Source organism: Carcharodon carcharias, chromosome 6, assembly GCF_017639515.1.
Source record: "Carcharodon carcharias isolate sCarCar2 chromosome 6, sCarCar2.pri, whole genome shotgun sequence".
NCBI classification, from domain to species: domain Eukaryota; kingdom Metazoa; phylum Chordata; class Chondrichthyes; order Lamniformes; family Lamnidae; genus Carcharodon; species Carcharodon carcharias.
Window position 1 is genome coordinate 111,491,689 of NC_054472.1, and position 1,153,433 is coordinate 112,645,121.

Consider the following 1,153,433-nt stretch of genomic DNA (forward strand, 5'->3'; position numbering starts at 1 on the left):
CTCTCAGTTTGAAAGATATCCCAGCAAACATTCACAGAAGAAGGGATAGCTGCCAGAGGCAACACCTGGGGAGGTGGTAGCAGATTTACTGGGCTATGCGACTGCCCAATTTCTAGGCACAAAGATCTGAGGGAATATCAGAGGTCTAGTCTATGGTTTCTTTTCCAGTTGCCAGTCTTCAGAAATATGAATTAGAAGAGAGTGAAGGGAACTCTTCCGAAACTTAGCCCTGACTGACTTCAGAGATTTGCTTGTAAGTAAAGCAAATTTAACACATTCACAGGGATAGTATGGCATGCTTTGTTGGTTTCTATTTTTTGAGGTGTGTTATGAAATAAATTAAAAGTTCAGTGTCAGAACCACGTGAAAGGCATTTTCTCAAAGTGGTCCTTGAGCTAAGAATTTGTCTGTGTGTGTATGTAGCTCCCTTTTAATTTGCAAATGTCCTAAGACGAACCATCTTCAGCTGTTTCATCAATGACCTTCCCTTGATCATAAGGTCAAAAGTGGGGATGTTTGCTGATGTTTGCACAATGTTCAGCACCATTCGCAACTCCTCAGATACTGAAGTAGTCTGTGTCCATATGCAGCAAGACCTGAACAACTTTCAGGCTTGGGCTGATAAGTGGCAAGTGAGATTCACTCCACACAGGTGCCAGGCAATGACATCTCCAACAAGACAGAATCCAACCAACTGCCCTTGACATTCAATGGCATTACCATCACTGAATCCCCCATTTACAACATCCTGGGAATTACCATTGACCAGAAACTGAATTGGACTAGCCATATAAATACTCTGGCTACAAGAGTAGGTCAGAAGCTGGGAATTTAGTGGTAACTCACCTCCTAACTCTCCAAAGCCTGTCCACCATCTACAAGACACAAGTGTGATAGAATACTCTCCACTTACCAGGGTGAGTGCAGCTCCAACGTCGCAGCAATCAACAGGACAACGGTTTTTTGAGAGACACAGAGAGAAAAGGTTTCTTGATTCTCACTAGTTCTGTGGTTATGGCACTTGCAGGTTGTCTGGACTCTTCCTACAGAATATCAGGTGATTTCTCGATACCTTCCTCTTTGCCCTATCTTGGCCAAGAATGTCTCTACGGATGATGTCTCTACGAGTTATTTCTGGAATCTGAACAAAATGGCTTCCTCTGCTAGATTTTATACAGTTCAAAACTCAAAATGGCTGCTATCATAAACTGTCAAATCATTTAGGTATGGAGTTGCCTCAGACTTCAGGTATAGTCCCATCCATTGGGCAGAATTTAGCCCTCGATGGGCGAGCGGGCCCCACTGGCTCGGCGGTGGGTGGGCAGCCAACCCCGCCACCAAAACGGGGCCTGCCGCCATTTTGAGTGGGCGGGCCAATTAAGGCCCACCCAGTGGCCTGCACGACAGGAATATCTATGTGCTTCCTGTGCGGGGTGGGGCGAGGGAATCCCCAACTGTCAAAGAAACTGTTTCGTGCATGTGTGCGAAAGAGCGCACTGCTCCCTGAGACAAAGTGCTATCTCAGGGAGATTACTGACAGGTAAGAAAAGTCAAAAAATAGAGAAATATTAAAATTATTAACTTATTCCCCTCATGTGACAATGTCACACAAGATGGGATATGTTAATAAGAAACACATAAAGTTTATTAAATTTTTAAAAAACGGACATGAAACTTCATCCCGTTAGTGGATGAAGTTTCATGAATAATCTGGAGCCTGCTGGGGCTCCTGGCCTGCCTGCCAGCCTTAAGCTTGGACAGGCAGGGTCTTTAACAAGGTTAATTAGCCTGTCAATGGCCTTAATTGGCCATTGACAGGTCGGCGGGCGGACAGCTGATTTCGCTGTCCACCCGCCTCCCTAAAGATTTAAATGGAACAGAATGACGTCAGGGGTTCCTCCCAACATCATCCCGCGTCATTTTCCCTTCGGTGAGCTGGCCCCACCTCCAAATCGCCAAGGGGAAAATCCTTCAGATTGTGTTTTAGCCAAGGTAATTACCATTTTAAATGTCTCAGCCATTAATTTGAATATGGCTCCTATTCCTCCAGTTTTGGTGAGGTAGGAAAGAGCTATTCACAACTCCAGAGAATGAGTCAATGAGTGTCTGTTTACCTTTGTGGAAACACACATTGAATTTCAAAGTTCTTCACATCTGGGTAGGTCTATTTGCAATCCACTTGGATCCTTCTAGAAGCTTGACATACATTGCTGTTGTCAAAGGTCAGGTGAATTTTGGAAACCATTTTTATGGTTCCTTGTGTCCATTTAAAAGATTAGCTTTTTTGTAAAATCTAGGATAGTATAACTACATGTTTCTGAGATCAGTATAAACTTTACTCCATTGGTTCCTACATATCATAGAGGGTGCAAAGTTGGCTTATGGGTAAGAGTGGTGATGTCAAACACATGAGAATGTGATGCAAACACAAAATTTATAACATCTTCAGATCCAGTAAGCTGCTTTGAAATGTAGCCATTAGGCAAACATGACAGTCAATTTGCGTAAAGCAAGCTCTGTCAAGTAGCAATGGGCCTATTTTTGGCTGAAAGTTAAGTTTTGGTTATGACACCAGGAGAATTTCCCTGCTCTTCCTCAATTAGTGCAATGCAATCCTTTCATTGGCGGTCCCTCAGAATTGAGGATGATGTCATTCAGACTTGGTGAGACTTCAGATGACTGAGGAGCCCAATTCCGGATCCACATGTTCTTCTGCAGTGCAGACACGTTGTTGCCCAGGGGAGTGGAAATCGCAGCCCTGGGTTGGCTTCCTTCTCCTTCCTCTGCTGCTGCTGTTCCACCTCTCTGTTGAATCACTGAGCCTTGAAGTGGCTTGTGCCTTGATGGATCAGGTGGTGCCATGTCGAGCAATCGGCAGCATTCTCCTCCCAGTCAATGATGTTAATGCCTCTGTGCTTTAGGGCGACCTTGAGTGTATCCTTATAGCTTTTCCTTTGGCAGCCCTTTGAACATTGGCCAACAGAGAGCTGTGAGAAGACGACCTGCTGAGGGAGGCCGTTTTTGGGCATCCGGGTGCAATGGCCTGTCTATCAGAGTTGGTTCCACAGGAGCAGGGCTACAATGCTGGTGGGCGCAGCTTCATGGAGGACAGTCGCGTTAGTCCAGCAGTCCTCCCATTTGATCCCTAGGATTCGACACAGGAACCGCTGATGGAAGCTCTCAAGGATCTTAATGTGGCGTCAGTAGACAGTCCATGTTTTGCTGCAATAGAGTCGTCAATTAGTGCAATGTAATCCTTTACCTCCACCTGAACAAGCAAGTAGGGCATCATTTTAATCTTTAACCTGAAAGATGGGGTCTCTGACAATGCTACATTGAAATGTCAGCTTCCATCAAACAAACGTACAAAAAAGATAGCCAAGAAATGACCAGCTACCCCCTCAAGCATGCCCCGCACTCATGATGCCTGGAAAATCATGACTAGATATATCCTACCCCCTAGCAGCTATGCAATCTTCAACAGTCTTAGAGTCCTTATCCATTATTGTGCATACTAATACCATTTGATTGCCTTCCTCAGTTATGGATCTGGCTCACTTCATTGGAAATAGAACCACCAACTCTAAATTCATACCAGAAACAATGCATCTAAAACTCAGTTCTGTGTTAAATATTTGACAGGACTAATTAAGAATCATCCTTCTGACACCTTTTAGTGCTTGTCTTGTGTGATAAGTTGTATTCCCAATGGCTACTGCTTGGGAGGTGGAAAGTTGCTGAGCTTCCAATGAGGTCTCTTCAGGCTGTCAAGGTGGGTGACCTCAAGAAGCTTTGAACCACTGGATATGGCAGGACTTCAGAGTCTTAATCTTACTCGTTGGTTGTAGGCTGCTTAACTGTTTCTATAGCATGCTGCTTCCAATGTCGATGCATGTAGTCCCGTGCTGTAGCTTCAACTGGTTTGCACCTCATTTTTAGATATGCCTAGTGATGTTCCTGGCATGCTCTCCTAGACTCCTCACTGAATCAGGGTTTGTCCCCTGGCTTGATAGTAATGGTAGAGGGATATGCCGGACCACAAGGCTCTAGATGGTTGAATACAATTCTGCTGCTGTGATAGCCTCATGGATGTCCAGTTTTGAGTCTCTAGATCTGTTCTGAGTCTATTCCATTTAGCACGATGATAGTGCCACACAGCATGATGGAAGATCCTCAGTGTGAAGATGGCACTTAGTCCTCACAAAGACTGGGCGACAGTCACTACTATCAACATTGTCTTGCAACAGATAGATTGGTGAGGATAAGATCAAGTAGATTTTTCCCTCTTGTTGGTTCTCTCACCACCTGCCACAGACCTAGTTTGGCAGATCTGTCGTTTAGGACTCTGCCAGCTTGGTCAGTCGTGGTGCTACCAAGCCATCTTAGTAATGGATATTGAAGACCCCATCCAACATACATTCTATGCCTTTACTACCTTCAGTACATTTTCCAATTGGTGTTCAATGTGCAGGAGTATCGATTCATCAGCTGATGGAGGACAGTAACTAGTAATCAGCAAGAGGTTTCCTTGCCCATGTTTTACCCAGTTCCATGAGACTTCATGGGCTCTGGAGTCAAAGTTGAGGACACCCAGAGCCACCCCCTCACAACTGTGTACCACGCCGCTACCTCTGGTGGGTCTGCCTGATAGTAGGGCAGGACATGCTCAGGGATGGTGATGGAGGAGTCTGGGACATTGGCTGCAAGGTATGATTCTGTGAGTATGACCATGACAGAATGCAGCTTGATGAATCTATGGGACAGCTCTCCCAATTTTGGTACAGGTGCCTGAATGTTAGTGAGGAGGACCTTGCAGAGTCAACTGGGCAAGGAATGCCCTTGTCCTTTTTGGTGCTTAGGTCAACGCCAGGAGTCACATCTGGTTTTATTCTTATTCAACTTTTCTGAATTGGTTTGATTCAACTGAATGACTTGCTAAGCCATTTCAGAGAGCAGTAAAGAATAAACCACCTTGCTGAAGATCTGGAGTCACACCTAGACCAGACTGCATAAGGACGGTGGATTTCATTCCCTGAAGAACATTAGTGAACTAGATGGGTTTTGCGACAATCCAGTATTTTCATGATCATCATTATTGAAACCAGCTTTTTGTTCCAGATTAATTAATTGAAATTTTAATCCACCCAACTTGGATGTGGTATTTGTACTCATATTTCCAAGGCATGATGACTGGAAGATTGGAATCACACTTGAGGACTGGACGGAAGAATTCCACAAAGCAGTCACCCCAACCTGCATTTGGTCTCCTCAATGTAGAGGAGATCACATAATGAGCAGCAAATGTACTCAGTCTCTCATCATAGGATGACCCCCTTAGCCCAGGAACCAATAACCCTTCACTGTACTATCTCAAATGAAGGTTTATTCTTCCTTAGATATGGAGACTAAAATTGCACACACTACTCTAGATAGAGTCTCACCAAAGCCTTTTGCAACTATAGCAAGACGTCCTTATTATTGTTCTCTTCAATTTTCTAATAATTTTAATGTAGTATTTCTTCTAGCCTCCCAGCCCTATTTCCAAGCAAGATGGCACTGTGGCAGTAATTTAGCCCTTATGCTAATCCTAGCTGGAGGGGTCACATGACATGACCCTCCCAGGTCTGTTGCTCCTGCCTGCCATTTTTATTTTCTGCCATGCCCCCTGCCCTTCATAGTGGCTTGCTTTCCACTGCTCCACCACCTTCACTGTTTTTTATTGTATCCCCACTACTACTGTTGATATTTAAGGCTGAGGGCTAATTACGTTCTCCTGTTCCCCTGAACTGCCTGCACCATTTGCCATTTGTCACTACTCACTCGTTAATTTCATGCCATGGCTCTTGGTTGCCCAAGAGCTCCCCCAGTTTATTTTTTCAAGATTCAGGCTGCCCACGGCCCTTGAAATTTCCTTTGTGCTTATTTTGGTTTATCTTCAGTGGAACCAAGGTGCCAGTGTCAAATTTTTTGATACCTGTTATGATCTGAAATGTTTGCTGGTTGATTTTTTTAGAAGACTATTATGGAAAATTGGTGATGTACCTCGATTGAGGAGCTAGTTCTTGCTGATGATACCAAACATTGAGATCAATCTTTTGAGTAGTTCTATATAAATCAGGAGCTATGGCATGTGCGGTAAATGAGCTACCTTTTCTCTGTACAGCTGTTGTGTGCACTTTATCTGGACCCGTAAGTTTAGAGATTGTTACGGTTGATGACAACCATCAAATCTTCCAATCAACTTTTTGAATAATGTCCATCTTCTTAAGGAGTTTGCGTTCCTTTTTAATGTCCTTTTTGATAATAAATGAAGTTCTTTTGGATATGGAATAAAATTATTTAATTGTAGTAATATAGCAGTATTTACTTGTGTCTGTAAACCTTGAGTTTGGAAGAATGTATTCAGTGATCAGCTTTAATGTTGTGCATGGAAATTGAACTTCAAGGCCATCCAAAGGGGTTTGCCTTTGATTAGAGCAGCCTGCCTGCTTGGACCTTCTGAATTTTTATTTTTAACTAATGTCTCCATATTGAGGCATCCATTCCATCTCAGTGCCCACACGTACCAGTAGGACTGCCGAGACTTAAGAGCTGCTGGCCCTCTGATTGGTCCAGCAGCATCAGGAGCCCACCCACCGTGCTTGTTTGGACAGCAGATGCAGCTAATTCAGATGCCAGCTCCAGTAAGATTGCTGAGCTGGGCCTGTTGCCACCAAGTGCTGGCTGGACTACCCATTTTGTCCTGATGTCAGAATCACGAAGCTGCTTGGAAAATTGATCCCATAGAATCACAGAACAGAACATCACAGAAAGAGGTCATTTGGCCCATCGGGACCATGTCAGCTCTTGGTAGAACAATCTTGTCTGTCCCATTCCCCACTCTATTCCCCAATATTCTCCACTCCGCCGATTACCATCTGCTTACTATTAACAAGCCAGAAGATGACTTTTGGGTCACCTTTTACATTAACTGCCATTCTATTCTCATATTCTCTCTTTACTAGTCTTATGTTGCCCTTCACTTCCCCCCTCAATTTACTGAATTTGGCCTGGTTCTTGCTTGAAGAATTCATGTAAAATAGATCATACACACTCATTTTTGTTACAGCATATTCTGTATCTTCCTTGATATGCAAGGAGCCCTGGCTTTGGTTCCCCGATCTTATCCTTTGATTGTAATGTACCTAGCCTGTACTGGAAGCATCTCTTCCTTAAAGATCACCCATTGTTCCATTATTAGAGTATTCAAATAGGTATTTAGAAGTACAGAACTTGAATATTGATAAAAGAGAGACATGTTGCCGAAGCTTTTCATCTTGCACTCATTAGGCAATCCAAGAATGCCAAAGTATCTGAAAAAATTTGAACAGGTTAAGCAAGCCTTTTCATATTGCTACTATGCAGTGGCTACACAAGTGATATTTTCCACTAACAAGATGCTGCCATCAGTCTAAAAGAGCATTCTGCCTACCACACAATTGAACAATGTAGTGTATGAAATTCAGTGCTGGTATGGTGCCAGGTGTGTAGGTCATAAGTCTCAAAGATTGGCTGATCGAATCAAACAGCATATTCTTTTGGTTGTTCATAATAGGCAGAACACAGACTGTACTCAACCAGCCCATGCTTGCAAAACCCAAAGCAAAATGTCTAGTGTTAGATGTGATTCTGTGATTGGGCAGCACTTTGCTGAACAATCCTGAGTGCGCTAAAAGCTACACTAACAACAAATTTAAGATAATCAGTCAAGCTTGTAACATGGGTCATTTATTTTGCTTCTATCATGGCTCATTTATGTTTACTTTAAGTGACATTCATTCATTTGAGGAGTCCTGTTCTCTGTAAACAAAAAGAATATGTTCAAGCCTTGCAGCTTTTTAAAAATTACTTGGGTGCTTAAAAATTACAATGGTTCCCCAAGACTTTCTCCATGGTAACACCTTGTCCAATCAGAGTCAATTTGCCAACCAATTAGCAGCCTTTTCTCCTGCAGTATCAAATTGTTCAGATCCTTTAAAATTTGGCATTCTTGTATTTATCCTGATGAGTGCAAGATGAAATACTTCAGCAACATTTCTCTCTTTTTAGCAATGCACTGAAGTATTGTTTCCTTTCAAACTTTAGCTCCATTTTACACTGGCTAAATTCATCCCATTGAAGCTAGCCTTGGTCCAATTTGGAAGTTTTTGTTTAGATTGTTCTTTGTTCTTCTCCATTATAAATCTAAATCTTATGACATTATGATTACTCTTACCCAAGTGTTCCCCCACAGAGGCTTGGTCTGCTTGGTCAACCTCATTCTCCAGGATCAGATGCAGCAATGTTAGACTGAGAACATACTGGTCACTTCATTCTCTGCCCATCCCTTGTTAATGAGATGTGGTTTTAAGTACTTTCCATTGAATGTTTAAGCGATGGATTGTTTACTGCCACTACATGGTAGCTTTGGGGAGCTGTACTTCTGACATGATTTTGTTTGCCACATATGTGTTGAACTTGTCTCTGGCCAGATATGTTGCATATCTACCTTTATGTGATTAACTTCCTCAACAGGTTCTGCATGTTCCTTCGCATTCACCTAGTTTACATGTATAAGTTTTTCAGGGTCATTGTATTACCATTTTTATGTATCTCAATGCATGCAGCTTGAAACTTGTACATTTCAAATGTTCTGGCAGATCTAATGAATGAATGAATGTACAAATCAATGTTGGGTGAAGATGTGCAGATTTAGATAAATTTGAAATTTTAATTCATCAATATTCATGAACTTCCACATGGCTGATAACTTATAGGGCCTTGTTTGAATGTGTCAAATGTATCATCAGTTTTTGTTTGGTTCATCAGTACACACAAACTTGAACTCAGTGGGCAGAATTGTGCCAGATTTGCACAAAGTGCGGTAGTGGGTGGGAAAAAGGACGTTTTACCTGATAGCTGCAATAGCAGCTTTTCGCGCTGTATAATCCCATTCCCGGCGCACCCTACCTCATTAATTATGCATTCATGAGGAACACACTGGATCGCTGGCAGGTGGGCTTGAATTTGCCGGCCATGCCATGGCCTCAGCGCGTCCTCGCTCTGGGCGCCATATTTAAAGTACACCAGACTACTTCATGTCTTCAGACCAGGGCTGCTCCAGGTTTCAGATGGCCCCAAAAGCAAAGAAGACAACAGTCTCAAAATTTAGTGATAGCTCTCTAGGGCATCTACTGGATGCAGTGGAAGGCCACTATGATGTCCTCTAACCCCACTCTGGCCGCAGGAGGTCCACCAGAATCACCAATCTGATCTGGGAGATGGTGGCCAGTGGTAGCCTGTGGCAGCCTGCAGCACCGAAGTACAAATGTCAGTTATGCAGTGCAGGAAGAGGCTGAATGATCTAATCCATTCCGCCAAGGTAAGTCAACCACCTCATCACTTTCAACTCACACTCACAAACCCATCACACATCTACAGGGATCTTACACCTCAAGAGACAACACCACTAACTCTCACACACACCCTCACATCTCCATCACACTCATACCCTCTGGAGTTAGCATCCTCATCCTGTCCATGGCTCCGCTCACCACACAAACATTCCATGCATCCCATTCACACGCTCTCCATCTGTTTTCATGCAGGAGAAACTGGGTCACAATACCAGGGAGAGGTCCAGACATGTGGGGTGGAGTGGCCAGCATTAGGCCCCTTACTCACTTTGAGGAGAGTGCCATCACGCTGATTGGTGAGGACGTTGATTGGGCCTGCGATGACGGTGAGGTCGGCAGCAAACACTCACGTGAGGATCCTGCAACCCATCTTGCCTCTCTCAACGCAACTCTGAGTTCTCTCTCTTTCCTGCTTTTGACTCTAATTATCTCTACTTTAGTTCACAGGGAGCTCTGCCAAGCGAAAGACACCCTCATCCAGCCAGTTGGTCAGCCGCATCTAGGTCCTCACCTCCAGCCAAGAAAACACCTCCTCTATTGAAGAGCTGGAAATGAGCAGCCTGGGAGACCTGTCACAGCGCTTACCAACATCCTCCACCAGCGCAGAGACACACAGCTCGTTAAGACCTAGATCTAGAACAGGCTTGGGTTCACAATCTGGCAGTCCCCACATGAACAAATGTCCGCAGCAGGAGGAGGAAGGTTCAGCCGAGCTCCCCAGCATTCGAAGGACTGCTGAGGAAGAGGGATCTGTGAGGTTCAAATCAGATGACGAGCTTCTGGATTCAGCCTTCTAACCCATTGCGGAGACTCAGCAGAAGGCGGGGTAACATCATGCAGCGCTGTTGGAAACCCTCAACAGAGTGGCACGTGAGTCATAGGATTGCGCTCGCCTGCTCTCTGATGAATGGTGCTCACGTGCACACGTGGAAGTCTCCAAGGGAAAGATTGCAAACGCCATGGAGACCCTGGTCCAGCAGAATGCGGAGCAACACACTGACCTGCGTTCCATCGCGGTAGGCATGGCTGAGTTCCTGCAGTGGCACCACATGAGGGAAACTGCACCTCGACATCCCTCCAGGTGCTCCTTCCCTTCAAGGAGTCAGGCTGGGGCCCTCGGCCACCCGAAGAGAGGAAGAGCAGCAGCTGGACACCCATGCGTCATCCACTCAGGAATCTCAGACACTGTCCTCTCCCTAAGAGTCCCTTCTGCCTGTGATCCCCTCCTCAACCTCGTACCCTGTCACTGCAGAGGGAGCATCTGGCCCACAGGAGGACAGCCAAAGCTAGCCTGGGCCCTCAAGGACACACATCAAAGTCAAAGGCAACTGGACCAACCATTGCACAAGCTGTCTCCTGCAGATGTGAGGGCAGCACCCAGAAGAAGTGGTAGACATAGGAAAATTAAGAATTTATGATCACAAGTGGTTGCATGGTGAACACATTTTGTCACTTTATAATGTGAAAATATATTCAATTCTACTGAATAATGTGTAATGTTGTCTTTCAGCTTCATTTACAGACTTTGCCAGTCCTGCCCCTGCATTTCCCCGCCCACTAGCTGTTTAGATGCACGCAGCCAGACCACGAGTAATTCTGCAGGGAGGTGTGTTTGTGGCAGGGCCTTTTGGAGCCTTGTACAAGCAACAAGCCTCTGTCAGTTGTCCATGTGAGCTGACCTGCATCTCTGTCCACCCACTGATCACACGCCCATGCAGCACCTGTGCCCGTCCAATACAAGGCTTCACTCACTATCGCTTTGCAAAAAATGGTAGTTGCCGCGTTTCTGCTCAGCTCTCCCGTCCTTTCCCCTCCCCCACTCACCAATGTCCTTTCCCTTATCACTGTTGACCCCCCTGGCATCACCTTCCTACTCCCCACCGTCACCTACCAACCGGAACCCTTTTCTTTCCAGGATGTCTAGGTAAATGTGCACGTTCCCTACCTTCCTAAAAAGCCCACCCCCATCCACATTGACCTCCCTGACCTCCTCCTTCCCACTCCCAGATTCTGTATCTGCCTCCGAGTCCCCATCAACCACCCTTGTCGTCCCTTCTACCCCTACCATCACAACCTCAGCCTACCGGCTCCCTCTGCCCCCCTCATACTCACCATTCCCTCCTACCATGTCCACCCTCAGTTTTCTCCCCAGGAGGCAATGATTGACTTCACAGACCCCTCCCTTCCTTGTACACCTGGACACCTCCCCCCCACTTTACTCCCTCCTCCACCCTCCAAACTCCTTCCTCTGCCCCGGACTGCTTCCTCCCCTTAAGTCCTTCCCCACACCAAATTCCTTCCTCCCCCGAGACCCCTTCCCCCTTCTGAATTCCTTCCCCCTTCCTGCCCCCTTACACCTACCTCCCCAGGTGCCACATTTTCTCCCAGTACACACTTCTCCCCCATACTCTCTTCTCCACACCCCCCCCACCTCACACCTTTGTTTCCCCAGCCCCAAACCTCACTCACCACCCCCCCCCCCACCCAATCCCCAGTACACCTTCCGCTCCTACTCACTGCTGGAGTTTCCTGACCCCCCCCTTTCACTGACCATCCGTAGCAGCCCATGGCCAAGGACGTGATGATCCGAAGAAGATCTGAGACATCAACGGAGACCTCCCACCTTCTGAGAGCTGCTTTGAGGCGGAACCTTGTCCATGAGAATCCACCCAACATGTGATGCACGTGTTCCTCCATGGTCCGGAAGCTGTAGAGCTCCAGCATCTGCTGCTCCCCGGATGTCTGCGATCTGAGCAAGGCAAGTCCTGACTTCTGCATGTCACACTTGTCAAGACATGTTCTGGACCAGTGTATTTTCCCATCGGCGTAATGGTAAATCTGGCATGGGGGACGATTCCCTTCGGGCCTTACTTTGCATTCTATTAAGCAGGATGCAAAGTGGGTTCACGCCGACCACCTGCGTTCCTTCATGGTGGACATCATCAGCTGACTCCGCTGTGCTTTCACGTCAATTTTTGGCCTTCTTGCCATATTTCACCTCCCACCCCCCCCCCCCAACCACCCCTGCTTGCCATCGCGCTTGATACCAACGGGATCAGAAAATTCCAGCCAGTGTTTCAGTACAAAATACTCATTGATCCTTTGCACAGCTACTACGGCCATTTGCTACTCATGATTCTGGGAATGTTTCAAAAACTTCTATAAAGATATCCTCCTGTGTAATATAAAATTACTTTCCCTGGTATTGTCTGTTATATTAAAAGCAGTCATAAAATTTGCAAATCAATGACCCCCTGTGGATTGGCCCTTGCCACTGAGTGCAAAGTGAAGTTGGATTTTTTCTTCAATGTTAAATTAAAGGGAAAAGGTTCAAAGATTAACACAAAATAATTGTAACAAAATACTCACAGGTGCTGAGAGTTCAGTTGGAATCCTTACTGCTAATGTAGCGAATAAAAACTCAAGACATGTAGCTCAAAATAGTTCAAATGTATTGCTGAAAACAAACTACCAGCAAAGCTTGTACTAAATGGTTTTTATGAACCTCCTTCACTTCAGACCTCTGATTTCTTTTGTAAACACATTCTCTTTCCTGCTGTCTCCAACCTATTTATTTGAGACTGTGGTGGTGGTGACAGACACAAAACATGAAATGGATCAATGCACCACAGTGCTAATGTGAGAAAACATTAAGGAGACAAAGTGAGTTTAGGAATATTTTTGTATTTTATGCGGTTCACCTCCGGAAGCCTTAAAATCCAAGCTTAAACGCTTTGAAGCCAAAAATTAATCCCAATAATGCTGACATGTATACGTCTCCCATAACCAATAGAAAATATTGATACATCTGGATTGGGGAAATTAGGCTCTGTACTTAGGGTTCCAAAATGCAAATACAATTCTAACCCAAAGTTCACCAGACACTGTGTTTTGGAATAGGGTTAGTGGGCAAACTCCTAACATCCACCAGCATATAGAGCAGGCAGGCATATCATGATGTCAGTCAGCATAGAATGCTGATTAGATTTCAGCATTATCAGTTTAGACCTCCATGCTCCAGCCTACTATGCCTACTTAAACTCACTCAGCTGAATATGATCTTAAGCAGCAGGAAGGAGCTCCAGCCAGTGCTATTTAAAGGGATCATCAACTACCTCAGGCTAGTTGATTTCTTCTGGCTGTTACTGCAACTTGACAAGTTTTGCACGATTTCTATACTTGGGCTAAAGTTTCAATAGAATACAGGGAGTGATGTAAATGTGCCAAAAGTACTTTTTGCTTGGCTTTAAGGACACTGCACAAAAATAGTTGTTTCCATACTTGGGCAGATTAATAGGCCTTCCTCCTAGAATTGAATGGCACTGGTACAATCAAGAGAGACCACTGAGAGCAAGCCAAGCAGGTAGAAGAAGAGGAAGAGAGTCAAAAAGCTGCACAACAAGAGACCATATCTGCAGAGGATGTTTAAGGAACAATTCTTCTACCTGAATTTCAGCCACAGCAGATACTTTGTAACGGAGATCATTACTGAAATCTGTTACAGAGTGCTGCCACATCTCTAACCTCAGAGCAGGACAAAAAATGCATTGCCTTTGGCTGTCTGGGTGACCAAAGCTCTGAACTTCCATGTGTATAACTCCTTCCAAGCTGTTGCTGGAGATACAAGCTACATCATGCAGTTTGCAGTGTACTGCTGCATGAGGCAGGTTATTTCTCCACAGAAGGAGAAATAGCTCCATTTTATTCCCTTTTGTCAGAAAGAAGCAGATGGAGCTCCTGACCTCATTACAGCCTTGGTTCAAACATAGACAAAAGAGCTGAACTCCAGAGATGAAGCGAGAGTGACTGCCCTTGACATCAAGGCAGCATTTGACCAGCTTTGGCATCAAGGAGCCCTAGCAAAACCGGAGTCAACGTGAATCAGAGAACAACTCTTTGCTGGTTGGAGCCATACCTAGCGCAAAGAAAGATGATTGTGGCTGTTGGAAGTCAATCATCTGTTCCAAGACATCACTGTATGAGTTCCTTAGGATACTGTCCTAGCCCCAACCATCTTCAGCTGCTTCATTAATGACCTTCCTTCCATCCCCAGTGAACATCCCCAGAAGTGGAGGTGTTCGCTGATGATTGCACAATGTTCAGCACCATTCGTGACTCCTCAGATACTGAAGCAGTCCATATCCAAATGCAGCAAGACCTGGACAATATCCAGGCTTGGCTGACAAGTGGCAAATAACATTCATGCCACACAAGTGCCAAGCCATGACCATCTCCAACAACAGAGAATCTAACCATCGTCCCTTGACATTCAATGGCATTACCATCGCTGAATCCCCCAATATCAACATCCCGGGGGTTACCATTGACTGGAAGCTTAACTGGACTAGCCATATCAATACTTAGTTACAAGAGCAGATCAGAGGCTAGGAATCCTGTGACAAGTAACTCAGCTCTTGACTCTCCAAAGCCTGTCCATCACCTACAAGGCACAAGTCAGGAGTATGGTGAACTACTCTGCACTTACCAAGATGAGTGCAGCTCCAACAATACTCAAGAAGCTTCACATCATTCAAGACAAAAGTAGCCTGCTTGATTGGCACGCCATCCACAAACATTTACTCTCTTCACCACCAATGCTCGGTGGCAGCAGTGTGTACCATCTAGAAGATGCAGGAACTTACCAAGGCTCCTGAGACAGCACCTTCCAAACTCATGACCACTACCATCTAGAGGGACAAGGGAAGCAGACACATGGGAACACCACTGCCTGGAAGTTCCCCTCACCCACCATACTGACTTCACTGTCGCTGGGTCAAAATCCTGGAATTCCCTCCCTAGCAGCACTGTGGATGTACCTACACCAAATGGACTGAAACGGTTCAAAAGGCAGTCAGCATCACCTTCTCGAGGGCAATGGGGAAAATGCTAGAGTCTATTATAAAAGACGTGGTAACAGAACACTTGGAAAGCATTAACAGGATAAGACAAAGTCAGCATGGGTTTATGAAAGGGAAATCATGTTTAACTAATTTACTGCAGTTTTTTGAGGATATAACTAGTAGAATAGATAAAGGAAAATCAGTGGATGTGGAGTATTTGGATTACAAGAAGGCTTTTGATAAGGTCCCACATAGGAGGCTAGTGGGCAGAATTAGAGCACATGGGATTGGGGGTAATATACCGGCATGGATTGAGAATTGGTTGACAGATCGGAAACAGAGAGTAGGAATAAACGGGTCTTTTGTAGAGTGGCAGGCGGTAACTAGTGGTACACTGCAGGGATCAGTGCTTGAGGCCCAGCTATTCACGATATATGTAAATTACTTGGATGACGGAACCAAATGCAATATTTCCAAGTTTCCTGACGACACAAAACTGGGAGGGGTTGTGAGGAGGATGCAAGGAGGCTGCAGGGTGATATAGACAAGTTGTGTGTGTGGGCAAACACATGGCAGATGCAGTATACCGTGAATAAATGTGAAGTTATACACTTCGGTGTGAAAAACAGAAAGGCAGAGCATTATTTAAATGGTGATATATTGGGAAATGTGGATGTACAAAGGGATCAGGGTGTCCTTGTACACCAGTCAATGAAAGTAAATAGGCAGGTGCAGCAAGCAATTAGGAAGGCAAATGATACATTGGCCTTCATTGCAAGAGGATTTGAGTTCAGAAAAGTAGGGATGTCTTACTGCAGTTATACAGGGCCTGGGTGAAAGCATGCCTGGAGTATTGTGTGCAGTTTGCTCTCCTTACCTAAGAAAGGATATACTTGCTATTGAGGGAGTGCAGCGAAGGTTCACTAGGCTGATACTGGGGCTGGCAAGACTGTCGTATGAGGAGAGATTGGTTCAACTGGGCCTGTATTCACTAGAGTTTAGAAGAATGAGAGGGTATCTGATTGAAACGTATAAAATTCTAACAGGGTTAGACAAATTGGATGCAGGGAGGATGTTTCCCCTGGTTGGGGAATCTAGAACCAGGGGTCACTGTCTCAGGATGCAGGGCAGGCCATTTAGGATTGAGATGAGGAAACATTTCTTCACTCAGAGGGCAGTCAACCTGTGGAATTTTCTACCACAGAAGGCTGTGGAAGCCGGGTCACTGAGTATATTCAAGAAAGAAATTGATAAATTTTTGGATATTAGGGCATCAAGGGGTATGGAGAGAAAGTGGGAATATGGCATTGAGATAGCAGATCAGCCATGATCATATGAATGGCGGAGCAGGCTTGAAGGGCCAAATGGCCTACTCCTGCTCCTGGTTTCTTTGTTTTTCTGTTTCAATTAGGGATGAGCAATAAATGCTGGCCTAGTCAGTGATGTCCACATCCCACAAAGGAATAAAAAAAAACAAGAGCTTTCAACCTTCCTCGTGGTGTAGGTTATTGTATATCAATTGAGTGTTAATTGTATTCAGGTGGTGGGTATTAATTGGGAACTAATGAAAATCTGGAATTTACAGTTTGACGATAACCATGAAGCTACTGTCAATTGCTGTAAAAACCCACCTGGTTAGTGGGTGGCTCCATAGCTCCGTGGTTACAGCACTGGTCTTGTAAGTCAGGGACTGTGAGTTCAGTTCTCACTGGAGCCTGTGGATAGCCTTCAGCAGAGAATGCCAAGCTGTGTGGAAAGCTGAGAGGCTGCAGAATGATATATAGGAGCAGATTCTATGATTGGTAGGTACTGCAGGGGCTGGGATGCATCATTGCCTACCCCATCCCACCCAATAATATCATGAACTGATTTGCTAACTTTCCTTTCAGATTTTTGCTTTTTGTTACAGTATCCCTTTAAGGGACTGCTCCCCTAAATTGTTTAATTTGATTTGTTAATTTTTGTCCATTGGTTATACTTGAGAGTATATGGGAGCAAGTTCCGTGATCAGTAGGAACTGTGGGGGTTGGGATGCATTGTTGACCCTCAAAATCACTTTTTAATTTAATGCTTGTAGGTATTCTTTGAGATTTTGTTTCCAATTACTGTCCCTTTAAGGGACTAACCCCCCTTAAATATGTTAATTTGCTCCTTTTTTAACTTGTTAATATGTTCTTTGTATTAATTGGTTATTTTTGTTATACTAAAAGAGTAAATAGGAGCAGGCTAAGAGAAGGGTTGGTATATGATTCTTTGTAAATAAAAGTTTGCAAGTGTAGAGACGAGGGTCCAGAGTTCTATTGTTCAGCAGGGTCCCATTGACTACATGCATACCGCTTTGCATGCATCTCATTGTCAACTGTGCCACGTACCTGAAATGATGGGATTCAACTCCCTCAATGTGCAGCTAGTGTGTGACCACAGGCTGTTCATCATGCAGGTCAATGCCTGTTATCCTGGCAATACATGATACATTCATATTGTGGAAGTCTGCTTTGCCAGCTGCATTTCAGCCACCATAACAAACCAAAAAGTGGCTACTGTGTGATGAGTTATCTGCCAATCAATGGCTTAGGCTTCTGGTGTGCAACCAATGCATATGTGCACAGTAAGCAAAAATCGAAAATCCTGTGCTGAGGGATATACTAAAGCTTGGGGCAGCCACAGCAAAGGCGCAATGGGGAAAAGCTGCTGTCTAAGATCTTTCTGCCACAGTGCAACAAGGGGCTGGGAACTATATAGACCCCTTGGGCTGTATGACTCAGAAGGAATGTATGCAGTGAAAACTATGTTTCACAATTATATTGAAGCACCCCAGAATGCAACATGATCTATGTAGATAATTTGAATACCATTGTACTGTCTGACTGTCTGTAATTACCATGTTGAGATGTCTGTAATGTTCATTGATTGTATTGAAGCACCTCATGATCTAATGTGGAAAAGTTGAATCTGATTGCGCGTTTTGTGATTACCGTTTTGAAATGTTTTGTAATGTTCTTTCAGATATTTTATGAATAAAGTATGTTTTTCCAAAAAAAACACAAAAACCGTGCTGTCACCAGAAATCTGATAGAGCAGACAATTCTGAAGCAACAATTTCACTGCCTGGGCCACTTTGGAGGATTGTCAGTATTTGGCTAAGTGGGTTTCAAGATTTGTTATGGTACTCTACATGCTGCCCAACCTTGCCATCATCAGCAAACAGCACTTGCCACTACCGATCAGGCAAGAAGCTGAGGACAGGAGCATGTGGAGGAGATGGAAGGGAGTTCCTTTCTTTTCAGGTTCTACATAAACAACTAATTAATGAACGATACCAATCACCTCAACCCCAATTCCCCTTTCATCAACAGACCCACGTTCCTTACTTTCCCTGTCACTGAATATCACGTCGCTCTTTTCCACAACGCAAAAATCAAAGCCAACACAAAGTACACGTTCCAATCCAAATTTGTAAATTAAGCCATGCCATAATGCATACAAAAATAAAATAATTACCCTTAGGAGTTTCCTCAGTGCCTCTTCCATGTACCTTTGTCTGTCCTAGTGCGTCTACAATGTACTTTCCAATGGCTACAGCATAGCTGGTGGAAGGTTGCTGACTCTCAGTGGAGGGGACTACAGATGTCTTTGGAGAAGGCACCATCTTAGCCTGGATGGTGACAGACAACTGCAATAGAGTGTCAGGGTGAAAGCATGAATGCTGTCATCTGGAGAGAGTGCTGAGAAGTCCTGGAAGCTCCTTTTAATTGTGGTTTCCAGAGTTATGATGGCAGCAGGCTGAATTTCTATGGCAGCACTCAAATATTAGGAAGATGTTGTTGTGGCACCATCAAAGTTGAGACATCAGCACAGGACATCAGAGCTCCAACCCTGTGCCAAGTTGGTGTCAGACTCCTCATTGCTCCTTGACATTGAACACAGCTTTCCAGCAGACTTCCGAGTACACCAAGTATATGTATGCATACATCCATTAGCCTTCTTCTGTAGCCTGAGCCATCAAAATAATCATCTGAGTCCTCTATAGCAGAACTAGTGTGTGACTCATCCTTGGGCAAGCTGGCACCTTTGCTATTCTTTCTTTTTGCTCTGGCTATAGCACACTTGAGCTGGGTATCTCACCACATACTGATCCCACATCTCTAAATTATGCACAGTATCTGAGTTGGTGTAACTGTCAAATCTTCACCTTCACTGTCTTCTTCCACTACCTGGACAGGTTAGAATTCTTAGATATTTGACATTAAAAGGGAACAGGTTAGAGCTCTGATGAAGGGAGGGGAGAATGTAAGAAGTTCATGCTTATGCCATCAGCAGCTTCTCTGTCAGAAGAGATTGTGGGCTGAGGGAGAAGTAGGATGAGAGAAGGTTTAGGTGTGTAGACACCCTCATGTTCAATGACTTTAGCCCTACTAATGGCCATGGGCTCAGCAATGGCCCTTTCTGTAATGGCTAGCACCTTCTCCTCCATGGGAATTAGCACATACAGGCCTGCCGCTACCCCTCTGGTTAGTTCCTGCTGCTTCCAATTGTGTGCCACCTTTCTGCTGCAAAGGAGAGGAAAATGAATCAGTGAGCATTGTTTGTGAGTTTACTCCCATAATACCAATGATTTCAGTGGGCAGGCACTGAAATCGGCAGCCTGCCTACCATATTTAAATAAATAAATCAAAGGTCAACTGAGCTTGTTAACAAGCGAATTGACCCCAATAATATGCTGCCCACACCATAATACGGTTGGCGTGGGCAGGCTGTTTTTTGAAAAAACTCTTTAAAAGGGCAGGAAGGAAGGGGAGGGGGTACTACCGTTTTGGGATGCCCCTTTGTGCATCGCTGGTGGGTGGAGGCAGCCCTCCTAAAATAATTCCCCACTTTCTTCCTATCTGCCTGTCCTGTAAAACACACACACCCTTTATGCCCGCCTCCCTACACTGCCCAAGACCTCTCTACCCAAGACCCCAAACCAAGGGTCTAGAATCCATGGGCCTTCCTCATAGGCCTGCTCACAGTCCCGGCAATGCCCTCTAATGCGCCCTTGCTGGGACTGCTGGAGTTCCCAGCCAATCTGATTGGCCAGCAGCTCCTGAGAGCAGGACCTCTGCCCCAATGGAGGGGAAGTCCCACTGGCAGCCTATTTAGCCCGCCCGCAGCATGCTATCTTTGCAGGGCGGGCTGGTGTGGAGCAAGTCGGCTTCATGCCGACTTTGCTTCTGGGGGTGGGGGGGTGGGGTGAGCTGTCCACCCCCTCCCCACCCACTCCACCCCGCCCTGCCCTGCCCTGCCCCACCCCCTGTAATATGCAGCCCATGGTTAGCTATTTTTCACTCTTTCCTGGGCTAAAATCACTTGTAGAACATCTCCTGGCAACTGCTATCTCCTCATTCGGAGGCTAACTTCAGCCATTCACAATATCACTCCCCTGCTGATGTCTACAGCCAATGAACAGTGTGGGAAGAACCCACTCTTCTCAGAGATCATGATAATGAGCAAGCAGCACAAAGTTGGCATCCTTCCAGCACTCCACTCAACAGACATGGGTTAATCACACATTGTGATCTTTGCGCTCATTTTCAATGGCTAACCAATTTAACTCCCACATTCTTTTCATTATAATGTCATGGAGTACAGATTTATTTATATTAAGCACTACAATACCAAGAACTGGATGTATTCTGCAATGGTGTATCTGAGCACACTGAGGAGTGAAATTTCTCCTTTGGTAGGAACATGTGAGAAAGAATATGTTTTCTAACTAAATGATTATCAATTAATCAAATGGCTTGTTTCATGAGTTCCAATAAAATGGATCCATTTGAAATCAGTAACTAAAAGCCAACAGGTAAAATAATAGTGCAGAACCAATGATTAAGTATGCATCATTTTTAATTAAAGCACTCCTTTCATGCATTAACAGTCTTCTGCCTCTTTGCTAGAATTCTCAGTATTGTGTTTTTTAATTTGCCTAATTCTAGGCTATCAAATATTTTGCCTTGCTTTTTTCAGACTAATTTTGGTGCAGGGAATGCTTTTCTCCTTAACAGGATGTACTTGTGCATAGATATTTTTTTAAAAATCATGAGCGATATTAGCTATAGTAGCTAGTCCTATAATTCTGCCCCATTAACTTATAATAAAACTTAATATAATTGACAATAAAATACTAATGCCTACCAGCTGGAACCAATTTTATTGGTTATAAGCATTACAATAAAGTGGAAAAGTTTCATTTTAATATACAGAATAAACAAGTCAGCCAGAAGGAAGTACTCAGTAACCTTGAATTAGCCTAAAACAGAAGGAAACAAGTGTTTAAATGAAGTAACCAAAGATGTTTCAATTTTGCCATAGCAAAATTCAGATATGTTTGCATTTTACCAAAAAGCTGTTGATAAATGTTACAATATTATTTCGTTTTATTGTAAAGCATAAATATTCATTTATGAGCCAAATCTCCATGGAAAGTTGTAAGGCAAAATCACAGGTTGCATAACAGCACTGTACTGATGAGAGATCATTGAATTGGAAGGTTAACTCTGTTTTTCTGTCCAGAGATGCTGCCTGACCTGCTGAGTATTTCCAGCATTTTCTGTTTATAAATAAAATGAATGACCTGTTAATCTACTTTTGGCAATGTTGGTTAAGAGTAGAACATTGTTCAGGACACTCGGATAAATCCCTGTACAGCTTCAAATCATGCTTTTGATATATTTAACATGCTCTGAACCATTGGAACAGGAAGATGAGAATTTGGACATCTTTTCCAAAGCAAATCATTCTGATAATACATCACTTCCTCTGAAATATACTGGAGCCCAAACTATGTGCTCAAATTATGGAGTGGAATTTGGATCCTGAATGTTTTAACTATAAGGCATCAAGGAGCCCTAACAAAACTGGAGTTATTGGGAATTGAGGGAAAACTCTCCACCGGCTGGAGTCAAACCTAGCACAAAGGAAGGTGGTTGTGTTTGTTGGAGGTTAATCATCCCAGTTTCAGGGCATCACTGCAGGAGTTCCTCAGAGTCGTGTCCTAGGCCCAACCATCTGCAGCTGCTTAATCAATGACCTTCCTTCCATCATAAGGGGATGTTTGCTGATGATTGCACAGTGTTCAGCACAATTAGCGACTCCTCAGATACTGAAGCATTCCATGTCCAAATGCAACAAGAATTGGAAAATATCCAGGCTTGGGCTAACAAATGGCAAGTAACATTCATGCCACACAAGTGCCAGGCAATGACCATCTCCAACAAGAGAGAATATAAGCATCGCCCCATGACATTCAATGGCATTACCATCACTGATTGCCCCACTATCAACATCCTGGGAGGTTACCATTGACCAGATACTGAACGGGACTAGCCATGTAAGTACTGTGGCTAGAACAGCAGGTCAGAGGCTCGGAATCCTGCAGTGAGTAACTCACCTCCTGACTCCCCAAAGTATGTCCACCATCTACTAGGCACAAGCCAGGAGTGTGATGGATTACTCCTTGCTTGCCTGGATGAGTGCAGCTCGAACAACACTCAAGAAACTTGACCACATCCAGGACAAAGCAGCCTGCTTGATTAGCAGCCCATCCACAAACACTCACTCCCTCCACGATCGACACACAGTAGCAGCAATGTGTACCGCCTACAAGATGCAATGCAGGAACTCAACAAGGCTCCTTAGATAGCACCTTCCAAACCTATGACCGCTACCATCTAGAAGGACAAGGGCAGCAGACACATGGGAACACCACCACCTGCAATTTCCCCTCCAAGCCACTCACCATCCTGACTTGGAAATATACCGCTGTTCTTTCACTGTCACTGGTCAAAATCCTGCAACTCCCTCCCCAACAGCATTGTGGGTGTACCTACACCACATAGACTGCAGCGGTTCAAGATGGCAGCTCACCACCACCTTCTCAAGGGCAATTAGAGATGGGCAATAAATGCTGGCTTAGTCAGCAATGCCCACATCCCATGGATGAACAAAAAAAGAAGTGGAAATGCTCAAAGTGACAATTTTGTGGGCATTTTCATTGGTTTGTTATGATTAAAGAATGACAAATTTTCCTAAGTTTGTCTATTAGCAGCTGTTGTATTCACCCAATAGCTAAGATTCATCATTATTCAAAATATAAAATATTCTTACTATATAACCATGTTTATCTTACTATATAACATTATTTTTATGAAACAGCAGAAATACTTCAAAAATCTTATTCAATTTAGAATTTAGCAAATTTTAAAAATGCTATATGGGTGAGAAAGTATTATAGGAAAAGCATCTTCAGTTGGGAAATCTGTAATTCACTCAAGATTTAATATGTTGCAAATTTTCAAAGTAATACTGACAGATCTACCACAGTGTTTTTATTGTTAATCAGAGGTTATACTGTTTGGGGAAGGTAGGAGTGCTGAGTTTTGCCAATGGGGAAGGAGTTCATGTGATGAAAGTATAATCATTTTCATAATTTTTGTTGGTTTATTGTGAAGTAGGTTTATGGGGGTAAGTATATTTGGGTCTCTATGTGTGATTTAATTACATTTGGAGTGCAAGCTTGAAATCATCAAAAGAAGCTAGGTGCTTGACATGCTAATAAGTAAACATGGATGCTGGTTTAGCATCTAAGGTGTGAAGGGAATTTACATTGTTAGTTAAATTAAGGAATTTGGGTTTCAAAGGGATCTTAGTCTGTTTACAACTAGCCAGATAAGCAAGGCAAAGGAATGTGTTTATTTTTCCCAAAGGCTACTGTCAATATTGGCAACATGAAAGCTTTATATTATGAGGAAGACACAGTTTCAAAGACATATGGAACAATAAAATTTACCTATTAAAAAGAGAGAAACATATATAAAGGAGAATGAAAGGCTATGTGGAAAGAAGGCCAAGTAAGATCTAACAGGAATGTGTGAAATAACCTTAATGAAGCCTCCAGCCAGTTGTGCATAAGTCTACTATATAACGAAACTGAAGTTGGGGAAAAGCCATTTGGAATTCCACTGTCAAGTGGGTAGTGTGTTAACTTGCTGGTTCTGTTTTAAATCTAAAATCTACTTTGGACCGTTGCCTTAAAGGGGGTGTAATTAGGAATTTTAGGAGTTATTACAGTAGTAAGTAAATTGTAGTTTCATGTATATGCTTGAAACCTTTTCTTTTGTTAATAAATATTTTAATTTAATTTTTAAAATCTCTAAAGGTCTTTGTGGACTTATTGCTTCTGACTTCAGTGCACATCTTCTTGTAATAAATACAAATTGCGAAACCGTTGTGCTAGCACGATCAAGTTTTCCTCATGGATTTGGTCCACCTGGCACCCATCATCTGCCACATCATAACAGTGCACACCTTGAATAAAGGCCTTTGAAATAAACTTTCATATGAGTTCTATCTAAAGACAGTGGAGGTGAAATTGGTGATCAGTGAAAGCGTGAAACAGGTAATAGCCAACCAGCAGTCCATTTTACACCACCTTGAAGAAAATCAGTGTTGATGCTAAATGCCTTTTGCCCTCTGAAGAAATAGTTTAGTTGGGAATAGGTTAAGAAGAAAATTTAAGTATTAGGAAGCTGGCTAGCACAGAGAGCAGAGCAGGAAATGGGGTGGAGAGGGGGGTAGAATGGCCGCAAGCAGAGATGAAGTGGGAGTGGAGACTGGGATAGGATCAGAAATAGAAGTAGGGTCTAAATTGACCAGGAGGTGGTAAAATAAATGGGACAGCAGTGGGACTAGGACCTAAAGTGACCAATGGTGGCACGGAAGCAGCACTTTTTAAGTGGTCCAGAGGCTGAAGAGTGAGACTAAGCAGTTGAGGCAGGAAAAGTGATCTAAAGTGCCACTCAAATTTTTAAAAAAAAGCTAGGATTGGGATAATGGATGTGGGAGAATAGAGTTCCAAAAGGTGGGAGGTTAGACCAGGGCTGCAGGGAAGAAAGAATTTGAGGTTTTTTAAAAAAAATCTTCATCAGAGTTATTACTGAACATATTTTTGAAAGAAATAATGTACTTAACAGCTTGTGTTGCAACAGAAGTTGAAGAAAAATAGAAGAGGATTTTCCGACCCCCTTGCAGGCGGGACCCACCACAGGCAAGGCAACGCCCCAGCCAGAAGTCCATTGACTTGTGGCTGGGCTGGAAGATCCCAGCGGCGGGCGGGTGTGGAAAATCCTGCCCAATGAGTGGGAAGCATAAGAGTGCCACCTAATGTTTGGTGGTCGGGGGGGGGGGGGCTTGCAATTACATTGTGACAGCCAAATATTAGCATGGGATAAATTTTAACTTTGACTTCTGGGTACAAAGTAAAGATAGTAGATCAACTTTCAATGAAGAGGAAAACTGAATGGGATGTATATCAGGCACTGATCCACTACTATCAGATATCCACACAGGGGTGAAGGTTAAAATCCTCCCCCAAGGTTTTGCCATTACAAATTTTGACAGTAAGGCTTCATTCAGGAAACATGAATTAGCAAACAAGATTAGCGTGAACAAGAATTGCACATCTTACATGAGGCTTCTAGTATATTATTGCAGCTAAATGGTAACCTGAACTACTTACTAATTTAAAAAATCCTAGAAACAGATCACAGGTAGTTTATAGTTCTGAATTTACTGGTGCTTTTGCTTTGATAGTTACATTTTTCTCAATGAATATTATCTTTTTTTTTCAATCACTGACTCAAATTGGCATTGGTTTTGGATGTATAACCTTCAAGTCCTCCGTGATTTTGTTTCATGTGAAGGTTCATGATTGTCTTTCCATGTCGCTCAACTTTAGAAAAGTGTTTTTGGTTTTTTTGCTTCTGATTATTTTTATTAAAATTCTCTAATTGGAAACCAACATATGTTTGCTTTGAACATTTGAATAATGTGAACCAAGGAAATATATATAATAGTTTTACTGATAAAATATACAAGAAGTTATAAAATAAATCTTGTACTTAATAGATTTCTCTCAGCTGAGGTTGCATGTTCCTCTGCTGTCCTCAATGTGTCAGATTTCTCTGGGCAATACTTTTCTTTCTATACACTGCTACCTTCTTTATCAACTCATTGCCTTGTTATATTGCAACACACTCGTTTACACCATGGACTGAATTTTTGGGCCCCACCTGAGGTCAGGAAAGGAGGCCGAGACAGGCCCAAAAATAATGTGCTGGCTGTTGTATCAATTTCAAGACTCAATTTCATGCACTGGCAATGTTCACTAGCGTGGGGGTAGGACGGGACAGCCTCCTGATTGAGGCCAAATTAAAGCACTTAAGAAGTTGGCTTAGAGCTTGTTGTTTGGGGGGAGGGGTGTTCAATTTTTTTTAAGGGGGCGAAAGGGTTTCAGGATCAACTGAGTCAGTCATGGCCACCCCAGGGAATTACCTTTGCCCCGTAAGAGGGCCAGCAACGCAAAGAGAAACTCAGCATTTGTAATAAAGAAGGTGCCCTTGGTACTGCGCAGTTGACAGGGAGAGGACATGGGCACTCTGTGCTTGGGCATTGAACTTCAAGGGGGAAATAGAGCAGGGGGAATGGCTGCCAATCACAATAGGATGGTTCCCTGTCCAAAATGAAGGCTGCAGCTTGCAATGGACCCTCAACTGTCAGATTAGCAGTTGGCAATGAGGGGCAACAACACTGACAAGAAGGATGGAACCTCAAGCAGCAGGAAGGCACTGGAGAGGAAAGGCTAAAGCCTCAATATAGGACCTACCGCTGAAGATAGAGGAACCTGTGACCTTGTTGCCAAAGACCTTGCAACTCACTAGCTGCCATGCCCTGCCAGTAGTCATCAAAGTCATTGTGGCCTCAAACTTCTCTGCCTTTGTTTCCTTCTAATGATCAGCTGCAGGAACTTGGTGGCATCTTACAAATGGCAGCACATCACTGCATCTGCAGGTCATTAACGTCCTCTTTGCTAGGGCTGGACAGTATCTTCATTTCATGACCTTGCAGGGACAGAGGGCATTGGATTTCAACACCATTGCTGGATTCCCCAGGTGCAGGGCATCATTGATTGCACCCATGTTCCTATCAAGGCATCCAGTGACCAGCTATTCAAATTCATCAGGAGGAAGGCCTTCCACTCCCTTAGTGTCCAACTAGCCTGCAATCACAAGAGTTTCCTTCACATGTGTGCTTACTTTTCTGGCAGTTGCCATGGTGACTTCACTCTCAGCCAGTTCACACTGCTTCAGATCTTCACTCCAACTACCAAAATGCATGAATGGATCCCAAGGGACAAGGGATATTACTCAAAGGTATGAATTCTCTACGTGAGCCTCAGACAGAGGCACGGCTGCAATAAAGCCAAAATATCAGCCTTCTGAAGATGTGATTCCAGTGCCTGGACTAGTCAAGTGGCACCCTCCAATACCCTCCTGCAAGGGTCTTTGCCATTGTGGTGGTGCTCCAGAGTGGACCTTGAGGGCAGTGAGGCCCTGGAAGGAGACAGTTCATTAGGGGATGAGCACGTGAAAGATGAGGAAGAAATGGAGGTACAATGAATAATACTGAATAGACAGGTGCCCCGATGCACAAAGATGTGCTGGGTATGGCTTGGTGTGAAAAGGGCTTGTGAGGATGTCTTGAAAATCAGGAATCTCTTGATTCAGGAGCATTTCAACTGAGCTTTTTTCACCCAAGTTGAGGAGCATGGCATGGGATAACAGCACTAACACATGCATGGAAGGCACAGCCTGGACTTACAGACAATGAAGAAAACACAGCTGCCCAAAGGATTTGCCTTCACTGTGGAGGATCCTATTAAGTCTTTCACCACTTCATACCGCTTTCCTGTAACAACAGCAATAAAAGGAGCCCCAGACAAATGGTTAAAGTGTCATAATTTATACAATGCAAATAGAGGAAACACAGGGACAGTAAGAACACACCCCAGTGACCCACTCAATGCTCCACAAAACCTGGTTTCAGCCTCCTGCCACACTCTGGGAAGAAAGCCTCCCTTCTGTCCCTCGCAGCCATTAGATCCAGGTTCACATCGATGAAGTGAGGGACTGCCCAGCACCAGGTGCCAGGCCTCTGGCTGTCCTGTTACATCTTGCTTCCTTCTGGTGCTGTGGAAGGTTCTGGTACAATCAGCAGATCTCTCCTTAAGACAGCCAAGAGCCTCAGTGATGGATGCCATGGGGGCTGAATTTTTGGTCCTCTCCAAAATCAGGACTGGAGGTTGGGGGGGTGGGGCAAGGGAATACTGGCCTGAGCTGGCGCGATAGTATCGGGACGCCATTCCTAGCGCCGAACATTTTGGGGGAGGTGAGTTTAGTGCTTGAGAAGGCTGTTCAACCCCACATGATAATCAGACAATCAGGATCCTTGAGATACCTTTTAAAGATAAGTTTGGGAGGCTCACTGGGATTTACCTGTCAGCCTCCAGTTTCCTGACACAATGGGGGGCAGATCAACTGCTTGGAGGCAGGCACCTAGTGGCAGGCTGGATTCAGTAAGGTGATATTGTCAGGTATTGTTATTAAGACGTATATTCAAGCACAATATCAAAGACAATAGGGTACTTTCAGGAAATTGGTGACTTGGAATATTAACTGGGAAGATTACCAAATGCTGGCCAATAGCTATCCTTCAATCAGCATCACTAAAACATATTGACTAGTCATTTATCTCATTGCTGTTTCTGCTGTGCACAGATTAGCTCCCAAATTACAACAGGTTCCACACTTCAAAAAATAAAGTTATTGGCCAGGATTTTCCATGCTCGCCGGGCATGTTTGATGGCGTGAGCGGACAATATGGCGCGATCAGTTTCATGATGGCATGAAACCAGTTTGCTATCGTCCGCTCAGCCTGCCAATGGCAGGCCGCATTTCCAGCCATTGGACGTTGGGAACCTCATTGTAATACATCAGCATATCAGTATTAGGCCTGTCCGCTGGAAGTGTTCCCCCCCTCCCCCCCGCTGCTGGATTGTCCATCCACATCAGAGGAAATACACGCCGGTGTAAAACACAATTTGACAAACGTGACGTGCAGATGTTGGGACTTACCCACCAGGGCTTTGCTCACATCGTGGACATCTGAGGAGCAGAAGATGCTGGAGCCTGACACCAATGGCACACTGGAGAAATGTCCATGGCATGCTGGGTGGATTCCCATGGACATGACTCTGCTGCGGAGCACTGCATGGAGGATGGATATTACTGTCGATGTTCACAATGGCTGATGGTCGAAAGGATGGGAGAGGAAGGAATAGGATCGGCTGGGAGAGGAAGATGTGTTGGGGGGTGTGAGTTTGGTGGGGGGCGGTGAATGAAGGTGTCAGGATGGGGTGAGGTTGCGGGGGGGGGATGAAGGTGTCATGTGGGAGGTTGGGGGGTAGGGAGAGGGTAGGGAGAACAGGGGGAGGAGGGGGTAACGGAGGAGAAGACCGCAACTGAGGAGGTAGGGGAAAGGGAGGTGCGGAGAGGGAAGGGTGTCTGGGGGAGGAAGGGGTGCAGAGAGGGGAGGGTGTCTGGGGGAGGAAGGGGTGCGGAGAGGGGAGGGTGTCTGGGGAGGAAGGGGTGCAGAGAGGGGAGGGTGTCTGGGGGAGGAAGGGGTGCGGAGAGGGGAGGGTGTCTGTGGAGGAAGGGGTGCGGAGAGGGAAGGGTGTCTGTGGAGGAAGGGGTGCGGAGAGGGGAGGGTGTCTGGGGAGGAAGGGGTGCAGAGAGGGGAGGGTGTCTGGGGGAGGAAGGGGTGCGGAGAGGGGAGGGTGTCTGTGGAGGAAGGGGTGCGGAGAGGGGAGGGTGTCTGTGGAGGAAGGGGTGCGGAGAGGGGAGGGTGTCTGGGGGAGGAAGGGGTGCTGAGAGGGGAGGGTGTCTGGGGGAGGAAGGGGTGCTGAGAGGGGAGGGTGTCTGGGGGAGGAAGGGGTGCTGAGAGGGGAGGGTGTCTGGGGGAGGAAGGGTTGCGGAGAGGGGAGGGTGTCTGGGAGAGGAAGGGGTGCGGAGAGGGGAGGGTGTCTGGGAGAGGAAGGGGTGCGGAGAGGGGAGGGTGTCTGGGGGAGGAAGAGGTGCAGAGAGGGGAGGATATCCAGGGGCAGGAAGGGGTGCAGAGAGGGGACGTAGTAAGTAGGGGTGGAGGAAGGAGTCAGGAAGGGGGTTGGAGTTAGGTTGGAGGAAGAAGTGAGGCTGGAGGAAGAAGTGAGGCTGAAGTAAGAGGTAAAGCGAGAGGAAGGAGTCAAGAAGGTAGTCCAGGGATGGGAGGACTAGGGGGGGCGGGGAGAGGTTCTGGAAGGACAGGGTTCCGGGGGGAAGCCGGGGAAAGGGTGTGGAGGGGGTGATGTGCAGGTGAACGTGTAAGGGGGGTGTTGGATGGGCCCATGTTTGCCTCCTGGAGAGTGAACTGAGGGTGGGTATGGTATGGAGGAAGGGTGAGAATGACTGAGGGCAGAGTGAGACAGTAGCGTAGGAGGGTGAGGATTCGATGTCAGTGATAGATGGGGCGCTAAGGGTGGTTGGTGGGGACCCGGAGGCAGACATGGACCCTTGGGGTGGGAAGGAAGAAGTCGGGGAAGTAAATGTGGGGGGAATGGGATTTTCAGGAAGAAATGGAACGTGTATGTTCACTTGGACATTCCCAAGGGGAAAGGGTTGTGGCTGGTAGGTAATGGAGGGGACGTGGAATGTGATGCCAGGGGGTCAACTGTGATGGGGGAGAGAAAATGGGTGACTGGGGGAGGGTAAAGGACGGGGGAGTGAAGGTAAAACCAAATTAGCACCATGGTGTCCAAACTGAAAGTGAAACGAGAGTCGTGGTGGGCGAGATCATGTGCTGCTTGGGAATGTGATCAATGGGTGGGGCGGAGATGCAGATCACCTCAGATGGACAACTGAAAGTGAACCCCAGTGGGCAACATTCAAAATGCTCAGAACATTGCGATGAGTGAAATGTGAAGGATCGGCCTGTGTGTGAGAATGGTTGCGAGAGGCTCTGAAACCCTGCCACACACACACTTTTCCCTCCAGAATCACTCATGGGCCAGCTGCTCCCTCTGCAGTGATGGGTCTTCTGGGCTGCTTATTTCCACCTCTTCAACGGAGGAGTCCACTTGGCTGGAATTGACGACATGGATGGAGCTGAGGGACTGGCTGGCTGAGGGTGTTGGTCTCTTGACAGAGCTCCCTGTGAACCAAAATAGAGATGAGTAGTGCATGGCATCAGAATCAAAAGCAGAAGGAAGAGCACTCACAGTTGCGTGGAGGGAGGGATGATGTGGTGCAAGATCCTCAGGTGGGTGTTCATCGTCGACCTCACTGTCGCCACAGGCAGGGTCCACAACCTCACCAGTCAGCGTGATGGCACACTCCTCAAAGTGAGTGAAGGGCCTAATGTGGGCCACTCTATCCCCGATCTGGGACCTCTCCCTGCTGATGTGAGTAGGCTTCTCCTGCATGAAAACAGATGGAGGGAGCATGAGTAGGACACATGGTACTGCATGGAATATTTGTGTGGTTGGCGGCGTGATGGATGGGATGAGGACGCGAGCTCAAGAGGATATGAGCCTGATGGAGATGTGAGGGTGTGTTTGAGAATTAGTGGTGTTTTCCCTTGAGGTGTAAGATCCCTGTAGATGTGTGATGAGTTTGTGAGTGTGTGAGTTGAGAGTGATGAGAAGAGTGAGTTAACCTGGCAGAACAGATGAGATCATTCATCCTGTAGTGGCATTAGGTGGTTGTCCTCTTTTGCAGGGTATTGGCACTGACCACCACAGCCTAGTTGGTTATGCTGCTGCCCATCCTGCAGCCAGAGTGGGGATAGAGGACATCGGCATCTAAAAAGCGTTCCAGTGATGTGTCGCTAAACCTGGAGCCTGCAGTCTTCTTGCATTTTGTGGACATCTTCCCTGCAGCAGTCGTGGGCTGGAAGCACTGAAATGTATATGCGCGGCTGGACTTTAAATATGGTGCTCGGCGATTTGAAGGCAAGGTGATGGCATAGCTCCACTTGCCCTGCCTGCCAGGGAAATGGCGTGTCTCCTGGGAATACATAAATAATGCAGCGGGTTTGGGAGGTTACTGCGTGAAAAGCCGCCATCGCGGCCAGTGGGTAAAACGTTGTTTTACCCCCCCTGCCACCACACTTAGTGCAAATCTGGGACAATTCCACCCATTGTCTTTGAAGCACTTTGGGACATCCTGAGGTTGTGAATTATGCTAAAGAAATATAGGTTTTTCATTCAGTTTGTAATTAATAATCCAAGATGAAGAGAATTGACATCTTAATTCATCCACCACATTTGGTGTTTACTCTAAATACTTTTAACATATTATTTTTACCACATGCTGTATGAAGAAAATACAGATCTTTACACCAAACTTATGACCTTGAAGCTGATAAGTTCAGAGGTCTCTCAGATTTACTCCTTGAATAAACTATTCCCTATATTGTACCCCCCACACCTATATCATTAAAACATAGGAAAAACTATGTGACTCAATTGTTAATCATTCCCACATGATGGCAGTATTTCCAGCTCCTGTATAATGAAGAAACTGAATTATTTGCACAATACTGGGCATCTCAGATTTAGCTTCTCACATAACCCCTTCAAATAATATGTGTTCAATTATCTTTATTATGTTACGTATCATATAAATACTCATTGGCATTTGAACTTTTAATTGTTATACGATTTGTCACCAGACCAGTTTTTACATTAGAACTGGAAAAATGTGGGCATGGTACCTCCTCCCAAAAACAAAACTAAGCAGGATTCAATTCTAATAATCTTTTATTGGGTCAGAAGTTACTGTCAAAATAATGGTGACCCTAATGCTGCATGCTGTTACTTATGTGTAAGCGGTACAGCAATTTAGGGCAGATGTTCAGTTAAACTCAGGTATCCAAAATCACTGTCTGAGATGTAGCATTCTGTCCATAGCTTCACGAATACAGCATCTTGCTGGCTGCCTCATCATTGAATGGCATGAAATAGCTACACTTGCATGGTAGATAGGAACTAAACCTGCCACAGAAAGTTGCAGTAAGTCTCATCCATTTCAGTCTAAGTATCCTTTTAACAATACGATAAGTTCGAATTACTATCAATCTCTCTGACAATGAAAATTAACTATTGTGTAATGTCTTATTCCTTCAGGTTTATTTGTTATTGGATATTTTAAAAATGTAAAATTTTATCATTTTCCATTTTTACTTTTTCGTTCTGCCCCTTTTCTCTCACTTAATCCAATCTTTCTTTGCTCCCTTTATTTCTATTTCTGTACTTGATTTCACATTGAATTCACCCACTCTAATTTACACTTCCTTCTCAGTCCTTGCACTGTTAATTTCACACTCCTTCAATTTGATTGGTTAAGGAGATACACAGTTGCTAGCCCTGTTCACTCAGGTCCCATATGCTCAGTTTCCATTCTTGCATTGCTAGCATGAGCAAGTGACATTGAACATAAAACGCTTTTGATTCAAAATTCAAAAGAAAAATGTGGATGCTTGAAATAAATCAACACAGAAAATGCTGGAAGTACTCTGTGGGGAGAGAAACAGAGTTAACATAGTACATTTCTAACTTTCCCAGTTCTGATGAAAGGTCACGACCTGAAACGTTAACTCTGGGCTGAATCATCCCAGATTTGCACTAAGTTCGGTAACAGGTGGAAAAAAGGACGTTTTACCCGCTGGCTGCAATGGTGGCTTTTCATGCTGTATCATCCCAATCCTGCTCATTAATCATGCATTCCCAGGAAACATGCTGTTTCAATGCCGGGCAGGCTCCAATTCGCCCACCACGCCTTCACCTTGTTGCTTCATCACGCCAGGCGCCACATTTAAAGTGCAGCTGTGCACAACCTCTCAGTACTTCCAGCCCAGGACCATTGCATAGAAGACAAGGCACCAAAAGGCAAGAAGACTGCAGCCACCCCAGTTGAAGGGTCATTCGCTCTCGAAACGTTAACTGTGCTCCTCTCCGCAGATGCTGCCAGACTTGCTGAGTTTTTCCAGGATTTTTGTTTTTGTTCTAGTTTAGTGGTGTGTCCTTTGATCACCTTTTGGACGTCATGGATGCCTCTACCCCCGGTCTGGTCACAGGAGAGGCAGCAACATTACCATTGCAGCTTGGTAGGTGATGGCAGTGGTGATCAGTGCCAATGCTGCATGGAAGAGGTTGGCCATCCAATGCAGATAGAGGATGAATGATCTCATACGTGCAGCCAGGGTAAGGAAGCCATCTCATCACTCTAAACTCACACACTCAAGCCCATCAAACATTCACTGGCATCTCATTCACTGCCAGCGCACTCTCACACACACCCTTTGAGGTGTCTATCTGGCCTCATCTCCTCTGGAGACTGCCTCCTCAGCCCTCACCATCATGAGGCCACTTGCACAGATCAACTTGTGTCCCCACACACGCACACTTCCCCAGTACAGCACTCACCCTGCAGTCTCTTCCCTTGACTGAGGCCACTTCTCCCCCATCCCCAAGCAAGCCCTAGCTGTGCAGCTGTTGAAAACCCATCCCGCCTTATGGCTGGTCCGGTAGGTAGAGACCAGCCCATGAGCCTCCCTAAAAGTGATGTGGTGCTGTCTGCAAAGCCTGGTGCTGATTTCTGCGAGTGCTGCCCGAAAGAAGATAGGCAAACAAACCTTGAAGTCCCGAGTGAAGTGCAGCTCACCAGGTGCACGTCACTTATGTACAGTTGTGAAACACGTTGGCGTGATTGGAAGATCCAGTGTGGGGGGATGATTCTGGCGAGCTGGGCTTATAAAGATATAGAGATATAATGATGTTCCTGACATCTGACAGTGAGAAACACAGCCCACCATTGACGGGCAGAGCAGATGATTGCAAACTGGTTTCACGACATCGTGAAACTGATTTTTGGCCTTCTCACCATGTTGTCTGCTCAAGCTTCCAAAGATGCCTGAAGCCAGTGGGCATGAAAAATTCCACCCTCTGTTTCTCTCGCCATAGATGCTGCTAGACCTGCTGAGCACTTCCAACATTTCCTGTGTTTATTTTAATTATTCGCAAGCTGGGAAATTACAGGATGGTTGGGAGGCGTCATGTCTTGGTGTCACCACAGTGAAGTACATCAGTGCTAGAGAATTTAATCATTTTCCAAATTATGACCCAATATAAGCAGAACAACCTTCACTTAGATAGCATCTTACCATGTCCTTGAAAAATTGCAAACTGCTTAACAGCCAATAAATTAACTATGTTTAAATTACATTTTCTTATTGACACAAAAGTGGAAATTAATTTGTGTAGAGCAGGGTCCAACAAACAGGAATTGAAATGAATATCTGGTTAACTATTTTTTTATGGCATTGGTTGAGGGAAGGGTTTTGGCCAAGACGGACAAAAACTTCCTACTTTTCTTTGAAGAGTGCCATGGATCCTATTTTGTTCACCTGAAAAGACAAATGCAGCTTCAATTGAATGTCTCATCTGAAAGTTGGTACGTCAAACAATGCAGCACTCCTTCACTACTGTACTAAAATGGTGTAGAACATACTGATGAATTATGGATTCTTCTAGTATGAACTGAAATATCAGAGATCTCCAGAACATAACTTTATTTGCATGTTTTACAGCAGATTTCTAGCTTCGAGTTGGACTAGAGATACAGAATTGGGGAACATGATGAAGATATCAAGAGGGCATGAGAGGTGCATTGAACAGAGTGGCCAGAAACTTCTCTCTCGCTCTCGCTTCACCAGTGTTATGCACAGTCTCAAAGATGTTGAGAGCACATAGAGAGAATGATGGAACTCTGCCGGCCCAGGACGTTCTGACAGAAATGATAAACCCCTTCGAGGTACAGGCATGACTGATGTGTCCCGTGACTGGGAACATACACCATCAGTGTGCTGGGAAGGTTGCATAAAGTACAGGGAAGAGGCCCTGGATTGAGATTCTTGTCTTTATCTTGTGTAGGGACCAAGGTCACATTCGCGTGGCACGAGCACTGCTTATCTGAACAAGGAGCCATGGGCAAGGAGACATTCTTGGGAGGTTATTTACAATTGTGAACATTATGTACAAGTGATTAACACCTGTGCCCAGGCTATGCAGCTATATCTTAACTTTCCTAACCCTGCCACTACATCTTGGTGCTCCCCTGACATCCACAGCAGAGGAGGAGGCAGCCTGCTGACTGCTATGCCCAATCTGTGATGACCTTGGCAGGTGTTCTCCAGGGGGCCGAGGCCTGGAGGGCCCCGGCCTGCTTTCGGGGTCCTGCTGTGTGGCAGTTCCTCGGCCTGTGGAACTTGTGACGTCACAGGAAGAGGGGAATCAAATGGGCCAGACACTCCTGGAATTACTTGGGTGGATGGCCCTATGGTGTGCACCTGCTGATCCTCCTCGCTATAGGTTCCTGAAGGCCTCTGGCTGACAGCCCCGCAACCTCTCATGTTGGCACTGTTGGAGGCCAACTATGGCATCTGTGATGGAGTTCAGTGCATGCAGCAGTCCAGGAGATCTCCATGGTGGCTGCCATTCTGCCAATGTTGACCTTGGTGCATTGGCATGATGGCGTGATCACCTTGGACTGAAGACAGATGGACTCCTCCAGCGTGCCTTGCAATCTGAGGAATGCAGCGGACATCCCTTCCTGATGTTACCGTTATTGTCTCTGCAGCTCCAACAACTGACTGAGGCTCATCATCTGACTTGGACTCAACATATCCCTTGTCTCTAGCAGTCCTCTGAGTGCCGGAGACCTTGGGTGTCCATGCCTCCACCTCCTGTGGAACAGATTGTGTGCTGTATGTACCATGTCAGTGACCCCAAGCCCATTGTACATGTAGGTCCCACTAAGGTGTGTGTCACTGTGCTGCTTGAAGGTGTGGGTGAGCGTAGTGATGGGTCTTTGAGGGTGCTGTCTTCAGGGTCCTTATTCGAGGTGCTGTCGGTGCTGGAGTCAGGGCCAGGTTACTAGAAGGCAACATGGCAAATGTGCTTGTGAGAGAAAGTGGAGATTATTAGTGCATGGCTGCCATGGTACACAGAAAAGTGGACTCACAGTTGAGTTGCCAGAGGGATAACCTGGTGCATGACCCTCACATTGATGCCTGACGTCAACCTTGCCTTTGCCGCAAGAATGGTCCATATCATCTCTGGCCAGCTTTAATGCCCAGTCTTCTAAGGGAGTGAGGGCCTTGATGTCAGGCACTCCACTCCCAGTCTGGCACCTCATTTTTGTTGTGCGCGATCTTGTCCTGCATAAAGACAGATGGAGCAAGGCGCATGCCAGGCCAAATGAGAAGGATGCCAGGTGTGCTGAGTGGAGCCATGGATAGGGTGAGTAGGCTATCCCAAGACAAGATGAGGCCAGATGGATACGTGAGGGTGTGTGTGAGAGAGTGAGTGGTGAGGTCCTTTGAGCTGGCAGTAAGTGAGATGTCAATGAATGTGTGAGTTTGTGAGTTTAGAGTGATGAGATGATTGACTTACCCTGGTGGCATGTATGAGATCATTTATCCTCTTTCTGCCAATTCTTGATGGCCGACCTCTCATGGCCGACCTCTCATGGGCAGCATTGGCACTAACCACTGCTGCCACCACCTCTCAAGCCAAAGTGGTAATGTTGCTGCCCCTCCTGCAGCCAGAGAAGGGTAGAGGACATCACAGTTGGCTTCCACAGGATGCAAACGGCATTCCAGGGATGCATCACTGAATCAGAGGGCTGCAGTCTTCTTGTTTTTCGGGGCCATGTCTTCTGTACAGCAGTCCTGGCCTGGAGGAAATGAGAGGTGTGCACATGGTGCACTTTAAATATGGTGCCTGGTGTGAGGAATCAGCAAGGGGATGGTGTGGGGTGAATTGGAGGCTGCCTGCCAGCAAAACGGCACGTTTCCTGGGAATGCATGATTAATGAGGCGGATTGGGATGATACGGCACAAAAACCCGTCCGTCCTTTTTCCCACACGCCACCATACTTAGTGCAAATCTGGAATGATTCTGCCCTTTGTTAAGGTCTGATTCTTGGTTGGGGGCTGGAATATGTCATTTTCAAACTTAAAATGGAATTTAATTGTATTATCATCACTTTTTCCCAACAGATCCTTTACTATGAGATTAGAGTACATCCTAACTTAAAGATGTGGTGCATCCCTGAAAATCACAACTTTAAGTGAAATGACTTTAAGTGAATCATAGGTTCCCATAGGAATCAATGTTAGAGCCGGAGTTTGGTTCCTTTAGATGTTTCTCACCCAGAAAAAAACCAATGTACAAATTGAAATACTGCACCATACACGTGCAGCACTGTGCATTCCTCGTGAAGCCCACGTCCCGTGAATGAATTTTTAAAAACTTGCAAATTAAAATACATCACAAAATATAAAAGAAACACAACATAATATACAATTATTCCTTTAAAATTCCAGCACTCACCTTTGTACAGTACTTTTAGAGTGACCATGCTCCATCTAGTGGCAGAAGTGGTCCATCCAGGTAGCAGCTGAATTCTTGGGACTACCTACAACGACCAAATTCTGCTCTGAAATGTAGCCAGGACTTCACTGCACATTCAGAAGCCAGCAGCAGGAATCAGAAGTTGGGAGCCAGAAGTCAGGAGCCAGAAGTCAGGAGTCACTGAAGAATAGACCCCAAGGACTAAGGTAAGAACAGAGGCTGGGAGGCAAGGGCAGGAGAGACAAGTGTGGAAGTCAGCAAGGCTGAGAGTTGGAAAGCCCAGGAGAGGCAGGGCTGGGAGATGCAAGGCCAGGAGGCAAGGTTAGGAGTCGGCAAGGGCAGGATAGGCAAGGGATGAAGTCAACAATGGTGGGAGTCAGCAAGTCCGGCAGAGGCAAGGGCAGAAGTCGGCAAAGGCGAGAGAGGCAAAGGTGAAAGTCGGCAAGGGCGGGAGAGGCAAGGGTGGGAGTTGGCAAGGGCAGGTGTTGCCGAGGGCAGGAGTCAGCAAGGGTAGGAGGGGCGAGGGAGGGAACAGGAGGAAGAGGGACTGAGGGTGAGGGTAGAAGCACTGCAAGGAAAGCCATGTGAGAAGACAGACCACAGAAGAGGAAGTCTGTGGCAAACTGAAACTGGCAAAGTTAAATAGTTATTCCGACACTACTTTATTAATGACGTTAAAGTCAAACAACATTAAGTGAGTCAATGTTAAGCGGGGACTTCCTGAACTAATTAATCCTGCCTCATTGAACAATACTAAATCTAAATAGCATTATCCATAGTTTCACAATGTATTATTCCAGGAAACTGTCATGGAGCTCATTGTCCTTTGCTAATTTGTTTGGTTCACTCTACACAAAGATTAAAATCCCCCACAATTATTACATTGCCTTACCAGCTCCAATTATTTCTTGCTTAATGCTTTGTCTCAACAGTATAGCTACTGTTAGGGCCCTATAAATTACTCCCACCTGCAGTATTTTCTGACTCTGGTTATTTCTAATCTTCACCCATAATGATTCTACTTCCTGATTTTCTAAGCCAGGGTCCTTTGTCACTACTGCCCTTATGTCATCCTTTTCCATCAGGGCTACCTCCTCCTTTTCCATTTTGTCTGTCTTTTTTTTAAAATGATGTGTATCCTGGAATATTTATTTCCTATATGTAATGAGGTGGGATTAACAAGAGATATAGTAGTTAAGGATCCTCTGGTGGTAGAGATCATTTCAGAGAATTTCAAATTCAGTTTGAGAGCGAGCAACCCGGGTTCCAAATCAGTGTCCACAACTTAAATGAGGACAATTACAGAGGTATGATGGAAGAGTTACTGAAGCGGGCTGGGAAAACAGATTAAGGGGAAGGTCAAAAACAAAAAAACTGCGGATGCTGGAAATCCAAAACAAAAACAGAATTACCTGGAAAAACTCAGCAGGTCTGGCAGCATCGGTGGAGAAGAAAAGAGTTGACGTTTCGAGTCCTCATGATCCTTCGACAGAACAGTGGATGAGCAGTGGCAGACATTTCAGCAGATATTTCATAATGCTCAGCAAAAATGTATCCTGGTCAAAAAGAAGGACTTGATGAGAAGGATGAACCACCCATGGTTAACAAAGGTAGTCAAGGAGAATATCCAATCAAAACCTAAGGCATACAAAGTGGCAAAAACTAGTAGTAGGCCAGAGGATTAGGAATGTTTTAGGAACCAGCAGCGGATGACTAAAAAGCAAATAAGGAGGGAGAAAATTGATTATGAAAGTAACTTGGCAGGAAATATAAAAACAAACAGCAAGAGTTTCTATGGGTATATAAAAAGAGAGTGGCTAAAGTGAGCGTGGGACCCTTGGAGGATGCAACTGAAAAATTGATAACGGGAACAGGGAAATGGCAGATAATTTAAACCAATATTTTGCATCGGTCTTCACAATGGAGGACACTATAAACATCCCAAAGATATCAGATAAGCAAGAAACTAATGGGAGGAAAGATCTTGTAACAGTCTCTATCACGAGGGACAAAGTATTTGACAAACTAATGGGACTAAAGGCAGACAAGTCACCAGGAACTAATGGCCTGAATCCAAGGGTTTTAAAGGAAGTGGCTGCAGAGTTAGTGGAGGCATTGGTTGAAATATTCCAGAACTCACTGGATTCCGAGAGGGTCCCAGTGGGACCGTTAATGTGATGCCCCTGTTCAATAAGGGAGGGAGACAAAAAGCAGGAAACTATAGGCCAGTTAGCCTAACATCTGTAGTTGGGAAAATGCTAGAGTCCATTATTAAGGAGGAAATAGCAGGACATTTAGAAAAGCTTAATGCAACCAAACAGAGTCAAGGTGGTTTTGTGAAAGGGAAATCATGTTTGACAAATTTGCTAGAGTTCTTTGAGAAATAACAAGCAGAGTTGATAAAGGGGAACCGGTAGTGTGTTTGGATTTCCAGAAAGCATTCACTAAGGTGCCACATAAAAGGTTGTTGCATAAGTCAGGAACTCATGGTATTGGGGGTAATATATTAGCATGGATTGAGGATTGGTAACACCCAGAAGACAGACAGTTGGGATTAATGGGTCTTTTTCAGGCTGGAAAAGATGTAAGTAGTGGAGTGCCACAGGGATCAGTCCTAGGGCCTTAATTATTTACTATCTATATTAATGACAGGGAGGAGGGGACAGAGTGTAATGTATCCACATCTTGCTGATGATATAAAAATAGGTGGGAGGGCATGTTGTGATGAGGGCATAAGGAATCTGCATGGAATATAGATAGGTTGAGTGAGTGGGCAAAAACTTGGCAGATGGAGTTGAATGTAGGAAAGTGAGGTCATGCACTTTGGTAGGAAGAATCAAAAGGCAGACTATTATTTAAATGGAGAGAGACTCCAAAAAAGTGCAGCACAGAGGGATCTGGGTGTTCTTATGCATGACACATAAAAAGTTAGCATGCAGGTGCAGCAAGTAATTAAGAAGGCAAATAGAATTTTGGCCTATACTGCTAGGGGGTTGGAATTTAAAAACAGAGAAGTCTTGTTACAACTGTATAGGTGAGGTTGCACCTGGAGTACTGTGTATAGTTTTGTTCCCTGTGTTTAAGAAAGGATATACTGGCATTGGAGGCAGTTCAAAAGAGATTCACTAGGCTGATTCCTGGATGAAGGGGTTGACTTATCAAGAACGGCAAAACAGGTTAGGCCTTTATTCAATAGAGTTTAGAAGAATGTGGGGATGATCTTATTGAAACGTACAAGATTCTGAGGGGGCCTGACAGGTAGATGTTGAGAAGATGTTTCCACTAGTGGGGGAATCTCGAACTAGAGGATGTAGTTACAGAATAAGGAACACTCATTTAAAACTGAGATGCAAAGGAATTTCTTCTCTCAGAGGGTAGTGAATGTCTGGAATTCTCTACACCAGAGAATTATGGAGGTGAGATCACTGAAAGTATTTCAAGAGGAGATAGATAGGTTTTTGAAATATCAGGGAGTTGAGGGCTACAAGGAGCTGGCACGAAAGAGGAGTTAAGGCCTGGGGAAGATCAGCAATGATCTTATTGAATGGCGGGGCAGGCATGAGGGGCCGAATGACCTACTCATGCTCCTAATTCTTATGTTCTAACATTGGCCAATGTAATTGGCCTTGTAACCATATTTCTGTAATGCCAATTACATCTAAAACATTTATTTCTATTTGGGCCACTAGTTTACCTAACTTATACCAAATGCTTCACACATTGAGATAACTTCATTTTTTTTACTACTTGTATTTTCATAGGCCTTATTTATTGTCCCATTCTTCACTGCCCGGTTTCCTCAATCTTTTCCTTCAGATTTCTTTATGCTTTATTAATAGGGGCATAGAATACAAGAACAAGGAGGTTATGTTGAACTTGTATAAGCCACTAGTTCAGCCTCAGGTAGAGTATTGCATCCAGCTCTGGGTGCTGCACTTCAGGAAGGATGTGAAGGCATTGGAAAGAGTCCAGAAAAAATTCATAAGAATGGCTCCAGGGATGAGGAACTTCAGTTTTGAAGGAAGATTGGAGAAGTTGGGACTGTTTTTCTTGGAGGACGGAATGCTGAGGGGAAGTTTGATATAAGTATTCAAAATCATGAGGGGATTGGATAGAGTAGATCGGGAAAAACCATTGCCACTCATGAAAGGATCGAGGACAAGAGGGCATCAATTTAAGGTAATTTGCGAAAGAAGCAATGGCAACATGAGGAAAATCTTTTTCATCCAGCAAGTGGTTAGGATCTGGAATGCTCGACCTGAGAGTGTGGTGGAGGTAGGTTCAAATGAGACATTCAAAATGTAATGAGGTTGTTAACTAAAAAGGAAGAATGTGCAGGGTTATGTGGCGAAGGCAGGGGAATGATGCTAGGGGAATTGCTCATTTGGAGAGACAGTGCAGACAGAATGGGCCAATGGCCTCCTGCATTTTAACAATTCTGTGATTCTGTAAATTTCCTTTCAACTGAACCCTTTCCTGACTTCCTTTATCCACAGCCCTACTTATACATTTGGCGAGGACACAGACGTCAGCCTGTTTTAAGTGGAGCCCATTCCAACGGAATAGCTCCCTCTTTCCTGAGTACTGGTGCTAGTGCCCCCATGAATCAAAACTCCTTCTTCCCACACCATTCTTTGAGCCATGCATTTAATTCTTTAATCTGCGTGACCCTAAGCCAATTGGTTTACGGCTCAGGTAACAATCCATAGATTATTAACTTTAATGTTCTGTATTTTAATTTGGAATCTAACTTCTCAAACTCTCTCGGCAGAACATCATTCCTAGCTCTACATATGTCATTGGCCCCCACATGGGCCACAGCAACTGGATCTTTCCCCCCACTCCATGTTTGTCTTTGGCCATGAGGAGATGTCCTTAACCCTGGCATCGGGAAAACAACATAACCTTTGGAACTAATGGTCATGGCTGCAGAGAACAATATCTTTCCCCCTGACTTTACTATACCCATTTCTTTCCCTCTTCCCCCCCCCCCCCATCACTTTAATGGCATCATTGGCATCATACACCATGATCAGTTTTCTCATCCATGCTGAAGTCCTTGTTCTCATCAACACAGGTAGCAAGTGTCTTGTACCTGTTGATCAAAGTCAAGGACTGATGCTCCTCCAACACAACATGCTGGATCCCTATACCTGCCTGACTCGCAGTAACACTCTCCTGTCCCTGACCATTGACCAACTCTAAAGTTCTACTTAACCTATGTGACTGCCTCCCGGAATGAAGTGTCGCCCTCCCTATGCACAGGGTATAGGTGAAGCCACAGCTAAAGCCCACCACCTTATCACAATTAAACAATTAAATGATATTAAATTAACAGATTCCCTTCTCTCTCTTTAAGTAAAAATGAAAATTATACTTTATATGTCAATAACAATTTCAAAAAGAATTTTAAAACTTCCATACTCTGTACAAAGCACAAGATTGTGAGACATCCCTCTTCAAGTCCCTCAATAATTTCTTGGTACATGCAATTCTTTGAATAATAAAATCCGATTGTTGATGGCTTGAATCTATCCATTTAATTGTAAAAAATCTTTTTTTTCCAGCATTTATTTCAAGCCAGCAAGGCCAATCTGCAATCTTTCCTCATAGTATACATCATCCCATAATGAATGATTATCTCCGTAACATTGAATAGATATACGATCTTTAGTTTCTCCATTGTACAGAATATCATTTAAAATATTTGCCAAACAGAATCCCTTATCCACTACCTCTACAACAACCAGTGTTTCAACAGCCACAGTACATTTAATAACCCTTTTTTGTAATCCTTTTTATTTTATTAACTTCCAAGCTAAAGCACATTTCCAATTCTCACCATTACTATGAAACCAGTCACGCTCATGAAGAGTGAAGCATCACTAAAGATAACTGGTTTCATGTTCTTTAGGTAACCTAAGAATGTAGACTTAAGTACCTAATTTTCCAGATTAAATTTTCGCATTGTTTTAACTGCCTTTAAAATATTGTCTATTTTGGGGTGTTTCATCAAATAACTTAATTCCAACACATCAAAACTGACAACTGGCCCTGTCTGACTGCACAACTGATTCAACTAGGCAATCAAGTTTCACAAATGCTCTGTCTTTTTTTAAAATATAAGATCGTTCTTCTGTGATGACCAAATCTGATTAGTCAGGGTGGGAATAAAAAGCTCTAGTTAGCGTTGTTGGTTTAAAGTTACATTGGAATTACTTTTGTCAAATCTAAACCAATACATTTAAAAGCCCACAAGCCTGTCTCCCAATTTTAAATTCTATTCTATTCTTATTAGTAACACATTTCTTAAATTCCACAGTACCACCCTATAAGAAATAATCAACATACATCATGAAGGTGCCTGAAAGTTTTCTTTTATGGTCCCAATAAAACATTGCAGGATCAGCTTTTAATTCAACAAAACTATTTTCAGCAAAACAGATCTCACACAAAAATACCACATCTGGAAGCATCATTCAGTCCAGGGACACATTTATTTAGTTTCCATAGTTTTTTACTTCTGTATTTGCTGCCTTTTGTCTTGAAAAGCTGATTACCTTCATGAATTACTTACGGGCATATTGAACTTTTTAAGGAAGACTTGTGTGTTTTTAAAGAAATACAAACAAGGACATTGAGCAAAAAATGTCTGATTATGTAAAATGACCACTTTCTAGAAAATTCCTATGTGGATTTTACTGACAGACATGTCCTGAGAGAACTGGAATGTCATACCTGGAAAGGTGCCATGGCCTTCTTCAAGCAGAGACACTTGAAACAGAGATAGGAAAGATACAAAGACTGAACTTTAATCTCCAGTGGTTGTGGAGACAAAAGACTGATTTGCATGTCTCAGCAGTCACCCAAAAATCCATCCCCTGTTGATTCATATCTCAGAATGTGTAAATAGTTCTGATATGAATGCAACTCAACTATTTCCTCTTCTGGAATACACAGAAAAAAATGGGTTAAAAAGCTGTTTGCAGAGCAGTGTAGTGTGTGCTGGTGTGCTGGGAGAGCAACTGCACAAGAAGACCAAATAGACACCCATGAAGTTGCAGAAGAGTTTCTCTCTCTCTCTCTCTCTGTTGTTGGAGGCAAGGCTTAGCAGAAGCCACAATCAAAAAGGAAATAGGGCAGCCTCTTCAGCCACCCTGCAGAACCAAGTTTCTCCAAACCCACTGCGAAAATGCCAAAGTCAGCTCTACCAGAATCACCCAACTTATTTGCTGCAACGTACTACCATCTATGCCTCACCGACAAGCCAAAGACTGATTAATATTTTTTTAAACTTTGATTTGGATCTTAATTTCTCATTTTGATCTGTATATGTGTTGCAGACTCATAGATGTTTACAGCACAGAAGAAGGCCATTCGGCTCATCGTGTCCATGACAGTCAACAAAGATCTGACTACACTAATCCCATTTTCCAGCACATGGCCCATTGCCCTGGTGGCTTTGGAAACGCAAGTGAATATTTAAATACTTCTTAAATGTTATGAGAGTTTCTGACTCAACCACCTCTTCAGGTAGTGAGTTCCAGACTCCCATCACCCTGTGGGTGCAAAAACCTCTCCTCAATTCCCCTCTTAGCCTTCAGTCTCTTACCTTAAATTTATGCCTCCTGGTTATTGACCCCTCTACTAATGTAAAAAGTGCCTTCCTATCCATCCTATCTATGTTCTTCTTAATCTTATACACCTCTATCAGGTCCCCTCTAAACCTTCACTGCTCCAAGGAAAACAACCCCAGCCTATTCAATTTTTCCTCATAGCTCAGACCCTCCAGCCTAGGTCGCATTCTGGTAAATCTCCTCTGTACGCTCTCCAGTGCATTAACATATTTCCAATAATGTGGTGACCAGAACTGCATGCAGTACTCCAGTTGTGACCTAACCAGAGTTTTATACAGTTCCCAGCATTACCTCCCTGCTCTTGTACTCTATGCCTCGGCTAATAAAGGCAAATATCCCATATGTCTTCTTAACCACCTTATCTACCTGCCCTGCTACCTTGAGGGATCTGTGGATATGCACACCAATGTCCCTCTGATCTTAAGTACTTTCTAGGGTCCTACCATTCATAGTGTAATCCCTTGCCTTGTTAACCCTCCCCAAATGCATTACCTCACACTTTTCTGTGTTGAATTCCATTTTCCACTGCTCTGCCCACCTGACCAGTCCATTGATATACTCCTAGTTTATGGCTGTCCTCCTCACTATTTACTACCCTACCAATTTTCATATCATCTGCAAACTTCTTGATCGTACCCTCTGCATTTAAGTCAAAATTATTTATGTGCACCACAAACAGCAAGGGCCCCAATACCAAGCCCTGCAGAACCCCACTGGAAACAGACTTCCAGTCACAGAAACATCCCTCTACCATCACCCTCTACTTCCTGCCTCTCAGCCAATTTTGGATCCAACGTGTCACTTTGCCTTTGATCCCATGTGCTCTTACTTTTTTAACCAGTCTGCCTTGAGGGACCTTATCAAAAGCCTTGCTAAAGTCCATGTAGACCACATCAACTGCAATACCCTCATCAATACTCCTGGTTACCTCCTCAAAAATTCAATCAAATTTGTCAAACATGATGTCCCCTTAACAAATCCATGCTGACTATCCCTGATTAATCCATTTCTCTCTAAGTGCAGGTATATTCTGTCCCTCAGAATTCTTTCTAGTAACTTCCCCACCGCCGAGATTAGACTGACTGGCCTGTAATTTCCTGGTCTATCCCTTCCTGCCTTTTTAAATAACGGAGCAACATTAGCAGTCCTCCAGTCCACTGGCACCTCACCTGTAGACAGGGAGGATTTGAAAATTACTGCCAGGGCCCCTGGTATCTCTTCCGTTGCCTCCCTCAACAGCCTGGGATACATCTCATCCGGGCCTGCAGATTTGTCTACTTTTAAGGCCGCTAAACCCGTTTGTACCTCCTCTCCCTCTCAATGTTAATTTCCTCTAATATTTCACAGTCCTCCACCCTGATGTCTATATCTGCGTCGTCCTTTTCCATTGTGAAGGCTGTTGCAAAGTATTCATTGAGAACTGTACCCACATCTTCCAGGTCCACACAAGGATTACCTCCATGGTCCCTAATTGGCCCTATTCTTACCCTAGTTATTCTCTTGCTCTTTATATATTTAAAAAAAACCCTTTGGGTTTACCTTTATTCTACCCACCAATGCTTTCTCATGCACTCTCTTAGCTTTCCTAATTTCCTTTTTAAGTTCCCCCCTGCACTTTTTATACTCCTCTAGGGACTCTGCTGTATTGAGCCCTTGGCATCTGCCATAAGCTTCTCTTTCTTTCCTTAATCCTAACCTTTATGTCCCTTGACATCCAGGGTTCACTGGACTAGGTCCCCCCCTTTGTCTTTAAGGGAACACATTTGTCCTGTTCGCTCGCTATTTGCTCCTTGAATGCATCCCACTGCTCTGACACAGTTTTATCTGCAAGTAGCTGCTCCCAGTCCACTTGGGCCAAGTCGCATCTCATCTTAGTAAAGTTAGACTTTCTTCAGTTTAGAAATTTTATTCCTGGCCCAACCTTATCCTTTTCCATAACTATCCTAGATCTAACTGAGTTATGGTCACTATCTCCAAAATGTTCCCCTCCTGATACGCCTTCCAATTGCCCGGGCTCATTTACAAATATTAGGTCTAGAACTGCCCCCTCCCTTGTTGGGCTTTATTCGTACTGGCTAAAAAAGTTCTCCTGGATGCAACTTAAGAATTTTGCTCCCTCCCTACCTTGCACACTAAAACTATCCCAGTTAATATTAACTGGATTACACATTTGCTCCTCTATCTCTCCCTGACTGTTTGGGGGCCTATAGTACACACCCAGCAGCATGTTTGCCCCTTTTGTGTTTTTTACTTCTACCCAAAAGGCCTCATTTGATGATCATTCCTGGATATCATCCCTCCTCACTGCTATAATTGATTCCTTGATCAATATTGCGACCCCCCTGCTCTCCTATCCATTCTTTATCTTGTCTGAATACCCTATAACCAGGGATGTTGAGCTGCCAATCCTGCCCTTCTTTTAGCGAAGTCTCAGTCGTAGCTATGATATCAAACTCCCACATACCTATCTGTGCCCTCAGCTCGTCTTATTCCTCAAGCTCCTTGCAGTAAAATATGTTCCATTTAGCCTTGCTAAACTCACTTCTTTCTTATCTACCTCATGTTTCCTCTACCTTCCAGACTCACTTACCAGCATTTTAACTTCTAATTCCATCTCAGCTTCTCTTCTCCCTAAACTACTTTTCAGGATCTCATCGCCCTGCCAATTTAGTTTAAATCCACCCCAATAGCATGAGCAAACCTTCCCATGAAGATGTTGGTCCCGTTCCTGTTCAGATGTAACGCATCCAACTTGTACAGGTCCTACCTCCCCCAGAAATGGTCCCAATGCCCCAGGAAAATCTTTTTTACCCAGAAGGTGGTGATGGTCTGGAATGCCTGGGAGGGTGGTGGAGGTGGGTTGCCTCACATCCTTTAAAAAGTGCCTGGATGAGCACTTGGCACTTGATCACATTCAAGGCTATGGGCCAAGTGCTGGTAAATGGGATTAGGTAGGTAGGTCAGGTGTTTCTCACATATCGGTGCAAACTCGATGGGCCAAAGGGCCTCTTCTGCACTGTGTGAATCTGTGATTTTGTGAATCTAAGAATCTAAAGCCCTCCCTCCTGCACCGTCTCTCCAGCCATGCATTTATCTGCTTTATTCTTCTGTTCCTATGCTCACTACTGTGTGGCATTGGGAATAGTCCAAAGATTACTATCTTTGAAGTCCTGCTTTTCAATTTCCTACATAACTCCCTAAAGTCTGCTTGCAGGGCCTCATTTCCCTTTCTTCTTATATCATTGGTCCCAACATAGACCATGACCTTTTGCTGTTCACCATCCTCCTTAAGAATGCCCTGCAGCCGTTTCGTGACATCCTTGGCCCTAGCACCTGGGAGGCAACATACCATCCTGGAGTCATGTCTACGGCCACACAAGTGCCTATCTACTCCCCTCACTAACAAATCCCCTGCCACTATTGCCCTTTCACACTGCTTCCTCCCCCCAAACCACCCCACCCAGCCCCCGAGCAGCTGGAGCACCCACAGTGCCATGGCCTCCATAGAGGAACCGTCATCCTCAACATTTTCTAAGGCCAAAAAAATGGCTTGCGAGCGAGATGTACTTGGGTGATTCCCTCATTACATTCCTGATCCCCTTCTTCTGTCTGGCAGTCACATATTCCCTCTCTGCTTGCACTTCCTTAAACTGTGAGGTGACCACGTCTTGAAATGTGCTATCCATGAACCTCTTAGCCTCGTGAATACACCATAGTGCTCCCAGCTGCCGCTCAACTCCAAAACCTGGGGTTCGAGTTGCTCTAGACAGAGGCATCTCCTGCACACACCGTCATCCAAACCACCAGAAGCGTCTAGGTTTTCCCACATCGCGCAGGATGTGCAGATCACGGGATTGAGTTCCCCAGACATTGCTTAACTAAATAGAATATGGACCTTTGTTTTTATTTTACCTTTACTCCTACCTGAGTGTAGACTAGATGCTAGATCCTCTAGATAGACAAGATCCCCTAGATGCTGCTGACTACCTGTCACAGAGTCCTCCTCTCACACTCTCCTCTAGGTGCTGCTGACTGCCTAACCCAAGGTCCACCTCTTGCACTCTACTTTTTCTTGGGTTTTAGTAACTAACAAACTTACTCTTCCTTTGACTCAAGAAAGCCTGGTTAAATAGGCTCCTTCAAAAAAAAAATAAATTTGGACTGGGAAAAGGTATCCACAGAGGGAAGGGATCCCTTTTAAATTAATCTTGTTGTGACCAACCAAAGGAGTTGAATAAAGAAGGGGAGCCAGCTCATTCCTCCCCACCTGGGAGCATAATAAAATTGGGACCCCACTTGAGAAGTTAACATATTGGGGGACCTCATCCATGGACTGGTCATAACACACTTTAGAAAGTTTCAGAAACATTTCTCATTGAAAAGTATTGCCCTTCAGAAATGTGGCTCCTGCATCAATTAAACAACACTCATGAATATGTGGACAAAGAACCAAAAAGATTTTTAAGATAACTTTTCCAGCAGAAGCAGAGTCCACTCTAGCATCTTATCACATACTACAGTTAATATACTGCGTGCTGTTCTAGTCACTACATTACAAGAAGAATGTGACCACTTAAGATCATAAAATCATAAAACATAGGAGCAGGAGTAGGCCATTCAGCCCATCAAGCCTGCTGCACCAGTCAATAAGATCTTGGCTATCTGACTGTGACCTTAACTCCACTTTCCTCCCTGCTCCCTATAACCCTGGACTCCCTTGTAGATACTTGAAAATATTCAATGACCCACCTTCACTGGAGGAGAATTCCAAAGCCTAACAACCTTCTGAGAGAAGAAATACCTCCTCACCTCTGTCTTAAATGAGGTACCACTTTTTAAAATGTGCCTCATAGTTCTAGATTCCCCCACAAGAAGAAACATCCTCTCAGCATCTACCCTGCCAAGATCCTTCAGTGTCTTTTATGTTTCAATAATATCATCTCTCATTCTTCTAAGTTCCAATGAATATAGGCTCAATCTGCTAAACCCTTCCTCAAATGTCACCTTCATCCCAAGATGTACTGGTTGTAGTCTTCCAAAATTCCCTAGATTATGGAAGGGTCGCAATAGATTGGAAAACCGCAAGTGTAATACTATTATTCAAGAAAGGAGGGAGACAGAAAGTAAGAAACTATAGCCCAGTTAACTTAACAATTGTCATTGGGAAAATGCTTAAGTGCATTATTAAGGAGGTAATAGCAGGATGTTTAGAAAATCATAACCAGGCTGAGTCAAAATGGTTTTGTGAAAGGGAAATTGTGTTAGACATATTTATTAGAGTTCTTTGAGGGTGTAAGCAGGATGGACAATGGAGAACCAGTTAATGTGGCATACTTGAACTTCCAAAAGACACTTGAAAAGGTGTTATATAAAAGGCTACTACACAAGATAAGAGTTTATGGTGTAGAGAGTTATATATTAGCATAGAGGGCTGGCTAACAGGAAACAGAAAGCCAAGGTCTATGCGTCATTTTCAGGTTGGCAAACTGCAACTAATGGAGTGCCACAGGGATCAGTGTTGGGGCCTCAGCTATTTACAATGCATGTATACTAATGACTCGGATGAAAGGATAGAGCGTATTGTAGCCAAATTTGCTGATGACACAAAGAAAGGTAGGAAGGCAAGTTGTGAGAAGGATACAAAGAACCTGCAAAGCGATATAGGAGGTTCAGTGAGTGGGCAAAAAATTGGCAGATGGAGTATATTGTGGGAAAATGTGAGGTTGCTGTTTGGCAGGAAGAATAGAAAAACAGAATATTATTTAAATGGATAAGTACTGCAGAATGCTGCAGTACAGAGAGATCTGGGTGTCCTTGTACATGAATCACAAAATGTTAGGTTTCAGGTACAGCAAGTAATTAGGAAGGCCAATGAAATGTTGACCTTATTGCAAAGAGTATAAAAATGGGGACATCCTGTCACAACTGTACAGGGCATTAGTGAGCTTGCACCTAAGGTACTGTTTGGTCTCCCTACTTAAGGAGGGATATACTTGCATTGGAAGCAGCTCAGAGAAGGTTCATCAGGCTGATTCCTGGGATCGAAGCTGACCTGCAGGATAATGGCTACGTTGATCAGATCATTGCTTGCTGTATATAACGCATATTCACGAATGGGCCCAAGGTCACCACTTGCAGACTCAAAAAGTGCCCAGTCTGCCACAAATTACCCTAGAAGGGTAAGGTATCACAAAAAATTGAGCAACAGGTGGAGCTAATCATTTCACGCTGCTACAATTCAGAAGCAATGCGAGTGGTATTTTCCACTAACAGGATGTTGCTACCAAGCCAAAAAGATGTCCTGCCTGTCACACAAATGGGTAATGTGGTATATGAATTTCAGTGTCATTCTGATGCTAGGTAAGTAAGTTGTACATCCTAACAACTGGCAGATCACATCAAAGAGTACATCCCTTCAGCTGTTTGCAATAGGCAGAATAATGACCACACTCAACCAGCCCATTCTTCTAAAACTCAGAACATAATGTCTAATGTTAGGTGTGATTCCGCAATTGGATGGCACTTGCTGAACAATCATGTGTGTGCTCAGAACCTATTTAAAGTTATCAGTTGGGCTGGAAAATGGCTCATTTGCACTTGCTAGAAGCTACACATATTCATATCAGGGACCTGTCTTTTGCAGGCAAAAGGAACATGTCCAGGTACTACGCCTTTTTTGAATTAAGCAAAAGTGTAAGGGACAATAGTTCCCAGGTTAATTCTTCATGGCAACACCTCAACCAATCAGAGTCAACCAATCATCACCCTTTTCTCATGCATTAAAAATTGTTTCTACCCTTGAAATTTGGCATTCTTGTGTCTGTTCTGATCAGCGCAAGATGAAAATTTCAACAGCATGTCTCTTTTTTCGGCAATACTGTTTTCTCTGTACATGTATAGTTGAATCCTTCCTGTTTTGTGTTTGAAAACTGAAACTGACCCTGAATTTCAAGTCACCATTCACTTTAATTCTGTGGACCACTCTGCTCTGGCCTTTCTGTCCTTGGCCTGTACACTGTTCCAAGAAGCTCAAGGTAAGCTTGAGGTTCGGCACCTTATTCAGGGCACTTTCCAACCTCCTGGACTCAATATTGAATTCAATCATTTCAGATCATAAACTCTGCTTCCATGTTTTCAGATAGCAGCTATTAGTAATGGTTCTGCTGTTTCTAATTACACCTTAATGATTCTATGATTCCTCTAGACCCATCCTTTGTTTCCTTCCTTGTCCCATTACCATCTCCTTTTGTCTTGCACCATCATGCCTTTTGTTATTTAATCTACCCTGCCTTACCCAATCACAGACCTTCCCTTTTGTTCTTTCATTCTTGCCCCCCTATCCCTGTCTCTATGCTGGCTTAAAATATGTTACATCTCTAACTGTTTCCACATCTGGCAACAAGTCATCGACCTGAAACATTGGGCAGAATTTTTGATCCTTGGCAGAGGCAGGACCGAAGGCAAAAGGGCTAGAAAATTGGCCTCAGAGACTGGCGTGCAGGTTTTCTGGTAGGTTTTCACTTCCAGGTCATTTTAAAAGTGGTGTGGTTGAGGGTGTGGGATGGGGGCTTTTGCTACCTATCCACAAGTGGAGGGTAGCCAATTCAGGCCCTTAAACATGAACATACGAGCATGAAAATTAAGGGCAGGAGTAGGTAATTCAACATCTCGAGCCTGCTCCGCTATTTATTAAGGTTATGGCTGATCTGATTGCAGCATCAACTCCCCCTTTCCTTCCTACCCTCTATACCCTTTGACACCCTTGTCAATTTATACTCTATCTAATTCAGGTTTAAAAATATTCAATGAAACTGCCTCCACCACTCTCTGGGGAAGATAATTCTGCAGGCTCATAACCCTCTGAGAGAAAAAAGTTCTCCCCATCTCCGTCTTAAATGAACGACCCCTTATTTTTAAATTGTGTCCCACTAATTCTAGTCTCTCCTACAAGGGGAAACATCCTTTCAGTATCCAGCCCGTCAAGTCCCTTCAGGATCTTATATGTTTCAATAAGATCATCTCTCATTCTTCTAAACTCTAATGGATACAGGCCCAACCTTTCCTCATAGGATAATCCCCTCATTCCAGGAATCAGATGAGTGAGGCTTCTCTAAAGTGCTTCTAATGCAGTTATGTCCTTTCTTAAATAAGGAGACCAAAACAGTACACAGTACTCCAACTGTTGCCTCACCAATGCCCTTTACAACTGTAGCAAAACATTCTTACTTTTATATTCCATTCCCCTTGCAATAAATGACAACATTCCACTTGCCTTCCTAATCACGTGCTGTACCTGTGTGCTAACCTTTTGTGATTCATGCACCATGACACCCAGATTCCTTTATACCTCAGAGTTCTGCAGTCTCTCCCCATTTATTCTTCCTGCCAAAGTGGACAATTTCACATTTTCCTATATTTTCCAAATTTTGGCCCACTCACTTAACCTATCTATGTCTCTTTTTAGCCTCCTTATGTCCTTTTTACAACTTACTCTCCTAACAATTATGTGTCATCAGCAAATTTAGCACTGATAAATTCTGTCCCTTTTTCCAAGTCATTGATATAGGCTAGAATTTTCCGGTCTTGCCAGTGGCGGGCATCATTGTGGGTGGGACGGGACAATTTGGAGAGCAGCCAAAAGTCAATTGATTTTGGCTGTCCAATTTTTCCCTCCCGCCTGCGTCAAAAACCATGCCCATAGATTGTAAATAGTTAAGGCCCCAGCACTGATCCCTGTGGCATTCCATCTGTTACATCTTGCCAACTCAAAAATGATCCATTTATGCCTACTCTTTATTTGCTGTTAGCTAACCAATCTTCTATTCATGTAATATGTTACCCTCTTATTTTGTGTATTAACTTTTGATGTGGTACCTTGTCAATTGCCTTCTACAAATCTAAGTACAGCACGTCAGATGTCCCCCTTTATCCACATTGCTTGTTACGTCCTCAAAGAATGCTAATAAATTGGTCAAACATGATTTCCCTTTCACAAATCCATGTTGGCTCTGATTGCATTGAGATTTTCTAAGTGTCCTACTATAGCCACCTTAATAATAGATTCCAGAAATTTCCCTATGACAGGTGTTAAGCTAAGTAGCTTATAGTTTCCTCCTTTCTGTCTCCCTCCTTTCTTGGAAAGATAAATTACATTTACTATTTTCCAATCTGATGGGACCTTTCCATTCTAGGGAATTTTGGAAAAATAAAACCAATGCATCTACTATCTCAGTAACTACTTTTTTTTAAGATCCTCGGATGAAGCCCATCAGGACTTGGGGACTTGTCAGCTTTTAGTTCCAATAATTTTCTCAGTACTCTTTCCCTGGTGACTGTAATTGTTTTAAGTTGCTCTGTCCCTCTCATTACCTGATTTCCAATTATGTCTGGGATGTTATTTGTATCCACTCAGTGAAGACAGATGCAAAATATCTGTTCAATTCATCTGCCATTTTCTTATTTTCCTTATTAATTCCTCAGGCTCATTCTGTAGAGGACCAACGTTCACTTTGCTTACTCTTTTCCTTTTTAAATAACTGTAGAAACTCTTACTATCTGCTTTTATATTTCTGGCTAGCTTTCTCTTGTACTCTAATTTCTCTCTCCTTTTTTTTAACCATTCTTTGTTGTTTTTTATATTTTGTCCGATCTTCTAACCTGCCAGTAATATTTGTGGAATTGTACACTTTTATTTCAATTTGATGCTATCTTTAACTTCCTTAGTTAGCCACAGATGGTACATTCTTTCCCTAGAGCCTTTCTTTCTTATTGGAATGTATCTTTGCTGAGTGCTACAAAATATCTCCTTAAACGTCTGCCACTGCATCTCTACTGACTTATCCCTTCACCTAATTTCCCTGTTAACTGTAGCTAGCTCTGTCTTCATACCCTCATAATTGCTTATTTAAGTTCAAAACACTAGTCTTAGACCCACTCTTCTCCCCCTCAAGCTGACTGTGCAATTCAATCATGTGATGATCACTGCTACCTAGGGGCACCATTTTTATGAGATCATTAATTAATTCTGTCTCATTGCACATTACCAGATATAGAATAGCCTGCTCTCTGATTGGCTCCAGCAAGTGCTGCTCTAAGAAATTGTCCTGAAAACACTCAATGAACTCATCTTTCAGTTTATATTTGCCAATCTAATTCGCTCAATCTATATGTAGATTAAAATCACTCATGATTATCATCGTACCTTTCTCACAAGCCCTGATTATTTCTTCCTGCCTACTCCATCCTACAGTGTGGTTAAAGGGCCTATTAAGAGAACCAGGAAAATGTCGACTTGAATTTTCCAATCAGCAATCAGTAACCTGCAGCAGCTGAATTCCAACTGATTGATGGAGGCAGCCTCCTTGTGGCTGATTGGGGGTGCCAGCACTCCAAATAACTTTTTAAAAACCCACACTAATGGGTTCCTCTTCCAAAATAGCGGTCTGGCAGCTGTGGCCAATATAAGTTTCATCTTTATTAAAAAGTCTTCAGACACTCTTTCCCTCTTAACTGCATCAGCAGCTCCCACCCCTGACAGTGGGTTTGCTGATCTCTCAGTGCTGATGGACCTCCTATTGGCCCTCAGGCCTCAGGAATCCAACTGTCTAAAATTGGATAGTAAGCACACAGCTTGGCCAGAGATTGGCTAGTTGTTCAAAACTTGTGTCGGGTCTAAGGTGCAGCTGCGGTGTGGGGTCAGGAGCTTGAAATGGTCCTGACGTGGAGTCTTGACACCAAAACAAAGGTCTTGCCCATTAACTCTATTTCTGCCTCCAAAGATTTTGTCAGAAAACTAAACCAATGATCAAAATATGAATACTGCCTTTCTGTTAGTGGTCATTCCTAGTAAACTGGTTAGATGAATCGAGTGAACAATCTCTCGCTCATGGCATGAGATTATTACATAAAATTTGGTATTCTTGAATCAATTGATGCATATGAAGGAATCAATATTTTATTGCTAAGAGCAAATTAGGCTTGAGTGTAATTAAGATACCTGGGGGTGGAGGGCGGTGGGGGAGGATTTCATGACCCACTGCTGGAGTATTTGTAGGTGGGGGGCAGGTAAAATAAAACAGGTGGGTAGCCCACTGCCTTCCCACCCACCCCCAAGCTTCCTACATACCATGATGGGTGGATAAGGTGCCAGCCCGCTCGCCCACCCTTAGGCCTATTGAGGCCCTTAACTGGCCAATTAATGGCAGGAGAAGGCAGGACGAAGGAGGCTAGTCCATTACTTTTGCATCTCGTGCTAAAAGGCGGGAAGGAAAAATGGGTACCTCTTTTGGGGTGATCCCCTGTTCCCATTGAGGGCAGTGTGTTGCCTTCCTCCCAGCCTCCAAAACCCGACCCCCACTCCCTCCCCCAGGGTCTGCGATTTCTCCCTGACCAAAATCCCAGACTTACCTAAGTCCAGTAGGCATGTTGTCTTCTTCTAATGATTCATTTCTAGTCCCAGCAGCAGCCACTACTGCATTCTGGCTCTGCTGAGACTTCTCAGCCGCCGGCCAATCAGGTTGGACTTTCTTTCCCTGAGGGGCAGAAGTCCCATGCTTGCCTTGTTAAGGCCGCCCTTGTGTATTATTGCTCTGGGGCAACCCTTTTTAAAATTGGCGGTTCAAGACCAACTTTTCTACTGGGGCAAGCAATACACCCACTCCCCTATAAAATTCACCCCTGGAGTTATTATGAGTGTGAATGTAGTTGTTATAAGTACCGTTTTTAATTGAAGACTGTGTCTCCAAAAAAAACGATTTATTTTGTTGATTTATTTTGATTATTTGGATTGTGCCACTGTTCAAATGCACGGAGAGGTTAACGAAAAGGTAAAAGCAGCTTTAGAGATTTACAAATGGACAGTTTGAACATCTTCAAAGCACTTTTTCTCTTATTGATTCAGCAGCATACTTGAAACTGTAATTGTGCTGACTGACCCTCTGCTCCAAAATCAATGGCTTCAGAAGAAGTAATTAACCCCTTAAATAAAAACAGAAAATGCTGAAAATAAGCAGGAAATCTGTCAGCATCTGGGGAGAGAAAAACAGAGTTAATGGTCAGATTTCCAGCCCTGTTGACATCGGGTGGCATGGCAAGTGGGGGGAGGGGGGGGGGTTGGTGATGAGTTGGATTATATAGCCAGATGGGTTCACGCCATCGTGAAAGAATTGTCCGCTCTATCCGTCAATAGTGGGCTGTGTTTCCCACTACCGCACGTCAGGAACCTAATTTCAATACTTTAGGATCTCATTATAAGCCATTCTCGCTGGAGTCATCCCCTCCACACTGGGTCATCTAGGCATGTCGACGTGACTGCATGTTGACGTGATTCACAACTGTACATAAACACCTGGCGAGCTGCACTTTGTTCAGAACTTCGAGGTTTGTTTACCTACCTTGCTTCATAGTCATCTGCGCCTAGCTTCACAGGCAGCACCACATCACTTTTATTGGGGGGGGCTCATGGGCAGGTCTCTATCTACCAGATCAGCCGTTAGGCAGGGGTGACTTTTCAACAGCTGCAAGGCTCGGGGAGAAGTGGCCTCAGGCAAGGGAAGAAGCTGCCGGGCATGGGCTGTACTGGGCAACGGGGGTATCCCAGGGTGTGTGTGGGGGCACAAGCTGATCTGTGCAAGTGGCCCCAATATGGTGAGGGCTGAGGAGGCAGTCTCCAGTGGAGATGAGGCCAGATGAAGATCTGAGGGTGTGTGTGAGACAGTGAGTGGTGATATCCCTTGAGCTGGCAGTGAGGGAGATGCCAGTGAATATCCGATCGCCTAGCGAGTGTGTAAATTCAGTGATAAGATGGTTGCCTTACCCTGATGGCACGGATAAGATCATTCATACGTTTTCTGCACTGGATGGTCGACATCTTGTGTGCATCGGCAGTGACCACCTCTGGTGAGAGTGATGGCCTCCTGTGTCCAGAGTGGGGGTAGATGACACCGTGGCGGGCCTCCACAATCTATAGAAGGCATCTCAGGGATGTGTCACTGAATTTGTGGGCTGCACTCTTCTTGGCTTTTGGGGCCATGTCTCACTGGAGCAGTCATCGGCTGCAAGCATTGAGAAGTGGGCGCACGGCTGCAGTTTTAATGTGGTGCCCTAGGTGAGGAAACAGCGGGGTAACAGCCTGGCAGGCAAATTGGAAGCCTCCCGCCAGTGAGATGATGTGTTTCCTGTGGCTGCATAATTAATGAGGTGGGAAGGGGACGTTAAGACTTGAAAACACGCCACTGTGGACAGCAGGTAAAACAACTTTTTTCCTGCCTGCTACCATACTTAGTGCAAATCTGGGGTAATTCCGCCCAATGTTTCAGATTGATGACCTTTCATCAGAACTCTTGTTCTAACTTTTTCCAGTTCTGACATAAATCAGCAACCTGATCTACTAACTGTTTCTCTCTCCACAGATGCTACCAGAGCTGCTGAGTATTTCCATCACACAAGATACAGCTGCGAGATCGAATTTCAACATCTAAAAGAAAGAAGAGGAACCAGCTGAACATGGAGCCCAACATGAGACTGCAAAGGAAGCTTGAGGAATAGCACCTCATCTTTCAAATAGGGACTTTACAGCCTTCTGGACTTAACATTGAGTTCAACAACTTCAGATCAAAATCTCCACTCCATTTTGTTGCCTTTTCTTTGCTTATTCTGGTTTTTTTCTTTCAGTTGGTAGTGCGCCTGCTCTTGGCACGTCTTTTGTTTCTTTGTATTTTTTTCTTGCCCCAACACCATTCTCTTTGGCCCTGGAAGACTAAGTCATTCAATCTCTCCAGTCTTTCACCTATCATAAAGTTTCCTTTTGTCCTTGTCCCACCCACCCCTTGCTCAAATACATCTCTAACATTTCCCAGTTCTGAGGAAAGGGTACAGAATTGAAACGTTAACTCTGGTCAGGATTTTCTGTGCCCGCCAGCCTCAGGCATGTTTGGTGGCATGAGCTGACAATAGGGCATGATTGGTTTCACAACAGCGTGAAACCAGTTCACTATCCTCTACTCAGCCCGCCAATGGTGGTCCATGTTCTCCGCCATCAATCGTTGAACCTCAGGGTGGTGGGCCTCCATGGCATCCAAAAGGCGTTCCAGTGATGCGTCACTAAACTTGAGGGCTGCAGTCTGCTTACCTTTAATGGATATATTCCCTGCAGTAGTCATGGCCTGGAAGCACTGAGATGTGTGCGTGCAGCTGGACTTTTAATATGGCACCCGGCTTGATGAAGTGACAAGGTGATGGCGGCCAGGTGGATGAGAGCCCGCCTGCCATGGAAATGGTGTGTTTCCCAGGAATGTATAAATATTGTAGTGGGATTGGGATGATATGGCGTGAATACTGCCATCATAGTGGGTGGGTAAAATATCTTGTTACCAGCCTGCTAATGCACTTAGTACAAATCTGGGATGATTCTGCCCTCTGTTTCTCGCCATAGAAGCTGCCATAATCTGTTAAGCATTTCTAGCATTTTCTGTTTTTATGTGACTAAGGGTAGAATTGTCCATGCCCGCTGTGTCGGGCGTGTATAGTGGAGTGGGACAATATGGCGAGAAAGCCAAAAATTGGTTTCACGATGTTGTGAAACCAGTTTGCGATCATCTGCTTCTCCCACCGATGGTGGGCTGTGTTTCCTGCCATCGGACGTCGGGAGCCTCATTGTAATACATATGCATTACATTATAACCCAGCCCACTGGAATCTACACCCCCCCTCCCACCCTGCCACTGTTGGATCATCCATCACAACAGCATATAAAAAGCATGCACTTGGCAGACTGTACTTTGAGGGGAACTTGGAGGTGAGTACACAGTAGTGTTGCAGAGCACTCACCTGGGTCACCTGTTGGGCTTCAAGGTTAATGTGCATTGTGGGGACTTGCAACGGCTGCCCTGCAGTTGAAGGTAGTGCACAAGAACTTGTGGGGTGAGAGTGGGGGAGATGGACAAGGGAAGCAGCCTTGCATTAGGGAAACCTTGTATAAAGTGACAATTCCTCTGGAGCTGAGACAGTTCAGGCGCAACCACACAGATATGATTGGAGTCGGGCCTCTAGCTTATCTGCCCACTCAAGCAACGCAGAGGCATCAAACTGCCACCAAGTGCTCCAGATCTTTTCATCCCTCGAGCAGAGACTGCAAACTAATGAGTGTTTTAGTGGACTGCAGAACAGTTGGATGACTGGGCACATTGTAAAATCTCCTTGCTAAAGCTGGCCATGTAACAGTCACTGCTGGAGGTGCTCACAGCCCTTTGCAATGTCATCATCCCAGTTTGGACTACTATCCCCCATGGGTTGAGCTAACAGTGCAGCCTTGCAGTGTGGGTTAGGAGAATACCTGTGCCTGAGCTGAGAGCACAGCATGCAATCTAATGGGCAAAGCTGCCGCCAATTGGTCAGGTGGAGTGGGGTGGAGGTGGGTGGGGTTTTGGGCAGCCATGCAGCGCACTAATCTCTAGCCATCCAAGTGGTGTCCAGCACTCTCCAGAATACGTTAAGGGGCCTTCAGACTTAACCAAGGTTCTTAGTACACCCATGCTAACCCACGCGTCTCTCTTTTATACTGCAGGAGGAGTACAGCAGGATCATGGAGCCTGGTGACCCAGCTGTATGCTTCTTGGCTTACAGAGAGCGAAGACGATGGGGAAGAGAGCAACTGAAGTATCTGGTTGCGTAGAGGGAGGAGTAGCACCCTCTGGAAGAAGGGGCCGCTGGGCCTCTTGCACACGCTGCCGAACAACCTCAGTGAGCCGTTGCTGGTCAGTGCCTAGCCAGAACCAGTATCTATAGATGCCGCCTTTCATTCCTGCAGATGATCGAGAACCAGTGTCGCCAAAGACTGCGCACATCTCAAGAATTGGTCAGTCACATCTGCAGGATGACGGGTGAATGAGAGCCTGCCCGCCATGAAAGTGGCATGTTTCCTGGGAAAGCATAATCAATGCGGTGAGTTTGAGAATCTACGGCGTGAAAACCCGTCTGTGGCCAGCAGGTAAAATGTAATTTTGCCCGCCTGCTACTGCACTTAGGGAAAATCTGGGATGATTCCACCCTAATACTCTCTAGCTTGGAACTAGATATCACCCCATTGGTATCTCATCAAAGGCAGTGCCATTTTCCCCTTTAATTTTGTTTTTTTTTGTGGTGGCAAGTGAAAATGTTAGGGTTAGGATCAATAGGTGATCCAAGGGTCTTTTGGCACACCTAAGTCATCCACAGGTGAAAATGTTTCAGAACCACTAGCTTAAAGCAATAAATTTGCAGACACTGAATGTTATATCGGACCAACAAAGAGTATAAATAGCATTTTCTAAACCAAATCTGGGGTTTCAGGGTAAAAGCACAACAAAGTAGCCAGGATGGAAATTGTAGGTTGTTCAGCATAGCAGGGCAAAAACTTTTAGCCAGCTATTTTTTAACAGTTGCACACACATTACAAATGCAAAACAAGAATGCATATAGTTACCGCAAATATGTCACACAATTGAAGTGCATTCAGACACCAGTTATAATTAATAAAATAATATTAAGCAATGTTAGTTTTTCATACCTACTACCTACTTCTAATATTCAGTTAATAGTTATCACAGTAACAAATTCATAAAAAAACTATAGTAAGCTTTCCTGATGTAAGGTCTAATTCATTAAAACTTACTGCCAAGTTATTAATTGAAGTCTGTTTTCTCCATTAATGTCATGTTCTCGTCATCCATCACAACTTAGAACACTGGTCAATGTGAGTTGCTGAGATGAGAGCAGTGGGACAGCTGATTGGCCTGGCCCTCTCAGCTGTCACCAATCCCCAAAGTTCCCTCTTGGAATGCTGAGAGATAGCTTTAGAATGCATGATAGCTTTGAACGCTCTGATGTCTTTACTATGAGGTTTCTCACATGCACTCCTCCCCGCCAGCCGGAGGTGTCACCACATTCATGGTTTGATGGGCTTTTGGGGTGCAGTGCACAGTGTCATGGCACATTCAGATTGCATTGTGAAGCCCAGTCTTGTGCCCAGACCCTGAGCTGGAGTTAACTCGCCCTTTGAACCTTTAGATCTAATGCTGAGAGGAGACACAGCCACAAGCTGTGGAAGCCTTGATTGTGTGAGATGTCAACTCCTTTAGGTTTGGATGTTGAGAGCTCTCAAAGCCTCCTGACTTCTGCCTTATGCCCTCCATACCAACTCATGCCCCCATGCCAACATGCCCCCATGCCAACTCATGCCCCATCCAACCCCATGGCCCCTTTTGGCCTCCATGCCAACTCATGCTCCCACACCCCTGCCCAATGAACCCTTACACCCTCCATACAAACTCATGCTAATTCACCTGGTATCTACCATGGGCAGACCCCATAAGCAATGTGGAGATGGAATAAAATAAAGTTCCAAAAATCTAATATAGATTTCACTATACAGAATCGATGTTGAAAAGAAGCCATGCATGAAAGCCCACTTAGAGTTTTTTTAAAATCTCAAGCGTTTAATATATAAAAAAAAATTTCTATCAATACCCCACATTAAAGATAGCTAATCCTTTCATAAGCTCTTTAAACTGTCAATCAAATGAAAACTCGGACCCCACCCTCCCCAACTGATATCATTGGAGCTTTTGAAAATCAGCCAAACACTCATAAAGAGCCCTTAGGAAAACGTCGGTAAACAACTATTGAAACTGCTCAAACAAATGCTACAGCACCTGGCCTATCAATCAAAGCAATACAATGGATTTTTTTGTAACTCACTGACAACTGAAGCCTTTTTTCATTTTTAAAGGGCTGGGGATTTAAATAACTTCAAATCGTCACAGTTATACAGACCTTAACCACCCTTCAAAAGTGTTTCCGTTTATTCCATCAATTCATGACTCACATGCTGTGGGTTAAGGCCCTCGCAACAGCCCAAATTGGGTCTATTTGAACTCAGCACTGAGTTCAAATGGCACTGCTGAGTGCAAGTGTGAATCATTTCCCACACTTTTCCACTGCTGGCAAAAACTAGATCTGTCAGAATTGGAGTTGAGACTTCCACCTGCCATTTTTGAAAGTCTATGGAGTCTTTCTGACTCTGCGAAAATCCAGGCCTTAGTCTACCCTGATCAAGCAAATAACCCTATTTCTGCAATGTTGGACAGGGTTTGTGGCCTACAAGGGTGGATTAGGAGTTTGCCTGTGCAACTCTTCCACTGGCGCAGATGCTGCTTTGGAAATTTGATCCCATTGTTTTTAAGGCAAGAGGCTGTAAGAAGATGTTGAACAGATGATCAAGCAGCTGGTAAAATCGTTCCTCAGTGCTGAGTAGCACCATAAATGGGAAATTAGTCTCCTTTAAGTGAACCCTTTTCTTTTTAATGGTTTTTGTGCCCTCTTTTGGATGAATAAAATTGATTGCACTGCATCTAATCATTTTACAAAATAAACAATTTCAAGTGCCAAATTTCTCTTGTCACATTAATACAAAGAGATAGGCCTGAATTTTCCAGCCCTTCATGCTGGAAGGATCTTCCGGTTCCACCAACGTGAATGGAGATTTCAATGGGTCCACCATGGGAGAACCCGCCGCGATAGGGCTGGAAAATTCCAGTCAAAGGCTTTCTTTAAAATCTAAACTGAACCATTTATGTCACTTTAAATTAGGCTACCTTATCTTCAATTTTGCTAACGTGCTAGTTTCAGCACAACACTCATATGCAATAGCACAAGTTGAAATATAAACTCATTAATTTTTGTAAATTTTTATGGGACTGAAATGTGATTTGGGACAATAATGTAGAACAGACAATGGCGAGTTGGTGCTTGTTTTACATTCCACCCGACCTGCCATTCAAAGTGACCAGGAGGGAACTGACCCCCTCTTCCTCTTCATGCAACTTGTCATTGTTATACACCTGCCCCGGCTGAAAGGATGGTTGGAGTTCTTCAAGTTCAGGTTCTCAGGTTTTCTGCTACTGCCACTGTATGAGTATTAAAATAGTTCACTGGGATGTTCAAATGTAGAAATAACGAGAGCCCCATCTCACTAAAGCATAAGATAGCATATAGAGCTACAGAACATGAGAACTCGGATTTTTCCCCCCCTCCATTCAGTGTTATAACATAGCAGTGCAGTTTACATGAGGAACTTATAAGGAATAGCACAAGGAATCCAAATTATTTTAAATGGTTAAAACAACCTGCAATATAAAATCAAATTTTAGACATGCATATGAGAGAGACCGTTCTGTAGCCAGAAAATCGAATGTGAAATCCAAGGGGCTTGAAAGTGATAGCAATCCAGCACAATTCCTACTCGATGTGTTTTCTAGAAATTGGTGCAGGTTTGCTTGAAGATCACACCATTGCATTTGATTTGCTTCATTTCAGATTTGTTTTTGTTATTTGGAGATGGGTGATGAGTGAAAACAGCTAAATATTTGAAGGAAATTGTAACCATTTTCAAAAATAAGACATGTGTTTGACATGAGGACTGGATGCATTACCATAACAAAAGTCCTTCAGCCCAACCAGTTCACATCTATGTTTATCATGCTGCCCATTGAAAATGACTTTATTTATTGAGTGGGCTGAAACCCCAGGATAACTCTGTGTGTGTCTTTTACAATCACAGCACTTAAACAGTTAAACACTCACTGAGTTGGTAAGCAAATTCTTTTTAAAACACCTGTTGAGGTCAACCGAAAGGTGGAAAGAGAAGAGAAGCCATTCTATCATTTCTCACTTGGCCCTAGCGCTGTGGCCTTGGACCTGCGCCGTGCAAAGTGGTTTTTCATCATCTCAACTTGGCTGATCTAACAGGAGTTGATTCTGAAATCTGATACTGCCAGTGGGGAACAACACTCACCCAAAATTGCAGGCTGCGTACCTGTGGCTTTCCAAGAATCCCCTTTTAAGTATCCCTGCTTGTTTGCAGTTCTGTAACCTTTTTTTTATCCCCTTAACCTTTATTGATTTATCCTTCCTTTTAATAAGGGATAGAACTCATAGTAGCTAGATTTAGGAAAAGACCACTTGCCACATAATTTAAAGGGTGGTCATGGGATACATAATTGCCCAAACAAAATCAGAAACATGTTACAAAGTCATTAAGTAGGAAAATACACAAGACAGGGCACAACAGACAGTATACCTTTAAAAGCTTTTTGGCTCAAATATACATGACTTTCCTTTACTATTAAAGATTGTCTTAGATTTTTTTCAGCCTTTAACAAAGCATTTTCTTTTGATCCTGTTTTTTGAAAATCATATGTGTAATGTAAACTACTAAAAATGACCTGGTAGGTTAGGTCTGGTAGTACAGAAATCAGCTGAGCTCTTTTGTGTGCTTGGGAAGGGAGTTGTGTTTATTGGTGTAGCTGTAGCCAGCAATGAATCCTTTTCAAGTTACAGTAAATACCACACGAACAGCCCAAAAAATAATTTTCTTCCAGCTACCGGCAGCAGCCTGAAATCAACTCCAATGAACTTCACTGATAAGAAAGCTGAATTGGCAAGCACATAAATAAATGCAATTACCTTGTCACAAATTGATTTCTGTATAGATTACAGGGGTTAGTTGGAGCATGCGCTTTTTAAAAGAATATAATAATGAGAAAGCTCTTAATTTGATTTGATAATGGTTTTAAATTACAGGCATAGGTAAATATTTTAAAAATAGTGTGTGAACTGAATCAGAGGCCCATATGTTTACGAAACAGCTGGTGGGGCCCACTGACTCCTGTGCAAATAATTCCTCTCCGGTCCCACCTGGCGAAATTTGGCTGGATCTAGTCTTGACTCACAGGAGCACAGCACTTGTTGACAGTATACAAAACACAAACATCAGCTGCATTAGCGTTAAACATGCCTACTGAACAACAAAACCTTGTCACATCACTTATCTCCAAAGCAGAACTTGCCTAACTGACACTGGTTGCCAGTTGCAATTGCAATTTAATCTGAATAATAAAGCTGATGACATGTTGGGGTGCTTATATTATTTATATCATCCTCCTGCTCAATTTGCTGTATTTATTGCCTTAGGCTCCTTGCTTCAAGACATTTCCGCAAATAAGTATGCTGAAGAATAATGCCAACCTCATAATTTCAGTTATTTGCTAGTTTGCTCTTCATGTGTGACTGATCTTACTCGCACCCTGGAACTCTTCGGGAACCTTCTTCAAGTTTTCTGATTCCCCAACAGTATCAGAGCCCCATTCAAAGTATTCTACGGGCAGAATCGACTCAGATTTACACAGATTTGCGGTAGTGGGTGTGACAAAGGGCATTTTACCTGTTGGCTGCAATGGCAGTTTTTCATGCCATATCATCCCCTTCCTGGCGCATCCTGCCTCATTAATATTGCATTCATGGGAAACATGCTGGATAGCTGGCGGCTGGGCTCGGATTTGCCTGTCATGCCGTGTTCTCAGCTTTTCCTCGCTCCGGGCACCATAATTAAAGCACGCCAGAGCGCAGCCTACTTCATGTCTACAGACCAGGGCTGCTCCAGGAAACAGAACAGCCCCGAAAGCAAAAACAACAGCAGCCCCCAAATTTAGTGACGCCTCTCTGGGGCATTTGCTGGACGCAGTGAAAGGCTGCCGTGATGTCCTCTACCCCCGCTCTGGCCACAGGAGGTCCACCTGAGTCACCAATCTGGCCTTGGAGATGGTAGCAGTGGCAGTAAGCACTACCAGAGCACAGAGGAGGTCAGCCATCCAGTGCAGGAAGAGGATGAATGCTCTCATGTATTCTGCCAGGGTAAGTCAACCACCTCATCACTCTCAACTCACAAACCCATCACACATCCACAGGGATCTCAGACCCCTAACTCTCACACACGCCCTCACATCTCCATCAGACTCATATCCTCTGGAGCTGAAGTCCTCATCCTGTCCATTGCCTCACTCATCACATGCAGTGCCATGTGTCCTGCTCACAATCTCTCCATCTGTTTTCATGCAGAAGAAGCTGGCTCACAACAGCAGGGAGAGGTCCCAGACTGGGGGTGGCCCCTCATTCACTTTATTGAGCGTGCCATCACACTCACTGGTGAGGATGTGGACTGTGCCTGCAGCAACAGCGAAGTTGGTGACGAACACCCATGTGAGGATTCTGTACCACAGCATCCCTCTCTCAATGCAACTGTGAGTGCTCTGTCTCCTGCTTCTGACTACTGCCATGCACTAATTATCTCTACTTTAGTTCACAGGGAGATCTGCCAAGCAACCAACACCCTCAGCCAGCCAGTCCCTCAGCTCCATCCAGGTCTGTACCTCCAGCCAAGAGAAGACCTCCTCCATTGAAGAGCTGGAAATATGCAGCCTGGAAGATCTATCATAGCGCTTACCCACACCCTCAACCAGTGCAGAGACACACACCTTGGTGGAACCTAAATCTATAGCAAACTTGGGTTCACAATCTGGTGGCCACCGCATGGATGAATGCCGAAGCAGGGGAAGGCAGGTTCAGCTGTACTCCCTGGCAATTGGAGGGCTGCTGGGGAAGGGCCATCTATGAGGATCGAGTTAAATGTCTCTGGATTCGGCCTTCCAACTCATTGTGGAGAGTCAGCAGAAGGAGGGGAAGCATCACACAGAGCTGTTGGAAGCCCTCAACAGATGGCACGCGAATCGGAGGTGTGTGTCCGCCTGCTCTCTGATGAAGTGATGCCCACATGTGTGCGTATGGAGGTCTCCACGGGGACCTTGGCGGATGACATGGAGATCCTCGTCCAGCATAACGCGGAGATGCACACAGACCTGCACTCCATTGTGGTAGCCACGGGTGAGCTCCTGCAGTGGCAATGTGAGGAAGAAGCAGGGCACTTCAACATCCCTCCAGGTGCTCCATCTCCTCACAGAGTCAGGCCAGGGCCCTTGGGCACCCAAAGTGAGGAGCAGCAGCTGGACATCCCTGGGTCATCCACTCAGCAATCCCTGAGGCTGTCCCCTCAGTCTGAGTCCCCTTTGCCTGTCATCCCCCTCAACCTCGTCCTCTGTCACTGCAGAGGGAGCAGCTGGCCCACAGGTGGACAGCCAAAGCAAGTCGGAGCCCTCAAGACCTCAGCTCTCCAGAGGACGCATGCTGAAGTCATCAGAGGCAATAGGGCCAACCATTGCACAGGCTGTCTCCACCCTGTTGCGGATGTCAGGGCAGCGCCTAGAAGAAGTGCTAGGTGTAGAAATGTTAAAAAAAATCCTGATGACAAGTGGTTGCACAGGTGAACATATTTTGTTACTTTATAATCTAAAAACATATTCACTGTCACTGAATAATGTGTAATGTCTTTCAGCTTCATTGACAGGCTTCACAAGTCTTCCCCCTGCATCACCCCCACTAACAGGTCAGCAGCATGCAGGTGATCCTGGAGGGAGAAGAGTGTATGTCTGTTCGTGTGTGTCTGTGTCTGTGTGTCCACCTGTGTCCGTCTGTGTGTGTGTGTGTGTGTGCGTGCGGCAGGGCCTTTCAGAGCCTCGTGCAAGTACCCTCCCATGCATGCAAAGCCTTCATCCATCACACCATCTCACTGTTCCCAGCATTTTCAATGCTGCCTGCTAGGGTTCTCTGTCAGTTGTGCATCTCTCTTCACCCACTGATTACACTCCAATGCAGCCACTGTGCCCATCTAACACCAGGCTCTGCTCACTTTCAATTTGCTAAACATGGTCATTGAAAAATTCTTGATTAGCTCCCCCATCCTATCCCCTCCTCCAGTCACCCATGTTCTTTCCTCCATCACTGTGGACTCCCCCTGGCATTATCTTCCACGTCCCCACTGTCACGTACCAACCCAAACGCTTGTCATTTCAGGATGTCCAGGTGAATGTGCACATTCCCTACCTCCCATAGAACCCCGCCCCCATCCACCTTGACCTTCCCAGCCTCCTCTTTCCCACTCCCATGGTCCTGTTTGCCTCCGAGTCCCCACCAACCACACTAGCCACCCTTCTACTGTTACCGATGTACCCTGACCCTCCCACCCTTCTGGCTCCCTCTGACCCCCTCACATTCACCATTCCCTCCTTCCACCCCCGCCCTCAGTTTGCTCCCCAGGAGGCAGTCATTGACTCCACCTCTCCTTGCATGTTCAACTGGACATTCCCCCACTTACTCCCTCCTCCACCCTTACTCCCTCTTCCGCCCTTACTCCCTCCTTCCCCCAGACACCTTCCCTCTCTGAACTCCCTCCCTTACACCTTCCTCCCCCTTACACCTACCTCCCCACTCACAGCATTATCCCCTGTTACAATCCCTCCCCGTACTCCTCCCTCACCCCTGAAAACTTCAACCCCCTCATAATCTCACCCCCCCCCCACCACTGGTATACCTTCTTCTCCCACTCACACCTAGACCTTCCTCTGTTTCCCCTTCGCTGATCATCCGTAGCAGCCCATGGCAAAGACCATGATGTCCCGAAGCAGGCTCGAAGCATCAGCAAATGCCTCCCGCCGAGAACTGCTTCACATCGGAACCATTTGCATGAAGACCACCCAGCATGCAATGTACGTGTTCCTCCAGGGTCCTGGTAGCTGCAGGGCTCCAGCATCTTCTTTTCCTCAGATGTTCGCAATCTGAGCAAGGTTCTAAAGATAAGTCCCGACCCCGGCTTGTTCCGAAGTGATCTGGGCTGGCATGCTTTCCCATCGGCATAACAGTAAATTGGGCATGGGTGAACGATTCTGGTTGGGCCTTACTTTGCATCCCATTAGCAGGATGCAAATCATGTTCACAGCAACCTCTGGTGGGATTTGTGTTCCGCCATGGCGGATGATCCCATTGTGATTTCATGCCAGTGTTAAACCGATTTCCACCCCTCACGTCAAATTCTGCTCCCCCGCCTGCCATGACGCCCGCCGCGAACGGGACTGGACAATTCCACCCTAAGGCTTGAACACTCTGCGCATTATTTTTGGCAGTACCATGGAATCTTGACAGTTTCCTCATTCCCCTGTTCTCTCTTGCTTTGGATTTTAAAAAACACCCACTCCTAATATTCATGTTCTCTTTTTATTTGTACTTTGGAAGTTTGTGTTTTCTTTTTATTCATGCTAACACTTTTTTATAGTCCCACTTTCAGTGTTTGTTTTTTAAATTCTCTCCTGGGTGTTCCACTTCCTATAGCCGCAGTATCTCTGTTTATTTTAGCTGTGCTTCCAGTGTTTATGTTCGTTTAGTGCTGCTCAAGATGTTTTTGTCCTGTTCAAGAAACTCCATGTCTCCTCTCCTCAAAAAAAATGTAATCTTCTTCCCTGCATTTGTCCCCATCGTTCACGTTACTGTATCTGCTTCTTTTTTGCTCTCATCTCATAATTCTATTGTATTCATCACATCTTTTGATTACCTGCTCCTATCACTGCTTGCTCGTCCCTACAACCACACCACCCACCCCCCGCTTCTCTCCCCCCCCACCCCGCCCACCTTAAACCAGCTTATATTTCACCCCTTTCCTAAGATTCACTCAGTTCTGTTGAAGGGTCATGAGGACTCGAAACGTCAACTCTTTTCTTCTCCGCTGATGCTGCCAGACCTGCTGAGTTTTTCCAGGTAAGAATAGGTTGGATGTTTGAGTTGGATGATAGTAAGCTATGAAACGTTAGGAGAAGAAGGAAGAAAATAATGGGCTGCAGAGACGGTACTGGTGGATGAAATGAAAAGAAGATGATGGTGAGCATAGGTGGAAAAGACTGACTGTGAGGAGTGATAAAAGATTTGGGTAGGAAAGGAGGAAGAAAGTTTATGTTCCAGAGTATTTAAATGCATTTCACTTGCATTTCCCCCAACTTAGTCTACTGTATTCGTTGCTCCCAATGCAGTCTCCTCTACATTGGAGAGACCAAACGTAAACTGGGCGACTGCTTTGCAGAACACCTGCGGTCTGTCCACAAGAATGAACCAAACCTCCCTGGCGCTTGCCATTTTAACACTCCACCCTGCTCTCTTGCCCACATGTCTGTCCTTGGCTTACTGCATTGTTCCAGTGAAGCCCAACGCAAGCTGGAGGAACAGCACCTCTTCTTCCGACTAGGCACTTTACAGCCTTCTGGACTGAATATTGAATTCAACAACTTTAGATTTTGAACTCCCTCCTCCATCCTCCATCCCCACCGCCTTTCTGTTTCTTCCCCCTTCCTTTTGTTTTTTCCAATAATTTATATAGATTTTTCTTTTCCCACCTATTTCCATTATTTTTAAATCTTTTATGCCCTGCTAGCCTTTCCACCCCACCCCCACTAGAGCTGTACCTTGAGTGCCCTACCATCCATTCTTAATTAGCACATTCGTTTAGATAATATCACCACCATCAACGCCTCTGTGTTCTTTTGTCTGTGACATCTTTTGATTATCTGCTCCTATCACTGCTTGCTTGTCCCTACAACCACACCCTCCCCCTCCACTTCTCTCCCCCCACCTTAAACCAGCTTATATTTCACCCCTTTCCTAAGATTCACTCAGTTCTGTTGAACGGTCATGAGGACTCAAAACGTCAACTCTTTTCTTCTCCGCCGATGCTGCCAGACCTGCTGAGTTTTTCCAGGTAATTCTGTTTTTGTTTTGGATTTCCAGCATCCGCAGTTTTTTGTTTTTATCCAGCCTATTCTTCCCTGTTTGAAAGAAATGCCTTTCCACTGAAACACGTCGAGTGGAATTTTATGTAGTTTGGCGGTGGGTGAGAATCTGCTATGGAAGCCAAGGCGTTGCTAACTCCCCCGCCTTTGAATTGCGGTGCATAATACGTGTAGCAGCCAATTAACTGCCGCCTGGCAGGGAGCTGGCCAACAGCATCAGGCAATGGTGGGCAGCACGCCCAACCAGCTCCTTGAAGGCATGATGTCCAGGCACAGTGGGAGAAAGCCATGAACTGGAAGGAGATAATGTCCACCCATTCAAACGGACCCGTGGCACAGGACTGTAACAGCTACACCAGGAAACATTGTTTGAGCACATTAGAACATTGTGATGTAGATTCTGAGTTCCTGCAAAGCATTTCAGTGAGTAGTTGGGAAGTATTCAGGACCTTTTCCGGGAAGAAATAACATGGGAACGCAGCTGACCCATTCCCCTGATGAATAGCAAGTGTTTAGAGAGATGTTGAATGCCAGGCTGTTAACTGTCTGTGTCTATCCACAGATGGCCTAGAGTATGGAGCCCAGAGCTGATGAGGGCAAAAACTCAAGGATGGCCCCAAGATTTGATGGTGACTCCCTTCAAGCCCTCCTGTAGGTAAGTGTAAGGTGGGACACCTTCATGCCTGCAGGTGGGAAACCTGGACAGAGATTACAGCAGAGGTGAATAGCCTTGAGGTCACCCAGCTGTTGTGATATGACAATGACATGTACCTTTAAGAAGCTGCATAGTGACATCACTGTGACATCACCATGTTTGAGGCTGGAGCATAAAAGTACAGCTTCCATGTTAAATGCTCACTATTGCCTCTGCTCTCTATTGCAGATGCTTATTACTGCCTGTGACCATGTATCAGCAATGCTTCATGTACATGTTATGAGTCAGGCATATAGTCAAGTAGTCAGCCTATGTAACTGTTAAGGTCCAGGCCAGATCAAGGCCTGTGCAGAGCTTTATATAATAGTTGCTGGTAATAGACTTCAGATACTTGTGTTCGACCAGAATCCTTGTCAGTCTCAATATCTTACTTAGTATAGATAGCATAGAGACAGGTTCCTTGAGGTCTACATCGAGATCCTCAACAGATACGGTGGCAGCAGATTTGAACATACCATGTCACCAGCGAACTTGGCTTCAGTGCCACAAAAGGCTCAATGTTCTTCTGAGAAATGCAAGGTTGAGTGCGTGACCATTTTGGAAGGATGTGTTTTGGGTCTATTATGGGATTGCCTTGTGTGTTGCCCAATTGTGGAAGGTGGCATGATGCACACATGACACTTTGCATGGCAGTGGGGGTTGTGGGAGTGCTGGGGGGAAGGGTGGGGAATGCAATGCCTATTAGTTGGCAAAGAACATTTGGAAAGTGTGCTGCCGACAAAGTACATAATGGCCACACATTTGAAGGCATGATTGTAGCACAGCATCATCATCATCATTACAATGTCCCTCTTTAATTTCAAGAGAACAGGGTGAACAATGCCAGGGAGAGGAACGAAACCAGAGGTGGTGTGCAAAACCTGGCCATAATGAGTGGAGGTGCTGAAGTTAGCCGCCAATGATTGCAGTCATGCCATTGTTGAAGCGAGATAGGAGGAAGGCCCTGGGGTGGTGAGATTGTAAGGGGACATTTTTACAATTTCAGCGAACAGTTGTTAAGAGGGCTGAGGAGAGATATATGCATGAAGGTGGACAAGATGTCAGGAAAGAAGAATGAATGGTTTGTGACTTTGAAGGCTTGCATACATTGTGGGTTGGGGGGGGTGGGGGGGGGGGGGGGGGGGGGGGGGGTGGCGTGGAGGTGTGCCTTCATGTTGAATGGTGTAAAGTTCAACTACTAATTCACATCTCCCAAAGGTTCCAGTGCTTACAATGAGGAAGTGTCTCAGTGCACTCACCTGAAAAGTTGAAGATTTCCCTAACTTTCCTCCATTTTTTTCCACACAAGTATAACATTGACAGCTGCTGGCACTAGTCCTAAGGGTCTGACATTAACTTTTGAGGAGGAAGAGGAAGCCTCAGAGCATGCAGAGTCACATCCTTGCTCCACACCTAGCACCAGGGCAGATGCACGCACCTCAGTGGGTATGCATACCTTGGCTGTAAGGAATGCACACACTGGTGAAAGCACATCTCAGTCGCATGAACAACTGTCAAAAACTTATATGGAGAAGGCCTCTGGCAGTCAGAGGGGTGTTATAGGCAACAAAGATGTTGAGTTCCAGCATGATGATGAGCCTCTGGAATCATCTGTCAGGCGGTAGATGCTGGATTCGTAGAGATATGGCAGATATCAGAAAGGTTGCACATCCTGGCACCTTGGTGGAGTCCATTCCACTCTACAGAATGAATAGCTTCCCCCATTGACAGACTGATGACTGTCATGGAGGGTCAAACCCAGCAGATCACTGATGTGATAGTGGGTATACATTCTGACCTGCCCTCCATCAGCTTTTCTCTGAGCTCAGGGGCCAGAGCCGGGGTGAGAAGGGGATAAAGAGCCTGGAGTCAAATCCAGCTCCTGGTCCATCTCAGGAAAGCAGGCAGGATCAAATGGACCTCATGGTATAAGGTGAGTAGGAGCAGATGCCATCATGGGAGCATCTCTCAGGCTGCGTCTGATGGGGACAGCCTCTCCTCCACTCCTCAGCCATTGGTGCAGATACCTTTGAATGTCACAGTGACAGATGGGCATCCTGCCACTGTGCAGGAGACTCCCACTAGGCTACTAACATCTGTGGATTCACCCACTTGAAGGGTAAACTCAATTTTTTTCAATGCATCTATAACATTTCTTTCAAAATCATTTGACAAGTCAGTAATTTACCTACAGATGGCATTATCAGAAAGTGGAATCTTGTTGAGTTCACTTTCTTCTTCTCCAAACATTGGGTGGAATTGTCTCAGATTTGCACACAGTGCGGTAGTGGATGGGAAAAGTCATTTTATCCGCTGGCCGCAATGGCGGGTTTTCGCGCCCTATCATCCCAATCCCAGAGCGTCCCACCTCATTAATACTGCATTCCAGGCAAACATGCTGGATTGCTGGCGGGCGGGCTTGGATTTGCCCTCCTCCTGTGATCTCAACAAAGGGAGGGGGAGCGTCAGCTGGACATCCCTGAGTCATCCATTCAGGGATCTCAGAGGCTGTCTGTTCCCTCCGAATCCCCTTTGCCTGCAACCCCCTCACCCTCGTTCTCTGTCACTGGAGGACAGCCAAAGCAAGCTGGGGCCCTCAAGGCCTCGGCTCTCCAGAGGGCTCACATCGAAGTCATCAGAGACAACAGGGCCAACCACTCTACAGGCTGTCTCCACCCCTGCTGCAGATGTCAGGGCAGCACCTAGAAGAAGTGTTAGGCCTAGAAAAGTTAAGAAATTCTGGTCACAAGTGGTTGCACGGGTGAACATGCTTTGTTTCTTTATAATCTGAAAATATATTCATTTTCACTGAATAATATGTAATGCTGTCTTTCAGCTTAATTTACAGGCTTCACGAGTCCACCCTGCATCCCCCCTCCACCCCCCTCTACCAGTTCAGCCGTATGCAGCGAGACCACAAGTGATTCTGGAAGGAGAACCGTGTGTATGGCAGGGCCTTTTGGAGCCTCTTGCAAATGTTCTCCCATGCACGTGGAACCTCTATCCATCACACTCATCTCATTTTCAATGCTGCCTGTTCTCTTTCAGTTGTCCATCTGAGCTAACCTGCATCTCTGCCCACCCACTGATTGCACTCCCATGCAGCACCTGTGCCCATCCAATACGAGGCTCCAATCACTTCTGATTTTGGCAATAATGATCGTAGTCACGTTTTTCATCAGCTCCCCAGTTCTTTCCCCTCCCCCGGTAAACCATGTCCTATCCCCCATCACTGTTGACCCCCCGGTATCACCTTCCACTTCCTCAGCGTCACATACCAACCCGAATCCTTGTCTTTCCAGGATGTCTAGTTGAACGTGCATGTTCCCTACCTTCCTGAGAATCCCAATCCCATCCACATTGACCTCCCTGACCTCATCCATCCCACACACAGGGTTCGTGTCTGCCTCCAAGTTCCTACCAACTAGCCTCACCATCCCTTCTACCACTAACAACGCGCTCTCACCCTCTCACTCTTCCAGCTCTCTCTGTCCCCTCTCATACTCACCATTCCCTCCTACCATGCTCACCCTCAGTTTGCTCCCCAGGAGGCAGTCATTGAGTCCACAGACCCCTCCCTTGCATGTACACCTGGACATCCCCCACCCCTTATTTCCACCTCCACCGTTACTCTTCATCCGCCCTTAATCCCTCCTCCCCCAGATACCTTCGTCCTTCTGGACTCCTCCCCCCCCCGGAACTCTTTCCTCCCTCCGGACTCCCTCCATCCTCCGACTTCCTTGCCCCCTCTGAACTCCTTTCCTTAGACCTTCCTCCCACTTACACCTGCCTCCCCACTTTCTGCATTCTCCCCTGTTACACTCCACCCCTGTGCTCCCTCCTCCCAACCTCAGCCCACCAACTCTGTCATCACACCCCTCTCAACCTCAGCCCCCGACATCTTTTTCCCCTCACTTTCAACCTCACCCCACAACACCTTTGTTTCCACCCGCCCCCACCCCCCCCACCCCCCGAATCTCTTTTTTTCTTAATCATGGGATATGGGTGTTGCTGGCTAGGCCAGCATTTATTGCCCATCCCTAATTGCTCTTGAGAAGGTGGTGGTGAGCTGTCTTCTTGAACCTTCCTCTCCCCCTACTTACCAATCATCCATAGCTGCCCATGGCAAAGACCGTGATGTCCCAATGCAGACCCGAGACATCAACGGAGACCTTCCACCTTCCTTGAGCTGCTTTGCAGTGGAGCCATGCCCATGGCTGTCCCTCTTGTGTTCATAGTGCCTTTAAGTTACACTTGCGAGTGCTACTTCTAGGTGCTCCCCCTTCGCTGGCACCATTATTGGAGACAGCCTGCTGACTCTGCTGTCTTGTTGGATTATAACCTTGGCGGTTGTCCTCTGGCCAGTGGAGCCTGTGCTGGCCCCACCTGGGAAGGAGTGGCCAGTGCCACGGCTGGCATCTCCCCAGCTGCTGCAGCCTTAACAGATGCCATGGTCACTGGTGGAGGGGCAGTGGAACTGCTGCTGTCATCCAGAGCACCCTGAGAGGAGCCCGCAGAGATGACAGGCAGCTCGTGCGCCAACATGACGTTGCTGTGGACCTCCCTGCATGCCACTGATGGACGCTTACCTAGCTGGGATACTGAGTACTTCATCCATCTCCCACATTTACACTGACTACCTGAGGACAGTGCCTTTGTGAGGGCTTGCAAGTCCCAGCGCAACCCCAGGAACCCCTCATTCTGTCCCTGGAGCTACCTCTCCATGAGAGTTGCCACTCTCTCAATGGAGGAGGCAGTGCACTTGGCCATGACAATCAATGCAGTGCTTACACTCTGCATGATCTCCCCCGTAACGGAGACCAGGGCACGCACACTCTGATGGATCTCTGCTAGATTCTCCCGCACCCCCCACTGGACATCCAGCATCTGCTGCTGAATGGATGACTCCAGAGGCTCATCATCTGCCTTCGACCAAGCATCATCCTGGTTCTGAGCAGTCCTCCGATTGCCGGTGTCCTGGGCACTCTCTGCCTCCATTTGCACCTCAGGCGATTGTGAAATGCCTTCACCAATGTGCACCGAGACACTAGCTGCTGAACTAACATCCACTGAGGCGCTGGTATCTGCGCTGGTGCCTGCTTCAGACAGTGGGTGTGATGCAGGTGCAAATGACATCCAGTGGTTTTCCAGTGTCAGGGGTGGCCCTTTCGGGTCTGCAGAGCGAATGTCTTCTGGTGGACCTAAAAGGGAAAAGGACATGTCATTAGTTAAAGTCGTTGCACTGTCACTATGCATGTCATGCACCCTGGTGAGGCTAAAGAGATCTGCATCATGGTGCCCTTGTGCTCCAATGATCAATGGGGACCCCAGGGTCAAGGCTCACATCAATGAAGAGACTAGAATCATTGCACAAGCTGAAACTCTCACCTCTGTGAACTGCACTCTTACCTTCATCTGGCACCCCCACCTCTCCAGGCCTGGTTGCACGTGGGAGGTGCCAGCTCTGCAGCTCCAGGGCATCTTGCTGGACTGCTTTTTTATTAATTAATGGAATGTGGGTGTCGCTGATTGCCCATCCCTAATTGCTCTTGAGAAGGTGGTGGTGAGCTGTCTTCTTGAACCTTCCTCTAACCCCATTCACCAATCATCCGTAGCTGCCCATGGCCAAGATTGTGATGTCCCGAAGCAGACCCGAGACATGAATGGAGACCTCCCACCTTCATTGAGCTGTTTCGCAGTGAAGCCAATGCCCATGGCTCCACCCAGCAATCGATGCACATGTTCCTCCAGCGTCTGGTAGCCTGTAAGGCTCTGGCATCTTCTGCTCCTTGGATGTCCATGATCTGAACAAGCCTCCAACGGTAAGTCCCAACTTCTGCATGTCACACTTGTCCAGACTTGTTCTGGGCTGGCATGTTTTCCCACTGGCTTAACAATAAATCTGGTGTGGGGTGACGATTCCAGTTAGGTGTCACTTTGCATCCCATTAGTGCGGTGCAAATCGGGTTCATGCCAGCCTCCAGTGGGATTTACATTCCGCCAAGGCAGGCACCATCGGATGATCCTGCTGTGTTCCTAGCAGATAACTTGCCTCTCAAGCTTTCTCACTTACTTTGATTTCCTTTTCAAAACATGAAGCTTTCCTTTTCTGTGAGTTCAAAAGTCTCTTGAAATTGTTCACGTTTTTACTTGCTAAGTATGTTTGGTAGAAAAATGCCACTTCAACTTGGCTGGTGCCATGGTGGTATTTGACAGAATTTCCCCATGAACAATGCATTCAGGTAGACTGGAGTACAGTTCACATCTTCAGTCCAAGTGAAGCCCATGACAAGAAAGCTATCGGCTTACTTGCAAATGTTAAGTTGTATTGCTGTGCTGCTCGTATTTTGCTTCATCTCATTGATTTTCAACACTTGTGATATTATTGCCACTACTTGTCCCTTCTTCACTATAATTGTCTGATCATGCTTTCTTAAGAAATGTATCCATATTTTCAAAGTCAATTTCACGAAATGCTGTGCCTGAGATCAGAGGCAATGTGTCTTGAGTAACGAGTAGACATATGACTTTGTAACATATGAGAAATCGTTGTACCTCTTCTATTAAATTTAAAACAAGGTAAAGTTAAACTATACTGTTAAATACACCCCTGGTTGCATGTGGGGTATGCCAGCTCTCCAACTCCAGGGTGTCTTGCTTATATCTTGAGAGGATTAGGAGGCTGACGGAGCCTTGCCAGTCCAGGACCTATGTTGTTGTGGGCCACCTTCTCCTGAAACAACAGAGGTGCATTGGTTAGTCCACTCTCTACCTGCAGTGCCATTGCAGCTTGGCCAACCCCTGCTGAGGCGCACCTTGCAGGGCACATCCGAGTCATGGCCCTTAAGCCTCAAGGCATTCAGTCCAGGGCTCACCCCCTTGGCTGGCTTCGGTGTGATTGATAGTTAGTACTCAGACTCTAGCACCCCTGGCCTCCATGGGGGAAGACCAGCCCTTAACACATCAGCACACTGACCCAAGCCAACATGGTTCTCACTCTTCCTGGGCGCAGTAGGTCTTTGGTGCTCTTCCAGCATTGGACCCAGGAGCACTGCACCACATCACGGCTGCTGATCAGCGCTGCCACCTCTTCCCATGCCCTCTTGGTGAGATGTGATGGCCTTCTCCTCCCACCCCTGGGGAGAAGGATGTCCCTCCTGGCAGTCACCCCCTCCAGGAGGACGGTGAGGCACTCATCAGAGAAGCGGGGGAGCCGAGCGCCCACCCGACCTGCCCTCCCACCTGCTGTGTCCAGTGACACTCGGGTCCATAGTGTTGGCTCAGGGGACGTCCTCCATGGCCGCCTTCTAGTGGCTGCCTGGGCAGTTTTAAATCTGCCACCGGGTCACCATTGGACCCAGTGGCCGTCAGGCCCCTGTCCCCACTCGGCCCTTCTCAGCCAGTGTGGAGCCACATTTCACGCTAGGCGGGTCTTAATTGACCTGCATTGAACACGTGGTGGGGGCTCAATTGCAGGCACGGTCCGTTTTGCGACTGCTCCTGGGCCCAGCCGTTATGCCTGCCCGATGAAGGGAAAATCCTGCCCATTGGGAAGAATTTTCCCCCCGTCGGAGGGCGGGGGGAGGGGGCTGTGGAGTGCAGGGGTGGGCACTTGCAAGTGTGCGTCCGATCAGCGTCCCCTGTGCGGGCGGTGGGGGTTTCCCTCAGCCGGGAGTGTGTTCTTTCGCACATGCGCACTAAAGAGCGCACTCAAGGAGATAGGTGTCAAATTCAAAAATGTTCAATGCACAAATTTCCCTGACATGTCCCTTCATGTGACACTGTCACATGAGTTGGGACATGTCCATCATTTTCATTCAAACTTTTGTTAAATTTTTAAAGACCTATATGAAACCTCATCCTGCCCGTGGGTGAGGTTTCATACTTTTTCTGAAGCCCGCCAGGGCTCCCAGCCTGCCCGCCAACCTTAAGGTTGAACAGGCAAGTCTATTAACTAGCTCAATTACTTTTTAAATGGCCTCAATTGGCTGTTGGCAGGTCGGCAGGCGCACAGCTGATTCAGCTGCACCCCTGCCAACCTGAAAATTGAAATGACGCTGGGTGACATCAGGAGTTCCGCCCGACTTCATCCCGCGTCATTTTACGCGTCGGCGAGCAGGTGCTGCCCCCCCACTCGCCAACGTCAATATCCGGGCCATTGTGTTAATGTTTCAGGTTGATAACCTTTTGTCAAAAATCCTTCGGAATACTGTTACAGTTCTGATGAATAGTCATCAATCTAAAATGTTGGCCTGGATTTTTGTGGAGGTGGTCCAAATTCAGAAACCTTTAAAAATGGCAGGCGAGACCTGGGTGCAGAAATCTCGCCCCATTTCTGACAGATCACATTTTTGCCAGTGGGGGAAGGGGGTGGGGCATGAATCAGCCTGGCAGGAAACCCTAACTCAGTAGTGCCATTTGAAGTAGTGCTGAATTCAAACTAACCCCATTGTCATTATTCCAAAGGCTTAACCTGCAATTTGGGAATCACAAATTTATGGAGTAAACTTAAATGTTCTTGGAGGTAGATAGGTTTGTTTAAGTGTCATGATCTGAAGTTATTTAAATCCTCAACCCTTTAAAAATGAAAAATGGCTGAAGATGTCAATTAGAGTTATAAAAGAAATCGACTGCTGGATTGGTTTGATTGACAAGGCAACCATTACTGTCTGTTCCTGCAGTTTTAGTTCATTTTTGACATTTCCCAAGGGCTATTATTATAACTGAGGTAATTAAGAATGCTTGACTGAGTTTCAAATGGTTTAAAATCACATATCTCAGCGAGGGAGGCTGAGTTCACATTTTAGGAGGCTATTAAAGGATTTGCTTTCTTTGATGCAGTTACCGAATAGAAATTTATAACAGATTAAATGTTTGAGGGGATTTAAAATCGTTGAGTGGATTTCATGAATGAGAATTTTTTTGCCTCATGTGCCTGAGTGAGAGCTACATTAGATCATGGGAGTCTTTTTTTCATCTCCTGAGGTCTGCCCGTAGTGAATACAGAGTGAGTAGCCATGGAGGTGGCATGGGGGTATGAGGCAGCATGGAGGGGGCATGGAGGGGCAATTGAGGTCATGGAAGGAACATGGAGGTATGGGGGCATGGTAGGTTGGGGGCATGAGTTGGCATGGAGGGAGCATGAGGTTATGAGCTGGCAAAGAGAGTAGGTGGGTCAGGGTAACGGTGAAGCTAGAGAGTCTAACAGCTTCTAAAACAACTGAGATGAAGTCCCAGAGAACTTTCTAACACAGTACTTGTATAGCCCCCTGTGACCACGTAAGATTTAGTTTCTGGAGAAATTTCCCAACTTGACCTTCCTGCCTCAGTAGCAAACATTCAGCCCATTAACTCTGTTTCTCCACAGACACTGCCTAACCTGTTGGGTGTTTTCAACAATTTCTGTTTTTATTTCAGCTTTCCAGCATCCACTGTGTTTTGCTATTGCAAAAGAACAAGTTCCTGGTATCAGAAGTATCATTGAGAACCAATCAGTTGGAAAAATGTGTTTTATTGTAGGGATTAAAGCTTGCTGTACACGCAAATGATGAACTGCAGCAGCTCTAAAAGCTCTTCCATAGAATGACTATTATGTTTGTAGGAGGTGTAAGGGCCCCCATGTTTACAATTGAGGCTCAGGAAATGCATTTGAATGAAGACAGGCAAAGGAGAGGGTATTATTTGAAATCCTACAAAATTTTCTTACAAAGTGAGCATTATAACAATATTGGCAGGAGATGGCGGTCATTGTCACCATACAGGTCATTGCAGTGCCAGAAAAAGTGTCATGACTTTTTGTTAACATAAGAAGAGCTAGCCATGTCTTCCAAGAATGCAATGGATGCAGCGTGCCTGCCTGTTCATCGATACCAATGCCCATGCGGGACCCTCAGCCCTTTCTCTTCCCTCTGACCCCATCCCTTCTTCTAATCCCATGCCTTGCTGTGTATTCACCATACCCTCTGACCTTCCCCTCTTTGATGTTGAACATTCTGTGCTCAGAAAAGGTCTCAGTTTCACCCCTTTATGCCCTCACCTCAATGAATTTTGGGTTTGGTATGATGCCGAACTCTTCTTCCGTTGCCTTCGTCTCTGTGCTCTCTTCCCCCTGTTAAATGGATCCTTTCACCCGCCTCCAGTATTCCCCCTCTATCTGGACCCATCCCTCTGGCCTCTTACCTGCTCTTGATATTTTCATTGAGAACTGTCAGCATGACAGCAGCCGTCTTAATTTCCCTGCTCCTCTCACCCATGCTAACCTCTCTCCTTCTGAACTTTCAACACTCCGTTCCCTCAGGTATAACCCTGACTTTGTCATCAAGCCTGCCAATAAGGGTGGTGCTGTTGTTGTCTGGCATACAGATCTCTACCTTACAGAGGCTGAGCGCCAACTCTCAGACACTTCTTCCTACCTCCCCTGGACCATGAGCCCATCACTGAATATCAAGCCATTGTTTCCAAATCTGTCACTGACCTCATCGCCTCTAGAGACCTTTCCTCCACAGCTTTCAACCTCATAACCTCCCAAACCCAGACAGCCCACTTCTACTTGCCAAATCTCTTCCTACCTATATTCATGATTTCTTTGATGCCTTACATCATTTCAACATTTTCTAGTTTCCTGGCCCTAAACTCCACAGATGCTGCCACACCTGCTGAGTTTTTCCAGCATTTTCTGTTTTCGTTTCACACTTGCCTCTTCGCTGTGTCAACATGTTTGAGTAATTTACTGTCCTTGTCCATAAGGTGGTAAGGAGAGCATTAAATCCCGAACTTGACTGTGTAAGTATCACTTCAGTATGTTTTGCTTACATTCACCGCACTGAAAGTGATGTATGGTCTTGTGGACTGTTTGTTATGATGCGGCAGATGATGTGTGCCAGGTGGATCAAATCCACAAGGGAAACTTGATCGTGCTATCACAATGGTTTTACAATTTGTCTTTATTTCAACTTGCATGCACTGAATTCAGGAGTAATAAGTCCACCAAGACTTTAGAGATTTTTTTAAAAACTAAATTAAAATTTTTATTAACAAGAGAAGAGATTTCAAGCGCGTACATTGGTCTACAAATTACTATTATAATAACTCCTAAAATCCCCAATTAACCTGGCTGATAATTGAGAATGCACTGCTAATTGGCCGAATTGGATTTCCACTGCTTGTTGTGGGCAAATTTCAGATCAAAACTCCCATTTATTTGGAAAGCAGCTGTTTCTGCTATTTCCTATTTATACCTCCTCTCAACCCATATTTTGTTTTTTCATTTGTAGGGCTATAAGAAAAGGATGAGGGTGTGGGACTTAGTTGCTCCTGCAGAGAGCCAGCATGGACGAAACAGGCCAAAATGGCCTATTTCTGCATTGCACCCATTCTATGATGCTATGTCATATTACCATTTCCTTTTGTTTTGCACCATTATCAATTTTATCATGTAATCTCTCCTGCCTTCCATCCTCACAGATCTTCTCTTTTGTTCTTTCCCACCATCCCCCTTTCCCCACCTCTGTACTTGCTTAAAACTTGTTATATCTATAACCTTTTCCACACATGCTGCCTGACCTGCTGAGTATTTCCAGCGTTGTGTTTACTTCAAATTTCCAAAATCTACAATATATTGCTTTTGTTTTGGCTTTAAGGCAATGGTCCAAAAGAATAGACTTTAGATTTTAAACAGATCCAGCATATTAACACAATTCAAAATGGCTCTCTCCAGCTTCGGTTTCTGTAGACGGCACGTTTACGCACAAATATTGGAGGCTTCTCACACTTCTGTTAGATCTTACAATGCCTTCGCCTGACACATAGCCACCTTCTCCTTTATATACGTTTCACCCTTTTTAATTTGTAAATTCCATTGTTTCCATATGTCTTTGGAACTTTACCTTTCCTGTAATATAAATCTTTTCATGTTGCTACTATTCTCATTAACCTCTTTGACATTCAAATCCCCCTGCATTTATCTAAAAATGCAAATTCCCCTTATGACATACCTTGACGACATGTTCTGCCTGGTTTGTTACACCTGAAGTTGTACCTCATGTGAACTAGACAGCATTCTTACTCTTTGCATTTTTTGGAATAAGAGACAGCGTATGATACAAAGATTAGCCAAAACAAAAGCAATATATTGTAGATGCTGGAAATTTGAAGTAAACACAACGCTGGAAATACTCAGCAGGTCAGGCAGCATGTGTGGAAAAGGTTATAGATATAACAAGTTATAAGCAAGTACAGAGGTGGGGAAAGGGGGATGGTGGGAAAGAACAAAAGAGAAGATCTATGAGGGTGGAAGGCAGGAGAGATTACATGATAAAATTGATAATGGTGCAAAACAAAAGGAAATGGTAATATGAGATAGCATCATAGAATGGGTGCAATGCAGAAATAGGCCATTTTGACCTGTTTCGTCCATGCTGGCTCTCTGCAGGAGCAACTAAGTCCCACACCCTCATCCTTTTCTTATAGCCCTACAAGTAAAAAAACAAAATATGGGTTGAGAGGAGGTATAAATAGGAAATAGCAGAAACAGCTGCTTTCCAAATAAATGGGAGTTTTGATCTGAAATTTGCCCACAACAAGCAGTGGAAATCCAATTCAGCCAATTAGCAGTGCATTCTCAATTATCAGTGAAGTAATGGAAGGTGTTTTCAACAGTGCTATCAACTAGTGCCTACTTACCAAAGACCTGCTCACTGATGCTCAGTTTGGATTTCACCAGGATCGCTCAGCTCCAGATCACATTACAGTCTTGGTCTAAACATTGACAAAAGAATTAAATTCCAGAGATGAGGTGAGAGTGACCAACCTTGACATTAAGGCAGCATTTGATGAAATGTGGCATTAGGAGCTGTAATAAAACTGAAATTAATGGGAATTGAGGGAAACTCTCCATTGGCTGGAATCATAACTAGCACAAAGGAAGATGATTGTCATTGTTGAGAAACTAATCATCTCAACTCAAGAACATTGCTGCAGATATTCCCCAGGGTAGTATCCTCCGACCAACCATACTCAGCTGCTTCATCAATGACGTTTTGCCCAACATAAGGTCAGAAGTGGTGTGTTTTCAGTTAATTCCACAGTGTTAAGTTCTATTCGCAACTCCTCAGTTAATGAAGGGGTCTATGCCCACGTACAGCATGACCTGGACAACATTCCAGCTTGGGCTGATAAGTGGAAAGTAACATTTGCTTCACACAAGTGCCAGGCAATAACCATTTCCAACAAGAGAGAGTCAAACCACCTCTCATAGTGGCAACCATTGACCAACAACTTAACTAAATACTGTGGCTACAAGAGCAGGACAAAGCTTGGAATTCTGTAGTGAATAACCTCTTAACTCCCTAAAGCCTTTCCTTCATTTACAAGGCAAGTCAGGAGTGTGATGGAATATTCTTCACTGGATAAGTGCAGCTTCAGCAACACACAAGAAGCTCAACATTGTACAGTATAAGGCATCCTACTTGACGGACAACCTATCCATCACCTCAAGGATTCATTCCATCTACCACTGGCACACCATGACTATAACATGTACCATCTAGAAGATGCACCTTCCAACCCTATGGCCTCTAACACCTAGGGGGATGAAGACAACAGACACATTAGAACACCACCACCTCCAAGTCATGTAGCAATCTGACTTGGAAATATATCATCATTCCTTCATCATCACTGGGCCAAAATCCTGGAGCTCCCTACCTAATAGCACTGTAGATGCATCTACGTGACATGGACTGCAGTGGTTCAAGAAGGCAGCTCACAACCACCTTCTAAAGGGCAATTAGGGATGGGCAATAAGTGCATTCCTTGCTAGCAGTACCAAATTCCATGAATGTGTAAAAAAAAACAATCGTTGAACTCAATGTTGTGTCTGAAAGGCTGTAAAATACCTATTCAAAAGATGAGGACCTGTTCCTTGGGCTTACATTGAGCTTTTTTGGAATAATGTAATGGGGGGGCGAGGACAGAAAGGTCAGAATGGAGTTGGGGCAAGCCATTGAAATGACAAGAAGGTTGAGGTGATGCTTGTGAACTGAACAGAGGGATGCTGCAAAACATACATCCAATCTGCATTTTGTCTCTTCAAGTAGAGCAGGCTGTATCATGAACAGCAAGTATAATATAATAAATTGAAAGAAGTACAGGTAAATTGCTGTTTCATTGGAAGGAGTGTTTGGGGCCCTGAAGAGTGAGAAGGGAGGAGGTAAAAGGGCAGGTGTTGCATCTCCTGCGTTTGGATGGGAAGGTGTCGTGGGAAGGTGAGGGAGTGTTTGGGGTCTTGGAGGTTTGGACAAAGTGACACGGAGATCCCAGTCCATGCATTCAGCCATTAGAGTGATCCACATGTATGTACAAAACTCCAGTCACATTGGGTTATTTACAGAATTATTTGCTTAACCATCACTGCAAAGAACATGCAGGGCATTGGGTAGTGAGTCAAAAACTGTGCTTTTACATCCGTTCTGTATCTGCCCTGGGAGTACTGGGACAGCATAGAGGGAGCCTTACACTGTACCTAACCCATGCTGTACCTCTCCTAGGAGTGTTTTGTGGGAATATCATAAGGGTCATCGAATCTGTAATTGGTGTTGAGAAATGTTGGGAGAATTCAAGAGCAGTGAGAATGTGGAACTCACTACTGCAGGGAGTAATTTAGAAAAATAGCATGGATAAATGCAAAGGCAAGCTCGATAAATACATAAGGGAGAAAAGAATAGAAGGTTACGTGAATAGGATTAGACAGAATAAGGTTGGGAGGCTTGTGTTGAGCATGAACACTGGCATGGATCAGTTCGGCCGATGACCTGGCCCTGTGCAGTGGCTTCTATGTAATTCTAAAAATAAATTCCATATTAAAACAGAAAATGCTGGAAAAACTCAGTAGGTCTGACGGCATCTGTGGAGATAAAAACAAAGATGCTGCCACAGATGCTGCCAGACCTTTTGAGTTTTTCTAGCATTTTCTGTTTCAATATTAAATTACTTTTAGAATTACACAGAATTTCAGATTTACAGCATTTTCAGTATCTTGCTTTTATCTTAGTGATAAATTCCATATGTTTGGCACTTGTCAAGAAGATATAATAATGTCTATAATGTTATTGGAAATTATTTTAAAATAGAGTTCTAGTGGTGTCTGTGTCTATGTTTGTGTATGTGTATGTGTGTGTCTTATTTGGATTAAAGCCAGCTGGTCTAGAGGCTGGGATGTATAGAAGAGAAGTTGGTTTGAAATGTTAATTAGGTAAACATGGGGCAGTTACAAGGTAAAGCGTAAAGGGGGCAATTTGCATTTTTAAATAAACCATTCAAAATAATGGATGAAATATTACACCTAGCCAGAAGAAGCCAAACAATGTGTTTACTTTTTCCAAAGCTTACTAATAAAATTGGTGTAATGTAAGGGTTTTATTGTTAGAAGAGTAAAGTTCAAAAAACCTAGTGATACAATGAGAATTTGCATTCAAAGAGGAAAATATGTATAAAGGAAGGGAAGCTGTTGGTAAAAAAAGATGGGTTCTAAGATCTAAAGCCTCCAGCCTGTAAGCCTCAAGCTGCTGTCTGCGAGGATTCAGAGCTGAAAGAAACTCATTTTGAATGCGACTGTCCAGGGTGTGCTTTGCCAGGGGTCTGTTTAAACCTATGTGCCTTAATGTTGGTGTAACTGGGAGTCAGATTAATTAGGGGATTTTTAGAAATTATTATAGTAGTAATTTGTAGACATATGTATGTGCTTACAATCTTTTAATTAATGAATATTTTAGTTGTATAAAAACCTCTTGAGACTCGGTGGTCATATTATAACTAAATTCAAAATCCGCATCCCGAAACATACAAATGCAAACAGTTGTTATGACAGTTGTTTCAAGTTTCTCTCTGGGATTTGAACAACTCAGCATTTACCATCGGCTGTGTCATAATACAGTGCAGATGGTGGAAATGGCAGAGGATGATCCATTGTATGGGGACATGGGTGGAAGCTAAGGACAAGGGGAGCCTTATCATTTTTTGAAGGAGGGGATGAGATGAGAGCAGAACTGAAGGAAATAGAATGGAATGTTTCAGGGGCCCTGTTAAATATGGTGGGGGGATGGGGAGGCCTTGGCTGAGGCAAAAGGAAGACATATTGGAAACACTGGGAAGGAAAGTAGCATCTTCAGGGCAGATGCAATAGAGATGGAGAAACTAGGAGAATGCAATGAAGCCCTTTTAGGAGCGGGGTGGGAGGAAGTGATGTCAAGATAGCTTGGAAGTCAGTGGCCTTATAAGGGATTTTGGTTGATAGCATATCTCTAGAAATGTCAATGGAGAAGTTGAGGAAGAGAAGGGAAAAGTTGGGGATGGACCAAGTGAAGATGAAGGAAGGTTGAGAATTTTAAGTAAAGCAGATGAAAATTTTCAGTCCATCCCTAATTGCTCTTGAGAAAGTTGTGGCAAGCTGCATTCTTGAAACATGGCAGTCCATTGGTGTAAGTATGCCCACAGTGCTGTTACAGTGGGAGTTCCAGAATTTTTGCAACTCAAGATTGGGCAACCATGAGGCACTGTTGGCTATCAGCAACAGCAGAATTATATTCAATCATAATCTGTAACCTCGTGGCCTGGCGTATCCCGCAATCTGCCATAACCACCAAGCCTGGGTATCAGTACTGGTTCAATGAATAGTGCAGAAATGTAATGCCAGGAGCAGCACCAGGCGTACCTAAAAATGAGATGCCAACCTGATGAAGCTACAACACAGGACTACTTGAGTGCCAAACAGCATAAGCAGCAAGCGATAGAGCTAAGTGATTCCACAGCCAACAGATCAGGTCTAAGCTCTGCAGTCCTGCTTTTTCCAATCGTGAATGGTGGTGGACAATTAAACAACTCACTGGAGGAGGAGGCTCCACAAATATCCCCATCCTCAATGATGAGCCCAGCACACAGGCCAGAGGCTAAGAATCCTTGCAAAAGAAAAGGCTGAAGCATTTTCAACAACCCTCAGCCATAAGTGCCGAGTGGATGATCCATCGTGGCCTCCTCTGGAGGTCCCCAGCATCACAGATGTCAGTCTTCAGTTAATTCAATTTACCCCACATGATATGAAGAAACAGCTGAAGGCACTGGATGCTGCAAAGGCTGTGGGCTCTGACAATATTCTGACAATAGTACTGAAAACTCGTGCTTCAGACGTTGCTTCGCCCCTAGCCAACCTGTTCCAGTACACTACAATACTGGCATCTAGCCGGCGCTGTGGAAAACTGCCCAGATATGTCCTGAACACAAAAAGCAGGACAAATCCAATCCAGCCAATTGCCTCCCCATCAGTCTATTCTTGATCATCAGTAAAGTGATGGAAAGGATCATCAATAATGCTATCAAGAGGCACTTGCTTAGCAATAACCTGCTCACTGACACTCAATTTGGGTTCTGCCAGGGTCACTCAGCTCCTGACCTCACTACAGCCTTGATACGACCATGGACAAAAGAGCTGAACTCCAGAGGTGAAGTGAGTCACTGCCCTTGACATCAAGGCAGCGAGTGTGGCATCAAGGAGCCATAGCAGGACTGGAGTTAATGGGAATGAGGGGGAAAACTCTCTGCTGGTTGGAGTCATTCCTGATACTAAGGATGATGATGGTGGTTGTTGTAGGCCAATCATCTCAGTTCCAGGATATCACTGCAGGAATTCCTCAGGGTTGTGTCCTAGGCCCAACCATCTTCAGCTGCTTCATCAATGACCTTCCTTCCATCATAAGGTTAGCAGTGGGGATTTTCGCTGATGATAGCACAATTTTCAGCACCATTTGCAACTCCTCAGATACTGAAGCAGTCCATGTCGAAATGCAGCAAGACCTGGACAATATCCAGGCCTGGGCTGGCCCGTGGAAAATAACATTTGTGCCAAACAAGTGCCAGGTAATGACCATCTCCAACCAGAGAGAATCTAATCATTATCCCTTGACGTTCAATGGCATTACCATCACTGAATCCCCCACTATTGATATACTGGGGGCTACCGTGGACCAGAAACTGAACTGGACTCACCATATGAATACTGTGGCTGCAAGATCAGGTCAGAGGCTAGGAATTCTGTGGCGATTAACTCACATTCTGACTCCTCAAAGCCTGTCCAGCATCTACAAGGCACAAGTCAGGAGCCTGATGGAATACTCTCCACTTGCCTGGATGAGTGCAGTTTGAACTATACTCAAGAAGCTTGGCACCATCCAGGACAAAGCAGCCTGCGTTCCACAAGCGTTCACTCCCTCCACCACTGATGCACAGTAGCAGCAGTGAGTACCATCTACAAGATGCGCTGCAGGAACTCACCATGGCTCCTTCGGCAGCACCTTCCAAACCCACGACCACTATCATCTAGAAGGACAAGGGCAGCAAACACATGGGAACACCACCACTTGGAAGTTCCCCTCCAAGCCACTCATTATCCTGATTTGGAACTATATCGCCATTTCTTCACTGTTGCTGGGTCAAAATCCTGGACCTCCCTCCCTTATAGCACTGTGCGTGTATCTACACCACATGGACTGCAGCAGTTCAAGAAGGCAGCTCACCACCACCTTTTCCAGAGCAATTAGGGATGGGCAATAAATGCTGCCCTAGCCAGTGATGCCCACATCATAAGAATAAAAAAAATTTGACCCAGCGATAGTGAAGGAACGATAATATAGTTCCAAGTCAGGGTGATGTGTCGAGGGGCACTTGGAGATGATGCTGTCTGCTGTCCTTGTTCTTCTAGAAGGTAGAGATCATGGGTTTGGAAGGTACTGTCAAAGGAGCCTTGGCGAGATGCGATAGTGCATCTTATATATGGCATATACTGCTACTGCTGCATGTCGGTGGTGAAGAGAGTGAATGTTTGTGGTGGATAGGGTGCCAATCAAGCGGGCTGCTTTTCTCGGATTGTGTTGAGCTTCTTGAGTGTTTTTGGAGATGAACACATCCAGACAAGTGGAGAGTATTCAATCACATGAGAACATAAGAAATAGGAGCAATAGTAGGCCATTTGGCCCCTCGAGCCTGCTCTGCCATTCAATAAAATAATGGTTGATCTGATTGTGGCCTTAACTTCATATTCCTGCCAATCTCCCACATAACATGACTCCCTTATAGATCAAAATCTGTCTAAATCAGCCTTGAATATATTCAATGACCCAACCTCCACTGCTGCCTGTCGTTTGAGTCCCAAAGATTAACAACCCTCTGAGAGGAGAAATTCCTCCTATTTTCATCTTAAATGGGAGGCCCCTTATTTTTAAACAGTGCAACCTAGTTCTAGATTCCCCCACAAGGGGAAACATCTTCTCAGCATCTACCCTGTCAAGACCCCTCAGATTTTACATTTTTCAATAAGTTCACCTCTCATCTTCTAAACTCCAATGAGTATAGTCCCAACCTGCTCAACCTTTCATCCCAAGAATCAATCTAGTGAGCCTTCTCTGAACTGCCTCAATTGCAGGCATATGCCTCCTTAAATAAGGAGACTAGAACCGTACGCAGTACTCTAGTTAGCGTTTTACCAGTAGCCTGTACAATTGTAGCAAGACTTTCCTACTTTTATACTCCATCTCCTTGCAGTAAAGGCTAATATTTCATTTGTCTTCCTAATTACCTGAGGCACCTGCATGCTAACATTTTATAATTCAAGTACATGTACACCCAGATCCATGTGTAGTCCATCTCTACTTAAATAATATTTTGCTCTTCTATTTCTCGTACCAAAGTAGGTAATCTCACATTTTCCCACTTAATAATCCATCTGCCAAATTTTTATCTGTTCACTTAACCTATCTATATCACTTTGTATCCTCCTCACAACTTGCTTTCTTACCTACATTTCTATCATCAGCAAATTTGGGTACAGACACTCTGTCCCTTCATCCATGTCACTAATATAGATTGTAAAAAGTTGAGGCCCCGGCATTGATCTTTGTGGCGCTCCACTAGTTACAGTTTGCTGATATGAAAATGACCCATTTATCCTGACTCTTTGCTTCCTGTTAGTTGACCAATCCTTTATCCATGCTAATATATTATCCCCAACACCATGAGCTCTTGTGTGGTGGAGGCGTATTCAAATTGACTCAGGGAGTCCAAGTTGCAGTGACAGCATGCACTTTTACATGCTTCTCCATAGCTGTGAGGCATGGACAACCTACTGGCATCACATAAAGCAACTAAATCCAGTCTACTCTTGCTGCTTAAGATGTATTTGCAACATGAAGTGGCACGATGCATTGCTAACACCAAAGTTCTTGTAAATGCTGCACACCTGGTATCAAGAGCATGTTCATCAGAGCTCAGCTATGCTGGGTCGGCCATATGGTTCACAAGGAGGATTCCCACATACCACAGGCAATATTCCACAGCTAGCTGTGCACAGAAACCCGTACCACAGGATATAGATACAACGACATTCTGAAATCAATCCCAGAGCCTGTAAGTTGGATCCCACTACATGGGAAAATACAACCCTGGACAGGTCCAAATAGACAAGTTATCTCTGATGTCATTTCTTGATTTTCATCAAGCAATCTTAACGTCTGAGCAGAACAGAGTTAGGTCCTTATAGGATAAGCAAGCTTGCCACAAAGCCAGTGTTTTCACCAACCACTCCAATAGTGACTGCATATGTAATTTGCAATCAGATATGCAAATCAAGACTTGGCTTAACATAACTTCTGAGATGACAGCAACCTAGATGGTCAACAACTGGAGTTGCTGAACAATCATCAGCTGAAGGGACAGAAGAATCCATTTTCACCACATAACCTATTTTCCCAGTCCATTGTAACCAACTTATTCTTCATATCTTTGTAATTGCCTATATTTAAGTTTAAGATACTAATTTCAGACCCAAGTTTCTCAACCTTAATGAATGTGAAATTCTGTCATGTTATGATCACTGTTGACTAGAGGCTTCTTTACTATGAGATAATTAATTAATCCTGTCTCATTACATATTACCAGGTCTAAAATAGCCTATTCCCTAATTGGTCCAGAAATATGGTTCTAAGGAACTGTCCCGAATACACTCTATGAACTCATACTCAAAGCTATCTTTGCCAATTTGATTTGTCTAATCTAAATGAAGATTAAAATCACCCATGATTATTGCAGAATCTTTCTTACAAGCCCCCAATATTTCTTGATTTGTATTATGTCCCACAGTTTAGCCTATAAACTACTCCCACTAGTGACTCTTTTTTCTTTGCTATTTCTTATCTCTACCCAATCTGATTCTACATCTTGATATTCTGAGCCAAGATCATTTCTCACTGCTGAACTGATCTCATCTTTTATTAAGAGTTACCCAACCTCCTTTTCCTTTATTCTTATCCTTCCAAAATTTCAAATGCCCTTGAATATTCAGTTCCTAGCATTAGCCACTTTGCAACCATGTCTCTCTAATAGCTATATAATACACATCTATTTCTATTTGTGCAATCACTTCATCCATTTTGTTATGAATGCTGTGTACATTCAGATAAAGAGCCTTTAATTCCATCTTTTTACTTTTTTTCCCCTACTCTGACCTTTTTTGCTGATGCATTCTTGTGTTTCAATGCTCTGTCCCTTCCTGTCATACTCTGATTATCATTACCCATATCGCTACCCTGCACTATTGCTGGTCCCAGTGCGATTCAAGTGAAGGCTTTACAAAAACAGTACAGCTGCCTCTTTCACCAGTACTGGTGCCAGTGCACCATAAATTGAAAACATTTGTCTTACACCAATCTTTGAGCCACACATTCAACTCTCTGATCTTATTTACCCTATGCCAATTTGCTTGTGACTCAGGTAGTAATCCGGAGATTATTACCTTTGTGGTTCAGCTTTTTAATTTAAACCCTAGCTGTTCATGCTCCTTTAGCAGAAGCTCTTTCTTAGTCCTACCTATGTCATTGTTACCCACGTGAACCACAACAACTGGATCCTTCCCTCCTACAACATGTTTCTCTCCAGCCCTGAGGAGGTGTCCTTAGCCCAGGCACCAGGCCGGCAACTCAGCCTTCAGGACTCACACTCACGGCTGCAGGGAACTGTATCTATCTACTTAATTAGACCTCTACTATTACTATTCTGGACTTCTACCTTGTATAAAGCGGACATGTTTGTGGGGGTAAAGAGGTGAGTTACTCACTGCAGAATTCATAGCCTCTGACCGGCTCTTGTAGCCACAATATTTATATGGCTGACCCAGTTAAATTTCTGGTCAATGGTAAACCTTACAATGGTGGGGGATTCAGTGACAGTAATGCCATTGAATGACAAGGGGATATAATTAGATTCTCACTTGTTGGAGATGATCATTGCCTGATACTTGCAAGGCATGAATGATACATCCCACTTATCAGCCCAAACCTGAATGTGACTAGGTCTTGCTGCATGCAGCACAGACTGATTCAGTATTTGAGGAGCTGTGAATCATATTGAATACAATCATCAGCAAAGCCCCACTTCTGACCTTAAGCTGGAGGAAAGATCACTGATGAATCAGCTGAAGATGGTTGTGCCTAGGACACTACCCTGAGGAACTCCACAGTAATGTCCTTGGCTGATGAGATTGGCCTTCAACAACCACAACCATCTTCTTTTATTCTAGTTATGACTCCAACCACTGGAGAGATTTCCCACTGACTCCCATTGACTTTAAATGGTCCTATCACTTCTAAAAAATTGTGGACGTGAACTGCCAATTCTCCCTACTCCAGAACACCATTAAAATATACCATTTAATTTATATTGCCTTTCCTGATTCTTTCTTCTGAAAATCATTGTTTCATGCTTCACTGCATTAACGTTCTTCTGCCAAGTGTCTATTCATTTCACCAGTCTGTCCAAGTCTTCCTAAAGTCTGCAATTATTCACCTCGATTCACATTATCATCAATTGGTGTTTAAATGAATTCTGAGCCAGGCATCCCACTATTGCTGGTCCCGCCCATTGGAAAATGTGTTACAACATAAACTAAGCTCAATCCTAGAGTCTGACTTGAACCTACAACCTTCTGACTTAGAGGTGCTACCAACTGAGCCACAGTATATGACTTTTCAATCAGCAATGCCACAGGAGCAACATGAGTTGTTACATAGTAAAAAAAATCATATGATTTAGTCATACGCACTGTCCAAGATTCTTGTCCACTTGACAGCTTTGCAGTAGGAAGATCTTAACTTCTGCCAATGTGAAACCACTGCTGTTTCCGTCCAAGAATCCTGATTAACCATGCAGAATGGATTGGAAGCCAAGAAAATCTCTCTTCATTAGCATACTGCCATGGGGAGGCAAGGAACTAAGGCTCTAATGGAGCATTTCAAAAGCTTCAAAAGCTGCAGCTAGTTAAAGAACAACGTTGCTTCTCAGTAAGACTACAGAAGGAGTAACAGCCACAGGGTTACTGGCAGCTAGAAGGCTTCCATCCCCCAGCTTTGCTATTTTCTAACTCTTCCGAGGAATTACTGCTGACATAAGTGAGGATCAGCTCAGATCCTGGTGGAACCAGGGGGTGATGAGTACAACATCCACCACCCCAAAAGCTGTCAAACTTGTAGGAAGAGGTTCAGCAACCTTTAGGGGAGCCAAAGTTAAGTTAAGGGTCTACTTGTATACATACTCTCTACCACTCACACAGCTTCACTTAGTTCCTGACCTAATATGCACTTTCAATCACGCACCTGGGTGTCATGACAACTCACTTCTGCTAAAGCCAACCATTAAGCAATTCCTTATTCAAAACACTTTTTCAATTCACTTTGCCTGATACAAGAGTTTCTGCTAATCTCCAAGGACACTTCTTTTAAAGAGACAATTTATTTTCAGCTCTCATCATCGTGAATGCATGACCTCATGCCAAGTCTCCATGACACTTATATACCTAAAATAGTCTTCTCTCCTTCCAATGTAGAAAAGAGCCTATAACTACTGCCACAGAATGTCAATAGGAGAAAGACCAAATCAATACATCTGAATCACAGGAAGAAAAAGATCAGGAGGGGGGCAGTAAAGGGGATTATGCAGAAGGTGGCATTGGCACATCATCCCAGTATTTGATGACCTATACTTACTCCTTGCTCTCCAACACCTTAAAATCCTTGGGGATTAAATTGGATAGCCTGACAGAATTGGCACATGGATCATGATGCACAACTAGCCTATACCCTTTGATTGAAATACAAGCAGTGTGTCTACTTCCTACTCCACTAAAGGGCAGAAGGCATTCCAGACATATGGTCAGAAGGCAGTGGAAGCAGATAGCTGTGGAGAACAATGCCAGGAATTTAGTCCCAAGGATGTATTGCCACAACAAGTTCAATAACCTCATATGAGTGGTCAAGAGCAGTGAATACATCTTCAAATGCCACATGCTACAAGTTGCAGCACCAGCCTCAGCCACTGTTCAGTTCACTATAACCGCATCACTCATCTCTCAATAATCTCTATCAGTCAGCACTCTCACTTAACATTCAGAGCTTCACTTTAATCTCATATATTTAGCATTGCTGCAAGCCTCACGCCCACACTTCACAGCTTCCACACATTGCCAGCTATTCAACCACGACAGTTGTTTTACTGACTGGAAGGCTGTATATATTGGGGTTCCCCAGGGGTCAGTACTGGAGCCAATGCTTTTCTTGATATATGTTGGTGACTTAGACTTAAGTGTGCAGGGCACAATTTCAAAATTTGAAGATGACATAAAACTTGGAAATATTGTGAACTGTCAGGGGAATAGTGATAGACATCAAGAGGATATAGAACAGGCTGGTAGAATGGGCAGACATGTGACAGATGAAATTTATTCTAGAAAAGTGTGAGGTGATTCCTTTTGGTAGGAAGAATGAAGAGAGGCAATATAAAATAATGACTACAATTCTAATGGGGGTGAAGGAGCAGAGAAACCTGGGGGAATATGTACATAAATGGCTGAAGGTGGCAGGACAGGTTGAAAAAGTGGTTAATAAGGGTACAGGATCCTGGGGTTTATATGTAGAGGCATAAAAGTAAGGAAGTTATGGTGAACCTTTATAACTGGTTCAGCATTAATTGGAGTATTATGTCTAATTCTGGGCATCACATTTTAGGAAGGATGTGAAGGCATTTCAGAAAAAAATTACAAGCATGTTTCAAAGGATGAAAGACTTCAGTTACATGGATAGATTGACAAAGCTAGGAAGAGAAGGTTGCAAGAAGATTTGATAGAGGCGTTCAAATTCATGAGAGATCTGGACAGAGTAGATAGAGAGAAACTGTTCCCATTGGCGGAAGGATCGAGGACTAGAAAACACCAGAAAATGGACTTGAAATGTTAATTTTACTTTTCTCTCTCCACAGATGCTGTCAGACCTGCTGAATTTTGCCAGTGTTTTCTGTTTTTGTTCCAAATTAAAGTGATTGGCTAAAGAACCATAGGCAACATGAGGAAAGCTTTTCTATACAGCCAGCAGTTAAGGTCTGTAATGCATTGCCTGAGACTATGGTGGAGACAGATTCAAAGCTTTCAAAAGAAAATTGGATAATTATCTGAAGAGAAAATTATTGCAGGGTTACAAGGAAAAGGTGGGGGGGGGAGGACTGGATGAATTGCTCTAGCAGAGAGCCGACATGGACATGATGGGCTGAGTAACCTCCTTTTGTGCTGTAACCATTCTATGATATGACAGCCACATCACCCAAACAAACTGCACAACACTCAGTTATCTTTCTCTCTCTGTTGAGGGACAAGGTAGCAGACAGGAGTTAAAGGGAGGAACAGAGGCACATCTGCATTTCCTAACCCTTATGGAGGAGACAGTGTTGGTCATTATCTTTCGTTGGTGAGGATGAAACCAGTGGTGGCACCGAAACCATTGAAGATGACAATATCCTCACAGCTAATTCTCTTCCTCACATCCCACTTCCCCTTCATCCCTACACTCTCTTCTGATTTGCAAGCTGCAGATGATGTAAGCACGCACCTCTTAATTGCTCCTTTCCCTGCTCCCCTCACCACAATCTTATCTGTGTGCCTTTTTCCTTTCAGATATCAAAGAACTCCAACAAGACCAAACAATAGAGCAACATCAACAAACGAGTGATAATGAAATCACAGCAACATCACTTGATTTCACATCTGTAGCCATCAGCTCAGACATTGACACTGGGTGTATTTTAGAGGACAGATTAGAGGTGGGATCTGCACATGGTGAGACACCAGGCATGAGACTACAGATAGGGAAGGGGCAAGAATAGTGCAGAGGCCAGCCTGCTGGAGGGCAAGATAGCATACAAGTCCTGATGCAGAGTACGCATATGAGGACTTCAATAGACCAGCTTCCAAGAACACTGATGGATCTACCCAACTAAATGCTGGGTGTATTGGGAAGTCTGATGTTCAATGTCAAGGAGCATAGAGGGATCCAGGGCCAACTTGGCATAGGGTTCTATGCAGAGCTTGGAGCCCAGCATGGAAGTGGTGACCAACTCCATTTGTGCACTGTGGGCCCAACCATAATGCAGCATGCTGTGGCTAATGTTACAACTTCCACTGCAGCTCAAGCTGCAGCCAATAATGTCTGACTGCTACAGTGGAAATTCAGACTGCTGCCATGCAAGTTCAACTTCGGCCATGATGGCTGCAGATGCCAGTTGTCAAAGGGTCTAGTAAGGTGTCACAAAAATCCAGCAATGTGTCCTCCAACAAATTATGAGGATTGCTGAAGCACTACTCCAGGGGACTGGCTGAGGTTCCATGGAGCACCAACCTGCTGTCCTCTCTTGGAAAGACAGCATTCATCCTCCATTCATCCTCCAACTTCTCCCACTGCCCAGTTCCCTTGCTGTTGGCTTCCCAGACCGCTGTTGCCCAAGCCAAGACGGTATAGTCCATAGCCAGGCCTTCTTGTTCCAGAGGTGCTCACGGCTGCTCTCCAAGGAAGCCAACAGTCTTCCACCAACAATGGTGCAGCCAATGGGTAGCATTGTGTAAAAACCTTGGGAAAGGCAAAGGCACTCAGAAGATAAGCACTAAGGGATTGCACTCAAGCTGAATTGATGTCACCGCTGACTGAAATGTCATTATGTGCATACGTCAGTAATAATTCATGTCTTTCATCTCCTACAGTTCTTCAAAGGTAACAGAGGACCAGCAGCAGGAGGTGGCTGAAGACAAGAGTGCTCAGATAAGAGTGAACACTCTGATGATGCACTGTCATGTGACTCATGAACACCCTCCATCAGATACACACACCTCGTTGGGCTCTGCAGTAGAGGTTGGTTGTCACATAATGAAGTGCACTTCACTTTTGATCAGGAACTGGTTTTGGGGACAGGGACACCAATGAAGAGTCCATGTTAGGGTCACAGGGCAGTCCAAGTTCTGCTCAGCTGAACGCAGATGACGAGCCCCGGAGAGCATCTATAAACAGGGAACTTGTAGAACATCAACAGCAAGTCTGTGTGCTTCTGTTGTCATTTCCAGAGGCAGCACACATGCTTGGAGAAAGATTGGAGGAGTCCATGATTGCCATGATGTTTCAGGCATTTGCACTGAAATCCATCTCTGTGAAAAGTGTGACAACCTACATGGAGAATCAGATGTAGCAGGCAACTGAATGCATGCTGGTTTAGACTAATGGTCTGCACATTCTGTCTGCCAACTTACACAGCATGGAGGAAAACCTTGTTTTGGTGACTCAATGACTCACTGAAATGTAGGCAAATGTTTTCCAGCATTTTGTTATATGTTGATGAGTCTAGTTGAGGAATGATTACTGAGATATTGATACATCCAAACAATAACTGGTTTATTATATACATCTGAACTATATACAGCTATCCACAACTAAGTTTGCACTGCTGAAGCCATGAACATTCTCTCTCTCAACTCCTCGTCATTTGTTCTCTTACATCATCATTATGGGAGGCGCTATTGCACAGTCCCACACATTAATCCTTACAAACCCAATACTACATTTTTGGCTAGCACAGCAGTGCAAGTCAGCTACAAGGAGAAGGTGGAGAAAGGGCACATTGAAGTGGGGGCTCTTTTCAAGGCATTTTCACTTCTCAGCCCTTGCCCCTCCACCCCCAACCCCCCATCACCTCCCCCCTCACCCGACCCCTCCGCATCAGGATATAGTCCCACATAGTGCCTTCTGCTCTGATGAATGGGTCTGCATCTGCACAAGTGCAGGTGGGTCAGTTTTTAGCAGGGCCCTCAGGGGCTCCAAAACCCACAGGACATATGTCATGGTTATTTCATGCAAAGAAATGATCAGACTTCCTCTAGCTCTGCTGAAGCCACAGGGGTTGCATCGCGTGGTAATAACAGGAAGCAGATGAGAGGGTGGCACAAGGGATTCACTTGGGTCAGTATAACAATGTTAATGGTGTTATGTATATGCTTATTTAAATGGATCAAATGTTTTGTTTGAACTCTTCATCCTCCTGTCATCTATTTTGTTGCATCCCGTACTTGCTTTTACTCATTGCGGGATGTGAGCGTCACTGGCAAAGCCATTGCTTGTTGCCATCCCTCATTGCCCTTGAGAATATGGTGATGAGTTGTCTTCTTGAACTACTTCAGTTCATGTGGCATAGGTACACCCACAGTGCTATTATGGAGGAAGTTCCAGGATTTTGACACAGTGATGATGAAGGAACTGCAATGTGGTTCAAGGTCAGGATGGTGTTTGACTTGGAGGGGAAATTGTAGGTGTTGTTGTTCCCATGCATCTGTTGCCTTGTCCTTCTAGATGGTATAGCTGTGGGTTTGGAAGGTACTGGTGAAGAAGCCTTGGTGAGTTGTTGCAATGCAATTTGTATATGGTACACACTGCTGCCACTGTATGTCAGTGGTGGAGGGAGTGAATGTTTAAGGCGGATGGAGTATGATCAAGTGGGCTGCTTTGTCCTGAATGGAGTCAAGGTTAAGTGTTGTTGCAGCTGCACTCTTCTAGGCAACTGGAGAGTAATCCATACCACTCCTGACTTAGGCCTTGTAGATGCTGGGGAATGAGGAAGTGAGTTACTGTCTGCAAAATTTCTAGCCTCTGATCAGCTCTTGTAGCCACATTATTTATATGGCTGGTCCAGTCAGGTTTCTAATCAATGGTGACGCCTAGGATGTTGATGGTGGGGGATTCGGTGATGGTAATGCCATTGATGGTAAAGGAGAGATGGCTAGATTCTCTCTTGTTGGAGTTATCATTGCCTGGCACTTGTGTGGCATGAATGTTACTTGCCACTTATCAACCCTGAATGTTGTCTAGGTCTTGCTGCATGAGGGCATGAACTGCTTCAGAAGCTGAAGTGATACAAATGATACTAAACACTGTGTTATCATTGGCGAACGTCCCCACTTCAGACCTTATGTTGGAGGGAAATTAATTGATGAAGCAGCTGAAGATGGTTGGCCTAGGACACTGCTCCTGCAGGAGTACTATATCACCTAGAAGGACAAGGGCAGCAGAAGCATGAGAACACCACCAACTGAAATTTCCCCTCCAAGACACACACCATCCTTACTTTGAACAATATCACCATTCCTGCATCATTCCCACATATATGTCCTAGAACTTCCTCCCTAACAGCACTGTGGGTATATATACACCACATGGACCACAGCAGTTCTAGAATGTAGCTCACTACCACCTTCTCAAGGGCAAATAGGGAAGGACAATCAATACTGGCTTTTCCAGTGAGATTCACATTCTATGAATGAGTAAAAAAATATACGGAGCAGGTTGTAGGCAGGATGTAACTGGGCAATTTTCCACATTGTATACCAAGGGCCTGGAAACTGTAAAACCCCCATCAAGGACACCTGATTAGCATCCTAGTCAAACTGACAGAAGACACATTTCAGCGCAAAATAGTGCATGACTAAATTGGCCTCTTTCACCCTTGTTTTATGCCTGGAAAATGGATGAAATAAGGTCCAATTTCTCTGCACAGTGTTTGCATATTAAGTGTAAGCAATAGATGATTGAGGGGTCTTCCATAAACTATCCTGGATTGCACTAACATGAATAGGTAATCATGACTTGCCTTCCCATTATATGTGCTCATTTTAATAGAACTTTCACAGTTTCCAATCATTGACATTTTACATAAGAGCAGAAAGTGTTGGTCAGCATCTGAAACAGAAAGAAAAGTTAATGATTCATATATGAGCTTTCATCAGAATACATCTGAAACATTAGTTTAGCTTGCTGGTTGATCTACTTGTAGCATTTATATTTTCTCCTTTAATTGTCATTCCCATTTTACAGCCTAGTTTTGTACCATGACTTTATGTAATGTTCTGGGGCACTACATATTACTTCTTCAGGGATATTTCATTGTCACTAATGTAATCCAGGCAGGACAGGTCTATTCTTCAAAACCAACCATCATTCCGGAAATTAGTTTGAAATTTGCTATATCAAAAAGTACTACTATTTATAATCAGAGCCTGGAGGTAAAGGAGTGTGAGTATCAGGGAGACAAGTAAAAAAGCCCTAAATTGTGTGTCAGCACATAGGAAGGAGCTGATTGGTGAGTCGCTGATGTCCTAAACAGGGAGTAGTCTTAAGTTTTATTTCTGTAAGTTTAGATAGTAATTTAATAAATTTAATAAATAGAGTCATGGCATGGTATCTCAGTCCCATCAAATGCACATCCTGTACCATGTGGGAACTCCAGGATACTTCTCATGTCCTGGTCAACCATATGCAGGAAGTGTAGTCAGCTAGAGGAGCTCAAGCTCTGGGTTTTAGAGCTTGAGCAGTTGCTTGTGGCCCTACAATGCATTTGCTAGGCTGAGGATTATATATGGATAACATATTTCAGGTGTCACACTCACACAATATGGATTTATGAAGTATAAACTCGAAATGGACACTTTAATACAAAATGAAGTTGAAAGATCAGATGACCTTTTCCTTTCTGCCAATACACATGGAACTACAAGACCCCCATGAGCTCATCTTCAATCCTGGACAAGCCTTGATAAAGGCATTAAAATGCAAATGAACTTTCTGGACATATCTTTGAGAAGTCATTAAAGTAGGAAAGATCCTTGCTATGGTTAATTGCCCCCCTTCTCCAAATAATTAAAGAAACTGGTTTCATAATACTGTTTGCAGACTTTTCGACTCCAGAGTTGAAATCCAGAGGTTGGGTGTGAAAAACTCTATTTTATCATGATGGTATGTGAAAGAGGGATACTCAGACCCCATTGTTTGACAATGGCCTAGCCATCAGAAACCATTTGTGAGGACAATTGAAAGAGACTGTGTGGTCAAATGACAGAAACTAGGGGTAGAATCGTCCACTCCCATTTGCGGTGGGCATCATAGAGGGTGGGAGCGGAAAATATCGGGAGATCGCAAAAATTGTTTTGGCGCGTCGTAAAACCAGTTTCCGATCGTCCACCCGTCCATGTTGGGCTGTGTTTCCTGCCACCACACGTTGGAACCGTAATTTCAATACTTTAGCATCTCATTATAAGCCCTGCTTGCCTGAATCTTCACCCCATGCTGGACTATCTGAACACGTTGGTGCGATTACACACTGATGTGTTTCACAACTGTACACAAGCGACATGCATCTGATAAACTGCACTTCGCTTGGGACTTCAAGGCTTGTTTGCCTATCTTGCTTCAGGCAGCACTCGTGATCATCAGCACCAGGCTTTGCAGGCAGCACCACATCACTTTTTTGGGGGCTCACAGGCAGGTCTCTCCCTACCAGGCCAGCCATAAGGCAGGGAAGGCTTTTCAATGGCTGTACTGCTAGCTCTTGCTTGCGGAAGCGGGAGAAGTGGCCTCAGTCAAGGGAAGAGGTTGCAAGGTGAGGACTGTACTGGGGAAGGGGCTATCCCAGGGTGTGTATGGGGTCATATGTTGATCTGTGCAAGTGGCCTCAAGATCAAGAGGGCTGAGGAGGCAGACTCCTGAGGAGATGAGGCTAGATGGAGATGTGAGGGTATGTATGAGGGTGAGTGGTGACTGGCAGTGAGTGAGATGCCAGTGAATGTGTGATGGCCTTGTGAGTGTATGAGTTTAGAATAATGAGATGGTTGCCTTACCCTGGCAAAATGGATGAGATCATTCATCCTCTTTCTGCACTGGATGGCCAAACTCTTCTGTCCAGCATTGGCACTGACCACCACTGCCACCGTCTCCCAAGCCAGAGAGGTGAGATTGCTGGACCTCCTGCAACCAGTGCAGGAGTGGAGGACATCTCGGTGAGCCTCCAAAAGGAATTGCAGTGATGGGTCACAACTCTTTTTGGCTTTCAGGGCCATGTCTTCACTGGAGTAATCCTGGGCTGCATTTTTGTGTGCGGCTGCAGTTTAGATGTGGCACCCGGAGTGATGAAATGGTGAAATGGTGATGTAATGGCATGGTGGGTGATTCAGAGGCTGCCTGACGGCAGTGAGATGGCGTGTTTCCTGTGGCTGCAATAATTAATGAGGCACGAAGCAGACAATACAGCGCGAAAATCCGTCATTGCGGCTGGTGAGTAAAAGCGTCGTTTTACACGCCTGCAATTTTGGGACAGTTCTGATAATGAGATTCAATAAGCCATATTTTTAGAGCAGAGGCAGAAACATCTAGACCAGTGAAGGAACAAGACCCTGTCTAAGAAACACCAGTAGGCAGAGATTTGTGTTGGCCTTGACCTCTACCTGAGGAACCAGAGCAAGAGAAATTTATTATTGTGAGCAATGCACACCAATGAATACATCTTCCTAAAACCTCAAGAATCTTTTATGAATATATGAACATAGGAACATGGAGCAGGAGTAGGCCACCTGGCTCCTCAAGCCTGCTCCGCCAATCAATAAGATTATGACTGATCTGATTATAACCTTCCGCCTACCCTTGATGAGCTTTCACCCCCTTGTTAATCAAAAAGCTATCTAGCTCTGCCTTAGAAATATTCAAAAACCCTGCTTCCACTGCCTTTTGAGGAACAAAGTTCCAAAAATTCACAACCCTTTGAGAGAAAAAAAATGTCCTCATCTGTGTTTTAAATGAGTGACCCCTTATCTTTAAGCCATGACCCCTAGTCCTAGATTCTCCCACAAGAGGAAACATCCTCTCCACATCACTGTCAAGACCCCTCGGGATCTTAAAGGTTTCAATCAAGTCACCTCTTACTCTTCTAAACTCTGGTGGATACAAGCCTAGCCTGTCCAATCTTTCCTCATAAGAAAACCCACCCATCCCTGGAATAGTCTAGTAAGTCTTCTCCGAACTGCTTCTAATGCATTTACATCTTTCCTTAAATAAGACCAATACTGGACACAATACCCCAGATGTGGTCTCATCAGTGCCCTGTACAACTGAGGAATAGCCTCCCAACTTTTGTACTCAATTCCCCACACAACATTCAATGCACCCAAAAAGGATTACAGGCTTGCATCACCTCAAGATTTCACCCTGTGGAAAAACAAGTGCGACAAATAACTCTTGAATTCTTAAGACCTTAATGCATGTTATCTTTTATAATCACAATCTTATGTGTGTCTATATGACTGTGCAAATGCATGTGGTTGCGTATATATTCGAATGTTGAATAATAAATGTTTTATCCTTATTTTAAAAACTCACAAGAAAACCTGTTATTTGTCTGATCACAGAATCACAGAATCACACAGTGCAGAAGAGGCCCTTCAGCCTATCGAGTCTGCACTGACACGTGAGAAACACCTGACCTATCTACCTAATCCCATTTACCAGCACTTTGCCCAAAGCCTTGAATGTTATGACATGCCAAGTGCTCATCCAGGTACTTCTTAAAGCATGTGAGGCAACCCGCCTCCACCACCCTCCCAGGCATTGCATTCCAGACCATCACCACCCTCTGGGTAAAAAAGTTTTTCCTCACATTCCCCCTAAACTTTCTACCCCTCACCTTGAACTTATGACCCCTTGTGACTGACCCTTCAATTAAGATGAACAGCTGCTCCCTATCCACCCTATTCATGCTACTCATAATCTTGTACACCTCGATTAGGTCGCCCTTCAATCTTCTCTGCTCCAATGAAAACAACCCAAGTCTATCCAACCTCTCTTCATAACTTAAATGTTTCGTCCCAGGCAACATCTTGGTGAATCTCCTCTGCACCCCCTGCAGTGCAATCACATCTTTCCTATAATGTGGTGACCAGAACTGCACACAGTACTCCAGCTGTGGCCTCACCAAGGTTCCATACAACTCCAACATGACCTCCCTACTTTTGTAATCTATGCCTCAATTGATAAAGGCAAGCATCCCATATGTCTTTTTCACCACCCCACTAACATGCCCCTCTGCCTTCAGAGATCTATGGACACACATGCCAAGGTCCCTTTGTTCCTCAGAACTTCCTAGTGTCATGCCATTCATTGAATACTTCCCTGTAACATTACTCCTTCCAAAGTGTATCACCTCACACTTTTCAGGGTTAAATTCCATCTGCCACCTATTTGTCCATTTGACCATCCTGTCTATATCTTCCTAAATGATCCTGACAGTTACAGCACTCAGGGGTTAAAACACTTTTTAAAAACAGTCTGGCCAGAATTTCCCATGCCTGCTGGGGTCAGGCATGTTCGGTGGTGTGAGCTGGCAATATGGCGTGATCGGTTTCATGACGGTGTGAAACTAGGTGGTGATCGTCTACTCAGCCTGCTAACGGCGGGCTGCATTTCCCATCATTGGACGTCTGAAACCTCACTGTAAAACATCTGTATATCATTATTAGGCCAGCCCGCCAGAATTGTCTCCCCCTGCACGCTGGATCGTCAGAGTGACAATATAACGAGGCTCATGTGCAGCTCGCAGCTTCGTGGAGCAAACCATTGGGATGCTGAAGACGAGGTTTTGGTGCCTGGGCCAGTCTGGTGGAGCCCTGCAATACAGTCCGCAGAGGGTGTCACGCATCGTCATCGTCTGCTGCGCCTTTTACAATCTGGCACTGCAACGGGGAGATGAGCTGGCTGAGGAGGAGATGGAGGAGCTGCAGGTCTCCTCCGATGAGGAGGACAGCAGCAGGGATGAAGGTGAGGAGGTTCTCCAAGCCAGTGATGACAGGGATGAGGCCCTTGCACTGGCTAAATGAGGCAGGTGTGCTTGGGAGGCCCTCACAGCTGCTAAATTTGTGGAGGATGATGATGAACTACAGTGAGGAAACACCATAGATCCTCACATTACATCTGTGAACATTTGACTCCAATCTAGCTTATGGCAGTGTGAATACTCTCTGTGAGACTGCTCCTGTCATGGAGATGCAGTGGAGGCCCAATTGCAGGAGGATGATGACGACATGAAGTGAGGACACTCCATAGATCTTCAAATAGCTTCTGAGAATGTCTGACTCTTGTCTGGCCAAGGCAGATCGCTTGCGCTCCGTAAGCAGCGTAATATCATAGAGATGCAGCCATGAAACTTTAGAAGCATCTGACCCTTTGCCACCTTCAGCACCTGAGCCCTTCAGGAGCACAGTGTCAGTGCACAAATGCTGAAGAGATGGGGGCCAGTCCTACCTTAAAGGTAATGAGAGCACACAGAGAGAATGATGGAACTCTGTGATGCCTGCCCACTACATTCTGGTAACAATGACAAGCACTGTTGAGGTGCTGGCATCAGTAATGTCTCCAGAGAGTGTGAAGCTTTGGCATCATCACTTTGGTCTGAAGGTTGCATAGGGCACAAGGAAGAGGCCCTGGACTGAGACACCTGCCTTTATCTAATGCAGAAAGGTTTCACAACTGGGTGACATGAAAACTGTTCATCAGAACAAGGAGCCATTGGCAGGGGTACATTCTTGGGGCAATAGTAAACATTATGTAAAAGTGATTAACACCTGTGCCCAGGCTGTGCAACTAATTCTTCTTAACTGTCCTAACCCTGCCACTACATCTTGGTGCTCCCTGGATATCCACAGTGGAGGTGGAGGCAGCCTGCTGACTACAGTGCCCTGTCGGTGATGATCTTGGCGGGCATCCTCTGGAGGGCCAAGACTTGGAGGGCCCCAGCCTGCTTTTGGGGTCCTGCTGTGTGGCAGTGGCACCATCCTCGGCCTGTAGAGCTGGAGCTGCTGAGGTCACAGGAAGGGGGGATTCAGATGGACTGGACACTCCCGGAGTCACCTGGATGGATGGAACCGGGTGTGCACAATCTGTTCCCCCTCCCTATGGGTGCCCGGAGGCACCAGGCTGACTCCTTGAGGAGAAGGAGCAGCTGGAGTGAGATTGAGCTGTTCGGCACCCTTCTCACATACACATGGTTGGAAGTCAACTATGGCATCAGCAATGGAGTTCAGCCTGCGCAGCAATTCAGGACCAATATCCTGGACCAAGGTCTCCATGGCGGCTGCCGTCCTACCAGTTTTGACCTCAGTTCGTTGACATGCTGGCGTTATCACCTCAGAGTGAAGGCGGATGGACTCCTCCATTGTGCCTTGCAATCTGAGGAGTGCTGTGGACATCCCTTCCTGATGTTCCCGAGTTTGCCTTTGCAGCTCCAGCAACTGTGACATGACCAAGTCCAGAGGCTTGTCACCTGACTCACACTCAGCAAATTTCTGGCCTCCAACAATCCTCTGAGCGCCGGACACCAGGAAAGTCTCTGCTGCCACCTGCTGTGGATCAGACAGTGCGATGTGTTCACCAGATTGTGATCCCGAGGGTATTATACAGCTAGATCCCAAGGTGTGTGTTTCTGCACTGATGGGGGGTGTGGGTGAGCACCATGACAGGACTTTTAGGAGGGTGCCTCCAGATTCTTCTTCAGAGGTTTCTTCGGGGCCTGACTGGAGGCCCTGGATCATGGACTCCGTTGGCTGTTTCCCAGGTTTGCCTGTGGAAGTAAGGAGAGATAATTAGTGCATGGCAGTGGCAGTGAAACAGGATGTTGTCTGATAGATGTTGCACTGATGGATCCTCACTTGATAGAGCACTGTCGACCTCACCGTCAGCACAGGACTGTCCCAGATCGTCGCCGTCCGGCTGGATGGCTTTGTTTTCAAAGTTCGTGAGGACCTTGATTTCAGGCATTCACCACCAGTCTGCGAACTCTCCCCGTTTTGTGTGCCAGTTTGTACTGCATGAATAGAGATGGAGAGGGTGTAAGCAGGATGCTTGCCAAGCCAGATGATAAGTATGCCTGGCATGTGTGGGTGGTGAGTGGTCCCAAGGACAGGATGAGGATAATGATGGTGAGTGTAAGAGAGTGAATCGTGATGTCCCTTGAACCAATGAGCCAGAACCCTGTGGATGTATGATGGATTTGTGAGTGTGTGAGTTGAAAGTGATAAGAGTGACTTACCTGGAATTGCCTGAAAGGATGGTCGAAGCTGAAACCCTCATTGCATTTAAAAAGTACTTGAACATGCATTTTTAGTGCCATAATCTACATGCCTATAGACCAAGGGCTAGAATGTGGGGTTGGACTGGATCACTCTTTTCCAGCTGGCACTGGCACAATGGGCAGAAAGGCCTCCTCCTGTGCTGTAAATTTCAATGAAACTATGCCTCTATGATTCTATTGAGTTATTGCATTTGGAATAATTCTACAGTATAGCATGTATTTATATAGACATCTTGTCCTACACATGTTACTCTCCTTTATCATTGCCTAATTATTGACTACCTTCTATCAAATATTTATTAAGGAGGTTCCCTCATTGTTCAACAAATTTAACTATAGTGAGTAGCTGAGCCATCTTGGCCAAGAACCAAGTTCAAACCTCTAGTGAATTTGTGAAAGTGATCAGGTGCAGCAATCGGGAGTTTTACAAATGAGTTCATGGGTTTTGCACTAGACAAGAGAAAAGTGACCAGTGCTTCTGCTCTTCATTGCTGCCCAGGAGCTCTGCACTGACGGCTCACACATAACGAATGGCTACTCCAGCAAATTACTGGTGTGAAATCAACATCACATGGAACCATACTACATTGGAAATCAGTTTCTTCAGGACAGTAGGTGAGAACGTTGGCAGAGAATTGCCTTACTGGGATGTTATCTGTAAACCCTCAGTAACCCCCTGCAAGACTACAATCAGCACTGTCTGTCTGAGACTGCCTCCAGCAAACACAGTAATTTAGTGTGATACAGCACATAAGCATTGGATGCTTGAGACTTGCCAACACAAATCCTCATTAATCCAATGTAATACTGTAGTTTAACACTGCCTGAAACTGTCCACTGTAAACTCTTAGTAATCTGGTAAAAACTGCACATAAACACAGCCTACCTGAAACTCTCCCACATTAGGATTTTCCTTTGATGTATAGCCTTTATTGGGGTAAGACACTGAATAAAATGGGATAGTAATGGCTACCATTAAACTTCACTGGTGAAAAAAATACCATCAGAATTGTCTTTCGACAAAGGGCTAGTCCCCCTTTACTACCTGCCTGAAACCTATACTGCCATATTAAGTGGTGTCAATTGGACACTGCTTATTGACACTGCTAGATAAGTGGCACTGAGGAGCCCAGTGGTGTGCCTAAGACTGATACTGTATTGAAGAGACTATTTTGTATACTGAAGATGTGTTGCTTTGCTAGCATTTTAATTTTAGCTGTTTGGTGCTTTGAAAATGATAGCCAAGAGCCCACTGTGCATATAGGACGAACCCCAGCCCAGAGGAATGATTGGGGTTGGGACAATTCAAGGGAGGCAGATGGCAATCCTGCCCTGTTACTAATTTGCCCTGGAAGAGAATCCTGGTAATGCTTTTGTTACGACTGGATGGAAGGAGTGTGCAGTTTACCTACCCCCACTACTCCACAGGTTGTACCATTAGTTTAAAAGTTTAATTCACTCAACAAAATGGCCAATTATTTGCCTTTGCTACTGTTACCCAGAATAAAAGAGACTTCAATGAAGCTTCTTTCAATAAACTCAGAATGATTGTTTTATTGTAAAACAAATCTTTTTCAACAAGTGCAATAACTGGTTAACACACAATTGTAATCTGGAAGTATAACTATCTACCCCTTTTCTGGTGGCCCCTTGTGTTCGCTGGTCACTGCAGTTGTTGGGACATTCTTTCCAAAGGAGCCACAGTGCGGATGTAACTAGGGTCAGACCAATCTTTCTTGTCCCAGCCTTTCAGATCCAAATGCCGACAAGTTATATGCAGGTGAGCATCACCTGGCTGTGGGGTTGATAACCAAACACGGATTTTCAGGCAAGGCAGGAGAGAGCCAGTTAGGGGGGGCTTCCTTCTTAGCTTATTCCGCAAAAGACTGAGTTCACAAACAACAGGTTCAAAACTTAAAGTTTGTCTCTGCCATGTGCTTTCCAGTAAATCACTTGCCTTTGCCTTTACCAGTTTCTCCCCCATCAATTAAAGTGATTGCAGTTCAAAACAAACAGCTCTTCCTCAAGTACTATGCCGGTTAGGTGATTTCTTGGAAAAGGTCTGCTTGTTGAAAGTTCCAAGGTGAACTTATGACCTTTTTTAAAAAAAACTCCAGGTTAGCATCCAAATGTCCAGATAATGTAATGGCTTTCCATATTTTAAAAGAAAAATATAGTTTTAAAATATATGATTCTAAGACTTTCTTCTGTGCTTCCTGCTCTTGAAAAAAATGATAGACCCTTTTGAGCAGCTACAGCTTTTTAAAACAATGAAGAACAGTATTATCACTTTTAATTGACTGTATGGATAATGAGGGCTCCAGGAGGAAAGTTCAGTGGGTTAACAGTGGTGTCACATGAGGAGGTGGAAGTGGCACCCTGCCATTAACCTGCCAATGAGAGGAGAATCTAGCCCTTCATGCCAGCATCATATGAAACAGGTTCTCTTTTGTCACGGCACAACAAGCAATAATCTGTAATATTGTATAGTACTGCAACAGCCATTTAAGGAACTCTGCTTTCAAGGCCCCAGCAAACAGAATGCAGCCCTTTAACAATGGAAATAAGCCTTTGTATTAGTCTAGCTTTACAATCTAGGGCAAGTAAATATATCAAAATATCTGAAATATTAATAGGTAAAAATATTATTGTTTATGATATGTAGAAGAATTCTTGCAATAAATCATGTCATTGGTGAAGAAGATTAGAATAGTTTGCAGTTAAGCTACTTCTACTTGCATCAGCTACCATCATGTAAGATAACAGCCTTTTAATTAAGAAAGAAAGCACTGATGTGCGAAGACTCAAACATGGAGCTTGACCTTTAAGGTTTGAGTCATATAATTGCGCTTGAAAATTTGCAGTCTTCTTTCAGCATGGTACAATAAATAAATAGCTGGAGTTTACAATGATTATGCACAAAATATTTTTATCTCTCTATATATAATGTATATGTCAATGCATTTTATCAAATACTTACATTGCACTGATTTGCATCATTACCTGTCAGAATAACTGTACATCATTTATCAGTTATTCTTCTTATCTAATATTTTATCTTTCCATGATTAAATTATTGCAAGTGTTTAAGTAGAGCCTAGTATGAAGGAAATCATAGACACAAGCTAATTTAGAGATTTGGTAGCTGTACGTTTGGAATTAGGGCTGAATTTTCATTTTCCTGTCTCTACAGTGCTGGCATAGAACATCACTCCACTATCCTGACCCTGTTATGACCCACGCACAGCTTTCTGGGTTTGGGGTTATTGTGTACTTGGTTCATGGTGGCATTCCCTTCATTATGTGGGAGCTAACCTGTGGCTCTTAAGTAAATCCATGCACTGTAACAGCAGGCAAGAAGAAATCTTAAATGGACAACTGAAGGTCTCATCTTAGACTCTAGGCTTCCATTGGAATAAATTGAGGGGAGAGGAGGCCTGTACTTACTCTCTGGCCCAGATCTTTGTCATGACAGACAGCCTCTGGGTCATGGTGAAAATAGCAGAATTGCCCAAATATTGTAAGTCCTGCTCCTGAACACAGCATTCCCCATTTCATGGGGACGGTTTGTGTTTTACACATGCACGGTTTACGGGGCAGCTGGCCATTTAAATCATCCGTTGCCTCCACTGAAGTCAGATTTTGGCAACCCAGGAGTGTGAAATCTGAAGTGCGCAACTTAGACCTGGCAAGAGCAGGTCTGAACTTTGTGGATTTATTTTGATACTCAGGATACCCCTTTGGGGAGATAAGATACCCTTTGGATCTAGTCTTGGGACACCTTTGGGGACGGTAAGGTGCCCTTTGGTGGTGGTCAGGCGTCCTTTAGTAGAGTGCAGTTGCCCTTTTGTGGAGTTAAGGTGTCCTTTGCAATTATTAAAAGAAGGCATAAATTTACACAAAAAGTGCATAAATTCATTCCTGTCAAGCTCATTGGAACTATCAACAGACCTGTCAAAATCAACTGCCAAAACATTTAAAAGCACCTGTCAAGTGGACCTGTCAAAGGGAGCTGTCAATAGTGTCAAGAGGAACTGTCAAAAGGACCTGTCAAAGGGAGCTGTCAAGCTGTCAAGGCATTTAAAAGTGCTGCCCTTTAAATCTTTGAAAAATAATGTCTGGAGTGTTTAAAAAAATCATTGCTTACTGTTTCACTCTGTCTGTTGACATAAGTCTGAAGGTTTCCATTACTGGGTTAATGCTGCATGACTGATTTCACAACCATCCATTATCACAGTAGGGTGTCTGCTGTTTCACAGTTTGATTCACAGCTACAACTGATCATAGACTCTGAAGAGGGACTATGAATTCCAATGCTTGTTGTTATTGGGGATAGTGTGCTTGAATGAAATGTTTGTTGTTATGAGGCTATATATAGTTGAGAGAATATAAATATGTAGGAAAGTAAAAAGCTTGACAGTTAAATAGTCCTTGCTGCATTCGCCATGGCAACACCTCTACCAATCAGAGTCCACTTACCAACCAATCAGCATTCTCTCCTCATGAAGTATAAATTGTTGTTCTCATTACTTTTGGTAATCTTATGATCTGTCCTGACGAGTGCATGCTGTACCTGGGCTTAGCTAGTCCTTTTATTCAGAACATATAAATTAAGACATCTCAGCGCGACCAGCACTGTGTGTGTGGCCTCAATGGAGTGTGAGAGTTTGGTGAGCTGAGGGAGTCTGGTGAGGGGGAGAAAGGTGTTCCTTTACTTTTGTAACTTTTTCACCCTGTAGGAGCTGGTTCTTGGTCTACTACAGGGGAAGTCAGCTGTCTGGTGGATATCTGGTAAGTGGCCAAGATCTATTCTATTCCTACAGTTTAAAGTAATACAGGAATTTGTGATAAGATTAATAAATATATAACAGAAAATAAACAATTGAATAAACTAATTAAGTAATTAATTAAAGCACATAAGTATGGCAGGACTGGTGATGTGTCATGGCTTCAGCATGTGGAAGCTCCTGGATACCATTGTTATCCAGGACAAGCAAGTCTGCAGTAAGTGCCTGCAGCTTGAGGAGCTTCAGCTCAGAGTCATTGAGCTGGAGGCTAAGAAGCGGACACTGTGATACATCAGGGACGGGGAAAGTTACCGGGACGCTTTGTACCAGGCGGCAGTCATGCCCATTGAGATCGGGTCTTCTGACTTCAAGGTGGTCATGGACAGGCGGGGGGTGTGACTGTAGCTAAGGCAGGTAAGGGGACCCAGAGGAGTATAGGATATGTCAGCCTCTGCAATTGTCCAATAGGTTTGTGGTTCTTTCAGCTTGTTTGGAATAGAGCAGGGGCTGCAGGATGGATGAGCTGACTGACCATGGCACTGTAGTACAGGAAGCCATTCAAGCGGGGGGAGCACAAAGGAATATAATGATGGTAGGGGACAGTACAGCAAGGGGGATTGACACTGTTCTCTGTAGCAAGGAGAGAGGGTCCATACGGCTACGTTGCCTGCCTGGTGCCAGGGTTCAGCACATTTGCTCAGGGCTGGAGAGGAACTTGCAGTGTGAGGGGAAGGATCCAGTGGTCATGGTCCATGTAAGTACCAATGACATAGGGCAGGATATTGAGGTCGGTGAGTGGGGGACGGAACTCCCGACGTCACCCAGTGTCATTTCAATTTTCAGGTGGCGGGGGCACAGCCGAGTCAGCTGTGTGCCCGCCAACTTTAAACAGCCAATTGAGGCCAGTTAAAAACGAATTCAACTAGTTAATAGACCTGCCCACCCAACCTTAAAGTTGGTGGGCAGGCCGGGAGCCCTGATGGGATGAGGTTTCATGTAGGTTTTTAAAAATTTAATAAAAGTTTGAATGAAAGTGATGGATATGTCCCAACTCATGTGACACTTAGCCTCAGGGAGATGAGTGCACTCTTTCACGCGCATGTGCAAAAGAGCGCACTCCCGGCTTAGGGTCCCCCCCACCCCCGCACAGGGAGCACATAGTGCTTCCTGGCGGACGTCAAGCTGGGCGGGCCTTAATTGGGCCCATGTAAAATGGCGGCGCACGCGCCCACTCCTGAACTTCTCCCCACCAACGGGGGGATAATTCTTCCCATAGGCAGGATGAGGAAGGAGGTTCTGCATTGTCAGTATGAGGAGCTCGGCACCAAATTAAGAAGCAGAACCTTAAAGGTAATAATTTCTGAATTATTACCTGTGCCACGTGCAAACTGGCGTAGGACAAATAAGATTAAAGAAATGAATACGTGGCTCAAAGACTAGTGTGGGAGAAGTGGGTTCCAATTTGTGGGACAATGGCACCAGTATTGGGGAAAGTGGGACCTGTACCATTGGGACAGTTTACACCTGAACCATGCTGAGGCTGGTGTCCTCACAAGCCGCATAGTTAGGGAAGTGGAGAGGGTTTAAAACTGAATAGTGGGGGCAAGAGATCAAATTTGGGAAAATGTGGTAAACCGGAGTAGAGACAAAGTAAGAGAGAAAGGTACTAATATGGGAAATTATAAATAGACCGTGACAGGAGGGGTCAGAGAGTACAAATCTAAGAGTAAATCAGCAGATCAGGCTAGATGCTACAAAAGTAATAAAAGGGCAAAACTAAAGGCTCTGTATTTAAATGCACATAACATTCAAAACAAAACAGATGAACTGATAGCGCAAATATAAATAAATAAGTATGATCTGATAGACATTACAGAGACATGGCTACAGGAGGACATAGGTTGGGACCTGGATATTGAAGGGTAAGTAACATTTAGGAAGGGTAGGCAGTTAGGAAAAGGTGGAGTGATGGCTCTGTTAACTAATCATGGTATTAACACATTAGAAAGGTATGACCTAAGTTCAGGAAACCAGGATGTAGAGGCAGTTTGGGTTGAGATGGGAAATGATAAATGCAAGAAGTCATTTGTGGGAGGGGTGTACCACATGGTAGGACAGACTATAAAAGAAGAAATAATGGGAGCTTGTCAGGAAGGTACTCATGGGGGATTTTAATCTACATATAGGCTGGAAAAATCAGATGGGCAAAGGTAGCATAGATGAGGAGTTCAGTAAATGCTTTCGGGATAATTATTGCAGCCAACCAGAGAGCAGGCTACACTAGACCTGGTATTGTGCAATGCAATAGGATTAATTGGTAATCTCATAGCGAAGGAACCCCTAGGTAGCAATGATCATAGTATGATTGAATTTTACATTAATTTTGAGGGAGAGATGAGTGTTTTCAGGATGAGTATTTTAAACTTAAATAAAGGCAATTATGAGGGCATGAAGGCGGAGCTAGCTAAAGTGAACTGGCAAATGAGGTTAAGGGATAGGTCAATAGAGATTCTGCGGCAGACATTTAAAGGGATATTTCAGAATACACAAAATAAATACATTCCAATGAGAAAGAAAAATTCCAAAGGGAGGGCTCACTGTTAGTGGCTAGGGAAGTGGTACTGAGCAAATTACTGAGGCTGCAGGCTAACAAATCCCTGGGTCCAGATGGGCTTCACCTAAGGTCTTGAAAGAAGTGGCTAATGAAATAGTTGATGCATTGGTTTTAATTTTCCAAAATTCCCTAGGTTCAGGGAAGGTTCCATTAGATTGGAAAATAGCAAATGTTACTCCTTTATTCAAAAAGGGAGATAGAAAGAAGGAAACTACAGGCCAGTTAACTTTACATCGATCATAAGGAAAATGTTCGAAGCTATTATTAAAAAGCTATTATTAAAGATGTAATAGCAAGGCACTTTGAAAAATTCAAGGCAATCAGACAGAGTCAACATGGCTTTGTGAAAGGGAAATCATGTTTAACCAGTTTCTTGGAGTTCTTTGAAGGGGTCACATGTGATGTGGATAAAGGGGAACCAGTGGATGTACTGTACCTAGATTCCCAGAAGGCATTCGATAAGGTGCCACATCAAAAGTTATTGTGAAAATAAAAGCTCATAGTATATATGAACTGCTATATATATATATATATATATATATATGAACATAGAAGATGGATAGAACATTGGTTAGCTAACAGGATGCAGAGTTGACATAAATAGGTATTTTTTTGGTTGGCAGGATGTGACAAGTAGTGTGCCACAGGAATCAGTGCTGGGGCCTTGGCTTTTTACAATTCACATAAATGACTTGGATGAAGGAACCAAAGGTATGGTTGCCAAATTTGCTGACAACACAAAGATGGTAGAAAAGTCAATTGTGAAGAGGACATAAGGAGCCTACAAAGGGGCATAGATAGTTTGAGTGGGCAAAGATCTGGCAAATGGAGTATAATGTGGGCAGATGTGAAATTGTCCATTTTGGCAAGAAGAATAAACAAAAAGTTTATTATCTAAATGGTGAGAGATTGCAGAGCTCTGAGATTCAGAAGGATCTGGTTATCCTAGTGCATGAATCACAGAAGTTTAGTTTGCAAGTATACCAAGTAATTAGGAAAGCTAATAGAATGTTATCATTTATTGTGAGGGGAATTGATTATAAAAGTAGGCAGGTTGTGCTTCAGTTGTTCAGGGCACTGGTGAGACCACATCTGGAGTATTGTGTACAGCACTGGTCTCCTTATTTAAAAAAAGTTGTAAATGCGTTAGAAGCAGTTCAGAGAAGGTTTACTAGACTAATAGCAGGAATGGACAGGTTGTCTTGTGAGGAATAGTCGGACAGGTTAGCCTTGTATCCACTGGAGTTTAGAAGACCTTTAAGATCCTGAGGGGTCTTCACAGGGTGGATTTGGGAGAATGTAGAACTAGGGGTCACTGTTTAAAAATAAGGGTTCACTCATTTAAGACAGAGATAAGGAGAATTTTTTTCTATCAGAGGGTCTTAAGTCTTTGGAACACTCTTCCTCAAAAGGTAACGGAAGCAGGGTCTTTGAATATTTTTAAGGCAGAGCTAGATAGATTTTTGATTAACCGGGGGTGAAAGGTTATTGGGGGTAGGCGGGAATCCGGAGTTGAGGTTACAATTAGATAAGCCATGGTCAATTGAACGGTGGAGCAGGCTCGAGGGGCCGAGTGGCCTACTCCTGCTCCCAATTTATATGTTCATATGTTCTAGTGCAAGACAAAAAGCTTAGACAACATCTCTTTTCTCAGCAATGCTCGAATATAAATATAGAAAATGGGTTTTTATGAATGAGTGTTTTTTCAATATGGTAATGTCTGCAATGGACACTTAGAACTTTTATAGAATATTATTTTATCTCATCACAGCATGGGTCCTGAGGTCAGCCCATAATGGATCCTGGGTGAGTTGCCAAGGTAGGCATCAGGGCAAAGGGTGGTGGGTGGAAGCCATGGTTTGGCACTCTGGTGGCATAGGGGCTATACAGGGCCACTGGGGATGGTTACATGGACATAGGTTGGCATGGCAGGTATGAGGAGCCAAGGGAAGTGGGTGTCGGGCATGAGGTTGAATGGGTTGCATGGATGTGGCATGACGAGCATGTGAGGGGTTGAGGGGGTCAGGGGTGAGGGCTAGAGGGATGTTTCATGTTTTATTATTTTAAAAAAATATTTTGGACACAGTGCCAGAACCCCAAGACAGGACTTCCACCCAACTTTCCTCCACACCCGGCAGTCTCCACAGTTCTTCCAGGGTCCCCCAGCCCGACTTCTAATTAGACCTTTCCCCAGCAGCAACACACAACCCACAGCCCTATGCCCCAACCCCGGATTGAAAATCTGCTTCTGGGCAACCGTTTCTAGAAGTTGCGTTTGCAGAGTCGGGAATTCACCCAAATCTGCACACCCAACTCGCAGATGAAAATCAAATGCCTTCATCTGCTGTGATTGGAGACATCCTTGCTTCTCCACAAGACCTATCACTAGACTTCACATGGCAGTCCCAAGTGGGATGAGGAAAATGCAACTCATAGAGATTTACAGCACAGAAGAATGCCGTTTGGGCCAACACGTCTGTATTGTTTCTCTGGAAGAGAAATTATTTTAGCCTCATTACTTGTCCTGATACCATAAATGTTCAATATTTCCTTTTCCAACTTCCCTTTGAAGAAATATTATAGATTCTGCTTCCACTACTATTTCATAGCCAGTATTTTCTCACATTTGATAGTCTGATTTTGGAGAACATTAGGCAGACTGAATGCCAGGCCCCAACCCAAAAACTTATGATTCACGTTTTCTTCCAACCCATTGAGGAAGACACCTTGTCTGGTGCATCCTTGCCCCATCACATGTAAATGATGTGTGGACAGCATTTCACCCAGGGTCTCAGTTTCCAATCTTGTCACTTAATCATAGAATAGTTGCAGCATAGAGGGAGGCCATTCTGCCTGCTGGGTCCATGCTGGTTCTCTGCAAGAGCCATTCATCTTGTGCCACTCCCGCCTTTTATCCATAGTCCTGCAAATTTTTCCTTTCCAGATAATGATCCAATCTCCTTTTGAATGCCATGACTAAATCTGCTTTCACCACACTCTGAAACAGACCGTTCCAGATCCTAACCACTTGCTGCGTAAAAAGGTTTTCCTCATATCTCCATTGCTTCAGCTGCCAATTAACTTAAATGCATGCATTTTGGTTCTGGTTCTTTCCAACAATGGGAAGAGTTTCTCTCTATTTACTTTGTTCAGTCCCCTCATGAATTTTCTACCTCTATCAAATCTCCTCTCAGCCCAACAGCACTCTGAGCATCGTTACAGCACATGGACTACAGCAGTTCAAGGAGGTGGCTCACCACCATTTTTCAAGTATTTTACGATCAGGTGAGAAGGGGTGAACTGGTTCCCCTCTATTCAACCTCCTTGGTTGGTCACAACAAAAAGTTTAAGTTTCTTTTTCATGAAAATATGCCTTTTCCAAATCAGGATGTATTTAACTATTTAAGCTGTGAGACCATAAGGCCAAAAGATGTAGGAGAAGAAGTAGGCCGTTCGGCCCATCGAATCTGCTCCGCCATTCAATGAGATCATGGCTGATCTGATAATCCTCAACTCCACTTGCCTGCCTTTTCCCCATAACTGATTAAAAATCTGTCTATCTCCAGCTTGAATGTACTTTGCAACCCAGCTTTTACCGCCTCTGTGGTAAAGAATTCCACAGATTAACTACCCTCTAAGAGAAGAAATTCCTCTTTATCTCTGTTTTAAATGGGTGACCCTTACTCTGAGATTATGCCCTCCGGTCCTCGACTCTCCCACAAGGGGAAACAACCTCTCAACGTCTTCCCTGTCAAAGCCCCTAAGAATCTTATATGTTTCAGTAAGGTCGCCTCTCATTCTTCTAAACTCCAATGAGTACAAGCCCAACCTACTCAATCTCTTCTCAAAAGAGAATCCCCCCATACCTGAAATCAACCTAGTTTACCTTCCCTGGACTACCTCCAAAGCCAGTATATCTTTCCATAGATAAGGGAACCAAAACGGTTCACAATATTCTAGGTGTGCACAGTGTGAGCAAGACTTCCCTATTTTTTATACTCCATTCCCTTTGGAATAAAGGCCAACATTCCATTTGCCTTCCCTATTACCTGCTGAACTTGTATGTTAGTTTTTTGGGATTCATGCACAAGGACTCCTAAATCTCTTGTGCTGCAGCCTTCTGCAGTCTCCCTCTATTTAAATCACATTCTGATCCTCTATTCTTCCTGTCAAAGTGCATAACCTTACATTTTCCCACATTATATTCTATCTCCCACTTTTTTGCCCACTCACTTAATCTGTCTGTATCCCTCTGTAGACTCCTTGTGTCATCCTCACCACTTGCCTCCCCACCTATTTTTGTATTATCCGCAAATTTGGCAATAGTACATTCACTTAAGAACATAAGAAATAGGAACAGGAGTAGACCATTCCGCCCCTTGAGCCTGCTCTGCCATTAAATAAGATCATGGCTGATCTTCTTGTGTTTTGATTTCCACGTTCCCATCTAACCCCTATCACCTTTGATTCCCTTGCCTAACAAGAATCTATCTACCTCTGCCTTAAAAAATTCAATGACCCCGCCTCCATCACCTTCTGAGGCAGAGAATTCCAAAGTCATACAGCCCTCTGAGAAAAAAATTCTCCTCATCTCTGTCCTAAAAGGGCATCCCCTAATTTGAAAACAGTGCCCCCAAATTCTGAACTCACCCACAAGAGGAAACATCCTTTCGATCTCCACCTTGTCAAGGCCATTCAGGATTTTGTATACTTCAATCAAATCACCCCGCACTCTTCTAAACTTCCCTCATCTAAGTCATTTATATTGTAAATAATTGAGGCTCCAGTACTGACTCTGTGACACTCCACTAGTTAAAGGTTGCGATCCTGAAAATTCCCTCCTATCCCAACTCTCTGTTTTCTATTAGTTAGCCAATCCTCTATTCATGCTAATATACTACCCCCAACACCATTGGCTCTTATCTTATTAAGCAGCCTTACATGTGGTACCTTATCGAACACATTTTGGAAATCCAAGTATATTATATCTATTGCTTCCCCTTTATCTATCCTGCTCGTTACCTCCTCAAGGAATTCTGATGGATTGGTCAGTCACGATTTCCCCTTCATGAAGCCATGCTGACTCTGTTTGATTAAATTATGTAAATCTAAATGCTCTACTATTACATCCTTTATAATACTCTAACATTTTCACATTTTCTCTGAGCAATAAGGAGACAATCAAACAAGGTTTTCTTGAGTCAAAGAAAGAGCAATTTTTTTAACCACTAAACCTGAGAAAAATAATAAAAATGTGATGTCAAGCATTTGGCCCTCAAGCAGTCATTGGTGCCACCCCTCCCACCACACACACACACACACACACACACACACACACACAGGTATCAGGAATAAGGGGAGTTAGAGTCCACTAAAAAAAGGTAAAAGAATATACAGTTAAGTGTCCTTTAATTGTCTTTTAGAAGTAGATTTTAAACATTGTGGCTGATTTAGGTCAGCTGGTTTCTTGGATGCGGTCAGACGTAGAAGATGTCGCAGTTATTACAATATCTCAGTTCGTTGGTAGGTTTCTGGTAGAGTCGGCTTCTTGAACCAGGCAACACACTTATTCCACAATAGAGAGAGGGAAAGAGAGCAGCCTTCAGCTTGTTTCCTCCACTGAAGGCTTTCTTGATACCGTCTGTGTCACTTATAATCTCCCTGTAGTGGTTCAGCAACTTTGCCTTTAAATACTTCACCCATTGTGTATTTCCAAGAGGTTTTGGGTGTGTCTGCCTATGGCAGCCATTGCTTCAAAATCTAGTACTCTGCATTTTTAATGTCTCTTCCTTAGACAGTTACGAGTTTCAAAGGGTGTCTGGATTATAGGAAATGTCACCCTCTTCAAATTCCCAAAGTTGATTTGTTTATTTCTCACCTTCACCTTGGGATGTGGCCTTACATTTTTAAGCAGTTTGCTCTGTCTTGTTCAAATTTCAACATTTCCAGTCACTTGATAGTTTAAAAAATCATATTTTAAAAATAGAGGGGCATAGCCTCGTGACAAGGGCAATTAGGGATGGGGCAATGCCCACATTCTATGAAAGAACAAATTTTTTAAAAACTTCTTGAAGGAAAACAGCCTGAGTTTCTCCAACCTATATGCATAACTGAAATTCCTTATCCCTGGGGCCATACTCATTAATCTTTTTTGCACCCTCTCTGATGCCTTCACATCCTCCCTAACGTGTGGTGCCCAGAACTGAATGCTATACTCCAGTTGAGGCCGAACCATTGTTTTATACAGGTTTATCATAACTTCTGTGCTTTTGCACTCTATGCCCCTATTTATAAAGCCCAGGATCACTGTGGTTACGGCAGAAATCAAGGTGCAAGGCGTTGGATCCTACTTCTGTTGGGTCAAAACATACTTCAAAACTAAAGGCCACAGATATTTGGAAAGTTATTTTTTTAGCTGGTGTTATGGTTAAGTTTTTATATTTTATTGTAAAGTTTCTTTGAAGATTTTAAGCCCTTTGTAAATGTCTTGAAGTATTTTAAATAATGATTTTTAAATTATTTTCACATTTTTAAGTATGTTCATCATATTTTTTAATTTTAATGTTGCAAACTGAGACTTGGGAACTGGTGGGAACATCAGAAAAGAATCAAGCCGTTCGTCCCTTGAGCCCATTTCCCCTTTGAGATAGATCATAGCTGAATTTTAATCTTAACCCTATTTACTTATCTTTGCTCTATATCCCTTATCCAACAAAAAATTATTGATTTCAGTCTGAAAAATTGCAATTGACCCAGCATCCACAGTTTACTGGGATGAGGATTCTAGATTTCCATTAACATTTGTGTGATAAAGTGCTTCCTGATTTCAATTCTAAATGGCCTAGCTCTAATTTTCCCCAAATTCTGGATTCTCCCATCAGAGGAAATAATTTTCTGTCTCTACCCTGTTGAATCCCTTTATTATTTTAAAGACCTTGATTAAATCATCCCCAAACTTTCTAAGCTCAAGGGAGTACACGAGCAGATGCACAAAATAAGAACATATCCAGGGAATTATAATATGGTCAGTCTTCAGCTTAATACTGTGCTGCTTCCAGACATAATTATGGAGTTGGCTGTGGGAAGAACTTACTTTCTGGATGTGTGTGCTGGTGTCTTCTTCAAAAGTAGCAACCCTAGACAGCAGACTGCCGAGGTAAGAGAATTTTTCTACAACTTTGAGACTGGTGCCATCAACAGTTCTGCCTATTGTTGCAAAAAATTTGGTTTGTGGTTTATATGTTTTAGAATTTAACTTTCAGTTTTGTAAGTAAACTGTTAAATTTAAGATAAATAGTAAATCTTGATTGAGAAACTGGTAATAACTCTGATGTAAATGCAATTCAAACAAGACTGAAGTTTATTATGTTTAAATTATGCGTATCTTCAAGATCAGAGTTAATAGTGTGAAATCAATAAACAATAGGAGGCCTTCTATCTTTGTTTAATAGAGCCAGAAGGTCTGCTATTCCTCCAATGAAAGATTTAAATTATGTATGTACAGTCCAGATGAAAGGAAGCTGAAAGGAGTTTTGTAAACATGGCGTTTATTCATGGACCCAGGGAGTCTGGAGAAAGGGTCATAAAATTCCATTAGCAATACAAATTATTCATTTGGGTTGCAGAATCAAAGAGTACAATGGAAGGTAAAATAACTTGTTTACATTGCTGTTTGAGGACATCCCAAAGCATACCACATTGTAATAGAGATAGGCTGTGGGATAGGAAGGTTCCTTTGTTTAAGTTATCTGTGTATGTTTGCTGACAGAAGCAAGAGATTCAGTTTGGGGAACAGAAAAATGCAGTTGTAACATTGATATGGTGTAGATTGAATCTCACTAGATTGAAAGAGCCACAGGAGATGATAGTCAGTTAGGCCTGCTCTTTAAGCAGTGAAAATACTAACTTCATCATTCACTGCATGGAGTGTGGATGGGGCCCCATCACAGATTGGATTTCTTGAGGGAAATGCAGCTGGAAGATTTGCTGTGGCTTACAGCTAGTGTAAGAAATCTGCAATGGTCCTTACAGAGTCTTGCGGCAGAAAGCAGTCAACAGAATTAGCTTGAAAAGCTGTGGGAAGGCAGTGGGTTCTTCTGGCAACCTAAATAAGGAGACATCCACAGTCATGTGGTCTGTACAGAAAAGGTGGGTGATTGCTTAGCCAAGAAATCTAATGGAAGGACCTCCATTGAATCTTATCTTCAAGGATAGTTGGAACACTGGGGAGAATTAAAGTGGATTCCGGAGGGCTGTGGCATACTATTGGCCTGATCAACAGAGAACTGAATGCACCTTCAAAGTTGTTGCAATGTATAAGGGAAGTCCTGGGGAGAGCAAGTAAAAAGTAAAACTGAGTTCATTGTATACACAGTTGTAGACTATTGTGTTGTTAATAGTGCTTAATTTGTTTAATTATTTTTAAGATACAATAAAGCTTATTTTAGTTTAAAGATGTTAAATCTTGTGATGTAGTTCTGTCAATTAATTGCTGGGATTTCTCTTTAAACTTTAATGGTCCCCAACAGGATTATACCACAATGGCTGACTCCATGATCATATCTGGAAGCAGCATGGCATTAAGTGGAAGACCAAAATCAAACTCTACCAGGTCCTTCCACCCTGGCGTATGGCGTAGAATCCTGGGTCTGTGTTGGGTGCCACATCAAAGCTCTGGAATGATTCTATCAAAGACACTTGAGATCCATCATGAGAATTCGATAGTGGGACAAAATCACAAACAATGAGATCCTCCATCATTAACAGCATGGAGACCACCCTCCAGAAAATTTAACTTAATGAACAAGCCATGTCTCCCACATGGATAACTACAGATTATGCAAGTAGATCTTCTTTGGGAACTATCTCAAAGGTAAACAACATCAAATTTGCGGATAACACTAATTGGGAGGGATAGTAAATACTAAGTAAGACTGCAATAAATTAATAATTAATTAACTTGAAAACAGGCAAATAATTGGCAAATGAAATACAACACTGATAATTGTGAGGTAGTACATTTTGGTAAAATGAATAGGGAGGTCACTCATTACTTGGAAGGTACATGTCTAGGTTTGGTAGAGGAACAAAGAGATCTGTGAGTACAAATACCCAACAGATCGTAGTCATACTCTGGCACTTGCTTAACACTTGTTTATTAGTACTACATCTAAACAGGTTACAGGATAGGCATGTTCCTGGACATGGTTTTTCAACCTCTCTCGTGTGTCTAACACATGATTGGCTGACGTTGATGCTACTATAGGACCATAAGACCATAAGATATAGAAGCAGAAATTAGGCCATTCAGCCCATCGAGTCTGCTCCGCCATTCAATCATGACTGATAAGTTTCTCAACCCCATTATCCCACCTTCTCCCCATAACCTTTGATCCCCTTACCAATCAAGAACCTATCTATCTCGGTCTTAAATACACTCAATGACCTGGCCTCCACAACCTTCTGCGGCAATGAATTCCATAGATTCACCACTCTGGCTAAATAAGTTTTTCCTCATCTCTGTTCTAAAAGGTCTTCCCTTTACTCTGAGGCTGTGCCTTCAGGTCCTAGTCCCTCCTACTAATGGAAACATCTTCCCCACATCCACTCCATCCAGGCCTTTCAGTATTCTGTAAGTTTCAATCAGATCCCCCCTCATCCTTCTAAACTCCATTGAGTATAGACTCAGAGTCCTCAAATGTCCCTCATATGTTAAGCCTTTCATTCCTGGGATCATTCTCGTGAACCTCCTCTGGACCCTCTCCAGGGCCAGCACATTCTTCCTGAGATACAGGGCCCAAAATTGCTCACAATATTCTAAATGTGGTTTGACCAGAGCTTTATAAAGCCTCAGCAGCACATCCCTGCTTTTATATTCTAGCCTCTCGAAATAAATGCCAACATTGCATTTGCCTTCCTAACTACCAACTCAACTTGTAAGTTAACCTTAAGAGAATCCTGGACTAAGAGTCCCAAGCCCCTTTGCACTCCAGATTTCTGAATTCTCTCCCCATTTAGAAAATAGCCTATGCCTCTATTCTTCCTACCAAAGTGCATGACCTCACACTTCCCCACGTTGTATTCCATCTGCCACTTCTTTGCCCATTCTCCTAACCTGTCCAAATTCTTCTGCAGCCTTCCCGCCTCCTCATTTACTACCTGTCCCTCCACCTATCTTTGAGTCATCTGCAAACTTAGCCAGGATGCCCTCAGTTCCTTCATCTAGATCATTAACGTATAAAGTGAAAAGTTGTGGTCCCAACACTGACCCCTGTGAAACTCCACTAATCACCGGCCGCCATCCTGAGAAGGACCCCCTTATCCCCACTATCTGCCTCCTGCCAGACAGCCAATCTTCTATCCATGCTAGTACCTTGCCTCTAACACCATGGGCTCTTATCTTATTGAGCAGCCTCCTGTGCAGCACCTTGTCAAAGGCCTTCTGGAAGTCCAAGTAGATAACATCCATTGGCTCTCCTTTGTCTAACCTACCCGTTACCTCCTCGAAGAATTCTAACAGATTTGTCAGGCATGACCTCCCCTTGATGAAACCATGCTGACTTTGCCCTATTTTATCATGCACTTCCAAGTATTCTGAAATCTCAACCTTTATAATGGACTCTAAAATCTTACCAACGACCGACGTCAGGCTAATCGGCCTGTAATTTCCCATCTTTTGCCTCACTCCCTTCTTAAACGGGGGGGTTACATTAGCGATTTTCCAATCCTCTGGGACCCTCCCCGACTCGAGTGATTCCTGAAAGATCACCACGAACACCTCCACTATCTCTTCCTTCAGAACTCTGGGGTGTAATCCATCTGGTCCAGGTGATTTATCCACCTTCAGACCTTTCAGCACTTTCTCTTTGGTAATGGCCACCATACTCACCTTTGCCCCCCGACTCTCTTGAACTCTGGGGATGTCACTCGTGTCTTCCACTGTGAAGACTGACGCAAAGTACCTATTCCTCCTCCAATTCTTTGTTCTCCACTACTACTTCTCCAGCGTCATTTTCCAGTGGCCCAATGTCCACTTTTGCCTTTCTCTTACCCTTTATATTTCTAAAAAAACTCTTGCAATCTTCTTTTATATCACTGGCTAGTTTACCCTCATATTTAATCTTCTCCCTCCTTATTTCTTTTTTAGTTGTCCTCTGTTGGTCTTTGTAGGCTTCCCAATCCCCTGGTTTCCCACTGCTCTTTGCCACATTGTATGCTTTCTCTTTAGGTTTTATGCTGTCCCTGACTTCCCTTGTCAGCCATGGTTGCCTCGTCCTCCCTTTAGTATGCTTCTTCTTCCTAGGATGAATTTTTGCTGTGTCTCCCAAATTACTCCCAGAAACTCCTGCCATTGCTGTTCCACTGTCTTTCCTGCTAGGCTCATCTCCCAGTCAATTCTGGCCAGTTCCTCCCTCATGCCTCTGTAGTTGCCTTTATTCAACTGTAATACCGTTACATCTGATTCCAGCTTTTTCCTCTCAAATTGCAGGGGAAATTCTATCATATTATGGTCACTTCCTCCTAAGGGTTCCTTCACCTTAAGCTCCCTTATGAAATCTGCTAAACCATCACTTATGTCATATTTTAGCATATCCCATCTGTTAACCTTTAATACCACACCTCCCCAAGTATACTATCCAATTTTAAACAGCAATATGAAACTATGAGCAGAATTTTCTCAGATTTGCACAGTGTGGTAGCAGGCAGGTAAGACAACATTTTACCTGCTGGCCGCAGTGGCGGGTTTTCACGCCGTAGTGTCCCAAACCCACCTCATTATTCCTGGGAAACATGCCATTTCCATCGTGGGCGGGCTGTCATTCACCCGTCGGACATCACCCTGCCCCTGCATCATGCCGGGCACCATGTTTAAAGTCCAGCCGCAAGCACAGCGCTCATTGCTTCCAGCTCACCACTGCTGCATGGAAGACGTGGCCAGCAAAAGAAAAAAGACCGCAGCCCCCTGCTTCAACAACGGGTTTCTTGAGCGACTGTTGGTTGCTGTGGAGGCCCACCAGGATGTCCTGTACCCCAGCCCTGGTTGCAGGATGGCAGCAATGTGACCAATCCAACTTGGGCGGTGGTCAGCACCAACGCTCTTCAGGAGAGGACAGCAACCCAGTGCCGCAAGAAAATGATGATATCCTCCATTCTGCTAGGGTAAGTCACTCTTCTCATCACTCTCAACTCATACACTCACAAGCCCATCACTCATCCACAGGGATCTCACACACGGCCAATTCAAGGCACATCACCATTCACTCTCTCTCACACTCACCGTCATTGCCCTCATCCCATCCATGGGACCACTCACCACCCACACAGGCCGGGCGTACTTCTCATCTGGCCTGGCAGGCATCTTGCTCACTCTTTCTCCATCTCTATCCATGCAGGACAAGTTGGCACACAGCAAGAGAGAAAGGTCGCAGACTGTGGTGGAATGCCTGAAATCAAGGTCCTCATTGACTTTGAAAACAGAGCCATCCAGCTGGCTGGCCACGATGTAGACCGGTCCTGCGCTGATGGCGAGGTCGGCGCTGCTCTACTAAGTGAGGGTCCAGCAGTGCAACATCCATCAGACAACCATGCTGTGAGTGATGTGTCCTGTTTCATTGGTCACTGCCATGCACTAATTAACTCTCCTTGCTTCTACAGGCACATCTGCCAAACAGCCAACAGAGTCCATGACCTAGGGCCTCCAATCAAGTCCCGAAGAAACCTCTGGAGAGGAATCTGGAGGCACCCTCCCTTAAGTCCCGTCACAGTGCTCACCGACACCCTCCACCAGTTCAGAGACACATACCTTGGTGGGGCCTGGCTTTAGAGTAGCCCTGGGATCACAATCTGGTGAGCACACCGCGCTGTCTGATTTACAGCAGGTGGTGGCAGGGACTTCCCAGGCGTCTGGCACTCGGAGGGCTGCTGGAGGCCAGAACATTGCTGAGACTGAGTCAGATGATGAGCCTCTGGACTCGGTCATATCACAGTTGCTGGAGCTGCAAAGGCAAGCTCAGGAACATCAGGAAGGGATGTCCGCTGCAATCTTCAGATTGCAAGGCATGATAGAGGAGTCCATCTGCTTTCAGGCTGAGGTAATAGCATTGGTATGCCAATGCAATGAGGTCAAAACTGGTAGGGTGGCGGCCGCCATGGAGACCTTGGTCCAGGACTTTGCTCCTGCACTGCTGTGCGGGCTCAACTCCATCGCTGATGCCATAGTTGACCTCCAACAGTGTGTACGTGAGAGGGGTGCCAGGCAACTCGATCTCACTCCAACTACTCCAGCTCTTCAAGGAGTCAGCCTGGGGCCCAGGGCACCCATAGGGAGGAGGATCAGGAGGTGCACATTCCGGGCCCATCCATCCAGGTGACTCCGAAAGTGTCTGGCCAATCCGACTCTCCTCTTCCTGTGACCTCAGCAGCTCCAGCTCCACAGGCCAAGGAGGGTCCAATGCAACACAGCAAGACCCCGAAAGCAGGTCCAGGCACTCCAAGTGTCAGCTCTCCAGAGGACACCCGCCAAAGTTATCACAGACAGGGCGTCACAGTCAGCAGCTGCCCCCACCTCTGCTGTGGATGTCCGGGGAGCAACAAGACATAGCAGCAGGGTTAGGAAGGTTAAAGAGAATTAGTCACACAGGGCACATGTATTAATCACTTGCACATAATGTTCAATTATTGTCAATAAACTCCCAAGAATGTCTCCGCTTATGGCTCCTTGTTCTAATGAGCAGCGTTCATGTCACTCAGATGTGAAACCTTTTTGCACAAGATGTTTCAGTCCAGGGTCTCTTACTTGTGCTCTGTGCAGCCTTCAAACCAAAGTGATGGACCAGCCTCACACTCCCTGAAAACATTACTGATGCCTGCACCTCGGCAGTGCTTGTCATTGCTGCCAAAATGTCATGGGCAGATGCCACAGAGTTCTCGCATTGTCTCAATGTGCTCTCAGCATCTTTAAAGGAGAGGCTGACCTCCATCTCTTCAGCATCTGTGACCATTGATGCTCAGGTGCTGAAGGTGGACAAAGCATCAGAACTTCTAAAATTTCATGGCTGCATCTCTATGATATGACCCTGATCACGGAGCACAAGCGGGCTGCCCTGGGCCAGACAGGTGTCATACATTCTCAGAGGCTATATGAAGATCTATGAAGTGTCCTCACTGCATGTAGTCATCATTCTCCTGCAATCTGATGACTATTAGGGCCTCTACTGCATCTCCATGACAGGAGCATTCTCACAGAGGGTATTTGTGCTACCATAAGCCAGACTGGAGTCAAACACACACAGATCTATGGGATCACCTCACTGCATGTCATCATCATCCTCCACAATTCTAGCAGCAATGAGGGCCTCCTGGTGAGCCTGCCTTGTCTAGCCAGTGCAAGGGCCACATCCCCGTCATCGTCTTTCCGAGGACCTCCTCAGCCTCATCCCCGTCAGTGTCCTCCTCATCGGAGGAGATGTGCAGCTCCTCCATCTCCTCCTCAGCCAGCTCGTCTCCCTGTTGCAGCGCCAGGTTGTAAAGGGACAACGATGAGTGACACTCTCTGCGGACTGTATTGCAGGGATCCACTAGATCAGTCCAGGCATTGGAACCTCATCTCCATAATCCTGATGGTCTGCTCCACCAAGTTGCGAGCTGCAGCATGAGCCTCATTATACCGTCACTGTGCTGCAGCCTGAGGCTGCCGCACAGATGTCATCAGCCATGGCGTCTGCGGGTGGCCCTTGTCCCCAAGGAGCCATCTCTGCAGATTCTGTGGACACTGGAAGACCCCAGGGATTTGTGACCGACTGAGGATGTAGGCATCGTGCACACTCACTGGAAACTGTGCGCACACCTGCAGGATGCGTTTCTGGTGGTCGCATACCAGCTGCACATTCAGTGAGTGGAAGCCCTTGCAGTTGATGAAGTCAAGTGTAGCAATGGAGACTTGAGTGCCACATGAGTGCAGTCAGTCGCACCCTGCACCTGTGGGAATCCCGAGATCAGGGCAAATCCAATGGTCCTTGCATCCTGGCTGTCCCATTCCTGGGCAAAATGCACAAAGTTGTGTGCCATGGAGAAGGTGGCATCCATGACCTCAAGGATGCATTTGTGGGTGGTAGATTGTGATATCACACGGAGGTCACCTGGGGAGCCCTGAAAGGAGCCAATGGCATAGAAATTGAGCACCATGGTCACTTACACAGCCTGTGGCAGGGGATGCCCTCCAGGATCCCTTGGCACTAAGTTCTGCAGTAAGTGGCAGATGTGAGCGACCAGATCCTTAGACATGTGCAGTCGTCAACAACATTGGTTCTCGGTCATCTGCAGGAATGACAGGCGGCGTCTATAGATCTTGGGTGTCACTAGGCACCCACCAGCCATGGTTCACTGTCGCTCCTGGGCTGTTTGTGCGGGGACCCCAGTAATCCCTTTTTCCTGAGTTTGCTGCTCCTGCCTTTGCGCAGCCAGAAGCCTGTTTTACTTCTGCTCCATCTCCTCTGCTCTCTGTAGGCCACCAGGCCTACAGATAGGTCACCAGGCTCCATGCTCCTGATGTGGTCCTCCTGCAGCATGAAAGAGAGAGAGATGTGGTTAGCATGGGTGTACTTAGCACCTTTCTTGGCCCTTAATGCTTCCCGGAGAGTGCTGCTCACCTCTCGGATGGCCACAAATGAGTGCGCTGCATGGCTGCCCTGTCAGCCTGCGACATGGGGGACACTGCTCCTAACCAGGATGCTGAGATTGCAAGGGACTGTGAGCACCTCCAGCAGTGACTACTACATGGCCAGCATTGGCGAGGAGATTGTACAAGGTGTGCAGTCCAGCAGCTCTGCAGACTCACAGTCTGTGCTGGGGGGTGGGTGGGGGTGGTGGTGATAAGGTCTGGAGTGCTTGGTAGCACTTTGGTGCCTCATCGTTGCTTGCATAGGCAGGCAGTCTAGGACACCAATCATATCACTGTGGCTGCACCTGACTGTCTCAGTTGCAGAAGAATGGTCCTCCTGTATGTGGTCCTCCTGCAGCATGAAAGAGAGAGAGATGTGGTTAGCATGGGTGTACTTAGCACTTTTCCTGGCCCTTAATGCTTCCCGGAGAGTGCTGCTCACCTCTCAAATGGCCACAAATGAGTGCGCTTCATGGCTGCCCCGTCAGCCTGCGACATGGGGGTGTCCCTACTGCCACTTCCCTCACCTACCTTGCCACCCACCTCGATTTATTGTGTGCGGGATCCAACGCCAGGCTAGCAGTTGCCCACCACCTCCAACAATAGTCGCCTCTACGGTTGGGCAGCAGTTGCCCCTGGACACCTCCCCGACAAAAGTCACCTCCATGGCGGGGCAACGCTTCACCCCGGCCTGCCAGTGCCCCTGAAGCCTGCAAAGCAATAAGCGACCCTGGCGAGCTCTGCAGAACGAGGCTGTTCACTCACCTCCAGTCCCACAAAGTGAAGGATGCCAAGTGCACGTTGCGGGATGGCCTTTTAATGCTATGCTGATGTATTACAATAAGCTCCTTGACGACTGTTGGAGGGAAATGCGAGCAGACAATCGTGACCTGCCTTCCCACTATCGTGAAACTGATGGCATCATATTGTCCACGTATGCCACCCATCATGCCTGCTGCCAGCAGGCACGGAAAATTCTGCCTTATATACATTGCATTTCTGTAATTCCCTTTTTATAACTACAGTAACTACCCAACTTACCCTGCCCAAGTCACAGTCCTGAGGGATTCAATCTCCCATAGTATTCTTGGCCAAAAGGGAAGGCATCTTGGAGACATGTGGGGTTTCTTCCTCGTCTTGGAAGATATTATCATCATCAGAATGGGACAGCAATTTAGCAGCATTGCTGGAAAGCAGAGTACCGGTCTCAAGATGTTTGAACTGCTGAGGACTTTTCAACAAAAGACTGATCCAAAAGAGAAGACTGAAGAATATTGATCTTTGGACTGCCTTGGGCTTGAAGAGAAGAACTCAGGACACTCTGAGGAACTTGTACTCACTCAAAGCACCCAGGAAAAGACCTTCAAAAGTAGAATGATCTTCAACTCCAGGGAATATTGTCGTAGCCATATCATTCATGCTGCATCAAAGAAAAGGTATTGACGATCTGAGGTTTCAGTGAATATAAACAGGAATGAAAAGATGACAAAAAGATGGAAAAGATGGGATAATTTCCCAATGATATTTCAGAAGGACTGTCTACTTTCTGTAGGCAGTGGTAAGAGCGCCACACTTTTGTCAGTGTGAGGCTTCTCCACTCTGGGCAAAGAGAAGAATTGCTGAGGATATGAAGTCAAGACAGCACCATCTCCTGGAATGGGACGAATTTCTTGTAGACAATTAACTCAAAGAAAAAAATTGCTGTGCAGGATTCTGTAACTTCAGAAGTGTTAAAGATTCTGCTGCAGCATTTGTGCTGACTTACAGCTCTAGAGGAAGAAGACTTTCAGCTGAAACTGAGGTACGGCTGTCACTTAACTTTTATTTTTTTATTCATTCACGGGATGTGGGCTTTGTAGTCAGCCCTAGTTGCCATGGAGAAGGTGATAGTGAGTTGCCTTCTGAAACTGCTGCAGTCCATGTGGTGTAGGTACACTCACAGTACTGTTAGGGAGGGAATTCCAGGATTTTGACCCTGGAAGCTACCAGGCCTCTATGGACTCGAGCATAGACTCAGACAAGGCATTCTCTCTGGAAGGCTCTTCATGGACAATGAGAGAGAGACAAGGCAATACATTGATAATTGGAACAAAGATCTGAATGCTGCTCAGACATTGGAAAAACAGCTGACTCCTGAAAATCAACAACAGAGACTTCATATGGTGCACCTATGGACTGGAAAGGGAGACCAACCCCTAAGGACCTCATTCACTAACAGATCACTCAGCGCTGCAACAGCTCTTCTTCATCACTGTCTTCTAGAAAGAGCCAATTCAGGTCCAGCAGGTCTTCATGTCATAGTGCCTCTTGTATCCACAACCTCTCGTCTAACTTCATGAAGAACTGTGAGATTTATAATTCAATCTCCCCCTGGGGCCTAGTGGATGGTGTCTCTGTGAAAGAAAGGAACTTGCTGTTGATTGGATAAACTTCCTCAGCTGCTGTAGGCTGAAATTCCATTGTTTCTAAGCAAAAGGTTGAAGAATGTTCCATGAACGACATTGAGTTGTTCAAATGCTGGTCATCATCTGGTTTTTCTAGGATTCCGAGAAGCACGCCAACATTGCCACTCAGTAAGGATGGGCACTGATTGAGGATAAAAGAGAGAGAATCAATGATCTGTTGCTCCTTGTAATGGAGAGAAGCAATAATCCTGCTTTTAATGGGAAAATCAGTGCTGCCTGGACCTTGCAATTTGATGCCTGATGGATGAAGGGGTATTGACTGAAGCCAGTCGAGACCATCATCTAGAATACTGAAAGCAGCCCCAGTATCAGCAGTTGGTAAAGGCTGAGTTGTTTAAATCCCCAGAGGGAAACTTGAACAACTGTCATAACCTATATTTTCAATTGGTATAAAAGCAAAATACTCCAGATGCTGGAAATCTGAAACAAAAACAGAAAATGCTGGAAAAACTCAGCAGGTCTAACAACATCTGTGGAGTTAACATTTTGAGTCCATATGATTCTTTGTCAGAGCTAAAGAGAATTTTAATAGGATGAGATATGATTTGGCCAGAACAAAAACAGAATTACCTGGAAAAACTCAGCAGGTCTGGCAGTATCGGCAGAGAAGAAAAGAGTTGAAGTTTCGAGTCCTCATGACCCTTCGACAGAACTTGAGTTCGAGTCCAAGAAAGAGTTGAAATATAAGCTGGTTTAAGGTGTTGGGGGGGGGGGGGGAGAGAGAAAGAGAGAGAAGTGGAGGGGGTTGGTGTGGTTGTAGGGACAAACAAGCAGTGATAGAAGCAGATCATCAAAAGATGTCAACAACAATAGAACAAAAGAACACATAGGTGTTAAAGTTGGTGATATTATCTAAACGAATGTGCTAAGTAAGAATGGATGGTAGGGCACTCAAGGTATAGCTCTAGTGGGGGTGGGGAGAGCATAAAAGATTTTAAAATATTTAAAAATAATGGAAATAGGTGGGAAAAGAAAAATCTATATAATTTATTGGAAAAAAAAGGAAGGGGGAAACAGAAAGGGGGTGGGGACAGGGGAGGGAACTCAAGACCTAAAGTTGTTGAATTCAATATTCAGTCCGGAAGATGAGGTGTTGTTGCTCCAGTTTGCGTTGGGCTTCACTGGAACAATGCAGCAAGCCAAGGACAGACATGTGGGCAAGAGAGCAGGGTGGAGTGTTAAAATGGCAAGCGACAGGGAGGTTTGGGTCATTCTTGCGGACAGACCGCAGGTGTTCTGCAAAGCAGTCGCCCAGTTTACGTTTGGTCTCTCCAATGTAGAGGAGACCACATTGGGAGCAACGAATGCAGTAGACTAAGTTGGGGGAAATGTAAGTGAAATGCTGCTTCACTTGAAAGGAGTGTTTGGGTCCTTGGACGGTGAGGAGAGAGGAAGTGAAGGGGCAGGTGTTGCATCTTTTGCGTGGGCATGGGGTGGTGCCATAGGAGGGGTTTGAGGAGTAGGGGGTGATGGAGGAGTGGACCAGGGTGTCCCGGAGGGAGCGATCCCTACGGAATGCCGATAGGGGGGGTGAAGGGAAGATGTGTTTGGTGGTGGCATCATGCTGGAGTTGGCGGAAATGGCGGAGGATGATCCTTTGAATGCGGAGGCTGGTGGGCTGATAAGTGAGGACAAGGAGGACCCTATCATGTTTCTGGGATGGAGGAGAAGGTGTGAGGGCGGATGCGCAGGAGATGGGCCGGACATGGTTGAGGGCCCTGTCAACGACCGTGGGTGGAAAACCTCGGTTAAGGAAGAAGGAGGACATGTCAGAGGAACTGTTTTTGAAAGTAGCATCATCGGAACAGATGCGACGGAGGCGAAGGAACTGAGAGAATGGGATGGAGTCCTTACAGGAAGCGGGGTGTGAGGAGTTGTAGTCGAGGTAGCTGTGGGAGTCGGTGGGTTTGTAATGGATATTGGTGGACAGTCTATCACCAGAGATTGAGACAGAGAGGTCAAGGAAGGGAAGTGTCAGAGATGGACCACGTGAAAATGATGGAGGGGTGGAGATTGGAAGCAAAATTAATACATTTTTCCAAGTCCCAACGAGAGCATGAAGCAGCACCGAAGTAATCATTGATGTACCGGAGAAAGAGTTGTGGAAGGGGGCCGGAGTAGGACTGGAACAAGGAATGTTCCACATACCCCATAAAGAGACAGGCATAGCTGGGGCCCATGTGGGTACCCATAGCCACACCTTTTATTTGGAGGAAGTGAGAGGAGTTGAAGGAGAAATTGTTCAGCGTGAGAACAAGTTCAGCCAGACGGAGGAGAGTAGTGGCATTAGTTGTCTCAATTTCTCTGCTCCTCTCACCCATTCTAACCTGTCTCTCTCTGAACTTACTGCACTCCATTCTCTCAGGTCCAACCCTGACATTGTCATCAAACCCGCTGACGAGGGTGGTGCTGTTGTTGTCTGGCGCACTGACCTCTACCTCGCGGAGGCTGAGCGTCAACTCGCAGACACTTCCTCCTACCTCTCCCTGGACCATGACCCCACCACTGAACATCAAGCCATTGTTTCCAGGACTGTCACTGACCTCATCTCCTCTGGGGATCTTCCTCCCACAGCTTCCAACCTGACAGTCGCCCAACCTCGGACGGCCTGCTTCTATCTCCTACCCAAAATCCACAAACAGAACTGCCCCGGTAGACCGATCGTCTCAGCTTGCTCCTGCCCCACAGAACTCATTTCTCGTTATCTTGACTCCCTTCTCTCTCCCCTTGTCCAGTCACTTCCCACCTACATCCGTGATTCCTCTGACACCTTACGTCACATCAACAATTTCCAGTTCCCTGGCCCCAACCGCTCCCTCTTCACCATGGACGTCCGATCCCTCTACTCCTCCATCCCCCACCAGGATGGTCTGAGAGCCCTTAGCTTCTTCCTCGAACAGAGGCCCGAACAATTCCCATCCACCACTACTCTCCTCCGTCTGGCTGAACTTGTTCTCACGCTGAACAATTTCTCCTTCAACTCCTCTCACTTCCTCCAAATAAAAGGTGTGGCTATGGGTACCCGCATGGGCCCCAGCTATGCCTGTCTCTTTATGGGGTATGTGGAACATTCCTTGTTGCAGTCCTACTCTGGTCCCCTTCCACAACTCTTTCTCCGGTACATCGATGATTACTTCGGTGCTGCTACATGCTCTCGTCGGGACTTGGAAAAATGTATTAATTTTGCTTCCAATCTCCACCCCTCCATCATTTTCACGTGGTCCATCTCTGACACTTCCCTTCCCTTCCTTGACCTCTCTGTCTCAATCTCTGGTGATAGACTGTCCACCAATATCCATTACAAACCCACCGACTCCCACAGCTACCTCGACTACAGCTCCTCACACCCCGCTTCCTGTAAGGACTCCATCCCATTCTCTCAGTTCCTTCGCCTCCGTCGCATCTGTTCCGATGATGCTACCTTCAAAAACAGTTCCTCTGACATGTCCTCCTTCTTCCTTAACCGAGGTTTTCCACCCACGGTCGTTGACAGGGCCCTCAACCGTGTCCGGCCCATCTCCTGCGCATCCACCCTCACGCCTTCTCCTCCATCCCAGAAACATGATAGGGTCCCCCTTGTCCTCACTTATCAGCCCACCAGCCTCCGCATTCAAAGGATCATCCTCCGCCATTTCCGCCAACTCCAGCATGATGCCACCACCAAACACATCTTCCCTTCACCCCCCCATCGGCATTCCGTAGAGATCGCTCCCTCCGGGACACCCTGGTCCACTCCTCCATCACCCCCTACTCCTCAACCCCCTCCTATGGCACCACCCCATGCCCACGCAAAAGATGCAACACCTGCCCCTTCACTTCCTCTCTCCTCACCGTCCAAGGGCCCAAAAACTCATTTCAAGTGAAGCAGCATTTCACTTGCATTTCCCCCAACTTAGTCTACTGCATTCGTTGCTCCCAGTGTGGTCTCCTCTACATTGGAGAGAACAAACGTAAAGTGGGCGACTGCTTTGCAGAACACCTGCGGTCTGTCCGCAAGAATGACCCAAATCTCCCTGTCGCTTGCCATTTTAACACTCCACCCTGCTCTCTTGCCCACATGTCTGTCCTTGGCTTGCTGCATTGTTCCAGTGAAGCCCAACGCAAACTGGAGGAACAGCACCTCATCTTCCGACTAGGCACTTTACAGCCTTCCGGACTGAATATTGAATTCAACAACTTTAGGTCTTGAGTTCCCTCCCCCATCCCCACCCCCTTTCTATTTCCCCCTTCCGTTTTTTTTCCAATAAATTATATAGATTTTTCTTTTCCCACCTATTTCCATTATTTTTAAATATTTTAAAATCTTTTATGCTCTCCCCACCCCCACTAGAGCTATACCTTGAGTGCCCTACCATCCATTCTTAATTAGCACATTCGTTTAGATAATATCACCAACTTTAACACCTATGTGTTCTTTTGTTCTATTGTTGTTGACATCTTTTGATGATCTGCTTCTATCACTGCTTGTTTGTCCCTACAACCACACCAACCCCCTCCACTTCTCTCTCTCTCTCTCTCTCTCTCTCTCTCTCTACCCCACCCCCCCCAAACACACACACACACACACACCTTAAACCAGCTTATATTTCAACTCTTTCTTGGACTCGAACTCAAGTTCTGTCGAAGGGTCATGAGGACTCGAAATGTCAACTCTTTTCTTCTCCGCCGATGCTGCCAGACCTGCTGAGTTTTTCCAGGTAATTCTGTTTTTGTTTTGGATTTCCAGCATCCGCAGTTTTTTTGTTTTTATCTCTATGATTTGGCCAGAGTGGACTGGGAGCAGCTCCTTTTAGGTAAATCTGTGTCAGAGCAATGGGACTCATTCAAGAAGGAAATAGGGAGAGTACAGGGCCAACATATTCCAGTAAAGACAAAATGTTAACTCCACAGATGCTATTAGACCTGCTGAGTTTTTCCAGCATTTTCTGTTTTTGTTTCAGATTTCCAACAAATCCAGGGAACCCTGGATGTCGAGGGATATACAGGATTGGATAAAGAGAAAAAGAGATGCTTATGGCAGATACAAGGGCTCAAAACAGTGGAAGCCCTAGAGGACTATAGAATGTGTAGCGGGGAGATCTTAAAAAGGAAATCAGGAGAGCAAAAAGGGAGCATGAAAAAACATTGGCAGGTAAAATAACAGAAAATCCTAAGTTATTTTACAAGTACATTAAGAGTAAGAGGATAACTAGGGAATGAGTATGGCCCATTAAGGACCATAGTGGTAATTTGTGGAGCCAGAAGACATAGGTGGGGCTCAAAATGGATACTTTGTGTTGGTGTTCACAAGTGAGAGGGACAACGTGGGTATAGAAATCAGGTAGAAGGACTGTGATATGATTAAAGAAATTACCATAGAAAGGGAGGAGATTCTAAGTGGTCTGGCAGGCTTAAAAGTAGACAAGTCTCCAGGCCCGGATGAAATGTATCCCAGGCTGTTGAGTGAGGCAAGGGAAGAGATAACAGGGGCGCTGGCAATAATTTTCAATACCTCTCTGGCCACAAAAGAGGTGCCAGAGGACTGGAGGACAGCCATTGTGGTACCGTTATTCAAGAAGGGAGGAAGGGATAAACGAGGGAACTAGGCCAGTTAGTCTAATCTCAGTGATGGGGAAACCATTGGAAGCAATTCTGAGGGACAGAATTAATTTACACTTGGAGAGGCAGGAATTATTCAAGGACAGTCAGCATGGTTTTTTAAGGGGAGGTCAAGTCTGACCAATTTAATTGAATTTTTCGAAGAGGAGACCAGGTGTGTAGATGACGGCGATGCCCGTGACATAATCTACTTGGACTTCAGCAAGGCTTTTGATAAGGTCCCACATGGGAGACTGATAACGAAGGTAAGAGCCCATGGGATCCAAGGTAATTTGGCAGATTGGATCCAGAATTGGCTGAGTGGCAGGAAGCAGAAAGTGATGGTTGAGGGATGTTTTTGTGACTGGATGCCTGTGCCCAGTGGGATTCCACAGGGATTGGTGTTGGATCCCTTGCTGTTTATGATATATATAAACAATTTAGACTTGAATGTAGGATGGTTGATCAGTAAGTTCGCGGATGACACCAAAATTGGTGGGGTGGTAAATAGTGAGGAGGATAGCCTTAGAGTACAGGAGGATATAGATGGGCTGATCAGTGGCAAATGGAAGTTAATCCGGATAAAAGTGAACTGATGCACTTGGGCAGGACAAACAAGGCATGGGAATACATGATGAATGGTAGGATCCTGGGAAGTACCAAGGATCAGAGGGACCTTGGTGTGCATGTCCACCGGTCCCTTAAGGTAGCGGGACAGGTCGATAAGGTGGTTAAGAAGGCATTTGGGACGCTTGCCTTTATTAGCCGAGGCATAGAATATAAGAGCAGGGAGGTTATGCTGGAACTGTATAAAACACTGGTTAGGCCACAGCTGGAGTATTGGGTGTAGTTCTGGAATCCACATTATAGGAAGGATGTGATTGCACTGGAAAGAGTGGAGAGGAGATTTTCCAGGATGTTGCCTGGGCTGGAGAGTTTTAGTTATGGGGAGAGGTTGAATAGACTGGGGTTATTTTCCCTGACATGATTGAGGTGTATAAAATTATGAGGGGCATAGATAGGTTAGACAGGAAGGAACTTTTCCCCTTAGTGGAGGGATCAATTACCAGGGGGCATAGATTTAAGATAAGCGGTAGGAGGTTTAGAGAGGATGTGAGGAAGAATAGTTTTCACCCAGAGGGTGGTGGGAATTTGGAACTTACTGCCTGAAAGGGTGGTGGAGGCAGAAATCCTCATAACATTTAAGAAGAATTTGGATGTGCACTTGCGATGCCATGGCATACAAGGCTATGGGCCTAGTGCTGGAAATTGGGATTAGAATAGTTAGTTATTTGTTTGACCGGTGCAGACTCGATGGGCTGAAGGGCCTTTTTCTGTGCTGTAGACGTCTATGATTCTATAAGTAAAAATGTGATGAAATTTATACTGTTTAAGGGGGGTGGAGCAGGTTAAGCTAGAAAGAAGGCCAGTGATAGGTGGAGGCAAAGGAGAGATTGACAAAGATGTCATGAACAAAAGGACAAAGGGGTGTTAAAGGTAGTCGTATTGGCCAGTACCACTATCATTAACACCCCTTTGTCCTTTTGTTCATAACGCCTTTGTCATATCTCCTTTGCCTCCACCTATCGCTGGCCTTCTATCCAGCTTAACCTTTTTAATCGGTATGTTTCAGATACAACTTTGAATTCAGGAATAAGGCCACCAAGCCGCAAAAGGTTTTTTATCTAAAACTAAATTAAACGTTTATTAATTTAACAGATTAAACACATACACATGCCTGGAAATTCCTACCATAATGACTTTTAAGTAAATCCCCAAATTAATCACTCCTAGGTAAATCTTCACAAAGGCAACAATAACCCATAGACTTTAAACAGATACCAGGCAAAGCACATTTGACCTTACGAATTCAAAAATGAGGTTTCTTGCAATTTGGTTCATTTGCAGACACAGTTGTAAGTTTACAGGCTGGTTAGACCTTAAATGCCTCTGATTTATACACACAAACTCCTTTCTGTTTATACCTAGATTCCCTTTGGAATGTAAATTTTCCATTGTATTACTAGGTTTTAAAAAAATTTACTCCTCCTAGCAATAATCCTTTCATTCTGCCAATTTTATTAGTAATATAAACACATTGCTTGGCATCTCCCAGCTGGTTGCAAGATTTTACCTATCCTTTTTAATGGTTTATTCAACAAATGCAAATTGCACTTTACCTTTTAACTTCCTTACGTTTATCTAATTAACATCTCAAAACTACTATACATCAAAGCACCCAGACTATCTGGCTTTAATCCAATTGAGACAGATGCAGACACCTACATAGACACACACATAGACACAGACCCTACTACAATTACAATTTAAAAATAATTACCAATAACATCATAGACATTAATATCTCTTCATGACAAGATGGTATCAACGCCTTTAATTTGCACTGTAACTGACCAATAGTCCAGACTAAGACTATTAACTTCCCATAAGAACTGTGTAATTTCGTCTTTACCTTGATTTCCAATTTCTTGGATGGACTGTGTTTCATAAATATTTTCTTGTCTTTATCTCAATTAAAGTTGTTGGATTTGCAGAAATGCTTGAAAAGTCCAGTTTTGCTGCACTGGAAGCATTCCATGCCCCCTGCTTGGTAGCCCTGGCATCTATGTTTTTTTTTTGAGTCACAACACAAGCATCCCAAAATGGCTGCCGGTGTGAACTTGTGCCCAGTTTGGCAGGCTTTCTTATGGGTGGGGCTGCTGCCCATTGCACTACCCAGTCAATGGGGTCATGTGAAGCCTTGGAGTCACGCCGAATTACAGCCCAGTTGAGCTCTCTAAGTTCAGCCTGCCTTGCATATTGGACTGTTTGATCAAAAGTAAGGTCATCTTCAGTCTGCAGAAAGTAGGAGGGCTCTACATCCCGGATGCCCATGACTATGCGATCACGGATTAGCTCGTCCTTTAGCGCCCTCATCCATAAGAACTAGCTAGGCCGAATAGGTCAGTTAGAAATAATTCAATCAATTCCTCAGATCCCTGCAATCTTTGATTAAAGCTCGCTCTAATATTAAGTTTCACTTTGGGCTAAAATAGATGTTGGAGACTTTGAGAGTGGCCTCAATGTCTGGGGAGGACTCCTCCACTCCAACCTTAGTCTGCTACTGGACCTATATCATTAAGAAAGGAACTGACTTGATGCTTCTGCTGTTTAGCGTGAAGGCCCGATGCTACTTGATAGCAAAGGAAATGGCATTTCCATAATTCCCACTTCTGGCCACTCTGCGGGCCCCCAAGAGAGTCAAATGGGTGGGGCAAGGACTGCTGACCAGGTATGGTCATTGTTGCCTCTCTCTAGTGTGCCGCCTCCTTTTGTTGAGTTGCAGGTACGAGCTGCTATTGAGTTCTGTTGAAGGGTCATGAGGACTCGAAATGTCAACTCTATTCTTCTCTGCCAATGCTGCCAGACCTGCTGAGTTTTTCCAGGTAATTCTGTTTTTGTTACAGAGTAGGCATGTTGCTCCCAGGCATGGTGTTCCAACCTCTCTCGGAAGTTTAGCACATGACTGATTGATGTCAGTGCTATATCATCATCCAAGTCATACACTAGCATATACCATCTGTTAAGCTTTCATACTACAACTACAAGAGCAGGTCAGAGGCTGGGAATTCTCACCCCAAACCCTGCCCACCATCTACAAGGCACAAGTCAGGAGTGTGATGGAATACTCTCCACGGAGTGCAGCTCCAACAACATTCCAGAAGCTTGACAGCATCCAGGACAAAGCAGCCCACTTGATTGGCACCCCATCCTCCATCCTTCAACATTCACTCCCTCCACCACTGATGCACAGTGTGTACAATCTACAAGATATACTATAGAAACTCACCAAAGCTCCTCTAACAGCACCTTCGAAACCTGTGACCTCTACCACCTAGAAGGACAAGGACAGCAGATGCATGGGAACACCACCTCCTGGAAGTTCCCCTCCAAGCCACACACCATGCTGACTTGGAACTATATCACCATTCCTTCATTGTACTGGATTAAAATCCTAGAACTCTCTAACTAACAGTGTTGTGAGTGTGCATGCATCACATGGGCTGCAATAGTTCAAGAAGGCACCACCATCTTCTCAAGGGCAATTAGGGATGGACAATAAATGCTGGCTTAGCCAGTGATGCCCACATCCCCTGAAAGAATAAAAAAAATCACTGAAAGTTATGCCACAGGTAAGCAAGGCCATAAACAAAGCAAGTCAAGCACTAGGCTTAATTTTTAGCAGGATAGAATTGAAAAAGTGTCTTGTGGCGCAGGGCAGCACTCCCTACCTTTAAGCCAAAAGCTCTAGAGTCCCATTCTGGGGCTTGATGGCCGCAGAAGGTGTGATCATAACCAGGTCCATTGTCAATTTGCAAATCCTTCCAATATGCCTGTGGCAGGCAGTAAGAGCAGGAGAGTATACCGGTCAGCCAGAACCTTCAGAAAGAGAAGGCAAACCACTGTAGTAATTTGTGAAGCATAATTATGGACCAACTCAGAAGCCCATTGGTGCCAATGCCTTCTTAGGGCATGGTACCTAAAGAAAGAGAGAATTGAAAAGTAGGAAAATTATGTTAACAATGCAGCGAAAAGCAGTGGGAAACCAGGGGATTGGGAAGCCTACAAAGACCAACAGAGGACAACTAAAAAAGAAATAAGGAGGGAGAAGATTAAATATGAGGGTAAACTAGCCAGTAATATAAAAGAAGATTGCAAGAGGTTTTTTTTAGATATATAAAGGGTAAGAGAGAGGCAAAAGTGGACATTGGGCCGCTGGAAAATGATGCTGGAGAAGTAGTAGTGGGGAACAAAGAAATGGCGGAGGAACTGAATAGGTACTTTGCATCAGTCTTCACAGTGGAAGACACGAGTAACATCCCCAAAGTTCAAGAGAATCGGGGGGCAGAGGTGAGTATGATGGCCATTACCAAAGAGAAGGTGCTAGGAAAACTGAAAGGTCTGAAGGTGGATAAATCACCTGGGTGAGATGGATTACACCTCAGAGTTCTGGAGGAGATAGCTGAAGAGATAGTAGAGGCGTTAGTGGTGATCTTTCAGGAATCACTTGAATCAGAGAGGGTCCCAGAGGACTGGAAAATCGCTAATGTAACCCTCCTGTTTAAGAAGGGAGTGAGGCAAAAGACAGGAAATTACAGGCCGATTAGCCTGACATCGGTCGTTGGTAAGATTTTAGAGTCCATTATTAAGGATGAGATTTCAGAATACTTGGAAGTGCATGATAAAATAGGGCAAAGTTAGCATAGTTTCATCAAGGGGAGGTCTTGCCTGACAAATCTGTTAGAATTCTTTGAGGAGGTAACGGGTAGGTTAGACAAAGGAGAGCCAACGGATGTTATCTACTTGGACTTCCAGAAGGCCTTTGACAAGGTGCCGCACAGGAGGCTGCTCAGTAAGATAAGAGCCCATGGTGTTAGAGGCAAGGTACTAGCATGGGAAGAAGATTGGCTGTCTGGCAGGAGGCAGATAGTGGGGATAAGGGGGTTCTTCTCAGGATGGCGGCCGGTGACTAGTGGAGTTCCGCAGGGGTCAGTGTTGGGACCACAACTTTTCACTTTATTCATTAATGGTCTAGATGAAGGAACTGACGACATCCTGGCTAAGTTTGCAGATGACGCAAAGATAGGTGGAGGGACAGGTAGTATTGAGGAGGTGGGGAGGCTGCAGAAGCATTTGGACAGGTTAGGAGAATGGGCAAAGAAGTGGCAGATGGAATACAACGTGGGGAAGTGTGAGGTCATGCACTTTGGTAGGAAGAATAGAGGCATAGACTATTTTCTAAATGGGGAGAGAATTCAGAAATCTGGAGTGCAAAGGGGCTTGGGAGTCCTAGTCCAGGATTCTCTTAAGATTAACTTGCAGGTTGAGTCGATAGTTAGGAAGGCAAATGCAATGTTGGCATTTATTTCGAGAATTCTAGAATATAAAAGCAGGGGTGTGCTGCTGAGGCTTTATAAGGCTCTGGTCAGACCACATTTAGAATATTGTGAGCAATTTTGGGCCCCATATCTCAGGAAGGATGTTCTGGCCCTGGAGAGGGCCCAGAGGAGGTTCACGAGAACGATCCCAGGAATGAAAGGCTTAACATAGGAGGAATGTTTGAGGACTCTGGGTCTATACTTGATGGAGTTTAAAAGGATGAAACTTACAGAATACTGAAAGGCCTGGTTCGAGTGGACATGGGGAAGATGTTTCCATTAGTAGGAGAGACTAGGACCTGAGGGCACAGCCTCAGAGTAAAGGGAAGACCTTTTAGAACAGAGATGAGGAGTAACTTCTTTAGCCAGACAGTGGTGAATCTTTGGAATTCATTGCCACAGAAGGCTGTAGAGGCCAGGTCATTGAGTATATTTAAGACCTAGATAAATAGGTTCTTGATTGGTAAGGGGATCAAAGTTTACAGGGAGAAGGCGGGAGAATGGGGTTGAGAAACTTATCAGCCATGATTGAATGGCAGAGCAGACTCGATGGGCCGAAGGGCCTAATTTTTGCTTCTATGTCTTATGGTCTTATGATTAAACCTGTGTCAAACCTTGGTGAGACCACATTTGGAGTACCATGTGCAGTTCTGGTTGCCATATTATAAAAATGATATACAGGCACTGGAGAAGGTCAGATTAGATTTACAAGGATGACACCAGAAATAAGTGGGTATACATATCAAGAAAGAATTGACAGGCTGAGCCTCTTTTTTTCTTGAAAAAGAAGGCTGAGAGGTGAACTAATAGATGTCTTTAAAATTATGAAATGTTTTGATAGAGAGGATACAGAGAGAATGTTTTCTCTTGTGGTGAAAGAGCACAACTAGAGGCCATCAATATAACATAGTCACAAAGAAATCCAATAGGGAATTCAGAAGAAACTTCTCTACTCAACAAGTGGTAGGAATATGGAACTCGCTATCACAAGGATTGATTGAAGCGAACAATTTTTAAGGGGAAGCTGGATAAACATTTCAGGAAAAAGGAAATAAATGTTTAAGACGGCAGAATTAGAATCAAAAATACTTACCTGGAAAATATGGCTAGGCACTGCATTGGTGCAGCATGGCGCCAGACTAGTTATCGCTTTGCCGCTTGCACGCTGGCATATCCCCACGCTCCGAGCAACCCTTGACCCCCACCTGATCCAGCTTGGCCTGAGCTGTCCACGGCCTGAACTGCCCGACCCGAAATCTGGCAAGATCCAAAATCTGGCATGGTCTCAGTTCTGAGGTTGCTGGTTTTGGGACACTGTGCCTGTATTGACCTTGGAGCGAGTGCTGTGTAAATTTACCAGAATGCTACTTGGGCTCCAAGTGTTAAATTGTGAGGAGCGATTAAACAAATTAGAATTGTATTCCCTGGAATTTCGAAGGTCAAGTGGTGATTTGATCAAAGTTTTCAAAATATTAAAGGAAACAGATGGGGCAGATTGGGTACAACTATTTCTAATGGTTGGGAAGCCTAGGGACTGGAGGCATAGTCAAAACATTATAACCAGAACTTAAAGAAATGAAATTAGGAGACACTTCTTCATGCAAAAGGTGATAGAAGTTTGGAATTCTCAACCATAAATAGCAAATGATGCAAGACAAATTAATTTAAAAACTGAGATTGATAGATTTTTATAACCAAAGTATGAAGGGAGATGGGCAAAGGTGGGTATATGAGGTTAAGTAGCAGATCAAAACATGCTTGAGGGTCTAAATGGTCTTCTTCTGTTCTTATCTTCCTGCATGGAACACCATTATGTTAGCTGTTTTCATTATTTTTTCTACCTGTGCTTTTTGTGATTTGTGTACATGGACACCTAAATCTATTTCCTCCATCACAGCTCCTATTTTGTACTCACTTAGAAAATATCCTGATTTGCTTTTCTCAGATGCAAAGTGGGTACTCAAATTGAATAATATCTGCAATAGTTTTGCCTATTCACTATGTCTGTCCATGTAGTTTTGTAACTTCCTGCTCCCATTTTTACAACTCCTAACTTTAGATATACAGTTCCCTTATCCTTTCTCTAAGTCATTAATATATATGTGGAAAGCAAATGCCCTAATACACATATCACATCCTGTGAATCAACGAGCTCTCTGTCTCCTGTCTCTGAACCACAAGAACACCTTCAATTCCATATGCTCTCATTTCTACTAATAATCTCTGTGCAGAACCTTATTAGATTCCTTCTGGAAGTCCATATCGACAACATCCATATCCACGTTGACAATTAGGGGAAAAAGTCTGAAAAATTCCTCCCCAATTCCTCTAAACAGTCAAAACTAATCCAGAGGACAGATTTATATTAATTGGTACCTACCTCTTCAATGATGTAATCTCGATTCAATCAGAAACCAGTTCAGTATCTCTTGAAGCTATGCAGAGAATCAGCATTCAATGTACAAACTAGCAGCTTGTTACATAGATATGCTATTCTCTGGGAATAGAAGAAGGAAATTGTTAACATCTAACACATTTCTTCCTTTGGTTAATTTATTTGCATGTCTCTGGTTCTCCCCAACCTCGCAAATTAAAATAATTTGTCAGTGTGCACAAAATCTAGTCCCTTCATTAATTGAAAGACCATAATCAAAATGATCGTGCTTCTCTAAAGAACATAGATCCATCTCTTAAGCCTCTGGGCATCTGAGGTGTTTTAAACTGCAAATCAAATTTTGGCCAATAGCCATTACCACCCCATTTTACTCAGCTGAGTGCTCCAAAACTGTCTAAAAATGGGTAGTACATCATTACTTCCCCAGTTGCACATTCTAGGATCCCATCTTGCAGTAGCAATAACCTCTGACTTGCTATGAATAATGCAATGGCAGATCTGCTAGAAGGTCTTAAATAACCATCATCATGTCACCCAATGTATTACGTCATCAAGAATCTTATGTATTTCTTTCCCATGTGTCAACAAAATTACAACAAATAACAGCTGCTAGAAAATGTTAACTAAATACTAATAAACGTGTAGGGGTATGGTAGGTTTGTAGCCAGAGGCTTTCACTAATGAGTCGGAAAAATGAGTTCAAATCCCACCATGGCAGCTAGAATGTAAATACAATTAATTAAATAAATCTGGAGTTACAAAGCTAGTATCGGTAATGGTGACCATGAAACTACTAGATTTTCATAAAAACTCATCTGTTTCACTAATGTCTGTTTGGAAAGGAAATCTGCTGTCCTTACCCAGTTTGACCTATCTGTGACTCTAGGCCCACAACAACATGGTTGGTTTTTGACTGGCACTTGAAATGACATAGAAAGCCTCTTAGTTGGGAGCCACCACCTTCCCAATAGCAATTGTCCAACCTTATGGTTGGTGGGCAGGCTGGGAGCCCTGGCGGGCATTGGAAAAAGCATGAAACCTCATCCACAGGTGGGATGAGGTTTCATGTAGGTTTTTAAATATTTAATAAAAGTGTAACTGAAATTGATGGACATGTCCTAATATGATAGACAGTGTCACATGAGGGGACATGTCAGGAAAAATTTTTTTTCTGTTTTTAACATTTTTTATTGTGGAGCCGATCTCTCCGAGGCAGCACTTAGCCTCAGGGAGATGAGTGCACTCTTTCATGTGCATGGGTGAAAGAGCACACTCTCGGCTCAGGGAATCCACCCTGTTCACACAGGGAGTGCATAGCGCTTCCTTGCGGACGTCACACTGGGTGGGCCTTAATTGGCCTGTCCATGTAAAATGGCAGCGCACCCCAGATTGGGGGCATTGATCGGAGGTGCACCTCCATGCGCCCACTCCTGAACTTCCTTCATGATGGGGGGAATATTCTGCCCTTTGAAATGTATTGAAAGTAAAAAAAAAATGTGGTATGTAGGAGATGATCATTCTTTGAATAACCTATTTGACCTTGTCCTCACCAAACTATTTGCCAGAGATGTACTTCTGAGAGTATTGGTAGGAGTAACCACGTGCTTGCTAAATGAGGGGAAGCAGCATGCTATAGACAAAGCAATCCCATACCAATGGATCAGATGAAATCTCTGTAGTCCTGCCCTATTCAATCATAAACGGTGGTGGACAATTAAGCAATAAACAGGAGGAAGCGCTTCCTTGAGTATCCTGATCCTCAATGATGGCAAAGCCCAGCACATGGATGCATGTCAGAGTTAGAGTACGAGCTAAACGGGAAACACTAAGAAAGAATTCAAAAGTGATGTCACTGCTACAGCAAAAGTGGGATGGTGGGTAAGACTCTTTCAGAGGTGAGTGTTTTTCTTCCAGATCGGGTCAGGGACAGATCTTAAGTTTATTTCTGGTAAATTTAGATAGCAGTCTGATAATAGAGGCATTTACATTTTTTTCCAGTGTTTTACTGCTTAATATAAATTAGTGTTTAGAAAAGGAAAAAAAACACAACAAACCAAAAAGTAGATCTAAATAATATAAATAATCTTCTAGACTAAGATATGATAGAGCAGGTTGTGTGTCTAGACTGCATTAAGTGGGAGCTTATCAATGGTGAGACTGTTGTGAAAGAACACATCTGCAGGAGATGTCTTCAACTCGAATCTCTCTGGCTCAGAGTCATTGTGCTAATTTGCAGGTTGGAGACACTGACACATAAGAGAAGAGGAGCAGTGTTTGGGCAATTTGCTGCAGACTTTGGTCACACCTTGTAGAGAGGTATGGGTTCAGAACAGTGTTGGTATGACCAATTGTGTGCAGAGTAAGGGGAAATCAGGTGAGATAATCAGGAACTGCGGAAACTGACCACATCCAACAGATACAATGTACGTTTTACCTGTGAGGAATGGATAAAGACAGCAAAAAGGCAGACCATGGCACCTTAGAGAAGGAAGCTGTCCAAAGTGGGGTGGAGGTGAAGGTGCATTGTAATGTGGTAGTTGTAGGGGATTCAATAATTAGGGGGACAGATGGCATCTTTTGTAAACACAATCAATCTATTTATACAGTGCTTTTAATGTAATGAAACATCCCAAGGCATTTCTTAAGAATATCATAATACAAAGTTTTACACCAAGCCACATGAGGAAATATTAGGTCTGATGACCAAAAGCTTTCTCGAAAGGCAGGATTTAAGAAGTGTCTTAAATAAGGAAAGTGAAGTAGAGAGGTGGAGAGGTGTAGGCAGGAAATTCCAGGATTTGGGGCCTAGGCAACCGAAGGCACAGCCACTAATGCAGGAGCAATTATAATTGGGAATGCACATGAGGCCGATGATGAACTCAGATATTTAGGAGGGTTGTAGGGTTGAAGGAAATGACAGAGATAGGGAGGGGCAAGGCTATGGAGGAATTTGAAAGCAAGGATGGGAATTCTGAAATCAAGACTTTGCTTGAATGGGAACCAATGTGGGTCAGCGAGCACAAGGGTGATAGGGGAACTGAACATGCTGTGAGTTAAGATATGGGCAGCAAGTTTAGGATGACCTCAAATTTACAGAGGGCATAATGTAAGAGATCAACCAGGAGTGCATTGGAATAGTCTAGAGGTACTGAAGGCATGAATGAGGGTTTCAGCAGCAGATGAGATGAGACAGGGTCCAAGTCGAGTGATGTTACTGAGGTGGAAATAGGTGGAAGTATGAAGTCAGAAGTTCATCTCAGGATCAAATGTAACATACCATCCAATACTGGATGTTGGACAACCAGTGAGACAAAATCAGAGGCAGTGGAGCTGACAGAGTGCAGCCCCAAGGAGCCCTTGTAAAATTGAAGCGAATGGGGATCAAGAGGAAGACTTTAGTGTCTGGGGTCATAACTAGTGCAAAGAAAAATAATGTGGTAATTGGAGGCCAATCATCTCAGCCCCAGGTTATCGTTACATAGGATTACATAGGATATATGGCACAGCAAGAGGCCATGTAGCCCAACCAATCCATATCAGTGTTTATACTCCACTCAAGCCTCCTTCCATCTTTCTTCATCTAAATCCATCATCGTAGCCCTCTATTCCCTTCTACCTCATTTGCTTGCCTAACTTCCTCTTAAATGTATCAACCAATCCCTATGGTAGTGTGTTCCACATTCTGACAACCCTTTGTGTAAAGAAGTTTCTTTTGAATTCCTTACTGGACTTTTGGTGACTATCTTATTTGATGGCCTCTAGTTATGCTCTTCCCCACAAGAAGAAACATTCTCTCTGTATCCGCTCCATCAAAACCTTTCATAATTTGATCCACATTGGCTCCCATTCAAGAAAAGTCTTGATTTTAAAATTCCCATCCTTGCTTTCAAATTCCTCCATAGCCTTGCCCAGCCCTATCTCTGTCACCTCCTTCAATCCTACAATCCTCTGAGATATCTGAGTTCATCTAATTCTGGCCTCAAGTGCATTCCCAATTATAATTGCTCCACCATTAATGGCTGTGCCTTTGGTTACCTAGGCCCCAAATTCTGGAATTTCCTGCCTACACCTCTCCACCTCTCTACTTCACTTTCCTTATTTAAGACACTTTTTAAAACCTGCCTTTTTGAGAAAGCTTTTGATCATCAGACCTAATATTTCCTCATGTGGCTTGGTCAAACTTATGCCATTGTTCAAGACAAAAGAGAACCAACCTGTCAATCCTTTCTGATTTGTATGTTCATGAACAATAATCAGCACCATTCGTGACTCCTTAGCTACTGAAGCAGTCCGTGCTCATATGCAGCAAACCTAGACAGCATTTAAGCTTGGGCTGATTAGTAGCAAGTAACATTCGCACTGCACAAGTGCCAGGCAATGACCATCTCCAATAAGAGAGAATCCAACCATCTGCCATTGACACTCAATGACATTACCATCGCTGAATCTCTCACTATCAACATCCTGGGAGTTACCGTTGAGCAGAAACTGAACTGGACCAGCCATTCAAATACTGTGGCTACAAGACCAGGTCAGAGATTGGGAATTCTGCAGAGAGTAACTCACCTCCTGACTCCCCAAAGCCTGTCCAGCATCTTCATAGGTGTGATGGAATGCTCTCCACTTGCCTGGATGAGTGCAGCACCAAAACATTCAAGAATCTCGACACTATCCAGGACAAAGCAGCCCACTTGATTGGCAACACATCCATCAGCTTCAACATCCAGTCCCTGCATTACTGATGCAAAATGACAGCAGTATGTACCATCCACAAGATGCACTGCAGAGACTTACCAAGGCTCCTTCGACAACACCTTTCAAACTCACGACCTCTACCATCTAGAAGGAGAAAGGTCAGCAGATGCATGGGTACACCACCATCTGCAAGTTCCTTTCAAAGCCACACACGATCCTGACTTGGAACTATATCGCTGTTCCTTCATTGTTGCTGGGTCAAAATCTTGGAACTCTGTCCCTTACAGCACTGTGGGTATACCTACACCACATGGACTGCAATGGTTTAGGAAGGCAGCTTCTCACCTTCTCACGGGCAATTAGGGATGGGCAATAAAAATGCTGGCCAGCAATGCCCACATCCCGTGAAAGAATTTTTAAAAAGTATACCCATACATTTCTGGTATCATCCTCATAAATCTTCCCTGCCTTTATATCTTAAGGTCAGATGTGGGGTTTTCCCTGATGATTGCAGTGTTCCCATCTATTTACATCTGCAGATAATAAAGCTGTCCATGCCCATATGCAACATGATGTAAACAACACTCAGGGTTGGTCTGATAAACGGCAAATAACATTTGTACCACACAGTTGCTAGGCAATGACCATCTCCAACAACAGAGAGTCTAATCACCTCTCCTTGATGTTCAATGGCATTGCCATCATTGAATCCGCCACCATTAACATCTGGGGACCGCCATTGATCAGAAACTCAATGGACCAATCCCATAAACGTTGTGGCTATTAAAGCAGGTATCCTGCTGTGAATGTCTCATCTTCTGATTCCCCAAAGCCTCTACAAGGTGAGCAGTGAGATGGGATACTCGCCACTTGCCCAATCTAGCTAATTCTAAGGACCCTTTGCTAGAGCCACACTTCAAAAGCAGCAGCCCTCTTCTCATCAGCCTTATTTAGGGTCTAGCCCTCACACCCATTCAGCGCAAGGCTCCATGCAAGGGATTTTTCAAGTTTCTGTATCAAGTGCAGGCCAATGTTGGATGCCTTCCATATTTCATTCAACTGACATGTTGTATACTGAGCAATGACTAGCCTTGTCTTGATTTCAGTGCTGCTATTCCCATTTGTGATCACTTTTGATCTCAGAAATTGAAATTGATCTACATTTGCAGTGGTTGCGGACTGAAATGCCATATTGTTCTCACCATGAATTGTCATTGAGTACTTCTTGTTATTGTTGATGCACAACTCAAGTTTCAGACTTGACCTTCTCAGTTCTTCAGCCATCATGGATGGCTCTAGCTTGTGTTTGGCCATTAGGGTAATTTAATCAGCATATCTGATAGGCAAGATGTTATGACCATCAATACTACTCCCAAGATGGCCTGGGAGATCAGAATTAGCTTCTCTAATGATCTGTTTTCTTATGACAATTTTTTTATTTATATGGCTGGGGAAGCGGTTATAGTTTGATATAGTATGAGGTTCACTCTTAGCTCCGATATTCTGGAGGTGTTGCAAATAGTCAATGTATGGTTAAGAGTGATGCCAAAATATTTTGGCATTGATTCATGGATGAGCAGTCAGCCACACAGCTGGACATGAAGTTTTTCCCTAGCCTTCAAGTTCTTCAGGTGGAAGGCTGAATCGACAGTCTTGGCAGTTTTTGGTCAAAGGTTAAATTTTCTGAAATAGGCTTCCAAAGAACATAGATCTTCAGCGAGTGTTTTCTCAATGTCCTGAAGTTCCTTAGCAGGGAAAGTCAGGGCCAAGTCACCAGTATATAAAAAGAGCTGTGACTTTGTAGGAGGGAGGTCACTAATATATATGCTGGAGAGCCTGTGTGAGGGCTGATCCACATGGGAGCCCATTGTTGGTTATGTGGGTGGCTGATTTGGTCTCTAAGGTGCACATGGAACTGTCAGTTGCTGATCATGGAGTTGATTAGTTGTAGTGTTTTCACACAGTAGATCATTTTGGAGAGTTTCAGCAGCATGCCTCCATACCACACTCTGTTATAAGCATTGAAAAGTAATGGTGAAAGCAGCCATCCTTGGCTTCTTTGCCAAAACTGAATGGCTCTGGCTTGTCTCCAAGTGCACGTAGCACACCTTTTGCCTGTTCATAAAGTCTCCTGGGTGGCTTTGGAGTACCACATAATTTAATCTGAGCCAGGTTAAACCCATTCAAGATCTTTATGAACTGGCAAAAGGTGTGGTACATGTACTTGGAGACAAGACAGAGCCATCCAGCTTTAAAACTTATATCTGCATGCTTTTTTCTATCACCAAAATAAGCACCTATTGCGAGGTATTTCAAATGACTGGGGCTTGAAATCATTGCTTAAATTAAGCTGATCCCAGAAACTGATGGGGTCAGCAATACATCAGCCCACTATACTTCAACCTGAGTGGCATTCAGAAGGCAAGAGGAAACTGTCCTAACTCCAGAAAAACATGAAAAATTTGTTCCTGCTACAGTTGATGGTGTCAAGTAGGACCTCCAAGAGGTGAAGAGCCAGCAAACCTCACTTTTACCGTGGTGGCCTGCAAAATCATCTTCCATCCAGTGTCTGCTCTGTGGAGTCAGATGACACATGTTCACTTTTATTTTTCCAGAAGGTACACAGAGAGCTCTATAATCAGCAGCTTGAAGGAACAGGACAGCTTGGTAATATCATCGCAGCCTGACATACTAAGGATCAGAAATCCTTTTTATTACAGGCTGTATAATATAAAGCTCATAGACAGCAAGATCTCTCAGTCCTCCCTTTCCTCTATCATGGAGCACTTAGTCGAGAGTCTGGACAAACTGCTAACTCTGGACGAACTGACAAAGGCTATCAGACTGTCCAAGATGAGTAAAACTCCTGGCCACATTGCCACAGGCCGCTCCATTTAGTTGGATGGTATCATACCACATGTCCCTCATGAAAAGTTTATACAGGAAAACACCTCTGACCACAAGTCCATCAGGCAAAGGTCCACATGTAACATCCTCAAGACATTGTGGATGATGGTGGATCCTGTCAGATGGTTCCCTGAGCGGACTGTCAAAGTCATTTGGCAAAATGTCCCATCGTCAGAACTTTCAAACAAGTACCAAACTATAAACTTGGCTGGTGATGAAAAGGGCCCTCCTCAGCAGATTATTCTTAAATGCCCAGAGTCTCACCGCCTCTGCACGCGCTCCTCGAGTTGGCTGTGGTGCAGAAGTGACTGTTGCTCCCCCTGCCTCTAGAATGTAGCTTTGTAATGCAGCTCTGGAAAGAGATGCAGTGGTTTCTATTGAAGTTCATCTCGAGCAGCTCGGTAACACAGGACTCTGTGCTCTACGGTTGTTCCCAGGGATGCTCACTGAGATAAACACCAACTGATGCTCTTTGGTCTGACTGAAACTTTCTGGTCTTCCAATGCAAAGAGCCGTCCCCTGCCAAGTATTGCAGACTGACACATTCCAATGTCTACGACTAGGTTTTGAGCGATGCACTAAAACTTGGGGCAGTGCTGCAACTGCTCAATGGGGAAATACCACTGTTTAAGGCCCTACCACCATTGCGTATCAAGGAACTGGAAACCATGTAATACCCCTTGGGCTGTACGCACCAATGTTTGACATCATAAATATAACCTGTAATGGTAAGTGTGGGGAGGCATCTCATGTATCCCATTGAGAGAAACTGATCTGTATTGCACTTAATGTATTGTAAAATTTGAAGTTATGTAATGTACTTTGATAAATTTTATGAATGAAGGATATTTTGGGGAACAGAAAAGACTTATTTTTTCATCATACCCATGATCCAGAGGATAGGTTCAGCCACACTGATCCTCTTTGCAACTTCCAGTCATGATGTACGTATGTTGCTGCAGTAGGAAAATATAACTGGAATAACGTAGGAGCTGATATTGTGGCCTGATGTTGTTTCAATAGGACCACATCTCTCTGGATGTGATATGTACCCTGCACGGTAATACAAAGTCAGATGGTTTGCATATTTTCTCAGTGATGCACCATGACATTCTGGGAGTGTGTGGGAGGTCAAGGGCTGGATTATTATACATCAGTAGCACTGAATTGGCTGCTGGTCACATTAAAGCTACTGTATTGCTATTGAGCAGATAAAATGGTTGCAGCAAAGCCAAAAACAGAATGGCATAATATAGTTCTGGAGATGTATATTTCAGTAGGGGCTGGCCAGAAAGATGATCCTTTTTAATGAGGAGTGTCAAGCTTTAAAAGGCAATGTGATGGAGAAATGAATGAAATGAGCAGAAAGAGCCAAAACTATGTCACCTGTCCACAGATTCTGGGTGCAGAAAGGTTGTTAAGGTAAGTGCCAAAGCATCAATGTTACCTTCCAGTGCCAGTATCATTTGGCTCCAACCCACATCCCAACCATGATCCATACATGAATGAAAGTGGTGAATGTGAGAGACCTGAGGCAGAAACCCCAGATATTAGGCTAGATATTTGACCATAAAACCATAAGACGTAGGAAGAGAAGTAGGCCATTTGGCCGATCGAGTCTGCTCCGCCATTCAATGAGATCATGGCTGATCTGATAATCCTCATTTCCACTTTCCTGCCTTTTCCCCATAATCCTTGATTCCCTTACTTATTAAAAATCTGTCTATCTCAGCCTTGGATATACTTAATGACCCAGCACCTACAGCCCTCTACGGTAAAGAATTCCACAGATTGACTACCCTCTGAGAGAAGAATTTCCTCTTCATCTCTGTTTTAAATGGATGCCCCCTTACTCTGAGATTATGCCGCATGGCCCTAGACTCTCCCATAAGGGCAAACAACCTCGCAGCACCTGCCCTGTCAATCCCCCTAAGAATCTTATATATTTCAATAAGGTCGTCTCTCATTCTTCTAAACTCCAATGAGAACAGGCCCAACTGACTCAACCTCTCCTCATAAGAAAATCCCTCCATCCTTGGGATCAACCTAGCGAACCTTCTCTGGACTGCCTCTGATGCCAGTATATCTTTCCTTAGGTAAGCAAACCAAAACTGTTCACAGTATTCTAGGTGTGGTCTAACTAGTGTCTCGTATAGTTTTAGCAAGACTTCCCTATTTTTATACTCCATTCCCTTTGAAATAAAGGCTAAAATTCTATTTACCTTACCTATTACCTGCTGAACTTGTATGCTAGCTTTTTGGGATTCATGCATGAGGACCCTCTGTGCTGCAGCTTTATTTAGTCTTTCTCCATTTAAATAATATTCAGCTCCACTATTCTTCCTGCCAAAGTGCATAACCTCACACTTTCCCACATTATTTTCCATCTGCCACATTTTTGCCCACTCACTTAACCTGTCTATATCTTTCTGTAGAATCTTAGTGTCATCCTCACCTATTTTTGTGTCATCCGCAAACTTCCCCTCATCCAAGTCATTAATATATATTGTAAATAGTTGCCATCTTGAAAATGTGCCCCCCCCTCCACCCCGTATCCCAACTCTCTGTCATCTGTTAGTTAGCTAGTCCCTCTATCCATGCTAGTATACTGCCCCCAACACCATGGGCTCTTATCTTATTAAGTAGTCTTATGGGTGGTACCTTATCGAACGCCTTTTGCAAATCCAAATATATTACATCTATTGGTTCCCCTTTATCTATCCTGCTTGTTACCTCCTCAAAGAATTCTAAGAAATTTGTCAGGCATGATCCCCTTCATGAAGCTATGCTGACTCTGCTTGATCGATTATGACACCAAGGAACCCTAACAAAACTGTCAATAAGCTTCATTGGAAAACCCTCCAGTAACTGGAGTCAGGAGCAGGAGTAGGCAATGTAGCCTTTTGAGTGTGGAATGTACCTTTAAGAGTAATACTTGCTAGGAGAGATCTGTAGTAACCAATAAAAGAATAGCACGGGCTACTTCAGCAGTCATTGTAGAGTTAGAGTTGGAGTTGAAAGCACACATGTTGTTGCCACTGAGTATATAGTAAATAAACTTAATGGGCAGGATTTTCAGGTCGTCGGGCGGGTGCGGTGGGTGTGACTGGGAGCGGCTGGGAAACAGTCCACCGCCCGCTATCAGCCCTCAACTGTGATTTCATGCTGGCTGGCCAATTAACAGCCAGTCAGCATCAAACGCCACTGAAAGGCTCAGCGCTGCCAGGATGCAGGTGGGAGGAGGGTGAGCTCTGAAGTCTGTGCAGGCATGGGCATGGGGAACACACAATGAAATTTCCCTGAAGGCAGAGAGATGCCTCAGGGAGCTGAAGAATTTTAAAATCAAAAATAGAGATTTTGAAAATCTGAAAAAAGTGTCCCCACATCGGACTCTCTCACATGAACAAAAATTATGTCAAAACATTTTTTTAAAATTAATGTCAGAAACCTCATCCCACACATGGATGAGGTTTCCTCAAAAATGCAAGGGCCGCCTGGCCGATTTGCCTGCCCATCAACTGTAAGGTTGGATGAGCAGTGAAAAATCTGTCTTAATTTACAGTTTAATGGCCTTAATAGCCCTCTTAATTGTCGGTGGGTGCATTGATAACTCTCACGAGTGCCCGCCGACTGAAATATCACATGAGTGCGCGATGATGTTGGGACGCGCTTGCCTGACATCATCGCATGCTATTTTTTGCCCGATCGGGTTGGGCGTGCGCCCGTCCAGAGGATGTAAAATTCTGCTCAATGTTTCCACCCAAGAAGTATCTGCAGATCAACTCAATCACATTTCGGCCCTCCTACAACAAACTGGTGATGAGGATAAAGCAAGATTGAACAGAAGAAATCAATTTAGGAAGAAATCGACACTGTACCTCACTCAGTGATTGTAAGTAGCAACTTCTGTTAGAATTGAAGAAGTTATCCTCTCTCAAAATGCCACAATTTGGGAGAATTGATCCTTTTGAACCATCCACAGATGATTGGTCTCAATACGTAGAACGCCTCACGTTCTTTTTTCAAGTGAACGAGATTATGTGGGAAGAGAAGAGGTGAGCGATCCTCTTGAGCTCTTGTGAGAGCAAAGCCTATGGTTTGATTTGAAGTTTGATGCCACCCAGTGCCCCAGATTCGAAGAATTTCAATGAATTGGTGGACATTGTTCAACCCAAGCCCTCAATCATGATGCAGAGGTTCACGTTTAATTTGTGAAATAGAGCCCCGGGTAAGATAATTACATGCTGCCTGGCAAATTTGAAGTAGCTAACAGAACATTCTGAGTTCGGTATGACTGTGAATGACATGCTCAGAGATCGTTTAATGTGTGGTGTGAAAGAGGACACTATTCAGAAAAGATTATTGTCTGAAGTGAATCTGGATTTCAAGAAAACACTAGAGATAGTGCTGGCCATGGAAAGCACTATAAGAGATTCACAAACAATATGGTGTGCACAAATTGGCACCATCTTCCACATTAAGCAGAAAACCCCAGCCGAAAGTGGTGTGAAAAAGCGAGACCCTGCCTAGAAGTGTGAAATAGACCCCGCTAGCTAAAGAATAAAGAAAAATAACTTAGCAGCAAAATCAAATCATTTTAATAGAGGTAGAAACAATCAGTCTTTTATTGGTTGGCAGTTTAAAAAAAATCGAATGCTACTATTGTCACAGAAATGGACATATGATGAGGCAGTGCAAGGAAAGATTCAGGTCTGTAAACAAAAGAAGAAACCCAATGATATCCACAATGTAGAAGAGCCTGAAACAACAAATTCTGGCATTTACTCGTTGTTTCACCTGGAAGTTGAAAAGACAGAACCAATATTTGTCACACTGAAAGTAAGTGACAAACCTATCAAAATGTAAATAGACATGGGAGCTTCTACTACAGCAATTGGGGAACATACTTACGGGTATTTGAATTATGGTGAACATCAATTAAGTATAGAACAAACAACTGCTAAACTAAAAATATACACAGGTGAAGACATTCAAGTAAAAGACATAAGCAGAGTAACTGTCCAATATGGAAGCCATTCGGCAAAGCTACCATTCTTAATATTAAGAGGCAGAGGACCAAGCCTTCGAGGGCGAAATTGGCTAAGGGAAATCAACCTTGATTGGCCACTGGGATTCCAAAAGGAAGCAGGAAGCATTCCCGTTTTGAAAAAGGAGTTTACAAGGACTCAACAACCTGAAGAAATACAGGCTGTCTTAAGCCAAACCCTGGAAGAACAGGCGAAGAAACTCGAAGAGACCCTGCTGGTTGACAGAGTTTGAGATGAGGTGAGCAACCTTTGCAGGGAAAAAAGAAAACCTGTTGAAAGACCTTCACATGCTGCAAGATTCCCTCAGGTCAAAGTTTGAACCTCAGGAAATGAATGAAGAGAAACAGCAAGAATTCAGCACCTCTCTGAACAAACTGAAGAATGAGTTGGCAGAGAAGATTCAACAATGTTTAATTTTCCAGGGGCAGCAAACAAATACAAAAATGAGACGGAAGAGCTGAAGAATCAGCTAAATAAAGCCAAAGAGGCTTTGGAAGCAAAAGTCGCAGAATTTTCCAAGAAGCAGACAGATAATGAAATTTTGGGAGACTCAGTCACTGAGCTCAGACAAGTTGGGATGGCACCTCAGAGAAGCCTGGCCAATAGTGAAGTCAAAAAGAAGGCCAAGATTAAAGTCTGTGCTAAAAAGAAAGCACAGAAAGAAAGAAGATACAGAAATATTAATAGGGCCTTAATTCTGGCAGAATACGAATATAATTTCATACATAGGCCTGGCAATCAAATCACAAATGCCGACGCCCTTAGTCGTTTGCCTTTACAAGAAAATGATGAGCACATCCCACTTCCAAAGATTCCACATCAGTATGTGCTCAAAAGATTGGAGAGTGGACAAGTTGGGACCCAGTCCTACCTCAAGTACGAGAACAACTGCTACACAGTTGGACTCAGAAGCTCATTTCTGATTAAATTAAACCGTACTTCAACAGAAGACGTGAAACAACCAGCCAGGATGGCATCCTATTGTGGGGTGCACAAGTGATAGTTCCTCCAAAAGCAAGGGAGCCACTTTTAATTGAACTACACAGTGCCCATCCAGGAATTTCCTGAATGAAGACCATAGCATGCAGCTATCTATGGTGACAGGGATAGATGGCAAAATAGAGAGTTTAGGAAAGCACTGTGTGCAGCAACTGCCAGAGTTGCCATTGACAGATCCATTACATCCATGGGACTGGCCAGGTAGACCCTGGGTGTGGTTACACATTGACTACATTGGACCTTTCCTGGGAACAATGTTTCTGCTCATTGTCAATGCCCATTCAAAATGGTTGGATGTATATGAGGTGAAGTCACCAATGTCAGGTGCTACAATTGAGAAACTACATCAGAGTTTTGCCATTCATGGACGACCAGATGTAGTCATTTCCGATAACAGCATGGTGTTTACGAGTGTTGAGTTTCAATGGTTTATCAGCCTCAATGGTATCATTCACGTGAAAACTGCACTGTACCACCCTTCCTCAAACGGACTGACTGAAAGGGTGGTTCAAATATTCAAGGTAGGCATGAAAAAGCTAACTGGTGACTCTTTGTCAACCAAGCTAGCGTGCTTTCCTTTTCATTACACGACTACCCCTCACACAACAACAGGTGCCACACCTGCGGAGTTATTGTTGAAACGTTGTCTCAGGACAAGATTGAGCTAAATAATGCCAAATTTTGAGGGGAAGATGGAAAGGAACCAGAGAACCCAGAAAACTAGACACGACTGGCAATAGTCATGAAAGGAAATTTACCATGGGAGAGCCAGTATACATGAAAAACTTCAGGGAGAGACCAAAGTGGTTACCGGGTGCAGTGCGGTGACTGGACCTCTATCTTACCACATGGAGGTGAAGGCCAGATCATCCGTAAACATGTGGACCATGTAAGGAAGAGAGAGGCAAATCATCAAAATATGGTTCCACCAGTCACCATGGCTATTGAGGATATTGAGGATACTCAACCCAGGATTGATAAGCCTGATGATCCTGTAAGAGTTGAGATACAGAACTGAAAGTGCTCACTGAAGCACCTGATGTTCAGGCAACTCCAGAAAAGTGGGTTGCTGACAAAGAATCTGAAGTTGTGGAGCTGTGACATTCCACATGTACCAGGAAACCACTTGAAAGGCTGAACCTGTGAATTCCTTACCTACTGTAAATATTGTCTTTAAAAATATATATTTGTAAATATAATATGTATAACCAAGTTAAAGGGGGAAAGAATATAGTAATTGTGGTTTTATTTAGTGTGTAATGTACCTTTAAGATTGCTGCTGAGTATATTGTAAATAAACTTAATATTTCCCTCAAGAATTGTCTGTAGATCAACTTTATCACAAATAATACAACTTGGCCACCCTACAAAATTTTCGGAGCCTAATCATTGCAGCCCCAAGTTACTGATGAAAGAGTTCCTCGGGAAATCATACAAGACCCAACCATCTTCAACTGCATTATGAATTAGCTTCCTTCTGTCATGTGGTTAAGAATGGAGCTGACCACTGATGATTAAGTTCCATTCAAAACTTTTTTGACAAGGAAGCAACCTGTGCCAACTCACAGATGAATTTGAATAATATCCAGACTTAGACTGGCAGGTGGCAGCTAATGTTCATACTGCATAGATTCCAGGCAAAGAAGCCCAAACATGTCCTCCAACCTTTAGTGGCATTTGAGGGGGGATGATTGTCTAGCAATCCAGAGACCTCAGTTAATGCTCCTTCACCCCAGCTACCTCTTTACAGACACACACATATTTGGAAAGATAAAACTATTCACCATGTCTATCTTATACTCTAATATTCAGGGTACATATGAACCAACTGGTGAACTTTGGACAGATACACCACACTCCAAATTAAATGACAGATGCAACAAGAGCAAATTCTATGGGTTTCTCAACATCCACCCAGACTCTTGTCACACTGTGAGCCAACTGGCCTCATTGAAACTGTCTTTCTCACAAGGGTTTCCAATCTCCATATTCAAAGAACCTGCCTTGGAATTCTTTCCAAAAGTAGCTCCCACTCAGACAGTTTCAACAAGAATCACCTCCAGGGTTTAAATCTCCCCTTCCGAGATTGCTTTCCCCTGGGTCTCTGAGTACACTCAAGCTTCACCTTCCAAGCACAGTTTCAGACCTTTGGCCATGCCAGCAAAACACCACTGCTCCAAAAGGTTACCTTTACCCTTATAGCCCACAGTACAGAGGCACCAACCTTTGGCTGCCCTCTTGGAACTTCAGAGCTTCTCTCAAGCCCATTTCACTTCAAGTCTGTTCCCTGAAGCTCTCTCTTTATCACGGAGCCTGTTTCTCTGTTGCTGTCATTCATCTTGACTCATTGGGATCTATCTTTGATCCCTGCTTGGGACTTTCTCCTGGGACCTCTTTTTGTCCCACTCTTTGGTTTGGGACCATTTTCTTGGTTTGTGAATTTCTCTTTGTCCCCTCTCCATGTCCTGCTCCCTGGGACATCTTCTCTGCAATGGTGCTCCTCTTCAGGTCACCTGACCTGCAGTTTCACACTGTCCACTTTTCTTCTTCTGCGCATGCAAGGCCAATTCCTGGATTAAAGATGTGAAAGAAATGAACTGCTCTTGCAGGGCCAGTTCCCAGCCTGATGATGTGAAAGACACGCCGACACATGCACAGAAGTCCCAAGGCCTGCTGGGAACTGACGTTCTTGAACTCTCAATTAAGGTAAGTTTTTTTTCTCTTGAGTTTCATCACACTACCATTGCAGAGTCCTTCACTATCAACATCTCAGGGGTAATCATTTCCAGAAACTTACGTGAATGAGCTTTGGCCAAAATGACTCATCTCCTAACCCCTGAAGTGTCTCCACCATCTATAAAGCTCAAGTCAGGACTGTGATAGGATATTCACCACCTGCCTGGATAGGTGTTCTTGCAACAAGGCTCAGGAGATTGATATGATCCATGTCAGAATAGCTTTCTGGATCAATGATCCCTGGTATGGGACTCAATTTCCACTCTCTCCATGTGGTGCAGAATTCACTATCTACTGGATGTGCTGCAGTATATCAGCAAGCATTGTTTGACAGCATGTCCCTGAAAACTACCACAAAGAATGATGAGAACAGCAGTGCCATGGGAATACCATCACTTCCAAGTACTCCTCCAGGTCATGCACTATCTTGAATTAGCTATATATGCTGATTCCTTCGTTGTCACTGAGCTAATATGCTGGAGTTCCTTATGTAACGCCACAAGAGCTGTTGAAATCCAAGAAGGCCCACCATTTTATTCAGGCAATGTTTTTGGTTCCCACTCTGTTTTGCTGCCCTGTCTATACCATATGGCTAATGAAAAGTGGCAAGGTGCGAATATGAAGTACACAGTACAAATTTACCAGCATGCTTTATGTCCAGAAATTCTCAAAGTAGGGTAAGTTGCACACTTTAATTTTTCACACATATAAAAAAAATTTAAAATGCCTTGACTTCAGTAAATTATCTCTACTTGTCTGAAAATTACCTCAGGCAAAATTCCAATGTTGATGCACTTGGTTGCTTTGTTGAATTTATACAAAATAAAATGACCTCAAATACTTCTTAAATTTGGCTTTCATTGGACTTTTAGTTGTTAATCTGTTTCCATCAATGGATAGTCAGTAAAAAGGCTTACTGTACATACAGCAAGTTCTGTTATCTTGGTGATTCTGTTCAGTTAATCCTTCCTGGAATCAGTGGTGACAGGCGCTGTGGATTCTATTCACCAACCCCAGCACTTTACCAGTGTTCTGGTGGACTACCCATCCTGCAGACAGAACAAAACCACATTTCATATTTTTATTGATGCCCAAGATTGTAGCCTCATTTTCATTGCCTTAGGGGGTATTTGATTTTTACATGGGCTAAATTAATTTTTGGTCACTGCATGCAAGACAAGCAGGTTGGAGGACCTCCTGAGCAGATCTGCTCCTGGGTTTGGTGAAAGCTGCCATTTTGTGGTCTGAAATCTGTTGGATTCCTTGGTATAGTCTGCATGCTTTACAGATTTGGACATGTACTCTTACTCTTTTTGCTTTACTTCATCATATATTGCAAAACATAAAGGTGGTAAAATACAAACTAATCTATTTACAACATGGAAGCTGAAGAAGCCTTTACTTTGTTCCATTTGTTGACGGAGCAATACCAATCCTAGGCTGCAGGCCTATTTCTGTCATTAGGTGAACTTTGCCTACTTTCCGGGCACAAATTTTCTAACATTAGTGACAGGATAGTTGAATGTAAATTTAACTGTAGCCTAAATGTTACAAGGAACTTCTTACAGTCATTCTTGATGAAAGATTTCATTGATAATATTACGACTAATATATCTGACATCATGCAGAACTATAAATTTGGAAAAGAGCAGTGTTTCTTCAAATGTAAACGTGTAAAAATTGCATTTAATTCGTGAAAAAAAATGCTAAGGCTTAAAAAATGTTAAAATTTTTCAAGGTGGCTTTTCAGGTGGGGAACAAAATTTGCCTACTTTCTCCCTACTCCCTAATTTGTAGGGTCATTGACCACCTTGATTCCACATGTTTCAAAGACAGCAGTTCTCTTTGTGACTGCGCTTTCATTACTTTTATAAACAGATGATATGGCTTTTAGCGACTAGACGATTGTCATATAGTTTCTGAGAGAAATACATGTGTTACACGTAAAGTGATTACCAAAGTGACCTCAGCATTTTAGCATTCAAAGCAGTTAGTATATGTAATACATGTAACACTGTTGAGGTTTTGCTTGCATGTGCTGATGATCTGCTCCCCTGCCCCTCTCCCCTGCCCCACTCCCCTGTCCCTCACCTATGCCTCTATCTCCATTCCTGCTCCCCTGTCACTCTACCCTGTCGCTTTCTCCTGTCCCATTCTGCAGTACTCCTTCCCTGTTCAGGCATGCGGCCATGAAAGCTCAAGTCAGGGGTGGCCATGGAAGGATCTCTCTACCTGCCTCCCTCCCCTGTCCCTTGCACCTGTCCCTCTCCCTTGTCTCTCTCCCCTTCCTCTCTTGTAATAGTCCTCTCTTATGGCCATTTGTGTTTGTATGTGTATAGGCCTAACCTGATTAAAATAGTTTCACTTTTGTACCAGGCTCTATGTTTTACATGAGTGTTTTTGTTCTGCAAAGATATCACAGTCTGAAGACAAGGGTGGCATTGCGCATTCCCTGGCTGCACAAATTCAGGTTGGAGGAGCTTCCAGCTAAACAACCGAGGAACTTGTGAGTAATCTTTCTGTGATTACAGAAATCCAGTCTTAGAGAAAAGACTGTTGTACACATTGGTGGACTGAATCAAAGGTTGCTGCATTTGAGAGGGTAAAGCAAAATAATTTTGATCATTGGATATGGCCATTAAAGGTAGAGACAATGTTTGAAGCTCCTAGATAAATAATTCTCTTGGAAGAATTTAAAAATTCACTTCCTCCAGTAGTTAGGACCCATGTAGAAGACCAGTGGATGAAATCGTCCCAGATTTGCACTAAGTGCAGAAACGTTTTACCCACAGGTCACAATGGCAGGTTTTCATGCCGTATCATCCCAAACCCGCTGCATTAGTTATCCACTCCCAGGAAACATGCTATTTCCATAGCAGGCAGACTCTCAGTCAACCGCCACACCATCACCTCGCCACTTTATCACGCCGGGCGCCTGTTTAAGGTTCTGCCGTGCGCACACATTTCAGTGCTTCAAGCCCATGACTACTGCAGGGAAGATTTCCACGAAAGGCAAAAAGGCTGCAGCCCCCAGGTTTAGTGATGCGTCACTGGAACATCTTTTGGATGCCATGGAGGCCTGCCGTGATGTCCTCTACCCCCGCTCTGCTGTAGGATGGGCAGCAGCATGACCAACCAGGCTTGGAAGGTGGTGGCAGTGGTGATCAGTGCCAATGCTGCACAGAAGAGGTTGGCCATCCAATGCATTGGAGGATGAATGATCTCACCTGTGCAGCCAGGGTATAGCAACCATCTCATCACTCTAAACTCACACACTCAAGCCCATCACACATTCACCGACATCTCAATCACTGCCAGCTCAAATGACTTCACCATCTATTCTCACATACATACCCTCACATCTCCATCTGGCCTCACCTCCTCTGGAGACTGCCTCCTCAGCCCACAGCATCTTGAGGCCACTTGCACTGATCAACATGTGCCCCAACACAGACCCTGAATTACCCTCCTTCCCCAGTACAGCCCTCTTCCTGCAGCCTCTTCCCTTGCCTGAGGCCAATTCTCCCCCATCGCCAAGCAAGACCTTGCCCTGCAGCCATTGAAAAGCCACCCACATATGGCTGATCTGGTAGGTAGAGGCCTACTCCTGAGCCCTCCTAAAAGTGATGTGGTGCTGTCTGTGAAGTCTGGTGCTGATGACTGCGAGTGCTGACTGAAGCAAGGTAGGCAAACAAACATTGAAACCCCGAGCGAAGTGCAGCCCACCAGGTGCATGTCGCTTTTGTGCTGTTGTGAAACATATTGGTGTTTTTTCCTGCTGGCGTAGGCAGACGATCCAGCAGGGTGGGATGATTTCGGCGGGCTGGCCTAATAATGAAATGCAGATGTGTTACAGTGAGGTTCCCGATGTCTGATGGTGGGCTGGGCAGATGATTACAACTTGGTTTCACACACTCGTGAAACCCATCACGCCATGTTGCCAGCTCACGCCAGCAAACACAGCCGACACCAGCAGGCATAGAAAATCCAGGTCAGATGGTTAAAACAGCTAGATTGGCAGTGGAGATGGCTGACAATTATGAGGTGGTCCATAAATCTAAACCCTTTTTCCATCACCCCCACAAACCCAAGACGGATAGAAGATGGGATGGTGAAAGGAAGGCAAGTAGCCAGGAAAGAGAAGGGATGGCTGGGAATACCCAAGAAACTCCTCCTCAGGCCAGAAAAGAAGGAGCTGAGGGTGGAAGTGATATTCAAAAGCCAAAGAGTTTCCATTGTAACAAGGTAGGACACATTTTTGCAGATTGCTGGAAGTTGCGTGGGAAATCCATAGGACTTATTGGGGTACGTATGGGTGATTCAGGAAAAGGAACCCTGACTGAAAGTACAACAGATCAAGTTGTAATGTTTACAGCAGCTGTGAAGTTGAGTGTGGTCACTGCTGTGAGTTCAGGAGAGGTGAAAGAGATACATGAGAGTTGTAAAGAATTTTTGTCGAGGGGAAAAGTAACCTCGTATCCCTCAAATGAAATAGCTAAACCTATGATGAAAGCAAAAACCTGCGGATGCTGGAAATCCAAAACAAAAACAAAAATACCTGGAAAAACTCAGAAGGTCTGGCAGCATCCGTGGAGAGGAGCACAGTTAATGTTTCAAGTCCAAATGACCCTTCAACAGAACTAAGTAGAAATATAAAAGAGGTGAAATATAAGTTGGTTTAAGGAAGGGGGGGGGCGCGGTTGGACAAGAAGAGCTGGATAGAGGGCCAGTGATAGGTGGAGATAACCAAAAGATGTCACAGACAAAAGGACAAAGAGGTGAAGGTGGTGATATTATCTAAAGGAATGTGCTAATTCAGAGTAGAAAGCAGGACGAGCAAGGTACAGATAGCTCTAGTGGGGGTGGGGTGGGGGGAAGGGATCAAAAGAGGCCAGAAGGTAGAAATAAAACAATGGATGGAAATACACTTAAAAAATAATGGGAGTGGGTGGGAAAAGAAAATTCTATATAAATTATTGGAAAAAAAGGAGGGGGAAAATCGGAAAGGGGTGGGGATGGAGGAGACAGTTCACGATCTAAAATTGTTGAACGCAATATTCAGTCCAGAAGACTGTAAAGTGCCTAATCAGAAGATGAGGTGTGTTGAGCTTCACTGGAACAATGCAGCAAGCCAAGGACGGACATGTGGGCATGAGAGCAGGGTGGAGTGTTGAACTGGTAAGCGACAAGGAGGTCTGGGTCATTCTTGCGGACAGACCGAAGGTGTTCTGCAAACCCAGTCTGCGTTTGGTCTCTCCAATGTAGAGGAAACCGCATTGGGAGCAACAAATGCAGTAGACTAAGTTGAGGGAAGTGCAAGTGAAATGCGGCTTCACTTGAAAGGACTGTTTGGGCCCTTGGACGGAGAGGAGAGGGGAAGTAAAGGGGCAGGTGTTGCACCTTCTGCAGTTGCATGGGAAGGTGCCGTGGGAGGGGGTTGAGGTGTAGGGGGTGATGGAGGAGTGGACCAGAGTGTCCCGCAGGGAACGATCCCTGTGGAATGCTGCCGGGGGGGTGAAGGGAAGATGTGTTTGGTGGTGGTATCATGCCGGAGTTGGTGGAAATGGTGGAGGATGATCCTTTGAATGCGGAGGCTGGTGGGGCGATAAGTGAGGACAAGGGGGACCCTATCATGTTTCTGGGAGGGAGAAGAAGGTATGAGGGCGGATGCGCGGGAGATGGGCCAGACACATGCGCCTCCTTCTTCCTTAACCGAGGTTTTCCACCCACGGTGGTTGACAGGGCCCTCAACCGTGTCCGGCCCATCTCGAGCGCATCCGCCCTCACACCTTCTTCTCCCTCCCAGAAACATGATAGGGTCCCCCTTGTCCTCACTTATCACCCCACCAGCCTCCACATTCAAAGGAGCATCCTCCGCCATTTCCACCAACTCCAGCATGATGCCACCACCAAACACATCTTCCCTGCACCCCCCCGGCAGCATTCCGCAGGGATCGTTCCCTCCGTGACACCTTGGTCCACTCCTCCATCACCCCCTACACCTTAACTCCTCCCATGGAACCTTCCCATGCAACCGCAGAAGCTGCAACACCTACCCCTTTACTTTCCCTCTCCTCACCGTTCAAGGGCCCAAACACTCCTTTCAAGTGAAGCAGCATTTCACTTGCACTTCCATCAACTTAGTCTACTGCATTCGTTGCTCCCAATGCGGTTTCCCCTACATTGGAGAGACCAAACGCAGACTGGGTGACCGCTTTGCAGAACACCTTCCGTCTGTTCGCAAGCAATACCCAGACCTCCCTGTCGCTTGCCATTTCAACACTCCACCCTGCTCTCATGGCCACATGTCCATCCTTGGCTTGCTGCATTGTTTCAGTGAAGCTCAATGCAAACTGGAGGAACAGCACCTCACCTTCCGACTAGGCACTTTACAGCCTTCCGGACTGAATATTGCGTTCAACAATTTTAGATCGTGAACTCTCTCCTCCATCCCCCCACTTTCCGATTTTCCCCCTCCTTTTTGTTTTTTCCAATAATTTATATAGATTTTTCTTTTCCCACCTACTTCCATTATTTTTAAGTGTATTTCCATCCATTGTTTTTTCTCTACCTTTCAGCCTATTTTGATCCCTTCCCTCCAATCCACCCCCACTCGGGCTATCTGTACCTTGGTCGTCCTGCTTTCTACCCTTAATCAGCACATTCCTTTAGATAATATCACCACCTTCAACACCTCTTTGTCCTTTTGACTGTGATATCTTTTGGTTATCTCCACCTATCACTGGCCCTCTATCCAGCTCTTCTTGTCCCACTCCACCCCTTGAACCAACTTATATTTCACCTCTTTTCTATTTTTACTTAGTTCTGTTGAAGGATCCTACGGACGCGAAACGTTAACTGTGTTCCTCTGCACAGATGCTGCCAGACCTTCTGAGTTTTTCCAGGTATTTTTGTTTTTGTTTTAGCTAAACCTATAATCATACTGAGAGACACAGAAGCCACTCAAACACTTTTGCTGGCGAAAGGCATAACTTTTCTACCAGAGAGCACATTAAAAGCCAAAGTTTTAGTCAATGGTATTGGTGGGAAGTGTATACCCATATCTTTGTACCAGGTGCACTTGGAATGTGACCTGTTGTCTGGGACGGTGACGGTAGGGGTTGTTCAGCAGTTATCCGTAGATGGAGTTGATTTACTTCTGGAGAATGATTTAGTTGAAGCAAAGGTAATAGCTTCTCCCATAATTACAGAAAGCCCAAGTGAGATTAAAGAGACAGAGCAGTTACAGGAAAAGGTTCCCGGAATTTTTCCTTTATGTGTGATGGTCTGAGCAATGGCTAAGCAAAGTTCATCATCAAAGGTCAAAGTGATACCATAGACAGATATTTGGCTGGCTGAAACTTTATTCACAGACTTAATTAATCCAAAAGAGATGTTTAACAAATCTTTTCTAGTTGAGGTTCAACAAGCTGATCCAGAGTCAAGTAACATAGCACAATCTGTCCAAACTGAAGCTAAGGCTAAGGCAGTTCCAGAATGTTATGAGAAATGGAATTCTAATGAGGAAGTGGAGATCTCCTCACAGACCTGCAGGTGAGGAGTGGACACTTCTTCATCAGGTAGTAGTACTGCCCAAATATCATAAAGAGATATTACGGATAGCACATGAAATTCCTATGGCAAGACAGGTAGGGTTGTGTAAAACTTAAGCCTGGATAAACTGGCAGTTTTACCGGCCAGGTCTTCATAAGAACATGGTGCAGTTTCGTAAAATGTGCCATGTGTGCCAGATGGTAGGAAAACCACAACATACAATCAAACTGCACCGTTAATTCCTATACCAATTTTTGAGGAACCATTCAGTAGGGTGTTAGTGGACTGTGTGGGACCGTTACCAAAATGAAAGCAGGACACCAATATATCCTTACTATTATGGATATGACAACTCGATTTCCAGAGACCATCTCTTTAAGGATCATTATGGCTAAAGTAATGGTAGAGAAGTTAACTCAATCTTTTATGCAATATGGACTACCACTAGAGATCCAGTCCGATCAAGGTTCCAATTTTATGTCTAAAATTTTTCAGAACATAATGAATAGTTTGGGTATAAAACAGCTAAAGTCCACAGTATATCATCCACAAACACAGGGAGCTTTAGAGAGGTACCATCAAGCTCTCTAAAAAATGATTAGAGCATATTGTCATGAATATCCGACGATTGAGACAAAGGACTGGATTTTCTTTTATTTTCCACCCAAGATTCATCAAATGAATCTACTGGTTTTAGCCCTTTTGAATTAATTTACGGACATAAGATAAGAGGTCCTCTGAAATTGATCAAAGAGTTTTTAGGAGAGAAGGATGAATCCTCAATGTTAGTCCACTCAATATGTCTGTATTCCAGGAATGGCTCATGGGAGCCTGCAAAGTGTTCCAAGAACATCTTAAAGTTTCTCAAACAAAGATGAAAGAATGAGAAGATAAACAAGTTGTGACCCAACAATCAAGGGATGAAGTGTTAGTATTATTGCCATTACAGGGGGACCACTGAGAGCATGGTTCAGTGGTCCATGCAAGGTAATTAAGAGGGTTAGTAAGGTAAATTATTTGATAAATACACTAGATTGTAGGAAAAAGAATTGGCTATGTCAATATGTTAAAATTATAGCATTGTGTGGAGGAAGATAGGAAAGAGCAGGTATGTCAGGTTGTAAGCATAGTGGAGGATAAAAGAGGCAGCGAGAGTGGGGTAGGAGACTTAGACAGTTCACAAATTTAACCTACCTCTATCTGGTTAGCTAACACTCAAATATTAGGTCAGTTCGCCACCATATTTTCATATTTAGAGGTAGGACAACGAGAGGATCTAGTGAAGTTACTTACAGAATTTAAAGAAATCTGTAGGGGTGAACCAGGGTCTACAATTTTAGCCACACTTGTTATGGATGTAGGGGAATTTCCTCCTATAAAGCAACATCCTTATTGGTTAAGCCCAGAGAAACAAACAGAAGTGACAGTAGAAATTCGGTATATGTTAGAAAATCACCTAATTGAGCCCAGTCAAAGCAGTCGATGTTGTCCAGTAGTGTTAATGCCTAAACCCGATGGGTCAACCAGGTTCTGCATAGACTATAGAAAGGTTAATGCATAACATAAATGGATTCCTACTCAATCCCTCATCTAGAAGATTGTATTGACAGGGTTGACAGTGCCATGTTCCTTACTGAGATAGTTTTGTTGAAAGGATACTGGCAAGTACCTTTAACATCTTGAGCTAAGGAGATATTGGCTGTTGCCACACCAAATGGGCTATACCAATGCCGAGCAATGCCATTTGGACCACTTTCCAAACACTAATGAATCAGGTAATCACTAATGTTCCTAATTGTGTGGTTTACTTGGATGATGTATTGGTTTATAAAAACACATGGAAATAGCATTTAAAACAACTGGAGGCCTTATTTAAATAATAACAGTCGGCAGACCTAATAATAAACCTTGCCAAAAGTGAGTTCATGAAAGCAAGAGTAACTTGTTCAGGGCATATCATAGGGCAGGGACAAGTCTTGCCAAGAACAGCGAAGGTACAGGCTTTGATGGAATTCCCTGTCCCTAAAACTAAACAGGAAATCATGACATTTTTAGGAATGTGCGGGTACTATCGTAAATTTGTGCCAAACTTCAGCACAATTAATGGATTTATTGCAAAAGAAGGCAAAGGTGGTTTGATCAAGAGACAACTCTTGAGGAGCTGAAGGCAATTCTAACTAATGAACCAGTATTAGCCATCCCTAATTTCACTTACCCCTTCAAGTTGGCAATCGATGCTAGTGATTTGGGGATGAGTGCAGTTTTATTGCAAGAAGGTGAATCGGGCATAGAGAAGCCGGTGGGGTACTTTTCTAAAAAATTAAATCAGCATCAAAAGAGATACTCTACAATATAAAGGGAAACCTTGGGATTGTTTCTGGCTCTTAAGCATTTTGAGGTATATATCCAACATGATTGTAAAGAAATGTTAGTATATGCTAACCATTACCAATTAGCATTTGTGGAAAAATTTAAGACTCAGAATGACCGACTGTTCCAATGGGGCTTGCAAATGCAACATTATGACTTGAAGATTGTTCACATTGCTGGAAAGGATAATATAATTACTGATGCATTATCAAGAATATAAATCATTTATAATTGTCTGGAAAACAAGAAAGTCAGAAAACTGGATGGATTCTGTGTCAGCAGCAAATGGCTGAGAGAGTGCATGTTGAATTCTGTTTTTATGATGTACATATTTTTTTCTGTACATTTTGCGATGACACACATTTGGAAATAGTGTCTCATCTCTTAAGGGCAGGGGCCTGTTAGAATCATATCTCTCAAGACTGAAGTTTTATTTTACAAAATGGAAGGAATTGGCATGATCAGGACATGTGGGCAGAATCGTCTCAGATTTGCACAAAGTGCGGTAGTGGGTGGGTAAAACGATGTTTTATCCGTTGGCCATGATGGCAGGTTTTCATGTCGTATCATCCCAAACCTACTCCATTACTTATGTATTCCCAGGAAACGTGCCGTTTCTATGGTGGGCGGGCTCTCATTCATCCGCCACATCATTGCCTCTCCACTTCACATTTAAATACAGCCACGGTCAGTGCTTCCAGCACAGGGCTATAGCAAAGAAGACATGGCTCCAAAAGGCAAGAAGACTGCAGCCCTCGAGCACCATTTGGACACCATGGAGGCCGTTGTGATGCCCTCTATGACCCTGCTCTGGCCAGAGGAGGGGCAGCTACATTACCACTCCAGCTTGGTAGACGATAATAGCAGTGATCAGTGCCAATGCTGCACAGAAGAGGTGGCTATCCAGTACAGATAGAGGATGAATGATCTCATTCGTGCAGCCAGAGTATGGCATCCATCTCTTCACTCTAAACTCACATAGTCAAGCCCATCACGCATTCTTTGGCAACTCACTCACTGCCAGCTCAAGGGACATCACCACCTATTCTCATACACATACCCTTACATGTCCATCTGGCCTCATCTCCTCTGGAGACTGCATCCTCAGCCCTCACCATTTTGAGGCCTCTTGCACAGATCAACATGTGCCCCCCTCCCACCCCCCCACACACCTTGGGATACCTTCCTTCCCCAGTACAGCTCTCATCCTGCAGCCTCTTCCCTTGCCTGGGGCCACTTCTCCCCCATCCCCAAGCAAGAACTTGCCCTGCAGCCATTGAGAAGCCACCCACATATGGCTGATCTGGTAGGTAGTGACCTACCCATGAGTCCTCCAAGAATTGATGTGGTGCTGTCTGTGAAGCCTGGCTCTCATGACTGTGAGTGGTGACTGAAGCAAGGTAAGCAAACAAACCTTTAAGTCTTGAGCGAAGTGCAGCCCGCCAGGTGCATGTCGCTTATGTGCTGTTGTGAAGCACATCAGTATGTTTTGCCGCTGATGTAGGTGGACAATCCAGCAGGGAGGAGGAGTGCACCAGGCTGGCCTTATAATGATATGCTGATGCGTTAAAATGAGGTTTCCAATGTCCAATGGCAGGAAAGGCGGCCCACCATTGGCGTGCGGAGTGGACGATCGTTAATGGTTTCACACTGTTGTGAAACCAATCGCGCCATATTGTCTGCTCAGACCATTGCACATGCCCAACACCGGTGGGCATGGAAAATCCCAGCCTTGGGCGCTAACCTAGGATTTTTTCTAAAAAAGTCATAAGTTCACCTTGGAACTGTAAACAAGCAGATCTCTTCCAAGAAATCACCTGACCTTTATAGTACTTGAGAAGGAGTTGTTTGTTTGTTGATCTGCAAAGCACTTTACTTAATGAAAATCTTGGAGACAAAAAAAAGGCAGTCACATAGGAGAGAGGGAAAAAAACCTAAGCTGTGAACCTCCCTGTTTTGAAGGCAGTTTGTTGAAGAACAAGCTAAGGAAAGAAGGCTACCTTGACTGGCTCCCTCTCTCTACCTTGCCTAAAATTGTGTGTGGCTATCAACCTGTAGCCAGAGAGCCCCTGGTGGCATTACGCAGGGATCATTCCCTCCGGGACACGTTGGTCCACTCCTCCATCACCCCCTACACCTCAACTCCTTCCCGCGGCACCTTCCCATGCAACTGCAGAAGGTGCAACATCTGCCCCTTTACTTCCCCCCTCCTCACTGTCCAAGGGCCTAAACTCTCCTTTCAAGTGAAGCAGCATTTCACTTGCACTTTCCTCAATTTAGTCTATTGCAGTCGCTGCTCCCAATGCGGTTTCCTCTACATTAGAGAGACCAAACGCAGACTGGGTGATCGCTTTGCAGAACACCTTCGGTCTGTCCGCAAGCATGACCCAGAACTCCCTGTCACTTGCCATTTCAACACTCCACCCTGCTCTCAAGCCCACATGTCCATCCTTGGTCTGCTGCAATATTCCAGTGAAGCTCAACGCAAACTGGAGGAACAGCACCTCATCTTCCGACTAGGCACTTTACAGCCTTCCGGACTGAATATTGAGTTCAACAACTTTAGATCATGAACTCTCTCCTCCATCCCCACCCCCTTTCTGATCCCCCTTTTTCCAATAATTTATATAGATTTTTGTTTTCCCACCTATTTCCATTATTTTTAAATGTATTTCCATCCAATGTTTTATCTCTCCCTTTTAGCCTCTTTTGATCCCTTCCCCCCACCCCACCCCCACTAGAGCTATCTGCACCTTGCTCGTCCTGCTTTCTACCATTAATGTCACCATTAGCACTTATCTCAGCTAATATCACCACCATCAACACCTCTTTGTCCTTTTGTTTATGACATCTTTTGGCCATCTCCACCTATCACTGGCCCTCTATCCAGCTCTACCTGTTCCCCCCACCACCCCTTAAACCAAATTATATTTCACCTCTTTCCTATTTTTCCTTAGTTTTGATGAAGAGTCATTCGGACTCGAAACGTTAACAGTATTCCTCTCTGCAGATGCTGTCAGACTTGCTGAGTTTTTCCAGCTATTTTTGTTGTTGTTGTGCTAGAGAGCCCTCATTTGACTGAAACCAATGGCTGTGACCAGTGGTGAGAACGTCCAAGCATCCACTGGGCAGGAGAGAACTCCAGGTCGACAGCATCGAGACAGTGCAGACTTTATCCTTTACTTTGTACTGCCCATCCTCCAAAGTCCATCTTTGCAGTGAAATTCTATCTGTTTGTCTTTTGTTTGTGTCTGTGTGTGTGTGTGCTGGGAAATTCATTAGGAACAGATAGATAGCTATACTTCCCAATTACAATTGTGTGTTAACCAGTACTTGCAACTTGTTAAAAGAAGCTTTGTTTTAAAATAAATTAATCATTCTCAGTTTATGCAAGAGGCCTGGTTAGAGTCTCTTTTCTTTGGGTACTAGAAGTATAAGTATACAATTGGCCATTTGGGTAAGAAAATTAAACATTTAAATTAATGACCTGGCCTACGGAGTAGTGGGCCTTGATAATTCACACACTCCTCCCATCCTGGTTGTAACATAGGGTTGTCAATGGTGATCTTGATGTTCAAGGATGTCCATGCAGGGTCGCGACTGACTCTAACCTAAACGTCTTCCTTTCTATGGAAAGATTGCACAGGAAGTTTAAATTTTCAATGATAAAAATAAAGTTTTGGTGAATTCTGACCCTATTACTGATTCCAAGGGGACATGAAAATCCAGACCATAGTGTCCACTGAAACACTCAATACCTTTCATGACCGGTGGACACAAACCAAGGATTCACACCATCATTCCTACAATGTACAGGTGTAAATAGTGAAAATGAGTTCAGTTTAGATACAGTCAATTGAAACTTGTTAGTGGCAGAATTGACGACAACCGTTGGCATTGTAAACCCAATTTGGCTTGTAGAGAATATCCAGCTGTATCATAGTATAACAGTTCCATTACTGAAATAATAATCCAGAGGCCTGGAAGATTGAGAATTTTAATACAATTTTTTTTAAAAATCTGGAAATGAAAAAGCTGGTATTGGTACAGGTGACCATTAAGCTGTGGTTTTGACATAAATATCTAATGCCCTTTAGGGAAGGAAACCTGCCAATTTAACCCGTTCTGGCCTATGTTTGACTCCAGTCTCTGAAATGGTTGATCAAAACCACTCAGTTGCATCAAAAAACTACGGTGCTTCAACCATCATCTTTTCAGCGTAACCAGGGATGGGCAATAAATTACTGCATCCTGAGAATGAACTTTTAAATATCTTCCAAGAGAAAAAAATGATCAGTGACAAATAGTGTAAACTGGCTCACCTAAAATAAAGTCTCCTCAGCTGAATGATGTCTGCGGAAACCCAGTGAACTTCAAATGCAGGCTTCGCAATTAGGCACAGGTTTCAATGGACAATGTTGTGGATATTTTGATCATGTAAAATGTTAATGTATAAATTATCATACTCGTGTACATCTTGTCATTTGTTATGCGATTATTATGCGACAAAACTTATTTCCAATAGTGAATCCCCAGCTTCGTACAGAAAGTATGAATACCGGAAAGGATTTTTCCAAACATTGGAATGATTTAATTGGATTCCCTTCTGCTCTCTTTGATTGAAAGATTTTGTTGATTGTTTATGCTTGATTTACTGTTTTAATGTTTTTTTAAACAATTCCTTAGTTTTTTTTTCTAACGGCGCTCCTTGTTTTTCACAAAATCACATGATAATCATGGATGAAGAAACGCATTCAGTCCATATTGATCCATCCAAGCTTTTTTTCTAACGGCGCTCCTTGTTTTTCACAAAATCACATGATAATCATGGATGAAGAAACGCATTCAGTCCATATTGATCCATCCATCTAGAAAGACCCTGATGTCACCGTACTGTAGCGTTCAATTGTTTCTTAAAATATTCCAATAGTTTTGTTATTTTTAAAATGTTTATTGTAAATGTTGGTCATTCTAGGAAGAAAGATTTCCTGATATCTGTCCTCTCTAATTTGAACTTTATACCTGGTTTATTCCCACATTTCCCGATTAAATAGATAGTCTTTCCTCTTAACTCAGGACTCTGTAACTAAAAATCAGCCTTGTGACTTATTATCACACTGCCCGCAGCATTTGAATGTCTCTTTGGTTTCTTGGCGACCAGAACTCAACGCATGGTGAGCTGTTGTAGTCTGACTGGAGCACAATAAAGTTTGTTCATTGTTTCCTCTGATATATGTTACACTGTTTTGACTGTCCTTCAACATCCTGGGGGCTTTTACACGTGTGATCCATTTTCTCTTTTAATGTGTAGTTTTTTTTATACATTCGTTACATTAGATTTCTGCTCATTTACACAATTGGCCCAACTCATTCTGTAGTTTTTGAGCTGCTTTTTCCATTTCCACTGCCCTTTCATCATCAAAATTTAGTTACTGAATCCAGGTAATTTATGTAAATTAGAAACAGAACTTGTTCAGGCACTGAGCCCTGAGGGACCCCAATCAGCACTTCATTTCACTCTGACAAATTTTCTTTAATGAGTACTCATTGTTTGCTATTTATTCCCAGAATATATCCATAATCCCCAAGCTTTGAGTTTAATTAATAGATTTTTGGGCAAAAAAAAACATTTGGAAGTCGAGATACACCAATGGCATTGGGTCCACATGGGTTGTCGCTTCCACATAGAAGTTGAGCAGGTTGGTCAGGTAGGAATCCTCCTTGAATCTGTGCTTTGTGCTATTATAACTAGGTTATTGTACAGATAATGCTTAAATTTACACTTGATAATTGAATTAACTATTTTACATGGAATGGAACTAAGGCTAATGGATCTGTAGATATTTGCATCAGTTTTGGCAACTCTTTTGAATATGGGCACTACATTAGTTTGTTTCCAGTCCTTGAGGTACCTCCTTAGGGTCTATTGATTCACTTGTAATTATTGTCAGTGCTTCACAAATCTTTTCCTTAGTCTCTTTCGGCAACTTGGGATTACATAATATCCCTGGGGATTTATTTGTTTACAGCTGATTAGCGTGTCTCAGACTTTCAATCATTTATAACAAAGTCGTTGATTTTATTTTGGATATCTTTGTGGAGAGGGCATGTTGCTCATGTCTTCTGTGATTACCTGAAAGATGTAGTTGTTCAGAATAGTTACTATTTTATGCTCATTCTCAGTTTCATGCCTGTTGATCTTCTATGGGGATTTCACCTCTTCTCTGATTGCCCTCTAGTGATACTGAAAGAATTTTTGTACTACAGCTTATCTGCTTTCTTCTTGGTCCCTCATTGTGTCTCTCATCGCTTTGTTAACCAGTCTACAATATTTTGTATTCAGCCCAGTGAGTCCCTTCCTTCTCTTTCTCCTTGGAGGATTAGTACATGTCACATTTGCTCTTTAATTCACTTTTAATTTGTTTGCTAATTAATTTTGGATCATTACTATTTAGTCTGAGCCTGTTGGTTTTGGAAATATATTTATTTGCATCCTCAACATTTTGCTTTGAGAGATATTCCATTTACCTTCTATTGAAGTATTGTTAAAACAGCTTCTCCCAAACATTTTGCTTTAGTTGTTCCAGTGCATTACTTTTTTTAAAAATTATGCACTTTACTCTGGTCTGAAGTATTTTTAAGATCACGTTAAAAATTCTGTGGTTGCTGCTCGCCAAGGAGGATACAACTTCCAATTTGTGTATATTTTCTGTGTAATTTACAATACAATATTATATGAACAGATGAACAATTATGTCCAGCATTGCAAGAAGTATAGATGGAAGCGTCACATTACAAAAAGATTTTGAGGGGTTGTATGAATGGACAAAACAGAGGAAAATGGATTTCAGTGTGAAGTCATCAACTCTGGATGTTTAAACAATAGAACAGGGTATTTTCTAAATGGTGAAGAGCTAGGAGCAGTGGAGATCCAGGTACGTATATCATTAAAATGAACAGATATGGAGAATAATCAAAAAGGCTAATGGAATACTGGCCTTTAGGTCTAAAGGACTAGATACAAAGAGGTAGAAGTCAGGTTTTCAATAGTAAGCAAAATAGATAGTTTTGTCCACTATTTGGTGAGTCCAGGACCAGGAGACAGAGTCCAAAAATTAGACCCAAACCTTTCAGGAGTGAAATTAGGAAACACTTCTACGCACAAAAGGTAGGAGATGTTTAGAAATGTCGTTAGGTCAAAATCCTGGAACTCCCTTCCTAACAGCACTGTGGGGTACCTTCACCACATGGACTGCAGTGGTTCAAGAAGGCAGCTCACCATCACCTTCTCAAGGGCAACTAGCAATGGGCAATAAATGCAATCCTGGGTGAAAATCCTGGGTGTCCTCCGGGACACCCTGGTCCACTCCTCCATCACCCCCTACTCCTCAACTCCCACCTATGGCACCTCCCCATGCCCACGCAAAAGATGTAACACCTGCCCCTTCACTTCCTCTCTCTTCACCGTCCAAGGGCCCAAACACTCCTTTCAAGTGAAGCAGCATTTCACTTGCATTTCCCCCAACTTAGTCTACTCTATTCATTGCTCCCAATGCGGTCTCCTCTACATTGGAGAGACCAAACGTAAACTGGGCGACCGCTTTGCAGAACACCTGCGGTCTGTCCACAAAAATGACCCAAACCTCCCTGTCGCTTGCCATTTTAACACTCCACCCTGCTCTCTTGCCCACATGTCTATCCTTGGCTTGCTGCATTGTTCCAGTGAAGCCCAACGCAAACTGGAGAAACAGCACCTCATCTTCCGACTAGGCACTTTACAGCCTTCTGGACTGAATATTGAATTCAACAACTTTAGTTCTTGAACTCCCTCCTCCATCCCCACCCCATTTCCATTTCTTCCCCCTTCCTTTTGTTTTTTCCAATAATTTATATAGATTTTTCTTTTCCCACCTACTTCCATTATTTTTAAATATTTTTAAATCTTTTATGCTCCCCCAACCCCACTAGAGCTATACCTTGAGTGCTCTACCATCCATTCTTAATTAGCACATTCGTTTAGATAATATCACCAACTTCAAACCTCTGTGTTCTTTTGTCTGTGACATCTTTTGATGATCTGCTCCTATCACTGCTTGCTTGTCCCTACAACCACAACACCACCCAACCACCGACCACCCCCGCCCCCCCCCCCACCCCCGCCTCCACCCCCCCCACACCTTAAACCAGTTTATATTTCACCCCTTTCCTTGGATTCACCTAGTTCTGTTGAAGGGTCATGAGGACTCAAAACGTCAACTCTTTTCTATTCCGCCGATGCTGCCAGACCTGCTGAGTTTTTCCAGGTAATTCTGTTTTTGTAACGGGCAATAAATGCTGGCCCAGCTAGCAAAGCCCACATCCTGTGAATGAATAAAAAAAAACACTTCTTAAATGGCAATTGTTAATTTTAAAACTGAGATTGATATATTTTTGTTAGCAAAAGATATTAGGAAATAAGGGGCAAAGGCAGGTGAATGGTGTTAGGTCACGAATGAGCAATGGTTTCATTGAATGTTCTCATCATGATCTCTCTCTTCTGAGTTCACTATTTCTTATCCTCCCTAAATCTGTCCCTCCATGTAAACTCTCCAATCCATATTCGCAGCCAACCCCTTGGTCTTGCCATCTCATGTGGTCTTTCCTAGTCCTATTGTTTCAATTACAGATAAGGCCCTCTGATTAGTTCCTTATATCACTCATCACTTACACCCCACTTCTAAGCCTACCTCCTTCTGTATCCGTCACTGGAAAAAAAACTGTCTTCCAATTCACTTAACAATTGCACATTCAAAGTCCCAGCGTTTGGCTCTCCATTCACCACAACATTTCTGCAGCTATTAATTTGCTTAACCACTCCCTCATCTCCACCTTTGATGTGCTAGTCCCCAATAAAACCATTACACTGTTTCACCTTAGTAGATCTCCCTAGTATGGGGCCCTCATCTCTGCTCCTTCGTGTCCAAGTGATGCAGACTTGTCAGGTTATGGCATTCAACTGGATTAGCCATCCACTGTCAGATCTGACTGGACCACTTAAAACACCACCGGGTCCTGCTCTCATTTGCTAAAACTGCTCAGTATTCCAGGATCATCCTGGAATGCAAAGAAAACCACTGGCTTCTTTTGTCTACTGCACATTGTCTTCTTAAACCTCTCTCCCTTGTCCCCTCCACCCTCACCTGCAACAAGTGCCAGGAGCTCATGTACTTCTTTGTCACTAAGATTGAAACTATTTGATCAGCTGTCTCTGTTGCGGTTTTTTTTCCAACAAACCCACAGGTCAAACTCCCTTTAATACTCTTCTCTGTCTTAGCCTTGAACTCATATCTTTCTATAGTTTCTCTCCTATATCTATGCCCTCTCTGAGCTCATCTTGTTCATAAGACACCTCCTGTTGCCACTAAACTGCAGATCATCCAAGTGCCCTCCTGCTCCCCAAGTTATCTGATATTGTAAATGGTTTTCTCTCTTTAGATGTTATCCCTTTTTTCTATAAATCTGCCAATATCACCCCTCTCCTCAAAAAACCAACCCTTGATTCCGCCATTCTTGCACAATACTGTCTCATCTTCACCTCCCTATCCTCCCGAAAGTTCTTGAATATGTTGTTACCTCCCATTGCCATCTTTCCCCGAACTCTATGCTTGAATCCCTTCAGTCAGGTTTCCAGCCCTCACATTACCAAAACAGCTCTTACCAAAGTCCCAAATGACACCCTATCATCCTTTTCAATCTGTCTGCAACTTTTGACATGATTGACCACACCATCCTTCTCCAGTGTCTCTCCACTGCTGCCCAGTTGGGTGGGACTGCTCTGACCTGGTTCCATTCTTACCTGTGGAATCATAGCCGAAGAATCACTTGCAATGACTTCTTTTCTTGCTCCTATCCTGTAACCTCTGATGTCCCCCAGGGATCTATCCTTGGCCTCCTCCTATTGCTTATCATTATGTTGTCCCTCAGCAACATCATATGAAAGCACAGCATTAGTTTTCGTGTGTATGCTGACAACACCCAGCTCTACCTTATCACCACCTCTCTCTCCTCCATTGTTGCTCAACTGTCAGGCAGCTTTTCTGATCTTCAGTATTGGTTGGGCAGGAACTTCCTCCAATTAAATATTGGGAAGACTGAAACAATTGTTTTCAGGCTTCAAAATCTATCTCGACTCCATCCTTCTCCCTGGCAACAGTCTGAGAATAAGTCATTCTACTCACAACCTTGATATCACATTTAAACCCGAGATAAACTTTTGGTCTTATATTCATGCCATCACTAAGACATCCCTATTTCCACCTCTGTAACATCACCTGACTTCATGCCTGCCTCAGATTATCTGTGCTGAAACCCTCATTCCTGCCTTCAATACCTATAAACTTGACTGTTCCAATACACTCCTGGCTGTTCTCCCACATTCTATGCTTCAGAAACTTGAGGTCACCTAAAGCTCTGCTGCCCATGTCTTAGCTTGCACCACCCATGTCTTAGCATACACCAAGTCCTGTTCCCCTATCAATCCTGTGCTTGCTGACCTACATTGGCACCTGGTCAAGCAACGTCTTGATTTTAAAATTCTCATCTTTATTTTCAAATCCCTCCTAAGCTTTGCTCTTTCCTGTCTCTGCAATTTCCTCCGTGCCACAACCCTCCAAGATATCTGTGCTCCCCTAATTCTGGCACCTCTTATGTTTTAATCACTCCACCGTTGCTGGCCATGTCTTCAATTGCCTTGGCCCAAGCTCTAAAATATCCTTCCTACTCTTCTCCACCTCTCTACCTCATTTCCCCCTTTAAGTCTCTCCTTAAAACCCACTCCTTTGACCAAGCTTTTGGTCACCTGACCTCACATCTCCTTTTGTGGCTTGTTGGCATTCTTTGTTTTATAATGCTCTTGTGAAGTGTTTTAGGATATTAAAGGTGCTATATAAATAGAAGTTATTGTTGGTGAATGGCATCCAGGCTTGGGAGGTTAAATAGCCTACATCTGTTCCTGTGTTCTTTAATGCTTTTCCCTGGTGTGTATGTATGTTTTCTATTTGCCATTCCACATGCAATACACCACTTTTTCAAATTAAATTTTGTTTTAAATAAAATTAAGGTGAGCATAGCCTGCTGTGGCTTCCTTGACAAGGTTAAGAAGCAGTCTTGGACCACACCTATCATCTCTGATTCTAGACAGATTGCTTATTTGCTGTTTCTATCAGTTGATTGAAGGCTTCTATTATAATAACTTTCCTGTTCTCATATTATTAAAGTGTGAAGGATAAAATGTATGCTATCTACATTCATCCAAATTTCCTTCCCTTTTTTGCTAGCATGCAATTTAGACAAGTGTGCGCTTAAAGTGCACTTTATTTGGCATGGCCTAGATTTTTAGGCTCAGTGCATTTACATTGCCATGATATTCCCCAGGTGAATGCCTACCCTTTGGTGAGATCTGTGTCAAAATTCCAAAATGGTAATTCAGATACTATAAGAGAAACCAATGGTGATAGCTGTTGGTGGTGAGGCCTATTGGTTGTTGCCCAAAAAACAGAAGCCAGACCTCTGGCTCCAAGAACCCACTGGAGAGCTGAAAAAGATGAATTTTGAGACCTCCCTGGATATGCTACCTATACCTCTCAGATCCTTCCATCTGGTGAGGCCTAGGGAGGGGTAGCTGGCACAAATTCTACAATCAACTTCTCCAGGCACCTCTCAAAGTGAGAGCCAGCCCAGTTTACCTGGAGGAAAGCAAGTTGGGAGACCCTGTTAGGGCCCTCCCACATTTGTCACTGCCCCAATCTTGTGCCTGCTCCAGATGAAGTGCTTACCACTAGGAGATCCCAAGGAAATCCATGGGCAAAGGTGGGGAGTTGCACAGAAATCATTTTTGTGCCCAATAACTAAAGGTTCTGAACCAATATCAGAGAGGAATATCATCAGAGCCAGTTTTTTTTTAAATGTACAAATAAAGCAGTTAGAGGGTCAGTGGTGGCCATGTATCTGGCAAGTCTCAGACTTGAGAGTGAGATATAATGATAAATATGTTTAGATATGTTATCATTTCAGTATCATTTGCAGTCTTCCTACAGATGTTTTGCTTATATAATATGGAGTATCTGACATATTTCATTCATGCTTATGGTGGACAAACATATATAATTGTTTTACTTAATATAAACAGTAATTTTGCTTGATTCCCTCGTTTCATTTCGCGCAGGAATCAGACAAAGACCCTTATTTCTTTTGAAGATGCAGAATGTATTTTTGGATTCACCTGTATCAGCTGTTGAATGTGCGCTGCTATCACAGTGCAGAAGGCATGCGTGTTGCACTGTATTCCTAAATGGGACAGCTGTACGTGACATCATTGATTGGCCGTCGCCAGAGAAACTTTTGTTCCGCTGTCCAATCGCGTGGCTCGAAACAAAAAGGGAAGAGCTGGTGGAGCAGGGAAACCCGGCGCTCGCGCTCTGTCTCTGGCAGCTCGGGGGGCCGAGAGAGCGCGGCGCGTGATCCGCTCGCCTCCACTCTGCACGGCCAGAGTCCCGCAGGCGGCACCGATTCGGCCAAGGGCGGCACTGCTGCTAACCGTACCAAGGGGGGGCAAGAACAAAAAAAAACTGCTACCAGAGCGGGCTCCGGCCGCATCGCTCTCTTCACAAACCGGCAGTTTGTCTATGTGCATTGCTCGATCTTTTATACCGTTTACATTATATATTATTTTAAAATATAAAGACGGATTTAATGTATTAGCATTGCTGTTTGGATTTGTCGGCTAACACCCTTTTCGGTGTATTGTTCCATTGGGCTATCCAGGTGTAAAGTCCATACATTAACCACACTCTAGTCCCAGGCTCCTGGACTATTATGGAGAACAAAGCGGCCGCACGGGACAGCAGCGACCGGGACCTGTACCGTCAGTTTCAGGACTGGTGTCTGAAGACCTACGGGGACTCGGGCAAAACCAAGACGGTCACACGTAAGAAATACGATCGCATCGTCCAATTCCTGAGCGGAGTAGAACCCAGCTCTGCCGATAATGCCAAATTTAAATTCTGGGTGAAATCGAAAGGGTTCCAGCTGGGATCGTCGGAGGAGCTGAAGGCTGGAGGTGGTAAACTGGTCCTTTACGTGCCAGTCAAAACAACGGTTAGTGCTCACTTGTATTAAAGTTGATGGTTATTTGTTTCCAAGTCTGTACGTAAAGAAGCAAAGAGGTGCCACAGTTGGCTGCCTGATGATGGGGTCTTTTAGTATGGTACATCAGGCGGTCATGTTGGCTAGGTTGGCACGTCCAGATTGTACACTCATCCTATAATGATCTCTCTATTTAATTACAGGGAAAATGACGTTTGGGATCAATTGCTTCTTTAGTTTACAGCTCGACCACTTACCTTGAGAAGATTTTTTTTAAAGTAGCATTAATTCCCAGAGTCGAATTTTAATTTGAGGTGCGAGTGCTTGATGCATCCCGGATATCATTACATAGTGTCGGGACAGAATTTTTGGTCGTAAGCCAAATGCAGCGCTGGTGGGTGTGTATAACCACCACCCTCCTCCCCCCCCCCCACCCCGCTCAGTTTTTCCAGTTATTTTCTAAACAGACCTGGGTTCCCGAATACATCTGGCATTATGTTATAATGTGGTAATATTACAAAAATAAATAGAAGGAAAACTACTCTATCTATAGTTCATTTTAATAAGGAATATTTTTAAATGACTCTGATATGCACTTATTTTAAGCAGGACTTGCAGATCTACAGATTTCAATAGCATCAGATGAGTAATGGTGATAGCTGTTGTTCAGAAACATTTTTGTTAACAATCCAAATCCCCTCATCCACCCACGCGATTATCCCGGTGAAACAGAAAGGGTGTGATTACAACGAGGACGCGTATGATGGGCTCTGTTTTCCGTAACGTTTCTGACAACCTGGATTATGTTGGGGGCTTTGGGGACTTCTTTTTGGACAGTTCTTTCCTGTCTGCCCAAGAGATCTGCTCTTGCCACTAAATCCGCCGTTGCTGTCTGATAATTAGACATCGTGATTACTATCTTTTAAAAGACATGGGATCTAGAGAAATCGCCTGTGTTATCGGGCTAATTAACTACACTACCCGATTGCCTAAGAGACTGAATTATATACAAGTGCCATCAACAGGACAGGCAATTGCAAATAAAATGGGAGGGCGCTTTGCACTGTTCAGTATCCATTTTATACATTCCACAGAAAGCAAACTGTATTCATTCCCATTAAAAGTACAGGCAATCTCGTGGGTTCCAGAGGCACATCGACGGTGCATTTTGATATTTTACTGCTCAGTGAACAGCATCATGGAGAGTTAGATTAAAATTTATCGATATTTCTGCATTCATATCCTCCGTGGTCTGGGATATGCACTTTTGTCACCAGGCAACAGAACCTCACGACCTGGCATTTCTTTCATCACGATGGGACGAAGGTACCAGCAGCCGATGAATGTTGATAGAAATCTGACAACGGTTGGCCACCTACCTGTCTGTTTTATCTGATGATAGGTCCTGTTTCTCATGTGTACCAAGTAAATACAAGACTTTTTAATATCGTTCAGAATAAAAGCATGGGTGGGAGCTGATGTCAAAACATATTAAATGCTGAAGGTTTTTTTTAACACCAATTAAAACGTCCCTGTTAGAGACAATACATTTTAAAGGTGGAGATTTTGACAAGTAAATGTAATGTAAAGATGTCTAGCATTCGCGTTGAAATATAAATGCATACACACAGGGTAAAGGGGAGTTTCTGCACTTGATAAAGATAATATTAGCAAATGGTCTCAGTTGAATAATATTGTCTAAGTATTTTATATATTTTCCTTAACTAATAAGTCACAAAGATATTCAGCTCTTCTGGTTGGGAGAATGGACATAAGCTCTGAATACACCGCTATATTCTACATTAAATTAGTGTTGTGGTATACATGATTGATAAAGTCAGAGGGCAGCATTAAAAACATTACCAGGCAGCCGAGTTATTAATTTTACTGTGTGCGTATACAGTGTGTTACTGGCGACCATATTGCTATCTAGTAGGCCTGTCACCAACCTTACCTTCTGGAATATCTATTTTATTAGCAAGTTACTCCGCTCGTAGACTCGTGTTTGTTTTGCAGTTGTTATCTGTATAATGTCATTTTAAATGTGGGCGGAAAAAACTAAACACAAACGTTGTCATGTGGCTGTCCTGCTGCATATTTTAAGGTTTAAAATTGATGACAAGGCCCGGAATGGCGTGCCATCTCTCCTCTCCCCTCCCCCTCCGAGAGCTGCTGGTGTTGCCTGGCCAGTCGGAGTGCCGACAATCTGGCGTAAAATGCAACTGTACTGCGAAGAGGCTGTGGGTCCCGCCTGAGCGCGCGCCCCCGAGCTCGAGCCCTCGCGCCCCCTCCCCCGCCCCGCCCCTGAACGCGCGCGCAGCCTCGCCGACATTCCCGGGCCGCTGAGGGGGCGCGCGTGCCCGGGGATCCTCGCTCCCAGTGTCTCCTCTCCTCGCTCCCAGTGTCTCCTCACCTCGCGGCTGTTCGCGTGTTCCCATGGAGACGGTTACTACCTGCGCTCGGCTCGGCTCCGGCCTACGGCGCAGAATCAACCTGTTAGTTCCCCGATAGACAATGGGAGTCGCTTTGGCAGTACAAGGGAGCAGCTGCTGGGCCAAGAGGTGTCTGGATATGCACCTCAAGTGCCGTGACCTGCAGGGCTACGACCGAATTAGGCCAGGTGCCTCGTTTTTCGGCCGGCACAGATACGATGAGCCAAGTGGCTTCTTGCTACGCCGTAAACTTTCTACGATTCTATGTTAAAGTTCCGCAGATTTGCTTTTAAATGGGGAGGATATTCCTTTTGATAATTGACCGAGCCAAAAAAAAAATCTTGTGCTTCAGTTCCACACACCCTACCATTGGTCAACTGCAGTTCCTAAAACATAATTTTACCAATAAAACTGAAGGAGTTCAGCACCATTTCGGATGCATTGCAAGATTGGAATGCTTACTTATATATACACACACCAGTACCCCCTTCCACCAGTAACTTGGAAAGGTGATTTAGCTTATGAAACGTTGAAACAGAATTGCACAGTATGTGTAATTGTCGTGCGGGTTAGCTGGCTACAGCCATTAGTAACAGGATTGTTGTCAGCAGGCCACAATTGCTGTAAAATTTCTTATGAAACTGAAACCTGTAGCAATTTTATGTCGAAATGAATCGCTGGTGATGCTATTAGAACCATTTTAAGTTGGCGTGACGAAAAAATAAAATTAAATATTTTCCAGATACAGTGCTAATTGCCACAGGTGTGAATCGCACGAGGTTAACGAGCTTACATTCCCATCTGTTTTTCATGATCAAGATTTTGAGCCCTCGGGGATAACAACATGCACTCCTGATTTGTCCCCTGCTGAGTGTTTCATTCAGTGTCGCTTTTCCAGCATGGGGTGGGGAAGGAAGAGAAAAATCAGGTCCCAAATAAATAAAGCTGACGCATTAATTATACTATTGATTTTCCTTTATTGGTGTTGAAGATCTGTTTAGTAAATCTTACCCCCAATTACATAACAACGTCTTAAGGAGAAGGTTACCTCCTGACTTTAGACGGTTGAGTACCCGGTGAAATAAGTGCCCTCAACACATCTGAACTATTCCCTCTTGGTACCAGATTCAAAACGCACATTATGATGAGCAGGCTTAAGTTGAGAGATCTATCAACATGCTTTGAATTTCTTCAGTCCCAATTCAGTTTTGGATCGAGCGGTTCGAGTAGTGGCGGTTGTGCCTCCTTTGACAGAAAGTGACAGAATTAAACAGTGTTGCATTTGATCCTTTAAGATGCCATAAACGGCAGATGGATGTTGTACTCTACTTCGCCCGTCGAGGACGACACGCCTCGTTGAGTCTTTGGGGAATAAACTGGCATTGCAAAATCTTATTTTTTGTTTAGAATACAATAACTTCGAGTTTACCTCATTGGGCTGAATGGCATCTTTCTGTGCCGCAAATGGCTATGACCTGATAGTGAAAAATCTCTCGCCTAATCTCAAAACGTTTCCAACCCAGACGACATATATGTTGTGTCAGCTCGAAACTGAATAAGATTGTTCAACTGTGCAGTTCAGTCATGTTTAAGTTTCGCTCGTTAGTTCTGGCCCGCGCTGAATCAACACACCAGTGCTAATAAGGTTGAAGTTAATATTCCAAAACCCCTGAATCTTCTCTCATCTAGAAAAAATGCCCTGAGCAAGTTTAAGAGACCTTGGCATGTGTTAGTCCGTTATATAGTACGGGCCTCCCTCTGAGTGGCCTTGCTGCACACTGACTTCCAAGTCCACATCTTTTTCAGAGTATGTGCTGACAGATTATTGTCCACACCGGCCTGCATTTGACCAGGCTGTGTGCATTTCCAGATACAAACAATGTTCAGATTATTTGAAATCTTTCAAATTTGTTGGCACAGACCTGTTGGATTGTCTTATTAATGGGGTGGCTTTGAATGTACTGTACTGAATTGTTAAGGCAGTGATTATACTATTTCTATGCCTCAAATTTGGCATGTACCTTCAAAGCTAATAACCACTTTCTGTATGATATGTTTTCCACAGGAAATATAAGGTCATCTAGCAGGAGACCATATGATTTTAGAGAGGAAAGGTCACAGAATGTGTGATCGGTGCATTAGTAACTGCATGGCTGAGTTATTTCAATAAAAAGCTTCATGGTAGTGTGAAAATCTGCACACTTTCTTTGGTAGAAGGCTAACTAACAGGGAAGTGTTGCAAAGCAAGCATGAGATCAAACATAAGAAAGGAAGGCAAGCCTGAATAACGGGGTTGCTGTCAGTTATTTGTGTTGAGCTAAGAAACAATAGAGGCATCTTTTACATTACTAGGTGTATCCTATAGGCCACCAACTAGTGGAGAAGATATAGAGGAACAAATTTGTAAAGAAAAACTAGAGTTGTTATAACAAACAACTTTAATTATCCTAAAGTAGATAGTAATATTATAAAGGGCACAGAGGGGGAAGAGTTTCTGAAGTATGTTCAGGAAAATCTTTCAGATCACCTATAGTTCCAGACCAAAAAGGATGGAGGTATTGCTGGATCTGGTTCTAGGGAATGAGGTGGGTTATGTTGATCATCTCTCTGGAGGAGAACATTTAGGGGGCAACAATCATAGTATCATAAGGTTTAAGTTAGCTATGGAAAAAGACAAAGCAGTTTGGAGTAAAAATGATTAATTGGAAGAAGACCAATTTCAATGAATAAGAACGAGTCTATTCTTGGTAAATTGGAATCAAAGATGGGTAAGCAAAATACTTAACAGAACAATGGGATGTCTTTAAAGAGGAGATATTTGGGTACAATCAAGATACATCCCCATGAGGGGAATGGTGGGACAAACAAGGCCATATCTCCTGGATGACAAAGGAGATGGAGAGTAGGATGAAGCAGGAAAAGGGTGTGTATCACAGATGTCAGGTTGATAAGACAAGTGAGAACTTTGCTGAATATAGAAAGTTCGGAGGGGAAGTGAAAAAGGAAATAAGGGAAACAAAGAGAGAGTATGGGGAGAAACTGGCAACCAGCATAAAAGGGAACCCAGAAGTCTTCTATAAGCATATAGATGATAAAAGGAGCAGTAGGGCTGATTAGGGGTCAAAAAGAACATTTACAGGTGGAGGGAATGGGCATGAATGAGATATTAAATGAGTACCTCACATCTTTACCAAGGAAGAAGATGCTACCAAAGTCATAGTGAAAGAAGAGATAGTTGTGACACTAGATGGGTTAAAATTTGACAAAGGAAAAATATTTCAAATGCTGGCTATACTTAAAAGTTGATGAATCACAAAGACTTTAAGAGAAAAATATTCCTTCATGAGATGTGGGTGTTGCTGGCAAGGCCTACATTGTTGCCCACTCCTAATTGTCCTTGAGAAGGTGGTGGTGAGCCGCCTTCTTGAACTGCTGCAGTTCATCTAGTGCAGATACATCCACAGTGCGAGCGGTTTGGTACAACTGAGTGGCTTGTGAGGCCATTTCAGAGGGCAGTTGAGAGTTACCCACATTACTGTGGGCCTGGAGTCACATGTAGGCCAGACCAGGTAAGGATGGCAGATTTCCTACTGTAAAGGATATTAGTGATCCAGATTGGTTTTTATGGAAATTGATGTTCATGGCACCACTACTGAGACTAGCTTTCAATTCCAGATTTTTTCTTCATGGGTCAGGTGCATCTGACAATCCTGAGAGAAATAAAGGTGAAAATTGTAGAGACACTGGCAATAATCTTCCAATCCTCCTTAAATAAAGAGGTGATGCCAATGGACTGGAAAATTGCAAATGTTACAACCTCATTCTAAAAAAAGTGTAAGGATAGGCCCAGCAACTACAGGCCAGTTAGTTTAACCTCAGTGGTGGGAAAGCTTTTAGAAACAATAATCCGGGACAAAATTAACAGTCATTTGGACAAATGTGGATTAATTAAGGAAAGCCAGTATGGATTTGTTAAGGGAAAATCCTGTTTAACTAACTTGCTTGAGTCTTATTGAGGTAACAGAGATGGTTGATGATATCAGTGCAGTTGATGCACTGTGCACAGACTTCCAAAAGCTGTTTGATAAAGTGCTGCATAGGCTTGTCAATAAAGTTAAAGCCTATGGAGTGAAAGGGACAGAGGCAGCATGGATACAAAATTTGCTGAATGACAGAAAGTAGAGAACAGTTGTTTTCCAGACTGGAGTACGGTATAGATTGGGGTTCCCTAGGGGTCATTATTAGGACCACTGCTTTGTTTGATATACATTAATGACTTAGACTTGGGCCTAATTTCAAAATTTGCAGGTGCCACAAAACTTGGAAGTATTGTGAACTTTGAGGAGGACAGTGATAGATTTCAAGAAAACATGGGCAGGCTGGTGAAATGGACGAATTGGCAGACATGTGGCAGATGAAATTGAATGTAGAGACGTATGAAGTTATACATTTTAAAAGGAAGAACAAGGAGAGGCAATATAAAATAAAAGATACAATTTTAAAAGGGGCTCAGGAGCAAAGGGACCTTGGGGTGTATGTGCACAAATGGTAGAAGGTGGCAGATTGAGAAAACCATTAATAAAGCACATAAGATCCTGAGCTTTATAAAGAAAAACATAGAATAAAAAAGCAGGTGAACCTTTATAAAACACTAGTTCAGCCTCAGTTGTACTATTGTGTCCAAGTTTGGGCACTGTACTTTAGGAAGGATATGAATGCATAAGAGAGGGTGCAGGAAAGCTTTACAAGAATGGTTCCAGGGATAAGGGACCTCAGTTACACAGATAGATTGGAGAAACTGGGCCTGTTCTCCTTAGAGAGGAGAAGATTGACAGGAAATTTGATAGAAGTGTTCAAAATCAGGGATCTGGGCAGAGCAAATAGGGTTAAACTGTTCCCATTTTTGAAGGGTTGAGAGCCAGGGGACACAGATTTTAGGGGATTGGCTGAAAAACCAAAGTCAAGAGAAAAATCTTTTTTATGCAGTAAATGGATCAGATAATGCACTGCCTGACAACGTGGTGGAAGCACATTCAACTGTGGCTTTCAAAGGGGAATTGGATAATTATCTGAGGAGGGAAAATTTGCAGGGCTACAGGGGAAAGACAGGGAAGTGGGACTAGTTGAATTGCTCTTGCAGATAGCAGGACATGATGGGCTGAATAGTCTACTCTACTGTAACTGTTCCATGATATGATTCTGAGATTGAACAGAAAGAACCAAAATTGGTGTTTAGAAAGGACTTGCATTTGTGTAGCTTTATTAAACCTCAGCTCTTAAAAAGTAATTATTTTTGAATTATAATCGCTTGTAATTTTCAAACACTTTGCAGCAAGGCTCCACAAACAAGACATGAGAAGAACGAGCAGTTGACCTGGCTTTGAATAGGACTTGTTAAGGGAAGAATGATGATTAGGTCATTGGGTGAACTCCCCACCCTACTTCATAAATTGGGTAGCCAGTCACACTGTAATTGAAATTCTCTTTTGGCAAATTTCTGTTTTTGGACAGGGTATTCTGATTTTTAATTTTCTATGTATTCAATTGTGTTGAGATAATGAGTCCTGTTGCAGAAAAAAGTTATTGAAAATTAACTCCAATGAAACTTTTGTTTTATTTAAGTTGTTGAAAACCTGACTTCTGTTGGATGTTAACATTCTAGTTAAAATTGTTTGATAAACCTAAATCTTTTAATGGACTATACTTTTTGCTATTCAGTCTTGTGTTCACCCAGTATAAGACTTCTTTTGTGGGTTTGCAGGATGGAGTCAGTACATCAGAGAAGCAGTCTTTAAAGAGGGTCGCAGTGGTTGAAGATTTTTTTGATATTATTTACTCAATGCACGTTGAGATAGGAGTAAATGGAGAAAAATCCCGAAAACATGCTGGTCAGAAAAGAACCTACAAAGCAGTAAGTGATTAATCTTCAATCTGTTCTTTGTAGTTATATAGTATACCATGTCTATAATGCTACTCTTTGATTGTCATGGGATTTCCAACAGGCCACCCTGAATATTATACCTGTGAAATATTATGATTGACAATTAAAATGGTAACCCCTTAAGCATTTTTACAATTCATTGATGGCCATGAAATCCTAGAGAATTGTTACTCTTTAGCACTAAAAGAAAAGTTACTTCTGTATTGGGTAAGGCAGTCAACTCGTACAAGTTCAGAAAGAAGTAAAATTATGTGTTAAAACTTAATTTAACAAAGTATACAAAAGCATCCAGGCACTAGATTGCTTTTACAATGAAGTGGTGAAAAGTCCTGGCTTAATTCAAGATTGCTGCTTATATAAATGTCTCCTTATCTAAATGAAAATTGTGGAGTGGCTCTCTGTATCAGCAGGCTTCATTTAGGTTCATTGATCTCCAGAGTATGGCATGTCATGAGCAAAATTCTGTTTGTAACATAAGCTTGACTATGCTTCCATCACTAGTTTTGCATTGAGGTGGGGAGAAAATTGCAATATGACACATTTCTAAATTCATGGTTTCTCATATTTTTAGTTCAGCTTTTCATTGCATTCCTTGGAACTTTATATTCCTCTGTTGCTGCTTCCTTTTTAAAAAAAAATTCGCTCATGGGTTGGGAGCATTGCTGTAAAGGCCAGCACTTCTTGCCCATCCCTAATTGTCCTTGAGAAGATGCTGGTCAGCTACTGCCTTGAATCACTGCAGTCCATGTGGTATTGGTACACCCTCAGGGCCGCAGGATTTTGACTCAGTGATTGGCCTCTTGGTTATAGTTGGCATTTGTCCTCGGGATATCAGAAAATGAGGAAAAAATAGAGGGAGTCTTTCCCCCTGTTACAAATTTGGATGTGCTATAGATACTATCTCTGGTGCAGTAGCATCACTCACTCCTGTAAGAGGATTCCGTACCCTTACGTGCTGGGGTAAACTTTCACTACCCTGTGTCTATTTGCATGGTAATGCACTCCAGGTTTGTAATGATGAGCATTACCTTGTGATCTGAACCAGTTATTCAGGTCTTTTGCATGAATCTTTCCAATCTTTTCCAAGGCAAACCATGAAAGCACCTGGTAAGATTAGGTCAAAATATGAATCCTTCAGCTGTTTTCAATTCACAAAACGTGTATGAATGCACAACTGGGTAACAATTATGGTTGAATTAAGTAGTCCAATCAGTGCATGTTGTCTTTGCATAATAATATGTAAATACTAACATACTATACTTTGCCATCAGTGAGTTGTCTTGCTTGACTTAAACAAAGTAATTTTTAACTATCATTCTGTGTTCTTCTAAGCCTAGTGGATGCCTGTCCTTGCAGTTTTATGTTTAAATATCTGATTGATTGCACCTTGGTCTCTTCATCTCCATTGAACAACCCAAAACGAGGAGTCTCCCAATACAATCTGAGGTGTATACCAGTTGTTAAGACAAGCTAACAAATGATTTTTGAAACCAACAACAAAGCTTTTCTAATTAGCATTTTAGTTACTTTTTCCTCTAGGTCCTTGTAAGAAAAATTGTTAAAATATACCTTGCTTTAAAACACAATCTTTATATCTCCCCCCCCCCGGCTAACCCCCACCACAATTTTTTCCGAGGCAAAATTGTCGAACATCCCAAAATGTGACACTCTCATTTGTCAGCTTGTCATTATCCAGATGTTGTACTGAATGCAACTGAAAGATAGACTACATGATTGTGAATGAATAACAAAGTTGATTGTGGCTGAAGGTAGTTAGCCTTGAATAATAAGTATTATAGTGCTGCAAAATACTGTTGTAGGGTTAGGGTAAGGAATCTATCTGTCTGTCTGAGTATCTGAAACCTGTCAATAAGCATAAGAAAGGCTGAGAAATTTGATAAGGTCCGAAAATGGATACAGGGATTGTGAATACGATTAACCCACGACCATTACTTCTGACGCAGAGGGTATGCAAACTTTGTGCTGCCTGTTCATTTACATGATTACACCTTCCAGTCAGTGCTAAACTTGCTGTTGAGTGGCTGCATGCCTGAGCCTCCTGCAAAACCATGACAGGCTAGTATGAGTTCAAGTCAGCTTGCACGTCTTAAAGGGAAGGTGCATTTTAACTGGAACAAGTGTAGGGAGTCAATATAGCAGTGAGTTTCTCCTGAGAAAGAAACGAGAGTTACCCAGTTGGACAGAGAGCTGACTCCAAGGTTTTCCTGCAATGTACTAGAGATATTAGTGCAGGCGGTGTCAGGTTGAGAGAGGTTCTGTATCCACAGGTCACCAGGAGGGTCTCTGGACAGATACTGCCAAAGCAGTGGGAGAAGATAGCTGTCTTGATCAACACAGGCAGTATAGCCCCGAGGACTTGATTGTAGTTCAGTGACCTCACAGGGATGGTCAAGGTGAGAAAATGCATGTTCAAATGTCAAATCCTTAAAACTGAACCCATTGGCCTCACACATCGCCCCATGCACCACAACACTTCACTTACCTACCAATAATATCTATCAACTACAACTCATGGTTCACATTTGCAGCTTCACTTCACTCTCATCCACTAAGCACTGCTGCAAGCCTCACACCCACGTCTCCACAGCTTGTACACATTGCCAGCTTTTCACCGTGACAGACATATCATCAAAACACATTGCACTACACTCATTGACATACACTTCCTTCTCTCTTACAAGCACGCAGTGGCAGACAGCAGCATCTAATGGTGGCGGATAGGCATGGTTGCATGTCCTGACATTGATAGATGAGACTGTGCTTGTCTTCATTGAAGTGGCCACGATCAAAACCTTGGCCAGCGATGGGGCTGAAAGCACTGAAGATGACAGTATGTTCATACCTAATCCTCCTCCTCACGTTCCACATCCCCCTTATCCCATAATTTCTTCTGACTTAGAAGCTGTACATGATCTAAGTGTACACTTCTTCCTTCCCCCACCTCACTCACTACAGATATACCTTGTATTTTTCTTCTTTCAGATATCCAAGAGCTGCCAGATGGTGGTGCAGGAATGTGAGGTGGAAGTGGAAGAAAAAACTAATGATGAAGAAATGCTGTCACTTCCTCTCTCACATGGTCATCAGCTTAGACACTGACACTGCGTATACTTTAGAGGCTACCTTAGAGGCAGGATCTGCACATGATGAGACACTGGGCTTTAGTGGCTTGCAGACAGTGCTCGGGGAAAGAGTAGGGTGGGTGCCAGCTTGCTGGAGAGAAATGTCATTCCTGAGTTCTGCTTCAGAGAACTTAGATGAAGACTTGAATGGGGCAGCATACAGAAGAAAAGCTAAAAACAAAAAACTGCGGATGCTGGAAATTCCGTTGAAGGGTTATGAGGACTCGAAACGTGAACTCTTCTCCGCCGATGCTGCCAGACCTGCTGAGTTTTTCCAAGTAATTCTGTTTTTGTACAGAAGAAAAGCTGTTGGGTATGCAGGTAGAAATGCTTGGTGCAATGGCAGCCCTGTTGGAAAGCCTGTATTCACTGTCAAGAAGCGTGGAAGAGTCCGGCACCAACACTGCACATGGATTTGCACAGAGCTTGAAGCCTATTGTTTTCAGCGTGGAATTGGTAGCCAACTCCATTACCACACGTGAACCCAATCATGATATAATGTCTGATGGCTGATGTATCAGCCTCCATCGAAACACAAGGGGCAGAATTTTCCCATTGGCGTGTGGGGACGGTACCCGCACGCCAACACGTAAAATGACGCATGGTGGCATCATGCGAGCTTCCCGACGTCACCGTGCACCATCACGATATTTCGCTGGGTGGGCGCACGATGATGCACGCCCGCCATTAATTAACAGGCCACTTGAGGCCCTTGACGGTGATTTTTCGGCGTCCTTGTGATCATCGGGTCGGTGCACAGGTGCAATGGGCAGGCGGGTAGGACAAATTTGTATAAACCTCATCCATGGGCGGGATAAGAGGGCTTAGTTGGGTTTGCTAGTGTGCTCTGTCAAAGGTTGATTTTTCAGTTACTGATACTTGCCTGTGTGATCTGCAATACTTCAAAACGTATACCAGCTGCTTGGTCTGGACTCACAACCTTCAGGTCAGCACTCTGCAGTGAAGAATCTTTTTTGGGCCTGCAGGTTTCAGGAAGCCATCTCTTAGCCTGGGAATGGGAGTTGAACTCTCCACTGGAGGCATCTCCTCTGAGGAGGAAGGGAGGGCTAGAAGTGGAAGGAGTCCAGAAGTGCACATTGAGCCTTCAGGGGAGCCACCTTTGGGAGGACAGACGCAGGCACAAGGGGTGCAGGGCCAAGAGGTAGTCCGAGGCGGAAGGGGCCGCAGAAGACGCCACTATCCTGCTGCCAGGGTATACAGGTGGTGAAGCAGCTACCTCAATATGCCTGAGGTGCAGTGCTGAAGGAGGCTCCATCTCTGAAGGGAGACAGTCAACAAATCTGTCAGATGATTGGACCTGAGATCTCCGCAAACTGTGTGGGTGGGCACCCCATGCCAGTGACTCTAAAGGTCACAGCTGCCCTCAACTTCTATGCCTCTGGCTCCTTCCAGGGGTCGGTGGGTGATCTTGTGTCAAGCAGGTTACTGACACTCTGTTCAGGCATGTATTGACGTGCATCCACTACCGTTGGGACCAGGCAAGCCAGACACAGCGAACCAGAGGCTTTGTGGTCATTGCTGGCTTCCCCTGCATCCATGGTGCAATAGACTGCACACATGTGGCCGTCAAGGTGCCAGCAGGTGAGCCCGATGCTTTCGTCAACAGGAAGGGCTTACACTCCATGAACGTGCAGATAGTGTGTGATCAAAGGATGCTGATTCTACAAATCTGTGCAAGGTACCCAGGCAGTTCCCACGACACCTATATCCTCAGACACTCCCAGATGCCGGTGCTCTTCAGTGCTGCAGTCTGCTGGATGGATGGCTGCTGGGTGACAAGGGCTATCTCCTCAGAAGGTGGCTCATGACGCTTCTCCACCATCCAAGAACAGAAACTGAGCAGTGATATAATAAGAGCCTCGCCTCCACAAGGGCTGTGGTGGAGAGAGCCATTGGTCTTCTCAAAATGCGCTTCCAATGCCTGGACCGCTCAGGGGACGCACTCCAGTACCCCCCAGATCGTATGTCGCTGATAGTGGTTGCATGCAGCGCTCTCCACAATCTTGCGTTGGAAAGGGAGGATGCTGTGGCTGCGGCTGCACATGATGAGTCCAGCAGTGAGTCCGAGGATGAGCATACACAGGGAAATACTGAGGAGGTAGATGCTGACCCGAGCATACTCCAGGGAGGCAGGGACACCCAGGAGGCTTTAATCCAATGAACCTTCAGCTAGCACACCACATATGGACTTCCAGGACAAGCCTGGTCTGCAGGCTCCATACTCAATACATTAGTGCAAAATCTGCCTGGATAGGAACATTAACTAAGGGCCTTGTTAATAAAGCTGAATGTCCCACAAATCCCTCATAATATTATTGATAACAATCCACCTGGAAAAGAAAAGAGGCACCCTCAGCCATGGTGACATGTTTGAATTTAATATTATAACAAAAGCAACTTAAGAAAACAAAATGACAAAGGTATTAAACATCACACCAACGCAAAGACCTTATTGCAGGCCAACACAAAAGCACCAGTGATAAACCCACGGCGTGCCTAAGGTGCCTTATGTTTATGTTTTCAGGTGCTACGTCTTGGCGTTGCCCCCTCGCTGGGAGTGGCATCTGAGTCAGCCTGCTCCCTCTGCTGTCCTGTTGGCCTCAATGACCTTGGCGGTCATCCTCTGGCCTGTGGAGCCTGTGTTGGCCCTGCATTGGAGGGAGCTGCCAGTTCCACAGCTGGCATCTCCCCTGTCGTCACAGCCTCACAGGATGCTACGGTCACTGGCAGAGGGGCGGAGGAGCTGCTGCCCTCATCCGGAGCGCCCTGATAGGAGCCCCCAGAGATGACAGGCAGCTGCTGCGCTGATGGGAGGCCACTTCGGACTTCCCTGCTCACAGTGAATGGATGGGCACCGAGCTGGGAAACTTGGTGCCCAGACCATCTCCCACACTGGCACTGACCAGCTGAGGTCAGTGCCGATGTGAGAGCTTGCTAGACCGAGTGCATCCCCAGGAAGCCCTGATTGGCCTCCTGGAGTAGCCTCTACACGAGAGTCGCCTCTCTCTCCATGGAAGTTTCTTGACGCTCAGCCATGAGGCTCATTGCATTGGCGATGGTCTGTGTAGGCTCCTCCAGCACGGACACCAAGCCAAGCATAGCCTCATATATCTCCACTAGATGCTTCCCACACACCTTGCCACATTTCCTGCATTTGATGCGTCGTGGATGACTACAGAGCACATCATCAGGCACCGACTGAGCATGTGTCTGGTCCCCTGCAGTCCTCTGACTGCTGATGCCATGGGCACCCTCTGTCTCTGCCAGCTCCTCCAGTGACTGTGAAGTGCCCTCACTGCTGTGCTCCGGGACACTAGCTGACGTTCTAATTCCCACCGAGGTGCTAGTATTTGCACTAGTGCCTGCCTGGCAGAGATGGTGTGATGCTGGTGAGTCCGAGACTTCAGGGCTCTCAGGTTTGAGAGGGGGCCCGTGCTGCTCCTCCTCTCGGCCCTGCTCCGCTGATGCTGAAAGGAAGAACAAGGACAATGGATCAGTTAATGTGGAGACAATGTCAATGTGCATCCCTGTCCCCCGGATCATTACATGCTCATCCTTCCGTGAGCAATGGTCAAGCCATGTTGCAAACTTCAGTCACTGAACATTCAGCACTGCCATGGCTCTTTGGGAGAACAATGGTGACCTCAGTGCTGGGCAAACATACCTGCCTGTGGCACCCCAGCCTCACTAACACCGGTGGACCTGGGCGCATGGCACCTCTTCAAATCTAGGGCCTCCTGCTCGAAGTGGCTGAGAATCACCAACTGGGCCTGGCCCACTGTCAGTCCTCACCCGCTCAGCAGCATAGTGTGCATTCTTCTCCTGAAAAGGAGAGAAGAGCACTGATTAGTGCTACTTATACTTGGATTCTCTTCATGGATGGCACACCCCAACCAGAGTGGGACATTGCAGTGCTCTAGTGCCTCTTCACCCTGCTGCTGCCGAACACTCACACAAAGCCTGTCCCCTACCACCCCTCCCCCTTGGACAAATGCTGCCTACATCACATTTGGCACCACATGGTCTAACCTTCCATGACAAGGGGGCAAAAGCACGTGGAATGCAGAGGGCAGCAGATTGATCAGTGCCATGCCACCTTGAAGCTCCCCTCCCAGCATGTCATCACCTTGACATTGACATGTCCTAGAGTTCCAGCACTGCGCCTAGGTGCAGCTCGTCCAGGTTGCCCCCAAAACAGTAATGTGGGTCTCAGCATATCACATGCTGTGGGCGCAGAACCCAACTCTTCACCAATCTCTCAGGGTGACCTTGGCATGGGCAATATCTGCTGGCCCACCCAGCAAAGGACATGTGCCGTCAATGATTCAATGCAGTCACTACATTCAGACTTGGGGGTGGTGGGGGGAAAGCCTACCTGCTGGGTTAAGTGACCAGTGCTAACATGGTACTCACCCTTCCCGAGCGCAACAAGTCATTGAAGTGCTTGCGACACTGGATCCAGGTGCGCCGCACCACGTTGTGGGAGCTCACGATTTCTGACACCTCCTCCCAGGCATGTTTATCATGTGGCGGGGCCTCCTCCTCCCGTCCTGGGGTTCAAGGACCTCCCGCTGTGCTGCCAACACATCGAGGAGGGCAGCAAGGCAATCATCAGAAAAATGAGGGGCACGGTGCCCCCTTGCCCTGGCTTGCTCACCAGCAGCGTCCTGGGAAGCCCTTCCACTAGCCATGTTTCACAGCTTTGACAGGCTGCAGGAGCTTTTTAAAACAGGCCATCGGGTCGCCATTGGACCCGGTGGTCATTGCAGTCCCGCTGCCGCATGCCCACTCCCGCTGTCTTCAGGAGCCACGTTTTACGCTGGGCGGGCCTTAATGGGCCTGCCCACATAAAATGGCAGCAAGGACCCGATTGCTGGCGGCAATCGGGCCCACCCCTGCCCGTACCAGCTCCCACACGGCCAGCCCAACAGGCAGAAAATTCTGCCCAAGCAGAAGCCACACAATGACAGGCCAAATGGCCTTCTTTTGTGCTGTAACAGTTCTGTGATTCTGTGAATGCCTTGAGTGCTGAGACTGAAATCCATTGTTGTCATGAATGCTTAGACTGCTACCATTATCACTGAGGATACCAGAGTTCAGAGTGGCTTGCAGGGTCTCAAATCAGTGTTGCAATTCATCCTCCGCAAGAGATTGCTAGGATTGCTAAGGCTGGGTAGTGGCAGTGGTGCTGTGTTAATGAATCTGCTATTATCTCTTAGGATGACAACATTCATCCCCCACTCTTGCCACCTCACCATTGCCTTTGCTGCTGCCTGTCAGCCAGTCTACCCATGCCAATGTGGTACAGTCCAAAGTCTGGCCTCCTAGGGCCAGAACTGTGTGGGGCTGTCCAGCAAAGCCATTCTCCGAGGCCATTCGCCATCTCCCCCATTGACAATCAACAGTCTTCCATCAGACTTGATGTAGCCATTTGAATAGTAATGCAGAGGAGTACTAGGACAGGCAAAGGTACATGGATGACATACACTAAGGGAAAGTATAAGAGTGATTAGTTGACTTTAGTATGGAATATTGGCTGGTTTGATTGAAAAGTTGGTTTGAAGTTTGTTTTCTGGTCCTTTTGTTTCAGCATTTTGGTTGAATGAACACTGTGGTGATCAGTTACAAAGGGAAGGGAAGATAAGGTATGGGACTGTTGGTGAATTGGGATTGTGTTCACTGGAACTACAGTCGGATAAGCTGATCATGAACAGCCTGGTCAGAATGTTGGTTGTACTGTCCTTCCTGCTGCCTCTCAGATGCTTGCTGTATCCCTGATGGCAAGGGCTGTCTCCTCATGATTGTAGGATTTTGTAGGATTCATCAGACCATGATGAATTGTGAGATGCACTGCAGAACTTCTCCAGCAGTTCAGGTAGTGGAAATTTTGCATAAGCACCCACCCTAAAGGCCTGCCTGATGACATTTAGCCTGGTAGCATGGTTCTCGTTTATGCATCTGCCCATGTGTGCTTGAGTTGTGCACCAGAGCCATGAGCCAAATGGCCAATGGATAGCTCTAGGCAACCATTAACCACCTTCTGGTTTCTTATAGTTGCTCAAAAGCTGATGGTACAAATGGATAGCTGCCAGGATCCCGAGCATTGACTCCTTACCTGAAAATTTTGACATAATTTTTGCATTCAATGTGCTCAAAAACTATCAGCAATCATTTGACATAAAATGTTCTAATTTGGAATGAGTTTGACCGCAGATCAGCAGCGTTTAGCCATCTTTGGCATCAAATGGCACAAGACGCTCGAAGCTATTGTGTGCGCTCAAAGCTATTGCATGCGCCCATAGCTGTCAAATGCGATCAGCAACCTGCAAAGAACAAAGAACAAAGCACAAAGAATAGTACAGCACAGGAACAGGCCCTTCGGCCCTCCAAGCCTGCGCCAATCATATTGCCCGTCAACTAAAACATTTTGCACTTCCGTGGTCCGTATCCCTCTATTCCCATCCTATTCATGTATTTGTTAAGCTGCCTCTTAAACACCACTATTGTAGCTGCTTCCACCACTTCCTCTGGCAGCGAATTCCAGACACTCACTACCCTCTGCGTAAAAAACTTGCCCTGCACATCTCCTCTATAGTTTTCTCCTCTCACCTTAAATCTATGTCCCCTAGTAATTGACTCTTCCACCCTGGGAAAAAGCTTCTGACTATCTACTCTGTCCATGCCACTCATAATTTTGTAAACTTCTATCAAGTCACCCCTCAATCTCCGTCGCTGTAGTGAGAACAATCCGAGTTTCTCCAACCTCTCTTCATAGCTAATAACCTCCAGACCAGGCAGCATCCTGGTAAACTCTCTGCACCCTCGCCAACGCCTCCATATCCTTCTGGTAATGTGACGACCAGAATTGCACGCAATATTCCAAGTGTGGCCTAACCAAGGTTCTATACAGCTGCAGCATGACTTCCCAGCTTTTATACTCAATACCCCTGCCAATGAAGGCAAGCATACCATATGCCTTCCTGACTACCTTATCCACCTGCGTTGCCACTTTCAGTGACCTGTGGACCTGTACACCCAGATCCCTCTGCCCGTCAATGCACTTAAGGGTTCTGCCATTTACTGTATAACTCCTGCCTGTATTAGACCTTCCAAAATGCATTACCTCGCATTTGTTCGGATTAAACTCCATCTGCCATTTCTCCGCCCAAGTGTCCAACTGATCTATATCCCTTTGTATCCTTTGACAATCCTTTTCACCATCCGCAACTCCTTCAACCTTAGTGTCATCTGCAAACTTACTAATTAGCCCAGTTACATTTTCCTCCAAATCATTTATGTATACCACAAACAGCAAAGGTCCCACCACTGCGGAACTCCACTAGTCACAGCTCTCCATTCAGAAAAGCACCCTTCCACTGCTACCCTCTGTCTTTTATGACCAAGCCAATTCTGTATCCATCTTGCCAGCTCACCTCTGATCCCATGCAACTTTACCTTCTGTACCAGTCTGCCATGAGGGACCTTGTCAAAGGCCTTACTGAAATCCATGTATATAACATCCACTGCCCTTCCATCATCGATCACCTTTGTCACTTTCTCGAAAAACTTGATCAAGTTAATGAGACACAAGCTCCCCTTCACAAAACCATGCTGCCTCTCACTAATACACCCATTTGCTTCCAAATGGTAGTAAATCCTGTCACGAAGAATCTTCTCCAATAATTTCCCTACCACTGACGTAAGGCTGACCGGCCTGTAATTTCCTGGATTATTCCTGCTACCCTTCTTAAACAATGGAACAACATTGGCCATTCTCCAGTCCTCAGGGACCTCACCTGTAGCCAGTGAGGAAACAAAGATTTCTGTCAAGGCCCCAGCAATCTCCTCCCTTGCCTCCCTCAGTACTCTGGGGTAGATCCCATCTGGCCCTGGGGACTTATCCACCTTACTATTCTTCAAGATGCCTAACACCTCTTTTTTGATCTCAGCATGATCCAGGCTATCTACACAGTCCTCTAGACAAATCGACTGCTAAGTCCTTCTCTTTGGTGAATACTGATGAGAAGTATTCATTTAGTATCTCTCCCATTTCTTCTGGCTCCACACAGATTCCCACCTCTGTCCCTGAGTGGGCCTACCCTTTCCCTGGTTACCCTCTTGCCTTTTACATATGTATAAAAGGCCTTGGGATTTTCCTTAATCCTGGTTGCCAGTGACTTTTCATGACCCCTTTTAGCCCTCCTGACTCTTTGCTTAAGTTTCTTCCTACTTTCTTTATATTCTCCACGGGCTTCATCTGTTCCCAGCCTTCTCGCCCCTACCAATGCTTCCCTTTTCTTTCTCACAATATCCTTCATTATCCAAGGTTCCTGAAACTTGCCATGCTTATCCTTCATCCTAGCAGGAACATGCCAGTCCTGAATTCTTATCAACTGACGTTTGAAAGCCCCCCATATGTCAGTTGATTTGCCCTCAAACATCCACCTCCAGTCTAAATTCCTCAGTTCCTGCCTAATATTGTTATAATTAGCCTTCCCCCAATTAAGCACTTTAACCTGAGGACTCCTGTTATCCTTATCCACCAATACCTTGAAACTTACTGAATTATGGTCACTTTTCCCGAAATGCTCCCCTACTGAAACTCTGACCACCTGGCCGGGTTCATTCCCTAACACCAGGTCCAGTATTGCCCTTTCCCTCGTTGGACTATCTACATATTGTCTCAGGAAGCCCTCCTGGATGCACCTTACAAATTCAGCACCATCCAAACCCCTAGCACTAAGTGATTCCCAGTCAATATAGGGAAAGTTAAAATCACCCACCACAACAACCCTATTGCTCTTATATCTTTCCAAAATCTGCCTACATATCTGTTCCTCAGTCTCCCGCCGGCAGTTGGGAGGCCTATAGTAAACCCCCAGCATTGTGACTGCACCCTTCCTATTCCGGAGCTCTACCCATTTGCCTTGCTGCATGAACCCCCCCGAGGTGTCCTCCTGTCGTACAGCTGTGATATTCCCCTTAACCAGCAGTGCAACTCCCCCACCTCTTCTACATCCCTCTCTATCCTGCCTGAAACATCTAAATCCTGGAATGTTTATCTGCCAATGCTGTCCATCCTTCAACCAAGTCTCTGTAATAGCAATAACATAATAGTCCCAAGTACTAATCCAAGCTCTAGGCTCATCTGCCTTGCCTGTTAAACTTCTCGCATTGAAACAAATGCATTCCAGACTCCCAGTCCCACTGTGTTCAGTAATTTCTCCCTGCTTGCTCTTCCTCTTAGTCCTATTGGCCATATTCACTAGTTCCCAGTCCTTTATTTCACCTGCTGATCTATTGCTCTGGTTCCCACCCCCCTGCCATACTAATTTAAACCCTCCCGAGTGACACTCACAAACCTCGCAGCCAGGATACTGGTGCCCCTCCAGTTTAGATGCAACCCATCCTTCTTGTACAGGTCCCACCTGCCCCGGAAGAGATCCCAATGATCCAGATATTGGAAACCCTCCCTCCTACACCATCTGTTCAGCCACGTGTTCAGCTGCACTATCTTCCTATTTCTAGCCTCACTGGCACGTGGCACAGGGAGTAATCCTGAGATTATAACCCTAGAGGTCCTGTTTTTTAACTTTCTGCCTAACTCCCTGAACTCCCACTGCAGGACCTCGTCACTCTTCCTGCCTATGTCGTTAGGACCAATATGTACCACGACCTCTGGCGGTTCTCCCTCCCCCTTCAGAATGTCCCGTACCTGATCAGAGACATCCTGGACCCTGGTACCAGGGAGGCAACATACCATCCTGGTGTCTCTTTCACGACCACAAAAGTGCCTATCTGAGCCCCTGACTATAGAGTCCCCTATGACAATTGCTCTTCTGTGCTTTGACCCCGCCCCCTGCTGAACAACAGAGACAGCTGTGGTGCCACTGCTCTGGTTACTGCTGTTGTTTTCCCCTGATAGGCCATTCCCCCACAACAGTATCCAAAACGGTATACCTGTTAGAGAGGGGGACAGCCACAGGGGATTTCTGCACTGACTGCCTGCCCCTTCTAGCGGTCACCCATCTATCTGTCTGTACCTTGGGTGTGACCACATCTCCAAAACTCCTGTCAATGATGTTTTCTGCCATCTGAATGCATTGAAAAATACAAGGAAATTAATTAATTAAATAAAATTTGAATTTATTCAGTCTTTTTCATTTAGACCCAAATATCTATACACAATACAGTACATGCTTGTGAGCACCCACCAGATCCCCATCAGTTCTTAATTCATTTTAGCATCAGGGTCTATACTTCCCACCCACCCGCCCCCAAGTTTCAGGGTGCTCCCTGCCAGTCCCCCAATCTTAGGGTCTAAACTTGCCAAACCCACCCCCACCCACCAGTCTCAGGGTCGAAACCCTCCTTCCCCCCATGCCCCAAAATCTCTCTCCCCTCCCCCTCCAGTCTCTAAACTATTTCCTCCATTTTCTCCCTCCAGTCTCAATTCCCTCCCCCCTCTCTCCCTTCAGTCTCCAAACCTGTGCCCCTCTCTCCCCCTCCAGTTCACACTCTTAACCTGCCTCCCTCCAGTTTCCAAACTTTCCCCCTCTCTCCCTCCAGTCTCCAGACCTCGGGCCCCGCTGTCTTTGGTGAACTCCAGGCCCAGAGCACCAGCAAACCCAGGCTCCGAGTCCTGCCGAACTGGGAACTCTGCCCATCCCTTCCCGTGACTCTTTCCACCCTGTCTTCCCCCTCCATAACTCTCTCCACTCCACTCCACTCTCGTCACCACACGACTCTCTCCACCACCCATGAAGGGGAAGCGGGGTGGTGGAAGTGAGTGGGAGGAGGCATGGAAGAGAGAGGGGGAGGGGGTGCGGAAGAATGGGGGAGAGCGCAGGAAGGGGGTGGCTGAGTGAGAGGGGGAGGGGGTGTGGAAGAGAGGGGGAGGGGCGTGGAAGAGGGGGGAGGGGTGTGGAAGGGGGAGGGGGACGGGAGGGGGAGGGGGCGTGGGAGAGAGGGGGTGGGGGGAGAGTGAGTATGATGGGGTTGAGAGGGGGAGGGGAAGGGGAGGAGAGATGAGGGGGTTAGGGGGTGAGAGAGGAGGAGGGAGAGAGAGGGGTAGGGAGAGTGGGGAGAATGATTGGGGAGAGGGTGGAGAACGAGCGGGGAGAGAGAGGGGTAGTGAGAGAGGGGGAAGTGAGAGACAGTGTGGGGGGAGGGATGGTTGGAGGAGAGAAGTCTAGAGGGGGGGGAGAGGTTGAATGGAGGGAGAGAGAGGGCGAGGGGGGAGAGAGTGGTGAGAGCGGGAGGTAGGAGAAATGGGAGAGACATGGCAAGAGAGGGGGGAGCTGGGTGAGGGGGGAGAGAGAGTGAGGGCAAGACGGCAAGAGGGGGGAGAGAGGGGAAGGGGAAGAGAGGTGCATGGGAGAAGAGGTGAGCTAGAGGGTGAGGTTGGGAGAGAGAGTGTAGAGATAGGGGAGATAGGGCGACGTAGGGAGAAGGGAGAGAGGGAGGGCGAGAGTGGGAGAGATGGTGTGGGGGGAGGAGAGAGAGAGACTGAGTGGGGGAGAGCAATATATCGAGAGGGAGGAGAGAGAGTGCCTGAGGAGGGGCGAGAGCGATGGTGAGAGTGGCGAGAGAGAGAGGACACGGGGGGAAGAGAGAGGGTGAGACAGGAGAGAGAGGGAGGAATGAGAGGGGGAGAGGGAAGACATGAGAGGATATGAGGGTATGCGAGGGATGGGGAGATCTCGGATGAGAGAGGAGACGAGGAAGAGAGGGTAAAGAGGGGGAAGGATGAGAGGAGTAGGAGGAGTAGTAGAGGGGAGGGTTAAGGAAGAGTTTGGAGGGGGAGGATGAGGTAGGAAGGGGAGGAAGGAGAGAGGGTAGCGAGGGGGAAGGGGTAGAGGGAAGCGAGTGGGTGTTGGGGGGGAGGAAAGGGCAGGGTGGAGCGGGAGGAGTAGTGGGAGAGGGGGAGAGGAAGGGGGAGAGTAAAGGGAAGAGCAGAGGGGGGAGGGTCGGTGGAAGAGAAAGGAGGAGTGGGTGAAAGAGAGAGGTGGAGAGGGGTGGAAGAGAGGGAGGTGGGAGGGGGAGAGGGGAGAAGGAGTGGGGAGAGAGGGGGAGAAGGAGTGAGGAGGGAGGGGTGGGGGTGAAGAGAGAAGCTAGGATGGCAGAGAGGGTTGAGGAAGGGTGAGAGGGTGGAGAAGGAGGGTGAGGGGGAGAGAGGGTGAGGGAGAGGAGAGAGAAGGGAGGGGTAGAGGGAGGGAGAAGGGAGAGAGCGTAGGGAGGGGGAGGGGGAAAGATGTAGAGGGAGAGGGAGGGTGGAAAGGGAGGGGGGCAGAGAGGATGTAGAGGGAGGGGAAGGAGGAGGGTGGAGAAGGGGAGGAAGAGGAGAGGGAGCGGGAGGGGAAGGAGAGGAGGAGGGGAGAAAGATGAGAGGAAGATGAAAGGAGTGTGAGAGGGAGGTGGGGGGAAGGAGACAGGAAGGGGGAGGGTGGAGATGGGAGGGACATGGAGGAAGGAGGGGAAGCATTGAAAGGGGGAGGGTGCAGAGAGGAGACAGGGAGATGGAGGGTGGTTAGGGGGAGGAGGAGAGGAAAGGGAGGGGGAGAGGGAGATGGGAGAGGGCAGAGAGTTGGGAGTGGAAGGGAAGAGAGTGGGAGGGGGTGGAAGAGAGAAGGGAGGGTGGGTGGAAAAAGGAGCATGGGAGTTGGAAGAGAGAGAGATGGTTGTGGAAGAGAGAATGAAGGGCAAGGGAGAGAGGGGAGGAGGAGGAGAGAGAGAGGGTGGAGGTGAGGGAGAGAGGTGGAGGGAGAGAGGGGTGTGGGGGAAGGAGAGAGGGGTGAGGGGGAGGGGAGGAGTGGGGAGAGAGGGGGAGGAGGAGGGAGAGAGAAAGATTGGGGGAGGTGGAGGAGAGCAGAGGGAGAGTGGCAGAAGGGGGAGAGAGGGGGAGGGAGAGGGAAGGGTTGGGGGAGGTGGAGGAGGGCAGAGGGAGTTGTGGAGGGGGGAGAGAGAGGGGTGGGGGAGTGAGAGGGGGAGTGGGGAGGGGCAGGAGGAGAGAGAGGGGTGTGGGAAGAAGAGGGTGGAAGGTGAGGGGTGAGTTGGGGAGGGGCAGAGAGGGGAAGGAAGGAGGGATAGGGAAAGAGTGTAGGGGAGGAAGATAGGGGGTTTGGAGAGGTGAGAGGGAGGGGATAGGAGAGAGAGCTAGAGGGAAGGGGTTTGGGAGAGATGGGTGGGGTTTAGGAAAGAGAGGGCAGGGAGAGAGGTGGAGGGGGGTGCTGGAGGGAGAGAGGTGGAGCTGGAGGGAGAGAGAGAGGGGTAGGGGAGAGGGTTTGGAGGGAGGTGGGTAAGGGAGGGTGTTGGGAAAGAGAGGGGGAGGGAGAGAAAGGGGAGGGGAGGAGGGAAAGTGTATGAGTAGGGGAGGGGCGGGAGGGAGGGGGGGAGGAGAGAGAGGTGGAGAGAGAGATATGGGAAGAAGTGGAGCGAGGGGGAGGGCTGAGGAAGGTGGAGTGGGAGTGAGAGAGAGTGAGAGAGAAGAGCAGAAGAGAGGGTGAGGCAGGGAGGGGGAGTGTGTGCTGGGGGAGAAAACTGCTGTGAACTCTTGGGGGTGGGCATGCGGTAATGGTAGGGTAGTGATGCATGAATTATAGGTGACAAAGAAAAAAATAAAACTAGCTCATTGAAACATATATTAATATAGAGTCGGCTTTCTCTAAAGTTAGCTCAGTATTCCGGTGTTTGAAGCTAACAAAATTCAGAAATATTTGAAATAAGCTCATCGCTTTTGGTATCCGAATGATTAAGTAACGTTGCTAATCACAAATGTTTGGGTGCTGCGGTTTGGGGGAATTGATGACATTGATGTCAGTTCTGTAACTTGGAATGTTAAATAAAAGTTAAAGGTTGTCTGCAGTTTGCTAATCATGGCTCTGCACACATCTTTATCTCTAGCACTCTTTCCATGATGCCATGATATATGGTAGAGTTGTATAAAACGCTAGTTAGGCCACATCTGGAGTATTGTGTGCAGTTCTGGTCGCCACTCTATAGGAAGGATGTGATTGTACTAGAGAGAGCGCATAGGAGATTCACCAGCATGTTGCCTGGGCTGGAGCATTTCAGCTATGAAAAGAGATTGGATAGGCTGGGTTCCGCCAACTCCAGCATGATGCCACCACCAAACACATCTTTCCCTCACCCTTCCTGTCAGCATTCCGTTGGGACTGTTCCCTCCAGGACACCCTGGCTCACTTCCCCATCACCTCCAACACTCCATCCCCTTCCCATGGCACTTGCCCAGGCAACCGCAGAAGGTACAACATCTGCCCCTTTACCTCCTCCCTCCTCACCCTCCAAGGGCCCAAACGCTCCTTTCAGGCGAAGCAGTATTTCACTTGCACCTCCTTTGATTTGGTCTACTGCAGTCACTGTTCCCAATGTGGTCTCTACATTGGAGAGACCAAATGTAGACTGGGTGACCGCTTGTGGAACACCTTCAGTCTGTCCGCAAGCATGACGCAGACCTTCCTGTTACTTGCCATTTCAACACCATCCTGGTCTCATGCTCACATGTCCATTTTTGGCCTGCTGCAATGTTCCAGTGAAGCCCAACGCAAACTGGAGGAACAGCACCTCATCTTCTGATTAGCCACTTTACAGCCTTCTGGACTTAACATTGAGTTCAACAGCTTCAGACCCTGAACTCTCTCCTCCATCTTCACCCCCTTTTTTATCCCTATTTTCAAAATTCACTTTTTTAATCCACTTATTTTTATTTTCATTTATTTTTATTCATTTATTCATTGTTTTATGCCCTTTTTTACCCCCCCTTTTTATCCTATTTTCGATCCTTTTCTTCCCCACCACCGCCCCTCCCTCCCCCCCATCCTCACTAGGGCCATCTGTTACTTAAGTTGTTTCCAAGTTGCTATTATCATATTCTGCTTTCTTACCTTTATGCCACAATCAGCACCCTTTTTTAGCCCTTACCACCACCATTAACACTCCCTTTATCTTTTTGTTCATGACATCATTGTCAATCTCTCCTTTGCCCCCACCTATCGCTGGCCTTCTATCCTGCTTCACCTGCTTCACCCATCTTAGGCAGTATAAATTTCATCACATTTCTACTTCTCTGCACCTCACTACCTGCGCTTATGCTGTAATTATTTCAACCACCTGACCTAACTGGCACGATATATAGACTTCACCAACTTTAAGTTGCAGTACAAGCTATTAAACATTTCTACTAAATCTGCAACAACCTGTAGAAATCAATCAACAACTAAACGGAAAGTGGTTGATGATCCCATTTAAATAGTGCTGGTGGCATCACACAATGTAGAGTCTGGCATGACCAGCACCCATGCTGCATGTGTGTGCCAGGAACATCAAAACAACATCTGAAGCATCGAAAATATAGACGCTACACAATGAAATTTTGTGGCCAAAGTGTGTGACATGTCTGTAAGTGTGTTGATTGGCTCAAGTTTCATATTTGTTGAAACTAACCAATCAAAAAACACCATTTATTTCACTTGATAAAAAGACAAGCCATAATCCTGAGTTTATTTTTGAGTGGCCTTGCCTCCAAATCCTTCCCATTGTAATATAAAGTTCTAAAAATACAGACCCAAATTTCCACAGGCCATGATCCTGGTACTTGTTATTATGGTATGGCAGGTGGTATTTGCCAGGCTGGCCAAATCCTAGAGGGAAACTTGGCCATGCTATCATAATGGTTTTTCAATTTGTATCTATTATGAGAAGGTTTGTGCACTGAAGTCAGAAGTAATAAATCCACTACCATCTTTTGAGATTTTAAAGATTAAATTAAAACATTTATTAACAAAAGAAAAGAAAACTTAAACACACAAGACTACAGTTGCACAGTTATAACAGTTCTTACACAATTTCTGCTTAACTAGACTCCCAACAACACACTCCTTTCAGTCAACAGTCCAAATAGTTTGTTAATTTATAAAACATCCAGCAATATTATCACTAGCACCCACTGTTGTTGTGAAGGAGGCATTTCACAGCTTCTTTCACCCTCTCACTCAATAATGGAACTCCAAAGGCTTCAAACAAAATCTTGGTTATTGGAACAACAAAGTTCCCCAGGGTGGCTCAAGGCTTTTTTTCACAAGTCTGTTTCACACAGTTCACCTTTCAAGATCTCACACGGCCACACCTCATCCAGCATTCCATCTTTCTTTAAATATATTTACTCCCTTATAATCTGTAAATCCCATCGTTTCACCCTTGCTTTGGAAGTTACATTTCCTTGGGTATAAAAATCTTTCATGTAGTCATTATGGCCAGCACTTTAGGGAAAAATAAACTTAATAACTTTGCCTTATTTACCTTGCCAGTTGTAAACATCATATCATGCCCCTTTGAAAATCAACCTTATCTAAAAATGCAAACTCTATTCATACTGTGTCTGCTGAGACTTCATTCTAGCTTACACACGTTCATTTCAAATACTTGTTTTACACCTTATCCCTCTGATGGTTCAAGCCTGACGCTAATGACTGTGAGTGCTGACTGAAGCAAGATAGGCAAACAAACCTTGAAGTCTCGAAAGAAGTGTAGCCGCCAGGTGCATGTCGCTTATGTGCTGTTGTGTAACATGTTGGTGTGTTTTCCTGCCAACATAGGTGGACGATCCAGTGGGGGTGGGGTGGTGGGGGGTGGTGGATGAGTCTGCCAGGCTGGCCTAATAATGATATGCTGATGTATTACAGTGAGGTTCCTGATGTCCGATGGCGGGAAACATGGCCCGCCATTGGTGGGCTGAGCAGACGATCGCAAACTGGTTTCACGCTGGCATGAGCGGAAAATCCTGGTCATTATTTCTTCAATCTTTAGAGTTGGTAATTATGGTATTGGTGATTAGCCATAGTCTATGAGGGACCCATAGGCATTTGTCTTAGAGGGAGACAAGTGGTTGTAAAGCTTGAGGGGTGCCACTCCGCATCAAGCATTGGGCAAGGCAAGGAGGCAGGCCTCCATGAACTACCATAGCCAGTATAGGGTTTGAACCTGTGCCATTGGTGTCATACTGCATCACGCTCTAGTTAACTGAACTAATCAACCTCCACATCTCTTGTGGGGCTCACTTTCACTTTCAGAAGGTTGGTATGCCTCTCCTCACTCAATATACTGCACTGAACTCCAACCTTAAACCAATGTGCACTGGTAAAGGATGGACAACCTCCCTTACCAGATTCTGTGGAATCCTCCATGAGGTAAGGACTAAGTATGGTTCTGGTGAACTTCTGATGAAGTTGCAGAAGTAATCTGCAGTTCCTAGGAATGTAGCCTGCCCTTGATTTATAAGGTTTGTACAGGCTTCCAACATGGTGCATATACATGTTTATCTGAAGTTCCTGAATCCTGATTATGTGTTTTCTCTTCCCCTCTCATCCCATCCCCTAAATTCTGTGGATCCAAAACCATTCACTCATCTCCCAAGACTGAGCTTCAGGCTGCCCATCCCACTCCATCTGTCAGTTCTATCACCTAGTATTCCACTACTTTGCATTCACCTACTCTGCCACCTCCACATAGTCCTCCAAAAGCCCCATTTCTCTCAGTAGTACAAGATCCCTGGTATTCAAAATCATAAAGGGCCTGGACAGAGTAGATAGGGAGACACTATTTCCACTCGTGAAATGATCAAGAACGAGTTGTTACAGATTTAAAGTAATTGGCAAAAGAAGCAAAGGCAATATGCGAAGAAACTTTTTAACGCAGTGAGTTGTTAAGTCTGAGAGTGTGGTGGAGGCAGATTCAATTGAAGCATTTAGAAGGGAGTTAGACTGTGATCTAAAAAGGAAGAATGTGAAGGGTTGTGGGGCGAAGGCTGGAGAATGGCACTAAGTGTATTGCTCATTTGGAGACGACGGGCCAAATGCCCTCCTGCACGGTAACAATTCTGTGATTCTGTGACAGCCTATCTACCTGATCACTTCCGACACAGGACATATTGGTTGCTATCTTGCTATCTTAAGAAAGATGTCAGAAAAGAAACAGCGTACATCAGGGAAAGAAACATATGGGATTCATATAGAGGTAATGGAAAAACTACAGGAGAGGGTAGATGGAGGCAAGGAGAGACTTGTGGAGTGATCATGAGACAAAATTAAGACAACACCATAGGCAGAATTTTTCGTCCCATGGGTGGGTGCATGCCTGACCTGAATGGGAGTGAAATAGTGCACGATGACATCAAGTGAGCATCCCAACGTCATTGCACAGTCTCGCGATCTTTCGGTCAGCAGCTGCATGCAAGAGGCGGCAACGTGCCTGTCGACAATTAAGAGTCCTATTAAGGCCCTTAAGTAATTAATAAAGTTGGTTTTTTTGCTGCCTGCTCAACCATTTGGTTGGTGGGCAGGCGAATAGGCCAGTTGGTCTTTGCATTTTTAACAAAACCTCATCCACAGGTGGGATGAGGTTTTCAACGCTTACTAAGAAAACAATTATAATGTTTTAACCTCCTTTTATACGTGTCCCTCTTCGTATGACTGAGTTACATGCGGGGACATGTTTACCTCATATGTAAAATCTTTATTTTTAAGGTTAGAAATCTTCAGCTTCCAGAAGCAGCTCTGTGCCTCCAGGGAGCTTTCACTGAGCGCCTCCCTGTGCATGCGCACACTGCAGTAGTCGCGATCCTCCCGCCCCCACCCTAGCAGTGCTGAGGTTATCAGCGTGCATTTCATGCTGGCTGGCTGTTAATTGGCCAGCCAGCGTGAAATCATGGTTGGGGCCTGATCGCGGGCGGCGGACCTTTGTACAGCCGCTCCCAGGCCTACCCGCCGCGCCTGCCCAATGAGGGAAAGTTCCTCCCCCACAAAATAAAATGAGAGCCATATGAATAGTGAATGGAAGATATGCACATATACACATAAAATCAAAAGCCTGTAAAAAGTAGAGAGAAAAGCTATAGGAAGAGAGATAATTTCTTCTTGTGCATCAACAACACCATAAGAGAGCAACTGGTATGTTTCTAATAAGATTGTGTGATTGTTCTGTGCAGAAAATGGCAGTGTGAAAGTAAAATTGTTGTTAACAGTGCTACAACCTATTCCCTGAATTAAATATCTGTAATGGCTTACTTGCCAATTTAAATGTTTATATTTTCTGGTTTATTGATTAAAAGTTCCAAAGTCCCAATATTTCCTTTTCTTCCTTTTCCTTCTCCAACAAGCTCATTTTGTGAGGCTGCATAAAGTTTAATATAATGCTCTTGTTTTCTGTGTTCTATAACCAAATTGTAATCTGTTCGGCCTAAAATTAAGTTGTTCATATTTTAAAAACAGCTTTAATATTGCTATTTTGTTGATGAGCAATGTAATTCCATAAGAGACCTTTTAAAGTAATTTTTGCATTAGAGTAGTTGGCATGCTATAATCAAGTTCAGCTGAGATGCTGCAAATGAGTCATGGAGGCGACGAGAAGAATTTGGAGACAAATCTTTTATCATAATTTCTTGATTAAAATATAGTTAGAAATTAGTTTTATGGCAGAAACTGCTTACAGCTCATTTACATTTCTTTGCTCCACCTCCTCAATCCTGCTAAAACCAGGCAGTATTCAAACAGTCCAGTTAATAGGAAATCTTCAGAGGAACTTTGTGGACTGGATTTTCCTTTGACTTAATCCTTATTTTAGGACTATAAATGGAATAAAAATATACCTGTGGCCTTAAAATTGTTGATGTAACGTTAGATCAGAATTTTCCTAACCCCCTCCCCTCCCCCAGCCCACACCACTCCAGCCCCCAAAAATTGATATTTCACCCTTCAGGCCCACTGGGACCCTATGCTGCAACATTGGCGTTAAATTGGGACTTAATAGGGTAGACACTGAGAGTGTGTTTCCTGTGGCTGGGGAATCTAGAACATGTGGGCATGGTCTCTGGCCTACCCAGTGGGTTATGGAAGCTCCATTGTTGAATATATTTAAGGCTGAGATAGATGGCATTTTGGTCTCTCAGTGAATCAAGGGACTTCGAAAGCAGATGGGAAAGTGGAGTTGGGGTCAAGGATCAGCCTTGATTGTATCGAATTGTGGAGCAGGCTCCATGGGCTGTATGGTCTACTCCTGCTATTATTTCTTAAGTTTTTGTATTCTTAAATGGGTATGGCTAACCCCATTGGCCCATTCCCCCAACATCTGCGCATGCCACCCTTAATTGAAATTATCATCATACAACCTGCAGTGAGAGAACAAAATAAGTGGTGGATATTGTTTAAAAGAGGCTATTTGTACCCTGAAGCTGAAGGTTGTTGTTACTTTGTCTACATAGCAACCTGTTTGTACTTTGGAGTTTTTGTTGGAACCTTTCTCTATAAAATGGACGGACATGGATTACCTAATTCATTTTATTCTTTCATGGGATCTGAGTGTTGCTGAGGTTCAGCATTTGTTGCCCAGCCTCAATTGCCCTTGGGAAGGTGGGGGTGAGCTGCTACCTTGAACCGCTGCAGTCTATGTGGTGTAGGTATACTGTTATGACACAGCAGATGGTAAATGCTGAGCTGTTCAAATCCCAGAGGGAAGCTTGAAACAACTGTCACAACAAATTTTCAATTTGTTTTGAGATGCGGGCTTTGAATTCAATAATAAGACCACTGAGTCTTGAGGTTTTTATAAAACTAAATTAAATATTTATTAATAAAAGAGAAGATTGTAAGCACATACATATATCTACAAATTACTACTATAATAACTTCTAAATCCCCTAAGTAATTTAACTCCCAGTTACACTTGCGTTAAGGCAGCAGCAAGACACATAGATTTTATAAGACCCAGGCAAAGTAAATGATTTCCTGAACATTCAAATTCAAAGTGAGTTCTCTTAACTTCAGTCTCTGGAGGCAGAAGTTTGGTACATACAGGTTGAAGGCATTTCACACTTGTTGAATCTTAGACTGCCTACCCTTACACACAGCCTTTGCTCCTTTATATATATTTTCCCCTTTGAGTGCAAATACCCAATGTTTCACTATGTCTTTGGACTTTACCTTCCTGATAATAAAAATCTCTCATAGCACTAAGTTTTACATGTAATCATTGGAAAAAGTAAACACACTGTTTCTAAACTTCACCTGGTTAAACTTCATATTTCACCCTTCCTTTGAAAACAATCTAGTCTGGTTCATTTAAAAATGCAAATGTCCTTTTGCACCTTACATTCTAAACTTCCGCCACATTTACCATCAAAGCCTTCAGACTAGCTGCCTTTAATTGAATTAAGTCTCACATACACAGATACATGCAGACACAGATACCACTATTTTACAATACATTTTAATAATATTAAGAGAATTATTATATCTTCCTGACATCCCCTTCCTTATTGAAAAATGAACCGTCATAATTTAAAAAGACTGCTTCATTTTTATTAACCTTTCTTACACTATCTCCTATACTTATCTATATACTTACACTATTACATTACCAAATGCATACATTAACATAATATATATACAAATCTTCGCATCAACAGAAATCATTCCGGTTCAGGTTTTTAAATGTCCAATTTTCCCTTTAAGCTTCAAATTCTTGATAAAGCATCTGCAATCAGATTTTCTCATCCAGTGACATGCACAATCTGTAGATTAAGTGGTTGCAGTAATAAATTCCATCTGAACAGCCTTGCACTTCTGTCTTGAAATTTGTCCACCAAACCTTGCCTTACTGAATCACCCAGTACTGATAACAGACTAGCACTTTCTCTCCAGCAACAAAATTCCAAGCTGTATCTTTCCTGTCTGCTTTCACTATCATCACTTGCTGTGATATCTTTACATGTTCCCTAGCTCTGTCTAATATCTCTCTGAAATTTGATGTAAAATCCAGGAGTGTAGTTTCTGAATTTTGACGCACCAATTTCTCATGAATGAATTTCATTGGTCCTCTCACCTCATGATCATAGACTAGTTCAAAAGGACTAAAACCATTAGGAGCATCCCTAATAGCAAATAACAAGAATGGAACTCCTCCATCCTAATCCTGTGGACAATTCTGACTGTATGCTCTCATCATAGTTTTTAGAGTTTGTTGCCATCTTTCTAAAGCCCTTTGTGATTCAGGATGATAAGCTGTTGACTTAAATTGTTTTATCCCCAAACTGTTCATTACTTCCTTAAACAGTTGTGACATAAAATTTGAACCCTGATCTGATTGTATTTCCTTAGGTAAACCATATTTTTTAAAATTTAGTTAAGTCTTCCACAATCTTCTTTGTTGTAATATTTCTCAAAGATATCGATTCAGGAAACCTTATAGACACACCCATTATTGTCAGTAAGTACTGATTTCCACATATAGTCGTAAGAAGGGGTCCTACACAATCAATCATGACCCCACTAAAAGGTTCTTCAAAGGCTGGAATTGAAATTAATCACTGCTTGTGGTTTCCCAATCACCCGCCTTGTGTGACATGTTCTACAGAATTTGACTACATCCCTATGCAATCCAGGCCAAAAAAATATTTTTGTAGTTTTGCCTGTCTCTTTGTAATTTTGAAATGTCCCCCTATTGGAATTTCATGAGCTATCCTCAGAATCTCATTTCAATATCCAAATGGTATCACAATCTGATGCACCTCCTTCCAGCTTTTATTTGCTGAAATGTGATATAGTCTCCATTTTCTCATTAAAACATTACCGTTAAGGTTATAACATTCCTCTGTTGCCTCTGTTTCTGTGTAAACTGTTTTATTTGCAAATTTTTTTTCTGTAACTCCAACAATTGCCTTGAGTTAAACATTTCAGCTCAATTATCCTCTGTTCTTTCCTTCTGAACAATGTTATCAAACACAGTGCCAGCTAATTGGGCTTCAACACCTTCTCCCTGCCTTTGAACTTCCTGTTCTTCTTGTTTCAACCTGTGAGCCTGTGATCTTGTTATCACACAATCTGGAAACAATTCAGGATGCTCTCTGTGCAACACTTCTGTTGAAGACATCTCTACAGGCTGCTCAACTACCATAGGCATCACCCACATTTATGATCCAGCTAAATCATTACACAAGATAAACTGAACTCCTGCAATGGGCAATTTTTCCACCACTCCAACAGTCACTTCGCCTATTTTCCATTTACTCTTTAAATTTATCTTTCGCAACGGAATAGGTTAGCATCTCCATGAAACCCACTCAAACCTGTTAAACCTGTTCCTGCAATACTCCCTCTAAATAACAAATACCACTATCCCACAACATTAAGGATTGACTAGCCCCTTTGTCTCTTAAAATTTTTATATCTTTACGTACTCCACCCTGTACACGTGGAAAGACTTTCCCTTAGCATACAAAATCTTTAAACATCCCTACAACCTGCTGCTCAGAATTCTCTTGGGTAAATTGTGAACACATTCTCACTTCTTTACCTATCACTGATTCTTCCTGTTTTACCTCTAAACAAACCACTGTTTTTTTTCCTGTACCTGAACCTTAGAACCTACAGTACTTTTACTTCCAGTATTTTTCTAATTTTCTCTGCAATTTCCAGCACATCGACTTCGTGTGTCCAATTTGTTTACAATGGAAACACCTCAATTTTTGGATGTCACTTCTACTCTCAACAACTTCCTTTTTATTCTGAAAAAAAAAACCTCCTGGGAATTTCCATCTACTCCTTCTCTCCTCTGACTACTCACCTTCCTTTCACCTTCCAACTTTCTATCCTTTTCTGATGTAAAAAGCTGACGGAAAAAAGGTTTAGCTCTATGAACTAACTCATAATCATCAGCTATATTTGCTGCTTGCCTTACAGATTCAACTCTCTGTTCCTCCACATGAGTTCTCACTACTGAAGGAATTGAATCTTTGAATTCTTCCAAAATATTACTTCTCTAAGAGCTGCATATGTCGTCTCTCTCTTTATTTCCCATATCCAGCAGTCAAAATTACTTTATTTTACTCTTTCAAACTCAATATAAGTTTGGCCAGGCTGTTTTCTCATATTCCAAATTTCTGCCTGTATGTCTCAGGAACCAACTCATATGCACTCTAAAAGCCTTTTTTATCACATCCAATTCACTGATACCTCTTCTGACAGTGAAGCATAAACCTCGTGTGCTCTACCCACCAACCTGGTTTGTAACAACGATGTCCAGTTTTCATCTGGCCATTTCATCTATTTAGCTATCTTCTCAAATGAAATAAAGAATGCTTTCACATCTCTTTCCTCAAACTTTGGAAGAGCTTGTACAAATTTAAATATCTCCCCACGGGTTTCTGATCTGGAAATAAGTCCTTCCTCACCTCCTGGTGTGTTTTTTTAAATTGCCAGCATTTTAAGCTGGAATTCTCTGTCTCTCTCTCTTTTTCTCTTTCCTGCCTTTCTGCCTGATCCCTATGAAATGCTCTTTCTCTTTCCTTTTCTTTTTCTGCTGCTTCTAGCTCCAATTTTTAAATCTGCCACTGAGTTTGAGCCCATTCCAATCAACCACCCCTTAGAGAACTCGGTCTCTCAATTCCAATTTCAAATGCTGTGCTGTACCTTCAATCATGTCTGATTTCCTCAACCCTGCAAATACTTCTAATTGTAACTTATGCGTCAATTCCATTCACTTAGCTTTATTTTCCTTTTGTAAACCAACTAAAGTTATAACGTCAAGTCCAAGACAAGACTTAGCATTTGCCAAAGCCATTTTGCAGCCCCACCACTACAAAAAAAAACCCCCACACCAACTCATGAATTCAAAGTGCTTCTTGTACTCATAACCTTAAGATTCACTAGCTCCAAACCAATCAAGAAATTTCAAATATATCCTGGAAAGAACTCCCATATTTTGGTATGACACAGCAGATGGTAAATGCTGAGCTGTTCATATCCCAGAGGGAAACAACTAATTTTCAATTCTGTATGTTGCGAGATGCGGGCTTTGAATTCAATAATAATAAGACCACTGAGTCTTAAGAGGTTTTTATAAAACTAAATTAAACATTTATTAATAAAAGAAAAGATTGTAAGCACATACATATGTCTACAATTTATAATTTAACTTCTAAACCCCCTAATTAATTTAACTTCCAGTTAAACTTTTGTCACAACTCACTAGGGATAGTGTGCTGCAATATCAAGCCCCACTGCTCCCCGAACTGTGACAAGTATGAAAAGTTTGATCAAACCACCTAATTGTTTAATTTAGGTTAACAGAATACGAACACCAGGTTTGTAAACTTACTAAGTAAACAGCTGTTTACTGAACAAATTGTCTTTATCCAGTGGCATAAGAAAGAAATATGAATTGCTAATTTCTCACCCTGTAACCTAAATTCCATCCCTTCTTAAATCCCTACACACACATACAAGACACATAAGACATACAAAAACACAGATTTTAAGGGTGGGATAAAACAGTTCAATTGCACCAGTTCCGGAGTACAGGATTTGATGGGTTGATTTTGATCGAGGTCTTCCAAATTCCTTTCAGTTCTTTGTAACACAAAGTGGTCTTCCCAGCACTTTCAGTCTTTAGTTCACTGGTTGAGCAATTGCTTTGCAATGTCTCTAACAGTGATTTTCCCCTTTTCCTCCTGACAGGAGTTTTTCAGAGAGACAGCAGGTTGTAGAGATATGAAGGAAATAAAAACTAGCTATTGTTGTAGAATTACTGGAATCCTTCACACACAGGAGAAAGATGTTTGAGGTCTTTTCTCTTTTCAGGCTAGAAGCTTTTTTCTCTGCTGCAATGCTCTCACACAAACCCTGGTCACCTGGTTAGGAGCCAATTAAAATGATATTGCCAGGCAGCTCCCCATTAGATCGGACTTCTCCTTGGCACCATCCTGTTTTTCATGGCATACTCTGTTCCAAGACAGCAACATTGTATATGTCCATTACACTGTTCCAGTAGACATGTCTTTCAAACTGCAGCCGTTGTAATTTTAATCCACAGACCAACAGAAATAAAAAAGATATGTTCTTTACCGTTTTGTTAAGGCAACAGTAAGACATAGATTTTAAAAGACCCAGGCAAAGTAAACAATAGCTTGAATAGTCAAATTCAAAGTGAGTTCTCTTAACTTCAGTCCCTGGAGGCAGCAGTTCAGTACATACAGGCTGAAGGGTTTCCACACTTGCTGAATCTTAGACTGCCTACGGTTACACAGCCTTCACTCCTTTATACATATTTTCCCCTTTGAGTGCAAATACCCATTGTTTCACTATGTCTTTGGACTTTAGCTCCCTGATAATAAAAATCTCTCATAGCACTAAGTTTTACCAGTAATCTTTGGGAAAAATAAACACATTGTTTCTAAACTTTACCTGGCTAGGTGACACATTTCACCTCTCCTTTGAAAACAATCTAATTTTTTTTTAAAAATTGCAGATGTCCTTTTACAGCTTACATTCTAAACTTCCCTCATGTTTACCATGTTTACATCAAAGCCTTCAGACCAGCTGCCTTTAATCCAATTAAGTCTCTTTCACACACACACAAGACACATACAGACACAGATACCACTATTTTACAATAAATTCCAATAACATTATGAGAATTATTATATCTTCCTGACAGCACCCGCAGTGAAGGAATGGCGATGTATTTCCAAGTCAGGATGGTAAGTGGCCTGGAGTGGAACCTGCTGGTGATGATGTTCCCATGTCCTTCCCTTGTCCTTCTAGGTCAGGGGTTGGCAACCTATGGCATATGTACCAAACATGGCTCGCAAGATGATTTTGAGTGACACTCGCACTGCTAGTCCAATTAACAGCACAAAAAGCACTAAAGAAAAAGTATTTTGTCATTTAGGTACGTCACGTTGATAAAGAAATGTGCAGAACTTAAATTGTAAACGCTTGTGTTTACTGGGATATTCTGAATTCTAATTTTGCTGCTTCCATCATTATCATGTAATACAGAACAGCATACTGTGTTTGACGTTGTGATTCCCTCACTGTACATTGAGGGGGTACATTTGACAAAATGTCAGCTGCTAAGAAAGAAAGGAAAAGCAAGAGCAAGGATGACACTAAACTGGAAATTTTTGCATTTAATATAATTTTAAATGAAGCTTCTTAAGCATTTTAATACCTTATTTACCTTATATACAACAATAGTTTAATTATATATAGACCTTATAGATGCTAAAATGTATTATTGGCATGCAAAACCTTAAATTAGAGTGAATAAATGAAGACTTAACATGCTACTTCTGAAAGGTTGCTGAACCCTGTTCTAGGTGGTAGAGGTCAGGGTTTGGAAGCTGCTGTCAAAGGAGCCTGGTGAGTTGATTCGCTAATGGGAATCCCTCTGTTCCTATGTTATTTAGAGGATAGGAGTGAGGGAAAAACAAGATGATAAATTGGAGATGCTTACAGTGAGGCTGCACATCAGTTACTGGTACCAAAATGTGAATGTTTCCCGGTGTTTATTTAGTGCCATACCTTTTAGCAACTTTACCCAGTCAACCTTAGCCAGTCATACTTATGTAATTGGCTTTGTTAAAGATTCTCGTTTTGATCTCAAATATGTCACTGTCAAATTAATATGAAATGCAATTTTATTATGACCACTTACAAAGGATGGACCACCAAATTGTCTTTTAACAGCTGCCTGTTCTTCCCTTACCAACACAAAGGATGGGATCATCTCAGATTTGCACTAAATGTGGTAGTGGGTGGGAAAATGGACATTTTACCCTCTGGCTGCATTGGCGGCTTTTCACGCCATTTCATCCCATTCCGGGTGTCCTGCCTCATTACTAATTCATTCCCAGGAAACACTCTGGGTTGCTGGTGGGGTGGCCTCTCATTCGCCCACCCTGCGTCACTTTAGGCCTCCAGTAATCTGGGCGCCATATTTAAAAAACGCCACTGCACAGAACTAGTACTCTTCAAAGGATAGGAAGCTGCTGGTAACTGATGGCTGCCAAAGGGAGGAAAAGTGCTGCCCCCAAATTTAGCGACGCCTCCCTCGAGCACCTACTGAAGCAGTGGAGGCCCGCCACAATGTCCTCTACCCCCGCTCTGGGTGTTAACCAGCAAGCAAGGTCACCAGTCCAGGATGGAAGATAGTGGCAGCGATCAGCTGCCACCCAGTGCTGAAAGAGAATGAATGGTCTCCGTTCCGCCAGGGTAAGTCACTCTTCTCATCACTCTCAACTCACACACTCTCAAACTCATCACACACCCACAGGGATCTCATTCACTGCCTGTTCAAGGGACATCACCATTCACTCTCTCACACACATCTTCATTTGCCCTGCGGATCGTGTCCTCATACCATTCATGGCACTACTCACCATCCACACACATGCCAGGCATCCTTGTTACCTGGCCTGGCAGGCATCCTGCTTACACTCTCTCCATCTGTATTCGTGCAGGACAAGCTGGCACACAACAAAAAGGAGAGGTCGCAGACTGTGGAGGAATGCCTGTAATCAAGGTCCTCATGGATCTTGAAGATAGAGTTATCCAGCTGGCCAGTGACAACCTGGACTTTTCCTGTGCTGGTGGTGAGGTCGGCGGTGGTCAACAAAGTGAGGATCCAACAATGCAATATCCATCAGACAACTATGCTGTGAGTCAGTACCCTTGTTCCGCAGTGCCCTGCCATGCACTAATTATCTCTCCTTGCTTTCACATGCACACCTGGGAAGCAGCCAAGGGGGTCCAAAACTCAGATCCTTGATCCAAGTCCTGAAGAAATCTTGAAAGATGAATCTGATGACATCCTCGTTGAAGACCCGTCACAGCGCTCACACACACCCTCCCACCAGTGCAGAGACACACACCTTGGTGGGACATAGTTCTAGAGTAGCCACAGGGTCACAATCTGGTGAGCACATCGCCTCTGATCCACAATAGGCGGTGGCAGAGAGTTCCCAGGTTTCCGGCACTTGGAGGACTGCTGGAGGCCAGAAATCCGCTAAGTCCGAGTCAGATGAGGAGCCTCTGGACTCAGTCATACCTCAGTTGCTGGAGCTGCAAAGGCAAGCTTGGGAACATCAGGAAGGGATGTCCGTTGCATTCCTCAGATTACAAGACACATTGGAGTCCATCTGCCCTTAGTCTGAGGTGATAGAGCCGGCATGCCAACACACCAAGATCAACACTGGTAGGATGGTGACCGCCATGGAGACCTTGGTCCAGGACATTGGTCCTGCACTGCTGCATGGTCTGAAATCCATCGCTGATGCCATAGTTGGCCTCCATCAGTGTAAACGCGAGAGGGGTGCGATCTCACTCCCCTTCTCCTCAAGGAATCAGCCAGTGGCCCTTGGGCACCCATAAGGAGGAGGATCAGATGACTCTGGGAGTGTCCAGCCCATCCAAATCCCCTCTTCTTCAGATCCTAGGAGCTCCAGTTTCACAGGCCAAGGAGATTGCCACTGCCAAACAGCAAGGTCTCCAAAAGTAGGCCAGGGCCCTCCAGGTCTTGACTCTCTAGAGGACACCTGTCAAGGCCATCACAGACAGGATGTAGCTGTCAGCAAGCTGCCTCCGCCTCCGCTGTGGATATTGGGTGAGCACCAAGACTTAGTGGCAGGGTTAGAAAGGTAAAGAAGATGTAGCTGCACAGCCTGGGCACAGGTGTTAATCACTTGTACATAATGTTCACAATTGTAAATAAACTCCCAAAAATGTCTCCTTGCCTGTGGCTCGTCGTTCTGATGAACAGTGTTTGTGCCATTCAGATATGAAACCTTGGTTCCTACACAAGATAAGGTCTTTTGCAGTCAAATATTTAAGCTAAGTTCTTTTATGACAAGTCTATGTTTCTTTTGCTTTCATGCAGTGCCCCAAAAACTGCAAGTATCTCTCTAAGCCTATGATGATCAATAAGGATTTTTTGGCTATGGATCTTTATAGAAACCCTCCTTTGTACCTTTTCCAGGGTCTCAATGTACATCTGAAACTTTGTATGATGAACCTTATTCAGCTGTACCAAACTATGTTGTCATATCAGCACCAATCTTGCATCTTCCCAAAGTCTAATTTCTATTTGCCTATGATGTGTCAAGCCTTTGCTACCAATTGACTGTGTTTCCAGTGGCATTCCTGTCCTGGTTGCATTTCTCATGATGCTTATGGCAAGGTTTCTATTTGGATTGAGAGAAAACAACTTTAAGGGTGTGTGTGTTGCAGAAACACTTGCCTCATGCGAGAGTGTATGCATCCCATGATAAAGGCAGCTTATATAGTGCCTTTAATGTAGTAAAATGTCCTAAGGAGATTCACAGGAGTGTTAAATAACAAAATTTGACACTGAGGCACATGAGATGTTAGGACAAGTGACCAAATGTTTGGTCAATGTTGTAGGTTTTTAGAAGCGTTTTAAAGGAGGTCAGAGAAGAAAAGGTGAAGAGGTTTAGGAAGGGAATTCAGGAGCAGTTGCACTGGCTCTTTAATTAATGTGCCCTTGAAGACTAGCAGTCGGCTAAGTGAATCGACATAGTGATTGTAAGTTAAGATGACGCTTCAGTGTTTGCAAAGATTCTTGGCTGACCTCTCATCTTCCATCTTCTAAAAATTACAGCTTATCTGTAATTCTGTTGCCCATATCCTAACTTGTATTAAGTGTTGTTCACACATCACCCCTGTGCTTGTTGACCTGCATCGGTTTCCTGTTAAGGAACAAAGCCAATTTCAAAATTCTCATCTTTTTTTCAACTCTTTTCACAGTCTCGCTCCTCTCTGTAGTCTCTTCTGAGATTTCTGTGCTCCCCCAATCCTTTTGTGCATCCCAATTTTTAATCACTCCACCACTGGCAGTTATATCTTTAATTGTCAAGGCCCAAAGCCCTGGAATTCCCTCCTTAAATCTCTTTCTTGCTTTCATCCTTTTAAGACGCTCTTAAAAATCTACCTCAAACTGTTGGTCTCCCCTAATATCTCCTTACTTGGTTTGGTGAAAAACTTTGGTAATGCTCTTGTGAAACACCTAGGAACGCTTCACTAAGTTAAAGCAGCTATATAAATGCATGTTGTTGCTGCTGTTTTTTTTGCATAAAATGAATTTCCCTGATGTGCAGATGTGAAGAAACAAATATCTGTAATAGGTAAGGAGGTTAGTCAAACCTGTATAAGTCTAGGCCCTTATGCCATTACAACTTAGCTAACCATTTGAGGTCATTGAAATCCTATTGGCAGCCCTTGAAGGAGGTAATACTGATTGCCTCTTCCACGTTCCAGTATGGACTGAACCATCCTGTTATGCCACACTCTACTCTCACTGTAGTCTTAATCCTTTGGTCCTCATTTCTGTCAAGAGGATCTCCATGAAGAGATCTAACAATCTGGGAACCTTTCCAGCTGCTGACACCCCAGTGGCTGCTGCACTCTCAAACATTTTGGCCACTGCTTTCTGCTGTTCCACAGAAAGACCTATGCCTCCTTAAATGGCAGTGGTATTTTGAATGTTGTGCCTCATAGTTCCCACTTCCATCCCCATGGCAGTAACTCTATGAGGAGCAAAATTAGAAGTCCAAACCAGCCACATGTTCCTAAATTGCAGTGTGTCAACTGTTAAACTTCTAACAGCCAGTTGGTAAAGTAGAAGACTAGAAGCCAACCTTTGTTCAATTTTAAATTTATTCACTTAGTGAAATATCACAAGTGTATAGCTCCTAACTCTACTCCCCGACAAGTGTCAATAAGTGTCTCTTTTTATGTGCTCAAGCAATCATCCAATCAATACCCACACCTTTATCAATTTAACCTTAATTTATACAATTGAGAGATTCCCTTCATTTTTTTTAAAACTTAACAATTAATATGTACAAGCAATATTTCGAAACAAATCAGAGAATGAAAGAAAAAAATGAATCTCCATATTCTCTACAAAGCATTAGATTACAATTTAATTGTGAACACTGAATAATAAGGAACCTCCAAATTGAATTACCTCAGTCTTTTATATAGTCTGTTAATGTCCATGATATATTCCTCCATGGAATGACTGTCCATCTTTAGAAATCTATCAAATTCTTACCATGTCACGTAGGCATTCATTAGATCATCTTTCTGGTAAATTACATCCATGAACCTTAATAGAAGATCCAAACTTTCCTCAGTATACAATGGATGGGCATAAAGCTGACAAAGTACTTTGCTTCTGGTTTTATTTTTGTTAGAAATCAACACCACCAAGGCGATATCTTGTTTCCCCTTTGGTAGGTATGTAACCTGTGTCCACTTATTCACTTCATTCTTCCGCTGGTCATAAGGTTCAGATTCTGAGAACATCGGCAGGTACCCCAACAATTTACACGTGCTTTCAGCCATTCTTCACAAAAGCTACTCAGATTGTAATCTTCTTTCTGAAATGTTTTCTTAGTTTTCAATCTTCACCTTTAGGCAACCATTCTTTGCTACCATGTTAAACATTTGACAGCCAGTTGATTAAGTCAGAAACCCAGATGCTAATCTTTACCCTAAGCTTGTCTTAACTTTTTGTGTGGGAGGCCCACATTGCCATCTTTTTATCACTCATGGGGCTGATGAGCAATTTCCGTAAGATACATGAATTTCAAAAAAAAGTTGAGTATGAAGGAAAGAAATAACTTGCTGAGCAAAAATAAAGCAATGTCAAAGCAATAAATTGATATTTTTTAAAAAAGAGTAATTAATAAAAATGACCATTACAGTGTAAGAGGATGAGAGTATGTTTGTCCAGCTCACTCCCAGTCTCGGGGTGCTCACTCACTCACCCTCACCCACTGTGAGAGTGGGTGAAGGTATGTATTGATGTGTGGGGATGAGGTTGAGTTTTTTTTTGTTCATTCTTGGGATGTGAGCTTCACTGGCTGGGCCAGCATTTATTGCCCATCCCTAGTTGCCCTTGAGAAGGTGGTGGTGAGCTGTTTTCTTGAACCGCTGCAGTCCATGTGGTGTAGGTACATCCACAGTGCTGTTAGGAAGGGAGCTCCATGATTTTGACCCAGCGACAGTGAAGGAATGCGATATATTTTCAAGTCAGGATGGTGAGCGACTTGGAGGGGAACTTCCAGGCGGTGGTGTTCCTATTTATCTGCTGCCTTGTCCTTCTAGATGGTAGTGGTCATGAGTTTGGAAGGTGCTGTTGAAGGAGCCTTGGTGAATTCCTTCAGTGCATCTTGTAGATGGTATACACTGCTGCTACTGTGCGTCGGTCATAGAGGGAGTGAATGTTTGTGGATGTGGTGCCAATTATGCGGCCTGTGTCCTGGAGCTTCTTGAGTGTTGTGGGAGCTGCACTCATCCAGGCAAGTGGGGAGTATTCCTTGTAGATGGTGGACAGGCTTTGGGGATACAGGAGATGAGTTACTTGTCGCACGATTCCTAGCTCTGACCTGCTCTCGTAGCCACAGTATTTATATTGCTAGTCCAGTTCAGTTTCTGGTCAATGGTAACCCCCAGAATGTTGATAGTGGGGGATTCAGTGATGGTAATGCCATTGAATGCCAAGGGGCAATGGTTGGATTCTGTCTTGGAGATGGTCATTGGCTGACACTTATGTGGCATGAATGTTACTTGCCACTTGTCAGCCCAAGCCTGGACATTGTCCAGGTCTTGCTGCATTTGGACATGGACTGCGTCAGTATCTGAGGAGTCGCAGATGATGCTGAACATCGTGCGAACATCCCCACTTCTGACCTTATGATGGAAGGAAGGTCGTTGCTGAAGCAGCTGAAGATGGCTGGACAGAGGACACCACCCTGAGGAACATCTGTGGTGATTTCCTGGAGCTGAGATGACTGACCTCCAACAACCACAACCATCTTCCTTTGTGCTAGGTATGACTCCAACCAGTGGAGAGGTTTACCCCCCAAGCTCCATTGACTCCAGTCTTGCTAGGGCTCCTTGATGCTACAGTCTATCAAATGCTGCCTAGATGTCAAGGGCAGTCACTCTCATCTCACCTCACCTCTGGAGTTCAGCTCTTCTTTCCATGTTTGAACCAAGGCTGTAATGAGGTAAGGAGCTGTATGGCCCTGGTGGAACCAAACTAGATGTCAGTGAGCAGGTTATTGCTAAGCAAGTGCCGCTAGAAAGCACTGTTGATGACCCCTTCCGTTACTTTACTGATGATTAACAGTAGACTAATGGGGTGATAATTGGTCGGGTTGGATTTGTCCTGCTTTTTGTGTACAGGATACCTGGGCAATTTTCCACAGAGCCAGGTAGATGCCAATGTTGTAGCTGCACTGGAACAGCTTGGCTAGGGGTGCGGCCAGTTCTGGAGCAGAAGTCTTCAGAACTATTGCCGGAATATTGTCAGGCCCATAGTCTTTGCACTATCCAGTGCCTTCAGCTGTTTCTTGATATCAGGTGGAATGAATCAAATTGGCTGAAGACTGGCATCTGTGATGCTAGGAATCTCCAGAGGAGGCTGAGATGGATCATCCACTCGGCACTTCTGGCTGAAGATTGTTGCAAATGTTTCAGCTTTATCTTTTGCCCTCAAGTGCTGGGCTCCTCCATCGTTGAGGATGGGGATATTGACCTGAGACTGGGAGTGAGCCAGACACTCACTCACTCACTCACTCATTCCCTCTCTCTCTCTCCCTCCATCCCTCCCTTCCCCTCTCTCTCTCACACATACTCACACTCACACTCTCCCTCTCCCACACAAACCCACACAGACACATTCACTCATTCTGTCTCACACACAGACACACAGTCACTTTCTCCCTCACATACACTCGCTCAAATCGCTCTTCCTCTCTCTCACAAAGAAACTCACTCTCACACACACTCGCTCACTCTATCCCTCTCACTCACTCGCTCACTCTTACACTGAATGAAAAATCGCTCTTCCTCTCTTACAAATACTCACACTCTCCCTCTCTTTCTCTCCCACACTCGCACTCACACACTCTCACATTCACTTTCTCTCTTTCTCACACACACACAGACACAAACACACACACACACTCTCTCTCACATGCACAGACACACTCTCTCCCTCACACACACTCTCCTCCCTCTCTCTCACACACAGACACTCTCTCTCTCACACACTCACTCCCGCCTCACTCGCGTGTGCGCGTGCGCACACACACACTCACTCCCCCTCACACAGACAAACACACTCACTCCCCTCTCACACAGACAAACACACTCACTCTCCTCTCACACACTCACTCACTTTCACACACATACACACACTTCCTCAGACCCTGCAGTGCCTCTCTCTCTCTCCCCTGGGCCCCACAGCCCCCATCTCTCTCTCCCCCAGACCCTGCAGTGCCTCTCTATCTCTCTCTCTACCCCCTGGGCCCTGCAGCCTCTCTCTCTCTCTCCCGGGGCCCGCAGCCTCTCTCCCCCGGTGCCCCGCAACCTCTCGCTCTTCCCCCATGGTCCACAGCAGCTTCTGTCCCCTGCACCCCACAGCAGCTTCTCTCTCCCCAGCGGGCCTTGAAGAAGCTTCTCTCCCCCTAGCAGGCCTTGCAGCAGCATCTCTCCCCCCAGCAGGCCTTGAAGAAGCTTCTCTCCCCCTAGCGGGCCTTGCAGCAGCATCTCTCCCCCCAGAAGGCCTTTGCAGCAGCATCTCTTTCCCCCAGCAGGCCTTGCAGCAGCATCTCTCGCCCCAGCAGGTCTTGAAGCAGCTTCTCTCCCCTCAGTGGGCCTTGAAAAAGCTTCTCTCCCCCTAGCAGGCCTTGCAGCAGCATCTCTCCCCCCAGCAGGCCTTGAAGAAGCTTCTCTCCCCCCAGCGGGCCTTGCAGCAGCATCTCTCCCCCCAGAAGGCCTTTGCAGCAGCATCTCTTTCCCCCAGCAGGCCTTGCAGCAGCATCTCTCGCCCCAGCGGGTCTTGAAGCAGCTTCTCTCCCCTCAGTGGGCCTTGCTGTGACTACTCTCTCCCCTGAGCCCCTCAGCAGCTTCTCTCTTTTCCCTCCAACACCCAAAGTCCTCTCTCTTTCCAGTGCATTTACCGCCACTGGTGATCACTGCTCGTCTAATCAGAGACTGTTTCTCTCCCACATTTGGTGCTGAGAGGTTCAGAAGTGATCCTATCAGCAGCACATTTGGGAGAGCAATGCCCTGTGATTTGAACAACAGCCCTTTGCAGAATCTTCAACTTCACTGACCTGTCTTACTGGCATTTTGAACTGTGGCTCCGGGGACAATTAGAATGGCTTCGGGGGCCACAATCCAGCCCACGGGCTGCACGTTGGACAAGCCCACTTTACTCAGTTTTAGATATATTAACAGCGTGAAACATCACAAGTGTATAGATTCTGCTATGATCTCGGTAGAGACCAGTTTAATTTTTATTATTTTTTGGCAATCTGAAAACCCAGGTATTTACTGAAAGAATGGGTTCACTTTAAAACAAAATAATTTTACTGCACCTAAATCAAAGAACATGAATACTAATCAATAAGCTCTATCTTAACTAGTCAGTTACGTTAAAGATATTAGTAATACAATGAACACAGTTACTTGTACTCTAAACCAAACTCCTTAACTCAAATTTCCTTCTCCCATCCATCTGTTTGACCTAGACCCCCAAAACACTCAAGTCAGATATTTATCAGAAATTGGAAGATTAACCACTTGGTCTGAGTACTGTTTTGAAGATTCGAATAGGGGTTGAGACTTCTTGGGCCTTCCACTTACTTCTGGCAAGGTTGTCCCTTGACAACTCATGGTTGTAGATTCTGAGTTCAATGCAGGCCTCACTATATATTAAGTGTAGCCACCTCAGTCAGAACTCTCCAGATTCTAATATTCTTTAACTCTGAAGTCTTGCATCGAGGAACTTTTTTATATATATTTTCTCAGCTTGGCTATCCTAGAAGTCCAGCTGTCTGTTAATAGACTCCTTCAGTTATCATAGGCCAGAATTTTCCCATTGGCGTGCGGGGGTGAGCCCCGCATGCCCGCATATAAAATGGCGTGCAATGGTGTCGGGTGAGCGTCACCATGCGCCATTGTGATATTTGGAAAGGCGGGCATGCTATAAGTTTGGATGCACGCCCGCCATCAATTAACGGGCCAGTTAAGGCCCTTGAGGCAGCAATTGATATTGATTTTTCGCAGCCCACGTGATCTTCGGACATCGCATGGGCTCAACAGGCAGGCGGGTAAGAAACATTTGTATAAACCTCATCCACGGGCAGGATAAGAGGGGTGAGCGGGGTCACGAATGTGATGTTTGAGGTATTTAAGTGTGAAAGTAACTTTTACTTGCCTGAGTGAGCAGGAAGACTTCAAAACTCATAATGGCTGCTTAGACAGGAGTAAAAGCCTTGGTCAGGACTCTATAGTAGAAATCATTTCTGGGGCCTGCAACTTTCAGGAATCCTTCTCTTAGCCTGGGAATGGGAGTTATGCTCTCCACTGGAGGCACATCCTCTGAGGAGGAAGGGAGGGCCAGAACGGGGAGGAGGCCAGGAGTGCACATTCAGCCTCCAAGGGAGCCACCTTTGAGAGGAGAGGCGCAGACACTAGGGCTGCAGGGCTAACAGGAAGTGCAAGGCGGAAGGGGCTGCAGAAGATGCCAATATCTTGCTGCCAGGGTTTACAGGCGGTGAAGTAGCTACATCAATATGTCTGAGGTGCAGTGCTGAAGGAGGCTCCGACTCTCGAGGGAGACAGTCACCTCCATCTGTCAGATGATAGGCCCTGAGATCTCTGCAAACTGTGTGGGTGGGCACAGCTCTCCTCAACTTCTGTGCCTCTGGCTCTTTCCAGTGGTTGGTGGGTGATCTTTGCGGAGTCTTCCAATCAGCTGTCCACACTTGTGTCAAACAGGGGACAGACGCTCTGTTCAGGTGTGCATTGACTTTCATCCACTACTGCTGGGACGAGGCCAGCCAGACAGAGCGAGCCAGAGACTTCACAGCAATTGCTGGCTACCCCCACGTCCAGGGTGCAATAAACTGCACACGCGTGGCCATCAAGGCGCGAGCAGGTGAGCCCGGTGCCTTTGTCAACTGGAAGGGATTCCACTCCATGAACGTGCAGATAGTGTGTGATCACAATCTGCAGATTCTGCAAGTCTGTGCAAAGTACCCAGGCAACTCCCATGATGCTTACATCCTCAGACACTCCCAAGTGCCAGGGCTCTTCAGTGCTGCAGCCCGGCTGGATGGATGGCTGCTGGTGACAAGGGCTATCCCCTCAAAAGGTGGCTCATGACGCCTCTCGGTCATCCAAGAACAGAAGCTGATCAGCGGTACAACAGGAGCCAGCCCTCCATAAGGGCTGTGGTGGAGAGAACCATTGGTCTTCTCAAGATGCGCTTGTGATGCCTGGACCGCTCAGGGTGTGCACTACAATAACCCCCAAATCGTGTGTCACTGATAGTGGTTGCATGCTGGGCTCTCCATAATCTGGCGCTGGAAAGGGGCGATGCATTGGACGAGGAAGACATAGACACAGTTGCTCCAGATGCACATGATGACTCCAGCAGTGAGTCTGGGGGTGAACACGCACAGGAGAATGCTGAGGGGTAGACGCTGACCCGGGCATACTCCAGGGAGGCAGGGACACCGGGAGGCTTTAATCCAATGAACCTTCAGCCAGTCCACCACAGATGAACCTTCAGCACATGCCAGGGCTGCAGAGTCCATACTCGATACCTGAGCATTAAATCAGCCTGGATAATAACATTAACTAAAGCCCTTGTCAATAAAGCTCAATGTCAAACAACTCACTCATAACATCATGGCTTCCCATACACATGCAGAAGTAAAGAATCACCCTGAGGCATGGCAACATGTTAAAATTTATTGAGTAAACAAAAGTATATTCAAAGCAAAACAAAAACGGTGTTGAACATCACACCAAGTCTTCGATTAAATTCTATAGGCCAACATAAAAGCACCAGTGAGAAACCTGTGGTGTGCCTAAGGTGCCTTAAATTTATGCTTATGGGCGCTACGTCTAGGTGCTGTCCCCTTGCTGGCATCTGAGAGAGCCTGTCCTATTGGCCTCGAAGACCTTGGTGGACGTCCTCTGGCCCACAGAACATTTGATGACCCCGCCTGGGAGGGAGCGGCCAGTTCCACAGCTGGCTCTCCCTAGCTGCTGCAGGCTCATCGGATGCCATGGTCACTGGCAGAGGGACGGAGGAGCTGCTTCCCTCATCCGGAGTACCCTGAGAGGAGCCCGCAGAGACAACAGGCAGTTGCTGCGCTGATGTGAGGTCACTTTGGACCTCCCTGCTCACTGTAGATGGATGGGCAACAAGCTGGGATACTTGGTGCCCAAAGCATCTCCCACACTGGCACTGACCAGCTGTGGCCAATGCCGCTGTGAAGACCGAGCGCATCCCCAGGAAGCCCTGATTGTTCTCCTGAGGGTGCCTCTCCATGAGAGTCGCCACTCTCTCCAGGGAGGAAGCATGGCGCTCAGCCATGAGGCTCATTGCATTGGTGATGCTCTGCATGGACTCCTCCAGCACGGGCACCAGGCCATGCATTGCCCCATGTATCTTCGCCAGATCATCCCGTCTACCCTACTGCGTTCCCTGCCTTACAGATGACTCCAGGGGAACATAATCAGCTACCGGCCGAGCAAGTACCTGGCCCCCAACAATCCTCCGACTGCTGGTGCCCTGGGCACTCTCTGTCTCTGCCCACACCTCAAGCGAGTGTGAAGTGCCCTCACTGCCGTGCCCCAGGACATTAGCCAAAGATTTAATTCCTACTGAGGTGCAAGTATCTGCGCTGGTGCCTGCCTGGCTGAGATGGTGTGACGCTGGATAGTGCATTTGCTTGGGGGTTTCAGGTGTGAGAGGTGTGCCCTCTGTCTCCTCCTCCTGGCCCTGCTCCGATGATGCTGAAAGGAAGAAAAAGGACATTTGGTTAGTTACAGTGCAGACAATGTCAACTTGCCTGCCGCTCACCCAGATCATTAGGCGCTCATCCTTCCATAATCAAGGGTAAACCCATGTTACTAACTTCAATCACTGAGCATTTAGCAGTGCCATGGCTTCTGTGACACACATGATGACTTGAATGCTCGCCAAACATACCTCCTCGTGGCAGCCCAGCCTCACTGCTCCTGGTGGGCCTGGGACATGGCGCCTCTCATGGCCTGCTGCTCGAAAGCCATTAGGATGGCCAACTGGGCCTGCTGTCCGCCAGTCTGCATTTGTTCTGACGCATTGTGCGCAGACTTTTCCTGAAAAGGAGAGAAGAGCATTGATTAGTCCAGCCAGAACCTGAATTCCCATCGCATCTCTGCCAACTCAGCCAGAGTGGGACATTGCAGGACTCCCGTTCTTCATCACCCACAGCTGCTGCACACTCAACCAAACAAGCCAGAGCTGACCACCACCACCCCCCCCCGCTCCCCCCCTCCTCCGTGGTGCCACTTTGCCAAGCAGGGAGGCACAAGCAGGTGAAGCGCAAGCACCAGAAGATGGATTGGTGCCCCGCCAACTGGAAGCTCCACTCCCAGCATGTTAGCACCCTGACTTCGACATGCATCGCAGTTCCAGCACTCCGCCTAGGTGCAGGCCATTGATTTTCAAATCCATTCTATCCTCTGGGTGTCAGTGTCGCACATTCTGTGGATGCAGAACACATCCTAGTTGAACCCTTTCAGCGTGAACTGGGCATGGGCAATCTCTGCTGTCACACCTAGCAAGGGATCCGTGCAGTGAGGGAGTCAATGAAGTTACTGTACTCAGAGTTTGTGTGGGGGGGGGGGGGTGGCATTTGGGGGAAAGGGTGACAGCTGCATTAAGTGACTTGAGGCAACATGGCACTCACCCTTCCCGAGTGCAGGAGATCATTGAATCTTTTGAGGCACTGGACCCATGTGCCCGCACGACATCATGGGAGCTAACACTCTTGACCACCCCCTCCCATGTACGTTTGGTCAGTGGGAGGGCCTCCACCTCCCATCTCTTTGAAGAAGGACCTCCCGCCACACTGCTACCTCCTCCAGGAAGGCAGCTAGGCACTCAGCTGAAAAATGAGGGGCACACTGCCCTGCTGGCCTACCCTCCGGACTTGTATTATCAATATTGCCCCTCTGCAGAGCCCTTCTCCCAGCCAATGTGAGCAGCCTTTCCAAGGCTGCCAGGCCTTTCTTTATACAGGCTGCCGTGTAGCCATTGGACCTGGCGGTCTGAGTTCACCCGCCGCTGCCCACCTACTCCCGCTCTGCATGGGAGTCATGAAATACACTGGGCGGGCCTTAATTCCCCCGCCCGTGTAAAATGGTGGCGCAGACCCGATCACGGGTGGTGATTGGGTCTGCGCTTGCCCGTGCCCGCTCCCGACCGACCCGCCCGACTTGGGGAAAATTCTCCCCATAGGGCTTATACCCTCTTAGCCAGCATAGAGAATTTCAATTGCATTCAGCTTGAAATGGATGCTCTCTGCAGCTAGCTTGTTCTAAACTAAACTGCTTGAAATCAGACCCACAGGCACAAGAATCAACTCTCCCCCCACTCCTTTGTAATTCTTGTTTATCCTTTTGTTAATTATTATTTATCTCTCGTGCAGCTTGGTCACATGATCAGGAGTGGGTAGCAAACTGCCTTTTACGTGAAATCATCTTCTGGAGGAACCTAGGCCAGAATTTTTTCATTGGTGTGTGGGGCCCCGACGTGTATAATGACGTGTGGTCACGTCGGGTGAGTGCCCCAATGTCACCATGTGCCATTGCGATGTTTATGTAGGCGGCTGCGCGATGTTCTACGACGCATGCCTGCCATTAATTAATGATCTACTTAAGGCCCTTGAGGCAGCAATTGTTGGGGATTTTTCAGGGCCCGTATGATCTTCAGGATGTTGCACGTGCCCAGTGGGCAGGCGGGTAGGCCACATTTTTATAAACTTCACCCACAGGGTGGGTTAAGAGGATTGAGTGGGGTTGCAAGTGTTATTTGTCAGACATTTAATTGTTAAAGTTTCTGATACTTGCCTGTGTGAGCAGGAATACTTCAAAATTCTACACAGCTGCTTGGACAGGAGTAACAGCCTTCAGGTCAGGACTCTTGAGTAAACATCATTTCTGGGGCCTTGCTGGTTTAAGGAGGCCTTCCCTTAGCCTGGGAATAGGAGTGGTGCTATCTACTGGAGGCACCCCCTCTGAGGAGGAAGGGAGGGCCAGAAGGGGAAGGAGGCCAGAAGTCCACATTCAGCTTCCAGGGGAGCCACCTTTGGGAGGAAAGGTACAGGCACAAAAGGCGCAGGACCCACAGGAGGTCCAAGGCGGAAGGGGCCACAGTAGACGCCACTATCCTGCAGCCAGGGTATACAGGTGGTGAAGCAGCTACCTCAATATATCTGAGGTGCAGTGCCGAAGGAAGGTCCGTCTCTCAAGGGAGACAGTCACATTCATCTATCAGATGATAGACCCTGTGATCTGCACCAACTGTGTGGGTGGGTACCCCATGCCAGTGGCACTGAAGGCCATGGCTGCCCTCAGCTTCTGTGCCTCCAGTTCTTTCCAGCGGTTGGTGGGTGCTCTTTGCGGTGTCTCCCAATCAGCTGTCCTCACTTGTGTCAAGCAGGTGACAGATGCTCTGTTCAGATGTGCATTTACTTTCATCCACTACCGCTGGGATGAGGCCAGCCAGACAGAGCGAGCCACAGTTTCTTCTCACCCTGCATTTGCTTCTTTAGCAAAACACTTTAAAACTGCGCCCCCTGGGTCTTGATCCGTTTACAAGCGGGATCAGTTTCTCCCTATCTACTCTGTCCATACCCCTCATGATTTTGAAAACTTCTATCAAGACTCCTTTTAGCCTTTTCCCCTCCAAGGAAAACAATCCCAACTTCTCCCTTCTTTTCTCATAACTGAAGTGTCTCATCCCTGGAACCATTCTCGTAAACCTCTTTTGCATTCTTTCCAATGTGCTCACATCCTTCATATAGTTTGGCACCCGGAACTGTGCAGAATACTCCAGCTGAGGTCTATCCAGTGTCTTATATATGTTCACCATAACCTCCCTGCTTTTGTACGCTAAGCCCCTACAAATGAAGTCTGGAGTATTGTATGCTTTAGAAAGAGCTCCTTCTACCTGTCCTGCCACCTTTAATGACTTATGTACATATACACTCAGGTCTCTCTGCTCCTGCACACCCTTTAGAATAGTACCCTTTATTTTATACTGTCTCTTCATGTTCTTTGTACCAAAGTGTATCACCTTACACTTCTCCGCATTGAACTGCATCTGCTACCTATCTGTCCACTCCACCAACGTATCAATGTCCTTTTGAAGTTCCACACTGTCCTCCTCACAGTTTACAATTCTCCCAATTTTTGTGTCATCTGCAAACTTTGAAGCTGTCCCCTGCACACCAAGGTCTAGATCATTTATATATACCAGGAAGAGCAAGGGTCTTAGTAACGACCTCTGGGCAGCTCCACTACAAACCTTCTTCCAGCCTGAAAAATACCCCCTAACCATTACTCTGTTTCCTATCCCTCAGCCAATTTTGTAAACATGTTGCTACTGCCCCTTTTATTCCATGACCTATAACTTTCCTCACAAGTCTGTTGTGTGGCACTGTATCGAACATCTTTTGCAAGTCCATATACACTACATCAATGGCCTTGCCCTCATCAACAATCTCTGTTACCTCTTCAAAAAACTCCAGCAAGTTAGTTAGACACGATTTTCCTTTAACAAATCCATGTTGGCTCTTCCAAATCAATCCACATTTTTCCATATGACTCTTAATTCTTTCCCAAATAATTGTTTCTATCTCAACTACCTCCTCTTTCACTATAACTCGGGTATTTTCCTCTAAAGGACATATTTAGCAACTCAGCCATGCCCTCTGCTCACATGCGTAGATCTCCTTTTGGTCCCTATTTGGCCCTGTCTCTCTGTGATGGCCTTTGACCTGGAAGTAGCAACAGTAAGGAAAATTGGTGATTACTTTACAATGTTTATGGAATCTGTACTTGTTTCGAAAAATGTTGGAAAAGGACTTTTAGAGTTTGTATCACTTGTGAAGAGATCGGTTATAATTTTTGGGTAATAAACACTGGCCCATTGGATCTGGTGACCCCTGAACTGGAAACACACCAAAGGAACAAAGTTAAAATATGGAGGCCGTGAGGGAGACAGAAAGAGGAAAGGAAGACCTGGAGAGAGGAGGCATCCAGCAAGCTGAGTTAGACAACTGGATTTGTGAGTGATCAGCAAGCACTTTTAGCACTGCCAGCGTTTCTTTCACTCCCAAGTGATTGGTTGCCAAAATTGGCCATATGGTGCAAAGGTAACAGCAGTTCTTTAGATCCATGCTACCACGACCGATGGGATTTTCAGTGCCCACTGGTGTCAGGCATGTTCAATGGTGTCAGCGGACAGTATGATGCAGTCAATTTCATGGTGATGTGAAACCAGTTCATGATCATCCGCTCAGCCTGCCGATGGAGGGCCGCATTCTCCGCCATCGGACATGGGGGACCACATTGTAATACATCAGCATATCATTATTAGGCCTGCCCACCGGAATTGTCCCCCCACCATGCTGGACAGTCCACCCACATTGGCGGGAAAACACACTGATGTGTTTCACAACACATAAGCAACATGCACCTGGCACTTCGTTCGGGACTTCAAGGTTTGCTTGCCTACCTTGCTTCAGTCAGCATTTACAGTCAGGTTTCACAGACAGCACCACATCACTTTTAGGGGGCTCATGGCAGGTCCCTACTTAACAGATTAGCCATCTGTGCTAGTAGCCTTAAGATGGTGAGGGCTGAGGAGGCAGTCTCCAGAGGTGATGAGGCCAGATGGACATGTGAGGGAATGTGTGTGAGAATGAGTGGTAATATTCCTTGAGCTGGCAGTGAGTGAGTGAGATGCCAATGAATGTGTGACGGGCTTGAGCGTGTGAGTTTAGAGTGATGAGATGATTGCCATACCCTGGCTGCACAGATGAGCTCATTCATCCTCTGCTTGCACTGGATAGCCAACTTCTACTGTGCAGCATTGGCACTGATCACCACTGCCACTGCCTCCCAAGCCTGGTTGGTCAAGCCGCTGACCATCTGGAGGCCAGAGGGCAGGTAGAGAACATAGTGGCAGGCCTCCATGACGTCCAAAAGGCATTCCAGTGATGTGTCACTAAACCTCGGAGCTGCAGCCTTTTTGCCTTTCATAGTCATCTTCCCTGCAACAATCGTGGGCTGGAAGCACTGAGATGCACGTGCATGACTGGGTTTTAAGTATGGCACTCGGCGTGATGAAGCAGCGAGGGGATGGCGTGGCAGGCGAATGAGCACCTGCCTGCCAAGGAAATGGCTTGTTTCCAGGGAAAGCGTAAGTAATGCGGCAGGTTTAGGATAATATGGCATGAAAACCGTCATTGCAGCTGTCGGGTAAAACGTCATTTTACCCACTTCAGGACTTGATGACCATGCAAGTTGTGTACAACATATGGCCAAATGAGTTGATTATCAGCCTGTAAATCCTTCCAATATGCCTGGCAGCAGGTGGTAAAGAGCGGGAGAGTTTTCTGGTCAGCCATACTGCAGGAGACAATGGAAAATCACTGCAGTACTTTGCCGAACATAATCATGGACCAATCCAATGGAAGTCCATGATCGCCAATATCCTCTTAGGGCATAGTATGAGGAGGAGGACCTTACATAATAGGTTGATTAAATTCAATTGAATTGAATGTAGACTTATTCAGTACTTCTCCTTGTCGTTGTGCAATTTTTTTTGTCCTGCACCATTCACTGACTCACAATCAGAAATGTCTTCATATCACTCTGCTCCCAGCCTTGCTCTTTCGACCACTTCACTCCCAGCGTCACTCTATCCACTGCTTTGCTCCTAGTCTCTTTGGGAATGTGTTCTTTTGAAGGAGTCACATTACCTGTTTTGGTTTTTTATGAAAAAGTTATCAAAGTCCTATCCATTTGTAACAGTACTTGAGTATATCTGACTATATCAATCCATACGTTTGAAGCCATTAAAACCCAAAATAAAAATAGAAAACCTATAATGGAATAGTAGGATGAACATTTTATTTTGTTTGTGAGAAAAGTTTCATAATTATAATGGCAGCAATTTACACCATTATTCAGATGTGAAATGAGCTTTTTACCTCAGCTTCCCATTTCACATTGTTCTCATGCAAAACATGCAACTAGTATAAATTGTACAGTATTCAATTCTGGGGGAGTGGGAAAAAGGCTGTTTTAAATATATGAGACCCATTAAAGTAATTCTTTGATTTGAGGTGATAACGGAATCCATTTCAATCAAATGCAGTTATGATATAATAACGCAAATGCTATTAAGCTACAGTGGACACTGCAAAGATACACATATTCATGCCTCCCTGTTGTGTAATTAGAAGATCCCAATTCAACAATAGTTTAATATTTAGGGGCTGATTTGTGATGAAGAACTAAAAAATGAATAGTAGTTTGGGCTACTTCCTAACACTTTGAGCAAAAGTCAGCTTCCATAAGTGAACTTGTCTCCTTGTGTTTGACATATTGTGTAGAGTTGCTGGAGGATGAATGAAAAAAAACAACTACTTGCATTTATGTATTGCGTATAAGTTAGAACAAATCCAATGCACAGAAGCATACTTATACAGAACTTGACACCAAGCTAAAGAAGGAATTTTATATTGGGTTTGCACTAGAAAAAACTTGCTTGTGTATTCCAGATCTCTCAAACCATGAAATAGCATCCTGTTATACCACAAAGCTCAGGCAAAATGTTATATATTAGTTTCTAATGAGTAAAATTAGATAGCAGCAAAAGCAAATCAATAGGTTAGATGGCAATCCATTACATAATCTTCACCGAGATTTGTGTACTTTTTAGCAAACCAAAATAACCAGTTTATTAAGGTAATTTTTTTCTAAGAGCACAAAATTGCATTTATTAATTCCTAGCTCATTAAAGTGATCTATGCATGCATGGACCTGCATGAATTGAACCAGGGAAAGCTTGTCATATTTATTTCGGATCCTCGCAGCTTCTGGCTGTTGTACTGTCCAGCACTGAGGCCTATTCAACTTTAATAAGCAGTGTCCCTCTGCTGGCTGCAAATACTTTGAATATCAAGAGCTTAAGCACTTATTATGAACAAGGATCATTAAGCTCCCAATTTTCATGAATATTTGACGGATGCCTTATAATATAGCTGAAGTGGCAGTTGTTCAGCATCCATTTGTGACTGGCACTTGAATGTATACTTCTGGAGAAAAAATTGTGCTTTAGTTTCTGGATTGTCCTCTCTTTAAGACAGCCACCTCTCTTTGTTCAACCTTTCTGACTAAAGGTGGCTAGTGTTACAGATAGGAAATTTTTAATATTAAGTTTTTGGATTGTGTGTTAATTTAAATAACATGGAGGAGTGAAGAGGATCATGTGACCTGTTCTGAATTCTGCCCGACAACAAATTTGGGTGGCATGGTTGTTTAAAGTTAAAGGGGGAGTCTAAGTTGTCTAATTGGGGAAAAAAAGTGTGAGATATCGACACCTGTCAACAATGAGAGGGCAACTGTGTTTACAGTGGATGGACTGTTAGGGTTGGATTTTCATGGAGTCGGGGTGAGTCTGTGAAGGTGAAAAACTGGCAGCCATGACCTGATTCCGGCATTGCCAACTCCATACCTGGTGCTCCCAATTTTCATCCATGCGGGTTAAGGGTGCAGACTAGTGTGAGCCTGCACCCTGCACTCCCGACCCTGGTCAGCTGCATAGAGGGCACAGGCTTTTGCTGGTCCTTCACAATTTTCATGGAGTCAGGCCAATTTTAAAGGACTCATGGTTTACAGCCCCTCAGAGGTGTCGTGAATCATAGTCTGGATAAGGAACCTTTTGAAAGATATGTTCAAAAGGTCTTATCCATGCCCCCCATGGCTCCTCATAATCCCCATGCAAAGCTATGACATTCGTTCACCCATCATACACTGTATACAAAACCAGTGAACCCTATAATAACAATAAGATGGGTGAAAAACCTTTTTTTAAAAAAGACATTCATTCATAACTTCCTGCTTTCTTAAAAAACCTTCCATTGTAGCCCTAAAAAAGTGTTAATCATCTAGATCCTTTAAAGTATCAACAGCAGAAACTGCAAGCATTTGATACCTCTTTATCTTGTGTAAATAAACGTTGTGCAATTGATAGAATAGATCATGGAGCAAAAGTTGTTAATCAAGCATTATTTTCCCACCAGACGTCACGCTGGAGGGGGCTTTAATTGGCCTGCACACATAAAATGGCGGTGGGGCCCGCTTCTCTGGCGCGGATCGGCTCCCCGCCCGCTGGAGATTGGGTCGGGCCCGCCCGCCCGCCTGGTAGGCAGAAAATTCTGCTCTGGGAGTGAGCCAGACACACACACTCACTCTCTTATGCACTAATGATCATTTTTATTAGTTACTCCGTTTTTTTTATAAATTTTCAATTTATTGCTTTGACATTGCTTTATTTTTGCTCAGCAAGTTGTTTCTTTTCTTCATACTCAATTTATTTTTGAAATTCATGTATCTTATGGAAATCTGCTCATCAGTCCTTTGAGTAAAAAAAAATGGAAATGTGGTCCTCTATTCAAAATGAGCTAATAGATGCTAACACCTTAGGGATAAATGCCTTAAATGTGTAGGAGACTTAACTTTTAACCAGCGACTTTCGTTCACAGAAGTGATTCTTTTATTTGTTTCAAAAAGTATGAAGTGAACCTTTCATTCTTTTCTATTTAGTTTTACAATTAAACTTAGGATTTCTGATTTCTTCTGCTTTCTGGAAAGTTTATACAATTTTGCAATGATATTCTTCATCTCTATGATCCACAGTTTTTTCCCTGTTTCTCTTTTAACCTGTTTAAAGCAGGCTATTAAATCTCTCATTGCATTAGTCACTGTTGTCCGAAGTCTGGTTTGTAATGGTTACTGTGATCCTGCTGCAGACTGACAGTTTAGGCCTATTCGTAATATGAATAAATTACTGAACTGATGTATCACATTACTGACATGCAGTGAAAATACTACACTCTCCTATCTCTGTAACTTCCTACAATCGACCGAGATCTCTGTACTCCTCCAATTCTGGCTTTTTGTGTGTTCTCTATTTCCATTGCTCCACCATTGACGGCTATGTCTTCAGCAGCCTAGGCCTTAAAGTCTGCAATTCCCTCCCTTAGTCTTTCCTTCTCTCTACCCTTCTGCTTTTCAAGATACTTTCCTAAAATGAAGCTTTTGATCATCTCTCTTAATATCTCTTTATGTAGCTTGGCATCAGATTTTGTCTGAAATGCTCCTGTGAAGCATTGTGGGCTGTTTTATCATGTTATGGCACTTTATAAATATAATTTTTACATTTATTTTGAAAGATAAGGGGAATCCTATCCAATCCTACCTGTAATGGGGTGTTATGTTGGAAACTGTTTGAAAATTCAGGCAGAGGGGCCTGCCATCACCTTAACAGCTAATTGGCTGGAAACTTGAATGCCTGAGCTATAAGTGGAAATTTGCATCCTTTGTTGTCTAAACTCTTTGCTGACTTTTAAAAGAAGCTTTTTTTCAGCTTATGGAAACATCTTTTTCTTCTCAAAGTGCAGCTCAAATCTTTAGGCATCATTTTTTTAAACAATTAATCAGACAGTACTTTCTGTTATCAGACCACATTGGGTGATGCTTCATGTACTCCTCAATGGCATAAAAACTAGAGACAGCATTTGAACTCCAGAATTTTATTGGAAGGACAATAAACTTATTTGAGCGGAGCAATGCTCACGAGTTGCCCTGGAGGGGCTCTGAAACATTGTAGTACTTGAGCCCTTCCCTTGCTGGCTCTCCAGCTTTGCCCATCTCTTGCACTTTCTGTGCCTTCCATTCTCAGGTTTTCCAGAGCTTCCTCCTCCTCTGGGGTGAGAGATCAAATGCTAGGGATCCACCTGTTATGCACATTCTCTTTCATTTTGAGCTATTGACATAGAAAGGAGTGTCATTTCTCAATATGTTATGCAGTGATACTCAGGGATCAGCATGAAGCCGATAGGCCAGTGTGCTGATATGTACCAGAAACATTTTATCAGATTATATGGTAGGATATAAGCAAGGACATGAATAAAGAACAGTTGCAGGTGAAACCTGGGCCATACTGCGGAAAGGGGTGGGATGTAATTCACACTTGGGGGACCCCAAACCCAGCAGGGCCATTTGAACTCAGCGCTGAGTTCAAACAGACCCCGTTTTCACTGGCGCGAGATCCATTTCCCTCAGTGTATGACTTACACATTCACATCTACTTCTAAAAATTGTATAAAAGGTGGATAAGGTCTGTGGAAGTGTCAAGCTGTCAAATTATTTAAATCCTCTGCTCTTGAAATTTTGATAAAAAACAGGCTGCTGTTTGACTTGAAAGAAAATCAGTGTTTGCAATTTCAATAGCTGTTTGTTGATATGATTCTGAGGGCTTTTATATAGTATTATTACTACATTCAGTGGGAGGCTCCTCCTCCAGTGAGGAGGAGAAGGAGGGACGTTTTCCGACTCTGCACTCCCAACTCAGGAGTGAAAATGCGAGCAATGATCTTTAACCCCACTGGAGAAGGAAGCTCTGGAAATCCTTAGAATGCAAGGCAAGGAGAGTGCAAGGGATGGGCAAATTAGGTGTGCCAGCTCAGGGTTGGGGATTAATTTCTCCTGCTCTACATTCTTATCCTTTTGTCTCATTCCAGTGTGTATCATCAGCACAATTAAAGCCTTTTACCATGTTATGATTTCTATTGAAAGGTACATCTGAAGGCTACTTTAGAAAGCACCCTTGCAACCTGTCTTCCTTTCTTGGCTAATTATGCCAAAGGAAATGAAATCAGATTTTAGTTGATCGGGCATGCCAACACTTGGCTGTACAAAGCATCACACGTTGTCCCTCCAAGCATCAGTTTTCCCTCAAGGGAAACAGATATTTAGCTAAAGCAGAGTGGATTGTTGATGCACACAGCAGAATAAACCAGAAACAGTTGGTGGCGGTAGAGCAGGAGGAAAAGCTTGTTTGTCAGGAGGGCAAATTTTGTTCCACTTTGGCTGCTGAGCCTGGGAACTTGGACCTCGTGATGTACGATCTAGCGTTAGGAAGTCACAGGTTACCCAAAATAGGCAGTTGAGAATTCATAAGTGGTTTTAAGGTAAGACCATAAGACCATAAGACATAGGAGCAGAAGCAGGCCATTTGACCCATCGAGTCTGCTCCGCCATTCAATGAGATCATGGCTGATCTGATAATCCTCAACTCCACATTCCTGCCTTTTCCCCATAATCCTTGATTCCCTTACTGATTAAAAATCTGTCTATCTCAGCCTTGAATACACTTCAGCCTCTACAGCTCTCTGCGATAAAGAATTCCACAGATTGACTACGCTCTGAAAGAAGAAATTCCTCCTCATCTCTGTTTTAAGTGGGTGCCCCCTTACTCTGAGATTATGGCCACTGGTCTTAGACTCTCCCACAAGGGGTAACAACCTCTCAGCATTTACTCTGTCAAGCCCCCTAAGAATCTTATATGTTTCAATAAGATCACCTCTCATTCTTCTAAACTCCAATGAATACAGGCTCAACCAATTCAACCTCTCCTCATAAGAAAATCCCTACATCCTTGGGATCAACCTAGCGAACCTTCTCTGGACTGCCTCCAATGCCAGTATATCTTTCCTTAGATAAGGGGACCAAAACTGTTCACAGTATTCTAGGTGTGGTCTAACTAGTGCCTTGTATAATTTTAGCAAGACTTCCCTATTTTTATACTCCATTCCTTTTGAAATAAAGGCCAACATTCCATTTGCCTTACCTATTACCTACTGAACTTGTATGCTAACTTTTTGGGATTCATGCACGAGGACCCCCAAATCCCTCTGTGATGCAGCTTTCTTCAGTCTTTCTCCATTTAAATAATATTCAGTTCCTCTATTCTTCCTGCCAAAGTGCATAACTTCACACTTTCCCACAATTTGGTACATCTGCCATATTTTTGCCCACTCACTTAACCTGTATATATCCATCTGTAGACCCTTTGTGTCATCCTCACCACTTGTCCTCCCACCTATTTTTGCGCCATCCGCAAAGTTGGCGATACTACATTCATTCCCCTCATCCAAGTCGTTAATATATATTGTAAATAGTTGTGGCCCCAGCACTGATCTCTGTGGCACTCCACTCGTTACAGGTTGCCCTCCTGAAAATGCCCCCCCTTTATTCCAACTCTCTGTCTACTATTAGTTAGCCAGTCCTCTATCCATGCTAACATACTACCCCCAACACCATGGGATCTTATCTTATTAGGTGCGGTACCTTACCAAATGCCTTTTGGAAATCCAAATATATTATATCCATTGGTTCCTCTTTATCCATCCTGCTTGTGACCTCCTCAAATAATTCTAATAAGTTTGTCAGGCTCGATTTCCTTTTCATGAAGCATGCTGACTCTGTTTGTTTATATTATGCATTTCTAAATGCTCTGCTATTACATCCTTTATAATAGACTCCAAAATTTTCCCAATGCCAGATGTTAAGCTAACTGGCCTACAGTTAGCTGTTCTTTGTCTCCTTTTTGAATAAGGGTGTTACATTGGCAGTTTTCCAATGCTCTGGGACGTTTCCAGAATCTAAGGATTCTTAGAAGATTACTACCAGTGCATCCACTAATTCTGCAGCTATTTCCTTTGATATCCTAGGATGCAACCCATCAGGTCCAGGTGGCTTATCGGCCTTTAGCCCCATTAGTTTCCCTAGTGCTTTTTTTCTAGTGATAGTTATCGTATTTATTTCCTCCGCACCTTTTGCCCCATGATTATTTAGTATTTTGGTATGCTATTAGTGTCTTCTACTGTGAAGACTGATGCAAGGTATTTATTCAACTCCTCTACCATTTCTGGTTCCCCATTATTATTTCCCCAGCCTCATTCTCTAAGGGGCCTATATTGACTTTGGACTCTCTCTTCCTTTTTACATATTTAAGGAAGCTCTTACTCTCCGTTTTTACATTACTTGCTCGTTTACCCTCAAAGTTTATTTTCTCCCTCTTTATTATCTTTTTGGTCATTTTCTGTTGGTAGTTTATTAAGAAGCGATAGTTTAGATATGATACATAATCTAAATAGGCAGAATGCACTCTGAGTGGGGGACTTCAATGTCCATCGCCAAGAACAGCTCGGTAGCACAGCTACTGACTGAGCTGGTGAAGACCTAGATGGCATAGCTGCTATACTGGGTCTGCAGCAGGTGGTGAGGGAACTAACAAGGGAGAAAAACACATTTGACCTCATCTCATCAACCTGCCTGCTGCAGATGCATTGTCCATGATGGTATTGGTAGGAGTGACCACTGCACAGCCCTTGTAGAGACGAAGTCCTGTCTTCACATTGAGAATTCCCGTCATCATGTTGTGTGGCACTAAACGGGATAGATTAAAAATAGATGTAGCAACTCAAGACTGGCCAACCATGAGGCGCTGTGAGCCATTAGCAGCAGCAGAATTGTACTCAACCACAATCTGTAACCTCATGGCCCATCATATCCCCCACTCTATTACCACCAAGCCAGGAGATCAACCCTGGCTAAATGAAGAGTACAGGAGGTCATGCCAGGAGCAGCACCAGGCATACCTAAAAATGAGGTGTCAACCTGGTGAAGCTTAAACACAGGACTACTTGCGTGTCAAACAGTATAAGCAGCAATTGATAGACAGAGCTAAGTGATTCCACAACCAACAGATTAGATCTAAGCTCTGCAGTTCTGCCACATCCAGCTGTGAATGGCTGTGAACAATTAACTCACTGGAAGAGGAGGCTGCACAAATATCCCCATCCACAATGATGGGGGAACCCAGCACATCAGTGCAAAGATTAGGCTAAATATTTCCTGCAATCCTCAGAAATACTAAGTGAATGATCCATCTAGGCCTCCTCCAGAAGTCCCCAGCATCACAGATACCAGTTTTCAGCCAATTCAATTCGCTCCATGTGACATCAAGAAATGACTGAAGGCACTGAACACTGCAAAGGCTAACTGAAGACATGTGCTCCAGAACATGCCGCGCCCACAGCCCAGCTATTCCAGTACAGCTACAACACTAGCATCTACCTAGCAATATGGAAAATTGCCCAGGTATGTCCTTTATGCAAAAAGCAGGACAAATTTAACTCAGCCAATTTCCGCCCATCAGTCTACTCTCGATCATCAATAAAGTGAAAGAAGGGGTCAGTGACACTGCTATCAAGCAGTACTTGCTTAGCAATAATCTGCTCACTGACGCTCAGTTTGGGTTCCGCCAGGGCCACACAGCTGCTGACCTCATTACAGCCATGGTTCAAACATGGACAAAAGAGCTGGACTCCAGAGGTGAGGTGAGAGTGACTGCCCTTGACACCAAGGCTGCACTTGATCGAGTGTGGCATCAAGGAGCTCCAGCAAAACTGGAGTCAATGGGAATCAGGGGGAAAACTCTCCACTGGTAGGAGTCATACCTAGCACAAAGGAAAATGCTGTTGGAGGTCAGTCATCTCAGCTCCAGGACATCACTGCAGGAGTTCCTCAGGGTAGTGTCCTGGGCCCAACTATCTTCAGTTGCTGCATCAATGACCTTCCATCATAAGATCAGAAATGGGGATGTTCGCTGATGATTGTACAATGTTCAGCGCCATTATTAGCTCCTCAGGTACTGAAGCAGCCCATGTCTAAATGCAACAAGACCTGGACAACATCCAGGCTTGGGCTGACAAGTGGCAAGTAACATTCGTACCACACAAGTGCCAGGCAATGACCATCTCCAACAAGAGAGAATCCATCCTTGGCATTCGGTGACATTACCATTGCTGAATCCCCCCAGTATCAACATCCTGGGGGTTACCATTGACCAGAAGCTGACCTGGACTAGCAATACAAATACTGTGGCTACAAGAGCAGGTCAGAGGCTAGGAATCCTGTGGTGAGTAACTCACCTCCTGACTCCCCAAAGCCTGCCAACATCTACAAGGCACAAGTCTGGAGTGTGATGGAATAATCTCCCCTTGCCTGGATGAGCGCAGCTCCAGCAACACTCAAGAAGCTTGAAGCAATCCAGGACAAAGCAGCTTGATTAGCACACATTCACAAACATTCACTGCCTTCACCACCGATGCACAGTGGCAGCAGTGTGCTCTATCTACAAGATGCACTTCAGGAACACACCTAGGGTCCTTAGGCAGCACCTTCCAAACCCACAACCACTACCATCTAGAAGGACAAGGGCAGTAGATAACTGGGAACACCACCACCTGGAAGTTCCCATCCAAGTGACTCACCATGCTGACAAGGAAATATATCGCCGTTCCTTCACTGTCGCTGGGTCAAAATCCTGGAACCCTGTCCCTAAGAGCACTGTGTGTGTATCTACACCACATGGACTGCAGTGATTCAAGAAGGCAGCTTTCCATTACCTTCTCAAGGGCAATTAGAGTGGGCAATAAACGTTGGCCTAGCCAGCAAAGTCAACACCCCTTGAATGAAGTAAAAAATAAAGACATAGGTGAGAATGGTTTGCTGGTCCCGGATCAGACAAAAGGATGGGGGATGCAGGGCACTGCTGATTTCCATGGTTAATGGTGGCAGTCTTCTCAGAATGTTTTACTGGCCTTGGATTGGATAAATGGACTGATGAAGCTGATCTTCATGGCTGGAAGTGACAGTTTCTTCTGTTTTCTGTAGTCTTCTTGAGCTAGCCAAAGCATTAGGCCGAAGCCAGCATGGATAATTTTGAAATGCTCTCTTCTGTCCAAAGCCTTCTCGAGCTGACCAAGGTGTTAGGCAGGAGTCAGCATTATTCCACCTCAAGAACCTCTCTTTTGTCTGAAGGGATTTTTCCTTCTTGAGTGTCTGTTTATATACCTTATTTCTGGGAAGCTCATGCTGATCATTTATTCAGTTGTCCATTGGCAAGGGAGGGATATTCAAGTTAAACCTTCCTATCTCCATTGGAAGTCCATGAAGTCATCTTGCGGCTCATCCCTTGCTAGTATGCCCAGGTTACTCTTTGTATAACCTACATATGGATCATGAGGCCACCTCCCAGCCCCCTATCAGGATTAGCAATGTTGTGTTTCAGTGCTTGTGCTAGAGACATGTCCTTGGCAGAGATAATGGCCTTTGCTCTCCTGTGTTTGTCAGCCCATGAAGCTGCTATGGGAGCTTTCTTTATAAGAGAGAAAGCTATTCCAATAGTATTCACTAAATTTCTTAGGAGTTTAAAAAGTTATTGAAATAAAGATACTTCCTGAGCTTTCGGGCTGAATTTCATGTGCTAGAGTTGGGACTGATGCCATCCCATGCATGTGTAAATTCCGGCGTGATGACGCCTGGTTGCGAACCTGACATCATCATGCCAGTCTGCCATAATATGGAACTCAGTTGAGTGCTGAAATTGGCAGCCCACTCGCCAATTTTAAAAAACTAATTAACAAGCTTGTTAACAAGGCAATTGGCTTGAATAAAACGTTGCCCATGACATAATGTGGTGGGTGGACATGAAACACAGTTGGTGGGAGTTAAGTTTCTTTTTATCAGGAACTGTTGCAAAGATGGGTATAACAGCTCAAGTGGGACAATGCCTTACTTTACTAGAACAGGGCTGGGAGACCTTGCTGGTGCTGTTTTAATTCAATTTAAAACTTGATTAGGGATTTTCTTGAGGGAAGGGGACATGCAGGAAGTGCTGCAAAGAAAATTGTGCAGTATAGCATTTGTGCTAAACATCACTGCCCCCAGTGAAGAGGAGGAAGAGGGAAGCTGGCCAAGGACTGGTGTTCACTGTGGGCCAGCAAGGTAGGAAGCCTGCTGCAGAGCAAAGGGTCCTTCCAGGGTCCTTCCAGGCATCATCTGGAGAACTGCAGGATAACGCAGCCAGCTGGGGTTCAGTGCATCAAGGTGGTCATAGATGCCATGTTCGGTTGGGCGTATGCGCTTATTTCATTTAGTGTGGACAAATGCCAGTCAGGAAAAAAGAGCCAGAGCACTCGGTTGCATTGCTGGATTTGCAAAGGTTTAAGGCATAGTAGACTGCATACTTGGCCATTAAAGTGCCTTTTGGACAGCTAGGAGCATTCGTCAATGGGAAGGGAGCATTCCATTAATCAATCAATGCCCAGCTTGTATGCGACCCCAAGTAACAGTTAATGCAGGTTGCGCACAATATCCTGTCAGCAGTCATGATGCTTACATCAAGGGCAGTTAGGGATGGGCAATAAATGCTGGCCCAGCCAGCGAAGCTCACATCCTGTGAATGAATTAAACAAAAAATCTTTAGACACTCTCAGGTGCCAGGGATGTTCACTGGGCTTGCTTCTAGGGGACAGAGGATGCTCTCTATGGAGATGGTTTATGACACTGGTAAGGAACCCATGGATGGAGAGGAGGTAGAATGAAAGTCACTCATTCATCAGGGCCCTCATTGAGCAGACTATTGGTCTGCTCAAAATGTGATTCTGATGCCTGGACAGATCAGTGGTGCTCTGCAACATGCACCTGCGAGAGTGACACATATGATCATTGTCTGCTCTGTGTTGAACAACCTGGCCCTCCAGAGAAGGGACACCCTGGCAGAGGAGGATCTGATGGAGACAGCCCCATTCTCTGATGGAGAGTCTGATCATGAGGAGGCTTAGCCATCCCAGCCAGCTGTGCAAGCTCTTCATGGGAGGCGCTGGATGCCCGGGAGACACGAGATTCTCTAATAATGAGAAGATTCCAATAGCATGTGTCTCCAGCTCAACGACAACTTCTTGCCACTTCTCATCTTTTCCTGTTATCTCCATCTCATGAACACCAGGTTCGTGTCTGAAAAGGGCAATAGAGTCACCAAATAATGCCGAACAGACGGACCTGCATGATCACAAACTCCCATAATTTAGTATATCCAAATCAAATCCAACACATCACACTGATAATGCAGTAAAGCAGCCAGAACATCATGTGCAAAGAACAATCATTTAATGACATAATTAATCTAGATAATTCATAAATCACATATGAAAATTGAGAACCCACATGTGTATAACGTGCTTTTTTCATTCTTTTACAGGTGCTTCAGCATAGTGCTCCCACTTTGCTGCCAGCTGTGCCGGAGACAGGCTGCTGATCCTTAAGCCCCTTTGCCTGGGTTGATTTTTGGTGGGAGTACTCTGGTTGCCTGAGGCTATGAGGGCCCCGGCATGCTGGGAGCCTCCTGCACAGTGGCAGGAGGCTATCTGTCGCCGGGGCATTCTGAGGTATTTAGGAGGCAGAGGGACAGAGGAGAAGCTGTCCCCATCAAAAGTGCCCTGGTAGGTGTTCCCCAATGGTAGCAGCAGCTGCTCAGCTGCTGCCGTGAGGACCATTTGATCCTCCCTGCTTTCTGGAGAGGAACCATGAGCTACATTTGACTCTAGGCTCTTCATCCTCCCCTCGCCCTGGCTCTGGGCACTGGAGCTCAGAGGCAACATGATGGAGCGCAGGTCAACACGCGTGCCCAGTATCCCATCAGTGAGCTGCTGGGTTTGGCCCTCCATGACAGTCACCAATCTCTCAAGGAGGAAGCCATGCGTTCTGCAGAGTGGGTGATTGCAACTCTCAGACCTGCATGGACTCCTCCACTGTCCATGCCAGTGCGCACAGCCCCCCTGGAACTCTGCCACATCTTCGCATTGTACACCCAGCATCTGCTGCCTGACTGACAACTCCAGAGGCTTATCATCAGATGGGCTCAGCATCTAGGTCGCCTCGAGCACTCCTCTGAGTGCCAGAGGCCCACCATCTCAGTCTCCAACATTGGTCCTATGACTGTGATGTGCTCTCACCAATGTATGGATCTCTTACCCACCAAGGTGCTTTTTATCTGTGCTGGTGCTGGGTGCGGGGCAAGGATATGACACTGCACCCTCTGGTGCTCTGTCTACCTCCTCAGAGGTTAATGAGGATCTCTTGGGGCTGTTGGCTGCTGCTGCCGGTTTGTCCTGAGGCGGAAGCAAAAAAAAGGAAGAATGATAGGCATCAGCATCATTCGAGCTGAGTTCAGAGAGACACATGCTTCCTCAAAATACACACTGGCACCGTTGGGAGATGGAAGAAGGACTCGCAGGGAGTCATCATCAAACCATAGGGCTGTCCTGAGCCTCTGCAATATTGAGACACACTGTCCTCCCCAAAATCTGCAAACCTCTACAATCAAAAGCCATCAATGCTACCTTCCTTACATCCTCCCCAGCTTCCAAGACAGTTGCCACCAACCCCCTACCCACCAGCCCCAACTTCAGCACTGTCTGCAGGAGAGAGCTATGCACGCTTAGAATCTCACCACCCCAGGGCCTTCCTCCAACCTCGCCTCGGCCAGTGGCACGGCTCTTGTCAATTGACTAAGCTCCAGGACCACCTCCTTCATCAGAATGCAGATGGCTAGATTGGGTTGATCACCTCCACCCTGGCCCTTTCCTGGGCATCATGCACCCTTTTCTCCAGCAAATGGGAAGGGTCATTGTAATGAATATGCTGTGCTACAACCATAGCTTCAAACGTGTGACCAACATTTATCGATGCTCCTTGCCAACTATCAGCTGTTGCAGATCCATTCCCCTCATCCCTGTGTTGCCATGTGGAGTGACATGTTAGTGACATGCTATCTTCTACATTTGGGCAATACAATAGGTAGGACAAGCCCACATTCAAGCCACTTCACACCCTAGCACCTGTTCATATAGCTGCACCTCCGAAATAGTTAAACACTCATTCTGGCAGCTCTCAAGCGGTCATTGAACTTTTTACAGCACTGCAGCTAGGTTCTTGAGATGACCTCACAGCTGCTGACCTCTGCTGCAACCTCCATCCAGGTTACTTTTGTCCGGCTGGAAGCTCTCCTTTTCCCATCTGCTGACATGAGGACCTCCTGCCCATCACACCCAGCCTGAAGGAAGACTTGCAGGGAATCATCATCAAAACATGGGGCTGCCCTGAGCCTGGGACACTCACCAGCTGGTGGATCCATTCTGTCCTCCATCTTTGGAGAGACAAAGAGAATTTAAGGGTTCAATTTGAGTCTATTCCACGACACTTGCTATTCTTAAGGGGATTGGATCAGCTATGTTCACATGTCTGTTCCTTCTTGGCAAGGGTCCTTAATGTTTCACTATTAGCACAATGGTCAACCACATTTAAAACCAAGCTCCTACCTGCAGGTGCTGCAATATTTCAATCAGTTTAACAATCTTGTTACAACTTCAACCTCCATATGGTGATTTCTGGTGCAGCTGCCATTTTCCCATGCCAGGGGTGCCTTTAAATGGGTGGCCAGGACTGGCTTCCGGTTCGCGGCCTGCCTCTTCTGCCTCTGGACCATTCCTCCCCCCTTCCATTCCCGATTGGGCGGGCTACCTGCCATTGCTGTCTGCTGTTGGCCGGCTTCCTGCTGGGCAGCCATTAGTTGGTGCAAGATGCATTATTGGGTGCCTGTCAAGGGCGGTAATTGGTAATTCATGTACGGGTTGGACTCCCGGCCACCGGCAAGCAGCGTAAAATTTAGCCCTTAACCTTGGTGTACTCCTTGGGATTGTGTGAACCAGTGGGGCTGTTCAGCTGGAGCAGACCTTAGCTGTATGCGTGCAGCCTTGCATGACTGTTTTGTAACACTGTAGTTCACCATGGAATGTTTTAACAATTCAAGGGACATCTGCAGCTGACTGTGTTTCACTTCCCCAAATGCCAAAGGGACCAGGGGCAGTTGATTTTTTTTCCCCATTGGATTATGCCATTGAGTTCTGGAGTTCCAGAGTGGAATGAGCTATGTTTTCTGGATTCAACAAACTTGGGGAATACTTTGTGAGAATAACGAGGCAGGATTTCATTGATCTTACATGATCATGTAGTTAAGTGGACCTAGTGAGACAGGTCCAAAAGTTGAGATATTGCTGGAATGGACAATGATACTGCTGTCCTATTGAATCCCCATGTAGACATCCTTCAGTGTGACAGAAACCAAATGGGCTTAAGCTCCCATGTAGTAATGGAAGTGGTATAGCTTGCAGCAGGTCCATCCCAAGGCACAGGTGATGACGGCCACCTTGATCCCAAGAACCTTGTATACCTATATTTCAGCCAGTGACTTTTCATACTCTTGTCACTGTGAAGGTACCATATAGAAGTGCAAGGCTAATATTAAGAACATATTTATAAAGTACTTGTCACTAAAATCAAGACACCAGATGCACAACATGGTTTGACATTGAAAAAAATTATTGTACTGAAACAATATGCAGATGATGTTCTTGCTAAAGTTGGTAAGCATGTTTCATACCAAATGGTATAACTGTGATATTTTTATCTCTTATTTACTTTGGGTAAGACATATTTGTGAAGGGTGTAGGGACATGTATACATAACCGTCAATGAAGATGCAATACTAGATAGTCAAGAGATGGCACTCCGAGCAGTAATTTGGCAGTTGACATGTTAGCTCTACCTGCTGGTGCTCTGCTCGGAACACTGGTGCGCTCCAGCACATGGTTACACCTTAGGCAGCTGGTACCCTGGGGACGCTACACAACTATGAGCCATGGCTCCAGACGATACTCTTGATCATCCAGGAGCCGCCCTGAGACTTGCCTTTTTGGATTGTAAAACCATTAACCTGATTGTTAGGCAAGTGAGCATTGGTGGGCTTAGTCCAGTGTTGATGGTTGCAAATGGGCAGATCATTGAGAGAGTACAATTATTTTCTATTCATGTAATTAGAATTATTGCTTGAGGGAATATGTAGTTCTTCATTTGTATAACCTGCAACACCCTGTTCCTAGCCCATTCAAACAAATTTGGCATAATTTGCTTGCTTTATCTCTCCATGGGCATGGATTGTCTTATATAGCTGATGTTCCCTGTGACATCCTGAAATGATCATAGTCCATAGAAATTAAGGACAGGTATGATCTTGAATACCACTAGCAGTGCTGTGCATATTGTGTGGTTTGGTAGTGGATTTTCTTGGACCATAATTCAGTTGTGGCAGTGCAGTGTCTACAGACACAACTTTATGCTAATGGACAGCTGATCTTTTCCCGCTTATTAATTTTGTATGTTTGTGTCTCCTCTAACAATCAGAGGTCTGTGCATCTCTTGCAGGTGGTTGGAGTATGGCTCTGCTGCAGCCTGAGCTGCCGGACATCCTTCTGTGGGTCTTTTTTCCACTTGTTTGTAGTGATCAAGGATCATTCCCATGGGAAAACTCAATGTAGCAATATTATAGCTGTTACTGGGCGGGTGGGCTGTACCACAAGCCACAAATGGTTCTGAGCAGGTAAGTCACAGCACAAAAAAGAAAATGGTATAAACCACCTAAACAATCTTCTGGCCTTTTTAAAATGAACTTTGATAAATATTCCAGTCTTTAGCAATCCTGGATAATCACTAACATGGGCAGTTAGATCACTCAGCTTATTACGTGTGCATATCTTTGCAGTGTTTTTTGAATTTTGAAATCATGCTGCTTTGGAAATTATGTTCATTGAGAGGCTGCAATGTAAGGACTAGGAAGTGGAATTTGAAACTCTGTATTAGGGGCACCTGTTGTATTGAGTTCTCCATGAGGTACCAACTTTTACTGTGTATAATATTTTTCATAATAAATTCACACTGGTTAAGAGTGAGTGCAATTTTCCTTGAGCAATAATTATAACAATTTTTAATTTTTAAGTGTTATCTAGAAACGCAGGTAATTGTTTAAATAAATTACACTTTTCTATAAATATGGTACCCATGAAATTAGGAGGGATGTGGCGGTATGGAAAATTAATTGGCGGAGTGACGGAAGCAGGGGGTAGTGATGGATGGATGTTTTCAGATTGAGAGGTGGTTTACAGTGGTGTTCTCCAAAGGACAGTTTTGGGTCCATTACCCTTTTCAATTTTTGTAAACAACCCAGACTTGGATATAGGGAGCAGCATTCTCAAGTTTATAGATGATATGAAACTTGGAAATATAGAGGTAGTGATGAGGATAGTTAAAGACTTCAGGATGATGGAAACAGGATGGTTAAATGGGCAGATGCATGACAGATGGAGTTCAGTGCAGAGAAGTGTGAAGTGATGCACTTTGGGAGAACTAATATGGAAAGACAGTATAGATGGCACAATTTTGGAAAATGTAGATGAGGTTGCTGTTCATATAAACAAATCCTTAAAAGTGGAAAATTGATGTGGTTAAAAAAGTATATGGTTTACTTGGATTTATAAATAGAGGAATAGAATATAAAAGTAAAGAGGCTCAGATGGAGTATTATGATCAATTCTGACACCACACTCTAGGAAAGATGTAAAGGCCTTGGAAAGGCTACAGATGAGGTTTACCAAGTTGTAACCAGGGATGAAGGACTTTAGTTAGGAGGAGAGGTTGGAAAAGTTGGAACTGTTTTCTTTGGACAGAGAAAATTAAGAGGTGACCTAATAAAGGTTTTCAAGGTGATGAGAGATTTTGATAGAGTAAATAGAGAAAACTACAAAAAATCTTGATGGGAAATGAGGAGACATTTTTTCCCTGAAAGTCAGGATGTAGAATGCTCTACCCGAACAACTGGTGGAAGCTGAAAATAACTTTATAAGGGAGTTGAACAGATATTTGAGGATGAGGAACTTGTGGGGTTACATACAAAAAAATGGGGAATTAGGACTTTGCAATTTTGTTTATATTGAGATACTGTTTATCTAGCCTAATTGCAATATATTCCAAAGTGTCAGTTTTTAAATTATACTTCTTGGGGTTAATTGACCAGTTAATGTTAAGGTGTAAGTTATATTGGGGTGCTTATTTTCCCTTGAATGCTTTATGGAAATATTTATCATAGGCAGATTAATCTAATAAGCAACATGACATTAATTAAAGAAATATCAACCAGCTGCATTTTTACCATTGTCTCTCTTCATAGGTGTAAATAATGTTTAGTTATTTGTTTCATGCGCTAAATCATAATCACCTGATCCATCTTCAATGTTTTCGTATTGAGCCTCTGACTAACGTCTTGATTGTGTTGGTGTTAAGTAGTTTTTCACTCTCCACCTTTTTATAACCAAAATTATAAAAGTAACACATTAAAACAACTATTAGATTGTTTTCTAAAAGTAGGGCAAAACCTCTGAATTCCTAACCCCTGATTTTTAAATATATGCATGTAGAGTTTGGGGCAGACAGGAAGTGTCCATGATGGTGTCAGCAATTGTTGAGCCTTGTTACTACATGGGAAGAAACATTCTTGTTCGAACTAGGTGGAAACGACATAGTGACTGTCAGACAGAAACTGACAAAAGGCTTTCTCTGGGAACTCAAGGAAATGGCCATTGGCATAAAGTAGCTGGCGAAGGGGTGTAGGCTGGAGGTCCCAGGTTTCCTTGTGTGGCTTAGGACTTCTGCTCCTTCTGATCCCCAAGAAACCTTATAAGTGTAAAAATTGTAACTTAACTAAGTTTCTTCTGACGCTGATCCTTTGTGGTGTCAGGGATTATAAGTGGGTCCGGCACTGCGCATAGCTTGGGGAGGCGGTGGGGGGGAATGATGGACTTATAATGCATTGGGGTCCAAATGATGCAATAAGGCTCAAAATTCTTAATGATGATGAGGCCACTGACTGCCTGCTGAAACCTCAGAAGTTAAAATGATAATTGGTGAGTGAACACATTGGAGACACAGCAAGAAACATCCGAACACCATTTAAACCACTTGCCTACCCTGTTCTCATCAAGTGGACAGAGATAAATGCCCTTAAATGTTCTGAAACCTACAATGACAACAACAACAATTTATATTTATATAGTGCCATTAATGTAATAAAACATCCCAAGGTGTTTCACAGGAGTGTTATAAAGCAATTCCGAGTCACATAAGGAGATAGGACAAATGGCCAAAAGCTTGGTCAAAGAGATAGATTTTAAGCAAGAAAGAGGAGTATAGAAATGTAGGGAGAGAATTCCAGACTTAGGACCTTGGCAGCTGAAGGCATGGCGACAATGGTGGAGCAACTAAAATCGTGGATGCTCAAGAGGCAAGATTAGAAGACCACAGATATCTCTGAAGGCTGTATGGTTGAGAAGGTTATAGAGATGGGGAGTGGTGGCGAGGCAATTGAGGGTTTTAAAAATGAGGATGAGAATTTTAAAATTTAGATGTTGCTTAACCAGGTGCAGCGTAGGTTAGCCAGCACAGTGGTGATGAGTGGGTATGGACACAGGCAGCAGAGTTTTGGATGAATTTACAGAGGGCAGGACATGGGAGGCCAGCCAGGTGCAGATTGGAATAGTCAAGTCTAAAAGTATCAAAGGGAAGATGAGGATTTCAGCAGCAGATGTGCTAAGGCACAGATGGAGTTGGGCGATGTTATAGAGGTGGAAGTAGGCAGTCTTAGTGGTGGGACGGATATGTGGTTGGAAGCTCCTCTCGAAGTCAATTATGGCACTAAGGCAGGGGTGTCCAACCTTCTCACATGAGGGGCCACATTTAAATTCTTTTCTCACTCACAGGGCCAGAATCTGTCCTCCAGGCTGTACGTTGGACAATCCTTCTTTAAATGCTCAATTTAAATGAATTTCCAAATTGCCTCAATCTTAGTGGTCATAAATCTTAACTGCAGACATTTCTTCAAAATTACATGAGAGCTAATATTAATGTGCACCATAGTGTGGCATAGTGACTTGTTTTTTCCTAGGTCACACTTTTAAGTCTTCAAGTAACTGCAAGTTCAGAGGACTATTGTGCACTTATAGAAGTGTTGGATTGCCCTAGGGCAGGTGGCAGAGAGAAATGCTGACAGTGCAGAAATTAATGAACATTTGGCTGTGAGCAACAGTCCTAATGACGCTCACTTCCCACATGTAGCTTTTAAAGCTTCATTTCCTCGACAATTGATGACTTCGGATCGAATGCTGATTGGATTGATTCGCTTGGCAGACAAGATTAAACCTTTGGCAGGCCAGACTCTGGCATTTGGGCCATATGTTGGACAACCCTGCACTAAGGTTTCAAAGAATCTGATTAAGGCTCAGGCAGTTGCCAAAGGGAGGGCTGGAGTTGGTGGCTAGGGAGCCAACAACAATGGGTTTGGCCTTCCCAATATTTAATTGGGGCAAATTCTACTCATCCAGCACTGGGTGTTTTGACAAGCAGTCTGACAATTTATCAAAAGGGGTCGATAGAGGTGCTGGTGAGGTAAAGCTGGGGGCTACTAGCATACATAGTCACATAGAATTTCATTTATGACATTCACAAGAGCTATTGCAGTCCTGAGGCAGGGATGGAAATCTGATGGGAGGGTGCAGACATGGAGTTCTGGGAATGATGGACAAATATATGGGAGGTGACAACACATTGAGAGACTTTGGTAAGGAAGCAGAGGTTGGACATGGAGCAGCAGTTCACAAGGATAGAAGGGTAAAAGATTAGTTTTAAGGAGAGGGATGTTGAGGGCAGATTTTAAGAGAGTGCAACCATGCCTGAGAGAGAGAACTGTTAATAGTATCAGCTAACATGGGAGCCAAGAAGGGAAGTTGGTGACTGATAGAAAAGACTCAAGTAAAACTATAAAAGGAGCAGTCAAGATATATTAAAATGGCCATCTGTGAGAAATATACTGTGAGAAGTTAGGAATTGTGGATATTACTGGGGAACAGACTGTCGGACCATGTCGGCCTGCCCTGCAGCCAAAAAGCGCTGCAGACGGGCTAAATAGGGCCAGTGTCGGACTTCCACCCCCTCACTGTGGAAGAAGCCCCCCCCCATCCTTGGGAGCTGCTGGCCAATCCGATTAGCTGGCAGCTCCATCAGTCCCATAGCACCAAGCGCAGATTGGTGGGTGCTGCAGGGCTGCAATGTGGAAACAGAAGAAGACCCAATGTATCCCTGGAAACAGGTAAATCTGGAGTCTTGGGCAGGGTTTGGGAAGGTTAGGGAGAGAGAGGGGTGATGGGCTTAAGACAGCAGGCGGGTAGGAAAAAAGGGGCGGGGTTCTATCTTAGGGGAGGCTCCTCCACCCCCAATCTGCAAAGGACAGCCCTTGTGGATAGTACCTCCCCTTCCTTCCTGCCCTTTGAAGAATTAAAAAAAAAGTCAGGCTGCCCGTTCCCACCCGACTGCACACGCTAACCATTTTATGATTTGGGCAGCATATTATTGGGGTCAATTGTCTTGGTAACAAGCCTAATTGACCCTTGATTATCTATTTAAATATAGCAGGCGGGCTGCCAATTTTGGCACCTGCCAACCCCCCTCACCACCGCCCCCCCCCCCCCCATGGGCGGGGTGAGCTCGCAGGTAGGTGGGAAGGTGGTAGGGTTGGCACCTGCCCAATTTTGTGTTCCCTCCCACCGAAATCACACTCAGTGGGGGCATGTAAAATGCAACCCATGGTGTGTTTATTGTGGAATGTTTTTGTTTGAGAAAGTGAGTATCGTATTAGTGGAAAGAGGTGGAACATCAGTCTGTTGTTAAAATATTTAAGGAAATGGTTATGGTCTTAGAAAGCTGGGTGGAGGATTCAAGGGCAGGCAAAAGCAAGGGGACAAATTGAGGGTGAGTAGACTTGATATGTGAGTCATCACCTAAACAAAGATTCTCAACTGGGAATCTACGGCCTTTGGGGTCTGTGCAAAGTTTTAAGTAAGTCTGCTAAAAATAACCAATGTGTGGAATATGGTCCTTGTGCAATCCGCTGATGTGTGTGTGTCTCTCTCCTGTTCCCTCAAGAACATTTACTGTACTTTCAAATCTAGACTATCTGATTTTGATTTTTGAAATCCTTTTGGGCTGTAAATTTGACCGATGATTTTGTATATTTTCTGGTCATGTGTCAAAACTTTGAACCTAAAAGGCATTTACTTCAGAAATGATTTTGCTGGGTAAAAGTACACTTTATATATCTCATGGCATGAGGGTTGCTGAAAGGAATCTGCTTTAAACAGTTGGCCTTTGTGCAAAGTAGTGCTTCTGCACACCATTTCCTTATAGTGGAATGTGCCAATGAGGCTGGAGTTCTGAGGTTCAAATGCATGAGGCAGGCTTGTGGACTGGATTGAGGAGTTTGGGCCACCAGAAACTCAGAGTGAGCGAATGAATTGTGAATGTTTCAGTGAGGTGGGCTGGAGGTTGGTCCCTGGGTCTCTCATTGGGCTGAATTTTCTCTACTAGGGCAGGAAACATGTCTGGAGGAAAATGGTTATTCATTCGGAGTTTGATGGAGGCACCCCTTAAATTGACATGGAGTCAGGTTCCCTGCCCAATTAAGAGAGGTGGGTGGATTCTCAATCAGAGGCCTTCCAGCTTGAGTGGAGCAGCAAGCTGTAATGAAAAGTAACTGAGAGGTGCTTCATCGTGTAGGCGCGCTTTCACCAACTATTTTAAAACTTTAATTAAAGATGATTCTTGCAGCCAGGCACCTAAACTTTTCCCTGGGTGCGTGAAACTGAAGGCTGACTGTAATTTTCCAGCCAGCCTCCTTTAATTAGAGTTGACAAGGGTCTTAATGAGCCTAATTGACTACCTGCAGACTGGGGGACGGCTTGCAACCCCAAGATCAAGAATTCAAATCTCACAATGGCAAAACTATGAAACAATGTAACTTCATCTGAATAGGAACAGATGGAAACATGTTTGTACTTGAAATAGTTGCAACCCCAAGATCAAGAATTCAAATCTCACAATGGCAAACTATGAAACAATGTAACTTCATCTGAAATAGATGGAAACGGGTTTGTACTCGAAAGAGTTAGCCCTGCCAACCCTGAATATTCCTCAGCAAAAATGGTGGGCGGATGCTATCCACCTCTGTCCCTGCCCAGAAATCCTGCCAAATGTCTCTCACCTATTTATTTCGGCTTCATGACACTGGGTTCATTCATGTTTTTGTTGCTTTACCAGAGTTTCAGTTGTGTCACCTCAACTGTGAAGGCTGCCTCTCCCCCATTCTGGTATGGTGATTTTTTTTTACATGTATCCTCCCACTATTTACTAATAAACAAAGAGGGCGCTTTTAGTTTGTCCAAAGCAAATTAACAATTAAATTTAGGGCTGGGGATGAGGTGAGTGCGGGGTGCTGGCTGTTTACAGTGGAATTTGGAACCAGCTGATTGTTCAGTCCTACCACCTGATGGGTTACTTTCCAATTTGGTCATTATATACTAATAGCGAAAGGGATGATTCAGTATTATCCTTATTCAAGCATCTATGGACTGTACTTCAGCTCATCTAAAACTCTGCTGCTTATATCTTATCCAAGGCATTTCCTGTTCACCCATCACCCCAGTCCTCACTGATTTACATTGGCTCCTGGTCCCCCAACACCACTTTTTAAAATTTTCATCCTGCTGTTTAAATAACTTTCTCTATCTCCTCTCTCCATCCTCATATCTGCTCTTGTCCCCATTTCTATAAATGTTCATGTGAAAGGATTCACAAAACAGAGTTGGAGGAATGCAAAGTATTGGTGGGTTGTAATGCTGAAGAATGTTATAGAGACAGGGAGGGGCAAGGCCATAATGGGGACTTGAACACTAGGATGAGAATTTCAAATCTGAGGCATTGGGCTGACTGGTAACCAATTAGGTAGTGAACACAGGTTGATTGATGAGGAGGAAATGATGTGAATAGATCAAGGATCCTCAACCGGGGATCTGTAGCCCTTGTCCCCAAAATGATTTCAACTGCCAAAAGTAACCAGAGAACTTATAAAATGTTGGTCTGTGCAATTTTTTCTGTCTCGCATCAATTTTTTAACCTGTGCTTGAACATCATGACCATTTGATTCAGCCAGTGGCCAGGAACTAAGCTTCACCCCTCATGCAGATGCAAGAAGGCTCACAGCTGCAACATATCCCGACACCTTCCTCCGAGCCTTGACCTGGTGCCCAGCACCGGAAACAATTTGCACATTATGTGAAACAAAAATAATAATAAACATATATGTTTAATTATAAAACTTTTTTATACAGAACAATTACTTGTGCTATGGGGTTCCATGAAATTTTTAAAACGCAGAGGGGGTCTTCAAAGTGGAGAACCTCTGATTTAAAGGGTAAACAATAAGGACTGGTTGCATGAATTTGGCTTGTATTTCCTTGAGTATGTAAGACTGAAGGTGATCTATTGAAGTGTTTAAAACAAAAAATGGATTTGTAGGGATAGATGTGGAGAAACTATTTCCTTTGGTGAGAGAATCCAGAACAAAGGGGCACAATCTCAAATTTAGAACTTAGGCCATTCAAGTGTGATATCAGGAAGCCCTGTTTGCATACCAGGAGTAAGACACATTTGGGATTCCCTCACATAAAAAGCTGTAGATGCTTGAGTAAATTACAATTTTGAAGACTGAGATCGATTGATTTTTAGTCAGAAGGGAAATAGATTAAAGGCAGCTCAGTGAAGCTGTAATGCAGATCAACCATGGTGTGATTGAAGAGTGAAATAGACTTGAGGGGGTGAATGGCCTACACCTGTTCCTATACTTCTATCACAGGCCCACTAAATAGATAGGTTAACATTGTATCTTCAGTGGATAATGGGACTGAAACTGGAGGCTGGTACAACCAGTTACATGTTGTCATAAAATGAAGCAAGTGCTGAGAAAAAAAACAAGGAAATTGGATTTTGTATGGAATTAGGTTGAAAAAGTGGCAGAAGAGGTAAGAAATCTTTAAATCTGTTCAGGAGATTAATTCAGGAACAGATTAAAACTCTTCCAACACAATGATGTTTATCCCATGTGGAAACACAGCACTTGATTACTTATTGTTTGGTCTCTGTGGAAATGATTCACATTAGTATATGAAACATTTTTCTGTTTCCCTAAATGGGGCTGTCCTGAGAAACTAACTTCAACTCAATATAACTTATATCTAACATCCTTTCCATGGAAGAATGGCCGAAGAATCCTGATAGGTAACTTGGCCAATTTTGTGGCTGCTAGCTCTGGCCATTGCCTATTCCTATTAGTGTAGCAATTGTGTTACATTATTGTCTTCACCAGGGTTCTGTTAAAGCCACTTACCAAAGCTAATATGGACTGGTGGGTTGATGAGGAAGGGACCAATTAAGTTACTCCCTCCTGTTGATTCCTTAATCACCTGATGTAGCGCCAGTCTGGCAACTTGTCTTTCAGAATTTGACCACCTGGGCCTATTACTGTTGAGAATAGATATTGAAGATGCTCACCTAGAATGTCCTGACTTCTCTCAATGCTTTTTCCAAATAATGGTGCATATCAGTACTACGCCAGGTTGAGCAAGTGTACGGTACTGCACACAGGAAGAGAACATGGGCACTGTATGTACTCTGTAAATTAGCAACGTAGGAACAAAGGACTTAGGAGCAGCAGTAGGCCATTCAGCCCTTTGAGTCTGCTCTGCCATTAAATAAGATCATGGCTGAGCTGGCTGTGGTCTCAACTCTACTTTCCTGTCTGCCCCCATAACCCTCAACTCTCTTGTCTATTTAAAATCTGTCTAACTCAGCCTTGAATAAATTCAATAACCCAGCGTCCACTACTCTCTGAGGAAGAGAATTGCACGTTAATGACTTCTGAGAGAAGAAAAAATCTCCACATTTTAGTTTTAAAAAGGAGACCTCTTCACATCACAGAATTGTTATGGTGCAGAAGGAAGCCATTCAGCCCATTGTGTCTGCATTGGCTCTCCAAATGAGCATCATGACTTAGTGCCATCCTTAGTGCTTTTTCCCTGCACCCTTGCACATTGTTTCTATTCAAATAATCATCTAATGTCATCGTGAATGCCTCGAATGAACCTGCCTCCACTGCACTTCCAGGCAGTGCATCCTAGATTCGAACCACTCACTGCGTGATAAAGTTTTTTCTCACACCACATTTGCTTCTTTTGCAAATCACTTTAAATCTGTGGCCTCTGGTTCTCGATCCCTTGACGAGCGGGAACAGTTTCTCCCTATCTACCCTATCTAGCCCCCTCATAATTTTGAACATCTCTGTCAAATCTCCTCTTAGCCTTCTCCTCTCCAAGGAGAACAGTCCCAACCTTCCCAATTTATCTTCATAACTCAAGTTTCTTATCCCTGGAACCATTCTTCTATGCCTCTTCTGACCCTCTCCAATATGATCACATCCTTTCTATAGTGTGGCACCCAGAACTGTACACAATACTCTAGTTGGGATCTAACTGGTGTCTTATATAAGCTCAGCATAACCTCCCTGCTCTTGTACTTTATGCCCCGATTAATGAAGCCCAGAATACTGTAATAAAAGCAAAATACTGCGGATGCTGGAAATCTGAAACAAAAACAAAAATTGCTGGAAAAACTCAGGAGGTCTGACAGCATCTGTGGAGAGGAAGACAGAGTTAACATTTTGAGTCTGTATGACTCTTCATCAGAATGCTGTATGCTTTATTAACTGCTTTCTCCACCTGTCCTGCCACCTTCAATGATCTATGCATATATACACATTCGTATCTCTCTGCTCCTGCACACCCTTAAGAATTGTACCCCTTATTTTATATTATCTCTCCATGTTCTTCCTACCAAAATGGATCACCTCACACTTCTCCACATTGAACTTCCTCTGCCACCTATTTGCCTACTCCACAAACTTGTCTATGTCCTTTTGAAGTTCTGTACTGTCCTCCTGACAGCTTGCAATACTTCCAAGTTTTGTATCATCCACAAACTTTGAAATTGTCCCCTGCACACCAAGATCAAGATCATTAATATATATCAGGAAAAGCATGGGTTCTAATATTGACCCCTGGGGAACTCCACTACAAACCTTCCTCCAGCCCAGAAAATATCCATTGATCATTACCTCCTGTTTCCTATTACTATGATCCACTTTGCTACTATTCCTTTTATTCCATGAGCAATAACTTTTCTCACAAGTCTGTTGTGTGGCACCGTATCAAATGCCTTTTGAAAGTCCATGTCCATCACATCAACAGCATTACTCTCATCAACCCTCTCTTTACCTCTTCAAAAAGCTCCAGCAAGTTAGTTAAACATGATTTCCCCTGCATAAATCCATGCTGGCCCTTCCTAATCAACCCATATTTTCCATGTGACTATGAATTCTACCCTGAATAATTTTCTCTAGAATCTTCCCCACCACCGAAGTTAAATTGACTGGTCTATAATTGCTGGACTTATCCTTACAACCTATTTTGAACAAATGTGTAATGTTTGCAATTCTCCAATTCTCTGGCACCTCCCTTCAGTCTAGAGAAGACTGAAAGATTATTGCCAATGCCCTTGCAATTTCCACTCTTACTTCCTTCAATATCCTTGGATGTCTCTCATCCGGTCCTGGTGCCTTGTCAACTTTAAGTACCGACAGTTTATCCAACACTTCCTCCTTATCAATTTTGAACCCTTCTAGTGACAGAGTTTCCTTCTCTGTCACCGTGGCCTTGGTAGCATCTGCTTCCTTGGTAAAGACAGATGTAAAGTACTCATTTTGCACCTCAACATTGCCCGTTGCCTCCATAAGTAAATCCCCTTTTTGGATCCTAATTGGCCCTACTCTCCTTTTACCACTTCTTACTATTTATGTGTTGATAGAAGACTTTGGGATTCCTCTTTATATTGGCTGCCAGTCTTTTCTCATGATCCCTCTTTGCTTTTTCATCTCTCTTCTGAACCTTCTATATTCCGCATCGTTCTCAGTTGCATTTTCTACCTGACACCTGCCATAAGCAAATTCTTAAACTTTGTTCCCTAGTTCTAATCTCCCCCACAAATGGAAACATCTTCCTGGTATCTACCCTCTCAAGTCCCCTCAGGAAATTATGATGAATTTAAGAGAGATTTAGAAATCTTGAATACATGGTTAAAATGTCCAACCATTTCATGGCAGCAATCAATAAGGCACATAAAAGGTTGAAATATATAATCAAAACAGCAGAGTCAGAGGAAGTCATGTTCAAACTGCATAGTGTGGTTGTCAGACTACACCTTGCATACTTCTGAGAAGTCCAACAGTTCTGCGCTATAGTTTTTTCTTTAATTCATTCAAGATAATAAGCGCTACCTTTCTAGCATCCCTGTTAATAGGATCCAAGCTGGTTGGTGAAGCCAAAACCAAGACACAGAGCTTTTCTTTATTGAGAGAGTTTATTGACTTGTTCAGTCTTACAGCTCTCCTCCCACAGAATCAAGGCCAGAAGTTTCCCGTTGGCATGCGGGGGTGGGCCCTGCACTCCCGTGTGTAAAATGACACGCAGTGATGTCGGGCGAGCATCCCGACATCACCACGTGCCACCACGATATTTCATTGGGTGGGCACACAATGATATCCAATGTGTACCCACCATTAATATTGGGCCACTTAAGGCCATTGAGGTACCAATTGATGGTGATTTTTCAGCACTCATGCAATCTTCGGGCTAGTGCATGGGCATAACGGGCGGGCGGGTAGGACACACTTGTATAAACCTCATCCACGGGCGGGATAAGAGGGCTTAGTGGGGTTGCGAGTGTGCTCTGTCAAATATTGTTTTTTCAAAGTTAGTGATACTTGCCTGTGATCTGCAATACTTCAAAACGCATACCAGCAGCTTGGTCTGGACTCACAACCTTCAGGTCAGTACTCTGCAGTGAGGAATCTTTTTAGGGCCTGCGAGTTTCAGGAATGGGAGTTGAAGTCTCCACTGGAGGCACCTCCTCTGAGGAGGAAGGGAGGGCTAGAAGGGGGAGGAGGTCAGGAGTGCACATTCAGCCTCCAAGGGACCCACCTTTGGGGGAAAAAGAACAGGCACAAGGGGTGCAGGGCCAAGTGGTAGTCCAAGGCGGAAGAGGCCACAGAAGACGCCACTATCCTGCTGCCAGGGTATACAGGCGGTGAAGCAGCTACTGCAATATGCTTGAGGTGCAGTGCTGAAGGAGGATCTGTCTCTCAAGGGAGACAGTTGACTATATTTGTCCAATGATTGGGCTTGAGATCTCCACTAGCTGTGTGGGTGGACACCCCATGCCCGTGGCTCTAAAGGTCACAGCTGCCCTCAACTTCTATGCCTCTGGCTTCTTCCAGGGGTCGGTGATGACTTTTGCGGTGTCTTCCAATCAGCTGTCCATACTTACAACCAAAGGAACTTAAGAAAACAAAATGACAAAGGCGTTAAAAATCACACCAACTCATAAAGACCTCAATGTGGGACAACAAAAAAGCACCATTGATAAACCCGTGTTGTGCCTAAGATGCCTCATGTTTACGTTTTCAGGTGCTACGTCTTGGTGCTGCCCCTTTGCTGGGAGTGGCAACTGAGACAGCCTGCTCACTCTGCTGTCCTGTTTGCCTCGATGACCTTGGCGGTTGTCCTCTGGCCCATGAAGCCTGTGCTGGCCTTGCCTGGGAGGGAGCTGCCAGTTCCACAGCTGGCATCTCCCCAGTCGTCGCAGGCTCACTGGATGCAATGGTCACTGGCCGAGGGGCGGAGTTGCTGCTGCTTTCATCCAGTGTGCCCTGAGAGGAGCCCACAGAGATGTCAGGCAGCTGCTGTGCTGACGTGAGGTTGTTTCAGACCTCCCTGCTCACGGTGGATGGATTGTCACCGAGCTGGGAAACTTGGTGCCCAGAGCATCTCCGACACTGGCACTGACCAGCTGAAGTCAATGCCGATGTGAGGGTTTGCTGGTCTGAGTGCATCCTCAGGAAGCTCTGATTGGCCTCCCGGAGGAGCCTCTCCACGAGAGTCGCCACGCTGTCCATGGAGGGCGCATGGCGCTCAGCCATGAGGCTCATTGTTTTGGCGATAGTCTGTGTAGACCCCTCCACCATGGACACCAAGCCAAGCACAACCTCATGTATCTCCACCAGATGCTCCTGCACACCCGGCCGCATTTCCTGCGTATGCTGCGTTGCATGTGCCAGTTCCCTTGTAGTCCTCTGGCTGCTGGCGCCAAGGGCACTCTCTCTCTCTGCCAGCTTCTCCAGTGACTGTGAAGTGCCCTAACCGCTGTGCCCTGGGACACTAGCTGACGATCTAATTCCCACCGAAGTGCTAGTATCTGCGCTGGTGCCTGCCCGACAGAGATAGTGTGACGCTGGTGATTTTGTGACTTCAGGGCCCTCAGGTGTGAGAGGGGGCCCCTGCTGCTCCTCCTTCTGGCCCTGGTTTGCTGATGCTGAAAGGAAGAACAAGGATATTGGATCAGTTACTGTGGAAACAATGTCAAATTGTATCCCTGTCCCCCGGATCATTATGCGCTCATCCTTCCATAAGCAAGCCATGTTGCAAACTTCAATCACTGAACATTCAGCACTGCCATTGCTGTTGGGAGAACAATGGTGACCTCAGTGCTGGGCAAACATACCTGCCCATGGCACCCCAGCCTCACCAATACCGGTGGACCTGGGCGCATGGCACCTCTTCAAATCTAGGGCCTCCTGCTCGAAGTGGCTGAGAATCGCCAACTGGGCCTGGCCCACTGTCAGTCCTCACCCGCTCAGCAGCATTATGTGCATTCTTCTCCTGAAAAGGAGAGAAGAGCATTGATTAGTGCTACTTGTACCTGGACTCTCTTCGCGGATGGCCCACCTCAACCAGAGTGGGACATTGTGGGGCTCCAGTGCTTCCTCACCCCGCTGCTGTCGAACTCACACAAAGATGCTAGGCCTGCACCCCGCCCCCCCACCGCCTTAGCCAAATGCTGCCTACATCACATTAGCCACCTATTAGTCTAAGCTTCCATAGCAAGGAGGCGCAAGCATGTGGAGCAGAGGACAGCAGATGGATCGGTGCCACGCCACCATGAAGCTTTCTTCCCAGCATGTCAACACCCTGACTTTGACATGTCCTGGAGTTCCAGCATTGTGCCTAGGTGCAGCTCCTCCAGGTTGCCTTCAAAACAGTAATGTGGGTCTCAGTGTACCACATGCTGTGGGTGCAGAACCCACTTCTTCACCACCCTCTCAGAGTGACCTCGGCATGGGCAATATCTGCTGGCCCACCCAGCGAAAGACACATACCGTCAATGATTCAATGCAGTCACTACACTCAGGCTTTGGGGGCAGGGGGGTCTACCTCTGGGTTAAGTGACCATTGCCAATGTGGTACTCACCCTTCCTGAGTACAACAGGTCATTGAAGTGCTTGCAACACTGGGTCCAGGTGCGTTGCACCGTGTCGCGGGAGCTCGCCACCTCTGCCACCTCCTTCCAGGCATGTTTGGTCATGTGGGGGGGGCCTCCTCATCCCATCCTGGGGCATGAGCTCCTCCCGTTCTGCTGCCACCTCTTCGAGGAGGGCAGCAAGGTAATCATCAGAAAAATGAGGGGCACAGTACCCCCATGCCATACCCCTCTGCCTGGCCTGCTCACCAGCAGCGCTTTGGGGAGCCCTTCCACTGGCCATGATTCACAGCCTTTGAGAAGCTGCAGCAGCTTTTTAAAACAGTTGCAGACTTGCCGCCACCCGCCCACTCCCGCTGCCCTCGGGAGCCGCGATTCATGCTGGGCGTGCCTTAATTGGCCCACCTGCATAAAATGGTGGCACAGTACCAATCACGGGTGGCGATCAGGTCTGCGCCTGCACAAGCCTGCTTCCGCACCATTCACCCGACAGGCAGAAAATTCTGCCCCAGGTGTCCCAGCTATCGCCAGTAACAATAGAATTGACAAGGGAGTAACAATACTATATTGCAAAATGAGTTTTTGGACATGATATGGGTGGGAGGAGATCCAGCTCAGTATCTTTCCCGTACTAGATCATCAGAAGAGCATATGACTGGCGAGCCTTGTACTAACTTCAATTTTATCAACAGCAACATATATTTATATAGCGCCTTTAAATGCAATAAACTTCGTCGGAACATTATAGAAGGAAATATGACACCAAGCCACATAAGGTGGGTTTTAAGGGATGTCTTAAAGGAGGAAAGCAAGGTAGAGAGGCAGAGAGGTATAGGGAGGCTATTCCAGAGTTTAGGGCCTAGGGAACTGAAGGCACGGAAACCAATGGTGGAATGATTAAAATTGGGAAAGTTCTAGAGGCCAGAATTAGTGGAACGCAGATATCTCAGAGGTTTGTTGGGCTGGAAGAGATTATAGAGGTTGGAAGGGATGAAATGATGGAGGGATTTGAAAATAAGGATGAGACTTTTAAAACCAATACTTGCTTGACTGGACCCAAGGTAGGTCAGTGAGCATAGGATTATAGGGGAACCAGACTTAGTATGGTTTAAGATATGTGCAAGAGAGTTTTCGATGACTTCAAGTTTACAGAGGGTAGAATATGGGAGAGCAGCCAGCAGTGCATTGGCTAGAGCTAAGAAAGGCATGAATGAGGGTTTCAACAGTAGATGAGCTGAGATGGCGACCTGAGGAATAGCACAAATTTGAGGCTGGACGCTCATCTTGGGACCAAATGTGACACCAAGGTTGCCAATAGACGGGCTTAGTCTTGACTGTTGCCAGGGAGAGGGATGGAGTAAGTAGTTAGGAAACAGATTTTGGAGCAGGGACTGAAAACAATGACTTCAGTTTTCCCAATATTTAATTGGAGGAAATTTCTGCTCATCCAGTACTGGATGTTGAAATAGCAGCCTGATAATTTAACAACAGTGGAGGAGTTGAGAGGGGTGGAGGTGAGAACAAAATGACATAAGAAATAGGAGCAGGAGAATAACACATGGTCTGTCGAGTCTGCTCCTCCATTCAGTATGATCATGGCTGATCTGGGACTTCAACTTCACTTTGTTTTCGGCTGATTTAACTTCTTCAGGAAAATGCAAACATGGAATGAAGTTTGTGTGTCCAGAAACCAATTCACCTTAAGTTATAGAAATTTAATCAAAATAGAAGAATCCTCACTTTATAAGCAACTGGAAGCCTCAAATTTGGTAGCGATTTCTATTTAACCTACTCCAGATATGAGATAGACCTGTCAATGTACATGTAAAACTTAACGCTGTGCTTTCAGTTGATGTCACTAAAGGGTAGCATATAGTTGATAAATTAGAGGTGGCCAAGGATAGATGTTTGGGGGAACTGAGAGATAAGGAGGAAATCATGGGTATAATCTTTCCTGAGGCGGGTTGGCGGAGCAGGCAGGGGCAGGAGCGGGCGTGGAGCCGATTGCCGCCCATGATTGACTGTGCGCCGCCATTTTATGCGGGTGGGCCAATTAAGGCTTGCCCAGTGAACCGCGCAGCTGGTAGCGCTCAGCACTACCTGTGCAGGCAGAGGGAGGAGGGAGAGTCGGGGCCTGCATTCTTTTGCACATGCGCACGATAGAGCGCAGCAATCTCCCTGAGGCACGGAGCTGCCTCAGGGAGATTAAGTTGATGATAAAACTTTTCAATAAATCAAGTAAAAAATTATTTAAACATTTCCCCTCATGTGACAGTGGCACAGGAGCTGGGACATGTTTGCGCATTTTGCAAATTTTATTTAATTATTTTATAAAACCTTCAGGAAACCTCACCCCGCCCGTGGATGAGGTTTCTTGCAAAATGGAAGGCCGCTTAGGCTCTTCACCTGCCCGCCAACCTTAAGGTTGGACAGGCAGTGTTGTTAATAACTTTAATTACATTTTTAATGGTCTTAATAAGCCATTGACAGTCCGGCAGGCGTGCAGTCACCTCCGACGTGCATCCGCCGAATGAAACATCGAAATGACGCGCGATGACATTGGGACGTACGCCTGACATCATTGCACGTCATTTTACACGTCGGCATGTTGGGTCTGCCCCCGCATGCAGACGGCAATACTCTGCCCCATAAATTTTTATTTTAGTGATTACAAAAAAGACTGTTCTATCACCTTGCAGTGGATTCATGGCTGTCAATTAGACACACCTTAAACACAACAGATATAGCATTTCCTCACGGACTCAACCAGAAGCTTAATTAATGACACTAATCTTGGCAAAATTCCTGAGAAACCATAGATACACTGTTGTAGCATGATCAAAAATTCTACACATTATGTTTAGCTTCTCATTCATAGCAAGTTGCTAACCTGATTAGCTACAGAACAGATATGCACCTATTTTTCATTAAAACCGTAGCTCCACTGCATTTGTATTTGTGACAGTATTCTACAGCTAGCACATACCATGTTACTCCTCCGAGTATTCTGTTGGCTCACGTAGGTTAGTAGGACCCTTGACAGCAGTAGTACTGAAAACTTGTGCTCCAGAACTAGCTGCGCCTTTGACTAAGCATTTCCAGTATAACTACAAGACTGGCATCTAACGACAACTTGCAAACTTACCTAGGAATGTCTTGTCAATAAAAAGAAGAACAAATTGAATCCGGCCAATTACTGCCCCATCAGTCTACCCTTGATCTCAGCAAACTGATGGAAGGTGTCATTGACCGTGCTTTCAAGCGGTACTCACACAGCAAAACCTGCTCACTGATTCTCAATTTAGGTTCTGCCAGGGCCACTCGGCTCCTGACCTCATTCCAGCCTTGGTCCAAATATGGAAAGAAGAGCTGAAGAGGTGAGAGAGACTGGCCTTGACATAAAGGCATCATTTAACAGAGTGTGGCATCATGGAGCCCAAACAAAACTGAAGTCATTGTAAATCAGGTGAAAATTTTCCACAGGTTGCAGTCCTACCTAGCACAAAGCAAGATGGTTGTGGTTGTTGGAGGCCAATAATCTCAGCACCAGGACATCACTTCAGGAGTTCCTCAGGGTAGTATCCTAGGCCCACCAATCTTTAGCTGCTTCATCAATGACCTTCCCTCCAGGTCAGAAGTGGTTATATTCATTGACTATTGCACTGTATTCAGTACCATTTATGATTCCTCAGATACTGAAGCAGTCCATGTCCATATGCAGCAAGCCCTACACAGCCTTTCCAGTTTGGGCTGATAAGTGACAATTAACATTCGTGCCACACAAGTGCCAGGCAATGACCATCTCCAACAGCAGAGAATCTAACCATCTTGCCTTGTCATTCAATGGCATTACTGTCATTGAAACCCCATCATCAATGGGTTACCATTGACTAGAAATTTAATTGAACTCGCCATATAAATACAGTGGCTCCAAGAACAGGTCAGAGGCTGGTAATTCTGCGGTGAGTAACTTACCTCCAGAACCTTCAAAGCCCGTCCAGCATCTACTAGGTACAAGACTAGACTGTGATGGAATTCTCTCCACTTAGCTGGATAAATGCAGCTCCAACTACACTCAAGGAGCTCGACAAAATCTAGGACAAAGCAGCTTGCTTGAACAGCACTCCTATAACTGGCGCATTGTGGCAGCAATGTGTATCACCTACAGGATGCACTGCAACAACTCACCAGGGCTCCTTTGACAGCATCTTCCAAACCTGTGATCTCTACCACCTAGAAGGACATGGGTAGCAGATGCCTTGGAACACCAGTTCCCCTCTAAGCCAATACCATCTTGACTTGGAACTATATCACTGTTACTTCACTTTTGCTGGATCAAAATCTTGGAACTCCCTCCCTAACAGCACTGTGGGTATACCTACACCAAATGGACTGCAGTGGTGCAAGAAAGCCGCTTACCACCACTTTCTCACGGGCAATTAGTGGTGAGCAACAAATGCTGGGCTCCAGCGATGTTCACTACTTTTTTATTCTTTGAAAGAATAAAAAATAATTATGGACCATAATAAACAAACTTGATTGACGAATTTGGTGCAGTACTAAGAGAATGCTAGATTTGCAGAGATGAGACGTTAAACAGAGGCCGCATCTGTCTGCATGGATAGATTCAAAAGATCCCCTTGCACTATTTGAAGAAGAGCAGGGAGTTGCCCTGGTTAACATATTTCCCTTAATCATCATTGATTAAATAGATGATGTGGTTATTCATTCAATTTCTGTTTGTGAGGCCTTGCTTTGTGCAAATTTATTGTCAGATTTGCCTTCATTACAATTAGTGACTGCCTTCAAAAGTAATTTGTTGATTGTAAAGCACTTTGGGTTATTCTGAGATGATAAGGTGCTACATGGATGCAAATTCTGATTGTCTCTATGACTTCCATGCCAGAATTTGATATGGTGCTGTTTCATTGGAAGTGAGTTTGGAGATCTGGTTGGGTATGCAAGCTGCTATCTTTCTCGACTCTCTGGAGTTGTGGCCTGTTTTACACTTCAAAAAAAAGCAAATATTATAGAGGATACATAAAACATTCCAGTAATAGCTGTAAGTCGGGAGGTGGCGGGGAGAGAGGAACCTGGTGAAATTACAATCACTAAAGAAGCAGTATTGAGCAAACTGATGAAGCTGCAGGCTGACAAGTCACTGGGTCCAGATGGACTTCACCGTAGGGTTTTAAAAGAGGTGGCTAATGAGGTAGTAGATACATTGGTGTTAATTTTCCAAAATTCCTTAGATTCTGGAAAGGTTCCATCAGACTGGAAAGTAGCAAATATAACCCCTCTATTCAAGAAAGGAGGGAGGCAGAAAACAGGAAACTATAGGCCAGTTAACTTGATGTCTGTAGTGGGGAAAGTGTTGGATTGATCATTAAAGAGGTTATAGCTGGGTACTTAGAAAATCTCAAGATAATTGGGAAGAATCAGCATGGTTTTACAAAAGGGAAATAATGTTTAACCAATTTATTAAGAGTTCTTTGAAGGAGTAATATGTGATAGAGGGGAGCCCGTAGATGTACTGTACTTGGATTTCAGAAAGCATTTGATAAGATTCCACATTAAAGGTTATTGTGGAAAACAACAGCTCATGGTGTAGGGGGTAACATATTAGTCAGGATAGAAGGTTGGTTGGCTGCCAGAAAATAGAGAGTATACATAAATAGGTCATTATCTGATTGGCAGGATGTGATGAGTGGAGTCCCGCAGGAGTCTGTGCTGGGGCCTCAACTTTTTATGATTTATATCAATGACTTAGATGAGAGGAGCGAAGGCATGGTAGCTAAATTTGCAAATGATGTAAAGATAGATAGGAAAATATGTTGTGAGAAGACAAGTAGTTAACAGATGGATGAGTGAGCGAGAGGGCAAAAATCTGATGGATGGAGCATAATGCAGGGAAATGTGAAATTGTTCACTTTGGCAGGAAGAACAAAAAAGCGGAATTCCAAAGTGCAGACGGATCGGAGTAGATGGGAATGTGGAACTCGAAACATAAACAGATCAGTCATGATCTTCTTGAATGGTGGAGCAGGCTCAAGGGGTGGAAAGGCCTACTTCTGCTCCTGTTTTGTATGCTCATATTGTAATAGTGAAACCCAGGTATCAGTATGCATAATAGAAGGTGTGCAATGACAGTGGAATACAACAATCTATTGCCTTCCATGTGAGGCTTTTTGTGGGTGAGCATGTGTAAATAAGCGAGTAAGAAATATTAACACAAGAATACTGGGGTATTGCAGGCCTCTTGGTAACTGATGGTAAGCAACTGAAGTAACTTTAGTATGGTATGATTGGGAGGAGGCTGGAAATGGTAAACATTCTAATTATTTTACATTCTTGAAAGATGTAGCTGACTTGCTATTCCTGATCTGATACCACTAAACAATTTCCTGCACTGCCTGGCTGTGGAAAGGATACATTAATTTAGAGGTAAATGCATTTGAGTGATTTGGTGATTATTTTTTTCCCCTTTTGGTATTTAAGACTTCATTAGTCTTTTTGTCCAATTTATGTAAATTATTTATTTTCTTTTTCCCCCCCCAACACTGGTCCTGGTACTAATGGAAACCCCACAACATGGTATATCAGTAAGAGAAGGAAGACCAATGGAGGGACACCAGGGCACTAAGGCTAAGATACCACAGCCCTGATATTGTTGGGAAGGGGTGAATAAGTGGAGTAACACGGGCAAAACCTGACAAGGCCAGGTATGCAAATATGCTGCCAAAATTTAACAGCAGGCCCTTGTTGTCATTTTTTTCTTGTTTCATGCCCAACATCTAGCTAAATTGAGAGGCTGGTGCATTGAAGGGTGGGGAAACCAGCAGCAGCAGGCACACCTGGGCAGTCTTGGGAACTCTTTCCCTGTCAGTTGGGACAAGGAAGATGTGAACGATAGGGCCTCAGTGTGGCAGGGGAGAGGATGTGTTGGAAAGAGGGAGAGCGTTTGGCAGGAGGAAGGTTGAAGGTTTCCTTGAGGGGTCATGGGAGATCACACCTGCTCTTCCTGGCCTGCAAGGAGTGCTGCAGAAAGGCACTTAGCCTCTTGAGCTGGCAGCTTTCACTTCCCTCTTACTGCTGTTTCCCAAGCCCTGTTAACCAGTGCAGCAACTGTTACACTTAAATCAGACTTATAATTGCACCGTGGGAGCTTGATTTGCATATATTGCTGAATGGCAGGAAACTTATATGCAACAAAAACTGCTGCCATAAAAATGGTGGCAAGTGTGCACATGGCAGAATGGGGAGACATCCACCATTTGAAATATTTTTAAAACCCAAGAATCCTCGCCCGTCCATTGGGGTTGGTTGGGAGTGTAATGTCGAGGTCTGTGTATCTGCTGATAGCTTCGTGCTCATATCTGCGGAGAGTAATGAGTTGAGTCTTCTGGGCTCTTCAACAGTTTTCTGATTACATTTTCAGCACCATTTACTGAGTTTTGTTTTTGCTGCATATTGTTTCAATTGATCCATTCAAGTAAAAGTTCATATTCAAGAGGTAATACGTGCATTTATTTTCCAATTATTTGAAAAGGAAAGCCTCTTCACTCACTTCACAAATGATCTACAAATCTCAGTGATTCAGAAAGCACTGAAGTCTAGAAGTATAAAATAGTAACAGAACACAAGTTACCAATAATACTGCATTGTTTGTGAGCTTTAAAAAAAACTTGGGTGTCTTCTTGACATTTACCAGAATTGTGTAATGATGGAAAGTGAAGCTTTCCCAAAGCTGAGTATTTTCCTCATTATAAAGCAACTATAGTATCTTTATGGATAGGAAGATTTTTACATACATTTGTTAACAAGGTGCTTTCTTTAACCCATATATAATAAAGTAAGGGTTGAAAAATTTCTAGTGAGCTCTGGTTTTAGAATATAAACTTTACTTTGTTGATTGAGTATAATGATCTTTTTGTGATTAATTTCAGATTTCAGAGACCTATGCCTTTCTACCACGAGAAGCAGTAACCAGATTTCTAATGAGCTGCTCAGAATGCCAGAAGAGAATGCATTTGAATCCAGATGGTGCAGATCATAAAGGTAGTACATTTTTGGTATTTGATTCAATATGAAATAATCTTAAGAATGAGAGGGTAACTTTTATTTTATTAACAGCTCCGATGTAATGCTTTGAGCTCAGACTAACCTAGAGAAGCACGTTAATTTCTCCTGATCAAATTTTCTTAGCCTGGATATTGCTTTGTGCTATTTGTAAAAGTAGATAATTAATTCAAAAATTCAGAACTGGACGGTGCTTCATGGTGAAAACTAGCCATTTTATATCAGCACAAAAACCAATAGAATAGTTAAAAGATAACAAAATTGTTAAAATAGAAAGCTATAGTAAAACACTTGAGTGGTAGCAGGGAAACTGCAGGTTCTTTATAAATCTTTGCTAGTAGTGATTTTAAAAGAAAGAAATTCAAATATAAACTAAAAAATAAAATATAAAGTCACCCTATCATGTCTGTAGTAAATGAACATGGTGCTACTTTTCCTTGCAAACATCAATATGAAAGATTTTGTTTTTTCCCTCCCTGCACCGCCTCCCCCCGCCCCCCCATCCCCTGTCACATTTGCAAAGCTGGGTTTGGGCTTCCTATTAATCTGCAGATATGCGCAATGTTGCCCTAATAGCCTGCGAGCGGATGCATATACTTTTAGTAGGCATTTTTAATATTGCTTGTGTGATGACATTTAAGGTACTTTGCACACAAATAGAATCATGGTAGCATTGGTGACTACGGAGACAACAAATCACTTGGTGATGTTGGCCCTTTAAAAAGTTTGTGTCATGGCACAATCTTTTCAGCCTGATGATTTCTGCTTGTTTGCTTCAGATAAGGCTCTTGCTAAGTCCAAGCCTTGTTTGTTTTACTGCTGTCATTCACAGGAATATTGTCTGTGGCCAACAGAGTTAGTTTTCCCCTATTCGTGAATATTACTTTATAGTACAGACTAGGAATGTTCTTTTTGCAAAATTTTAATTTCTGGGATCACCTTTCTTTGCTGACATTTTCTCTACTTCAGAATCATCCCATTTAAGTTTGGCTTTGGTCAGCAAGTTTTAAAATTAGTACGGACCCTTCTGATTGGTGCATATGGAACTTCTTCCACTATTTCTTGATACTCAGATTTCAACAAAAAAGGCTGGAAGCAACAGCTTGTTCACTGATATGCTATGTTGAAGAGAAGCTCATTTCCCCAAATGCATAGAAATTTCAGGTTCTGGTTCTGCCAAGAAGTACACTTTCTAATTCTAGGGATGTGCATAGAGCATGCTGATTCTAGCACTGGGAAGTATTTACTGGCTTTTGCATTGATCTGAATAGCTGGGAAAATGTGGAGCTTACAAAACTTGCACCATCATTATGCACAAGTCTGTTCAATCTGAGTTCTGCAACTGGGCCAGTGCCATCTGTCTCCATGCCATTTTATGAAGGTTTCAAACAATCTGCCAAGCTTTGGTACTGTTTAAAGTGTGCATCTGCAATAACCTGTTGAGTTTAAGGGCAGACAACATGGTCGTAAATACATTAAGAAGTCACAGATACCTTGCTTTAGTTCCATGCATGTGCAGCATTGAAACCTAACGGACATCACTACTGAACACCTCACTGGAGAACAGAAAGAAGTCGTGATTGCCCTCAGCAGATGGAAAATTCAGGTGATTTGATACTGCCTTTCCTTCTGTTCCTGCGACAATTTAATTTTGATTGTGAAACAGGGCTGAATATAAGCCTTATGACACATAAAATCGAGGAGTTAGACTGAAAGTACAGAGGGATACAAGCTTGTTATAACTTAAGACTTAGGCACACCCAACATGGATAATTCAATGATTCAGCATTCCCAGTAAGCTGGAAGTGTAAGTTGGAGAATTGAGTCTACCGTATTATAGCTCAGTTTTCAGCCTGTGCACTCTTCAAGCATGACTTTATCATTGGGACCATGGTTTTGTGAAATTACTCCCAATATTTTACCACATATATTACAGGAGGAAAGAAACCTAAAAGTGCAATTTGTCGCAATAATGAAATTAGAGTGGGAGGAGAGTTTGAGGCAATCATGGAAAAGGAAGCTCAGGACAGGGAAGACCTAAAACTTCCTTGTAGGATTAAGAGGAACACCTCCTGGCTTACAAGGAAACCTTTTAAAAAAATTCTGACATCTTTTACTTGGGCCACACCTGGCCCTGGATCTAATGCACCACAGATTTCACTTTCACTGCCTGATACACAACAGTAAAAGTTATTGCTAATGACAGTGTTGTACAACTGCAGATGTAAGGATACTGCCTGATTTTAATCCTTTCTGTGTCAGGAATCTCGTCAGGAATAGAGTGAGGGGGATGAGGTGTGCTTAAAATCAGGGTTTATGGTTTAATCTGGTGTTTCTGGGGCACAGGTGTTACAGTGCTGCAGTACTCTGAACATTTAAGTCTTTGGAGACTTATTCATCCCCTGTTTTGCAGTCATTTGTTACATTTCTATTCATAGGTGAAGGTGAAACAAATAGGAAAGAATGGTAGATTATCTGCAACAAATATGGTTTTGCATGTTCTTTGAAAGGTCAACTTGCACATTCAGAGCTCTCAGCCTATCCTTTATTTTTCTTCTGCTGTAACGTAACTTTAGTTCAAATATTCTCTGTTGCTGTCATTGTTAACCCTAAGGTATTAACATTTTTTCTCTGGCCACAGACTAAAAATGCAGTTGAGATGGACATATACAAAAGACTGACTGATGATCTCCAGACCAAAATTATGGCATAACAATGTGCATTCCTTAAAGAGATAACCTCAGATTTGCCTCTAGTGGCATCACTGCCAGAAGAGTGATGGGGTGGGACAGTCACCTGCCCAACTGTAGCAATACTGACCTGGGATTATTTTAGTTTGCACATAAAGGTGGACTCTTCACAGTATTCCTGCCTTCAATTGAGATGTTTTCCATTGAGAGGAAATGAGGGATGGGATGGGACATGATGTACTGGTGCCTGGTTTAAATATCTGCAGCAGTTTAAAGGGCCAGAAATCGGCAAAACAAGATTCTTATTTTCTGAAATGTAGGATTAGCTATTGTGAAAAGACTTGAGAATTCAGGTGTGCTCCGCACAACTCATTGAGTTAGGAGGCATCCATGGTAGTACAGCTGACCAAATTCAGATGAGGAGGTAAGCTCTATTTGAGATTTAAGGAAAGAGTCAGCTTGTGGAATTGTTCAGTCACATTGGAAAGAGATGGCATATGGATTAAGTGTCACCTCCACAATCCTCACATGACATTCAATGCTGCACAAAATCTGATTACCTAACCAAGTCAGGTAAGGTAAGAAGGGCCAGTCACACCATCCAAGAATGTATTATACGTGTTGGCTATGTTATACTCACCTTCTCCTCACTTTTGAAGGGCTTTAAAAGTTACCATTAAAATCCAAGGGATTCCTTGGATTCTTTACATCTTTAGTTTCATGTGCATGTGTTCCTTGATTCATATTTTAATATACAAGCACCTCTCTTAAAAACCTAGCATTCTATGTATTTGCTTTTTTGAATCAACTTCCATCATCTCCATTATGGCCTTCATGCTGACAACTGGGTATCATAGCATTTTTTGCAAGCAAAGGACATTCTGACTTACGGTACTTTTAGACAGCAGAGAGAAATTAGGCAGAGGTGCTAATTCACCAACCTCTAGCCACTGACTTCTATCAGGAAGAAGATTCAGAGCACCTGGAAGCAGATAGGGGGAGAGAGTCAGAGATTGAATAATCTGATGGCAGTTGCCAGTTGCAGGTTAGTCTCAGAATTCTGTTTCTCATCCTTCTCATGCTGTTGGACCACTTATCCTCTGTCAGCAACGTATATCATGAAGCCATTATTTTGCTCCTCATACTGAAAATCACATGAATGCTGTTCCTTAGCAACCCATCCTAACTTCTGTTTATCATCGAATTTACAGGCAGAAGCAGTCATTCAGCTCAACTAGTTCATGCTGGCATTTATGCTACACTGGAACGTCCTCTGATCCTTCCTCATCTAACTCTATCAACATAACCCTCTATTCCCTCCTCTTTCATACGCTTAGCGAGCCTCTCCTTAAAAAGCACCAATTCTATTTGCCTCAACCACTCCCTGTAATAGCAAAGTCCACATTCTTACCACTCCACTCTTTGGCTAAATAAGTTTTTTCTGAATTTTCAATTTGATTTCTTGGTGACCATCTTATATTGAGGACTTCTAGTTTTGATCTCCCTCGCAAGTAGGAATGCTCTTTCTGTTTCTACTTTATCAAAACCTTTCATAATTTTAAAGACTTCTTATAAGGCTATGCCTCAGCCTTTTCTTTTCAAGAGATAGGAGACCTAGCTTGTTCATCTTTTCCTGATAGTTATAACCTTCCATTTCTGGTATTGCTTTCTAAATATTTTTTGCACCCTCTCCAGTGGTTCTATAGTCTTTTTATAATGTGATGACCAGAACTGTACACAGTATTCCAAATGTGGTCTCACCAATTTTTGATACAAATTTAGCAGACCTTCTCTATTTTTCAATTATATTCCCATAGGAATGAACTCCATTGCTTGGTTTGCTTTTTTTAATGACCTTATCAATCTACATCCATGTCCTTCACCTCCAACAACAAGTGCATGGAGTTCATGGACAACTTTGTCACAAAAATTGAGACCATCCAATCAGCCACCATTGCACTTTACTCCCTGGCTCACCGGGCCAAATTTCCTCTAAGATTACCCTGAGCATGCAAAATTGTCTAGTTTCTCTCCCATCTCCCCTAATGTTCTCTTGAAACTCACCTTGTCATGAGACCAACACCTGCTCTCCCAACCTTCAGCTGACCACACATGAGCTGATATTGTTGATGGTTCTGTCTCTTTAGGTACTGTCCCCTTCCCTTTCAAATCTGCCATCATCACACCTCTCCTCAAAAAAAAACCCTTGCCCCCTCGGTCCTTGCAAACTACTGCTCCATTTCTAACCTTCCTTTCCTCTTTACAGTCCGTAAGCATGATGTCCTAAATTAGTATCCATGTTTCCCTGAATTTCATGTTTGAATCCCTCTAATCAGGTTTATGCCCCTACCACAGTGGTGAAACGGTTCTTAACAAAGTCACAAATGACACCCTATGTGACTGTGACAGAAGTAACCTATCCATCTACATCCCTCTCGGCCTGACCACAGTCTTTCACATTGTTGACCACAGCATTCTCCTCCAAAACCTTTCCATTGTCATCCAACTGTGTGGGATTGCACTTACCAAGTTCTATTCTCAGCTGTCTAATCATAGCCAGAGAATCACCTGCAATGGCTTCTTTTCTTCCTTCCACACAAAAATCTCACCAATGAGGTCATTTATGATATGGCTCCTGTCATGGATGCCGAGATTTCTGTTAGAACCCTGGACGAGCAGATTGGAAAAGACTATCTCTTCTGGCTGCAAAAGGTGACAGACAACCATTTCTCAGACTTTGAACAATCTGATAGGTGGCATTGTCTGTTTCTTGCATGTTAGTGGCCATGTAGAAACAATCTCCAGTTCATGTGATATGGATGAATGTGCTCACTCAATTATACAGCACAGAAGGAGGCCATTAGTCCATCATGCTTGTGCTGGCTTTTTGAAAGTAATATCCAATTGGTTCTGCACCCTTTTGCCTTTCCCATAGCCCTACAATTTCTTTGCTTTTCAAGAATATTCAAATTCCTCTTGAAAATTACCACTGAACCTGCTTCTACCACCCTCTCAGTGCAATCCAGACCGTGATTATTTGTTGTGTTTTCTAAATAAAAATAATTCTCATCTCCATCTGATTTATTTCAGTTCCCTTTAATCTGTGTTCTCTGGTTACTGACCTTACTCCCAGTAGCAACAATTTCTCGTTATTGACTGAATCAAAACACTTTACAATTTTGAACACCCCTATTAAATCTCCCTTAACCTTCTCTGATCTGAGGAGAAAAATCCCAGCTTCTCTAATCTCTTCACATACCCGAAGTCCCTCATCATGGTATCATTCTAATAAATCTCTTCTGTACACTCTCCAAAGCCTTGACATCCTTCCTAACGTGCAGTGCCCAAAATTGGACAGAATACTTCACTAGAGGCCCAATCAGTGATTTATAAAGGTGTAATATAACTTCCTTGCTTTAGTACCCTGTCTCTATTTATAAATCTAAGGATTCTATATGATTTTATAAACAGCCTTTATTACCTTGTCCTCCATCATCAAGCTTGTATTTGTAATCGCCTCAAGTCTCTCTGCTTCTGCACTCCATTTAAATTGTACACTCAATTTGCATTGTCTATCTTGATTCCGTCTTCCAAAATGCTTTATTTCACATTTCTTTACATTAAATTTAATCTGCCATTTGTTTTTTTTTATTCATTTATGGGATGTGGGTGCCACTGACAAGGCCAGCATTTATCGTCCATCCCTAATTACTTTTGAGAAGTTGGTGGTGAGCCATCTTCTTGAATCACTGCAATCCATGTGATGAATGCACTACCACTGTGCTGTTAAGTTGGGAATTTCAGGATTTTGACCTATTGACGGTGAAGGAATGGCGATATGTTTCCAATCAGGATGGTGTGTCACTTGGAAGGCAACTTGGAGGTGGTATTCCTAGGCATCGTCTGCCTTTCTCCTTCTAGGAAGTAGAGGTCAAGGGTTTGAGAGGTGCTGTTGAAGAAGCCGTGGTACGTTGCTGCAGTACACACTGCAGTTAAGGTGTGCTAGTGATGAATGTGGCGCTAACTACGTGTCTGCCCAATTCACTGGTCTGTTTATGTTCTCCTGAAGTCTGGTGCTATCCTTTTTGCTGATTACTACATTTCTGAATTTTGTGTCATCTGCAAACTTGAGATCCTGCCCTTTTTACCCAGCAGTGGACTTAATACCCTGGGGACACCACTGTATACTTGCATCCAGTCTGTAAAACACTTATTTTTATTCATTCCCAGGATGTGGGCTTCGCTGGCTGGGGCAGCATTTATTGCCCATCCCTGGTTGTCCTTGAGAAGGTGGTGATGAGCTGCCTTCTTGAACCGCTGCAGTCCATGTGCTGTAGGTACACCCACAGTGCTATTTAGAAGGGAGTTCCAGGATTTTGACCCAGCAACTGTTAAGGAATGGTGATATATTTCCAAGTCAGGCTAGTGAGAGGCTTGGAGGGGAACTTCCAGGTGGTGGTGTTCCCACATTTCTGCTGCCCTCGTCCTTCTAGATGGTAGTGGTCATGGGTTTGGAAGTTGCTGTCTAAGGAGCTTTGGTGAATGGCTGCAGTGTATCTTGTAGATGGTACACACTGCTGCTACTGTTTGTCAATGGTGGAGGGAGTGAATGTTTGTGGATGTGGTGCCAATCAAGCGGACTGCTTTGTCCTGGATGGTGTCAAGCCTCTTGAGTGTTGTGGGAGCAGCACTCATCCAGGCAGGTGGGGAGTATTCCATCAGACTCCTGACTTGTGCCTAGTAGATGGTGGATAGGCTTTTGGGAGTCAGGAAGTGAGCAGCTCACCACAGCATTCACGCTTCTGAACTGCTCTTGTAGCCACAATATTTATAAGGCTAGTCCAGTTCAGTTTTTGGTCAATGGTAACCCCCAAGATGTTGATTGTGGGGGATTCAGTGATGGTAATGCCATTGAACATCAATGGGCGATGGTTAAATTCTCTTTTGTTGAAGATGGTCATTGCCTGGCACTTGTGTGGTGCGAATGTTACTTGCCACTTATCAGTCCAAGCCTGGTTATTGTCCAGGTCTTGTTGCATTTGGACATGGACTGCTTCAGTACCTGAGAATACATGAATGGCACTGAACATTGTGCAATCATCAGCAAACATCTTGACTTCTGACCTTATGATGGAAGGAAGGTCATTGATGAAGCAGCTGAAGATGGTTGGGCTGAGGACACTTCACTGAGAAACTCCTGCAGTGATGTCCTACAGCTGAGATGACTGAAACTCCAACAGCCACAACCATCTTCCTTTGTGCTAGGTATGACTCCAACCAGTGGAAAGCTTTCCCCCTGATTCCCATTGACTCCAGTTTTGCTAGGGCTCCTTGGTGCCACACTCAGTCAAATGTGGCTTTGATGTCAAGGGCAGTCACTCTCATCTCACATCGAGAGTTGAGCTCTTTAGTCCATGTTTGAACCAAGGCTGTAATGAGGCTAGGAGCTGAGTGGCGAAACTCAAACTGGGCATCAGTGAGCAGGTTTTTGATAAGCAATGCCGCTTGATAGCACTGTTTATGACCCTTCCATTACTTTACTGATGATTGAGAGTAGACTGATGGGGTGGTAATTGGCCGGGTTGGATTTGTCCTGCTTTTTGTGTACAGGTCACATAGCCAGGTAGATGTCAGTGTTGCCAGGTAGATGTCAGTGTTATAGCTGTACTGGAACAGCTTGGCTAAGGGCACAGCATGTTTTGGAGCACAAGTCTTCAGTACTATTGCTAGAATATTGTCAGGGCCCATAACCTTTGCAGTATCCAGTGCCTTCAGCTGTGTCTTGATATCATGTAGAGTGAATTGAATTAGCTGAAGACCGGCATCTGTGATGCTGGGGACTTCCGGAGGAGACCGAGATGGATCATCCTCTTGATACTTCAGGCTGAAGATTGTTGCAAATGCTTCAGCCTTATGTTTTGCACTGATGTGCTGGGCTCTCCCATTATTGAGGATGGTGATATTTGTGGAGCCTCCTCCACCAGTGAGTTGTGTAATTGTCCACCACCATTTATGACTGGATGTGGCAGGTCTGCAGAGCTTATATCTGATCCAAAGGTTGTGGGATCGCTTAGCTCTGTCTATCATTTGCTGCTTAGCATGTAGTCCTGTGTTATAGCTTCACACCTCATTTTTAGGTATGCTTGGTGCTTCAACTGGCATGTCCTCCGGCAATCTTCATTGAATCAGGGTTGATCCCCTCGCTTGATGGCAATGGTAGAGTGGGGGAATATGCTGGGCCAAGAGGTTACGGATTGTGTTTGAGTACAATTCTGCTGATGGCCCATAGTGCCTCATGGATGCCCACACTTGAGTTGTTAGATCTTTTCGAAATCTATCCCATTTAGCACAGTGGTAGTGCCGCACAACATGGTGCAGGGTATCGGCAATGTGAAGGCATGACTTCATCTCCACAATGACTGTGCAGTGACCGCTCCCACCGGCTGATGCATCTGCAGCTGGCAGGTTGGTGAGGATGAGGTCAAGTATGTTTTTCCCTCTTGTGGGTTTCCTCACCAGCTGCTGCAGACCCAGTCTGGCAGCTATGTCCTTTAGGACTTGGCCAGCTCAGTCAGTAGTGGTGCGACCGACATTGAAGTCCCCCACCCCGAGTGCATTCTGTGCCTTTGCCACCCTCAATGCTTCCTCCAAGTGATGTTCAACATGGAGGAGCATTGATTTATCAGCTGAGGGAGGGCAGTACGGGGTAAGCCAGCAGGAGACTTCTTTGCCCATGTTTGACCTGAGTCGATGTTGAGGACTCCCAGAGCAACTCCCTCTGGGCTGTATACCACTGTGCTGGTAGGACAGGATATAACCAGGGATGGTGATGGTGGTGTCTGGGACATTATCTGTAAAATATGATTCTGTGAGGATGACTATGTCAGGCTGTGAGATAGCTCTCCCAATTTTGGCACTAGCCCCCCGATGTTAATAAGGAGGACTTACAGGGTCGACAGGGCTGTCATTTCCATTCCTTTTTTGAGGCTTTGATACCCCATAGTGGCTTGCTAGGCCATTTCAGAGGGCATTTTTAAGAGCCTGGAGCCAGACCAGGTAAGGACAGCAGATTAGTGAACTAGATGTGTTTTTACAACATTTGACCTTTATTCAATTCAAATTCCACCATATGCTGTGGTGGGATTCAAACCCAGGTCCCCAGAGTATTACGCTGGGACTCTGGATTACTAGTCCAGTGACAATACCACTACACCATCACCTCACCACTGCTCTCTGCTTTCTATCTGTTTGCTAATTTTGTACCCGTGTTGCAACTGTCTCTTTAATCCCATGAGATTCTCTCAGGATGGGGCACCTGCATGCGTTCCTGCCAGCCTGTGTATTGGTTGGAAAAAGAATGGCTAGGTAATTATGGTGCAACACAAAAGGTGCTGCCTATAGCAGGCCTTTTAAAAAGCAACTGCCACATCAGTCCCAAGGCTCATCCAAATAGTCAGCCACTTCACCAGCACCAGCATGCTTCAGTGCTTCAGTTTGGGGATAGAAATTCAAGGATAGTGGTGGTGTGCTGCATGCTGTGGAACTTTGGCTTAGTTAACATAAGTGATGGATTTGATGGACACAGGTTGCAACTTATCGCTTCTTGTAATTGGAGTACAAAGGTGTCTGGCAGAGCAAGGTTTAATGTGGTACTGAGAAATATACTCAGTGTGATGCAATGAGACACATGACCTGAGACTAGGGTTAATTGTGGACTGTATAGAGACCTGAGTAGAAGCAAGCATGGAAATAGCTCATAGTTTGGGCTGTACCCTGTATATATGTACATAGCTATGTGTTACCCATAAATACTTAATGTTCAACCACACAAGAGACAGAACCTCTTTGTGAGACCTACTGAACATACAACTGGCAGCTAATGGAAAAATTCCAGAACCTCAGAGAAGCTGGAGCAGAAATCAAAAGCTCGAAAATTAAAGGAGCACCTGAAGTGAAGACACAGAGGGAGATCGTCTGAAAGGAGCTCCGTTGCAGAATTAGAAGCAGAAAGGCAGAAGAAAAATCTCCACTGTGCAGCTGAGGACTGCACAAGATCTCGCGGAGGTCCATTGCGAATGCTCACATAGTGCAGAGTCAAACAACCTATCAGGGGTGAGCAAAAAACTCAGTTCTAAGCCAGGAGTATCTTAAAAAGCTTAAGTGCTGTCAAAAAAAAGTCTGAGCAGCTTGTTTCCGAAATCCCTGTGGCCAACCCAGGTTCAGAATTGGCAACATGCCACGTGGCGGCCGAGCTTGTTGTAAGAGAAAAAAGAAGTGTAAAGTTTAAAAATCTTAGCTAAAGCCAGAAATCAATTGTAAAATACCAGAACATCCTCCGATATTGCAGGGAAGAACCAAATTGTTGATTTAATAAATTACTGCAAAGAGCAACACCCAAAGATGTTGGGACTGCCATTACTATGGCAGTCTGCCAAAATGCCACAAGTGTGGGAAGTCTTTTTGAAAAAACAGTTACTGCAGTGCCATCTTTAAAACCGGCAAAGCATTTAACGCTGTACTCACTTGAACTTATAAGCAGCCATGGACAACAAATCAACACTACTGGAACAATTTGGATTGATCCAAGGCCAGACCAAATGCAAATTTGGGGAATTTGCTGAAAAAATTCTGATGATACATGATGGCTTTAGGATTAGATAACAAGTAGAAGCTGAACAAGTGAATATACTACTTTATTCAGTAGGTGCAATAGCTGATGATATTATTGCCAGGCAACGAATAAAAGAATCCTCAGATAAACCTGATGAAGTCATAAAATCATTCAGTACAAATTTTAATCTAAGAAGCAACAAACTTTTAGAGCGAAGTTCAACAAACATGCCTAATAGCCACCAAAGAACCGGTTGACTCTTTTATAAACAAATTATACAGTTTAGTTGAAGACTATGACTATGGTGACCTTAAATCAGAACTCATAAGGGACAAAATTGTTTTTGGAGTGGCTGATAATGCCCTTTCAGACATACTACAGACCAAGTAAGATCTGACTCTAGAAGAGGCCATCTAAGTAGTCAGACAATCTGAAATCTTGCCAACAGCATTTTATGTGGTGAAAGCAAGCCATGGTATAGAGCAACACCAAGTTACAGCTAGTAAAGCAACAAAGGGGCAGAGAGACTCCAGGCCAAGGAAGGCAATACCCAAGTTGACCACAAGAGGGCAGGTGACCATGTCAGCGCTGTGGAGCCAAATGACCTCACAGGCAACAGCAATGTCCAGCAATCTCAATGCAGTGCTTCAGCTGCAACCACTTGGGACACTTCGGAAAGCTATGCAAAGTTAAGACATCCTAGGCTTGGTCTAAATAGCCAAGTGGTTATGGTACTGGGTTTGTAACCCCAAGATCAAGAGTTCAAATCTCACAATGGCAAACTATGAAAAAAACAATGAACATAAGTAGGCTTGGCCTAAATAGCCAAGTGGTTATGGTACTGGGTTTGTAACCCCAAGATCAAGAGTTCAAATCTCACAATGGCAAACTATGAAACAATGTAACTTCATCTGAAACAGATGGAAATGGGTTTGTACTTGAAAGAGTTACACTGACACCACTGGGGGTAAAAAAAGAGGCTTGGCCTAAATAGCCAAGTGGTTATGGTACTGGGTTTGTAACCCCCAGATCAAGAGTTTAAATCTCACAATGGCAAACTATGAAACAATGTAACTTCATCTGAATAAACAGATGGAAACGGGTTTGTACTTAAAAGAGTTAAGACATCCAGACAGGCAGAGGATCCAAAGACAACCCATAAGACCGAGGTACCACACCAGGCTCCAATGGTTGCTGTCACACTAACTTAAAACACCATGACACAGATACTGCAACCTCCAGCCAACTGTGCTTCTTGGGTGAGGCCAAGGCCCCTGGATTCTCTTTTTGGAATGTGGACATCTCAATAAACGGTCACATCACCAACTTCAAATTGAACAAGGAAAAGAGTTTTACAGTCCTCCTGGATAAGGAATCGTGGCTGTGAGACCTCTGTTTATGAACAACAGACACACCACTCTACGAGCCTGGAGGAATCTGACTTCTGGTCATAGGCGTGATCCTAGAAACGCTAAGGTATGGCAACAAGCAGATATTTGAAGTCATGTACATCATTCAAAACTAATCTTTTTCTCTTTTGAGCAGAGATGCATGTCTTGCCCTTAACCTTCTTAAAATAGCAGAAGACGTCAAGACAACCTCTGTCGTCAACTACACAGAACTGTAAGTTCCCAAGAGGCCCAACAAAAGGAGAATCTCCTTTGGGACCTCAGCTCTGAATTGTCTTCGCACTTCACAGAGCTGGTTTGTCCAATTTCTTTGCAGGAGGCAGAATCCCTTCTTTGGTCAGACAAGCCAAACCTTCAGATGATTACTACTGTACCTCGAGAAAAGGCACACAGGAAAATGACTAGCATTAGATGAATGAGTGTCACACCAGGCTCCAATGGTTGCTATAACACTACCTTAAAACACCATGACACAGATACTGCAACCTCCAGACAATGTGCAAAGCTGCAAGACAATGCTGGAGCAAGGAACTAGTGACCATTAACTCACCAGCGCACACCTCAGTGAGGCACGGAGACATGAGGAAGAGTACAGTTTTGCAATAAAAGCCAAACTGCAAGGTGAGCCCACTGATGAGGAACATCCAAATGGCAGGGAGAGTCACCCACAAAGAATACAGCAGGTCATGCGGAAAGAGAAAAAATGAGCTTGCTCCATGAATGAATGGAGTGAACACTCTCTCCCGAAAGAATGAGACAAGTCATTGGTCCCTGAGTGGAGCAAATGGGGAGTTGACAAGAAGAAGTTCAACCCCAAGAAGTAGAAAAAGCATATCAAAAGAAGACAACCAAGTGCCAGAAATACAGACTACAAATCAAAACTCTGAATCAACAAAGGTTGCCCAAATCAATAGAGCCTACCACTCCCCCGAATGTGACCAGCATGAGATCTGGAAGAATTGTCAAACCTCCAGACTGTTTGCATTTATAAAATCAGAGACTTGACAGGGGGAGAAGGAGGTAGTATGATTGTAATGTTAATACATTGGATAAAGATTTTGGGGGGAGATGTAGCATAAGAGTGTCTGGTATACCAAGGGTTAATGTGGAACTGGGAAACAGTACTGCCCACAGTGTGATATAAAGAAACACATGACCTGAGACTAGAGTCAGTTGTGAAGAGACCTGTGAAGAAGCAAGTATAGAGTTAGCTCATAGCTTGGGCTATTGTATACATGTACATAGTTATGTGTTATCAATAAACACTTAATGTTCAACCATACAAGACTCAGAACCTCTTTGCGAAACCTACTGAAAATACAACATGCAACAGTACTTAAAGAAACTCTGTTACTTGGTGAAACTGTAGCAAGTGCTGTGTCATGTTTTTTCAGGTTATCCATGTCTGAGGTGATGCAATGCCTTGTTTGAGCAAACAATGCATCTTTGACTTGCTTGATGCACCTATTTACAGCCAATTAAATAATGTAACTGATGACCCCAAAGACAGCCCAGAATTGTCCTGTAACCTAATTATGTATGTGGGCAGACCTTCACAGGTACTGGCAGTAGGCATGGGCTGTGGTTCTGTGACATAATTCACAGGTGACTTCTCTTGTTAAATGCAGCCTCTGCTTGCACTGTTCTTGGGTTAACTGGAATTAGAGGCATATCGGTGTCTATATTCTGGAGCAGAGGTAACATTGTTCAGGTGTCATATGCTCCCTGTGGTGCTTGATCAAATAGATTCTCCAGCTCCTCTTTCCTGAAAGTAATACAGATGGAAATATCTTTCCAATAGGTATCCTACTGCAGCCATTTTAGAATGGAGGAGGGTGTAAAGACAAAAACAAAAAAACTGCGGATGCTGGAAATCCAAAACAAAAACAGAATTACCTGGAAAAACTCAGCAGGTCCGGCAGCATCGGCGGAGAAGAAAAGAGTTGACGTTTCGAGTCCTCATGACCCTTCGACAAAGTTCTGTCGAAGGGTCATGAGGGTGTAAAGATGCCCCACAAAAGAGGTATACATTAAAGCAGTAATCAGTAGGGAAAAAACAAATTCGAAAATTAGTTCAAAAATGAGGACTCTGACTTTCTGCTGCACATGCTGTGCATTCAATCTTCTTTGCTGCTCACATTTTAAGAAGAGTTTAGTTACATCCAGCATTATTGAATCTTCAACAACAAAAAATAGGGCATAATGCATTACCATACCAGTGCTGCCTCGTTTAACTACCCAACAAATTTGGGTTGATGCTGCTGATGTCTAATATTTATGACACCAGAAATTCAATGTTTAAGTAAACTTGGCAAGCGACTTTTGTGTTTTCTGCTCTCAACTAACATAAAAACATAAGAAATAGGAGTAGGAATAGGCAATTTGGCCTCTTGAACCTGTTCCGCTAATCGGTAAGATCATGATTGCTCTGATTGTGGCTTGAACTCCACTTTCCTGCCTGCCCCCTACCCTCACACCCCTGTTCCCTCCCACCCCCATAACCCTTGACTCCCTTGTAGATCAAAAATCTGTCTAACTCAGTCTTGAGCCAATCTCTGGAGTAGAGAATGCCAAGGATTTGAGAATCAGGTGGTTTAAATAGGAAAACCTACTATTTTAGTTCTATAGGTGACCATTTCACATTGAATGATGCTAAGATTATTCTTATATTGGAAGTTTAATATTTCTGAAAAAATAAAGAGGACAATCCCTAAGGGAGGTGACGCATAATTATTACTCCAGTGTCAGTTATTTGGCTTAAATTGATGGCCTCTCCTCAGACAATGATGAGTAAGAGCTCTTTTATAAGTTATTTAAATGCAGATGGCCAAGACCTGATTTTAATATAAAAGCAAAATACTGCAGATGCTGAAAATCAAAAACAAAAATAAAAATACCTGGAAAAACTCAGCAGGTCTGACAGCATCTGTGGAGAAGGATACAGTTGATGTTTCAAGTCCGTATGCCTCTTCATCAGAAACAAGACATAAAGAAAGGAGATGAAATATAAGCTGGTAGAAGTGGGTGGGACAGGAGAGCTCAATAGGGGACCAGTGATAGATGGAGGCCAAGAAGAGACTGCCAAAGATGCCATAGACAAAAGGACAAAGGGGTGTTGATGGTGGTGATATTATCTAAAGGATGTGCTAATGGGGACATTAAGGGAAGCAAGCTAGTGGCAGATGGCCCTAGTGCAGTGGGGTGGGGGGAAGGGATCGAAATGGGCTAAAAGATGGAGATGAAACAATAGATCGAAATTATTTAAAAATAGGAGGGAAAAGAAAAAAATATAGTGTAAAAAAAATTATAAATTATTGGAAAAGTGGGGATGGGAAAGGGAGTGGGGATAGAGGAGAAAGTTCATGATCTGAAATTGTTGAACTCAATATTAAGTCCGGAAGGCTGCAAAGTGCCTAGTCGGAAGATGAGGTGCTGTTCCTCCAGTTTGCGTTGAGCTTCACTGGAACATTGCAGCAGGCCAAGGACGAACATGTGGGCATGAGAGCAGGGTGGTGTGTTGAAATGGCAAGCGACAGGGAGGTCTGCGTCATGCTTTCGGACAGACCGAAGGTGTTTTGCAAAGCGGTCACCCAGTCTGCGTTTGGTCTTTCCAATGTAGAGGACACCACATTGGGAGCAGCGAATGTAGTAGACTAAATTGAGGGAAGTACAAGTGAAATGCTGCTTCACTTGAAAGGAGTGTTTGGGCCCTTGGACGGTGAGGAGGGGGAAAGTAAAGGGGCAGTTGTTGCACCTTCTGCAGTTGAATGGGAAGGTGCCATGGGAGGGGGTTGAGGTGCAGGGGGTGATGGAGGAGTGGACCGGGGTGTCCCGGAGGGAACGATCCCTGCAGAAAGCTGCCGAGGGGGTGAAAGGATGATGTAACCTTAAGAAGTAAGACCTGATTTTTCTTTCCCTTAGTTGTATGTGGATTCTGTTTCTAGTTAATGGGTTGTAGTCTAGCCACTGAAGTGGTTGTTTGTCCTAACTATTGTTGCAGAAACGCTCTCCAGCCTGTGTTTAGGATTTGGCTTCCTACTGCCTGTGCTAACAACAATAACTTGCATTTACATAGTGCTTTTAACATAAGAAATAAAACAAAGTACCTCACAGAAGCATGAAGACAATCAACACCAAGTTGTGGAAGGAAATATTAAGAGAGGTTACCAAAAATGTAGTCAAAGAGATTACTTCTAAACGTCTTAAAGATGGTGGAAATTGAGTTTAAGGAAGGAATTAGCTGGTGATGGCACAGCTGCCAGTGGTGAAATGACATAAGGGAGTATGCAGAAGAAACTGGAGATGAAGAAGTGTTAGGGGTTGAGGGGTATGCAGGGGTTCATGAGAAGAACTGTAGGCCTGCAAAATGTTACGTAGATATGGAGGGTAAGGTTATGGTGGGAATTAAAGAGTAAAATAAGAATGATAAATTTGAGGGATCCAATGAGGTCAGGGAGTCAGGAATGATGGGATGTAGGAGAGAATATAGATAACAAGGGAGCTAGATAAAAAAGCATTTCAGCCCAATGAAATGGTGGAAAATGAAACTATTTTGCTGTTGACTTCAATTTAAAGTTCCATTTTATCATTGAAAGTCTTTTTTTCTCTTCTAGTGTGGGCCCATGCCAATCTTTTCATTTATTGTTAGCAGTGGCTTCCATCACCATTGTAGCATTCTTTTGAATAGCAACATGGATTCAATATATTATATATGTGAATTTATATTTCCTCTTTTCCAGAAAATGAAAAACCAGCTTCTTTGGTGACCAGTATGATAGACTATAATATGCCTATAACAATGGCCTACATGAAGCACATGAAGCTGCAGCTACTGAGCTCTCACCAAGATGAGGTATAGCGCTTTTTAAAAGAATAATCATCTGGATTACAGAAAAGAAAATGTCATTTACAGCTATAGAGAATTTAATAAAAGCAAATACAATATTTTTGGTTAAAATTATTAGGATTTCTAATGCATAATATTGGATAGAGTTTGATTTGAACTTTACTGTTGGTTATAGCGGATTTAAAACCTTTGACCTTAATTTAAGCTGTTTAATGCCTTTGTTAAAATATTAAGCATTCAAATGTTAATCTACATACCATGAATTCAAGGCTATCAAGAGTGCAATATTTTTGGCTTAGTTTTTGTTTCTTTTCAATGCTTGGTGATGGAAGTAGAAGCAACATATTCCGCCTAAACAGACATATAAAGGAAACATGAGACTGAATTTTCAATCCAGGGTTGGGGACCTGATGCCCAAATTATTTCTGGGCCCCAACCCTGCATTGCATCAATGTCAATGGCGCAATGTGATTTGGATATGCAAAGAGCCGAACTGGCCTGGGGATGAGTTAGGTGCCCAATTAACAGCGCTGGGAGCGGTCTAGAGGTGAGACTCAGTAACTGAGGGCCCTTTGCAAAGGCAGACAACAGCCGTGTGTGGGCTTGCTGCTCAATGAAGCAGTGAAGCAGCAGGGACCTCAGGAACAGCGCTGGCATGGGCAGGCATCCCCAGGATTTGCAGAAAGCTCCCATGAGGCTTCAACAGATACAGGGAAGAATTTTTCACTCAGCGGGAGGGCGCTCGTCTGACCCATTCAAGCATGAAATAACGCATGATTATGTCGGCTGAGCGTGCCAACATCAATGCACAGTCGTGCGATAGTTCGGTTGGGTGTGCGCTGGAGCCAACAGCGCACCTGCCGACAACTAAAAGGCCTATTAAGGCCGTTAAGCTATCAATTAAATTAAAATTTTGGCTGCCTGTCCAACCTAATGGTTGGCGGGCAGGCAATTTTTTGGAAACCTCATCCATAGGCGGGATGAGGTTTCCAAAAACAAATAAAAATAAAGTAAAAGCTTTCATTTTTCATTAATAACATGTAATAACATGATAAATGAGAGGATATATTTTATTACATTTTTATTAAAATTAAAAAAAAATCTCTTCATTTCCCTGAGGCAGTCCCCTGCCTCGGAGATTATGCAGCGATCACTCGCGCGCATGTGCAAAGTTCACGCTCGGCCAGCTCGCACTTCTTCCCCCCCACCCCACACAGGCATCGTTTAGCGCTGCAGCTCCTGTTTCATGCCTTAATTGGCCCACCAGCGTGAAATCGCAGTGCGGTGCTGATCACAGGCGGCGGTCGGCTTCCTGACCTCCCCAGCCTGCCCTGCCAAGCCCACCCACTAAGGGCAAAATTCTGCCCATGGTGTCTGATAGGAGAGAAGTTTTGTTCCCAGTGTTAGGAAGAAATCTGCCTAGAGAAACGAAGAGAGCATGGATGGAGGTGGCTATGGAGGTCAGCAGACAGGGAGTCACCAGAAGGACATGGGTGCAATGCATACCTGATAAGGTATGGAAAGGTGAGAGGCAAATGACACCCAGATGATGGGTCTCTAACTCTGTTTATATCAGCATGCACATGAGCTTAGCAGATGCGTGCTTACAGTTCTTCCTAGCTCTGACAAATCAAGTGCCTAGTTGCATCACTGAGGAGTGCAACATCTCATGTGGATGTCATTATGGAATAGGTGAGAGAGGGCAGACTACTCATAAATTTTTCTCTCCTCATCCTGTAGAAGAGAGTGCATAAACTTGCAGGAAATGTGTCGGATGGGTGGTAGTGTGTTACAGCTCCACACTCTGATCTCGATGGAGACGACAGTGCTGGAGGTCACTAGGATGCCATGGCATCAGGCTGTGGGTGATTGCAAGCAAAGAGGTTATGAAACACAGACAGGATCATTTGATAGCAGCATCTTCAGGTGAAGGGCATAGAGGATAATCCTGTCCCATGTACACTACTGTACAACTACTGTCAAGTGCAGAGCTGGTTGTCCTGAGGCACCTGCTGAGTAGCCCGAGTTCTTATCACGAGCTTCTTTAGTCTTTCATAGGGTCAGTTGCGGACAGGGAGCAGAATATCCTACCTCAGTCGTTGCCGGTCCCCTTGACAGCCACAGATGTTCTAGAGCCGGCACCTTCACATTATTCCTCCACACCTTCTACCATGGGCCTTAAGTGTCACAAAAAACAAGGGTTTTTCTGGAGCATCAGAGGCAGATGAGTTCCTGATGTCGGAGATCCTTGAAGCATTGCAGAGCCATTAAAATACAATGGAGGAGTCTCTGTAGTGCATGTGATCTGTTATGACTCAGGGTTTAGAGTGCATGAGCTCCTCCACTGAGAGAGTAGGCAGCCTAATGAACAACCATATGCAGCAGGAACAGCATGCTGATATGCACAGAAAGTGTGAGACGCTGTGTTGAATGGACTGCTCTGCATCACTGATGGCGCAGAAGTGTTTGTGGATGTCAGCTTTGTCCCAGCCAATGGCCACATTGAGCATGCAAGGGCACCGTGAAAGGGCTGAGGCAGTTGAAGAGGCTGATGAGGGGGAGCCATCTCTCGGGCATTATCCTTCACCTCCTCGGCTCGTCTGACTAAAAAACCTGTCATGCAGCAAGGCCCTGAGACAGAAAGGGCTGCCCCTGCAAGGATGTAGGTTTACCTACCTATGGAGAAACCCCCACAGGCACCTAAATGAGGACAGAAGCCACAGGCATCTCAGCTGCAAGCAGAGACAAGGGAACAGGCTTCTTCCGCCTCTTCCTTAGCCACAGGGAGAACCACCCCATAAAAATGGACAGGAAAGCAAGGTGCAGTGCACTTATTGGGTCACCTCAGTGATGTTTTCTCAGTTTATTAGCTCATTAACTTTTCCTTTAATAATTGCTTTTGCCTTTGATCATAATTGCATGTTATTATTGCTTCTCAAAAGAGAAATGGAGTTAATGGGTGAGAGGCCTGGGGAAGCTGGGTTTGCTGCAGTGCCATGGTATGTGTTGTGGGAGACCACATTTTCAATATATTTGGGTGGCAATGTGTGTGCTTGCTGGCTGGTCTTTTTCTGATGTGAGATGAATAACAGCTATCTGTCAGAGGGCTGAGAGGTACTCAAGTGAAACGCTGCTGAATTAACATGGCCTTGTGGCCATGCAGGCCTGCCAATTTCCGTGAGGTCTGGAACGGCCTTGGTGGTCTTCCTCCAATGCCTGGACACCTGCTCCTCTGGAGCACTCCCTTCATCTTCCTCTTCCTCCTCTTTTTGCTCCTACCTATCCTCTTTTGAGGAAGAGTAGGGTTACCATTCTCCTCTTTATTGAACTCCAGGCCTCTTTGTATTCTTATGTTATGCAGCGGGCAGCAGAAGACCACAATACGGGACATCCAGGCAGATTTGTGCTGGAGGACACCATCCAACTGGTCAAGGCAATAAAAGCACATCTTCAAGATGGCAATGGTCTGATCAATGCAGGCTTGTGTGAATAGATGGCTTTGGTTGTAGCGCCTCTTTGCACTTGTGGTGGAGTACCGGACAGGCATCAGCAGCCACCTTTTCAGGGGATAGCCCATAACCCCAAATGCCACCCATGGACTCTGGAAGTTGGTATGAAGAAGTGTAGACTCTCAAAGGACAAAGGCATCACAACAGCTGTCTGGGAACTGAGAACAGACCTTCAAAAAGATGCGCTTTTTGTGGTCACAGGCCAGCTTGGATGTTCATCAAATGGAAACCTTTTCTGTTCAGGAATCCAGCTGGCTGGTCTTTGGTGCCTTGATTGCTAGATGAGTACAATCAATGACCACCTGGGCCTGAAGGAATCCCATCAATGGCGGCAAACCCCTTTGCCCTTTGTGCCTGCGATGTTCCATCTGTCTCAAAATGAATGTAGTTCACCAACTGCAGGAAGAGGTGCCCATGACCTGCCTGGTGGTGTGATGAGCTGCTGACTGCGAGATGCCACCCAGGTCCTCAGCTGATCCCTGGAACAACCCGGAAGCATAAAAATTCAGGCCAGTTATGACCTTTGTGGCTGCCAATAGGGGACTGCCATGGGGGCCATATGGCATTGAGTCATTGTGGACCCGAGTGCAAATAGCTGAGACTTCTGTGGCTCTGGCACTCTGTCATCTGCAGATAGCTGACATTTGGCCGGTACATCAAATGTTTTGGTGGCACTTTCTTCCCCTTGCAACTCCTCACTGTGCTCCTCTGGCCTCCTCCTCACTATGAGGATGCATTTGTTGACGCTCCTCCATGCTACTCTGTCCAATGTCAGAATAGCCTGCTCCCATCTGAACTTCTTAAGGTGGCGCTCCTTCATTCACCAGGGCTTCCTCCACCAAACTCTGATGGCCATGTGATATCGGCAGCTTCATGTCCCTTTTTAGAGTCCAACTACTCACTGTTCGCGAATGCAAATTTCTCAGCACCAGTGATGGCAACTTTGTACCACTGAGCAGTGAAGTATCAATCAACCTTTCTTAAAGCTTTTGACCAGTCCATCCATAGGAACATGTGACTTAGGAGCATGATGAGGTCTTTCAAGCCTGCTTTGCCATTCAATAACATCATGACTGAGCTGGTTGTGGTCTCAGCTCCTTTCCTGTCTGGCCCCCATAACCCTCATCTATCAAAAACTGTCTAACTCAGCCTTGAATAAATTCAATGAACCAGCCTCCACTTCTTTCTGGGGAAGAGAATTCCAAATATTAATGACCCTCTGAGAGAAAGAAATTCCCCTCACTTTCGTCTTAAAAGGCAGACCACTTATTCTTAAACTGTGTCCCCTAGCCTAGTCCCTCCCACAAGAGAAAACATTCTCCCAGTATCTACCCTATTCAAGTCTGCTCAGGATCTTGAACAAAAACAAAAATACTTGGAAAAAGTCAGCAGGTCTGACAGCATCTGCGGAGAGGGATACAGTTGACGTTTCGAGTCCGTATGACCCTTCATCAGAAATAGAGAAATGAGGTGAAATATAAGCTGGTTAAGGGGGGTGGGACAGGTAGAGCTGGATAGGAGGCCAGTGAAAGGTGGGGGCAAAGAAGAGATTGCCAAAGATGTCATAGACAAAAGGACAAAGGGGTGTTGATGGTGGTGATATTATATAAAAGATGTGCTAATGGGGACATTAAGGGAAGCAAACTAGTGGCAGAAGGCCCTAATGCGGGTGGGATGGGGGGAAGGGATCTAAATGGGTAAGAGATGGAGATGAAACAATAGACCAAAATAAATTTAAAAATAGCAGGGAAAAGAAAAAAATAAAGCGTAAAAAAAAAATAAATTATTGGAAAAAGTGGGGATTAGAAAGGGAGTGGGGATAGAGGAGAAAGTTCATGATCTGAAATTGTTGAACTCAATATTAAGTCCGGAAGGCTACAAAGTGCTAGTCGGAAGATGAGGTGCTGTTCCTCCAGTTTGCGTTGAGCTTCACTGGAACATTGCCGCAGGCCAAGGACAGACATGTGGGCGTGAGAGCAGGGTGGTGTTTTGAAATGGCAAGCGACAGGGAGGTCTGCGTCATGCTTGCGGACAGACCGAAGGTGTTCTGCAAAGCGGTCACCCAGTCTGCGTTTGGTCTTTCCAATGTAGAGGAGACTACATTGGGAGCAGCGAATGCAGTAGACTAAATTGAGGGAAGTGCAAGTGAAGTGCTGCTTCACTTGAAAGGAGTGTTTGGGCCTTTGGATGGTGAGGGTCAGTAAAGGGTCAGTTGTTGCACCTTCTGCGGTTGCATGGGAAGGTGCCATGGGAGGGGTTTGAGATGCAGGGGGTGATGGAGGAGTGGACCGGGGTGTCCGGGAAGGAATGATCCCTGCGGAAAGCCGCTGGGAGTGTGTGTGTGTGTGTGTGTGTGTGTGTGTGTGTGTGTGTGTGTGTGTGTGTGTGTGTGGGGGGGGGGTGTGGGGGGGGCGGTGTTGGGGATGAACGAAGGGAAGATGTGTTTGGTGGTGGCATCTTGCTGGAGTTGGTGGAGGATGATCCTTTGAACGTGGTGGGGTGATAAGTGAGGACAAGGGGTCCCTACCATGGTTCTGGGAGGGAGAAGAAGCTGTGAGCGCGGATGCGTGGGCGATAGGCCGGACACAGTTGAGGGCCCTGCCAACCACCATGGGTGGAAAACCTCGGTTAGGGAAGAAGGAAGACATGTCAGAGGAACTGGTTTAGAAAGTGGCATCATCAGAACAGATGCGACGGAGGCGAAGGAAGTGAGAAAATGGGATGGAGTCCTTACAGGAAGCGAGGTGTGAGGAACTGTAGTCGAGTAGCTGTGGCTGTCAGAGCTGCTGAGCTTTTCCAGGTATTTTTGTTTTTGTTCCAGATTTCCAGCATCCGTAGTATTTTGTTTTTATTTCCGCTCAGGATCTTATATGTTTCAATAAGATCACCTCTCTTTCTTCTAAACTCCAATGAGTATAGGTCCAACCTGTTCAAACTTTCGTCATAGATAAGCACTTCATCCCAGGAATACGTCGAGTGAACGTATTCTGAACTGCTTCTAACGAAATGATATCCTTTTTCAAATAAGGAGACCAAAACTGTACACAGTATTCCAGATGTGCTCTCACGAAGGCCTTGTACAGCTGCAGTAAAACCTCTCTATTTTTATATTCCATTCCCCTTACAATAAGTACCAACATTCCCTTTGCCTTCTTAATTGCTTGCTGTACCTGCATACTAACTTCTTGTGATTCATGTATCAGGATGCCCAGTTGCCTTTGTACCATCAAGTTCTACAATCTCTCAAATTAAATAGTACACTGCTTTTCTCATCATCCTGCTAAAGGGTACCAGTTTACATTTTCCCACATTATACTCCATCTGCTATTTTTTTGCCTGCTCACTTAACCTGTCTATATTCTTTTGTAGACTCTTTAGCTCCTCTTGACAACTTACTCTCCTACCTATCTTGGTGTCATCGGCAAATTTAGCTACCGTACCTTTGGTCCCTTAATCCAAATCATTGATGCAGATTTTAAATAGTTGAGGTCCTAGTACTGATCCCTATGGCACTCTATGAGTTACAGATTGCCAACCTGAAAAAGACTCATGTACCCCTACTGTCTGCTTTCTGTTAGCTAACCAATCCTTTAACCATATTAATGTTACCTCGACACCATGTGCCCATAACTTATGTTGTAACTTTTGCCGTGGCACTTTATTATTGTTACTTAATCAAATAATTCTAATAAATAAGTTAAACATGACTTCTCTTTCACCAAACCATGTTGGCTCTGCCTGATCCCATTATGATTTTCTTATATACCTTCCTTAATAATGGATTCCAGCAGTTTCCCTATGACAGATGTTAGACTAGCAGGCCTATAATTTCTTGTTTTTTATCTCCATCCTTTCTTGAATAAAGGTGTTATGTTTGCTGTATTCCAATCCGCTGGGACCCTTCCAGAATCTAAGGAATTTTGGAAGATTATTATTGGCTATCCATCACTAGCAAGGATGGTTGTTTACCATGAGTCCAAAGGTGGGTTGATGAGGCTGATTCGAGATCTGCAGACTTTATAGCACGTAGGGCATTTGTTGTCATGTGGGACATCTGGTGATGTATTATTAGTTTGGGTCATGGTGTGTTCTTTTTGCTGCTGTTGCTTTTCCTCTTCTTATTGTCATTATTGTGTCTCAGAATGCTGGGATCCTTCCCACAGAATCCACTGCCATCTGGTTCGGTCCAGGGCAATGGTCTCCCAGGAATGGATGCTAATGTTGCATTTCTTCGTTGAAGCACTTTTTCTGTCCTCCTTTGGTGCATCTGACCTGACTGAGCTGGGGGAAGAAGACCTGCTTTTGGAGACTGGTATCTGACATCCAAACTGGCATCCAATGCCTCTACTATCTACGCAGCCACTTCTTTTCAGACCCTGGAATACATGCCATCCTGGGTACTTGCCAGCCTTTAGGTTTAATAGTTTTTCCAGCGCCTTTTACCTGATGATGGTGATTGTTTAAGTTCCTTTTTCCCGTTAACCTCTTGATTTTCAAGTATCTTTGGAAAATTTTCTAAGGGTGGAATTTTCTGTGCCCACTGGCATCGGGTCATGGCAGGCGTGAGCGGACAATATGGCGGAAAGGCCAAAAATTGGTTTCACGACGTCGTGAAACCAGTTTGCAATTGTCCGCTCTGTCCCTCAATGGCGGGCTGCACATCAGAAACTTCATTGTAATACATCTGCCTGTCATAAGCCCAGTTTGCCAGATTCATTCCCCCCATGTCAAATTTTCCGCCCATGTCAGCGGGTAAACAAGCTGGTGCAGAATACGTCTTTACAAGTGTGACATGCAGAAGTCAGGACTTACCGTCAGTGCTTTGCTTACATTGAGGACATCCGAGGAGCAGAAGATGCTGGAGCCTGACAGCAACTGGGGGAATATGCTTCACATGCTGGGTGGATTCTTATGGACATGGCTCTGCTGCAAAGCAGCTCATGGAAGATGGAAGGTTACCATTGAGGCTCTGCTTCAGGACTTAAGTGTCTTGGCCATGGCCTGCTACGGTTCTATCGTCAAAGGGGTGGAGAGGAAGGTGTAGGTTTGACTAGGAAAGGAAAATGTACCGGGGTTGGGGGTAGTGGGAGAGGAAAGTCTAGCTCTTACTGGGAAAGAACGGTGTTTCAGGGGGTGGGGGTAAGGATGGGAGGGAATACATGGTGTTGTGGTATGCCTGATGGTAAATGCCGAGCTGCCCAAATGCCAGAGGGAAACTTGAAACAGCTGCCAAAACTTTTTTTTCAATTTGTATAGTATGAGGAGAGGTTCTGAAATCAGGAAATTATTTTTCTGACTACTTGTGATGATTTTATGGTAGAGTAAACATTTATTAAAAGAATAAAGTCAAAAAAACTACAATTACACTTCGACATAAGAATGGCTTCAGACAGTGAACAGCACTTTAAAACAGTTCCACAAGATCTTAATTTAACTACCCTCAGAGCTAACCGTCCCTTTTTATGTTCAGCAACTATCCTTATAGATTTCAAAATCCAAACAATTACAGTAATTTTTGCCACACAGTGCCTTTTTTTTCTTGGGGTGTCCTCTGAGAGTGACAGCACATGGTTCACCCAGTCTGGCCTTGTTCACACTGTCTTCTGGGAGTTCTGACCAGCTATCCTGCTGTCTTTTGGGAGATCTAAGCAGCTACCCCCACCTAGGCTTCAGTATTTCCTTAAATGCATTCCTTCCCTTTGATCGCTCTGTTGTCTCAACCAGTCTCTTCAGAAATGCTTTCTTCCCAGAAATGATTAAACTTGTTTCCTTAAGCTGGTTCTCAGACTAATGAAAACAAATTTATTCTATCTTTACCTTAATTACACCTTTTTATAACCTGCATATATCCCCCTTAGAACTAAAACAACACGGTTCAAAACTACTCATTATTGCTTTATGAGAGGGTGAAGGTGCGATGATATAGGTAGAAAGGACATTGAGGGTGGTTGGTGGGGAATCAGAGGCAAACACGGACCCTGGGGCTGGGAAGGAAGAGGTTGGAAAGGTCAATGTGGATGGGGTGGGATTTTTGGGAATGTAGGGGACATACACAGTCACCTGGATATCTTGGAAAGAAAAAGGTTCTGGCTGGTAGGTGACGGTCGGGAGGTGGAAAATGGTGCTGGTGGTGGGGGGGCAAAAGTGATGGGCGAAGGACATGGGTAACTGGGAGAGGGGAAAGGACATGGGGGCGGGGGGGGCTGTGAGGAGGGGGGTGGCTAAAGATAGATGTTACATGCACCATGCTTCTAAAACTGAAAGTGAAAGGAGACTCATGTTGGGCGGGACCAGATGCTGCATGGGAGTATGATTAGTGGGTGGGCAGAGATGCAGGTCAGCTCAGATGGATGACTGAAAGTGAATCTCAGCAGGTAGCATTAAAAATGTTCAGGACATTGAGGTGAATGTGATGGAGGAAGGATCTGCCTGTGTGGGAGAGTGCTTATACAAGTCTCTGAAAGGCCCTCCCACACACCCACTTCTCCCTCCAGAATCACTAATGGACTGGCTGCATTCAGCTGAACTACTAGTGGCAGGGGGATGCAGTGGGGGACTTGTGAAGCCTGTCAATGAAGCTGAAAGACATATTATTCAGTGAAAGAGAATATATTTTCAGATTATAAAGTGACAAAATATGTTTATCCGTGCAACCAACTGTGATCAAAATTTCTTAACTTTTTTAGGCCTAACACTTCTAGCTGCTGCCCTGACAGATGCAGCAGGATGGAGACACCCTGTTGCCTCTGATGACTTCGATGTGGGTCCTCTGGACTTTGGGCCAGCAGCTCCCTCTGCAGTGCCAGAGGATGAGGTTGAGGGTGTCACAGGCAAAGAGGACTTGAAGGGAGAGGACAGCCTCAGATTCCTGAGTGGATGACCCAGGGGTGTCCAGCTGCCGCTCCTCCTCCTTTCAGTTGCCTGAGGGCCCAGGCCTGGCTCCTTGAGGCGAAGGAGCACCTAGAGGGACACCGTGGTGCCTGTGCGCATCTCTGTGTTCTGCTGGACCAGGGTCTCCATGGCACACGCCATTCTTCCCATGGAGACCTCCATTCGCACACATGTAGGCACCACTTCATCAAGAGAGCAGGCGGATGCACTCCTACCCATGTGGCACTCTGTTGAGGCCTTCCAACAGCTCTACATGATGTTCCCCCAGCTCCTGTTGTCGCCACAATGAGCTGGAAGGCCGAATCCAGAGACTTGCCATCAGATTCGGACCTTACAGATGCCTCTTCCCTCACAAATGCCTCTTCCCCAGCAGTCCTCCGATTGCTGGGGAGTTTAGCTGAACCTGCCTCCCCCTAATGTGGACATCTGTCTGTGTGGTGACCACCATATTGTGAACCTGAGCCTGCTGTAGATCTAAATTCCACTGAGGTGTGTGGCTATGCACTGGTGGGAGGAATGGGTAAGCGCTGTGACAGGTCTTCGAGGCTGCTTATTTCCAGCTCTTCAATGGAGGAGAAGTCCTCTTAGCTGGATATGAGGACCTGGATGGAGCTGAGGGACTGGCTGGCCGAGGAGGTCAGTCGCTTGGCAGAGCTCCCTGTGAACCAAAGTAGAGATAATTAGTGCATGGCAGCAGAGCGGAGGTAGAGGACATCTTGGCGGGCCTCCACGGCCTTCACAAGGTGCTCCAGGGGTGCATCACTAAATTGGGGGGTTCCAGTCTTCTTGCCTTTTGGGGCCATGTCTTCTGTGCAGTAGCCCGGGGCTGGAAGTGGTGAGAAGTTGGCACATTAAATATGGCACCTGGCATAAGGAAGCGGCAAGGTAATGGCGTAGTGGGTGAATCGGAAGCCGCTCGCCAGCGAAATGGCATGTTTCCCGGGAATGCATGATTACTGAGGCGGGATTGGCACTATATGGCGTGAAAAGCCGCCGTTGCTGCCAGTGGGTAAAATGTTCTTTTTCCCACCTGCTACCCCACTTAGCGCAAATCTGGGATGATTCTGCCCTAAGCCTTCTACTTGTTCTGCTCCTCCACCATTTCCTTTTTTCCATTATGGATTCCCCAGGCTCACTCTCTAGAGGACCAACATTAGTTTTAGTTACTCTGTTCGTATTTAAATACTTATACAACTCTTAATATCTGCCTTTATATTACTAGCCAGCTTTCTCTCATTCTCTGCTTTCTCCCTTTTAATTTTTTTTTGTCATTCTTTGCTGGTTCTTAAAATCTGTCCAGTCTTCTGACCTGCCATTAATCTTTGCATATTTGTACTGTTTCTTTCAATTTGATTTTATCCTCAACTTCCTTATTTAGCCACATATGATGCATCCTTCTCAGAGTCTTTCTTTCTCACTGGGATAATTCTTTGCTGAGCGTTTTAAATATCTCCTTAAAAGTCTGCCCCTTCATCTCTAATGTCCAACCTTTTAACCTAGTTTCCCAGTTCACTTTAGCTAACTCTGCATTCATATGCTTATAAATTACCTTTATTTAGATTTGAACAGTAGTCTTAGACCCACACTTCTCCCCTTCAATCTGAATGTGAAATTCTATCATGTTATGATTGCTGTTGTCTCGAGGCTCCTTTACCTTGAGGTTATTGTTTAATCCTTTCTCATTGCCAGGTCTAGAATACCCTGCTCCCTGGTTGTCTCTAGAACGTACTGCTCTTAGAATTTGTCCCAAATACTTCTATTAACTCATTTTGCAGGCCACTTTTGCTAATCTGATTTGCCCAATCAACATGTACATTAAAGGCCCCCGTGATTGTTGCAATGCTTTTCTTACATGCCCCATTTATTTCTTTCTGTATACTCTGTCCTACAGTGTAGCTACACTAGGGGGCCTATAAACTACTCCCACAAGTGACCGCTTACCTTTCCTATTCCTATTCTTAATCTCTAGCTAAATAATTCTATATTTTGCTCTTTCGAGCTAGGGTTATCTCTCATTACTGTACTAATGACAACCTTAATTAACAGGGCTACCTCACCACCTTTTCCTAGCTTCCTTTCTTTTCAAAATGTCAAATACCCTTCAACGTTGAGGTCTCAGCCTTCATCACCTTGTAACCATGTCTCTGTAATGGCTATCAGGTCATACATATTGTTACAACCAGGTTATCAGGGCTGAACTGGCTCCTCTTTTTGTCCCACTCCTGAGTTAGTTATAACAAAGTTTGAATTTAAAAGGGAGGTGATATTGCCAATTGACTATATATTTAACTGTGTATGGTTCAGTGCAAGAAATAAGCCAGCCAGGTTTCTAAAGTTAACAAGTGAAGAGTTAGTTTTATTGCTTAAACTCAGGTAAAGTTGCAGGAATTATCAACAAAAGGCTTAAAATGTGCAAATATGCCCAACTATCCACTTATGCAAAAACAACACACAAAATTCACTTCATGCATGCAAAAAAAGAAATAAAACTCTGCAGACTATCAGATCTTGAAAAACCTGGCCAAGTAACAAGTTAGTAAAAAATAATTGATGGATTGTGCAGCGGCTTGTTTCCAGCTGAGGGGACCTTTTCCACAGTGGAGCAAATAGTCTGCAGTTATGACTGGTGGATTTGGAATCCCTCTTTCAGAACTCTTGCTTTGCAGTCTTCTTGGTGGTTTTATCAAATTGCAAACAACTCTGCTTTGATAAGAAAAGTTTCAGAAGAAAGAGAGATGGGGTAAGGCTGTTGCCCCTGTGGCAGTCTATTGACTATTCAAAATCCAGTATCTTTTCACCCAAGAGCTGGATCCGGTGACATCTCTCTGAGAATTCCATAGACTCGGTGTCTTCATAAAGCAGTTTGTCTCCTTTGCAAATGCAAAATAGTAGCTGCTGTAAGCCAGTGTTCTTTGCTTAGAAAGGATGTTCTTTTCAAAAAATTCAATACATATATTCAGGTCCTGCTGATGACATAATAAATTAATATTTTATATAACACATCTTCATAACAATATTTATTTCCATCTATGCTAGCAATTCATCCATTTTCTTATGAATGCTGAGCGCATTTCAATACTGAGCCTTTAACTCTGTCTTTTCACCCCTTTTGCAATCTCTGGCCTTATCTGCCAGTGCACTCTTAAGGTTGCATGCTCTGTCTCCACTGCCACACTCTGGTTATCATTACCCACATTACTACCCTGCTGATTACCTAGTTGTTTCTCTTTGATTTACCATATCTCTGCTCACATGATCCCCTACCGCCCCCCAACTCTTTAATGAAAAGCTGTCTCTACTGCCCTAGTTATATGACTTGCCAGAACACTGGTCCCAGCACGGTTTAGGTGAAGACATCCCAACAGTACAGCTCCCACTTTCCCCAGTACTGGTGCCAGTGCCCCATGAATCGAAACCCATTCCTCCTACACCAGTCTTTGAGCCATGCATTCATCTGTCTAATCTTATTTACCCTACGCCAATTTGCTTGTGTCTCAGGTAATAATCCAGAGATTATTTATTACCTGTGGGATTCTGCCTTTTAGTTTAGTCCCTAACTGCTCATGCTCCCTATGCAGAACCTCTATCTTGGTCCTATCAATGTCTTCGGTACCCATGGGGACCACAACAACTGGATTCTCCCCCTTCTACTGCAATTTCCTCTCTAGCTCTGAGCAGATGTTCCAAACCCTGGCAAAGGGCAGGCAATACAGTCTTCTGAACTCTTGCTCTCAGCTGCAGAGAACTGTGTCTATCTCGCTGACTATACTATTTTCTACTACCACTACGTTTAGTAGTAGGGAAAATGCTAGAATCTATTCTCAAGGATGTGATGACTGGACACTTGTAAACTAATGGTAGGATTGGGCAGAGTCAACATGGATTTATGAAAGAGAAATGTCTGACAAACCTGTTGGAGATTTTTGAGGATGTATCAAGGAGAATACTGGTGGGTGTGATGTATTTGGATTTTCAGAAGGCTTTTGATAAGGTTCCACAAAGTGATTGAGGGTGGTCATGGCCCCCCCACTGGCTCTACCACTGCTCTCCTTGCCATTTGTGGGACCCCACTGTGTACAAATTGGCTGCCTTATTTCCTACTGCCATATTTACAGTCAATGGAGTGAAGTGGCTTGAGGGTATAGATGAGTTGCTATCCTGAGAGATAGCATTGATATCTATTCCAATTCCAGTCATGGGGCACTGGCCCAAGCCTCATCATACCTAATAATGAGTATGATTGCTGACCTGATGCACCAATGAGATGAATGAAATTGACTAAGGCTTCTCTCAGTGGGATCTCCAACTATAATGGAGACAAAGACTTCTGCATCAACAGTCTAAGCATTAGGGAGATGTAATGAATGGCATCAAGGCTGCTACCTGTTGTTGCAGCCACATACTGCATGATCAGCAATTCTTCCAATCTCTCCATCAAGATAGTGTAAATATACCTAATGAGCTCCTCCCCAGCACCATTCAACTGGTCCATGTTGACAAGGTCTCTCCAATGACTGGTGCAAACTTGTGTGCTCAGCAAGCACCATTTATTTAAAAGCAGGGTCTATGAGGGCTCAATAGGTGAGAATGAAAATCAGCTGGCCATTCTGAGCTGATTCCCACACCTTATGTACCACCCAGGTGTCCCTGCACAGATGTACTTCATGCTTCACTTGTTTAACCTCTTGTAATCAGCTCATTAAATCTCCTAGGGTGGACTTATCTCAATGGAATGTTGGCATGATTTGGAATGAGCAACCCTGGATGATGCAAGATGCTGACAATACTTATTCCACTGGTTTGTGGCTGAAGTTCTTGGGGCACACAAGCAGAGAAATGGGTTACAGCATTGTCAATAAAACAAGCATTGGTCAGGAATTTTACTGTGGGCCCCTGCACCCTGACGTTGAGACCAAATCAGGGTCCAGAGCATGCATCTGCCGGGAGCCAGACTGAGGAGATCCTATGTTCCCAGAAGCTGCCACCTAATTGGCCATTTCCAAGCATGTTGTCTTATTAAGGATGAAGGTTGGGGTCCTGATGCTACCATCCCCAACATAGGGCTGGCAATTCTGGAGCCTCATCAGTCCCACCAGGAGAGAGGTGGGCGCTGCTGAGGTAGCTAGGAAAATGCAAGGGTGCCTCAAAATGGAGGCACCCTTGCGGGGGCGGGGTGGTGGAGGGAGTAAGTTTGAAATGAAATCTCAGAAGGGTCAAGCTGGGAGGCCCTTCCAATTGGAGGAGGAATCCCTCCATTGACTGTGAGTGTGACTTTGCTGCCAGCAGTTCCCTTTTTGGAGAATGGAACCTCTGGCTATGATGATACCAAAGACTGCTGAAGGAAGGCTGCCTCCATTGAACAGGCAGCTGATCTGAATGCTGGCTCGCCCTTGGGAAACTTCCCTGCCAGGGTGAATGTGACGGGCAGCCATCCTGCAGCTGCTCCCAACTATTTTCTCCTATCTCCTAGACTTCCACCCCAGGGCAGGGAGAACTCTGCCCCTTGAAATGCAGCTACAAGTGTAAAGAATTGAGCGATACTATATTTGAGTCAATACTTGGGTGGCAGTAATTGCATAGGATGAGAAATGAAGAGTTTGAGGAGGGAAATACTACCTATGAGATAGGGAACTAGCTTCAACATTGCTAACTCACAGTGCTAACAAAATCAATGATGATCTGAAGAAAAAGCAAAATGCTGTTCATTCATTCATTCGATGGTGTCATTTTCTTCCCAGAAGGTTAACTGCCATGGATCTCCACCTCTGTCTGCCCTGTGCTGTCCTTAAACTTTACACATAGGTCCACTGCATCCAGTATCCATCATCCATTTCTCCTCTGCTTTCCTCTTCTCTGGTTACTGTCGATCTTTCCTTCCAACAATTGTCTCTGTCTACTGTCTGCTCTAATAACATGACCAAAATATCGTATCTTTCTCTTTTTGATACTATGCACTAATTTCATATGAACATACGTACAAACATATGAATTAGGAGCAGGAGTAGACCTCTCAGTCCTTCGAGCCTGCTCCGCCATTCATTAAGATCATGGCTGATCTGATTGTAACCTCAACCTCACATTCTTGTTTACCCCAATAACCTTTCAGCCCCTTGTTAAAAATGAATTTATCTGGCTCTGCCTTAAAAATACTCAAAGACTCTGCTTCCACTTTAGCCTTTCTGTCTGTGTAGGATATGCAGAACATCTTTCTATATGTCCACCTCTCTTATATGTAAATACTATAAATTCTGGAAGTACCCAGCATCTGTGGAGAGAGGAGGATGGGGTGTCACAGTGCAGCCTTGTGTGCTGTATTCTGCAGCCACATTAAAGTGGATGGATTTGTTTCAGGTGAATCTCCTGAAGGCTGTGACTGAAGGAACACTTGTAGATGTAAGTTACTGGTGTCAAATGTATACAGCTGCATAAGGACAGTGCATGACAATCCTTAAAGGTACTGGAAGAAAAGAAAGCTGAGGAAATATATTAATTGCATATTTTGGGGAGCTATGCTTACTCAAACAGCACTTCCACTGATAAATGAGGGTATCCAGTTCAAGGCTTCTGGAAGGTAATATTTTGACACAAAAATGCAACAGCCAATTTGATGGTAAAAATAAGCTTTCTCTTTTTAAATGGCTGCTATAATACTTAAAGTTATGCAGCATCATTGGACTTGCTGCTAGAGAGGGTGAGCCTCAATGAAATAACTTGAAGCCCTAGCAGGGCTAGCATTCATCCAACTTGATAAATGCTATTCTTGCTACTGCCTCTGTGTGGGTTCAAACTGGGACTGATAATTGGCCCTTTCATTAAAATGAATGAATTTGACATCTCGAGTCAAGTTTAATTCAGTTCAGTAAAATGGATGGAAAATTGCCACTGTATCATATGGCATTTTGCAATATGTGCTCCCAATTGATGAGACTTCTCACCAGGAGCGCAATTTCATGAAGTTGATCCTTGTATTTGTAGTGTTGCAAGATTAACTCAAAGTAATTCAGCAAAGTATGTGTGGCTCTGCTTAATTTGAATCTGGGGGTCACCATTGGCTAGAAACTATTTGGACTAACTGCTAAATGATGTGAGTAAAAGAGCAGTTCTGTGTCAAGTATCTCACCTGCTGATTCACTACCTACAAGGCACAAGTTGGCAGACTGCACTGGTGAAAATTGTGCATGTTGCTCCTGGTATTGTAGGAGTCATGCTTGCTGTTGCTAATGTTGTGACACTTGTTGCTGATTTTGTTGATAATCTTTTAAATGAAAACCAAATCAACAAAATTGGGATAAATCAGGCACAGCCCCTAATTCAGGTCAGCTGTAAAACCAAGAACAAAGTTTAAAGGAAACTTACAAACTTTAAATCAAAATGTGATTAGAGTGGTCAACAAAACACCCCAGTCCCCGCGGTGCCCACCGAGCACGGAAGGCCTCGAGAGTGCCAGCAGACACCGCATGCTCCTTCTCCAGGGACATCCGGCAGCGAACGTAGCCACGGAAGAGGGACAAACAATCGGGCGGGACTCCCCCGTCGATCGCCCGCTGCCTGGACCTGTTAATGGCCAACTTGGCCAGGCCCAGGAGCAGGTTCACGAGGAGGTCCTCCTCCTTCCCGACCCCCTTCCGCACCGGGTGCCCATAGATCAGGAGCGTGGGGCTGAAGTGCAAACAAAACATCAATAAAAGGTTTTTCAAATAACTAAAAAGGGAGTGCAGCCTACAACACCCTATGTATACATGGTCCACGGACTCCACAAGACTGCAAAAAGGGCACGTGTCCTGAGAGTCCGTGAACCTATGCATCCTCTTATTATAAGGGACTGCTGCATGCAACACCCTCCAACCCAGGTCCCCGATAGAAAGGGGGAGGACACCTCCGTAGAGGGCCTCCCATCGGGGGCCTCCGCCGCCGGACGGCAACAAGGCACGCCAGGGCGTGTCCAGTCGACGGACAAGGGCGAGAAAATGGAAGGTGTGCAGCAGCAGTCCGTACAAAAAGCCCCTCTTTGCCGTGCCAAAAGGCACAGAGGGCATGTCCCCGAGGCGGCTCATATTGTGGGGCACCAGCACCCCTGATTTTGTTGATGTTGCACGGCTTGTTGGTGAAGCTATTGATATTGTCTTGCTTGTTAGTGATGTTGCCGGTGTTGATGAACTTTTCTGCTTTCCAGCTCAGGTGTGGGTTGAATATGGACTTTATTACTTCTCATTTGCTTACCGGTTTCAATCTCAATGATGAATGACCTTGGAACTTTTGTTGGGTTCTAGGTTTTAATGATTGGATCCTGTACATGCACAGTTTGTCCTCTCAACAACTCAGGCATGCATCTTGCATGTTGAAGTGTTGACTTCCTTTAACCTGTTGTTGTCTTACATCCTCCTGATCATTTGGAGGATGTATTTTGCTTAGCAACGTTGTCTTGTACTTTCTGTAATGGAGTAGCTCTGCAGACAATTTTCATGTCAGCCTTGAGAGGTGTAGCTCAGACTGACAACATGGCAAGTTTTGGGTCTTCCTTTGTCTCTTGGCATTTCATGAGTGTTGTCTTGACCATTTGGATGTGTCTTTCTATAAAACTATTTCCTTGGGTAATGTAGTAAGGTGGTGATGCTGTTGAACCGATATATTCAGCAAATTCCTTTAACTCTGAAGGTGAATTAGGTTCCATTATCACATATAACTCTTTCAGGAATTCCTTGTTCAGCAAATAGAATTCGTAATATTAAGATGATTGTTGTAGCTCTCAAATCTTTCACCTTTCTGATAATAGCTGACTACTACTCAAGGTTCTCTTTTATGAGATACCATTCTTGGTTCTGTGTGAATAAACCAACTCCCACAGAATGCCATGGTGCACTATCGCACTGTATTTGCCCACTCGCTCAACTTGTCTAAATTGCCTTGAAGCCTCTTTACATCCTTCTCAACACTCACATTCCACCTAGTTTTGTGTCATCAGCAAACTTGGAAATATTATATTTGGTATATGTATGGAATTTCTCATATCCATACACGACTGCCTAAAGCTCTCTTTCTATTTTGGCATATCTGGTCTCAGCTGATGTTAGATCTTTGAAAATGGAAGCTATTGGCTTTCCCTCTTCCACGGTTGCTCCTAGTCCTTGTGTATTTACTTGCAGAGTTATATATTTCTTTCTGTGCAGTGTTATAGACTTGTCTCCTTGCATTCTTCTTTTCTGGATTTGTTGAAACTCCTCTCGTGACTTTGACCACTGCTACTCAACATCCTTTCTCATCAGCTCTTGGAGGTTTGCTGTGTGTTCTGACTGTGAGTTATGAAAGAACTCATGTACTGGTTCAAGCCAAGGAAACTTCTCAGCTCTTTCTTGTCTCTTGGAGCTTCCATCTCAGATTTTTCCCAGACTTGGCTTGACCCCATCCAGTGTGTACACCGTTCTGAAGAACTGAGTCTTTTTACACTGCATTTCTCTGTGTTTAGCTTGATTCCACCTTTCCTGGTTCTGTCCATGAGCATAGACCTGGATTTCATTAGCTATGCTGATTGCTTCTTTGCATCTGTTACGTGTCTCATCTAATTTCTGCTGAAGCACATCCTGACTCACTTTAAGGCCAAAAGGTAGATGCAGGAATTTGTACCATCTAAAGGGTATGTTGAATGTTGTCAACAGTAAAGATTTCTTATTGAGTTTCATGTTTCAATAGCCATTTCTGGCATCAAGCTTGCTGAAAACTTTTGCCCCTATCAGTGCTGGTGTGATCTCCTCAAGTGTTGGAATAGGGTAATGATTCCTCTTTATTACTTGATTAAGGTCTTTGGGATCCAGGCAAATTTGTGGCTGTCCATTTAGCCTCTGTCTCATCACCATGAAAGTTACTTAATCAGTATGCTCTGTAACTCTGGCAATCACTTTCTTTTCTTCCATCTCTTGGATCTCTCTTTCAAGCTACCCTTTCAGTTTTATTGGTACTCTACATAGGGGTGAATCACTGGTTTCTTCTCTAGATCAATGGTGATATGATACTCAAACTTTAAAGCATTCAAAGGTCTCATCAAAACACTGTGGATACATTTGTACCAAATCTTCCTACTTTCTGGTCAAATGCCGCTTTTCAATGGGTGTACAACCTCCAACTCTGAGTGAGGCCTCTTTCATTTCATGGTTTACTGAGATTGGCTGCACCTCTCCGCAACTGCTCAACTCCAGGATAGCAGGCCCATCTGTTTCAGTGACATAGAACATGCAGTTAACATCTTTTCCTTTGTGTATCCCACTGATTTGGGTCATTCCTAGCTATCAAATCTGTTTCACCATATGATGTCAGCATTATGTTGCTTGGTTTCAGAGCATCTTTCTTTGGGTAATCATTTCCTTTCAAATTTTCCTGAAAGATCTTCTAATATAGTGTAAGTAGGATGATGTTACCCTGTTCCCTGTTATCAAGCTTCAGATTATGATTGTGGGCTTAATTTTCAGCTTCTTTCTAATGTGCATGGTTGTGTAAATTTATTTTCTCTGGGAACTGTGGTGTTGAAACATTTCATGCAGTTGTGTGGTTCCTATGTCTATTGTACTCTCAAACTCACCATCATCTTCAAGGGTATGGAATTTTTGGCTTCCTTTCCTTTGTAATCGCCCTGTTGCTTGGCCTCTGGCAACTCCTTTACCATCTTCTTTCTTTGTTCTGTACGTCTTTTCCCAGTGATTGGCTTTCCACAGCTCTGCTGTTTGGTCAGTATGCAGGACATTTTCTTCTTTCTGTGAACTCATGTGGCCATCCGCAGCTCTTCCACATCTTTCTCTCTGCTTGATGTGCATTCTTTTATTGTTGTTTCACTGCATCAACCCTGCTGCCTTTCTCTTGACAACTAAAGGCTAGCTGCTTGGGTAGTCAACGTCTTCATCTGTCTACTCATGGCTTCATGTGCTCTGACAGTGTTAACGGCCTGTGATATTGTGAATTTGTTCTGTCCAATCAGAGCTTTTTATACATCAGAGTATGTAGAGCCCCAAATCAGCCAATCTACCAGCCTTTCATCCATTTCTTTGAATTTACATTTGCTGGCCACATTTCTCAATCTCATTCGGAAATTGTCAACAGGCTCACCTGGTCCCTGCCTTGGGCTTTGCAATTTATATCAGTGTATCCAATAGCTTGACTTTGGCTGGAGAATGTGTTTTTCTGGATTTTTACCATCGTCCTCACTTATCTGCCAAGTATTGAAGGGATCTAAACCTTTCTCTTCTGCCAACAAAAGGATGTAGCTGAACTTCTCTTCACGAGTGCCATTTAGAAAACTATTGAATGTCAATCTTCACATTTGTTTAAGCTTCTCAACTGCATTATGACATCATCAATCTCCTAATTCATCCTGAGCTGGACTTGCGTGTTTGTTGCTGGTGTGGCATCGATTTTATTTTTGCATGATTCATTTAGTTTTATTTTTCTCTCTGGCACTAATTCGGATTGAATTTTCTCAATTTAATTCAGCACTTATTTTGTTGAGAATGTTTGGATTTTACTCACAAACACCTGGTGCCACCATGTTATGTCTTGTCGTTCCCAGAAGTCTGAAATAGTCAGACTATTTTATACAAATATTGGAGCTTTCTTCAGATTTGTTTCTCACAGATTTCACCAAGTGCTGTGGAATAATACGTTATCGCTCTGGTACACTGACTATAGTGTGGTAGCAAGTGATGTGGCATTCTGACTATACATGTATACCTACATATTACAGTGTAGTTCCTAAATCATTTTGGAATAACACTTAGCCGCTCAAAGGTACTAAACCAACATGGTGATCTTGAATTTTTTTTTAAGTTGCAAAGCTTTATCTTACTGGTAGATTGGACTCTTGTTTAAAATTACACCACAGTATCTGAATTCTGAAATTATTGCATAATTTAGTTACCATCGTAAAATTTCGAGATCTATCACCAGAATCACTCCTCTGTGGAGAAAAAAAGGAACAGAAATAATGGGTGGATCTCGAGTTGCAGCCAAAACACTCACATGAATGGATGCAGAGGGAAGTCAGGTTACAGAGGAAAACCATACATTAGAGGAAGTATGTCCTGCTTATAATCTTGAAGACATTCTCCTTTTACTCCAAGTGCCTTGTGCCAAACTGTCAAAAATTGTTACATTTGGTATATTGATGGTACAATACATGTTACAATATCTAAATAACTAAGTGTCAAATTTCGATGGATCAGCAACCTCAGGAAACGTTAAAGCACTCTTCAAAGCAAAGCTCAGAAGTTAAACTGAAGTTGCCATTTTTACAGCGCTCGGACTATAAATGTGTCCCTGTCTCTGCCCTTCAGTTTCAAGTGGTGTCTCTTTCTGTTTCCTAAATTTCACACATGGCACTGAAAAGAGCTTGATTCTATGTAATCTGTAGCTCAAATGCAAAGCAGCAGGGAAGAAAAATTATACTGCCATTATAGCTGCCATTTTACACAGCTAAATGAGTTGGACACATAGACTGGGAATTTCTTTACAGCTGCTCCTGCTCTACTGCCAAAGTTTTTTCAGAAGTGTGGTAGAAACCTTTTTACTCCACACTCCTGGTGAAGTTACTGCGTACAATTGGAATAGATCTGAGGAAATTCCCAACTGTAGATACAGAGCTTGAGTTCAGAACGGGTTGCACTTTTTTTCAGTCTACCCTAGGTGGGAGGTCTTGTGGCTCAGTAGAGCAGCCTGGCCTCTGAGCCAGAAGCTCTGCATTCAAATCAACTCCAAGACTCGTTGGCCATGGAAACAACATTCATGATGCGGTTCAAGCTGGTTGAGAATTAGTCTGCTAATCCTTCTAACATTTCCCAACTACTCCCCAAAGGGGAAGAAGGGTGTGTGAAGATACAAAACAAACAAAAATCTGCCTTAGGTGAACCTAAGATATTGGACACAATATATGAGGTTAGTGTGCGTATCGATGTTTTTGCCCATAAAATATTTCAAAAGCAGCCTCACCTCTGATATGCCCCATCCTATTTGCCATTTTTCAAGTTTAAAGTCATGCTAGACACCATCCATTTCTTTTTTTACGTTTTTTTAACCATTTGTTCTTTTTTCTCATGGGTGCAGCAAATGCCTTCAAACTAATTGGGCTGGGTTTTCCTGACCCCTGGGGATGAGGTTGGAGGTGAAAGGACAGGAAAAATAAGAGGCTGTCATGTTGAGACTGCTTCCTGATGCATTCCCATCCCCAGGAGAATTTCCCAAGGGGTAGGCTCAGAGCAGGATCAGTTGCCAACTTCACGTAGGTGAGTAGCCAATTACAGTACTAAAAGTTCCAATTAAAGGCGATTTTGTGGCATTACTAGTATCATCCCATCAGTGAAGTGGCTCCCCATGCCAGCCACGCTACCCCCTTCAGCTCCATTCAGTCCGGAAGCCACCAGTTGGTTGCAGGCAGCCTCCTGGCGGCAGGCCAGGAGGACCATTAGAGCCTGGGGCTCCATGCTTCAACGATGTTGTGCCTGGATGAAAGGCAGTGGCTGTAGCATAGAAAAATACCGCTGCGTAGATACTGAGAGGGTGTTTCCCCTATGTGGGGGAATCTAGAAATAGGGAGCACTGTTTCAAAATAAAGGATCTCCCATCTAAGACGAAGATGAGAAAGAATTTCTTCTCTCAGAGGATTGTTAATCATTATAATTCTCTATCCCAGTGAGCAATGGAGGCTGGATCAATTATTATATTTAAGGCTGAGTTAGACAGATTTTTGATCAACAAGACAGCGGAGGGTTGTGGAGGGGTGGGGCAGGGGGGAGGTAGGGTTGTGTGCAGGTAGAAGAGTGGACTTAAGGCCACAATCAGATCAACCATGATCTTATTGAATGACAAAGCAGGCTTGAGGGGGAAATGGCATAGTCCTGCTCCTATTTCTTATATTTTTAATGTTCTTATGGAGGTATTTTTCCCTCCATCTTGATGGCCCAGTTGCTTCGAGAGTTTTTATTTACTTCCTTCTGTGCAGGCCAACTAGGGCACCACAATGTAATCAACCTGCCCCAGCACCCACCTCTCTTGGTGGGACTGCTGAGGTTGCAGAGTGGTGGGCCCTCTGATTGGGCCTTCAACCCTGGGGACCTGCCCACTGTCTTTAATAGGCTCGTGAGCAGGAGGCATTGAATTAGGAGGTCATGCTGTCCACAAATGGGGGTTTAGGACTCCAACATGGTCCCAATGACAGGGTACTGACGCCTGCAGGAAAATTCTGCCCATTATTTCTAGCAAAAAAACCATCTGGAGTTTTGTTTATGATGAAGCCCATTATTTCTTCTTTCCCGCTTGATGCTCAGTTGCTCTTTTTTGAACAGACCTGAGTCTTCCGGCCTCTTGCAAATAAGGTTGCTAAACACATTACTTCCTTGTTGGTAAATTTGACATCATTTATTTGTTACGGCATCCTATCTACAGATGAAATTGCAAATCAATTTAGGGCTAAGATGGCTATTGAGAGGAGTCGCTTGTTCCATCTGAAAATTTGTCAAATCTGAACCAAGTCCCCAGAGGTGAAAGAGCAATGCTATAATTGGTCATCCCGCCTATTTCCCCCTCTAGGCTCGAAACCACACTTCAATAAGTATATATCATTATGATTGGCAGGTAACCTTTTCACAGAGTATTCAGTGAAGAACGAAAAAGATTGTTTCAGGATTGAATTTATAATATCTCCAATATTGGTGGAGCTTAACTCTATTTGTGTCAGGTTTCATTCTAAACCACAGAGTTTGACTGTCATGTACAAGAATTTAACTTGAATGGCTACTATATTGAAATGCTTTGAAAAATTTTGTAGAGTAATGCAGCACTAATTTGCTTTGTTTTTAAACATAGTCAAATAAAAAACAGTTGTGTTTTAGTATGTTTTTAAAAACTTAAGGAGAAAACTATCAAAGCTTTTTTTAAAAAGATCTAGGTAAATTGAGTAAAGGTATTTTCAATTGCATTGCTTTCATTATCGAGAATATTAATAGGCAAATTGATATTAAGAAAAATATTTACCTGTATGGTCAAAAAGTAGAGATCATACACGAGGGCAGCTTGACTTAGGATTTTGTTAAGGCTACTAAAGGGAAGGAGGAATTGTAACTTTTCTTTAGACCTTCCAGGATGTGAGTGTCACCGGCAAGGCCAACATTTGTTGGCTGTCCCAAATTGAGAAGGTGATGGTGAGCAGCTGCCTTGAACTGGTGTGGTGTAGATACACTTAGAGTGCTGGTAGAAGGGAGTTCCAGGATTTTGATCCAGTGACAATGAAGGAACAGCGATATAGTTACAAGTCAAGATGGGGTGTGGCCTGAGGGGGGGATCTTGTAGGTGATATAAAAGGAAAATACTGTGGATGCTGGAAATCTGAAATAAAAACAGAAAATGCTGGAAAAACTCAGCAAGTGTGGCAGCATCTGTGGAGAGAGAAACAGAGTTAATATTTTGAGCCAAGATGACTCTTCTTTGGAACCCACAGATGCTGCCAGACCTGCTAAGCTTTTCCAGCATTTTCTGTTATTATAACTTATCGTGGTGGTGTTCCCATTTGTCTGCTGCACTTTTCTAGGTGGTAGAGGTTGTGGGTTTGGAAAGTGGTGTTGAAGGAGTACTGGTGAGTTGCTGTAGTGAATCTTGTATATGATACTGCTGCCACTGTGCATTGGTGGTAGAGGGAACGAATGTTTAAGTTGGTGCAAATCAAGTGGCTGCTTTGTCCAGGATGGTGTTGGGCTTCTTGAGTGTTTTTGAAATTGCACTTACCCAGGCAAGTGGAAGTATACTATCACACTCCTGACTTGTGCCTTGTACATGGTGGACAGGCTTTGGAGAGTTAGGAGGTGAGCTACTTACCATAGAACTCCCAGTCTCTGATCTGTTGTTGTAGCCACAGTATTTAATTTGCTGGTCCAGTCAGTTTTGGTCAATGATAACACCCCAGGATACTGATAATGGGGTATTTAGTGATGGTAATTAATGCTATTGAATGTCAAAGAGAGATGGTTAGATTCTCTCTTGTTGGAGATGGTCATTGCCTTGCACTTGTGTGGCATGAATATTACTTGCCATATATTTTAGGGGGAGATGGTGGCATAGTGGTAATGTCACTGGACAAGTAATCCAGAGGCCCAGAGTCCCAGGCTAATGCCCTGGGTACATGTGTTCAAATCCCACCACAGCAGCTGGTGGAATTTAAATTTAATTAATTAATTAAATCTGGAATTAAAAGCTGGTCTTAGTAATGGTAACAATGGAACTTTCATTGCTTGTCATAAAAACCTATCTGGTTCACTAATGTCCTTTAGGAAAGGAAATCTGCCTTACCTGGCCTGGTCTACAGACTGCAGATCTATAGCAATGTAGTTGACTCTTAATTGCTCTCTGAAATGGCCTAGTAAGCCACTCAGTTCAAGGGCAATTAAGGATGGCAACAAATGCTGGCATTGCCAGCGATATCTATATTTAATCAAAGAATAAAGAGAAAAGGATCACACCAAGCCTGATGTTGTCCAGATCTTTACTGCGTGTGGACATTTGCTACTTCATTATCTGAGGAGTAGTGAATGGTATTGAACATTGTGCAATCATCAATGCAAATCCCCACTTCTGACTTATGATGGAGGGTAGGTCATTGATGAAGCAACTGAAGATGAACATTAGAAGTATATTATCCTGAGAAAGCCTTGCAGCAATGCCCTGAGACTGAGATGATTGACCCCAAACAACCATCTTCCTTTATGCTATGACTCCAAACATTTCCCCCGATTTCCATCAACTTCAATTTTGCAAGGACTCCTTCATGCCACACTCGGTCAAATTCAGCCTTGATGTCAAGGGTAGTCTCTGTCACCTCACCTCTGGAGTTCAGCTCTTTTGCCCAAGTTTGAACCACCACTATAACAAGGTCAGGAGTTGAGTGGCCCTGGTGGAATCCAAACTGAGCAAAGTGAACAGATTAATGCTGTGTAAGTGCTGCTTGATAGCATTGTTGATGACACCTTCCATCACTTTGCTAATGATCAAGAGGAGGCTGGTGGGGCGGTAATTGGTTGGGGTGGATTTGTCCTACTTTTTGTGGATAGGACATACCTGGGCAATCTTCAATGTTGTTAGATAGATGCCAGTGTTGTAGCTGTACTGGAACAGCTTGGCCAGGGTTGAAGCAATTTCTAGAGCACGTCTTCAGTACTATTTCTGGGATGTTGTGAGGCCCCATAGCATTTTCAGTATCCACCACCTTCAGCAGTTTTTTGATATCACGTGGAGTGAATCAAATTGGCCGGAGACTGGCATCTGTGATGCAGCGACCTCAGGAGGAGGCTGAGATGGATCATCCACTCAGCATTTCTGGCTGGAGATGGTTGCAAATGCTTCAGTCTTGTCTTTTGCACTGATGTGTTGGGCTCCCCCGATTGAGGATGGGAATGTTTGGGGAACCACCTCCTCCTGTTAGTTGTTTTTAATTGTCCGCCACCATTCACCATGGGATGTGGCTGGACTGCAGAACTTAGACCTGAGCTGTTGGTTGTAGGATCGCTTAGCTCCATCACATGCTGCTTCTGCTGTTTGGCATGCAAGTAGACTTGTGTTGTAATTTCACTAGGTTGACACCTCATTTTTACGTCTACTTGGTGCTGCTCCAGACATGCCTTCCTGCACTCTTCATTGAACTGGAGTTGATCCCTTGGATTGATAATAATGGTAGAGTGAGGGATGTGCTGGGCTATGAAATTACAGATTGTGGTTGAATACAATTCTGCTGCTGCTTGAAATCCAGTAGTGCTTCATGGATGACCTGTTTTGAGTTTCTTGATCTGTTCTGAATCTATCCCATTTAGTGTGAAGGAAAGTATGTTCAGTGCAAAGGTAGGACTTCATCGTCGCAAGGAATGTGTGGTGGTCTCCTATATTTTTATGGACAGATGCATCTGCAGCAGGTAGATTGTTGAGGATAAGGTCTAGTAGGTTTTTTCACTCTTTTTCATTCCCTCACCACCTGCCACAGCCCAGTCTGGCAGATATGTCTTTCAGGACTTGACCAGTTTGATCAATGGTGATGTTACGAAGCTGCTCTTGGTGAGGGACATTCAAGACCTAACCCAGAGTACATTCTGTGCCGTTTCTTTCAAGTGGTGTTCAACATGGAGGAGTATAGATTTATCAGCTGAGAGAGGGTGGTAGGTGGTAATCAGTAGGAAGTTTCCTTGCCCATGTTTTACCAGATGCTGTGAGACTTCATGGGATCCAGAGTCAATGTTGACTCCAAGGGTGACTCCTCCCAACTATATAGCACTATGCTGCCACCTCTGCTGGGTCTTTTCTGCTAGTGGGACAGGACATCCCCCAGAGATGGTCATAGTGGTGCCTGGGACATTGGCTTTAAGGTATGAATGTGTGAGTATTACAATGTGAGGCTGTTGCTTGACTAATCCATAGGACAGCTCTTCCAATTTTGGCACAAGTCCCCAGATATTAGTGAGGAGGACTTTGCAGGATTTACAGGGTGGGGTGTGCCATTGTGGTTTTGAGTGCCCAAGTCAATGCCGAATGGCCCATCCAGTTTATTCCTATTTGCACTTGTTCTGGTACTGTGCAATTTGTATCTAAATTCGTATATCAAAAATTGCTTGGATCCTTAACTTAAAAAATTGTCAGTATTGGAAAGTGCATTTTTGCTGTAATTAGGACACATCGATAAATGTTATTAAAAATGTCATCGCTAATTTCTCTGGACCTGAAGTTTCAATTGGCACTTGCGCAGAGGGCAAGTGGATCATTTTGACAGGTCAGAATTTGAGGTACAACTTGATTCTAAGGGGATCCCATGCTTTATGAAACGAGGAAGCTAGCTAGAAATATAAAAATAGACCGCAAAAGTCTCTACAGGTATTTAAACAGGAAAAGACCAGGTAAAGCTCTGAAGAAGGGTCATACAGACTCGAAACGTTAACTCTGTTTCTCTCTCCACAGATGCTGTCAGATCTGCTGAGTCTTTCCAGCATTTTCTGTTGTTATCTTAGGTGAAGTGAGTGTTGGTCCTCTAGAGAGTGAGGAAGGAGAATTAATAGCAGATAATAAGGAAATGGCAGATGAAATGAAGAAATATTTTGCTTCTGTCTTCACTATAGAGGATACAAAAAACATTCCAATAATAGCTGTAAATCAGGAGGTCGATGGGAGGGGAGAACTTGGTGAAATTAGAATCACTCGGGTAGCGGTACTGAGCAAACTGATGGATCTGAGGGCTGACAAGTCTCCGGGTCCTGGTGGACTTCATCCTAGGGTCTTAAAAGAGATGGCTAATGAGTTAGTAGAGGCATTGGTGTTAATTTTCTAAAACTTGCTAGATTCCAGAAAGGTTCCATCAGCCTGGAAAGTAGCAAATATAGCCCTTCTATTAGAGAAGGGAGGGAGACAAGAAATTAAAGTTAGCTTGACTTCTGTTGTGGGGAAAATGTTAAAATAGATCATTAAGGAGGTTATAGCTGGGTGCTTAGAGAAACACAAGGTAATCAGGAAGAGTCAGCATGGTTTTATGAAAGGGAAATCATATTTAACCAATTTTTTGGCGTTCTTTGAAGGAGTAACATGTGCTGTTGGTAAAGGGAAGCCTGTAGACTTAATGTACTAGGATTTCCAGAAGGTATTTGATAAGGTGCCTCATCAAAGATTATTGCGGACAATAAAAGCTCATGGTTTGGGGGGTAACATATTAGCATGGATAGAAGAATGGCTGGTTGGCAGAAAACAAGGAGTATGCAAAAATGGGCCTTTTTCTGATTGGCAGGATGTGCTGACTGGAGTCCTGCAGAGCCTGTGCCAGGGCCTCAACTTCTTACAATTTATATCAATGACTTGGATGAGGAGAGTGAAAGCATAGTAGCTAAATTTGCAGATGACACAAAGATAGGCAGGAAAATATTTGTGAAGAGGACATAAGGAGATTACAGGCAGTTATAGATTGGTTGAGTGAGTGGGCAAAAATCTGGCAAATGGAGTATAATGCAGGTAAATGTGAAGTTCTGTTGAAGGGTCATGAGGACTCGCAACATCAACTCTTTTCTTCTCCGCCGATGCTGCCAGACCTGCTGAGTTTTTCCAGGTAATTCTGTTTTTGTTTTGGATTTCCAGCATCCGCAGTTTTTTGTTTTTATAAATGTGAAGTTGTTCACTTTGGCAGGAAAGTATTACTTAACAGAGAATGGCTGCAGCATTACAAGATGCAGAGGGATCTAGGTGCTCCAGTGCATGAGTCAAGTTAGTATGGCAAAAGTTAGTATGCAGGTACAGCAAGTAATTAAGAAGGCTAATGGAATGTCATCCTTTATTACGAGAGCAATTGAACATAAAGTAAGGATGTTATGCTTCCATTATACAGGACATTGGTGAGACTACATCTCAAATATTGTGTGCAGTTTTGGTCTCTTTATTTGAGAAAGGGTGTAAATGCATTGGAGGCGATTCAGAGGAAGTTTGCTAGATTGATACCTGTGATGAGCAGGTTGTCTCAACAAGCTTAGACAGATGGAGTTTGTTTCCCCTGGAGTTTAGAAAAGTGAGGGATGACTTGATTTAAGTGTATAAGATCCTGAATGGTATTGATGAGGTGGACATGGAAAGGATGTTTCCTCTTGTGGTTGAGTCCAGAATTAGGGGGCACTGTTTTAAAATTAGGGACCGCCCTTATAGGACAGAGATGAGGAGAGGCTTATGTGACTTTGGAACTCTCTGTTTCAAAGGAGGTGGAGGCGGGGTCATTGAATATTTTTAAGGTATAGGTAAATAGATTCTTGTTAGGCAAGGTAATTAAAGGTTATTGGGGGTAGATAGGAATGTGGAAATTGAAACACAACCATATCAACCATGATCTCATTGAATGGCAGAGCAGGCTCGAGGGGCCAAATGGCCACCCTTTGCTCCTATTTAAGTGTTCATATGTAGGTCCTGCAAGCAGAATTTGGGAGCTAGGAAATAAATTAAAAAGCAGGACCTCAAAGATATTAACCTCAGGATTACTCCCAGTGCCACGTGCTAGTGAGATCAGGAATAGAAGAATAGACCAGATGAATGCATGGCTGAAGAGATGGTGTATGAGGGAGGGATTTAGATTCCTGAGGCATTGGGACTGATTCCGGGGAAGATGGGACCTGTACAAGCTGGAAGGGCTGCACCCCAAAAGGACCGGGACCAATATCCTCGCTGGTGTAATCGCTACTACAATGGGGGGTGGGTTTAAACTAGAGTGGCAGGGGAATGGGAACCTGAATGGGGAGACACAAAAGTGGGAAATAAAGATAGAAATGAAAGACAGAAAAGTAGAAAGCAAAGGTGGAAGGTAGAGGAAACAAAGGCTAGCAGCAAATAGGGCCATAGTACAAAAAAATGTGTAAAAATGTTAAAAAGACAAGTCTAAAGCCACTGTATCTGAATGCACGGAGCATTCGCAATAAGGTAGATGAAGTAATAGTGCAAATAGATGTAAATGGTTACGTTATGATTGTGATTAGAGAGGCAAGGCTGGGAACTGAATATCCAAGGGTATTTTATATTTAGGAAGGACAGACAAAAAAGAAAGGGAGGTTGGGTGGTGTTGTTGGTAAAGGATGATATCTGTACAATCGTGAGAAAGGATGTTGGCTCAGAAAATCAAGATGTAGAATCAGTCTGGGTGGAACTGAGAAGCAACAAGGAGTGGAAAACATTGGTGGGAGTTGTCTATAGGCCTCCAAACAGTAGTAGTAAGGCGAGGGATGGCATTAAACAGGAAATTAGAGATGCATGTAACAAGGGTGCTGCAGTAATCATGGATGAATTTAATCTACATATAGGCTAGGCAAAGCAAATTAGCAATAATACTGTGGCAGATGAACCCCTGGAGTATATACAAGATGGTTTTTTAGACCAATATTTGGAGGAATCAACTAAGCTATCCTAGATTTGGTATTGTACAGTGAGAAGGGGTTAATTAATTAATTACTAATCTTGTTGTGCAGGGACCTTTAGGGAAGAGTGATCATAACATAATAGAATTCTTCATTAGGATGGAAAGTGAATTAGTCCAAACCGAAACTAGGGTCCGAAATCAACACAAAGGAAACTACGAAGGTATGAGGGTTGAATTGGCTATGATAGATTGGGGAATTTCATGAAAAAGCATGACGATGGATAGGCAATGGCTAATATTCATGGAACGAATGCAGGCGTTTTTAAAAATTCATTTACAGGATGTGGGCTTCGCTGGCTAGACCAGCATTTATTGCTTTTCCCTAATTGCCCTTGAGAAGGTGGTGGTGAGCTGTCTTTTTGAACCAATATAGTCCCTGTGGTGTAGATACGTCCATAGTGCTGTATGGAGTTCTAGGATTTTGATCCAGCAACAATGAAGGAATGGCGATATATTTCCAAATCAGGATGGTGAGTAGCTTGGAGGGGAACTTCCAGGTGGTAGTGTTCCCATGTATCTGCTGCCCTTGTCTTTCTAGATGGTAGCAATCGTGGGTTTGCTAGGTGCTGCCTAAGGAGGCTTGGTGAGTTCCTGCAGTGCATTTTGTAGCTGGTGCACACTGCTGTCACTGTTTGTTGGTGGTGGAGGGGGTGAACGTTTGTGGAAGGGGTGCCAATCAAGCAGGCTATTTTGCCCTAGATGGTGTCAAGCTTCTTAAATGTTGTTGGAGCTGCATTCATCCAGGAAAATGGAGCGTGCTCCATCACACTCCTCACTTGTACCTTGTAGGTGGTGGACAGGCTTTGGGGAGTTAGGGGGTGGGTTACCCGCTGCAGGATTTCTTGCTTCTAACCTGCTAATGTAACTACAGTATTTATATAGCTGGTCCATTTTAGTTTTTGGTCAATGGGGTGCAGCAAGTCCTGGGGCACAAAATTCCAGAAATTGCAAGTACTTCAACTCTAATTAAACACAAAAGCAACAGTCCAACAGGAGGTTACTTTCCAAACATTTGCAAAAAGCAAAATTCTTGGAGTTTTAAATGGCGAGGTGGGTGATGATGTGCAAGAATCAGATTTAGATGTTCAGCATCAGTCCAAAACAAAGTAGATTTGGACAGATCAGTTTTCACAGCAAATGCAAACAGCTGCCACACCTGAGAGGCACCACCAGTGGCTGCGAGTCTGATGAGAGTTTGCGTGTATGTTCAAGTCTTCAGTACTATTGATTTTACAATTTTAGTAAGGAGGCCCTTACAGGGTCGGGTTTGCCGTTGTTGTTTCCAGTGCCTAAGTTGATGCCGGGTGGTCTGTCTGGTTTCATTCCTTTTTATGGACCTTTTAGCGGTTCAATACAACTGAGCGACTTGCTATGCCACATTATTGTGGATCTGGAGTTACATGTAGGCCAGACCAGGTGAGCACAGCAGATTTCCTTCTCTAAAGGGCATTAGTGAACCAGATGGTTTCATGGTCATCATTAGACTTTTAATTCCAGAGTTTTCTTGAATTCAAATTCTACCATCTGTTATGTTGGGATTTGAGCTCATGTCCCCAGAGCACTACCCTGGGTCTCAAGACTGTCAGTCCAGTGACAGTACCACTGCGCCATTGCCTCCCCTTTCTGGTGTTAAAAACACAACAGGAAAAGTGCCCTACCATGGTTAACAAAAGAAATTAAGAATAGTATTAGTTCCAAAGAGGAGTCATATGGAGTTGCTAGAAAAAGTAGCAAGCAGCAAAGGAGGACCAAGAGATTGATCAAGAGGGGAAAGATAGAGTGTAAGAGTAAACTTGCAAGGAACATAAAAGTGGACTTAAAAACTCCTATAAGTATGTAAAAAGAAAAAGTTTAGTTAAGACAAATGTAGGTCCCTTACAGTCTGCAAAATGAAAATTTATAATGGAGAACAGGGAAATGGCAGAGCAATTAAACAACTACTTTAGTTCTATCTTCACCGAAGTAGACACAAATAACTTTCCAGAAATATTTGGGAACCTAGGGCCTAGTGAGAGGGAGGAATTGAAGGAAATTGATATTGGTAAAAAAAATAGTGCTGGGAAAATTAATGGGACTGTATACCGACAAATCCCCAGGGCCTGATAATCTGCATCCCAGGGCACTAAAGGAGATGGCCATGGAAATAATGGGTGTGTTGGTTGTTATCTTTCAAAATTCTACAGATTCTTGAACAGTCGCAGCAGATTGGAGGGCAGCAAATGTAACCCCACTATTTAAAAAAGGAGGGAGGGAGAAAACAGGGAAATACAGACAAGTTAGCCTAACATCAGTAGTAGGGAAAATGCTAGAGTCTATTATAAAGGATGTGACAACAGGACACTTAGGAAATATCAATGGGATTAGACAAAGTCAACATGGATTTGTGAAAAGGTAATCATGTTTGACAAACCTACTGGAGATTTTTGAGGATCTAACTAATAGAATGGCAGAGTATTATTTAAATGGTGATAGATTGGGAAATGTTAATGTGCAAAGGGACCTGGGTGTCCTCGTACACTAGTCACTGAAAGCAAACATGCAGGTGCAGCAAGCAGTTGGAAAGCCAAATGGTGTGTTGGCCTTTATTGCAAGAAGATTTGAGCACAGGAGCAAGGATGTCTTACTGTAGTTGTACAGGGCTTTGGTGAGACCACACTTGGAGTATTGTGTGCAGTTTTGGTCTCCTTACCTAAGAAAGGATATACTTGCCATAGAGGAAGCTCAGCGAAAGTTTACCAGACTGATTCCTGGGAGGCAGGATTGTCGTATGAGGTGAGAATGGGTCTACTAGGCCTGTATTCACTGGAGTTTAGAAGAATGAGAGGGGATTTCATTGTAAAGTATAAAATTCTGACAGGGCTGGACATACTGAATGAAGGGATGATGTTTCCCCTGACTGAGGGGTGGGGTGAAGGGGGTGGGTGGGGGGGTGGGGGGGGGGGGGGGGGGGGTGTGTCCAGAACATGGGGTCACAATCTCAGGATGCAGGATATGCCACTTAGGACTGAGATGAGGAAAAATTTCTTCACTCAAGAGGGCCACGAACCTGTGGAATTCTCTACCACAGAAGGCTGTGGAGGTCAAGTCACTGAATATATTTAAGAAGGAAATAGACAGATTTCTAGACACGAAAGGTGTCAAGGGGTATGGGGAAAGAGTGGGAGTATGGCGTTGAGGTAGATGACCAGCCATGATCATATTGAATGGCGGAGCAGGTTCAAAGGGCAGAATGGCCTATCCCTGCTCCTATTTTTCCTATATTCCTATGGACGGAATTTTCTGTGCCCGCTGGAGTTAGTTGTCATGGTGGATGTGAGCAGACAATATGGTGTGAAGGCCAGAAATTGGTTTCACACCATCATGAAATACGTTTGCAACTGTCTGCTCCGCCTGCCACTGGTGGGCCGCATTTCCCGCCATCGGATGTCAGGAACTTCATAGTCATACATCTGCATATCATTATAAGCCCAGCTCACCGGAGTCATCCCCTCATGTCAAATTTACTGCCCATTTTGGTGAGAAAACATGCTAGTGCAGAATACGTCTTGACAAGTGTAACATGCAGAAGCTGGGACTTAGTGTCAGGGCCTTGGTCACATTGTGGAGCTGAAGATGCTGGAGCCCAACAGCAACCGGACCCTGGAAGAACGTGCATTGCATGCTGCGTGGATTCTCATGGACATTGCTCCCCAACGAAGCAGCTCATGGAGGTGGAAAATCACCGTTGAGGGTCTGCTTCAGGACTTCAGTGTCTTGGCCATGGTCTGCTACAGATGATCGTTGAGGGGGTGGAGAGGTCTAGGTTTCACTGGGAGAGGAAGATGTGTTGAGGGGATGAGGTTAGGAGGGGGTGAATGAAGGTGTCGGGGGGTGTGAGGTTGGGAGGGAGGGAGTGAAGGCGTAGAGGGTGAGGTTGGGAGGGGGTGGGAGTATGGGGGAGGAGGGTGTAACAGGGTGAATAGGGCAACTGGGGAGGTTGGTATAAGAGGAAAGAAGGTGTAAGGCAAGGAGTTCAGAGGGAGGATGGAGTCCAGAGGGGGTAAGGAATCCAGAGGGGGTAACCAATTCGGAGGGGGAAAGAAGCCCAGGGGAGGAAGGAGTCCGGAGGGAAGGAAGAAGTCTGGAAGGAGGAAGAAGTAAGGCCTGGAGGATAAATTAAGGGTGGAGGAAAGAGTCAGGAAGAGGGAAGGAGTAAGGCTGGAGGAAGAAGTAAGGGTGGAGCAAAGAGTCAGGGAGGGGGAAGGAGTCTGGGGGATAGGTGTTGAAGGAGTCCAGAGGGAGTAGGAATCAGTGGGGAGGAAGGAGTCTAGGTGAGGGAAGGAGTTCTAAGGGGAGAAGTAATTCTGGGGGGTGGGGGGTTGGTGTCCAGGTGAATGTGCAAGGGATGGGTCTGTGGAGTCGATGGTTGCTTCTCGGGCAGGGAAATGAGCGTTGGCATGGTAGGTGAGAATGAGAGAAGGCACAGTGTGTCATTAGGGTGGAAGGGTGAGGTTGTGACGGTATCAGTTGAAGGGTCAGTGAGGGTGGTTGGTGTGGACTCGGAGGCAGACAAGGACCCTGGGGATGGGAAGGAGGAGGTCTGGAAGAATAATGTGGATTGGGTGGGATTTTCAGGAAGGTAGGGACAGTGCATATTCATCTGGACATCCTCAAAGCAAAGGGTTGTGGCTGACAGGCGACCGTGGGGAGGTTGAAGATGATGCCAGGAGGGCCGACGCTGAAGGGAGAAAGCACATGAGTGACTGGGGGAGGGGAAAGGACAGGGGAGCCGAAGCAAACATCATGCTTGCGAATCCGAAAATGAAAGGAGACTGGTGTTGGCGGGGAACAGGTTCCACATGGGAGTGTGATCAATGGGTGGGCGCAAATGCAGGTCAGCTCAGATGGACAACTGAAAGTGAACCCCAGCATGCAACATTGAAAATGCTCATGACATTAAGATGAGTGTGAAGGGGGAAGGCTCCATGTGCATGGGAGAGTGCTTGCACGAGGCTCCGAAAGACCCTGCCACACACACTCACTTCTCCCTCCAAAATCTCTCGTGGGCTGGTGCATGCAGCTGAACTGCTATTGATAGGCAGGGGACAATGTAGGGGGAGGATTAGCAATGCCTGTAACTGAAGCTGAAAGATAACATTACACATTATTCAGTGAGAGTGAATGTATTTTCAGATTATAAAGTGACAAAATGTATTCACCCATGCAAGCAATTGTGATCAAAACTTCTTAACTTTTCTACACCTTAGACTTCTAGGCGCTGCCCTGACATCCGCAGCAGGGGTGGAGACAACCTGTACAGTGGTTGGCTGTGTTGCCTCTGATGACTTCGACAGAGGTCCTCTGGAGGGCTGAGTCCCTGTTTGCTTTGGCTGTCCTCCTGTGAGCCAGCTCCTCCCTTTGTGATGAGAGAGGATGAGGTTGAGGGGGGTCAAAAGCAAAGGGAACTCAGAGGGAGCGGAAACCCTCTGAAATTCCTGAGTGGATGACCCAGGGGTGTCCATCTGCTGTTCCTCCTCCCTTTGGGTGACAGAGGACCCTGGCCTGAATCCTTGAGGGGAAGGAGCACCCGGATGATTGTCAAGGTGTCCCATTTCCCTTTCGCATTGCCACTGCAGGAACTCACCCATGGCCACCGCGATAGAGTGCAGGTCTGCGCACATCTCTGCATTCTACTGGACCAGGGTCTCCATGGCGTCTGCCACCCTTATCATGGAGACCTCCAAACGCACACATGAGGGCATCATTTCATCAGAGAGCAGGTAGACACACTCTGACTCACGTGCCCCTCTGTTGATGGCTTCCGACAGCTTTATGTTGTTTTTCCACCGCCTTCTGCTAACTCTCCATGATGAGTTGGAAGGCCGAATCCAGAGGCTCATCATTTGACTCAAACCTCACAGATGCCTTTTCCCCAGCAGTTCTCCAAGTGCTAGAAAGCTTGCTGAACCTGCCTCCTCCTGCTACAGACACATGTCCATGCAGTGACCACCAGATTGTGAACCTAAGCCTGCTCTAGATCTAGATCCCACCGAGGTGTGTGTCCCTATGCTGGTGAAGGGTGTGGGTCAGCGGTGCAGCAGATCTTATTTCCAGCTCTCAATGGCGGAGGTATCCTCTTGGCTGGAGGTGATGACATGGAGAGAGCTGAAGGACTGGCTGGCTAAGGGTGTCAGTCGCTTAACGGATCTCCCTGTGAACCAAAGTGGGGAGAATTTGTGCATGGCAGCCAAGTCAAAAACAGGAGAGAGTGCACTCACATTTGCATTGAGACAGGGATGATGTGGTGCAGCATCCTCACGTGGGTATTCGCTACCGACCTCACTGTCATCGCAGGTACAGTCCATGTCCTCACCAGCCAGCGCAATGGCACGCTTCTCAAAGTGAGTGAGGGGCCTAATGTGGTCACTCCGCCCACAGTCTGGGACCTCTCCCTCATGTTGTGAGCCTGCTTCTCCTACATGAAAACAGATGGAGAGAGTGTGAGCAGGACACATGGCACTGCATGGAATGTTATTGCGGTGAGCAGATCCATGGATGGGATGGGGATGCGAGCTCGAGAGGATTTGAGCTTGATGGAGATGTGAGTGTGTGTGTGAGAATTAGTGCTGTTGGCCCTTGAGATGTGAGTACCCCTGTGGATGTGTGATGGGTTAGTGAGTGTGTGAGTTGAGAGCGATGAGAAGAGTGATTTACCCTGGTGGTACGGATTTTTTTTTTTATTCATTCATGGTATGTGTGCTTTGCTGGCTGGGCCTACATTTATTGCCCATCCCTAGCTGCCCTTGAGAAGGTGGGTGGTGGGCTGCCTTCTTGAACCTCTGCAGTCCATGTGATGTAGGTACACCCACAGTGCTGTTAGGAAGGGAGTTCCAGGATCTTGACCCAGTGACAGTGAAGGAATGATATATTTCCAAGTCAAGATGATAAGTGGCTTGGGGGGGAACTTTCAGGTGGTGGTATTCCCATCTATTGGCTGCCCTTGTCCTTCTAGATGGTAGTGGCTGTGGGTTTGGAAAGTGCTATCTAAGGTGACCATTCATCCTCTTGCAGCACTGGATGGCTGTCCTCTTTTGCCCTTGCCCAGAGGACTTCACAGTGGGCCTCCATGGCATCCAGAAGGCATTCCAGGGACACGTCGCTAAATCGGAGGCCGGAAGTCTTCTTGCCCTTTAGGGCAATGTCTCCAATGCAGCAGTGCTGGGCAGGAAGCACTGAGATCTGTGTGCGCGGCTGCACTTTAAATATAGCGCTCGGTGCGAGAAAGTGTTGAGGTGACGGCATGGTGGGGAATGAGAGCCCGCCTGGCATTGAAAGGGCGTGTTTCCTGGGAATGCATGATTAATGAGGTGGGTTTGGGACAATATAACGTGAAAAGCTGCTATTGTAGCCGGCGAGCAAAATGTCCTTTTACCCACCCGCTACCGCACTTCATGTAAATCTGGGATGATTCTGTCCTATGTTTCTTTTCTTGACTGTAGTTAGATTCTCAGAAAGAGATATACTTTTGGAACAGATATCTAAAACTTTAAAAAAGCTTCTGGGGTAACATTCATTTCCAGCCACTTTCATGCCAGAAATAGGACGTTTAGCGGTAAAACAAAAGATGAAGGATTTAATGCTAGCAGCATTTTCAGACCATTCAGATATGGGGCACATGACTCAATACGATAGAGGACCCACACGCAAAAGGAATGAATATAGGCATAAACAAGGAATGGCCAACGGGTGCTTTGGAGATGTGACTCGAAATATCGTTATACAATGAATTGCCCAAGACAGAATAGCAGAGTTTTTGAAATGACAAAACATATGGAAGGTTTGGAGGGAAAGATGATGATGCTGGCACTGGTCACCAGAAGCTTTAGTTTGGTGATGGGTGTTTATTTGTGGACTCTTTCGGTTGTGCTGTGTTAGACAGTGGGTACATGCCCACAGTATGTGGAGTGGGTTGGTTAAAGTGTTCCCTGGATTCTCTAAATAGATCGAAATAAGGTTAAGGAATATGAAAGTTCTACTTACTTCAGGTTCATGGGTGGATAACACATTAAAGTCACATAAAGGGAGAGGAGATTCTTGTAAAATAGCTGGGATAAATCATTTTATCAGCACAGATTTGGTATCCAGCAAACTACTTTTACTGTTTATTTAAAAGGCTCAAATAAAATTAGATATGGAACATGATAAAGCAGTTGGTTTTGGGAAATCCGTAGATTTACAGTTTACACAATCATTATTGTATCCCTTTAACAATACCTAACATTTCTAAACACCATGTTAAAAAAGTATTGATGACATCGGGAGTATGAGTTTAAAGGAAAAAAATGCAAATTGTTTTCAAATTACATTGGCAGTTTGCCCATCTTGTCATAGTTTAAAAGTCTTTCTCAAGGATACAGAGAGGTAATAGATGATGAATGTACTAAACTTATAGGAGAGGTCAGTGAGAAATGCGATATATGTGAAAAAAAAATAGGACACCATCATGGCCCAAGGTGAGTCTTCCATTAGCAAGAGACTTTAATTAAATTATAGCAATGGACTTGAAGATATGGGATAAGAACAAAAACATTTTTCTCTTACTCTTCGAAGACATGGCAACTAGATTCAGCCTGTCAACAGTAATATATAGTAATGGCAAAAAGGTAATTGTGAACAAAATACTAGGAACATGGATAGAAACTGGACTGGGAGCACTGGCTAAACACCTAACTGACAATTAGGGGTGAATTTGCTAGCGATGAATTTAGAAGTATGAAAATTTGAACATTGCAGTAATGAACACTGCAGCAGAAGGTCCCTTTCGTAATGGGGTTTGTGAAAGAAATCATGCAATAATTAGTAGGATGCTTCACAAAATCTTAGCTGATCAACTGAGCTGTAAACTGATACCATCCATGCTTGGGCAGTCCATGGGAAGGACTCATTTCAAATGGCTGGGGTGACAGTCCCCACCAATTAGTTTATGGAAGAACTCAAAAAATACCTTGGATGATGTAGGACCGTCCCCCATCCTTGGAAGGGACAACGATTAGTTCAATTTTTTCTGAGCACTCGAACTCCCTGTTCCAGGGAGCGAGGCATTTATCAAGTCTGAGGCTTCAGAGAAAATTCAGCAAGCCTTACGGCACTGCATAAGACCATTAGAAATAAATTTTAATCCAGGGGAATAGTACATTACCAAAGAGAAGGGAAAGGCCATAGTAAGGTTATAGGCAGTGGGAAACCGGTAACTTCACAACATGGCAATCAAACTGTTAAAGTACACTCCTACAGGTTAATCAACACTGAATATACATTTACTGAATCTGAACAGGTATAGAAAGTGAAGAGGCACCATGCACTTCACATACAAATATGTTGGACAATTATGAAGAACAGATTATGGCAGATAAAAGGCTGACTGAATATGACAAAGTGATACTGAAGCGCAGGATAAGGCTATTTATCCCAAAGTTGACACTAAAGTAACATATATGCCAGTAGGGGCCAGTGAATGGAGGGATGTCACCATTATAGGAAGAGCTGGAAAAGCCACCAGCAAATATAAACATTGCCTGAATGTGCAAGATGAGGGACAGAAGGTAAGATTCATAGATTGGCAAAATGAGGTAAAGGTGTGGAAGGCCAGAAAACGCAGTGTGGGTTCTGAAAATAGATCTGGAAGTGATTACGGACAAGGTCACCTGAAACTAACTCTGACTGTATGAGGGAGAGATAGTGTAGCACTAGTTCAGAAAAGATAAGGCGGCGAGTAGGGGTCATAGTTTGACAAGACCAAGGACCATAGAACAGACAAGGAATGCCACGAGAAATAGAAGCAATGATCAAGAAGTTTTAATGGCTACTGACAAATTAGAAGATAAGTTGACATAAGATGCCAAACAAGAGGAGTTGAGGAGTTGGAAAGAATTTGGTGTATACAATGAAATACCAGACAGGGGACAGCCAAGCCTTATCACACAGGTTGCTATGCATAGAAAAGGTACTTCCTGATGATGCATATAAGGGTAAAGCTAGACTAGTGGCTCGAGGTTTTGAAGAGAGACTTGGGGATCAACATGTCAAAATGGACTCCCCACTCCAAGAAAGGTGAGCTTGATTATTTTTTTTTAGCTCTTTGAGCAACATAATCATGGGAATGTAAATTGATTGCTATGAAGCTGCATTTTTGCAGGGTGAGAAATTTCAGAGGGAAGTGTTTTGAAACCACCTAAAGAAGCTGGTAATATAGAATGGAAGCTATGGAAATTAAACAAGTCTGCTTATGGGTTCAATGGTGCATCTAAGGTGCGATATTTCTTACGAAAGTCCATCCTGCTGAAAATGGGTTGTATTCAGCTAAAAGAAGACCCAGCAATATTCTGTTGCTATCACAATGAGAAACAAGCAGACATTTTATGATGCATGTTAATAATTTTCTGTGGGGAGGTTCTGCAGAATTTGAGCAATGAGTGATTGATAAAATAAAGAAGTTTGAGATTGGAAGTCAGAGCTCAGGAGGCCTTTAAATATATAGGGTTGGACATTAAGCAGAATAAGTTGGGACTGACCTTTGATCAACAGTCTTATTTACAAAATGTCAATTGCATCCCAATAAATTGGTCCAGGTCCTTACAAAAAGAGGATCCTGAATTTGAAGATGAAAAATGACCAATTAAGAAGTTTGATTGGACAGTTGAACTAGTTGTGCACTCAGACTAGACCTGATGCTAGTTATGACCTATTGCAACTGAGTACAATGCTGAAACTTCTTATAGTTGATGAATTCAGCAAGCAAATAAAACATTAAGAAATTAAATTCTGAGAAATGCGTACTCAAGTTCCCAGCCTTGGGTGATTCAGATGATATCAAATTAGTCATTTTTAGTGATGCTTCACATGCCAATCTTCTGGATGGATATTCTAGTACAGCAGGGTTTATAATTTTCCTGGTGGGAAAGAATAACGAATGATGTCCATTGGCCTGGGAAGCGAAGAAAATTATAAAGGTGGTAAAAGCACCTTAGCTGCAGAAACACTGGCTTTAGTAGAGCGATAGCAATGAGATTTTACTTATCAAACATTTTAACAGAAATCCTATACAAGGGGCATTCTGAGAAAAGTTTGCCCATTGAATGTTATTTAGATAACCATTCTCTATGGAATAGTGTACATTAAACAAAGAATGTAACTGAGAAAAGATTAAGGATTGACCTTGCTAGCGTAAAAGAAATGTTAGAGAGAAAAGAGATCTCTAAGATAAAATGGGTCAATTCAAGTCACCAATTATCAGACTGTTTTGCAAAAAGGAATGCTTGCTTGAAGAAATTGTTGGATTTCCTAGAAGAGGGACTTCTTGTATTATGACGGGTTATATGAAATGTGGCAAATCCTTTTTTCCTTTGATTTGTTTTGAAAATATTTGCGTGTGTTGTAAAGTTATTGTTTCAAAGAAAGAAAGCAGAATCTATTAATAGTATGTTAATTATAATGTTGGGATACACAGGCGAAGAACATTGTTGAATTAAGTACTTTGAGCACATATAAATAGGGGACAACTGGGTGTGTGTATTGAGTGTTGAGACTGAGCAAAATCAATAAACTCATTCAGTAAGGAAAAGCTTTGTGTCTTTGTTTTCACTTCACCAACTGGCTTGGATCCTGCTGGCAGAGATGAATCTCCTGTCTGCCTGCCACCCATTGGTCAAGGGGGCAGATCTGGAGAGCTCTTGGGCTACCATGATAATTTTTCCCAGTAAGCCCTTGCAAGGCTACATTGAAATTTTTTAGCCAGTTAGTGTAAGTACAATTGAGGTTTTTGGAAAGGTGCCAGGGTTTTCCTAGACTGATCAAGGTATTCAAAAGGGAATCGGATTGCTATCTGAAATGGAAGAATGTGCAAGGTAATGGGGATAAGGCAGGGGAATGGAACTAGGTAGAATGCTCTTTCAGAGAGCCAGTGCAGACTCAATGGGCCGAATGTACTCCTCCTGTACTATAAAGACTCTGTGATTCTGTGAAATAATCAATCCTAGAAGGTTTAAATTATCTTAATAAAAAGGCTAGGAATCCTGAAGCAAGTAACTCACCTCCTGACTCCCCAAAGCCTGTCCACCATCTACAACGCACAAGTCAGGAGTCTGATGGAATACTCCCCACTTACCTGGATGAGTGTAGCTCCCACAACACTCAAAAAGCTTGACACCATCCAGGACAAAGCAGCTCACTTGATTGGCACCACATCCACAAACATTCACTCTCTCCACCACCGATACACAGTAGCAACAGTGTGCAATATCTACAAGGTGCACTGCAGGAATTTACCAAGGCTCCTTCGACAGCACCTTCCAAACCCACGACCACTACCATCTAGAAGGACAAGGGCAGCAGATAGATGGGAACGCCACCACCTGGAAGTCCCCTTCCAACTCACTCACCATCCTGACTTAGAAATATATCACTGTTCACTGTTGTTGGGTCAAAATCCTGGAACTTCCTCACTAACAGCACTATGGGTGCACCTATACCACATGGACTGCAGTGGTTCAAGAAGGCAGCTCACCACCACCTTCTCAAGGGCAATTAGGATGGGCAATAAATGCTGCCCCAGCCAACGAAGTCCATATCCCGTGAATAAATTAAAAAAAACCCTTGCTCACCAAAATCTACCCACGTCTGCCTTAAAAAATATTCAAAGACTCTGCTTCCACCACCTTTTCAGGAAGAGAGTTCCAAAGACTCATGACCCTCTGAGAGAAAATGTTTCCCACCATCTCCGTTTTAAATTAACTCCTTATTTTTAATTAGTGACCCCTTAGTTCTAGATTCTCCCACAAGAGGAAACATCCTCTCCACATCCAACCTCTCAAGTCCCCTCAGGATCTTATATATTTCAATTAAGTCGCATTTTGTTCCTCTGAACCCCAGCAAGTACAAGCCTAGCCTCATAAGACAATCCGCCCATTCCAGGTATTAGCCTGGTAAACCTTCTCTGAATTGCTTCCAATGCATTTACATGCTTCCTTAAATAAGGTGAGCAACCCTATACACAGTACTCCAGATGCGATCTCACTAGTTTTCTGTGTAACTGAAGCATAACCTCCCTATTTTTGTGTTCAATTCCCCTTGCAATAAATGATAACATTCTATTAGCTTTCCTAATTATTTGCTGTACCTGCATATTAGCCTTTTGTGATTCATGCACTAAGATCCCTCTGCATCTCAGAGCTCTGCAATCTGTCATCATTTAGATAATATGCCTCTCTTTTATCCTTCCTGCCAAAAAGGACAATTTCAAAATTTCGCACATTATACTCCATTTGCCAGATCCTTGGCCACTCATTTAATCTATCTATGGGCAGAATATTACGCTCATCGGGCGGGCACACTCAACCAGCCCAAGCGTAAAATGACACGAGATGACGTTGGGCAAGTGTCCTGGTGTCATTACGCACTCGTGCGATATTTTGGTCAGCGAGCGTGCGCGGGATTCGGCAGCGCACCCGCCGACAATTAACAGGCCTATTAAAACCATTAAAGTTGTAGTTAAATGAAAATTTTCACTACCTATCCAATCTTACGGTTGGCCTTTGGATTTTTTGTGAAACCTCATCCACGGGTGGGATGAGGTTTCAAACAGTGATTTTAAAAAAATAAAAATTTTTCAAACTAATTTGTAATTAGCCCCTGCTCATGACAGAGTCACATGAGGCGACATGGTATTAATGTTTTTAAATTCTTTATTTTTTATGTTCAAAAAGCTTCAGCTCCCTGAGGCAACTCTGTGCCTCAGGGAGCTTTTACTGCGCAGGACCCATGGCGGTGTGCAGCTGATCGCGGGCGGCAATTGGCTGTGCGCCCGCCTGTGTCCGCTCCTGCCCAACCCCCCCAACGGGAAGTAAATTCTCCCAATGATTTCCCTCTCACAAACTATGTTGACTCTGCCTGATTACCTTGAATATATCCAAGAGCCCTTCTATAGCATCTTTAACAATAGCTTCTAACATTTTCCAATGACAAGTTAAGCTAACTGGCCTGTGGTTTCCCGCTTTCTCCCTCCCTTTTTGAATAATTGTGTACTATCTTCCAATCTAATGGGACCTTCCCTGAATCTAGGGAGCTTGAGAAAATTAATACCAATGCTTCAGCTACCACACTAGCCACTTCTTTTAAGACCGTAGCATAAAGTCCATCAGGACCCAGGCACTTATCAGCCCGCAGCTCCAACAATTTACTCAGTACCATTTCTCTGGTGATTGTAATTTTCCTGAGTTCCTCCCTCTCTTCCATTTTCTGATTTATGGCTACTTCTGGGATGTTAGTTGTATCCTGTATAGTGAGGAGTGATGCAAAATGACCGATGTTCAATTCATCTGCCATTTCCTTGTTTTCCATTATCAATTCTCCAGACTTACTTTCTATAAGATCAGCGCTCACTTTGTTAACTCGTTTCTTTTTAAAATATTTATAGAAACTCTTACTATCTGTTTTTGTATTTCTAGCTAGCTTTCTTTCACACTCTAATTTTTCCCTCCTTATTAATCTTTTAGTCATCCTTTGCTGTTCCTTATATTCTGTCCAATCTTCTGGCTTCCCACCTATTTTTGCACAATTATGTGCTTATTCTTTAATTTTGATATTATTTTTAACCTTTCTAGTTAACCACTGATGGTGTGTCCGTCTCTTGAACTTTTTCTTACTCATTGGAATGTATCTATTCTGTGTATCCTGAAATATATTCTTAATGGGGAGGTGGTGGCATAGTGGTATTGTCACTGGACTAATATTCCAGAGACCCAGGGTAATGCTCTGGGGACCTGGGTTCGAATCCCACCACACCAGATGGTGAAATTTGAATTCAATAAAAATCTGGAATTATAAGTCTGATGATGACCATGAAACCATTGCTCATCTGGTTCACTAACATCCTTTAGGGTAGGAAATCTGCTATCCTTACCTGGTCTGGCTTACATGTGACTTCAGACCCACAGGAATGTGGTTGACTCTGAATTAGGGGATGGGCAATAAATGCTGGCCTCGCCAGCAATGCCCACATCCCATGAATGAATAATAAAAAAAAAGAAATGTTTGCCACTGCATACCTATTAACCTACCTCTCAACCTAATTTGTCAATTCACTTTCATGCCCTCATAATTGCCCTTATTTAAGTTTAAAAACACAGGGCGGAGTGGATTTGCACTAAGGGCGGTAAAATGACATTTTACCATTGGCTGCAATGGCGGCTTTTCACACTGTATTGTCCCCAAACGGCCACATTAATGACTGGGAAACACGCTATTTCCATGGTGGGTGGGCTCTCATTCGCCCGCCACGCCATCACCTCACTGCTTCATCATGTTGGGTGCCATTTTTTAAGTCCCACCTGCGCACACCTCTCAGTGCTTCTACCCCACGACTGTTGCAAAGAAGACAGGGCCCTGAAAGGCAAAAAGACTGCAGCCTCCAGGTTCAATGGCTCGTCCCTTGAGTGCCTTTTGGATGCAGTGGAGGCTCGCCACAATGTCCTCAACCCTGCTTTGGCTGCAGGATGGGCAGCAACCTTATTAATCCACCTTGGGAGATGGTGTCAGCCATCATCAGCATCAATGCCCTGCAAAAGAGGACAGCCATCCAGTGCTGCTACAGGATGAATGGTCTCATCTGTTTCCCCAGGATGATTCACTCTTCTCATCACTCTCAACTCACGCACTCACAAACCCTTCACACATCCACAGGCATCTCTACTTCAACGGACAACACCAACAACTCTCACACGCAGCCTCACATCTCCATCTGGCTCATAACCTCTCGAGCTCATGTTCTCATGTCCATGGCTTCACTCCCTACACAAACATTCCACGCAGTGCTATGTGTCCTGCTCGCACTCTCTCCATCTATTTTAATGCAGGAGAAGCTTGCTTACATCAGCAGGAAGAGGTGGAGTGGCCCACATTACGCCCCTCACTCACTTTGAGGAGTGTGCCATTGCGCTGACTGGTGAGGATATGGACCATGCCTGCAGAGACAGTGAAGTTGGCGGCGAACACCCTCGTGAGAATACTGCACCACATCATCTGTCTCACAACACAAATATGAGTGCTGTCTCTCCTGCTTTTGACTCTGCTACCATGCATTAATTATCTCTACTTTGGTTCACAAGGAGCTCCGCCAATTGACCGACATCCTCAGCCAGCCTTTCCTCAGCTCCATCCACGTCCTCACCTTCAGCTAAGAGAACATCTCCTCCATTGAAGAACTGGAAATAAGCAGCCTGGACCCATCACATCGCTTAACCATACCCTGCACCAATGCAGAGAAACACACCTCGGTGGAACCTAGACCTATAGTAGGCTCAGGATCACAATATGGTGGTCACCATAAGGACACTTGTCCGCAGCAGCAGGAGGCAGGTACGTGCGAGCTTCCCAGCACTCGGAAGAGTGCTGGGGAAGAGGCATCTGTGAGGTCCGAGTCAGATGAGGAGTCTCTAGATTTGGCCTTCCAGCTCATCCCGGAAGGTCAGCACAAGGCGGAGGAGCACCATGCAGAGCTGTTGGAAGCTCTCAACAGAGTGGCCTGCTCTCTGATGAAGTGATGCCCACAAGTGTGCGAATGGAGGTCTCCATGGGAAAGATAGCAAATGCCATGGAGACCCTGGTCCAGCAGAACACAGAGATGTGTGCAGATCTGCACTCCATCGCAGGAGCCATGGTTGAGTTCCTGCAGTGGCAATGTGAGAGGGAAACAGGGACCCTCAATGCTCCTTCCTCTCAAGGAGTCAGGCCGGGGCCCCCGGGCACCCGAAAGGAAGAGGAGGAGCAGTTGGACACCCTTGGGTCACCCAGTCAGGATTCTGAGGCTGTCCTCTCCCTTTGTGTCCCCTTTGCCTGTGAGCCCCTCAACCTCGTCACCGCAGATGGAGCAGCTGGCCACTGAGTGAGTCTGGAGGGAGAAGTGTGTTTGTGGAAGGGCCTTCCAGAGACTCGTGCAAGCACTCTCCCACGTAGACGGATCCTTCACGCATCACATTCACCTCAATGTACTGAGCATTTTGAATGCTGCCTCCTGGGATCTGCTTTCAGTTGTTCTTCTGAGCTGACCTGCATCCCAATGATCACGCTCCCATGCAGCACCTGACCTTACCCACCAAGACTGTCGTTTCATTTTCGATTTGGACAGCATAGTCTTGATTTTTTTTTTCATCAGCTGCCCCATCTTTTCCCCTCCCCCAGTCACCCTTTCGCTTTTCCCTCATCACATTTGACCCCCCGGCATTACCTTCCACCTCCCCCCTGTGACCTACTGGCCACAATGCTTTTCCTTCGGGGATGTCCAGGTGAACGTGCATGTTCCTTTCCTTCCCAAAAATTCCACCCCCATCCAATTCACCTCTCCAAACTCCTCCTTCCCATTCCCAGGGTCCGTGTCTGACTCCGAGACCCCACCAACTACCCTCGCCGTCCCTCCTACCGCTATTGTCGAACCCTCACCCCCCTACTGCCTTATTCTGTCGTGGGTCATTCTCACCATTCCCACATACCATGCCCACCCTCAGTTTGCTTCCCTGGAGTCATGGACCCATCACTCCCCACCCTTGCATGTTCACCTGGACATCCCCCCTCTGGACACCTTGCCCCCCAGATTCCCTTCCCACGCTGGAACTCCCTTCCCTCCTCCAGACCCCTTCACCCCCTTGAGCCCCTTACCCCTTACCCCTTTCCCTACTGGAACTCCTTCCCCCCTTCATATCCATTTCCATTTTCCCCCAACACCGCCCCCCCCCCCCCACCACACCACCAGAATCTTCCACCACCCTTAGTCCTTATCCCCTTCTGGTGCCTTCCTCCAGCCTTAGCTCTTTCTCCAGCCTTACTTTTTTCTGCCAGCCTTACTCCTTTCCCATTCCTGACTCCCTCAGACACCCTCACTTCTTCCTCCAGCTTTACTCCTTCCCCCTTCCTGCCTCCTTCCTCCACCCTTACTTCTTCCTCCAGCCCTACTCCCCCTCTTCTGTGCACTCCTTCCTTCATCCAGTCCCCATCCCCCCTCCGCACTCCTTCCACCCCCTGGACTCCTTCCCCTCTCCACGCTCCTTCCTCCCTCTGGACCCCTCCCCTCACTGCACTCCTTCCTGTCCCTGGACTTCCTTCCCTTTCCTGACTCATTACTCCACCTGGACTCCTTCCCTTCTCCACACTCCTTCCTGCCCCAAACTCTTTCCCTTACACCTTCCACCTCATTACCCCTACCTTCCCAGTTGTCATCTTCCTCCCATTACTCCCTCCTCCCCCGTCCTCCCTCCACCCACCTAAACTCACCCCCCAACACCTTCATTCCCCCTTCCCAACCTCACCCCCTTGACAACTTCATTTGCCCCCCCCAACCTCACTGCCTCGACACCTTAATTCCCTCCTCTCAACCTCACCCCTCAACAACCTTCATTCCGCTCGCCCAACTTCACCTCCCCCTGACACCTTCATTCCAACCCTCCCAACCTTACACCCCCCTGACACCTTTTCCCCTCCCAGTCAATCCTAGACCTTCCTCTCCCAGCCCCTCGACCATCACCCGTTGTGAGCATCAATGGTGATTTTCCAACTTCCATGAGCTGCTTTGCAGCTCAACAGTGTCCATTAGAATCCATGCAGCATGCCATGGATGTTCCTCCAGGATTCTGTTGCTGTCGGGCTCCAGCAACTTCTAGTGCTCAGATGTCCGTGATGTGATGGCGGTAAGTACCGACTTCTGCACGTCACAGTTGTCAAGACGTGTTCTGCACCAACATGTTTTCCCACTGACGTGGGCGGACAATCCAGCGGGGAGGGGCAGTGAGTCTGGTGGGCTGGCTTTATAATGATATGCTGATGTATTACAATGAGGTTCTTGATGCCCGATGGTGGGGGAATGCGGCTTGCCATCGACGGGCTGAACAGACGATTGCAAACTGGTTTCATTGTAAAACCGATTTTTGGCCTTTTCACCATATTGTCTGCTCATGCCACCGAACACACTGGATGCCAGAGGACCTGGAAGGTCCCAGCCATAGTCTTGGACCCACTCCTCTCTCCCTCAAACTGAATGTAAAATTCAATCATATTATGGTTGCTGCTACCTATGGATATCTTCACTATGAGATCATTAATTAATCCCATCTCGTTGCACAATACCAGGCCTAGTATAGCCTGCTGCCTGTTTGGCTCTGGAACATGCTGCTCTAAGAACCTATTGCAGAAACATTCTAGGAACTCCTCATCTAGGCTATCTGTGCCCATCTGACTTTTCCAGCCTAAATGTAGGTTAAAATCTCTCATGATTATTGTGCCTTTCTGACAACCTCCCTTTATTTCTTCCTTTATGCTTCATTTGACCATGTGGTTACTATTAGGGCGCCTGTACACGACTCCCACAAGTGACTTCTTCCCTTTACCATTTCCCATCTCTACCCAAACCGTTTCCACACCCTGGTTTCCTGAACTTGGGTCATCCCTCTCTATTATGCTCATGCCATCATTAACCAATAGAGCCACCTTTTCCTTGCTTCCTGTTCCTCTTAAATATCCTATTCCTGTTAATATTAATTTTAACACATCAGGCCCCAATACTCACAGATGCTCCTCTCATACTCTCTCCGCCATGCCCTCCCACTTATCCCATGCTCTTGTACTATTTCTCCCTCCATATGTTGTCTAACTGTATGACCCCTTCCCTCTCCAATGATATTATGTTGCCCACCTTTAATATGGAACAAAACCAGTTTTGTTTCTTTCTTTTGACATTTTTTTCAAAAATGAGTAACAATTAAATGATTTGAGTTTCTAACTGTCGTTCAGAACCTCATTCCTTTACATTTTTGGGATACTTACTTGACTTTGTTTGGTATTAACATCATCAGCCATTCCCATGGGTGAACTCTTGGTCCTCTAGTTCCAGAGAGAGCTTTCACTTGCATTAATTTGGGTTAGTTTATACTATGTCTTGAAATTGAACAGATAACCCTCTTTGTTTTGATCTGCTGGATTTATCACGTGACCTTGAGTAATCTCTGTTGACTTTGGCAGGTGGCAAAATAACATTACACTAGATCCTGATTTAGGCACTAACTGGCAAACAAATTTAAGAAATAGTGAAAGAACGAGTGAACAATTGAAGACACAAACCTGAGAGTTTTACAATAATTCTTGACGATTTCTTTGAGTAAGTAGGAAATAACTAATTGCTGTGGCTGCTGTGCTGAACTATGTTTTCTTCAATGCTGGTTCTTTATCCTTTCTGACCTTCAGGAGCTACCTAGCTTCATTATCACTTTCCAAAAACTTCAGATACTCTCTGATTTGAATCAGTCTGGCTGAGAACTGTTTTCCATAAAATACCATGAACAAACAGATTTAAATGTCTTTGTGTTAAACTTAAAAAGAAGCCACCAGTAAAAAGTAAGTTGAATCATTCCTGCAAGATATTTGTTTATATTTGAAATGAATGACTTGTCTCAACTCTCAGACACCTAATTGTTGCAAATATTGTATTAAAAATAAGCTGGATCATTCTTTCTATGAATTAAGATGATTATATTTTTTTATTTACTCTTTCGCAGGATGTGAGCATCGCTGGCAGGTCAGCATTGGTTGCCCATCCCGAATTGCCCTTCAGAAGATGGTGATGAGTTGCCTTCTTGAACTGCTGCAGTCCATGTGTTGTAGGAACATTGACAAAGCTGTTAGGAAGGGAGATCTGGGATTTTGACACAGCAACAGTGAAGTAAATGGCGATATAGTTCCAAGTCAGGATGGTGTGTGGCTTGCAGGGGAACTTGAAGGTGGTGGTGTCCCCATATATCTGCTGCCCTTGTCCTTCTAGGTGGTAGAGATTATAGGTTTGGAATGTACCATTGAAGGAGGCTTGATGAGTTACTGCAGTGCTTCTTGAATGTGCTACACGCTGCTGCCACTGTGCTTTGGTGGAGGAGGAAGTGAATGTTAAAGGTGGTGAATGGAGTGCCAATCAAGCAGGCTGCTTTTTCCTGGATGGTGTTGAGCTTCTTGTGTGTTGTTGGAGCTGCACTGATCCAGGCAAGTGGAGAGTATTCCATCACACTCCTGACTTGTGCCAAATCGATGCTGGACAGGCTTTGTGGAGTCAAGAGGTAAGCTACTAACCTCAGAATTCCCAGCCCCTGACCTGCTCTTGTTGCCACACTTAAATGGCTGGTCCAGTTCTTGGTCAATGGTAATCCTCCCAGGATGCTTATGGTGAGCAATACAACAATGGTATTGCTGTTGAATGCCAAAGGGAGATGGTTAGATTCTCTTTTGTTGGAGATGGTCATCGTTTGGCACTTGTGTGGCACAAATATTACTTGCCATTTATCAGCCCAAGCCAGAATGTTGTCCAGATCTTGCTGCATATTGACGCAGACTGCTTTAGCATCTGAGGAGTCTAGACTAGCACTTAACATTGTGCGATCATCAGTGAGCATCCGCACTTCTGACCTTATGGAGGGAAGGTTATTGGTTAAGCACTTGAAGATTGTTGGGCCTAGGACACTACCCTGAGCAACTTCAGAATCAATGTCCTGGAACTGAGATGATTGACCTCCAACAACTACAACCTCCTTATTTTGTGTGACGTATGACTTTTACCTCTAATTCCCTTCACTTCAGTTTTGCTAGAGTTCCTTGATGCCACACTTGGCCAAATGCTCCCTTGATGTCAACCCGTGACTGTTCTGAGTTCAGCTGCTTTCTCCATGTTTGGACCAAGGCAGCAATGAAGTCAGGAACCGAGTGCCCCTGGTGGAACTGAAACTGAGTTTCAGTGAGTAAGTTATTGTTGTGTAAGTACTGCTTGATAATACTGTTAAAGACACCTTTCATCACTTTGCTGATGATTGAGAGTAGACTAATGGGTGGTAATGGGCTGGGTTGGATTTGCCCTACTTTTTTGTGGACAGGATGTACCTGGGCAATTTTCTACATTTCAATGTTAACCTCTTACATTCAATGACAAAATTAAAGAACCATAATAATACAATTTCACTTATTCACAGTGTTGATATTATCAGTGGGCTACCATTTTTACATCTTCTTTGTACACCCTTCTCCCATTAAATATCTGCTGATCTTGACGGCTTCTTAATGACTTAATTTCTAAAATTGGATTTGCAGTGCTGCTATTCAACTTTTTTCTATGATGTGGTCCAGAACTGGATTCTTGAGCATCCTTCCAATTTGCGTTAGTTTAAAATACCAGAGAGAAAGATCCAGATTTCAGACTCTCTAAAGATCTATGGAGGTCAGGTGACTGCACCAGAATTGTGGGAATAAAGAAAGGAGGTGCATTGTATTTGGCAATACTTTTTTTCTCACTGCGCTTAGAAATACCACATAGACCTGTGGTTTCATTGAGCTGAATCTTTTGTGGAGAGGCAAACACCATCGAATTGCCACTCTGCTACTTTTTACTTACCTGCACATTTGTTGCCTGGACTTCTGACCTGGGCCTGCTGAGAAATGTGCGACATAGCTGCTGTTAGAGGCCTTCAGTGCAGCGCAGGATCATCAGGAGAAGTGAAGCCATGCTTCCTTTTTACGGCACTATAACTGCTGTATACCAGAAAGTTTAAATGTCCCAGCCACCTTGACAAGCTGGGAAAGTGTGTAAGCTAAGTGGATGAGGGGGTAAGATAGGTCAGCAGGTGGTCAGGGGGTTGGGCGTGTCAGGGGTAGGGAAGTAATCAGGGGGTGTAGGGGGTTGGGGGGGATAGTCGGGGTGGGGGTAGTTAGGTAGTCAGGAGGAAAATCAGGGATGGGGGCAGGGGTGTTGGGGGGTCAGTCACAGGATGTTGTTGGGGTTGGGGGGGAATAATCATGGACGTGGGGATTAGTTGGGATGTTGTTGGCATGGGGGGATTAGTCAGGGGGTGGGGGAGTTAATCACAGGGAGTTTGTTGGGGTGGTGGGGTTAGTCAAGGGGGGGGTGGTGGGGGTGTAGCCGGGTGGTCAGGAGGACCTTCGGATTGGGGAGATAGTCAGGTGGTCGGGGGTTAGTTGTGGGGGGAACGGTGCGGGGATCAAGGTTCCAGTGGGAGGTCAGGTGCCATAGTTACCCAGGAGGTGGAACTGGTTTTAATTCTTCTAATTTTTCCTTCAGCTACGAGAGCCTGAACCACCAAACTTCCAACTTTAAATCTGAGTTTTGGAGGGTTCCGGTTGCAGGGTAATTGCCCAACTTCCCCAGCAATTCCCATTCAGTCCTTTTGTGGGGACTTCTGAGCGCACCTTCCTGACTTTCTGGAGAATGGAAGATCCAGGCCATTAGCTATAACACTGGCATCTGCCTGGCAATGTGGAAAATTGCGCAGGCATGTCCTGTCCACAAAAAATGCAGGACAAATCCAACCCAGCTAATTACCACCTCCTCTCTTGATCATCATCAAAATGATGGGAGGTGTCATTGACAGTGCTATCAAGCGGCACTAATTCACCAATAACCTGCTCACTGGTGCTCATTTTGGATTCCATTGGGGCCGCTCAGCTCCTGACCTCATTACAGCCTTAGTCCAAACATGGAAAAAAGAGCTGCACTCAAGAAGTGAGAGTGACTGCCCTTGATATCAAGGCAGCATTTGATTGATTTTGGCATCAAAGAACCTGAGCAAAACTAGAGTCAATGGGAATTGAGGGAAAACTGCACTGTTTGGAATTATACCTAGCACAAAGGAAGATTGTTGTGGTTGTTGGAAGTTAATCATTTCAGTCCAAGGACATCGCTGCAGAAATTCCTCAGGGTAGCATCCTAGGCCCAGCTACCTTCAGCTGTTTCATTAATGACCCTCCCTCCATCATAAGGTCAGAAGTAGGGATGTTTGCAGATGATTGCACAACGTTCAGCTCCATTCTTGACTCCTCAGATACTGAAGCAGTCCGTGTCCATATGCAGCAAGGACTGGACAATCCGGCTTGGGCTGGCAAATAGCAAGTAACATTCGTGCCACATAGGTGCCAAGCACTGACCATCTCCAACAAGGAAGAATCTAACCATGACATTCAATGGTATTACCAGTGCTGAATCCTTCACTATCAACATCCTGGGGGTTAGCATTGACCAGAAATTGAACTGGACCAGCCATATACCTTCCTAACAGCATTGTGGGTGTTCCTACAACACATGGACTGCATGGTTTAAGAAGTCAGCTCATCACCACCCTCTCAAGGGCAATTAGGGATGGGCACTAAATGTTGGGCTAGCCAGTGATGCCTGCATCCCATGAGCAAATAAAAAATACATAGTCCTTTTGAAATGGTTGAAAAACTTACTATTCATGTGCTCTTTCAACTAAAGGAATGTTTGCCTATGGTGTATTGCTGCTTAGCCTTAGCCTTGACTCTCGGCAATCTTCGCTGCTTGTTGATGAGCATGCTTCAGTGTGCGGAATTGAAGCTAGGCTACAAAAGATTATGTTTTCACTGCTGCCGAGGTCAGACCAATGGAGGTAGAAGTTTCTCCTTGGAAATAGTGACTCAGATTGTAATTCCATTTATTATATGTAGAGCTAGGTTTTTTGGGAGGTTTTTTGCACTGAAATACCCAATAAGTGGTTACATTGTTCCTCAAAGTACAGTGACTCACGGATGGGTTTGTCTTTCCGTAGCATCGGAAATGCAGTGGGCAATTGTAAACCTGTCAGGGAGACCAAACCCTTCCTGCTGAGTTTCTGGTAAAAAAAATTGTTTTAGAAAAATATAAAGCTGTTATATTTTTGACATATTCATTGTAAGGCTTTATCTTGTAGCATGTTTCTTTAAAAACTGGGTCATCTATAGCTTACCTAGATCGTTAAGTCACTTGCGGCTGTTGCATCTTTTTGATATCACAGATATGTAAAGCGAGGTACTGTGTGGTTGGTGACATGGTGGCATTGGGTGACAAATGGTACAGATAATTTTTTGCTTAATTTATTTTGCAAACACTTTTCATGCAACCATTTCCTACTGTAAAATTTTTAATACAGAGGATTTGTCGGTAGAATTAAAGCAAAGGGCAGAAATTGTAAAATATATTGATTTGCTAACATTGATGTTTAAAAATACGTTAACTTGACACATTGTGGTGCTAAAATGGTTAACATGCAAGTGAAATCTGGGTAATTGTTAACTCTTTGGCTAGCAATTGAGCATATCACGGCGTTGACAGTGGTTATTATTATAAGATAGATTCAGTAACGCCTTTTCCCTGGTTGTTGCTTCAGTGTCCTGCTCCTTCACTTCGAGAAGGTTAGCGTCATTGAGCAGTGATGTCACCGGCGTTCCCCTCCCCCGTGCCTGTCACCCTCACATAGATGCAGTGAAAGTGAATACAGTGTAGCTTTTATTTGTAACAGATACCAGTCTTTACCCTTTCAAGATTGATACAATGCATTATTCGGCAACGACGTCCTTCTTCACTAAGTAAGGTGCACGTTTTGAGTATATAGCTGAACTCGCTGCTTGCGATTTGAAGATTTTTTTTCTGAGAGAGGCGAGAAGCAACGATTTATTTGAAATGAAAATAGTTAAGGTGGTGGTTGGGGGGCGGGCAACTGCTGGGTTTGTGTGTTGATAATGGAACTGAGGTAATAATGATAAAGCAGAGTCAAGCGATTAGCAATCATGCAGCGATCTCCACAGCTATTCCATCGATTGTTTTCTTTTACCCTCGAGTAAGTTTTTGTTATTTAGGAACTGAAATATTTAGCTATTTGAAGCAGTGGTGAATTGCATCATGTGCTAGAAAACTTAAATTACGAGTATATATTTGAATACAATAAGTGTTGTAAGGTCGTAAAATTGTGATTTAAACATGTATATCATTTTATAAGTTTTCTGAACCGCCTCCCCCCAAAAAAAGCATTTAAGAGCACGCCCAAACTGAAGCATTAATATGTAAAGTAAAGTGTGATTGACAAAGAATAGCAAATTAAACTGCAGACATATGTCTTATTGGGAAACAGTCATTGCCTGGTACTTACAGTATTACTGGGCCATATATATGTGACTGAAAAGGTATAGATAAATACGTTTTCATTTTTCTAACTGTTTTTTGTCTCTTCCCCGTTGGTTACGATTCCAGGAACGACTCAGAGGAGCGTTGCCAGAGTTTGAGTTAGAACCATGGTAGCAAAAGAAATTCCGAACCTCAAAGCAATAAAAATCAAAGACCAAGATCCAGGCCCTGGACTGTGAGCAATGGCATAGGCGATGCAGTTGGGCCATTTGATAATGTTAAATCCATAAGTTTTTAAACTTACGAGAATGAACGTATTGTAGGTTTTTTTAATGCAGTTGAAAAAAGTTTGATCAATAATATGTTAGAAGAAAAGTGTGATATGCAAATTTAAACTTTTCATTCCTCTCTTTCTTCTGAGCTTCAAATTCTTCATTATGTTTACACTTTTTGGAATCATAGAATGGTTACAGTACAGGAGGCCATTCGGCCCCTAGTGCTGGCTTTCCGCAAGAGCAATTTCTAGACTTTCCTGACATTCCCTGTAGCCCAGCAAATTGTTGTTCATCAGTAATGATCCAAGTCATTTTTGAAATCCATGATTGTTGCTGTTGCTTCTTTTGCCAATCACCTTAAACCTAATCCTTCCACCAGTGGGAACAGTTTCTCCTTATCTAAATATATAGATATAAAAACAAAAAAACTGAGGATGCTGGAAATCCAAAACAAAAACAGAATTACCTGGAAAAAACTCAGCAGGTCTGGCAGCATCGGCGGAGAAGAAAAGAGTTGACGTTTTGAGTCCTCATGACCCTTCGACAGAACTCAAAGTTCTGTCGAAGGGTCATGAGGACTCGAAACGTCAACTCTTTTCTTCTCCGCCGATGCTGCCAGACCTGCTGAGTTTTTCCAGGTAATTCTGTTTTTGTTTTTTTTTCTCCTTATCTAATCTGTCCAGACCCCTTGTGATTTTGAATATCTGTTAAACCTCCTCTTAATCTTCTCAAAGGAGAATAGCCACAGTTTCTCCAATCTATCTACATAATTAAAGTTCCTCATCCTTGGAACCATTCTCGTGAATCTTTTCTGCACCCTCTCTAAAGCCTTTGCATCCTTCATGTAGTGCCCAGAACTCTAGTTGAGTTCGAACCAGTGTTTTATCCAGGTTTATCAGAACTTCCTTGCTCTTGTACCCTAATCCCCTTTTTTATAAAGCCCGGATCCCATTTGCTTTATTAGCTGCTCTCAACCTGCCTTGCTACCATCAATGATTTGTGCACACATACTCCCTCTGCTTCTATATCCTCCTTTAGAATTGTATCCTTTGTTTTATACATTTGTACTCTTTGTCTCTTCACGTTCTTCCTACCAAAATGAATCAGCATTAAACTTCATCTGGCACTAGTTCACCCATTCCAACAACCAGTTTATGTCCTTGTGAAGTTGAACACTATCCTCCTCATAGTTCACAGTACTTCCAAGTTTTATATTATCAACAGATTTGAACTTGTGCACTGCACACTAAAGTCTCAGTCATAAATATTTATCAAGAAGGGCGGGGGTTCTAGCAACAACCCTTGGGGAACCCCATCATAAACTGTGGGTCAGTTTCAACCTGGCAAACTGTAACTGGTGGAGTGCCACAGGGATCAATGCTGGGGCTTCAACTATTTATGACTTATATTAATAACTTGGATGAATGGACCGACTGTATTGTAGCCATATTCAAAAATAGGTGGGAAAGCAACTTGTGAGGAGGATACATAGAAACATAGAAAATAGAAGCAGAAGTAGGTCATTCAGCCCTTCGAGCCTGCTCTACAATTCAGTATGATCATGGTTGATCCTCTATCTCAATGCCATGGTACTGCTCTCTCCCTATACTCCTTGACACCTTTAGAGTCTAGAAATGTATCTATTTCCTTTTTAAATATATTCAGTGACTTGGCCTCCATGACCATCTATGGTAGAGAATTCCACAGGCTCACCACCCTCTGAGTGAAGAAGTTTCTCCTCATCTCAGTCCTAAATGGCCTACCCCATATCCTGAGACTATGACCCCTTGTTCTAGACCCCCAGTCAGAGGAAACATCATCCTTGCATCCATTCTGTCCAGCCCTTTAGAATTTATTATTTTTCAATGAGATCCCCTCTCATTCTTCTAAACTCCAGTTAATACATACCTAGTCAGCCCAATCTCTCCTCATATGACAATCCTGCCATCCCAGCAATCAATCTGATGAACCTTTGCTGCACTCCTTCTATGGCAAGTATATCCTTTCTTGGGTAAGGAGACCAAACCTGCACATAATACTCCAGATGTGGTCTCACCAAGGCCCTGTACAGTTGCAGTAAGACATCCTTACTCCTTTACTCAAGTCCTGTTACAATGAAGGCCAACATAACATTTGCCTTCTTAATTGCTTGCTGCATCTGCATGCTTGCTTTCAGTGATTGGTACAAAAGGACACTCAGGCCCCTTTGCATATCAACGTTTCCCAACCTATCACCATTTTGATAATATTCTGCCATTCTGTTTTTCCTACCAAAGTGGATAATTTCACACTTATCCGTGTTATATTGCATCTGCCATGTATTTGCCCACTCACTCAACTTGTCTAAATCACCTTGAAGCCTCTTAACATCCTCTTCACCACTCACATTCCCACCTAGCTTTGTGTTGTAGAGCAAACTTGGAAATATTACATTTATACAGAGTCCGCAAGGAGATACAGGGTGGAACTTTATAGCCCTGTTGTGGTGTAGGCAAAGCTGGAAAATATGGTAAGCCATTTAAAAGTCCAGACTTTGGTGGGACTGGAAGATCCCGCCAGTGGGAAGGGCTGTAAAATTCTGCCCATTAAGTGAGTGGGCAAAAAATTTAGCAGACGGATTATAATGTGGGAAAATGTGAGGTTGTCAGGAAGAATAAAAGAATAAAAGCATAACATTATTTGGATGGGGAAAAATTGCAGAATGCTGTAGCACAGAGGGATCTGGGTGTCCTTCTACATGAATCACAAAAAGTTAATCTGCAGGTACAACAAGTAACTAGGAAGGCAAATGGAATGTTAGGGTATAAAAGTAGGGAAGTTTTGCTACAACTGTATAGAGCATTGGTGAGACCACCCAGGAGTATTATGTACAGTTTTGGCCTCCTTGCTGCACCATAACAATGGCCTGAATTTTGTGGTGGTAATAATGGCGAACTGTCAATGCTTGTCATGAACTGGTGTAATTAACAGAACATTATGCTGTTGAGGTCCCCCAGATTGCAATCAATTGGAAATCTTTGAACTGCCAAGAATTTCCATTCTTACACTGTTAATGTCACTGTAAAAACCTTTGAAAAAATTACGCCATGTTGAATGAGGTATGACTGAGTTGTTAGCAGCGCACCAGCTTCATAATTATTATTAAGCACTCTCGCTGGTCCTGAAAAACTAATTTAATATTTGTGGAATGTCAAATTTCTCCATTATAACAATGTACATATTTTTAAAATGTTTTTTCAAGATTGTTTATCTTTACTTCAGCTTCTATCTTAATCCAATCAGAATCATTTATTTTCTTATCTGAAATTTTAAATTAAGACGGATTCAGTACTTTCAAATTCCTGGTTTGCTGTCTGTGAGAATACTGCAGAGTGATTAGCAGTGCTTACACTGCTTGCTGTTGTCACCACTGCTGAGCATCTTGAGATCTTGGTACCAGATTTAAACTGACATTAGATAAAGGCAAATCAGTGCTACAGAAGTTGCTAGATCTTTGTGAACAGTTTTTTTCAACGTCACTGAGGTGCACTGTTACTTTGTTGCTGACTGCAAAATCCAGGCTGTTAATGTTACATCAGTTTTGGAGGCACCCATACATGTCTCCATTTTATATTTGTGTTTCTTTCATTGAATGTGAATTTATTCTCTGTGTCTTTGTTTAGGCACTTGTGAGGGATTGTGAACTGGTTTTTATATTCCTTTTGTGCTATATATTAGTTTTTGAGACATTTTGATCAGCATTCATTTCTGCTTATTTTCTTTAAATAATTTGTCACTTGGACAGAATTATAGTCACAAAACAAATGTGTGACCTTCTAAATACTAGAATTATTAATATATCTAAAAGGTAAGCTTAGATCAAAGAAACAAAATGTTTGCTTTTTGTCTTCAGTTTCTAAAGTATTGGACAAAATATAAGAAATAGTACAGATTTGAAAAGCGGTCATCCATGGTTGGTTTGAAAAGAGGCTAATGAGAAATTAATGCAATCACAGGCATCCTCTTGGGTTACGGTAGTTCAGTGAAATGGGAAGGATTGGTAAATTTGAATTTTGGCATAGGAATGGAGACACAGATCGGGCACGGATGGCTGGTTTCCTTCCATAAGAGGTTATGATCCCTCTGAGCTTACCCCTGAACAAGCCTGATCCCAGGGCGGAATCTAGCTTGATAGATCCTAACTTTTAATTTGTTTGTTTAGATATGTAGAGAGCAACTACTGAACAGTCACAGGAATCAGCTGGTGAACTTTTAACAAAAGAATAAAACATTTATTAAACAAGAAAAGATGAACTATATTACAATACTCCTTCACCCACAACTATACCTTTATAGATATATACAGATAACACAAGTTACAAACACTATCTTATACTTTAATGTTCACAGTAAGTACAGTAAGTCGATATACATCTATGGCGACCTGTGGTCAGATGCACAACACTCTGAAACCAAGTGACAAATGTCACCTCAACCAGATGCCATGGATCTCTCCTCAACTCCCCCCAGATGTTTGTCACACCATGAACTCTGTCCTTCACACGAGGGTTTCCAATCTCCACTCTCCATGAACTTGCCTTGGAATCTTCTCCCAAACTGACACTTTCTCTCAAATGCCTTCCACAAGGGTTCACCTCCAGAATTTCAAACTCTCCTATTGATGTTCCTCTTCCCTGGGTCACCACATGCATTCAAGCTGTCTTCCATGCACTTTCTCTCACCGACTCAGCCATCAACAGTACCGCTGCTTCACATGCCTACAGCAAAGAGTTACAGACCTGTCTCTTTGGACCTTCTTGCCTCCTGCAAACTTTTCTCACTTTAAATCTGCTTTCTTTAGCTTTTATCACTTTAAATCTGAAGCTTGGAGCCTTTCTCTCTGCCCACCATTCTTGACTTCACTTAACAGGACCTTCTCCAGGTTCCTGACCTTCCTTTAACTAGAAGCTCTTCTTGGGACTTTCTCTTGTTCCATTCCCCTGGATTTTTGGGGTTTTTCTTTAGCTTGTGATTTGATGTCTGCCTCCTTTGCTCCAGTCTCTCATAGCAGTTACCTTCAAAACCAGCTGAACTCCAACAGCTTCTAAAACAAACTGCTGTTTCTAGCTTTTCTCTGTGTGTGTCTGCAGGAGGGACCTGCCTCTCTGGCCCCCTGTTTCTAGGCAACAACCCAATTCTTCCACCCTTGCTTGTTTAACTTAGCTGCACCAGTCGTAAAAAACCTCATTAGAAATGCAGGCACCTTTTTAAAGTAAAACTAAAATTCAGTTTGATTTTCTTAACAAAAATACAGAAATACAAATCAAACTTAAACTTTAAAGCTAAAATTCATTTCTAACACCCACAAATACAAATATAACTTACTTAAACTGTCTCTATTTCCTAACCAAGGGCATTGGTTGGGTTTTATGATAGTCCAACAACTTCATGATCTCTTTTTACTAATAGCAACTTTTTATTTCAAAATTTCTCAAAATTCAAATTCAAAAACTGCATTGTATGATTTCAACTCATATTCTTGTATTATTACATATTCTTGTAAGGCCTTTGGATTGTTCATATTGTGATGATGTTACTAGATTAGCATACTCATTACAACTTAAACAATTAAAAATGTGTTTGGGTTCATCCAAAGATTAACTGCATTTGGCTCCACAGAACAACTGTGTGGTGCTACTGGCCCAGCCCTCTTCTTTTCCCAAATGCTTGCCTTCCTGCCAGACTTACTGGCTGAAATTGGTTTCACTCACATTTGAACTGCATTGAGGTGCCCGATTGCAGTACATAATTCACCTAAGATATGTCGAGATCAGAAGACGAATTTAGGGAGGCCTTTGCGCCTCTCAGTTCTGGTGCGCTCTCACTGCTTGACACTAAAATCACTCCCACTTTAGAATGCTGTCATAAATTGGGAGAGATGTAAAATGGGCTGCTGCCATGTTATCACCCATTTTACACAATCATCTAAAGTCAAGATCTACCAGAATGTTTTGTCTTGTTTTCACTTGTGCTTTTTGTTGAAAAAATTGAACTTTGAAAGCAGTCAGAGCATTTAATTTCCATCTGATTGTCACCATTATTTTGTTGATCATTCAAAATATAAATATTCTAATTACTGGTACATGAGATTGAGAAAGATACATTTAAAGGAATGAATCATAAAAACAAGCTATTTTAATGTTGCAGCATTATCTTAGAAAGTTACAAACCTGCGCTGCTGGACATATATGACTTCTCCCTCCCCTCGCTACTGACAGATGGCATACTATTAACTTCTCAAGGGGAGTTAGGCATGAGAAATACAGGCTGACGTTGCTAGTGATGTTCACATCCCATGAATTAATTTTAAAAATCCACTAGTGAACCATACCTGGCATTACATTCTCCAATTTTGTCAAACATCAAATTCCCCCTTTGCCTGAGTTAAGGATGCTACCAAATCTTAGCAGGCCCACCACAAAGTCCTGCTGCAGAACTTCCACCACAGTTTTCCCAAAGCCCAGGATCATCCCTAGTGCTACTAAAACCCTCCAGTGTAGTTAAGCCCACTCCTCCTACTTAGCACTGCTGAAGAGCAAAGATATAGTTTCTTTAATATTCTGGGCTGGACTTTATAGGCCACACACACACACACACACACACACACACACACACATACACACATAACCACCACCTCTCCCCCCCCCCCCCCCCCCCCCCCCCCCCCCCCCCCCCCCCCCCCCACCCTTACCGACTGAAAGGCTGGGCGGGAACCTGCCCTCGAGAGAGCCGGCTGCCCTTCCTATAATGCAGATTTCAGAACTGCACGCAATACTCTCGCTGTGGCCTAACTAGCATTTTATACAGTTTCAGCATAACCTCCTGCTCTTATATTCTATGCCTCGGCTGATAAAGGCAGGTATCCCATATGCCTTCTTAACCACCTTATCTACCTGTCCCGCTACCTTAAGGGACCAGCAGACATGCACACCAAGGTCCCTCTGATCCTCCATACTTCCCAGGGTCCTACCATTCATTGTGTAATCCCAAAGGAGGTTCTGCCACCCTTTGCCTGACAACAGTCTGCCCATAATTTTCAGTCTTCTTTAGATTTAGGGTTGGTGCCAGAAGACTGAAGAATTGCAAATGTTGTACTCTTGTACAATAACAGGGTGGAAAGATAAGCCCAGCAACTGCAGAACAGTCAGTTTAACCTTGGTGGTTGAGAAGCTTTTACAAATGATAATTTGGGACAAAATTCAAAAGTCACTTGGACAAATGTGGGTTAATTACGGAAAGCCAGCACAGATCTGATAAGGGCAGATCTTGTTTGACTAACTTGCTTGAGTTTTTTTGAAGAGGTAACGAAGAGGGCTGTTGAGGACAATACTGTTGATGCGGTGGACATGGACTTTCAAAATGCATTTGATGAAGTGATGTACAACAGATTTGTGAGCAAAGTTAGAGCTCATGGAATAAAAGAGACAGTAGCAACATGAATACAAAATTGGTTGAATGACAGGAAACAGAGAGAAGTGGCGAACAATTGCTTTTCAGAAAGGATGAAGGTTTGTAGCGGAGTTCCCCAGAGATAGGTATTAGGATCTTCCTGATATATATTAATGATCTGGATATTGGTCTAGGGCACAATTTCAAAAATTGCAGACTATACAAAACTTGGAAGCATTGTGAACCCTAAGGAGGATTGTGTAGGAATTCAAAAGGACATAGACAGGTTAGTGGAATGCACAGAGAAGTGGCAGTTGAAATTTTAATGTAGAGATTATAGAATGATTAATTTTGTTAGGAAGAATGCAGAGAGACAATACAAAGTAAAGAGTACAATTGCAGATGGTCCTGAAAGTATACATGTGTGCATCATTGAAGGTGGCAGGACAGGTTGAAAGAGTGGTTCATAAAGCATATGACATCCTGAGCTTTATCATAGGGGTATAGTGTACAAAAGCAAAGAAACTACTTTAAACCAGATTAAAACTCTGGTTTGGCCTCAGCTGGAATATTGCACCCGGGTCTGCTCACCATACTTAAAGAAGGATGTGAAGGCATTAGAGAGAGTACAGAAAAAATTTACAAGGATGGTCCCAAGGATGAGGAACTTCAGTTATTTCGAAAGATTGGAGAAGTTGGGACTGTTCTCCTTGGAGAAGAGAAGGTTGAGAGGAGATTTGATAGAGGTATTCAAAATCATGAGGGATCTGATCAGAGTAGATAGGGAGAAATTGTTCCCATCAGTGGATGGATTGAGAACCAGAGGGCACAGGTTTAAGGTAGTTGGCAAAAAAAGCAATGGTGACATGAGAAAAACTTTTTCATGCAGTGAGTGGTTAGGATCTGGAACGTACTGCCTGAGTGTATCGTAGAACCAGGATCAACTGAGGCTTTCAAAAGGGAATTGGATCATTATCTGAAAATGAAAAAAATTGGAGAGCTATGGAGCAAAGGCAGAAGAGTGGCGCTTGCTGAATTGCTGCTTCAGAGGGCCATCACAGACATAACAGGCTCGATGACCTCCTTCTGTGCTGTAACCATTCTATAAAATTTAATAGATTGGTAAAACAATATAAAAAAATAGACACCAATGTATGCTTTTCAAAAAATAAAGGGCATAATCCAGTCCCCAAATTGTGTAGCCAGCTCGTGACCTACCTTGCCCTTTTTAGTGGAGAGCATTAAATTTGTTCTCACACTGTAGCCATATTTGGTGTATAGTGCTGTTGGAGTCACTTTACTCCACCACTTCTGGCCATGGTTTTGGCCCTCTGTCTTGTTCACTTTTCTACTTCAGGTAGAAAGCAGTACATCTTTGATTTTTCACATTGCCTTGAGGATCATTTAGTGTTGTTGTTGTCAAAATGTGGCACCCTGCTTTCTTGCGGTTATGCCAGTCATGTGGAACAACGGAAGACATTCACAGACAATGGCACATAAAAAGTAAGGAGTGAAGATATTTGTAATATTTAAATGATGAAGTCCTAAATGAGGATGAGTGAACAGTTCAGATCGTTTTGCTAACTTTTAAAATAATTTTGAGGAGTTGAGCTGACATCAAAAGGACTTATTAATTGGTTTAAAAAGTTGGATAATGTCAGAGCTGGCCTTTTGAAGAATTGGATCATTACATTTGCGGGAAACTATGATGGGGAAAATGTGAAATTGTCCATTTTGGCAGGAAGAATAAAAGAGAATCATATTATCGAAATGGTGAGAGATTGCAGAGCTCTGAGATGCAGAGGGATCTGGATGCTTTAGTGCATGAATTGCAAAAAGCTAGGATGCAAGTACAGCAAGTAATTAGGAAAGCTAACACAATGTTATCATTTATTGCAAGGGGAATTGAATACAAAATTAGGAAGTTTATGCTTCAGTTATACAGAGCACTAATGAGACCACATCTGGAGTACTGTGTACATATTGGTCACTTTATTTAAGGAAGGATATAAATATGTTGGAAGCAGTTCAGAGAAGGTTTTCCAGACTCATACCTGGAATGGGCAGGTTGTCTGAAGAGGAAAGGTTGGGCTTGTATCCGCTGGAGTTTGGGAGAGTAAGAGGTGATTTGATTGAAACATATAAGACCCTGTGAGGCTTTGACAGGGTTGACGTAGAGAGGATGTTTCCCCTTGTGGGAGAATCTAGAACTAGAGTGTCACTCTTTAAAAATAATGGTTCGCCCATTTAAAATGGAGATGAGGCAAATTTTTTTCTCTCAGAGGGTTGTGAGTCTTTGGAACTCTCTTCCTGAAAAGGCGGTGGAAGCAGAGTCCTTGAATATTTTTAAGGCAAAAGTGGATAGATTCTTGGTAAGTAAGGGGGTGATAGGTTATTGAGGGTAGGTGGGATGCAGATTTGTGGGATGCAGATTTGAGGTTGCTATCAGAACAGCCATGGTCTTATTAAATGGTGGAGCAGGCTCGAGGGGCTGAATAGCCTATGAACTCCTTGCTTATATGTTTGTTTGTAGAAATAGGAGTATAAAGCAGATGTATGTTTGGCTGGAAAAATGGCGCAGGAGGGAGGGCTTTAGATTCTTGGGGTATTGGGACCGTCTCTGGGGGAGATGGCACCTGTACAGGCCGGATGGTTGGCACTGAAATAGAGACAGAACTGAGTTTCTTGAGGGCTGTTTTGCTCGTTCTAATGTGGAGGGTTTAAACTAACTTGGCAAGGGTATAGGAACCAGAAGAGAGGACTACCAAAGTGCACAGTATACTGGGAGAGATAGATAACACTAGAATAGGGAATAAATAGTAAATTTATAAGTGGGGTCAGAGTAGGAGAGAAAGTAATAAAGCCTAAATCAGGGTTATTGTGCATGTATATGAATGCATTGAATGTGGCAAGTAAGATTGATGAGTTACAGGTGCAGATTGTCATGTGGAAATATGAAGTATGCTATACAGGCCTGGTGTAAAGAGGTGCAGAACTGGGTGTTGAACATTCCTAAATACAAAGTGTTCAGGAAAGATAGGAAAGGTAAAATAGGGGGAGGAGTGGTGGTATTGATTAAGGGGAGCATTGCAGTGCTGGAGAAAGAGGATGTCCCGGAGGGGTTAAAATTATAATCTATTTTGCTTGAGCTAAGAAACAAAAAATGTGCTACATGTCGCTCAATGTATTCTGTAGCCACCAACTATTGAGAAGGAAGTAAAGGAACAAATTTGCAAGGAAATTACAGAGAGATGCAAAAATTATAGATTAGTTATTAGTGGGGCCTTCAATTACCCAGTATACACTGGCATAGCAGTAGTGTAAAGAGAGGTCAAGAGTTCCTAGAGTGTGTTCGTGAGAATTTTCTTCAGCAGTATGTTTCCAGTCCAACGAGAAAGGAGGCACTGCTGGAACTGGCTCTTAGGAGTGAGGTGGATCAAGTGTCAATAGAACACTTAAGGGATAGTGATCATTCTGTCATAGGCTTAGCTTGACTATGGAAAAGGACAAAGAACAATCCAGAGTAAAAGTAATTAACTAGGGGACTGCCAGCTTCAATGGAGTAAGCATGGATCTGGGCTGAACAAATTGGCAGGAGAAATGGTAGCTTAACAGTGGGCTACCTTCACAGAAGATAGAGTTCAAGCACAGTCAAAGAATATTCCCTTGAAAAGGAAAGATAGAGCAAACAGATTCAGAGCTCCTGGAGCAGGCTCGGTGGGCCGAATGGCTTACTTCTGCATCTAATTTATATGTATGTCCATATGTCCCTGGATGATAAAGATATATAAATTATGATTAGGAAGAAAAAAGTCTGCTTATGACAGGTGTCAGGTAGAAAATACTATTGAAAACCAGGCTGAATATGGAAGGTTCAGAGGGAAGGTGAAAAAGCAAATAAAAGAAACAAAGAGTGAGTGTGAAAAGAGACTTGCAGCTAACGTAAAAGGCAATCCCAAAGTCTCCTATAGGCATATAAAAAGTAAAAGTGTAGTAAAAAGAGGAGTAGGAATGATTAGGCACCAAAATGGAGATTTACAGATGGAGGCAGGGGGCATAGCTGAGGTATTAAATTAATACTTTGCATCTGTCTTTACCAAGGAAGAAGATGCTACCTAGGTCATGGTGAAAGACGAGGCAATTCAGACAGCTGAAGGGTTTAGAATTGAAAAAGAGGAGGTATTGGATAGGCAATTTGTACTTAGAGTTGATAAGGCACCAGGACCGAATGAGATGCATCCAAAGATTACTGAGGGAAGTTAGAGTGGAAATTGTGGAGGCACTAGCATAATTTTTAAGTCTTCCATTGGCTTGCGGGTGGTGCCAGAGGACTGAAAAATTGCAAATATTACACCGTTGTTCAAAAAGGGGTGTAAAAATAAGCCCAGTAACGATTGGCCAGCCAGCCAGTTTAACTTTGGTAGTGGGGAAACTTCTAGAAACAATAATTTGGGACAAAATTAATAGTCACATGGACAAATGCAGGTTAATTAAGGAAAGTCAGCATGGATTTATTGAAGGAAAATCGTATTTGACTAACTTGCTGGAGTTTTTTGAAGATGTAATAGAGAGGGTTGATGAGGGCAATGCTGTTGATGTGTACATGGACTTCCAAAAGGCATTTGATACAGTGCTGCACAACAAACTTGTGAGCAAAATTATAGCTTATGCAATAAAAGGGAAAGTAGCAATATGGATATGAAATTGGTTGAGTGACAGGAGACAGCAAGTAGTGGTTAATGAATGTTTTTCAGGCTGGAGGAAGGTTTTTAGTGGAGCTTTCCAAGTGTCTTTGTTAGGGCCCATGTTTTTCCTGTTATAAATGACTTGGGCCTTGTTGTACAGGGCACATTTTCACAATTTGCAGATGATACAAAACTTTTGAAGCATTGTGAATTGTGAGGAGGATAGTGTAGAACTTCAAAAGGACATTGACAAATGGGTGGACAGGTGGCAGATTAAGTTCAGTGTAGAGAAATGTGAAGTGATTTATTTTTGTAGGAAGAACATGGAGGGACAATATAAATGACACAACTCTTAAAGGGTTGCAGAGGCAGCTGGATCTAGGTGTATATGTGCATAAGTAATTAAAGGTGGCAGGACAGGTTGAGAGAGCAGTTAATAAAGATTACAGTATCGTAGGCTAAAAAGGGGCATTGATTACAAGAATAAGGAAGTTATGTTGAGCTTATATAGGACATTAGTTCGGCCTCAGCTGAAGTATTGTGTCCAGTCCTGGGTGCTGCACTTAAGTTAGAATGGGAAGACATTGAGAGAGTGCAGAAAAAATTCACAAGAATGGTTCCAGGGATAAGGAACTTCAGGCATGAAGATAGATCGGAGAAGTTAGGACTGTTTTCCTTGAAGAACAGAGGGCTGGAAGGAGATCTCATAGAGGTATTCAAAATCACGAGGGGTCTAGGCAGAGTAGGTAGGGAGAAACTGTTCCCACCTGTGAAAGGACAGAAAAGGAGATGGCACTGAAGTAATTTGCAAAAGAAGCAAAAGCGACATGAGAGAAGCTTTTTCACACAGCAAGTGGTTAAGGTCTGGAATGGACTGCCTGAGGTTCAATTGAGACATTCAAAAGGGAATTAGACTGTTATTTGAAAAGCAACAATGTGCTGGGTTATTGGGGAAAAGGCGGGAGAATGGCACTAGGTGAAATGCCCATTTGGATTGGGCACAATGGGCTGAATGGCCTCCTTCTGCACTGTAACAATTCTGTGATTCAAATATACATCAAATTTGGCATTGTTTGCTATAGGAATGCAATATTTGCCAGCAGTGGTAGGGGTTATAACTTGGGCATGATCTCTCTTGTCATTCATTTTGCTGAATTGAGTTCCCCTTTACAATTTCTGTAGTAATCTGATGTGTAATATACTTTTAAGACAAATGTTGTAATATAAGATCACATGATCTCGGCACCCAATAGCAGAGTAGCGCAGGCTACCTCTATAATCAGTAGACTTGAGTTAGAGTCTGAAGAATAAAGACAGAGTTTTGAGTTATAAGCACACAGTTGTAGCTGCTGAGTTCTTTTGTAAATAAACAGAATGTGTTTTTCCTAAGAGCGATCTACTGATTTTCTCTGTCTTGGTACCAACCCCAAAACAAGCGTGCAACCCGGATCCTTTTGCGCCAACAAACCAAGGACACTGGATCCAACAGTTTCAATTTCATGTTCCTTAACCTCCTGCATAACCTATTGAATCTATAGCGCAGATGTATGATGGAATACTAATTTTCCTTATTTGTAGACAAACATTACTTCCGATATCCCAGAACACTTATATAACGTAAGCACCATTGATGTAGGTCTATAAAAATACTGAGAAATGTACAAAATACTTTAAATGTAACAGTTTAAACACTCTAATTTATAGTGTTATTATAATTAGGTCCACTTTCAAAGCAAATGATGGATGTAAATCTAACAGTATCATGGGATCTTTTATATCCAGCTGAAAGGGAAAATGGATCACATCCAAAAGGCAACACCAACGCTGTTGCCCTCCCTCAGTACTGCGCTGAAGTATCAGCTTTGATTTTGTGCTCAAGTCTCTGAAGTAGTATTTGAACTCACAACTGCTGACTTAGAGGTCTGAGTATTGCCACTGAGCTATTGACCCTTCAAGTGTAGCCCCATCTTTTGCTGCACAGACTAATGAAATCTGGGAAATACAAAGGATGCTGCTTATCAAGAGCCTGATGTAAAGATTCTTGTATATGTATGCACCTTCCTTAAAGCAGTGGTTTGGTCTGGATTTTGTCAGTCAGTGGTGAAGGAATGGCAGTCACCATCATTATCCTCTTGGCCACCAACAAAGCTTTTGCAGGCTTTTGAGCGAAACTTGCTCTGATCTACTGTGCATCTTATACAAGGGATTTGCGGCACCTGTGAGTGGGGCAAGAAACAGTGAGGCTCTTCAGTCAATAAGATTGATAACTTTTACTGACACATACAAGTCTCAAAATGCAAGGTTGTGCAATTCGTGGCATGCCTGCACCTATTCAGATCAGGTGTGTAAGATGTACAACTTGTTTACCCCCTCATCTGAATGATTTCAGAAGAAGTTCTTGTTCTTCCAGCACTGGTCTTCTCAATGCTCTCGCACGCTCTACACACAGCAGGGCATGCCAGCAGCACTGTTAAAAACCATGTGTATAGGTAGCCTGCTTTTTCCTAAAGGTAGCCTAACTATTAAATGGAAGGTGGTAGAAAAGAATGTTGCAAAGGAAATGCTTGCAAATTGAACACCAGGGCAGACAGATTGACAGCTGCAGCACTGGAGGCTTTAGTAGTGCAGGTGGGCATGAGGAGAGATGTCATGGTCCCACCATGGTCAGGAGGTCCTCTAAGACCACCCACATAAAGGATTGGGAGCAGGTGGCCAGGAATCTCAATTCTCAGAGTCCGGAGCAAGGACCCTCAGAAGTGCCATAAGAAATCAAATAACCTCACTTGATGTCACCTACACACCACAATCAACCTCTCATGCTGTTCAATGTATCATACCCACATCATTCACTTCCTGGCACTCAGTAGTCACACCTAACTTCCAGATATTCTTCCTCACCCTTTCACATCTGCCATTGCTGCCAGCCTCACACCCATCTCTCGCTGCCTCCTCATACCTACTTATGATTCTTTGCATCCTGGGCTGTCTGCGATGTGGCCTGCATCATCCAATATCCCTGAGAACACTGAGGATGACTCCATCTTCCAATCTTATGTTCCTTCTAAATTCCGGTACATCCTCTTGTTGCAATCTGGCATGATGAGTAAGCTGAGGATGGTGTGACCAAGGACTTCTTACTTCCTATCCCATTCTTCTTCCCTCACAGCTGCCTTCTGCTTCTGAGTTCCTGCTTTCAGGCACCCAAGAACTGCAGCCTGTACAGCACAGCAGCCCAGAGAGGAAGAGAGAGTAACAGAGCAGCACTGATGAAGAGGTCACGTCACTTGATCTGATGCTCGCAGCCACCAGGTCAGACCCTGGCACTGCACTTACCTTGGAGGCTAGCCTAGAGTTAGGATCGGCACATGGTGAGTCACTGGACACCAGTGGACTGCAAACAGATCAGGAGTAAAAGGTGGTTCGTTTGCCAGCTCACTGGAGTCGGGGGTTGAGGAGAGAGGGTGGGTGAGGTGGTAGACAAGTACTGCTGTAGAAAACCCTATGGGGCAGCTTGCAGGAGGGTGCTAAATGGGCATGAGCACTAGTATTACACACTGGAGAGCGTCCTGTCACTGTCGAGGAGCATTGAGAAGTTCTACAGCAATTTGGCAGAGGGCCCTCTCAGCAGACTTTGCTTCATCTCCCTGCCATGTTACAGACCCAGAGGCACTGTCCCTGCTGCCCCCTTACCTGTTGCCGTCTATAGATGGATGTGAAGCTTCAGGAAGTGGGAAAGAGGCGGGTAGGGGGTCATAACTGTGCAGGCTGGCTAAATATCAGCTTCCTGACAGTGGGATAAAAATTGGGAATTAAGTTGCCAGCAGATTAAAGGTGGATCGCACTTCCTGATGGCAAGCAACGGAAACCTGTTTTTAATGCATTACAATATGTCATGTATACTAATTAAAACACATGGTCGCCAAATTAAATTGTACCTTTGAAATTTAGCTGACAGCAAACAAGAAACACGTGCCTTCAGATTCATGATTGGTTAAAGGTGACACTTGGCAGGCAAGGTAGTCTTCCTGATGGATTTGGAGTGAGTAGGAGCTGCTTTTCTTGCATGGGGAACTTTGTTGGGACCAGCGGAGAGGAGGTTGAGCTGTTGCATTTAGCTCGGCCGGTAGCTGTCCAGGGAGGTTGGGGCATGGCTATCCAAGGGAAAGAGGTCGGGTCATGGCGGCCCTGAGAAGGGTGGGACATGGCTGTCCAAGGGAAAGAGATCGGGTCATGGCGGCCCTAAGAAGGGTGGGACATGGCTGTCCAAGGGAGGAGGTATGGTCATGGTGATCCTAAGAAGGAACACGGAGAGAGAGGGAGGGAGTTGGATGACAAAGGAACACAGGGGAGAGAGGGAGGGAGTTGGATGACAAAGGGTAAGACAATTTCTACTGAAAGCAGCTCAAGCATGATAGAGGGGAGGTCAAGGGTGATTGAAAGCAGGTCAATGGTTAGGTTGGGGGAGTCAAGGGTAACTGAGGGCAGGTCAAGGGTGATAGAGGGAGGGATGAGGATGATAGTTGGCCAGTTGACGGTGATGGAGGCAGGTCCAGGAAGCCAGGGGCAACTCAGTGGGGGTAGCTCTAGGTTGACAGGCAGTTGATCAAAGGTGATGGTGGGTGGCTTGAAGGTCACAGAAAGCAGGGCTAAGGTGATGGAGGGAAGGTTGAAGGTGATGGAGGGAAGGTAAAAGATGATTGAGGGAGGTTACAGGGTGAAGGCTTGCAGCTCCAATGTCAGATTAGGAGTGTTGAGGGACATAGCTGTGACAGACGGAAGAGGTGGGGTGACAGGGAGATGGTGGCGTAGTGGTAATATCACTGGACAAGTAATCTGGAGGTCAGGCTAATGTTCTGGAGGCACAAGTTCAAACTCCACCGTGGCAGTTGGAGGAATTTAAATTCAATTCATAAAATCTGGAATTGAATACTAATCTCAGTAATGGTGACCATAAAATCATTGTTGATTGTTGTAAAAACCCATCTGGTTCACTAATGTCCTTTTAGAGAAAGAGATCTGCCATCCTTACCTGGTCTGGTCTACATGTGACTTCAGACACTGCAATTTGGTTGACTCTTAACTGCCCCCTGAAATGACCTACCAAGTGACTCAGTTTAAGGGTAATTAGGGATGGGCTATAAATGCTGGCCTTGCCAGCGATGCCAATATCCTGGAAGAAGAAATATTTTTTAAAACAGCCAGAGACCAGGTCAAGGAGGGATTTACCCACTGTGGGGTGGTTGGAGACCAGGATGTGGTCAATGAACAGCTTTGGGGTTCCCATTGGCCCACCATCCTCAAGTCAGGAAGGAGGACCAAATAGACTGTGCTGACCAGTTTTTTGCCTGCCTTTAGGCAGACAGGGTTGATTTTGTGCACCCAGCACTTTTTGATGTTGTGGAGGAGAAGATGAGCTAGCAGAGGAAAGCCCAGGAGCAGCAACAGCCAGAAGGACAACAAGGGGTGGTGACAGAAGGCCAGGCAGCTCAGGATACTAATAACCATGGGCCAGTGTGATGCCAAGCAATGGCACAGAGCTGAATATACCTCAAATGGAGTAACTATCTGCAAATGTCAGAGAGTCAGTGTCAAAGATAACTAAGGATGTCATTGCAATCAGTCACCGATCTTCTTGCAGGAAGACCTATGGTCCTGTGGAATGGGAGGCAATTCTATGCTAGTAACCTTAAAAGTCACTGTGGCCTTGAATTTCTATGCCACCGGATCGTTTCAGAGCTGCACGACGGACTTGTGTGGCATCTCCCAGTCAGCCACACACTGATGCATAAGGAAGTTCACCAATGTTTAAAAGGGCTGGTGATTTTGTGGTTCACCGTAAACCTTTGGCGCCAGACAGCCAGAGCTGTTGGATTCGGCTCCAAAGCTGGATTTTCACAAGTACAAAGTTCAATTGATTGCACACTTGTGGTGCTAAGAGCTCTCTGGGAACAGCCAGTAGCATTCGTAAACTGAAAGGGCTTTCATTCCTTCAATGTGCAGCTGGTTTGTGATCACCAAAAAGAAACCCTGCAGGTGTGTGCTCGCTTCCCAGGGAGCTCTTATGATTTGCACATACCCAGTCACTCTCAATTGCGCAGCTGTTTGCTCCCCCTGTGCAACTGCAGGGTTGGCTCCTCGATGACAGGAGGATATTCTCAGAAGACCTAGCTCATGACACCTGTGCGGAGCCCAAGAGAGGAGAAGTACAATGTCTCCTATGCCTCAAAAAAGAACAGCAGTAGAATGGACCATAGGACTGCTGAAGTCGAGAATCTGCTACTTGGACCACTCAGGTTGAGTGCTGCAGTACACACTACAGAGAGTTTCTCGGATCATTGTGGTCTGCTGCGCTCTACATAACCTGGTGCAGCAAAGAAGTGAGGAACCGCCAGTTGGGAGGTGGAAGAGCCAAATTCTTCCTCAGACAAGGATGAAGGGAAGAATCAGAATCACCTGTGGTGATGCATGGTGCTGCTCCAGCTACAGATGCCAAGGCAATGGAGCAACACACCAGACAAACCTTGCGAGGCCCTCACTGCACACCGATTTCAGGCAGAGTAATCTCTTGCCTCAAGAAAAGTTGTGGTGGAATTGAAACCACATCTAGCACATTCCTTCCAGACCAAGCTACAGGTTTGAGACCTCTGGCACCTAGAAGGGAAAAGGCTTCATTTTCTTGGCCTAAACAAGCTCATATGCATGCTCCCATCAAAGCTTCACACACTTTTGACTTGCAAGGAGGTTGCACATGACTCTGTCACCAATGCTTTAATCCTGGCAAAGTCTGGCTAAGAACTCTATGTATTCACCTGCTAAATATGCCTCCGCTGCACCTGAAGATGCTGCTGAGACAACAGCTTCTGAGTGGTGTAGGGGGCTGACTCTTTTGCAGCATTGGACCCAGTTTTACTCATATACCCCCATGCGTGCTCACCTCCGCTGCAATCTCCACCCAGGTTACCTTGTTCAGGCAGAAGGTTCTCCAGCTGTGATTGCTGGGAAACAGGACCACCCACTGTTCCTGGTTAGCTGGAGGAGAACCTGCTTGGGGGCATCGCTAACCCCTGGGGCCACTTGTTCCCTATGTTAAGCGATTACTTAAAAACAGCAGATGATTGTAGCAGCAGTTGCAGCTTTGTAGAAAGAAGGGGAGGGGTGTTGGTTAGATTAGTAGGTGATTGTGGTTGTAGCTTTGCGAGGCAGAGTGGGTGGGTGCATGGTTCCAATCAGCAGGTGGTTGCAACAGAAATTGCAGATTTGCAGGGGGTTCAGACCAGCAGTTTCCAGCAGTAGTTGAACTTTTAAAAAGTCCACTCACAGCCAGACTGATGCTGCTGCATTGCAGGTATGCCTGTCCGAGTGCCTTTTAAATATGGTGCTTGGACCTCTGTGTCGAGGTAATAATGGGGTTGTCTAATTCCTGCCCGCTCCCACCGCATGATTGCCTGGGCCCTTTGACCCTGAATATCTAATTGGCTGGCCGCCATGTTATTGCATGTGATGAGCTTTCCTACCTCCGAGCAGAGGTTCCATGCACTTCTGGTCCCGCGTTGGGATGTTTGGCGCAACTACAGGATTCTGCCCTTTGTGTAGACAGGCCAACCCTGTGAGGATGCAACAAGACTTCCTGGCAAATGGGTGAAAACACCTCCAAAAACACACCAGAGTACTGTCAGACAATCTATTGCCAGGCCAATTTGCTGCCTCAGGCTTCTTTTTTCAGAAGTTGCCAAGACCAGTGGTGTACAAATTTAAAATCGTAGCATCACATTATCTGGTTAGACTGTATCATGTTCGGATAGCACCAATTCAATGTGTTCGGGCCAAGCAAGGGACAAAGCTGACTTGGAGCAGCAAAGTAGGCTTTTGTAACACCACTAGAAATGGCGCCACACAGACGAATGTCTCACCTGCAAAGTCTAAATCAGGAAATGTAAAATAGGAAGTATAAACTCAATTTCAATCATATACAGAAAGGAAAATAAAGCTTGAGAAAGAAAGGTGGGATTAAGAGGAAGAGCAACAAAAGAGACAAGCAGAAAAAGTTAAAAATCATATTTTTTTATTCTCCCATGCAATTAACTTCTTAAGGAATAAGACTCCACACTAATAAAATTAAATTTCCAGGGCTAAAGAGATTTTTATCTAGTAATTATCGCTGATCATGCAAACAAAAATTCAATTGCTTCTGAATGCAACAGCCTTAATTTTTTTCTGGGGCATTTAGTGCGTAACTAATGGATAAGTAACTTCACACTATTGCATGTATGCTGAGGTTATCAGTGGTGTTCTGTTATAGTGCAGCCTGTGAAGGAACAGGGTAACTCAGACTGCAACCTTTGGATTTCTGTGTTTAACTGCACATGTTCATATTTGGAAGCTGATGTCTGATTTACCCGATAGTAACGGCCAGTGCTGACAGTCTCATCATCAATGTTCGCTCCAAGCTGCATGACTGTGCAGCAAGCTGGAAATTCTTGCACAGGCCAAGCACAAGTTGACTCTTTTAAGTTACTGCTTGAGCAAGGCCAAGCAAAAATATTTAAAGGGCCTGTGCATTTATATGCAAAGGCTGTGCACAAGTAAAACACAGTAGAGGGAATTTTGCTCACCATTATTATTTACACAAAAGGTGGGCCAATATTTTTATTTTAAGGCAATTTGCCATGCTTCCATCATTAGCTCCGAACAAAAAAAATGCAACATTGGGTTCTACAGGGGCACTCACTGCAACCATTGAACATGATTACTCTGTGTCAATTGTGAAAAGCAATGGAGCACATACGTAAGGGGGTGTATGCCTCCACCAAAGTCAGCAATAAACACACCATTGACATAATGCTACAAAGAATAACTACATGATACAGTTCCAATGTAAAAGTTAAGTAGTTGACTGAACCAATCATGAAACAATATTCAACTTACACCGTACCATCATTTCTAAATGCAGTCTTTACTATAAAAACCAGGTTAAAAATAAGTTAACAATTTATTTTGGAAGCGCATACATTTGTGATACTGACTTTTCCTTCAGGTTTATGATTTGAGGTTCTCCATTTTATAAACTAGGAATACAGGATGGGTGTCTCAAAACCAGCAACCTCGGGATCAAGTCTGTGCGGATTTCAGATCTTGCCAGTTTTGGGAAGAAGTTCCCGAGGCATTTCACAGTACCTGTGGTGTAATTAAGTAAAGATTGACAGTAATCACGTCTAAGTACTGAAGCTGGATAGTGCTTTGCTAATACCATAATTTACAAACTGCGTTCACTTCGGGTCATTGGAGCACTTGAGGAGCACTCAAGATGGAAGTTGTGCAGGGAAGTGCAACTCCCTGAACTTTTCCAAACTGGGTGAGGTGCGGTCAAGGATTGCTCCAACCACTTGGAGTGTGGGAAATGACAGGCACGCAAAGCAGATAACTACTCGGCATGCCACTGTGCCATTATATCAAATCCCTGAACAATCCAATAAGTTTTTTCACTCATTTAATAGCACTTAAAATTCTTGCATGGCCTGCTTAAAAAAAGGTCCAGTTTTCGGACACCACTAGTCTTTGGAAAGCTGGATTTTAGGTAATCTACATGTAATATAATTTCAAGAGTAGTGTGCAATTGAACTGAATGCAGATGCTTATGTTTTAGTTTGAGAATCTAGTAAGTTAAATAAGAATTAGGAACAGGTGTTAGCAATTTAGCTCTTCAAGCCTGTTCTGCCATTCAACATGATCATACCTGATGCTTATATAGTATGGAGATCCTTTTTATGTGTGCTATATCTGGTCATTGACACCCAACCATTACTTAGAAAGAGAGAAGTACTGCTGTATGCAAATGATATAGTATTGTTAGGATTTGTATTTTGGGTAAGGGAAGGGGTGGGTTGCAACAATTGATGTGATATGGATAAGTATGATTCTGGCCTTTGGTCAACTGCCGTTTGAGAGATCGGAGTTGAGAAAGAAGGAATGGAGAGTGGATACAGGGGTTGAGCAAGAAAGTGATGGCTAGGAGAGGTGGTAACGGCAAGCTGAATTAAATGGAATGCAAAATTCGAAAAGAATGTTATCAATAGCCTAGCAGGAGTGATTAGGGAAAATGTGCTGTGCAACGGTAGTTTTATCTTAATAATATTTCTGTGAGGTAAACAGAGTTAGAGTTTAAATTGCGAGAGTTTGATTGTGTGAATTCAGGCTAAAATGTCTTCATTTTTAGTAATATGCAGAGGAATAAAAGTGCTGTGTGATTTGTGGAACATCATGAATTTTCAGTTTATCCAAGGGATAATTTAAAGTAAGTGGTGGAAAATTAAGCCTCTGAAGCACAGGATCTCCCATGTTTTAAGAGTAACAGGTGATGTGCAGCATCGGGGAGGATGAGAAGTTTTTGGATTGTACTCATGAGACAGTGCAAGACGCAGGAGAAGTGTAGAAAGAGAGAAGTGGTTTATCATCAGCAGGAGCAGAAACAGGACACAGGATTTACAGGCGTTGGGAATACCAGTTACTGGAACTGTCCAATCGATGCCTAGGCCCTGAATTTTCTGGACTTTTTCCATGATTCTTTGGAGCTTGAATGGTGTTTGACATTTACAAATTTAAGGCAGTTTAAATCCCAATTAAGCCGTGCTGCCTTTTCCGTTTGGGTCTGGGCCCTCTGACAAGTGTTTATCCTGTGCTGCTGGGAGCTCCTTAGTATTTGTGACTTGAAATGGCATTGGAATTCCCAAATCCTGTGATTACTGCACCATTGCACCAAGGGTTATTCACAATGAGATTAAAGAGGCATATCTGTTACTAGCCTAAACTAATAGTGATGGAAGCTCTTCACTTTGGAGCCTAGAGAAGCTTCTGAAAGTGATTGCTAGACATATTATAAAGCTTTTGGAGCAAACACTTTTGCTGCACTCCTGAAGAGAACTGACTCTGTCTCTGACAGCCCAAAGACTTATGAGACTACCAGGAAAATTATTCACTCTAACAAGGTAAGAAGTTCTGAATTATGGGATTCCCAGTGGCCCTCCCTTGTATGCTATTTTAATAGAAGGTAAACATTATAGGATGAAGATAACGAGGACGAGGCAACATTTGAAGAGGATATTTCCTCCTCCCCCATAAAAAGAATTTGCCAACCACACAGTTCCTTAGTGAGAAGCTTCCTCTGGGAAGAATGCTCGCTACCAAAGCGCTGTTTTGCTGTACCTTGTACTATCTTCTGCACAGAGACCTGCAAAAATCAACTGCCTAGACAATTCTGCCTGTGACAGTGAAAATTTTACCAAATTCAAATATCAAATTCTATACCATTGATCCATTTCAAGTATCTGAAGGCAACCTGCATAATATTATTCTGGGTTCTGTTTGAGGCTACATTCATCTAGGCACTTTGAAAAACAAGGGAATTAATTCATTTTGGCATAATAAAGCCATTGAGTTGTCCGAACTAGGTGGTGCTCATGCAACATTGCAAACCCCTAGGGCAAAACTTTTACCTTGGCGGGCAGGTGTGTGCCTGACCTACTCGAGCATATAATGATGCACATTATTGGCGTCCCGACGTCAGTGTGCAGTCATGTGATATTTTGGTCGATGGGTGCGGGAATTGGCAGCGCGCCCACTGACAATTAAAAGGCCTGTTAAGGGCATTAAAGTCTCAATTAACTTAAATTTTTTGCTGCCTGTCCTGCTTACATCCAAGAGGCCTTTGCACTCTTTGGGAAACCTCATTCACAGATGGGATGAGGTTTCCAAAAGCAAATAAAAATAAAATAAAAATTTTACAATTTAATAACATTAATGACAGGACAGGGTCACATGAGGGGACATGTTTTATAACATTTTTCAATTCTTTATTTTTTTTGAAAACTCTTCATCTCCCTGAGGCAGCTCCGTGCCTCAGGGAGATTCTCAAGCATGCATGAGTGAAGTTCACGCTCGCCCTGCCCTGCTTGCCACACCCCCCCCACCACATTCTACACAGGCAGTGCTGAGCACTGCCGCTCGCATTTCATGCTGGGCAAGCCTTTATTGGCCTGCCAGTATGAAATCGCCTTCCAGCCTCAATCACAGGCAGTGGTCGGCTTCCCACCCGCCCCTGCCGAGCCCGCCCAACAAGGGCTACGTTCTGCCCCTAAAGTTTTGAGTAGAAAGAACTTTCTTTTGTTGATCATATAGATTATGGGTGACCAAATGCAAAGAATCCTCATTTACTAGAAGTTGCCATGATGCAGTTATTCTAAGGAATTCTGCTCTTCTTGATATTTTCAAGGAAAATTGTGAAGTAACCAGATGGTGACAAGATGAACTATAGATCATGACTCCTCTGCGTGTTTCAAGAAAAGCAGCTGAGGGATGCCACTAGACTACAAGAGAACTATCGGGGTCCCTGAAGAGTGTTTTTGATGTCTTTTAAATTTGCTCCTGAATGGGTATCTTACACAGCAGTCATTTGTTGTACCCTGCACAGTTTGAAGTCCAAAAAGCTTGGAATATGGAGACTCTTGAGGAGATAGAGGCACATGGAAAGAGCACCGGGAAGACCGACATTCAGAGGACTTCTCAGTAATGGCTGCAGGGGGAATCAGAACTCGAATAATTAATGAAGGATTGCTCTTTGTTTCAGTTTTCCCTTGCCACCGCTGTCATTAATCTATTACCCTCCAAATTCAAATCTTTTAATACACATTTTGGAACTTAACACCACATAACCCTTCTGGCCTTACCAGACTCTGCAGTTCCAAACATATTGCATGAATTACTGGGCATTAAATGTGTGTAACTATTCATTTGCATGATGCTTTGAGAATATAGACTGGATGCCTGGTGTGTGCCATTCCCTGAGAAATGGTACCATTGTGCAGGTTTGCTCCACTTTGCACCTTCTGGTGGGCCCTGTATCTGGCCTCTACTGATGGGTCCATGGTACAGAATAAAAATTGGGAGTAGTTGATTTAACTTCATGCCTTTTTGAGGTAATTGAACCTCTTTATGTACTGTATGTCAGTCCTTGGAGTGGCGCAGATTTCACTGATTGCTTCATCTCCTTTCATATGGCTTGAAGCATGCTCTTCTCGGGTTACCTGCCCTGAATGGTCTCTGTAGTGCAGAAGGAACATATCTTGTAAATTTTAAAAATACAGAGTTCTATATTGTGGTGGTTTCTTAATATAATCAATGGTAATGGTAATCTGCCCCTTTTGTTATTAGGGGATAAGTGACATAAAATACATGGGGACGTAACTTCCGACTAGCATCAGCAAGTGCTGGCTTGCAGAAATTAGCAGAAATAAATGCACACTTACTGGGTCTTGAAAATTATGTTGCCATTTCCGTTCGCCAGAGCTGCTTGGGGCCTGCATTGAAAGACTCCTTGCAGGTCCCAGCAAAGTGTAAATACAGTGTATTCAAGGGGGCCAAGCCCCCTTTTTTACAGCACTTGCTGCCTTAAGCAGGAAAGTTTAAAGGGCCAGGGAAATTGACAGGCCAAGGGAAGGTAAGTGTCTAAGTTCTTGGTTGGGGGGCAGGTTAAGGGTGGATGAGGGGATTGGGGGTGGATGAGGGGGTTGGGGGTGGTCGGGGGGCTGGGGGTGTTCAGGGGTGTGTTGGGGGCATTCAGGCGGGTGCTGAAGATGTTTGGGGGGGTTTAAGGGTGTTTGGAGGGGTGTTCGTGGGTATTGGGAGTGTTCAGGGGAGGTTGGGGGTGTTCAGGGGGGTTGGAGGTGTTCAAGAAAGGTGTTGGAGTGTTTGAGGGGAGTTTTGGGGTGTTCAGGGGGGTTGGGGGTGTTCGGGGGTTGGGGGTGCTCAGGAAGGGGATTTGGGGGTGCTAGGGGAGGTTGGGGGTGACGGGACTTGGGGTTGGGTGTGTTCAGGGGAAGTTGGGGGTGTTTGGGGGGTTGGGGGTGGCTGGGAGGTGTTCTGGGGTGGTGGAGGTTGGGGGGTTGTGGTTCCTGGATTGGGAGGGTGGTGGGGATGTGGCGGGGGTCTGAGGTTGGGTGGAGAGGTGGTCTGAGGTCAGGTGTGGGATCCGATCCTCGTTGGGGGGGTGGTGAGATTGGTGTGGGAATGAGGTAGGGTTGTTGGAGGTTGGGGGTTGGGGGAGATGCGGGGGCATCCCATGGGGTTGGTCTGGGTCTTTACAAAAGTTACCCTGAAGTTAGAAGGAGTTTTAATTCTTTTAACTATTTCTGGGTAACTATTGGTATATAACCCTGGCGAAACCATCGAAGCTTGTGATTTAAATTGCATTTTTGGATGATTCCCAGCGCAATTGTCCAGAGGAAGTTAGCACTTATGGACAATTGCTGTGCAAACCCATGCTTGGGAACTTGCCAGAGGGATTCCCCAGCGCATCTTTGGGGTACCCCCAAATCCGCCGCTGGGGAGCATGGAGGTTACAGGCCGTGGTATAAAGTATTTCTGTCATTGCATATCATCTTGTATTATGTGCCCATTGTGATTTTTGGTAGAATTTCTGACTGGTGCAAAAGACACAGGAACCCAGCATAATGGATTTCTAAAACAAAAATAAAGATACCTGGAAAAATTCAGCAGGTCTGACAGCATCTGCAGAGAGGAATACAGTTAACGTTTCGAGTCTGTATGACACTTCAACAGAATGGATTTCTATCCTATGTTATGATTCTCCAGCCCAAAATGATCTCAATTTCCTGGTACAGTGGCACAGGAATTTTAGAGCAAGGATCTTTAGTTGTTATTCGATCAAGATATCCAATAGAATATTTTATTAAAGATTAGTAGTGCTCCGAACCAGCCCATTTGCTAAGGCTTTGATTGGAAATGCATTATTGATGAGATGGTGAGGTATTGATTGCTTACCCAGTTTCTCACTTTGAGGTAAAGGCAAGTATTTTGATGTCAAAGAGCTAATTAATGGAAAGATTAATTAATTAAAGGAAAAGGAAGCAAATACTGATCTCAAAAGTACAAAAAAGTTATAATCATTAAAGATAATTTATATATTAAAATGGTTTTAAATAGAGGGAGAAACTCCTGAAGCATTTTTTATATATATATTGGTGTAAATGATTTATTCTTGTTTGGCAGGACGAACAGTCATTGAGCAGTGAGGAGTTTGAACTCAGTGACTCCACATGGATGTCAGTCGATCGCATGAACTCTGACCAAAGCTCTACCCTGGAAGAGAGAATGCATAGTCCACAGAACCTTGACAGCCATCAGGATGGTTAGTACTCTTGTACATTAGAAATTGTATTGTTAAGTTCTTTGAGTTCAATTAGATGCTTTGTGGGGAAGAGGACATTTTAGCTGTACATACTTCAGTAATAGTTATGAGATTAAACACAGTAATTTTATTTTATTGCTACAATCATATATATCTTGCCTGTGTTGCAGTTTTAATGCTGATAATTAATAAAATCACTATGTTGATCTTGGTTTTCATTAACTTTATCTTAAAAAAATCAATTTCTAATATTGCCCTTATTCCTTGGCCAATTATTTTGAAAAAAAAACTCAAACTTTGTAAAATGCTTCATCATACAAGTATCATAAATGACAATTTTGAAGAGCATTCCTCCTTACTCTGCTACTGCTCAAAGCACACTCAAAAAAAACATATTTCTGGAGTATCCCAATTAAAATTTACACTTGCTTGACATTATGAATAAAAATAACATCTTCTTAATTTCTTTTCCACTTTTGCTGAAATATCCACTGAATATTTTCTCAGCAGCATATGTGACGTAACAAGTTCTCAGCTGTCTTTCCTGCTGCAGTATCCAAAATATGTGATGATATAAAATGATTAATTTTTGGGTTTTTTTTGTTTACATTTTATTACAAATTTAGCAGTTGGCACTGTATGACTGACAAAGCTGCGCTGAACTTGATGGTTAATCTGAAGTTACAACAATGGTGATTTCAATGACTGGAAATCCTTTTGAAGAAAATTTTTTTAAAGCCATTAAATCAGGGAGATTTTTTTTATATGCAATTATAAATTTCTGTAAGTATTTAAAAGGTAATGCTCTAATGATTGATAGGGCAGCAGTTTAGTGATAGCTGCTAGGATGTCAATCATATTGTGGCTGTTGCTGTTTTATAGTAGACATAACTTTGAACAGCCTTAGAACTGTTTTTATCTTCAAAGTCATGTCTTGAAAACTGAGAGGAGATTCAGGAACTTTTAGGTACTGTCAGCATTGCTTTACTGGAGAGAATCTAAAAATATTTCTAATGATAGGTCATTTTGAATTCATTCACAGATAAATCTTGTGGATTAAATGGCTGGCAAATTTTGGATCAGGAAATTCAGTTGCTTATAGATTAAGCAAACATTGAAAAGCTGTGTTGACAATTGGAACATGTTGCATACAATATAATTTAAAAAACTTAGCAATGACATAAAAATCTGCCTGATCATAACAGCAGCAGCTTATATTTATATCGCACCTTTAATGTAATGGAACATCCCAAGGCACTTCTCACGAGTATCATAAAACCAAGGCCAGAATTTTTGCAGAGACGGAAGAGCTCCACACCTTAGCCAAAATGGCACCAGAGCCCGAATCCTGAAATCCTGCTGCTGTATCTGGCACCGATTATTTTTGGGGGAATAGGGGTAGGACTTACTTTGCATATGTGGGGCTCACAGATGCAGCAGCACCAGGTAAGAAGAGGATGACAACCAGGTTTTACACCGAGGTAAGAGTCTATTGACTGCAGAAGCCATATCTTTATATGACAGAGAACCAATGCAGAAGAAGATTCAGATTAATCCAGGAATTGGTCACCAACATATGTGCCATGGTGCAACAAAATCTAGCACCACAGTGTGCAAATCCACATGCCTTAGGGATGGGCAATAAATGCTGGCCTAGTCAGCAATGCCCACATCCCATTAATGAATAATAAAAAAATGCCCTGCCAGTGGCAGTAAAGGCCACAGTGGCTCTGAATTTTTATGCTGCCGGCTCTTTCCAGGGCTCAGCTGCAGACTTCTGCGGCATTTCATAATCAGCTGTACACAGCTGCATCAAGGCAAATCCAGGCGTCCTCTTTGCTCAACTGGGGGAGCACATAAGCTTCTCAATGGATGTGGCATCACAGATGCAGAGGGCCAGGGGGTTTGCCGAATTAGCAGGCTCACCTCAAGTACATGGGGCTATTGACTGCATCCACTTTGCCATAAGAGCATCATGTCATCAACCTGAAACCTTCATAAACAGGAAATCCTTCCACTTTCTGAAGGTGTGACCACACCATGGTGTTCCTGTACATATGTGCACGCTACCCTGGAAGCTGCCATAACCCTTTTACCCTGAGGAATTCACAACTTCCCCAGCTTTTTCAGACACCAGCACATGATAGGCCTGTGGTTGGCTTCTGGGGGGACCAGGAGTACCCCTTAAGGAGGTGGCAGATGACCCCCTTTAGGCAGCTGGAAATGGAGCCCTAAAGGCACTACAACAACAGCTGTGTGCTGACCTGTAACACAACAGAGCAGGTTATTGGCATCTTGAAGATGTGCTCCAAGTGCCTTGACAGTACTGGAGGAGCTCCACAGTATTCCCCTGAAAGTGTCTCTCAAACAGTCGTCATGTGCTGCATGCTACACAACATTACGCAGCAGAGGGGCCTACAACCAGAGAGGTCAGAAGCTAGCCTATAGCAATAACATTTAAGGAGGAGGACAATGAGGAAGATGAAGAGCAGGAGGAGGAGGCCCCTGTTCAGGGTCGTGTATTGGACATGGAGGAGGAGGAAGAGGGCACCAATGGGAAACCAGCTGAGGGGTGGGCCCATGTAACCATACCTGATCCTTAACAGGAGGAGGTCATCACTAGAAGCCTGCCAGGCTCTTAGGCATTTGTAAGGTCATAAGTTACATCAGCCAGTCTCCGGTGAGCAGCTTCCACATGATAAAGCTTTAATATGGAAGCCACAGTTCCTCAGGGAAATACCCATCCCCAACAAGAGAGAAAACCAACAGCACATAATAAAAGTCAGTGCCATCAACATGGTTGAAACCATGACCCTTGGCCTCAACATAGCACACAAATACACCTTGAGAAGTCCTTGCCTGGACCATTCACATATATCTTAGAGGCTGTCAATGAGCCAGTGAAAACTTCACCCTGTGCCTACTCAAACCATGCCCACTATGGAAAGAATGTCAGTAGGAAGCATGGCTTATCACCCATGACCTGTATGTGCTAACAGTACAGCAGTGACTGCAGCTTGTGCAGGGTGATGCCACATGTGGGTTAGAACAACTCCTTCAACTGCCTTCCACATTATCCATCCATAACCGGCATCAGTTTTCAGGAGTGTGTGACATATGCAACAAGCAATGCTGCCAAACACCTTGGCTCCCTGTGGCCCACAGCCTATACCTCCTAGAAGACAAAGGCTTCAAATGTAGTGGAGAAACTACACAGGCATGCTTTCTTGGAACATATATGGTATCTTGACATGTGGAAAATCCATTTAAGCCACTATGTTATAACCATATACAGACGACCATGTAACAATAACATGCGAATTTTGCAGCATTCACACATGAAGTGCACCAGATAAACAGGATTTGAACTTTAAGTCAAATCATTGATCCTCCCTTAAAGCTGATCATTGATGGACAAGAAATGCTGCAAGAAGGATCTCAAACCGCAATCCTTGGTGTACTACTACTTTACCTGAAGCTCTGGAAAAAGAAACAGTCTTCCACTGCTGGACATGCACAGACACACCCTTGTTCCTGATGGCATCAACTAGAGAAGGACTTCAGAATGCAGTCTTCAGTGCCACTAGTAAGAACCACCTTCTTTCTGTAAAATTTCTCATTGAGGATATTAGTTTACAAAAGCTAACCAAAATATAAGCCTGTTGATTGTTGGCAGGCACGCCGCTGACTCCTGTGTGCAAACGCCGACTGAAATATTGCGTGACTGCGTGATGATGTCGGAACCCTCACCCAACGTAATTGCGCGTCATTTTACACTCGTTTGAGTCAGACGCACGTCTGCCCAATGAGCTAAAAATTCTGGCCATGGGTGGATCTGAAACATATAGGGTAGAATCATCCCAGATTTGCACTAAGTGCAGTAATGTGTGGGAAAAAGACATTTTACCCTCCGGCCTCAATGGCGGCTTCTCATGATATATCATCCTAAACCCGCTGCATTAATTATGCATTCCCAGGAAACACATAGTTTCAATGGCAGGTAGGCTTTCATTCGCCCACCACGCTATCACCTTGCCTTCATCACGCCTGGTACCATATTTAAAGTGCAGCCATGCGCACATCTCTCAGTGCTCCCAGCCCAGGACTGCCCAACGGAAGACATGGCCCCAAAAGGCAAAAAGCCTGCAGCCCCCCGGTTGAGTGACGCATCCCTCAGGCGCCTTTCTGGATGCTGTGGAGGCCCGACGTGATGTCCTCTACCCTCTAACCCCCGCTCTAGCCACAGGAGGGACAGCTGTGTCACCAACCCAGCATGGAAGGTGGCAGCAGCAGCAGTGATCAACGCCAATGCCCTGCTCAGCCACTCAGTGCTGCTACAGGATGAATGGCCTCATCCGTTCCGCCAGGTTAACTCACTCTTCTCATCACTCTCAATTCACACACTCACAAATCCATCAAACATCCACAGGGATCCCACACCTCAAGGGACAACACCACTAACTCTCACACACGCCCTCACATCTCCATTAGGCTCATACCCTCTCAAGCTCACGCCCTCATCCTGTTCATGGCTCCGCTCACCAAACAAACATTCCATGCAGTGCCATGTGCCCTGCTTAAACTCTCTCCAAATGTTTCCATGCAGGAGAAGCCTGCTCACATCAATAGGGAGAAGTCCCAAAACGGGGGTGGAGTGGCCCACGTTAGGCCCCTCACTCACTTCGAGGAGTGTGCCATCGCACTGATTGGTGAGGACATGAACCGTGCCTGTGCTGACAGTGAGGTTGGCAGTGAACACCCTCTTGAGGACCCTGGACCATATCATTGCTTCACAACACAACTGTTGAGTGCTCTCTCTCCCACTTTTGACTCTGCTGCCATGCACTAATTATCTCTACTTTTGTTCACAGGGAGCTCTGCTATCCGACCGACACCCTCAGCCAGCCCGTCCCTCAGCTCCATCCATGTCCTCCCCTCTAGCCAAGAGGACACCTCCTCCATTGAAAGAAGGAAATAAGCAGCCTGGAAGACCCATCATGATGCTTACCTACACCTTCCATCAGTGCAAAGACTCACACTTCAATGGGACCTAGATCTAGAGTAGGATTGGGTCCAAAATCTGGTGGTCACCACATGGATGCGTGTCCGCAGCAGGAGGAGGCAGGTTCGACTGAGCTCCCCAGTACTCAGAGGACTGCTGGAGAAGAGGCATCTGCGAGGTCGGAGTCAGATGACGAACCTCTGGATTTTGCCTTCCAACTCATCCTGGAGAGTTAGCAGAAGATAGGGGGACATCACTCAGAGCTGTTGGAAGCCCTCAACAGAGTGGCATGAAAGTCAGAGGAGTGCGTCTGCCTGCTATCTGGTGAAGTGGTGCCCACATGTGCGCGTACGGAGGTCTCCATGGGGTGGATGGCAGATGGCATGGAGATCCCGGTCCAGCAGAACACAGAGATGTGTGCAGACATGCACTCCATTACAGTGGCAATATGAGAGAGAAATAGGGCACCTTGACGTCCCTCCAGATGTTCCTTCCCCTCAAAGAGTCAGGCCGGGGCTATCTGGTCACCCAAGGGAGGAGGAGCGGAACCTGGACACCCCTGGGTCAGCCACTCAGGAATCTCAGAGGCTGTCCTCTCCCTCTGAGTCCCCTTTGCCTGTGAGCCCCTGAACCTCGTCCTCTGTCACCATACAGGGAGCAGCTGGCCATGAGTGATTCTGGAGCGAGAAGTGTGTGTGGCAGGATCTTTCGGAGCCTCGTGCAAGCATTCTCCCACACATGTGGATCCTTCAGGTGTCATACTCACTTCAATGTCCTGAACATTTTGAATGCTGCCTGCTGTCATTCGCTTTCAGTTGTACTTCTGAGCTGACCTGCACCTCTGCCCACCCAATGATCACATTCTCATACAGCACCTGATCTCACCCATCACAACTCTAGTTTCACTTTTGATTTAGACAGCATGGTCGTGATTCAGCTTTTCGTGCACTCCCCAATCCTTTATCCTCCCCCAGTTACCCATTTCCTTTCCCCCATCATAGTTGATCCCCCAGCATCACCTGCCACACCCCTTCTGTGACCTACCAGCGACAACCTTTTGCCTTTGGTGATGCCCTGGCGAATGTGCACATTCCCTTCCTTCCCGAAAATCCCATCCCCAACCTCCCCGACCTCCTCCTAGGGACCCAAATCTGCCTCCAAGTCCCCACCAACCCCCATCGCTGTCCCTTTTACCACAATTGACGAACCCTCACCCTCCCACCCTACCGCCTCACTGTGCTCTCGGTCATTCTCACCATTCCCTCATTCCACACCCACCCTCAGTTCGCTGTCCAGGAGGCAGAGACGGACTAATCAGACCCCTCCCTTGCATGTTCACCTGGACATCCCCTCCCTCCTGAACACCTTCCTCCCTGGTACCCCTTCCTCCCTTGGAACCCCTTCCCCCAACCTTGGAATCCCCTCCCGCTTTGGAACTCCTTCTCCCTCTGGTCTCGCCCTCAATTAGCCCTCCCCACCATGACTCCACTCCCACTTTGTCCTTCCCCCTTCCTGACCCCTTCAGACAACCTTACTTCTTTAGCCATCCTTATCTTCCCCCCTCCTGACTCTTTCCTTCAGCCTTACTTCTTCCAGCAGCCTTACTTCTTCCCTCTTCCTGACTCTTTCCCTCAACCCTGACTTCTTTCCCCAGCCTTACTCCCTCTCCTCTCCACATTCCTTCCTCCCCCTGGACTCCGTCCCCCTTCCGAACTCCTTCCATCCCCCTTACACTTACCTCCCCAGTTGCTGTCGTCTCACCTGTTACCCCCTGTTCCCCCCATACTCCCTCGCCCCTACCTAACATCCACCCCAAAAGCTTCATTGCCTCCCCCTCCCAACCTCATCCCTCGGTACCTTCATTCCCTCCCTCCGAACCTCACCCCTTCTTGACACCTCTTCCTCTCCCACCCCGCAGTACATCTCCCTCTCCCAAACACAGTTGCACCTTCCGCTCTACCCCCTCGACCATGATCTGTTGTAAGCAGACCCTCAACAGTGACTTTCCAACTTCCATGTGCTGCTTCACAGCAGAACCATGTCCGTGAGAATCCACCCAGTCTGCCATGGACGTTCCTCCAGTGTGTCATTGCTGTCCAGCTCCAACATCTTCTGCCCCTCGGATGCCTGCAATGTGAGCAAGGCTCTGGCGATAAGTCCTGACTTCTGCATGTCATGTTTGTCAAAAGTGTTCTGTACTGTCATGCAATCACGTCGACGTGGGTGGATGATCCATTAGGGGGGATGACTCCGGCAGGCTGGCCTTATAGTGATAGGCAGATGTATTACAATGAGCTTCCCCACATCTGATGGTGGGGACCACAGCTCACTATCGATGGGCTGAGTGTACGATCGCAAACTGGTTTCATGATGTCGTGAAACCAATTTCTGGCCTTCTTGCCATTTTGTCCCCTCACACTGCCATGCACGGTTGACGCCAGCGGGCACGGAAAATTCCGCCCATACGGTGGAATTTAATTTGGATTCCACATGGAATAAGTCAGAGACAGAGATAGTTGCTAACAAAAGAGATGTGGTTGTGAAAGCAAGCTTTAGTAATACATTTTTTTTTAGTTATTTTAGCTTGTATTTAATATTCTGCTGGTCTGAAGGAACTGATATTGCAGGAGAGGACTTGGCTAAGTTCACTTTACAGATTTCTGCAAGTCAGGGAAATTACTAATTTCTGAGTCATACAGTCATATGCAGGACAGATTATCCAAGAAGACAAGGTTCCCTTATATAGTAGCACAATCATTAAAATAGAAAATTGTTCTATTAAAATCACAAAATTGTAGCAATGTAAATCTGGATACAGTTACGACACTGGAGTAGAAACTCAGAGGTTATGAGCTGAATACCGCCTTGTCAAATTGAGAAATGGCAATTCAGTAAATCTGGCCATTTACGAGCCAGCACCAGGAAAATTGTAAAACCAAGCTGGAATGACCTTCTGGGATGGGAACCTACCCCCGCTACTTGGTCTGTCCTACACAAGACTCTGGTCCATCATATGTGATTGAATCCTAACGGCCATTAGCAAATCATTTAGTTGCAAACAATTGCTATAGAAAGCAGTTATAAAAGAAATGAGGGGTGAACTAATGGGCAATGACCTAAACTGGATCAAATCAAGTCTCAAGCAGTTGGGGCCAAGTTGACTTGGCAAAGTCCTGCTCATTAACATCTGGGGACTGGTGCCGAAGTCAAAAACAATTAGAGTTCATGGGTAAAATAGAGACTGTTAATTAAATTGTTAAAATTAAATTGCAGTGCTTGAGTATTTATAGCAGAACAGGACCAAATAATAAAACCATTAATTTTAATAAAATCGAATTGGGGGCCAGCTGCCCTGTCAGAGGCCAGGGCATAATTACTCATCATATTTAAAAAAAATAGGTTGGAAGTATAATTCTAGATATCAGCAGCCTATTAGATTGGCATCATTGGAATTTGTTATAAAGGAAGCAAGCAAAAGAAAAGGAGGTGCAGGTTTTAGAGAGTATATGGCCTTGTTTGGAAAGGGAGATGGACTGTTCTCTTTTCTCCTTATGATGTTAGCCCAGATTTTGCAGTCACTTACCAGAGGCTGAAATTTGTGCTGAGCGGGCGGGCTTCCGCCCGACCCATTCGAACATAAAATGACGTGCGATGACATTGGGCAAACGTCCCAATGTCATTGTACACTTGCGTGATATTTCGGTCGGTGAGCCTGCATGGAAGTCGACAGTGCATCCGCTGACAATTAACAGGCCTATTAAGGCCATTAAAGTAATAATTGACTGAATTTTTTCACTGCCTGTCCAACCTTATGATTGACGGGCAGGTGTAAAGACCATACGGCCTTTGGATTTTTTAGGAAACCTCATCCATGGGCAGGTTGAGGATTCCAACAGCAATTAAAAATTAAATAAAAATTTTAAAATTTCATCTATAACATGTTCCTGCTCATGTGACAGAGCCACATGAGCGGACATATTTTTAACATTGCTAACTTTTTATTTTTCAGTTTATAAATCTTCAGCTCCCTGAGGCAGCTCTGGACTCAGGGAGCTTTCATTGCATGCACTCGCGTGCATGCGTGAACTTCCCCACTCGCCCTCCTCTCACCCCCACCTGGCAGCACTGAGCGTTGCAGTGCGCGTTTCACACTGGCTGCCCATTAATTGGCCAGCCAGCGTGAAATTGATGTCAGGGCCTGATTGCAGGCTGCGGTCAGTTTCACGACTGCTCCCGGGCCCACCTGCCACGCCCACCTGACAAGGTAAAAATCCTGGCCCAGGTGTTTGATCCAGCATGGTGACCTCTATAGGGACTCTCAGTCACGTGTGAATAGGGCAAGCAACAGTGTGATTCTTCAACCAATCAAATTGGAGAATGCTCATTGAGCTACATAGAGCATAAACCAGGAAGAATTAATTAGAATATTTAATTCAGGACAAAATCATATACAGAAAGCAAATTAAAGTGAGAAGAAGAAAGATGAGGTTAAGAGAGAGATAAAAGAGTCAAACAAAAGTGTAACAAAAAATACTTTAATTTTTAATTTTTTAAATCTCTAAGATTAACTACGGTCTGAACAAATGGACCCATGCTTGCAAAACTAAATTTTCAGTGCCAGAGAGGTTGTTTTTAACACATTGTTAAAAATTCACGAACTTGCATGTACCAACCAACCTTAACTTTTTCTGACTGATTTGGTGGTTACTATGTGAGATAGGTACAGCAAAATCATGCCCTTATCTGGATTTCAATGCTGAGTCTTTTGGCGAGATGCAGGTGGAGCGAAGCTTGTGGTGGATCAGGGGTAACTTGGACAGCAACTTCCTGATTTCTGTGCATGTGCGCACACTAGAACTTGCTATCTAGTTTATTCCATAAAAGCAGTAAGTGCTGATAGCTACAACAGTATTCCTACTGCAACTTTGGGCCATTATGTACAAGGTCAATAAAGTTGAGGAAGAATCTTCCAACATTTTACCTGAGCACTGACAGGATGCAGTTATTATTGGATTGAATTCTTGGAAAGAGATCAGCAATTCCTTTCAGGGTTGAAGTAACCGCTCAACAGTCTCGGTGGAAATCAGTGAGCAGCTGATTTTAATCATAGCGTCATAGAATGGTTACAGCACAGAAGGAGGCTATTTGATCCATTGTATCTGTGCCAGTGCTCTGCAAGAACATTTCAGCTAGTGCCACTTTCCCACCTTTTCTCCGTAGCCCTGCAATTTTTTCCACTTCAGATAATGATCCAATTCTCTTTTGAAAGCTGTGATTGAATCTGCTTCCACCACACTCCACACTCAGGCAGTGCATTCCAGATCTTAACCACATGCTGTGTATAAAAAAGTTTTTCCTCATGACACCATTGCTTTTTTTGCCAATCACCTTAAATTGGTATCCTCTGGTTCTCGATCCTTCCACCAATGGTAACAGTTTCACTCTATCTGCTCTGCCCAGACCCCTCATGATTTTGAATATCTCCATCAAATGTCGTCTCAGCCTTTTCTCCAAGGAGAACAGCCCAAACTTCTCCAGTCTATCTACATAACTAGTTAATTCATGGTTTTAATTTGTAATGAACAATGTAGTAAACTGGTGAGAATACCGCAGATCACTCTGCATATTCCAACAGAGGTGTGCTGAGTCCGGGTGATGACTTAAGTCATCAGTGTACTATGTTTAAGAGAGGATAAAGTGGGTGCAGGCTTCTCGTAAAACTGCACTGCCTGTTACGACAGGATTGTAAGCTGTGATGAGGACACAAACAGGTTGCAATGAGATAGTATCTAGGGGGAGGTGATGGTGTAATGGTATTGTCACTGGACTAGTAATCCAGAGGCCCAGGGTAATGCTCTGGGGACCTGGGTTTGAATCCCACCATTCAATGAAAAAAAATCTAGAATTAAAAATCAAATGATGACCATGAATCCAACGTCGATTGTCATAAAAACCCGAGTGGTTCACTAATGTCCTTTAGAGAAGCAAATCTGCCATCTTTATCTGGTCTGGCCTACATGTTACTCCAGACCCACAGCAATATGGTTGACTCGTAAATGCCCTCTGAAATGGCTTGGCAAGCCACTCAGTTCTCAAGGGCAGTTAGGGATGGGCAATAAATGCTGGTCTAGCCAGCGATGCCCCCATTCCATGGACAAATTAAAAAAAAGTGAGTGAGCAACAAGGTGGCAGATGAAGTATAATGTTATTAATTTTGGTCGTAAGAATAGTAAAGCAGAATATATTTAAAAGGCATAGAACTCATAAATGTTGATGTTCAAAGATAATTTGGTATACTCATTCAAGGAACACAGAAAGTTAGAATGCAGGTACAGTAAGCAATTAGGAAGGCAAATGGCCTGCTGACCTTTATTGAAAGGGGATTGGAGTATAAGAATAAAGACGTCTTACTTCAATTTTGCAGGGCCTTAGTGTAACACCTGGAGTACTGTGCGCAGTTTTGATCTCCATTTCTGAGGAAGGATATACTTGGATTGGAGGCGGTAGAGCAAAACTTCATAAGATTTGTCCCTGGGCTGAGAGGGTGTCCTGTGATGAGAGGTTGAGTACATTGTATCTACATTTTCTGGAGTTTAGAAGAATGATAGATGATGTCATTGAAACATACAAAATTCTGAAGGGGCTTGACAAGGTAGACATTGAGAGGTTGTTTCCTCTGGTTGGGATATCTAAAACATACGGTTACAATCTCAGGAAAAGGGGCCAATTATTTAGGACTGTTATGAGCATAAATTTCTTCACATAATAGGTTGTGAATCTGTGAATTGTCTACTCACAGGGTTGTGGATACTCCATCATTGAATATATTTAAGGCTGAGATAGACAGATTTTCAGTTTCTCAAGGAGTCAAGGGGGTTGAAGCTGAAGATCAATCGTGATCATGTGGAATAGTGGAGCAGGTTTGTTGGACCTACTGCTGTGTCTATTTCTTATGTTCTTATCTTTGATTAGTCTAATTTTTCCAAAATCCTTTTTGGGAAAATTTATTAGTCATTTCATTGTTCTCTAGAAACTTTATTAGAATCTAGTGTACAGTTTACACCAGTTTATTTACATTTATACTTCAAATAGTAGCATCGAGCTAGCTTTGGGAATCACAGTAGACCTATGTTCCCTAGGGGAAGAAGAAGAGCAATGAAAGAAGGCCAGCCACAATTACAATTCCATTGACTAATCTCCAAGGCTATGTTTACTGGCTGAGGTGATTGCATCTCAATTTATCTGCGGAGCATGGTATCTCTTTGTTATTCATCTGAAGGAGGATGATGTGATGGTACATCTTGCTTGTTCTCATTAGTCACCCCCATGTTTTCTTTCCTTTCTGTGATTTGGGAGTCATCCAATGTACCATCATGGTTGAGACTAATGAAGTTCCTTAGGGTAGATATATCTGGGCTAATACTTTGATGGGTTAGGATGACCATCACTGACTCCTGTGAAGTGCTTGGGAGGTTCGGAACAGTGCCCAGTGAAATTGCTTTTGTTCAATATCTACAGAAAGAAGATACAGAGTCATTAGTGTCATTACAGCATAGATGGAGGCCATTTGGTCCATTGAGTCCATCTACGCGTCGGGAAAGAAGAACTGTAATTGTATCATGTGAGCTATCAAGACTCCAAATTGACATTGCTGCCCTGAATGAGATTTGCCTTCTTGGGGAGGGGCAGCTGAGGGAATAAGCAGGGGAATAAACCTTCTAATGGAAAGGAAAGGCTGATAGCAACCCTTGTGTCCACGGAGTTGGCTTTGCCATTTGGAATAGGATCTTAGATGCACTGCCAGAATTCTCCAGTTGTATAAATGAAAGGCTCAGGATACTTCACCTAAAGCTCAGCTATAATCAATATGCCGTCGTCATCAGCGTTTATACCCTGACCCTTGACTCCAAGAAAAGTCCTATTCTGACCTTTACTGCCATTCCAAAAGAAGAAAACATTATCCATCTGGGGGAACTTCAATGTCAGGGTTGGCCATGACTCCGTTGTCTGAAGTGAAACAGTTGGAAAAATCTGGGTGGGAAAAGCCAGTGCATATTGTGCCCTCCTGCTGACAAAGTGTGCTTAGCATGGCCTCGTTATAACAAATATCTTCTTCTGCTAGTAGGAGAAATACAAAACCACTTGGAGGTTTCATAGAGCAAAGTATTGGCACCACCTAGATTATGTCATAGTTCAAGTCAAAGATTTAAGTGATGTCGATATCACTCTATCCAAGCAGAGAACTGATGTCTGCTGGACAGATCATCGACTTGCCTGATTGGTGAAGAACATCTACCTAGCACCAAGACAATGCAAGACCCCAAAGTCCAAGAGGAAGAAGGTCAGTCCTAAAGAGTCCAAACAAAGAGAGGAATTACAAGTGGAGTTTATAACCAATTTGGAAAATCTTCACATTTCAGATCAGTGGGAATAGATAAAGTCAGCTCTGCTAGATTCCTGTATCCAGACCATTTGGTTTGAGCATCGTCGTCACCAGGCTTGGTTTGATAAAAATGATATATTGAAATATGTCACCTCCTATAACAAAAATCATGCAGTTTTCAATTGCCTGGCAGAACAACCGAAGGTTACAAGTCAAGAAGGCAGCATTCCAACAGCTCAGTGATGACACCCAAAGAAAAGTCCGGAAGAAAAAAGACAAGTAGTATGGAGCAAAAACTGGAGACATCCAGCAATATGCTGACCTTAATGACATGCAAAGCTTTTTTTGAAGCTTTTTGACCAAGGTCAAATGACAAAATCCCTTTTGCTCACAGGATGGTGTTTCTCTTGTCATGTCAATAAGACAAGAAAAAAAAATCAAAACTGTGTATGTCAAAACTTCATTTTTTTTTGCCATTTTTAAAAGGATCTTTGCTGAGCCAAAAAATGGCTGCTACAGGTCACTTCACTTAAAGCTTGGTGATCTGTTCTCGAAGCTTCCAACATAGATTGCAAGAACAAAAGAGTTACACTCTCATCCTTGTGCAATCTCACAGCCCATTGTAAGGCCACATTATAATCACGAAACTAGAAGGCTAACAGATGACTTGGCTACCCAGCCAGGGTGATAACAAAGACAGAGACATCAAAGCTCGTTATACTTGAAGAAGTGTTAACCATTTTGCTCCTAATGGATTTTGACCAAAAGCACAGAAACTGCTTGTGAGGCTGCAATTAACTCATTAATGGGTCATATCACATGACTCCTATGCTTCTAGCCTTTTGGACCATTTTAATATTATAATTCTAGCCTCACAGCTCTGTTTGCTGTTTTGATACCAACTGGGAAGAACTCTAGCAAGTCTTCCAGCTGACCAAGCAGCTGGCCACCATCTCTCAACTCCGCGAAGCCTGTTTTATCGCTTGTTAAACAGTCTATGTATGGAAATCCTATCGTGCTTTCAAGGACTTTTGTGCTGCAGTCTCTAATCAGGAACTTATCTGATCTGAACTCCGCCACGACGGAGCCACCCTCTGAACTTTGACTTCCTGGACTCTGGAAATCACATGAATTAATATTCATTTCTGTGGCTCTTTTACTGTTGTTATCCATAGTTGTAAATACTCATTTTTATATCCCCCATACTGTATATTTGTGTGTGCGTGTTTCTGTGAGGTTGCGAACATTCCTTCCTCCCTCCCACCCCAACCCCAAGTTTGTATGTGAAATAAACTAACCTTCTGAGTTAATCATAAAGAGAGTTTGCTGCATGTTACTTCTAAAAAAAATGGACCACCCAAGGTGGTGGTTTGGGAAAACATGTCTCAGCCTTCTTTAAAAAATAATTCAAAACTACCTCTGCTTAGGGACAGATGGTGACAGGATAAATAAGTTCAGTTTATCTCTCCCCTGTCCATAACAGAAATTGGGAGCTCAGGTCTGCGATCGATCCGTTACAAGCGAGCCAAATTCTGACTGAAAGATTTGACCAGAGTCCAAGGCCAGGATTTTACAGCCCAGCTGCGGTGTGTCTCCCCCTGGCGGATGCAGTGAGCCATTTAAATTTCCTTTCAGTTCAGCAGGTCTGTAATATCCCTTTAGGGCAGGGGCCCAAATTTAAGAAATGAGCCAAAACTGAAACAAAAGGAGTCAACTGGGAGGCGAAACATTAGCATCTCTAAGCACAGAACAACTGAAAGTTGCAGCTAGTGAGATGCAAGTTAAAATATCTAGTAAGGTCAAAAGAAGTGAGCTACTTCAGTTGCTGGTCAAGCATTTAGACTCTACTTACCAACCAGAACAGATAGCCAAGTTAAACCCTGACACCAAACGCCTTTCCCTAGCTAAATTCAAGCTGGAAAAGCTCAAAATGTAGCTAGACTTTCAGGAGAGGGAAAGAGAGAGAGATAGAGAAGCTTAAAAGAGGGAAAGAGAGCGAGAATTCCAGCTTGTTACAACTGAGATTGGAAGAGTGTGTGAATTATCAATCTCCACTACTCCACAGACCGTATCATTAATTTAAATGTTTAATTTTCTCACCGAAATGGGCAATTGTGTACCAAAACTCAGAATGATTAATTTATTTTTAAACAAAACTTCTTCTAACGAATTGTGGTTAATGCACAGTTGTAATTGGGAAGTATAACTATCTATCTCTTCCTAAAGAATTCCCCCAGCACACACACACAGACACACACACAAACAAACAATGGACAAAAGAAAGATAAAGTAAAAAACTGCGGATGCTGGAAATCCGAAACAAAAACAAAAATACCTGGAAAAACTCAGCAGATCTGACAGCATCTATGGAGAGGAATACATTTAACGTTTCGAGTCTGTATGACTCTTCACCAGAACTAAGGAAAAATAGGACTATAAATATTTTTCCTTAGTTCTGGTGAAGAGTCATACGGACTCGAAACATTAACTGTATTCCTCTCCGCAGATGTTGACAAACAGATAGAGTTTCTCTGCAGAGATGGGCTTTGGAGGATGGGCTTAATAAAATAAAGGATAACGTTTGCAGGGTCTCGACACTGTCGGCCTGGAGTTCTCTTGTGTGAAGATGGGCCACTGGCCTCAGTGGATGCCTGGAAGTTCTCACCAACTGATCTCAGCATTGCAGGTCCAGTTGCAGACTAGTTTCACTCAGATGAGGGTTCTCTGGCTACAGGTTGATAGCCACACACAATTTTAGGCAAGGTAGAGAGAGGGAGCCAAACAAGATATCCTTTTTCCTCTGTTCTCCACTGAGGCTGCCTTCAAAAGCAGGTTCGCAGATTAAGTTTTTTTCCTTTCTCCCAGGTGATTGCCTATTTGTCTTCTAGCTTCATTAATTAAAGTGCATTGCAGTTCAACACAAACAAACAACTCCTTCTCAAGTACCATATAGGTCAGGTGGTTTCTTGAAAGAGCCTGCTTGTTTACAGCTCCAAGGTGAACTTATGACCTTCTTAAAAAAAAAACCCAGGTTACCACCCAGACAATGCCATGTCTTCCCATTTTGTAAAAGAAAACTTCAGTCTTGAGAGATGTGATTCTAACAAGCTCCAAAAATTGGAAATAGAGTTAGCAACTCAAAAGGAGAGAGAGATTAGACAAATGGAAGCTGCTAGGGAAAAACTCACTCTAGCTGGTAACTGTCCAAACCTCCCTACCCCGGAATCAATCACTGAAGCCCTTAAGTACACCCGAATCATTCCCAAATTTGAAGAGAGCGATGTGGAATTCTTTCTTGTCACTTTTGAGAAAGTAGCAGGACAGCTAAAATGGCCATCAGATATCTGGATCTTTTTTGATTCAAGGGCAGCTTAAGAAAGTGCAAGCAGCGAGGGAATGGGTGACTGCCAGACAGCAGAAGGGACCAGGTATGTAGCAAGGGAATCCCCTGAATGCATCTCGCTTGCAAACCGTTTTTCAGCCTTTGAAAATGATGAGAGTGATGGTTCCTCTGTGGAGGTCAACCAGAGCAAAGGCCATGGCACTATGGGTGGTCCAGCTGCTCAGGGTGGGAGGGAGAAGTGTGCAAGGGCAATAGTGGTAGGGGATTCACTAGTGAGGGGAATAGACACGCCCTTCTGCGACCTTTGATGTGACTCCAGGATGGTATGTGGTCTGACGGGTGCCAGGGTCGAGGATGTTACGGAACAGCGGTAGGACATTCTGAAGGGAGAGGATGAACAGCCAGAGGTCATGGTCCATGTTAGGATCAATGACATGGGAAGAAAGAGAAATGAGGTCCTCCAAGCAGACTTTAGGGAGTTAGGTAGGAAATTGAAAAGCAGGACTTCAAAGGTAGTAATCTTTGAATTATTCCTGGTGCCACACAGTAATGAATATAGGAACAGAAGGATAAAGCAGCTGAATGTGTGGCTGGATAGATGGTGCAGGAAGGAGGGCTTTCGACTCCTGGGGCATCGGGACCATTTCTGGGGCAGGTGGGACCTGTACAAGTTGGATGGGTTACATCTGAACAGGCACACAATCAACATCCTCGCGGAGAGGTTTGCTTATGCTGTTGGATGAATCTAAACTAAATTGGCAGGGTGATGCAATCCTGAAAAGTACTTCATAGGGAAGAGAAGCTGAGATGGAATTAGAAGTTAAAACGCTAGTAAGTGAGCCTGGAAGGCAGAGGAAAGATAGACTGGATAAGAAAGAAGTGAGTTTAGCAAGGCTAAATGGAATATATTTTAATGCAAGGAGCCTGAGGAATAAGACAGGCAAGCTGAGGGCACTGATAGGCACGTGGGGGTTTGATGTCATAGCTACAACCGAGACTTGGCTTAAAGAAGGGCGGGATTGGCAGCTCAACATTCCTGGTTATAGAGTATTCAGACTAGATAGAGAGGGGGATAGAAGAGGAGTGAGGTTGCAATATTTATCAAGGAATCAATTATAGCAATGAGGAGGGATGATATCCTGGAAGGATCATCAAATGAGGCTACATGGGTAGAAGTAAAAAACACAAAAGGGGCAAACACGCTGTTGGGTGTGTACCATAGGCCCCCAAACAGTCAGGGAGAGATAGGGGATCAAATATATAATCAAATTTCAGAGAAATGTAAGAATAATAGGGCAATAATAGTAGGGGATTTTAACTACCCAAATACTTTTAGTGTGCAAGATAAGGAGGGGGCAAAATTCTTAAGTTGCACCCAGGAGAACTTTTTTAGCCAGTACGTAGAAAGCCCAACAAGGGAGGGGGCAGTTCTGGACTTAATATTTGGAAATGAGCCTGGGCAGGTGGAAGGCGTATCTAGGGGAGCATTTTGGAAACGTTGACCATAACTCAGTTAGATGTAGGATAGTTTTGGAAAAGGATGAGGTTAGGCTGGGAGTAAAATTTCTAAACTGGGGAAAGGCTAATTTCACTAAGATGAGACATGATTTGGCCCAAGTGGACTGGGAGCAGTTACTTGCAGATAAAATTGTGTCAGAACAGTGGGAGGCATTCAAGGAGGAAATAGTGAGAGTACAGGGAAATATGTTCCCGTAAAGACAAAGTGGTGGGACCAAGTCCAGAGAACCCTTGGATGTGAAGGGACATTAAGGTTAGGATTAAGGAAAAAAGAGAAGCTTATGGCAGAGTCCTTAGAGGAATATAAAAAGAGCAGGGGGGAACTTAAAAAGGAAATTAGGAAAGCTAAGCGAGTGCATGAGAAAGCTTTGGTGGGTAGAATAAAGGAAAACCCAAAGAGGTTTTTTAAATATATAAGGAGCTTTAGGATAACTGGGGAAAGGATAGGGCCAATTAGGGACCATAGGGGTAATCTGTGTGTGGACCCAGAAGATATGGGTGCAGTCCTCAATGAATACTTTGTGTCAGTCTTCACAATGGAAAAGGATGACGCAGATATCCAGGGTGGAGGACTGTAAAATATTAGAGGAAATTAACATAGAGAGAGAGGAGGTACTAACAGGTTTACCGGCCTTAAATGTGGATAAATCCTCAGGACCAGATGAGATGTCCCCCAGGATGTTGAGGGAGGCAAGGAAAGAGATATCAGGGGCCCTGGCAGTAATTTTCAAATCCCCTCTGGTGACAGGTGAGGTGCCAGAGGACTGGAGGACTGCTAACATTGTCCCATTATTAAAAAAAGGAGGAAGGGATAGACCAGGAAATTACAGGCCAGCCAGTCTAACCTCAGTGGTGGGGAAGTTACTAGAAAGAATTCTGAGGGACAGAATAAAATAAAATAAATCTACACTTGGAGAAACACGGATTAATCAGTGATAGCATGGATTTGTTAAGGGAAGGTCGTGTTTGACAAATTTGATTAAATTTTTTGAGGAGGTAACCAGGGGTGTTGATGAGGGTAATGCATTTGATGTAGTTTACATGGACTTTAGCAAGGCTTTTGATAAGGTCCCTCATGGCAGACTGGTCAAGAAATTAAGAGCTCATGAAATCCAAGGCAAAGTGGCATTTTGGATCATAGGAAGTATTTATATATTTACTTGCATTGCCATAGCCTCTAGGGCTATGGGCCAAGCGCTGAAAAATGGGATTAGTGCAGTCAGATCTCTGGTGACCGGCATGGACACAATGGGCTGAATGGCCTCTTTTCGTGCTATAGATGTCTATGAGTCTAGACGAACGGCTCCTGAACTAAGCGGCAACGGAAGACTGGCTGTTCCTGAACAAGGCAGTGGTGGAGGACCGGCTGTTCCTGAACCAGGCAGTGGTGGAGGACTGGTGGCTCCTGAACCAGGCAGTGGTGGGGCTCTGGCAGCTCCTGAGCCAGGTGGCAGCAGAGGACTGGCAGGCTTTCAGTTTAGTGCCAGCCGCAAGGGAACCATCAGGTGGCAGGGGTGTGGAGGAAGACGGAGATCTGTGGCCTGACAGGCAGTTGCCTGAGTGCCTTGTCATCTACATCATCGTGCTGTTGTGGGCAGAGTCATGTGCCTCCAACCTGGCGAAGCAGGAGGGCCAGCAGTTCAGTGGCCAGGGTTTGGAGGTAGCAGTTGGAATCGAGGAGTGGACAGCCCACCTCTGAGCCTGCTGTTGGAATGGTTCCCAGGTAGAGGGCCGTTGCAGCTCCATGGCAGACCCTTGGCAGGGTAGAGTGTAGCACAGATCTGTAGCTGGCACCATGTCGAGCACCGAAGTTCTGGAATACAGTGACATCTGTCGGGAAATGAAAGGAATAACGATTGATGGTCAATTGCACCTTAGTCGACAGAGCATTGTCTTCAAGAACAACATGACGGGGAAAATGGACAGCATGCAAGCTGTGGATGTGAGTGAAGGAGTGTGGTGACAAGTGGCCAGGGACTATGGAATTAAGCCACAACTGAGGAACAGCAACTTCTGCAAATTTGATGAATTCCTTAAGGGGGATTTTGATAAAATGAGGATTACTTCAAATCCCATTACCAAGTGGAACTCCATGAGAAAGAGATGTGTGTGAAGGGCTGGAACTGGGGGACAGCCTGATTCAATGAGCATCTACTCCACGAGGCCATTATAATCTCTGCACCTACCCTGCATTCCTGTATTTTTACAGCAAAACATTTATTACAAGATCCTGTACAGCACCCTTCTCCGCCTGTTCCTACTACCCCACCAGGACCAGAGGCAAATGTTCTTTGTGATCAGTCTGGATCCTCCAGTCAAACAGGGGCAGACTTGATACCACTTCCTAATCCTCCTGCTCTCCAAGGCTGATGATCTTGATCTGACCCTGAACATGAATGTGGAGGAAGTGGCGAAGAAGTTTGACAGGAAGCTGAACAAGCAGAAATCGGGGCCTCTGTACGAAGTGGTGAGTCACATCATGAAGTTGTTGGTCAGTCGCAAGATCACCGTGCCAGGGAACTTGGTGGGTAATTCGGGGGCTCATTGCATCTCCTGTTCCTACAAGGTCAGCTCGGGCCTCCACTACCCCCTCGAGAGGGCTTCTTCTATGTCCACACCTCATGCATGTACGGTTCAATGAGATCTTGCACGTCAACTTCACTGGCGGGACCACCACCATCCGATCCTTCAACTTTGAGATGGAGACCAAGCAGGACAGTCAGTACACCTTCAGCAGTATTGAGTGGGAAGAATACGGCAAGCTCTTTGATTTCTCAAAGCCTAAAAAACTCAACATCAAGAACCACAACTGGACACATAACTCTACTAAGGTTTCCTGCGCTTCAGACTGATACACTGTCACGTGATACTACACAGCACAAATGTCTTACAGTCATTACATTCCTTAAAGCTGCAGTTACTTCAGACACTCCATACCTGAACGCTGGAGGTTAAAAGGGAAGCCCGTGTGTCTTCTCGGGACTACTCTTGTGGGGCCCAATAAGGACGCCCCAGTAGGTAGTGCAGCAGAGTGGCCAGGGACCCTCATTTCAGGAACCAGCCCCATTGAGGGAATGACCCAATGTGTGGCCAAACTCCCAGAGAGATTTCAGAGTTTTGTCCTTCCTGGAACTCTGTCCCCATACCCGTCCCAGGATGTGAGCAAGTTCATTGTACTGCTCTAGGATACAGGGGCCACTCAGTCCATAATGTTGGAGGGAAACATAAGTCTAATCGCCCCCTGCCCCCAAGTCCTCCCTGAAAGCAAAGTCACTGATCAGTGGAGTGGGAGGAGGATACATGTCTGTTCCCCTTCATCAGGTCCACCTGCAGTGTGACCTAGTCTCAGGCCCAGTGATGGTAGGAATTGTCCCCGAGCTGCCAGTGGCAGGGATCGACTTTCTCCTCAGAAATGATCTGCCTGGCGGTAAGATGGTCGTTAGCAGGGAAAAAGAGGCTGAAAAGACCGGAGAAAGCCAGCAGGAATCTGTAGAAGTGCAGGGAACCACAAGAGGCTTGGAAGTCCAACAGGGGGCAATAGAAATCATGAGGGTTGGAGTAGCTGGTGAAGGGCTACTTGCATTTAAAGAGGCCAGAAACAAACAGCAGAATTCTGCAGCTGTGCGGAAAGCTGGAGAATGTGTTCAGAAGCTCTGCAGGGTTTACAATAGAACCTGTTATGGTTGAAGTAGCTAGGAGAGAGCAACTTGGATTTAAAGTTGGTTAGGCCAGTAGAGCTAAATGAGGTGAAGCAAGAACCAGTGGAATTTAGTGGAAACAGACTAAAAGAATGACCTGGAAATTGGGTTGGCAGATAAGTTTTTCTTAGAATTAGACAGGGACCAGGGAAGAACCAGAGGAGAGAAAGAGACAGTGAGGGAGATGCTCCACTTAGTTGAAGATGGCCAAAAAGTGTGTTCCTTGCCAAGTCCTGTTCTCTCAACTCTCAAATGACCAGTGTCCCAGGGGAGGAGAAAGAAAACGCTTCAAAGACATTCTGAAGCTCTCTCTGAAGCATGGCAGCATTGACATTAGTGACTGGGAGGATCTTGCTACCAGTCCTTCAAAATGGCGACAATGATGAGCATTAAATACTGGCCTAGCCAGTGATGCCCACATCCCATGAATGAATAAAAATAAACTTGCCCATCAAACTGCCTCATGCTTTGAGTCAAAACGCCTTTATGATGAGGCAGAGTGGCAGCTGAGAAGGGAAAAATGGAAGCAAATCTGATCTTCCTACCTCATGGGACAGCCTGCCCATGTGCCCAAAGATCTGTGGTTCGAGAATTGTCCTGTTTAGTCACATGAAGATCCATGGCAGAAACTAGCAACTCTAAGAAGATATCATTCTTGAATCAAGGGACAGCTGACGATGATAATAATTGAATTACCAAAATTGTCATTTTGTCCCAACTCAAGTCACAAGTCTTTTTTTTGAAGTGCAAGCAGATAACACGTCCTCCTATAGCAAGCAAGTCAAGTCTCAGTAACTTTATTGTTGGAATGTATTTGAAAATACACATCTTATAGAGTCACACATTCTTCCCCATCATAGTGTGGAAAGTATAAAATGCAATCAAAACTGTGTTACAAAGAAGAATGTTTTATTGACTTTAAAACAACATGGATTTTTTTTGGTTACAAATGGGCTATATTAAACTGATAACATGCAATGTGGTGTAACCCGCACCGTTACATGAAACGTTCCAATTATAATGTTTTCCTTGATGAACAAAAGCACCCCGGGCACAAATTTTCTGACATTAGTGACTTGTCAATCCATTATAAATTTAACAATAGCCTAAACATTCCAAGGAACTTCATGATGAAAGATTTCAATGACAATAATACAACTAATATAATATCTGAAGTCATTCAGCACTATAAAATCAGAAAAGAGCAGCATTTCTTCAAATGTAAACATGTAAAAAGCACATTTGTGATCCAACTTTCATAACTTTTATAACCAAATGATATGAATTTTGGTGATGACAAGATTGTTGTATAGCTTCCGAGAGCAATGCATATGTTGCGCATGAAGCAACTACCAAAGTGACCTCACCGTTTCAGCATTCAATGCAGTTCGCACATGTAATACAGTCGAGATTTTACTGGTGAGTGCTGATGACCTTCCCTGTCCCTTCCCTGTCCTTCCTCCATCCTTCCCTCCTGTCCCTCCTCCCAACCCTCTCCCCTGCCCCCTCCCCTGCCCCTTTCTCTGTCCCCCGCCCCTCCCCTGCCCCTCTCCCCTGTCCCTTTCCTATGTCCCTGTCCCCTGCTCACCCCCTGCCCGTCCTTGTCCCTCCGCGTCTCTCCCATGCCCCAGCCATGTCCCTTCCCTGCCCCTCCCCTGCCCCTCATCCCTACTCCTCATTCCTGTTCCTCTTCCCAGCCCCCGCTCCTCTCCCCAGCCCCTCTCCCCTGTCCCTCTCCCCTGTCCCTCTCCCTTGCTCATCCCCCTGCCCCTCACTTGTCCTTTCCCCCGCTCCTCATCCTGCCCCTCATCCTGGCCCCTCTCCCCTGTCCCTACCCCTGCCCCTCTCCCCCTTCTGTCCCTTTTCCCTACCCCCTATCCCTGTTCAGGCATGCAGCATGGAAAGCCCTGGTTGGGGGCTGCCTTGGAAGGGTCAACTAGTGAAGAGTCAAGAGCAGCCATGGAAGAGTTTGGTCAGGGCGGCCATGGAAATGTCGGGGTGGTATGGAAGGGCCACGTGACCTTTGAGAGACTGGATTGGGGCTAGCCATGGAAAGGCTGGGGGAAACATTCGAAAGGTCAGATGTGGTCATGGAAAGGTCAGGTGCAGTTATGGAAGAGTTGTGTCGTGGGTGACTGGAAAGGCCGAGGGTGACCATGGAAGACTAGAGTTGGGGGCGGCTATGGAAGAGCCAGGAGTGGGCACAGAAGAGATGGGGGCAGTCATAGAAGAATTGTGTGCTGCCATGAAAGAGTCGGGGGTGGACACAGAAGAGCCAAAGAAGGGTATGTTCCTGCTACGTTGCACCAGTGTGCAGCTGTGCAGGACCCTGGAAAGTATTGTGCATGCCTTGTTTTGTGATAAATACCATCCTTGCGCATCTGCACAAAAGAATTTGAAGGCACTGCACATTGAGAAAACCAGCCATGCGCATCAACAAAATTTTAAAGTGGACATTGCAGGACAATGTCCTTAATTTCTCCATTGATTTAACTTGTGTCATTGCACCATATGTTTGCAAATAAACTTTAAAAAATCATGTGCCAAATATTTTTTCATGAAGACACTGGTCTTTCAAAGTTAGATAACGCTGAATAAATTTCCTGGAATTTTTCTGATCATGTAACAGAATTAATAGATCATAGTAATATAGTGGATGCTGTACATCTTTGCACTCAAAGACATTTGATAATATGCCTCACACCACATGCACATAAAATTGAAGTTTGTGGGATAAAGCAGGAAATAGTAAATTGGATAATAGGAAGACAAGGAATAGTAATTAATTGTGGTAGTTATAATTAAACAGCTATGATTAGCATTGTATCCCACAGATCAGCTCTGGGACCCATGTTATTTACCATATATATAAATGATCCTGGTGGTATTAAGATCAGAATATCATCATTTGCAAATGACATCAATTTGGTTGGAAATGAAAGATGTGTGGAGGAATGGAATGAAATTAAAAAATCTGCAGCTGGGCTGCAGATTAGTCAGCTGAACTTAATGCAGAAGATGCTTCTCAATGGTCCTGCTGGTTAAAATGGTGACTAGCTGAGCCATGCAGACTTGATTTGATCCATGGCTCATGCTAAGTTAGCTGATCTCATGTTGGTAAGCAGTAGGAGTACTACAACTAACTTCAACGGCACAAGATTAAGAAGTGGAAAAAGGTTTAGTACTCCCATCCCTTATCACTACACCCTGCTAGAAATGTGCGTTTCTGGTAATTTATTTTCCCTGTGATTGAAAAGTCTGCTAATTGCAAATTGTTGCTTGGGTGAGATACCAGATGATTACAATGATTATAGGAGAGGAAAACTTAGTATAAAAAGGAGCGAAGAAGAAGAAGTAACAAATACCTGCATTCATATCATACTGTTGATATAGTTAAATACCAGAAGGTGCTTCACAGGATCTTTATCAAACAAAATTTAACACTAAGCCACATAAGGAGATATTTGGACAAGTGAACAATAGCTTGGCCAAAGAGATAGGTTTTTAAGTGCGGTCTTAAATGAGCAAAGAGAGGTGGGGAAGCAGAGAGAAAGAGGGAGGGAATTCCAGATCTTGGGGTTTCAGCAGCTGAAGGAATGGCCAACAAAGGTAGAGCAATTAAAATTAGGGAAAAGCTGAATGCCAGGATTAGATGAACGCATATCCAGTCTTGGATCAGTCGCAATTTCCTTCAGCTAAACATTGGGAATACAGAAGCTGATGGCCAGAGTTTTACATCCTGTGGCGGGCGTGCGCATGACCTGAATGGGCGTAAAATCGCGCGAGATGATGTTGGGCGAGTATCCCGGCATCATTGTGCACTTGCGCAATATTTCGCTAGACGAGTACATGCAGTAGTTGGAAGAGTGCCTGCTGACAATTAAGCGGGCAATTAAACTCATTAATGGCCCAATTGTAAGCGATTTTTCGTGGCCCGTCCAACCTTATTGTTGGCAGATGGGTCAATCGGCTACGCGGCCTTTACATTTTTGATGAAACCTCATCCAAGGGCGGGATGAAATCTCCGTTAGGATTTAAAATTAAAATAAATACCTGGGGACAGCACTTTTATGAGGTATGCCTTCAGGTGCTTGATTGTGCTGCATGGGCATTTTTTGCAGGATTTTTTGTGCTTTCTTTTTGGTGGTCTGCAGCTCCCTGTGGCACCTGTCTGCCTTTAGGGAGCTTAGTGGTAGCGCTCACCAGCACCCACAGTGACATTGGCACCTCCCCTCTTCCCGCCCCCACCGGCAGTGCTGAGCCTTTCTCAGGGCTTGTGTTGGTTGTGTTCTCTTGTGTTGTTGATGCATAGCTTGGATACCCTAACCTTTAAGCAGGGTACTCCAACTTTTCCACCATTCATAGATAATATGAAGAAAAAAAACTAGAAAGTCATGTAGTTAAATAACCAATTGGAGGGAGGAATTTTAATAGATAATTTTGCAAAATCGCATTTTTGATGCAGAGCCCAAACACCAAGGACCATTTCAATAATTTGGACCTGTGACCCCCGCAATTTCTGTACATTAGAATTATCGCTATAGTCAACGACATATAGCTTTTCACTATTATGAATGATCTACTTAAGGGTATAGGCTGCCATCTAGTGTAGTAAATACTAATTTAGCTGCAGAATTTAAAATGAAACCAGATCAATTCCTAATTCAGTAAAGCTATCGAGAAACATTGGCCAAGATTTTACGTGCCTGGCGGTGTCGGGCATGTTCAGTGGTACGAGCGGACAATATGACACGATTGGTTTCATGATGGCATAAAACCAGTTTGTGATCGTCCATTAAGCCTGCTTGATAGCGGGCCACATTTCCTGCCACTGGACGTCGGGAACCTCATTGTAATACATCTGTGTATCATTATTAGGCCAGTCTGTTGAAATACACCCCCCTCCGGCCGCCCCACCGCTGGATCGCCCACCCACTTTTTCCCACTGAGGTGCTTTACAACAGTACATAAGCGACATGTACCTGGCGGGCACTTTGCTTGGGACTTCAAGGTTTGTGTGCCTACCTTGCTTCGGTCAGCACTCGCAGTCATCAGTGCCAGGCTTTACAGACAGCATCACATCATTTTTAGGGGGGCTCATGGCAGGCCTCTACCTACCAGATCAGCCATATATGGTTGGCTTTTCAACGACTGCAGGGCTATAAGACCATATAGGACCATAAGACATTGGAGCAGAAATTAGGCCATTTGGCCCATTGAGCTAGGACTTGCTTGGGGAAGGGGGAGAAGCAGCCTCAGGCAAGGGAAGAGACTGCAGGACAAGGATTGCACTGGAGAAGGAGGGTAACCCAGGGTGTGTCTGGGGGCACATGTTGATTTGTGCAAGTGGCCTCAAGATTGTGAGGGCTGAGGAGGCAGTCTCCAGGCAAGATGAGGCCAGATGGACATGTGAGGGTGTGTGTGTGAGAATTGGTGGTGATGTCCCTTGAGCTGGCAGTGAGTGAGATGCCAGTGAATGTGTGATGGGCTTGAGTGTGTGAGTTTAGAGTAATGAGATGCTTGCCATACCCTGGCTGCATGGGTGAGATCATTCGTCCTCTATTTGCATTGATGGCCAACCTCTTCTGTGCAGCATTGGCACTGATCACCACTGCCACTGTCTCCCAGGCCTGGTTGTTCTTTTTTATTCATTCACAGGATATAGGCATCGCTGGCTAGGCAAGCATTTATTGCCCATTCCTAATTGCCGTTGAGAAGGTGGTGGTGAGCTGCCTTCTTGAACCGCTGCTGTCCGTGGTGTAGGTACACCCACAGTGCTGTTGGAAGGTAGTTTCAGGATTTTGACCCAGTGACAATGAAGGAACGGAGATATATTTCCAAGTCAGGATGGTGAGCGACTTGGAGGAAAACTTCCAAGTGGTGCCCTTGTCCTTCTAGATGTTTGTGGTCGTGGGTTTGGAAGGTGCTGTCTAAGGAGCCTTGGTGAATTCCTGCAGTGCATCTTGTAAATGGTACACACTGTTGCTATTGTGCGTCGATGGTGGAGGGAATGAACGTTTGTGGATGTGGTGCCAATCAAGCTGGCTGCTTTGTCCTGGATAGTGTCAAGTTTCTTGAGTGTTGTGGGAGCAGCACTCATCCAGGCAGGTGGGGAGTATTCCATCAGACTCCTGACTTGTGCCTTGTAGATGGTGGATAGGCTTTTGGGAGTCAGGAAGTGAGCAGCTCACCGCAGCATTCACGCTTCTGAACTGCTCTTGTAGCCATAATATTTATATGGCTAGTCCAGTTCAGCTTCTGGTCATGGCAATAGTGGGGACTCAGCAATGGTAATGCTATTGAACGTCAAGGGGAGATAGTTAGATTCTCTTGTTGGAGATGGTCATTGCCTGGCATTTGTGCAAATTTTACTTGGCACTTCGCAGCCCAAGCCTGAATGTTGTCCAGTATTGCATAATGGCTATGGCTTTAGTATCTGAGAAGTTGTGAATGGAACAGAACATTGTACAATCACCTGTGAACATCCCCACTTCTGATCTTATTGTGGATGGAAGGTCATTGATAAAGCAGCTGAGGATTGTTGTGCTGAGGACACTGCCCTGAGGAACTCCTGCAGCACTCCCGGGACTGAGATGATTGACCTCCAACAACCAGCACTAATCTTCCTTTGTGCTAGGTATGACTCCAACCAGTGGAGGGTTTTCCCCCGATTCCCATTTACTACAGTTTTGCTAAGGCTCCTGATGCTACACTCGGTCAAATGCTGCCATGATATCAAGGGCAGTCACTCTCACCTCACCCCTTGAGTTCAGCTCTTTTGTCCATGTTGGACCATGGCGGTAATGAGGTCAGAAGCTGAGTGGTTCTGATGGAACCCAGACTGAGCATCAGTGAGCAAGTTATTGTTCAATAAATGCTGCTTGATAGCACTATCGGACGACACCTTCCATCACTTTGCTGATGACCGAGAGTAGCCTGAAGGGGCAATAATTGCCTGGCCTGGATTTGTCCTGCTTTTTCTAGACACGACATACTGGGCAATTCTTCACATTGCTGGGTAGATGCCAGTGTTGTATCAATACTGCATCAGCTTGGCTAGGGGTGTGGTTATTTCTGGAGCACAAGTCTTCAGCACTATTACTGGAATATTGTCAGGGCCCATAGTCTGTGTAATATCCAGCGCCTTGTACTATTTCTTGATATCATGTGGAGTGAATCGAATTGGCTGAGGATTGGCATCTGTAATGCTGGGGACTTCCAGAGGAGGCCAAGATGGATCATCCACTCGGCATTTCTGGTTGAAGATAGGTGTAAATGCTTCAGGCTTGTCTTTTTCACTGATGTGCTGGGCTCCTCCATCAGTGTGGTTGGCGATATTTATGGAGTCTCCTCCGCCAGTTAATTATTTAGTTGTCCACCGCCATTCATGGCTGAATGTTATGGCAGGGCACTTAGAAAAATTCAAGACAATTAGGCACAAACAGCTTGGTTTTGTGAAGAGGAAATCATGTTTAACCAATTTATTAGAATTCTTCAAACGAGTCACATGTGCTGTAGATAAAGGGGAACTGGTGGATGCATTGTACTTAGGTTTCCAGAAGGCATTTGATAAGGCACCACATCAAAGGTTATTGCAAAAAATAAAAGCTCATGGTATAAGGGGTAACATATTGGCATGGATAGAAAATTGGCTAGCTAACACGAAGTAGAGGCTAGCCATAAATGGGTCTTTTTCTGGTTGGCAGAATGTAACCAGTGGTGTGCCACAGGGATCAATGTTGGCCCTCAATCTTTTACAATTTATATAAATGACTTGGATGAAGGGATCAAAGGTATGGTTGCTGAATTTACTGATGATAGAAAGATAGGTAGGAAAGTAAGTTCTGAAGAGGACATAAGGAGGCTACAAAGGGACATAGATAGGTTAAGTGAATGGGCAAAGATCTGGCAAATGGCATATAATGTGGGCAAATGTGAAATTGTCCATTTTGGCTGGAAGAATAAAAAAAGCATAATATCTAAATGGTGAGAAATTGCAGAGCTCTGAGGTTCAGAGGGATCTGGGTGTCCTAGTGTATGAGTCACAAAAGGCTAGTATGCAGGTACAGCAAGTAATTATGAAAGCTAATAGAATGTTACCATTTATTGCAAGGGGAATTGATTACAAAAGTAGGAAGATTATGCTTCAATTGTACAGGACACTGGTGAGACTACATCTGGAATACTGTGTACAGTATTGGTCTCCTTATTTAAGGAAAGATGTAAATACATTAGAAGCAGTTCAGAGAAGGTTTACTAAACTAATATCAGGAATGGGCAGGTTATCTTATGAGGCAAGATTGGAGAGGCTAGGCTTGTAGCCGTTGGAGTTTAGAAGAGTAAGAGGTGATATTTGAAACATATAAGATCCTGAGGGTCTTGATAGGGTCATTGTGGAAAGGATGGTTCCTCTTGTGGGAGAAGCTAAAACTAGAGGCCACTCTTTAAAAATAAGGAGTCGCCCATTTAAGACAGAGATGAGAAAGAAAATTTTTCTCTCAGAGGGTAGTGAGCCTTTGAACTCCCTTCCTCAAAAGACAGTACACGTAGAGTCTTTGAATGGTTTCAAGGTAGAGGTAGAAAGATTCTTGATAAACAAGGGGGTGAAGGGTTACTGGGGGTAGGGAGGAGGTTGCACTCAGATCAGCCATGACCTTATTGAATGGTGGAGAAAGCTTGAAGGGCTGAGTGGGCTACTCCTGCTCCTAGTTCATATGTTCATATGTGGCAGGACTGCAGAGCTTAGATCAGATCCATTGGTTATGGGATCACTTAGCTCTGGCTATTACATGCTGCTTCTGCTGTTTGGCATGCAAGTCCTCCTGCATTGTTGTTATGGCACATCGAATGGTAAATGCTGAGCTGCTCAAATCCCAGAGGGAAACGTGAAACAGCTGCCATAGCTGTTTTGCAATTTGTATTTTTATATCGAGATGTGTGCCTTGAATTCAGTAGTAATAAGACCACTGAGTCTTAGAGATTTTTTACAAAACTAAATCAAACATTTATTAATAAATGATTTTAAGCATATACATAGGTCTACAAATTATAACTACAATAACTTCTAGCTCCCTTAATTAATCTGACTCCCAGTTACACCCCCATTAAGGCAACAGTCAAACAACATAGGTTTCAACAGACGCAGGCAAAGCACTCGATACCCTGGACAATTATATTTAAAATGAATTCTCCTGGCTTGGGTTCGTGGAGACAGCAGCTAGGTACATAGGAGCTGGAGGCTTTTCACAATTGTTAGATCTTAGAATTCTTTCTCCTTACACATAACCTCATCGCCTTTATACAGGTTTCTCCCTTTTTAATGTAAATTCCATCGTCCCATTATGTCTTTGCAACTTTACTTTTTCTATAATATAAATATTTCATAGTCGTCATATTATCAGTAATCTTTGTGATGATTAGCCTCTGTTGGCTAGGTGTAACACCTTACGATCTCTTTGAAATTCATGACTCTGGTTTATTTAAAAATGCAAATGTTCTTCATGCCTCACTATCTAAAACGTTAGCCATGTTTAAGTATTTAGCATTTCAAACCTAGTTTCTCTTCTGATACATCAAAGCACCCAGACCAGCTGTTTGTAATTCAACTAAAACCCACCTACATACAGAGAAACTAATCCAAACCCCACTATTAACCTACCTTTACAATAAATTACAATAATATTATGAAAATCATTATATTTTCATGACAGTTGTAGCATCACCATGTTGTCACCTCATTTTTAGGTGTGCCTGGTGCTGCTCCTGGTATGCCCTCCTGCACTCTTCATTGAACCAGCATTGATCCCCCAGTTTGATGGTAGTGGTAGAGTGGGGAATTTGTCAGGCCAAGAGGTTACAGATTATGGTTGAATACTGTTCTGCTGCTGCTGATGGCCCACAGCATCTCATGCCCAGTTTTGAGTTGCTAGATCTGTTCTAAATCTATCCCATTTAGCATGGCGGTAGTGCCACACAACATGATTGAGGGTATCCTCAATGTCAGTGTAGAGTTGGGGCTTAGCCTCCACAAGGAATGTACAGTAGTCACCCCTACCTGTATTCTCATGGGCAGACGTATCTGTGACGGGTAGATTGGTGAGGACAAGATCAAGTAAGTTTTTCCTCTCTTGTTGGTTCCCTCACCACCGCAGACCCAGTCAAGCAGCTATGTCCTTTGGGACTTGGCCAGTAGAGGTGCTACCGAGCCGCTCTTGAAGTCCCCCATCCAGAGTTCAATCTGTGCCCTTGCCTTGCCACCCTCAGTGCTTCTTGCAAGTGGTGTTCAACATGGAGGAGTACTGATTTGTCAGCTGAGGTTGGGGGTTGGTTGGGCATTGTGGGGGGGGGGGGTGGTAGGTGGGTGGCGATTAGCAGGCAGTTTCCTTGTCTATGTTTGACCTAACGTCATGAGACTTCACGGGGCCTGGAGTCAATCTTGAATGCTCCCAGGGCAACCCTTTCTAGACTGTGTACCATTGTGCCATCACCTCTGGTGGGTCTGTCCTGCCGGTGGGACAGGACACATACCCAGTGAAGGTGATGGTGGTGACTGGGACATTGCCTGTAAGGTATGATTTTGTGAGTAAGGCTATGTCAGACTGTTGCTTGACTAGTCTGTGAGACAGCTGTCCTAATTTTGGCACAAGCCTCCAGATGTTGTTAAGAAGGACTTGGCAGAGTTGACATGATTGGGTGTACCATTGTTGTTTCTGGTGCCTAGGTTGATGCCCGGTTGTCTATCTGTTTTCATTCCTTTTTGACTTTTCTGTAGTGGTTTGATACAACTACATGGTTTGCTAGGCCATTTCAGAGGGCATTATATGAGTCCTCTATGTTGATGTGGGTCTGGCGTCTTATGTAGGCCAGACCTGGAAAGGTTAGCAGATTTCCTTCCCTAAAGGATATTAGTGAACCAGATGGGCTTTTATGACTATTGATGATAGTTTCAAGGTCACCATTACTGAGAGTGGCTTTTATTTCAGATTTACTATTTGAATTTAAATGCCACCAGCTGCTACGGTGGGATTTGAACTCATATCCTGAGAACATTAGCCTGGGCCTCTGGATTACTAGTCTAGTGACATTACCACTACACCACCGCATGTATTCTAAACTCATATTATGGTACGACTAATAATGAGGTTGCACTGAGAGTTGCATTCTGTGAAATGAAGCAGTTGCCAAGTGAGACTATTGCAGATTACATTCTCGAATTAAAGAATCTTTCTTTGACGATGGGTCTGGCATGAACTTAGAAATCAACCTTAGAGGCACATTTGTAGGAGGCTTCAAGGGAGTTCTTTTCCTGAGCTGACAGAGGAGGTCCACTGGATATCAGTGAGATCCAGGCCACAGGAGCCTACCTCACAATCTCAGAGTTAGAAATTTAAATGCTACCATGATAGCCACCAACTATTTAAATGCCCCCATTCCCAGTCAAAGTACTATGCCTATGAGAGAGTTGGTAATATCCAGATGACATATGGGAGAAGAGGAAATAGTAATGCCCCAGGTCCCGGTAAAGCTCTAGATCACAACCATGCACCAGGTCAAGGTCACATAGGTCCAAAGCTAGTTTAGGAGTCTGGAAATCCTCAAACGCACATATGAACAATGCGGAAACAGAAGTTGATGTTATCGAGCTGGAAGCTCATGAGCTGGATTTTATGGCCCCTGCTGGGTGTATTTTCAGTGGGGGGGGCACATCAAATATGTACAGGTGGCTAGCCCACTGCCTTCCCAACATCTGACCCAGTCCCCATAATACAAAGGGTGGATAAGATACTCATTCGCCCACCCATCCTTAGGCTTATTGAAGCCCTTAAGTGGCTAATTATCACCCACTTAAGGTCCTCAAGAGAATGGGAGGGCCATTTTTTAAACAATTTTGGTGGAAAGGTGGGAAGCAAGTGAGGGCACATCATTTGGGAGGTGCCTTGTGCGCACCAGGTCACCCTTCCCCCCAACCCCAAGATGTTAACCCACCCCCTGCTTTGTGACTCCCTGCCTGCCTAAAAAATCTGCCCCTCACCTACCTTCCTAGGGTGCCCAATTCCTCCCTGTCCTAAAAGTCCAGGACTTATCTGGGTCCAGTCTCTATTTTCAAGTTTCATGGGTTCCTTGCAATCCCAGCAGTGACCACCACTGTGTTCTTATGCTGCTGGGACTGCTGAAGCTGCCAGCCAATCAGATCATATGGTAGCTCTTGCGAGCAGAACGTCCCCCCACTGAGAGGCGGAGGTCCTCGCTCAGCTTGTTTAGGCTGCCCGCAGCATGTTATTGCTGAGAGGCAGTGTTTTTTAAAGTTGGTCAGCTTGGAGCTGACTTTTCTTCAGAGGGGTCAAACAGTAGGCTGCCCTCTGTCCGCCTTCCCCCTGCTGTAAAATCCAGCTCCAAGAGTTGTACTCAGTCAGAGAGCAAGGAAAACAACATATGGAAGATGCATGTAACAGGGCTGAAGATAACATTCCAGTGCCCATAGTAGAAATGAAATTCACAGATTCACTACTTAATTTCACCATTGATACAGCTACAGCAGTGTCTGTTATCTCAGAAGGAGACTACAAGTAGTCCCTAAGTCACATTCCCTTATGCAAAACTGGCCTGAAATTGACTAGTTATTCCAATAACAGTATTCCAGTGTCAGGTCAGGTTACTGGAATGTGAAGTGTGGAATATGATGATACATTCAACTATTTGCCATATGTAATAGTAGGATGGAACACTGCCTCCCTGATGGGAAGGTATTGGCTTAAGGAAATATGGTTAAACTGGGCTGAGTTATTAACATTGAGAAAGTGCTAAGAGAGCACAAAGTGGTCTTTGAGTAAAGAGGACCAAATGATAAAATTAGGCATCGCAAGGCCAAAGTCATCGCCAATTTGCAAGACTAGACCAGTGACTTAGGCACAGTTAGAAGCAGTAAGTAAATAACTGAATAGATTAGAAAGACCAGGGGCAATTAAGAAGGTGAAGAGCTGAGAAAGGGCTACACCCATGTGGTAGTTCAAAAGCCAGATGGCTCCGTTTGCATTTGTAAACAAATGATAAATAAGATAATTGAAAATGATACTTACCCGCTGCCTACCAGTGAAGATTTGTTTTCTAATTTAATCAATGGAATGGTGTTCAGTAAGATAGATTTGTCAAATGCATATTTGCAATTATAATTAACTGGCAAGTGGTTCCCATTCATATAGTCAAAGGGTTGTACCAGTACGATAGGTTACCATTTGAGATGTCTTCTGCTCCCAGTGTTCCAGACCATCATGGATCAGATACAAAGTGGGGTGAAAGGAGCATGCTGCTTCTTAGATGACATAGTAATTAACAGCAAGACAGAGGAAGTGCACACTTTAAGGTTGAATGAAGTCCTAGATTGACTTCATGGTTTAGTATGCCTGGATCACCAAATAGATGGTCAAGGTATCCGCCCAATGCAGAAGAAGATTGAGAGGATTTTGAAATCAAGGAGACCAGTGAACAAAGAAGAATTTAGAACATTCATAGGGATTCTGGTGTATTATTCTAAGTTTATCCCTGACTTCGGTAATACATTTGCTTCACTGTATCAACTGCTCAATGATGGAATAAATTGGGAGCAGTCTGTGGAGTGTCAGAAAGCATTTGTAGAAATGAAAAAAGTGCTGACTAGTGATGCTGTCACTATGATGCCAAGGAAAAATTGGTTTTAACGTGTGATACCTCACTCCAGGAGTTGGGTATGGTGTTATCAAACGTAATGGAAGATGGCGTGGAGGAGCCTGTAGCATATGCTTCATGTACTTTAATGAATTCTGAGCAAAATTACTCACAAGTTGAGAAAGAGGCATTAGTGATCATATATGGTGCTCCAGAGTTCCTCAAATACCTGTATGGTAGGAAGTTCACTTTGTTAACTGACCATCAAGCGCTTAGGACCACATTTGGTTCAAAGAAGGGAATACCATCACTATTGGTATGATGGCTTCAGAGATGGGCGTTGATTTTGATGGCCTATCAGTGCGATATTAAATAATGTAAGCCAGCAGATCCTGCAAATGTGGATGTTCTTTCAGGATTTCCCATGAAGGTTGATTCATTTCTAGCCACAGAGTTACCTGTGAATTACTTTACATAAGTGAATAACATACTAGTGATAAAAACAAAAAAACTGCGGATGCTGGAAATCCAAAACAAAAACAGAATTACCTGGAAAAACTCAGCAGGTCTGGCAGCATCGGCGGAGAAGAAAAGAGTTGACGTTTCGAGTCCTCATGACCCTTCGAGGGTCATGAGGACTCGAAACGTCAACTCTTTTCTTCTCCGCCGATGCTGCCAGACCTGCTGAGTTTTTCCAGGTAATTCTGTTTTTGTTTTATAACATACTAGTGTCTGCCAGAGAAATTAGTGAAGAAACTCACAAGGATGTGGTGCTCAGTAAAGTGTGCAATCATATCATGAATGGCTGGCCTAAAGAGTGTGATCATGAAAAATTGCAGGAATATTTCAAAGGTAGAAATGAACTGAGTACAGATGAAAGCTGTCTCCAGTGGGGCTTAAGAGTCATTGTTCTGCCAAGGTTTAAAGAGAGATTGTTTAGGGGAAGTCTATATGAAAACAGTAGTAAGAAGTAAATTTTGGTATCCAAATGTAGACAGAGATATTGAAGGGTTGGTGAATAGTTGTGAAGTGTGTCTTGGAATGAGAAATGATCCAACCAAGGTTCCTTTCATTCCATGGTCAAACACAAGAATAACATGGGAGTGAGTACATGTTGATTTCCTTGAGGTGGAAGGGGGAATGAGTATCTTGTTTTGGTCAATAACTATAACAAATAAATAAATGTAGAGTCTATGCACAATGCCACAAAAGTCAAAACTATTGAGGCTTTGAGAAGTTGGCTTACAATTTATGGGGTGTCAGAGGTATTGATGTCAGATAATGGTCAGATAATATTCCTGAGTAAGAATGAAGTCAAACACACTCTACTACCACTATATCACCCAGCATTGAATAGTGCTGCAGAAAAAAGCGTCCGGATTGTGAAGTATTTGCAAAAGTATTTGTTTGGTGACAAGCTAAGTAGTAATTTTCATGTTTCTCTTCAACACAGGCTGGACAATTTTCTGTTCTCCTGCAGAATAACCCCAAAATCTACAACAGGTTTCCCACTTTACGAGTTACTACTTTACTAACGATCCTAGGACAAGGTTTAGTTTGCTTAGGCTTGCTGTCAACAACAAAGTAAGAGAAAAGTAAGACAAAGTGAAGATGAGTCACGATTCTTGAGGCATGAAACATGGAGAGTTCAATGTTGGTTGGAAGGTCATGGTAAAAATCCAGTAAGGTGATGAGGAGAAGCATGTGATTAAAGTTGTAAGGAGGCTTGGTGCTTTAACATATCTAGTGAGGATTGAAGAGACACTCTGTCAGTAATGTAAAGATCATTTGCTTGAAAGAGAAAATCTATCAAAGGGAGAGTATGAGAAACATCCTATAATCCAAATTCCTCTGACAACCCCAGTGGAAGTCTGAAACAAATGAAAGTTACTGTTGTGACATGGCAGGTGGTAATTGCTGGGCTGACCAAATCCCAAAGGGAAACTTGGCTAAGCTATCACAACGATTTGCAATTTGTATTTTTATTATGAGAAGGTATGTGCACTGAAGTCGGAAGTAAAGACTACCACTTTTGGAGATTTTAAGTATTAAATTAAAACATTTATTAATAAAAGAAAGCTTAAACATACAAGATAGCAGTTGCACAGTTAAATTTAGTCTTACAACATTTCCCAAGAAATTTCTATTTTGCTAGACTCCCAAAATAAACATCTTTTTCAGGCAACAGCCCAAAGAGATTCTTAATCTATAAAATATCCAGTAATATTACCACAAGGCACCCACTGTTACTATAAGGGAGGTATTTCACAACTTCTCTCTCCCTCTCACTCAACAGTGGAGCTCCAAGGCTTTTAACAAAACCTTGCTTTCTGGAACAAGCAAGCATTTCACAAGTCTGTCTTCACACAGTCCACCTTTCTTCAAGATCCCACATGGCCACCCAACTCATACAGCTTTCCATCTTTCCTTAAATATATTTTTCCCCCTTCGATTCTTTAAATCAATTGTTCTAAACTTTCTTTGGAAGTTACCTTTCCCAGGATATAAAAATCTTTCATGTTGTCATTATGGCCAGCACTTTCGGGAAAAGTAAACTTAATAGCTTTGCCTTATTTATTCATGATTTTGCGAGTTGTAAAACTTCTTGTTATGCCTCTTCTGAAATTCAAACAGCTAACAATTCACTCCTCACTTATCTCCTAATGCAAATTCCCATTCATACTGTATCTACTGGGATCTCATCTTAGCTTGCCCATCTCCATTTCAAAATGCCTGCTTTTACACCTTATGCCTTTGATGATTTAAACCTTGCAGTCTGACTGTCTTCAGTTTATTAAATTAGTCACTCACACACACAACACACACACACACACACACACAGCCCTCACAAGCCTGCTTCAGTATCCTACAGTAATATTAGGAAAAATTATATTCTCTTTACAGTCACAAAGAAGCTTAAAGTTTGTCATTATCACAGAATCCATCAGTAAAACAAAGCGAGTCAGGGTCTTTGATTAAGACAAATCAATGTCACAATCCCAACAATTAGGTGGAGTTGGCAGTTAATGTCAATGCTCAGATTTCACACAGTCAGGCATGTTGTGAAAGCTGAGTCAACCGAATGGAAATGGAAGGAGATAACCAGACAGCAAGAGAAAGAAGCCAGAAAGGTTAATTGAAAGTATGTAGGAAGGAAGAAAAAAAAAATTCCTTTCATTATATTCTATAAAATGAAGATCTTTTTGTTAAACGCATGCTGGAAAAACATTTTTTTAACTTGTAAGTTACTCAGGAGGTATCAGTCACATATGTTTTGGTCGTAATTACAGTAAGAAACAAGGATGCAACTCAACCTGCTAAATTTTCAGGTATCGTTGATATTGGTTTAGTCGTATTGTATTCAGGTAACTTATCTATGTGTACCATTTTACATTTTAATGTATAAGTTGCTTTTTTTGAAGAATGGAAGGAATGTAGTATTTTGCAAGATATGAGCATTTTGTTAAAATGTCTTCTCTGCTGCCCTCTCTGTTTGGGGGGGGGTAAACAAAATTAGTTCAGTAATGGCTGCAGTTGAGCTTGTGTTCATCGTAAGGCAGAATTTTGCATTCCCGTTGGCATTGGGCGTCATAACAGAGGGGAGCGGGCAATATGGTAGGAAGGCCAAAAATCAGTTTCACTATGTCATGAAACCAGTTGGCGATTGTCCGCTCCACCCGTCAATGGCAGGCTGCCTTTCCTGCCGCCGCACATCAGAAACGCAATTTTAATACATCTGCATCTAGTTATAACCAAGCATCCCAGAATCATCCCTCCACATCAAATTTACCATCCCTGTTGGCCGGCCCAGAACATGTCTTGACAAGTGTTTTGTGCAGAAGTCAGGACTTACCATTAGGGCCTTGCTCACATTGCAGACATCTGAGGAGAGAAGATTCTGGAGCCGTACAGCTACCAGACCCTGGAGGAACATGTCCAGCGCATTCTGGGTGGATTCTAATGGACATGGCTCCGATGTAAAGCGGCTCACGGAAGGTGGAAGGTCACCGTTGATACCTGGGGTCTGCTTCGCGAAATGAGTGTCTTGACCATGGTCTGCTATGGATGGTCATTGAGGGGGTAGAGAGGAAGGTCTAGGTTTGACTGGGAGAAGAAGGTATACTGAGGTTAGGAGAGTGGGGGGAATGATTGTGTCAGGTGGGGATGAGGTTGGAAGGGCAGGGAGAGAGGGAGTACAGGGGGAGGAGGGTGTAACAGGGGAGAATGTGGCAGCTGAGGAGGTAGGTGTAGGCGGAAGGAAGGTCCAAGGGAGGGAGTTCGGAGGGGGAAAAAAGCTCAGAGCGGGGAAGGGTGGAGGAAGGAGTAAGGTTGGGGCCGATGTCCATTTGAACGTGCAAGGGAGCGGTCTGTGGAGTTGATGACTGCCTCCTCAGGAGCGAAACGAGGGTGGGCATGGTAGGAGGGAATGGTGAGAATGAGAGAGGACAGAGTGAGCCAGTAAGGTAGGAGGGTGAGGGTGCGACGGTAGCGGTAGAAGGGACGGCGAGGGTGGCTGGTAGTGACTTTGAGGGAGACACGGACCCTGGCAATAGGCAGGAGGAGACCAGAGAGATCAATGTGGATGGGACTGGGATTGTTGGGAAGATAGGAAATGTGCACATTCAGCTGGACATCCCAGAAAGAAAAGAGTTCTGGCTGGTAGGTGACAGTGGGGAGGTGGAAGGTGATGCCAGGGGGATCAACAGTGATGAGGGAAAGGACGTGGGTGACTGAGGGAGGGGAAAGGGCAGTATGTTGAATAAATACTTGACAACAACCATCTTGAAAAATCCAAAGTGAAAGGATCATCATGTTGGGTGGGTGCAGATGTTGCATGGGAGTGGAATCAGTGGGTGGGCTGAGATGCTGGTCAGCTAGATGGACAAATGAAAGAGAACCCCAGCAGGCAGCATTAAAAATGCTCGGGACATTGAGATGATTGTGAGGAGAAAGGCTCTGCGTGCATGGGAGAATCCTTGCACGAGGCTCCAAAAGGCCCTGTCACGCATGCACTTCTCCCTCCCTCCAGAATTGCTAGCGGTGGTGGTGGGAGGACGGGGGGGGGGACACGCAGGAGGAGGAATTGTGAAGCCTGTAAATGAAGCTGAAAGACACCTTATGAATTACACATTATTCAGTGAAAGTGAATATATTTTTAGATTATAGAATGACAAAATGTGTTTACCCGTGCAACCACGTGATCAGGAATTCTTAACTTTTCTAGGCCTACTACTTCTAGGTGTTGCCCTGACATCCACAGCAGGGGTGGAGACAGCCTGTGCAATAGCTGGCCATGTTGCCTCTGATGACATAGATGTGCACCAGCTGGAGAGCCGAGGCCTTGAGGGCCATAGTTTACTTTGGCTGTCCTCTTGTGGACCAGCTGCTCTCTCTGAGGTGACAGAGGACAAGATTGAGGAGGTCACAGGCAAAGGGGACTCGTATAGAGAGGACAGCCTCAGAGATTCCTGAGTGGATCATCCAGGGGTGTCCAGCTGCTGCTCTTCCTTCCTTTCAGGTGCATAAAGGTCCAACCTGACTCCTTAAGGTGAAGGAGCACCTGGTGCCCTATTTCCCTCTTGCATTGTCACTGGAGGAATTCACCCATGGCTACTGAGATGGAGAGCACGCCTGCGTGCACCTCCATGTTCTGCTGGGTCAGGGTTTCCATGGTGTCCACTATCCTTCCCTTGGAGACCTCCATGCACGCATATGTGGACACCACTTCATCAGACAGCAGGCAGATGCACTCCTCTGACTCACCTGCTACTCTGCGTGATGTTCCCCTGCCTTCTGCTGACTCTCCACGATGAGATGGAAGGCCGAATTCAGAGGCTCGTCTTCTGACTCGGACCTCACAGATGCCTCTTCCCCAGCAGCTCTCCAAGTGCCGTGGAGCTTGGCTGAACCTGCCTGCTCCTGCTGCAGACACTTGTCTGGGCGGTGGCCACCAGATTGTGAACCCAAGCCTGCTCTATATCTAGGTCTCACTGAAGTGTGTGTCTCTGCACTGGTATTGGTAAGTGCTGTGTTGGGTCTTCCAGGCTGCTTATTTCCAGCTCTTCAGTGAAGGAGGTGTCCTCCTGGCTGGAGGTATGGACCTGGATGGAACTAAGCGACTGACTGGGTGTCGGTCGCTTGGCAGAGCTCCCTGTGAACCAAAGCATAGATAATTAGTGCATGGCAGCACAGTCAAAAGTAGGAAAGAGAGCACTCACAGTTGCATTGAGAAAGGGATCCTCGTGTGGATGTTCACCACCAACCTTACCATTGTCACAAGCAGGTTTCATGTCCTCACCAGTCAGGGTGTGATGGCGCACTTCTCAAAGTGAGTGAGGGGTTTAATGTGGGCCACTCCACCCCCCCAGTCTGGGACCTCTCCCTGCTCTTGGGAGCCAACTTCTTTTGCATGAAAACAGATGGAAAGAGTGTGAGCAGGACGCTGCAGCGCTGCATGGAATGTTTTTGTGGTGAACGAAGCCATGGACGGATTGAGGATACAAGCTCCAAAGAACATGAGCCTAACGGAGATGTGAGGGTGTGTGTGAGAGCCAGTGGTGTTGCCTCTTGAGGTGAGATCCCTGTGGATGTGTGATGAGTTTGTGAGTGTGTGAGTTGAGAGTGATGAGAAGAGTGACTTACCCTGGCGGAGTGGTTGAGATCAATTATCCTCTTTCAGCACTGGATGGCTGTCCTCTTTTAGAGGGTGTTGGCACTGACCACCGCTGCCACCCCCTCCCATGCTGAATTGGTGACCTTGTTTGCTTGTCTTCACCCAGAGCAGGCTTAAAGGACATCGCAGCGGGCTTCCACTTTGTCCAGCAGGTGCTTCAGGGAGGCGTCACTAAACCTGGGGGCAGCATGTTTCCTCCCTTTGGCAGCCATCGGTTTCCAGCAGCTTCCTATCCCTTGAAGAGTGCTAGTTCTTTGCAGGGGCAGCCTTTAAATATGGCACCTAGTTTACTGAATGACTGAGGTGATGGCAGGGTAGGCCAACCAGAGGACACCCCACCAGCGACCCAGCATGTTTCCTGGGAATGCATAATTAATGAGGCAGGAATGGGATGATACAGTGCGAAAAATCGCCATTGTGGCTATCACATTTAGTGCAAATCTGGGATGATTCTGCTTTTAGTGCAATACACAACGGTATCCATTCCTCAGTATCTTAACTGGTGTGCATCCATTAAATGCAGGCCAATGCCCAGTAGCTTGATAGCGGCCATGTTGCCTTTATCCTGATGCTATATGCTTGTACCGTCTACATTTGAGCCATCATGGTAAACCAATGGGTGGTTACTGGGCACCAAGGTGATCACTGACTACATGGCTCATGACTCCAGTGCTCAATCCACAAGCAAATATGCAGCATGCATATTACAAAAGCCATACAACCACTTGAAATGTGATTGAACAACCATTTGGTTGCTCAAACAATGCTTCCGCTGACTGAGACTGGTTAGGGGGAGTCATGTAGTAATTGGCAGGATGCATGTTAAGATTTGTAATGTTCTGCTGCTTGCTAAATACCTCAGCATCATAAGGGTACAGCCATTGCCACCAGCCACACGGCACCAGCTGAGGAGGAGGAGATGAAAAATAGGAGAAGGAGGAAAGGAGGAGACAACTAATGCAACTTGTTTTTGACGGGGCTGTTCTGATTGGCTCATATAACAGCAGCAGTAAACAGCCGCTGTTTCCCACTTAGCAAGTCAGTCACTACAGATGTTGTACTGCAATAGAAGCTGAGACATCATATGCTACATTGTAGATGGGTCCACAAGTATTCTTGTGGAGTTGATTGCCATTTCTACACTGGAAAGGATGGGCTTCAAGCTCTGCACAAAACCGATGCCAAGTTTGCAGCAGACACCTCCATGCTCTCCAGTGTCAGTGTGGGTAGCCCTCTCATCTCTGAATCAGAAGGATTTGGGTTGAAGTCCTTCTCTTTCTGACTTTCTCTCTTTCTGTCTATTTTGTGTCTTTCAGTATTTCTGTCTGTCTGTCCTTCATTTTTTCTTGACATTGACCGCAGGCTTTCTGGCAGGCCTGCCAAAGCACAAAACATTTCATCTGCCTTTTTCTGTAGATTGCTCCATTGAAGTCCCCATTTGAGTCCTCTGCAGCAGAATTTGAGTGTGATCTCTCTTCATCTATGCTGCCTTGTTCATTGCCCTGGTGTCCTGTGTCTCATCAAATGCAGATTTTGCCTTTAGGCCATCCTCTAATGTACATGGACTGAGCTTGTGGATGCGATTGAAAGAGTATTTTCTTCATCATCAATATCTTCCTACTTTCCACCTCTTTCTCTTCCACTACTGTCTGACCAAGTTTCAATTTTTGATTATCTTTCAGGAGAAAGGCACAGGGGTAGGATTGTGCTGAGGTGAGGTGGGGGTCAGGGGGAGGGGGGGGTGAGTGGAAACAAGAATTACAGGCTTGTACCATCTGCAGCTTGTAAATCAGTAGAGATTATGTGATGACGGTGAAGTGGGATGTGAGAAGGAGACTTCTGTATGAGCATACCATTATCTTTGATGATTTCAGTCCTTCTGCTGGACATGGCCTCAGTTATGGTAGCTCCAAAGAATTCGAGCACAGTCTCGTAATTGGGGGTTAGGTTCATGGAGCTGTGCCTGTCCCCTGCCAGTTTATGTGCTGCTGCCTTCTGTTATGCGCCACCATGTCCTGCAAGAGAGAGGGAAGTGTGTTAGGGAGTGTGGTGCAATGTGTTTGGGTGAAGCGCAGCTCTGTTGAAGGGAAGGAGGCCACGCCCCCTTTTTTACAGCTGCCGTAAACCAGGTAAGTTTAAAAGTCGAGCCAAATTTAAAAGTCCTTGACAGGCCAGAGAGAAGGGAAGTGTCTAAGATAAGCGGCTAGGATTTGGGGGGGGAGTGAGGTGTGGATTTTGGGGAGGGGGCCGGGTCAGGCCTCAGGGGAGGAGGGTGTCGGGTTGGGCTTTGGAGGGAGGGGGCTGGGAGTGAGAGTTGGACCTTGCAAGGAAGGGGGAGGTCGGGTTGAGCCTTGGGAAGAGGGAGGTCGGTTCAGGCCTTGGCGGAGTGTGTGGTGGTCAGTTCTCAGGGGTAAGTGGGTGTGGCGGGAGTCAGGCCTTGGGGGGTGGGGGTGAGAGTTGGGCCTTGGGGAGGGGATGGGGGTGAATTGGGCCTCGGGGGAGGGGGGTTGGTTTAGGCCTCGGCGGGGGGTGACGGTGAATCAGGCCTCACCGGTGATAAGAAAAGAGTCCCCGCAGGGGCGGGGTTGGAGATTTTCTGTCGGGGGGTGGTAGTCCCTTGGGGGTGGAGGGAGTCCTTTGAGGTGGGGGGGGGGGTAGTCGGGGGATGGGGGGAGCCCCTGGTTTGGAAATATTGGGAGAGACACGTGGGGGGTCAATCTGGGCCTATGCAATAGTTATCCAGAAGTTAGAAGAGGTTTTAATTCTTCCAACTTTTTCTGAGTAACTATTGGTGTAACCCAGTCGGAACCATCCGAAGTTTGCAAATTAAATTGCATTTTCTGATGTTCCCAGTGCAGGGCAATCACCCATGGGAAGTTTGCCATTCCCGTGGGAAATTGTCATGCAAACCTTACTTGGGAACCTTCGAAATGGGGTTCTCAAGCGCATATTTGGGGTACCTCCCCAATACAGTGCCCTGGAGCTCGGACATTATGGCCCCTTATCTTTATCAAAGTAGTTGTTAGCTATGCCCTAGTGCATCAAGACCTCCATATGCTACAGTGAGACCTGGAGAAATGGGCCTTCCCATAAAACAAACGGCAGCACAAAATGGACAATTATTGACCGTCCCAAATAACTTGCACTTGTAAATATACAAGGGAAACTGAAACCATGGTCACTGGGATTACAAACTATGGACAGCTTTCAATATGTCAAGCACTTTTCCAGCTTGAAACACGGCACAGCCTATTGACATATTTTAAAATATGCAGATAGTGATGACTGATTCCTTTCTGTCTATACTGGTTTTCGGAGTTTGAATCAACCCTGCAGCTGCTGTTCCTGCAAGTAACAGGTTTAAAACTTCTTGCAGTTACCGACCTTGCTTTCAGAATCAAATTTGTTAACAATGTACACTAGAAGATATGCATGCACCTGACCCCCACGTGGACTCTGGTGTTGTGTATGTATTCAAAACAACTTCATTCTGCGTGCCACAGATTTGCTTAGCCTGGTATCATGTACATTAGTTATCATTATTAAGAATATCTAATTTATGATCCTTATGTTTTCGGGGTATAACTTTTAGTTTTGGGATTTGAATTTTTAAATGTAAGATAAATGGAAAAAAAAAACTGGTTTTGAGAAACTGGTAAACGTCCCAAAGACAAGTACAATTCAAAGTCTGTTCCATGTTTACTTAAAGGGATTAGAATTAGAGAAAACAATAAACAACAGGTGATGCTTTCTTAGCTTTGTAATAGAGCCAGTGAGTCTGGTAAAATTGTAGTTGTCCCCATTAGATATATAAATTATTAATCTGGGTTCCAGAATCAAAGGGATGCTGATAAGTTCAGACCTCTAGCTGGGGCATCCCAGGTGTGCCACGTTGCTCTGGGATAGATGCGGGGAAGTTTTTTTTGGCTTTCGGTTTTAAATGTCTGATTTCTCATAGAAATAAACGGTTGAAGTCTGGGCAGTCAGCTTGAGAGCAGCTATGAGACAGGCAGAGAGACAATCTGACAGCAGCTGTAAAGGAACTCTGGGACCTGGAGCAGAGGGATATCAGAAACCTGTGATGTTTCTAATTTGGAGTCACTCAGAGAGAATGCAATGAGGTCGATGCTTGAGCTGGGGCGTCCACAGTTGTGAGATTTTGAAGGGGACTTGGAGGATTCATCTAGCTAGATGCTAATGGAATTATGCCAACAAATGTCATACCTCAGAGAATAGCGAGAAGACTGAGGAGAATCAAAATGACTTTCTGAGAGCTGTGGCACACCTTGATTTGGTCCCAGGAGAAGTGAAGGAATCCTTAAGATCCTGTTCTCTTAGATGGAAATAAAAGTAGAACAGGAAGTGGTCCATTGAGATTTTCAGATTTAAAGTATAAATGTTTACAAAATATAACAATGCTTCCCAAGCTCCCTGGTGTGATCCCATTTAATACCTCAAACCTCCTGTGACCCCAGAGTGAAAGTTTGGGCGATATGAGAGCTGTTGAACAGGATGGAGGGAGGCATCAGTTGCACTTGGGGGTGGGGAATGCAACAGTTGCTGAGGTGGGGGCGCTTCAGTTGCTAGGAAGGAAGCTTACATCACTGAGCTGAGGGAAAGCTTCAGTTGCTGAAAGGGGAACATTTCATTTGCGTGGGGGTGGGGGTATAAGGACCTTTAAAGATCGAAACAGCTTTAGATTTGAATCCTTACTCTAGGCAACAATGGATCAGTCAAAACTAAAATATCCTTGGTAAATACGGTAACCTTTTTATCGATCACCAGATGCATTAACTATTCTCATCCAAGCCTTTTGAGTTTGCATTTGTGTGGGAGTGGACTCCATCGATTAGTCACTCCGCCATCATCCCGTCTGTCCATGTCTTCCAATGTTTGACTGGCCCACCCATTCTATGCCTGTTATCTTCAGGCGCAGACTTTTAAACAGTTTGGCTGTAAATGTAATCAGTGAGTTCATTATCTCGTCAGCTTGCACGTGTCTTCTTTAAGATGTCATCACTTTAACTGACATAGTTAACACTGCCTTGTATTTCTGCTGTAGTTCCTAAGCATCTTTATCTTGACACAATAGTGGACAAAATAGTGGTTCAAGTCTTCTTTAGCTCGATGGCTATCATAGAAGGTGTTGGCAGTAATTTCATACTCTCTTCCAAACGCTGTCCAGAAGGAGTATTTTGGAAGTGCGGCTAAAGCCTGGTTTGTACGGGCACGGTTGATAAGTATTTTTACGTTTGCTTGCACTGGGTATCCATCGTGTTCAAGGCGCATCTGTTTTGAGCTTCAGCAACCAAAGGTTAAACTTCTGGCGATTGTTCTCCTTGACCTTAACTGCTTGAATCAATTAAAACTAATCACGTTCCCTGTCTCCAGTCAGTGTTCTCTCAGTCCGTTACTTGTGATTGACCGTTCCCTGTTCAGGCTGGCCCATTAGGCTGGGTTCGTATTTATTACAGATACAAAAACAAGACAGAGTTCCTGTGACCACGGTATTCAGGTCAACCTAATGAAAAATAGTCAAATTCAATCAATTCCGATTAACCCATTAACAATTGTAAAACTCTCACATTCTTGGCAGTGACCTATGGGGGTGGGGAAGTGGCTTCAGTTGCTGAATGGGGGCGGGAGGGGGGTTTTTGGTGGGGGAGGGGGGGGTGCGGTGGGGGTGGCGTTGGTGGTAGGGCTTCAGTTCTTGACCGGGATTGGGGATTGGGTGGAGGAGTTGATGAAAAGACAGAATATCTCCAAATAAAAATGAATACCTACCTTTTGACTGGCTTTTTTTGCGGCAGCAATCAGGCCTCAGAGAGCAGTCCATTAGGTTACCCCCACTAATGGTAAAAAGATGAGGATTTAAAAGGGACTTACAGCTGTCAAAATCAGTCCAAGCTCCTTTGCTGCCTTGGAGCTCACAACCCCAAAATCTTGTCTCATTACCCCCAGTTGGGATCACAACCCATAGTTTGGGAAGCCCTGAAAAATAGTGTTGTTAGTAGTGCTTGTCTTGATTAACTGTTGTATAGTAGAAGTTTCTTCTAATTTATAATGTGAAATCATGTGGCGTAATCTTTTCAGTTAATAACTGGAAATTTGAATTTCTTTTAAAAAGTCACTGCTGTCTACCGAGATCGTAACACTGTTTTACAGATACATGGCTAACTCTTCTTCAAAATCCATTTTTTTCCTTTTAGCCAACTGCCAGACATAGATTACGGAATATGTTTAGAGCAGGCAGGCAGGTAACTGGATAATCATGAGCTGGCCTTCTATTTATTATTTAATACTCACTGGCAAGGGTAGATCTGGAGGTGACTGCCCTTTCAATTTAAAAATAAGATTTTTTGGTGGCTCTCACACACTCCTGAGCCTCTTTTTTTTCTAGTTTGTGGATCTCCTGTGATGTTTTATGAGCCTTTTTTCAAACTAATGCCTAAAATTATGGGTTCCCCATTAGCTGCCTGTTTTCCCCAGTTATGTTGTGCTTCTTCTAACTTGGGTATTTGTTTGTCATACGGATATATAGTAAAATACACACATAGATAACTTCCAATTTATGTTCCCTCTCACTAAGCAATGCCAGCCCATAATTTAAAGGATCCAGTTCTGAAAAGCAGTTTCCATTTGGACTCAGCTCTGTCTCTGGTATTAATTATTTTTGACCACATTATCCAAATATCTTATAGTCCTTTGTGAATTAATTCCTACCTTGAAACTCCTGTTCATTATTCCTTTTGTAACTTCACTCACAATCTTGAAGATATTGACAATTTTAGGTTGTTTTAAATAGTCATGGGTAACTGTGTGTCCCCTATGCATTTTCTCAACCACTATTAACATGTGTACTGTGTCCTGAATCCCTAACAAATGCCCATTTTGCCTGCAGGTAACATTTTTAGCATGTATTTGCTGATCATGTGCCAGCAGTTTCTTGAGGTGCTAGTAAATCATGTGCCACAGTCTTATGGTTGAAAAGGAAATTTAGCTCAGTGTTACTGATCCTACCCTTCCCCTACTCATAGAATAACTAACACATCCATAGTTTTACACCTGTATTGACCAATAGAATTAACTCCTGTGTAGGAAATTTCCCCATCACAAAGTTGCAGAGCTGGCTCTGGGAAAATAACAGTACCTCTTTATGAGCAATAAGATGACTCCTGTGATGTTATTTCCCTCCTCCCAATCTCCCATCTCCCCCCCACCCCTCCATCCCCCGGCCACTGACTTTAACCAGAAAAATTGTCATGGTTTGTGACTCCCAACTCAAAGTGTTAAAATTGAATGTTATAAAGTATTACCCCCATACTTTTTACTGGACGTCAAAAGCAGTTTTGAGTTTTCTCCCTCCTTCCTCCAATGAGCTACAAAACAACTCCGCAGTGCACTAGTCCAAACAAAAAATCTGGATCTGTGGGAGAGAAGATCAGTTCAGCAAAGCGCCTATATGTCTTGGTGGAGGGAGTAGGAGCTCCACTCCCCCTCAAAAGAGTTGCTAAACTTGCCCTCACCTTGCAGAAATCATTTCCTTATTTTTGTTTCTTTCTGCTCTCCTTGACTCCCCACAACTTCATTATTCATCCCCTCTCTTTGCCCTTCCACTAACTAAGTCTAATTACCTCTCACCCTCTGACCCCAAATGGTAGATTTGATCTTGACCACCCATAAGTTCGACCAAAATATTTAACATGGGTGCCATGCAACAGCAGCTTGTCTTCATGAACTTTCAACTATTCAGAGTAAAAATGCATATCACATTGGGACACTGAGTAATTTTCAACAGATATACTTAAGAGTTATGAAGTAAGAATACATTTTCAGAATCCAAAAATAATTCTAAACTGGTTGAATATATCAGAATTTATGCTTAACTTCAGCTACTCATAATTACTCTTGCCACACTACCTTTTTTAATCATTCAGAAACATACTCCTTGCAACGGGTCATTGCCTCCTTCTGGTTCACTTCTGCTATTAGTCGTAATACTTATCTTTTGCCTGTTTGATCTGCTTTTAACTCAAAATACTGTTCTATCATTATAATTCTTACTTTACCTTTCATGATTGTCTTCCATTACTTGTTCTTTGCACTGCCTCACAGCTGTTTCTTTCCTGAAGATGGCTTTACATTGTGACAAGTAGTTCATCACTTTCTTTCCTGTCTGGTGTTTTATATTGTATGCTATAATTCTGCTGTCCATTTTCCTCTTCAAAATGGATCACCTGCTATCTAAGTCTTAAATGGTTGCCTTTTAACAGTTAGAAATATAACTTTTGGATTCCTATTTCAACATAATAATTAACATTTGAAGCAATTCACAGTCTCCTTTCGGAGCCAAAAAAATCAGTCTGAAAGAGCAAAACTGAAGTTAGTTATGGAGTGCAATGGCCACTTTGACATGATGTCTCATGGGTTATGATCTTACCAGTTATTCCTATGTAAAAACATTTTTGGCATATTCTCTAATAATATTGATGTTTACTGTAAGTTTAAGGCACACATCTTTTCATTACATTTCATGAAAATCAATTTAAGGAATTACAATCTACTGCCTAAAATTCTTTAAACAAAACTTCATTTCCTGGTTATCAGATGATACAAGCTGCAAATCTAATTCTAAAATCTTCCTTCTGTGCTAAGCATTCATACAGTAATTTAGTTCAGTTTACTTATTACTGTTCAAGTGTATGTGTGTACATACTTAAATTAAGCATCCTTGTTTTTGTGTTGTATGTGATAATGCTTCCCATCTTTTGTTACACACTGCACAAAAGTTTTATCATTTATAACTGTTTTATTTAACACATTCTGGCCACTTGGCTAATTCTGTCTTTTTCTGCACATTCGTTTTTTTTAACGAGATAGTCTATTCTGAAGTTTGAGCAGGGATTAAAACTGCTGTTAGTGTTACTGTTAGTGCTGAGTAATAAGCTGATGTTGCAGCTACCTATAACACATCTGATATTGTGGTTGTTGCTGGTTATTTGGCCCTTCTTCTAGGTGGGATATCTAAGAGGCAGAAATCCCATCCAGTGCCAACTTCTACAGTCGCTAACTGTTAACCAATCCCTTTGCAGCTGCAGGGATCATAAAGTAATAGAATATTACAATACAGAAACAGGCCATTCTCCTTGTCAAATTTCCAAAGTTGAATCAGGCCAGGAGAAACTCTTATTTTGTAGAGCTAGGCCGATTTAGGACAGTCAAGGGTAAATCTGGGTATAGGTCTTCCATCACCACTGACTGCATTGCATATGGCAGTTAAATTGCTACATGGTGCATGGTGACCTTAAATTTTGTAAAATGGTCATATTCACACAGACTCAGCACAAGGTTTTACAGGTTGCTTTCCATATCTTCAAATAATTGCAAATAATAGCCTTCCGATTTGCTGTTGAATTCAGTTGAAGATTCTTATTCCCAAATCTCACCTAGGCCTTGCCATGTTCAATCTTGGTAATCTTCACCAGTTGTGTATGCCCTTTGTACATCCTCTACCTTTCAGCCTACTTCCCATTCCCCGTTTTCACTGGTCCACCATTGGTGGGCACTGTATTGTGCCCTTGCCTTCTGGAATCTTCTTTCTTAGCAACTCCATCTTGCTAAATCCCTTCCTGACTTCAAGAACCTTAATGGGACCCTTCTTGGAAACCATATTTTTGCCACTTTTTAACTATTTTCCCCCCTGATTGTTGTCTACTTGCTAGCCACTGACTATAAAGTGCTATGCAACATTTCTTTCTGCACAATGAATGTCTCAGAAATGCAATTTATTGGGCAGAATTTTAAGCCCCATGGGCGGGTGTGCGCCCGACCCGATTTAGTGTAAAATCGTGTGAGATGACGCTGGGGGAGCGCCCTGATGTCATCATGCACTTGCATGATATTTTGCTTGGTGGGCACGTGCAAAAGTCAGAAGCACGCCTGCCGACAATTAAGTGGGCAATTAAGCCCACTAATGGTGCAATTGTCCCCAATTTCTTGTGGCCCATCCAACTTTATGGTTGGCAGATGGGCAAATCAGCTAGGTGACCTTTACATTTTTCATCAAACCACATCCAAGGGCAGGATGAAACCTCTGTTATGACATAGAATAAAAATAAATATCTGTGGACAGCATTTTTATGAGGTATGCTTGCTTGTAATGCACGGACATTTTTTTGCAGCTTTTTAAACCTTTATTTCATCATTGCAGGTCTGCAGCTCCCTGAAGCAGCTGTCTGCCTTCAGGAAGCTCTCTCACAGCGCTCACCTGTGCCTGCAGTGATGTTATTGTCCGCCCTTTTCCTACGCCCACCATGGCAGCACTGATCTTTTCAGTGTGAGTTTCATGCTGGCTGGCCAATCATCGTTTAGGGTCCGTTTCCCAGCCACTCCCGGGTCCGCCGATCGCACGTGCTACCAAGGGTAAAATTCAGGCCATTAACATTGTTGTTCTTTAGTAAGAAGACTCTATAAAGTATGAAGCGCTTGCCTCAAGAGTTGAGCAAGGACTTGTGCAGTCCCTCTGGTGAACTGGCTTATCAAATAGAAAATTCAAAATATTGTTCAGGGTGTTTCTAATTTCTGTTAAGTTACACAAGACTGAAGCAATGCCAGATATCATATGCTGGAAATACGAGGGATGCCTGTTATACAATAGCAAATGAGGCTGCCTGGCAACAAAAGGTTTTTAAAAAAGGATGTATAAGTCTAATGTCATGACAAGTACTCATTGTCCTAATACTCTACTCGGATAACTGAAAGGCTGATCAATTGCAAAAAGGGGTACTATATTATTGATGCTGGCTGCGTTGGAAGATCCATATGCTTTTATGTATAGAGGAGTGGTCTAGTGCAGTGTTGGTTGTGATCAGAGTGGAACCAACATCGATCAGTAACAACAAAAAGTGAGGGGACGAGGGCAATTGGACTATTATCATTCTATTTCTACAAGTAACACAAAATGCTAGCCAAGTTCAAATACAGGTTAAGCATATGGCATAAAAGGCATGTGTTCAAAAAGTTCTCCTTCATGGTTCAGACCTTATGCTTCATCTAGCCCATAAGTAAGATACAACAATGAAGTGAAAGCAAGGAAGGAGGGCTTCAGCCTAAACCAACCATCGCTGGTGATCATTGGAGGGAGATCAGCCACATGGTGGGCGTACCTCTATATCAAAGCCTTTCATTTGAGAACATTAAACAGATGGCAATGTGCAAGCCTGGTATACAGCACTGGACTTGGATTTTAGACGATCAAGGTGGCTGGTATGAATGAAGCATCTCTGCATAGTTCCTTCCACCATGCTGAGACCAATTTCCTTCATATGGTCAATGTAGAAATTCTGAGGCGTGACATGACTATTGTTGCAAGGCATCACCTGGAGCTTGGGTATGAGAACACACAATCATATGTCCAGGGCTTGGGTTGCAGAGAGTCAGGCAGAGGGTTTGCACTGCCAACTGGCAGAACCACAAGTAGCATGGCCAAGCTGTAGTAAGCAGGATGGTGACAAATGACTCTAACTTTACATGGTGAGTTGTGTTACTTCTCATTTCACTGGTAACCGCTGTCCACCTGTTGAAAGTGCAAATCTGTTCTTGCTCGTTTACCAACTAATAGTAACTGTTCTGCTGGGAGATATAGAATCTGCAAGGGGATATAGATAGGTTGAGTGAGTGGGCAAAAACTTGCCAGATGGAGTTTAACGTAGGAAAGTGTGAGGTCATGCACTTTGGTAGGAAGAATCAAAAGGCAGACTATTATTTAAATGGAGAGAGACTCCAAAAAATGCAGCACAGAAGGATCTGGATGTTCTTGTGCATGAAACACAAAAAGTTAGCATGCAGGTGCAGCAAGTAATTAAGAAGGCAATTGGAATTTTAGCCTGTGTTGCTAGGGATTTGGCGTTTAAAAATATGGAAGTCTTGTTACAACTGCATAGGGTGTTGGTGAGGCTGTACCATGAGTACTGTGTACAGTTTTGGTCCCTGTATTTAAGAAAGGATATGCTGGCATTGAAGGCAGATTCACTAGATTGATTCCTGGGATGAAGGGGTTGACTTATCAAGAATGGCTAAACAGGTTAGACCTTTATTCATTAGAGTTTAGAAGAATGAGGGGTGATCTTATTGAAATGTACAAGATTCTGAGGGGGCTTGACAAGGTTGATGTTGAGAAGATGTTTCCACTAGTGGGGAAATCGTGAGCTAGAGGACATAGTTACAGAATAAGGGGACAGTTATTTAAAACGGAGATGCAAAGGAATTTCTTGGGCTGAATTTCCCCCCTGTTGGGGAGGTAGTTGATGGGCTGGCGCGTGCGGACGCGCTTTCAATCGGTGCCCCCGATCGGAGGCATGGCGCCATTTTATGTTGGCGGGCCAATTAAGGCCCGCCCAGCGTGACGTCCGCAGGGAAGCGCTATGTGCTTCCTGTGCGGGCGGCGGGGAATGCCAAAATCCGAGTGCGCTCTTTCGCGCAAGCACACAAAGTTCTGCCTCAGGGAGATCGGCTCAAAATGTGAAAAAACTCAAAATAGAAAAATAAAATTTCCTTAACATGTCCCCTCATGTGACAATGTCACGTGAACTGGGACATGTTCATAATTTCCAAAAAAACTTTATTAAAATTTTTAAAACCCTACATGGAACCTCATCCCGCCCGTAGAGGAGGTTTCATGCATTTTCTAGTTCGTGCTGGGGCTCCTGGCTTGCCTGCTAACCTTAAGGTTGGACGGGCAGGTCCACTAATTACTTTAATTGCTCTGTCAATGGCCTCAATTGGCCATTGATAGGTCGGCGGGTGCGCAGCTGATTTTGCTGCGCCCCCGCCTTCCTGAAAATTTAAATGGGGCGTGGTGATGTCGGGAATTCCGCCTGACGTCACCGTGCGTCAATTTACGTGTCGGCCAGTGGGCCATGCCCCCGCTCACCGACGGTAAAATCTAACCCCTTCTCTAGGAAGGTAATGAATGTCTGGTATTCTGTACCTCAGAGAGCTGTGAAGACTAGATCACTGAAAGTATTTAAAGAGGAGATAGATAGATTTTTGAAATATAGGGGAGTTGAGGGCTCTGAGGAGCTGGCACAAAAGAGGAGTTGAGGCCTGGGACAGATCAGCCAGGATCTTATTGAATGGCGGGGCAGGCCTGAGGGGTCGCTTGGCTACCCTGCTCCTATTTCTTATGTGCTTATGAGACAGGAGTTTAAATACGCTGCCTAAGGAAATTTAGAACTAAGCCAACTTTCTGTTGAAAATTTGGTAATCAAATCCCTGAAACTCACCCATTGTATTTCAGACGCTACTGATGATGAGCCAACCAGCTTAGCTCACTAATGGAATATTGAAAGGTAAACCTATCATTATTGTTGTTCCCATTCATCTCCAAACTACCCTGCAAGGCAGTGGCTAAATGATTAGGACGGTACTAGCTGTACAAACATTGGGGAGCTTATCAGCACTTTGTTTAGGCAAGTTTTGCCGTTTTAGCTGCTTAACATCTAGTGGTGTTCCTTTGTGTATTTGGGATTCCATTTGCCAATTTGAACATAAGCCCTTTGGCTTTATGTAAGTGGATATGTTACGAACGGAAAAGGATGTGGACCCTGCATTGGTTTAGTTTCTCAGGAGCTGGGTTATACATGCTGATCGATATCCATGCACGTCAGATAGGCAGACAAAGTACAAGTGGACATTAGGAATATGCCTGACTATAAAACTGGGCCAAAGACAGGGAGATAAAATTCTGCTCCATCTAGCAGCCAAAACAAAAACAGCATTAATTGTGCCTGCAGGCAATATCATATCAATGGAAGAGAATTAATAGGCAGAGAAGAACTTGGAGTAAAAATTACAAAAAACAATTTTTGAAAATCAAATTGTATTAGGCTTAGGCATCCTGTTGTTATCCCTTTACAACAAATACTTAGCTAGTCGTTCATGTAATTGTATTTTGACCCTGTTGTTTCTTTGAAGATAATAAGCTATGCTGTGTTACAGGTCTGTCTGTTTTATACCAACATCCTTTGTATAATGCAGAAGTAATCAGGAAAAAAAACCCCACAAAATGTAGGGTGTGAATTTCCCAGCTTAGCTAACTTTGATGAGAATCTAGAGGTGAACAAGCCCACTTTTTCCTCATGTTTAAATTATTTTGCAAGAATTCAGAAAGACAAAAGTTGTAGTCCTATCACTTATGAATATCACAGACAGTATGACATTAGTGTGTAATATATAGTGTTATCCATATTTCTCTTTTACCATCATATAAGGTACTTTCAGCTGAAGTATCTATTTTTTAGGTGAAAAGTTTTGATGAAAAGTCACCTCGACCTGAACATTAATTTTGTTTCTCACCACAGGTGCTACTTGACCGGCTGAGTATTTCAAGCATTTTTTGTTTGTATTTTAAATTACCAGCATCCAGCATTTTGCTTTTGTATCTATTTTTTTATTTCATTGCACATACTTATATATCTCTTGCATTCCTGTGGATGATCTGGTGAAGCAATTGATGATTTTTTAAGAGAGGAAAAACTTTAGAGAACAAATTTAACAAAAGATGGAATGCTTTAAAAATCACCACCAAATATAGAAGTTGTTGCTAGGACCAAATTCAGATGTGTTCAGCTAGTTGCCCTCTGCAATAAAACAACTTCCAGCATGCAATGTTCTTAGCTTTGACTGAGGCAATACAGGAAACCAGCAAAATAGGTAGAGGAAAATTATCCCGACTGAATTACTCTCATCATTTCTTTCTCTACCTCTGGACTAAAGTTGGAGAGATAGAGAATTCTGAGAACTTCTAACGTTGTCAAGAGAACAAATTTTATTATATCTGGACCAGAATTTTACATCTCACTTGTGGGCACGTCCCTGACCTGAATGGATGTGAAATAGCACGAGATGACATTGGGTGAGCATCTCGACATCATCCCACACAGAGCAATCTTCAGGTCGGCAGGTGCACGCGGGTGTCGGAATTACACCCGCCAACAATTAAAGGGCTGCTTAAAGCCATTAAAAAGGCTTGATCCTGATTTTACGTTGCCTGCACGATTTTGCGTTCGTCATACGGGCAGGAGGGCAGCCCACTTTTAATGAAACCTAATCCAAGCGTGGGACAAAAAGGGTCTGAAGCATTTCCATTGTGAATAGTGAGGAATTTAGGAGATAGTTTGCTGCTGGTTGCTTATTTGAACTTGACAGCTTAATTTTCTGTCCTGTGCTTCAATGATTTCTATCATAATAAGAACAGAAAATGCTGGAAAAACTCAGCAAGTCTGACAGCAACTGTGGAGAGAGAAACAGGAGCAGGTGAAGCTGGATAGAAGGTCAGCGTTAGGTGGGGGCTAAGGAGAGATTGACAAAGATGTCACGGACAAAAAGACAAAGGTAGTGGTAAGGACTAAAGAAGGTGCTGATAGTGGCATAAAGGTAAGAAAGCAGAATGTGTGAATAGCAGAACAAGGGTCAGCACTCTGTGAAAGAACAACATAGAACAAGTAACAGATGGCCCTAATGGGGGTGGGGTGGGGGAAGGGGGAAGTGGTTGCTGAAAAAGGCATAACGAAGGGGATAAAACAAGAGTAAATAAATAAAAATAAGTGGATTAAAAAAACATTTTTAAAAAGTGATTAAAAAAGGGTGAATATAGAGGAAAGAGTTGATGGTCTGAAGTTGTTGAACTCAATGTTAAGTCTGGAAGTGCCTAATCGGAAGATGAAGTGCTGTTCCTCCAGTTTGTGTTGGGTTTCACGGAAGAATAGCAGCAGGCCAAGGACGGACATGTGGGCATGAGAGTAGGATGGTGCATTGAAATGGCAAGTGACAGGAAGGTCTGGGTCATGCGTGCGGACAGACTGAAAGTGTTCCGCAAAGCAGTCACCCAGTCTGTGTTTGGTCTCCTCAATGTTGAGGAGATTGCATTGAGAGCAGCAAATGCAGTAGACCAAATTGAAGGAGGTGCAAGTGAAGCACTGCTTCACCTTCCCGTGCAATCACAAAAGGTGCAGCACCTGCCCCTTTACCTCCTTCTTCCTCACCATCCAAGGGCTCAAACACTCCTTTCACCACCAGTCACTGGAGACATTGTTCTAGTGAAATGGTCTCCTGGACAGGCTCCAAAGATTCTCCCCTGGCAGCCTTCAGGGAGCTGCCACTGCTGATTTTAAAGTGCCCGCCTGATTGCTATTAGACCTGGTGCCTGAAAGGTTCCCATCCCCGCTTGGCCCTTCCCAACCATTGAGAGGATGTGTTTTATACTGTACAGACCTTAATTAGCCATCCAGCGTGAGATCATGTTTGCAACGGGACCGTGGCCAGGAGCTGATTCCACATCTGCTTCTGCTGACTTGGCTTGCATGCCAAGTGTGGAATTCAGGCCCTGGAAAATTAATGATCCAATTCTTGATATTTTTCGCTTTTCAAAATGATTGGAAGTCATTGATCCCATCTGAACCTTAGCAGCAGTACCACGAGCGGAGTATTGACCTCATGGTTTGTTAAGATCAGTGAATGCATCTTCACCAGACGTCTCCTACCAATTGCTCCATAAACCACTCATACTGCTCAGTGCACCATGCTGTCATTACTCACCCATTAGGAGTCTCTAACACTCAAGACTTAAGCTTAACATCCAGATGCTCCACCACACCCTTACACATCGACCAATGCCAACCTCATACCCACTATCACTATTTCTACATGCCTCCAGCTATTTAGCTATGAAGATAAGAATGCAAGAAATAATCTTCTGCCTCAACCCTATTTTCCTCTCCATTCCTCACATCCCTTGATTTCCTGAGAGATCAAAAATCTATGAATCTCAGCCTTGAATGTATTTAATTATGAAAGAATCTCTGGAATGGATAATTCTCAAGATTCAGAAACCTTTGACTGAAGAAATTTCTACTCATCTCAGTCCTAAATAATCATCAGGCACATTACCCAAACATAGTGTAATATAATCAATGGTGTTTTTCCATCTCTCACGCAGGAAAGGTAGCCCATAAGGAGGGAGCAGAGCAAAATTGGCGAGCGACATGCACGCCTAGATTTCTTATGTCCTATTGAAGAGATGGTTCCTTGTATCATGAGATCGGCTGTGACAGAGCCTGTAGCGTCCAGCACCACTAAGAACTTTGAAGCATGTTATTGCCTTATGCCCTTTCTCAATTCCCAACTCACCATTATCCTGCTACTTTGCAGATGAGAAAGCTGCAGATGGTATGACCATGAACCTCTTGCTTTGCCACCTCACCCCACTTCCCTCATCCCAACCTACCCTTCCTGATTTCCATATCTCAGACATCTAAGAATTGTGGCCTACCCAGCCATGGCACACCCAGGAGAAAGATAGAGTGCAATAACACAGGACTGATGAAGAGGCCCAAATCACTTGATCTGACATTCACAGCCAGCAGCTCAGACACTGGCACTTGCAAGTACCTTAGGGGCTAGTATAATCTTGGGAAGAGTACATGGTGAGTGTTCATGAATGAATGGTCTGAATGACACTAGGGGAAAGGATAGTTTGTGTGCCAGTTCACTGGAGAGTGAGGCCGTAGTCGAGTTCTGTTATAGGGGACTCAGACGAGGATGTCAAGGGGTGGCATACAAGAGAACGCTGATGAGGATACACGCTGAGATGCTAGTGCAATGTCTGGCCTTTCAGACAGCCTCCTATCGCTGCCAAGTGCATGGAGGAGTCCAGCTCCAAATTGGCAAGAGGGCATCCAGCAGAGTTTGCCTTCTACTGCAGCTTCTGCTTCATCACCCTGTCGTGTTCCAGACCCAGAGGCACTGCAACTTCCACTCCCATACCTGTTGTAGTCTTTGTGCGTACAGGTTACCAAATCCTCCAAAGTTAAAGAAAAATACTGCAGATGCTGGAAACCTGAAATAAAAACAGAAAATGTTGGAAAATCTCAGCAGGTTTGGCAACATCTATGGAGAGAGAAACAGAGTTAATGTTTCGAGTTCAATATGAATCTTATTCAATATGTTCCAAAGAAGAGTCATATTGGACTCGCAACGTTAACTGTTTCTCTCTCCACAGAGTCTGCCAGACCTGCTGGGTTTTTCCAACATTTTCTGTTTTAATTACCAAATATTCTGCCCAACTTTTGAGGATGCAGCAACACTCCCTGAAAATTCCAGGAATTCACCACAACACTTCCAATGACACTCCACGGTATTTCCAGAGATTTTGCAATAGTTGTGGTTATTGTAAATCATCTTACCTCCAAATTGAGTACCTGGCCCTTTAAGTAACGCTATTGCTGGGTCCCTCTTGCAGCTGAATGTGTGCTCTTTGCTGAGTGACAAGAGAATATGTTGAATGGATCTGCATGGTCCAAGTTCACAAATTGAGCATTAAATCAACTCATGGCGCTAAGTAATATCAAGACAGTATCAATTTGGAGGCTTCTGGTGCACACAGAGAGTGCCCACATGATTGCCCTCCCATCATGGGGCACCATACTCGAAGGGCCTCTGGCTTTCATCACTACAGATCCAAATTTGAGCCACTGAGCTTTCTGCAGGATAACTTGTTATGTACAAAAATGGCTGGAAAGTCAATACCAGATAGTTTCATACAAACATAATGTCAGCACACCAGTAACACCTGAAAATCAATACTAATCACCACGGTGACCTGCCCATCTGATTTTAACATCCATCATGAAAATCAATCAAGGGTTTCTTAAAAATTCTTGGTATCTCTCTTTACTGGAGAGAGTGTGAATTAGTTTCAGCATTTGCAATTTAAGTTCCTGTAGCAGATCCACCATAGGTTTTTATTGTGTTCAATTTGAGTAGACTTGGACCTTGTTTGAAATTTCTACCCAAATTGTCATTGTGAGGGATTGAACCCATCCCACTATTCTAGCAGCGCATTTTGGTCCTACTATGCCATGGAATGTGTACATATTCTAATGTTACGAATTGGATGATCAACAACTGTCAGAAAGTAGAAGCTCATTTGACGTGGATGTTTATATTTTGTGGACTAACATCAAATGAATCTGCCAGACTAAATTTTGTAAGGTGTTCATCTTTACAAATAATATTATTGAAATTTAATAATTCCTTAAGAGGTGAAGAACTGAAGATAAAAAAAGTAATAATAGTGTAACAAGAGAGTCTGCTACACTTTTGTCTTTCATTATTGCATAATCCAAACATGTACAGGATAAACAAATGTAAAGGAAGGCAAGATTGCTCCCTTTGTATACTCATCTTTATTTTTGGTTTGTTATTTTCCACAAATATTTCGTCTAGCCCACTACTTCTTACTCTGATATAACTGTGGTTTATTGCTTCACTGATCAGCAAGATAGCGTGAAGATAGATTTTTTAAAAATAGTTCTGGGAATATGGTGGTATTCTTTAAAGAAGGTGTGTATGTGTGTGTGTGTCTGTGTGTGTCCATGGTTAATTAAACTGGGGGATGCTTAGTAAAGACAGCTTGTCTGTGGAAACCTTGAGATGAAAGGTAAAGTTTGCTAGATGCATGCATTTGTAATGAGAGGCTATAGTAAAGTTGGATTTCAAGTAAATAGGCTTGGTTTGAAATTTAAGTTATAAGATAAGTAGGGATTTGACTTTTCAGCTGATAAATTTCAAACGGGAGTAAGGGACTTTTACAACTTGCAAAGATTTCGTAAGTAAACCAGGGAAGGTTGTTAACTTTTATTTAACCTGAAAGGGGAGGCAATAGGAAACATGAAAGATTTTTATATTTTGAAAAAGTTGAGTTCAAAGAGGTGCTGAGGTCAATGGAATCAAAGATGAAAGGGAAAAAGGATATTTAAGGAAAGATGTTTAGTTGAGTTGCGGGTCTGTATGGGGAAGATGTCCTGAGACCAGCTCTGCGCTGAGAAAAGGTGTGAAGTATGAAACAGCCATCCAGTGAGACCAGAAAAGCTTTTGTCTCAGAAAGCAGTTTGTTTTCTGAGCTTTCTTTTGGGTTTCCACAGCAGAGTAGAAGAGAGCGAGAAGTCATGTGGTATACCTTTACTAAAGTGACTGCAGTTTTTGCCTTGTGTAATATTACTGGATTTTTATAGTTAAAAATCCATAAGGGAGCTGTTGCCAAGTAGTTTACTTGTGTGTTCTGACCAAATGTTTTTTTGGGGGGGAGATGTTTTGTAAACCTATTTTCATTGTGTAACTTTAACCTTGTGTGCTTAAGTTTTCTTTTCTTCTTGTTAATAAATTTTTTGATTTTTAAAATCCCAAAAGTGTTTCTGGAATCCTATGCTTCTGGGATCAGTAGGTTTCTCCTTGTTTCTAGGAAAAAAAACATTATGAATGGTAAGGCAAGTTTCCCCCTGGAATTTGGCTTGCTCAGGAAATAATATCTGTGGTCATAACAATAGCATAAAGAAGGTACGAAGATAATCACAAACAGAATTAAAGTGGAGGTTAGGGAAAAAATATGGACAAAGATTGCAGTTAGGATGGGGAATAGTTCACCACAAACTATTGTTGAAACAAAGTCCATAAACTATTTCAATTTTTGGTTGGGGACTAAGTTTATAGCAAACTATATCTGATTCAGAAAACCTATTTCAAAATGAAAATTGGCAATGTCAGTGAAATGTCAGTTTCTGAGGAATTGATCTAAGGATTGCTGAAAGCCAGTAAGGAAAGTTAAAACATTAGTTAAAATTCAGAAAGGCAATAAACTCAGAAAAGTTAAATGATTGATAGAAGGAATTTGGATTGAATTGCACAGGCATTTCCAAGAACGCTTGTGAATACTGTTAAGGTGTTGTTTCTGGAGTTATCATAAACAGAATTGATATTATACTAACAAGCACTAATGGAGTAGAAATTGGTATACATTGTGCTTGATTATCCGATGCAAAATAAGGGCATCCCATGCCTGATCTCTCCTCTGGAAGTGCATTGCCTTACAAATTGGCACACTTGATTATGCTCAGGGCTCTAATGGCCTTTTCGGGACCCTAATGCCATTTTGGGCAGGAAATGAGACAAGCATACTTGGCACAAGATGCACTCAATTTTTCTGGTTTTGTGCTGGCCTCCGAGCTCCATAGTACTAATTTTCAATTGTCCTCCCCATCCCACTCTTGTATGCTTCACTCTTCAGGACCACCTGAGGGCTGCTACCCGCTCAAGTTTGTAGCCTCCAACCTAGGTGCAGATGCAGCAAACAATTAAGAAGGCAAATGGTATGTTGGCCTTCATTGCAAGAGGACTTGAGTACAGGAGCAAGGATGTCTTATTGCAGCTGTACAGGGCCTCGGTGAGACCACATCTGGAGCATTGTGTGCAGTTTTGGCCTCCTTACGTAAGAAAGGATATACTTGCCTCAGAGGGAATGCAGTGTAGGTTCACCAGTCTGATTCTTGGGATGGCAGGATTGTCGTACGAGGAGAGATTGGGCCGACTAGGCCTGTATGCACTGGAGTTTAGGAGAATGAGAGGGGATCTCATTGAAACATATAAAATTCTGAGAGGGCTGGACAGACTGGATGCAGGTGGCTGGGGTGTCTACAACAAGGGGTCACAATCTCAGGATACTGGGTTGGCCATTTAGGACAGAGATGAGGAGAAACTTCTTCATTCAGAGGGTGGCAAACTTGTGGAATTCTCTACAACAGAAGGTTATGGAGGTCAAGCCACTGAATATATTTAAGAAGAAGGTAGATAGATTTCTGGACCTTAATGCGTCACGGGGAATGGGGTGAGAGCGGGAGTATGGCATTGAGATAGAGAATCAGCTATGATCATATTAATTGGCGGAGCAGGCTCGATGGGCCGAATGACCTACTCCTGCTCCTATCTTTTATGTTTCTATGGGAAGGATTTTGCCCTTGGCGGAGGTGCCCAGTGGGGGCAGGTGGGGGCGGTCGGGGAGCTGACCACCGCCCGCGATCGCCTCCGCACCGCGATTTCATGCGGGTGGGCCAAATAAGGGTGGGGGAGGGAGGCGAGCTGGGCCTAGCACGCAGTTCGCACATGCGTGAGAAAGAGCATTCCAATCTTCCTGAGACACGGAGCTGCGTCAAGGAGATTGAAGCGCTGTTGAAAAAAATAATGAAGAGAATAAACATTTAACAAAACATGTCCCTCATGTGACTCTGACACATGAGCTGGGATATGTTTTTAATGCAAAAATAAAGTTTTATTTAATGTTTATTTGCTTTAGGAAACCTCATCCCACTCGTGGATGAGGTTTCCTAAAAAATGTAAAGGCCGGCTGGCCTTTTCGGCCACCCACCAACCATTAGGTTGGATGGGCAAGGTAAATTTGAGTTTAATTAGATTGTTAATGGCCTTAGTAGGCTTTTTAATTATCGGTGGGTGCGCAGCCGACTTTGGCGCGCGCCTGCTGATTGAAATATCGCAAGACTGCGCGATGACTTTGGGACGCATGCCCAATGTCATGCTGCATCATTTTATGCTTGGGCGTGTCAGGCTCATGCCCACACGCTAAGTGTAGTATTCTGCTCTATGTGAGGTGCCTGAGTAGCATCTGCAGCTACCAGTTAAATAAAGATGAGGCTCTTTGCCAAATCTCTTATGGGTCTCATCCTCAAGCTGGCATGGAGAACTATCATTCTGCTGACTTGCCGCAGTTTTGGGTGCAGATCCAATTTTTCACCCTATAATCTTAATAGCATTTTTGATTCAAACAGATTATGTTTAAGTAATTGTAAAGCTTAACAAAACAAGTTATTGAAAACAGGTTTTAAAAAAGCAATTTTGATGACTCTTCAGTATTATATGAATTGCTTATCTGGCACCTGATTGTGTACAATACCAAAACTGATGGGGAACGATGATTCTCGTGTAGTTAATACCCACTTTTATAACAACGTGGATAAGGAGATGGTGACGCTTGGTTGGTATGGGAGCACTTTGCAATATCATCTGGCAAAGAGGAATCCTTGTGGAGTCCTCTAGTGGGAAAAGGCATCTGCCACTATGTGAATAGACCTATCAACTTCTTCCATTGTGCAAAGAACATTAGTACAATTGATTTTGCTGTCTGCTTACTTATTACTTCTGGTGTAATTCATCATGACGCCATTGATTGTTACAAGCTCTTTCAAATCTAGCCTCTTGCTTCTTTGATTACTCTGTGTGTTGCAGTAGTTCTTGAGTTTACTGATTTCATGCAAGAATCTTTGTGGATGGAGATGGCCCACATACCAATGGGTTTTTTTGTTCTTTCATGGGATCTGGGCATTGCTAGCAAGGCCAGCATTTGTTGCCTATCCTTAACTGCATTTGAACTGAATGGCTTATGATTCCATTTCAATGGTTACTTAAGAGTCAACCACATTGTGTGGGTCTGGAGTCACATTTAGGCCACACCAGGTAAGGATGGCAGATTTCCTTCCTTAAACCAGATGGGCTTTTATAACAATCGATGATAGAGACTAGCTTTATATTCCAGATTTATTAATTAATTGAATTTAAATTCCAGCAGCTACCATGGTGGGATTTGAACCCATGTCCCCAGAGTATTAGCCTGGGCCTCTGGATTACTAGTCCAGTGACATCACTGCAAGCTTTGCCTTGTTGAAAGGGCAGGCTGGATGTAACTCCTTTTGGTTGCATGTGCAAGCATTTGAGAGGGCATGGTCACATATTGTGTTGCTTTGACTGGATCCAAACTGGATCCAAGGCCATTAATACTAGGCATTAGCTCTAGCTAACCACTAATAAAATAATTGAAGGCCTTATACATACAGCCGTGTATTCCACCCACAATTCGAGAATGGAAAAAAAAGCCACCTCTATTCAAGGTGCCCACAACCTATTGGAGCAATCACAACAACCTTGTTAGAAGATAGGTATTGGTTATGACCCGTGACATAGATGTTGCTTGGGCAATCATATATGCATGGTTGGACTACTGTACTGCACATATGTCCATCATGGTACTGTGTAAGTGGAACATTGTCATTTACTTTTATTCTGGCAGTATATCCTCAGTCCCTGCACTTATATTTGATTCCCTTTGCATATCCTTTTAAAAGCTAAACACACAAGATCTGTTTCCTTAAGCCTATCAGTCAAACATCTCTTCACTGCCCAGCCAATACCACAATGTCTTCCTTGTTTTGCATCCTGGATCTCTCTCCTCTATCTGTGCATTACCCTGTGCATTATTACCTAATGGCCTGTGGGTGTAAAAAGCTAAATTGATATTTGAGAGACTGAAGGTGAATGATGGCTCAGGTATGAAGTGCTATTAGGGTCTGAAGCAGTAGGGGCCTCCATATTGCATATCTTCCTTCTTGAATTGGGATATCCAGAAGATATTAAGAGAAAGAGGCATAAGGATGAGTTGCTGAGCAGCTCAGTTTATTATAGGTTGAAGTGGAAGGAATTATTTTGTGGTTTCATTACATAGTTCACTGTTACATTATGACCAGGAATGGGGGACTTAATTATCTTACCCGCTTTCTATCTTAAATGTCTTCATATATTTCTTGATTTCTTCTACATGTTGACCTCCCTGTCAAAATAATTATTTAATATTGCTGCCATTTTGCTATCATTACTTGTGTGTTTATTATGTGTATCCCTTAATGGCCCTCTCCATAATCTGATTTTTCATTTATTATTTACATCTCTGTCAAATACTTTACTGTTTTTATCCATTGATGGGGTGCAGGCGGCGCTGACTAGACCAGCATTTGTTGCCCATCCCTAATTGCCCTTGAGAAGCCGGTGACTGTTGTATGATGTTGCATGTGCTTGCATGCAATTGTGATGAAAAGGTGCTCAGCAAAGCAAGGGTTAATGTGTGACTGGAGAATAACATCACCCACTGTATGATTTATAGAGTCAGATAGTATTAGACTCGGAGAAAACATTCTAGAAGCAGTTGGTGATAGTTGGTAGCAGCACCATGCATGCCATTAACTGGGATCTGTACATAATTAAAGATTAACCATAAATGGTTCATGTTTAAACATACATGTCTCAAAATCTCATAATTGAGACTCAAACAAACCCATAAGACAGCATGGTGATCAGTAGTGGTACACAACATGGTGATCAGCAGGGTTAAGAAAGGTAGCATTTTGAACAATGAACTCAGAACAATATCCCAAGAGATGAAAAACTAAAACCAGCTGAAGCCTAACTGGACAGCATGCACCAAGAAGAAGAGCTGAAGAAACAGTTGAAGAAGCTTCGCTACAGACTTAGAAGTTGAGGAATCCACCAGAGTGAGTGGAAGTCCATCGTGAGACCCCTGAGTAATGCAGAGGCAAGAAACACTTGTTCAGATCACAAAGACGGGTGAGCACAACTACAAAACATTACAAGACCTGAAGTGATGCTGAGTTACGACACTTAGCTAGATCCCAAGATGGTGAGCAAAACTACAAAAGTTACAAGACCCTGAGTGACGCTGGGTGAAGAATACTAGATAATTCAGTGCGGAAAATGTTTTAAAGAAGAACCTGTACTTAAATTATAGAATAGATGGCAGCTCCATGGTTCAGGATATCCACAGAAAAGCTGCAATGTCATCTGGCACCATATAACACATGGTGGCTGAGCTGTAGTTAAAAAAAAAGTTTCAAAAAACCTGCAAAACAAAAAGGCAGGTAGAGCAGAGGAAAAACAGTAGAGTAAAAAAAAACCTGCAGGGAATAACAAAAAGTTTTTTAAAAACATTCACGACAAGCAGAGCTAACAAACAGAAATGCTGTAGCTTTAAGTTTTAAAAAAAGAGCCCAGCTCAAACTGCAAGTCGTCAAGACTCCCAAAGTGTGGGATGTTCAAAAAAACAGATCTACAGAGGTAACAGATAAATAAGAAAGAATCACCCAGAAAAAATTACTGCATTCTTTTAAGAAAGAAAATCATTTTATAAGCCTGGGAAACTTAAAAAATATGGCACTGAAGGCAACACAAGCCTGAAGAGTTTGGAAAAATAATTTCTCTTTTGTTGGGTCCCCAGGCTTCATGTTAAAGAAAAAGAGCTTCTGTAGAGTTAACAGTTTTGAAAGTTTACAAATTAAAAACAAACCATGATTGCTGGGTTGTCCACCAAAGTACGGGAAACTCACAACAAAGAAAACCGACAGCTACATAGAGCCTGAAGTGGAAAAAATGGTTACTGCATGGAGAGCCTAAAGGGGCAATGGCATTTAAAGCTGTAACTACAAGAAACAACAAATGGCCATGGGCAGAAAATTAGAAGAGCCAAATGCATTTTGGAGAAGGAAATGGCGACACCAGACGCAAGAGTGGTCTAGCATACCCCCCCAGTAAAGTGCCCAGGGCCACACGAAATGCCAATGAGAGGGAAACTCCCAATAAAGTTCCAAGGACAACAAGAGAGCCCAGAGAGAGGCAACTCCCAATAAAGCACCAAGAGCAACAAGAGACCCCAGAGAGTGGGCAACTCTGCATAAAGCACTGAAGACAACAGTGGACCCGGAAGCGAGGGAGAGAATATTCAAGTAGGCCACAAGATGGTTGCCAACCATGTCAGTGCAATGAAATGCACAAGTCGAAGAGTTTAGCGCAGAAAAAATGGATAAGAAGCAACCAAAAGGCTCAAAAATAGTGGGCAGGATTTTCCCCTTGGCAATTTGGGGGCGGGGCCCACTCGCGAGGGGAAAATGAAGCGGGATGATGTCGGGAGGAATCCCTGACGTCATCCCAGTCCCTTTAAATTTTTAGGAAAGCGGGCAGACAGCAAAATCAACTGTCCGCCCACCGACCTGTCAATGGCCAATTGAGGCCATTGACAGGCTCATTAAGATAATTAAAGACCTGCTTGTCCAAGCTTAAGGCTGGAGGTCAGGCCAGGAGCCCCAGCGGGTTTTTGATTATTCATGAACTTCATCCACTGGCTGGATGAAGTTTCATGTCCGATTTTTAAACATTTAATAAATTTTATGTGTTTATTATTAACATGTCCCATCTCGTGTGACATTGTCACATGAGGGGGACATGTTAATAATTTCAATATTTATTTATTTTTAGACTTCACTTACCTGTCACGAATCTCCCTGAGACAGGACTTTGCCTCAGGGAGCAGTGCACTCTTTTGTGTGCATGCGTGAAAAAGCGCACTTTGACAGATGGAGAAGCTCTCCCCCACCCGCACAGGAAGCGCATAGTGCTTCCTGTCGGGCAGGCCTTAATTGGCCTGCCCACTCAAAATGGTGGCGGGCCCCGTTTTGGTGGCATGGGTCGGCTGTCTGCCCGCTGCCAAGCTGGTGGGGTCTGCACGCCATCTAGAGGCAAACTTCTGCCCAGTGTTTCTGGAAAGTGCTGACACAGTACCCAAACTGCAGATGGCAGTGCAGAGTGCACAGATGACTGTGAATGAAGGAAAGCTATCTGAGGTAACTCAGAAGAAACAAAACATGCAAAAAGTAAATGAAGGTGTTTACAGAAAAATGTTCGCACCAGAGCTGAACTGGGAGATTTGAAGTGCAAGATTCAAGCAGAGTCAACAAAATGATGCACTGAAACCCAGAATGATTTGGCACAAGGTCATCAAGAAAATAAATAGTTCAAAGAGCAATTGATTGTTCTTCAATATCAAATGCAAAAGAAATGCATAATCATTTAGCAACTTGAAGAAATGAAGACTGTCTTAAACAGCAGAATGGAAGCACAGCAGAAAAAACTTGAGGAGACTACTGAATTACAGAAAACTCAAGGGGCAGAATTTTCTGCCTGGTTGGGGGGGGGGTGGCAGAGCGGGCGCAAGCGAGCACAGACCTGATTGCCACCCATGATCACATGCGCTCTGCCATCTTACACGGGCAGACCAATTAAGGCCCGCCCGGCGTATCTCCCAACTCTGGAGGATAGCGGGAATGTGCGGGCATTTTCCAGAAACATTATTTTTGAGCCTTCTGGTTGCTTCTCAGACATTACTTCTGCACTAAACTCTTTGGCTTATGCATTTCATTGCACTGACATGGTTGAAAACCATCTTGTGACCTACTTGAATATTGTCTCCCTCGCTTCGGAGTCTACCGCCAGCTTTGGTGCTTTATTCAGAGTTGCCCACTCTCTGGGGGTCTAGTGTCCCAGGGCGCAGTAGTGAGGGCACTTCACACTAGCTGGAGGAACTGGCAGAGACAGAGAGTGCCCATGGCGCCAGCAGTCGGAGGACTGCAGGGAACCAGGCACGTGCTCAGACGGTGCCTGATGATGTGTCTCTGGAGTTGTCGGCGACACAGGAGGTGCAGGAAATGCAGCCGGGTGAGCGGGAGCATCTGGGGGAGATACATGAGGCTATGCTTGGCATGGTTTCCGTGGTGGAGGAGTCTACATGGACACTCGCCGAAGCAATGAGCCACATGTCCGAGTGCCAAGCATCCTCCATGGAGAGAGTGGCAACTTTCATGGAGAGGCTAATCCAGGAGACCCACCATGGCTTCCTGGGGCCTGGGGATGCATTCTGACTAGCAAGCCCTCGCATCAGCAATGACCTCAGCTGGTCACTGCCAGTGTGGGAGATGGTGTGGGTATCAAGCTTCACACACACTATCTGCATGTTCATGGAGTGGAAGCTCTTCCTGTTGATGAAGGCAGCGGGCTCACCTGCTGGTGCCTTGATGGCCACATGTGTACAGCCTATTGCACCCTGGACGTGGGGGAAGCCAGCAATCACCGTGAAGCCTCTGGCTCGCTGTGTCTGGCTTGCTTGATCCCAGCGGAAGTGGATGAAGGTCAGTGCATGCCTGAACAAAGTGGTCTGTGACCTGCTTGACACAAGTGTGGACAGCTGGTTGGGCAACACTGCGAAGATCACCCACTGAGCCCTGGAAGGAGCCAGAGGCATAGAAGTTGAGGGCTGCTGTGACCCTCAGAGCCACTGGCATGGGGTGTCCACCCACAAAGTTAGGGGAGACCTCAGGCCCAATCACCTGACATATATAGTTTTTTCCAATAAATTATATAGATTTTTCTTTTCTAACCTATTTCCATTATTTTAAAATATTTTTAAATCTTTTATGCTCCCCCCACCCCCACTAGAGCTATACCTTGAGTGCCCTACCATCCATTCTTAATTAGCACATTCGTTTAGATAATATCACCAACTTTAACACCTATGTGTTCTTTTGTTCTGTTGCTTGTGACATCTTTTGATGATCTGCTTCTATTACTGCTTGTTTGTCCCTACAACCACACCAACCCCCTCCACTTCTTTCTCTCTCCCCCACCCAAAACCACCTCCCCCCCCAACACACCTTAAACGAGCTTATATTTCACCCCTTTCTTGGACTCACTCAAGTTCTGTCGAAGGGTCATGAGGACTCAAAACGTCAACTCTTTTCTTCTCCGCCGATGCTGCCAGACCTGCCGAGTTTTTCCAGGTAATTCTGTTTTTATTTTATATATAGTTGACTGTCTGCCTTGAGAGATGGAGCCTCTTTCGGCACTGCACCTCAGACTGCTTTGCCGCCTGTATATCCCGGCAGTGGGATAGTGGCATCTTCTGCGGCCCCTTCCACCTTGGACTACCTCTTGGCCCTGCGCCCCTTGTGCCTGTGCCTGTCTTCCCAAAGGTGGCTCCCTTGGAGGCGGAAGGTGCACTCCTAGCCACCTCCCCCTTCTAGCCCTCTTCCTCCACAGAGGAGCTGCCTCCAGTGGACAGGGATCAGCTCCCATACCCAGGTTAAGGGAAGGCCCAAAAAAGATTCCTCATTGCAGAGTGTTGACCTGAAGGTTGAGAGTCCAGAAAAAGCAGCTGGGATGCATTCTGACGTACTACAGATCACATAGGCAAGTTTGAAGAACTTTCAACAATAAATACTTCACAAAGCAGGTTCACAACCCCCCGGAGCCCTCTTATCCTGCCTATGGATAAGGTTAATACAAATGTCTCCTACCCGCCTGCCCATTGCACCCATGTGACGACCCGAAGATCTCATCAGCATCAAATGAACACTAAAGGGCCTTAAGTGGCCTGTTAATTAATGGCAGGTGTGCGTCGGACTTCATGCGTGCCCGCCCAGCGAAATATCGCAATGGCGCACAGCGACGTCAGGACGCTTGCCCGATGTCACCGTGCATCATTTTATGCGTGGACGTGCGGGGCCCACCCCCCACACGTCAAATGGAAAATTCTTCCCAAGATTAAGCAAATGAGCTTAGCAAAGAACAGTTGAAAGAACTTCACACGCTTGACCAAGAATCCCTCAGGTCAAAGTTTAATCCTCTGGAAAATTACGAAGAGAAGCAAAATGAATTTAATGTCACTGAGCAAACTGAGCAACCAATTGGCAAAGAAGACTCAGCAATGTTCTACACTCCAGGAGAAAGCCGAATGCTACAGGAAACAACCTGAAGAGCTGAAGAAGCAATTGAATGGGAAAAAGGAGGCATTGAAAGGAAAAGCTTTTCAAGCTGCAAACAGATAATGAAGTCATGAATAACAATTACAAAAGTGAAACAAATTAAGAGTTTGCCAGAGACAGACCTGGCTAACAGTGAAACCAAAATGAAAGACAAGTACAAGTTCTGTTGCAGACAGAGAAAGAAAGGACAGAATTAAGATCAGAAAATGTAAACCAACACTGAAGCACAAGGAACTAGAAGAAGGAAAAGCTTTGGATGTCTTGGGTGTACTTGACCATTGAGCTGAATGAAAAGATTCATAACCTTGCAAAACAATTTGAAAATAAAACAGCAAACAAATGTTTCGCTGAAGTTGTGCAATGAATGGAAATGAAGGTTCCATTTGCGAAACATATATGTCCAGTAAGAACATGGTAGACACCACGGAAAAAGAAAATTTGAATCCACTTTAGGAATGAATGGAGTGCGCATTCCCTTTGGAAGGAACGGGACAAATACACAGGGCCTGGATTTTCTGTGCACACTGTCTTTGGGTGTGCTCAGCAGCGTGAGCGGACAATATGGCGAGAAGGTCAGAAATCAGTTTCATGACGTTGTGAAACCAGTTTGCAATGGTGCACACTGCTGCCATGTGCAGCAGTGGTGGAAGGAGTGAATGTTGAAGGTGGTGGTTGGAGTGCCAATTGAGGCTGCTTTGTACTGGATGATGTCAAGCTTCTTGAGTGTTGTTGAAGCTGCACTCATGCAGCTGCAAATGGAAGGTATTCCATCACACTCCTGACTTGAGCCTTATAGATGGTGGACAGATTTTGGAGAGTCAGGGGGTGAATTCCTCTCCTCAGAACGCCCAGCCTCTGACCTGCTCTTGTAGCCACAGTATTTATATGGCTGGTACAGTTCAGGTTCTGGGTAATTGTAACCAATAGGAGGTTGATAGTGGGGGATTCAGCAGTGGTAATGCCACTGAATGTCAAGGGGAGATGGTTAAATTCTCTCTTGTTGGATTCTCTTTCTGTTCTTCCTTGATAATTTAATTTTGCCTTCCAGGGGCTGGTGTTTATTGGCCACCTGCAGGCAGGATAGCAGGTGGGTGGACCATGTGTCATCAGCAGTGTGCCTGCCACTGGCCTGTCTGCCCTGCCACCATTTTATGTGTGGCCCAATTAAGGCCCTTAAGTGAACAATTAACACCCACTTAAGAGCCTTATCCCACTACCAGTCCGATTTAACAGGCGGTGGAGAGGCCTATGCCCAATGTGCAACCCAACAGGTTTGACCTTGTGGGCTGTTGGCCAGTTAAATGGAGTGGGCGGGAAGGGGGGGTGGTTGCCTTCTCTCTGCCCTTTCCAACATGCCCATGCACCCCGTGGGACAGGGCTGTAAACCCCACCCTTTGTAAATTTTTCCAGTCATGTACCCTAGTTTTGTTCTGAACCCCATAAAATTAGCTTTTGCCCCACTTTGTTATTTTGGGCTTGTCTTACTTATCAGTTCTTAATCTTTATTATGTTGTGATTTATATTGTTTAGACAGACCTCTAAATTCACTTGTTTTATTTGTTCTGGCTCATTTCCCATTCTTAGCTCCAGCAGTGTTCTCTCCTTTGTTGGACCTTTTGCAGGGTAAGAAAAGAATTCTGCACATTATGAAAGCTCCATTCCATTTTTCTATCTCTACTTGCTAGTTATTTAGGGATAGTTAAAATCTTCCATGATTATTATTACATGTCCTTTACTTATTTCACAGATTTGCTAATATAAGCTCTTCCACTCCCCCCTAATGACCATTAGATGGCCTGTTGTACACCCCTATTAGTGTGATATATTTCTTCTTTCATTTAAATCCGTATAGATTCCATTTATAAACTTCTGCTAGTTATGTTCCTTTTCCAGCTGCCATTATGTTATCTCTAATTAGCACAGTGCTCCCAAACCCTTCTTCACTTACCTGCTATCTTTCGTTAACAGTCCTGTTCTTTACGCTGTTTCAGATATTCTTGCTCAATCTGGTTCCTCACTAAGGATTATTGCCTCCAGTTCCTTCATTTTATTTTAGATTCTATGTATGTGGCTGTACAGGCAGTTTAATTTCTCTTCAATAGTTGTTCCTTTTACTTAATTTTTAACAGTCCTTTTATACTTCTGTTTTATAACTGTAAACATTCTGTGACTATTTATGTTACCCTTGTTCTTTTGATAGTTTGACCTTGAATCTCATCTCTTTATTTTGTCTTTAGACTTACATTATTTTCACAGATCACTCTCTTTCCTTTACTCACTTAAAATCCTATCCCAGCCCTATTTTTTCTTTCTGCTAGGGTACTGGTCTCACTCTGGTTCAGGTGGAAAATGTCCCAGCGGTACAGCTCCTTTCTGCCCCTGTATTGATACCAATGGCCATGAAATAAAACTACTACTTTCCACATCAGTCTTTCAGCCATCCATTCGCCTTCCTGCTCTGCCTATCTCTGTGTCAATTAACACAGGTCTTGGGTGGTAAATCTGAGATTACCAGCTGTCATGGCCTGTTTTCTAATTTAGTTCCTAATCTCTGATATTCACTTTAATGGGACCTACTCCCATTTCTTCTCTTCTCATTGGTCCCAACATGAACCATGACAACTTGATCCTTCCTTCCCTCTCCAAGCCCCTCTCCAGTTACTCTGAGATATCCTTTACCTTTTTGCCAGGTAGGCAACACACCCTCCTGGACTCTCGGTTGTGACTGCAGGAGAAATCACCTGTCTTCCTATTTATTGTATTCCCAATGACTAGAACCTTTCTATCTGCGCTCCCCCCACCACCCCCCAACTCTTCCACCTTCCTCCTGGCTGCCGCCTACTCTCTGGTGCCATAATTAGTATTCTGACCATCCATCCCTCAGCTTGCATCCTTATCCTCACAGGTAGCAAGTACATTGTACGTGTTGGACAGGGCCAGCACCAGTGGGACCTCCTCCTTTGTGTCTTTTTGGTTCCCTTTACCATGCTGACCAATAGTCAAATTTTCTCCTTTTTGCTGTTGTGCCTTCCCCTGAGGTGTGACTACATTTTTAAAGGACAAAGACATGGGATGTCATAAATGCCTTCTCCCATTGCATTATCAGGATACTGTTAGGGCTTTGTTTTTCACACAGGTATACCTCTACCCATACGTTGCAAGCCATGGAAATCCCCAGTCAATACAAAAGTCAGTTCACTACAACAGCAAACTATATGGGTACTTGGAAGAATGGGGATAGGGAGAGGTGGTGGGGCGTTGACCACAAGGAAGATGCATTTGTCCGTGACTAGTAAAATGCAATGTAAAATGTGTGATACAAATAGATTTGATGGGAAGTTTTATAGGATGTAAGTTTTATTTGGTTTTGGTTCTGAAATTAGGAGGGAAACTTCAGAAACGTGTTCCATAGAGCTACTAATAGCTGGAGCCTGAAGCAATGACATGTTGATATAGCAGCTTATGTGATAAATGTTGGCACAAAATGACCAAAGATTGTGACAACAGGAAGCAAGATTTGTGGACAGGAAGTACTTGCCATATACAGTATTTAAAATATATGGAGAGACTGTTATTTTATCAATTTATTTAATCCATAACCATGCCCTATTTGTTTACGACGATGGAAAAATATTCTTTAATTTGAGATCTAAGTTGTATGAAATGAAATCAGTCAATTCACATTATGATTAGCTAATCTGTTGGTAGTGTTATGATTGCAAGGGAGACCATTAACTTTTAAAAAGAAATTTGAACTCCCAGTTATAATTGAAAGAATTATGCCATGACATTTCATGTTTTAAACAAGAACTTTTACTGTACACAAGTTAAGCAAAGCAAGCACTACCAACTTAACTATATTTTGTAAACACTAATTCTTTAAGCCTGAAAATCTCAACAGGGCACTCCCTGTTTAGTTTTTATTTTCACCTAAGAGTTTCCTATATGTTACAGAATCTTGAGGATTCCTTTACTTCTACTTGGACCAAACCAAGGTTTGCCACAGTTCTTGGGGATTCACTTTGATTCTCCTCAGTGTTTCTGCTATTCTCCGAGGTATGAGATTTCTTGGGATTCTTCCACTAACATCTGGCTAAGCAACCCTCCAACTCTCCTTATGTACTTTATGATTGTGGACTCCCCAACTGAAGCATGGGCCTCACTGCACTCTTGCTTAGTTGCTCCAACTCAGAAATACCCCTGATTTCTAATAGCCCTTTGCTTCTGGTCTACAGCTTCTTTACAGCTCCTGGCAGATCTTCTCTAGCTGCTTCCAAGCTATTCCAGTTCCAGACATAAACTACCTCTTTCAAAGTTGCTGCCAAGCTGACCAACAGTTTCCCTGAGAAAACACACAGGTAAACCCCACCATAATGTTCCATAACTGGGATGTCCTAGATAGAAATTTGAACTCATTATTTCCCATTCCCAAACCTTCCTTTTGTTCTGGGAAACCATAAAAATAATTTAAACCCCTTATGGAAGCAGCTGTAGACCTCTCGTTTTCACCAAGATTCAGAAAAGGGCCACCTTTTGTTTAACAAAAACAGAATTACCTGGAAAAACTCAGCAGGTCTGGCAGCATCGGCGGAGAAGAAAAGAGTTGACGTTTCGAGTCCTCATGACCCTGTCTTCACACCTCTAACTCTAACCCCTTTAACAAACATGGACCATCCTTTAAATGGCAATTATCTTTGGTCTATTTAACAGCTTCTCACTGAACCAGGTGCTTCCATTATCTTAAATTTAAAAACTTCAATCCTCACTAAAAGCTATAGTCCTAAAACGTATGAATCATGAAATTGGACATTTTTGCAAATGTAGCAGGACTGAATTAGCTTTTGTGAGCGAGATTGAATGAAACATCTTTCTCTTTGATGAGCTTGATAAGCTAATGTTTAGTGTTTTCAGTGATTTCCTCCTCGCCCCTCCCCACATACACAGCAGACATTCTCTTGGATTCTGTGATCTTAATTAAATACTGATATTACACAAAGCTACTTTTACAAGGCAACACTGGCAATGTGGAGCCTTATGAGACAAGTGCAAGTTTTGAAATGAAGCCTACCTAGCATTCTATTGCACACCAAATTTTTCAATGAAGAAGCTGGTCGCGTTTCAGGAGCCTGTGTTGTTGGTCAGCAGAAACTACTTACAGCTTCACTTCAACATACTGGGGGCAGAATTTAATCCAGGTGTGGGTGCGTTGCCTGCCAACTGAAGAGCTGGTGAAAGCCCTGTGTCACCTCCTTTGGGGAAGAGCACTTAAATGGTCAATGGCGGGCCTTCCCTAGGGTCAAGGACCCCAGGGGTAGCAATTGCACCAGCACCACCCCCCCCCCAACCAACGAAGAGCTGTCAACCAATCAGAGGTTGGCAGCTCTTCATTGCCTTCAGTTCTACAAGGTGATAGCTGCCAACAATGCACCAGCAGGAGGCCCAGGATCAGTGAAGGACCCAGGCCACAGGTGAGTGAGAGTGGGTTGGAGGTCACAGGGAGGGCATCGCTGGTCAGGAGGCGCTGGGCTTTGGAAGAAAGAGCAAGGAGATGACTTTCAGTGGGTCCCCCTTTCCCAATGCTTGGTCCCTCGATCAGGCATTGAGTGTCTAATAGCCAGGGACCTCCCCTGGGAGCCCGCAAGCAAACCCTACAGGATTTTGATTTTCAGGCTCACCGCATGGGGACTGGCTCACCCGCTGCTGATTGAATACCATTAAAAGTGGGACGGGGAACCTTAAGTGGACATGAATTTCCCACTTAAGGGCCTCACTTAGCGTCAGGGTAAAAAGCTTCCCACTTGGGACTTAATCGGGGCAGAGACAGGAAGGCAGCGGGTCCCTATCCTGCACTGTCTAGCACAATTAAATTCCCCCCATCTCTGAACTCACAATAATTTCTGCCCTGGGTGTGTTACTACTTCATGGGCCTGACCTAAGTTGGATTCTGAAAGCTGTTCAGTGCCAAATTTGGGGCAGTTGAAGACTATGAGTGTATGGTCATTATAAATTAATTTCATATAGGATATCTAAAGCCAGTGTTAGGACCGCAGCTGATGTTAATGCTGAACAAGCCAGATCTCAGGTTGAAATCCGCCTGATCTGATTGTAATCTTGTTTATTTATTGTAGAAATGAGTAGGAAAAGTTACTGAATTCAAAAGCACAGACTTCAGTGATAACTTTTAAAACATGAAGAATTAAATATGTTTATTCAAAGAAAAATCTTAAACATACAAGATAAAAGATACACAGTTTAAAAAAAACCTTACAAAACAACCTCCAAAATGCTTTATCAAAGGCACGCAATAAAACTACTCTTTCTGGCAACAGCCCTTATTGATCCTTAACCATAAAATTTAGGAAATTTTACCCAAGCTGAGAAATTACTTTCATTTTAAACACAAGTACGACCCATGACTTCCTAGAACAACTCCAAGCTGATATGGTTTTTCCAAAGGGAGATTTGAAACAAATTGTTTCTTAAGCCAAATATTCTCCTGGCCCAAAACTTGAGTTGCTTTCCTTCAATTAAAAGACTTTTATCACTGTTCCAGCACACTCCACACACGCCAGAATTGGTCTTCAGTGGGACTTCCCCTGCAGCAGCTCGCTATGGCTGAAGCCCCGTTGGCATAAATACCCTTTTCACCCCTTTCATCTTAGTCCTCCATTGTCTTCAGATATATCTTTGAAAACTCAGTTTCCCAAATATTAAAACCTCTTATGTTCCTATTTTGCCACTATTTTTGAGTCAATAAAATTTTTAAATGCTTGCACCTGGTTACTCACAAATCTTCTATAAAATGCAAATGTTCTTTTTTAACCTTTGAAACTCCTTTGAAATGCAATCACTACATAACAATTTCAACACAACCCCAAATGCAAATTGCAAATCTACTCTGTTTACTTGTAAGTTAAAACCCACAATAAAGCCTCATTACAAATGCAAGAAGTTAACACCTTTACTCTTTTATCCTTTACTAGAGACAATCTGACTCCAGCTACCTCACCTCTGACTAACCCTAGACACACACAGACCCATTTAACCCTTACCTACACAGAATAAACACAGAATTATAAAAATCACACCAGCAGACATGAGATTCACCCCAAAACAAAAAATAAAAAATACTTGGAAAAACTCAGCAGGTCTGGCAGCATCGGCAGAGAAGAGTACAGTTGACGTTTCGAGTCCTCATGACCCTTCAACAGAACTAAGTAAAAATAGGAGAGGGGTGAAATATAAGCTGGTTTAAGGGTGGGGGGGAGGGGGGGTGGTGGGGAGAGAGATGGGGGGCAAAACAAAAACAGAATTACCTGGAAAAACTCAGGAGGTCTGGCAGCATCGGCGGAGAAGAAAAGAGTTGACGTTTCGAGTCCTCATGACCCTTCAATTGAACTAGGTGAATCCAAGGAAGGGGTGAAATATAAGCTGGTTTAGGGTGTGTGTTGGGGGGGGGCGGGGTTGGGTGGAGGGGATAGAAGTGGAGGGGGTGGTGTGGTTGTAGGGACAAGCAAGCAGTGATAGGGAGATGGGGAGGGGGCGTTGTTGGGACAAGCAAGAAGTGATGGGAGGAGATAACCGAAAGATGCCACAGACAAAAGAACAAAGAGGTGTTGAAGGTGGTGATATTATCTAAAAGAATGTGCTAATTAAGAATGGATAGCAGGACAAGCAAGGTACAAATAGCTCTAGTGGGGGTGGGGTGAAATAAGACTAAAAGGGCATAAAAGGTATAGATAAATGATCGGTGGAATACATTAAAAATAATGGAAATAGGTGGGAAAAGAAAAATCTTATAAATTAAAAAATAAATTATTGGGAAAAACAAAGAGGGGGAAGAAACAGAAAGGGGTGGGGATGGAGGAGGGAGTTTAAGATCTAAAGTTGTTGAATTCAATATTCAGTCCGGAAGGCTGTAAAGTGCCTAGTCAGAAGATGAGGTGCTGTTCCTCCAGTTTGCGTTGGGCTTCACTGGAACAATGCAGCAGGCCAAGGACAGACATGTGGGCAAGAGAGCAGGGTGGAGTGTTAAAATGGCAAGCGACAGAGAGGTCTGGTTCATGCTTGCGGACAGACCGCAGGTGTACTGCAAAGCGGTCACCCAGTCTGCGTTTGGTCTCTCCAATGTAGAGGAAACCACATTGGGATCAACTAATGCAGTAGACTAAGTTGAAGGAAATGCAAGTGAAATGCTGCTTCACTTGAAAGGACTGTCTGTCAGTCTGGACTGTATGTGAAAAAAATGATGGGGTAACTTTCAGACTTCATGCTCCAGATGTGGGCTAGCCTGTCAGGAGTTCTTATTAGAAATTCTGGCAAACACATGGACTAATCTCAATACGCTCTGCTGAGGGGTGAGACTTTATGGCCAGGATTTTTTGGATGGCAGAGTTTCCCTTCCTGCCACCTGAGGAGTTGGTGGCGAACACTTGCCACAGAAACTGGCTGCCCTGCAGCCATTCAACGCTCCAATGAGAGTTAATTGACTGGAGATGGGTCTTCCGCCTCTCATTCTGGAGGATGTCCTGCCTCAGAAAGCTGCCAAACAATCTGATCACTGGGCAGCCCTCTTGTTCGAGCAGCTCTAGCAGCTGCAGTGGATAGCACTGGGGCTGCAAGCAGCCCCCAGAGTCTAAGTCCCGGGAACCCAGGACCAGGTAAGTGTGACGGATGGTTGGTGGGGGGTGGGGGAGGTTGGTGGTGGGGAGGGTTAGGAGTAGGGATGAAGAGGCTAGCAGTGGAGGGAGCATGTGCAGGGACCAGGCATTTTGAGGAGTGTGGGGGGGTGGGAGGCAGAGTGCGAGGGCACCCATTGTTGAAAGGAGGCTGTTCATGGAGGCGCCGCTCCTCTTTCCTGCCCGAGGCCTGAGCAGGGTCACTTTTGGGCTTTCCCTTCCCTCTGAACTCCTCTTGCCAGCCTAAAAAATTGAGCCTGGTCAGGAAATGATCCTTAAGTGAGCATTAATTGGCCAGAATTAGAGGAATGCAGATGAGAATTTTGAAATGTAGGTCAGCAAGCAAAGGAGTCATAGGAGAATGGGACTTGCTGCGAGTTGAGGTATAGTTTTGGATGACCTCAAGCTTATGGAGGGCAGAATGTGGGAGATCAGCCAGGAATCAATTGGAATAGTTGAGTCTAGAGGTAATAAAGACATGAATGAGGATTTCATCAGCAGATAAGCTGAGATAGGCGTCAAGTCAGATGATACGGAGATGAAAATACGTGGTCTTAGGGCTTGCATAAATGAGAATATGAATACGAAATGAATCACAAATAAGAAATTGCGGAGGCACTGGCCACAATCTTCCAATCCTCCTTAGATACAGGAGTGGTGCCAGAGGACTGGAGGATTGCAAATGTTACATCTTTATTCAAAAAAAAAAGTAAAATGGTAAGTCCAGCAACCGAAAGCCACAGTTTAACTTTGGTTTTAGAAACAATAATCCGGGACAAAATGAACAATTGCTTGGATAAGTGTGGGTTAATTAAAAAAAGCCAACATGGATTTGTTAAAGGCAAATTGTGTTTAATTAATTTGGTGAGGCTCTTGATGAGGTAGCAGAAAGAGTTGATGAGGGTAATGTGGTTGATGCGGTATACATGGACTTCCAAAAGACATTTGATAAAGTGCCACTAACAAGCTTGTCAGCAAAGTTAAGGATCCATGGAATAAAAGGGACAGTGGCTGCACGGAAACAAAATTGACTGAGTGACAAGAAATAGACAGTAGTAATGAACGGTTTTTTGAACTGGAAGAAGGTAAATAGTCTGGTTCCTCAGGGTTCATTGTTAGGACCCCTGCTTTTCCTGATCTATATTAACGACCTGCTATTTGGTGTACAGGACACAATTTCAAAACTTGAGGATGATACAAATTTTGGAAATGTTGTGAACTGTGAGGAGAATAGTGATAAGCTTTAAGAGTGCATAACAGGCTGGTGGAATGGTTTAACAAGTGGCAGATGAAATTTAATGCAGAGAAGTGTGAAATGATGCATTTTGGTAGGAGGAATGAGGAGAGGCTAGATAAAATAAAAGGCATGATTCTAAAGGGAGTGCAGGAGCAAAGAGACCTTGGGATTATATGTACATAAATTGTTAAAACTGATAGGACAGGTTGAGAAAGTGGTTAAAAATGCAAGAGAGATTCTGGGCTTTAAGTAGAGGCATAAAGCATACCAAAACGCCTCAGCTGGGCACCACACATTTGGTAGGATGTGAAGGCTTTAGGGTGCAGAGAAGATTTATGAGAATCATTCCAGGATTGAGGGACTTCAGTAGCATGGATAGATTGGAGAAGTTTGTGCTTAGTGACTAGAAGGTTGCAAGATTTGATAGAGCTGTTCAAAATCATGAGTGTTCTAGACAGAGTAGATGGAGGGAAACTGTTCCCATTGGTGGAAATGTCAAGAACCAGAGAACACCGATTTATGGCAAATGGCAAAAGAACCAATGCGGCCTAAGGAAAACATTTTTATGCAGTGTGTGGTTAGGATTTGGAATGCACTGCTGAGGGTATGGTGGAAGCAGATATGCAGCTTTCAAAAGGGAAATGGCTAAACATCTGAAGGGAAAAAATGTGCAAAGCTACAGGGAAAAAGCAAAGAATGAACTAGCTTGGTTGTTCCTTTAGAGAGCTGACAAAGACACAACAAGCCAAATGACCTCCTCCATTCTGTAACCATTCGATGATAGACCAACTTTCCTGGTCCTAGCACTTCAGGAGTATTACAATTTAAGTCCACTGGAGATTTGAGAGACCTATAAAACCCAGGGCTGAATTTTTAGTGCCAGAATTGGAGGCAAGCATGTGCTCAGAATTATGCTGCTGGCCTGTGTGCAAGTTCCATGGCTCTAACCCGCCTCCAGCCCATTTTCCCAGAGATGGGATGGCGCGGTGGCAGTGCTATTGACCCACACATGGTGGGTAGCCAATGTGATTTCTTAAGGGCAGTTAAAGAAGGCTGATTGTAATTTTCTAGTGGTCTCAAAGGCCCTGTGGGCGGCAGACGCCAATTTAACTGCCTGAAAGTGGCCTCCCACTGGCCAGAGGGTGAGGTGTGGGGGTGGAGGTGCACACACAGTGCTCCAGACATGCCTAGAGGCCCTCCCTGCATGCCCAGATACTACAGCAGCTACAGGCTGCCCTGTAGAGAGGCTCCCCCACCACCCCAACCTCCCCCATAGTGCTGGTCTTGCTGAAACAACCATTTGTTAGATTAAATTTAAAAACGTTGAAGAGAAACCACCTCCATTTTAAAGCACACACTTCTTACTCACCTGCCTGCTGTTCCTTTCAAGCTGAAAGGCCTCTGATTGGCCATTCAGCTTCAAGAGCCTGCCTTGCCATCCTTAGTTGGATGACAAGCTCACCCTTTGGTAATAAATTGGCCATCCAAGGGAAAATTGCATTGAATGACTGTTTCCCATAGAGTGTGGACTTCTGACTCCCATCCCAATCTGAAATCCGCAGGAAGATCCTGCCCCCTGTCTCTGCTACCATAGCTCTATCCCTGGACTTCCTGCATAATTTTCCTGTGGAGACTCATGTCACCGTGGTAGAAACAGTGGTCTGTTTCCAGTGCCTTAGTTGAGATTATGTCACGTTGACCTGCAACGCGGCTTCCTGGTATTGTGATTGTTTTTGATTATATTTATGCTGTGCACACATAAACAGGGCACTCCTGAATTGATGTTAGTGCTATGAGGAAAGATTTTCAATGAGTTGAGAGGTACAGTAACTTTGAAATTAAAGTGGTATTATTGATCCATCAACTGTAGATCTTGAAGTTATATATTCTTTGGGATTGTCTCACCTGTAGTCTGAGTGTTGGTAGGTTAGTTGACTATGATGCCTTTTGGCATTTCATGTTATCTAGAGGAGTATAAGCAGAAAACACTGATGGATCTATGTGAAGATAAAAACAAAAAAACTGCGGATGCTGGAAATCCAAAACAAAAACAGAATTACCTGGAAAAACTCAGCAGGTCTGGCAGCATCGGCGGAGAAGAAAAGAGTTGACGTTTCGAGTCCTCATGACCCTTCGACAGAACTGTTCTGTCGAAGGGTCATGAGGACTCGAAACGTCAACTCTTTTCTTCTCCGCCGATGCTGCCAGACCTGCTGAGTTTTTCCAGGTAATTCTGTTTTTGTTTTGGATCTATGTGAAGTCAGTTGGCAGCAGAGAGCAGAGAAAACAAGGAGATATCCAGCTGTGTGGATAAGGGATGTTTACACTGAAGTGAGTGTAGGGCTATTTACTCCTTAGTTTCCAGAAGCTATGCTTCATTCAGTAGAGAAACGATCAGAAAATGATATCACCTTTTGGGAGAGGATTCCTAACACACTGTGCCACTTAAGATGAGCAGAAAGTTAAATTTTCACGCCACTGGAGGCTTTCAGGGCATTAGCAGTATGTCAGTCTGCAGTGCATCCAACAAGTTATGGATGAATCTTGTGCAAGAGCCTCCCTATGTATATTGGTCCCCATATAAGTCAACTGCAAGCATAGTTGTTTCGATTTTAAAGACTTGCTAGACTGCACTAGATTCAGCGGAATAATAGTAAAATATATTTTAGAAAAAACAGGAGAAATCTAGTTCTGGAAAATTAGTAGTAGTCCAGTAAATAATAACATGCTTCTGTCCCTCCAGTCCTTAAATGAATTCAAGTCTCAGCCACCACCATTCACCAACTATATATATTGCATCTCACTCGACCATCAAATGGATTTTCCATATGCACAGAATGGTGTGACTACATTTATTTAAAATAAAGTCAATTTCTGTGTATCATACTAATGCCTTCAATTACAGTGGGTGTCTTTTGTGCTTCATTAAGTTGTCTAATTTATATCAAAATGCTGTCTCATAGGCAGGAGCAAGACAAGAAGATGACAACTAATTATCTTTGCCAAGCTCAGGAACCTTAGTGCATCCAAAAGCCTGTTTTGCAGCAGTCAGAAGAGATCCCACTCTGAAAGCATTCTTTTTTTGAAAGGGAACAGGGCCCACCTTGGAGTCCAGACTGGGATTGAGGCTCAAATGATGGAAACTCAGAGGCCTATAAATCTTTTGGGGTGTTTTACAGCAGTCCCCCTTTGTAAATGGAGGGTGAGAGCAAGATTATTGTTTTTGGAGGCTCAAGGGGTTGGCATTCCCCCCTGAACTGACCAGCTGTTACTGGGTCATTGGTAGGGAGAGTGCCACTGATGTGTCCCCACATCTAGGATGCAGCCACCTGCAGCCCAAAACAAATAACTTGTTCAGAAGCTCTTGTTTGCTTACTGTATCCTTGTTGCCCTCACAGAAGTTGAGTTAAAAGTCATAATGGACCATTTCTTTGATATTATCAATCTGAAGAAGACATAGATACCTACCAGCCTGCCTCTGGAAAATGTTATATGCCATCCAGTATTACCATTGAAGAACAAAGGCTGTCTCCAGTGGATAGGTTCACCACCTAGGAAGCACCATATCAGGTAAGGCACTCCTAGGTGCTGAAGTAAATCACAGATTGTTTAAAATGAGTCGTGCTATGGAAGGCTCTGTGTGAGGTTATGGGATAAAAGTAGCATTAAACTGGCTACAAAACTAGGTCTACAAGGCAATAGCTATAACATCTTTACTGTATATGAGCAGGATCACTTACCATCACCACATCAGAAAACTCAATAATTTCCATCTAGATTGCCTCAGAAAGATCTTGAAAATTTGGTGGCGGCACAGGATATTGGGCACAGGCCCTCAGGTGAGCAAATAAGCCAAGCATTGAGGCAATGATAGTAAAAGGCTAGTCACTTAGTCCGATACTAGACTAGTTCTGATATAACTACCCAGAAGGTATTCTACGATGAGCTGAAGCTTGGTAAATGCTCTTGTGGTACCAAGATCAAAAATGTAAAGATTGCCTTATATAAGTAAAAAAAAGACATTTCAACTGACACATTGCAGCATGATGATTGTGATAGAAAAAGCAGCAAAAGATGATGCAAAATGGCACATCAAAGCTTGAAGTAAGTTATCCAGCAAGCCAATGAAGGAAATCAAGGCAAGATTAGCCCTTGGGTTAATCTGAGAAACATTCCCTGTGAAAATCAAAATTTTCAGTCATATGAGAATTCACACCCTATTGAATTTGTTACATAGAAGAGGCTTGTATTTCCTATCATACAGAAGATTAAATTTAGGTTTTTAAGGTGCTTAGAAGATTTGATAGGATAGATAGAGAGACATGCTATTTCCTCTAGAGTCTAGAACAAGGAGGTGCAAAATTAGAACCAGGAAGCTCAGTGGTGGTGTCAGGAAACACTGATTTACAGAAAGGGTAGTGGATATCTGAAACTCTGTCCCCTAGAGGGGTCAGTTGGAAATTTCAAAACTGAGATCAATAATTATTTGTTAGGCAGGTATTAGGGTTACAGAACCAAGGTAGGTAAATGGAGTTATGATACAAGAACAATAAGTTACTTTTATATAGGACCATTAACATAATAAAATCCCCAAAAATACTTCACAGGAGCATTACACAGCACAGTTAGACACTGAGCCATATAAGGCGATTCAGGTACAGTGCCGGATTTTGGGTTGGGTGGTTCAGGTCAAGTTGGGTCAGTTGGGGTCAAGGGTCGCTCGGAGCGCGGGAATAGACTGGTATACAAGTGGCAAAGGGGATAACCAGTCAGGTGCCGCACCATGCTAATGTAGCACCCAGCCGAATTGCCCAGGGAAGTTTTTTTAAATTTTACTCAGGTAAAATTGATGCATAGCATATTCTAAAAATGTCTGGTTTTTGGATAACTTTGGTTTTTGGACAGTTTGATTTAAGGCATTGTATTGTGGCAGATGATCAAAAGCTTGGTCACAGAGGGAGATTTTTTTTTAATTCTTTCATGGGATACGGGTGTCGCTTGCTAGGCCAGCATTTATTGCACATCCCTAATTGTCGTTGAGAAAGTGATGGTGAGCTGCCTTCTTGATCTGCTGCAGTCCATGCAGTGTAGGTACACCCACAATGCTGTTAGGGAGGGAGTTCTAGGATTTTAGCTCAGCGACAGTGAATGTACTGTGGTATAGTCCCAAGTGGGAGAGCAAAGGTGATAGGGGATTCTAGAGTAAGGGGAACATAGATGTTTCTGTGGCCGCAGACGTTACACCAGAACGGCATGTTGCCTTCCTGCTTCCAGGGTCAAGGATGTCACTGAGCGGCTGCAGGACATTCTGAAGGGAAAGGGTGAGCAGCTAGAGGTTGTAGTCCATATCAATACTAAGACATAGGTAAAAAGAGGGATGAGGCCCTAAAAGCAGAATATAGGGAGCTAGGAAATAAATTGAAAAGCAGGACCTCAAAGGTAGTAATGTCAGGATTACTCCCAGTGTCACGTGCTAGCAAGATCAGGAATAGGAGAATAGACCAGATGAATGCATGGCTGGAGAGATGGTATAGGAGGGAGGGATTTAGATTCCTGAGGCATTGGGACTGATTCTGGGGAAGATGAGACCTGTACAAGCTGGACAGGTTGCACCCCAACAGGATCGGGACCAATACCCTCGCAGGGGGTATTTGCTAGTATTTTGGAGGACGGTTTTAACTAGATTGGCAGGGGGGTGGGAACTTGAGCAGGGAGACACAAGAGAGGGAAGCAAAGATAGGAATTAAAGACAGAACAGTAGAAAGCAAAAGTGGAAGGCAGAGGAAACAAAGGCTAGCAGCAAATAGGGCCATAGTACAAAAATGTGTAAAAATGTTAAAAAGGACAAGTCTTAAGGCACTGTAACTGAATGCACAGAGCATTCACAGTAAGGTAGATGAATGAACGGTGCAAATAGATGCAAACGGGTATATAATTGCAATTAGAGAGGTGTAGCTGCAGGTGACCAAGGCAGGGAACCGAATATCCAAGGGTACTTGATATTTAGGACGGACAGGCATAAAGGAAAAGTAGGTGCTCTGGCATTGTTAGTTAAGGATGAAATCAGTGTGATAGTGAGAGAGGACATTGGCTCAGAAAATTTAGATGGAGAATCCATCTGGGTGGAGCTAAGAAGTTAAAAAGGGTGGAAAACATTAGTGGGAGTTGTCTATAGACCTCCAAACAGTAATGATAAGGTAGGGAACGGTATTAAGCAAGATATTAGAGATGCATATAACAAAGGTGCTACAATAATTATGGATGATTTTAAACTATTGCAAACTGAATTAGCAATAATATTGGGGTGAATGAATTCCTGGAGTGTGTACGAGATGGGTTTTTAGACCAGTATGTCAAGGAACCGAATAGGGAACAGACTGTCCTAGATTTGGTGTTGTGCAATGAGAAGGATTTAATTAATAATCTTGCTGTTCCTTTAGGGAACAGTGAACATAATATGATAGAATTCTTCATTAGGACGGAAAGTGAAGTTGTCCGATCTGAAACTAGCGTCCTAAATCTTAACAAAGAAAACTGCAAAGGTGTGAGGTGTGAGTTGGCTAAGATAGATTGGGGAACTTCATTAAAAGGCTTGACGCTGGATAGACAATGGCTAATATTAAAGGAACGCATATATGCATAGCAACAGCTATATATTCCTTTCTGGCGCAAAAACACAACTGGAAAAGCAGCCCAACCATGGCTAACAAAAGAAATTAATGTTAGTGTTAAGTCGAAAGAGGAGTCATATAAAGCTGCTAGAAAAAGTAGTAAGCCAGAGGATTGGGAGCAGTTTAGAATTCAGCAAAGGAGGAGCAAGAGATTGATTAAGAGGGGAAAATAGAGTATGAGACTAAACTTGCAAGGAAGACTGTAAAAGCTTCTATAACTATGTAAAAAGAAAAAAAATAGTGAAGACAAATGTAGGTCCCTTATAATCTGAAATGGGAGAATTTATAATAGAAAATGAGGAAATTGTGGAGCAATTAAAAAACTATTTTAGCTCTGTCTTCACAGAAGAAGACACAAATAACTTCCCAGAAATACCAGGGGACCAAGGGCCTAGTGAGAAGGAAGAATTGAAGGAAATTAGTATCACTAAAACAATAGTGCTGGAAAAATTAATGGGACTGAAAGTCAATAAATCCCCTGGGCCTGATAACTTACATCCTTGCATACTAAAGGAAGTGGCCACGGAAATAGTGGATGTATTGGTTGTCATCTTCCAAAATTCTGTAGATTCTGGAACAGTCCCAGCAGAATGGAAGCATGCAAATGTAACACCACTATTTAAAAAAGGAGGGAAGGAGAAAACAATGAATTATGGACCAGTTAACCTAATAGCTGTAGTAGGGGAAATGTTAGAGTTTGTGATAAAGGATGTGATAACTGCACGCTTAGAAAATATCTAATATTATCTAATCTAGATAAAGTCAACATTAATTTATGAAAGGGAAACCATGTTTGACAAACCTATTGGAGCTCTTTGAGGATGTAACCAGCAGAATAGATAAGGCAGAACCAATGGATGTGGTATATTTGAATTTTCTGAAAGCTTTTGATAAAGTCCCACATAAGAGGTTAGTGTGTAAAATGAAAGCACATGGGATTGGGGGTAATATATTGGCGTGGACTGAGAATCGTTTAGCAGGCAGGAAACAAAGAGTAGGAATAAATGGATCTTTTTTGGAGTAGCAGGCAGTGACTAATGGGGTGCTGCAGGGATCAGTGCTTGGCTCCCAGCTATTCACAATATATATCAATGATTTGGAAGAGGGAACCAAATGTAATATTTCCAACTTTGCTGACAACACGAAACTTGGTGGGAATGTGAGTGGTGAGGAGAGTGTTAAGAGGCTTCAACACGTTTTAGACAGGTTGAGTGAGTGGGCAAATACATGGCAGATGCAGTATAACATGGATGATTGTGAAGTTATCTACTTTGGTAAGAAAAACAGAATGGCAGATTATTATTTCAATGATGATAGATTGGGAAATGTTGACATACGAAGGGACCTGGGTGTCCTTGTACACCACTCACTGAAAGCAAGCATGTAGGTCCAGCAAGCAGTTAAGAAGGTAAGTGGTATGTTGGCCTTCATTGTGAGAGGACATGAGTCATGGAGCAAGGATGTCTTACTGCAGCTATACAGGGCCTTGGTGAGACCACACCTGGTTGTGGAGGTCAAGTCAATGAATATATTTAAGAAGGAAATAGATAAGTTTCTGGACTCTAAAGGCACCAAGGGGTATGTGAATAGCACAGGTAAAGCATTGAGATAGAGGATCAGCCATGATCATATTGAATGGTGGAGCAGGCTCAAAGGAGCGAATGATCTACCCTTGCTCCTATTTTCTGTGTTTCTTAGTCAGGACGGTGAGAGGCTTGGAGGGGAATTTGCAGGTAGTGGTGCTCCCATGCATCTACTTGCTTGCCCTTCTAAGTAGTAGAGATCGCAGGTTTGGAAGCTGTCAAAGAAGCCTTGGTAATTCCATGAGTATGACTATGTCAGGCTCTTAATTGTCCAGTCTATGAGACAACTGTCCCAGTTTTGGCGCAACCCCCCAGATGTTAGAATGGAGGACTTTTCAGCGTCAACAGGGCTGGTACGTGTGCCATTGTTGTTCCTGGTCCTGAGGCTGATGCCAGGTGGTCTGTCTGGTTTCATTCCTTTTTTTAGACTTCATCATGGTTTGATACAATTGAGTGGCTTGCTAGGCCATTTCAGAGCATTGCTATGGATCTGGAATCATATGTAGGCCAGACCAAGTAAGGATGACAAATTTCCTTCCCTAAATGACAATTGACAATGGTTTCATGGTAACTATAACTGAGACTGCCTTTTGCCCACCCCTGAGCTCTCCCCAATATTTCAATGGGCAGATGAGGTATCAGCCAGCTTGCCTGCCCTTAGGCCTTTTGAGGCCTTTAACTGGCCAATTAATGGGTGGTCAGTTAAGGGCCTCATTCTGTTTCCACTGCAATAATTCATTCAACTGGGGAAGGTGGAACGAAGGAGGCCAGCCTGCTACTATTGCAACCCGGTCTAAAAGGCAGGAAGGAAGGGGAGTACCTTCTTTGGGAGGTTCCTGTGCTCATTGGGGATATCTCATCCCTCCCTCTTTTGTGCCTTCCCCCCATTGGCTTCCACAATCATCCTCCCACCTTCTGTTCCCCCACCCCCTAGGATCCCCGATCCCTCCCTGACCAAAAACCTGGACTTATCTAAGACTGGTAGCCATGTTGTCCCCTGGGAACTCCTTTGTAGAACCTATTGCAGCCAGTGCTATGTTCTGGTGCTGCTAGGACTACTCAGCTACTGGTTAACCAGATTGCCTGGCAGGTCTCAAGAGCAGGACTCCTTACCCTGAGCGGTGGAAGTCCCACACTTACTTTGTTAAGGCCATGCCCAGCATATTATCGCTTGCGAGGCAGCCCTATTTAAAGTCGGGGGGGGCGCTCAAGGCTGGCTTTTCTACCAGGTGCGACCAATACAACACCTACCATTCCCCCCCCTTTCCCCCAACTGCCCTGTAAAATTCATCCCCAGGTTTCCTACCTGTTCTTCAACTTGATGACACAGCTAAGTTTAGGAGCTCATTGTGTACAACACAACAAGGAGAATTAATCTATCAAGCCATTGTACTGTTGAGAGGGATAATTTTAATAAACCAATAAGTTATGCTTCATTTAAATTTCTGAGTCTTTTATTTTGTTATTTTGATGTGAGTTGATTTGTCATGTGTTTAACTTCACATATAAGCCACTCCAATATAGTCTAAATGACTGATTGGAAATAAGAAATTAGACAAATTTTAACCTCAGTGATATTTTCATGCATGACTCAACAAAAAAAGAAACAAAACATAAAAAACTATTACATATCATACCTTTAATTTAAGTTCACCGAGGCCAGAAATTTCCCCACGTTGGGAGGGCTGTACAGGGGCAGGCGTGAACCTGATTGGGTGTGCGCCGCTATTTTATGTGGGTGCTCCCTGTGCAGTTGAGGGGAATCCCCTGAGTCGGGGCCTGCGTTCTTTCGTGCACATGGCACACCCCTGTGCCTCAGGGAGATTAGTTTACATTTAAAACTTTGAAATACAGGAATTTAAAACTTTTAAAACATGTCCCCTCATGTGACATGTCATTGAATTTTTCTTAAAACTTTTATTGAATTTTTAAACACTTCATGAAACCTCATCCTGCCCGTGGATGAGGTTCCATGAAATATGCAAAGGCTGCCTGGGCTCTTTGCCTGCCCGCCAACCTTAAGGTTGGACGGGCAGCTCCTATAAATGTTTTAATTACTTTTCAAAAGTCCTTAATAGGCCTTTGACAGTTTGGTGGGCACACAGCCGACTTGGCTGCGCGCCCGCTGAACTGAAAATCTAAATGACGCGCGGTGACGTTGGATGCCCGCTAGATGTCACCGCGCGTCATTTTACGGGTTGCCGAGCAAGCCCCGCCCCCGCTCGCCGAAGGGAGAATTCTGTCTCAAATGAGGTTTTAGAAGCTCAGTTAGGTAAAAGTAACACAAAAGAACATTTTGTATTTGTAGAAGCTTCTCTGTCTAGTTCGACCCTAAAGTATGATTCAAGGAAACTGGTTTGGAACAGTAATAGATTTTGCATTTTTATCTTCGTCCTCCAGTCTTTTTGTTAACCATTTTACAAAAGTTGAAAAATAAAACGAGTATTGTGTGCAGTTTTTGTCTCCTCGCCTAAGGAAAAATATACTGGCAGGATTAATCTATGAGGAAAGGTTGAGGAGACTGGGCCTGTATTCTCTAGAGTTTCGAAGAATGAGAGGTGACGTAATTGAAGTGTACAAAACCCTTACAGGACTCGACAGGGTAGATGCAGGGTGGATGTTTCCCCTGGTTGTTGGGGGTGGGGTGGGGGGGGGGTGGGTGGGGGGCGGTGGTGTCTAGAACCAGGGAATAAAGTCTCAGAATAGGAGGTAGCCCATTTAGGACCAAGGTGAGGAGGAATTTCTTCAGTCAGAAGGCAGTAAATCTTTGGAATTCTCTACCCCAGAGGGCTGGGGAGGCTCAGTCATTGAGTATGTTCAAAGCAGAGGTTAATAGATTTCTAGATACCAATGCCATTGAGGGATATGGGGATATTGTAGGTAAATGACATAGAGGTAGAAGATCAGCCATGGCCTAGTTCAATGGCAGAGCAGGCTCGAGGGGCCGAATGGCCTACTCCTGCTCCTATGTTCCAATGTTCCTAACCTAGTCTTGGAGGAAAGCCCCTAGGCCCTCAAGGGAAGCAGAATATTTGCAGATGTGTCCTCAGTTTATCTCAGTAGTCCCACTGGCGGAAGTGCTTGGTTATTATGGTAATGGCAATACTGTTTCCTATGGAAAGATTAACTGTTGCTATGCTTTGGGGAGTATTTGGGGAAAGTCAGTCTCATTGCTGGGTGCATAACTACAAAACTACAAACCTTGCCTGAGAGGTAAAGTAGCTGCAGTGATAGAATTGGGCTGAAGTCCTTGGTACTTAAACTGAAGAATTGAATTCACAGTAAGTGTTTGCTCCTGGAATGGAATATGGGATGAGGTGCCAAGTCCTTTTAAAGATCCCATTTGAACTGAAGGATGACAGCTGTGAGGCTGTGAGAGAAATGACAATACATTCAAATAATATAGATGCAGTGCTATATTTTGACTGCGAAAGCAGAGGGAAAAAGGTTTTATATTAAATGAGAGAATAATATTACTGGTGACCACCAATGATGTAAGCAAATGTTGGATGGCAAAGACATAAGTAACATAGACGTTGTTCAAGATATCTGAATTTATAATTGATTCTGATCAAAAAAATGTTTAAAAGGGTTACGTATACAGTTACATTATTACATAGTTGCAATAGTCTGAGTGACCTCCTTCTTTGTTGTGACTTCTGTGTTCAGTTATTAAACCTAATGTTTTTTTAATTTGTTCATGGGTCGTGGACGTCACTTGGTAAGGCCAGAATTTATTATCCATCCCTCATTGTTCTTGAGAAGGTGGTTTGAGCTGCTGCAGCCCACATGGTGTAGGTACACTCAAAGTGCTGTTAGGGTAGGGAGTTCCAACTGCGTGGTTTAACTTTGTAATTAGCCATATCATGAACCTTTCATTGAACCTCAGAAGATAATCATGGCTGTGAACAAAAGCTGTTTATCTGACAAATGTACCATTTTTAAAAGATTTATTTTTCAATAGAAGTAACAATTATTTATCTTGCTCTTAGGATTCTCTAAGCTGTACCAATTTATTGGCCTGTTTCTGTGCTGTATATCGATCTAATCAGATGTAATTCATCCTTGGGAATTGCACCTGGATTAGATACTTAAAAGGAATTAATTTTACAGCATTGCACTATTTATAAGCTACACTTATTTATGGTCTTTCTAGGTCTCTAACAAATTTCTCTTGGTGATGTATTAGTTCACAACAACCTTTCAAATAAAAACAGAATTACCTGGAAAAACTCAGCAGGTCTGGCAGCATCGGCGGAGAAGAAAAGAGTTGATGTTTCGAGTCCTCATGACCCTTCAACAGAACTGAGTGAAAATGAGGAGAGGGGTGAAATATAAGCTGGTTTAAGGTGGGGGGTGGGGTGAGGGGAGAGAAGTTGAGGGGGGGTGGTGTGGTTGTAGGGACAAGCAAGCAGTGATAGGAGCAGATAATCAAAAGATGTCACAGACAAAAGAACAAAGAGGTGTTGAAGGTGGTGATATTATCTAAACGAATGTGCTAATTAAGAATGGATGGCAGGGCACTCAAGGTACAGCTCTATTGGGGGTGGGGTGGAAAGACTAGCAGGGCATAAAAGATTTAAAAATAATGGAAATAGGTGGGAAAAGAAAAATCTATCTAAATTATTGGAAAAAACAAAAGGAAGGGGGAAGAAACGGAAAGGGGGTGGGGATGGAGGAGGGAGTTCAAGATCTAAAGTTGTTGAATTCACTATTCAGTCCGGAAGGCTGTAAAGTGCCTAGTCAGAAGATGAGGTGCTGTTCCTCCAGTTTGCATCGGGTTTCACTGGAACAATGCAGCAAGCCAAGGACAGACATGTGGGCAAGAGAGCAGGTGAAGTGTAAAATGGCAGGGAGGTTTGGGTCTTTCTTGTGGAAAGACCTCAGGTGTTCTGCAAAGCGGTCGCCCAGTTTACGTTTGGTCTCTCCAATGTAGAGGAGACCACATTGGGAGCAACGAATGCAGTAGACTCAGTTGGAGGAAATGCAAGTGAAATGCTGCTTCACTTGAAAGGAGTGTTTGGGCCCTTGGACGGTGAGGAGAGAGGAAGTGAAGGGGCAGGTGTTGCATCTTTTGCGTGGGCATGGGGAGGTGCCACAGGTAGGGGTTGAGGGGTGATGGAGGAGTGGACCAGGGTGTCCCGGAGGGAACGATCCCTATGGAATGCCACCGGGTGGGTGAAGGGAAGATGTGTTTGGTGGTGGCATCATGCTGGAGTTGGCGGAAATGGCGGAGGATGATCCTTTGAATGCGGAGGCTGGTGGGGTGATAAGTGAAGACAAGGGAGACCCTATCATGTTTCTGGGAGGAAGGAGAAGGCGTGAGGGCGGATGCACGGGAGATGGGTCGGACACGGTTGAGGGCCCTGTCAATGACAAATGGGTGGAAAACCTCGGTTAAGGAAGGAGGACATGTCAGAGGAACTGCTTCTGAAGGTAGCATCATCAGAACAGATGCGACGGAAGCGAAGGAACTGAGAGAATGGGATGGAGTCCTTACAGGAAGCGGGGTGTGAGGAGCTGTAGTCGAGGTAGCTATGGGAGTCGGTAGGCTTGTCATGGATATTGGTGGAGAGTCTATCACCAGAAATTGAGACAGAGAGATCAAGGAAGGGAAGGGAAGTGTCAGAGATGGACCATGTGAAAATGATGGAGGGGTGGAGATTGGAAGCAAAATTAATAAATTTTTCCAAGTCCCAACGAGAGCATGAAGCAGCACCGAAGTAATCATCGATGTTCGGGGAAAGAGTTGTGGGAGGGTGCCGGAGTAGGACTGGAACAAGGAAAGTTCCACATACCCCATAAAGAGACAGGCATAGCTGGGGCCCATGTGGGTACCCATAGCCACACCTTTTATTTGGAGGAAGTGAGAGGAGTTAAAGGAGAAATTGTTCAGTGTGAGAACAAGTTCAGCCAGATGGAGGAGAGTAGTGGTGGATGGGGATTGTTTGGGCCTCTGTTCGAGGAAGAAGTTAAGGCCCCTCAGACCATCCTGGTGGGGGATGGAGGTGTAGAGGGATTGGACGTCCATGGTGAAGAGGAGACGGTTGGGGCCAGGGAACTGGAAATTGTTGATGTGACGTAAGGTGTCAGAGGAATCACGATGTAGGTGGGAAGGGACTGGACAAGGGGAGAGAGAAGGGAGAGCTTCATGCTCTCGTCGGGACTTGAAAAATTTATTAATTTTGCCTCCAGTCTCCACCCCTCCATCATTTTCACATGGTCCATCTCTGACAGTTCCCTTCCCTTCGTTGACTTCTGTCTCAATTTCTGGTGATAGACTGTCCACCAATATCCATTACAAGCCTACCAACTTCCACAGCTACCTCGACTACAGCTCCTCACACCCCGCTTCCTGTAAGGACTCCATCCCATTCTCTCAGTTCCTTCGCCTCCGTCGCATCTGTTCTGATGATGCTAGCTTCAAAAACAGTTCCTCTGACATGTCCTCCTTCTTCCTTAACCAAGGTTTTCCACCCACTGTCGTTGACAGGGCCCTCAACCATGTCCGGCCCATCTCCCGTGCATCCGCCCTCACGCCTTCTCCTCCCTCCCAGAAACATGATAGGGTCCCCCTTGTCCTCACTTATCACCCCACCAGCCTCCGTATTCAAAGGATCATCCTCCGCCATTTCCGCCAACTCCAGCCTGATGCCACCACCAAACACATCTTCCCTTCACCCCCCTGGCGGCATTCCGTTGGGGTCGTTCACTCCGGGTCACTCTGGTCCACTCCTCCATCACCCCCTACTCTTCAACCTCCACCTATGGCACCTCCCCATGTCCACGCAAAAGATGCAACACCTGCCCCTTCACTTCCTCTCTCCTCACCGTCCAAGGGCCCAAATACTCCTTTCAAGTGAAGCAGCATTTCACTTGCATTTCCCCCAACTTAGTCTACTGCATTCGTTGCTCCCAATGTGGTCTCCTCTATATTGGAGAGACCAAACGTAAACTGGGCAACTGCTTTGCAGAACACCTGCGGTCTGTCCGCAAGAAAGACCCAAACCTCCCTGCCATTTTAACACTCCACCCTGCTTTCTTGCCCACATGTTTGTCCTTGCTGCATTGTTCCAGTGAAGCCTGACGCAAACTGGAGGAACAGCACCTCATCTTCCAACTAGGCACTTTACAGCCTTTTGGACTGAATATTGAATTCAACAACTTTAGATCTTAAACTCCCTCCTCCATCCCCACCCCCTTTCCGTTTCTTCTCCCTTCCTTTTGTTTCTTCCAATAATTTATATAGATTTTTCTTTTCCCACCTATTTCCATTATTTTTAAATCTTTTATGCCCTGCTAGTCTTTCCACCCCACCCCCAATAGAGCTGTACCTTGAGTGCCCTGCCATCCATTCTTAATTAGCACATTCGTTTAGATAATATCACCACCTTCAACACCTCTTTGTTCTTTTGTCTGTGACATCTTTTGATTATCTGCTCCTATCACTGCTTGCTTGTCCCTACAACCACACCACCCGCACTCCCCCACTTCTCTCCCCCCACCCCACCCCTCCACCTTAAACCAGCTTATATTTCACCCCTCTCCTAATATTCACTCAGTTCTGTTGAAGGGTCATGAGGACTCAAAACGTCAACTCTTTTCTTCTCCGCCGATGCTGCCAGACCAGCTGAGTTTTTCCAGGTAATTCTGTTTTTGTTTTAGATTTCTAGCATCTGCAGCTTTTTGTTTTTAACCCTTTCAAGTAACTTGATTAATCTTCCCCAATGGGAGAACTGGGTGTCAAGGTAGATTACATGTAGCCCAGAGAACCCAGACTTGAGGGATGAAGGTCTCTTTTGTCTGTTGGCTGTTAGGGTTCTATTTCCAATTCATTTGGGCAATTGGGAGGTGTTATGGTATTGTCGCTGGACTAGTAATCCAGAGACCCAGGGCAGAGAACCCGGGTTCGAATCCTGCCACAGCAGATATTGGAATTTGAATTCAATAAAAATCTGGAATTAGAAGTCTGATGATGACCATGAAATCATTGTCGATTGTTGTAAAAACCCATCCGGTTCCCTAATGTCCTTTAGGAAGAAAATCTGTCGTCCTTACCTGGTCTGGCCTACACATGTATCCAGACACACAGCAATGTGATAGGTTCTTAAATGTCCTCTGAAATGGCATTTAGCATGCCACTCAGTTGTAACAAACCACTACAAAGTCACAAGAAAGGAATGAAACTGGATGGATCACTTGGCCTTGACCTTGGCTTTGGAAACGAGAACGGCAATCTCAGCCCTGTCGACCCTGCAAAGTTCTCCTTAGTAACATCTGGGGGCTAGTGCCAAAATTGGGAGAACGGTCTCACAGACTAGCCAAGCAGCAGTCTGACATGGTTATCCTCACAGAATCATACCTTACAGATAATGTCCCAGACACCACCATCACCATCCCTGGGTATGTCCTGTCCCACCGGCAGGACAGGCCAGCAGAGGTGGCGCATAGTAGTATACAGTCAGGAAGGAGTTGCCCAGGGAGTCCTCAACATTAACTCTGGACCCCATGAAGTTATCAGGTCAAACATGGGCAAGGAAACCTCCTGCTGATTACCACGTACTGCCCTCTCTCAGCTGATGAATCAGTGCTCCTCCATATTGAACACCACTTGGAGGAAGCACTGAGTGTGGCAAGGATGCAGAAAGCACTCTGGGTGGGGGTCTTAAATGTCTATCACCAAGAATGGCTCAGTAGCACCACTACTGACCGAGCGGGCCGAGCCCTAAGTGACATAGCTGCTAGACTGGGTCTGTGGCAGGTGATGAGGGAACTAGCAAGAGGGAAAAACACACTTGACCTCATCCTCACCAACCTGCTTGCCGCAGATGCATCTATCCATGACAGTATTGGTAGGAGTGACCGCCGCACAATTATTGTGCAGACGAAGTCCAGGCTTCACATTGCGGATACCTTCTATCATGTTACGTGGCACTACCACCATGCTAAATGGAATAGATTTCGAACAGATCTAACAACTCAAGACTAGGCATCCATGAGGCGCTGTGGGCCATTAGCAGCAGCAGAATTGTATGCAACCACAATCTGTAATCTCATGGCCTAGGATATCCCCCACACTACCATTACCTCAAGCCAGTGGATCAACCCTGGTTCAATGAAGAATGCCGGAGGGAATGCCAGGAGCAGCACCAGGCAAATCTAAAAAAAAATGAGATGTCAACCTGGTGAACCTATAACACAGGACTACTTGCATGCCAAATGGTATAAGCAACAAGTGATAAACAGAGCTAAGCAACCCCGCAACCAATGGATCTAAGCTCTGCAGTCCTGCCACATCCAGTCGTGAATGGTGGTGGACAATTAGACAACTCACTGGAGGGGGAGGCTCCACAAATATCCCCATCCTCAATGAAGGAGGGGCCCAGCACATCAGTGCAAAAGATAAGGCTGAAGCATTTGCTACAATCTTCAGCCAGAAGTGCCAAGTGGGTGATCCATCTCGGCCTCCTCTGGAGGTCCCCAGCCGTGACAATATTTCGGCAATAGTACTGAAGACTTGTGCTCCAGAACTTGTCACACCCTTAGATGAACTGCTCAAGTACAGTTAAAACACTGGCATCTGCCCGGCTATATGGAAAATTGCTCAGGTGTGTCCTGTACACAAAAAGCAGGACAAATTTCACCAATTACCGCCCCATCAATCTACTCTCGATCATCAGTAAGTAATGGAAGGGGTCATCAACAGTACTATCAAGCAGCACTTGCTTAGCAATTACCTTTTCACTGATGTCCAGTTTGGGTTCCTCCAGGGCCACCCAGCCCCTGGCCTCATTACAGCCTTGGTTCAAACATGGACAAAAGAGCTGAATTCTCGGATTGAGGTGAGAGTGACTGCCCTTGACATCAAGGCCATATTTGACAGAGTGTGGCTTCAAGGAGCCCTAGCACAACTGGAGTCAATGGGAAACAGGTGGAAAACTCTCCTCTGGTTGGAGTCGTACCTAGCACAAAGGAAGGTGATTGTGCTTGTTGGAGGTCAGTCAAATCAGCTCCAGGACATCACTGCAGGAGTTCCTCAAGATAGTGTCCTCAGCCCAACCATCTTCAGCTGCTTCATCAATGACCTAAAAACAAAAAAATTGCAGATGCTGGAAATACAAAACAAAAACAGAATTACCTGGAAAAACTCAGCAGGTCTGGCAGCATCGGCGGAGAAGAAAAGAGTTGACGTTTCGAGGCCTCATGACCCTTCTGTCGAAGCATGACCTGCTGAGTTTTTCCAGGTAATTCTGTTTTTGTTTTGTCATCAATGACCTTCCTTTTGTCATAGGGCCAGAAGTGGGGATGTTCACTGATGATTGCACGATGCTCAGCACCATTCGTGGCTCCTGAAATATTGAAGCTTTTGCAGTCCAAATGCAACAAGACCTTGACAATATCCAGGCTTGGGTTGACAAGTAGCAAGTAACATTCGCGCCATGCAAGTGTCAGGCAATGACCATCTCCAACAAAAAATGAGAATCCAGCCATCTACTCTTGATGTTCAATGGCATTGACATCACCAAATCTCCCACTGTCAACATCCAGGGGGTTACCATTGACCAAAAACTGAACTAGACTAGCCATACAAATACTGTGGCTACAAAAGCAGGTCAGAGGCTAGAAATCGTGTGACAAGCAACCACCTCCTGACTCCCCAAAGCCTGTCCACCATTTCCAAGCACAAGTCAAGAGTGTGATACAATACGCTCCACTTGCCTGGATGAGTGCAGCTCCTACAACACTCAAGAAGCTTGACGCTGTCCAGGACAAAGCTGCCCGCTTGTTTGGCACCACATCCACAAACATTCACTCCCTCCACCACCGATGCACAGTAACAGTAGTGTGTATCATCAACAAGATGCATTGCTGGAATTCATCAGGGCTCCTTCGACAGCACCTTCCAAACCCAGGACTCTATCATCTAGAAGGACAAGGGCAGCAGGTAGATGGGAATATCACCACCTATAAGTTCCCCTCCAAGCCACTCATCATCCTGACTTGGAAATATATCGCTATTCCTTCACTGTCACTGGATCAAAATCCTGGAACTCCCTTCCTAACAGCACTGTGGATGTACCTACACCACATGGACTGCAGCAGTTCAAGAAGATAGCTCATACCAATCTTCTCAAGGACAATTACGTATCGGCAACAAATGCTGGCCCAACCAGCGAAGACCATATCCCATGACTGAATAAAAAAAACAATTAAATCCAGTTCCTAATGGTCATGGGCCTAAAGCCTAATACTGTCCTTAATTCAGCAAGGTTGGCAATTTCACTTAGCAACAACAGTGTAGTAAATGGAAAAATGTCATACTATGGCTGTGTTCTTCAGGTACTGAGGCATACCATTGCAGCAGAATGTAGGGAGCTTTACTTTGTATTTGTCCATGTTGTACTTTCCTTGGAGTGCGTGATTAGGTGCCTGAAATGGGAAGAGTTTGATTCTCCAGCACAAGCATCCCTAAGCTAAATGAACATGAAATGTTAAGACTCGATTTTTATCCAGTCTGCCTGGCAGGAGTAGTGCTTGAGGGAGTGGTTAACATTGGGTAGTCGCTGTTGCATTTCTGAACCATTCACCCCAGATGCCAGCCTTCCTCAGACAGCCAATTAAATGTAAAGGCCACACTTCAGTGGCATAATTCAAACCTGTATGCCACTTTGACCTAAAATCAATGAATTGATGCTCAGTCCTGGATTTGCCAGTAAAACTTGTCATATTTGGTATGCGGGAGCTCCAAAAGGTCTATTAAAAGGAGCTTTCACTACAGCTACCAGGAGGAGAAGATCTTTTTGCTGTTTGTTTTTCTAGGAGATTTTCAAGCCCACAGATTGCCATTTTACACAATTATCTACCCTTAGTAAGCTTTAGCTGCTTATTATGGGGATATTCTTGCTTCTCTATTCTAGTTGGTAGACAGTAGGAGGTGGAAGATTGGCTAAAGTTGGAGATCCATTTTCAGCAACCATGAACGCCAGTAATTGAGGGCACAGCTCATTTGAGGCCATACCCAGAACACAGGGTCTACACGCCAAGAGTAATTTTTTTGACTTTACCTGAAGAGCAAGCTGTACTTCCCCAGGCAGGCTGTTGTAGACCTCTGAAGCCTTTTGCAGCAGGATTTGCTGCTGTTGGATCATTGTTTGCTGGTGATTGTCACAGTGCTGCCATGAATATTTTTGCCATTTGATCCTTTTGAGCTGCTACTGGGGACATCAACAGCATATTACAATCTGCAGTATACAGCTGTGGCAGTTTGAGTATTTATTACTGTCTCTGGTTTCCTTCAATTGCAGGGTGTTATTAGCTGCATGCATATTTCCATCAGGGTACCGGAACAGTAACAGATGTAAATAGAAGAGGATTAAATTCATCAATGTGCAATTAAAGGTTGATCACAGGAACACCATCATGCAGGTCAGTGTAAGGTACCCAAGGAGCTGCATGTCTTCGAGAAACATGACAATGGCAGCAGGAAGGATACTCCTGATAACTATTGTTAATGACACCCTTGTGCAACCCCCTCATGCCCATACTACATAAATATTAACCAAAGCCAAAGGATTATTATAGAAGACACTATTGGGATGCTGAAGTAGAGATTCAGGAGATTGACCAGTTTTAGAGATTCTCTGCATTATTCACAGATGGAATCTGCTATACTGCAGAACTTGCATTACAGAGAGGCCAGCGCTTGGAGGAGGCAGAGGAGCAACAGCATCAACAACAGCTTCAGCAGCAGGAGACCTCCTGGGAAATGGAAGACTAGAGGGAAGGGGAAGGGAGCAACATAAGATGTAAGGCCACTTCAGTGTCTTGCAGGAAGAGATGTGAGGGATCAGCTTGTTGCTCAGTCATTCTGCTGAGCTTATAATATATCCCTGCTCTGAGAACTTGCACAGAGCACCTTTGCTTAAAAGTCTTTGATATACCCTTCATTACTTGCTTCATGTTGCATTATAGAATATTGAAACCTCTATATCAATGTGAAACCTCAAGATCAATAACATTCTGACAGCGCAGATTTATCAAAAATAGCCCCTCCATTCCTGGCCACAGTGGGGGCTCACAATCCTGCCCTTTGAATCTTTCCAGCAGTTACTGCTGGAGCAATATGTGCTTCTTTATTGACTACTAAGAGCTACAGATGTTAATTTTGTTTTAAAATGGCATGGTTGACAGAATGAACATATAAAAGCGAATTGTTGTGTTGTCTTTGCTCATTGTGATTTAATGCTCCACTCATACATGAGATTTGTGAACTTCAATGTTTATATCCTTATTCAATTCACTTCCTTAGTTGAGGAAGCAACAGTTATAGAGGCTTATTGTACCAGGTGGCCACCTGCCTGAGATCGAACCTGGCCTCTGGTCACATTGCAATGACTTCGGTACACCTTCCCTTTTGCCAGGATGATTTTTATGTGAATTGCTTAAAGCCTTGGTGTTTTTGGATGTGATGCCAGAAACCACTTTTCACTGCCTGATACTCTTTTTGAGTAAACCTGTTTCCATCTGTTTCAGATGAAGTTACATTTTTTTTTTCATAGTTTGCCATTGTGAGATTTGAACTCTTGATCTTGGGGTTACAAACCCAGTACCATAACCACTTCAAAAACAGAATTACCTGGAAAAACTCAGCAGGTCTGGCAGCATCGGCGGAGAAGAAAAGAGTTGACGTTTCGAGTCCTCATGACCCTTCGACAGAACTTGAGTTCGAGTCCAGGAAAGAGCTGAAATATAAGCTGGTTTATCTCCCGCGCATCCGCCCTCACTCCTTCTCCTCCCTCCCAGAAACATGATAGGGTCCCCCTTGTCCTCACTTATCACCCCACCAGCCTCCGCATTCAAAGGATCATCCTCCGCCATTTCCGCCAACTCCAGCATGATGCCACTACCAAACACATCTTCCCTTCACCCCCCTTATCGGCATTCCGTAGGGATCGCTCCCTCCGGGACACCCTGGTCCACTCCTCCATCACCCCCTACTCCTCAACCCCCTCCTATGGCACAACCCCTTGCCCACGCAAAAGATGCAACACCTGCCCCTTCACTTCCTCTCTCCTCACCGTCCAAGGACCCAAACACTCCTTTCAAGTGAAGCAGCATTTCACTTGCATTTCCCCCAACTTAGTCTACTGCATTCGTTGCTCCCAATGTGGTCTCCTCTACATTGGAGAGACCAAACGTAAACTGGGCGACCGCTTTGCAGAACACCTGCGGTCTGTCCGCAAGAATGACCCAAACCTCCCTGTCGCTTGCCATTTTAACACTCCACCCTGCTCTCTTGCCCACATGTCTGTCCTTGGCTTGCTGCATTGTTCCAGTGAAGCCCAACGCAAACTGGAGGAACAACACCTCATCTTCCGACTAGGGACTTTACAGCCTTCCGGACTGAATATTGAATTCAACAACTTTAGGTCGTGAGTCCCCTCCCCCATCCCCACCCCCTTTCTGTTTCCCCCTTTTTTTTTTCCCAATAAATTATAAAGATTTTCCTTTTCCCACCTATTTCCATTATATAAAATTAAAAAAAAACCCACTAGAGCTATACCTTGAGTGCCCTACCATCCATTCTTAATTAGCACATTCGTTTAGATAATATCACCAACTTTAACTTTAACACCTATGTGTTCTATTGTACAATTGTTGTTGACATCTTTTGATGATCTGCTTCTATCACTGCTTGTTTGTCGCTACAACCACACCAACCCCCTCCACCTCTCTGTCTCTCTATCTCTCCGCCCCCCACACACACACCTTAAACCAGCTTATATTTCAGCTCTTTCCTGGACTCGAACTCAAGTTCTGTCGAAGGGTCATGAGGACTCGAAACGTCAACTCTTTTCTTCTCCGCCGATGCTGCCAGACCTGCTGAGTTTTTCCAGGTAATTCTGTTTTTGTTTTGGATTTCCAGCATCCGCAGTTTTTTTGTTTTTTTTTTCACCATAACCACTTGGCTATTTAGGCCAAGTGGGTTTCACTGCCTGATGGTGGCGCAGTCAATCATAGGCAGCAGTGCTACTTGACTGCCTCTGCAGCTTTACATGCATTGGTGCTATTGGATGCTATTTCTCAGGGTGACCATAGATCTTGTGGAGGATGAAACATGGTTCTTTCTGAAATTTGTCCTGCATAAATATAGAAACAAAGAAACATAGCAAGATTTACAACACAGAAGATGACCATTCAGACCATCGTGTCCTTGCCTGCCAAAGAGAACTATTCAATTTAATCTCACTTTCTCGCTCTTAGTCTGTAGCTCTGTAGGTTATGGCACCTAAAATGCACTCATGCATTTTTTAAATGAGATGAGAGTTTCTGCCTCTACCACCCTTTCAGGGAGTGAGTACAACTTTATCTAGGCCTCTCATAATTTTATACCCCTCAATTAAATCTCCACTTGGTCCTTCTGTTCAGAAGAAAACAACCTCAGCCTATCCAATCTTTTCTCTTCGCTAAAATTGTCTATTCCTGGCAACATTCTCATAAATCTCCTCTGTATCCTTTCTCATGCTATCATATCCTTCCTGTGATACAGTGGCCAGAACTATATACAGCAATTACTAGCTGAAGTCTAGCTAGTGTTTTATACAGTTCTAGCATAATCTCCCTTTTCTTATACGCTAGGCCTCAGCCAGCAAAGGAAAGCACCCTTCATACCTTTTTGACCACCTTTTCTACCTCTTCTGCTACCTTCAAGGATCTGTTGTGTGCACACCCTCTATCCCCTACACTTCTCAGAATCCTATCATTTACCATTTATTCTCTTGACTTGTTTGTCCTCCCCAAATGCATTGCCTCACACTTCTCTAAAATGAATTCAATTTTTCCGCCCATCTGACCATCTTTCTGCAGCCTCACTATCAACCACACAAGCAATTTTTGTATCATCTGCAAATTTTTTAATCATGTCCCCTACATTTAAGTCTAAATCATGGTCATATACGACAAACAACAGGGGATCCAATACTGAGTCATGCAGAACCCCAGCCTCCCACTCACTAAAACACCAGTCGTCCAATCCTGTCATTGAATCAGTTTTGGATCCAACTCGTCATTCTTACTTCGACCTGTGGGATTTAATTTTCTGACTAACCTGCCATGTAGGACCCTGCTAAAATCCATGTAGACTATATTAAACATAGTAGCCTCATCAACTCTCCTTGTTGCCTTCTCACAAAGTTAAATCATGTTAGTTAGTTCTTCTGTTCTCCACCTGAAGGCAGGTCCTTGGTGATTATTCGCCAATCCATGGCTAAATGCTGTGACTATTTACTATGGGTAGGGCAAAGAGGCAGACGCCAAGTCTACCTCAGCCGGAACAGTGATCGAACCCTGTTCTGTTGACATTAACCTGATCCACAAGCTAGCTGATAAGCCAATTTGAGTTAACCAACCCCACAGTCAGACATCATCTCACCTTATTAAATCCATGTTGACTGTCCTTGGTTAGTCTGTATCTTTCTAAATGACGATTTATACTGCCTCTCAGAATTTTTTCCAATAATTGGCCCATCACCAGATTAGACTGACTGGCCTGTAATTAGTCGATCTATCCCTTTCTCTTTAAACGACAGTACAATGTTAGCAATCCTCCTGTCTTCTTGTCCAGCATCATGTTTATAGGCAGACCGGTTGGAAAATGATGGTTAGAACCTCCGTTCTTTCTCTCCTTGCTTCCCTTACCAGTCTGGGATATGCTTCCTTTGGGCCTGGTGATTTACCCACTTTGAAGGATGCTAAACGCCTTAGTATTTCATCCATCACTATATTTATCCCATCTAGCATTTCATACTCCTCCTTCTTAACTACAATGTCTGCTTTGTCACTCTGTTTTTGTGAAAACAGACTCTGAGGGCCGGATTTCATGAGGGGAGAGGGTGAGCAGCAAGAATTCATGATCAGTGTTGGAGTCTGGAAGGCTCCATGGACCTACAAGAATGGCAAGTGGGACCCAACTGTGGAAGTCCCGCCCCTGTTTCTAACAGATACAAATTTTGCCAGGGGGGTGGGTATGATTCACACATGAGGGAAAGCTGAACTCAGCAGGACCATTTGAACTCGGTGCTGAGTTCAAACAGACCCCAATTTGGCTGTTGCAAGGGCCTTAACCTGCAATGTTGGAGTCACAAATTGGTAGACTAGATGTAAATGGTCTTGAAGTGTGGATAAGGTATTTTTAAGTTCCATGATCTGAAGATTTTTAAATGCCCTGCTCTTTGACATTAAAGAAAAAGGCTGTAGCTGTCAGTGAGAGTAAAAAATAATCTTCTGCTGGACTGCTTTGATTGACAGGCATAGGTTTCCTTGTGTGAAGCCAGATCACTAGTCCCAATAGATGCCTGGATGTTCTCCCCAACAGAGCTTCACTGTGGAGGAGAATATAGCCAGATCAACCTTTCTTGTTTCAGTCTCTTAGGTTTCCAAAAACAGACAAGTTCCACTGAGATGAGGAGTCCTAAGTGGATACTGAAAAGTACTCTATTTCAAGTCAAAGAGTGGACGAGCTGGGCAGCTTCACTTTTTCAGTTCATTCCCAACTGAGTTTAAAAAAAACAGTTCAAAACTTAAAGCTCCCCATTAGATGATTTTCAGGCCTTTGTCTTTCAACTAGTTCTTTCCCCCATCAATTACAGTGATCACGGTTCAATAAGCAAACAGCTCTCCCCCCTCAAGTGCCATGCTGGTCAGGTGATTTCTTGGAAAAGAGAGGCAACTTACCATCACATGTCATACTGTTGTTGCAAAAATGCCTATCTGTCCACCATGGTATATTGGACTTGCATCTGGCTGTAAACCCTAGAGGAACCATTGCTCACTCCTCCATTTCCAGACAGAACTGAATACTGGTTGGAAAGTGAGATGCACTCAAGGGACACCTGTACTACCTGCCTGGTCCTCTTAGGCCAGGGGTGGCCAAATCTTGTGAACTTTAGGGCTGCATGTGACAACCTTAGAACCACAAGACACAGACACAGACAACCTTAGAACTGCAAGACACAGATAACTTTTACAGACACAATTTTATTACACACTCCTGTGAGTAAACCTTCAGTTTTTTCCTCTCTATCTTTCCAGGTTTCCTTGGCAGAACATTTTCTTCTTTTATCTTCCAGGCTTCCTTCAGACACTATACAGATTGTGGCAAAAATAAATCTGCTTCACTGATACAACTCAGAGCTAGCACATGCCCGCTGCTTAACTGACTTTTGCATCTTTGCACTTCCAATGTGGAAAGTTAATCAAGAAGTTAAAAAAAAGGATTGATTTTACTTGGAAAGAAAGCTGTAACCACCTACTGAACAACACATTTGAATCAGAGTGCCTGTACCCCAGTACAGTAGATTCTTACAATCCTGATCTGTATTAAACTGTTCCCTCCATTTCCAGGCAGAAGCTGCAAGTTGGAGGGTCAGCAGTGAGAGGGTGTATTAGGGAGCCAGAAAAAATGGCACTGAGGGTTATGCGGTCCTATGTGGGGTCATCGGGAAACTACAAAAGAAACCTTCTGCCAGTGCTGGAATGAATCATTGATCTTAACCCTCTTCCCTTCATCCTCCCAGTGCTGCTGCCTACTCTCCAGTTCTATCCTTCTGTGAAGCTGAGGCTGCACACAACTATTTACCTCCCCCCAATGCACGATTTATCTGCTTTCACAGCACAAGGAATGTTTGTCAAAGAGCCACATGCGGCTCAAAAGCTATGGTTTGGCCACCCCTCTGCTAGACTGTTTGTTGGTCACCCATTCTCCCTCTGCCTGCTTATGCTTAAACTGCGTCAACCACCTTTGCAAATGTGCCATCTGTAGCTATCGGTCTCACAGATGTATGTGGGGTCACCAATTGCTGCACAAGCTCCAAAACCGAGCTCAAGCCCTTGCAGCTGATGACACTTCCTGCACATGTGGTTGTCCAGGATAGGAGAAGTTTCCTGGAGTTCCCAAGTGGCATAGGACGTGCATCCTCAGGACTCAGCTGCCCTGCGATGCCTCTATTTATCAGACTAACTTAACAGAAATAAACTAAAGATTTATTTAAAAAAGACACTCACCAGCTACACACCAATTAACATCTACCTACCCTTGTGCTGTTTCTCCCCCCCCCACCAAACTCATTCAGGTCCGCGCTCTTTATCTTTGGGTTGTCCGATCTATAACACTTACTCATGGACTGTATAATGTATGCTATTGCAGCAATCGCTGCAGTTGCAATTGCTACTGGCCTTCACAAATAGTTGGCTACAGAGGAGATAACCAATCATTATCTTATTTGAAGAAAAAAGGAATGAAGCCCGTTTGTTTTATAAGCTCCTGATAAATGCAGAAGCATTAAGCACTGCACCCCAGGGAACCTCGTCAAGGGGACTCAACTTGCAGCCTGCTTATGGTGGTTTCTCATGAGCCACTACTTCTTTTTCACTGGGGCGGCTGTCAAGTTTTCCTGTGCTGAGGACCTGCCTTCTTTGCCAACTCTTGCCCTTCATTGTATGCTATTTTTGCCCAGAAAAGTAGCACCAGTGGTCATTATTGCAGGGTGATTTCAGATTATTTTAGTTTGCATGCTATCATGAGGTGTATAATTTTAATACATCTAGCATATAGTATATTTCCTCAGTTGTATTTGTGTAAATACAGCATGTAGTCCACATCCATGCGCAGTAAGACCTCAATAACATTCATTCAGGCCTGAGCTGATAGTAGCAAGCAACATTCATGCCATGTAAGTGCCAGGCAATAACCATATCCAACAAGAGCAGGTCAGAGGCTAGGAATTCTGTAGCAAGTAACTCAGCTCCTGACTGCTCAAAGTCTGTCCACCATCCACAGGCACAAGTCAGGAGCGTGATTTAATACTGTCCACCTGCCTGGAAGATTGCAACTCTAACAATACCAAAGAAGATCAACGTCATCCAGGACAAAGCTGCCTGCTTGATTGACATACCATCCACTACCTAAAATCCCTCCACCACCAGTGCACAGTAGCAGCAGTATGTACCATCTACAAGATGCACTGCAGCAGCTTGCCAAAACTCCTTCAACAGCACCTTCCAAACCCATGAGCTCTACCACCTAGAAGGACAAGGGGAGCAGATGCATGGGAACACCACCACCTAGTTCCTCTCCAAGCCACAAACCACCCTGACTTGGAACTATATTGCTGTTCCTTCACTGTCGCAGGGTTAAAAGCGGTACTCCCTAACAGCACTGTGGGTGTACAGTTTAAGAAGACAAGTTACCACCACCTTCTCAAGGCCAATTTGGGATGGGCAATGCATGCTGGCCTTGCCAGCAATGCTCACATCCCATGAACAAATAATAAAAGTCCTAAACTTACATGTTCAAATAGGTCCTTTTGTTCCATATTAAGGCAAGTATCATTTACAGTTTTTTTTGCATTAACTGAACGATTCACACAACTGATTAGTCCCAACAGATAGGAAGGCTTGGAGTGGGAGGTAGTTCTAAGAAGGTTTGAAAATTGGCTAAACTATAAAAACAAAACTAAAAACAAAAAAACGGCGGATGCTGGAAATCCAAAACAAAAACAGAATTACCTGGAAAAACTCAGCAGGTCTGGCAGCATCGGCGGAGAAGAAAAGAGTGACGTTTTGAGTCCTCATGACCCTTCGACAGAACTTGAGTGAATCCAAGAAAGGGGTGAAATATATAAGCTGGTCTATGATTTATTTAAGGTGGAGGAGAGAAAAGCTTAATGGAGATATAACTCAAGCATTCAGGATACTTAAGGGTAAGTTAAAGCCCCAAAATATGCTCCAGATTGCATATTCTCCAGAACCAGATGATACAAGTACAATCTTAGAAGAGGGAAAATAGAAGACAGTTTAGATTAACCTACTTTATGCAGGGGTGGTGAACATGTGGAATGCACCGCCTAGGAAGGAGGGGAGGCAGATTGTATGGAAAAAGTTAGTGGAGGATTGGCTAGATTTTTGAGGAAATGAGCAGTTGAATATAATCAGTTTTATGTACAGTCAGCTGAACTGCAGAATCATTTCTGGCCCTGTACTTCTTGTGTTTGTTCTTTCCTTCAAATTAGAGAACTTAAAAATTTTCATCTGGAATCTTGTTACTCTTGTTGCACTGTATTGTAGTAATTTCCAGAGAGCCTAATTCCTTCATTTCTGAGTCGGCTTTTCTGTTGCACTGAAAAGTTCACTTTTTTTAAAAAGAAAGATAAATTGTTGTTATAATGCTTATGTCATGGTTATGAATGCAGGCTTTGTAATCATTGCACACAGCCATTTTTCTTTATGCATTGTTGTATTAGTGATGGAATAGCTTTAAAGAGTAATTAAGTAATTGGTAACAAAAACAGAATTACCTGGAAAAACTCAGCATGTCTGGCAGCATCGGCGGAGAAGAAAAGAGTTGACGTTTCGAGTCCTCATGACCCTTCAACAGATTGTTTAAGGGTCATGAGGACTCAAAACGTCAACTCTTTTCTTCGCCGATGCTGCCAGACATGCTGAGTTTTTCCAGGTAATTCTGTTTTTGTTTTGGATTTCCAGCATCCCCAGTTTTTTGTTTTTATATTTATATATATATTATTATTAAGTAATTGGTTACTGATGGACAAGATTAGGAAATTCATGCAGGACACAAGCACCACTGAGAAACCTAAGAGCACCTTTCATTTTGATCAATAAATACCCAAAACCAGAAACCTGAGTAATTTTCTAGAGTTTACTAATAAAAAGATACCCAGAATACTTAATATTCTTCTTCTTAGGGAGTCCCTCCGGATCGAGAATAGCTTGCTTCCAGTTTGATGGGTCCTGAGATGGCTGGTAAGTCCAATGCACAACCTGCAGACCTGCCACATGTGAGGCAGGTAGTGCTTGAAGGGTTGGTTAGGTGAGTTGTTTGGAGGTTTGTACACTCTCTCTGATGCCTCGAATTTGCCTCTACATGTTCCTGATGAAGCCTCTCAATGCATTTGGTGCCTTCCCAAATGAACTTTCTCCATTTTGGTTGGTCACATGCCAGGGCCTCCCATGAGCCGGGGGGATGTTTGGCCCATTCAGGGATGCTTTGAGGATATCCCTAAAGCGTTTACACAATCCTCCTGGGAGTCTCCTGACAAGACTGGGTTCCAGGTAGAGCAGTTGCTTTGGTAATCTGGTGTCAGGCATATGAGTGACATGGAACTGCTTTGAGTGATCAATGTCATGATGCTGGGCATGTTGGCTTGGGAGAGGATGCTGCTGTTGGACCGCCTCTCTTGCCATTGGATTTAGAGTAACTTGCGAAGGCACTGCTGGTGGTACTTCTCCAGTGCTTTGAGGCGTCTGCTGTAGGTGTCCAAGTCTCTGAAGCATATAGGAGTGCGAAAATCACTGCTGCCTGGTAAACCATGACCTTAGTTTTGGGTTTGAGATCCTAGTCCTCAAATACTCTTAATACACAAACTAAATATAATCAAACATTAAATTATTTCCAGTGATTCCAGTGTTTCTGTGAATAATTACCTGCTCATCCTCATCATACACTGTGGAGTTCCACACTGGAGTATTACTATTGTTTTGGAAAATGTCATCAAGGAACTCAAGATGTGCAATTTGAATTAAAATGATTCATTTCTGTGCTGTGACTGTAATATAGTTATCTCATTTTAATTTGGAATTATGCCACCTTCCAGTCCTTTGAGTATACTAATGCTAAATGCATTAACAGTGTGGATTCTGCAGCATGTGCCTTGATAGAAGCACTGTGGGCACTATCTTAAATCCCAATTATACATCTGCTGTTGAATACATTTAGATCTGTTGAGAGCATACAGTTGTTCTGAATTAAAATGTACTATGCAATTGTATCAATTCAGAACTATAATTTGTATATTGGAACAAAAAAAACAGCAATTTACCAACGCTGGTAAAGCTGCCTGGTAAACCATTGTCTGCACACTACTGCTTACCTTTGCAATGTGCAAAACAATAGTATAACCGGAATTTTTTTTTGGCATTTGACATATATGCTGATTGAAGGGGAGAATGTACTATGCAGACATTAGGGAGAGTGAGTTTAATTCAGATTGATGGGATCAGGATTTAATTTAATCACCTACCTGAGTGGTTGAAAGTGTGTAGCGATGTCCCAAAGGGTTCCATTCAAGCTTCTGATCTCTTACATGGATACAAGGCTGCAGGTTGTCCAAATTTCCAGAGGATACTAAAATAGGAGGCATAGTGAGTAATTCGGACGACAAAGGAAGCTGAAAGAGGATAGTCATAAGATGATGAAATGGCCTCGAAAATGGTAAATGGAATTCAATGTTAGCAAATGTGAGTTGGCATATTTTGGATTAAAGAAAGGTAAAAATAAATTGCACTTTGAATGGGGGAAGATTGAGTGGTGAGAAGGAGCAGCAAAATTTGGAGCTTCAGGTTCAAAGGTATCATCTTAAATGGATAAGGCCATAATTAAATTTATGGATTACTGGGTTTTATTAGACCATAAGACCATAAAACATAGGAACAGAAATTAGGCCATTCGGCCAGCGAGTCTGCTCGGCCATTCAATCATGGCTGATAAGTTTCTCAACCCCATTCTCCCGCCTTCTCCCTGTAACCTTTGATCCCCTTACCAATCAAGAACCTATCTATCTTGGTCTTAAATACACTCAATGACCTGGTCTCCACAGCCTTCTGTGGCAATGAATTCCATAGATTCACCACTCTCTGGCTAAAGAAGTTTCTCCTCATCTCTGTTCTAAAAGGTCTTCCCTTTACTCTGAGGCTGTGCCCTCGGGTCCTAGTCTCTCCTACTAATGGAAACATCTTCCCCACGTGCACTCTATCCAGGCCTTTCAGTATTCTGTAAGTTTCAATCAGATCCCCCCTCATCCTTCTAAACTCCATCGAGTATAGACCCAGAGTCCTCAAACGTTCCTCATATGTTAAGCCTTTCATTCCTGGGATCATTCTCGTGAACCTCCTCTGGTCCCTGTCCAGGGCCAGCACATCCTTCCTGAGATACGGGGCCCAAACTTGCTCACAATATTCTAAATGTGGTCTGACCAGAGCCTTATAAAGCCTCAGCAGCACATCCCTGCTTTTATATTCTAGTCCTCTCAAAATAAATGCCAACATTGCATTTGTCTTCCTAACTACCGACTCAACCTGCAAGTTAACCTTAAGAGAATCATGGACTAGGACTCCCAAGTCCCTTTGCACTCCAGATTTCTGAATTCTCTCCCCACTTAGAAAATAGCCTATGCCTCTATTCTTCCTACCAAAGTGCATGTCCTCACACTTCCCCACGTTGTATTCCATCTGCCACTTCTTTGCCCATTCTCCTAATATGTCTAAATCCTTCTGCAGCCTCCCGCCTCCTCAATACTCCTGTCCCTCCACCTATCTTTGTATCATCTGCAAACTTAGCCAAACTGCCCTCAGTTCCTTCATCTAGATCATTAATGTATAAAGTGAAAAGTTGTGGTCCCAACACTGACCCTTGTGGAACTCCACTAGTCACTAGCCGCCATCCTGAGAAGGACCCCCTTATCCCCACTCTCTGCCTCCTGCCACACAGCCAATCTTCTATCCATGCCAGTAGCTTGCCTCTAACACCATGGGCTCTTATCTTACTGAGCAGCTTCCTGTGCGGCACCTTGTCAAAGGCCTTCTGGAAGCCTAAGTAGATAATATCCATTGGCTCTCCTTTGTCTAACCTGCTCATTACCTCCACAAAGAATTCTAACAGATTTGTCAGGCATGACCTCCCCTTGATGAAACCATGCTGACTTTGCCCTATTTTACCATACACGTCCAAGTATTATGAAATCTCATTCTTAATAATGGACTCTAAAATCTTACCAACAACCGAGGTCAGGCTAATCGGCCTATAATTTCCCATCTTTTGCCTCACTCCCTTCTTTAACATTATTGCAAGTGATATCAAAGATAAAAGCAAAATGTAATGGTGCATCTGTATAAAACCTTAGTCAGCCACCAGTTGGAGTACTGTGCAATATTGGGCTCCATTATACAGGAAGAACCATGAAGATATAGAGAGGGTGTGATGCAGATTCACTAGGATGCTGCCTGTTCACAGGAAATAAAAAATACAAAGAATGAATTGACAATTGAGGCTAGAACTGAGAAGATTTCAGGATGATTAGGTTATCCTTTTTAAAATTGTGAACTGATGGTCCTGTTTCCAGCAGTTGAGGGTCTAGAATGAGGGTATAAGATTAATCAGGGTTTCAAAGTTCATCCCTTGTCCCCACCGCAGGGCCTGGCCAATGAGTAAGAAAGGTAAGGTCAAAATAGTGTAATGTACAGTGGGACGCCTTAAGTCCTGGGCCATTTCAGTTGCTGTGAAGGCCATTTAGGAGCCGTAGAAATACTTAGTAGACGAGGCTTTGGCAAACAAGTCCTCAACGGCAAAACAGTAGGAGGAAGATGTGCCATCTGGAATATCTCAACTGCTGTTCCTGCAGACGAAGGCTGCAGCAGAATGAAACCTCCAATTGTTTTGATTTTTTTGCCATTGGTTCAAGGTTTTGTTCTATCAAGACACATATGGAAGTTGGTGTGCAATGGTTTCTCCATGCTAAAAGTTGCCACGCACAGGTGCCTTTCTTTCTGCGTGCATCTCCCAAGCCCTTGGGCAACCAGTAAATGGTGAGAAGAGCAGCATTATGTTGTCTGATCGCTTTTAGTCATGATCTGTCATGGAAGCAACAGCTACAAGATGGTCGCCTTGCACCCGGATGTGACAGGGGTGCCTTTTGGCAACTGTAACTGCACTGAGCATCCATTTTTAGGATTCACTCTGCTCACCCCTTATTCAAGCGGGGGCTAGAAAAGGTGCCTTAAATATAGCATGCCTCACCTCTCCTGAATGGATAGTCACATCCAAAAGGACCACCTTCAGCAGTAGAAACAAACATAAGACAAAAGTAGTGAAGTTTGGGACCTGGAAAATCAGGACCTTCATGGACACACCTGCGAGTGAATGCTAAAAGCATTGCACTGCATTTGTCACCCATGAACTCTGGCAATATGACACTGACATTGCCACTCTGAGTGAGACCTGGCGAGCTGGAGAGGGGCAGCTCAAGGAACACCAAGGTGGCTATAATTTCTTCTGGAAAGGGAAATCAGAAGAAGAACACAGAGTTTATGGACTTGTATTTGGCATCAAGAATAAACTTGTGAACCAGCTTTATGAGTTCCCTCTTGGAAAAAATGAGAGCTTCATGACGCTTCATCTCAAATTGGCACGGAGCCAATTTGCCACCAAGGTCAGTGCATATGCCCCAACTCTGAACGTCAACAACAAAACCAAGGAAGATTTCTATACCAAGTGTGACCAAGTTCTCTGTTGGATTCCAAAGGAGTACAAGCTTATTCTTCTTGGAGACATCAACCCCAGAGTTGTAAGAGGTTCCAATCTCTGGATAGGAACTCTTGGCAGGGAAGGAATTGAAAATGTCAACCCCAATGGCATTCTTCTCCTTACCAAATGCACAGAATATGGGCTTATCATCATCAATACCCTGTTCCGCCAGAAGAACTAGTGCAAATTGTCATGGAAACACCCACAATCCAAGCACTGGCACCTGATCAATTACGTTATCGTCTGTGCCTGGAAACGCAAAGATGTTCGCACTACCAGAGCAATTACTGAGGCTGATGACTGCTGGACTGATCACCAGCTTATCCAATTATGTCCATCAAATTAGCTCCCAAACGACGGATGCAACAGACGAGACATCCATGAAAGATCAACCTCGAAAGATCAACATTGAAGGATCTCTCACCGAAGGTCGAAAAAATTGAGTTTTGCTTGAAATCTGCTGGTGCAGCCTTTGGCTACCTAAGGAAACAAGTGTTTGAAAATCGCGACATCAAAACTGAAACCAAGTTCATGATCCACCATGGGGTCGTGATCCCTTCCTTACTGTATGAGGCTGAAACATGGACAGTGTAGAGGAGGTACCTCAAAGTACTGAAGTCAGTACTGCCTGCAGAAGATCTTACATATTAAGTGGGAGGAGAGGCGCACCAACATCAGTGTCCTCTTCCAAGAAGGCATCTGCCATCAGCTTCGTTGGGTTGGTCATATAGTTCAGATGCCAGGTACCAGGCTCCCAAAGCAGGTCTCCTCCCAATTCAGTCAGGGCAGATGGACCAGAGGAGGACAGAAGAAGCGCTTCAAGGATGTGTTGAAAGCTAACATGAAGAAATACAAGAAAAGCCAAATACTGTGGATGCTGGAAATCTGAATTAAAAACAGAAAATGCTGAAGAGATGCTGCCAGGCCTGATGAGTTTTTCCAGCATTTTATGTTTTTATATATGAAGAAAGGCAACATTGACATCAGCTCCTGGGAGACCATGGCGTTGGACCTTGTGCACATTCCATGTGCAATGGACAGGAGGGGGTTTAAGTTAAACAGCCCTGATTTCTTCTCTCACCACCCGTCCTTCAACAAAAAGGGTGATTTTTTTGATTTTTGATTTCCCCCATTATAAGTGGTGGTGTTTTTTCCCCAACCCCTCAGTTTTGGAGTGATCCAATTCTCTACTAATAACTCTACAGCAAACTTGAGATAGGGTGAAATCAAAGGTTTAATTTATTTTACACATACTAAAAATGCAGGGAGGGGGTGTCACTACTTAACCCTAGTACATTCACACAATAAATGAGGGATCAGGGAAAGAAAGAGGTACAGGGCAAAGACCACAGACAAAATAACAATTTAATTTCATGTGAGTCCAGAATCCAGAATGAAAAGCCCATTGGTGTATTCTTTCAGAGAGGTTACCAACTCAAGCTGATACTGGGTGATCCACTTTTCCAGTAGCTCTGATGTCCACATAGAGATGAATTAGTCTTATAGTGGTTGGTACAGAAGTTCAGATGTTCAAGTGGAAACAGTGTAGAATGAGGGCCAGGCAATTTAAACCTGGACAGAGCTCTGGTTCTGCTGCTGTTTGGTTGATGGATGATGGCAGACTACCTTTGTTAAGCTCCACAAGGTGGGGGCGGGGTGGGGGGGGGGGGGGGGTGGTGGGGGTGGGGGGTGGTGGTGATGGTGGTGGTGTCCATGTGACATAGCTCCCTCTTCTTCCCCTTTGTTTGGACAAAGGATATATATTCCTGGTCTGGATTCTTGAGAAGGTTAATGTTTCATCCATTAATACGTTTAACAGAGGTTTTAGGGTCCCTTTGTCTTTGCTGATGTATCATCTCAGTTGGCCAGAGCTCTACCTTAGAAATGTAAAGGGTCTTTGTGCATTTCCTTGGAATTTAATTTCTGCAATCACAGGGGTCATTTGCACCCCTTTAGGGGTAACAGGGTCCTTGCTGTTTTCTGAAGGTTAGAGATTCCTTTTGTGTGAGCCGTAGCTAGTCAGGCTTCAATCAGTGTGAAGTCTTTGCCTATTTAAACAAATATATTTTATAAAGTAGCGAAGATGATATAGATTTATATATTTTTTTCTTCATGTCTTCTAGACATGACACATGAAAAAAAATAAAAGAAATTTGTAGTGGAAACTGACAAGAACTGGCAATTGGAGTTTCCATTAGGCTGATTAATTTGCTGCACTGCATTTCCATTTTTGAAGTATTGTGTAGGAAAGGAAAAATAGGATCTGTGATTTCATAACTATATACTTGTGTGGCAGAATTTGTACAGCATTCCCTTACATCAGTGACAGTTCATATGATAATTGGCTTACCAAAAGATTCACAGCATGGCTTTTGTGTCACAGATATGACAACTACTCTCTTCCATAAATAACCAATCAGAACTAAAAAGAATTCTGGATGATACTTAGCAACCAATCAAAGATCTAAAGCAATTACACAGTGCTACAGATGTAAGACTGTAATTATCTAAAACAGTTCCAAGAACTTTTTAGTTAGTGTAAAGAATATTACGCTTCTTTATATTCATTTTTCTCCATTTTTAGAACTGATTTAAAAATACACTCCATTATTACAATCACCAATCATATATGTACAAATTGACGAAATATAATATTTCACAAAACCTGGGGATGGGAAGGAAGATACCCTATAGACTAATAGCAATACTTTTGCTCGAATCACATTTTTACTATGGCAAAAATGGCTCCTATTCTGCCTAATATGAACATTTTATTGCCTTGATAACCATGGCTTGGATTTATATAGTGTAGAAAAATAGTGATCATAGCATGCTAGAATTTCAAGTTCAGTTTGAGAGCAAAAAACCTGAGTCCCACACTAGTGTTCTGGAGTTAAACAAAGGTAACAACATAGGTATGAGGGCAGATTTGGCCCTAGTGGACTGGGCAGGAAGACGACAAGTAGGACAGTTGATGAACAGTGGCAGATATTTAAGGGGATATTCAATTCCTCCCACCCAAAATGTATCCCAATAAGGAAGAAAGATGGTAAGAGGGGGAAAAAGCATCCATGGCTAAGCAAGGAAGTTAAAGATAACTTAAAGGCAAAAACTAAGGCATACCAAATTCCAAAGTTCAGTGGCAGGCTGGAAGATTGGGAACCTTTTAAAGATCAGCAAAGGGTTACTAAAAACATAATAAAAAGAGCAAAGGTAAATTATGAAAGAAAACTAGAGCAAAATGTAAAAACTGATAGCAAAAGCTTCTACAAGTATATAAAAGGAAAGAGAGTAACTAAAGTGAATGTTGGTCCCTTGGAGGACGAGACTGGAGAGTTAGTAGTGGGGAACGCAGAAGTGGCAGAGGCGCTTAATATTTTGCCTCAATTTTCACAGTGGAGGACATCAGTACCACCCCAATAGTAACAGGTAGCGCAGAAGATATAGAGAATTAGGAACTTAGAGCAATCACCATCACTAGAAAAAAAGTACTGAGCAAACTATTGGGATTAACGGGTGACAAGTTCCCAGGACGTAATAGCCTACATCCCAGGGTCTTAAAGGAAGTGGCAGCGAAGATAGTGGATGCATTGGCTATAATATTCCAAAATTCCCTGGATTCTGGAAAGGTTCCTGTGGTTTGGAAAAATGCTAATATAATGCCCTTATTCAAAAAGGGGGAGGGGCAGAAAGTAGGAAACTATAGACCAGTTAGTTTAACGTCTGTCATTGGGAAATTGTTGGAATCCATTATTAAGGAAGTAGTAATGGGGCATTTGGAAAGTCAAAATGCAATCCATCAGAGTCAGCATGGTTTTGTGAAGAGTAAATCATGTTTGACTAATTTGCTAGAGTTCTTTGAAGATGTGACAAGCAAAGTGGATAATGGGGATCCTGTAGATGTACTAGATCTGGACTTCCAGAAGGCCTTTGATAAGGTGCCGCACAAAAGATTAATACACAAGATAAGATCACACGAAGTTAGGGGTAATATGTTAGCTTGGATAGAGGATTGGCTAACCAACAGAAAGCAGAGAGTCGGGATAAATGGGTCTTTTTCTGGATGCTAGTATGCAGGTACAGCAGGTAATAAAGAAGGCAAAAGGAATTTTGGCATTTATTGCTAAAAGAATAGAGTATAAAACTAGGGAAGCATTGTTGCAACTGTACAAGGCATTGGTGAGACCACACTTGGAGTACTGTGCACAGTTTTGGTTCCCTTACTTGAGAAAGGATGTAGTTACACTGGAGGTGGTTCAGAGGAGGTTCACTAGATTGATTCCAGAGATGCGGGATTTGTCTTATGAGGAGAGATTGAGCAGTTTAGGCCTATACTCACTAGAGTTTAGAAGGATGAGAGGAGATCTAATTGAGGTATATAAGATGCTAAAGGGGATAGACAAAGTAGACGTGGCACGGATGTTTCCCCTTGTGGGGCATTCTAGAATGAGAGGCCATAGTTTTAGGCTAAGGGTTGGCAGATTTAAATCAAAGATGAGGAGGAATTACTTTTTTCAAAGGGTTGTGAATCTGTGGAATTCACTACCTCAGACTGCAGTGGATGCCGGAACACTGAATAATTTTAAGGAGGAGATAGACAGATTTTTAATTAGTAATGGGTTGAAAGATTATGGGGAGTGGGTGGGAAATTGGAGTTGAGGCTGAAATGAAATTAGCCATGATTGTATTGAATGGCGTGGCAGGCTTGAGGAGCTGAATTGCCTACTCCTGCTGCTAGTTCTTATGTTCTTATGTTAAGCATGGCACAGACGCATAGTCCTACAAAAATAGACTCCTGCCAAATGAGAGGGTTACCAAAAGCTTGGTGAAAAATATGGATTTTAAGAAAGGTTTTAAAAGCCGGTGAAGGGAGGTGTAGAATTGCAGCGCATAAGGCTTAGACACTTAAATGCATGGGTGACAATAGTGGTATGAACGTTTGAAATGCTGAATAAGAAGCCAGAGTCAGTTGGAGGAATGCAGAGTTCCATGGGAGACCGTTGGGTGGATGGGTAGGTGTTGTAGGATTGGAGGAGGTTTTGAAAATAGGAAGGAGTGAAGCCATTGGAAGATGAAAATAAAGATGAGACTGACAATTTTGAGGCATTGATGCATTGGGGACCAGGAGACAGCATAGGTCAGGAAAGTCAGCAGTGATGATAGGCTGAGGGAAGAAGTTGCAATGCTATGGGGTGGAAGTCTGCATTCTTTGGGTAGAGAGTATATGGGACTGAAAATTCAGCTTGGGGACAAAATGATGCTAATATTATGAATAGCCTGGTTCAACCAGAGACACTAGCCTGGGATGGAAATGGAATTGATGGCAAGGACAGAGATTTTTTGTAAGGCCTGAGACAATGGCTACAGTCTTCCCAATATTTAGCAGGTGAAATATTTTTTATTCTTTCATGGGATGTGAGCATCACTGGCAAGGCCAGCATTTGTTGCTCACCCCGAATTGCCTATGAGAAGCTGATGGGGAGCCACCTTCTAAAACCACTGCAGTTCATCTGGTGTAACTCTTTCGAGTACAAGCACGTTTCCATCTGTTCCTATTCAGATGAAGTTACATTGTTTCATTGTTTGCCATTGTGAGATTTGAACTCTTGATCTTAGGTGCACATACATTGTTGTTAGGAAGGAAGTTGCAGGATTTTGATCCAACAACAGAGAAGGAACAGCAATATAGTTCCAAGTCAGGATGGTGTATGGTTTGGAGGAGAACTTAAAAGGTGGTGATGTTCCCATGCATCTGCTGCCTTATTCTTGTAGGTGGTAGAAGTCATGGGTTTGGAATTGTGCTGTTGAAGAAGCCTTGGTGAGTTGCTGCATTGCATCTTGTATATGGCACACAAAGCTGCCATTGTGCATTGGTGATGGATGGGATGCCAAATTAGTGGGCTGCTTTGTCCTGAATTGTGCCAAACTTCTTGAGTATTGTTGGAGCTGCACTCATCTAGGCAAGTGGAGAGTATTCCGTCACACTTGTGCCTTGTCGATTGTGGACAGGCTTTGGGAAGTCAGGAAATTAGTTACTTGATGTAGAATTCCAGTCCCTGACCTTTTTGTACCCGCTGTATTTATGTGACTGTTCCAGTTAAGTTTCTGGTTTATGGTCACCCCCAGGATGTTGATGGGTGTTAAGCAATAGTAATGCTGTTCAATGTCAAGGGAAGATGGAGTTACTGTCCTAGACCAGACACCCATGTTTTTGGTAAGATCTGTTTAGGAAACAATACGTTTTGTTTAAAGTAGATAAAGTTTGAGATTCAAGACACTTGCCAAGAGAGTAAGGATACAAGATTCCACGGGTTTTGAACAAACAAGCTTTTAAGATCAAAAAGATAAAACAATTTACAATATCGTATACTCTAACATTCAGACTTAATATGAGGTACATGTGAATTAACAGGCAAACTGTGGTCAAACACACAACACTATGCAAGATGTAGCAAATGTGACCAAGATAGATTCCATGGATTTCTCAGCAACTTACCCAGACATCATTATCAGAATCACCCAATCTTGTTGAAATTCTGTCTCCCTAATGATGGACTCCAACCTTTTCAATTTCAAAGATGAAATCTCTGAATTTTCTTAAAACCAGTCCAACTCGACTGTCTCAACAACTGTATACCTCCCAGGGTTTCAATTTCATCTCCGGAGTCTCTGTTCCCCATTGACTTCCAAGTCTGCACTCCAGCCCCTACTGGCACAATTTCAACTCTTTAAAAGCTAACTAGCCTCATTGGGCTGGCACTGACCCTGGATTTCACCAAGCTCCGATTCCCCCTGCTGCGCCAAGCTATAAGTGGCTTCTTCTCAGCCCTAGCCCTTTCCAGCATGGAGTCAGTGACCTTCATCCACCTTTCCAGATCCTGGGTCTTCTCAGCCCCAACTGTACAGAACCAGCTCGGAGCAACATTTCTGCTGCCTGGAGCCTGTTAATAGTAGCACTTTTTGGTATGGCCTTTTCCCTTGCTGCAGAACACTCACACCCCCAGGAAACACATAGATAAATTGAAACCCTGGAACTATCTTAAGCTCCACTCATCCCCATGATGACAAAGCATTCCAGGGCTCCCTGAATGCTTTTAAATTAATTGTACCTTAACTAACAAAACAAAGCAACTCACTAGGCTGCATTTCTTTGCAATCTGACACCTCGGCCAGAATTTTGTGCTCCTGTTGACGGTGGGCGTCGTGACAGGTGTGGGGGGGGTGTGTGAGAATTTAGTGGGAGGGGCAGCAATCGGTTTCATGTCAGCGTGAAATCACACTGGGATCATTCATTGATGTCTGCGCGAATCCTGCTGGAGGCCAGCATGAATTTGATTTGCATCCCGCTAATGGAATGTAAAGTAAGGCCTGATCGGAATCATCCCCTGCACCACTGATTTACCGTTTCACCAGTGGGACTTGCTTTAGGGCCTTTCTCAGATCATGGACATCCGAGGCAAAGAAGATGCTAGAACCCTACAGCTACCAGACCCTGGAGGAACATGTGCATCGTATGTTGGGCGGATCCTCATGCACTTGACTCTGCCGTGAAGCAGCTCTCAGAAGGTGGGAGGGCTCCATGCAGCAGCTTCGACTTCGCTGAGGCTTTGGAGCTTCACAGACATCACTATGGGCTTGCACTATCTTCTATGGTGTCCATTGAAGCTTTGGACCTGCTTTGGAACTTCATGGATAAAGCCGTAGACTCACACCATCTTCCATGGTCTCTGTTGATTCTTTGGAACTGCTTCCGAACTTTACGGACTTCGTCGTGGGCTGGTACAGTTGATTGGTGAAGGTGGGGAGAGAGAGCAAGGTGTACCGCAGGTGAGAGGTTGGAGGGAGTTGCGATGGTGTTGGGTGTGGTTGGGAGGGGGTGTGTGAAGGTGTCGGTGGGTGAGGTTGAGGGGGGCAAAGGTGTCAGGGGTGAGGTTGGGGGTGCGGTGATGGTATCAGGAGTTAGGTTGGGAGTGGTTGAAGGTGTTGGGTGTTGACGTTGGGAGGGAGGGGCAAAGGTGCCTCGGGGGGTGAGGTTGGGAGGGGGGGGGGGCGGGGCCGAGAATGTCAGCGGGGTGAGGTTGGGAGGGGAGTGGGGGCGAAGGTGTCAGGGGATGGTGAGGTGGGGAGGGGCAAGGAGGGTGTCCAGGGGGAGGAGGGAGTATGGGAGGAGGAGGGAGTAAGGGGGGGAGAAAGGAATCCAGAGAGGGGAAGACGTAACAGGGAGAATGGTGCAATTGGGAAGGTAGGTGTAAGGGGGTCGAAAGGTGTAAGGGAGGGAGTTTGGAGGGGAGAAGGTGTCCGGGGGAAGGAGGGAGTAAGGGTGGAGGAAGGAGTAAGGGGGGAAGAAGGTATGGGGACGTGGAATGACCAGGTGAACATGCATGGGAGGGATCTGTGGAGTCAATGACTGCCTCCTGGGAAGCAAACTCAAGATGGGCGTAACAGGAGGGAATGGTTAGAGTAACATGGGGCAGAGGGAGCCGATAGGGTGGGAGGGTGAGGGTACGATGGTATCGATAGAATGGGCACCGAGGATGGTTGGTGGGGATATGGAGGTAAACACGGACACGGGGGGGTGGTGGGAAAGAGGAGGTCAGGGAGGTCACTGTGGATGGGGGTGGGATTTTCATGAAGGTAGGGAATGTACACATTCATCTGGATGTCCTGGAATGACAAGGGTTTGGGCTGGAAGGTTACGGTGGGGAAGTTGAAGGTTGTGCAAGGAGAGACTATGGATATGGGGGAAAGGACATGGGTGACTGGGGGAGGGGAAAGGACTGAGGAGCCCATGAGGAATTTAGTCACTAACATCTTTTTGAAACTGAAAGCGAGTGAAGCCTCATTTTGGACAGGTGCTGCATGGGAGTGCAGTCAGTGGGCGGGTGGAGATGCAGGTCAGCACAGATGGACAACTGACAGAGAACCCCAGCAGGCAGCATTGAAAATGCTCGAGACAGTGAAATGAGTGTGATGGATGAACGCTCCGCGTGCATGGGAGTGCTTGCAAGAGGCTGCAAAAGGCCCTGCCACATACACTTCTCCCTCCAGAATCACTTTTGGTCCAGCTGCGTGCAGCTGAACTTCTATTGGGGGAGGATGCAGCGGAGCACTCACGAAGCCTATAAATGACACTGAAAGACAACATTACACATTATTCAGTGAAAGTGAATATATTTTCAGATTTCCGATATCATTTTGTGTGGGCTGGCCAATTAAGGCCAGCCCAGCGTGACATTCGCCTGGAAGCACTGAGTGCTCCCTATGTGGGCGGAAGGGATTTCCTGAGTCGGGAGTACGCTGTTTCGTGCATGCACGTGAAAGAGCGCAGAAATCTCCCTCAGGGAGATTTGTTTATGTTTAAAATTTCTAAATAAAGCATTTGAAAACTTTTAAAACAGGTCCCCTCATGTGACAGTGTCATATGAGCTGGGACATATCAATGATTTAAAAAAAATGTTTATTGAATTTTTAAACACTTCATGAAACCTCATCCCACCCGTGGATGAGGTTTCATGAAAAATGTGAAGGCCGCCTGGGCTCTTCGCCTGCCCACCAACCTTAAGGTTGAACAGGCAGCTCATTTAATTGTTTAAATTAGTTTTTAACAGGTCTTAATAAGCCTTTGACAGTTTGGCTGCCGAACTGAAAATCTAAATGACGCACGGTGATGTCGGGATGCCCGCCTGACGTCATCACACGTTATTTTATGCGTCGGCAAGCGGGAGCCGCCCCCGCTCGCTGACTGGAGATTTCAGCCCTATGTTTTGGTGTCATGTTAATTATCCCTGGGAAATTAATTAGCCTGGGTTTTAAACTCTTTGCATGCACATTTTGCACTGAAACCCACCTGAAATTAAAATTGACCCCAAAATGAAGTTATGGAGTGAGTCATGGCTCAGTTTGTTATATGGATCCAAACCAGATGGTGAAGTACAAAATAAGACACAATTCCTTTCCTTGGATAGTAGTTTCACAGTATGCAGCCTTTTAGATCTCTGCCTCCTGACTACTACCCTTGTGTCCCAGCTGATTCTCTTTATATATGATCCCTGTCCTTAATCAACCAATGCCCATCACTTGTATATCTTTAACAACATGAACAGCAAACTGTTAACACAGTTGGTCACACTTACACTCCTGAGTCAGAAGGTTGTGAGTTCACTCCAGGACTCCAGCACAGGAATCAAGGTTGACACTCCAATGCAGAACTGAGGGAGGTGCCACCTTTTGGGAGAGATGTAAAAGGAGGCCCTATCTGCCCTCCAGGTGGATATAAAAAAACCCCATGGCACTATTTTGAAGAAGAATACAGGATTTATCCTTGGCACCCTGGCCATTATTTATCACTCAATCAATATTTCAGAATAAATTATCTGGTTATTATCACATTGGTTTTGTTGGAGCTTGCTGCGCACAAATTAGGTGCTGTGTTTCCTGCATTACAACAGTAACCACACTTCAAAAATACTTAGTTGGGTATAAAGTGCTTTGGGATATCATGTGGTTGTGGGATGTGCTACATGAAGGCAATTGGAGGCTGTATATTAATGCAAGATATTGGAGCAGTGCAAATAAATTATGATGAGAGGTCTTGCTGTTAAATTTTGGAAGGACTTTTGCCCTTACTAGATTTCCAGGTGTGGAAATCTAGGGAAGGCAAAGTGCTTCCCCTTTGCAAACATCTTCCCTTTACTCCCCACCTTCCTGTGAATGTCACAGGCTAAAGTTATGAATTTGTAAAATATACCATTACATTTTATAATCCAAAAGTTTTGGTCTAGATATTCTGTGGGTATTTCCCTGTAACCTCAGCAGGAATGGGGGGAACCTCAAGAGAAACAGCAAAAATGGCTGAGAGTGATGTTTACACAACTCATTTTGGGGTTTCACCAATTTGCCACTGAAGTTATGGCAGGAGTTGAGGTAACTCCAGTGGAATTTCAGGGCTAATATCTTTGCATTGAGGTAAATTTAGAACCAATCTCAACAATCTAACTAAAGTCAGTACAATAACCCAGAAACTAAAATTAGTGGTGTCATAATGCTGATTCTGGAACTAGTTACTTTGTAATTCTGACTTATTTTAAGTGAGTAGACCTACATTAGTAAATAGCTGAGGGGACCACACGCTGGACACCCTGGTGTTCTTCAAAACATGATACAGTATTGCAAGTGCACATGAACTATGACATTGCCGCACAGAGATTGTCCATAGCTAATGATTACTGTGACAACCATGCCTTTCAGTTCAATGCATATCAATTTTTGATAGTTGCCATTTGTATGGCCGTTAATGCTACCACAATGAATTAGATTTATTCTGAGATCTTCTCTGCCATTGCCTGAATGCTGTTTTATAACAATAGCAGTATTTGTTCCATTAGGCTGATAATATCAGAAGCACTGATTTACATCAAATACCAGGGACAGAATTTTTACCCCGTACAGGAGTGAGTACGGAGGCAAGTGGGAGTGAAATGTAGCACTGCCAGCAATGATGCTGATTTACGGTCGCTGTGGTGATGATTTTGCTTTAAGCAGGGAGGGAGTATGGAATCTGTCAGCCTGCCGGATTTAGATATTGGCCTTGTTAATGAGATCATGTTAATGAGCTTATTGTCGGCTCATCAAGAGCCAGTTTGAAATTTTTGTAGGGACACATGGGGTATGCAATAGATCAGGAGCATTTCAAGTGGAAAGAATGGGGAGTCAGCCATGGCCAATTACGTGGATCCCCATGGCTGCATGACTGAGGGGGGATTCAACCATTGGCACATAGGTGGATGAGAAGAGTTAATGGGGTAAGTGGTTTGGGTGTGCTTGGGCAGTGGAATGAAGGAGGCTCATGATCCTGGGTCGCGGGCCATTAGAGGAGATCCAGTAAGCATTGTGAGTGCATTGATTTCAAACAAGGCAATAGCTGGACGTGGGAATAATGTGCTCAGAGATCTGAATTTTTAGACCCCGCTAAAAATAGCACTATAGGTCAGTGTGCTGGTTCCCTGGCACCATCCCAGCCCTGGGTCTTTATCCTGGAGTTGGGATAGGGCAATGGGTAGCCAATTCATATGGTTAATGGTCACTTAAGGCTAATTCTTGGAGGTTGACTGGAATTTTCCAGTCAGCCTCCAGGCCCCCTCAGGCAATGAGGGACAATGCATCTTTCTGAAGCAGCCTCCTGGTGGCAACCTAAGGGACCATTGCTCCAGGTAGACTCAAAGGCCCCCTTGCCTGCCTGGTTTCAGTTGCGGCCACAGGCAACCCTGTCAAAGGATTCCCCTCCCCAGGGCAGGGGTGGGCAGCTGGGCAGCCGGCAGGCAATCCACTGTATTTAATGTGCCCAACTACTCCACGCCTCTGCACCTCACGGCTTTCAAATCCGTCAGCGGAGTATTAAATCCACCCCATGTTGGGGTAAAGGGGGCATCACCTCATTAACGTGACAAGAAAGTGGGTGGGGAAAGCAGAATTGATAAACTTCCACAAAGACTGCACAAGCAGATTGTTCATTTTTAATTGGAAGACTGATATAATCAAGCAATGCTATGGTATGGGTTCTACCAGACAGAACTTTGGCCTGGAGACTCTGATGGAGTCATGGGCAGAATCTTCTGGTGGGTGCGCGGAGGCGGGCCCGACATGCTGACATGTAAAATAGTGCGCAATGACGTCAGGCATGTGTCCTGACATCATCGCGCATCATCTCGATATTTCACTCGGTGGGCACGCGCCAACATGTCAACGGCCTATTAAGGCCATTAAATAAGTAATTAAACTAGTTATGAACGCTGCCCATCCAACCTTAAGGCTACTGGGCAGGCGAAGAGCCCAAGCGGTCTTCACGTTTTTCAGGAAACCTCATCCACGGGCGGGATGAGGTTTCCTGAAGCCTTTATAAATAAATAAATTTTCCTAACTTCACAAACATGTCCCAGCTCACGTGACACTGTCACATGAGGGGACTTGTTTAAATAATTTTTTACTTTATTTATTAAATGGTTTTCTAAACCATTAAATCTCCCCGAGGCAGCTCCATGCCTCAGGGAGATTGCTGCACTCTTTCGCATGCACGCAAAAGAGCGCAGGCCCTGACTCTCCCTCCCCACCCCCCCCACCCACACAGGTAGTGCTGAGTGCTACTGGCCGCACTTTACATTGGGCGGGTCTTAATTGGCCTGCCTGCATAAAATGGCTCTGCGCAGCCAGTTGTGGATGGCAATCAACTCTGCGCCCGCCCCCTCCCACTTCCGCCCAGCCCATCCACCATGTTTACTGCTGGACCAAACTGTATCATTACCAATGCTACCAGATGAAATTTTAGGATTTTACTGTGGATAAGTATGAACCAAAGATGTGGGCAGCGAATTTACCATTATATGTTGTATGTGCTCCTTACAATTGCTGATTTTACACCTCACCCTCCCTGGTTAATTTTAGAGCTCTTTTTTACTTCACCATTGATGGATTTTTAATCTACTCAAGGATTTTGAAGCAAGGTTTGATGCAACAATGATGAAGATTACGTATTCAACATGATAAAGGCAATGGGCATATTTGCCAATAGACCAAAAGTGGAATTTTTAAAACATGTGTATCTTAAAAATTCCAGCATTTATTCAGGATATACTGTCCAATGATTGGCATGTAGTATCAACAAAGTTATAGAACCCTTCCTCAGCACATCATAATGATGAAGACAGTCTATGCATTAAGAAAATGAACCCTTTTTTAATGACCATTTTAATTTGATGCATGTAACTAACCAACTGCTGTGAACCTATTCCTATTCACTGTCACAGCCTAAGTACTTGGTTTAATATCTTATAAGCAATAAAATCTTTGCAAAATGAAAGCCCGTAAAGCATCACAGTCATCTTCAGTACTTTAGTGGTGACAAAAATAACTTCTCATTGCTCTAATGAACTAATGTTGCTTCAGCATTTTCTGGCTCTTTGCAATAACATAAATTCTACTGAATGTTTTGTAGGAAACAAAGCAGTGGGGTTATTTTGAGGTAGACAATGTAGCTCACCATATCGGGTTATTGGGTTAACACTATAAGGTGGGTTTTACCTCCTCAGCAGGAAGCCAGAGGGAGCTGGGAGGTTGCCATGGGAAGCCTTTGTAGATTTTCATGGTCAGGCCTCATTTACGTCCTGATGCTCACTACCCATCCAAAACAAGTAGAGGGAGGCAGCTGGCTGGTATCAGGGAAGTCAAAGTCATGAGGCTTGTAAGCAGCCCACTCAGACCACAGTCCTTGTGTTGGAGTGGGGTAGTTTATGGAGCCAATTTCAGGGATAGGAACATGGGAGGATCCTGGGCAGCAGAGGCCCAGATTTTCCTTGTGGAACACAGAGGAACACTAGAGAAAACAGGCATAAAACAAACACAATAAGGGCAATTTTAGTGAGCAACACACCATGCCAGTGGTATCATCACTTCCATATTGGCATAATTTAGTTTTCTAAAATATGGTGACATCAATCCAGCAATTAGGCATAATTGATGAGAAAAATTCATTGCGATGAATACATTTACTGATAGTTGGAATTTAAAAATAAGAAGTATGAAATCTTAAGGTTGAAAGCTTATTGAAAATATTTGCATTAGCACCAAGTTGTTCTATATGTCAGTTTCAATCTCATGATTTCTGCTCGTACCTCATGCAATCAGGTGATATGTTGTCATGAAAGAACACTTCAGGTTATTTGCAGAAATTGATGTTTGGACCAGAAAATCAGTTAAGTTCTAAAGTCTGGCACTTTTGTCTTTACAGAGGATTCATCAGTGGAGTGTTTCAATGGAAATGAAAACTTGATGCTTAATTCTAGTGCTGCAGAGGGAGGCCATTGTGGGGAGATGTATGCAAGTATGGGAGACATTAATGGTAATGGCACAGCCAATCCAGACCATTCTGCTCGCCAAGATGAGCAACCAATAAACCTAAGTGACAGTCCACTATCAGTCCAGATAACACCAGACTATGGCACAGATAACAGCAGTAATGGAAGAAGAAACCGCATCAAATACACAGTTACTGACATCAAAATGGAGCGAGATTCAAGAGATTTGGGAAACAAGGTAAGAAACTATTACTTTATTCTTTACTTTATTAAATACTTTATTCCAGATTATGAAATTCCGCTACAAATATGGGAAAATCAATCTGACAGCAGCCATTCAAAAGCAATATAACCTTGAAATTCTTTTGAAAAAAGGGGTACAACTGTGGGATCTTATTTTTTAAAATAACTGGTTCACTTTGAATGCTTAAGTAAAACCAGACGTTTAGTTTATTTTACACATTGGTCTTTACCTAGCAAATGTTTACATTCAACTTGGGTAATTCTGATATAACCTGATGTTTAAGAACATGTACTACTATTGTTTTATTATTTGTATGATATTGTATCTTTTTAAAAGGCTTACACGGTTGTACCTCTGATTAATTGTACCACACAGTTTGACTTGGAATGTTTGTTTCGCCCATTTTAATCTGCAACAAAAAGAACTTTTGAGCATCACTAAGTACTTGATATACCTATATTTGCTGTGGTTTTGTATCAGTGTGGCAGAATTTTGTATGGGCATCAGAAAGGAAATGATCCAATGGAAATGCAAAATACATTTCCCTCCTAGGATCAAAAGGTGAATTGCGAGAAGCTCCCAGTTAGCTCGGTGAGTTTATAGAGTCAATAGTTGAGTCTTACAGCGCAGGAAGGCCCCAAGTTTAATCACTGTTGTGTCCTCAGCTGATCATAGCTTTGGTAGCACTATTGGCCTTTGGAGGGGGTTGGGGTAGAAATTGGCCAGAGTCTGCTCCTTATTGCTAACCAGGAGCATCTACTGGAAGAGGGGTTCCAAACTTTGCTTAGACATATTCCTGGAGGTGTCATTTGTATGGTCCCTTGCTCCCACACTCCTGCCATTGGTTGCCCAACACAGGCATCTTTGTGATGCACTGCTTTCTTTCCCACGCTATTTTATAGGTAAGCTTACTGTACATTACCTGACTGGATGATTCTTGACTGTAAGTCAGACAACCTTTCATCCAAATTCCAATATTTTTATAACTGAAAAACAAATGTATTCAAAGAAACTGAATTTTTTTTTTTATTGATGCTTGAAGCAGTGTCCACAAAATTGATCTTTCATCCCTGGAGCCTCCAGGGTATACATGCAAGGTTTGGTAACTTGGAAGTGGAAATTCAACAGGATTGATTATAACACCCTTTCTGGTCACTTGAAGAATGAGCAGCTGTAAAATTGTACCTTAGCAAGAAGTGAATGCTTTCATGTGGGGATGGGAGAAAAAATAAATCACAGTATCGCAGTCTCTTTACAGTACAGAAAGAGGCCATTTGCCCATCAGTCTGCACGGGATCTCTGAAAGAGCATTCCACCTAGCCCCACTCCCCTGCCTTATCTCCGTAACCTTGCACATTCTCTCTTTTCAGGTAGCAATCCAATTCTCTTTTGGATACCTTGATTGAACCAGCCTCCACTGCCCTTTCAGAAAGTTCGTTCCAGACTCTAACCACCCTTTGGGTGAAAATTTTTTTACTCACATCATATTTATTCCATTTGCCAATTATTTTGAATCTGTGCTCTCTAGTTTTTGATGTTCTCTTGAGTGGGAACAGTTTCTCACTATTTACCCTGTCCATACCCTTCAAGATCTTGAATACCTCTATCAAGTCTCCCTTCAGCCTTCTTCTCTCCAATGAAAACATTCTCAACCTCACAAGTCTATCCTCATAGCTACAGTTCTTCATCCCGAGAATCATTCTTGTGAATATCCTCTGTATTCACTCCAATGCCTTCACATCCTTCCTCAAGTATGGCGCTCAGAATTGGACGCAGTACTCCAGATGAAGCCTAACTATTGTCTTATACAACATGACCTCCTTACTCTTGTCCCCAATACCCCTATTAATAAAGCCTATGATACTATATGCTTTATTAACTGCTCTCTCATCATGCCCTGTCATCTTCAATTACCTATGTACATATACACTGAGTGTTACTGCACCTCCTTTAAAGGCTCTCCCTTTATTTTACACTGTCTCACCATATCTTTCCTGCCAAATTGAATCATCTTATACTTCTCTGCATTGAACTTCATCTGCCACTTGTCTGCCCAATCCATCAACATGTCTAAGTCCTTTTGAAGCTCAAGACTACCCCCATCACACTTGACAACTTTTCCAAACTTCGTATTATCTGCATATTCTGAAGTCATGCCCTGAACACTACAGCCTGGGTCATTAATATATATCAGGAAGAGCAAGGGTCCCAACACTGACCCCTGAGGAACTCCATTACAAACCTTCCTCCAATCTGAATGACAACCATTTAATACTACACTCTGTTTCCTGTCACTCAGCCAATTTCTTATCAAGGTGCCTACTTTCCCTTTAATTACATGACCTAGAATTTTGCTTACAAGTCTGTTGTGTGGCACTGTATCAAATGCCTTTTGAAAATCCACACACACCACGTTAACAGCATTTCCTTTATCAACCTTCTCTGTCACCTCCTCAGTACCTCTAGCAAGTTAGTTAAACATGATTTTCCTTTGAGGAATCCATGCTGGCTTTCCTTAATTATCCTAAACTTGTCTAAGTGATTATTGATTTTATTCCGTACTATGGTTTCCAGAAATTTCCATACCACTGAAGTCAAACTGACTGGCCTGTAGTCGCCAGCTTTATCTTTGTACCATTTTTGAACAAGGGTGTAACATTTGCAATTCTCCAGACCTCCCCTGTGTCTAAGGAAGACCGGAAGATTATCACTAATGCCTTTGGAATTTCCACTCTCACTTCCCTCAGTACCCTTGGATGCACCTCGTCTGGTCCTGGCACTTTAACTTTTTTAAGAAAGATAGCCTTTCCAACACCTCCTTCCTCTCAATTGTAAGTTCTTCTAGTGTGCCAGTTGTCTCCTCTCTCACCTTGGCCTGGGTAGTAAGTTCTTCCTTTGTTAAGACAGAATAGGCAAAAAGCAAAATGACTGTTTTGTGTAAATATTTTAAAATACCTAAAGCTGTGGCATATTAGAGGAGGAAGTGAAATACACCCTCGACACAATGCAAACTATGAAAGTGTGACTTTGTTTTTCTGAAGTAAGAGCTTTCAGTTTACATGAGGTGGAGTGGGTGAATCACTCAAGAGATGCTGGATTTTATACTTATGAAATGCAAAAGCTCTTTTCTATGGGTTGGTGACAATGGGCTGGATTTTCACGGAATCCGTGGACCTTTAAAAATGGTGGGACCTGACTCTGGGATTCTTGTCCCTGTTCTTAGCATGCCCAGTTTTTGCTGGTGCAGGAGAAGAGTGTAGGCAGCAAGCCCGCACCCTGCACTCCTGACCTGGCTGGTTCCATTGTGGAATTAGGTATAGCCAAGCAATTTTCGTGGAGCCAGGCCAGCTTCTCAAAGACTCATGGTTCATGGCCCCTCATAGAAATTGTGAACCAGAGTCTGGATTCGGGAACCTTTTGAAAGATAACTTCAAAAGATTTTTTGCATGCCACTCATGCCCCCTTCATGCTCCCCACTCACCCCCATGGTCCCTTACAGCCCTCTTGCCAACTTAATACCCACTCATGGCCCCCCTCCCACCCAGTAGTACCAGATGTAAAATCAGTATAGGTGGGGATTAGGGCTGGAATTTCACTAGCCCCATGGAAATGACTTTGGCGATAGGGCGTGTGGAAGCTTAGAATGCAGCACATCAGGTTGGTTCCCTAATGTGTAACTGTCTCCATGCGCTTTTCCTGCAAGCAGGATCCCAGCAGCGGATAGTAAATTTAAGGTACTTTATAGGACAACGCATTGAAATTTTCTTGAAGGTGCATTGGCCCTTGGCTGTTTCTCATGATAAGAGTTTGGAGTGCCAGCGTATGCTCTTTCAGAATTAGATAAAAATGAGCTGAAAGGTTGTAGGAAAGCACATCTGCAGCTAATTTGAGCCATTTGCTCTTCATACTGATCCCCAAATTAGCTCTGGCCTTTAGTCAAAGGGTCCATTTGGGCCTTTAGGTGAGTGACTTAATCTTGTGTCACCTTCTCGCTCTATGTGAGCAGCCTCCTCAGTCCCCGTGGGCTGCTCTCAGTTGGTTCCCTTGATTGACCCACCTGTGTTTGTGTACCTGTTAATTGGCTGCCTCCCATACAATTAGGCCAGTAGGCACACTACCAAGTGTAGACTTGGGACCTGGAAATGGTCCTGATGTAAGGTTCCTACTGTGGGAAAATTCAGCCCCATGAACAAGGGTGAGAAAATGCTGTTGGAAGTAGTAAACAATAGTTATACCTTTGGCCAGAGCATTAAACAGGAAATGATTGGAGCTTGTACAAAGGTAATGTATTGATCTTGAGGGACTTTCATCTTCATACAGATTAGACAAATCAAGTTGGCAAAGCCGGCCTGGAAGATGAGTTTGTAGAACCACCTCGGGATAAAGCTATTTTAGATCTAGTATTGTGCAATGAGGCAGGGATACTTATTACCCTCATAATAAAAGATCCCCTGGGACAAAGTGATCATTATACAATTGAATTCCATATTAAGTTTGAGAATGACATACTCAAGTCCAAAACAAAACTCTTAAATAAAACCAATTACATAGGTGGCTAAACTGGTTTGAGTAAATAGACTAGAAGGTATGGTTGTAAATAAACAGTGGGAAACGTATAAAAAATGATTCAAAATGTTCAACAAAAAATGTCTTGCATGAAAAGAATATGCAAGGTGAAATATCAATTCGTGGCTTACTAAGGAAGTTAAGGGTAGTATAAGATTGAAAGAAGAGGCTTAGAATGTTGTGAAGGACAGTAGTAAACCTGAGGACTGGGAGAGTCTTAGACCCAGTAAAGGGTGACCAGAAAAGGGAAAAGTATAGTTTGAGAGCAAACAAGCCAGGAATTTAAAAACAGATTGGAAGAGATTTTTCAAGTATATAAAAAGGAGAGTAGCTTTAGTAAACTTTGGTCCCTTAGAGACAGGAAAAAGGGAAATTAAAATGGTGAATGAGGAAATGGCAGAAATGTTGAATAAATATTTTGTGCCTGTTTTGACAGTAGAAGACACTAAGTACATACTAGAAATAAAGAGTAATCAAGGAGCTAACATGAGTGAGGAACTTTGATTATTATCAGCAGAAAAGAAGTATTAGAGAAACTTTAGGGATGAAAAGCCAGTAAATTCTCAGAACCTGATACCCTACATCCTAGGACTCTAAAAGGTAGCTGCAAAGATAGTGGATGCTTTGGCTATGATTTTCCAAATCTTCCTAGATTCTAGAACAATGTCAGTCGATTGGAAGCTAGCAAATATAACACCGCTTAAGAAAGGAAGGAGAGAGAAAACAGAGCACTATAGGCCAATTAGCCTGACTTGGGAAAATGCTGGAATCTATTATTCAGGAAGTCTTAACAAAGTCCTTAGAAAATCATAGTATGATCAGACATAGTCAATATGGTTTTACGAAAGGGAAATTGTGTTTGACAAATTAATAAGCGTTTTTTCAGAATATAACCAGTATGGTAGCTAAAGGGGAGCTTGTAGATTTAGTATACCTGAATTTCCAAAAGGGATTCGATGAAGTGCCATACAAAAGGTTAATACACAAGATAAAGGCTTGTGAAATTGGGGGTAACATAATAGCATGGATGGAAGTTTGGTAAACAGGCAGCAATCAGAGACTGGGGGAGGGCAGGCTGGTCGGGAGCGGGCGTGGGCGTAGACAGGTGCGGAGTCGATCGCTGCCCACAATCAGCTGCGTGCTGCCATTTTATGTGAGTGGGCTAATTAAGGCCCGCTCAGCGTAACATGCGCCAGGTAGCACTCAGTGTTACCTGTGCGGATGGAGGGAGGAGGGAGAGTCGGGGCCTGCGCGCAAAAGAGCGCAGAAATCTCCCTGAGGCATGGAGTTGCCTCAGGGAGATTAAGTTCATTTTTAAAGTTTAAAATAAAGAAAGTTAAAAATAATTTACACATGTCCCCTCATGTAACGGTGTCACATGAGCTGGGACATATTTATGAAATGTATAAAAAATATTTATTAATTTAATAAACGCTTAATGAAATCTCATCCTGCCCATGGATGAGTTTTCATGAAAAATGCAAAGGCTGCCTGGACACTTCGCTTGCCCACCAACCTTAAGGCTGGATGGGCAGCCCCATCAAATTGGTTACTTGTTTTATTAATGGCCTTAACAGGCCTTTGACAGTTTGGCGGGCACGCAGCCGACTCCAGTGCCCGCCCGCCGAACGAAAGATCGGAATGATGTGTAGTGCGTCCCGACGTCACCGCTCGTCACTTTATGCATGGGCGTTAGGGGCCCGGCCCTGCACACCCAATAGAAGATTCTGCCCTAGGGATAAATGAGGCATTTTAATTTTGGCAGGATATAACTAATGGAGTGCTACAATGATCAATGTTGTACCCCCAGCTATTAATATCAATGGCTAAGATGAAGAGACTGGGTGCCCAAAAGGAGACACCCACTCCCAGGCTGTTGACAGGCTCATCAGAGTATACCTGACAGCATTCCCACATGGTGTGTCACCACCAGCATTGATGAGATGAAGCCCTAAGGTACCTTTAATAAGTTACTTAGGGGCCTCAATTGATCTAGGGGCAGAAAGACTGACCTTGCCCTCCCCTGTCCCAGGCTAATTGGAGAGATCAGAAAGGCTATAGGTTCTCCACCCCACTCCTGCCTGCCTGATTAAACAGTACCCCCAACAACCTACAAACCTACAAACCTGCCCCAGGGGGCATTTATTTCTGCCCATGGTACAAACGTAGCACAGTGCAAACAATGGTATCTTATACATGGATTACGTTACATCAACATGAGTGACAATTAAGTGCCAAGCGGCAGTGCTTCATCTAATGCTGTCACCAGGTATTGGATTTTCAATGGGCAATGGAGGCCGGAATGGAGGCGGACAGACATGTAATTTCCCACTGCCAGCTTGCATACTGGCGATAGCTGCCCACCTACCACAGCCAATTATGCCAGTTAAATGGTCTGCTAAGACCACTATGCTGACAGTGACTGGAATTTTCTGGCTGATTAAGGGAGGTGCTTTCCTTGTGGTTGACCAGGGGCCTTTTACTAAGTCCTTTTACTAACAGTGGGAAGACAGAAAATACTGAAGGGAGGAAGCAAGACATGGGAAGGCTGTCCCCTGGGTTCTCAGGCTCGTCACTGGAGGTCATGATAGGTGCAGATATACTTTGCTCTCAAACAATTCCTTTCTCCCCAGCCTCCTCAAATCTCCATCTCAGCCGATAACACTCAGGTCCACCCTTTTGCTCTTGCCCTCATGCACCCACCCATCACAGTCACCCTCCTCAAATGTTCCTCATCCCTGCCCCCAACAACAGGATAGTCAGTGACCACAACTGGGACCATATGCCAGTTGAGGCCACACTGATCTTTCAGTGCTGGAAGGTCAGTGCTTATGACACACTGCTGAGTACAAGGGCATTCTCCGCCATCCAGGCCAGGATGATATTGTCTGCAGGTCCACCCCCATTCTCTACTTCTCCCTGGAATCTGTCCTGCAATGTAGATAGGCAGAGTTATGAGTCTGAGAAATGGCAGGAGTGCTGAGGATGGATGAGGAACATTTGAGGAGGGTGACTGTGAGGGGTGGGTGCATGAGGTCAAGAGCAGGAGGGTGGACCCAAGTGTTATCTGCTGAGATGGAGATTTGAGGAGGCTGGGGAGAAAAGAATTGTTTGAGAGCAAAGCATATCAGTCAGAGGTGTGCTGTGTAGGAGAATGCTGAGGAGGTGGCTACCACCTGAGAGTTCTATGATCTTCACCTTGCTGGACCTAATGGGGTCATAACTGACACTGAATCCAGGCCCTGGTCAACACACCTCTGCTGCTTACAGCCCATGCTACTTGCAACCACGCCTGTATGGGTAATGCTGGGGAGCTTCCTCCTCCCATCTTCAGGGAAGAAGACTTCTCTTCTGGCCCTGATTGCACCTATCATGACCTCCTGGGACGAGCCTGAGAACCCAGCGGACAGCCTTCCCATGTCTTGCTTCCTTCCTTCAGTATTTTCCGTCTTCCCACTGTTAGTAAAAGAGCTTAGTAAAAGAGCCTCAACAAACCCTGTTAATTAATCACACGGCTCCTTAACCCACTGCTGGTCCCTTTGAGTCAGCAGGAGCTAGGGCATAGATTTTTGCTCCCAAGTCTGATAGTGGGAGTCAGGAAATCACGTGGCTTGCTGCATCCTTCGTGGCTGCCTTGGAAGAAACTCACCTGAATGACCGGATCTTTGCTTCAGGGACACAGGTGCAGGATGGAGTCAGGATATGCTCCCCTGGATACAGATCGGAGGTAGCCACAGAGGCTGCCGAGTGCTTGGGTGGGCCTTTTAAACAGCTGTTTAAAAGGTCCGCCTCGGTTCTCTAGGACTTGACCCAGTTGTTTTGTTAAATATTAGGCCCTCTAGCCCTTACCTCGCACTCCTCACCCACTCCCCATGCCCCATTCATACCAACTCATGCCCTCCACCCATCCCAATGGTTCCTTATACCATCCATGGTAACCCATGCCCTCACCCACCCCCAAATGGCACTTCATGCTCCCCATTCCAGCCTATGCCTCCCAACCACACCCAATGGCCCCCAAACCCTCCATGCCAACTTACCCACCCCCCACCATGGCCCCTTAAAGTCCCAATACCAGTTTATTACCAACCACCCACCACCCTTTGTGCTTACACCCTCCATGCCAACTCATCCGTTATCCACCATGGGCAGAACTCAGGAGCCATGTTGAGATGAAGTAAAATAAAATTCTAAATATCTTTTAGAGCCTTCACTATGTTAGAAAACCTCTCCCATTCATGGAAGCACATTCAAAACATTTAAATCCACTCAAGCACTCAATTGCTTATAAAAGTAAACAACTTATATTCATAGACCCACATCAAAGCTAATTTTTTTTAATAATCCCTTTGAGCTTGCAATCAAACTGTGAACTTATGATCCCCTACTAAGATAATGATACATTCTGAAAAGCAACCAAGCAATAAAAATGACATAATGATAGCCATTGGGGTAATATCAACAAACAGCTATTGTAACCACCACAACAGATGTTTTCAACCCTCAGTGACACAGGCAGCCAATTTTTAGGATTTTTTTAAAGGCCTTGGGATTTAAATAGTTTCAAAGCTTGTTCTACAGACTTTATCTACCCTTCAAGAACACTTCAGACTTCTGTAAAAATCTGTGACTCTCACACTGTGGGTTAAGGCTCTTACTACGGCAAACATAGAGTCTGTTTGAACTCAGCACTGAATTCAGTGCTTTGCTGAGTTTGGGTTTTCTGCCCGTGTGATTCATGACCCATCCCTTTCCCCCACCAGTGAAAATGGAATGTCAGAAAATGGTCTCCATCTGGATACTTCACACCTTTGCAAAAATCCAGGCCTGTGAGCAGAAAACTCCACCCACGCTTTGCCTATCTACTAGAAAAAGTACTGTAATAACAATAAAAAATTGAAAACAAAAACAGAAATACCTGGAAAAACTCAGCAGGTCTGGCAGCATCGGTGGAGAAGAGCAAAGTTGACGTTTCGAGTCCTCATGACCCTTCAGCAGAACTAAGTAGAAATAGGAAAGGGGTGAAATATAAACTGGTTTAAGGAGGGCGGGGCACGGTTGTTGGGACAAGCAAGCAATGATAGAAGGAGATAACCAAAAGATGTCACAGAAAAAAGCATTTCACTTGTATTTCCCCCAACTTAGTCTACTGCATTTGTTGCTCCCAATGCGGTTTCCTCTACATTGGAGAGACCAAATGCAGACTGGGTGACCGCTATGCAGAATACCTTCGGTCTGTCCGCAAGCATGACCCAGACCTCCCTGTCGCTTGCCATTTTAACACTCCACCCTGCTCTCTTGCCCACGTGTCTGTCCTTGGCTTGCTGCATTGTTCCAGTGAAGCTCAACGCACACTGGAGGAACAACACCTCATCTTCCGACTAGGCACTTTACAGCCTTCCGGACTGAATATTGAGTTCAACAACTTTAGATCTTGAACTCCCTCCTTCATCCTCACCCCCTTTCCATTTCTTCCCCCTCCCTTTTGTTTTTTCCAATAATTTATATAGATTTTTCTTTTCCCATTTATTTTCATTATTTTTAAATGTATTCCACCCATGGTTTATTTCACCCCACCCCCACTAGAGCTACCTTGCTTGTCCTGCTCTCCAATCTTAATTAGCACATTCTTTTAGATAATATCACCATCTTCAACTCCTCTTTGTTCTTTTGTCTGTGACATCTTTTGGTTATCTCCTCCTATCACTGCTTGTTTGTCCCAACAACAACCCCCCCTTAAACCAGCTTATATTTCACCCCTTTCCTATTTCTACTTAGTTCTTGAAGGGTCATGAGGACTCAAAATGTCAACTTTGCTCTTCTCCGCCGATGCTGCCAGACCTGCTGAGTTTTTCCAGGTATTTCTGTTTTTGTTTTGGATTTCCAGCATCCAAAGTTTTTTGTTTTTATATTAATAAAAAATTGAAAATGCTGGCAGTCTGAAACCAAAATGGAAAATGCTAGAAGTTAACAGCAGGAGAAAAGGCAGATTAACATACCGAACAGAACCTTTTTCAAAATTGAATAATGAAAGATAGATGAGGTATAAAAAATTGTAAATCAGGAAACAAAAGAACAGGCAGATATTTAAGACTGTGTGAGATCCACCCAAGGAAAAGTACAAAGGAATGAGGCAAGTCTGAAAAGAAATGTAGGTCAAAAGTGGAAAATTGAAATGCTGAAACTCAATGCATGTTGACCTTGCATCAAAGCACAGGTTTTATATGGGGGCACTCTGAGCCCTGATGACAGCCTCTTCATTTTCCTTGGACGATTGGCATATTGATTGTTGGCTGATCACAGTTGGAAGCAGCTCTTCTGGATAATGGGCAGAGCATTGACCTTTGTATCAAGTCTTCCTAGGCACTTTGAACTTCTCTCTTGTGGGGACAGTACCTTGGATGATGCCACCATTCTTACATTTTTAACTTTTGAGAAACATTTTTCAACCCCAAATGAACTCCTGTTAAATGGACTGCCTGTAAATGTTAGCAGCCAACATGGTCTGTTTTTCCTCCCCTGTGCTCAGTTTGTAAAATGTGCTTTGTACACTTTTGTTTTGACGTTCTGTTTAAAATATATAGATTAATGCCTTTCTTAAAATAGTGGACAAGGAAATTTCACTCATAAGCATTAAGACATGCTACTAACATCACACAATGTTACCCCTTTGATTGTGCTTCACCAAATGAAGAAAGTATCACAATGGATATGTATTTCTTCAAAGTTTCAAATTTATGGAAGAGACAAACAAGTACTGCATGGACCCAATGCAGAGGATAAATACCTACCTATCTTCTTTATTCACAACTTTGAGAAGTTCTGGTCTTCCTTTAATTTTTATTGTTAGCAAATGAGTAGCTTATATCCCCTACACATAAGTGCTACCAGTATAGCTATTATAAGCTGCTGGTGACAATATTAGCTACTTCAAAAGCTAGTTGTCACAAATATTAAATGTTAATAGTTACTGTTTTAAATTTTGTTAACTTGCAAGCTGAATTCAGCATGAGCAATTTATTGAATTCAATAGCCTAGATCCATGCATATATGCAATTCCCATCCTTTGTTTGCAATTCTCAGCTTCCTGATACCATACTTTCCTCTGAGACACACTTGAAATGCTCAGAAACATATTTGGCAATGCTGCAGGAATCTATGATCATTTTAATTCTATACACTCACCTGTGATGACTCAATGGAGCAGACAGGCTTAGCAAAGAAACATTAAGACTTTATTACGGAGACATCTAGGAGTGCTTGAACCTAAACCCAACCCCTGGATTGCCCGCGCTAAGAGCTCACTGGTCGAAGCCCCTGCAGTACATCATATGACCCATGATTGACAGGAGGGAGGAACAATACATACAGTTACCACATTTCTTCATCCTTTAGTTTTTCACCATTACTCTTTACAAAAGACATTTGAACATCCAACAAACATATATACAATTTCAGGTGATTATAAATCAAGACTTTGAGGTGCTCTTTGTATACGGCTGGAGCAACATAAGCCTACCACTAGAGGTTCCTGAACAGGATTGACAGGATCTGGAGCTGCACCTTGAGACATATCATCGGAACTGGGCAGTTCAGGATTTGGCAACTCCTCTGAAACACCTGGAATGTCTGTTCTAGATTGATCACACACCTCAGAAGTCGACGATTCAATGTTAATCACAAGTTGATCAGTCAGTTGTTGGAATGTCTCTCTGGCACAGATGTGATCTACGTGCTTTTGGACGATTCTATCTCCCACTTGTACTTGGAAAGATAATGAAACAGCCTCTGAAACAATGGCTCCCGGAGCCCAACAGGGTCCACAGCTGAAATTTTGCACGTATACCGTGTCACCTACACTGAATGTGCGCCTTTTGCTGTGTATGTCATGGTTAAAATTCTGATTACTCTGGTTCCGTGCTACCTTCCCCTCTAAATTTGGAAACACCAAGTGTAAACATGTACGCAGATGGTTTTTCATTAATAACCCGATGTTGTTGAACCTGTAGTTGAATGTGGTGTTGTACGATAACTTAAGAGAAACCAGGAAAGTCAAGATTTCAGATTACCTTCCGATAACTTTTTCATACCAAATTTATAAGTTTGTACAGCCCTCTGGGCTAGACCATTCAATGAGGGATGCCAAGGAGCTGTCATTATATGGTGGATTCCATTCTGATCCATAAATTTCTGAAACTCGCTTTTAATAAAGGGTGTACCATAATTGGAAACTACAATTTCAGGTAGGCCATGTATGCTGAAACAGTGATGTAGCTGCTCGATAGTTGCATTTGGTATTAGTGATTTGACTTCGTATACATCCATCCATTTTGAATGTGCATCTACAATTATCAAGAACATGGTACCTCAGAATGGTCCTGCATAATCGATATGTAGTTGAACCCAGGGTCAACCAGCCCACTCCCATGGATGCAGGGGAGCTGAAACAAGCAACTTCTGTTGTTGGTGAAAGTGGAGACAGTGCTTGACCTTGCTTTCAATGTCACTGTCAATGCCTGGCCACCGTACATAGCTTCACGCAAGCACTTTCGTCTTTGATATGCCTAAATGCGCACTGTGGATCTCTGTCAAGATGCCTCTGTACCTTGTGATGAGACAACAGCTTTCAACCCCCACAACAAAATTCTCTTGACAGCTTAATTTCATGTTTCTGACGTGGAGTGGTCTCAATTCTTCAGATACAGGTGAGTTTGGCCATCCTTGCAAAAAAAAAGTTTCTGACTTTCAACAATATTGTATCTCTTCATCCAATTTCTAATTTGTTTTGTCCACATTAGTGAAGAACCTAATAAATTCAATAATAGCACTAATCCTTGTGGAATGGGAATATTTACAATACTAACTGATTTTCGGTGAAATATCTCGGACCAGTCAAGTTTTATCTTCTGTGGCCAATCTTGACCTGGAAGACAAGGTCCCTCCCCTTTTACAGTTATTACAGGCAGTTGGGCTGTCTAATGCTTGTAACAGCCTAGGACTTTGGCAATGCGCTTGACATGAATAGATTCTTCCGTGTAAGCTCTTAACTTACTGGTTGTCCGCTCCAAATCTATTGGCTATCTTTCTTCATTAAGATATCTGAAGGTACGCTCTCCAACCATTGTAGTTGAGGCACCAGTATCCACTTCTATATGTAGTGGCTTCTCATTTACTTGTACTGTCACCGTAACAAGTTCAATTTTGACAGCAGTTCCAGTTGCAGTGCTTTCCATGGCAAGGGAGATTTCTAGGGTGCGCTTAAAGTCGATATTGATTTTGGCAAGCAAGTAGCGCTGTATAGCATTGTCCTTGACTCCACATAACAGTTGGTCCTACAGCATATCGTTTAATTTATCCCCAATGTCTCAGTATTCCATAAACTGCTTGAGGAGTTCGCCAAATAGGTTGCGATGGACTCTCCTGAGGCACGAAAACTTGAATTAAATTTAAAGTGTTGCATTTCATGGACAACTTTGGCTGGAAGTGTGCTTTGACTAGTGTTATGATGTGGCAGATGATGTGTGGCAGGCAGACCAAATCTACAAGGGGAACTTGGCCACACTATCACAACAGTTTTGCAATTTGTATTTATTATGAGAAGATGCGTGCACTGAATTCAGAAGTAATGAGTCTGCCAAGACCTTTAGAGATTAAAAAAAATAAATTAAAATATTTATTAACAAAATAAAAGATTTCAACCACATACATAAGACTATAATCACTTAATACTATAACAACTTATAAAATTCCTAATTAACCTGACTCCCACTTACACAGCCCCTTTAAGGCAACAGTCCAAAATAGATTTTAGATTTTAAAAAAAAACAACAGCAAGTTAACACAGTAGTGGAAGTCCAAGTGGCTTTCTCCAACTTTAGTTACTAGACACAGCAGATTTATGCACAAATGACTAGATGCTTCTTCAAGGCCATTTCACACTCCCCAGTTAGATCTTTAATGGCATTCACCATAACCTTTCATTGTCCTTTATATATGTTTCTCTCTCTTTACTATGTAAATTTCACTGTTTCATATATCTTTGGAACTGTACCTTTCCCATAATATAAAAACCTTCATGTTGCTAATACTGTCAGTACCCTTTGAGAAAAATAAATACACTCCTTAGCCTTGCTTATCTGGCCAGATGTAAACTGACTAACATCCTTTTGAAATCCAAACAATCCCCTCACTTATCTAAAAATGCAAATTCCCTTCACATCTTACATGCTGAGAGATCATCCATGTTTACTCACTAGCATTTCAAGTACATTCCTACATCTAGCTTCTTTTGATAATTTCAAGCTTTCAGTCTAACTGACTCCAAATGTAATTTAATCACACAAACAGAACCATCCATACTCACACCCATAAACTTACTTTACAACAAACCAGAAAAATATTATGAAAATTATTATACTTTCATAACACTAGGTCCACTAACTCACTATATGACTTGGAATCGGGTGCGCTTGGGGCAGTCAGGTTGTATGTTTTACTGCCACATGCAGTTAAGAGGATCGCTTTCCACTTTTCTTCGGCAATTATTTAATTTGCTACAATGTTAACGCGAGGTGTTCAAAGTACTGGCTCAATTCTTCAATATTAGCATCATATAGATTGATTCTTCCATACTGGTGAATAGTTTTTAAAATTTAACTTACTCACAGTAACAGGGCAAGGTGCACAGTCGAAGTTGATCCCATCCTCATCGCCAAATGCGATGACTCAATGGAGCAGACGGGTTTTGTAAAGAAACAGTAAAACTTTATTATGGAGACATCTACGAGTACTTGCACCTAGTCCCTCATCCGAAAAGGGCTCTGCCCCAGATTGACCACTCTAAAAGCTCATTGGTCAAAACCCCCGCAGTATATCACAAGACCTGTGATTGACAGGAGGGAGGGACAATATATGCTGTTACCAGTTGCAATAATACGCAGGATGCTTTATGTCAAAACATAGGTAACAACACGCCAAATTTGGACAACCACATTTGAATGTTAATAAAAGTTGGTATAAGATGCTGTCTCAGAATTGAATTGCAGGCTCTAAATCTCTGGCTGTTTCCAATGAACAGTAATGGTATTTAAAAAGGTCAGGGAACAGAAAAAAACTAATTCAGCCTATCAAAGCTCAAACCTCTAGTATGTTAATTCTGTTGTGCAACCGAACTGTCTTTTGAATAACTCTAATGTTTAGTATCTATTACTTTCCTTGATAGATTATTCCAAATATTTTCATTTGTTACTCATCAAACAGGCTTTGCAAACATCAGAATATTGAACCAGTTGTAATACTTTATAACCTCCGTGGAGCGGGGCTGTTTCCAATTTCTAAATGTTCTAGTTACTTAGTTTGTGCAATATGTTTTGCTGATTTTGAAGCATGTTAGAAAGGCAGTGTATTTTAAAACTGTGCAATATTTTTCTTCTAATTTCTCTGGAATTCTAATAACTAGGCATGTGTCTGCCTATCACAATGTCCTTAATAGCCTGAAAGATTGGAGTGTTGAAATTTCATTGAAGCCATGGAATAATTCAACTGCCTGAATTCTGTAGTTTCTCAAGGGAGGCTGTACCTCACCATGTACTGACATTTCTCAAAGTTATACCTTGTTTATACCGAAACCCTGTGGATATAGATTTTCCTACAACATTTCTCCGAATATAATTTCTTAAATTAAATATACCTGCCGAGAAACCAAACATTTTTCTGATTTTGACAAGACATCTACTTGAATAATTCTGTACAGCATGGAAGATGAAGTTTGCAGTGGCACTTCCGTAAGTCCACATAGCTGGTAGTGAGAATCACCTAGGTGGAACATATGTCTCTCGAATGTCGATATGCTCTGTGACCTATTTACTGACTATTAAATCCAGTGCACACCTGAGTTCCTGATATGTGCTTCAGATGGGTAAGGCCCTTCAGCAACATTTAAAGGTCATAGTTTACCACCTAAAGGTTGTAAAGTTCCAATGATCAGTTTCCTGAACAAAAACAGAATAAGTGATTGATTACTACGAGGAAAACAATAACCCTTACACATATTAGCCAAACGCTTCTTGCGATGAGTGCACATACATAAAGTCCACCCTAAAGCACGAAACCCTTTCATGTTCTCTGAAGGCATGTGTACAAATTTTTCTCTTCCTCATTATTCCAAAAATGCACTTGCTCTGCATTTTGTGAAGTAAGCACACCCCAAATGTACAGATATGGTAGCATTGTAGTCATGTTACTGGAATAGTAATCCAGAGCCCTGGACTAATGATCCAGAACATAAGTTAAAACTGCACGATGGCAGCTAATGAATTTAAATTCGGCTAATTAAATAAATCTGCGAGAACAGCGGGAGAGGTGAGTGCACAGTTGGGATAAAAGGAACGGCAGAGAGAGTGAGCGAGTCACTGCAAGACCAGGAGGAGAGAGGCCAGAGTGCAGTGGAGAGGAAAGGAGTGGCAGAGAGAGCAATAGAGCCACTGCGAGACCAGCAGAAAGTCTCCAAAGAAAAATCAGTCTGATGTCACAGAAAACTGGGTAAGTAATTTGTTGATGAGTGTTTTTTGCTTCATTTCATAGTCTCCTCTATTAATTCAGATACAGTCATTGCACATAATTTAGAAGATAGCATAGTGGTATGATCTCCATGCTGTGAGACAGCAGGCAAGAGTGGCTGCAGCCAGGACAAGGTGCATGGGTAGCTCAGGTGCCAGCTCACTGAAGTATGATATCATGCATGAGTTCTGCTGCAGAGGACTCAGATCAGTACATCAGTGAGGCAACTTATAGAAGAAGGTTGATAGGGTAGGCACAAGAAAATGCTTGGTGCATTGGGAAGCCTGCCATAAAACCAATGGTCAATGTCAAGGAACATGGAGGAATGCAGCACCAACTTGGCACAAGCTTGGAACATATCCTTTCCAGCATGGAATTGGTGGCTAACTCCATCAAAACACTTGTGGACATAGTCATGATGCCTCGTAGCTGATGTCTCAGCTCCCATTGCAGCACAAGCAACTTCCACAGATTCCTCTGAATCCATCCCTTTTGTCTATGTCTAGACCAAGGCTGTAATGTGTTCTAGAGCCGAGTGGTACTGGAAGAACCCAAATTGAATGTGAAAAATGGCCCAGGAAGTGTCAGAAGTGAATGATGATGCAGAAAAGCTAACTGAAATTCAGTCATTGCTATATGCAGCAGGAGTCTTTCAGCCTCTTACTGAGGCATTCTTAGTTTTAAAACTATCTTTATGTTCCTTTAAATTTAATTTTTAAACAATTATTCCTTAGGAATGCCTTTTATGAGGAACCTTGCTTCAAAAGTAAACAACAACTGCAGAGTATACAGTTTTTATTGCAAGTATAATAATGAATTTGTGTGAATAATGTTTCTGTGTTGGCTCCAGTGGTGAGACACGTTGCTCATAGAAAGTAGCAACTGGAAAATTTCAGACACGTTGCTTGTAATTTTTGAGCCCTCAAGGGACCTCGTGAACACAACACACTCAGAATATTTAGTTTGTTGTTTGTATTTAATGATTTATGAAAGGGAAATTATGTTTGACAAACCTACTGAGTTTTTTGAGGACTTAACTGGCAGAGTAGATAAGGGAGAACCAGTGGATGTGGTATATTTGGATTTTCAGAAAGCTTTTGCTAAAGACCCACATAAGAGGTTAGTCTGTAAAATTAAAGCACATGGGATTGTGGGTAATATATTGGCATGGATTGAGAATTGGTTAGTAGTCAGGAAGCAGAGAGTAAGAATAAATGGGTCTTTTTCAGAGAAGGTGACAAGTGGGGTACCGCAGGGATCAGTGCTTGGGCCCCAGCTATTCACAATATATGTCAATGATATGGATGAGGGAACCAAATGTAATATTTCCAAGTGTGCCGATGACACAAAACTATGGGAATGGGAGTGGTGAGGAGAATGGTAAGAAGCTTCAAGGCGATTTAGACAAGTTGAGTGAGTGTGCCGACACATGGCAGATGTAGTATAACATGGATAAGTGTGAAGTTATCCACTTTGGTAGGAAAAACAGAATGACAGAGTATTATTTAAATGGTGATAGATTGGGAAATGTTGATGTACAAAGGGACCTGGGTGTCCTTAAACCCCACCACTGAAAGCAAGCATGCAGGTGCAGCAAGCAGTTAAGGCAAATGGTATGTTGGCCTTCATTGCGAGAGGACTTGAGTACAGGAGCAAGGATGTCATAATGCAGCTATTTAGGGCCTTGGTAAGACCACACCTGGAATATTGTGTGCAGTCTTGGTCTCCTTACCTAAGAAAGGATATACTTGCCATAGAGGGAGTGCACCCAAGACTGATTCCTGGGATGGCAGGATTGTTGTGTGAGGTGAGATTGGGCTGACTATGCCTGCATTCACTAGAATAATGAGAAGAGATCTCATTGGAACGTATAAAATTCTGATAGGGCTGGACAGACTGGATGCAGGGATGATGTTTCCTGTGAGCTGGGGGTGTAAAACAGGGGGCCACCATCTCAGGATACACAGAAGGCTATTTAGGACAGAGATGAAGAGAAATTTTTTCATTGAGAGGGTGATGAACCTGTGGAATTCTCTCTTGCTCAAGTCACTGAATATATTTAAGAAGGAAACAGATAGATATCTAGACTCTAAATGTATAAAGGAGTATGGGGAGAGAGCAGGAATATGGCATTGAGATAAAGGATTAGCCATGATCACATTGAATGGCGGAGCAGGTTCTAAGGGCCGAATGACTTACTCCTGCTTCAATTTTTCTATGTTTCTATTTATTTTTCTAATGTGATGTGCTGTACTTAATTTTTGTGTCAAGTGTGTCATGTCTACAGTGCAATATTCACCTGTGTGATATGTTACTGAATGAAGGTGGTCTGTTTCATGTTTTCCTATTATTCATTTTGTCGCTAAGGTCATATGTGCTGGATTCGGACCTTCCAACAATGCAGAAACATTAGTGCAGTGCATTTGAAATGGCAGACACATTTTCATAGTTGGGGTGGCAGACAAAAAGTGGGTAATTTTAACCCCATTCCCATGGTGGGCTGGGCAAGACCATGAGAGGAGTTAAAATGAGAAATGGGATCACAACTCACTGCAAATACACTACTTCCAGTTCAACCAGGTGGATTTGGGTTTGCCAAGTAATCGAAATTTGACAGACAGGTCAGTAGTTATAATATTTCAATAAGGTCCTGTGGCTCAGATATTATCAGTGTTTTGGATTTAATGAGAGACAGGATTTCTTGGAAGCGTGACAGTTAAGAGGAGGCAGGAGTTATCAGATACATCGGGCATGTGCTTTCCCAGCATGTTTCTGGATGAGGAGAGGCAGGAGTGTAAAACACTGGTTTAGCTTCAACTGGAGTATTACATCCAGTTCTGGGCACCATACTTTAGGAAGGATGTGAAGACATTAGAGAGGGTACAGAAAAATTACAGATGGCACAAGAATGGTTCTGGGGATGAGGAACTTCAGTTATGTAGATAGAGTGGAGAAGTTGGGACTATTTTCCTTGGAGAAGAGAAGGTTGAGAGGAGAGTTGATAGAGGTATTCAAAATCATGAGGGGGCTGGATAGAGTAGATAGGGAGAAACTGTTCCTGTTTGTCAAGGGATTGAGAACGAGAGGGCACAGATTTAAAGTGATTTGCAAAAGAAGCAAATGTGATGTGAGAAAAACCTCTTTCGCACAGCGAGTGGTTCGAGTCTGGAATGCACTGCCTAGAAGTGCAGTGGAGGCAGGTTCAATCAAGGTATTCAAGAGGGCAATTGATGATTATTTGAATAGAGACAATGTGCAAGGGTATGGGGAAAAAACAGAAGAATGGCACTGTGTTATGATCCTCATTTGGAAAGCCGGTGCAAACGTGATGGGCCGAATGGCCTCCTTCTGCACCATAACAATGTTGTGACTTGTCATTTCATCCTCTACCTTGAAAGAATCTGACATTTCTGTCCTTGGCCTGCTGCAGTGTTCTAATGAAGCTCAACTCAAGTTCAAGGAATAGCACCTTATTTTTCAAGCCTACTGTCTTCTGGACTCAAGTTCAACAATTTTATACCATAATCTTTGCTTCCATTTTGCTTTGTATTTTTTTTTGCTTGTTCAGTTTTTTTTTGGCTTCTTTCTTTATTCCCTCGCTTTGCTTTCAAAGATCTGCTATCCAGCAATCTACACCTCATTTGGACACATCTTTTGTTTCTTAACTTTACCCATTACTCCTCCCTTTAGCTTTTGTACCATGAAACCTTTTGTCATTTAATCTCCCCTGCCATCCACCCTATCATAGACTTTCCCTTTTGTTCTCCCTCCCGTCTCTGCTCCCTTTTCAATTGCCCAAAACCTTCTATCTTGCCTCAGTTCTGATGACGGGTCATCGACCTGAAACATTGGGCCGCATTTTCGAGGAGGAGGCTGTGACGGCGGGTTGGGAAATTTCCTGACCAGGCAGGCCTGTCTCCTTTAAAAAGACCACCTCAGCTATATTTTCGTTCCGAGGGGTCGGGATGGAGTTGGGCCTGCCACTTCCGAATCTAGGCCTGAGGTGGCAACGGAGGTGGGTGGATGGCCTGGCTGGCAGATTAGAATGTCTGCCTTTGTTTACTGTGACATCAGCCCAATTTTAATGATGAATATTTTGAATATTTGGCCTTCAAATTCTCACCCTTCAGCTCCCTTGCCCCCATCCACCCTCTTGCCTCCTCCATACTCCCTCAAATACCCTATGCCTCATCCAAAGCCCCCATACCCCTCACTGTAGCCCACCCCTACATCCCAATATCCTCCATAGCCACTCACCCATTATCGACTATGGGCAGACCTCAAGAGCCATGCCTTTAAAATGGAGATGAAAAAAACTTAACAAATTAATAGAGCTCACACTCAAACAGGTCACACTTAAAAAAAAGGGCCAGAATGAGGACACTTTGGTTGCTTCCTCTCATCCACCTCTTTAATTGCTTGCCATATATCTGGCAAGGTCTGTGCCCTCATTATGGTGAGGCTGTGGATAATGCAGAAATGACAAATCGTGACACACGTTCTGGCAAATAATACAGGGCTCCTCCACAGTGGAGCAGGCAATTGGCATGTTGCTTAAGCACTCCAATGGTCTGTTGGTTGTGGCAGCTTGTGTCTCCTTATCTGTATGCTGTCCACAAGTGCATTGTATGCACACCAGAGTCATGAACCAGATGGTCAGTGGATAGCTCTTGTTGCCCAGTATTTTCGCCTTTGTTTCACTGTGGCTTGAATATTGATGGTTTAGCGGAGTGGCACAGAATAAAGCCATCGTGACTGCAGCCAGGATAGTGGGCATTGACCTGCATGATGTGCAGGGCATGCTTGCAAACCAGTTGCACATTCAGGGAATGGACATTTTGCGGTTGCAGTACCTTTGTCTTCACATCATGTGCTTGTAAAATAACACCTGTGCAGCCTTTGGCACACTGCTAATGGGGAAGCCTGGCAAAGTCACGTGCCATCTCCAACTGCTTCACTTTGGAAAGAGAGAACTAAGTATTCCCCTGTCTTTGCACACAGTGTCAGTCACTGTCCAGATACAACAGTAGATGACCGTAAGATATCATATAGAGAGAGACCCTAGATGTGATAATCTGTGTGAGACAGAGGATATTCCAACCCATCCCACACAAGGTTCTTGACCAATTCTGATTTACAAGGTACAGATTCACCTTCTTTAATCAAGTCACAGAATGTATTAAGTATCACAAAGATATACAAAGTTAATACTGAAAATTGGTAACAAATGTATAGCAAGACTCTGCTGTGATGGTTCCTGCTTCCAAGCTCTCTGGCGCACAGTCTTCACTTCTTCTCTTCCTATTTTCTATTGACCATAGTCTGTCTTCTTCCTCTTGATGTTTACCAACTATGTCCTGTGGCTCCTTTCTTTTATCCCCATTGAGAGACCCTTGCAATGCTATATTGGGCTATACTCCTGGCCAATGTGGTTGGGTCAAGTTAAGGTCATTGACAGTCCATGGACCCCCTATGCCCCAAATGTTGGCACTTACAGGTGCTTCCTGTTTTTCTGAAGGTTCAAAGATTCACATAAATAGCTCAACTTCTGCAAGTCTGTTCCCATCCCAGCTGATGTCAATACAGAACAAGTCAGAACCCACGGTGAAACCTGGCTTGATAGATCCTAGCTTTGTCATTTTTTAGAAACCATGGAGGAAAGTTACTGATCAAATTCACAGGAGTCTGCTGATGGACTTTTAACATGAAGAATAAAATATTTATTAAGATAAGAAAAATGAACTATATTACACCAGACAAAAAGGCATCAGTTATGATATTGTCTCTTCCTGCTACATGAATAATTTTCAAATTATATGGTTGTAGCATTAAACTCCAATGAAACAGTCTCAGATTCTTGGTATGAAATTTTGCTAGAAAGGTTGGCAGATTATGGTCCGTATAAATAATAGTCTCTGCAGAGTGTAGTCTCACAACAGTGCTGAAATTCTGAACAAACTTCTGGTAGAACCCACTCATGCACTCAAAATTTCTCACTTGGTCTTTGGCACTGGGAAATCCAAGATAGTCCTTATTGTTGTTTCTCTAAGTGCTACTTGGCCTCGTCCCACAGTGTGGCCTAAATAAACTCCTTTCACTTTGGCAAATTTACTTTTTGCCAAGTTTATGACTAAATTGGCTTTTTGTAACCCATCAAACAATTTGTTCAAGTATTGTAAATGCTCTCCCAGGTTTGGCTGAACACAACCAAGTCATCCATATATACCACACAGTGGCACAATCCTTCAATGACCTTGTCAGTTATTTATTTGTTTATATTTTTATTCCTTTATACAAAAAGGGAGTGACTGAAAGCAGGAAATTATAGGCCTTAGCATCTGTCACGGGGCATTTTAGAAACCATTACTAAAGACGTTATAACAGGGGAATCAGATAAATTCAAGGTAGTCAGGCAGAGTCAACATGGTTTTGTGAAAGGGAAATCATGTTTATCCAATTTTTTGGAGTTCTTTGAAGAAGTAACAGGTGTTGTGGATAAGGGGAAATCGGTGGATGTATTATACTTAGATTTTCAGAAACACTTGAGGTTATTGTGGAAAATAAAAGCTCATGGTGTAGGGGGTAACATATTGGCATGGATAGTAGATTGGCTTGCTAACAGGAAACAGAGTAGCAGGATGTGATAAGTGGTATGCCACAAGGATCAATGCTGGGGCCTCAACGCTTTACAATTTATATAAATGATTTGGATGATATGGTTGCTAAATTTGCTGATGACACAAAGATAGGTAGGAAAGTAAGTTGTGAATAGAACATAAGGAGGCTACAAAAGGATATGGGTAGGTTAGGTGAGTGGGAAAAAATCCGGCAAATGGAGTATAATGGGGGAGATGTGAGGTTGTCCATTTTGGCAGGATGGATGAAAAAGAGGTATATTACCTAAAAGGTGGCAGATTGCAAAGCTCTAAGATGTAGAGGGATCTGGGTGTCTGAGTGCATGAATCGCAAAACGTTTGTTGCAGGTACAGCAAGTAATTAGCAAAGCTAATAGAATGTTATTGTTTAATGCAAGGGGAATTAAATACAAGAATAGGGAGATTATGCTTCAGTTATCCAGGGCATTGGTGAGACCACATGTGGAGTACTGTGTACAGCATTGGTCTCCCTATTTAAGTAAAGATATAAGCAGTTAGAGAGCAGTTTGGAGAAGGTTTACTAGATTAATACCTGGAATGGGAGGGTTGTCTTATGAGGAATATGTAAGGGACCTTACTGGCCTCTCAGCATGAGGATAGGCTGGACAGGCTAGGCTTGTATGCACTGGAGTTTAGAAGAGTAAAAGGCAAGTTGATTGAAACATATAAGATCCAGAGGGAACTTGACAGGCTGGATGTGGAAAGGATGCTTCCTCTTGTGGGAGAAGCTAGAACTTGGGTCACTGTTTCAAAATAAGAACCATAGAAAAATTATGGTGGAGAAAGAAGATATTCAGCCCATCGTGTCTGTGCAGCCAAAAAGGGAAAAAAGAAACTAGCTGCTCATTTTCATCCCACTTTTCAGCACCTGGTCCGTATCCTTGCATGTTACAGTACTTCAGATGCAGATCCATGTATCTTTTAAATGAGTTGAACATTTCAGCCTCAACCACCAACTTAGGCAGTAAATTCTAAATGCCCACCACCCCCGGGTGAAAAAGTTTTTCCTCATGTCCCCTCCAATCTTTCTGTCAATCACCTTAAATCTATGCCTCCTGGTAATTGACCCCTCAGCTAAGGGAAACAAGTCTTCCCTGCCTACCCTATCTAGGCCCCTCATAATTTTTAACACCTCAATGAGGTCACCCCTTAGCCTCCTCTGCTCTAAGGAAAACAACCCTAGCCTATCCAATCTTTCCTCATAGCTACAATTTTCAAGCCCTGGCAACAGTCTCCTGTAAATCTCCTCTGCGCTCCCTCCAGAGCAATTATGTCCTTCCTGTAATGTGGTGACCAGAACTGTACACAAGATTTCAGCTGTGGTGCTATGATGTGGCAGATGATGTGTGCTACGTGGACGAAACCCACAAGAGAAACTTGGCCACGCGATCACAATGGTTTTGCAATTTGTATTTTCTTTACGAGAAGAATTGTGCACTGAATTTAGAAGTAATGCGCCCACTAAGACTTTTAGAGATTTTTAAAAATTAAATTAAAATACTTTTAAAAAAAGAAAAGATTTAAAGCATAAAGATAAGACTACAATTACTTAATACCATAACAAATCCTAAAATTCCTAATTAACCTGACTTTAAATTACACGTCCCCTTTAAGGCAACAGTCCAAAATAGATTTTAAATTTAAAAAGCAAGCCAGCAAGTTACCACAGTACACACCTGACAGTGGAATTCCAAAAGCTTGTCTCCAACTTTAGTTACAGGACAGAGCAGACTTATGCACAAATGGCTAGAGGCTTCCCGAAGGCTGTTTCACACACTCCTGCTAGATCTTGCAAGGCCCCTCAGCATTGCCTTTCCTTCCCTTTATGTATGTTCCTCTCTCTTTAATCTGTAAATTCCATTGTTCCATATATCTTTGGAACTTTACCTTTCCCATAATATAAAAATCTTTCATGTTGTCAATATTGTAACCTTTGGGAAGAATAAACACACTGCTTGCCTTGCTTATCTGGCTGGTTGTAAATATCCTAACATCCCTTTGAAATCCAACCAACTCCTTCCCTTATCTAAAATTGCAAATTTCCTTCACACCTTACATGCTAAGTAACATCCATGTTTATTCTTTAGCATTTCAAGTACATTTCCACACCTAACTTCTTTTGATAATTTCAAGCTTGCAGTCTCCTGACTCCAAATGTAATTAAATCATAAAGACAGAGCCATCTACACTCAGACCCATAAATTTACTTTACAATAAACCAGAATAATATGAAAATGATTATACTTTCATAACAGTGGCCTAACCAATGTTTTATACAGTCCCATCATTACATCCCTGATTTTGTATTCAATACCTCGCTCAACAAAGCAAAGTATTCCATATGCTTGCCTGACCACCTTGCCTGTCTGTCCTGCCATCTTTAAGGACCTGTGCACATGCACTCCAAGGTCTCTCACTTTCTCAATCCTCCCAATAACTTTCTGTTTATTGAGTATTCCCTTGCTTTGTTTTCCCTCCCCAAATGCATTTCCAGATTGAAATCCATTTTGCCACTTTTCCACCCACTCAACCAAATCATTGGGCAGAATTTTCTTGTCAGCGTGCGGGGGTGGGCCCCGCATGTCGACGCGTAAAATGGCGCATGGTGACGTTGGGCGTGCATCCCAACGTCACTGCATGCCATTGCATATTTTGGTGAATGGGTGCGCGATGACATCCGATGTGAGCCTGCCAATAATTAATGGGCCAGTTAAGGCCCTTGTACCTGTAATAGACGGCAGTTTTTTGGGGCCCGTGCGATCTTCAGATTGTCACACCAGTGCAACGGGCAGGCGGGTAGCCACATTTTTAAAAACCTCATCTACGGGCAGGATAAGAGGGGTGAGTGGGGTCGCGAGTGGTCTTTGGTAGACATTTAATGTTTACACTTACTGCTACATGCCTGTGTGAGCAGGAAAACTTCAAATCTCTTCACTGCCACTTGGACAGGAGTAACAAGTTTCAGGTCAGGACTCTGGAGTAAGCATACTTTTTGGGGCCTTGCTGTTTTCAGGAAGCCTTCTCTTACCCTGGGAATGGGAGTTGTGCTCTCCACTGGAGGCACCTCCTCTGAGGAGGAAGGGATGGCCAGAAGCGGGAGGAGGCCAGGAGTCCATATTCAGCCTCCAGGGGAGCCACCTTTGGGAGAACAGGCACAGACACAAGAGGCGCGGGGCCAACAGGAAGTGCAAGGCTGGAGGGGCTGCAGAGGACGCCACTAACCTGCTGCCAGGGTTTACAGGTGGTGAAGCAGCTACCTCAATATGTCTGAGTTCCAGTGCTGAAGGAGGCTCCATCTCTCAAGAGAGACAGTCATCTCCGTCTGTCAGATGATAGGCCCTGAGATCTCCGCAAACTGTATGGGTGGGCGCCCCATGCCAGTGCCATTGAAGGTCACAGCTGCCCTCAACTTCTATGTCTCTGGCTCTTTCCATGGGTCGGTGGGTGATCTTGCGGAATCTCCCAGTCAGCTGTCCACACTTGTGTCAAGCAGGTGACAGATGCACTGTTCAGGCTTGCATCGATTTTCATTCGCTACTGCTGGGATGAGGCCAGCTAGACCAAGCGAGTCAGAGGCTTTGTGGCAATTGTTGGGTTCCCCCGCATCCAGGGTGCAATCGACTGCACACATGTGGCCATCAAGCACCAACGGGTGAACCGGGTGCCCTTGTCAACAGGAAGGGCTTCCACTCCATGAACCTGCAGATAGTGTCTGACCATAGGATGCAGATTCTGTAGATCTGTGCAAGGTACTCAGGCAGCTCCCATGATGCTTACATCCTGAGGCACTCCCAGGTGCTGAGACTCTTCAGTGCTCCAACCCGGCTGGATGGATGACTGCTGGGTGACAAGGGCAATCCCCTCAAAAGGTGGCTCAATTCGCCCTTCCGCCATTCAAGAACAGAGGCAGAGCAACAGTACAATAGGAGCCATGCCTCCACAAAGGCTGTGGTAGAGAGAACCATCGGTCTTCTCAAGATGCGCTTCTGATGCCTGGACCGTTCGGGGGCGCAATGCAATTCCCCCGAGATCTTGTGTCATTGATAGTGGTTGCATGCTGCGCTCTCCACAATCTGGCACTGGAAAGGGGGGACGCAGTGGAGGAAGAAGATGTAGACACAGATGCTCCAGCAGCACAAGATGAGTCCAGTGGTGAGTCCGAGGATGAGCATGCACAGGAGAACACTGAGGGGATCCAACCTGACCTGGGCAACCTCCAGGGAGGCAGGGACACCCAGAAGGTTTTAGTCCAACGAACCTTCAGCTAGCCCACCACAGATAGACCTCCAACACATGCCAGAGCTGCAGACTCCATACTCAATACCTGAGAGCAACATCTGCCTGGTTAGGAACATTAACTATGTGCCTTGTCAATAAAGGTCAATGACAAACAAGTCACTCATAACATCATGGGTTCCTGTCCACCTGCAGAAGTAAGGAATCACCCTGAGCCATGTTCACAAATGAAGCATTTAGTGAATGTAACAAATAAAACAGAAAAGAGACTTAATTCAAAGGTGTTGAGCTGCATACCAAATTACAATCAACTGATAGCGGGGCAACATAAAACCACCAGTGAGAAGCCCGTGGTGTGCCTAAGGTACCTTAAGTTTACGTTTTCAGGTGCTACGTCTAGCTGCTACCCCCCTCGCTGGTACTGGCATTCGAGACAGCCTGCTCACTCTGCTGTCCTGTTGGCCTTGATGACCTTGACGGGCGTCCTCTGGCCCATGGAACCTTTAATGGCCCTGCCTGGGAGGGAGTGGCCAGTTCTATGGCTGGCATCTCCCCAGTTGCCGCATCTCATCGGATCCCACAGTCACTGGCAGAGGGGTGGAGGAGCTACCACCCTCATCTGGAGCACCCTGAGTGGAGCCCACAGACAGGACAGGCAGCTCGTGCCCTGAAGTGAGGTCGCATTGGACCTCCCTGTTCACCATTGATGGATGAGCACCGAGTTGGGATACATGGTGCCCAATCCATCTCCCACACTGGCACTGGCCAGCTGAGGTCAATGCCACTATGAGGGCCGAGTGCATCCCCAGGAGGCCCTGATTGTTCTCCTGGAGGAGCCTCTCTACAAGAGTTGCGACTGTCTCCATGGAGGAAACATTGCCCTTGGTCATGAGGGCCAATACATTGCTGATGCTCTGCATGGACTCCTGCAGCACGGAGACCATGCCATGCATAGCCTCACGTATCTCTGCCAGATCCTCACACAGACCCTGCTGGACTTCCAGCATCTGCTGCCTCAGTGACGACTCCAGAGGCACATCATCAGCCACTGACTGAGCATGTTCCTGGTCCCCTGCAGTCCTCCGACTGCTGGCGCCATGGGCACTCTCTGTCTCTGCCTGCACCTCAAGCGAGTGTGAAATGCCCTTACCGTTGTGCCCTGGGACACGAGCCGACGATCTAATCCCCACCAAGGTGTTAGTATCTGCGCTGGTGCCTGCCTGGCTGAGATGGTGTACCGCTGGTGCTTGTAATTCTTCTGGGTCCTCAGGTGTTAGTGGCGGCCTGTCTGCCTCCTCATCCTGGGCCTGCTCTGGTGATGCTGAAAGGAAGAACAAGGACATTTGATTAGTTCAAGTCAAGTCAATGTCAATGTGCACGCCTGGCCCCCGGATCAGTATGCGCTCATCCTTCCATAATCAATGGGAAACCCATGTTGGAAGCTTAAATCACTAAACATTCAAAGTGGAATGGTTGCAAGGACAGACATGGTGATCTCAGTGCACGGCACTCTTACCTCCCCTTGGCACCCCACCCTCAACGCCACCGATGGACCTGGGTGCATGGCTCGCTCCAGCTCCATCGCCTCCTGCTCATATCTGGTTATAATTGCTAACTGTGCCTGGCCTCCGCCAGTCCGCATCCGCTCTGAGTTATTGTGCGCGGTCTTCTCCTGAAAAGAAGAGAGAAGCATTGATTAGTCCACCCTGTACCTGGATTGCCATTGCATCCCTGAGTGAAACATTGCAGGGCTTCAGTGAATCGTAACCCTGGAGCAGCCGCACACTCACACCAAGAAGCCAGGCCTGACCCCCCTTGCACACATGCTGCTTCCATCACATTTGCCACCCACATGGTCTAATCTTGCAAAGCAAGGACGCACAAGCATGTGAAATGCAAATGAATGGGTACCCCGCCACCTGGAAGTTCCCCTCTCAGCATGTCTGCAGCCTGACCTTGACATGCTTTGGAGTTCCAGCACTGCGCCTACCTTGAGGTAGCCCCCAAAACAGCACTGTGGGTGTCAGTCTACCACATGCAGAGGGTGCAGAACCCAGCTCAGCACCACCCTCTCAGCGAAGGCCACATGATGTGAATGACTCAATGTCCTTAGGCAGTGTGTTCCAGATTCCAACCACCCTCTGGGTGTAATGATGGCACTATCTCTGCCACCAACTCCCAATGAATGATTCAATGCAGTAACTACATTCAGAGTTTGGGGGGAGTGGGGGGGGGGGGCGGTGTGGGGGGGTGGTGGTGGTGGTGATGGTGGTGGTGGGGGGGTGTCTGGGGGGAAGCCGAACTGCTGTGTTAAATAACCCATGCCAACACGGTACTCACTCTTCCCAAGCGCAAGAGGTCATTGATACGCTTGCGGCACTGAACCCAGGCGCTTTGCACCACATCGTGTGAACTCACTATCTCTGCCACCTCCTTCCAGGCACATTTGGGGAGGGTGGGGAAGGGTGTCCTCCTCCCATCCCTTGGAACGAGGATCTCACACCATGCTGCCACTTCCTCGAGGAGGGCAGTAAGGCACTTGCCCAAGAAGCGAGGGGCATAGTGCCCTGCTGACCTGCCCTCCTGCCTGGCCTGTTCACCAGCAGTGCTCTGGGGAGCCCTTCTGCTGGGCATAGTTGATAGCTTTTGCAAGGCTGTCTGAGTGTTCTTTAAACAGGCCACCAGGTTGCCATTTGACCCGGTGGTCATTGCAGCCCCACCAATGCCCGGTTCCTTCCGCTGTCCTCAGGAGCCGCGTTTCATGCTGGGCGGGCCTTAATTGGCCCGCCCATGTAAAATGGCGGCACGAAGTCAATCACGGGCAGCAATTGGTTCCGTGTCCACCTGCGCCTGCTACCAACTGGCCCACCCGACGGGGAAAAAATTCTCCCCATTGATATCATTCTGGAATCGACAACTATCCTCTTCACTATCAACTACACGGCCAATTTTTGCATCATCTGCAAATTTTCCAATCACGCCTCCCACATTTAAGTCTAAATCATTAATATATACAACAAATAGCAAGGGCCCAATCATTGAGCCCTGTGGAACACCACTGAAAACTGTTTTCCATCCGCATAAACATCCATCAACCATTACCTTTGTTTCCTGCCACTGAGTCAATTTTGTATCCAGCCTGCCACCTTCTCGTCTCTCATGAATCTCACTTTCCTGACCAGTCTGCCATTTGGGACAGAGATGAGGAAAACATTTTTCTGTTGGAGGGTTGTGAGCCTTTGGAATTCTGTTCATCAAAAGTTGTTTAAGACAGGCCCTTGAATACCTTTCAGGCAGGGGTAGATAGATTCTTGATAAGCGGGAGGTGAAAGGTAATTGGGGTGGGCAGGAATGTGAAGTAAAGGTTAAATCAGATCAGCCATGATCTTATTGAATGGTGGAGCAGGCTTAAGGGGCCAAATAGCCTACTCCTGCTCTTATTTCGTATGTTCATATGTACGTATGTTAATTTTTGGAAAGTTGCTGATGCATTTTTCATACTGAAAGGCATGACTTTGCTTTGATAAAGTCCACCAAGGATTACAAAAGCTTATATTTCTTTGGTGTATAGGTTAGTGGAGCTTGCCAATATCCCTTCAATAAATGAATTTCTGTAACGATCATTGTTTGTCCAGTCTTCTCAATACATTCTTCTAACTGTGGAATTGTATATGAAAATGCCTTTGTTACCACATTAACTTTGTGATAATCTCACCATAATTGCTGTGTTTCATCGGTTTTGGCACCATTACAATAGGTAATACTATGACTCAGTTCAATAATGTCATTTTTCATCATGAACTTGATCTCTTCTCTCACTTGGGCTAGCTTCTCTGGATTTAGCCTATAGGGATTTTGCTTTATGGGTGATGATGCATCCCCTACATTAACATCACGTATGGCCAAAGATGTTTTCCCTGGCCTTTTCACACAAATTGATTCATGAGCTTGTAATAGCTTTCGTAAGTCACCTCAACAGTTTTCTGGAAGATAGCTTAATATTACATCTACATTTTTAAGCACCTCTATATTATACAATCTGATTACTGGAGAGTCAACTTTAGAATTTTCAACTTCTGATTCATTCGCAGAGTGTTCTGATATTTTTATTTCATTCCCTACTTCTTTTACCAATGTAAGCACACACCTATCCTGACTATCTTCCCTGTCATAATATTTCTTTATCATATTAACTTGACATACTCACTGAATTTTCCTTCTACCTGGAGTACTCATTGTATGATTTACATCACTGAGTTTCTTTTTGATTTGATATGGTCCAGTGAACCTCGCTTTTAATGGTTCACCAGAGGCAGGTAATAATACTAACACCTTGTCCCCAGTGACAAAGTTTCGAGCTTTGGCATTTTTATCTGCTCTAACTTTCATTATTTGTTGAACGATTTTCAAATGTTCTTTTGCCAACTCATGTGCTTCATTTAATCCCTCCCAGAAATTTGACATATAGGTCAAAAGTATAGTCTCTGAGCTTTGGCTTATAAATTTTTCCTTAATTAATTTAAGAGGTCCTCTCGCTTCATTCCTATATATCTGTTAAAAAGGACCGAATCCTATTGATTCATTAGGGGCATCTCTGATGGCAAGCAGTAAAAATGGAATTCCTTTATCCCAATCATTAGGACATTCCTGAGGTTTTAATCCAATTTAATCAAATTTAAAGCCCATAGGCTTTAATCATAGCCTTTAAAGTTTGATGCCAACTTTTTAACACTCCTGGCACCTGTGGATGATGAGCTGAAGACTTAAATTGTTTTATTCCCAAACTATTCATAATTTCTTTGATATTTGTGACATAAAATTTGATCCATGATCTGATTGTATTTCCTTAGGTAAACCACGTCCTGTAAAAAATTGAACTAATTTTTCCACTATCACTTTGGCTGTAATTTTCCCCAAAGGTACCACCTCAGGAAACCTTGTCAAAGCATCCATAGTTGTTAGAAGATATTGATTCACACTTCGGATTTTAGGTAGGGGTCCTACACAGTCTATGAAAACCTTGCTAAACGGCTCTTCAAAAGTTGGTATTGGAATTAAAGGCTAAGGTTTAATTGATGATTGGAGTTTCCCCACTACCTGACATGTATGACATGTCTGGCAGAATTTTACTGTGGGTGGAATTTTCTGTGCCTGCTAGCTTCGGGTGTGGGTGTACAATATTGCGGGAAGGCCAAAAATTGGTTTTATGGCGTTGTGAAACCAGTTTGCAATCATCCGCTCTGGCTGTCAATGGTGAGCTGTGTTTCCTGCCACCCGACGTCGGGAACTTCATTTTAATACATCTGCATATCATTATAAGCCCTGCTCACTGGAATCATCCCACCACACTGGATCATCTGGGCACACACACCAACATGTTTCACAACTAAACATAAGCAACATGCACCCAGCGAGCTGCACTTCACTTGGGACTTTGAGGCTTGTTTGTGAAGAGGACATAAGGGGCAGAATTTTATGCTGATCGGGCGGGCACGCACCTGACCCAATCGGAGATGAAATTGCGTGAGATGATGTTGTGCGAGTGTCCCAACACCATCCCATGCTTGCACAATATTTCGGTCGGCGTGTTTTGAAGCCATGCCCGCCATCAATTGAGAGGTCAGTTAAGGCCGTTAAAAAGGCAATTGACCAAGATTTCACATTGCTCTTGTGATTTTGCGCTTGTCGCAGGGGTAAAACGGGCAGGCGGGCAGCCAACACTTTGCAAAACCCCATCCAAGAGCGGAATAAAAAGGGTCAGCAGCATTGCCATTGTAAGTAGTGAAGAGTTTATGAGATAGTTTGCTGCTTATTGGTACTTGGCAGCTTTATCTCTTTTGGGGCTTCATTATTAGCATTTCTAGGCTTCATTTCCGGACCCATTGAGGTCTCCAAGGACCCCGGAGGATTCAGACCGTGTGGACCCTTCCAGGTATCAGACAGCCTTCTGTAACCCTGGTGATGGGGATTATGGTCTCCGCTGGAGGCACCTCCTCTGAGGAAGAAGAGAGGAGGCCAGGTGTCCCTATGCAGCTTCTAAGGGAGCGACCTGTAGGAGGAGAGGCACAGGCATAAGGGGAGCAGGGCCAGCAGGTAGTCCATGATAGAAGGGGCTGCAGAAGATGCCACTATCCTGCTGCCAGGGTTTACAGGTGACGATACAGCTACCTCAGTAAGTCTGAGGTACAATGCCAAAGGAGGCTGTGCCTCTCCAGGGAGACTGCGACCTCCATTTGTCAGATGATTGGGTCTGAGGTCACCTCTTTCTCTGTGGGTGGATACCCCATGCCAGTGACTCTGAAGGTCAAAGTGGCCCTCAACTTCTATGCATCCGGCTCTTTCCAGGGGTCAGCGGGGGATCTGTGTGGAATGTCCCAATCAGCTGTCCACAGTTGCATCAAGCTGGCGACAGAAGCTCTGCTCAGCTGGATAATGACATTTATTCATTTCCTTATGGACGAGGCTTGCCAGGCTGAGTGAACCAGAGGCTTTGCCGCGATTGCTGGGTTCCTCCACATCCAGAGTATGAAATCGACTACACACGTGGCCATCAATGTGCCAGCGGGTGAGCCGTTCCACTCCATGAGCGTGTGGATAATGTGTGATCATAGGATTCACATTCTGCAAGTCTGTGCAAGGTACCCTGGCAGCTCCCATGATGTTTATACCCTGAGAGACTCCCAGGTGCCAATGTTCTTCAGTGTTCCAGCCCCACTGGATGGATGGCTGCTGGATGACAAGGGCTCTCTGTTGAAAAGGTGCCTCATGACGCCTCTCTGCCATCCAAGAACAGAGGCAAAGCAGCAATATGATAAGAGTCATGCCTCCACAAGGGCGATAGAGAGGACCATAAGTCTTCTGAAGATGCGCTTCTAATGCCTGGATCGTTCAGACAATACCCCCCAGAGCGGGTGTCACTGATCATGGTTTCATGCTGCGCTCTCCACAATTTGGCATTTGCAAGGGGGGCACACTAGAGGAAGAGGATCTTGACGTAGCTCCGCAGGCCACAAAGGATGAATCCTGTAGTTAGTCGGGGCGGAGTACGGTGAGGAGGATGCTAAGGGCACAGAGGCAGATCTCTGTAACCTCCAGGGAGGCAGGGACACCAGGGACGCCTTGATCCAATGTTCTTCAGCTAGACTGCCAAAAAACCGTTCCCAGGTCATGCCAGGGCTGCTGCCTCCATCCAGGAGGCCCAAAATGCCCCTGTCATGGGAATTCAAAGTCTGCTCAATGCCTGTGCAATAAGGTTTAGAGCCAGTCACGTCTAGCATTACAAACTGGCTACCCTGCACTAAAAATAAAAGGTGAAGCATACTCAGGCCATCAAAACAAAAGCAAATTTAATGTTATTGTCACATTCAAATCACAATGACATGACCATTAATGGTGTTGATGTCCACGTCAGTAGACATATAAACCAAACATAACTGAGCAGAATATCACCTGTGAATAGTCCCTCTTGTGCTCATAGTGCCTTAAATTTAAGTTTGTGAATGCTGAGTCTTGGTGTGTCCCGCTCCCCACACACCACCACCACCACCACCCATCACCACCACCACCACCACCACCACCACCCCACCGCACCGCACCCCCCCCCCCCCCCCCCAACACCCACCCCCACCCCCACCCGCCTCGCAGGCAACGGCATTAGGCAGCCTGCTGACTCAGCTGTCTTGTTGGCCTTGATGACCTTGGTGGTCATCCTCTGGCCAGTGGAGCCTGTGCTGGCCTCACCTGGGAGGGAGCCTCAGCCAGCGCCATGGCCGGCATCTCCGCAGTCATCACAGCCTCATCAGATGCGACGGTCATAGCAGAGGGGTGGTGTAGCTGCAACTGTCATCTGGAGCACTCTCAGGGGAGCCCACAGAGACGACAAGCAGGTCATGTGCCAACATGTGGTAGCTCTGGACCTTGCTGCTCGCCATTGATGGATGGGCACCTAGCTGGGATACTGGGTGCCTTATCCATCTCCCATTCTGGCACTGACCACCTGAGGTCATTGCCTGTGTGAGGGTTTGCAGGTCCAAGTGCAATCCTAAGAACCCCTCATTATGTCCCTGGAGCAGTCTCTCCATAAGAGTCACCACTCACTCAATGGAGGAGGCAGTGCACTCGGCCATGAGGGTCAATGCATTGTTTATGCTCTGCATGGGCTCCCCAACAACAGAGACCATGGCCGCAGACCCTCATGGATCTCTGCTAGATCCTCCCGCACGTCCCACTGGGCATCCAGCATCTGTTGCCTAATGGATAACTCCAGAGGCTTATCATCTGCCTTCGATCCAGCATCATCCTGGTCTCCAGCAGTTCTCCAACTGCCGGCACTTTGGGCACTCTCTGCCTCCACCTGCACCTCAAGTGAATGTGAAGTGCCCTCACCAATGTGCATCGACAATGTAGCTGATGATCTAACGTCCACCAAGGTGCTGGTATCTGCACTGGTGCCTGGTTCAGAGCGAGGGTGTGATGCAGGTGCAGATGAAGTCTGGCGGCCCTCTGGGGTCAGGGGTGGCCCTTCCGGGACCTGTGATTGAGTGCGTGCTGGCGAATCAAAGGGATAACAATGACATGTCATTAGTTTAAGTCATCACACTGTCACCGTGCACGCCAGGCACCCTGGTGAGACAATGGAAATCTGCAATATGGTGCCATCGTCATTCAATGATCTAGGGGGTCTCCAGGTTTGAGGCTCCCATCAATGAAGAGACTACACTAGAATGGTTGCACAATCTGAAACTCTCACCTCTTTGCACTGCACTCTTACCTTCATCTAACGGGCTGGGGTAGCCTCTCCATGACTAGTTGCATGGTTCCCAGCTCAAGGGCATCATGCTCGAACCTGGTCAGCAGCAGCAGGTTGGGTGGGTTTCCGCCTGTCTGTGACCTCTCCAATTGGTTATGGCTCATCTTCCCTGAAAGGACAGAGAAGCATTGATTAATTCACTTTCTACCTGCAGTGCCATTGCAGCCTGGCCAACCCCACCTGAGGAACACCTTTCAGGGCACATCCGAGCCGTGGTCCTTGTGCTGCATGACACTCAGTCCAAGCAGCCAGATCTCACCCCCTTGTCCAGCTCCCGTGTCATTGACAGTTGGCACACAGCCCTGAGCGCCCTCAGCCCTAATACCCCTGAGCACCCATGTGTGCCACACCACGTCATAGCTGCTGACCTGCGCTTCCACCTCCCCCCAGGCTTTTTTCATCAGGCGTTATGGCCTCCTCCTCCCGTCCCTTGGTACAAGGGTGTCCCTCCTGGCAGCCACCTTCTCCAGGAGCACAGCAAGACACTTGTCCGAAAGGTGGGGGGCCGAGTGCCCACCCGGCCTGTAGTCCCGCCTGGCTTCTCCAGATGCTGCCGAAGCCATAGTACTGTCTCCGTAACAGAGGCTGTATTCTTCTTCACTGGCAGCCTTCAAGGAGCTGCCTGTGCCAGGTTGCCATGCGCCTGGCCTTTCCCAAACATTGTGAAGCTACGTTTCACGCTGGATGGATCTTAATTGGCAGCCTGCATGAAATTATGTTTGTGGGCCAATCACAGGCAGCATTTCCTGGCCGACCCCAGGCCCACCAGCCGACCTCAAAATTCGGGCCAAGGAGTCTGCAACAGGACTTACATAGATTAAGTGATTGGGCAAAGATTTGGCAGATGGAGCATAATGTAGGAAAATATGAACTTGTCCACTTTAACAGGAAGAACAGAAAAGCAGCCTATTACTTAAATGAGACGTGATTGCAGAACTCTCAGGTACAGAGCAATCTGGGTGTCCTGGTACATGAATCAAGAAAAGTTAATATGCAGGTACAGCAAATGATTAGGAAGGCAAATGGAATGTTGTCACTTTTTGCAAGTGGAATTAAATATAAAAGTGAGGATGTTTTGCTGCAGTTGTACAGGGTGTTGGTGAGACCACATCTGGAATACTATGTACAGTTTTGGTCTCCTTATTTAAGAAAGGGCATATATGCATTAGATAAAGTTTAGAGAAGGTTCACTTGATTGATACCTGAGGTGGAGGAGTCATTTTATGAGGAAAGGTTGGACTAGCTGGACCTGTATCTATTGAAGTTTAGAAGAATAAGAGGTGATCTTATACGAACATATAAGACCCTGAGGGGCCTTGACAGGGTGGATGCTGAAAGGATGGTTCTCCTTGTAGGAGAGACTTGAACTGTGGGACACAGTTTAAAAATAAGAGGTCTCCCATTTAAGATGGAGATGAGAAGACGTTTTTTCTCTGAGGGTCATGAGTCTTTGGAACTCTCATCCGCGGAGAGCAGTGGACGCTGGGTTATTGAATATTTTTAAGGCTGAGTTAGACAGATTCTTCACTAACAAGGGAGTCAAAGGTTTTTGGGGTTAAACGGAATGTGAAGTTGAGGCCACCATCAGATCAGCCATGATCTTATTGAATGGGGAAGCAGGCTCGAAGGGCCAAATGGCCTACTCCTATTCCTAATTCGTATGGTTGTATGTTCATATGTTTTAAACATCCAATCCCCTCTCTGTTGATTCTTTTATGTGCAGTTCCTGGGAGATCTTATGCTTCCATCATATTCCATACTGTTTTATTATCTAGGTCCTTTGGATTATCCAAAGACAGCTAAACTTTTGAAGTTAAGATTAAGGGCAGAAATTAAATAAGAATAGCTGCATCGTGCAACAGTTGTACATTTCTCCTTACCTTTGCACAGCCACTGTTCAGATATTTCAGACAGACGTGCTGCTACGAGTATATATCTACAAGGGTGGTGTAGTGGTATTGTCACTGGACTGGTAATCCAGAGAAACATAGAAACTAGCAGCAGGAGTAGGCCAATCAGCCCTTCGAGCCTTCTCCGCCATTCAATATGATCATGGCTGATCCTCTATCTCAGCACCATATTCCCGCTTTCTCTCCAAACCCCTTGATGCCCCTAATATCCAAAAAATTATCAATTTCTTTCTTGAATATACTCAGTGACATGGCCTCTACAGCTTTCTGTGGTAGAGAATTCCACAGGTTGACCACCCTCTGAGTGAAGAAATTTTTCCTCATCTCAGTCTTAAGTGGCCTGCCCCGTATCCTGAGTCTGTGGCCCCTGGCCCTAGACTCCCCAACCTGGGGAAACATCCTCCCTGCATCCAGTCTGTCTAGCCCTGTTAGAATTTTATACATTTCAATCAGATCCCCTCTCATTCTTCTAAACTCTAGTGAATACAGGCCCAGTCGAACCAATCTCTCCTCACACAACAGTCCTGCCATCCACAGTATCAGCCTAGCGAACTTCGCTGAACTCCCTCTATGGCAAGTATATCTTTTCTTAGGTAGGGAGACCAAAACTGCATGCAATACTCCAGGTGTAATCTCACCAAGGCAATATATATGTATAACTGCAATAAGACATCCCTGCTTCTGAACTCAAATCCTCTTGTAATGAAGGCCAACATACCATTTGTTATCCTAATTGCTTGCTGCACCTGCCTGTTTGCTTTCATTGTGACAGGTGTACAAGGACACCCAGATCCCTTTGTACATCCACATTTCCCAATATATCACCATTTAAATAATACTCTACCTTTCTGTTTTTCGCACCGAAGCGTATAACTTCACATTGGTCCACGTTATACTGCATCTGCCATTTGTTTGCCCACACACACACACACACAACTTGTCTATATCACCCTGAAGCCTCCTTGCATCCTCCTCACAACTCACAACCCCACCCAGTTTTGTGTCATTAGCAAACTTGGAAATATTGCATTTGGTTTCCTTATCCAAGTTATTTATATATTCGTGAATAGCTAGGGCCCAAGCAGTGATCCCTGCAGTACACCATTAGTCACCGCCTGTCATCTGGAAAAAGACCCATTTATTCCCACTCTTTGTTTCCGGTCTGTCAACCAATTCTCAATCCATGCCAGTATATTACCCCCTATCCCATGTGCTTTAATTTTGCCCACTAGCCTCTTACGTGGGACCTTATCAAAAGCCTTCTTGAAATCCAAATATACCACATCCACTGGTTCTCCCTTATCTATTCTATTTGTTACATCCTCAAAAATCTCCAGTAGATTAGTTAAGCATGATTTCCCTTTCATAAACCCATGCTGACTTTGTCTAATCCCGTTAATGCTTTCCAAGCGTTCTGTTACCACGTCTTTTATAATGGACTCTATCATTTTCTCCACTGCTGATGTTAGGCTAACTGGTCTGTAATTCTCTGTTTTTTCTCTCCCTCCTTTTTTAAATAGTGGGGTTACATTTGCCACCCTCCAATCTGTAGGAGTTGCTTCAGAGTCTATAGAATTTTGGAAGATGACCACCAAAGCATCCAATATTTCTAGGGCCACTTCCTTTAATACTCTGGGATGTAGATTATCAGGCCTTGGGGATTTTTCAGCCTTTAACCCCATTAATTTCTCTAGCACCATTGTTTTTTTTTACTAATATTGATTTTCTTCAATTCCTCCCTCTCACTAGATCCTTGGTTCCCTAATGTTTCTGGGAAAATATTTGTGTCCTTTTTTGTGAAGACGGAACCAAAATATGTGTTCAATTCTTCTGCCATTTCTTTGTTCCCCATTATAATTTCCCTCCGTTTCTGACCTAAGGGACCTACACTTGTCTTTGCTAATCTTTTTCTCTTCACATATTTATAGAAGCTTTTACAGTCAGTTTTTATGTTCCCTGCAGGTTTACCCTCATATTCCATTTTCCTCTTTTTGATCAATCTTTTGGTCCACTTTTGCTGAATTTCAAACTGCTCCCAATCCTCAGTCTTGCTGCTTTTTCTGGCAATACTATTTGTCTCCTCTTTGGATGTAAAACTATTCCTGATTTCTTTTGTAATCCATGGTTGAGCCATCTTTCCTGTTTTATTTTTGAGCCAGACAGGAATGAATAATTGTTGTAATTCATGCATATGTTCCTTAAATATTAGCCATTGCCTATCCACTGTCAACCGGTTTAGTAAGGCTCCCTGATCCATTATTGCCAACTCGCGCCTCATACCCTCGCAGTTCCCTTTATTTAGATTCATGGCCATAGTTTCGGATTCAACTTCTTCACTCTCCATCTTAATGGACAATCCTATCATTTAATGGTCGTTCTTCCCCAAGGTTCTTAAGATTCTTAATTAATCCTTTCTCATTGCACAATACCCCGTCTAGGATAGCCTGCTCTCTGGTTGGTTACTCAACGTATTGGTCTAAAAAACTATCACATACACACCCCACGAAATCCTTCTCCACAGTATTACTGCTCATTTGGTTTGTCCCATCTACATGTAGGTTAAAGTCATCCATGATTACAGTTGTACACTTATTGCATGCATCTCTAATTTCCAGTTTAATGCCTTCCCTTACATCTCCATTATTGTTTGGGGGCCTAGAGTCAACCCCCACCAACGTTTTCTGCCCCTTGGCATTTCATATCTCCACCCAAACAGATTCCACATCATAATTTTCCGAGCCAATATCCTTCCTCACTATTGTATTGATTTCCTCCCAGGGTTACCCCACCTCCTTTTCCTATTTGTCTGTCCTTCCGAAATATTGAATACCCCTGGGTGTTCAGTTCCCATCCTTGGTCAGCCTGCAGCCATGTCTCCATAACTGCAGCAACATCATAACTGTTTACATCTATTTGCACTGTTGATTAATTTACCTTATTGCGAATACTCCGCGCATTAAGATCCAATGCCTTTAGACTTGTCTTTTTAACCTTGTTAGTCAGCTTAGCTTTATTTTGCACTATGACCCCATTTTTTTCACCCTTGTTTTTTCTGCCTTCCACTTTTGCTTCTTACTTTTCTGTCTTTTGTTTTTATCCTTGTTTCCCCCTCCTCTGTCTTCCTGGCCAGGTTCCCATCCCCCTTTCATTGTAGATTAAACCCTCCCCAACAGCACGAGCAAACACCCCCCCCGCCCCCAACCCCCCTACCCCCAACCAGGACATTGATCCCAGTCTTGGCCAGGTGCAACCTCTCCTGCTTGTACTGGTCCCACCTTCCCCAGAACTGGTCCTAATGCCCCAGGAATCTGACTCCCCCCCACCCACCACCGCCCCCCCCCCCCCCCCCCCCCCCCACACCATTTCTTCAGCCAAGTATCCAAGTATTCATCCAATATATCCTGTTATTTTTACTCTCGCTAGCATTTGGCACTGGTAGTAATCCTGAGATTGCTACCTTTGAGGTCCCACTTTTCAATTTACATCCTAACTCCCTCTATTCAGCTTGTAGGACCTCATCCCTTTTTTTTACCTATGTTGTTGGTACTAATATGTACCACGAGCACTGGTTGTCACCCTTCAGATGCCCTGCAGCGTCTCTGAGACATCCTTGACCCTGGCATCAGGGAGGCAACATACCATCCTGGTATCTCTTTCACTGCCGCAGAAACGCCTGTCTGTTCCCCTTACTATTGAATCCTCTACAACTAAAGCCCTGCCACTCTTCTTCCTGCCCTCTTGTGCAGCAGAACCACCCATGGTGCCATGGACTTGGCTCCTGCTGCTTTCCCCTGAGAAGTCATCTCCCCCAACAGTATCCAAAATGGTATATCTGTTAGAGTCGGGGACGGCCACATGGGACTCCTGCACTATCTGCCTTCCTCTACTCTGCCTGTTCACCCATCTCTTCTTCCTGTTCAACTTTACCTGCGATGTGACCACCTCACTGAATGTGCTGTCTACTACAATCTCAGTATCACGGATGCTCCACAGTGAATCCACCTGCAGCTCTAGTTCCAAAATGTGGTTAGCCAGTGGTTGCAGCTGGACACACTTCCTGCACACATGGTCGCCAGGGACATTGGAAGTGTACACGACTTCCCACACAGTGCAGGAGGAGCATATCATGCGTGCGAGCTCTGCTCCCATGACTTCCCTTTAGATTAAGCTTGTTAGTTACTCCCTTTAAAGAATACTATCTATGCTAGGGGCCTTATTCCATTCCAAACACTCCCACTACATTCTAAAGCCTTCACCTTATTTTGTTTAGGCTAATGGACTGCAGCAGTTTAATTAGTAGAAAAAAATAAAAGTGTTCACGCCCTTTTATACTGCTCTCGCTGGCCTCTCCACTCCGGTCCAAAACTCACCTTCTTCCAAAACTAGCAGCAACTTTTAGTTAATTGCTAAATTGAAGAAAGACTAGACTTTAGATAGAATTTAACCATTAATTTAACCCTTAAACTCCCTCAGTCTCCATCTGAAGCAATCTCCAACTGAAGTTCACCACTGCAGCCAAACATAGCACTCCATTGCAGACAAAGTCAGCACTATAAGATAGCATACTGTCATACTCTCTGAACCTAGCCTCTGAAAATCTGATTAATCTAGTTATCTAATTAGCTTAGATAATTTGCAAGCAGAGCCTGTATGAGCCCTGTTTTAAGGCTGGACTCAAATTCACCTTCCAACCATAACAGCAACTTTTTGTTAATTGCTAAATTAAAGAGCAGACCTTAGATAGAATTTAATCTTTAATTTAACCCTTAAACCCCCAAGTCACTAATCTCCAACTGAAACTCTCTACTGCAGCCAAACACAGCATTCCTGTGCAGGGTAATGCTCTGGGGACCTGGGTTTGAATCCCACCATGGCAGATGGTGAAATTTGAATTTTAAAAAAGCCTAATGATGACCATGAAACAATTGCCGATTGTTGGAAAAACCCATTTGGTTTACTAAAGTCCTTTAAGGAAGGAAATCAGCCATCCTTACCTGGACTGGCCTACATGTGACTCCAGATCCACAGCAATGTTGTTGACTCTTAACTGCCCTTTTGGGATGGGCAATAAATGCTGGCCTATTCATCCCATGAATGAAATGACAAGGCACCGGGACCAGATGAGATGCATCCAAGGATAATGAAGGAAGTGAGAGTAGAAATTACAGGGGCACTGGCCATAATCTTTCAGTCTTCCCTAGACTCAGGGTGGTGCCAAAGGACTGGAGAATTGCAAACATTATGCCCTTGTTCAAAAAAGGTTGAAAGGATAAGCCCTACAATTACAGACCAGTCAGTTTAACTTCAGTGGTGGGCGAGATTCTAGAAACAGTTATTCGGGATAGCATTGGTAGTCACATGAAAAAATTTGAGTTGACAAGGAAGAACCAGCATGGATTTCTAAAGGAAAAATCGTGTTTAACTAACTTGCTGGAGTTTTTTGAAGAGGTAACAGAAAAGGTCGATGTGGGTAATGCTGTTGATGTGGTGTACATGGACTTTGAAAAGGCATTTGACACAGTACCATACATGGAATAAAAAGGACACTAGCAACATGGATACAAAATTGGTGAAAAATAAGAAGCAGAGAGTAATAGTCAATGGATATTTTTCAGGCTGGAGGAAGGTTTGTAGTGGTGTTCCCCAGGGTTCGGTATTGGGACCCTTGCTGTTCCTGACATATATTAATGATCTGGATCTTGGTGTGCAGGGGACTATTTCAAAGTTTGAAGATAATACAAAGCTTGAGAGTGTTGTGAACTGTGAGGAAGATGGTGTGGAGCTTCAAGAGCCCAGAGACAAGTTGGTGGAGTGGGCAGGTAGGTGGCAGATGAAGTTCAATGTGGAGAAGTGTGAGGTGATGCATTTTGGTAGGAAGAACATGGACAGACAATTTAAAATAAGTGGTGAAATTTTGAAGAGGGTGCAGGAGTAGAAAGACTTGGGTGTATATATGCATTGATCATTGAAGGTGGCAGGACAGGTGAAGATAGCATAAAGTGCCCTTGGCTTTATTAATGGGGCCATAGAGTACAAGAGCAGGAAGGTTATGCTGAATTTATATAAGACACTTGTTAGGCCTCAACTGTAATATTGTGTACAGTTCTGACGCCATGAGCAGCATTTTCCCCCCATTGGGGGGGTTTGTGCAGGAGCAGGTGCGGGTGGGTGGGTTCCTGATTGACGCCCCCTGTTGGGGGCACATTGCCATTTTATGTGGCCAATTAAGGCCCGTCCAGCGTGACATACACCTGGAAGCGCCGAGCACTCCCTGTGCGGGTGGGGGGGGGGAATTCCCTGAGCTGGGAGTGCGCTCTTTTGTGCATGCATACGAAAGAGCGCACAGATCTCCCTGAGGCAAAGTGCCGCCTCAAGGAGATCGTTTGAAGTTATAAAAAATTTTTACAGGTTAGAAAAATTTTCCTGATATGTCCCCTCTTGTGACACTGTCACATGTACTGGGACATGTCCATGACTTTTATTTAAAAATATTCAGAAAATTTTAAATCCCTCATGAAACCTCGTCCCGCCTGTGGATGAGGTTTCATGCTTTTTTGGAAGGCTGTCTGGGCTTTTTGCCTCCCCGCCAACTTTAAGGTTGGATGGTCAGGCCCATTAATCATTTGAATTATTTTTTTAATGGCCTTAATAGGCTGTTGACAGGTCGGCGGGCGTGCTGCTGAATCGGCTGCACGCCCGCCAAACTGAAAATCTAAATAACACCGTGAAACGTCGGGATGCTTGCCCAACCTCACCCTGAGTCATTTTACACGTTGGCGAGCGGACCCCGCCCCCACCCGCTGACCGGAAAAAGCTGTCCCATATTATAGCAAGGATGTGAACACATTGGAAAGAGTGCAGAAGAGGTTTTTACAAGAATGGTTCCAGGGATGAGATGTGGACTGATTGTTCTGGAGAAAAGAAGGTTGAGATGAGATTTGATAGAGATGTTCAAAATCATGAGGGGGCTGGACAGAGCAGATAGGTAGAAGCTGTTCCCACTCATAAAAGGATCAAGAATGAGAGGGCACAGATTTAAAGTGACTTGCAAAAGAAGCAAGTGTGACGCGAGAATAAATTTTTTCGCCCAAAAGTGGTTTGGGTCTGGAAAGCACTGCCTGGAAGTGTGGTGGAGGCAGGTTCAAGCGAGGCATTCAAGAGGATGTTAGATGATTATTTGAATAGAAACAATGTGCAAGGGTAAGGGGAAATGGTAGGGCAGTGGTACTAGGTTATAATGCTCATTTGGAGAGCCGGTGCAGATATGATGGGCCGAATGACCTCCTTCTGTGCCGTTAAGATTCTGTGATTCAGTGAATACTTGGAACAACCTACAGCTGCAGATTCCCGTGCCCATTTAGGGTCTGTATGAATTTTGTCCCCAGTATATAACCCTCCCTTCATATATAGTGCATCAGCCACCTCATTTATACAAATGTGAATGTTGAACTGCAAGATGTTGAAGATGTTGCAGAGACACCCAGGATCACCTTCATAGCCACTGGTAGTGCCATCCTTGCCCTGTGTCCTGAGACTATATGTCTGGCTGCAACAAGTGGCAAATTTCAGTGAGCACCTCCTTAGTGAAACTGAGGCATCCAATACACTGTTTCTCATTGCGGTTGAGGTGGAAGAATTGCTTCCTAGAGACTCTGGGTGGATATAGCCTTCTGCTGCGCGCCCTTCTCCCCCTTCTCCTCTTTCTAGCTTCTTGTTCTTCTTTGTATCACCTTTGCTAATTCTCCCTGTAATCTGCAGGCCAAGAGGATTGAAACCTTGACCACCCATGACTGGAAGAAGTGGTCTGAGCAGGACCCTTGAAGTGAGAACCAAGACCTGTCACCATGTGGCACACTATTGCCTATAAACTTCATCAACTTTAAATGACAGTGCAAACTACCAACCTCTTCTATTAACTCAGCAGCAGCAAGGAGACATCAATCAACAACTAACCTGAGAGTTTTCAATGATCCCTTTCAATAGCTCTGATGGAGAGGTATCTTCCTTCCATATACATTTGCCCAAATTTAAGAGAGGGTGTTAGCTGCAGCATTGAGGTCAAAAATGGAACCACTGGAGTCAAATCAGCATTATCAAGTTACTGATGTCATAGTCTGCCTAACCTGTATACTTCAAATGCATCTTTCTAGACCCAGCGCTACTGACCTACCCAAAATGATGTCTAGCATAGCCCATACAAGAAGTGTGCATGAACCGAGTGGATTTTTGACATGGAATGACAACCATAACATCAAATGTACAGGCACTGCGGTGCCAAATTTTGAGACCAAAGTCTCAACATTGGAACCCACAATGGCCAGGGAGGTCAAAATGGCACTCAGTATAGTACTAAATTGTATAGGTTCATCGACCCCCAAGTTCAATTGTTGGTATATGCTGACTTGGATGATCTTAACATGGAATGAAAATTGGAATGCGGCAGTTCACTTCATTTTTTATTGCTATTCAGTTCATCCTGATTTTATAAAAAATGCACGTTTAAAGATTGGTTGGGACAGGACGAAGCACAGAGCTTTGATGGTTGTTAAAGTCAAATACCATGCTAAAATGGTTTATATTCACTATTAGTATGTATGTACTGCATAAGGAACCTAATGCTTCAACTCACCAGGTCTATGCCAACAATATTGTGAGACAGTGATACCTGGGAGGACAAGAGCAGCGATGTCATTGAATTACTATCATCTCCAAGTTCCCCTTCAAGTCGCGTACAATCCTGACTTGACTATATAGTGCCTGTTCTGTCACTGTCACTTGACCAAAATTCTACGAATCCCTGTCTAGCTTTATTTTGGGTAGATCATCATGACATGGACTGCAGCAATGAAGAAAGAGGCTCACTTCCATTTTCTCAATGCAGTTAGGAATAACAATAAATGCAGCTTTGCTAACATCATCCACATCCCATGGACAAATAAAAATAAACAAGATCACTGATTTGAAATTCCATCTCCCAAGCTTTGGTAAAATCTCATAACTCCATGTTTATTCAGTCATTATAAATTAAATTGTGCCCACAAGGAACAGTTAAAATAGGCAACCTCCCCATAGTCTGACGGAACCAGTGGCAGACTTTTCCAATTGATGTATCCCAGCCCTTATAATGTTAGCCCCATGGGTTTTTCACTATATACCTTGGACAACTAATATTTTTTTAAACATCTTTTTAATACACAGCATGTGGGTGAAATTGATCTTTGCCGATATATAGCACAAAATAGGCAACAACATCTTTCTAGATTTTCTTTTGTGTTGAATTCAATGGAAAAGAAACTCAGGTAGAGTGTAAAGTGTGCTGCCACCAAATCATAATTTTTTTGTACTATCACCAAAGACAAATTTCACCCCTACATTTCTTTTCTCCTTCAGGGCTTTTAACCTTTTGCTTCTTCTCAAGCTATCTCTTAGTTATTTTGACATTTTTCAGTGCCTTCTTTAAGGTTGTTCAACAAGGGAACCTTGGTACTCGCTCCTTTAAGAGAATTTCCATTTGTTTTCCATTCAAACAAAATTGTCTCTTTTGTATTCCAGAGAAGAGAAATGAATAATGCTCGAAATGAAAGTAGAAACTTTAATCACATGTAACTGCCTTCAGGCTCAAGGAAAGAGTAACCATGGCATCAGGATTTTTAGTGCTGAGCCACTTCAACTGAAAAAGGCAAATGCAATTTGTGCTGATCATGCAGTGCGTACAAATTACTAAAGTGGGCTACTAGGGCGAGTAAATCACCACCTGTCCCTCTCTCTCTGTCCCTTGAAATGAGGAGGACGTTTGCCATGGAGTACAGCCCATGGCAAGAGCTTGCAGTTTTTTAATGTGGGGAGGATTTTACCACCTGCTAATCAACCTGTAAATTTGATGGAGTGTGGAATCAAGGAGACCTAGTAAGACTGGAGTCAAGGGGAATCAGGGGAAAATCTCTCCACTGGTTGGGGTCATAACTAGTGTAAAGGAAGATGGTTATGATTGTTGGAGGTCAATCATTTCAGTTCCAGAACATCACAGTAGGAGTCCCTCAGGTAGTCCTAGACCCAACCATCTTCAGTTGTTTCATCAATGACCTTCCTTCCATCATGAGGTCATTAGTAGGGATGTTCGCTGATGATTGCTCAATGTTCAGCACCATGTATTATGACAGCCGTTGGTAAAGGCTAAATTGTTCAAATCCTAGAGGGAAACTTGAAACAACTGTCATAACCTATTTTTGCAATTTTTATGTTTTGAGATACAGGCTTTGAATAAGATCACTGAGTCTCAAGAGGTTTTTATAGAACTAAATTAAACATTTATTAATACAAGAAATACTGTAAACACATACATATGTCTACAAAATTAGTACTATAATAACTACAAAAAACCCCTAATTAATCTGACTCTCAATTACACCCTTGGTAAGGCAACAGTTAAACTCAAATTTAACAGACCTCTGGCAAAACACACCCTGGACAGTTGCATTCAAAATGAGTTTCTTTCAGCTCTGGGACTAGAGGCTTACAGGCTGGAGGCTTCTTATACTTTAAATGCCTCTATCTTACACACAATCTCCTTTCTCCTTTATACATATCTTTCTCTTTAAATGTAAATTTTCCATTGTATCACTAGGCTTTTAACTTTACCTCTTCTAACAATAACATCCTTTCATCCCACCAATTTTATTTGTCAGTTGAAAAAAAACATTGTTTGGCATCTTCTAGTTAGGAGTTAGATTTCACCCACAGCTTTGAATGGTTTCTTTAAACAAATGCAAATTTACACTTTACCTTCTACCCTCCTTATGTTTATCTAATTAACATCTCAATACTACTATACATCAAAGCACCCAGACTAGCTGGCTTTAATCCAATTAAGACACACACAGGCGCACACATAGGCACAGACCCCACTAGAACTCTATTTTAAAAAATAATTTCCAATAACATTATTATATCTTCTTGACACATGCATGACTCCTCAAGTACTGAAGCACTCCATGTCCAAATGCAGCAAGACCTAGACAATATCCAGGCTTGGGCTGACAAGTGCCAAGTAACATTCGCACTAAACAAGTGCCAGGCAATGACCATCTCCAATGTGAGAGTATCTAACAATCGCCCCTTGACATTCAATGGCATTACCATCGCTGAATCCCTCACTATTAACATCCTGGCAGTTACCATTGACCAGAAACTGAACTGGACTAGCCATATAATACAGTGGCTAGAAAAGCAGGTCAGAGGCTAGGAATCCTGTGGTGAGTAAATCACCACCTGACTCACCAAAGCTTGTCCACCATCTACAAGGCACAGGTCAGGAGTGTGATGGAATACTCTCCATTTGCCTGGATGAGTGCAGCTTCAACAACACTCAAGAAGCTTGCCACCATCCAGGGCAAAGCCTGCTTGATTGGCACCCTATCCGCAAACATTCACTCCCTCCACCACCGATGCATTGTAGCAGCAATGTGTACCATCTACAAGATGCACTGCAGCAACTCACCAAGGCTCCTTAGACAGCACCTTTCAAACCCATGGCCACTACCATCTAGAAGGACAAGGGCAGCAGACACATGGGAACACCACCACCTGGATGTTCGCCTCTAAGCCACACAGCATCCTGACTCGGAAATATTTCACCATTCATTCACTGCTGCTGGGTCAAAATCCTGGAACTCCCTTCCTAAAAGCATTGTGGGTGTACCCACACCACATGGACTGCAGTGATGCAAGAAGGCAGCTCATCACCATCTTCTCAAGGGCAATTAGGGATGGGCAATAAATGCTGGCCTAGCCAGCAACGTCCACATCCCATGAATGAATATAAAAAAATGCTTGGCCATATTATGTATGCACCTTCCATGACTATCAAGTCCTGGGGTGGAACACAAACACTGAGCATTTGGCTCAGTGGCAGGGATGCTACCTATGGCGCCACTAGACCTCCACGCTATGGACACCATACAGCAAGCTACCCAGCATTATATTGTGTCAGGTTTTAGCTGGCTGTACCACTGTCTCTTTGCAGGATGACTGTGTTTTAAAGTAACAACTAGCAAGCCGACATTAGACAAAAATATAAATTTTTTGTCACAGGACACAAATTTGTAATTGGACATAAAGTGGAAAAGAGGTATTGGTCTCCAGAATGATGAATTATTTATTCAAATAATTATATCAAATTGACGGATAGCTGAAAGACTTGCATCCTTTTCAAACTTTATATATACATGAAAAAATTGAAATCACTTTGTGTAACTTAGTGAAATAAAATGAATATAAAAAATTAACAATAAATAAGTCTTTGCAATTTGTGAAATTAGGATTTTGATTTTTTTCCTATTCAAATTATATGTCTGATTTTTTTTATCCTTATGATATCAATGCATGACCGGTGGGTGACTGCAATCCTTTTGTGCTTTCTCTGATCAGTCATTTATGAACATTGTGACATCCAAGTGTTATTAAGTCTTTGTTTGATATTCACATTTTGACATAGGCACTATCTTTGCATTCAATCTCCTTCTTCCTCAGGTTCAGAACAACATGTTTTGAGTAAGCATGAGGCTGATGGTAGATGTGGTAAACTGAGGTACCCTGTCCCTTTAAGAGAATGCAAGTATATTGATCATGTGACAGCATTGATGATTCACTGTACAGCATGGGCAACTGGGAACTGTAAGTCTAGTTCTGGAGGTTTCTGAGTGAGCACGTATGATCTGGTCCTCTGCCCTATGTCTCAATAAACCATCATTGTTTATTCTTACATCAGTCTCTCCCCATTATTGATTGCAAGCAGCAATTGATGAGAACATAGTAAGGCATGCAATTAGAGTTCGGTTGGCCTACGAGCTCATTTACCCAAGACATAAAAGTAGCGACGAGGATAAAAAGATTTGAAGACCCCTGAGTGTGAGTTCACATGATGGGTGAGCAAAGCATTGGCAAAAACATCTGTACTTACCTTTTAAAATAGGCGACAGCTGGCAATCGGAGCAGAAAGCAGTGCTGCAGTTTAAATTTTTTTTTAAATCCTGCAATTGTGGGGATCCCGCCAAAACTCAAAAAGAGTGCAAACCCCAGCAGAGAAAAGCCCAAAAACTGCAGACACCGAGTTACAAAAATAGGTGACTGCTCTTAAAGTGGCAATACATTTAAACTGGTAAATATATGAAAAATGGCAATGGGCAGAAAATTACAAGAGACTCCAGAGAGAGCGTGACTCAACAGGAAGCCAAACACTTAAATTAGTCATTACCTGGAAAACCTATCAGAGGTGCAGTCCCCTTGCAGTCATTCACAATGTCACAGTTCGGGCATGTCGATCCATTCGACCCCATTGCAGATGACTGGTCTCAGTATGTTGAATGCCTAGAGTTCTTTTTTACTGCTAACAACATCGTGGAGGAGGAGGAGAGGAGGGCGATTCTTTTGTCCTCATGCGGGAACAAAACACACGGGCTGATCCACAGTCTTACGTCACCCAGTGCCCCAGACTTGAAGACTTTTGACGAGTTAATGAAAATTGTATAGAGCCACCTGAAACCAAAGCCCTTGGTTACTATGCAGCACTTCAAGTTCAATTCAAGGAATAGGCTTCCAGAGGAGAAAATAGCTGACTGTGTGGCCGTTTTAAAGGCATTAACTGAGCATTGCGAATTCAGAATGTCCATTAGTGATATGTTGAGAGACCGGATGATATGGGGATTGGAGATGATACTATCCAAAGGTGTTTGCTAGCCGAACCTAGTCTAGACTTCAGTAAGGCATTAGAATTAGCTACTGTGATGGAGAGTGCCATTAGAAATTCCAAAGTTGTAAAAGATACACAAAATGGCACCATCCATCTGGTTGAGCAGGACAATCTGGCAACAAAAGGCGTGAAAACTTTGGATTCCACGGAAAGGCGGGAAATTCTAGCTAGCTCCAGACCATTGAAAAACAACGGTACTGCAGTGAAAACCCACAAAATGAATGAGAGAAATAAATCCAGGCCTCTAGTGAGTGAACGACAACTCAAACAAGTCGAATGCTTTTTCTGCCATTGCTATGGCCATATGAGGTGGCACTGCTGAGAAAGGCTAAAACAACACTATAAAGGCAGAAGAATAAATCATGAAATGTACCTCATGGAACAGCCAGAAGAAATAGAATCAGACATCCATTTGTTGTATAACCTCAAAGTGGGTAGAACCGAGCCAATCCAAGTAGTCATTACAGTTAACGGACAACCCATTAAGATGGAAGTTGATGCTGGAGCGCCGATGTCTATTATTGGAGAGCATGCATTTAGATATCTGAGTAAAGCAACCCAAATTTTGACGTTAGAAGTTTCAGACACAGAGCTGAGGACATACATGGGCAAAGAAATAAATGTGAAAGGGGAATGTCAAGTCAAGGTGCAATATGATGAAAATTCTGCAAAGTTATCCCTATTTGCAATGTCAGGCAGAGGACCGAGTCTCCTCGGAAGGAGCTGGCTGGGAGAGATAAATCTTGAGGGCCCACTAAGTTCCCAATTCAAAACCAGAAGTGTTGCTGCAACAAAAAATGAGTATGCAAAGACCCAATGGGAGAAGCCCATAGAAGCTTTACACCGGGAATGAGTTCAAGCTGAAGTCAGCAAACTTCGAAAGGAAATGGAAAATCTATTAAAGGACTTTCATGCGCCACAAAATTCAATCAGCTCCCAATTTGTGCCACAAAAAAGAAATGAAGAATAAAGGAAGAGTTAAGCCTGTCTCTGGCCAAGTTAAGGAACAAATTAGCTGAGATGGGGCAACAATATGCGATTCTGCAGGAAACTATTAATGAGAATAGGAAAGAATTGGAAGAGCTGAAGCAGCAACTGCACAAAAGCCCAGCCAACAGCGAAATTAAAGAGAAGGCAGAGATATGGGTCAGTGCTACCAAGAAAAGGACACAAAAGAAGGAAAAGGGAAAATATTGACAGTCCTTGCAAACAAAAACAAAAAGATTTGTTTTCCCCTTTTCCTCTTTCTCCTCACATATCATGTAGCTCATCACTGTATTGCTTTGTGTTTGTTGCCCTTTATCTGTTTCATTCAGCTTGGAGGGGAGGGGCAACTGCCCCTGAAAAAGAGGTCTCAGAAACACCTGCTGAGGCTGTTGGGCTATGACTCTCAATCCATCAAAGAAGGCCTCCTGAGAGACTTGACCTGTAAATAGTTATTGTGTAAATAGTTAATGTGTTTTAAGTTTGTTAGCTGTACTTTTAAGTAAAGAGGGAGGGATGTGGTAAAGTGAGTTACCCCATCCCTTTAAGAGAATGCAAGTGTACTGATCATATGATCATATGACAGCATTCATGAACCACTGTACAGCGCGGGCAACTGGGAACTTTAAGTCTAGTTCTGGAGGTTTATGAGTGAGCACGTATGATCTGGTGCTCTGCCCTATGTCTCAATAAACCATCACTGTTTATTCTTACCTCAGTCTCTCCCTGTTATTGATTGCAAGCAGCAATCAATGAGAACATAGGAAGGCAGTTAGAGTTCGGTTGGCCTTCGAACTCATTTACCCAAGACATAAAAGTGGAGTATATGGAGCAGATTTTATTGATGTTTTGTATGAATGATCGACTCAACGAGACACACAGGAAGAGCATATTTTTGGTTTCTGTACCTTTCAAAGTCGCACAAAACCTGTTGAGAGCCATGCTCCTCTGTACACCTTGGTTTGCCTACATCGAAGTTACATGTCACAGATAATAACTCATGACATAACTATTCTTGAGCCTTTTGAAAACTGTTTATTCATGTAAACAGTGGCAGTTGTTTATTCCAAAGCTGCTTCCCTTCAACAAAACTTCCTGATGTAATTGTCCTTTACCTCTTCGAAGAACAGGCTTTATTAACTTTATCTTTCTATGCTAGGATCGCTCTACCTATGTTTATCATCCTAACTACAAAAGTTACACTTTAGTCACTGACGGCTGACATCATTTATGTCACATATTTCCTTGCATAAGAACTTTTCATACATTACACTCAGATACTAAAAGCAGAAGGCAAGCCATGCTTTCTTCACACGACACTTGAAAACCAATCTTTATGTGGGAAAGTCAGCATCTCTAGGATATTTCATTAATTAACCCTAAACTCTTCAAGATGTCCAATATACAACTCTCCAGGATGTCTAACATAGCACCAGTTAGTAATCAGGAACAGCAACTTTAGACAGTTTTAATTTTCCAAACCTGAGGAGACTGAGGCCAGTTGTACTGTTGACATCAATGCGCCAATCAATGTGAGTAGCTAACTCAGCAAAGATTAAGGCCCAGATTTTCGCCCCTGAGGTGGGTGCGCAGAGTCAAGAAATTTCCCAACTCGCTGAACCTGCCTTGGGGGAGCAGGTGCAAGATGGAGTCGGGCCTGCCGACCCTGGAAGCAGTAGAGATGCAGAGGCAAGCCTTGAGTGGGCAACATGCCTCCGGTGCGGTATGAAAGGAGAACCTGTTAGGCATTCCTGTTGTAAGGGCAGAAGTGCTGCTAGTCCTGGGAGGTGATGTCAATCAAGAGTCAAGTAAGCACTAACTTATAATTGTGCAACTGGTTGCTGACACCGGAAGAGATGCCCCATCATGGACCTTCCACAGGAAAACATAGAAATTACTGCTGTGTATTCACATTGTTCTGAAGGAGATTAACTCCACAAAGTTAAGCCTGGAAAAGCTTCACAAGCCACAGTCTTGGAAATAGGTAGCATCTTGACAGCATCTGCTGCACACAATATTCTGTATTGACTCAGATTATCATAATGCCTCAGGGAAGACTGATAGACACCACATGCAGAACCTTTGCCCTTCCACTTACCCTTTTTCTACTAATTTCTCAGGGCATGAGCATGCAATTGAGCCTTGACACCTGCACACTGTCATGGTAGAACAATATGACTCAGAGGGAGCAGACCAGCAGAGTTTGTGTTTGAGAGAACAGGAGCAGCTGCCAGGCCACCATACAATTATGCAGCCCCACCCCCTCATTCCCCCATATATCAGGCATTACTGAGCTACAGGGCATTGTTTGTGTATGTAAGCAAACATATGTTCTGTGTGAGATCAATCGAAATGGAAGCTTTACCTGCCATGTTTGTTTTCATTGTCATGCCAGAATGTCACAAGCAAGGCCTTGTGGGGAAGGAGCATGAGGGCAGTACCTTGTTTCAATGAGCAGGATCTCCAGAGCCTGATTGAGGAGGTCCAGCGACACTGCCAACACATTCTACCCGAGTGGCCGGCATAGCTGGCCTACAACCTCCAAGGGGGCATGGCAGGAGATAGCCTTTGCCGTAAGCAGGGGACCATGGAAGATCAGTGGCAGCAGTATGTCCAATCCACAAGATGAACTGCAGAAACTCAACAAGGCTCCTGAGGCAGCGCCTTCCAAATCCACGACTGCTACCACTTAGAAGGACAAGGGCAACACCTTGAAGTTCCCCTTCAAGTCACTCACCATCCTGACTTGAAAATATATCGCCGTTCCTTCACTGTTGCTGGGTCAAAATCCTAGAACTCCCTCCCTAATAGCACTGTGGGTGTACCTACAGCAGATGGACTGCAGCAGTTCAAGAAGGCAGCTCACCACCACCTTCTCAAGGAAAATTAAGGATGGGCAATAAATGTTACCCTAGCCAGCAACGCCCACATCCAATAAATGAAAAAAAAATCTTGGATACAGTGCAAGAAGAGGTTCCACAGCCTGCTGTACTCTGACAAGGTGAGTTTTTCCTCAGAAGAACACAGAGGTCCAAGTAATGATTCACATCTGAATGCTTTGCCTATGATGGGAGACTTGGCACATACCTCTCCTGTACATGGAGGCTCAAATGTTGAAGCCACTCCTGTAGGTGCAGTGATGGGTAGAGATGTGAATGTCACTGTGATGTACTGCTATATTCAAGAGCTTTGTCCCTGGCAGCTCTATATAATAGGCTAACATAACTCTGTATGGAAGAGGGCCCACAATGCCAGGGAGATGGCCCGGACTGGAGTGTGGGTCTGCCAGGCTATGGGTGATTAGAAATGTTGAAGAGGCAGCCATGGAGCTAACCAAGGTGCCCATCCAGCTTGTTGTTGGGGATTCAGAATCACCTGGAACAGGTGCTAAAGGCAGTAGGAGAGGTACTTCAGAACATGGTGGTAATGCTGGAGGTGGTCCTGTCAGTTCACGATGCAGAAGGGGTCAATGAGAGGGAGTGTGACGTTTGGGTTTGATGATAAGGGCTCCAGGCTTATGGTTAAAGGCAATGGCATTTATCTGAGCATGGTCTAACAATGCAAAGGGCTAAATCTCATTACCTCCTTTTGTGTTTCATAAGAACATAGAAGCAAGAGTAGGCCATGCAGCCCATTGAGCCTGCACCATCATTCAGCATGATCATGGCTAATCATCCACTTCAATGCCTTTCCCCACACTATCCCCATATCCCTTTATGTCATTGGTATTTAGAAAACTGTCAATCTCTGCTTTAAACATACTCAATGACTGAGCATGCACAGCCCTCTGGGGTAGAGAATTCCAAAGATTCACAAAACTCTGAGTAAAACAATTTCTCCTCATCTCAGTCCTAAGTGGCTTCCCCCTTATTTTGAAATTGCATTCCCTAGCTCTAGGCTCCCCAACCAGGGGCAACACCTTATCTGCATCTACCCAGTCTATCCCTTTAAGTATTTTGTAGGTTTGAATGAGATGAAACTCTAGAAAATACAGGCTCAGTTTCCCCAATCTCTGTTCATTGAACAGTCCTGTCATCCCGGGAACAAGTCTGGCGAACCTTTGCTGCATTCTCTCTATGGCAATAATATCCTTCCTAAGGCAAAGGGACCAAAACTACACACAGTACTCCAGGTGCGGTCTAAACAAGGTTCTCTTCAACTGAAGCAGGAATTTGCTTCTCCTGTACTCAAATCCTCTTGCGATAAAGGCTAACATACCATTAGCGTTCCTAATTGTTTGCTGCACGTGCTTTACACAGGTCCCAGCAGCATTTGCTTTCCCACACCCCCACCCCACCCACCACCAAACACCAGGCCACCTCATTGCTTGGACATCAGAAGAAGGAAAAGATTTCTGAGGAAGCAGTGTCACTTCTGACCAGCCCACATTTCAGCAACAGAGGGATATTGCGCACTTGGAGTCGGTGGCATCTGGTGAAGGGCACAACACCAGAGCGCAGGAGGAAATGTCTGAGTCACAGATATTTGTGCACAGACTCCCTTGGAGGAGGGAGGAGAGTCATGATGATGCTCCAGTAGACATGGAGGTAGGGTCTCAGGAGTCATCTGATGTGGCACAATGCTTGGAACATCAGCAACAGATATGTGGACATCTGGCAATGCAATGCAAGCTCATGCACTGTGAGTGGAGGACTCCATGGTGGTGATGAGCTCTACCTTATCTTGGGAGTTCAACAGCATGAGCTCCAACCATGAGAGAATAGCCAATCTCATGGAAAGACAAATTCAACATCATTGAGTGGCTGCAAGAGTAGCGTAACTCCCTGAAAAGGGTATAAGGCCCACTCAGTAGCCTGGAGCAATCTGCTCAGAGTATGAGTACTGACATCCATAGAATACATAAGGAGCTGCGTTCCCTAAACATAATGTTTACACTGGTGGCACAATGGTTGCTGGAATGTACAACTGTTGCGCCCCAGCAACCAGGTTCATTTAACTCACCTGAAAACCAACCTAGGGCAGTGGAGGTTAGTGAGGAGGGTGAAGGTTCTGTGAGCATCTCAGCACCCTCTTCTTCGAACTCCTCAGCCTCTTTGCCAGAGCCGTCGTCTGTGCTACTTGTCCTAGTAACAACGGCTGCCCCTGCAGAAATGCAGAGTCTTAGGTAGGTCGCCAGTGAGTCCTTGCACTTCAAGGCCGGCCACTAAGCTCCTCAATGCCATACAGCAGGTGAGGTAAGCAGTCTGCCTCCACTTCCTTTGAAGCAACACAGTGGGTGCTCTGTTGGAGTGTTCACGAGTGTGAGTGTTGCATCGATCACTGATAGGTTCACCGTGGGTCATTTCATATCACTTAGTTAATATTACAATTAAGAAAATTAAGCACACCCTTCACAATTGCCAAAAATGTTGCCATCTGTTTTTGTACAATAATACCCTCACTGAGAATGCTTACAAACTGAATGAGGTTCTTACCATTGGCACTGAAGACTGCATGCTGAAGTGCATCTCTCATTGATTCCCATCAGGGTATGATCCATGCATGTTTGACACTGAAAGGCTGTTTCCTTCTCCAGACCTTCAGCTAAGGTACTAGTACGCCAAGGATTATGGATAGAGATGCTCTTTGCTGCATTTCTTGCCCATCAATACTTGTCTCTAGGGGAGCATCAATGATCAGACTCAATATCCAATCCAGTTTATCAAGTACACATCAATCATGAGTGTTGTGTTGAACATTGTCATTCATATGTGATTGCCACACGGTGACTTAAGTGGATTTCCCATGTGTCAAGATGCCATGTATGCTCCAGGAAAGCATGCTTCTGTGGTTTCTCCACTACATTTGAAGCCTTTGTCTTCTAGGTGGTGAAGACTGTGGGTTCACAGGGAGCCAAGGTGTCTGGCCGCAGAGGTCACACACTCCTGACACTGGACGCTGTTGTTGGATGGATAATGTGGAAGGTAGTAGGAGGAATGGCAAGCACACATGTGGCATCACTCTGCACAATGTGTAGTCGCTGCAGTACTGTCAGTAGATACTATCATATCTAAAGGCCATGGGTATAAATTCATACTTCCTACTGGCACTCCTGGCATAGCGGGCATTGTTTCACTAGGCACGAGGTGGCCTTTGCTTTGACTCATTGACAGCTTCTAACAAATATGTGTACAGTTCGGGTTGTGAAGGACTTCACAAAGTATATTTGTGCACTATGTTGAGCCCAAGTGTTATGATGGTCATGGAGAGCACTGCCTTTCAGTATGTGCTGTTGGTTTTTCCCTTGTTGGGGAGGAGTATTTCGCTGAAGAAGTGTGGCTTGAATGTTAAATTGTGTGGAAGCTGTTCACAGGGACTGGTTGATGTACTTGTTCACATTTCAAGAACTGAGGAGAATCTGCTCTGAATTAAGAGGCTTCTGGCGATGACCCCCTCCTGTAAAGAATCTGTCATGATTACATGGGCCTGCCTTTCAGGTGGTCTCCCATTGCTGCCCTCTTCCTTCTCATCCATGTCATCTCCATGACCCCGGACAGGGATCTCGTCCTCCTCATCTTCCTCATCATTATCCTCCTCAACTGTCATAACTATAGGGCCAGCTTCTGCTCTCTCTGGTTGTAAGCCCCTCTGCTGTGCCATATTGTGCAGCTTGCAGCACATGATGACTATTCTGAGACCCTTGCTGGGGAATACTGTTATAATCCTCCGAACAGTCAAGGCCCCTAAAGTGCATCTTCTTAAAGCCTGCTCTGTTGTGTTGCAGGTCTGCTCATGACTGTTGTTGTAGTGCCTTTTGGGCTCCCTGTGCAGCTGCCTAAAAGGGGTCATAAGCCACTTACTTAAGGGGTACCCTTTGTCTCCCAGAAGCCAACGATGGACCTGTGTTGGTGTCTGAAAGGAAGAATTCCTCAATATAAGAGAATCATGGCAGCTTCCAGAATAACAAGCATATACGTGCAGGAACACCTTAGTGTGGTCACATACCACCTGCAAATTCAAGGAGTGGTAGGGTTTCCTGTTAATGATCTCCAGTTGATTTGTAAAATTTTAAGTGTAAGGTTTTGGGGGTCTTTGTATCCCTTTAAGGCAAGAACAGGCTTGACGTCAAAGCTTTGTTGTGATCGACTTGATTTAGACAAAATCAGGACAAGTTTATTAAGTTCTCAGAAAAATGCGGAATATACTCATGTGTCAATATCTGGAAGGCAGAGAGCACAAATTGGTTTCTCTCACAGTTTTGGTCTTTTGGTCTTCAAGCATCTCTTCCTCTCCCTCTCCCACCCCCACCCACCCATTGTCTCTTGTTTTGTTCTTGTCTCTGGATTTTCTGACCAAATTTCTGACCTGCTCTCTTGGTCTTTCACTCCACTGTGAAGAAGGCAAACTCAGGGCATCCTTTATTTTGGCTGTTATTCAGTTAACCCCTCCCTCACCCCAATCATCTTCAGCCCCATGTGTGAGGACACTTTCCTTGATCAACCAGGAATAGTTTATGTGGCTGCTGCTAATCTTACTTATTTATGTAAGTGTTAGGAAATAGAGATAAAAACAAAAAACTGTGGATGCTGGAAATCCAAAACAAAAACAGAATTACCTGGAAAAACTCAGCAGGTCTGGCAGCATCGGCGGAGAAGAAAAGAGTTGACGTTTCGAGTCCTCATGACCCTTCGACAGAACTAGGTGAATCCCAGGAAGGGTTGAAATATAAGCTGGTTTAAGGTGGGGGGGCTGGTTTTGGGTGGGGGGAGAGGGAGAGAAGTGGAGGGGGGTGGTGTGGTTGTAGGCAAAAGCAGTGATAGAAGCAGATCATCAAAAGGTGTCACAGACGGCGGAACAAAAGAACACATAGGTGTCGAAGTTGGTGATATTATCTAAATGAATGTGCTAATTAAGAATGGATGGTAGGGCACTCAAGGTATAGCTCTCGTGGGGGTGGGGGGAGCATAAAAGATTTAAAAATATTTAAAAATAATGGAAATAGGAGGAGGGAAAAAGAAAAATCTATATAATTTATTGGAAAAAAACAAAAGGAAGGGGGAAGAAACAGAAGGGGATGGGGATGGAGGAGGGAGCTCAAGACCTAAAGTTGTTGAATTCAATATTCAGTCTGGAAGGCTGTAAAGTGCCTAGTCGGAAGATGAGGTGTTGTTCCTCCAGTTTGCGTTGGGCTTCACTAGAACAATGCAGCAAGCCAAGGACAGACATGTGGGCAAGAGAGCAGGGTGGAGTGTTGAAATGGCAAGCGACAGGGAGGTTTGGGTCATTCTTGCGGACAGACCGCAGGTGTTCTGCAAAGCAGTCGCCCAGTTTATGTTTGGCCTCTCCAATGTAGAGGAGACCGCATTGGGAGCAACGAATGCAGTAGACTAAGTTGGGGGAAATGCAAGTGAAATGTTGCTTCACTTGAAAGGAGTGTTTGGGCCCTTGGACGGTGAGGAGAGAGGAAGTGAAGGGGCAGGTGTTACATCTTTTGCGTGGGCATGGGGTGGTGCCATAGGTGGGGGTTGGGGAGTAGGGGGTGATGGAAGAGTGGACCAGGGTGTCCCGGAGGGAACGATCCCTATGGAATGTCGACAGTAGGGGTGAAGGGAAGATGTGTTTCGTAGTGGCATCATGCTGGAGTTGGCGGAAATGGCGGAGGATGATCCTTTGAATGCAGAGGCTGGTGGGGTGATAAGTGAGGACAAGGGGGACCCTATCATGTTTCTGGGAGGGAGGAGAAAGCGTGAGGGCGGATGCGCGGGAGATGGGCCGGACACGGTTGAGGGCCCTGTCAACGAACGTGGGTGGAAAAACTCGGTTAAGGAAGAAGGAGGACATGTCAGAGGAACTGTTTTTGAAGGTAGCATCATCGGAACAGATGCGACGGAGGCGAAGGAACTGAGAGAATGGGGTGGAGTCCTTACAGGAAGCAGGGTGTGAGGAGCTGTAGTCTAGGTAGCTGTGGGAGTCGGTAGGCTTGTAATGGATATTGGTGGACAGTCTATCACCAGAGATTGAGACAGCGAGGTCAAGGAAGGGAAGGGAAGTGTCAGAGATGGACCACGTGAAAATGATGGAGGAATGGAGATTGGAAGCAAAATTAATAAATTTTTCCAAGTCCCGACGAGAGCACGAAGCAGCACCGAAGTAATCATCGATGTACCAGAGAAAGAGTTGTGGAAGGGGGCCGGAGTAGGACTGGAACAAGGAATGTTCCACATAACCCATAAAGAGACAGGCATAGCTGGGACCCAGGCGGGTACCCATAGCCACACCTTTTATTTGGAGGAAGTGAGAGGAGTTGAAGGAGAAATTGTTCAGTGTGAGAACAAGTTCAGCCAGATGGAGGAGAGTAGTGGTGGATGGGGATTGTTCGGGCCTCTGTTCGAGGAAGAAGATAAGGGCCCTCAGACCATCCTGGTGGGGGATGGATGTGTAGAGGGATTGGACGTCCATGGTGAAGAGGAAGCGGTTGGGGCCAGGGAACTGGAAATTGTTGATGTGACGTAAGGTGTCAGAGGAATCACGGATGTAGGTGGGAAGGGACTGACAAGGGGAGTGAGAAGGGAGTCAAGATAACGAGAGATGAGTTCTGTGGGGCAGGAGCAAGCTGACACGATCGGTCTACCGGGACAGTTCTGTTTGTAGATTTTGGGTAGGAGGTAGAAGCGGGCCGTCCGAGGTTGGGCGACTATCAGGTTGGAAGCTGTGGGAGGAAGATCCCCAGAGGAGATGAGGTCAGTGACAGTCCTGGAAACAATGGCTTGATGTTCAGTGGTGGTGTCATGGTCCAGGGAGAGGTAGGAGGAAGTGTCTGTGAATCGACGCTCAGCCTCCGCAAGGTAGAGTTCAGTGCGCCAGACAACAACAGCACCACCCTTGTCAGCGGGTTTGATGACGATGTCAGGGTTGGACCTGAGAGAATGGAGTGCAGTAAGTTCAGCGAGAGAGAGATTAGAATGGGTGAGAGGAGCAGAGAAATTGAGACCACTAATGTCGCGCCGACAGTTCTCAATGAAAAGATCAAGAGAAGGTAAGAATCCAGAGGGAGGGGTCCAGGTGGAGGGAGAATATTGGAGGTGGGTGAAAGGATCCGTTGAATGGGAAGAGGACTCCTGCCCAAAGAAGTGAGCCCGGAGACAAAGACGGCGGAAGAAGAGTTCAGCATCGTGCCGAGCCCGAAATTCATTAAGGTCAGGGTGTAGGGGTATGAAACTAAGTCCTTTGCTGAGCACTGAACGTTCAGCATCGGAGAGGGGAAGGTCAGGGGGTATAGTGAGTACACGGCTGGGGCTGGGATTGAAAGATGGGGTGGGGACGGAGGGACAGGCAGGGCTGGAGGGTCCTAGATGGGTGTTGGTGTTGATGAGTTGTTGGAGCTTGCGTTCCTTAGCACGTGAGAGAAAGAGAAAAAGTTTCTTGTTGAGGCGTCGGATGAGCCGAAGAATAAAATGAAACTGGGGGCACGTGCAGCTTTGAAAAAGGGTACGGCGGTGCTGCTGAAGGGAGAGGTCGAGTGTGTTCATATGGCAGCGCATGGCACTGAGTGTGGATCTCAGGATGCGACGGGAACTGCAGTCCGAGAAACGTTTTATGCCCTGGAAATACCTGTAATCCTGGGTGGGTTCGAAACATGAGGGGTGGAATTTCAGTTGAAATCCAAGTGGGGTAATTCGGAGACAGAGACAGTCACTGAGAAAGGAGATATGGCTGTGAAAGCGGGTTTTAGTAAACACCTTGTCAAGCGCCAGGAGAGAAATGGAAAGCAATGAAGGTGAACAAGGCAAAAGAGAGATACGGAAATCTTGTCGCAGAGAGGAACAGAACTTCTTCAAGGAGGTAGGCATTTCTTGAAGAGCAGTGGCAGTCAATTAAACACAGAGGTAAAAACAAAAAACTGCGGATGCTGGAAATCCAAAACAAAAACAGAATTACCTGGAAAAACTCAGCAGGTCTGGCAGCATCGGCGGAGAAGAAAAGAGTTGACGTTTCGAGTCCTCATGACCCTTCGACAGAACTAGGTGAATCCCTACCATCCATTCTTAATTAGCACATTCATTTAGATAATATCACCAACTTCGACACCTATGTGTTCTTTTGTTCTGCCGTCTGTGACATCTTTTGATGATCTGCTTCTATCACTTCTTTTGCCTACAACCACACCACCCCCCTCCACTTCTCTCCCTCTCCCCCCACCCAAAACCGCGCCCCCCACCTTAAACCAGCTTATATTTCAACCCTTCCTGGGATTCAACTAGTTCTGTCGAAGGGTCATGAGGACTCGAAACGTCAACTCTTTTCTTCTCCGCCGATGCTGCCAGACCTGCTGAGTTTTTCCAGGTAATTCTGTTTTTGTTTAGGAAATAGAAATAGTTTAAGTAAGTTATATTGGTCTTTGTAGTGTTGTGAATGAGTTTTAGCTTCAATGTTTAAGTTTGATTTGTATTTCTGTATCTGTGTGTTAAGAAAGGTCAAATGATGTTTTAGTTTCATTTTATAAAGGTGCCTGTATTTCTAATGAGGAGTCTTACGACCCCTAAAAAGAAAGTAAACATACAAGAGTAGAAGGATTGGACTGTTGCCTGGCAACAGGGGCCCAGAGAGGCAGATCCCTCCCACAGGCACACACAGAAGAAGAGAAATAGCAGTTTGTTTTGGAAGCTGTTTGAGTTCAGTCGGCTTGAAAACAGCTGTGAAGCAAAAGTAGCCTAAAAGGGGGCAGATAGCAAGTCCCTAAGGAAAACCCCACAAATCCAGGGGAGTGGCAGATGAGAAAATTCAAAAATTACCTTCTAGTCAAAGGAAGGCCAGGAACCTAGAAATGGAGCTGCTAAGTGAAGAGTGAGGGACAGAGAGAAAGTCTCCGTGCTTCAGATTTAAAGTGACAAAAACTGCAGAAAACAGACTTAAAGTGAGAACAGCTTATAAGAGGTAAGAAGGTCCAACGAGGCAACTGAAGGCCTATAACTCTTTGCTATGGGCATGTAAAGCAGTGGCATACTGTTGACAGCTGAGTTGGTGTGAAAGAGAGAGTGTGTGTCGAAGACAGCTTGAATGCATGTGGTGATGAACATCGGAAAGAGAGTTTGAAACCCTGGAGGTGAACCCTTGTAGAAGGCATCTGAGAGAAAGCGTCGGTTTGGGAGAATTCTTGGAGAGTGGAGATTAGAAATCCTCATGTGAAGGATGGAATTCAGTGAGCTGATTGGCTCACGATGTGACAAGTTTCTGGGGGGAGTTGAGGAAAGATCCATAGCATCTGGTTGAGGTGGCATCTGTCACTTGGTTTCAGAGTGTGGTGTGTCTGACCACAGGTTGCCATAGATTTACATGGACTGTGTACTTAATGTGTGCATTAGAGTATAAGATAGCTCTTGTAACTTGTATTATCCTTACAAATCTGCATATATCTGTAAAGGTATATTTGTGGGTGAAGGAGTATTGTTCAATTTTTCTTGTACAATAAATGTTTTATTATTTTGTTAAAAGTTCATCAGCTGACTCCCGTGACTCTGTCCAGTAGCTACTCTCCACCTGTCTAAACAAACAAATAAAAGTTAGGAACAAAAACAGAAAATGCTGGAAAAACTCAGCAGGTCCAACAGCATCTGTGGAGAGTAAAACAGACACTGTTTTTCTCTCCACAAACACTGTTGGTCCTACTGAGTTTTTCCAGTATTTTCTGTTTTTGTTTCAGATTTCCAGCATCTGCAGTATTTTGCTTTTATCTTAAGTAAATAAAAGTTAAGACCTATCAAGTTAGGTTCCACTCTGGCATCAGGCTTGTCCAGAGATAACCTTAGCTGGGATCATAACAGTAAGTAATCTTTTTCATCTCAATACATTTACAATCCATAGTTTATTATCTGGTAGAGACAGACGAGCAGTTTTTCACAGATAGATTTCAAGTTCTTGTCCATTATTGCTGTGAGCAAGCAATATTTTATAGTTTATAACTTGACATAAACACCCAGAATCCTTTCACCTTGATATTGTTTTTATACTGTGCCCTGCTTCTAAGTTTTCCCACTTTACTATTCTACAAAGGGTATGTAAGTTTATGTGCACCCCCAACCAAGCGAAGGGGACGTCTGGATTTGCCTTGATGCAGCTGTGTGCAGCACACTGTGAAATGCCACAGAGGTCTCCAGTTGACCCATGGGGAGAGCCAGCAGCATAAAAATTCAGAGCCACTGTGACCTTAAGTGCCACTGGCAGTGCGTGTGGATCTGCAGATTGTGGTGTCAGATCTTGTTGCACCATGGTACATATCTCAGTAACCAATTCTCAGGTTAATCTGAGCATTCTTCTGCACTGGTTTTCTGTCAAGTCCAGTTATGATCTCAGGAGTCAGAAAACCCTTACCTTGGGGTAAAACCTTGTACACCTCCACCCCCTCCTGCCTGTTGCACACTGCACTGTCTCCAACTGCTGGCCTGTCCCCTCCCTCTGGCTGCAAGTTGCTCTCATTCATATGCCTCTGTGGCATGAATATGTAATAGTGTCATCCCTACGATGCGCGTTTGTCACCCACCTTATCTGGCACACTATCCTTCCTCCCTCCTGGATGCCCAAGTCAGGAGGGTCAAAGAGATATGGCCATCCAATTCCCTTGGATGTCACCAACATCCCTATGTTTGGAATGGTTGACCTGTAGCACTTCTTGAAACTGCAGGGAGAGTGGGGGCACTGGCGGGGCGGGAGAAGTGTGGGGTGGGGGGCGGTGGTGGGGTGTTTGGGGGGGTGGCGCGGTGGGGTAGTGGTGCAATAAGTGGTAATCAGGAGGTCTCTTTGCCCATGTTTGACCTGATGCCATGAGACTCCTTGGGGTCCAGACTCAATGTCGAGTATTCCCAGGGCAACTCCCTTCTGACTGTATACCACTGACGTACCCAAAGCTGATGATGGTGGTGTCTGGAGCTTTGTCTAGGTATATTCAGTGAGTGTGACTATGACAGGCTGTTGCTTGACCAATCTGTGGGATTCTCCCAATGTTGTCATGAGCCCCCAGGTATCAGTAAGGAGGACGTTGCAGGCTTGATGTGGTTAGGTATGCCTTGTTGCTTCTGGTGTCTAGATCGATGATGGTGGCCCATCTGGTTTCATTCCTTCTTGACTTTTCTGTAATGGTTTGGAAAATTGAGTGGCTTGCTCGGCCATTTTCAAGAGCATTTAAGAGTCAACTACATTGCTGTGGGTCTGGAGTCACAGCTAGGCCAAACCAGAAAAGGTAAGGATGGCAGATTTAATTCTCTAAAGGGCATTAGTGAACCAAATGGGATTTTACGATTGTGGTTGAATACAATTCCACTTCCACTGATAGCCCACAGCAACTCATGGATGCTCAGTTTTGAGTTGCTGGATCTGTTATAAATCTATCCCATTTAGCAAGGTGGTAGTGCTACACAACATAATGGAGGGTATCCTTAATGTGAAGATGGGACTTTGTCTCCACAAAAACTGTGGGGTGGTCACTCCTACCAGCACTGTTATGGACAGACAGTTGTGCACCAGGTAGTTTGGTGAGGACGGGGTCAAGTAGTTTTTGCCATCTTTTTTATTCCCCACAACCTGCCAGCTTAGTCAGTAGTGGTGCTACCGAGCCACCATTGGTGATGGACTTTGAAGCTCCTCATCCTGGGTATATTCTGTCCCCTTGCCACCCTCAGTGCTTCTTCCAGCTGGTGTTCAGCAAGAAGGTGTTCAACAAGAAGGAGTGTGGATTCACCAGCTGAGGGGTAGTGGGGGGAAGTGACAGTAAGTGCTAACCAGCCAGTTTCCTTTCCTGTGTCTGATCTGATGCCTGGAGACTTCATGGGGTCTGGAGGCATTGTTGTGAACCTCCTCCACACTGTAGACCTCTGCTGGGCCTGTCCTGCTAGTGGGACAGAACATACCCAGGGATGGTGATGGTCTGGGACATGGTCTGTAAGATACGAGGTAAGATTTGGTGGGTATAGTTATGTTGGGCTGTTGCTTGACTAGCCTGTGAGACAGCTCTCCCAATTTTGGCACAAACCTCTAGATGTCAGTAAGGAAGACTTTGCAGGGGGGTTGACTTGGCACATTTTTGGTACCTAGGTCGATGCTGGGTGGTTGGTCAGCTTTCATCCCTTTTTGACTTTCTTAAAGTTTGATACAACTGAGTGGCTTGCTAGGCCATTTCAGTAGACATTTTAAGAGTCAACCACATAGTTGTGGGTCTGGAGTCACATCTAGGCCAGACGAGGTAAGGACAGCAAATTTTCTCAGTGAACCAGATCAGTTTTACAACATTACTGGGACTAGCTTTTAATTCCAAATTTATTAATTAAATTTAAATTCCACAAGGTGCCATGGTGGGATATGAATTTGTGTCCACAGAGCATTAGTCTGAGCCTCTGGATTACTAATCTAGTGACATTGGCTGGGATTTTTGGGACCCGCCATGGTGGGACCCGCCACGGGGGATGTGGTGGGTGCACCAAAAGTCCCATCAACTTTCGGCAGGACTGGAAGATCCTGGTGGAGGGCGGGGCTGGAAAATCCCAGCCATTATCGCTATGCCATCACCTTCTGTCATAAAATGGCAGATTATATAAATTTGCTGTGATTAGCTCCCTAATAATTTGCTGAATTATTATTAAATGATTACTTTCCATTTTCCAAAAATGAGCTCTTGATAGTTTAATTATTTAAATAGTACTGACCAAATTGTCATAAATTGTACAATTTACTTAATGTGGGACATTACTGTTTCTCTTTCCCCTGCTATTCAAGTTTTACTTCACAAGAAATGTCCCACTCTTACAGATAAAAGGATAATGAAAAAATCATCAGAGCTAAGGTACTAGAACAAAAAATGTTTTATAGGGAAATGTTTTTAGGAATATTTGTGAGAAAAATTTTCTAGTCTCTTCATAAAAACAGAAAATTTCTTAATTGAGGGAAATTGGTATTTTAAGGTGTCTCCATTCTCAGATATTCTTGTTAATGAGGCTTCCTAGCATATGTACTGAATTCAGGATATGCCAACTGGGCCATCAACCAAGAAATCAGAAAGGAAGGCTCTTAGTGTCACTACCAGTAAGACAAAATGTAACCAAGGTGCCAACCGATGTTGTCAGTTCTGTAAGACAGAAGCTGAGCTATGCAAAGAGACAGTTTAAATGAGAACTGAAGAGAGACTCTGAATGCATGATGTACCATTCTAAATAATTTCTCCACTTAATTTGTAATCCAAATACTCTGATTTCAGTTCTGTCAGATTCAATATCTAAAGAAATTCCTGAGATTTTTTATTATATTTGTTCATGGGATAAGGGTGATGCTGGCTAGGCCATCAGTTATTGCCCTTGAGAAGGTAGTGATGAGCTGCCTTCTTGAACTGCTGCAGTCCATGTGGTGTAGGTACACTCACAGTGCTGGTGGAAAGGGAGTTCCAGTACTTGACCCAGCAACAGTGAAGGAATGGCAATATAGTTCCAAATCATTGTGGTGTGTGGTTTGGAGGAGAACTTGCAGGTGATGGTGTTTCCATGCATCTGCTGCCCTTTTTCTTCTAGGTGGTAGAGGTCATGAGTTTGGAAGGTGCTGTCGAAGGAGCCTTGGAGAGTTGCTGCAGTGCATCTTGTTATAATACATGCTGCTGCTACTGTGCGTTGGTGGTGGAGGGCGTGATTGTTTATGGTAGTGGATGGGATGCCAATTAAGTGGACTGCTTTATCCTGGATGGTGTAAAGCCTCTTAAGTATTGTTGGAGCTGCACTCATCCAGGCAAGTGGAGAGTATTCCATCACAATCCTGACTTGTGCCATGCGATGGTGAACAGGTTGTGGGGAGCTAGGAGTTTAATTACTCGCTGTAGAACTCCCAGCATCTGACCTGCTCTTGTAACCATAATATTTATATGGCTGGTCCAGTTCAGTTTCTTGTGAACGGTAACCCCCAGGATATTGATAGTGGGAGATTCAGTGATGGTAATGCCATTGAATATCAAGGGGAAATGGTTAGATTTATTCTTGTTGGAGATGGTCATTGCATGACACTTGTGTAGCACAAATTTTACTTGCCATTTATCACCTCAAGCGTGAATGTTGTCCAGGTCTTGCTGCATATGGATGGGGATTGCTTCACTGTCTGAGGAGTCGTGAATGGTACTGTGTACTGTGCAATCATCAACGAACATCCCCACTTTTAACCTTATGATGGAGAGAAGGTCATTAATGAAGTGCTGAAAATGGTTCAGCCTAGGACACATAACTTTTTCAAGAGGTTGGTAAACTAATAATGAAAGGAAATAACAGGAATAAGGTCAGAGACTGAAATTCCAAAGGACATCCGCGGTGGGGTTAGCAATTCTTGTTGGAGACATTCCTGGAGGCTTGATCACATGACTTGTGGTCACATGACTTCTGACCATGTGACATCCAATCACGTGCTATCTGATAACATGACTTCTACAAATGTTATTGCATTTAAGGTTGGGTCCCCAGCAGTTGAATATTTTTGATTGAAGTTTTGTGCCAGCTGTGGTGTGGCAAGTTCTAAGATCCGGGACAATATCCTTGAGCAGGCGAAGAAGGAAAACTGAGGATGGGGAATCCAAAGGTGGAGTAATGATTCAGAGGGGAAATTAGAGATGTGTGGACCTTTGATTCAACCAGTAACTAATGGTAACTCACTGAAATTGCACAGGTAACATGATATACTGATAATACCCTCTATTACAGTAGACTGCAAATACTGGGAAACATACAAATAAAGGACTGGATTTTCCTCTGGGGCAAATTTGGTGCCAGAGGTGGATTGGGGTAAGGGTCCATCACCTTGATCAGACCCATTTTCACTGGACCAGGCCTTATAGTGCAAGGTGAATTCCTACTGGGCTTTCTGTTCCCAGTCAGTCATGGCTCAGTTGGTAGCACCCTTGCCTTTGAATCAGACGGTTATGCATTCAAGTCCTACTCCAGAGATGGGAGCATAAAGTCTAGGATGACACTCTAGTGCAACATTGATGGTGTGCAGGGTTTTTGGAGGTGACATCTTTTAGATATAAAAGATCCTGGGGTAGTACTTTGAAGGAGAACAGAGGAGTTCACCCAATGTTCTGGCTAATGTTTATCCCTTAGCCAACTTCATTAAAATGGATTATCTGGCCATTATCACATTGCTGTTTGTGGGGTCGTGTTGTCCACAAATTGTTCGCTCCATTTCCTAAGATACAACAGTGATTACATTTCAAAATTACTTCAAATTACTTCGTGAGTATGAAGTGATTTGAAAGGCCCTTATGTTGTGAAAGGTACTATGTAATTGCAACTCCTTTCCTTTACAGCAGAAGCTGATAACTGTATATGGGGAATTTCAGCAGTTCTGTAGCAGGGAACTTGCCATAAAAGAAGGAGGCAATGATTTAATAGAGGGAGCTGAAAGGAAAAATTTGGAATAAGTCTCGACATGAGCAGAGATTGCTGCAAGTGAATCAAGAATGTCCTGTGTGAAGATAAAGTGGCCTAGATCAGGTCTTCGCCCTGCCACATAACATTCGGCAATGATTTTCTTACCAATGCAGTTTGTACGATCATCCTTTTAATGCAGGTAGCTGGAGTTGGTTGTTGCTGAGGGAAATCAGCCAGTTTCCCCAGCCCCTCTCTCCTGCAGTCATTTAAATGTGACAAAATAGTCAATGGTTGGGGGCAGCCAAGTTCTTTGCAGGATCTTAACAAAAGGAGAAAAACAAGGCAGGGAGGCTTGTCCACACCTGGGGGTTATGAGTGACCAGAAACTGAACTGGACTAGCCGTATAAATACTGTGGCTACAAGAGCAGTTCAGAGGCTGGGAATTCTGTAACAATAACTCACCTCCTGACCCCCCGAAACTTGTTCACCATCTACAAGTCACAAGGCAGGAGAATGATGGAATACTCTCCACTTGCCTAGATGAGTGTAGCTCCAACAGTACTCAAGAATCTTGACACCATCCAGGATAAAGCAGCCTGCTTGATTGGCGCTCCATCCACCATCTTCAACATTCACTCCCTCCACCACTGACTCATGGGGTGGAACTTTCCGTGCCAGCTGGCTTTGGGCGTGTTTGGTGGCACAAGTGGACAATATGGTGAGAACACCTAAAATCAGTTCCACGACCTCGTTAAACCAGTTTTCAATCGTTCGCTCTGCCAGTCAATGGCAAGCCCCGTTTCCCGCCAGTACACAGCGGGAACCTCATTATAATATATCTGCATGTCCTTATAAGGCTCATCAGAATCATTCCCCCCCACATTGGATCAACAGATCCTGCTGACATGTTTCACAACTGTATATAAGTGACGTGCACCTGGCGAGCTTGCACTTTGCTCGGGACTTCGAGGTTTGTTTGCCTACCTTGCTTCAGGCAGCACTTGTGGTCATCAGCGCCAGGCTTCACAGGCAGCACCACATGACTTTTAGGGGGGCCCCCACAAGCAGGTCCCTACCTACCAGACCAGCCATAAGGCACAGGTGGCTTTTCAATGACTGCAGAGCTCAGGCTGGCTTGGGAAAGAAGAGAAGTGGCCCCAAGCAAGGGAAGTGGCTGCAGGGCGAGGGCTATTCCGGGGCGTGTGTGGGGCACAAGTGGCCTCAAGATGGTGAGGGCTGAGGAGACAGCCTCTAGAGGAGATGAGGCCAGATGGAGATGTGAGGGTGTGTGAGAGAGAGTGAGTGCTGATGTCCCTTGAACTGACAGTGAATGAGATGCCAGTGAATGTGTGATGGCTTGAGTGTGAGAGTTTAGATGATGAGACGGTTGGCTTACCCTGGCAGCACAGATGAGATCATTTATCCTCTATCTACATTGGATGGCCAGCCTCTTCTGTGTAGCATTGGCACTGATTACCAAGCCTGAGTGGTAATGTTGCTGCTGCTTCTCTGGCCAGGGCAGGGGTAGAAGACATCATGGTGGGCCTCCATGGCATCCAAAAGGTGCTCGATGGATGCATCACTAAACCAGGGCAGCAGTCATCTTGCCTTTTGGGGCCATATCTTCTGTGCAGCAGTCCTGGGCTGGAAGCACTGAGAGGTGTGCACGCGGCTGCACTTTAAATATGATATCTGGCGTGATGAGGCAGCGAGGCGACAGCATGGCGGGCGAATTGGAGCCCGCCCACCATCGAAACATCGTGTTTCTCCAGAATGCATGATTAATGAGGTGGGATTGGGACGATATGGTGTGAAAAGCTGCCATTGCAGTCGGCGGGTAAAACGTTCATTTTCCCGCCCGCTACCGCACAACGTAAATCTGGGACGATTCCAACCACAGTGGCAGCAGTGTGTATCTTCTCCAAGATGCACTGCAGCAACTCACCGAAGCTCCTTCAGCTGAAGTACAGCAAGCCCACGTCCCACTGGGTTTTCAGTGCAACTGTTTTATATATCCCTATAACCAGAGCTGTGTCAGCTTGTCAATCAAAGCTGTTGGCCAACTTTTTCTATTTTTCTAGGTTTGTGGGTATGGTTGAGAACAGCATTGTTCCACATTGTTCTTCACTGGAGTACATCAAGCCTGTCAACATTTCCTCATTAATGAGCAAGTTATTGAAAAAAGTTCTGAGGGCTAGCTTAAATCGTCATTTAGAAGCTCATGGATTAATCAAGAGCAGTGAGCATGGATTTGTTAAGAGTAGGTCATGCCTGACTGCCTTGATTGAATTTTTTGAGGAAGTAGTAAGTAAGGCCATTGGGGGCAGGGCATTTAATGTACTCTATGTGGAACTCAACATGAATTTTAGCAAGTCTTTGACAAGGCCCCACATGGCAAACTGGTCAGAAATGAAAAAGCCATTGGAACCAAAGGGAAGTGGCTAGATGGATCCAAAATTGACTCAGTGGCATGAAGCATATGTGAAAATCAGCAGGTGTTTTTGTGACTAGGCGGCTATTTCTAGTGAGATTCTGCAGGGTTCAGTACTAGGTCCCCTGCTGTTTATGGTATCTATCAATGATTTAGACTTAAATGTAGGGAGCATGATTAAGAAATCTGAAGGTATGAAAATTGGCCATGCGGTGGACAGTGAGAAAGAAAGCTGTAGACTGCAGGAAGATAACAATGAGCTAGTCAGGTGTGTTGAAAAATGGCAAATGGAATTTAGCCTGGGGAAGAATTCCCCCCCCCCACCCATCGGGTGGTAAGTGCAGGAGCGGGCGTGGGAGGGCACGCCTCCGATTGGTGCCCCCAATCGGGAGCGCGCCGCCACTTTACGTGGGCAGGCCAATTAAGGCACGGCCAGCCTGACATCCGCCAGGAAACGCTATGTGCTCCCTGTGCGGGTGGGGGGGCTTCCCTCAGCCGAGAGTGCGCTCTTTTGCTCATGTGCGCCAAAGAATGCACTCATCTCCCTGAGGCTAAGTGCTGCCTCAGGGAAATCGGTGCCAAATTTAAAAATGGTGAAGGGGCAAAAATAAAATTTCCCTGACATGTCCCCTCATGTGACATTGTCACATGAGTTGGGATATGTCCATCGCCTTAAAGCTTATATTTGTTAAAATGTTAAAAACCCTCATGAAACCTTATCCTGCCTGTGGATGAGGTTTCATGCTTTTTTTGAAGCCCACCTGGGCTCTCGGCCTGCCCACCATCCTTAGGTTTGGACAGGCAGGTCCATTAAGTATCTCAATTACTTTTTAAATGGCCTCAATAGGGCTTCGACAGGTTGGCAGGCGCACAGCTGATTCAGCTGCGCTCCTGCCGACCTGAAAATTGAAATGACGCAGGGAGATGTTGGGAGTTCTGCCTGATGTCATCCCGCATCATTTTACGCTTTGACAAACAGGCCCCGCCCCCCTGCTTGCCAACCTAAAGATGCTGGCCCTGGAGAAGTGTGAGGTATTGTATTTGGGGAGGGTAGACAAGACAAGGAAATAAATAAAACATTATAGGATTGTGAAAAATATATAGGAAGTGAGAGACCCTGGAGTCCATGTCCACAGATTCCTGAAGGCAGCAGGACAGGTAGATAGGTGGTTAAGAAAGCATATGGAGCAGTTTCATTTATTAACCATAGCATAGAATAAAATTTCACGAGAGAGCTGGCTATGCTAGAACTGTGTAAAACACTAATTAAGCCACAATTAGAGTACTACATGCACTTCTGATTACAGCATTACAGTGAAGTTGTGATTGCATTAGAGAGAATACAGTGGAGATTTACAAGGATGTTGGTAGGAGTGGAGAATTATAACTACGAGGAAAGAGTGGATAGGCTGGGTTTTTTTGGAACAGAGGAAGCTGAAGGAAGGCTTACTTAAACTGTATAAAATTATGAGGGTCTTAGAGTGGGTAGGAAGGAATATTTTCTGACTTTTATTCAGTAATGTGAAACTCTGTTTTATAATATTGAATAAAGTGAAATGACACATTGGCCAGAATTTTTCGCTCGTCGGGCAGGCGTGCACCCGACCCGAATGAGCGTAAAATGACGTGTGATGATGTCGGGTGAGTGTCTGACATCATCACTCGCGCGATATTTAGGTTGGCGGGCACACACAGGAGTCGGCAGCGCACCTATCGACAGTTAAAAGCCCTATTAAGGCCATTAAAGTAATAATTAAGTTCAATTTCTCGCTGCCCGCCCAACCTTATGGTTGGCAGGCAGGCGAAAAGGCCAAGTGGACTTTGGATTTTTTCGGAAACCTCATCCACAGGTGGGATGAAGTTTCCAAAAACAAATAAAAATGTTTAAATTTCAGTCAACATATCCCTGCTCATGTGACAAATAAACATTTTTATTTGTGCCTCAGGGAGCTTCTCCTACGCACACCTGCGTGAAATTCCCCACTTGCCCTCCTTTCCCACCCCCCACACAGGCAGCACTGAGTGCTGCAGCATGCGTTTAAGGATGGGCCTTAATTGGCCCGCCAGCGTGAAATCACGTTCGCGGCCCAATTGCAGGGATGGTTGCTTCCTGACCACTCCCGATCACCCCACTGAGCCCGCCCAATGAGGGCAAAATCCTGGCCATTATTATCCATTTTCCCTAATAATTTTTAACTGAAATTCTACGCGAGAATTGGCTTCTTGTGGCAGAGTATAAATGCATGAAGGCTGATACTTGATTGTTCTAGAAAGTCTTAAGAATATTTTTTCAGTTCAAAATCTATATAATCCTTTTTGCATCATGCTTGCTTAGTTTAGTAGTTCAAAATGAAATCAAACAGGTTTATTTTTAAATATATGGCATTATTCTTCCATAAGTCAATAGTGATTTGCCAAATACACAACCTTATCTGGGTCAGAATTTCATCAGAAATGCCATCCTTGCCCATTGTCCATTCATGCACTTCTAGCAGGTATTGTTGGCATCGGAAGTGGAAAGCCAGTTTTACCCTCCTGATGCTGCTGAGGCCAATCAAGAATTCTTAGTGCTGACTGACTGAGATTAGCTAACTTGGCACAGAACAAGGATAAAATCGATTTGATATTGAAACATACTTTCAACTTTTAAGTAAATTGAAAGTGCCTCTCTGCCCCTTCCCTCACAAAAAACTTCAAAAAGTTTAGTAGCTATTTTGAAATATATTTGTGTCACAAGCTGAATATAATTTTGATGTAGTATATTTACAAAGCGCTCACAATCTTGCCGTTGAAGCAATAAAGTCATCAAGACATTATATATCATAATGTGTTACAGATATGCATTAAAAAACTTATCAGTTCCAAAGCAGCATTAGGAGAACCCCAGGAACAATTTGCTTGCCATATTTTTATCCAGTAATGAGACAAGACCTAGGAATTCTCCAAAAAAGTGAACAGCAGGAGTCTAGCTTAAAAGGAGAGAACTTTACTTCCAATTTTTTAACATGTCTACCGTTGGTTAGCAGCAGCATTGTAAGAATTGCGTGGGAATTGCTGTTGAAGTTAAATTTAACAGCTGTAGTATTCAGCATAATCAATAATTTAGTGTGTTAGTTGTTTAATCTGCAATGACTGCTTCCTAAATTTTACAAAATTGCAATGGAATAAAACTTTGTTCTGAATTCTACAGTGCTGAAGATGTGATGCTCATTAACCTTATTATTTTCAGCATAACACACCACATTCTATTGCTGAAGTGTGCAATGTAGGGCTAGTCCTGACATTGAACAACTGTTGCTTACAGAGGCTGCAGTTTATGTCCTGGGCTGTTGAGTGAAAGGAGAGCTGCTATATGTTTTAATTGAAACTTCAAGTTCTTTACACACTGCGTGGATTGGATTTGATGCTCTACTAGCACTACAAGTGGCAGGGGAGGACAAGAGTAGGAGAGGCCTGCCTGCAATATCAAGTGGCACATAGTCCATATTGTTAGATCCCTTCGCTATACAATGACACATCTACCTGGAATGGCAGAAGGAATGTGCCTAAGGAGGTTGAGATTTAACAGGCAGGATGTGACAGAGCTGTGCTATCTTATTCGGTTCTCTGTGTCAATCTTGGGCCCAATATGAGTTCAAATGGATTTTATTTTCTCAATGTCCAGCTGTTATATGAACAGCAGCATTGAATCATACAGATCTACTTCACATGGAGCTATCATAATATCTTCATTTTAAGTCAATCATCTGTCTCCCAGGGGAAGGAAAAATGGAAGGATGGTTCCTGGGAGAGCAAAACTACCTGCTGCAGTCATAGACCAAGCACCCTTACACCAAACATGAAAGAATTAGAAGGCAGGTAAAACAAAGCTTATGCTACCACACACAGTTTGAAATCTTGAAGCAACACTAAAGGTGTCTTGACTGATTGGAGGTGCCACATAGATAAATAATTACCAACCATCTGCTATATGTTCCATAACTTTTCCCTCCAAACAAACCTCTTCATGCAGGTTGATAACCAGGATGTCAAAGCCACAGCAGAGTAGGAGAGTGAAAATGACAATGAGATATTAGTTCTAAATCAGCATTGCAACATAGAAAATTGCTTTGTGAAGCACCACTTCCAGTGATTGAGTTCCTTTAAAACTAATCTCTGCTTAAGCAGTTGCGTTTTTACAAAGGGAATTTTTACAGAGCAAATGCCTGTACCAAGCTTATTGTCATGGATGTAATGTATTTGCTTTCTTACTGCCCACAGTCAATAAGTTTTATATGGAAAAAAGTGTCTCTTTTCTTACCCTTGGAGTGTGTATCCCAATCAAATAAATCAGCAGCATCTTTTGTGAGCTTAGCATAAAGATGATTATTTATTCTCACACACTTACCCTGAATTAACGCAATGTCAGACATTCAGTCCCATGCATGCACACACGCACGCACACACAGACACACACAGATTGGATACAGTTAAAGATAGTACACTTTTACAGATCACAGTTAATTCAGCCTGATTTACAATTTGCAGTCCCCCATGTAGCAGGTCTGTGACTTCTTGAATAGATTTGATGATTTAAAGTTGAAGTGAGGGTCTTGTAAAGCGAAGGGTTCATAGGTTGTGAGGTTTCTTATAATCGAATCTCTAGGAGGCTGGTTCTCAGATAAACTTTGAAACTGGAACAGGTTAAGTACTTTGGCTCCTTGATGACTTGCAGCTAGTTTCAGAATCTGGTTTTCAGATTGGCTGATGACCGATGGTTCTGATGGATATTCTGGATCATGGGGTAATATGGGTGCAGTGCCTGAAACCAGCTTTGGTCAAATGACTGCTGGGTTACACTTCTGAGGCCCACCCAGTCTAGTTTGGATAGGTAGACCATCATGACACAATGAAAAATTGATAGTGGCCATTGAGTTTCGATCTTCCCTTTTGTCCAGTATGAAACATGGAGGTAAGCAGTCTGGAATCTCCATAATCTTTAGGTGTTGGCCCATTCTCAATGAAATATATGAATCCCACAAATGACTGTGAGGTTTCCACACCTATGTCCATACTTAATTAGGCATTCGCCAGAAACTTGATACTATCTGTAGTCCAAATGTCAAAATTCACATGACTTGCAGCAGCCACCTTAACAGCTTGTTTGGGTTCAACTTTTAAAAATATTAACTGAAAGTTCATAATACAAAATGCCTGTATTGGTCATGACAGTATTTTGAATAAATGTTGCAAGTTTCAGCGATTACAAACTGGAGAAATAATTAAGTCTTAATGCTGTGTGATTGATTGAATTTGTATATGACAGAAAATTTATTATTGCTCAGGAAAAGGAACTGTGACCCAGGCTTCCCTTTAGTGATCCAAGATATGAAAAGCAAAATACAGAGGCATAAAAAAGTTAGAAACCACCCCCCCCCCCCCCCCCCAAAATTAACAGAAAATCTCATCTGTGCACAAACTTTATTTTCCATTTTTTCTTAGTTCTTCAAATCCCATTTATTGTTGCCTTATGATGGGTTCCTATTTAACTAATACAAAACAAGTGTAGTAAATTTATTTCGTCCATTATGTAGTAATTAAAATTTGTCAATCTGATTTGGCAGTGTGCTACCCATTGGCTTTATACTTTTTTTCAGAGATGTGGCACTTAAACTGCTACTTCTAAATGATCCACCTCTGTGCTGACTAACTGCAGGCTTTGCTGACAGTTAACTTTTTATTCGTTCATGAGATGTGAATATCACTGACAAGGCCAGTATTTATAGCCCATATCCCATTGCCCTTGTGAAGGTGTAAATGAGCCAACTGCTTGAACGGCTATATGTCTATGTGGTGTAAGAACACCCACAGTGCTGTTAGGAAGGGAGGTTCAGGATTTTGGCCCAGCTACAGCGAAGGAACAGCATTACAGTTCCAGTCATGATGTTATGTGACTTGGAGGGAAATTTGCAGGTGATGGTGTTTCTTTGTGTCTGCTGCCTTTGTTCTTTTAGCTGTTAGAGGTCGTGGGTTTGGAAGTTTCTGTCAAAGAAACCTTGGTAAGTTGCTGCAGTGCATTTTGTAGGTAGTATACATTGTGTGGTGTGGTGGAGGGAGTGAATGTTAAGGTGGCGGATGGCGGGTGCTTTGTTCTGAATGGTGTTGAGCTTCTTGAGTGTTATTGGAGCTGCACTCATCAGGCAAATGCAAAATATTCTATCATGCTCCTGATTTGTAGCTTGGAAATGGTGGACAAGTTTTGGAGAGTCAAGAGACAAGTTACTCATTGCAGAATTCCCAGCCTCTGACTTGCTCTTGTAACTACAGTATTGATGTGTCCAGTTAAGGAATTGTGATGGCCCTATTGGGCTATGCATCGAGAGGATTCTAGATCTGAGTCAGCTAAATCCAGTATTTTGGTGGCTAACAGCTTTCTGCTACCTTCTTTCATGTCATGGAACAAGATACCATTGGGGGCACATTGTTATCTGTCCCAATCACTGTGTTCCTTTTCTTATTAACTTTTGTGTAGGATTTTCCAACATCTTCTTCTGCTTCTCTTCATCCTGAAACATCCATTCTTCAGTAGTTTTCCTCAATTCTCAACTTCTCAGTTGCCTTTTCCTGCCCATCTTGATTTTCTGGTTAACTGTCTCCTGACTGCATTTCATAGCTGAATATGAGGATAATTGCTTTCTCTGCTTCAATAACTGTTCTGTTGTGAAGGAGTTAAGTCACTTTTGAGCACACTTCTTGAAAACAGGACAATCATAAGTTAAACAGTGTTCTTTCTAATCCTTAAAAACTCTTCTTAACATTCAGTTTACCCCTTCAGTAACTCACTAACAAATACTAAAGGCTAATGTTATGACCCCAGCTGATATTACTAATGGACAAGCTTGATCCCAGGGGGGAAACCTGGCTTGATAGATCCTAACTTTTATTCTTTTATTAGATATGTGGAGAGTGGCTGCTGAACAGAGTCACAGAAGTCAGCTGATAAACTTTTAACAGAAGAATAAAACATTTATTTAACAAGAAAAGATGAACTATATTACAATACTCCTTCACCCACAACTATACCTTTATAGATATATAAAGAATTGTAAGGATAACACAAGTTACAAAAGCTATCTTATATTCTAATATTATAATAAGTACACAGTCCATGTAAACCAATAGGCAACCTGTGGTCAGACATACCATACTCTGAAACCAAGTGACAGATGCCACCCCAAACATATGCAATGGACCTGCCCTCAACTCCCCCAAGACACTTATCACACCATGAGTCAACCGATCTCACTGAACTCTGCCTTTCACACGAGGGTTTCCAATCTCCACTCTCCAAGTACTCACTTTGGAATCTTCTCCCAAACAACTCTTTCTCTCAGATGCCTTCCGCAAGGGTTCACCTCCAGAGTTTTGAACTCTCCTTCCGATATTCCTGTCCCCGGGTCACTACATGCATTCAAGCTTTCTTCCACGCACTCTCTCCCGCTGACTCAGCTGTCAACAGTACACCACCAATTCACATGCCCATAGCAAAGAGTTGTCTTCAATTGTCTCTTTGGACCTCCTGACTTCTCTGAAACCATTTTTGCTTTAAATCTGCTTCCTGCAGCTTTCGTCTCTTTAAGCTTGAAGCTTAGAGCCTCAGCTGTTCCTCACTCTTAATTACATTTAACAGGACCATTTCCAGGTTCCAGTCCTTCCTTTAACTAGAAGATCTTCTTGGGACTGTCTCCTGTTTCTGTCTCACTCCTTGGCCTTGGGACCTTTCAGTTCTTTTGGGAAATCTGCTCTCGATCTGCAGCTTCTTCTCCCAGCATCCAGTCTCTCTAGAGTTCTGGCTTCAGTTGAACTTTGGTTTGGGACTGGCTATCTGTCCTTTCTAGGCTGCTTCTGCTGGCAACTGCCTCCAACTAAACTCAAAACTGTTTCTTCTTAGACCTGCTGTCTTCCTCAAAAATGAAACAAAATTCCAGGTTTCACCTTTTAACCCATAAATAGAAAAATGTATAAATTAAACTTAAACTTAAAGGTATACCTTATTCTTAATAGATCCAAAAACACATATAACTTACTTAAACACTCTCTATTTCCTAATACTAATAGAAACTCAATCCCAACATCAATGCTTCCATGACATGTAAACAATAATAGATTGTATGTATTATTTTTAAAAAGCTATATTTGGGAGTCTGTTCAAGGCTGTTATACTTTTTTGAGGATTGGATCTGGTTCACTATTGATTGTAGTCATAGTCATAGCCTTCTGTGAGAAACACCCAGATAAATTAAACAAGGAATCTTCTTAACTTCACGACCTTTCTCCATGACAACATGGCATGGTTTGAGATGGTTCAAACATAAATGCAAACTAATTATTCAATACAACTCTTTGATTTTGTGACCCACATGAATGATTTATCTCTCGAATAGATATGATTGCCCTTTCTCCAGACTTGTGGGGCCCTATTAAGTAACCCCCTATGTTTACAAACTGCTTCCAAATTCTTTCCATCTGGGACCTACATGAATAATTTAAATCTTTTATTGAGACAAGTGTAGACTTTCTGGCTGTACTAATGGCTCAATGCTAGACCATCCATTATTCAAGCCCTCTCCCTTCTAAGCCTGATCTCAGTAAACAAACATTTTGAATTGCAATTACCCCAGGTCTATTTGAATTGCACTTACTTCAGTGTTACTTAGCAGTTTCTTAATTGTATGTTTCCATTTATTGTACAGTTAACACTTTGGCCTTCAACCTTTAGGGGGAGACAGTGGCACAGTGGTAATGTCACTGGACTAGTAATCCAGAGGCCCAGGCTAATGCTTTGGTGATACGGGTTAAAATTCAATTAAGAAAATCTGAAATTGAGGCCCACCCAACATGACATCCACCAGGAAGCACTATGCGCTTCCTGTGCCGGCAGGGGGATAGATTCCTTCAGCCGAGAGTGCACTTTTTTGCACATGTGCATGAAAGAGCGCATTGATCTCCCCGAAGCTAAGTACTGCCTCAGGGAGATTGGCTGCAAATTTAAAAATGGTAAGCAAATGATAACAACATTTCCCTGACATGTCCCCTCATGTGACACTGTCACATGAGTTGGGACATATCCATCACTTTTACTGAAACCTTTATTAAATATGTAAAAACCCTCATGAAACCTCAGCCTGTGGATGAGGTTTCATGCTTTTTCTTAAGCCTGCCAGGGCTCCCGGCCTGCCCGCCAATGCTAAGGTTGGATGGCAGGTCCAGTAATGAGCTTAATTGATTTTTAAATTGGCTCAATAGGCAGTTGACAGGTCGATGGGCGCGCAGCTGATTCGGCTGCGACCCCGCCAACCTGAAAATGGAAATGATGCGCGGTGACTTTGGGAGTTCCACCCGACATCATCCCGCATCATTTTACGCATTGGCGAGCGCGCCCCGTCCCCACTTGCCGACCAGAAGATCCTCCCCTAGGCCTAATGGCCATGAAATTATTATTGATTGTTATAAAAAAAACCAACCAGTTCACTAATGCCCTTTAAAGAAGGAAATCTGCCATCCCTATTTGGTCTGGCCTACATGTGACTCCAGATCCACAAGAATGTTGTTGGCTTTTATGTGCCCTCTGAAATGGCCTAGCTCAGTTCACTCAGTTCAAGGGCAATTAGGAAGGGGCAACAAATGCTGGCCTTGCCAGTGAACACACATCCCATGAAAGAATAAAAATAATACAAATAAAAGATAAGGGTTATATTCCCAAAACTAAAAGTTACATTTCTTAAATATTATTATGAACTATGAACTAGATGATTATGACACCATTGAAACGTCTTGTATGCACAAAGTCATGACCGTGACTCCAGCCAACTGCAGATCAGCTGATTTTCTGGCCCCTAGACGAACAGTGTAAATGTGAGATGGAAATTCTGATTGTGCATGCCAAAAATGGACATTAACAACTGTGCAATAATATATAAATAGTATGGAATAAATAAGTCAGTTCCAAGAAAGATAAAGACATGCAACTCAAATAGCAAATATCTATACATTGAATGAAGAAACAATGACCAAATAGGTTCTCAAGCTGTAAGACAAGAGTTCAAAGTAAGAACACTATTTTTATTCCTGCTCAGCATATCTTTCACATCATGTGAGTTTAAGATTACTTAATATCGATGGTTTTCTGCCACATAGCAGAAGACCAGGTGCAAAGGGAAAATTGTTCTTAGAGACACCCAACCAAACTGAAAAAAAAGAGCTAGTTAAATCAATAGATTATTTTGAGGATCAATTATTTTAGGTTTACAATAAATAAGCAAGGAGAAGGAGTGTTTCCAGCAGGGAAAAGAGAAAAAGCTTTTTTTGACTTATCTGAGCCCAAATTGAAATTAACAGCTTTCAAATCACTCAATGATATTGGGCAGAACCTTTAACTTGTGTGAGGCCATGAAATGGATGATATTGTATCGCCTGCATGTAATATGGCCTGCTCGATTTGACATCACTGGAAAGGAGAATGTGAAGAGGTATGTAACAAGCAGCTATCTAATATTGTTCATTTCATTCCCCATCGAAGGTGAAAGTTCTGCTGGCTGTTTATTTTTGTAATGAAAACTATTATTCTTTATTAAATTTTTGGTCTTTTAGTGTCAAACTTAGTTTTAACATTAAAATCTAAGGCCCAGATTTTCACCACAATGGAGTTCTGCCTCTGAACACGGTACTTCCTATTTTCACGGGGGCGGGACTGGAGTTGGGCTAGGGTTGCGCTTGTGCGTTTTGTGGATGCAGCTGGCCAGTTAAATCACCAGCTGCCTCTACTGAAGTAGGATTTTGATAGGCTATGAGTGTGAAAACTCCATTGTGCAGACTAGAACAGATAAGAGCAAGTGTGAATTTGGATTCGTTTGGGTAGCCAGTGTGCCCCTTTGGAGAGGTAAGGTACCCCTTTGGATATAGTCCTTGAACACCTTTGGGAGAGGTAAGACACCCTTTGGGATTGTTAAAACTAAACATGATTGTGCGCAAAAAGTGCGTATGCTCACTGGAACTGTAAAAGCTGTCAAGGAACTGTCAAAGCTGTCAAATAACTGTTAAAGAATACTAGATAAGTTGATATGGAGTGGATAAGAGCAAAGGGTGGTTGCTGGAGGGCATGGGTTGGCATAGTTTGCACAAAGTTGACAAAGTGGCCCTAAGGGGTCATGGGGATGTGAACGGCCATTGGGTGTCGGTAGAGGGGCATGAGTTGGCATAGAGGGTATAGGGGCCATGGGTTGGCATAGCTTGGTATGGATGGGGCATGAAGTGTGTGAGAGAGATTGAGGGTTGGAGAACTGTTTTTTGTTTTAACCTTTTTTGAATTTAATTCAACAAAGTGCCGGAGCACTGTCTGTGCACCATCACCACCCCGCTGCACGCTCCCCCATCCAGAACGAAAATCCCCATTGCAGGCAGCCATTTTTAAAAGTCAGTTCACTAAGCCTGGAATTCCCCCATCTCTGTGCACCCGACCCGGGAGCGAAAATTTTGATCAAGTGTCAAAGGCTTAGAAACTTGTGCATTGGCATTAAACATGCGGTATCAGATCAACTGTTCATTATTTGCAGTCCCTGATATTTAATTCTATTGACTGCATTTGAACTGAATCTCAGGCACTGGTATGACGGAAAGCCGTAATACCACTCATTTTGTGCCACCTTTCAAGATAAACTTTAATCCCACAGCCTTTGTGTCATTAATGAATGATAACATATGTACTGAAGAATTAACATCTTGGTTGCATTCATTACAGTTTTCTTAAATAATTTGCTATTGATAATCAAGAAATCAGAAAACCAGCAAATATAATAATCTATCAAATTATCTAATAAATTGTACCACATTGTTTACTTGCTGTACTTGTACTCGCTGGGGTTGGAATGTGGTATATTCACTTATACAGTTTTGCTTGATTAGGATAATCAATCAAAATGTGTGCACAGGCCCCAATGCCTATTTGTTCACTTGTTTTCTTTATAGTTCCCTAATTTCATTTGGTATATGCAATGTCACCATAATACATGAATATTTAATTCAGAGTGTGATTTATTTATTTTATTATACATTTTCGATATCTGCAGAATTGAATTTTTAAAATTTCTGTTAACTCCATTGTTTTCCATTGCTGGCAGGCAGTGCAGTGAACCATGAGAGACCTTTAAAAAATTGTCCTGTTTTGTTGGGATAAGCAAGCCTAAATGGGACTGTTTGCTGATGATTATAAAATGTTGGCTCCACTTGCAATTCCTCATGGAATGAATTAGTCTGTGCCTGCGTGCACTGAGATTTGGAAAACATCTGATGTGAACAGATTTTGGAATAAAGAAATAGAAACCAGAGTAGGACATTTGGCCCTCAAAACTGCTCCACCATTCAACAACATCATGGTGGTGGTGTAGTGGCATAGTGGTATTGTCACCAGACTAGTAATCCAGGCACCTGGGTTCAAATCCCACCACAGTAGATGGTGCAATTTGAATTCAGTAAAAGCCTGGATGATGTCAATGGAACCATTGCCGATTGTTGTAAAAAACCCATCTAGTTCACTAATGCCTTTTAGGAAAGGGAATCTGCTATCCTTACCTGATCTGGCCTACACCTACATGTGGCTCCAGACCCACAGCAATGTAATAAATGTTGACTCTTAAATGCCCTCTGAAAGGCACTCAGTTCTCAAGGGCAATTGGGATGGGCAATAAATGCTGGCCTAGCTTGAGTGAAAAAAAAATAATTGTGGCCTTAACTTGTCCTGCCTGCTGACTGTACACTTTTATCCTATCTCAGTGCTATCTGTGTTGACATCTCCATATCAGCTATTTACAGACTTTCTACAGTTGCCCCCTAATCCAACCTTTCAGTGGCAAGTGGCATTCACGCTACCCAAGTAATGACCTTTTCTAAGATAGTCGCTAAACATATCATTCAGAGGAGTTACAATCACTGAGCCACCTCCACCATCAATATCCTGGGTGTCACCGTTGTACCAGGAACTCAACTGTGCCAGCAGCATAAACAGGTTAATTAATAGATTAACTATTAACCTAGAACGGGTCTAAGGCCAGGAATTCTGCAGCAAGTAACTCACCTCTTGACTTCCTAAAGCCTGTCCTCCAACTACAAGGCACAAATCAGAAGTGTGATGGAATATCCTCCACTTGCCTGGGATGAGTGCAGTTCCAAAAGCACTCAAAAAATCATCCAGGACAAAGCAGCCCACTTGATCGGCACCCACTCCACCACCTTAAACGTTCACTCCCTCCACCACTGGTGCACAGTGGCAGCAGTGTGTACCATCTACAAGATGCACTGCAGCAACTTGCCAAGCCTCCTTCAAATAGCACCTTCCAAACCTGTGACCTTTACCACACAGAAGGACATGAACAGCAAATACATGGGAATATCACCACCTGCAAGTTCCCCACCAAGCCACACAACATCCTGACTTTGTAATTGTATCATCGTTCCTTCACTGTAGCTGAGTCAAAAACCTGGAACCCTCTACCTAACGGCACTGTGGGTGTACCTACACCACATAGACTGCAGCGGTTCAAGAAGGCAGCTCACCATCACCTTTTCAAGGACATTTAGGGATGGGCAACAAATACTGGTAATGCAAATGATGCTCAGATCTTGTGAATAAATAAGAAATTTGATCTTCTGACACTGCTGTCAGTTCCTTGGGGTCACACCTCCATGGCTACCTACTCCCAATCCCTTCTCGAGGTGCTTTAAGGGACTCCTGGGCCCCTGTGGAATAATTTCTTCTCCTCTTTTCCACCTCTTGTACTATTGTCTCCAGAGCAGCAAATCTGGGAGCCATCTCTTTGCTCTGCTGCTCCATTTGACATGCTTCTCCTTGTAGCCACTTCCTCCACAGTCAGTCAGCAGCACCTTCAGTGCAATGAGTGCAGCCCACCCATAAAGATGTCCCATCTAACTGAAATGTGTATTAGCTCTGCATATTTCTGTTCTTTGTGTTAAGCATGTAGTCAACCATAAGTGAAATCACTGAAATGAGGGGGCAACACAAAGCTTGCCTGCCGACTGCCTCAATGCAGGGGATCGTAACCCCCACACCCGAAAACTGGAGTACTCAAATTTTGCCCCAAGTGTTATAAATTTAATTGAACTTGTTCACATTTGTTTCTGTGATATTCTCACTTCAGCATCATGATCTATGGGCTTTAATACAAAATGCAAAGTGTAGTAGGCCTTTCGGTTTTATTCTGTAAGTTAAGGAGACGGTATTTTTCAGTGTATTCTAATTATTTGTATACTGAAATGTTCATAATTGTGCGAACCTTTATGATTTTAAACTTGATTTTAATTTTAATGATTGTCTATAACTATGTCATGAATTATGATTACTTGTTCTATTTGTATCATTAGCAAAATTTGGTACCTGCTGCCATGATTATTTTTCAATAAACCAATTATTTATCTGTCATGCTAATCATTATATAATTGTACTCATATTTAGTGCTTGGAGCCAATAGTTATTTTCCTTTCTTTTCAAAGTGAGCTATGACCACATTTGTTTTCTGATAGCTGTGGCAGGACTGGAGTGTAGCTGGATCCCTGCAATGTTCTGGTGGGCCAGAATTCCAGCAGGAATCAGGATTTTACATTTTGTGTAGTAGCGCATGGGAACCAAATCAACGGAGAGGGCAATTTGGCTGCTGTTTTTGCATAAATTTGATAAAATGAGATTCTTAGGAATAAGAGGAAAGACTCCCCTTTTCTTCATTTTGTGAATATTTCAAAACTAGTATTCCCATCTCCACAGAAGCCGGTAGACTGCACACGTATAATTATGATGGCAAATTAATGTCTCTTCAAGCCCTACTGATTTTGCTTAGTCGTGATTCAAGCATTTTAGTTGGATTTACCTTCAATCTTGCTTCTTTCACTGACAATAACGGAACTAATAAACAGTGTTGCAGTGTTCCAACTATCCAGAAGCCTTGTTAAACAAATTGTTCCACTAGAATGGAAGCTAGTTCAACCAGTATTTAGAGCTGGGAATTGAATCACATTTTAAATGGAATTTCAGTTTCTTTTGTTAGAGTCCTTCTTCTTTTCTATTAAATGCATTTAATTACTTTCTGGGGGAAATTTCAACTTTCCCCACTTAGTGGCAATGGATCAGGTGAGCAGTTAAACTGGAAATGGAGCTCTATTTTCTGCTCTGTTTCAGATGATCTCTGATTTTAATGCTGTTGCTTTTGGAGGCAGTAATAAACGTGGTGTACCAGACAGCTTTCTTCTGAGAAACAGTTAACTTTATTTACAGAGCTCCTGAAGAAGCTACATGCTTAAACCAGTCCACAACTAGAAAGCTCCACCCCTAAGATTCCCTACGCTTAGGGCTGATTCATCAGTACAATCATATGGTCCCTAAAACTATATGAAAGGCTTTACTTACAATCGCTACATTCCTCCCCCTTTAATTTTTTTTACATCTCTTATTTACAAGAATATCTTAACCCATTACATATAGAAATATACACAGTTCTTGCAATTATAGGTTAGGTCTCTGTTTTATAATTTGGTTAGAGCGACATAGCTCTATGACTTGAGATTCTCCCACTTGATTGACTTGATCAGGAACTGCAGCATCAGACACATCCTTAGACAATGGCAGTTCAGATTATATTCAACAGGGACAGCAGGCATGTCTATTCTAGGTTGATCTGGCACCTCAGGGATTAAAGGTTTGGCTTCAATTTCAGGTGGACTAACTCGTCATTGGAGTGTCTCCACACCTCTTAGATGATCCACATGTTTTTGAACAATCCACTTTTCCACTTCCTCTTGGAATGACAAAGGTCCTGTTTCAGAGACAATTATACCAGGAACCCAATAGGTACATTTCCAAAACTTTGCATGAAAACTGTCTCTCCCACAGTAAATTTTCGAGCTTTACCGTGAATATCATAATTTACTTTCTACCTACTCTGGTTCTTCTCTACCTTTCCCTCTAAGTTAGGAAACATCAGACTCAACCTTGTACGAAGGTGGTGTTTCATTAGTAATTCAGGCGGTGTTGAATCCGTAGTTTCATGAGGAGTCATGCGATAGTTGAGAAAAAAATCATGAAATTCGTGTCTCCAACATACCTTCGGATAATTTCTTCATTCCTGATTTGAAAAGGTTTGCACTGCTCTTTCTGCTAACCCATTGGATGAGGGATAATATTTGTTAATATGTTTAATCCCATTTAAACTCATGAATCTCTGGACTTCCGTACTAGTGAAAGCAGTACCGTTATCTGAAACAATGACTTCTGATAGGCCATGTACACTAAAACATTGACGCAATTTTTCAATGTCAATGATCTAATGTCATACACATCCATGCACTTAGAATGCGTATCGATGATCAATAAAAACATGGTACCTAAAAATGGACCTACTTAGTCTATATGTAGCCTAACCCATGGTCGACCAGGCCACTCACATGGATGCAGTGGAGCTGAAATGGGCAACTTCTGTTGTTGCTGACAGTGGAGATAGTGTTTAACCATTTTTCTATATCACTGTCTATACCTGGCCATCAGATATAGCTTCGCACAAGCATCTTCATCTTCGAAATGCCTGGATGTACACTGTGGAGTTCTGTCAAGAGTGGTTCTCTTCCTTGCGAAGGGACGATGATTCCACCTTGACAACTTAATTCAGTTTTATGGGCATAGAATGGTTTTAACTCTTCAGAGACTGGTCCATTAGACCATCCTTGCAATACCTGTTCTTGGACTTTTGATAAAATTGGATCCTGGTTTGTCTAATCCTTTATTTGCTTCGGACAGACTTGTGAGGAGTCCAGGAAATTCAACACAAGTACAACTTCTTGTGGCACTGGCAAGGGAAGTCGACTGAGGGACGGTACATATAGGTGTACTCATATGCCAACAGGATCAAAGCCCATCTTTGAATTCTAGCAGAGACTATTGGTGGAATTGCTTTGTCTTCACCAAATAAACCCATTAGTGGCTTCTGATCTGACACTATTGTGAAACGTCAACCATGAAATATTGATGAAATTTCTTTATTCCAAATATTACGGATAAAGCTTCTCTTTCAAGTTGTGAGTAACCATTTTCGGCTGCATGGAGATTTCTGGAGAGATAGCCTATTGGCCTTTCGGAACTGTCTTCCATCCTGTGTGACAAGATCACTTCCACAATGTAGGGAGATGCATCACAGGTTAATATTAATTTTTTTGATGGGTCATAATGTACTAGACATGATGAGTGTAATAGTTTCTGACTTTTATGAAGGCTTCTTCTTGTTGCGCCTTCCAGGGCCATCTATGGTTCTTCAATAATAAGTGTAAAGGGACTAACACTGTAGAAAAATTTTGCAAGAAGTGACCGTAATAATTTATCATGCCCAAAAAAGATTTGAGTTCGGTGACATTGGTAGGAGAGAGTGCCTCCTTTATTGCCCTGACTTTCTCCTCTACTGGATACAACCCCTGGGCATCCACTCGATGACCCAAATAAGTGACTTCAGTCACTTGGAAAGTCTACTTCTCTTTCTTAATCGTACACCAGCTTCCAAAAATTTCCATAAAACTTCTTCTAGGTTGGCCATTTGTTCGGTTCTGTTGATCCAAGATCAGGACGTCATCCAGGTACACTACAACTTGGGGAAGTCCTTGTAGTAGGCTTTCCATGGTTCTTTGGAAAATCGCACAGGCAGATGATACCCCAAAGGGTAGGTGCTTATATTGGTACAGGCTCTTGTGCGTGTTGATGGTTACATGCCCCCTAAATGTGCTGTCCAGCTCTAGCTGTTGGTATGCATGGCTCATGTCCAGTTTAGTGTAGGATTTTCCTCCAGCAAGCTTTGTGTACAGATCTTCAATCCTTGAGATAGGATATTTATCTAATTTAGCAGCCTTGTTCACAGTTAGTGTAGTCTCCACAAAAGTGAATAGTTTGATCTGGTTTCATCAAAGGGACTATGGGCACTGCCCATTCTGAAACTTAGACTTGCTGGATTATGCCTAGCTTCTCAGTGGCACAATCCTGCATCCACCTTCTCCTTTAGGGTGGAAGGCACAGGTCTGGTCTTAAAGAACTGGGGTGTTGCCTCTGAATCTACGTATGTTTTTGCTTGTAGGCCTTTTATTTTTCCCAATTCATCGTAAAATATGCTGTCATACTTTTTTTTAGCAGCTCAGGAATTCCTCCTATTCTAACTTGAAAAATTTCTGATCAGTTGAGCTTAACTTCTTTTAACAGTTGCTGCTCAGAAATCTAGGTCCTTCACCTGTTACAACAATCATGGAAGCTGGGCTTTCTGTTGCTTGTAGGATACAGGTACAGAGGCAATGCCTTTCACCTGTATTGCCTCTCCAGTGTACCTCTTCAGCTGAGCCATGGTTTGCTCCAGATTCAGTGGCTGGGTACCTCCACGTAAGCATTTAAATATGTGTTCTCTCTTCACTGTGGCGATGCCCCTGTGTCAACCTCCAACGCTAGAGGCTTCCCATTCACTTGAAGGGTGACGGTGATTGGTTCAGTTTTTACTGCTTTGACATTGCGTAGGGAATAAATATCAGTATTAGCAGCTTCTGGTTCAGTTATATTGTGCACTTCAATCATCTTAGTCTGCTGTCTGATTAGCTGTCTTGATTTTGCCCTGCATTGCTTTATGGCATGCCCTTTATTGTGACGGTAGTGGCGTTCTGCCTCTTTAAATCTGTGGGTTTCCGGTACATGGTTACCCCCACATTGGTAACAAATTAATTTCTGAATTGCTGGTGAGATGCTTCCAGTATTTCTTTTTGTTTTTCAAATGGTAGAGACCATTTCCTGCCATGTGGTTGTCTACTGATTTCTGCGCCATGCCCAGCTGTAGGTTCCTGCCCCAACTGAAGAACGGCGCCATGTTGCACACTCTGCAAAGCCTGCAAGTCCCTCTCAGCACACTCCATTGCTAACACTATTTCCATGGTGCGCATCAGATCAATATTAACTTCTGCAAGTAAACGGCGCTGAATGGCATTATCATGCATGCCACAACCCAAACTATTTCACAACGTGTCATTGAGAGTATCTCTGAAGTCACAATGCTCAGCCAACTGTTTTAACTTTGCGACATACATTGCAATTGACTCACCTGGGGCCCTTACTCTTGAGTTGAACTTAAATCTTTGCATAATCACTGATGGTTTAGGCTGAAAATGTGTCTTCACAAGGCCTACCAGCTCGTTAAAAGATTTGGAATTGGGCACGTTCGGGGCTGCCAGACTACGGATGAGGTTTATCTCTTGCTCTCACAGACACTTGGAAGGATTGCTTTCTGCTTGTCCTTCTCTGTTATTTCATTCGCCACAAAATAAAAGCCTAGGCGTTCTATGTATTGATTCTAGTCTTCCATGGATGAGTCATGTGGGTTGATTCTGCCAAAGAGTGGCATGACTGTCGAGTATACTGTTCTTTCTTTCCTTAAAAAATTGATAGACTCAAATTCAAGAGGGGAGGTGCAGCATCGGAGCTACTTATCCTTGTCGCCAATTGTAATAAACTTGGTGTACCGGACAGCTTCTTGTTACAAACAGTTAATTTTATTTACAGAGCTCCTGAAGAAGCTACATGCTTGGACCAGGTCCACAACTATAAAGCTCCATCCCTAAGATTACACACGCTTAGGGCTAATTCCTCAGTGCAATCATGTGATCCCTAAAACAGTATGACAGATTTCACTTACAATCACTACAGTGGCCTACATATCTTCCATTGGATTCAGGCAGGAGCCCCGTGCATGAATTCTATTTGGAGTTGTATGATGTCAATAGGATTCCCATACTACTTTTAGTGGGATAAAAACAAAAAAACTGCGGATGCTGGAAATCCAAAACAAAAACAGAATTACCTGGAAAAACTCAGCAGGTCTGGCAGCATCGGCGGAGAAGAAAAGAGTTGACGTTTTGAGTCCTCATGACCCTTCGACAGAATTAGGTGAATCCACTTGGATTCACCTAGTTCTGTTGAAGGGTCATGAGGACTCGAAACATCAACTCTTTTCTTCTCCGCCGATGCTGCCAGACCTGCTGAGTTTTTCCAGGTAATTCTGTTTTTGTTTTTTCTACTTTTAGTGGGACCTGACCAGGGCACTTCTGTGTCTTAGCAAAGCAGAAGTCATTGTTTCAAGGAAAGCCACTGAAAGTGAGATTGTTTTTGCAGTTTTGGCCATTTGACTGCAGGTATCAGAAAAGTTTTTTCACTGTCATACGATGGACCCTTTGCTTATATTCACCATTATCCATGAGGAGCTCTAATGATGCTTTTATATTTAGTCAGTAGCTAGTCCATTGTTCCAACTGATTCTAGTTGGGGTAAGGTGAATGATGGCTTTAAGTGACAAGTGATGCCTGCTATTCCTGTGGCTCAAGATGGCACATTATAGGAAGAGGAGTAGATCATTTCGGCCACTGAACCAATTCTGCCATGTAATTAGGTCATGGCTGATCTCTGCCCAACTCCCTTTAACCATCTTTGTTCCCCATCACTTGAAACCCTTTCTTAACAAAAATCTATTAATCTTACTCTTGGAAATTTCAGTTGACTAGAATCCACAGTCTTTTGATGTGATGGGTTCCTGATTTCTACTACTTCTGTGTGGAAAAATGTTTCCTGATTTCATTCCTAAGTGTTTACCAATAATTTTAAATTTCTGTCTTCATACAAGATGAAATAATTTCTCTGCATTTATCTTATTGAATCCTTTTATACTTTTGTATGGCTGCCAGCACTGCAGAGGATGCCACAATGAAGCATGTAGTGAGACAGAATTAGAATAGAGAAAGTAATTGGGATGCTTAAAAAGACTTCCAGTTCTTGGATAGGTCCAGGGGCACGTTGCAATATGTGTGAAACAACATCTCATAAATTCGATTAGTATTTTGTGTGGTTCATAACTTGGAAATCAGATAAGAATGAGTGGTAGCTGTTCTGGAGGATGCCAGAGAGCCTGATGATGACATAGAAACTTAGAAAATAGGGGCATAAGCAGGTTATTCGGCCCTTTGAGTCTGTTCCGCTATTCAATATAATCATAGCTGATCCTCTTACCAGTGCCATACTCCTGCTCTCTCCACATACCCCTTGATGCCTTCAGAGTCTAGAAATATATCTATTTACTTCTTAAATATATTTAGTGACTTGGCCTACAGAAGGCTGTGTTCTGTAGTAGAGAATTCCACAGGTTCGCCACATTTTGAGTGAAGAAATTTCTCCTCATCTCAATCCTAAATGGCCTACCCTGTATACTAAGACTGTGACCCCTTGTTCTAGAGCCCCCAGCCAGAGAAAACGTCATCCCTGCACTCAGTCTGTCCAGCTTTGTCAGAATTTTATGTTTCAATGAGATCTTCTCTCATTCTTCTAAACTCCAGTGAATACAGGCCTAGTTGACACAATCTCTCCTCATACAACAATCCTGCCATCTCAGGAAACAGTCTGGTGAACCTTTGCTGCACTCCCTGTGTGGCAAGTATATTTTTTCTTAGGTAAGGTGACCAAAACTGCACACAATACTCCAGGTGTGGTCTCACCAATACCCTGTACAGCTACAGTGAGACATCCTTGCTCCTGTACTCAAGTCCTTTTGCAATGAAGGACAACACACCATTTGCCTTCCTAACTGTTTACTGCGCCTGCATGCTTGCTTTCAGTGGCTGGTGTACAAGGGCACCCCAGATCCCTTTGTACATCAATATTTCCCAATCTATCACCATTTAAATAATACTCTGCTATTCTGTTTTTTCCACCGAACTGGATAACTTCACAACTATCCACGTTATACTGCATCTGCCATTTATTTACCTACTCACTCAACTTGTCTAAACTGCCTTGAAGCCTCTTTACACTCTCCTCACCATTCACATTCCCACCTAGTTTTGTGTCATCAGCAAACTTGGAAATATTGTATTTGGTTCCCTCGTCCAAATCATTGATATATATAGTGTGTAGTTGCAGCCCAAGCACTGATCTTTGTGGTACCCCACTAGTCACCACTTCCATTCCAAAAAGGACTCATTTACTCTTACTCTCTGTTTCCTGTCTGTTAACCAATTCTCGATCTATGCCAATATATTACCCCCAGTCCCACATGCTTTAATTTTGCACACTAATGTGGGATTTTATCAAAAGCTTTCTGAAAATCCAAATCACATCCACTGCTTCTCCCTTACCTATCCTATTAGTTACATCCTTAAAAACTTCCAATAGGTTTGTCAAACATGACTTCCCTTTCATAAATTCACATTGACTTTGTCAATTCCGTTGATATTTTCTAAGTGTCCTGTTATCACATCCTTTACAATAGACTCTAGCATTTCCCTACTACTGATGTTAGGTTAACCAGTCTGTCATTCCCTGTTTTCTCTTCTTGATGTTAGGTTAACCAATCTTTAATTCCCTATTTTCTCTCCTGCCCTCCCTTTTTAAATACTGGGGTTACATTTGCCACCCTCCAATCTGCTGGGACTGTTCCAGAATCTACAGAATTTTGGGAGATGACAATCAACGCATCCACTATTTCCACGGCCACTTCCTTTAGTATCCTGGAATGTAGATTATCAGGCCCTGGGGATTTATTGGCTTTCAGCCCCATTAATTTCTCCAAGGCTATTTTTTTACTAAAACTAATTTCCTCCAATTCTTTCTGCTCAATCGGTTCCCTCGAATTCTGGAAATATATTTGTGTCTTCTTCCATGAAGACAGAACTAAAGTACTTGTTTAATTGCTCTGTCATTTCCTTGTTCTCTATTATGAGTTCTCCCGTTTTGGACTGTAAGGGACCTATATTTGTCTTCACTAAGCTTTTTATTTTTACATACTTATAGAAGCTTTACAGTCCGCTTTTATGTTACTTGCAAGTTTACTCTCATACTCTATTTTTCCCCTCTTAATCAATCTCTTGGTCCTGTGTTGAATTCTAAACTGCTCCCAATCCTTAAGCTTGCTACTTTATCTAGCAACTTGGTATGACTCCACTTTGGATCTGATACTATCCTTAATTTCTTTTGTTAGCCATGGTTGGGCTGCTTTTCCTGCTATGGTTTTGTGCCAGAAAGCAATGTATAACTATTGCAATGCATATATCCGTTTCTTAAATATTAGCCATTGCCTATCCAGTGTCATGCCTTTTAATGAAGTTCCCTAATCTAACGTAGCCAACTCACTTCATACCTTCATAGTTTCTTTTGTTTAGACTTAGGACTCTAGTTTCAGATTGAACTACTTCACTTTCTATCCTAATGATAAATTCTATTGTGCAATGGTCACTGTTCACTAAAGGACCCTGCACAACAAGACTATTAATTAACCCCTTTTTACTGCACAGTACCAAATCTGAGATAGCCTGTTCCTTAGTTGGTTCCTTAATTACTGGTCTAAAAAAACCATCTTGTACAGACTCCAGAAATTCATCCGCCATAATATTATTACTAATTTTATTTGCCCTATCTATATGTAGAATAAAGTCACCCATAATTACTGTAGCGCCTTTGTTATATGCATCTCTAATTTCCTGTTTAGTGCCATCTGGTTCCTTGCCACTACTGTTTAGAGGCCTATAGACAATTCCCACTAATGTTATCCGTCCCTTGTTAATTCATTCATGGGATGTGGGTGTCGCTGGCAAGGCCAGCATTTATTGCCCATCCATAATTACCCTTCAGAAAGTGGTGATGAGCTGCCTTCTTGAACCGTTGCAGTCCACCTACTGTTTTTAGGGCGGGAGATCCAGGATTTAATACACCGACAGTGAAGGAACGGCAATATATTTCCAAGTCAGGTTGGGAGTGGTTTGGAGGGAAACTTTCAAGTGGTGATGTTCCCAAGTATCTGCTGCCCTTGTCCTTCTAGATGGTAGTGGTCAAGGGTTTGGAAAGTGTTGTCTAAGGAGGTTTAGTCAATTTCTGCAGTGCATCTTGTAGTGCTGCTACTGTGCGTCGGTGGGGAGTGAGTGAAGTTTGTGGATGTGGTGCCAATCAAGTGTGCTGCTTTGTCCTGGATGTTGTCAAGTTCTTGAGTGCTGTTGGAGCTGCACTCATCCAGGCAAGTGGGGAGTATTCCATCACACTCCTGGCTAGTGCCTTGTAGATGGTGGACAGGCTTTGGGGAGTCAGGAGGTGAGTTACTTGCCACAGCATTCCTAGCCTCTGACCTGCTTTTGTAGCCACAATATTTATATGGCTCGCTCAGTTCAGTTTCTGGTCAATGGTAATCCCCAGGATGTTGATCGTGGGGGATTCAGCAATGGTCATTCCATTGGATGTCAAGGGGCGATGGTTAGATTCCCTTTTGTTGGAGATGGTCGTTGCCTGGCATTTATGTGGCATGAATGTTACTTATGAATGTCAGCCCATGCCTGAATATTGTCCAGGTTTTGCTGCATTTAGACATGGACTGCTTCAGTTTCTGAGGTGTCACAAATGGTGCTAAACATTGTGCAATCATCAGCAAACACCTTAGGAATTCCTGCAGTGATGTTCTGGATCTGGGATGATTGACCTCCAATGACCACAACCATCTTCCTTTGAACTAGGTATGGCTCCAACCAATTTTCCCCCTGATTCCCATTGACTCCAGTTTTGCTCCTTCATGCCACACTTGGTCCTTTGTGGCCTTGATGTCAAGCGCAGTCACTCTCATCCCACCTTTGGGATTCAGCTCTTTTGTCCATGTTTGAGCTAAGGCTGTAATGAGGTCAGGAGCTGAGTGGCCCTGGCGGAACCCAAACTGAGCGTCAGTGAGTATGTTATTGCTAAGCAAGTGCCGCTTGATAGCACTGTTGATGACCCTTTCCATCACTTTACTGATGATCAAGAGTAGGCCGATGGGGCAGTAATTGGCTGGGTTGGACTTGTCCAGATTTTTGTGGACAGGACATATCTGGGCAATTTTCCACATTGCCGGGCAGATGCCAGTCTTGCAGCTGTACTGGAACAGCTTGGCTAGGGGTCTGGCATGTTTTGGAGCACAAGTATTCAATACTATTGTTGGAATATTGTCAGGGCCCATAGCCTTTCAGTATCTAGTACCTTCAGCTGTTCCTTGATATCACAAGGAGTGAATTTAATTGGTTGAAGTCTAGCATCTGTGATGCTGGGTACCTCCAGAGAAGGCCGAGATGGATTATCAACTTGGCACTCATGGCTGAAGGTTGTTACAAATGCTTCAGCCTTATCTTTTACACTGATGTGCTGGGCTCCCCCACCATCATTGAGGATGAGGATATTTGTGGAGCCTTCTCCTCCAGTGAGTTGTTTAATTGTCCACCACCATTCTCGACTGGATGTGGCAGGACTGCAGAGCGCAGATCTGATCCGTTGGTTGTGGGATCGCTTAGCTCTATCTGTTGCTTACAGCTTATGCTGTTTGGCACGCAGGCAGTCCTGTGTTGTAGTTTCACCAGGTTGACACCTCATTTTTAGTTATGCCTGGCGCTGCTCCTGATATGCCCTCCTGCACTCTTCATCGAACCAGAGTTGATCCCCTAGCTTGGCGGTAATCGCAGAGTGAGAGATATGCTGAGCCATGAGGTTACAGATTGTGATTGAGCACAATTCTGCTGCTGCTGATGGTTGCCCAGTCTTGACTTGCTAGAACTGTTCAAAATCTATCCCATTTAACACAGTGGTAGTACCACACAACACGATGGAGGATATCCTCAATGTGAAGACAAGACTTTGTCTCCACAAGGACTGTGCAGTGGTCACTCCTACCGATACTGTCATGGACAGATGCACCTGCAGCAGGCAGTCTGGTGAGGACGAGGTCAAATATGCTTTCCCCTGTTGTTGGCTCCCTTACCACCTGCTTCAGACCGAGTCCTTTATGATTCAAGCAGTTCGGTCTGTAGTGGTGCAATCGAGCCACTCTTGATGATCAACATTGAAGTCCCTCACCCAGAGTACATCTTGTACCCTAGCCACCTTAAGTGCTTCCTCCAAGTGGTGTTCAACATGGAGGAGTACTGACTCATCAGGTCAGGTGGAGGGGGAAGGGGTACATGGTAATAAGCAGAAGGTTTACTTGCCCAAGTTTGACCTGATGCCATGAGACTTCAGACTGTTGCTTGGCTAGTCTGTGTGACAGCCCTCCCAATTTTGGCACTCGGCTCCAGATGCTAATAAGAAGGACTTTGCAGAATCGACATGGCTGAGTTTGCTGTTGTTTCCAGTGCCTAGGTTGATGCCAGATGGTCCATCCAGTACCATTCCTTTTAGACTTTGTTGCGGTTTGATAGGCCATTTCAGAAGCCAGATATGTAGGGACAACAAATTTCCTTCCCCAAAGGACATTAGTGAACCAAATGTGTTTTTACAACAATCGACAGAGGTTTCATGGTCACCGTTAGACTTTTAATTCCAGATTTTTATTGACTCAAATTTCACCATCTGGTGGGATTCAAACCCGGGCCCCCAGAGCGTTATGCTGGGTCTGAATTACTAGTTCAGTAACAATGCTACTATGCCACCGCCTCCCCTTTCCATCCCTTGTTGCTTCTTAGCTCCATCCAGACTGATTCTACATCTAGATTTTCTAAGCCAATATCCTTTCTCACTGTTGAACTGATTTCATTTGTAACTAACAACGCCACCCACTTCCTTTTCCTTTTTGCCTGTCCTTCCTAAATATTGACTATCCTTGGATATTCAGCTCCCAACCTCGGTCTCCCTGCAGCCATATCTCCATAACTGCAATCATATCATATCCATTAGCATCTATTTGCGCTGTTAATTCATCTACATGATTGAAAATGCTCAGTGCATTCAGATACAGTGCCTTTAGACCTGTCTTTTTAACATTTTTACACACCCTTTTTTGTACTATCATCCTACTTGCTGCTAGTCCTTGTTTTCTCTACCTTCCATTTTTGCTTTCTACTTTTCTGTCTTTCATTTCTATCTTTGCTTCCCTCTCTTGTGTCTCCCCGCTCAGGTTCCCATCCCCCTGACACCCTAGTTTAAACCATCCCCCACAGTAATAGCGAGTGCCTTTCAGAGGATATTGGTGCTAGTCCTGTTGGGATGCAACCCCTTCAGATTGTACAGGTCCCATCTTCCCAGAATTGGTCCCAATGCCTCAGGAATCAAAATCTCTCCCTCCTGCACCATCTCTCTAGCCACACGTTCATCTGATCTATTCTCCTATTCAAGATCTCACTAGTACATGGCACTGGGAGTAATCCTGAGGTTACTACTTTTGAGGTCCTGGTTTTTAATTTATTTCCAGCTCACTATATTTTGCTTTCAGGACCTGATCCTTCTTTTTACCTATGTTATTGGTACCAATATAGAACACGACCTCTGGCTGTTCACCCTCCCCCTTCAGAATGCCCTGCAGCCACTCAGTGACACTCTTGAATCTGGCACCAGGGAGACAAAATACCATCCTCATGTCATGTCTGAAGCCACAGAAGCATCTATATGTTTCCCTTAAGAAAGAATCCCCTATCATTATTGCTCTCCCAGTCTTTTCTTTCTCCCAGTTCCCTGTGCAGCTGAGCAACTCATGGTGTCAGGGACTTGGCTCTGCTGATTCTGTCGACCAGGTTCATCAAGAATATGAAGCATTTGTAATGACTAATGCTCCTACTGTACTAAGAGTTAAACTCATTTGGGACAACTTCACAAACCAATGTTTTTGGGAGGTCTCAGCAAATCAAAGATCTGCTGCCTCTCTCCAATCTCTCCATTTTACAAATAAAATCCTTTGTTCTTCTTTGCCAGCCATTAGATCTTAAACATGTGTTTAGCATTAACTTATTGCCTGTTCCCATTGTCCGACAAGAAAAGCAAGCACCTCATATTCCTTGCATCAATAATTCCAATGATTTATTACAACTTTACAAAAGCATTTCTTGGCATAATATATCTTCCTTTTCTTGCAAGAAGATTGCATTGTGTTAATTTGCTGTAGTAGTCACAGGGCCAGGACTTCAGAGGTGTGGCAATCACAGTCAGGAGGGTGGAGGGATAGTCGGGAGGGTAGTTGGGAGGTGGGGGATTGTTAGTTGGGGTGGAGAGAGTAGTCTAGTGGTGTTGGGGTAGTTGGGAAGTTGGGAGGGTAATCTGTGGGGTTGGGCGGTAGTCTAGGGGGGCGGTGAGGGTTAGTCGGGGGGGAGGGGGTCAGGGCAGTAGTCCAATGGGGGATTGGGGGGTGGCAAATAGAATAGTTACCCAGGAGTTAGAAGTGGTTTTAATTCTCCTAACTTTCCTGGGTAACTATTCTGCTAAGACAGTTGGAACTGTCCAAAGCCTCCAATTTAAATCAGAGTATTGGATAGTTCCCAATGCAGGGTAATTGTCCATTGGAAGTTTGAACTTCCCACACAATTCCCATGCAGCCCTTGTGTAGTGACTTCCTGGGAGTCCCCCAGCGCATCATCTGGGGTACCTTCTCGGTACAACCCCTTCCCTGTTCCCACCCCCCGGAGATCAGAAATTATGAGCCATAATCTGTCAAGATTCATCAAATTGGAGATAAACTAATTTGTGGAAGAAATTAAGGACCTAGCTGTGAGGTGTCAAAATGTGAGTGTGAATTACAAGATTTGCAAAATTTGGCATACATGATAACTGGTTATTATACTCCTGAAAGAATGTCTGATGATTAAGGTGGTGAACACCCATTTGCCTCACTTTCTTTCACTAAATTTTCCTGTTATTCAACTAAAAGCTCAACCAGCTTTGCTGACTTGACATTGTTAAACTTGTTTTGGCATAGCAAGGAGTCCATGGGGTGTTAAAAGTACTCACAGTCACTTCCTTCCACATGACCCATGATGCTGCATTTGATCGCATCTTTCCAGCTATACAACAACTGCATGCTTCGTTTGCCTGATTTCTGACAGCAAAACTTCAACCTAAGCTTCAGCAATATTGAATGCTTGCCTTTTCCTTCCTCAGGTAGTTGCCATTGCGTTTCCTCTTACCAGAGTTGGCTCATGAATTAAATTGACTCACCTCTTTAAGTGAGAAGTTGCTTCCATTCTCTGCCCTCTTCCAAATTTTGCCAGCCAAATGCTTAATTTGGGTTCCATCAGAACCACTCAGCTCCAGACCTCAGGACAGCCTTGGTCCAAACATGGACAAAAGAACTAAATTCCAGAAATCAGGTGAGAGTGACTGTTCTTGACTTCAAGGCAACATTTGACCGAGTGTAGCATCAGGTGGGTAAATACAGAATGAAATTAAATACTCTCCACTTGCCTGGATGAGGCAGCTCCAACAGAATTCATTTGGCTCGACACCTTCTAGGCCAAAGCAGCTTGCTTGATTGAGAGCCCATTTATCACCTCAAATGTTCATTTTCTGCACCACCACCACACCATGCCTGCAGTGTGTACCATTTACAAGATGTGCTGCAGAAACTCACCATGGTGACTTTGACAGTGCTTGTAGAACTCTGACCTCTACCTCAACCACTTAGGAGAACAATGATAGCAGATATGTGCGAACAACAACACCTCCAAGTTCTGCTCCAAATCATATACCATCCTGACTTGGAAATACATCCTCATTGCTCCATCATAACTGAGTCAAATTCCTGGAATTCCATACCTAACAGCACTGTGGAAGTACTTTCACCACATGGATTACATCATCACCACCTTCTCAATGGGAGTTAAGAATGGGGATTCCCGGTGAATCCCACATCCCATGAATGAATAAATAGCAAGCCCCATCCCAACTTCTAGCCTATATGGCCTATTGCAGGATCCATTTCAGATCCTTGTTCTGGCCAACGTTATATAAAATAACTAACCCCAAGGTTCTGATGGGAACAAAATGGAATGGCTACAGCACAAAAGGAAGTCACTTGGTCCATTCTCTGCAAGAGCAATGTAGATAGTCCCACTCCCATGCCCTTCCCCTGCAACCCTACATTTTTTTCTCTTCAGATGCTTATCAATTCCCTTTTGAAAGCAGCGATTGAATCTGCATCCATCCGTCATTCTCCCTGGCAGTGCAATCCAGATCTGAACTGCTCATTGCTTAAAAGAAGTTTTTCCTTATTTTGCTTTGGGTTCTTTTGCCAATCACATTAAATCTTTGTCCTTTGGCTGTCTACCTTTACACCAATGGGAATAAATCTTCACTGTCGACACCCCACATGAGTTTGAACAACTCAATCAAATTTTGGAGCTGCACCCATCCAGGCAAGGGAAAAAGTATTCTATCACGTTCCTGACATCTGTCTTGTGGTTGGAGAGGCTTTGGCAATTCAGGAGGTGAGCTACTGTCTGTAGTATACCCAGCCTCTGACCTGCTCTAGTCAACACGGTATTTATATGGCAAGTCCAGTTGAGTTTCTTGTCAATGATGATTGCTTCACCAGGATATTGATGATGGACTATTCGATGATGGCAGTAATTAAATGTCATGGAGAGGTGGTTACACTCTCTCTTGTTGGAGATGGCCATTGCCTGGCACAAGTGTAACAAAAAGTTACAAGTAACTTATCGGTAAAGCTTAGATCCTGTCTAAGTCTTGCTGCATGCCAACGTTCCTAATTATCTGAGGAATTCCAAAACTGATCTGAACACTGTGCATTAATCAACAAACAGCCTCATTACTGATGTTATGATGGAAGAAAGGCCAATGGTGTAGCATCAGAAGATATTCTACTTTTGGACTCTGTCCTGAGGAATTTCTGCAGTGATGTTCTAGGAGTAAAATGATTAGCCTCCAGCAAACACAATTTTCCTTTGTGTTACATATGGCCACAGCCAGTGGAGAGCTTCCCCCTGATCACCATTGACTTGAGTTTTACTAGGGCTCCTTTATGCCACACTGATGTCAAGGACAGTCACTCTCATCTAAATTTTAGATTGTAGCGCTTTTGTCCATATTTTAATCAAGGCTGTCATGACGTCTAGAGCTGAATAGCCCTGACAGAACACAAACTGAGCGTAGTGAACAGGTAAGTGCCACTAGTGCATTGTGCATGACTCCTTCAATCACTTTGCTTATGATTGAAAGTAAGCAGATGGCATTAATTTGCAAACATGTATTGCCGTTGCTAACAAACGTTGGTTTTCTAATTCAGAATATTTTCATTAATAAGGCAACTCAGAACTTATATCTATAGCTTGAGGACCATGAAATTCAAACAGAGCAAATTTGTCCAGTCCCACCAGCAGGACAGACCCAGCAGTGGTGGCGACACAGTGGAATACAGTTGGGAAGGAGTTGCTCTGTGAGTCCTCAACATCGAATCCAGACCCCTTGAAGTCTCATGGCATCAGGTCAAACATGAGGAGGAAACCTCCTGCTGATAACCATGTACTGTACCCCGCCCTCAGCTGATAAGCCAGTGCTCCACCATTTTGAACACCACTTGGAGGAAGCATTGAAGGTGGCAAGGGCACAGAATGTATTCTGAGTAGGGAACTTCAATGTCCGTCACCAAGAGTGGCTCAGTAGCTTCACTGCTGACCGAACTGCCTGAGTCCTAAAGGACATAACTGCTAGACTGGGTCTGCGACAAGTGGTGAGGGAATCAACAAGAGGGAAAAACATACTTGACCTCATCCTTACCAGCCTCCCTGCTGCAGATGCATTTGTCCATGATAGTATTGGTAGGAGTGACCACTGCACAGTCCTTGTGGAGACAAAGTCCCATCTTCATATTGAGGATACCTTCCACCGTGTTGTGTGGCACTACCACCATGCTAAATGGGATAGATTTCGAACAGATCTACCAACTCAAGACTGAGCAACCATGAGGCACTGTGGGCCAGCAGCAGCAGAATTGTACTCAGCTACATTCTGTAACCTCGTGGGCTGGCATACTGTCCACTGTACCATTACCACCAAGCCAGGGGATCAACCCTGGTCCAATGAAGCATGCAGGAGGGCATGCCAGGAGCAACATCAGGAATACCTAAAAATGATGTGTAAACCTAGTGAAGCTGTAACACAAGACCACTTGCATGCGAAACAGCACAAGCTGCAAGTGTTAGACAGAACTAAGCAATCCCACAAACAACGGATCAGACTTAAGCTCTGCAGTCCTGCCATATCCAGACGTGAATGGTGGCGGACAATTAAACAACTCACAGGAGGAGGAGTCTCCACGTGATATCAAGAAACGGCTGAAGTTATTGGGTACTGTTAAGGCTAGGGGATCTGAACATGCCATGCCCCTAGCCAAGCTGTTCCAGTACAGCTAGACACTGGCATCTATCCAGCAATGTGGAAAATTGCCCAGGTATGTCCTGTACACAAGAAGCAGGGCAAATCCAAACCGGCCAATTACTGCCCCATCAGTCTACTCTCGATCATCAGTAAAGTGATGGAAGGGGTCATCAACAGTGCTATCAAGCAGCACTTGCTTAACAATAACCTGCTCACTGACATTCAGTTTGGGTTCCAACAGGGCCACTCAGCGCCTGATCTCATTACAACCTTGATTCAAGTATTAACAAAAGAGCTGAACTCCAGAAGTGAGGAGAGAGTGACTGCCCTTGACATCAAGGCAGCATTTGACCGAGTGTGGCATCAAGGAGTCCTAGCAAAACTGACGTCAAGAGGAATCAAGAGGAAAGCTCTCCACTGGTTGGAATCATACCCAGCACAAAGAAAGATAGTTGTGGTTGTTGGAGGTCAATCATCTCAGTTCCAGAACATCACTGCAGGAGTTGCTCAGGGTAGTGTCCTAGGCTCAGCCATGTGCAGCTGCTTCATCAGTGACCTTTCTTCCATCATGAGGTCAGAAGTGGGGATGTTTGCTGATTGCACAATGTTCAGCACCATTCGCGATGATTCAGATACTGGAGCAGTCCTGCACATTACCCAGGCTTGGGCTTACAAGTGGCAAGTAACATTCGCGCCACACAAGTGACAGCCAATTACCATCTCCAACAAGAGAGAATCTACTCATTGCCCCTTGACAATTAACGGCATCACCATTGCCGAATCCCCCACTATCAACATCTCCTGGGGTTACCATTGACTAGAAACTGAACTAGACCAGCCATATAAATACTATGGCTACAATAGCAGGTCAAAGGTTAGGAATCCTGCGGCAAGTACCTCACCTCCTGACTCCCTAAAGCTTGTCAACCATCTACAAGGCATAAGTCAGAATTGTGATGGAATACTCTCCACTTGCCTGGATGAGTGCAGGGGGTTGAGAATTGGGTGGTCGGTTTGGGGTGTGTCATTGGGGGGTGTCAGGTGGTCAGTCGGGGGGTGTTGGTCAGGGCTTGTTGGATGATCAGTGGATGGGTTCGGTTGGGGGATTTTAGGCGGGGTGGTCGGTGATGGGCCAGCTGGTCAGTGGGGGGGGGGGACCGTCGTGTGGTCGGAGATTTTGTTCAATGGGTGGAGTGGGTGGTTGGGGGTATGCAGTTGAGGGTTGAAGTCGGAGGGGTTGCTATCGGGACGGGTTGCAGTTGGAGGGGTGCAGTTGGGGTGTGGGTATAGGCTTCCTGTGAGGGGTCATGGGGGGTAGTTGGGAAGTGGGGTAGTCAGGGGATTGGGGTTATCAGGGGGTCCCATGGGGGGTTGGGAAGGTGTGAGGGGTCGAGGGAGTGTAGGAGTGCCATGGGGGGGGGGGGGGTGCAGGATCAGAGACGGTGTGGGGGTGTCCCGTGGGGAGTTGAGGGGTGTGTGGAGGGTGTAGGGGAGTCCTTTAGAAGGTCAGGGGTCCCATAGAGGGCAGGAGGGTGTAGTGGGGGGGTGATGGGGAGCCGGGGGAGGTCAGTACAATAGTTACCCAGAAGCTAGAAGTCGTTTTAATTCTTATAACATTTCCTGGTTGACAGACAGTTGGAACTATCTAAAGTTTGTGATTTAATTCGCATTTTTGGATTGTTCCCAGTACAGGGCAATTGCCCATCAGAAGTTTGAACTTCTCGGGAAATTGTCATGCAATTCTTCCCTGGGAACTTCCAGGATGGTTCCTCAACCCAACTTGGGGTACCCCCAGATACGCTGTCTTGGAGCTCGGGGGTTACGGGCCCAAGAATGGCATCAAGGAGTCAATTGGAATCAGGGTAGAAAATCTCCACTGGGTGGAGTCACATCTAGCACAAAGGAAAATGGCTCCAGTTGTTGAAGGTCAATTGTCTCAGTCCTAGGACATCAATGCAGGAGTTCTTCAGGTTAGTGTCCTAGGCCCAAACATCTTCAGCTGCTTCAACAATAACCTTCCTTCCATCACAAGGTCAGAAGGAGATGTTCGCTGATGATTGCACAATGTTCAGTACCATTTGAGAGTCCTCAGATACTGAAGCAGTCCGTATCCATATGCAGCAAGACCTATACAATATCCAGGCTTGGGCTATTAAGTGGCAAGTAACATTCACATCACACAAGTGCTAGACAATAACCATCTCCAAGAAGAGTGAATCCAACCATCGCCCCTTGTTACTCAATGGCATTACCATTACCACTATCAATATCCTGGGGTTACCATTGACCAGAAGCTGAACTGAACCAGCCATATAAATACTGTGGCTACAAGAATAGGTAAAAGGCTGGGAATCCTGTGGCGAGTAACTCACTTTCTGACTCCCCAAAGCTTGTTGACCATCTACAAGGCACAAGTCAGAATTGTGATGGAATACTCTCCACTTGCCTGAATGAGTGCAGCTCCAAAAACACTCAAGAAGCAAGAAGGACAAAGCAGCCCGCTTGATTAGCATCCCATCTAGCTTTGTGAGCATTCATTCCCTCCAAGGCTAATGCACAGTGGCAGCAGTGTGTACCATCTACAAGATGTACTGCAAAAACTTGCCAATCGACAGCACCTTCTAAACCTCTGACCTCCACCACCTAGAAGGACAAGGGCAGCAGATGCATGGAAACACCACCACCTGCAAGTTCCCCCCAAGTCACTCACCATCCTGACTTGGAACAATATTGCCATTCTTTTACTGCCACTGGATCAAAATCCTGGAACTCCCTTCCTAACAGCGCTGTGGGTCTACCTACACCACATGGACTGCAGTGGTTTCAGAAGGTGGCTCACCACGACCTTCTCAAGGGCAGTTAGGGATGGGCAATCAGTGCTGGCCTAGCCAGTAACACCCACATCCCGTGAACGAAGGAATAAAATTAAAGGGTAAGAACAGACCTGGGCTGAATAGATTAGAGTCAAAGGTTTGCAGGAAAAATGATAGCGGAACAATGGGCTACCTTCAAAGAAGTGAGAGTTCGGGCTCAGTCAAGGTATATTCCCTTGCAAGGGAAGGTTAAAGCAAACAAATCCAGAGCTTCCTTGTTAACAAAAGAAATAGAAATTAAAATAAAGAAGAAAAAATGTGTTTATAACAGATGTCAAGTAGAAAGTATAATTGTGAACTAGGCTAAAAGTAGAAGGTTCAGTGGGGAGGTGAAAAAGTAAATAAGAGAAGCAAAGAGGGAATATGAAAAGAGATTGGCAGCCAACATGAAAGTGAATCCCAAAGTCTGCTGTAGGCACGTAAATAGTGAAAAGGTGGTAAAACAAGGAATAGGGCTGATTAGAGATCAAAAAGGGGATTTATACTTGGAAGCAGGGGGTGCAGCTGAGGTATTAAATGAGTACTTTGCATCTGTCTTTACCAAGGAGGAAGATGCTACCTAGGCCATGGTGAAAGAGGAGGAAATTCAAATACGAGAGGACTTTAAAATTGATAAGGAGGAAGTATTGGATAGGCTGTCTGTGCTTAAAGTTAATAAGGCACTAGACCGGACAAGATGCATCCAAGGGAATTGAGGACAGTGAGAGTGGAAATTGCAGAAGCACTGGCCATAAAATTTCAGTCTTCTTTAGACTCAGGGGTGGTGCAAGAGGACTGGAGAATTGCTAGCCATTGTTCAAAAAAGAGTGCAAAGAAGAGGCCAGCAACTTAAAGGCCATTCAGTTTAACTCTGGTGATGGGAAAACTTCTGGGGCAGAATCGTCTGTTTGGCACGTAAAATGACGCACGGTGACGTTGGGCATGTGTCCCGACGTCACTGCGCATCATTCCGATCTTCAGTTCGGCGGGCACGCACTGGAGTCGGCTGCTCACCCGCCGAACTGTCAAAGGCCTGTTAAGGTCATTAATTAACTAATTAAAGTGATTGTCAGAGCTGCCCATCCAACCTTAAGGTTGGCGGGCAGGAGAAGAGCCCAGGTGGCCTTCGCATTTTTCATGTAACCTCATCCACGGTTGGGATGAGGTTTCATGAAGTGTTTATTAATTAAATAAAATGTCTTATGAAAATTCATAAACATGTTCCAGCTCATGTGACAATGTCACATGAGGGGACATGTCTGAGTAATTTTATTTTTTATTTTTTCCAATGTTTTATTAGTAAGTTAATCTCTCTGAGGTAGCTCCATGCCTCGGGGAGATTTTTGCGCTTTTTCCCGCGCATGCGCGAAAGAGCGCAAGCCCCAACTCTCCCTCTTCCCCTCACCCCCACAAGTATCACTGAACGCTTCTGGGTGCGCATCACGCTGGGCGGGCCAATTAAGGCCCGCCCACATAAAATGGTGGCGTGCAGCCGATCGCGGGCGGCGATTGGCTCTGCGCCTGCCTGCGCTTGCTCCTGACCGGCCCGCCTGATGGGGAGAAAATTCCACCTCCCCCCACCCCGAAACAATAACTTGAGACAAAATTAATAGTCACATGGACAAATGCAGGTTAATTAAGGAAAGCCAGCATGGATTTCTTGAGAGAAAATCTAACTTGCTTGAGTTTTTTGATGAAATAACAGAGAGGGTCGAAGAGGGTAGTGATGCTGAGGTGGTGCACATGGACTTCCAAGGGGCATTTGATACAGTGCCGCACACCAAACTTGTGTGAAAAGTTATAGCTCATGGAATAAAAGGGACAGTAGCAAAATGTGCCAGGATTTTCTGGTCGGCAAGCAGGGGGTGGGGCCCACTCACCGATGGGTAAAATGATGACATCGGGCGGAACTCCTGATGGCAACCCGCCTCATTTCAATTTTCAGGTCGGCTGGGGCTCAGCTGAATCAGCTGTGTGCCTGCCAACCTGTCAACAGCCTTTTGAGGCCATTAATAAAACAATTTAGATAATTGACAGGGCACCCCGTCCAACCCTAAGGCTTCAGAGAAAGCATGAAACCTCATCCACGGGCAGGATGACGTTTCATGTAGGTTTTTAAAAATTTAATAAAAGTTTAACTTAAAGTGATGGGCATGTCCCATCTCATGTAACAGTGTCACATGAGGGGACATGTCAGCGAAATTTTATTTTTCTGTTTTTAGCATTTCTAAATGTGGAGCCGATCTCCCTGAAGCAGCACTTAGCCTCAGGGAGATGAGTGCGCTCTTTCGGGTGCTTGCACTCTCGGCTCAGGGAATCCCCCCGCCTCTGGCTCTGCACTCTCATGCAGATTAATTGGCCCACCCACGTGAAATGGCGGCGTGCCCCCGATTGGGAGGACCAATCGGAGGCACGCCTCCACGCACCTGCTCCTGCACTTCCCCCTTGATGGGGGGAAAGTTCTGCCCATGGATACAAAATTGGCTGAGTGACCGGAAACAGAGTGGCAGTTAATTAATATTTCTCGGACTGGAGGAAGTTTCGTGTTGGAGTTCCGCAGGAGTCTATGTTAGGACCCTTGCTTTTCCTGGTATCCAATACTGACCTAGACCTTGGTTTACAGGGCACAAATTCAAAGTATACTGACGATACAAAACTTGGGAGCATTGTAAGCTGTGAGGAGGATAGTGTAGAAATTCAAAAGGACATGGATAAGTTGGTGGTGTGGGCAGAAAAGTGGCAGATGAAGTTCAATGTAGAGAAATGTGAAGTGATTCATTTTGGTAGAAAGAATATGGACAGGCAATATGAAATAAAGGGTACAATTCTAAGAGGGATGCAGGAGCAAAGGGACCTGGGTGTATATTTGCATAAGTCATTGGAGGTGGCAGTACAGGTTGAGAGAGTGGTTAATAAAGCATGCACTGTCCTAGGCTTTATAAATAGGGGCATCGAGTACAATGAAGGTGTGTTGATCTTGTAGAAGACACTAGTTTGACCTCAGCTGGAGTATTGCATCCAGTTTCGGATGCCACACATTAGGAAGGATATGAAGGCATTGAAGATAGTGCAGAAAAGATTCACGAGAATGGTTCCAGGGATGAGTATCTTCAGTTACAAAGATATATTGGACAAGTTAGGACTGTTTTCCTTCCAGAAAAGGAGCCTGACAGGAGATTTGATAGAGGTATTCAAAATCATGAGGGGCCTGGACAGAGGAAGAAACTCTTCCTACTTGTGAAAGGATTGAGAACAAGAGAGCACAAATTTAAAGTAATTGGCAAAGGAAGCAAAAATGATATGAGAAAAAGCTTTTTCCCTCAGCGCATGGCTAAGCTCTGGAATGCACTGTCTGAGGGTGTGGTGGAGGCAGGTTCAATCGAAGCATTCAAAAGGGAATTAAGCTGCAATCTAAAAAGGAAGAGTGTGAAGGGAGAAGGCGGGAGAATGGCACTAAGTGAATGCTCATTCGGAGAGCCAATGCAGACGATGGCCTCCTTCTGCGCTGTAACAGTCCTGTGATTCTGTGATACCCCTGCTGTTCTAATGTCAGTGTAAAGTGAAACTTGTTGTATGAAGTAACTTAAAAGTTGCTTTATTCCCTTTTTATGGGCAGAATTTTTAGGTTGGCGGACAGGCGTGTACTCAACCCGATCGGATACGAAATCACTTGAGATGATGCTGGGCGAGCGTCCCGTTGTCATCTTGCGCTCGTACGATATTTGGGTCGGTGGGCACACGCAAAAGTCAGAAGTGCACCTGCTGACAATTAAGAGGCCATATAGTGTAACTATAGTTGCAATTGTCTCCGATTTTTCATGGTCTGACCTACCTTACGGTTGGCGGGGACTTTGCATTTTTCATGAAACCTAAACCAAGGGTGGAATGAGGTTTCCGTTGTTAAATTAAAAAATTAAAAATCTGTGGACAGCGTTTTTATCATGTATATGTTCAGCTGACTGATTGTGATGCTTGGACAATTTTCTCCTGATTTTAAAAACTTTATTTAATTATTTTCAAGTCTTCAGCTCCCTGAAGCTGTTCTCTGCCTTCAGGGAGCTTTCATTCAGCACTCACCCCCACCCATGCATATGTCAGCACCCACTATCCTCCTGGCCCCACCCCGGCAGCGCTGAGCATTTCAGCGACGCTTCAGGCCGGCTGTCCACTAATTAGCTAGCCAGTGTGAAATCGTGGTTGGAGGCCGATCACAGTCAGTGGTCAGTTACCTGGCCGATCCCAGGCCCACCAATCGCAGCCGCGCACTGACCAAAAACATTCTGCCTTATATTTCTGAAGTTAAAGCTGATTTATTTAGTGGGTTTAAAGATGAGTTACATCCTGATTCTGTTATTCAAAAATCAACAGGAAACTCATTTTTATCTTGGTTGACTAAATTATTTGAAGTTCTGTTTTTAGCAATATTCAATACAATGTGCTAATTGTATTTCATGTCTGTTTTTCCCAATTCAGTCACCTGCACACAGCTATTCTAGCTATGAGTCTCTTAGAAATGAAAGTGTAGGAGGTGGTCCCGAAGATCTGACTGTGAGTAGAGCTATTGAAGATGATGATGACCAGGATGACCATGATGATGTTGAGAAGATTATTGACTCAGATGGAGCAGAATCTGAGCGCCTTAAAGCTTTTAATGTAAGTCACAGCTGAGTTTTCATTCTGTATGCACCAGAAACCTCTCCACAACAGTAAACATGACTTTTTTTGTAAGTGATAGACCATTTGTAATATCAAGTAATTTTTTCACACTTTTAGTTGAACCATTGCAATTGTAGCATGGAAATATACTCTTCTCTTTTGAATACTTATCTAATTTTATTTTAAAATCAAGTTTCTGCCTTATTAATTACTTCTGGTACAACATTCCATATTCTAATAATCTTGTGAAAATATTTCTTTAAACTCTTCCTTTATACTTCTAGTGATAATCCTCAGCGCGTGTTTCCTTAGTACTGACCAACTAATCGGTGGAAGCAAACTTTCACAATCAACAATCAACTAATCGGTGGAAACGGTCTTTCACTATTTACCATCTCAGAAGCTTTCATAATTGTGAAAACTTCTGTTAGGCTCCTGATTAACTTTCTCCATTCTAATGAAAAACACAATTTTCAAGCCTTTCTTCATAATTATAACATCTAAGCCCTGATATAATTTTAACCAATCTTCATTGCATGCTTTCCATGGTGATAATATCCTTCCAATAAAGGGATGAAATGAACTTCAACTCTGGACTAATAAATGTTACATACAAATAGAATATAACTTTATTGCTTTAGCGTTCAGTGACCCGAATATATAACCCAGAACTTTATTTGCCGCCTTTGTTGCTGTTTCTATCTGTACCCCAATCTTTAAAGATTCTGACATACAATTATGGTAAAAGATGACAAGCACATAGAGTGCAAATTCATAAAATGTAGCCTTCACATTTAGCTTTCAGACTCTGGCAAAAAAAAATTTCACTGCACTATTGTGTGGTGAGCTGTGTTTGCATCTGTCTTTAATGATAGTAAAACACAGGCGTGTACATCAAAGTGTTATCCAACCAGGACAACATGCATTTTACCTGAATGTCTTCTTGCTTTTCAATTGCTAGACAGCGAAAGGTCTGGCTTAGGAAGGACATGTTGTTGGATCTGATGCTGGGGAGTGATGTGGGACAAATGGGCCAAGTGTCTGTGTAAAAGCGATCATTGTATTGTAAGGTTTAGATTAGTAATGGAGAGGAACAAAGATCAATCTAAGTAGATCTTCTAAATTGGGAGAGGGCTAACTTCAATGGATGAGAGGGGACCTAAGCAAAGTAAAATGGAATCAAGTTTTGCCATAAAATCTATAACAGAACAGTGGTTGAAGAAATTTTTCGGATAGGTACATTCAAACAAGACAGCAATTCAGGAGAACCAAAGCCAGGACTCAGTGGATGATGAGGGAAATGGAGAAAATGTTTAAATTAAAATGCGTATGAAACATGTCAGGAAAATTCTTCAAGCAAGAATCAGGCCGTATGCATTAAGTTGAAAGGGGAATTGAAGAGGATAATATGAGTGTCAAAGAGAGAATATGAGAAGGCATGGCCGTTAATATAAAAAATAACCCAAAAATATTCTACCAGTATGTAAATGGTATGCAGATAGTAAAAGGTGGGGTGGAGCCTATTAGAGACCAAAAAGGTGATATTCATTTAGAGGTTCAGGGCAAGGTCAGAATACTTAATGAGTGCTTTGCATCGGTGTTGACTAAAGAAGAGATTGCTGGCAAAATATTGATAGAAGCAGATGATAGAAGTAATGAACAAAAACAGAATTACCTGGAAAAACTCAGTAGGTCTGGTTCGCTCAGTTCTGTTGAAGGGTCATGAGGACTCGAAACATCAACTCCTTTCTTCTCCGCCGATGCTGCCAGACCTGCTGAGTTTTTCCAGGTAATTCTGTTTTTGTTTTGGATTTCCAGCATCCGCAGTTTTTTGTTTTTTTTCTCTGTGATAGAAGTAATGGTTGAGTGGAAATTGATGGATAGGATGTACTGGAAAGGCTGGCTACGCTTGGAGTAGATAAGTCACCTGGTCTGGATGGCTTGCATCCCAAGTTGCTAAGGGAGATGGTTTGCCATATCTTCCTTAGGTACAGGGGAGTTCCAAAGGATTGCAAAGTGGCAATTGTGACACCCTTGATCAAGAAAGGGTGCAAGCACACTCCTAGTATCAGGCCAGTCTGTTTAGTGGTGGATAAAGTTTGAGAAACAATAATCAAGGAAAGAATTAAAGGTACGTGGAGAAGTTTGAATTAATTAAGGAGAGCCAGTGCAGATTTGTAAAAGGCAGATTTTGTTTGAATAATCTATTCAATTAAAGCTCTAGTAAAGCTCTGGTTAGCCTAGAATAATGGATCAATAGATTTCTAAATAGTAAAGACATTAAGGGATATGGAGATAGTACAGGAAAATGGTGTTGAGGTAGATGATCAGTGATGATCTAATTGAATGACAAAGCAAGCTAAAGGGGCTCAATGGCCTCCTCCTGCTCCAATTTCCTATGTTGCTGTTGATGAAGTAACAGAAGAGGTTGATAAAGGAAACATAGTGGATGTTGTCTATATGGATTTTAAGAAAGCATTTGACAAAGTAGTACATAAAAGATTGGTTAACAAAATTGAGGCTCAATGGTATAGCAGGATCAGTATCAGCTTGGATAAAAATATTGACTTAACAGCAGAAAATAGCTATTTGTGGTAAATGTTGTTTTTCAGACTGGAGGATGGTCAACATTAGTGTTCCTGAAAGGGCAGTTAGAATATAGAGTAAAATTTCAAAATTTTCCATTGATACCAAACTTGAAAGTGTGGCAAATGATTGACTGCAACAGCATAAATAGGCTAGCAGAATGGATAGACAAGTGGCAGATGTAATTTAATACAGAGGAGGGTAAGTGATGTTGTTTGGCAGAAGGAATAGAGAAAGGCAATATAGACTTACTGGCACAATTCTAAAGAGTGTGCAGGGACAGAGGGACCTGTGAGTTCATGTGCACAGATCTTTGAAGCTGACAGAGCATATTGAGAGAGTAGTTAACAAAGCATATGAGATCTTGGGCTTCATAAATAAAGGCACTGAGTACAAAAACAGGGAAGTCATGCTGAATCTTTATAAAGCTCTAGTTAAACCAAAATTAGAGTATTGCATCCAGTTGTGGTCACCACACTTTAGGGAGTTGTGAAGGTCCTTGAGAGGTTGCTGAATAGATTTACCAGAATAGTTCCAGGGATGGGGGGATTTTAGTTACAAGGTTAAGTTTGAGAAGCTGGGCTGTTCTCCTTGGAGCAAAGGAGTTTGAGAGGAGATTTTCTGGCTGTTCTCCTTGGAGCAAAGGAGTTTGAGAGGAGATTTCCTAGAATTGGAAAAGCTTATGAGGTAAGGTAGACAAAGAAAAACTGTTCTCATTAACTGATGGTACAAGGATTGGGGGCAGCAGCAGAGATTTAAGGTTTTGGGCAAGAACTACAAGGGAATGTGAGGAAGAATTATTTTTTGTGCAGCGACTGTTAATGACCTGGAACTTGCTGTCTACAAATGTGGTGGACATGGAGGTGATCAATAATTTCAAAAGAAAATTGGATGAATCCTTGAGGAAAATAAACTTGTAGGGCAGCGAGGTTAAAGCGGGTGATTGGGACTGACTGGATTGCTCTGTAGCGGGCCAGCATGGATTTGATGGGCCAAGTGGCCTCCTCCTGTGCTGTATTGTCTCCATGACTCTAAGTATGGGGGACACAGAGAATTAACAATGGTTCTGTGTAACCAGACTGATCGCAATATAAACTATGAGTAAAAACTGAAATGTTTTAATTATATTCCAAAACCAGTGAACCTGTGATAACTTGGAACACACTCTCAGATAGTTTGTTTTATAATTGTTTATAATATTGGATTACATAGAATCATAGAATGATTATATCACAGAGGGAGGCTGTTTAGCCCATCACGTCCATGCTGGATCTCTGCAAGAGCTACTTAGCTAGTTTCAGTGACCTAACTTTTCCCTGTAGACATGCAATCATTTTTTCTCTTTAAATAATTACCCAGTTCCTTTTTGAATCAGTAAGAGGCCCACGATCAGTGAGGGGAGACTTCGGCCTGAATGAGACAGAGACCAAGTGGGTATATTTAGGAATTTGGTTCAAGTGGAAATTCAGTGCATAGGGGGAAAGAGGTGCTGTAGGTAAGGTTTTCTGCAAGAAATGCGACTTAGAATAGAGTGCTGGGAGCTGGGTAATTACTGGAGTTAGGAAAGGAAGGGAAAAAGGTGCCCTTTTGCCTTCTGCTTTCTAACTTGCTCAGCCTTCAGGAAATGGTTGTACTCTGCTACAGGAGAAGAAGTTAGTTATTTGGTGAGTATCCGGTAAGTGACTAAGGTTTATTCTATTCCTAAGGTTCAAAATAGTCTAGCAACTGGTGGTAAGGCTAATAAAATATTTTTAAAAATTTAAATATATAATTGAATAAAATAATTAAATAGCTAATTAGAACACATTAAGGATGTCAGGACAGGTGATGTGTCACAGCTGCAGCATGTAGGGTTTACTGGATGCCAGTTTGATCCAGAGCAAACACGTCTGCAGTAAGTGTTTGAAATTTGAGCAGCTTCAGCTCAAAGTTTATGAGCTGGAGGCTAAACTACAGACACTGCGACGCATCAGGGAGGGGGAAAGTTACCTGGATTCTTTGTACCAGGAGGCAGTCACACCTCTTAGGACAGGGTCTTCTGATTCAGTCAGTGGTCAGGGACAGGGGAGTGACTGCGAGTGAGGCAGGTAAGAGGACTCAGAAGGCAGGGAATGTGAGCCTCTGCAATTGTCCAAAAAAGTTTGAGGTTTTTTCAGCTTGTTTGGATGAGAGTGGGTGCTGCAGGGTGGATGAGCCAACTGGTCATGGCCACTGTGATACAGGAAGCTGTTCAACTGGGGGAAGCAAAAGGGATGTAGTGGTAGTAGGGGACAGTATAGTCAAAGGGATTGACACTGTTCTCTGCAGCAAAGAGTGTGAGTCCAGACAGCTGCATTGCCTGGCCGGTGCAAGGGTTCAGGACATCTGCTCGGGGCTGGAGAGAAACATGCAGTGGGAGAGGGAGGACCCAGTTGTCGTGGTCCATGTAGGTACCAACGACATAGGCAGGATAAAGAAGGAAGTTCTGTATAGTCAGTATGAGGAGCTTGGCACCACATTAAGAAGCAGAACCTCAAAGGTCATAATCTCTGGGTTATTACCTGAGCCACGTGCAAATTGGGTGATGAATATATGGCTCAAAGACTGGTGTGGGAAAAGTGTTCTTGTGAGCCGCAAACTAGATAAGTAGAGAGGGTTTCAAACTCAATAGTGGGAGCAAGGGATCAATTTGGAAGCTACGGTAAACCAAAGAGCAGAGACAAGACAAAAGGAAAGTTATTATTATGGGAAATGAAAAACAGACCATGACAGGAAGGGATAGAGAGTACCAATCTAACAGTAAATCAACAAATGAAAATAGAGGTTATAAAAAGAATAAAAGGATAAAACTAAAAGCCCTGTAGCTGAATGCACGTAGCATTCGAAACAAAACCGATGAACTGAAAGCACACATAGAAATAAATATTTATGATTTGATAGTCATTATGGAGACATGGCTGCAGGAGGACATGGATTAAGACCTGAATATTGAATGGTACAGGATATTTAGGAAGCACAGGAAGCGAGGGAAAGGCAGAGGGGTGGTTCTGTTAGTTAATGATGGTATTAGCATAATAGAGAGGGATGACCTAAGTTCAGGAAACCAGGGTGTGGAAATGGTTTGGGAAGAGATGAGAAATAGTAAAGCTCAGAAGTCACTTGTGGAAGTTGTGTACAGGCCCCCTAAAAGTAACTACATGGTAGGGTTGAGCATAAAGGAAGAAATAATTGGAGCTTGTCAGAAAGGCACAGCAATAATCATTGGAGATTTAAATTTACAAATAAACTGGAAAAGTCAGGTAGGCAAAGAAAGCCTAGGTGAGGAGTACATTGAATGCTTTCGGAATAGTTTCTTAGAACAGCATGTTCTGGAGCCAACCAGGGAGCAGGCTATACTAGACCTGGTATTGTACAATGTGATGTGAGTAATTAATAATCTCATAGTGAAGGTGCCCCTAGGTAGCAGTGACCATAATATGATTAAATTTTACATTCAGTTTGAGGGAGAGAGCAGTGGGTCTGAAACTAAGTTTTTAAACTTAAATAAGGGCAATTATGAGGGCATGAAAGCTGAGCTGGCAAAAGTGAATTGGCAAAGTAGGCTAAGGGATAGGTCAATAGATATGCAGTGGTTAATATTTAAGGGGATATTTCAGAATGCACAGAATAGATATATTCCAACAAGTAAGAAAAAGTCCAAGGGGCAGACATACCTCCATGGTTAACTAGAAAGGTTAACGATAGTATCAAGCTTAAAGAAAAAAAACATATAATTGTGCAAAGATAAGTGAAAGGCCAGAAGATTGGAAAGAGCAGCAAAGAATGACTAAAAGACTAATAAGGAGGGAAAAAATAGAGTGTGAGAGAAAGCTAGCTAGAAATATAAAAATAGACAGTAAGAATTTATATAAATATTGAGAAAAGAAAAGAGTTAACAAAGTGAGCATTGGTCCTATAGAGAATAAGTCTAGAGAATTGATAATGGAAAACAAGGAGATGGCAGATGAATTAAACAGGCATTTTGCATCAATCTTCACTAAAGAGAATGCAATTAACATCCCTGAAGCAGCCATAAACCAGGAAATGGAAGTGGGGATGGAAGCCAGGAAAATGACAGTCACCAGGGAAGTGGTACTGAGTAAATTGTTGGAGCTGCGGGCTGACAAATGCCCGGGTCCTGCTGTACTTCATCCTAGGATCTTAAAAGAAGTGTCTAGTGAGATAGTTGATGTATTGGTTTTAATTTTCCCAAACTCCCTAGACGTGGAGAAGGTCCCATTAGATTGGAAGATAGAATGTAACTCCATTATTTAATAAGGCAGGGAGACAGAAAGTGGGAAAATGCAGGTCAGTTAGCTTAACATTTGTCATAGGGAAAATGTTAGAAGCTATTTTTAAAGAAGTTATAGCAGGGTACGCTCAAAGTCATCAGGCAGAGTCAACATGGTTTTGTGAAAGTAAAATCGTGTTTAACCAACTTATTGGAGTTCTTTGAGGAAAAAACATGTGCTGTGGATAAAGGGGAACCAGTGGGTGCACTGTACTTAGATTTCCAGAAGACATTTGATAAAGTGCCACATCAAAGGTTATTGTGGAAAATAAAAGCTCATGGTATAGGGGTAACATATTGGCATGGATAGAAGATTGGCTGGCTAAGAAGAAACAGAGAATAGGTATAATTGGGTCTTTTTCAGGTTAGCAAGTTGTAATGAGTGGTGTGCCATTGAGATCAGTGCTGGGACCTCAACTGTTTACAATTTATATAAATGACTTGGATGAAGGGGTTAAAGGGATGCTTGCCAAATTTGCTGATGACACAAAGATAGGTAGGAAAGTAAGTCATGAAGAGGACATAAGGAGGCCACAAACAGATAGAGATAGGTTAAGTAAGTGGGCAATGATCTGGCAGATAGAGTATAATGTGGGAAAATAAGAAATTGTCCATTTCGGCATGAAGATTAAAAGAGAAGCATATTATCTAAATGGTGAGAGATTGCAGAGCTTGGAGGCGCAGAGGAATCTGGGTGTCCTATTACATGAATCACAAAAGTTTAGTATGCAAGTACAGCAAATAATTAGGAAAACTAATAGAATGTTATTATTTATTGCAAGGGGAATTGAATACAAAAGTAGGGAGGTTATGCTTCAGTTGTACAGGGCACTAGTGAGACCACAACAAAAACAGAAAATGCTAGAAAAACTCAGCAGATCTAACAACTTCTGTGGAGAGAAAGACAGAGTTAATGTTTCGCGTCCATATGACTTTTCTTCAGAGTTAAAGAGAAGTAAAGGTGTGATGAAATTTATACTGTTTAAGGGAGTGGAGCAGGTAAGGCTGGATAGAAGGTCAGTGATAGGTGGAGGTAAAGAAGAGATTGACAAAGTTGTCATGAACAAAATGACAAAGGGGTGTTAATGGTAGTGGTACTGGCTAAAGGAGGTGCTGATGGTGGCATTGAGGTCAGAAAGCAGAATGTGGTAATAGCAAGACAAGGGTAAGCACTCTGGAAAGAACAACATGAACAAGTGACAGATGGCCCTAGTGGAGGTGGAGTGGGGGGAGGGGATGGTGGAAGGAGAAAAGATCAAAAATAGGATAAAAGGTGGGGATAAAACAATGCATAAAAATGAAAATAAATAAAAATAAGTGGATAAAAAATAAAGTAAAATAAAAATGACTATTGAAAAAGGGATAAACATATTCATTTTTATTTTTTATCCACTTATTTTTATTTACTTTCCTAATGCCTGTGTGCATTAAAAAAAGAAACAAGAAACAAAACATGGGGTCAGAAGTAAACTAAACGCAACAATGGAGGTTCTGAAACCACTGACAGAGCTGTTTGGAGGGCAATCTCGTCAAAAACAGGAGGAGGTTCTGGTAGCAATTTGAGCTGTACCTCACAGCAATGGGCAGTGATAAAAAAAGACCCTCAGGTACAGTCTCCCATCTTGTTTCACATGGCAGGGGAAGAAGTCCAAGAAGTCTATAACACATTCACATTTGAAAATGATGAGAAACGAAATGACTTGAAAGAAATAATGGAAAAATTCAAAGCCGACTGCAGCCCTAAGAAAAACATCACATGTGAAAGATACCGATTTTTTACTTGCATGCAAGGCAGTGACAACATTAGTCAGTATGTAAATGAGCTGAGAAACTGAGCTAAATCATGTGAATTTGGAGAACTTAAAGAATCATCCATCTGAGATAGAATAATTTGCAAGATTACAAATGACTCTCTGAGAGCACGACTTTTGAGATGAGTCGTTTGCATGCTGGAGGAAGTAATAAATATCTGCAGAGCAGCAGAGACAACGTAATACCAGATTAAACAGATGACAGAAGATGATAAGCCACACACAGTCAAGCAGTTAGATGCAGTTATACAGAAATAGCCCTGGATAACATCAAATAGACGGCCTGAAGGTAAAAGGAAAAAAGCTACTATTAAAACATTTCAATGCAGCCGATGTGGAACAGAGACTGCATTGAAGTCATTGAACCATGTAGTTGTCCAGCCTACGGAAAGCAGTGTAAGAACTGTGGTAAACTAAATCACTTCGCTAAGATATGTAAATCGAAGAAAGTGTACATGATTGCAGATGATGACAAAGACACTGAAACTGAACTTTTCATTAGTACAGTAACAACAAATTCCAAAGAAGATGAATGAAGGGTTGATTTAAAAATTGCCATCATGATGGTGAATTTCAAGCTTGACACAGTTGCACAAGCAAATGTCATCCCCATAAGCTTGTATCATAAGTCAAGCAAATAACAACAGCTAATTAAAACAAAAGTGAAGCTGCCTACTTATACAGATGAAAAAATTGTAGTAGAAGGCAAGTGCGCACTTAAAGTGAACTACATAAAACAGTCTCAAGCACTTCCATGCATAGTGGTGAGAACAAAGTGATGCAAAGCCCATTCTGAGAACCAAAGTTTATGAAAACATGAGGCTAATCAAGATAACAGTGACTATCACCACTGATGACATCCTGAGCAAGTATAAAGATGTGTTCCGGGGGATTGGCTGCCTAAAAGGAGAACACACAGTAAAGATTGATGAAACTGTGACACCCAAAATAATCCCACCCAGGAAAATACTAGTAAAGCTGAGAGACCGACTGAAAGCAGAGTAGGACAGAATGGAGAAACTTCACATCGTCAAGAAAATTGAAGAACCGGCAAAGTAGGTTAATCCAATTGTAATTGTAGAAAAATCAGATAGGAATCTGCAAGTCTGTCTGACTCCCAGAGACCTAAACCAGGCAATAAAAAGAGAACATTACCAGCTGCCCACAGTGGAAAAGATCATGTGTAAGCTAGCTGATGCCAAATAATGCTCAGTCTTGGATGCGAGTTCAGGCTTCTGGCAGGTCAAGCTGGATGAACACAGCTCCTATCTCTGTACCTTCAACACACCATACAGGCGATAAAGGTTTTTACGCTTATGTTTTGGTATTAATTCAGCTCTGAGGTGTTCCAGAGAACAGTGAAGCAGCTGTTTGAAGGGTTGGAGGGTGTGGAAACCTATATTGACAATGTGCTGGTCTAGGGAGCCTTACGAAGAACATGAGCACCGACTGAATCAGGTGCTGGCCAGAGCTAGAGAAGGGAACATAAGTTGAAGAAGGAAAAGTGCAAAATTGGTCTTCATGAAATCAAGTACTTGGGGCATGTGCTAACAAGTGAGGGACTGAAGCTGGACCCGAGTAAAATCGAAGCAGTCATGAACATGCCACCCCCCAGAATGTAAGAAAGACTTGGAGAGGTTTTGGGAATGGTGATTTATCTTGGGAAATTCATTCCAATCATGTCAGACCTGACAGAACCTCTCAGAGAACTACTACAAAATGATGTGGAATGGCACTGGGAACAAAGTCACCAGGAAGCTTTGACCAGTCTGAAGAGACCACTGATCCAGGCACCAGTGTTAAAGTATTACAATGTAAATCAGTTGGTCAAGATCTCAGTAGACGCTTCAAAGACTGGCCTGGGAGCTGTCATCTTGCAAAATGAGGCACCAGTGGCTTACGCTTCAAAGGCAATGACTGAAACGCAGCAGCAGTATGTCCACATAGAGAAAGAAATGCTAGCAATTGTATTTGGCCTAGAACGCTTCCACCAGTTTGTCAATGGTGAAGATGTGGAGATAGAGCCTGATCATAAGCCTTTGGAAGCTATACTTAAAAAGCCCCTGAACTGTGCACCATCAAGAATCCATAGATTACTAATGCACCTGCAGAATTACCAGGTAAAAGTTAAATACAAACCGGGCAAGGAAATGTACATCGCAGACACTCTGTCACATGCATACCTACCCAACATGGAAGAAGATGATAAAGAAACGGAAGCACAGGTTCACATGCTGACAAAGAACTTATCTGTGGCTGTAACCAAACTGAATGGGATCAGGGAAGTGACCAGGAACGACGCCACCCTGAGAAAACTGCAGCAGATTGTGCAAACTGGCTGGACCACACATCGGAGCGGAGCCCCTTCTGTGGTACAAGAGTACTGGAACTTGCATGAGGAACTTCACGTAGCAGAAGGAATACTTTTCAAGAGAGAAAAGATCATAATTCCTGCAACACTGAGAAAAGAAATGTTCCATCACATACATGAAAGTCACCTCGGCATAGAAACATGCAAGAGAAGAGCACGAGATGTAATGTATTGGCCTGGAATAGGAGCACAAATCGGGGAAATGGTGAATGTGTATACAGTGTGCCAAAAGTACATTAAATCACAACAAAAAGAACGACTTCAACCACAGTGTTCCAGAGGCCCTGGCAGAAAATTGGAGTGGACTTATTAATATTTGACAACAGTGAGCACCTGCTAGCAATAGATTATCACTCAAAGATTGTTCAGTCTGTGCTGATAGAAAGAGCATCACTGTATTAATCATTTAAAATCAATTTTGCTTGCCATGAGATGCTTATCTCAGATTATGGTCCACAGGCACTGAGTTTTGCATTTTTGCACAGGACTTGGAGTTTTGCCACACTACTCCAAGTCCCAAATATTCACAATCCAACGGAATGATGGAATGTACCTAGCGGACCCTAAAACACCTGTTGAAGAAGACAAAGAAGCCCTCTGTCTACTCCATCTCTTTTCTCTTCTTGCTATCCCTCTTCCAGTCCTTTCCCCTACTCTGATCCCTTGTCTCTTACCCTCTCCCTCCATTCTCTTCCTCTACCCTCTCCATTCCCCTCTCCGTTCCCATCTCCCTTCTTTTCCATCTCTCCTCGTGCCCTACCTGGCTCTGCTGGATTTCAGGAATACTCCATTATAGGGCATTGGATCATCTCCAGCACAGCCCCGATGGGAAGAAGACTGAGAACTAAGCTTCGAACTGTGCCCCAACTGTTATTTCCACAGTTAGTGAGTTACAACATGCCGGACCTGCCCAAACTGAGATAGCAGAAGCAGAAACAGTACTTTGATCGAGACGCCTGACCTCTGCCTGACTTGAATATGGAAGAGACAGTGAGGATTCAGCATGAAGAGATCTGGAATCCTGCTGTTGTCACAGAATCACAGGAGGGCCAAGGTCTTACATAGTGCAGACTCCAAACGGGCAACAGTACAGGAGAAACTGGAAATTCTTACGGAACACAAATGAAGGGTAACCCTGCTCTGAAGCAGAAAGTGTAGCTGAAGATCAAAAACCAGATTGCACCAGTGAATCATCAGATAACCAGACAAAGCCCTGAAACCTATCCAATGGGTGATAGTGACTCAGAGCCATAGAAGGCCCCTTGTCCTTCAAAATCACCTCTGTTACCATTCAGAACATCCAGTGGAAGAATTGTGAAAATACCACAGAGACACAGAGATGAATAAAAGACAAAACAGACTGATCAAAACAGTGTGAGAAAGAATAGATAAGAGACTTTGTGTACTTGAGTTGTATAAAAGTTTTTTTAAAAAGGGAAATGTCATGACAATAGCATATTGTAGTTCTGGATTCCAGTATTAGATACTGTACAGTACTCTTAACTATGTATGGGGTCACCTGACCTGGGAGTTGAAGGTCAGATGGCACATGTTGGAGCCTGTCTTGATAGAGTTCAGACACTGCAGATGTGTGTTCATGTTAGGAAAATGTGTTATCAATGAAGTTAGCTCAGCTACAATGTCAATGGCCGGTGCATCATTAAAAAAAGAAACAAGAAACAGGACAGCTACAAGCAGGCAAGACAGGAGAAATGGTAATTTCAAGTACATACTGGAGTCAAGAATTTCACCTTATGCCCATGATTTTCTATTCATTTATTTCAGTGGATGGAAAATTTATGGTTAGAGCAGCATATTTTCTGATTTGCACTTGCAGTGGAAAAAAACCCACCGCTACTCGCATGTGCTTGGAAAATTATTCCCAGTGTGTCTAATTGAGAAATCATTTCTGTTGTACAGAAATAATGGGCAAAATTTCCTGAGATCTTGTACCTTGCATGTAGAAGATGGCTTGTCAGAAAATCATGGTTACGCTGTCCTCAGTTTCCTCTTTTAATTTCAGTGGATGGAGAATTTCAAGCAGTGCACCCATAATTTTCCAATAAACAATGGGCTGAATGCAAGGCTGTGCTATTAGTTGTGTCTCAGGTCCACGTTTTCTCCTTCCACTCTCTGAACTCTGCTCCCCACTCCTTCCAACTTTCCTTCTCCCACTCCGCTGACTCCTTCTTTCTCTACCCCCATCCTGCTACCTCCTTCCTCTTCCCTGCTACTACCTTCTCCTTCACCTCCCCTCTTCCCTCCACTCACCTCATTCACTCTTCTGTCTCTCCTCTCCTCCTTCCCCTCTGTGTATTCCACCTCTTTTCTCCTCTCGCAATCCCTCTTCCAGTCCTTTCCCCTGCTCTGACCTCTTGTCTATTACCCTCTCCCTCCATTCTCTTCCTCTACCCTCTCCATTCCCATCTCCCTTCTTTTCCACCTCTCCTCGTGCCCTGCTATGTTTCATCAGGATGAAAATGTGGTGCATAATTTGCCAGCTTGGGGAATGGGGGCATAAAAATTTGATTATGGGGTGGTTGGACACACACAAAATAATGTGGCCAGTGAAGAAATCAAGGCCATGCAGCGGCCCTTGCTCAGAGGTTGAGAGGACACTCAAAAGCAATGTAGTTAATGGGGCAGATGCAGGTTCAAAAAAACTTGGTCAACAAATTGGGTGGGAAGGAAGGATGATTGTTTGAATCTAAAGCACCTAACTCAATAGTAAGGAAGTGAGGCATAACATCAGCCATGGGAATGGAAATTCTTCTGAGCAATACTACTAGAGGACTTTTCCTATTTTCTTTTTATTGAGCAAATGAATGACCAGAACTGTAACAATCTTATAATTTTACCTGCTATGCTTAAACAGACAACAATAACTAACATTACCTCCAAGGTAGTAAAACATTCCAAGGAGCTTCACAGTGCCTTCAATGACCCTAGGGAAGGATGCACCATCCTGGCTAACTAAGGAGCATAAAGATAATATCAAATTGAACAAAAAGGCGTATAATTACGCAAAGATGAGTGGCAGGTCAGAAGATTGGACAGAATATAAAGAACAGCAAAAAAGAAGAAAAGATCAATAAGGAGAGAGAAATTGGTGTATGAGAGAAAGCTATCTAGAAGTATAAAAACAGATAAGTTTCTACAAATATTTAAAAAGGAAAAAAGTACAGTGAGCGCTTGTCCTATAGACAGAGTCTGGGGAATTAACAATGGAAAGTAAGGAAATGATGGATGAATTGAACAAATATTTTGCATCTGTCTTCACTTCAGAAGATACAAATAACATCCTAGAAATAATTGTAAATCAGGAGGTGAAAGGGATGGAGCAACTTAAAACAATTACAAGCACCAGAAAAGGGTACTAAGAAAATTGTTAGAACTAAAAGCTGGCAAGTCTAGGGTCTTAAAAGAAGTAGCTGCTGAGATAGTAGACATATTGGTTTTAATTTTCCAAAATTCCCCAGAATCTGGAAAGGTTCCATCAGATTGGAAAATAACAATATCACTCCTTGATTCAAAAAAAGGAGGGAGACAGAAAGCAGGAAATTACAGGCTAGTTAGCTTAATACCTTTTCTGGGAAATTGCTGGAATCTATTATTAAGGAGGTTATAGCAGAGCACTTAGAAAATCTCACTGCAATCGGGCAGAGTCAACATGATCTTGTGAAAGTGAAATCATGTTTGACTAATTTATTGAAGCTCTTTGAGGAAATAACAAGCAACATGGATGAAGGGGAACCTATGGATGTGCTGCACTTAGATTTCCAGAGGGCATTTGAGAAGCTGCCACAAAAAAGGTTACTACTCAAAATAAGAGCTCATGGTACAGAGGCTAACATATTAGCATGGATAGAGGATTGGTTAGCTAACAGGAAACAGAGAGTAGGCATAAATGGGTCATTTTTGGGTTGGCAGGATGTGACAAGTGAAATGCCACAGGGATCAGTGCGGGGGCTTCGACTATTTAAAATTTATATCAATGACTTGGGTGAAGGGACAGAATGTATGGTTGCTAAATTTGCTGATGACACAAAGATAGGTAGGAAAGTAAGTTGTGAAGAAGATATAAGGAGTCTGCCAAAATACATAGATAGGTTAAGTGAGCGGACAAAGATTTAGCAGATGAAATATAATGTGGGAAAATGTGAACTTATCCACTTTGGCAAGAAGAATAGAAAGCAGTGTATTATTTAAGTGGAGATAGATTGCAGAACTTTGAGGTACAGAGGGATCTAGGTGTGCTGGTGCAGGAATCATAATGGGCAGAATTTTCTGCCTGCTGGGCGGGCGGGCCCGACCCAATCTCCGGCAAGCGGGCAGCCGATCCCCGCCGGAGAAGTGGGCCCCATCGCCATTTTATGGGGGCGGGCCAATTAAGCTATGCGCTTCCTGTGCGGACGGCGGGGGGATTCCCCAAAAGCGAGAGTGTGCTCTTTCGCGCATGCTCACGAAAGAGCGCACATCTCCCTGAGGCTAAGTGCTGCCTCAGGGAGATCGCTGACACTTCTAAAAATATGAAAATTAGAAAAAGAATATTCCCTAACATGTCCCCCACATGTAACGATGTCACATGATATGGGACATGTTCATAATTTATATTATAAGTTTATTAAACTTTTAAAATCCCTACACGAAACCTCATCCCGCCGCTGGATGAGGTTTCATGTTTTTTCTGCTGTCCGCCGGGGCTCCTGGCCTGCCCACCAACCTTAGTTGGATTGGAGGACCAGCTGTCAGATTTTGGGCCCCATGATAATAAGGGGCAACACCTCTGCAGGAAGGGCAGACCTGGGGCATCAGGAAGGTACGGGAGAGAAAAGAGGGACAGGAAGGCCCTGATACAGGATCAGTGGCCAAAGACAGGGCTACCTGGAAGTGACCAACACCCACCTGTACCCTGATTATTGAAAATCTTCCACCTCATAGTACTGGTTACCATGCTCTGCCAGTGGCAGTTAAAGTCACGGTGGTCTTGAATTACTTTGCTTCTGTCTCCTTCTGAGGATCAGCTGTGGATCTCGCAAATGGCTATTCACCACTGAATTTTGCTGGTCACTGATTCCCTTTTGTCAGATCTGGACAGGAGATTCGCTTCACAACAGACACAACCTCACCAGGGTGGGTTCTGCCAGCCACTGGGATTTGGTATGTTGCACTGTCTCTGGACCTCATTGACCATGATCTGCAGATCATGGTCACTGAAGTGGGATGCAGTCCCTTCGACTCCTTCCCTACTTGCCCTGCTTTGTGACATTCTGGCATGATAAATGGAAAAATAAAATGAACACGAGGCTTCCAGCTTTGAATGGTCTTACACACATATGTCTGCTTACATACATGAACCACGTTCTCTATCTCGTCAATGCCTAATGTTGTTGGGGAGCGTGGAGGTGATGTGGCCGGAGAAATGGGGCTGGATGAATGTGGGGTGGACTGATATTTGCTCCTGTCAATCCCAGGTGGCATATTGTACTCCCGTGTACAAACTACCTTGCTGGCCTGCTCAGTCTGAACTACACTGTTCTACCATGATGTTGTGTAGCTGTGAGGGTCCTAATCAAGACCACGAACATGGGTTCATTTATTTAAATTCAGCAAATAAGTATATATATATATATATATATATACATATGGATATAAAGCTTGAAGACATCAGCATCAGAGCTCTGTGTACTGTTTTCTGTTCACAGGCCAAAGTGAAACTGAGACTGGATTACATGACACACTTCCCTTCTCATGATGGCATGCTGCTATCCCTTAAAGGCATATTACAACAGCGAGTGTGGCAGGTTTTCAGCTTGATAGATTTACAGCCCTTCCCCACAGCTATTTTAACTGAAGGATTTCAGTCCCCTGCTAAGCCTGTAATTGGACTATCAGTTCTGCTAGCTTTTTAGCTTCAATTGGCCAATGTTTCACTTGGATGGACCAAAGTACACTTCTCCTTCATTCCTGGATCTTATGGTGACCTCCAACTTAGCCATCATCCTTTTTTCCCATAACCAATTCTGTATGCACGCTGGACCTTCATTCCCTGGGGAATACCTCCATCAGTGCCTCCATCTGATACTCTAAGCTCAAATGGCTTCTGAACTTCACTCACGCACCACCTTTGTTTCTGGAGTTGGACTACAGTTCATTGATGCTCCATGCAGACTCCATACCAGGTATGTCAACTATATCTCAGAAGGCACCTCTGACATTAATTCTGGACTCCCTCCTATTATCAATCTATACCCTATCTATAGTTTATACATACCTTAAATTGCAGTATAACCCCAGGCCTATGTAACTGGGACTTCCCTGTGTCCATTTGGATATGTAATTTGTTTGCCACTTGGGATTTTAGTTTCTATTTACGAGAACATATGAATGTTCCACAACATATATATATTTACAACTCAGGTGATTAAAGATTAAGTCTCTGAGGTAGTTTCTTATTTGGTTAGAGCTGAAAGAGGCAATTTTTGTTGTTGCTGACAATGTAGACAGTGCTTGACCCTGCTTTCAATGTCACAGTGTCTATGCCTGGTCACCAAACATAGCTTCACACAAGCATTTTCATCTTCGATTTGCCTGGATGCACACTGTGAAGCTTGTCAAGAGAGGTTCTCTTCTTTGCAAAGGGACAACAACTCTTGATCCCCACAACAAGATTCCCCTTGACAACTTAACTCTGTTTTTCAGGATGGAGTAGTCTCATCTCTTCAGACACTGATGAATTTGACCACCCTTGCAATAACAAGGTCTCTGACTTTCGACAAATTGGATCTCTGTTCATCCAATTCCTAATTTGCTTTGCACACACAGGTGAAAAATATAAGAAATTCAGTACAAGCCCAATTGCTTGTGGCACAGTGCTATCTGGGAACAGGAGACGACTGAGTGCATCCGCATTTGTAATATGCAAGCCAGGATGGTGCATAAAGGTGTACTCATATGCAGATAATATCAAAGCCCAATGTTGAATTCTTGCTAGTGTTATTGGTGGAATGGCTTTATCCTCACTGAATAAATCCATTAATGGTTTATGGTCCGACATTATGGTGAAATGTCATCTGTGCAGATACTGGTGGAATTTCTTCGCTCCGAATATCTCCGATAAGCCTTCCTTTTCTAGTTGGAAGTAACCCTGCTCAGCTGCAGAGAGGGTTCTGGAGACATAGTCAATTGGCCTTTCTAGTCCATCTTCCATCCTATATAACACAGCTCCAACACCATAAGGACACACGTCACATGTTCATACCAATTCTTTCGATGCATCATAATGCACCATAAAACATGATGAATGTAATAGCTTATTAACTTTCACAAAGGCTTCTTCTTGTCATGAATTCCATGACCAACAATGATTCTTTTTAACAACAAGTGTAATAGGGCTAACACTGTTGACAAGTTTGGCAAGAAGCGACCGTAATTGTTGATCATGCCTTGAAAAGGCTTGAGTTCGGTTATACTGGGCGGAGAGGGCACCTCTTTGATTGCCCTAACTTTCTCTTCTACTGGATGCAAACCCATGGCATCCACCCTGTGACCCAGATAAGGAACTTCTGGTGCTTGGAATGCACATTTCTCTTCCTTTAATCATACACCTAAGAACCTCCATAGCACCTCTTCCAGGTTGGCCAAGTGTTCGGTTTCAGATCAGAACATCAACTAGGTATACACCTACTCGGGGAAGTCCTTGCAAAAGACTCTCCATTGTCCTTTGGAAGATCGCACATGTAGACGATACTCCAAAGGGTAAGCGTGTATATTGATACAGACTGTTGCGGGTGTTAATGTTACCTTCCCCGGAGATATGCTATCCAGCTCTAAGCATGGCTCATATCCAGTTTTGTATAGGATTTTCCTCCAGCTAGCTTTGCATATAAGTTGTCTATCCTTAGGACAGGATATTTATCCAGTTTGGCTGCCTTGCTCACAGTCGATTTGTAGTCCCCACAAACGCGTATAGTTTGGTCTATTTTCACTACTGGGACTATGAGCACTGCCCATTCCAAAAATTGGACTGGTTAGATGATGCCCAGCTTTTCTAATTGGCACAGTTCTACATCCACCTTCTCCTTTAAGGCATAAGGTACAGGTCTGGTCTTAAAGAAACGGGGTGTCGCCTGAGGATGCACACATATTTTTGCTTGCAAGCATTTTAACTTACCTAATTCATCATGAAATACACTGTCATATTTCCTTAGCAGTTCAGGAACTTCTCCTGTTCTCAAATGAAATATTTCAGACCAGTTGAGCTTGATTTTTTGTAACCAGTCTCGGCCCAGGAGACTAAGTCCTTTACCTGCCACTATGATCACTGGAAGCTGGGCTATCTGTTGCCTATAGGACACAGGGACAGAATGCCTTTTACCTGTATGGATTCTCCAATGTATGTCTCAATTGAGCCATTGTTTGCTCCAGATTCAGTGGTGGGTACCTTCATTTATGTATTTAAATGTCTACTCTCCCACCACTGTGGTTAAAGTTCCCGTATCTACCTCCGTTATTAGTGGCTTCTCATTCACTTGGATTGTGACAGTAATAGGTTCGGTTTTTACAGCTGTGACATTGTACAGGGAATAGATATCGATATCAGCAGCTTCAGGCTCTGTTGTATTATTCAGTTCAATCATATTGGTCTGCTGCCTTATGGCTGTTTCGATTTCGTCCTGCACTGCTTTATTATGTGGCCTTTCTTACGGCAGTAATGGCATTCTGCCTCCTTGAATTTGCAGGTGTCCGGTATGTGGTCACTCCCACATCTATAATAGATTAACCCTGGAGTCACTGCTGAAATGTTTCTACTGGGCCTTTTCATTTTTCTTGCAGCCGACATTGCCTCTCGCTTCGCTGCTGTGTCCCTGGTTTTCGCGCCATGCCCAGCAGTAGGTTCTTGCCCCACGTGAAGAATAGCGCCATGTTGTACATTCTGCAAAGCCTGCGAGCCTCTCGCAGCACTTTCCATGGCTAGTGCTATTTCCATGGTGCGCTTCCAATCAATATTGACCTCTGTGAGTAAACAGCGTTGAATGGCGTCATGAACTCCACAAACTAATTGATCTTGCAACATATCATTGAGTGTGTCTCCGAAATCGCAGTGCTCAATCAACTTCTTCAACTTCGCTACATAGGTTGTGATGGACTCTCCCAGGGCCCTTACTCTGCAATTAAACTTAAACTTCTGTACTATTACGGATGGCTTCAGCAGGTAATGCCTTTTTATGAGGTCTACTAATTCATTAAAGGACTTAGAATTGGGCACACTCACTCAAGTTCTGTGGAAGGGTCATGAGGACTCGAAACGTTAGCTCTTTTCTTCTCCACCGATGCTGCCAGACCTGCTGAGTTTTTCCAGGTAATTCTGTTTTTGTTTAGGAGTTAGAATAGTTTTATTTCTAAAACCCACCCAGGTAAAAATATTCAAAATGTTAAAAGTTGTATCAATACATCCTATGTCCCACCAATGTACATAAACACACACGCTCCCTAAGCATGCAAAAAAAAACTTTACAAAGTATCAAATGTTTAAACTTGGCTAAGCCAAAAAAAGGTAAAAGAAGTAAAGTCAATAAAAATTCACTGGTTGTATCCGGATGTTTTGGTTTTGACTGAGGTATTTGCTTTTCAGTCATGGCTGGTATATTCCCCTTTCTCATGCAATCACTGATGTAGAAAATCCAACAGTCTTTAGTAGAAAGTCTCTGTCAGCTGTAGGGATGTAGACACTAGTTCTCAGCAAAACAGGGCCCAGAATTTAGACGGAATATTGAGAAGGGATAGGGGGCAAGAAAGCAATCCTGCTGCAGTAAGTATCAATCTCTGTCTCTTAGTTCAAAAGTCCAGGAGTTACACATAAGAGCTGGTTCACATGACCTCTCTCTGGCTTAGTCACAGCAATTCAAAGAAATCAATTGTGAATTCCGTAAGTAAACCGTTTACTCATGTTTGGGCTGATCTTTAACCATTGTCTCTTTTAGCCAAAGTAATTTTTAAATGTCCCAACCATTAACTCCTGAGTGATCCATCCTCCATCATGATGAGATAAGAAGGAGTTGTTCACACTTCCAGGGAGGCCATTGTCTCTGTTGGGCCTCCAGACTTTACGTCTCCATGGATTGGAATGTGACTTCACAGGGGCAATTTATCAGCTACTTCAAGTCAGTGTCCTTTGTTAGTAAAATTTTTTTAAATAAAGGTTTGAAATTACAAAATAATATTCCATATAGCACATCTTCGTAACACCTCCACCTCACAGGGAATAAAACGGGGCTTGTAGGCATGTTTCATTAGAAGGCGTAGGAATGAAAGTAGAGTTAGGGCCCCAGTCAGATTGGCCATGTCTTATTGAATGGCAGAGCAGGCTCGAAGGGCCAAAATACCTTCTCTTGCTCCTATTTCTTATGATCTTATGATCTGCTCTCAAATGCTCAGTTTGGGTTACAGCAGGGTCAGTTGGCTCCTGACCTCTTTTACAGCCTTAGTCCAAGTATTGGCATCTATCCAGCAATGCTGAAAATTGCCAAGGTATGTCCTGTAAACAAAAAGGACAAATCCAACTCACCAATCACTGCCCCCTCAGTCTACTTTCAGCCATCAGCAAAGCGAAAGAATAAAGAAAAAAAAGGCACAAACCAGAAGTGTGTTGGAGTCGTCTCCACTTGTCTGACTGAGTGTGGCTGCAACAACATTCAAGAGCTCAACATACAAGACAAAGCAGCCTGCTTGATTGGCATGTATCCACCAACTTAAACATTCATTCCCTCCACCACTGATGCACAGTGAGCACAGTGTGTACTATACGCAAGCTGCACTGCAGCAGCTCACCAAGTCCTCTTCAGTAGCACCTGTCAAACTTTCAACCTCTACTACAAGGGCAACAGACACATGGAAACACCACTACCTGACTTGGAACTATATTACCATCCTTCACTGTCATTGGGTGAAAATCCTAGAACTCCCTTCTTAACAGCACTGTCGGTATACCTGCACCAGATAGATTGCAGCAGTTCAAGTAGGCAGCTCAGCACTACCTTCCCCAGACAATTAGGGCAACAATGACCTTTATGACCTTTGCTCATCAAAGAATTTTAAAAATTATGTCACCTCTCAACCATTTCCAAGGATACCAAGTTTTTTTTTTCATTCATGGGATGTGGACATCACTGGCTAGACCAGCATTTATTACCCATCCCTAATTGCCCTTGTTTAGAGGGCATTTAAGAATCAACCACATTACTGTGGATTTGGAGTCACATGTAGGCCAGACCAGGTAAGGACAGCAGATTTCCTTCCCTAAAGGGCATTAGTTTTTACAACAATCAATGACAATGGTTTCACAGTTATCTTTAGACTTTTGATTCCAGATTTTTAATTGAATTCAAATTCCACCACCCGGGTCCCCAGAGCATTCCCCTGGGTCTCTGGATTACTAGTTCAGTGACAATACCACTATGCCATCACCTCCCCTCAGCTCAGAATAAGCATTATCTTATTACAACAAGTGAAGGTTCTGATTTACAGTCAGTCATAATATTTAAGTTGTTTTTGTTAATTAGCAAAATAACCTAATAAAGGGATTTCCCAGGATTCTTACATCTTCTTTGAGCATCTTATAGTTTCCACCTTCCTCACCTCTCCTTAAGAACCCTTGTTTTCTCCACCCCCTAAGTACCATAAAAATTTTCTAACTGAGGTATCTCTCCTGTTTTCCTTTCTCTGACACTCCAATGCAGCCATGAGGGAGTGAGACACTTTTAGATGTGCCATCTTTTAGATGAGAAGTTAAACCAAGGTCTTGCCTGCCCTCTCATTTGGACAGGAAAGATCCCATGATACTATTTTGAAACAGTAGGGGAGTTTTCCCCTGTGTTCTAACCAATATTTATCTCTTGATGAACATCATAAAAACAGATTATCTCATCATTATCACACTGCTGTTTGTGGGAATTTGCTGTGTGTATATTGGCTGGTGCTTTCCTACATTACAATAGCGACTACACTTCAAAAGTGTAATTGGCTGTAAAGTATTTTGGGATGTCCAGTGGTCATAAAAGGCATATTATAAATGCACATCTTTTATTTTTCTTTGCTCAGCCTCTACACTGATAAATGTCTCATTGTTGGTGATTTCAACCTCCATCTCAACTCATCATGCTCTCACTCCTCTGAGGTCAATATCTGCTTTTGTTCCTGTAATCTCTTCCTTCATGTGAAAGCCCCAATCCATATTTGCAGCTACCTGTTTGACCTTGTCATCTCCTGTGGCCTCGCTATCCCATCGTATCACTCACACATATTGGGTCACTACTTTGTATCACTTTCCACCCACATCTCCTTTCCCCGCCCCAACCCTACTTCTTTCTGTGAACATCCCTGAGAAAAAACACTCTTTTCCAATTCAATTACAATTGCACTTTTAAATGTCCAACAATCTGGCCTTTGGCCCTCTGTTCACCATTTACATGCAGACATGGAGGGTGACAAAGCAGCTAATAAAAACTTAAAGTAATTAAGTTCAGCAGAAAAAAAGTGTTAGGGAAACTCTAGGGACTAACAGCCAATAAATCTCTAGGACTATTGACCTACATCCTAGGGTTCTATAAGAGTAGGCTGCAGAGATAGTGGATGCACTGGTTATGATGTTCCAAAATTCCCTAGATATTGGAACGGTCCCAGCAGATTGGATGTCAGCAGATGTAACACTGCTAGTTATTAAAGGGAGAAAAGAGAAAGCAGGAGACCACTGGCCAGTTAGTCTGATATCAGTCATTGTAAGATGCTGAAATTTATCATCAAGGAAGTCTTAATGCACTCAGAAAATCATGGGTAAAAGCAAAAAACTGCAGATGCTGGAAATCCAAAAGAAAAACAAAAATACCTGGAAAAACTTAGCAGGTCTGGCGGCATCTGTGGAGAGGAACACAGTTAACGTTTCGAGTCTGCATGACTCTTCAACTACTTTTGTTTTTGTTTCAGAAAATCTTGGTATGACCAAAGTCAACATGGTTTTATGAAAGGGAAATTGTGTTTGAAAAAGTTTATCCAAGTTTTTTGTGAATGTACATAGTAGCGTAGATAAAGAGGAACCAATAAATGTATTATACTTGGATTTCCAAAAGGCATTCAATAAGAATAGCAGTGTACACTTTGTCTTTCAATTTGATATCACCCTTAAGTTCCTTAGTTAGCCATGGATGTTGCATCCTTTTGGTAGAGTCTTTCTCCCTCAATGGGATATATCTCTATTGAGTGTCATGAAATATCTTCATAAATGACTGCCACTGCATCTCCACTATCTTATCTTTTAATCTAATTCCCAGTACACTTTAGCCAACTCTGTCTTCATACCCTTGCAACTGCCTTTACTTCAGATTAAGGCACTCGTCATGAACCCACATTTCTCATTCTCAAATTAAATGTGAAATTCTATCATATTATGACCACTGTGTCTAGAGGATCCTTTGTTATGATGTCCTATATTAATCTTGCCTCATGACACATTACCAGGCCCAAAATACCCTTGACCCTGGTAGGTTCCAAAATGTATTGTTCTAAGAAATTGACCCGAATACATGCTATGAATTCATCCTCCAGATTGCAGTTGCCAATTGTTTTGCCTAGTCGATGTGATCATTAAAGACACCAATGATTATTTTATTACCTTTCTTGCAAACCCTGATTATTTCTTGATGTATACTCTGCTCTACTGTGTAGCTGCTGTTAGGGGTCTATAAACTAGTCCCACTAGTGAATTATTTCCTTTGCTATTTCTTATCTCTACCCAAACTGATTCTACATCTTGATCTTCTGAACCAAGATCATTTCTCACTATTATACTGCTCTCATCCTTTATTAACAGAGCTACCCAACCTCATTTTCCTTTCCTCCTGTCCTTTTGATGTGTCATATACCCTTGAATATTCAGGCCCCTGCCTTAGCGACATTACAACCACGTCTCTGTAATGACTATTATATCATGCTGATTTATTTCTATTTATGCTATCATTCGTCCATCTTTCTATGAATACTGTGACTGCTGCTTTTACTTACTCTGACCTTATTTGCTGGTTCACACTTATGTTTTTACACTCTGTAACTGCCTCTCACATTCTGATTATTATTACCTGTATTGTTACCCTGCACTATTGCCTTGAACTTTCTCTTTAACTTTCCAAATCTCCCCTCACATGAACCCTCTACCCCACTATTTTGTTTAACGCCCCCTACAGTCCTAGTTATATGATTCGCCAAGACACTGGTCCCAGCATGGTGCAGGTGAAGGCCATTCCAATGGTACAGTTCCCTCTTTCCACAGCACAGGTGCCAGTGCCTCATGAATCAAAACTCATTTCTCACACACTAGTGTTTGAGCCAAGCATTCAACTCTGATCTTATTTACCCTATATCAATTTTCTTGTGGCTCAGATAGTAATCCAGAAAATATTATCTTTGTGGTTCTGCTTTTTATTATAGCCCCTAGCTGCTCATACTCCCTCAGCTGAACCTTTTTTAAGTCCTACCTATATGGTTGGTACCCACATGGAACTCGATACCTGAATGCTTTGCATCCCACTCTCAAGTTCCTCTTCAGCCCTGAGCAGATGCCCTTAACCCTGGCACTGGGTATGAAGTCTCTCTTCAACGTAAGCATATCTATCATACTCAAGGATTAGTGAAACAATAATGTGTATTCTTTACTTGACGATAAGATTATATACAGTTAGAGTTAACTGAGAGAATATGTATTGTACATCTCATTTCTACTCGTGCCATTTGCAGGAGAGTGACCACAAGTCATAGAACTAATATATCACATCCTGTCAAGGTGTGTAATGATTAAGCACTGTAGCCAGTTTTACATATAGGTTATGCTGACCCTGTATCTGTGGGCAAATAATCTGGATAATTGCAAAGGCTTCTGTAGACACCACTGTGCCAAAGCATTCTTTAATGTTAACTGTGCTGAAAGTGCTCACTTTGTTTGTTGAAGGTCTGGTCATCCCCAACATCGGACCATATAGCTTGACTAGACATTTCATGGATCTTGTCTTGACATTGTTTGGTACATGCTCTTGGTCGGTTAGAATGCTGTACCTGCGTGGATTTTGGATGTGGCTTCTCATGCCCACTTGTTTTGGCGTTTTCTTTCTGCACTGGTGCTTCCAGTATCCTCTGGTACAATTGCATACCGTGTTAAAAGCTGGGTATTTTCTGGGTGCATATATGAGGCCATATCACCTGCACTGCTCACTAGGCTTGCCTGTAGTGGCTATTGTGCAGATGGTGGACAAACTGTGCATAGCCTGTAGACCCTGTTTACCTATTAGTATGGTTTTGCACTTGTTGTGCTAACTGACGAACAAACCAAAGGAGGCCCTGGTACAGGTTACAATCATTTATTCGAACAATTGCAAGGAGAGCCATCTCAAGCAGCTTGAGGTAGCACTCTGCTAAATTACAACTATTCAGCATATTTATACATTAATGGTCACGTACAAGAACATTGTTTGGATTCCAATCTTTTCAACATATAGGTACACACATCCCCCGACACCCAGGCAAAGCTTTCTCCCCCAATCAAAGCTGGAACCATCTGGCCGTTCCTTATCAGCTGAAGAGCATACTTAATCTATATTGTTTCCATCCTCTGTCTCCAGTCTAGTTCCCAGGGTCTTTCTGGTGATTGCAGGCTCTAAGGGTGTGCAAAGCACATCTGGTAACCCTTAATTGTTAATGTACTTGATGGCACTGACTGCTTGGACATGCTAAGTAATTCCCTTTCAATCAATTCTTACTGTCGTCCCCCTAACACATTTGGATCCGATTTGTAGTGGTGCTTTTGGAGTGTAATCTGTTTGTTCGTCCAAGATGTCTTTTTGTAAGCTTCCATTGGGGTGGATGTTATTATATGCTCAGTTATTATGTCAGCTAGCTCTGCCACTGTAAAGTCACAATCTTGCCCTTGTCTCTGCATCTACTTATGAATTGGCCATTGAGCTCCGTCAGTTGTTGCCTAAAGGACATGAATTCCAGCTGGTGCATTCTGAAGTTGTGCTTCACTCCGGTGTTCGATCTTCGAGTGTTGACCATATTTTTCTGGATTCTTAAGATGGTCATTGGACAGATCTGATGTGTTAAGTCTGTGGAGATTTTCATTGTCTTTGGAACTTTAATTTTTATGGCTTGCTTGGCTGGTTTGGAAACATTGAGGTCCAGAAAACGCAATTTGCATGTTGTCGGATAAAGGTAAACTCAGTTAGGAGAGTCGTTGCCTTCCAACTGAGAAATTTTGTTGTCACGTTTTAGCTTTTGCAGGATTTTTAATGCTATCTGGAGCTTTTGATAGCTATGCAAGTGTACTCCAGCTCTTTTAGAGTTAATTTAGCTCTGAATTGCAATACCTTTAGTGGCCACTGCCTTAGCTGGTCATTGGTTACTGATTGACTGCAATGGTGGCACTGTTGAGGTCTTTCTGATTTTTTTTTCTTCCCTGGGATAACATCCACAAAAATGAGAGCAAATAGTGAAAATAAACATTTTACAGGCTTCTTCTGGCTGCTAGGAGCCATTACAGGATAGATTCCTCCTCCCAGTCCAATCTGCAATATTTAACTTCCCCAGATCTCCTTTAGGTACAGTGTCAGTAATGAATTCTCCTGTCTGTGGAGTTGTGCTTAAAGCAAGATTACCTGGAGTCTGCTGTTTAATTTCAGTTCCTGCAAAACCTTTGCAGCATGTAGCCTTTTACTATTTAAGCTCTCCCAAATTTGAACAATCTTACCTGGACCCGGTGCTTGCTGGCTGGAGCGAGGTACAATCCCAAAACGAAGGGATGGTGTGTGTGTATAGGATTCCCACAGAACTGCAGAATCACTTACACATGGTGAGTTTTGATAGTTTTATTTTCACACCGGTTCTTTTCACCTGCTGGATGTGAAGGATTGATGCTTATATATTTTTCAGTTAAATCTTCAAAATTCTGCTGCCACCCTACCACCCTGTTATGTTCTTCTCTTTGATGTAAATGCACCAATCACACACAAGGATTGGTGAAACAATAACATGGATTCTTTATTTGAAGGTAAGATTATATATAGATAGAGTTAACTGGGAGACTGTATTGTACATATAATCTCTACTGCCATTTGCAGACTTACTACAAGTCATGGGACTAACATGTCACATCCTGTTGAGGTGTAATGATTCACAGTAGTTTATGATATGCAACCTTAAAGGTGTATGCACATCGTATCACAACACCGGGCAGGCAACACAATCTTCAGGACTCATGCTTTTGGCTGCAGGGAACCATACCTGTCCCCTAGCTATACTGTCTCTGACTATAACCGCACTCCTTTCAATCCCCCCCATTTGAATTGCTGCCTGCGCCATGGTACCATGGTCGGTCTGATCATCCTCTCAGCAGTCCCTGCTCTCATCCACACAATCAGGTGCCACACAGAAAGTTAATATGCAAGATAAGCGCTCACGGAGTTGGGGATAGTATATTAGCATGGATGGAGAGTTAGTTAACAGACAGGAATCCACGAGTAGGGATAAATAGGGCATTTACAAGTTGGCAGGCTATAGCTAGTGGAGTGCCACAGGATTAGTGCTGGGGCCTCAACTATTTACAGCCTGTATTAATGGCATAGATGAAGAGACGGAGAGTGATCTATGCAAGTTTGTTGATAATACAAGGTGAGGTGTCAATGTAATCTGTGAGGATAACACAAAGAGGCTGAAAATATACATGGATGGGTGGCAGATTGAGTATTGTGTGGGGAAGTGTGAGGTTATTCACTTTGGTAAGAAGAATAGAAAAGCTGATTTTTTTAAAGGCGTGAAAATTTTAAAAGCTGATATTCAGAGGTACTTATACAAGGAACACAAAAAGTTATCACGCAGGTACAACAAGCAATTAGGAAGGTGTTGGATTCTGTATTCAGGTTTGTTGGGACTTAAGGATCCAGGTTGCATGGGTTGTTTCGGGGTGACCGAGAAGGTACCAGAGACAGAGAAGATCAGTAGATCATTCTTAGAATAAACACATTCTGTTAATTTACAAAAGGAACTCAGCACCTACACTTGTGCGCTTACAACTCAAAACTCTGCCTTTACACTTCAGACGCGAAACTCAAGACTTCTGACTACAGAGGTAGCCTGTGCTACTTTGCTATTAGGTACCAAGATAATGTGATCTTTCATTACACATTCGTCATAAAGGTATATTGCACATCAGATTACTACAGAAGGCAAATGACATGTTGGCCTTTATTGCAAGGAAACTGGAGTACAAGAACAAGGAAGTTTTGCCACAATTGTACAAAGCTTTGTTAAGATCATGAGAGTGATGGATAGTGGGGGAAAGTGAGATGGCATAGGAGCGGTAGTCAGCAATGGAGGGGGATTGGTGGAGGAGTTGAGAGTATGGGGAATGAGAGACCATGGGAGACAGGGGGAGAAGGAGAAGGCATAGGGGGAGGGGTATAGCACGTGGGGAGCTCAGAGGCATGAAGAGGGGACGAAGTGGGGCGGAATAGGACTTGGGGGACAGCAGGGAGAGGGTGCAAGCGGCATGAGAGGGGATGGGGAGAGGGAGGATGGCATGGAAGGGAAGGAGGAGGGAAACAGCGTAGTTGGGAGGGATGGAGGGGACCAGCATGGAAGGGGGAGAATGGCATAGTAAGGGAGCAGTTGGGAGGATAACTTGGGAGGGGAGCGGAACAGCCTAAAATGTGTAGGATGGGGATGTGAGGTTGGGATGGCATAGGAGGAATGTCATTGGGATGGCATAGGAAGGAAAGAGATTGGGGTTGGCAAGGGAATGATATGAGAGGGATGAAAGAAATGGGATGGGTATGGCAAGGGATGGATGAAATGGGAAAGATGAATGACAAAGGATAGGAATTCAAAGAAATACTGATGCAATAAACTTGACCACATATGTTTTGGGTGTCTCTGCTAGTTTTGTATGTTTCAATGTTTCTATCCATGCCATCATTCAGACAATTTATTCCACCTCTATATCATTGCCTAACTCTGCCCCTGTCTCAGTTCATCTGCTGAAACCCTCATCCTTGCCTTTGTTACCTTAAATATGACTGTACCAATGTATTCCTGGCCAACCTCCCATGTTCTACCTTCCATTTACATGAGGTCATCCAAAACTCTGCTGCCTGTGTCTTTTCTTGTCCAAGTTCCGTTCATGCACCACCCCTGTGCTTGCTGACTTGCATTGGCTCCTGATTAAGCGACTGTTATCAAATCCCGACATGGCCTTGCCAATCCCGATCTCTGTGATTTCCTCTAACCCCACAAGCCTTTAAGATATCTGCATTCCTATGATTCTGGCCTTTTGAGCAAACCTGATTTTAATTGCTGTACCATTGATGGCCATACCAAGGTCTTATGCTCTGGGATTCCATCCCTCAACCTCTCTGACCATCTACCTCTCTTTCATTCTTTAAGATGTTCCTTAAAACCTACCTCTTGACCATGTTTTTGATCATCTACCCTAATATAAGACCATAAAACATAGGAGCAGAAGTAGGCCATTCGGCCCATCGAGTCTGTTCCGCCGTTCAATGAGATCCAAATCCCTCTGTGCTGTGGAGTCTTTCTCCATTTAAATAATATTCAGCTGTCCTATTCTTCCTGCCAAAGTGCATAACCTCACACTTTCCCACATTATATTCCATCTGCCATATTTTTGCCCACTCATGTAACCTGTCTATATCCCTCTGTAGACTCTTTGCGTCATCCACACCATTTGACTTGCCACTTATTTTTGTATCATCCGCAAACTTGGGGATAGTTCATTCATTTCCCTCATCCAAGTCATTGATATATATTGTAAATAATTGTGGCCCCAGCACTGATTCCTGTGGCACTCCACTAGTTATAAGTTGCCATCCTGAAAATGCCCCCCCGTATCCCAATTCCCTGTCTTCTATTAGTTAGTAAGTCCTCTATCCATGCTAATATACTACCCCCAATACCATGGGCTCTTATCTTATTAAGTAGCCTTATGTGTGGTACCTTATCGAATGCCTTTTGGAAATCCAAATATATTACATCTCCTGGTTCCCCTTTATCTATCCTGCTTGTTACCTGCTCAAAGAATTCTAATAAATTTGTCAGGCATGATTTCCCCTTCACGCAGCCATGCTGACTCTGCTTGATTAGATTATGTATTTCTAAATGCTCTGCTATTACATCCTTTATAACAGACTCCAACATTTTCCCAATGACAGATGTTAAGCTAACTGGCCTATAGCTGTTTTTTGTCTCCCTCCCTTTTTGAATAAGGGCAAAGGACACGTTGACAGTTTTCCAATCCTCTGGGACTTTTCCACAATATAAAGACCCATGGAAGATCACTACCAGTGCATCCACTATCTCTGCAGCTATTTCCTTTAATATCCTAGGATGCAACCCATCAGGCCCAGGTGACCTATCGGCCTTTAGCCCCAGTAGTTTCCCTAGTACTTTTTCTCTAGTGAAAGTTATTGTATTTATTTCCTCCCCCTAACTTTTGCTCCATTATTATTTAGTATTTTTTGTATGCTATTAGTGTATTCTTTTGTAATATCTTCTTATGTGACTCAGTATCAAATTTTGCATTATAGCACTCTTGGGAAGAGCCTTGGAATGTTTCATAACATAACAGATGCTATTTAAATACGAGTTGTTGTTGTAAATTTCAACTGAAATGGGTCTCCTGTTGAAGTATTGGTGTGTGAGCGATGCAACAGAAGAGCTGTAAAGTTAGTTGAAAGCTTGGCAAAGCAAATGATATATGAAAAAGGTTGACAGGAATCTCGTTATGCCATGCAGTCTTGGGCATTTGCTTTCAAATCATCTTTATCCTGCTGTCAAAAGGCAAAAAACTGCAACTGGAAGTACGAAATTAAAAAAATAGGAAATGCTGGAATTACACAGCAGGTCAGTCAGCACCTGTGGTGAAACCTGATAGGCCAATGTTTCAGGCTGGTCATTTCAATTGGCAACTGTAACTTATAATGGTTTTGCCTTTCATGACAGAGCTTCTGAGATGTCACCGTTCTCCCTCAGCAAAGGAATCCCCCTGCAGTTGTTGATAGCATCCTTGGCTAAGCGTGCTGCCTTTCCTGTGCTTCTGCTCTTACCCTCTCTTTCCTCTCTTGTTAAAGGACCCCTTGTGACGCATCCACACCACCAGTCTCTATATTCATCAACAGTCCTGCAACCTACCATCTCCACCCCGACGTTTTGCAGGTTCCGGAGGGATTGTCCCATGTAGATACCCTGGTTCACTCTACCACAACTCCACCTTCTAGTTCCCCTTCCCCTGGCACCTACCAATGCAACTGCACTCAATGTACCATCCATCTATTCAGTTCCTCCCTTACCATTCAAGGCTTGAGTTATTCCTTCTAGGGGAAATCATAATTTATGTGCATATCCTCAAATATTCTATACTGTACTTGCTGTTCATGGTGCGGTCTCGTCTACACTCAAAAAGACCAAATAATTTTGACAGCTTTGCCAGACACCTACATTTTACCTACACGTGACTAAGTCCTTATCTGAGTCCCATGTAGCAAAACCCACGTGTGACCTTGTCCATAGGTGAGCTGACACACAAACTATTATTTTTCCCCAGCCTGGCTGCAGATCACTTGTACCTGGTGACTTGCCATGTGCAGATCCCAACTCAATGCTAACCACTAATGTACGTGCATTGCCATCAGCTAAGCTGGTGAGACTTTGTGAGTGTCAGATCAAGCTTAGGGGCCTCTTCATCATTGATGTGGTGTTGCTCACTCTCACTCCTGAGGCTGCTGTGGCAGGGCAGACAGTGGATCTTGGATGCCTGAATGCAAACAATCAGAAAGGGGAAGGTTGGGATGAGACAAGTGTATTGGCTTAGAAAGCAAGAGGTCCATGGTGATCATCAGCAGCTTCCACATCATGCCAGATAAAGATGATCTGGGAGTCGAGAAGGGGCATAAGGCAGAAACCTATTGTCACCTTCAATATTCTCAGTGATGTTGGAAGCCATGGACTTTGCCAAAGGCTGGCCCATGATGTGGAGGACCATCTCCTCCACAGAGCTCAGGAAATGCAGATGTCCTTTTCCTCACTCATTTTGAGCTGCTCCTGGCAGTTATGGGTGACCCTAATCTGCAAGACAGAACAGAATGTCATTGATTGTGTTGCACTGTATTTGGGTAATGTGCCTGTCACAGCTGAATAGCTGGAGCTATGTCGAAGCAATGGGAACTAGTTGTGAGGTTGGCATCCTTGGAATATGTGTGAAGGTGAGGTGGAGTATCTTCATGTTAAGCATGAGAGTCCCAAGTGCCTCATTTGCTGATGAGTGATGATGCATTGAACATGAGAAGTTGGTGGAGCAGTGAGATGAGGTTCCTCAAAGATGTGTTCACTGACCTTGATCACCTGCGTAAGGTCATTAGTCATCTTGTGATGCTGCTGCCAGTTTCTTGGGACGAGACTTATTGTATTGACCTTCTTGGCTACCTGCTTCCATTCCCTTCAGAGGACTGTCCTGCTGCTTCCTCGCAGAAACAAGTCCAACTCCATCGCTAAGGCTCCAGCACTGCATTTGTGAATCTAGGAACCCTTCCACTTCTCTGGTGCTCCAATGTGCAATTCATGGGGTGGAATTTTCTGTGCCCGCTGGTGTCGGACATCATGGTGGGAAGGCCAAAAATTGTTTTCATAATGTCATGAAATCAGTTTAAAGTTGTCCTCTGTCTGTCAATGTTGGGCCACTTTTCCTGTTGCTGCACGTTGGGAACTTCATTTTAATACATCTATATAGTCCATTATAAGTCCAGATCATCAGAATCACCCCCCACACTGGATTATCCAAGCACATTGGAGTGATTGCACGCTGACATGTTTCACAACTGTACATAACTGCACTTGGCACAGAACTTCAAGTTCATTTGCCTACCTGGTTCAGGCAGCACTCACAGTCATCAGTGCCAGGTTTCACAGGCAGCACCACATCACTTTCTGGGGGACTCAAAGGCAGGACTCTACCTATCAGACTAGCCATAAGGCATGGGTGGCTTTTCAACAGCTACAGGGTTAGGGCTTGCTTTATTTTATTCATTCAGGAGATGTGGGCTTTGCTGGCTGGGCCAGCATTTATTGCCCATTCCTATTTGCCCTTGAGAAGGTGGTGGTGAGTGGCCTTCTTGAACTGCTGCAGCCCCTGTGCTTTAGGTACACTTACAGTGCTGTTAGAGAGGGATTTCCAGGATTTTGACCCAGCAACAGTGAAGGAACAGTGATATATTTCCAAGTCAGGATGGTATGTGGCTTGGAGGGGAACTTCCAGGTGGCGGTATTCCTATCTATCTGCTCCCCTTGTCATTCTAGATGGTAGCGATCATGGGTTTAGAAGGTGCTGTCTAAGGAGCCTTGGTGAATTCCTGCAGTGCATCTTGCAAATGATACACACTCTGCTACTGTGCATCGGTGGAGGAGGGAGTGAATGTCTGTGGATGTGGTGCCAATCAAGCGGGCTGCTTCGGCCTGGACGGTGTCAAGCTTCTTGAGTGTTGTGGGAGCTGCACTCATCCAGGCAAGTGGGGAGTATTCCATCACACTCCTGACTTGTGCCTTGTAGATGGTGGACAGGATTTGAGGAGTCAGGAGATGAGTTACTCGCCACAGGATCCCTAGCCTTTGACCTGCTCTTGTAGCCACAATATTTATATGGCTAGTCCAGTTCAGTTTCTGGTCAATGGTAACCCCCAGGATGTTGATAGCGGGGCATTCAGTGATGGTAATGCATTGAATATCAAGGGGCGATGGTCAGATTTTCTCTTGTTGGAGATGGTCATTGCCTGGCACTTGTGTGGCACGAATGTTACTTGCCACTTGTCAGCCCAAGACTGGATATTGTCCAGGTCTTGCTGCATTTGGACATGGATTCCTTCAGTATCTGAGGAGTCTCAAATGGTGCTAAGCATTGTGCAATCATCAGTGAGCATCCCCATTTCTGACCTTATGATAGAAGGCAGGTCATTGATGAAGCAGCTGAAGATGGTTGGGCTGAGGGCACTACCCTGAGGAACTCTTGCAGCGATGTCCTGGAGCTGAGATGATTGACCTCCAACAACCACAACCATCTTTCTTTGTGCTTGGAATGACTCCAACCAGTGGACCATGTTCCGCATGATTCCCTTTGACTCCAGTTTTGCTAGGGTTCTTTGATGCCACAATCTGTCAAATGCGGCCTTGATGTCAAGGGACTCACTCTCACCTCACCTCAGGAGTTCAGATCTTTTGTCCATATTTGAACCAAGTCTGTAATGAATTCTGGAGCTGAGTGGCCCTGGCAGAAACCAAACTGGGCATCAGTGAGAATGTTATTGCTAAGCAAGCACTGCCTGATAACACTGTTGATGACACCTTCCATCAATTTACTGATGATTGAGAGTAAACTGATGGGGCAATAAATGGCCAAGTTGGATTTGCCCTACTTTTTGTGCACAGTACACTCCTGGGCAATTTTCCATATAGCCAGGTAGATGCCAGTGTTGTAGCTTTACTATAACAGATTGGTTAGAGGTGTGGCAAGTTCTGGAACACAAGTCTTCAGTACTATTGCTGGAATATTGTCAGGGCCCATAGCCTCCGCACTACCCAATGTCTTCAGCCTTTCCTTGATATCACATGGAGTGAATTGACTTATTACATGGAGTGAATTGATTTGGCTGAAGACTGGCACTTGTGCTGCTGGGAACCTCCGGAGAAGACTGAGTTAGATCATCCACTCGGCACTTCTGGCTGAAGATTGTAGCAAATGCTTCAGCCTTATCTTTTGCACTGATGTGCTGGGCTCCTCCGTCATTGTGCATGGAAATATTTGTGGAGCTTCCTCCTCCAGTGAGATGTTTACTTATCCACCACCACTCATGACTGGATGTGTCAGGACTGCAGAGCTTAGATCTGATCTGTTGGCTGTTTGATCACTTAGCTCCGTCTATCACTTGTGGCTATGCTGTTTGGCACACAAGGAGCCCTGCATTATAGCTTCACCAGGTTGACACCTCTTTTTTAGGTATGCCTGGTGCTGCTCCTGGCATGCCCTCCGGCACTCTTCATTGAACCAGGATTGATCCCCTGGTTTCATGGTAATGGTAGAATGGGGGACATGCCAGGCCATGAGGTCATGTTCAAGTACAATCCTGCTGCTCATGGCCCACAGTGCTTCATGGATGCCCAGTCATGAGTTGCTAGATCAATTCAAAATCTATCCCATTTAGCATGGTGGTAGTGTCACACAACACGATGGAGGGTATCTTCAATGTGAAGGTGGGACTTTGTCTCTACAGCATTTGTGCAGTGGTCACTCCTACCAATACTGTCATGGAAGATCTGTTTACAGCAGGCAGGTTGGTGAGTATGAGGTCAAGTATGTTTTTCCCTCTTATTGGTTCTTTCACTACCTGCTGCAGACCCAGCCTAGCAGCTACGTCCTTTAGGATTCAGCCAGCTTGGTCAGTAGTGGTGCTACCGAGCCACTCTTGGTGATGGACGTTTAATTCCAGATTTTTATTGAATTGAAATTCCACCATCTGCCATGGTGGGATTTGAACTCCGGTCCCCAGAGCATTATCCTGCATTTCTGGATTACTAGTCCAATGACAATACCACAATGCCAACGGGACTGGGGAGAAGTGGCCTCAGCCCAGGGCTGTACCGGGTAAAGGGAGGTATCCCAGGGTGTCTCCGGGGGCACATGTGGATGTGTGCGAGTGCCCTCAAGATGGTGAGGGCTGAGGAGGCAGTCTCCAGAGGAGATGAGGCCAGATGGAGATGTGAGGGTGTGTGTGAGAGAGTGACTGGTGATGCCCCTTGAACTAGCAGTGAGAGAGATGCCAGTAAATTTGTAATGGGCTTGTGAGTGTGTGAATTTAGAGTGATAAGATGGTTGCCTTACCCTGATGGCACAGATGAGATCATTCATCCTCTTTCTGCGCTGGATGACCAACCTCTTGTGTGCAGTGTTGGCACGGAGCACCACTGCCGCTGCCTCCCAACCTGCCAAAGCAGAAGTTAAGGATATCACGGCGGGCCTTCAAAAGACATTCTAGTAACCAACTCTTCTTGGCTTGCAGGGCCATGTCTTCACTGGAGCATTCCTGGGCTGCAAGCATTGAGAACTATGTGGATTGCTGCAGTTTTGATATGACACCTGGAGTGAGGAAACAGCGAATTCACGGCGTGGTGGGCAATTCAGTGAGATGGCATGTTTCCTTGTAGCTGTATAATTAATGAGGCAGGATTGGGACAATACCGCATGAAAAGCCGCCATTGCGGCCGGCAAGGAAAGAGTCCTTTTTCCCATCCGCTACCGCACTTCTTGCAAATTTGAACAATTCTGCCACTAGATGCAAACAGTGTCATTACAGCCAGACAGAGCAGTTCTCTTCCAATGAGTACAAATTCCATTTAAATGTGAAACTCTACGTTTAAGAGGGGCAGGCTGTCTGCACCATGTGCTATGAGCCCATGCTGCTCAGTCCACTAAGCGCCCAGGCAGCCAGCAGCACAATTCCACAGCATACAATCTTTTTGACATGATCCACGCTTATTGAAATACTTGACCTCCTGTCATGTGGGGAGCGCTCTGGAACTGGCTAGCTGCAAGGAGGAACCCTGAAGCTGCTAGTGGAGAGTACAGGGTGGGGGTGAGAGTCCAATCCGCAACCCAAGAGGTTTTTTGTGGGTGGTCAGACTTGAGGGAAGAAGGTAAACTTGACAGACTGTGGGGGGAAGGATTTCTGTTCCTTCTAGCCCAAAAGCAGTGCTGTAAAGGTTTTGCTTTCTCCTTGAGACTGTGCTTGCAAATACCATTGTGTAGGGGTTTACTATCAAGGCCAATATGTAATGCAGGATTAATATAATGGCCTAGTTACTGGTTCATTGCCACAAAGACATGAATGTTAATGTAACTGCTTTTATAACTGTTATATCCATACTGCTGCCATCCACTGGCTGACATACCCTCATTTTTTTCCAGGAAGGTGTCAAAGCCTGGATGATGAAATGTGCTTCTGGTGGGTAGAACCAGTTCTGTTAGTTTCCTTGATTTTTCTTTACACCTACCCCACTTCTGGATTGGAAAGTTGGCTAAGATAGTAGGCAATGGAAGGGTGTGTTGGCTACAAGGAAACAGAATAATCCACGATGTGCATTATTATATGAGAACATTACGATGCATGTTTTTAAAAAATTGCCATTTGTACTTTAAGTGCAAGTCTGACTTATTGGTTGAAAAAATTGCAAGTAACACAAGAGCCTACCTTCACTCCCATAATATCACTCACCTCCACAACTATCTCATTTCATCTGCTGCTGATATACTTGTCCATGACTTGGTTACCTTTTTTAAAATTCATTTATGGATGTGGATGTCACTGGCAGGACCAACATTTATTTCCCATTCCTAATTGCCCTGGAGAAGGTGGCGGTGAGATGCCTTCTTAAACCCTGCAGTCCACATGCTGTAGGTACACCCACAGTGTTGTTAGGGAGTGAGTTCCAGGATTTTGACCCAATGTCATTGAAGGAACAGTGAAATATTTCCAAGTTAGGATGGTGAGTGACTTGGAGGGGAACTTCCAGATGATGGTGTTCCCATGTATCAGCTACCCTTGTCCTTCTAGGTGGTAGCGGTCGTGGGTTTGTCTAAACAGCCTTGGTGAATTTCTGCAGAGCATCTTGCTGATGGTACACACTGCTGCCACTGTTAGTCAGTAGTGGAGGGAGTGAATGTTTGTGGAAGGGGTGCCAATCAAGCAGGCTGCTTTGTCCTGGATGGTGTCAGGCTTCTTGAGTGTTGTTGGAGCTCCAAGAAGTGGAGAGTATTCCATCACACTCCTGACTTATGCCTTGTAGATGGTTTGCCAGCTTTGGGAAGTCAGGAGGTGAGTTACTTGCCATGGTATTCCTAGCCCCTGACCTGCTCATTGTTATGACATGGCAGATGATGTGTGCCAAGCAGATGAAACCTACAAGGGAAACTTGGTCGTGCTGTCACAATGGTTTTGCAATTTGTATTTATTACGAGGAGATGTGTACACTTAATTCAGAAGTAATGAGTCCACCTCAACCTTTAGAGATTTAAAAATTTTTTTTAACAAAATAAAAGATTTCAAACACATACATGCATTACAATTACTTACTACTATAACACATCCTAAAATTCCTAACTGACCTGACTCCCAGTTACACACCGCTTTTAAGGCATCAGTCCAAAATTGATTTTAGATTTAAAACAAACTCAGTGGGCAGGATTTTCCCGTCGGTGAGTGGGGGCAAGGCCCGCTTGCCAATGCATAAAATGACACGTTGTGACATCGGACGGAACTCCCAACATCACCGCACCCCATTTAAATTTTCCAGTAGGCGGGGGTGCAGCAAAATCAGCTATGTGCCCGCCGATCTGTCAATGGCCAATTGAGGCAATTGAGGCGGGAATTAGAAAATGCATGAAACCTCATCCATGGGCAGGATGAGGTTTCATGTAGGTTTTTAAAAATGTTATTAAAATTTTTGTAAAAATTATGGACATGTCCCAACTTATGTGACAGTGTCACATGAGGGTACACGTCAGGAGTTTCTTTTTTTTCTATTTTTAATATTTGTCACAGAACAGCTAATCTCCCTGAGGCAGCGCTTAGCCTCAGGGAGATGAGTGCTCTTTCGTGCGCATGTGCGAAAGAGCGCACTTTCGATTTACGGATTCCCCCGCCCCGCCCGCACAGTGAGCGCATAGTGCCTCAGTGCAGACGTCGTGCTGGGTGGGCCTTAATTGGCCCGCCCATGTAAAATGGTGCCATTCCCGCTATTGGAGGTACCCCTGTGTACGCCCGCCATTCAACTTTGCCTCTGCCTCCTGCCCAGCAAGTTAACACAGTCCCACTTAACAGTGGAATTCCAAATGGTTTTTCTCCAACTTCAGTTACTTTACATAGCAGACTTATGCAGAAATGGCTGGAGGCTTCTTGAAGGTTGTTCAAGTTCAGTTTCTGGTCAGTGATACCCCCTAGGGTGTTGACTATTCCAGTGCTTTCCTGGCTACCTCCCATCTTCCATACTTGATAAGCTTGAGCTTGCTTGATAAGCTTGAGCTCATCCAAAACTTTGCTGCCCATATCCCAACTCATAATTCCAGTTCAGTCATCACCCTTGTGCTTGCAGCCTACATAAGTTCCCTATCCTAGTACAGCACCTCAATTTTAAATTCCCATCCTTGTTTTCAAATCCCTCCATGACCTCACCTTTCCCACGCCCTGTAACCACCTCTAGCCCTACAAACTTCTGAGATCTCTGCACTCTTCCAACTCTGACCTCTTGCACATCGCTGATTTTAACTAATTTAGCATCCATGCCTTCAGCTACATAGATCCTAAGCTCTGGTATTCCCTCCCTAAACCTCTGTGCCTCTCCTCATTTAAGATGCTCCTTAAAACCGAACTCTTTGTCTTAGATCATCTGTCCTAATATCTCCTTATGTGGCCCAGAGTAAAATTTTGTTTTATAATGCTCCTGTGAAGCAACTTAGGACATTTTACTATGTTAAAGCTGCTATATAAATACAAGTTTTTGTTGATGGCCTGGTGTACTAAAGCTCCTATTTTTTGCAAAATGAGAGTACCACTTCATGTCAGGAGTTTATGAATGATATATGACACATCTAATGATATATGTCTGCATCCATAGCAGCACTCAACATTTTAGCGGAAACTGACACTTTCAATTTCCTGTTGATAGTCTATTTTGGTGTGGTTCACATTCATCAGCATGTTAAGTATAAAAACGCATGAATGTCAGTTGAGACTGGACATTTGACTTTAGACCCTGTAAATGAGAATCCAAGGTTTTACTGCAGAATAAGTCACCCAGATGCCTGTTGAATTAGTTCATTTTTCAAAAGTGTACATTGGATTTTTCATCTCCACTTTCCTTAAATGTTTCTTTGTATTTTGTGATTTGTGCTTTGTATCTGACCACATTTTTCTCCCTTGCAAAAAACTTTAACATGATATAAACAGAGATTGCAGTAATTTCAACTTGCTGATTTCTTCCTCAGCTGATGTATTACACCAAAAACTTGTTAATGTTGTGCAGATACTTTTTTGCTACTGATGTGTCTTCTACTGTTTGGATTACTAAAATCAGTTTTAATCTGTTGTGTCTTGATGTAAAGACACGATTGATACAATAGTTTTTTTATTACAATTAAAATCATTTAAACTTATCACAATCATAGGTTAATATCCTAAGGCCTTTGGTTAATTATTAATTCTTCTTAACTTTGTATTAAAATTTGAAGATGAAAATGTTCAGATGCCATTTGGCGCTGCAATGTGAAGATGCTGTTAGAATATTGTGACAATGACACAGTCTAGAGAATGTAGATTTTTTTGTTACAAAATCTTGAAATAATTCTGATATATTTTTAAATAGTCTGTGATGTCAATTGCACCATGTAGACATTCTAAAGTATTGAGATCCTACTGGCTACTTGAGAATTGTTACAAATCCATGACAAATTTTGTAGTTGACATTTGGAAAGCTTAAGATGACAGTGAAGATCTGCAGTTGTATTTATATCGGTTTTAAAGTATGATTCATTTTATGTAAGGAATCAACAAGTTTTTTGTCCCAGTGTAATGTATGTTAACACTTATTTGTTTACCTTTTACATTGTTTTTGATGTTAACTAAGTTAAAGATTTGTTTGAGACTTTGATTAACATGATATAAGTCAGGATTGTAAAACACATATTAGTTGCTTAGAATTTATGATTAAAACGAGGCAGCAGATAGTAATATCCTTGATAGTGTGGTTTTAATGCCTCCTTCAGAAAATAAGAAGTATAATCTAGAAACTTCAAATGCTAAGTAAGAATATTTTTCTATGTATATACACATTTATATTGTGTTACCTATGAAACATTTTTCATATTATATAACCTTTACAGGAAAGTTGATAATTTATGTAGAAATGCAAATTAAGCTCAGAACTTGATATTTCAAAAATGTAACTAAAGCACTCCATAAATGCATTATAGATATAGAAAATAGTGCTAATAAAACATGAATAGTTTATATAATTATATTCTGAGATATTGTTAAAAGTTTATATATTTCTAAAAAAAAACTTCAGAATCATAGAGAGGAAAACTGTGTATAATCAAGTTCTAATGGAAGCAAGGGAAGAAGAGCTGAGATGCAGAAATGCTGGATTAATACCATGACCAATGTGTCAGTTTATGAGTTTCAGCGGTCATGGCCAAAATGCTGTTAAGCACTATTGAACTACACTTCTCTGAACACTCATGTTGGGTCATATGGAAGAATATATTCTATAATGCATTATGTCAGCAGCATGCTCATTGAATGAATAATGCCTGTAAGAACAATTAAGAACTTCTAAAAGGGCGGTGTCACGTTTTTGTCAAGTTCAGACTTCATAGTGGTGGTGGATAGTCTGATACTAATTCTTTTATAGCACACAAAAAATAGTTTGTACAAGAATAATCTCTTGCATTCAATTAACTAGCATATATTTATTGTTTTTAAAATTTTATATATGTTAAAATGGTCTGTTTTGGGAAGGGTTGCAGATATAAATGTTTATTCACTGAACCTGCATCCCAGCGGGAAGCCTTGCAAGTCAGAAATGAATTAGAAAATCAGTGCTATTATATTGTAGCACTATCTCCATGACACTCTCCCATTAAGCTGGGTGGCCCATTGGGAGTGCAGAGTCATTGAATTTATCCTACAGTATCCACTCAACAAGGGAGTTAAGAAGTACGAAATAGAGCAGCCGTCCAATGCATTCTCTTCCTCTGTCTTCCTCTTGCCAACAGATGTTTGTGAGGCTGTTTGTAGATGAAAACTTGGACCGAATGGTCCCCATTTCTAAACAGCCCAAAGAAAAGATCCAGGCAATAATTGAGTCATGTAGCCGGCAATTCCCTGAATATCAGGAGCGTGCCCGGAAGCGCATACGTACTTACCTCAAGTCCTGCAGGCGGATGAAAAAGAATGGTTTTGAGACGGTGAGTTGAACTGTCCAAATACAACCCATTCCCAGTCTGCATCCAGTTCCCATGCATAAACTCATTACAAGATCTCTCCACCCATCCCCCTTCCCCCACCATTCTGATGATTTTTTTTAAATGTTATTTTTGATAATATCGGCTCAAAGACCTTTCCCTTTCATCCAAACCATGTTTATTTTGCGTCACTGGTGTCTGCGGGAATATTTTTTGTGAATGTTTGTAGTTTCAAAGGTTGATGATTGAAGTGCCTCATAATACATTATGAACAATATACTGTGTCTGATGTACTGTACCTGTCAACAACTTTTCTCCAAATTATTTCTAATATATGTGGTTACTCTTTTTCTTCATTCTGATTAATACACTGCAGAAAACTAGTATCTTATACATAATTTAGCAGAAGTGCAAATAGAAATGATGGAGTTTGGGAGATACTGACATAGAAAATACAGCACTGAAACTGAACACTTGGCCCAGCTACCCCTAAGACATGAAGTATGTTGGCACCTCACAGGATTTCCTGTGGATACATCATATCAACTGATTAATCTATTTTATGACAGTCTGAGTCTCCATGGCTGAATTAATATTGGTACTCTCAGAAATTAAGGAGTTGAACTGCTTAAACTACTTTAATTCCTCTTTTCAGAAAAAAATGTTGAAAGAATGTCTATGAAAGGTGAGCTTTTTCATTTTGTGGCATGTGTTAAATAACACTTCATTTTGTATATATTTCAATTTTCAGCCGGCCTTTTGTCATACAGGTCAGACTGACTGGTTCATAAGAGTTTTCCTTACCACTAAATTCTTAAAAATTATGGAATTAAAACGGTGTTGTTAAAGAAATAGGATCCATTTTACTGGTGGAATTCAGATCAATCTGTTAGGAGAATTTCTCTTGGTTCCTGCTGCTTTTTAAAAAAAATAAAGGTTGATTTTTTAAGTTGCAGAATTAATTTGTTCTGAAGAGTAAATCAGAAAAGACTGTTATTCCACTTTTGAAAGCTATTTTAAAATTTCAGTTCAATTTGTATGCATTGGTCAATGTGGAAACTTAGGTGGGAAACTTTAAGGGATTAGAATTTAAAAACACTTCTCAAGCTCACTGATTTTATCTGCTGATGTAAAACTCTTGTTTTATTGTCCCATGAGTAGTTCCTTTGATTTATTATAATAAATGGTGGCATTCTTTAGGTAGATTAACATAATTTCCAACTTTTTTCATTTAATACCTAACCAACATGCTTTGTGAATGAGTATGACACTACAGGAGTTACTCAACTGAAAAAGCTGGTTACTACTGGTTTTCTTCAATGGGATCATAAATTTGGTTGCTTGCCACTGGTTTTTGTTTTTGTGGATAAGTGTCCAGGTTGGATTCTCCAGGTCTAAATTCTCCAGAAGTTGCAGAGCTCATTTGAAATCATATTTTGTAAAAAAAAAGTAAGGCCTTACCAAAATGTAAGCTTTGTCAAAGGATATCCTATGAATGACTGGCAGAAGAGTCCACAGGAACTGAGGGCATACTGACCTCACATAGATACATTTTGTCCACTAATTAGAGGATGCAAAATTTGTCACTGCATTCATATGAATCAAAGGACAGTGCTACAGGACCATAACAGTTATACAGCCAATAGGGTAACAGACTAAGAAGTATACAAAAAGAAAGAAACAGAGGAAGGGTATGGGGGGAATGCAGGTAGGAAATTATTTGATGGGTTAATAAAAATATGATTGATCAATGATGGGCTGAAAAAGCTTTGAGTTGGATAAGTCTGGTGGAAAAAGATGGACAACACAATTGCAGTGAATGAAGTAATTTATAAATTGGAAAAAGCAGATGTTTAAGAACAAAATAAATCCATAAGCAAATTTAGGAAAATATGGTCAGCTCCCCTCTTTGCAAGCATCTGCCACAATCTCGAGGTAATTTTCCACATATTCAGGCCCTCTAGTGTTATCTGTTCTAGTACCTGCCACAGAATACATCAATTCCTATATTCGTATCATCACTCTAGGAATGTAGCTAAATTAGTGGCACTCATATAGTTAGAATGAACAGGAAAAAACTCGTCCTATTCCCTTTATTAACACGGTCAACCCATTCAAATAGCATAGAATATGATAAATGATCAAATAATTGGCTAATGAAGTTCAACACAGATAAATATGAGAAGTACATTTTGGTTGGAAGAGTAGGGTCACTTATTACTTGGAAAATGAAAATCTACTAAGGGTAGAGGAGCAAAGGGATCTTGGAGTGCAAGTACATAACAAGTACTAAAAGTTGTACCACAGATTGACAAGGCCATAAAAAAGCGAAAATGTACTGGCTTTATTTCTATAGGGAGAGAATTGAAATGTATGGAAGCTATGCTAAACCTGTATCGAATCGTTGTCAGATCACATTTAGCATGTTGTGTGCAGTTCTGATCTATATATTATAGAAAAGATGTAAAGGCTTTGGAGAAGGGGCAGAGAAGATTTACAAGGATGATACCAGAAATGCATGGGTATACATGCCAGGAAAGAATTGACAGGCTGGGTCTCTTCTCTTTCAAAAGAAGTCTGAGGGTGACCTAATAGAGGTCTTTAAAATTATAAAAGGTTTTGATGGAGTGGTTACAGAAAGAACGTTTCCTCTTGTGAGGAAAAGCATAACTAGAAGCCATCAATATAAGATAGTCACCAATAAATCCAATCGGGAATTCAGAAGAAACTTTTTTACTCAGCTTGGTGAGAATATGGAACTCGTTATCACAGAGTGTGGTTAAGGCAAATAGTGTAGATGCATTAAAGGGAAAGCTAGACAAGCATAAAGTAGAGAAGGTAAATAGAGAGTTACAATGATAGTTTTAGATGAGGAAAGATAGAAGGTAGCTCGAGTGGAGCACAAATGTTGGCATGGACTAGTTGGACCGAATGGCTTGTTTCTGTGCCATAGATCCTATATATATCCATCATTACTCAACCTATCATTCCAGCTGTTTTTGAAAAGGGAAAGGATTGAAGGGCTGGCTGGCAAAGGACCTTGGCTACCCTGCCTTTGGCATAGATAATCACAGCACTGTGGGCACCTTCCAGTGTTGCAGAACAACATTATATGAGGCTTATGCATCCATACGAATAGTCATGGTGAACACCTTTGGGATGTTGAAGCAGAGAGTAAGCATTGGATCACTGCATATTCACAAGAATAATCCACGCCACAATTGGTTCTTTGACAAATTGTGATTCATCATTTTTGATGCTGTGTTCACACTGTCTGATTCGGTTTACAAGATATTCAAGTTTTATTCTCCTAAACTGTTTAGTAACTGAACTGCTAAAAATGAAATCATTTTTTGTTATGGCCATATCATTATTAACATGTGGAGAGTGGAAAAAAATGATTGGTTATTATGCAATTGTATCAGTGTATTTTCCAAATGACTGAAATAACAATTCAAAAGATCCATTAAAACACCTGAGAGATAATAATGTTTTTGACAAATTAATTGTTTTTCAGAAATAATCACTTGAAATTGTATCATTAAAAATAATTAGACCGTAAAGACTTGTAAAAGGTCATATTCAAGAACATGAACCCCATATCTATACAATAGCTTATTTGTTGTCCATCCAAGTTTATTCTGATTGTAAAAAAAAATTCTGGGATTTTATTGTAGATGTCACTAATACTGATGCTATTTACATGGGAACAACTAAATTAATTTGATATTAGTTCCACATCCAAAATTATTTATTTGTATGTTTAATTCCAGTTATGGTATACAGCAATTTTCAAATCCTGAACAGATTGTTTTTACTTGCTCTGTAAACGACACCAGCATCAATCAAGAATTTTAAATGCCGATGGCACCAGGAAGTGGGCAAGGCTTGGGGACAAAAACAACAGTTGGCTGTAAGCCCCACACTATTACACTCTTGCTGGCAGAGCAGGATTATAGAATTTTGCCTCCAAGATTCTTTTAAATTAAGTCATTAATTTGGTACTGTAGTAACAAATTTTAGTTATATTCATTGCTGGAAGAGAGGGAAAGCTAACATGTGTGCCCCTCTGAGACAAATCAAGGCAAGTTAGATTTTTCTGTTGAAGGGTCATGAGGTCTCGAAACGTCGACTGTGTTCTTCTCCGCCGATGCTGCCAGACCTGCTGAGTTTTTCCAGGTAATTCTGTTTTTGTTTTGGATTTCCAGCATCCTCAGTATTTTGCTTTTATCTATTAAGTTAGATTTTTGGTTGACTTAGTTGGGGGGTCATTGATGGCAGTGATACTCTGTACTGCTATATCAGGGAAAAAAATTAATTAGACCCATTATCAGGTGCAGGCTCACAGTTAGCAACTACCCATGCCTGGTCTCGTTGAGGCAGGCAATCTTTGTGCTGCCTGCTCATCAAAATGATTGTAGTGTGCAGACCGACATGAAATGTGTTCTGATTAGCTGCACGCCGCTCTGCTAGGGCCCAGCAGTGTGCATAGCTAGCACAATGTACAGCTAGCTTACACTTCTTAAAGGCAGCCTGCCCTCTTAAAGGGTAGGCGCACCCAAGCCAAAACAGGCTACAGTGGATGTGTAACTATGCTTGGAAGGCTTTGCTTGAAGGAAGAGAGCTTTTAATGGAGCAGCAGAGAAGACAGGGGTCCTGTGTTCTTGGATGCTGCACTTGAGGCCTTAGTTATGGAGGTTGAAAGAAGGAACAAGACCATGTTTCCACTGGGAGTCTGGAAGCTCTCAATGCATACCCTGTGGAAACAACAGGAGCATGTGACCAAGGAGGTCAGTTCCCAGAGTCTGACTTTGTGATGTGGCCACCGCGCTGGAAATAGTTCAGTGACCTTACACCGGTGGTCAAGGTCAGCGAATGCATCTACAAAGGACATCTCCTACCCACCACCAGCCTCTCACAGTGCTCAAAGCACCACAGCTCCATCATTCACCCATCAGCTATCAGTTCTCATGCCTAACATTCAGGTGCTCCACCTCATTCTTACAGATTTAGCAATGCTGCAAGCCTCTCGGTTGTGCATTCACAGAATCACAGAATTTTAACGGCACAAAAGGAGGCCATTTGGTCCATCGTATCTGCACCGGCTCTCCAAATGAACAATATGACCTAGTGCCATTGACCTGCCTGTTCCCTGTACCCCTGCACATTTTTCTATTCAAATAATCATGTAATGTCCTCTTGAATGCCTCAGTTGAACCTGCCTCCAACACACTTTTGGGCAGTGTATTCCTGACCCAAACCACTCATTGTGTGAAAAAGTTTTTTCTCACGTCACATTTTTTTCTTTTGCAAATCACTTTAAGTCTGTGCCCTCTCATTCTTGACTAGTGGGAACAGCTTCTCCCTATCTACTCTGTCCAGGCTCCTCATGATTTTGAACATCTCTATCAAATCTCCTCTTAGCATTCTCTCCAAGGAGAACAGTCCCAAACAATCATCATTGCTGAAGTTTCTTATCCCTGGAACCAATCTTGTAAACCTCATCTGCACTCTCTCCGATGTGTTCACATCCTTCCTATAATGTGGCACCCAGAACTGTACATAATACTCCAGCTGAGGTCTAACGAGTGCCTTATATAAATTCAGCATCACCTCCTTGCTCTTGTACACTATGCCCCTATTAATAAAGCCCAGCCTATGCTTTATTAACTGCTCTCTCCACCTGTCCTGCTACCTTCAGTGATATATGTACATATACACCAGATCTTTCTGCTCCTGCATCCCCTTCAAAATTTCTCCCCTTATTTTATATTGTCGGTCCATGTTCTTCCTCCCAAAATGCATCACCTCATACTTGTCTGCATTGAACTTCATCTGTCACCTATCTGCTCACTACACCAAATTGCTTATGTCCTTTTGAAGTTCTACACTATCCTCCTCACAGTTTACAACACTCCCAAGCTTCATATCATCCGCAGACTTTGAAATTGTCCCCTGCACACCAAGATCTTGATCATTAATATATATCAGGAAAAGCAATTGTCCCAATACTGACCCGTGGGGAACTCTACTGCAAATCTTCCTCCAGCCTGAAAAATATCCATTGACCTTTACTCTCTGCTTCCTACTTTTCAGCCAATTTTGCATCCATGTTGCTTCTGTCCCTTTTATTCCATGAGCAATAACTTTTCTCACAACTCTGTTGTGTGGCACTGTGTCAAATGCCTTTTGAAAGTGTTTCTAGAATCTTTACTACCACTGAAGTTAAACTGACTGGTCTGTAATTGCTGGGCTTATCTTTACAACCTTTTTTGAACAAGGGCATAATGTTTGCAATTCCCCAGTCCTCTGGCATCACCCCAGAGTCTAGGGGAGACTAAAAGATTATGGCCAGTGCCCCTGCAATTTCAACCCTCACTTCCTTCAATATCCTTGGATACATATCATCCGGTCACAGTGCCTTGTCAACTTTTAAGTACTGAAAGTCTATTCGACACTTCCCCCTTATCAATTTTGAACCCTTCTAGTGACAGAGCTTCCTTCTGTGTCACCATGGTCTAGGTAACATCTACCTCTTTGGTAAAGACGGATGCAAAGTATTCATTTAATACCTCAGCCATGGCTCCTTCACCCATCTGTAAATTCCCTTTTTAGGTCCCTAAATGGTCCTACTCCTTTTGCCACACTTTTACTATTTATATGCCTATAGAAGACTTTGGGATTCCCGTTTATGTTGGCTGCCAGCCTTTTCTCATAATCCCTCTTCGCTTCTGTAGTATGCTTTTTCACCTCCCCTCTGAACCTTCTGTATTCCTCATGATTCTCAATTGTATTTTTTACCTGACACCTGTCATAAGTGCACTTTTTCTTCTTTATCTTAATTTCTATCTCCTTCTTCATCCAGGGAGCTCTGGATTTGTTTGCCCCACCCTTCCCTTTTGATGGAATATTCCTTGACTGTGCCCGAACCAATTCTTTTTTGAAGGTAGCCCATTGTTCAGCTACAGTTTTTCCTGCCAATCTTTCATTCCACTCTATCTGGCCCAGCTCTGTTCTTGCCCAATTGAAGTCAGTTCTCATCCAGTTAATTATTCTTTCTCTGAATTGCCTATCGTCCTTTTCTATCATCATCCTAAAACGTACAATACAATCATCACTGTCTCCTAAATGTTCCCCCACTGACACTTGACCTACTTGGCCCACCTCATTTCCAAGAACCAGGCCCAACAGTGCATCTTGATGGATTAAACACATACTGCTGTCGAAAATTCTCCTGAACACACTCTAGGAACTTTTGCCTCTCTCTGCCCTTTGCATAAAACTGTCCCATCTGCGTTTGGGAAATTAAAGTCACCCATAATAACTACTCTATAATGCTTGCATCTCTCAGTAATTTCCCTGCAGGTTTGTTCTTCTACGTCCTTCTCACTATTTGGTGATCTATAGACTACACCGAGCAATGTAATTGCGCCCTTTCTGTTCCTTAGCTCTAAATTGATTCTGTCCTTGAACCCCTTGGGACATCCTCTTTCTCTAGCAGTGCAATGCTCTCCTTAACCAGTACTGCCACCGCTCCTCCTTTCCTTCCTTTCCTATCTTTTCTGAATATTTTGCACCCGGGAATATTTAACACTCAGTTCTGCCCTTCCTTGAGCCAGGTCTCTGTTATTGCCACAACATCATATTTCTACATGGCAATCTCATTTACTATAATTCATGCATTCATAGCATACTATGAATACATGCATAGTAACCTGATTTAGATGTTGTTACTTTCTCCCTTACCCCGATTTTACCTGTTAACTTACTATTCACTATACTAGTGCTATCTGTCTCTCCCAGTATTTTGTGCACCCTGATAATCCTCTCTAATATTTTCTCTTGGTTCCCACACACCTCCTGAGTTAGTTTAAAGCCCTCCCAACAACATTAGCAAAAATGCCCCCCAAAGAACTAGCAATAGCCTCAAAGATATGCAGAGATGACATGCCAGTTTCTATGTGTGAAACAGGTGTTTTATTTACAAGTGCTTTTAAAATGTGTGCTTTCAATCTTACTGCTCCTTGCTTCAATTTAGTTTCTATTTCTTAGTAATCACACCCAGGCTTGACTAATGGCCCAAAGAACAAGCAAACAGAACACACAAACAAATATTGGACAACTGAATACTACAACACCCACCTCTTGCAACATTCACATACCTGCAGCTATTTAATTGGGTAGGCACATCACCACAACACATAGCAACACACTCACTGACAATCTTCTGTCTCTCTTTTAGGGCAAAGTTGCACATAACTGAAGAGAGCAGCAGAGATCTGGCAGGCAAGCCTGCATCACTCTGAGCCTTTTGGAAGAGATGGTGCTCTGCATAATGGGGCTGGCTAGACCATTGCACCCTCTTTCACCTAGAACATTCAGGAAGATGGTATGTTCCTATTTTATGCCCATTCTCAAATTCCACCAACCTCATCCTGCTGTCTGGCATGAGGTGCAAGCTGCAAATGGTGTGACAATGGACTTCTTGCATTTCACCCACCTACTCAGATACTGGCCCTGCATGTCCTTAGGGAGTAGCATGTGTTGAGTCACTGGGCATGAAGGGCTGCAGCCAGGCCAGGTGGAAAGGATAGTTCATGTGTCAGCTTCCCAGCGGCAAATTCACAGATGCTGCAGCGGACTCAGATGAGAACTTTGATGGAGCAGCCTTCAGGAGAACTCTGATGTTCATGCACACTTAGAAACTTGGTACACTGACAGGCCTGCCACAGCACCTTTTATCATTGTCAAGGAGCATGGCAGTATTCAGCTCCAAATTGGCATTGGGATTCACACAGAGCTTGGAACCCATTCTGTACAGAGTGGAAATGGTGGCCATCTCCTGACAGCCATGATGGGGCATCTGATGACCAATGTTCAGCTTCCATTGCAGCACAGGCAGAAGCCACCCAACATCTTAGTGTTGTAATCAAAGCTCAGGCTGACACCATTGTTGTCATGTTATCCCAGCTTGGTGCCATGCAGGCTCAGACTGCGGCTATCATGGTTGCAGGCACCAGCTCTCAAAGTGGGTATTCAGGGTCTCACGGCAATCCAGCAATCTGTGTTTCAGCAGATTACTAGGATTGCTAAGGCACCAACCCAGGGGAGTGGCAGTGTTCTGTGGTGCTTGAACTTGCTGTCCTCTCCCAGGACCACAGCATTGGTGCTTGTACTGCAGCCACTGCCAAGCCCTCAGTGCCTCTCAGATTGCAACTGCCTATGCCAAAGAAGTGCGGTCTGAAGTCGGGCCCTCAAAGCTCAGAGCTGCTCGAGGTCATCCTGCCATGTTATTTGCAGTCTCCCCCATTACTCCTGCTCCTACTTCCTGTGACCTAATGGAAGTCAGCAGCCTTCCAATAGCCATGTTACAACCAATGGAGTAGCACTGTACAGGACCGCTAGGCCTGCACCTGCAAGGCAGGAATGCAGAGGGTGAATAGTTCAGTTTTCTGTGCGTTATTGGGATAAAGTTGTAACGGGATTAGCTTTCTTTTGTAGTGCTTTTTTTAATGTGCCTGCATGTACCTTATTTTAGGGTTTTGTTCAAGAGAAAGCTGTAATGGATAAGTAGGGAATAGCGGTGCAGTGCTGATGTGAAGATGAGATCCCAGGGACGACTGAGTCTCCTCTCATGGACATCCCATTCAGAGCGATGGATGCCTTCTCCCTTCCTTCTCTCCCCTTCCTCCTCCTGAAGTGCTCTCCAAAGGCAAATGGCTGCATCCTAATTAGAGTAAAGTTGTGGAGGATGAAGATTGACCACCACAAACTTAGCGGTATAGTCCGGTGACCACTGGAGAGCTCCCCTGAGCAGTATAGGCAGCAGGACCATTGTTTCAGGTGGCTGATGGTTTAATCCATCATGATCCTGGTCACATTATGGCTCTGTTCATACATGATCAGTGACAGAAGGGACTCCTGAGCAGATGTAGAGCAGGTATCGCTTGTCAACCACGGTTGAGGTGACTGAAAGAGGGTGGGCATGGATGATTGGTGCAGGATGAATGTGTTGCTTCCAGAATAGCGGGCACTCATCGACAGGAGCTTCTGGACATTTTCACACACCGACTACATGTTCATAGAGTGGCAGCCCTTGTAGTAGGGATATATCTCCCCATTAATATTAGGGGCCCACAGAATCATGTATTTGCAGTCAATGGAACTATTGAAATTCCTGCTAGCCTGGCAAGCCCCATGCTCACTCCTTTTCTCTGGTCAGAGAGAAGCTGATTAAATCCCCCTTCCTTGTTTACAGAGCCTCTGTCACCTCCACGATGTATGATGATCTGTGAAATATTGGAAATGTCATCTGCTTTCACAAGGATCCACTGTCGTAGAGATTGAGGGCCAGTGTTACCTTAACAGCCAGTGGCAATGCTTCCCTTGGCCTGCTATGAGGCTGAGGGTCCAGTTACAGGAAGTGGAACATTTCAGTCACCTTGGTGAAACTTAGGCACCTCAGAGACTGCTCCTGGTTGAGGTGGAGGTAGGAGATGTGCTCCCTGAAGACCTTTGAGGGCAGGCCTTCAGTTGAGAGCCCTCCTCCTCTCTCCGCACTTAGCTTCCATTCTCTGCTGCCCGTGCTTCATCTCCAAATCACTAGTGCTTTCTGAATCTGAAAACATCAGAAAGCTTCCCCAACAACGCTGACCTCAGTATTTTCACTAACTCTACAGCAGCAAAAGAAAGTCAAAAGTACCTCACCTAAAAAATCAGTGGTGATCCTTCTAAATAGCATAGCAGGGTGTCCCTCTGGAAGTAATTAAAAGAGGGCATTCACAGACCTGTGAGGTCCAAAGCGACGGATCGGGCATCAAATTAATGTTAGCTGCTAAATGATGTCGCGATCCACCTATTCTGCGTGCTTCTGACACCTGTATTTGTACCCTTACAGTTGAGCTGGAAATGTTCTGGCTGATATTTTTTGAGCTTTGAGCTTCCATTGCACTACTGAGCTTAATTTGCAGCTCTTATCTCTCACCTAATGAAGAATTAGCACATCTGAAGATCGAATATAAGTTAGAATGAAAATTCACAAATAAAAAGAAAGCTGCATTGTCAGCAACAGATTAACATTTAGAAAGAACATTTTTCATCTGCTTGTGTGAACGAACTAAATGTGCCTAAAAAAGTACTTCAACATCCAGAAGGAATGTCAACAGAATAATTGCAGTATAATGTTTAATTTATTGCCCAACACGTGTTGATGAAGCTGGAGCTATTGAAACAGTATGATGCTGAATGCAGAACAGTTCATTCTAAGATTGAGTTTGATACAGTTGGATTGTGATGTATTAAAGGATCTATTTGTAGAGAATTAAATATTAAAGTGCTATTTTTGCCAATAAATGACCTGCTCAATACCTTGCAATATGACAGCAGTATTTAATTCTACAGAGATTTTTTCAGCAGCATTGACTTTGAAGGCTACAATCCTTGTTTATATCAGAACATTCTGTATGAAAATCCCAGTGTTTGAACTCTTGGAATTATTGAAAAGATCTCCAAACACACAATCTGCAACTGTGTGATAGTGGCTTTGTTATCAATAACTGGCTTGTTTAACTCTTTATCTTTCTGTTGCAAGATACAATATGCTGCTTATCGGGACTGTAGTCAAAGGAGAAACTGGGCACTTGATACAAAAAAGGCCAGGAATTGTCTTTGAACAGTTTCATTTTCCTCAAATTTTAACCTCATTCTCAAGTCCTCCATTTTTTTCAGAAGCATTAGTAAACTATTAATCGGATACAACTGAGAAGCTGATGACAGATTACACATATCCATACAAAGAATTCTAAATGGAGTTTAATATAGTTTTCTAAAAATCTATTTACATATAATCTATACTGACTCTAGGTAGTGCGACTGGATTCATAAAAAGAGGAGTTCTTTTGTTTACAGTTTCACAGTTAGAATAGCTGTCATGAAGGTTGCAGTTTGTACATACTTGATAACTAGATGACATCTGAAGCCTTGGGTGCTACTGCATGTGTGGTATTTCAGTCCTATTAGGCAGCAGTTTGTCACGCTATGCTGACTAGCATGAAATTCACCCCACATTGATTAAAATACTAAGCAAGACAAGTATTGGCATACATTACTTATGATAAACACAGCAAATACATTGAACCTCTATCCTTAATTTGCAAAAGACAAAACAATAGTCGTCAGAGTGATGAGAGCAACTTTTATACCATTGGCCTCTTGCAGTCACAGGGAAGAGATTGTTGTGGGATTGAGCATACTTCAAATTGATGTCAGCAAAACTCTGATGTACTCCTGGTCCACTGAAAGCAACATGAAAGCAGATGGTAGGACAATCTCCTCACTGACCTGTATAGTTGACTGCACTGCTCCAACATGTTGCTACTAGGTATAATGGACTGAATTCTAGCTATGCCAAATACACAATGGAAGTCATTTAAGCAACATTGCAATTCTGTCCACTTCACTTCTTGGAGACTGACAAAAATGTACAGCCTAGAGTAGAGTTCATGTAAGCTTTGTTCCACTGGAGCTCATAGATATGTACTACCTGCTTGTGCATCCAATTCATCTGGGAGAATTATTTCTTTGAATATAGGTGTAAGATACCATGCAAACCTATCTTCCTCATCCTATATATGTGGCCTCCATTGCTTTGAAATTCTGAAGAGGCAATCAGTTGTTGCTTCCTTTGTCCTCTGGTACTGCTAGTTCCATCTGCACCAGCGCTCACTCATGTGGCAATGATGAAGTAGATTATTATTCTGCTGGTTAGCTTCCTCTCTTCTGGTGCTAGTAGTGCTTCTGGTGCTGGATATTTTATATGATTTATATCAGTAGCCTTTCTGAGAACAATTCAAACAGATAGCATCAACGTACCTGATGCTCAGACAGAACAGGACTCCATGTACTTAAATGTACGTACAGAGCTCCACTTGCTGGCATAATAATGCCAGTGACATTTTTAATGTTAGGAAAGATTGGACTATTATTTTAACTCTTTTGGTATCATTAAAAATTCAAAAGGTGGTTCAGCAGATTATCTGGAAGCTTTTCAGTGGTAGCAACTTAAGTGAAGCTAAAATTATCGGAGATGGCCTTCTCGTGTATTCTAATACTGCTTCATATAAATCAATTTAAAGAATTGTTTGAAACTGTTGTTATGCACAGGTTCTACATGGGCGCAATATTTAAATAATGTTGAATCAAGGTAGAGTCTACAGCTGTTCCTTTATGTGTGACACATAAATGACATCAAAGGTGATAGTGTGTGGGCATAGCATTCATAATTTAATATTTATTAATATATAAATATATGTGTGTATACATATATATATGTTAATATATGTTTGACAATGCCATTTCACTGCGGATATTACAACGACCCAGATCTTCCATCCAGCGAACATTTGCCACTGTTGCATGTCGGGATCCTAAGGAAGCCCCAATGTATGCACATGCACAATACTTACCCAGGAATTTCAAACTTCAGTGGGCAAAATTACGCTGCCTGAATTGTTTTGTGGATGCCTAGGACACTGAATCTACCATCGGAGACTTGGGCTAGATGCCCAGAACTTGCACAGGAATTTACTCCAGGATACTCATGCTATTAACCACAGGCATAGAGCCTGGGTTAAAAGTGATTACTGCAGAAGCAATACTGTGAAGACCTCAAACTGTATTTAAAAGTAAACTTGCTAAACAATTTGAGGTGGCATAGTGGTAATGTCACCAGACTAATCGTCCAGAGGACCAAGCTAATGCTCTTGGGACACTGGTTCAAATCCCACCACGGTAACTGGTGGAACTTAAGGTCAATTAATTAATAAATCTGGAATTAAAATTAAAAGATCATCCAGTAATGGTGACCGTGAAACAATTGCTGTAAAAACCTATCTGGTTCACTAACGTCCTTTAAGGAAGAAAATCTACTGTCCTTACCTGGTCTGGCCTACATGTGATTCCGGACCCACAGTAATATGGTTTACTCTTAACTGCCCTCTGAAATGGCCTAGCAAGCCACTAAGTTGTACCAAATGGCTACAGAAAAATCAAAAAGGAATGAAACTGGATGGACCACCAGCATGGACCTTGGCACTAGAAATAACAATGGGCGCACCATGCCTAGTTACCCTCCCTGCAAAGTTCTCCTTACTAACATCTAGGGGCTTGAGCCAAAATTGGGAGAGCTGTCTCACAAACTAGTGAAGCAAGAACCTGACATAATCATACACCCCATATCATACCTTACAGACAATGACCCAGACACCATCTTCACCATCCCTGAGTACAGTCTGTTTCACCAGCAGGACAGGTTGCAGGAGGGAGTTGCTTTGGGAGTTTTCAACATTGACTCTGGACCCCACAAAGTGTCATAGCATCAGATCAAACATGAACAAGGAAACCTCCTGCTGATTACCACCAACGCCCCCTCTCCCACCCCTCAGCTGTTGCATTACAATTCTCTCATGTTGAATACAAATTGAAAGAAGCACTGAGGACGGCAGGATATATTCTGGATGGGGAACTTCAATGTCAGTCACCAAGCGTGTCTTGGTAGTACCACTACTGACAGAGTTGGTTGAGTCCTGAAGGACATAACTGCCAGACTGGGCCTGCATCAGGGGTGAGGGAACCAACAAGAGGGAAAACCGTACTTGACCTTGATCTCGCCAATCTACTTGGACAGTATTGGGAGATCTGGGTCAATATAAATGCTTTTAGAAAAATTCAGATTCAATGATACTTGAAGATATTTATCTTATTCAGTACTGATCCCACTTATAGGGTCAAAGCCCCCTTCTGTACAAATATTAACTTCTTCAGTTTAAGCTACCTTTATCTTTGTGCCAATGCATTTGTACTAATTAAACTTATGCACTGTGCTTCATGTAATTGAAAGATTTCCTGATTTCCATTCAGATTTGTTTTATGGGAATTTGAATGTAGCTATTTTGGAATATCTGTGGGAGTTTGGGGATTTACTCAGGCTCTGTTCTCAGCATCACATCCACAATTAAATTCATATGATGTTCTGTGAATCTGAGCTTTGTTATTCTTTTCAAGTCAGTCATATTCTGCATTTTGTGCTTTGGTACAATATGATGTTTACCTTTGTATCATTATTTCTGCCAAGGTGGGAGAAACGAAACTAGAGTGGCTTTAATCTTTTAAAGTCAAGATTAGGTAGGTAAGACAGTTGTTGAAAGAAATTTCTCATTTGCCATCCTAATTTACCATTGGAATTTACCATGCACCAATGGACAACATCACATCAATGGTACAATGACAACTACCGATTATTTAAAACTATTTATTACCAAAATTGCTCTAGTATAGCCATGTAAAGTGACTGAACCCTTAGTTGTTAACATTGTGCCATCTCTGCTTTAAAGCATTTTGAAAACAAAATGAATGATGTCTAATTAAATTATAATTGTTTATAGCTTGAATATGATGATACATTTTAATGCCCTCAATCTTCAGATGAAAAAACACTGGAAATCAAATGAAAATAGTGAGGATATCATGGAGAGTAACTGTTTATGAGAAATATTTCACCAAGTAGTCTCACACCCAATTTTATTAATATTAATTGCAATTTCATCTTGGATATATTTTAACCCTCATGCTTTTTACTTGAATCGACCCTTTTGCATTTCTTGGCAATTTTAATTTTCTTACATTTGTATTTGAATGCAAAAATAACTGCAATGCTTGTAATAAACAATTGTCTGAAAAATGATACAGCATTACGTACCATGACGAATTGCTGAGTGCCCAAAATATTTTATTATGGAGTAGGATGCTTCCATACACTTTAGAGGGTACAAGACATTTGAGTTTAATGGACAAGTAGTAACCCGGCACTTGATTTGCAGCACCAGTACTCAGAAGATGCCACTAGCTGTAGAAATACACAAGCTAATGAAGGGGACTGAAGTCAGTCTACTGAAAAGCAAGACAAATGAGTTTTTGATGGATTTCTGTGGCATTACCAGATTTTGCCTCTTAAGTGCATTTATATTTTTATTGTTAGAATTTGAATTTTCTTTCTTTGGCTTACAGTATGTCGGAGCAGTCAGGTATGCCACGGATTTGTGATAGTGTTTTTTTTAGAAACACTATCATTAAAGATATTGCATTGGTTTTTGGCTATCTCTTTTTTTAAAGGCTGGTATAATATTTCTTTTGTATTTCTTTCTTCAGTCACGTCCCATCCCTTCACATCTCACATCTGCAGTAGCAGAGAATATCTTGGCCACAGCTTGTGAGAGCGAGAGCAAGAATGCAGCTAAGAGAATGCGCCTGGATGTGCGTCAACAGCAACAGGTATTAGTATCATAATTAAATGAGTGTCTTATGATAACAGGATCACAGAATTGTTACAGCGTAGATGGAGGCCATTCGGCACATCGTGTGTGCACTGGCTCTCTGAACATTTTAACTTTGTGCCATTGCCCTGCCTTTTCCCCGTAACCCTTTACATTGTTTCTATTTAAATAATCATCCAATGCCCTCTTGAACGCCTCAGTTGAACCTGCCTCCACCGTACTTCCAGGCAGTGCATTCCAAACCCTAACTACTTGGTGTATGAGAAAGTTTTTTCTCACCTCACATTTGCTTCTTTTGCAAAACACTTCAAAACTGTGCCCTCTGGTTCTCAATCTGTTTACAAGCAGGAACAGTTTCTCCCTATCTACTCTGTCCAGACTCCTCATGATTTTGCAAACTTCTATCAAGTCTCATCTTAGCCTTCTCCTCTCCAAGGAAAATAGTCCCAACTTTTCCAATTTTTCCTCATAACTGAAGTGTCTCATGCCTGGAATCATTCTCGTAAACCTCTTCTGTACTCTCTTGGTTTTAAGTTTTATAACAGTTTTACGAACACAATTGTACATTATATACATTGACTACATTATGACCTTTTCCTCCAAAGGCTAAAATGCTCATTGTGACTTGATTGACCTAGATTGACACTCTACTGCAGTACTGAGGGATTTCTGCACTGTTGGATGAGACATTAAACTAAGGCCCCATATGCTAAAATTTCTATGGCATTATTTGAAAAGGAATTCTACTGATGGTCTAACATTATTCCCTTACCTTACACTGCCAAAAAAATTAACAGCTTTGATCTCATTGCTGCTTGTAGGATCTTGCTGTATGTCAAATAGCTATTATATTGTAAGTAAAATATATTAAATTTGGTCTGTAGCATCAAGAGACGAGGGAGAATTTTGTTCCGAAGCACAGAAGTATTATTAACAGTTATAATATAAATGGTAAAGATGTTAAAAAAATCAAATGTACCATTGTAACGTACTAGATAGGATGCTGAGATACAACCTGGCAAAGCTGATGCTTTGTTTCTGATGTGATATTATTCTCATGGCCTTGCTACCACTTGAGCATGTCCAGCCTTGCTCCAAGAATATTCCAACACCTATGCTTCAAGTCCAGCCTTATATATATATATTTATATATATATATCAATTATCCATTTGTTCTTACAGAACTTTAAGCCTGTTTGTGCTTGCATGTCAGTCAATTTCAGTGTTTCCAAGTCAACTAGCCACATGCTTACTTCTCCACTTTTCCCAATAAGGGAGAAACACAGCTAATATTTTCCCATGCCATGATCCCATAAAACATGAAATTACAAATAGATGTCACTTTACATAAAACCATTCAGCTCTTCATGTCTGTGCCAGCCAAAAAGAGAAAAAATAAACTAGCCGCTCATTTTAATTCCATTTTCCAGCACCTGGTCCATAACCTTGCAGGTTCGAGCACTTCAGATGCAGATCCATGTATATTTTAAATAAGTTGAGGTTTCAGCCTCAACCACCAACTTATGCAGTTAATTCCAGATGCCTATCACCCTCTAGATGAAAAGTTTTTTTCCTCATGTCCCCTCTAATCTTTCTACCAATCACCTTAAATCTATGCCTTCTGGTAACTGACCCCTCAGCTAGGGGAAACAAATCTTTCCTGTCTACCCTATCAAGGCCTCTCATAATTTTGTACTCAATTAGGTCACCCCTTAACCTCCTCCGTTTTAAGGAAAACAACCCTAGCCTTTCCAATCTCTCCTATTGGCTGCAATTTTCAAGCCCTGCCACATTCTTGTAAATCTCCTCTGCACTCTCTCCAGAGCAATTATGTCCTTTCTGTAATGTGGTGACCAGAACTGTACACAAAATTCCAGCTGTGGCCTAACCAGCATTTTATATAGTTCCATCATTATGCCCTGCTTTTGTATTCCATACCTTGCCCAATAAAGGAAACCATTCCATATGAATAATGTACTATCTAAACAAGGTTAAGCAATCTTCAGACAAGACTGCTGATGCTTTTCTTAACAAGGTTAACAATTATACAGTAGCTTGCTAAAAATATTTTTCTCTCACTGCACACCAAAAGTTATTGATTTTAAGTGCTGCTTTTAGACATTCTGGAGAAACATGAGACAGTGCTATATGTTTGCTCAACTTTATTTTTTCACATTCTTATGTTGTCGAGGATTTTGGAATTATAGTTCAATCTATGCCTATGCAAATTTTGAATTACTTTCCATTGAAGGCAACATAAAGTTTGCTCTGTAAACCCATCACCAGCATATTATATTTGTGCACTTCACTTGGCATTCTGCTAGATTCAATTTTTATATTAGGATGCAGAGACCCTACTAAACTGTGAGTGCGGAAGCCCAAAAATTGATTCTAATGCCTATTTAATTTATTTAGGCATAATTTTGAACATATTAAATGGAGTCCCAAGGTAACTCCCTGCTGGCATAGAAATTCAAATTGCTGTGTTATTCTAATGCTGTCATGAGAACAAGAGCAACACTTGCCAATCAGCTGCATCCAGATCCACTACATATGTCTGATTTTAGGATTGGGGGAACACTACTCCTTAATGTTCATACAATAGAATGAGAAGGAAGAGATATTGACCTTTATCCTGAATCTGTAGTAGACACAGGGCATGCTTCTTGGCAGTAGGTTTTGGATTCGCAAAACGTCATTTTGGTAATGATAATATCTGGTCATTAAAGCTGCTGCAGGGGCCTTTAAATCTTGCACCAGCACATTATTTCCAGTCCCTAAATGCACATATTGTCAATCAGAGGTATTTCTGATTTCTGGGCTTTATTCAAAAAATTCTCATTAGACTAACTCATTATAGTAAGTGTATGCAAATTGTGCTCCACCAAACTTCCAGTTAGGCTACTCCTAAATGAAAATTCATGCTGAAAAGTCTTATTCTTCCTAAATCTCATTGAATATAAGGAATATCAATTTCAATGCAATGGAAGCATTACAAACGTATATCAACTGTCATAAAACCATTTTGGTGTGCTCAAGATAAATTCTCAAAGCCCAACCTAAACATATTGGTCACAGAATTCAAATGTGTAGTGCCAGTAGTGTGAAACTGAAATGAAAACTGAATGCCCTGTTGGGGGTGTACACTCAGCTGCCAGTCATTTCCAGTACAGCCCTTGCAGTGTACTGTGTTGAGAAGAGGCATCACATGTGATTCCCCTTTGTGCATTGGAAGCTCCTGAACAGCTGCTGTCATGATGTTGCACAGCTCTATTGGCTGATGTGATACCTATTTTCCAAATTTGGACCACACTGGTCCATTCAACAAATTTGCTTGATGCTCACCAAAGATCAAACATTTAGTTGCAGTAGGGGCTTGGCACTAATGTTATTTAAAGGGCCAGCCACCAATTTGAAGGTAAAGTAATTTTGAATAATGTCGCTATTACAAATTTCAAGAAGCACTCTGGAATGTTTTTGGAGATTTTGTGTGAGTTCTTGGGTTTACAGAGTGTTGCTTCATCCTCACAGTGGTGGGCAGAAGATATGGTAACCACACAAAGCCTGCAAAAGGTATGGGGGCAGCACTAGAAATACCTCTGGGTCGGCAGCATGAAAAGGAGATGGAGCAAAGACTGTGCAGCGTGGAAGTTCTGGGTGATACCCTCTATCAACTTGGAGTCTGAACCTCCTTGCTCCTTAATGGTGATAGGAGGCTGCCTTGGAGGAAAGCCAATGCATCCAACATCTTGGTATGCATCCTCATCAGCAGTCTCTTGTATGCTGCCCCATCAAGGTCCTCATCTAAGTGCAGAACTTAGTTGCGACCTTGTCCTCTGGTGAGCTGGCAAACGAACCATCCTGTACTGCTGGCTTGGCCAAAGCCCACTTGCGTACGATGTCTTACCATATGCTGTTCCCAACTTTATACTAGCCTCTGAGGTGAGCGCAGCACCAGAATTGGTGGCTCCAAGTGTTAGATCAAGAGACAAGGCCTTTTCATCAGTGGTGTGCTGTTGTTCTCTCTTCCCCCTCCTGGGGCTGCAGTGGCTGGGCAGACGGAAGTTCTAAGGTGTCCAAAAGCAGGAAATTAGAAAGGAAAGGTTGAGGTGAGGAAGTGGGGTGGGAAAGAGAGCAACAAATCCATGGTCACACTATCTGCAGCTTTCTCATGCCAGGTAGCAACATGAGGCTGAGCTGGTAGTTGGGATGGGCCATAAGGCAGGGAACCCACCTGAACGTTCTCAGTAATGTGAGAAGTCGGGGAGTGTGATATGGAGAACAATTTCCTCCAAAGGATTCAGGAAATGTAGTTGCCCTTGTCCCTTTCTGGTTCCATTCTGCTCCTTCTGTTGTGTGCTACCTGTCCTTCAAGAGAGCAAGGGAAGAATGTCAGTGATTGTGTTGTACTTTGTTTGGGTGATATGCCTCCCATAACTAAATAGCTGGAGGTAGCAAGAAGTGGGTATGAGGCTGCCAGCATTATTAAGTGTTTGAGAGTAAGTATCTGGATGTTAGGTGTGGGTCCTGAATGTCAGGGACTGGTACTGGGTGAGTGCATTCAGCAGTGTGAGAGGTTGGTGGAGCAATGGGCAGGAGGTGTTATGTGAAGGTATTCACTGGCCTTGACCACCCATGTGAAGTCATTAAACTTCTTGTTGCACAGCTGCCAATTCTTTGGACCAGATGCCAGAATTGACCTCCCTGCCCACCTGCTTCCAATCCCTTCTGTGGGTCCTCCTTGAAGACCTCCTGTTCCCTCATGGAACCATGGCATCTCCTCCTGTCCACCTACAACATTAAGACATCCAGTACACATCCATGACCCTGGAACCCACACTCTTCCTGGTGTCCCACTTTCCTTGTTTACAATTTCAGCAATAGTATTCAGCTGCCTCCTGCAACTCAGTTTAGCTTTCCTTTGAGAGAGGCAGACTGCTTTTAAGAGTAGAAGGCCGTCTGCACTACATGCTATTAGCATAAACTGTTTGGCTCCCATCTGAGCACTGACAGCCAACAGCAAGGGAAACATTCAGCCTTACACTACAATCAGGTAAATGAGATGGCAGCACAAAATTTGCATGCTTCCTACCTCCACCTCCATGGTCACAAATAGTGACCCCAATGCCCAAGAAATGGTGTAGTCCAATTTTTATCCCCTTGACTTCATTATTTCTGTTGGTGGACACAAAGAATATCACTGTCCCAAACTTATTCACTACTGAATATAGGACTGCATCAGAACCACATGTGTAATGCAGCAAATCAGATCCATCTCACAATGACCTAGACTAGTCGCAATATAAATAAGTAAATATCTGGAAGTTATTTCTAGGTAAAATTTTCTCTCAGGATCTAGGTGATTATATAAGCAGTGAGTACAAGCTTCACATGACTATAACAATGATTTGAAACCTGAAATGAAATGAATTTTATAATCACTTTCACTTATTCTTGTTTTTTTTATTTCTGTGAATGCATTCATAGCTATACACGTGCTAGCCACTCTGGGACAAATTAATGGGACAGTATAGAGGGAGCTTTCCTCTATTTACATGCTGTTCTTGCACTGGGGCTGTTTGATGGGACAGTAAGTTAGAAACTGCATTTAAATGTGACATCTGATGTATGGGCCTAGATTTTCATCCTTGAGGCAGGCAGAAGGAATTGAGAAAATTACTGGTTTGGCCCACCTGCCTTGGGAGAAAGTGCCTGCAAAGGCAGGATCTTCATTGCTGTGGGGAATGTGCGGGCTGGATTTGGGCCAGCCAATCTGGGAAGAAGTGTGGAGGTACACACAGGGACTGCCGGGTGCTGAGGCAGGCTGCTTAAAAGGCCTTCCTTGGTGCATGGGACTTTGTCCCAGTGAAAATAAAAATACAAAGGCCTTACATCCCTCATCCCTTGCACGCCCCTCACCATCCAAACACTCCTCATGCCCCATCCATGCCACCTCATGCCTCATGCCCCTCACCCACCCTCCATTCCCTCATGCCAAGCTCTGCCCTTCCATTCACCCTGTGTTCCCTCATGGTCCCTATGCCAAGCTATGGCACTTCCATCCTCATTGACCCACTGTACACATTCTAGAACCAATGAACCCTGTAGTGTAAAGTGATATGAGTACTTATAATTTTGTCCATTTCTGGCGGCATTCAGAAGTTTTTCTTTCCTCAGTAACTCTGAGTCTTTGCATTCTTCTGAGAAATTGATGCCAATCTGAGCTCTCCTTTCACACTGTTCACTTCAAACTCTTGTTTCTCTAAGTGCTGGTCATCATGGAGAAAACATATTCTGTATGAGCATGGTATGGAGAATATATAGGAGCTGATATTCTTTACATTTGTGATTTTTTTTCCCCTGTGCTTTGCTGAAAAGTATCATGTACCTCTCCTCATCTCATGGGAGGATATAACGCTTTCCACAATTCCAAAATATTTGTACAGTACGTCCTTTTAAGATTACATGCTTGAACACCATTGTAAAATTCTTCAAAGGACACATGATTTGCAAGGGCTAATTTGGACATTCTGTTATGAAAGCTGTTTTCAGATAAGTCATATCTGTCGCTCAAGTACTTCTTGATTCTTTTGTAAAAAAAGGTAAAATGTCTCTCACATCTGGTGTTAATTGCTTCAGTCTGCCATTCACTTGAACCCAAAAAACCTGTTCCAAATACTTCTCTCTAGGTTCCTAATCATGTCACTCGTCAACTCATACACCGAGACGATACTGAACGACTTGGTCTCTAAAGTTGTGATGCAGTTTGTGAATAGTTTCAGAACATTGATGAGAAAGAGAAAGTAAAGCTCAGCCACTTCGTTGGTAATCCCCCTCATCCCCAAGGCATCTCCGTAGTATTTTGAGGCAACCTCCTCACTAAACTCTGAAAGTAACTTGTCATAGGTTTCCAGAATTTTAACAATCATCAATAGCCAACAGAAGGGAAAGCCACCTGGCCACAACATGCCTCAATAGATTGCACTGCTCTGCTTCAACAAAGTAACACAACTCTCTCAAATGCTGTGTTCTTACAGAAATGCTGAAGTGAGCATATACCTTGAGAATTATGCTTTCTGCATCAACATCAAGGTTTCTGATGGCATGCCTTGTTGCATTGTGCAAAATATAAACCAAAGGGTGGGCTGCATCAATGTCCTTTTAAGCACCTTTCATTTTTTAGTACACACTGTCTTGCTTTCCTTAATTAATACTTGCGTTGTCAGCTGAATATGTAGAAAGTCTCCCTAGGCTGAGGCTGAAGGTACTTAGTTTGCACAATATTTCTGTTGCAATTGCTTCTGAGGTTGCTGCCTTTCACTATAGAAATCACAGAATTGTTACAGCACACAAGGTGACCATTCAGCCTGTCGTGTCTGCGCCAGCTCTCCATAGGAGCAACTTACCTAGTGCTCCTCCCTTTACCTCTGCACGTTCGTCCTTTACAGGTAACAATCCAATTCCTTTTTGAATGCCTCGATTTAACCTGCCTCCAGCACATTACATTCTCAGGCAGTGTGTTCCAGATACTAACCGTTTGTTGCGTGAAAAAGTTTTTCCTCATGACGAAGTTGCTTCTTTTGCCAATTACCTTAATATTTGGGATGGAATTGGTAGTCACATGGAAAAAAATGGATTGATAAGGAAGAGCCAGCATGGATTTCTAAAGGGGAAATCATGTTTAACTAACTTGCTGGAGTTTTTTGAAGAGGTAACAGATAATGTTGATGAGGGTAATGCTGTTGATGTGGTGTACATGGACTTTGAAAAGGCATTTGATACAGTGCCACACAACAGACTTGTGAGAAAAGTTATTGCTCATGGAATAAAAGGGACAGTAGCAACATGGATACAAAATTGGGTGAGTAATAGGAAACAGAGGGTAATGGTCAATGGATAGATTTCAGGCTGGAGGAAGGTTTGTAGTGGAGTTCCCCCTGGGTCGGTATTGGGACCCTAGCTTTTCCCCTTATATATTAATGATCTAGATCTTGGTGTGCAGGGACAATTTCAAAGTTTGCAGATGATACAAAGCTTGGGAATGTTGTAAACTGTAAGGAGGACAGTGTAGAACTTCAAAAGGACATAGACAATTTTGTGGAGTGGGCAGATATGTGACAGATGAAGTTCAATATGGAGAAGTGTGAGGTGATGTATTTTGGGAGGAAGAACATGGACAGGCAATATAAAATGAAGGGAGAAATTTTGAAGGGGGTGCAGGAGTAGAAAGACCTGGGCATATTTGTGCAAAGATCTTTGAAGGTGGCAGGACAGGTGGAGAGAGCAGTTAGTAAAGCATATAGTGTCCCGGACTTTATTAATGAGAGCATAGAGTACAAGAACAAGGAGACTGTGCTGAATTTATATAAGGCACTCATCAGACCTCAGCAGGAGCATTGTGTACAGTTCTGGGCACCATATTATAGGAAGGATGTGAACACATTGGAGAGAGTGCAGATGCGGTTTACAAGAATTGTTCCAGCTACGAGGATAGTTTGGGACTGTTCTCCTTAGAGAAAAGAAGGCTAAGAGGAGATTTGATAGACATGTTCATAATCATGAGGGTGCTGGACAGAGTAGATAGGGAGAAGCTATTCCCACTTGTAAAATTATCAAGAACGAGAGGGCACAGATTTAAAGTGATTTGCAAAAGAAGCAAATGTGACATGAGCAAGAGCTTTCTCACACAACAAGTGATTTGGGTCTGGAATGTACTGCCTGGAAGTGTGTTGGAGGCAGTTTCAATTGAGGCATTCAAGAGGGCATTAGATGATTATTTGAATAGAAACAAATGTGCAAGAGTATGGGGAAAAGGCAGGGCAATGGCACTAGGTCATAATGCTCATTTGGAGAGCTGGTGCAGACACGATGGGCCAAATGGTTTCCTTCTGTGCCATTAAAATTCTGTGATTCTATATCCACTTGATCCAAATCCTTCTACCAATGGAACAGTTTTTCCCTACCTACTCTGTCCAGACCCTTCATGATTTTGAATACCTCGATCAAATCTTCCCTCAACTTTCTCTTCTCCAATGAAAATGGTCCCAACATCTCCAATCTATAACGTTACTAAAGTTTCTCATCCCTGACACCATTCTCGTGAATCTTTTCTGCACAATGTCTAAGGCCTTCACATCTTTCCTAGAGTGTGGCACCCAGAACTGGACACAATACTCCAGTTGAGGTCGAACCAGTGTTCTATACAAGTTTAACATAGCTTTCTTGCTTCTACATTTAATGCCCCTTTTAATAAAGCCTAGGATACTGTGTGATTTATTAATCACTCTGTCAACCTGTCATGCCACCTTCAATGATTCATGTCCATATACACCAAGTACCCTCAACTCCTGCACCCCTTTTAAAATTATACCCTTTATTTTATATTGTCTCTCCATGTTCTTCCTACCAAAGTGAACCATTTTACACATCTCTGCATTAAATTTCATCTGTCACTTGTCCACCCATTCCACCTGCCTGTATCCTTTTGAAGTTCTACATTATCCTCCTCATGGTTAACAATGCTTCCAAGTTTTGTATTATCTACAAATTTTGAAGCTGTGCCCTATACACCAAGGTCTTGGTCAATATATATAAGGAAGAGTAAGAGCCCCAATACTGATCCCTGGGGACCTCCACTACAAACCTTCCTCCAGTCCAAAGAACATCCATTAACCACTACTGAAACAAAAACAGAAAATGCTGGAAAAACTTAGTGGGCTGAATTTTCCCCCCGTGGGGGGGCGGAAGTTGATGGGCGGACGGCTACAGGCGTGCTTCCAATGCGCTCTCCCAATCGGAGGCACTGTGCCATTTTACGTGGGCAGGCCAATTAAGGCCCACCCAGCGTGACGTCCGCACAGAAGCACTGTGTGCTCCCTGTGCGGGCGGGGGCAATTCCCTGAGCCGAGAGTGCGCTCTTTCGTGCATGCGCACAAAAGAGTGCATTCATCTCCCTGAGGCTAAGTGCTGCCTCAGGGAGATCGGCTGTACATGTAAAAAAGATAAAAATAGAAAAATTAAATTTCCCTTATATGTCCCCTCATGTGTCCATAACTTTTACAAAATCTTTATTAAAATTTTTTAAAGCCTACTTGAAACCTCATCTCGCCCGTGGATGAGGTTTCATGTTTTTTTCTAGTTCCTCCCGGGGCTCCTGGCCTGCCCACCAACCTTAAGGTTGGACTGGCAGGTCCTTTAATTACTTAATTGATCCTGTCAATGGTCTCAATTGGGCATTGACAGGTCGGCGGGCGTGCAGCTGATTTTCTGGCATTCCCACCTTCTTGAAAATTTAAATCGGGTGTGGTGACATCGGGAGTTCCCCCCAACATCACCAGGCATCATTTTACGCGTCGGAGAGCGGGCCCTGCTCCCGTTCGCTGACTCGTAAAATTCTGCCCAGCAGGTCTAACAGCATCTGTGGAGAGAAAGACGGAACCACTAACCATTAACCACTACTCTTTGTTTTCTATCACGTAGCGAATTTTGTATCCATGTTGCTACTATCCCTTTTATTCCATGAGCTATAACTTTACCCACAAACCCGTTGTGCAGCACTGTATCAAATGCCTTCTGGAAATCCATGTACACTGCATTATCCTCATCAAAAATCCAGCAAGTCAGTTAAACACAATATGCCCTATTTGATAATTATTTTAGTCCTGAATTATTGTTTCTGGAAGCTTTCTCACTACTGAGGTTAAACTTGACCTGTCGTTGCTGGACTTATCTTCACATCCTTTTCAGGCAAAGGGTGTAATATTTGCAATTATTCTGGCACCTCCCATTGGTCTCAGGAAGACTGGAAAATTATGGCAGTACCTCCATAATTTCCATTCTCACTTCCCTCAGTATCCTTGGATGTATCCCATCTGGTCCTGGTGCCTTATCAACTCTTAAGTTCAGTCAGCCTATCCTATACCACCTCCTTATCAATTTTAAACCCTTCAAATGTCTGAATTGCCACTTTATTCACCATGACCTGTGTAGCATCTTGTTGCTTGGTAAAGACAGATGCAAAGTATTCATTTAATATCTCAGCCATGCCCCCTGTCTCCATGCGTAAATCCCCATTTTGCTCCCTAAATCAGCTCCATTCCTCCTTTACCACCCTTTTACTATTTATATACCTCTAGAAGACTTTTGGATTCCCTTTTATATTGGTTGCCAGTTTCTTCTCATATTCTTTTTTTATCTCTACCATCTCCTTTTTCATTCCCGTCTGAACCTTCTATATTCAGCCTGGCTCTTGTTTGTATTATCCACCTGACATCTATCATAAGCACACATTTTCTTCTTCATCTTAATCGTTATCTCGTTTTTCATCCAGCTTTGGATTTGTTTGCTCAGCCTTTCCACTTTGTGGAAGCATACCTTGGGCGGAATCATCCCAGGTTTGCACTAAGTACTGTAGCGGGCAGGAAGAAGGATGTTTTATCCGTTGGCTGCAATGGTGGCTTTTCTCGCTGTATTGTCCACTTCCCACCTAATTAATTATGCAGCCAGAGGAAACACATTTTGCTGGTCGATGGCCTCTGAATCTCCCGCCACGCCATTACCTCACTGTTTCCTCACTTCAGGTGCATATCTAAACTGCAGCTGCACACCCACTTTTGATTCCAATTCATCTGCTCCAGTTCCATTCTCACCCCATTGAAGTTAGCTTGCCCCCTGTTAATTATTCGTACTCTAGATTATTTCTTCTCCTTTTCCATAACGAAACTAAACCTAATGATACAATGACCACTAAATGTTCCGCTACTGACACTTGACCCACTTGACCCACTCTATTGCCAAGAACCAGGTCTCGCCTTTGCCATTGGACTGCAAATATATTGCTGTAAGAAGTTTTCTTGAACTGACTCTCAGAACTCTTGAACCCCTTTGTGCTTTACAGTCCTACAAAATCAGTTTATATTTGGATAATTAAATTTGCCCATTATATCTACTCTATAATTCTTGCACCTTTGTAATTTCATCACAAATTTGTTCCTCAACCTCTTTCCCACTGGCTGGTAGCCTATAGACTGCACAAGGCAGTGTAATTGTAGTTCCTTAGCTCTAGCCAAATAGATTCTGACCTTTATCCCTCCAGCACTGCAACATTATCCTTCATCAATACTGCCACCCCTCCCTTTTCCTTCCTTTCCTATCTTTCCTGAACACTATGTATCCAGGAATATTTAATACCCAGGCCTGCCCTTCTTTGAACCAGGTCTCTGTTATAGCCACAATATATTTTCACATGACTGTCTGCACCAATCTTATTTACCACACTCTGCCCATTCACATACATGCACAGTAACCCTAATTTAGATTCCATGGGCAGGATTTTATGTCCCGCGGGCGGGCGCACACACGACCCGATCGGGCATAAAGTAGTGTGTGATGACGTTGGACGAGTGTCCTGATGTCATCACGCACTCATGCAATATTTGGGTCGGCGGATGTGAATGAGAGTCGGCAGCGTGCCTGCTGACAATTAAGAGGCCTATCAAGGGCCTTAATCAATTAATTCAAACATATTTGTTGCTGCCCGTCCAACCTTACGGTTGGCGTGCAGGCGAATTGGCCAGGCAGCCTTTTAATTTTTTTTTAGCAAACCTCATCCACGGGGGGATGAGGTTTCCACAATTAAATTTTTAAAAATGTAAACTTTTGGGCAGAATTTTTATTCAGTTCATGTTATTGTGAGTGAGTCCCCTGTTGGGACATTTTTTTGGATTTTAAAAATCTTTATTTTTGATTTTAAAATTGTTCAGCTCCCTGAGGCAGCTCCTGCCTTCAGGGAGCTTTCAGTGCACACTCCCCCAAGCATGCGTACACTTTTGCGCTTGCACTCCTCCCGCCCCCACCCCAGCAGCGCTGAGCCTTTCAGCATGCCTTTCATGCTGGCTGGCCGTTAATTGGCCAGCCAGCATGAAATCGCGGTCAGAGGCCGATTGTGGGCGGCAGACCATTTCCCAGCCACCCCCAAGACCGCCCACCGTGCCTGCCTGACAACTTGAAAATCCTGCCCTCTTACTTTCTCCCATACTCTGATTATAGAAACATAGAAAAATAGAAGCACGAGTAGGTAATGCAGCCCTTCGAGCCTCTTCCCCCTTTCAATATGATTATGGCTGATCCTCTATCTCAACGCCATTCTCCCGCTCCCTCTCCATATCCCTTGATGCCTTTAGAGTCTGAATTTTCACTTCTGAGTGAAGAAATTTCTCCTCATCTCAGTCCTAAATGGCACACCCATTTCCTGAGATTGTGAGCCCTTGTTCTAGACTCCCCCAGCCAGAGGAAAGATCATCCCTGTACCAATCTGTCCAGCCCTGTCAGAATTTTTTATGTTTCACTGAGATTGTCTCTCATTCTTCTAAACTCCAGTGAATACAGGCCCAGTCGGACCAATCTCTCCTCATACTGACAATCCTGCCAAACCAGGAATCAGTCTAGGGTGAACCTTCACTGTACTCTGTCTATGGCAAGTATATCCTTTCTTAGGCAAGGAGACCAAAACCGCGCAATAGTCCAGGTGTGGCCTCACTAAGGCCGTGTAAAGTTGTAGTAAGACATCCTTGCATCCAAGTCCTCTTGCAATGAAGGCCAACATACCATTTGCCTTCTTTACTGCTTGCTGCTCCTGCAAGCTTGTTTTCAGTGATTGGTGTACAAGGGCACCCAGCCTCTTCGTACATCAACATTTCCCAATCTATCATCATTTAAATAATACTCTGCCATTCTGTTTTTCCTACCAAAGTGGATAACTTCACACTTATCCACATTTGCTGCATTTGCCATGTATTTGCCTACTCACTCAATTTGTCTAAATCACCTTGAAGCCTATTAACATTCTCCTCACCACTCACATTCCCACCTAGTTTTGTGTCATCAGCAAACTTGGAAATATTACATTTGACTCCCTGATCCAGACCATTGGTATATATTGTGAATAGCTGGGGCCCAAGCACTGATCTCTGCAGTACACCATTAGTCACCGCCTGCCATTTCAAAAAAGACTCACTTTTACCTATTCTTTGTTTCCTGTATGCTAACCAATTCTCAGTCCATGCCAATATTTTACCTCTAATCACATGTGCTTTAATTTTGCACACTAACTTCTTATGTGGGACTTTATCAAAAGCTTTCTGAAAATCCAAATACACCATATCCACTGGTTCTCACCCTTATCTATTCTGCTAGCTATGTCCTCACAGAACTCCAATAGGTTTGTTAAACATGATTTCCCTTTCATAAATCCATGTTGACTTTGTCTAATCCCATTGATAGTTTCTAAGTGTCCTGTTATCACATTCTTTATAATAGACTCTAGCTTTTTCCCTACCAATAACGTTGGGCTAACCAATGTTTTTTCCCTCCCTCCTTTTTTAAATAGTGGGGTTACATTTGTCACTCTCCAATCTGCTGGGACAGTTCCAGAATCTACAGAATTTTGGAAGATGACAACCAATGCATCCACTATTTCCATGGCCACCTCCTTTAGTGCTCTGGGATGTGGATTATCAAGCCCTGGGGATTTAATGGCTTTCAGCCTCATTAATTTCTCCAATGCTATTGTTTCAGTATTATGGGAAGATAGCGAGGGTCAATCTGTGGCTTGAAATATGGCGCAGAAGGGAGTACTTCAGATTGTTGGGGCATTTTCAATAATAACCCACCTAATAACTTACTATTTCCCCTTAGTTTTCTCCTATCTAATATGGAACTATTCCCATCTCTAGCACTGCCTAGTATTCTAACTTTTTGCACCTTAATCCACCTTTGGACCTCTATATGCTGGTGCCTATCCTGATGCAAATTTAATTTATAACCTCTGCAACCACACTCGTGTACCATCCTGCAATGACATAGGTTACATACTATTGATGTACAACCCGTCCCTTTGAATAGGTGCTTCTGCCCCAGAACTGTTCCCAATACCTCAACAATCTGAAGCACTCCCTTCTATGCCATATTTTAAGCCACAGGTTGACCCTCGCTATCTTCCCATTCCTATTCTCACTAGCGCTTGGCACTGGGAATGATCTAGAGATTACTACCTTTGAAGTCCTACTTTTTAACTTTCTTCCTAGCTTCAGAAAACCTGACCACAGACCTCAATGCCTCCCTTCTCTATGTTGTTGGTACCAATGTGTACCACAACTTCTGGCTCACTCCCTTCCCTTTGCAAAATATTCTGCTCCCTCTCTGTGATATCCCTTAACCTGAGTCAACACACCATGCAGGACTCACAATAATGGTTACAGAAATCCCTATCTGTCCTTCTGACTATGAAATCTCCTATAATAAATACATGTCTACACTGTTGTTCCCACCTTTACAGTCTCTTGGCCATTGGTGCCAGGCTCTGGACTGCATTCATTCTGGGTATCATCACTCCCTGAAGTTTCCAATGCTGAATATTTGAGAGTGGCGCACACCCTGAAGACTCCGGCACTTCCCACCTCTTCCTACTCTGCCTGATGGCCACCCAACTATTATGCTGAACTGTTACAGCGTGTGGGGCAGCCACCTCCTTGAATGTACATTCCGGGGAATCCTCATCCTCTCTAATGTTCCTCAAGCTCAGAAATCATGAGCTTGAGCTCAAGCAGCTGGAGATATTTTCTACACATGTGGTCACCTAAGACACATGAAATGTACTGAAGTTCTCACATTGTGCAGGAATTGCAAGCAGATGCCGATCCATGATATAAAAAAAACCTTCTATTCCCTCTTTAACAAGGGCCCTGTTTGAACTATTAACTAATTAATACTTCTAGACCAGCTCTGAGTTTATAAACTTATTAATTCACTTAATACCATAGTAACCTGATACAAATTCAGCATTTCCCAGCTCCTAATTTGAAATGAATGCCTGAGTTTTGATTGAAAAGGGAAAAATACTCATCAACCAATCACTTTTACATGGTTTCCTGTGACATCACACTTTGATTTTATTTGAAAACCTGCCACTAGTCTCGCAGTGACTCTCTTACTCTCTCTGCCGCTCCCTTTGTCTCCACTGTGCCCTTCTCAAAATTGAAGTATCTCAAAACTAAGGAGAAACACTTGTTTCCCCTTTTTGAGTTAACAATTGCCAAAGAAAAAGAAAGTTTCCTATTATTACATCACTATATCTCACTATACACTATAGGGTTCATTGGTTCTTTAAAGGGTACAATGGGTCAATGGGCATGGAAGGAGCATAGGTTGGCATGAGGGCATGAGAGGCCATAGGCTATAGGTGGAAGGGCAGAGCTTGGCATAGGGGCCATGAGATGACATGGGGATGGGTGGAAGGGCAGAGCATGGGCATGAGGGGACATGGGAGGGTGGATGAAAGGGCATAACTTGGCATAGGGATGACCTTTTGAACATACCTTTTAAAAGATCCCATTATGCAGACTAGGGTTCATGACTCCTCTGAGGCCCGACTCCATGAAAATTTCAGAGAAGTAGGACATGCTTAGCCCTGCAATTGAGCCGACCACGTCAGGAGTGCTGGATGCAGGCTTCTGACAGGAACTAGCCTGCACCTGTTAAAGGCACTCCTGAAAATTAGACAGCCCAGGAATAGGGTCGGGAATCCTGGAACCAGGACCCACCATCATTTTAAAGGGCTCCCACGTCAACCAGAATCAGTGAAAAACCAGGCCTTTATAACCGAGTTCAACCATATCAGACTATAACCTCTGTCCCCCTATTTTTTCAGACAGCAGCTATTGGTAATGGTTTTGCTTTACTCATTTACACCTCCAGTTAGACCCATCTTTAGTTTCTTTAACAAAAACAAAAATTGCTGGAAAAACTCAGCAGGTCTGACAGCATCTGTGGAGAGAAAGACAGAGTTAATGTTTTAAGTCCATATGACTCTTCTTCAGAACTAAAGGGGAAAAAAATGTGGTAAAATATATACTGGTTAAGGGGGTTGGGACAGGTGAAGCTGGATAGAAGGCCAGTGATAGGTGGAGGCAAAGGAGAGATTGCGAAATATGTCATAAACAAAAGGTTGAAGAGGTGTTGATGGTGATGGTACTGGCTAAAGGAGGTGACAATGGTGACATATAGAGTAGAAAGTAGGATGAGTAAGTGACAGATGGCCCTAGTGGGCGTGGGGTGGGAGGAGGAGACGGTGTGGGAAAAAAGATCAAAATGGGCTAAAAAGTGGGGATAAAACAATAAAAGGAAATAAATTTTTAATAATAATAGAAATGGGTGGGAATAAAATATGTATAAAAATGTAAAAATAAATATTTGGAAAATGTGGATGAAAAAGAGGTGAGGATGAGGGAGAGAGTTCAAGATCTGAAGTTGTTGAACTCAATGTTAAGTCTGGAAGGCTGTAAAGTGCCTAGTCAGAAGATGAGGTGCTGTTCTTCCAGTTTGTGTTGAGCTTCACTGGAACATTGCAGTAGGCCAAGGATGGACATATAGGCATGAGAGCAGGGTGGTGTATTGAAATGGCAAGCGACAGGAAGGTCTGGGTCATGCTTGCGGACAGACCGAAGGTGTTCCGCAAAGTGGTCACCCAGTCTGTGTTTGGTCTCTCCGATGTAGAGGAGATCGCATTGGGAGGAGCAAATGCAGTAGGTCAAATTGAGGGAAGTGCAAGTGAAGCGCTGCTAATTTCTTTATTTGATGCCCCCTTTTTCTTAACTTTCTTTTCTTTACTTACTGATACCCCTTTTTTGTCTTGCCATTCCCTTGCCATTTTATCTCTCCTGCCTTCTACCTTAATATACACCTTCCTTTTTGTTCATCCCTCCCCTTACTCCTTTCCCTACTTCTCCAGTTGCTTAAAATCTGCTTCATTTTAAATTTTTTTTCCAGTTCTGATGGAAGGTCATTGACCTGAAACATTGGGCAAGATTTTAACTCATTCAAAACCTACCCACATGCACAGAGTTAAAATCAATCCATTAGCTCTGTTTCTCTCTCTTTGATCATTTGTGACATAGGGCTGTCGCTGGCCAGGCCAGCATTTATTGCCCATCCCTAATTGCCCTTGAGAAGGTGGTGGTGAGCTGCCCTCTTGCACTGCTGTAGGTGGTGTAGGTACACCCACAGTGCTGTTAGGTAGGGATTTTCACCCAGCAACAGTGAAGGAACGGCAATATGTTTCCAAGTCAGAATGGTGAACGGCTTGGAGGAGAACCTGCTGGTGGTGGTGTTCCCACATATCAGCTGTCTTTGCCCACTAGATGATAGTGTTCATTGGTTTGGAAGGTGCTGTCTAAGGAGGCTTGGTGAGTTACTGAAGTGCATCTTGTAGATGCTGCCACAGTGCATCGATGGTGGAAGGAGTGAACATCTGTGGATGTGGTGCCAATCAAGCAGGTTGCTTTGTCCTTGATGGCGTCAAGCTTTTGAGCGTTTTTGGAACTGCACTCATCCAGACAAGTGGGGAGTATTCCATAACATTCCTGATTTTTGCCTTGTAGATGGTGGACATGCTTTGGGGAGTCAGGAGGTAAGTTACTCTCCAAAGGATTCCTGGCACCTGACCTGCACTGATAGCCACAGTATTTATGTGGCTAGTCCAGTTCAGTGTCTGGTCATTGGTAACCCCCAGGATGTTGATAGTGGATGCTGTCTGACCTGTGAGTATTTCCAGCATTTTCCATTTTTATTCCTGCTGAAGTTATGCAGGATTCCCAACTGAGGCTGAGCAAGGGGCGCGTGCACAATGTTGAGCAGGACAAAGCCACAGCCAAGAGCTAAGAGAATGATCCTCAATATTCTGGTAATTTGAGAAAGTATTTTAAAAGCAATTTTTGGACCTCTTCAGGCCCAGACAGCTTCTTTGTGCAGGCCTCTGGTTAAAATAGCAGTAGGGTCCCAATGATATCATCAGGGCTCGATATGCAAATGTAAAGAGGAACCATCGGATTGCAACTTGAGGCCCTCTTGCCTGCACAACCGAACAGTTTAAAAGTAGAACCTGTCAAATCAATGTCAGACGTCAGTGGTGGAGTCCCGTAGTTTTAATTACCTGCCCTCTTGGTTTCTACTGAATGGTTCTATGGTTAAAATTGCCCTTTATGCAACCACAACCCTTTATAAAAGCTGCTGGTTTCCTTATTCCTTGCCCATAAGCACCCTATGCTTGAATAAAACATACATGAAGCACCTACAAATTATTTTAACTAATGTATTGCCAAATGTATTGAAGTCAGTTTTCCACTGTGCAGTAATTCTAAACTATTTTGCTGGGGGTTGAAGAATTTTTTCTGTAAGTCGAATTTAGTAACTCAAGCCAGCAGCCATATTTAATTTTTTTTCAGAAGAGAAGCTTTATATAACTGTTAGGTCTCAGGCATAGCAGTTAATGTCTGAAGCACATAAGCTAGTGGCTGACCTAGCATTCCCCTCTGGATAGTTGTCATGGCAGCAACCAAACATAGGCAGGTTTTGTGAATGTCAACTGTAGACTTTGAACAACACTTTGGACTAATGTAATACAAATTCTTTTACTTTGTACTTTGAGGCATGATACAAGATGTTCTCTTCTACTAACGTTGAATTGTAGCTAATTTAAACATTTTTGCTTCCTGTGTGGTTCAATTTGGAGATTTTATTTACTCTGAACAACAAAGGCTTCCTTTGTTTCTGAGAAATCAATCTGATCGCAACATATCTTTTGCAGTGCAAAGCAGCCCCCATGATTGGCACCCCATCCACCAGCTTAAGCATTCACTCCCTCCACTGACGCATAGTGGCAGCAGTGTGTACGATATACATGATGCACTGCAGCCACTCACCAAGGCTTCTTTGACAGCATCTTCTAAACCTACAACATCTACAACCTGGAAGGATAAGCGCAGCAGATGAATGGAAACACCAGCATCAGTAAGTTCCCCTCCAAGCCATACACCCTGACTTGGATCTAATTCACTGTTCCTCCACTTTTGCAGATCAAAGCCCTGGAATTCCCTTCCTAACAGCACCATAGGTGTACCTGCACAAGATGGACTGCAGCAGTTCAAGAAGTCGACTCACCTCAACCTTCTCAAGGGCATTTAGGGATGGGCAACAAATGTCACCCAGGCAGGTTCCGAGCTGAGTAGGTAACCCCTATCCTGCTGTCATGAAACTCATCAAAATATATGAACAGCCAATTAACCATGGGTTCCACAATGCCTCTACATCTTGCCAGATTGGAGGAGGTGAGTGTACAGCAGGAAGTCATTGTTAGCTGAAAATAACCTGTTGGCAACAATTTACAGGCTGAAATTGGCAAGCTTGTGGTTAGCCACAGTGAAATGCTAGCTCTCACTGGATTAGTTCTTTCAGCCTGAATTCAGTAGTTTCAGAGCGAATTGCAATTTTGTCCAGTAATTTTCAAATGCCTTGGACTCTACTGACCTGAATCTCTACCTGCCTGTCAGGCTTCCTTGCCACATGGGAGTTACCTATGCTGCAGGAGCTTGCATCGCTGAAGAAGAACAGTCCCACCCAGTGCTCACAGCAACAGGAGCTCCAACTCCTGCAGCATGCAGCTCCATGGGACAGAGGTGATGGGTAGAGAACTGCACCTCGATGTGATAGCCCCAGCACTGGGTCTCTAGGTCAAGGGTGAGCTTCCTCATCACGTCCAAACAACAGTGCCTCAAAAAGCTCAGGCTCTTTCAGAAAGTAGTGGCAGGCATCTGCAGTTGTATGGGAGCAGACATCCACCTAAAAGGACTAGATGGCCACACAGGGCCTATGGCTTTCAAGGTCACCACAGCCCTGAAATCCTTCATGTCCAGCTCCTTCCAGGGATCTGCTGGTAATATCAATAGGATTCCACAATCTGCAGCCCCAAACTGATTCCCCAGTTGTCAAAGCTGCAAGCTATGTCCATTTTGCTATGGATGAGGTAACTCAAACCCTGAAGGCTGATGCCTTGCATCAATGATACAATTTCCACAGGCCCAGTGGGCAATTGATTGCATGCATGTAGCAATCAAGGCATATTCAGACCAGCCAGCATCTTCATTAATCGGAGAGGTTTCCACTTGTCTGATGTGCAGCTGGTCTGTGACCATTGCAAGAATATCTTGCAAATCTGCACCATGTATCCAGGGAACCGTCATGACGGCTATCTCCTGTACCACAGGTGTTCTTTCAAGCAAACAGCCTCATAGGTTGGCTCAGAAGACCTGGTCTCTGACCCTAGTGAGGAATCTTACCAGAGGCACAGGAGTGATATAAAAACAGGCATGTCATTACCAGGGCAATAATTGAGTAACTCACTTCTTTGGTTCTGATGCATTTCCAGATCTGAAGGTGCCCTTCAATATGCCCAAACAGGGGTCTCTCAGATTATCATGGTCTGCTGTACCCACCACAGCATGGTGCTGTAGCAAAGACTGGAGCTGACACGAGAAAGGTGGAGAGTGCCCGGTATCCTCAGAGAAGGACGAGGAGCCTGATGTGCTTTTTAAAAATTCTTTCATGGGATGTGGGTGTCATTAGCTAGGCCAGCATTTATTGCCCATCCCTAGTTGCCCTTGAGAAGGTGGTGATGAGTTGCCTTCTTGAACCACTGCAGTCCATGTGATGTAGGTACACCCACAGTGTTGCTAGTGAGGGGGTTCCAGGATTTTGACCCAGTGACTGGTTGGTCACTGTAGCTACAAATCTGATTGCCAGAGAAGCCCCAGCAACCTCATCCAGACATGCTTCATTTGAAAAGTTTGCTTTCAACAATCAGAATTTCATCAAGTCCCCTATGCAACCCCCATACCTCCACCCTGCCTTCCAACACACCTCCTTCCTGCAATCACCTAGCCAACCATGCAGCCATGCCTTTCCTCCTCATGACAGCTGATCATTCCATTCATCAGAAGAAAACTGACCTGAGTGAATGGGAAATGCAACAAAGGAAGGCCATGAATATATGAATATGAGAAGTTCACATCAAATGCTGCATTTGTTAAAATAAAGAGCACTATTCAAACATTAACGCTTTTATAAGAACCCAACTGAATCCCATTGTGCAACTAAGGCACCTTCCACTTATGTGTTTTATTATTTCTATGTAATGTTACCCCTGTGGCTTCAGCTGAACCAGAGGCAGGATGCTCATTCCTCTGCTCTGAGACATGAGATGCCTATAGCTAATGACTTCTGGGTTTTGGAGCCCATGGGGGCCACCCCATTTATGCAGGGGCAGACTCAGTCATCAGGTCAGGTGGCAGTGTGTGCAAGTCTGTCTGGGGATAATGGGGGGTGCAAGTGCTGAGGAATGCAACACCTTAAGAGGAGTTCCCACTGCCATGTGCCCATTCTCCATTCTCCCTTTTATGTCCCCTCTGCACTTCCTTGTTAAGCTTGAATGGAAGATCATTTGGCGGCATGTCACTGTGGCATTGAGTGACCAAGGCAAAGCTTTGCTCAATCCTCTGTAAAATGTTAGTGTGCACAGGCCATTGATTTGGACCAGCATGCACGCGGTGGTCTGCTGCACCTGATTCTGCATGAAGGTGGCCACCCTTTCCATTGAAGTGATCAATGCAAATGTCTGAGATATCATGACACTCATGCTTTAGTTGGACCTCAACATCCTTTCTGCAAGGTGCACACTGCCTCTGGAAATGCTGAAAGCAGCATACACATTTCCCATTGCTACTCTACAAGCTCCCATTTCATGAATGGCTTCTAAGGCCAGCTAAGCAGAGATTGGAGTGTCCTGATGGGCATTCTACACTATTGTCCTTGTCTTTTTTTAAATAATTTCATGGGAAGTGGGTGTCACTAGAGAAGTCAGGATTTGCGGCCCATCCCTAAATGCCTTTGAGAAGTTGGTGGTGAGCCACCTTCTTGCAGTCTATCTGGCAGAGATACACCCACAGTGCTGTTAGGAGGGAATTTCAGGTTTTTGATCCAGCGACAGTGAAGAAAAGGCAATATATTTCCAAGTCAGGATGGTGTGTGGCTTGGATGGAAACTTGCATGTTCTCATGGGTTTGCTACCCTTGTCCTTCTAGGTAGTACAGGACACAAATTTGGAAGGTGCTGTCAAAGTAAGTTTGGTCAGTTGTTGTATGTATCTTGTATATGGTACACACTGCTGACATCTGTGGCTCACTCAGGAAGTTAAGGATAGTATTAGATTAAAAGCAGAAGCTTATAATGTTGCAAAGAATGTTGCAAGTCTGAGGATTTGGAATGTTTTAGAAATCAGCAGAGGGCCATAAGAAAGGGAAAATAAACAGAATATGAGAATAAACTAGCCAGAAATATAAAAATAGGCTATAAGAGCTTTTGTAATTATATAAAAAAGAGGGTTGCTAAAGTAACTATTGGTCCCTTAGAAGCAGAGAAATGAGAAATAAAAAGGAGAAAAGAAGTGAATAAGGAAATGACAGAGACATTGAACAAATAGCAGAAGACACAAGTTGCAAACCAGAAATGAATGGTAACCTAGGGAATAAAAGAGTGAGGAAATTTAGGTAATTAATATCAGCAGAGAAAAAGTACTGGAGAAATTAAAGGGACTAAAATCTGACAAATCTCTGGGACCTGATAGCCTACACCCTAGGGTTCTAAAAGAGATAACTGCAGAGATAGTGGATGTGCTGGTTATGATTTTCCAAAATTCCTTAGATTCAGGAATGGTCCCATCACATTGGGTGTTGGCAAATGTAACACCACTTTTCAAATAATGAGGGAGAAAGAAAACAGGTAACTACAGGCTAGTAAGCCTAACATCAGTCGTTGGGAAAATGCTGGAATCTATTATTAAGGAAGAGTTAAAATTGCACTTAGAGGAGCATAGTATTATAAAATGGTTTTACAAAAGGAAAATCTTGTTTGACAAATTAGAGTTTTTTTGAGAATATTAACAGTAGTGTAGACAAACAAAAACCAGTAGATGTAGTATACTTGGATTTCCAAAAGGCATTTGATAAGGTGCCATACAAAAGGTTAATAGGCATGATAAGGGTTCATGGATGTGGGGGTGATGTATTAGCATGCATAGAGGATTATTTAACAGACAAGAAGTAAAGAGTAGACATAAGTGAGATATCTTCAAGTTGGCGGGCTGTGATTCTTGGAGTGCTGCAAGATTCAGTGATGGGGCACTGATATTAATGACTTAAATGAAGAGACAGAAAGTAATGTATCTAAGTTTGCTGATGATACACAGCTCAGTGGAAAGGTAAGCTGTGGGAGAGAGGCTGAAAAGAGTATAGACAGGTCAAGTAAGTGGGCAACAAGATTTGCAGATAAAGTGTAATGTGGGGTAGTGTGGAATTTTTTTAAAGGTGTAAAATTTGTAAATGTTAATGTTCAGAGAGACTTGTCTGTGCTTGTACAAAGAAAGCAGAAAGTTAAGATGCAGATACAGTAAGCAATTTGGACAACAAATGGCATGTTGGCCTTTATTCCAAGGGGACTAGAGTGCAGGAATAAAGAGGTCTTGCTACAATAGTACAGGGCTTTGGTGATATCACATCTAGAACACTGTATGCAGTTTTGGTAGGAAGGATATACCTGTACTGGAGGCAGTACAGCAAATTCACTAAGTTGGTCCCTGGGATGAGGGGGTTATCCTATGATGAGAGACTGAGCAAATTGGGCCTATGTTCTCTGGAGTTTACAAGAATGAGCGGTGATCTCATTGAAAAATACAAGACCCTGAAGGGACTTGATAGGGTAGAAACTGAGATATTGTTTCCTCTGGTGCACATAACGGAAACACGGCAGCACAGGATAAGGGGCCAATCATTTAGAACTGAGATGACAAGAGATTACTTCAGAGGGTTGTGAATCTTTGGAATTCTTTAATCTGGAGGGTTGTGGATGTTCTCTCATTGAATACGTTGAAGGTAGGGATAGACAGATTCTTGGTCTTTCAGAGAATGAAGGGATATGGGAGCACATGGAAAAGTGGAGTTAAAGTCCAAGACCATCCATGATCACATTGAATGGTGGAGCAAGCTCAACAGGCTGTGTGGCCTACTCCTACACCTATTTCTTGTCTTCTTGGGTTCTTGTGCTGCAACTGTGCGTCATTGGTGGAACAAGTGAATGTTGAAGTTGGTAGATGGGATGCCCATCAAGCAGGCTGCTTTGTCCTAGATGATGTTGAGCTTCTTGAGCATTGTTGGAGCCATGCTCATCCAAGCAAAGGGAGAGTATTCAATCACACTCCTAACGTGCCTTGTAGATGATGGACAGGCTTTGGGGAGTCAGGAGGTAAGCTACTTGCTGCAGAATTCCCAGCCTCTGACTTGCTCTTGATGCCACATTATTTGGATGACCAGTCCAATTAGGTTTCTGGTCAATGGTAACCTCCAGGATGTTGATTGTCAGGGGGGTGGGGGGAGTTCAGTGATGGAAATTCCATTGAATGAGAAGGGAAATAGTTCAATTCTCTCCTGTTGATGAAGGTCATTGCCTGGCACTTGTGTAAGTTGGATGTTAGTTGCCACTTATCAGCCTCAACCATTAATATTGTTCAAGTCTTGCTGCGTGCAGATACGGACTGCTTCAGTATCTGAGGAGTTGCAAATGGCAGTGCATCATCTAATGTTGTCACCTTGTCTTGGGGCCACCTCCATCTATCACCAATAACCAGTACAGTAAAGTCCTGTGATATTTCACAAACGGCAAAATCGTGAATGGGCAACATGTTTTTAAATAGGATTAAATTAGATTGGTTCCAGCCGTGCGAGGGCAGCACTGGACTCTACAGTAAAAATGTGGTGCAGTACCTGTAAAGGACAGACATGGAAGCTTCTGAGCAATACATCAGTGAAGTTTTAAAATTGAATAAAGCCGTTATTGTAGCTCTGGACCCAGTAGTTCTGACATTTATGGGTTAATCCCTTCATTCGGGCTGCATTTTAGCTGAAACCATTTCAGTCTCTGCTGCATCATGGCTGCTGTCTCCCCGGGAAAAGGAGAGAGAGAGAGAAGAAACCGTGGATAAGCGAGGATTTCTCACACGATGGGTGATGCAGTCAACAAAATAAAACGCACAGGTAAGTGAATTCGCAAACAAGGGAGTCGCAAACAGTGAGACTTTACTGTACTTGTACCATCTTGATGATCACAAGGGCTTTCTCCTCCATCATGGTCAAAATGGCAGTGGTTGCAGGTCCAACCTTGGTTCTCTGCCTCTCCCTGGAGTTGTGGACTGTTTTGATCTGCAGTGAGAGAACGCAGAGTGTTATGAGTGTGAGGAAGTTAAGGGTGGGGTGAGAACATTTGAGGAGAGTGATTGTGAGTAATGAGTGCATAAGAGAAATAGGATAAGGGTGAATATGAGTGTTTTCCGTTGATGTGGAGATTTGAGAAGGAGGCTCGAGAGAAAGGAATGTTTGTAATAGTGAGATGGGTCAGTTAGAGGAGTGCTGTGCAAAGTGAATGCTGAGAGTGATGGTTGCCAGCTGAGAATTGTAGGATGCTCAGCTTGCCTGACCTCATGAGGTTGTTAAACCTCTTCCGATATTGGATTTAGGTCCTGGGCGCCACACTTCTGCTGCTCACGGTCTGTGCTACTTCCAGCCATGCCTGCTTAGTCAGGCCACTGGCCTCTTCCTCCCAACCTCAGGAAAGAGAACTTCTCTTCTGGCCTGACTGCATCCATCATTACCTTTAGAAATGAGTTCCCGAACCAGGGGCAGCCACATGTCTTGCTTCTATCCTCCAGCAGTTTCCTCCTTTGCAGGGCAACATTCACTGCTGCCATTCTGATCCCTGCCAGGGTCCCTTTAAATAGAGGTCCTTCAATGTCATCCTACTCGCTGCCCCTGATTGGTTGGGCAACCTGGAAGTGGGATGCTAATGCCGCGGCTTAGTTAGAGAGCCTCAATAAAGCTTGCTGAGTAGTTCAACGGGTTCCTAACACTAATAGTCCCGCCATTTCAGCAGGAACTAAATTAAGAAAATTCCACCCACTGATGCACATCTTCAAAGGGTTAATGTTCTACACCTTAAGAACCTCTGCATTTCAGTGAGGATGGTTACCTGGTAACGCATTGTTTTGCAGACAACTTGCCAAATATAATGGAGTAAACAATAACCATCTGCAGTTGTTTTTTATATTATGAGAAAAATCAAAGCATCAAGGTTCTTGGCCTTTTCATTGTAATCCTGTTGCATGTTAGCTTGATTAGTTGTATTTCTGTTGAATAAATTAACTCCTCTTTAATATCCATTAGACTTGACAGTTCAGTGGCCTGTAAGGTGTACGGAAAGATGCAGTTTGAATGGAAGCGCAGTAGATTAAATGACAAGTTTCCAACAGTACTCATAAATGCTCATCAAATTGTCTCTCAGTCACACTGATCATTTTTCTTAGCCACATTAATCATTTCTGATTTATCATATGTATATAACAAAGCCACAAATTGAGATTTAGCAGGTCCTCAGAAAAGTCAACTCAGAAAACAATGTACAACTAAAACACAACCTGAATAAAGGCCTATGACCAAGGCCTTCAAGGTGATTGGATAAGTTGTTATTTTATTTAATTGAATTTCAGGACTTTAATTGTCTTTGGGGATTGCGTTCCACAATTCAAGTTAAACCAAAAAAAAGTGCAGATGCTGGAAATCTGAAAACAAAAATACAACAAGCTAGAAATCGTCATAAGTCAGGCTGTATCGTCAAATCATCAAAATTTACAGCATGGAGACGATTCAGTCCATTGTTTTTCTATCAGCTGATAAACAGCTTTCCAGCCTAATCTCACTCTTCAACTCTTAAGTCTGTAGCCTTGTAGGTTACAGTACTTCAGGTGCATATCAAATATATTTTTTAATACAATGAGGGTTTCTGCCTATACTAGCCTTTTCAGGCAGTGAGTTCCAGACCCAGACTACCATTCTCACCTCCCCTCTTACCTTCTAATCCTACTACTAATTATTTAAATCTATTACTCCTGGTTATTGACCTCTCTGCTAAGGGAAATAAGTCCTTCCTATCCACACTACCTGGGCCCCTCACAATTTTTTACAACACAATTAAATTTCCCCTCAGCCTCCTCTGTTCCAAAGAAACATTCCCAGCTTATCCAATTTTTGCCCATAGCTAAAATTCTCCTCAACATCCTCAGAAATCTCCTCTCTACCCTCTCTAGTGTCAAATACATCCTGCCCATAATACAGCGATCAGAACTGTATACAGTACTCTAGCTTGGCCTAACTTGTTTTTTATATGGTTGTAGCTTAACCTCCATTCTCTTATACTCTTTGCCATGACTAATAAAGAAAAGTATCCTGGATATTTCCTTAGCCGCCTAATCTACCTGCCTTGATACCTTTGGGTATCTGTGGACATATATATCAAGGCCTTTCTGTTCTTTTACACTTCTCAGTATCCTATGATTTATTTTGTATTCCCTTCCTTTGTTTGCCTTCCCCAAATGTAATACCTAACACTTCTCTGGATTGAATTCCATTCCCACTTTTCTGCACCCACCCCACCCACCCCCCTGCTCCCTGCCCCTGCCCCCTGCCTCGGCCAGTCCATTTGGTATCTTTCTGCGGTCTACAGCTTTCTTCCTCACTATCAACTGCATAGTCAATTTTTGCATTATTTGCATACTTTTTAATAATGCCCCATGCATTTAAGTCTGAATAATTAATACAGACCACAAACAGCAAGGGGCCTAATATCTGAGGGTTCCCTGTGAAACCCCTGTGGAAACAATCTTTCAGTCACAGAAAACCTGTTGACCATTACCCTTTGCTTCCTGCCACTGGGTCAATTTTGGATTAAACTTGCCATTTACCCTTGCATCCCCTGGGCTTTCATTTTTTTGACTGGTCTGCCATTTGCCAAAAGTCTTGCTAAAATCCATATAGACTACATCAAAGCTGCTACGCTGATCAACTGTACATGTTAGCTACTAAAAATTCAATCAAGTTAGTCAAACAGGCCTTCCCTTAACAAATCCATGTAGGCAATCCTTGATTAATCTGTGCCTTTCTAAATGACAATTTAGATTTCCCACCCTGGATGCATTTCAGCTGGGCCTGGTGACTTAAGCTCCTTAATATTTCCTCTCTCATTATGATTATCCCATTAAATATTTCTCCTTAACTAGAATATCTGAATTATCACCCTATTTTGTGAAGATAGATGCAAAGTGGTCACGATATTCATTTTTACTCTCTAATTGGCTCTATTCTTTCTTCAGTTATCCTCTTACTCTTTAACTCTAAAACATCTTTGGCTTATCCTTAATTTTTTTTGCCTATGTATTTTCTTTGCTTTCCTAATTTCCTTTTTAATTTCTCCCCTGCACTTTCTCTATTCGTCTAGGCATTGTGCAGTACTTAACTTTTAGTATCGAAAATAATCATCCCTTTTTTGCCTTATCTTACTCTATATTCTCCTTGGAATGTAGGGTGCTCTAGATTCTCTGTGGGAACATATTGGTCCTGCACCCTCTTTATCTCTTCTGTGCAGCTGCTGGTGCTGATTTACTTCCAAATAGCTGTTTCCAATCTACTTTTGTCAAATTGCATTTCAGCTTAGTAAAATTTTCCTTTCCCCAATTTAAAACTTTTACTCTATCTTTGTCCTTTGCCATAACTACTTTAATTTTAACTGAATTATGATCACTATTACCAAAATGGTCCCCCACTTCAACCTGCCCAGTTTTGTTCCCTAAAATTTGAATATATTCAATGACCTCGTCTCCACTGCTCTTTGAAGTGGAGAATTCCACAGACTAAGGACTCTCTGAGAGAAAGGATTTCTCCTCATCTCAGTCTCAAATGGGAGACCCCTCATTTTTTAACTGTGCCCCCTGTTCTAAACTCCCCCACAAGGGTAAGTACCCTCTCAGCATTCACAAGAACACATGAATTACCACAAACCAGTAAACATGCCCATGAACTTTTTTTGGTATTCCTGGGGAAGCAGTTATATTGCGATTTGGAAGTTAACATTCCATTCAAAGGTTTTAGCTGATATAGCGTGAATGGTTGTGATAACACCAGGACCGGAACTCTGAGGGCAAGAATTCAGTATGTGAGCAATGGTCTGCCTTGGATGGCCACAGTCACAGTTTGAGCTGTTCCTCATGTTACACTTGTGAAACAAGTGGCCACATCTCCCCTGGCCAGTCCTCAGGGTTGTCCAGATTTTCCATGGAAGGTTGAAACCTGGGATTTCATCACTCAAGTACCATTTGGGCACCCATGCACCGATGCAGCTTTTTGGAGCTCACCATAGCTATTGATAACAGGCCGATCTCACTCAAAGCAGTTCAGCAACCAGTTGTGTGGTTACCCACCATTCATACTCCCTCAACTAGGAAACGAGGGAACACCCAAGGCACCACAGGTAGCAACATATAAAGTTCATGGGAGAAAATGTGGTTTAGGCTCATTTTGGTGCAGGGATCATGATGGACAATTAACCCATGCCATGTTCCGTTGAGGTAGACAGCAGCCAAACTGTGTGCTGCCCCTTCATCTAAAGTATTTCAGTGTGAAACATGTTGCTGACTGCTGCATGCAGAAAAGGGAGTCCCGCCATGTGCATGGCTGGCAAGTATTTCAGCCAGCCTACATGTCTTAAAGGCCCCACTTTCAGGTTGAGCTGCATTCATTGTACAGAACTTGATGTAGAACACTTGCCTGTGGAGCACCGGGAAAGAAATTATTGCACAGAAAATGGAGCAGTAGGCAAGAGAAGGCTTCCAGATTTTCTGATGTGATGCTGGAGACATTAGTACAAGAGGAGAAAGGAGGAGAGAAGCAGTGTTTCGGCAGAACACCAAGAGGTCCTCATAGCACACCCTGAGAAGGGAAAAATGAAGCAGGTAACCAGGGAGATCAATTCCCGGAATATGGTCTTGAGGAACCGGCAGCAGCAACAAAGGAAATTCAATGACCTTACCAGGGTGGGCAAGATCAGTGAATGCATCTTCAAATGGTGCATGAACCACAAACCCTCTACGAATGACAGCATTCATGTACCCACTACTGCCTCTTTGCCAGTGCCCTTACTGTTGCCTTTCAGCCATCCAGCCCAGACTCATGTCACTCATACCACGATGGTGAAACTGGTAGTTGGGGACAGAAAAATTTCAAAGATGGGAAGATTTTGGAAGGCTATAATGTGCTTAATCGATAGATGAGGTGCTGTTCCTTGAGCTTATGTTGAGCATGATTGGAGCAGTGATGGAGATCAAGGTCAGAAAGTTTGCAGTTGGAGTGGGACAGAGGCTGGGATTTTATGGCTCCAAAATGGACAGCAATGGAGGTGAGGGAGATCGTAAAAATGCGGGAGGAAACATCTGCTCAAACCTCCATCGCCATCACCCCAGGGCCTCATTTTTCCATAATGGATGGGAACAAGCATTGGGACACCACTTACATTTTTAAAATAGACAATTTAGAGGTAGTTAGCATTGTTAAGGCTCCAATAGACCGTAATTTTACAGCCCCTGAAAATTTGTGCATGAGGGACTCAGGGCATTGGAGATGTGGCATGTTTTAAAGGGTGGCAGCTGAGGTCATAGCTGCAGTCGGAAGCCATGGGGTCAAGCAGTTTTGCTTCATGGGTAGGGAGGTGCAGTGAAGGCAGAGTGTTTATCATGCAGGAGCCATTCATCTGGGGCTGAGGTCCCCCTTGCTGCCATTGAGGTACTGACAGGGGAATCAGTTGAGAGGGGCCTGAAACTGGTAGGGTGGTTCTTCCGACCTATAGTGCCCAAGTGCCGTGAGCGTCATCCTTTCGGCGGGGTTCCCCCAACGAGGAGGAGAACCTGAGAGGAAGGGAGGTGCTGGCATATGGATCCGGACAGCAGCAAACTCATGGCCACCTGCACAGGAGCCTAGAGATGTGGAAATGACAGGAGACCATAGATGGGACTGCGAGCAGGTACCAGTGCAAAGATGAAGGTTCACTGTGGCCAGAATCTTAAGACACAGGGTGAGCTAACTGCAGATGTCAGAGCAGCAGTGTTGCAGAAGACTAAGCCTCTCCCAAGAGGCCATGGCTGATCTTTGTGGCCTGCTGGTTACATTACATTACATTAGTGATCACTTGAAGTCAATGGTCATCAAGGTCACCGTGGGCATAAATTTCTGTATATCTGGTCCACTGCAGACATCTGTGGCATCACTATCATAAGGTCAGAAATAAGGTTCACTGAAGAGTGCACAATGTTCAGCTCCATTTGCAACTCCTCAGATACTGAAGCAGCCCATGTCCATGTGCAGCAAGACCTGGACAGCATTCAAGTTTGGGCTGTTAAGTGACAAGTAATATGCATGCCAAACAAGTGCCAGGCAATGACCATCTCCAGCCAGAAATCTAACCATCTCCCTTTGACATTCAATGGCATTACCATCGCTGAATACCCCAGAAACAACATCCTGGGGTTACCATTGACCAGAAACTGAACTGGACCAGCCATATAAATACTGTGGCTACTAGAGCAGGTCAGAGGCTGGTAATTCTGTGCTGAGTAATTCACCTCCTGACTCCACAAAGCAAGGCACAAATCAGAGTGTGATGGAATTCTCTCCACTTGCCTGGATGAATGCAGCTTCAACCACACTCAAGAAGCTCAACACCATCCAGGACAAAGCAGCCCGCTTGATCAACACTCTGTCCACCACCTTAAACATTTGTTCCATCCACCACCGATGCACAGTGGTACCATCTACAAGATACACTGCAGCAACTCACCACGGCTCCTTCAACAGCGCTTTCAAAACCAGCGACCTCTACCATCTAGAAGGACAAGGGTAGCAGATGCATGGGAACATCGCCTGCAAGTTCCCCTCCAAGCCACACATCACCATGACTTGGAATTATATTGGTGCTTCTTCACTATTACTGGGTCAAAATCCTGGAACTCCCATCCAAATAGCACTGTGGGTGTACCCACAGCTCATGGACTGCAGTGGTTCAGGAAAGCAACTCACCATCTCCTTCTCAAGGTCAATTAGGGCTGGGCAATAAATGCTGGCCTAGCCAGTGATGCCCACATTCCATGAACCAATAAATAAAAAATAATCGCCCAATCAATTGTTCATCAATTATCCCAGCCAGAAGGTAGGAAGAAAGAAATCTATATATATCCACGTCAGCCTGGCTACTTCATAAAATTATTTTTCCTGTTTTTCAAAATGGACAATTGCAGAGCTGATAAAAATAGCTGCAGTTGATCATGTGCTGGTTTCTGGAAGATTTTAAGCTGTTGCAATGGTGAAAGGCTATCTCATCATCCTGGAATGTGACTTGTATTCTATAAACATTTCAGCCAAGTCAACACAAATGATTCGTAGATGATGAGCATGCACCAGCCAGCTATTAATGAAGGTAGAGCTATTTGTGACTCCTAATCTCCAATGTTGTGCTAATGGCCACACTGTTACCTGCTCCAAAACACAATGGGTTTCAACCAGGTACCTTGTTAGCTGAATAGCTTGACCTGAAACCACCGTGTCACATGACCGAGGCTTGAGCTGTTTGAATTTCTTTAATTATACAGCTCTTTTATCTTTTATTTTATCTTCAGTCCCTGTTTGACCTCAGAAGAGAAGCAGGACTCAAGGCAAGCAGCCTGTCTCTGTCTACCATTTTATCATCTAACAGGTAAGAGCAAAAGAAGCTCTGTCAAGGTGAAGTGGCTGGCCCTCATCTACACTGTGAACTACTGGAAACTTGGGATATCCATATCTGTGCCTTCATGACTAATTTATCTCTACGTGCCTTCTTCCATTGCGAAAGTCCTCGCTTCTGGAAAGTCAGATCATCCTGCAACAGTTCACTCTGCTAACCTCTGAAGGAATATGCCTCTTGACTTTTGATTCTGGGCTCTGGACTCACGTGAAACCATAATTCTTATTTTTATCATGGTCATACCCTGTATCTCTTTCTTTCCCTTATCCGTCTTTCATTGTATGAGTGCAAAAAGTGGCAAACGTTGCAAAACCGCTTTCCCGCATTTTGTGTATGTGTAAAATTAACCAACCCTCTTATTTCACCTTATCTCAAGTTTGCTGTGGGGTTATTAATGGAGGGCTGGATAACTCCAAAACTGAAGGGTTGGGGAAAACACACCACCACTTATAAAGGGGGAAATCAGAAATCAAAAACACCTTTCTGTTTACGGGCGGGTAGTGACTGGAGAAATCAGGACTGTTTAAATGAATCCCCCTCCTGTCTGTAACACACTGCATTAAGGTAGTGACACATGTCCTCTTCAGGAAGGCTAGCCAGCACATACATTACCAAGCTGATGCGAACAATCAGGCTGAGAGAGCCAGTGATTTTCATTAACTGGAAAGGATTTCATTAGCTTAAAGTCCAACTGGCCTGTGACCACCACCAGCGCATCCTGCAAGTGTGTACTCGTTACCCTGAGAGCAGCCAGGGCACTTACATTCTCTAACATTCACAGATGCCACAGCTTTTCACCACTCCCCCTGCCACATGCCTACAAGATTGGATATTGCTGAGAATGAATACCCACTTAAGAGATGGCTGCTAACAACAGTGAGGAATTCTAGGACAAGGCTGGGGAGTGCTACAGCTCCAGCCATGCATCGACTCCAAGCCACCATCATTAGATTCTAGGTCTCCTGAAGATGAGATTCAGGTGCCTGGACCATTCCGATGGGACACTTCAATTTGCCTCAGCACGGGTTTCCCTGATCATGATGATCTGCATTTCATACAACCTGACACTGCCAAGGGGAGAGGTCCTGGACACTGAGGATTTAATGGAGTGCAAGGCATCCTCAATACAAGGATGAGGACAAGGGAAACTGATGACCAGCATTGCCAACTGGATCAACGTGAGTGGCCACATGGAGGGCGCCAAGATATAGGCACAAGTGAGGCATGGGAGATGCTTTTTTTTTATTTATTCATTCTTGGGATGTGAGTGTCACTGACAAGGCCAGCATTAATTGCCCATCCCTAATTGGTGTAGATCTGGAGTCACATGTAAGCCAGACCAGGTAAGCACTGTAGGTTTCCTTCTCCAAAGAACATTAGTGAACCAGATGGGTTTTCATGACAATCAAATTTCACTATCATTATTAATGAGACCAAGGTTTTATGACAAATTTATTCATAAACTGAATTTAAATTTCTCGAACTGCCATGGTGAGATTTGATCTCATGTCTCCAGAACATTAGTCGGGCCTCTGGATTACTAGCCCACCATCCCCTCATGATACCTTGCCAGCTCCAGAGCCTGCTGCTCCAAAGGCATCAGGATGGTGATAATTGGAACCCTCATGCTGATTTGATCACTTTCCTCCTGTGGGAACACAGAAGAGGAATGTTAGTCACCTCATAAGAACCGACACCTGTTCGGCTTGCTAGCTAGCTCCTGCCTCTGTGACTACTGGCATGCATGTAGCACTGGGCCATTGTGGAGCCACCTTGCAAGGGTCAGCAGTGCCAGGCTTGCACCCGTTAACAAAGCTGTGGCTAATCCTTTCAAGGAGATATTGTAGCCTCAACCCTTTGCTCCCTCCGCAGCATCAACACCCTCACACTTATCCAGTTGCTAACCCCTAAGGGACCCGAGATGTGGGGTGTAGACCCTTGTGATTGGAGAAGGTCGTTGACACACTTGTGGCACTGCAGCCTGGTTCTCCGGTTGGCTGCCTGACCTTTTCCATGACCACTGTCCAGGCTTGGTTAGGTGTGGTGGAAGAGGACCTCCTGCCTTGTACCCAGAAAGAAATAACAGTAAAAACTGGGAAGTAAGAATACTGGTCTGAACTGGTCTTGTATAGCTTAAAATGGAACACCAGTAAAAACTTGGAAATAAGAGTACTGGTCCGAACTGTTTTTTACCTTCTGGATATTCTGGCAGAGAACATGCAGGAGTCGTCACTGAACCATAAACTACCCAAATCCTGCTTCTGCCATGCTGACATGTACGTCCTTCCTCAGGATTTCTCCCAAGACTGATGGGATGGATGCTCACAAGTTGATGAAGTAATGACAGGACAAAGGCTGATGGATGGATAAGTGGTCACAGACTGCTGGAGGTATGAGTGGTGCAGCAAAGGATATCTGAAGAAGGACTCCGGCTCTGGCCATTTAAACATAGCGGCAATACTTCCTACTGTAATTGCTGATGACAGGGCCGCTGCATGGTCGCTTCTGGCCGCTGCATGGTCAGCCACCTCACCTGCCAGCTGTTAATTAGCCAGCCAGCATGAGATCACTCTGGAAGAGGAAATCAGAGGAGGAGGGCCATTGGCATTCACTTCCAGTTCAGCCTTGCCCAAAATCCTGGCCATAGTGTTAAGATGATGGGCAATTGGAAGTTCTGCGTGGACTGAACAGCGGTGTTACATAAAGCGGTCACCTGCACACCATTGATCTCCTCAATAGAGGGAGGACATTAAATGCAGCAAATACAATACAGTAAATTCAAAGAAGTACATGTAAATTGCTGCTTCACCTGGAAAGAATGTTTGGGGTCTTGGTCGGTAGGAAGGAGGACGTAAAAGAGCAGGTGTTGCATCCCCTGTGATTTATTTGCTTTCATAGGATATAGGCGTCGCTGACTAGGCCAGCATTTGTTGCCCATCCCTAATTTCCCTTGAGAAGTTGAGCCACTTTCTTACACTGCTGCAGTCCACATGATGTAGGTTCACCCACAGTGCTGTTAGGAAGGAAGTTCCAGGATTTTAACACACGAACGTGAAGGAGCAGCTATATAGTTCCAAATTGGGATTGTGTTTGACTTGGAGGGGAACATGGGTTGTGTTCCCATGTATCTGCTGCCCTTGCCCTCCTAGATAGTTGGGGTTGTGGGTTTGGAAAGTGCTGTCAAAGGAGCTTTGGTGAGTTGCTGCAGTGCATCTTGCATAAGGTGCCTACTGCTGCCACTTTGTGCTAGTGCTGGTGGGAATGAATGTTTAAGGTGCTGGATGGTGTGCCAATCAACCAGGCTGCTTTGTCCCTGATGGTTTCGAGCTTCTGGAGTTGTACTCATCCAGGCAGGGAGAGTATGCCATCACACTCCTGACTTGTGTCCTGTAGATGGTCACCAGGCTTGGGGGAGTCAGGAAGTGAGTTATTCATTACAGAATAACCAGCCTCTGACCTGCTCTTGTAGCCACAGTATTTATATGGCTGGTCCATAGTTTCTAGTCAATGGTAGCTCCCAGGATGTTGATATTTGGGGATCCAGCAATGGTAATGTCATTGAATGTTAGAGGGAGATGGTTAGATCCTGTCCTTCCAGATCTTGTTTTATATGGACATGGACTGCTTCAGCATCTGAGGAGTTGCAAATAGTACTGAGTACTGTGCACCATCAGTGAACATCCCCACTCTGACCTTAGGTTGGAGGGAAGATCATTGATAAAGCAGCAGAAGATGATTGGGCCCAGGAGACTATCTGAGGAACTCCTGCAGCATTGTCCTGGGACTGAGATGATTGGCCTCCAACAACCACAACCATATTCCTTTCTGTTACATATAATTCCAGCTGTGGAGAGTATTTTCCCTAATTTCCATTGACTTCAATTTTGCCAGGGCTTCTTGACACTAAACTTAGTTAAATGCTACATTGATGTCAATTGCCGTCAATCTCATTGTACCTCTAGAATTTAGTTATTTTGTCCATGTTTGGACCAAGGCTGTAATGAGACCAGGAGCTGATTGGCCTTGAAAGAACCCGAACTCGGTTATTGTTGAGTAAGTGCCACTTGGCAGCATATTTGACAACACCTTCCTCACTTTGCTGATGATCGAGAGTAAGCTGTTGGGGCAGTGATTGGCTAGATTGGATTTGTCCTAATTTTTGTAGGCAGGACATATCCAGGCAATTTTCCATATTTTCTAGTAATGCCAGTGTTGTAGCCATACTGGAACAGCTTGGTTTGGACGCAGCTGGTTCTGGAACATAAGTCTTCAGTACTACTGCCGGAATGTTCTCAGAGCCCATAGTATTTTAGGAGCAAGTGAGTTTGTAATGACATAATAAGTGATAATTATTATTGAACAGCTTCTCTGACTCTGAAAAATTAACTTCTAAAGTGTGGACTCTCATTTCACGAGAAGAAAATTATGCATTTTTTTAATTAACTTACTGTTTTCCTCTTTTATTTCTTTTTTACAATCAAATCTGTGTTCCCCAATCTTTATTTTGCTTTCTTTACATCATTTAATTGCAGTATATATTTCCTGCTTTTTACTTGCAGGCCTGAATTTTTCAGGCGGCGGGTGGGCTCAGTGGGAGAGGGCGGGGGCAGTCACGGAGCAATTGGCTCCGTGCCATCATTTTATGGGGCGGGCCAATTAAGGCCCACTAAGCGTAATAGGTGTGCCTTAGCACTCAGCGCTACCTATGCAGGCGGGGTGGGGGGGGGTGGTGTAGGGAGAGTTGGGGCCAGCGCTCTTTCACGCATGCACATGAAAAAACGCTTCAATCTCCTTGAGGCACCGAGTTGCCTCAGGGAGATTGAATTGATATTAAAATAATTAAATAAAGGATTTAAAAAGTTATTTGGGACATGTTTTCATATTTTTAAAATTTATTTAATAAAAGCGTTAGGAATCCTCATCCCGCTCATGCTACCATAATAAGATGTACCTTCAAAGTTTTTACTGCAATAGGACAAATTTAATTTTTAACAAAACCTTTAAATTCCTATTGTATCTGTTGCTACCATAAACATTTTTCCATAAATGAACTTTGCAACTCAATAAAGAAAACTATTTTGCACTTTTGCAGGACGAGCCTGTTGCACTTGGCAAACAGTGGACGAGAGAATCTGCTCAGGTCACTTACACCACCCCAGCAGTTTCTTATTCACAGGAGTTGATGTATATCAATGGAAATACAAGCTATAATTACCATGGTTATGGAGGACTGGGTGGTGGGAAGCAAAATCCACCTTCCTTACCAAGCGATGGTACTAACAGTGGTAAGTGTCATTGGATATCCGTTAATAATCGTCAGTAATATCTCAAAACGATTTCAATATGAAAAGAAAATCCTTGCATAACCATGCATTAGTTATGTCCTTGATAATTGTGTATTACTCAAAACCTCTCTCTCTCTATATATATATATATATTCCAAATACAATTACACTTAAGGCTGAGGACCAAAACTGAAAGAGGAGGCTTTAAAATCAATGAATGTGCAAAGGATTTAGCAAGTTTGGTCATGTTAATCCTGTTTCAACAGCTCAGACCAGGATGCCAGATGTCAATGTAAAGTCATTGGTTTTAATGTAACAACTTTGTGAAATTTATCCCTTAGACTCACTTAACAGCTGTTAATGTTACGAACATTAATTATTATCGACAATCACAGTATTTAAATATTGAGAAATCATCTTGGCTTTTGTCAAGTTTGTACGAAAGCATCTAGAGCTAGCAATCTTTTATATGGATGAAGATTTTCACTGATAAATCTGACATATATATATTTTATTCCTGTGGCATGTAAAGATTTACAGTACATTATCTGCTATTGCATATTGTGTAACAGATTTTGCTAAAGGGATAGTTGGAATGTTAAATATATAAACTGAAATTTTTTTTGCTTATTGAATTGCAAAAGCAGAAATAATCAGAGTAATTTGAAATTAAGGCGAGATATGTATTTCGACGTGCATCCATATATAATGTTTCATTTCTATTTAAAGGCCCAGCAGATCTCAGCGTGAAGAAGTCACTTGCATCACATTCTGGATCCTCCAACATTAACAATTCCAAAACTCCACCAGCTCAGCTGAGTCCCACTGAAATAAACGCAGTACGGCAGCTTGTTGCAGGATATCGAGAATCAGCAGCCTTTTTACTCCGTTCTGCGGATGAGCTAGAAAACCTGATTTTGCAGCAGAATTAATTCCCGTCAAGCTACCCTCCTCACGGTTGATGTTTAGGTTTCTGGGGCAGATACCTTTCTGTTACTATACAGTACGATGGAATAATGGCTGTTGTAGTCTCCCGCCATACCCCTGAATGTGAAACAATATATTGGACCACTTCTGGTCTTTTTTTGAGGAACCGTTACATTTTTAGCATAAAGCTTCAATCAGTTCTATTTCATATTTTCTAACTGGAGTAACAAACAGAATATGACCACAAATGTTTAACCATCTTCAGTGACTGCCAAGTAAAAACAACAGCATCAATGTCGTCTTACGTTCCAAGTGCAATATGAGTTTAAGGTGCTACTAATAGTTTATTTTGGACAACTGCAGAGATGAAAAGAATTTAAGGAGGCTTTTTACCTGTGAAAAAATAATCATGTTTAGTAGATACGGAGCAAAAGATGGGAATTTGGTGCTGGTTTTGGGGTGGTGATAACAGGTTAATTGGGAGGTATCTAAGCCAATATCATTTATCATATTGGATTTACTCTCCTACTGTTATCTATTCCCATCTCACTCACACATGAGTCTACCCCTATGTTCAGGTAAATTAAATCCTGATATGGTGCCTGGATAAAATGCATCTGAAAAGAAGACAAGTTGTTTATTGGATTAATTTAAATCTGATGTTTATTGGAAAAATAAAACAAAATACCTTGTGAGATGTATTTCACTGTAGGTTGTATATTTTGCAAGTAACAATCTGAGATCTTTGTACAGTTTAATTTTAGAGAATTCTATTGAGAAGATGTCTTGGGACACCTTTTACTGTGGGATGTATTTTGCTGTAGGTTGTATATTTTGCAAGTAACAATGTGACATCTTTGTACAGTTCCATTTTACAGAATTCTATGAAAAGAGGCCAGAAGACTTCTTTTTTGATGTGATGTGCAAAATGTGCAGTTTACTGCAATATTTTGTTGTTCCCTAAAGCCTGTACTGACTGGATGCAGTTCTCTCACAATTACTGTGGGTGTACTTAAATTCTGTCAATTATTTTATAAATTATTACTTATACACAAATTGATGTTAATTTCTGTTGTTTAAGACCATTTTATCTGTAATTCTTGGGGAAATTGCTTTTGCTTTTCATGTTAGAATATAATTTAAATTTTGTATTTTTGCTGTGCACTTAGTGAAGAGGTATAGTGGAAATCCCTGTATAGGTTCTAAACTTGTGAATTCCTTAAAATTGTCTCATTCATGTTGATTCTCATTTATGTTTTGATAATTGTGTTTAATGAATTGGTAACATTTTGAGTATATGTGAATTAGTGTTTTTCAATTTGTTAACAACTCCAGACTGTGATTGTGAACTGCGTTATGTGCAATTTGTTCTATAGTAATTGGACAGCACTGACATCTAAGCTTTTGTAATGTTTATTTGATTGATTGATATACTGTTTAACAAAGTCAAAATGGTTGGTATTGTAGGTGAATATAAATGTGAGAAAACAGTCATTGCTATAATCCAAATATTTGTGGATTTTTCCTTCTACTGCAGCATATACCTCTTATTAGAAAGCTGGAACCAATAAATATTGAACAAAATTAGTTTTGAAACATCTTGAAAAAAATGCAAAAATATACTTGTAGTGGAACGCAAGTGCTTTCTTTCCTTGTTAACATCTAATTCTAATGCAATCTAGCTACAAATTTACCAAAGTAACATTATGCATTACTAGGAAAAATTACTGTAGGCTATTATAGTCTTTAATAACATCAATTGCTTACTGTGTTTTTTTAAGAGTTCCCACTCCTGCAGTACAAACTTAGTAGTCCCTTTCAGAATTGCATACTTGTTCACATCAGCTGAAAAAATAACTGGATTCAGCTGTAATGCACTCTGTGATGCAATAATCCGCCAATAGTTATTGTCAAGTTCATACATGGATTGTTGCCACCCAGGCCAAAAACTGGGGGCTGCCTGGGAACTTTAAATGGATGGAACAATTAGCCCCGCACTTTCCCATTTGCTATTCGCATAAATCTGCCAATGGTAATGATATTGCCAGGCAGAAAATCAGTCCAACATTGTCATTCCTGGTTTAACCAAAATACTTCTATATGTTCTTCTACGTACTAAGTTACTGGCAGAAATCCTGGGCAGGATTTTCCCGCCCCCATTGGAGTGTGCAGGGATGTCAGGGTTCCAAAGTGGCTTGCAAGTCCAGTGGGCAGCCCCAATAGGTCATGGGGGAAAGCAGTTGAGGTACTTAAAAAGGCAATTAAGAGCCTTTTTAAGCATGGAATCTCTCTTTTAAACAGTTTGTGGGTTACATGCCGCACCTATAACTCATCGGGTTGGAGAAGACGAGTGCAGATCAGAGTGAAATGACCTGATATGAGCAGTATAAAGGGTGAAACCAACAAGTCTGTGATCAGAAACAAAAACAGAATTACCTGGAAAAACTCAGCAGGTCTGGCTTAAGTCTGTGATCAGCCACAGTGAAAGGCTTGTCATGACAGGGGCAGTTCTTTCAGCTTAAAATCACTGATTTCACTGGGGACAGCAACTTAGGTCAATAATTGCCTTGAATACTACTGAGGCTAATCTCATTTTATTGCTTGTGAGACTTTCCTGTGACATGGCATCTACATATTCTGAAGCTGGTTAGTTCCCTGGGGAGGCAGTCTCCAGCGTCCTCTAGCACAGCAGCCACAGCAACAGGGGAAGCAACTCTAGCAGCAGCAACAGCTCCACAGCTAGTTTTATTTCCTTCACAGGAATTTTACAGGTTCAAGGGGGTCATAGACTGTACCCATGTGGCAATTAAAGTGACATCAGATCAGCAGGTGTATTTGTTAATCAAAGGGGCTTCCCCTCCTTTAATGTGCAACTGGTAAATGACCACCGCAAGAGGATAATGCAAATGTATGCCAAGTATCCAGGGAGCTACCATGACTTGTTCATCTTTCACCAGTCTCAAGTTTCTGGCAGACAATGGATAACCACAAGATCTGGCTAAAGATCCCAGCGTGGAACCCCTCTACAGAGACACAGGAGACTTAAAACAGGAGCCATGTTATTGCTAGGCCAACAATAGAACAAGCTGTCATTGCATGAATCAGCATCTCCCGGGATGAATCTGTGAACCAGCGAACAACATTTTGAAAACAAATACAGAATTACCTGGAAAAACTCAGCAGGTCCGGCAGCATCGGCGGAGAAGAAAAGAGTTGACGTATCGAGTCCTCATGACCCTTCAACAGAACGGTCATGAGGACTCAAAACGTCAACTCTTTTCTTCTCCGCTGATGCTGCCAGACCTGCTGAGTTTTTCCAGGTAATTCTGTTTTTGTTTTGGATTTCCAGCATCCGCAGTTTTTTGTTTTTATTTTTACAACATTTCGATGTCTTCCATTCGTGCTGCAGCAATTTCCTCCCTCTCGTTGGAACATTTCCTGAAAACACTGCTATCATTGTGAGTTCTGCCAGGGTCCCTTTAAATATAAATCCTTCAGTGCTGCTTTAGGCAGGTCATCCCACCCCCACTCCCTGATTGATCAGGGAACCTTGAGGTGGGTTGATAATTGGTTTGTTCTGGGAAAGAGCAGCCACACGGTTCACAAATCTGAGAGTTGGATTCCTGACCCAGAAACAGTCCCAATATTCCTTCAGAGACGAAGTGAGAAGATTCTGCTAATACTTTGGAGAGGGAGAGAGAAAAATACCAGCCTTCTCTAAGACTCAAGTTTTTAACTCTTAATTTTTTATTAACCAACACCCAACAACTATAGCCCACCACCCACTTCACCCCCACAAAAATCAAAGCCTATATAAAAAGCATTGCTAATTACTAGATGGCAAAATTGAAACACAGGTCTCATCTCAAACCTCTTTCCTCTCCAAAATTCCTGAACATGTTATTGTATGCCAAATCTGTGGCCATCTGTCCTGCAACTCCAGGTTTCCATCTCTGCCACTCGCTTGGTTCCATTCTTAACTATTAAGTTGTAACCAAACATCTCCTGTAATGCCTTCTCTTCCTGCCTCCCCTCCCCACCCACCCCACTGTTACTTCCAGAGTACCCTAACCAGATGTCTTTTCATACATTTCCCATCTACATGCTGCCCCTTGATAACATCATGCATAGCCATGGGGTCAGCTTTCATGTGTTCACTATTTTGACATTGTGTTCCACCCTGAGTTGAACAAGCAACCCTATATCCTCTTCATTCCAAGGACCATCTACTTTCACCTCAATGGTGCCTACCTTCACCCCTGCATCAGCCCATCTGCTGCTGAAACTCTAACCCATGTATTTATGTCCTCCAGACTTAACTTTCCAATGCTTTGTCGGCTGGCCTTCAATTCTCCACCTTCTCTAAAATTGCTGCCTGAGGTTATCCAGTGTCAAGTTCTGATCACCCATCAGCCTTGTTCTTGCTGACTTACATTAGCTCCCAACTCCACAGCCTCTCGAATGTAAAATTCTCAATCCATTTATATTCTTTCACGCCCTCCTTCCAAACAACACCCCTCCACCCCTTTGATATACCATTGGTGATGTGCCTTCAGCAACCTAGGCCCTGGAATACCCTGGAATCCTGAACGTATGAAAACCAGTAAAGGAAAAGACCAGCATGCGCATGGAACCTGTCCTATCTGGTGTGGTGTAATGTATATACATCTGATCCCGTCACCCCTAAACAGCAATCCAACTTCTTGACAGAAACAGAAAAGAACAGAGAAAAAGCCTTTGGCCACTGCACAGACACAGTGCAGCAGTTTATCAACCCTCAAGACAAAATCATAAAATCATAGAATGGTTACAGCACAGAACGAGATCATTCAGCCCATCTTGTCAGATCCTTGCAAGAGCAATTCACCTAGACCCGTTCCCCGGACATTCCCCCCGTAGCCCTGCAAACTTTTGCTCTTGAGATAATGTTCCAAATCTCTTTTAAAAGCCAAGATTGAAACTGCCTCAATCACACTCTCAAGCATTCCAGATCCTAACCTCTTGCTACATAAAAAAGCTTTTCGTCTCTCGTGTTGCCTCTTTTGCTTTAAAATTCCGTGCCCTCTGACAGATACCTGGCTCACAGGATAAGGCAACATCAGTGCACAAAGGCCAATTCAATATACTTGTAAAATGTTGCTTGTAGCTTGAATCAAAGGTGCATTTGACTGAAGAGATCAAGGGTTATGCTTTAAAGGTATAACTATCAGAACAGCAACAATATACATATCTTGCAAATGTTGAGTCTTATATTTCAATAGATCAGAGTTTCCATCCTCTCCAAGACTTAAGGCTGAATTTTAACAGCAAAAAATGGGTGGGTAGGAATCAGGGCAGAAATTTAAATTTTTAAAAACTGAAACCTGACTCCGAGCCCTCACTTTTGGTTTTACTGGAGGCAGGACAAGGGGTGGGCAAACATCCCCACTCCTGGGAAACAGGGCAACAGTTTAAATATTTTAGTCTGGAAGCCGCTGATTTAAAAACAGAAAATGCTGGAAATATTCAGCAGGTCAGGAAGGATCCTTGAAGAGAAAAAGAGTCAACAGGCAAAATCTTGTGGAGGCAACAGTGGTCTCTTGACAGGCCAACAATGGACCTTCCCCTGGGACCAAGGACCCCCAGGTGGAAGCCTTAACCACTGAGAACTGCCAAAATCGGAGGCCAGGAGCTCTATTAAATGGCAACGCCACTGGGGAGGCTGTGGCTGTTGCCAGTATGGCATCCACCCAAGGCCTAAGATTGTTAATGGATTTCAGACAGAGGTTGCGGGATTAGGTCCCTGGGGAGGGGAGTCACCAGCAAGCGCGAGGGGTGTCTCCCAGTGGCCCTCCTCCTTCTTAATGCCAGGGCCCTCAATCAGGCACTGAGTGGCTTTGAACGAAGGATCTCCCCCCAACCCACCCTTCCTCCAGGAGCACATTAGTGTTTGCTTGTCATGTTATGCGCGTGAAAAGTCCTCCAGCCGCTACTGTGTTAATACCAGCAGCAGCTGGATAAAGCACTTAAATGGTCATTGGTAGCAGGGGATGCTGATTGGTTGTCAAGTTGATTTTGATTGGCTGAGACATTGCCATAGAGAAAGCAACAGGGAACTGTAGCCTCCCCATGCTTTCAGGTAATTCAAAATGTCGCAAGGTTTGAATATATTCCTTTTGTTTGCAGAGAATGGGTCCCTGCATATGAATATATATTGCTTCTAGCAAGCATAAATGAGCCACATTATGAGCTTGATTGATTATTTTAAATTGGCTGCTAGTGCAGCTATTAACACACTCAGGATTGTTCCGCAAGTGCTCCCCAATTGCAGAATCACATCTAACAGTAGATGTTTTGTTTTACAAGCATGGGCTGGTGGAGTACAGTGTCTACTCTGCCTATTATGAACACCCGGAGGGCATGCTTGATTAGATCGGCCAATTATTGGGACGTATAGCCTAGGTACCTGACGTTGCACTGGCACTCAAGTTCATACATGCCATTGCTCAATTGTGTGGTAGACAGAACATATTTTTTGGAGTGATAGCAGCACCCTATTAGTGGAAAATACCACTCACTGCTACTCCATAAGAGCAGCTTACATAACGGTTTGCTTAACATGTTGTTCAAATTATTGAGATACTTTGCCTTTCCAAGGTAATTTGAGGTAGACCAGACACTTTTCTCTATGGCAACTCATCAGCCAATCAGAGTTGGCTCGCCAACAAACCAGCACCCCTTTTCTCCTATGGTATAAATTGTTGTAGTCGTTTGAAATTTGGCATTATTGCAGTTGTCCTGATGAATGCAAGCTGAAAAGCTTCGGCAACATGTCTCTCTTTTCAGCAATATTCAAGTTCTGTACTACCAAGTGACCCTCTGAAATATCTGCGTTCCTCTAATTCCGGCCTCTTGAACATCCTCAGTTTTAGTCACGCCACTGTTGGGGGTTGGACATTCAGTTGCTTAGGCCCTAAGCTCTGGAATTCCGCCCCCCCCCCACCGTACCTTTCCACCTCTCTAACCCCTGTTCCACCTTTGAGACACTTGAAACCTACCTTTTTAACCAAGCTTTTGGTCATCTGGCCTAATACCTTCTTATGTGGCTTGGTGACATATTTGGTTTAAAGTGCTCCTGTGAAGCACCTTGGAACATTTTATTACATTAAAGGCAACATATAAATATAAGCTGTTATCTGGAATATAAACACTAACTCTGAGTCAAAAACAAAAACAGAATTACCTGGAAAAACTCAGCAGGTCTGGCAGCGTCGGCGGAGAAGAAAAGAGTTGATATTTCGAGTCCTCATGACCCTTCGACAGATCTTGAGGAAGGGTCATGAGGACTCGAAACGTCAACTCTTTTCTTCTCCTCCGATGCTGCCAGACCTGCTGAGTTTTTCCAGGTAATTCTGTTTTTGTTTTTGCTTTGGATTTCCAGCATCCGCAGTTTTTTTGTTTTTACTAACTCTGAGTAGTTGGGCCAAATGGCCTTTTTCTGTGCTGTTTGATCTATATAATTGGCAATTTGTTTTTTTCAGTCACTGGCAGGAAGTTGTTATTGCTAGGTTGAATATTGTTGGAAAACACAACTTGAAAATGATAATGCCAACGCTAGCATTGACGTTGCTTTTATTTTCAATCTGTATTTCAATGTATATTAACATTATCAAACCTCAAAAAATAGCTCCTTACAAATTTTTGTTGTCGACTAAATTACTTGTGGTGCTTAGCTGTTGATTTTAACTGTCATCTGCCTGGTGGAATATAGGAACATAAGCAGGAGTAGGCCATTCAGCCCTTCAAGCCTGCTCTTCCATTTAATAAGATCACGGCTAATCTGGTTGTGGTCTCAGCTCCACTTTCCTGTCTGCCCCCCTAACCCTTGACACCCTTACCTATCAAAAATATATCTAACTCAACCTTGAATAAATTCAATGAAGCATCCTCCACTGCTTCCTGGGGAATGGAATTCCACTTAGTAAAAATCCTTTGAAAGAAAAAATTCTCATCTTCATCTTAAAAGGGAACCTCTTTATTCTTCAATTTTGTCCCTTATTTCTAGTCTCCCCCACGAGAGAAAACATCTTCCCAGCATCTACCCTATCAAGTCCCTCAGGATCTTAAATGTTTCAATAGAACCACTTCTCATTCTTCTAAACTCTAGTGGAAGCCAGGTAGTGGAGGCAGTTGGGAGGGGGAAGTCTTTTAAGATGGAGTAGGAGACTTAGCTACTCTCTCTTGCTCCAATCTGGCCCATTCCAAATTTATATTGCAGGCAGTATAGACACCACTCAAGTTTATGCGATATCCTTTAAATATAACAAAAGCAGTTCCAATGATCTCAGAGAAAAAAACAAAAAACTGCGGATGCTGGAAATCCAAAACAAAAACAGAAATACCTGGAAAAACTCAGCAGGTCTGGCAGCATCGGCGAAGAAGAAAAGAGTTGACGTTTCGAGTCCTCATGACCCTTCAAGAGAACTAGGTGAATCCAAGGAAAGGGGTGAAATATAAGCTGGTTTAAGGTGTGTGGGGTGGTGGGGGGGAAGTGGTGTGGTTGTAGGGACACGCAAGCAGTGATAGGAGCAGATCATCAAAAGATGTCACAGACAAAAGAACAAAAGAACACATAGGTGTTGAAGCTGGTGATATTATCTAAACGAATGTGCTAATTAAGAATGGATGGTAAGGCACTCAAGGTATAGCTCTAGTGGGGGTGGGGGAGCATAAAAGATTTAAAAATATTTAAAAATAATGGAAATAGGTGGGAAAAGAAAAATCTGTATAAGTTATTGGAAAAAACAAAAGGAAGGGGGAAGAAACAGAAAGGGGGTGTGGATGGAGGAGGGAGTTCAAGACCTAAAGTTGTTGAATTCAATATTCAGTCCGGAAGGCTGTAAAGTGCCTAGTCGGAAGATGAGGTGTTGTTCCTCCAGTTTGCACTGGGCTTCACTGGAACAATGCAGCAAGCCAAGGACAGACATGTGGGCAAGAGAGCAGGGAGGAGTGTTAAAATGGCAAGCAACAGGAAGGTTTGGGTCATTCTTGCAGATAGACTGCAGGTGTTCTCTGCAAAGCAGTCACCCAGTTTATATTTGGTCTCTCCAATGTAGAGGAGACCGCATTGGGAGCAACGAATACAGTAGACGAAGTTGGGGGAAATGCAAGTGAAATGCTGCTTCACTTGAAAGGAGTGTTTGGGCCATTGGACGGTGAGGAGAGAGGAAGTGAAGGGGCAAGTGTTACATCTTTTGCGTGGGCATGCTGAGGTGTCATAGGTGGGGGTTGAGGAGTAGGGGGTGATGGAGGAGTGGATCAGGGTGTCCTGGAGGGAACGATCCCTACGGAATGCCGACGGTGGGGAGGCTGGGGGGTGGTGAAGGGAAGATGTGTTTGGTGGTGGCATCATGCTGGAGTTGGCGGAAATGGTGGAGGATGATCTTTCAATGCGGAGGCTGTTGGGGTGATAAGTGAGGACAAGGGGGGCCCTATCTTGTTTCTGGGAGGGAGGAGAAGGCGTGTGGGCGGATGCGTGGGAGATGGGCCGGACACGGTTGAGGGCCCTGTCAACGACCGTGGGTGGAAAACCTCGGTTAAGGAAGAAGGAGGACATGTCAGAGGAACTGTTTTTGAATGTAGCATCATCGGAACAGATGCGACGGAGGCAAAGGAACTGAGAGAATGGGATGGAGTCCTTACAGGAAACGGGTGTGAGGAGCTGTAGCCGAGGTAACTGTGGGAGTTGGTAGGCTTGTAATGGATATTGGTGGACAGTCTATCACCAGAGATTGAGACAGAGAGGTCAAAGAAGGGAAGGGAAGTGTCAGAGATGGACCACGTGAAAATGATGGAGGGGTGGAAATTGGAAGCAAAATTAATACATTTTTCCAAGTCCCGACGAGAGCATGAAGCAGTAGTGAAGTAATCATCGATGTACTGGAGAAAGCGTTGTGGAAGGGGGCTGGAGTAGGACTGGAACAAGGAATGTTCCACATACCCCATAAAGAGACAGGCATAGCTGGGGCCCATGCGGGTACCCATAGCCATACCTTTTATTTGGAGGAAGTGAGAGGAGTTGAAGGAGAAATTGTTCAGCGTGAGAACAAGTTCAGCCAGACGGAGGAGAGTAGTGGTGGATGGGGATTGTTCGGGCCTCTGTTCGAGGAAGAAGCTAAGGGCCCTCAGACCATCCTGGTGGGGGATGGAGGTGTAGAGGGATTGGACGTCCATGTTGAGGAGGAAGCGGTTGGGGCCAGGGAACTGGAAATTGTTGATGTGATGTAAGGTGTCAGAGGAATCACGGATGTAGGTGGGAAGGGACTGGACAAGGGGAGAGAGAAGGGAGTCAAGATAACGAGAAATGAGTTCCGTGGGGCAGGTGCAAGCTGACACGATCGGTCTACCGGGACAGTTCTGTTTGTGGATTTTGGGTAGGAAGTAGAAAAGTGCTGTCCAAGGTTGAGCGATTATCAGGTTGGAAGCTGTGGGAGGAAGATCCCCAGAGGAGATGAGGTCAGTGACAGTCCTGGAAACAATGGCTTGATGTTCAGTGGCGGGGTCATGGTCCAGGGAGAGGTAGGAGGAAGTGTCTGTGAGTTGACGCTCAGCCTCCGCGAGGTAGAGGTCTGTGCGCCAACAACAGCACCACCCTTGTCAGTGGGTTTGGTGACAATGTCAGGGTTGGACCTGAGAGAATGGAGTGCAGTAAGTTCAGAGAGAGAGAGATTAGAATGGGTGAGAGGAGCAGAGAAATTGAGACGACTAATGTCGGGCCGACAGTTCTCAATGAAAAGATCAAGAGAAGGTAAGAATCCAGAGGGAGGCGTCCAGGTGGTGGGAGAATATTAGAGGTGGGTAAAAGGATCCGTTGAATGGGGAGAGGACTCCTGCCCAAAGAAGTGAGCCCGGAGATGAAGACGGCGGAAGAAAAGTTCAGCATCGTGCCAAGCCCGAAATTCATTGAGGTGAGGGCCTAAGGGTATGAAACTAAGTCCTTTGTTGAGCACCGAATGTTCAGCATCAGAGAAGGGAAGGTCAGGGGATATAGTGAATACACGGCTGGGGCTGGGATTGGAAGATGGGGTGGGGATGGAGGGACAGGCAGGGGTGGAGGGTCCTAGATGGGTGTTGGTGTCGATGAATTGTTGGACTTGCGTGATCTCTCCAATGATCTCATCACGGCTTAATCTGCTATTTTAAACTGATAATCTGAATGAGGGAATTTTGTGTCTTCCCTGCCAGACACAACTTACTGGGAACCACAGCTAGAAAATGCCTAGCATTACGTTTTTTAATTTTTAGTTTCCTTGTGGGCAAAGAGTCTGAATCCCAAAAGGAAATCTTGGGCCTCCCCCCTCCTCAAGCCAGGATTCCCCTCCTGAAATCTTTACTCTGTGGTGGAGACCATTTTCTATTGTCCCTGGAGGCGGTACATTGGCAGGCAGCATGTCAATTAAAGTTGGCTGACCCACTTTATTACCACTCCCAGTTGACCCAGTCTCTATCTTTGTTGCATTCTCATCCAGGAGTTAAAATCGAGCACTTAGATTCTGGTTTAGAGAAATAACAGTAAATGGATATTTGCCCTAGCGAACCCAGTACAATAGGCAACTATCCTGGATTTATTTATGAATGGCAATCATCCAAAGCTAAATTGATCAATAAATGGTTGTAACTTATTTTGTCTTCTCTTGCCATGTGCTATTAAAATCTATTTATTAGTCATGTCATTATTACACCTGCATTTAGAATTTTACAGAATACTGGCCATATGTATTCATATTCAATAGGTTGGATGCTGATATACTGTGTACCCTGGTGGGAGATCCAAATCAAAGGGCATAATTTTAAAAGTAGACCCACGGTCTAAAAGTAAAATCAGGAAGCACTTTTTCATGTAAAAGGTAGTGGAAATCTGGAATTTGGTCAATTGAAATTTTAAAGACTGATCGATAGATTTTTGTTGGCTAAAGTTATTAGGGGTTATTTAAAAATGTAAAGGCCTTATTAAAAGTCATTTCACCAGGCTATCGGTATTTTGCTTGCAGTGGATTGATCCCCACCTCTCCATGCTCACATCTCCAGCTTCCAGCAACTTCTACAGTTTATTTTCCTCTGAGCCAAACTCAGGCTTAACTAATCAAGTACCATGAGTATCAATGGATAAACAGACTTTCATAATCAAATACTACAAGAACAATTGAACACTATAAGTGGGAATTGCAGAGTTTAGAATCTTGGCAACTGAAGGTATGGCCACTGTCATGACAATAGCTGATTATGGCTGTGGACACTACTATAAGGTACTCTGTACTAAACACTTGGTCACCTGTCCTGGGGGTTGAAGGTCAGATAGCATATGTTGGAGCCTGTCTTCATAGAGTGCTGACACTGCAGATATGTGTTCATGTTAGGAAAATGTATAGGAAAATAAAGTTAGTTCAGCTACAATGTCGACAGCCTGGTGCATCATTAAAAAAATAAAAAAGACATGGCATCAGAAGTAAACTAAACACAACAATGGATGTTCTGAAACCATTGACAGAGCTCAGTTTGGAGGGCAATCTCACCGAAAACTGGAGGAGGCTCTGGCAGTAATCTGAGCTGTACCTCACAGCGACAGGCAGTGATTTAAAAAGACCCTCAAGTACAGACTTCCATCTTTTTTCATGTAGCAGGAGAAGAAGCCCTAGAAGTCTGTAACATATTCACGTTTGAATGTGATGAAAAACGAAATGACTTGAAAGAAATAATTGAAAAATTCAAAGCCTACTGCAGCCCTAAGAAAAACATCACATATGAAAGATACCGATTTTTTACATGCACGCAAGGCAGTGACAACATTAGTCAGTATGTAACTGAGCTGAGAAAACGAGCTAAATTGTGTGAATTTGGAGAGCTTGAAGAATCACTCATCTGAAATAGAACAATTTGTGGGATCACAAATGACTATCTGAGAGCGCAGCTTTTGAGATAAGTTGATCTCATGCTGGAGAAAGCAATAAATATCTACAGAGCGGCAGAGACAATGAAATGCCAGATTAAACAGATGACAGAAGATGATAAGCCGCGCACAGTCAAGCAGTTAGATGCAGTTAAGCAGAAACAGCCCCAAGAAAGATCAAATAGACAGCCTGGAGGTAAAAAGAACAAAACTGCTATTAAAACATTTAAATGCAGCCGATGCAAAGCAGAGAATTTACCATGTAGTTGCCCGGCCTATGGAAAGCAGTGTAAGAACTGTGATAAAATAAATCACTTCACTAAGATGTGTAAATCAAAGATAGTGCACACAATTACAGATGATGACAAAGACACTGAAACTGAACTTTTCATTGGTGCAGCAACAACAAATTCCAAAGAAGATGAATGAAAGGTTGATTTAAAAATTGCCAACATGATGGTGAATTTTAAGCTTGCCACAGGTGTACAAGCAAATGTCATCACCATAAGCCTGTATTGTAAGACAAGCAAAGAAAAACAGCTAATTAAAACAAAAGTGAAGCTGCCTACTTATACAGATGAAAAAATTGCAGTAGAAGACAAGTGCACACTTAAAGTGAACTACAAAAAAAAGTCTCAAGCACTTCCATTCATGTTGGTGAAAACTGATGCAAAACCGATTCTTGCAATCAAAGCTTGTGAAAATCTGAAGCTAATCAAGATAGTAGTGACTATCACCACTGATGACATCCTGAGCAAGTATAAAGGTATGTTCCAGGGGATTGGCTGCCTAAAAGGAGATGACACCATCAAGATTGACGAAACTGTGACACCCAAAATATACCCATCCAGGAAAATACGAGTAATGCTGAGAGATCGACTGAAAGCAGAGTTGGACAGAATGGAGAAACTTCACATCATCAAGAAAATTGAAGAAGCGACAAAGTGGGCTAATCCAATTATAATTGTAGAAAAATCAGATGAGAATCTGTGAGTCTTTCTGCCTTCCAGAGACCTAAACCAGGCAGTACAAAGAGCATTACTGTGCACACTAGCAGATATCACATGTTAGCTAGCTGATGCTAAATACTATTCAGTCTTGGATGCGAGCTCAGGCAGGTCAAGCTGGATGAACACAGCTCCTATCTCTGTACCTTCAACACACCATATGGGCGATACAGGTCTTTATGCTTGTGTTTTGGTATTAATTAAGCTCCAGAGGTGTTCCACAGAACAGTGAAGCAGCTGTTTGAACAAAGAACAAAGAAAAGTACAGCACAGGAACAGGCCCTTCGGCCGTCCAAACCTGCTCCGATCATATTGCCCGTCAACTAAAACATTTTGCATTACCGGGGTCCATATCCCTCTATTCCCAGCCTATTCATGTATTTGTCAAGCTGCCTCTTAACCACTATTGCACCTGCTTCCACCACCTCTTCTGGCAGCGAATTCCAGACACCCACTACTCTTTGCACAAAACAACTTGCCCCGCACATCACCTTTATAGTTTACTCCTCTCACCTTAAATCTATGTCCCCTAGTAATAGACTCTTCCACCCTGGGAAAAAGCTTCTGACTATCTACTCTGTACATTCCACTCACAATTTTGTAAACTTCTATCAAGTCGCCCCTCAATCTCCATCGCTCTAGTGAGAACAATCCGAGTTTTTCTAACCTCTCCTCATTGTTAATAACCTCCAGACCAGGCAGCATCCTGGTAAACCTCCTCTCCACCTTCTCCAATGCCGCCACATCCTTCTGGTAATGTGGTGACCAGAATTGTATGCAATATTCCAAGTGTGGCCTAACCAAGGTTCTATACAGCTGCAGCATGACTTCCCAGCTTTTCTCCTCAATACCCCTGCCAATGAAGGCAAGCATGCCATATGCCTTCCTGACTACCTTATCCACCTGCGTTGCCACTTTCAGTGACCTGTGGACCTGTACACCCAGATCCCTCTGCCCATCGATGCACTTAAGGGTTCTGCCATTTACTGTGTAATTCCTGCCTGTATTAGACCTTCCAAAATGCATTACCTCGCATTTGTCCGGATTAAACTCCATCTGCCATTTCTACACCCAAGTCTCCAACCGATCTATATCCCGTTGTATCCTTTGACAATCCTCTTCACTATCTGCAACTCCTCCAACCTTGGTGTTGTCTGCAAACTTACTAATTAGCCCAGTTTCATTTTCCTCCAAATCATTTCTGTATACTACAAACAGCAAAGGTCCCAGCACTGATCCCTGTGGAACTCCACTAGTCACAGCTCTCCATTCAGAAAAGCACCCTTCCACTGCTACCCTCTGTCTTCTATGACCAAGCCAATTCTGTATCCATCCTGCCAGCTCACCTCTGATCCTGTGCGACTTTACCTTCTGTACCAGTCCGCCATGAGGGACCTTGTCAAAGGCCTTACTGAAATCCATGTATATAACATCCACTGCCCTTCCATCGTCGACCACCTTTGTCACTTCCTCAAAAAACTCGATCAAGTTAGTGAGACACAAACTCCTCTTCACAAAACCATGCTGCCTCTCACTAATACGCCCATTTGCTTCCAAATAGTAGTAAATCCTGTCATGAAGAATCTTCTCCAATAATTTCCCTACCACTGACGTAAGGCTGACCGGCCTGTAATTTCCTGGATTATCCCTGCTACCCTTCTTAAACAATGGAACAACATAGGCCATTCTCCAGTCCTCTGGGACCTCACCCATAGCCAGTGAGGATACAAAGATTTCTGTCAAGGCCCCAGCAATCTCCTCCCTTGCCTCCCTCAGTACTCTGGGGTAGATCCCATCTGGCCCTGGGGACTTATCCACCTTAATATTCTTCAAGACACCTAACACCCCCTCTTTTTTGATCTCAACATGATCCAGGCTATGTACACACTCTTCCCTAGACAAATCGATCGCTAAGTCCTTCTCTTTGGTGAATACTGATGAGAAGCATTCATTTAGTATCTCTCCCATTTCTTCTGGCTCCACACACAGATTCCCACCTCTGTTCCTGAGTGGGCCTACCCTTTCCCTGGCTATCCTCTTGCCTTTTACATATGTATAAAAGGCCTTGGGATTTTCCTTAATCCCAGTTGCCAGTGAATTTTCATGACCCCTTTTAGCCCTCCTGACTCCTTGCTTAAGTTTCTTCCTACTTACTTTATATTCTCCATGGACTTCATCTGTTCTCAGCCTTCTCGCCCTTATAAATACTTCCCTTTTCTTTTTGATTAATCTCACATTATCCTTCGTTATCCAAGGTTCCTGAAACTTGCCATACGTATCCTTCATCCTAGCAGGAACATGCCGGTCCTGAATTCTTATCAACTGACATTTGAAAGCCCCCCACATGTCAGTTGTTGATTTGCCCTCAAACGTTCGCCTCCAGTCTAGATTCCTCAATTCCTGCCTAATATTGTTATAATTAGCCTTCCCCCAATTGAGCACCTTAACCCAAGGACTCCTGATTTCCTTATCCACCAATACCTTGAAACTTACTGAATTATGGTCACTTTTCCCAAAATGCTCTCCTACTGAAACTTCGACCACCTGGCCAGGTTCATTCCTAAATACCAGGTCCAGTATTGCCCCTCCCCTAGTTGGACTATCTACATATTGGCTCAGGAAGCCCTCCTGGATGCACCTTACAAATTTTGCACCATCCAAACCCCTAGCACTAAGTGATTTCCAGTCAATATAGGGAAAATTAAAATCACCCACCACAACAACCCTATTGCTCTTATATCTTTCCAAAATCTGCCTACATTACTGTTCCTCAATCTCCCGCTGGCAATTGGGAAGCCTATAGTAAACCCCCAACATTGTGACTGCACCCTTCCTTTTCCGGAGCTCTACCCATATTGCCTCACTGTATGAGCCCAACGAGGTGTCCTCCTGTCGTACAGCTGTGATATTCCCCTTAACCAGCAGTGCAACTCCCCCACCTCTCCTACATCCCTCTCTATCCTGCCTGAAACATCTAAATCCTGGAACGTTTATCTGTCAATCCTGTCCATCCTTCAACCGAGTCTCTGTAATAGCAATAACATCCCAAGTACTAATCCAAGCTCTAAACTCATCTGCCTTGCCTGTTATACTTCTCGCATTGAAACAAATGCATTTCAGACCCCCAGTCCCACTGTGTTCAGTAATTTCTCCCTGCCTGCCCTTCCTCTTTGTCCTACTGGCCATATTCACTGGTTCCCAGTCCTTTATTTCACCTGCTGACCTACTGCTCTGGTTCCCACCTCCTACCATACTAGTTTAAACCCTCCCGAGTGACACTAGCAAACCTCGCAGCCAGGATATTGGTGCCCCTCCAGTTCAGATGCAACCCGTCCTCTTGTACAGGTCCCACCTGACCCGGAAGTGATCCCAATGATCCAGATATCGGAAACCCTCCCTCCTACACCATCTGTTCAACCACGTGTTCAGCTGCGCTATATTCCTATTTCTAGCCTCACTGGCACGTGGCACAGGGAGTAATCCTGAGATTACAACCCTAGAGGTTCTGTTTTTTAACTTTCTGCCTAACTCCCTGAACCTCCGCTGCAGGACCTCGTCACTCTTCCTGCCTATGTCGTTAGTACCATTGTGTACCACGACCTCTGGCTGTTTTCCCTCCCCCTTCAGAGTGTCCCGTACCCGATCAGAGACATCCTGGACTCTGGCACCAAGGAGGCAACATACCATCCCGGTGTCTCTTTCACAACTACAGAAGCGCCTATCTGAGCCCCTGACTACAGAGTCCCCCATGACAATTGCTCTTCTGTGCTCCCCTCTGCAACCCCCCCCCCCCCCCCCCCCCCCCAATGCTGAACAACAGAGACAGCTGTGGTGCCACTGCTCTGGCTACTGCTGTAGTTTTCCCCTGATAGGCTATCCCCCCTCCCAACAGTATCCAAAACGGTATACCTGTTAGAGAGGGGGACAGCCACAGGGGATTTCTGCACTGACTGCCTGCCCCTTCTAGCGGTCACCCATCTATCTGTATGTACCTTGGGTGTTGGGTGTGACCATGTTGGTAAAACTCCTGTCATTGACGCTTTCCGCCACCCAAATGCTCCTAAGTGCATCCAACTGCTGCTCCAACTGATCCATGCAGTCCGTGAGGAGCTGCAATTGGGTGCACTTCCTGCAGATGTAGTTGTCCGGGACACTTGAAGTGTCCCAGAGTTCCCACATCTCACAGGTGAAGCACTTCACCCCAGCAACCGCCATTGCTAGAACTATTTAATAAATTAATTTAAATCTAATACTGCTTCTTCACTCCTTATTAACCAGGGCTTGATTTCTACTATAAATGCTAAATTCTAAGATCAGTAATCCCCTGATTCTGGTCTAGATTACCTCTACTTATTAATTAAGTGATTAATTTATTTGGTTTAACTAGTTTAACAATGTTTTAGTTTCAAATTCAGTGTAGATTCTCTATCAGCCAATCAGGTCACAGATTTACTGTGACGTCACTTTTAATTTTTTTTATTAAAATCCCCGAGGTAAGGGTTAGAGGGCGTGGAAACCTATATTGACGATATGCTGGTCTGGGCAGCCCCATGAGAAGAACACAACCACAGACCGAGTCAAGTGCTGGCCAGAGCTAGAGAAAGGAACCTCAAGTGGAAGAAGGAAAAGTGAAAAATAAGTCTTCATGAAATCAAGTATTTGGGGCATGTGGTAACAAGTGAGGCACTGAAGCCGGACCCAAGTAAATTCGAAGCAGTCAAGAACATGCCACCCTCAGAATGTAAGAAAGACTTGGAGAGGTTTTTGGGAAATTCGTTCAGAACACGTCAGACCCAACACCTCTCAGAGAACTTCTACAAAATGATGCAGAATGGGACTGAGAACAAAGTCACCAGGAAACTTTGACCAGTCTGAAAAGAACAATGATCCAGACACCAGTTAAATTGTTTCAATGTCAGAGGAAGGTGATGGTGTAGTGTATCACTGGACTAGTAAGTTATAGACTTAAGGTAATCCTCTGGGGACCCAGGTTCAAATCCTGCTACAGCAGATGGTGGAATTTGAATTCAATACAAAACCTAAAGTTAAAAGTGATGGCCATTGTTGTAAAAAAAAACCCATCTGGTTCACTAATGCCCTTTAAGAAAGGAAATCTGGTCTCAATACCCTCTGAACAAGGGCAATAAATGCTGGCCTAGCTAATGGTGCTCATGTCCCATGAGCAAGCATTTTTTAAAAAGTCAGCCAGTCTCAGTGGCTGTCCCCTTGCAAAATAAGGCACCAGTGGCATAAGCTTCAAGGGCAATGAAGCGGTATGCCCAGAGAGGGAAAGAAATGCTAGCAATTATGTTTAGCCTAGACTGCTTCCACCAGTTTGTCTATGACAAAGACTTGGAGGTAGAGCCTGATCATAAGCCTTTGGAATATATATATAAAAAGCCCCTGAACTGTGCACCAAATACAATACAATACAAACCGGACAAGGAAATGTACATCGCAGACACTCTGCCATGTGCATATCTACCCATCACAGAGGAAGAGGATAAAGAAACGAAAGCACAGTTCACATGCTGACATAGAACTCACCTGTGGCTGTAACCAAACTGAATGGGATCAGGGAAGTGACCAAGAACGACGCCACCCTGAGAAAACTGCAGCAGATTATGCAAACTGGCTGGACCACACATCGGAGCGGAGCCCCTTCTGCTGTATACGAGTACTGGAATTTGCGTGAGGAACTTTACGTAGCAGAAGGAATACTTTTCAAGGGAAAAAAGATCATAATTCCTGCAATGCTGAGGAAAGAAATGCTGCAGCGGATACATGAAAGTCACCTCGGCATAGAAACACGCAGAAGAGCTCGAGATGCAATGTATTGGCCTGGGATGGGAGCATCAAGATCTTTGGCGGATACCTGCAAATCTGCTTCCTCAACTATTGCAGGCACAGCCAACCCTTCAGTCACATCTGTACTCGGTTGAGATCTCTCAATAGGAAACATTGATTTGGCCATGAACACTGGTGGAATCATTTCTTGGTGAATAGTTTCTCTCCTCCTTATATGATCCACATGTCTCCGTATGACTCGGTCTTCCACCTTCACAAGGTAAGAAAGAGGTCCAGTCACTGCACTTATTTCACCCGATAACCACTTTGGTCCTTCTCCAAAATCCTACACGTATATGATCTTTCCAACGGTAAACTTCCTGTCAAGGCTATGCCAGTCGTGTTTAGTTTTCCTAGATTTGCCTGACACCTTTCCACCTTCCCCACTAAATTTGGCATTATTAAGCTCAATCCCGTCCTCAGACAGTGTTTCATTAATAATTCCGCAGGTTGTTGTGTGAGGGGTGGCCCTATAATGGAAAAGAAAGCTTACTAGCTTGGTTGCTATGGAACCTCCAGTTAATTTCTTCATGCCAGACTTGAATTTTTTAACCAAAACAAAAACAAAAATAAAAATACCTGGAAAAACTCAGCAGGTCTAACAGCATCTGTGGAGAGGAACACAGTTAACGTTTCGAGTCCGTATGACTCTTCAACAGAACTAAGGAAAAATAGAAGGGAGGTGAAATATAAGCTGGTTTAAGGGGGGTGGGACAAGTAGAGCTGGATAGAGTGCCAGTGATAGGTCGAGATTGCCAGAAGATGTCATAGACAAAAGGACAAAGAGGTGTTGAAGGTGGTGATATTAGCTAAGAAATGTGCTAATAGGTGTCATGTAATGTTTTAACCGCCCTTTTGGCCAGTCCATTTGAGGAAAGGTGGTACAGTGAAGATTTTACAACTGATACCATTGAGGCTGATAAGCTGTCGAAACTCAGCACTCGTAAATGCTGTGCTGTTATTACATACGACCACTTCTGGTGGTCCATAAATGGCAAAACTTTGACGTAGCTTCTCAATTGTATCAGAAGACGTTGGTGACTTCTACTCATATATGTCCATCCATTTTGAGTGGGCACCAACAATAAGCAGAAACATTGTTCCCATGAAATGTGTAATCGTACCTATGGCCTTATTGACCACTCCCAAGTGTGTAACGGTGCTGTTGAAGGTAACTTTTGCACTTGCTGACACTGCATACAATTCTTCACTAAGCTCTCTATTTCTCCATGCATCCCAGGCCACTATAGGTACCTGTGAGCTATGGTTTTCATTCAGGAAATTCCTGGGTGTGCACAATGTAGTTCAATTAACAATGGCTTTCTTCCTTTTGGAGGAACTATCACTCGTGGTCCCCACAATAGGATATCATTTTGGCTGGTTATTTCATGCCTTCTATTAAAATACAGTTTAATTTCATCAGCTACCTGCTCTTGTAACTAATCATGAAGAACCTGTTCTCATATTTTGAATAAGACTGGGTCTCAACTTGTCTATTCCCTGGTCTGTCTAGCCCATGCTGGTAATGAATCTAAGAAATTCAGCAATAAAATGAGTTTTTGAGGGACTGGGCCATCCTCAACTTTTCCTTGTAAAGATAAATGACTAAGTGCATCAATGTTTGCAATTTGACTTCCAGGCCTATGCATGAATATATACTCATTCACTGCCAGGATCAATGTCCATCTTTGTATTCTTGCAGAAGCTATGGGCTCACTGAACAATCCTAGCAATGGCTTGTGGTCTTAAACAAAAGTAAAATGACGGCCATGTATGTACTAGTGAAATTTCTTGACACCAAAGATGATTCACAGGCCTTGTTTTTCTATCTGTGAGTATCCCTTTTTTGCTGCAGTGAGTGTTCTTGATACACACCTATAGGCCTTTCCGTGCCATTGTCCATTTGATGGAAGAGCACTGCTCCCACTCCACAGGGAGCTACATCACATGTCAACACCAATTCTTTCCTCCGGTTGTAATGTACTAATAGATTGGATGAGTGCAACAATTTTTTTTTATCTTTATGAAATCTTTTTTCTGTGGTGTTTGCCAAGGCCAACGTTATTTTTTCTTGAGTAGGTAATATAGAGGCCATGTCTGTAGAAAAATTAGGCAATAAGCACCCATAGTAATTGATCATCCCAGAGTAAATTGAGCTTGGAGGCGTTCTTTAGTGCAGGTGCATCTCTTATGGCTCTCACTTTTTCCTCAACTGGGTGGAAGACCTGAAAATTAACCCAGTGACCCAAATAGATTACCTCCCTCGCTTGGAATGTGCATTTTTCTTTTTTTAAATGCACTCTAACCTGCAAGAAACATTTTAATACTTCTTCTAAGTTTGCCAAATGCTCCTTTTCAGTGAGTCCGGTCACCAGAACATTACCTAAATAAACTACAACATGGGGCAGTCCTGCAGTAAACTTTCCATTGTTCTCTGGAATATAGTGCAAGCTAAGGGGACACTGAAATACAAACGGGTATATTGGTACAACCATTTGTGGATATTAATTGTGACAAATTGCCAGGACGCCTTCTCTATCTCTAATTGTTGATAAGCATGACTCATATCAAGCTTCGTGTAGGTGGTTCCACCTACCAGTTTAGCATAAAGGTCTTCAATTTTTGGTATGGGGTGTCTGTCCAGCTTAGCCACTTTACTAACTTTCAATTTGTAGTCTCCACAAATTCAAATGCTTTGGTCAGGTTTAAAAATGGGGACTATTGGTGCTGACTATTCTGAGAACTGCACAGTTTGTATAACTCTTAGTTTCTCTAATCTCTTCAGTTCAATATCAACCTTTTCCCACAGTACATAAGGTACTGGTCTTGCTTTCATGAATTGGGGGGTCGCCTCTGGGTCCACATGAATTTTTGCTTACAGCCCTTGGACCTTCCCAAGTTCGTCCTTGAAGACTGAGGCGTACTTTTGGAGTAACTCTGGTAACCCACTTGCTCTCAGCTGGAAAATTATCACCCATTCTAATTTAATCTCCTTTAGCCAGTTTCGTCCAAGGAGGCTTGGCCCCTCACCTGCTACCACCATTAAGGTAGCTTGACCGATCGGCTTCCGTAATGGACAGTAACTCTGCTAATGCCTTTGAGTTGGATGTCTTCTCTGTGTAAGTTTATAATTTGGCATCCATTTCTTCCAAATTGAATTTATATTCACCATAATTCAGGTATTTGAAGGTGTGTTCACCAATCACTGCAGAGGAAGCTCCTGTGGCCCATTCTAATAGGCATGTCATTTACTTTCACTGTTACGTATATTGGTTCTGTTTTTCCAACCTTCAAGTTATACAACGAATAAATATCTGATTCTGTTTCTTCAGGCTCTTCTACATTGTAGATCTCACAGGACTTCATCTTTCGTTTGAAAGTATGCCTGATTCTTTCCTTGCACTGTCTCATTAGGTGTCTGTGTCATTGACAATAAAAACATTCAATTTTTTAAAAACTGACAATCATTATAAAGTTGTCTGCTTCCACCTCTGTTGCCATTATTCCATGTTTTCGCTACTACGTCATTTCTTTGTATTTTTCTGTTAGCAGTGGCTGTTTCCCGCTTCTGGCAGAGTCTCGCATTTTTGCGCCCTTTTAGACTGGGGCTTCTCACCTAATGTGGAGATCAATGCCATTTTGTTCTCCCTGTATGGCTTCTGAATCCCTTACTGCGCTTTCCATGGCCAGTGCTATCTATAGCGCCTTCTTAAAATCCAAATTTTTTTGTTTCTGAATCATGTCCTCATTTACACCACACACTAAATGATATCTGAGCATGTCATTTAAAGATGTACCAAACTCACAATGTTCTGTTAACTGTTTCAAACTTGCCACATAACAAGCAGCTGTCTCCCCTGGGGCTCTATTCCTTGAGTTAAATTTGAACCATTGCATCGTTACTGAGGGCTTTGGCTGGTTATGACCTTTTATGAGGTCCACCAGTTCCTCAAAACCTTTGGAATCAGGGGCATTGGATGTTGTCAGACTTCAAATCAATCCATGGCTTTTAATCCCTCACGTGGGTAAGAGGATCATTCGCCTCTTCTCTTCCCAAGCAATCTCGCTCGCTTGGAAAAAGAACGTGAGGTGCTCGATATAATGAGACCAATCGTCCGTGGCTGGATTGAAAGGATCAATTTTTCCGAATTGCGGCATTCTGTAGGGGGATTGCTTCGATGATTCGGAAGGAAATTCTACTTACAATTACCATGCGAGGTACAGCCTGATTTCATTTCTCTTGATTTATTTTGTTAGCTTGTTTTATTCTCGAAGCCAGTTTATTTTATCTTTGTGTTTTCTCACTTTTCCTTGCTTTTCCTTGTCAGTTTGTTGGATCCTGGTCATCAATTTGTTGGGATTTTATGGATCCATGCTTGTTTTGGGATGGCCGAATTGGTACAATAGACAGAGTAGGTCATTAGACAGCTCTTAGGAGGAACACATTCTGTTTATTTACAAAGGTATTCAGCAGCTACAATTGTGTGTTTACAACTCAAACTCTGTCTCCACACTACAGACTCTAACTATAGACTACTGACTACTGAGTTAGCCTGCACTACTCCTGTATTGGATACTAACAACATGTGATCTTCCATGATAACATTCTTCTTACAGGTACATTACATATCAGATTATCGCAGATACTATACGGTACTCTGTACTATACACAGGGTCACCTGACCTGGGGTTGAAGGTCCGATAGCACATGTTGGAGCCTGTCTTGATAGAGTACAGACACTGTATGTGTGTGTTCATGTTAGGAAAATGTGTTATCAATAAAGTTAGCTCAGCTACAATGTCGATGGCTTGTGTGCATCATTGAAAAAAATGAAACAAGACAGCCACCAATAGTGGAGCAATTAAAATCGGGGATAGTTAGAAGGACACAATCGGAAGAACACAGACATCTCAGAGGGTTGTAGTGCCAGAGGAGATTGTAGAGGGAGGGTTTGGGGTCTGGATAATTTTAAAACAAGGATGCAAATTTTAAAATATATATGTATTTATATATTTATCTTCCCAATTAGTTAATTTGTTATTGGATGTCTGCTAACTACCCAAAAGGCTCGTAATCTTCATCCTTGTGATTGAGTTTTTGGAGCTATTTTCAACAAAGCCTTGAACCCATCAGTTTAACATTTGAACCTTTCGTTTTATTTTCGAGCTGTCTTGCCCATTGAATTTACCACACCATTCAAACATAAAATAATTTTAATAGCCAAGACTGTTATTAACCACATTTACATTTAGATACAAAGCAAAATTTCCAAAATCTACTCTCAATAATGACACAAAATCAGTCAGAGCTGCCCCTGCCCACACTCTTTGTGGTTTGTAATAGTGAAAACATGTCCAAAGCTTGGATAAATTCCAGGAGGGTGGTGTCATGTTTGCTGACATTACCTTCTCAGCATCTGTTGCCAGGCAATTGCAGTCTGCTAGGAAAGAGAATTGGCTTCAGGCAGGAAAACTGTTTCCATTATTGCATTCAAGCAGCCCATGCTAGTTACTCTCAGTGTCCCTCTGCTGTTTGTAAGCATAAACAATAACATTAATGCAAAAGCAAAATACTGCGGATGCTGGAAATATGAAATAAAACAAAAAATATTGGAGTTACTCAGCAGGTCAGGCAACATCTGTGAAGAGAAATGGTTATTTTAAACAAGAACATTGGGCTTTATTTGAATGAATCCACACTAGCTCAGCTTTCAAAAGTTGGTAGCCTATAAATTGTTGACACCATGTATATTTTGACCATCGTCCTGTTCACCTCCCTCCTCTCCCAGGAGCTGCCAAAGGCCATGAATCAGTGACTCTGATGCCAAACAGACTGGCCGTGGATACTCAGAAAGCATCCGCTGCTCACTGGTCTCATTTAAATGGCGCCCAGGGTCCAATATCAGGTGTGAGGGACATTGACAGAGTGACTAGCATGGCTTATTATATGATAATGGAAACAGTTTTCCTGCCTGAAGCCAAATCTCTTTCTTAGCAGACTGCAATTGCCTGGCAACAGACACTGAGGAGATAATGTCAGTAAATACGACACCACCTTCCTGGCATTTATTCAGGCTTTACACATGCTTTCACTATTACAGCCCATGAAGCAGTGTGAATAGGGGCAACTCTGATTGTTACCCAGTGCGGTTCAGGGATTGTTACTTGTGGCCAGTTCATGCTGACAGGCCAGTATGAACCAAGTTCTCGACGAGTGTTCACTACCCAAAGGCTATCATTAGAACTCAGGGAGATACAGGAATGGAAAAGGTTATGCCATCACCTGGCTACTCACAAAAAATTTAAATTGTTCACTCCTCAAATGTCTATCTACTTGCACCACTAGTGTACAACAGGAGAAAGTAATGTCCCAGTTATCAACATAAATCTGATCACCTTTCAGACTCCCTGATGCATGGAGGCCTTCTCCACCACCCGTTCAAAAACCTATAGGCTAAAACAGTTAAAAACATGATAACAAGTTGAAAAAAAAACTAAGGTAGTGTTGATGGGAAATGCTTTCAAGAAATTTGAAATAATTTACCAGACACATTATCACAACATAACATTTTTACAAGATTTATAAAGCATTTCAGGAACTAATTGGTTCACAAACAGCAATTCTTTTTCGTAATTTTAACTATGTTTTGATTAGAAAACAGTTGACTTCCAGCAAAGACTCTCCCACCAAGTAATATCTCAAACAGAAATTGGTTTCTGTGTGTTCAAGCAAATTGTGAATAAACAATAACAGCTTTCCATGGACAATTGCTAAACTAGTTTAAATAACTGTTTTCTTCCCCTGTGAACTATACATTAAGAGAAGCATGCTCATTACCCTCTACTGTTAATTATTTTTTGCTCTGGAAAAAGTAACAAGTATACCTTAATCAGTAGAACTACTTAAAAAACACAAACCCATGTAAATAATAGCTGGTTGCCAGAAAAACGTTAGTGACACAAACAGGTGTTTGCATTAAATATAGCTCTCTCTCAACACACATCAACCAGGCTGTGCCTGGAAACCTCATGGTGAATAACATGTTCCTTGATTGCTCCAAAGCACCAGCTGCCAACTATGTTAAACAAATAACAGGTTCTGCCCCTGCTGCTGCAAACCGTGACCTGGCTGTAAACCAATCGGGTCACACTCAGACGACATCTCTGTCCTTCACTATAATGCAGTAACTGACTAATCTTCGCAGTACAGTACTTTTAATACAAACCAAGCATTTAGACTTTCTCAGCATATAACGACGAGACAGAATTTTTTGCTCAGCATACGGGTGCACGCCTGACATGCTTGAGCGTAAAATAGCACGTGATGACATCAGGTGAGTGTCCCAACACTCGTGCGATATTTCGGTCAGTGGGCATGAGCAGGTGCCAGAGCCGCACCCGCCATTAATTAAGAGGCCACTTAAGGCCATTAAAAAGTCAATTGACCCCAATTTTTGGTTGCCCAAGCGATTTTGCGCTCGTCACACAGGCAGCCTGCCGACAATTTCAAAAACTTCACCCATGTGTAGGATAAAAGGGATGAGCAGCATTGCCAGTGTCAGTTGTGGGGAGTTTGGTACATAGTTTGCTGCTGGTGACTTATTGGTATTTGGCAGCTTCATCTCTGTTCTGGCTTCATTCTTAGCATTTCCAGGCTTAACTTCAGGTCTCCTTGGTGTCTCCAAGGCACTCGGAGGATTCAGACCTTGTGGACCCTTCCAGGTATCAGACAGCCTTCCGTTATCCTGGTAATGGGGATTGTGGTCTCTGTTGGTGGCACCTCCTCTGAGGAGGAAGCAAGGGGCAGAGGGGAGAGGAGACCAGGTGTCCCAATGCAGCTTCCAGGGGAGGGACCTGTGGAAGGAGAGGTGCAGGCACAAGGGGCGCAGGGCCAGCAGGAAGTCCAAGGCGGAAGGGGTTACAGAAGACGCCACTAACCTGCTGCCAGGGTTTACAGGCGGTGATGCAGCGACCTCAATATGTCCGAGGTGCAATGCCGAAGGAGGCTCCGTCTCTCATTGGACACAGTGACCTCCATTTGACAGATGATTGGGCCTGAGATCAGCTCTGACTGTGTGGGTGGACACCTCATGCCAGTGGCCCTGAAGGTCGCAGCGGCCCTCAACTTCTATGCCTCCGATTCTTTCCAGAGGTCAGTGGGGGATCTGTGTGGAGTCTCCCAATCAGCTGTCCACAGCTGTGTCAAGCTGGTGACAAAAGCTCTGTTCAGGCGGGTGCTGACCTTTATTGATTATCGTATGAACGAGGCCAGCCAGGCTGAGCGAGCCAAAGACTTTGCAGCAATTGCTGGGGTCCCCCGCATTCAGGGTGTCATCAACTGCACACATGTGGCCATCAAGGTGCCAGTGGGTCAGCCAGGTGCCTTTGTCAACAAGAAGGGCTTCCATTCCATGAACGTGCAGATAGTGTGTGACCACAGGATGCAGATTCTGCAAGTCTGTGCAAGGTACCCTGGCAGCTCCCATGACACTTATATCCTGAGACACTCCCAGGTGCCGAGGCTCTTCAGTGCTCCAGCCTGACTCGATGGATGGCTGCTGGGTGACAAGGGCTATCCTTTGAAAAGATGGCTCATGGCGCCGCTCCGCCACCCAAGAACAGAGGCAGAGCAGTGTTACAAAAGGAGCCATGCCTCCATAAGGGTGGTGATAGAGGGGTCCATAGGTCTTCTCAAGAGACACTTCCGATGCCTGGATCATTCAGGGGGAGTACTACAATACCCCCCAGAGCGGGTATCACTGCTAATGGTTGCATGTTGCGTTCTCCATAATCTGGCACTGGCAAGGGGGCACCCACTTGAGGAGGAGGGTCTTTATGCAGCTGCACAGGCCACAGATGATGAATCCAGTGGTGAGTCAGAAGAAGAGCACGGTGAGGAGAATGCTGAGGGCCTCGGTAACCTCCAAGGAGGCAAGGTCACCAGGGATGCCTTGATCCAATGCTCCTTCAGCTAGGTTACCAAAGATCAGATTCAACCTCACACCAGAGCCGCCTCCTCCATCCTTGGATGTCTGAAATGATCCTTTCATGTGCACTCAAAGTCCACTCAGTGCCTGTGCAATGAAGTATCGAGCCACTCATGTCCAGCATTACACACTGGCATACCCTGCACCAGAAAGAAAAATGGTAAAGCATACTCAGGCCATCAGAACGAAAGCGAATTTAATGTTATTGTCACATTAAATGCATAATGACATTACCACTCCTGGTGTTGATGTGCACACCAGCAGACAAATAAACCAAATATATATGAACAGAAAATCACACGTGAACTGTCCCTCTCACGATCTTGACAGTCATCCTCTGGCAATTGGAGCCTGTGCTGGCCGTGCCTGGGAAGGAGCGGCCAGTGGCACAGCTGGCATCTCCCCAGTTATCGCAGCCTCATCAGATACCACGGTCACTTGGCAGAGGGGCGGAGGAGCTGCTGCCGTCATCCGGAGCACCCTGAGCGGAGCCCACAGAGATGACAAGCAGGTCATGAGCCAACATGAGGTCGCTCTGGACCTCACTGCTCGCCATTGATGGACGGGCACCTAGCTGGGATACTGGGTGCCTCATCCATCTCCCACACTGACACTGACCACCTGAGTGTGTGAGGGCTTCCAGGTCCGAATGGAACCCCAGGAGCCCCTGATTCTGTCCCTGAAGCTGTCTCTCCATGAGAGTAGCCACTCTTTCAATGGAGGAGGCAGTATGCTCGGCCATGAGGGTACACATAATGCTTACACTTCACATGGGCTCCTCCACAGCGGAGACCATGGCATGCAGACCCTCATAGATCTCTGCCAGATCATCCCGCACACCCTGCTGGATGTCCAGGATCTGCCGCCTAATGAACAACTCCAGAGGCTCATCATCTGCCTTTGACTGAGCATCGTCCTGGTCTCCAGCAGTTCTCCGATTGCCGGAGTCCTGGGCACACTGCCTCCGCCTGCACCTCAAGCGAGTGTGAAGTGCCCTCGCCAATGTGCACCGGCATTCTAGCCGCCCAGCTAATGTGCACCAAGATACTGGTATCTGCACTGATGCCTGGTTCAGGAAGTGGGTGCGATGAAGGTGCAAGTGAAGCCCGGTGGTCCTCCAGCATCAGGGGTGGCCCTATGGGGTCCACAGAGTGACAGCGTGCTGGCAAATCTAAAAGGGAGAACAAGGACATGTCATTAGTTAAAGTCATCACACTGTCACTGTGCCTGCCAGGTACCCTGGTGAGACAATGGAGATCTGCATCATGGTGCCCTTGTCTCCCAGTGATCAATGGGGACTCCAGGTTCAAGGCTCCCACTATTGAAGAGGCTACACTAGATTGGTTGCACAATCTGAAACTCTCACCTCTCTGCACTGTGGTTTTACCTTTTTCTGGCACCCCTGCCTCTCCACACCCTGTTGCATGTGGAGTGTGCCGGCTCTCGAGCTCTAGGGTGTCCTGCTCGATGCTGCTGAGCAGCAGGTTGGGCAGACCTCCGGCCTGACCGTGTCCTCTCTGCTTGGCTATGGCTTGTGTTCTCCTGAAAAAACAGAGGATCATTGATTAGTCGATTCTCTATCTGCAGCGGTATTGCAGCCTAGCCAACCTCAGCTAAGGGACACCTCACAGAGCACATCTGAGTCAAGGCCTTCGAGCCACAAGGCACTCAGGCCAAGCAGCTAGGGGTAACCCCCTTGGCCAACTCCAGTGTCAGTGACAATTGGCACTCAGACTCTAACACCCCTGAGGTCCATGGGGAGCGGCCACACCTTAACACTTCTGCACACTGATCCATGTGAACATGATTCTTACCCTTCCTGAGCGCAGCAGGTCATTGAACCACTTCCGGCACTGTACCCATGTGCGCCGCACCACATCATGGCTGTTCACCAGCGCTGCCACCTCCTCCCATGCCCTTTAGGTGAGGTGCAGTGGCCTCCTCCTCCCATCCCTGGGGTGGAGGTTGTCGCTCCTGGCAGCCACCTCCTCCAGGAGGACAGCGAGGCACTCATCTGAAAAGCGGGGGGTAGAGTGCCCACCCGACCTGCCTTCCTGTCTGGCGTCTCCAACCGCACTTGACTCCATCAAGACAATGCAGAACAGACATCCTTCTGTGGCAGCCTTTCTGGGGCTGCCTGGGCTGTTTTTAGACCGACCACCGATTCACCATTGGACCCAGCAGCTGTCGGGCCCCTGCCCCTGCCCAGCCTTTCCCGACCAGTGAAGAGCCGCTTTTCATGCTGGGTGGGCCTTAATTGGCCTGTCAGTGTGAAATCGCAGTCAGGGGCCAATTGCAGGTGGTGAGCTGTTTCCAAGCCTCGCCTGGTCCCGCTGACTGCAGCCTCCCACCGATCCCAAAATTCTGTCCATGGTATTTAATGTGAAGCATTCTTTAATTTGGCCAATACAATCTAAAGTTGCTAAACCTGAATACTAGATTTAAATTTCTTGGATGATTCAATGAAAATATTGGCCTGAACCTCACGTTCGTCAGGCACACGCAACCGGCGGGCCGGGAAGTGGACACAAAATTCTGCCTGCAATCGGCCCCCAAACGGAATTTCACACTTGCTAGCGAATTAGCATGAAACCACGCTGAAATGGGGGTGGGGGCGAGGTTCGGGAAGAGAGCAGGCACAGAGGGAAGGGAGGGTGTGTGCTGGCTCCCCCGAAGGCTGACGGCTGCTGAGTAGCGGCCTCAGGGAGCTGCAGTCATTTAAAAATGAATTGAGGTCATTAAACTGCTGCAAACTGTGACAATACTGTAAATGCAAACACCTGGCAGTAGACTATGTAGCAGATCATCCCTCAAACATCTTCTTTTAATTTATTTAACCCTGGACATTTCATCCCGCCCTGGATGGAATTTGGAGTGACAGCCTGAAGGCCGCCTGGCCGTTTGGCCCATCCGCCTACTGTAAAAGTGGACGGGGGTCGCATAAAATCGCTGACAAGTGGCTTCTTAATGGGTTCATTGGCTGTTTAATTGTTGGCGGCCGTGCTTCCAACTCCCATGCACGCCCGCCGAGCGTAATGTTAGGTGGGAGCGCAATGACATCGGGATGCGCGATTTCATGAGATTCCATGTCAGGCGCGCGCCCGCATGAACACCGCAAGATTCTGGCAATTCTCTTTATTTATAGCAGTTTAGAGTACTTAAGGCCCAGATTTTCACCACAATGGAGAGAAGAAAATGTCCCGGATATGGCCAGAAAATCGACGACCCACACTCGTGTTCCATTTTCATTGGGGTAGGACTGGAGTTGGGCCGGGGTTTGCACATGCGCGATTCGCGGAGGCAGCTGGCCATTTAAATCACCAGCTGCCTCCAATGACTTCTGAGTAGATTGAGAAGTGCACAGAACAGACCTGGTCAGAGGACGGCTCTGTCTGTACCCCCCTCAAGAGGTGAGGTACTCTGTAAAGTTATATTGAAGTTTGCATGTAGTAGTCCAGAAGTGCAGGAACCTCAGTCTCATTGTCCTCTCATGATCCAACACAGTGGGAGGGTGAGGCTGCTGGTCTGCCAGGGCAATGTTTCATTGCCCCCATTGAGTCTTGTATCCAGGTACAAGGAGGAAATTAGTGCTTCAGAAGTGCGTATTGTATAACAACAGAGGATGGGCATGGCACTCTCTCACATAGAGGCAGTAGAATCCAGTCAACCTGAGCACCCTGAGCCCAGAGGGAGGGCCAAAGGTCATGAGGAAAAGACAGCAGGAAGGAGGAGGAGGAGAGGGTGGACAGCTATGTTCTACCCTGTGAGGAGGGTGTACAGACTGAGGACATCATACCTCAACATGACAGAAAACCAGTGTCAGAGAAGACTCAGGTTGAGCTGTGGTGTTGTGACAGACATTTGTTGCATTGTGCAGCAGTAACTGAAGCCTCAATCCATCGCCACCCCACCCCCATGCCCTGCCAGTGTCTGCGAAGGAACCATCACAGTGAACTTCTATCCCTCTAGCTCTTTCCAGGGTTTAGGAGGAGACCTGGCTGCTCTTTCCCAGTCAGCAACACACAAATGAATTAAGGAAGTGACTAATGCCCTAGTTGCTCATGTGGGGCAGTACATGATTTTCCCCAAGGATCTTCAATCTCAAACTCCGAGAGCCACGGCCTTTGTCCAAATTGCAGGCATCCCTGAGGCACAGGGCATCATTGACTACACTCATATTGCAATACAGACCCCAACTCAGCATGCGGACACCTTTGTGAACCGTAAGTTCTGTAAGTAACCGTAACTCAAGGGGAGGCGATGGTGTCGTGGCATTGTCGCTGGGCTAGTACTCCAGTGACCCAGGGTAATGCTCTGGGGGCCGGGGTTTGAATCCCGTCATGGCAGATGGTGGAATTTGTATTCTATAAAAATTTGGAATTAAAAGTCTGATGATGACCATGCAACCATCATCGATTGTTGTAAAAACCCATCTGGTTCACTAATGTCCTTTAGGGAAGGAAATCTGCTGTCCTTACCTGGTCTGGCCTGCATGTATCTCCAGCACATAGCAATGTGGTTGACTCTTAAATGCCCTCTTAACAAGGGCAATTAGGGATGAGCAATAAATGCTGATGCCTACAGCCCATAATAATTAAAAAAAGTCATTTCCCCTGCACCAATGTGCAGGTGGTTTGTGACCACAATAATAAGGTGTTTCCTCAAGTCTGTGCAAGATTCCTGGGCAGCTGCCATGATTCCTTCATTCTAAGGAATTTGCAACTAGTAGATCCAACCACCCAGACCCAGGGATGGCTCCTGGGGGACAAGGACTACCGCCTAAGACCAAGGCTGACAACCGCCTAAGAACAAGCCTAATGACCGCCTTCAGGCACCCACAATCCGAGGCAGGGTAAACTACAATAGTAGCCATTTCATCACCAGGAGAACCATCAAGCAGCCACTGGCATTTTAAAAATGAGACTCCAATGCCTCGATCGCTCAGGCGGAGCTCTCTAATATGCTGCAGCAAAGGCTTCAAGAACATTTGTTGCATGCTGCATGCTGCATAATATTGCACAGGGGAGGGGGCTCCAACTTGATGATGCTAAGGTAATGGGCAGAGTTCCAACCTCTGAGGAGGAAGAAGAGGAGGAGGATGAGGAACCCCATGTACATTCAGGCCATTCTGAAACAAATGAGGATGATGAATCTACCAATGACAGAGCAGCAGGGAGGGAAGGAGATGCATCGATGGCTGATTCCATGCAAGAGGGAGTCCTTGCCAGATGAGTCCTTGTTCAGATTAGATTTTCATAAGGTCCTCCAAAATAATAATTGCCATCAGACAGTCTCTGGTGACATACCTCCACATTAAGATTTTTGTGCCTTGATGTCACAGTCTCTCAAGGGACTGGCCATCCCTCACAAGGGAGCAAAGCAACATCAATGAGTTTGATCCGGTCACATTTAAACTGCAGCTACCTTCTCCTTCAGAAACATGGTCGTCAGGATCTTTCAGACACACGTGGTAATAAATCCCTTTCATCCTGGTCCCCTCACATGAATACCATCAGTAAAGTAATGGAAGGGGTCATCAACAGTGCTATCAAGTCACACTTGCTTAGCAGTAACCTGCTCACTGCCACCCAGTTTGGATTCTGCCAGGGCCACTTAGCTCCTGACCTCATTACAGACTTGGTTCAAACATGGACAAAACAGTTGAACTCCCAAGCTGAGGTGAGGTGAGAGTGACTGCCCTTGACATCAAGGCCACAATTGACTAAGTGTGACATCAAGGAGCCCTGGCAAAACTGGAATCAATAGGAATCGGGGGGAAAACTCTTCACTGGTTGGAGGCATACCTAGCACAAAGGACGATGGTTGTGGTTGTTGGAGGTCAGTCACCTCAGCTCCAGGACACCATTGCAAGAGTTCCTCAGGGTAATATCCTCAGCCCAACCATCTTCAGCTGCTTCATCAATGACCTTCCTACCATCATAAGGTCAGAAGTCAAGATGTTTGCTGATGATTGCACAATGTTCAGCACCATTCGCAGTCCTCAGATACTGAAGCAGTCCATATCCAAATGCAGCAAGTCCTGGACAATATCCAGGCTTGGGCTGACAAGTGGCAAGTAACATTCAAACCACACAAGTGCCAGGCAATGACCATTTGCAACAAGAGAGAATCTAACCATTGCCCCTTGATGTTCAATGGCATTACTATCATTGAATCCTCCACCATCAACATCCTGGGGGTTACCATTGACCAGAAACTGAACTGGACAAGCCATATAAATACTGTGGCTACAAGAGCAGGTCAGAGACTCGGAATACTGTGATGAGTAACTCACCCCTTGACTCCCCAAAGCCTGTCCACCATCCATAAGGCACAATTCAGCAGCGTGATGGAATACTCCCCACTTGTTTGGATGAGTGCAGCTCCAACAACACTCGAGAAGCTTGATACCATCCAGGACAAAGCAGCCCACTTGATTGGCACCACATTCACCCCCTCCACCACTGATGCACAGTAGCAGTAGTATGTACCATCTACAAGATGCACCGCAGGAATTCACCTAGGTTCCTTAGGCAGCAAACCCATGACCACTACCATCTAGAAGGACAAGGGCAGCAGATAGATGGGAACACCACCACCTGGAAGTTCCCCTCCAAGTCACTCACCATCCTGACTTTGAAATACATTGCCGTTTCTTTACTGTCACTGGGTCAAAATCCTGGAACTCCCTCCCTAACAGCACTACGGGTGTACCTATATCACATGGACTGCAGTGTTACAAGAAGGCAGCTCACCACCACCTTCTCAAGGGCAACTAGGGATGGGCAATTATTGCTGGCCCAGCCAGTGATGCCCACATCCCACGAATGAATAATAAAAACAAAATACCTTTGACCATGCATGATGCACCCATGCCATCAAATGGATCATCACCAAGCCATGTCCACAATGCAGATAATGACACAATTGAAGGTGTAAAACTCTATATACGTTGGCATGAGTGTATGTTGCATCATTCATGCAGATATGGCATCTCGCGCATGATGATTAGACAACTGTGCTGTGACAGCTCATTGAAATAATTTGTGCTACATCCATTCTGGCCAATGGTGTTGGTTCAGAACTGGGTGCCACATGCATTGGTCATGGTTTAAATAGACCACTGCAAACCGCACAAGCCATGTTACCAGAAATGACAATGCAGCCACTGTAGTGGTGACAGCACACGACCTATATTAACTGGACAATACATGGCCTACTGAACTGTGCTGCCCACATGTGCAACACTGCAGCGTGGATGAATGTCTAGCACCCAGCACTTATGCTTCAGATGTACTTGCTGACCAGCATCTGGCCGTGGAGTGGGATCATTAAGACCCTTAAAGGCTCCATTAGGTAGAAACTGAAAAATACAAGGAGCATCTTAGTGCTTGAGCTTTTGACCTTTGGACTTTTATGTGATGCAGCAGAGAAGGAAGAAGCTCTCAAATGCCTCACCAGTCAGGCCTCATCATTGCTCCCGGTGAAGCCATGTCGAAATGCAACTCAGCATGCCGTCCTCAATACTCCTGCTAAGAAGCTACCTCACATTTTTATCATTCCTTTTGAGCTCTCTATTGTAGGAGTAGAAAGAAATGTATCGAACAAGTACTCAAATGTGCTACGTACAATGTGAATACAGTAACCATGGTGAACCCATAAGTTCTCTAGGCGAGACAGCATCATGTGCTCGTGCACACTCCTACAAAGTGCCCCCCCCCCGCCCGCACCAGTTGCCCCAGAGGAGGTGGAGTCAGGCTGCTCACTTATCCACTTATCTGTCTAAAAGGCAATGAGCAGTGTGGTGACCAGCCTTCTCATGCAGGCACCTGTTGGGGGCCTCCTTCAGACCGAAGCCTTTGCATCTCTGTATGGGCAGCCATGGTCACTGGCACATGTGGAGCAGATGAAGACTTTGGTAGAGATGCTGGGGAGGTGGTGGAGGATGTCTCGGCACCTTCACTCCCCTCAGTGACCTCCACAGCCCTGGGTTGGCCTTCAGGTGGCATTGATGGGCTGGCTGCTGGTGCACAGCAGGCATCCAATCCAGCAACTGCTGGGCCGGCAGTGCGATTGTCCTGCTAAGGGTACACAGGTCTTCATTTACTCCATGAATGTTAGCGCTCATACTCTGAGTGGGCTGATTCAGGCTACTGAGGGAGGCTTGCACCCTTTCCTGGCCGGGACACTGCTCTTGCATCCACTCCGAGTGCTGCTGCATGCATCTCTCCATGTGTTTGGCCAATCTCTCATGGTCAGACCTCATGTAGTTGAGCCTCTGGGACAAAATAGAGCTCACGTCAGTGATGAACACCTTCGTTCATGGTCCTGGGGCTCCCACCACCCCCCCCAGGGAACTCTGCTAGATGTCCACACATCTGCTCCTGATTGGACAAATACTATGCCCCAAAATGTGACTCCTGAGGCTCCACGTTCTTGCCCACTGGAGCATCCTCCGAGAGGGACTGTGTACAGATATCTCTGACTCTGACACCTCCTCCTGCACTCTGGCTCGATGACTTTCACTCTGTCCCATTGACTCTAAACGCGCGCTTCATCCATCTGAAGTGCCTATATGTGAGTTGGCGGAGCGTGGGCTAGTCTGATGTGATGCTACTTCCTCAGACATTTTTTCTTCCTCTGAATGCCTGTAGGATGATTTGGACCTGGGAAAGCCAGCAGAGCTGGGGCCTGTATGAGACACAGATTGAGATATTGAAGTATAGCCCTTCTCATTGTGAAAGCATTCTCTGATGCATTCCACTGCCTTAACCATGCTCACCTGCATGCTGTCTGCATGACTCAACAGCAGTGTTGCACTCCCTCTCATGCCAACTTCCCATTATGCTCATCAAATTGACAGCATGGCCTCCACCATTATCAACATGTGCCAAGGCAATCTCAACACCTCCATTATCACCTGCTACTGAAAATCCATCACCACCAACATCCAGAGGCTCCAGCACCCTGATGATCTCCAAGGCCATCTGCTTCATGGAGTGCATGGGCCTGAGGTAAGCTCTCCCAACCCAAGTCCAGGCCATTGTTAAGCATTGTCTGCTCTTTTGTTCAACAACATGAACTTATGTCACCCTCATATATAGCGCATGCAGAGATAATGCTCTTCAATGCATCTGCATGACTTACTGCCTTTTCACACCTGTTTTGTGCAGAGTTAAATGAGATTCTTATACAATCCTCTGCTTCAGCATTGAGGATTGTGTGTGCCAAGACTCACACCTTACCTGCAGCATGCAGATGTGACCCTTCCCTTGGACCTCTGTGTCTATGAGCCAAACTACACCCACCTTGCCAGAACTCAAAAGGTCACTGAACCTTGCACTGGATTCACGATCTTCTGTGGTCACCGGTGGTGGTCACGGCTGCCACAATCTGCACCCATGCCTTCTTAGTCATGGTAGGTGACTTGTGATGGCCAACTGAGTATATGATGTCCCTTTGCCTTTGCACTTCCTGTACCTCCGGGTCCCGGATAGCCAGCTAGCCCCATCCCTTGAGATGTGCCTGATTTGTGCGACTTTCTATGAATTAATAAATTAATTAATGAAAATTTAAGGGGAGAAGGGTCATGAGCAAACCAGAATACATTCCAAGATTCACTTTTATTTGCTTACATGCACATCTCATCTATGAATACCTTTAACAGTGTGGTTGAAAGAAGGGTTCTACACATATGCTTGGTGCTTGTGTATGTTGCAGCTGCCACTCAAAGATGATGTGCTATGTTCAAGGACAATTGACAGCCCTCCTGGCTTACTCCACCTTATTCAAACTGTCATGCCACTACACTGCGCAAATGTGAGAGTCCTGGTCAAGGGTCCACAGTGTGGGCTCATCCAGAAAGGTGAGTGGCAATGGGGCAAGTGGATGGGATAATGAGCATGGCAATATTGTTCATTCATCCACTGAGTCTAACCAGCTTACTAAACCACTGCATCTTATCTGCATCAAGTAGTGGTGGCAAGACAATGCCATTTCCACGGTTGCGTCTTGAGAATCCACTCTGGTTTAATTCAGGACACTTTTGATTAGGAATCATCAATGACAGTTCTCCCATAGGGAAAGCCCATGATGGGCAATCAGTTCTCGGATCATCGAACAGTTCGACAACATGTGCAGCTTCGACACTCACCTGAACACTCAACCACGTCTCGTCCAAGGCTCCGGATGAGCTGCATTCACAAGGTGACACTTGGACCGACTATACTGAGGGGACACTTATATGTGCCTGAGTTGTCCGACATGCGGCAGGCCCACAACCAACACCTCACCACTTCTGGATTCACCCATCCATCTCCAATTTCAGCGCCCCCCCTGCCCTGCCCTGCCCCCCCACGCCAACCCCACTCTGACACCACCCAACCCCCGCCCTACTGAAAATCCAACCTGTGGGAATACATTTTTAAAGGTCAGGTTTGCAAATCTAGGAATTCTTTTGTCCCTGCACACCTGACCTGGGGGTGGAAATCTGGGCCTTAGTTTTTACTCAGGGTGCCTTAATTTTGAAGCATTTAGAGTACATGGTGTGCTTAACATTCTGTTAAAGCCAAATTCAAAATATACAAAATGCTTTGAAATTTTTTTAAAATAAGCAAAGTAAATACTCTGCACGTGACATAAATGAACCAGTAAAAGCAATTCCTTACATTGATGAGTTTAATCTAAAATTTGCTGTTTACGTTGAGGGCGAACCTATTGTCATTACTTATTCCTTTCACAATTGCAAATACAAGTAGGGCTTTAATAATTGCCATGAAATTAAATATAAGTATAACTTCTGTAAAGAGCGTTTTTCATTCGTTATATGTTGCATGTACATGGCTAGTATTCAAATAATTAGTCTGAATGATTCATATTTTTGATGTTTACAGAATTTCACATGACCTGCTTCCATCCTGTGCAGCACGGAGATGTCTACAATTGTTTCTCCCCTGATGCCCTATAATTCATTAGCTCCCATTTAATTGTAAGGGGCAGGAAGTTCAAATGCTTCCTGCAGGACCTTATAATTATAAAGTGGCAGTTACCATCTCCAAATTAGGAGGCTGCAGAAGAAAATTTAGTGACCAGGTCAGCAGTGGTTCTGGGAGTTTTAATAAAACTGATCCTAATGGCATCATCCTGGATACAGAGGAGTACCAGAATCATCGAATCTTATGGCAAAAAAGGAGACTATTTGGCCCATTGTGCCTGTGTGGCTCTTTCAAAGAGATGTCTCACACCCAGCTTTTTCTTCATATCCCTGCAAATTAGATTTTTTCAAATACATGTCCAATTGCCTATGAAATTCCTCATGAAATCCATTTCAACTACCCTTTCAGGTAGTATATTCTAGATCTTTACAATGCTTTGTGTGAAAAAACATTTCTCCTCATTTCCCCTCTTATTTTAAGCTTTGCCCTCTGGTTACTGATTCACCTGTAAAAAATTTATTCTTTCATGGGATGTGGGCATCACTGACAAGGCCAGCATCTGTTGCCCATCCCTAATTGCCCTTGAACTGAGTGGCTTGCTAGGCCATTTCAAAGGGCAGTTAAGAGTCAACCACATTTCTGTGGGCCTGGAGTCACATGAAGGCCAGACTAGATAAGGACATCAAATTTCCTTCCCTAAAGGACATTAGTGAACCAGATGGGTTTTTATAACAATTGATGATGGTTTTCATAGTCACCATAACTGAGACTAACTTCCAATTCCAGATTCATTCATTAAATTTAACTTGCAGCAGCTGCCATGGTGGGATTTGAACCCATGCTCCCAGAGCCTGGGCCCACTGGATTACTAGTCCAGCAACATTACTACTATGCCACCCCAAATTCATAATGAGGCTTGGCTGGGATCCCATGCTCTCATAAAACGATTAACTCTGTTTACACAGCTGGAGAGGTGTAGACTTTGCTGGATTGGCAGCTATATGAGGTTAAAATACACAATTCTTTTCCTGTGACTTTCTTTGTCAATGGCTCAATGTGTATTTGCACAATGTTAAGACTTGTCAAGTGCTTAAAACTTATGTTAATGATATTTTAATAGTCTGGTTGCTTAACATTTTTATAAGGTTGTAGCAACAGCAGTTTTCTTTTCAAAAAATTATGAATGTATGTTTTCAAGCAGTTTCACACATGCCATTGTTACTATTGGGTTCATTGGTTCTGTACAGAGTGCATACTGGCTGAATGACATGGAAGAGCTATGAGTTGGCATGGAGGTTAGAGGGGCCATTGAGGGTGGGTGGGGCATGAACTGGCACTGAGTTGGTATGAAGGTTATAAAGGGCCATGGTGTTGGTGGGCAGCATGAGTTGGCATTGAGTTGACATGGAGGTGGCATGGGGAGTAGATGTGGGGAGTGATGGGTTGTGAGGGGTGAGGGTTAAGCAACCTAAAATGTATCCAAATAATTGGGATAATTGGCCCCAAGGGGGCCTTTTAACGAGCTCGCCTCAGCACTCAGTCTCCCCTGTCGTTGCCTTCAAATTGCATCCAAGGACAATGGGCCCAACTCCATCCTGCACCTGCCTGCCTGGACCAAAAACAATGGATAAAGGGTACTTTATACTAAGCCGAGTTGGAAGCTACCCACCTTGGTGGTGAAAATCTGGCCCCTCCTCTTTGTTCTTGTCAAGGCTTTGACACTCTCCCTAAAGTGTGGTGCCCAGAATTCTACATAATGCTCCATTTGAGGCCTAACCAATGATTTGTAAAGATTTACTATGATGTCCATATTTTTGTATTTACTGCCCCTATTTACAAAGCCAAGGGGAGAATTTTCTCCCTGTCGGGTGTGGGTTGTGTGGGAGTGGGCACGGGTGTGTGCACAGCCGATCGCCACCCACAATCGGCTGGGCGCCACCATTTTATGTGTTGCCATTTTGTTTTACCATTTTGCATGACGCACACCCGGAAGAACTGAGCGCTCCCTGAGTGGGCGGGTTGCCTGAGTCAGGGACCTGCACTCTTTTGTGCGTGTGCATGAAAGAGCACAGAAATCCCCCTGAGGCACAGAGCTGCCTCAGGGAGATTAGATTAAGTTTTAAAAATTTTAATAAATGGAAAAAAAAAATTTTTAGGACATGTCCCCTCATGTGAAGCTATCACATGAGCTGGGACATGTCTATGAATTTTATTAAAGAGTTTTTCAAATCTTTAAAACCTTCATGAAACCTCATCCCACCCATGGATGAGGTTCCATGAAAAATGCAAAGGCCGCCTGGTCTCTTCGCCCGCTCGTAAGATTGGATGGGCAGCTCAGTTTATTGTTTTAATTGATAGTTAACTGGCCTTAATAGACCTTTGACAGTCCGAACTGAATATCTGAATAATGTGCGGTGATGTTGGGATGCACGCCCAACATCACCGCGGGTCATTTTATGCCTCGGCGAGCGGGCCCCACCCCCGCTTGCTGAGCTGAAGGTTCTGCCCAAGTGTCTCATATGCTTTTTTAACTGCCTATCAATTCACCCATCCACCTTCAAAAATTTATGAATATGAAACTCCAGATCTCTGTGCTCATGTAACTCCTGAAAATAGTACCATTTCGATTGTACTGTGTCGCCATGTTGTTCCTTCCAAAATTCATCACTTCACATTTATTGGCGTTAAATTGTAGCTAACAAATGTCTATTTCTGCATCCTGTCCATGTCCTCTAAAAACCTATTACATCGCCCCCAATGTTTACTACATTTCTAAATTTTGGGTCATCTCTAAGCTTTGAAACTGTGCCATGTACACCAAAATCCAGGTAACTAATATCCATCAAAAATAGCAGTGGGCCCAATATTGAATTCCCAATACTGAACCCTGTGGGTTATCACTGCACACTTGGATCTGATTTGAAAAACAACCATTCATCGCTACTCTCTGCTTTCTGTCACTTAGCCAAGTTCATATCCATGCAGCCACTGCTTCATTAATCCCATGAGCTTCAATTTTGCTAACAATTTTATTATCTAGTACTTTGTCAAACACCTTTTGAAAGACAGTGTATACACCATTAATGCACCATCCTCACCCATCTTCTCCAATACTGCATCAAGGAACTGGATCAAAGAACCTTAATCAAGTTAATCAAGCATGATTTACTTTCAACAAACCTGTGCTGACTTTCATTTATTAACTCATATTTTCCAAGCCAATTAATCTTGACATGGATTAAGGTCACAAAAAAATCCCGCCCCCCACCGCACTGCCCCCCCATCCCTCCAAAAGGCCAATTGGCCTATAATCTCTCCCCTTTTTAAATAGGGATGAAATGTTTTCAATCTTCTAGACCTCTGGCAATGCTCCCATAACTAAACAGAATTGACAACATGTGGTCAGAGATTCTGTTATCTCCATCTTTGCTCCTGTGAGCAACCTAAAATGCATCTGGGTCAAATTTAAAGTTGTTAACTTTAATTTATGTTGACCCATTGAACACCTCCCTTCTATCTATTTTTATCCTATCCAATATCTCTACTTCTTCTTCTACTGTGACTATCCTGGTTCTGCACCATAGAATAGTAACTCAGGGAATAAACTCCGACTCCTGCGCTAGTCCTGACAGTGTGGAGAAAGCTGTAGAATGGACTTGGACATATTCTTCCATTAGAGAATTAGAGTACAAGAGAAAGCTAGCTCAAAATATAAAGACAGATAGTAAGAGTTTCTATAGATATTTTAAAAAGGAAAGAGTTAACAAAATGAGCATTGGTTCAATGGAAAGTGAGTCCGGGGAATTAATAATGGAAAATAAGGAGATGGCAGATGAATGAAACAGGTATTTTACATCAGTCTTCACTATAGAGGATACAAATAACATCCCAGAAATAGCTGTGAATAAGGAAATGGAAGGGAGGGAGGAACTCAAGTAAATTACAATCACCAGGGACATGATACTGAGTAAATTGTTGGAGTTATGGGCTGACAAGTCCCTGGGACCTGATGGACTTCATCCTGGGGTCTTAAAAGAAGTGGCTACTGAGACAGTTGAGGGATTGGTTTTAATTTTCCAAAATTCCCTTGATTTGGTGAAGGTTCTATTAGATTGGAAAATAGCAAATGTAATAGACTTGGCGCACCAGACATGTTTCTTACTTGAAGCAGTTAACTTTACTTACAGATTCCTGAAGAAGCTATGTGCTTGAACTATGACCAGAAAACTCTACCCTTAAGATTACCTGTGCTTAGGGCTGATTCATCAGTGTGATCACATGACCCCTAAAACAGCAGGAAAGGTTTTACTTACAATCGCTACATTCCTCCCCCTTTAATTATTTTACATTTCTTATCTACAAGAATATCTTAATCCACAACATATTTATATATATATATACACACACACACAGGTTATGTGATTATAGATTAAGCCTCTGAGGTGATTTTCTAATTCGGTTAGAGCAATGTAGCTCTACGATTTGAGATTGTCCCACTGGATCAGCTTGATCAGGAACTGCAGCATCGGGGCATCCTTAAACAATGGCAGTTCAGAATTATTTGATTCAACAGAGACATCAGGCATGTCTATTCTAGGTTGATCTGGCACTTCAGGGATTAAAGGTTTGACATCAGTTACAGGTTATCTCATTGTTGGAATGTCTTTCTGCTCCTTAGATGAACCACATGTTTTCGAACAATTCAGTCTTCCACTTCCACTTGGTATGACAAAGGTCTAGTTTCAGTGACAATTATACAAGAAACCCAACTAGGCCCATTTCCAAAATTTCGCACAAAAACTGTCTCTCCCACAGTGGGCAGAATTTTACATTTGACATGTAAACACCGGAATGTAAAACGACACGCGATGTTGGGTGTGCATCCTGACATCATTGTGAACTCGTGCGATATTTCATTCAGTGGGCATGCGCCGTGGTCAGCTACGCACCCGCTAATAATTGAAAGGCCTCATAAAGCCATTAATTAGGTAATTAAGGTGAATTTTATGCTGCCCGTCCAACCTTACGGTTGGCGGGCAGGCGAAAAGACCAAGGGGCCTTTACGTTTTTTAGGAAACCTCATCCATGAGTGGGATGAAATTTCCTAAAGCTAATACTGATTAAATAAAAACTTCATTTTGAAAATAAAAACATGTCCCATCTCCTGTGACACAGTCAAATGAAGGGACATGTTTCATTAAAGTTTTAATGTCCTTATCTATTCTTTTAGATTAAAAGGATCAAGGAGATTAAAGCGCTCTTTCGTACACATGCGCGAAAGAGTGCTGGACCCGACTCTCCCTCCTCCCCCTTCCTGCACATGTAGCGCTCAGCGCTACCGCTCGTGATTGACGCCTTAATTGGTCTGTCCGTGTGAAATCACGGTGCGGAGCTGATCGCAGGCCCTCGCCCACTCCCGCCAAGCCCACCTGATGAATGAAAAATACTGGCCAGCAGATTTTTGAGCTTTGCTATGAACATCATGATTCACTTTCTGACGACTCTGGTTTTTTTTACCTTCCCCTCTAAGTTTGGAAACACCAGACTTAGCCTTTTATGAAGACACGTATCATCAGTAATTCAGACTGTGTTGAACCCATAGTTACATAAGGAGTCGTACAATAGTTGAGAAGAAAACGTGAAATTTGAATTTCTAACGTTACTTCGAATAACTTCTTCATTCCTGATTTCGAAGTTTGCACTACTCTTTTTGCTAACCCATTAGATTGGGGATGATATGGGGCTGTTTTAATATGTTTATTTCCATTTAAACTCATGAATCTCTGGAATTCTGTACTAGTGAAGGCAGTATCGTTATCCGAGACAATGACTTCTGGTAGGCTATATACACTAAAACATTCATGCAGCTTTTCAATAGTTGCATACAATGTCGGTGTTCTAACTTAATACACACCCATCCACTTAGGATGTGCGTCGATGATCAATAAAAACATGCTAAAAATGAACTGGCATAGCCGATATGTAGTCTAACCTAGGGTCGACCAGGCCACTCCCACAGATGCAGCAGAGCTGAAATGGGCAAATTCTGTTGTTGCTGACACTGGAGACAGTGCTTAACCATTTTTCTACATCACTGTCTATACCTGGCCACCAGACATAGCTTCGCGCAAGCATCTTCATCATTGGAATACCTGGATGTGCACTGTGAAGTTCTGTCAAGAGTGGTTCTCTTCCTTGCGAAGGGATGATGATTCTCGGTCCCCACAATAAGATTCCACCTTGACAACTTAACTCAGTTTTATGGGCATTGAATGGTTTTATCTCTTCAGAGACTGGTGCATTCGATCATCCTTGCAATACCTGGTCTCGGACTTTCGATAAAATTCGATTCTGGTTTGTCCAATTCTTTATTTGCTTCGCACAAACTGGTAAAGAGTCCATAAAGTTCAACACAAACACAACGTCCTGTGGCACTGGAGCATGTATGATGCTATCTGGCAATGGAAGATGGCTGAGGGAGTCTGCATTCAGAATTTGCACACCTGAAAGGTGCACTCATATGCCAACAATATCAAGACCCATTGTTGAATTCTGGTGTAGGCTATCGGCAAAATTGTTTTAGCTTCACTAAATAAACCCATTAGTGACTTGTGATCTGACACTATGCTGAAATGTTGGTCATGAAATATTGATGAAATCTCTTTATTCCAAATATTATGGATAAACCTTCTTTTTCAAGTTGTGAGTAACCCTTGTCGGCTGCAAAGAGGGTTCTGGGGACATATCCTATTGGCCTTTCGGAATTGATTTCTGTCTTTTCTTCTTCTGTTTGCCACAGAGTTTTGTCTTGTCCTTCATTTTGATTTCACAGTCGGCCAAATTTCTCTCTGATGAAGCCTTAACTTGGTTTAATTCAGTGGTTGAGGTACTTAAGGCTTTGCCACCCTCGCACCTGGAAAGTTCTCCAACTTTTCCTTCGAATGCCTCTTCTGTTTCTCTCAGCTGATTCTACAGCTCTCCTTTTTGTATCTCTTGGCTTCCTCCTGGAACATTGAACATTGTTGAGTTTTTTCTGCCAACTGTTTCTTCAGTTTGTTCAGATTGGCACTATATTCGTTTTGTCTCTTTTCGTGATTTTCTCATGGAACCAATTCTGACCTGAGGGATCCTTGCATCCTGTGAAATGTCCTTCGGTTCTCCTATTCAGAATACATTGTCGTGTTCCCTTAGCAACTCAGGATCTCTTCCTGTTCTCACTTGAAAAATTTCTGTCTAGTTGAGCTTAATTTTTTGTAACTAATTGCAACCCAGAAGACTAGGCCCTTCACCTGTTAAAATGATCACTGGAAGCTGGGCTGTCTGTTGTCTTTAGTACACAGAAGTGATGCCTTTTATCTGTATTTTCTCTCCAGTGTACGTCTACAGCTGAGCCGTGGTTTGCTCCAGGTTCAGTGGCTGTGCGCCTTCACTTAGGTATTTAAATGTGTGTTCTCCCACCATTGTGGTCAATGCTCCTGTGTCCACCTCCATAACTAGAGGCTTCCCATTCACCTGAAGGGGGGTGACCATGATTGGTTCAGTTTTTACTGCATTGACATTGGGCAGAATTGTCCCAGATTTGCGCTAAGTACGATTGCGGGCGGGTAAAACAATGCTTTACCCACTGGCCGCAAAGGTGAGTTTTCATGCTGTATCGTCCCAAACCTGCCACATTACTTATGCATTCCTGGGAAACATGCCATTTCCATGGCGGACAGGCTCCAATTTGCTTGTAAGGCCATTGCTTCGCCACTTCATTACACCAGGCACCACATTTAAAGTGAAGCCGCGCTCACTGTTTCCAGCCCAGGACTGCAGCAAAGAAGGCATGGCCTCGAAAGGCAATAAGAATGCAGCCCTTGAGCGCCCTTTGGACGCTGTGGAGGCCCACCATGATGTCTTCTACCCTCACTCTGGCCGCAGGAGAGGGAGCAACATTACCACTATGGCTTGTTAGGCAATGGGAGTGGTGATCAATGCCAATGCTTCATAGAAGAGGTTGGCCATCCAATGCAGAAAGAAGATGAATATTCTCATCCATGCAGCTAGGGTATGATAGCTATCTCATCACTCTAAACTCACATACTCAAGCCCATCACACATTCACTGGCATCTCACTCACTGCCAGCTCAAGGGACATCTCCACCATTCTCACACACATACCCTCACATGTCCACCTGGCCTCATCTCCTCTGGAGACAGCCTTCTCAAGTATCACCATCTTGAGGCCACCTGCACAGATCAACATGTGTTCACACACACATCCTGGGTTACCCTCCTTCCTCAGTACAGCTCTCGTCCTGCAGCCTCTTCCCCTGCCTGAGGCCACTGTCCCCCATTCGCCAAGCAGCGGGTTAAGCAGACGATCGCGAACTGGTTCCGCGCCATTGTGAAACCGATTGAGCCGTATTGTCTGCTCATGCCACCGCACACTGGCAGGACGGAAAATCCTGGCCATTGTACAGGGAATAGAGATCAATATCAGCAGCTTTCTGGTTCAGTTATATTGTCCATTTCAATTGTCTGCTGTCTGATTGGCTGTCTTGATTTTGTCCTGCATTGCTTTATTATGTGCCCTTTTTTGTGACAGTAGTGGCATTCTGCCTCTTTAAACCTGCAGGTTTCTAGCACATGGTTACACCCACATTGGTAACAAATCAATTTCTGAATCGCTGGTGGGATGGTTCCAGTATTTCTTTTCATTTTTCGAGCAGCAGGGACTGTTTCCCGCTTTGTGGTTGTATCCCTGGTTTTCAAGCCACGCCCGGCAGTAGGTTCCTGCTCCAACTGAAGAACGGTACCATATTGCACACTCTGCAAAGCCTGTGAGTCCCTCTCAGCGCTCTCCATTGCTAAAGCTATTTCCATGGCGCGCACCAGATCAATATTAACTTCTGCAAGTAAATGGCGTTGAATGGTATCGTTGTCTATGCCACAAACCAAACGATCTCGAAACATGTCATTGGCCTTTTACACATATGTAAAGGGAAAGAGGGAAGCCAGGGAAAGGGTAGGCCCACTCTGGGACAGAGGTGGGAATCTGTGTGTGGAGCCAGAAGAAATGGGAGAGATACTAAATGAATACTTCTCATCAGTATTCACCAAAGAGAAGGATTTAGCAGTTGATTTGTCTAGGGAAGAGTGTGTAGATAGCCTGGATCATATTAAGATCAAAAAAGAGGGGTTGTTAGGTGTCTTGAAGAATATTAAGGTGGATAAGTCCCCAGGGCCAGATGGGATCTACCCCAGAGTACCGAGGGAGGCAAGGGAGAAGATTACTGGGGCCTTGACAGAAATCTTTGTATCCTCACTGGTTATGGGTGAGGTCCCAGAGGACTGGAGAATGGCCAATGTCATTCCATTGTTTAAGAAGGGTAGCAGGGATAATCTAGGAAATTACAAGCCGGTCAGCGTTACGTCAGTGTTAGGGAAATTATTGGAGAAGATTCTTTGTGACAGGATTTACTACCATTTGGAAGCAAATGAGTGTATTAGTGAGAGGCAGCATGGTTTTGTGAAGGGGAGCTTGTGTCTCAATAACTTGATTGAGTTTTTCGAGGAAGTGACAAAGTTGATCGACGATGGAAGGGCAGTGGATGTTATATACATGGATTTCAGAAAGGCCTTTGACAAGGTCGCTCATGGCAGACTGGTACAGAAGGTAAAGTCGCACAGGATCAGAGGTGAGCTGGCAGGATGGATACAGAATTGGCTTGGTCATAGAAGACAGAGGGTAGCAGTGGAAGGGTGCTTTTCTGAATGGAGAGCTGTGACTAGTGGAGTTCCACAGGGATCAGTGCTGGGACCTTTGCTGTTTGTAGTAAATGATTTGGAGGAAAATGCAATTGGGCTAATTAGTAAGTTTGCAGACCACACCAAGGTTGGAGGAGTTGCAGATAGTGAAGAGGATTGTCAAAGGGTACAACAGGATATAGATCGGTTGGAGACTTGGGTGTAGAAATGGCAGATGGAGTTTAATCCGGACAAATGCGAGGTAATGCATTTTGGAAGGTCTAATACAGGCAGGAATTACACAGTAAATGGCAGAACCCTTAAGTGCATCGATGGGCAGAGGGATCTGGGTGTACAGGTCCACAGGTCACTGAAAGTGGCAACGCAGGTGGATAAGGTAGTCAGGATGGCATATGGCATGCTTGCCTTCATTGGCAGGGGTATTGAGTATAAAAGCTGGGAAGTCATGCTGCAGCTGTATAGAACCTTGGTTAGGCCACACTTGGAATACTGCGTGCAATTCTGGTCGTCACATTACCAGAAGGATATGGAGGCGTTGGAGAGGCTGGAGAGGAGGTTTACTAGGATGCTGCCTGGTCTGGAGGTTATTAACTATGAGGAGAGGTTGGAGAACCTTCTCACCAGAGCGATGGAGATTGAGGGGCGACTTGATAGAAGTTTACAAAATTGTGAGTGGAATGTACAGAGTAGATAGTCAGAAGCTTTTTCCCAGGGTGGAAGAGTCAATTACCAGGGGACATAGATTTAAGGTGAGAGGAGAAAACTATAAAGGTGATGTGCGGGGCAAGCTTTTTACGCAGAGGGTAGTGAGTGTTTGGAATTCGCTGCCAGAAAAGGTGGTGGAAGCAGGTACGATAGTGGTGTTTAAGAGGCAGCTTGACAAATACATGAATAGGATGGGAATAGAGGGATACGGATTCCGGAAGTGCAAAATGTTTTAGTTGACGGGCAATATGATCGGCGCAGACTTGGAGGGCCGAAGGGCCTGTTCTTGTGCTGTACTTTTCTTTGTTCTTTGTTCTTGTTCTTTGCACACTCTGTAAAGCCTGTGAGTCCCTCTCAGCGCTCTCCATTGCTAACGCTATTTCCATCAGATTAATATTAACTTCTGCAAGTAAACCGCGCTGAATGGTGTTGTTGTCTATGCCACAAACCAAGCCATCTCGAAACATGTCATTGAGTGTTTCTCCGAAGTCAACTGTTTTAACTTTGTGATATAAGTTGCGATTGATTCACCCAGGCCCTTAACCTGGAGTTGAACTTAAATCTCTGCTTAACTACTGATGGTTTCAGCTGAAAGTGTGGCTTCATGAGGTCTACTTGCTCATTAAAAGATTTAGAATTAGGTGCGTCCAGGGCTGTCAGACTACTGGTGAGTTTATATGTCTTGCTCCCACAGACACTTAAAAGAATTGCTATTTGCTTCTCCTCTGTTATTTCATTCATCATGAAGTAAAACCTAGTCGCTCTATGTACTGGCTCCAGTCTTCCATGGATGAGTCATAAAGGGTGATTCTGCCAAAGAGTGGCATGACTGGCGGGGATACTTTTCTTTTTTTCCTTAAGAATTGATGTACTCACATTCATGAGGTGAGGTGCAGTGTCAAAGCTATTTATCCTCATCACTAATTGTAATAAAGTCAGTGTACCGGACGGGTTCCTTACTTGAAACAGTTAAACTTATTTACAGACCTCCGGAAGAATCTACATGCTTGAACCAAGGCCATGGCTAGGAGGTGCTGCCTCTAAGATTCCCTGCACTTAGGGCTGATAGGTCAGAACAATCACATCCTAAAGCAGGAGGAAAGATTTTACTTCCAATCACTCCAGCAAAAGCTCCTTTATTCAAAAAGGGAGGGAGACAGAAAGCAGGAAACTACAGGCCAGTTAGCTTAACATCTGTCATTGGGAAAATGTTAGAAGCTATTATTAAAGACGTTATAGCAGGGCACTTAGATAAATTCAAGGTAATCAGGCAGAGTCAACAAGGCTCTGTGAAAGGAAACAAAAACAGAAATGGAAATACCTGGAAAAACTCAGCAGGTCTGGCAACATCGGCGGAGAAGAACACAGTTGACGTTTCGAGTCCTCATGACCCTTCAACAGAACGAAGTAAAAATAGGAAAGGGGTGAAATATAAGCTGGTTTAAGGTGGGGGGGGGGGGGCGTTTGTTAGGACAAGCAGCCAGTGATAGGTGGAGATAACCAAAAGCTGTCACAGACAAAAGAACAAAGAGATGGTGAAGGTGGTGATATTATCTAAAGGAATGTGCTAATTAAGAGTAGAAGACAAGACAGATTAGGTAGAGATAGCTCTAGTAGGGGTGGGAGAATACTAAAGGGTAGAAATAAACAATGGGTGGAAATACATTTAAAAATAATGGAAATAGGTGGGAAAAGAAAAATCTATATAAATTATTGTAAAAAACACAAAGGAGGGGGAAGAAACGGGAAGGGGGTGGGGATGGAGGAGAGAATTCAAGATCTAAAATTGTTGAACTCAATATTCAGTCCAGAAGGCTGTAAAGTGCCTAGTCGGAAGATGAGGTGCTGTTCCTCCAGTTTGCGTTGAGCTTTAGTGGAACAATGCAGCAAGCCAAGGACAGACATGTGGGCAAGAGAGCAGGGTGGAGTGTTGAAATGGCAAGCGAAAGGGAGGATTGGGTCATGCTTGCAGACAGACCGAAGGTGTTCTGCAAAGTGGTCATCCAGTCTGCATTTGGTCTCTCCAATGTAGAGGAAACCACATTGGGAGCAACGAATGCAGTAGACTAAGTTGAGGGAAGTGCAAGTGAAATGCTGCTTCTCTTGAAAGGAATGTTTGGGCCATTGGACAGTGAGGAGAGAGGAAGTGAAGGGGCAGGTGTTACATCTTTTGCATTTGCATGGGGAGGTGCCGTGGGAGGGGGTTGAGGAGTAGGGGGTGTCACGGAGGGAATGATCCCTACGGAATGCCGCCGGGGGGGGTGGTAAAGGGAAGATGTGTTTGGTGGGGGGTAGCATCATGCTGGAGTTGGTGGAAATAGCGGAGGATGATCCTTTGAATGCGAAGGCTGGTGGGGTTATAAGTGAGGACAAGAGGGACCCTATCATGTTTCTGGGAGGTAGGAGAAGGCGTGAGGGCGGATGTGCGGGAGCTGGGCCAGACACGGTCGAGGGCCTTGTCAACTACCGTGTGTGGAAAACCTCGGTTAAGAAAGAAGGAGGACATGTCAGAGGAACTGTTTTTGAAAGTAGCAACATCAGAACAGATGTGGCAGAGGCAAAGGACCTGAGAGAATGGGATGGAGTCCTTACAGAAAGTGGGGTGTGAGGAGCTGTACTTGAGGTAGCTATGGGAGTCGGTAGGCTTGTAATGGATATTGATGGACAGTCTATCACCAGAAATTGAGACAGAGAGGTCAAGGAAGGAGATGGAAGTGTCAGAGATGGACCATGTGAAAATGATGGAGGGGTGGAGATTGGAAGCAAAATTAATAAATTTTTCCAGGTCCCGATGAGAGCATGAAGCAGCATTGAAGTAATCATCGATGTACTGGAGAAAGAGTTGTGGGAGGGGGCCGGAGTAGGACTGGAACAAAGAATGTTCCACATACCCCATAAAGAGACAGGCATAGCTGGGGCCCATGAAGGTACCCATAGCCACACCTTTTATTTGGAGGAAGTGAGAGGACTTAAAGGAGAAATTGTTCAGTGTGAGAACCAGTTCAGCCAGATGGAGGAGAGTAGTGGTGGATAGCGATTGTTCGGGCCTCTGTTCGAGGAAGAAGCAGAGAGCCCTCAGACCATCCCGGTGGGGGATGTAGGTGTAGGGGAATTGGACGTCCATGGTGAAGAGGAGGTGGTTGGGGCCAGGGAACTGGGAGTTGTCGATGTGACGTAAGGTGTCGGAGGAATCACGAATGTAGGTGGGAAGGGACTGGACAAGGGGAGAGAGAAGGGAGTCAAGATAGCGAAAAATGTGTTCTGTGGGGCAGGAACAGGCTGACACGATTGGTCTGCCGGGACAGTCCTGTTTGTGGATTTTGGGTAGAAGGTAGAAGCGGGCCGTTGGAGGTTGGGCGACTATCAGGTTGGAAGCTGTGGAAGGAAGATCTCCAGAGGAGATGAGATCAGTGACAGTCCTGGAAACAATGGCTTCTGTTCAGTGGTGGAGTCATGATCCAGGGAGAGGTAGGAGGAAGTGTCTGCGAGTTGACGCTCAGCCTCCATGAGGTAGAGGTCAGTGCAGCAGACAACATCAGCACCACCCTTGTCAGCGGCTTTGATGACAAATGTTAGGGTTGGACCTGAGAGAACGGAGTGCAGTTATGTTCAGAGAGAGAGAGGTTAGAATGGGTGAGAGGAGCAGAGAAATTACTTCCCTTCCCTTCCTTGACCTCTCTGTCTCAATTTCTGGTGATAGACTGACCACCAATATCCATTACAAGCCTACCGACTCCCACAGCTACCTCGAGTACAGCTCCTCACACCCTGCTTCCTGTAAGGACTCCATCCCACTCTCTCAGTTCCTTCGCCTCTGTCGCATCTGTTCTGATGATGATACTTTCAAAATCAGTTCCTCTGACATGTCCTCCTTCTTCCTTAACCGAGGTTTTCCACACACGGTAGTTGACAGGGCCCTCAACCATGTCCGGCCCATCTCCCGCGCATCCGCCCTCACGCCTTCTCCTACCTCCGAAACATGATAGGGTCCCCCTTGTCCTCACTTATCACTCCACCAGCCTTCGCATTCAAAGAATCATCCTTCACCATTTCCGCCAATTCCAGCATGATGCCACCACTAAACACATCTTCCCTTCCCCCCTCCAGCGGCATTCCGTAGGAATCATTCCCTCCGTGACACCCTGGTCCACTCCTGCATCAACCCCTACTCCTCAACCCCCTCCCACAGCACTTCACCATGCAAACGCAGAAGATGCAGCACCTGACCCTTCACTTCCTCTCTCCTCACTTTCCAAGAGTCCAAACACTCCTTTCAAGTGAAGCAGCATTTCACTTGCACTTCCCTCAACTTAGTCTACTGCATTCATTGCTCACAATGCAGTTTCCTCTACATTGGAGAGACCAAACGCAGACTTGATGACCACTTTGCAGAACACCTGCGGTTTGTCCACAATCGTGGCCTAGACATCCCTGTTGCTTGCCATTTCAACACACCACCCTGCTCTCTTGCCCACATGTCTGTCCTTGGCTTGCTGCATTGTTCCAGTGAATCTCAACGCAAACTGAAGGAACAGCACCTCATCTTCTGACTAAGCACTTTACAGCCTTCTGGACTGAATATTGAGTTCAACAATTTTAGATCTTGAACTCTCTCCTCCATTCCCACCCCCTTCCCATTTCTTTCCCCTCCTTTTTGTTTTTTCCAATAATTTATATAAAGATTTTTCTTTTCCTACCTATTTTCATTATTTTTAAATGTATTTCCACCCAATGTTTATTTCTACCCGCTAGTATTCACCACCCTCAATAGAGCTATCTCTACCTTATCTGTCTTGTCTTCTACTCTTAATTAGCGCATTCGTTTAGATGATATCACCACCTTCACCACCTCTTTGTTCTTTTGTCTGTGACAGCTTTTGGTTATCTCCAACTATCACTGGCTGCTTGTCCCAACAAACCCCACCCCCCTTTAAACCAGCTTATATTTCACCCCTTTCCTATTTTTACTTAGTTCTGTTGAAGGGTCATGAGGACTCGAAACGTCAACTGTGTTCTTCTCCGCCGATGCTGCCAGACCTGCTGCGTTTTTCCAGGTATTTCTGTTTCGGTTTTTGTTTTGGATTTCCAGCATCCGCAGTTTTTTGTTTTTATCTCTGTGAAAGGGAAATCATGTTTAACCAATTTATTGGAGTTCTTTGAAGAAATAACATGTGCTGTGGATAAAAGGGAACCAGTGGATGTACTGTACTTAGATTTCCAGAAGGCATTTGATAAGGTGCCACATCAAAGGATATTGTGGGAAATAAAAGCTCATGGTGTAGGAGGTAACATATTGGCATATTGTATGTTTGTATGTTCTGGGCTGCAACAGAAATCTCAGTCTTCCCTCCTACAGAAAAGGAACTATCTAAGTAAACACCAGCTGTATGGAATAAAGGGAACGCTGTGACAGGTGCTATTAAACAAACAAGCTCCTTCAATGAATCCATGCAATTGGCTAAGTAGCATTGTTCTGGCCAGGAACCAAATGCCTAAGGCACTAGTCTCAGTGCACAAAACCCATTCGGAACCCTTGCAACATAAAACAGCAGCATGTAGCTAATGCTCTTCACACACAAATCAAAGAAACCCATGAGAGTTGCCTGATACAACTGGGGAACTTCTGAAACAAAAATTGAAGAAAGCTTGAGTGTGAACCCACATTGTTCAGTGGGTCATGCAATTCAACTTAAATACTCAATCTGTCTTCCACCTAAAACAGGTCCATTATTTTGCAGCCTCCTGCTGCATGACTCCACCTGGTGTCTGTGTTCTGATTCCTCTGATGCAGCACCCGTAGGATTCAACAGACATTTCTAACATCAAGTGCGATGTGTTTTTCTGAATAACCTGACATAGCTAATGAATGTCCATTGTTTAGGTCTGAGAGAAACATTTTCCCATCTCACATCAGTACTATTCACCTGTGTTTGGATCTACAACTCAACATGGGGCTGTCTTAAGAAATAAATCCCTTTTAGCAATTTTTTTGTTAAACCATGCATATAAACATAGCTCACACCCAAACATTTACCCTTAAAAAAATAACCAGCAAGACCCAAGCTATGACTTAATATCACAATCCTCAAAAGGGATAGCTCTCTCTGCAGCAGAAAAGCCATGGCTGTTTTGAGCTTCTTTGCTTAGGGGTCATTTCAGGTTGGCTTGGGTGGTATTGCGAACATCTGGCTTCCTGAAAGATATCATGCCCTTGAGGTTCCATCGCCTACTCATCACATGATGTCTGGTTTCATTTTTCTGCTAGGCCACTTACAGTTGCATTTCTGTTCCTTCTACTGTATGCAACCATTTCCTACAAAAAAACAGTCTTCCTTTGTTACATTACTCCATGATTCTGAATGCTGCTAGTGAATGCGTGATGGTGAACATTGGGGGGGATTGTGATGCCAAACATTTAGAGCACACAGGTCTGACTGTCATTTGGATATCATTCACCTGTATGTTCTTCTCCGCCGATGCTGCCAGACCTGCTGCGTTTTTCCAGGTATTTCTGTTTCGGTTTTTGTTTTGGATTTCCAGCATCCGCAGTTTTTTGTTTTTATCTCTGTGAAAGGGAAATCATGTTTAACCAATTTATTGGAGTTCTTTGAAGAAATAACATGTGCTGTGGATAAAAGGGAACCAGTGGATGTACTGTACTTAGATTTCCAGAAGGCATTTGATAAGGTGCCACATCAAAGGATATTGTGGGAAATAAAAGCTCATGGTGTAGGAGGTAACATATTGGCATATTGTATGTTTGTATGTTCTGGGCTGCAACAGAAATCTCAGTCTTCCCTCCTACAGAAAAGGAACTATCTAAGTAAACACCAGCTGTATGGAATAAAGGGAACGCTGTGACAGGTGCTATTAAACAAACAAGCTCCTTCAATGAATCCATGCAATTGGCTAAGTAGCATTGTTCTGGCCAGGAACCAAATGCCTAAGGCACTAGTCTCAGTGCACAAAACCCATTCGGAACCCTTGCAACATAAAACAGCAGCATGTAGCTAATGCTCTTCACACACAAATCAAAGAAACCCATGAGAGTTGCCTGATACAACTGGGGAACTTCTGAAACAAAAATTGAAGAAAGCTTGAGTGTGAACCCACATTGTTCAGTGGGTCATGCAATTCAACTTAAATACTCAATCTGTCTTCCACCTAAAACAGGTCCATTATTTTGCAGCCTCCTGCTGCATGACTCCACCTGGTGTCTGTGTTCTGATTCCTCTGATGCAGCACCCGTAGGATTCAACAGACATTTCTAACATCAAGTGCGATGTGTTTTTCTGAATAACCTGACATAGCTAATGAATGTCCATTGTTTAGGTCTGAGAGAAACATTTTCCCATCTCACATCAGTACTATTCACCTGTGTTTGGATCTACAACTCAACATGGGGCTGTCTTAAGAAATAAATCCCTTTTAGCAATTTTTTTGTTAAACCATGCATATAAACATAGCTCACACCCAAACATTTACCCTTAAAAAAATAACCAGCAAGACCCAAGCTATGACTTAATATCACAATCCTCAAAAGGGATAGCTCTCTCTGCAGCAGAAAAGCCATGGCTGTTTTGAGCTTCTTTGCTTAGGGGTCATTTCAGGTTGGCTTGGGTGGTATTGCGAACATCTGGCTTCCTGAAAGATATCATGCCCTTGAGGTTCCATCGCCTACTCATCACATGATGTCTGGTTTCATTTTTCTGCTAGGCCACTTACAGTTGCATTTCTGTTCCTTCTACTGTATGCAACCATTTCCTACAAAAAAACAGTCTTCCTTTGTTACATTACTCCATGATTCTGAATGCTGCTAGTGAATGCGTGATGGTGAACATTGGGGGGGATTGTGATGCCAAACATTTAGAGCACACAGGTCTGACTGTCATTTGGATATCATTCACCTGTATGTGATGAAGGAAAGGGTATGGCTAACGTACATGGTGGTGCAAAATTATGTACTTCTTCAAAATGTGCAAGTCCAGCATCTCTGAAGAACCTAATGGGGAATGAAACTACTGGAGAATGCTGCTAGGTGACAATCACAACTGAGGTGTCTTTGCATGTCTGTATTGTCTCTCCTGGTAACATCACTGGACTTCTTTTGGCACCATAGTCAACACCTATGCACTGTGGGACTCACATTTGTCACCTGATGCCTGTCCTTCAAATTGTTGCCTTTGGCACCAATAGACCATAGCATGGAATAAGGACTTTCTTCCTGTGGTGTACTTTCTACAGTAACATTTCAATGCTTTATTCTTCAAAAGTTCAAAGGCATCCTATTTCTTATTGATCTTATTGAATGGCAGAGCAGGTCCTAGGGGATGAATGGTCTACTCCTGCTCTGAATTCGTATGTCCGCATGTTTGAACGCACCAAGCACATTCAGAGACTTCATTGGGAACATGCAGAGGTGAAATCAACGCTTCAGAGGGAGCACGTGACCCTTCAAATAACCCATCTACCAAACTCTTCCAGATCCACCTACCTTGAATGTGGTAGAGTCTGCAGATTGCGCATTGGACTTATCAGCCGTTCCAGGACCCATAGAATAGGAGTGGAAGCAAGCCATCCTTGATCCTGGCAGACTACCTAAGAAGATGGTATCCACAAACTGCAAGGTGTTAAATATAAGCTGCATGTAGACCCTGCTGTGTCCCCAGTCGTATTTCATCATAGATGAGTAGATAGTTCATGTCAGATAGCAGACAGAGAGGGAACTTCAGCACTTCCTTGACCTTGACATTATTGAGAAATCTGGAGGTGAGCTGGCCCCTTGGTGTCACCCATAAGAGTCATCAAGAGACCGAAAAGCAAAAATCAGATTAGAATCTGCATTGATATGCGGGCACCAAACTAAGCCATACAAGGAGAAAGACACTTGACACTGACCATCAATGATATCATAGAGAAAGTGAATTGTGCTAAACATTAGGTCAAAATCCTGGAACTGTGTCCCTAACAGCACTGGTATACCTACACCACATGGGCTGCAGTTGTTCAAAAAGGCAGCTCACCACCTTCTCAAGGAAAATTAGGGATGGGCAATAAATTCTGGCCTAGCTAGTGATGCCCCACATCCTGTGAATGAATTTTCAAAAAAGCTAATGCGAGTTACAATAAAATTGAGCTTGTAGAAGAAATGAGATATCTTACCATATTCTCCAGTCACAACAGACCTCATAGTATAAGAGGCTCAACTTTGAAGTCAACTCAGCAGCTGAGCTATTTCAGTACATGATTCAATCTGCACTTCAAGGACTTGAAGGCAGGTTGAACATCAGTGGAGGCATTCTCATCCATGGTTGTACTGAAAGTCATAACTGGTTGACTTAGGTGCAATTCTCATGAGTTTCTTTCAAATCGTTGGGTCAAAATCTTGGAACTCATTTCCTAACAGCACTGTGGACATTCCTACACCACACAGACTGCAGCAGTTCAAGAAGGCAGCTCACCACCACCTTCTCAAGGGCAGTTAGGGATGGGCAATAAATGCTGGCCCAGCCAGTGACATCCATGAATGAATTAAAAAAAAGAAAGACAAGGCAGGTAACCCAATAATCATTGTGATGGCAAGCAGATTGCTAACACCTCTAGAGCAACATTATTTGCAAACAGAGAGAGAAGCACTTTCAGTGAGGTATCTTACATCTCTACTTGTATGGAAGTGAGTTTCAAGTAATAACAGATCATAGGTCATTGTTCAACAATCGACACGGCAAACTACCCACTCGAATCGAGAGTTGGAAACTCAAACTACAAGAGAATTCCATGTTGAGTATCAGCCAGGTAAGCTCAACCCAACAGGCTATCCTCTACAACAACTTTTGCCAACAGTCAGCCCTACTGTTGTGAAGAAAAGATTGCCAAGCAACGTCTTAACTACGTAAGCCTAGTTGCTAAAGCTAATTGACATCGAAGTAGCAATAAAAAAAGATGAGGCACTGCAGCTATGTATGATGACTATAGAATCACAAAACTGGAAAGATCTGCTTGAGAGAGTGTCTACAATATATGTTGATATAGCACAAAAAGGTCACCAGGGAATAATCAAAATTAAACAACCCCTTCAGGAAAAAGTATGATTCTCAGGAACTGATCGCATGGTAGAGTACAAAATCAGTGTTTGCCATGTCAAGCAACCCCAACCTCAAATCCACGTGATCCTCTCAAGATGCCTGTATTACCTCTGGGATCATGGATTAAAGTTGTTGATTTCACAGATTTGCTCACTGGTGAACACCTGCTTGTCACCGGCTACTACTGCAGATTCTCAGTTGTAGAAATAGTTACATCTACTTCAATAAAAGTGGTCATCCCAAAGCTTGAACAGGTTTTCGCTTTGTTTTGAGTCCCTCAAATGGTGAGAAGTGTTGGTGGACCCCCATTGAATAGCGATGAGTTCAGTAAATTTGCAGTAAATCTGGGTTTCACTCATCAAAAAAATCACACCCCATTGGCCAAGAGCTAATGGAGAAGTCAGTAGATTTATTCGTATCTTGAAGAAAGTGATACATACAACTGAGCAAGTCATGGAAGCAAGAGCTTCATTGCTTTCTTTGTGATTACAGAGCAACTTCTCACTCGACTACTGGAAAGCCTCCACCTACGCTCAACTTTGAACATCCTATGTGCACACATCTTCCTGAGCTATACCACGGAGCTAATAGTCAACATGTACGTTTACACAATTGGGAACTGAAGGTTGAGTAAAAGTAAATGCAGAGCAAAACATGAAATTTACAGCTACACCACTAAAGCCAGGATATAAAGTGTTTGTGTTGGTCCAGTTGGAAAGCAAACAACCTGTTATGACATCCAGTCATTTGTTTTGACCAATACAGAGGTATCCATGGTCACTGTTAAGCTCACATGAGCTTATGTCGCATCACATGAAAGTTAATTCTTCAAGGCACTGAAAATACCATTCGTAAACATTGAATCCAATTCCAACATCAACATCTCAGATGAGGAACACGAGTTTAATGAGACTACACCTGGTGTTAGACAATATACACATGAGAGAAAACGTCCCACATACTTAGTGACTATGGGCAGAGTTTTCCCGTTGGTGTGTGAGGGCGGACTCCGCATGCCCACATGTAAAATGACGTGCGGTGACGTCGGGCAAGTGTCCCAATGTCACTGTGCACCATCATGATATTTGGGAAGTTCAGATGTGCACCCATCATCAATTAACGGGCCAGTTAAGGCCCTTGAGGGAGAAATTGAGTTCAATTTTTCACAGCCTGTGCAACCTTCAGGATGTCGCATGGGTGTAATGGGCAGGCGGGTAGGAGACATTTGTATAAACCTCATCCACAGGTGGGATCAGAGGGGTGAGTGGGGTCACAAATGTGATGTTTCAGGTATTTAAGTATGAAAGTTACTTATACTTGCCTGAGTGAGCAGGAAGACTTCAAAACTCATACCAGCTGCTAGGACAGGGGTAAAAGCCTTCAAGTTAGGACTCTACAGTAAAGATTATTTCTGGGGCCTACAGCTTTCGGGGAACCTTCCCTTAGCTTGGGAATGGGAGCTGTGCTCTTCACTGGAGGCAACTCCTCTGATGAGGAAGGGAGGGCCAGAACGGGGAGGAGGCCAGGAGTCCACATTCAGCCTCCAGGGGAGCCACCTTTGGGAGGAGAGGCACAGGCACAAGGGGGGGAGGGCCAACAGGAAGTGCAAGGCAGAAGGGGCTGCAGAAGATGCCAATATCCTGCTGCCACGGTATACAGGCGGTGAAGTAGCTACCTCAATATGTCTGAGGTCCAGTGCCGAAGAAGGATCCATCTCTCAAGGGAGACAGTCACCTCCATCTGTCAGATGATAGGCCCTGAGACCTCCACAAACTGTGTGGGTGGGCACCCCATGCCAGTGGCTCTAATGGTCACAGCTGCCCTCAATTTCTGTGCCTCTGGCTTTTTCCAGAGGTCAGTGGGTGATCTCTGTGGAGTCTCCCAATCAGCTGTCCACACTTGTATTAAGCAGGTGACAGACGCTCTATTCAGGCGTGCATTGACTTCCATCCGATACCGCTCAGACGATGCCAGCCAGACAGAGCGAGCCAGAGCCTTTGCGGTGATTGCTGGCTTCCCCCGCGCCCAGGGTGCTATAGACTGCACACATGTGGCCATCAAGGCACCAGCAGGTGAGCCCGGTGCCTTTGTCAACAGAAAGGGCTTCCACTCTATGAACGTGAGGATACTGTGTGATCAAAGGATGCTGATTCTACAAGTCTGTGCAAGGTACCCAGGCAGGTCCTACAACGCCTACATCCTCAGACAGTCCCAGGTGCAGAGGTTCTTCAGTGCTCCAGCCCGGCTGGATGGATTGCTGCTGGGTGACAAGGGCTATCCCTCAAAAGGTGGCCCATGACGCCTCTTGGTCATCCAAGAACAGAGGCTGAGCAGTGGTACAATAGGAGCCATGCTCCACAAGGGCTGTGATGGAGAGAACCATCAGTCTTCTCAAAATGCGCTTCCAATGCCTGGACCACTCAGGAGGCGGACTCCAGTACCCCCCAGATCGTGTGTCGCTGATAGTGGTTGTATGCTGCGCTCATCACAATCTGGAGCTGGAAAGGGGTGAAGCAGTGGACAAGGAAGACGTAGACACAGTTGCTCTAGATGCACACGATGCATCCAGCAGTGAGTCCGAGGATGATCACGCACAGGGAAATGCTGAGGGGCTAGAAGCTGACCCGGGCATACTCCAGGGAGGCAGGGACACCCAGGAGGCTTTAATCCAAAGTACCTTCAGCTAGCCCACCACTGATGGACCTCCAACACACGCCGGGGCTGCAGGGTCCACGCTGAATCCTGAGTGTTAAATCAGCCTGGATAATAACATTAACTAAAGCCCTTGTCAATAAAGCTCAATGTCAAACAACTCACTCATAACATCATGGCTTCCCATAACATGCAGAAGTAAGGAATCACTCTGAGGCATGGCAACATGTCAAAATTTATTGAGTAAACAAATGTAACTTCAGAAAGCAAAACAAAAACGGTGTTGGACATCACACCAAGTCTTCCACAAAGTTCTATGGGCCAATATAAAAGCACCAGTGAGAAACTTGTGGTGTCTAAGGTGCCTTAAATTTACACTTACGGGTGCTATATCTAGGTGCTGTCACCTCGCTGGCACTGGCATGTGAGATAGCCTGCTCACTGTGCTGTCCTGTTGGCCTCGATGACCTTGGCGGATGTTCGCTGGCCCGCGGAGCACTTGATGGCCCAGTTCCAGAGCTGGCATCTCCCCAGTCACAGCAACCTCATCAGATGCCACGGTCACTGGCAGAGGGGCGGAGGAACTGCTGCCCTCATCCGGAGCACCCTGAGAGGTGCCTGCAGAGACAACAGGCAACTGCTGCACCAACGTGAGGTCACTTTGGATCTCCCTGCTCAACGTAGATGGATGGGCATTGAGCTGGGATACTTGGTGCCCAAACTATCTCCCACACTGACACTGACCAGCTGAGGCCAATGCCGCTGTGAGGGTTTGAAGATCCGAGGGCAACCCCAGGAAGCCCTGATTGTTCTCTTCACGAGAGTCGCCTCTGTCTCCATGGAGAAAGCATGACGCTCAGCCACGAGGCTCATTGCATCGGTGATGTTCTGCGTGGACTCCTCCAGCACAGGCACCATGCCATATATTGCCTCATGTATCTCTGCCAGATCCTCCAGCATAACCTGCTGCACTTCCAGCATTCACTGCCTTACGGATGACTCCAGAGACACATCATCAGCCACCAACTGAGCATGTACCTGGTCACCAGCAGTCCTCCGACTGCCGGCGTCCTATGCACTCTCTGTCTCTGCCCACACCTCAAGCTAGCATGAAGTGCCCTCACCGCCGTTCCCCAGGACACTATCCGAATATTTAATTCCCACCGAGGTGCTAGTAACTGCGCTGGTGCCTGCCTGACTGAGATGGTGTGATGCTGGTGAGTGGATTTGTTCTGGGGCTTCAGGGGTGACAGGTGTGCCCTCTGCCTCCTCCTCCTGGCCCTGCTCCAGTCGTGTGAAAGGAAGAAAAAGGACATTTGATTAGTTACAGTGCAGACAATATCAATGTGCATGCCACTCCCCCGGATCATTATGCGCTCATCAATGGTCAACCCATGTTGCTAACATGAATCACTTAGCATTCAGCAGTGCCACAGCTTCTGTGACACACATGGTGACCTGACTGCTTGCCAAACATACCTCCCCATGGCACCCAAGCCTCACCATCACTGGTGGACCTGGGGGTATGGCATCTCTCCAGATCCATGGCCTACTGCTCGAAAGCCATTAGATGGACAACTGGGCCTGCTGTACACCAGTCCGCATTTGCTCAGAGGCATTGTATGCAGTCTTTTCCTGAAAAGGAGGGAGGAGCACCGATTAGTCCAGCCTGCACCTGAATTCCCATCTCTGGCATCTCTGCCAACCCAGCCAGAGTGGGACATTGCGGATTCCAGTTCTTCGTCACCCCGCAGCTGCCGCACACTCACCCAAACAAGCCGGGCTGACCCCCCACCCTCCCCGTTGCCCAAATGTTGCCTCCTTCACATGTGGCACCACAAGATGTCACTTTGTTAAGCAAGGAGGCACAAGCACATGGAGCACAGAGACCAGCAGATGGATTGGTGCCCCACCAACTGGAAGCTCCCCTCCCAGCATGTTAGCACCCTGACTTCGACATGCTTCACACTTCCAGCACTCTGCCTAGGTGCAGACTCTTGACTTTCAACCCCATTCTATACTCTGGGTTTCAGTGTCACAAATGCTGCGGATGCAGAACACATCCTAGCTCAATCCTCTCAGGACGAACTGGGCATGGGCAATATCTGCTGTCACACCCAGCGAGGGATCCATGCCATGAGGAATTCAATACTGTTACTGTACTCAGAGTTGCTGGGGTGGGGGAGGTTTGTGGGGAAAGGGTGATGGCTGCATTAAGTGACTCAAGGCAACATGGTACTCACCCTTCCCAAGCGCAGGAGATCATTGAATCTTTTGAGGCACTGGAGCCATGTGCGCCGCACCACATCATGGGAACTAACACTCTTGGCCACCTCCTCCCAGGCATGTTTGGTCAGGCGGGGGGGCCTCTGCCTCACGTCCCTTGGAATCAGGACCTCCCGCTGTGCTGCCACCTAGCAGGGTGTCAGAAAAACGAGGGGCACACTGCCCCAATGGCCTACCCTCCAGCCTGGTCTGCCCCGATGGCCTACCCTCCAGCCTGGTCTGCCCCGATGGCCTACCCTCCAGCCTGGTCTGCCCCGATGGCCTACCTTCCAGCCTGGTCTGCCCCAATGGCCTACCCTCCAGACTTGCGTCACACACATTGCCCCTCTGGTGTGCTCTCCTCCCAGCCATTGTGAGCAGACTTTCCAAGGCTGACAGGCCTTCATTCTCCAGGCCACCAGGTTGCCACTGAACCTGGAGGTCTGAGCATGCCCACCGCTGCCCGCCTACTCCCACTATGCATGGGAGTCGTGAATTACGCTAAGGCCCCCCTGCGTAAAATGGCAGTGCGGACCTGATTGCAGGTTGCAATTGGGTCCGCGCCCGCCTATGCCCGTGCCCACATGGCCTGCCCAACATGAGGAAAATTCTCCCCTATGTTACAAAGTGAAATATTTTCAGTTGGTGAGCAAATCTTTCATCTCATTGTACATGACCAAATGCATTGTTAAATTAAAGTTGGATTAGGTAATAGTGTTACTGGTGAAATTGAATGTATTTTATTCATTTATGGAATATGTGTGTTGCTGGCTAGGTTACCATTTATTGCCCATCCCTAATTGCCCTTGAGAAGGTGGTGGTGAGCTGCCTTATTGAACCGCTGCAGTCCATGTTATGCTTAAGTTTATTGTTTACACTTTTGGAAACACACCATGACGCAAGCTATGCCTTTCATTTGCTAAGAACGGGAAAGATGTAGTGTATTGAAAATTGAATTGCGCATTTTGTCCTCTTAAGACTATCATATCCAATACCAGCAGAGGGAGTCTAGAAGGAGAATAAAGGAATTCATGTTTTGACAGCATGCATAGCAGTTCTTTGTAAGAACTTCACATGAATTTAAATTCCTTAGCTGTTGTAATGGGATTATGAACTCAAGTTCTTGAATCATTTGCTCCAAGCCTTTGATTTCTAACCCAGTAACACAAATACTATGGTCCCATTCGTTGGAGCCTGCTACCTTAAGTTAATCAGGCCCTAAACAGCAGTGCATTGAAATCCACAAAACTGAGTGTCTATAAAAACGGACATTTCATGATTCTATAACATCAGTGCATATATAGGAAGGCTTTTTAAGGAATCCTTCACCCTGTTGGCAGGAGCGCACAAGTTCCTCATTATAAAGGAATTATCATCTTTTTTCTCTAATATTCTGTGGGATGCTGAAGCAGGCTTGTAGGGACTGTGTGCATGCATGTTTGTGTGTGTGTGCATGTCTAGTTTAATTAAACTGCAGACAGTCAGATGGCAACGTTGGAATCATCAAAAGGGATTAGGTGGAAAACAGGCGTTTGAAATGGAAATTGGTAAACTAGGATGAAGTCTTAGCAGATACCGTGCGAATAGAATTTGCATGTATAGATAAGCTGAGAGATTGTTTGGTTTTTAAAGGGACATGATAAGGTGCTTACAACTAGCAAAATAGATAAGGCAAAGTTATTAAGATTATTTTTCCAAAAAGTGCTGGAAAATTTTTATATTCTGGGAAATGTAACTCCAAAGAAAGGTTGAGCCAATAGAATTTACAGATGAGAAGTTGCAAAAAATGTTTTGGACTGAGGGAGAATGGATTTTAATAAAATAAGGCAGGATCTGGCCAAGGTAGACTGGGAACAGCTACTTGTGGGAAAATCTACAGAAGAGCAGTAGAGGGCGGGGGGGACATTCAAAAAGGAAATGGGGAGGGTACAGGCTCAACATGTTCCCTCCAGGGTGATAGGAAGGAGTAACAAGCCCAGAGAACCATGGATGACCAGAGATATTAAGATTATGATGAGAAGGAAAAGAAAGGCTTTGAGCAGGTACAAAGGAAGGAAATCAGTGGAGGCATTAGTGGAGTACAGAAAGTGCAGGGTGGAGCTTAAGAAAGCAATTAGGAGAGCAAAGAGGGAATATGAGAAAGCTCTGGCTGGTAAAAGTAGGGAAAATCTCAAGATATTCTATAAGTATATCAATGGGAAGAGGATAACCAGGGAAAGAGTAGGGCCCAAAAGGGACCAAGGGGGCACTCTATGGGAGAAGCAGGGAATGTCACTAGAGTGTTGAATGAAGACTTCACATCCATCTTTACCCAAGAGAATGAGGATGAAGGTATCAAATTCAGGGAGAGATACTGCGAGGTTCTTAAGCAAATTGATATAGGGAGTGACAAGGTATTGGAGGTGTTGGCAGGCTTAAAAGTGGACAAATCTCCAGGTCCAGATGATTTGTGTCCCAGACTGTTGAGGGAGGCAAGGGAAGAGATCGCAGGGGCTCTGACCCAAATTTTTAATTCCTCTCTGGCCACGGGGGAGGTGCCAGAGGACTGGAGAACAGCTAATGTGGTTCCACTATTTAAGAAGGGATGTAGAGATAAGCCAGGGAATTACAGGCCAGTAAGTCTCACGTCAGTGGTAGGGAAACTATTGGAGAAAATTCTGAAGGTGAGAATCTATCTGCACTTGGAGAGGCAAGGTTTGATCAGGAAAAGTCAGCATGGCTTTGTCAGAGGGAGGTCATGCCTAACAAATTTGATTGAATTTTTTGAGGAGGTAACCAGGTGTGTAGATGAAGGTAGTGCAGTTGATGTAGTTTATATGGATTTCAGCAAAGCCTTTGACAAGGTCCCACATGGGAGACTTATAAAGAAGGCAAATGCACATGGGATACAGGGTAATTTGATAAGGTGGATTCAAAATTGGCTTAGTTGTAGGAGACAGAGGGTGATAACAGAAGGATGCTTTAGTGACTGGAAGCCAGTGTCCAGTGGCGTACCACAGGGATCTGTGCTCAGTCCCCTATTATTTCTCAATAATATAAACGGCATAGATGACTATGTGGGGGATAGGATTAGTAAGCTTGCGGATGACACAAAGATTGGCTGGGTGGTTAATAGTGAGGTTGAGTGTCTTGGGCTACAGGAAGATATAGACGTGATGGTCAAATGGGCAGATAAGTGGTAGATGGAATTTAACCCTGAAAAGTGTGAGGTGATACACTTTGGAAGGAGTAATTTGACAAGGAAACATTCAATGAACAACATGACACTAGGAAGTTCTGAGGAACAAAGGGACCTTGGCGTGTGTGTCCATAGATCTCTGAAGGTGGAGGGGCATGTTAGTGGGGTGGTGAAAAAGGCATATGGGACACTTGCCTTTATCAATAAAGGCAAAGAATACAAAAGTAGGGAGGTCATGTTGGAGTTGCATAGAACCTTGGTGAGGCCAAGTGTGCAGTTCTGGTCACCACATTATAGGAAGGATGTGATTGCACTGGAGGAGGTGCAGAGGAGATTCACCAGGATGTTGCCTGGGATGAAACATTTAAGTTATGAAGAGAAGTTGGATAGACTTAGGTTGTTTTCGTTGGAGCAGAGAAGACTGAGGGGTGACCTGACTGAGGTGTACAAGATTATGAGGGGCTTGGACAGGGTGGATAGGGAGCAGCTGTTCCCCTTAGTTGAAGGGTCAGTCACGAGGGGACATAAGTTCAAGGTGAGGGGCAGGAGGTTTAGGGGGGATGTGAGGAAAATCTTTTTTACCCAGAGGGAGGTGACGGTCTGGAATGCACTGCCTGGGAGGGTGGTGGAGGCGAGTTGCCTCACATCCTTTAAAAAGTACCTGGATGAGTGCTTGGCACGTCATAACATTCAAGGCTATGGGCCAAGTGCTGGTAAATGGGATTAGGAAGGTAGGTCAGGTGTTCATCACGTGTCGGTGCAGACTTGATGGGCTGAAGGACCTCTTCTGCACTGTGTGATTCTGAGAAAATACCTTGAAAGAAAGGTGGAAAGCTGTATGAGGACTAGCCATGTGGGATCTTGACACTGTGTGAAACAGGCCTGTGGGAAAGCCTCTAGCCACCCTGGGGAAGTTTGCAGGAATGAGATCACAGATTCACAGGTTGAAACAGAGAGAGGAAGAATTTGAAAGGCAGGGGAAGGATCCTGATATCCAATTAGCTGGATCTGTCTTTGAAAAGATTATTTAGGAAGAAAAGTTTGAAGAGAATGAGGCTGAAGTGTTTAGCTCAATAAAATTGGTAGAGTTACAGCAAAAAGATCTACAAATAAAGTGGTTATATCAGACAGCTTATTCAGAAACAAAAGCAGAATGTATTCCAGAATGTTATTACCTTAAAGTTAATGTGTTAATGGAAAATGGAGATCGTCCCATATTCCAGCAAATAAGAAGTAGGCGGTATACATCAAATAATAATACCATCTGGACCCAGAAATGAAATATTGAGGATGGCTACATGCCAAATACCACAAACTGTATTTTATCCTTTACCTAGATACACCATTCCCTCATCCGCATGTGTCTACGATTTATCTGTAATGGTTAGCTGAGGTAAAAAATACAATCCACCTCCCCTTCTCAAGATATTTTAAAACACTGTTGCTTTAAGATTCAGCGCAGTGAATAAAAACAAATATTTTAACTAGTGGGCAGTGTTTATAGCTACACAGAGGCAATACAGAAGATTTACTTCTGTTGTCTTCCTTCGGCAAATAAATTCTTTATTTCCAATTGGAATTTCTTCTCATTGCCCTGTAGTAAGGTCCAATGATGTTAATGGATTGTACCAATGCATAATTTCTGGAATATATACTATATTTAAAAGATTCCTGGTGCATACTCTATTCATATCAGAGTACAGGTGGAAGATGGTGGGAATAGCTTGCAGGGGAGGAATCTGGTTACTTCTCTGTGGAACTCAAATTGAAATATGAAGTCAGGGAAGGCAAGCTGGATGTATGACTGGCGAGCACCAGCAGTCTTGATAATTTTTTGTGGGGCCAAGAGCAGCATTCAGTGGTCCCTTGAAGAATTTTTTGGGTTTTACCAGTGGGTTTAGCATGAGCTGTGCAAATATCGCCGGTTTGTACTTTACTGAGCTGGTGTAAACTACTAATTTAAATTTTTAAATAAGCTCTGGCCTATCTTTAGCATGAATTCTTGATGCCTGAAAATTGTATTGGGTGGCCCTCGGCAACTAATGGACAAAAAAAAACTTTTCCTTATTGGCACCCCATTTTCTAGCATATATGGGCCAGGCAGCAGTTGAAAATCACCATCGTGTTCTCTAACTTACTATTACTATTGTCTTGCTCCCTCTCTTGGATTCGTATGCAATTACATAATGTTGTCAAGCCCTACATTTAGTCACAAGGCGAAAATCTAAATATGAGTGTTGCAAACAACTCAATTAGTGTGCTGTAATTTTACTGCCTTAAGCTGGTCTTCATGGCCTATTACTGGTCACCTGTTATTCAACATTCAAGGAAACAAAACCCCAGGACAAACATTAGGCAGTTCAGCCCAATTGTTTTCAGAAGGTACTTTTTGCTTCCAGTAAAAAAAGTAGTGATGTTTCCAGCCCCTGAGACAGGGTACAATCCTCTTGCCTCTTGTGCTGCTGCTTTTATTGACAAAGTGAATACAGATGTGATTTGATTCTCTTAAAGATTTGTTGAGATAAGCATGTAATGCCAAAATTCATTCTTTATAATCTCAAAGCAGGCATAAGTGTGCAAGAATTCTTTCTTTCCATAACTGTAATTAATACTTTAACATTTACCTTATACTTGTGCTGCATCATCTGGACAAAATCATTTTATACCTGCCTTCACTATTGCTAATTATGAACAAACTAATCAAAGTTTCAAATACTACATTCAACATGTTTGTGTCATGAAATGATTATTCATTTATTCATTTTCAGATTTTTTTAATATGCACTAACCTTATCTGGTGCCAGAAGTTTCATTTGGTAAATGTAAAGATAGCATAATTGCCCCTCACACTGAAGAAAGATAGTGGCTAATATTTATGTAAAATCAAACATATTTTGAATGTTGGCTTTGTGGATTCTTTCATTCCACACCAGACTTAGATGTTATATAGAAAAGGTTCAATTTCAATTCTAAGTTATATCAAAAATAAGAAATTTACTCATATATTTTCAAATATAAGAATTGAGTGGGAGCTGTAAACAAACTACCAAGGCATGTGGACAGACCAATGGCAGCTGAAATATAGTACAGACGAATGCAAACTGCTGCACACAGCGAGAAAAATTAATAATGTTGAATCAGCAAACTGTATGGTGTTTAGACTGCACCTTGAAACCCCATGTCCAGTACACCTCACCAAGACACAATGGAGACAATGAAGTGCTGAGTTAGTGCAGAGAAGAGCAAAGAGGTTAAACTCTAGTGTAAAAGCCTGAATCATAGAATTTAGCCTGCTGTGTCTGCATCATTTCTTTTGTGGAACTATCCAGTTAACCCCACTCTCTTGCTCTTTCCCCATAGCCCTGTAATTTTTACCCTTGAAGTATTTATCCATTGTCTTTCCAATGAATCTGAGTCTGATTCTTGATTGAATTTGCTTCCACCATCCTCTCAGATATGTCAAATCACAATAAATCATTGTGTAAAAAAGGTTTCCTCATGTTGCTTCTGGTTCTTTTGATAATCACCTTAAATCTGTGGCCTCTGGCTACTGATCCTATTAGCACTGGAAATAGTTTTTCTTTCTTCTATCAAAACCATTCATAATTTTGAATACCTCCAGTAAATCTCCTCCTAACCTTCTCTGCTGAAGAACAATCCAGCTTTTCCAGTCTCTGCCTAATTGAAGTCCCTCATCCCAGATGCCATTCCAACACATAGCCCCTCTGCACCCTCTCCAAGGCTTTGGCATCCTTCCCAAAGAACTGAATACAATATTCTAACTGAGGCCTGTCCAGTATTTTTATAAAGATTCATCACAACTTCACTGCTTTTGTACACTATTCCTCTATTAATGAAGCCAGGATTATGGCCAGGATTTTCCGATCGGGCAGGATCGGCGGAGGCGAGCGGGAGCGATCGCAAAACGGTGCGCCGCCTGCGATCGGGCCCTGACCCTGATTTCACTCTGACTGGCCAATTAACAGCCAGGCAGTGTGAATAATGTGCTGCAGCACCCAGCGCTGCCTCAGGGAGCTGAAGATTTTTAAAATAAAAAATAAGGAACTTAAAAATGTTAAAAACATGTTCCGTCATGTGGCTCTGTCACATGAGCAGAGATATATTAGAAATTAGTATGAAAATCTTTTTTTTAATCACTGATCAAAATCTCATCCTGCCTAACGATGAGGTTTTGCAAAAAATCCAAAGGCTGCCTGCCGTACGGTTGGCCGGGCAGCAAAAGATATCTTTCAATTATGACTTTACTGGTCTTAATAAGCCACTTAATTGTCAGGGGCGTGCTGCTGACTATCGTGCGTCATTTTACCCTCCTTCAGGTCGGGCGCATACCTGCCTGACAAGCAAAATATTCTGCCCTATATGTTTTAACAGCCTTTTCAATGTCACATCAACTTCTAAGATTTGTGTACATACACCCCCAGGTCTCTCTGTTCCTGAACCGCTTAAAAATTGTCCCATTTAATTTATATTACCTTATCCTTCCGGCCAAAATTTATCGCTTCAAACTTCTCCACATTAAGTTTCATTTGTCATTTGTCTGCCCATTTCAGCAGTGTAGTCATGTCCTCTTGAAGTTTGGAAACATCAATGTAGACCTTTCTCCAGTCTAAAAACACCTGTCCACCATTACCCTCTGTATCCTGCCCCTTGGCCAATTTTGGATCCATGCTGTCATTGTCCCTTTAATCTCATTGGCTTCAATTTTGCTAATTATGTGGTGCCTTGTCAACTGCCCTCTGAAAATCCATATACACCACATCAAGTGAACTCTCCTCATCAACTTTTTCCAGCACTTCATCATAGATTTCTTAGTAGAATTTAGAGTATCTTAAGCTTTACAACCTGTAAAAGGCATCTGAAAGGTAATATTATACAGTTTGATTGCAAGTTAAAGAACTGGGAAAAAGTTAATTCAGAAAATTGCTTTAAATTAAATTTCAAGAGTAGGAAAAGCAGACAGAGGATCAAATTAATAATAGAGAATTTTGGAACTGATAGAGGAAGTTCTTTAAATAGACCACAAGGTATGGACTCTCTGAATAATGGAAACCTAAACTTAGGAAAAAATTTGAAAACCTAAGAAACAACTGAATGTTGCAATTGGGGGAATTTAGGATCTTTCTGGATGGATGAACTAAGACAGACTGAATAACCTGCCTCAAACAAACATTACAGACACGGGGAGGGTTAATTTAAACAGCCTTGATTTCTCCTCTCACCACCCATCCATAATCAGAAAGATGTTTTGATTTTGATTTCCCCCTTTATAAGCGATGGTGTATTTTCCCCAACCCCTCAGTTTTGGTGTGATCCAATTTTACACACACTCAAAATGCAGGTAGAGAGTTCACAATACTCTTGTATTCACATGCATTCATGTAGTAAAAGAGGGATAAAGAAAAGAAAGAGGTACAGGGCAAAGATCACAAAGAAAATAAGAATTATTATTTCCCATGAGCCTAGAGTCCAGAATCAAAAGTCCAATGATGTATTCCCTCACAGAATTCAGCATGCTGAAACTGATGCTGAATGCAGAAGTTCAGAAGTTCATCAGTTTAGATGAGGCCAGGCATTTAAATCTGGACATAACTCTGCTTTGATCTGCCACCTGTTAGATGAAAGATAGCGATCTGCTTTGCAACTCCAGCAAGACAGGGTAACTGGTTCTACCAGCTAGGGGGTTCATGTGCTATGATTCCCAGTCCTCTCCTTTGGTTTGGACAAAGGATTCCCTTGCCTGGATTCTTGAGACGGTTAATGTTTCAACCATTAATAATTTCAAAAGATGTTTCAGGGTCATTTGTCCTGTCTGACCAGTCATTTCTTTTGGCCTGGCCTGTCTTAAGAAATGTAAATGGCCTTTGTACAATTCCCTTGGAATTTGGTCTCCGCAGTCACAGGGTCATTCAGAGATAATGAGATGGCAGCTGTTCTGAATGCCAGAAAGTTCATTTTGTTGAGTCAGAGCCAGCAGTGTCTTCAATCATTTTAAAGCCTTTTCCTAGTTTAAAAAAACATTATAAATTATCCATGACGATATATATAATATAATATAAATATAGAGCAAGGTCTTAGCCCCCTGACATATAAGTACTTTTGGTCTTGTGAAAAGTGACCACAAGTAAGTGACAGGCCATGCTTTGTGATGTCAATGAACAAAAACCTCTTCTATTGCTCTGATGAAATTCAGTGAAGATTATTGCCCAGTTTACCAATATGTGAGAATACTGAAAAATAGGCCAGAATTTGATGGCCCCATCATGTTGGGGATGGGTCCGTAAAATGCAACAAGCCATTCTAAACTCCATTGATTTCGGCGGGAACATAAAATCCTGCTGCTGTAAAATTCCACCTGTAGTTTCTGATATGTCCCTACTTTTAGCGAACTGCGTATAATGTTTTGATTGAAGGGTACAGTGATTTTTGAGAATAAGGGTGAACCTGGTGGCCCATGGGTAACTTGCAAGTTTCTGCAGCATGTTTGTCAATAGCCTTTTAGCCAACCAGCAACATAAACAAATTGTGGGTAGAAAGAGTATGGGAGATCCAACAAGTCACGGACACCAGCTACATGCACAGTTTTTTCAATGCTATCAATATGATCTAAGGCCCAAGCATTCAAGGGCCTATGCTGCTGAGAGCCAAGCATGAAGGGAAGCTCATCAAAGATAGGGAGGCTGTTAGTACTCACTGGAGGGAACATTTTAAAGAACTCTTCAACTCTGTCTTCAGTTTGAACTTCCTCAACTCCACTCCTCAATACACCATCTGGCTTGGTCTCAATGCTACCCTGATCTAGAGTGAAGTTGGAAAGCCATTCAAAAGCTGAAAAACAGAAAGGTCTCTGAAGTTCCTGCCAAAATTCTGAAACACAGTGGAGATACAATCCTGGGGCAGCTGCACAACCTCATATCCCTCAATGGGAAGAGGAGTGGATGCTGGGGGATCTCAGGGACACTGTGATTGTGACCATATTCAAGAAGGGAGACAAGTTCATTTGCGGTAACTATAGAGGAGACTCCAAATCCAGCGGTAAGAAAGGCAGTTCAACAGCAGCATCCTCTCCCGAACCAACATGGCCAGTATCGAGGTGCTAATCACTCAAAACCAACTCTATTGGGTGGGACATGTCATTTGTATGCCTCACACCAGACTCCCGAATCAACTGTCATACTTGGAACTCAATTGTGCTGGAAATTCCCAGGGGGACAGCAGAAATGCTTTAGGGTGTCCTCAAAGCATCCCTGAAGCAATCAAACATCCCGACAGACTCATGGGAGTCCTTGGCTTGTGACCGAACAAAATGGAGAAGGTTCAGTTGAGAACGCTCTGAACACAAGAGATTTCGTCGAGAGCATGCAGCGGTGAATTTGAGATGACAGAGAGAGAGAGCATCGACCTCCAAACACCTCAACCACCTGACCCTTCAAGCACCATTCATCCCACATGTGTCAGAGTCTGCAGAACACGCAGATCTTTGAAGGTGGAGGGGTATGTTAGTGGGGTGGTGAAAAAGCATATGGGACACTTGCTTTTATCAATTGAGGCAAAGATTACAAAAGTAGGAGGTCATGTTGGAGTTGTATAGAACCTTGGTGAGGCCACAGCTAGAGTACTGTGTGCAGTTCTGGTCACCACATTATAGGAAGGATGTGATTGCACTGGAGGGGTTGCAGAGGAGATTCATCAGGATGTTGCCTGGGATGAAACATTTAAGTTATGAAGAGAGGTTGGATAGACTTGGGTTGTTTCGCTGGAGCAGAGAAGACTGAGGGGCAACTTGATCGAGGTGTACAAGATTATGAGGGGCATAGACAGGGTGGATAGGGAGCAGCTGTTCCCCTTAGTTGAAGAGTCAATCACGAGGCGACACAAGTTCAAGGTGAGGAGCAGGAGGTTTGGGGGGGATGTGAGGAAAAACCTTTTTACCTGGAGGGTGGTGACGGTCTGGAATGCACTGCCTGAGAGGGTGGTGGAGGTGCGTTGCCTCACATCCTTTAAAAAGTACCTGGATGAGCACTTGGCACATCATAACTTTCAAGGCTATGGGCCAAGTGCTGATAAATGGGATTAGGTAGGTAGGTCAGGTGTTTCTCAAGTGTCGGTGCAGACTCGATGGGCCAAAGGGCCTCTTCTGCACTGTGATTCCGTGATTCTGTGATCAGCGATCTCAGAACCTATCAAACTGGAGTGGAAGCAAATCATCTTTGATTCCAAGGGATTGGCTATTCTATCTGACTAACTAGTATGAGTGGGCGTGATGACAGCCCATGGGAGTCTGTTTCAATGAAACTATTTAAAGGGAAGATGGCAGTTGCACAATTGTGCAGGTGTTTTAACAATGGAAGAAACTGCAGCAGTGGATTTGCATCATGGCAAAGCTGTGTCTTGCTTTACAGTTGCCTAGCTAGAGCAGTATATGAAAGCCCAAAGGGAGATTCTCGCCCCTGCCAACAGGAAGAAGGAACCTAACTTAGAGAACAAGAAGGCATGGCTGTAGATTTCAGAGGCACCTAGCAGCAGGATTGAAGTTCCATGCTCCTGGAGGCAGTGCTGCAAATGTTTAATGACCTAATCAGCTCAGGAAAGGTGAATAAAATAGCACATTCAAGTACATCATAACCTTAACCCCTCTATATTTCCAAACCAACTCCTGCACATCACTCCTCATACTCATCCTTCATCTCCCCATTGAAGACACCCTCCATTCTGTTGTATGGCACTACCACTGTGCTAAATGTAATAGTTTCAGAATAGATCTGGATCAAAATCGAGTATCCATGAGATGTTGTGGGATATTAACAGCAGGAGAATTGTATTCAACCACAATCTATAGCTTCATGGCTTGGCACATCCCTCCCACTATCATTACCTACAAGCCACGGGATCAACTGTGCTACAATGAACAGTGGAGGAGAGCATGCCAGAGCAGCAACAGGCATACCTAAAGTGAGTAACACAGGACTACATGAATGCTAGACAGCAGAAGCAGAATGAGATAGACAGAGCTAAATGATCCCACAATCAACAGATCTGACTAAAAGTTTGCTGTCCTGCCACATCCTGTTATGAATGGTTGTGGACAATTAAACAACAAACTGGAGGAGCAGGTTCCACAAATATCTCCATCCTCAATGATGGTGGAGTCCAGCACATCAGTGCAAAAGACAAGACTTAAGCATTTGCAACAATCTTCAACTGGAGATGCCAAATGAAAGACTCACTTTGGCCTCCTCTTGGGGTCCCCATCATCCCAGATTCAAGTTTCCAGACAACTTGATTCACTCCACGTGATGTCAAGAAACAGCTGAAGGCACTGGATACACCAAAAGTTATGGGCCCTGAAAACATCCTGGCTGTAGTACTGAAGACTTGTGCTCCAAAACTAGCCGTGCCCTTAGCCAGGTTGTTTCAGTACAGCCACAACACTGGCATTTACCCAACAATGTGGAAAATTGCCCAGGTATGTCCTGTCCAAAAACAGCAGGACAAATCCAACCCTATCGATCTATTCTCAATTATCAGCAAAGTGATGGAAGGGGTCGTCGACAGTGCTATCAAGCGGCACTTAATCAGCAATAGTCTTCTCACTGATGCTCAGTTTGGGTTTCATCAGGGCCACTCAGATCCAGGCCTTATTAAGGCCTTGGTCCACATGAGCACTTTTGCCCCTCCTGACGCTACAAAATTAAACAACCTCCATTTTTGACCCAACAGCTTTTACTGAGTCATGTCTCATGGCAGGAGTCCATAAAAATGTTTTGCCGATCTATCTGCCTTCTAGGACCACAACTGGCAAAATTCATGAGGCTCTTGCCTGAGTCAGGTGCCCCCCACCACAGTTTTAAGATAGCTTCAGGGTGGAAATACGAGGGGAAGTGGGTCACTTTGATTTAACACGGCTACCAGGCAGTTTCCACCGGAGGGAGTTAAAATGCTGCCTAAATAGTTTGTTGCCTGCGGAAAGATAAAAACTGCATTTTAGAGCATTTAACACTATTTTGCAACTGGTTAGCGATATTAGGATAAAAGCATAATACTGCGAATGTTGGAAATCTGAAACAAAAACAAAAAATTCTGGAAAAACACATCAGGTCTAACAGCATCTGCGGTGAGAAAGACTGAGTTAACATTTTGAGTCCATCTGACTCTTCTTCAATATTAAGATATTAGTGCTGGGAAAGAACTATTTAGAGTAGATTATAATTTGATGGACAGAAAGCCTGTAACAGGAATATTTAGCTCCAGTAAGAGAAAACTACTTGCTTGAATGGTTTGTATTTTATGATGGTTGTGAGAGCCACTCTTCTTTGTAGCAAAGCAAACTCTACATCTAATAATACAATACACTCCACTTGACCAGCAATGAAAACTTTGAGGGACAATTTTGGCCAAATGCTGAAAACAGGTGCTCAGTGGGTGCTGTACCAACCTGGATTTAACATGCAATGTTTGGCTAATTGATGATTATTATGATTTGAATATGACTGTATCCATTATTGAACTATTCACTGACATTCGCACAGCCTACAATATTGAATCTTTCACAGGCGCTATTCAAACCTCACGCACGTTACATAGCTCCTTCATATAAAGTGTCACAGACAAAAACATACCTGTTAATATATTCATTTTCAATAACTATTCTTCCTGTTCCAGGAAAAAAAATAGCATATAACATGTAGCAACAGCATCTGACTTGAGAGAAGTTTTTTTTTATTCTTCCACAGGGTGTGGGCGTCATTGGCTATACCAGTATTTGTTGCCCATCCCTAATTGCCCTTGAGAAAGTAGTACTGAGCTGCCTACTTGAAAGGCTGCAATACATTGGTGTCATGAAACTATCATATTTTCATATATTATTGTAGGCTTATGGGTGTGAGTGTGGATGGTTCTGTCTGTGTGATTTAATTAGACTAAAAAAATCTTAGACTATATGATTGGAATTATTAAAGGAGTAGGTATAAAACAAACTTTTTAAATGAAGTTGGATAAGCTAGGATGAAGGCTCCACAGATAAGGTGCGAAGGAAATTTGCATTTTTAGATAAGTGAAGGGGTTGTTTGGTTTTCAAAGGGATGGTATAATGTTTACCACTAACAAAATAAGTGAGGCAAAGCAATATGTTTATTTTTCCCAAAAGGAAAAGGCCATATTGACAAAAAGAAAGATTTTTATATCATGGGAAAATTTAATTTCCAAAGACATGTAGAACAATGAGATTTTACACATTAAAGAGAGAGAAACATATATAAAGAAGGGTGGAAGGCTATGTGGGGATAGCTGTGGAAAATCTAGAAAGGTACACCAGGTGAACTAGACTTGGGAAAAGCCTCTAGCCACTCTGAAGAACTGTTTGCTCCAGTAACTAAAGTTGTGTTAACAGCCTTTGGAATTCCACTGTCAAGTGGGTGCTGTGGTAGCCTTGCTGGACTACTTATTTAAATTTAAAATCTATTTTGGACTGTTGCCTTTAAGGGGGTAAATGTAGTTGGGAGTTAGGTTAATGAGGAATTTGGGGATTTGTTATAATATCAAGGGTAAATGATATCTTATGTCTGATTTTGAATTCTTTTCCTCTGTTGAAAATTTTTTAATTTAATTTTTAAAACCCCTAAAGTTGTTCGTAGACTCATTACTTCTGAAATCAGTGCACAAATCTTCTTGTAATAAAAGCAAATTGCAAAGCTGTTGTGATAACATGGCCAATTTCCCATATGGATTTGGTCCACCTGGCACATACCACCTGCCACATCATAACAATTTGTGTAGGTACATCCACCGTACTACTAGGAAGGGAGTTCCAGCAACAGCGAAGGACAGTAATATAGTTCCAAGTCAGGATGGTGTGTGGCTTGGAAGGGAACTTTCAGGTGGTGGTGTTCCCATGCATCAGCTGCCCTTGTCCTTCTAGGTGGTAGAAGTAGCTAGTTTGGAATGTGCTGTCGAAGGAGTGTGTGTGTTGCTGCAGTGCATCTTGTAGATGGCACACACTGCTACCACTGTGTGTCAGTGATGGAAAGAGTGAATGTTTAAGGTGGTGGATGGGTTGCCAATCAAGCAGGCTGCTTAGTCCTGTATGGTGTCCAGCTTCTTCACTTTTAGAGCTGCACTCAACCAGGCAAGTGGAGAGTATTCCATCGCACTGATGACTTGTGCCTTGTAGATGGTGGACAGGCTTTGGGGAGTCAGGAGGTGAGGTTACTTACTGCAGAATTCCCAGCCTCTGACCTGCTCTTGTAGCCATGGTATTTATATAGCTGGTCCAGTTCTGTTTCTGGTCAATGATAACTTCCAGGATGTTGATAGTGGGGGATTCAGTGATGGTAATGCTATTGAAGGTCAAAAGGAGATTGTTAGATTCTCTCTTGTTGGAGATAGTCATTGCCTGGCACTTATGCAGCTCAAATGTTATGTGCCCTTATTAGAACAAACCAGAATGATGTTCAGGTTTTGTTGCATATGGACATGGACTGCTTCAGTATCTGAGTTGTGAATGATACTGAACATGGTGCAATCATCAGGCTCATGTCCTTATTCCTCTTGAAAACTCAATGCTGTTTGGGATCAGAGGGCGTGTGGCTGCAGACAGGGCAGGATGCATATTGCCAACTGGTATGTGGCCATTCTAGTTTCTTTGCAGAAGTATAACATTGCTAATTGCTACTCTGCAAAGCTATCATTTGAAGCTCCATATGGCACAATCACAAATATCTTCTTACAGTGGCTACATACATTGCACCCAAACACTTCTAATATTATCATTGCAGGCTTCTGGGAGCAACATACCCCCCCCCCCCCCCCCCCCCCCCCCCCCCCCCCCCCCCCCCACCCCCCACCACCCCCCCCACCGCCCTGGGACAAGTGGAAAAAAATGCACAATAACCATGTCATATGTCCTACCACTCCCAACCCTCCCAGATGGAGGAAGAGGAGGGGGAGAACAGTGAGGAAGAATGCATTGTATCAATGGCTACAACCATCATAGTAGATCAGCATCACATGTAACTTAGAGACTAGAATAGAGGAGGGATCCTCACAGTGGGATGCATCAGACACCAAAGGGCTGCAGCTATGCAGGGTGGAAGAACATCACAGGTGGACCACCTCATGTTTTCTGTCTCTACATCGTGTTGTGTGCTCTCTTCTGCAACAAGAGAAAGAGGAGACACATGAATGTGAGAAATGGAATGTTTTGAGAGGATAGAAGGTCAATATTTCTGGAGGGTCACTGTGAGGGTTAGGCGTGACAATGCAATAAGATGGGACTGAATGCCAATGGTGGCTGGTGAGATGGGGATGTAAGAAGGGTCCTTGACAAAGACAGTGGGTGTACCTGCAAGGTTGTCGATCTGAAGAGTGATGTGCTGGGGAAGGCAAAGCAAGGATGTTTACACTTGAACATGTCATGACACAACTTTTCTGCCCTGATCAGGCTATTGTAATGATAACTGGATTAGCAATGCAGAGGCCCAAGCTAAGGCTCTGGGAACACAGGTTCAAATCACAGCAGCTGGTGGAATTTAAATTCAATCAATAAATCTGGAATTAAAAGCTATTCTCAGTAAAAGCAACCATGAGAACATTAGCGATTGTCATAAAAATCCATCTGGTTCACTAATGTCCTTTAGGGAAGGTATCTGGTTGACTCTTAAATGCCCTCTGAAATAGCCTAGCAAGCAACTCAGTTATTTCAAAGCACTATGAAGTCTAAAAGTAAAGAATCCGGATGGACCACCCTGCATTGTCTAGGCACCGGAAATGACAACAGCAAACATAGCCCTGTCGACCCTGCAAAGTCATCCTTACTAACATCTGGGGGCTTGCGCCAAACTTGGGAAAACTGTCCCACAGACTAGTCAAGCAATGGCCAAACATAGTCATGGTCATGGAATCATACTTTCCTGACCTTACATACAGACAATGTCTTAGTCACCACTATCACCATCTCTGGGTATGTCCTGTCGCACCGACAGGACAGACCCACCAGGGGTGGTGGCACAATGGCATACAGTTGAGAGGAAGTTGTCTTGGGAGTCCGCAACATTGACCCTGGACCAAAGTCTCATGGCATCAGGTCAAACATGGACAGGGAAACTTCCTGCTGGTTACCACCTACCAGTCCCCTCAGCTGATGAATCACTTCTCCTGCATGATGAACACTACTTGGAAGAAGCAAAGAGGGTAGCAAGGGCACAGAACGTATGCTGGGTGGAGGATTCAATGTCCATCACCAAGAGTAGCTCAGTAGCAACACTGCTAAAGGACATAGCTGTTAGATTGGGTCTGTGGCAGGTGATGAGGGAACCAACAAGAAGGAAAAACCTACTTGACTTTATCCTCACCAACATACCTGTGGCAGATGCATCTGTCCATGACACTATCGGTAGGTGTTACCACTGCACTGTCCTTGTGGAGACCAAGTCCTGTCTTCACATTGAGGGTACCCTCCATTTTGTGGCACCATCACCTGGGATAGACTGGGATAGATTTCAAACATATCTAGCACTCAAAACTGTGCATTCATGATGCACTGTGGGCTATCAGCAACAGCAGAATTGTATACAGCCACAATCTGTGACCTCGTGCCCTGTGCATCACCCATTCTACCATTATCATCAAGCTGCGGGATCAAACAAAAACAAAAAGTGCTGGAAAAACTCAGCAGGTCTGACAACATCTGTGGAGATAAAGACAGAGTTAACATTTCAAGTCCATGTGGCTCTCCTCCGAAGAGTTATACAGACTCAAAACATTAACTCTGTCTTTCTCTCCACAGATGCTGTCAGACCTGTTGAGTTTTTCCAGCATTTTTTGTTTTTGTTTCAGATTTCCAGCATCTGCAGTATTTTGCCTTTATTTAAGCCGGGGGATCAACCCTGGCTCAATGAAGAGCACAGGAGGGCATGCCGGAGCAGCACCAGGTAAAGTGACTCATAGGCTCATAGACGTCTACAGCACAGAATGGGCCATTCGGCCAATCAGGTCCATGTTGGTCAACAAAGATCTGACTACACTAATCTCATTTTCCAGTGCTTGGCCATAGCCCTGGAGGCTATGGCAATGCAAGTGAATATCTAAATAATTCTTAAATGTTACAAGAGTTTCTGACTCAACAACCACCAGTCAGGGAGTTCCAGATTCTCACCACCCTCTGGGTGAAAAAAAAATTCCTCAGCTTCCCTCTTAGCCTTCTACCTCTTACCGTAAATCCATGCATCCTGGCTATTGATCTGTCCAGTAATGGAAAAAGTGCCTTCCTGTCCATCCTATCTATACCCCACATAATTTTATGCAGCTCTATCAGGTCCCCTCTGAACCTTCGCTGCTCCAAGGAAAACAACCCCAGCCTATCCAATCTTTCCTCATAGCTCAGACCCTCCAGCCCAGACAGCATCCTGATAAATCTCCTCTGCACCCTCACCAGTGCAATCATATCCTTCCTGTAATGTAGTGACCAGATCTGCACACAGTACTCCAGTTGTGACCTAACCAGCATCTTATACATTTCCAGCATAACCTCCCTACTCTTGTATTCTATGCCTCGGCTCATAAAGGCAAGTATCTCATATGCCTTCTTAACCACCTTATCTACCTGCTCTACAACCTTCAGGGATCTGTGGATATACACGCCAAAGTCCCTCTGATCTTCATGGCTTTCCAGGGTCCTACAATTCAGTTCTGATGAAGAGTCATATGGACTCGAAATGTTAACTCTGTCTTCCTCTCCACAGATGCTGTCAGACCTGCTGAGTTTTTCCAGCAATTTTTGTTTTTGTTTCAGATTTCCAGCATCTGCAGTATTTTGCTTTTATCCTACCATTCATAATGTAATCCCTTGCCTTGTTAGCCCTCCTCTAGTGCATTACCTCACACTCTTCTGGATTGAATTCCATTTGCCACTGCTCTGCCCACCTGACCATCCTCCTCCAGCTTCCGGCTATCCTGCTCGTCCTACCAATTTTTGTGTCATCCACGAACATCTTGATCATACCCCCTACAATTATTTCCAAATCATTTATGTACACCACAAACTGAGACCTTTGGAACCCCACTGGAAACAGACTTCCAGTCACAGAAACATGCCTCTACCATCACCCTCTGCTTCCAGCCTCTCAGCCAATTTTGGATCTAATGTTTCACTTTGCCTAGGATCCCATGGGCTCTTCCTTCCTTGACCAGTCTGCCATGATGGACTTTATCAAAAACTTTGCTAAAGTCCATGTAGGCCATATCAAATGCATTACCCTCATCAATACTCCTGATTAGCTCTTCAAAAAATTCAATCAAATTTGTCAAACACAGCCTTCCCTTAACAAATCCATGCTGACTATCTCTGATTAATCCGTGTCTTTCCAAGTGCAGATATATTCTATCCTACAGAATTCTTTTTAGTAACTTCCTCACCACTGAGGTTAGACTGACTGGCTTGTAATTTCCTGGTCTATCCTTCCTCCATTTTTTAATAATGGGACAGGGTGAGCAGTCCTCCAGACCTCTGGCACCCTACCTGTGGCCAGAGAGGATATGAAGATTACTGCCCAAGGCCCCTGCTATCTTTTCCTTTGCTTTCCTCAACAGCCTAGGATACATCACATCCGGGCCTGTGGATTTATCCACTTCTCAGGCTGATAAACCCGCTAGTACCTCCTCTCTATGTTAATTTCCTCTAATATTTCACAGTCCTCCACCCTGATGTCATTTTACCTGCATCGTCCTTTTCCATTGTGAAGACCAATGTGAAGTATTAATTGAGGACTGTACCCATATCTTCCGGGTCCACACACAGATTACCTCTATGGTCCTTAATTGGCCCTACTCTTTCCCTCATTATTCTCTTGCTCTTTATATATTTTTTAAAAACCCTTTGGGTTTTCCTTTATTCTACCCATCAATGCTTTTTCATGCATTCTGTTAGCTTTCCTGATTTCCTTTTTGAGTTCCCCCCTGCACTTTTATACCCCTCTAGGGACTGCTGTATTGAGCCCTCAGTATCTGCCATAAACATCTCATTTTTTCTTAATCCTAACCTTTATGTCCCAAGACATACAAGATTCTCTAGGCTTGATCCTCCCTTTTGTCTTTACAGGAACATATTTGCCCTGTACTCTCGCTATTTCCTTCATGAATGCCTCCCATGGCTCTGACACAGTTTTATCTGCAAGTAGCTGCTCCTAGTCCACTTGGGCCAAATCATATATCATCTTAGTAAAATTAGCCTTTCCCTAGTTTAGAACTTTTATTCCCAGCCCAGCCTTATCCTTTTCCACAACTATCCTAAATCTAACTGAGTTATGGTCACTATCTCCAAAATGCTCCCCTACTGATACACCTTCCACCTGCCTGGGTTCATTTCCGAATACTAAGTCCAGAACTGTCTTCTCCCTTGTTGGGTTTTCTACATACTGGCTAAAAAAGTTCTCCTGGATGCAACTTAAGAATTTTGCTCCCTCTCTACCTCACACACTAAAATTATCTCAGTTAATATTTGGGCCGTTAAAATCTTCTACTATTAGCACCTTATTATTCTGACACTTCTCTGAAATTTGGTTACATATTTGATCCTTTATCTCTCCTTGACTATTTGGGGGCCCATAGTACACCCAACAGTGTATTTGCCCCTTTTGTGTATTTTACTTCTCCCCATATGGCCTCATTTGCTGATCCTTCCAAGGTATCATGCCTCCTCACTGCTATAATTGATTGCTTGATCAATATTGCAACCCCTCTTTCCTCTTCTATCCCCCTCTCTATCTCGTCTGAATACCCTATAACCAGGAATGTCGAGCTGCCAATCCTGCCCTTCTTTAAGCCAAGTCTCGGTTGTAGCTATGATATCAAACTCCCACGTGCCTATCAGTGCCGTCAGCTTGTCTGTCTTATTCGTCAGGCTCCTTGCATTAAAATATATTCCATTTAGCCTTGCTAAACTCACTTCTTTCTTATCTGGCCTAAGTTTCCTCTGCGATCCAGACCCACTCACTAGAATTTTAAATTTTAAATCCATCTCAGCTTTTCTCCCCTCTGATCTACTTTTCAGGATCCCACCCCCCCTGCCAATTTAGTTTAAATCTGCCCAACTGCATTAGCAAACCTCCCCGCGAGGATGTTGGTCCAACTTGTACAGGTCCCACCTCCCCCAGAAACAGTCCCAATGCCCCAGAATCTAAAGCCATCCCTCCTGCACCATCTCTCCAACCACGCATTCATCTTCTCTATCCTTCTGTTCCTATGGTGAAGCTACAGCAACAAATTACTTGCATACCAAACAAAGGAAGCAGCATGTGATGGACAGGACTAAGCAATCTCATAACCAATGGATCAGATCTAAGCTCTGCAGTCCTGCCACATCCAGTCATTAATGGTGGTGGACACTGAAACAACTCACTGGAGGAGGAGGAGGCTCCAAATAGCCCCATCCTCAATGATGGGGGAGCCCAGTACAGCAATACAAAACACAAGGCTGATGCATTTGCCACTGTCTTCAATCAGATGTGTCGACTGGTTGATCCACCTCAGCCTCCTCCTGAGATCACCAGTCTTCAGCCAAATTGATACACTCCACATGATATCAAGAAACAGTTGAAGGCGCTGGATACTAAAATGATATGAGCCCTGAAAATATTCCGGCAATTGTCCTGAAGACTTGTGCTCCAGTACTTGCTGCGCCCCTAGCCAAGCTGTTCCAGAACAGTTACAACACTAGTATCTACCTGGAAACGTGGAAAATTGCTCAAGTATGTCCTGTACACAAAAAGCAGGATAAATCCAACACAGCCCCATCAATCTACTCTCGATCATCAATAAAGTCATTGAAGGTGTCGTCAACGTTTCCCTTCCAAATTAAGCACCCCGCCAGCAGATTGTTAGGATTGTCTGTTTACAGAATGTACTTAAGTAGTGTGCACCTGGTGAGCTTCAGTTAATCTCAAGGTATGTAGACGTTGCTTTTGTCTACCTTTAAGAACGGTGCTGAGAGATTTCAGGTACTTGTATCACAAACTTCACCAAGGCTGGACGGGGAGGCAGGTTTATGGGGGAAGTGGGGGAGAGTGTCCTGGTTGCAGTTCAATTATAACAGATGTAACATCTTCCATGCAAGTGGGCATCTTAATAGAATGTAATTGGTTTCCACTTCTTCCCATTATAATGTATTCTTCATTGCATATAAGCATGGTAACACAAACTCTCCACAACAGCAGAGAGGATGAAGGAGTCCAGCTTGAACATTTGTGGATTGATATCGTGGGCCGTTGTGAAATTGCAAATCATGAAGCAAGTGGTCTCCTCCATGGAACTTTAATCACAGTTATCAAACCAGCCAATGCAGGTCATGACCATGGCCGTGTAGACTTTGGGTATCAGCATGTCCGCCGCATTAAACAGGATCACTGATATCTTATCCAAAGCACTATAAGGTGTCACTGATCTGTGCCAATTCACTGCACAGCAAAGAAGTAGGAATGATGTGCCGCTCACCCAGGAGGGGAATGATTGTGAAAGGGAACATGGAAGTGGGAACTTGAGTCAATGTGCTCCCATGTCTCACTAGATGCTCCACCAGCTACTACCCAACATTATTCCTAATAGTCAAGACAGGCTGTGCCCATTTGCAGGTGGAGCAGTCTTTGCCCGGGCCCTCATAGGCTCCAACACACAAAGGACATCGGCCAAGAGGACCACAACAGTCAAAGCAGGGATCTGAGCAGCCTGCTTCTACCTCTGCTAAAGACACAGGGAGGAATTTTCCGTTCTGGAGACTAAGTGTGGTGGGGCTAGAAAGTCACCATGAATCCTGCTGGGCAGTGGGGCAGGTGAACATGTGCAATCTTCCACTGTTCTACTCATTAATTATACACCTGCAAGGAGCTCAGCAAATTTTGTTCTGGGGATGGGAAGGAAGTCACCCACCCTGCTGTTACCTCATGGGATCGAAGTTCCTGGCATCATATTTAAAGGGCAGTCAGACAGGCATTTTCTCAATGCAGACCGGGAGCTCTACATTACTCCTCAGAGACCTTGTGGCCTCAGCTTGTAATGGTGAAACTGGCAGATCTGAGCAGCCACATCCCAGGACACAAGAGGGCACCTCTGCCATTGCTTTTTGCTCATCTCTAGATAAGAGCACCACCAGCCACGGTTGGGTCAATAATTGCTATGTTCACCAGCCTCCTAACCTTATAGATGTCCCATTGCCTCTTGCTGCTCAGGCTCTTGTTCCTCCTGGCCCTGTGCCAACCTGCGATGGACGGATGAGAGCCATTACCAAGGCAGGTTTGACACCTCAGTGGATGTGTGAATGAATTGAAGTGATACATTAAGTAAGCAAGTCCTTCACAGATTTCCCTCCATCTCAAAGCCAGCAGGCCAGTGCTAAGCCCTTCACCTGGCCTCCGTCTAGACATGGCAACCCCATCCCACCCTTCCAGGTAAAGGACATCCTGGAGGACCAGAGATGATTTTTCATGAATGCATATGGAGACATTGCTCTTTGACCTGGATGATGACGGCCATTTGCAAGAAACCTCACCTGGACACTTTTCCACTTATCTCCGCCACCCTCAAAACTCTAGAGACCATTGCCTTGGCAGCAGAGAAAGACTAACTGCACGATCCCTGGTCAGCCATGGCCATTCACCCAGGAGGACGGAGGTTTGGAGACATGAGTTGGCAGCCCTCCATCAGCCATGCCCCTTGGAAGCATTTCACCTCCCTCACTCCTTTCATCCCTGTCTCTGACTGCAGCCGAGGGCAAATGGCACAGAACGAATGGCAGCTCCACACATTGCTGGGATCTTGATGTTATGAGACCCATGAGTTGGGAGCAAACATGTTGCAATGCGAGCTTCACCATGAAGAGGAGAATGCAGATGAGCATCTTTGACATCTAGTTGCCTCATAATTATTAGGGTGTCCCTTTGGTCAGCCGCACGTGCTGACCTTGAATTCCACCCACCTGTAAAGACCCTTCTCCCACTTCGAGGATTCACAACTCCAGAGCAACTGTGTTGTCAAAAGCAGCCTTGAGAAAGTGCTGTGCATAAATTTTAAAACTCACTCCAGCACCTGCTACCCTCCCCCGTCACCCACCATCATCCACCCATCACCAGCTCACCCAATATCACCATTCCTCTCCCGTCTCTCACACTTGAACCTCCTGCCATTACCTTGGACTCAATAACAATCCAATTCCACATACCTTTCCTCCCCTCAGCCGACTCCCATTACCCTCCCTATGCCCTTGTGACCCTGCCCCCACCCAATATCAAAGCACCTGTCCCTGATCCACCCAATGAGACCTTCATTTACAAGACACTCACCATGGACCTGCCACCCTACCACATCCCGCTACCCCCTCTGACTGTGACTGTTCCCTCCTACCACCAGTACACCACCATCAACACCAACAACTCCGCGCATTAACACAATCCCTCACCCCCTTTCGTCAATACTCCTTCATTGGTGGATAGGTTGGGGTAGCTTTTCCAATTTGGGCCAATCGTGAAATTGCACCTAAAATGCACTTAAACTTGCTCTGATCAGGTTGCTCTTATCTAGAGATGAGCAAAAGGCAATGCCGGAGGTGCCCTCATGTGTTTCAGGATTTGGTTGCTCAGATCTGCCAGCTTCACCAGTACGAGCTGGGGCCACAAGATCTCTGAGAAGTAATGTAGAGCTCCCGGTCTGCATTGAGAAAATGCCTGTCTGACTGCCCTTTAAATATGACGCCAGGAACTTCGATCCCATGAAGTAACAGCAGGGTGGGTGACTTCCTTCCTGCCCCCAGAACAAAATTTGCTGAGCTCCTTGCAGGTGTATAGCTAATGAGTAGAACAGTGGAAGATCGCACATGTTCACCTGCCCTGCTGCCCAGCAGGATTCATGGTGACTTTCTAGCCCCCACTGCACTTAGTCTCCAGAATGGAAAATTCCTCCCTGTATCTTTAGCAGAGGTAGAAGCAGGCTGCTCAGATCCCTGCTCTGACTGTTGTGGTGCTCTTGGCTGACATCCTCTGTGTGTTGGAGCCTATGAGGGCCCAGGCAAAGACTGCTCCACCTGCAAATGGGCACAGCCTGTCTTGGCCATCAGGAATAATGTTGGGTAGTAGCTGGTGGGGCATCTAGTGAGACATGGGAGCACATTGGCTCAAGTTCCCACTTCCATGTTCCCTTTCACAATCATTCCCCTCCTGGGCAAGCAACACATCATTCCTACTTCATTGCTGTGCAGTGAATTAGCACAGATCAGTGACACCTTATAGTGCTTTGGATAAGGTATCAGTCATCTTGTTTAATGCGGCGGACGTGCTGATACCCAAAGTCTACACAGCCATGGTCATGAACTGCATTGGCTGGTTTGATAACTGTGATTAAAATTCCATAGAGGAAAGCACTTGCTTCATGACAGACAATTTCACAATGGCCCACGATATCAATCCACAAACGTTCAAGCTGGACTCCTCCATCCTCTCTGCTATTGTGGAGAGTTTGTGTTACCATGCAATAAGAAATACATTATAATGGAAAGAAGCAGAAACCAATTATATTCTATTAGGCTGCTGACTTGCGTGAAAGATTTTACATCTGTGATAATGGAATTTATTTTTAGTGCAAATTGAACTGCAACCTGACCAGAGAAATTTTAAGCAATTTTAAGAGCATTTTTGGTGAAATTTTGCACCAGATTGGAAAAGCTTGCCCAACCTGTCTAGCAATGAAAGACGCACCTTTGACTGGATCTTGTTGGAAAGTAATGATGTATTAATGGTTCACGCTGTTATTAATGCACAAATTGGCCAACAAGTTCAAGGATTAATAGGCACAGCCTGAATTGCAAATCACCAGAATTTGCTGCTCAATTTACATCACTTCATACAAAAGGCATCGTGCTCTTAGCTGCCCTGTTATTTTTAAGAACTTGATGCTTTTGCATATTAGTTGCTCATGAAACTTGCTGCAGAAAGTTAGGATTTGAGCCTAAAGGCACAAATATCTTTTTATGACAGGATAATGGTTAATGCAATGACAATTAACCTCTCTGGCCCAGAAAGATAACAACTTAAGCTATTCAATCTTATTTTGGGTATGTGGTAAATGGGTTGTTAGAGATTTTTAAAAATGTTCCTTTTCTTTCTAACTTTTCTTTTGTCTCTTTTTTATTTCTCTTAAGCCAATCTCTCTGTGCCTAATTTGACTATAATTCACCCTCCTCTGCTGTTCTTAGGTTTCTTTTGTAATCCTCAAATCTCAGTAGTTAAGAACATAAGAAACAGGAGTAGGCCATTCGTCCCCTTGAGCTTGCTCTGCCATCCAATAAATTCATGGATAATCTGATTGCAGCCTTACCTGCCCCCATAACTTTAACTTCCTTGTAGATCAGAAGTCTTTCTAACTCAGCCTTGAATATATTCAGTGATCCAGCCTCCACTTCTCTCTGGGGTAGTGAATTCCACAGATTAATGACCATCTGAGAGAAGAAATTATTCTTCATCTTCATCTTAAATTGAAGACCTCTAATTCTGAAATTCTGCCCCCTAATTCTAGATTCTCCCATGTTGAGGTGTACAAGAAAAAGCCTAATACTGTGTTCCACGGGATGCCCTACTTCAGAAAGATTTGACCCTGTATTCATTAATACTGTCAAACAGGTTTGTGGACATGTCCTACATAATGTTTGAGTAACAACGATCAGGCATGTATCTGTAATACATTGCTGTTGTTGGAACAGCAATATGGTGAAAAATATCAACCATAACTTGAATTTTCTTTCCAAAAATAAAGGATTAGAAATTGGATAACCCCGTTCCTGGGTCCGGAAGTTGCGATTTGCAACATGTCAGCGTCGATTCAAAACGAGGTGGGCAACATGTAAAATTGTTGCAGCAATCATGCCTCCATGACTGTAGCATAGCCCTAAGTGCATCCCCTACTGAACTTTTTTTTCATTCATTCATGGGATGCGGGCAATGCTGACTAGGCCAACATTTATTACCCATCCCTAATTGCCCTTGAGAAGGTGGCGGTGATCTGTGTTCTTGAACTGCTGCAGAAGAAAGGGATGCAGTAGCATAGTGATATTGTCACTGGACTGTTAATCCAGGGACTGAGGGTAATGCTCTGGGGGCCCAGATTTGAATCCCACCATGGCAGATGGAATTAAAAGTCTAATGATGACCAAGAAACCATTTTCAATTGTTGTAAAAATCCATCTGGGTCACCAATGCACTTTTAGGATGGAAATCTGTTCTCCTTACCTGGTCTAACTTATGTGTGACGCCAGGCCCACAGCAATGTGGTTGACTCTGAAATGCCCAGCAAGCCACTCAGTTGTATCAAACTGTTAAAACGATTATAAGGAATGACCATCCAGCATTGACCTATGTGCACCGGAAATGACAAAGGCAAACTCAGCCCTGTCAACCCTGCAAAGTCCTCCTTACTAACGTTTGGGGGCTAGTGCTAAAATTGGGAGAGCTGTCTCACAGACTAGTCAAACAACAGTCTGACATAGTCATCCTCATTGAATCATTCCTTACAGGCAATGTTCCAAACATCACCATCACCTTCACTGGGGATTTCCTGTCCCACTAGCAAAGGTGGTGGCACAGTGGTATACAGACAGGAGGGAGTTGACATGGGAGTTCTCAACATCAACTCTGGACCCCACGAAGTTTCATGATATCAAGTCAAACTTGGGCAAGGAAGCCTCCTGCTGATCACCACGTACTGCTGCCCACCGCAGCTCCCCCTGCACCTCCTCAGCTGTTGAATCCTCCATGTTGAACACCACTTGGAGGATGCACTGAGGGGGGCAAGGGCGCATAATTTAATCTGGGTGAGGGACTTCAATGTCCATTGCCACTGCTGGCTAAGTCCTAAAGGACATGGCCGCTAGACTGGGTCTGCGGCAGGTGTTGAGAGAACCAACAAAAGGGAAAAACCTACTTGACCTCATCCTCACCAACCTGCCTGCCGCAGATGGATCTGCCATTGACAGTCCTTGGACAGTCCTTGTGGAGACAAAGTCCCATCTTCACAGTGAGGGCATGTCCATCATGTTGTGTGGCACTACCAGCATGCTAAGTCCCATCTTCACAGTGAGGGCACGTCCATCATGTTGTGTGGCACTACCAGCATGCTAAGTGGGATAGATTTCGAACAGGTCTAGCAAGTCAAATCTGGGCAACCGTGAGGCGCTGTGGGCCATTAGCAGCAGCAGAATTGTACTCGACCACAAACTGTAATTTCATGGCCCATCATACCTCCCACTCTACCATTATCATCAAGCCAGGGGATTGGATTTGGTCCAATGAAGAGTGCAGGAGGGCATGTCAGGAGCAGCACCAGGCATACCTAAAAATGAGGTGTTATCCTGGTGAAGCTACAATACAGGACCACTTGCATGACAAACAGCATTAGCAGCAAGCGCTAGACAAATCCAAGTGATTGCACAACCAACGGATCAGATCTAAGCCCTGCAGTCCTGCCACATCCAGTCGTGAATTGTGGGGGAACAATTAAACAACTCACTGGAGGAGGAGGCTCCACAAATATCCCCATCCTCATGATGGGGGGAGTCCAGCACATCAGTGCAAAAGATGGGGCTGAAGCATTTGCAACAATCTTCAGCCAGAAGTGCTGCATGGATGATCCATCTTGGCCTCCTCTGGAGGTCCCCAGCATCACAGATGCCAGTCTTCAGCCAATTCAATTCACTCCACGTGATAGCAAAAAACAGCTGAAGGCACTGAACACTGCAAAGGCAATGGGCTTTGACAATATTCTGGCAATAGTACTGAAGACTTGTGCTCCAGAACTTGCTGCGTCCCTAGCCAAGCTGTTCCAGTACAGTTACAACACTGGCATCTATCTGGCAATATGGAAAATTGCCCAGTTATGTCCTGTACACAAGAAGTATTACAAATCCAACCCAGCCAAACACCACTTCATCAGTCTACTCTCGATCATCTGTAAAGTGAGGGAAGGGGTCATCAACAGTGCCATCAAGAGGCACTTGCTTAGCAATCACCTGCTTATGGACACTAAGTTTGGGTTCTGCCAGGGCCACTCAGCTCCTGACCTCATTATAACCTTGCTTCAAACTTGGACAAAAGAGCTGAACTCCAGAGGTGAGGTGAGAGTAACTGCCCTTGACATCAAGGCAGCATTTGACTGAGTGTGGCATCAAGGAGCCCTAGCAAAACTGAAGTCAATGGAAACCTGGGGGGAGACTCTCTACTAGTTGCAGTCATACCTTGCACAAAGGAAGATGGTTGTGGTTCTTGGAGGTCAATCATCTTAGTCCCAGGACATCACTGCAGGAATTCCTCAGGGTAGTGTCCTCAGCCCAACCATCTTCATCAATGATCTTCCTTCCATCATAAGGTCAGAAGTGGGGATGTTCGCTGATTCATTTAAAAACCGTGTGGGGTGAGTGTGGAGAATTCATTTAAAAACCGCTCAGGGAGAGTGTGGAGAAATCATTTTTAAAATCCAAGCGGGGGAGAGTCTGGAGAATTTATTTAAAAACTGAGAGTGATGAGTGTGGAGAATTCATTTTAAACAAAGAGCGGGGGAGATTTCAATTAAAGAGTGGGGGGAGCAGCTGATCAGTGAATTGGATTGGTGACTATTTCTAGTCTTCAAAGTGAAATTAAGGTCTATAGCTTGTGTTTAGGTCTCTAGTCTTTATTTTCTCTTTCTTAAAAATAGCTTGTTAAGTATACTGATACAGGTGTAAAGAAATAATTACAATAAAGTGTAAAGAGCTGGGATGCTAGAGTAATTAATCAATAAATTAAATAAAATAAATTAGTGATGGCAGGACGGGTGACGTGTTGCTGCTGCAGCATGTGGGAGCTGCTGGACATCAATATGATCCAGAGCAAACATGTCTGTAGTAAGTGTTTGCAGCTCAAGGAACTTCGGATCCAAGTTGAGGAGCTGGAGTCGGAGCTGCAGACATAGCACCACATCAAGGAGGGGGAAAGTTACCTGGATACTTTGCTCCAGGAGGCAGTCACACCCCTCAGATTAGATAATTCAAATTTGGTCTGTGATCAGGGACAGGAGGGTGTGACTGCAGGTGAGGCAGGTTTGGGGACCCGGGTGTAGGGTTCAGGGAGACTCAGCCCCTCCAATTGTCCAACAGTTATGAGGTTCTTGCAAGCTGTGTGGATGAGAGCAGGGACTGCAGGGAGGATGAGTAAACTGAACATGGCACCGTGGTACAGGGAGCCATTCAAATGGAGGGAGAAAATAGGAACAAAGTAGTGGTAGTGGACAGTATAATTAGGGGGACAGATATTGTTCTCTGCAGCCAAGAGCGGCTGTGTTGCCTACCTGGTGCCAGGGTTAAGGACACCTCCTCAAGGCTGAAGAAGACCTTGGAGTGGGAGGGGAGGGATCCAGTTATTGTCATCCACATTGGTACCAATGACATTGATAAGGATATTTCTTTCGGAAGTCCTGCTGAAAGATTTTGAACAGTTAGGAGCTAAATTAAAGAGCAGAACTGCCAAGGCAATAATCTCAGGATTACTATCTGAACCACAGGCAAACTGGCAAAGGGTAAATAAAGTCAAGGAGTTAAACGTGTGGCTCAAAGATTGGTGAGGGAGGAATGGGTTTCAGTTCATTGGACACGGGCACCAGTACTGGGGTAGACGGGAGCTGTACCAGTGAGATGGGCTTCACTTGAACCATGCTGGGACCAATGTCCTAGCAAATCGAATAACTAGGTCTGTAGAGAGGGCTTTAAACGAAATAGGAAGGGTGAGGGTTCTAGAGAGATGATAAGTATGCTCACAAAGCATAAGGATTTGGCAGCATTGCAGAGCAGCTACTTAGGTATTGATACCCAGAATGTAACAGGAAAGGACAGATGTTCAAACATGAAAAAACAGCAGCAAATAGGGTCAAAGGGGGGAAGAATGATAAAACAGCAAAATTAATGGCTTTTTACTTAAATGCACGTAGTATTTGGAACAAAGTAAATGAATTAATGGGGCACAAATAGAGGTTAATGAGTATGATCTTATAGCCATTAGGGAGACATGGGGCAGAATTTCACCCAATTTGAGGCAGGCTCGGCGGGGGCAGTCAGGATGCCGACCGCTGTTGGTGATCGGGGCTGGAAGGCGATTTCACGCTGGTGGGCCAATTGCCTGTGCGGGTGGGGTTGGGAGTGTAGGCGGGGCGAGCATGACCTTCACACGCACGTGCAAGTGCACACTTCATAATCTCCCTGAGGCACAGAGCTGCTTCAGGGAGATGAAGTGTTATATATAAAAAAAGAAAATAAAAATGTAATGAAACAGGGACATGTTATTAATTAAGTCTTAAAGTTTTTATTTGCTTTAGGAAACCTCATCCCGCCCATAGATGAGGTTTCCGAAAAAGTGCAAACGCCACTTGGATTTTTCGCCTACCCACCAACCATAAGGTTGGACGGGCAGCAAAAAATGAAACTTATTTGTTAATTTAATGGCCTTAACAGGCCTTTAAATTGTTGGCGGGCGCACTGCTGACTCTGGCATGTGCTCGCCTGACATCAATGCGCGTCATTTTTACACTCGAACGGGTTGGGCGTTCACCTGCCCACTAAGCTAAAAACTTTACCATGGTTACAAAGAGATCAAAGCTGGGAACAAAATATTGTATGTGGCTTTTCGAAAGGACAGGCAGGAAGGAAAGGATGGTGGGGTAGCTTTATTAGTATAAGTTAGAATAAATACGATAGGATGAAATGATCTTGGATTGGGTGATGTAGAATCCATATGGGCGGTGGTAAGAAATAACAAGGGGAAGAAGAAACAGGTGGGAGTGGCCTATAGGCCCCCGAACAGTAGTTATGCTGTAGGACAGAGAATAAATCAGGAGATAATGAGGGCATGTTAAAAAGGCAGTACATTAATCATGGGTGACTTTAATCTTCATGTAAATTGAGAGAATTAAATTGGCAGAGGTAGCCATGAGTAAAAATTCATCCAGTGTATTTGGGACAGTTTCTTAGAACAACATGTTGTGGATCCACCAGGATCAAGCTATTTTGGACCTGGTGATGTGCAATGAGGCAGGTTTAATAAATGATCTCAGAATAAAAGATACCCTAGGAAACAGTGACCATAATAAGGTAGAATTTAGCATTCAGTTTGAGTGTGAGAAACTTGGTTGGAAACAACTGTGCAAAACTTAAATAAGGGTAATTACAAAAGAATGAGGGTAGAGTTGGGTGGAGTGGACTGGGATAGGAATTAGCAGAAAAAATGGTTGATGAACAGTGGTAGACATTTAAGAAAATAGTTCAAGACTCACAACAAAGATATATCCCAGTGAGGAAGAAGGATTCAAGGGAGGGGCTAAACCAACCATGGTTAACCAAGGAAGTTAAGGGTAGCATCAAATTGAAAGAAAATACATACAATGTGGCAAAGATTAGTGGTAAGCCAGAAGACTGAGAAAGTTTTAAAAACCAACAAAAGATGACAAAAAAATAAAGAGGGAGATAATAAACTTTGAGGGCAAACTCACAAAGAATATAAAAATGGACTGTAAGAGCTTCCTCAAATATATAAAAAGGAAGAGAGAGACCAAAATTAACAAAGGCCCCTTACAGAATGAGGCTGGGGAAATAATGGGGAACCAGGAAATAGCAGAGGAGTTGAATAAGTACTTTGCTTCACAGTAGAAGACACGAATAGCATTCTAATACTAAATAATCAAGGGGCAAAGGGAGGAAATAAATACAATAACTATCACGAGAGAAAAAGTATGAGGGAAACTAATGAGGCTAAAGGCCGATAAGTCCCCTGGGACCTGATGGGTTGCATCCTAGAATATTAGCTACAGAGATAGTGGATGCACTGGTAGTAATCTTCCAAGAATCCTTAGATTCTGGAAAAGTCCCAGAGGATTAGAAAACTGCCAATGTAACACCCTTACTCAAAAAGAGAGGGAGACAAAAAACAGGTAACTATAGGCTAGTTAGCTTAACATCTGTCATTAGGAAAATGTTGAAGTCTATTATAAAGGATGTAATAGCAGAGCACTTAGGAATGCATAATATAATCAAGCAGAGTCAGCATGGCTCCATGAAGAGGAAACCATGCCTGACAAATTTATTAGAATTCTTTAATGAGGTAACAAGCCAGATAGATAAAGGGGAACCAGCAGATGTATTTGGATTTCCAAAGGCCGTTTCAATAAGGTACCACACAGAAGGCTACTTAATAAGAGCCCATGGTTTTGGGGTATATTAGTACGGATAGAGGGTTGGATAAGTAATAGAAGACAGAGGTCGTGCACATGACCTGCTCGAACATTAGATCAGGCAAGCGTCCCAGTGTCAACGCGTAGTTGCGTGATATTTTGGTCAGCAGGCGCATGCCAGAGTCGGCAGTGCGCCTGCCGACAATTAAAAGGCCTGTTAAGGCCATTAACAAGGTTATTGAAATAAATTTTTCGCTGCCCGTCCAACCTTACAGTTGGTGGGCAGTCAAGGCCTAGCAGCCTTTGCACTTTTTAGGAAACCCCATCCACGGGCGGGATGGGGTTTCCTAAAGCAAATAAAAATAAAATTAGAGTTTTAAAATTTAATTCATTAAATGTCCCTGCTTATGTGGGACATGAGGGAACATGTTTTATTACATTTTTCAATTCTTTATTTGCTTTTTACAATTCTTCATTTCCCTGAGGCAGCTTTCTGCCTCATGGAGATTCTGAGAGTGCACTCATGTGCATGCATGAATTTCGTGCTTGCCCCGCTCACCCTCCTCCCGCCGCCCACACAGGCAGCGCTCAGTGCTGCCCCTCATGTTTCATGCTGGGCGGGCCTTAATTGGCCCAACGGTGTGAAATCGCCTTCTGGCCTCGATCGCAGGCGGCGGTCAGCTTCCCGCCCACCCTGCCGAGCCCACCCATCAAGGGCTAAATTCTGCCCAGAAAGTTGGGATGGGGGAGCATTATCAGGATGACAACCTGTGACAGGGGAGTGTCACAGGGATTAGTGCTGGGGCCACAATTATTTACAATATACATTAATGACTTAGATGAGGGAAGCGAATGTACTATCGCCAAGTTTGCAGATGACACAAAAATAGGTGGGAAGTCAAGTGGTGAGGATGACACCAAGAGTCTATAGAGGGATATATACAGGTAAAGTGAGTGGGCAAAAGCTTGGCAGATGGAATATAATGTGGGAAAATGTGAGGTTATGCACTTTGGCAGGAAGAATAGAGGAGCTGAATATTATTTAAATAGGGAAAGACGGCTGAAAGCTGCAGCACAGAGGGATTTGGGGGTCCTTGTGCATGAATCACAAAAAGCAAACACACAAGTTCAACAGGTAATAGGGAAGGCAACTTGAACGTTGGCCTTTATTTCAAAGGGAATGTGAATAAAAATAGGGAAGGCTTGCTAAAACTATACAAGGCACACCTAGAATACTGTGAACAGTTTTGTTCCCCTTATCTCAGGAAGGATATACTGGCATTGGAGGCAGTCCAGAGAATGTTCACTAGGTTAGTTCTGTTGGACCTGTATTCATTGGAATTAAGAAGAATGAGAGGCGGCCTTATTGAAACATATAAGATTCTTAGGGCAGAATTTTCTGCCTGTTGGGCGGGTGGGCCCGACCCAATCTCCGGCGGGCGGGGAGCCGATCCCCGCCAGCGAAGCAGGCCGCACTGCCATTTTACATGGGCGGGCCAATTAAGGCCCACCCAGCTTGGCGTCCGGGGGGGAGATTCCCTAAAATCGAGAGTGTGTTCTTTCGCACATGCGCACAAAAGAGCGCACATCTCCCTGCGGCTAAGTGCAGGCTCAGGGAGATTGCTTCCACTTTGAAAAATATTAAAAATAGAAAAAAAAAATTCCCTAACATGTCCCCCTCATGTGACAAGAGATGGGCCATGTTCATAATTTACAGAATAACTTTATTAAAATTTTTAAATCCCCACATGAAACCTCATCCCGCTGCTGAATGAGGTTTCATGTTTTTTCTATTGCCCGCTGGGACACCTGGCCTGCCCACCAACCTTAAGGTTAGACGGGCAGGTCCTTTAATTGTTTAAACGATCCTGTCAATGGCCTCAATTAGCCATTGATAAGTCGGCGGACCCGCAGCTGATTTTGCTGCACCACGCCTTCCTGAAAATTTAAATGGGGTGGGATGACATCAGGGGTTCCACCTGATGTCATCCCGTGTCATTTTACGTGTCGGCGAGCGGGCCCTGCCCCCGGCTCGCTGATGGCAAAATTCTGCCCTTAGGAGGCTTGGCAGGGTAGATGCGGAGATGCTGTCTTCCCATGTGGGAGAGTTTAGGACCAGAGTAACGGGTGACCCATTTAAGACAGAGTTGAGGAGGAATTTGTTCTCTCATAGGGTAGTGAATCTGTGGAATTCTTTACCACAGAAGGCTGTAGAGGCTGGGTCGTTAAGTATATTCAAGGCTGAGATAGACAGATTTTTAATCAGTAAGAGAATCAAAGACAAAGGTAGGAAAGTGGAGTTGAGGATTATCAGGTCAGCCATGATCTCACTGAATGGCAGAGCAGACATAATGGGGCCGAATGGCCTACTTCTGCTCCTACATCTTATGGTCTTATGATTGCACAATGTTCAGCACCATTCGCGACTCTTCGGATTCTGAAGCAGTCTACGTCCAAATGCAGCAAGACCTGGACAATATCCAGGCTTGGGCTGACAAGTAGCAAGTAACATTCACGCCACACAGTGTCAGTTAATGACCATCTCCAAAATCCTGGAACTCGGTCCCTAACAGCACTGTGGATGTACCTACACCACATGGACTGCGACGGTTCAAGAAGGCAGCTCATCACCACCTTCTCAAGGGCAATTGAGAATGGGCAATAAATGCTGGCTTAGCCAGTGAGGCCCACATTCAATGAATGAATTTTAAAAAGTCCATGTGGTGTAGGTGCTGTTAGGGAGGGAGTGCCAGGATTTGGCCCCAATGACAGTGAAGGAATGGCAATATATTTCCAAGCCAAGATGGTGCATAGCTTGGAGGGGAAGCTTGGAGTGGTCTTCCGATGCATCTGCTGCCCTTGCCCTTCTAGATGGTGGCGGTTGTGGGTTTAGAAGGTGCTGTCTAAGGAGGCCTGGCGAGTTCCTGCCGTGCATCTTGTAGATGGTATACACTGCTGCCACTGTGTGTCGGTGGTGGAGGGACTGAATGTTTATTGATGGGATGCCAATCAAGCTGGCTATTTTGTCCTGGATAGTGTCAAGCTTCTTGGGTGTTGTTGGCGCTCATCCAGGCAAGTGGAGAATATTCCATCCCACTCCTGACTTGTGCCTTGTAGATGGTGGACAGGCTTTGGGGAGTTAGCAGGTGAGCTACCTGCCACAGGATTCCTAGCCCCTGACCTGCTCTTGTAGCCACAGTATTTATATGGCTAGTCCAGTTCAGTTTCTGGTCAATCGTAATGCTTAAGATGTTGATAGTCGGGGATTCAGCAATAAATGATGCCATTGAATGTCAAAGGACGAGGGTTAGATTTTCTCTTGTTGAAGAAAGGTCATTGCCTGGTATTTGTTTGGTGCGAATATTACTTGCCACTTCTCAGCCCAAGCCTGGATATTGTCCAGGTCCTGTTGCATTTGGACACGGACTGCTTCAGTATCTGAGGAGTCGTGAATGGTACTGAACATTGTGCAACCATCAGTGAACATCCCCACTTCTGACCTTATGATGGAAGGAAGGTCACTGATGAAGCAGCTGAAGATGGTTGGGCCGAGGACACTACCCTGAGGAACTCCTGCAGTATTGTCCTGAGGCTGAGGTGTTTAACCTCCACCAACCACAACCATCTTCCTTTGTCCTGATTTAACTCTAACCAGTAGAGAGCTTTCCCCCCTGATTCCAGTTGACTCCAGTTTTGCTCAGACTCTCTGATGCCACACTCGGTCAAATGCTGCCTTGATGTTAAAGGCAGTCACTCTCACCTCACTTGCTGTGTTTAGTGCTGCTGATTGTTTATGCAGTCAATGGGAACCAAGCAGCATTCTGAACAAACCAGGTGCTCCAGGCAGTCTTCCCTTTTTAAACGCACAGTCTCTATATGAGCAAGGCTGCAGCAATGCAATGCAGCCTACTGGATAATCACTTTGGAACTCTTGGGGTCAAGCAGGATGCTGCACCATGCCAGGGAAAGCGTTCCCTGCTTCTTTGACACCTCACTAGAGGCATTGGTCAGACAGTGGAGACAGGGAAAAAGGTCAGGTTTCAGCCAGGGTTGCAGGAAGCCTTCATGAATGAGCCTCAGAAAGGAATGGGAGCATGTAGCAAGACAGTTAAGGCCCAGAGTGTCGCACTCAGGACATAGCAGCAGTGCCAAAAGAAGTTAATGACTTCACATGAGTCGTCAAGGTCAGTGAATGCATTTGTACATCACATCTTACAAGTGCTACACCAACCACCTCTCAATGGTGCTGCTGCCTCCACATGTGTTGACCAAATTGATATCCTAGTTTTGCGTCAGTCCATTCAGGTTCATGACATCATGAGCAGGATTTTTCATATGGCGGGTGGACTCAGCGGGAGTGGGAAATCCCCGATCCCCACCTGCAATTGGCTCTGAGCCGCCATTTTATGCAGGCGGGCCAATTAAGGCCTGCCCAGCTTAATACGCGGCCGGTAGTCCGGCAGCTCCTGTCTGAGCAGGGGGAGCAGGGAGAGTCGGGGCCAGCAAACTGCCTGAGGCATGAATCTGCCTCAGGGAGATTGAATTCAAAGAATTAGATAAAAGGCTTATAAATTGATTTAAACATGTCCCCTCATGTGACTGTGTCACATGAATTGGGACACGGTTTTATATTAACGAACTTTTTAAAATTTATTTAATAAAAGCTTTAGCGATCCTCATCCCACTTGTGGGTGAGGTTTCCTAAAAAACGTGAAGGCCTCTTGGCCTTTTCGCCTGCCTGCCAACCTTATGGTTGGACGGGCAGCATTTATAATAACCTTAATTAAATCCTCAATGGCCTTAAAAGGTCGTTTACATATAGGTAGGTGAGCAGCCGATTCCAGTGCGCGACAGCCAACTGAAACACGGCTACTCAGTGCGATGACGTCAGAATGCAAGCCCGATGTCATCATGAGCCACTTTATGCATCAGCGGGTCGGGCCCGTCCCCCCACACCAACAGAAAACTCCTGCCCCATGATATTGTCAGGTCGAGGCCTTCAGATGCACACGGCGGACACATTACTTCACTTATGCTGTGTGGGCCATGCAGGAAGCGATCAGCTGCACAGTGCGCATGTGTAACAATCAGGTAGACCTTTGACAGTGCTAAGCAACTGAATGTTGTGCCCATAATCTAGTCATTTACAAAGATAGCATGAGTAAAACCAAAAAGAGAATTAAATGCATCTAGGGTTTAAACAAAATGACTCTTTTAATAAAAGGAACACTTTTAATCATTCCTAATTTGGGAATTGCAGAAGTAGAATTATTCAATGTTATTTTCTTTATTTTGCTATGTTGGAATTTCTGTACACCATTTAACATCGAAATGAAGCATAAAATAAATCTGTGTTCAAATATAATGATTAGTTTTCAATGGTGAAACACTGCTAGTATTAGTAGACCATAATAAGATGCATTGTGAAACATCAGTAAAAACATGAAGCTGGGGACTTAGCTCTCACAGAGCATAGTTTGAAAACAAGATCATATCAAAATGAAAAGGACATTGCACAGTGGCATAAAACAATTATTTTCTTGTGGATCAACTAAAACCAATTATTGCAGGTTGTGTGATTCTACAATGCCTATAGTTGGTAGTAAGGTGTTACACAATGATGTTCAATTTACCAACAATCGGCGTATCAGGATTTGATGAATCGTGTTCTGAAATGTTTGGAACAACCTTTTCCTCTCACTACAAAAGATTCATTTATGCAAATAATTACATAGTATATTTTTAATCAGGAAAAGTACAGAAAACATATTCACAAGATTTTTTAAAGTTTATGACACAGTGGAATGTTGTTTCCTGTGACACGTAAAACAAAAATATAACACACAATGTAAAATGTGACTCCCTGAATTCACAACAAAATAAACACTTTTGGTTTACTCATGAAAACTGAATAGGACTTGTTCTGTCAGTCAGTTAGGCAGTAAATGCTAAATAACAGAAATGCACGTAGAAGAAAAAAATGCTGCCTCTTTAGAGGACTTTGTAAACCATCTCTGAATTTGTATCACCTGATTCAATTTATCTTTTCTTTGGTAGAAGAACAGAAAAGAAAATAGAACAAAATGATTATTTTAATATATGTGGGTTGGTTATATGATGTTTTAAATCATATTTATCAATATAAATAAAAACAGAAAATGCTGCAAGAGCTCAGCAGGTCTGGCAGCATCTGTGGAGCAAGAGGCAGAGTTCACGTTTTGAGTCTATTATGACTCTTCTTCGGAACTTTTACATTTATCAATATAAATACAGTCTGGATCAATGAGATCCCATGAATGCGATGCCAATTTAAAGGAAAGCAATACTTACATAAATAGCAACAGTTGATGAATGGTTGAAATAAAGCCCAAAGGTGGTGCAAGCACAATCATGTCAAAAGTTGAGGGCCACAGATGAACCACTTTTGTTTATCTCTTTAATAGGACCATAAATCATAATTAAAGCCCAGAAATTAGGATTATTCAATTTATACATATAATCATAAAATTCTAAAGCACTAAAAGTTGCTAATTGGCCCATTGTGCCTGTTCTGGCTCTCAAACAACTATTCACTCAGTCCCATTCCCTTGCTGGCTCCCAACACTCTTTAAAGCTGTCTTAAATTAATTGTAAATATTCAAAATCTTGGCTGATAGATCCATCTGGAATCAGATATTTGATCAGCTTTATTTGAGTTCTGAAGTGATTCAAGTGGTGCTAGTTACGTGAAAGCGTTGTATATACAAGTAGCTCAGCCTTATTTCCTTTTCAAGTTGAAGAAACGGAGAGAACAATACATTAAGGAAACAATTGAAATAGATTTTTCATGGCCTGTCCACTTTTACAGTTGACAAACGGGCCAATTGGCCAGGCCGCCTTTACATTTTTGCTCAAACCTCGATCCAGGGTGTGATGAAATCTCCGTGGGGAAATAAAATAAAAAGAGATATCTGGGGACTTTTTTTTAATGAGCTATGCTTTCAGATACTTGTTTGTGCTGCATGGACATGTTTTGCAGCATTTTTGTTGTTTTGTTTATTCTGTGGAGGTCTGCAGCTCCCTGAGGCATCTGTCTGCCTTCAGAGAGCTCACTGGAAGCTCTCACCAGCACCCGCGGTGGCCTCTTCCCGCCCCCACCGGCAGTGCTGAGCCTTTCTCAGTGCGTGTTTCACGCTGGCTGACCGTTAATTGGTCAGCCAGCATGAAATCATGGTCGGGGACCGATCGCGTTCAGGGAACCGTTTCCTGTTTGCTTCCCGAGCCCACTGATCACACGCACCCGACACGCAAAAAATTCAGGCCTTAGTTGCACATTGTAGGAATCACAAACTTTGAAGCTAATAATTTATTCGGAAAAGTTATCTTTTTTGTGTTTACCAATTTTTAGAAATTTACATGTCAATTTCCCAACTTTTAAAAAAGCATCTGTTAGTACAATGGTTTGGTAGCAAAGTTTTTGAAATTAAAACTTGTAGGACTCAGTATTTGTAGTATTTGACTCTGGAAAGGGGCCACAAGTTTGAACCCATGCCTTAACTGACATTCACATTTATGATTTCTTTCATTGACGGGATTTACAGTTTTTGTGCGGCTAGTATGCTACATAGAATATTGTGGAATAGTGTACTTCCAATAATTCAGTCATTTTTGCACAAAAATATTTCAATTATCTAATAATTTGAATGAAGCAAAATTACACAAATATCAGTGGGAAGAAATGTAAAGGTAATACTTGCAATAGCAATGGATGTTAACAGCATGAAAACTAAATAGAATTTTACTCTGAAATGATTTGAAATGGCAAGTATCAAATCTCACACTGAAATCTTTAAAATATACCTTTCTAAAATGCATGGTGACAATTTTCATTAGATTAATGCTCGTTGCTGAGTGTTAATTGATACTGTATCTGTATTCATCTAACAATATTCATAACTGTTAGCAACCTTTGCTCACAGTCATATTTATGTTCAGACCATTACAAACATTCTTGAGGTCTCATTCAGTAATAGTTTCTGCAAGTTCTGTAAAAAGCGTTTAACAAAAAAATTGTCATGGCTTCTTTTCACACCAAAACAAGAAAAACACAAAACAAATCCTCATTAAAACCTATTTTACAGTATCTTCTTTCCTTTATAAGAGAGACAGAGTCCTGAGGATAATTGGTGTTGATCTTTTTCTAGGGTCATTTGAGGTAACAAATCTTTCTGGTTTTAAGAATCTTACTAACTCAGTGGATGCAATAATTATAATCTGGACACTATTTTATTACTCTTGAACAAGGTAATCACTCATACACACAATCTCTCAGGCAACTGTGAATAATGAACTCATGCATTAAATCTGATCACCACAAACAGAGTTACATTAAACTATTTAAAATACCACGGGCACTTACCAGGCTTCACATTATATAAGTTAAATTTAGAAAAACTGTTACTCCACTGTTAGCACACGGCACTGGATGGGTTTAAGACAGAGTAGTATTTGTTAATTGTCAAGGTGTTGAGGTGCATGTTAGTTCCTTTAGTTCTTTCCACTTTGAGGGGCCCTGCAGCATCTTTTAGTCTTGACCAGAAGTTCCAGATACCATAGATAGCAAGTGGCATGGAAGCAAATATTATCTAGCTGAAAAAGCATATAAAAGATGGGCCTTGGGTGACAACTATCTCCAGTAGCTTACATCATGGGTATGCATTGGGTCTTCATAAAAAATGCACACTACTAGATGAGAAAAGATTAAACCTTCTTTGGTGCATTTCCTCTTGCCTTTCCAGGACCTATGGTACAATAGTGGTTCCAGTAACTGGATTGGGATGCATTAATTTACTGTACTAATTTACTGACTCCATCTCAGTCTATATACTATAACAATTGGTCTGCTGTATCTTTGAAGTTCTGTACTCAGTTTAAGTCTGTATATCTTGCATACTGCCAGGAAAAACAATATACTGGAACTATGAAACTGTAGAACTCTTGGACTCTGCTAACAGGTCAGTTGATGAGTGCAGAGTCACACAGACCAGGAAGGTACTAAGCCTGATCTCTGATCACTATATTGTTAACTGATGTTAATCAGGGTAGCAGTCAAAGCACTGGGCTTGGTCTCAGTGCCTTGAACTGGAGGGAGGAAAATCAACTTGAGTTTCTTCCTAGTAACCTCTGCTGAAAGCTATGGGTGGAATTTAATGCTCCCTCAGGAATGGGCTGGGAGAATAGGGCAGGAAGGCTCGAGGTGGAGAACCCATCAGCTTCCTGACTCCCTCTATTTAGGGTTGAAGGTGGCCTTCCCGCCCAGAGGCCAAGTGAGGTCTTTAAGTGCCCAATTAAAGGGCTTCTTAAAGGCCTCAGCCTGCTGACACATATGGACAAGCCACCAGGTATGCTCTGGTAGGCCTGCAAGGGGCCAGGGGGGTGGGAGGGTGGGGGTGGTATTGTGGGAGGCGGTCCCCCCTGCACGGGAGCCCTGTCTCCAACAGAGGGCCATGCCAGTGGCAAGGGCCACCCTTGTGAATAGTCACCCCCATCAGCCCTTTAAACCGACCTCTTCCATCCCAGGTTTGCTTGATTGGCTCCAGCAACCCATCCCATCTACCTCTCCTTAAGGACTCCAGCTCTGCACCTGATCCCCGGGCTGCTACAGTACTGGCTATGGCCACCACAACTGGTGGCACTGCTCAGACTGAAGAATTGCTGGCCTCTGTTTGGCTGGCAACTCTCAGAGGCAGGATATCCATTCTGCAGGATGCAGGAACACCAACACTCACCAGGTAGGTGCCTGATTGACTTTTAATCACAAGTGGGTTCTTGGAAATGGTCATGGTGGGGCTGCCACCAGCTCTCCAGCTGGTGGATGGGCATTACATCCAGTCCTATTTGTGTGGATTATTGGATGAGATCAGCATAGATTTTGTTGTGACTCCACATTCCACACTGGAATTCATTGTCCATGTTCATTTATTAAAATTGAGCAATGGAAGACCCGTCAGTGTTATGAAATTATAATCCAGTTATGAGTAAATGGGGAGGAGGGAAGAAAAATACAAAACTTAAGTTTGCAATTTAGCATTGCTGACTTTCTACAAATTGTCAATAGTCTTTGCAAATTACTAAGAATTAAAGATTATTTCATTTAGATAATGGCTTGTGATAGCAGCAAATAAGGTGCCATCATATCAGATGAGAAGTGCACTGTTAAACATTATAAAGATCCTGGAAATTATGTGTAATGTTCTCTGCTGGTAATCTACTTAGTTCCAAGCTTTCAGTGTTTGTACAAATACTAGCAAACCAGAGTAGCAGCACCTTCCTGTGTTTCTGTGCAACACATAGATTTGTTTAAACAAGAGCAAAACATTTGTTAAATCTGACCATATTGCATTAGCTAAGATATATCGCAAACAACCACGTTCAACTGATTCTACATTTGTTATTTTCACTGCATACTCTTACAAAGTGCTATCACATGCTGAAAGTGAATGAAAAGATAACAAATACAGATGGGCAAAGTTAATAGGTACACTATTTTAAATAAATGCAGACTATTCCTCTGAAAATTAGTGTAGATGCTGATTTTAAAAATCTATTTCTACAATTAAAGAATTCAATTTTTAAGTGTAATACTTGAATGATGTGACTAATCAAACAAGGTTTATACCAGATTTACACTCATTTGGTTGCAACATTCATGCACTGCAACAATGTAATTCCCTGTTTTATCTAACATTGCCAGAATAATTACAGTATAGTGATAAACTGGTCATTGGGGCTAAATTAGTCCCAGAAGCAGCTTGTGTAAAATATCAGTGCTTTTAAAAGGTTAAAAATTCCCAACACTGATGAAGACTCAGAGAGAGAAGTGCATCTATTCTAGTGACAAAACTACACAAAGAATACATCTAAACTAATTCACATTGTGTTTCAATCTCATTTATGTGCTAACTTTCAAGATTCTGGTGCAGAATTCATTTCAAGACTATAAAACCTAGTGTTATAAAACTTAAAAAATAGTGCTATGATTTCACCACTTTTATATAGCTTATATAGTTTCTCTATTTTAAAAACACAGCTGGCTTTAGTGTTTCAGCGCATAGAGTATGCAAAGGTTGTGTATTCAAGTATTATGGCACATAATTAACATAATCGTTGATTAGTCTGCTCCCAAGCAACAAAAATAAGAATAGACCTTTGCAAAAACAAACCATGTAGGATTTTGAACTTCTGTTAGGATTCTCTCCAATCCTACAAAAACAGTAAAAAAGACAATGATATGTACTTACCTGTAAATTATTAAAATTGGTTTTAAGAAACTATTTGCAAAGCATTTAAGAATCCAAAAGGATTATTAACCCTTTGAAAACCTAATACTCTTTCAAAGTAAAGTACTTCACATGATATCATATCTAGAATAGAAGACTTCCTTTTTTTGTATTCCAATTCTTGTTTTTGGATTGCTTTCTCTAAGTTGTTCAATTGTCATCCGACTGATAAAGCAGACAGACCATTTGTACACTACCTGTAACTCTATTGCTCTTCCTGTTGCTAAGAAGTGAGGATTGCTGACCTGCTCTTTTCCTTGGGAGCAAATTCTGTGGAATTGCTAACACAACCCTCTTCCCCTACCAGTTCACCAATAGGTGTAATGACATACCAATGTACAGCAATTATTTATCCAACCATCTAATGCTACCTCTTCTAAAAGTGGAATTTAGTAAACATAGGGAGCTATGTAACCCAGAACATTATTGGAATAAATACTGCAATCTTGGAATTTGGTGTAGTACAGTGGAGTTCTCAAAGGGTTAACAAGACACCCTTTAAGATTCTTTAGCATGATAAAGTTATTACAAATCATTCCTATTCCTGTGCTATGCATCATGAAAATAATCCTTTTGGTGAGGCATCCTCTATCGTACTACTAAGCAGGCTACACATAATTTTGAAGGCCCTATGCAGTCATCATGGCAGAAGGCTCCACATCCTTTACACATAATCATGGCCTTAAGCCTGCAAGAGCACTTCAACTCCAGTTCTTCACCACCACTGGTACCAGAAAATCTATGAGCTGGAATGGAAGTGTTCTGATTAGACAAAGTAATGGTGTTGTTTCCACTACTTCCCAAAAAACTACCAATGGACTGTTCAATAACAGAGGCAGCTTGTTTCAAATTAGTGCCACTGAAGTGTAATGTGGAATAATTTCCATAGAGTTGCTGCTGATGCAGAAGTTTTGATGTGGCAATCTGTGAGGCTGGTTTATTAGACTCAGAGGGCAGAGGGGAAGGAAAGTCAGATTCGTTTACTATTTTGCCCAAAAAGACATCCATTGTTGGTCCAAAAACCTTTACATGTTCTTTTGTTTCATAATGGTCACTTGAAATATCTTTAACATCCACCGCACAGCCATTGTTTAGGCCCTCAACATAAAACTGCTCCATTTTAATACCACTACAGTTATCAGTTGCAGAAAGCAAACTTGTTCTTTTATTGGTTTCCATAGTAACAGATCCTCTATTTTTATTAGGTGGCACTTCGCATTCACTTAGTGTCGTAGGATGTTTTACAGATTTATTCTGGACACTTTGTGTTGCTCTGCAGCTGCTATCAGTTTGCTTAATTTTAAGGCTATTTGAGAAAGCAGCATCTGTGCATTCCTGATCTGTGTTTGGAGATGTATTAACTTCTGTTGAGGAGTTAAATACTGGGCTGCTTCTCTCCAGATGTCGGTTGAACGTTAATGTATTTGGAGTGGCATAGCCCAGTGTGGTTGGTTGGGTAGCTTGCAGTGAGGCTTCTGCTTCTGCCAATCGTCTCAAATTAACAGAATTTTGGTGAATGTTATGCTGTCTCTGTGAGATAGGGGCTGCAACAGTCAAGATGTTGCTGTTATTACTACTGGTCAACAAACTCTGCTCAAAACTACATGAAGACAAAGGTCTCTTGTGCTCTTTAAACTCTGGGCTTTGAGTAACCTGGTGCTGAACAAAAGCCTTGTTAATCCACTCCTGTTTAAATAATGTCTGCCGTTCCCCTGATTGATCCTGATCCATATTGAGCGGACTCTGTGCCCACATTTTAACCCCTACGGCAGTGAACTGCTTTGCTTGGTTAAATCTACTTTGTGACTGTTCTCCTATAGACTTAGCCTGTCTCTTGCTTACTTGCATATCACGAGTTTTGCATTGAATCTGCCATACTGTTCCCCAAGTATGCCCCTTAGAGGCCTGGGAAAGAGAATGAGGGATGTTAATGGCGACATCTCTATCAGCTGTAGTCACTTTGGATTCAGTAGAATCTTGAGAGGGCAATGGAAGCCTATTAATTTCAAGTCTGGCACCTGATCGAAGCTGAGGCAGCACTTTCTCCAAAGGCAAGTTGCCTTGCAGCAATTGTGTCACAAGAGGGTTGTTGGCTTCGACTGATGAAAGATGACGATGAGCGCTTCCAGGCGCAGAAATCCTTTCTTGGTTTTCTATAGCTGCTAATGTGAAGGTCTGAGACTGTTTTATGCCCAAAGGTGTTTTGGAGTCTTTTCCTTGCAAATTGTCTACTTCTGGATTGATTTGAGGGTGAATGGCATTTTCTATTGCATCATGCTTTTCCAGATGCTCTCCCTGTTTAGTTTCAGAGCTATGTGCAATGGGCAAATATTCTTCCTTTAGCCTGAACTGATTAGCTTTGGCCTCGGCAGAAATGTTAAGAGACTCTAATGTTCTTTCTTTTGTATCTATTGATTCTTCAGGGTGTGTATAAGTGTCCAATTTGTTACTCTTCACTGTATCATCATCATGTTCTTTATGGTTATTCAAGTTGTGGCCTTCATTAATGTTGCTCACTAGTTCAGTGATGCTTTGTGTATCTTCACTGACAAGATAACTTGATTTACTTTGGTTTGAAACATTTTGGTCCTGGTTATTAATAACCATTCTTTCCAAATCTGTGGGGTTTTTAACTGCAAAACACTGATGTTGTGGATCAGTAAGTTCAAACTGTAGGTCGGTACTGTCTGCTGTTTCATGTTTAAGTGTAACTCCTTGTGAGTCTTTTGATGGTAGCGGTAAACTGTCATTCTTTTGTTCTGTTAGTACCTCAGAGTCACTGCTTCTGCTGCTGTTTTGTAATTGATTATCACTGTCTGGTTCAGGCCAGTTACTGACAAATTCCTGAGAATGTACTTTATTGTTCAAGGCAATTTCTGTTTTAACCATTTCAGCCTGGGAGTCCATACCGAAATTTGAAAATAAAGTTCCTTGCATGGTATGTGAATTAGCTACACTGTAATCCACATCAGACCTTGACACTCCTTCTGTAATGATAAGAGGCTTCAAAGAGTTCAAATGCGCAGCACTTGCAATACCAATTTTTTTCTCATTTCCTGAAGTAGGTCCCAGATCCAGTGACAGGTCTGCAGAATTTGGGATGGTTGTAACACCAAAGTTGGTTGGCATGTTAATATCGCTGGCAGAATTCAAAGTACTATCGAAATTTGAAATGTCTGTACTGATAACACAGCTGGGCAATGTGGTGTTATCAACAGAGTGATGCCCAGAGGCACCATCATCGTTATTAACTTCATTTTCATTACTGTTGAGAATGGTTATGTCATCACCAGTGCTTGGAGTTGAACTTTTAGTAGAAGAAATGGCTCTGGTGTAATACTCTGCCAGGGTAATACTCTCTGGTAAACATTGCATGGATGTATTCTGTGCAGTGTGAGCTTTGGAAACAATGTCTACAAAACACGGAGAGATGGTGTTATTATCAAAATCATTAGAACTTGGGACAGTAATTTCATTAGTGCAACTTGGCAGTGTGTTATTAGCAGCACTACTTGGTGTGGGATTCCGATCAGCACAGCTTGGCATGTCACAACTATCAGCATATCTTGGCATGCCAGTACTGTTAGCGCACTTCTGTTTGATAATATTGTGAGGATGCTGTTCCTCGACACAAGTGCTGGGCACAGTAATATTGTCAGTAGAGGCAGCCATAGCAAAACTAACAGTGCTTGGCACTGCAGTATTGTCAGTACGGTGTAGAATTGTAGCATTACTGACACAGCTGGATGCTGTGCTACTTTGAGCAGAGTTAGCCACTGCAGCATTATCAGGAGAATAAGGCATAGCACTATTGGTGGCATTATCATCAATGATTAGAACAGGAGTGCTTTCAGTACAACATGTCATAAAGGTATTTGTGGAAGGGATATGATCTGCTTTAACAGTCTCTTCACTCTTTGAAATGCTGGTATCCGCTACTGCAGCCCTGCCTTGTTTACAGATAGGCTGCTCATCTGATTGCAGTAATTGTGTTCTTGCCAGATGTTTTGCAAGTAACTTTGCCTTTGTTTGTGCTTTAATATCTGCCAGTGTTCTGGTCTGTCCTCCAGTTGATCCCATATTACCGATTCCTCCATCTCCCAATGTGCCAGCTGCTGCTGCTGCTGCTGCCTCCCTCTGAGCTCTAGCCTGCTGTGCTCTGGCCTTGATATCAGCAAGGGTCCTTGCACCAGTATTTCTTCCTCCACCTGGAACCACACTGGAGGATGACTTTGGACAAATCTGGTAGGATGGATGGCTCCTGATGACAAACGGAAGTTTGATCCTTGACAAGTGAATCTAATAAAAATAAAGCATCAAATTAGATCCCTGCAAATACACTGAGAAATCAGAATGGTTCTGAGTATCCTGTTATATGCAATAGATTATTTATTTAAAGAGCATTACAATGTTCTGCATTTGTTCAATTTTGGCAATAACAGATTTTCATATTGCTTAAATTAAAAAAAAAACAAAGCTTGGGTTCAATCATTGCTCGAGAAATTGTTATGGCTATTCTGTAGCAAACATCGTTTAGAGGAATGTCAATTTTACAGTTAATACTTTGTTCATGTTCATGTTTTAATCACATTTGCTTTTTAGTGTAAATGTTTTGATCAGTTCATGAGATCAGGCATAAAGTCTGTAGTTTTATTTGAATAGATGTCATAGTAACATATTAATTTTTGTTTGTGGGAGGGAGAATAATCTGGGATGTGAAGATAAGAAAGGGGTTATCTTGAGTCTGTCTACACCAGCAGGGAGCCTCTCCCATCGAGTCTTCAATAAGGAAATTATGAGTGCACTGTCCACAATTTACCTTTCATTCATTTTAGTGTCAAAATAATTTAAGGTGGTGAGCTGTGAGATGATAAATTTTGGGAAGAAAAGCAGGAATGTGACTGTGGACTTAATGGAAAGACCAGTGAGTTTAACCTCAGTAGCAGGGAGATTAATGCAAAGCATCATTAGGGACACTTTTAATGATTACTTAGAACACTCAGGCTTGATAAGGGATACTCAACATGACTTCAAGAAAAGGAGGTCATGTTTCATAAACCTGATCCAGATTTTGAATAAGTCAGTTAAAAGATAGATCAGGATGATGTCAGCTACTTAGGTTTTGAGAAAGGTTTCAATAAAGTTTCACAGAGCTCCAAGCAATAAAATTAAGTTAATGGCATTCTTGTGGGAAGGATCATAAATCCACTAAAGGGCTGTATACATAGGGTAGGTTTAAATGGTGTTGCTTCTCAATGGGATCTGGTCTGAGGTGAACTACCTGTGGAGATTCGTTAGGGAATGGCAACCCAACTAAATTATTGAAATGTGATCCAAGACCCAATTTTGAGCTGGTTGAGGGAAGAAAGGAGGGCAGATAATCCAATGGAAGTGGGGGAGGGGAATATAGATTGAATATAGGATAAGAAGTTGTTTTCATGATTACTTTTTCTCTTTGCCTTTGTGAAAGCATCTTCAGTAAAGGTTTAGCTCAGACTGACAACTTAGTGCATGATTTCAATGGAAGATAAAATCAGGAGAGGTTTTTAATGGGTGCTTGAGCTGATAGCGCACATTTTGCACCAGCATCAGAGGTCAAAATGACCCAGGATTTTACCATTCTGTATCATAGTTTAAGCGCATCTTTTAGATGCTTGTGTTGAGTAAATTTCTATTGCAGGCACAACACAGTGCGCTTTGGCCTGGATTTTCCCTCCTGAGGCAGATAGCATGAGTGGGGAAATTTCCTGGCTTGCCACACCTGCCTTGGGAGAAACTCCCCCGAGTGGCAAAATCTTCATTCCAGAGAGGCAGATATGGGATAGAGTCAAGTCCACTAGCCCGGATGCAGAGAGGAGGTGGCCATATGGGCTGCCTAATGCCAAGCTGGGCTGTTTAAAAGACCCACCTCAATTCTTTGAGTCTTCCCCAGTTGTTTTGTTAAACTTGTGGCCTCTAGCCCTCACTCCTCACACCACAGCACCTCTTCACCCACTCCCCATGCCACCTTGTCAACTTGAAGTCAACCCACACACCCTGATCTACCTCATGGTCCTTATAATCCCCATGCCAATTTTATGCCATCCCATCTTCCACACCATGTCAACTTAATGCCAACCTATGCCAACCCATCTACCACCCTTGGCTTTTACACCTCCATGCCAACTCACCCAGAATCTTCCTTGGGCAGATCTGATGAGCCATGTTGCGATGAAATAAAATAAAGTCTAAGTATCTATTACAGCCTCCACTATATTAAAAAAACTATCATATTCATGAAAGCCCATTCAAAACCTTTAAATGTCCTCAAGTGCTTAAACCCTTATAAAAACAAACTTCTATCCATAACTGCATATCAAAGACAGTTAATCCTTTAATAACCTTTTTGAGTCAATCAAACTGTGAATTTAGAACATTCTGCAGTGATAACTGTAGCTTGTGGAAAGCAGCCAAACATTCATAATGACATAAAAATAGCCCTTAAGAAAATGTCAACAAACAACTATTGTTACTGCTAGAACAGAATTTTTTTTAACTCTCACTGACACAGCTTTTAAATTTTTTTAAAAATGCTGACGATTTAAATAACTTCACATCATAACAGTTCTAAAGATCTTATCTGCCCTTCAAGGGCATATATATCTACTCTAAAAATTAGTGACTCCCACAATGCGGTTTAAGGCCCTTGCTACAACAAAAATGGGGTCTGTTTGAACTCAGTACTGAGTTTAAATGGCCCTGCTGACTTTGGGTTTCCCTTACCTATAAGTCACACCCTGCCCTCTTTCCTCTACTGGTGAAAGTGGGATCAGTCAGAAATGGGGTTGGGGCTTCCACATCCAGGTCTTGCCCACCATTTTTAAAGGTCCACAGTGTCTCTGCGACTCCATGAAAATCTGGACCTTAGTTCGGGACATCCCTGAGATCCAGTAGAGTGGAGGTGAAAACCTGATGCAAAATGTTAGTTTTGAATTTTGCCGTATGGACAGTAGCTTGGCCGAGTTGATCCCCGCCCCAATTGTACTCCATTATGTGAGGTTCTACAACAGGCAGACGATTCACTGCTGCTCCAGAGAGCAAAGCTGAAAATGAGCCCCATGAATCTTGATGTTCATTTTCTCTTCACTGTGCTTGGGAACTCAGCATTCCCGAGGTAGAGCAAAAAGGAAAGAAAGCCTGCTCTAGTCTGTCAAGATTGACACATGAATAATGTGGCAAAGTGGATAAGTACTGAAGGGAAGCCAAGCCATTAATCCTATTGGGAAAGGAAATGGGGTGAAAACCGCTGGAGAGAAATGGCCAGGAAAGAAAAACAGATAACTTGCATATGACATCATATCTTTGAAAACTTATCCTCTCACTTTTTAGACAAAAAAAATTGGTAAAAACTTTTTAAAGAAGATTTTTTTAAAGTTGTGCTTTATTTTTTAAAAGCCCAGGGGCATGCACTACTGGAGCTTCTCTGCTAATCTGTCACTGGAACAGCCAAGTCAAACAAAACAGGAAATTGGATGTAGGTTATCACTTTATGCTCTGCACACTGCACAGGGAATCTAAACAAACTGCACAGTAAGATTAAACAGGTGCACAAAATAAAACAAAAATGAATTTCCAAACAGTGGGTGTATAAGACCCTCTCTCCTCTTCTCCACTATTACACACCCCCACCTCTTCCAGAACTGTTATAAGCAAAGACGATAATGTTTAATGGAAAGCTGGGATAATAGAAGAGCAATAGGTCTCCACTGTCTATAGATCAAGAACTAGTTATTCAAAATATATTGCCATTTGGTAATTTATTCCCCGCATACCACAAACTAAATCACTTTGTTTTTCCTGGGAATTCTGCAACCCCATTGTATGGATAGGTCCCTTCCACATGTGGTCTAAACTGTTTTTCCAGTAGAGCAGTGTACAAATTTTTCCTTGGCTGAGGATGCATTATATATTTATTGGCAGATTGCTGGACTCACCTATATCGATGGCCCAGATCTTCCGGTCTCCAGATAGTCGGAGACCGGATGTACTCCCCAAGATACACTCTGGGACCCTGCAGAGCTCCTGACGTATACACCTCTGTGGGAATTCCCCGGAAGTTTGAAATTCTGACGGGCATTTCCTCTGCTACCCAGTACCCTGAGCAAAAATTCCGACTCTGAGAGTTGAGCTGGAGACTTCAGACAATTCCGAATACTTCTTTGGATAGTTACCCAGAAAATGTTAGACAAAAAAATCCCAGTCTAACTCCAGGGCAGCTAAAAATCCTGCCCATGGTGTAAAATGATGCTACTTAAGAAAACATTCAGGGCAGGATTTTTACCTTGTCAGGCGGGCTTGGTGGGTGGGCCTGGAAGTGGCCCCAAAACCGAATGCCGCCCCGAAATCGGGTCCCATCTGCGATTTCACGCTGGCTGACTAATTATTGGCCAGCCAGCATGAAAGGCATGCTCAGAGCCTCAGCGCTGCTGAGGTAGGGGCAGGAGGAGCTTGAGCACTGGAGTGCGCGCTTGTGTTGGGTAGCGTGTACTGAAAGCTCCCTGAAGGCACAGAGCTGCCTCAGGGAGCTGAAGATATTTAACATTAAAAAGAAAGAATTCAAAAATAAGGAAAACATGTTCCCTTATGTGACTGTCACATGAGCAGGGACGTGTTAAAAATAAATTTTAAAATTTTCTATCTTTTTATTTACTGTACCCACCCCTGGGTGAGGTTTTGTTAAAAATGCAAAGGCTGCTTGGCCTATTCGCCCGCCCACCAACTGAACGATTGGACGGGCATCAAAAAATTAAATTTTATTAATTAAGGGCTTTAATAGGCCTCTTAACTGTCAGCAGGTGTGCTGCTGCCTCTTGCACATGCGTGCCCACCGAGTGAATATAGCAAGTGTGCGGTGACTCCGGGTGCTTGCGTGACATCATTGCGCACTATTTCACTCCAGTTCAGATCGAGCACGCCCGCCCGCGGGACGAAAAATTCTGCCCCATGCAACTAGTGCCAATGGTGTGAGAAGCTTCAAGTGGAACTGAGAGCATAAAATCATTCCATTACACACTTGCTCAAAACAGTGCATAGCATAAATAGAAAATGAAACATGCTCTGTCATCTCACTGCACTATCCATTGATCCACCCATCAACATTCCAAATCATAACGGCAAGCAAATAAAATTATTTTTTACATACTTGTTCTAATTTCAGTTTATTCTTTTTTATTTTACTTTTTCCTTGGAACCCATCATTCCAGCAATTCACATGTTCTCCATGTCTTTAAATGTGGATAATTTTCATTTAACTGCTTGGATGAAGTGGATTGCCCACCCATTATAGAATGCGTCTGATTTTCATTCCATTTAGTTCATTAGAATGAAACATGAACAGGTTCTATAATGAGTGAATGGTCCACTCCAACAGATTGCCACACAATCAATGAAGATAAAAATTATGCTCCATGACATCAGCCAGTTAACCATCTCCTATTTTCCACTTAACACTTTATGGTGTTGGAGGGTGAGGGGGGTCGGGGGGGGGGGGGGGGGGGGGGTGGCAAGGAGGAGGCACTCCATATTTTAGAGCTGTCCCCAACGGGCACAGTGAACCCTTCCAAAAAGATGTACACCCCCACTTCCTGCCTGCCAGCAGCACGTGCACTGAAAGCTGCCAGGCTGCTCGCCATACCCCCACCTTCCCCCGCAGACTGAAAAACTTTGGTGGCGGTGGCATGAGGCCCTTAAGTAGCTGTTAATTGGCCATAGATCTAAGGACAGATGGACTGCCTGATACCTTTCTGCTCCCCCATTTTACGGGTGACAGGTTGGGGATGCATGGAAAGGTGGCAGACTGGCCACTGCTTTGTTTTATGTACTCCCCAGCCTTCAAATACGCTGACGAGGGGAGGGGGGTAAAGTTCACTCCCTTGTTTCAGATTCTCTGCATCTGAAATTCTTTGCCTCTTGCCTCTTTGTTTTCAGTTTCTTTTATCTAGCCTCATGTACATCAATAAATAATCTTGCATGGACAAGGAGGGATTAATAATTCCAGTGACAGCTTGAAACACAAACTCCTAGTTCTTGATATGAAGTTGTTATTCCGCTTTGAAGTGGGACATAATGGATCGATCAGGTTTAGCGTGAAAGAGTTGTAGTTTAATTCTGCCATGCTAGTCCTTCCTGATTCGAACTGCATTAATCTTTTACAAACATGGAATTGGAGCATAAATACAGATTTACATTAATTTAAGTAATATTTTTGTGATTCCTTTCCTCATTCCTCATTACCCTTTCCACATTATCTGTGACACATCTCCTATCTGCAGCTACTAAGTGCAAACCGTACAATTTATTTATTTCGCTTGGTACCTGCAAGGCTTTGGGTCAAATTTTACTATATAAACACCAAAGTAATTTGCAGGTGTTTTTTAGATAAAGAAATGTTAGAGCTGAAAGGAGGTGATAATGTGGATAAGAGAATGTACTGCAGACAGTGGCAGCTTCAAATCATAGAAACTCACAGCACTGAAGGAGACCACTTGGACGATTGTATCTATGCTGGTATTTTGCTAAAGCTTTTGAATGCTGAGGAGAAAGAGTCTGAAAACCAAATGTGGCCATATTGGAAAAGAATGGCCACATAGAAGGAAAGTAATTTTTTTAAATAAACCTTGCCTGAAGACTCCATTTGAAATGGTTCTTAACTGTCTGGAGGTCTTCTCAAGTATCCCAGCCACATAATGGGGAACAGCCAAAACTGGGGAAGAACCATAATGTTTCCATAAATATTGGGGCCTTTATGACGCTTGAATACGTTTAATTCTCTGCATCATGTTGTGTGGCACTACCACCGTGCCAAATGGAGTAGATTTCGAACAGATCTGGCAGCTCAAAAGTGGGCATCCATGAGGCACTGTAGGCCATCAGCAGCAGCAGAGTTGTATTCAACCACAACCTGCAACCTCATGGCCTGGCATATCCTCCACTCTACCATTACCACCAAGCCAGGGAATCAACCCTGGTTCAATGAACAGTGCAGGAGGGCAAGCTAGGAGCAGCACCAGGCACCTAAGAATGAGGTGTCAACCTGGTGAAGCTACAATGCAGGACTACTTGCATGCCAAACAGCGTAAGCAGCAAGTGATAGACAGGGCTAAGCGATTGCAAAACCAACGGATCAGATCTAAGCTGCCACATCCAGCCATGAATGGTGGTGGACAATTAAACAACCACTGGAGGAGTAGGCTTCATAAATATCCCCATCCTCAATGATGGAGGAGCCCAGTACATCAGTGCAAAAGATAAGGCTGAAGCATTTGCAACAATCTTCAGCCAGAAGTGCCGAATGGATGATTCATCTCGGTCTCCTCTGGAGGTCCCCAGTATCACAGATGCCAGCCTTCAACCAATTTGATTCACTCCATGTGATATCAAGAAATGGCTGAAGGCACTGGATACTGCAAAGGCTACGGGCCCTGATAATATTCCAGTAATAGTACGAAGACTTGTGCTCCAGAGCTTGCTGCACCCCTAGCCAAGCTGTTCCAGTACAGCTACGGCACTGGCATCTATCCGGCAATATGGAAAATTGCCCAGGTATGTCCAGTACACAAAATTCAGGAGAAATCCAACCCGGCCAGATACTGCCCCATCAGCCTATTCTCAATCATCAGAAAGGTGATGGAAGGGGTCATCAACAGTGCTATCAAGCGGCACTTGCTTAGCAATAATCTGCTCACTGACATCCAGTGTGGGTTCCACCGAGGTCACTCAGCTTCTGACCTCATTACAGCTTTGGTTCAAACATGGGCAAAAGAGATGAACTGCAGAATTGAGGTGAGAGTGACAGCCCTTGACATCAAGGCCACATTTGACTGAGTGTGCCATCAAGGAGCCCTAGCAAAACTGGAGTCAATGGGAATCAGGGGAAAAACTCTCTGCTGGTTGGAGTCATACCTAGCACAAAGGAAGATGGCTATGGAGGTCAATGATCTTAGCCCCAGGACATTGCAGCTGGAGTTCCTCAGGGTGGTGTCCTAGGTTCAACCATCTTCAGCTGCTTCATCAATGATCATCTTTTCAACATAAGATCAGAAATGGGGATATTCGCTAATGATAGCACAATGTTCAGCACCATTTGTAACTCCTCAGACACTAAAGCAGTCCATGACCAAATGCAGCAAGATCTGGACAATATCCAGGCTTGGGCTGACAAGTGGCAAGTAACATTCATGCCACACAAGTGCCAGGCAATAACCATCTTCAACAAGAGAGAATCTAACCATTGACCCTTGACGTTCAATAGCATTACCATCACTGAATCCCCCACTATCAACAATCTGGGGGGTTACCATTGACCAGAATCTGAACTGGACTAGCCATATAAATACTGTGGCTACAAGAGCAGATCAGAGGCTAGGAATCCTGTGTCGAGTAACTCACCTCCTGACTCCCCAAAGTCTGTCCACCATCTACAAGGCACAAGTCAGGAGTGTGATGGAATACCCGCCCCCCCCACCCTGCCTGAGTGAGTGCAGCTTCAACAACACTCAAAAAGCTTGACACCATCCAGGATAAAGCAGCCTGCTTGACTGGCACCCCATCCACCATTTCCAACATCCACTCATCCACTCCCTCCACCACCGATGCACAGTGGCAGCAGTGTGTACCATCTACGAGATGCACTGCAGGAACTCACCAAGGCTCCTTTGACAGCACCTTCCAAACCCACGACTACGATGATCTAAAAGGACAAGAGCAGCAGGCAGATAGGAACACCACCACCTGGAAGCTCCCCACCAAGCCAGTCACTGTCCTGACTTGGAAATGCATCACTGTTCCTTCGCTGTCACTGGATCAAAGTCCTGGAACTTCCTCCCTAACAGCACTGTGGGTGTACCTACACCACAGGGACTGCAGCATTTCAAGAAGGCAGTTCACCACCACCTTCTCAAGGGAAATTAGGTTTGGGCAATAAATGATGGCCTAGCCAGTGATGCTCACATCCTGTAAATGAATTTTAAAAATATTCTCAGATTTCCAATGTGCAACTTGTTGTTCTAGCATGGGTGCATAGCATATATTGGACAGCCTCCTGTTTTCTCTAATTCAGCAGGTAACACTCACACTCACTCTCAACATTTTGCCCTCTCGCTCCCATCCTTCACAGTCACCCTCCTCAAGTATTCACTCTTAGCAATCAGTTAATTCCTCAAACTCCAAACTCCCTGCCTTCAGAGGAGTAGAGGAGCCATAGCTCCAGGGAGAGATAGAGAACTGGGGGTGAATTTGCAGCCATGGCCACCCTGACCTCAATGGAGGTGGAGGCCCTGGAGATCAGCAAGTGGCACCAGTAGAGGCCATTCGTGATGGAGAGACGGGCAGCCCAGAGATCCGGTGACAGCATTAGCTATCGCACTGCCACTTGATATTTGACTTTCTTTGATTTGGCTTTTCATCGTCCAGAGGTGCATTAATGTTCTCACTAGGGGATATGGGGGAGAAGCCTCAGCAGTTTTTAGGGGAGAACCAGTGCTCTCAGATAGCACCATCATATCGCTGCTGTGCAACCTCCACCAGTGCAAATACACACATGTCGGTGGATATAGCATCACGGGCTTATAGACAGGGTAGCACATGATGAGGAGCATATCACATGTGAGCAGGAATAGGTGCTAGAGACAGGGACAACAGTGAAGAATCCCCATCAGAGAGTGAAACACACTTCAAGTTCTGTTCAGGGGTCGGGAGGGCGGTGGGTGGTAGAGGGCAAACACTTCATCCACTGACTGGGAACTTGTGGAGCAGCAATGGGAAATGTGTGTGTATCTGTCAGCATTTCCAAAGGCAGTGAGCACTCTTGGAGAGAGAATGGATTTTACTTACATTTTACTTAACAGAAGGTGGAAAGTCACCGTTTAGAGTCTGCTCACAACAGATGATGGTTGAAGGGGTAGAGAGGAAGATCCAACAGTGTATGGAAGAGGGAGATGTACCAGGGGATGGGAGAGGAAGAGGTGTCAAGATGGGGTGAGGTTGTTAGGGGAGAAATGAAGGTATAAGGGAGGAGGTTGGGAGGTGGGGAGGGAGTTTGGGGGAGTAGGAAGGGTTAACCGGGAGGTATGTGTAAGGGGGGTGGAAGGTGTAAAGGAAGGAGTTCAGAGGGAGGAAGGAGTGTGGGGAGGGGAGGCAGTCTTGGGGAAGGAAGGGGTGCAGAGAGGGAGGGAGTCCAGGTGGAAGAAGGAGTATGGAGAGGGGAGGGAGTTCATGGGGAGGAAGGAGTGCAGAGAGGGAAAGAAATAAGGAAGTATGGGTGGAGGAAGGAGTCAGGAAGGGGGAATGGCTAAGCGGTGGAATTTGGGGCGGGTGGGAAGACCAAGGTGGGGGGGAGGGGGGAGAGGGGTTCCAAGATGGGGGATAGGGTCCAGAGGGGGCAGATGTCCAGGTGCAATGGAGGGCTCTGATAAGCCCATGGCTGCCTCCAAGGAAGAGAACTGAGGGTGGGTGTGGAACAAGGGAATGGTGAGAATGACGGAGGCAGAATGAGGCAGTAGGGTGGGAGGGTGAAGAACAAATATGTAGGCAAATTTCTGCTTGTAAGAACAAGACGGCAACATAGTAGGAGACTTTAATTATCCTAATATCAACTGGGATTCAAACAATATAAGGGGCACTGAGGGAGAAAAATTCATGCAGTGTGTCTAGGAAAATTATTTCAACCAAACGAGAGGAGATGAAATACTAGACCTAGTCTTGGGGAACGAAGAAGGGCAAGTGGGTGAAGTAACAGTTGGTGACCATATCGGGAACAGTGATCACAATTTAGTCAGATTTAGCATTACCATCGAAAAGGACAGAGATAAGGCCGGAGTAAAAGTCTTGAACTGGGGGAAGGCAAATTTTGCAGAAATGAGAAGGGACTTGGCTAAGGTGGACTGGACAGCACTGCTGGAGGATAAAACAGTGGAAAACCAGTGGGAAGCATTAAAAAGCAAGATCCTAATTGTACAAAGTAGACATGTCCCCTACAAAAATAAGAGTGGTACTGCCAAATCTAGACCTCCCTGGCTGTCTAGAGGAATACAGGGGAAAAAAAAGAAAGCGTACGATAGGCACAAAGAACTAAGCACTGCTGATGGCCTAGATGAATATAGGAAGTGTAGGGACGAAGTAAAAAAGGAAAAAAGGAAATCAAAGAGAGGGCATGAAAAAAGATTAACAAGTAAAGTTAAAGATAACCCAAAGATGTTTTACCAATGCATTAGTGCAAAAAGGTTAGTTAAGGAAAAAGTGGGACCTATCAGAGATGAACATGGAAACTTGTATGTAGATGCAGAGGCTGTGGGAAGGGTTTTGAATGAATATTTTGTCTCCGTGTTTACAAAGGAAAGGGAGGATGTAGATATAGTAGTCCAGGAGGAACACTGCAAGATATTGGACGGGATAGTCATAAAGAGAGAGGAAGTACTCGAAGGGTTGAAATCCTTGAAAGTTGATAAGTCGCCAGGGCCAGATGGATTGTTTCCAAAGCTGCTGAAGGAAGTCAGGGAAGAGATAGCAGGTGCTCTGAGGATGAATTTCCAATCTTCACTAGACAGAGGAGGTACCGGAGGACTGGAGAAATCAAACATAGTTCTATTGTTTAAAAAGGGATCAAAGGAAATGCCAAAATATTATAGGCCAGTTGGTCTTACATCGGTGGTGAGCAAATTAATAGAATTAATCCTGAGAGATAGGATTAACTGTCATGTGGAAAGGGATGGACTAGTGAGGGATGGTCAGCATGGATTTGTTAAAGGAAGGTCTTGCCTCACGAATTTGATTGAATTCTTTGAGGAAGTGACAAGAAGGGTTGATGAAGGTAGTGCAGTGGATGTTGTGTACATGGATTTTAACAAGGCATTTGACAAGGTCCCGCATGGCAGATTGGTCAGGAAAGTAAAAGCCCATGGGATTCAGGGTAATGTGGCAAACTGGAAAAAAGGTTGGCTTTGTAACAGGAAACAAAGGGTAATGGTCGATGGATGCCCTTGTGAATGGAAAGTTGTCTAAAGTGGTGTTCCACAGGGCTCAATGTTGGGACCGTTGCTGTTTGTGTTATATATTAACGATTTGGGCGTGAACGTGGGGGGCACAATTGGGAAATTTGCAGATGACACAAAGATTAGCCGATTTGTGGATAGGGTAAAGGATAGCCATAATCTCCAAAATGATATAGATGGGTTGGTGGAGTGGGAGGTAAAGTGGCAGATGGATTTTAACATAAAGAAGTGCAAGGTCATACATTTAGGAAAGTCAAACAGTTACAGGGATTACACAATAAATGGGAATATACTAAGAGGGGTAGATGAGGTGAGAGATCTTGGCATACAAGTACACAGGTCCCTGAAGGCAGCAGTTCAACTAGACAAGATTGTAAAGAAAGCATATAGAATGCTCTCCTTCACTGGCAGAGTTATAGAATATAAAATTAAGGATATAATGTTGGAATTGTTTTAAATATTGGTGAGGCCACAACTGGAGTATTGTGTGCAGTTCTGGTCACCACATTATAGGAAGGAGAGAGTGCAGAGAAGGTTTACAAGAATGTTGCCAGGGTTAGAAAAATGTAGCTACGAGGAGAGATTGGATAGGTTAGGGTTATTTTCCTTAGAACAGAGAAGGCTGAGAGGTGACTTGATTGAGGTGTACAAAATTATGAGGGGAATAGATAGAGTGGACAGAATAAAATTGATTCCCTTGGTGGAGAATTCTAGAACCAGGGGACATTGATTCAAGATAAGTGGCAGAGAGTAGTGGGTGTCTGGAATTCACTGCCTAAGTTGGTGGTAGAGGCAGAAACTTTAAACTCTTTTAAAAAGTACCTGGATCTGCACCTTAAATGCTGTAAGCTGCAGGGCTATGGGCCGGGTGCAGCAAGGTGGGATTAGAAAGGGCACCTGGGTGTCCTCAGACTGGCATGGACAAGATGGGTCAAATGGCCTTCTTCTGTGCTGTAACTTTTCTATGGTTCTATGGTTCTATGTTGAGCGTTTGCTGACTGCAGTAGAAAGGATGGTGAGGGTGGTTGGTGGGGACCCGGAGGAGACACTGACCCTGAGGATGGGAGGGAGGAGGTTGGGGAGGTGAATGTGGATGGGGGGGCGGGACTTTCGGGAAGTAAGAGAACGTGCACGTTCACCTGGGCATTCCTGAAGGAAAAGGGTTACGGCTGGTAGGGGAGGGGAAGGAGATGCCGGGGGGATTAACAGTGACGGGGAAAGGAAATGTGTGACTGGGGGAGGGGAAAATTGGGGGAGCACATGAAAAAGTGAATCCATACTATGCTGTCCAAATCAGAAGTGAAATGACAGCCTTGGTGGGCGAGATCAGGTGCTGCATAGGAGTCTGATCATTGGGTGGGCAGAGATGCAGGTCAGCTCAGATAGACAACTGAAAGACAACCCCAGCAGGTAGCATGAAAATGTTCAGGACATTGAGATGAGTGTGATGCATGCAGGATCTGTGTGTGTGGGACAGTGCTTGCATGAGGCTCCGAAAGGCTCTGCTACACACATACTTGTCCCTCCAGAATCACTCATTGGCTAGCTGTTCCCTCTGCAGTGATAGAGGATGAGGTTGAGGGGCTCACAGGCAAAGGGGATTCGGAGGGAGAGGACAGCCTCTGAGATTTTTGAGTGGATGACCCAGGGGTGTCCAGCTGCTGCTCCTGCTCCCTTCCGGTGTCTGGGGGCCCTGGCCTGACTCCTTGAGTTTAGGGAGCATCTGGAAGGACGACAAGATGCCCCATTTCCTTCTCGCATTGCCGCTGCAGGAATTCACCCATGGGTCCTGCGATGAAGTGCAGGTCTGCGTGCATCTCTGCGTTCTACTGGACCAGGGTCTCCATGGCGTTTACCATCCTCCCTGTGGAGACCTCCATACATGTGCATGCTCATCAGAGAGCAGGTGGACACATTCCTCCAATTCACATGCCACCATGTTGAGGGCTTCCAACAGTTCTGTGTGATATTCTCCCACCTTCTGCTGACTCTTCAGGATGAGCTGGAAGGCCAAACGTAGAAGCACGTCATTGGACTCGGACCTCACAGATACCTGGTCCCCAGGAGTCCTCCAAGTGCTAGGGAGCTCGGCTGAACCTGCCTCCTCCTGCTGTGGACATGAGTCGTGTGGTGACCACCAGATTGTGAACCCGAGCCTGCTCCAGATCTCGGATCCACCGAGGTGTATGTCTCTGCATTGGTGCAGGATGTGGGTAAGCACTGTGACCGGTCTTCCAGGCTACTTACTTCCAACTTTTCAATGGAGGAAGTGTCCTTTTTGTTGGAGGTGAGGACCTGGATGGAGCTGAGGGACTGGCTGGCTGAGGGTGTCAGTTGCTTGGCAGGGCTCCCTGTGAACCAAAGTTGAGATAATTAGTGCATGGCAGCAGAGTCAAAAGCAGGAGAGAGAGCACACACATTTGCATTGAGAGAGAGATGATGTGGTGCAGGATCCTCACAGTCACTGCAGGCACAGTCCACATCCTCACCAGTCAGAGCGATGGCACACTCCTCAAAGTGAATAAGGGACCTAATGTGGGCCACTCCACCCGTGGTCTGACACCTCTTCCTTCTGATGTGAGCAGGTTTCTCCTGCATGAAAACAGATGGAGACAGTGCGAGCAGGACACATGGCACTGCGTGGAATGTTTGTGTGGTTGGCGGCGTGATGGACCGGATGAGGATGAGAGCTCAAGAGGATATAAGCCTGATGGAGATGTGAGGGTGTGTCTGAGATTTAGATGTGTTTTCCCTTGAGGTGTGAGATCCCTGTGGATGTGTGATGGGTTTGGGGGGGTGTGAAATGAGACTGATGAGAAGAATGAGTTATCCTGGTGGAACGAATAAGACAATTCATCTTGTTTTGGCGCTGGTTGGCTGTCCTCTTTTGCAGGGCATTGGCATTGACCACCACTGCCACCGCCTCCCATGCTGAATTGGTGATGCAGCTGCCCATCCTGCAGCCAAAGCCAGGATAGAGGACATCACAGAGGGCCTCCATGGTGTTCAAAAGGCGCTCGAAGGACGCATTACTGAAGCGAGGGAGCTGCAGTCTTTTTGCCTTTCGGGGTCATCCTGCCTTCCATGTGGCAGTCCTGGGTTGGAAGCACTGAGACGTGTGCATGCAGCTGCGCTTTAAATGTGGCGCCTGGTGTGGTGAAGTGGCGAGGTGATGGTGTGGCGGCCGAATGAGAGCTTGCCCACCATGGAAAGGGTGTGTCGCCTGGGAATGTATAATTATGCGAGGGGTTTGAGATGATATGGTGTGAAAAGCTGCCATTTGGGCCGGTGGGTAAAGCACCATTTTACCACACTTAGTGCAAATCTGGGATGATTCTGCCCTATGTAGATAAGCTGCTGATTGCATTGGAAGAACTTGGCAAAGGTTTTTTGGGAATGGAGGTGGCCTTTTAACCTGCCTGTTCTGGGCTTGGCCTGCCTCGCCTCCTGGCAGTCTTGAGACGAAAGCAGGAATGGGATGTGTGATTAGTGTCATCTCCTAATTCCTGTCTCCGACATGAAAATTTGGGGTCCATCAGGTCAGTTTCACTCCATGATGAGTTTCTGCAATGTACTCGCCTTCTCCAACCTGGTGAGTTGCAGACACAGCGTGTAACCCGCATGTTGTTGGAAGAAAGGAAATCCAGGTTTTAAAAGGCTCTTAATTGCCTTTTAATCTACATTAATTGGCTTTTCACCAGACCCGTGTGCATTTACTGTTGGCCTTGCAAGCTGCCCCGAGGAGAGTTGGGTGGAATCATGTCAGGATCCCGGCCTGATGTCCTTTTCTGGCACTTTTCCACCCTGCACGCTCTGGATCCCTTCTCAAAAGGGCTAGGAAGATCCTGCCCAAGTTTTATGTGAAGGTGACTACTCTGAGCTGGGAAACTCAGTTAGAGTTGATTTGTACTTAGACTTCACATGTCAAAACTATCAGGCATATAGCAACTTGAACCATACCAAGAAACTGCCCAAAAGGCAATGGGTTCAGCATTTGGGACACTTCTCACAGAGCACATCATTCTAAATTCAATTCAGCACCAACATTTCTAACCAATCCCTGGGCTTGGAATCAATAAAAGTTTTCATACAATGCAATCAATGACCAATTACATCATTGGAGGAGGCTATTCACATCCTGGGATTTGTGCCAGCCTCCGCTGCTCTCTTCTGTAACTTCTTTCCCCCCAGATCCTTTCATATTCCTCATTTTCAAATAATTATCAAACTCCCTTTTAAATAATCTTCCAGTCTGCCTCAATTGCTGCTAGTGGTGAAGAAATGCACTGGTGTGATAGCCTGCAGTTCAAACTCTGTCCTTCTCTCTTACCCTTGGTTCTCTGGGAAGGGCATTCTCCCTGTGATCCGGCCAATATTTATCTTTCAGCCAACATGACTAAAACAGATTATTTGGTTATTTTCACATTATTGCTTGAGGTTCCTTGAGGTGTGCAAATTGGTTTTCATAGTAGCCACACTACAACTTCAAAGGTACTATATTGGCTGTAAAGTGCTTTGCAAAGTCCTAAGGTCAAGAAAGGTGCTACATAAATGCAAGTATTCCCTTTTTCTATGAGAATCTTCAGTCTCCATTCCATTGTTTCCTCTCATGGGTGAATGTGGAACAATCTTTACTATATACTGAGAGTAAAGTCCCCAGGTTTCACTCATCCTTCTTTTGGTGCAGCTCCCTCTAACCACATTGCTGCTGCTGCTCCCATCTCTGCAGGAAATGCTGGGCCCCATGCCTGCCTTAATCCCCAGTCTCCCCAACAAAACGCCAATGTTCAAGTACCCAATCTCTCTCTTTCTCCCCAAGACCCATTCCCATTGTTCTGAGCCCCTGCCCTGAGCCTGAATTTCCCCAAGATGTCCCCATGCCAAGTCCCTCTTTCCCGAGCCTCAATTCTGTGCCCCAGCTCCTGTTCACTCTAGCTGAAGGAATCAGTCGATGATGTTACAAAGTGGGATGACCACTGCTGGGAGGGGAAATTTAAAGCACTAAGGGTAATTATCAGCAATGACCGATTCCAGGAGATGACTGGGCAATCTGAGAACATTGGCAACCCAAAACTGCCGCTTAAAACCGCAAAGGAACTTCAAGTAAATAAAACAAGATGACTCTCCTGGTACTGTGTCTTATTGGCTATGGAACTGAAGCTCTAAGTCACTCTGAAAATTCTTTTTTATTCTGCAGTGGTCCGTGCTTGTCTTGAAATTGCAACATTTGAGATTTCGATTCGCAACATAGCAGCCTTACTAAAAATATATGCAATGTTATAAAAAATGGCTACTGTACTCCAAGCTAAAACTTTCAACTAGCAAACATCAGCTACTTCAAAACAACAGCTGTGCCAGTGGAAAACTGGGCAGGTTGAAACCCAGTGACAGACATCACTTCAACTGGTAACCTTGGTCCGGCTCCTGTCTGATGATATGCACAGTTTTATGTTTTCATTTAAACGTTTTTCGAAAGTTGTCTCCATATTGTCATATATTGTAACAATAATTGATACTGGATAATGAATTCACTTTTATAGAATAAGCTGTGGTACTCATAAAGGCTGCTCTGGCTACACTTCAAACTGATATAATATTGTCTCATTGAATACTCTTCAAAACTATTATTTGAATGATAGTGAAGTTTCCAAAAATTAATTGAATTGAAATGCATTGTCACAGTCATTATAAGGCAATTAAAACATCAGGACAATATTTTGTGGTTGTCAATTCTCACTTATGATATGTTTATTTCTATTAGTGAATAAAGTCAGCTTTTGGAGCAGACAATTAATTAAACTCAAGTGTTTAGGCCTAACCTATTAGAGTTATTTCTGAGGACAAGCATCGTAAATATTATCCTTAATGAATGCAATCTGATCGTGAGATCCAGGCAAGATGCTGTAGACTGCTTTGATTACTTAATGAATTTTTAGATAGTTATTGGAGGTTTGATATGCAAACAATTTTTTTCTATTTTATCACTTATAATGTTATTCCACAAAAAATCTCAAACATGCTACCAAGACAGAAGAACAGATATAAATCCAAGGAGGTATGTAGGTAAAATAGTGCCGTTTGACTCTTAGTGAGTATAATATTACAAAAATGTCTAGAAAGATAAGAAAAGTATATAGGTTAAATTCTCTTATTTCTTTCTATGTAATGTACCTTGATAGGTGGAACCTTTGGTTCTTCTTTTGTGGGCATCTCTTTTTCACTTTGTGATCTGCTGGGCAGAGTCTGAAAGGACTGGTCATTCTCAATTCTAGGTCTTTTCTCCTGACAGTACTCCAGGCTGTGCTGTTCCAATGGTTTTCTCTTTTGTAGCTCAAGATCTTTGTTGTCATTTCTAACTCCCTCTGATGTAGAAAAGTCTGAGGGTGTGGACATTAGTGGTGGTGACTGAGAGATACATTTCAATGCCCTTAGTTGGTTTTCAGGATCTTTGTTCTCATTTTCAGAGTGCTCAGCCAAAACAGAAGTTTCAGAGTATGTAGAGGTAAGTGGTTGTTGAGATGTGCACTGTGGTGGTTGTTGAGATGTGCACTGTGTATTTTTCTCTGGAGAATCAGGGTTATTGGTAACAGCATTGATCTCATCGCAATAAGGTGAAGATTCTGAGCACATAGGTGCACTACATTGTTCTAGGGTACTCTCCTCATTACTCATAATAGGTGCCAGTTCACATATGTCACTGTTAGGAGCATTAAAGGAATCAGAAAGTTGAGACGGTGTAGAAGTGGAAGTAAGCAGTTGGAAAGAAATGCTAGATAGCCCCGGGGAAGGCATCTGTGGATCTACAGCATGCTGAGATTGGGACTCAAACTCCTTGATGCTTTGTGTAATGAGAACAGGCTTCAAGTCATCTGCCAGCATCTCTTCTTCTGCCTTTTCTGGGCAAGACTGATCAAAGTCGGAGGTATTGGACTCAGGAGGTTTGTTTTCACCAAGGCTTCCACAAATATTCGGTTCAACTTCTTCTGCTATCTCTTCCTGAATAACAGATTCATCTGAGGTAATGTCTGAGCACAGGGATATTAGTATATCCTCCTCTTTAGCATTTTTGGATGGTTCTTTGGCTGGGATTTGCTGTATGTTGCATTGTGTTTGCTTTAGATCTGTATAAGGCACAAGGTTTTCTTTGCTTTCATGCTTAATACCAGATGTGATCTCACAGGGCCCTGATATGGTGTGTGGCGCTGAAAATAAACAGCTGTCTTGATTTTCAAAAGACTCTTTTACTGATTCCAGTTTTATAGCTTCTTCTTGTGTTACACCCATCCTGAATACAACCAAAAAAGGGGATGTAACAATTATAACATAGAAAGCAGAGCAATTTATTATTAGTGTCTTGAGACAAATACAGACTATCCTTAGACAAAGGTTTACTAGAATATGTTAAAATGTACAAAAACATAATACTTCAATAATGTGTGTATTGGACAGCAGGTAGCAGGGTGGCACTGAGTCCTGGAACATTAATGTTCAGTTTCACAGAGTCGGGGAGGGTAATTTTTGATGTGATCTGAATTAAGCAGGAAGAAACTGAATGGGCACTGCAGCACCTCTGTGATTAGCAGTGAAAATTAACTGATGTTTTCTTATCTAAACAGTACCACGTAACTGACCAGAAAAGTGATTGGTGAAGGTCAGAAGGTCACTGTCCACCCTTTCAGCAGTAGTTACTGAACCGAACAATATGAGATAACAATTGGGCAAAGTTAAATAAATAAATTTTTAAGAATTGAAACAGAAGACACAGTAAGTGCTAAGCTTGTTGTAGCACACTCCAAACAAAAACAAATAAAACCACGACTCAAACTGTAACAAGGATCAGCTGCAATAACAAAGAGCCGCTAATATACTTACTTTTGTCCATAATATTGTTCAAAAAATTTTTCCTTCCATTGTTCTATCTTCTTCTCCTTTTCAATCTCTTGTCGAATTCGTAACTGCATTTCAGGAGTAAATTCACCTGCACAAAGTTTACAGAGTATGAAATAAAACTGGAATCATCTTTGTTAGAATGTAAATTTAACATTTATTAAAAATATTTGTAATCTTGCAGTGCCCAATAATTTATTTCAAGCCTAAAAATTCTGATTAGGAACAGTGGAGCAGGAATAGGTCATTAGCCCCTGGAGCCTGGTCTGCCATTCAATGTGATCATGCACCCATCTTGGCTCCATATCCCTTAATATCTTGGCTAGCAAAATTCTATCAATCACAGGTTTAAAATGATAAATTCAACTAGTATCTACTGTGTTTGTGGGGGAAAATTCCACACTTCTATTACCTTTTGTATAAGTGTTTCTTTTGTCCTGAATGGCCTGACTCTGATTTTAAGGTCATGTCCCCAAGTCCTAAACTCCCCCAACAGTGAAAAAAGTTTGTCTCTATCTAATCTATTAATTCCCTTCAAGACCCACATTGAAGTCGCCCTAAACCTTTTACAGGAAATATAAAACTAGAGATTTAGGACAACCTGTTTAATAGAGATTCCAGTTTTGGTCATGTGAATCAAGATTATAACTCTAGAGTGTATTAACACCTGTCACTGCACAGTGACCCTTGCCTCCACCTCCAGGCAGTTATAGAGTCAGGAACTGGAAGCAAACAGCATAAATTAGCACTATACATTTATAAACTGTGAGTTACAAAAATAGACAGAACGAAGAGCAGAGGTTAGCATCATGGGGTGAAATTTCTTGTGTATTTGAGCCCAGAGACACGTAATCGGGGCATAAAGCAAATACCTGAAGAAAAATATCAAGGAAGCTCTGTCGCAAGTGTGATGTGCCCGTAATCATGCTATTTAAGTAAATAAAGTACTACTTTATTCTTTTAGGCCATCTATTGATCCTGCACCCAAACACATCTGGAACTGTTATACTGGCTTCACCTGAAGCTGAACAGTCAAACATGTTCATTTATTGCATTTACGCTGGTTCAAAATGGATGTAAAATTAAACTGAGCAAATTTAGCACAACAGGAAACAACGTTATTTTTTTAAGACACACATCATCCTGACTTGGAACTACACACCATTCCTTCAGTGTTGCTGGGTCAAAATCCTAGAATTCTCTCTCTGATTACACTGTGGGAGTACCTTCACCACATGAACTGCAGTGATTTAAGATAGTGGATCACCATCTCCTTCTCAGGGGGAGTTAGAGATTGGAAATAAATGCTGGGGTTGTCAAAGATGCCCATATCCCATAAATGAATAAAAAATAAAAAAATAAAATTACATAGCACATAATATTACATGGTATTTACATCACAGAAATAGGCCATTGACCCTAATAGATCCATACTGATGTTTATGTTCTACAGAAACCTCTTCCCACGTTGCTGCATCTAACCCCATTAACAGATCTTTCTATTCTTTTCTCTCACAGGTGTTTACCTAGCATCTCCTTGAATGCATTTATAATATTCAGCTCAACTGTTCTTTTAGAAGTAAGTCCCCCATTCTAAGCACTCACTGGGTAAAAAACTTTCTCCTGAATTCCTGACGTGGATTTATTAGTGACGATCTTATATATATGGTCCCTAGTTCTGGTCTCACCTGCACATAGGGCAGAATTTTACATTCGGTGTGCAGGGGTAGGGCCGACACACCTGAACATAAAATGACATGCGATGACGTTGGGCGTGCTTCCTGCTGTCGCGCGATATTTCGTTTGGCGAGCACACGCTGGAGTCGGCTGCATGCCCGCCAATAATTGAAAGTCATATTAAGGCCATTAACGTATTAATGAACTCCAAATTTACACTGCCCGTCCAACCTAACAGTTGGTGGGCAGGCGAAAAGGCCAAGCGGCCTTTACAATTTTTAGGAAACCTCATCCACAAGCAGGATGAGGTTTCTTAAAGCTAATACTGATTGTATAAGAACTTCATTTTGAAATTCATTAAATTTTTAATGTTTTTAATAATTTATTTAAAAAGTGCTTCAATCTCCTTGAGGCACGGAGCTGCCTCAGGGACATTGAAGCACTCTTTTGGCTCACATGCTCAAAAGAGCGCTGGACCCGACTCTCCCTCCTTCTCCCTCCCACACAGGTAGCGAGATCCATGCTGGGCGGGCCTGGCCATGTGAAATTGCAGTGCCGAGCCGATCACAGGTGCCCGACCAATGTAAAATCTTAGCCATAGAAACATCTTCTATATGCCTACCCTATCAAACCCTTTCATAATCATAAAGACCTCTGTCAAGTCACCCCTCCGAATTCTCCTTTCTATAGGAAACAGCCCCAGCCAGTTTAATCTTTCTTGAGAGATAAAGCTTTACTGTTTCAGTATCATGCTGATAAATTTTTTGTAGCTTCTTCCTCTGTGCCTCTAATTCCCTTTTCATAATATGATGGAGATGAGAACTGTTGTATAATACCAGCAGTTTTCTCCCGTTGCTGGCCCCTGAAGACCTCATATCCACCATCCTCAGCAAAGCTGGGAGAGGGCCTTGTGTTCTGACAAGTTCTCTCCTGGTTGTCTCAGCTACCTACGTTCGCTGTTGCCCACTGGCATTGTATGTTTTACCACATACAACACATCCAGCTCTCTGTCTGTGCCACACGGAATACCAATGCCTCTGCTGGTGCCTGATAGAGATGGTGCAAAGTTGGTGTGGAGTTAACCTGTTCCATGCCAGCCTGCCTCACAGCCATAACGTGCTGCGGGAAGGCTAAATTGGTGCAGTATGGGACTTCTGTCCCTCACAGGGGAAGAAGTCCCAGCCTTGGTAGCTGCAGGTCAACCGGATTGGTTGGTGGCTCCAGTAGTCCTGGCAGCAGCAAGAGCTCATTTGCAGGCATTGCTGGGACTGCAAGCAGGCCCAAAAAGAAGGCCCATGGATCCTGGAGCCAGGTCACTCCAGCGTACTGGGCAGGGAGGGTTTAGAGAGTTTAGGGAGGGGTGGGTGATGGGTTTTATAGAGCAGGTGGGTAGAAAGGGGGGGTACTATCTAGGGGGGGCCCTCCTGATGTGCAGAAGGCACCCTACAAAGATAGTACCCTACCTTTCTTCCCACCCTTTTAAAAAGTTTTTTTTAAAAAACGGCCTGCCCACTCCCATCAGACTGCCCATGCCAACTGTATTATGGCATGAGCAGCGTATTATTGAGGTCAGTTGGCTTCTTTACAAGCTCAATTGACGCTTGATTATTTTTCCCACCAAACCCCTTATATTATGGGGGTGGGCTCAGAGGTGGGTAGTAAGGTGGTGGATTTGGCACCCACCCTATTTTACATGCGCGTCTGCCAAAAACATGCCTGGTGGGGGCATAGAAAACAGCCCTTGTTTTAAGTAGGTGCAGGCAATTTTGCTGAAAATTTCATGCGTGATTCAGGCAGGCTAGCCAAGTGGTCAAGAGAGCTGCCTGCTAATCTTATTAACATGAGGACCAGGAGTTAAAATGGACTGACTTCACAGCAAAAATATCATGGGGCTTGATGCCCATGCTGCCCTCTGCCCCAGTTTAAAACCGGCCATTGTCACTACCATTAGTGCTGCCTGCTTTGAAAATCTGAATTGGCTGCTGCCAGAACTTTCAAACTATCAGCAATCTGATTAAATCTGACATTTCACTCAGCTTCTCCCATTCATTCACTGAAACTTCGCTTTCTAGCAGGTGTCAATTGAACTGTCAATTGGGCAACAAATAAAATTCTGTAACAGCACGACCTGAAATGTTAACTCTGGATGGAATTTTCTGCTCCTGTTGGCGGTGGGCATGTTTGGTGGCATGAGCAGACAATATGGCAGGAAGGTCAAAAATCAGTTTTACGCTGTTGTGAAACCAATTTGCGTTCGTTCACTCCACCTGTTAATGGTGGGCCGCATTTCCTGCCACCACACATTGGGAACCTAATTTCAATACTTTAGCATTTCATTATAAGCTCAGCTTGCCAGAATCAACCCCCCACGATGGATCATCTGGGCACATAGATGAGCGAAATGCACTTGGCGAGCTACACTTCACTCGGGACTTTGAGGTTTGTTTGCCTACCTTGCTTCAAGCAGCACTCGCAGGCATCAGCGCCAGGCTTCGCAGGCAGCACCACATCACTTTTAGGGGGGCTCACGGGCAGGTCTCTAACCACCAGACCAGCCATAAGGTGGGGGTGGCTTTTCAATGGCTGCAGGGCTAGGGTTTGTTTGGGGAAGCAGGAGAATTGGCCTCAGTCAAGGGAAGAGGCTGCAGAGCAAGGGCTTTACTGGGAAAGGGGGTTATCCCAGAGTGTGTGTGGGGGCACGTGTTGATCTGTGCAAGTGGCATCAAGGTGATGAGGGCTGAGGAGAAAATCTCCAGAGGAAATTAGGCCAGATGGAGATGTGAGGGTGTGTGTGAGGGAGTGAGTAGTGATGTCCCTTGAGCTGGTAATAAGTGAGATGCTAGTGAACATGTGATGGGCTCGTGAATGTGTGAGTATAGAGTGATGAAATGGTTGCCATTATCCTGGCAGCACAGATGAGATCATTCATCCTCTTTCTGCACTGAATGACCAACCTCTTCTGTGCAGAGTTGGCACTGACCACCACTGCCACTGCCTCCCAAGCCAGAGTGATGAGATTGCTGGACCTCCTGTGGCCAGAGCGGAGGGTGGAGGACATCATGGTGGGCCTCTGAAAGGCATCCCAGTGATGGGTCACTGAACTCTTCTTGGCTCTCAGGGCCATGTCTTCACTGCAGCAGTCCTGGGCTGCAAGCATTGAGAACACTGTGCGCGGCTGCAGTTTAAATATGGCATCCAGAGTAAGGGAATAGTGAGGTAATGGCATGATGGGCGAGTCAGAGGCTGCCTGCCAGTGAGACAGCATATTTCCTGTGGCTGCATAACTAATGATGCGGGAAGCAAACACAACAGTGTGAAAACCCGCCATTGTGGCCGGCGGGTAAAATGTCATTTCTTTACACCCGCTTCAGCACTTGGTGTAATTCTGTGAAGATTCTGCCTTCTGTTTCGCTCTCCACAGATGCTGCCAGGTCTGCTGAGCATTTCCAACATTTCTGTTTTTATTTCAAATTTCCAACATCTGCGGTGTTTTGCTTTTGAAATAAAATTGTGCACTTAGTCAGCTACACTTTTAAATTGCAAATGCATTAAATATGTTAAGAACAATATTATAATCTCTTGGCCTCTTATCAGAATTAACTTGTAGCATTTCTCTTGTTTATATATTTACATACATGCCAATAGTGCTTTAACCGAAGTATCACTTTGTCAACAAAGGGTTACATAGGAGATATTGCACAGAAACGGGCCATTTAGCCCAACTAGCCCATATGGTGTTAATATTCACTCTTTTCTCATCTAAATCTACCATTGTAAACTTGTATTCCTTTCTCCCTCATATGCATGTCTAGTTTAAATGCAAGTATACTCTGCACTTCAACCACTCCCTGTGATAGTGAGTTCCACATTCTTACCATTCTTTGGGTGAAGAATTTTCTCCTGAATTCCCTATTGGATTTCTTGCTGACTAACATATATAAATAGCCTTTGTTACTCATTGAGATAAAAACGAAAAAACTGCGGATGCTGGAAATCCAAAACAATAACAGAATTACCTGGAAAAACTCAGCAGGTCTGGCAGCATCGGCAGAGAAGAAAAGAGTTGACGTTTCGAGTCGTCATGACCCTTCAACAGAACTAGGAACTAGGTGTTCTGTTGAAGGGTCATAAGGACTCGAAACGTCAACTCTTTTCTTCTCCGCCGATGCTGCCAGACCTGCTGAGATTTTCCAGGTAATTCTGTTTTTGTTTGTTATTCATTTCCCCACAAGAGAAACATTAGGTCGAATTTTCGCAGAACATACGGTCATACGAAATAGGAGCAGAAGTAGGCCATTCGGCCCTTCGAGCCTCCTCCACCATTCAATAAGATTATGGCTAATCTGCTTGTGTTTTGAATTCCATATTCCCATCTACCCCCAATAACCTTTGATTCCCTTGCCTAACAAGAACTTATCTACCTCTGACCTAAAAATATTCAATGACCCCACCTCCACCGCCTTCTGAGGCAGAGAGTTCCAAAGTCACACAGCTCTCTGAGAGAAAAAAAATTCTCCTCATCTCTGTCCGATAAGGGCAACCCCTAATTTTAAAACAGTGCCCACTAATTCTGGACTCACCCACCAGATGGAACATCTTTTCCATGTCCACCTTGTCAATACCGTTCAGGATCTTATATACTTCAATCAAGTCACCCCTCACTCTTCTGAACTCCAGTAGAAACAAGCCCAGTCTGTCCAACCTTCCCTCATAAGACAACTTGCTCATTCCAGGTATTAATCTAGTAAACTTCCTCTGAGCTGCCTCCAACGCATTGACATCCTCCCTTAAATAAGGAGACCAAAACTGCACAAAATATTCAAGATGTGGTCTCACCAATGCCCTGTATATCTGAAGCATAACATTGTTACTTTTATGTTCAATTCCTCTTATAATAAAGGATAGCATTCCATTAGCCTTCTTAATTACTTGCTGGACCTGCATATTAACTTTTTGTGATTCTTGCACGAGAACACCTAGATCCCTCTGCACCTTGGAATTCTGGAGAAGTTCTCCATTTAAGTAATACTCTGCTTTTTTATTCTTCCTGCCAAAGTGAACAACTGCACATTTTCCAACATTATATTCCATCTACCAGATTTTTCCCCACTTGCTCAACCTATCCATATCCGTCTGCAATCTCCATATATTCTCTTCACAATATACTTTCCTACATAGCTTTGTGTCATCTGCAAATTTAGCCACCATGCCTTCACTTACCTCATCTAAGTCATTGATATAAATTGTAAAAAGTTGAGGGCCCAGCACAGACCCCTGCGGGACTCCACTTGCCACATCCTGCCAATCAGAAAAACACCCATTTATGTACACTCTCTGTTTCCTGTTAGTTAGCCAACCTTCTATCCATGCTAATATGTTACCCCCTACACCATCAGCTTTTGTTTCCCACAATAACCTTATTGTGACACCTTATCAAATGCCTTCTGGAAATCCAAGTACAGCATGTCTACAGGCTTCCCTTTATCCACAACAATTCCTTTGAAGAACTCCAATAAATTGGTTAAACATGATTTCCCTTTCACAAAACTATGCTGAGTCTTGCTGATTACTTTGAGCTTCTCTATTTGCCTAGCCATAACCTCCTTAATGGTCGATTCTAATAACTTCCCCACAACAGACATCAAGCTAACTGATCTATAGGGTGGAATTTTCCCATCCCACCCATGGAGGGTTTTTTGGCGGGCGGGAGCGAAGAATCCAGCAGCAGGCAAAAAGTTGGAAATCTGCTGATGTAAAAACAGCTTGCAATTCTCCTGATGGTGGGTTTATGGCGCGTCGGTTATCCCACTGACTAGAGATGTGAATGCAATTTGCATTTATTAACATCTCATGAATGCTTATTAAAACAGCTGCTCACTGGAATCTTGTCAGGCCTTCCAATCTTGCGTCATGCTAGCGGGAAATTATGTCAGCCTCAAACCCATTTGAAAAGTGGTGGCGTGCACAAGTTGGACCTCAGTTCGCTGGTAACTTTGACATGAGTACAACATACACAGCCTATCAGACATGGCGCTGCTCCAGTCTTGTTGTGATGATCCCCACACTACTGGGGCTGTAGGGTTGGTCTGCTCCTGCTCTTTTCCTACATTTTCCCAAAACCGTCATTGTACTGTGGTACTCATGAAGGCCTCCACTTTCAGAAACTAGCACTTCAACTGTGGATGGGCTGTGAGGCGACGGTGGTGTCAATGAACACAAGGTGGGCAATGGAGAAGGAAAGCTGTGGAATGGCAGTGAGGGGGAAGGGCGAACATGAGGGTGATTGGTACTCCTTCCACAAACATTCACTCCCTCCACCACTGACGCACAGTAGCAGCAGTGTGCACTATCTACAAGATGCACTGCAGAAATTCACCAAGGTTCTTTAGGCAGCACCTTCCAAACACACGACTTCTACCATCTAGAAGCACAAGGGCAGCAGATAGATGGGAATACCACCACCTGGAAGTTCCCCTTCAAGCCACTCACCATCCTGACTTGGAAATATATCGCCGTTCCTTTACAGTCACTGGTTCAAAATCCTGGAACTCCCTCCCTAACAGCACTGTGGGTGTACCTACACCACATGGACTGTAGCAGTCCAAGAAGGCAGCTCACCACCACCTTCTTAAGGGCAATTAGGGATGGGCAATAAATGCTGGCCTTGCTAGTGATGCCCACATCCTGTAAATGAATTTAAAAAACTGATTGGTCATTAATGTGCCACATCGGAGATTGGAGCACAGAGATAGGTTGGGTCACTCATCTCAATTAAACTTTAGCATCCCACTCAGGGCTCAAGATGTTACATATCTGTGATGCCATCTTGGTCACCTTAATGTGTGTGCTAGTGTCTCAGGGACAAGGCACATTAGCCATAAGGCAAGGAGGACAGGAAAAACTATTGATCCTTATAGTTTCCATACGTTTCATCTTCTGAGCTTCACTTTTTTGTCCCTTGAATGATTAATGTCTTCAATTTTTCCTTTCAGAGAGAAGGCAAAAGCACATATGGATCCAGGGCTCAATGCTGCCTTTGTCAGGGTCCTAATGCAATGGAGGAGGCAAAGGAGGGAGAGGCAACTCCACACACAGCTCCAGCAGGAAGGATATGGTCAAGTGGAGCCAGAGCATGAACAGGAGGGTCAGAAGGAGAGACCCAGACAACAGATGTAACTCACCAGACCTAGGGCTTATTGTAGAAGAGTCTCCTATTTACAAATGAGTGAGAGACAATTCCGTTCACGTTTGTGCTTGTCCTGAGATCTGATACATCACATATGCCACATTTTACTTGAAGACCTGACACCATGTGGAGTTGGAGAGTATCCACTGCCAGTGGCTTTGAAGGTGACCGCAACACTAACTTTCTTTGCCCCTGGTTCTTTCCAAAGATCAACAGGCGACCTGTGCGGCATCTCTCAGTCTGCAACACATAGATACATAAAGGAGTTCACAGATGCCCTTTACAGGAAGGCCCATCATTATGTCAGGTTTGCTCTGGACGAAGATAGCCGGGCTGCAGGACTCACTGGTTTTGCTGCCATCTCAAGCTTCCCAAGAGTGCAGGGTGCAATAGACTGCACCCATGTGGCTATACGGGCTCCATGGCAGGGTTGTTCTAAGGAGAGGTACAACACTGCTCACAGCTCTATGGAGTAGACAATAGGGCTTCTAAAGATGCACTTCAGGTGCTTGGGCTGTTAAGGTGGCTCACTCCAATACACTGCCAACAGGGTTTCCCACATCATCGCAGTGTGTTGTGCCCTTCACAATCTGGCATTGCAAAGAGGTGAACCCCTGCCAGAGGATGAACTGAAGGAGGATGAGAGTTCATCGAATAATGAAGATCCGGAGGCCCAGGTACCTCAGGAGGTATGAGTGCGATCATCATGGAGGAAAGAAGACGTGGGAGATGCGTCCGTGATACGTTAATTGTTGACAGGTTCCAGGAAGAGTAAAGTTAAGTGAGGGAATATGGCCACATTTCTCCTAATCCTCAATGCCATTTTCTTTCAACTCAGGGGATGTCCACCCACTTGCAGTGAGAACGAGTCCCGCATTCACACTTGCATGTTCTGGTCTCATGAATCACCAGGCCATGATGTTTGCTTTGCTTTACTTTGCCGTGGGGCCCTGTGAGTGAGCTCACTCTGGGAACTGAGAGTCCAAGGAGCAAGAGCGATGCGAGAGAAGGCTTGAAGTCTTCTCCACCATCTAATGTTGCAAACACAGCTGTGACTGAGATGTGGACATGCAAAGGGATCTCCTCCTCCTGTGCATGTCTTTTCTTCTGCCACGACCACTGAGGAGACACAAATGCTGCTAGAATATCAGTGCTGATGAGCTGCCTTCACTCAGTGGTGTTCCCTGACGAAGAAGGGTTAGAAACGCTTACATCACACATTTCTAATAAAGATCTAAACACATCTCCCTGACATCACACAAGGGGCGCAGATACTAGTTCAACTGAGGCTGACATTACAGGAATGTGAATCTCACAGTGGGACACTATCACTGAGTGGGAGGAAGGCTAAACCTCGAAATAAGAGGATTCCAAAGAACAAAATCACAATGCCTTCAGTTGCCCAAAACATTCACATAACCATCAAATGTATTCACAAAAGTGCAATTTCTTTACACGTATAGCACACTTGTGACCCAAAAGTGACATCAATTTTTCTTAATTTTCCTAACTCTACCACTATGCTTGGGTGCAGCCCCAACATCCACAGGAGAGGTGGAGGCAGCCTGCTGACTGCTACATCCTGATCTCTGTAGTGGTGACCTAAGCGGACATCCTCTGGTGGCCCGAGCCCTGGAGGGCCCTAGCCTGATAAGGGTCACCTGCTCGGGGCAGATGTGCCCTTGGCGGCCTGAGAAGCTGGAGTGGATGGGCTCACGTGTAAAGGGGACTGTGAGTGGCTGCACACCCTTGGAATGTCCTGCGTGATGTCCTGCTCTCGCTCAACCACCCTGTGGGTGCCCGTAGGCCCCGCCCTGACTCCTGCAGGGGATGGTGCGCCTGGAGGGAGGTCAAAGTGCCTCATCCTCATGTGTGGCAGGGGGAGGAGCTTTTTGAACATAATAATTAAAGAATTTAAAAATGTTAATAACATGTCCCTTCATGTGACTCTGTCATGACATGTAACAAATTAGTTTAAAAAATTGTTATTTTTGATTAAATAACTGACCGCCCATGGATGAGGTTTTGCAAAAAATCTAAAGGCTCCTTGGAATTTTCGCCTTCCCGCCAAGCCTAAGGTTGGACGGGCAGTGATAAATTTAATTTAATTTGAACTTTAATGGCCTTAATAGGCCTGTTAACTGTTGGCAGACGCACTGCCGACTCCCACTCCCGACTCGTGCCCGCCGACTGAAATATTGCGTGAGTGCGCGATGCTGTCAGGATGCTTGCCCAACATCATCCCATGTCATCTTACGCTCTTTTGGGTCGGCGTGCCCGCCTAACGAGCGCAATATTCTGCCCTATATATTGGACTGGCCTTTAAAAATGGTGCTTGGACCTTCGATCCCGCTTGCTGACTGCAGGCAGATGAATCAGCTCCCATCCTGACATGTGATTCAGCCCGATATTCGTCTGTGCATGGTTAATGACCCTCCAATGGCAGAATCGGGTGTGAGTTGCCACCATTCCGGCCAGCAGGGTGTGCGCTGTGGAAACCTCCTGACATTGCACTTAGTCTCATGAGAGGAAAATTCCGCCCATACTTTCCTGTTTTCTGCCTCCCTCTCTTCTTGAATAGAAGGGTTATATTTGCTATTTTCCAGTCTGATGGAACTGTTCCAGAATCTAGGGGCAGAATTTTTAGCTCAGCAGGCCGGTGCATGCCTGACCCGACCGAAAGTGAAATGATGCGTGTCGATGTTGGCCGAGCCTGCAGACGTCAATACATAGACGCGCGATAGTTTGGTCAGTGGGCGTGCATATATGCGAACTGTACACTCGGCCTGCTCACCTTCCTCCCCCTGCCCGCACAGGCAGCGCTCAGCACTGCCGCTCGTGTATCATGCCAGGCAGGTGTTAATTGGCTCGCCATTGTGAAATCGCAGTGCGCTGTCAATCATGGGTTGCAGTCGGCTTTCCGACTGCCCCCAACCGCCCCCCTCAATCCCGTACATCAAGAGAAAAATTCTGCCTGAGAGAATTTTGGAAAGTTAACACCAATGCGTCTACTAGCTGATTAGCCACCTCTTTTAAGACCCTAGGATGAAGTCCATCAGGACGTGTTAGCCTGCAGCTCCATCAGTTTGCTCAGTCCTGCTTCTCTAGTGATTGTAATTTCATCAAGTTCCCTTCTCCCTTCCAACTCCTGGGCTGAATTTTGCGCTCGATGGACAGGCGGGCCTGACCAACTCAGCGGTGGGCGGGCAGTAAATGGCCACTGCCAAAACGAGCTGCACCGCCATTTTGCGCAGGCAGGTCAATTAAGGCCCGCCCAGTGGGGTTCCGACTCCCATGCTCATCAGGAAAATCAAATCGGCCGTGGGCGTGTTCAGACCACTGTTTCCAATGGGGAACTGCCAGTCTGTATAAAGAGCGGCCAGGCAGCCTCCTTTAGGCTGTTCACCATGCCCACTCATAGGGCAGGACATGATTTGAGGGCAGAGGAGGAGGAGGGGGGCAGGCTGCAGGGTAGGCCAGCGGGGGGCCACTGTGTCCCTCGGTTCTCAGGTGCCTGCCTTGCTGTCCTCCTCCAAGAGGTATCCAGCCATCAGGATGTCTTGTTTCCGGAGGATGGGAGGAGGAGGGCCCCCCATGTCACCAGGCAGGTGTGGCAGGAGGTGGTGGAGGCTGTTAGCTCTCATGATGCTGGGCGGTGCACTGGAACGCAGTGCCACAAGCACTTCAATGATTTGCTGCGCTCTGGAAGGGTGAGTACCATGTCAGCCTTGGCCATTTAACCCAGCAGGTAGCCTTGGCCTTTGAAGCACCCCCTCCCCCACCTCTTAGTGTTGTTACTGCATTGGGCATTTGGCGCACGCTGGGTGGGCAAACAGATAGTGACCATGCTTACATCAGCCTTAGTGGTTGAGGAGAAGATGGTTTCTCCCTACAGCATATGTTGGTGTTTGTTGCATTTGAGTTGTCTGTGGGCAACCTGCAGGGGAGGCAGCTAGACACATACTCAGAACTCCAACGCATCCCTTATTGATGGTGATGAGATGGTGAAAGGGGGGCCTCAAGGTGTCTTGGCCAAGAGCCATCTGCTGGCCTTGGCGCCGCACTTAGTTGCGCCTCCTTGCCATGGGCGCTAAGACCCATGTGTTATTCAAAGTGATGGACGCTGAATGTGTCCAAGGTGTCCGTTGGGGGTGGGGGTTGGGACCAGTCTGACTATCTTCTGGGGACTGATCAACAGTAGTGGGGACAGGAGCCACTGGAGGCCTCAGATGGGTCACTGTGGTTGGGATGCAGCGTGCGCGTGCAGAGTACATGAGTGATCAGCCCCAATAAATCCTTTTCTCTGTTTTGCAGGTAAAAACTGAGAGCAATATCCGGGAGCGGCAGTGGACTAGTGGTGGGCACGCCATGCTGCAGTGCCTCACAATCTATGAGGAGCAGGCCATGGAGCTGGGGAGGAGGCAGGTGGCCAGGTGGGCAGGTGTCGGTGAGGCTGGGTGCAGCGGCCAGGTATTTGAGGCCCACAATCCCATCCACTCTGTCTCCCCACCATCCAAAGCATTGATGATTGCTGCAATCATTAATGCAGCAACGCTGCTCATTCACAGACTGATACAGTCAGACGTGTGGGTCATACACAAAGGTCCCTCGGCCCCTTGAGGATGCATGTCTCTACACCTTCCAAAATCACCTTATCCCATTTGTGACCACTATCCCCATTGCCTAACATGCCTTGGCATCGCTGCTGCACATCCAAAGACTTATTGCATCTTAGGAGGGTTTGTACCTCCACCACCCTTTCAGCCAGTGCGTCCCACATTACTCTGTCCAAAAGGTCCTCAGCACCTCACCTGTCATCCTCATGGCACTCAACTTAAATAAATGCCACTACGTTAGTCATCCCTGCGCCAAGGGGAAATGTTGCCTTCTGTCTACCCGTTCTATGCCCTTCGAAACGGTATGAAGGTCAATAATGTGACCTGTCAATCTCCTGTGCTCCACGGCAAATGTCGTAAGTGTTTGCAATGTTTCATCATCACTCCACCTCTCCAGGCCAGCATGCATTCAGGTCAGGAACCTCTGCACTCTCCCCACTCCAATGCCATCCCTGCCATGAAGTGCAGGTCACAACTGAACACAGAAGTGTAGATGTGACCTCGACAGTGTTTTCTGCACCTGCAACATGACCTTCCTTTTCCTACATTCTATTCCTCGGCTAATGACAGCACATCTGGCATCAACCTTGTTAAACACCTTATGCTCCTGTTCTGCTACCTTAAAGGGTATGCCCAGCAAGGTCCCTGTAATCGTCATGACTTCCCACGGTCCTACCATTACTCATGTATTCCTGTAACTTACTTGTCTTGCCCAAGTGCTTAACCGAACACTTATCCACATAACATTCCATGTGGCATTCCTTAGGCCATCTGACCAGCCTGTCTGTATGTGCATGTAATGTTTGGGCCTCCTCATGACTATTTACCACCCCACCAATGTTCGTCTCCTTAGGTTCTTGAAGGGTGAGCGACTTATGAGGCTGGGGGGAAAGGGATGAAAGATGTTACTGACTGAATGCTAGCTGATGCACTGTCCTTGTTGTTAATTTCAGCATCACCAACACGTCTGGAGACCCCTCCACACCTGAGGGCCAAGACTCGCAACTTGCGTCACATCATTTCAGCCAACCAGGCACCAGCGCAGTGACAAACACTTCGGTGGGGAATATAATGTCGGCTAGTGTCATGGGGCACAGTGGAGAGGACACTTCACAATCGTTGGAGGAGATGGCACGACAGAGAGTGCTGATGGTGCCAGCAACCAGAGGACTGCAGGGGACCAGGCACAAGCTGAGTCCGGCAGTGATGATGTGCCTCTGGAGATATCAGCAATGCAGCAGCTGCAGGACAAGTGGCAGGATGCGCGGGAGCATCTGGCAGAGTTGCATGAGGGCGTGCTTCGGTTGGTCTCTCTGGTGGAGGAGTCCAGGCAGTGTGTCAATGAAGGCATGAACCTCAGGACAGAGCTTCAGGCTTCCTCCACTGAGAGCTTGGCGACTCTCATGGAGAGGGGCTTCAATCGGATTGAGACTCTTCTGATTGGGTTACGCTCTGATCTGCAAGCCCTCACAGTGCTAATGGCCACAGGCGGTCATTGGCAATATGGGAGATGTCCTGGACACCAAGTGTCGCCACTCGGTGCCCAACCATCTGCAGTGAGCAGGGAGGTCCAATGTGACCTCACGTCGGTGCAGCAGCTGCCTGTTGTTGCTATGAGCTCCTCTCAGGGCGCTCTGGATGAGGGCAGCAGCTCCTCCACCCCTCTGCCAGTGACCATTGCATCTGTTGAGGCTGCGACAACTGGGGAGGTGTCAGTTCTGGAACTGGCCACTCCCTCCCAGGTGGGGCCATCACAGGCTCCACAGGCCAGAGAATGGCCGCCAAGATCATCGAAGCCAAGAGGACAGCAGAGACAGCAGGCTGTCTCACAGCCACTCCGAGCAATGGGATGGCACCTAGACGCAGCACCCGCAAATGTAAGCATAAGGCACGTTAGGCACTCCATGGGTTTTGTGTTGGCCCTAGATTAGGGAAAATATACTTACGTACATCTGAGCGATGTTTGTGTTTTATTTTGGACGGAATAAAGTCCACTTTTCTGACCATGGCTGAGGGTATTTCCTTTGTGCTGCATTTGTATGTTTCACAGACATCTCATGAGTGTTTGAGTGGACATTGATGTTTCTGTACTAAGCCCTTAGTTGCAGTTGATGAGGTGGAAGATGTACCACCTAAGTGCCACGTGTGGAAGCACCAGGTAATGCTGGTCCTGCTGATCCATGTGTGTAGAGCTAGCTGAAGGTTCATTAGATTAAAGTGTCCTGGGTGTCCCTGCCTCTTTGATGTAGTAGCTGGTCGGCGTGCTGCCCCTCATCTTTTCCCTCTGAGCCACTGCTGCATTCATCATGTGCAGTCTCATCCACTGCGTCAAGGTCTTCATCGTCAACTGCATCCCCCTTTTCCAGCGCAAGATTGTGCAGAGCGCAGCATGCTACAACTATCACAGAGACGCGATCTGGGGGGTACTGGAGAGCACCTCCTGAGCAGTACAGGCAACGGAAGCGCATCTTGAGAAGACCGATGGCTCTCTCCACCACAGCCCTTGTGGTGCAGTGGCTCCTATTGTACTGCTGCTCAGCTTCTGTTCTTGGATGGCGGAGAGGTGTCAGGAGCCACCTTCTGAGGGGATAGCCCTTATCATCCACCAGCCAACCATCCAGCCGAGCAGGAGCACTGAACAGCGCCAGCACCTGGGAGTGTCTGAGGATATAGGCATGGTGGGAGCTGCCTGGGTACCTTGCACAAACTTGCAGAATCTGCATCCTGTGGTCACACACTATCTGCACGTTCATGTTGACGAAAGCACTGGGCTCAGCTGCTGGCACCTTAATGGCCACATGTGTGCAATCTATTGCACCCCGGACATGGGGGAAGCCAGCAATGGCCGCGAAGCATCTGGCTCAGTGTGTCTGACTTACCTGGTCACAGCAGAAGTGGATGAAGATCAATGCCCGTTTGAACAGAGCATCTGTTTACCTGCTTGACACAAGCACTGACAGCTGATTGGGAGACACTGCAAAGATCACCCACTGAGCCCTGGAAGGAGCCAGAGGAATAGAAGTGGAGGGCAACTGTGGCCTTCAGAGCCACTGGCATGGGGTGTCTGCCCACACAGATAGGGGAGATCTCAGGGTCAATCATCTGACAGATGTAGTTGACTGTCTCCCTTGACAGACGGAGTCTCCTTCGGCACTGCACCTCAGACATATTGAGGTAGCTGCTTCGCCGCCTGTAAATCCTGGCAGCAGGATAGTGGCATCTTTTGCGGCTCCTTGCACCTTGGACAACCTCTTGGCCCTGCACCCCTTGCACCTGCGCCTGGCCTCCCAAACATGGCTCCCCTGGGGGCTGATTATCCACTCCTGGCCTCCTCCTTATTCTATCCCTCCCTCCCTCCTCAGAGGAACTGCCTCCAGTTGAGATGTCAGAACCCATACCCAGGCTAAAAGGAGGCCTTCGGAAAGTTGCAGGCCCGATAAAGATTACTGTCTGCCGAGTGCTAAGCTGAAGCTTCAAAGTACAGAGAAAGCTGTTGGAAATCGATCTGAACTGGTAACAATCACACAGGCAAGTTTAAAACACTTTCTGCATTAAATACTTCAGAAAAAATAGGAACAGCCCCCCCTGAGCCCACATACCCTGCCCGTGGATGAAGTTTGTTAAAAAATCAGTTAGCTGCCTGCTTGTTGGGCCCGTGCACTGAGGCGAAGATTGCACGGGCTCCTCAAAATCGGCATCAATTGCCGAGTTAAGGGCCTTAACAAGGCCTTTAATTAATGGCGGGCGCGCGTTGCACTTCATAATGCGCCCGCCCACCTAAATATCGCAATGCCGCGCGCTGATGTCGGGATGCTCACGAGACGTCAGCGCGCGACATTTTAAGCACTGAGGTGTGGGCTCCGCCACCCCCGCGTCAGCAATAAAATTCAGTCCCCTGAATTACAGCTATTACCATAATTTTTTTGTATCCTCTATAGTGAAGTTAGAAGCAAAATTTTTGTTCATTTCATCCACCGTTTCCTAAATATCTACTATTAATTCCCCACTGTCACTCTCTCGAGGTCCAACACTCACTTTACGTACTCTTTTCCTGTTTAAATGCCTGTAGAAACTCTTGCTATCCATTTTTACATTTCTAGCCAGCTTCCTCTCATGCTCGTAATTTCTTCCTCCTGATTAACCTTTTAGTCATTCTCTGCTGTTCTTTATATTCTGGCCAATCATCTGACCTGCCACTCATCTTTGTACTGTTATATGCTTTTTCCTTAAGTTTGATAGTTTCCTGAACGTCTTTAGTTAACCACAGATGGGGGGTCCTCCCCTTAGAATTTTTCTTGATAGTAGTATATAAGTATAAATACTTATTCTGAATATTCTGAAATATCCATTTAAATGTCTGCCACAGCTTCTAATCACTGATCTATCTATTGATCTATCCCCTAGCCTAGTATCCCAGTTCACTTCAGCTAGCTCAGCTTTCATCCCCACGTAGTTGTCCTTATTTAAGTTTAGGATACTAGTCTTAGATGCACTTTTCTCCCTTTCAAGCTGGATATAAAATTCAATCATATTGTGGTTGCTGCTACCTAGGGGTGCCTTCACTCTGAGGTCATTAATTATTCCTGTCACTCTACACAATATCAAGTCTAATACAACCTGCTCTCTAGTTGGTTCCACAATGTGCTGCCCTAAGAAACTCTCTCAAAAGCATTCTATGCACTCTTCATCCAGGCTACTACTGCCAATCTGATTTTTCCAGTTTGTATGTAGATTAAAATCACCCATGATTATTGCTGTCCCTTTATCACAAGCACACAATATTTCTTCTTGTATACTTTGTCCTACATCATGTTAATGTTAGGAGGCCTGTAGACTACTGCCACTAGTGACTTGTTTCCTCTAATATTCCTCATTTCTACTCAAACCAATTCTACATCCTGATCTCCTGAACCAAGGTCATCTCTAACTATTGCATCAATGCCATCCTTGATCAACATTGCTACCCCTCCACCTTTACCTAGCCTTCTAATCTTCTTGAATATCATACACTCTTCAATATTCAGGACATAATTCTTGTCATCCTGCAGCCATATCTCTGTAGTGACTATCAGATCATATTTATTTACTTCAATGTACTATCAATTAATTTACTTTGCTACGAATGTTACATGCATTCAGATACAAAGCCTTTTGTTTCATCTTTTTGTTATCTTTGTAATATCTAGCCTTGACTATTGGTGTATTCTTAGGTTTTATCTCTCTGTCCTATCCTGCTATTCTATGACTGATTTCCCATATTACTATTATGGTCTCCTGCTTTGAATCAAGCCTTGATTTGTCACATCTACCCAAACTTGATCCTTCAACCAAAACGTCAACTGTATTCCTCTCCGCAGATGCTGTCAAACCTGCTGAGTTTTTCCAGGTATTTTTGTTTTTGTTCTAGATTTCCGGCATCCGCAGTATTTTGCTTTTGATCCTTCAATCCCTTGTTTAGCTTAAAACCCTGTCTACTTACCTAGTTATGCGATTCACAAGAACACACGTCCCTGCACAGTTCAGGTGTAGACCCATCCCAACAGTACAGCCCCAACTTTCCCCAGTACTGGTGTCAGTGCCCGACTTTGTGCCATGCCTTCATCCCTCTAATCTTATTTGCTCTATACCAATTTGCATGTGGCTCAGGTTTAATAATCCAAAGATTATTACCTTTGAAGTTGTACTCCTTAATTTGGTACCTAGCTTCTCATGCTAACTATGCAGAGCCTCCTTCCTTGTCCGGCCTATGTTGTTGGTACCTACATGGACCACAATGGCTGGATCCTCCCCCTCCCACTGCAAGTTCCTCTCCAGCTCTGAGCAGATGTCCTGAACCGTGGCACCAGGCAGACAACACAGCCTTCTGGACCCATGCTCTTTGCTGCAGAGAAGTGTCAATAACCCTCAATATACTGTCCCCTACTACCACTACATTCCTGTTTGCTCCCCACACTTGAACGGCTTCCTGTACCATGGTGCCATGGTCAGCCAGCTCACCTACCTTACAGATTTCGTTTTCGTCCACACAGATTGTGAGCATCTCAAACCTGTTTGACAATTGCAAAGTCTGAGACTCCTCTACTAATGTCTGCTCAGTCCCATTACCTGCCTCACTGACGATCACATTCTCCTGTCGCTCACTGCTGACCAAAGCAGATGACCCTATTCTAAGAGGTGTGATCGTCTTCTGGAAAAAAGTGTCCAGATATTTCTCCTCCTCCCTTATGTTGCGCAGTGTCTGCATTTCAGCTTCCAAATCAATAGTCCTGATTTGGAGTTCCTCTAGCTGCTTACACTTTCTGTAGACATGTTTGTCATGCATCGCCTTGATCCAAAAGCCCCCACATTCCACAGTTGCAACATAGCATCTGTCCTGACATTGTTACTTATGTTATATGGTTGACTTAATTCAATTATTCCCTGAATTAATTTAGAATAATTCCTATGTATGCCACATCTCTTTCCCCAGTGCACCAAATTCCCATGCAAACCTAATGTGCTACTCGCTCCATTTCACTCCGGCGTAGTTGCCTGTCTCCTCGTGCGCCCCATACTGAATTGGGACAGCTCTGAGGGCCTTTAAAAATGGCAGGCAGGAGCCAGGTGTGGATGTCCCACCCGCATTTCTGACAGATCTAATTTTTACTGGTAGGGGAAAGGGGGTGATTCACAGAGGCAGGAAACACAAACTCAGCTTGGTTGAACTTAGTGCTGAGTTCAAACAGACTCCATTCTGGCTGCTGCAAGGGCCTTAACCCACAGTGTGGAAGTCATGAATTAATGGATTAGATGTAAACACTTTTGAAGTGTGGATAAGGTCTGTGTAACTGACAGGACCTTAAGTTTTTTAAATCCCCTGCTCTATTAACTTAAAAGAAAACAGGCTGCGCCTGTCATTGAAAGTTAAAAACTCCCTCTGCTGCAGTTAGAAAAAATATTGTAGCATATGGTCCTGCAGTTTCAGTAGGGTTCTTTGCTGACATTTCCCCAAGGGCTATTATTAAATTAATATCTGGCTGAGCTTCCAAAGCTATATTTATCTCAGCAGTGTGTTCTAAGTTCACAGTATGATTGACTATTTCAAGAGGTTATTAAAGGATTAGCTGTCTTTGATGTGGGGTCTGGATAAAAGTTTGTTGGTTTTTATACAAGATTAAATGGCTTAAATGGATTTCTAGAATGAGAGTTTTTCACTATCAAGTGTGTAAGAGTGAGAACTGTATTATATTGTTCGAAGATTTTTTTATCTCCACAAGGCTCCTGTGGTTTGCCCATAGTAGATACAGGGTGAGTGGTTATGGAAGTGGCAGGAGCATATGAAGTGCCTGGGGGGGGTGTGAGGGGGGGTGGGGAGCATGAATTGGCATTGAGTGGCATGGAGCGTATAAGGGGAATGGAGGTTAAGTGGGGTCTGAGGAGGGAGGGCTAGAGGGCACAACAACTGGGATGAAGTTCCAATGAATCAAAACAGGTCTTCTAACCAGCTCGCCTCAGCACTCATTCATCCCTGAGCCACCTTCATTTCGCTTCCGAGGCTGATGGGCCTGACTCACCTCACCCAACCCTGAATGAAAATCATGCAATTTGGTGTACTTTTTACCAAGGTGAGTCCGTCTAGTTAGGGAATTTCCCGACTCAGGCTTCCCGTCTTAGTAGTGAAAATCTGGCCCATTATTTCTGTATCCACTCCATCAAGACCTTTCATAATTTTAAGTCCTCTCTTAGGTCAGCCCTCAGCCTTCTTTTTTCAAGAGAAAAGAGACCCAGTCTGTCAATGTTTTCCTGATATTCCCAACATTTCTGGTATCATTCATCTAAAGCACCTTCTCCAGTGTCTCTATATCCTTTTCATAATATGGTGACCACAACAGCACATAGTCCTTTAAGTGTGGTCTAACCAAGGTTTGATACAGGTTTAGAAAATTTCCTTACTTTTCACTTCTAAAAGCAAAGCCTAGTGCTTGGTTTGCTTTTTTATGATGTTGCTAGCCTGTACCTTGTGCTAACCTGTGACGCAACCTTTAATGATTCATGTGTGTGTACTCGAGATCCCTTTGTTCCTCTACCCGACCTAGACTTGCACCTTCCAAGTAATGTGACCTCCTTATTCTTCCAATGAAAAGGTACTACTTTGCATTTATCGGTGTTGAACTTCATTTGCCAATTATTTGCCTATTCTGCAAGTTTATTAATTTCCTCCTGTAATTTGTTGCAGTCCCCTTCAGCATTGACTATCTCTCCCAATTTTGTGTCATTGGCAAATTTAGAACTTGTGTTTTGATTCCAAAGTTCAAATCATTAATATAAAATGTGAACAGCAGTGGTTCCAGCACTGATCCTTGTAGAACATTGCTTTCTACCTTCTGCCACTCTGAATAACTATCCTTTACTCCCACTCTCTGCTTTCTGTCTTGAAACTAGCTAGCAATCAATTCTGCCACTTGCCCCATGACTCCACATTCCTTGACTTTATTCATTAGTCTATTATGGGGCACATTATTAAAGTTCTACTATCTTTGTTACCTCCTCAAAACATTCAATAGGTTTGGTCAAACAAGAGTTTATCTTCTGAAATCCATGCTAACTATTCATTATTAAATTTCTCATTTCTAAATGTTCTTATATTCTCATCTTTAGTCAGAATTCCATTATTTTTCTACCACTGATGTTAAGATGACTGGGCTATAATTCCATGGACATGTTCTGCCCCATTCTGAAATGTAGCTATCTACCAGTCCTCTGGCACTATACCTTTTTCTAACAAATCATTAAGTATGAGTAGTAATGGCTCTGCCCTCTGTGGATGCAATCCATCCAGACCAGGGGCTTTATCCTCTTTTAATTTGTTTAGTTTACTCAATACATTCCTTGTTTTTGATTGTAAGTGCACTTATCTCATTTCTCATTTCCACCTTCAATTTCATGTTTACTTGTTCTATCCCCCTGGTAAATACCAAAGTGAAATGATTATTTAATATTTCTGCCATCTCTCTATCCTTATCTGCGGTATTAACATGGTTATCCCTTAATGGTCCTGTTCCCATCACAGCCTTCCTTTCTTAATGATGTCCCTATAAAATATGTTACTATTTTGTTCTATGTTTCTTGATCATTTAACTTCATAGTTCCTCTCTTCCTTCCTTTCAGTTTATAATTCTTTTAACTGAGATTGGAAATTGGCAGTATCTATCAATCTGATTAGTTTGGTGCTGAAATCAAAAGTTGTTTGAAGCAACCGTCTCCCACTTTTAGTTGTGCATGAATTTGATGCATATGTGGTTTCAGATGAGTTGATGTTTTCTGAGAAATGTAGTTACAGGTGTGTTCATTGTCTGTCTTTCGAGAAAATTATAATGATGATGGCTCATATGCTTTTGGGGGGAAAAAAACTTTATTTTAAGTTGGGATGTTGGTCCCATTAAGAAATAGGTTACTCTAGGAATTGATTTCTAGTAAAGCACCTGGCAGCCAGTAAATGATTATATGACCAAGTTGCATTGGAGATAAACAATAGAACAGCAATGGGTCAACAAGAAGTTAGTGGTAAGTAGATTGTGGTTGTGACTCTGGTCTCAAGCAGGGCTTTTAGATTTTAATTTTAGAACAGTCTGGCTGTAGATCAAGGAACATCTCTTTCCAGTAGAGTTCATTTGGAGTTTGCTGTGCTGGTGAAAAGATTTTAAACCTCTTGTCAAGTAAGTGATTGTTAACAGTGAATTAGACATCTGGGATAGCCAAACTATGTGAGAGAGCAAGCAAGAGAGAGTGATATATAATATATATATAATGTATATTTTATATATGTATATAGATAGAGAGCATGTGTGAGAGAGAGGGGGAGATACAAGACTCCAGAGTTAAAGAACATTAAACTAGTGTGGTTCTGACCTGAGGTGGCTACGTTTAAGAAGCTACCTAAGCATGAGTTGAACTGAGAGATGGTTGGAGGAGATTTGAATGGAAAGCCTTGTTGGAAGTAGGAGGAAGGCCCAAGAAATCTCAACCCTTATACGAATTTTCAAAGCAGTACTCAGATAAGACGTTAATCCCAAATTTTGACAAGTATCTGATATGAGGTTAGGGGGTGTGAGTCAAATTGGTGTAATAAGAAATTTGAAGTCAGAAGTTTGGTTTAGAACATAAGTAACTATGTTCAGTGCACTTTTAATATCATTAAGATAGAATGTAGTTATGAATATTCATGTTCTTGGATTTTTGTTCAGTGAAATTCTTTTGATTTAAACTGTGATCCTTGTGACTTCTTTTAGTAAATACCTGGGTTTTTAGATTATAAAAATTAAATAAACAGACTACTGGTCTCTACAATTGGTGGTCTCATCCAGAATCATAACAATAACCTGCTGCCTAAATTCAGCTTTAAAAAACTTCTCAAAGAAGTTTTTATGTACTTCTAACAATATTCTTATGTGAATAATTATTTTCTTCATGATTAGTTGCAGATTTTTTTCTGAGATTGAGAGGCTGTTTGTGCTGTGAATACATTAAATGGCTTTATGCAAGCATTCCTGTCATGTCACTTGCAGAATTGCTCAGGTGTGGAAACGAGATAGGGAGTAAGTTGGAACAATGATGAGCTTTACTTAATTTAAAGAATTAAACTGAGGTCCCTATATTTAGGTTTTTACCACAGTGCACTGTTACGATGTATGATGCGGGTAATTTGCCTGTTTGTGGGAGTTGCAATGCCTGGCTAGGTTCTGTAACATTGAAAGTGGTTTCAGTTTGTTTACAGAACAAGGTCCCATTGCTTATGTGCAAAAATTTGAGAATGAGCCCAGTCTGCATTAGAGCAGTCAACATCCATGGTGAAATGCAAAGAGTGATATTGATAATCAATAAGAAAATAATGGATTGCAAACTCCAGTCTGTCAGTCAGGTCTGCAAGAGAGCACAATTTCCCTTCCTGCACACCATCTTTTCATTCATTTTTGTCCACTACAAAAAACAATTGCAGTGTACAAGAAATAACCTTTTTTGGAAGAACATAGCATGTGTGAATGAAATTCCTCCATGTCTATTTTAATGAAGGGCATTAACCATGTATTTTAAATAGGTAAACATCTTCACTAAAGTAAAGGTCAGAGGAACGTCATATGAGTGTGTTTTGCATTCATCTGCTATTATCATCAATTTCTAGCTAATTTCTAGCTGTATATGTTAGAAAATGTTTGAAATGCACTGCTGGTTGATCAGCATCTAATAACAATAGCAGCAACAACTAGACTTCTAATTTTATAGAACTAGATTTCCATCGGTGAGACTCTGTGGAGGTGTAAAATGGCTGCCAGGAACTGATTCCAGGATTCCCAATGCCATTACCGGGGCCCCCAATTTTCACCAGTGTGATTTAAGGGTGTGGGCTGGTGCGGGTCATTATCCCGCATCCTGGACTCCTGAACTGGCCAGCTTCATTGCATGATAGGCACACCCTAGTCCTCCACAATTTTCTTGGAGTTGGGCCAGCTTTTAAGAGGCTCGTGGCCCACAGCACCTCAGAGGTTATTCGTAATACCCATCCCCCATGGTCCCTCATGTCTCCATGTCAACCTATGCCCCTCGACACACCCCCCATGGCCTCTAAGCCTATCCACCATTTACAAGGCATGAGTCAGGAGTGTGATGGAATACTCCCCACTTGCCTGGATGAATGCAGCTCCCACAACACTCAAGAAGCTGGAATCATCCAGGACAAAGCAGCCCACTTGATTGGCACCACATCCCCAAACATTCACTCCCTCCACAACTGATGCTCAGTGGCAGCAGTGTGTACCATCTTCCAGATGCATTGCAGGAATTCACCAAGGCTCCTTAGACAGAATCTTTCAAGCCCACAATCGCTACCATCTAGAAGGACAAGGGCAGCAGATCATGGGAACACCACCACCTGGATGTTCCCCTCCAAGCCACACACCATCCTGCCTTGGAAATATATCACTGTTCCTTCACTGTCACTAGGGCAAAATCTTGGAACTCCCTCCCTAACAGTACTGCAGGTGTACCTATACCACATGGACTGCAACAGTTCAAGAAGGCAGCTCAGCACCACCTTCTCAAGGACAATTAGGGATGGGCAATAAATGATGGCCTAGCCAGCGACGTGCACATCCCATGAATGATTTTACAAAGTAGCCTCCATACCAAGCTAAAGAAACAGTCATTCATTCATAACATTCCACTTTCTTAAAAAAGCCTCCTTTCACTAAAAGTGTCAATCAGCCAGATCCTTTAAATATCAATAGCTGAAACCTCTTTATCTTGCGTAAATAAACATCATGCAATTCATAGAGTAGATTAGATAGCAAGAGCTGTCAATTAAACAATGTTTTCTCTGCGGTGTAGCTGTTTCAACAGTCTAATGAATGTCTGGGCTCTCAGCTAAGCCTCAGTATGCATTCTGGAGGGTAGTTGGTTCAGGAGGGTAGTTGGCTCTGGTTGGGGTGGGGGGGGGGTAGTTGGGTCAGGTTGGGGTATAGTAGGGTCAAGTCAGGAGGGTAGTTGGGGGGGGTAGTCGGCGGGGGGGGGGGCACGGGAGATAGCTGAGTCGGGGGGGTTGTTGGGTCAGGAGGGTAGTCAAGTTGGATTGGGGGTGTAGTTGGGTCAGGTCAAGTCGGGGTGAGGGGTAGTTGGGTTGTTGGAAGATAGTCGAATGTTCAGGGTGTGATGGGAGGTCAGGGTGAGTGATTGGGGGATCGGGCTACCCAGATGTTAGACTAGGTTTTAATCTGTAACTACCTTGGAAGTACTGTGGAGCTGTTCTAAGTCTTTGATTCTAGCAGAGGTTCACAGGAGCAGGAGAATTGCCCGTCAGAAGTTGAAACTTACGGGACAAGTCCCACCAAGGTCTGTGCATCAGGACTTCCACAAAATTCCGACGTGCATCTTCAGTCGAACATCCAGTCTCCAATGTTCCAGAAACCAGAAGATTTGGGCCATTGTGTTTTTAAGTGATGTCACCAAAGGGCAGCTTGTAGACAAGAGATTAGAGTGGGCCAAGTATGGCTCCTTGAGTGACACCAGAGGTAACAGTGTGTGAGCAGGAAGAGAAGCCTTTGCAGGTGACTCTCTGGCTATGATTAGGTGGATAAGAATGGAATCAGATGAGTGCAAACTTACCCACTTAAATGAAAGTTGAACGGTGTTGGGATGGATGGTGTGGTGAACAATTATCAAAGGCTGCAGACAGGTCGAGAGGGATGAGGAGGGATAGTTTATCATTATCACTAGGATGCCATCTGTAACTTGATAAGAGCATTTTTGGTACTGTTGTAATGGCATAAAACTGCTTGGAGGAATTCAAACATGGAGTTTGACGTCTGTTATGATTTAGTTGTAACCCTTCTTCAGATCTTGGTCTAGGATTTTTTTTCAATAATATTGGCTCTTCTGAAGTCACTTAAAAATATATATTAAAGTTTAAAATAGTTATATCAGTGACCCTTCAATTCACATAATTATTATGCTTGTCTCTGGACTACCACAGGGTCGGGCACAGTGACAAATATCAGTTTTGTTCTGCAACCACAAAATGTATTGCTGCTTATGAGCATTGTAAGTGTATGCAGTAAAGATTTCAGTTTATAAATTAACATAATGTATCTGGGGTCATATTTACTGTTTAGTAAAGCTGCACTGAAATAAAATTCTATTTTCATCTTTAACTACTGTAACCCTTTCACAAGAAATTATTTTTGGTTTATAATACAGAATTACAAACACTAAAATGTCAGTAGATGCACTAAATAAAATGTCAGAATCAGAATTTGCCTGGATCAATCTCTAAATCTATAATAATGTCTGTTAGTTTTTCTCCCTCTACTATATAAAATGAATGAACTATAGGTATATCTGCAGTTTAAGTTATGATAAGCCCATGGCTTTGGGATTTAAATTTTCACAGACTCTATTTACAACTGATATTTATTCTAAAAGAAAGTAGCGATTTGTGTGGGAAAGATTCCCCTACACTGCAATCATTATGGGTTTGAACCTAACTGAGTCAATGTTCAAATTGACAGCATGGTGTATAAGTGAAGAGTCTCCAATAAACTATTTAGTGGACAATGATGCAAATTTTACACTGACATTCACGTTAACTTATACTGAACAGTGGTGCCTGAAATTCAATGACAATTGCATACTGTGTGCATTACTTGGAAGAGCTGTGAATATGATCTCTGCTTATGAGACTGGTAAGCAAGGGCTCCCTTGCACTCACCCTGCTGTCTGGCTGCCTGTCTGCTAACTAGAGGGTGACAAAAGCTACAAAGAAACAATACTGTGAATGCCCAAATGTTTTTTACTGAAGGGAGGGAAGGCTGAGGAAGACTACAGAAACATGCACACAGGATACACAATATGCAACAATTCCCACTTTAAGAAAAGCATAAAATTCAAATTTCAGTTTGTATATCCCAGAATTAGACGTATTGGTGAATTAATTGTACCTTCTGCTAATCGTTCCTTCCAACCTTGTGCCGCGTAAGCAAAGAATTCATTATTCAGGGCTGAAGCACTGAGGCGAGAAACCCCATCACACCCAACCTAAAAACAAGGTAATCGCAGCATGAGAGATAGAATAAAATAAACATTACATTCCAGAAATGTTACTCCATCAATTGGGAACAAAAGTTTCTAATTCTCTACGGAACTGTGTTTACACTATATGCAGCAAGCAGCCGTGATCGGATTAAACTGTTTCCTATAGAGATTGTAGCTGGCGAATTTGCCTCCGGTACGAATCAATATTGAACCTCTCTCAAAAAAATAATTTGATCAAACTTGCCCACACACAGAAATCTTCCCAATAGCATAGAGGAGTCTTTTAGTAAATCAAAGGCAATAGACCTCAATAGGCATATTTCTATATATTGTGCATAAATTGCACTTACTTGACCTGCATTATGCTGACATTAGGTGTATTTCTAGGGTCAACATAATTTAAAAATGATCACTTGTGATTGGCAGTTCACTCACTTGGGGTGGAAGATTTGTGTACTACTATAGGATATAGAGGTCTGCAGCAGCTTAACAGTGGCACTAATCCAGATGTTTTAAATTTGGGAAATAGCAAGCTCCTACATAAATGTACATCTGTTAGAAGTGCAGCAGGTTCTCACTGACCTGAATCTTTGATGGAGCTAATGGGGTTTTACTCAAAGGTGTGGAGTGGCCCGCAAGAACAGTAGAGCAGGGCAAATATAAAGAGGTCATTACCTGTTCAACATCTCCTCCAAAGCACCCACATACATGGAATTGGAAGGATGGGGATGCAGGAGAGTTAAGATATGTGACCAAAAGTCATTGAAGATGGCAGTGCAAATTGAGAAAGTAGTTAAAAAAGCATATGGGATCCTGGGCTTTTTATATAGAGGCACAGAGTACAAAAGCAAGTAGGTTATGATCAATCTTTGTAAAACACCTGGTTCAGCCTCAACTGGAGTATTGTGTCCAATTCCGGGCACTGCACTTTAGGAAAGATGTGAAGGTTCTAGGGCAGTTGGAAAAAAGATGTACGATAATGGTTTCATAGATGAACAGCTTCAGTTGTGTGGGTAGATTTGAGAAGCTGGGTTTTTTGCTCTTAGAGAAGAGAAGATTGAGAGATTTAATAGAGGTGTTGAAAATCGTGAGGTGTCCAGAGTAGTGAGAAACTTTTTCCATTAGCAGAGGGTTGAAAACTAGAGGACATAGATTCAAAGTGATTGGTAAAGGAACCAAAAACAACGTGAATAAAAATGGTTTGCATAGTGAGTGGTTAGGACCTAGCATTCGGTACCTGAGGGTCTGGTGGGGGGAAGTTCAGTAATGGCTTTCAAAAGGGAACTGGATAAGGACCTGAAAGCAAAAAAAAAAATGCAGGGTCACAGGGAATGGGCAGGGGTGTAGGACTAACTAAATTGTTCTTGCAGAGATAATTGACATGGGCTTGATGAGCTGAATGACCTCCTTCTGTACTATAACCATTCTATGATTCTACCTCATGGTACCTGCTTTTAAAAGAAGGATGTCTTTTAGTATCAAACATTGGTATAGAAATGGGGTAAGTACCACATATAGTTGCTTGGGTATGGGAATCCACTAGACTGTCTTTCAGGTGCTGCATCATTGCAGTTCACAATGGAATCTGTGACAATTTGATATTAGAGTCCCTGTCCAGCGGTCTAAGGGCAGTTGCAGCTTTTGCCATGGTCTGTTACCATAGAGACCTGGGTTGTCAGATTGAAATGGATTAAATCTTCTAGCCTTGGCATGTTGCAGAATCAGTTACAGATTACCCTGAGAGAGGGCTTCACTAATCTCACTAGTACTGTTACTTAAGCCAGTCGGCCCACTGGTAGTAGTGCAGTTGGAATAGGCATGGATGCCAGTGTTGTATCCCAATGTCGGCCAATCTGGACTACCCTGCCAGTGCCCCTGATACGTGCACAGCGGCAGAAACCATGTTTGAGCTTGGCTGCTCATGCAGTAGTGGATGGATCACAGTTCACAATAGTTCTGCTTCAGCTCTCTGATGCCAGGAAGCAAGAGTCACTTCAATCCCATGAGGCTCCAACTCACATATAGGAACCGGTAAACTCATAGGCCTGAATTTTATGTACATCATGCATGTGTGATTGGCCGGCCTGGAAGTGGCTGTACCCAGCAGAGTGTTTTTAAACGGCTGGGGCAGCATCCCGAAGGCTGCCAGGAATTCCATAGGAGGCACAGGGAGATGTCGAAATCTAGGCTAAAGGTACGGCATTAGCACCTGAGCAACACACCAGGTGGGCGGGCATACAGGTGGGAAATCTGCCTCCTCCTTCTTGGACGGGTGCCTGTGCAGTCTCATGGAGGCAGCGAGTGCCAGGCGGGATATCCTGATGCCACAGGATGGCAAAAGGAGGCCACCTAACCAAACAAAGGAGGCCTGGGCAGAGGTGGCAGCCCAAGTTACCTGGTACAATGTGGTGTGCCACAGCTGGATTCAGTGTTGAAATAGGTTGAATGATCTTCTGCGCTCAGGAAGGGTGAATACCAATTTGGCATTATACTGTGTAGAGAAGTCTTGAAGTGTTGCTGTCCCTCATGGCACTCAGGGGTGTTAGACTCAGAGCAACAGAAGGCACATGTCCCTGTGCCTGGTAAGGCTGGGAGATCAGACCAGTAGCCATGGCTGCATATAAGGGTCAGGTGTGCAAAACTGACACTTCAACCTGATTCCTTGGGGGGGGGATAGTTATAGGTATGATAGTGGGGGGTGGGCTGGGCGGTGGCAAACCTGGTATGGTGTTGCAGGTAGAAGGTGGACTAATGAATGGGCATTTGTCAGTACAGGAGAAGAGAAGCCATAATACCACTGAGCGCACAAGAGTGGGTGGAGGAGTGGCCAACCTACTCATCCTCAGCAAATGTGAGATGGACGCCCTAGAACTCGAGTACGCACATGCACCAAGCTCATCAGGTCACGGAGAGGTAGGCACCTTGGAGGAAGGTAAGAGTCCAGTGAACAGATGTGGGATAGGCAGAGGCTGCAAACAATGTAGGTTCCTCTCATCTCAAAAGATAACTTCTAATCAAGAGTCGGCAGTGATCCAGCAATGACGTTGGTTCCATTATGTTGCTGTCCATAGACTCACCAGGCTGCCTAGCATGCACATTCAATATCTTATGGATTGATACCACTGACATATTGTCTTTCTCCCTCAGGTGCACCATCCTCCAGAGGTGCCTGGGACCTCGAGGACCCTCAATTGGCATCAGAGGAGGAGCCATACACAGATCCACCGGCGTCACACCCTCTCTCGTTACCAGGCACCGGCTCCGATACAAGCATGTCAGTGGGCTGTATTTTGTTGGCTCAGATGGTTGTGCATTGTTGGGAGCTCACGGCACACTCACATGAGAAGCTGGCAAAGGCAAAGAGTGTCCAGGGCCACTGCTGTCGGAGGACTGCTGGAGACCAGGATGATGGTGAGCCCGAGGCAGATGATGAGCCTCTGGAGTCTCCCATCAGGCGACAGATGCTGGATGTCCAGTAGGATGCGGGGGGAGATATGGCGGAGATCCCTGAGGGTTTGCGTGTCACGGTCTCTATCATGGAGGAGTCCTTGAGGAGCTTTAGCACTGCATTGACCCTGAGCATCGAATGCACAACCTACTCCATTGAGAGAGGGTCAACTCTCATGGAGAGGCAGCTCCAGGAACAGAAGCAGGGGTCGATCTCAGACCTACACTCCCACACACCGGCTGTGACCTTAGGAGGTCACTGCCAGTGTGAGAGATGGATGAGACACCGAGTCTCTCTGCTAGGTGCCGGCCATCAATTGTGAGCAGGGAGGTACAGACGTGGCTCATGCTGGCGGACAAGCTGCCTGTCATCTCTGTGGGGTCCTCTCACGGCTCCCACAGCGCTCTGGATGAGGGCAGCTGCTCTTCCACGGTCTGCCAGTGATCGTGGCATCTTTTAAGGCCATGACGACTGATGAATACCCAGCCATGTCGCTGGTTGCAGACTCCCAGGCGGAGCCTGCTTAGCCAGACAACGACTGCCAAGGTCATCAGGGCCAACACAACAGCAAAGTCAGCAATCTGCCTCCTCTGCCACCAGCAAGTTGGGGTCACCAAGACGCAGCACTCACAAGCATAAATTTAAGGCACCATGAGCACAGAATGAGGTTATCATGGGTAACATCCTTTCATTTCATCAGTGTTATGTGTTGATTTTGTGTGACAGTCACAACAAAATTATGTTATGTGGCTTTTGGGCAATTCTGGAAAAGATATAAATCTAGATTTTGTTTCAATGCCCTGAGTGTCCTTCATGTTTTCCTTGGTGCAGGCCCCATCAGTGCCTTATACTAGAGGGCAAGGGCAGCAAATTTTCTGACAGAGGTTGTGAAGCGACACTGGGGTTATGGGATTGCCTTCTCAGAAATATGTGGTAAGGAGGTGGTATCCTTGCCATGAAAGCAAAGCCTTGCCTTAGCAGCCTAGCTGAAGGTGCAGTAAATCAAGGCTCCTCTGGTGTCCCTGCCTCCCTAAAGGTTCCTTAAGTCTGCCTCCACGTCCTCACCCCATGCCTGCCTGGGTTCCTCATAAGATCCATCAGTAGAGTCTTCCTTTGAGGCCTGTGGTGCTGCATCGCTATTCTCATCCTCCAGTGGATTTCCTCTTGCCAGTGGCAGTGTGCAGAGTGGAGCAGACAATGACGATAAGCGACAGACGCTCTGGAGGATATTGCAGGGAACCCCTTGATCGGTCCAGGCAGCAGAACCCTACCTTTAGCAAACAAATGGTACTCTCAATCACTGCCCTTGTGGAGGCATGTCTCCTCTGCCTCTGTCTTAAGGTGCTGGAGTGGCGTCACGAGCCATCTTTACAAGGGATGTCCTTTGTCATCCAGCAGCCAAACATCCAGCTGAGTTGGAGCCATGAACAGCCTTGGCACCTGGGAGTGTCACAGGACGTATGCATCAAGGGGGCTGCCAGGGTATGTTGCACAGACTTGCAGAATCTGGGTCTTGTGGTCGCATACTATCTGCACGTTCATGGATTGGTAACCCTTCCTATTCCCGAAGGCACCTGGCTGACCCGCTGGTGCCTTGAAGGCTACATGAGTGCAGCCTATGGCACCCTGAATGTGGGGGAACCTAGCAATTGCTGCGAAGCCTCTGGCTTGCTCAGACTGGCTGGCTTGGTCTGTCTGGTAATGAGAGCCATCTGAACAGAGCAACAGTGATGAGCCTGATACAACCATGGACAGCTGCTTGAGATATTCCACACAGATCCCCCACTGACATCTGGAAAATCCAGAAGCAAAAAAATGGAGGGCTACTGTGGCCTTCAGAGCCACTGGCATTGGGTGCCCACCCACACCGTTGGAGGTGATCTCAGGGCCAATCATCTGGCATATTGATTTCCCGAGAGAGGTACCTCCTGTGCCACTGAACCTCAGACATGTTGAGGCAGAATAAAATTTGAGGGTAAACTAGCAAGTAATATAAAAATGGACAGTGAGAGCTTCCTTAATAATATAAAAAGGAAGAGAGAGGTCAAAGTGAACATAGGCCCCTTAGAGAATGAAGCTGGGGAAATAATAATGGGGAACCAGGAAATGGCAGAGGAGTTGAATAAATACTTTGCATCAGTCTTCACGGTAGAAGACACGAATGGCATTCCAAAGATACTAAATAATCAAGGGGCACAAAATTGTGGGGGGAGGGGGAGGAAATAAATAAAATAACTATTACTAAAGCAAAAGTACTAGGGAAACTAATGGGGCTAAACGCCAATAAGTCCCCTGGACCTGATGGGTTAGATCCTAAAATATTAAAAGAAGTAGCTACAGGGATAGTGGATGCACTGGTAGTAATCTTCCAAGAATCCTTAGATTCCGGAAAAGTCCTACAGAATTGGGAAACTGCCAGTGTGACACCCTTATTCAAAAAGGGAGGGAGACAAAAAACAGGCAACTATAGGTCAGTTAGCTTAACATCTGTCATTGGGAAAATATTAGAGTCTATTATAAAGATATAATAGCAGAGCATTTAGAAACATATAATATAATTGAGCAGAGTTAGCATGGCTTCATGAAGAGGAGACCATGCCTGACAAATTTATTAGAATTCTTTGAGGAGGTACCAAGCAGGATAGATAAAGGGGGATCATTAGATGTAATATATTTGGATTTCCAAAAGGCGTTTGATAAGGTATCGCACATAAGGCTACTTAATAAGATAAGAGACCTTGGTGTTTGGGGTAGTGTATTAGCATGGATAGAGGGTTGGCTAACTAATAGAAGACAGAGAGTTGGAATAAGGGGGGCATTTTCAGGATGGCAATGTGTAACTAGTGGAGTGCCACAGGGATCAGTGCTGGGGCCACAATTAGTTACAATATATATTAATGACTTGGATGAGGGAAATGTATGTACTATCACCAAGTTTACGGATGACACAAAAATAGGTGGGAAGGCAAGTGGTGAAGATGACACAAAGATGCTACAGAGGGATATGGGCAGGTTAAGTGAGTGGGCAAAAACTTGGCAGATAGAATATAATGTGGGAAGATGTGAGGCTATGCACTTGGGCAGGACAAATAGAGGAGCAGACTATTATTTAAATGGAGAAAGACTGCAGAAAGCTGCAGCACAAGAGGGATTTGGGGGTCCTCGTGCAAGAATCACAAAAAGCTAGCACACAAGTTCAGCAGGTAATAGGGAAGTAAAATGGAATGTTGGTCTTTATTTCAAAGGGAATGGAGTATAAATATAAGGAATTATTGCTAAAACTATACAAGGCACTGGTTAGGCCACACCTAGAATACTGTGAACAGTTTTGGTCCCCTTATCTAAGGAAAGATATACTGGTATTGGAGGCTGTCCAGAGAAAGTTCACTAGGCTGATTCCAGGTATGGAGGGATTTTCTTACGAGGAAAGGTTGAGTAGATTGGGCCTGTACTCATTGGAGTTTAGAAGAATGAGAAGCGACCTTATTGAAACAAAAAAGATTCTTAGGGGGCTTGACAGGGTTGATGCTGAGAGGCTGATTCCTCTTGCGGGAGAGTCTAGAACCAGAGGGCATAATCTCAGAATAAGGTTGGCCCATTTATGAGATGAGGAGGGATTTCTTCTCTCTGAGGGTAGTGAATCTGTGGAATTCTTTACTGCAGAGGGCTGTAGAGGTTGGGTCGTTAAGTATATTCAAGGCTGAGATAGACAGATTTTTAATCAGTAAGGGAATTAAGGGTTATGGGGAAAAGGCAGGAAGGTGGAGTTGAGGTTAATCAAATCAGTCATGATCCCATTGAATGGTGAAGCAGACTCGATGGGCTATATGGCCTATTTCTGCTCATAAATATTATGGCCTTATGCTCTTATAGCTGGATTGCTGCCTGTACATTCTAGCAGCAGGATAGTGGCATCTTCTGCAGTCCTTCCATCTTGCTCTCCCTGTTGGCCTTGCAACGCTGTGCCTGCGCTTCTCCTCCCACAGGTCTGTCCCTGCGATGCTACCTGCAGAAACCTGTCCTTCTCTCCCTTCTGCCCCTGTCTTACTGCTCAGAGGAGGTGCCGTCAGCAAAGTGCACAATCTCCATCTGCTGAAATGTTCACTGAAGGTTGCACTTGGCAGAAAGGTTCCAAGAGAGTTGACAAAACCAAAGAGTCCTCAGAAGAAAGCTAGCAAAGCAAAAACTTCAGAAAAACCCACATGGGAAAATGTCTGAAATATTAGCAGCAGCAAACTCCCACCTGAACTCCTAACAACTCACACAGGCAATGCTCCGCTCCCCTTTTATTCCTGAGAAAAGTGAAAATTCAAGCTAGCCGCCTACCTATGTTGCCAGTGTGACAAGCGCAAAATCACATTAGCAAAGTAAAATTTACATCAGTTGACCTTTTAATTGCCTCAAGTGACTGATTAATTGTTGGTGGGTGTTCTTCTGAGCCCCATGCACTCAATGACTGAAATATTGCACAAGTGCACGATGATGTTGGGACATTTTCTCTTTCTTTATTTGCTCATTGGATGTAGGCATCCATGGCTAGGCTGGCATTGATTTTCCATCCCTAATTGCCCTTGTTCAGGGAGCATTTAAGAGTCAACCACATTTCTGTGGGTCTGAAGTCACATGTAGGCCAGCTGATTCCTTCCCTAAAGGACATTAGTGAACCAGATGGGTTTTTACAACAATCAACAATGATTCCATGGTCATCATCTGACTTTTAATTCCAGACTTTTTATTGAATTCAAATTTCACCATCTGCCGTAGCAGGATTCAAACCTGAGTCCCTAGAGCATTACCCGGGGCCTCTGAAATACTAGCCCAGTGAAAACACCACTATGCCATTGCCTGCCCTTATACACATGCCCGATGTTTCTCGTGATATTTGCACTCTGCCAAGTCGGGCATGCGCCTGCTACCAGTGTGTAAAATTCTGGCCATATATTCCTTCCACTGAGACATCATCTAAAAGAAGCACGAAGCTAGTTTTATAAGTATTTACACAATACACTGTTACAGTGAACATGTAGCAGGAAGCATTAGAGTCAGACATATTTAATTATTATTAACATTTTGGCTACACTATGTTACATGTATAGAGTGTTGTTGCGAAGGTTTGGGAAAAGATTTCATCAGGTGCCAAAGACTGAAGATTTGTGACATGCCGTAGTTGATAGCATATTAGTTGAAGCCATGGGAAAGATGTAGACAAGATGATGCAGCGGGTTCATTGTGTGGTTAGACAAGGAAGCGAGTAAATCTCTAACCATAAATGACACTGTGTAGGGTGCAGCTTGAAATGTCTGACATCCATCCTTGATCCTTCTCTCCCATGGGAAAATCCACCACATCACTATGTCAGCTGTTGTTAAAAAATGCACTACGGCAATTGCTGCAAAGGCTTCTGAGTATCTAAGTGCTAACAGAAAAAATAAAGCAAAACAGTTGAGAACTGCTTGATAATTTGGCAATCTTGTTACTAGGCTCTTTAAACTCATTTCAGTACACCGCTCAGCACCTTTAACCCTGGGCATCCAGTTTATATTGGGGTAGGAAATCAAAGCAGCACTAAATTAGCAGATATTATGGAAACTTTTGATGTAAGGTCACAGGCACTAACTTTGTTTCTCTCCCCACAGATGCTGCTAAACCTGCTGAGTAGTTCCAGCATTTTCTGTTCATATTATGGAAAATTATGGTCATTTATTATACAGTATTTGCCATCATTTATGTGCATCCATCCACAAACTCATGGATGTTTCCTGCAGACATTAAAATTTATGATGCCAAATTGGATCAAGTGAAAATGAATGAGGAACCAGTCTAATAGGTAGTGATCTAATTTTCTGATTGGTTAAGCTTACTTTACATCCAAAAATATACACAACTGATCTGAAGATCTACTTTGATATGTCTGAAAACCTATTTAATCATTTTATTAAAATTTACTGAATAGTACCCAATTGTTCGAATTTAATTGTGAGTAATTAGACTGTTGTGTTAAATGTAAAAGTAACTCTAGGACAATGCACTGAGAGAGACAACTACTGGTCATGAGGTGAAGGCCAGATAGTAGTATCTTATTTTTAAAGCATTCACTTTTGCAGATCACATCTGCAGATACCTGTGGGTCCTTCATTTTCTCAGGAAGTTGTGAAGTGAATGAGCTCCAGAAAACTCAAAGTGTCTCCCTGGTGGGTATTCAATTTCTACAATGGGCGCATTTGCTTTGTTTCCGAACTGACAAAGAATGCAGATTTTTCTTTCCAGTGTTTATCATGACATTGTTGAAGAGCACTGTATATTCTGCATGTTGGGTAGCATATCCAGAAAAGAAAATCCAAATAGGCAGCTATTCCTTTAAGAACCTTTTTGGCAAAAATCTATTTGACCTTTCCTTGGTATGCTTTAATTTTTTTTTATTTGTTCATGGGATATGGGTGTCGCTCGCCAGACCAGCATTTATTGCCCATTCCTAGTTACCCTTCAGAAGGTGGTGGTGAGCTGCCTTCTTGAACCGCTGCAGTCCATGTGGTGTAGGTGCACTCACATTGCTGTTAGCGAGGGTGTTCCAGGATTTTAACCCGCGACAGTGAAGGAATGGGGATATATTTCCAGATCAGGATGGTGAATGGCTTGGAGGGGGACTTCCAGGTGGTATGTTCCCATCTACCTGCTGCCCTTGTCCTGCTAGATGGTAGTGGTCATGGGTTTGGAAGGTGCTGTCTAAGGAGGCCTGATGAATTCCTGCAGTGCATCTTGTGGATGGTACACACAGCTGCCAGTGAGCATCAGTGGTGGAGGGAGTGAATGTTTATGGCTGAGGTGCCAATCAAGTGGGCTGCTTTGTCCTGGATGGTGTTTTCTTGAGTATTTTTGGAGCTGCACTCATCCAGGCAAGAGGAGAGTATTCCATCACACCTCTGACTTGTGCTTTGTAGATGGTGGACAGTCTTTGGGGAGTCAGAAGGTGAGTTACTCGTTACAGAATTCCTAGTCTCTGACCTGCTCTTGTAGCCACTTATTTATATGGCTAGTCCAGTTCCATTTCTTGTCAGTGGTAACCCCCAGGATGTTGATGGTGGAGGGTTCAGTGTTGGTAATGCCATTGAATGTCAAGGTGCCATGGTTGGGTTCTCTCTTGTTGGAGATGGTCATTGCCTGACACTTGTGAGGCGCGAAAGTTACTTGCCACATGTCAGCCCAAACCTGGATATTGTTCAGGTCTTGCTGCATTTAGATATGGACTGTTTCAGCATCTGAGGAGTCACAAATGAACATTGTGCAATCATCAGCGAACATCCCACTTCTGACCTTATGATAGAAGGAAAGTCATTGATGAAGCAGCTGAAAATGGTTAGGCCTAGGACACCAACCTGAAGAATTCCTGCAGTGATGATCTGGAACTGAGATGATTGCCTTTCAACAACCACAACCATCTTCCTTTGTGCTAGGTATGTCTCCAACCATTGGAGAGTTTTCCCCCCAATTCCCATTGACTCCAGTTTTGCTGGGGCTCCTTGATGCCATACTCAGTCAAATAATGTCCTGATGTTAAAGGCAGTCACTCTCACCTCACCTCGGGAGTTTAGCCCTTTTGGCTTGCTTGAATTAAGGCTAATGAGGTCAGGATCTGGGTGGATCTGAAACCCAAACTGAGCATCAGTGAGCAGGTTATTGCTAAGTAAGTGTTCCTTGATAGCACTATTGAAGACCCTTGCATCACTTGATAATTGAGAGTAGACTGACGGCGCGGTAATTGGCCGAGTTGCATTTGTTCTGCTTTTTGTGTACAGGACATACCTGGGCAATTTTCCACGTTGTTGGATTGATGCCTGTGTTGTAGCTGTGCTGGAACAGCTTGGCTAGGGGCGCAGCAAGTTCTGGAGCAAAAGTCTTCAGTACTATTTCCAGAATATTGTCAAGGCCCATAGCCTATGCGATATCCAGTTCCTTCAGTCATTTCTTGATATCATGTAGAGTGAATTGAATTGGCTGAAGACTGGCAACTGTGATCTGGGGGACTAGCTGAGATGGATCATCCACTTGGCACTTCTGGCTGAAGTTTATTGCAAATGCTTCAGCCTTATCTTTTGCACTGATGTGCTGGGCTCCTCCATCGTTGAGGATGGGGATATTTGTGGAGCCTCCTCCTTCAGTGAGTTGTTTAATTGTCCCCCCACCATTCACGACTGGATGTGGCAGAACTGCTGAGCTTAGATCTGATCTGTTGGTTGTGGGATCGCTTAGCTCCATCTATCCTTGCTGCTTATGCTGTTTGGCATGCAAGTAGTCCTGTGTTATAGCTTCACCAGTTTGATACTTCATTTTTAGGTATGCCTGATGCTGCTGCTGGTATGCCCTCCCTGCAATCTTCATTGAACCAGGGTTGATCCCATGGCTTGGTGATAATGGTAGAGTGGGGGATATGCCAGACCATGAGGTTACAGATTGTGATTGAGTACAAATCTGCTGCCGTCCCACAGCGCCTCATGGCTGCCCAGTCTTGAATTGCTAGATCTATTTGAAATCCATATTATTTAGCACAGTGGTAGTGCCACATAACACGATGGAGGGTATCCTCAGTGGGACTTTGCCTCTACAAGGACTGTGCCATGGTCACTCCTACCGATACTGTCATGGACAGATGCATCTGTGAGGATGAGGCCAAGTACATTTATCCCTCTTGTTAGTTGCCTCACCACCTGCTGCAGACCCAGTCTAGCAGCTATGTCCTTTAAGACTCTGCCAGCTCACTCCTTACCAAACCACTCTTGGTGATGGACATTGAACCCCCCAGCCAGAGTACATTCTGTGATCTTGCCAACGTCAGTGCTTCCTCCAAGTGGTGTTCAACATGGAAGAGTGCTGAATCATTAGCTGAGAGGGGGTGGTATGTGGTAATCAGCAGGAGGTTTCCTTGCCCATGTTTGACCTGATGCCAGAGACTTCATGGGGCCTGGTGTCGATGTTGAGGACTCCCAGGGCAATTCCTTCCCTGACTGTATACCACTGTGCTGCCACCTGTACTGGGTTCACAGTGGTGATGTTTGGGACATTGTCAATAAGGTATTTCCGTGTGTATGACTATTTCAGGCTGATGCTTGACTAGCCTGTGAGACACTCTCCCAATTTTGGCACAAGCCCCCACGGTGTTAGTAAGGAGGACTTTGCAGGGTCAACAGGGCTGAGTTTGCCATTGTCATTTTTGGTGCCGAAGTCAATGATGGAGATTGTCCATCTGGCTTCATTCCTTTTAGACATTTTAGTGGTTTGATACAACTGATTGGCTTGCTAGGCCATTTCAGATGGCATTGCTGTAGATCTGGAGTCACATGTAGGCCAGACCAGGTAAGGACGGCAGATTTTGTTCCGGAAAGGACATTAGTGAACCAGATGAGGTTTTATGACAATCGACAATGGTTTCATGATCATCATTGGACTTTTAATTCCAGATTTTTATTGAATTCAAATTTCACCATCTGCCGTTGTGGAATTCAAACCCAGGTCCCCAGAGCATTGCCCTGGGTGGCTGGATTACTGTCCAGTGACAATACCACGACGCCACTGTCTGCCCTTAAATAATAATTATAATATAATAAAATTAAAATTTAATAATTAAATAAAATAATTTCTCCATAAACAGCAATCCCTAATCCTGTCAACATAAGAGGCAGAAATTTTATTCTCATTTTGCAAGACAAAATAGCAGGGTAAAGACAAAAAGAAACAATACTTTGCCTTTGTTTTTGAATTAATTGCTTCTTTCATTTTTTTTTGTACAGATCAACAGTGCAACAAAGGTTACAGATAAACATCTCTCTACTTTCCCTACTGCCTCTGCAACCTCACCTCCCAATTCCCCAGCCCAGTAGAGAAAGTTGGGCAGAACCTATGTAATTTCCCAGAAAATGAGGCTGGAAAAATAGCTTTTAAATGAATATTCAACTTGAGAGCATTTTAAAGAACTCCAATGAACTCTTGAGTATAAGGTCAGTCAGGATGGTTTTAGAAGCAACATACCATGCCTCACAAATTTACCAAATTACTTTGATGGGAATGGTAAATTGAATTATAAAGTGAGCTCAAAAACAAAAATAGCTGGAAAAACTCAGCAGGTCTGAGCTTTCTGCTCAGCCAAACGGCGGGTGCTTGACCACACTGAGCCTTCTAGATTAAGGTCTTATATATTCCTATAGGCTTCCTGGCATAAAAATTACTTGTCATTAGGGACTTTCTGTTTAAGGCAAGATATCTGGTGCTGCTGGAGGGATTTAAGAGCCTACTGTAGCATTGTTTTAAGGAAACAATTTTTATTTAATTGGGATATAGAGCAGAGAACCACCAGAACACCACAGTTAACTGCTGTGTCCTTATAGGTGCTGTTTGGCACCCAAGAACAGCATTCACATAGGTGATCAATACACAATGGATGAGGTAGAGCTGCATGCAACTGAAAGCGTATGTGCTTCTGATACCTTCGAACACTCAATTCTCCAAGGATATTACTATTACAATGGGATAGATTTCGAACAGATCTAGCAACTCAAGACTGGGCATCCATGAGGCGCTGTAGGTACAGCAGAATTGCACTCAAACACAATTTGAGTCGGCATATCCCCCACTCTACCGTTACCATCAAGCCAGGGGGTCAATCCTGGTTCAATGAAGAGTGCAGGAGAGCATGCCAGGAGCAGTACCAAGCATACCTAAAAATGAGGTGTCAACCTGGTGAAGTTATAAAGCAGGACTATTTGTGTGCCAAGCAGCATAAGCAGCAAGTAATAGACAGAGCTAAGCGATCCCACAACGAATGGATCAGATTTAAGCTCTGCAGTCCTGCCACATCCAGCTGTGAATGGTGGTGGACAATTAAACAATTCATTGGAGGAGGTGGGTCCACAAATATCCCCTTCCTCAATGATGGAGGAGACCAGCACTCAGTGCAAAAGGTAAGGCTGAAGCATTTGCAACAATCTTCAGCCAGAAGTGTCAAGTGGACGATCCATTTTGGCCTCCTCTGGAGGTCCCCAGCATCAATGATGCCAGTCTTTAGCCAATTCAATTCACTCCACGTGATATCAAACAACGGCTGAAGGCACTGGATACTGCAAAGGCTTTGGACCTTGACAATATTCCGTCAACAGTACTGAAGACTTGTGCTCCAGAACTTGCCACGCCCCTAGCCAAGCTGTTCCAGTACAGCTACAACACTCGCATCTTTCCGGCTATGTGGAAAATTGCCCAGGTATGTCCTGTATGCAAAATGCAGGACAAATCCAATCTGGCCAATAACCGCCCCATCAGTCTACTCTCGATCATCAGTAAAGTGATGGCAGGGGTCATCAACAGTGCTATCAAGTGGCACTTGCTTAGCAATAACCTGCTCACTGATGCTCAGTTTGGGTTCAGCCAAGACCTCTCAGCTCCTGACCTCATTACAGCCTTGGTTCAAACATGGACAAAAGAACTGAACTCCTAAGGTGTGGTGAGAGTGACTGCCCTTGACATCAAGGCAGCATTTGACTGAGTGTGGCATCAAGGAGTCCTAGCAAAACTGGAGTCAATGGGAATCAGTGGGAAAATGCTCCACTGGTTGGAATCATACCTAGCACAAAGGAAGATGGTTGTGTTTGTTGGAGGTCAGTCATCTCAGCTCCAGGACATCACTGCAGGAATGCCTCAGGGTATTGTCACAGGCCCAACCATCTTCAGCTGCTTCATCAATGACCTTCTTTCCATCATAAGGTCAGAAGTGGGGATGTTCGCTGATGAGTGCACAATGTTCAGCACCATTTGCGACTCCTCAGATACTGAAGCGGTCCATGTCCAGGCTTGGGCTGACAAGTGGCAAGTAACAGTAGCGCCACACAAGTGTCAGGCAATGCCCATCTCAACAAGAGAGAATCCAACCATTGCCCCTTGATGTTCAATCGTATTATCATCACTGAATCCCCCACTATCAACATCCTGGGGAGGTTACTATTGACCAGAAACTGAACTGGACTAGCCACGTAAATACTGTGGCTACAAGAGCAGGTCAGAGGCTAGGAATCATGCGATGAGTAACTCGCCTCCTGACTCCCCAAAGCCTGTTCACCATCTACAAGGTACATGTCAGGAATGTGATGGAATACTCCCCACTTGCCTGGATGAGTGCAGCTCCTACAACACTGAAGAAGCTGGACACCATCCAGGACAAAGCAGTCCGCTTGATTGGCACCACATCAACAAACATTCACTCCCTCCACCACTGGCGCACAGTAGAAACAGTGTGTACCATCTACAAGATGCACTGCAGGAATTCACCAAGGGTCCTTAAACAGCACCTTCCAAAACCACAAACACTACCACCTAGAAGGACAAGGGCAGAAGATCGATGGGAACACCATCACCTGGAAGATCCCCCCCCTCTCCCCAAGTCACTCACCATCCTGACTTGGAAATATATCGCCGTTCCTTCACTGTCACTGAGTTAAAATCCTGGAACTCCCTTCCTAACAGCACTGTGGGTGTACCTACACCACATGGACTGCAGCGGTTCAAGAAGGCAGCTCACCACCACCTTCTGAAGGGCAACTAGGGATGGGCAATAAATGCTGACCCAGCCAGTGAAGCCCACATCACATGAATGAATAAAAAAAAAATGGTTCCTGGTGAATCTGAATCGTGATATATAACACATCATGACAGCTTAGAACAAACCAAATGGACCTTCTGGTCTTTTCCTGCTTGAGAGTTTCATATATCTCTGCTTGCATCATATACAGAAGAGTTGAGAACATTAATCCCTGGAATGAATTTGCAGATGTTATTTTAAAAATCATTAGACTAGAGGGCGCAGGCAGGTAGTCTTTTTCTGATGTTCTTCCTTCTCAATCACTTCATACACCCACTCACTGTCTCACAATCCCATGTGACCAATAGACATTTGAAAAGGTTTCACGCAGCTATGTACTAACTCTTCACTTGCTCTTCACTTTGTGGTGTTGTGCCATAGGAAGCGGTGCCTACAAAGAAGACAGAAGTACACACCACCCTACATCATTCATTCTGCCTACTCCAAGGAATCTTCTGAACTGTGAAAATTTTTGAGGTGAGCCCATTTTCAGATGCTGGCCCCACTCTCTGCCAAGGCGCACCTTCTGGCCAATTCGCAGGCTGCCTCTGTACTCGCCATCCTATTGTGGGCAGCAGGGAGTGAGGGTGGAGGTAGTTCAGGAGGCAGGAGGTGGGTACAGCACGGTACATTGCTAGGGGGGCCGGCGGGCCTCACAGTGTTGCCAATGACAGCTCTTCTGTGGGCCAAGCAGCAGGAGGGGCAGAGGCACTATGGAGGCGTCATCTTTATAAAGGCAGTGGCTGCTACCACATCAGTCCCAGCACTATTGGAGACATCCACCTGCAGGAGATCCTGATGCAATGGGAAGCTTCTGAAATGGGAAAATGTCAAACTTGCCATTTTCTGCTGATAAACATTAAAAATCCTTGAAATTGCATGCAGCTCTGGCCTCTCACTTTGCAGTCACTTCCTCTGATTGCCAGGGTGCTGACACAACGGCAGTCTTTGTGACACAGGCTAAATTGCCTCGCAGTGGGAATATTGCTGATAATTGCACCTTCAATTACTTTAAATTGGCTTCCTGCCACCTTTGCAAGGGTTGCCTCGGTCCCAGCCTGCCCCGGCAAATCAGCCAGAGGTGGGAACATGTCAGCAAATTGGCCGAGTGTATATTTTTCAAAATTTCCATCCTTTCCCCCATACTCCCAACACCTCCAAACCCACCTTTAAGGGGCCTGGGAAAATTCCTCCCCTTGTTCACAGCCTCTGCTCCCCACCATCAAGTATTAGCAGAGGTATAATCTCCACTGTAGTCATCCTTTAGCAAGTGAGTTTCCAGGCAGAGTATGAATGTGGAAAAGCAGATGTTAAGGGTTTCATTAATCCTAGTATTGTGGACTCTTACAAAATGATGTCATGGCTGAGCCTTGGAAGTAGATATTCTTCATCTCTCTCTTTTGCGTGATAACACATTGGTGACTTGGTGGGATGGAAACATTTGTGGTAATGAAGATAAAATAATTGTGTGCAGGACTTCATTGGGTCACATGCATGTCATCAATGACTCCCTCGATTTTCTGAGGAATCCTGCTATCTATTATTCTTTCTCTACAGGAAAGTGATGAAATGTTTGCCCAGTCAAATAGTGCATTTGCCACTTTTATGATATATCTGTGAACTAAGACTGGTTGATGATGTTGATGTAACAGTTTGTAGTGAGCAATGGCATAACATTTCAGGGTGTGGTGACCTTGCTAACTATTGGCATTGCTATTCCTGTGGTGGAGATTGTTTCAAGTCGACAGCACAAATCTGTTATTATGGGTGGAATTTTCCTAAATTTGCACTAAGTGCAGTAGCGGGCAGGTAAAAAGGCATTTTACTGCCAACCGCAATGGCAGGTTTTCACGCCGTATCGTCACAAACCTGCCTCATTTTTTATGCACTCACAGGAAACACACTGTTTCCATGGCGGGCGGGCTCTCATTCGCCCGCCCACCATCACACCGCCGTTGCATCACACTGGCCGCCATGTTTAAAGTCCAGCCGCAAACAGACATCTCAGTGCTTCCAACTCACCACTGCTCCATGGAAGACATGGCCCTGAAACTGAAGAAGACTGCAGCCCTCTGGTTTAATGATGGGTCTCTTGAGCAGCTTTTGGATGCTGTTGTGGCCCGCCAGGTGTCCTGTACCCCAGCTGTGGCTGCAGGATGGGCAGTAACATGACCAATCGGGCTTGGGAGGCAGTGGCAGTGGTGGTCAGCGCCAATGCCCTTCAGAAGAGGACAGCCACCCAGTGCCACAAGCGGATGAATGATCTCCATTCTGCCAGGGTGAGTCACTCTTTTGGTCACTCTCAACACACACACTCACAAACCCAGCACACATCCACAGAGTCCTTACTCACTGCCAGTTCAAGGGACATCACCATTCATTCTCTCATACTCACCGTCATTGTCCTCATCCCATCCATGGGATCACTCAACATCCACACAGGCTAGGCATACTTGTCGTCTGGCCTGGTAGGCATCCTGCTTACACTTCCATCTCTATCCATGCAGGGCAAACTGGCTCACAACAAGAGAGGCAGACAGGTGGTGGAATGCCCAAAATCAAGGTCCTCATGGAGTTTGAAAACAGAGCCATCCAGCTGGCCGACGAGGATCTGGACCAGTCCTGTGCTGACGGTGAGGTCGGTGGTGCTCAACCAAGTGAGGATCCAGCAGTGCAACATCCATCAGATAACCATGCTGTGAGCGATGTGTCCTTTTTTACCGGCCACTGTCATGCGCTAATTATTTCCACTTGCTTTCGTAGACACATCTGGGAAACAGCCGACAGAGTCCATGACACAGGGCATCCAATCAAGCCCCAAAGAAACCTTTGAAGGGGAATCTGGAAGCACCCTCCCTGAAGTTCTGTCACATTGCTCCCCACACCCTCCACCAGTGCAGAAACACACACCTCAGTGGGGCCTAGCTTTAGAGTAGCCCCAGATTCACAATCTGGTGAGCACACCTGTCTGATCTACAGGAGGTGGCAGCAGGGATTTCCCAGGTGTCCGGCTATTGGAGGGCTGCTTGAGGCCAGAACATTGCTGAGTCTGAGTCAGATGACGAGCCTCTGGATTTGGTCATGTCACCATTGCTGGAGCTGCAAAGGCAAGCTCAGGATCATCAGGAAGGGATGTCACTGCACTCCTCAGATTGTAAGGCATGATGGAGGAGTCTGTCCACCTACAGTCTGAGGTGATAGCGCCGGCATGCCAATGCACCGAGGTCAACACTGGTAGGATGGCGGCTGCCATGGAGACCGCCATGGAGACCTTGGCCCAGGATGACGCTCCTGCACTGCTGCGCGGGATCAAATCCATTGCTGATGCCATAATTGGCCTCCAGCATTGTGTACATGAGAGGGATGCCAGACAGCTCAATCTCACTCCTTCCACTCACAGAGTCAGTCAAGGGCCCTCGGGCACCCATAGGGAGGAGGATCAGTAGGTGTGCACTCTAGGCCCATCCATCCAGGTGACTCCGTGAGTGTCCGGCCCATCCGACTCCCCTCTTCCTGTGACCTCAGCAACTCTAGCTTCAATGCCCGAGGAGGGTGCCACTGCCACACAGCAGGACCTGAAAAGCAGGCCGGGGCCCTCCAAGTCTCGGCCCTCCAGAGGACACACGCCAAGATCATCACAGACAGGGCGCACAGTCAGCAGGCCACCTTCACCTCCGCTGTGGATGTTGGGGAAGCACCAAGACGTAGCGGCAGGTTTAGGTTAAGGAGAATTAGTTGCACAGCCTGGGCATGGGTGTTAACCGCTTGTACATACTGTTCCCATTGTCAATAAACTCCCAAAGATGTTTCTCTGCCTATGGCTCCTTGTTCTGATGAACAGTGTTCTTGTCATTCAGATGTGAACCTTTCTGCACAAGGTAAAAGCAGGTGTCTCAGTCCAGGGCCTCTTCCCTGTGTTCTGTGCAGCCTTCAGACTAAAGTGATGGTCCAGCCTCTCACTCCCTGGAGACATTACTGATGCCTGTACCTCAGTGGTGCTTGTCATTGCTGCCAGAATGTAGTGGGCAGGCACCACAGAGTTCTCGCATTCTCTCAGTATGCTCTCAGCACCTTTAGGGAGGGGCTGGCCCCCATCTCTTCTGCATCTGTGACCACTGATGCTGTGCTCCAACTCATGAAAGGCTCAGGTGCTGAAGATGGACAAAGCATCAGATGCCTCTTAAAGTTTCATGGCTGCGTCTCTATGATATGACCATGATCACGGGCACAAACAAGCTGTCCTCAGCCAGACAGGAGGCAGACATTCTCAGAGGCTATGTGAAGATCTATGGCATGTCCTCACTGAACGTCATCATCATCCTCCTGCAATCGAGCGACTGTTAGGGCCTCCTCCATGTCTGCATGACAGGAGCATTCTCACAGAGAGTTTTCATGCTGTCATAAGCCAGACTGGAGTCAAACATTCACAGATGCAATGTGAGGAACTATGCAGTCACCCCACTGCATGTCGTCATCATCCTCCACAAATCTAGCAGCTCTGAGTGCCTCCTGAGCACGCCTGCCTCATCTAGCCAGTGCAAGGGCCTCATCTCCATCATTGTCGCCTCTGAGGACCTCATCAGCCTCATCCCTGTTGGTGTCCTCCTCATCAGAGGAGTCGTGCAGCTCCTCCATCTCTTCCTCAGCCAGCTCCTCTCCCTGTTGCAGCGCCAGGTTGTAAAGGGCATAGCAAACGATGACGATGCATGACACCCTCTGTGGACTATATTGCAGGGCTCCACCAGATCAGCCCAGGCACCAAAACCTCACCTTCAGCATCCCGATGTCTGCTCCATCAAGTTGTGAACTGCAGCATGAGCCTCATTATACCATTGCTCTGCTGCAGTCTGAGGCTGCCGGTGTCATCAGCCACAGCCTCTGCGGGTAGCCCTTGTCCCCAATAAGCTATCACTGCAGCTTCTGTGGACCCTGGAAGACTCCAGGGATCTGTGACCGACTGAAGATGTAGACATTATGCACACTCCCTGGAAACTGTGCACACACCTGCAGGATGCGTTTTGGTGGTTGCGTACCAGCTGCACATTCAGTGAATGGAGCCCTTGTGGTTGGTGTAGTCCACCGTGTGTTGCGATGGAGATCTGAGCGTACATGAGTGCAGTCAATCGCACCCTGCACCTGTGGGAAACCCGAGATCTGGGCGAATCCAATCGCTCTTGAATCCTGGCTGTTCCAGCCCCGGGCGAAATGCACAAAGTTGTGTGCCCTTGTGAAGATGGCATCCGTGACCTCATGGATGCAGTTGTGGGTGGAGTCTTGTGATACCCCACAGGGATCACCTGTGGAGCTCTGAAAGGAGCCACTGACATAGAAACTGAGCCCATGGTTACTTTCACAGCCACTGGCAGTTGATACCCTCCATGTCCCGGTGGCGCCAAATGCTGCAGTAGCTGGCAGATGTGAGCGAACAGGTCCTTGGACATTCGCAGTCTTCGGCGACACTGGTCCTTGGTAATCTGCAGGAATGAAAGGCTGCTTCTATAGCCCCTGGGTGTTGCTAGGCGCCTACCAACCACGATTTGCTGTGGCTCTTGTGCAGCATGTGTGGGAGCCCCAGCCACCCCTTCTTCCTGGGGTTGCTGCTCCTGCCTCAGCACAGCCAGGAGCCTCAGTCGCTCTCTCCTCCGTCTTCTTCACTCTCTGTAAGCGACAAGACATACAGCTAGTTCACCAAGCTCCATGATCCTGATGTATTCCTCCTGAAGGATGAAAGAGAGAGACATGTGGTTAGCATGGGTGTACTAAGAACCTATCCTGGTTAAGTGTGATAGCCCCTTAATACTTCCCAGAGAGTGCTGGTCACCACTTGGATGGCCAGAAATTAGGCTGCAAGGCTGCCCTGTTAGCTTGAACCATGGAACCTGGTCCAAACTGGGATGCTGATATTGCAAGGGGCTGTGAGCACCTCCAGCAGTGACTGCTGCATGGCCAGCTTTAGTGAAGAGATTGTACAACGTGTACAGCCTAACTACTCTGCAGCCCGCTATAGTGCTCATGAATTTGCAGTCTGTACCGGTGAGAGGGGATGCTCTGGAGCACTTGGTGGCACTTTGAGTCTCCGCATTGCTTGAGTGGGCAGATAAGCTAGGAGCCTGACCCCAATTATATCAATGTGGCTGCGCCTGAACTATCTCAGTTGCAGAGAAATTGTCACTTTCTACAGGTTTCCCGAATGCGTGGTTACTTCCCCCGCCCAAACCCCCCACCCCCCACCCCGCCGACCCGACCCCCGACCAGTCGCCTTCGAGGCAAGGCTGCCCTTAACCACCGCCCACCCTCTTGCCACCAGTCGCCTCAATGGCAAGGCTGCACTTTCTCCCTGTCACAAGTTGCCTCAACTGCAAGGATGCACTGGGCCCCCACGCCCCAACTCCCCCTCACCCTCAAAAGTAATTTTCAAGGCAGGACAGCACTTGCCCCCATCATTCCCCCTCACCCTCAAAAGTCACCTCTGAGGCAGGGCAGCACTTAACCCCGACTCCTCCCCGGTGCCCCTGAAGCCTACAAAGCAACAGGCGACCCTGGCAAGCTCTGCAGAACATTGCTGTGCACTCACCTCCAGTTCACCCAAAGTGCATGTTGCCTCTGTGCTATTGTCAAACTTGTCGGTGTGCTTTCCCACCGACGTGGATGGATGATCCAGCGGGGGTGCAAGAGCCTGGCAGTATGGCCTGATAATGATATGCTGATGTATTACAATGAGGTCCCTGATGACTGATGGCAGGAAATGCAGCTCGCCGTTGACAGGCTGAGAGGACAATCGTGACCAGCCCTCTCCCCATCGCGAAACCGATCTTGTCATATTGTCCACCCATGCCACCTGTTACACCTGCTTCCAGCAGGCATGGAAAATTCCACCCTGTCGCTCTTGTGAAATGTAAGCTGCAAAGACAGTTTTCCTCAGAGCTGCCATGGCTGGTAATATGTCAGTGGGCCTGTGAGCAGCAAAAGTTGTGGATTGTCCATTGCAGCAGGAGCCTCATTTGCCTGGAATCGATTGTTTCCTGCTCTTGTTCCTCAAAATAACACAGAAATAATGGGAGATCCATTGAAATGCTCAGTTTGCAAATTATAATTGCAGCAATTAAAAATATCTCAGCTAAAATTCTTAGCTCCAACCTATAAAATAGCTGGGCAAGAAATTATATCAAGAAGTTGCTGATTTAATTTACAAGCAAAACCACCATTCTCCCCTCAAATGCTGATAATTTTTTAGTCAACGCACAATAACTTTCAAGGAGTGCTCACTTTATATTGGTGACAGTAGCAAAGCAAGATTCTGGCAAAAGTCATAGAAAATAGCAAGTGTGCTGGATTGCACCCAGTAGGATTAATTGTAATATTGTACTGAAACAGTTGTCTTTTTTCGTAAGAAGTGTAATTGCGCCCACCCCACCCCGCCCCCCCCCACCCCCGCCAACTTAATCTCTGCATGATGCACTTTGCATGGAAACCAACCAATAGATACTCTGATGAATTTTACGACTCTCCCACTATTAGTAGCAAGTAAAAAATATATCTAAAATTTAACTTGAACCCAAAATGGGTTCAAAGTTGATGCAGCAATGACTCCCATGTGCCGATCCGTGCTAGCTTTGGGGCTGAGGTAAATTCAGCATTGGGGCTCATTTAAATGTTGCCTGTTTGCATTTCCAATGAGAAATCAGCTGGTTCCTACACAAACAAATCGGGTCAGGGCGGAAGGTGATTTGAACTGACAGCATTGAATGCACCAGCAGCATTATGGATTTTTTGGGGGGTTCCAAAAGGAGCATTTCTGTTTCTGTTGAGCCCATAAAAATAAAAACTAAATTTTTTTCTGGATCTTCATTTGAGCAGCCCTTTAAGGATCATTGGTTAGACTGCTCAACATCTGGTGCTACTAAACGGATCAAACTCTGTCCTCTAGTAAATGAATTTCAGGGTTTTACTTACCGTGTGGGACCCTAATTTGCATATTGAAGAAGCTTATTTTTTTTCACAATTGTTAAAAGAAACAAATTCTCCAAAATGACAATTTATGAAAAGGCCAAGCGCTCTGCTAAAAGTTTTATAATTGAATTAAGTTGTTGGGCTAGGTTTCCATTGAAGCTGCACCAGAGTCCAGTCAGTAAATGCACAGTTGCTTGCTTTTTAACCATTTCCAAAGTAGCCAGGGTTTGATTAGAGGAATATATTTGTGCTAGAGAGGGAAGAAAGTAGGCTTCAAGGGCAAAATGTTCAGAAACACATGAATGATCAAGATGATGGGTTACAAAGTGCTGTTTCATGATAAATGATAAAATCCTGCACAATTTCTTTAAACTTTTTTTTGGAAATTTCGCTTTCATTTTTTGCATCATTATATATCATCTGCAGCCTGGCGGTAGGATGATGAACCTAGTGTTCACCTATGAATGTCAGTCTGTAGCTAGACAGCAGCATTCCTGATTTTCTCAGAGATAAAAACAAAAAACTGCGGATGCTGGAAATCCAAAACAAAAACAGAATTACCTGGAAAAACTCAGCAGGTCTGGCAGCATCGGCGAAGAAGAAAAGAGTTGATGTTTCGAGTCCTCATGACCCTTCAACAGAACTGAGTTCTGTTAAAGGGTCATGAGGACTCGAAACATCAACTCTTTTCTTCTCCGCCGATGCTGCCAGACCTGCTAAGTTTTTCCAGGTAATTCTGTTTTTGTTCCTGATTTTCTCACCTTTTTATATTACCATCACCATCCAAGAACCCATTAGAGTTTGTAACATATTACATTGACACATGAACAATAACAAAACAAACAAGTATCTGACAATGTAATGTAATTGAACAAGAGTTGTTAAATTCTATCAATGGAATTTCATTTTGGTGACCATATAATGTTTGGTGTAAGGAAGAATATACAGAAAGGGTACACAAATACCCCTTTTGTGATTGTTTAGGAAATTTTTACAAATCGTTTTCTAAGCTGTAAATTGTAAATGGAAAAGAGATAAAAATCTATATCTATTTACCATAAATATCACTGTTATAAAATCCCGTTTCATATCAAAAAATGAGTTTTTTGTATTGAGTGGTCTGAAGCCACAGAATAAGTTTTAAAAAGACTGAATGGCAGCAATTTAAATGACTTAAACAGCAGTTTTTAAGATGATAAAACATCTACATAACCACACCTTGCTATTTACAAAGCTATCAGGATGGAGTGAGGCTGTCTAGAAATAGTCCGCCAGAGACAATCAACTTCAACAAGTGTGAATGACCCATCTCCTGAACCATTCACAAAATATCCAGACATAACGTGTGAATTCAGGGGTTGTGGACTAAGCTGTTAAACTCAATCACTTTGGACAATGGACCCCAGCTTAGAAGGGGACTCACCCACCCCCACCACCACCACCACCCGTATCTTCTCTTTCCCCCCCCACCCCCACCCCACATCAGCCATGTAATCTAATCACTTCAAACGATGGATCTGGAATGAGGATTCTGCAGTTTGCTGCGATTATATTTAGACACTGGCCAGTTTGTGAATGGAGATCATGTGAAAAGCAAGCTAACCCTTTGTGTTTTAAGAAACTGCATTTGCAGGGCAGTCGGAGTGCTGGAAGACCATGTGTGGGTCACAGCAAAAAGACTCATGGTTACCTCTCTCTCTCTGTCAGTCATTCTGAAGCATGACCTGTCTGTATTCTGACCAGTCAAAGCACCGAGGCAGCATCTTTAACATAAACTAAGCAGCTGTTGACTCCAGAAAAAGAGACAGAAATCGTCCATCAACATATTAAATTGTCTTAACGCAGAATCCGGAAAGATTACTCAACCCAGCCTGAAACTATTCAAGTCATTGGTCTACAGGATCCATATATGATTGACTTTCTTTTAGGACTCTTAAACCATTCATCTATCTTCCCTCTTTGCAGCTGACTTGTGTGTGGATGTGTGTGTGAATCTCTTCAATGCATGGCCAGGATTTTGCAGTCGACGTGCGGGGGCGGGTCTGACATGCTGGAATGTAAAATGGCATGCAATGATGTCGGGCGTGCATCCCGACGTCATCGTGCAGTCTCGTGATGTTTCATTTGGCAGGCGCGCACCAGGTTCGGCTGCATGCCTGCCAATAATTAAAAGACCTATTAAGGCCACTAGCAACCTCATTAAATTGAATTATACACTGCCTGTCCAGCCTAACGGTTGGCGGGCAGGCGAAAAGGTCAGGCGGCCTTTACGTTTTTTAGGAAACCTCATCCATGAGCAGGATGAGGTTTCCTAAAGCTTTTACGAATTGAATAAAAATCTTTCCTGAGAAATAAAATTGTGTCCCATCTCATGTGCCACAGCCACATGAGGGGGTATGTTTCATTACATTTTTAGTGTTTTTGAATAATTTTTTCAAAAAGCGCTTCAATCTCCCTAAGGGAGCTCCATGCCTCAAGAAGATTGAAGCACTCCTTTGTGCGTATGCGTGAAAGAGCGCTGGACCCAACTCTCCCTCCTTTCCCGGCCCGCACAGGTAGTGCTCAGCGTTACCACTCGTGATCCACGCTGGGTGGGCCTTAATTGGTCCGCCTGCATGAAATCACAGTGCCAATCCGTTTGTGGGTGATGGTTGGCTCTGTGACTGTCCCCGCCCACTCCCGCTGAGCCCGCCCGACAGGGGAAAAATTCAGGTCCATTTGTGTGTGAGAGAGTTTGGGTGTTTTTAAATTATTTTTATATATTGGGTGTTAAGTACAATAAATACTAATTCCATTTCTTTTAAAACTTACAAGAAAACTTGTGTACAGGAAAACCTGTCTGTATATATCTTTTACAGTCATGTTATTTAAATGGTTAAACACTCACTGAATTGGCAAGCAAATTATTTTAAAATACCTGTTGCGGTCAACCGAGAGGAGGATAGAGAGGGGAGCCGTTCTACCATTTCTCACCTGGCCGTAACAATCACAAATACATGTCTAAGCACGGTTTTAACATGCAATACACATCATCATACTTAAGGCATCATACTCTGGTCTTGATTGGCTTCAGATATAATTATAGTGAATCTGAATTGAGGATATGGAAAATATACAAATCAGAAATGTGGAAAGCAGTTAGCAAATCTTTAATAAGAAACTATTAACAACCAATCCTGAAGAACTGGAGATTGGGAGATTGAAAACAACGCGAGAGGAGAGTCAGTCAGTAGATTGAAAACAGCGCGAGAGGAGAGGTGATTGGGAGATTGAAAATAAAAGGAGGGGTAGCTGAAGAGGAGCGGCCAACATGTGAGCGGCCCAGTGAAGGAGTGGAGCTTTGAGGCTTTGGTTCGAGAGACTTCGGCGAGCAGAGGCTGAGGACGAGCTTGCTCCTAGTGAGGTAAGGCTGGGTAAGTTCCTTTAATTAAATTAGGAGTAGGTAATGGAGGCAGCAGTTAGGGCAGTCGAGTGCTCCGAATGCAGCATGTGGGAAGTCATGGACAGCACAATTGTCCCTGATGACTACACCTGCAAAAGATGCATCCAGCTACAGCTCCTGACAAACCGAGTTAAGGAACTGGAGCTGGAGCTGGATGAACTTCGGATCATACAGGAGACAGAAGCAGTAATAGACAGGAGTTTCAGGGAGATAGTCACCCCTAAAATTCAGGAGGCAGGTAGCTGGGTGACTGTCAGGAGAGGGAAGGGGAATAGACAGAAAGAGCAGAGCACCCCTGTGGCCGTTCCCATCAACAATAGGTATATCGTTTTGGATACTGTTGGTGGGGATGCCCTACCAGGGACAAGTTGTAGTGGTCAAGTCTCTGGCACCGAGACTGGACCCTCAGCTCAGAAAGGAGGGAGGGAAAAGAGGAGAGCAGTAGTGATAGGGGATTCGATAGTTAGGGGGACAGATAAGAGGTTCTGTGGGAGAGATCGAGAATCCCGGATGGTCTGTTGCCTCCCTGGTGCCAGGGTCCGCGATATCTCGGATCGAGTTTTCAGTATTCTCAGGAGGGAGGGTGAGCAGCAAGATGTCGTGGTCCATGTAGGGACCAATGACGTGAAAAGGAAGGAGGAAGAGGTCCTGCAAAGAGAGTTTAGGGAGTTAGGTGCAAAGTTGAAGGACAGGACCTCCATGGTTGTGATCTCAGGAGTGCTACCCGTGCCACGTGCTAGTGAGGCTAGAAATAGGAAGATAATGCAGCTAAATACGTGGCTAAGGAGATGGTGCAGGACGGAGGGCTTCATGTTTCTGGACAATTGGGCTCTGTTCCAGGGAAGTTGGGACCTGTTCCGACGGGACCGTTTGCACCTGAACTGGAGGGGGACTAACATCCTTGCGGGTAGGTTTGCTAGTGCTGCTCCGGGGGGCTTAAACTAGATTTGCAGGGGGAGGGGAACCTGAGTGTTAGAGCAGATAGTGAGGTGGAGGAGGATAAAGGTCAAGCAAGGAATGCATGTATAGACAGAAATCAAAGGTTTGTACGTGATAGAAACGTTTTCAGGTGCATCTATTTCAATGCAAGGAGTATTGTCGGAAAGGCAGATGAGTTTAGGGTGTGGATTGGCGCGTGGGATTACTACGTTATTGCTATTAGTGAGACTTGATTGCAGGAGGGGCAGGACTGGCAGCTCCATGTTCCGGGGTTCCGTTGTTTCAGACGTGATAGAGTGGGAGGGATGAAAGGGGGAGGAGTGGCATTATTGTCAGGGAAAATATCACAGCTGTGCGTAGACAGGACAGCCTGGAGGACTCGTCTACAGAGGCCATATGGGTGGAGCTGAGGAACGGGAAAGGTGTGACCACACTAATAGGGTTGTATTACAGACTGCCCAATAGTCAGGGAGAATTGGAGGAGCAAATCTGTAGACAGATAGCAGACCGATGTAAGAAACAGAAAGTTGTGATTGTAGGAGATTTTAACTTTCCATATATTGACTGGGACTCCCATACTGTAAAAGGGCTGGATGGCTTGGAGTTTGTCAAATGTGTTCAGGAAAGTTTTCTAAATCAATATATAGAGGTACCAACGAGAGAGGATGCAATACTTGATCTCCTATTAGGGAACTAAACAGGTCAGGTGACAGAAGTATGTGTAGGTGATCATTTTGGGTCCAGTGACCACATGTCATTAGTTTTAAGTTAAATATGGATAAGGATAGGTCTGGTCCTCGAGTTGAGATTCTAAATTGGAGAAAGGCCAATTTTGTGGAAATGAGAAAGGATCTAGGAAGAGAGGATTGGGATAAGTTGTTTTCTGGCAAGGATATGTTCAGTAAGTGGAAGGCATTCAAAGGCGAGATTTTGTGTGCAGAGTTTGCATGTTCCTGTCAAGATTAAAGGCAAAGTTAACAGGCATAGGGAACCTTGGTTTTCAAGGGATATTGGCAATCTGGTTGAGAAGAAGAGAGAGGTGTATAGCAGGTATAGGCAACAAGGAGCAAATGAGGTACTTGTAGAGTATAGAAAATGTAAGAAAATACTGAAGAAGGAAATCAGGAAGGCAAAAAGAAGACAAGAGGTTGCTTTGGCAGATAATGTGAAGGTAAACCCGAAGGGTTTCTACAAGTATATTAAGAATAAAAAGATAGTAAGGGACACAATTGGTCCCCTTGAAGATCAGAGTGGTCGTCTATTGTGGAGCCTCACGAAATGGGGGAGATCTTAAACAGTTTTCTTGCATCAGTATTTACTTAGGAAACTGGCCATAGTGTATAAGGAAGGAAGGGAAACAAGCAGTAGTGTCATAGAACATATAGAGATTAAAGAGGAGGAGGTGCTTGCTGCCTTACAGCGAATAAAGGTAGATAAATCCCCCGGGCCTGACATGATATTCCCTCGGACCTTGAGGGAGACTAGTGTAGAAATTGCAGGGGCCCTGGCAGAAATATTTAAAATGTCCTTAGCCACGAGTGGGGTGCCGGAGGATTGGAGGGTAGCTCATGTTGTTCCGTTGTTTAAAAAAGGCTCCAAAAGTAAACCAGGTAATTACAGGCCAGTGAGCCTGACATCAGTAGTAGGTAAATTATTAGAAGGTGTTCTGAGAGATCAGATATACAATTATTTGGATAGCCAAGGGCTGAGTAAGGATAGTCAGCATGGCTTTGTGCGTGGTAGGTTGTGTTTAACGAACCTTGTAGAGTTTTTCGAGGAGGTTACCAAAAAGTAGAGGAAGGAAAGGCTGTGGATGTTGTTTACATGGACTTTAGTAAGGCCTTTGACAAGGTCCCACATGGGAAGTTGGTTCAGAAGACACTTGGTATCCATGGAGAGGTTGTAAACTGGATTCGAAATTGGCTGTGTGGGAGAAGACAGAGAGTGGTAGTTGATGATTGCTTCTCAGACTGGAGGCCTGTGACTAGTGGTGTGCTTCAGGGATCTGTGCTGGGACCATTGTTGTTTGTTGTCTATATCAATGATCTGGATGATAATGTGGTAAATTGGATCAGCAATGATGATGACACTAAGATTGGAGGCATTGTGGACTGCAAGGAAGGCTTTCAAAGCTTGCAGAGAGATCTGGACCAACTGGAAAAATGGGCCAGAAAATGGCAGATGGAGTTTAATGCAGAAAAGTGTGAGGTGTTGCATTTTGGAAGGACAAACCAAGGTAGGACATACACAGTAAATGGTAGGGCACTGAGGAGTGCAGAGGAACAAAGGGATCTGGGAGTTCAGATACATAATTCCCTGAAAGTGGCGTCACAGGTAGACAGGGTTGTAAAGAAAGCTTTTGGCATACTGGCCTTCATAAATCAAAGTATTGAGTATAGGAGTTGGGATGTTATGGTGAGGTTGTATAAGACATTGGTGAGGTCAACTTTGGATTATTGTGTGCAGTTCTGGTCGCCTAACTACAGGTAGGATATCAGTAAGATTGAAAGAGTGCAGAGAAGATTTACTAGGATGTTGCCGGGTCTTCAAGAGTTGAGTTATAGGGAAAGATTAAACAGGTTAGGACTTTATTCCTTGGAGCGTAGAAGAATGAGGGGAGATTTGATAGAAGTTTACAAAATTATGAGGGGTATAGACAGAGTAAATGCAAGTAGGCTCTTTCCACTTAGATTAGGAGAGATAAACACGAGAGGACATGGCTTTAGGGTGAAAGGGGAAAGGTTTAGGGGGAACATTAGGGGGAATTTCTTCACTCAGAGAGTGGTGGGAGTGTGGAACGAACTACCATCTGACGTGGTAAATGTGGGCTCACTCTTAAATTTTAAGAATAAATTGGATAGATACATGAATGGGAGAGGTCTGGAGGGTTATGGACTGGGTGCAGGTCAATGGGACTAGCAGAATATTATTTCAGCACAGACTAGAAGGGCCGAATGGCCTGTTTTTCTGTGCTGTAGTGTTCTATGGTTCTAAGGTTCTAACCGGATGAATCGAAAAATAAGAGATAAAGTGAACCAATCAAATTACTCCAAACACTTCCCTAATTGTTTTTGTTGTTGGAATTTTCTTTCTTCGACACTATAATTTCTAATATCCAAAATATGAGTTGTATAACATACAAACATTAAAATATGCCACCCAGTCCCTCTCTACCCTTCTCTACCCATATAGAAGCTGAGTCCTGCTACATCAGTCATCACAAAACAGTGAAATTGCTGCAAGAAAGAGAAAAATCATAGAACCATGGAGCAGAGGAGGCCATTCAGGCAACCATATCTGTGTTGGCTCTTTGAAAGTGTTCTCCAAATAACCCAATTCTAATGTTTCTTTGTATATACGGTTCACCTTTTCAAGATACTGTTGCTTCCAACACCCTTTCAGGCAGTGAATTTCAGATCATAGTGACTTGCTGCGTAAATTAAAACCACAGGCAGGATTTTCCCCTCGTCGGGTGAGCGCAGGAGTGGCCGCGGGACAGTCCACCGACCGCCATCGGGTCGAGACTGCGTTTTCGCACGCTGAGAGCCTCAGCGCTGCCGGGGTGGGGGTGGGAGGAGCGTGAGTGCTGAAGTTTGCACATGTGCTGGGGTGCGCTCACTGAAAGCTCCCTGAAGCACAGAGCTGCCTCAGGGTGCTGAAGATTTCATAAATAATGTAAACATGTCCCCACATGTAAATGAGTCACATGAAGAGGGACATGTTAAAAATGAGTTTAAAAAAGTTTTTTTTTTAATTCATTGTTCGAAACCTCATCCCAACCTTGGATGAGGTTTCATAAAAAATGCAAAGGCCGCCTGGCCTAATTGCGCCCCCCCCCTCCCACCCTCACCCAGCCAACCGTGACGTTGGACGGGCAGCAAAAAATTCTACTTAATTAGATTCTTAAGGGCCTTAGAAGGTCTCTTAATTGTCGTTGGGCGCGCTGCCAACTCTTGTGCGTGCCTGCCAACCGAAATATTATGCGAATGCACGATGATGTCAGGATGCTCTCCCAACGTCATCACGCGTTATTTTATGCTCGGGCGTGTCAGGCCCACGTTCGCACGCTGAGCTAAGAATCCTGACCCACACCACACACCTCTGGTTCTTTTACTAATTAACTAATAAAAAAAATGAAAACAAACTAATGTTAAAAAAAGGCTGGTAAAAGGAAAAGGTTAAAAAATAAAACAAGTGAGAAAGTAAGGACAAAATAAATTCAAGAAAGGAAAAATTATAACTTTGAGAAAATATTTCAGCATAAAAATACAACTGAATGCAACAGAATACGAATTGTAGCATATATTATGGTACATCAAGGGAGAACCAAAAAGGAAATAGAAGGAAGAAACGAAGGGTCAGGATTTTATCAAGGCGGCTGTGGTAACCCCAACTCTCCTGGTCATGGAAGCCCCAAATGGCTTCTGTTGATCAGGCATTAAGTGTGTGCATTTGGGTTTCCCCAAGAAATACTGACCAATGGGAAGGCTGGCAGCTCTTCAGTGGCCTCTTCTGGGAGCAGTGGCCTCCGCTGGTACTGAAGCAGGCCTGGACCAGCCAAAATGTAGGAAGCTTCAGAATGAAGGTCAGTCAGATCAGACTCGCCGGTGCCAATCAGACAGGTCCCTATAGGGGTCAATCGTGAGAGCAGGGAGTATTTTAGTAGGTTGGACCTTGCTATGGGGCTGGGGAGTATCCTCTGGGAGCTACAGGGTGCTTGATCAGGAGACCCCTGCACCCTTGCACTGAGCCTGAAAAGAGACCCCAAAGGTATACCTGGCAGAGTCCCCAAATGGCAAGGTGGCAACAGAGGCCCTTAAGTGGCCTTTAATTGGTCACATAAAGGTCTCAATCGACCTAAAGGCAGATGGGCTGTCTGCCACCATCCCCACCGCTGGTAAGATGCCAGTAGGAGCGGGAAGGCAATGGGCACACCACCCTCCATTGTCCCTCAATTTTACACCATTCCACCTGTCCTCCTACCTGCCTTCCAGCATGCTCCCTATGGCCCTATAAAATCCTGACCAAGGATACTAAAAGGTAGGAACAAGAAGTTAAGGAACTTTAGTAAAGATGAAAAAGTAAGTTAACAAAGGAATGAAAGAGCAGAGTTGAAAGAAGTAATTGGCAATGAAGTTAGAAAGGTATTGTAGAAGAGCTCAGTGATGAAGAAAAGCAACATTGCTCTTGTGAAATAAATCCACCTTTGTCTTTAGACCAACAGGCAGTCTTGACCTCTGAACTTTTAGCAAGATGTTGAAATTTCCTCCAACTCAATCAAGGCAGAACTGAAACCATCCCTCATGCCTTTCAACAGCTATTACATTCCTACAGCTATTACATTTGCTACTTCAAGCAAAATCTATTAGCTTGGAATCTTACTGCATTGCTTGAACCAGAGCCTGTCTTTTTCTGCACACCCCAAGACTGTTTTTTTCACATCCCAAAAATGTGCCACTTTCACCCTTCACTTATCCCAAGGCTCCAATCCATGCTTTCACCATTTCAAATCTTTTCCTTTCTAATGCTCAGCTTGTCATATAAGGGCCTGGCACATATAGGGTTAACGTGGGACAAAGTGCATTACCACCCACACAATGATGTAAGAGAACACATGGCCCATACCTAGGGGTTAGTTTGACAGAGCCATGTACACAAGCAAGTATGGAGACAGCTCCTAGCTTGAACCCTTTACTGTATATATGTACATAGCTTTAGTGGTTAACAAATGCAGTTAATCTACTTAAGACTATGGTATCCAACACCCTACAACATAGTGGCAGCTAATGGAAAACCCAGAGCCTTGCAAAAAATGCAGAGAAAAACTAGAATCCTGCAAGACTAAAGAAGAACTTGGAGAAGCATTCTAACCTGAAGAAAAGCTCGAGAAGCAGATTAACAGAGGAAAATTGCCAAGGAAAAGCTCCAGGGAGGGGCTTGGAGACCGAAGGCAGTGATTTGAGGTTCCCTGCTGCAGCAGAGGACTCCATAGGTCTCTTGGAAGTCCAGCTTCAGTTCCCGGAGTGCAGAGTCAGCAGGGGTGAGCGAAAACTTTTAAATTTCAGGATAAAGCAAATTCCAAGAAATCTTTGAACAGTTTGGTAGTGAGAAGTTTTATTTTAAAAACTCCATCAGAGGGACCAGATTCATGAGTTGGCACTTGAACACTCCAAAACGGAAAAAAAAGGGTTAACTAATTGATTCAGAACAATTGCGACTAAGGAATCAGCTTTAAAGACCAGCAAAAGCTAGATTCAACGTTTTTGTGACGCTGAAGCATAGCGCTGAAATGGAGAAGTCTGCAGCTAGTTGATCCAAGCAGTCATTGTTTAGCATTTTTTCAAGGCTAAGCGTGAATGCCATTAGAGCGGGAGCCTGCAGAGCAGCTGGTGTGGGTGAATCCTTTGTCAAGATGGCAGCACCATCTTGAATTCCAGCAACTTCTTAAAGCTGAACCTACACTTTAAAATTTTTTAACCATGGATCAGAAATCGACTCTTTTAGATCAATTTGGACTTAAAAAAGGCCCAGATTAAGCACAGCATTGGAGACTTTGGAGTAAAAGATTCCTTAGATGCATGATTGCTTTAGGTCTGGATAAATAGACACTGCTTTTTTCGGTAGACAAAAACAGAAACAGAAATACATGGAAAAACTCAGCAGGTCTGGCAGCATCTGCGGAGAAGAGTACAGTTGACGTTTCAAGTCCTCATGACCCTTCAATAGAACTAGAACAGGTATTTCTGTTTCTGTTTTTGTTTTGGATTTCCAGCATCCACAGTTTTTTGTTTTTAGCTTTACTCAGTAGGCCTGATAGCAGATGACATTATTGCTCGATAAGGAATTAACGAATCATCTTCTAAATTTAAAGAAGTATTCAAAACATTTGATGTTTATTTTAACCTAAGAAGTAACAAAATCCTCAAAAGGATTTAATAATTATATCCGGCAGCCAGGCAAACCCAACGACTCATTCATTGTACAGGGTGGCTGAAGGCTGTGAATACGGAGACCTGAAATCTGAATTTATCAGGGATAGAATAGTTGTAGGAGTAGTGGATGACACACACTCAGCCATGTTGCAAGCAGAGTAGGATCTAAACCTCAAGAAAGCTATCCAGATTGTTAGACAATCTAAACTCTGTGTGCAGCACAAGTCCATTTTAAGAGGAGAAAGTAAACTATGGTACAAAGGAAAATCCACAGCCCAGTTAGTTAAACAGCACAGAAACAGGAACACTCCAGGCTAAAGGAAGCAATATCCTAACTGACCAGCAGAGCGACCATGCACTGTGGAGCAAAGTGCTTTCCATAGGTGAGATCAATATCCTGCAATTTCAGCCCAATGCTTTCAAATGTAATAGAATTGGACAATTTGGCAAACTGCGCAAGGCCAAAACATCTAAATGCACAGAAGACCCAGTGATGTTTCATGAGATCGAGGCTGTACAGCAAAAGGACACACAGCCATGCTTCTTGGGTGAAGTTAAAGATCCTGGGTTTTCATATGTGGACATTAATGGCCATGTCACAAACTTTAAATTGGATACAGTAAAGGACCTACAACACAGACAGCCAGCCTTCCCACTTCCACTCTCCACAAATTAAAATCATTCAGAAAGATGCTGCCTGTATTTGCTCAAAGTCCTACATTTTTATCATTTCAGCTCTTGTCAGGCTTCAGTTTTAGGCTCCATGCCCGGACCTCTTGGCCTGTTCCTCAAAAGTCTTGTCAAAATGTGTCTCCACTGTCTTTTTAGCCCATCCCCTAATTCCATTGTCCTGTTCTCCTCTAACTCTCAATATCCAATTATTTCTCTGCTCAATGTAAGATCTGAAATGCTGTTTGAAAGGCTGGGATGCTATTTAAATGCAAGTTATTTGTTGCCTGTAAACAATAAACATTTCATTAAGGCAATGACTAATTAAAATCAGCTGTGCTTTACTTCTATGTTCCTATTGAAAACATTAAAATTAAAGCAAATGTGTTGGTAAGGAAAGTAAGTATCAGAAGTTATTTAAGCAAACAATGTTTCAGATGGAAGTTAGCATCTGTTGCAATGCTGTCAAGCTCTGGGGACTCCTGCCCCAATTCCTCTAAATTCCAACTACCCCTCCCCTAGTGCCACAAAAACCAAGGAGCCCCTATCTAATACCCCTAAACACCATCCCCTCCCCTCCCCTCTCCCCACTGCTACTAAATCCCAGGTACATGCCTCCAGCCTGGTACACATTTTGTACATCCAGGCTTTACAGAAGGTAAGAGCTAAAATTATAAAGGAACATATAATAAAAATCATGACCACTGATTTAGTTTAAATTTTAAAAATTGACAAAATCAGGGAATGAAATCCAGAAACTAGCAGGAAAATCCCATAACAGAATGTGAAAATGTCACCATTAGCACATTCCTTAGCTAATATCACCACCGTCAACACCCCTTTGTCCTTTAGTCTATGACATCTTTGGCAATCTATTCTTTGCCTCCACCTATCACTGGCCCTCTATCCAGCTCTACCTGTCCCACCTCCCTCAACCAGCTTATATTTCACCTCTTTTCTATTTTTCCTTAGTTCTGATGAAGAGTCATACGGACTCGAAATGTTAACTGTTTTCCTCTCCGCAGATGTTGTCAGACCTGCTGAGTTTTTCCAGCTATTTTTGTTTTTGTTTCAGAGTTCCAGCATCTGCAGTATTTTGCTTCTATCTTTGTGAAAAAAAAAACATAGTTCCCTATTATATTCTTGGAGCAGTTATGGCTCAGTGCAGAAATCTGTTTTCTTAAAATTGGTCCTTACTTATTTAGGAAACAATGGGGATTTTTTTTCCTGTTTTTGAGCTGGTTTGCTTATAACCTAGTGCAGTAATTTATTCTTCTAAAGACTCAGACACTGTAATATTTCAGAATTACAAAAAAAACACTAATCACAACTGCTAAGAGTGAAGCATCTGTAAATAAAAAGAGAAAAATATTTTCCACAATATTGCAAAATTACAAATTATATTAATAAAATACGATAAATGACCTTTAGATTCTTTATTTCTTTTTGCATACTGGGGGTTTTTCAGCATGATTTATGATTTAGATGAACGATATAATTGTAATTCTCAGCACCAGAATTCCCTAAAATCCTTTAAGACTGGAGGGAGTGAGGAAACCTAGATGAATGAGGCAAAGAACATGATGCTGCTTTAATTCAAAAGCAGTTTGGAGTTTAGATTTCTTCCTCATTAGAAAATTGAGCGGGGCTAAAAGATATGTAGTTTGTGTTGGCGCTGATTTATCATTTACCACATATTCTGCAAAAGGGATGGAAGGTTGGAATGAAATGAGTCTTGATGCTTGTACTCTAATTGTTTATTGCATGAAACCAATACATGCTCAGTTGCAAACAGCCATTATTGAAACTAACTTTATTCACAACCCCCCAATAGAGAGGGTAATAGACAGAGCTAGACACCACACTCCAGCCTCATTTAAAACAACAACTTATACATAAAAATGTAAAATGGTAAACGTACATAATTCCTCAGAGTACAATATGACTAAACCAACATCAAGGAGAAGGAAAAATGACAGTTGAGAAGAAAAGCCAAATAAAGTTGAATTGAAAATTGGATGAGAAATTTCTTGTTTGACGTCATGTCAGCTTTGGCAGTGGTTTCAGAAAATGTTTGCAACCTCTTAATACTCCCCGCTTGTCTGGATGAGCGCAGCTCCCACAACACTCAAGAAGCTTGACACTGTCCAGGACAAAGCAGTCCGCTTGATTGGCACCAGCTCCACAAACATTCGCTCCTTCCACCACCGAGGCACAGTGCCAGCAGTGTGTACCGCCTACAAGAGGCACTGCAGGAATTCACCAACGCTCCTTAGACAGCACCTTCCAAAGCCACAGCCACTACCATTTAGAAAATTCAAGGGCGGCAGATAGATGGGAACACTGCCACCTGGAAGTTCCCCTCCAAGTCACCATCCTAACTTGGAAATATATCGCCGTTCCTTCACTGTTGCTGGGTCAAAACCCTGAAACTCCCTCCCTAACAGTGCTGTGGATGTACCTACACCACATGGATTGCAGATGTTCAAGAAGGCAGCTCACCATCATCTTCTCAAAGGCAGCTAGGGATGGGCAATTAATACTGGCCCAGCCAGCGAAGTCCACATCCCGTGAATGAATAATAAAAAAAAACAGGATTGAACTGAGACATGGTTCAATTCTACATACATACCATATAAAGTGACTTCTGTTTGACATGGGGTTTTTCAATCTGACTCTTATCTAAAATAGCCTGATTTGGCTCTGCCAGTGTAAACTACTGCACAAACAAGCACAGCTACATTATCCTTGTACCCTTCTTTAAATGCCATGTTTAGAGAATAAGGGTCACTCTGTGCTCTTGAGTCCAAGGGAGGAGAATTTTTTGGTGGCATCACAGTCGGGCATGTGGCTGTATGTTGCAGCTCTATCTCCATTGCACGCTCCTTTTGAGTGTTAGTCTCTGCATTGGCTGAGGGATTGTAGAATCACCCCTGTGGTGTTCAATTGTTTAACTGATCAGTATTTGATTATGTTACTCTATTCACTGATCTATGTTCACTGTACTTGATTGCTTAAGCCTGGGTAAAGCCTCTAATCTAAAGTAAACAGAAGTTTCCAGAGAAAAGATCTGAGAAGCTGAGCTTTGAACATGTATGTAGAAATCCTGTGATTGCTGAGATATTTTAAAGCACTATGAATAAACCTATTTTAGATTTAAAACTAATGTCATGTCTGCATTGCTGTGAGGTAAATCAGGCTCATAAAATATACAACAAAGCAACGAATACACAAAAAAATTGGCAACAAGGATGGTTGAGAAAACTTTAAATTTAAAGCTCCAGAGCCATTCCTTTTATTGCTGGGGAATCCTCCAATGTCATGGGATCAATTGATTTTGGGGATAAAGACCTACTTACTCATCACAGGAATGGACTGTCTGAATGTAGCAGCAATCCATAAGAAGGCGATACTGTACTTTGTCTAGGAGCAAAAGGCCAGTGAATTTTTGGGCAGCTCACAGAAGATACATTTATGTTTGATACAGCAGTAAATGTTTTCTAAAAATATTCTGTGCCAAAGAACTATATGATGATCGAACAATTTAGGCCTGGATCTTCCTCAAAGCGGCAATCACTGTTGGATTGCAGTCCATTGTACAGTACACTACTGTGCAGAATAGTCTATCAGGGAAGACCATTGCAGCAGAGTAGCGTTAGGGTGTAAGACTGGATAATTTCCCTTTTCAAGGCATCAGCTGCCATAAGGTAAGTTTAAATGTCCAGTGTGAATATTAGTGAATAGGTAAATGAATGAATGTTGGTGAATGGGTGAGTGGATGAAAGAGTGAATGGGTAGGTGGTAGCATGGTTAGCTGTGTGAGGTAAGTGGGTAGGGTGGGTGAGGTAAGTAAGTAAATGTATAGGATTAGGAGGACAGTGGGTGAGGTAAGTGGGTAGGGTGGCAGATGGGTAGGTGACAGGTAGGTAAGGTGGTAAGTATGTGAGATGGCAGCTGAATAGCATGGCAGGTGGGCAGGGGCATGTGGGGGGTTGGCAAATGGGTGGAATAGCAGGTGGGTGGGTAGGCAGGTGAATGAGGTGGCAGGTGGGCAGAGTGGCAGTGGGTGGGGTGATAAGAGGATTGGTTGGCAGCTGGGTGGATGAGGTGGGTAGGTGAGTGAGATGGGTCATGGATTGTCGGGTTGGGTCAGGAGGGTTAGTCAGATCAGGGACTAGTTAGGCCAATTCGGTGGTGGGGGGCGGGGTGGGGGGGTGGGGGTGGTGGGGAGGGGGGTGGGTGTGGTCGGGTGGTGGGGGACAGTTAGGTCTGGTCGGGGGCTGTAATCAGTTGGTGGGGGATAGTCAGGTCTGGTTGGAGGGTACTCAGGGCAGGTTGGGGAGGTAGCCAGATGGTGGAGGTAGTCAGGTCTATTTGGGATCCTACTAGATAATTGGGTGGTGGGGTTTGGCGTGAAAGGGGAGGTAGTCAGGTTGGGGGTGTTGGGAAGTAGTTAGGGGTTCAAGAAGTAGTTAGGGGAGTAGAGCAGATAGTCTGAGGATCGGGGGAGTAGTCAGGGGGTTGAGGGGGAAATCGGGGGAGGGGGGGCAGTGTTAGTGTTTGAGGGGTCAGTTCTGTAGTTACACAAGAGTTAGACTAGGATTTTTCTGTCTAACGTTTCCTGGATAACTCAGAGTCAGAGACATTTGCGGAGAGTCCAGGGAGCAGGGGAATTGCCTGTTGGAAGTTCAAACTTCCCAAGTAATTTTGTTGGTGTCGGTGCGCTGAGGCTTCCATGGGGTCCTGAAATGCATCTTGGGCTGTAGGTCCATTCTCTGATCCGGAGACCAGAAGATCTGAGTCATACATTCCATCTGAATTGCCAGGGAAATGGTGATTGCATTAAACCATACGTGACAGTATTGCGGCAATTGGCTTCTGGGGGTTACTATTGACCAGAAAGTGAACTGGACTAGCCATATAAATACTGTGGCTACAAGAGCAGGCTGGGAATCCTGTGATGAGTAACTCACTTCCTGACTCCCCAAAGCCTGTCCACCATCTACATGGCACAAGTCAGGAGTGTGATGGAATATTCTCCACTTGCCTGGATGAGTGCAGCTCCAACAACATTCAATAAGCTTGACACCATCCAGGACAAAGCAGCCCACTTGATTGGCACCACATCCACAAACATTCACTCCCTCCATAACTGATGCACAGTGCCAGCAGTGCATATCACCTACAAGATTTCAAGAACTCACCAAAGCTCGGAAGACAGCATCTTCCAAACCCATGACCGCTACCATCCAGGAGTACAAGGGCAGCTGACAGTTGGGAACACCACCGCCTGGAAGATCCCCTCCAAAACAAAAACATCACCCTCGACAAGTTCACTTTCTATGTAGCTAAAGGCAGGTTCCCTATGGAGTAAACCTTTTTGAATTCAAACATGAAGCATGAAGACCCCATTGGAGCACACATTAACATGATCAATGAAGCAGACTATACATGCCAGTATCCATCCTTATTTACTGGATTTGAGGAGATTAAGGGGTACTGTCATGCTCCTTGCATCGACACATCGATTCTACCAGTTTGGCAACTCACCACCATCTTCACATTGAGATGGTTGCTGTTTGCAATCTGTACTGAAGTGTCACAGAGGCTGAAACAACTAGAAGCAGATGGTATAATTGAGCGAATCAACACATTGCTGTGGATATCAAATCTAATCATTGAATTACGGAGAAATGGCAAGACTATGCATTGTGAACGTTAGCACATGTATCGCTATGGTAGAAAGTTCACTCTCCGCACCAGTCACCAAGTGCTGACTGCGTTGTTAGTCACGTCAGTATCAGGTTATCAACCTCAATGCATCTACAGACGGTCAGGTCATCTTCATCAGTATAAGTTTGAAGTTGAGTATCTTGCAGGTTCATGCAACAAGAGTTAATCACACAGAACCACAACATCAAGTGCATAGATCTCGACATAGACATCAAAAATCTTCGTATCTGAAAGACTATGGGCAAAAATTTACCCTCATTGGGTGGGTTTGGCAGGGGCAGGCAGGAACGGTCTGGAAGCCAACTGCTGCGTGCGATCGGGGCCAGACCGCAATTTCATGCTGGCGGGCCAATTAAGACCCACCCAGCGTGAACACAGGCTGGAGAATCTCTGAGAAGGGGCAGGTTAGGGGGGGAGGGGGTAGCAGGGGGCCTGTTGGCCACCAGGTCCAATGGCAACCTGGCGGCCGGTTCAAAAATGGCACAGGCAGCCTCAGGAAGGCTGCCCACATCAGGGTTGCAGCAGCGACAAGGCTGCAACAAAGATGCAGAGACCAGGTAGGAGGCGAGGTCGGCAGGGCACTCAGCCCCTCATTTTTTCGACAAGTGCCTCGCCACCCTCCTGGAGGAGGTGGCTGCCAGAGGGACACCCTTTTCCCCAGAGATAGGAGGAGGAAGCCACTGCACTTCATAAAAATGGCATGGGAGGAGGTGGCAGCCCAGGTGAGCAGCCACGACATGGTGCAGTGCACCTGGGTCCAGTGCTGGAAGCGCTTCAATGACCTGCTGCATTCAGGAAGGGTGAGGACTGTGTTGGCATGGGTCAGTGTGCTGAATCGTTTTGGGCTGGCTGTCCCCCCCGTGGAGCTCAGAGGTGTTAGAGTCTGAGTGCCAATTGTCAATCACCCTGGAGCTGGCCCAGGGGCTGAGCCCTAGCTGCTTTTGCTGAGTGCCTTGTGGCTCGAGGGCCACGACTCAAATCTGCCCTGAAAGGTGCAGCTCAGCTGGGGTTGGCCAGGTTGCAATGGTGCTGCAGGTAGAGAGTGGACTAATCAATGCTCCTTTGTCCTTTCAGGAGTAGAGAAGCCATAACCAATTGGAGAGGTCACGGACTGGCGGAGGACTCCCACACCTCCTCATCCTCTCCCAGTACGAGCAGGAGGCCTTGGAACTCGAGAGGTGCTCTGCACCTCGATCAACTGGCTGCAGTGAGGCTGGGGTGTCAAACGAAGGTAAGAGTACAGTGTAATGAGGTGAGAGTTTCAGGTGGCTCAAATATTCTTGTGCAGTCTCATCACTGATGGGAGCCTCCAGACTGGATTCCTCATTGAACATTGAAAGACGATGGCACCATGATGCACATCTCCATTGTCTCACCAGGGTCCCTGGCACGCACAGTGACAGTGTCATGAATTAAACTCATGACATGTCCTTCTTCTCCCTTAGATCTGCCACCAAGCAGCGAAGCGCACGACCTCCAGGAGCTACCCCTGACCCCGGAGGACCACCGTGCTCCCGAAGCACCTGCATCACACCCACTCTCTAAACCAGGCTCCAGTGCAGATACCAGCCACCTCCGTGGGCATTAGTTCGGCGGTTAGTATTGTGGTGCACATTGGTGAGGGCACTTGACACTCGCTTGAGGTGCAGGTGGAGGCAGAGAGTGCCCCAGGCGACAACAGTCAGAGGGCTGCTGGAGACCATGATGATGCTCAGTTGAAGGCTGATGATGGGCCTCTGGAATCGTCCATTACGTGGCAGATGCTGGATGTCCAGCAGAGTGTGTGGGAGCATCTGGCAGAGATCCATGAGGGTAGGCGTGCTATGGTCTCTGTTGTGGAAGAGTCCCTGTGGAGCATGAGCACTGCATTGACACTCATGGCTGAGTGCATTGCTTCCTCCATGGAGAGAGTACTACTCTCATAGAGATGCTACACCAGGGACACAATCAGGGGTTCCTGGGGATGTGCTCCGACCTGGAAGCCCTCACATAGGCACTGACCTCAGCTAGTCAGTAACCATGTGTGAGATGGATGGGCCATCCAGTATCCCAGCTAGGTGCCCGCCCATCAATGGTGAGCAGGGAGGTCCACAGCGACGTCATGTTGGCTCATGAGCTGCCTGTCGTCTCTGCGGGTTCCTCTCAGGGCGCTCTGGATGAAGGCAGCAGCTCCTCTGCCCCTCTGCCATCTGATGAGGCTGTAGTGACTGGGGAGATGCCAGCCCTGGCACTAGCCACTCCCTCCCACTGGCCACAGGGTAACCACCAAAGTCACCAAGGCCAACAAGACAGCACAGACAGCAAGCTGTCTCCAATGCCAGTGCCAGCAAGGGGGGAGCACCTAGACATGGCACCCATAAAGATAAACTTAAAGCACCCTAAGCACAAGAGGGACTGGTCACTAGTGATCTTTTGTTCCCCCATTTTGTTGTGACTACCAATACCGGATATTGAATACTATGTGAGTTCCAACATTAAACTACATTTGCTTTTGTGTTATTGGCCTGAGTATGTTTCATTTGTTTTGTAGTTGCAGGGTAGGCCATTATGTAATGCTGGACATGGGTGGCTTGAAATATTATTGCATAGGCACTGAGTGTATCTTGGGGGCCAAGGAAAGGGTCATTTCAGCGATCCAGGATGAAGGTGGCAGACCTGGCATGAGGTGATAGTTCTTATTTGGCAGCCTAGCTGAAGGAGCATTGGATTAAGGCTTTCCTGGTGTCTCTGACTCTCTGGAGGTTACCAAGGTCTGGCTCCACATTCTCAGCATTCTCCTTACCATGCTCCTCTTCTGACTCACTACTCGACTCATCATCTGGGGCTTGTGCAGCTTCGTCAACATCCTCTTCTTCCAGTAGCTCCCACCTTGTCAGTGCCAGATTGTGGAGAGTGCAGCATGCAACCACTATCAGTGACATCCACTCTGGGGGAGAATTGCAATCTGCCCTCTGAACCGTCCAGGTATCGGAAACACATCTTGAGAAGACCCATGGTTCTCTCTATCACTACCATTGTGGTGCCGTGGCTCCTGTTGTACCAATGCTCAGCCTCTATTCTTGGGTGGCGAAGAGGCATCATGACCCGCCTTTTCAAGGGATAGGTCTTGTCACCCAGCAGCCAACCATCCAGTCAGGCTGGAGCACTGTAGAGCCTTAGCACCTGGGAGTGTCTCAGGATGTAAGCATCATGGGAGCTGCCATGGGAACCTTGCACAGACTTGCAAAATCTACATCCTGTAGTCACACACTATCTGCATGTTCATGAAATGGAATCCTTGCCTGTTAGTGAAGGCACTGGGCTCACCTGCTGGCACCTTGATGGCCACATGTGTGCAGTCGATGGCACCCTGGACGTGGGGGAAGCCAGCAATCACTGAAAAGCCTTTGGCTCACTCAGCCTGGCTGACCTCGTCTGTACGGAAAAAAATGAAAATCAATACCTGCCTGAACAGATCTTCTGTCACCAGCTTGCCACAACTGTGGACAGCTGACTGGAAGTGTGGTAAAGTGAGGTACCCTATCCCTTAAAGAGAATGCAAGTGTACTAATCATGCGGCAGAACTGACAAATCACTGTACAGTGTGGGCAACTAGGAACTGTAAGTCTAGTTCTGGAGGTTCAGGCGCATTGATCCATTTGACTCGTTTTCAGATGACTGGTCTCAGTATGTCGAATGCCAAGTGTTCTTTTTTACCACTAACGATATTGTGGAGGGGGAGAAGAAGTGGTCATTACAGTTAACAGACAATCCATTAAGATGGAAGTTGATACAGGAGCATTGATGTCCTTCATTGGAGAGCATGCATTTAGATATTCGAGTAAAGGAACCCATCCTTTGAAGTTAGAAGTTTTGGACACAAAGCTGAGGACATACATGGGCGAAGAAATAAGTGTGAAAGGGGTATGTCAAGTCAAGGTGCAGTATGAGGAACAGTCTGCAAAATTACCCCTATTGTAATGTCAGGCAGGGGACCGAGTCTCCTCAGAAGGAACTGACTGGGAGAGATAAAGCTTGAGGGCCCGCTAAGTTCCCAATTCAAAACCAGAAGTGTGACTGCAAGAAAAAATGAGTACGCAAAGGCTCAATGGGAGAAGCCAGTAGAAATGTTATATTGGGACAGAATTGAAGCTGAAGTCATCATCCTTCAAAAGGAAATGGAAAATTTATTAAAGGACTTTTGTGTGCTACAAAATTCAATCAGCTCCCAATTTGTGGCACAAAAAGGATATGAAGAAGAAAATGAAGAGTTACGCCTGTCTCTGGCTGAGTTAAGGAACAAATTAGCTGAGAAGGGGCAATGATACCCGATTCTCCAGGAAACTATTAATGAGAACAGGAAAGAATTGGAAGAGTTGAAGCAGCACCTGCGTAAAAGCCCTGAAGTTTTAAAGCTAGAAGGCCCTGAATTCTCAGAAGAGATATCAGAAAACCCAACTACTGAGCCCATTCTCATTCAGCTCACGCTTGAGCCTAGTCCAGTCAACAGCGAAATTAAAGAGAAGACAGAGGTACAGGCCAGTGCTACCATGAAAAGGGCTCAAAGGAAAAAAAGAGAAATTATTGACAGTCCTCGTAAAGAAAAGCTAAAATAATTTTTTACCCCTTTTCCTTTCTCCTCGCACATCATGTTGCTCATCACTGTATTGCTTTGCGCTTGTTGCCCTTTATCAATTTCATTCAGCTTGGAGGGAAAGGGCAGCAGGAGTGAACATGGCTGCACCCAGAAGATGGTGAAATCATCCACTGAGGGACATTGTGGGCAACTGTACTTTTAACTAAAGGGGGAGGGATGTGCTAAAGTGAGGTACCCTGTCCCTTTAAGAGAATGCAAGTGTACTGATCATGTGACAGCACTGACAAATCACTGTACAGCACGGGCAACCGGGAACCGCAAGTCTAGTTCTAGAGGTTTCTGAGTGAGCACATATGATCTGGTGCTCTGCCCCGTCTCAATAAACCATCACTGTTTATTCTTATATCAGTATCTCCCCATTATTGATTGCAAGCAGCAATTGAAGAGAACATAGGGAGGTGTGCAGTTAACGTTCAGTTGGCCAATGAGCTCATTTATCCATGGTATAAAACGGAGACGCCACACAGATCCCCCACTGAGCCTTGGAAAGAGCCAGAGGCGTAGAAGTTGAGGGCCACTGTGATCTTCAGAGCCACTGGCATGAGGTGTCCATCCACAAAGTCGGAGCCTGATCATCTGACAAATGGAGGTCACGGTCTCCCTGGAGAGACAGAGCCTCCTTCGGCATTGCATGTCAGACATACTGAAGTAGCTGCATCGTCACCTCTAAACCCTGGCAACAGGATAGTGGTGTCTTCAGCAGCTCCTTCCACCTTGGGCTACCTGCTGGCCCTGCGCCCCTTGTGTTTGTGCCTCTCCTCCCACAGGTCCCTCCCCTGGAAGCTGCATTGGGACACATGGCCTGTTCTCCCTTCTGCCCCTCTCTTCCTACTCAGAGGAGGTGCCTCCAGCGGAGACCACAATCCACATTACCACGGTAAGGGAAGGCTGTCTGACAACAAGAAGGCTCCACACGATCCAAATCCTAAGGGGGCCTGGAAGGCACCAGTGAGTCCAGAAATGAAGCCTGGAAATGCTAAGAATGAAGTCCCGATCAGAAATTAAGCTGACAAGTACCAATAAGCCACCAGCAGCGAGTTCTCTCCAAAACAGCTCACTACTACATTGACAATGCTGCTGACCCTTCTTATCCCGCCCGTGGATGAGGTTTTGCAAATTATGTGCTGCCTGCCTGCCCATTTTGCCCATGTGACGAGCGAGAAATTGCACGAGCAACGTTAAATCACCATCAATTGTCAAGGGCCTTAACTAGCCTCTTAATTAAGGGAGGGGGGGGGATGCGGCTCCGACTCCTGTGCTCACCTGTCGGGTGAAATATCACGTGCGTGTGCGATGACGTCAGGATGCTCGCCCAATGTCATTTTGCACTCGCTCGGGTCGGGCGTGTGCCCGCATGACGAGTGAAAAATCCTGCCCTATTTCTGTACTTAGAGAAAACAGACAAGATCAACTCTCAGAAATGACTTCATATATGTATGTTTGTTTTAAAAATTACATTTAATATAAGGTCATTAATTAAAAATGGGATAAGATGTAGGGGTTAATGGTTTAATTGTTTTACGTTTGATTATTTTAGTCTGTTCATAGAGCTATGTTCACTATGTTTTAATGCTTAAGCCCCGTGGAGCCTCTGAGCTAAAATAGACAGAAGCTTCCAGAGAAAAGACCTGAGAAGTTGAGCTGTGAATGTACATGTAGAAATCAATGATTGTTGAGATATTTTAAAGCACTGTAGATGAACCTGTTGTAGCCTTAGAACTATTGTCATCTCTGTGTTGATCTGAAGTGGATCAGACATATAAAATATACCACAAATTAATAAAGATATATAAAAACACAATAAATTGGTAAATGCACCAGTTAACTGATGACTGGCAGTTAACTGCCAAGCTTTGTTTAAATTCAAACCAGGCAGGTTGATTCTGATTGGTCAAGGCATTGTCCTGATGAGTGCAAGATGAAAAGTTTCGACAACATGTCTCTTCTTTAGCAATACTGAAGTCCTATACTACCAAATGACAACTTATAATCTGTTTGTAATTACAGTCTTTTGATTAAATAAAAACAGAAAATATTGGGAATACAGAGCAGGTTGACCAGCATCTGAAAGAAAAAGACCATTTACTTTCATCATAACTGTAACAATTTTTTTTTTACGTTTTAGATTTCCCACTGCCAGTTCGCAGGGAAGAACAAATTAACCATTGTTTGCTTCCCTTTATTATGAGACCAAGTGTTCCACAGCTATGCAGCCAACACATCATATAAAGTAATTTATACTCTGCTCACCTGCCTATCTACTTCTGGTAGTAAAATCAGGAGCTGTTGTTGAAAATGATGTGGTAGAGAGGCAAACGTGTGCTTGTTTATTAAAGCTCGCAGGTTAGTGTTCACCAGGATAGATCCTGGGGTCTCAACGTCAATTTCCTCTCCTCTTGTTCGTTTTAGCTGTCCTGTTAAAAAAGATACAGTAATGTCATTCCATATGAAATTCACTGTGGCCTTGGTTACACATATTTTTACAGCAAGAAAAACCTGTTACATTATTGAGTGTTACAGGTGGCCCCTCTCTCTGCAGCACTGTTTTTATTTATTTTTTTCAGATAATGGATTTAATAGCAGTAAGGGGACCAACATAATGGCCACAATATACACTCTTTTCATTTAGTGCTTTAATTAATTGAAACAAGAAGCTCAAGATTCTTAAGGCGCTTTGGACTGTTATTCAGTGGAAAGTGCATATGTTTATTATTCAAAGAGTGGTAACTTTTGAAAGACTTTTAAAGGGGCTGAGATTCTGCTACTGGCGCAATTGAGGTCTTTGCATCACATGGCAAACACATACTATACCAAGGAAGCACGTACTAGCTGCTCCAACATTTCTGCTCCAGCTCATTGAATTACTGAAAACGTAGAAAAATAGAAGCAGGGGTAGGTTATTTGGCCCGTTGAGCCTGCTCCACCATTCAATATGGTCATGGCTGATCCTCTATCTCAACGCCATACTCCCGCTCTCTCCCCCTTGATGCCTTTGCAGTCTAGAAATCTGTCTATTTCCTTCTTAGATATATTCAGTGACTTGGCCTCCACAGCCTTCTGTGGTAGAGAATTCCATAGGTTCACCACCCTCTGAGTGAAGAAGTTTCTCCTCATTTCAGCCCTAAATAGCCTACCCCGTATCCTGAGATTGTGACCCCTTGTTCTCGACCCCCCCCAGCCAGAGGAAACATCATCCGTGCATCCAGTCTGTCCAGCCCTGTCAGAATTTTATATGTTTCAATGAGATCCCCTCTCATTCTTCTAAACTCCAGTGAATACAGGCCTAGTCGGTCCAATCTCTCCTCATACGACAATCCTGCCATCCCAGGAATCAGTTTGGTGTACATTCGCTGCTCTCCCTCTTTGGCAAGTATATCCTTTCTTAGGTAAGGAGACCAAAACTGCACATAATAATCCAGGTGTGGTCTCACCGAGGCCCTGTATAGCTGCAGTAAGACATCCTTGCTCCTGTACTCGTCATCTCGCAATGAAGGTCAATGTACCATTTGCCTTCTTAACTGTTTGCTGCATCTGCATGCTTGCTTTCAGTGATTGGTGTACAAGGACACCCAGGTTGCTTTGTACACCAAAATTTCCCAATCTATCACCATTTAAATAATACTCTGCCATTCTGTTTTTCCTACCGAAGGGGATAAATTCACATTTATCCACGTTATACAGCATTTGCCATGTATTTTCCCACTCACTCAACTTGTCTAAATTGCCTTGAAGCCTTTACTATTGATAGATGCTAGAGTTGGATTGAGGGTGCCTCCATCTTGGGGCGCCCTCTCTCTCACTTAGCTGAAAAGGCAGCCTGCTGCTCCTTTCCACCGTTCTTAATTGTCCAATTCAGGAAAAATCACAGCCAGGTCACAGTTCCCCACACAGTGCGGGCTTCTGACTCCCATTCGACACTGAGGCTGGGGTCCTGAAGTCTGTGGGAAAATTTCTGTCTCAGGTGTTGGTTCCAGTGTGAGACTGAAGTGGGGCCAAAGTGAAGAAGACAGAAAGCAATTGATTCCACAAGGGGTTTGAGTACAGGAGTAAAGTTGTCTTGTTACAGTTGTGCCTTGGTGAGACCCCATCTGTAGTATTGTGTACAGTTTTGGTCTCCTTACCTAAGGAAGGATATACTTGCTTCAGAGGGAGTGCAACAAAGGTTCGCCAGACTAATCCCTGGAATGGCGGGATTGTTTTATGAGGAGAGATTTAAGAAACTGGGCTTTTATTCTGCTGCGTTTCAAAGAATGAAATGTGATCTCTTTGAAACTTACAAAATTCTTACAGGGTGTGACAGGGTAGATGTAGACCGGATGTTTTCCCTGGCTGGTGAATCTAAATCCAGGGGGCACAAGGGGTATGGGGATAGTGCAGGAAAGTGGCTTTGAGGTAGATGATCAGTCATGATCTAATAGAATGGCTGAGCAGGCTCGATGGGCTGAATGCCCTAATCCTGCTCCTATGTTTCTATGATTCTAGACTGTCATTTCCAAGTTGTTCATTTGCCCTTTGATTGGAGGGGTGAAACATTTTTGTACTGTTTTCTTTAGCCTGATTTGGTCCTTGCCGGAACTGCAGGGCATGCTCCAATGTCTGCCTCCTTAGCAAAGTGGACACCTCTACTGTGCACCTTCAAGCACAAGGACACCACCATGAATATCAATAATATCTAATGACCCAAACTCCAGAATGAGATCAGCAGGGCAAAGCAGTAGTAGAGCTTTTGCCTCATGTCCACCCCTTCCACATAAATTGTGGGACCTGTAGACACGAGATGCTTGGAAAGCAGAACCAGGTAAAGTCAATAAAGTTATGATTATGATCAGGTAAATTCAAAATTATTTCATGGAGGAAAACTGAATAAAGGTGCTATAAAATGCCTAAAAGATCAAGCAAATCAATCTGAATGGATGACCTTTACAATTACTTCAGTGAAATAGATCTGCCTCTTCAGCTTTTAAATAGTCTTACGTATGAATTGTTTTTTTTCAAAAGTCTAATTCTTGCATACAGCAGGAATTTAAAATATTCTTCAATACATATTCTGTAATTTGCTCAAGAATATTGGTTGGTAAAGTTTTGAAATTACGTGAAGAAAACTTCTGTCTATATTTCTCTGCTGGACTTGAACTGTACAAACTATTTTGCATTTTGTATCAGTAGCAGTTCCAATACCGTTCTAATTTCTGTTTAATCCAGTGTCTCTAATAAAACAATAGGTTGGTTGTCTAGGTCTAGTGCAGTGCTGACAGGATTGAACTACAGATTATGCATTTCACGAAGTCAGCTCATTACAATAATTTGTATGCTCCTTCTCTGCACATTGATTCAGTGCAAGAAACATGTTTCATGCGTGGGTGTAATATGCAATGAGCCAGCAGCTCTTAAATCTCCCCTGCTCACATTTATGGGTGGTGCCATGTGATATAGGTGACTTCACCTGGGGGAAAAATTCTGAGTCTTTACAAAGATTCAAAATGAATTAAAGGAGTTTACCAAAGCTGCATGGGGACAGGAAGGAGAAGAAATGACAGAGAAAGTGAATTGAAACGAACTGAGGGATTTGCAAACATTGATGCCCAAAGGTACCTGGGTGCTAATTGTTCATAAGTCATTGAAAGCTAACATGCAGATGCAGCAAGCAATTAGAAAGGCAAATGGTATGTTGGCCTTTACTACAAGAGGATTGGCATAAAGAAGTCTTGCTGCAATTGTATAGAGTGAAGCCACACCTGAAGTGTTGTGTACAGTTTTGGTCTCCTTACCTAAGCAAGGGCATACTTACCACAGAGGGAGTGCAATGAAGGTTCACCTGACAAATTCCTGGGATGATGGGATTGTCCTGTGAGGAGAGAATGAGGAGACTGGGCCTATACTCTTTAGGGGTTATACTCTCTAGAATGAGAGGTAATCTCATTGAAGCGTACAAAATTCTTACAGGGCTCGACAGAGTAGATTCAGGAAGGATGTTTCCCTTGGCTGGGGTGTCTAGAACCAGGGGGCATAGTCTCAGAATTAGGAGCAAGTTATTCAGGGCTGAAATAAGGAAGAATTTCTTCATTCTGAGGGGGCTGAATCTTTGGAATTCTCTACCCCAGAGGGCCACGGAGGCTTAGTTACTGAGTATACTCAAGACAGAGATTGATAGATTTCTACATATTAAAGATATCAAGTGATATGGGTATAGTGCAGGAAAATGGCATTGAGAGAGAAAATCAGCTATGATCTACTTGAATGGTGCAGCAGGCTCGAGGGGTTGAATGGCATACTCCTGCTCCTACTTTTTATGTTACTATGTCCCTAAATCTAATGTGGAGGAAGAAATAGCCTGTTGGAAAATGGTGGATTGACACAGTACCCAAACCCTTGTGTGATGAATACTTCAAGGGGACACACTGCTGCATGATATGTCCAGTGCAAGGATGGTTGCACTGTTGACCTTCTAGGGCATTTTCCCCACAGGACAGCAATGTGCATGCCAATCATGAGGTAATGGTCAGGATAAATGAGGTGGACAGTATCTTTGGGGAACAGAAGTGAATAAAGATGGCACACTTCAAGAAATTTGGCATGAAACATGTTTCTTATATTGAATCAATGTGCAGAGAGGTAGCTTACAAATTATTTTAATGAGTTGGCTTCATGAAATGCATAATCTGTGGCCCAATCCTGTCAGTACTGCACTGGACCTAGACGACTAACCTATTGTTTCATTAGATACATTGGATTAAACAGATATTAGAACGTTATTGGAACTGCTACTGACTGAAACAAAATGCAAAATAGTTTGTACAGTTCAAGTCCAGCACAGAAATATAGAAAGAAGCTTTCTTCATGCAATTTCATAACTTTACCAACCAATATTTTATTCATGTTAAGTCACCACAACAGTGTAATGTGTCAGATGGCCCAGATTTACATACTGCACAGTGTTGCTGTCAACACATACCATTTATAATACTCAACCATGCTAATCCTCACACAATCTTGCAACTCTTTCATTGCATCTCATGCATACATGGGGCTGAATTAAGTCAAGAGTTCTTCCCAACCAACTGCTTAAATTCAGTAGAAACCATTCATTTGTATCAGTGGGGTTACCAGTGAGGCTATAACAGCAGATCAGAAGCAGTTCTAATGCATTCACACATCATACTTCAAATGGGCATAAAATCAAGATATAAATTACAATTGGCTTGGTACACTTGAGCCACGGTAAATCACTGTAACATAATTTAGCTGCGTGATGACTTTCTGCCATCTGTAAATTATCTGTGTAATTGTATTGTATGTGCTCCTTATAGGGAAAGATAAACCAACAGGCCTCTCCCAGGCTCACGCCAGCAAAATCCTGCTGTTTTGCCTTGTCTCCTTCTCACTTAATCCCAGAAAGGCAATACATACAAACATCATCAGCAGTTGTTGCAAGGCCAGTTACTTGAACATATTTCTTGGAGCAGCTTTCCAATATCTGTTCATTTTCTGCCATTGTAGCCCTAGAACAACAGTCTGTCAGTATTGTCAATGACACAGAATAAGACAGGACATGAACATTTCCGGTTAGGGGTTGCAGGCACCGGGGTGGATTACCAGTTATTAGATGGCAGTACACCAGCACTAAAATTATCAGCAGTCTGAGGATACCCCCAACCTTTTAAACAATACTTTTTAAATATTAGAAGGATGTGGCCTTTTTCAGCTTTAAAAATGCACAATTTTTTTCATATAGCACGTGCACCAGTAATCTTCTGTAGCTGGTGATCAATGTTGTAATGTTCGAATTTTTAAAAAAACTTGTAAAAATGATCAAGTCACTCTGTTTCAGTTTAATGAAAAAATATTTAAAAAAAATTTTGCTGTTTTCAATTCATGAAGTACAGCAGAATTATAATTGATTAAACATTTTTCTGTGCTGTACACATTTCAGAAAAGCCTATTTGGGCAATTCTTTTTTTTGTGTCCAGTCAATTAATCTCTTGATTTTGAGAAATTATTAACTGGCAGCAGCGCTCAAAAATGGTGCTGTTCTTACTGTGTGTGCATGGCTGGGATTTACCAGGGTGGCAATGGCTCTGCCCAAGGGCTGGAAAGTCAGGGCAACCCTGTCTCAGCTGTTTCTAGGAGCCTGATGGATTTAACAGGCATCAGGCATTTAGCAGCCTGGTATTGGGGCTCCTATCCCTTGAGGGGATGAGATCCTTTCCCCAAGAGCTGCTGACCAATTGGAGGGCCAGCAGCTCTTCCAGCAGAGCCACCAGAAACAATAGCCACTGCTGGGACTGCACCCGGCCCAGAGCAGCATCATGGGCACACGCCCTAGCAAATGGGGTCAGAGTCGCGGGGGTTATTCAGTGATGCCCTGACGAGGAAGTGGGGGTGGTTGGTGAAAGTAAGGGGTGTTGCCACGGGGTGTTTCCCTTGCCTCTGAGGGGGCCATTTGTGAACCACAGGGTAGCCAATTAGGAGGTCCCTTCCTCCTGAGCCCACAAGGAGGCTGCTAGGGTATACCTCTTGTACAGCCATCTCCTCATGTGGTGGACGTCTTCCTCATTGCTGGTGAAATGCTAGTGATAGTGAGAAGGTGATGGGCAAAAACCCCCTCTATCTCACCAGATTTTTTGGACATCTGCATCCCAGCCTACTTCCTAAGACCCTGTAAAATCCCAGCTCATGAGTGCATTTTCGTCTGTGCTCTTGCCTGCCTGTCTTCATGCCTGTGTGCATACATGCACATGCCTATATGTGTATATGTGTGCACATTTGTGTGCCTGCAAGTGTGCATGTAAGCTCTTTTCAGTTGGAACAAAAAACAAAATGCAGTTGCTGAAAATTTAAAACAAAAACAGATAATGCTGGAAACACTCAGCAGGCAGTCAACATAGGTGGAGAGAACAGGTGAGTTACATTTCAGGTGTAAACCTTCATCAAAATGGGGAAAAAAATTACAGATCAACATGAATTAAAAAGGAACAGAACAAATGGAAGGATGAGGAAAAATCTCATATACACAAAAGTAGAAATAGAGTGACTTGTGACATCTTAAATGGAAAACAGGACATGATTCAATGGGTGGGATTTTCTGCATCTGCCCGCCGCCAATCTTCCTGTCCCACTGCAAGTCAATGGACTTCTGGCTGGGGCGCTGCCTCACCCACAGCAGGTCCCACCCGCGACTAGGGCCAGAAAATCCTGGCCAATGACTGAGATGATAATTGTTGTAATATGCCTTTAAGGGATATCAGCATGGCATCACTAGAAGGGAAATAAATGTGTCATGTGATCCGTCTTAATTTTACTTTTGCTTTGAGCAGAGCACACACCACAGCTCTGATGTCTTTAACCTTTATACCTATGTATAACTGTTCCATGTGCCTAGTGTTAGTAAATGAGGCCACAACGAGTTTACCCAACCCCTTATGAAAGACTGGTGCCTTGTGTCTTGTACAGTAAATAAACCCAAGGTATAAATATAATAACACAACAATAGTAACATAAGACAGTCAAAGGCACAGTGAATCAATGAATCAACACTGGCTGTCCCTTGATTTGAAGATGGCACCTACTCAAGGTCATGAGTTTCTGCCAAGGGTTTTCATGTGGCTGAACAGGCCGATTCTCGACTCACCAATCTTTGGGCACATGAGGTGAGAGGCCCCGCAAAGTAGTGGGAACTGGAGTGCAGGATTTGATTACTTTCCTTTCCTTCTCTGATGCTGTTCTGTCTCATCATTAAAACGTTGTGACTCAAAGGATGATGCAGTTTGACAAATTGTCACCATTTTGAATGATTGGTAAGCCATGCAGTTTCAATAGAGCTCTTTGTTAACATTTCCCCAAGGCCTATTGTTTTGTCATTATGAATGCTTGGCTGAGTTTCAAAATTAATTCAGCAGAGGACTCTGAATTTACAGTTTGATTGGCAGCTTAAAGAGGCTGGTAAAGAATTAGCTGTCTTTGATGTGGCTAGTTAATAGAAGTTTGTTTGTTTTAATAAGAGTTTTTTTTGTCTATATGGTGTGGGTGTTGCTGGTTAAGCCAGCATTTATAGTGCTAATTGCTCTTGAGAAGGTGGTGATGAGCCGCTGCCTTGAACCACTGCAATCCATATGTAGGTACACCCATAATGCTGTTAGAAAGGTGCTCCAGGAGTTTGACCCAGCTACAGCAAAGGAACGACATTATATTTCCTAGTCAGGATGGTGTATGGCTTGGAGCTGAGCTTGCAGGTGCTGGTGTTCTCAAGCATCTGCTGCCCTTGTCATTCTAGCTGTAGGGGTCACAGGTTTGGAAGGTGTTGCTGAAGGAGATTTAATGAGATGCTGCAGTGCAACTTGTAGATTGTATACACTGCTGCCACTTTGCATCAGTGGTGGAGGGGTTGAACGTTTAAGGTGGTGGATGGGATGCCAATCCAGTGGGCTGCATTGTCCTGGATGGTGTTGAGCTTCTTGAGTGTTCTTGGAACTGCACTCATCCAGGCAAGTGGAGAGTATTCTGTCACACTTCAGACTTGAGCCTTGTAGATGATAGACAAGCTTTACGAAGTCAAGAGGTGAGTTACCTACCACAGAATCCCCAAACTCTGACCTGTTCTTGTAGCCATAGTATTTAATGGCTGGTTCAGTTGAGTTTCTGGTCACTGGTAACCCCCCAGGATGTTGAAAGTGGGGAATTCAGTGATGGTAATGCCATTGAATGTCAAGAAGAGATAGTTAGATTCTCTCTTGTTGGAGATGGTCATTTTCTGGCACTTAAGTGGCAAGTAACATTTGTGCCACATATCAATGGAAGCTGATTGAATGTTGTCCAGGTCTTGCTACATATGGACATGGACTGCTTCAGTATCTGAGGAGTCATAAATAGTATTATACATTATGCAATTATCAGTGAACAACACCAGTTCTGACCTTATAATGCAAGGAAAGTCGTTGTTGAAGCAGCTGAAGATGGTTGGGCTGAGGACACTACCCTGAGGAACTCTTCCAGTGATGCCCTGGAGCTGAGATGATTGACCCCCCCCCCCAACAACCACAATCGTCTTCCTTTATGCTGGGTCTGATTCTAACCAGCGGAGAGTTTCCTCCTGATTCCCACTGACTTCAGTTTTGCCAGGTCTGGATTAACCTCTTGGGGAGATTTAAATGCTTTGAATAGATTTATGATTTTTTTCCCACTATCAAGTGTGTAGGAATGAGAGCTGTATTAGATTGTTAGTTTATTTTTTCTGATCTCCACATGACTCCTGACATCTGCCCATGGCGGACACAGGGTGAGTGGCTATGGTGGTGGCATTGGTGGGTATGACAGGCCATGGGGGGTGGGTGGGGGGTCATGAATTAGCAAGGAGGGTATGAGGGGTCATGGTGGATGGATGGGGGTTTGAGGGGTGAGGATTAGAGGCCCTAACAACTTCTAAAACAACTGGGATGGATTCACAGAGAACCAAGGTGAGCCTTCCAACCGACCCACCTCGGCATCACCCTCATGCACTCAGAGGTGTGGGCCACCTATGCCCTGCTTCCTGGGTCAGCAGACCCGACTATAACCCACACCTGCCCCTCTGGAGCGAAAATCATGTGTTTCAACGGAACTTTTCACCAAAGTGGGTCCATCAAGTCCAGAAGTTTCCTGACTGAAGCTACCCATCTCAGTAGCCAAAATCTGGCCCTATGTCTCCATTTCAATTCCTTACTAACTGTTTTGTAAGCTCGTCCTGTCACTTTCAATGATTTGTGCAGAAGCACCCCCAACTCTCTCTCTCTCCCTCTCCCTGCATCCTCTTTAAGATTGTACTATTTAACTTGTGTTGTCCCTCCTCATTTTTCCTACCAAAATGCATCGCCTCACAATTGTCTTCAGAGAATTTCACCTCGCATACGTTCGCCCATTCCACCAGCCTATCTATGTCCTCTTGAAGTCTATTATTATCTTCCTCAGTGCTTACTGCACTTTATGTAACCAGCAAATTTCAAAATTGTGCCTGCATTCCCAAGTCCAAGTCAGAGGTGATCATAACATATGACAACCCAAGAGAATCTGAAGAAATTAAAGACATTTGGAAATACAGAGAACATGTGAATAGCTGAGGCAGTGGAGCATGTGGCAAGTAGAAATGGAAAACTGGAAAAGTGCATCTGGGCACATGGACCCAAGAACCTGAGAGAATAAACATATAAATCAATACAAAGGATGCTTCGTCAGCATGCAGTTCTGATGGAGGGGCCCCAGAACAAACACACCTCCCCACTCACTCATCCTAGAAACAGCAACACGCCCATCTCAAAACAGTAGCATTTCCTACCAAAGAGACAGATAGAGTTAAAGATATAGTTAAATTTTGAAGTTATTAAAGTTAATATTAGGTTTATAATGGAAGGACATGGAGCTCTTCTTTCAGCTTCACTAGAACAGCATCGAAGGCCAAGCGCAGAGGTCAGAGTGGGAGTTGGATGGGGAATTGTAGTGTCAAGTGATAGGTTCTGCACTTTAGATGCTAACTTATCTTTATTATACATATATGCTGAGTGGATCCAGCACTTTCAATTCATATTTCAGATCTGCAACATTTGTGGATTTTTTTGCTTTTTATTTAATTTTATTTTATATTCATAGTGCTTCCATTTGTGTGTTTAAATCCAAATGCAAGCCACAAGTGACAGTGTAGTTGAATCATAATTGTAGAATTTTTATTTCAAGCCTGTAAATAGTGATTTGTCTACAGTTTCAATACTATCAGTAACTCAGAACAACAATTACTGACACACAAAATGAATGAAAAATTACCACTGATATCACATGCTCTGCCAAATCACTATTTCACATCAGTGTGCATTACTGCTAGGCTTAAGGATACAAAGAGCAGTTTGAAGACTGCATCCAAGCTGTCATGCCCTCAAGCTAGCTTCATCACAACAGTAACCTTGGCATTGTAGGATGCAGAGAATGGTGATTTTTATAAAATTGCATAGCAACCAAATCAGTAACCATGTTATAAGTGACACAGCTGAATTAATCATAGGAGTGCAGCAAACCTATTTGAATATACACTTGAATTCTTATTTAGCTGCTAAAACAATTTGATTTTCAGTTCAGGGAAAAAGCAATCTTTTGGGTAGGGGCTATTTAGATAGTGCTGTTTGAGCTCTGAATCTGAATTATGCAAACCACAAGTCTTAAAGGTCAATTTTAACCCTGCTTGATGGGAACAGTATGGATGGCGAAGGTCAAGGATGGTGGGGTTGGGTGGTGTTGGGGATGGTTCACTCGACATTCTCCGCACATTGTCACTGCCTCCATCTTAAATCGTGTCAGATTGTGCATCAGAGGTCCACGTAATCCAGGCAGGTGGGGACTTGGCCCGCGTGCATAAGTTGTAGGCCAATGACATCATTGGCACTGCGATCCCATTTTAACTTAAAATCTTGGGAGGCTGGCAGAGGACCAAAATCAAGATCAAACACTGGCAGGAGACAGCGCAATGACCAAAAGGGTCCTAGGGGAATATTTAAGTGACTGTATCTGTGAAATTCTGTGGGCTGGAAGGAATGATGCTCATTTTGATTATTCGCCCAAAGCCTTGTTCCTCCCAGCTTTAGCCTCTTTGTTTCAAACTCAGTCCCTAGCATGAACTCCATGCCTGCGACATTCCCTTGTGTCCCAGCATCCTCAGGCTCCTGACCTTATGTATGATCCTGTTCACTAGCCCTGACATCATTTCTGCTGGTTTTGGTTGAGGTTCAGGAGTTAAAATGGCCCAGGTTTCACAATAAACTCACTGCAGGAGCTTTGCTCCTGTCCTGCTGCCCAATTGACCAATTAGTATTCATTTTCGAATTGTTTCATTTGAAAAAGTGGCTTACTTTTGAAGTTTGGTAGTCTTACCATTGTAGATTTTCTTAATATTATTCATTCCCAGGATGTGGGCATTACTGGCAAGGGCAGCATTTATTGCCCATCCATTGTCACCCTTGAAAAGTTGATAGTGAGCCATCTTCTTGAATCACGGCAGTCCATGTGGCATGCCCACAGTGATATTAGGGAGAAAATTCTAGGATTCAATGAAAGAACAGTGACATGTCCAAGTCAAGATGGCATGTGACTTGGAGGGGAAGTTAGAGGTGATGATGTTCCCATGTACCTGGTGCCCTTTCCCTCTTAGGTGTTGGAGGTCAAAGGAACTTTGCGAGTTGCTGGAGTGCATCTTGTAGATGGTGCCCAGGTCTTGTTGTATGTGGGTATGGACTGCTTCATTTTCTGAGGAATTGTGACAGTCCCATTTCTGACCTTATGATGGAGGAGAGGTTATTGTTGAAGCTGCTGAAGGTGTTTGGGCCTCGTACACTATTCCGAGGAACTCCAGCACTGATGTCCTGAGGCTGCGAATGTCTGGCCTCAAATAACCACAACCATCCTCATTTGTGACTCCAGCCAATGAAGTTTAAACTCGTCTCCACGTTTAGACAAAGGTTTTAATGAAGTTTGGAAACAAAAGAGATGTAATTGGTAGTAGCAGCATCATTACAAGCAGCTGCTGTGCAAAAAATGGGAGCGGTGGTTATGATCTGAAATTGTTGAATGCAATGTTGACTCAGGAAGGCTGTAAAATATCTAATCGCAAGATGAGGTGCTGTTCCTCAAACCTATATTGAGCTTCATTGTAATAATGTAGGAGGTTGAGGACAGAGAGGTTAGAGTCAGAGTGGGTAGAGAATTAAAATGACAGGAGACTGGAAGCTCAGGGTCTTGTAACAGAGGTGTTTCACAAAGCAATCACCCAATCTGCAATTGGTCTCCGCAATGTAGAAGAGACTGCATTACAACCAGTGAATACAGTATACCTAATGAAAGAAGTACAAGTAAATTACTGTTTAACCTGGAAGGAATGTGGGGCCAAGGGTTCCTTTAACTCCCTTGGGTCCACTTCCAGTTTCTTCCCAAGAACCAGAAAGAGGACAGCCTTGGTAGGCCCATTGTTTCAACCTGCTCTTGCCCAACAGCCCTGATTTCTTCCTACCCGGACTCTGTTTTTTCTTTTCCTGTCTAGTCTCATCTCACCTACATCCCCAATTCTTCTGTTGCCCTTTTCTACTTTAACAGTTTCCAGTTTTCATATGAGTGCTTTGCGCCATCATCCCCTTTGTCATTTAATCTCTCCTGCCTTCCACCCTATCGCACACCTTCCTTTTTGTTCTTTACACTCCTCCCTCTTTCCCTTCCCCTCTTTCCACTTGCTTAAAATCTGTCACATCGCTAACCTTCACCAGTTCTGATGAAAGGTCACATCCCTGAAACATTAACTTTATTTCTCTCTGTACAGATGCTGCCAGACTTGCTGACTATTTTTAGCATATTTTTTTAATTTCAGGTTTCCGGAATCCACAGTATTTTGCTTTTGTATTGTGTGAGTGCATTTGAATAGAGAGCTTGAGCAGCAGATGCAAGGGTGGAGTTGGGCAATGTTATGGAGGTGAAAGTAGGTGGTCCTAGTGATTGTGTGGATATATGGTAGAAAATTCATCTCAGGTCAAACATGACATTGAGGTTGCGAACAGTCTGATTCAGCCTCATACAGTTGCCATGGAGAGGGATGGAACCAGCAGCTAGGGAGCAAAGTTTGTAGTGGGAGCTCAAAATAATACTTTTAATGACCCAGAGACGTGTCTTTCTAGAAAAATGTTGATGGCACTGTAGACTATCTTAAAGTAAAGGCATTTGACAGCTGCCTGGAAAGTTGGCATTGGCATTGCATAATCTGGCAGTATATGAGTGAAATATTGGGGAATTAGAATCCTTTTCATTCATGTAGGTCATGACATTGTGCAAGGAAGCACAAAAGAGTATCACTGATGCATTTTGTAATCCCCTGGACCGTTGGGAATCCAGGTACTCTATAACACTACACAATCCTCTCAAGTTACTGGAGGTTGCCAATGGGGAAAGAAATAAAATTTCTTGCTCTAGTAAACAAAGCATTAGTCATTTTTTACACATTTATGGACAGTTGATTGGCTTATGCAGCCTGAAATTATCCCAGGCCATAAAACCTAAGAGCCATAGTGACCTTGACAGCTACTGACAAGTGCTGTCTACAGAGGTGATTGGCTGCAGATTGGGTTAGAGTATGCAGCATAACTATACAACAATTTTGTAAATTGCAGTCCCTGCAGGCACTGCATCTCTGATATACAAATCACTAAATGTTATGATGCAGGTCAGCAAGGCTACCATGAAATTAAACCAAACAGTGCAGTTTCTTTCTCGAGGAATAGAATTGAATAGTAGTATTAAACCTTAGTCAGACCGCACTTGGAGTACTATGTACAGATATAGTTCTGGTCACCAGATTATGAAAAGGATATAAAGACACTTAGCAGGGTGCAGAAAAGGTTTATGGATCACATTCGAAATGTGAAGGTTTAAAGAGAGACTTGCATTTATACCTATTAGGAAAGGATGAACAAGTTGGGTTTCTTTTCTCTGACCTAGTAGAGATCATTAAAATTATGAAAGGTTTTGACAGAGTATACAGAGACTGTGCTTTCATTTGTGGGGAAGAGCAAAACTAGAGATCATCAAAAATCACCAGTCACCAAAAATCAAATAGAGAATTCAGAAAAACCCCTCTACCCAGAGATTGATGAAAATGTGGAACTCGCTACCACAGGCATGTAAAAAATTATATTTAGGGGGAAGTTCAATAAGTATATGAGGGAGAAGGGAATAGGGGGTTTTGCTGATAGAATTAGATAAGCAAGGATGAAAAGCGGCTCAAATGGAGCATAACGGTTAGGCAGATTGGCCTATTTCTGTGCTGTATTTCAATGGATGGGTGGCAAACTACCATTGCAGCTGCCTGAAATCACTCCATTAGTCCTTGTCTTCTTTTTTCAAAAGGCACAAAGACAAGGGAAATGGTCATGGGGAAATCCACTGAGGTACTATTAGAGTAACTGGAAAGAAGTCAGTCACACAATTTCAATGAAGGATTCTGAAAATCTAAATGACAGCAAGTAAAAAACACAAGGACAGCAAAGCAACAACCTGACAATTGTTGAAAGAAACTTCTTCTTGGACTCTATAAATGAATCTCCCGTGTATCACTCAGTTTTACCAAACCTGAATGTCCGTTTTAACTGGGGCCACTGGAGTGAATTTGAACAGGATGAAAACTGGGGAAAAAATCCAGTTTAATGAATCTGTGCCTTGATTTCAGATGGATAATGTACACTTTTCACCTTACAATCTGGTATAACTGATTGGGCAATCTAGCCTATTAAGTTTGACACAAAAGTTACAAAGAATATGGCCCTCAAAGAAGCATAATCCCAGCACCTATTATGGGATTGCACCCACTGTTGAACTATGTTCTGCCAAAGTCCATGAGGTCAGGATGAAGAGCCTCAAGGGGCTAGCTTAGGGTGCATCTGTGGTACCTCCTTGTTGAAGGTATTAGTCACGTCACCAGAAGCTTGCCAATCTACATGAATGGTTTTAAGTTGCTTTCTGAAAGAAGAATGAGACTGTTCCCTCTGGAACATTTGCGGCATTGTGAGTAAGGACACATGTCAGAGGACTGCATACAAATTTAAAAAACATTTTTGCTTCTTCTCATCCTTGGAGGCCCAGATCCCAATTGTCACCTGGAAACTCAGGGGGTCCCAATTCTGTGCTTCCGGGCGAGACTAGGGACTGGAAATTTATTAGCTCTTTTTCTGGGTACGGGGGTCATGATTTGCAACCAATCCTCGCCTGTTTAGGTCAAGGTGGGCAACATGCAAGCTTCGTGTACCCACCTCACCAGAATGATTTAGTGTTGGCCTGACCAGCTTCCACTCTGCTTACTAACCCTGAATGTTGCCTGCGGACACTGTACACAGCAGGAGGGTCCAGCAGCATTGTGTGTTGACATTCTGCCCACTCTCTTGCAGGAAAAGATGACAAACAATAGAAGGGACCAGAGCAGAACTGGCAGCTGACAAGGACACCCAAATCTCCTGAGCTCTACAGAGGAGATGGTTCTCTGCTTCGTGATGCTGGCTGTGTCGGGGCCTGTGGCATCAAATGTTGCTGAGAACATTGAAGATGATCTATGCTCCTGGCTTAAGCCCCTTCTCAACTCCCAACATATTCTTATCCTCCGATCTGGCATAATGAGCAAGTTGAAGATAGTGTGACCATGGACTGTTCCTCCTCACCCTGCTTTTCTCACACCATTCATCCCTTTCTGTGTTTTTGCTCTCAGACACCTAAGAACTACCACCTCCCCAGCCACCAGAACCCTAAGAGGAGAAAAGAGAGCAACAACAGCACTGATGAAGACGTCCCGTCATTTGATCTGACACATTAAAAAATTTATTTGTGGGATGTGAGCGCCACTCACAATTTTGTCACTCATACTTAATTGCCCTTTGGAAGGAGATGGTGAGCCGTCTACTGGAACTGCTGCAATGCATGTGGTGTAGGTACACCTACAGTACTGTTAGGGAGGGAATTCAAGGATTTTGCCCCAGTAACAGTGAAGGAATGGAGATATATTTCCAAGTCAGGATGGTTTGTGGCTTGGAAGGGAACTTCCAGGTGTGGTGTTCCAATGCATCTGCTGCCCTTGTCCTTCCAGCTGATAGAGGTCACAATTTTGGGATATGCTATTGAAGAAGGTTTGGCAAGTGCTGCACTGCATCTTGTAGATGGTACACACTGCTGTCAATATGCATCGGTGGCAGAGGGAGTGAAAGTTTAATATGCTGAATGGGGTGCCATCAATTGAGTTGCTTTCCCTGGATGGTATTGAGCTTCTTGAGTGTTGATGGAGTGGCATTCATCCAGGAAAGTGGAGAGTATTTCATTACACTCCTGACTTGTGCTTGTAGACTGTGGACATGCTTTAGAGAGTGAAGGGTGAGTTAACCCCCACAGAATTCACAGCCTCTGACCTGCTCTTGTGGCCACTGTATTTATATGGCTGGTCTAGTTCAGTTTCTGGTTAATGGTAACCACCCCCAGGATGTTGATAGTGGGGCATTCAGAGATGGTAATGCCATTGAATGTCCAGGGGAGATGGTTAGATTCTCTCTTGTTGGGGATGGTTATTGCCTGGCACTTGTGTGGTGCAAATGTTACTTGCCACTTAACAGCCCAAGCCTGAATGTTGTTTATGTCTTTTTGCATATGGACACAGACTGCTTCAGTATCAGATGAATTGCAAATGATGCTGAACATTGCATAATCATCAGCAAACCTCCACACCTTTGACCTTATGATGGAGGAAAGCTCGTTGATGAAGCAGCTGAAGATGGTTGGGCCTAAGATACTACCCTGAAGAACTCCTGCAGATGTCTTGGGGCTAAGAAGATTGGCCTTCTACAACCACAAGCATCTTCCTTTGTGCTAGTTTTCCCCTGATTCCCATTGACTTCAATTTTGCTAAGGTTCCTTGATGCCACCAGCTCAGATACTGGCACTACATTTATTTGGCAGCTACTTGGGATCAGCATATGCTGAATGATCCTGGGATGACTGATTTGCAGTCAGGCCAAGATGAAAGACTGGTTTATTTCCCAGCTCACCAGAGGGCGAGGTAGTACATGAGAGTTGTTGCAAAGGGCTCAGATGAGGGCTTAGGTGGGGCGACACATGGGAACACCACCACTGGGAAGTTCCCTCCAAGCCACTCATCATCCTGACCTGGAAATATATCACTGTTCCTTCACAGTCGCTGGGTCAAAATCCTGGCTCTCCCTAACAACACTGTGGATGTACCTACACCACATCGACTGCAGCGGTTCACGAAGGCAGCTCACCACCACCTTCTCAAGGGTTATTAGGAATGGGCAATAAACGCTGAACTAGCCAGCGATGTTCACATCTCAAGAATTAATTTTAAAAATAGCACTGTTTGGGTATGCATACCGGGCTGCTGGGTGCATTGGTTGGCCTGCCAGACAGCCTCCTGTCTCTGTCAAAGAGGAAAGAGGAGTCCACGTTCACTTGGAGATGAAGGCATCGAGCAGAGCTTGCCACCTCTGCAGCCTCTTCTTAATCTCCCTGCCATCCTGCAGACTTAGAGCTACTGCAACTGCTGCCCCCATACGAGTTGCAGCCTTTGTGTTGACAATTCACTGGCCCAACTCTCCACATAAGGGTGTAGCAACAGTCTATGGCAAGTGAGGAATTCACCACAACACCTCCAAAAACACTCCAGAGTACTACCCGGTGCTTTGCATAAGAAATAGCTAAAATGTAACAACCTGACATCAGAGTTCCTAGCCTTTTAATTAACGTCACTGCAGGGTCCATCTTGCAGCTTCATGGGGCAGCATTTTCCCGTCAGCGAGCAGGGGGCGGGGCGTAAAATGACACCTGGTGATGTTGGGTGGACATCCCGACATCACCGCACGTCATCTAGATTTTCAGTTCGGCCACTGTCAAAGGCCTATTAAGGCCGTTTAAAACCTAATTAAAACAATTAAATGATTTGCCTGTCCAATCTTAAGGTTGGCGGGCAGGCAAAGAGCCCAGGCGGCCTTCGCATTTTTCATGAAGTCTCAACACGGGTGGGATGAGGTTTCATGAAGTGTTTTAAAATACAGCAAAAATTATTTTAAAAATTCATTGACATGTACTAGCTCATGTGACACTGTCACATGAGGGGACATGTTTTTAAAGTTTTTTTTTCCTTTATGTAAATTCTAAAACCTTAAACTGATCTCCCTGAGGTACGTCCGTGCCTCAGGGAGATCTCTGCGCTCTTTCGCGCACATGCTTGAAAGAGTGCAGGGAACCACTCAGGGAACCTCTCTGCCGGGACAGGGAGTGCTCAGCGCTTCTGGGCGCACATCACAATGGGCAGCCTTAATTGGCCTGCCCATGTAAAATGGCGGCGCGTCCCCGATTGGGGATGCTGATTGGGTTTGCGCCTGGCCCTGCACAACCCCCCCGATGGGGGGGAAATGCTGCCCATGCTTCTTTTTTCCTGAGTAAATAACGCAGATGCGTTTGGACATTCAATGACCCAATTTGAGGTCCTGGTGTCACATCAGCCTGTTGGACTGATCAGAGCCGTCTAGTGCAAGCAAATTGTGCATCCTTATCCTGGAAGAACGCTGTAAAAGGAAAGCGGCTGGTAGTACTGGGACACAGGTAGAGCAGCACAAGGCCAGAGTAGCATTTCACGAGCTATTTCTTGCCCTCAGTATTTTTGCTGGCTCTGCTCCCAAAAGGCTAGCCAGGAAGCTCTAATTCAAGGCCAGTACAATGTGGGATCTGGCCACATTTGAGGCCATCCTTTAAGTTCCCAAAATGATGGAATTGCTCAAATTTAGCGTTCTATATTTGTATCTAATTACAATTCAGAAGCAATGTATTTGGTAATGAAATCACTGTATCAATCACAGGTGTACATCTTACAGAAGCAGATAATAATTTTAAAGAGCTGGTTTTCCATTGTAATCAATAGCAGCACTCCTATCGATATTATTAACTAGAAGGATAGTTTAGTGAATGGCCAGAGGTCTGAAAATATCTGCTACAATGTACAAAGTACAGGACTCGTAATACATCCAGGAGAGTTTTATCTATCATGGTCACTTGGATGAAAAGGACATGCTGGCTGGCATCTTGCCATGCTCTGCACGCAACACTACTTCTTACTGAGCCTTAAAATGCTGCTTGGCAGCATATAAAAGTATAATTTAATACGCTTTGCTGAACATAGCTAATTTGGTAATTTCAGTGGCTCTCCAGCAAGCTGTCAGTTAGAGGACTGCGTGGAAATAGATCTCTGAGGCTCACTGGATGGGGGAGGCTGGAGGCCAATAAAGAATAAGGATAATAAAAAATCTCAAAGATAAAACTGTGAATGCTGACAGAACAGCTTCTGTTTCATAACAGACATATTTGGGGGTAACTTTAATCCACAAGAATTAGAAATAAACATATTAAAAATTTCAAACCTGACTCCATCTTGTCCACTTTTGTTTTTCACAGTTTGGTAGCCAGGTGAGGGTGGGTGATCAATCTGCTCTCAGGTGGCTGCGTGCCTCTATTTTAAAAGGATTTTTATTTCTAACTAACGTCAGCAGGTTTTCCTGGGAGTCGGGAAACCTGACAGGTAAAAGGAGCTGAGAAGGGCCAGACTCATAAGGTAAGTACAGTTACAGCACTGCTCATGAGTCAGGAGTAGGAGTATTTCCTCCAGGCCCAACCTACAAGCCTGTTTAAAGAATACATATATGGCCAATCTCCCCAATTGCACTCCCACAACCTCCACAATCTCCCATCTACTATGATCTGAAATTGTGAAAAACCTGACCTCAGTCACCACACTCATTGCCCCTGCAATTTTCCTCCTTGACTTCCACAGTCTCCACTCCTCCCACAATATCCACCCACCTCCTCCTCCACCCTGCACCTGCCCCCCATCATTCCCTCCCTTCCTCCTCTCTGCTCCGCATTCTGCCTTATGCCACAGAGTGAAGAGGAGAACGTGAGAGAAGAACCCAGGAACAGGCAATCAGCAGCACCTAGAGGAGAGTGCAAGAGGAGGACACTGGGACAGGAAGTCAGCGCACCTAGAGGATAGTACGAGAGGAGGACCCCAAGCCAGGCAGTCAGCAGCACTTAGAGGAGAGTGTGAGAGAAGGACCCGGGAACAGGCAGTGTTCTTGCTAAGTAGGATCTGGTGAGTAAATTAGAAAAGTGCAATGTTTTTAAACAAGTAGCTTTACTTGGATTTAACTGAGAAGTGCCAGAAATGAGGGAAATTTTGGAGCCATATAATAAAGTGATATAAATAATACAAAGTAGAATAAAGTTAACATACAGGAATGTCTGTCCTGTAATATGTGCGAAGTCATGGATGCTACCGGTGTCCTAGACGACCACATGTGCAGGAAGTGCTGCCAGCTGCAGAAACTTTAGCTCCAGGTTTCAGTACTCGAGTGGCGACTGGAGTCATCATGGCGCATTTGTGAGGTTGAGAGCTACGGGGTAGCACGTTCAGAGAGGTGGTCACACTGCAGCTTAAGGGCCTGAAGACACAGAGGGAATGGGTGACCACCAGGCAGTCCAAGAGAAGTAGGCAGGTAATGCTAGAGTCCCCTGGGGTCCCATTCGCAAATCAGTTTTCTGTTTTGGGGGCTGGTGAGGGCGCTGGTTCCTCAGAGGTGTGCAATCAGAACCAACTTTGTGGCATCATGAGCAGCTCGGCTGTACAGGAGAGGAGGAAGAAGAAAGAAAGAGCAAGGGTGATGGGGGATTTATTGCTTAGGGGAGCAGACAGGCGTTTCTATGGCCGTGGATGTGACTCTAGGATGGTATGTTGCCTCCCTGGTGCCAGGCTCAAGGATATCAGAGAGCAGCTGCAATTCTTCTGGGGGAGGGTGGACAGCCAGAGGTTGTGGTCCAAGTTGGTACCAGTGACTTAGAGAGGAAGGGGGATGTGGACCTGCAATCAGAATTTATGGAGCTAGGTAGAAAATCAGCAAGCAGGACTTCAAATGTAGTAATCTCCAGATGACTTCCAGTGCCACGTGCCAGTGAGTAGAGAAATAGGAGGATCAGGCATATGGATGCATGGCTGGAAAGATGGTGCAGGAGGAAGGGCTTTAGATTCCTGGGAAACTGGGACTGGCTCTGGGGGAGCCAGTACAAGCCAGGCAGTTTGCACCTGAACAGAGCTGGGACTGAGTTCCTTGAGGGACATTTTGCTTGTGCTGTTGGAGGGTTTTAAACTAATTCTGCAGGGGCGTGGGAACCAAGAGAAAATATGAGAGATGAATACCAGGTGTTATCTGTCCCTCCCAGTATTTTGTGCACCTTTTTATAATTCATTCATGAGATGTGGGCTTCGCTGGCTGGGCCAGCATTTATTGCCCATCCCTAGTTGCCCTTGAGAAAAGAAGGTTCTCAAGGACAACTAGGGATGGGCAATAAATGATGGCCCAGCCAGCGAAGCCCATATCCCATAAATGAATAAACAAAACACAGGGTGTACAAAATACTGGGAAGGACAGATAGCACAAGTATAGAGAATAGTAAGTTAAAAGGTGAAATCGGGGTGAGAGGGAAACTAACAAAATCTAAATCAGGGTTACTATGCATGTATGTGAATGCATGAAGTAAAGTCAATAAGATTGCCATGTGGAAATATGAGGTTGTGGCAATAATAGAGACCTGGCTCAAGGTAGGGCAGAACTGGGTGTTAAATATTCCCAGGTGCAAAGAATTCAGAAAAGATAGAAAAGCAAGGAAGGGAGGAGGGGTGGTGGTATTGGTTAAAAGGAGCATTACAGTTCTGGAGAAAGCGGACATCCTAGAGGGTTCAAGGACAGAATCAATTTGGCTAGAGCTAAGAAACAAAATGGGTGCAATTACATTGCTCGGTGTAGTCTATAGACTGCCAAATAGTGAGGAGGATGTAGAAGAACAAATCTGAAGGGAAATTTACAGAGGGATGCATGCATTATAGATCAGTTATAATGGGTGACTTTAATTCCCCAAATGTAGACTGGGCAGTGGTAGTATAAAGGGTAGAGAGGGGCAAAAGTTCCTAGGTAGGCTGGAAAGAAAAAGAATTCAAAAAACAATTGGTTTGGGCACAGTCAAGGTATATTCCATCAAAAAGGAAACAAATCCAGAGCTCCCTGGATGAAAAAGGAGATTGAAATTAAGATAAAAAAGAAAAAAAGAGTACATATACAGGTGTTAGGTAGAAAATACAATTGAGAATCAAGAGGAATACAGAAGATTCAGAGGGGAGGTGAAAAAGCATAATAGAGAAACGAAGAGGGATTATGAGAAAAGACTGGCAGCCAGCATAAAGGGGAATCCCAAAGTCTTCTATAGGCATATAAATAGTAAAAAGGTGGTAAAAGGAGTAGGGCCAATTAGGGACCTAAAAGGGAATTTACACATGGACGAAGGGGCCATGGCTAGGGTAATAAATTAATACTTTGCATGCTACCCAGGCCATGGTGACAGATGAGGAAGGGTTACTAAAAGGGTTAAAAATTAATAAGGAGGAGGTTTTGAGTAGACTGTTGGTACTTAAAGTTGACAAGGCACCGGAACAGGACGAGATGCATTCAAAGGTATTGAGGGAAGTAAGAGTGGAAATTGCAGGGGCACTGGCCATAATTTTTCAGTCTTCCCTAGACTCGGGAGGTGCCAGAGGGCTGAAGAATTTCAAACATTACACCTTTGTTCAAAAAAGTTTGTAAGAACTTCAGAAGGACATTGACAAATTGGTGGAGTGGGCAGATAGGTGGCAGATGAAGTTCAATGTGGAGAAGTATGAGTTGATGCATTTTGGTAGGAAGAACATGGAGAGACAATATAAAATAAGGGGTGGCATTTTGAAAGGATACAGGAGCAGAAAGACCTGGGTGTATATGGGGATGTTCACTGATGATTGCACAATGTTCAGCACCATTTGCGACTCCTCAGATACTGAAGCAGTCCAAGTCCAAGTACAGCATGACCTGGACAATATCCAGGCTTGGGCTGACAAATGGCAAGTAACATTCGCACCACTCAAGTGTCAGACAATGACCATCTCCAACAAGAGAGAATTCAACCATCACCCCTTGATGTTCAATGGCATTACCATCACTGAATCTCGCATTATCAACATCCTGGGGTTACCATTGACCAGAAACTGAACTAGACTAGCCATATAAATTCTGTGGCTACAAGAGCAGGTCAGAAGCTGGGAATAGTGCGAAGAGTAACCCACCTCCTGACTACCCAAAGCCTGTCCACCATCTACAAGGCACAAGTCAGGAGTCTAATGGAATACTCCCGACTTGCCTGGATAAGTGCAGCTCCTACAACAATCAAGAAGCTTGACACCATCCAGGACAAAGCAGCCAACTTGATTGGCGCCACATCCACAAACTTTCACTCCCTCCACCACTGATGCACAGTAGCAGCAGTGTGTACCGTCTACAAGATGTACTGCAGGAATTCACTAAGACTCCTTCGACGGCAGCTTCCATGACCACTACCACCTAGAAGGACAAGGGCAGCAGGTACAAGGGAAGACCATCACCTGAAAGTTGCCCATCAACTCATTCACCATCCTGACTTGGAAATATGTCGATGTTTCCTCACTGTCGCTGGGTCAAAATCCTGGGACTCCCTTCTTAATAGCTTTGTCTGTGTACCTACACCACATGGATTGCAGCGGTTCAAGAAGGAAGCTCACCACCACCTTCTCAAGGGCAATTAGGGATGGGTAATAAATGCTGGCTCAGCCAGCAAAGCCCACATCCCATTAATAAATAAAAAAATGTGCATAGATCATTGAAGGTGACAGGAGAGGTGGAGGGAGCAGTTAATAAAGCATATAGGCTTTATTAAAGGGGCCTAGATTACAAGAGCAAGGAGGTTATGCTGAATCTATATAAGACACTTGCTAGACCTCAGCTGAAGTACTGTGTACAGTTCTGGGTGCCACATTATAGGAAGGATGTGAACACATTGGAGAGAGTGCAGAAGAGGTTTACAAGAATGATTCCAGGAATGAGAAATTTCAGCTATGAGGGTTGATTGGAGGGGTTGGGGCTGATCTCCTTGGAGGGAAAAAGGCTGAGAGGACATTTGATAGAGATGCTCAAAATCATGAGGGGGTTGGATAGAGTAGATAGGGAGAAGCTGTTCCTGCTCGTAAAAGGATCAAGAATGAGAGGGCACAGATTTAAAGTGATTTGCAAAAGAAGCAAATGTGATGTGAGAAAAAACTTTTTCACACAACAGGTGGTTTGGGTCTGGAATGCACTGCCTGGAAGTGTGATGGAGGCAGGTTCAATCAAGGCATTCAAGAGGGCATTAGATGATTATTTGAATAGAAGCAATGTGCAAGGGTACAGGGAAAAGGCAGGGCAATGGCACTAGGTCATAATGCTTATTTGGAGAGCTGGTGCAGACACGATGGGCCAAACGGCCTCCTACTGTGCTGTTAAAATTCTGTGATTCTGTGACAGGCTTTCCAACCTGACAGGAAGCCAGCTGGTCTTTCAACCTTACTTAAAAAATGTCCTGCTCTTAATTTCAGCAGGATATCCAGGGAACCATTAATTCTGGATTTCCTTTACAAAATCCTCTCAACCCTGCTCTCTTTACAGCCCCAAGGAAATATGAAGAACACCAGCAATTGCAGAGAAATTGCAAGCCCCGCCTTCTGTGCTTTTAGCTGAAGAAGTCACACAGCAATGTGAGTTGTGAAAGCTCAATAATGAGAAAGAAATAATAAAAATCTAAATCGTAAAACAGTAGTTTAAACATTTGCTACAATTAGATTAAAAAATCTTTAAATAACATTGTGTTAAGAGCAAAAATAAAAGCAAAAAACTGCGGATGCTGGAAATCCAAAACAAAAATAAAAATAAAAATACCTGGAAAAACTCAGCAGGTCTGACAGTATCTGCTGGGAGGAACACAGTTAATGTTTCGAGTCCGTATGAGTCCGTATTGAGTCTGTTGAAGAGTCATATGGACTCGAAACATTAACTGTGTTCCTCTCCGCAGATGCTGAAAGACCTGCTGAGTTTTTCCATGTATTTTTATTTTTATTTTTGTTTTGAATATCCTTGGGTGTTTGTGGTACAATGGCGTGATTGGGGTAAAGCAAGATGCCTGATAGGGTAGAAATGCAGGCAGGACTTAAAAATGCCAGGCCTGCGCCTAGAAGTGGAGCCATGAATGGTCTGTGCTTGGCCCAAAGATGGCCAATGTCTCATCTTCTCTGGAGAACAACTATGATGCAACAAATTCATGAGAGCACAGATATACTTCACCTACTGGATTTTCCATAGCTTCCTCCTTCTTTACAGGCAGTGATCTGGACACTTGAAAGAAACTAGCATTAAAGCACTTGCAGGGCTTTAACTGAAAACCGCCATGGTCTCCAGGACAGGGAATCAGGGGCATTGCCTCAGAGGATACTGGAATGACTATCCATTTTTTTAGTACCTTACAAATGGAGCCAATCAGTACTATTGTCCCATCTTTTGGGGAAGTATTCCCACATGGCCATTAGGGTCATTCGGACTCGAAACGTTAACTGTGCTCCTCTTCATAGATGCTGCCAGACCTGCTGAGTTTTTCCAGGTATTTTTGTTTTTATTTTGGATTTCCAGCATCCGCAGTTTTTTGCTTTTATTCCCACATGGCCGCCTTCCTCATCTTCCTTACTTCCTTAGTGGGTACCTAAGAGGTACACCAATAATGGCAGAGTGCCCACTGTAAATATTTAAAACAGATGACTCCACCTGGACCCCAAATACTCCAGCAGGAAGGTAGTGGAGGTCAACAGCATTTATGATGACACATCAGGGCTGAAGATTTTTGAGCCCATTATTGTTTTCTTTCATATTTATCAATATATTTTCGGATTGTTTAAAATTCAATAAATGGTATGATGGAGCTGAAAGTGTTGTTCCAATGCAGTGGTGGTGTTGTCCTTAGGCATTGCATATGCCTATGAACTAATCTTGCAATAGAATGTGAGGCCTGGGTATTATAATAAAGGCATGGTGCTATCAATATGTAGGGAGCATGCAGAGATCAGAGGCACATTATCCAGTGCTGATTGTTATTAAAATGCTCCAGGCTATGCTTAAAGGGAAAATGTCTCTAAAGTTACAGAATAACAAAAGCAAGGCACTGAGGCAGAACAGCATGATGCTTTTGAGCTGTTATTGCAGGGGGTGGTACCAGGAGGAGTGATTAGAGCAAATCAGGAGTACTGCCAAAGCAACTCAGATGGAGGTTTCTGAATAAAGTAATGCTATTCTATACATGCACTGAACCAAGAAGAAATCAAAAAAGAAACTTGCTGGGCCACGCAAGGATTCCAAGGTATCCATGCTCTGCATATTTTAACCATGTTGCCTTAAAAGATATTTTAATAACACTGCAATGTACGCAGTATTGCCGCATCATAGAGGGAGAGAATGCACAGCACTCTGGCAACTGGTCTGATCTACAAATGTATTACTGTGTCCACGTTTGATCATTATTGTCAATCATTGTGTGTTTGCCCTGTTTGACCAATAAAATGTGGCAGGAGTTTCCACTAGGTTGTGCTTTTTCCAGTGCAGTTTGTCCCAAATTGGTTTAACTGGTGCAAAAGATGGCAGAATTTTCAACACAAATCACAGTTAGAGCAGTAGAGTTCTTTTGAAATCTTCTGTGTTAGTTTTAAAACATCACCCTCAAAATGTTCCTAGATAACTTAAATACCATTGCAAGTTTTTGCTTATTGCACCTGTTGTAGCCAAAAAATTAGGCTCTTAAAATTAAGCTTTTTTTAAAGGTACTAGAACACTAATAGGCACATCCTAAAAACTTCAACATAATTTTTCAACTGTCATGAAAATATACTAATTTTTATAAGGTTATTGGGATTTATTGTACAGTAGGATTAGTAGGGTCTGGATAGTGTGTGTGTCTGCGTCTGTGTGTGTGGAACTTAATTGAATTAAAGATAGCTGGTCTGAAGGCTTTGATGCATCAGCAGAGAAGCTAGGTTTGAAATGTTAAATAAGGAAACATGGCTGAAGTTTTAGAATTTTGCATTTTGAGATAAACCAGAGTAGTCGTGAATTTCAAAGAGAGGGTGAAATGTTACACTTATCCAGAAGAAGCTTACTGATAAAATTGGTACTATGAAAGATTTTTATTATTAGAAAGGTAAAGTCCAAAGACATATTAAACCAATGGGATTAACATTAAAAATGGAGAAACACGTATAAAAGAGTTGAGGTTATATCTAAGGAAAGAAGGAATTCTAAGATCTAACAAGTGTGAAAAACCTCCAGTCTCCATGTATCGAGCTGCTGCCTATTGGAACTGAAGCTAAGAAAATTCACTGTGAATATCCCTGTCCAGGGTATCATGTGCTTTGCCTGGGTCTGTTAAAATCTATTTTGTTTTTACTGTTGCTTTAATGAACATGTAAATGGGAGTCACATTAATTAGGAGAGCTCGGAGTTATCATAGTAGTAACCCCTAACCCTATGTATGTGCTTAAAATCTTTTCTTCAATTTAGAAATGTTTAATTTAGTTTTGTAAAAAACCTATAAGATTCTTATTACTACTGAATTCAAGGCATGCATCTCAAAATAAAAATTCAAATTGCAAAAACAGTTGTGGCAGCTGTTTCAAGTTTCCCTCTGGAATTTGAGCAGCTCAGCATTTACCATCCGCTATGCCATAACACAATTTACTAAGGGAACTGACTACTCTACACCAAAGTATCTAGTGAAAGTCACTTTCAGTTACTCACAGGTGATAGAATAGACACTGATTAACAATGCTTTTTTGTAATAAATCAATTTTCAGCTGTATTAATGAACTGCACCAAGTTACTATTCTTAAATATATCAACAAATATCTTTCAATGGAACAGAACACATCTCAAATGGAAGAGAACACATCTCAATACTGGCTCAATTTTGAATGTAATTTGTGCCTGGATTGTCGATTACCCTCAAAGTGGTAATTCTTGGTTCAACTAAGCTGCTGGCAAAAAGTGTTAGCATGCTGTATGTTGACACATTCACTTGGATTTGTTGGCCTGGGTATTTATAAACATAAACATAAAAACTAGGGGCAGGAGTAGGCCATTCGGCCCTTCGAGCCTGCTCTGCCATTCATTATGATCATGGCTGATCATCCAATTCAATAGCCTGCTCCCGCTTCCTCCCCATATCCTTTGATCCCTTTCGCCCCAAGAGCTATATTTAACTCCTTCTTGAAAACATACAATGTTTTGGTCTCAACTACTTTCTGTGGTAACAAATTCCACAGGCTCACCACTCTCTGGGTGAAGAAATTTCTCCTCATCTCAGTCCTAAATGGTCTACCCCATATCCTCAGACTGCGACCCCTGGTTCTGGACTCCCCCACCATCGGGAACATCCTTCCTGCATCTATCCTGTCTAGTCCTGTTAGAATTTTATAGGTTTCTATTAGATCCCCCCTCATTCTTCTGAACTCCAGTGAATATAATTCTAATTGACTCAATCACTCCTCATATGTCAGTCCCGCCATCCCAGGAATCAGTCGGGTAAACCTACGCTGCACTCCCTCTATAGCAAGTACATCCTTCCTCAGATAAGGAGACCAAAACTGCACACAATATTCCAGCTGTGCTCTCACGAAGGTCCTGTACAGTTGCAGCAAGACGTCCCTGTTCCTGTACTCGAATCCTCTGGCTATGAAGGCCAACATACCATTTGCCTTCTTTACTGCCTGCTGCACCTGCATGCTTACCTTCAGCAATTTGGGTGACACACATCTCTCATATCCTTTATTTGAACATATGTTCCTTTTTGATCTCTTTGTAAGAAAGTTGAACATAACTAGCATCAAGACCTGTAGACAGTGGGGGACTATGTTATTTATGCTGTGATGTGGCCCGTGACTTCTTATGAGGAAATAGACCTGGAAATTCTGCTTAATAAAGGGAGAGTGGGAAATAAGGCAAGTGACTTTCCCTAATTCATACCTACTATTATCCATTGACTTTCATTCTTTATCCCCATAATTATTCATTTGTTCCTTTACATAGAGGCCTATACTGCAGCATAATCCACTAGAATGTTGACAACAACTTGAACTTATATAGCACCTTAAACGTAATAAAAAGGCCAAAGATGCTTCTCAGGAGCATTCTAAATCAAAATTTGACACTAAGCCACATAAGGTAATTGGCAGATAGTGAAAACAGAAAGTGCTGGAAAAATTCAGCAGGTCTGGCAGCATCTGTGGAGAGATAAACAGAGCTAATGTTTTGGATCAAATATGACACTTCTACAGAACTAAAACCAAATGCTTAATCTAAGAGGTGGCTTCTCTTAAAGGAGGAACATGAGGTAGAAAGACACAGAGGTTTAAGGGGGAATTCCAGAGCTTAGGACCTTGGTAATTAAAGGCATGGTCACCAATGGTAGAGCAATTAAAATCAGGTCAGGATGAGAAGATTGCAGATATCTCACAGGGTTGTGGCACTGGAGGAGGTTACAAAGATAGGGAGAGATGAAAGCATGGAGGATTTGAAAACAAGGATGAGAATTTTAAAATTGAGGCATTGCTTAATCTAGAGTCAACGTAGGTCAGTGAGCACAGGGGTGATGGGTGAATGCGACTTGATTGTGAGTAAAGACACAGGCGGATTATGAGATCAACTCAAGTATACGGAGAGTAGGAGGTAGAAGGCTGGTCAAGAGTGAGTTGGAATAGTTAAGTCTAAAGGTAGTGAAAGCATGGATGAGGATTTCAACAGCAGAGTTGTGGGAGGGGCAAAGAGGGGTAATGTTACAGAGTGGTCATAGTGAGACTGTGAATATGTGGTCGGCAGCTCATTTTGGGGTCAAAAATGACACCAAGGTTCTAAACAGTCTGGTTTAGTTTCAGACAGTTGCAAGGGAGGCGGATAGGATCAGGGTAGCTAGGGAATGGAAATTAAGGTGGGGACTGAAAAAATATCTTCAATCTTCCCAATATTTAATTGGAGGAAATTCATGTTCAACCTGTACTGAATGTTAGACAAACTGTCTGATAATTTAGCGACAGTGGTGGAGTTGAAAGAGGTGTGGATGAGGGAGAGCTGTGTTCATCAACATACATTGTTACAATTATGAGGTTTATAAGATTATTATATTTGGGACTGTAGCTTTAAATTTAGGGTAAATTAAGGAGGTCATTTGACCTGTTCCAAAGTCTGCCTGATGGCAAGCCTGGGGTGATTTATTAGAAATCAAAGGACGGCTTAGGTTGTTTTACTGAGAAAAAAGTGCAAGATATTTATGCTTGGAGACAATGGCTGCAGTCTCTGGGTTTGCAATGAGTAGGCTCTGAATCTCCAAAGTCCCAGAATAGTGTTGAGAATGTTGGGCGATAAACAGATATACTTTAAACTGTCCATTTACTTCTAAGTTGAAAGGGACTTGAGGCCAAGGATAGCTAATTAGCATTTCTACCTAGACACAAGACTGATGTATTCACATTGCCATGGGGAAGAGGGCATAAGGAGCCATTTTTGATTTCCCTACAAATCAGTGAATATCATAGACAAACAGCGTGGTCAGCAGAGAGAAAAGGCTACTTGACTTTGTGAGTTACCATAACTGGATGCAGGAGGGAGGCAGTTTCAAGTCAGAGAGACACATTCTGCAGCCTTCTACGGATTTCGAGAGATTTGTTCGGGCATGACAGGGGAAGAAGAATCATCGCGACAGGCTTTACTGCTGGAGGTGGATTTAGGAAAACTGAGGAACGTGCCTAAAGAAGGTCACTCAAAAATACTACATGGCAAAGCTGGGATACGGGAACCCATTAGAAGCTGAGAGTAACTTTCGACTGTTTGCTAAAAGGAGTGTAATTCCATGGAGAGTTTGATGGATAATAAGTATATAAGGGTAATGTCACTTGTAGTTAAAAGTATACATTGCCTCTCAAAAGGATATAGTGTTTAGCAATAATGATTTTTTAGTCATTTGTTACAGTAAAAATTTTAAGACATGAAATCTTGTTGGATCATTCTGTTAGCTAATAACTGGAAGTTTGAATCTCTTTTCAAAAGCTATTGGTCACTATGGAGATCATAACAACATGTGGAAACTGGCGTGGTTTTTTCAGGTGATGTTCCTCAGGGAACCATGTAGATAAGACTTGAGAGGGGGCCAAGGGTAAATCCTTGGAATTTAGAAGCAGTAACAGTGTGGGAGCAGGAGGTGAAGCCATTTTGGGTGATTGTCTGGCTATGATTAGATGTACAAGAATGGATGTAAGTGAGTGCAATCCCACCAAGTTGGATGACAATGGAAAGGCATTCAAGGGAAATGGTATGGTCAACCATGTCAAAGGCTGCAGACAGGTTAAGATGACAAAGAGGGCTAATTTACCTTTGTCAAAGTCACTTAGGAATTCATTTGTGACTTTGATAATAGATGTTTTGATATTGCGTTAGGGGTGGAAACCTAATTGAGGGATTCAAATGTGGAGTTCTGGGAAAGATGGCGGCAACATGTTCCAGGACTTTGGAGAGGAGAGGGAGGTTGGAGATGGGTTGGAAGTTTGTAAATGGTGAGGTCATGGCTTGTTTTACTTCTTGAGCGGAGGGGTGATGACAGCTGATTTAAAGGAAAAAGGGACTGTACCTAAAGAAAGAGAACTGTTAACAAGATCAGCTAACTCAGGGACTAGGAAGGGAATTTCTTTGGTCACCAGTTTAGAGCTGTTTTTGGAGCATCTTTTGGCTAAAGTTGTCAAATATTCTCTTTCTCTGCTCATTCACATGCCCAAGAGGAAATGGATGAGTTCAATGCCAGCCTTAGTGGAACACCTCACATGATCCTTTGTGTAGCTCCAGCAATTATATTAGGATTTCACCCACTGGTCACCTCATTTAAATGGGTCCAGCAGTGTCTGGCCCAACATGCTGGGTCCTTGAGAAAAAAAATTGTGGTGCCCCTAGTGGCACATTTTCTAAAGAATCTACAGTAAAATAAATGATTCAAAATAAACAGCCCTTCAGTTTTTGAATATCCAAGCCTTGATCCTGAACTGGGCCTCAGGTGGGTCTCACTTCGGCCTTTTGACTGCCCAGTTCATGTGGTCTCATCAGATGTACTCCCACTTATCATGTGCCAGGCCCTTCAGAGGGTCAAAAATGTTGGATTCTGAACATTGACAGTTCCTGCTGCCACCACCAACCCCTTCCCTCCCCAAAACCCCTCACTTCCCACCCCACCCACACTCCTGTGTCAAATGGCCTTCTCTTTCTAAAGGTAGAAGAATCAGCCAGGCCCAAAAGGCACTGGAGAAGAGGGCAACAAGACTGATCCCATGCTGGGGGAAGTAATCTTATCAATAAGCTAGTATGCTCCAACTTTGAAATAAGGCCATTCAGAGGAATATAAGATACTGAATAGAATAGAGAATGGAAACCTGAAACAATACTTTGAAGCCTGTCAGAGCAAAAGTGCACAGATTTAGGGGTGTGAAAAACAAATTTGGGAGAAACTTAAGTGGCAACATTTTCCCCCATTGGGGGGGATATGAGGGAGCAGGTGTGGGTGGGCGGGATCCCGATTGGTGCCCCCAGTTGGGGGCGTGCCATCATTTTATGTGGGCAGGCCAATTAAGGCTCGCCCAGCGCTCCCTGTGCGGGCCGGTGAGGGGAATCCCTGAGCCAGAGTCTCCCTGAAGCAAAGTGCTGCCTCAGGGAGATTGGCTCAGGTTTGAAACATTGGATAAAGATTAAAAGAAAAAGTACTGGCATGTCCCCTCATGTGCCACTGTCACATGAGCTGGGACATGTCAATTTCTTTTATTTACACTTTTAATACAAATTTAAATACCCTCATGAAACGTCATCCTGCCCATGGATAAGATTTCGTGTTTCTTCGGAAGCCCATCTGGGCTCCCGGCCTGCCTGCCAACCTTAAGGTTGAACGGGCAGGTCCACTGATTGATTCAATTACTTTATTAATGGCCTTAAGTGGCCGTTGACAGGTCGGCCAATTTGGCTGCACGCCCACCGACCTGAAAATGTAAATGACAAGGGTGACCTTGGGACGCCCACATGATGTCACCCTGCATCATTTTACTCGTCGGCGAGCGGGCTCTTCCATCCACTCGCCAACCAGAAGATGCAGCCCAAGGAGTATTTTTTGTAAAAAGAATGATCAAAAGCTGGAATGGGTTCACCGCAAAAGTGGTTTAATTCCTTAAAAAGAGACATTTTTTGTTGAGGCTTTTCATCCTGCACTCATCAGGACAATTCACAAGAAAATACCAATGTCGGGAAACAACATATTTATACTGTATAAATACTGTATAAATGCGTTGTTTTCCCTGACATTGGTATTTTATTGCCAATGGTCCTGATGAGTGCAAGAAGAAAAGCTTTGACAAAAAACCTCTTTTTTCCGCAATACTCAAGATCTGTACTACCAAACCACTATTGGTTTAATTCCACTGTTTTAGAGTTTTAGGGTTGTCTGTTAGGTAACAAAATATTCTTATAACTTGCCCAAGGATGTTTGAGTCTAAGGCTTTGTAGAGAGTTAAGGATTGTTGAAGGCAAAAGGAGTGTTTGGTCCAAGAGAGGAAAATGAACCTCTTGCAGGCATTTTTGATATGAGATGTGGAAGTTCAGAGAAGATAGCTAAGATAACAAAAGCAATAGATGAAGTAGTAGTAAGGATGGAATAAAAAGTAAGAAGTGGGAGCTATTGCTAAAACTTGAATTAAAACAAAGCAACAGTTTCATTATCAGCTCAAAGGAAAGCAAAATGGCATGATTCATCACTACACTGGAAAAGAATTGGCAGTTATATTCGCTAAGGGCATACAATTTCAAGGAAACTGGTGAATGTAGTGTGGTACAATCAGCAAAAAACAGTCTTGATCATGAGGGAAAGTGTTATCAATATGAAGATGAAACAAAAGAGGAAGGAGAATCTAGCCCTTGGCAATCACCAAGTTAATAGAAAACAAATCAGGGGATGAGCCATCAACTGCAGAATAGATAGTGATTTGAGAAAAGTAAGTAACCATGAAAATAGCTTTGGTAGAATACCATAATTTGGTAACTTGTTTAAAACTGCACAGTGTCAGATTTGTCAAAGGCTCTGGATATGTCATGGGCAATGATAGACAATTCACCAAGGCCTTTAAGAGCAGATTTCTTGAGGTAGGGACGTAAGCAACCAGATCAATTGTAGTATAGTCGGAACTTATAGGGTGATCGTCAATGAAGTTAACAGCGGATTTCCTAAAACTACTTATGTGAGACTAATAGGAAGTAATTTGAAGGGTAAGAGGATACACCTTTCTCTCTTACAGATACAGGCCAATTGTGCTGGATATGCACAAATAAAGCAAAACTTGCACCCATTGAAGCTCTTCAGGGTTGAATCTGCCATAATTTGAGTGGTCAGCTCATTTATATTGGCAGCTTTCTGTGACAAATCCTGTGTAAAATGGGAGTATTATACTGGTAGTACTTGGAAATGAGATTGCATCCTTTAAAAAGCCAAGTCTGGTTGAAGATTGAAGCAGTAGGCTAGGGGGCAACAAGCAACAAGGAAAGTGCATGGCTCACTGTGTTGACTATCTGGTTGGATAGTTTATGTGAGATTTCTATTCCAGTTTTCAAGAATATTTTCCACTAGAGGGTGTGCATGAGAGATCAGCCGGAATTTTACCAACCGTTTGGGGATGTGTAGGGAGATGGGAAAGCTGGAAAAATGGTGAGGGAAGGCATCAGCAGCAGGAAGGTTGGCACATTGGCTGTCCTGTAGGAAAAAAATAAAGCCACTTAAGTGGCCAATTAAGGACCATGCCCTACCTCTGTGAGCATTTTGGTGAACTCTGGAGGGCTCCATGCAGGCTCTGGGGGCCCTCATTTTTGGATACTCCTCATTTTGGGACCCCTCATGGCAACATTGCTACCACTACGTCATGACATCCTCCCACCCACTCCTTCCTCGATGACAGGATCCTGCCTGCCTGGCCCTGGTGTTCCTCAAGCCCAGGTAATCATCTGGACATTAAGGCGTCCTCTCCATGCAGCTGTAGCATCAGCAATGGCTAGTGCTGTGAGTTTGCTGAGCTGTCGGCCCTCTGATTGGGCCAGCAGTTCTTGGGGGTGGGCTGTTATATTTAAATGGACAGTGGCCTAGGTTGTGACCAATTAATTGGCCACTGCTGGAATACACCTCTCACTTTCAACCACAGCAGCGGGACTTCTGCCATCCCAGTAAAATTCAGATGGTCTATTGCAAAGAGGTATATAAAAGAGTACAATTTTAATGGGATGACCAATTAAGGATAAATTAGTAGACCCAGTGAAGCAGAAACTGGCTGCTGGGAGGTAATTGCAATAAACAAAATAAGTTTTGTGCCACGTGGAGGAAGGTAGCACTGATAATGAGTGCTAATCCTTCCCCCCCCGCAGAAATTCAAGACCAGTGCCACCTGAAGTTGAATGACCTGATGAGGGCAGGCAAGGTTAACATACCTGTCATGTTTCCTTTTCTTCTTTGCGCATGTTAGGCATTGGTACAGTATTCACCCTCTAAAATTAAGAGCTGCAGAACTAATCTTTCACAATACACTGTGCTTAAAGGAGTGCAGTAACTTAGGGCTCACCGACTCAGGATCTGACAGTATGGATTGTACTCTGCAGCAAGGTTACAGGTTCCAACCTCAGTGGGTGCTGCTTTCATTCATGCATTTAGCAGCTGGCCACACATGGTCTTATGGAGCTGGCCAATTAACCCTAGGGCCATCTAATTGCAATGCAAAGGCAGGAAATGAGTTGAGGGTGCGGCAGGTACTGAAACCATATTTCAAGTGCTGCTAGCCCTGCATTTGCTGCTGCCTGATTTCAAGGGGCCTCTGTCTGCCTGCCTTCAAGGAGCTCAATGGAAGCTGCAGCCAGAATGAAGGCAGGAAGACTTGGATGGCCCGATGGTTCAGTGATGCCTCCCTGCAGGTTTTCCTTCAGGGTGCAAGGGCAGGACAGAATTTCTGTTCACCTGGGATGGAAGGAGGAGGGGATCGGAGCGAGTGATCAGAGAAATCACAGAGGAAGTCAACAACCAGGGGGTCACACCAAGAACATGGATCCAGTGTCACAAGTGCATCAATGACCTCATTTGTTCTGCCAGTGTGAGTACTTCAGACTTCTAATCCCTTTAGGGTTTGTTTGTGGCAACACAAAAGGGTGAGTTTGGTGGAGATGGAGTGACCTACATATGACGGGCTTACTTGTGACTCCAGACCCAAAGCAATATCGATGACTCTTGACTGCCCTCTGAAATGGCGTAGCAAGCCACTCAATTCAAGGGCAATTAGAGATGGGCAACAAGTGCTGGCCTTGCCAATGACACCTATATCCTATGATTGAATATAAAAAAAGGGCTCACAGTAGACAGGAGGGAGATATGGCTGTGTCCAAGATAGAGTGAAATGCCTGAATCATTTGACTATGAACTAGGAAATATTTCATCTATGTTGAACTATGTTCCGTTGAAATGAAATGTACATTTATGTGAAGGTGATATAAATGGTGAGAAGGAGCCACGCAGATATGGGACCTTAATTAAACTTTTTTCCTCTCTTCATCTCAGGGTCAATGGCAGAAGAACAAGAGGTGCAGTGTGAGGCAACACAGGCCTCAGGAATCGATGCCACTCTGAGGATGCACTGTCACTGGAGCTCAGCACATCCTTCATCAGCACAGATACACTCGCCTTGGTGGGTTCATGATAACACACAGAATGTTTTGCACAAAGTAAGGAGCACGTCACTTATGTGCAGGTGACACAGGCATTTGACATTGTGAGCAGTCCCTTTTAGAGGGCTGAGGGCAGCAGCATCCATGTTCAGCTCGTCAATGAGCCAGAGACCCGGGGGTCATGTACAAGTTCTAGTGTTGCAGCAATGGGAGATACATGTTTATCCAGCGGAGTACACTACCAAGGGCAGAAGATGAAAGAGCCTATGCGTGGCCATCCTCATGGAGGCTCATTAGCCAGGCCAATGCAGAAGCAGGGAAATGGCCTCAATGATGTGGCTACAATGCTCAGGAGCATTGACAGTTCTGTTGTAGCTAAGACACAGAGGCATCGAAGCACAGGCAGATCCTCTCCTGTTTTGGGATAGCAGCCTAGTGCAGGTGTGCCCTGAAAGGGCTGAGGCAGGTAGATGCCCCACGAAATCAGCTCCCCCAGCACTGCCAGCATCAACCCCCAACTCTGGGCTGCCTCCTGCCTGAAAGATCAGGTGGGACATTCTGTGGTGGTGCCCTCACAGGTTCCATTATCCAGAGGTTGTGGCCATGGGCATCCCCTTTGTCAGAGCTATGTTAGGGGTGGGGGAGTGGGGTGGGAGTGGGGACATGAAAAGTTCAAGAATCTGCAACCATCTCAAGATGAGAGAGCATCATGTCAACTGCCAGTGAACCTTACACATACTTGCAGGAATCTCTTGTGGTGATTGCAAACGAGCTGAATGTTCAGGGAATGAAAGTCCTTCCTCTAGATAAATGCTCCTACCTGCTCCAATAGGGTCTTAATGTCCACATTGGTGAGCTCTACTACCCCCTAGACCTGAGTGAGTCCTGTAAATGAAGCAAAATCTTCAGCCATCTGGACCTGACTGTTGCATCTAGTGTGAACGTGCTGTAAACAGAAATCCTTGCAGGCAGGCCAGATATCTGAGGTTGATTACGATATTCCACAATTGTCCACTGCTGTAGCCGGAAAGGAGCTGGTAGCGTTTGTGGCTAGGAATTGGGGATGTTTGCTGATTCGTACAATGTTCAGTCCCATTCGCGACTGCTTAGTTATTGAAACAGTCCGTGTCCATATGTAGCATCTGGTGAGGGATACATGTTCTTCTGCCTCCTGCCCCTTAGCTGACCTTTTTGCTGTGCTCTGATACGTGAGGCAGGACGTACTGCTCACTCTGCTGCTCCTCTTCCATGGTTCAGCTGACTACTGAATAAGTGGAACCCATGTTTGCTTGTGCCCTTCAAGGCAGTGCTCTGCTCAGCCCAGTTGACCTGGCTGCCATTACACTCTTAATATTATCATCCCACAACACCTACAAAAGCAGCCTTATCAGACCAACTTTCAGGACACAGCCTTTAAAATTGGTGAGCCCTGCTGCTTCCCCTCTTTATTATTCAGCCTGGGTGTCAATTTCAGTGAAAATGCCTGGACAATATTCAGGCTTGGACTGATAAGTGGCAAGTAACATCCATATCACACAAGTGCCAGGCAATGACCACCTCCAACAAGAGAAAATCTAACAATCTCACCTTGACATTCAAAGGCATTCTGAATCCCCACCATCAGCATCCTAGGAGTTAGCATTGACCAGAAACTGAACTGGACCAGCCATATAAATACTGTGGCTTCGAGAACAGATCAAAGGCTTGGAATTCTGTAGCAGGTAGCTCATGTCCTAACTCCCCAAAACCAGACTATATCCAAAAAAAAGCCAGGACTGTGATGGAATACTCTCCACCTGCCTGGATAAATGCAGATCCAACAACATTCAGGAAGCTCGACATCCAGGACAAAGCAGCCCATTTGACTGGCAACCTATCCACCACTTTAAACATTCACTCCCTCCACCACTGACACACAGTGGCAGCAGAGTGCACCATCTATAAAACCCACTACAGCAACTCACCAAGCCTCCTTTGAAGGCACCTTACCACATAGAGGGACAAGGGCAGCAGATGCATGAGAATACCACCACCTGCAAGTTCCCCTCAAAGCCATACACCATCCTGACTTGGAACTATATCTTTGTTGCTTCATCGTCACTGTATCAGAGTGCTAGAGCTTCCTACCTTACAGCACTGAGGGTGTACCTTCCCTAAAAGGATGGTAATGGTTCAAGAAGAAGGTTCACTACCACCAGTTCAAGGGCAATTAGAGATGGGCAATAAATGCAGGCTTTGCCAGTGCAATCCATATCCCATGAATGAATAAAGAAAACTTCTAGCACATATAAAAATTCAGAAGTTGTTGCCTAAGATACATTGCTCTCTGTAAACTGTGTGAAAACTGCAACTCACCATTGAAATATATTCAACAGCATGATTTCGATACAATCATCAGAGATATGGATTAAACGTGCCTCAAAAACTTCTTCATTCCAGTCTGAGCACCCTTTTAACAGCATGGTAAGTCTTAATTACTACCAAACAGCCTCTCTGGCACTGTAAATTAATTTGTGCAAATGTTCAACTTTTAATTATTATTGAAGATTTTTAAAAATATAATTTTTAAAAACTTTTTCTTCCTACCACTTTTATTTCTCTTTTTTAATCCAACCTTTCTTTCCTTCTCTTTATTTTACTTTCTGTGCCTGATATTGAGTTCAGTATTCTAACTACAGTTCTTGATTCAGACTGTGCACTGATCATTAACAATTCTTCAATCGGATTGGTTAAGGAGATACACAGTTACTTGCCCTGTTCACACAGGTCCCATTTTCCCTGTAGAGGGCGTTGCATTTTTTGGATGTTTGGCTGGCAACAACTTGCCATGCAACAGCCCTCAGAAAATTTATGGGTGAGTGTAAGTTGAACAAATGTCTTTCACAGCAAAATCTGTCCCAATGCTTTTTAGCCCAGAATGAAAAAGCAGTAAAAACTGGGAAATAAGAATAGTCGTCTGAACTGGTCTTGTATATCTTAAAATGGAACACCAGTAAAGACTGGGAAATAAGAGTGCTGGTCCGAACTGTTTTTTCATTCTGGGAATTAAATAAAGGGGTGGTTTAAATTTTGGTTTAATGTCTTATAACTGGCAGATTTGAACAAAAATGAATAAACCTGCCATGGCTTGAAGACTTTTGTGAAACATACCTGAGGTGGATCTTTTCAGTCTTTTCAGATGCTGATCTGGTGTTTTAATGGGACTTGGTGAGGATCTTGGACCTTCTTTTAATTCTTTATCACAACCGTTCAGCTCACCAATATTGTTTGATTCAGATCCTGAAAAAAAAGATAAAATTGATTTTGTGTTATGTATCAATGTTTAATGCATCTGCCTTTAACATTCCAGTTCTTTGTTCTGCACAGTTAATTGCAAGATAGTTTGGGAATGTATCATAATAAATGAAGAAGGACTAGTTTATGTCTAAAGGCACAGGCTGTGGTGTCAACTATTAAACCCATCAGGAAGTGTCTGCCCATTGCTGGCACATTATCTGTTGGTTCCAGCAATGGTAGTTCTTCATTTATAAGTCACAATATTTCCTTTATTTGGTAAATGTTTCCATTTACAGTGTTGTATTGGGTATTTTCATGAGTACCTATATTATGCTATCTTATTTTAAAATGAGAAAAAATTGCAGTTATATATTTGCTGCAAATTAACCCCTCAGGAATAATTTGTCTCAGGACAAGTATTTCATCTGTTGCTGGTTAGCTCCAACAGGATGTTTTACTCAACAGTTTTGTTTTCTAAGTGGCACACGTAAATGCAGACATTTTTAGATAAAAACTAGGGCTCATACAGGAATGATTTTGTGCCTGTGCTTTTCCTAAATTGATACATAAATAAAAAGGCATCATGTTATGGAAGTTGGATATTTTACTCCTCTGCTTTCTGCACTCAGGTTTTCTATTTAAGTACAATATGTTGATTGTCCCCAGCAACTAGTATCTAAGAATCCAAGAACACCCTTAAATCAATGTTCTGAATCATGTGTTTTGTTTAGATAGAAAAGTTTCTCAGAAAGTATGCTTATATTAGTAAACATTTATTTCATCCATGTGATGCTCATTAACTTCTTGGTCATGACTAGAATCCTGGTGACCTTATTGTCCACACTATTTGTCTCCATTTGATCTGTCAAAATAATCTTCCTTCGTGTTTGTGAGCCTGCCTGAGTACCATTTTAAAGTTTGCAGCCACACATGATTGATGCAGATTTCAGCTATACAGATCAATCTATCCATCCCCTACAAACCATCTGAAATTTGGGGCTAGGCTCTAAAGTTGACAGCTACACATGAACAATTACAGACAAAAGCATTAATTGAAAGATATGGAACGCCCGATGATAAGTAATATGTGTGATATTTCCATGTTGTTTGCTGAACACTAGATGGCCCCTTGATGGGAGTAAGCTCATTGTGGTCATTACAATTGAATGTGTTCTCTCGCATTACTTTCTTTCCTTTGAAGGAATATTGTTGAAAGTCTAGAGGTAAAAGCAGATGGTTCTTACCACACTAATTTGAGTGTTTATCCATACAGAACAGTAAGTTAATTCTAGTTCCCAGTTCTCCAGAAAATTAAGATCTGACAAGTAAAGGAATTGTTTGGTGCTGTTTTGCAAAAGATTATGCTTGATAACAAAGCTCTGCCTTGTCTTTCCAGTGACCTTAATTGATTTGTTTTTGCTAGAACTATACTGTAGAGACAAATAGGCTTCAGGAAATGTCAGACAGATGCACTAAAGGTATCTTTTATTTTGCTGCAATAACCAGTAGTATTGTAGATAGAGCGTAATGCCAAACATTTTCTTGTCACGTGTCAGATTCTAGATTCAGATTACTTATTCTACTGTGAGTCAACACTTTGTAAAATTATTTATCTAATCCAGTTCCAAAACCTTTAATATGTGAACACATTTTTTAACAATGTAACGGGCCACATTTACAAGTCGTTTCATCAATGCAACACATTGTTAAGTGATATCTGAAGTAATCACACCAAAATAATTTTTCAGAATAGTAACAATATCTGTTGGAGATTGGCAAAACATGGTTCTACACTTTTGCGTATGTTAAAAAAAAGAATGGTTTCAGTGTTGTTCCTAGAATTTCAGCAAAGAGAAGCGTATGACATTTTCAATCAGCAGTATGTTTTCCTCCACTAGGATTTTAATAAACCATAATAGCATATATGTAGAGTGTCCTGCGTGTTGGTCAGCATGATTCCCTGCCATACCATCTCCATTTAGGACTTGTTCCTAGGGAGGCAAAGCCTCCTCACCAGCAATGTCAAATTCCAGTCCTTTGAGAATAGTAGAATTGAAAAGGGTGCGGGAGGCTGAAAATGTTCATAATCCATGATCTGGAGCATACTATATAGTGGTGGAGTCATTATCCATGGGAGTAACAATAGGGTTTGTCATCCAGAAGCCACCCTTTCTTAATTTTTTCTCTGAAACATTAAAGGATTGTTGAATTTCAATAATTGAATGTCACCATGGCAACATTCACCATATTAGCCACTAATATAGAGAATCTCTGCATGTTCTCATGCACAGTCTGTACAGTGAGAGAGTAAAAGCCCTACCCTTTGAAGGTGGCTGAGAAATGTTTTTTGAAAGCACACAAAGGATTGTGGGTGTCATCAGTTGCACCCTGGGCCTTGAGAAAATTGAAAGCATATGGAACTCAATGGCTCTGTCTTAGCACTGTCTTGCTGTGATAGCAAAGGTGATGAATCTCTCAGCTCTCCTGTAAAGTGCGTCAATGGCCTTGTAAATGTATTGTCCAAATTGCAGTCTGGCTGATATTGCAGAGGTCCCCATGACTGTCTGAAATGAGTCACTGCCATAAAATGAGTGTCAGGGACAGCTTCCTAGCTCTCTCTCTCTCTCCCTGTCTCTCTCTCTAGCAATCCCTCGAACCGAGGTCGACACTTGCTTTTATAGAGTTGATCTTCAGACAACTTTTCTTAGTGGAAACAGTTAACTTTATTTACAAAACAACAGCAGCAACTACATGCATGCATCAAACTCCATAACTAAACAAGAACTCTTCTCTGTAGAGGTGCCCCGCGGTGTTAACACATTGGTTTACACAGATCATGTGATCTTACAACACAGGATTATTCTTAAAGCTACAGCCCTACATTTCCCAAAACCATAATTACTACATTCCTCCCCCTTTAACTTTTCTGCACATTTCGTATTTACAAGGATATTTATCGCATGACATTAGCAGAACACCATTTTTGACTGAGATGTCATCACTGATAGATCACTACTGCCATATTGCTGGCTGTGTTTGCTGTATCTTATCAGGCCATCCCTGGATCACTTGCTGGGGGAGCATCTGTAACCTTAATTTTACTTGCCTCGTCTCTAATCTGACTAGCTTTTGGTGGTGTTACATTCACTAGGTGATGGAACTTTATACCGAGATCTTTCATCTCATGTTTCTCCTGTGGTGACACCTGAGATAGGACAAATTGTTGTAAAATAAAAGCAAAATACTGTGAATGCTTGAAATCTGAAATAAAAAATAGAAAGTGCTGGAAATACTCAGCAGGTCTGGCAGCATCTGTGGAGAAAGAAACAGAGTTAATGTTTTGAGTTGAATGTTATCTCTTCTTCCTCCACAGATGTTGCCAGACCTGCTGAGTATTTCCAGCAGTTTCTGTTTTAATTAAAGAACCATTTCTCTTTCTGGCTTGTATTTCAGAGTGAAATTGTAACTCTGAATCCTCAAGAATAACCTCCGCAGTGTTGTTGGATCTCTACACAGATTTTTCTTGTAGATCTGCTCCAGTGGACAATGATCATTCTCCACAAGAGCTTCTCCAATAGAGATATGTGTGGAATTTCTCACAATCATTCACAACTACCAACAGCTCACTTTCTTGTTGGAATGTCAGGTCTCAGCTGATGCTAGAGCTTTGGATGTGAATGCTATTGATTTTCCCCCTCGTGCCGGGCTTGCTCCCAGTTCTTATGTAGAAGCATCTACTTGCAGAGTGACAGGTTTCCTTCTGTGGTAGTATGACAGACTTGTCTCTTTGCATACTACTACTTTGGGTTTGTTGAAGCTCTCTCATGTGAATCTGACCACTGATACTCAACACCTCTTATCAGCTCTCATAGGTTTGCTGCATGTTCTGACTGTGAGGTATGAAAGAACTCAGATATTGGATCAAACCAAGGAAATGTCTCAGCTCTTTCTTGTCACTTGAGATGGCTGTGACGTTTTTAGGACATGGCGTGACTCTGGCAGGTGTCTACACCATTCCGAAGAATTGGCATTCTGTCACCTTCACAATACATTGGTCTGCATTTAACTTGGTCCCAGCTTTCCTGCTTCTCTCCATGGCTTCAATTAAATGGTTTTCATGATCTTTCTCATCAACTCGATAGATCTGCTTCTTTACATCCTTAATATGTCTTGACCACTTTATGGTGGAACACATCCTGACTCACTTTAAGGCCAAAAGGTAGACACAGAAGTTTGTACCGACCGAAGGGTGTGTTGAATGTTGTCAACAGGAAAGATTCTGCGTCAAGCTTCACGTTGCAGTAGTCATTTCTGGCTTCAAGCTTGCTGAAAATTTTTTCATCTACCAGTGCTGGTGTGATCTCTTCCAGTGTTGGAATAGGGTAATGATTCCTCTTTATAGCCTGATTAAGATCTTTGGGATCCAGACAAATTCGTAACTGTCCATTTAGCTTCTGTCTCACCACAATGGAATTTACACAATCTGTATGCTCTGTAACTCTGACAATCACTTTTTTTCTTCTATCTCTTGTATTTCTCTTTCAAGCTTTCCTTTTAGTTCTATTGGTACTCTTTGTGGGGGATGAATCATTGATTTCTTCTCTGGATCAATAGTGATGTGATACTCAAAATCTTCAAAGCATCGTCTTATCAAAACAGGTTGCGAAGAAGAATAATATTCGACTTGAAACGATAACTCTGTTTCTCTCCTCACAGATGCTGCCAGACCTGCTGAGTTTTTCCAGCACTTTCGGTTTTTGACTCATCAAAACACTCTGGGTACATTCGCACAAGATCTTCCTTGCTTCTAATCAGAGGGTGCTTTTCAATGGGTATACTACCATTGACCTTCAATATCATCTCCTTCATGGTTCACTGAGAGAAGCTGCTGCTCTTCGCAACAGCTCAACCCCAGGATAGAAAGCCCATCTGTTTCAGTAACATAGAACATACAGTTAATATCTTTTTCTTTGTGTGTCGCTCTGATTTGTGTTGTTCCTAGCTGCTTCCCTGTGTGCCTTTAGCATGACGTTGTTCGATTTCAGAGTACCTTTCCTTGGGTAACCATTTTCTTTCAAATTTTCAGGAACATCTTCTGCTAGAGCCTGAGTGGGATAATGTTACTCAATGCTCTGGTATCAAGTTTCAGCATCAGAGATGGGATTGGGGGCTTATTTCTCACACTCGTCCTGATCGGAATGATAGTGAAAATTTATTTTCTCCGGGAACTATCACATCCCACCATTTCATGCAATTGTATAGTTCTTATCACAGAATCACACAGTGCAGAAGAGGCCCTTCGGCCCATCGAGTCTGCACTGACACGTGAGAAACACCTGAACTACGTACCTAATCCCATTTACCAGCACTTGGCCCATAGCCTTGAATGTTATGACGTGCCAAGTGCTCATCCAGGTACTTTTTAAAGGATGTGAGGCAACCCGCCTCCACCACCCTCCCAGGCAGCGCATTCCAGACCATCACCACCCTCCAGGTAAAAAAGTTTTTCCTCACATCCCCCAAACCTCCTGCTCCTCACCTTGAACTTATGCCCCCTTGTGGCTGACCCTTCAACTAATGGGAACAGCTGCTCCCTATCCACCCTGTCCAAGCCCCTCATAATCTTGTACACCTCGATCAGGTTGCCCCTCAGTCTTCTCTGCTCCAACGAAAACAACCCAAGTCTATCCAACCTCTCTTCATAACTTAAATGTTTCATCCCAGGCAACATCCTGGTGAATCTCCTCTGCACCCCCTCCAGTGCAATCACATCCTTTCTATAATGTAGCGACCAGAACTGCACACAATACTCCAGCTGTGGCCTCACCAAGGTTCTATACAATCCAACATGACCTCCCTACTTTTGTAATCTGTGCCTCGATTGATAAAGGCAAGTGTCCCATATGCCTTTTTCACCACCCCACTAACATGCCCCTCCGCCTTCAGAGATCTGTGGACACACACGCCAAGGTCTCTTTGTTCCTCAGAACTTCCTAGTGCCATGCCGTTCATTGAATACTTCCTTGTCAAATTACTCCTTCCAAAGTGTATCACCTCACACTTTTCAGGGTTAAATTCCATCTGCCACTTATCTGCTCATTTGACCATTCCGTCCATATCTTCCTGTAGCCCAAGACACTCAACCTCACTGTTAACCACCCGGCCAATCTTTGTGTCATCTGCAAACTTACTAATCCATCCCCCACATAATCATCTATGTCATTTATATAAATGACAAATAATAGGGGACTGAGCACAGATCCCTGTGGTACGCCACTGGACACTGGCTTCCAGTTATTAAAGCATCCTTCTGTCATCACCCTCTGTCTCCTACAACTAAACCAATTTTGAATGCACCTTATCAAATTACCCTGTATCCCATCTGCATTTGCCTTCTTTATAAGTCTCCCATGTCGGACCTTGTCAAAAGCTTTGCTGAAATACATATAAACTACATCAACTGCACTCCCCTCATCTACACACCTGGTCACCTCCTCAAAAAATTCAATCAAATTTGTTAGGCATGACCTCCCTCTGACAAAGCCAAGCTGGCTTTCCCTGATCAAACCTTGCCTCTCCAAGTGGAGATAGATTCTCTTCTTCAGAATTTTCTCCAATAGATTTATGTATATTGTTTTCATAAGCTCATTGTCATCTTCCAGGCTACGGATGTTTCGGTTTCTTTTCCTTCTCATTCACCCTTTGCTCTGACTTTGAGAACTTGTTTACTATCTTTGTTTATGTTCTGCACATTTGTACTTAGTGATTTAGCTTTCCACAAGTTCGGTAGTTTGATCTATATGCAGGACATTTCCTTCTTTTTGTAAACTCAAATGTGTTGTGTTATTAAAATAATATAATATCTTGGGCTTACCTATTGTACAAGACACAAGACACCAATCACTTATAAGAGATTGGGTAAACACATTGTGGTTTCATTTATTAAGACTTTTTTACATGAGAACAGCTATCCATAGGCATAAAACGTGAAGACATTGTGTGTGCTCTGCTCAAAGCAAAGTGAAACTAAGACCAAATCACATGACACATTTCCTTTCCGGTGATGTCATGCTGATATCCCTTAAAGGTATATTACAACAATGTGGTCGTCCACAGCTCCTGCACATCTTTGTCTTGTGTGCATTTTTTTCTTGCTGTTTCACTGCATCAACCCTGTTGTCTTTCCCTTGACTTAACTGAAAGCTAGCCATTTGGGAAGGCAGCGTCTTCATCCGTCTACTTGTGGCTTCATGTTCTGTGGCAGTATCTACAATATTTTAAGCTTGTGCTTTCCAATCAATTTGTTTTAGAACTTCAGGGTGTGAAAAGCCTCAAATAAGCTGATCTAGCAGCCTTTCATCTGTGTCCCTAAATTTATATTTTCTGGCTGCATTTTTCAATCTTGTTTTGAAATTCTCAACAGGCTCCCCTGATTCCTGCCTTAGACCTTTAAATTCATATTGGTAGATCCATTGATTTGACTCTGGCTGGGAATGTGTGCTGAATTTTTCAAAATTTTGTCTGGGTTTTTGCAGTCGTCATCACTCAGCTTCCTGCTATTAAACAAATGTAATCCTTTCCTGCTCACAACAGGATGTAGCTGACCCTTTACTCTTCACTAGTGTCTTTTAGAAAGCTACTGAATATTAATCCACACTTTTGCTTAAACTTTTCAGGTGCCTCTACGATATTATCAGCCTCTCAATCCATCATGGACTGGAGCTGTGTGTTTATTGCTGTGGTGGCCGTTTTAGTTTTGCACGATTCACTCAGTTTTTCTCTCTCTGCATTAGTTGGGTTGTTTTTTCAATGTAATTCAGCATTAAATTCATTTAAAATGTTTGGGTTTTTTACTCACAGACATCCACTTCCATCATGTTATGTCTTCTGGTTCCCATAAATTAGAAATAATCACATTTTAAAATGCCTGAGCTTCACTGAGTATATATCTTGCTGCTCTCTATATGGCTCGTGGACTGATGGTCTGATACATTGTTGCTCAGCATTTGACTGCAGTACAGCAGTATATATGACACCCTGGATGTGAATACCCATAATAATCAGTTCCTAGTTCTTTATGAATAATATAACAGTACTGTATAACAGTATGACTCCCCTTTTCTTAATCCTGTACTGTTCCTGCTCATGAAAATGGTATACACTGTTTACCCATAGGGAATACCATACCTACTTTTCAGAAGCCATCTTTGCAGATTGGTGAGTGTGACAAAATTAAAATGGCTGGTGATCTGACCTTGACAGAGGGGCTAATTAGCAAGTCCAGATTTGAATTGTCAGAATGACAAAAATATTACCAGAACATATATTTCCAAGCTGCAGAAATTCTAGTCAAACACTTAAGACTATTTAGGCTCAGAATCTCTTCACTTCACCTGTCTTAGCTGATGATGCACCCTATAACTCAGCCTAAGTTATAGTGCGTGCATTACAGTTGTAAAAGCAGAAAACCTGGAGCTGCAACATCATTGTCCTTCACTACCATTCAATAACATATGGACACTTGAAACTTAGGGACGCAGCGGTGGCATTTAGATTGCAGAAAGAGCTAAAAAGAGCAAGGTATCTCGGGGGAAGCAATTTAATGGTGGACAACAGGCAGAAACAACTCACGCTTGACTTTGCTGTCACAAAAATTTTCTTGCTCCGTTTATCTGTCCCAAAAGTGGCAAGGAAATTTACCCCATGCTCTGTGTTGTTGAGAAGATGAGGTCTTCTTCCAGACATGGCCATTGATGCTAAACTTATGTGGAATGCCTAAATGTAACAACAATAATGGCCTTTTTATTTTCTGGAGGATAATGAATAATACCTGTCAAACTTTGAAGCCATTTGTGTCTAAATTTTTTGTATGTCCTCTAAAAAGCATACTGCAATCCAGCAACTAATAATGTTGTGTGATGCACAGGATGTCACAAAAATCTGCCACACTATTTGAGAATTGCACAGTAATGCTCTCATGGTTCAATGCAGGCATCTGATGCACATCTTTAGTGCACTGATGGCTATTATGCTGCTGGCTGATATGCTTCAGAAAGCATTTGTGCATGTAAGGTTATAGTCCATAACCACCATCACCCATCCTCAAAGATTTTAGGTCCATCTTAAACCTTCTATAAGATTATGATAAAATGAATCAGTCAATGACAAGACTCTGGCTAAGAAGCAACTGTACATACAATATTCATTCCACCACAAATTGCATGAACATCATTGCATGAAATCTTTTTCTGTTGTAGTAGCAATTCCATCCAGTACACAAATGGAATAAATTGTGCTTAGAACCTTAAGATAAATCAGCATGACAAATATTGTAAATAGAAACATTTTGCTGTGGTGGCATAGAAAAGTGAATGGATCATTCAATTGATTAACAAAGCAAAATGTGATTAATATTACAAAAGGCAGACTGGTTTGTGCCTTCAATAGGCCAGTAGAGATTAGACAATTCTTCTGCCTGCAATTTGCTGACCAGCTGCATGTTGTATTAATTTCATTAATAGTTCAGGAGGCATAATAACAACAACTTATATTTACATAGTGCCTTTAACACCACAATGAAGACCATTGAAAGAGCTATCCAATTAGTCCCACTGCCATGTTCTTTCCCCATAGCCTGCATTTTTTCTTTATCAAACATTTATCGTATTCCCTTTTGAAAGTTACTATTGAATCTGCTTCTATCACCCCTTCAGTCACTGCATTCTAGATTGAACTTTTATCAATAATGTATGCATGGAATAATTTTTGGGGAGCATATTTTTTATTTACTTATAGCAAGTTTGTTTTAAACATCCTTTTGCAGGCAAAGTCACTTGAAAGTAGACTGAAAGTGAAGCATTTGCAGGACTGTAGCAAAACAAGGACAAATGGAAGAAAATAATACAGGTAAAATAATACTTCCAGTACCACAGCTACAAAACATTATAAGTCCTGTAGCAGCCTGCAAGTGAGGGTAAAGTGAATGATGAAAATTAAATTAAATGCACTCCAAACAGCCTCTTATGTAGTGGTTCAAATGGAAGAAGATGAAACAAAACAGATGAACTGATAGCGCAAATAGAAATAAATAAGTACAACCTGATAGCTATTACAGAGACATGGCTGCAGGAGGACACAGACTGGGAGTTGAATGCTGAAGGGTAGGTGACATTTAGAACAGAAGCGAAGAAAAGGTGGAGAGGTGGCTCTGTTAATTAATGATGATGTTGGCGCATTAGAGAGGAATGACCTAAGATCAGGAAACCAGAATGCAGAAGCAGTTTGGGTTGAGCTGAAAAACAATAAAGGCAAAAAGTCACTTGTGGGAGTGGTGTACAGGCCCCCTAATTGTATCTACACCATAGGACAGAGTATAAGGAAGAAATTAGGAGGGATAAGGGAGATTATAAGTATAAGGGAGCTTGTCAGAAAGGTACAGAGATAATCATGGGGAATTTTAATCTACAGCTAGACTGGAATAATCAGATGGGCAAAGATAGTCTAGATAAGGAGTTGAAGAAATGTTTTCAGGATCGTTTCTTGGAACAGCACATCCTGGAGCCAACCAAAGAGCAGACTATACTGGACTTGGCACTGTGCAACAAGATGGGATTAATAACCTCATAGTGAAAGCACCCTTATGTAGCAGCGATGAATTTTACATTCAGTTTGAGGGAGAGAAGAGTGGATCCTGGACTAATATTTTACACTTAAATAAGGCAATTCTGAGGGTATGAAAGCAGAGCTAGCTAGGGTGAACTGGCAAATGAGGTTGAGGGATAGGTCCATAGAAATGCAGTGTCAGAACTTTAAAGGAATATTTCAGAATACTCAGAATATATACGTTCCAATGAGAAAGAAAACTTTCAAGGGGAGAACCCACCATCCGTGGTTAACTAAAAAAGTTAAAGATAGTATCAAACTTAAAGAAAAAGCATATAATTGCACAAAGATCGATGGCAGGTCAGACGATTGCATGAAATATAAAGAACAGCAGAGAATGACAAAAAGATTAATAACGAGGGAAAAATTGGAATAAAAGAGAAAGCTATATAAAGAGTTTCTATTGATATTTAAATAAGAAAACATTAATAAAGTGAGCATTGGTCCTATAGAGAGTGTGTCTGGGGAATTAATAATGGAACGTAAGGAGATGGCAGATAAATTGAACAGATATTTTGCATCGGTTTTCATGACAGAAGATACAAGCAATATCCCAAAAATAGCTGTAAATCAGGAAGTGGAACAGAGGGAGGAACTCAGGAAAATTACATTCACCAGAGGAGTGGTATTGAGCAAATTGTTGGAGCTGCGGGCTGACAAATCCCAAGGTTCTGATGGACTTCATTCTAGGATTTTGAAAGTGGCTAGTGAAATAGTTTGTGCGTTGATTTTGATTTTCCAAAATTTCCTAGATTTGGGGAAGGTTCCATTAAATTGGAAAATAGCAAATGTAATTTTTTTATTCAAAAAGGGAGACAGAAAGCAGGAAACTACAGGCCAGTTAGCTTAACATCTGTCATAGGGAAAATGTTAGAAGCTATTATTAAAGGTGTTATGGCAAAGCACTTAGAAAAGCTTATGGCAATCAGGCAGAGTCAACATTGTTTTGCGAAAGGGAAATCATGTTTAACCACTTTATTGGAGTTCTTTGAAGGATTCACATGTGCTGTGGATAAAGGGGAACCGGTGGATGTACTGCACTTAGATTTTCAAAAGGCATTTGATAAGGTGCCCCATCAAAGATTATTGCAGAAAATAAAAGATCATGGTGTAGGGGTAATATATTGGCATGGATAGAAGATAGGCTAGCTAACAGGAAGAAGAGAGTTGGCATAAATGGGTCTTTTTCTGGTTGGCAGGAAGTGACAAGTAGTGTGCCACAGGGATCAGTGCTGGGGCCTCAACTTTTTACAATTTATATAAATGACTTTGATGGAGGGAAAGATGGTATGGTTGCTAAATTTGCTGATGACACAAATATAGGCAGGAAAGTAAGTTTTGTGGAGGACAAGGAAGCCCAAAAGTGACATAGGTAGGTTAAATGAGTGGGCAAAGTACTGGCAAATGGAGTATAATGTGGGAAAATGTGAACTTGTCCATTTTGGCAGGAAGAATAAAAAAGAAGCTCATCTAAATGGTGAGAGATTGTAGAACTCTGCAATTCAGAAGGATCTGGGCGTCCAAGTGCATGAATCACAAAAGGTTAGTATGTAGGTACAGCAAGTAATTAGGAAAGCTAATAGAATGTTATTGTGTATTGTGAGGGGAATTGATTCAAAAGGAGGGGGTTATGCTTCAGTTGTACAGGGCACATCTGGAGTATTGTGTACTGGTCTCCTTATTTGAGGAAAGACGTAAATGCATGAGAAGCAGTTCAGAGAAGGTTTACTAAGCTAAAAGCAGGAATGGGCAGGTTGTCCTATGAGGAAAGGTTGGACAGGTTGGGCTTATATCCACTGGAGTTTGGAAGAGTAGGAGGCAATTTCATTGAAACTTTTAAGATCCTGAGGGGTTTTGACAGGGTGGATGTGGAGAGGATGTTTCCTCTTGTGGGAGAACCTTGAACTAGGGGTCATGGTTTAAAAATAAGGGGTCACTCATTTAAGACAGAGATGAAGAGAATTTTTTTCTTTTAGAGGGTCATGAGTCCTTGGAACTCTTCCTCAAAAGGCAGTGGAAGCAGGGTCTTTGAATATTTTTAAGGCAGAGCTAGGTGGATTCTTAGTTAACAAGGGGATGATAGGTTATCGGGGGTAGGCGGGAGGTTACAATCATATCAGCCATGATTTTATTGAATGGTGGAGCAGACTTGAAGAGCCTAGTGGCCTACTCCTAGTTTGTATGTTCGGATGTAAGGAAGACACGCCTGGGAGATCTGTAGGTACCTAAGTTATAACTGGTACGTTAGCCGTTATACGACCTACCATCTCTGCATGTCTTAGCACCAGCCTGCCAAAGATCAAGAACAACTACTTTAATAAACTGCTCATGAACAGAGAGCCAGTTGCTAAGCTTTCAAAGCTGTAATCTGCTGTAAGCTCCTGCAGCCAAAGATATGCAGGGCAAGTGGCAATCCTGGTCACCAGAGCCTTCAACAAATTATCTCTGACTCAGTCCAGGCTAGTATAACTTTATCAGTATAACTAGTAATTTTATTTTCTTCCCCCGAAGAACAGCAGCAGCATGAAATTCTTGCCCAAATTCAGCACTTTATTTTTATTATTATTACAGTGAAAAATAAGCTTTGAGGAGTGCTAAAAGTATGATCAGTACGGAAGATTATTGATTATTGATGATAATTACTGACACTTCTCTGCCAGCACAGTTTGTTCCTCTTCACCGGTATACCGTGACTCACCAGGCGATACCTCATCATGGTTAATAACTGCATCTCCAGAATTTGAACAGCTTATAAATAATGAGAGGATATGATGTAATGGATTGCTGTACTGAGCCAAGGTGGGCTGATAAGCTATTCCAAACCCTAAATGACAAAGATAGAACAGATGTATGAATGTTACTTTGATGTTTATATGTACGTTTATGTGGCTGTGAGTGTGAAGGAAGAAAAGACATAACAGCAAGACAGGACTAGGCCTGAGCTTAGTGGAATCCCATGGCTTCACCTTCTCTTTGCCTCTTATATGCCAGGATTTCCAGAGGGGCATCTTTCAAGGGATTCAGCACCTTGATATTTCACTTCTTGGAGCAATACACTTACATCATCAATCATCAAGCAAGGGTTTGGGTGTTATGATATCTATATCGCAGAAATATATTATGATATTTCATTTCATGTTCCCTTATTGGGTTTGCTATCCTTTGTTTTTTTGACCCCATTTCTTAATTCCCCATCCCATCCCATCCAAACTTTGGAAAGATTGATAATTATTCAAGAACCATTTTTAGGATTAGAAAGACTGAAGCATGTTTTGTTCTATTATATGGATTTTACCTTTCAGTGTCAGCATTCTGTTAAATTGTCCCAGCAGCCCACTAATGAAGTCTGCTTCCTGTACCTGTGCTAATGTGTGCAAGGTACATATTCTCAATATGTAAATAAATTACCTTCACAAAATCAATGCAAGGTCAGTTCTCCATGCTACTTGTGGACCATGCACAATTTTAGTGACAGTGGACTCAGAGGTGAGGCTGCTACCATTGAACCAAGGCTAAACAAGAGTAGCATGACTGTGGACCAAGCAAATCACCTTGCACTCCCTTTTGTACACATTAAGAATCAGCATAACCATTTGCAGTCCTGAAATGTTCCTCATATAGGTCAGCGGACAAAGGGAGGAATTTTACAGCACCTCCCACCAGCGGGATTTTGGTTCCCTTCGAAGTCAGTGGACTTTGGAATGTCTCGCTGCATTTTATGATTCCCCCCTCCCTGACACCCCCCCCACCCACCCACCCCCAACCCCTGCAACGGGCTGTAAAATTATGCCCAAAAAGTATTCATTCTAGGAGTGAGAAAGTGAAAAATAAGCTTTGAGGAGTGCTGAAAGTATGATCAAAAAGCAGAGTCTTAAGGAGCCTTTTGATATTAAGAAGGTTGGTAACAAGTTGGAAGAGTTAGTGAAGAGGATTCCAGGGCATTGTGGATGCATGGAACAATACTGTAAATTGAGAGAAATAGAGACAGCAATTAAAATCAGAATAAATGTAAATAAATAAAAGTTACTTTCATAATGCTTTATTTTGTTCATCAAACTTGACAACTGTAGAGTCAAAAACTGTTTACATTATCCCAAAATACAGTTAATTGTGTTGTTAGTGAGGTATCAAAAGCATTATGCAAAATGTAAGAAAAAAGAATGTAAGAATTTTTAGGAACAGGAGAAGGGCATACGGCTGTCAAATCCGATCTTTTTCATACATCAACTTCCCTACCTGCTTTCTCACCAGAGCCTCAATCCCTTCTCTCTCCAGTGGTGCAATTAATTGCCTCTTCAATCATGTATATAGTCTTCTTCGACAAATTACTTCACAACTCTATTACCTTTCAGATGAAAAGTTTTCACCTAACTTTTCTTACTCCTAACTTTCTGAATTTAACTCATGTCCATTGATAGGTGAATCCATCACCACAGTGAACAACATACCTGGATCAATCCTGTCAATTCCCCTGAAAACTTCAGCTCGCACACCTTGACACCTCTTTTCCAAAGATAGTAAATCAAAGATACTTAACATTGTTGTAAGATAAATAGTTGTTGTACCCTCTTAAACATAATTTAATCACCCTGGCACAGGTCACAATGTCAGACCCGGGAGTGGGTGGAACTTCAGCTCATGTTGGGAACAGCTGACCAACTGCGGTTATGCAGCAGCGACCAATAAGCAGAGTGGAAGAATGGGGCCCAGCCAATTATGTCATATTGGGCGGGCAGGAAGTTGCTGAACCTGCCATCAGCTGATGGGGTCAGAAGTCCAGGCTCCATTCTTAAGCAGCACATCCAGTGCTTGTAAGCCAACAGCATTGGTGTTGCAGAATCTGTCACGAAAAGCCAGGATCATCACCTTGGCCTCCAGCCTCAGACTTTCTCTCTGACACAGAATCCCAGGACCTCCATCCTCACTTCCAGACTCAGGCGGCACTTGGCTCAGATCAAACAACGCGTAGTTTCATGGTTCAGAAATACCTCCCTGAATGTTCTCCCCCAGGCTGCCCAGGAATGACAAGAAGTGCTCTCAGTGAGGGCAGGTGCATGAATGAAGCGCAGCAGCAGATGCATCATAAGGCCTGGATAGATCTGGGCCCAAACTTTCAGTCTCACGCTTCCATCATAGTTCAAGTGACACGTAAGTGGGAGTGTGGATGGGTTACCCAGAGGCCCCAATATCTGTCAGGGAAATGTATGCTGATAAGAGGGCTGGACGCCAACCATGCTGAAACACATTCTCCTCCTCTATCTGCAGGGAAAAATGGTTGGAGAACCTGCAAAGATGGATGGAGGAGTGCCTGACATTAGGACACTCATACCTGCAGAGGAGGAGGCAGTGGAATTGGCTAGGAAGCAGGGTCAAGCTAGAATGCAGAGAGGAGAGAGTGAGGAGGCCTTGAGCTTGGTGCTGACCATTGAGCAGAAAAGAGAAATGAGTCAGAGTGGGATGGGAAGAGGGATAGTGAATCACGTGAACCTAATTCTTTTTATTTTCTAATGAAGGTCCTTGCATTCCGGACGGACAGCCTTCCTTCATTATCCGGAACCCTGTAGACCACCTCTGTGGAGGAGAGCATTGAAGCCTCAGAGGGTGGACTAGCCCATCTTTCCCCCCTGCCCCATACTTTCCAACAATAGGGATACAGTCAACTCAGTGGGAATATGATCACGGTTAGAGTTGGAATCACAATCTGGTGAGCACATCAGAGATGTGCCAGAGCAGCTGATGGAAATGGTTACAGTTGAGGTATCTAACAGTCAGACTGTTGGAGGCCAGACCCATGCTGAGCCCTAGGCTGATGATGGCTTCTGATGTCAGCCACACTGAACCTGCTGGAGTTGCAGCGACAAACAGGGGAACATTTAGAGGAGCTGACAGAGGCAGGGTGCAGACATATATGGACAATGAAGGAGTCCATCTAGGCTATGAGTTCTACCATGTCGCAGATGGGTGAGCGCTTGGCTTCCTCCATGCAGAGGTTGGCGACTGTCATGGAGAGCCTGGTTCAGCAGACTAGTCAATGGCTGGTGGATATGCAGTTGGACCAGCATCCCATTGCTTTAGCCATGAGTTATAAAAAGTGGTGTCTAGGGATAAGGTGCTCCTCCAGGTGCTCCTCAGGTATTCAGGGATGTGCCTTCATGCACTAAGAGAGAGGAGGAGTGGCTGCCTCTTATTGGGGTTCCTCTCAGGTTGCTCCGAGGGTGAGCAGCCACTCCCCTGCTCTCTGCAAAGTGACTGCAGTGCCTCCAGTAGCTGAGGCCAAAGAGGGTGTACCTGTACCCATGCAGGAGCCCCTCAGCATGTCAGGGCTCTCCAGCAGGGCCAGGCAGAGAAATCATGGGCCTCAGTGCTTCTCTTGTTCCTGGGCCTCTTATTCCTCCACCACCAACAACCACCCCCCCGCCCCACACACCACCGCCCCACCCCCCCACCCCCCCCCAACCCCACCAACTTTAACCCTCCCCCTCAACCATGCAAAATATTATTTCCCCTTTCAAGATTCACCAATCATGATTCATTAATCACAGAAAAGATCTAGTAAAATGATGACACCCATTGTTGGCATCTGGTTACAAATATTATCCAGTATATATGTGGCATGGATCATTGATATTAAGAGCAGCAATGATATAATGCAGTTTTAACTTGTGTGTGCCTTACAGGTGATCCCACTGCGACTATTAAACAAGCCACAGAGTATAAATTTTACTTTAACAGCATTGTGCAATATTGTTAGTTTGACAGGAAAATATCCCATTAGTTATTTATAACACTGTGCAGATGATAAAACTGATTTCTGTGACTGCTTCAGCCCTCAATAACATGTTCTGCACATTGCACTATATGGACATGGTTACAGTCAATTCAAATTTGGGGGAAAGATTCAATATTTGCAACCCAGATAAACTGCACAAGCTCTTTTCCATTCTGGAGAAGTAGAAGAAGACTATATTCTGCCTGGGTGCATGATATTATTCAATATAATTATTTCATACAAGGGGTGTAATTGGATTCTATTTTATCAGTAATCTCACGGGGTAGAAAGACTCCTGAGCAACAAAGTAGAATGATTGAACAACACAGGTCTTCACTGTCAGTGAGAAGCGTTGGAGCCCTCAGGTGTTTCTGTGCAACACAACTTTCAGGAGGCCAGAGGATAAGGACCAAAAGGTTCACAATTGTATCTGTGTTTTCTTGATCACCAATTCTGAAGACTCTGCTGATTTAGCACCAAGATCGAGTGGGATAATAGATAAGTAGATAAAAGGACAAGATTGATGTCAATGGAAAAGGCTGAGAGTCATGTGCATCCCAGGTCACTAATTCACTATGAGCCCATTATACACTTCTGTCCTGGCAATCTCACCCCACAAGTCCAGTGCACGGTAAACTTTCATTTGCAACAAAATAAATAGAACTCCAGCCATGATTCCACCCTCTATTTACAAGATAATTATGGCCATCTAGACCAGTTCACCTCATCCATCCAGAATAAGGAGCAAGAGTAATCCATTTGGCCCCTCGAGCCTGCTCTGCCATTTGGCAACATTGCCTACATTATACCAGTGACTACAACTCAAAAGTACTTAAATGGCAGTAAAGCAATTTGGGAAATTGTGAAAGGTGCTGAATGAATCTAGGTTTTGTCTTTCTTACACCTGCATGCAGTAGGCAGAGTGAGTGTAACAATGGTGAAATTGGAGGCCCAATGCTGATTCTCTCAGGATAATTAGTCACAGAGCAATCAACTGATGTTAGGAAAGTGGCTACAAAGAAAACATTATATTTATAAAACAATTCAACCCTGTAGCTAATCTCCAACCAACCCCCCTTTAACCCCCCCCAACCCTCCTCCAACGTCCCCCCAACATCCTCTCCAACCCTCCAACCTCTCTCCAAACCCCCCAAACCTCCCCCCAAACTCCCTTTCAACCTGCCCCACAACCTCCTTTCCAACTTCTCTGCAACCTGCACTCCAACCTCCCCCATCCCGCAGTCAAACCTCCACCCCCAATCTCCCCTCCAAACTCATCCCCAATGCCCCTAACTCCCCATCCAATCTCCCTCAACCCCCAACCCCCACTGAAACCTCTACCCCCATCTCCCCTCCAAACTCCTCCCCAATGCCCCCAACTCCCCATCCAATCTCCCCACAACCTGCACTCAAACCTCCCCCCTAACCTCGCCTCTAACCTCCCTCCATTCCCCCCCCCCCTCACTCACACACACTCAGAACATCCAATTGGTTCTAAAGTTACAGGATCTGATTTACAATTTTTTCAAGCAACAACACTCTCCTGACAGTTGCAGTGCTGCTGTTGACCTCTAGACAGCTTCATAGATTTCTGACGGCCTTTACAACAAAAAATTGGACCTATGAAGCTGTCCAAAGCTCATAAGCAACAATGCAGCAACTCAGTGAAACTGACACTGACACTGACAGACCAGCTTTAGAAAGATCAGAATTCTCCGGTTCAGCTGTCAGCTCTGGCTGCTCAGCCTGGACGACAAGAAACGCATTTTAAAACACAGAGCCCAGGGACAACACCCCCCCCCACCCCAAACCCCTGGGCCCGGGTGTTTGGCACTGCCTGCAGCCGCTCTCCTGGGCCCCTCCCTCCAGGCCTCGAGCTGCCAAAGGGCAGCTATCAAGGTCATCCCAAGCAATGGAGTATCACACTTAGCAGTCTGCCTCCACCTCTGCTGCAGATGTTGGGGTTGCACCACCTTATAGTGACCAAAAGCATAAATGAAAGAGCATACCAGCATGCAAGGATGGCATGGGTGTTCAAGCATTACACTACAGTGTAATGTTAGTGTGTGATTAAATAGCTCTATTAATTTTATTCATGTGTGGTGATGGTCTTGTCGTTGGGATCTGGGCGAGGAATTTTCAGATGGTGGGGTTTCCCTTCCACCATTCGAGGAGTCAGCGAAGAACACACACCCACCAAGACTGCCTGCCCTGCAGCCATTTAAGACTCCAATAAGTGTTAATTGGCTGGAGGCGAGGCTTACAGCCCTCACTTGGGAGGATGTCCCACCTTAGACAGCTACCGGCCAAACTGATTGGCTGGCAGCTCCTTAGTCCTAGTAGCACCAGAAGCTGCAGTGGACAGGACTGAGACTGCAAGCAGTCCCCAAAGCCTAAGTCCCAGGAGCCCAGGACCAAGTCAGTTTGGGGTGGAAAAACTCAGCAGGTCTGGCAGCATCGGCGGAGAAGAAAAGAGTTGACGTTTCGAGTCCTCATGACCCTTCGACAGAACTTGAGTGAGTCCAACAAAGAGGTGAAATATAAGCTGGTTTAAGGTCTCACACCTTAAACCAGCTTATATTTCACCTCTTTCTTGGACTCATTCAAGTTCTGTCGAAGGCTCATGAGGACTCGAAACATCAACTCTTTTCTTCTCCGCCGATGCTGCCAGACCTGCTGAGTTTTTCCAAGTAATTATGTTTTTGTTTTGGATTTCCAGCATCCGCAGTTTTTTTGTTTTTATATCAGTATGGGGTGAGTTGGGGAGGTGAGGCCCGGGGCTGATGGTGTTGGTGAAGAAGCTAGTGGGGAGGGAGCACCTGTAGTGGTCAGACCTTTTGCAGGGGCCCGGTGGGGGTGCAGGGGCAGGCTGCCTGATGTTGAAAGGAGGCAGCTGATGGAGATTGCCCCCCCCACCATCTGCCTGAGGCCTGAACAGGGTCACATTTTGGGCTTCCCCCTGCCCTGAACACTCCTGCCAGGTTGAAATTGGGGCTGGGTAGGAAACGGCCCTTAAGTGGTCATTAATTGGCCAGTTAAGGGCTTCAATTGGGAAAAGGGCAGTGGGGTCAGCCTAGGCCTCGCCTGTTCCAGTGTAAAATTGCGGAGAGGTCCAGGTGGGCAGGAGACCGGTGGAAAGATGTTATGGCCACCCTGAGCCTACAAGCCTACAAAGCTGTCAGTGGGGGAACGACAAATCCTGCCCCTTCTATGGAGAGCTTGAGCCTCGGGTGGACTCTCATGGCAGTCAAAGGAAGAGCTTTAAGGACACTCTGAGGGCTTCACTTAGGTGTTTTGATATCAACTTCGAGTCCTGGAGAAGCTCGCCCAGGATCACTACACCTGGCGCAACAAAAAAACAGTGTGGCCTCCTTCGAAAACAAACACATATCAGAACAAGAGAGGAAACATAAGCAGAGGAAATCCTGAGCTAGAAACTCATCCTAAACTTAATCGTCTGTGGTATCCTGTCCTATTTGCAGCAGAAACCTCCGGGTACAGATTGGCCTTAGCAGTCACATAACAATGGACCCCTACCAAACATCCAGATGATGAACATGGTTATCTTCCCCCCAAAGAACAAGCAAGGTGTAGTGATTGTGGCTTTCTGTGAGATGCCACACATCCACTGCAGAGCACCGGAAAGGGCCACTGGCGGAGATGTTTAATACTTTTAAAGCCACTGGCATTGGGGTCCCTTCTAGTCCAATGGGACGCAGATCATCCTGAAGGAGAGCACACAGGTCAGTGAGTGCCACCCTACACATCCTCAGCCATCATTGGCATTGCCTCATCAACATCTGCAGATAGTTGAGGCGAGGGCAGTACACTCTGGGACATGCCATTGTTCTGCATCAGACTGGGCCCTGGTTGTTTCCCTTCTGACCACCCTGAGCATCTGGTCCTGCGATTAGTGGAGCCCCTTGTTGCCCTCTGGCCACACTTTGACAACACCCAGTTCCATCCTTCCTTTGCACCATTCCCTCCGCCTGAGGGTCTGGAAATATTGGGTAGATGAGACTCATTTTACCTGCAGAAATTCAACAAAAGGCAGAACCTTCACAAGAGTGTGTCCTGCAATGGGGGTCTGGCCTTTACCATGCAGCTTGTGCCTGTGGATGAATGGAGCACACCCTGGTCTTGGCAAAGCACACAATGGTCTTGGCAGAACTCATGCTGGTCTTGGTGCATCATGCCCTGGTCTTGGTGGAGCTCACCCTGGTCTTGGTGGAGCTCACCCTGGTCTTGGTGGAGCTCACCCTGGTCTTGATGGAGCACACGCTGGTCTTGGTGGAGCGCACCCTGGTCTTGGTGGAGCACACACTGGTCTTGATGGAGCACACGCTGGTCTTGGTGGAGCGCACCCTGGTCTTGGTGGAGCTCACCCTGGTTTGGTAGAGCTCACACTGGTCTTGGCAGAGCTCACACTGGTCTTGGCGGAGCACACACTGGTCTTGGTTGAGCACACCCTGGTTTGGTAGAGCTCACCCTGGTCTTGGCGGAGGTCACTCTGTTCTTGGCTGAGCTCACCATGGTCTTGCTCTCAGAGCTGCCCAGGAGCTCTCCTGTGTGATCCTTACCATCCCCTCCATGATCCTGAACATATCCTCTGTGATCCTCCACCTTCTCTCTGTGACACTCAATCTCTCCTCAGTCACCCTCAACCTCCCCTCATTTACACTCGACCTTCCTAAGATGTTTCTCAGCCTCCTTGTCCCTCTTTCAAAAAAAGTCTTGAAGTGGTGACAGGCAGCTTTAACCTGTTCACCTTTCATCCTGAGGACTGAATCACCTGCTCACAGCCAGCTTTAACCAGTCATGAAGGCAATTGAATTCCGAGCGCCACCATCTTAATCGCTAAGGTAGTACTGAGTCATTAAAAGTTGTGGTTCAATGACGATTCATTGCGTGCAAAACCATTGCAATTAGCTTCCTGCCGCATACTGTCAAAACTGATGTCCTGCTTCGTCCCTCTCGCCAGGATAATTCAGTACTTCCATTCTGAAGTCAGGTTTTAACACTGCACTTCTCACACCGTTCAACGGCTCCACACGCCACTTTCCTCGCTCCCTCAACCATTAAATTCTGCACAATAATTCTTTGCATGACTTCATCTTTTCTCTTCTTAATGTTTGTGTGAGACAGACAAAACGCATTCTTACATCTGTTTCCATAGCTAGACATAGGTCGCTAGCTTGTCGCTAGAGGCTATGTTAAAGCATGGCTGATCAGGAGACCGTTTGCTCTTACCAATTGCCATAGGTGTAATGGAAGGATTTACAGGTAGATAGTCAACCTGTTTGGCCAAATTATGAATGCACCTTCCTTGACCATCAAGTCCTGGAGTGGGACACGAACCCAGAGCTTCTGGCTCAGAGGCAGGGACGTTATCCATTGTATCACAAAATCTCCCTTCCCATGATACCTGGATCAGTCCACTCAGAGTATGAGTGCTGACATCCACGGAATACATCAGGAGCTGCGTACCCTTAAGCGGACAATCGCATATTGGCCCAGCGGTTGCTGGATTGGAAGACTGCTGCACTCTAGCAGCCATCCCCATCATGCCCACCTAAAGGCTAACCCAGGTCACTGAGAGAAGTGAAGTTGCCAAGAGTTCCTCAGCATCCTCATCTCCTGCCACCTCCCCAGCACCTCTGCCAGGTCTGTTCCATGTGTGCCAGTGACCATGGCTGCACATGCAGAGGCCACAGTTTGAAGGAGGTCCCCAACAAGTGCCTGCAGAACAAGGCCAGTCACCATGCTCCTCATTGCCTTTTTAACAGGTAAGTGAGCAGCCTGACTTCACCTCCTCTGAGGCAACACGAGGTGCACTTTGTAGGAGTGTGCACGAACACATGGTGCCTTCTCGCCTAGAGAACTTATGGGTTCACCATGGTTACTGTATTCACATTGTATATAGCATATTTGAGTACTTGTTCAATATATTTCTTTCTAATCCTACAATAGAGAGCTCAAAAGGAATGATAAAAATGTGAGGTAGCTTCTTACCAGGAGTATTGAGGACGGCATGCTGAGTTGCATTTTGACATGGCTTTGCCAGGAGCAATGATGTGGCCTGACTGGTGAGGCATTTGAGAGCTTCTTCCTTCTCTGCTGCATCACATAAAAGTCCAAAGATCAAAGGTTCAAGCATTAAGATACTCCTTTTATCATTCAGTTTCTACCTAACGGTGCCTTTAAGGGAGACTTAATGATCCCACTCCATGACCAGATGCTGGTCAGCAAGTGCTTCTGAAGCATAAGTGCTGGGTGCTAGACATTCATCCACGCTGCAGTGTTGCACTTGTGGGCAGCACAGTTCAGTAGACCATATATTGTTCAGTTAATATAGGTCGTGTGCTGTCACCACTACAGTGGTTGCATTGTCATTTCTGGTATCACGGGATGTGGTTTGTAATGGTCTATTTAAGCCATGACCGATGCATGTGGCACCCAGTTCTTAACCAGGACCATTGGCCAGAATGGATGTAGCACAAATTATTTCAATGAGCTGTCACAGCACAGTTGTGCTGTGCGAGATGCCATATCTGCATGAATGATGCAAAATACACTCCTGTCAGCATGTATAGTGTTTTACATCTTCATTCATGTCATTATCTGCATTGTGTGCATGGCTTGGTGATGATCCATTTGGTGGCATAGGTGCATCATATACGGTCAATAGTATTCATGTCAGGGAATCAGGGTGAAAGGGATTTATTACCATGTGTGTCTGAAAGACCCTGATGACCATGTTTCTGATGGAGAAGATAGCTGCAGTTTGAATGTGACGGGATCAAACTCATTAATGCTGTTCGCTCCCTTATGAAGGATGGGCAGTCCCTTGAGAGACTGTGGCGTCAAGGTGCAAAAATCTTTATGTGGAAGTATGTCAGTAGGGACTGTCTGATGGCAATTATTATTTTGGAGGACCTTATGAAAACCTATTCTGAACAAGGACCCATCTGGCAAGGACTCCCTTTTGCACAGAATCAGCCCTCGATGCATCTCCTTCCCTCCCAGCTGCTAGTCATTGGTGGACTCATCGTCCTCATCTGTTTCAGAATGGCCTGAATGTTCATGGGGTTCCTCATCCTCCTCCTCCTCTTCCTACTCCTCAGAGGTTGGAACTCTGCCCATGACCTTAGCGTCATCAAGTTGGAAAGTTGGAGCCCCCTCCCCTGTGCAATATTATGCAGCATGCAGCATGCAACAACTGTTCTTGAAGCCTTTGCTGCAGCATATTGGAGAGCTCCGCCTGAGCGATCGAGGCATTGGAGTCTCATTTTTAAAATGCCAGTGGCCGCTTGATGGTTCTCCTGGTGATGAAATGGCTGCTATTGTAGTTTACCCTGCCTCGGATTGTGGGTGCCTGAAGGTGGTCATTAGGCTTGTTCTTAGGCGGTCGTCAGCCTTGGTCTTAGGCAGTAGTCCTTGTCCCCCAGGAGCCATCCCTGGGTCTGGGTGGTTGGATCTACTAGATTGGGGAGTTGCAAATTCCTTAGAACGAAGGAGTCATAGCAGCTGCCCAGGAATCTTGCACAGACTTGAAGAAACACCTTATTATTGTGGTCACAAATCACCTGCACATTGATGCAGGGAAAATGACTTGCAGTTCACAAAGGTGTCCGCATGCTGAGTTGGGGCCTTTATTGCAATATGAGTGCAGTCAATGATGCCCTGTACCTGAGAGATGCCTGCAATTTAGACAAAGGCTGTGGCTCTCGGAGTTTGAGATTGAAGGTCCTTGGGGAAACTATGTACTACCCCACGTGAGAAAACAGGGCATTAGTCTCTTCCTTAATCCATCTGTGTGTTGCTGACTGGGATAGACCAACCACGTCTCCTCCTAAACCCTGGAAAGAGCCAGGGAGGGATAGAAGTTCACTTCACAGACACTGGCAGGACATGGGGGTGGGGGACGATGGATTGAGGCTTCAGTTGCTGCTGCACAATGCAACAAATGTCTGTCACAACACCACAGCTCAACCTGAGTCTTCTCTGACACTGGTTTTCTGTCATGTTGAGGTATGATGTCCTCAGTCTGTACACCCTCCTCACAGGGTAGAACATGGTTGTCCTCCCTCTCCTCCTCCACCTCCTTCCCAATGCTCATGCCGCTGCCTCTTCCTCGTGACCATTGGCCCTGCCTCTGGGCTCCAGGTACTCACATTGACTGGCTTCTACTGCCTCTTTGTGAGAGGGTGACATGCCCATCATCTGTGCTTCCTCAGATGATGTGTAATGCACACTTCTGAAGCACTAATTTCCCCCTTGTACCTGGGTGCAAGATTCAAAGGGGCAATGAAAAATTGCCCTGGCAGACCAGCAGCCTCACCCTCCCACTGCCTTGGGTCACAAGAGGACAATGGGGATCAAGTTCCTGGCACTTCTGGAGCACTAAATGAAAACTTTAATACAACTTTACAGGGGTACCTCATCTCTCCAAGGGAGTACTTTGGCTGTCCAAAACAAACACACAAGAAACAGACCTCCTCTGATTTGGTCTGCTCTGTGCACTTCGGGATCCATGCAGCTGGGAGGCAAAAATCGGAAAACAGTGAGGCAGCTCGTGATTAAGATGGTCAGCTGCCTCCACAAATTGAACATGCACAAACCCTGACTCCAGTCCTGCCCCCGCAAAGATGGGAAATGCCAGGTTTGGGGCGGGACTTAAGAAATTTCAGCTATTTCTGGGATTACCATAACGGAGAGCCTATCCCTTAACCCCTTCACAGAATCACATAGTGCAGAAGAGGCCCTTCAGCCCATTGAGTCTGCACCGACACGTGAGAAACACTTGCCTAATCTCATTTTCCAGCACTTGGCCCATAGCCTTGAATCCTCTTATCCACTTATCTCACGCACCTTGCCCCATTACCCACCCTATCCCCTTTACCAACTTACCTTATCGATTCTACCCCCTTAACCACTTACCTTACCCATCCTACCCCCTTACTTCACCTACCCTACTCCTCTTACCCGCTTACCTTCCCTCCGCAGCTTTTCAAAGAAGCTTTAGACATTTAAACTCTTTATTTACCAGAACATGGCAGCAAGGACCATAGAAAGGGACACGGTTTGTCTTCCCCTGCCGACCCAGCGCTACGAAAATCCAGTTCTGCATTTCTGAAGAAGCTGGGATCAGAGGTCCCGGTCAGAAATGCCACGGTGATCCAATGGTGATTGCCACTCCTTGGGAGATTCTGGCCATTGTGTGCCTGAACATTGTTTAACACAGGGCAAAAGTTCACAGTATCTGAAACTATCAGTGGCTTGCTTATCTGTCCAGACTAAGTTATGGCGATCTTTGCTGCATTAAGCTGTACGTTTTCACAATGCTGATTAGGGTGCTTTGTTTGTGATAAATCTTAGGCCGTGTTCTGTTCACAGTAGGATTACTTGGTGTTTCTGGTTATGGTATTGTTTTGATTTGGCATCTATTTCCTCAGATTGTCATGCCATTTGACATTCGCACTTGATTCAATCTTGGTTCTGGGCCTATGCTTCCAATTTCTGCTGGATTCCAGGTGCCATGTTGTACTCTCAAACTTTCTGTCCGATGTCCAGGCTGGGTAATCTGCTACCCACATGCCAGTCATGGGTGTCTTTCATCTTCCCTGTTTTTCAGATAATGCATCATGTATGCTTGGGAGTATTGACGAATGATGACTAGGGAATGTTGTCTGCGCTTGTCTGTGAATTGGTAATTCTGCATTGGTTTTGCAGTGGGATGAAGGTTGAAAGTTTGGAATGGGAATAAATATTCACTGCCAGCTGTGCTGTGTAGTCTGTCAGATGATGATCTGTATTGCAGCAATAGGTGGTCTCCCAGTATAAGCATGGGGTTTCCGATAGTGCTCCTTGTGGTCTCTGGGTGCTTGTTATGGTCTTGATGTTGCCATTGATGATTGACCAAGGACAGGTCCTTGCACGCTGGTAGGCCGATGATCACTAGAGCCGTGCTGTCCACAACATAAAATATTTGGGGTGACCAGGGTGAGTTGTTGTAGTGACACTTGAGTGCAATGGACTCCAGGGACAAAATCTCCAAGCCATTGTACGTGGTGGGTTTGGCAATGGTTGGTTGAATCATCGCTCGCCACTTCTGTGAGTAAAAACATTTTAGTGTGCAAAGTGGAATTTTGTTTGCACCTGCACTGGCATCCAGTTTTGCATATAGGTAATGCTGACTCTTCATCTGTGGACACATAATCTGGATGGTGGCAAAGGCTTCTATTGGAACCACTGTGCCAATACATTCTTTGATGTTCACCATGGTGACCATCTGCTTACTTTGTGTGTAAATACGCTGGTTATTCTCATCATCTGATCGTGTAGCTTGGTTAAATATTTCGTGGATCTTGTCTTGACGATGTTTGGTATACTCTCTTGGTTTTTTGGAATGTTGTACCTGTCAGCTTTTGGTTGTGGTTTCTCATGACATTGAACCACTTGTTTTGGCCTTTGCTTTCTGCATTAGCGCTTCCATTGTCCTCTGCTGCCACCTGCCTTGTATACAGCATTAAAAGCTGGGCATTTTCTTGGTATATGTATGAGGCCGCACACCTCATATTTCTTACTGGGCTTGCCTGTATTGGCTATTGTATCACAGTATCACAGTTTCTTTACAGTGCGGGAGGAGGCCATTCGGCCAATCGAGTCTGCACTGGCTCTCTGAAAGAGCAGTCCCACTGCCCTGCCTTATCCCCGTAACCTTGCACATTCTCTCTTTTCAGGCAGCAATCCAATTTCCTTTTGAATACCTCTATCAAACCTGTCTCCACCACCCTTTCAGGAAGTTTGTTCCAGACTCCAACCACTCTCTGGGTGAAAATTTTTTCCCTCACAGTACCTTTAGTGGCCACTGCCTTAGCTGGTCATAGGTTACTGCTTGACTGCAATTCTGACACTGTTGAGCTCTTCCCATTTTTTCCCCCGGTTAACTCTTAAACTCTGCCCACAAAACAGTGACTTAGGGGTGAATTTGTACTGCAGACTTCAAAAGTAAAGTTAAACAGTGAAAAAAGCTATTTTACAGGCTTCTTGTATTTGTTAGGACGGATTCTTCTTCCCAGCCCAGCCTTTTGTGTTTTAATTTCCCCTAACCTCCTGTAGGGACAATAAACAGCAGTAATGTAGTTTCTCCTGTCTGTAAGTTCTGCTTAAGGTTAGACTTTCCAGAGTCAGCCATTTAATTTATGTTCCTGCTTAAACTTCACTGCATATAGACTTATACTGATTAAGCTTTCCCAAATTTGAACAATCTTACCAGGACCTGGTGCCTAGAGTAAGGTGTGATCCCAAATAAAATAAAGATACGGTGTGTAGGATTCCGACAGAGCTGCAGAATCACTTCCACACAATGAGTTTTTTTACAGTTATTTCACTTCCAAGCCATTTGTTTTCTGATGGATGTGGAAGTGTTAAGGCTTGTATTTTTTTTAGTCTTTCAAGGGATGTGGGTATCTCTGGCTAGGCCAGCATTTATTGCTCATCCCTAATTGCCCTTGAGAAGTTGATGGTGAGCTGCCTTCTTGAACTGCTGCAGTCCATGTGGCGTAGGTACACCCACAATGCTGTTTGCGAGGGAGTTCCAACACTCAATTGGAAGGCAGCGGACTTCTTATCTGAGTTTACCTTGTTCCAACAACATGTCGATCTGTGTTTTCTGGACCTTGACATTTCCGAGCCAGATAAACAAGCCATTACAATTAACAGGCTGCAGGCAATGAAAGTTTCCACAGGCCGAACACTAGGTCTGTCCGACGATCATCTTAAAAATCTAGATAATATATGGTGAACATTTTAAGATCAATTACGAGTGAGGCTCAACTTCAGAATACACCGTCTGGAATTCATCTCTTTTAGGCAACAACCAACAGAGATCATTGATCAATTCATAAGTAGAACATAGAGACAAGAAACATGATTGCAACTTCACGGCAGCAGAAGTAGCTGGCAGAATAATCAAGCTTGTGATAGCATCTACCCAATAGAAGCATTCCAAAAAGACCTCTTCACCATGCCAAAGGTTACACCATGGAAATACTACTGCAAAGTGGACACAAGTATGAAGAAATACTACTGGGTAGTCAGAGTCTACAGGTTATGTGTAATTCGTCCAACATTGGCAAAATGTTGAGAACATCAAGAGAACATCAAGAACTAGAGGGCACAGATTCAAATTAATTGGCAAAAGGAGTAAATGTGATGCGATAAAAAATGTTTTCACCCAGGATGGTGCATGACTTGGTGGGGAACTTGTATCTGCTGCCCTTGTCCTTCTAGATGGTAGTGGTTGTGGGCTTGGAAGGTGCTGTCTAAGGAGCCTTGGTGTGTTTTATGCAGTGCGTCTTGTAGGTGGTACACACTGCTGCCACTGTTCGTTGGAGGTGGAGGGAGTGAATGTTTGTGGATGAGTTGCTGTGAAGCTTCTTGAGTGTTGTTGGAACTGCACTCAACCAAGTAAGGGGAGAGTATTCCTTTACACTCCTGACTTGTGCCTTGTAGATTGTGGACAGGCTTTGGGGAATCAGAGATGAATTACTCACCGCAGGATTCCTGGCCTCTGACTTGCTCTTGTAGCCACAGTATTTATATGGCTAATCCAGTTCCATTTTTGGCAAATGGTAATCCCCAGGATGTTGATAGTGGGGGATTCAACAATGGCAATGCCTTTGAATGTCAAGGGGCAATGGTTAGATTCTCTGTTGTTGGAGATGGTCATTGCCTGGCACTTGTGTGAATGTTACTTGCCACTTGTCAACCCAAGCCTGGAAGTTATCCAAGTCTTGCTGCATTTGGACATAGACTGCTTCAGTATCTGAGGAGTTGCGAATGGTGCTGAACATTGTGCAATCATCAGCAAACATCGCCACTTCTGACCTTATGATGGGAGGAAGGTCATTGATGAAACAACTGAAGATGGTTGGGTCTAGGACACTACCCTGAGGAACTCCTGCAGTGATATTCTGGAGCTGAGATGACTGACTTCCAACAACCACAACCATCTTTCTTTATGCTAGGTATGGGTCCAACCAGTGGAGAGTTTTCCCCCTTATTTCCATTGACTCCAGTTTTGCTAGGGCTCCTTAATGCCACACTCAGCCAAATGTGGCCTTGACATCAAGGGCAGTCACTCTCACCTCACCTCGAGAGTTCAGCTTTTTTGTCCATATTTGAACCAAGGCTTTAATGAGGTCAGGAGCTGAGTGGCCCTGGTGGAACCCAAACTGAGTGTCAGTGAGCAGGTTATTGCTAAGCAAGTGTCGCTTGATAGCACTGTTGGTGAACCCTTCCATTGCTTTACAGATGATCGAGAGTAGACTGACGGGGTGGTAATTGTCCAGGTTGGATTTGTCCTTTTTGTGTACAGGACATATCTGGGCAATTTTCCACATTGCCGGGCAGATGCCAGTGTTGTAGCTGTACTGGAACAGCTTGGCTAGGGGCACAGCAAGTTCTGGATCAGAAATCTTCACTCCTATTGCCGAAATATTGTCAGGGTCCATAGCCTTTGCAGTATAAATGGCCTTCAGCCATTTCTTGATATAACATGGAGCAAATTGGATTGGCTGAAGACTGGCATCTGTGATCCAGAGGAGGCCGAGATGGTTCATCCAGTTAGCATTTCTGGCTGATGATTGTAGCAAATGTTTCAGCCTTATCTTTTGCACTGATGTGCTGGACTCCCCCATCATTGATGATGGGGCTATTTGTGGAGTCTCCTCCTCCAGTGAGTTGTTTAATTGTCTACCACAGTTCACGGCTGGATGTGGCAGGACTGCAGAGCTTAGGTCTGCTCCATTGGTTGTGGAATCGCTTGGCTCTGGCTATCACTTGCTGCTTATGCAGTTTGGCATGCGAGTAGTCCTGTGTTATAGCTTCATCAGGTTGACACCTCATTTTTAGGTATGCCTGGTGCTGCTCCTGGCATGCCCTACTGCACTCTTCATTGAACCAGGGTCGATCCCCTGATGGATTACCTTGGTGATAATGGTAGAGTGGGGGATATGCTGGGTCATGAGGTTACAGATTGTGGTTGAGTACAATTCTGCTGCTGCTGATGGCCCACAGTACCTTATGATTTCCCTGTTTTGAGTTGCTAGATCTGTCCGAAATCTATTCCATTTAGCACGGTGATAGTGCCACACAACATGATGGATGGTATTCTCAATGTGAAGACGGGACTTCTACTCAGTCAAATCTTCAAAACCGTGCTGCCATCATGTTACATTCTTCTCTCCAACATAAACATACCAATCACACAACAGTGCTCGGTAATATAATAATGAGTTCTTTATTTGAAGATGCGACAATATGCAAATAGAGTTAACTGGGAGACTATGTATAGTACATCTAATCTCTACTGCTGCTGTTTGCAGACTGATTATAAATCATGAGACTAATCGCAGCCTGTAAAGGTGGCAGTGATCGACAGCAATTTAAGAGACATACCTTTAAAGTTACATGTACATCATATCATATCGCAGCCAATCCCCTACTTTATAAAACTCATAAACAGTATGTAAATGATTGAGAATTTAATTAACTCAACCTGACAACATATGGGTTTAAATACATAATGTAGAGTGCATTAATCTTTTCATTTCTATTCTGCAAATTAATGTTGTAATTATTTGGCAGTCCTCAGACTTATGACACAATTGGTTCCTGAAAACTGCGTCATAATTCGAAATGTCATAAGTCGGAACCGATGAGGGATTGGGTCGTGAACCAAGGCCCGATACCTTGTCTGCTAGTTACCCATTTCTCCTTCCCAACTTAATATTTTGGTTAATGATTTCACACTTTTTAACGCATTTTTTGGATTTTTATTGGGTGATAACGGGTCTTTTTGGGCTCAGTCTCCAAATGTTTTTATGAATGGGAATCCATGTCCCCGGCCTTGGTGAACATTGTTCCGTATGAAGTGTGACCTCCATCCCTGTGTGTTTTTCTGCTCCTACCCCGTGAATTCAGACCTCTCCCAGATAGCTGCCTGAGTTCCGGCCTACTTGGCTTTGGCAGCATTGGATGACACTTGAGCCCGGCTAGAGCCAGTGGGTTGCACAGAACCGTCAGTTGCAGCGTTCTGGGATGATTGGCGTCAGGCTGTAGGCATCAGAATCCCAATGTAATCAGTGGCAGAGCCTTCAGCGGGACATAGTCACATTTTTACTGGCAAATCACGACCTCAATTCCCACGGGTTTTAAACGTTTGTCCCGAAGCATTTAGAGCTCTGCTGGAAGTCAAATTGTTTTTGGGGCTGGCGTGACATCATAAAGTCAAAACCGACGTTGTAACGTCAAAAGTGTCCAGCCCATCTTATGTGCATCTGCCCTCACACCTTCCTCTCCCTCCCAGAACCATGATAAGGTCCCCCTTGCCCTCACTTATCACCCCACCAGCCTCCGCATTCAAGGGATCATCCTCCGCCATTTCTGCCAACTCCAGCATGATGCCACCACCAAACACATCTTCCCTTCACCACCAGCCCCCCCACCGCCAACCCCCTCCCACGGCACCTTCCCATGCAACCGCAAAAGGTGCAACACCTGCTCCTTTATTTACCCCTCCTCACCATCTAAGGGCCCAAATACACCTTTCAAGTGAAGCAGCACTTCACTTGCACTTCCCTCAATTTAGTCTACTGCATTCGTTGCTCCCAATGCAGTCTCCTCTACATTGGAGAGACCAAACGCAGACTGGGTGACCGCTTTGCGGAACATCTTCGGTCTGTCCACAAGAATGACCCAGACCTCGCTTGCCATTTCAACACACCGTCCTGCTCTCTTGCCCACATGTCTGTCTTTGGCCTGCTGCAATGTTCCAGTGAAGCTCAATGCAAACTGGAGGAACAGCATCTCGTCTTCCGACTAGGCACTTTACAGCCTGCCGGACTTAATATTGAGCTCAACAACTTCAGATCATGATCTCTCATCCCCTCCCCCTTTCCAATCCCCCTTTTTCTAATTATTTATATTTTTTAAATATCTTTTTCTTTTCCCACCTACTTCCATTATTTTTAAATGTATTCCCATCCATTGTTTCATCTCCACCTTTTAGCCTATTTTGATCCCTTCCCCCACCCCACCCCCACTAGGGCTATATGTTACTTCCTCGTCCTGCTTTCTACCCTTAATGTCACTGTTAGCACATTCCTTAGCTAATATCACCACCGTCAACTCCCCTTTGTCCTTTTGTCTATGACATTTTTGGCAATCTCTTCTTTGCCTCCACCTATTACTGGCCCTCTATCCAGCTCTACCTGTCCCACCTCCCTCAACCAGCATATATTTCACCTCATTTCTATTTTTCCTTAGTTCTGATGAAGAGTCATACGGACTCGAAACGTTAACTGTATTTCTCTCCGCAGATGCTGTCAGACCTGCTGAGTTTTTCCAGCTATTTTTATTTTCGTCAATTTTAAATGTAAGTGCCGTTCATTGTAACTCAAACATTGTAAAGTCGAGGACCATCTGTACGCTGAAATGATCATAATTGTGCATTCCTCTTATTATTTTATTTTTAATTTTTATGCTAGCTGTTGTCTATAATTATTTTATGAATTATGATGACTTGTTTTATTTGTGTCGTCATCATAATTCATTACCTACTGCCATGATGATTTTTCAATAAACCACCATCTATCTAGCTATCTAATTGCCTTTAGTCTAAAAAATCTTATTTCCTGTGGTCAAACTTTTGTCACCCATTCCTATGAACCTCACCAATTCCTACGTCCACATTTATAATGGAAATTAACAAGTTTCCCAGTGTAATTGCACTCTCCCGTTAGTGTTGCTGCAACAATTGTACATAATCTAGCTCTGCAGTCTGTATATACTGTAGAGATAATCCTCCAACCAACTTTACTTCTCTGCTTCCCAAACTACTTTTGCCATTTAACTATATAACAAATAATATCATTAAATAAAAGTATCATAACAAAATGACAGCAGGTGTGACTTTAAAATGGGGTTTGAACTACTTCCCATTCCCTGTTCCAGTTGTAACCTGACACCTAATTTTGATTCATCCAAAGGATAACCTTTTAAGTTGCTCTATGCTCTCCCAAAAGAGAATTGACTATCTAAAATTTACTTTGTATTTACATTTTTATACCCTGAGCCTACTTTCTCCATTTAATTTGAAGTAATATTCTGAGTTTCTTCTTCAGTTCTCTGCCAAAGACAGGTCTGAACCATGGCAAAAACCACATAGTAAAAGATTTTTTTACTATGGCTAGGGTGAGGAGGCAGGCCACAAACCTATCTCAGCAAGATCAAACTGAGTTTTGGTGTTAATCTGATCTATGTGCTAGCCATCTCACCAACTGAGCTAATTGGCCCCATTCTGGGTTTTACCTTAGTTAAGTTGTCTAACATGTTAGTTGTATTGGTTCAGTGATAGCATTTTTGCCTCTGAATCAAAAAGCTGTGGATTCAAGTTAAATAACCTCTTTACATCTACATCATCCTTGTCTTTAACTTATGGTGCTAAGAATGTGGCAACACCCCTGTAACTTTAGAAAGAGGAGGACGGCAAAGCTGAAGATGCACCTTGCTCAATTTTCCCTTTGTATGCTCCAACTTAGATGGAGGCACTATGGGTATTTTGGAGGCTAGGCTGGAGGGGGGAATCTCAAATGGTGAATCATTGGCTACGAGAGTACAGAAACTAGGGCAGGAAATTGGATACCACAGGTGCTAGATCACTGGGGGTGGAGATAGAATCATAGAATGACACAAACCAAACGGAGGCAATATGGCCCATTTTGCTGGTTCCAACTCTTTCAAAAAGCTCTACAATTTTCTTCCACTTCTCTGCCCTCTCCCAGCAAAGTGTTTTCCTTCAAGTATTTATCCGATTCCCTTTTGAAAGTTATTATTGAATCTGCTTCTACCATTCTTTCAAGCAGTGTATTCAAGGTCACAACAAATCATTGTGTAAATCTGCCCTCTAATTTTGTTGCCAGTTACCTTAAATGTGTCCCCTGGTTACCAACACTTCTGTCACTGGAAGCTGTTTGTCCTTATTTACTCTATCAAAACCCATCAAGATTTTGAATTCCTTAAGTATGTACAAGAGAATTTTCTTAATTCTTATGTTTCTAGTCCACCAAGGAAGGAAATATTGCTGGATCTAGTTCAGGGGAATGAAGTGGACAAGTGGAGCATTTTGTATATGGGAGAGCATTTGGGAAACACTGATCACAATATAATTGGGTTTGGAGTAGTCATGCAAAAGGACAAGGGAAAATTCAAGTTAGAAATATTTAACTGGAGAAGTCAATGAGTTGAAAATTATATCTTGCCCAGTTGCATTGGAGTCAAAAACTGGCAGGTAAATGAGCAATAGAAACCCTTCAGAGAGGTTTTAGCTTGGGTACAAGTTAAACACATTTCCATGATAGGGAAAGGACAGAAAGCAGAGAGTTGTAGTGAACAGTTGCTTTTCATACTGGAAGAAAGTATGCAGTGGTGTCCCCCAAAGGTCAGTGTTGGGATCACTAGTCTTTATGTTATATATTAATGACCTTGAGTTTGGTATAAAGGGCATAATTTCAAAGTTTTCAGATAACACAAAAATCAGAAATGTAATAAACCATTGAGGAGGAGAGTAACAGACTTCAGGAGAACATAGACTAGTGAAATGGACAGATGAGATTTAGCACAGAGAAATGAGAAGTGATTCATTTTGTAGAAGACAGAGGAGAGACAATATAAACTAAATTGTACAGTTTTAAAGGGGATGCAATCTGGACAAATTGATCTGAACCTGAAGTTGAGAGAGATCATCTGAGAGATATGCCTAATCCGAGATTATCCCAATTATAATTCATCACAGCGGGAGTATAGAGACCTGGGGCAGTACATAAGCAAGTCTTTGAAGGTAGCCAGGCAAGCTGAGAAGGCTTTTAAAAAGAATATGGGATCCATAATTTTATAAATATGCAAAAGCAAGCAAGTTTTACTAAAGGTTTATAGAACATTAGTTAGGCTTCTGCTGGAGTATTCTGTTGAATTCTGAGGCACTACTCTATAGGAAAAATGTCAAGGAGGTACAGAGGAGATTTGCTAGAATGGTATCAGGGATGAAAAACCTTTGTTAAACGGAGTGACTAGAGAAACTGAGGTTTTTCTCCTTGGAGCAGGGGAGGTTAAGTGTTGATCTCATAGAGATGTTCAAAATTTTAAAAGGTTTTGTTACAGTAAACGTGGAGAAGCTTATGTTAGAATCATCAGTAATCTGAAGACACTAATTTAATTGGCACAAGAACAAAAGATGACATGAGAAAAAACATTCTTCCTTAGTGAGTTGTTCTGATTTGGAACATGTTGCATGAAAGTGCAGTGGAATTATTATTCAATAATAATTTTCAAAAGGTAAGTGGATAAATACTTGAGAAGGGAAAAAATGCAGGACTATGGGGAAAGAGCAGGGGAGTAGGACAAAGTGGGTAGTTCTTTTAAAGAGCTGCTACAGGGAATATGCACCATAATGGCCTCCTGCTGTGCTGGTATCTGATTCGATGAAGACTTCTACTAAATTTCTCCTTAACCTGTTATGCTTTGAGGAGAACAATTCCAACTTCTCAAGTCCACAGCTGGGCAGAATAGTTTCCATGCTTTATGCTTCAGCAGACTCTGAGGGACTAGGTTATCAAAAGTGGTTGAATAGCCTACACCAGAAAATGCTGACAGTCCATCAGCAAATTTGCCCATAATGTCACAGCACATGATTGCAGCTTCAATTCTGTCAAGGCTCTGCATAGAGCATGAAATCCATTCTGTCCTACATGGCCTGAGCAGTTAGCTCCATGGATGACAGTGGCACCCACTAAGATGGAGCCTCTGGTGACAGTTTTGATAGCTTCAATGGCAGCTAATACTGCTACCAGAGAAGCTCAAATAGCTGGCATTTTGGATTTTGGGCCACCGTTCTCAGATGCTTCCAGACTGTCATCTCAATCTTATTTGATGAGCTTCACCCATAGAAAAGTCAATTGTATGGTAATGGATTTATTCAGAATTGCTTCTTACCAGGTGGCGATTCTGAGTGCTCATCTGATACTTTTAGTGGTGTCAGTACGACACAAGGAATGGCCTTGTTCATCATCATAGAAACACCGATCCTCCTCTTCTGCTGCTGCTTTAGTGCCTATTAATAACATAAAAGGATTTTCTTCAGTTTTGTCAGAAAGCCATTGATCTTAATTCAAGACTTTCTGTTTGCTTTTTCTCTTAACAATACTGGTTGTAGCACTAATGCCTGATACTTAGAATATTAATATTAAGTACTCTTAATCTAAAAAATGTTTCCTCTCCTTCTCTGATGGGAAATGTCTCTCATAGATGTTCTCCATTTACTTGGTCTAAAATCAATCTCAAAGAAACACAGCATGTTAGGATTTCCAAATGACTGCTTGGTTTCATTTATGCTTGACTGCCACAGACCTGAGTAATGAGTCACTTCGGTATGCTGCTTATGGTACCCAAATACAAATGAAAGTACTGGCTAGCACTGCAATTGGCACTGTATTTACATTTACATTAAAACACTATCCAGAAGCATTATAATGCCACAGTAAGTCCCCATTTTGAGTTGCTCTGTTTTAAGTCGTTTTGCTTTAACATTAGTTAATAGGACCTGTAATCGTGCTTAGCATCAGGAGTTTTATGTTAATATTGTTTTGCTAGATCTGACTAAGGGTCGCGTGACCCAAGGGGCACCATCACCTGCTTCTGACCCTCCCAGTCGCTGCCAACCTTCCCTCTATGCGACCTTTCCTCTTGTAGACTTGCACACTTGCTACTGACCCATCCTCTCACCAACCCTCTCAGTTGTTGTCGACCTTTTATCTCGTTCACTCTCCTTATCGCTGGTGACCCTCCCTCTTGCCAACACCCCCCAGTCATTGCTGACTTCCCCTCTCACTCACTCTCTCAATCACTGCCAAACCCCTCTCTCTCATCAACCCTCCCACTTGCTGCCTCTCAGTTTGCGGCTTACCTATGCAACCCTGCAACTCAAAGCTGCTCTTCCTGCCTTTCGCCGCTCATTTCACTAGCCCTTGCTTAAAGTGAGTGTTCGGGAGAGGGAAGCGACAAGCAGGAGAGGTGGTAAGATGGAGATTTTATGAGAGGGTCAATGCGAGGGAGAGTCAATGAGAGGGAGGGTTAACAAAAGAGAGGGTTGGCAAGCATGATCGGTGGCAATTGGGAGGATCTGGGAGTAGGAAGGCAGTGAATCGGAGAGGTGGGGAACTGGAGTGTTGGGGAGGAGGAAGTTAGTGAGCCGCAGAGACAGCAACTAGGAGATGCAGTGAGCTGGAGAGGTGGTGAGAGGGAAAGTTGGCATGCCAGAGAAGCAGCAGCCCAGAGAAGTGGAGAGCCAGAAAGGCAGTGAGCCAGAGAGTCAGCAAGCTGGAGGGACGTCAAGCGAGAGAGGCAGCAAGCTGGACAATCAGTAAGCGGGAGAGTTGGCAAGCCGGAGAGGAGGCTGAAGAGTGGGCGAGTCGTCGGGCGGGAATGCGGCAGTGGGCAGCAGAGGCAATCAGCCAGAGTTAAATAAGTAGAGTCAATCATATTTCTTTTGTTTTTAAATTTATTTTATTTTAGAAGTTATTTCATTTATGAATATAGGAATTTAGCAATGTAAAGTATTTTAACTTAGAGGATATAATATTTTTATGTTTTTTTCTGAAGGAAAAGGTCCTACAGAACCCAACTACAACTTCAACATTGGTTAAAATTGGAAAATCTGATTTGTTTACCATTGGTTGATTTTAGATTGCACTTTTCAGGAATCCAACTACAAAATGAAGTGAGGACCTACTTTATTCCCACAAAATCAGCAAAATGTGATGGAACTGTACATAAAATGGAATGACTGTCCCAACAATGGCTAAATGTTCTAAGCATTCCTGCACTTATCTATTCTAATCAATAATTGGGTCTCTCATCAAGGGTAAAAGCATCTGACAAAGCAGCCTTTTAACACTTTCATTACTAACCAAAGAACCGTGTGAAATACTTCTTTATATTCCATGTCACGCTATAATGAGTTCTCTATTGCAGTTGGGTGCCATATAAAACAAAGCTATGGGGAGGCATGATGAGTCAGGTTTCACAGAAGACTGTCTGGGGGCCACACTCATTTCCATTATACACATATGATCTGGAACTGAAGGACCAATATTGCATTTCATTAAAGACACCAAATTGGGAATATGGCAAGATTCACTTTATAAACAAAAGTTGTGTTATTGGAAATTATACTAAATCTAGATGCAAAACATTTATTGTTCAGTGCTGGATTAAGAATTCTTCAAAAAAAAATCTGTATTAAAAATGATCCATCTGTAGGTTATTTAAAAAAAGCAGCAAAGGGAGTTGGTTGACCATGTATACTGATCACACCCACAAAAGGTAATCAAAAGGCTACTGGACTATTGGCCTTTATCTCAAGGGGACTGGAATACAACATTGAGGAATTATACTTCAGTTAGTCAAACCCTATCCAGAGTACGTCATTCAGTTTTAGGTACTGAAGCTTGGGAAAGATGCATTGGCCTTGGAGGGGGGGTTATAGTGCAGATTCACCAGGATGATACCTGGACTTAAAGGTTGCACAAACCTACTTGGCCCTCCTTAGGTTTAGAAGGTTGAGCAGTGATCCAATTGATATCATTAAAGTGAAAGATGGGTTTAATAGGGCAAATAGGGGAATCCAGAACAAGGGGCCAGTATCTTAAAATTAGAACTAAGGTACAGGAAATCCAGAACTCTCTCCACAAAAAATCTGGAGGCTGGGTCAATTGAAATTTCAAGACTGAGATCCATGGATTTTGTGACTTAACTTATTGAGGTATCTCGAGAAAAATGAGCTAAATGGAATTGAAGTATAGATCAAACTGATCTAATAGAATAGCAAAACAGACTTGAAGGGCGGAATTTTCCGAGCCCGCTGGCAGCGGGTGTGATAAGTAGCGTGTGTGGAAATTATGGCGGAACCCACTTCATGACAGCATGAAGGCAGGTCGTGATTTCCTGCTCAGCCTGCCGGTGGCGGGCCACGTTTCCCACCATCGGTTGGCGGGGAGCTAATTGTAATGTATTAGCCTATAATTAAAAGGCCACCCTGCCAGACTCTTAGAACCTCATCGTATCTTCCGTCCACGTCAGCAGGAAAGCACATCGATGTGTTTCACAACAGCACGCAGGCCACGTGTGCTTGGCAGCCTTCACTTTGGGGGAACTGATGTGAGTGAGCAGCAGTGTTCACCACAGCTCGCCCGTTGTTTACAGGCATCAGGGGTGCCGGGAGGGGGTGGGGGAAATTGATGCCTGGCCCCACAGGTGACTGCTGAGGGATGGGGGTGTCCAGGGGCAAGTGCTGGCCAGCCTCGGAGGCGACTGCTGAGGGGTGGGAGGTGTCCGGGGACAAATGCTGGCCAGCCTCGGAGGTGACTGCTGAGGGTGGGGGGGGGGGGTCAAGTGCTGTCCTGGCCACTGCATCCCGTGCACAGCTGGAGGCAGGGTAAGTGAGTGGAGTGGCCACGCAGTAGGGGCACCTGTATAAATTGACCATGCCTCTGCAACTGAGACAGATCAGACGCAGCCACAGTGATATGATTGGGGTCAGGCTCCGAGCCTGCAAGCAATGCGGAGGCACCAAAGGGCCACCAAGCGCTCCATACTGCCCTGCAAAGACTTCGGGTCCGCCACCACTTTACTGGACCATGGAGCAGCTGGACTGCACACGTTGTACAATCTCCTCGCCGACACTGGCCATGTAGCAGTCACTGCTGGGGGTGCTCAGAGCCCCTTGCAATCTCAGCATCCTAGTTTTGACCAGTCTCCCTCATGTCGCAGGTTGATAGGGTAGCCATGCAGCACACTCATCTCTGGCCATCCAAGGGGTGACCAGCTCTCTCGGGGAAGCATTAAGGGGCAGTCACACAGGGCCACGAAAGGTGCTAAGTACAGCCATGATAACCACGTCTCTCTCTTTTACATGCTGCAGGAGGACCACGTCAGGATCACAGATCCTGGTGACCTAGCTATAGGCCTGATTGCCTACTGAGACTATACAAGACTGAGAAGAGAGCGACTGAAGCACCTGGCCGCGCAAAGGCAGGAGCAGCAACCTCAGGAAGAAGGGGCAGCAGGGGCTCCCGCACACGTTCCCAGTAGCGACAGTGAGCCATGGCTGGTCGGTGCCTAGCGACACCCAGGGTCTGTAGACGCTGCCTGCCATTCCTGCAGATGACTGATAACCAGTTTCGCCGATGACTGCGCATGTCTAGAGACCTGGTGGCTCACATCTGCCACTTACTGCAGGACTTGCCACCAAGGGGGCATAGAGGGCATCCACTGCCAATGGCTGTGAAAGTGACTGCGGCGCTCAATTTCTATGCCAGTGGGTCCTTTCAGGGCTCCACAGGTGACCTCTGTGGGATTTCACAATGCTACCTGCAGAGGCCGTGGCTGATGACACCCATGTGACAGCCTCAGGCTGCAGCAGAGCAACGCTATAATGAGGCTTATGCAGCAGCTCACAACTTGGTGGAGCAGACCATTGGGATGCTGAAGATGCAGTTCCGGTGCCGGGACTGGTCTGGTGGAGCCCTGCAATACAGTCCGCAGAGGGTGTCACGCATCATCGTTGTCTGCTGCGCCCTTTACAACCTGGTGCTGGAACAGGGTGAGGAGCTGGCTGAGGAAGAAGTGGAGGAGCTCCATGTCTCCTCTGACGAGGAGGATGCTGACGGGGATGAGGGTGAGGGGGTTCTCAGTGGTGACGACGACGGGGATGAGGCTCTCGCACTGGCTAGATGAGGCAGACACACTCAGGAGGCCCTCAGAGCTGCCAGATTTGTGGATGATGATGACGATATGCAATGAGGTGTCCCTGTAGATCCTCACATTGCAGTTGTGAATGTTTGACTCCAGTCTGGCTTATGGCAGTGCCAAAACCCTCTGAGAATGCTGCTGTCATGGAGATGCAGTGGAGGCCCGAACAGTCGCTCGATTGCAGGAGTATGACGACAACGTGCAGTGAGGACACTCCATATATCTTCACATAGCCTCTGTGAATGCCTGGCTCCTGTCTGGCTTAGGACAGCTTGCTTGCGCTCCATGATCAGGGCCATCTCAGAGACACAGCCATGAAACTTTAGACACATCTGATGACCTCTTCGCCTTCAGCACCTTAGCCCTTCAAGAGCTGGTGCACAGCATCACTGGTCACAGATGCTGGTGTGATGGGGGCCAGCCCCGCCTTAACAGAGCACACAGAGAGTATGAGGGAACTCTGTGGTGCCTGCCCACTACATTTTGGCAGTAATGACCAGCACTGCCGAGGTGCAGGCATCAGAAATGTCTCCAGGGAGTGTGAGGCTGGACCATCACTGTGGTCTGAAGGCTGCACAGAGCACAAGGAAGAGGCCTTGGACTGAGACACCTGCCTTTTATCTTGTGCAGAAAGGTTCCACATCTGAGTGACATGAACACTGCTCATCAGAACAAGGAGCTATAGGCAGGGTGACACTCTTAGGAGTTTATTGACAATAGTGAAAATTATGTACAAGTGATTAACACCCTTGCCTAGGCTGTGCAACAAATTTTCCTTAAATGTTCTAACCCTGCCGCTATGTCTTGGTGCTCCCTGGACATCCACAGCGGAGGTGGAGGCAGCCTGCTGACTATGATGCTCTGTTTGTGATGATTTTGGTGGGTGTCCTCTGGAGGGCCAAGACTTGGAGGTCTTCGGTCTGCTTTCGGGGTTCTGCTGTGTGGCAGTGGTGCCCTTCTCGGCCTGTGAAGCTGGATCTGCGGAGGCACAGGAAGATGGGAGTCAGATGGGCCGATCACTCCCAGAGTCACCTGGATGGCCTCAGAGTGTGCACCTACTGATCCTCCTCTCTATGGGTGCCCGAAGGCACCTGGCTAACTCTGTGAGCGGAAGGAGTAGCTGGAGTGAGATCGAGCTGTCCAGCACCCCTCTCGCTTACACACTGTTGGAGACCAACTATGGCATCAGTGATGGAGTTAAGCCCATGCAGCAGTGCAGGAGTGATATCCTGAACCGAGGTCTCCATGGTGATCGCCATCCTGCCAATGGTGGCATCGGTGTGTTGCAATGCTGGCACTATCACCTCAGCCTGAAGGTGGATGGACTCCTCCACCGTGCCTTGCAATCTGAGGAGTGCAGCGGACATCCTTTCCTGATGTTCCTGAGCTTGGCTTTGCAGCTCCAGCAACTGTGACATGACCGAGTCCAGAGGCTCGTCATCTGACTCAGACTCAGCAATGTTCTGGCCTCCGGCAGTCCTCCAAGTGCCGGGGACCTGGGATGTCCCTGTCTCCGCCTGCTGTGGATCAGAAAGTACGATGTGCTCACCAGATTGTGATCCCGAGGCTACTCTAAAACTAGGTCCCACCGAAGTGTGTGCCTTTGTGCTGGTGGAGGGTGTGGGTGAGCTCTGTGACGGGAATTCAGGGAGGGTGCCTTCCAATTCCTCTTCAGAGGTTTCTTCGCGGCTTGATTGGAGGCCCTGGGTCATGGACTCTGTCAGCTGTTTGGCAATGTTTACTGCATGATAATTACTGCATGACAGTGTCCTGTGAAAGAGGACACATCACTCACGGCATGTTTGTCTGATGGATGTTGCACTGCTATATCCTCACTTGGTAGAGCAGCGCTGACCTCACCGTCAGCACAGGACCGGTCCCGGTCATCGCCAGCCAGCTGGATGGCTCTTTTTTTGAATTCTGTCAGAACTTTGAATTCCAGCATCCCTCCACCTGTCTGTGACCTTTCCCTTCTGTTGTGAGTCAATTTGTCCTGCATGAATAGAGATGGGGAGAGTGTATCAGGACTCCTGTTGGGTCAGAGGATAAGTATGCCAGGCCTGTGTGGGTGGTGAGTGGTCCCAAAGACGTGTTAAAGACAATGATGGTGTATGTGAAAGAATGAATGGTGATGTCCCTTGCACTGGCAGTGAGCGAGGGCCCTGTGGATGTGTGATGAGTTTGTGAATGTGTGAGTTGGGAGTCTTGAAATGAGTGACTTACCCTGGCAGAACAGGGGAGATCATTTATCCTTTTGCTGCATTGGGTGGCTGTCCTCCTCTGCAGGGCGATTGCGCTGACCACCACTGCCACTACCTCCCAAGCTAGGTTGGTGACATTGCTGCCCATCCTGCAGCCAGAGCAGGGGTAGAGCACATCCCGGCGGGCCTCCACGACATCCAGCAGTCAGTCGTGGACCCGTTGTCGAAGTGGGGGGCTGCAGTCGTTTTGCCTTTGCTGGCCATGTCTTCCAGGCAGCATTGATGAGCTGGTGGCGATGAGCGCTTTGCTGGTGGCTGCCTTTTAAAGTTAGCAGCTGGCATGATGCAACTGTGGGTTAATGGCGAGCAGGCAAATGAGCGCCACCCGCCATGGAAACGGAACGTTTAACAGGAGTGAATAAATAATAGGGAATATACGGTGTGAAAACCCACCATTTTCATCAGAGGGTAGGACTCCATTTTACCCACCCGCTACCGCACTTAGTGCAATTCTGGGAAGATTTGAATAGCCTACTCCCCTTATATTCGTTACCTAATTCCTGTTTCCCGGAGTGGTTATACATAGGAGCATGAACAAAAATAAAAATACCTGGAAAAACTCAGCAGGTCTGGCAGCATCTGCGGAGAGGAGCCTCCTCTTCACCATGGACGTCCAATCCCTCTACACCTCCATCCCCCACCGGGATGGTCTGATGGCTCTCCGCTTCTTCCTCGAACAGAGGCCTGAACAATCCCCATCCACCACTACTCTCTTCCGTCCGGTTGAACTTGTTCTCACACTGAACAATTTCTCCTTCAACTCCTCTCACTCCCTCCAAATAAAAGGTGTGGCTATGGGTACCCACATGGGCCCCAGCTATGCTTGTCTCTTCATGGGGTATGTGGAACATTCCTTGTTCCAGTCCTACTCCGGCCCCCTCCCACAACTCTTTCTCTGGTACATCGATGATTACTTCGGTGCTGCTTCATGCTCACGTCTGGACCTGGAAAAATTTATTAATTTTGCTTCCAATTTCCACCCCTCCATCATTTTCACCTGGTCCATCTCTGACACTTCCCTTCTCTTCCTTGACCTCCCTGTCTCAATTTCTGGTGATAGACTGTCCACCAATATCCATTACAAACCTACCGACTCCCACAGCTACATCGACTACAGCTCCTCACACCCCGCTTCCTGTAAGGGCTCCATCCCATTCTCTCAGTTCCTTCGCCTCCGTCACATCTGTTCTGATGATGCCACTTTCAAAAACAGTTCCTCTGACATGTCCTCCTTCTTCCTTAACCAAGGTTTTCCACCCACGGTGGTTGACAGGGCCCTCAACTGTGTATGGCCCATCTCCCGTGCATCTGCCCTCACACCTTCTTCTCCCTCTCAGAAACATGATAGAGTTCCCCTTGTCCTCGCTTATCACCCCACCAGCCTCCGCATTCAAAGGATCATCCTCCGCCATTTCCGCCAACTCCACCATGATGCCACCACCAAACACATCTACCCTTCACCCCCCCCCCCCGGTGGCATTCTGTAGGGATCGTTCCCTCCGTGACACCCTGGTCCACTCCTCCATCACCCCCTACACCTCAACCCTCTCCCACAGCACCTTCCCATGCAACCGCAGAAGGTGCAACACCTACCCCTTTACTTCCCCTCTCCTCACCGTCCAAGGGTCCAACACTCCTTTCAAGTGAAGCAGCATTTCACTTGCACTTCCCTCAACTTAGTCTGCTGCATTCGTTGCTCCCAATGCGGTTTCCTCTACATTGGAGAGACCAAACGCAGACTGGGTGACCGCTTTGCAGAACACCTTCAGTCTGTCCGCAAGCATTACCCAGACCTCCCTGTCGCTTGCCATTTCAACACTCCATCCTGCTGTCTTGCCCACATGTCTGTCCTTGGCTGGCTGCATTGTTCCAGTGAAGCCCAACGCAAACTGGAGGAACAGCACCTCATCTTCCGACTAGGCACTTTACAGCCTTGCGAACTGAATATTGAGTTCAACAATTTTAGATCATGAACACTCTCCTCCATCCCCACCCCCTTTCCGAATTTCCCCCTTTTTGTTTTTTCCAATAATTTAGATAGATTTTTCTTTTCCCACCAATTTCCATTATTTTCAAATGTATTTCCATCCATTGTTTTATCTCTGCCTTTTAGCCTTTTTCGATTCCTTCACCCCACCCCATCCCCACTAGGGCTATCTGTACCTTGCTCGTCCTGCTTTCTACCCTTAATTAGCACATTCCTTAGATAATATCACCACATTCACCACCTCTTTATCCTTTTGTCTGTGACATCTTTTGGTTATCGCCACCTATCTGGCCCTCTATCCAGCTCTTCTTGTCCCACCCCCCCCTTAAACCAGCTTATATTTCACCCCTTTTCTATTTTTCCTTATTTATGTTGAAGAGTCATGCGGACTCGAAACGTTAACTTTGCTCCTCTCTGCAAGTGCTGCCAGACCTGCTGAGTTTTTCCAAGTATTTTTGTTTTTGTTTTGGAATTCCAGCATCCGCAGTTTTTTGCTTTTATCATAGGAGCAGGACTCCTGGCTGATTTTTTTTCCAGCCCTAATTCAATAGTGCTGAATATAATTGTAGAATCCATAATGAACTCGTATGTTAACTATATCTGCAGAGACCCAGGTGTGTATGGCTCAGCTACACTCTGAAATTCTTTGTTGAGACCATAGGAGAGCGCAAAAGCAAATCTCACTAAAAGTTGAATCTTTAATGTTTTTTTTTCTTACACTGACACAATAGTAACACCACAGTGAAGAATTGGCCTGTTTACCTGAAGCATACAAAAATAACATTTATTGATCTTGTAAAGAAACGTCAATTTGTAGGATCATATTTGATTGGCTTGATGTTGCATTCACAGGGCTGGGAATAATGAGGTGGCACGCATAAATCCGAATCAAATGGAATTAGTGTGGTAGGCACCAAAAAGAATTCTTTTACCATTCTAATCCTTCATCCTCCAGAAGAACATTTACTTATTTTACAGCTAACAGGTTTCAAGAAGCAAGATACTACACTTGAAGCAGGAGTTGTAGGCTCAAATGTTTATTATGAATGTTAAAATAAATTATTCCTAGAATTGTATGGTCATGTCAGAGAGTTTTAACCTGAGAGATAACTGGATGTGATTTATAATTTCTTGAGGTGTACTCCATTCTAAATTCAAAAAATAAATATTTATAAGCAGCATCACAGGAGATGTACTAATATATTAGAAAAATATAAAATTTATATCGCACCAGTTTCTCAAAAGGTGGATGTTATGTGCTGTAACTGTAAAAATAAGCCACTGTGTGATAATTATTACCTTAGGTTTAAACTAAATTGGACAGGATAATTTAGTAGAAACCTCCCTCTAAAATTACTAAGCAGGTCACAATGCTGGCTATCATTGTTCCCATTATTTGGTTGAAGCCAGTGAGGTGAATGGCAGCTGGTGCATGTTCTGACCAGTTTTTAACAACAATATGTATAAAATGTGTTTGAACTTTAATTTCTGTTTAGTATTTAATGCCAAAAACCCTCAGATTTCTTGTGTATTTTCCTTTATTGTTGTAATGATTTACTGTGCTGTCTGCCAACAAGCCTAAGGAGAGGAACTTAATTCACGAAAGCTGCATTGATTTACCTCCCAATCATAATTGCTCCAACATTGTTGACCATGCCTTCAGTTGCTGAGGCTTCAAGCTCTGGAATTCCCTCCCTACACCTCTCCGCCTCTCTACATCACTTTCTATCTTTAAGACGCTCCTTAAAACCTATCTCTTTGATCACTGATCTGATATCTCTTCATGTGGCTTGGTGTCACACTTTGTTTTACAATGCTCTTGTGAAATGACTTGGGACGTTTCATTAAATTAAAGGTGCTATATAAATACAAGTTGTTGTTGATATCCTGGGGGAAGGCAGCACTGCAAGGCGGTATCTACGCAGCTGAGGTGGCCCGTGTGGTATTCTTCAATGTGCGCTCGCTATGCAAACAGATTTTTCCTCCAAGTCAAAAAGGGATCATTTTCACCTTTGTTGTTTGGCTGGTACACCTGTGAAGCAGATCACCTGTTCAATATAGGACCTGCCCAATTTTCATTCAATTGGTTTGAACAAAAATAAAAATCGGGCACATCCAATCAAGTGCAATCTGATGAGTGAACTGCTTCACTCATTTATTATCCAAGCGATGAAGGTGAATATTATCCCTAAACAGTCTTGATTATATTCCAATCCCCAAAATACATGACAGAGTTTCTAACCAAAGATGGGAGCAGATCGATCAGATAATTTACTGTTATTATGAAAACAATCAGCCCCTTTGGAGTTAAGAGGATAGATTACAGTATATTATTGTGTTGATGGTGCAACAATGTTTATTTATTTTGATAAGTGAGACCGAGTTACAAGGCTGTAATCGAATAAAGATTTTGAGGGATGACCAAAATTATGGGAGTGAGGCTTGGGTAACATATAATAATTAGATTACAATCATAGTTTACCACTTGCTTTCTGTGGTCAGATACCGGAAGGCGTGTTATAAGATCAGTACAATTCTAAGAGAGAGGAATAGCTTTTGTTTCTATTTTGACAGCTGCTATCAATCATTCATTGCAGGAAATAACCCCAATATGGGTTAGCCTTTCTTCATCTGCTAGTATCCTCAGCCCAACCATCTTCAGCTGTTTCATCAATGGCCTTCCATCATAAAGTCAGAAATGGGGATGTTCGCTCATGATTGCACAATGTTCAGCACCATTCACGGCTCCTCAGATACTGAAGCAGTCCATGTCCAAATGCAGCGAGACCTGGACAATATCCAGGCTTGGGCTGACAAGTGGCAAGTAACATTTGCGCTACACAAGTGTCAGGCAATGAACATCTCGAACAAGAGAGAACCCAATCATCGCTCCCTGATGTTCAATGGCATTACCATCACTGAATCCCTCACTATCAACATCCTGGGGTTACCACTGACCAGAAACTGAACTGGACTAGCCATATAAATACTGTAGCTACAAGATCAGGTCAGAGGCTAGGAATCGTGTGACGTGTAACTCACCTCCTGACTCCCCGAAGTCTGTCCACCATCTACAAGGCACAAGTCAGGAGTGTGACGGAATACTCCCCTCATGCCTGGATGAGTGCTGTTCCCACAACACTCAAGAAGCTTGACACCATCCAAGACAAAAATTGGAACCATATCCACAACCATTCACTCCCTCCATCACTGATGCACAGTGGCAGCAGTGTGTACCACCTACAAGATGCACTGCAGGAATTCACCAAGGCTCCTTTGACAGAAGCTTCCAACCCACAACCACTACCACTAGAAGGACAAGGGCAGCAGATGGATGGAAATACCAGCAACTGGAAGTTCCTCCAAGTCACTCACCATCCTGACTTGGAAATATATCGCCATTCCTTCGCTGTCACTGGATCAAAATCCTGGAGCTCCCTTCCTAATAGCACTCTGGGTGTACCTACACCACATGGACTACAGCGATTCAAGAAGGCAGCTCACCACGATCTTTGCAAGGGCAACTAGGGATTGGCAATAAATGCTGGCCCAGCTAGCGACACCCACATCCCATGAATGAATTTTTTTAAAAATCATGCATTGGTCATGCTGGATTTGATGGTAATTCTGATATTCATTGCTGTTGTTTCCCAGCATACCCATACTGCATTTGTTTATAATTAGTGAACTTGTATTATTTTCTTCTTTTCAATGAGTATATTTCTTGGAACAGTAGCTCCTGTAGGGGCTGTTGACATTTTGTTCTGAGGGTGGATTTTGGAGATAAAATTTTACAACTGTACAATTTCAGCTTTTATTAGTCCGAAATCCTGGCATACATAATTAAATAATTACTGTAACCATAGCAACACAACAGAATATCCATCTGCTATCCAAACTGATAACAAAAATCCCTTCCGCCTGCTAAAAAATCTTGACCCCAAAATTGGCAATTACATAAAAACTTTCATATTTTGACTGTCACAGGCCAAGTGTTAAAAATGAAAATTCTATTGTAAATTGGATGTTGAAACTCCTGATAATCATTAATTTATTGTCCTTTGTTTTTTAAAGTGCTGGAAAACTGATCTCACAAATTGAGTATTTCAGTGTGACAGTCATTGAGGACGTGGAAAGAATGAGCTGTGAAAATTCATAATGATGAACAGAATCCATACAAAAATCAACCCATCTACCTTTACAATGTTGGCTATAATACGTCATCTTAACAGCAACTGCCATTTATATATAGTGATGCAAATGAGTGCAGCTGAGGTAACTGAGTACAGATTTGGGAGTTTGGTGAGAGGGGGAGTTGGGTGAAGGAGGGGAAGGAGGTGTTGGTTTCCTTTTTCTATCTTTCTCACCCTGTAGGAATTGATTCTTGCTCTACTACAGGGAAAGGAGCTAGCTGTTTGTTGCGTACCTGGTGAGTGGCTAAGGTCTATTCTATTCCTAAGGTTTAAAATAGTATACAGGCTGGTGGTAAAGTTAGTAGAATATATAAAAAAGCAACATAAATAAGTGATTAATATAATTAAGTGATTATTTAAAACACATTAAGGATGGAGGACAGGTGATGTGTCAAGGCTGCAGCATGTGGGAGCTCTTGGATAACATTGTGATCTAGGGCAAACATGTTTGCAGTAAATGTTTGTGGTTCAAGGAACTTTTGGTTCAGAGTTATTGAGCTGGAGGCTGAGCTACAGGCTCTGTGACACATCAGGGAGGGGTAAAGTTACCTGATGCTTTGTACCAGGAGGCAGTCACACCACTTACGATAGGGTCTTCTGATTTGGTCAGTGGTCAGGGACAAGAGGATGAGAGTGCTAGTGAGGCAGGTAAAGGGATCCAGAGGGTAGGAGTGTGAGCTTCCGCAATTGTTCAATAGGTTTGAGGTTCGCTCAGCTTGTTTGGATGAGAGTTGGGGCTTCAGGGTGGATGAGCAAACTGGCCATGGCACTGTGGTACAGGAAGCCATTCAAGCCACTCCTCTTTCCCTCAAACTAAATTTAAAATTCAAGCATATTATGGTTGCTGCTACCTAAAGGCGACTTCACTATGAGATCATTAATTAATCTCATCATGTTGCACAATACCAGGTCTAGTATAGCCTGCTCTCTAGTTGGCTTCAGAACGTGCTGTTCTAAGAAACTATCCCATAAAATCTCTATGAACTCCTCGTCTAGGCTACCTTTGCTCAACTGATTTTTTCAGTCTATATGTAGCTTAAAATCTCCCATAATTATCGCTGTGCCTTTCTGACAACCTCCCTTTATTTCTTCCTTTATGCTCCACCCTACCATGTGGTTACTATTAGGGGGCCTGCACACGACTCCCACAAGTGATTTCTTGCCTTTACCATTTCTCATCTCTACCCAAACAATTTCCACATCCTCGTTTCCTGGTCTTGGGTCATCCCTCTCTATTGTGCTAATGCCATTATTAACTAATAGGGCCACCCCTCCACCTCTTCCTCACTTCTCGTCCTTCCTAAATGTCTTATACCTTTTAATATTCAGGACCTAATCCATGTTCTCCTGCAGCCATGTGTTTGTAATGGTTATCAAATCGTACTTATTTGTTTCTATGTGCACTCGCAGTTCATCTGTTTTGTTTCGAATGCTTTGTGAATTCAGATACAGAGCCTTTAGTTTTATCCTATTATTATTTTTATAATCTCTAGTCTCATCTGTTATTTTACTGTTAGATTTGTACTCTCTACTCCTTCCTTTCACAGTCTGTTTTTGATTTCCCGTAATAATACCTTTCTCTTCTGCTTTGTCTCTGCTCTTTAATTTGCCACACCTTTCTAAAATTGTATGCTTGCCCCCACTACTTAGTTTAAAACCCTCTCTCCTTCCCTAGTTATGTGGCTTGCAAGAACGTCAGTCCTAGCACGTTAGGTGTAGTCTGCCCCAACAGGACAGATCCCATTTTCACCAATACTGGTGCCAGTGCCCATGAACCAGAGATAAAAACAAAAAAACTGCAGATGCTGGAAATCCAAAACAAAAACAGAATTACCTGGAAAAACTCAGCAGGTCTGGCAGCATCGGCGGAGAAGATAAGAGTTGACGTTTCGAGTCCTCATGACCCTTCGACAGAACTTGCGTTCGAGTCCAAGAAAGAGTTGAAATATAAGCTGGTTTAAGGTGTGTGTGTGGGGGGCGGAGAGATAGAGAGACAAAGAGGTGGAGGGGGGGGTGGGGGTGTGTGGTTGTAGGGACAAACAAGCAGTGATAGAAGCAGATCATCAAAAGATGTCAACGACAATAGTACAATAGAACACATAGGTGTTAAAATTAAAGTTGGTGATATTATCTAAACGAATGTGCTAATTAAGAATGGATGGTAGGGCACTCAAGGTATAGCTCTAGTGGGTTTTTTTTTATATATAATGGAAATAGGTGGGAAAAGGAAAATCTTTATAATTTATTGGAAAAAAAAAGGGAAGGGGGAAACAGAAAGGGGGTGGGGATGGGGGAGGGAGCTTACGACCTAAAGTTGTTGAATTCAATATTCAATCCAGAAGGCTGTAAAGTCCCTAGTCGGAAGATGAGGTGTTGTTCCTCCAGTTTGCGTTGGGCTTCACTGGAACAATGCAGCAAGCCAAGGACAGACATGTGGGCAAGAGAGCAGGGTGGAGTGTTGAAATGGCAAGCGACAGGGAGGTTTGGGTCATTCTTGCGGACAGACCGCAGGTGTTCTGCAAAGCAGTCGCCCAGTTTACGTTTGGTCTCTCCAATGTAGAGGAGACCACATTGGGAGCAACGGATGCAGTAGACTAAGTTGGGGGAAATGCAAGTGAAATGCTGCTTCACTTGAAAGGAGTGTTTGGGTCCTTGGACGGTGAGGGGAGAGGAAGTGAAGGGGCAGGTATTGCATTTTTTGCGTGGGCATGGGGTGGTGCCATAGGAGGGGGTTGAGGAGTAGGGGGTGATGGAGGAGTGCACCAGGGTGTCCCGGAGGGAGCGATCCCTACGGAATGCCGATAAGGGGGGTGAAGGGAAGATGTGTTTGGTGGTGGCATCATGCTGGAGTTGGCGGAAATGGCGGAGGATGATCCTTTGAATGCGGAGGCTGGTGGGGTGATAAGTGAGGACAAGGGGGACCCTATCATGTTTCTGGGAGGGAGGAGAAGGCGTGGGGGCGGATGCGCGGGAGATGGGCCGGACACAGTTGAGGGCCCTGTCAACGACCGTGGGTGGAAAACCTCGGTTAAGGAAGAAGGAGGACATGTCAGAGGAACTGTTTTTGAATGTAGCATCATCGGAACAGATGTGACGGAGGCGAAGGAATTGAGAGAATGGGATGGAGTCCTTACAGGAAGCAGGGTGTGAGGAGCTGTAGTCGAGATAGCTGTGGGAGTCGGTGGGTTTGTAATGGATATTGGTGGACAGTCTATCACCAGAGATTGAGACAGAGAGGTCAAGGAAGGGAAGGGAAGTGTCAGAGATGGACCCCATGAAAATGATGGAGGGGTGGAGATTGGAAGCAAAATTAATAAATTTTTCCAAGTCCTGACAAGAGCATGAAGCGGCACCGAAGTAATCATCGATGTACCGGAGAAAGAGTTGTGGAAGGGGGCCGGAGTAGGACTGCAACAAGGAATGTTCCACATACCCCATAAAGAGACAGGCATAGCTGGGGCCCATGCGGGTACCCATAGCCACACCTTTTATTTGGAGGAGAAATAAAATAAAAAGGTGTGGCTATGGGTACCCGCATGGGCCCCAGCTATGCCTGTCTCTTTATGGGGTATGTGGAACATTCCTTGTTGCAGTCCTACTCCGGCCCCCTTCCACAACTCTTTCTCCGGTACATCGATGATTACTTCGGTGCCGCTTCATGCTCTCGTCAGGACTTGGAAAAATTTATTAATTTTGCTTCCAATCTCCACCCCTCCATCATTTTCACGGGGTCCATCTCTGACACTTCCCTTCCCTTCCTTGACCTCTCTGTCTCAATCTCTGGTGATAGACTGTCCACCAATATCCATTACAAACCCACCGACTCCCACAGCTATCTCGACTACAGCTCCTCACACCCTGCTTCCTGTAAGGACTCCATCCCATTCTCTCAATTCCTTCGCCTCCGTCACATCTGTTCCGATGATGCTACATTCAAAAACAGTTCCTCTGACATGTCCTCCTTCTTCCTTAACCGAGGTTTTCCACCCACGGTCGTTGACAGGGCCCTCAACCGTGTCCGGCCCATCTCCCGCGCATCCGCCCTCACGCCTTCTCCTCCCTCCCAGAAACATGATAGGGTCCCCCTTGTCCTCACTTATCACCCCACCAGCCTCCGCATTCAAAGGATCATCCTCCGCCATTTCCGCCAACTCCAGCATGATGCCACCACCAAACACATCTTCCCTTCACCCTCCTTATTGGCATTCCGTAGGGATCGCTCCCTCCGGGACACTCTGGTCCACTCCTCCATCACCCCCTACTCCTCAACCCCCTCCTATGGCACCACCCCATGCCCACGCAAAAAATGCAATACCTGCCCCTTCACTTCCTCTCTCCTCACCGTCCAAGGACCCAAACACTCCTTTCAAGTGAAGCAGCATTTCACTTGCATTTCCCCCAACTTAGTCTACTGCATCCGTTGCTCCCAATGTGGTCTCCTCTACATTGGAGAGACCAAACGTAAACTGGGCGACCGCTTTGCAGAACACCTGCGGTCTGTCCGCAAGAATGACCCAAACCTCCCTGTCGCTTGCCATTTCAACACTCCACCCTGCTCTCTTGCCCACATGTCTGTCCTTGGCTTGCTGCATTGTTCCAGTGAAGCCCAACGCAAACTGGAGGAACAACACCTCATCTTCCGACTAGGGACTTTACAGCCTTCTGGATTGAATATTGAATTCAACAACTTTAGGTCGTAAGCTCCCTCCCCCATCCCCACCCCCTTTCTGTTTCCCCCTTCCCTTTTTTTTCCAATAAATTATAAAGATTTTCCTTTTCCCACCTATTTCCATTATATATAAAAAAAAACCCACTAGAGCTATACCTTGAGTGCCCTACCATCCATTCTTAATTAGCACATTCGTTTAGATAATATCACCAACTTTAATTTTAACACCTATGTGTTCTATTGTACTATTGTCGTTGACATCTTTTGATGATCTGCTTCTATCACTGCTTGTTTGTCCCTACAACCACACACCCCCACCCCCCTCTCCACCTCTTTGTCTCTCTATCTCTCCGCCCCCCACACACACACCTTAAACCAGATTATATTTCAACTCTTTCTTGGACTCGAACACAAGTTCTGTCGAAGGGTCATGAGGACTCGAAACGTCAACTCTTTTCTTCTCCGCCGATGCTGCCAGACCTGCTGAGTTTTTCCAGGTAATTCTGTTTTTGTTTCCCATGAACCAGAACCCACTTCTCCCAGGCTTTGAACCACACATGCATTGCCCTAAACTGATTTGTCCTATGCCAATTTGCACATGGCTCAGGTAATAATCCAGGGATTAGGACCTTTGAGGTTCTGCTTCTTAATTTGGTGCCAAGCTCCTCACACTGACTATGCAGAACCACCTTCTTTGCCCTGCTTATGTCATTGGTACCAACATGGACCACGACGAATGGGTCCTCCCCCTTCCACTGCAAGTTCCTCTCCAGCCCCAAACAGATGTCCCAAACCCTGGCACCGGGCAGGCAACACAGACATCTGGACTCATGCTCTTTGCTGCAGAGAACGGTGTCAATCCCTCTCACTAAATTGTCTCCAACTACCACTGCATTCCTTGTAACTCCTCCTGCTTGAATGATTTCCTGTGCAGCAGTGCCATGGCCAGTCAGTTCACCAAAACCTGAAGCCTCCACTCATCCAAACAATCTGAAGAAACCTCAAACCTGTTGGATAATTGCAAGGGCTGAGGCTCCTGCACTCCTGCCCTCTGGGTCACTTTACCTGCCTCACTTGCAGTCACACCCTCCTATCCCTGATCACTGACCAAATCAGAAGACTCCATCCTAAGGGGTGTGACTGCCTCCTGGGATAAAGTGTCCAGGTAACTTCCCACTCCCTGATATGCCAGTGTCTGCAGCTCAGCCTTCAGCTCAATAAATCAGAGTTGAAGTTCTTGTAGACGCAAACACTTACTGCAGGTATGTTTGCCTTGGATCATACTGATATCCAGGAGCACCCACATCCTGTAATCGCAGCACCTCACCTGCCCTGCCATCTCCAATATGTAACTAATTAATTATAATTAATAAAGCTTACACTTCCCAATAGGTTTCAGTACTGTGAGTAAACTTTTAAATACTGATAAAATAATAATACTAGTTACTGATTTACCTGCTCCTTATGCTGCACCAAAGTGGAAATCAAATACTGGGGGCTGAAAAAGAGTGAAATAAAAAGCACCTTCTCCCCAGCCTTCACCAAACTCCCCACTCAGCACACTTTACTTCCTGCAGTAAACTTTACCTAAAGCACCTCTTTCCCCCTTATGTACTGAATTCCCAAATATACTCACTAGGTCCCTGTCTCACTCATGCCAAAGACTCCCCTCTGTGACCATGCGCCTCTTGCTAATCAAGGATGGCATTTGTGCAATAGTTAGAGATAACCTTGATTCAGGAGATCAGGATATATAATCGGTTTGGTTGGAGATGAGGAATAGTTGGGGAAAGGAGTCACTCATGGGAGTCGTCTACAGGCCCCCTAACAATAAGCACAATGTAAGACAAAATATACAAGAATAAATATTGGGTGCTTGTGATAAAGGATGGCAATAATCATGGGTGATTTAATCTAGATATAAACTGGAAAAATCAGATTGGCAGTAGTAGCCTGGATGAGGAGCTCATGGAACGCTTTTGAGAGAGTTTCTTAGAGCAGCATGTTGTGGAAAAAAACCAGAGAGTAGGTTATATTAGACTTAGTGTTGTGTAATGTGACAGGGTTAATTAATGACCTCAGAGTAAAGGCAACCCTAGGTGACTATAATTGGATTGAATTTTACATCCTGTATGAAAGGGAGAAGAGTGGATCTAAGACTAATATTTTAATTTTAAATAAGGGCAACTATGGGCATGAAAGCTGAGCTAGCTGAAGTTAACTGGGATACTAGGCTCGGGAATAGGTCAATAGAGAAGCAGTGGCAGACACTTAAGGGGATTTTTAAGAAAACTCAGAATAGGTATATTACTACCATAAAAAAAATTCTAAAGGGAGGACCCACCGTCTGTGGTTAACTGAAGAATTTAGGGAAAGCATCAAACTTAAGGAAAAAGCATATAATTGCGTAAAGATGAGTTGCAGTTTAGATGATTGGCCAGAATATAAAGAACGGCAGAAAATGACTAATCAGGAGTAAGAATTAGAGTATAAGAGGAAGCTAGCTAGAAATGTAAAAATGGATAGCAAGAGTTTCTATAGGTATTTAAACAGGAAAAGAGTAAGTAAAGTGAGTGTTGGTCCTCTAGAGAGTGAGAATGGAGAGTTAATAATAGATATTAAGGAAATGGCGGATGAAATTAACAAATATTTTGCTTCTGCATTCACCATAGAGGATACAAAAAAATATTGCAGTAATAGCTGTAAATCAGGAGGTGGCGGGGAGAGAGGAACTTGGTGAAATTACAATCACTAAGAAAGCAAACTGATGAAGCTGCAGGCTGACAAGTCTCTGGTTCCAGATGGACTTCACCCTAGGGTTTTAAAAGAGGTGGCTAATGAGGTAGTAGATACATTGGTGTGAATTTTCCAAAATTGCCTAGATTCTGGAAAGGTTCCATCAGACCGAAAAGTATAACCCCTCTATTCAAGAGGGGAGAGAGGCAAAAAATAGGAAACTATAGACCAGTTAGCTTGATGTCTGTCGTGGGAAGGCATTAGTGTCGATCAAGAGGTTATAGCTGGGCATTTAGAAAAAATACAAGGTAATTGGGAAGAGTCAGCATGATTTTGTGAAAGGGAAATAATGTTTAGCCAATTTATTGGAGTTCTTTGAAGGACTAACATGTGCTGTGGATAGAGGGGAGCCTGTATAGATTTCCAGAAGGCATTTGATAATGTGCCACATAAAAGGTTATTGCTCATGGTGTAGGGGATAGAATATTAGCCTGGATAGAGAATTGGCTGGCTGGCAGAAAACAGAGTGCGCATAAATAAGTCTTTGTCTAATTGGCAGGATGTGACTAATGGAGTTCCACAGGGGTCTGTGCTGGGGCCTCAGCTTTTTACAATTTACATCAATGACTTAGATGAAGGGAGCGAAGCTATGGTAGCTAAGCTCGCAGATGACACAAAGGTAGATAGGAAAGTATGTTGTAAAGAAGACAGAGGCCAGGATTTCCCGGTCGGCGAGCTGGGGGTGGGGCCTGCTCGCCGATGTGTAAAATCACACGGGATGACGTTGGGCGGAACTCCCGACATCACCCCGCCTCATTTCAATTTTCAGGAAGGTGGGGGCTCAGTTGAATTAGCTGTGCGCCCGCTGACCTGTCAATGGCCAATTGAGGCCATTGAAAAAGTACTTAACATGATTAATGGACCTGCCTGTCCAACCTTAAGGTTGGCGGGCAGGCCAGGAGCCCTGGCGGGCTTAAGAAAAAGCATGAAACCTCATCCATGGGCAGAATGAGGTTTCATGCAGATTTTTAAATTTTTAATAAAAGCATAACTAAAAGTGATGGACATGTCCCAACTCATGTGACAGTGTCACATGAGGAGACATGTCAAGGAATTTTTTTTTTCTTTTTTTATCATTTTTTAATGTGGAGCCGTTCTCCCTGAGGCCTTAATTGGCCTGTCCACATAAAATGGTGGTGCGCCCGATCAGAGGCACGCCTCCACGAACCTGCACCTGAACTTCCCCTCCAACAGGGGGAAAATTCTGCCCATAAGGAGTTTGCAGACAGATAGAGATAAGTTGAGTGAGTGGGCAAAAATTTGACAGATGGAGTATAATGTGGGAAATTGTGAAGTTGTTCACTTTGGCAGGAAGAATAAAAAAAGCAGAATATTACTTAAACAGAGGATGACTATAGAATTCAGCGGTGTAGAGGGGCCTATGTGTTCTCGTACGAGTCACAAAAAGTTAGTATGCAGGTAGATAATTTAATTAAGAAGGCTAATGGAATGTTATCCTTTATTACAAAAAAAATTGAACATAAAAGTAAGGATGTTATGCTTCAGTTACACAAGGCATGGGCGAGACCACATCTCGAATATTGTGTACAGTTTTGGTCTCCTTATTTAAGGAAGGATGTAAATGCTTTGGAGGCTATTGAAAGGAGCTTCACTAGATTGATACCTGGAATGAGTGGGTTGTCTTCTGAGGATAGGTTGGACAGGCTGGCCTTGGAGTTTAAAAGAGTGAGGAATGACTTGATTGAAGTTTATAAGATCCTGAACAGCCTTGACAAGGTGGACATGGAAAGGATGTTTCCTCTTGTGGGTGACTCTAGAACTAGGGGGGCACTGTTTTAAAATTAGGGGTCACCCTTTTAGGGCAAAATTGAGGAGAAATTTTTTTTCTCAGAGGCTTGTGTGACTTTGGAACTCTGCCTCAGAAAGCGGTGGAAGCAGGATCACTGAACATCTTTAAGACAGAGGTAGATAGATTCTTGTTAGGTAAGGGAATCAAAGGCTTTCGGGGTTAGATGGGATTGTAGAACTCAAAACCCAAACAGATCAGCCATGATCTTATTGAATGTCGGAGCAGGCTCAAGGGGCCGAATGGCCTACTTCTGCTCAAATTCTGTACGTTCGAATGTAGCAAATTTCCCAAGGCACTTTATAAAGTACATTGGCTGGATGTGAGGCCTCAGGGATTGCGCTCTCAGATGGAGCTTTAAAGGATCAAGCAGCAAGCCTGACGCTGGTTGGGTCCCTCACTTAGGCACTGAATGCTGTTGAATAGGGGAACCATCACCCCACCCGACTACCCAGGAGCCCGCAAGCAAACATGCCAGGGTTTACTTGTTGTGCAGCCTGTATATCATGCACCCCACCCACTGCAGGGTTAATTCCAGCTCTTAATTGGGCATTAATTGTCCATTTACGGGCCTCATTTGGCAGCAGGGCAGGAAGACCGTCCATGGGTCTTCTTGCCACGGACTTTATTTGGGTGGAGACAAGAAGGTGTTGGTGTCCCCCAACTGTCACCCTCCCACCTGACTAAATGCCCCTTCGCTACTAAACCCGCCACCGGGAAGGGCACAAGATTCTGCCCACAAAGCTACAATGTAAGGGGGTAGGATTTGGTATGTGTTGCTCCTGTTGTTTGGGTGTGAAATTGGCACGAAGTACATCAATTTAGCAATATGACAGCTTGTACCCAATCTGTGCAGGCATCAGTTCCAGTACGAAATACAAGGCTACCATTTTTAGAATCCTAGGCAGAAGGCTAAAACAGACATTAGGCCCCTTAAATATGTCAACGAGGGGCCTGTTGCCTGTTGAAGAACCACATGACAAAATGTGTTCCTGATGAGTGGGTCAAGTATTGAGCCCCAATCAAGATTCTTCAGTAACCCCTGTGGCCATCAACTGAATGCAAGTTTACAAAGCTGTTCTAAAAACGCAGGACCCAGGAGAAGCAGAAGTACTACCCCCTGCCCCCTCCCCCGCTCCCATCTTCAGAGTCCTGATGATTGGCACCCCCTCTTTCCTAGAATTTACCTTTCAACCCCACAATCAGTTTTCCATGAAGCGATTTGTTTGTGAGGCATGATAGGCACAGCTCGCCCAAAGATGTAGATGAAACCCAAGGCCCAGTTCTGAGATAGCCTTGGGCAGTACTGAGCAGTACTCTGCTCAGGCATATGTTGCCCACGAAGTGCCAAGGAATTATAAACTTCTCAAATTTTATTTTCATTACTTAGAGTCTCAACTAGGCTATGTTTAGTAGGGGATATTGTTAATGGTTTATACCATTACTGAGCTGCTACCAATATTTTTTCAAATTGCTAGAACAATAGTTTTCTTAATGATAAATGTCTGGCCCTCAAACCCTCACCTCAACCCCCTCTCATCCCCCCACCCACCCTACCTACCCCCATGCCCCATCTATGCCTCCTTATATTCCCCATACCACCTCCATGCCCCCCTCATACTCGCGTGCCAATACCCCCCCCCACCTCCTCATACCCACATGGCCCCTCCAGACCCATGTATCCTCCACAGCCATTTATCCGGTATCCACGACTGGCAGATCTCAGGAGCCATGTCTTTGAAAAGAAGATGAAAACAAAATTCTAATAACCTCATAAAACTGTCATTCAACACACTTCATACTGAGAAAATTTCTCATACATAAAAGAAATTCAAAAATGTAATTCCCCTTTGGAAAAGTACTTTGATGTTTCTCAAGATGTACACAATGCTGGTCAATGTAATGGTCAACTTATCTTTTCAAGATGGAGCCCTATAATCAATCATTGCAGTAAAAACACATCTGCTTTACCATACAGCACCTAATTATTGAAACTGACAGAACAGATTTTTTGCCAGTCAATGACAGAACTCCAGGAGAAGGTGACTTTGTTTCTTTCCCTACTTGGGGCTGGGGTTCTCCTGTGGTTCACGACTCCTCTGGGGGTCTGCCCACTATAGAGCCGGCAAGGCCGGGTGTGCTTTGTGCAGGCGAGCTACCCGCATCTTTAACCCGCGGTGCCAAAGGTAGCGGAATCATGAATGGTGCAGGATTCTCAGAATCAGGTTCTGCCACCATTTTAGCAGTGTTCCTGAGCCGGCACGACTCACCATTATTTGTGGAGAAGAATGCTGGCCACGCAAACTAAGGAGGGACTAGGTGTTACCAAAGAGGTCAGCAGCTGCAGCATGGTTAGCAGAACCTGGGTCCAGTACAGGGACTGCTTCGATGGCCTTCTAAGGTCTGAAAAGGTGAGTAACACACAAAGCCAAGATGTGAGGCATGGGGAGACTTCAAGGAACTACATACCACTGAGCAGGAGGGCCACAGGGTAGGCAGTGTATGGGAACACAGTTGTGGGAAAGGCTCAAAGCAATGTAGATTTAGGAGGATGTTCATGTAATCCCCAGAGGAATGCAATGCCAAGGTCACCACATGTGAATATGAAGGATTATGGTCAGATGGTAAGGTTAACTATAGCTGAACTGTTCAGCTTCATATTGCAGGAGCAAAGATCAAACAACACCCATGAGGTGTAGAGTGACTGACCTGGAAATATTGATGCCCAGGGACAAGGAGGCCCTTAATCTTGGCAGGGTTGCCACAGTGCAGGCAGTCGGTAATGGTGAGATTGGTGTCCAGCAGAGAGGGTAATTTTTTGAATGCTTCATCAACGCATCTTAGAGCAGCTTCCGACTTTGTGAAATCGTAATCAGTAGAAACCACTCGATGTGCTTTTAGCTGTTTGAAGATGCAGCTGCTGAGATGAAGAGGTTGAGTAACTGATGCCTTCTGCCTTACACAGGGCTGATGCCAGAGGATCATCCACAGCCAAATGCAGAGGCTGCGGCAATCTCAGAAAATGATGCAGTCTGAGGATTGACTGCCACATGAGTCAAACGCACCCTCCACCTGTGCATGTACACACACCTTGGTGGGCCTCAGGTAACTTTATAAGGGGTGGCACAAGATGAGCTTTACATCATATGTGAGCAGGGATAAGAGATGGAAGCACAGACAACTGTGGGCTGCCCCTATCAGAAGTTGGAGGACAGCCCCAGCCACATTTATCCAGCCACAGATGCTGAGCCTCAGAGGTCATATACAAAGTGGTTGGTTGTAGGGCAGCAACAGGAGATGTGTGGACATCTGGCAGAGTTTCCTGGGCTGCGGGATCCCTTGAGTAAAAAATGGAGTAGTCCATTCATGACATGAGCATGGGAATGTCTCAAGCATATGAGTTCATAAGCTTCTCCATTTAAAGAGTGGCCAGTCTCTTGGAGAGTCATATGCCGCAGCCTGCAGAATGGATGCAGGACCAGCGAGCTGACATTGGATGATACATCCTGTAGCACTGACCAGTCCATTGCATTGATGGCACATGTATGCATGCATGCCAATCAGGTGTTTTCTGCAACCAGTTAAGTGCAGACATGTAGCTGTGCCATGAAGGGGCTGAGGCAGGAAGGGTGTCAATGGTGCCACTAACTCAGAGAGCCCCATCTTCTGAAGCTGCCCCCTCCACTCCTCCGACTGAAGCATACAATAAGCCTCATGGTCCCATGATTGAGGCTCTCCCTATACAAATGTAGCCCTCATATGCACTGTGACGCAAAGGAAGAGTGTCACAGGCATCTCAGTCACCAGGGCACCCTCTTGAGCAGCCGGCCTCCATGTCTGCTCCATCTACATGGGGAGCATGACATAGGAGCTCACAAGAGGGAAGAGAATCAGTGGTAACTTCACATTGGGTTTCACCTGTCTGCAGATTACAAATGTTTTTGTTCAATGCATGCAGTTTAATGTAATGAAACACGCTATAGTCCAAATCTGTGCCCTCCATCAACTAGTCGGACAAAGACAGTAGGTGCATGGTAATGTAACCACCTGCAAGTTCCCCTGCAGGCCACAAACCATCCTGACTTGGAACTATATCACCATTTTTTCTCTGTCACTGGGCCAGAATCCTGGAACTCCTTTCCAACAGCACAGTGAGTGTACCTACATCATGTGAACTGTAGCAATTCAAGAAGGCAGCTCACCACCACCTTCCTAAAGGCAAAGAGGGATGGACAACAAATGCTGGTCAAGCCAGCAATGTCCATAACCCATAAAAGAATAAAAAATAGGTCCACACCACTCTGAATGTCTGAGGCCACAACGATGTGAGAAACTCTTGAATGGTTGTCTCCCAATTGCCCGAGGTACTGGAACCACATCATTAGGAGGCTGATTGTCAGTTCAATAGTGGCCATTGTTGTGAATTGGCAGCCATTGTATCGCTCCTGTGCCTCAGTTATGGGGTTATGTACAGGAGTCAGCAGCCTTCTCTTAATTGGCCTCTATTACCAGACATTTCTATTTTATACATTGTAAGACTTCTCCACCTTTTCTGTAGATTCCTATTTTTCTCTCCACTTTTCCAAAATGGTATCGCAGAATTTAGTGAGATCATTCTAGATCAAATCTCACTTAAGAGAAGAACTAGATATAAATGTCAAAAGGAACCAAACTGAAGACAACTCAAAATAGTTTGAACACAAAAAAATTATAACTTGTGATTGCAAGCATTTTTTAATGGGGAGTTAACAAAGGAATCTATTGTTAATGATAGGGATTAGAAGGAGGCATTACATACAGCATAGTGGAAGAAGGTCACTCGACACAAACACCTAGGGCATGAGTTTATGAAAAGGGTCAACATTTTCAGATGTTTTCCCTGTGGGGATGTGACACTATCCTATTTATATCTGGGCAGTTGGACAAATGAGGGAGGATTTATAACTCCTCTTTCCACAACCAGGCTTTGTACTCCATCCTCTTGTAGCTAGAAGACAAGACAGTTTAAACTATAGTCCTCTCCATTGCAACTATCATTGTCACTTTCAACAGTTTTCCAAGACAAGTGTTTTTTTTTGGAGGGGGAATTATTCTAGTCTTTTTGCCTTCCCTTTCCCTACCCCTGTTTTGGAACATTCTGTGGTCATGCAGTGCCCAACCTACTGGTCTAACTGGCAAGTCTGCTCCTCCACCCCTACCACCAAATGGGAAATAGGAGAGTTTAATGACCACAGTCAAAAAGGGTCAAATAAAATCCTCTGGTTCAGGATCCAGTGTTGAATTGAAAGTTTAAATGCAGTGCTACATTTTATTACTTAATGCTTTTACAACAGATTTGATTGGTTAATTAACATAGTAATCCCAGTAGCTCATGATTTCGCCTTTATTCCATGACCAAGGTTGGCAACTACACCTCTAAGCAGTAAGTTACAGACATCATTTAAAATAGATAAAGAAAAATGTTGCTATACTACCAATTTTAGAAGAAATTAATGCTTCCAGCTTCCTGAAAAATATCTGTTCAATTGTTCATTAAAGGATACAGTTTAAATTTCAGGGGAAATAAGTATTTGATGAGCTTCTTCCATAGAAGAATCAATTGTGAAGTGATAGATTTATTTTCAGATGAATGGTTAAGATTTAAAACTGCCAAAATGGAAAATAGTGCTGTAAATCTGGAACTACAATACAGTGAATGCATTTCCTCACTAGATACTGCAGTAACCTGTTTGCTGCTGAAAGTATCAATTGCATTTGTTATACAAAGCTTGTTTCATAACATAAAAGAAATGCATGTGGCAGTTAATTGTGGATAATGTCTTTTACAGTTGAAGAGTAAGATAGCAGGACTAGAAGTAAATATAACAAAGCAATATTCCATGACATATTTTGATCTCTCTCTCTCTCCCTCCCTATGTAGCATCCTCATTGTCCAAGGGTTGCTAATCATAGCTCAACAATGCAAAGGTAACACAATGAGGCAAGTGGAAGAGACAGGCCCCAAAATCTACCTCAGCAGATACAGGGATTGAACCCATGCTGTCAATCTTATTAAGCATTATAACTAACCAATTAAGCTAACCAGCCCTACCATATTCAAATACAAAACTTATTACCATCAACTGTGATTAAGGGAGTTGATCTTTAACCTTCTAAACACAGTTAGAAATTAATTAATAGGGTGGTGTGGTAGCACAGTCCTTTGGAATACCATTAGGCAGAGGCAGTAATGGTTTCCACATACGGAAGAAGGGAAAACATGCACAAGTTGCTCGACTTTGCTCAAATGAAAGTGTTGATTTTAGAGCAGTATTGAGAGAAGTCAGGCAGCAGACCACCCATCATTTCCTTTCCTCGTAGATGGTATGTGGTATCGGAGACACAATGGGTGGAGAAAATGACTCAGGTGAAGAACTGGCTCCATACTTATATCCTGCAGAAATGTTGAAAATTTCTTAGTTCCCATTGGATGAATAAAATTAATTGGATGACTTGTTTAATTTAGACACATAAATGTTAATAGAGTCTTAAGGATAAGTTAGGTGAAGATAAAAATGAAACAGATAAAAAATTTAAGAAAAAAAGAGGGTGATGATTTTTTAATTTATTCATGGGATGTGAGCATCACTGGCTGGGCCAGCATTTATTGACCATCCCTAGTTGATCTTAAGAAGGTGGTGGTGAGCTGCCTTCTTGAACCGCTGCAATCCATATGGTGTGGTACACCTACAGTCCTGTTAGGAAGGGAGTTCCAGGATTTTGACCTAACGACAGGGAAGGAATGGCAATATATTTCCAAGTCAGGATGGTGAGTGACTTGGATGGAAACTTCCAGCTGGTGGTATTGTCATCTATCTGCTGCCCTTGCCCTTTTAGATGGTAGTGGTCGAGAGTTTGGAAGGTGCTGCCTAAGGATTTCCTGAAATGAGCCCTAAAATTCTTATTTAGATGCCATACACCATTTGAAGTGTGGTATGTTGAGATGTCTGTCATGGGAATGCATGCCCACATCACATGACACTTGCTAAGAATTTGTTGTGGCGGGGTGGGTTCTGGATATTCACACCACCTTGCTATTACATTGAAATCTCAAGACTTATGAAAAAAAGAGAACGTCTACTTTTCTCATCTACAGCTCCTCTAGATCCATCTTTTGTTTCTTTACTTATTCCATTACCACCTCCTTTTGCCTTATACCATTATCCATTTCGTTATTTAGGGTAAAAACTTTTACTGATTTGACCAGCAGGGTTCTAACTCCACAACTTGTACTGATGTCATTGATCAGTTCACCACTGCCACCGCCCCATCCCAGCCCACCCCACCCCACTCCATAGTCAGCTGATTGATAGCTGAGCCTTCAGTCAGACAGCGGGCCAGTCAGAGAGAGCCAGTCAGTGAAACCCACAGCAGCAGGCAGTCCGTGCTGCAGCTAAGTTGATTGGGTCGGGGGGAGTCAACTGGGGGCAGGGGTGTTGACCGAGGTGGGGCAGGGTGGGGGGTGGGGTAAGGAGGGCGGTTGGAGTTGGGAGGTGGTCGATTGGAAGTAGATAGGAGGAGGATGGAAGGTGGTTGATCAGGTGAGCTGACTATCCCATGGGGGAGGATCTGGGCGCCTAGGGTGGGCAAGGGGTGGGGGAGGGGGTGTAGTCAGCCAAGATCAGAGCTCCTGTGTGGGTGCTGGATTGGAGGCCTAGAATTAATTGGAGGCCGAGTGGGGAGGAGGGGGTGGTAGGATCAGAGGCCTTGAGGGAAAGGTTGTGGAGTAGGGTGGGGGAGGGCCAGATCATGGAGTCGTCTCATGTAGAAACGTACCTCCTGAATCCACCAAATCCTCACGTCGTGGAGGTTGCAGGGTTATCTGATGCTTGGGAAACATGGCTGATAGCACTTAAAATTGAAGACCTGCATTACAGTGAGGTCTGTTGTTATAATTAAAGTTTCAATCTGCCTCCTTGGAGTGGGCTGCTGCCTGTCCAACTTCTAGCCTTGGATTTAGGTCAGGAAAAAGACTTTTGAGACTTTAACCCCCGACACAAACTGGTCCATTTTTCTAGTTTAAATTCAGTCCTTAATAAATCATATGGTATCCTAGGTTTTATTAATAGGGGCATGAAGTACAAGAGTAAGGAGGTCATATTAAAGTTGTATAAGACACTAGTAAGGCCTCATCTGGAGTATTGCGTCCAGTTCTGTGCACAATACTTAAGGAAGGATGTGAAAGGCATTGGGGAGAGTACAGAGGAGATTCACAAGAATGATTTCAGGGATAAAGAACTGTAACTATGAAGATAGATTGGAGAGGTTGGGACTGTTTTCCCTGGAGAAAAGAAGGCTGAGAGGAGGCTTGATAAATGTATTCAAGGTCCTGAGGAGTATGGACAGGGTAAATAGTGAGAAACTGTGCCCATTCAAGAGAACATCAAGAGCTAGAGGGCTCAGATTCAAGATAATGGGGAAAAGGAGTAGAAGTGGGGAAACATTTTTTCACCCAGAGGGTGATTGGAGTCTGGAACAAACTTCCTGAAAAGGTGGTGGAGGCAGGTTCAATTGAGATATTCAGAAAGGAATTGGATTGCTACCTGAAAAGAAAGAATGTGTAAGGCTACGGGGAAAAAGGCGGGGGAGGGGGACTAGATAAAATGCTCTTTCAGCGAGGCAGTGCAGACTCGATGGGCCGCATGGTATCCTGCTGCACTGTAAAAATTCTATGATTCTTAATCTCTTCTACATTCCACTCCATAGCAGACTTTCCCTTTTGTGTCAGCATTCCTCTGTACTTACTTAAAATCTATTACATCTCTAACCGCTTCCAGTTCTTGCAAAATGTCATTGACCTAAGATGTTAACTGTGTTTCTCTCTCCACTTATCCTGCTTAACTTGTTGAGCATTTCCAACATTTTTTGTGGTTATTTCAGATTTGCAGCATTTGCAGTAATTTGCTTTTGTGGTCTTTGGCTGCTTTAAAAAAAATTCTCAAGATGTGGGCAATGCGAACAATCCACATTTACTGCCCTTGCTCAGTTGATTTTAAAAATTTATTCTTTTACATGGTGTGGGGCATTGCTGGCTAGGCCAAAAATTATTGCCCATCCCTAATTGCCCTTAGGAAGGTGGTGGTGAGCCACCTTCTTGAACCGTTGCAGTCCATGTGGTGTAGGTGCACCCACAGTGCTGCTAGGGAGGGAGTTCCAGGATTTTGACCCAGCAGCAGTAAAGAAACGGCGATATATTTCCAAGTCTGGGTGGTGAGTGGCTTGGAGTGAAACTTGCAGGTGGTGGTGTTCCCATTTTTCTGCTGCCCTTGTCCTAGGTGGTAGAGGTCAAGGGTTTGGAAGGTGCTGTCAAAGGAGCTTCCGTGAGTTGCTGCAGTGCATCTTGTTGATTGTACACACTGCTGCCACTGTGCATTGGTGGTGGAGGGGAGTGAAAGTTTAAGGTGGAGGATGGGATGCCAATCAAGCATGCTGCTTTGTCCTCGACGGTGTCAAGCTTCTTGAATGTTGTTAGAGCCGCACTCAAAATTAGGCAGTCAAAGAGGATGGTGTGGTCAACTATATCCTTTGACAGCATCTTTCAAACCTGTGACCTCTGCCATCAAGAAGGACAAGGGCAGTAATACATGGGAGCACTATCACCTGGAAGTTCCCCTCCAAGCCACACACTATCCTGACTTGGAACTATATTGCCATCCTTCACTGTCGCTGGGTCAGAACCCTGGAACTACATCCCTGTCAGCACTGTGGGTGTGCCTACACTACAGGGACTGCAGCAGTTCAGGAAGGTGGCTCACCACCATCTTCTCAAGGGCAATTAAGGATGGGCAATAAATGCTGACCTAGCCAGCGATGCCCACATACAATGAACGAATAAATTAAAAAAAGTAGACAGCATGAAGTTGGGGAAGCACAGAAAGGGGCAAATAAAAAAAGTAGTAGAGCTAAAATTACAAAAAATTAACTTAACAATGAAATAGCACACTACAAAACATTGAATTTTATCATTTGTAATCCTGGAATGGGCTTTAATAGTCAGCATCCTAACATATACACCTTATAATTTAAATAACATCATATTTCTTATAAATAGGCTACAAGGGTGGCATTTAAATTAGATTCATTAAATTCATTTACACTTCAGTGGTTGAGAAACTAATCCTTTGACTTTGCATCCTGCACACATTAGAAGATAGATGCAGAAAAGCACTTGTTCACTGGGAATACCAAACATAGACATTAAATGGAGAATAAGCAAACAGGATCAAGACACATCAGGGTTGAAATTCACTTTGGGCAGTATTGCAAAAAAGGCAATAGCAAATTGGCAGCCATCTTACAATCTGCCTACAATGGAAGAAAATCAGTTGGTATAAAACGGATTGTCCATTCATAGAATCATAGGGCAGAATTTTCCATTCTAGACACTAAGTCTGGTGGCGGGCAGGCGGGAAAGATACCCACTGGGCGACAGGATCGGTAAACACGTGTCACCTTCTGCCTTTTAGCTCATTAATTATGCATTAGCCAGGAGCTCAGTGAATTTCCTGGTGGGGTAGGCAGGAAGTCACCCGCCCTGTTGTTACCTCATTAGGTCGAAGGTCCTGGCACCATATTTAAAGGGCACCCAGACAGACAATCACTCATTGCAGGTCAGGAGCTCTACATTACTCCTCGAGAATCCTTGCAGCCCAGCTCATATTGGAGAAGCTGGCAGATGTGAGCAACCACATCCTAGGACATACGAGGGCACCTCTGGCATTGCCTTCTGCTCATCTCTCGATAAGAGCACAACCGGCGATACAGCCACGGTTGAGCCAATGTTCGCCATTGTAGTCGTCCATATTCACCAGCATCGTAACCTTATAGAGCCCCCACTGCCTCCTGCTGCTCAGGCCCTTAGTCCTCCTGGCACTGTGTCAACTGGCAACAGTACCTTGTTCTCCTCAACTGGATGAGAACCATTATCAAGGCAGGGTTGCCTGCCGCCTGCATCATCTATGTCTCAGTGGATGTGTGAATGAATTGAAGTGATACATTTAGTGAGCATGTCCTTCACAGGTTTCCCTCCATCTCAAAGCCAGCAGGCAATTGCTAAACCCTTTGCCTGGCCTCCATCTAGACATGGCATCCCCACCCCACCCTTTCCAGGTAAAGGACATCTGGGGAACCAGGGATAGTTGTTCCTCCCATTCGTACATGACCGTGCATGGAGACATTGCTCTTTGACCGGGCTGATGAGAGTCATGTGCAAGAAGCCCTCCTCTGAAGTCCCCATTATCCTTGAGACTCTATAGAGAAACCATTGCCTTGACAGTATAGAAAGTGTAACTGGATGAGCCCTTGTCAGCCATGACCATTTACCCTGGATGACAGAGGTTTGGAGTCACCAGTTGGCTGCCCTCCAACAACCGTGCCCCTTGGAGGATCCACCTCCCTCCCTCCTGTCATCCCTGCCTCTGACTGCAGCCAATGGCAAATGGCACAGAATGAACAGCAGCTCCACACCTTGCTGGGATCGCGATGCTATGAGACTCATGAGTTGGGAACAAACCTGCTGCAATGAGGGCTTCAACAGAGAAAGGAGAACACAACTGAGCATCTTTGACATCCAGTTGCTTCATAATTATTGAGTGTCACTTTAGTTCGGCAGTATGTGCTGATCCTGAACTCCACCCACCCGAAAAGACCCTCCTCCCGACTGACTAATTGCTGTCAAGGTCAGGTTTTAAAATGGTGTGCATCACCTTTCAGACTGGCTCCACTCATTGTCACCCAACTTCCCCCATCACTCATGACTCAAGGATGACAGGGTGGGGAGGAATGGTGATATTGGATGAGTCATGACGGAGGATCGTGTTGGGGCCAGCGTCCGCTTCAGAGCTAACACCCATTACCACCCCCATATCCACCCTACCCCTTCCCGTTATCCGAGCCAGCTGTCTTGTCCCCCTCCATGACCAACCTGATAAGACCTTCAACTACCACTCACCCTGGACCTGCCACCCTACCGCATCCCATTCCCCTCTCTGACTCTGACTGGTCCCTCCTATCACCAGTGCCCTGAGTTCAACCCCCAGGACCGCATCATCGACACAACCGACTCTGCCCTCTAAGACATTCCCCCTCCCTTTCCCCAGACATTCTCCCTCCTTCCCCAGACACTCCCCGCCTATACCGGACATTTCCCCCCCCCAACATCCCCTTCCCCTGGCACTCTCCCCACATTTCCCTGGTAAGCTGCCTCTCATCCAGTCTTTGCTCCACCCTTCCACCCACCTCTGTCTGCTTCCTGTGTCCAGCCTTGGCACATCATTTGCTAGCGGTACTCAATATGAGTGAAGTTATGCGAGGTCTGCAAGAAGAAGAAGCAACATCTACTGACCTCAAAGTCGTGGAAGTGAAGTTTGCCAGGTGCATGCCACTTATAAACTATTATAACTTCTTGCTGGTGAGGAGCTAAATTTGGAGGATTAACCTAATTCTGGCAAAGTGGCCTTTTAATTAGCATGCATAAGATGCTAATCTATGCAAATGCAGTTCCTGACATTGTCCCCGGGAAACTTGACCCACCTTTAACCTGCCTTAAAAGTCGGGAGCACAAAATTGGCACACTCGATCTCAGGAAACAGATATTTTGCCTCCCACTAAATTAAGTGTCCTGGCCTGCCATGATTCCCGCCACTGGTAGGAATGGAAAATTCCGCCCATTGAATGGTTATAGCACAGAAGGCGGCTATTCGACTATCAGGCGGAATTCGTGGCAGGCGGCAGTGGAGAATCCAGTGACAGACAAAAAATCGTAATGCACCATCATAAAGATAGGTTGCAATTCTCCCGGTGGTGTGTTCATGGCGGGTCGATTATTCCGCTGACTAGTGACGTGAATGCCATTTGCAATCATTAACACGTCATGAATGCTCATTAAAACAGCTGCTCCCCTGAATCGTGCCAGGCCTTCCAATCTTCTGTCAAGCCAGCGGAAATTTACGTTGGCCTCAAATCCATTTGAAAAAGGGTGGCATGCACAAGCCGGACCTCAGTTCTCTGGTAACTTCAAGGTGAGTGGAACACACATAGCCTCCCAGCCATAGCGCTGCACCAGTCTTGTTGCGATGTATGCCACTCTGCTGGGGCTGTAGGGTTGGTCTGCTCCTGCTCTTTGCCTACATTGTCCCAAGGAACACCACTGTGCTGTGGTTCTCATGCAGGCCTCTACTTTCAGAAACCTAGCATTTCAACCAAGAATAGGTTGTGAGGTGAGGGTGCAGTTGATGAACACGAGGGGGGCAACGGAGAGGGAAGGCTGTGGGGTGACAGTGAGGGGGAAGGGAAACATGAGGGGCCAACGGAGAGGGAAGGCTGTAGAGTGGCAGTCAGGGGGAAGGGCAAACACAAGGGAGTTAATAGGGAGGGAAGGCTGTGGAATGGCAGTCAGGGGGAAGGGCGGACACGAGGCAGACCTTTCTGGGGTCGCCCTCTAACCTTTTGTTGCCACAAGAGTGAGCAGGAGTCTGCTTAGAAAGAAAGGGGGGAAGGCCTCCTTGCGATGAAAGCCACTTAAAGCCAATGGCTTCGTTAGCACTGTTAAAGGGCTATTCAGAACTTCATGGCTTCACATCACAGTCGCTGCATCTCAAGTGTAACTCACAGGAATGTGGAATTTGGGAATGCAGGCAATGGCGAAGGAGGCACAGCTGTATAGTTTATGATGTTCAATCAATGAAGGCTTGTCACGTGTTTACCAGATGTGACACTCCTAACAGGCCAAAGGGCATCCACTCGTTGACCATGAGCAACTGACTGGTTATTAATATGCCACATCAGAGATTGGAGCACAGAGCTAGGTTGGGTCACTCATCTCACTGAAACTTTAGTATCCCACGCAGGGCTCATATCTGCGATGCCATCTTGGTCACCTTGATGTGAGTGCCAGTGTCTCAGCAACAAGGTGTCAACAGCCACCATGCAAGTGGGACAGGAAAAACCTTTACAGTTTCCATATGTTTCATCTTCTGAGGCTCACTTTCTTGCCCCTTGAATCATCAATGTTTCCTTTCAGAGAGAAGGCAAAAGCAGATATGGATTCAAGGCTCAGTGCTGCTTTTGTCAGGATCCTAATGCAATGGAGGAGGCAAAGGAGAGAGAGGCGACTTCAGACGCAGTTCCAGCAGGAGGGACATGGTCAAGTGGAGCCAGAGCATGAAAAGGAGGGTTAGGAGGAGAAACCCAGACAGCTGGGGCGAATTGCCAGACCTAGGGTTTATCGTTCAAGAGTTTTCTATTTACAAATGAGTGAGAGGCAATGCCGTGCACGTTTGTGCTTGTCCCGAGCTCTGGTACATCACATATGCCACATTCATCGTGAAGACCTGACACCACATGGAATGGGGGTTATCCCCTGCCAGTGGCTTTGAAGGTGACCGCAACGCTAAATTTCTTTGCCTCTGGGTCTTTCCAAGGATCAACAGGGGACCTATGTGGCATCTCTCAGTCCGCAACACATCGATGCATAAAGGTCACAGATGCCCTTTACAGGAAGGCTCATTATTACGTCAGGTTTGCTCTGGATAAAGATAACCAGGCTGCGAGATTCACTGGCTTCACTGCCATCCCAGGCTTCCAATAGATTGCACCCATGTGGCTATATGGGCTCTATGGCAACAGGCTCTAATGTTTATAAACTGCAAGGGCTTATCATTCCATCAATGTACAACTGGTGTGTGATCACCGGAAGCACATACTGCACATTTGTCCATGATACCTTGGGAGTTGCCACGTTCCTACATCCTGAGTCACTCTCAGTTGCCTGAGATTTTTGAGGGGCCATTACATCTGCTTGGGGATAAGGGGTACCCATTGAAACACTGGCTGATGGCACCAGTGTGTCGCCCTCCGAGGAGAGGTACAATGCTGCTCACAGGTCCACACGGTCCCTTACAGAGCAGACCATAGGGCTTCTGAAGATGTGCTTAAGATGCTTGGACCGCTCAGATGGCTCACTCCAATATACTCCCGACCGGGTTTTCCGCATCATCACAATGTGTTGCATCCTTCACAATCTGGGAATGCAAAGAGGTGAACCCCTGTCAGAGGATAAATTTAGGAGGATGAGAGCTCATTGGAGAAGGAAGACCCAGAGGCCCAGGAGCCCCAGGAGGCTGCTGAGGGTCAGAATGAGCGCGATCACATCATGGAGGAATGAAGATGTGGGAGATGTGCCCCGATACGTTAGTTGCTGACAGGTTCCAGGACAAGTGAAGTTAAGTGAAGGAATATGGCCACATTTCTAATGGCCCACAATGCCATTTTCTTTCAACTCAAGCGATGTCCACTCACTTTCCCCACAAGTCACAGGCCATGATCTTTGCTTTGGTCTGTGGGGCCCTGCGAGTGAGCTCACTCTAGGAACTGAGTCCACTCAAGAACAAGATTGATGTGAGAGAAGACTTGAAGCCTTCAATGCCATCAAATAATGCAAACACTGCTGTGACTGAGATGTGGACATGCCTAGGGATCTCCTGCTCCTATGCATATCTTTTCTTCTGCCGCTATCACTGAGGAGACAAATGCTGCTAGAATATCGATGCTGATGAACTGCCCTCACTCAATGGTGTTCTTTGGCAAAGAAGGGTTAGAAATACTTACATCACACACTTCCGATAAAGATTTAAACACATTTCTGACACCGCACAAGGGGTGCAGATACTAGTTCAACTGAGGTTGACGTCACAGGAATGTGAACCTCACAGTGGGACACTATCACTGACTGGAAGCAAGGTTAAACCTTGAAATAAGGGGATTTGAAAGTACAAAATCACAACACCTTCAGTTGACAGGAACGTTCACATAACCATCAAATGTATTAACAAAAGTGCAATTTATTTACATGTCTAACACACCATGACCCAAAAATGACATCAATTTTTCTTTCCTAACTCTGGGTGCAACCCTGAATCCACAGCTGCTGACTGCTACGTCTGATGGCTGCGATGACCTTGGCAGACGTCCTCTGGCGGCCCAAGGCCTGGAGGGCCCAAGCTGGATAAAGGTCACCTGCTCAGGGGCAGAAATGCCCTCAGCGGCCTGAGAAGCTGGAGTGGATGGGTCACAGGCGGAGGGGGCTGTGAGCACCTGCATACCCTTGGAGTGTCATGAGAGGAGGCCCCCAGAGTGTCTGACTGATGCTCATCCTCCCTGTGGATGCCCCAAGGACCCTGCCCTGACTCCTGCAGGAGATGGTGCACCTGAAGGGAGGTCAAGGTGCCTCGTGCCATGTTGCCTAGATTTTGATGCTGCCCACAATGGTGTGTGGCCATGGAGTACAGGCCCAGCGCAAATCCGGCAAGACCTGCTGGACCAAGGTCTCTATGGTGGTCGCCAGTCTTCCCATGGTGACCTCTCGCCGCTCGCCTGTCGGAGCCACGGCATCAGATAAAACACGGACTGACTCCTCCATCATTCACTCTAATCTGCTGAGTGACTGTCGAATCACTGCCTGAAGTTCCGCCGCTTGTCGTTACATCTCCAGCATTGATTTGGCAGCTGCTTCCGGAGGCTCATCATCTGACTTGGACCAAGCGGGTGACTGGTCTCCAGCAGCCCTCCGAGTGATGGGGACCTGGGCTGTCCCTGCCTCCGACTGCTGTGGGGCATGTCAGTGAGGTGTTCCCCAGAAAGTGAGGCCGAACCTAATCTACAGCTGTGCCCCACTGACATGTGTATCTCTGAGCTGGTGGAGTGTGTGTGAGTGCTGTGATGGTTTTTCCAGCGCTTCCTCTTCGGTTGAAGTCTGGGAACCTCACATTGGTGCTGGACTGGCTTGGGGGCATCGATCTGCTGGTGCCTAGAAAATAGAGTTTCAGTTAATGAGCATGGGCTAGATAAGACTGCATGTGACTCCCTGTGGATGTCAGGATTTGATGAAATGATCGAGCTGTGATCCGCACTAGGTTGGTTGGAGAGCCGATCTCCCCTTCCCCACAGGGGCAATCCCTGTCCTCCCCAGCCAGCTCAGCTGCAGCCTCCTCAAATTCAGTGAGGGCGATGATGTTGGCCGCCCCTCCACCGGTCTGTGATCTCTTGAACCTGTTGTGTGCCAGCTTGGCCTGTATGAAGAATAAAGAAAGACGTGATGAGAAGGGAGGGAGCAGAGGTTGGGTGAGCTGCATGCCCCCTGTGTGTGGTGAGCCATCCCCAAAAGGGCCAGAGGATGGAGTGTGAGCAACATGATAGATGGGATGGTGATGATGTGAAAGTCTCGGTGAGACAATAAGAGTTGATATGTGTCCCTTGCGAATGGTTGCGTGAGATCTCTGAAGAAAGTAGCCATTTGAGTGCATGATGCCTTGATGAGAGTTTGATATTGGAGGGAGTTGAAGGATGACTTACCCTGGCGGAGCGGATGAGATCATTCATCCTCTTCCTGCACTGGATGCATTTCGGGCGGGATTGCCAGCCATGCTGACCTGCTTCGTGACAGCCTCCCAGGCCAGAGAGGAAAGGCTGCTGTGCTTTCTAGAGCCAAATCTGGGATAGAGCGCATGCCGTTGTGCCTGTGCCCCTCTGATCAAGGCCTGGAGGGCCTGGTGGGTGAAGCGGAGTGCTATCTTCTTCTTCAGGCTCTCGGCCTTCCTCTTCTGGTTGCCAGACATCTCTGGTGGACTGGAGAGAGTGAGATTGTGTATTGGACTGGCGTTTAAATATGGTGCCCGGACTTTCCAACCTGCCAGCTGACGGCGGCCATGTGAATCAACTCCTGATCCATCAGGTGATTCAGACCAATATGCATCTTTGTATAATTAATGAGGGTCCAAGCGCAGAATCAGATGCGAGTTTCTGCCATTCTGGACAGCGAGGTGGGCGCTGTCGGAACCACCCACCACCACATTTAGTCTCATTTATGGAGAATTCTGCCCATCGAGCCTGTGCTGGATCTCTGCAAGAGCAATTTAACTAGGCTTAACCCTTGTAGCCCAACAATTTATACTTCCCTCCAGGTGCTTATCCAATTTTGCTTTTGCCTGTTTCATGCTATTGCCTAAATCAAATTTTACCCATATGGAATTTTAAATTTAAAATAATAAGTGAATTTGCTGGGAAAGCATCAGTTGTTTTGAATTACAATTAATGTTTCTAACAATTTTACATTTGTTTGATTTGACATTCTATTTATTTTAAAAGCACAATTTACAAGTGGATTGTAAAATCAATATAAGTTCATTGTGGAGCTTGCCTAATTGCAGCTTCAGAGATCTGAATATTTCTATAATGGGCCCCACTTTATAACGGTGTACAATAAAGGAACCTACAGGTTACTGCATTAAGCTTTGTACAACTACCTCCTCAGAGATAGTGGGCTTTAGGTCAACTGGCAGGGCTCTTGAGCCTAGCTGGAACTTCAAGGCACATGTAACAGCGAACAGTAAAGGATCAAATGCAGTCTTTCGTGGGGCATTAATAGAAAAAGGACTCCACCTAACAGCAGCTACTATATTTATGAGAATGCAATGCTCTAACTGCAGTTAGCAATACAAGTTCTGGCTGTCAACGAAAAAAACACTTTTTTTGTTAAAAGAAAGAGGTTCTTTGGCATTGGATACAATAACTCAGAAATCACAAATATTGATATAATCAAAATAAAAGCAAAAAACTGCAGATGCTGGAAATCCAAAACAAAACCAAAAATACCTGGAAAAACTCAGCAGGTCTGGCAGCATCTGCGGAGAAGGGCACAGTTAACATTTCGAGTCCGAATGACCCTTCGACAGAACTAAGTAAAAATAGAATATTTTTATTTCTATTTTTACTTAGTTCTGTTGAAGGGTCATTCAGACTCGAAACATTAACTGTGGACCTCTCTGCAGATGCTGCCAGACCTGCTGAGTTTTTCCAGGTATTTTTGTTTTTGTTTTGGATATAATCAAGTTTTGGTGTTATAGGCTGTGTTATGGACCCAGTTTCGTGAGGGAACATATGTTGTAATGATTGCATGTTACAGCTGCAAATGAAATGCTAGCAAGAACACTCACACCCAATAGCTGTTTAAAGCGGTTAAGGCAGCCTTGTTTGCTGTTTACTAAGCAATCGGAATGGAGGCCTATTTCATGAACAGACAATTGCAATTTTAATCAAACAAGTGAGGAAGTGGAAGACAGCATCAGTGGAACTGAGAGCACAGCTCGGTACAGAAAATACACAGTTTAGAAGTAAATTATTAGGCTACTTTGTTGAGCTCCTTTAAACCTCTGTGCACAGCAAGAAATCCAGAAAACCTATTAAGAATGTAAATGCTTGAAAGGAGACCCAGCAGGATGGTGCCAATTCACTTAAAAAATCCAGTTGTCATACAAACTGTACTATTCCCTGGCAGTATCAGTTCTATATATGCTCACAGGATCAATACCGTGCTTCTACCCACAAGGACAAGCAGACCTTCAACTGGTATGAACAGTCTGCACTGGTAATGCAGCAAGGGATTATAGACTCCTTAATCTGATTCAAGGAAACCATGTTGAAAATTGCAGAAGAATGTAGAAGGAGAAGAGAATTGTAAAATCAGTGGCTTTCCCCGTGGCCATAGCAATGTATAATGTATAATGGTCATACCATGTAACGTTTTCCTAATAACAATCAGTTTTGGTCTCCTTACTAACAAAGGATATACTTACCATAGAGGGAGTGTAGCAAAGATTCACCAGACATTCCTGGCAGGATTGTCGTATGAGGAGAGATTGGGCCCACTAGGCCTTTGTTCACTTGAGTTTAAAAGAATGAGAAGGGACCTCATTGAAATGTGTAAAATTCTGACAGGGCTGGACAGACTGAATACAGGGATGATGTTTCCTCTGGCTGGGGTGTCTAGAACTAGGGGTCACAATCTTAGGATACAGGATAGGCCATTTAGGACTGAGGTGAGGTGAAACTTCTTCACTCAGAGGGTGGTGAACCTATGGAATTCTCTACCACAGAAGGCTGTGGAGGCCAAATCACTGAATATATTTAAGAAGGAAATTGATAGATTTCTGGAATCTAAAGGCATCAAGGGGTATGGGGAGAGAGTGGGAGGACAGCTTTGAGATAGAGGATCAGCCATGACCATACTGAATGGCAGAACAGGCTCATAGGGCCAAATGACCTACTCCTGCTCCTATTTTCTATGTTTCTATGCTGATTTATGCAAAAAATATAGAGAATATTATGCACTGATAATGGTGATACAGTTTGATAGAATCTGATAGGGTTTGGCACATTTAGTGACACTCTCACCCCTGAGTCAGAAGCTTGAGAGTTCAAGCAGGACTTGAGTTCATAATTTCTGTTGGCAGCTCAATGCAGTCCATTATTATTGGAGATGCCACATTTCATGGAACAATAAATTTAGAACCAGTCTATTTGTTCAGGTTGATGTAAAATATTCCATGATATTCCTCAAAGCTCAGAGGAGCTCTCCCAATGTGTGGGTCAATAATTATCCATCCACCAACACCAAAATGGAACTATTCACTCATCTTAACTGCTAGTTGTGGAAGTTTGCTGTATGCTAATTATGTCACATTCAGTTGCATACGAAGAGTGAGTGCATTTCAAAAGAAATTAATTGGCTGTGTCATTCTTTGGAATAAGGACATGAAAGGTGCTATATAAATTAAACTGCTTTACACAAATGAAAAAATCACAGGCAGCATGTGAATAATTCCACCAAACAGATTTATGCCGTTATTGACGAATGGCTCTACTGCAGTGTGCTGTGGAATATATGAAAATGCTGGTGCATGTGCAGCGGAGCTCTCAGTGGTGCAAGTGATAGGCACAATGCTGTTTAAAGGACTTATACCTGAAACTCCAAATGCAGTGTTCACCAGGTTTAACATAACCAACTTTGAGCCAGAGATTCAAAAATCTTATTGATGTCAAAAATTCCACTCTCAGCAGATTACTGGATACTTTGATGTGGTGATCTTCAACATGTAGTGGTTAAAGATTAGGCAGCCGAATTTAGTGACAATATCATATCCCAGTCATGAAGTGCCCCTGCACATATACAGGTAGCAGAAAGCACCAAGAGCAGAATCAGAAGTAGATGATTCTAATGCAGGGCTCATTGAGTCCACATTCATGAAAGTTTCATGTCACTATAATCCTAAGAGATTTGGTGGGAGATTATATATTCTAGCAGTGAACTAACTCCTTTTATTAGAGATAAAAAAAACAGAAAATACTGGAAATACTCTACAGATCAAGTAGCATCATTTCTGTTGCCATTTCTGTTTGTTCTGTTCAAAGGTCATTGACCTGAGCCATTAAATCTAGCCGGGATTTTGTTGCACTGACAGGGTTCTCGTCCACTAGTCAGAGAACTAGTGGGGAACCCCTATCAGTTCCACATGGGGGAGGCCTGATTGAATCAGGTGCCCTTCAAGCACTTAATTGGCCACCGTTGGGTTGTCCCAGTGATTGAGTTTCCTGGCAGTGATTGTCCCACCCAGCGAGAGCTGCTAGTCAATGAGAGGCTGGCAGCTTGCCACTGCCGCCAATGCCAGCAGGATCTAGCAGCAGTGCATCCTCCCGAGGCCCAAGATCATAGAGGGGCCCCAGGGCACGTGAGTCAAAGTGGGATAGGGGGGTCACAGGGTGGGAGTTGCTGGATAGGGATTTGAGGGGGTTGGAGGCAAAGGCAGAGGGGTGGCTTTCAACTGCCACCCCCTGCCTGAAGCTGGTTCCCTTGATCAGGCGCAGAATGCCTGATAGCGAGGAACACCGCCCCCCCTCCCCCTCCTCCAGGGTGCCACTGGCAAATCTGATAGGTTTTGCTGGGCGGCCTTCCAAAGGCGCAGCAGGCATGTGCAACTTCTATGTAATCTCCAATTCACCACTAAATTATGGTGGGCTCAGGCACGATGGGTGTCAATTGTCTCATTAATGAGGATCCTAATTGAGATCGGGACACTGACAGCCAGGAATCCCACGCCTTTCTAATCGGGGCTTAGTTCTGTCACCAGGAAACTGACACAGGCCTTCCCCATGGCTAAGCGAGCCCAGTTACCATGGTTACAGCCACAACCCATGCACACAACCTCAGGCAATGTGATTTCAACCCTGAAGAAACCTAGGAAAACGATTGATCCTCACAAGAAGTCACATAAAAACACCTCGTGAAAGATCCGACACAGAAGATTTCTGGCTTCAACGCACGAAGTTCATGGGCATCCCTGAACCTCTTTATACAAACCATGGCAGATACAGATACCTGCTGCACAAATGGAAAATCAAAAACTCTCCTGCGTGCGACTGTGGTCACCCAGAACAGACCATGGAACACTCAATGCTGGACTCATAAAAATGAAGGAGGCATTATAGCAATACACACTGCCTGTCCTGATTTAATATCCTGGCTTGACCACCTTGATGTAAAATTATAGTTATTGCTATATGCCCAGCCATATGAAAGAAGAAGAGCAAGACAGACAGACTCTAGCAATCAGCGGTGGTCTCATTAGACAAGTGCTGCCATGGGCCCACTCCATAGACCAAAGAATGTCCAAAAAGGAGGGCCCCTCACCAAAACCTGATGGAGGGATGCCAACGAGCAGCCAACTGCTGGCAAAATGTCCACAGAGAAGAGAAGAGGCCCTTAATTGGTCACTTAAAAGCATCAACTGGGCTACAGGCAGGCAGCCTATCCCTTATCTTTCCCAATGGCAAAATGGCATGGAAGTGGGAAAATGCTGGGCATGCCACGCAGTGCCTTCCCATGCCAATTTGCCAGCCTTCCTGCCTCCCCCCTGTTCTCACTGGACTGGTAAAATTCAGCCCACTGAACCCAATTCCAACGTCATGATTTAGTGATACTTTTGTAACATTACTTAGCTCCTTTAGTTACCACCTGAAGCATAAATAATAACACCTGTTTCTATTGTTTTAATGATTAACACTGCATTGTCTTGTTATTCAGGGTTCCCGCCACTGGGATATTGCTACAATTACAACTTCCCCGCAGAAACATTTACAAATGCTTTGTCGATATAATTGATAGAATTGTTTAATCTTTTCTGTTAGTCTTTTTTTCCTCTCCCAAATCTGAACATTTTTCTTGTTTCTGTTCATCTGTAAATAGTTGAGCTGCCATTGCGGGTGCTTGCTGCTTTACCCAATTTATAATTCAATTTTATAATTGCTTCTAGTTCCAATTTATATTGCCATCTTTTAAAAATGATAGCTGTCACCCCGATTTCTACGTTTATATTGCAAACCTTTTAAAGTCAACATTTTCCTCACTGCCAGAAACCTAAAATAAATAAATAAATAGGTGTGCTTTGACTGACTGCAGCTGCTGGTTGCTCAACCCAATTTCTCACTGCCTTTATAATTTTGGTCACCAAGATTTATACTCAACAAGTTTTATACTACCAGCCTTTCAAAATAAACCTTTTCTTCCTGATTTCATTTTTTACATTGACAGCCTTTCAAAATGAAGATATCTACTTGCTGCCAACCTATACATAAATATATACCAGCCTTTAAAAATAAACATTGTCCCCTTCAATTTATTTCTTATTTACTTCTAATCATTCAAATGAAGAAACATAAAAAATAAGGAAACAAATCCCAGCCATTCAAAATATTAAAGTCACCCCCATCAGGATCCTAGTTATAAATATCAGCTTTTCAAAACATATAATTCATCCCCTCCACTCCTGCCAGTAAACCAAAAATAAAGAAGTAAATACAACCCCTTAGAATAGGTATTTTCCTGCTGCTAAACTAAAAATGAATAAGCAAATAGCTACCATTTCAACTGTAAACTGCTCGCCCTGATTTATAATTCATGTTCACCTATATTGTTGTTCCTTGCCCACATTTATGCCAGCAACTATTAAAAATTCTGCTTTTTAACGCAGACACTGCGGGTAAAAAATAAATAAATAAATACTATTGCCATCCATTTATAAAAAGTCACTAATATATATGTTTGCCATTGAAGGCAAAGATGACCATGTCCATCATCTGGAGTTCCGGTGGGTAGGTAGGTGATTGCTAAGGCTGATGTGCACCTGGAAGGTTCTGCTGCAAATAGGACAGGATACCAAAGCTGACTGAGCTTTAGATGAGCAGCTAGTTTGGGATTTCCTCTCCTGTTTCTGATATGTGCTTGCTTTTGAAGAAGGCCACACTGTTTTTACATTTGGTTGCGCCAGGTGCAGCGAACCTGGGTGAGTTTCTCCCAAGACTCAGTGTCACTATCAAAACTCCTAAACGAAGCCTTCAGAGTGTTCTTACAGCGCTTCCTTTGACCGCCATGACAGCGCACCCCAGATTCAAGCTCTGCATGGAAGATTTGCTTTGGTAAGTGGATGTCAGAAATTCTGGCTACATGACCAGACCAACTCAATTGTGACTGTCCTAATATAGTGTGGATGCTTGGTATGCCACTTCTGTTGAACACCTCAATGTCTGGTGTTTTGTCCTGCCTTCTGATCTTCAGAAGCTTCCGAAGACAGCTTAAGTGAAAGTGGTTGAGCTCCTTGGCATAACACTGGTACACAAGTCTTGCACACATAGAGCAGAGTGGGGAGGACTATTGCTCTATAGCACAATTCTGCTGGTCATAACACCCTGTCAGGTCTTGGGATTTTGAATTAAAAAAAAAAAAATCACAAAAAGAATTTGGAATGAACCATTTTGAAAATGTTTCAAAATAAAGCAAATTTGCAATTTTTTCCAAAATAAAGTCATAGGTTGCAGGCAATGAGCATGTGTATTGTACCCAGATGAGCCAGTTTGTCGAATGTAACAGCTCAGTCCATTTCCAACTGGCCCAGATTTTGTGGGGTGAGGGAAATGGGTTTGATTAATGGTGAGCTATACCAATGTTCGCCATCATTACCCCTCACAATTTAAGGGTGTCAGGCATGCACACATTAGTGGGCAAATCCTAAAGTTGCAGTCTGTTACTCAGGCCTTAACACAAGCTGCACTGTTCCTCCCGAAACACACCTTCCCATCACTGAAATTACTGAAATCAATTTCAACTTTTCCATTCCCAGATTGTTGTTAGAAACCTCTTAAAAAAATTACAATTTGTTTAATCAGGTGCAACTGGGTTTTTAATGGTGATGTGATTAATAAAATTTGATGAACAGCAGAACTGACCCTGAAAAAATAATTTTGTAATCATAAACTGCTGCAAAATGGTTAACTAACAGATTTTTTAAACTAATTTTTTATAATTAAAAAATTATTTTAGCTTCCACCTTCACCCTATATGTATGTCACAATCTTTAATTTGCTCGATGTAAAAAAGTTTGAGGTGGTTTTATTTTGCTGTTTTTTTGTTTCCTGTTTGTGCATCTGTGAAAATCCTAAATGTTAATACTAAACATTACTAAAACAAATGATCTGATCATTATCACATTGTTGTGCACAAGTTGGCTGCAAGTCAACTTGATGACATCAATCCAGGTCCACACTGGGAATGCCAAGTAAAGAAAGCTGCAATCAGTTACCCCTGCGTTGTGGGAGCAAGGCTAACTTTGTGGTCAATGATGAGTGCCCTTGCTCTGCTACTGACCACAGAAACTGGGCTAATGTCTCATTCCATCAAGCCAAGATAGCCCCTATTTGTTGATAATAGGAGGAGATATTTCCTCTAAACATGCATCCCAAGGAGGGAGCAGAGGTAGCTGATTTTATTGACAAACATATTCATTGGGGAAGGAATCAGACAGTCAGAGCTCACCTGAAAAAAGAGACACATAAGCTTGGCCTAGCAAGAGAAAACTCACTCATGTGAAATCCAAATCCAAACATGGTCAGAGGTTTGACCAGGAAAAATTAAATGAAACCTTTGATGGATAGCGCAACACTTTTTTTGTTGTTATTCTTCTTTTCAAGAATGGTTTTGCAGCTTGTGGAATCAAGGTGAGATTTGATTACATCTGTTACTCTGTACTGCTATTTGTACATAAAATAAAGCAGCTTAACAATTCCTTTTTGACCATGTCTCACTATTTCTGTTCACTGTTGAAAATACTGGAGATGTGCACGAGGGCACATGTGAAATGATATCCAATCCAGATCATAAGGGGTCTTATTGTCACACACTTTGGTTATGCTAATGTACAACTAGAGGTTGGGCAGATTTTTGAATATGAGATACTCGGACAACTTGGGTGTCAACCCATGGCTCAGTAACGTTCATTTTGACTCTGAGTCAGAAGGTTGTGGATTCAAGTTCCACTCCAGGTATTTGAGGACATGATCTAGGTTCAATGACAGTGTAGTGTATTACTGAGAAAGTGATACATGGTCATAAGTGTTATTGTTGGGATGAGACGTTAAACTGAGGCCCTGTCTGTCCTCTCTGGTGGACATAAAGAATCCCGTGACACGATTCAAAGAAGAGCAGAATTCTCCCTGATATTCTAGTCAATACTTTTCCTCAAACAACATTACTAAAACAGATTATTTGATCATTGTTACATTGCTGTTTTAGGACTTTGCTGTGTGCAAGTTGGCTGCCATGTTTCCTACATTATAACAAAAGTGCTTTATTGACTTTACTTAGGACAGTCAGAAGCACACTGCAGCTGAAAGAATATTTAAAGCAGAAGAGGAACTTATTAGAAAACAATATGTTTTCTGACTCGTCATGAGAAAAAACATAGGGAATTTGCTAGTATATATTGAAACCATTTAGGTTTCTTACTTTGTCATAATCAGGATATTGTAGTAACCATGTAGGTTGTGGTCTATATTGGCACCAATGACATAGGTAGAAAAAAGGCTGAGGGCCTGCAGATAGATTTTAGGGAGCTAGGAGAGAGATTAAGGAGGATCCCAAAGGTAGTAATCTCCAGATTATTCCTGGTGCTAGGCTAATGGGTATAGAAATAGGGAAATAGTGCAGAATGTGTGGCAGGAAAGATAGTGAAGGAGAGAGGGTTTTAAATTCCTGGGATATTGAGGCTGGTTCTGGTTCTACAGACCAGATAAATTACACCTCAAAAGGGCCAGGACCAATGTCTTCGTGAAGTGATTTGCTAGTGCTGTGGGAAAGGGTTTAAACTAATTTGGCAGGGGGCTGGGAACCAGGATGTAGAATTAGAAAGGAGCAACAAGGTGCACATCGGATTGGGAGACAGATGGCACTAGACTAAGAAACTGTTGGTATTAGATGGGGTCAGACTAAGAGGGACTACAGCAAGATTTAATTCAGAGTCACAGTGTATGTGTGTAAATGTGCAAAGCCTGGCAAATAAGATTGGTGAATTGTAGGTGCAAATAGCCACATAGGAATATGATGTCACGGTGATAAAAAAGACATGGTTCAAAAAAAGGGCAGGACTGCATACTAAATATTTCTGATACAAGGTGCTCAGAAAAAATATGACAGGAAAGAAAAGAGGGGGAGGAGTATTGATTAAGAATATTGTCCTTCCGAAGAGAGAGCATGTCTTGGAGGGGTCAAGGGCAGAAGCCATTTGGTTAGATTTAAGAAACAATAGCGGTGCTATTACAATACTGGATGTATGCTATAAGGGATCAAATAATGGAAAAGATTTAGAGGAGCAAATTTAATGAAAAATTACAGAGAGATGCAAAAACTATAGAGCAATGATAAAGGCGCAGTTTAATTCTTCTAATATAGACTGGGATATAAATGGTGTAAAGGGCAGAAAGAGGGAAGAGTTTCTGAAGAGCATTCAAGAGAGTTTTCTTGAACAGTACGTTTCCAGCCCAATGAGAAAGGTGGCATTGCTGTATCTGATCCTGGGCAATGAGGTGTATCAAATAGATCAAGCATCAGTGGGGAACATTTAGGGAACAGTGATCATAGTATCATAAGGTTTAGATTAGCGATGGAAGAGGACAAGGAGCAATCTAGAGTAAAAATACATATTTGGAGGAGGCCCAGTTCAGTGGGTTGAGAAGTGATCTGTTCTGGGTAAATTGGAATGAAAGATTGACAGGCAAAACTATAATGGAACAATAGGCTGGCTTTAAAGAGGAGATGGCTTATATACAGTCGCCGTACATTCCCATGACAAGGAAAGATAGGTAACCAAAGCTAGAGTTTCCAGGGTGACAAAAGAGACAGGGAGTAAGGTGAAGCTGAAAAAGGGTGTGTAGGACAGATATTAAGTCATTAATACAAATAATCAGACTGAATATAAAAAATTCAGAGGGGAAATAAATAAGGGAATAAGAGGGACAAAGAGAAAGTATCAGAAAAAACTAGAAGTTACGAATTGTTAGCAATCCAAACATCTTCCATAGGCATTTAAATAGTAAAAGGGGAGTAGGAGGAGGGTTGGGGATGAAAAATGGATCTACATGTGGAGGCAGAGGCATGACTGAGGTACTAATTGAATACTTTACACCTGTCTTTACCAATGAAGAAGCTGCTGCCAAAGTCATAGTGAAAGAGTTGAGATACTGGATTGGCTACACATTTATAAAGATGAGGTAATAGAAATATAAGCTATACTTAAAGCTGAAGTTGCTAGGACCAGATGAGATGCATCTAAAGATGCTGAGAGAAGTGTGGAAATTGCAAAAGTACTTTTCATGATCTTCCAATCCTCCTTAGATGCAAAGATGGTGCCAATGGACGAAATAGTTGTATATGTTAAAAACCTGTTCAAAAACAGTATAAGGATAAACCCAGCAACTACAGGCCAGTCAGTTTAACCTTGATGGTGGTAAAGATTTTAGAAATGATAATCTCAGACAAAATTGACAATCACTTGGATAATTGTAGATTAATTAAGGAAAGCCAACGTGAATTTGTTAAAAGCAAATAATTTTTAACTGACTTAATTGCACTTTTCTTGAGGCAACACAGATGGTTGATGAGGGCAATGCAGTAGATGTGGTATATGTGAACTTCCAAAAGGCATTTGACAAAGTGCTACATAATAGCTTTGCCAGCAAAGTTGAAGCTCATGAATAAAAAGGACAGTGGGAGCATATACAAAGTTGGCTGAGTGACAGGAAACAGAGAGTAGTGGTGAATAATGGGTGGAATCATCCCAGATTTGCACAAAGTCTGATAGCAGGCAGGAAAAAGAACGTTTTACCCGTCAGCTGCAATGGTGGATTTTTGTGCTGAACCAGCTCATTAATAATGCATTCCTGGGAAACATGCTGGATTGCTGGTGGGGCAGCCTCTGATTTGTCCACCCCTCTGTCACCTCAGGCCTTCAATAATCCGGTGCTGTATTGAAAGGGTGCCCCTGCGCAGAGCTAACACTCTCATCCTTTTCATCTGGCTTGGCAGACGTCCAGCTTATACTTACTCCATCTGTCTTCATGCAGGGCAAGCTGGCATATAATGAAAGGGAGAGGTCACAGACTGGTGGAGGAATGCCTGAAATCAAGTTCCTCACAGACTTTGAAGAGAGAAGCATCCAGCTGGCTAGTGATGATCAGGGCCATTCCTGTACTGACTGTGAGGTTGGTGATGCTCAACCAAGTGAGGATTCAGCAGTGCAACATCCATCACATAACCAAGCTGTGAGTCAGCTCCCCGGTTCTGCAGTCCCCTGCCATGCACTAATTATCTCCTCTTGCTTTCATAGGCACACCTGGAAAGCAGCAAAGGGGTGCACAAGGCAGGTCCTCCACTCAAGCCCCGAAGACACCTCAGAAGAAGAATCTGGTGACACCCTAATTGAAGGCCGGTCACAGCGCTCACCCATACCCTCCACCAGTGCAGAGACAGCTGAAGATGGTTGGACCTGGTGGGGGGAGGAGGGAGAGTCACGGCCTATGCTCAGAAATCTCCCTGAGGCACGGAGCTGCCTCAGGGAGATTATTTTCATTATTAAAACTTCAAAAAAAAAAGGAAAAAAATTATTCAGACAGTGTCACATGAGCTGGGACATGTCAATGAATTTTAATAAAAAATTTTATTTGAATTATAAACACTTCATGAAACCTCATCCCACCCATGGATGAGGTTTCATGATAAATGTGAAGGTCACCTGGACTCTTCGCCTGCCCGCCAACCTGAAGGTTCAATGGGCAGCTCTGTTAATTCTTTTAATTGGTTCTTAAATGGCCTTAATAGGCCTTTGACAGTTCAGCGGGTGCACAGCCGACTCCGGTGTGCGCCCACCGAACTGAAGATCGGAAAGATGTGTGGTGATGTTGGGACGTCACCGTGCGTTATTTTACGCATCAGCGAGCGGGTCCCGCTCCCAAATGCCAACCAGAAGATTCAGGCCCGTGGCTGCAAGAGCAGGTCAGAGGCTGGGAATCCTGTGGTGAGTAACTCACCTCCTGATACCCCAAAGCCTGACCACCATCTACAAGACATAAGTCAGGAGTGTGATGGAATACTCTCCATTTGCCTGGGTGAGTGCAGCTCCAAAAACACTCAAGAAGCTTGACACCATCCAGGACAAAGCAGCCTGCTTGATTGGCACCCCTTCCACAAACATTCACTCCCTCCAGCAGCGATGCACAGTAGCAGTAGTGTGTACATCTACAAGACGCATTGCAGAAACTTACTAAGGCTCCTTAGGCAGCACCTTCCAAACCCATGGCCGCTACCATCTAGAAGGAGAAGGGCAGCTGATGCATGGGAACAACACCACCTGGAAGTTCCCCTCTAAGCCACTCACCATCCTTACTAGAAAATATATCACCATTCCTTCAGTATTGCTGGGTCAAAATCCTGGAACTCCCTTCCCAATAGCACTGTGGGTGTACCCACACCACATTGACTGCAGCGGTTCAAGAAAGCAGCTCACCACCACCTTCCCATGGACCATGAGGGATGGGCAATTAATGCTAGCCCAGCCAGTAAAGCCCCCATCCTGTGAACGCAGAAAGAAAGGCAGATCGAGAGAAACTGCTTCCATTGGCATAAGGATTGAGAAGCAACTGACACAAATTGAAGGTGCTTGGCAAAAGAACCAGAGGAAAACATGAGGAAAATGTTTTGTGCAGCAAATGGTTAGGATCTAGAATTTGCTGCCTGAAAAGATGGTGGAGGCAGATTCAATATGCCTTTCAAAGAGGAATTGGATAACAACCTGAAGAGAAAAAATTTGCAGGGCCACAGGGAAAGGGCAGCAGGACCAGCTAAGTTGCTTTTGCATAAAACCAGCATGCTCAACAGGTGGAATGACCTCCTTCTGTGCTGTAGCCATTCTATATTTTGAGTATTCCTATTGAAATTCATGCAGTTGCAAGTTAATTCTAGAATGGTTAACACCTGCACTCCACATTTTATCCATTGATGGCGATGTTGCACTTCTGTATTCACTGGAAGAACCTGTTTTAGCCCATGGGAAATAATAAAATGGCTGTTCTCCAAATTTGCTCCCAAAAGGCACAAATGTACAGATATTTTGGCTGGTGATCCTTTATGTTCCAACTTTTAACTATACCTCCAAGTTTAACAATTTTCTTGGTCCTACTTTACCCCAGCTTCCTCTACAGAAAATAAATTATTCAATGGGCGGGATTTTCCGGCCCCGCCCATGCAGTGATTGTCCGGTCCCGCTGAAAGTCAATGGACTTTAGACTGGGCCGCCGAATCTTCCACGGTAGATCCTGTCACGACGGGGCTGGAAAATCCTAGCCTATATCTTTTTCAATCTTGGAACATTGGTGGAGATTAGTATCCCACTATTTTCAGCTATTTCATCCATGGCTCTCTATTCATAATGTCAGAAATAGCGATGTTCACTGTGATTACAGTGTTCAATTTCACCCAAAACCAACAGATCAGATCAAAGCTCTGCAGTCCTGCCACATCCAGTTGTGAATGGTGGTGGACAATTAAACAACTCACTGGCTCCACAAATATCCCCATCCACAATAAACGGGGAGCTCAGCACATCAGTGCAAAACATAAGGCATTTGCACCAAGCTTCAGCCAGAAGTGCCGAGTGGATGAACCATCTCGACCTCCTCCAGGGGTCCCCAGCATCACAGCCAATTCAATTTACTCCACGCGATATCAAGAAATTGCTGAAGACACTTGTCACTACAAAGGCTATGGACCCTGACAATATTCCGGCAATAGTACTGAAGACCTGTGCTCCAGAACTTGTTGCGCCATTTGCCAAGCTATTCCAGTACAGCTACAACACTGGCATCTGCCCGGCTATGTGGAAAATTGCCCAGGTATGTCCTGTACACAAAAAGCAGGACTAATACAATCCGGCCAATTACCGCTCCATTGGTCTACTCTCCAACATCAGTAAAGTAATGGAAGGGGTCATCATCAGTGCTATCAAGCTGCACTTGCTTAGTAATAACCTGCTCACTGAGCCCAGTTTGGGTTCCGCCAGGGTCACTCAGTTCCTGACCTCATTATAGCCTTGGTTCAAATATGGACGAAAGTGCTGAACTCCAGAGGTGAGGTGGGAGTGACTGCCCTTGACATCAAGGCAGCATTTGACCGAGTGTGGCATCAAGGAGCCCTAGCAAAACTGGAGTCAATTGGAATCAGGGAGAAAACTCTCCGCTGTTTGGAGTCATACCTAGCACAAAGGAAGATGGTTGTGACTGTTAGAGTCAGCTATCTTAGCTCCAGGGCATCAGTGCAGGAGTTCCTCAGGGTAGTGTCCTCGGCCCAGCCATCTTCAGCTGCTTCATCAATGACCTTACTTCCATCATAAGGTCAGAAGTGGGGATGTCCGCTGATGATTAACAATGTTCTGTACCATTTGCAACTCCTCAGATACTGAAGCAGTTCATGTCCAAATGCAGCAAGACCTGGACAATATTCAGACTTGGGCTGACAAGTGGCAAGTGACATTCGCGCCACACAAGCGCCAGGCAATGACCATCTCCAACAAGATAGAACCTAACTATCGCCCCTTCATATAAGAGCAAATAACTGCAGATGCTGGAAATCCAAAACAAAAACAAAAATACCTGGAAAGACTCAGCAGGTCTGGCAGCATCTGCGGAGAGGAGCACAGTTAACATTTTGAGTCCGTATGAGTCAACTATCAACATCCTGGGGTTAACACTGACCAGAAACTGCTACAAGAGCAGTTCAGAGGCTAGGAATCCTGCAACAAGTAATCCTCCTGACGCCCCAAAGCCTGTCCACCATCTACAAGGTACAAATCAGGAGTGTGATGGAATACCGTCCACTTGCCTGGATGAGTGCAGCTCCCACAACACTCAAGGAGTTTGACACCATCCAGGACAAAGCAGCCCGCTTGATTGGCAACCCACCCACAAACATTCATTATCTCCACCACCGACGCACAGTAGCGGCAGTGTGTACCATTTACAAGATAAGCTTTTGGAAATCACCAAAGCTCCTTATACAGCACCTTCCAAGCCCATGACCACTACCATCTGGAAGGAAAAGGGCTGCAGATAGTTGGGAATACCTGAAAGTTCCCCTCTAAGTTACTCACCATCCTGACTTGGAAATATATCACCATTCCTTCACTGTCGCTGGGTCAAAATCCTCGAACTCCCTCTCTAACAGCACTGTGTGTATACCTACATTACGTGGACTACAGCGGTTCAAGAAGGCAGCTCACCACCACCTTCTCAAGGTCAACTTGGGATGGGCAATAAATGCTGGCCCAGTAGTGAAGCCCACATCCCATGAATAAATTAAAAAAAAAACAATTCCTCAGATAATGAGGCAGGCCATGCTGCAGCAAGACCTCAACAAAGGTGTGGGCTGATAAATAGCAATTAACATTCATGCTACACATGTGCCAGGTCTAACCACCTCACCTGATATCCAATTACATTACCATTGTCAAATCCCTCAGCTGAGTGAAGGAAACAGAGAGTAGTGATGAACCTTTTAGCAAACTGAAGAAGAGTATATACATACATATAAACATACGAGTTAGGAGCAGGAGTAGGCCACTCGAGCCTGCCCTGCCATTTAATAAGGCCATGGCTGATCTTATTGTAGCCTGAACTCCACATTCTCACCTACCCTCTACAACCTTTCCTTGCTTATCAAGAATCTATCTATCTGCCTTAAAATATTCAAAGACTCTGCTTCCACTGCCTCTTGAGGAAGAGAGTTCGAAAGACTCACAACCCTCTGAGAGAAAAAAAAATTCTCCTCATCTCTGACTTAAACGGGTGACCACTTATTTTTAAACAGTGACCCCTCACTCTAGACTCTCCCACAAGGGGAAACACCCTATTAACATCTACCTTGTCAAGACCCCTCAGGATCTTATATGTTTCAATCAAATGGCCTCTTACTCTTCTAAACTCCAGCGGATACAAGCCTAGCCTCACTAATCTTTCCTCATAAGACAACCCATTCTTCCTGGTATTATTCTGGTATTACTTCTCTGAACTGCTTCCAATGCATTTACATCCTTCCTTAAACAAGAAGACCAATATTCTATACAGTACTCCAGATGTGGTTCCACCAATGCCCTGTATAACTGAAGGATAACCTCCCTACTTTTGTATTCAGTTCCCCTTGCAATAAACAATAACATTCTGTTAGCTTTCCTAATTACTTTCTGTACCCGCTTATTAAGCTTTTGCGATTCATGCACAAGGACACCTCGCTCCATCTGCATCTCCAAGCTCTGCAATCTCTGACTATTTAGATCACATGCTTTTTTTATTCTTCCTGCCAAAATGGACAAGTTCACATTTTCCCACATTATACTCCATTTGCCTGATCTTTGTCCAATCGCTTAATCTATCTATATCCCTTTGTAGCCTCCCTATGTCCTCTTCACATCCTACTTTCCTACCTATCCTTGTGTCATCATTATGTTTAACCAACTTATTGGAGTTCTTTGAAGACGTAACATGTGCTGTGGATAAAGGGGAGCCAGTGGATGTATTGTGCTTAGATTTCCAGAAGGCATTTGATAAAGTGCCATATCAAAGGTTACTGTGGAAAATAAAAGCTCACGGAATGGGGATAACATATTGGCATGGTTAGGAGATTAGCTGGCCAACAGGAAGCAGAGAGTAAGCATAAATGGGTCTTTTTCATGTTGGCAAGATGTAATGAGTGGTGTGCCACAGGGATCAATGGTGGGACCTCAACTGTTTACAATTCATACAAATGACTTGGATGAAGGGATGGCTGGGATGGTTGCCAAATTTGCTGATGGCACAAAGGCAAGTAGGAAAGAAATTTGTGAAGAAGACATAAGGAGGCCACAAATTGATATAGATAGGTTAAGTGAGTGGGCAAAGATCTGGCAAATGGAGTATAATGTGGGAAAATGTGAAATTGTCCATTTTGTTAGGAAGAATAAAAGAGAGGCATATTATCTAAATGATGAGAGATTGCAGAGCTCTGAGATGCAGAGGGATCTGGGTGTCTTAGTGCATGAATCTGAAAAGGTTAGTATGCAGGGACAGCAAGTAATTAGGAAAACTAATAGAATATTATTGTTTATTGTGAGGAGGATTGAATACAAAAGTAGGGAGGTTATATTTCAGTTATAAGGAGCACTAGTGAGACCACATCTGGAGTTCTGTGTAGAGTATTGGTCACCTTATTTAGGGAAGGATGTAAATGCGTTGGAAGCAGTTCAGAGGTTTACCAGACTCATACCTAGAATGGGGAGGTTGTCTTATGGACAGGCTAGGCTTGTATCTGCTGAAGTATAGAAGAGTAAGAGGTGACTTGATTGAAACACATAAGATCCTGAGGAGTCTTGACAGGGTGGATATGGAGAGGATATTTCCTCTTGTGGGAGAATCTAGTAAGGGGCCACTGTTTAAAAACAGGGGGTTCCCCATTTAAAACAGAGATGAGGGGAATATTTTCTCTCAGAGGGTTGAGTCTTTGGAACTCTGTTCCTCAGAAAGCAGTGGAAGCAGAGTCTGAGAGTTATGGTAGAGTTAGATAGATTCTTGATTAACAATGGGGTGAAAGGTTATCGGGGGGTAGGCAGGAACGTGGGGTTGAGGTTACATTCACATCAGCCATATCTTATTGAATGACAGAGCAGGTTCGAGGGGCCGAGTGGCTTACTCCTGCTCCTAATTTGTATGTTTGTACGTTCATTTGTATGCTGTTGGGGATAATGTGTTAGCATCATCGAGGATTGGTTAATGGACAGGAAGCAGAGATGGCACATAAACGGGCATTTTCAAGTTAGCAGGCAGTGAATAGTGGAGAGCCACAAAGATCAGTGCTGGGTTCTCAGCTATTTACAATCTATTTTAATGCCTCAGATGAAGAGACAGAGTCATGTATCTGAGTTTGCTGATGATGCAAAGCTAGGTGGAAAGGTAAGCTGTGGGGATAACACGGAAAGGGCTGCAAAGATATACAGACAGGTTAAGTGAGTGAGCACCAAGATGGCCGATGGAGTATAATGTAGGGATGTGTGAAATTATTCACTTTGCTTGGGTGTGCTTGGACAAGGAATGCAGAAAGTTAGCATGCAAGTATAGCAAGCAATTAGGAAGGCAAATGACATGTTGGCCTTTATTGCTAGGTGATTGCAGTACAGGAATTAGGAAGTCCTGCTCCTTGTTCATAGATTGGTTAAACATGATTCCCCTTTCACAAAACATTGTTGACTCTGCCTGAATACCTTGAATTTTTCCAAGTGCCCTGCTATAATGACTTTATTAATAGCTTCTAACATTTTCACTATGACAGATATTAAGCTAACTGGTCGAGTAGTTTCCTACTTTCTGTCTCCCTCCCTTCTAAAATAAAGGAGTTACATTCGCTATTTTCCAATCTGATGGAACCTTCCCCGAATCTATCAAATTTTGGAAAATTAAAACCAAAGCATCAACTATCTCACTGGTCACTTCCTCTAAGGCCCTAGAATGAAGTCCATCAGGACCCAAGTACCTGTCAGCTCGCAGCTCCAACAATTTGTTCGGTATCACTTCCCTGATGATTGTAATTTTCTTGAGTTCCTCCCTCCCTTCCATTTTCTGATTACAGCTATTTCTGGGATGTTACTTATATCCTCTAAAGTAAAGACCTATGCAAAATACCTGTTAAATTCATTGTCATCTCATTATTTTCCATTATTAATTCCCCAGACTCACTTTCCATAGGATCAGTGCTCACTTTGTTAATTCTTCTTTTTTAAATATCGACAGAAACTCTTACTATCTGTCTCTATATTTCTAGCTAGCTTTCACTTGTAATCTAATTTTTCCTTCCTTATCAATCTTTTAGTAGTTCTTTACTGGCTTTTATATTCTGTCCAATCTTCTGACCTGCCACCCATCTGTGCACACTTTGTACACCCACCTTTTGCTTTAACTTTGATACTATCTTTAACTTTTTTAGCTAACCACAGATGGTGGTCCTTACCTTGGCATTTTACTTTCTCATTGGAATGTATCTATTCTGTGTATTCTGAAATATCACCGTAAATGTCTACCACTGCATCTGTATGGATCTATCTCTTAACCTTATTTGCCAGTTCACTTTAGCTAGCTTTGCTTTCATACCCTTATAATTGCCCTTACTTAAGTTTAAAATACTAGTTTTAGGCCCACTCTTCTCTCCCTCAAACTGAATGTAAAATTCAATCATAATCTGAACGCTCTACCTCGGGGTGCATTCAGTATGAAGTCATTAATTAATCCCATCTCACTGCACAATACAGATCAAGTATAGCCTGCTCTCTGGTTGGTACCAGAATGTGCTGTTCTAAGAAACTATCCTGATAACATTCTATGAATTCCTCATCTCGGCTACCTTTTCCCATCTGATTTTTCCAGTCTATATAGATTAAAATCCCCCATGATTATTGCCATACCTTTCTGACAAGCTCCCATTATTTCCTCTTTTTTATCCTGTCCTACTATGTAGTTATGTTAGGGGGGCCTGTACACCACTCCCACAAATGACTTCTTGCCTTTATCATTTCTCATCTCTCCCAAACCATATCCTGGTTTCCTGACTTCCCACTCAACAAACTACTGCTAGACACTCAGTACCAAACTGCATTTGTTTGCAAGACTACACTCATGACCCCTGAATTTATACTAAACTGAACTGCAGTTACAGAAACCAGATTAAACCAGTTAGCTGATTAGCGACTCAGCTTTCTCAGTCGAGTGTGTTTTCCCTGCCTAAGACTGGCAGGAACTTAGTCTACTTACTTACTTACACAGTACATCCAGTTACTGCTAATTAAAGACAAGACTCAAATTTAAAATCCCCCATTCGCCAAGCTCCCAGGAATATACTCAGTTCCAAACTGCACTTGTGAGACTATATGGTAGGGTTCCCCAGGAGTTGCTGTTAGAACCCCTACTTGACTTGATATATATATATTAACTAACAAAACTTGCATTTATAGGGCACAATTTCAAAATTTGCAAATGACACAAAACTTGGAAGTAATGTCAACTATGAGAAGGATATAAACTTCAAGATGGCATAGGCTGGGTAGTGGAATGGGTGGACAAATAGATGAAATTTAATACAAAGTGTGCAGTGATTCATTTTGTAGATCAAACGAGGAGAGGCAATATAAAATAGAGGGTTCAATTCTAAAGGGGATGCAGGAATAGAGAAACTTAGGGGTAAGTGTGCACAAATCATTGAAGGTTGAGAAAGCATATGGGATCCAGGGCTTCATAAATAGGGGCATATTGTACAAAAGCAAGGAAGTTATGATCAGCCTATATAAAACATTGGCTCAGTCTCTACTGGAGTACTATGTTCAGTTCTGGGCATCACATTTTAGGAAGGATGTGAAGGCATTAGAGAAAGTGCAGAAAAGATTCACAAGAATGGTTCCAGGGATGAGGAACTTCAGTTACATTGATAGATTAGAGAAGCTTGGACTGTTCTCCTTGGAGAAGATTAAGAGGAGATTTGGTAGTGGTGTTCAAATTTAAAAGGGGCCTGGACAGAGTAGATAGGGAGAAACTGTTCCTGTTGTTGGAAGGATTGAAAATTATTGATTAAAGGTGACTGGCAAAAGTGACTGCCTCTTCTGCTGCTTTCGTTCTCACATTGCCTCTTACCAGAGTTTTTCTGCTTGTTGGGAATCAGTACCATTCCTTTTTCTTACTGTTCTTCAGTTAAACAAGAGTGTTTTAATAAGAGGTCATTTGTAGGAGGTTCCACTCATGCCGGCAGGAGGACAAAAACAGAGTAATGTAAGGCCTGAGACAGAGGGCATTTTAGGAAACCCTCTCTATTTTGTGGACAAAGCTGGAAAAGAATGAGTTGTGTGCATAGATATTTCTCTTCAGTGTGGGATTTCCTGACCAGCAACTAGTGGGTGGAATTGACAGGAAAATTATAAAAGCTACAATGAAGCTGAACAGAAAAAAAGCCACAAAGCGCAAATCTACCTCACTATCACTATAGCAACACAGTAAGATGTTGACAACAGCAAGATAAAAGCAAAAACTAAAATGAACTAGATAACTCAAGGGAAGTTAAAATACTGTATATAATTAAGGGCAGGGTGGCAGTATAGTTTCAGAGAAAATTTTCAGGAATGAAAAAAATGGAAACAGTCAACTTAATTACTATCTACAAGTGTATGCAGGCATACTCCAGTGACAAAAGTAAAACATCAAAGAATGGAAACCACATCCTGCCTTCATATGAAAGTGCGAGTAAGGGGCATGGGAAGGGCAACTTGATTAACAGGTCATAGTATATCTTGAAGCACAAACTTACCATTGCACTCATCTCCTCCTCAGTTTCTTTTACCCTCTGTTTAGTTATGCAGAACCATTGTGAATGCAATTATACAATTCAGTACAAAAATTGCTGTTTGCATATAACATTCCAGATCCTAAGTACCCATTAAATACTGTTCTGTGACTGTGGAGGTAACAACCTGTTGTGTTGTGTTATCAGTTTTTTACTGTCATTTCTTGTTTCCTTTCTCCCTCTAGCCAAACTGTTCTAAGCACTCCCTGTACCCCAATATAGGCCTTCAGAACTGAAACTTTATATGGAAGAGAAAGATTTTTAAAAAAATGAACTTACAACACTAGAAAACAAAAGAGTTTGAGGAGAAGAAACAAAGATAAATGACTGAAAAGGCAGGAATAGACAATGGATAAAACAGATAAAACGAAATAATAGGAGCAGAAATCAATTTGACAATAAAAGACTATAAGAACATATAGGAACAGTAGCAGGTTGTATAGCCCCTTGAGCCATTCAATAAGTTCATGGTTAAACCTCCACCTCAACCTCATTTTCCCACCCAAAACCCCATATACCTCAGAGTCTAGAAATCAATCTCAACCTTGAATATACTTAATGGCTGAGCATCCACAGCTCTCTCAGGTGGAGAATCCAAAGATTCACAACACTTTGAGCGAAGAAATTTTCTATCCCAGCCTTAAATGTCCATCCCTCAACCTGAGACTATGCACACCAGGAATTAATGTTGTGATGCGGGCCCTTTTTCCTGGGAAGCCCGACGCTATTCCAAGGCAATCAGGCACTTATCTAGACAACATGGGTCTCCCATCGAATTAAGCCCCATGTAGGGCAGAAATCTTGACCTCAAAAGCTGCTGGCTAATCAGAGGCTGGCAGCTCTCCAGTACCAGCACACTGCTGGAAGTGGTGGCCACAGCCAGTACTACACTGGGGCCTTCACCAGGGGGAGGACTTTTCCCTCGTTGGGTGGACTTGGCGGGGTCAGGCCGGGGCAGTTGGGAAGCCGACCGTTGCCTGTGATTGGGGCCAGGCTGTGATTTCACACTGGCAGGCCAATTAAAGCCTGCCCAGCATGAAACACTGAGCGCTGCCTGTGTGTGGGGTGGGGGGGGCAGGAGGAGGGTGAGCGCAAACTTTGCCCATGTGTGGGTGCGCACTAGAAAAGCTCCCTGAGGCACAGGGTTGCATCAGGGAGCTGAACATTTTTTAAAATAAAAAAATAAGATTTCTGAAATATTATAAAACATGTGTCCAGACATGTTATAAATAAAATTTTAAAATTTTAATTTTATTTTTATTTCCTGTTGCCAACCTCTTCCCACCCGTGTTTCAATTATCTTTTCAATGGCCTTAATAAGCCTTTTAATTGTTGGTGGGTGCACTGCCGACTCCAACGCATGCCCGCCGACCAAAATATCGTGGGAGTTTGCGATGACGTCGGGACACTCGCCTGACATCAGGGTGTGTCATTTTATGCTCAGCTGGGTCAGGCGCACGCCTGCCTGACAAGCTAAAAATTCTCTCCCAGGGATTGCTGATGGATTCCTGGAGAGAGGTAATTGTGAGTAGGATGGGGGTAGCAGGGATTGTGGTACCAATGAAAGGTGAGGGGAGTTCAAAAGCGAGAGCCAGGGGCTGGCTTTCTGCGGTCCCCCTGATGCCAGGTCCCTTGATTAGACACAGAGTGCCTGAGAACAAGTACCCCTCCCCCCACCCCCCCACCAACCATGCCCAACAAATAGGACACAGGCAAACCCAAAAAGGTGGTGAGTTCCCGCCTGGCTATTTAAGGACCTCAACTGATTTCCAGGTGCAGCCTTCCAGGCTTCCTGCCCAGGATCTCCAGCAGGATTTCCAACCTGCACCATTCCACCTGATCAAATGCCCTCCCTGCCTCCAAATTCATTCCTGTTGGGTGGGGGGAGGAGGCATTAAATTTTGCCCACAGTTCTTGACTCCCAAACTGGGAAAACAGCCTGCCAGCATCCCTCCTGTCAAGCCCTGTCAGAATCCCAGGCATTTCAATGAAATCCCCTCTCATTCTTCACAACTCTAGAGAATATGGGCCCATTCTACTCGATCCGTCCTCATAGGACAACCTTCTCATCTAAGGAACCAGTCTAGTAAACCATCGTTGCACCCCTTCTAAGCTAACTATATACTTCCTTAGGTAGAGACCCTGTGTGCACCCAAAACATGTAGAAACAGTGCCATCCTGATGTCACTCAGCTCGAATAGCTGATGCGATGCCAGGATACCAAATATGGACAGCACAAGTGCTGGCAACACCTGTTTTAAATAAAGAAGGCTGAAGCATACAAGATGGGCCATGCAGTTGTTTTATTTAAAGGGCCAGGCACTCTGATGGCAAGTAAGGAACATTTATATAACTTTTTCCACTTGAAAGTGTCTGAAAAGTGTCTTGGGAGTTTGTTTAGAAGTATTTTGACGCATTTGCCAGGGAATTTTGCCATATCTGTAAAGGGGTAGCAGAGGAATAGGTGACCTGTGCACACAAAGGCATCGTGCCTGGATTACTCAAACCATGCTGATACCAACTTTATACTAAACTCCAAGGTATGAACAGAGCCCGTATCTGAGCTGGTGGCTTTTTCAGATCAAGTGGCAGGGTCCCTTCATTAGTGCTATGCTGTTGCTTTCCCATTTTTCCCTTGGCTGACTATGGCTAGGCAAGCAGCATTTTCTGATTGTCTGAAAGCTGGAACTCAGAAGGGAAGGTTGGTGGGAGGGAATTGGGACATGAAATGGGAAGCAAGAGGTCCAAGGTCCAGGTAGCTTCCTCATCGTACCAGATCTCAGGGTGAGGGTGAGCTGACTCAGGTGGAAGTCCCGCCTCAGAGACCTGCCTGACTATCTGACTGGCCAGTAGCTCTGTAGTCCCAGCAGTGCTAACAACAGCAGTAGCCAGAGCTGGGACAACAAGCAGAAAGAATCGGAGTCCAGAACCAGATAAGTGCTGAGCGTCTCACAGCATGGAGGTGAGGTGCAACATGGGTAGGGGTGGGGGGAAGGAAGTGCTGGTCTTGATGGAAAGGCCATGGGCAAGTGAGCGCCCATGAGGGGGCAGACCTTAGAGGGGTGGGCGTGGCGGGCAGACCTTTGTGGAAAGGAGGCCCTTGACAGAGGTGCCTCTCCTAGCTCCCAACTCCTTCCTGCCTGAGGCTCAAATGGGGTGACCTGCCAGGCTTCCCCCACTGCCGTTGAACTCTTCCTGTCAGTTTCAAAACTGAGGCAGGATGGGAAGCAGCCCTTAAAGGCCTCAACTGTGGCGGAAGCAGGTGGGCTGCCATGGGCCTCACTCAGCCCCTGTGAAATTGTGGACAGGTCAGCACCAGGTGGGAGGGCAGTGGGAATTTTATGGGCCTCACTGCCTGAAATCTCACAGGCGGGGGAACCGTATAATTTTGCCCATGAGTTCAATTCCCACCGTGGCAGCTAGGGGAATTTAAATTTTTAGCATCTAAGATTGGTTACAACATAGATGAGTCTTTTCGACCTGCAAATGTTTTCTATTCAGATAATTATTCAATTACCTTTTGAAAGTGGTGATTGAATCTGCCTTCATATGGGCAAGGAAACCTGCTGATTACCACCTACTGCCCTCCTTCGCTGATAAATCATTACTCCTCTATGTTGAACACCAATTTGAAGAAGCACTGAGGGTGGAAAGGGCACAAAATGTACTCTGGGTGGGGGACATCTATGTCTACCACCAGGAGCGGCTCAGTAACACCACCAATGACCAAGCTGGAAGAGTCCTGAAGGACATATCTGCCAGACTGGGCATGTGGCAGGTGGTGAGGAAACCAGCAAGCTGGACAAACAAACTTGACCTAATTGTCATCACTCTAATTATCGCAGATGCATCTGCCCGTGACAATATTGGGAGGAGTAACAAAGGAGACAAAATCCCATCTTTACTGAGGACACCCATCAACTCCGTGTTAAAGGGGATAGATTCAGATCAGAATCGAGCAGCTCAAAACTGGGCATCCATGAGGTTCTGTGGGCCATCAGCAGCAGCAGAATTGTAGAAAAGTTAAGGCGCAGAAAGAGGCCATTCAGCCCATTGTGTCCGTGCTGGCCATAAAAAGAGAAGAAAGAAACTAGCTGCTCATTTTCTATCCCACTTTCTATAGCCTTGCAGGTTACAGCACTTCAGGTGTTGGTCCAGGTACCTTTTAAATGAGTCAACCATCAATTTAGGCAGTGAATTCCAGACGCCTACCACAATGGGTGAAAAAGCTTTTCCTCACACCCCTCTAATCCTTCTACCAATCATCTTAAATCTGTGCCCTGTGTTTTCAACCACAATCTGTAACCTCATGGCCCAGCATATCTCTCACTCTACCATTAACAAAAAAGACAAACTACCAATCTTGGATCAATGAGGACTGTAGGAGAGTGTGGCAGGAACACCACCATACGTATCTGATGAAGCTACAACATAGAACTACTTGCATGCTAAACAGTGGAAGCAGCATGTGATAGACAGGGCTAAGTGGTGCCACAACCAATGGGTTATATCAAAGCTCTGCAGCCCTGCCACATCTAGTCATGAATAGTGATGGTTAATTAAACAACTAACTGGAGGATGAGGCTCCAAAAACATCCCTATCCCCAATGGTTGCAATCAGATCAGCTATGATTTTGTTGAATGTTGAGGTGGCTCAAGGGCCGAGTAGTGGATAGTGTGGAGGATAGCCATAATCTCCAAAATGTTATAGATGTGTTGGTGGGGTGGGTGGTAAAGTGGCGGATGGATTTTAACACAGAGAAGTGTGAGGTCATACATTTAGCAAGGTCAAACAGTTACAGGGATTACACAATAAATGGGAATATACTAAGCGGGGTGGATGAAGTGAGAGATCTTGGCGTACAAGTACACAGGCCCCTGAAGGCAGCAGTTCAAGGTTGTAAAGAAGGCACATGGAATGCTCTCCTTCATTGCCAGAGGTATAGAATATAAAAGTAAGGATATCATGTTGGAATTGTATAAAACACTGGTGAGGCCACAACTGGAGTATTGTGTGCAGTTCTGGTCACCACATTACAGGAAGGACGTATTGGCTCTGGAGAGAGTGCAGAGGAGGTTTACAAGAATGTTGCCAGGGTTAGAAAAGCGTAGCTACGAGGAGAGATTGGACAGGTTGGGGTTATTTTCCTTAGGACAAAGAAGGCTGAGAGGTGACTTGATTAAGGTGTACAAAATTATGAGGGGAATAGATAGAGTGGACAGAATAAAATTGTTTCCCTTGGTGGAGAATTCTAGAACCAGGGGACATAGATTCAAGAAAAGTGGCAGAAGATGTAGGGGGGACATAAGGAAGAACTTTTTTATGCAGACGGTAGTGGGTGTCTGGAATTCACTGCTCAAGTTGGTGGTAGAGGCAGAAACTTTAAACTCTTTTAAAAAGTACCTGGATCTGCATCTTAAATGCTGTAAGCTGCAGGGCTATGGGCCGGGTGCTGGAAGGTGGGAATAGAAAGGGCACCTGGGTGTCCTCGGGCTGGCATGGACAAGAGAGGCTGAATGGCCTCCTTCTATGCTGTAACTTTTCTATGGTTCTATGGAGGGGCTGAGTGGCCTACTCCTGCTCCTAATTCGTATGTTTGTATGATGGTGGAGCCTAGCACCTGAGTACAAAATACAAGGCTGAAGCATTTGCAAACATCTTCAGCCAGGAATGCAGAGCGGATGATCCATCTTGGTCTTCATCTGAGGTCCCCACCATCACTTAGCCAGTCTTTAGCCAATTTGATTCACTCCATGTGATATCAAGAAATGGCTGAAGGCACTGGATACTACAAAAGCTTTGGGCTCTGACAACATTCCAGCCGTAGTGCTGAAGACTTGTGTTCCAGAACTGGCCCATCCTTAGCCAAGTTGTTCCAATATAGCTGCAACAGTGGCATCTACCCGACAACATGAAAAATTGCTCAGGTATGACTTGTCCACAAAAGGGATGACAGATCTAACCCAGCCAATTACCGCTCCATCAGTCTACTCTTAATCATCAACAAAGCGATAGGTGTCATTGACAGTACTATCAAGCAGCACTTACTCAGCAACAACCTGCTCAGACTCAGGCTGCATTCTGTCTGGGCCACTCAGCTCCTGACTTCATTACAGCCTTGGTCCAAACCTGAACAAAAGAGCTGAACTCCTGAGGTGTGGTAAGAGTGATTACCCTTGACATCTGGGAAGCAGTTACCCAGTGTGACATCAAGGAGCCCTAGCAAAATTGAAGACAACGGGAATTGGAAAAACTCTCAACTGGCTGGAGCCAAACCTAGCATAAAGGAGCAGATTGTGGTTGTTGGAGGCCAATCATCTCAACCCGAGGATATTGCTGCAGGAGTTCCTTAGGGTAGTGTCCTAGGCCCAACCATTTTCATAAGAACGTAAGAAATAAGGGCAGGAGTATTCAGCCCATTGAGCCTGCTCTAGGATTCAATAAGATCATGGCTGATCTAAGTGTGGCCTTAGCTTCTCTTTCCTGCCTGCCCCCAATAATGTTTGACTCCTTTGTAGATCAAAAATCTGTCTAACTCAGCACTGAACATATAAACGTCCTCTCAGCAGCTACCCAGTCATGCCCCCTTGGGATCTTATATGCTTCAATAAGATCACCTCTCATTCTTCTAAACTCCAATGACTACAGGCCCAATCTGGTCAGCTTTTCCTCATAAGACAACCCATCCAATCCAAGAATCAGCCTTCTCTCAACAACCTCCAATGTGAGTATATCCCTCTTTAAATGATGGATTCTGCTGTTACTGTGACGGATGAGTGTTTAGCAAAGAAAAAAAATGGTCTACAGTGCCTAGGTTGATGTTATCTCATGTCTCGATTTGTCTGATTGCAAATACTGCATATAAAGTCAGTGTTGGAGGGATGATGGATGGAGGCATTGGCTTTGCCCTGCGCCCGCTTGTTCTGAAGGCAGTTGACTCTGTTCCCCTCAAATGTCAAAATCGCCTGATGACAGAGACTTCTCCTTTTGGGCCTGTCCAAAGTTGTTTTTTTTCCCATTAACTGGGATCCAGCTTGTAAGCTCCGGCGTTGACTTTCAGATTATTTTTATACTTAAGTTTGGGATGTCCTGTAATGTGGTTCCCCATGCTCAGCTGGCCTTAGAATACTGCTTTTGGTATGCGGGAATTCTCCATACAAACCACATGATTGACCCAATGAAGCCATGCTCTTATGAACATGATCTCGATGCCAGGTATACTGCACTGTGGGGATTTTGTTATGGTCTCACCAACACCCCGTACTGTTGTAACAAGATTTCCTGACTTTCGTATTACGTCCCATAGAATAAAGGCCAACATTTAATTTATTGCCCTAATTACTTGCTATGCCTGCATGCTAGCCTTTGATTCTGTGTGAGGACACCCAGATGCCTCCACGCCACAGCACTCTGCAGTCCCTTCCATTTAAATAATATTCTGCTTTGTTAAATGGATCCAAGCTAAATGGTAAAGTATGAAGCTAGACACAGATCCTTTTCTTGATAGTAGGTTTATTCAAAGAATGCTGATGATGGAGCCTTGGTGAATTCCTGTAGTGCACCTTGTAGATGGTACACACTGTTGCTGCTGTGTGTCAGTGATTGAGGGATTGAAACTCACCAAGGTTCCTTAGACAGCACCTTCCAAACCCATGACCACTAACATCTAGAAGGACAAGTGCAGCAGATAGATGGGAACACCACCACCTGTAAGTTCCCCTCCAAGTCACTTGCCATCCTGACTTGGAAATATATCATCGTTCCTTCACTGTTGTTGGGTCAAAATCCTGGAACTCCCTCCCTAGCAGCACTGTGGGTGTACCTACACCACATGGAGTACAGCGGCTCAAGGAGGCAGCTCACCACCACCTTCTCAAGGGCAATTAGGGATGTGCAATAAATGCTGGCTTAGCCAGCGAAGCTTGCATCCCTTGAATGAATAAAAAAAACATTATTACAATGTCACTGTCTTCTCTATTCAACCCCTGAAGCCTGTTCAGCTACTCATTTAGAATATGGCGGATGTGTATGTTAACTCAATTTATCTGTCTTGGTTCCATTTTCCTTAATACCATTAGCTGGCAAAAATCTAGCAATCTCAGCTTTTAAATTGCCAATTGACCTAGCCTCAACAGTGTTTTGGGGGAGAGGATTCAAGGTTTCCACACCCCAAGGCCAATGTATCCTAACTGCAATCCCTGAACTGAATGTAGTATTCCAGTTGTAGTATTTTGCCAGAGATGATCAACGCCTGGCACTTGTGTGCCATAAATGTTAATTGCCACTTATCAGCCCAAGGCTGAATGTTGACCAGGCCATGCTCCCTGCTCTACATGTGAGCATGGACTGGTTCATTATCTGAGGAGTTGCAAATGGAACTGTACACTGTGTAATTATCAGTGAACATCTGATGGGATTTATAACGTACACATTGGGCAGAATTTTACATCTCGTGGGCGGGCCCATGCCCGACCCGATCGGGCATAAAATCCCGCGAGAAGACATCAGGCGAGCATCCTGATGTCATTGTGCACTCGCATGATATTTCACTCGGTGGGCACGTGCAAAAATTGGAAACGCGCCTGCCGACAATTAAGAGGGCAATTAAGCCCATTAATGGTGCAATTGACTCCAATTTTTCATTGCCCGTCCTATGTTACGTTGGCGGACGGGCGAATCGACCAGGTGACCTTTGCATTTTCCATCAAACCTCATCCATGGGCAGAAAGAAATTTCCGTGATGAAATAAAATAAAAATAAATTTCTGTGGACATTTTGATCAGCTATATGTTCAGGTATTGATTATGATGCATGCACATTTTTTTTTCAGCTTTTAAAACCTTTATTTCAGCTTCTTCAGGTCTCCAGCTTCCTGAGGCAGCTGTCTGCCTTCAGGGAGCTCTCTCATAGTGCTCACCTGTGCCCACGGAAACGTCATCGTCCGCCCTCCCACCGCCCCCACCCCAGCAGCGCTGAGCATTTCAGCACATGTTTCATGCTGGCTGGCTGTTAATTGGCGAACCAACATGAAAACATGGTCAGGGCCAATCACGGTTAGCGGTCCGTTTCCCGACCGCTCTCGGGCCCATCAATTGGGTACGCCTGCCAAAGGTAAAATTCAGACCATTATCTATTTCAGTTAGGAAAACCAAAGTGATGTAGTTTGGCAATAACCAGAAACCTAAACAGAATAACAGATGTATAAAAAAACTGTGACGAGTTGTCCTGTATAAGATTTGTATAAACCATTGCCTAAGTATAAAAGTAAAAAGTGCTGCCAATATAGATCAGCTCCATCAACTTCTACCAAAAAGCAAATTGGATTTTTGGATGGAACCTTTTGCTAGTATACGCCAAAGGTAATCCATTCAACATATGGCTAATGTTTAATAGATTACCAATGATTTATTCAACCAGATATTCCAGAAATGGCACTCATGGCCTCAGTTGGTAACACTCTTGCCTTTGAGTCAGAAGGTTGTGGGTTCAAATTGCATTCCACAGATATGAGGACAAAAAACTAGCCAGATATTCTAAGGCAGTTCCGAGAGAATGTTTCCTTCTCAGAGATGCTGAATTTTGCATGGGATTTTAAACTGAGGTTCCATCTCTGGCCTTTCAGGTGGACATAAAATTTCCCATGGCACTATTTCAAAGAAGAGCAGGAGTCTCAGTGTTCTGACATTTTCTCTCAGTCAACATCACTAAAATCAAATGATCTAGTCAAAGAAGTTCAAAAGAGACTGCAAAGAAATGTTGTGTTTTATTTTCCCAAAGTGAAATTTGATTTTTCAAGGTTCAATCTGAGTGGCAATTAATTTTTTGTGATTTTGAACTGAATTAATACAAATTGCTCTTGAAGTAATAACTTAACTTGATTAAAATATTATTTCTTCAAAGTAATAAAAAAGCCTAATTTAGTTTTTCTGAATAACACTTTGATTTGTATTTTGCCTTTAAAAAAGTAAGTAATCAACAGTATAAACCTGGCCAGATACCCACCCTGTAAATTACTGTCTTTCACCTACTACTGTTAAAATGTACATTGTTGTTAATAAACAGTGTTGAACTATCAAGCCATAATAAGCTGCACAATGTAAAATGAAAATCGGACTTCTTATTTAAACTGCTTGTTGCTAACTTGATTTATAGTAGATTTCTGAAGGAAAAGTCAAAATTTATGGTACAATATATTGTTTTGTCCATAAAATCTAGAGTCACTTGCTAGAGAACTACTGAATGTGATACATGTTATACATCAGAAGGAAACACGTTCAACAACAATATTATATTGGCTTAGAAATGTAGCCTACTGAAAATGAGTGAGGGTTATAATAGAAAATAAAATAATAAAGTGAAATGGATTAGAAAGAAAACATATTTCAAATGGTATGAATACCCAGGGATAAAAATAAAAATGCTAGCAATACGGAATCATCTTTCAGCATCTGTAAAGAGAAAGGATGGGTTAATGCAAGATCTCATGAATAGAAATGAGATAAATTGTAGTTAATTTGTATTTTTAGTGATGTTGGTTGAAGGACAAATATGGATCAGGATAAAGGGAGAATTCCCCTGCTCTTCCTTGAGTGGTAACATAGGATCTATTAAATATACCTAAGAGGTCAGACGAGGTTTGAATTTAATATCTCATTCAAAATGCAGTTAAGCATTCATTACTGCACTGAAGTGTTAGTCTAGCTTGTGTGCTCAGGTTCTGGAGTGGGGCTTGAAACCATGTCCTTCTGACTCAGAAGCGAGAGTTCTACCACTGAAAGAAGGATGACACAGAGATATGGGAGTGAGAACACACTAGTTTGAATGATGTAGGAACAGAGCAAAAAACACGACGTTCTAAAAGAGTAATTTGGCTACATCAGAAATTTGGAGCACAGGAGGAAGGAGGAACAGAGGAGGTTAACTGAAATAAGTAGATTAAAATACATATGATTTAAAACCAACTATATCTTTACCATTTATATCAAGAATGGTGCCAGAGGAGTGGACTGTGAGTCCCTACAGCAGGGTGGGTTGGTGTTTCAAGGGCCACTCACACATAGACAAAATCAGTTGTGGGCCACACACACATAAAAACCAACTCAACTAAATTTTTTAAGAGAGGATACAGAAACGTTCTACTCGCCCACTGCTTTAATGCGATGGCTTTTCCTTAATGAGTAGCACAGCTTCTGCAACTCAAACACATTTGAAGGAACTGTCTCCAATTGAAATTACTTCCGCTCAAGAACTCAGAACTCAAAGTGAAGTTGAATACAATCTGACGCTTTCAGGGAAAGGGAGACGTTTTGACAGCAAGGGTTTAAGAAGGTAGTCATCTGACAGAGACACAGAAGGTATGCAATGTTAGAAAGCAATTTTGTAATAAACCACAGGTTAAGGAAGGGAAAGAAGTAAAGGTTGTACAGCAACTTGGATAAAATCAAGCACATTATGTCAGGAAGGGATAGAGCATTTAGCAATGGTAACAGAGCATTAACAAATAAACCACATCAGGGAGAAATATAAAAAGATAAAATTAAAGCTACAATGGGTGGAATTATGTCATCCTGGCGTGCGTCCTGACAGCGGACCTGAAAGTGTGGGCACTTCTAATTGCGGCAGCAATGGATGGCCGACCACAATTGTGCAGAGACCAGCCAATAATCGTAGTAGAGGCGTGGGGCCAGGCCAATTACGTGGCAGGGCAGGAAGGAAATCGCTAAAACCACCATCAGCTGATGGGGTTGGAGATCCAGGCAGCCGTTTTAAGCGGCAACCAGACTTGCAGCTAGCTCCTACAAGCCAAAGGCGCCTGTTTTGCAGAGTCTGTCACAGACCCCAGAATCGTCACCTTAGCCTCCTGACTCAGCCTTCCTCTCTGACACAAAACCCCAAGATCTCTACTTTCATCGCTGGACTCAGGTGGCACATGGCTCAGTCAAAGTGTGGCGCCAAAGTTCAATGATGCTTCCCTGTAAGTTCTAGTCCAGGCTTCCCAGGAGGTGCTCTTCCCCACTGACAGCATCAGGAGACCAAGGAAGCCTGGACAGCGACTGCAGTGGAAGTTTCAGCCATCAGATCCAGAGGCACACCTGGGACCAATGCAGTAAGATGGTCAATGACTCCTCCTCACTGCCAGGGTGAGTACAACAGTGGCATTAGATCACTGTGATTCTCATGAGGACAGGTAATTGTTCTCAGTGAGGAGCTGAAGTGGGCAGGAGGGCAAATGAAGTGTAAGGCATAGTAGCAGACACACCATGAGTCTTGGATGGATGAGCCAAACTTTCAGGCTCCATCGAAGTTCAAGTACTGTGTGAGTGGGAGTGCAGATGGGTTACTGGGAGGGCCCATTATCTGTCAGAGGAATGCATGCTGATAAGAAGGTTAGGTGCCCTAACCTGAGACTCATTCTCCTCTTCTGTCTGCAGAATAAAATGGCACATAACGTCAGAGAGCATCATGCAAAGATGGATGGAGGAGTGACTTCAAATCGCTAATGCCTGTGGAGGACGAGGCAGTGGAGTTGGTTGGAGAGCAGGTTGATGCTGGAATGCAGAGAGGAGAGAGTGAGGAGGCCTTGAGCTTGGTACTGAGCACTGGGCAGAAAGGAGACATGAGTCAGAGCCGGATGGTAAAAGTGATTATGAATAACGTGGACCTAATTCTTTCTGTTCTCCAACGCAGATGGTGGACCAGTACATCTTTCCCCCTGGTGCCTTCACCCTCCAATAGCACATGTATAATCATCTCAGTGGGTGAGCGATCATGTTTAGAGTTGGGGCCACAATCCAGTGAGCAAATCACAACCACTCCAATGCAGCTGATTGGGACTATGACAGTTGAGGGACCTGAAAGTCGGAGGGCTTTCAGAGACAAGGCCTATCCGGAGTCCCGGGCTGATGAGGGTCACAGCCATAAAAAACCTACTGAAGATGTAGAGACAGGCAGGGGAACATGTGGGGAACTGCCAGATGCTATGTGCAGACATGTACGGATGAGTCCATCCAGGCTATGAGTTCTGCCACGTGTCAGGTGTGTGAGCACTTGGCTTCCTCCATGGAGAGGTTGATGACTGTCTGGTTGGAGTCATACCAGCACAAAGGAAGATGGTTGTGGCTGTTAGTGGTCAATCATCTCAGTTCCAGGACATTAGTGCAGGAGTTCCTTAGGGTAGTGTCCTAGGCCCAACCTTTTTCAGCTGCTTCAACAATGGCCTTCCCTCCATCATAAGGTCAGAAGTGGGGATGTTCGCTGATGATTGCACCACTTGCAGCTCCTCAGTTACTGAAGCAATCCATGTCCAATGTAGCAAGACCTGGACAACATTCAGACTTGGGCTGATATGTAGCAAGTTATATTCATGCCACACAAGCGCCAGGCACTGACCACCTCCAACAAGAGAGAATCTAAATATTACTCTTTGACATTCAGTGGCATTACTATCACTGAATCCCCCACTATCAACATCCTGGGAGTTACCATTGACCAGAAACTGAACTGGACTAGCCATATAAATATAGTGGCTACCAGAGCCGGTCAGAGGCTGGGAATTCTGTGGCGAGTAACTCACCTCCTGACTCCTCAAAGCCTGTCCACCATCAAAAGGCACAAGTCAGGAGTGTGATGGTATACCCTCCACTTGCCCAAATTAGTGCAGCTCCAACAATACTCAAGAAGCTCGACACCATCCAGGACAAAGCAGCCTGCTTGATTGGCACCCCATCTGCCACCTTAAACATTCACTCCCTCTATCACTGACGCACAGTGGCAGCAGTGTGTACTGTTATATGTTGCTGTGGTTGTCTAAGGACGAGGTTTTGAGGCATGTAGTCTGAGCAGTAACTATTTATTGTAGAACATAACTTTGTACAGATATACAAGACAGTGGCTTCTTCAGCCCAAGCCCTGAGCTATCTCCATTCAAACTCCTACCGGACTACTACTAGTCACGTGGCTCTTTTTACATCAGATTCTGGGCTGTTTCTCCAGTCCCACAATAACCCTTTAAAACCTGACCACCCTAATACTATGTGTATCAGCTACAAAATGCCCTGCAGCAATAAGACTCCTTCCAAACTTTCTTCCACATAGAAGACAAGGGCAGCAGCAGCAGATACATAGGAACACCACCACCTGCAAATTCCCCTCCAAGCCACATGCCATCCTGACTTGGAACTATATCACCATTCATTGTTCCTTCATGGTTGCTGGGACAAAATCCTGAAACTTCCTCCCTAGCAGCACTTGGATGTACCTATACCACATGGACTGCAGCCGTTCAAGAAGGCAGCTCATCACCACTTTCTCAAGAGCAATTAGGGATGGGCTACAAATGCTGGTCTAGTCAGCAACACCATATCCTGCAGAAGAATTTTAAAAATTGGAAAGCCAGGTTTAGCAAGCCACTCAGTGGCCTGCATCTGCATGCCATTGCTCTGTCAATGGGGTGTATACAGCATTGGTCATACAAGAGGGGTTCGAAATGCCTGAACATGTGTCCAGGTACCCCTTCTCCTCAGGTAGTCAGGGAGCTGCTATCATGCACTGAGAGAGAGGCGGAGTGGCTGCCTATTATTGGGGTTCCTCTCAGGGTGCTTCAAAGGAGAGCAGCCAATTCCTCAGCCTCTATGCCAAATTATTCCAGTGCCTCCAGTAGCTAAGGCCAAAGAGGATACACCTACATCCATGCAGAAGCCTCTCAGCTTTCTAGGCCCTTCACGATTCGGGCAGCCAAAGGACAACTGCTCATCCCAGGCACTGCGGTATCGTAATCGGCAGCCTGCCTCAACCTCAGCTGCAGAAGTTGGGGTTGCACCACCTCATAGTGACCAAAAGCATAAACAAAAGACTAAAGGCATGTAAGGATGGCACATGTGTTCAAATTTACAATGCAGTCTAAGTTAGTGTGTGATTACTTTGCCTTGATCATTTTATTCATGTGATTGATGGTCTTGTAGTTGGGACTTGAGTAGCAGTGCCATCGCTTGCAGAATAAGTTGCAAGCCTCTCTGGATGAAGGTGGAGTATTGACATCTCTGTGATTTGGGTGGCGAGGATGGAGTAGCTTGTTGGAGTACACTGGTGAATTGATGTTGAGTGGAGATGCAGAGATTCAGTGGGTGTAAGGCCTAAAACTGTGAGCTTCTCAAAGGCATCATTCCTGCTGGAACCTGTTGAGATTGAGGGACTTGGCCTCCCTCGTGCACCTCTCCATCACCTTAGCATTCAGTGCTGGAACTCCAACATGCTCCATCCTCCCTGTCATCCTTCCAGTGTTGAGGACTGTGGCTGCTCTGTGTCCGTGGTTGGCAAGGCCTCTCCTCTCTGCTGCATGAGGCTGTGCATAATCTTCAAGATCCTTTGAGGTGCATATTGGAGACTTCCACCAGAACAGTCCAGATAGAAGAACCTCATTCTCAGCAATCCAATGATCTGCTCTATAAAAGCCCTTGTGGAACCACAGGATTCATTGCAGCACTCCTTAGCTGATGTTCAAGGGTTTCTGACTGCTGTCATCAACCAGGTCTTGAGCAGAATAGTCCCTGTCACACAGAATCCATCTCTGCAGGTATGCAGGAGCCTCAAAAAGCTGTGACACCTGGGAGTGGCAAAGAACGTACGCATCATGAGAACTCCCTGGGAACTGAGCACAAACCTGGAAGATACATTTCCTGTGGTCGCAGACCAATTGCACATTCATGGAGTAGAACCTTTTCCTGTTGATAAAGGCAAACTCTGATTGCCACATGCATGCAGTCAATAACCCCCTGCACTTCTTATAAGCCCGCAATGGCCCCGAAGCCACAAATCTTTTGGCTCTCTACATCCATTCTGAAGCGCATAAATTCTCCAGCCCTTTTAAGGAGGGCATTCATCACCTCTTTGATGCAGCGATGTGCAGTTGCCTGTGAGATGCCATACATGCCCCATATGGAGCACTAGAAGAATCTGCTAGCATAGAAGCTTCATGCTGCAGTGACTTTTAAAGCCACTGGCATTGGGTTCCCTCCCAGTCCCATGGAATGCACATCTACCAGAAGGACAGCACACAAGTGGACTGCCTCTCTAGGTATCCTCAGCATCATTGGCATTACCTCACCGACATCTGCAGATAGTAGAGGTGTTGGAGTGATGGATTCTGGGCCATGTCACTGCCCTATGATGCACTGAGCTCTGGTTGCCACCCACCTGACCACTCTCAGTGTCTGGCCCCGCCACAAGTAGAGCCCCTTGCTGGCCTTCTGTCTGAACTTCAACTACATGCAGTTCCATCATACTTCTGCCCCATTCTCCCTATACCACTAGGTGGACAAGATCCATGTTGTCTCCAAAAGCTCTACAAATGTCCAGGCCCTAGCAAGAGTGTGTCCTCCAATGGTGAGCTGGCCTTTACCAAATACCTTGTACCTGTGGTCGAATGGCATTCACTGTTGTCTTGCGCAAGCTCACCCTGGTTTTGGCAGAGTTCTTCCTGGTCTTGCTTTCAGTGATGCTCAACCTTCCCTCAGTCACCTTTGACCTCCCCTCAGTGACCTTCAACCTCTCAGTGGCCCTAGACCTTTCCTCAGTCAACTTCTACCTCCCTTCAGCCACCCTTGGCCTCCTCTTAGTCACCCTCAACCTTTTTTGTGATGCTTCCCAGCCTCCTTGCCCCTCCTCCAATAAAATCTCTGAGTAGTGTCAGGCATCTCCAAATGGCTCACCTTCCACCTGGAGGAGACTTTGCCTATTCACCGCCAGCTTTAATCAGGTATTGCCTCCTTTGAGCTGGAGCTCCATGTTCAACCCTTCTGTCCTCTGGAGAGACAGTATGTGGGTGTGGGTGAGGCAGTTGCTCTTCATTAGATGACCATGCTATAGCTGCATAAGTTGCTCCCAAGCTGCAGTGAAGGCTGACCACAGGGAAATTGAGACTAAATTGAAGGAAAGTGGACAAAATGACTTTCAAAAAGTTGGAAATCACATTCAAAGCAGTGATATCAGGGTCTCAGAACAAATCTGTAAGTACAAGCTTTTACAGAAGCTGGCCACAAGTTTTGCAACTTCACTTGTTAAAGGCTTTCAAATGTGTGAGTTTCATTGAACAATGACACCCTGCTGTTCTCTTGCCTTATTGAACCTGGCAAGGGAAACATTTGCACCGGACATTAAAACTGGAATGCTGGGTTAATTCTTAAGTTAATTGGGGATTCAAATATTTTAAGCACTTACTGATAGCTCAATGGGATTTCCTGTTCTCCTGCAAACCTGCTCGAGTTGGGACAAGAAGAGCAAGGTAAAGGGCCAGTGATAGGTGGAGATAACCAAAAGACGTCACAGACAAAAGGACAAAGAGGTGTTGAAGGTGGTGATATTATCTAAAGGAATATGCTAATTAAGGGTAGTCCCAATGCCCCCCCCCCCTTAAACCAGCTTATATTTCACCCCTTTCCTATTTTTACTTAGTTCTATTGATGGCTCACGAGGACTCGAAACGTTAACTATGCTCTTCTCCACCGATGCTGCCAGACCTGCTGAGTTTTTCCAGGTATTTTTGTTTTGGATTTTCAGCATCCGCAGTTCTTTGCTTTTAGTCAAACATGATTTGCCTTTATGAATCTCTGCTGGCTTTCTTCTATTAGTCCATGCTTCTCCAAGTGACTGTTAATTTTCTTCTGGGCTATTGTTTCAAAACGCTTCCCCACCACTGACATTAACTGACTGGCTTATAATTGTCAGGTTTACCTTCTCTCCTTTTTTGAACAAGGGTCTAACATCGACAATCCTCCAGTTCTTTGGCACCACCTCTGTAACCAAGGAAGCTCAGAAACTTGTGACCAGCACCCCTGCAATTTCTACTGTAACATCCTTCAGCAACCTAGAATGCATCCTACTTACCTACTTTAATTACTGCCAGCTTTCTCTCCCCCATCTTTATTTTTACCTGATTCAGTAGCCTCGCAACCTCCTTGTTCACCACAGCTTTGGCAAAATCCACGTCATTGGTAAATACTGAGGCAAAAGTACTCATTTAATACCTCAGACATGTTTTCTGCCTCCACCAATGAGTCTCCATTTTGGTCCCTGATCAGGTCCACCATTCCCCTGACAACCCTGTTACAGTTAAATGCCTATACAGACCTTTGGCTTCTCTTTTATGTTAGCTGCCAATTTATTCTCTAACTTTCTCTTCACCCGTTTTATTTCATTTTTCACTTTTCCTCCGTAGGTTTCATATTCAACATGCTTCTCTCTTGCATTATCAAGCTGATATCTGTCATACACCTCCATTTTCATGCATCCTACTCTCTAAATCTTTCATCATTCAAGGACTCTGGCTTTGGGTGCTCTCCCTTTGCTCCTTGGGGAAATGTGTCTGGACTATACTCAAATAAACTCCTTCCTTAAAGTTGACCATTGCTCCATTACATTTCTGCCTGCATCCTAGATGCTTTACTTTTATCACAGATTGCTCCTTCTCTTTCTCCATTGCTAATCTAAACCTTATGATACTATGATCACTGTATGGGAAGCACAGATGCTTCCCAACTGTGACATTTTCTACGTAACCCATTTTATTCCCCAGAGCTAGATCCAAGAATGTCTTCTCCCTTGAGCAGGAAACGTACCGATTATGAAAATTCTCCCGAACACACTTCACAATTTCCTGCCCTTCTTTGCCCTTAAAACAATCATTGCCCTATTCAATACTGGGGTAGTTAAAGTCCCCCATCATTACCTTACAGGGCGGAATTGGCGACGGGCGTGTTTGGCAGCGTGAACAGACAATATGGCAAGAATGCCAAAAATCGGTTTCACAACCAGTTTGCAATTGTCTGCTCTATCCATCAATGGCGGGCCACGTTTCCTGACATCGGGAACTTCATTGTAATACATCTGCATATCAATATAAGCCCAGCTTGCCAGAATCATCCCCCCCACACTTGATTATCTGAGCACATTGACATGATTCACCACAGGATACATAAGTAGTGCGCCTGGCAAGCTGCACTTCGAAGGGAACTCAGAGGTCAGTGCACAGTAACTTTGTGCAGTACTCACAAGGGTCATCTGTTCGACTTCAAGGTCGAGCCACTGTGCATTCAGGCAAGGGCACAGGCAAGTCACTTTTTCCCAGCTGGCTGACAGTGCAGTGCTGCAGCAAGGGCTTCCCTGCAGTTGAGGCGACTTGGAGAGGGTGTGGGAGAGAAAGGCTGCCCTGCGATTGAGGCAAGTTGTGGGGTGGGGGTCAGGGGCTGCCCTGTGGTTGAGGCGACTTGGGGGCTTGTGGGGAGTGGGAGGAACAAGGGCTGCCCTGCGTTTTAGGAGAGTTGACGGGGACAAGGGCTGCAATGCGGTTGAGGTGAGTTGCGAGGGGGGTGGTGCAAGGGCTGCACTGCAGTCAATGGTAGTGCACAAGCATGTGTAGGGTGTGGGGTGTGGTGGAGGGAAGTGGCTATGCATGAGGGAAACCTTGTATAAAATGGCTATTCTTCTGCAGCAGAGATAGTTCAGGCACAGCAACACAGCAACATTGACATGTTTGGAGTTGAGCTTTTAGCTTATCTTCCAACTCAAACAACGGAGAGACAACAAAGTGCCACCAAGTCCTTCAGAGCTTTTCACCTCATGGGCACAGACTTCAAACTAATGAGTGTTTTAATTGAACGACAATTGGATGTCTGGGCAAGTTGTACAATCTTCTTGCTAAAGCTGGCCATGGAGCAGTCACTGGTAGAGGGGCTCACAGCCCCTTGCAATGTCATCATTCAGGTTTGAACCAGTTTCCCCCATGGTCCAAACTAACAGTGTAGCCATGAAGCATTGGTTAGGAGAATGCCTTCACATTGTTTATTTATGGGACATTGTTGGTGCAAAATGGCTACAGAATTTGTCAACAGTCGCTGCACTTCAAAAGTAATTCCTGCTTTAACTTGATAAGACACTGTATATAAAATAGTAATAACAGTGTTTTATAAGTGTAGGACACTTAGCTCTAAAGCCTAGAACCATACAATATAATTTGGGAATGCTTCAAGTCAGGATTGAACAACATCAGTGAAGTGTTAAATTGATGATATTTGATGAATTAATGAATCTTGCTTTTCCTGTGGCGTTACAGAGAAATTTTACATTATAACTATGGTTGGGTATCTATTTCCAAAGATTAAATAGAATTCGAAAAGTCTCCAATAAAACAAATTATACCAATCTGAACTATTCAACATGATAAAAAATTCTTACATTCTTATTTGGTGCTTACATGATATCTGAGATTATATATTTTGGAAGAGGAAAATCATAACCAGAGGACCTAAAACAAAAGATTTGAAGTTCACTGGATATATAAAACATTTAACGCAAAGAAGGTATCGGCTTTGGTCTAAGAGGAGAAACATCACCACAAATGGTCCAAAGTCTGAACAGGTTTTTGCTAAAAATCTAACTGGCTGACACATGGCCACAAAATGAGGAGCAGCAATTAAACTAAGCAACAAAAATGTCTACAACATTTTACAAAGAGTGAAAATTAAAATTACATTAAGCTTACCTGTTTAAGTGCTTTTTTGGTATGTTGTTGAGTCGAAGACAACACCTTGTTTTGTGCAACTGTAGTTGAAGAACTTGTACTTGTTGGAGAAGAACTCTCGTCAGGCACAGGTTTTGGGTCTGGACAAACTGGAAAAGGATATTAGAAATTGTAAGATCACTAACAACACTATGGGTTTTCCTCGTTGTATTAAAGAAGCTCATTCTATGGTTTTAAAGAAAGATTTTACATTTACAATAGAAGAACAAACAATGTAATTAAAACAGAAGATGCTGGAAAAACTCAACAATTATGATGTTCTGATATAAAGGTTATAAAGATGTTGGTTCACATATGTAAGGCCATTAAAAAACAAACAAAATTTTTTGCTTTGTTTCTGGATGCATAGATTACAACAGCATTGCAGTAATTCTAAACTTGTAGAAGACATGATTTAGGCAACAATTGAACTACTGTGCACACTTTTGGGCACCCTATTAGAGGAAGAATTTTAAAGCAAAAATATGTTTGCATAGATTGCTCAGATAGTCCAGGGTTGAGGGGCTACATTTATAAAGAGAAAATTAGAAATTAGGTCTTTTTTCACAAGAGCGGACATCCTCGTCACGTTTTGTTGTGAAGCTTGAGATCATCCTTGTGGTTGTCCCTACTGTTCCTACATAGGGGAGGCAGTGGCACAGTGGTAATGTTACTGAACTAGTAATCCAGAAGTCCAGGCTAATGCTCTGGGACCAGGTTTCAAATCTCACTACAGGAGTTGGTGGAATTTAAATTCAGTTAATACAAAGGAAAATCTAGAAGTAAAAGATAGTATCAGTAATTGTGACCATGAAACTATCATTGATTGCTGTAAAAACCAATCTGGTTTGCTTAGTAATTTAGGAAAGGAAGTCTGCTGTTCTTATCTGGTCTGGCCTGCATGTGACATCCAACCTACAACAATGTGGTTGACTCTTAACTATCCACTGAAATGGCCTAGCAAGCTGCTCAGTTCAAGGGCACTTAGGGTTTGGCAACAAATGCTGGCCTTGCCAGTGATGCCCACATCCCATGAAACAATAAATAACATTTAGTCTCATCTTTTCTCTCAACCACTTGGAATGGTGCCAATGCCTCATCGCTTTCTAAATGTGCACCTTGCCCTCTCCAACCTCATTTCTCACATGTGACCCATCTCCTGCCCATTAAATTTCCTCCTGATTCAATTCTTGATGACACATGCTACTGCTTGGTCCCCATGTTGGCTGACAACGTTAACAGTTCCCTTATCAGGCACCACCCCTCCCCCTTCATTAATGTGGTCATCACCTCCTCACTCACCCTCAATGAATCTGTCTTCTCTCACCATCAGCCCATCTCTAACCTCCATCTGAGTTCTAAAGTTCTAGAGTTTGCCATTGCCTACAGCACTGTGCTCATCTTTCCAGAAATTCCCTGTTTGAATCCTTCTGGTCTGGCTTTTGCTCATGAAACAGCAATGTGGTTGCCCTAGTTAGTGAAAATCATGAGTGGCATCCTTTAGTGTTGAATTAAAACTGAGAGTAAGTTCAGATATTATGTATTATTCTGACTGATTACAAGGGAAGATGTGAATAACAGGCCTACTCCAATCAGAGATAATCAATTAAAGATTTTGATTTTTAAAAAATTGAAGTCATAGACAAAATAAGAGAATTCAAACCAAACAAATCAAAAGGAGTAGATGGTATTCATTTTAAAGAGCCTGATATTATGATCATACAGTTCGCTTCCATTGTCTCTCTTTCATCATCCTATTTAATGGAAATGCTCTTCTGTTGCTCCACTTCTATTTATTTGGCTGCAGCTAATTGTCACCTGAAAATTTTCCCAAGGTTGGCTCCATTCCTTTGGCTTATCACCATGTTTCCTCTCAGTGATATCATCTCAAGTATTAGTCAGCTTCTATATCTATGCTGATGATACCCAGCTCTATAGCTGTCAACCACTTCTCTTGGTCCTCCCCCAGTCACCATGGTATTCTTATACATCAAGTCTTGGATGAGTCACAACTTCCTCCTAGGAAGACCATGATTTTCTATGATATCTATGATTGTCAGTGCTCAGCATAAACTCAGCATAAACCTTAACATTGATACCACCCTGCCTTTCTGGCCTATCACTCAGGTTCAACAATACCATGTACTACCTGGGCATCTTATTCATCACTGAGCATCTTACTGAACTCTTCAAATCCATATTCTCTCCATTACAGTTTTTATTTCTTTAACAATGCTGACTATCACCACTACCTTAGCCCCTCAGTCACCGAAACCTCTATCCAAGCTTTTAACATCACAAAACTCAATTATTGTAATGCTCTCTGTGACAACCTTCTTTTATCCACATTCCATGAATTACAACCAGTCCAAAATGCAGCTGCTCACATCCTGACCCCATTAAGCTTTGCTGCCTAGATGATGTCCTCAATTCTGTATTGGGGGTTGAAGCTGCAACCTTCTGCCACAAAAACCACAGTGCTAACATGGAGCCAGAGGTAAAATTAATTAAGAAGTAGTTATTGCATGATTAGAGTAGGCTGTTTGCATGGGCATCAGGAACAATGATTCTGAACTGATCACAAGTCGTTTCAGAGCCAACCTTCCAACAGAGTTCAGGCCTGCAGCATTGCCATGTTTTATAGCACACTTTTAATGTGTGAACCCACCACCTTCAACAGCCTGAGGGCTACCATTAACCAGAAACCTAACTAGACCAGCCATGTAAGTACTTTGGCATCAAGAGCAGAAAAAAGGCTGGGAATTCCTTGGATGGCAACTCACCTCCCAACTCCTCAAAGCCCGTCCACCATCTACAAGGTACAAGTCAGGAGTGTGGTGGAGTACCCTCCACAATGTACTGACACAATATGTACCATTTTTAAGATGTACTGCAGGAACTCACCAAGGCTCCTCCGACAGCATCAAGCCCACGGCCTCAACCATCAGATTCACAAGAATGATTCCAGGGACAAAGAACTGTAGCTACGAGGATAGATTGGAGAGGTTAGGACTCTTTTCCTTGGAGAAAAGAAGGCTGAGAGGAGATTTGATAGAGATTTTCAAGATCCTGAGGGGTATGGATAGGGTAAATAGTGAGAAACTGTTTCCGCTCAAGAGAACATCAAGAACTAGAGGGCACAGATTCAAAATAATTGGCAAAGGGAGTAAATGTGACATGAGGGAAAAAATTTTCACCCTGAGGGTGGTTGGAGTCTGGAACAAACTTCCTGAAAGGCTGGTGGAGGCAGGTTCGATCGAGGTTCGCAGAAGGAAATTGGATTGCTACCTGAAAAGAGAGAATCTGCAAGGTTATGGGGATAAGGCCAGGTGAATGCTCTTTTAGAGAGCCAGTGCAGACTCGATGGGTCAAATGGCCTCCTTCTTCACTGTAAAAATACTGTGATCTAGAAGGCCAAAGGTAGCAGGTGCATGGAAAAACCACCACCCACAAGTTCCCCTCCAAGCGACACACCATCCTAACTTGGAACTATATTGCTGTTCTTTCACTGTTGCTGAGTCAAAATCCTGGAACTCCCTTCACAGCCACAGTGTGGCTGAACCTACACCAGAGGGTTGCAGACATTCAAGAAGGTGGCTCACCACCACCTTCTCAAGGGCAATTGGGGGTGGATAACAAATGCTGGCCTTGCCAGTGACAGTCAAATCCCATGAAATAATTTTTAAAAAAATCAGTAATTCTCTTAATCGAGGATCCCTGACCATCACTTTTGATTCTGAAAGAAAATTGATGTCAGTGAACTAGTTTCAGAGCCTGGGAATGCAATATTTAGCAAACCCCTGAATCTGCCACTAAGAGATGCAAAAAGGATAGCCCTTCAACTTTCCTTGCTTGGCTCTGCACTTCTGTCCAACAGCTTAGCCGAGTTAAAAATCTGCAGCTTGCGAACAATTCATGTGAAAATCTCTGGCCTTCTACTTAGCAGCACAGTTACACCGGGCTTGATTTCAACAATTTTTAAAAAATTATATAAAATATTGGAAGCAGCAGAATCAGCAACTCTACCACAGACATGTGTATGTGAAAAGGAAGAGTAACCTTACAGGAATAAGAACTGAACTTCCACAACTTAAATCATCCAAAAGTGTAAAAATAATGACTTTACAAAAGTTACAGTTGGCATTAACTTAAAAATTTGCTTTGAAGCCATTAAGTCAATGGAAAAATTGCTGCATCACTATCAATTACTCTGTCCTTTTGTGGGAAAAAGCTTTTTTAAGAGCCAAATCATTTTAATGTTTTATGAAGAATAAATTGGCTATCTTATTGCTGACTGAAACCACTTCCAAGATAACAGCCAAGAACAGCTTCATCTTTTTGCATCCCATACCTGTATTGCACCACCACCATAGAATATATATCATAGCATAACAAACAAAATAAGCAATGTTACCATGTGGCAACAGATATTTGTCTGCAACACAGAACTATTTTGGCAGCATAAGAACATTATCTGACAGACCATTTACTCCAAGCAAGTAAATCTTGACTATGCTCATTAACTGGCTGTCAAAAGTAGGGAAACTTCCAATAATACTTTCTGTCTCCAGTCCACTGTGTCTCAGTCTGCTTTACAGTTGGGTTATATCTGGTAAGGATAATGAGTAGCTGTGATTATTCAGTCAGTGATTATTATTAACTAACTATGAAGGGGTCAGTCAGTACAGATTATAAAGCTACTCAAAGGCAAAAAAACAGAATTCATTTTTGAATAATTTAGAGATAAAGGGGTGATCCATCACAGAATAAAAAGCTACTGGAAACAGCACGAACTTTTCTAAATAATTCAGTCAACATAGCAATATTGTAATGTACAATACTACAGCTAGCAATGTTAACGGAATCATTCAAAGTATCTGCTTCATGCAACCTTTACCAATGTCTATATTGAATGAACTACTCTATAATGAAAGCAACAGATATAAAGACTTGTAAACACTGTACACGCATTGCAGAGGAATTCTGATTCCAGCAGTCCTAGCATTTGTATTACAGTATTTCTTTAAAGATTGTGTTAAATAAAATTATATGACAAATTTCGCCTTTCTCTTTTTTGCCTTACCCAAGAATAGATCATAAGCTAAAAAAGCATAAAGACAATCTTTTTCCAATGCCACTTTGTATCTAATTACCAAGTGCACAAAGGCAGTCAAAACATTAAGAACATAAGACATAGGTGTAGGTCATTTGGCCCTTCGAGCCTGCTCAGCCTTTCAATAAAATCATGACTGATCTTCTACCTCAACTCTACCTGCCCGCACTATTTCCATATCCCTTAATTCCTTCAGTACCCAAACATTTATTGACTTTTGACTTGAATACACTCAATGACTCAGAGATTCATCATCCCTTGAATGAAGAAATTTCTCCTCATCTCATTCCTAAATGAAGTGCTCTTTCACGCCCACATAGTTATGCCCATGAATTTATGAAGAAATGGATACTTTACTTTTAAAAAGCAGAATGGAAAATGAACATTCCTTTGTGAAAACATTAAAAAATGCAACAGGCGTTATTGTCTAAATGCCTACCAAAACTGATGTACAAAGGCCATACAGATTTAGTGACTGCAGAATGAAATTCCACAAAATAGGTGTGAGAGAAATTATTCAATTGTAAGAAGGTATAAATGGCCAAGATTCAACCCCCATTGTGTGCCACTGCTGATGTCGTCAGGGACCATTTGGGAGGGAATGGGAACACCGATTCTATGGTTACGTGACAGAAATCAGCTTATGGTAAGAAACACTCAATTAACTGACATCTTGAGCAGCAGCCCAGGTCAGTGAGTCTGGGAGACAGAGGCCTCAGAGTAAAGAGATCCTGTCAAGCAAAAGGAAGGACCCTACTTAGTATCCCCTAACAGGCAGAGAAAGTGGGGCTATCCTTTTTCCTGCTGATTTGCAGAACCAAGCCAGAAAACTACTGTTGTCAGGAGTAAACAACTGCGTTCATCACCAGAAACTTCCAATCTCCACTGTCTTCAGTGAACCAAAAGAGAATCTTCAAGTCTGCGACATTTCCAGCTACCATCTTGAGAACTAATACTAAAAACCTAAGTGCCTGCTCCCTCGTTGTAATCACCTTTTCTTGTGTGTGGGTCTGTGTGTGTCTTATGTGAATGAGTGAGTGGGTGCTGTTGTGATTACATTTCGGGTGTTGAGAAATAAATGTTTATTCTTTCTTTTTTTAAAACTTATGAGAAACCTGTCTTGTGGCTGTTCTTGAGAGTCACAGCATTCAAGAGATTAAAACACTTCTCTCAAATACAATGCAGTTAGTCAAGAGGTGGAAAAGGAGGAACCATCCTACCATCACTCCTCTGTCTGTAACAACCCCTTTTGTTAATTCTTTCATGGGATGGGAGCAACACTGGCTAGGCCAGCATTTATTGCCCCTTCCTAATTGCCCTTGAGAATTGAGTGGCTTGCTAGGACATTTCAGAGGTGAGTAACTCATCTCCTGACTCCCCAAAGCCTGTCCACCATCTATAAGGCTCAAGTCAGGAGTGTGATGGAATACTCTCCACTTGCCTGAATGAGTGCAGCTCCAGCAACACTCAAGAAGCTTGACACCATACAGGACAAAGTGCCCAGCTTGATTGGCACCCCATCCATAAGCATTCATTCCCCCACCACTGACAAACAGTAGTAGCAGTGTATACCATCTACAAGATGCACCGCGGGAACTCACCAAGGCTCCAAACCCATGACCACTACCATCTAGAAGGACAAGGGCAGCAGATACATGGGAACACCACCATCTACAAGTTCCTCTCCAAGTCACTCACCATCCTCATATGTTGCTGGGTCAAAATCCTGCAACTCACTTCCTAACAGCACTGTGGGTGTACCTACAGCTGTTCAAGAAGGCAGCTCACCACCACCTCCTCAAGGGCAATTAGGGATGGGCAATAAATGCTGGCCTGGCCAGCAACGCCCATATCCCATAAATGAATTTTTAAAAAAATTAACAGTCAACCACATTGCTGTGGATCTGGAGTCACATGTCAGCCAGACCAGATAAGGATGGCAGATTTCCTTCTCTAAAGGACATTTGTCGAACCAGACGGGTTTCTACGATAATCAATTCACGGTCACCATGAGACATTTAATTCCAGATTTTTTATTGAATTCAAATTTCACCAGCTGCCATGGCGGGATTCGAACATTGCCCTGAGTCTCTGGTCCGGTGACAATGCCACTACGCCACCATTCCCCTGTTTAGCAGATGACACCCTGCCCCAAAATCTGCAGCTGAGCAGAGCTTGAACTATTCTGCCCTCTCCAATGAAGATTCTCCACTCTTCTTCCTGTGTCCAAGACCTGCTCCTGCTCACATATGCTTTGCATCTCATCATTTGTCACCCCACCTATTTAGGAAGCTGGTGGAGGTTGCACAATATTTATGTGACAGTACATGTTCAAAGTGCTGGCTCTCCTCTTGAGGAATCCTCAGGCTCCTCTCCTATCTCCTCTGGAAGCACTGTCAATGTACCTGTGGGGAGATGAAAGGCATGAATATAGATGAAATAGGGATCTAAGTTAGCACAGAGCAAATCATGATTTTTAATGTATTGGTGACTTTGGTCCAACCTGGGTGACAGTTAAGTGCCAAGTCTGATATCTAATGCTGTCACTAGAACTTTGGGAAATTCCATCTCTCCAATGGTAATGGTCTTCACTGCTGCCACCCTGTTGATCTCCAGAACTTCGCCCTCCATTGGCGTCAGGGTGGCCATGGCTACATTTCCACCCCCGTTCTCTGTCTTTTACTGGAGTTGCGGCTTCTCTTCTTCTGCACTGAGAAAAGGCAGAGAGTGTGAGGAGTTAACTGTTTGCTGAGGATAGACAATGAACATTTGAGGAGGCTGACTGCGAGGGATGGGAGTGAGTGGGCAAAATGTTGAGAGTGAGTGTAAGTGTTATCTGCTGAGATAGAGATTTGAGCAAGAGGGTGGAGAGAATGGAATGTGTGTGACAGCAATTTGTGTCGGTCAAAGGGGTGCTGTGCAGGAGAATATTATGGAGGCAAAAGAGTGATGACTGCCAACTGAGAGTTATAGAACACTCACCTTGCTGGCCTTCATGAGATCTTAAACCTTTTCTGGCACTAGATCTAGGTCCTGGCACCACACACCAACTTCTGACACATTCAGCAACTTGAAGCCCCACCTGCTTGGTGAGGCTGGCTGATCTCCTCCTGCTGTCCTTAGGAAAGAGAACTTCACACTGTGCTCTTGTTTCATGAATCATCACCTCCAAGGACGAGTCTGTGAATTGGGAGGGGTGAGGAGGTGGGGCAGCTTTTCCACATCTTCCATCCATGCTGCAGCTATTTCCTTCCTCACACTGGATATCCTTGCTATCATCGCTGCCATTGTGAGTTCTGCCAGAGTACCTTTTAATAGAGATCCTTCATTGCAAGTTTAGGCACAGCATCACACCCACCCTCCCTAATTGATTGGGGAATCTGCAGGTAGGATGATCATTGTATTGCTCTGGGAAATAGCAACCACAAGGCATACAAACCTGTTAGTCGGGTTGCAACTCGAAAACGGTCCCAGCATTCTGGCGTGGACTAAATGGAGAAGGTTTTACCATACTAACATAACTCCTTTAATATTCATTGTTATCTACCCTTTGACCATTTCCATGTCTGATCTCAGTGTTCAGTCTAAATCCCTACAGCATTGAGTCTAACTAATACGCTTTCATGATGTAGGGATTTAGACAGGAACAGTAGTGGAGGGTCTCCATTGGAGGGTGCAGAACAGTTCAGCCCTGCTCAACTAAATGCAGATTTTCATGATCGATTTTATCAAAAGCCTTTTATATTATGTCGTGAGGCTTTCTATCATCCACTTGAGATGTTGTTTCCTCAAAGAGGTTGAGGAATTTTACAAAGCATGATCTTCCGCTTCTGAAACCATGTTAGATTTTGCTTATTAGGTTATTATGAAATAAATACTCTAGTTTACTCCTGATAAACAATTAAATTCTTTTACATGGAATTGGGATGAGACTACTGGGTATGTGGTTGCCTGAGCTGATTTAGAGCATGATCTTCTCTGATACTTCCTCTTAGTAAAAACATACAGAACCTGATAATAACTCAGAGGCAGAAAGAGATTGGGGAGGACTGGTAGATGTGAAACTGGGAAGTAAGAGTTTCCCGCAGGTCTTGCTAAATTTAAAGGCAGGACCTGTTTTCAATTATCTCAATAGGTTTCCCACCCGATTACCAGCCACAATGACAGGCTGCCTGGCCATCTGTAAGGTTCAAGAACACCTAAGCAGTGGATGGCAGGTATGCCTAACATAGTAGCAAAGGCAGGGTGGCCCAATTGGACATTGTGAGGGTTGGGGGGCCAGACATCATCAATCGGTGGCGGGGCGGGGGGGGGGGGCACTGGGGCTGTGGGGGGTGGTTAGGGAATTAAACGTTTCAGGGTCTTTAAAAGGTACGTTTTCTGGGCCAGCAGAGGAAGCACCTCCTTGATCTGCTATGTTTCCCAAGTCCTGGGGAACCCAGCTTGCAGAAGTTAAAAATAAAACATCAGTTAAAATGAAGCCAAGCACTTTCTTTAAAATATTTTACCGACTGACCCACCACCAAAGTTCAGATTGATTGCCTGCCCGATTCATCTCCGTGAAACAAGATGTGGCCAGCATGAAGGTGGATTGGGATTGGGTTTTTTTGTTTTTTGAGCCTTTGCTTCCCCACCTCAATCTATGTAGACCAATTTACATAATATAAATGGAATGTTGTTGTTTATTGCAAGGGGAATGGAATAAAAAGGTAGGTAAGTTTTACTGTGGCTATTGTACAGGGCCTAAGTGACACCACATGTGGAATACTATGTTTCAGTTTCGGCCTCCTTATTTGAAAATTAATTCACGGATGTGGGTGTTGCTGGCTAGGCCAGCATTTATTGCCCATACAAAGTTGACCTTGAGAAGGTGGTCATGAGCTGCCTTCTTGAACCGCTGCAGTCCATGTGGTGTAGGTGCACCCACAGTGCTGTAGGGAGGGAGCTCCAGGATTTTGACCCAGCGACAGCGAAGGAATGGCGATATATTTCCAAGTCAGGATGGTGACTGACTTGGAGGGTAACTTCCAGGTGGTGGTGTTCCCATCTATCTGCTGCTCTTGTCCTTCTAGATGGTAGTAATTGTGAGTTTGGAAGGCGCTGCCTAAGAAGCCTTGGTGAATTCCAGCAGTGCATCTTGTAGATAGAACACACTGCTGCTACTGTGCGTCGATAGAAGAGGGGGTGAATGTTTGTGGATGTGGTGCCAATCAAGCAGGCTGCTTTGTCCTGGATGGTGTCAAGCTTCTTGAGTGTTGTGGCAGCTGCACTCATCAAGGCAAATCACACTCCTGACTTGTGCCTTGTAGATGGACAGGCTTTGGGGAGTCAGGAGGTGAGCTACTCGTTGCAGGATTCCTAGCCTCTACCCTGCTCTTGTAGCCACAGTATTTATATGGCTAGCACTTCAGTTTCTGGTCAATGGTAACCCCCAGGATATTGATAGTGGGGGATTCAGTAATGGTAATGCCATTGAACATCAAGGGGCGATGGTTGGTTTCTCTCTTGTTGGAGATGGTCATTGCCTGGCACTTGTGTGGCACAAATGTTACTTGCCACTTGCCAGCTAAAGCCTGGATATTGTCCAGGTCTTGCTGCATTTAGACATGGACTGTTTCCGTATCTGATGAGTCGCGAATGGTACAATCATCAGCGAACATCCCCACTTCTGACCTTATGATGGAAGGAAGGTCATTGATGAAGCAGATGAAGATGGTTGGGCCGAGGACGCTACCCTGAGGAACTCCTGCTGTGATGTCCTGGAACTGAGATGACTGACCTCCAACAACCACAACCATCTTCCTTTGTGCTAGGTATGACTCCAACCAGCAGAGAGTTTTCCTCCAATTCCCATTGACTCTAGTTTTGCTAGGGCTCCTTGATGCCACACTCATCAAATGCAGCCTTGATGTCAAGGGCAGTCACTCTCACCTCACCTCACCTCACCTCAGGAGTTTAGCTCTTTTGTCCATGTTTGAAGCAAGGCTGTAATGAGGCCAGAAGCTGACTGGCCCTAGCAGAACCCAATCTAGGCATCAGTGAGCAGGCTATTGCTAAGCAAATGCCGCTTGATGACCCCTTCCATTACTTTACTGATGTTCGAGAGTAGACTGATCGGGGGGGGGGGGGAGGGGGGGTAATTGGCTGGGTTGGAGTTGTCCTGCTTTTTGTGTGCAGGATATAGATGCCAGTGTACTGGAACAGCTTGGCTAGGAGCTTGGGATGTTCTGGAGCACAAGTCTTCAGTATTATTGTCAGAATATTGTCAGGGCCCATAGCTTTTGCAGTACTGAGTGCCTTCAGCCGTTTCTTGATATCACGTGGAGTGAATTGAATTGGCTGAATGCTGGCATCTGTGGTGCTGGGGACCTCCGGAGGAGTCCGAGATGGATCATCCATTTGGCATTGCTGGCTGTGGACTGTAGCAAATGTTACATCTTTTGCACTGATGTGCTGGGCTCCTCCGTCATTGAGGTTGGGGATATTTGTGGATCCTCCTCCTCCAATGAGTTGTTTAGTTGTGCACCACCATTCACGACTGGATGTGTCAGGACTGCAGAGCTTAGGTCTGGTCTGTTGGTTGTGGGATCACTTAGCTTTATCTATCACTTGATGCTTATGCTGTTTAGCACGCAAGTCGTTCTGTGTTATAGCTTCACCAGTTTGACAACTCATTTTTAGGTATGCATGGTGCTGCTCCTGGCATGCCCTCCTTAACTCTTCATTGCACCAGGTTGATCCTCTGGCTTGATGGTAATGGTAGAGTGGGGGATATGCCAGACCATGAGGTTACAGATTATGTTCGAGTACAATTCTACTGCTGATGGCTCACAGTGCCTCATGGTTGCCCAGTCTTGAGTTGTTAGATCAGTTCAAAATCTATCCCATTTAGCACAGTGGTAGTGCCACACAACATGATGGAGGGAATCCTCAATGTGAAGGTGGAACTTCATCTCCACAACGACTGTGCAGTGGTCACTCCTATCGATACTGTCATGGACAGATGCATCTGTAGCAGGCAGTTTGGTGAGGCTGAGGTCAAGTATGTTTTTCCCTCTTGTTTGTTCCCTCACCACCTGCTGCAAACCCAGTCTAGCAACTATGTCATTTAGGAGTCAGTCAGTTTGGGCAGTGGTGGTGTTCTTGGTGATGGACATCGAAGTCCCCCACTCAGAGTACATTCTTGCCACCCTCAGTGCTTCCTCCAAGTGGTATTCAACATGGAGAAGCACTGATTCATCAGCTAAGGGAGGTCAGTGCTTAGTACTCCACAGGAGGTTTCCTTACCTATGTTTGACCTGATGCCATGAGGCTACAGGGGTCCAGAGTCGATGTTGAGGATGTATGCCACTGTGCCACCATCTGGTGGGGCAGGACATATCCAGGAGTGGTGATGGTGGTGTCTGGGATATTATCTGTAAGATATGGTTCTGTGAGGATGACTATGTCAGGTTGTTGCTAGACTAGTCTGTGAGACAGGTCTCTTTTGGCACTAGCCCCCAGCTGTTAGTAAGGAGGACTATGCAGGGTCGACAGGGCTGAGATTGCCGTTATCGCTTCCGATGCCTAGGTCGATGCCAGGTGTTCCATCTGGTTTCATTCCTTTTTTACACAATTGAGTGGCTTGCTAGGCCATTTCAGAGAGCATTTAAGAGCTGTGGGGCTGGAGTCACATGTCGGCCAGACATTAGTGAACCAGAGGGGTTTTTTTGCATTTGACTTTTTTTTACTGAATCCAAATTTCACCATCTGCCATGGTGGGATTTGAACCCAGGTACCTGGAGCATTACCCTGGGTCTCTGGATTACTAGTCTAACAACAATACCACTACACCATCGCCTCCCTTCAATTACATTAGAAGCAGTTCAGGGAAGATTCACTTGACTCATTCCTGGGACAAGGGATGTAGAAAAATGCTCCAGGAGGCTTCTTCGTCAAAAAGAACTTTATTTACACAAAAGCTTGTATCCAGCCAGCCCTCATACAGCCATTTTTTCCTAGGAATTTATTCCCCAGCGCTAGCCACACATTGATTGAACAAATCACATGGCTCCCTACTCAGTTGAACGGATCTTAAAGTGACAGTCATCATAACGGGCTTATCATTTGAGGAAAGTTTGAACAGGCTGTGCCTATACCTATTGGAGTTCAGTAGAATAAGAGGTGATCTTATTTAAACATAAAAGATCCTGAGGGGATTTGATAGACTCCCCAATTTGTGGGGGAGTCTAGAACTAGGGGACACTGTTTAATAATAAGAGGCCTCCCTTTCAAGTTGGAGATGAGGAGAATTTTTTTTCTCTTAGAGGACTGTTAGCATGTGAAATTCACTTCCCCAGAAAACAATGGAGGCTGGGTCATTGAATACATTCAAGGCAGAGTTAGACAGATTTTTGATAGACAAGGAAGTCAAGGGGTTATGGGTGGCAGACAGAAAAGTGGAGTTGGGACCACTACCAGATCAACTCTGTTCCTACTGAGTGGTAGAGCAGACTTGAGTGACTGAATGGCTTACTCCTGCTCCTAAGTCCTATGTTCCACCTTTAAAAATCCTTCTCTTTGACCAAGCTTTCAATCACTTCTCCTTGTCACTCTTATCAATCTGGCATCTGTTTTCTTTACATCTATTTGTGAAGTGCCTTGGGATATTTTTTAGATTAAAAGTGCTTTATACTGTAAATGAAAGTTGCTATTGAAAGAAAAACTATCACGGCTCTTACAGTTCAATTAATCAATCAATAAACCCCAGAGCTTTCTTTATTAGTCCTGTAAACTCAGCCAAACATTGAAAAATAGCTCCAGACTAATATAATAAAACTCACCACACCCTGTGCAAACGTGAAGACATTGTAAAATGGTAATATAATATAAATTATGTAAAAGCTATATTACAAAATTTAGATTAGTTTAAAAAATGATCAAAATTAAACATTCACTTTATAATTCTGAAATCTATGGAACAGAGTACTGTCTGCAATGGCAAACCTACTAAATGACACAAAACACATTTACCGTACATTCACAGAACATGTTGCTAGGTGCAGTCCACAGGAGCATTTAACAATATGTTGCATATACTATATAAAGCTACTGTGAGTTATTCGTTGTTTCTAAACTGAATCTAACAAATGTCAAATGCCTACCTTCTCAATTTGCAAACTACCACATCATATCCTAAATTACTGAAAACTCCACATACCTCCATTTTCCTCTCCATTACTGTTGTTTGTCTCAGCCATTTCACAGCTGTCTAAATCTGATTCGCCCTCCAAATCAATGACCCCCTCTGCCGACATTACCAATTCATCTTTCTGTGGATAACAAAAGCAGTTAAGTTAGTGGTTGCATATCTTTTCTACAAAAGCATTGCAATATAAAATAGTGCAATAATCATGTTCTATTTAAATGGTAGGCAGCTTGTCAACCTTAAACCTTAATGTACATCTTGTCGAGGCTTGCTCTGCATACAAAACATGTGGTTTATTTTTGACATATATCCCCGGTATATTGATGAATACACTGAACTGTGATACTATAAGTTTACTAGTTTCAGCTCACAACTATAACTTTCAGCTTTAATTCCAGCCAGCGATATCATTATCCAGACAACAGAAGAGAAATATAAATCTTTCAATATAAATCTTTCAATATTAATGAGGCTGCATATTTCTTGAATCTGAACTGTTTCAATGATTATACATATATCGTTCCCTTGTATTCTAGATAAAAGTTATTACATTTTACAATAGATATTTTAAATCCAGAAATTCATTTTCAACAGTGAAACATCTTTTGTATTTGTATTATTTTTCAGAGTAATAATTATGACCTGCACCGTAATAATTGGGGAATTTAGATGGGCATAGGGAGAGTACTGCTATTGGGCCACCACCCTCCGTTCAAGACACACAGGAGAATCAGTATTTGACTACAGGCTTTTTTACTGTTTGAACCTTTATCTTGCATTTCTAGCCAATTGCAGTACAATGCCAGTTTGCTTCAATTGGTAGCACTCTTGCCTCCGAATCAATAAGTTGTGGTTCAAGCTGCAAGCTAGGACTTGAGCACATAAATTATGTTGACACTCTGGTTTAGTACATTTTTTTCGAAGTGGCATGCCTTGGGACATTTACTGTGTTAAAAAGGCTATGCAAGTTGCTGTTCTTGAGTGCTGCATTATAGGCACTATACTTCAGTTGTGATGTTAAACTCTGACCGTCCATTCAACTGAATAATATAAATCCAGAAGAGGAGAAAGTTCTCCAGGGGCAGAATTTTTATGTCGGCCCCCGACCGCGATTTCACGCTGGCTGGCCATGTGCACTCAACTGCTCCGCGCTGCTGGGGTGGGGTGGGGTAGGGGAGGCGGGAGGATGGCGGGTGCTGACATAGCGCTGACAAGCGCTGAATGAAAGCTCCCTGAAGGCAGAGAGCTACCTCAGGGGACTGAAGACTTGAAAACAAATAAAGTTTTTAAAATCAGAAGAAAAATGTCCAAGCATCACAATCTGACCATACACACGATAAAAATGCTGTCCATAGATTTTTTAAAAAATTTAATAACAGAAACCTCATCCTACCCTTAGATGAGGTTTCATGAAAAATGCAAAGTCTGCCTAGTCGATTCGCCCATCCGCCAACAGTAAAGTTGGACGGACCACGAAAAATTGGAGACAATTGCAACTTTAATTACACTAATTGGCCTCTTAATTGTCGGCGGGTGTGCTTCTGACTTTTGCGTGTGCCTGCCGACTGAAATATTGCACCAGCGCGGGATGATGTCGGATACTTGCCCGACATCAACTCGCGTGATTTCACGTCTGATTGGGTCAGGTGTGCGCCCGCCCACTGACCTAAAAATTCTGCCTCTGGTGTTCTGGCCAATCACTAGGAACAGATTAACTGCTCATTAATCTCACTGGTGTGCAAAATGTGACTATTGTGTATGCCTATATAACAACAGTCACTGCACTTCAAAGAAATATACTGTATCTGAAGCATTTTGATATGTGCCTGACAGAGGTAATATGACATTAAGTAAATGCAAGTCTTTCTTCTAAAAACAGCTGACTGGGCTTGTAAGTTCGCCATTTCTTCTGCTACACCCATATGATTGTTTAATTGAGACACAATCGCATGTTATAGTGAGAACATTCTCAATCAGGCATAACCTTATTCAAAATGGAATGTATAAAGTTGAGAAAATCATAATGCTGATTCTGCATATGTATTGAAAAAATTTAAGACTAATTAATTGTTAACCAAAAACAGGAAGCAATCAGATTTATAGTCGATTTTGAGGATGCACCAATAACATGATGGACATTGCAGTTTTAAAAATTACTTCAGCTAATAATTCAATCAAAACAAATGGGAGGGAATAAAGCCTCCATCACCATGTGATGTAATAGAACTTACTTATTCTTTTTGTTGGTATCAAAACTAAAATCAATATGTTTTTCATCTCCAATGAAACATTTATACATCTGAGTTTTTACCATTTTTTGTAGAAAGGCATAGAAGCCAACATTTTTTCCTATTTCCTAGTAATGTTAAAGCATTAGAAAAATGTTACACTTACTTTCAGAGCATAAAGACCCATCTTTCCTGGAATTCGACAGAAAGCTCCATCTTCCACACGAGCATTGGTATGTAGCATGGCATTAAGGCAAGCCAGAGGAGAGGTTCCACTGATTTAAGAGACAGATGCATAAATAAATGTGGGAGTGCTTCTCACACAATATTCACTTTCCACTTGGACTTTGTGCAAATGCCTCCAACCTTGACCAGCATTAACATTACAATAGCAGACTTGAAGAGCAAATTTTAATCTTGACCATTTATAAAATTACCAAAAGAAAGCAAAATCCAAATGAAATCACAATCCAAGTTGTCAATCTAAGATATATCCAGTCATTGAAGACGAAAGACAAATCAAAATATACACGTTAACACTCACAACAGAAATTCAAGAAACCACCCTTGTGTTCTAAAATGCCAGAATGATCAAAGAAGGGGAAGGTTCAAGAGTATCAGCATTCAATGAAATAAAGGAAAATGCATTAGAATGACCTGGAAGTGGGGGGTTGGGAGACACTACAAACACACATTCTTTGCTTTCTTTTTTCCCTCATAGCATAGCCTGATGCTGCCTACATAACTCGTTTACATAATGTGTAAACTTTTTGGTTTTGTATTCATTCCAGTTTGTCATGAGCACAGCACATTTCACACAATACACACTCAATGTTGCCATTTAAATTACAAAATCACAAAGTGTCCACACATTATTACTTCTGCTTAACTGATATAAAATGTAAACAGTTGAAAATTGTGGGAAAATATCGTACCTGTATTAAGTTCAGAAAAAAAAGCTAACGTGGGAAAAATGTGACATTTTGCTATTCTCCTGCTGAATATCTTTCAGAGAGTCAATTAATCTAACATCAAGTTTAAATATTAATAATTATAGGATATAAATTCAATAATAGAAATATAGAGATGATAGGGAAAAAATAAAATTCAACAAATTTGCTAGATGTAATGTTCTAACTGTTGATAACATGACTAGGAATTTGGTATGTGTTTCAGATGTTGGCTTCTCTCACAGCACCATGTGTCCAACAGATTGATGTGTTCATCTAGTTTGTGGTTGAAGAGAGGTAGCATGCTTTCCGCTTTTGAGTGCTAGATGCTTCTCATTTTCAACCTATAGCACTGGCTAGCAGCAGTTCAAAAAAGAACCAAAGGTGAAGTCTCTCCCTGTCAATAAACAGCCTCTGCATCACCATGTCCTCAGCTGTGCCTCCTTATGGTGACAGATGGAAACTGAATCCCTTGTGGACCAAGGCTAAAGTTTCAGAGGAACTCGGAGGTGGTTTGGCCCCCAGGCATGCAGTGTGCAGGCTCACCAGCATTTGGACATACGCTGGGATTCATGAACCAAACTCCCAGCTAGGGCAAATAGTTCCACTGCCTTGTGGATACCTCAGCTGAATAGAAAATTAAGGGACTAAACCCTGACAAGAAATCTGGAGTGGAACCCAAAGGTGGACTGATGTCTGAATATGTCATCTTTCCAGCAACTCCTGCAACCAAGCCAGTGCTAAGTGCAATGCTTTGCATACCTTTGGAATCAACTGGGGAGGTCAAGAGGGGGCCCCTGATATTTAGGCAGCCCAAGGTCTCCATAAATTTTGCCCGGCTTGTGCACTGGAGAGGGCACTCCAGCTTCACTGCAGAGCGTAATCACAACATGGGAGAAAGCTGTCATGATTGATGAACCTAACTCGATTGGCATAGAGAATAGATGTTACGGGCTATCTCCAGTGGTGCGAGGGACCATTGTGTCCCACTGGTCAACTATCGCCGCCTCAAGTCAGGCAGCCCCCAGCTAGTAAGGTGCTGATCCACCATGGACTATCTGCTTCAATGGATGCTTGGAGATTAGAGTCTCTACTCAACAAGTGAATAGGATGCATTGCACCAGGCAAACAAATTAAACAAATTGAAAGAAAGAAGATGCTAACTCTTCAATTGGCATGCTGGGATGTCAGGACCATGTGCATGGGACTGACAGGCGACTTGCAGCTTGTCAATGATGTGCATCAGGCAACTGTGATTGACATGAAACTTGATAGGTTGAACAATGGCATAACTTCACTGCAAGAGTCCAGGCTTGCTGAGAGCGGATTGCTGAAGGAAAAACATTACACATTCATCTGGTAGGACAAGAATTCAGAGGCAATGCGTGAGCAAGGTGTAGGCTTTGCTATAAGGAACTTGTTGCTCTTGATTATAGAACCCCTTACAAATGGTTCAGAACATGTTCTATCCATCTGTCTCAGTTTAAGCACAGCCAGATAACCTCAAGAGTATCTATGCTCCAATACTGTGCTCTACTACAGAGGTGAAAGACCAGTTCCACGAGAAGCTTGACACTGCTAACATTAGAATCTCTAAGTCAGAACATCTTTATCTACTAGAGGATTACAATGGAAGAATAGACACAGACCATAAGACATGACCCTTGGACATCATGGCCTGGAAATGATAAATGGAAATGGAGAGAGACTACTTGAGCTTTGCTCTTGCCATGAGCTTTGTGTAACAACACCTTCTATCAGAATAAATCGTGCCACAAGGTGTCCTGGAGGTATCCAAGAACAGGTCATTGGCACCAATTGGACCTGATCATCACCAGAGGTGACCCTCTGAACAGCATTCTCAACACACGCAGCTACCACAGTGTTGACTGTTATACAGTTCACTCCCTGGTGTGCACCTGGGCTAAGATGCAACCCTTGAAGCTTTCTCATTCAAAGCAGAAAGTATCAAAAACAAAAACAGAATTAGCTGGAAAAACTCAGCAGGTCTGGCAGCATCGGCGGAGAAGAAAAGAGTTGATGTTTTGAGTCCTCATGACCCTTCAACAGAACTGAGTGAATATTTGGAGAGGGGTGAAATATAAGCTGGTTTAAGGTCGGGGGGAGGGAGAGAAGTGTGTGTGGGGGGGTGCGGGTTGGTGCTGTGGTTGTAGGGACAAGCAAACAGCTACCACAGTATTGACTGTTATACAATTCACTCTCTGGTGTGCACCTGGGCTAAGATGCAACCCTTGAAGCTTTCTCATTCAAAGCAGAAAGTATCAAACACTGCTTGCTTGTCCCTACAACCACACACCCTCCCATCACTTCTCTTCCCCCCTCCTCCACCCCACCTTAAACCAGCTTATATTTCACCCCTCTCCTAATATTCACTCAGTTCTGTTGAAGGGTCATGAGGACTCGAAACATCAACTCTTTTCTTCTCCGCCGATGCTGCCAGACCTGCTGAGTTTTTCCAGGTAATTCTGTTTTTGTTTTGGATTTCCAGCATCCGCAGTTTTTTGTTTTTATCAGAAAGTATCAATATCAGCCAAACTGCCTACCCAGGTAAAAATCAACAGTACCTGACTCAATTGAACAGGCGCTCTCCAGCATTCCCACACAGTGTGCAGAAGCAAAATGGAACATAGTTCAAGACACCATCTACAATTCCACACTCTCAATGTATGGAAGCAAGAGCAGAAAAATGCTACCTGGTTTGAGGCTAACATCATTGTGATGGAACATGTCATTGAAGTCAAGCAGTCTGCTCTCATTAATTACAAGAGAGTTAGAGTCATAGAGTCATAGGGCCAAATTTTCCCAGAATTGCACTAAGTGTGGTAGCGGGCGGGTAAAATAGAGTCCTACCGGTCGATGAAAATGGTGGGTTTTCACGCCGTATCTTCCTGAACCCTCATTATATATTCACTCCTGCGAAACACGCCATTTCCATAGTGGGTGGGCGCTTGCTCGCCATCACCCCGCTGTTGCATCACGCCAGTCACCATCTTTAAAGGGCAGCCGCCAGCAAAGCACTCATCGCCACCAGCACACCACTGCTGCCTGGGAGACATGGCCAGCAAAGGCAAAAAGACTGCAGCCCCTCGCTTCAACGATGGGTCCCTCAAATGTCTGCTGAATGCCGTGGAGGCCCGCCAGGGTGTGCTGAACCCCCGCTCTGGCCGCAGGATGGGTAGCAATGTCACCAACCCAGCTTGGGAGGCAGTAGTAGCAGTGGTCAGCGCCAACGCCCCTCAGAAGATGACAGCCACCCAGTAGTGCAAAAGGATGAATGATCTCCTCCGTTCTGCCAGGGTAAGTCACTCTTCTCATCACTCCCAACTCACAAACCCATCACATTTCCACAGGGCCCTCACTCACTGCCTGTGCAAGGGACATCACCATTCATTCTTTCACACACAGCAACATTGTCCTCATCCTGTCCACTCATCACCCACACAGGCCAGGCATACTTATCCTCTGGCCTGGCAGGCGTCCTGATGCACTCTCCCCATCTCTATCCAAACCGGACAAACTGGCTCACAACAGGAGGGAAAGGTCGCAGACAGGTGCAGGGATGCCAGAATTCAGAGTTCTGACAGAATTTGAAAACAGAGACATTCAGCAGGCCAGTGATGACCGGGACCAGTCCTGTGCTGACCATGAGGTTGGAGATGCTCGACCAAGTGAGGAGCCAGCAGTGCAACATCCATCAGGCAACCATGCTGTGAGTGATATATGTCCTCTTTCACAGACCACTGCCATGCACTAATTACCTCCCCTTGCTTTCGCAGTGACATCTGGGAAGCAGCAGATGGAGTCCATGACCCAGAGCCCCCAAGCAAGCTCCAAAGAAACATCCGAAGTGGAATCTAAAGGCATCCTCCCTGAAGTCCCGTCACAGCACTCACCCACACCCTCCACTAGCGCAGAGACACACATCTCAGTTGGACCTAGTTCAGAGCTGCCTTGGGACCACAATCTGGTGAACACATCCCACTTTCTGATCCACAGCAGGCGGAGGCAGGGATTTCCCAGGTCCCTGGCAATCGGAGGACTGCTGGAGGCCAGAACGTTGCTGAATCCAAGTCAGATGATGAGCCTCTGGACTCAGTTATGTCACAGTTGCTGGAGCTACAAAGGCAGCAGGAAGGGATGTCTGCTGCACTCCTCAGATTGCAAGGCACAATGGAGGAGTCCGTCCGTCTTCAGGCTGAGGTGATAGCGCCGACATTGCAACATACTAAGGTCAACACCGGCAGACGGTGACCGCCAAGAAGACCTTGGTCCAGGACGTCACTCCTGCACTGGCTTACATCCATCACTGATGCCTAAGTTGGCCTCCAACAGTATGTGCGCGAGAGGGGTGCTGGGCAGCTTGATCTCACTCCAGCTACCCCTTCCACTCACGAAGTCAGCCTGGGGCCCTTGGACACCCATAGGGAAGAGATTCAGCAGGTGCACACTCCAGGGCCATCCACCCAGGTGACCCGGGGAGTGACCAGCCCATCTGACTCCACTCTTCCTGTGACCTCCGCAGATCCAGCTTCACAGGTCGAGGAGGGTGCCACTGCGACACAGCAGGACCACGAAAGCAGGCCGGGGCCCACCAAGTCTTGGCCCTCCAGAGGACACCCGCCAAAGTCATCACAGATAGGGTGTTACAGTCAGCAGGCTGCATCCACCTCTGCTGTGGATGTCTAGGGAGCACCAACATGTAGCAGGAGGGTTAGGACAGTTAAGGAGAATTAGTTGCACAGCCTGGGCATGGGCATTAATCACTTGTACATACTGTTCCCCTTTTCAATAAACTCTCAAGAATGTCTCCCTGCCTATGGCTCCTTGTTCTGATGAGCAGTGTTCTTGTTACACAGATGTGAAACCTTTCTGCACAAGATAAAGGCAGGTGTCTCAGTCCAGGGCCTCTTCCCTCTGCCTGTGCAGCCTTCAGACCACAGTGTTGGTCCAACTTCACACTCCCTGGAAACATTACTAATGACTTCAACTCGGCAGTGCTGGTCATTGCTGCCAGAATGCAGTGGGCAGGTGCCACAGAATTCTCTCATTCTCTCTGTGTGCTCTGAGCATCTTTAAGGTGGGGCTGGCCCCAATCACACCAGCATCTGTGACCAGTAATGCTGCGCACCAGCTCCTGAAGGGCAGCGGCACTGAAGGTGGACACTGCATCAGATGTATCTAAAGTTTCATGGCTGTGTCTTTGAGATGGCCCTGATCATGGAGCACAAGCGAGCTGCCCTCAGCCAGACTGGAGCCACACATTCTCAGAGGCTATGTGAAGATCTATGGATCTGCATATTGTCATCATCCTCCTGCGATCGAACGACTATTAGGACCTCCACTGCATTTCCATGGCAGGAGTATTCTCACAAGAGGGTATTGGCGCTACCATAAGCCAGACTGGAGTCAAATGTTCACAACTGCGATGTGAGGATCTACGGGGACATCTCACTGCATGTTGTCATCATCCTCCACAAATCTGGCAGCTATGAGGGCCTCCCGAGTGTGCCTCCCATCGTCGTCACCACCGAGGACCTCCTCACCCTCATCCCCATCAGGGTCCTCTTCATCGGAGGAGACATGCAGCTGCTCCATCTCCTCCTCAGTCAGCTCCTCACCCCGTTGCAGCGCCAGGTTGTAAAGGGTGCAGCAGATGGCCATGATGCATGACACCCTCTGTGGACTGTAGTGTAGAGTTCCACCAGACCGGTCCAGGCATCGGAATCGCATCTTCAGCATCCCGATGGTCTGCTCCACCAAGTTGCGAGCTGCTGCATGAGCCTCAATATACCGTCGCTCTCCTGCAGTCTGACGCTGCCACATGGATGTCATCAGCCATGACCTCTGTAGGTAGCCATTGTTCCCAAGGAGCCAACCCTGCAGCCTCTGCAGACCCTGGAAGAATGCAGGGATCTGCAAGCGATTCAGGATGTAGGCATCGTGCACACTCCCTGGAAGCTGTGCGCACACCTGCAGGATGCGTTTCTGGTGGTCGCACACCAGCTGCACATTCAGTGAGTGGAAGCCCTTGCGGTTGATGAAGTTCATTGAGTGTAGCAATGAAGGCCTGAGTGTCACATGAATGCAGTCAATCACACCTGTGGGAATCCCAAGATTAGGGCAAATCCAATGGTCCTTGCATCCTGGCTGCCCCGGTCCCAGGCAAAATGCATAAAGTTATGTGCCATGGGGAAGATGGCATCCGTGACTTCAAGGATGCATTTGTGGTGGCAGCTCATGATATTCCACAGAGGTCACCTGTGGAGCCCTGAAAGGAGCCACTGGCATAGAAATTGAGCGCTGTGGTCACTTTGACAGCCACTGGCAGTGGATGCTCTCCATGTCCCCTTGGCGCCAAATCCTGCAGTAAGTGGTAGATGTGAGCTGCCAGGTCCCTTGACATGCGTAGTCGTCGGCAACACTGGTTCTCGGTCATCTGCAGGAATGGTAGGCGGCGTCTATAGACCTTGGGTGTCGCTAGGCGCCGACCAGCCATGGCTCGCTGTCGCTCCTGGGTAACGTGTGTGGGAGCCCCTGCTGTCCCTTCTTCATGAGTTTGCTGCTCCTGCCTTTACGCGGCCAGGTGCCTCAGTCTCTCGCTCCTCTGTTTTCTACAGTCTCAGTAGGCAATCAGGCCTATTGCTAGGTCACCAGTCTCCATGATCCTGATGTGGTCTTCACGCAGCATGAAAGACAGAGAGGGATGTGGTTATCATGGCTGTACTTATCACCTTTCCTGGCCCTGTGTGACTGCCCCTTAATGTTTCCCGAAGAGTGCTGGTCACCCCTCGGATGGCCAGAGACGAGTGCGCTGCATGGCTGCCCTGTCAACCTGCGACATGGGGGGGACTGGTCCAAGCCAGGATGCTGAGATTGGAAGGGGCTGTGAGCTCCTCCAGCAGAGACTGCTACATAGCCAGCATTGGCGAGGAGATTGTACAACGTGTGCAGACCAACTGCACTGCAGTCCAAACAAGAGGTGGCAGACTCGAAGTCTGTGCCAGGGGGGTAGGGGGTGGGTGGGGGGGTAAGGCATGGGGCCCTTGGTGACCCTTTGGTGCCTCTGCTTTGCTTGCATGGGTGGGCAGGCTAGGAGCCTGACCCCCATCATATCACTGTGGCTGCGCCTGATCTGTCTTAGTTGCTGAGGCATGGTCAGTTTATGCGGGTGTCCGTATTGCATGGCTATATCCCTCACTGATCCTATCCCTCACCTCGATTGCCTTTGCGTGGGATGCACCACAAGGACGGCACTTGACATCCTCCCTCCCAATCCTCAGCAGTTGCCTCCGAGGCTGGCCAGCTCTTGCCCCCAGACACCACCCACCCCTCAGCAGTCACCTGCAGGGCCAGCCATCAGTTTCCTCTGCCCCTCCCCCTGGCGCCCCTGAGGCCTGTAAACAACAGGTGAGCTGTGGAGAATGCTGCTGCTCACTCACCTCAGTTCCCCAAAAATGAAGACTGCCTGCGTGTTGCTGTAAAACACGTCGGGGTGCTTTCCCACCAACATGGACAGATGATAAGGCGGGGTTCCAAGGGCCTGGCGGGATGGCCTTTTAATTGTACGCTAATGTATTACAATTAGCTCCCTGCCGACGGGTGGCAAGAAACACGGTCTGCCATCGGTGGGCTGAGCGGAAGATCGTGACCTCCCTTCACGCCATCGTGAAGTGGGTCCCACCATATTTTCCGCGCATGCCACCTAACACACCCCCCTGCCAGCGAGCTCGGAAAATTCCACCCATAGAGTTTCACAGCATGGAAAGAGGCCCTTTGGCCCATTGTGTTCGCGACGGTCACCAAGCCCCTATCTACTCTAATCCCACTTTCCAGCACTTGGCCCGTAACCTTGTATGCTATGGCATTTCAAGTGTTCATCTTAATACTTCTTAAATGTTCTGAGGTGTACCACCTCTACCATCCTTTCAGGCAGTGAGTTCCTGATTCCAACCACCCTCTGGGTGAAAAAATCTTTCCTCAAATCCCCTATTAACCTCCTGTGCCTTGCCTTAATCTATGCCTCTTGGTTGCTGACCCCTCCAGTAAGGGGAAATGTTTCTTCCTATCGACCCTACCCTATGCCCCACAATCAGGTCCCCCCTCAGCCCTCTCCACTCTAAGGAAAACAACCCCAGCCTATCTAGTCTCTCTTCATAGCTGAAATGCTCCAGTCCAGGCAACATCCTGGTGAATCTCTTCTACACTCTCTCCAGTGCAAGCACATCCTTCCTCTAGTGTGACAATCAGAACTGCACGCAGTACTCCAGATGTGGCCTAACTAACGCTTTACACAACTCCATCATAACCTCAGAGATAAAAACAAAAAACTATGGATGCTGGAAATCCAAAACAAAAACTCAGCATGTCTGGCAGCATCAGCGGAGAAGAGTACAGTTGACGTTTTGAGTCCTCATGACCCTTCAACAGAACTAAGTAAAAATAGGGGAGGGGTGAAATATAAGCTGGTTTAAGGTGGTGGTGGGGGGGAGGGGGGGGCTGGTGTTGGTTGTTGGGACAAGCAAGCAGTGTTAAGAGATAACCAAAAGATGTCACAGACAAAAGAACAAAGAGGTGTTGAAGGTGGTGATATTATCTAAAAGAATGTGCTAATTAAGAGTGGATAGCAGGACAAGCAAGGTACAGATAGCTCTAGTGGGGGTGGAGTGAAATAAGACTAAAAGGGCATAAAAGGTATCGATAAATGATCGGTGGAATACACTTAAAAATAATGGAAAAGAAAAATCTATATAAATTATTGGAATAAACAAAAAGGAGGGGGAAGAAACGGAAAGGGGGTGGGGATGGAGGAGGGAGTTTAAGATCTAAAATTGTTGAACGCAGTATTCAGTCCGGAAGGCTGTAATGTGCCTAATCGGAAGATGAGGTGCTGTTCCTCCAGTTTGCGTTGAGCAAATGCAGCAAGCCAAGGACAGACACATGGATTGTTAAAATGGCAAGCGACAGAGAGGTCTGGGTGATGCTTATGGACAGACCAAAGGTGTTCTGCAAAGCGGTCACCCAGTCTGCGTTTGGTCTCTCCAATGTAGAGGAAACCGCAATGGGAGCAATGAATGCAGTAGACTAAGTTGAAGGATGTGCAAGTGAAATGCTGCTTCAGTTGAAAGGAATGTTTGGGCCCTTGGACGGTGAGGAGAGAGGAAGTGAAGGGGCAGGTGTTGCATATCTTGTGTTCGCATGGGGAGGTGCCGAAGGAGCGGGTTGAGGAGTAGTATGATGGAGGAGTGGACCAGGGTGTCACGAAGGGAAGGATCCCTACGGAATGCCGCCGTTGGGGTGGGGGGGGTGGGGTGTTGAAGGGAAGGTGTGCTTAGTGGTGGCATCATGCTGGAGTTGGCGGAAATGGCGGAGGATGATCGCTTGAATGCGGAGGCTGGTGGGATGATAAGTCAGGACATGGGGGACCCTATCATGTTTCTGGGAGGAAGGAGAAGGCGTGAGGGTGGATGCGCGGGAGATGGGCTGGACACAGTTGAGGGCCCTGTCAACTACCGTGGGTGGAAAACTTTGGTTAAGGAAGCAGGAGGACATGGCAGAGGAACTGTTTTTGAAGGTAGCATCATCAGAACAGATGCGATGGAGGCGAAGGAACTGAGAGAATGGGATGGAGTCCTTACAGGAAGCGGGGTGTGAAGAGCTGTAGTCGAGGTCACTGTGGGAGTTGGTAGGCTTGTCATGGATATTTGTAGACAGTCTATTACCAGAAATTGAGACAGAGAGGTCAAGGAAGGGAAGTGTCAGAGATGGACCATGTGAAAATGATGGAGGGGTGGAGATTGGAAGCAAAATTAATACATTTTTCCAGGTCCAGACAAGAGCATGAAGCAGCACCGAAGTAATCATCGATGTACTGGAGAAAGAGTTGTGGGAGGGGGCCGGAGTAGGACTGGAACAAGGAATGTTCCACATACCCATAAAGAGACAGGCATAGCTGGGGCCCATGCGGGTACCCATAGCCACACCTTTTATTTGGAGGAAGTGAGACAAGTTAAAGGAGAAATTATTCAGTGTGAGAACAAGTTCAGCCAGATGGAGGAGAGTAGTGGTGGATGGGGATTGTTCGGGTCTCTGTTCGAGGAAGAAGCAGAGAGCCCTCAGATCATCACGGTGGGGGATGGAGGTGTAGAGGGATCGGACGTCCATCATGAAGAGGAGGCTGTTGGAGCCAGGGAACTGGAAATTGTTGATGTCACATAAGGTGTCAGAGGAATCACAGATGTAGGTGAGAAGGGACTGGACAAGGGGACAGGGAAGGGAGTCAAGATAGCGAGAAATGAGTTCCGTGGGGCAGGAACAGGCTGATATGATCGGTCTACCGGGACAGTCCTGTTTGTGGAATTTGGGTAGGAGGTAGAAGGGGGCCGTCGAAGATTGGGCGACTATCAGGTTGGAAGCTGTGGGAGGAAGATCTCCAGAGGAGATGAGGTCAGTGACAGTCCTGGAAACAATGGCTTGATGTTCAGTGGTGGGGTCATGGTCCAGGGAGAGGTAGGAGGAAGTGTCTGCGAGTTGACGCTCAGCCTCCACGAGTTAGAGGTCAGTGCGCCAGACAACAACAGCACCACCCTTGTCAGCGGGTTTGATGACAATGTTAGGGTTGGACCTGAGAGAATGGAGTGCAGTAAGTTCAGAGAGAGACAGGTTAGAATGGGTGAGAGGAGCAGAGAAATTGAGACGACTAATGTCACGCTGACAGTTCTCAATGAAAAGATCAAGAGAAGGTAAGAATCCAGAGGGAGGGGTCCAGGTGGAGGGAGAATATTGGAGGTGGGTAAAAGGATCTGTTGAACGGGGAGAGGACTCCTGCCCAAAGAAGTTAGCGCGGAGATGAAGGCGGCGGAAGAAGAGTTCAGCATCGTGCCGAGCCCGAAATTCATTGAGATGAGGGCCTAAGGGTATGAAACTAAGTCCTTTGCTGAGCACTGATTGTTCAGCATCGGAGAGGGGAGGGTCAGGGGGTACAGTGAATACCCGGCCGGGGCTGGGTTTGGAAGATGGGGTGGGGACAGAGGGACAGGCAGGGGTGGAGTGTCCTGGATGGGTGTTGGTGTCGATGAATTGTCCGCAAGCATCAGCCAGACCTCCCTATCGCTTGCCATTTTAACACTCCAACCTGCTCTTTTGCCCACATGTCTGTCCTTGGCTTGCTGCATTGTTCCAGTGAAGCTCAACGCAAACTGGAGGAACAGCACCTCATCTTCCGATTAGGCACATTACAGCCTTCCGGACTGAATATTGAGTTCAACAATTTTAGATCTTAAACCCCCTCTTCCATCCCCACCCCCTTTCCGTTTCTTCCCCCTCCTTTTTGTTTATTCCAATAATTTATATAGATTTTTCTTTTCCCACCTATTTCCATTATTTTTAAATGTCTTCCACCGATCATTTAACTACACCTTTTTTGCCCTTTTAGTCTTATTTAATCCCACCCGCACTAGAGCTATCTGTACCTTGCTTATCCTGCTATCCACTCTTAATTAGCACTTTCTTTTAGATAATATCACCAACTTCAACACCTCTTTGTTCTTTTGTCTGTGACATCTTTTGGTTATCTCTTAACACTGCTTGCTGGTCCCAACAACCAACCCTCCCCCCCCGCCCTTAAACCAGCTTATATTTCACCCATCTCCTATTTTTACTTAGTTCTGTTGAAGGGTCACGAGGACTCGAAACCTTCAACTGTACTCTTCTCCGCCGCTGCTGCCAGACCTGCTGAGTTTTTCCAGGTATTTCTGTTTCTGATTTTGTTTTCCAGCATAACCTCCCTGCTCTTGTGTTCAATGCCTCGACTAATAAAGGCAAGTATCCAGTATGCCTTCTTAACCACCTTATCTACCTGTCCTGCTGCCTTCAAGGATCTATGGACATGCACACCAAGATCCCTCTGACCCTCTGAAATTCCCAGGTCCTACCATTTATCATGTACTTCCTTGCCTTGTTAGTCCTCCTAAGATGCATCACCTCAGATTTTTCAGGATTAAATTCTATTTGCCATTGTTCTGCCCATTTGATCAGCCCGTCTATATCGTCCTGTAGTATAAGGCTTTCCTCCTCGCTATTTACCGTACCAGCAATTTTCATGTCATCTGCGAAATTACTGGTCATACCTCCTATGTTCATGTCTAGATCATTAATTTACACTACAAACAGCAAGGGACCCAGCACTGATCCCTGTGGTACACCACTGGACACAGGCTTCCAGTCACAAAAACAGCCTTCGACCATCTCCCTCTGCCTCCTGCCACTAGGCCAATTTTGGATCCAATTTGCCAAATTGTCCTGGATCCCATGGGCTCTTACCTTCTTGACCAGTCTTCTGTTCAAGACCTTGTCAAAAGCATTACTGAAGCCCATGTAGACTATATCAACTGCATTACCCTCATTGGCACACCTAGTCACCTCCTTGAAAAATTAAATCAAATTTGTTGGACATGATCTCCCACTGACAAAGCCATGCTGATTATCCTTGATTAATCCTTGCTTCTCCAAGTGGAGATTAAGTCTGTCCCTCAGAATTTTTTCCAAAAGTTTCCCTATCACTGATGTTAGACTCACTGGCCTATAGTTCCCTGGTTTATCCCTACCATCCTTCTTGAGTAATGGTATCACATTAGCTGTCCTCCAGTCCTCTGGCACCTCCCCTGTGGCCAGAGAAGACTAATGTCAGGATCCCTGCAATCTCCTCCCTTGCCTCCCAAGTGAGAAATTCCGATTGAGAAGACTCTAAATGCACTTAGAACCACTTAAAGTCCAACAGACTGCGAGGCAGTTCACCAGTGACTGCTGGTACAACTTTGCCAGAATATTCAGATGCCCTTCGACACAAGTAATGATAGGTGCACGTATGAAGGGATAAAAAAGGCAACATTTTATCAGCAAATTAAACGGCCCCATTGAACAAAAGCAGGGGAGGTCATCACTGATTGCAATAGACAGTTGGAGAGATGGGTGGAACACTATTTTGAGTTGTACTCTATGGAAAATGCTGTCACCAAGGAAGCACTAGATATCATTGAAAGCCTAAAAGCAAAATACTGCAGATGCTGGAAACCTGAAACAAAAGCAGAAAATGCTGGAAAAACTCATCAGGTCTAACAGCATCTGTAGAAAGAAAAACAGAGTTAACGTTTCGAGTCTGGATGACTCTTCTTCAGAGCTAAAGAGAAGTAAAAATGTGATTAAATTTATACTGTTTAAGTGGGATGGAGCAGGTGAAGCTGGATAGAAGGCCAGCGATAGGTGGGGGCAAAGGAGAGATTGACAAAGATGTCAGGAACAAAAGGACAAAGGGGTGTTAATGGTGATGGTGCTGACGAAAGGAGTGTAGTTTCACCTGCTCCAGCCCCCCCTTAAATAGTATAAATTTCATCACATTTTTACTTCATTTTAGCTCTGAAGAAGAGTCATATGGACTTGAAACGTTAACTCTGTTTTTCTCTCCACAGATACCATAGAAAGCCTGCCTGTCATGGCAGAGCTAGATATCAACCTCTTAATGGAGGAGCTTAGCAAAGCTATTGACTCAATTGCCATGGGCAAAGTTCCAGATGCTGATGCTCTACCATCTGAACTCACTGGCACTCTGCAACATCTGCATGAACTTCTCTGTCTCTGCTGCAGGGAGGGGTCAGTGCCCCAGGATATGCGTGATGCAAAGATTGTGACCCTTTACAAGAACAAAGGCGACTGCGATGATTGCAACAACTATTGAGGCATCTCCCTGCTGTGCATCAAGGGGAGACTATTCGCCCGTGTTGCCTTGTCAGACTGCCGATCTTGGCTGAATGCATCTATCCCGAATCCCACTAGTTTTTGAGCTGGGCGATCTACAATTGACATGATCTTCTCAGTCCGGCACCTGCAAGAGAAATGCTGTGAACAAAGGAGACCAGTATATATTTCTTTCATCGGTCTCACCAAGGATTCGACAACGTGAGCAGTGATGGTGTATTTAAGCTCTGTAGAAAATTAGCTGCCCACTGAAGCTGATCAATGTGATCTCCTCTTTCCATGACAACATGATGGGTAAGGTTAGCTATGAAGGGGCAATATTGGAATGCTTTGAGATCCACAGTGGGGGTCAAACAGGATTGTGTTCAGGCACTGACACTCTTTGGCATATTCTTCACCTTGCTGCTGTGATATCCCTTCAGGTCATCTACAGAAGGTGTTTATTTACCTACCAGAACTGGCAAAAAGCTGTTCAGCCTTGCTCGCCTGAGATCCAAGACAGCGATGTGCCAAGTCCTCATCAGAGAGTTGTGCTACGCTGCCACACTAGCATTCCATACCAAGGAACACCATTTAATGACAAATGGACAGACTCTCTCATACCTATAATCAGTTTACTTTGACCTTCAGCATCTGGAAGGCAAATATTATGGTCCAGAATGTTGCCATACTGCCATCTATCATCATTGACAATATAATGCCGAGGTTGTTGATAGCTTCACATATCTAAGCTCCACAATCACCAGCAATCTGTCACTGATGCTGAAATCAACACATAGATTGTAAAAGCTCCAGCTATTATGTCCAAGCTGTTAAGGGAGCATGGGACAACTGCAACCTGATTGAGAACACCAAACTGCCAGTCTACCAAGCCTGCATCCTCAATGCACTCCTCTACAGTGGTGAGACCGGCCAACATATGCTAGGCAGTAGAAAAGGCTGAGCTGTTTCCACCTTCGTTCTCTCAGACATATCCTCAGCATCTCTTGACTGGGGAAGATCTAATTCCATCAGCATGCACTCATTGATAAGCCAATGATGTCAGCGCTGGCTTGGCCACTTTCATCAGCTGAATGATAGCCGTATACTCAAACTTCTTCTTTACAGTGAACTGGCCACTGGATCATGACCACCTGAGCATCCATACCTCCACGACAAAGATACCAGCAAGTGAGATATGAAGATTGTGGACATTAACACTGACAACTGAGAGACAGTCACTGATGACAGGCTGACTGCTTGGGAGAGTATTGGAAGAAGCAAGCGTAAACAGAAAGTTCAGCCGGCTGAGAAGAAGGCCCAGAGAAAACAGAGGCCAGCAAATTGTGGATCTTCTCAGGCCATTGTCTTCCTCTGCAGCAAATGTGGCAAAGATTGCCGTGCCAGAGTGGGACTCCTGAGCCACAGCAGATGCTGCTTAACACAGAATTGAGTTGAACACCATGGCACAAACCATTGTCCTATGAGACGGAAGGCTGCCATCGCTCCAGCACCATGTTGTAAAGAGAAGATGCACAGTAGATAAGTTGTGATTTATTGGATGATAGAAACAGGAATAGATCATTTAGCCTCTTAAACTTGTTTTCCCATGCAATTAGATCATTATGGAAACATAAATATCAAGTAGCAGTAGACTGAATGATAATAGACTCAAGTAAGTTCTCAATTCAAATCACATTCAGTGGGTGCGGCTCTGCTTCCCACTGGTTTTACATAGTCTCATCATTACCACTTTGCTTTTATATTCCTTAACTTTTGTGATAAAAACTAGAATTCTATTATCATTTTTTCTATATTTTTATGAACTTGAAATGCTGTCTCTAATATCCTGTGAACCTGTATCCCTCAATTATTCTGCTCTGACAGAGCATGGAGCCTGCTTCCATTCAGAGTATAATTACCTTGGTTATTGTTTTTAATTAACATGTATCAGCTCATACTTACTGTCTGCCAGCCATCTTATAGTATCCCCTGTCTTATCAATAGCCCATTGTAGTTTCCTTTGTTTGGGCCTTAGTTATTTACAAACTATGGCCGGGATTTTCCGATCTCTCCCAACTGGAAATTCTCGCCTGAAATCAACGGACCTTTGGCTGGTCAGTCAAATTTTCCGTTCCGCCCTTTTTTCTTATTCATTCATGGGGTGTGGGGTCGTTGGCTGGGCCAGCATTTATTGTCCATCCCTAGTTGCCCTTGAGAAGGTAGTGGTGAGCAGCCTTTTTGAACCGCTGCAGTGTGCTGCAGCACACCCATAGTGCTGTTAGGAAGGGAGTTCTAGGATTTTGACCCAGCGACGATCCCTGCCATGGGCAGGACTAGAAAAACCAGCCTATATCAATGATTTGGGGGCGGGGCGGGCACATGTAATGTGTCCAAGTTTGCTGACAATGCAAAGTTTTTTGGGAAAGTAGACAGTGAGAAGAACATAGAGTGCCAGCAAAAGGATATAGTCAGGTTAGGTAAACGGGCAAGAAAGTAATAAATGGAATATATTGTGGAGAAATGTGAAATTATCCATGTTGGTCCAAAAAGTAGAATATTTTTAAGTGGTGATTGACTGGCAAATGTTGGTGTTCAGAGAGATCTGGGTGCCCTTGTACATGAATTGCGGCAAGTTAACGTGCAAGTACAACAAGCAGTTAGGAAAACAATTGACATGTTAGCCATTATTGAAGTATAAGAGTAAAGACATTTTATTGTAATTGTAGAGGGACTTGGTGAAACTACACCTGAAATACTGTGCACAGTTTTAGTCCATTTATTTAAGAAAGGATATATTTGCCTTCAAGGGAATGCAATGAAGGTTCAATAGACTGGTTCCTGAAATGAGGGAATTGTCCGTTGAAAAGAGATTGAATAAATTAGGTCTATTTTCCCTCAAGTTTAGAAGGATGAGAGGTGATCTCATTGAAACATATAACATTTTCAAGGGGCTTGATTGGGTAGATGTGGGAGGACTAATAATAGGGGCCACAGTTTCACTATAAGGAATTGGTTATTTAGGGCTGAAATGAGGAGGAATTTCTTTGCTCAAAGCGTTGTGAACTTTTGGAATTCCCTACCCAGAGAGTTTTGGATGCTCAGTCCTTGAGTATATTCCAGTCAGGAATCAACAGATATTTGAATACTAGGGGAATCAAGGGGTATACAAATAATGCAGGAAGGTGAAGCTGAGGTAGAAGATCAGCCCTGATCTTATTAAATATTGGAGAAGACTCGAAGGGCCAAATAGATTACCCATGCTACTATTTCTTATGTTCTTTGATCTTTCAAAGAGTTTACTGTACCTCCTATTTTGGCATCAACTTTAAATTCTGACACCACTCCTTCTCTTCCTGTACCCAAACCATTGATATACAAAGTAAACAAAAATAGTCTCAGAACCAAACTATGTGGACGTCACTATCCATTTCCAATCATTCTGAAAAATTGACCTTAGTTGCTACCCTTTTCTCCCTTCTAATTTTTAAAAAAAAATCTGCCTTGCTATCTTCCCCCTAATTCCATTCCCCCAATCTTTTTTACTAATATGTGGTTCGTTGTCAAAAACTTTCCTGAAGTCTAGGTTCACTACATCTATTGCATTTCCTCACCTTCACCATACTTCCTCAAAGATTTAAGTGATGTCTGTCAGGTAAAATTGTTCCTTTTGAAGTCCATGTTGGATACTTCTAACTATTTTTTTCCTTATCTAGATATATGGTAATTGCATCCTTAGCTGAAGACTGCAAAAATATCCTTACAACACATGATAATTACCCTCCTCCAGAGGTCCCAGCATCACAGGTGCCAGTCTTCAGCCAATTTGATTCACTGCACGTGGTATCAAGAAAGGGTTGAAGGCATTGGATGCTGCAAAAGCTATGGGCCCTGACAACATTCGGGCAATAGTACTGAAGACTTGTGCACCAGAACTCGCTGTGCCCATAGCTAAGCTGTCCCAGTACAGCTACAACACTGGCATCTACCTAACAATGTGGAAAATTGCCCAGTTATGTCTTGCACACAAAAAGCAGAACAAATCCACCCCAGTCAATTACTGCCCCATCAGTCTACTCTCAATCATCAGCAAGGTGATGAAAGGGGTCATCAAAAGTGCTTTCAAGCTTAGCAATAACCTGCTTACTGACGCCCAGTTCTGCCAGGGCCACTCAGTTCCTGACCTCATTACAGCTTTGGTTCAAACATGGGCAAAAGAGCTGAACGCCAGAGGTGAGGTGAGAGTGACTGCCCTTGACATCAAGGCAGCATTTGACCGACTGTGGCATCAAGGAGCCCTAGCAAAACCAGAGTCAATGGGAATCAGGGAGCAAACTCTCTGCTGGACACCTGGAAGTTCCCCTCCAAGCCACTCACCATCCTGACTTGGAAATATATCACAATTTCTTCATTGTCACTGGGTCAAAATCCTGGAACTCCCTTCCTAACAGCACTGTGGGTGTACCTACACTACATAGACTGCAATGGTTTAAGAAGGCAGCTCACCACCACCTCCCAAGGGTAATTAGGGATATGCAATAAATGCAGACCTAGCCAGTGATGTCCACATCCCATAAATGAATTTAAAAAACCCCAGATTAGCTTTTTAACAATGTATACTACATTGGCCTTCTCCCACTTTCTGGCACACATCCAGTCCTGAAATACCATTTTGCAGGTCAATGCAAATTCCTTCCTCAACACTCTTAGGATCCTAGGATGACAATTGTTGGGCTCTAGCACTTCCTTTAGCCTAACTAACTGATCTGAAATTTTCCTTTAATCCATTGTAATATCGACGATCTCACTCTTAGCCACTTCAGAATTGACCTTGCATAGTTTGCTGGTCACTTTAGAAGGATAGGAATCAAAAGGCTTAGGAGTTCAGGTACAGGAATCTTTCAAAGTGGAGGACGTTAATAAGCCAATTTTGAAAAACACAACACAGGGGATCCTTGGTTTTATAAATGGACCGCAAAATAAAAAGCAGAAGAAGATCATCCTAAATATGTATAAATCAATAGTTAGACTACATTTGGAACACAGCTTGAATGCTCTACTTTAGGAAGGATGTCAGAGCTGTGGTACAAAGAAGTTTTCGAAGATGATACCAGGGATAAGAGACTTCAGTTATGATGAAAAACTAGATAAAGTGCTGAACATTTTAATAAAATGGAGAAAGTTAACACAGCACCTGTTAAAGGTGTTCAGGTTTTGAGGAGGCAAATAGCAAAAACTATTTACCCAGTTGTTAAGTAGAGAATGTAAATGCAAGATCATCAGAAAATTAATGGAGGGAGATGTAGAATTCTTTTAAATAGAAGCTTATGAGGCCATGGAATATTCTACTAGAAACTCAGGTGGAAACAAAATCCATATCAGCTTTTAAAAGGGAAGTAGATTCATGAGTAAATGATAGGAGAATGGAACTAAATGGATGCACCTTTCAGAGAGGCAGTGCAGGTGTGACTGACTGTAAAATTCTATAATTCTACAAGAAGAATTTGATACCTCCATCCAAGAGGCAAACCAATTGTGCTGCTGCAAAGTCTGGGAAATACAGGAGCTTCCAGATTTTCATAATTGTGGCGGTAATTAGGCTAATAGAGAGTAACTAAAGTTTGCCACAAGGAAGATAATGAAAATCCGACTCTGGACCAAAGGTGAATGCAACTTTTACAGTATTGCATTCTTTAAACTCTTGCTATAATTCAGATATCTGATTTTAAAATTCACAAATGTTGGTGGATGTGGACTATTTATTGCAGCAACTGGATATTATTATTTTTGCCAACTCTTGTAAACATATGAGAAATGGGTTAGAAAGCAAACCTTTTTCTCTCAATAGTAAGAGGCCTTTTTTAAAAATTAACTATTCTGGAAATTATCAGTGCATTTAAAATGCAGTTAAAGAAAGGAAAGTCACATTCAGTAATGTATTGCACCCCCGCACAGCTGATGAATCAGTGCTTCTCCATGTTGAGCGCCACTTGGAGGAAGCACTGAGGGTGTCAAGGACGCAAAATGTACTCTGGGTGGGGAACTTCAATGTCCATCACCAAGAGAGGCTTGGTAGCACCACTACTGACCGAGCTGTCCGTGTCCTAAATGACATTGCTGCAAGACCAGGTCTGCGGCAGGTGGAGAGGGAGCCAACAAGAGGGAAAAACATACTTGACCTCATCCTTACCAACCTGTCTGCTTCAGATGCATCTGTCCGTGACAGTATCAGTAAGAGTGACCACCGCACAGTCCTTGTGGAGACAAAGACCTATCTTCACATTGACAATACCCTCTATCGTGTTATGTGACACTACCACCATGCTAAATGGGTTTCGAACAGAACTAGCAACTCAAGACTGGGCATCCAAGAGGCACTGTGGGCCATCAGCCACAGCAGAATTGTATTCGAACACAACCTGTAACCTCATGGCCCAGCATATCCCCCACATAACCTTTACCACCAAGCCAGGGGATCAACCCTGGTTCAATGAAGAGTGCAGGTGCACATGCTAGCAGCAGCACAAGGCATCACTAAAAATGATGTGTCAACTTGGTGAAGCTACAACATAGGACTACTTGTGTGTGCCAAACAGCATATACAGCAAGTGATAGACAGAGCTAAGCAATTCCACAACCAACGGACCAAATTCAAGCTCTGCAGCCCTACCACATCCAGTCTTGAATGATGGTGAACAATTAAACAACTCACTGGAGGAGGAGGCTCCACAAATATCCCCATCTTCAATGATGGAGGAGCTCAGCACATCAGTGCAAAAGATAAGGCTGAAGTATTCATAACAGCCTTCAGCCAGAAGTCCCGAGTGGATGATCCATCTCGGCCTCTCCCGGAGGTCCCCAGCATCACAGATGCCAGTCTTCAACCAATTCGATTCACTCAATGTGATATCAAGAAATGGCTGAAGGCACTGGATACTTCAAAGGCTATGGGCACTGACAATATTCCAGCAATAGCATTAAAGACTTGTGCTCCAGAACTTGCTGTGCCCCTAGCTAAGCTGTTCCAGTACAGCTACAACACTGGCATCTACCTGGCAATGTGGAAAATTGCCCAGGTATGTCCTATACACAAAAAACAGGAAAAAGCAAACTCAGCCAATTACCACCCCATCAGACTACTCTCGATCATCAGTAAAGTGAATAAAGGGATCATCAACAGTGCTATCAAGCAGCACTTGATTAGTAAGAACCTGTTCACTGCTGCTCAGTTTGGGTTCTGCCAGGTTCACTCAGCTTCTGACCTCATTACAGCCTTGGTTCAAACATAGACAAAGGAGCTGAACTCCCGAGGTGAGATGAGAGTGACATCAAGGCAGCATCTGACTGATTGTGGCATCAAGGAGCCTTAGTAAAACTGCAGTCGATTGGAATCAGGGGGAAAAATCTCGACTGGTTGGAGTCATACCTAGCACAAAGGAAGATGGTTATGGTTGTTGGAGGTCAATCATCTCAGTTCCAGGACATCACTGCAGGAGTTCCTCAGGATAGTGCCCTAAGCTCAACCATCTTCAGCTGCTTCATCAATGATCTCCCTTCCATTATAAGGTCAGAAGTTTGCTGATGATTGCAAAATGATCAGCACCATTCGCGACTCCTCAGATACTGAAAAAGTTCATGTTCAAACGCAGCAAGTCCTGGACAATATCCCGGCTTGGTCTGACAACTGGCAAGCAACATTCATACCACACAAGTGCCAGGTAGTGACCATCTCCAACAAGAGAGAATTATCGCTGCTTGTCATTCAATGGCATTACCTTTGCAGAATCCCCCACTATCAACATCCTGGGGGGTTACCATTGACCAGAAACTGCACTGGATTAGCCATATAAATATTGTGGCTAGAAAAGCAGGTGACAGGCTAGGAATCCTGCGGTGAGTATCTTACCTCCTGACCCCCCAAAGCCAGTCAACCAGCTACAAGGCACAAGTCAGCAGTGTGATGGAGTACTCCCCACTTGCCTGGATGAGTGCAACTCCAACAACGCTCAAGAAGTTTTAGACCATGGACAAAGCAGCCCGCTTGATTGGCACCCTGTCCGCAAACATTCACTCCTTCCACCACTGACGCACAGTGGCAGCAGTGTGCACCATCTACAAGATGCACTGCAGGAACTCACCAAGGCTCCTTAGGCAGCACCTTTCAAACCCACAATTACTACCATCTAGAAGGTCAAGGGCAGCAGATAGATGGGAACACCATCACATAGATGTTCCCCTCCAATACACTCACCATCCTGACTTGGACATATACTGCGGTTTCTTCACTGTCGCTGGGTCAAAATCCTGGAACTCCCTTCCTAACAGCACTGTGGATGTACCTAAACCACAGGGGCTGCAGCAGTTCATGAAGGCAGCTCACCATCACCTTTTCAAGAGCAATTAGGGATGGGCAATAAATGCTGGCCTAGCCAGTGACGCCCACATCCCGTAACTGGATTTTAAAAAGTTACACCAACTTCTTTCTTACAAATTCACAGCTCTGCTCACTTTATATCAGAAAATCATTTACCACATTAGTGAAAATCAAACCAGGTATTCAGGTACGGTAGCATAGTGGCTGAGCTACATGACTAATAATCTAATATAAATGTCTAGACTAATAAGTCAAATACATGAGTTCAAATCCCACCACAGCATTTGGGGAATTTGAATTCAGTTAGATTAATAAGTCTGGAATTAAAAACAAATATCAGTAATGGTGACCATGAAACTACTGGATTGTTCTAAAAACCTATTTGGTTCACTAATGTCCTTTAGGGAAGGAAACCTGCTACCCTTACTCAGCCTGGCCAAATGTGACTCCAGACGCACAGCATAATGGAGGACTCTTAACTCCCCTCTGATATGGCTGATCAAGCCATTCAGTTTTTTAGAAGGCAGCTCATCATCACTTTCTCAAGGGAAAGTGGTGATGGGCAATTATTGCTAGCCTTGTTAGCAATACCACATTTGATGTATGAACTTAAAAAAATGTTCAGAGTTGAGAAATTACATTGGAAGAAAATTCAGTTTGTTGTTAATTCCACTGATAACTTCCAAGAATGCTTAATGTTAAAAAGGGCTCCTTACTATTGAGACAGAATGGTTTACCCAGATGAATGCAACTAATGCCAACAAATTGGTACCTGACATTGGAACACTAGAATTATGTTTCAGATGGCACTGTAGGACTGGAAGTCTCTGTTATAGGAGTTGCCAATCTTAGTTAGGCTTTTTGGGGGTAGGAGGAAGAATTTGATAGAGAAATGTGAAACAGGCACCACCTCAGGGCAGGGTAAGCATGCTTATATACTTCTTTACTAGAGAAATACTGAAAGAAACATTGGAAGGATTTTACAGCTCCTCCCACCCAACAGGATATTGCGGTCCTGCCGAATTGAATGAGGAATTAAATGGCTCGTCCCATCTGGGGGTGGAGACATGCCGTGACAGGGCCGTAAAATCCTGGCCATGGTCTATGCTAGCGACCCAGCTTAGTCCGATAATATAAAAAAGGTATGGAGGAAATTATAAATAAAAACCTGTCTCTCCTTTATAAAACAAAAAAGAAGCATAACAGTTCAATTACATCCAATTACACTAGATTTTAGGAAAATAATAAACTATATCAATAATGCTTACCTTCTAAAACATGTCACCAGGTGTTGAATAAAATCCATGTGTTAAAGTAGAAAGAAAAAGAAAATTGTAATATAGGACAATGCATACAATATAATACATGATATCATTGCATTAAGTCTAAAAACATTTAGTAATGTAAAGAGTAAAATGGCTACAGAGCCAAAATATAAAACTTATACTATTTCTTATAGTTTGAATGTTATTATGTTTTCCTAATTTAACATATTAATACACAATCCTAATAGTTTGATGGTAAAGTTACAAACTGTCTTAACAGTAAGTCATAGAAGTGAAGTTCCAGATGCTATTTAGTGATGTTTGGTCCTAGCTGCAGGAGCAAGGAGAGCTCCTCAGTCAGTCTCACTATCTTGGAGTGAGCAAGGAAATACATCAGCTAACATTTGTACAGCTGAGTGTATGATCTATGCATGTGTATGAGCTGCAGATGATTACAGGATCTTATTTGGATGTGAGGCCCTTGACAGCCAATTCTCATGCTCCACCATTAATGGCTCCCTCGACTAGAGTGGTGCCCATGGAACGCTACCTCAGAATCTTGACTTCAAGGAAAGGAGGGATATTTAAAAATTAAACTATATTAATATAATGCTGCTGCTTTTGTATTTCTTTCAATCCTACAACTTTTCAATCCAAGTCCAGCCCTTAAACCTCTATCAATGTAGCTCTGTAACTACCTTTGATAAACAGAACAAATCAATATTCCCTCCTTTTAACAGGAGCACTATTATTTAGAATGTTACCAACAGTTTGTAAATCTATAAACTCTTTGTGATGGAAACTCCAAGCCTGACTTCTACCATTCTTTGGTATGGTACCCAAGGGTACTAACTTATTTTACTATGGGTTTTAACTATCTGGGAATAATTGCTGAATATTTTGCTCAGTTAGTGAATTCTTTGTTGTTTTAATAATAATTAAAAGATTTTGAGCAGTGATATCACCAGCATATTTATGGGACTATATATTTGAAGTTTAGAAGAAAAGCAACTGAGAATAAGGAGACAACACAAAACAAAAGCAAAATGCTGCAGATGCTGGAAATCTGAAATAAAACAGAAATATTCAGCAAGCCAGGCAGCATCTTTAGGGAGAGAAACAGAATTAATGGCCCGGATTTTTGCTGAGTCAGGCCAAGTCCAGATGCCAAAAATGGCAAGTGGGACCCGATTTGGAAATTCCCACCCATTCCCGTTTCTGGAATTTTTGGGTGGTGCAGGATAAGAATGGAAGTAGCCAGCCCAAATGAAGCCTGTAACTTTAACAATCCCGACCTTGTCGGCCCCATTGCAGGGATGGGCATCTCAAACTTCCCTTTACTTCTGGTGTAGTTGGGCTCATTCTGTTAGTACTTATGGTTCATGGCCTCTTCATACTGCTTCTGTTGATACAGTTGCCAGATTTTTGGTAATTTACGCTGACAATCTATTTAAAATTGTCAGTTGGTCTCGCTTCGTGGCGCATTTGCATGTACTAGAAGCTACATATATTAATACACAGGGCTCTGTTCTTTGCAGACAAAAAGAACATGTACACACATTGCACCTGTTCGGTGAAGGGGGCAGGGGGGGTGTTTGTTTCCATTTTCTATCTTTCTCACCCTGCAGGAATTGGTTCTTGCTCTAATACAGGGAAAGGAGCTAGCTGAGTACCTGATAAGTGGTCAAGTTCTATTCTATCCCTAAGGTTTAAAATAGTACAGAAATTGGTGGTAAAGTTAATAAAATATGTTTAAAAAACAACATAAATAAGTGATTAATATAATTAGGAAGTTAATTAAAACACATTAAAGATGGCAGGACAGATGATGTGTCAAGGCACAACATGTGGGTTCTCCTGGAGAACACTGTGATCCAGGGCAAACACATCTGCAGTAAACGTTTGCAGCTTGAGGAACTTTGGCTCACAGTCAATGAGCTAGAGGCTGAGCTGCAGACTCTGCGACACATCAGGGAGGGGGAAAGTTACCTGGATTCTTTGTACCAGGAGGCAGTCACACCACTAAGGACAGGGTCTTCTAATTTGGTCAGGGACAGGAGGGTGTGACTACGAATGAGGCAGGTAAGGGGACTAAGAGGGCAGGAGTGCAGGAGTGTGAGCCTCTGCAATTGACTGTTAGGTTTGAGGTTCTCTCAGGTTGTTTGGATGAGAATGGGGGTTGCAGAGTGGATGAACAAACTGACCATGGCACCATGGTACTGGAAACCATTCAAGTGGCGGGAGCAAAAAGAAACATAGTGATTGTAGGGGACAATATAGTGAAGGGGATTGACACTGTTCTCTGTAGCAAAAAGCAAGAGTCCAGATGGCTGTGTTGCCTGCCCGGTGAGAATTCAGGACATCTGCTCAGGGCTAGAGAGGAATTTGCTGTGGGAGGAGGAGGATCCAGTGGTCGTGGTCCATGTAGGTAGCAACACCATAGGTAGAACTAAGAAAGAGGTTAATGTAAAGAGTATGAGGAGCTAGACACTAAATTGAAAAGTGGAACCTCAAAGTTATAATCTCTGGATTATTACCTCAGCCACATGTAAATTGTCATAGGGTATACAAAATTAGAGAGATCAATGCATGGCTCAAAAACTGGTGTGGGAGTAGTGGGTTCTGGTTTGTGGGGCACTGGTGCCAGTGCTGGGGAAAGTGAGGACTGTACCATTGGGACGGTTCACACCTGAACCAGGCTGGGACCAGTGTTCTAGCGAGCCGCATAACTAGGGGAGTAAAAAGTGTTTTAAACTAAATAGTGGGGCAAAGGATTAAATATGAAAAGACATGATGTATCAAAGAGTAGAGGTACGAGAGGAGAATAGTAAGATGGGTCGGAGAATGGCAGGAAGAGACAGAGAGTAAAAACCTAACAATGCACAAAGAATCAAGATTAGATGCTACAAAATATTATAGAGCTGATTTTCCAGGCAACTTTTCTTGGTGGAAACATTGAACTTTATTTACAAGACAGTAGCAGTAACTACATGTGTGCACCAAACTCAATAACTAAAGAAGAATTCTCCTCTGCAGTGCTGCTAACTCATTGGTTTACACAGATCATGTGATTTTACAACACAGGATTATTCTTAAAGCTACAGTCCTATGTTTATCAGAACTATAATTATTACATTCTTCCCCCTTTAACTTTTCTGTACATTTTGTATTTACAAGGATATTTATCTCATGACATTACAATATTTACACAGATCTTTAAATTACAAGTTCAGTTTTTCAGGTGGTTTCCTGATCCGTGAGGAACGTTGCAGCTCCATGACTTCATATTCTTTTGCATGAACCACATTCTCTGGAACTGCATTAACATCAGGTACCTCAACAGGCACAGTTCAGTGTTGTCCACTCCGACTGAAACATTGGATATGTCTATCCTTGGTTGAGCAACTTCAACAGGAACCATAGGTTCAGCAATTGTTACAGGTGGAACATTGTTTTGTTGGGGTATCTCCCTTCTTCTTAACTGATCTACATGCTTATGGGTGATCCAGCCCTCCACTTCCACGTGGTAAGATGATGGTCCAGTCACAGAGCTTACTTTACCAGGTAACCATGTAGGTCCTCCACCGAAATTCTTTACATATACTGCTTCTCCAACAGGAAACTGTCGCTCATGACTATGCAAATAATGTGTCGCTTTTTGGTTCCCTTGACTTTTCTCCACCTTCCCCTCCAAATTGGGAAGTATTAGGCTTAGTCTTGTTCGAAGACAGAGCCTCATCAGTAATTCTGCAGGTGTTGCACCTGTCGTAGTGTGGGGGATTGTTCTGTAGTGAAATAGGAAATGAGCAAGTTTAGTTTCCAACGATTCACCTGTTGACTTTTTCATTCCAGCCTTAAAAGTTTGTACTGCTCTTTCGCCAGTCCGTTAGGTGACGGATGGTATGGTGCAGTCTTTGTGTGGTTGATACCATACAGGCTAACAAATCTTTGAAATTCAGCGCAAGTAAACGTAGTACCATTATCTGAGTCGATTACTTCCGGCAAATCATGGATAGAAAAGTTTTGGTGTAGTTTTTCTATAGAAGCACCTGACGGCGACTTAACCTCATAAACATCTAACCACTTGGAATGAGCACCTTTAATCAGTAGAAACATGGTTCCAAGAAAAGGACCGACGTAATCTATGTGCAGTCTCACTCAAGGGCAATCAGGCCACTCCCATGGGTGTAATGGGGCTGCCGCCTGCAACTTTTGTAGCTGTTGGCATTGCACACAGTGTTTAACCATCTTCTCAATATCGCCGTCCATTCCCAGCCACCAAAGATAACTTTACGCAATTGCCTTCATTCATAAGATTCCTGAATGGGCACTGTGTAACTACTAAGAGTGATTTCCTTCCTTGTGAAGGAACTACTACTCGTGCAGCCCATAATAGAACCGTCAGGTGCAGCCTATCTTGACTGCTCAGTTTGTGTCTTCGGTTGAAAAATGGCTTCAATTCATCAGAGGCTGGTTCCTTAGACCATCCATGTAACACTTGGTCTCTCACACAATAGAGAACTGGATCACGATTCGTCCAGTTTCTTATCTGCCTGGCACAAGCTGGTGAGGAATCCAGGAAATTCATCACTAATGCTAGCTCTTGGGGAATTGGCACATAGTCATTGTTCTCTTGCAAAGGAAGGTGACTTAGGGCATTGGCTATATGAATCCCTGGTCTATGCACAAAACCGATCTTTGAATTCCTGCAGAAGCTATGGGAGGGATAGCCTTTTCCTCACTAAACAGACCCAAAAATGGTTCGTGGTCTGATACTACTGTAAAATGTTGTCCATGCAATGGTGGATTTTTTATACACCAAAAATAATCAATAGACCTTACTTTTTGATCAGAGAATATCCTTTTTCAGCTGTGGTAAGTGTCCTGGATACATAGCCTATCGGCCTCTCTGTAGTGTGGTCCATCTTGTGAGATAGTACTGCTCCCACTCCATAGGCATTGCAGGTTAGCACCAATTCCTTTGTTGGTTGTAATGCACTAACAAATTTGAAGAGTGCAAGAGTTGTTTTACTTTCATGAAGGCTTCTTCTTGGGGTGACTTCTAAACCCAATGCTGCTTTTCCTTTAGCAGTGAATGTAGAGGGGCTAGGACTATTGATAAATTTGGTAGAAATCAGCCATAATAATTTACCATCCCTAAAAATGATTTAGGTTTAGAGACATTCTTAGGTGCAGGTGCCTCTCTGATTGTTTTAACCTTCTCTTCAACAGGGTGTAACCCTTGGGCATCTACCCGGTGGCCCAAATATATGACTCCATTTGCCTGAAAAGTGCATTTTTCCTTCTTTAGGTGCACTCCTGCTTCTAAAAATCATTTCAAGACTTCCTCTAGATTAGCCAAGTGTTCCTTTTCCGTGAATCCAGTTATTAATACATCGTCCAGGTAGGCCACAACTTGAGGTAATCCTTGTAGCAAGTTCTCCATCGTCCTCTGAAAATGGCACAAACCAAAGAAATACTAAAGGGGAGGCATGTGTGTTGATATAACCTTTGTGGGTGTTTATGGTCACAAATTCTCAGGAGGTGTCATCCAGTTCCAGTTGGTGAAATGCGTGACTCATGTCAAGCTTTGTATACATTGTCCATCCTGCTAGTTTGGCATAGAGGTCTTGGGAGTAGGGTACCTGTCCAGTTTACCTTTATTGACTCTTAGTTTATAGTCCCCACAGATCTGGGCGGTCTGATCCAGTTTTAGGACAGGGACTATGGGTGCTGCCCACTCTGAGAACTGAATCACTTTTAGGATACCCAGCCTCTCTAGCCAGTTTAACTCAGCGTCAACCTTTTCTCTCAGGGTGTGTGGCACCAGTCTTGCTTTCAAGCGAGAAGTTACTTCTGGCTCCACATAAATCTTGGCCTGTAGGCCTTTGATTTTTGTCAGTTCATCCTTGAAACAGTGTTTCTTTTAGCAGCTCTGGCAGTCCTCCTGCTCACAACTGGAAGATTTCGGACCAGTTTAATTTAATCTTTCAACCAATCACGGCCTAGAAGGCTTGGTCCTTCACCTTCTACCACCATCACTGTACTTGTACTATTTGGTGTTTATAATAAAAGGTACTCTGGTGTTAACTTTTCTTGGATTTCTTTGCCTGTGTACATTTTCAACTTGGCAGACCTTTGCTCCAAACATAATTGTTGAGCACCTTTATTTAAATATCTGAAAGTGTGTTCTCCCACTACAGTAGAAGCACCCATGTCTACTTCCATTTTTAAGGGTTTACCATTCATTTGCAATGTGACAGTAATTGGCTCTGTCTTCCCAACTTTCATGTTGAATAAAGAATAAATGTCAGAATTGGCTGTTTCTGCCTCATTGGTCATTGGACTTTGTTTATTGCCTGGAAGCCTGTTTTAATCTGGCTTTGCAATGTTTCAGTATGTGCTCACCTTTGTGACAAAAATAACACTCTACTTTTTTAAATTGCTAATTGTTAGGAGTATGGTTGTTTCCACATTGA

The 1,153,433-nt window shown here is 44.0% G+C and overlaps 1 protein-coding gene and 1 long non-coding RNA gene across 3 annotated transcripts; both read left to right on the forward strand.

Moving 5' to 3' along the window:
* The first annotated feature begins 189,030 nt into the window (after positions 1-189,030).
* Positions 189,031-735,231, forward strand: LOC121279427 (nucleolar protein 4-like). 2 transcript variants are annotated; one of them, XM_041190669.1, is made up of 11 exons: positions 189,031-189,735; positions 197,917-198,066; positions 286,120-286,231; positions 303,702-303,814; positions 389,548-389,686; positions 521,602-521,906; positions 635,650-635,829; positions 678,828-679,019; positions 695,220-695,342; positions 734,022-734,214; positions 734,944-735,231. In XM_041190669.1, exons 1-11 carry the CDS (start codon positions 189,454-189,456, stop codon positions 735,144-735,146), a joined length of 1,992 nt encoding a protein of 663 aa, XP_041046603.1. In that variant the 5' UTR covers positions 189,031-189,453; the 3' UTR covers positions 735,147-735,231. The 2 variants fall into 2 exon arrangements, with proteins under 2 accessions (XP_041046603.1, XP_041046604.1); XM_041190670.1 differs by lacking the exon at positions 678,828-679,019.
* Positions 735,232-987,085: 251,854 nt separating this feature from the next.
* LOC121278696 lies at positions 987,086-999,312 on the forward strand. The gene is made up of 3 exons (XR_005943263.1): positions 987,086-987,153; positions 995,700-995,782; positions 999,204-999,312. It is a non-coding gene; the product is annotated as an uncharacterized LOC121278696 (long non-coding RNA).
* The last annotated feature ends 154,121 nt before the right edge of the window (positions 999,313-1,153,433 follow it).

Coding starts and splice junctions, on each gene's coding strand:
- LOC121279427 (XM_041190669.1), top strand. CDS start 189,454: ATGGAGAACAAAGCGGCCGCACGGGACAGCAGCGACCGGGACCTGTAC. Junction 189,736..197,916: donor ACGTGCCAGTCAAAACAACG/GTTAGTGCTCAC, acceptor GTGGGTTTGCAG/GATGGAGTCAGTACATCAGA. Junction 734,215..734,943: donor AAGCGATGGTACTAACAGTG/GTAAGTGTCATT, acceptor TTCTATTTAAAG/GCCCAGCAGATCTCAGCGTG.